General features: G+C 40.7%; 10 protein-coding genes, 4 long non-coding RNA genes and 2 other non-coding genes across 34 annotated transcripts; 12 read left to right on the top strand and 4 right to left on the bottom strand.

The window, feature by feature from the left end:
- Nucleotides 1-8,605: 8,605 nt before the first annotated feature.
- On the bottom strand, nucleotides 8,606-56,439 carry Atp10b (ATPase phospholipid transporting 10B (putative)). Of its 2 annotated transcripts, XM_090321259.1 has the most exons (22): nucleotides 56,147-56,439; nucleotides 54,353-54,547; nucleotides 42,425-42,629; nucleotides 33,847-33,932; nucleotides 33,485-33,591; nucleotides 32,937-33,068; nucleotides 31,167-31,294; nucleotides 29,435-29,687; nucleotides 28,688-28,926; nucleotides 24,262-24,453; nucleotides 21,682-22,282; nucleotides 19,666-19,775; nucleotides 19,028-19,154; nucleotides 17,452-17,636; nucleotides 16,844-17,156; nucleotides 16,239-16,315; nucleotides 15,496-15,621; nucleotides 13,700-13,900; nucleotides 12,453-12,533; nucleotides 12,230-12,334; nucleotides 11,257-11,444; nucleotides 8,606-10,012 (listed from the first exon to the last, which is right to left on the bottom strand). In XM_090321259.1, the coding sequence occupies exons 1-22, from the start codon at nucleotides 56,422-56,424 to the stop codon at nucleotides 9,598-9,600; spliced, it is 4,344 nt and encodes a 1,447-aa protein (XP_090177385.1). In that variant the 5' UTR covers nucleotides 56,425-56,439; the 3' UTR covers nucleotides 8,606-9,597. The 2 variants fall into 2 exon arrangements, with proteins under 2 accessions (XP_090177385.1, XP_090177386.1); XM_090321260.1 differs by lacking the exons at nucleotides 54,353-54,547; nucleotides 56,147-56,439 and adding an exon at nucleotides 52,765-53,371.
- Nucleotides 56,440-210,750: 154,311 nt separating this feature from the next.
- Gabrb2 (gamma-aminobutyric acid type A receptor subunit beta2) lies at nucleotides 210,751-321,477 on the bottom strand. The gene is made up of 9 exons (XM_090321079.1): nucleotides 321,089-321,477; nucleotides 320,912-321,003; nucleotides 320,475-320,542; nucleotides 282,010-282,230; nucleotides 264,622-264,704; nucleotides 235,303-235,440; nucleotides 234,029-234,181; nucleotides 230,800-231,044; nucleotides 210,751-213,025 (listed from the first exon to the last, which is right to left on the bottom strand). The coding sequence occupies exons 1-9, from the start codon at nucleotides 321,163-321,165 to the stop codon at nucleotides 212,678-212,680; spliced, it is 1,425 nt and encodes a 474-aa protein (XP_090177205.1). The 5' UTR covers nucleotides 321,166-321,477; the 3' UTR covers nucleotides 210,751-212,677.
- Nucleotides 212,284-225,590, top strand: LOC150044556 (uncharacterized). The gene is made up of 3 exons (XR_016533095.1): nucleotides 212,284-212,476; nucleotides 218,957-219,022; nucleotides 225,372-225,590. It is a non-coding gene; the product is annotated as an uncharacterized LOC150044556 (long non-coding RNA).
- On the top strand, nucleotides 320,994-331,245 carry LOC150044554 (uncharacterized). 4 transcript variants are annotated; one of them, XR_016533086.1, is made up of 4 exons: nucleotides 320,994-321,491; nucleotides 324,022-324,115; nucleotides 325,358-325,917; nucleotides 330,574-330,660. XR_016533086.1 is itself a non-coding variant. In XM_090321089.1 (3 exons), the coding sequence occupies exons 1-3, from the start codon at nucleotides 321,245-321,247 to the stop codon at nucleotides 330,707-330,709; spliced, it is 477 nt and encodes a 158-aa protein (XP_090177215.1). In that variant the 5' UTR covers nucleotides 320,994-321,244; the 3' UTR covers nucleotides 330,710-331,245. The 4 variants fall into 4 exon arrangements, 3 of the variants coding, with proteins under 3 accessions (XP_090177215.1, XP_090177216.1, XP_090177217.1); XM_090321089.1 differs by lacking the exon at nucleotides 325,358-325,917 and having other exon boundaries at nucleotides 330,574-331,245; XM_090321090.1 differs by lacking the exon at nucleotides 330,574-330,660 and having other exon boundaries at nucleotides 325,358-328,968.
- LOC150044548 (uncharacterized) lies at nucleotides 329,615-934,558 on the bottom strand. Of its 8 annotated transcripts, none has more exons than XR_016533087.1 (7): nucleotides 934,459-934,558; nucleotides 844,507-844,596; nucleotides 839,815-839,899; nucleotides 655,491-655,603; nucleotides 563,428-563,520; nucleotides 451,002-451,074; nucleotides 329,615-329,862 (listed from the first exon to the last, which is right to left on the bottom strand). It is a non-coding gene; the product is annotated as an uncharacterized LOC150044548 (long non-coding RNA). The 8 variants fall into 8 exon arrangements; XR_016533092.1 differs by lacking the exon at nucleotides 451,002-451,074 and adding an exon at nucleotides 412,465-412,617; XR_016533088.1 differs by lacking the exon at nucleotides 329,615-329,862 and adding an exon at nucleotides 418,558-418,707.
- Gabra6 (gamma-aminobutyric acid type A receptor subunit alpha6) lies at nucleotides 371,598-387,354 on the top strand. 5 transcript variants are annotated; one of them, XM_090321084.1, is made up of 10 exons: nucleotides 371,598-372,042; nucleotides 372,176-372,291; nucleotides 372,904-372,971; nucleotides 375,263-375,483; nucleotides 375,568-375,650; nucleotides 375,853-375,996; nucleotides 376,390-376,542; nucleotides 377,978-378,237; nucleotides 381,452-381,493; nucleotides 386,282-386,348. In XM_090321084.1, exons 1-9 carry the CDS (start codon nucleotides 372,005-372,007, stop codon nucleotides 381,473-381,475), a joined length of 1,107 nt encoding a protein of 368 aa, XP_090177210.1. In that variant the 5' UTR covers nucleotides 371,598-372,004; the 3' UTR covers nucleotides 381,476-381,493; nucleotides 386,282-386,348. The 5 variants fall into 5 exon arrangements, with proteins under 5 accessions (XP_090177210.1, XP_090177207.1, XP_090177206.1 ...); XM_090321081.1 differs by lacking the exon at nucleotides 381,452-381,493 and having other exon boundaries at nucleotides 371,605-372,042; nucleotides 375,293-375,483; nucleotides 386,282-387,354; XM_090321080.1 differs by lacking the exon at nucleotides 381,452-381,493 and having other exon boundaries at nucleotides 371,606-372,042; nucleotides 386,282-387,354.
- Nucleotides 437,073-485,337, top strand: Gabra1 (gamma-aminobutyric acid type A receptor subunit alpha1). The gene is made up of 10 exons (XM_090321092.1): nucleotides 437,073-437,174; nucleotides 439,223-439,311; nucleotides 442,649-442,761; nucleotides 453,406-453,473; nucleotides 459,765-459,985; nucleotides 461,068-461,150; nucleotides 467,543-467,686; nucleotides 475,081-475,233; nucleotides 480,339-480,541; nucleotides 482,295-485,337. Exons 2-10 carry the CDS (start codon nucleotides 439,238-439,240, stop codon nucleotides 482,604-482,606), a joined length of 1,371 nt encoding a protein of 456 aa, XP_090177218.1. The 5' UTR covers nucleotides 437,073-437,174; nucleotides 439,223-439,237; the 3' UTR covers nucleotides 482,607-485,337.
- Gabrg2 (gamma-aminobutyric acid type A receptor subunit gamma2) lies at nucleotides 525,216-591,139 on the top strand. 3 transcript variants are annotated; one of them, XM_090321087.1, is made up of 10 exons: nucleotides 525,216-525,751; nucleotides 542,476-542,627; nucleotides 544,287-544,354; nucleotides 546,963-547,183; nucleotides 551,182-551,264; nucleotides 553,687-553,824; nucleotides 581,447-581,599; nucleotides 585,064-585,269; nucleotides 587,393-587,416; nucleotides 588,786-591,139. In XM_090321087.1, the coding sequence occupies exons 1-10, from the start codon at nucleotides 525,639-525,641 to the stop codon at nucleotides 589,059-589,061; spliced, it is 1,434 nt and encodes a 477-aa protein (XP_090177213.1). In that variant the 5' UTR covers nucleotides 525,216-525,638; the 3' UTR covers nucleotides 589,062-591,139. The 3 variants fall into 3 exon arrangements, with proteins under 3 accessions (XP_090177213.1, XP_090177214.1, XP_090177212.1); XM_090321088.1 differs by lacking the exon at nucleotides 587,393-587,416 and having other exon boundaries at nucleotides 525,217-525,751; XM_090321086.1 differs by lacking the exons at nucleotides 525,216-525,751; nucleotides 542,476-542,627; nucleotides 544,287-544,354; nucleotides 587,393-587,416 and having other exon boundaries at nucleotides 546,968-547,183.
- On the top strand, nucleotides 611,990-612,115 carry LOC150044550 (U6atac minor spliceosomal RNA). The gene has a single exon (XR_016533141.1). It is a non-coding gene; the product is annotated as a U6atac minor spliceosomal RNA (small nuclear RNA).
- On the top strand, nucleotides 709,932-710,033 carry LOC150044549 (U6 spliceosomal RNA). The gene has a single exon (XR_016533140.1). It is a non-coding gene; the product is annotated as a U6 spliceosomal RNA (small nuclear RNA).
- A 156-nt stretch (nucleotides 934,559-934,714) lies between the features above and the next one.
- Nucleotides 934,715-982,202, top strand: LOC150044547 (uncharacterized). Its single transcript, XR_016533085.1, has 4 exons — nucleotides 934,715-934,871; nucleotides 938,828-938,930; nucleotides 980,977-981,074; nucleotides 982,084-982,202. It is a non-coding gene; the product is annotated as an uncharacterized LOC150044547 (long non-coding RNA).
- A 7,702-nt stretch (nucleotides 982,203-989,904) lies between these two features.
- Nucleotides 989,905-996,487, top strand: LOC150044546 (uncharacterized). The gene is made up of 3 exons (XR_016533119.1): nucleotides 989,905-990,105; nucleotides 994,957-994,996; nucleotides 995,905-996,487. It is a non-coding gene; the product is annotated as an uncharacterized LOC150044546 (long non-coding RNA).
- Nucleotides 996,488-1,008,005: 11,518 nt separating this feature from the next.
- Ccng1 (cyclin G1) lies at nucleotides 1,008,006-1,013,267 on the top strand. The gene is made up of 6 exons (XM_090320729.1): nucleotides 1,008,006-1,008,205; nucleotides 1,008,580-1,008,840; nucleotides 1,009,496-1,009,749; nucleotides 1,010,769-1,010,847; nucleotides 1,010,934-1,011,032; nucleotides 1,011,253-1,013,267. Exons 2-6 carry the CDS (start codon nucleotides 1,008,580-1,008,582, stop codon nucleotides 1,011,442-1,011,444), a joined length of 885 nt encoding a protein of 294 aa, XP_090176855.1. The 5' UTR covers nucleotides 1,008,006-1,008,205; the 3' UTR covers nucleotides 1,011,445-1,013,267.
- A 1,929-nt stretch (nucleotides 1,013,268-1,015,196) lies between these two features.
- Nucleotides 1,015,197-1,019,984, bottom strand: Nudcd2 (NudC domain containing 2). The gene is made up of 4 exons (XM_090320730.1): nucleotides 1,019,724-1,019,984; nucleotides 1,019,367-1,019,415; nucleotides 1,019,026-1,019,177; nucleotides 1,015,197-1,015,358 (listed from the first exon to the last, which is right to left on the bottom strand). Exons 1-4 carry the CDS (start codon nucleotides 1,019,910-1,019,912, stop codon nucleotides 1,015,275-1,015,277), a joined length of 474 nt encoding a protein of 157 aa, XP_090176856.1. The 5' UTR covers nucleotides 1,019,913-1,019,984; the 3' UTR covers nucleotides 1,015,197-1,015,274.
- Nucleotides 1,019,985-1,020,630: 646 nt separating this feature from the next.
- Hmmr (hyaluronan mediated motility receptor) lies at nucleotides 1,020,631-1,040,119 on the top strand. The gene is made up of 18 exons (XM_090320728.1): nucleotides 1,020,631-1,020,741; nucleotides 1,022,767-1,022,865; nucleotides 1,023,258-1,023,337; nucleotides 1,024,091-1,024,138; nucleotides 1,025,944-1,026,132; nucleotides 1,027,028-1,027,114; nucleotides 1,027,200-1,027,300; nucleotides 1,027,509-1,027,583; nucleotides 1,027,721-1,027,896; nucleotides 1,028,778-1,028,926; nucleotides 1,030,289-1,030,503; nucleotides 1,031,616-1,031,732; nucleotides 1,034,803-1,034,949; nucleotides 1,035,367-1,035,516; nucleotides 1,035,841-1,035,937; nucleotides 1,036,772-1,036,948; nucleotides 1,038,976-1,039,135; nucleotides 1,039,438-1,040,119. The coding sequence occupies exons 1-18, from the start codon at nucleotides 1,020,696-1,020,698 to the stop codon at nucleotides 1,039,455-1,039,457; spliced, it is 2,133 nt and encodes a 710-aa protein (XP_090176854.1). The 5' UTR covers nucleotides 1,020,631-1,020,695; the 3' UTR covers nucleotides 1,039,458-1,040,119.
- A 4,353-nt stretch (nucleotides 1,040,120-1,044,472) lies between these two features.
- Mat2b (methionine adenosyltransferase 2 non-catalytic beta subunit) lies at nucleotides 1,044,473-1,057,488 on the top strand. Of its 2 annotated transcripts, none has more exons than XM_090320755.1 (7): nucleotides 1,044,473-1,045,000; nucleotides 1,050,924-1,051,118; nucleotides 1,051,996-1,052,110; nucleotides 1,052,273-1,052,425; nucleotides 1,054,532-1,054,725; nucleotides 1,056,006-1,056,119; nucleotides 1,056,547-1,057,488. In XM_090320755.1, the coding sequence occupies exons 1-7, from the start codon at nucleotides 1,044,971-1,044,973 to the stop codon at nucleotides 1,056,715-1,056,717; spliced, it is 972 nt and encodes a 323-aa protein (XP_090176881.1). In that variant the 5' UTR covers nucleotides 1,044,473-1,044,970; the 3' UTR covers nucleotides 1,056,718-1,057,488. The 2 variants fall into 2 exon arrangements, with proteins under 2 accessions (XP_090176881.1, XP_090176880.1); XM_090320754.1 differs by lacking the exon at nucleotides 1,044,473-1,045,000 and adding an exon at nucleotides 1,046,293-1,046,414.
- Nucleotides 1,057,489-1,144,737: the final 87,249 nt, after the last annotated feature.

Genomic DNA, 1,144,737 nt, shown 5'->3' with positions numbered 1-1,144,737 from the left:
ATCAGATGGACTGTGCCTGTCTTAGGTGTCTCCAAGCTCGCTAGTCTTCTTACCCGTCATGGGATCACCAAGTCCTTTTTACTTGGCTCCTGTCTTAGGTTGATTGGCTAACAGCTGGGACTTGCCCGTCCTTGACTACCAGCCGTCCATTAAAGCACATCAGATCTGAGGGGATGCACCTACTTCCATGGGAGCAGATGCCCGTCTCATTAGCACTTTCTGCGTTGACTTTGTAGGCAGGCAATAGACATATTACAATTATGGTGCATAAAAACAAATCCAAACTGATCAATGCCAAAATAGTGTCAAGATAACAATCACCCAAAGTTAGAATATTGTCATTGTGCACATAACAAGCCCGTTCCCTTTCATACACACATTCGCGGTCGTTCCGGTTTGAACCCATCTCGGTTCTATTCTAAAATATCCTCGCCCTGCTCTGGCCAGAGACTCCCGCGAGGCTCCTCCCTACCTGGGACATTGCCTCGCCCTCCTAGAGGTTCCTCCCTACCATGCCCGAAGTGGCCCGCGCTTTGGAGGTGATCTGGGAATGATTAAAATCTCTTTCACACACACATTCGCTGGTTCAGTCTTTGAGGAGTTTTGTCTTTGTCTTCCTCCCTGTCTTTTTCTCTTTCCCTGTGAGCAATTTCAGCCTGCATTTTCCCTTCAGGTTTCCCTGGCCTTTCAGTCCCTTTTTCTTTTTCTTTGCATTATCTTCCTTTCAGGTTTCTCTGGTTTTTCAGTCTTTGAGTTTTTCTTCTTTGACTTTTGCAGGTAGTTGCTCCCCTTTCTCCTGTTTTTCACCTTTTTTCTTTTTCTTTCTCTTTGTCCCTCTCTTTCTCCTTGTCTTCCTGTCTTTTTTTTTTTCCCCTGTGAGCAACTTCAGCCTGCATTTTCCCTTCAGGTTTTCCCTGGTTGTTAGTCTTTCCTCCATGTATCTCTCACTTGGCTCAACTCACAGTCGTGCCCCTTTCATGCCCCATTTCATGCCCCTTTCGTGCCCCACGTTGGGCGCCAATATGTCGGGGTCCTTCGTCCCCAGTCCCTCTTGAGGACGGATAGGAAAAACACACCCCAACCAGTCCAAGCCGCGAGAGGAGAGGGCCCACTGTCCTCCCGCACTCAGCCTTGCTTCTCCGGAGCATGAACAGAGACGCCACGCAGCCTCATCAAGGCAGGAGCCTCTCTCTAAAACTCCCCTCCTTATATTGGGTGCGGGAGCTCATCAGCACAACAGGTGGGCAGGATCAAGAGGTCCACTTGTTTACCCCACTACAGGACTCAGCAGAAAGTTATTAGAATGGCGTTACCGACCCCCAACACCCCCAAGACTGACTTCCCCAGTGTGATTCCCTGCTCCTCTGTGCCTCCTCTTCCTCACCCAGCAGGGCTGGAGGCTCCAGAGAAAGCCCAGGTCCTGTGGCTCCATTTCCAGAGCACGTGGCTGAGCGTCACACGGATCCTGTCTGTCTGTCTGCCTGGGCTGGGGCTGTGGCACTGGGGTGGGAGAGGAGCTGACCCTTGGGGCCTGGCCTTGAGGTCCTTACCGCGCGGTGAAGTCTGCCTTACTTGGGATTCCAGACGTGAGGCCCAGGCTTCGGACTCTGACCTTTCTGGATATAGCGGAAGGCAATTGGCTTCCTTTCCCCAGAGAGGCGCTTGGAATAGAGACAAGCTGCAACGGGAAAGGATGGGATCACAGCCAAACATCTGCTTCTGAGATGTTCTAGGACCCAGGTATCTCTGGGTCCCCCACCTGCCCTTTTGGGGAGCCCTAGCTTCTCCAGGATGCACTGAAGGCATATGGGGCACCCATGTGTGTGCGTGTGCCAGGTGTGTGTGTTTGCACATGGGTGGGGCCTCCTGTCACACCCACCCCTCTCCCCCAGCACGCACTGACACGCTGGGGACTTTCTGTTGCTTTCCTGGGATGTCTGGACGACATCTGGGGCTATGTCCCGGCTGTTTCCAGCAGCCCCAAACCAATGCAGATAAATGCAGATAAATACGCCGAGTTCACTGCGCAGAGTTCTATGGGAGGGAAGGTTCTCCGACTGAACTAGTTTAAATGTTAATTTTATTACTCAAGAGGGCACTTTAGAACTCCCTGTCATTACGGAACAATTAAACTGTAGTTCCTTATTAATTTTTACTGCCTTCCTAGGGTAATTAGCGGGACATAATGTGAACTGCCTCCCGTTAATGAATAGATTTCTGAATGTGAGTGGACAGAGCCTTTTGTTTGGGTATCTGAGCAGACAAGGTGGGGTGGGGTCCCCCCAGAATAAAGAGCTTCCACACCCTTCCTTGTGTTTGGATTCAACACCAACAGCACTGAAATGAAATAAATCAAAGCCCACCATCATCCACCAAGGAGGGCGGGTGGGGGGGTTCTGTCTCCCCACGTCAATGTGGGGGAAGCAGTCGCAAAATGAATGCCTAGTTCTTTTGAAGCAGATCTGGAAATGGAGAAGAGGATGTTGGGATTCTTGAAGTCCCAGATGGTCTGGAGGATGTACTTTTTTTCCTTTTCTTTTGTGTCCACACTGGGATTTGAACTCAGGGCCTGGGCACTGTCTCTTCCTTTTTAACCTCAGGTTAGGGTTCTGCTACTTGAGCCATAGCGCCACTTCTGGCTTTCTGGTGGTTACAGCTTGGGAGCACTCTCTCTCTCTCTCTCTCTCTCTCTCTCTCTCTCTCACACACACACACACACACACACACACACACACTCTGAAGGGTGCTGAGGAGGATCTATGGTGCTCTCTCTCTCTCTCTCTCTCTCTCTCTCTCTCTCTCTCTCTCTCTCTCTCTCTCCCTCCCTCCCTCCCTCCCTCTCTTTCTCCCTCTCTCTCTCTCTCTCTCTCTCCCCTCTCTCTCTTCTCTTCCCCCCATCCCCGTCTTCTCCCTCTCCCTCTCCTATTCCCCTCTCTCCCCTCTGGTCCCTCTCTCCTCCCCCCACCCTCTCTTTCAGCTTCTACTTTGAGCTTCTGCTTTCCCTGGTAAATACGAGTCAGGAAGAGGGCTGGATCAGAACTTTTCTTTGCACGAGGAGAAGGGATGTTTGGGGGTTGACTCTCAGATGAAGTGAAGATCTCCTCAGGTTTGGGATGTAAGAGAAATAAAGGTACACAAAACAAAGTCACCCCCAATCCCAATGAACAAACTTCGTGATGGAATGGAGAGGATGAGACATGCCTGGTGAATGTGGCGGGCACAAATGGAGTGTGAGTGTGTGTGTGTGCATATGAGCATGTGTACCAGTCCTAGGACTTGAACTCAAGGCCTGGGCGCTGTCACTGAGCTCTTTTGCTCAAGGCTCTACCACGTTGAGTCACAGCGTCATTTCCAGTTTTCTGGTGGTTCACTGGTGATGAGCGTCTCATGGAGCTTCCTGTCTAGGCTGGCTTTGAACCTCCATCCTCACACTGAGCAGCTAAGATGACAGGCGAGAGCCACGGGTAGCACCTGACCGACCCCCAATTTCTTTTTAACCATTCGAAGAAGGCAGACAAATTCTGCCCACCTCTGCCTGCAATCCGCTCTCTGCTCTCCCAGGCGGCAACACCTTCTTTTTCTCCTCCAGTAGCAGCAGCAGCAGCAGCAGCCTGCAGATTCCCAGTTAGAAAAGACCTCCGGAGGGCCTGCCGGTTTCCCAGATTGCTGTGAAGGCGTGGAGAGAAGCCATGGAAGTTTCTTTTACATTGCTGGGATTTGTTGTGGTCCTTCTCGGGTCGTGAGCACCCAGAGTTCTTTAAAGAGGCAGCTCATCATTTCATTTGTTTTTCTCTTCCTGCCAGTTCCCCTGACCTTGAAGCTTAGTCAGGGGGGAGGGGGGGCTGCAGTAAAGGCTGCAGCTTCCTGAGTCATTTATATGGATGCCATATCTCCATAGCCACCCACTGCTTGTGTCAGGGAATTTCTGGTCAGATTGTGTACGTGTGTGTGTGTGTGTGTGTGTGTGTGTGTGTGTGTGTGTGTGTGTGTGTGTGTTGTGCGTGTTGCATTTATAGGAATAATAAAAAAAAAGAGAAGAATTTGATCTCTGCTGTCAAACTTTGTCCTCTATGGGAGGAAAAAGAGGAAAGGTTTCCAACAGGAAGGAAAACTAGATACCAGAGACCAGGGTGAGAAGAGGCAGGGGTGATTACAGTCACAGTGCTACTTTGGTTTTCTGGTGGTTAATTGGGGATCAACAATGGCGCTAGCCTTGAGCCAAAGAGCTCAGGGGACAGTGACCAGGCCCCAGTTTCAAGCCCCATGATCGACAAGGAAATAAAAGAGGTTGGCCGGGAGTTTGGCCTAATGGTAGAGTGCTTGCCTAGCATGCACGAAGACCCGGGTTCGATTCCTTGGTACCACATACATAGAAAAAAGCTGGAAGTGGTGCTGAGGCTCAAGTGGTAGAGCTCTAGCCTTGAGAAAACCCAAGGACAGTGCTCAGGCCCTGAGCCCAAGCCCAGGACTGGCAAAAAAATAAAAATAAAAAATAAAAGAGGTTGTAGGTACCGAGTGGCAGAAGTCAGGGTTCTTCTAGTGCTTCCAGTTAGACAAGGCTGCTGTGTAGAGCTCCGTGCTGGCTTTTGGAGAGGGGGGATTGTCTTGTGGAATGTGACACCTCGGTCACCACCATCTAGGTCCTGGATCCTACGTGTGGAAGCAGTAAAGGAAGGCGCGGCTGGGTTGGCTGCAGTGTGAGAGAGTGGGGTGAAGACTCCTTCAAGGTGACAGCCCGGGCTCCGGGCTGCTGGCGCGTTCGTCCCATGGTAACTGTGAGTGATTGTAGGGACAAGTGGAAACTTTGTCTCTCTCATGCAGCGTCCTGTCTGCAGCCCCAGAACAGCATAGGTGTGACATGTGTTGACTGAACGAATGCCAGGCAGTCCTCTTGGATGCCGGGGGTCTGGAGAGGCTCGTATGCTGAGTGCCGTGGGCATTCCCCCTCAAGGCCTAGCGGGCCCCCCTCCTCCATGTGCAGACTCAGTCTCCCACCTCATCCGTTATCAGGGGTAGAATGCGTGTGGAAGGCCCCGCACACGTGCGCGCGTGCACAGACACACACACAGCAATACATCAGCTCACAAAGAATCCAACACTGCCCGGAGATCAGAGCGCGGCTGCAGCCAGGCTGCTCTGCCCACTGTCCAGGCGTGGATGGGCTGGGGGCTTCTTACATGAACCATGGCCTCTGGAATAGCTCGTGCACAGCCCAGAGTTAATGGGGAGTGTGGACATGATTAAAAAAATCCTTTCTCACAGCCTGAACCAAGAAGACTTTGGTGGGAATTGAACTGGGGAAACAATGAAAAATCCACAGAGCAGGTTGGGCAGAGGGGCGGGTGGCAGGGCGAGTGCAGAGATCAGGGAGAGACAGGCCAGCCAGGCCGGGATGCTCGTGTGTGTGTGTGTGTGTGTGTGTGTGTGTGTGTGATCTCAGAGCAGGCCCCAGAGCCTGGGGGTGTCTTCCTGCAGCCCTCACTCCTCTCTTTTGGGGTGCACAGAGGTCTTTTCTGCTCTTCCAATTTGTGCTGTTCCGTTCTTCATTTGCATGACGGCCGGGAGAGCTCCTCACTTCGGGGCATGTTTTAATTAGTGACTTGGGGATTCAGAAAGTAGCAGGGAGGTAGGATGGAGGGTTCCAGAACGTCTGAGCCCCACTAATTATTTCCCACGTTCCAGGAAGAGAATGCTTATACTTCAACTTATGTGGATCCCCCCCATGCCAACACGTGTGCCTCGTTAGCTGCTGGGGGAGGGGGGGTTCCAAGGTGTATTGGTGGCATTGTGAGGGGGGGTGTGGAGATGGAGGTGGTGCTTGCCGATGGACCAGGCCATAGGCAAGAGCCGGTTTCCTTCTGTCTTTCTCAACCCTGGGCTAACTGTTAAATTATGTACACTTAAACCGTTTCCTGCAGATCTAATTGCCCAACAGGTCACGTGATGAACCGTCTCTCTTCACTGGATTGGCCATGGCAGACCCCTGTCAGCCTGTGTGTTCTGGTGTAATGCCCTGGGCTCCAGGTCCCAGCTGAGCCATTTTTGTGGCCAGGACAATTAGTGTGCTAATTGTCCTGAAGTGCGCCCCCTGGTGGGGTTTCATGTGAACTTCTAGTTACCTGTGCCGGGAGAGGAGAGGAGAGCATAGGAAAAGCTCACCATTTGCAGGGAGCAGATGACTGTGAGGGAGAGCTGGTTCACACCTGAAATCCCAGCTACGTCTGGCATATGAGGATCATGGTTCAAAGTCAGTCCAGGCAGGAAAGTGGAGCTGTAGCTGAAGTGATAGAGCACTAACCTTGAGCCAAAGAAAGCTCAGGGACAGCACCCAGGCCCTGAGTTCGAGCCCCAGGATTGGCATCCCGAAATTATGAGATGTTGCAGAGAGAAGAAGTTTTAAAGCAGAGAAAAAAAAGGGATTGTGTGTTTTTAACCAAGCTAGTCATGAAGACAGAGTTCCAGGCTGCTGCTCTCCAGGCCTTACTCTGGCCACCAGGGGGTGGGCTCTGGGGGGGTAACCAAGAGTACCACAGGCCACCCTGAGCTTCTGCCACGTCCTTGTGGACCTCTGTTCCTGTTCATTAAGAGACGGAGGGCTTAGCTAGGGCCCTGGTGAATGTTATACTACCCAAGACTCTTGGATTCCGTGCTCATAAAAGATATTGTGCTGTCTAACTTTCCAGCTACATAGAAAACAAATGCTTCTCTTCACATATTAGTCTTTGAATCTGGGAAAAGACAAAAAAATGCATATATATATACGCATATTATATATAGTATATATGTGTCCATGCAGTATATATTATATGTAATTGTTTGGTGGGAGGAGAGTCAGTAAAGGCAGGACTGGGTCTCCGAAGAATGAATGAATGAACGTCAGAGGTCATGTCTGCCTTTGCCAACAGAAGAGGCTAACTGGGACAGGTAACTTTTTGCTGGTGTGACCCATCCTTCATCCCTAAGCTGCCCTTGTGAAAACAAGGGGATGTGAGGAGTTCTAGAAGCATCTCCCGCTGTCAGGTCTCCCCTAGCTTACCTACCCTGAAACAGGGAATCCTGAGGGCCCCGTGGTTCATGTCATGCTCATTTTGGGTTAAATTTGTTCTTGGTCCTCTCTCTCTCTGGCCAGGGCTGACTTCTTTATGGCTTCTATTATATTACTGGGTATCTATGGGAAATCAATCCAAGATTACTGGGGTGAAGAAAAGATGGGAGGATAAAATAGATAAGGGAATAAAAGGAGGCTGAATGGAGAAGCTGGATGAAGGGAAGAGCTCAGGGCCTGTGATGAAGTAAGGAAAGAATAATAGGTATTTCAAGTATCTTCACGTTTATTATGTTTTCCTTAAAAAAATGACGCAGTATTTCCAGGCAATGTTATCTAGATCACACGTCTATAAAAAATGTAAAGTACCATTGTTAGCCTTGCCGTCAAGGGGTCTTCACAATTTCCCCTCTGGAGTGAGATGAGACACTGGTCACAGGTAGAAAGAGCAGGGGAAGAGTGGTGTCCCTTTTGGCCTGGTTTTCGTAAAATGGGAAAGTCTCAGGGAAACCAAGATGGCGGGCCACTGAGCACAAAGAGCAGTCCTGGAGAGCTGGCATTTAGGGAAAGCCATCAGGTGTTTTTCTCCTCTTCCCCATGACCTCTTTCTATCTTAGCCCTGAAGTAAAAGTCCTGTGGTGTTATGGCTGGGGGTGTGACTGCTTTCAGAGCTTTTGATCCGGGGTGTCCATGGGATTTGAACTAGGTCTATGCAAAACTTGGAGGTAGCAGGGTTCTCTTCAGATTTGGCCAGTATGGCATCCTGTTTCAGGTACTTAGATCCCAAATATCCAAGACTCTTGGGCCAGAGCTAAGTCATACTTGGGTCTCTTGAGTCCACTGCTCTGTTGTTTTTCTAGAATTCTCTGCCTGGCTCTTTTCTGGCAAGAATCCTGAGGGGGAAAGAAGAGGCCCTGAGATGTGTGTCTTGGAACAAATCAAATCATGATTAGGTTTCCAGGCGTGTTTATCTGCTCTTCCCCCTGGCCCTGGAATCTCCAGGTGGGGCACGTGGCCAGCGCTGGCAGCATTACGTGGCAGAGGTGGGGAAGGGAGCACGGCGCGGTGCCTGTGGGAGACGGGCCAAATGTCTTCTCCAGTCCACCATGCCCAGGACAGGCAGGCACAGGGCCAATCCAGCCTGCGATTTGTCAACTTGCTTTCGTGGAGTGTGGTGTAGGCGCACACATGGCTGGTGGCTGTGACTTCAGCACATTTTTTAACCTCTTCTAAGGCACTAGTTTGAGGGGCACAGTGGCTTTTCCTGACTTCTTTTAGAGGACTTAGAGGATTATTCTAGGCTATCATTACCTCCAGTAGAGCTAGTTTCTGTCTCCTTCATTTCTTCTTTCCTTCCTCTTCTTCCTTCCTTCCCTTTCCTTCCTCTTTCTCTCTCTCCCTCCCTCCCTTCCTTATTTTTATTTCTTTGTCAGCTGTGGGGCTTAAACTCAGGACCCAGGCACTTTTTTCCCCCCCCTCACTTTTTCTATCACTTTGAGCCACAGCGCCACTTCTGGTTTTCTGGTGGTTCACTGGAGATAAGAGGCTCACAGACCTGGGCTGGCTTTGAACTGTGATCCTCAGATCTCAGCTGCTAGGCTTACAGGCGTGAGCCACTGGCACTCAGCAGCTAGTTTCTTTGGACAGTCAATGACAAGCCTGCCATCCACTGTTTTATTTAAATACTATCTTGATTTTTTTTTCTTTTTGGCATTTACCACCTCAGAAATATTGACTATATATAATGTTCCTTTTCTCTGAGAAATAAGACTTCCTCTGATTCCTTAGCTGAAGATGGGCCGGTGCCATCCACGCTACTCTGGGATTAAAGTGAAGATGAGGAGGTGACATTGTGTTAAACAATGTCATTATTTGGACTCAGAGTTGCTGGGTCACAGCCGAATACCCTGAGTGAGCGCAGGTGAAGTCTTCTGAGCCTGACTTCTCTTGTTCTAAATAAACAGAATAAATAGTCTCAACAGGAGTGTTGTAGATGTCCTCTTGAAGACTCGTGTGAGGATGGCGGGGTACACAGTCCACCGGCTGGAACGGGATCTTTGGGGGCTCCTGTTCCCCTGTTTATCCTTCCTGCTTCTACACTAGCTGTGACCCTCAGAACTGTCTGTGGTACTGAGTCCAAATCCAGAGTTTTCATGTTTTGCTGCATTCCTTCTTGGTTTGGAGACAAAGCAGATCTGACTCTCTGAAGCTCAAGGATCTTATCCTGGCCTTGGATTCCAGTAATTTCTACCTCCTGTCATCTTGTTGCGGGTTGACCTGTTTCTCGGGAGTCTTGGAACTCAGTGCAATGGCCTCCTTTGGAAAACGCTGTTATTTCAAGGGCATTCTGTCTAGCAGCAGCAGCAGCAGAAAATGAGAAGTTGGCTGGGTTCCCTGTCTTTAAGGGGGGCGGAGGGGCAGCACTTCCTCTCAGGAAGTTGAGTCTGAGAGGAAGAAGCCTGGACGTCTCCTCTCTGGAGATGAAGCGGTGCTGGATTCCGTGGCCAGTGTCTGGAGGCCCCTTCCGAGTTTGTGCACGTGGCTTTCGTCTCTCAGATGGTCAGTGAACTCTGGGATCGGCGGTGGCTGCCCCTGCTTGCGTGCCTGGTCACATTGCTCTGCTCCCTAAAGTAACTCTTGGGTGCCATGGCCCTGCTGGGACCCAGGAGATGCTCCACAGAGGACAGTTTAGCCAGGCTGTCCCCTGAGCAGGTGTCGTCCCTGCTGTATTCCTGCCCACGCCGGGAAGAGCTGCTGCTCTTTGGGGTGCTGCTTCTCAAGTACTGCTCTGGGGAAGAACTGGGATGAGGGGTGGGTGGAGCCCCTGCAGGGCTCCCGGGAGGCCTCTGTTTCTGTCTCCAGTCCTGGATTGCCAGATTCCTTTTGTCGGTGGGTAGTCGGTCAATTTTCTGAGCTTTGGAGATCAAGGACTTTCCAAAAGTACCACGTAGAGACAGGATAAAGAACCTGGGAGGAAACAAAACATAGAAGGGTGTTTTGTGATTTCTCTTTGATTTCTGGAATTTTAACGTAGAAAACGATCCGAGAATCCAAAGGGGTCCAAGAAAAGCCAAGGCCTTTTTTGTTGTTGTTGTTGTTGTTGGTTGGGGGTCTTGAACTAAGGGCCTGGGCGCTGCCCCTGAGCTGGTTTTTTGTTTTTTGCTCTAGACTAGCACGCCTCCACTTGGAGCCACTTGTGGTTTTCTGGTGGTGAACTGGAGACAAGAGTGTCATGGATCTTCCTGCCTGGGCTGGCTTTGGGCCACGATTCTCAGCTCTCCCTGCTCCAGTAGCTAGGATTACAGGTGTGAGCCACTGGTTCCTGCCTCCAAGATCTTCTCCACAGATGATCCCTAGGCCTAAGCCAGGGACTCCAGGGACAAGGAGTAACAACTCCACTAGCCAACTCTCTTGGATACCTGTAAGACACTCGCGCGGTCTCCATACGGCAGGCCACACGACAATGTTTCTGTGGTTCTGATCCACAATGCGCAACGTCTATAGTTAAGTGGCGTCTTAAGCTCCTTGGGGATGCAGCCATCTTAACGGGTGTACGTGTTTGGTGTTTTCCCTGTGATGAGATCATCTAGTGAGGGCAGCTCACAGTGTCTCTCCCAGAGTTCCCCCTGACTCTCACATAATGGGAACCGCAAAATGCGGGTGTGTAGCAAGGTAAGTGCCTTGGAAGCTTTCTGTGGCTAGCGGTGGACAGGAGAAGTTTATTTGGCTAAGGAGGCCAAATGATCTGATACATAGAAAGCCATGGGGAATGAATGAATGGAAGGGATATCATGAGGTAGGCTGTTTCATGTAAAACGTGAACTTTTCGGGGAGAGGCTGAGCCCTGGTCTTTTCCAGGAGCAATGGTAGAAGTGTTTTCTTCCACTCTCTGCACGTTGGAAAGGCAGAGCTGCCATTTTACAGACGTCACTGCTGTCGTCACAGGAGATTCAATGACTGCCACCCTGGCTCATCAGGACCCCCTCAGATTCAGCCTCCTGAGTAGCTAGGATTATAGGTGTGAGCCACTGGTGCCCAGAAAAAAAAAAGAGCAGAAAGGGCAGAGTGCCTGCCCTGTGAGCATGAAGCCCTGAGTTCAAACCCAAGTACTACCTTGATCCCCCCCAGCCCCCGAAAACAAATCCCAGCCATGACTCCTGGTTCATAAGAGTCACGAGGTCTAGAAAGGAGGATTCGGCCCCAGGACGCACCTTGGAAGAAGAGCCACGGCCGGCGTGAGGAGGCAGACGAGGTAGAAAGTGGGGTCTGTGAGCTGCCTTTGCATCACCCAGTAGGGGTTGGTGGGGCTGTTGCAGGTGACACAGGTGGCGTTGTACAGGAGGGACACGATGAAGTACATCAGGAAGCTGCCCCCAAGCACCACGCCGTGGATGACGGTCTGCCGTGAGAGAACCACGAAGGGCGCATCAGAGGCAGCCAGGCCACAGCGTGGGGCCAACTTAGCCCCAGCGTAGGGTCACGTGGTTGCTGGGATCACCTGAAACCTTTTGGAGATTGTAACACACGCAGAAAGACTCAAGGCAGGGCCAGGAGTTTGGCCTAGTGGTAGAGTGCTTGCCTAACATGCATGAAGACCCGGGTTCGATTCCTCGTGTACCGCATACATAGAAAAAAGCCGGAAATGGTGCTGTGGCTCAAGTGGTAGAGCTCTAGCCTTGAGAAAGTCCAAGGACAGTGCTTAGGCCCTGAGCTCAAGGCCAGGACTGGGAAAAAAAGAAAAAAAGGAGGAAAAACTCTTACAGACTTTTTTTTTTGCCTGGGCTGGCTTTGAACTGTGATCTTCAGATCTCAGCCTCCTTACTAGATAGGATTACAGAAAGGATGACAGGCACGAGTCACCAATGCCCGGCTTTAGCCTCCCTCTTTTGTAAAGATGGTTATATGCTTTAAGAGAATGGAGAATCTTCCATCTAAAAATCCCACTTAGTTCACAAGTGAGGCCTGATGGTACTTAGTCCAGCATTTCAAAAGGTTAAGAGAGCTCAATGGGTTAATAAGAGAGTTTCTACCTCTATGACTCGACTCCGACCTTTAGCCCTTTTTGCTCTGGTTGTCTATGAGATTAGAGTCTCTGTGTTTCTTGCCTGGGCCAGCCTGGAACATGATCCCCCTGTTAACCCCGGGATGACTGTGAGGCTCACAGAAGGGCTCTACCACCCTTACCCACGTCCTCATTTCCATGGCCTGGTGCAGGAGGATGGTGATGAGGGAGACAGTGTTGACCGGAGTCCCGAAGGTGAAGACGTCGATGTCGGAGTCTTGGTAGGTCTGAAAAGCAGGAGCAGGAATGGAAGTATGTGAGGAAATTGCTTTGCCTGCTCACATCCTCGGCGTTGGATGGTCGGGAGTTCCATTTCCTCAAAGCCAGCAGCAGCCTGGAACTTACCAGGTAAGGGAAGAAGAAGCTCACGAGGCTCTGGTAGAATGCATCCACCATGGAGATCCAGAAGGTTCCCAAGTTGTAGCACTGCCAAAAAGCATTGGCCCAGGTTAGCATGGCCACAGCAACACCACTCCTGGTCGTTTGCAAAGCCCCTCAGCTCAGCAAGAGGGTGGAGTGAGGGACGGCATGCATGCATGCAGGCATGCATGTGTGCATGTGTGTGTGTGCATGCATGCATGTGTGCGTGTGTGTGTGTGTGTGTGTGTGTGTGTGTGTGTGGCAGTGACTGAGTCTCAGTCCTGCCCATCCCTGTGCAACCCTGAGAAACACGACTGAACTGTTCTGAGAACTTTTTTTTTTGCACACAATTGTGGATAAAACAGTACTGGTGGCTCACACCTGTTATCCTAGCTACCAAGTTGATTGAGATCTGAGGATTGTAGTTCAAAGACAGCCTGGGCAGGAAAGCTCATGAAGTTCTTCAAGTGACAGAATGTCATCCTTGAACTAAAAACTAAGGGACAGTGCCTAGGCCCTGGGTGCAAGTCCTCAGACTGGCATTAAAAAAAAAACAAAAAACCCCAAACTCGAAACATGTAGATTAAAAAGAAACCTCTTTGTTTCCCTGCAGAAGGGAAAGTGTGATAGTTTTGCTGTTCTTGCTGGTCATGGGGCTTGAACTCCGGGCCTGGGCGCTGTTCCAGAGCTCTCCAGCTCAAGGATAGCACTCTACCACTGAGCCACAGCACCACTTCCGATTTTCAGGTGGTTAATTGGAGATAAAAGTCTCATGGACTGGGCTGGGAGTTTGGCCAAGTGGTTAAAGTGCTTGCCTAGCATGCACGAAGACCCGGGTTCGATTCCTTGGTACCACATACATACAAAAAAAAAAAAAGCCGGAAGTGGTGCTGAGGCTCAAGTGGTAGAGCTCTAGCCTTGAGAAAGTCCAAGGACAGCGCTCAGGCCTTGAGCTCAAGCCCAGGACTGGCAAAAAAAAAAAAAAAAAACGTCTCATGGACTTTAGTGCTCAGGCTGGCTTTGAACCTCGATCCTCAGATAATTATTATTGAGAGAAAATATACTCACTCGCCTTCTCCGACTGTCTTGAGCTGAACATGAGAAATGGGCCACAAATATAGCGAAGAGTTATTCAAAGCCCCACAGAGCTTAAGAGGCAGCTCAGAGGCTGAGCCTCTCGGGAGGTTCAGAAGCCGGGACGATCCGAGGGCTACCTGCCCCTGCCCCCTTACCTCGGAGTTCTGGCCACTCTTGTACAGCTCAGGCAATGCCAGGAGTGTTTCTGCGGAGACATCTTTGTCGAGGATTCCGAAGATGATGGGGGGCAGGGAGGTGAAGAAGAGGTTGAAGAAGATCAGTTGCCAGTAATCGATCAGGGTGGAGCCGGAGAAGCCGCAGAAGAACTGGTACCAGAAGAGCAGGCTCACGTAGCACTGCGGGCAGAGCGGAGCTGCTGAGCAGAGCCCTTGCTGCCCAAGTGGACTTCTGACCTTGACCCTGAGCTTCAGGGACGCCCGGGAAGCTGAAGCTGATCGAGGCCAAGGAAAGGAGAGAGGGAGGGGGACGGGAGGGAGAGGGAGGGAGACGGGAGGGAGAGGGAGGGACGGGGGAGGGGGGCTGGTTTTAAATCCACAGAGCGTCCCTCCCTGGCTGTGTGAACTTGGGCTAACTCTTCACATCTGTTTGGACATCATTTTGTCATCGAGCTTTTTGGGGGGTCTTTTCTTGGGGATCAGAGTCGCATGGACTTTTCTGCCTCCTGAGTAGCTAGGATGACAGGGGAAGCTACCAGTGTCCGGCTGTCACCCAGCTTTTACAGGAGGCTGAGATTGGGTCTCATAAACCTTCTGCCCGAGCAGGCTTTCAATCTCCACCTCCGGGGTGGCGAGGCTTAGCGACATGAGCCACCACGCCCGGTGCCAAGTTCTTTTTCTAGCTTACAACAAATGAGATTCTTCTAGACATCTGGGGCCTGCACAGAGGAAAATACTTATTTTCTGGCTCCTTGCACAAAACCTTTGATCCACGGTGCAGGACCCAGAGCCTCACGAGGTCAGAATGGCTGCTGGCTGGCTCAATGCTCAGCCTTCCCCCAGCCCAGCCTGGAGGGATCCTGTCAATGATTTGACAGGATCTTCTCGAGGCTGGGGGGGTGGGGGTGTTTGTCTGACTTCCTTCCCCCTTCCCCTGGCTGAACCCCAGAGAGAAAGCCTGCCTTCTCTTCCTCCTCCGAAGCTCCGGAGTGAGTCATAAATTCATGGTTCACATCCGAGAGGAGGCAGGATTTTTTAAATCTGCTCTGAAATTAGTTTCTTTGCAATGTGGGGGAAAAAAAAATCCACCCTGCTCACTCTCTCATGGCTGCGGGCAGATAAAGCAGCCATGGTGCCATCAAGGTTTTGAACTTGGCACCAGGCTAGAAATAAATATCCCAGAAGCTCCGAGCATGTGGCTAGCTGGAGACGTTTCTTTCCTATTTCACCCATGTAATGCCGAAAAGAGGCCGGGCCTCTTACAGGATGGATTGCTTTGGATACAAACAACAACAACAACAACACAAGAAAGAAATGTAAGTAAACATGGGCTCTGGAGCAGAGTTTCAAATCCAGTGGCCTGGCTTGTTTGCATCGACTTGCCGAGCTAAAATGACTGTGTGGTTGACGGGGGGTCCACGTCCTTTTGGGGAGAGGCATGCGGTTTGTCTACACAGGCATGGAGCCTCCCAGCCAGGTCCACTGAGTCACAGAGTGCTGGGAGCTGGAGCGGGGATGCACCCCCTTCTGTAGCTCAGCCTTGATGAACCGTTTCTTACCCCACTTTGTCTGGCACCCTGCCCTGCCTCGGGCTAAGAGGAATCATCTTGTGTTTGGGGGTTCCCTGGGGGTGTAGTAAATATAATATGAAGAGCTGTGATCCTCAGGCCTCGGTCTCCTGAGGAGCTGGGGTGACGGGGTCCCCAGCCAGTTCTAAGGCTCCCGTGGGGGTCTGGTGGCCGGGGACCCCAAACCGTGGCCCCAGGGCTACTGACCACGTTCTTGTAGAAGTAGAAAACCACCATGCGGGCCAGGCGAGAGTAGCACCAATGGCCGTGGACCAAGAGCAGCTTTTTCAGGTGCCTGAAGCGGGAGATGGCAAAGTCGCTGGACATGATGGCCTGCCAGGGGGACCAGAGAGACACGCTGCCACCCAGCCAGCGCTCACCCGAGCCCCCAATCCTTCACCGCCCCGAGGCCGGCAGGGCCAGGGACGGCCGGGCGCTCTACCACTTGGAGGCACAGGGCCAAGCTTGTGGTTTTCTGGTGGGGAGAATCCCAGGGACCTTTTTAAACCCAGGCTGGCTTTGAATCTCCATCCTCAGATCTCCGCCTCTTGAGTAGCTAAGAGGACGGGCGTGACCACCAGCTTCTGGCTCACCCCCCCCCCCCCGTCATTTAAGCAAGGGTTGTCAGGGTCGTTTAGGTTAATCCGCTTGTCCCCAGCTACTCAAAAGTGCTACACGAGGAGCTTAGGGTTCAAGCTCGCCAGCCAGTCTACAATAGGAGTGGGAATGCATCTTCCTGGTCCTTTCTGGGGTGCTGTTGGGCTGTAGGGAGCCCAGCATCCTTGGATCCCCATGGTTTTGAAGGGCTGGGAAAGAGGTGAGGGAGGCCAACAGAGGCAGGGAGGACCCCAAACCGCAGCTGGTGATACTGTGGTGTGCAGCAGGAAAAGGTGGCTAGCTTCCAATCTCCAGTGAAGGGGAAGAAACGGAGCAGCTGGAGCCCGCCCTACCTGCATGCCTTCCTGCCCAGCTATCCCGACGCCAACATCGGCAGCTTGAATCATGCTGACGTCGTTTGCCCCGTCACCTGAAAGGAGAGAGGTTGGTGGCTGGTCCAGTGGCCTGGTGACAATGACAGGGATCTGAAGTGTCCCTATGTGGGCAAGCCTCGATCCTGGGAACATTTCTTTGAAGAGTCCGGCAGGAGGTCTTAGCTGCAGCATCTGGCCTGTAGGAAGCCCTCCTTTTCCTTTACCCCTTAGCCCACAGGAATCATGTGGTCTCTTTCCCTGGGCACAGCATCAGGGGTTAGGAGAGCCCCAGGCAGTCTGTAATAGTTAACAAAGAGGCCTTTGCAGAGGCTGAAATGATTTTTTTTTGCCAGTCCTGGGACTTGAACTCAGGACCTGAGCACTGTCCTTGGGTTTCCTCAAGGCTAGAGCTCTACCACTGTAGCCTCAGCACCACTTCTGGCTTTTTCTATGTATGTGGTAGTGAGAATCGAACCCTGGTCTTCGTGCATGAAGGCCAAGGCTGCCATTTTGAACTTGTGATTTCTAGGGTGATGGTCCCCCCTCCTCTCCCTCCCCCCGTCATGTCAGCCGGCCGGCAGCACCTATGGAAAGCGTCATGACGTCGCAGTTGTCCCGCACAAGCTTGACAATCATGCTCTTCTGCAGCGGGGTAGAACGGCAGCACAGGACAGACCGGCAGTGCCTCGTCAGCTCCAGAAACTTCTTCTCCAGATTTCCCTGGAAGATGACGTGCAGCGTCTTCCCGTCCACCACCAGTCCAGCTTGGGGAACGGCAGAGCCCTGGGTGGTGGTGGCGGTGGTGGTGGTGGACGCAGTCTCTGCAGGTAGCTGCTGCGGTTCCTGCAATTGCTTCACCTCTTCCAGCGCGCAGGTGAGGATGGACTCGCAGGTTTCCTGCAGGGAGGCCCGTGTGAGGGGGATTTATTTAGTAAGTCGTGGCTTAGTCACGTCTTCTCCCACGGCCGCTGAAGGAGGGGGGGGGGTTTATGGGCAGGGCAGTGCCCATTCCCTGGTTTGTCACATCTCCCGGGGGGGGGGGGTCTGAAATGACACCATATTCACCATATTCAGGTGTGGCCTGGCAGCCCTGTGGCTGAGCACAGGAGGAGGAGGAGGCAGGGTGGTGAGGTGGTGAGGTGGTGGTGGACGGGTGTGTGCCCACGCGGGCCCGTGCCCGCCCGTGGCTCACCGGGCTCTCGGTGTTCAGGGCATAGACGGTGTCGCTCTGCTCCAGCAGCCGGCAGGCATGGGCGATGTTGATGGCCGTCTCCTGTTTGTCCCCCGTCAGCACCCAGAGCTGGATCCCAGCCTCCCGCAGGGCGGCGATGGTGTCCGGGACGCCGTCCTGCAGCCGGTCCTCGATCCCGGTGGCTCCTGGATGAGCGGAGAGGGCAGCGAGGGCTTCAGGAGCCTCCCGGCATTCCCCTCCCTCCCCCATGTCTCCCCCAATCGGCTTGGAACCCCCACCGCAGCTTCCCTGCCTCCCCCCAGCTCAGACCATCCAGTGAAGAGCAGCCATGGCTCAGAAAGGCCTGTGACCTGGACAACAGCCACACAGCTGCCTCACACCGCCAGGCCAAGACAGAGGAGGGGAGCGGGGGACAGAGAGAGACGGGGAGGGAGGGGGAGGAGGGAAATGGCCAGGAGGGGAGGAGGGTTGGAGGGGAGGAGGGAAGGGGAAGAGTGGGGTGCAGAAGGAGGGACAGGAAGGAGAGGAGAAAGGGAGGAGAGAGGACGAGAGGGAGAGAAGGGAGAGGAGGCAGAGGGAAAGGGAGAGAAGGGAGGCGAGTGAGGAAGAGAGGGAGAGGTAGAGAGAAAGGGAGAGAGAGGGTGGTAGAGAGGGAGTGGAGAAGGTGTGAGGGAGAGCTAACTTGGCCTTGAACCAGCCCCGTGGCCTTTGCATACAGAGGCGAGGAAGGCGCAAGTCTTCGTGGCATGAGTCCCTGGGGCTCACCTATTCTGGCCTGTTCTAGTGAGACTCGAATGGCTGCCGGCTCGGCCTCAGCCCTCGATGGCTACCCTCCTCCAAGATCCACTAGCTTGCTCAGTGATTAAGCAAAAAGAAACCTGCATTTACATTGAGATTCATTTCAGGCCACAGACTTCTCGCTGCCCATTTCACGCTGGCGCTTTGTCTCTTTTAATAATGCACAGTGAGAAGAGGGCTGGCAAACAGAGACGTTGGATGCACCGTGCAAAGATGATTCTGCATTCGGGTTTGAGACGTAGCCCAAAGAGGAACTCTCTTCCCCAGGCCTCTTTCAAAGGCACCCATGTTGGATTTCAGGTAGATAACCTCACCTTTCCCTCCCTGCACATGAGACTCGGAAGCCCATTTATAAAACAGGGCGGCAAGAAGGAGAGAGGATGAAAAACACATTCCCTTGTGTCTAAGAGAAAAGGGGACAGGAGAGCTGTGGGTACCTTTTCCCAGCTAGCGGACACTGAGGGGTGAATGCTTCCTCCCTGGAAGCAGCTGGGATGAGAGTGAGACTCTGACAGACATCTTAATGGAATGACTTCTGGTGGAGACACTTATCCGGCCAGGCCACCCCTCTGGCTCTGGTTAAGATGGTTCTTGTGTCTACATTGATGGTAGTGAGCAAAGAGACCTCTGCAACCCCAGGAAACAAGAGAGAGCAAACTCCTGTCGCTTTGCTTAGGAAATCTTTGCTCTGTCAAGATACGAAGGCTGCTAATCGAGGCACCCTTGTGAATTCCTTTCCCCATCATATCCTTGCAGCTTCTTCTTCTTTTCGGCTTACCTAGCAAGGTGAGTTGATTCTCCAGATGTTGTGCCGTCTCCATTAGCACCTCATCTCGGTTGTCCAGGGAGGCCTCTGCCTCACGCCGGAAGCTGGCCCATCTCCAGAAGTCCTCTTCACCAACAACCTATGGATGGGGAAGGCAAAAAGAGGCCTGTGAACAGCAAATGACCGGGTCTTAAAGGAATGTGATACAGACGTTAAAGAAGGAGGTAGATTCTGGAGATGGAGGTGGGCTCAACAGACACCCTGTCCCTGAGATGCACAACCTTTTGTGCTCACCACTGTAGCCGGGCTCGGTGCAAAGCCACAGGGAACGGCACAGCCTGTGGCCAGTGGCAAAGCGTGTCGCCCTCATCAAAAAGACCAACTGCTGCCCAAGCTGTGGCCGATGGCTGGGCCATCAGGGGAGACCTGAAGTTGCCAGCTGCTCTCAGTTTTCAAGAGAAGCCAGGAATGAGATGATCACACGGACACATAAAGAGCTGTCTAATTCAAAACTGGGCCGGGGTTGGGGCGGGGGAGGTGCAAGAATGCAAATTCACGTGATTAATTCTTCCATAAGATGACCGATGCGTGCCAAGGTCATTCAGCTCTCTGCTGGTGGCCAAGGTGGGCAGAGGAAAATGGCGTCTCACCTTCTTAGCAATGCACAGGGTTCTTAGGCCATCTCGGGCATACAGGTCCAGATGGTTCTGGGTCCGGATGCGAATTTTCTTCAGCTTCTTTTCCTCATTTCCATCAGTCGCTATCAAAATAATCATCATCTCCCATGAAGAATGCTGGCATTGTCCCAGCTGACTATTGCTTTAAAAGAGGGGAACCCCCCCCCCGCCTCTGCCAGCCTCCTCTTAACCTGTCTGCTCTCCAGGATTGTTTAAGGAAGGAAGTTACGCTACAGAATTCTTCTTTATTTTGTTTTTTGGGGGCAGAAGAGTCCCATGAGAATCTAATCAATAGAGTTGAGTGGGGGGGCAGGGACTATGGGATTGGAAGATCAGGAGTTAGCCAGACACCAGTGGCTCACGCCTGTCCTCCTAACTACTTAGGAGGCTAAGATCTGAGGATCGAGGTTCAGAGGCCGCCTAGGCAGGGAAGTCCACGAGATTCTTATCTCCAGTGAACCACCAGAAAACTGGAAGTGGCACCGTGGCTTAAAATAGTAGAGTGCTAGTCTTGAGCAAAAGAGCTAAGAAACAGTACCCTGAGTTCAAGTTCCATGAAATCTCAGTACTTTTCACGACAGATAAGATGCTTTTTAAAGGCTGGGCTGGTGGTGTGGAGCAAGACAAATGCTCCTCTGTCAGAGCAGTCACCAAGCTGTCACTTATTAATTACAGTATTCTGCAAAGTTGAACTGGGACAAAGCCTCGAATCCTGGGCCAGGCTGAGAATGAAGTCTAGCTTCTTAAGCAGTGAACAGAAATTTGTGTCCCTACCCCATCCCTGGATACAACACAAAACGAAAACTAACATTCTTAACAGGGAACTAACTGTCAAAAGGTACAATAATACTGAGAATTTTTCCTTATGAGATTCCTCCAACCTGAATAGCCTTTCAAGTTTTATATTTTCTCTGTTCAAATGCTCTCAGCACAATTCTCAGGCATTTTTGTATCAACCGCTTATTAACAATATTTTAGTTTGGACCGTACCAATGTTTGAGATTAAACCTTTCGGTCTTAAATTTAGCTTTTTGCCAAGGCTGCCAGGAACCTCAGAGTCAAGCTGAAATGTCTAAAGGGCTAGAGTTCTCTTTCCCCTCCAAGTTTTGCTTCTCAGTGATGACAGAAATGCAGTATTTGTGTCTTTCACTGGAAGTACCTCCAATCCACAGTGTGATCCAATGAGGAAGGTGTAAACAAACTTATCTCCAGGGCAAGGTGAATGGCTGTTGCGCAAATAGAGAATGTCATGGATCCTCTGACTTACTAAGCACTGACTTTGTTTGCCTGCCAGAGGCAGGGGATGAAGGGAAGTAATTAGCTCCTTTCCTATTCTAAACACTCATCAATCCCATGAACCCCTTGGCTGGTTCCATGGCTTCGTGGTGTCAGAGGCCCAGGGCTGCACAGGCAATTCTCAAGCTTGGCTGGCATCTACTACCCTGAGAGAATCACAGCCCCAGAACCGTCTCTTGCTTGTTAGCATCACCGAGCAGCTGCGAATGGATAGCCAGAGAGTTTTGGCACACGTTTCTGGCTCAGTGGTAGAAATCCATCTGGGTGGTGTGGTGGTGGGGAGGGGGGGGGAAGGCTGGGGCAAAGGATGATAAAGACAGGTACCAGGCTTCCCAGCGCAAATCAAGTGCGGCGCAAGCCCCAACAGAGAGCGCCGAGCTTGGATTCCGAATCCCTGGATCCAGCCCCTCACACTGTTTGACACACATCTGGTGAGTGACTTTAGCTGGGAGAGTTACAGGGGCTGGGATGTGTGTGAGGGCGTTCGTACTGCGTGTGAATCATCCATGTGTAAGTGGGTCTGGGGAAAAGGGAGACAAGTGACAGAGCCTGAGATCTTTAGCCTTGCCACCTGCAGGGTCATTGAGGACCTGGCTCTGGGATGATCTTCCAGGCTGGTGTTCTAGGCGGAGCCTGCTAGGTGACCGTGGGGTTGGCTCAGCCCTTCCCAGCACCTGATGAGGGGTGACTCACCCCGGGCAGGGTCTTCCAGCAGGTCCATGATGACCGAGTCAGCGCCCTTGGTATAGACGATGATCTCACCGGTCAGCGGGTGTCTCACCACCACCGACATCCTCTTCCTCACCGAGTCGAAGCCCAGGGTGTAGAGGAGGTCAAAGGTGAGGCAGGTGCCCTGGGGCAGGCGGATGGTCACTTGCTCGGGAGTCCGGGACACCAGGGTGAAGCTGTAGGCACGGGCAGCGTGGACCAGGGCTGCCTCATCCGGGCTCTCGGCCTCGTAGCACAGCTCGCACTCTGTGGGTTCGAGTCCTGGGGTCTCCAGCCCTTCCTCCAGAGAGGCCCCCGAGCTGGACTCCAGGCCATCTCCCTGCTCCCACACGCTGCTCCTGTAGCCGCAGTCCGAGGAGGAGTATCCACTGCACACGGACGCCCCGTCCTTCTCCTCCGAGAACGCAGGGGGCAGGTTGGACCCCAGACGCTCCCCCAGGTCCGTGTCAGAGGGCGCCGTGGACGAGAAGGACTGGCTGAGCCCCAACAGCTTCAGCCTCTGGAACAGTTGCTGGATCTTCTCCAGGGAGGTGCCCAGCGCCTTGGAGGAGGGCGGAAGGGTGACCTGCGCCCCAACAAGAAAGTCCACATTAGACCAGAAATGGAGACCAGGCTGCCCCACAGGCTCCAGGAAGGAGAGGAGGCTGGGCCCAAAGTGGAGTTTTGGGGGGATCATGGGCAAGTCACCTCTCCTGTTGTGAACCTCAGTGACCCCCCTGAAGATGAGGTGAGGACAGCTCATTGTCATATATATATATATATATATATATATATATTCTATTTTATTTTTTTCTGAGCTTTCACTCTGAACAAGAGGGAAAGCCACAGGGACACAAGTCAGACTCGTGAGATCAGAACCCGGGTCCTGGAGATGAACCAGATCACCCGTGTATGAAATCTCTCAGGTCACCTTCCCCAACCCCAGAAGCCAGTACACCCACGAGGGACCACAAATGGGGTAAGAGTGTGTGGATGGATGGTAGCGCTGGGACTCAGAGGTGGCCTGGCTGACTCCGGAGTGGGAGGCACTACTGTTCCAAGAGTAGGGTTCAGGTCCCAGCTTATGCTTCTTGCCTCTCAGAGGACACCAGAAAATGTCCGGTCACTTGGTGACTTGATTGGTATGACAGTCCAAGGAGAATGGATGGCTTGGTGGTATCTTGGTACCATCTAAAGATTTTCTCATCAGTGACTCACAAAGGGGCTTGGCTGAGTTTGTGAATCACTCAAGATCTACCTCCAGTGGGCTCCAAGGTCTAACTTGACACCAATCCCCAGCTGTAATATTTCTATGGAATGAGTTTCACACTCAGAGACCAATAAAGCAGCATAGCCTGGGAGCCATAAAGGAGTCTTTCATTCTCAAACTCTACTTATTTGCTCAGTCCCCAAACATACTGCACAGATTCTGGAGGCAGCAGGATGAAATGGTGATGCAGGTAAATGTTTAGCCCAGGCTAGGCACATAACCAAGCCCTCAGCACACAGGGACTCCTAGTATGGACCCCACAGGCCTATATAAAGTTTGAAAGTTGCCCGGAGTTGATGTATACCTCCTCTCATTCTGTTTAAGGACATAGCCAGGCACGGGTGGCTTATGCCTGTAATCCTAGCTACTCAGGAAGGAGGCTGAGATCTGAGGAGCACAGTTCAAATCCAACTAAGGCAGGAAAATCTGTGAGACTCTTATCTCTAATAAACTACCAAAAATCCCAGAAGTGGAGCCGTGGCTCAAGTGGTAGAGTGCTAGCCTTGCTAAAAAAATTTTAGGGACAATGCCTAGGCCCTGAGTTCAAGCCTCAGGATCAGAACAAGAAGGAAAGAAAAGAAATAAAATAAAGGAAAGAAAAGGAAGGAAGGAAAGAAGGAAGGCAGGAAGGGAGTGGGGAAAGGAAGAAAGAAAGAAAGAAAGAAAGACAGAACTCATGCAGGTGCTGGTGGCTCATGCCTATTATCCTAGCTACTCAGGAGGCTGAGATCTGAGGTTCAAAGCTACCCTGGGCAGGAAAGTCTATGAGACTCTTATCTCCAATTAATCACCAGAAAACTGGAGGTGATACTGTGGCACAAAGTGGCAGAGCACTAGCCTTGCTCAGAAAAGCTCAGAGACAAGCATCCAGGCCCCGAGTCCAAGCCCCAGGACCGGATGAACAATAAAACTCCATAAAAACAGAAGTAAGAAGCAGACCCAATGGGTAAAGCACCTTTTCTGGGTCTCACAGTAGCAGAAAATTGACTTTATGGATAGGATCCATGTCTTTTTTTTTTTTTTTTTTTTGCCAGTCCTGGGCTTGAGCTCAGGGCCTGAGCACTGTCCTTGGACTTTCTCAAGGCTAGAGCTCTACCACTTGAGCCTCAGCACCACTTCCGGCTTTTTTCTATGTATGTGATACCGAGGAATCGAACCCGGGTCTTCATGCATGCTAGGCAAGCACTTTAACCACTAGGCCAAACTCCCGGCCTCCATGTCTTTTTGACCCGAGCTCCTCCCCTCCTCTGCCTCTATCTGCCCTCCCCCACCCCCCAGCCCTCAGAGGTCCTCACCCTCCGCCTGGGCTCAGTAGTGGTGGACACCATGACAGAGTTGCAGATGGTCAGGGCGAGGAAGAAGTCAGCTATGGAGGCGGTGGTGGCGTGGGCAGGCTTCGCAGGCCTGGCCTCCGCCAGGGACTCCAGCCACAGAGCGGCGTCTTGCACCTTGCTCAGGAGATTTTTATCTGGAGTCACATCTTTTTCCTGGAAAAGAAAGGCTGAGTGAAGGGCTGGGGAGGAGGGTCCCTTCCAATAGATTTTTTGCAGGCCTGCTGTCTTGGTTCTGAACCATTCCCTTCTCCAGCTCCGCCATCTTGGATTCCTTCCCCAGCCTCTAAACTAATATGGTGGCCTTTCCTTTCTTCCTAAACCTCCACTTTTCTTAGCTATGCTTCACCTCATTCTCTAGTGTTCCTTCTCAGCCTGACAGTGCATCTAGCATCCCTGTTCAGAGTTGGCATCCAGCTCTCAGTGTGGACTCTCAGGCCAACCCCTGCTCCATTTGCTACATGCTGCACATTCCTTTTGAGCCTTGGGTCACCACTGCGTTTGACAAATCCACTCCTGTCCTTGCCAGCCTACCTCCAGGTCAGTCACCTGGAAAGTTCCCCGGACCCATAATAGAGTCCTTGGAGTCACAAGGTCTGCACTGAGCCCTCAGGCATCAGACAGGTCAGTAAACACTGCAAGCAGGATGGTGGGGAGCTGTGGGCCTGACTTCTCCTGATGTATCTCCTCTCCCTCCCTTCTTTCCTCTCTCCCCAGCTTTTTCTCCTTCTCCCCCCTCTCTGTTGTGTCTCCTCTTTTCCCTCCCCTCCCCTTTCCTTCCTTCCCCTCTCCTTCCTCTCCTTTCCTCCCCTCCCCTCTCCTCTTCCCCATCTCCTCTTCTCCCTCCCCTCTCTTTTTTTCACCTCTCCTCTCCCCTCCTTTCTTTGTCCTCTTCCCTTTTCTTCTCTTTCCTTCTCTCTCCCTTCTCTCTCTTCTACTTCCTCCTGTTCACTCCCCTGTCTCTCCTCCCTTCCCTTTTGCCTCCTCTCACCCATCTTCTCTCCTTTTCTCTGCTTACTCTTTCCTCCTCTCTCTTCTTTCCTCTCATATACGATGCCAGCACTTCCCAGGCCCAAATCAACCGGGCGTCTTACTAAAATGCACTCTAACTGGGCAGGTGTGCGGCAGAGCCTGGGCATCTGCATTCCTATCTACGTGGTGCTTGTGCTGTGGTGCTCACAGCGTGGGCAGCAGGGCCTGGTTCCATGGCTGTGTGTGGGGTCTCCCATCGAAGGCTGGGTGGGAAAAGTAGGCCAAGCTCCCCTCTGCTCTCCTTTCAGCTTTAATAAGTCACCAGTTCACTCTGGAACGCCCTCTGATTGGCTGCAGCCTCCCGTTGCTATGGGAACCCATCAAGCTAGTGAAGAGAGCAAACAGGTTGTGTGCCCTCCCCCCCCCCCCAGCTGGGTCGTGGCATGAATTGTGACATGAATTCTCCCGTGTCCTCACCTCCTTCCTCACCTCTTCCTGACGTGCTCCTTTCATTCTAGCTTCTCCCCAGAACCCCTGAAGGAATGATTCCCCTTGTTCACATAGATTTCCTCCAGTGGGGAATGGCTGCACAGGGTGGCCTCAAGCAGCCTCCTCTGGGGGTGGTGCAGGGACAAACTTCCGCTCCACCATTTGGCCTTTGAGTTGCTTTGAATTCTTAGCCCTGTGGCTGTGATAATATCATAGAAACATAGTTCTAGGATTGCTGGGGAGCTGAGGTTGAAAGATTGCCCAAAGCCATAATGGTTTTCTCCCTGGTTAAAGTTGTGCCCTGGTTGGTGGACGCTCCCTGCAACAGCACATGGATTGTCCAGACGTGGGTGGCTCACACCTGTAATCCGAGCTACTCAGGAGGCTGAAATGTGAGGATCCAGGTTGGAAGCCAAGCTTCAGGCAGAAAGTCTATGGGTTTCCTATTCCCAAAGAACCACCAGAAAACTAGAAGTGGTAGAGCGTGAGCCTGGAGCAGAAGAAGCTCCGGGACAGCACCTAGACCCCGAGGGGATCCCAGGATCCCTCTTATCTCCCACAAATAAGTGGATTGTTAAAGTTTCCCACAACGGGACAAAGTCCAGGAAAATGATGTCTAGGTACCCACAGGAAGGGACTTCTGACACTGAGCATGTGGCATGTGCCTAGAATCCCAGCTACTGAGGAAGCAGAGGCAAGAGGATCTCGATCTGAGGCTGGTCGGGTTGATAGTATAAGACCCTATCTGAACACAGAGGCAGAAATGGGCTGAGGGGTGGCTCAGGCAGCAGGGTGCCTGCCTAACAAGCTGAAGGCCCCAAGCTCAAACCCCAAGGCAGGTGTTTCATTCCCTATCTTGCTACACCTCCAATGGCCAGAGCCTCTGTAGTTCTGACCTTAGAACATCATTTGGGACTTGGGGGTCCAAGGGGAGCAGAGTGTGGGTAGCTGAGCCATCTCTCCCTGGGCTCCCACCCCGGTTCCGGAAAGGCATTATTAAATCAGAACTCAGGTCCAGCTTCAGTGGGTGGGGTGGGTGTGGGCCAGGGCCAGTTTTTCCCTGCCTCACGGTGGTCTGCAGGGTGGGATCGGAGGTGCCCAGAGCAAATTACACAGCCTGGTTCTCAGTAGCTTTGTGCAAGAAGGGACTTTTCTAAGGAGAGGCTCTCCCCTGGCTTCCTGGCTTCCCGCAGGCCAGAAACGAAACCCGAAGGCCTTTTATCTTCCATCTGCCGTGCTATTAAACCTTGGCTCGGAAATGGCCATTTTCCTAAGTATATCCACCTCGAAACCACAGGCTTTACAGAGGGCAATTAGGATGGAATTATTCATGCTTCCTTATTTTTCATAGTAGAATAAAAAAAAAAAGCACCACTACCACCACCAAAAAACACTCCAAGACAGATGCAAAAATGTGGTGTGTGTGTGTGTGTGTCTGTGTTGGTCCTGGGGCTTGAATGCAGAGCCTGCATGTTGAGCTTCTTTTTTTTCTTTTTGCTCAAGGCTAGCACTCTACCACTTTGAGCCACAGCTCCTCTCCTGGCTTTTTTGGTGCTTAACTGGAGACAAAGTCTCAGACTCTCCTGTCCCAGCTGGCTCTCACTCACAATCCTCAGACCTCAGCCTCCTGAGTGGCTAAGATGACAGGTGTCAGCCAGTGGTAGGTACATGGCTCCCTGTTTGGGTTTTAAGAACGAAGCTGGGGGGCCGGGAGTTTGGCCTAGTGGTAGAGTGCTTGCCTAGCATGCACGAAGACCCGGGTTTGACTCCTCAGTACCACATATGTAGCAAAAAAAGCCAGAAGTGGTGCTGTGGCTCAAGTGGTAGAGCCCTAGCCTTGAGAAAATCCAGGGACAGTGCTCAGGCCCTGAGCTCAAACCCAGGACTGGCAAAAAAAAAAAAAAAGAACAAAGCCGGATGAAATTTTGTAAGGCGGTTTTGAGAAAGATTGAGGCAAAGGTGAGATGAGAACTGGCGCTTCAGGCCTTTCTACCTAGACTCTTCTAGAACCATCCTTGCAAGATGTTGCTTCACTACACACTCCTCAACTCTGCCTGGAGCTGCCACTACGTGAACGTGTCACCTCCCCGACCGCCTCTCCCTTCCCCCCCCCCCCCGCCCACCCTGAAAGAACTGAGTCCAATCATGTATGGATTTCCTTATTGCTCCCGAGTGAACTTAGAACTGGAGCTGCCAGCAGGGCAGAGCCATGGTGACGGTCCCAGATCCAGGGGTAGCTCAGGGGCTGGTGTGTCCCCTCAGCGTCAAATGGATACCATCCATGAGGAAGACTGAAGGCCAGGAGTTCAAGGCCACCCAAGGAAACAGAACAAGACCCTATCTCATGCCTTGCTATTCGGAAGGCAGAGAATCTGTGGTTTCTAGAGCTGGCCTTGGTCACGATCCTCAGATCTCAGCCTCCTGAGTAGCTATGATTGATTACAGGCGTGAGTCACCATGCCCGCCTCCAACTCAATTTCAAAAGGAGAAGCAAGAAATCTCCACGTCGAGAGGAAATCTCCCCATTTCGTAGCAACTGAACAGGAGGGATGGACAGAACACGGCGTGGACTCTGCCCAGGCTCGAGGCTGTCATTTGGAGAGTTCTCTGAGCTCCAGAGCCTCCCGCTCTTCTCTTTCTACCAAGGGACACTTGCCACTCAAAGAGGTTCAACAAGGAGTTCTCTGAGGGTGCTGTAGCTTATACCTATAATCCCAGCTACTTTGGAGGCTGAGATCTGAGGATCGCAGTTCAAAGCCAAGTCCGTGAGACTCTTATCTCCAGCAAAACCTCCAGAAAACCTGACGTGGCGCTGTGGCTCAAGTAGTAGAGCGATTGCCTTGAGCAGAAAAGTTCAGGGACAGCACCCAGGCCCTGAGTTCAAACCCCGTCATGGACAACAAACCAACAAACCAAACCAAGGACTTACTATGGAGCTGCTAAAGGCCACAGGGGGCTGTGTGCTGTCCCAGTGGCCCGTGGACCTCTGCCGGGAGTGGCCCTGGAGGGGTACCCGGGCACTCTGGCTCCTCCTCAGAGGTTGGGCACCATCCTGTCTTCTGGTGGCAGCTGGGTCCTGGGCCTCCCTGGTGGGAAAGGACATGCTGTGGTACTGGGTGCACTCTTCGGGGTCTGAGTCCAGCTCCTTCGGGGTCTCCAGTCGCTTGGCTGCAAGAAGGGAGACTTGTCATGTGGTGGCTGGCCGGGGTGGGGGATCTGGGAAAGGGGCAGTGCTGCTCTGGTGGTCACTGGGCTAGGAAGACTGGGTCCTGATCCTTGTATGTGACTGAGCTCTGACTCCCCTCCTATTTCTATCTCCCAGGACTCGCTCGTCTACCCACTGGTACCGCTAGCTGCTTTCGTTGTCACAGAGAGACCAGAGGCTGCCTTGTGCATGGTGGAGGCGCCCCACGGCACACAGCAGACGTGGTGTGGCTCCTTCTTTGTTTCCTTTTAGAGAGGGAAGGAAGGGCTTAGCGTGGTGGTGCACGCCTGTAATCCTAGCTACTTGGAGGCCAGAGGGAGGAGGATCACTGCCTGAGGCCAGTCCGGGCACCTGTCAGAGGGCTTATCCACAAACCACAAGGGAAAAGACTGGGGGTGCTGTGGCTCGGGCGGTGGAGCACTTGCTTAGTAAGTGTGAGGGCCCGAGTTCGAGTCCCGGGTCCGGGCGTACCGTTCTCTTGGTGGCGGTACTCAGAGCCCATGATGGAGCAGCGTCGGAACACCATCTTGTTCTCGGTGAGCGTGCCCGTCTTGTCGGAGAAGACGTAGCGGATCTGGCCCAGGTCCTCGGTGATGTTGAGGGCTCGGCACTGAATGGTGGCGCCGGTGTCCTCGTCGTAGAGGTCAAGGTCCTGGTGCAGGAGGAAGACCTGGCCGAGCTTCACCAGCTCGATGGACACGTACAGCGAGATGGGGATCAGGATCTGAGGGGAGATGGACTGGCGTCATCTGCAAGCAGGTGCCAGGCCAACTCCGGCCCCCTCTCCGGCAGGCAGCGAGGCGTCTGGTGAAAGCCTGGGGTCAGCTCCCAGGATGGACTTCCCACCAGGGACACAGCCAGTGACCTCGGGCCTCCCTTGGATTCTGAAACCGAGTCGGGTCTCCCTTCCCCTGCACTGTGTGCTGTGGGGGTTCTGTGTGGACACCTCTGGGGCGTGGGGTGCATGGCTGGGGGGGTCACCAGGGGTCACGGGGTCAGGATTAGGTTTGGGAGCTGGACTCTGAGCAGAGAGGAAATTCCTGGCAGGTTCTATGCCAAGGAGACGGATGATCACCAAGCTACTCAGGAGGCTGAGATCTGAGGATCTGGGTTCAAAGCCAGCCCAGGCATGGAAGTCCATGAGGCTTGTATCTCCATTTAATCAGCCCAGACTCGTGTGGGAGACGTGGCTCAAATGGTAGAGCACCAGCCTGGAGCAGAAAACGCCAAGGGACAGCCACTAGGCCCTAAGTTCAAACACCAGGACTGACACAAGGAATCACTTAAAATGTATTACTCTTGTTAGTCCCTGGGGGCTCACACCTATAATCCTAGCTACTGAGGAGGCTGAGATCTGAGGATTGTGTGTTTAAAGCCAGCCGGGGCAGGAAAGTCTGTGAAACTCTCACCAGAAAACCAGAAGTGGAGATGGGGCTCAAGTTGTACAGTGCCAGACTTTTGTGAAAAAAAAATAAAAAGACAAGGGAACGGCATCCAGGCCTTGAGTTCAAATCCTGGAACCAGCACCAAACCAAATAAACAAAACCTAACACAGATACACTAAGGCAAAACTGTACTTCAGCTCTTCTTGTGTTTTCCAGGACTCTATTTTCTTATGTAGATCCTGAAGACTTTTTAAAAAATCCACCTCTTACTTACCAAATCCACCCTTTATCATTACTTTGTAGGTATTCCCTACTTTTTTTCCCCCCTTCTATTGTATTGTTCCTTTTTAAAAAAATTGTGGGGATAATGTATAGAGGGGTTACAGTTACATTCTTCAGGTAGAGGGTGAATTACTTGTCTCACGTTGATATCCTTCTCATGTTTTTGTCCCCCCTTCCCTTCCCTATTTCAAATAAACAAATAAACATATATACAATTATATACAATATAGCAGGGAACAAAGTCAGATCCAGTAACCACCTGAGTTGAACCATAAGGGGAACACAAAGAGAAGAGACATAACAGAGTACATTCAGAACAACAATCACAACGATTGTTACTGTTATTCTTTTTCCTCCTCCTTTTCCTCTAACCATTACTGAAATGGTACCCTGTGTCTGGGCCCCGATGTTTGGGGCACTGGAGCTCCCTGCTTATCCTGTTTTCCTTCAGTGGGTGGAAAGGCAGGTACTACAGACAGGACCAGGCCTACACTTCCTCCTGTCTGCCGGTTCCTGGGGTCCTCCAGGCCTCCTACCTGGAGCAGGATGATCATGGTGAGAAACATGTAGAACCCCCCGAGGGCGGCCGGGGGGAAGTTCCCACTGGCATCGGGCACATCGAATGGCGGTGGCTCTTTAAAGGTCCCGTTCCAGAGGGTGTGACCTGAGAGGAAGACCCACAAGGGATGAGACAAAAATCTCCCCTCAGTCCCCAAGCTGGGAATGATGTCAACTCTTGGCCTGATCCTGGAAATGGGGATGGGGTGGGGGCTATGAAGCAGCCAACCTGTCATTCCAGCAATGATGGTAAGCCCCAAATAGGTGGGTCACAGTCCAGGCAGAGGTGAGAACCAAGTCCCCCGCCCCCCCCCAAAAAATCACAACTGGCAAAAAAGAACAGGTCTGGAGGCATGGCTCAGCAGCGCTGCACCTGACTAGCAAGTATAAAAAGGCCTTACGTTCAAACCCTTGTACTGCCAGGAAGAAAAAGGAAAGGCCTCTGCTCGCTGGTGTTCCCGTGGTTGGCTGGATAATGCCTTCCTCCCGAGATACGATACCCTGGCCCCTGGGAACAGCCTGGGTTATCCACCAAAATGGGCTCTGCAGATGTAGTGAAGCGGTGAATTTTCCCATGGGTTGGGGAGCCAGTGTTACTCAGGTGGCCTGAGGGCCAGCAGAGGTGCTCTGGACCAAGGGGGAGCTCCCTCCTGGGAGAGGAAGGCCCTGGAGCTGGGATTCAAGCCGGCCAGCAGGTGGCCGGGAGCCCAGGCATGCAGGCAGCCCCAGGTGGCCCAGCAGTGCTGTGTGGGATGGCTCAGTGCTTTGTTACAGCAGCCCCTGGGAAGTGGGGCCTGCGCCTGCGCCCCACCCCACAGAGTGGCCCGGGGCACAGAACGGACGGCGGATCTTTCTAGACTGCTCCAGTCCTCTTGCTTTCTTCCCATGTTCAGAGAAGGCCTGAGCTCCGTTCCCGTTACCTCCACTAATAAATGACGGGTGACACTGTGATAGGCTTACTGTTTAAGGATACACTCAACTCTCAGATTTTCACTTGCAAAAATAATCTTTTCCTTCCTTCCTTCCTTCCTTCCTTCCTTCCTTCCTTCCTTCCTTCCTTCCTTTTCTTCATTTCTTTTTTGTTTTTTTTTTTTGGTCCCTGAGTTTTTTTGTTTGTTTCAAGGCCAGTGTTCTACCATTTGAACGACAGCCCAATTTTCACCATTTTGGTGGCTAATTGGAAGTAAGATTCTCATGGATTTTCCTAACTAGGCTGGCTTTGAACCTCGATCCTCCTAGATCAGCTTCCTTAGTACTTAGGGTTACAGGCATGAGCCACCAGCCCAGAAAACTTACAGTTTATGTATTTGGTGTCCCATTCAAGTGGGATATTAAGCACTGGAGATGTATTTATATATGTAGTTATATATATTATGTTACATACTATATAACATGATATAAAATATGTAAAATTACACCTAGATATAATTATATCTCTACATATTTACCCCTAATTTTCTTGGCAGTTTGAACACAGGGCCTTGTCTTATTTGGCTTATTTGCTTGTTTGGCTGAACTTCTACCATTTGAACCCCACCTCCAGCCCAGCTTTTTGCTGGTTCTTTTGGAGATGGTGTCTAGCAGAGGTCTCTGCCTGGGTTGACTCTGAACTGTGATCCTTCCGATCTCAGGCTGCGGAGTAGCTTGGCTTTACAGGCGTGAGCCAGGCTATCAGCTGGGGAACTGAAGCAGACCTGCCTGGAGAAACAGAGGATGACTGTTCCAGTTTCCTCCTGCCCATTCCATACCTACGGCTCCAGTGAGGCACAGGAGGAACAGAAGGCCGACGCAGAAGAAGATGTGCACGTTCATGCGCCGCTCGATCTTGCTGCGTTTGTACCGGGGCCCGCTGTTGTTCAGCATGGCTTTTGTTTCGTGGCCTTTGAGAGAGCAAGAGGAAGTCACACCCCGGCTTTGGGAGCCTCTCCCAGGGCACATGCCTGTGGCTTTTCTCCTGGGAGCTTCTAACAGATGCCAGGCTCCACTGGCTAAGCTGAGCTGGCCCTGGCCAGGCGACCTTCCAGGCCCACACAGGGGTCAGCAGGTTCCTGCAAACCTCCCGAGACACTCCACGGGCACTGGCCAGGCTTCGTGCCCAGCCTGTGCACTGCACAAATCTAGCAAGTAGCCCTCATCGTGTATGGATGCTGGCACCGGCTGGTTCTATGCCTCAGTGCTTAACTGGGAGGCCAGTGGGGGGCGATGCATGGCTCTGCTGCCCCTGAGATGGGCTGGGAGGAGGAGGTGTAGAAGGAGGAGGAGGAGGAGGCAGGAGGGGGGGTGGACGAGGACCCACCTGCGTAGATAACGATGCCCACTGCCACCTCTGTGTTCCTGACTGTGCAGCCCCGAAGCAGCAGGCTCTCACTGCCAAAGCCGGTCCGGGTCTGGTCGGGATGCTCCCTGGAGAATGGCAAACACATGTGGGTGGTTTGGGGGCGTCTGTGGAGGTCCCCAGTTAGTGTCCTGGACCGAGGGGTGGCAGGGGAATCCCTCCCCCATCCTCTCCTTTTCTAATGGGTGAAAGGAACCTGGGGTTCAATCTCCTTCAAGTTCAAGTGCATCTCAAGTTCAAGGAAAGCTCCTGGACCCCCTGGAGCCTCAGCAGTCCCAGACTTATCTGGTTTTCAGGATAAAAGCGGGGCACCAGGCACTTACATATAACCTTTAAACTTGTTCAGGTGGTTGTTGGGTTTCTCACACACGATCGTATTGCAGAAATGCTCTGGTTGAAACTGAACATCCTGACAGGAAGGGAGGGAAGGGGGGGAGACAGGGGAAGGTCATTATGTTCTGGTCGTAAGTCATCAATCGGAACCATTTCAAATCACATAATCCCTGATTTATCCCATTAGGACAAAGCTGTTACAGTGTGTTCAATGTCCTTAAGGGGGCAAACAGTAGATACAAATGGGAGTCGATGCAGGGGGAGAGGAAGGTGGCGGCTCCAACCAACCATTCTCCTCCCAGGCCTGGGTCTGAGTTTAGACCCTTCCCAATGTTGGACAGGTTCTAAGTCTACGTCATCGAATACGGCAGCCATTCCGCATGGCAGCCACCAGTCACACACGGCCATTGGGTACAGGAAGTCTGACAGTTTGACTGAGGAATTGGCTTTCAGAATTAATTTAATTTAATCTCGCTGGTTCCGTGTGGTTAGCCTCTCAGCGATGACCTTGGGCAGGGTTACATTAAAAATACACAGAAATGTTTCAAACACGGACTGTTAGAAGATGAAATAAAGCGTTCTAAGCTACACTAATTAGAGACAGTTATAGCTAATATGCTCATGCATGGACTACTTTTAATATTAAAAATATTTCCCCTACCCAGTTACGCATATACATAGATATACATTTGTGACTTAAGCCGATTTTAAATGTTTGCATATTAATTTTCATCCCTCTATGAACACTTAAGCAGAAGCTGATTATATGAACACAATTTCCTTTAAATATTTCACTGTGAAGTATTTACAATTTTACAATTTGTTTTGCTATTATAAAGATCCCTGTGGCAATCAGAACTTGTAAAACAAACCACCCCTGTCCCCCTTGAATTTAATGAACTCTTTATTTCTGCCCAGCCTTTGTCCTTCAATGAGTACTTTACCAGGGCTCACTATGATTCTATGAAGCAAGAAATTTAATTCTCCTATTTTTAGAGCTGGGGCATGTCTGGACTCAGAAAGCTAACAGAGTCTTCTCAAGGCTATCCCAGGCTGAGATTTGAATTCAAGACCAGCTACAGATTGGCTGGTCATTACCTCACCAACAGCCCAGCTCCTGGGGAAAAGACTTGTCACTTAGGACTTTAACCAAATTCTTAACTTGTTGTGCTTGATTTTTATTTTGCATTTGTGTTGTGCAAGCTTTTACAGTAGAACAACGGGCATAGGACGCAGCTAAAGGTGAGGAGATCTTGTTTTCTGACTTTATTCTTCATCCCCTGTTCAATTCTGGAGCCTCAGTTTCTGTAGCATGGGTCGATACCACCTGCCTGTTTTGTTTCTGTCTCAGACAATAGCATCTGCATAGACCAGTTCTGAACTATGTACTCTGCTATACCAATAGCAGGCACTGGTGTTCAGTGAACGATCTGAGATGCGTTCCATGGCGAGTGGGAAAATTTATCACCAAGATCTGCAAGGGACAGTTGTTCAGAGGAAGGGAGCACTTTGATTGGAAGGAATATCACATTCTGTCTTATCTAGATGGGGCTGGGGGGAAAGACTGGCATTTAAGTTCTTTCTTCTCTCACCACTGCTGGTGAAGAAAGTACTTCATGGAATATGTGTGTATATATATTTTTAACATTGGTGGCTCATGCCTGGAATCGCAGGTGCTCGGGAGGCTGAGATCTGAGGGTCATGATTCAAAGCCATCCTGAGGAGAAAAGTCTCCCAGTGAAACTCATCTCCAATTAACCACTCAAAAACCGGAAGTGGCACTGCAGTTCAAAATGGTAGAGTGCTAGCCTTGAGCAAGAAGAGCTCAGGGACAGCACTCAGATCCCTGAATCCAAGCCCCACAGCCATCATAAACAACAAGAAAAGAATAGGTGATTTTTTTCTTCTTAAATAGAAAACATATAAAAAGCTGGGAACTAATATGCAGAGTTATTTATCTCTTTTGAAAGTATTTGTATTTTCAACCGTCTACAAAGGCTGTGGATAGAAGTTAAGGTACATTAAAAATTATTTTGAACATTTATTTTATTTTTCTGTGTCGGTGATGGGGCTTGAGCTCAGGGCTTTGGGTTCTAGCTCAGCATTTTCAGTCATGGCGGACACTCTACCACGTGAGCCATGTCTGTAGTATGGCTCGGGCTGGTTAATAAGATATACATGTCTCATAGTTTCGTTGGTTAGGGCGAGCTCCAAACTGCAATTCTCAGATCTCAGTCTCCTGAGCAGGTAGAGTTATAGGTCTGAGACACTTGGCACCTGGCTGAGCATTTTTAAAATTTACCATTTAAGGGGGCTTTATTTCTTTGCTGCTTTCTCTGTGAAACCTATGTCATAGATCTTCTCTATTCCAGCCAATCTGTTTTATATATTGTCACATCCCATGCTGTGACTCAATGTAGCCTGTGTGGAAGTGTCCCTGGGGACAGCTCATGTGACCAGCATGCCATGAAGATTTGTTAAGGCTCAGATCGATTCTGGTGAGGGTGGTTTTAGGATGGCACCCCAGGAAGGATAAGGATTAGGAAACACGTGGTATATATTTATGATTTGTAGAGGTCTACTGCTTTCAGGGGAATTCTTTGGCTCAGTGAATTAATTAAAAATAATCTTCCATGTTTTATTCATCCATCCCTTCATTCATGAGTTGGTGCATCTGAAGGAAGGTAACCCATGGACACAGGAAGGAGGAAGGTGTTGATGTGAAACAGAAAGCAACACGAAGTACCCAGTCTTGCTCCACGGCATTTCCTTTGACAGCAGAGGAAATTGGACCAAAGGCCATGGCACAGTCCCCGCCTGGATGTGAGCCACTCCTTGCTGACCCGTGCCTTAGATACAGCTAGCCAGCCACTTCCCAGCCCTCATGGGAAGCAGTCTGCCAATCTACTTTCTAGCAGCTAGGATCGGCTGGGAGCTGTACTCAAGCCTTCAGGGTTATTCTTCTGAGCTGATTTTCCAGTATTTTTCTTCTTTGAATGTGGGCAATTCCTCTTATTCACACACTCACTTGCAATGTGTAATAGCTTATATTTAAAACATTCAAATACCAATGATTTTCCAATTAATCGAGGTGTCTATTACAGTGTGTCTACAAATCTCTTTTTTGTACCAAGCATGCATTCTATAGACAAGAATAACAATAAGTCACACAGACACGTACCATTCTTTCTCAAATTTCTGTAGGAAACCCTGAGGTTAGTAAGTTAAGTAAAAAATACATTAAAAAAACTTATTTATTTATTTAGTCAGTTGTGGGACTTGAACTCTGGGTCAGGGTGTTGGTCTTGAGCTTTTTTTTTTTTTGCCAGTCCTGGGCTTGAGCTCAGGGCCTAAGCACTGTCCTTGGACTTTCTCAAGGCCAGAACTCTACCACTTGAGCCTTAGCACCACTTCTGGCTTTTCTCTATGTATGTGGTACCGAGGAATTGAACCTGAGTCTTCGTGCTAGGCGAAGTACTCTACCACTAGGCCAAATTCCTGGACCTGGTCCTGAGCTTTTTTGCTCAAGGCCACCACCCTACCCTTTGAGGATTTTAGTGCCCAGGCTGGCTTTGAACCACAATCCTCAGATCTTAGTCTCCTGAGTATCTAGGATTATAGGTGTGAGCTACTGTACCCAGCTAAGCTTACCAAATTTATGGTAGCTTTTTTTGGTGCTTAATTGGAGATAAGAGTCTCACAGACTTTCTTCTCAGTCTGGCTTTGAACCTTGATCCTCAGATCTCAGCCTCCTGAGTAGCTAGGGTAATAGGTATGAGTCACTGGTACCCAGCTGACGGTACCATTAAAAATGAATTTTGTTAAACAATGAGCACTGAAAACATGACTGCTATTTTTTTTAAAAATAGTCACAAAGGCTCTTGAGAGAGAATCATGGCAGTAAGTTCTTTGAAGAGAGCAAGTCCATTTTAGATTATCAGTAAAGTTCTCCATGGCCTCGAAGCACTGAAGAATGATTTTGTTGGATTGAAGGGAGAGGAGCCCTCCACAGTGTGTCTTCTAATGGGAAATGCACTGACTTGTTTTTCACTATGAGTTAATGAGAAGAAGAGCTGGAGCTGTCATCACTGAGCATCTGTGCCTCTGTTTCCCCAGGATGGACCTCCAGGACTGTGACACGTATAGGGGGATGTAAGTTACCGTGGCAACCAAGGAAGCCATGTGGATATGTGTGGCATTGGAGGAATACTAAAGGTTTCTCCCTCCCTCCTTCCCTCCTTTTTTTCCTCCCTCCCTCTCACCTCTCTCTCCTTTTCCTCTTTGCTTTCCTTTCCTTATCTAAACGGTGAAAGCAAATGCTCCTCACATGCCAGCTTCTGAGCCAGGAGACTGAGATTTCTTCCTGGAATACAGATTTAGCCCTTTGCCCACTTCTGCACTGCCTATCTACAAAGTAGTGACAGTTACCAGCGCTCTATAACCTTTCTGCTTCCTGTTTGGTGAAAGTTCCTTCCAAGACAACCCATGACAGTAAAGGCCAGCAGCCCACGGTATGCTCCAGATCACCTGGAGGCCAGGCTGCACCCGCTGCTCTTGCGCAAAGCTCACAGCTCACAGCTGGAGGGCAGCTGCATCTAAGGAGCCCGAGCTGCTCTTTTTCAGGGCTGACAAATCTGGAGGTCTTGTGATGACATTTGCTCATATAAGAGGATTGGGGGCTTCACATTCGGAGCAAATGCAAGAAAAAGGAGGAGTTTCTTTCTTGTCATTTATAAGGAATTGATTATTAGTACAACTGTTCATAACTATTAAGAGTATATAGTCATTGTCTCTTACTTTCTCTGGGACCTCTAGAACATTCTATATCTCTATCACATAGAAGGCCTTTGATAAATATTCAGAGAATGAATGACTGACTGAATGAATCAGTCACTTAAAATATAGTGATCTGCCACCAGATAGTCAATGGCTACTTGAGATCCTGGTCTCTTAGTGCCACAGCAGATCTCTTCTGTACCCATTTTCCTTCTTCTCCATAAATAAGCCAAGAAAACGATGGGAGACTCAATGTTCTTGCCAAAGGAGAAAACATATTTCACTGTGAGACACTCCAAACTGCGCACAGAAGATACAAACACATGTTACCTCACTTCTGCTGTTGATAATCAACACTCACAGAATGCCCGGCACAGTGTCTAGCCACAGGAGGATGATTTCATTGAATGAACTTTAATGTTTGACTGATAAGAGAAAAGTCTATGTGAGTGCCGAGAAAGGTTCCAGAGGACAGCCTGGACAGAGAAAGGTCAGGCAGAACCAGTGTGGTGAAGAAGCCACCTTTGAAATCACAAAATCATGGACCTACTTGTGAAAAACCATGTCACATGGCTGGGGACAAGGTGAAAGGAAGTGAATTTAATACCAAATACTATGCTAACACAACGGGCAAGAGAGCTTGATTAGAGAATTAAATTATACAGCTTTTCTTGGCTGACATTCTGATACTCAGAATCTCTTCTTTAAAAGGATGTTAGCCTAACAGTTTAACACCAGAAAATAAATTCCCGAGCCATTCCTTTCAACAAACGGAAAAGTTCCCAAAGCCAGAGAACCAGAAATGAATTCTTCTCCTTAGTATTTTAAGTCAAACATGTTCTTAGATCTGTACTTATCAACATATCAAAGCCTAAATCTCCCTGAAGCATATGTTGCATCATTTTTTCAGTGACAATTAGGCACCTGCTAGGCCACCTCTCACCCTACCCACCCAAGAAGGGCCAGAGGTATGGAATCTCAGGGCCCAGCTCAAGAGCAACCCAGACTCTTCATTTTCAACAAAATCCAGGGTAACTACTACACATATTAATAAGCTTTGAAAAGCACTGCTTAGGGCATCACTGAATGATGTGATTATTGTGCTTATCTGCCTATTTCTCAAGTTCAGAACTCATTACTGAGCATCCTTTCTATCTAGCGTAGGGGTTAATGATCACCTGCTCAGTCACAAATAGTTATTATAGTTTGAGTCATCTACAGTATATGAGATAATTGAATCTAGTAGCTTCAGATGAAAGGATCTAGTAGCTTCAGATGAAAGGATCTAGTACATTCAGACAGAAGGATCTAGTAGGTTTAAGGATTTTTTTCCTGCCAGTCCTGGGCCATGAACTCAGGGCCTGAGCACTGTCCTTGGGCTTTCTCAAGGATAGAGCTCTACCACTTGAGCCACAGCACCATTTTTGGCTTTTTTCTATATATGTGGTACCAAGGAATCGAACCCGGGTCTTCATGCATGCTAGGCAAGCACGCTACCACTAGGCCAAACTTCCGGCCCCATGCTTTTTTCCTATGTATGTGGTACCAAGGAATCCAACGCAGGTCCTTGTGCATGCTAAGCAAGAACTCTATCACTAGGCCAAACTCCCGGCCTGATATAGTAGGTTTAACCTGAAGGATCTAGTAGATTCAGACAGAAGAACGTTTATCCTAGAAGGTAGAGATGATGAGCTCCATGTAGGAGAATTTGTAATTATTTATTTACTTATTTTGTTTACCATTCTAGTTTAATAATAATCAGCCTGGGATGGAGCAAAAGGCAGCTGCCTACTCTTGCAACCTTACCTGCCCTGAGACCCAGGGACAAATACTTCTTTCCTGGTGGATTATAAAATATTTTTTGATGGGTCCTGCCTCTAACAGATTGTTCCAAATTTCCATCAAGTTTGCAATTGAGTGCTTGCTACATGTCAGCCATGCTTATACAATAATTCTGTTTCTTAGGATGATGATTATCATTTTATGATGCCAATCTCCTCTTCAGAGATTGTCAGACTTTGGAGAGTTTGATAATCACAGCAGCATGAGGCTGGTGATGTTCCAGCTCCCGTGGGAGCAATAGCAGAGGTACTGCTTAATGTGTAACTACTAGGTACCAAGCCCTAATGCCTCTGCTTGTTGTTTTAGGACATGCAGAGCCTGGCTGACCTTTGAGGTGATTGCACTGTGACTGCAGTGAAAGGAGGTTAATGATTAAAGGCTGGAGGCCCAGTCAGTCCCAAGTCAGTTAGGTGCACTGCCCACAATAACAAATGGACCATCAGCAGAGGAGGAAGCAGAACTGATCTGAGAATAGCAACTCAACCTCATCAGGGCTCTGTTACTTCCTCATTTAAACCCAGCCCTGGAGGAGGGTGGGTCCTCCATGAGTCCCTTTTCAGGTTCCTTGCTACTTTGCCCCGAATGTCTTCTCATGACATTCTTATTCCTCCATCAATACCTGTTCAGGCTTCCGGGACCCCACAAGTCATCGTCCTCCTGTTGGAAGCCTTCTCTGACTTCCTCAGTTTTCTCATTTTGCTTCTTCAAAGATCAGAAGTCCTAAGCCAGGTACGGTGGCCCACACCTGTTATCCTAGCTACTCAGGAGGCTGAGATCTGAGGATCAAGGTTCAAAGCCAGCCCCGGCACAAAAGGACCTGAGGCTCTTATTTCCAATTAACTTTTAGAAAATGGGAACTGGGGCTTGGCTCAAGGGTAGGGTGGTAGCCTTGAGCTGAAGAGTTCAGGGACAGTGCCCAGGCTGAGTTCAAGCCCCAGGAAAAAAAAATCAATATCAGAAGTTTTGACTTTATACTATGGTGTTTATCTCTAGTATAATCTTCAACTATTACACAGATAAGGGAAACTAGCCAACATCCACAAATGGAGACAACTGGTCAACCTCCTGGTGAGGCACCATCTCTTCTTTATAGTTCCTGCGCCACCCCTGGGAAAATGCACACATTGGGTGCCTCTAGTTCTCCCCATGATCTACAGGGTGGTCACGGTTACTGAACAGACAAGGAAGGACATGGTTCACAAGGCTTGGCCATAGATATCCAGTGCAGTTTATCTAGTGCAATCTTCAGATACTGGTTCTCCGTCATTATAGATAATGTCCACTCTCCTTCACCTTTGTTACCAGCACTCTCCCTTTAACCAGAAACTCTCTCTCATCTATCAGAGATAAGGAACACATAGTCCAGCCTCTATCTGATGAGACTGCCATAGGTTCTTGGCACACAAGACTTTGGCACGTGTCCCTGTATTCCAGGCTCCATTGCTTGATAGAAAACTCTTCATGGACCAGAAACACAGAAGCCATCTCCTTGAATTAGTAAATGCTGGATATTGGAGGGAAGAATGGATATCACATTTTAGGCAGAAGCCATCACACATGCCTCTGGATGATAGCTTCTGTTTATAATCCCAGATACTTATAAGGTAGAGATCAGAAGAGTTACATGTGAGGCCAACCAGAAAAAAAAATAAGACTGCATCTCAACAAACAAGTAAGGCATGGGGATGCGTATTACCACCCCAACTATACAGGAGGCATCAACAGAAAGATTAAAAGGCAATGTCCTGAAGTAAAGGCATGAGATCCCCTCTGCAAAGTAAGTAAAGCCAAAAAAAAGGGTGAGGAGCATGGATCAATGGCAAAGAACCTTTCTAGTAAACACAAGTAATGGTTCAAACCTCAATATGCCCCCTTCCCCGACTGCCACAAGTCCCACAGGCAGAAGCTTACTTCTTTGCTTTCTCCTGACCACTGGTGATGCCAGCCTACCTGCTGTGAGAAGCCCTTCACCACACATCTTTGCTTGAGGTTGGTTTCACCATCCAGGTTGGCGGTCTCCAGGTGGCAGATGCCGCTGGGGTCTGAGGAGAAGAGGAGCAGGATGTCTGCCGGGATGATCTCATTGCAGTGTATTTGGACGAAGTCTCCCACACGCACGTCCTTCCAGCGCTTCTGCACATAGCCCTGATCCTTCCTTGGGTGGGAGAAAGACAGAGATCTCAGTGGGCTTCACAACCCCTCAGGAAATGAATGGATGAGTGGAGAAAGGTCCCCTCACACCTCAATATCTCCCTATCAGGAGACCGAATTCTACCTTGTTCCAATGGACCATGGTTATAATCTCTGTAGAACAGGTAAATGGGATGTACAGAGCTCTCAAAGTAACAGATTGGTTTTTGTGATGAGAATTTTGACAGACATCTGGCTAGAGCTTGAGTTCTGTGCTCAGCCATTGCATCCTAGTAGGCAAGAAATCTGAACAGGAAAGTTAGCTATTTGCCATGTGAACACTGACTCTCAGCATGGAGCGTGATCAGTGAAGAAAACAACATTGTGAAGGACTGGGATGGAGACATTTTTTTTTTTTTTTTTGCCAGTCCTGGGGCTTGAACTCAGGGCCTGGGTGCTGTCCCTGAGCTATTCTGTTCAAGGGGCTAACACTTTACCATTCGAGCCACAGTTTACTCCTGGCTTTTTGGTGGTCTAATTGGAGATAGTCTTATGGACTTTTTTGAACTGTGATCCTCAGATCTCAGCCTCCTGAGTAGCTAGGACTATAGATGAGAGCCACCGATGGCTGGCTGAAAAGGTAGTTTTTAATGATGGGCAGAAGAGTTACAATAAGGTAGTTTCTGATACTGTAACTAGTGTATGAAAGTTGGAAAGTGATGGAACAGTAAAGTATAGGCAGGACATTGGAGTGAATGCATTGGGAAGCCTGATGGATTAAGATTTAAGGGAAAAGTAGAATCAGAGCATGACAGAACTCAGAGGCAAGGACTTATATTTCCACTGCAAGCAGTATACGAAGCACAGACTATCACAGTAGCAACAACAATGGCAAATTTATCATTCAAGAATGGCTGAGCCCCAGTGTTTATTGACATTTCATTCCCTTGTGTAGACACTATCCCCTCCCATTTCACAAAGGATGAAACTGAAGATCAAAGCATTTCTCCTCCCGTCTCTCCAGATCAGAGCTGAAATCTGAGCTTGGATTCAATGTGACACAACATGGAAGTCTCCAGTTTCCACCATTGGGTTGTTACCTCCTATCAGGTGCCGTTCTAGACCCTGTTCTGCTTTATCTACCACGAGCCGGCCCCTTCCCTAGGGAAGTTGATTCCACTTCCACATGGCAGATTTTCTTTATAAGAGCCCCCAGATCACCAGTTAAATATTCAGGTAGAGATTTTTGAGATTCTGGTGTGTGCCACACTCTCATTGAGCTCTCAGAATAAAAGACAGAAGAATTAGGTTTCCTTCCTTCCTTCCTTCCTTCCTTCCTTCCTTCCTTCCTTCCTTCCTTCCTTCCTTCCTTTCCCTGAAGTCACCTGGGTGACTTGCTTGCTCAGTTGACACTCTATCACTTGAGCCATGCCTCTAGCCTCACTTTTTGCTAGTTATTTTGGAAATGGAATCTCACAGACTTTTCTGCCCAGGCTGGCTTTGAACTATGATCCTCCAGATCTTAGCCTCCTGAATAGCTAGGATTACAAGTATGAACAGTTCCTTTTGTGACGGGGCCTGCATATTATCTTGCCCACACATTGTAAGTCAGGCTAGTCTGTGCCTGCTTGCTGTTAGTCATGGTTTCCAAGGACTCACTGAGGCCCTGGCGACAAGCTACCTGTAATCTTGTGCTCCTTAGATGAATTGTGAACATCAAAGAACACTTCCTGTCACTGCTGGGCACCCAAATACAAACACCCTATCACTGGGGCTGTGTTTCCCAAACAAGATTCTCTGGTGGGTGTCCAGGAGCTCTGAGAACCTCACAACTTGGATGTATTCATTAATAATGATTTTGTGAGGTGTGTGTGTGTGTGCGGGGGAATAGGCTATTCTTTATATTAACCTAACGGTACATGAATACTGTAAAATTACAGGCACATTTGGTAAGACTTTTCAGGGATGATTAAAAAGTAGGACACAAGGGACCCCTCCCCGTTTGTGTATTTGGTCCCTTTGATGCTCTGGGGTCTGCTCTGTCTCCCCAGCTGTCAGAAGTGTGTCTGTTGCAGAAGCCAGGGTTGTACATCCCCCAGGGATCCCAGCCAGGGGAGGTGACGAGTGACAGAATGCAGCTGACGCGTGAAGCGGCTTGCTTCTGCCCAGTGCCACCCAGATGTGTGCAGCAGCTGGCCGGGCGCCGCCTGTGGGCGTCACTCCCTCATTAATCTGCCTGTCTGCGGCAGCTTCCCCAGGTGGACGCATCCCACGGGTCCTGGCGCGTCTTCCCCAATTGCTGAGCCCACACCTGGGAGCCGATAAAATGCTTTCGTTTCATGCCATGTTGGTTGCTGTTTAAAAATAAGACAAATCCATGGGGCTTGGGGCAAAAGGCTCCATCTGGAAGCTTCTGCCTGGAGGAGAAATTAAGTGATGCGGAGTAATGTTAAGGAGCTTTCAGAGAAAAGATTGGACTTATTAAAAGGTAAACAAGGAGAGAGCTTTCTAACCAACTCTGTGCCACGGGGGAGGCGATGACAGGGGAAAGAGGCAGCCAGGATGCTAAAGTACACTTTCTCCAGTCAATGAGTTTCTGAAAAGATTTTCAGACACCTTGAGCCCGGGAGATGTATCAGGAAGGATGAGATGGTCTGTGGAAGTGCTGTTCCCAGACAGGATTTAGAGATGACCTGCCTGGGTAACCCTTCTGCAGGCTTGAATGGCAGGTCCAGAATGTTCTGTGCAGCTATCCAGGTTCTATGGGGACCTCCAGGGAGACTTAAATACAGTCTAAGGATTTGGGGGTGTGCTAGAATCTCAGCTTCCTCCCTTATGAGCTGTGTGGCCTGGGATAAATGATGTCACCTCTCAGAGCCTGTGTTTCTCCATCAGTGAGGGGCTGCCTCACCCTGTGCTGGGTTTCAGTGCTGGCTCAAGCTTATCATTATGTTCCTTGACTTGGGTCCATGCAACAATAACCTATACATAGTAGAAACTCTTTTTTCATATATTTTTATTGTAATTAATAGAATGGTTACATTACGTTCGCCAGATAGAAGGTGCATTACTTCACATACACTGATACCCTTTCTCATGTCTCGGTCCCCATTTCCCTCCCCCCAACCCCCACCCTCATCTTGTTTTTCCCCCTTTTCTATCCAGTAGAAACTCTTAAAAAAACACAAAACTTTTCCACAAACCCACACAAGAGGGATCAAACTCCACAAATCGAACGCCCTGGAAATGTCATAGGACTAGGTGGACTCAAGTGGATGTACCTGCTAGAGCTCCAATGCCACCTTCATTTTTCCAGGAGGAGAAACAGCTAATCTGACCCGGTGCATTGTAATGGAATTCAGGCTGGAACCTCTGTTCTTTCCAAGCCCTCAGGAGGAAAACCAGGGGGTCTGGAGCCAGCAGGACCCCTCCACAGAACTCTCTAGCTTTCTGTTTCTTTATCCATAGAGTGACAAGACCCTCCCATAGGGGCTAGTGGAATGAGTAATGAGGAATGGTTTTCTTGCAGCTAGGGGGTGTCTAATGACACAGTCAAGGTGACACAAACGAGCTATTAGGCTGGAGGAGCTGGTGAGAGGGACAAAGGTGGGGAAGTGTGAGGAAATGGCATGGAAGCAGAAGAATCTCTAGGAGAGAGAAGCCCTGGGCTGAGGATGGGAAGCGTGGGGATGCCTTGCTTGTCGTGGCCTCTCTGCTATAGACCACTGTGTGATGGTTCATACCTGGAGGACTTAGGAAAGCTCTCGAAGGAAAACAGCAGGGGCCTGAGGCATAGCAGGAGGCCAGGAGCCCTGGTTGGAGACATCAGAGGGATCCATGCAATGGTCCCCACAGTATGGAAGGCCAGCTTTATCTGGGGGAAGGCCTGAGGATTAGCGTGAGAAATCTATAACCTTCCATATGAACACTGTTGCTGAGGTCTTTGTGGGAATGCGGCCTCATTCGCGCTCACCGGCTGGGTCCCCTTCACCCAGCAGGAAGTTAAAGATGTGGCCTGGGGGAGGTGGCCCCGCCTGGCCTCATTGACTCAACCATAACAGAGCACAGAATGTCACCACGAGGTGAAGGCCAGGCATGGGAATCCGTGCTTCCGAGGTCAGTGGCTTCCTGAGTGATGTCCTGCCAAGGTCATGGCCATAGGCCATGGAGAAGCAGCCTGAGGGCGTGGAGGGCCCACCACGATCCCCCGAGTCCCCTTCTTCTAACCTCAGCAGGTACAGCTCCCACCATTCCCTTTTCATTTCACCAACCAAGCACAGCTGTGGCCAGTCCGGCTTGTGCGCCATGGTTCTATTTGCTCCTTGTTTTACAGCGTCTGCCATTGTCAGCTCTGCTTGCGGGAGCCCATGTCTTGGGTATGGTGTCTAGCACACAGCAAGTGCTCAGGAAATATTATTCCCCGAGTTCTTATAGATTTGTCCATAGGATAGTGGAAAGGGAATTTGGGGGAACTTTCAACCATCTTAACCTACAACCTGTCCGTTTCTGTTATAGACAACAGCAGAGACATTTTTTTTTTTTTTTTGCTAATAACACAATCACGCATTATGGACTTAACTGTCTACTGTAGCCTGCCTGCAATGCACTACCAAATGAACCACATAACCATTTAACTGCCTACTAAGGAAACAACTTTTGCTGTTTCATAGAGAAAAAACCCAGAGGTGCAGGAAGGCCACCTAGCATGGCTACCAAACCCCAGGTGTGGGGGCCACGGGAGTTTCATGGCTCCATGCGCTGTCATGGCTCTTGGGGAATGAATCAGAGGAGGAAGCAGCATACTCCTGGCAGAGGTGGCCACACCATCCTAGCCTGTGGGTTCTGGGGAGACTCGACTGTATTCTCTCTTGGAATGGCAAGCTGAATTGGCCAAAATGGTTTGTAGCCTTCTGTAGACACGGGGCAAGACAGTGGGAGAAGGTGGTGGGTGTGAATGTGGGTGTGTTGGGGGAAGGTGCCTTTGAGAGGGGCTAGATTTGCTGGTGGCAAAGGCTGTGCAAACACCCGAGGCTGGATGCCACAGTTTGCTGGTCTGTGACCTCCAGTCAACTGTACTATTATTTGAACTATTTGTAGCTATGCTTCAGACATCCCTGGGCCTTTCTCCAATTTTTCCGACTCTCCCATGAGGCCCATTTTACCACAGTTCTGTGCTTAAAGGTCTCTATCTTCTCTCACACATTCCAAACACTAGCCCTGTCTTCCCTAATCACCTTAGGCCAAATTCATGGTGATGCCCAACTAGCAAGTTTCTTGAACTCTCTCCCACAATATTTTAGCTGACATAGCTGGCCTGCCACCCTATGTCTGGCACCATTCTTAGCGTTCTTATATGTATTCCTTAATACCAGAAGCAAGCTCAGATGTGATTTTAGGCAAAGGGAAGTCTCTGGGTCGCATTGTAGTGTGAGGATGGACCTGGAAAAACTTTAATTCAGCCCCAACTATTACCCCTCCTTCTTTTGGTTTTCCAGAGGGCTGCAAGCCAGAGGAAATAATTGGTAGAATGGGGAGAAAAGAACTTTTCTATGAACAAACATACAGGCAAATACTCAAATGCACACTCAGTGCTGGAAGCTGGGTAGACACAGGGGGCCTGCCATTGGTGAGAGCAGAGCTGTGGTGGCAGGGAATGAAACCATTTGCTTATTGGTACACTGAGTGAAGTGGTCTGCAGAGATTGCCTCATTCAGTCCCACTGACCTTGGCCGGGGTGTGATTGGGGAGTTACAAGAGAGGGAATGGGGGCCCAAGGGGCCCAGTATTTAGGCACGGGGGAGGGGCAGCAGCTCTGAGCCTCAGACAGGTCAGTGGGAAGCCATGTGGTGCGACCATTTTGAGGTCCCTTCTTCCTCCATGGCTTTGCCTCCCAGTCTGTTTCTATAGCAATGTTATTTCATGCCCTCTTGTCTGTCATCTGTATAGCCTGTCATGAAATAGATCTGAGAGAGTAGGACGCCATGGGCTCTGACTGCTGAGGTGACAAGGCCAAATAAGTCATTAGTGACCCAAGCTGGCTCAGCACTTCTGGTTTTCTGCTGGGGACACAGGCAGGAAAGGCAGCCGACTGCCAAATCAAAACAGGCTGCAGGTCAGGCAGGACCCCGGTGCCTGCTGTCCCAGGCTGACTGTTCTCCATGGTGATATTCGAGCATTTACCTGACTTACAGGAGGGAGAGACTCTCCATGTGTGGAGACAATGGTCAGACAGGAAATGAAAATGGAGCTTGGGTCATTCTACTCTGGTCTTTGTGATGCCAGAAGGAACCACACATAGAGCTGTGCCGAACAGTGTCACTATTTTGGGAAAACTTTCCTTGGCTTCCATGTCCCCTGCTTCCAAAGCACCTGGGACAGTGCTGTGTTTATGGGTCCCCAGGAGTCTTGAACTACGAGACCTTGAGCACACACTACCAAGATGGCAGCTACACAGCAAGTCCTGAATTAATATTTCCAAATGGATGCTAAGTAAGGGCTTTTATTCCATTTCAACACAGGGATTAAAAAAAAAAACCCCACCCACCTTGGATTTGCCTTCCATCACATTCTTCCTTCTGCAAGGCATACTTTCTGAATACAAATACAAATTTACTAAGCTGGCTGGAGAAATTCAAATCTCTTGCTGGGTAGGGTTTGTAGTTTCATTAAACAGAGCCCTGGGAGAAGCTAAGCTAATACAATTTTGAAGCTAATCTCTCCTTGTAGTCATCCCATAAATCTGATTAATGGGTCACCTTTAGACCACAAGCACAGCTGCCATATGAAAAGAAAATACTGTAACAGGATTGTAATTCTGTTACCAAGGCTTTCTTGCTGCTTGAAAAAAAAGACATTTTCTTTTTTTCACAGAAGAAACAAGTCTGGGCTAGACAAAGCATAGGATTGGATAGTGAGCAAAATTCTACAGGCCTTGTTCCTTTCATTGGAAAAAGGAAAAGGCATCAGTGACTCAAATGAGAAGAAGCATATGGAGTTAAGACCTGAGAGCCAGGCTTTGGCCTTGCTTCTGACAAATAGCAGGTGTCTTCTTGAATCTTGGCCTCACATCCCCTGGTGGGGCTCAAAATGATACTGAGCTCTTCTGCTCCTCCATGAAAATAATAACAAAAATAGATGAAGTATTTCTAGCTCTCTCTGGAGCTCTCGGAGGACCAGTTGACTTCCAAGTGAGACCCTGAGGGCCAGCTGGTACAGAATGTTCTGAGCTGGGCCTGTGCCTGCCGATCTGTGGGCAGCAATGTACACATAGGCCCCCAAAGGTTTTCAGCGGTGGTTATGTGGACAGAGAGGCAGCCTCTGACCCCACATCTGTTTCCCCTGCTCCTGGAAATTATTTGTCATTGTTTATTTCATTTGGGTTTTGTCTAATAAATATACATTCCTTCAGGGAATCTGACTTTCCTTCCACTGGGCTCTGTGAGGATGAATGTGGCTTAGTGTAACCTCACGAGGGAAATCCCATCGTCTCTCCCCAGAGAGTGGGTCAGGGTGGACATGTCACCCACTGGAGCCCGCTGAAATGTGAGAGGAGTTAGGAGGAAGTCTGCTTGGCCTTTTAAGAGTGCCATTGAAAGTATCTTTCTTTTCCCTATGTGGGTTATTCCCTGTAGTTGCAGGGGCTGGCTCTATTGCAGCCCTTTTGTTGCCCAGAGGCAAAGCTTCACAAGGGTTAGGATGATATAGAAAAAGCGGCTGAATGAGGACAGGGTTGTCAAGTCTGGATCTAGAATGCTGCCTCCAAGTGTCTGTCTATCTCTGGACACTTGGAATGGGCAAGGCCAACAAATTCCCTTGTTTTAAATCTCTCTGGGTTGAGGATTTTGCTGCTTACAAGGGAGAGCAACTCAAGTGACTACCCCCGAGTTAAACCAAATTGGACTGGACTGATGGAGGGGTCATCTCAGAGCTTATATGACATCCATGTGCATTGCTAGGTTCAAGATCAGCATCCGGCATGCAATAGTCCCCACATTTAATTTAATCCATCTAGTCTGACTCTCAATTGTGACAAAAATAGAAACTGAGACCTGGGGTTTACGTGATATTCCTGAGCTATCGACAGGGACAGGTCCGGAGTACAGGCCACTGCGAGGCCTACATGCTCAGCTTGTGGTCATGGCCCTCTCTGCCCACAGACCCTTTCTCCTGGAGGAGGGATCTCAGCAGAACTGGCTTCACCTTGCGTAGAGATCTCGGATTCTCTAGCTATTACAATGCAAAATGAGAAGGAGATTTTTGAGGCAATAAAATAGGCCTGAGCTAATAGATCTATTCATTGAAAAAAAGTCAGGTTATTTCAGACAAAAGTATCAGTTTCTGGCTCCCCAAATAAAACTCAGACCACCTGGTGACAGACACCAGGCCTGTCCAGATGGTGACAATCCAGGCTGACCCAATGGCCAATCCTGCTGTCCACCCTACCAGGGTGAATCCATGACCTCCCCATTTCCCCGAAATCCCCACTTTTTCCTGTCAGAACCTCACACAAATGCCAACAGTCAGTATGAATATGGGTTACGGTGCTTCAAAAAAAATGGTTTAGTCCATTTCACTTAATTAATTATCTGTCCCTCTCCTCCATAGTTTATCACTTATCTGTAATGGAAGAAAATAAACGTTTCCACAACTTGAAAGTTTTAAAAGTATTGTCAAGGTCTAGTAAATCTAGAGCAACATTAGCCTCATCCAAGATCAACACGTGTCTTCCCTGAGTACGTTTTCTTAGTACTTCATGGCCCAGTAAGTCATGCCATATCATTTTCTGGCCACAAGTGTCTTGGTTATTTCCTTGAATAATCTTGGGGGAATTCCAGCAAGAAGACCTGTGTGTTCCTTCCTGCCAACCAGCTGCTGGACTCGTGTGCCCAGCCTCACGCCTAAGTGCTTATCGCGGTTTTCCTGTGTTCCCCTCCACAATCTCTTTTAAGAACAGGAGCAAGCTGGCCTTGGCTGGCCTCGTGATCCACTAACTCTAAGACCAGCACTAAGAAAATGATTATTATTTTGGGGGTATCTAGACAGAGGACAGGCCAGAGTTCACAGTGGCTCACGTGTACACCCTCCCCACCACCCACTCCACCCCACAGACCCAGATTCCTGTTTGCCACTCTGCCATTACCAAAACAACAAAGGAGAGAAGGTCAGAAAATCAGAAGTGATGGATGGCTTGAGTGTCTGAAGGAAAACAATGCTTCTTCAATGATTGGTTCCTCAGAGGAGAGCAAGTATTTCTGCCTCTCTTTAAAATAACTTTACTCCATGAGAAAAAATAAAATAAAAATTTCAGTGTAGCCAGCTAGCCAGTGCACTCCCGAACTTCAAGACAATCAGATCTTGGGGAGGGGCAGATAAAGAAGGGAAAGTCCTTCAGTTGAAGGTAAAAACTGTTTCCTTTGTCCCAAAGGACACTTATATAAGTGGATGCCACAGGGAGCTGGGTCTTTCCCCCTGAGAGTGAGAATGTGTCCCTAACAGCCCTGTTTCGGCAACACGCAACCACAAGCCATGAAGGGTATTGAATAACGTGCCACAGATTTTACTTTGTTAGAGAACGGCGTCAGAAGTTGTCCTCAAGGACGGTATGTTGGTGAAAAGAGGCATTTTTATATTCCACGTGTCCTTGCAGCTCACAGTTCTTGGCCAGACACTGGAAGCCAGATATAACGCTAAGCATTTCCCCACGCCCCTCCCCCCCCAAGAACTATCTTGGGTCAATTCCTACAAATGCCACTGGAATTGGCTCCCAATTTGACAGACCAGAAGATGAGAGACCAGGAGAGGTTACTTTACTCACCCCTCCCCAAAATAAAAGACGCGTGAGATGGGAGCTAGAGAGCAACTGAGGCAAAATCCTGCTTCTGCTGACACAATGCCCACCCTCCCCCCTGCTCCCCCCTAAAACCAATGCTGGGTCATCTCCACCCCCCCCCACATGCCACTCATAGTGGATAAATTCTGAACCACAAAGACCAATTCCTACAGTGAGGACTTTCCAGCTTTAAAGAGACCCCAATTTTCTTTCCCTTTGGTTTTTCAACTGTAATGGTGCTGTAGAGGAACTGAACTCGGAGGCAGCTCTGACATGGAGTTTCTCTCCTCCAGCTAGGCTGGCTGGCCCGGGCAAGGCCTGCTCCCCTTACCTGCTGTAGGCGAGGCACTCCCGGTTATTGATAACTTTATCCGACCTGTACCTGCGGAAGTCTTCCCCCGCGTCTTTGATGGCGGTGACTATCAGAATGACGCACACAGGGACCACGCTCACCCCGGGCTGAAAGGCATTCACCACGGGGATGAAATTCAGAACCACCACGGCCACGAAGTAGAGATTGGCAAAGCGGTGCAGCTGCTCGAAGAGGTTCTTGGGTACAAAGGACAGCACGGTGTATTTGCTGGTCTTAATCTGGTTCCCGCAGTAATGGCGGTTGGGATTGTCTTTGTGGGGGTTTCCTTCGAAAGGCAGGTTAGACACGACCACTCGTTTCTTGTCCTCTTTCCTCTTTCGTTTCTTCCTCCCTTCCTTCCTCATCTCTGCTCAATCCTACCTCTTCCCTTTGCATAATTCAATCCTCATGTTTTACTTGTCTTCTTTGCCAGCAAGTTTTTTTGCTTTCTTTCCTTCCCTCCCACCCCTTCTCTTTTTTTCCTTTTGCAAATGGAAAGTTCAAAACCGAAGGGCCAGCAGACAGCAGGAACTTGCAGGGGACGGCTGTGTGTTCACCCTGCTACTTCCTTCTGTTTGTTCCAGACTCCACCTGTTGGAATGCAAACGTCACTCTCACTCGCAGGTGTCTTCTTGATTCCATCCCCTGGCAGCCAGGGACAGGTGCATGAACGCTGGGTCCTAAAACCTCCCTGGTTAAGTTCTAAAAGGAAGAAGTTTTCCCTTCCCAAGAAACTCTTGAGAGTTTTGAAATGGCACAGATTTTCCTGTTTAGGAGACACTTATTCCACATCCTCCAGAACCCTTCTCCTGAAATGAATCTCCTGAGTTGAGCTGACCATCCTAGAATTCAGTTCTGGAAGTTTCCTAAATTAAACTTCAATCCACTCCTTTTGGATTTGAACTCAGGGCCTGGGTGCTGTCCCTGTGGGCTTCTTCATTCGAGGATAGTGTTCTACCACGTGAGCCACAGTTCCTCTTTTGGCATGCTTGATTTTGGTGGTTAATTGGAGAAAGGGTCTCATGGATTTTTCTCCCTGGCTTTGAACTGAACATCCTCCGATCTCAGCTTCCTGACAGGATAACAGGTGGGAGCCCCTGGGGTTAGGTGGAATCACCATTGGTTTGGGATTTAACATCCTTGTGCTTAACAAAAGGAGTGTTTTTTTTAATAGGTTAAACCCAGGTATCCAGCTTAAGTGCCACTGACATTTTTGAAGACGTAACGATTCTTTGCTGTCGCATGGTGTCTGTCTGTGTGGATGGATGTGTGCCTGCTAGGATGTTTGGCATTCATCCTCAACATGCCAGGGGAATCTCTCCACCAGAGTGACAAGAAAAATACCTCCACACGCTACCACCCATTCGCTGGGCATCAAAAATCACCTCCCAACGACGAGTCCCAGAATTCAGTACGCTTGAGAAAACCAAGAGCTCAAGGCTCTGATGTGATCCCCGTAAGAACCCAGAACCTATCTGCAGGAGAATTCTCTTACCTTTTTCTTAAAGAAAATTTGGTTTTTATGGTATTTGCTTGTCTAGCGACCTTCGTCAGGAGATTCTCTTACCTTTTATAGATCTGGGTGTGAGAACAGTTTATCTCTCTGTCAAAGCGGTGTCTCCTGAAGTCCTCCAGGCCATCTTTGACCATGATGATGGCTAAAACAAGGACCAGCGGTAACACGGTGATTTCCCTGTGGAAGACTTCCATGGCGGGCATCCAGTTTAGGATCACCAGGAACAGGAAGTACAGGTTTGCCCATCTGGAAGGGGCAGGCAAGGTATGAGAGGCACGGAAACAGGTGCTTGGCTCCCTCTGTCCTTCCTCCCGTTGGTCCTCACCAACTTAGATGGCCTTCAGTTTTATCTCCAACGTTACCTAGTTGGATTTGTTTTGGGTCCTGATCCTGATCCAGGGGCCTGGGTCCCCTGAGCTTTGTTTTTGTGGTCAAGGCTAGCACTCTACTGCTGGAGCCACAGCTCCACTTTGGACTTTTTGGTGGCTTCAAATTGCCATCGTCAGACCTCAGTCTATTTATTTATTTATTTATTGGGTCATGGGACGAACTCTGGGCCTGGGCACTGTCCCTGAGCCCTCCAGCTCAAGGCTACCATCCTAACCTTGAGCCACAGTGCCAATTCCCATTTTCTAGTGATTAATTGGAAATAAGAGTCTCAGGGCTTTGGCTTTGTAGTGCCCGGGGATTGTCTTTGAACCTCAATCTCAGATCTCAGCCTCCTGAGTAGCTAGGATTATAGGCATGAGCCCCCTTGCCTGGCTTCAGCTTCTTTAGTAGCTAGGATTACAGGTGTGAGTGACCGGCCGTTTAGCCAGAAGTAGATTTAATCTGTTTCTTTGATGGATTAACCTTCCTGAACTGCATTGCTCTTGTGCCAAGTGGGCATAGTTCATTTAAAGGACTCATAAAATGTTACATGTATGTTAATATTAAATAATGTTTGCTAGGTATCAGATAGTTCTGAAGCATAGTGGTTGCTTAATATTAATTATAAAACTTGAAAAAATTTAAATGCCAGTACTGGGGCTTGAAGTCAGAGCCTTGTGCTCTTGCTTAACTTCTTTGCTCAAGGCTGGTGCTCAACCACTTGAACCATACCTTTGTTTTAGGCTTTTTACTGGTTAATTGGAGGTTAAGAGTCATTTGGCTTTGTCTGCCCAGCTTGGCTTTGAATTGGAATTATCAGATCTCAAGTTCCTGCGAAGCTAGGATTATAGGCATAAGCCACCAACATTAGGCTAAAACTTCATAAGGTTTATTTTTTTTTTTAATGTAAAAGTACACATGGTAACTTGGAATGAACAATGATTGTTTCCTATATTGTCTCAAAAGAATGGCTTACGTTTTTAAGTTTTGTAAGAGTCTCATGTTCTCTTGTCCACCTGGCTTTTGCACATGCAGGCCTGTCGGCTGACAAAGTCACCTGCCTTTCTTCCCTGACTCTTGGCGTCTCCTTTTCACTCAGCTAAGACTTCCTGTTCTTTCCAGGTTATATTTCAATTATTACCTCAAAGAAGACTTATTTTCCCTCCAAACCTTTGTATTCCTCTTCTTGAAAGGACTTAGTCTATTTATATAAGTATTTACTTAGAGTGTTTAATGTAACTTAAAAATAATGCCTGTCTCTTTCATTAGGAAACACTCAATGAGTTTCTTCTGTACTCAGCCATCCAACACACAACCTGATATTTACTTATTGAATACACAAGTACATGAATCAAGCATTTTAGCTGTATGCATTCGGATCCTAGAGGAAATATGGCCCTGGGGAATAGACCTTGGAGTTCAGGTGAGTGACAAACCCTTGCTTCGGTGTTCTGTGTCTGCACAAGGGCTGCAAACCTGTGAAGCTGTTCCCACAGGGTGCGGGGCAGGAAGGTGAGCAGGGTGTATTTGGTCGTGCGGATGGTATTGCTGGAGTAGCTCCTGCAGACTCTCTCCCAGTCCCGGTGACACGAGCTGTTGTTGGGAATCACCACCCGCAGCTGCTGTGTCAGGCGGGAGCTCTGCCTGTCCTCCTCAGGAGCCAGCAGAGGCGTGGTTTCTGATGGAGACTGCAGGAAGCCATCTTGGGCTCTCCACCGCCATCTCCACCAAGATGAGTCCGTGGAGATGGTCATTCCAGCTGCTGGTCTGAAGGCCTGGAGACAGACATGGGGAGCGGTCATGGGCGGGTTAGTACAAGGCCATAGGAAGTCGCTGTGGGTTTCTGGAAGGCTGGCAGGCTGAGGACTGGTCCAGGCAAGGCCCAATGTGAATAATACGTAAGTTTTTGGTAGAGCATATGAGCCATATGCCATGGATGCTGCTGTGACAAGCTGCAGCCTTGATCTCTCTGTTGGGGCTCTCAAGGGCAAAGCAGAAGGGTGGCTTGCCCACGATGACCCTAATTCCACCTCTGGTTTATTCCTAATGCTATACCTCCTTCCACCTTGCTCATTTTCCTTGTTCAAAGTAAGGCACTCCATTTGTACTGAACTTTCCTCATGTCACTGCTTTTTTTTTTTTTTTTTTTTTTTTTTTTAACTTGTTAACTGGAGAGGGAATCTCAGAGAGTTTTCTGCTTGGGCTAGCTTTGAATTGTGATCTTCAAGATTATAGGTGTGATTTTCCCCTCCCTCCCCACCCCGCCCGCCATGCCTGGCTTGTTGGCATGCTTTAAAATAATAGAAAAGGTGTTTAGGATTTCTTTGATTCAATTGTGTGTGTGTGTGTATGATATCTGTGAATTTCAGAGAAGGCGCTCTAGGGGTAGAAACTCCAATGTTACCTAAATGAAGAGATTGGGAGAATACTGAGTTGATGTGGGAGACAAGGTATTTTAGGTGAAATAGATTAAGTACCCACTTATCATAATCATATCCTTTATTTTTATTTTTAACAACATAACGTAAGTCTTCTTCCACATGAAGCCTTGAGGACCAGGACATAGCTCAAGTTGTGAAGTACATTACTCTGATATTGAATCTAAGGAGTTAACTACAAGAATTTTCAAAGCACTATTTACATAAAATGCATAAACCATCAAACATTTCCTCTTAAGATACCTGGGTAACAAACAACCGATACGTCAGAAGAAAGGATCTGGAGTTGGCCCATTCCCAAATCAACTGTTGCCTTTACTCTCTTATTGCAATAGTTGCACAATCATTCCTCTTCCACCCCTCTCCCTGTTTTTAAAATTTACCACACCCAAATATCATTTGTTTAAATGTGGTCGGCCTTCAGTCAATTTACTTATCGAAAGTTTAAATATTGACTTTGGCTGGGTTCAAAGGCATGGCTATCTGAAAAAAGGAGTTTTACCTCTTTTTAAAAAGTAGTCGTGGACAGAAATGACTTTCATTAAAATAGAAACACCGGATCCATTATTACAGCATTACCCTTCCCTTCCTCTTTCTACATCTGCTGACGTGGGAGCCGGGATCAGAAAACATGGCCCATCGGCATGGGTGGTTGTGCATGGCTGTAATCTCTGCTACTTGGGTGGCGGAGGCAGGAGTTTTGAGGCCAGCCCAAGCCAAGTTAGCAAGACCGTGTCTCATCCTCCAGTGTCTTTTCTTCACTCTTTGCCTAATGCACAACAATTTGGGAAACACAGCCCTGTACGGCATCAACCCCAGAAAAGTTTGTAAGTCCAGGCAGTTTCCCACGCAGTGACTCCTGGACCCGGCTTCCTGGTACTTCCTCACCTCATCACGCAGCTTTAAGGGTGCCCAGGGCCCAGAAGTCAATGATACTACTTGGCTTATCAACAAAAGGCCAGAATGGGTCTGTGGGTTTGGCTCAGCGGCATGTGAGAATCTCTGGAAGTTGAGCAGAACACTGATTATGTGCGACAGAATCCAGGTTAAAGGACATTTATCATTAAAAACAGAACTACCAAACAAGAGGCGCCAGTCGCTCATACCTGTCATCCAAGCTACTCAGGAGGCTGAGATCTGAGTATCCATGTTTAAAGTCAGCCTGAGCAGGAAAGTCTGTGAGATTCCTATTTCCAATGAACCACCAGAAAGCCACAAGTGGCCCTTTGGCTAAACATGATAGAACACCTTGAGAGAAAATGTTCAGGGACAGTGTCCAGGCCCTGAGTTCAAGCCCCAGGACTGACAAACAAACAAAAATAGAACCACCATATGACCTTGCTATGCCACTCTTGGACATATATCCAAAGAAATGTATGTCAACATGCAGGAGAGATGCCTGAATACCCGGCCACAGCTGCACAATTCACACTAGCCAAGATATTAGAAAGAAGCAGCACCACAGCAGATGAGTAGATAAAAAAGTGTGGCACACAGATAAAAACGGAGTATTGAAAGAAGAATGTAATGATGACATTTGCAGGAAAATGGAGGGAACCAGAGACTATCACATTACGTAAAATAAGCCAAACTCAGGAAGACAAATACTTTTGCATTTATGTATGGAATCTTGACTTTCCCCCCGATATGTCATGGTCAGAATAAGGGAGTATCTGGGGGGAGATTAACAGTGGGAAGGAGGGGAAAAAGAGTTGGTGAAAGACATGAATATTATAGAATTACATTATAAATATGAAAGATATATGAACATTTATATAATAAATATATGAATACATACAAACATAAACTATTCGTATAGTTTCATATATGTAAATATATAAACACATATATATGAAAATATATTTATGACACTAGTACAGTGAGATGCACTTGAAAGTATTAGAAAGGAAGGGAGGAAAGGACAGCTATAACCTGGATGTGATGAGTTTGATCAGAGTACATTATATCACAATGAAGCTCTACTGTTCCATCAATTCATTTCTTTGTTTTGTTTTGTATAAAGGACATTTCTTCTTTTTTTTTTTTACCTTCCACAATAGGCATTTATTTTCTCCTAGTTTTGAGGCTAGGAGTACAAGATCAAGTCACTGGCATGTTGGTTTCTGGGGGCTCTTTCCTTGACATGGGGGGCATCCATTTTCTCACTCTATCTAAAGGACATTTCTTAAAAAAAGGTAAGTATAGATATACCAGAATCATACTCAGCCTGGCAATAGGACAGAGCCATGCCTGTCTTAGTCATCTGGACAGCAGAAGGAAGACCTTCCATAACCTGAAAACACCTGGACATCTTGCCATTTGACTGTCCTACTTCAAATCTCAGACCATCACAGCAGTCCCCAAACAATCCCCTGAAGGAGGCAGCTGACAGCAAGATGTCAGCAGGCAGGGTCTACCACTCCAACACATAAGACACTTGAGACAGATGTGGGCCACTCGTGTCTGTTGAAAGATACTGCCGGTCTCAAGATGGGATCTGCTATTGTAGACAAATCCTGGATAACGGCTCTTCTCAGAGAGAGACAAGAGAATGCTTGGACAGCAAGAGAGATGTTTGGGCTCTGGAACACACACTGGTGTTTTAGAGGGTGTCTGGAACGAGAGTGGGGTCTGTGGTCAGGAGCTGAAGGGAGGAGGTTCAGCAATGCAGAATCTGACCCAACAGAATGGTAGGAAAGCTGAGACACACACACATGCACCCGCTAATGCAGTGGGCAGCCTTCAATGGGGGAACTGGGTAAATGGTGACAGGAAGCACCAGAAATTGTCCGGAGAAAACATCAAAGGAACACTGGCCATTTAGTGAATTGGAGTTGGGGGTCTGGAGACATTTGGTGTCTTATTTCCAAGAATGACAAATAGGAATCTGTACTCTTGGGCCCAAATCAGACCTCAGAATCAGCAGGTGTGGGGAATTGGTGGGGAGTGGGGAAGGGAGATATCATGCTGGGAGCCAGTCCTAAGTGCTGTGGAAGTAGGAGGGGTTACAGAGCAAGGGCAGGAGAAACTGCCTGACACTCTACTTACTCTCCACGGAAATCCAGAGCAGTCCTCTTCCCTTATCCTGCTCTATGTCAACCTCCTCTCCCCTGTATCTTCCCAGTGGACAATAAAAGCTCTTGGGAAATAGACAATGCAAGCAAGCTTTGCTTTCTACGAGATAGGTACAATGAGATGCATAATTTCATATTTAATATCCCCCGGGCAGAAATGCGATCACACTTAAAAGTTGTTTTATAGATTCTTCTTGGTTTGTTTTACTGACAAAATAATTAAGTTGGGTCTAATTAAAAGGGAATAAATTGCCCACAGAAGCTGAATAAATCAGGGTTGAGCTGAAGGGTGGAAAAAGTTGTTCAAAGTCTATAAGGCTGAAAGCAATTATAAGACAAGTGCACACACTGGCAGACACATCCAGGCAGGGCTCCCCGGGAGCTGGGGTGGAAAGCCTTGACCAGGTCAAGTGCGCTACACTCCTGGTTTAGCACAAAGACAGGGGAACAGGGAACAGATTTGTGAAGTGGGATGGAAACGTGGATGCTGAGGAGTGGATTCTAGAGTTTTGTCAGGTAAGCAATAGGCCATGACTAACCATTCAGTTGTTGGAACACGAACACATCCCAGAAAAGAAACGGTGTGTCTCCTTGAGGAAGGTTCTAGAATACCTTCACAAGGCACTGGAGACCTTCTGGTTACTGTAGCTTCAATCCCAGCCTAATTATTTTCTGTAGGCAACTCAAGCAGCGATAACTGAAACCTTTATTTCCCATTGGTGTGATAGCCTAACTGCTTATGGAAACTTTGCATGCCATAAAAATGCCAACATGACTCTTAGAAGCAAATGAAAGGGAGAAATAGGCCCTTCCGAATACCTGATTCTGCAAACATTTATTAAAGAGGGAAGAGAAGAAAATGGAATAGCTAGTAGAAAGGGTACAGTATGATTTTTATGTTTATAACACTGGTACTTCAGGGGCCTTGGAGCTGAATTCAAATTAAAGTCTCTCTCTCTCTCTCTCTCTCTCTCTCTCTCTCTCTCTCTCTCTCTCTCTCTCTCTCTCTCTCTCTCTCTCTCTCTCTCTCTCTCTCTCTCAGGATACCATCATGCCTAAGAGATTCTGCAGGTTGGCTTTGGCCATGAAATCTGCATCATTGGTTTTGAGATATAAAATACTCTTGGCAATGATCAGCCTCTCATTTCAAGCAGTTCAGATCCGTTCTCTGGAAAGTTCTTTTCTCTGACTGCAGCTTTTCCGCTGAGCTGGTGACCCTTTCTCTTCTCAAACCATCGTCTGTTCAGCCTTAGAACCCCTTGGATCTGCTGTGGAATCTGTTTCTAACTTAGCACATGAATCATTGCTCTGGTGTCGAAGGGTAAACACCGCCTGTCTGCTCGCAAAAGCATACGGGATTATTATTGCATCCTATGACTCAGCCCTCGGCCCTTCCTTTCTGATTGTTGATGGCCCTGGCTGGGCCCCAGGTCACTGGCATGGTTTCTGTAAGTTGTCCAGTTGTAAACAGGAGCCTGGATTTCTGGGAAGTGTAAATGAGCTCGGGTGTGTGTGTGTGTGTGTGTGTGTGTGTGTGTGTGTGTGTGCATGTGCACACAATCATGCTTTATTCTATGAATACTGTTGCGCTATGGGAAGTTATCAGGTGGGCCTTCCTAGCTTGGAGACTATGCCAATAACTATCTCAACTGTGGAGTAGAAAGCTTCAGAACACCGGGGAGGGATGGAAGCCGCGTTCTCTTCTAACCAAGGTGGGGGTGGGGAAATCTCAGATTCTTGAGATACCTCCCATTAGGATCCTTTTTGATCTCTCACAGCACGTCACAGCTCAAGGCTGTGCTCTACCACTTGGGCCATAGCTCTACTGCTGGCTTTTTTGGGTGGTTGATTGGAGATAAAGGATCTCACAAACTTTCCTGCCCTAGCTGGATTTGAACTGTGATCTTCAGATCCCATTCTCCAGAGTAGCAAGGATTACAGGTGTGAGCCACTGGTCTCTTTTGAGTGGTTGTTAACTAAACATATCCAGACACAGATTTCTGAAAGTCCTTAGGTTCTTCAAAATCCCTTAACTGAGATTAAAATCTGTTGTCTATCCTCACAACAGGATACAATTTCCTTCAAGACCACATTCCATGAAATAACAACGGTACAAGAAACTTAGATTCACCAATCGAATCTAGCTTCTTTCTCCCTCCTGTAGCTAAGGTAAGACAAATAATCATCTAGCTTGTGCCTTCATTCATTTATCATCCCATTCATTGTCCTTTCTCTTCCCATGGTCTTTGCAAACCTGTCTTATTGTTCCTGGTTCCCTTGGCTCCTCAGAAGGATTTTAAATATTCATTACTGACCCAATGCCTTTCTGCTGATAGTAAACATTGTCAAAACACAGGGGAAGAAAAAAGAGTCAGAGAGAGAGAGAGAGAGAGAGAGAGAGAGAGAGAGAGAGAGAGAGAGAGAGAGAGAGAGAGAGAGAGACTGAGAATATTACTGCGTGCAGACATCAGGACTTGCCATACCAAATGGAGCAAATCTTATTTACAAATGATCTTTAACCCCCAAGATCAGCCCAAATAAAGAAGCAGCTGTCATCTCTGGAATATCCAATAGTCTGCACCCTGACAAGGCCCTCTAAAGACCAGATACCGTTTCAATCTAATTGGCCCTCTGCCCTTTTCCTGCCTCCTCCAGCCATGCGAGGCAAGGCAGAGCATCCTGGGAGAGGCAAGCCAGCCTGGAGATGGGGCGGGGGATACCCTGATAGGAGGACCAGGGAATGGAGGCCGGCAGGGCGCTGCTAATTAGAGAACACCCCCTGCCCCTGACGGCAGCATCAGGAGCTTTTGTTACTGGTTCATAACAGCTAGAACTTTCCATTTGCGCATGCAGTAATGACTCCATCTCAACCAGTGGCGGAGTGTGCCATCCAAGAGACAGGAAGAAGCATTAATAGGAGGACTGGGGTTCAGGCATGAAGAGACAATCTCGAATACGAATAGATGGCGCCATTTTGTGTGGAGCTGTCAGTCAGACGTTGCTTCCCAACATGGTTGATGCATCTGTAGTGCACTTGAGCCTCCTCTTCTGTGTGGTGAGTGTCCCGTTGGTTCATACTGTTTTGGGGGAGGCCCCGGGCCTATCTTCAGAGCCTCTCCTGGCGGTGTGGAAGCACAGGCGAGTCAGGCCGGATACCGGCATGGGCCTGGGTATTTTTTTTTTTTTTGCCAGTCCTGGGCTTGAGCTCAGGGCCTGAGCACTGTCCTTGGACTTTCTCAAGGCTAGAGCTCTACCACTTGAGCCTCAGCACCACTGCTGGCTTTTTGCTATGTATGTGGGGTATCGAGGAATTGAACCCGGTCTTCGTGCATGCTAGGCAAGCACTCTACCACTAGGCCAAACTCCCGGCCCCGGCCTGGGTATTTTTGGAAAATATATTTTCATCTTCAATTCACACCAGGCCCAGCGTGGTGCTAAGTCAATATAGAGTGTGAGCATCAGTTTTTCCAGTCCCGGTCAACACTGTCAGCTGCTGTCTCTAGTGCCAGGGTTTCTCAAGCGTGCTTCAAGGACCGGGCTCCTTGAATTTGACAGTTTCTTCCTCACTGCAAGTCAAGGGACATCCTCCCCTCCTAAGAGAAGAGAGGAGGTTGGAAGGACACTGGGAAAGGGGGAGGAGGAAGAAAAGCAAGAGCAAGAAAGAAGGAGGAAAAGGCTGTGGAGATGAGCTCTCACTTCCTGGCTACTTACTTGATTCTAGCCTGGCATCAAATACACACGGGAGGCATAAATTGTGAGTGTTGCTTTGTCCACCCTCTGAGAAGAAACGCTGGACATAGGTGTGCCCTGACTGGAGGAGCTCAGGCGGGCCTGAGCAGAGAGGCCATGCAGGCTGGCAGAATCCTTGTCTCAGAAACAACCCCCGGGAAGGAGCCATTTACATGGCATATATGGTCAATTCCAGTTCTGAAATCCAAAGGAACGTGTGCTGCAGGCTTCTTTCTGTCTTCTCACTATCCTTTTCTCTCTACTTCACCCGTGTGTCTGTCTGTCATGGGGCTGGCATCTAACAAAGAGGATGGGGACGCAGTCCTGCTCTGCTGCCCTAGAGGGATTTTAGTGGGGTCAGAGGGGGAGCTTGTGCTGTACAAGCAACTAAGCCGCATATCTACACAAGCTATGGGCCCCACGGGACTAGTGTGAAGGAAAGCACCGATGACTGGGGAGGGGGCAGGGATGACTGCAGGAAGAGCATAGCCAGAGGTGGCATGAGACCTCAGAATTTCCACCCAGGTAGAGACAGATGGAAGTGTCTTTCCACGAGGAAGAAACAGGCACGAATCCTTACTTCCCTCAATCTGGTCTCTACAAGGGAGCTAGTTGGTCTCCAGGAACACTCTTTAAGAAGGGGCCCACGCATTCTGCAAGGGTCTCTGCTGCTTCCTGAGTGGTGGACGGAGCCCTCTCCCCGGCTGGCACACTGCTCTGGGAAGTGTCAGCTGTTGTCAGCCTCAGGACAGCCTCAGATCCTCTACCCTGAGCTCCAGATGCAGAAGGAAAGACAAACAGCTCTGAAGAGATGCTTCCTTACACTCAGCAGACAGAAGGGTCTGTGCCTCTCACATAGTCAGGTGCTGTACGCCACTCTATCCAGCCTCCAGATGAGGGCCACAGGGAGAGAGGGAAGGGGGGGTCCCTTCCCATGGAGGGGGCAGAAATGGGACTAGTGGTCAGAGATGTGGCCCCTAATCTGGACTCTGTGTTGATCTGCCTTTAGGGATGATTTTCCCATGGCTTCTCCTTGTCTAGGAACATGGAAACAAATATAGCTGCTGCGTGTGTGTGTGTGTGTGTGTGTGTGTGTGTGTGTGTGTGTGTGAGAGAGAGAGAGAGAGAGAGAGAGAGAGAGAGAGAGAGAGAGAGAGAGAGACAGAGAGAGAGAGACAGAGAGAGCACCGCTGCTTTGTGCTTTTTATCTTTTGCTCTTTCTCACTCTACAGCTCAGTTGAACCTATCTCCATCGTTATGCGTCATGATAGGAAGGGGATTTTAACTACCTTCAAGACTGACAAGACAGGGTGCTGCAGGAGTTGACAGTGGATTCAAGTAATTTAATGATTAGGGACAGATTTAGGGTCTCTAGCAGGTCTCTTATTAGATCAAAGATCTTTTCATGAGCTTAAAAAGAAAAAGACTCTCAAGCTGGATGCTGGTGGTACATATCCATAATCCTAGCTACTCAGGAGGCTGCGATTTGAGGATCTTGGTTCAAAGCCATCCCAGTTAAGAAAGTCATGAGATAATCTTATCTCTAGTAAACTACTCAGAAAAAGCTTGAAGTGGCGCTGTGGCTCAAATGGTAGAGCCCTTGCCTTGAGCACAGAGAGGCTCAGAGACAGTGCCCAGGCCCTGAGTTCAAGCCCCAGGACCAGAAACGAAAAATTCAACAGAAATTCCTAGAGCAATACCCTAGCTGCCTAAAGTCATTATCTCTAGATATGTCTAGCTAAAATCCAAGGAAGGGAATGAAGGGATAATTAGAAGTAATTGTTTCAGTCATGAAGATAGAAGTAACAATACACAGCGAATGCTGTCTATATAGTAGTCACCTAAGCACTTTGCATGCACTGTCCCTGAGTTTTTATTTCATTCAAGGTTGGCACTGTTATGAGTTGAGTTTTGCCCAACCCACTGCAGAGATCTGTTGAAGGCCTGTGCTCTAGTTTCTGATAATGTGTCACTATTTAGAAACTGGAGTCATTTTGGATTAGAGTGGACGATAAGCCAGGAGGTGGCCTTACAAGAAGAAAACAGGACAGCGGTGGCAGAAGCCAAGATTGAGCATGTTGCTGTCACTATGCAAGGCCCACCTGGAGCTGGAGGAAAGAAGGAAAGATCCAGAACTAGAGAAGCTGAAGGGAGCGTGGCTCTGCTGCCACTTTGATTTCACATTTCTAGCCTGTGGGATGGTGAGAGAATCGATCTTGGTCATGTTGGGGTGATTTGCTACAGGAATGCCCACAAAAGGAGCACACAGCCCTCTCCCAGGTCTTTCATCTGCTTTTACATCATGCCACCCTCCTGGCCCTCCCTTCCAACCCTCTTCTCATCCATCTTCCAGCACATTTCTTCTCTCTGACCCTTAGCCTGACTCATGGCTCCCGGGATGAGAGGGCAGCTTGGTTTGGAGCTGAGCTCTCATGGAGGGGGCAGGAGCGGAGCTCTGTGCCCAGTGTTGATGGAACTGCCAGCTGAGTGGGAGAAACAGCTGCAGGAAGCCTGTGCCTGCAGTGTGGATCGAAGCATTATCATCTTTGGAAGCTGGAGAACAACAAGCTTGCCCAGGCCGACATGCGAATTGGCTCGGACACCACCTTCTCCTTCCCCAGCGTCTTGAAATTGACTTTGCGGGCTTCTTAACATTCAGGACAGCCCTCGCTGGCAAAGCTTAGACAGACCCAGCGTTCCCTACAAAGCAGGGCGCTGCAGACAGCTCTTCTCTTTTCCTTTCCTCATTGCTTAATCTGTCCACTTCTGGTTCTAATGGATTTTCAAATGAGCCTAGGACAATTGATAGCATTTCTCAATTAAAACCAAATACCCTTCATCCACCCTTCACACAGTAGGAAATACAAATAAGGCTCAGCCAAGAGCTCAAGAAGCCCTCCAGCCTCCTGCCCTCTGCCCACAGCTCCAGCTCTGCTGCCCCCTCTCACTGGCTCCTGCAGAGGCCAACTTTGGGGTGCCAGTTGTACTCATGTGAACTGAGCTTCTCTAGCTGTTCCAGGATTAGAGCCAGACGTGAGGTTTTCCCCCCTGATTTTAGCTGGTTTCATAATCACTGAATTCAGATGTCGCCTTCAGAACTGGAGGAAATTATTGTGTGGCCGATTTAAAAAAGATCAAGCTAGGTTTGGAGGAGCTGACTCTCCAATTAAAAAAATATTATGAATTGGTAGAACTAAAAGTAATTTAGCTGTGGACTATTGAGTACCATTTCTGTGCCTAGGCTTCGCTCTTGGCCTGTTACATACATTTTTTTTTAATCTTTAAAGCAACATTTGGAAAGGGTCATTGCTGCTTCACAGTCGAGGAAAGAGACATTCTCAGAAGCCAAGTGGCTTCCCCATGTCCCCATACCCAGTAAACACAATAATCTGGGTAGGCTGAATCCTGTCCAGGTTTCCCAGGCAACTCCAGCAGTGACTTACTATCCCTACCCCAGGAACCTGGATGTCTTCAAGGTCTGTGTTGGAGGCTCCCATGGGGGAGGCAGGAAGGGGTTTATATGGTCAATGTCTTATCACCAGGGAAGAAAAAAGTGTGTGTGTATGTGTGGGTAAGAGGGTGCATAGTGAGACTGAAACATATATAGAACTCTGCCTTCTCAGAGCTTTGAACCATCTTAGAGAAGATGGCAGGTGACAGAGGGGAACTTATCCCAAACAGCTGTGGGGCTACATGGGAGGGTTGTGGGGAGAGGCCTCTGTTCCTCTTTCTATAATTCAGTTGTTATCTGTATAAGTCCTGTCTCCTTGCCCCTGGCCTACCTTCTTCCTCATTGCCACCATCTGGGTGGGTCACTATTATTGCCAGTGGAGAGAAGGGCACTGAGAATGGAAAGATTTCACAATAGGATTGGTATTGGATTTGTCTGAGTTGATGGAGGGTCTCAAAGCCAAATGCTTTGACTTTTGCATTGTGCATCTCTGCCATTTCAAATGGCAGACACCAAGATGTCCCCATGCTGAATGAAGGGAGGGACTCAGCCTTTGAAGCAAGCTTGGGGACCCACTAGAAGCAGATGAGCTCAGCAATGGACTTGATGAATGAGAAAAACAAGGACAACCAAACTAGATGATGAAGATCACAGAAGCTCTGACCAGTCAACTGGTCAACCACTCAACCAGGCCATACTCCATCCTCCTTAGATTCCTGGATTCCTTCATGGGCTACCTTTGTTATTTTTTTTTGACAGTGCTGGGGCTTGAATTCAGGATCTGGGTACTGCCCTTGGGCTTTCTCAAGGATAGAGCTCTATCACTTGAGCTGTAGTACCACTTCTGGCTTTTCATGTGTACATGGTACCAAAGAACCAAACCCAGGGCTTCGTGCATGCTAGGCCAGCACTCTACCACTAGGCCATGCTTCCATCACCCAACCTTTGTTATTCTACACACAGAAATTCCTACATACCTGACTGACAGTCCACAAGTCCACAGAGGTAAGTTCCTGAAGACCAGCAAGAGTGGCCAACACCCATGTCCTGCAGTCTTAGGTGTAGAGATGTGGAATTTGGATTTTTGGCTATAGGCTAAGAAGATGTTGTGAATTATTTGCTCTTGGTGGCTCTTATGAACCTTCTAGAAATACCCTAAGCTAAACACTGTCAGTCTTCTCACAAACAGGTCTTATGAGACCTGTTTCAACAAACTCTGAACATGGCTTGGCACAATCTCTCAACAAGTACCATCCAAAAGGCTTAGCAGGATGCAGACAACTTGGCTTCTTTATAAGCAGCCCAATGGCTGACACTACTTCTCTGTCTCTGGTTCCTGTCCACTGAATGACCTATCATTCACTTGGTCACCCAGAAACACTGAGTTTTGTTTTATACTGAGTCCCAGAATACACCTGTTGGTCTTATGTTCATTAAGCTTCTAGAATTCATTCAAATCCATCTCCTCACCATAAGTCTGGTCTAATCTGTCATCCATACTTGGCTTTAGTGGCTCCTTCCTCATATGTACCATTACTGTTTGGGTCCAGAGCTTCCCTTCATTTTGCTGCTGGAGTGAGTTTTATCACCAACTTGTTTGCAACATATGAACGACTCCTCTGTATCTTCCAGGTAAGTTTCACCTCCTCTCACCCCCCCCCCCACCAGGGCTCCATCACTGTTTAGCCACAGCAAAGTTCTCTGGCTAAATTCCTCCTCCATTCCAAGCTGTCACCCTCCCCATCCATTCTGGCTAGAACAAACTCTGGAGTCTTCCAAACCCTGGACTTTCCCCTCCTCCAGGTCTCTGCTGGTAGCTCGTTCTTCAGCGATCAGTGTAGTTGTTTCCTGTGGGAAAGGCACTTGCCACCTATCACCATCCTGTGCTGTCCTTGTCCTCACACTGTAGCTGCTTGTTTGCTTTCCACACGTAGAGCTCCGTGAGGTCCTAGAGGTGTGCGATTAAACACGGCACTAGGTGTGTGGTAGATTCTCAATAAACATTTGATGTGTTCTCAGTTTCCTTGGCACTGGCTTTGTCAGTCCTAATGAGTTGTGTGGTTTTTTTTAAACATGTCCTCAGTGTCCTAGGCTTGTGACTCCCCTTTTCTCTCTCATCTCCCCTCCCCCTCCCTCCCCTCCCCATCCCCTCTCCATTCCTCCCCACTTCCCTCTCCCTCCCTTTCCCTCTTTTCCTCTTCCCTCTCCTCTCTTCCATTTCTCTCTCTCTCTCTCTCTCTCTCTCTCTCTCTCTCTCTCTCTCTCTCTCTCTCTCTCTCACACACACACACACACACACACACTCACCTTATTTTCACTTTTATAAAGGTGTTTCAGGCTTATGCCATGAAATGTCACTTCAAAATACTTGACAAAAAAACCCCAAAACAAACACCAACAAACACCAAAATTTAGAGAGAGAGAGAGAGAGAGAGAGAGAGAGAGAGAGAGAGAGAGAGAAGCTTAATGCCTCCCCCATCATGTTCTTCCCAGTGATGGGATGAAGGAAGTGTGGGCTGGATTTCAGTTGTCATGGTAACTGATAACGGCCTAGTCCTTTCATTTTCTTTTGCAGATGGGGAAAATCTCTCTCTCTCTCTCTCTCTCTCTCTCTCTCTCTCTCTCTCTCTCTCTCTCTCTCTGTAACTAGATGTGGAAATTTATCCTACCACATTAAAGATACCTAGTGGCCTGAAGCACTAACTTGCAATGCCCCAGCTCTTTCCTGCCATTCTGGAGCCAGAGTGTGCTTTGGAACTGATGCTGGCCTGCAGCCATCTCCTCACTCGCTCCTGTCATTCACCAGGGCTTGAGGACAGGAATGCTAAGATGCTTGACATAAGAGGTCGAGAGACAGGGAGAGAGAGAGAGAGGTGGGGGGAGGACAAGAGGAGAGACAGAAAGATGATAGGAGAGAGGAGAGATAAACAGAGACATAGAGGTATGCAGAAGAGACTAAGACAAAGAGACAGAGAGTGGAGGAAAGGGAGAAAGAGAGAATGGAGAGAGAAATACAGGGAAGAACCTAGAGAGAAACACATAGAAAGACAGAGTGAGAGAGAGAGAGAAAGGGGGGGAGAAGTCTTCGGCCATACCACCCTGACCGCACCCCATCCCATCTGATCTCGGAAGCTAAGCAGGGTCCAAACTGATTAGTACTTGGATGGGAGAAAGGGGAGAGAAGAGAGATAAAGAGGAGAAAAAGAGAGAGGAGAGGGACACAGACAGAGACAGAGAGACACAGAAAGAAACAGAGACATAGACACATGCCACATGCATTGTGTGGACTAGAAAGAAGGGAAACCCCTCGGCTCACGTTTTGTCTCAGCTGAATTAGATCATGAGTGGTGTCGTGATTCAGCTGCTCTCTGAACCCAAGGCCGCCCCCGGGAGGGTCAGGAGAAGACACGGATGCCTAGAAGAAGCCCCTGGGCCACGTGTAATTGGCAGATGAGTCGGCCTTAAAGACAACTGCTCACCCACGATCTTGAAGCGGGGCAGCCATAATTCTCATTTTTAAGTTAAGGGGGAGCGCCCTTCTGCCACCTAGCAAAGCATTTGTGCACTCTAGAAAAACAGACAGACAGAGGTCAAGTCAAACCCCCACAGGCCACGACCCTACTTTCTGTGCTAGGAAATAAGCACAAGAGGAGATGGATGCAAAAGCATCCCTCACCGCCAGACTTCTCTCCCACACACTCTCTTCCCTCATGCTTTCTGCAGGTAGAATCTCACCGAAGCTAAACCAATGCCCATGTGTAGAATGTCCAGAATGGTGAAAACAGCCCCCCACCCCTCTCCTCATGTTCTTTACAAATTTCCTGGTCTCAGATATTCAGTGCCAGCTATAGACTGAAACCTTGACCACCTCACCTCTCCGTGATGGAGCTGGGCCTTCTTGCACAAGCGACTCGCTGGCTGCTTCATTAACACGCAGGGCACGAGTGGCTGGGACGCTCAGAGGCGTAGGTAATCTTTTGGAAGATTCTCTGCCGAGTGGACAGATCTGTGAGTTGAGATTGCCACTATGATCTCAGTACAGAGATTGTTTCTGACAGCTCCAGGATGTCAGAACTACTATGTTCTCTGGTTTAGAAATAATAAAAGAAGCTCAGAAAGGAGAGGTGCCTTGCCTAAGATGCAGGAGATAGAAGGGAACCATAGGGGAACTTATGGTTAAATATGTTCCGAGGCCTATGCGAGGCCCTTTCAAATATACTGAGTGATACAGTCTCCCAGCATCCCACGACGAAGTACTTACTTCTTCATACAGGAAAGAAATGGAAGCTCAGAGGAATTACACCCAAATGTTGTAGGCCAGCAGCAGAGCAGGAAGCATGGCCCTGCCATGACAGTTCCAGCAAAGCCTGCACTCAACCTATAACCATCACTTTCGGTGGCCCAGTTCCAACAGACAGCAAGAGAAGGCACTGAGGACGGAATGAGGGCTGGCAAGTAGGCTGTGAGTCAAGACAGGAGAGATTCTCAAGCAGGGACACATCCCAATAGATAAGGAGGACAGACACAGCGGTTACTCCCTCCCCCTCCTCCAGCCCCTGCTTGGTTGGGTAAATACTGAGCAAATTCTCCACCCATCTGGGCCTGACTTCTCAGATGTAAAACTGGCTGTTCTGGACAACTGGCAGAAAGGCTGCCCATGTGGATAAAGTAACTGGAGCAGCCGCCTGGACTGTGGGTGGCCCACGGCCCCCCGGGGGCCAGCGACAGTGACCTGTACCACCGTTCTCCGTTTTGAACACCGGAGGTGGGGACAGGAATAGAAATGTCACACATGTGCCAACCTGAAACTAAATTAGTAAACATTTATGGGTTTATCATCTTTGTTCATTTGCTCAGTCGCTTGCAAAATGATTTGTATTTTGGATCTATATATCGGCTGCAGAAGTAATTTCTCATACTCTGCCTGGATCTTTATTTTCAAGCTCCAGTGATAATTGTGCTCAGTTCAAGCCATTAGGGAAGAATTGGCTGATCAAATCTACTTTCTTTCCCCTAGCCCTGTAATGATTTCTAAGTTTTTCCTGCATCTTCCCAGGTTAAAGAATCTTGAGGAAAATAAAAATCAGCGAATCTCTTTTGTTCCCTCAAATTCTTACAGCGATTAGAGGAATGGAGGTAGAGTAGGGGGAGCTCTTGAGTCACAGGAAGTCTCACAATGGTTCAACTGAGTGATTCTTCTTTTTTCTGAACACAGGGTCTTGAACTCATCAGCTTGCTTGCTCAGTGGGTGCTCTATCATTTAAGCCACTACTCCAGTCTTGCTTTTTGCGGGTTATTTTTTGGAGATGGGGGTCTTTTCTTCCTAGATCGCAGCCTTGTGAGGAGCTAGGATTACAGGCATGAGAAACAGTAGCATCTGCTAGCAGCATGACTTTTGTTGACTTAACGACAGCACAAAAGCCATACTCATTTCATAGAAATTGTTTGAATTTTGATATTTTTCAAGACTAACAATACTGTAGTACTAATTTCTCAATACTGACTCAACTTATGATATATCCATCTTCTGGTGAGTTTGTCAGGGCACAAGCTATTGTAAGCTGATGATTATTTATATAGAAAGATTTAGGATTTTTTTTTTTTTGCACTAGGAATTGAACCCAGGGACAAGATTTGTTTAGTACCTGCTTCTCCATGAACCTGAGTTTTCCATTTTGGAGGAGACAGGTTAATATCATCAATTGTATTAAAAGCATAATTACCAGTTAAGAAAAAAGGGAACCCAGGCTTGTTATAAAATATATGCAAATGCACTAATCAAGAGGCTTACTGGAAAATCAGCAATGAGAGTTACATTTCCAATTTGCAATATGAAGAGTTTTTTGGGTGCCTGTCATGGCCTTGCATTTCTTAACCCTTTTATTTTCTCCTTTCTGAATTACATTTCCACATGGGATTTGGTGTCTCCAAATAGAAGTTTAGAAATCACTGGAAGGAGCCGGCAGTGGTGGCTCACATCTATAATCCTAGTTACTCAGGAGGCTGAGATCTGAGGATCGGGGTTCAAAGCCAGCCAAAAGCCGTGAGATCCTTTTCTCCAGTTAATTACTAGAAAAGGGGAAGTGGGGCTGTGACTCAAGGGGAGGGTGGTAGCCTTGAGCTGAAGAGCTCAGGGACAGAGCCCAAGCCCAGAGTTCAAGTCCCATGACCCCCCTCCCCCCCCAAAAAAAACCCAAAAAAGAAATCACTGGAAGGAAAAGTGCTGTTTTATACCATAGCCAATGAAATGACAGAATCTATTATACCAGCCAGTGGCCTCCAGTGTGGTTATGACAGAATCATAGATTCAAAAGTTTGGGCTGCTTTCTGATGGGGGAGCTCAGGACAGCTGTCAGAGGCTGTGAAGTCATGGCACCCTTACATTGTGGCTCCTTCTCAGTGTGGTCTGTCTGCATCCTTGGCCCCACCTCTGTCCCAGCGTAGACAGTGAGCTGCTGATCCTGAATACCCCTTCTGGAAGCCTACTGCCTGTTTACACAGAAAACAGCAGGCTTGCTCTGAGCTGGGAGGAGGGCCGGAGAAGTAGGAAGTACTAAGAGTCAATTAGCTTTGATTTATAAAGTAGCATCGCTGACACACATGATAATTAAAATCTCACATTAGTTATTATCTATTTACTATGCTGAACAATACACATTCTCTCTCTCTCTCTCTCTCTCTCTCTCTCTCTCTCTCTCTCTCTCTCTCTCTCTCTCTCTCTCTCTCTCTCATACAGTATCCAGTTCCCATCTTGGGCCAGGAATTGTGGTAAATATTGTATATGTATATGTATATGTGGCTTAACTAACAAACCACAACCAAACCACGTAAGCTAGCTATTTTGTTGATCTCTATTTTACAGATAGAGAGGAAATGGAGGCTCAATGTTACAATATCATTAGGTTAGGACAGAATTAAAAGCTGGCTTCATTTTTCATCCTCTCAATAATGACTGTGGATTATACAAGCCTCTTTAAAGACAGCATCCTACCAAACTTAGACAACAAGCACCTCACATTACAGAAATGAACATTGAGGGTTGCAGAAGAAACTTGCCCAAAGTTATACATCTAGGAATTTCATCAAATGAACTCCGAGATAGAATATAGATCCAAAATCTCTTGTCAGTTCTCGTATACAGGCAGCCTCTCACGTAGAATATGGATTAGCGCCACCTTTGAGTTATTATATACACATAGTGGAAGACTGAAGTTGAGTAGTGCAGTCTGTCAAAAACCATCATCATTGTTTTCCCAGACCTGTCCATATGCATTCTTAACTATCAAATACTCGTTTAAAACATACCAGAGAATGTGGTTATTAGGAAATAAATCTGTCTTGGTGAATTGTCTCAGAATTTCCCTGCTTTGTGATCAGGCAACAGACTTGGAAAAGTCCAACATGCATATACAGGTGTATATATAAGCATGTACATAATACAGAAACACACATATTGATACATACATGTGCACATGTATAGACATATATGCATATATACAGAAACATATAACATACATTAAAAAAGAAAAGTCAAAGAGGTTTTGAAGATGTGGAATGTACAAAGAAAAATGTGTCGGGGGGTGGGAGAGGGAGAGTGGGAGAAAAACATGGGAAGGGGTATCAGTGTTCAAGAAGTAATTTACTCACTACCTGACAAATGTAACTGTAACTCCTCTACACATCACCCTGACAATAAAATAAAATTAAAAAAAGAAAGCTGTGAGTGTCATTAGCAATCCTTAGTAAGATGGGTTCAGTTAGTTATTGGCTATGGTATAAAACTATGCCTTCCTTCATTGAAGTGCTTGATCAAGCGTGGCCTGTGGAAATGAAAGTCCTCAGATGCCATCTTTTGGCCAAGTGGGACTTAGCTGACCTCCAGGCTAAGCCTTTGAATCTAAAATGATAGGTACAGCTCAGTCCATACATCTGATGGAAATCACTCAAGACCAGGCACCCGTGGGATCTTCCTTGATAAGACGTGAGTGAGAAACCTCCCTGGGCTGGCACTAACGGAAGCAGGCATTGATAAGGCTGCTATCCTCACTCAACAATATGGGATTGGAAAAGGATGGCACAAGCTAGGACTGGTGGCACATGCCTGCCATCCCAACTACTCCGAAGGTAGAGGGAGGAGGAGGATGAGTTGAGGAGCAACCCAGGAAGTTATAAGGCCTTTTCTCTAAAATAAAATACAGACAAAAAGGGATGGGGGGAAGGAGGTAGCTGAAGTGGTAGAGCATTGGCCTAGGGTGTGTGAAGGCCTGGGTTAAATCTCCCCAAACCTCACAGAACAACAGAAGATACGAAATGTCACCTGTATGTCCTCTTATAGAGATCCTTTTACTTTTATTTCATTTTCCTACACCTATACTGAAGCCTTCTGAAGTACAGCAAAACATGTATGTCTAAAAGCACACAATCAGTATGATACAGGTAGATATTGAAGAAATCCTGGCTGAAATCCAGAGAATAACAAACATCTCCATCACCCAGCATTTCCTTTTCTCTTTTAGATTTCTCCCATCTTCCCCATCCCCGCCCATCCATCACTTTCCCTCCTGTCTGCCTGCTGACTGGCTCCGAACTCTGGCTTCTTTTTCTTGGCATAATTATTTTGAGATTGGACTATATTGTTATATCAAAAAAAACACCCACAGCTCCTTCTGGCTTATTCTTCATTTGTTCTTTCCCCAGATACTTCCTGAGTTATGTCAGAGACTGAGAGGTAGTGAAAACTACGGGGCACACAACACGGACTTAAGAAGCAAGGTGCACACCCGGGCTCTGGTAGCTCACACCTGCAACTACTCAGAAAACAGATCTGAGGATCAGGGTTCAGAGCCAGCCTGGGCAGGAAAGTCTGTGAGACTCTCCTCTCTAATGAACTACCAGAAAAACGGAAGTGGAGCTGTGACTCAAAGTGATAGAGTGCTAGCCTTGAGCAAAAGAGCTCAGGGACAGCAGCACCCTGGCCCTGAGTTCAAGCCCCAGGACCACCATCACCAACAGCAATGGAAAGAAAGCAAGGCTGAATAAACCTCCGGGTCCTGCAGGCATTGTGCATCCACGGGGTCTCCCACAGCATCATGGGAATCCAGACGCTCAGGCAGCCACTGCTGCATCTCTTGTCCATCTGCCTCCCTTTTGGGGCCCGCTGTGCATGGAAAGGCTCCATTAGATGGACGAGGTTGCAGCCCTAGACAGCACGCGAGCTTGATGGGCAGGGAGGATGGTCATGCAAATTTTGGCAGGTGTCACTGTCTTGTCAGTTCTGTTCTTCCTCAGAGCCCCGCCTCTCCTGCTCTCCAGTGACAGGCTGATGACATCTACACTGCTACACCTCTGTTCTGTCTGACCATATTTGTTAGAAAGAGTGGCAGGAGAGGTGAAATGCCATGACATAAAGTACAGCGCTCAGTGCCTGGGTTTTGAGAGGGGTGCACGTTTCACAATGGTAACGCACTGGACGGGGCCCACACAAGCGTTCTATTAAATTCAATGGCGGCTGCTTCCATCTGTACATAGGCTGGGAGTCTCTGCAGCCAATAGCCTGCAGGTGTGCAGATTAGTGCTTCAGAGTCCACACCAGATGTCAGGGCCTAACTGAAAGTACAGAAGGAAAAGAACTCTTCTCTGGGTACAGAGCAGGCAGTGGGACAGGATCATTGTCATCATAGCCAGAGAAGCAATGGCTTCATGAAATCCATCCAGGAACTATTCAGCCGAGCGCGGTCAGGAAGAGTGGCCAGGAAGAGCCAGCTGGTGCTCTGGTTCAACGTGGTTTTCAGATGGCCGCATCTTCAGACCAAGCGTGGGAGAGCTTGGGATCCCAGCTTGCCGGTACAGCTGCTGTGCTGACTGTGGGCCTGTGGCACTGTTCACAATCTTGACCTAGGACAGCGTGCCCCTGGATTCTGAGTGGACTGAGGGGTGGTAAAAATAACACGGATAAAGTAATAAATGGATAATCACTTAGGAGTTTGCCAAATGTTCATCTGTCTCCCCCCACTCCTTCTCTCCTGAGGGTCATCTGTGTTACCTTTCCTGTACCTCTTTATTGCCATAATTTTTATTGTATTGTGAAAATCATGGACTTTGAATCAAGATCATTTGGGTACAAGGCTGGGCCCTGGAACATTTTTCCTTCCATTTTCATGGAGCACTTTAGCGGGTGCTGTTTGTTCCCCCCTCCTCGTGCTATTCCTTCAACTTGAATATCAGATACATCTACTTCTAAGTGAGTCGCTCGAGAAAACAGTTATTTAAAATATGGTACCTCTCAATTTATTCCAGCAGGGGCCACGAGGGATACCTTTTCCATGCAAAAAGGAGCCTTCCAAGGGATTTCCCAGCAGGTGGAATCTTTCAGCTGTGCATCTTTCAGGATTTTTTCCCCCCATGATCAGATTAAATAGCTAACTATTAAAAGACACCGTTATCTGAAAAACAAACTAAAGGCAGAGCGTGAAGGCATGGCTCAAGCAGTAGAGAGAGCACTTGCCTCATAGGTGTGAGGGCCTGAGTTCATTCCCCACTTGCTCAAAATAGAACAACCCCCACACACATCCACATGTGTGCTCATAAATACTAAAATCGAAACATGTAAGCTCCAATTATTTCACTTCCATTTGTGTGTAGTCATGCAACATAAGATGATCTTTAGCTGCACATACACACGCATATATTATATAGTGAGGTGCTTTCAAGAGACAACCAAATCAACAGATCGGTTGCTTTTCATAGTTGTGTGTGTGTGAACTGAGTTTCTAAATCAGCAAATTTCCAGGTTGCAATATAGTATTATTACTCACAGTCCTCTGGCTGCCCATTAGCTCTTTGTCCCATCTTGCTTTAATCTAAGCCAGCACACATGAGCAAATGAATCTGCTAGGAAGAATTCCAAAGTGTACTCCAGGGTTCTTCGCCTCTGATTTTTTGTACACCTTCTTCCTATTCACTGAATTAAATAACTATTCTACATGTCGCTGGGATGGGGGTTGGGAGATGTCGTTAGGATCCCAGCGCAGTTGACCTTAAAATAGCTTCATTAATCTGCATGAGCCTGGCTAATCTAGAGAGCCCTCCAAAGGCACTCTCTGGGAAGAGAGAACTGTAGCTTGCCATGTCACTGCTGCTTCTGCAGATAGATAAATAGATAAGACAGACAAAGGGGTGCAAGGAGTGGCAGGCAAAGTAATTGAGCTCTAGGAGACAATGAATCTTAGCTTTGACGGGTCATGGGGCTTGGACTCTGGGCCTGGGCTCTGTCCCTGAGCTCTTCAGCTCAAGGCTACCACCCCACTCCTTGAGCCATAGCCCCACTTCCAGTTTTCTTGTAGTTAATTGGAGATAAAGAATCTCACGGACTTTAGTGCCCAGACTGGCTTTGCACCTGCGATCCTCAGATCTCAGACTCCTGAGTAGCTAGGATTATAGGTGTGAGCCATCGTGCCCGGTGATACCCTAATTTTGAGAAACAGAACTTGGCCAACAATCTGAGTAGGCTGAGAAGTGGGTTCTTCTCCAGATCCTCTGCCAGTGAGCTCAACCATGGATATCTTGATTTCAACTCGGCAAAACCCTGTGCAGAGGTCCAGCCATGCCTTTCCTAGACTTCTGACCTGTAGAGAATGAGACTTGATAAATGGATACTGTTTCAAGCTGGAAGGTATCTGGTCATTTGTTACACAGTAATTGAAAACTAATATAGTATCTAAAGCCCTAAATGACAGTCCTAATTATATAAATTGCAATAATTTTATTATGTATAAATGCACTCGACTGAATCATTCATCCTATTTCTTACTCTTAGATGTGAGTAAATTTTATTCTGTACAAAAACTAAGTCCAGAGTCTAATAGGAGCGATTGCCATCATCTAACATTCATTGAACAATTATGATGTGTTCATTTCGCTAAGTGTTTTATACGCATTAAATCACTGACTTTTCATGACCTTACAATGTGGGCACATTATGAATCCTTATTTTACAAACGAGGGGAATAGAACATAGAGGAATATTATAGAGAATAAAAAATCTGTTGAAGGAAAGTCATTATTTTGTCATTTATTAACGAATATATGTATTCATATGCAGTAAAGATGGTCTAATAGCCACTAAAAAGTTATGGCAGTTATTAAAAACACACTTTTAAAACTCTGGCAGATCCCCAAATATCCCTGGGCCTGCCACTCTAACTGAAATCCACAGGTAAGTCTTTAGGGGGAAACCTATTGATGATTCTAAGTAGCTGGGAGACCCAGGACTTTAGAGATCACATTTATGGAAACAGCCACACATTACTGTCCCATTCTTCTCTTAATGGTGTTGTGCTAACTTGGTGAGGTCATTAGCATACTCATCTTCTCTAGGGTTCAGGTCAGTGACTCCCAGGGCCATCTCAAGGACAATCTTCCTGCCTACGATATCCCTGAGTAATTGTAGGGAAACCGCTTTGTATAGTTACCTAAGGATAACACAAACCAGTAAGTGATTAAAAGAGAAGTCTGGTCCCTAGACTCAGCTTTAGAAAACCAGCAGTCACCGTGAATAGAAGCACCATGCCATAGCCCTAGTCAGATGGCGTCATTGTTTCTGGAGGATCTGGAGGGCTCCGATGCCATGGGAGCAGGTAGGAAGCGTGGTCAGGCCAGGTGTTATTTCACAAAGCTCCTCAGGTGAGATATGTAATGTCCGGTTCAGATAATCTCTGGGGCCATTTTTAGCTCTATTAAAAAGCACATTGCGATGACTCATGATACAATAATTTTAGCTCTATCTGTTAGGTTCTTAGTTCCATTTTCACATATATAAGCTACACAATATGGCTGCGTTCTCCCATTCTTTCCCGTCTTCATTCATCTACTCCCTCCCTTTGATCTTGCTCTGTCTACCACAACACTTCAAGTTCCAGTTTTCTGGTATTCATTTGGTTAGACTGTAAGTTGTTCAAAGGAGTTTAATCATTGGAATTCTTTCCTGAGTATACTATCCTTGAGTTAATACATATATACATATATATATGTGTTTATATGTATATTTATTAATGAATGAGATCAAGCATCTACATATGAGAGAAAACATATGTCCTTGTCTTTCTGGGCTAGACTTACTTCACTTAAGAGAATTTTTTTTTCCAGGTCCATCTATTTCTCTTTGGCAGACATTCTTATCCCGTGTATCTTTGCCTCCTAGCTCCTTTGATGGACAATCCCAGAATCTGTCTGGATAGAAGCACAGCGATTCCCTTAGTTGCACCCCAAACCTATTTTCCAAAATCTAATATGGTGCCGCTTGGGTGCTGGGAGTCTTTGCAGGATCACAGATGTAAGTTTCCCTCCTCTTTTCATTCCCTCCTAGGTAAGCAAAAGCGGCAGGCTTTCTGAAGGGCCCTGACTGAGGATGTTGTTTACTTCTGCTGTGTTTCATTAGACTTCACCAGTGTCGCCCCAGGAGGTGAACGGGCAAACCAAATGATGCTGGCCTCCAGCGTGGGCCCCGTAGAAGGAGCAGCTGGGGATTCTCACAACATAGGGGCAGCTAATGAGGACAGAGTGCTCCTCAGGTTGTCCTGGCTGTGCCTACACCCTCTGAACACGACACATCGTGGGGAGGCCCCGGGTGTGTTGGGAACAAAGAGTCCTGGTTCTCTTCCTTCTCTCCATTGGCTGTATTACTTTAGCCAGATCTCATAACCTTGTATCCATTGGCTGTATTACTTTAGCCAGATCTCATAACCTTGTATGGATATTCAGAATTTGCACACCTGATGCATTCCATGCCTCTCCGCTCTTGATGCCATGGGTCTCCAAGGAGACACCTTATCTGCCTGCTGTTTGCAAAGGATGATATCCTTTGCCAGGACAAATCTTGATGAACAAGGCCTCTCCTCTCCAGCACAGCTCAGGAACGTCCTTTCTGTTTTCCTGAGGGAAGGATGAGCTCTTGGTTGGCAGGCAAGGAGTTGATCCATGAAGGACTTATTGTTTTTGATTTCTTAATTCCAGGTTGGGAAGCAGAATACAAATTTAGTCTCTGTTTTCCGCTGGGTGTTGTGTTTTGTAAGTCACACAGTCCTAACTTGGGCTCCAGCTGTGTCTGGCTTTGTCTGTGTGTGAAGGGTAAAGCCCTGTTTTCTGCAGGGAGTCTCTCTTCTCTGCCTTGTTTTCACTCCTAGGCAACAATATCCCAGCATCTGAGAATTGCACATCTCCTCCCTTCCTGGCTGGAGACCGTGAGCCATGACTAAAGCCAGCAACTGTGTGTGTGTGTGTGGGGAGACCAGGCCAGTGGCATTTTCCTTTTTGCAGGCATCACTGGCTCTTTGGACCCACCAGGCGCCTGGAGAGACTCAAGATGAATCGTCTGAATTGTGAAGGCAGAACGGAAGTTTGTTCTACTCCTGTGAACACAGCCCTCTCCATGGCCTGTGGCGGCTCAGCAGAAGTCACTACACTGTGGTTGGTTGTCAGCCAGACTCCTGGGCTTTGTTCTGGTCCATAACTTCCTCATCATGTGCATCTGCACCCAGCCAGGCCAAGCTCCATGCCCCGGGCCTGACGGGGGCCGGTAGATGCCACAGGCTGCTTAGGCAGGGGCCTTTGAAAACACAAGTAAGCAGAGCTGAGTGGAGCTGACTTAATCGATATAAATCCTGTTACTTTATGTTAAGTTGATAGTGCTTGATTTGAGTTCACAGTAGTAGTTTGAGTTCTGGTAGTAGTTTTGTTGTTGTTGTTTGTTTTGTTTTTTGTTTTTTACCCCCTGAAGGTAAATAGAGAAGCTCAGGGACCTGATGGTTCATGCCTGGAATCCTAGTTACTCAGGAGGCTGAGTTCTGAGGATCCTGGTTAGGACTCAGCCTGGTAGCAAAGTCCCTTAGATTCTTATTTCCAATTACCAGCAAAGAGCTGGAAGGAAATGTACGACTCAAGTGGGAGAGCACTGGCCTGAACAAAAATGCAAACAAGAGCAAAGGCCCCGAATTCAAGCCCCAGTACTGGCACAAAAACCTGACACTGCAAACAAAACCCAGAAGAAATGAGAGGTACCAAGGAAGGGACACAACTTAAGTGAGATTAGATATAATCTACTGCAGGGTGACATCTGTTACCCTGACTCCTTTAAACAATATCATGGAACACTCTAGCATATTTCTACACCCAGCCGTCAGTGGTATTGTTGTGTTCAGTTGTTTCACACTCAAGGGAAAAATTCCTTCCACTGGGCCAGTGTCACGCCTACAGCAATGTGTCAACACTTGACAATTCCTGCCAGGTCAGAGTCGGAGGCTTCAGGGTGTGCATTTTTCACACCAGCCAGGACATGGGCATGTCATCTGAAAGCATTGCAGTTGAGTATCAGTTCATTATTCTCCCAGTTAACCACCTGGAAGCAACAGGAAGGGGAGATTGCCACATCTGATGGGCTCTGACCCGAGCAAACAGCTTAAGGCTGGTGTCCCAGCCAGATGTCAGGCCTGACCTGGACAAGAGCACACACACAGCTGGGGAAAGCTAGACATGGTTCGGATCTTGAAGGGTCATCTTGTCTCTCTGTGGAATGAGGGACAGAAAAGTGTGTATATGGAGGGGATTCAGAGCCATTGTAGGCGACAAAGGGTGTGCCTACACACCCTTAGGCGGGCACCTGTGGCTTGTGCCAGCCTGGCATCTACTCTCACAGAGTCTGGCACCAATATCTTGATCTGGGGAAACACCCAATAAATCCAGTACCTTGACATGGCCTAATCATGCCGCCACCACTGGGGACATAAAACCTGATAGCTTTTCCATAGCAGAGGCCTTGGCAGCAATTTCATTCAGAAAGCCAAAGGCAGAAGGTGGATCCTTAATTTCTCTAGTCTTACAGGAACGGTGAGTGTTTCTCTCTCGGTAGCAATGTGGGGATACTTCCACCCAGGTACCAAATATTGAAGCAAAGGGACCACAGGAGGTGATCCGAGGAGCCCAGGAGGTGGTGGCATGGCCCAAGGATTCGATAGTGTACCTTACCACCTGTCTCCAGCTGAGACTATGTGGTTCTTCTAGGACCAGAATCAAGCTCTTAAGCATACCAGTGAAAGCCAAGTAATTCCCCAAATCAATTCACAAAGGGACATATTTATTTGTGCATCATTATAGGAGCCAAAGCATTGGAATCGATATATATCTCCATCTATAGGGGATAGTTTCGTAATAGAGGATGCTATGTGGCTATTGAAAAGAACAACTTTAAAGGAGGCTGACAACCACTTTCTCCCATCTGGCTTGCTCCAAGAGTCTCCACTGGGTTCACCTGATGGTCACGAGGGGGTCCTGAGCTACAGAGAGCGACTCCCACCAAAAGCGAGAGAGATCCCAAGTCAGGAAAGACCGTCCCTTGCAATGTGGAGAACAGAACTTGCATTCCTGAACCACATCTGTCCCCAGAGAAGCTTTGCTGATGTTCAACCAGCACTCGATGGATGCCATCCACGCACAATCAGGATGAATTCTGAAAGGTTTTGTACATGGTCAAGATGCCTGGAAGACCTCCCTGTAGAATAATTCCAGGGAGACAAAAGTGAGCGGCCACATAGCTTTGATGTCAGCATGAACTTGTGTCTACGTCCTGGCTCTGCCCGTAACAGCTGCATCACCTTTAATGATGTCCCAGCTTCTCTCACCTGTGAGGAGCAGGCTAAGAGAGTCTGGAGGAGAGATTAAGTGGGAGGAATGCCAGGTCTCCACGGGTGTCCATCTTCTAGGCCTCACTGCTTCATACCATTCTCACCGTGGCCGTCTAGCAAACACATTGTACAAGAGAGACGGATGTCACTTTCACAATGACAAGAGTGGCTTCTCCCTTGCTGAACGTTTTGGCCCGCTCTGCCTGCATGTCGGCTCGTATGGAGAGGGCAACGTGAAGGAAGTAAAAGCAGTATCTGGACAACGGTCGGTGAGGAGTTGAGATCCTCTGTGTGAATCTAGAAACTCTCTGGGGCCCACCAGCCAGGAGAAGGAGTTTGGGATGGACCCATCCTCATTAAGCGTTTGAGTGAGAGCACAGCCTCAGCCCCACACTGTGATTAGATCCTTGTGAGAATTTCTGAGATGGAGACCCCTGATCGAACATTATTTACCCCCAGCGACTGGGCATCAGGCAAAGAAAACCTAGCCTATGGATTCGAAGGTTATGTTTGCTATTTAGAAAGAATGGCTTCCTTCTTAAGAGAAATCATTGCTTTTGTATCAGTATCTCCCCATTCCTTGATTTGTTCAAAATCCCAGTTATACAGAAAGGGCAGATCATAAAATGATCAAATGAGGACTGGGATACAATAATCCTTGGTGCTTAATGCTTCTGAAATAATTCCTTCTTATTTACTCATTTTTGACTTTGCCACATGCTTCACTGCAAGAGTTAAAGGGGAGACATAGTTGGAAAAATAGGAAAATAGTAGGTTAAATGGCTCCAGGAAATGATCCAATAGAAAGATAACTTGCTTATGTAAGACCCGAGGGTCTTGAGAAAATGTATATTCTCACTCAATAGATGAAGGGACTGCCTGGTACAATGGCAGCTATCGATCTTTGGTCTCACCTTGAGTTGTCAATAGCAATTCTGCTTCTGTCTTAGGGGGTGGGGATGTGAGAAGGATTCCCAGGTCAATATCACTTTAAGTCGAGGAACCTCAGGTGTTTGTTGCTTTGTGATGGAGGTGAGAGTGGGGCCAAATGTAGTTCTCTCACTTTTGGGTAGAAGATGACAAGACTTCAGGAAGCTTAGATAAAACCTTGAATTCTATAGACAAGAAGCACCTCTGGACATAGAAAAGGCAAATGCATATATCTACTTCTCTTTGCAGTATGCTCTGGAGCAAATCAAACTGGGACAACCCTTCAGGAACCCTCTCTCCCCACCCCAAATACCATGGATGGGGTAAAATGGGCAGAATTCAGGATAAAGTCACTTTTCTAAGTCTGTCCTGACTTATTTTTTTTAACAGAACCTCCTCTTGTTTAGAGAAGGTAGACTTAAAATAAGTCAAGCTCTAGCAAAGGAAAAAAAAACAGATCCAGTGTTAGTCAATAAAACAGACTGTGATCAGGCTAGGACCTGAGTGAATTATGGTAGATAAATGCACTGAGATTGTCACAAGCTCAAGCCTGCTCCTTCTCTGATTCACAATCATCTTTTCTCCTGTGATGCTGGCATAGAACCTAAAATTGCATGGCTTTGCGTTTCCATTGTGAAGGATGGAAAGCACTTAATGGGTGAAAAGATACTGAAGGTTGGGTTAAGGAGGTGGAGGAGAATAAAATCTCCGAGAACGGCACTGGTTTAGGGCTTCTTCCAACTCCTGCTGCTTCATGCAAGACCATCCACAAAATTCATCCCTGCACTCACTCTCACGCACACAAACACAAAGTGTAGCCATGCGACTATCCCAGACATTTGCTATGTGATGTTGATGTATAAATAGAGTTTGCTCCTGGCCCCCAAAATGTCCACAGTCTCTAGACAAAGATCTTCTAGGCGTGGTTGAAGCATACACACAATAATTGCTAGTCATAACCACAGTCCTCTCATTGATACTAATCTTTGTCCTTATTTTCTTCCTCCTATCATTTTTACAGCTCCTTTCTATAAGAACCCAGCCTGCGAGGACAACAGAAATGAAGCCGAACAGGAAAAGAAAATGCTATGGATATAGGTAACACATACGCTCTGCAATGGAAGGACATCTATCTTATGTTGTTCAACTCAAAAGCACATAAATAGCCACCTAAAAGGATTTCCTTATGACACATCTTGGCTGGGGTGTAGCTCAGTGGCCAAGAGTTTGCGATGCTCTGGGTTCGAGCCCCGGTACTACACACACACTCACAAACAAAATATCCCATGTACACATGTCATGTATCTCCATTATACATGGATGTGTACACATGCATTGATATATGTAATCTGTAATGCAAGTTTTGGGAGGACTTCAGTGCATGTGAGCATCAATATATCATGTTCCAGTCATCACTGGAATGAACCTATAAAGTGAAAATCAAGGAATATCATCCTAAACGAATCTTCCACTTTCCTCAGCAGCTGATTTATACTGTAGCTGGGCGTGTCAGAGCCCAATGCAGAGATTTCTGTGCAGTTTTCAGAGAGGTCACGTATTACAATTGTCTAACTACATGCCCAGGTCACAGTGGACTTTTCAAAATCATAGGCATCTTAAGAAAATGTTATTCCATTTGGCCTGTGCACAAAGCAGTTGCGTGGACTTGAGCTGGACGGCACACGGAATGGATGTGAATGGCAGGTAAATGGAATAAACTCTGATAGGTAGTTTTTTTTGGCAGCAACTCAAATTCTTTAGCTATGAAAACCCAGCATTTAGATTTCCTTTTCCTGTTGACTTCTCTTTAGACAGGTGGAAGCTTTTAGTAAGTACTCAGTGTCTGCTGAGGTATGCATATCTTTGTGAAGAGCCGAGACAAATTAGAAAGTCAAATTAGCGATGCATATTTAATACCGCTTTGTAGTTTTTTTTTTCTTCTATAAAGTTGGCAGAGATGTTTACTCTTGGAAGGGGAGTTTATAATTATGTAAATTGGAGAAACAGACTGCATATGGTATTAATGATAATGCCTTGGGTTTTATATCCAGAGTCAAGAGCATTTCCAAGTGGTTTTTTTTAATGCTTCTCATGACTAAAGAGGAAGTGAGCCAAAGCTGGTGCCTGCTTTTTCAGTACTCGGTAAACTTACGGGATCTGAGAACTTGGGCACCTGTACAAGCACTGTCTTAGAGCAACAATGGCCTTTACAACAAACACTAGCCCTTCCCGTTCCCTGTCTTTCTAGCAAGACCTTAGTTTGGTCCACACATCTACTGTCTTCTATGCAGCATGTACATCAGGAGATGCCAGTCCACTGTTAGGCCAGAAAGCCAATGACGGGTCTCTGCCCCTGGTGTTAGTCCTGTATACATTTTTACAAGGGTGGCGTGACACAGTCTGGCAGATGATTTGAGTGCACATTTTCCGGGAACTTTCTGGGAAGGTAGGTGAAAGCAGAGATGGGAGAGAGCCATCCTGGAAATGGCAGAGGCCACATAAGACACTTACCCCCGTGACCATCTATGGGCCTTTCCTCCTTAGCACCTCTTGTGTGAGCGCAAGCAATTTCAAAGTTATTATTTAAACTTCACTGAGCTATACATTCTATACTTACAGTGGTTCCAACACATCAGCGCATCTTAAATGTGTATATAGCTTCCGTTTCTCTCTCTCTCTGTCATAACATTTGGCATCTCATTTACCAGTGAAGTTAGTTGTATTTGCTTAAATGCTCCAGAGAAAATAACTTTAGCTTAATGAAGCTTATCTTGGCACCAGAAAGGAATCTGTACCCAAGCACCAATGAGTAATAATACAAACTACTCACCATTCACACCCTCCCTCTCATCCGAACAAGTGTCACCAGCCAGTCTCGATCTTCTTGTCAAAGCAAGTCTGCAAGACACAGGAAGAAAAAGCAAAATATGAAATATGCCATCTCATTTTGGTGATCAGGCAAGCAATTAAGCATTTTTATCCTTTTTATTCCAGCTGGAGGGCTGTAGCTACTATGTAAGGCAGGCTGTGCTGGACATGTTCCCAGGAGTTGTTCCAAGATAGATGTTATTTTTCCTCCCAGGAAATCAGGTCTACCGTCTCGTCTGAGCATGTGCACGACCTGCCCCTGTGAACCAGATTTAAACGTCTCGTTGCTCCATAGATTGTGAAGCTGTCTGCCCCCTCAATGCATTCCATCTTGGCCACACCAAGTGGCTCAGGAATGGACATGGTGCTTGGTTCAGGACTGTGAAACTTACATTGGACATGGAAAGAGGAAGGGAAGCCATAGTGAACTATGCTGAACACATAGCCTTGGGGGGACGAGGGTGGAGACTGTGCTTGTGAAGGAAGGGTACCCAGCCTTGGGGATTAGTCGGATCCTCAGATCCAGCTGGGCTTGGCAGGCTTCAGTAGTACATGTCCCTCCCCCTTTCTTTTCTACTTAAATGAGCTTAGGTGTTCTGCTTTCATTTTTGGTGTTGGCTCTGTCTAGTTGGCTCTTCATCTTTTCTCATCAAATAAAACCCCTCATCTATCCAAGAAGACAGGGCAGTGACTGCAATTCTCACCTTGCTGAGTGTGAAATGGAAGCTCAGAGAGAGGTTAGCATGGCAGACCTAGAACCCCTCCTGTGTGTGTGTGGGGGGGGTTGTTGAGGGAGGCCTTTATACTTTATTCTGCTCTATGCTCATTCACGACACAAGAATACTCATTTTTATTTTTATTTTTTTACAAACTCCGCACGTATCTGCTGTGAATACAATGGAGTCATTAGAGTTGGAAGGGAGATTACTGATAATATTTTAAGCAGGTCAATGTTGCACATGTGTGCACATCCATGTGTGCATGTACACACACACACACACATTAAAAGTCCACAGTGAAGTTGGAGTCGCTAGCGGCTGGTTGCGGCCCCCTCTCTCTCTCCCAGGAACTTTTGCCCCAAGTCTATGGACAACCTTGATTTTTTTTCCCTCTCACCCCCTGGCCTGATCTTCCCTCTGCTGGCTTTCTGTCTGCTGGCCTCTGATTAGACTAATCACAACAAAAACCCCTCTGCCCAGCTGACTTCTCCACCCAGTGCCCCATCTACCCTCAGTGCCCAGGTCATCAAGCACATATTGTAAGAAGAAGGCCAGAGCCCCAATCTTAAATCTTCCCCCTTCTTGGGTTTCGTTTGATTTTGTTTTTAAACAACTATATTTAGAGATTGGAGGCATGGCTCTGTTGGCAGCGTGCCAGCCAATGAGCCAAGCATCAGGTGTTGAGTTTGAGTCCCAGCTTTGCAGCAACGAACACAGCAGCGAGCCCTATATTTAAACACTGAAAATCATGCACAAATATGTGAACTTTAGACTAGTCCTCACATATGCCATCAACAATCCCAGTCTTTATACCCTCACAGCGCTGTCTCCATCCCTCAGGCTGGGCCTTTGACTTCCTTTGAGACTATCAGAATATTAAAACAAAAATGACCCTGTTTCCTTACAGTTCCACCTGGGTCTTTTGCTCATGTCTGCCACCCGCCTGGCTGTTTCACACAGACGTGATTGCTGCCCTTACCCTAACTTTTCTCCCCCGGGCTACCCTGCTGAGCTGCCTCCTTGTCCTCCCAGTGGCTGTGTCTAGAGGCAGGCTGTGTCCAGCCAGTCAGCTCACCTGCCCAGCTAGTAGGTGGAATTGCTCTTCCATTCATTAGACACAAGGGCTTAGAAGAAGGTTGGATGGATAATCTGAGCAGCTAACTCCTCAGGGCTGTCTAGTCCCAATCAACCTTGGTCCAGGATTCCTGCAGGATAGTGATGGGGTCTCAGTCTCATCCTGATCTTCACCCACATCACAGGGGACACCCCACATCCTTACCACCTGCTTTATATATTATGGGTGCTGTCTGCCCTCCTGGGGTGTTCAATTTTGCCATCCTTGAGTGGGGCTTTCATTTCATCAGTGGTGCGCTCAGCTAATCAAGAGAAGAGGAAAATATTCTGAGCAGAGAAGATGCTGGAGTTCTCTAGTGAACTTGAAGGAATTGTCCCTCCTTCTACCCTGCTAAGAGTTGAAGCAGTAAGACACCTCAACCTTTGTGAATTCCCTCATCGCAGCCCCCGACTACATGCTTAGACCGGAAAAGGCAGTAGTCTGGTTTTGAAAGTAGCAGAAATATTCTTCCTTTGGGGTTGCTAGCTGATTCTCTAAGTAATTTGCAATTCAAGTGTCTCTTTGTTTTGTATGAAAATTTGCTGCTATTTGGAAAGTAGGGAAGAGCTAAATTGCATCCTGCTGGTTTTACTTTGACTGTATCCAAAAAGAAACTGTTAATCTGGGTCCATAATTAACTTGCCTGTTCTAAAAAGGCCCTGGGAGAGAGGCCAGAGAGTGGCTTTCGACTCTGCTTCTCTACTCAATAACTTCTTTCAACAGCCCTCGATGAAGGACATGGATTCCGGGTGGTGACTGGTGTGGATGTTATCTCTTCTCTTTTCTTCCCCATCTGACCAGCATTTAGTGAGCACGCATTGTGGGAAAGGCTCTGGGCTGATCAGCTGGGGCACAAAGGTGACACATCTGCCCGAGACAGATCGATTTTCCATCCCACCATCTCTGCAGGACATGTTCACTATGTGATACCTGTTGGGGCAGGAGGCGCAGATATGTGATAAACACAGATGTGGCTTGTTGGCTGTTGCCAGGCCAGCTGTGTGGGAAGACCCTAAAAGTCCTAAAACGACTTTAAGAGGGGTGCTTCTCCTTGATCTCTCACATGGCAACTGTGACCATTCCAACAGGGACCCAATTTATCAACTGCTCGACTTCAGTTATCTCCTTGCAAATCATCCAGATAAAGTCCTTATCCCCCCGACCCATGCCAACAAAACAAAACAACCCAGAAAGATTCCCGGTGTGGAGGTTCAGGATAGCTCTGTTAAAAAAAAAAATTCTTCCTCAAAGGTTGTGTTACCTGACCAAAGCAAAGTATCTTTTCCAAACACTACAGGAGATCCCCAGATGACATTCAGGTAAAACTAGGGAAGACTGGAATAGACAAAATCATGACTTAGCTTGACCCGACTTCCTTGCACCAGGAGAACCCGGGGTAGATGGTGAAGGAGCTGGAGAAAAGGAAGAAAGGATGGCTTTTCCCAGCCAGTTGTGTCTTGGTTGAATGCCATTTGCTCTAGGAATGACAGGACTGATTTTGCCAGGCTCCCCAACTGACTTCTTCAGGTAGGAACCAGAAAGAGGAAGGCACTGACACAGGAAAAAAAATGCCATAGACAGCTCCTTAGCAGCCACTCCAAGTCCTCCCTCTCCCTGCTCCTCAGGGGTGCTCTCATTTTGATTGCAAAGCCTCTAGAGGAAGCAGGATGGCACCTCCCGCTCCTTTCCACTGGGCCAGATGTCGTTGTGATCTCTCTGACTTCCCTGCCTGGGGAGCAGCTGGGCACAGACCCCCCCCCACTCCACACGGCTCCCCCAAATCTAGCACACAGATGTGCCAGATGCCCTGGAGGGCACCCAGAGCCGTGTGTAATCACCATCATTTTGGGGGTCAACACCAACTCTCTTCTGCTTTGAAAGCAACTTCCCACCTGTGTCCCTTCACTCCCCGAGAGACTGCCAGCCTGCCTAAATGGCTTGCTCTGAGTTACTCTTCGGCATTGTTTTTCTAGCCCATCTGTGGCCGGCCTTAAGATTTCTGATTTTAGGGTTAGTTATATCCCCTTTGTGCTTGCCTCCTGTCTAAGTTCTTAGAGGTAGAACCCCAGGCAAAGATTGGATTTTACGTACTCGGTGTTCTTTGCCAGTTACACAAAACCTTTCACACATGACAAGCTCTCAGAGGTTTCCATTTAGGAATCATACAAGGCAGGGTCATTATAAAGTGACTTCCCTGCAGACTGGGGGAAATAAATTATTGGAACTTTTGCTACATGGGTGTATATGTTAGCGAGTAAACCCAGAAAAATGCACAAGTACACACACATGTACAAAGAGGACCACAGGGCCCTAAATATGAGAAAACAAGTGTGGAGACAGGAGAGATAAAGAGACAGGTAGCTGGATAGGGCGGGCACAGGTGGTCTCTTTGAGGAAGTGGTATTTAAATTGAGGCGGACAAGAAGGCAGCCTTAGGCTCAGAGGAGAGAGCAGATGGATTCCTGGGGGTTGAAAGGAATTAAGCAAGGTAGGAAAGAGCAGAGGTATGTTTCGTTAACTGTGGGCAATCACCATGAATCAGACCTACCTGGTGACATTGGGAGAACTAGGGCCTTATGTAGCCCTAAAGTCCAGGGCAACTCAGAACCCAAGGATGTGACTTTCTCGGAAATAGCTTCTGTGCAGACGTGATTTGCTATGGAAAGACCATATTGGATGAGGGTGGTCGTAAATCAAAGACTGGTGTCTTGTGTTTATTTGTGTCTGTGCCAGGACTGGGGATGGAACTCAGGGCTTGGTTACTTTCCTCATGACTGGCGCTCTACCACTTGAGCTGGCTTTTTGCTGGTTCCTTAGAGACTAGAAATCTTCCTGAGTTTGTCTACCTGGGCTGGTTTCAAATTGATTCTCAGATCTCTGCCTCCTTGAATAGTGAGGATTATAGGTGTGAGCCCCCCAGGTCCAGGAGAAGACCTGATTAATACAGAGAGAAAAACAAGAAAGGAACACACCAGGACAGAAACAGAGGTGGCTTTGCAACTAGAAGATAAGGAATGCAAGGATGGTGGAGGATACCCTGACTTAGGTAGCTCCTCCTGCTGGAGCCTTCACAGAGAAAATGACCCTGTGAATGCCTCGGTTTTAGAACTGGGGTAAAAAATTGTATTATTTAAAGACATGGAACATTGTTATTTTGTTGTAGCAGTCCTAGGGGTTGGTGTGGAGGTAAGAAAGAAGCTATATTTTAGTGTTGCTGAAGTAGAAATCCATCCAAGGGGTGGTAGTTTAATTGTAGGAGTTGGCATTATTTTTTTTTTCAGCCCTCTGTTTTCAAAAGTTCTACTTTGAGTGTCCATGTATCCTGAGAGAATCTTCCCTACAACCTACCTCCATGGCTACGCAGGCTCTGGGGGTTGACCCAAATCCACCTCTTGAAATTTCAGAATATTCCAGTTCCACTTGAAAGCCAAAAGGAGCCTACCCCTTTTCTTCCAGGGACAGAGGTGATACCCCGAGTTCCCCTTGGCCCTCCCCAGACCCCATCCTTCCCCTCCTCAGAGCTAGTAAAATTATGACACGCTCTGCAGTCATGTCAGTCAACACAGTGTTTGCTTTGCTGACATGGCAGTGCAAAGTGCTTGAGCAGGGGGTGGAAAGCATGCTCCATCTGATGCCCAACAAAGATTTCCAGCATGAGGCTGATAAAATAAAATAAAATCGATGGGTGACTGGACTCAGGTGCCTGATTAGAGTCCAAATGAAGTCATTCGTGAGTGCTAGCTGTCAAGGCTTAGAGGAAAACACACCTGGGGGTGGCAGAGCTGGTGGGTGGGGAGACAAATGGGAAAATAGGGCAGAAGGTTCTGAAGGGCAGAGCTTTTCTGCAGCCTGGTACAATTTGGAGTTTTCAGCTGGAGAAATCATTTCCCTTCCAGCTTCTGACTGGTGAATTTACTCTCTCATTGGTGGACTTAAACCATCTGTTTAAGAGCATCTATGCATATTCTGATTGAGAATTTGAGCCTCTCTTGTTAGCTACCAGCTGTAATAAGGACTTCGGGGCTGGAGGGCTTAGAATGTAACAGTCAACCAACCGAAGTCCGCACGTATTGTGCGATTTAAGAAGGAAAGAAGTGGATGATGATGACAATGGAAAATAGATGTCATGCGTTGAGAGTCTTATCTGAATCACACACATTCTTTCACGCAACCCCAATCGTGCCAGGGTGCTGGATGAAAGAGTGGGCTTTGAATTCCAAACACAGGATTTCAACTCCCTGGAGAAGGGACTTTTGTTAACCCCTTATCTCTTTAGGCCTTCGTGTAGCCATCTAGAAAAATGGAAATAATAAAGGTGCCAGAGTCTCTTCAAGACCAAAAGAATACAGTCATGCTTAGTACAGAATATGTGTTTAAAAAAAAAGGAAACAACCTGAAAACCTGCTCTTTGAACACACCTGGCCCCATCTAGGGAGAAAGATAAAGTGCTGATTTAAATCAGTGCTGGGGAAAAGCCCACCCGCCCATGTGTGTCCCAAGTTCAACACTCATCACCTCTACGCTGAATGTGAATCTCAAGTTCAAGTCTTGATTTTCTCCAGGAGACACACAATCTGCCCTGTCCTTCCCAAATACACAGGAAGGTTTGGAGTTTTGTCACCTCAGCAGCCTTCTGCCTCGTCTACTGAAATACCTATCCGAAGGTCTAATGAAAGAGATATTTGCTGGATCAGGATGCATCCAATGGTCAAGACGAATCAAGAGTCCCCGCTGAACCCCCTGTCCTGTCTGTGGAGATGGAAGGGATTTCTGCCACGCCTTTCACAGAGCGCACTTCCCCACACATGGGTCACACCACCTCACACCCGGTACACAGAAACCATTTGCTACAAATATACACGGCTCCCAACTGGCCTCATAGAAGCTGCAGTGGCGCCAGCCGAAGCCTCCCATTCTGCACACGAGCTTCCTGATGCCCCCCTGATTTGCAAAGGCAAATCACGAGTCCCAGGCGAGGGACGTTTTCCTCAGGCAATTTCTGGTCATCAGCTCAAGAGTCTGCCTCTGGATGGAACCGGGAGGGGGGAGGTGCCTCCCTACCACCACAGCCCGCATGCCATTCCATCCATCATCTATACCCAGGGCTTTTTTTTTAATCAGGGGGTAATTTTGTCCCCCAAAAGGTTTTAATTGTCATCACAAATAGGGCAAAGCCAGAGATATTGCTACACATCCAACAATAAATACATGGGTGATCACTCCCACAGCAAAAGTCCTCGTGCAGAACGGAGTCACCCCCCGCCTTCCTCACTCTCCCACCAGACAGGGCCGACACCGAGGCCAAGGGGCCCAGCATCCTCCTACAGCCTTTGTGTTCTTTCACCTCATGTCCTGCCCCGTGCCAACTGCATATGGTTGCAGCTTCCCTGGTGCCCAGCGTGCCCTCGAGGGCAGCGGTCACTGCCATGGCAGGGTCCAGACCCCACCGAGTGGGGAGATGGGATGCTTCTGCCTGGCTGCACTCGAGGAGGAGTCAGCTCCCCTCGCGGTTGGTTCCACAGTTCTGCACACGTGCCCAGGGCTTCTCTATGGCATGTGTGACCCTCCAGGGCCTGGGGTGACTGGCTGCATAAGGTAGACCCACAAGCTCAGTGATTCTCTGAAGGAGAAGGAAGGTGCTGGGGACATGACCTGCCAGCAACCATAGTCTCCGCCAACACGGCCATGAGGATGTCATGATCTTTGCTCGTGTTATCTGACTGAACCCCCACCAAGCAGAGTAGTAAATAGATGCACAGGAAGACATTGCTTGAGTTCTCATGGCTTGTGAGCCAACAGATCATTTTTAGCCTGGGACCAAACCATGGAGCGCAACTGTTAATGATGCAGAAAAAAAGACTAGAAAATGTAGCAGACAGGAAAGGTCTTAGGATCCTTCCCCAGTCCCCCCCTCTCCCCACCATTCCTGCTTTATTCATTTAACCAATGCTTATTGAGCATTTCTATATTTATTCATTTCATGTTTGCCAAGCACCTATCTTATGCCAAAGGCTCAAATCGGTAACAAAATGGGACAAAAGCTAAGCAAATGGAAGTCTCAAGTTCTATGTCTACACCAAGATGAGCAGATCTTACATCTGCTCAAATCCCTAACACAAACGAGATCTTTGAGAAGCACACATCCCATAATAATCTGCGCCTCTCCTTCCTGGCCCTAGTCCAGTCTCAATTGCCTATGAGCTTGTGTTGTAGTTTGTGTTCCTCTCCAGGTGTGGTACATAAAGACTGCTTTGTGAATATTTGCTCAGTGAACAAACTCGAGTGCTTCTGTGGGTAGTCATGGAGGAAGCCCCTCGACGACGTGAGCCACAGCGCCACTTCCGGCTTTGTCTGCGTATGTGGTGCTGACAAGTTGAATCCAGGGCTTCACGCATGCTAGGCAAGCACTCTACCACCAGGCCACACTGCCAGGCCAGGATGAGAAATTGCCAGATGAAGAAACACATGTATGAGGCAAGTTACACAACATCCAGCTCCATCTTGTCACCAGGGTCTTCAGTATTAGAGTTTGAAAACTAAAATTTGCAGGTCTGGAAATTACAAGTTTTATTTTTCATTGGAAGGGAAAAATGATCCTGAAAATTATATATCACTATGAGACTTAGGCTCTATCTACTTAACAGTCAAGCTTGATAATAAATATGGACATTTATAATGCTGGTGATTAAAATGATGCAGCGATTAATGAATACCCACGTATGTCTTCTATGTGATAGTTCCATATCTCCACATGAAACACTTGCTGGTATTTAACGGCATCTTGTTACATTTAACAGTCTCCTGAAATCTGCCTTCTAGAATATGCTACATCTTTTGCTGATATTCAGGGCAATTGCCCTTCTGTGGGCACAGGGGGATTTTTTTTTCTACTTCATGAAGGAGTTTATAACACACAAATAGCATTTGCTCCATTTTCAAAGCAAAGGAAAAAATTGGGATGAGATTACAGAGGTGTACAGTTCCTTCTAGCGCAATAGAGAATGTAGTAACAAATTCGAAGCCCGGCAAAATAAAACAATACACGCAGCTGCTTAAAAAGAATAAGCAGTTCTCTAACACTGACATGCAAATGCCAAGAGGAAAAAACAAGTCACAGAAGTGCACATAGAGTTGCTCGTATTATGTTTCCCAAATAAAATTTCCATGTATGTTTACAGGTGCACAGGTCGAGTTAGCAATTGTGGCTGCCTCTGGTAAAAAATCTGTTTGGAAAAAGAAGGAAGAATTCACTTTTGCTCTGAATATCATTTCTTTTGGCCTTTTGAATTTTGCCACATGCTTATATTATCTATTCAAAATATATAATTTTTACATTAGAGCTGAGGGTCAGAGTAGTCTGTGTCTTGAGGTGGGGGTCAGCAAGACACTATTAAAAAGGAGTGAAGATATTTTAGAATACATTTTTAAACATATTTAAAATAACCCACATTTCCTGGTTCAAATAGAAGGTACAAAATGTCAAACTTGAAAGGCTAGTAGAAAAAGAGTCTGTAAAGTTCTAGGGCAGGTTTCTTTGTATTTTTTTCTGAAACTCAGGACATGGGCTGTAAGCTTCCTGTGTCTTTTATCTGTGGGTAACTTCCTTTCAAATTCTAGTTGTTCTGAAGTTGTAGTCATTTGAAGTTGCTGGCTTTATGTCAGTGACTTATTTTAAAATTCTTCAAATAGTTGTGATCCAGAATCTTGGTTTGTGGGTGTTTCAAAATCAAATTCTTAAGTTATGGAATGAGAAACTCTACGTTCATTCAAGGATGATGCTTTCCTTGGACATTAAAATGCCAATTGCTCTTTTATTTTCTGCTCTTCTTTTAACTTTTTGGTTTCTTTTTCTTTTAAATAAACTTTCTTGAGTGCTTAAGCATACTTTTAAGTGGATAGGCATCATTATTATGTTTTTACTTGTGACTTTCAGAATAGATTGTCTTGCACGACTTTCTGTCTTTCTAATCAGCTGTGTCGTCAAAAGTGAAGCATTCATTATGCTAAATAATTTCCCACAAGCTCTACAGCCATTAATTAGAATTTTGTTAATAATCAGCTTCTCAAAAATGGATTCAATGCACTGGATTTTTCTGTTTGACATTTAAGGTGCCTGTATAACTTCAGCTATTATTTTTTAAAAAAAAACAGGAACAGAGAGCCAAGCAAGAAGGCCTGCTTTCCAGGAAAAGCAGCATGTCAGGAGAGAAAACGTGTCTATGAGGTCCGTCTGACAGAGGTCTCCGCTGCTTGTGGTGGGGCTTGGCGATCTGGGCCCTTCTTTCTAACTGCTAGCTTTCCCCAAGCTGCCTCTCAGTGGGTTAGACTTCTTGTGATCCTCAAAAAAAAAATCAGACCTTCCCAGAGGCTAAATACAGTTTCTCAGCTAGCTTTATCCACTGGTATGATTAACCGAGTCTCTGACTTTGATTCCCTCTTTGGTTTGCTTTACTTTTATTTTAATGCCGGTCCTGGGGCTTGAACTCAGGGCAATAGCACTTTTGCTCAAGGGGCAGTGTCTGATGGTAGGCTGGTGCTCTCCCTCTACAGTCACAGTTCTGCTTTTGTCTTTTTTGCTGGTTAATCAGAGGTAAAAACCTCACAGACTTTTATGTGTCAGGCTGGCTTTGAGCCGGGAGCCTCCGCTCTGAGCATTGTGAGCAGTTAGGATTACAGGCGTGAGCTACCAGCTCCTGGCTCCACTGTCCTGTTACAGATCCAGACAGGCAGGATGACTAAGTTCTAAGTTCATCATGTCTTGTAGCATTATGGACCATATTTGTTCAATGCTGCAAGCTAGCTCCTTCTCCCCCCCACCCCGTCCCCCCACCCACTCACTGGGCTTGAACTCAGGGCCTGGACTCTGTCCCTGAGTTCTTTCCACGGCTCCACTTGCAGTTTTCTGGTAGTTCGTTGGAGGTTAGAGCCTCATGAGGACTTTACTGCCTGGGCTGGCTTTGAACTGAGGTCCTCAGATCTCAGCCTTCTAAGTAACTAGGATTCCAGGCATGAGCCACCAGTGTCTGGAAGGAATTTCTTTTTATTATTAGAAAGATCCTAAAAGTGCTTAGAAGAAAGACCAACTGCAGTGAAGACGAGAGAAGCTGGCTTACTCCTGTAATACTACTCATAGCCTATGATGCTTCTGGAATGTTCTTCACAGGATCACAAAGGCCGGAGGCCCAGGGAGGGTTGCCATTTCTCATGTCCCCTTAGCGCCTAGCGTAGCGCGACACGATAGCCATAGGAAAACCTTGTTTGATATTCACCGTGGAAGAGAATAACTTCCAAAAGCAAAAACCCATGTTAGTGTTTCCAATCCCCAAATGAGTCCCTCCTATTTCAGAATCCAGCCGAGCTTCTAAAAAATACAATTAAGGTCCATCTACCAAGATACTTTGTTTTTCAGTGAAATCATAGCCAAAGTGACACATGTTTATGATCGTCATTAAAATACCATTTGTTACGAGCCATTCCATCCTCCAGTTAATAATCCTTAGCAAAGAAGCTGTTCTGATGCAAACACAGGCGGGGGATGTAAATAGACATCATTTCTGCTTTCTATCATCTGGTTTACTCCTTAACTCTGCATAACCATTTTGTGAGTTTGGTTCTCCCATGGTCCTTTCCTTACTGGATTTATTGCTAGCTCCTGAGAAGACCATAACCGTGGCTGCTCATCAAAAGTATTTGAGGCCCCAGAGAAGTTTGAACCAAGTTCTTAGCACCCAATTCTTCCTGTTCAGGATTTTCCCAATTTAGCTATTAGTTGGGGAGTTTCATTTGGTGTTGGGTGCGCTCTCTCTCTCTCTCTCTCTCTCTCTCTCTCTCTCTCTCTCTCTCTCTCTCTCTCTCTCTCTCTCTCTCTCTCTCTCTTTCACACACACACACACACACACACACACACACACACACACACACACACACTGACTTCTGCCAGAATGATGAGATTAGGTTGGTATTTAACAGCAAGGTCAGTTGCTCTTTCTCTGACACAAACTTCAAAGCCTTGGATAAGTGAACTATGCTTTAGCACTGTGCCCTTCCCCTGTCTGCTTTATGTAGCTGCAAGTTTTAAAACTGTGTAGGCAGCAGGTGCTAGCCTTCTATTCTGTTGTATTTTACTCACGATGCCTCTTCAAGTGAGCCAGGACGTGGAAGACAATGGGCTCCTCACAGGCTGTGGGAGTGAGGGTGAGCAGTGCTTCTAGACTGCTAGGGATGGGACGGGCGAGAGAGCAACCTCAACAGGTAGGGCCGGAGATGGGGCAGAGCCAAACGTGCACATCCATCTTCAGTGCCAGATCCTATTCCACTTCGCTCTCCATCTCACAGCCTCAAGATACACAAGCCAGTGTTAGGATTAGAGCAGAAGCAGCATTTTTTTTTTTTTTTGCCAGTCCTGGGCTTGAGCTCAGGGCCTGAGCACTGTCCTTGGACTTTCTCAAGGCTATGGCTCTACCACTTGAGCCTCAGCATCACTTCTGGCTTTTTGCTATGTATGTGGTACCGAGGAATTGAACCCGGGTCTTCGTGCATGGTAGGCAAGCACTTTAACCACTAGGCCAAACTCCTGGCCCGGAAGCAGCATTTTAACAATTCCCAAGGCGCATGGAAATGTGTGTCCTACAGTTGAAGGGAGAGGCTGTTCTTAAAATGTTTTTCTTTGGCCTTTTGCATCTACCCATGATAGTTATGAGTTAAAAAATTGTGACAGGTAATAGCTACACATATTAATGGAAATATGGTGATATTTCACGACATGCCTCCATTTTATCCTTTAGCATTGTCCTCTTTTGGTTATTCCTGTGTGCTTGGAACTTTCAAGTTCCTCTAGATCTTCTTTATAATTCTATCTATCTATCTATCTATCTGCCTCTTTCTGTATTTATCTATCAGTATTATATCTATCTCTTTCTGTATTTATCCTTATGATTGATTTATTATCTATTTCCATGTATCAATCATCTATCATCTCTCTGTATGTATGTATGTATGTATGTATGTATGTATGTATGTATGTATGTATGTACGTATGTATGTATGTATCTATACCTGTCTTTCTCACAGAGCTCCAGTGACACTTAAGTATAGACACAAATCCATTTCAGACCATGAATGATGCAGAAGCTGAAAGTAGATGCTTAGTGTGAGAAGCACTCTATTGTGATATTCAAGTACTGGACCAGCAAACTCCATGTTGAGGAGACTGTGCACCTTGTTGCTTATTGTTCAGCTTGCACGGTGAGCTATGCACGCTGCTGCTGCATATGAATTCATCACTCGTGCTGCAAGAAGAGCTTGGTTCAAGGGGTACAGGACCGACAAAAGCAAAATACAAATACAGAGCCATTGACTAAGCTGGGAAAGATTGATTTCATTATTTTTTACGTGAGAGAATGGAGACCTACATTTCATCAGGTCCTGATTCTGAAGCTGTGGTTTGTGCATTTTAACACCATTTGCATTCCTTATATTAGCAAGCGACCTTCAAGAATAAAGTCACGAGCGCAGATATAGCGCAGTGGCAAGGTGCTTGTCTAGCAAGTGTGATGTCCTGTGTTTGATCCCTTGTACCAAAAAAGAAAAGACAAAGGAAAAAAAAATCTAGAAGAAAGCCAATGTTATTATTACCACAATTATTAGCAGCAGACACTGTTGTGTTATACACACTCAATGTGTATTAGGTGTGAAATAGTTATTTTTGTGGAAAAATGGTCAAGTACCTATGGTTCATCCACGAATGGTTTCATTCATGAGTGGTTCGATCCCACTCACATCCACATTTCTGGGTGTCAGAGAAGAAGCCCCTGGAAGCAGACTTCCTGGGTTCTAACTCTAACTCTGTCTTTTCTTGTCATATCATATTTGAATAGCTATGTGTTCAGGTTCAGTTCCCATGTCCACATACATGTATAGATACATACATACAGGTATCGATACATGGTACACGCACAGTCGTGGGGTTTGAACTCTTTAAACTCAGGACCTTGCACTTGCTAGGCAGGTGCTCTACCATCCGAACCTTGCCTTCATTCCTCTTTTTTGCTTCAATTGCTTTTCAGGTATAGTCTTGTGCTATTTTCTTTTTCCTTGGCTGGCCTTACCCGTGTCTCCCACATAGCAGGGATTGCAGAGATGCCCCCTCCCCCCATGCTTCCTTTTTGGTTGAGATGAGGTCTTGTTAACTTTCTATCTAGGCTAGTGGTGAACCACGATCCTCTTGATCGCTGCCCCTTGAGTAGCTGGGATTAAAGGCATGCTCATCCAGGAGTGAAATCTTCTAGTATGTTTATATTATATATTTTTATTATGAATTGCTTGCCACCTCTAAACAAGGTCCAACCCCAATCATTACTGTCCCCTGGGAAGCTCTGGCCAAAGCTAGGTCTGACCCCCGACCACCACAGACGGCTCTGTGAAACCTGGTTGATATTCTGTAAAAGCCCAAAGAATCACCCAGTTCTGTTTTTCTCCTTAAATAGAATAAATAGTCAAGGAATTCCTCCGAGGAGCAACAAGATATGATTGAATTTTTCAGATTCTTCTCTTTATTCTATCAGGTTCACTTGACAGCAAAGGACACACTGCCTTTCAGGGGCTCTAAACAAACGCCCCAGCAATCCAGAAGGAAAAGCGCAAGTTATTAAGTAGGAACAAGCCTCTCTGAATATATTTACACTGACTCCTGGAACGTCGGTCAGGAAGCGCCAGGCCCATGCATTTCCTGGTCTCTGCGTGGCTTTATGTTTGACAGATGATAATCAAAACACAATGACATTTCCTCGATGCTCTGAACTCCACATCAGTTCTCATATCCCTCAAGTTGTGGTTTCTGTGTTTCCCGAACAGCCAGTGTCTCCTGGTCTTTAGTGCCCCGGCTGGCTTTGAACCCTGATCCACAGATGTCTACCTCTTTGGCAGCTAGGATTTTATAGGCATGAACTACCTTCTTTGGCCAAATGGAAACTTAAAAACTATTATTTTAAATAGAGGAGAACTCTCTAAGTTCTATGAGGACACCCCAGGACACCAAATGTGCAATCCACCCCTCTGCTGCAAAGGGTGATGGATGATGGTTAGAGGGGCAGCAGAACCACGCTAACCCCCAAGGGAGGCGTGAGACAGGAAAAGATAACTAAGAGAGGGAAAACATTCACTATGTAAGACAGACACTCGCTGCCACAGTGCACTGTACTCACAAACTGACCTATTGAGTTACAACCCCTCTGTATAGTACCTTGTCTATTAGAAGTCAAGACCTGCCTGCTGGTTGCTTTGGGCCAGAATAGTAGAAGATACATTCTAAAAGCATTCTTTTCTTCAGAGGGAAGATAATTCCACATGCATTCCTGAAGGACCATGGCCTACCTGTCTAGTGATTTTGTTTTAAAAAAAAAATTGATCTTCACCTTGTGTTTGCAGGTAGATTGTCATAGCTCTAATAATGTTCCCAAATAGGATAATCATAATATATCATTAATAATAATAATAATAAATATGTTCATCATAGAGCTGCCTACATGCATGGAGATTTTTCCCCCCACTGGAAGAAACAGAAATATTCAGGGAATAAACCCACATTTAGGTGGTTATTTTCTTTTAAATTATATTTTTAATTATCTTTAAGTAGTTGGACAAGGGAGTTACCATTCAACAAAATAGTTTAGGGGTCAGCTTCATCTTGACGCATATCACCTTTGCAACATTCTCCTCTGTCTCTCTCAACTTATCCCCTCCCCGCACTTTCCCATGGCATTCTCCCCTCTTCCTCTCTTCATTTACTTATCCCCCTCTCCCTGGCACTCACTCCATTTTCAAGCACCAGTTTCTGGGTATTTATCTTGTTGGACTGTAGTTAATTTTCCTAATGAATGACACCGTCTGAATTCTTCCCCTGCAAATCTCATACTTTGGTTAATCCATTTGCATTCATGTGCACACAGGCCAGGATTGTGTTTACTTGTGTATTTATAAATGAGATCTAGCTTCTACCAGTGAGTGAAATAAAACATGCATCCTTTGTCTCTCTGTGCCGACTAACTTCACTTAATAGAATTTTTCGGAGCTCCACCCACTTCTGTGTTTGAAGCGATACTTTCTCCTTTGAATGCCAACGAGAGCCTACGTTTGCACCTGTGATTTGAAAGCCTCTGTTTTACCCAGGTGACATGGAGGAAGCACACAACAACCGCATCTGATCCCTTTTGTACCAAATCCAGCCACTATCTCAGATTGCATGCCACAAAGCAAGCTATCTTATTTATCACAAAAATGTGTCCTGGCGCATGTGATCTGCAAACTCCGTTGCATACACAGATAGCCTTTGCCCTCAGCCGATCACGAAACCAATGGAAGGAAAATACAGTGTAGTCTGTTAAGAGAAGGAGCAAGCACCTCACACCCGGCTAGTCAAATCTCAAATGCAGTGGAAAGAAAAGCTGTTATTTCTTAGGCCTGATTCAGAACTTGCAGTCGATGACGGAATGATTCATTCAGATTGATGATTTCTCCCTTGCACCAGCAGAGCCAGGCTGCTTCTACTTACCCCAGCAAGGCTGATGTGTCTGCTAAGCAGGCTCCATTAGAAGTTACAGAATCTAGTCCCTTAAAAGTGGTACCGTTTTTCCTGGAGTGTGGCTCCCGTGTTTCTTTATCCTACAGTATTTTCCATGTCTCTGATTATACCAAGGTAAGGCCTTCAGCTAACAGCCACTCTGAAACTCACAGAGGAGCCTCAGGAGAAGAAATCACCAAGGAAAGAAAAGGCCAAACCGGGGCCTGGAAGTGAAAGTAAGAGAATGGCAGGCTTGTGAGCGTGAACAGTGGAGATAGTGTTCTGGGCCGACACAGGGCGTCACTGTTCAACGTGGTTCTCGCATTCATTGTGACTTTCTATCAGCCAACAGGACATCAAGATCAGAACACAGCAGTGACGCTCTTCTCCCTGCATGCTACAAACATGACGCTGTCTCTTTGCCTTTTGCGATGCCTATGCCTTAAATGAGAGACAACGATAACCTTGATGCTCTCAGGGTGGGGTCTGGGGGGTGATGCCATGTTGGGCCTTAAGGACACTTAAGAAAGAAAAAGATGCTGCAGTGACTCTTCTACGAGGGCTGCTGATGAATTTGCTCTCAAAGTCCCAGAAGGCTCATTCAGCAGAACTCATAGTTCTTATCGATTGTTGTTTGATTATACAAAATAAGAAAAGTGGGAGCAATATATCATACTTACTGATTGTGCGGGTACTTCGAATATATGAAAAAAAATCAGGGTTATTCATGGGTTTATGGATAGTTTCGATCTACTTGTGAACTTTTCACTGAGTTTCTTGTAACACAGCTAATTGGTGTAGGTATGTGTCGGGAGGCAGTTATATTAATGGCTAGTTATTGGCGGGTCCATAAATAAAGAGATGAAGTAGAAAAAAGAAGGAGCCTTTTTTGAGGGGTGTAAAAGGGAATATTGCCAAGTTTGGGAGTCAAAAGAGGTGGAAATACCATATCTAACTTCACCCACATTTCACTTAGGTTTTCTATTGGTTGCTAGGGTAATTGTAAACTTACAATTTAGGGATCTTTTCGGACAACGGGGAAGAAATACCTGAGGGAGTTTTGTGAATGAAAAACAGTATCTACAGTATTTCAAATCAAGCCAAAAATTAAGCTCACCAAGGAATTGGGATAGTCTGGAATTTTATTATTTTCTGGATAATAATTTTTTTTTTCTATTCCTGGGGCTTGAACTGAGAGCCCGGGTGCTGTCTCTGAGCCTCTCTGTGCTCAAGGTTAATATTCTAGCACTTGAGCCACAGCACCACTTCTGGATGTTTTCGTGTAGTTTACTGGAGATGAGAGTCTCATGGAGTTTCCTCCCTTTGGCTGGGTTTAAGCTATGATCCTCAGATCTCAGCATCCTGAGTAGCTAGGATTATAGGTGTGAGCCATTGGCACCTGCCTTTATTTATGAATTAAAGAAAGGAACTTGGAGCTGGTACAGTGGCTTAGACCTGTAATCACACTACTTGCAAGGCTGAGTTTGGGTACATTTTTGGTTCCAAATCAGTCTGTGAAACTTCATCTAAATGGATGAACCTGAGCACAGCCGTGCGTTCCTATCACGCCAGCTATTGTAGGAAGCATAAATATAGGAATAGTACAGTCCAGTATGCAGCTGGATAAAAAGGAAGACCCTATGTGAAATAACAGTGGTAGAGAAGTTGCCTAGCCAGCATGAGGCCCTGGGCTCAATCTTGAACTAACTCCTTTTGATTCATTAATGTGATACTACACTAATTATAATGTATTTCAGAGTATGCTATGCAATTTTGTCTTGATTCATTTTCATCGGATCATTTTTGTACCATCTTTTTGATCATTTCTGTTTTATTCATAATTTTGGCTTTTCCATGACTTACTTTTGTTTTGTTTTTAGTTACTTAAAAGGCGACTAAATAGCAAAGAAGAAACTGATGTTTACTATTTCATTCTTTGCAATAGAGAGCTACCACAATTCCCCAATTTTGTGAATTTCATAAATAAAAAATGTGAATAAAAATGTTCCAGAAATAAGCCGGGTGCCAGTGACTCATGCCTATAATCCTAGCTTTTTAGGAGGCTGAGATCTGAGGATCATGGTTCAAAGCCAGCCTGGGCAAAAAAGTCCCCATGAGATTCTTATCTCCAATTAACCACTCCAAAACCAGAAGTAGAGCTGTGAGTCAAAGTGGTAGAGCAGTAGCCTTGAACAAAAGGAGCTCAGGGACAACACCTAGGCTCTGAGTTCAAGCCCCATACGTAATCAAATAAAAAGTTCCAAAAATAAATATTTTTTTTGACCACTGTGTAATTCAACTGGCAGGAACAACTTACTGGAATCTATATAAAAAGTTCTACTAGAAAAATACTGAAGTTGAAAGTACTAATAATCAAAATTCAAATAAGTATTTTACAGAATCAGATGAAGTCATTAGAAGCACACACACACACACACAGAGCTTGAGAATCGTTGAATGATAATTTGTTCAAATCAACATAGGAAGGAAGAAGGATTCGTTTTGATATTTACGATGTTTGGGTGAGTTTTCAGATCATATTGGCTGTGGAGCAGAAGACATTTACAATGATTTATGTCCAATGCAGGAAGAAGTAATGAGCTGGTTAGATATAATCATTCCATTTGTATAAGATAATGGTCTAGACACCATTTGCAATCAGAGTTCCTTTACAGTCTCCAAAATTATTTAAAAGCCTAATCAGCTATTGTTTATGTAGATTAGATCCATTTCTATTTTCTGTATTAGAGGCTTAAAATTATAAGGTGCTGACTTTTCAGCCATTATCTGGTAACATAAAAAAAATTGCCTTAGTACTATCTGATTATTAGAAGAGGTGGCCTGATTCTCACACTTGCTTGTGAATTCAATAAGCTGTATTCTATTGTTTAAGATGAAGTCTATGAAGAAAAATCTAGCCTGGAACAGTAGCAGAAAAGGGGCTGATTCAATGCCTGTGAAGACTAGTTTTTGATGCAAGTTTGCTAGTTAACTGAGTTACTCTAGGTGTTGCCTTGAAGGCTTCTGGTGACTTTAGATTGCTAAAGATTGTGTTTGATAAGCTGGGTAGGCTTGATACAGTAAGGGACACACTACAGATCCCCAGCTAAGCCTGAAGAAGAAAATGCACATGTGGGTAGTAGCTTTCGCTTATGTGTGAAATCCATCAACTTTCTCTTTCCCTCCCCACCCCCTCTCTCTTCTTCCTCCCCTCTCCTCTCTCTCTTTGTTGCCAGGAGCCACCAGCACCCAGCTTGAAATATGTCTCATCACTTTGGCTGGCCTTGCAATTGATTGGCTGTGTGACCTTAGAGAGATAAATCCACTGCTCTTGACCTTGAGGTTCCCGCTGATGCCATGCTGTCACACATTCCTGAGAGATGCTGGCAAACGTATGGTTGTGAACTAGAGAAGTCGGTATCCCACGGAACTGGAGAGGAATTGGGCATTTGAGGCAATATATAATAGCCTAGTTGAAAAGAGCTTTGATTTGGGCACCAGGAGAAAGAGTTAGAGTTTATGATGGATGAATTTTAAAAGAAATCTTATCAGGACCAGGACTGAGGTGGAAAGGAAGATTTGGCATTCTTTTTCCCTAAGTAGTCATGAAACTTATTTTAACTTATTTATTTTTTTTGCTGGTCATGGGGCTTGAACTCTGGGCCTGCGTGCTGTCCCTGAGCTCTTCAGTTCAAGGCTACCATCCTACTCTTGAGCCATAGCCCCACTTCCAGTTTTCTAGTGGTTAACTGGAGATAAGAGTCTTGCGTCCTTTAGTGCCAGGCTGGCTTTGAACCTTGATCCTCAGATCTCAGCCTCCTGAGTAGCTAGGATTACAGGTATGAGCCACTATGTCTGGCTTTGAAGCTTATTTTTTTTCCCTAGGGGCATCTAACTTGCTAGTCTATGGATGGGTCAAGGTTGTGGGACTTTCTGAGAGTTGGGAAAGGGCAAGGAAAGACTCTGAGTCCGATGCCTGAAGGGGACCCCAGCTCAGGGCGTCTGTCACCGGCAGCTGTGACCTGCTCAGCTTCTTGGTGCAGGTGGCAGGTGTTTGCAGATAGAAACATTTGCTTTAGAAGAGAAAACAGCTCAGCGACCTCACAATAACAATAATCACTACCCACCACAGTGAAAGGCCAAAGGTTTGTTATTAGCGGCATGATAGAAAAGGAAGCGGATGGAATCAGAGCTAGAGCTCTCCCAGTCCCACCAACCTTCTACCTTACAAACAGAGAAGCTGGGGTCCAGAAAGCCCAGCTTCCTCTAGGCTACAGATCTCATTCACGGTGGGTTTCCAACAAGTCTGTCTCTGCCCGTCCTGTGAGACTGAGCAGGTGGCAGACACTGGAGCCTGAAGGCACCCATCTGAGGTCAGCCAGCTCCAAGGCCTTGGCTACAATGAGATTATTATTGTGTCAGGAGAGGGTTATATGGAGCCCTCAGGGGTCCAGAGTCACTTCACTGTGAATAGAAAACATGCAGTAACTGGAATCTGTTCTTTCTTGTGCCACAAAATGCTAAATATCAAACCACGGGACAGCTTACTTGCAAATGAAATGCCCCAGAAGCCCGGATTCAGTGTTAGCGTCTTTCTCACCCTACTTTCATGGCAGAGCAATCCATGCCATCATTGAGGGAGCTTTTGTCACATACTCAGCATGGGTGCAGCCTGGCATGTCCCTAGTGTCACACAGCGAGCAGAAGGGGACACAGTACATTTTTCCTTAGGCAGAAAGAAGGCCAGGTAGGTGGGGTGGCTGCAAATTGCAGCTCTGCTCCTCCCTTCCTGTGCGACATTCCGAGGCTGGCTCTCCCTGCTTCCAGAGATGGAACTTGCCCAGCAAAGGCTAAGTTGTCTTTCGAGTTTCAATCGCTCTAGAAGACTTCCCTTTTCTGTTTTCCTGCCTCGGATGCATTCCTGTGGAGATTCTACTACTGAAAGAATGAAATAGTTGCACAGGATAATAACTGGCAGACCAACTGTTCAGAGAGTGTTTACCATCTCCTAGCCGTTGAATTAGTAAGTGGAAGTACATGGACTCAAAACACAGAAGATTTAATATCAAAGCTCCATGCTCAGATCCCCATCTCAGGACTTTCTAAGTGAAATCGCCCCTCTTTTCATGAACTAGAATCAGCCAACGTTGCTCCCCCCATACTTCTTCCTTTCCTTTCCAAAGAGATCTTGTCTCAATAGTCCCAGAGCCAATTCTATTGGAGTAGCTCTGGCTTTGTCCTCTGCAGGAACACCCCAGTGAACCAAAAAGCCCGAAGGCTGGAAGCAGAGAACACCTCTGGTTCCCGCCCAGCTCCCAGCAAGGAGAGATTCTGACCATCATTATGCTAGTGATTTTGCTAATTTTATTCCATTCATCCCTGTTGCTCTGCGGCGAGGGGAAGCAGCCAGTGCAGCTTGGTGTTTATTATTCTCTTACTCTGCCCAATCAGTCCTTTTGCTGGTTCATCAAACCTACCCTCTCTTAGGTCTCATGGTCTGTGAACTCCAATTCCCGATTCCTCAGCCAGAATCCTCGGCTTAAAGTAGGGTGATTTAAAATTAAACCAAGGCAGATGGTTCTTAGTTTGTCATAATGTTATATGGGATCTACTAGAAATGAAAAATATCTGAAGTTGAAAATGCACTTAAAACATTTGACCTACAGAGCATCTGAATTCAGCAACAGTACATCAGAGCATGGGAGAAAGGAGAAGAGAGGAGAGAGAACAGAAGAGAGAGGAGAGGGAGGGGGAGGAAAGGAGGGGGGAGGGGGAGGAAAGGAGGAGGGAGGGGGAGAGGGAGCAAGAAAGAGAGGGGGAGAGAGAGGGAGGGAGAAAGAGAGAGAGAGAGAGGGAGAGAGAGAGAGGGGGAGAGAGAGAGAGAGAGAGAGAGAGAGAGAGAGAGAGAGAGAGAGAGAGAGAGAGAGAGAGAGAGAGAGAGAGAGAGAGAACTGAGTTCCTAACTTAGGAAAAAGATCAAGATTAAAAGGATGGTTTCTACGGGGAGGGGGGTGGAGGGGAGGGTAATGGGGACCAAGACATGTAAAAGGGTATCAATATATGTGAATTAATGCACCTTCTATCTGGCAAATATCAAGTAACCCTTTTATTAATTACAATAAAAAATTAAAAAAAATAAAAGGATGGTTTCTATTGACACAGTTCCCCGTTCATACCATCTTAAGTCGCAAACGTAAGTTGACTATGTTAAGTATTCTGCATATTAAGCACTAGTAGGATCTACTCTAAAGTGCTGTGGCAAGGTTCAGAAATAAGCAGAAGGGTAGAGATGTACCTGCCAGATGTGATTTTTTTCTTAATTGTTGGGGTAATGTATAGAGGGGTTCAGGTGCATTCCTTCTCACACATTGATACCCCTTCTCATGTTTTTGCCCCCATTCCCCTCCCCCACCCCTCCCAATCATCTTGTTTTTCCCTCTTCCCTTTCTTATTTCAAATAAACAAATAAATGTATATACAATATACCAGGTAACAAAGTCAGATACAGTAACAATATGAGATTAACCAAAGGGCAAAAAAAAAAGAGAAGAGAAATAACATAGTGCACTGAGAACAACAATTACACAAGATAAAGCTCTTGTTTCCATACCCTAGAGTTTCTTTCATTGATTTCTTATTCAATTATTTTAAGTACCATTGCCTTCAAAGGCTTGGGACATAACTGCTACTTTTCTTTTTCTATGGTAGTGTTGGTGGGGCTTGAACCCAGGACCTGGGATCTCTTCCCGAGTTTTTTTTCCCCCCTCAATGCTACTGCTCTACCACTTGAAGCCACAGCTCCATGCCTAGGTCTTTTGTGGTTCCTTGGAGGTAAGAGTCTCACAGACTTTCCTGTCTGAGCTGGCTTTGAGATCCTCAGATCTCAGCCTCTTGCGCAGCTAAGATTATAGGCTGGACCCAGCGGCATCTGTTTTCTGTCTGTAATCCAGCTATGTGATGGGAATGTAATCCTCCTATTTCAGAGGGACACCCTCCACTGGAGAAGCGTCTCAGGGAGAGTCTCAATCTCCAGCTGCTCAGAGCGGCATCAGATTCCATTCTAGGGCCTCAGCACTTGGACATGGACGCTGTGAGCTGTGAACAGCTCAGTAAGGCACTACACCAGAGGTCAGGAAGATCTAATTTCCCAAGCTGAAGAGTGTTCCAGTGACTCTGACCCAAGCCTCTTTCCCTTTGGGGGCCTTTACCATAATAGATTCAAATGCCCAACATGGCCCTGCCTCTGTCCATTGCTCTCCTGGTTCTTCCCCTTCCCCCTCTGCCCTCTGCCCTTGCCCCTGCCTTGCTCCTGATTCTTGACAAGCTTGCCTCAGGCCCTTGACTTTGCTCTTGTCACTGCCTGAAACGCTGCCTCATTCCCCTCTCTTCAGGATCAGGCTGGCTGCTTTCCACCTCTACTTCTGCCTTTTTTCTTCCTTTTTTTTTTTTTTTGCTAGTCAATTGGAGATAAGAGTCTAATGGACATTTCTGGCTGGGATGACTTTGAACTGTAGTCCTCGGATCCCAGTCTCCTGAGTAGCCAGGATTACAGGTGTGAGTTACCAGTGCCATACAGGGGCACGGGCTCGGCAGCATAAGCGCACAAGGTGAGCCATCATTTAATTCTAGTGCTGCATCCCAGTATCCCTCACACAACAGCTCACCTGTTGTCTGGGCCCAGCTCTCCTAATGTGGCTGAACTCGGCACTGTTAAACTAATCAAGGAGAGCCTTTTCTCCTAGGTCTCCAGGTAGCTCAATGGCTCTGAGAGGTCTCTGCCTCCCTACGGAGCCATCACTGGCATGGATATTCGGACATTCATGTTTGGGCTCCAGCTCTCCGCATGTAAAGCATACAGCGAGACTCTAAAACACCTTATCAAACTCGAGAGGGCCATCGGCTGCTCGCTGATGACGTCCTGCTCCTCAAACTCCAGGAGCCAAGATTTGGTGGGGAAGTTAGGCTACTACAGAGATTCCCAGTTTGGCTCCATTTGATCTCTTTCCCCCACTTCAGAACTTGGTTGCTGTTGTTGTGTTTGGAGGCCTTTCCTGTGGACTGAAGCTCATCAATTCAGCTTCCAGAAGATGAAGGCATCACGGGATGCATGGCTTCATGGCTGTGTTCAGGAGCTGGCGTCATTGAGTTCATGGTCGGCCTCTCCATTATCTCCCTTGTCCATCTTTCTGTCCAGGGCTCCCACCTGAATTTGGTTGCACAACTCCTTTCTCTCCTCAAAGGCTCCTAAGAAAGGAATGCTGATGATAAAGCTGAAGAGATTTAGGGTCCATCTTCTGCATCCTTTATGGTTTCTTTGTGCTCTTTTACCTTTTATTCCATTGGAATTCTTGTAATGAGTTATTCGGGGCATGTAATGTAACTGGGCCTGAGTGCAATGTAAATGGAATTATTTGCCATGGAAATACCCAGTCCAATCTCTCAGCAAATTGCAATTCCTGCAACTAGGTCCCTCTGGAAGTTGCTTAAATAAATGTATACCTTGTTCGGAAGATTTGCAGCAACTCAAAGAGAAAAATTGAGTTTCTTTTTAGCATAAAGATAGATGGGCTCTGCTCTATGTGTCATAAAATTTAATTAGCAATCATTTATCAGAACTTGCTAATTGCCAGATTGTTCACTGTTTGGCAGGTTAAGCCAAAGCAGTAAAACACTTCTCCAAGATGATAAATGTTTGAGAACAAAGATGTGTTTGGCTTACTTTGGACATTCTACAACAGATATGTAAGTTGAAACGTTTCACTGCACATGTACTCATTTGAATGCATCAGTTAAATAAAAAAAAAACCACTTCATAAAATGCAAACTCATTTCCACTTAATATATATCTGCCAGTGTGTGCATTTACGTATGGATATATGTATAGGAGAAAATGAAGCAGGCTTTTATGCTGTGCCTAGTTAGATAAATATGCATTAGACTAAACTCTATTCTATGTTCAGGACTGCTAGAACCAACGTCAGGAAAAGCAGTTGTAGGATAAGACTCAAGAAACTTCACAAATCCATGCCCATGCCCCGAGGGTCTCTCGAAAGCCTCCACAAGCTCACAAATTTAAGATCAGCTGGGCTTCACGGCAAGACCTTATCTAAGAACCAAAGAGGGGAAGAAAAGGGGAAATGACACAAAGAGAAAGCATCCATGCAGGTTAGAATCAGAAATGTAGTCACTGCATACAGGACTCACCAGAGTTAGGAAGACAGGGTGAGGAGGCTAGAGGGAGAGTAAGGCAGCTTTCCTGAGCAATAACCAACGTGAATTCTGAGAGGGCACGGTGACTAGAAGAAAAGAGGGAGCTTCATGAGGTGGGGGGACCAGAAAAATAGAGATGAACTCGGCATGGCGAATCAGTTCAGCATCACTGGCAGGTCCGTATGCACATAGTCACATCTACACAACACACACACACACACACACACACAAGTCCTATTTATCCATCGCCTCCCAGGCATCCCTCTCTTTGCCTTTCTCCATTCCTTTTGCCTAACCCCGATGCCTGCCTTCCTGTCCACTCTGCAGCAAACCACAATTATATTCCATCAGAGCCATGGCTGTGCTGATGGAAAGCTGCTCATCCATGTAATGAGGTTTCACTTATATTTTAGAAATGTGTCAGATAATTTGCTAAGAGACTGCAGTACTTCCTCCCGCCCCCACACCCCCTTCTCTTCCTTCCTCCTGCTTGTCAAGAGACAGAGGAGATAGAAGTGGAGTTCCTGGCTTCACCGCAGTGGGAGCTGTGGCATCTTACAGCAGAGATACTGCAGCCAAAATTGTAATTAGCCCCCAAGAGAATGCTCATGTAAAGTTCTCCTGCCCACTGAATTCGGGTCTGATGGCCCCAAGGGCCAAGAATCAACCCCATTTGACACAGGGCTCGGGAAGCATGCAAAACTATGTCTTTCTAGTTCTCACAGAGGAGTTTCTGTGACTCTACCTTTCTGCTACACTGCTGCATGCAAGAACCTTTCATTGAATTGTCAAGTCTGTTGGGTTACTGTTGAGCAATTGCTACTTGCAGGGCTGGCTTTGTGCATGCCAGGCAAAAGTGTTTTCATATCCCCAGCCCAACAGGTCTATTTTAGATTAAAGAGGACATGTGTTCAGAGCTGGCAAATTAGAGCATCTTCCTCACCAAGCTCAGACAAACCTCAGCATTAAATGGTTCCCGTGTAACATTCACGTGAGAGGAGCTAGTTTCATGGCCCGTGCTCAGGTATGGGGCAGACCACATGTTACGTTATTTTCTAAAATGAGGTATTTCTGCAGAGGAATTGCCATTTAACAAAGCAGTTTGGGAATACAATGCCTCCTGTCCGTTGTCACCTCTTTGATGTTTTTGAGAGGCACATAGGAGTCATCCTGAATCAAATACAATAAAGTAGTTGCAGACTTGGTCTATTTAAAATCTTTGAGTGACCCCAACGACATCAGCTGAGAAGCTGGCTTAACTCCTTGCTGCTCACACTCAGGATGTCATACAAAGTTTTCAGGAATCTTGATAACATGCCCATTAGTTTCTTTCCTTTTTTTTTTTCCTCCATTTTTTTTTCCTGAGGGCTTAAAAACCCTCATTGTGTATCAGAGCCAGATGCCAATAGATGTCTCATGCTTGAAATCCTAGCTGCTTTTCTTTCTCACTTTTCATCAGAACCATCTTGAAGATGGTTCTAAACCTCAAGAATGGCCTCATACTTTTTTCTTTTCTTTTTTTTTTTTTGGTCTGTCATGGAACTTGAACTCAGAGCCTAGGTGCTGTCCCTGAGCATTTCAGCACAAGGCTTTGAGCCACAGTGCTACTTGTGATTTTCTGGTGGTTCACTGAAGGTAAATGTCTCATAGACTTTGCCTCCTGCCTGGGCTGGCTTAGAACCTCAGTCTTCAGATCTCAGCCTTTGAGTAGCTAGGATTATAGGTATAAGCCACGCACTTTTAAGTGCTCAGTTCTATGGGAGAAAAGTCAAGGTGAGGCCTGAAGGAATTCATCCATGTTCTCCTCCACCTATCCCTAAAACGGCAAAGGACAAGACTGTTCAAACATTCCTTGTCTGGCACTAGCAGGAGGGTTGAGTGGTCAGAGGGTCAAACTTTGTCCTGTATGCATGTGAAAATGGAACAATGCAACTTGCTGGAAATGGGTCTGGTCAAGATACGTACTTGTATCTGAACAAGTCAAAGGAAAACCCTCTTCTTGCACAACTACTAATTGCTGCTAATAAAAATTGTGTGTGTGGTGGGGGTGGGCAGTGGAGGAGAAAACTAAACAGACTCCACCAGCTGGGAGGGTACAGGAAACAAGCCAAGCAGGCATAGCCACCGGCTGAGAAGGCTGCCCGGCCGGTAGAACGGGTTTTTCCAAATCTAATCAGTACTGGATTATCAGACCATCTCAGCCCAGAGTGGTCCAGAGGTGAGGAATATATGTTTAGTCACTTTGGCTTGGGTTCATGTCCTAGAATGGCCCCTCCTGGCTCTCTGAGCCTTACCTTTCTGTCCCTTAGATTGGAGATGATCAGATGGGAACCCACCTACAGGGTGTAGCCTCTGTGCCCAGGGACTGTTCAGTGAAACCCAGCCGTCATTAATTATTAGTAACTTGAACAGCATCCAAGGCTGGGTACAGATGCCAATGCTCTGGCCCCGATGGGAGAGTGGCACAATCAAGAGGGCAACCACAGCTGGCCTTCATATCAACTGATGTCTCACAGATTACAGCACAAGGTGACCGTCACCACTCAGCCCAACTTTGATGCACATGGTGAGATTTTCCACCTCACGTGTCAACCAGAGGCCACGGGGAGCTGGAAGAAGCTGAGCAGTCAAGGCCAGCTGTGTCCTGGGCCACCTGATGACTTAAGGGAGCGGACACTTCCCCGACCGCCACCCCAGTGCTATGGGGGTTGCCTGCCCAGGGCAAGATTTCTGAAGGGAGGAGAAAGTTCTGGCAATCCTTTTCAAAAATACCAGCCCATTTGGACAGGAGGCCAACAAGAACGTGCACATGTGGGTGGAGGGGAAAAGCTGGCTGGCGTGGGGAGGATAAAGTGTAGTCCCACACTCCCACAGGACCTGGGGGTGTCTCCAGAGTCACGGAGGCCAGGCTGTGGAGTGAGCCAGGCGGAGGTTCAAAGCTGGAATCTGGCCACTGAGCAGAAGGTTCCTCATGTCCGACTCTGGTAGAATGAGATAATGGAGGTTCTGGGTGTGCAACCCGCCACCATCCCACAGCGAAGTCCTTCACGTTTCCACAGAACCACGGGGAGGTCAAGAAATGGAACCAGGGACACAGCAGCAGGAACCAGGGACCAGAACCTACACTGCCCCACTGTAGAGATGATTAAATGGCCATTAGCAGTATGCTATTACTTTCCAGTGTAGTATACAGACCTTGTAAATTCCTCTGAAGGCATTGGAAACCATGTGGTGCTAGCCTCCTGTAGACTGTGCTCTGGGCAAGATGGATCACTTCCCTTCCTTTTCTTTTTACCTTGTTCGGTGGTACTTTCTTTTCAGGTGGTCCTCATTTGCTAGGCAGGTGCTCTATCACTTGAGTCACAGACCTTCCCCCCTTTACACTATTATTCTTTTGAGCTACTTTTCAGGCAAAGCCTCGGGTTGTTCGCACAGCCCTCAGACCATGATCCTCCTCCCATGACTCCCATGGCTGGGATTGTGGACACGTACTCCATGCCTGGCTTATTTTGTTGAGATGGTGTCGTGGCATGTTTTTTGCCCTCAGCTGTAGGTCTCCAGGCTGATGTTTGTCTCCTAAGTGGCTGGCATAACAGGCCATAAGGCTTTCTGTTTGCTTTTCTTCATGACAACGTTTGCCAGTTTCCTTCTAAAAGGCCACAAGGGAATTGGGAGGAAAGAAAAACCCTTTACAACACTTTTTTCTTGGTAAACATGATAGGTCGCTATTGTGAAATCTACCCCCTTACTTGCCAAGAGCCACCAAAGGCATCTTCATGTTGGTTGCCTCAAAATCATGTCTAAAGGAGAATTTCCAGGTAGTAAAGTAGAGGATATTGATTGCTTCCCAGTGGGTAAAGTCTGGGTTCATTCATGTCCTAGCAACCTGGCACCTTCTACAACCTCACATTGCCTCCTTCCAAAACCACAGACCACTGGCATGAACACAGGGGAGATGGCTCAGCCTTAGCTACTCAAGAAGCTGAGATCAGGAGGACCGTGGTTCAAGACTAGCCTGGGCGAGAGAGTTCGTGAGATCGTTTCTGGATCTCTAAATGAGCGAGGCGGCCTTGTCCCGGCACCCAAGTGGGAAGCTGTGATCGGGAGGATAGCAGTTCTAGCTAGGCCCACGTCAAAAGAAAAAGTCAGCGAGACTCCATCTCAACGGAAGAAGATGGATATGATGTCACGCGAGCACCATCCTAGCTATGACAGAAAGCCTCAAACAGGGGGATCATGGTTTAGATGCACACCCAGGAAGAAAGTCCTTATTGAACAAATAATGACTACGGAGGAAAGGTTGGAGGTATGGTTTAGCAAGAGTGCATAAGGTCCTGAGTTCAAACACCAGTGCTGCTAAAACAAAAACAACAAGCAAACAACAAAGGCAGAAGTGGGACCAGGATCCGAGCCCGTGCATAGAGAAATTCTCTTTCCATGGTACAACATTGCTCACCTCCCCAGAAATAACCAACAAGACTCTCATTTGGCTTCTGGTTTCAAAAATGTACTTTGTGAAGAGGAGAAACAAAAACCCAACCATTTCCTACAAATCTGCACGTGGAGATTATATACCACAAGGGAGTATATTGCATTGGGAGAATCAAGCAGATCCAATCTGTGGCTCTCACTGCAAACCAGAAGCATCTTCCATTGACTGGCTGTGCCTGGGCTGCTCTGCAAAGCCAGGACACGGGTGTTCGGGAAAGCATGGAAGTCCAATCTGAAGGTAGCTGTCTGGGGAAAGGAATCTTGCAGAGAAGTCTCTCCTCTTTCCCCTAATAATGAACATTTTTTGGGGGGGCTGGGGGGTTTGTTTTGGAAATTGTAGATTTTCTGCAAGGGAAAACTTCCCCCAAACAAACACACTTCCCTGTGTATCTTGAGCTTCCCCCTCCTTGCAGGACTTGTGAGCAAGTGAGAGGCTGCACACATGATACCAGTCCTCCGCCCAGGGGTGGCACCACGCATGCCTCACACCCACCTGTCAGGCTCTAGGGCGGTGACTCCCCTGCCAGCCCACACAGGCAAGCCAGGAGATGCTGTGGCTGCAGACAGCAGCGGAACCCCAGAACCATCATAGAACCCCGCTCCCCACTACCAGCCTTCTCAACAGCAAACATGCGCTCCCCAGAGCATGGCATCCTGGGAACTCTGATGAGGGGTCACTGTCACTCTGCGCCAGTGTGTGGGAATGACTTCCCCGATCAACGTCACATCCCCTGTCTACAGGCCAACTGGCGGCTCAGATCAGTTCTCCTCCCGTAACAGTGAACGCCTGCCCCCGCGCTCTGCGAATGAGGCGTCATCCTAAAAGAACAAGGTGTATTCTCCACGCGTTCCTTCTTTCCAAGTCCTAGGCAGTCTCCTCCTAAGCACTGGGAGAGGAGCCCATGTCCACACTTGATCAGGTCCTCAGACAGAATAACTCATCTCCAAGCAGTCAGGTGGCACAGGCAGAGACTGACTGCCTGCAGGACTGTCTAACAGTGTGGGGCGCTTAGCACATCACCGCCCTATCAGCCCCACAGCTCTCCCAGCCTCCTCCATCGGCAGAGGAAGGAGGGTTTCTCCAGGCTGAAGTTACAGAGTACTGAGGTCAAGGGCAGTTGGAGAGTCTCTCGCGGACACAGGATGCCTGCCCCCAGGCTGGCAAGCAGTGACGATAGCTGGGGAATAAAGATCGCCCTGCACCTTCTTAGCTCCTAGCAGGGTGCTTACCTCCTTTCCTCTGGGCACAAGCTGGGGAAGTTGGCACTCCTCCGTGTCACTTCTTCTGGTGGGTCCCTCGTTCAAGAGCCAGTGGCTCTTACCCCAGTTTCCTCGTCAGAAAGCACAGGGACAGCGTGCGTCCTGGTTATCCCTGGCTGAGCCAGACAGCTCCACCGCTTCTCACTCAGCCCTCACCTGCACACACCTGCACACAGTCCCTCCGCCGCCCTGATCTCCTCCTGGCCTGCTGCTGCAGAAACTTGCTCAGTCCCTCACACCCTCCCCATTCCTTCCAGGCTGAGTTCCAAGCCTGCAACCTCCGCCCTCCCCCTCCTCGCCCTCCTTCTCCTCCCTTTTTTTTTTTTTTTTTTTTTGCCTTCTTGGCTTCTGGAAGGACAAGCCTGACCGGCTCAAGGCCTGCCATAGAGGTTGCTTATTGTGCGGAGGATAGCTATTCCCCAGCCCAATCCGGTCCCTGGAGTGTGAGGGAGAACTTCAGCTAGACTTAGACCGTCCATGGACACCAAGCACTTTGGCTGGCCCATGGAGAACGGAAGAGCATAGATATTTTCCCGGGTGAAGAGCAGACACCAGTGGAGATGGAGCCTTTCTTTACCCAGTTGCCACACAGGTTGGTCTCTTGTATGTCACATCAGGGAGGCCCTGTTTCCATGGCTGCCTTTGGCTACGCTGAATCCTTAGCTGCATACAGGGCTCAGGATTTGCTTGAGACATGTCAAGAACTACCTTTCTTCTCAATGGAAAGAATAAAGCAAAGGTCCAGATCCATCCCCCTGGAAACTTTAGCAATGTACTTCAGTCGTGCGGCTACAGTGCAGTGAAAGCTGGGCGTGGTGGCTCACGCCTGTAATCCTAGCTACTCAGGAGGATGAGATCTAAGGATGGAGGTTCAAAGCCAGCCTGGGCAGGGAAGTGGTATCTTCAATGAACCAACAAAAAGCCAGAAAGGGAACTGTGGCTCAAATGCCAGAGCACCAGCTTTGAGTAAAAAAGCCAAATAAGAACACAAGGCCCCAATTTCAAGCCCTAGTACTGGTGTGTGCACACACACACACAGCTCCCCTCTCACCCCACCGCGCAAATAGTAAACCATTATTTGCATCTCCAATGTTTCTCAAGAAAAGTTGAAACCAATCACAGTCTTCACGGCATGGCCTGGCCAGCTCTGATGATACTGATCTCACATGGCTGATTTTATCAGTGGAAAATATTGTTTTTCATGTGCATTGGGTAATTAAGACTATTTATTTATTTATAATGCCCGATGCTTTCATCGGGGAAAGAAGACTCACTGGATTCAACGTCTGGGCCTCTGAACCTGTTCTGAGAGTGCTGAGAATTCAGTTCTTGCCACTTCTTGGCTCTGGTCCTGTTCACCGATTGCCGATAGTGACTTTGGATTTCTGTAAGAAACTAATAAGGCGTGGGCACTGCCACCCACCTATGTGGGTGCAGTGACATGTCCATAGGCACCTTTCCCTGTGTGGAAAGGGCCCTCACTTCTGCTGTGATTTACCTTTGTGCTGGCTGTGCTAAGCCAAGGAATCACGGCACAATGGCTGGGTGAAGTCTGAGGTGATGGATTACTCAGTCGCAGAATGTCACGCATCACTACATTAATCAAAGACTGTGGAACAAACATCATTGTGAATGCCACTCAAGATCTCCTTTTAGATTGCACATCGCATGCCAATTCACAGCTTCCAACAGAAGGCAAGGTGATCTGACACAAGCCTGAATACTTTCTCCCTCTCAGATATTTGCTTTATGTTGACCTTACAGAGCTTTGGAAATGCTGCATGATTTTTGTTTTTGGTAAAGCATGTCAGGATTGTTTTCCTTTTCCAGTTACAGTTTGTGTGAGTGTCTCGTCATGCTAGCCTGACATCGTGAGTCGTGTATCTTCATTCCCCACTTGTATTCTGGGGAGGGGCCAAAGGCTTTAGGACACAAAAAGACCATGAGCTGACTGTGTCAGGGCAAAGGCAGAGAAAAAGGCAAGTCCTGGCGGACAGGTCCTTGCTTTTGGGGAGAGTAAATAAAGGGTTGGAGAATCTTTCAAAATGCTTGAAGGCCTCAGGTGGATTGGCGGTCTGATGGTTTCTATCAGGCTCGTTGCTCTGACTGTCTCTGTGCTGCCTGTATTTTCTACCCCTGTCTGGAAAGAAGGGTGAAAGCTCTGCAGGCATCTGTCTCACCCATCCATGCCTCTCACAGTGCAGCGTTAGGGTTATTCTTATCCCCTTGACATTGGTCCATGTAACCACCTTGAGTGACTTAGGACTTAGACTGGTGACATAAGAAACAGCTACTTGCTTTCTCAGTAACGTATATCAATTTATCTTATGCTGCTTGAATGTACAGGTCTCTCTCTCTCTCTCCTCTCTCTCTGTCTCTGTCTCTCTGTCTCTTTGTCTCTGTCTCTGTCTCTGTCTCTGTCTCTCTCTCTCTCTCTCTCTCACACACACACACACACACACACTTACACAATCATCAATGTTGCACAAATGCTATCTGCACCTTGAAAACACACCAACGCTCTCCTCCTCCCAGAGACACTGGGATTTTGTTTTTTAATCATTATTTTTCCAAATAAGTCAAGGCACACCTAAGCAGGTGTGCTCGCCATGAATTACTTAATTAAAACAGTTCCCTGAGGACCTCTGAAATGCCAGAGGAAGAGAGTGAAGTACTGAGATTTAATTTTGAGTAACTTCCTTATTAAAACGGAAAGGAAATACAATCTGGCCTACTTCAGCTTATGAGACTGCATTAAAAATCCATCACTCTGGAAGCCAGGATCTCTTAATCAGGATGCTGAACAAAGCACCCAAAGTACTTTTCAGCCGAGCCTGGGGCTTGAACTCAGGGCTCTCTTGGCTTTTTTGCTTAAGGCTCCCTACCCCTTGAGTCACAGCTCCACTTCTGGCTCTATTTTTTTCTTTTTGTTTGTTTGTTAATTGGATATAAGACCCTCAGATTTTCCTGCCTGGGCTGGCTTTGAACCATGGTCCTGAGATCTGTCTTCTGAGTAGTTATAATTCCAGGTATGAGCTCCCACTCCCCGGTATAATCTTCTGAGTTCTTTGAGCATCACATCATCTCCCTACCAAAGGGAAATGGGGGACCATTTGGCTTAACGTCTTCATTTTTTTCTTGTTTCCATTTCTTGGAGTTCCTTTCTTTTTTTAATTGTATTTTATTGTTGGGGTGATGGATTGAAGGGTTACAGTTACATTTGTCAACATCTTCATTTTTTAATCTGGGACAGTTTGGGTCCTAAAAAACCCACCTAATATCTCATCAGTAGCAGAGAGAAATTGAAGATCCGATTTCTCTACTAAGTTTTTCTACTTTTCTCATTCTTTATTCCCGTGTTCAGCGACGTATTCTTCCTATGAAAAGCACAGAGCAGCTAAAATGTGAAGCTGATGTTTTTCAGTTTTTCATGCCTAGAAGCCTGCTCTCTACTTGCTTCTTTTTATATCTAGCCTACAGCACCTTTTTAAAAAAAATCCTTTTATTTCCCATTGGGATTTTTGTCGGTAGCCGAAACGGCCTATTTAAGTTTTAGTGATCACTCAGATCTTGGAATTCTGGCAACCCACAGCAAAATGACAGATGCAGGAGAAGGAAGAGGAGGAGGGCACCATGAAGCTTCAACAAACATTCAGCTTCATTGACTTCTGGTTCATATTTCCAAGATTAATGTGTTTAAATACACAAGATACAAGCTCAGCTCGAGCAGCTGTTCATTTATGAGGCTTCTGGCACTCATCATCTAGATGATTGCGTTTTGAAAAATCAAACGATTCATGTCTTCTTAATCTTGGTATTTTTATAGCCATTGTACGGGTGTTTATTTCTTTCTAGATCTTAAAACAGGTTACAGGCTGATAGACGTGAAGGCTCCCATTGCAGGTTATGTTTCCACTAGCTAACTAAATAATCTAGAATTAGCCTTATATTTTTTTCAGTTTCCTATAAGATGGGCTTCACATGCCTAGGGTACAACGAGTTATTAATTATTGAGTCTTGAGTTGGTTTACCAGTTGTTAAACTCTTAAAAAACTCTGAAAATGTAATTACTTCATGAATGTGAAGACAGGTTGTATATGCAGTTGTTGTTGTTGTTGGTCATGGTGCTTGGACTCAGAGCCTGGGTGCTGTCCCTCAGTACTTTCACGCCATTTTGAGCCACAGCTGCACTTCTACTTTCTGGCAGCTAACTAGAGATAAGGGTCTCCTGGACTTTTCTGCCTGGGCTGGCTTTGAAACAATTCTCAGATCTCAGGCTCCTTAGTAGCTAGGATTACGGGTGTGAGCCACCAGGGTCTGGTTGCATGTTGGTATATGGATGTTTGGGATATAAAACATGCCGTGGGTGGAGGGAGAAGGAATATGAGAAGACCTTAACAGGACAGAAGGAACACATTTCATTCCTTCATATTTTTCATAGAGAAATCCACGGTAAGATCAAACCAAAACCATGACTCTGAAGACCTAACTCTACCCACCTATTTTCTTTTCCATCAAACAGTTAATGAACACTTCAAGTAGACAATGGAAGAAGAAAGAAAGAGGTCTGATGTTTGGTGTAAAGCTTGGTTGAGTCCATAATATAGAAATGGAGGAATACATCACAGCATTCACTGTAGGGTTTTCAAAGTTCAAATCCCTGGTGCTGCCACCTTGAAAATCTTATTGCAGAGAACCCAGAAGGGGCTTTTTTTCCCCCCTCACAGAGATTATGGTTCTGCCTTGGGAATGGACTCCATTTCAACCTTAGTTGAAGAGGAAATATTCCCAGTTGCTATTTATTTTTAGCTGTCATCTCCAAATTTCTCTCAACACATGAAAATCTTCCCTGTTGCTCCCTTCTAATGCCTATTCCCTGCCAAAGAGAAGATGTGTGTTCTAGCCTCTGGAGAAATCCTGTCTTCCCTTAGGCAGCCATCTTCTACCAGGCAGATAATTATAGTGATTATCTTATCATATCAGGTGGAGAAAGGATGTGAAGAAAGACAACCCAAGGTCCATTTAAAACCCATCACCAGGCGAGATTTGGGACTGGAAGAGAGACTGAGGCCCTGGCTCTCCTTTGGAAATTTGTACATTCTAGCCCATTTCTGTGAAATTTCATGAAACAGCGCAGCGAGAGCTGGCTGTGCTCCCAGACGCAATGCAGAATCCATCTGTTCGGTCACTCAGTCTGGTGTCTGTTGGAAAATAGGTTGGTGTGTACAAGACACACAGATTCCCGACCCCCTCGAAGATTAAAAATGTGGTGGTGGGTTCTGAATTCAACAAGCCCTTGCAATGAGTCAAGAGTTTCATTGGAGATTTGCTCACTAACTTTTTAACTCATATACAATAACAGTGAGGAGAGAAATGCCCTGTAGTAAGGCTGAGAAATCCAGATAACCACAGTGCCTCACTTATAGTGGGTTTTCAATGACTACTTGCTCAGTAAAAGCAATAGTGATTTAAAAACTACAGTGTATATGAGGTGGTATGGGATGAATTTTGCTTTCTTTTCCTTTAAAAATTCGATTTCTTCAGTCAATAAATATTGGCTAATTTTCAATTATCTTTCTTGTTCCCCTTCTGCTTTTTTAAAAGTTACTTTTAATGGTTATTATTTTTAATTTTATTAACTTTATGTTTTGTTTATGTGGTACCAAGGAATTGAACTCAGGGCCTCATGCATGCTAGGCAAGCACTCCACCACTTAGCCATATTCCCAGCTCTGTCCCAAACTTTCTTCTTCTCATGATAGTCCCACGAATCTGTAGGAAATGGCTTCTAAGACATCCCCTGCCCCCGTGTACGCTTGACCCTGTCATTAGTCTTGAACCCTAGAAAGACTATACTTTTGTTTTTATAGATCCATACTACAAGTTAGGCACACAGAGATGAACAACAACAAGTAATAGTAAAATAGTTCCAATGTTGTACAGTAAGAAGTTATTGAAGACTTATGAATTGCTTCTTTGTGGAATTTTTTGTTCGACATTTTTCCAGCCACAGCTGAAATCATGGAACATGAAACCCTGAGTGAGGAATTATTGCAGAAAGAAATACTAATGAATAAATAAAATAAGTAATATTAAAAGTAAGAGGTATGGTAGCCCTCCACACAGAACACTAGAGTTTATTTATGTACTGGTTCAGTTTTAAGTTCTAACAGTTAATTCAGATGTTGATGTTTCCATTTAGGTCTTTGGGAGACATTTCAAATTCGTTGTAAACCCCCTCCTTCAGGCTACCTGAGCTTCCTGCTGTTCCCAGCCACTCAGCAAACCTCTTCCATTCCTTCATTCTTGCCTCTCTTGCAGACCCAGAATGCTCTCCCCATCCCGAGTCACATGACTGGACCATCATTTTCTCAGGACGTATTTCACTGTCACCTCCTTTGAGATGGCTTTTCTGATCGTGCAAGTGGAAGCTAGACCCAGTTCCTTCTCTCGACTTCCTCCCCTGCTCCACTCGTCTCTCTCCTTTTGTTCCAGAGGACTTATCGTTATTTGATAAGCTCTAGATTTTTTTGGTTTGTGTCGATTTTTAAAAAACGATCTTTAAGTGGTTGTACAAAGAAGGTGCCATAGAAAAGGGAGTTCATGAACATGCTGTATCTTGATCAATGTCACCCCTTCAGCATCCTCACCCCCCACTTCCTCCCGCTCCTTTCCTTACTTTTCTTTGTTTTGGGGGATATACCCTGAATTCTTATTTATTTATTTATTTATTATTTTTGTGAGCCATAGGTTTGAACTCAGGACCTAGGTGCTGTCCCTGAGCCTTTCTATGGCTAGCTCTCTACCCCTGGAGCCACAGCACCACTTCAGGTTCTTTCTGAGTAGTTTATGAGAGGTAAGAGTCTCACAGATTTTCCTGCCCAGGCTGGCTCTGAACTGTGATCTTCAGATTTCAGCCACCTGAATAGCTAGCATAACAGGCGTAAACCACCAGAGCCCAGCTATACCATGAATTGTTGACTACAGGAAGATCTAGTTTTCTTTGCTTTTCCCACTGCTAGATGCCTACTAACTACATGTAAGCGAATGCGAATGAGATGCTAGTCCCGTGCAAGGCCCAGTGTGGTTTGGCACACAGGCAGGGGGTGGCAGAGCTCCAGGGGAAGTTCTGACTCAGCTCAGCAAGCGCCCATCAAGTTTGAGAACAAGAGAAGCAGTGGACAAGGCCTGCCAAGGGCAAGTCCTAATTTGACTTTCTGAACAAGCACTACGAAACAGAAGATGGGTTAAAGCTGGATAATGGGGTGGTCCTGACCATTAATATTCATGGAACAATTAATTATGGGTCCTTGTCCAATTATATGAACAATCCTGTCTGTCTCCTTGAAACACCTCAAAGATAGCTGATACAGTTTTGTTTTGTTTTTTTTTTTGCCAGTCCTGGGCTTGGGCTCAGGGCCTGAGCACTGTCCCTGGATTTTCTCAAGGCTAGAGCTCTACCACTTGAGCCACAGCACCACTTCTGGCTTTTTACTACATATGTGGTACCGAGGAATAGAACCCGGGTCTTCGTGCATGCCAGGCAAGCACTCTACCACTGGGCCAAACTCCCGGCCCGAGCTGATATAGTTTTAAAGAATGACTGGAAGCCTCGAGAAAGTGATTTACTAAGCAACCCATACATTTCCCAAGTTCTCTTAATGACAAATGGTGATGCAGGAGCAGAGGGGAGCTTCCTTACCTGTAAGCATCTGTGTGTGGTCCCCGCTGTGGACGTTTCTTAAGGAGATATCCATTAGTGGTGAAACTAGCTACCAGGCTATGCACACATCACACTGGACAGATTCAGTGGGGGAACTGACCCTTTGGGTGCCCAAACAGAGGAGGGGCCTCCAAGCAAAAGGCTGTGCACCGCTTGGGCTGCAGGGAGGGGGGGGGGGACGGTGTCTGAAGCTCTGAGGCTCCATCAAGGAGCAGGAGGAAGCAGTGCTAGGTGTCAGAAGTAGCAATGTTGAATTTGAGCATGAGAAGTTACCCGTGTCACCCTCAAGCTCATTTTTTTTTTTTGCCAGTTCTGGGGCTTGAACTCAGGGCCTGAGCACTGTCCTGGGGCCTTCTCATGACTAGTGCTCTACTACATGAGCCACAGCACCACTTCCGGCTTTTTCTGTGTATGTGGTACCAAGGAGTCAAACCTAGGGCTTTGAGCATGCTAAGCAAAATAGACCATGCTCCTGCTCCCTCTTGCTCATTTTTGAGTTAGAATATTCACCATTATCATTGCCCGTGAGTACCAGGCGTGTGAACTCAGGTCCTCCTGCTTGCGAGATAAACCACTTCAGTCACTTCTCTATCCTTGCTTTGATTTCTTTGCTATTCTGCTGGGGTCTCACTTCTGCCTGGGGCCAGCATCACACTGTGATTTTCCTACCATGTAGTTGGGATCATAGGCATGCACGACACCCAGCTAATGATTTGAGGTAGTCTTGTTAAATATCTGGCCTATGACATTAAACTCTGATTCTTCTATTTCTGTCTCTGAAGTAGCTTGGATTACAGGCTTGAGTACCCACTCTAGAGAAAAGGTTGTAGAGATCAAAATTAGCAAGACAACCTATTGGAATGCCAAGCTACTCTGGGCTGTTACTCCAGCCTACTTTGGAACTGTTAAGGGAGCAAGGGAGAAGAGGGCAGAGGATGGGGCTGAATATGAACCTTCAATGAATGGAAGAGCAGAGTCTGAGGTTTCCAGTAACTCTGGATATCATCAAACATGTGTCATATGCCAGGCACCAGATGCTCGCACCTATAATCCTAGCTACTCAGGATGCTGAGATCTGAGGATCTCTGTTTGAAGCCAGCCCAGGCAGAAAGTTCCTGTCAAACTCATATCTACAATAAACTATTCAGAAAAGCTGAAACTGGTATTGTGGCTCCAGTGGTAGAGTGCTAGCCTTGAGCATAAAGAGGGCCAGGAACAGTGCCAAAGCTCTGAGTTCAAGACCCAGGACAAGCCAAAACCAAAAAAATGTGTAAGATACACTGAGGAATAAATACCTTCAGCTTGTAGAATCTTCTGTGAATGAACAGAAACCAGTTTTTCTTCTTTTTGATCTACCATTTCTCATCACACAAGCTATTTATCAGGAAACTATCTCACTAGCCATCGAACATATAAAAGTTATGGTGAGACAAGAAGAGAAAACGGAAAGATTAAAAAAAAAAAAGGAAGGAAGGAAGGAGGCCTCCAGAAAACATCTCCTTCCGCTTCATCTTCTGTTATTTTAGTGGATTGCCTGATCTGTTCTTGAACTTGGCTTTGAGTCAGCCTCCTCTAGAGACCTGCTGATCATGTTCCAAAAAAAAAAATATGTGGTTGATGCATAGCAGATGAAGGTTTTATAAAACACATGTTCCATGAGGGGGGGGGCCGGCTTAAGTGGAATCAACACAGGCTCCTGGCCTGGCTCAGACCTGGAGCTGTGATAACCTATGGTGAATAAAAATACTCATCATAACCACTTTCCATCATGCAGTCAGTCTACAGGTCTTCAGAGCTCCCTTGCAGGGAGGTCTCCATGTGTTAGGGCTCCAGAATCCCTGGCATTTTAGAGTGCACGTCTAGTACCCCATCCCCCCCACACCACGTCAATGCTCAGAAACTATCTGTGGAGAGCCCTGGCAGCTGGTCCCACACAGTGTGGCTCTTGGTATTCACTGCATTTCTATGTTGGAATCTTGTCCTGTGGTGTGTGTCCCTGGCGGAGAGCGTGGTACATGCCAGGTGACGTCAGGTAGACCAGATGGACTCTTGGGGTCTGGATCCTTTTTGACATCATGTTCATCAAAAGCCATTGCAGCCCAGTATGTAATCTTCACTGACATTTTATTTCTGGGCTCTAATTTGCCCTGGAAACATTTAATTTACAGACTATAAAAATTCTCGGTGTGTTTATTTTATGAGTTAAAAGTTACATGTGGCAAGTGTTATGAGGGTGCAGAAAGGCTAATTATTTTTTTTAAAGTCTTGTTTCTTTCTTTTTTATCTTTTCACAAACATTTTACTTTGAATTTGTGTATAAGTAGTATGAGATAATTTCTTTTTTTCTCATATATTTTTATTGTAATTAATAGAAGGGTTACATTATATTCACCAGATAGAAGGTACACTACTTCACATACATTGATACCCTTTTTCATGTCTTGGTCCCCATAAAGTCTTGTTTCTTAAGCTGTCATGAAAGGTAAATAACACTGATAATGTAACTACTCATCAGTATCTGTCATTATTTAAAAAAATAACAACCACCTCAATATACCTGGTAGGACGAGTTTGGTGGAATGTAACCAAAATTCTACTATGAATTAACTGGATGGGAAAAGAATGCATCTCACAGAGCTAAGGTAGCTTTGGTACAGTTTTGGCTTGTGCTTTGATCTTGTCACTCAGGGCCCAGATTCTTCCTTTCCTTCTGGATTCTCAGTGTTAGATGTAAGATTTGCATATCTTGCCCCCGACATGGTTAACATTTGCAGGAAGACCGTAGATGCTCCACTTTGCTTGCTGTTTAGGGATTTGATAAATCCTTTTAATAAAGGTCTCTGAAAATTGAGGGTTTTTTTTTAGTCCTGGGTCTTGAACTCAGGGTCTGGGCACTGTCCTGAGACTGTGTGCTCAAGGCTAGAGCTCTACCACTCATACCACAGCACCACTTCTGGCTTTTTCTGAGTAGTTGATTGGAGATAGGAGTCTCACAAATTTTTCTGTCTGGGCTAGCTTTGAACCACAATCCTCAGATCTTAGCCTCTTGAGTAGCCACTTTGCCTGGCTTGAAAACTGACTTCTACTCACAATTCAGCCACCCAGCCCCTTGAGGAGATTACTTAGTATTTTATCCCCAGCATCCAGAGTAATGCCTGGCTTGATTTTTACTTAATAAGTGTTTATTAACAAAAATGTCAATGTCTGTTCTTGTAACCACATTTACACAGGCTCTCCTACAATGCATTGCACACAAAGGTTCACAGATGAAATGACTTCCTAGCAGGTGTGATGAGGGAGAAGGGTGGAAGGCAGAGGGTACAAGGTTAGCAGGAGGGATAATTTGTTATGTGGAAGGCTGATCCTTCCACATAACAAGTCACCTTGTGTCACCAGGCCAGAGGATGGCAATCAGGAAAGCCAGACAGAATCACCCAGCCTACCAAAATGAGAACCCCCGAAGCACCGTTATTTCTCTTTTTTAAAAGCAGCAAGTCTTAGTTGCTAGAGACTGTCCTAAGACAATCTATAATATGAAATTTTGGCCAGGAGAGACAGCCAGTGGAAGAGAGATAGAGGGGCCTTATTACAGCACAGGAGGGGTTTGTGAGAAGAAGGTGCTGGAAGATTTATACTGAGAGAAAAGTACAGGAGAAGAAAGAGAAATTTGTTATACATTGCTGTGGGCTCTTTCAGAACTTATTATTTTTGTGTTACTGGGTAAAGAATGGAATTTCATTCTCAAACTATTTGGATATTTCTATAGCTTTTGAGCATAAGTCATCTGAGACTCAATGCCTAAATTTCAAACAGTTGATTGGGAATGGAGAAAACCACTGATAAAGAAGGCAGTAGCATTCCACTGAAAATTCGTTGAAGTAAGAGGTTGCTAATAAAAGTCCATGTGATCAGTGTGCAATAATCCCACCGAAATGTCTTTCTGCAGAATTCCTTCCCTATCTGTTACCCATAAGCTGTGTGGTTCTCAGGCTGACCAGTGGCTGTTGGTAGTCAAGGCCCTACGTAGACACAGCCTTACTTTTGAAAAGTCCAGTGAGCCCAGCTGAGAACCCAGTTAGGTGATCGATATACTGTCACTGAAATTTAAACGAGGTCTCCCTGGCTCACAAAAAGGGACCACCATGTGGGCAAGCGACCCAGTTCTGTCACCTAATGGTTGTGTGGCTTCAGGCACACATCCCTGGGTTTCTTATCGATGGACTGTGGGTGGCCATTTCTACCTGGAAGGGCTGCTCTAGGAGGAGAGCTGGGAGAGGAGCCTGGGCTGCAGTAGCACGGGAGTGAGAGACACTGTGATTATCTTTCCTTGAAGCTTTGTTTTTCCTCGTGACTATGTAGTATTTCTCCTCCTATTCCTACATCGTCTTCCCTCCTCCGAGAACTCACAACAGTCAAGGGCTTGAGGGAAGAGCAGAGAGGAAGGTCTGTGTTGTGCAGGTGAAATTCTGACCATTCTGAAACCGCACTGCTGCACTGTCAAATTGATGTGAGCGAGTCCACTTGGCAGCCACTAGAGACAGCCCCCCTGATAATGTATTACACAGTAGAATCCGCACTGCTTGGCCCGTGTCTGTCTTCCTCAGGGGCCATCAGCAAATTGAGCAACAGGACGTGTCACTCTGATTTGTTTGGTGTTTTTCAGTATCTTCTCTGCAAGTTCTCTCTGTAGTGTCCACTTCTCTGGTACTTTGTTATTCCAGAATCTTCCATCTGACTATCTCCAGGGACAAAGTATACTGTGTCGTCTCTGACTTTCTACCCCATGTCCTTGAAGAAAGTAGAAATGTTTCTCCCTCAAATATTGGGCATTATTGAGCTGAGGATAGTAAAAATGCCTGCTCTTTCTCTGTTTGCCTGATGGCAGGGAAGAAATCCACACAGATATGTTGTTTTTTTTTTTTTTTTCTGTTTTCCCTTCACCTTTTCTACCTAGCAAAGAATTGTGACATTCTGATGGTGGAATGGAAACTAGTACAACCACTATGGAAATCAATACGTAGGTTGCCTACTAAACTAAAAGTATACCCACCTTCTCACCCTGCTTACATCACTAGCAGTATTATCCCACATAAAAGAGATCCTTGCATGTGTTTCTTTGTTGCTACACTATTGTGCAAACTGGAACCAGCTCAGGTATCCAACAACACATAAACAGATAAAGAAAATAGGATACATACGCCAGGAAATATGACACAGCCATAATGAAATCATGTCATTTGTAGGAAAATGGATGGAATTGGAGAAACATCATGTTTAGAAAGATAAGCCAAGCTCACAAAAGCCAAATAACACATATTCTCACACATTTGTAGGAGTTAGAATGTAAAGAATGTATTTTGGGGTGGGGATAATATGGAAATATAATGGGACTCTGTGTGAAGATGGCACAATCTGCTGATCAGTAAGGGGGATAAAAGGAGGGGGAAAGACAAAGCAAGAGATGATATATACAACAGCAGTCAAAATGGACAGACTGCATTTTTGTTTTCCTTTTTCTTGGTCTACTCTGTCTTATCCCTGGCCGCTTTGAGGCCCTGAGCCTCTGCAGCAGAACACACTTGCTTGTTATTCCTTTGTGACAGCCACCTGGGGTGAGAACACCTGGGGTCCCTGCCCCCCCCCCCAGCCTCCCCATGGCTTTTGATAGTGGCCTCAGATGCCTTCTTCCACGCCAACCAACTTACTTTTTGTGCAGTGTCATCCTCCCTGCTGGGCTCTGGAAGTAGGACAATTTGCTGTGTTATTTTTAATCATGTAGCACTCGGGGAGATAATGATATTGATTAAAAAGTGAGCGGGAGGAAGGTAATCCAGTCAGAGGGCCTCCTGGAGACAGCGCTCAGTGCTTTCTGACGTCCACTAGGTGGAGCTTTGATTAAAGCCCTCGTGCAGTGGTTAAAAGTCCCTGCTTGCTCTCTTACTCATGAAGGAGCAGGGTTCAGTTTGCAGGGGATTTAAATGTCTTCATCACCAATGGCTAAAACCCAAACTTATCACTTAAAAATCAAATAAAATGTGCATATCTGTGCCGGGCCAAATCCCAATTTCCCTACAAGGAAAAGGAAGATAAGCTGTCAGACCTAGACCTTATTCTATTTCAGTACGTGGCCTTGCACAGACAACCTTGCCTGGCTAAGTGGGTTTCCTCCTTTTGAAAAGAGAAGGAAGAGTAAACAACATAGTCTCCGAGGTCTTTTTCCTTCTAATTTAATTCTGTTTCTTTCATGACTACATTAAACTGATAACATTTTCTAATACTCTCATTGCCAAAGTTATATAGACAAAATTAAATCACCAGTTTGTGTATATAATCCACGGTGCGAAATACTGTTGTTTTCAATGACTCTTGTAATGTTAGAGAGACCTGCTACATTTCTTCTTATGGTGGGTTTCAGAATCTTTTATTTCAAGCCAAACAACTTGAGAGGCTGACAGCTCTCCTCTACCCTTTTCAAGCCCTTGTGGAATGAGTTTCTTTGAAACTGATAGAATCTCATCCAAGAGAATAGAAGAGGTCTCCTGAAGATAATTATCAGCACTGGGCAGGTGAACACCCCAACTCCTTTGTCCAATTCTGCAAAAGAAATCTCTTAACGTTTCAATTTTTCCAGATTGCTTTTACTTGAATTATAAGAATTCTACTGAAAAGAGGCTTATCATATTTTACAATATTGCAGAATTTTTTTCTTCCATCATTCTATTAAAGATAGATAGCCATGCTTGGCAAGAGGGAGGGATGGCCCTTCTGAGCTCGGGTCTCCTTGGAACCTGTGAATCTGGGCTCCGGGGAAGACAGTTTAACTCTTTGAGGCCATCAGTGCTCTGTGGAGCCTGCAGACTAGAACCACGGAGTTAGTAGTTTTATGAATGTTTCTCTTTCTACCCATATTCGTTGCCAAATCATAGACTCTCTACCATTACCATTACAGGCTTTTCAAAGTGTTTCTTGAAAGAAGAGTCACTATAAGAAAAGCTAATGAATTTTATTGAACAACAACACCACCACCTTATACAAAGGCTGCAAGAATTCCTTTCCCCAATGTTTGATAAGAAATGTACTTACTACCTGACCTATGTAACTATAACCCCTCTGTATATAACCTTGACAAATAAAAAATGAATAAAAAAGAATTCCTTCCCCTAAAAAATCACAGTGCCCATTATTAGCACTTTAATCCTTTGGGAAGTCCTACTACAAAGACATTTGTATATAACTCAATGGTTGGTAAACCTATGGAATATTTCTGGGAATACAGCTCTAATATAACCCCTTTACTTTTTACAGATAATAAAATAAACAAGGCTTCAAACAAAATTAAGAATTTATATGCCATAAAACCACAGAGAACAGAATTGAATTCTGGTATGGAAACTATTCTGCCCCCTCAACACAGTAATGACATATCCAGAACTAGAAAATCTCCACTTTTTCCAGTGCTATATGAATTAATCATATTTAAAAACAGAAATGGACCTACGTGCTTTGGTTTCATTTTGTTATGTCACTAATGGAGGTAAGACCAGAGAGGTGAAAGAACTGTCTAATCACTGTGCCCCTGTAAAAACACAAATAGAGAGGAAACGAAGTTTCTGGAACAAAATATATCCATAGCTTACATCCATAAACACGCCACACTTCCACATTTACAGAAGCCTTTGCATTAAGAATAAAGGTCCTATCAACATCCCTCAGTCCGCTATGCCACGGCAGCCCTCAAATTAAATCAAAGCCAATCCTTCCTTTTGTTTAGAAGACGATCCTGAACTATCCTCTCAGTGATATCATCTCAGTGATGGTAGCAGGCTGATATCATCTCAGTGAGAAGGAGCCAATGTAACCCAGCTTCAAAAATCACCTCAGATGAATAACCACAAACACAAACTCATCAGGCTGAAAGTTTGGTTGAGTAGATGGTGGCAAGAGAACTGCTCTTAGATGTAATTTCTGAGCTAGAAAAGTAAATATTAAAGACAACATGAACTATGGAAAATGACTAATGCTCTCTGAGTCCTTGTAGTGCCACCCATGATACCAGGCCCTTGGCACAGGATGTGGGACACTGGCTTTCATGAACATGGACCCTCATCTTAACCCTGGGACAACGATCATTGGATGCTCTAGAGGTGAAGAGACTTAGAGAAGGTCACAGGAAGAAGTTTCTAGAGCCAGCCATCTTCAAGATCTTAGACCAGGGACTCATGGATTTAGTCACCTGACAAATAGTTCTGTTTGTTACATAATTAACACAGGTTTAAGTATTATTATGTTAACAATACGGCATTGAAGCATGAAGTCCTGAGTTCAAATCCCAGTGCTACTCAATAAATAGAGAACGACAATAACAATAGTAATGATGCATTCCTCTTTTGGTGTGGATCTAAGAGAGTTCTTGCATGTATGTAGCTTTTAAATACTATTCCGGGTCTCAAGGCATGGTTAATTTTTAAACTTGTTTTTTTTTCAGATCGTATATTCTCTTTCCATTCTCAAGATTAATTTCTTCTTCACTCCCTCACACAAATGACAAAAATTTAATTATATCAATACATATATATATATTTCATTTGAGAAAATGGCAAGGAGGGGGAGGGTATTTTTTTCTCTTCTCATGTAATATCATTGCCAGTATGAGAATAAAAACATTAGAGGAGGAGTATGGCAGAGTTTCTACAGAGCAAAAAATCGTTGACCTGGAACCTTCATTTGTAAGATGACCAAGAAGGTGGCACATTCAGGTGGTACGTCTATGTCCCATACTATCTTTCTCCACCATCCCGCTATCACCTTAGAAAAAGAAGAACCAGAAAGACGGTCCCGCTGAGTCCCAGAGAGATGAACCGTGGAAGTGAGCACTAGATGGTGACGTTTTAGAGGGGGTAGCTGATGTTCTTGTTTCTCAGCCATGGCACATGGAGTTGGAGGACTTGCAAAGCCGTGCAGAAGACAGATGCCTGCGCTCGGGCAGGATGGAAGCACCGATGGTAATTCCTTTGACTTTCTTCTTAAGGAAAAGACTTCGTGTGACAGCACAGGGCTCTTTCTTGAGGGAAAGGAAAATCAATTTCCACAACTTCCAGATCTGCATTCTCCAGCTAGGTGGTTTGGAACACGAAATGGGATATAATAGGCAGGATTTGCTTTTAGGGATGTCTGGTCGGGGGGGGGGGGGGGGACGGGGAATGTGCCAGGCTCACGTGGTGTGTTTCTCGTACCTTCAGAGTTCAGGAATGAGACTCTGATTGAGGGCACCGATAGAAACATTTAGGACACCACCATCCCTTAGCAGTTAAAAAAAAAAAGGTTGAGGGCTACAATGAGACATCTGTTTCCAGAAATGAAGCATGCAGGCTTCTTTAAAAGAGATTTGTGGCAGGGCTGGGAGTTTGGCCTAGTGGTTAAAGTGCTTGCCTGGCATGCATGAAGACCCGGGTTCGATTCCCTCGGTACCACATACATAGAAAAAAGCCAGAAGTGGTGCTGAGGCTCAAGTGGTAGAGCTCTAGCCTTGAGAAAGTCCAAGGACAGTGCTCAGGCCCTGAGCGCAAGCCCAGGACTGGCAAAAAAAAAAAAAAGAGATTTGTGGCTAGTGACTTCCTGTGATCCATCCTTGATTGTATTTAAAGACCTTCCATTTTATTAAAATGCTCAGGTGCATTTCCTGACAGTCGGATCATGTTTTGAACCTGCCACAGCAACCGCCAGGCACTGGCTTATATATACACAACCACAGTAACTGCTGCTATGTTAGAATAACAAGTCGGCTTTTTTTTTTCTTCTGGTGCCAGTCCTGGGGCTAGAACTCAGAGACTGGGTTGCTGTGCCTGAGCTTCTGTGCTCAAGGCTAGAGCTATACCACGTGAGCCACAGCTCTCTTTGTCTTGTTGGTGGTTACCTGGAGATAAATCTCATGGACTTTCTTGCCCTGGCTGACTTTGAACCACGATCCTCAAAACTCAGCCTCCTGAGTAGCTAAGACTGCAGATGTGAGCCCCCAGTGCCACAGTAAGTAACAAGTCATTTTTAAAGAAAGTAGAAGAGGGCTAGGTGAGTGACATTTCTAGATTATGGGATGTCGAGATGGAAAGTCATCTGCTGTCAGGACTCGCTTCCCAAGGGAATTAATCTCATGGTCTTGATCGAACCCTGATCACAGGCCATGGAGTCAAGAAGTCGAGGGAGAGATAGAAGCAGCAAGAGGAAAATGAAGGGAGATCAAAAGAAAAGGTTGAAGAGAGGAAACGGGAAGGAGATAGTCATAACAGCCAATGCCTTGCCTACAAAACCAGGAACTCTGGAGGGAAGGGTGAGTTGGGCGGGAGGGGGGAGAATGATGAAAGGGCTGACGCTCAAGATACATTGCACTCACAAACTGATTTGTTGAATGGTGACCTCTCTGTCTGAGACTTAAAGAGAAAACAAATCAATTAAAAGCAAGACGAAACACTTCCCCCCTAAATCCAGGAGCCTGATATAGCCTCAGGCCTGGGTCCCTGTTAGGTGTGGAACCACCACTAACCTCTCTGGATGGTGTCTCCTCAACTGTGCACTGACTGGGCCAGCCAGGTGACAGCGAGGTCCTCCCTGGATTTGCCTTCTGTCCACAGAGTGGGCTTCCAAGCGTCTCTACCTGCTCAGGCCCCCTGGCACCCTCCTCTTTCCTCCACCTGCCCTCTGTCCCATCATTGAGTTTTTCCAACTTGTAGAGTAAAGCTTCCTCCCTCTGGCTCCCCACCTTGGTCTCTCCTTGAACTCTTTTCCCATCAGGTCTTAATAGGGCACATTCTACCGTTTAGATTTCTGCTCAAATGCCATCTCCTTGGATGGTCCTTCCTGGAGCTACCCTGGTACCAGGATCATCCCTTTCCCATTATTTAGTTGAATTTATTTACTGTATGGTAGGTATAATCTGGCATATATATAATTTAAATAATTATGATCTATTATTCCTTAATACTTGGAATTGTATTTATCAGCAAATGAATTCTTTGCACCAGTACTTAGTACACAATAGATACTCAATAAGCTTCAGGGATAGATCAAGGAGGTTCTAGTAACCCCACTAACTGGACCAGAAGGCCATGGTGTTATTTGGGACGTCAGCGGAGCATAGCCTTTCTATTTGATTGCTATTTCTGTTGTATCTTCTCGTTGTGCACGTGGGTCCTCCATTCCCACCAGACTTCAGCTGCGTTCTTTTCCTCCCCAAGCCTACCACATCCTGCTCTGATTAATAAATTGCAATCAATTGCAATGCCTAATTATCTCCTCGGGAGGTCTGCAGAGAATGTAGTAGATGGTGTACCCTTACCTCTCAGCAAGGGAAGAGGAAGTGATGCCTGGGTCACCAGAAAAAGAAATGTTTCAAGGAGAAGGAAGGAACAAGAGCAATTAAAAAAATGTTGTTTGAGGTCAAGGTGATAGGAATATGTTGGGAGTTTAATAACAGTTGAGGGTTTGATGTGTGGATTCTTTATGCACGTTTGTCCAAACGTGGTAGTACATTACATGATTGATTTGGTTATTCAAAGTGCTTGATAAAAATGTGAATCCCCAGAAAAGCACCAGACATTGCAGTCTCTGCAATGCTGAGATACTCCAGTCTCTAAGTTCACACTGTCACTGACGTCTCTGTGATGTCCTCTGCTGCGCATTCGAGTTTGGAAATAAATTGGGTAATGGTCTATTCAACTTCTTAGTAAGCACTTCAAAGAGCAAAATACTTTGAGGGCAGGAACGGTAGGGCATGCCTGCAAGTGCAGGTACTTCGGTGAGGTAGATTAAGAGGACCAAGTTAACAAGGCCTCCATCCTAACGAAGAAGCACGGCGCGCATCTCTATAACCCCAGCTCTGAGAAGGCAGTAGAAGGAAGATGATAGTCTGAAGTCAGCCTTAGGTAAATAAAACACTACACAAAGGAAATAACCAAAGTTCAGGACTGGAGGCATGACTCAGACCCTAGAGCTCCCAAGTTCAAACTCCACGACTCCCAAAGAGTAATTAGCATTTTTCCCAGGATGGATCCACAGACATTTTCTGTATGCCCCATGTGAAAGACATTGTGTTGAGAGATGGAGAAGAATCCAATGTAAGGACCTTTCTGGAAGGTTCCTGAGCTCTGTGTAGTCAGGGTGTGGCTTGAGGGGAAAAGCCAAGTTGAATGGAGGAAGCATGGGAAGCATGCGCCGTCTCCCCATCCTCTGTCAGCCGAGGCCATGTGACAATGAAGGCGACCCACGTCCACCGGAAGAGGCCACCGACCCCCTCTTGGATGAGTGACAAGGGTCAGCCTGAAACCCAGCCCAGTGTCCACTTGGAGATCAGGCTGTTGCTACACAGTGGCCAAACTCCATCACACCATCTTTGACACGTGGCAGAGGCGGCGTGAATGTGTGCATGCAAGCTCTTATCTACCATTACGTCCATCCGTAGGCACGGTCAGGCTTTCTACCTGACAGTGCAGCTTTCTCCGGCACACACTGTGTTGCCTAGTCTTATTTGTGCAGAACTTGGGTAAGGAACGTCTCTGTGTCCATCCTGTGTTTCTGTAGTGTGTCAAGGTAGACACCATCAGACCCCGAGACAGCCAGCAGCTCTGAGAAGTGAAGTCTCACCTCCAATGTGACCCAGCTGGTAAGGGGGTCTGCCTGGCGCCACCTCTGGGCTCTGGTGGTGGGATTGAATAGAGAATGATGGGAGGAAGAGTTCACCACCCCAAGTACCATGCTAGACTTAAAAAAACAAAACAAAACCAAGCAATGCAATATAGACAAGCTTCAGGAAAGTTTTCCGTAATTTAGAATGATTTCTGTGACTCTCTGCTGGCGCCTTAAAAAAAAGTACTTTTACTTATCTAAATTGGATAAAGGATGTGATTTTCCAGAGAAACTTCACACTGAATTATTCTATGACAATGGTATCAGACCAGGCTGGCTGCATTCAAATAAGTAAAAGGAAAAGACTTCAATATACAAGAGACAGTGTGGTCTAATTGCAAGTTTATCTTTGTATCTTCTGGGCCAAGATACACACACAATGGGCAGACAGCCACTGTGATTTGAAAGAAAGGAAGGGAAGGAAAAGACAGAGAAGGGAAGGGATGGGGGAAAAGCAAGGGTGAATAAAAACGAGAAGTAAGGGGGGATGGAGAAGAAAGGTAGAGGACGTGGCAAGAGGCGAGAAAAAAACTCAAAGTGGGGAGGGATAAAAAAGGATGGAAGGGGGGAAGAGGGGGGAGGAGGGGCCCTGTATTGCCAGTCTGTCACCTTGAATTGTGTGTGTGTGAGTGAGTGAGCACTGGGATTTGAACACAAGGCTTGCTGAGTAGGTGCTGTACTAGTTGAACCATAGCCTTCACTTGCTTTAGTAATTGTTGGGATAGGTCTTTGTATTGTTACCCAGGGCCAGCTTGGACTGCTAGCCTCTCTTCTATGTCTCCTAATTTTGGCTGTTCAGCACAAACAGGGAAAGGGCCGAGTGCCTGTGGCTTGTACCTGTAATCCTAGCTACTTAGGAGCTTGTGATCTGAGGGCCTGAGGTTGAAAAGCAGCCCAGGCAGAAAAAATCTGCTTGATTCTATCTCCAAAATAACCCGCAAAAGGCTGAGCTTGGAGATGTGGCTCAAGTGGTACAGTGCCTGCTGTGAGCAAGCCAAGTTGAGTGAGTTCAAACCCAGGACTGCCACACACACACACACACACACACACACACACACACACACACACACACACACACACAATCACTCTCCTTAAGTAAACACCTGGCCAGAGGGGCCCTGAGAGGAAATCTATGGATGTGCGAGTCCCTGGCTGCAGGCAGGCTTCACACACTTCTCAGGGGACGATCTTTCTGAGCTGGTGTTTACTATTTAGAGATGTGCATTCTTCTTACAGCACTGAAGGCAAGCTGACTCACTGCTTCCTCTGGCACTCAGTTATGAAAGAGAAATCGGTCCTAAAATCAGAGCCACGGTTCTAGCATTGTGTTCTCTGGGCTGGGCCCTCTGAGAGAGGCTGAGGAGAGGGATTGCTAATGATCTGTTATGTCTGCCTTAGAAGCTGACTGGAGAAGCCAGGGCCCTGTTGAGAGGGGGCAGGCTTTCATTGATCTCCACGCTGTCAATTCAGCATCCAGTTTCCTGGCTTCTCCAATGTTAGTTTGCTCAACTGAAATCACAATCGGCGACCTTGTGACCTTGACCAGAGTTGTGTCACTAGGAGACTTGAGTGGCTGGGTGATTTTCTGATTCCTCAGAAACTGATCATACAAGACATGCATGTTTTTTTTTTTTTTTGACCAGTCCTGGGCTTGAGCTCAGGGCCTGAGCACAATCCTTGGACTTTTCTCAAGGCTAGAACTCTACCATTTGAGCCTCAGCACCACTTCTGGCTATTTTCTATGCATGTGGTACCGAGGAATTGAACCTGGGTCTTTGTGCATGCTAGGTAAGCACTCTACCACTAGGCCAAACTCTCAGCCCAGGCATGTTCTTTTTTCCCCCATATATTTCTTATTGTAATTAATAAAAGGGTTTCATGATATTTGCCAGATAGATGGTGCATTAATTCCCATACATTGATACCCTTTCACATGTCTTGGTCCCCATTTCCCTTCCTCCCAACTTCCACCCCTCATCTTGTTTTCCCCCATTCCCTATCCAATTTCAAATAACCAAATACAAATATATCCCATATATCAGATAACAAAGTAAGATACTGTAACTATATCAGATAACCAAGGGACAGCAAAAGAGATGAGAGATAACATAGTACATTAAAGACAACAATCATTCATTATATGGCTTTTGTTTCTATATCCTGGAGGTCCTTTCATTTAGCGTCATACTATATGGCCTTTTGTATCAAGGTTTTGCTCTATTGCAAATCTCTGCTAGGAGAGCCCAAGGTTTCTACTGATTATGACAAATGAGGGAAACCATTGAGCCTATGTTCCTTTGAGTCTGGCTTACTTCACTTAATATGATCTTTTCTAAGTCTTTCCATTTCCTTACAAATGGGTCAATGTCATTCTTTCTGACAGCAGCATAGAATTCCATTGTGTACAAATACCACATCTTGTTGATCCACTCATCAACTGAGGGACATCTAGGTTGGTTCCATACCTTTGCTATGGTAAATAGAGCTGCAATGAACATTGTTGTGCTGGTGGATTTAGTATCCGGGAATGTTCTTTTGACAACATTTTTTTCAAGGTTTCTCTAACCATGAGGACCAAGAAGGAGCGGTGCTGCAGAGACATGTCATAAGCTTAAAGACAGTGAATAAATGGTCGAAGGTTCTGAGTTCAGATCGAGAGCCCGATGGTACCCAAGCATGTTGATGACACTGCGATTTGATTTCGCCGTCTATACACTGGCAAGGGAGAGGCCCAGTCGGAACCACCCCAAAGCTAACAGGTAGGGAGGAGAGATGAAAGACACAAACAACCCAGAGTGTTTAGGGGAGGCAGAGCTATGAACAGGTCCCACCATCCTCATCCGGCCACCACCTTTCGGGAGCATCACAGCCACGACAGAGGGTGGAGAAGCAGAGGCCACTGTGAGTCTTCCCTGGATTCCCTTTATCCAGGAGTCTGGTTCGCTTCCGCTTAAGCCAGTGCGGATTGGAGTCTTAAGAATACAGACAAAGAATCCCATGTGTCTGGCTCACTCTTGGGCACTCAACCAACTCTTGTCATCATCTCCTTTGTTCCCTGGTTATTGGAGTTTCTCATTATTAACAAGGCAGCCATGACACCTCTGCTTGTATGTGCTTCTGGTGTTGTGGGAGCTGGGACAATGCAGTTATGAAAGGGCACTGAAATAAGAAAATGTACATGATACATAGACAACATCCCATAGGCATCTATGCTTGATTTGAAAAAAGAAAAGATTTTGTGGAGGTTTTATTTTATTTTATTTTATTTTTTGGTCCGTCCTGGGGCTTGAACTTGGGATCTGAGCCCTATCTCATAGCTCTTTTGCTCATCAACGATAGTATTCTACCACTTTAAGCCACAGTCCAACTTCTGGGTCTTGAGCAGTTAATTGGAGATAAGAGCGTCACAGATTTTCCTGCCCAGGCTGGCTTTGAACCACAATTTTTAGTAGCTGGGATCACAGGTGCGAGCCACTGGCACCTGGCTTTTGTGGTGCTTTTTGTTTTTAATGGTGTAGTTTTCACATTGCACAAAGGCATTAAAAAATGAAGTTACACAGGCAGGCCTTTTGAGGTAGTAGAAAGAAGATATTAATAGGTATCACAAATTTGGGGAGTTGCGATTGCTAATAAGAGGGAATTATGGGAACAGAGGGGAGTGCTACTTTTAATGACACCTGGCAGAATGACCCAGAAAATTAACACGGTCATCTGCTGGCTGAGTCTCTCCCCCTTCTTCATTTGCCTTCAGACGATGAAAGGAAATGGAGAAAGGATATGTAATCCTGATCTTTAGTTTTTACTGATTGTTTTCTTTTTTTGCAAAACTAAATCACTAGTAAAAAAGAAGAAAAATGTTCCCCCATCTTAATCCCCACCACCAGCCACATTGGCAGAACAGCATTGTGTGGCAAAGACAGAAACACACGGCAGTTTGGATCCACAGGTTGAAATCTTCTGGAAGAAACCGTTCACCAGCTTTGCATTCGGATAATGAAATAATGGACCCAGGCTACTCAGGAAGAAAGGACAGTTTACTTTGTCTCTTGCTTGGGGAGGGCTTAGATGCTGTTTAGTTTGGGCTTGTGGAAAAGGTGGTTGCTCACGGCAGAAATGTGTGTTGAGAGATGGATTGCTGCCATGAGGGAAGTGAAGCACAGAGAGAAGAGGGGATCGGAAAGGTCCCCAAGCACCTCAGGGCCTCAGGCCCTCCCTCAAAGCCCTCCTATTAAAGGTCCATAGCCCCTTCCATCTCCTAGGCCCAAGTCATTGTATTCAGGCCTCGGGAGACACCACAGCAAATGAGAACAGCTAGTGTGTGTGGAACACAGGTCAATGGAAGAGTCCTTTCCTGTCTTTTATGTCTTACATGTGGGATCGAAATTGGATTCTCTCTCACAGATGAGGAAACTGAGGTATACAGAATTTGCCTGAGAAGTTTCCAAGCCTGTTCTTCAGCATTATCTAGGAAGTAAAGGCTTCTTCCTCTTTCTTCTCCTCCTCCTCCTCTTTCTCCTCCTCCTCCTCCTCTTTTTCCTCTTTTTCCTCCTCCTCCTCCTCCTCCTCCTCCTCCTCCTCCTCCTCCTCCTCTTCTTCTTCTTCTTCTTCGTCTTCTTCCTCCTCCCCCTCCCCCTTCTTCTTCTTGTCTTCTTCCTCCTCCCCCTCCCCCTCCCCCTTCTTCTTCTTCTTCTTCTTCTTCTTCTTCTTCTTCTTCTTCTTCTTCTTCTTCTTCTTTTTAAAGAAACATTTTCTATCTTGCTATATACTTTTACATTTTATTTATTTATTTATTTATTTATTTATTTATTTATTTATTTATTGCCAGTCCTGGGCTTGAGCTCAGGGCCTGAGCACTGTCCCTGGACTTTCTCAAGGCTAGAGCTCTACCACTTGAGCCTCAGCACCACTTACCGGCTTTTTTCTATATATGTGGTACCAAGGAATCGAACCTGGGTCTCCATGCATGCTAGGCAAGCACTTTAACCACTAGGCCAAACTCCCGGCCTTCTTCTTCTTTTCCCTGGCTTGAATCTCAGAGATTGTTTCAAGAGAGTCAGGAATCACTGACCTTACTGAATGATTCCAATTGTGTGAACATGTTTGGTTAGCACAATTGAGATCACATACAATCCCTTCCTCCCTCCCTTCCTCTCTTCCTTCCTCCCTTCCTTCCTTCCTTCCTTCCTTCCTCCCTTCCTCCCTCCCCTCTCTCCCTCTCTGGCTCCTTCTCCCTTCCCGCCTCTGTCTTTTCTTTTCTGTGATTCTCCCAGGTAACTTAAAACAACCAAGCTCACCTATTCGTTGTGTTACCTCCTTTCTCTGGCATCATTTCATCAGGGGCTATGAGTCCTGTTGAGTCCACACTCAATCTAGGAATAATTTCTCTACAATACATCTAACCCATGGATCATTAAATGTTCACGATTCTGTGCCAGGTTTGTCAAGTGACATTGAACTGGTTATCTGCTTGCAGAAGGACTTAAGGGGACAGAACACATTCACTGGAAGGGAAGCTCTCCTTAATAAAGGGTTTGAAGTTACGTGAAATTGGAAAAGAAATGATGTATTCTGAAACGATTTTCATCCCATTAAGTCAGGAAGAATAAAAGCAGCGTTGAAGATTAGCTTCCAGATCTGATGGGCACAGAAGGAGAGGAGCCGATGTATTTTCTACTACCCCCTGTGTCCTCTGCCCTAGACTGAAAACTCAGAAATCGACTATTTCCAAAACCTACTAGTGCTTTTCATGTTTCTCTATGACAGGATATGCATTTTCTGTTCACAGGCTCTGCAAATCTACTGACCTGTTTCTGCTTCTTTCTCTAAGGCCAGGTACCATCTGTCTTCTTTAGGACAGAAATCAAATAAATATGGGAACCTGATGCCTTTAGAGTCCACTGATTTAGCAGAGCTGGTGACAAACTTACATTAAAGCAATATAGTCTCTCTAGCTGGACTCTATCTGGGACATTTTCTCCTAGCAGCTTTGGTTTCTTGTGAGTATAGGGTTTACTTAGAAAAGAGAAGGGGATTATAACTAGAGAAAGAAAAAAGCATATATATTTCTAACTCTTCTCCAAAGAGTTTAGACCATTGCTAGGTTGTATAGGCTAAAGAGGCACGCGTAACGTCCCTATCTATTTTTGGTGCTGGTCCTGGGACTTGAACTCAGGGCCTGGGCTTCTGTACTCAAGGCAAGCATTCTACCATTTGAGCCACAGCTCCACTCCTGACTGCCTCAAAAATCAACCAGCTTTGGGAAGAACTGGAGGCATGGTCCAGCATGGCAGTGCCCAGCTATGAAGTATGAGGCTCTGAATTTAAACACTACTACCACTGAACAATGATGAGTGAGTGAATGGACTGGAGAGAGAATGACGAGTTAGGGGCCCTGTCCATCTTGAAAGAAGTGTTGGCAGACACCTCTGAGACCCAGGGTCACCCGAGGGGTCTGACCCTCCTGCTCCCCCATGAGATACTTTGGGGCAGGCCCGCTCGGAGCCCTGTCTCTACTTTAACGAGTGGTGTCTGCCAGCAGGGTCAGGTGGGCATGGGTGGTGGCTGGGCCCAGGGTCGGGGACGGGGGGAGAGGGAGAAGATCCTGCAGAAACGCCTGAAGGCTGGGGCCCATACTTCTCAGTCTGCGCTCTGCCTGCAGAGCTTCCTGGAGAGCTGGCGGCCTCGGCAGTGCCCTGTTGATCACTCCACCGGCCTCCACGACTCTGGTCTTCCAGCAGTTCTCTGAGGAGCTTGGGAAGTGCCCCCAGCTGCTGTGTCAGATGGTCTCTTCTCCCCGGGGCCACAGATGGGAAGAGTAGGAGTGGGGTTAGAGAGCTGATGAGTGCACATATTTATTTTGCATAATGCAACATTTCTCAGGTTCCAGCCACACATTGCATTGTATGGATTTAGGGCCCTGGAATTTAAATATGGATGCTAGTATTTACTCCTGCATTTTCTTTCACTAAATTCTACTTAAAAACATATTTGCATGAATGTAAAATACTCAAATATGTATGCATTTACTTTAAAAGCAATGGGGGGGGGGCGGGAGTTTGGCCTAGTGGTAGAGTGCTTGCCTACCCTGCACAAAGACCTGGATTCGATTCCTCGGTGCCACATACATAGAAAAAAAGCCAGAAGTGGTGCTGAGGCTCAGGTGGTAGAGCTCTAGCCTTGAGAAACTCCAAGGACAGTGCTCACACTCTGAGCCCAAGTCCAGGACTGGCAAAAAAATAAATAAAAGCAACGGATGCCACCACAAATGGATTTGTACCAGTATTAACTGGGATGCAGTATTAAATTGGCATGCAGAACACATATTTATGTTGTTTACTGCTGGGCACTGTTGCCTACTGGAGGCTCAGAGGCCAACAGCTGTTCTTGCATCAGATAACACCATAGAGGTGTTAAAGTCTCACCATCACCCATCTGAGGGGGATGATAATCAGAATGGAGGAGGTCACTGCATAACTAACAGTCAGCTTTGAGTCAGCTTTGAGTCTCAGCCTCCTAATTACAGGTGTACAGCAATTTCATGAGAAAATGGAGATACCTTGAAGCATCGGAGACAGAGCCAAGAGGGACTCATGACTAGATTTCATTATTCTAAGGAGACACACAGAGACCTTCAGACAGCCGTGTTTCCATGTGGATAAAGCTGTGACTGGAATCTCATAAATACAGGGAACAACCACCCAATGTTTCAACCAATCACGAGCGGAGCTGGGGAGAGCCCTGGGTGGGGGAGGACTGGCTTTCCCCAGCCCTCTGGGCTGTCACTTGATCTCCAGGGACACTGACCAACAAGAGGCAGTGTTAGTGAAGGACAGGAGCTATCAAAACAGCCTCTGCCCATAAGAAACTTAATTTGATTGGGAGGATACTCAAAAAGTAGCATATGGGAAATTTAAATGAATACCGTTCTGAATGGTACACCGGGGAAGAGTTCAAAGGCTGGAAGGGATCCTCAGAAATCATCTGAGGTGATTTCTCTGTTTGATAAAAAGAGATTATGAGTCGTGGAGTTGGAAGCCATCTTGTCCACATTTACTCAGCAGATGGCACCAAGCGCTTCCTCTGTTATGATTTTGTCACCACACAGAGACTTCTATTCACTGGCTTTCAATGGCATCAGGCGATGAAATAACTCCCTCCTGAACACAAGGTCACTCTATGTCAGCCATAACTGCAGCCTCACACACGCCGTATGTCCTCTGATCCTCAGATGCGAGAGCGCTGAACTTACAGGGGACTCAGAGGAACGAGAGATCCGTGCATCTGGATACTAGAGCGGATGCTACAGAAGAGGCGTGAGCAGAGCCTTCGAGATGCCCAGAACTCGATCAGGCATGTCAGGAGGCACTGCATGGGAGGCTCAGAAGAACAGGGGGAAAAGGTGCCAGCCAATCATAGAGCAGAAACCATTTCCATGCATTTCTGAGAGGCGGAATGAAGGCAGCGTAGGAGAAATACAGACTCACACCTAGACACAGAGACAAAGACCCTCGACAAGGAGAGCAGACCTCCTCTGCACTGTCTTGCTCCCTCCGTCTCCTAAGGGTGGAGGACCCAGCCAGGACCCTCTGTGGGTGTCACATTCTGGGAACCAGCACTGTGGATGAAGGCAGCGTCTCTGCTCTGGCTCCTTAGCTGACGGCTGCCAGGCTGTGAAAGGGACCAGGTCTCGCCTGTCTAGGCTTCTCATGATCATGTGGAGAGAGAATTTGTGACTCTGGATCAGAGAACTAATAATGGACGCGGGTTTAGAGGCGTTCCTCCAGCTTTCTGTGTATCTAGAATGAACCTTTTGGCTCAAAGGAGGGTGGTATTCCGGCTGCATAAGATGTCTTGGAGAAAGTAATGAACTTTACTTCTTACCCTCTGGGAAGGGTATGGATGAATTTATTCATAAATAGTTGTAATACTAAAATGAGCTTATTTAATATCAATATTAATAAAATGAGCTTATTAATAATACTGGCTTATGAAGACCTGGTTACTAATGCTTCATCTTCTCTTTCTCCAAACTCCACAGCTGTTAATGTTCTCTGCTAACCCCAAGCCAAGCTGACTCTTCTGTAGGCAGGAACGACTGAGAGCACCTCTGAAAAGTGAGTGCTCAAACCAAAGCAGGCATGAGGTGTTCAGGAATAATTCAACTCCAAGTTCAAGGCCATCTGTGCTTTGTTTCATTACTCCGTCCTCCCCCTCCAGTTTCTTGAGACAACAAATGTTTTTGCATTGTAATTTGCAGCCCAGATGACCATCTCTGGGGCACTGCAGAGTGGTGAACTGGTGTGTCTACTCATCTCTGACCAACAGTGGCTCTTGCTGTGCCTCAAATAGGTCATAACCTGGGTAGATAAAGACAACAAAAGAATTCGCTATTTTAATTTTCTTATTTCCCTTATCCTCTATGGGTATTGCTTCAGCAGGATTCAAAGATGTCCAGATCTGGGGAGGACTCTGGGAGGTAGGAATAGTCAGTAAGCTCAAGCCTAAATTCCAAGCAATGCAAAGAATCTCATTTATAGCAATGGCATTGCAATATTAAGAGTTATCTAACGGCTAGCTTTAGCTCTAATTCATCTTGTATCTTCTAAAACTCATGCATGGTAGATATTTAATACTGAAATGTTTTCTTGCAGAATAGCTGCTCTGGGCCTGTGTGACTCAAACTAATTAATTGGTCTCTGGGCAGTATTGATTAGAGACGTGGAACTTCTTAAAACACACATTTATTTAACCACAGCGGATGCTAAGGGTTTCTTACTGTTCAGAGTATTTCCAGTTGCTTTTTATGATTTTTCACTTAATGAAACATCTATTCAGGCTGTATCCAGAATATTTCTCAGTGCATTAACGTCTATGGTTCATCTTTCCCCTTTTTTTTAGAGCCCAGTATTTATAAATGTACTATACAATAGCAAATTTTAAATACACATAGTAACAATTCTTTCTGGACTCGCTACACAATCTAAAAATATTTTCCATAGCACTTCATTCCCTTCTTAGTTCCTTAGAAACCAAATTTGTCAAGATGGTCATTGTTTTGTTCTTTCCTCTGAGTTTCTCCATGGTGGGCAAACCCTCCTGTGTGTTCTGCTCCTGCCCCATGGGGAGATGGGAAGACAGGCCTAGGACAATAGGATACCGTTTTGGTACTTAGTGTTTCTTTTCTCCTTGGCTACATCCTTGGAAGGAATTTTCTTTCACTCCAAGACTTTGCATTAGCTTTTGCCATCAGCTCAAGCTAGGAAAGTATAATTTCTCTTTCCCTCTAGTCTTCGAAAGATATTGTTTAGGTGGGCTGGTCTGGCACCCCAATCTCAATCTATCCATGTAGTTTGGGATGACAGACATTCACTACTGTGTCTCGTAATTGAAGAAAACTTCTGGGATGGCTTCGAACTGCTACCCTCACAATTAGAAGCCTACATAGCTAGGGTTATAGGTATCAACTATTGGCATCTAGTTGGACGGGTTGCAGCAGGTGGAAGGGTAGAAGATAAAAAATATTCAATCAATATTTTTTGCTTTTGTAGCTTATAAAGTCTCCACCACATCTAGTTATCGATGTCCTGGCTATGTGAAAGCAACCACAGGCAGTGTAAAAAATGAACAAACATGTCTGTGTTTGTAAAAGCCAACCACAGACTGGATTTGGCCCATCGTTTGGAATCGTCACAGGAGATGAGTTCATAGTTCTCCTCTGTATGTTTATGATTTTTAAATTTAAATCTACCTTATGTATATGATGTGCACGTGTCAGCAAATAAGGCACCAAATTCGTGCCCATGGAATGAGGGACTCCAATGTGACAGCGTTTCAGAGCTGCTGCTGGTGTTTTATATTTTAGTTGCATTCTGTGTACAGATTCTGTATACAGCTGTCCACGCCGTGCAACTGTTCGTGTCATTATTATCTCTGGCAAACTGACCTCAAACAAATTATCTAGCTCTGTTTCTGGATCATTCAAACAAGATAAAAATCGTGTCAGCTGTCGCCACTGCGTGTGAAGAGCAAATGAGACAACGTGGCTCACGAGGGGTCCATTCCTACTCCTGTATCTCCGGGATCAGGGATCAGTATATTCCTCCCTTCGGCTCCTAGGACCTCTGTGCCATTTGCTGCCAAGGGAAGCAGATGAATCAGTGAGCCTCTGAAGCTAGCTCTGGCCAATCTGAGATATAAAGTGGGCAGATGGGGCTCTGCCCTACTCCCCCATCCACTGCGGGTGACTTTAAAGATTAAATAAGTTGGTGTAGGTGATGCATTTGACAAAGATCCTGGAATACCATGATAACGCCTCCTTCACGGTTAAGTTCACCCATCATTCTAGCATTATCTGGGGACACAGGGGATCAGGACTGATGTTCCTAAGGACTTCAGTCCAGATGAGGTCCTGGCTCACCATTTTTCTGTTCCCTTCCCTCTGGAAAGGGGCAGTGGATGGCGGCTCTCAGAGCCCCAGGGAATGCCTTGGCTGAGCTTGCAGCTCTGCATACAACTCTGCAGACCAGGTGTTCCAGTCACCAAATCTTTTGCAGGTATTTAGCAAATCAAAGGCGACAGCAGGCGCCTGTCAGGCTGACACTCTGCAATTTAGCACTTTAACACAGGGAGGGAGCCAGCAGGATGAGTTAATTGCCAAGCTATCAACAGAACTGATATTTCTTGAGCTCTCCATCAACCAGCCCAGACAGTTCTCTAAGGAACTCTGGAACTGGGAGGTGGTGGGGAGACTGTCAGTCCTGGGAAGAGTGGCTGGGAGATAGATGGCTGTGAAGGATGGCCTGGCCCTCACACACAATGTACTTGTCTGTTCTACAGACTTGATTACTTACAAGCAGAGCAAGCTGGGAAAGATCAGAGTGACAAGGAGTTTGGGAAATAAGATGTAACAAAAGCCTCCTGAAGGAAAACTGAGGCCAGATACAAGGCAGGGGTTGAGAAGCGAGGAATGTATTTAGGAAGGAAAACACGGGGAAGCCCACTCTCAGTGGAAGTCTGGGGACACAAGTGGCACAGGCCTGTCCCCCAAAGCTGCAGAAAGATTCAGTCCATGACTAAATGACTATCAAGAGCCAGGCACTGGTGGCTCACACCTATAATCTTGGCTACTAAGGAGGCCTAGACCTGAAGATGGCAGGTCAAAGCCAACCAGGGCAGGAAAGTTCACGAGACTCTTATCTCCAATAAACCGCCCAAAACCCAGAAGTGGAGATATGGCTCAAAGTGCTACAGTGAGCAAAAGCCCTCAGTGACAGTGCCTAGGCCCTCCGATCTAGTCCCAGGACCAATAAAAATAAGATAAAATAAAACAAAATAAAAGACTACCAAGAAAAGCCACAACCATATTACAGTAGCCATCGACATTTACTGCAAGCTTATCAGAGTCTTAATAGTCTCATGAGAGCTGGTGATTGGCCTGAGCCAATCACCAGCCAGGCTGCAACTGAGATGGGGTGGTTTATAAATTATCTCCCCTAATGCTTTCTGTTTAAACCCTGAGCCCACCACTGTTATTGTGCATCTGGCCGTGTCCTGTGGCTCTACCCTTCACCACCATCCTCTGTGTGTGGGTAGATTTGACAAAAACTCCAGTTCCTGTCGTACTGTCTCATCGCCTGTAGCTATTTCCTGGGTTCCCACAGGAGAAGCTTCTAGAGAGGAATGGACACGACTCTGCATGCTTAGGGCCAGTTTGACACCTGGCCTCTCTTTTGCATTTGTCTGGGCAGAATAAATAACTCTGATACTTGTGCTTTTTATTCATTGATTGGAAGGTATTGATCATAGTAAGTACACATTTACTAAGTGTGTAGTATGGCATGTGGGGGAGGAAAGGGGAAGCTAAGTGACATCTTTGGTTCCAGAACCAGAGTGGAAATGTGGGGTTCTTACTCTCCCATTAATTTTTTCCCTTTCCCTCTTTCTTCCCTCCTTTTCCCTCCCCTTCTCTTCCTCTTTGAGATGAGGTCTAGGTTTGTGGTCAGGCTGACCTTGAGCTCATGATCCAATCCTCCTTCTTCCTATGTGCTGGAATTATAGACGTGACCACCATGCTTGGTTCCCACCCAATTCTTGGTTTAGATAAGTCGCTTAGCTAACATTCCTTCTCCCTCTCCTTCCCCCACTCTCTCACGAGGCTTGAACTCACAGCCTGGGCACTGTCCTTGACCTTCTTTGCTCAAAGCTAGTACTGTACGACACGGAGCCACAATGCCACTTTTTGGTTAATTAGAGGAAGAGTCTCAAGGACTTTCCTGCCCAAGCTGGTTTTGAACTGCCACCCTCAGATCTCAACCTCCGGAGTAAGCTAGGATTACAGGTTTGAGCCACCAGCACTAGGCCCTTCCTCCTCCTCCTCCTCCCCTTCCTCCCCCCTCCCCCCTCCTCCTCTTCCCCCTTCCTCCTCTTCTTCTTCTTCTTCTTCTTCTTCTTCTTCTTCTTCTTCTTCTTCTTCTTCTTCTTCTTCTTCTTCTTCCTCTTCTTCTTCCTCTCCTCCTACTTCTCCTCCTCCTCCTCCTTCTCCTCCTCCTCCTCCTCCTCCTCCTCTTCCTCCTCCTCCTCTTCCTCCTCCTCCTCCCCTTCCTCCCCCTCCCCCTCCCCCTCTTCCCCTTCCCCTTCTTCTTCTTCTTCTTCTTCTTCTTCTTCTTCTTCTTCTTCTTCTTCTTCTTCTTCTTCCTCCTCTTCTTCCTCCTCCTCCTCCTCCTCCTCCTCCTCCTCCTCCTCCTCCTCCTCCTTCTTCTTCTTCTTCTTCCTCTTCTTCTTCCTCTCCTCCTCCTTCTCCTCCTCCTCCTCCTCCTCTTCCTCCTCCTCCTCTTCCTCCTCCTCCTCCCCTTCCTCCCCCCCTCCCCCTCTTCCCCTCCCCCTCTTCCCCTTCCCCTTCTTCTTCTTCTTCTTCTTCTTCTTCTTCTTCTTCTTCTTCTTCTTCTTCTTCTTCTTCTTCTTCCTCTTCTTCCTCCTCCTCCTCCTCCTCCTCCTCCTCCTCCTCCTCCTCCTCCTCCTCCTCCTCCTCCTCCTCCTCCTCCTCCTCCTCCTTCTTCTTCTTCTTCTTCTTCTTCTTCTTCTTCTTCTTCTTCTTCTTCTTCATACTGCTCTGGAATTTGCTGTCAAGCTTCAGAATGAAGAGAGTTCATCACGCGAACACCCCAGTGCCAGCAGAAAGGCTTCAGGAGAGAGCTTCCTAAATGGCTCAAATTATATCTCTCCAATTCTTAAACATTTATAGCGAGCTTCATCTCGAAAAATCGATAACTATTTTTTAAAAATCATTTTTAGCTGTGCACTGCACTTCTGGTTCAAAGAGGCGATGGGACTTGTCTAAGATTCTGAGGTCGCTAAAGACCTGAGTCATAAACAGAGCAGGCAGGGAGAGGCGTTTGGTCTCAGGCAGTAGGTTTGTTTATAGGCCCCAATTGTAACACATGAAATCAGAAAAAATATGTCTATAACTGCTGGGAAAATAGCTCTATCTTTTTGCCAACTTTATATCAAACTTGATGCCAAGATAGAATTCCTGATTGGGGAATTCAGCAATTTTTAAGGGTTGCCAACCTAGGCTCACATCAACCTAGTTGGGAACAAAGAAAATTACGTTTATTTTGGGCTAATTAAGATTGCAATCTGGGAAAACAGATTTAAACAGTCTTGAAAATCTGCTCAAAGTTTTTTTTCTTTTAAACAAAATGGTGTTGTATTTATAGCTTTGAACCTCCAAGGAGTGGATAATCGCATCACCTCTTCCAAGGAATTGTGTCTAGTGTTGGCAGAAGTTAAAGAGTCTTGTAAGAGAGAAGTTAGGCACTCTCTCCATGAGTGTGTGTGTGTGTGTGTGTGTGTGTGTGTGTGTGTGTGTGTGTGTGTGTGTGTGTGTACGTGGGAGGGAGTGGGGAGAACCAAGGCAACCAGGGAGGATATGATGTGGTGCACAGAAGATGGGTACAGATCAGCAATGCTTCCACAGTCAGCTTGGCCCTTTGCAATGCCCCATTCAAAAGATTGGCCAGAGACAGCCCTCATTAGCAATGACCTTCCAAGCTCGATTGTAGGCGCCCTGAGCCACAGCTACACCATCCGGCTGAAGAACAGCTGGGTGATTTACTCAGAAAGTTTGAATTAGCACAAATCAAAGTGAGGATCACAGACTCACTTTACCCCATCTCCAGAAGAAAACTAAGATATGGATTCCACGGAGATGCTGAGTCAACTGAATGCCCAATCTGTGCAAAGCACAGACCCAAAGTCCTGAGAGATCATGGAAGAGACACCTCACTACCCCACAGACACTTCAGGGAGAAAGAGGGATGAAATTGACCTGACTACCTCAGCACAGAGTCAGGGTCAATAGCAGCACCACTGGATTGCTAGCATACATCCTTGATGCGACAAGAACAGTGCTTCCTGGCCAGGAGTGTGGCCTAGTGGTAGAGCGCTTGCCTAGCATGCACGAAGCCCTGGGTTCGATTCCTTGATACCACATGCACAGAAAAAGCTAAAGTGGTGCTGTGGCTCAAGTGGTAGAGCACTAGCATTGAGAAGGCCCAGGCTCTCAGTTCAAGCGCCAGGACTGGCAAAACAAAAAATAGTGCTCCCTTTGTGATCTTCAGCAGCTTAGGTATAGATGCTACTAGTAGACTATTTGAGAGGACTTGGGCTCCATCCCAAGTAATACACACACACACACACACACACACACACACACGAGGAGACAAACCTGGAGCTTATTTCAGTTGAGAAACATTCTACAAAATACCTGATTAATAGTCCTTGAATCTGTCAACCCATCAAATGAAGAAAACTGGCCCAGCGTAAGGCGATACGAGGCCCTAACATAATGTGCTATCTTTGATTGAATCTGAGAACAGAAAAAGAACATCGGGGAAATGATATTTTAGTTAGTAATGTACCATTATTGGAACCCAGTGGTACCCTAATATAAGGTATAGGAGGGCATATATCACATGCCTAAATTTTTAGTAAATCAGAAATGACTGGAAAATGTAGGGTTTGTTCATTTATTTATTTAGCCAGTCTGAGGCCTTGAACTCAAGGCTTGGGAGCTGTCCCGAGCCTTTTTTGTGCTCAAGGCTATCACTCTACCACTTGAGCCACAGTGCTACTTCTGGTTTTCTGAGTAGTTTATTGAAGATAAGGATCTCATGAATTCTCCTACCTGGGTTGGCTTTGAACTGTGATCCTTAGTTCTCAGTCTTTGGAGTAGGTAGGATCACAGTTGTGAGCCACCAATGCCTGGTTTAGAGTTTATTTTTCAAGTTATGGAAAATGCACTTTGTGCACAAGTAGATCTGGTTTTGATTGTATTCAGTTTTAAAAACAGCTGGTAGCATATCTGGGTTCCAATATTCAGATGTGGATTAGGTGCCAAGGAAATGCTTCCAGTGTGACATTCAATCCTCGCTGTGCCAACTGTCCCTGCAAATAATAATAGCTTGCTCCCAAGCCAGCTTCGTGGGTCAGCATGTAATTGCCTCTTTACACTGCTTACACTTACAGAAATGTGACTTACAGAAATGCTGGCAGTAGAAGCTCCGCCATATTGAAGACTGTCCTGTTCCTTCTTGTGTACAGATATGTCCAAATACCAGATATTTCTATACTGCTGTATTTATTTCTCATAGTCCTGGAAACTGGGAGTTCAAGGTCAGGGTCCCTGCCAGGTTCTCTGTGTGTGTGAGGAAGTAGACCTGTCGACAGAGTAGGACAGGAGAGATAAAATCTATTCCTGCACAGGGACAATGAATCTCTCATGTTTTGCTCCCCAAACTCCTCCACTGAGGGGCAAGAATCGGACACAGAATTTGGGCCCCCACTTTGAGGCAGTGCCACTATACCTGCATTTTCCCATGTGTGTCACCTAACACCAGGGCTCATATGGATTGGAAATGGGAATGTAGGAAGTGAATTTCATTGCTACAGAGCTCTAACATGATTGTTTTCATAAACAGTCTGTGGTTACACCCTTCCATCACATGGATTATTTATGCATGGACAGAGGTTAACGCTGAGTAGTTGTGCAGAGGTTACCAGTCTGTAAGTCAGTGTATGTGTGCAGTGCATGTTGGTGGGTGCCATTCCTTTCATCATTCTCCCCCAAGGAGATTTTTGTATTTCCAAAGACAGTTACTATTGAGGGTAGGAAAACAAAGAAAGGGGTAAAAATGAGCAGGAAGAATCATACTCCTACCCATCGATGAGATTTAACCCTTTTGTACAATTATATAATAATAACAATAAACTACCCAGTTAGTTTGTTGCTAAAGTTGAATGTCATTTTCTAATAAATATTAATATGAAAATTAGCTAACACTTCAGTATATGATTGAACAAATGAGGCTTTGAGCATTAACAAAGTACACATTTAACATAGGAATTTTATTCTGGGAATTATCCTTATAATTAATACAAATTGTCAAATATTGATTGAGGCAGTTAGCAATTATAATCTATCCATCAGCAAATTAGCATATTAAAATATGCATTTAAATGACAAATCATATGGTTTTAAGGAACTAAATATTTATTTAGCTTGTTAGAATTACTTTTAAATGATTTAAATTGGTGTTTTTCTCTTCTAAATTTAGTTAGGGATTTCAAGCACTCTTTCGGAGGGTTGTATGTCAATGTAAATGTAGGGTGGCTTAAGAAACACATTTACAATTGTAAATACACATTTACAGTTTTCCTGCTGCTTGCATTTTGAAATCCTTAACGTTTTTATTTGTTGACCGCCTTCCCTTGAAAAACCCGACTATTGCCCAGAGACTGGAAATACCCCCCTCTTCAGAAATCCCATTCGCTTCTCAGATAAACTGATTAATTACAAACAGGTAGAAAAATCTTCACAGGTAGAAAAATCCTCACAGCTAGTGAGGCTCAAGGGAAGAATCAATTCCAAGATTTCCGTCCTAATAGAGACATAGAGAAAGCAGTATAAAGGAATGGATGGCCAATAAGGGCCCTAGGGGAGAGGAGTGCTGTGAGAGGCCAGTGTTTTCTCTCTCCATGCCTGGCTGGGGCCTGCTCGGCAGGACAGACAGCGTGGTTTCCTGTAGGCACTCATGAGACGCTCATCTGAGAGCATGTTTCTAGCATTTTCTCAGCACTGCAGTAACTTCCTTGGAGGAGATACAAATTATGGTACACAAAAATGTCCCGTCTTGAATGAATTTTATCAAAATGTCTTTTCTCCCTACCTAAGGGCTCATCTCCAACTGGACAGTCGGTTTCATTTTATAGGAGCTGGGAAGACATTTCTTTTCATGGAAGGTGCTCCTGGTCTATGTATTTTCCTGCAAGCTTTTTGGAAAGCATATTTGTCCTTTCTCTTGTGGATTACTAGATCCACAAAAATCCCTCCGCAGACCAGTTAGATTTTATGCAAGCCTGGAAAACAGAACACTCTCATAAGTACGAACAAATGCAGAGTTTTGCACCCCTGTGGCTGTCTCTGTTATTATGAGGGAACTCACAATTCTGATGGGGCGACATAACACAATGACCTGCCTGCAACAGATGCACAGATCTACTATGCTTGAAAGGTTTAGTGTGACCTCAGAGACCAAGAGTTCACCTTTTCCAATCCCCAGCACTAATTACAAATACATAAAATGCCTCTAGCAACCAACTCAATCCCCTACATATTTAGTCAATATACATATTTAATTTCATTTCCCAACTAAAAAATGCAAAAAACCCCCAAACCACAACCAACCAACCAAAAAAGCAACTCTCACTTTTCTACCTATTAAGGTTTGCCTTTTCTTCTTTTATCTCGTATTATAGCAATGGCACTCGCAGCAAGAGATACAAATTGTTCAGCACAATTGGGTATTTAATGTATATGCTAACTCCAGTGAGAGGATGCAAGCAAACAAGGGAAATTCAGAGTAATTTTGAATCACTGATGCTTTTGATCAGAAATGAGGCTGATAACCGCATGAACTTGACAATGGAAAAGATGACAGAACTATCCCATCTAAACCAGAACTCCGCACACCACTCTCTTAGTAACTGAGAGAGTAAGCAGGCAGAGAATCAGGGGGGAGGTTGAAACATTCCTTCAGTCTAAAGATACAGAGAGAAGACACCATCTTTGAAAAAAGTGGACATTCAGCAGGTGCCAAATGTCTCATCATCAATGTGTCCCTGGGACCCCCGGCGTTCAGAACTGTGAGAGAGATGCGTTGGTCATAAACACCCAATTGATGGTGGGTTTTAGTTTGGGTTTGTTTTTGTGACAAGCAGGGAGGTTTGAACTCAGGGCCTCAAACTTGCTAGGCAGGTGCTCTACTACTTGAGTCACAGACCTTGTCACTTTTTTTTTTGGCTGCAGCTTTATTTGGAATAACATCTCAAGTTTCCCCCTGGACTAGTCTGGACCGTGATCCTCTTTACACTTCCCAAGAGCCAACATGACAGGCACATGACAACACGTAGTTTACTGGTTGAAACGTGGTTTCACTAACAATACCTCTGGTCACTCAGGCTAAGGGCTTACCACGATTCTCTTGAATGCCTCCTCCTGGGTAGCTAGGATTATAAATATGAACCACTGCTGGGCCTGTGTTACATGTGTGTGTGGGTGTGCATGTGTGTGTGCAGAAGCTCAGTGTACGTTGAACACAGAAGTACACAGTCTGAACTGATTTCGACTGCAAAAATGACATGGTAACGGAATTGTTGAGGGCATTTTCGGCATGATAATTAAGCACTGTATGTTTTATTTCACGATGGACAGCCAGATGGGCATCTGCAAAATGTGAACAGTGTGCACGAAGAGAGTACAAAGCTATGGTCTGGTTGCCTTTGGCTTCTCTGTGTTTACTGCCCTCCTGGAAGAATCCTTTAAGACATTATTTTGAATGCAACTTTAGGAACGTTGATGTCGCCTTAGCCAGCAGCAGGGCTTGGGGAGACCTAGGTGAGAGCCTCGAATCCTTGTGCCATGTGGTTCGAGGACCTGCAGGCAGGGACCCGGGGACCCGTCTCTAACTCCAGAATGAATGAAGACATCATGGCAGCTTTTCCCAGTGGTGGTTGACTTCCCAGGAGCAAACCACTGCAGCTGTGGGCGATATTTTGACAACAGAGTGGATGTGTTAAATAAACAAGATCAAACACACAAACAAAAAAGGAAATCTGACATAGATACATATTAACTCCTGAGTTTGGAAGCAGTCATGAATCAGTTTTCCAAATATACAATGACTATTTTGAATTTTAAATAAATTAGATGAAAAAAGTCAGACACAGGAGAGACTTCACTTTCTTTTGTGTTAATAATTAAACATTATTAACTGGAACAGCATTGTATTCAGGCCTGGATGGGTCTTTAATTGTTCTAATTTGGTTTAAAAAAGCAACCGTAATGAATGTCTTTATGAAAATATTTCATAGCTTGGTGTAGCTCCTCAAATGAATATGTATGAAATGACAAACTGTAGATGATAAAATTTATGTAACTTTTGGCTGATAATTAAAATATGTAAATAAAGATGCTTCATTCTATCTGTTTGGGTAGTGGAGAGATTTTTTAAAAAATGTATCGCTAGGCTATTTATAAATTCTATCCAGGGCTTCTTTTGTGGTAGTGATAGATACACTAGCTGGATATTCCTTTGAAAATTTTGATTTATAGTAATGAGGTTGGATGACGACCTCCATGCTCACCCTGCAGCATTCCCTGCACCTGAAAGCTTCCACAGGAAGTGGGGTGTTTATATGAACCCCCTTTCCACGCTCATTGTGGGTAACTGACGTTGAGACAGTGAAAGCTATCAAGATATGATACTGGTCTTCAGTCATGACCAAAGACCACTAGGTTGTCCTGATGTTTCAAAGCAAATGGATGCTGAGACTGAGAAAGGATAATTCAAGGTCATTGGAAGAGACAAGGCAAAGTTTACACTTACATTTTACTTGTCTGTTTTCTAGCCTAATAGCCTATTCTGTGTGTGTGTGTGTGCTTGTGTGTGTGTACAATTGACTGTATGCTCTAGTACTGTAAAATTTTAAAAAATCAGAGTAATATTTCCTGTTTGGAAATGTTGAATTTTTACCCCAAAACATTTGCTTCCCACCCAGAACCTAAATATAAGTGACTTAGATGATACATTTTTAGTGAGCGAACCATCGGGAACCATTGAACACCTTAAAATTTCACCATGGGGATTGTCACCCGGAAGATAATTCACATCACTCCTACCCTTCATGCTAACTCTCAGGAGACTGAGACCTAAGAATCTAGGCTGGAAGCCAGACACAGAGATGAGGTTCAAGTGGTAGAGCATCAGACTTGAATAAAGAGCAGATACCAGGGCCAGCTCTGACATGCATGCATGCATGCACGCGTGAGCACACACACATACACTATTGCTGTATACATAATGGGAAACGTTATAATATATGTAAACCATCAGATCTGGTTTGAAAACCTCATCCCACACACATGAGCATCTACAGCTCATGCTTTATCGTTGAAGTCTAGAAATTTTCCTCTATGAAATCATCTTCGGATGGGTTTCCTTATTGTGCTTTATGATGATCAGACCATCAGCCTCTTCTATCGTAGTTTGCTTCCATTTCCAGGAACAGCAGAAATTGCACAATGCGGTTAGGATGTGATATTTCTGTTATCATTTTGTTCTAGAATTTTACTAATAGATATCAAGGCATATGGTCATGACTGCAAAGTTACAAAGATAGTATCAGGAGGAACAAAATTCTGAGTGGATAATCTTTTTTTGCTAGACCTGGGGCTTGAACTCAGGGCCTGAGCTCTGTCCTTGCACTTTCTCATGGCTAGAGCTCTACCACTTGAGTCACACAGCATGATTTCCAGTTTTTTCTATGTATGTGGTACTCAGGAATCATACCCAGGTCTTTGTGCATGCTAGGCAAGCACGCTACCACTAGAGCAAACTCCCAGTCCATAGATACTTTTCTTCTACATTAAATATGTTCCAAACATAATCTTATAGCTCTATTAATGATCAGCTTCTCCAAATGCCATGTATTTAATGGATGGAACAGACAAGAAACAACTTAAATGTGGTCCATCCCGCTGTGCTGGAGCGGGGAAGATGGAAGGGATTAATAGGCATGAGACAGTGGGGCTGAGATTTCCCCATGCCTAAGCACTCGTGATGCTCCATCTCTGTTCACTGCATCTCTATCGCGGTTGGCCCATCAGACCCATTTCCATTTAAATCCGCAGTGCTTTAACTCATAGACAGCCTCCCCTTTTTCACCAGGGATGGATGGCAAAGGCAGATACAGGGTGACTTTAAAACAAGTCCAAGGAGTCTGGGAGAGATGAATCACGACGAAAGAAGAGGAGAGACAGAGGGGAGAAGGTGGAGGCTGAGAAGAGGGTACTTGTGAGAGGAATGTAGAAACTGAGACTTCAAATCCCTTTTGATAGTGGAAAATTATGACCTTCTTTGCTCAAAGGAAAAATGAAGGCTTTACAAGTTCCTCGGACATCAAATATCACTTTGATACTCGATACTTCAACGGTGGGGAAATGCACTGCTTAAAGTTCTTTGAAATGCACACTGAATATAAAGTGGAAGTCTAAAAATGCTCTTAGCATAAATAAATATATAGGCTCCCAGCTCTGGAAGAACCTACAAATAGATCAAAATGTGGTCCTACAGCACCCAGATTTCCCTCTGTCTGCTAGAAAAGGTATTTTGATTAAAAAAAAATTATTTGAATAAAGAACCCATAGCTAAAAGTGCATCGAGCCACAGACGCAAATGAACAGAGCTGATGAAGTGGAAATGAATATTCTTGAATTAATCATAATGCATTAGTCAGGCTTTTCTAATACTAGTTAATTACTGGCACAAAATAGAGTGCCAAATGAGTTTGGTGAGTTATAAAAGGGAGGGCTCCAAATTGGATCCTGTTTTGAACAAAGACTAGGGAAGACTACTTAGGTGGGAATGCCACTTAGCTGTGTGCCCAGGTGACGAGATGGGCTTGGCTACTGATCAACTCGATTAAATTATGGGTATAAATTAAACTTACAAAAACTATTATGAAATTCCATTTGTTTTCCTAAGTGCTTCCATTCCAAGAGACACCCAAATTTCCCATGACTGAATATATTTGATCTTTCTTTTCCAATGTGGTTTCCATTAATTTTCCTCTATCTAACATATAATAATTAGACCAGGCCAGCCCCAGCGGGGATTGAGGCATCTACATGTTGATATGGTTGTAGAACCTAGTAATAACACAATCTGGGACCCTGAGCTCTCTCTTTCAGAAGCATCACCCTAGCTTCTGTGGCAGGCCCTCAAGTTTCTAATTCCATCTTAGGCTGAGCATAGAAAATATTTCACCGTTACCATGTATGTGTGGTATGTTCAAATCACTGTGCTTAGATTGCCAGTAAGCCTGAATATTTTTGAACAAAGTTATAACTTAACAGGCACAGCTACACAGCCTGCAGACTCTGTGTGTATAAGTTTGTGGTCATGGGGCTTGAACTCTGGGCCTGGGCACTGTCCCTGAGCTCTTCAGCTCAAGGCTACAGCCCTAGCCTTTGTGCCCCACCCCCTTCCCCTTTTCTAGTGATTAACTGAAGATAAGAGTTGGTGGGTGGTCTGAAGGAGACCCCTGGGGACGTAGAACATTTGGGATTACAGAGCTCAGTGCAGTCCTGCCGAGGCTCGAACTCCTTTTCCATGGTATCCCCAAACTTCTGCTCAAAGCAAGCCACCTCCCTGCAAACCTTAGCTTTCATTATCCACACCTACCCTTGCTTTTGTGGGCACCATTTGCCTCCTGAGAGGCAGGGTTTGAGCTGATGCGGATGTAACCATGGCTCTGCATGGCCCTCCATGTCTAATACCGAGGATTTGAGAATTTGGGCTTTGAAAATTGTTACGGTTTTTATTTATTATAATTTTGGACCCACACTCTAGACAGACTCTCCATCAAGGCAATCCACACAAGGAAATGAATATTTATTTAGAATAGACAGTCAGTCCTACTAGACATTAAAGTTTGTTCTAAGTAGGTGGTAACACTGAACGTGTTTGCTTTGCTCACACAAACACCTGTAAAATGTATTCCATGAGTTTTGAATATTGTAATTCACTCATTTACTTATGTGTTGTTATTACTATTACTACTTTTTTTTTTTTTTTTTTTTTTTTTTTTTTTTTAGTAGAACACAAGTGCTATTATGGACCTAAGCGTGACTGTGGGATCAGCTGCCCTGTCGTTGTTTCAGGCATTTGCTTTCAGCACCACGGACAGAGCCAAGGAAGGGGATTCCAGGTCCCCTGCATGCAGGTGGGAAAGGCTGTCAACTGTGGTCCTTGTTGGGGAAACACACAGACCGCACACCCATTCAAGACCTGCCCAGTCCTCACCTTTACACCAGGGGCGGGGACAATGGGCGTGTTCAGATCTGTCAACTAGGGGACCACCAGGGTTTTGACACTGGTTTATGAAAGGGCTGAAAATACTGACTTAGCATCTACTTGAGTGGCAGCTAGGGAAAGTTCTCTTTTCTTCAATGAAATGACAAATCGAAAGAAGAAGAGAGGAAGTAAGCTCTTCTGAAGTTCATAGTCCATGCCCTACCTTCATGATTTTTTTCACTTGGCTACCCTTCCTTCAGCTCAGTTACTTCACCCCCTGATGCGATGTCTCCCTGTAAAAACCTACTCAAATTCCAGAATAATCGAGAAGGTTCAAGTATTTGAATCACGTGGCAGAGATAGAAACAGAATGACTGGGCACACAGAGAAAAACGGAGAAATTAACTTCATTTATGATGTCCTTGAGCCTTGGCAGAATTTGCAATTGCTTAATAATTGGATAGGTGCTGAAGATGCTTAGCAAAATGTCTGGTACACAATCGATGTCTAACAAAAGTCATCCATTCCTACACAAACAGGACGTAGAATGTGGGCACTCAAGCTCCCACCGGTAACCTTAGCAACTCGAGAGGCAGACATCTTCAAATTCATTTCCAGTGAATCAGCAAAAAGCTGGAAGTGGAGGTGTGGTTTGAGTGGTACAGCCCCTGCCTTTTGCTGGTTATCCTGTGGGAAGCCAGAGGAATGATGCCATGAAAATCACTCTGCAATGTATTAATGTAGATTTAATTGCTATCTACGGACTCAAACTCATTTCTCTATCATCTAGAAGCTAAATAATGAAAGTCTAAAAGCTCCCACAGGCCTCATGAGGATCCCAACGCATTTATCAATGACAATTTACTTCAGATATGCGCTATTCTCCAATCCTCTAATCAATAGAAAGTGATGAAAATAACCAATTAAATGATAATCTTTTTATTGACTGGCCTAGATTGAATGTACAGACTATTTATAGTATAGGAATTTTTGAAATGCTCACAACAGTCTACCAGAGAATTATTCAATGGTAGACTTGTCACTGGACCAGGGTACATGCTAAGTATTTTTATTTTATTTTAATGTATTGTTATTGTGAAGGTGATGTATAGAGGGGTTATGGTTCCATAAGTCAGGTAAAGAGTACATTTCTTTTTGGATGATGTCACTCTTTCCCTCACTTTCTCCCAGTTTTCCCCTCTTATCCCCTTATAGTGTCTAGTGAGCATGGTAAGTGCATTTTTAATTTAATTTTATTGTCAGGGTGATGTGCAGAGGAGTTACAGTTACATATGTAAGGTAGTGAGTACATTTCTCGAACGTTGTTACCTCCACACCCCCTACGTTTCATAAGTATTTTTAAAAGCAGGTTAAGGGAGTGAGGGATCCCTGGTTTAAATTTCCACCAAGACCTGCTATGGGCTAGGTTTAGAAAAATCACACAGCATCAACAAATCATAGTATACTTGTCCATAAATATAGCTAGCAATTACTCCTGTCTGTTCATTAGAGGGCTAAAATGAGGCACTTAACCAAGAGATTATAAAGCAAGATATAGTGATTTACACACTCTGAGCACTCACTAAATATCAAGTATTACTCTGATTATCTCCTATGCCCTATCTTTTTACTAAGAGAGAAAACTTACTCATTTTCTCCCATCTCCCTTCCTGTCCCCTCCTCCTCTTCTCCCTCCCTGTTCCCCACCCCATCCCCATTCCTCCTCCTCCTCCTCCTCCTCCTCCTCCTCCTCCTCCTCCTCCTCCTCCTCCTCCTCCTCCTCCTCATCCAGTTAGATTCAAATTGAAATCCAGTTGATCTCTGCCTACAGACTATGTGGGGTTTCAGGCATGACTAGGTACAGTCTTTTCTTCTAAACATAAGATATGTATGGCATTTAGTTATATATCTTTTAAAAGCAAGATTTAAAAAATCTTCTGGCTATAGAAGAATGACCTCTTGAACATCTGGCTTGGAGGGCACCTATGAAATTGGAATGTGTAACAGAACAGCAAGACTGAGCCTACATGAGACATGCAGATTATTTGGCTGTCTCCTCAAAGATGGATTTGTCTTTGATATCTGGGATGGGTCTCACCTTTCTTTCTTTCTTTTTTTTGCCAGTCCTAGGTCTTGAACTCAGGGCCTGAACACTGTCCTTGAACTTTCTCAAGGCTAGCGCTCTACCACTTGAGCCATGTCTCCATTTCTGGCTCTTTGCTTGTTTACTGTCAAATTCATCTGTCCTTGCTGACTCTGACCTGAGATCCTCATATCTCAGCCTCCTGAGTAGCCGGGAAGAGAGATGTGAGCCACTGACATCAGGCTGGGCACAGTTTTGAAGCAGTTGAAGTCTGATTCTGATTTCTTTCATCCTTTGATTTGCTTTGAATAGGAATTTACATTTACAGGAGGCTTCTCTCTACTATGGTGTAAATTTTCTCGACTATTTCTAATACTTAGTAAGTACTGTTTATCCAGCAGACACAAAAAAGTTCCCAAAGAAAGTCAAAAGCTTAGTCATAGATAACATCAATAACAGAAAACACACAAAATGACAGCTTTGTAAATTCTAGTCCTGTACTTGAATTGTTTAATTACTATACATCTACTTCAAGAACAGTATTATTCCTTTTATTCATAACCCAACTATTGTAATTTGGACTTTTGCTCCTCACAAACTTCACTTAAAATAACATTATATATATCATATAACATAATGTAATATATATAATATAATGTGTGTGTGTGTGTGTGTGTGTCTGTCTGTCTGTCTGTCTGTCTCTCTGTCTCAGTGGTATATATTTTGGCCTCTGTTGATCACACTTTAAATTTAATATAAATGCTACTGATAGGGTAAATAAATGGATACTTTTTGCTTTATTCCATTTAATCCAGTTTCCATGGAAACTGCTAGAAAAAGAGTATGAATAAATTTGGCAATATATACTAAAAGCATTCAGGGCCTTCATATCGTTTGAACTCAACAATTCCACATGGGTCATTTACACTAGGAATACAAGTGAATGACACAACAACATGTCTGTGAATAAACAATTCATCAACTAGAAGAGTGAAAATAATTACAATTTTTCAAATATGATTGAGTTTTGACAAGAGTACCCATGGTGTGAGAATGTTTTTTTCTAGTTGTTGGTGTTGGGACAATTAGGTATTCATACAAAATAAAATGAACTGTTCTATGAGATTCATCCTAAATTGAAAGTTGAGAAATACCTGATAAGGTGTTTCAGAAGAAAACAGGAGAATATGAATTTGAGGTAGACAAAGACTTCTGAAATAAGATACAAACACAACTAATAGTAAAGAAACAAAAGCATAAATAGGACTTCATCAAAATTTGAAACTGCCTCTGATCAAAAAACAATATTTATGGGACTGACACACTACCTATTGCACTAAGGAGGAACCTAAAAACCAGTATTTGTAAGGTAAAAAGAACAAAGCACAGGCTAGGCAAAAGTAATGAAATACATATACCTGAGAAAGAACTGCTGTTGAGAACATATAAATAACTACCAGTTAATAGAGGGCGGGCTGCCTATGAATGACTTGTAACTACGTGAAGACCGTCAGTATGGTCAACACATGAAAGCACAAAGATACATTGCAACACTTACTTGAATACAGCTACAGGCCAAGTGCAAGCAAGTATGCAAAGCAATGGGCATTCTCATGTAATGTTCTAGAATTGTAAGAGGATACGATGACTTAAGGAAATCACTTGGCAATTCCTAATAAATCAAAACAAAGTCAAAGGCCTAGTAATTTCGTTTTTAGTGTGTATCTACATGAAACAAGTGCATGTGGCCACACAATAACGTCTATCGAGGTATTCACAAATAGGACATGGCTCTATCATAGCCTGGCTCTTTACTCATGCTCAACATTCACCCAGCATCAGAACACAGCAATTACCCAGCTCCTCCATTGTCACCTGGGTGGCAAGGCAGAAAATATTCTAGAATAATAAGAGTTCAGACCATTTCCAGGTGGGCCAAGCAAAGTCTAACAGAGAAGAAAAGTACTGAATACCGACGTGTCCTTTTTGTCTTAAAGAATAAAGAGAAGAGAATTTTCATCAGAATGGATTTTTTCCACCACTTATTATCTTTTCATTATTGAAGCTCACCCATTATCTTTCCTCTGGCTTCTCTGTATTGCTAAGTGAGGGTAGTGAACCTAGCCATGTTTTGTTAACTTGCCCTTTGAGGTTGTCTGATTGTCTCACTCTCTAACACTTGAACCATGCCTCCAGTGCTGATTTTTGCTGGTGAATGCAATGCCCATTGGTCTATGAGCTCCATACAGGGCGACACCAGGCTTTCTCCTACAGTAACATATATCAGACACACAGAAAGAAACAGACACATGTTTGCTAAGGCACTGAAAGACAGCTATAAAGCACCGAGTTCACATACTGTGAAATCTGAAACTCTAACAAGGCACTCCTGGCAAAGCCTTTGCCTCATTTCCACTCAGGGTCAAAGGGATGGTATGAAGGTTAGTCAAGAATTCTCGAGAAGAATTCATGTTAGCTGCCTCAGTGGAGAAAACTTCAGGCTCAGTTGAAAGTGACCTCCACACCGTGGGAAGAGGTTTGATTCAAGACAGATGTCTTTGGCAGGGCCAGCCAGAAGCTTCCCAAAGAGACTGATTAGGACTCTTTATTGTTCCAGAGAGGGGTGGGGAAAAAAAAGAAGCACAGAGAGCTGTCGGTTGCAGAAGCTGTGCTTCTGTCCACTTAGGCTGTGGAGGTCAAGTTCAAAGTCTCTGCTTGGCTCAGAGAAAAGTTCAGCCAAGAAAGAAGGCTTCTTTCCTCTGTGTTCAGCAGTGCATCTGGACAGCCGGGAGCTCTGCTTTGTTCCATGGCGGAATGACCCCCACTCTGTACCGATTTACAGATGAGGAATAAAAAGAAAAGACAAAGCCGAGCTCTGAAACCACGGAAAGGCACCAGGTCATCAAATACAAATATGTCAGATGATAATCACTTAGAGATGGAATTTTAATCTCTCCATGGGATTTGAAGTCTTGGTAGAGCTGTAAGGAATTTTCGTTGTCGTCTTGTTTGTGTTTGTTTGTTTGGCGATATCATATTCTTGGGAAGAGTCTCTGCTTACCTGGGCTTTTATGAACTGAAATGTGAGGTTTTTCAGCCATGGTTATCTCCAAATCTAGCACGTGTGTATGTGTGTGCTTTCTTAGGGAAGCCTCGTGATGTGGAATCGTTTTATAATATCACCATAGCAACATACGGGAATGTGCAGATACTGAGAATATAAATCCACAAGGCCATGGTTAGGAGGGAATATTTTTGACACGTATGCAATTAGAAGTAAATAAGAATTGAATTTTGTTTTCTGAAGAAGGATTGGTATAGAACGCATTAAAAATGAAGCTGATTGTTTTTAATATGAGGCACTCTATAAGGGAAATTCAATGAAATAAGACAGGAGCCAAAGGAGGAAAAAAAAACCCTGGAGAAAATAGGGCTTTTGTGGTGACAAAAGACAACACTGTCAAGCTACCATGAGCATGAGAAGCAGGTGGAGACTGCTCTGGGGAGAACTGGTAAAAGGTTCAGAGCATCAGTGAGAATCATCGGTAAGGTGATTGTGGGAACCTGCCTCCCTCCAGGTGGTGCCCAGTTTGAGAGCTGCAAAGCCAGAGTTAGACAGACTATTAGAACTAAATGGGCTCTTAGAGGACCTTGGTGATGTGGGACTCTGTTCTGGAAGATTTCTGATCACAGGCGTTGGTGGGTGCTGACTGCTTTTCTTGGATAGCTGTCATTCCTCCTTCCTCTGGTTTTCTTTAGCAAGTCTCCTATTTTCATATTATCCTTGTGTGCACAGGCTGGTTCCACCCCACCACCAAGGGTGGACGTGTGAGCCAGCACAACATCCCCTGATCACAGCAAGATCTGAGGCCAAACACATGCAACTCCCTCTCTCTCTCTCTCTCTCTCTCTCTCTCTCTCTCTCTCTCTCTCTCTCTCTCTCTTCTCCCCCTCTCTCTCTCTACATATATATACATGCATAGATGTATATGTATTATATATATCTAAAGAGACTTCCTCTAGAATTATTAGGCTTGCTCCCCCACTGGATTGTCTTCCCTCACTGGGTTCTCTCAGGTGGTAGGAGAACAGCTAAGAAAAGCAGGTAGTGATCTTGGCGTATGAGACTAAAGGCAGTGGGCAGAAATGGGACTGAAAGCTCCACTGAGTCTTTTATGATGCTTGGCAGTTCCAACACCTTTTTCCTGGTCAACAACCTTGCTCATCTTCTAAGGAGTTCACTTCAAACTTGCTTCTTTCTTAAGGTTCCAATCAACTTCCCTCCCCATCAAGTGGCACCCGGAGATCCCCCCACTTTTATTTCACTGCGAAAATAGAAGCAATCGGAATATAACCTCTGTTTCTCCTGGCTAGTCAACCTACCTAGAGCAATGTATTTTCCTGTCCTTCATAATAACAGTGGTTTGTCTTTGTTCTTTTCAAATCCCGACTCGTGCCTAGGCTGGTGAGTCGCCAGTTATAATACCTTCCACGTGCTTTGCCCCTGCGTTTATTTATTTATCTCTCCCAGAATCAGTGTTCTCCATCTATCACACAATTCCTGTTAGTCTGTAAGCATTGTGTGGCTTTGTTCAACGGGAAAAAAATCCACCAACATTGTCACATGCTACTGCAATGGCTAGGTTCTCTTCTTCTGTAAAGGAGGATTCTGTCCTAGATTTTCTTCTCTATTTACATTCAGTGCCCACGGCTCTAAAAATTACTTTTCTACTCACGAACAATCACTATGCGTTTACCTGGAGCATGAAGGCAGCAGTAGAGACATGTGTATTTTGAAGGCTGAACCACTCAAACTGGAGACGGCTGAGGAGAGGGTTCTGAAAAAGCAGGATGAAGCAATCTGTTGAGGTGATCACGACACCAAGATGAGAAAAGAATGGGGTAGGGACAATTTGGGGAGAGAAATGGGAGAGCAAATCCTATTAGCTAGTCGTAATGGAAGTGTACATGTTACTTCTGCGTGGTTGTGACCAAAATACCTCAGAGGGCAACACCAAGGAGAAAAGGTTGATTATAGCTTGCAGTTTTCACGGACGTTTTGACCCATGCATTGGGGCAGAATATCATGGCAGCAGGAGGAAAGAAAAGAAGAGAGGTAGGGAGAAAAGAAGGAAGGAGAAGGAAAAAGGGAGAGAGAGACACTGAGGTCAGGGTTCTATCCTGAGGTCTCCTCCTAAGTACATAGGGAACCCAGACATTGCCTAATCAGGCCACGCAGTTCTTTGCATGAAGGAAAGAATGCCTAGAACCAACTAGGTTCTCCCTTCTTGGAGCTGTAAGGACATTAGCTTCTCCACAGTCTCTTTTTTTATTGTAATTAATAAAAGGGTTACATGATATTTGCCAGATAGAAGGTGCATTAATTCCCATACATTGATACCCTTTCACATGTCTTGGTCCCCATTACCCTCCCCTTCACCCCCACCCCCACAGTCTCTTGTGAGTTCATGTTTTCTAACAAGAAGAGAGATCTTTGGAAGTCAGAGACGCTGTTCTTTTTCCTGTCCCTTCTATTTTTACCAAGTTATTTTGCATTTTCTGGTTCTGACAAGGTAACTTCCTAATGAAACTTCACAAATATCTCCTTCCTAGGTTTCTATGCTATGGAAGTTCATTTCTTTACAAAATATACCTAAAATATCTAATTTTATTCCAATTTGATTCTACGAACAGATCGGACACTTAGCGTGTCTCTTATGTTTATTATTTATTGTAGATCCTTTCTTTCCTATTGAAGAAATCTTCCCAGTGGTCAGATGCCCTCAAATGAAAGACATTGTAGAAGTGATACAGGTGGCTATGTAGAAAGAAGAAGAGGAATAAGAGTAAACACAGTGTGAAAGATTAATGTGGCCAACTTAAATGTACTGCTTGCTTGAGAAAAGACCAAGGGCTGTTGTTCCTAATAATGCTTCCATTAATCAAAACCTCACTAGAGTTGCATAATGAGGCAAGAAGCTAATGGATATTAGCATATTGCTGTATTCTCTCTTTTGTTGCCTTGAGTGGCCAATTCTAAGCAGGTGCCCTCCTTTCTGCTTCCCCCCATCCCGCCATATAACAGCTAAGGAAAGGAGGAGAAGAAAAGAAGTGGAGGAATTCCTGGAGGGCTCTGTATTTCCAGGGTCTCTCTGAGCACACATAGAAAACCCCACAGAACTGCAAGGACCTGGAGATTTGTGAAGCAGACAGCAAGAAACCTCATTACTGTGCTGCTTTCAAAGATTCTCAACTAACTAGGCCAGGATTATAACCATCTAAAACAGAGAGAGAGAGAGAGAGAGAGAGAGAGAGAGAGAGAGAGAGAGAGAGAGAGAGAGAGAGAGAGAGAGAGAGAGAGAGACAGAGACAGAGAGAGAGAGACAGAGAGAGAGACAGAGAGAGAGAGACAGAGAGACAGACAGAAAGAGATAGAGACAGAGAGAGAGACAGAGACAGAGAGAGAGGGGGGAGAGAAGAAGGGAGGGAGGGAGGAGGGGGCTCTGTTTTTAGAGTCTCTCTGACTTCATTTATTTATTCTGAGTACAGGGCTATAAACCTCAGGCTGTGCAAGGCTCTCTAGCATCCTGTTTCATGTATTTATTTGGGTCTGAGAGAACATGAACTCACTTGAATCAGGTTCTGTCTCATGTTCACATGACAGTGATATGACTGGTCCATTCTGGTTTCAGTCCATGTATATAGCTTGGCAGATAACTCATTTTGAAGTCTAACTATGAAAAACATGTTTTAGATGAATTTAAACTTTCTACTTTTGGAAAATTCCGTCTCATTGGACTGGAGGCCTGGTTCAAATAGTAGTATGCTTGCTTGAGTTCAAAACCTAGCATTGTCAAAACAACAGTAACAATACCAACAAAAAACCCCACAAAATAAATGACAGAAGGCAGAACAAATACCACTGAACACCCATCAGAGGCCAGCCCATGCAAACTTTGGGGTGCTTCCTGGGTGGATGGGGCTCAAGGCAGAGGAGGGGGTATATCTTAGAGACATAGGCAGAGCTCATAGAAAGTCTCCAGAAGCCTGTGTTTTCTCGGTAATCGGTAGAGGTTTGTGTGGAGGATTCACGAGGTTGGCAGATGCCTCTGAAGATGGCCCCCACTGGTTGCTGAGTGCTGCTCACGTTACTAACAGAACTCTTTAGAGAGTATACTGTTTTAGCATCGGCAGGCTTACACACACACACACACACACACACACACACACACACACACACACACACACACAACACACACACCAACATTCTTTGCTGAAAGCAAAGAGATCTGATTGTTCATGTAAGGACTTGGAAATGACGTGTGTCCTAAAATCTCTGCCAGAAACTCCACTAGGGATTGGAAAGCAGAAACAGGGTGGGTTTTCCTCTCCCAAAGTGGAAGCAGAACCATAAGGTACTCTGTCTTCCCACCACCATTGCTGTGGTAACTGACAGGTAATTAGCTGTTCATCACACACATTTGTAGGAATAGCTCAGCGTGTGGGGCTGCAGTCCTCTCACTGTAACAGCTGGCTGGACTAAGGAAAGCAAATCAATTTGCAGAATGTTTTGAAAATTACTTTATTTTTCTTGATGGAAAGAGTCTTTCCATTGTGAATCTTTTGGGAAAACAAACAGATATGGTACAGCCAAGCTTGACTAAAAATGACTCCATTCCCCTCGTCACTCTTCCACTAGAAATAAAATTTAGGTTTAATGATCCATCTTCACATGCGAATGGAGAACTGGAAGCATGGATTAAGCTGTAGAGTGTCTACCTAGCAAGTGCAAAGACCCAAGATCAAAACTCAATACCACAAAAACCATGACCTACAGAACTGAGGGTGAATTCACCTGCCAAGGAAATGAACAACCAAAGCAAGTTGTCTTCTTCCTTGGGGTTCTAATGATGGAGCAATGTCTTCCAATCTTTAAAAGGAACTGACAAGGCTGGTATTAAAAGGGAGCCATTGCTTATTTGGCTCCTAATTTGCATCATTTTACGAGAAGACAACTAAAGCCTATTGTGCATTCTATTCACATAACTTCATAACATATTTGTATATAATAACCTTCTACCCATATGTAATTATATCCTTTTTGTGCATAATCAACCGAGGGAGTTAGAAGAAAAACAAGCTCATAATAAAATCTGCAACCGAGATTAAGAAGAGCCTAATTAATATTTTTAAGGAGGAATGAACTTGTTCTCAACATATACTTTATAATTATACCATTGAGATCGCTTGATGTATAACTTTGTTTTGAAAAATAGAAGTTCTCTGGGAAAAATAAAATCACCAGAGTATCTGTTCTTTCCAACTTGAAGGAAGCAGGTAAACAGAGCTAAACTAGCCTAACAGTTATTAAATGATGACATATATATACATATATATAAAACAAGGTTTTTTAAGAGGATGTTGGGGCTATCAGCAAGGAGTTTTTACTCCGCGATGGTCTCTCCCCAGAAATTCTTGTCTGGAGTCTGCCATTAGCAGATAGGAAAGACAGGGCAGGCATCTGACTTCTAAGCACTTCACACAAGTCAAGAGTGGAAATGGGGCCTGGAGCATGTCTCTCCACACATGCTTGAATCCTGGGTTCTTCACTGTTCACCCCCCAAAAAACCCCAAAGCAGGCAGGAGGTTTAACACTGACGCCAGGGAATGGTAATCAAAGAGTATGTGGATGGTTCAAGAAAGGAAGGTGAGCCACCACGTATGCCCTGCGGACTCAAACTCCAGAGGGAGGGGACGAGAAACTGCAGCTGGAGAAACTGGAAGGAGGAGGGAGAGGGCCCTCTGCCCCTTCGCTGTTCAAGGTCACGTCCCCAATTCCTCTCACTCTGTTTTGATATGCCAGTGGATGTGGCGGGTGACTCCTCAAAGGTAGAGGGGTGTGTGTGTGTGTGTGTGTGCGTGTGTGTGTGTGTGTGCATGTGTGTGTGTGCGTGTGTGTGTGTGCGTGTGCGTGTGTGTGAAAGCCTCATGTGGTGTATCTCTCTGGAAACGGATGGAGAGCTCATTTGTCACTGAGTGTGCAACAGAGGGCACAGAGAACTCCTAGGAGATACATCAGGGATGTAAGTGCTCGGCGGGGCAGTCTTTGTGAGCAAGCATGGACGCAGAGCAAGGCACTCTCAGAGAGAGTCGGCCTGCCAACTCTCCTGAACAAGAGTCTTGGTCCTTAGGCTAGGCCATGTGCTGATAATCCTAGTCCTCATAATTGTCACTAGTGTCAAAGTCCTAGCATCACTCACACACCTCTTCAAGTGTCGTGTCTACATGAAGTGTGGCAATAAGTTCAAAGAGTTTAATAGCGGAGGCATATTTAGTTAGTTAACTTAATATGCATGGATCCCACTCTCCTCTCCTGTTCTCCCACTCTTCATTTCCCTGCTAAATGTGTGTAGGGAGTGAAATAGAGAAGAGGAAGAGATAGAAAAAGAAAGAGGGAAAATGTGGGAACTAAAAACTACCAGTTTTACCCGCTGGTTCCCAAATTTCTTCACCACTTGGCAGACACAAGAACTAATTCCCACACTTTGACGCTTGCTTCTTTTGAGATGAGATGTGACATGACGGAGAGACACTGGCATTGACATTCATTTCTGGCCAGACACTAGGAACTCTCAATCCATTGCCCCTTCTGGCTTTCCAGCAGCCTAAGCCAATTAAAACAGCTGGCATGGGACAAATTCTGAGATCATGAAAGAGAGAGAGGGTCTGACGACACAGGCTTTCATCTGGGCATGGGTTTAGAGCTTTCCAAGCATATGTACTCTGAACGGAACTCTTTTGCAGATCCCTAATCAATAAGATATGTGGTCAATTTCCTGGCAAGTGTTCAATTGCTGGGGTGGCTCACTCTCCTTTCTGAGAGGTCTTGGCTGAGGTGAGCCTCTAGGTCTTCCATCCTGCTATTACTCGGGGGTGAGTCTGGTGAGTCTGTTGCCAAGCTCACCTCTTTGATTGGCAGCGTTTTGATGTTAGCTCCCAGGGGTGAAGAAAACTTGACTATCTGGTTTTGGATAGAAAGTGATGAGGCAAAAACAAGATGAGGGGCAGGGGTAGAGGGACGGAAATGGGGACCAAGACATGAGAAAGGGTATCAATGTTTGTGAAGTAATGTACCTTCTATCTGGTGAATAAAATGTAACCCTTCTATTAATTACAATAAAAATATATGGAAAAAAAGAAAATGATGAGGCAAAATGCTTGGTCCCAAAGTATTTGCTTCCATATGGACTTAGTATGAGAATTTCTAAAAGTTTCCATTAAGGTCAATTTTTTTTTTAAAGGAGAATGGAGAGATGGAAAGGAGATAGAAGATGCTATGACCGGGAAGTTCTAAGATTCATCAATATTTAAAACCTTGACTCCCTTGAACTTCGATGATAAAAGTCAATGGCTTTCTCATTTCTTGCCTTTTCTTAAGCTCCTTTGACTCAAATTTCTGTGACTTCCAACCAAATATGGCAGGACTATGGGACAAAGGCCAGGACCATAGTCTGGTCTGTTTTGGGGTCAAATCCATCGCTTTATCTCCTAAGCCACTCTGTGCGTGGCAGTCTGGAGCCTGACAAATGAAGACGCAGCGTGAGACGCATTCTACAGAATGCACGGAAGCCACAGTATAGAAGTGATCCTTCGAGCAAGAATAAAAACAAAACCCAGAAAGCAAACTGAGAAATGAGCAAAACGAATGTAAGCCTACTCCTTTCTGGGTTTTGCCAGTAGTTACCCTAAAAATTGTGCCAGCTGCCACCCACTCCCGACTCCACGGCAACGATCCTTGTCAAAGAATTTATAGCTTCATTACTTAGGCAGAAAATGGGGGGGGGGTTCCCATTCTTTCCATCTTTATCACTGTTTTCTACAATCCAGAACTTGTGACCTGCTTAGAATATGTTAATTTACAAAATGTAGTCGTTTTTCCTTATCAACCGCTCCAGGCATTTGGCAAGGAGTGTTTTCAGCTAGAGACCTTGCAATCAGTCACTCAGGCCTGTTGGCCTCCTGTGCCCTGACAGATAGAGCTCATTAGCACTGGGGAGTTTTTATGCATTATCTCTGACTCCAGAGCATCCCCATAAATGAGGGGAAAATTTGCCTCCATCCCCAAGGGACAAGAAGAAAGCCTCAGAGATTTGGAGGTTAAATAACTTTCTCAAAGTTCCTTCCTCTATCTCAATTCTACTTTGCCTTCAGTGAACAGCTCCATGTCCTGTGTTTTCTGGCAGCCTTAGGAGATTACATCAGCCTTTCTGTGAGATTTTCCTTGTCATGCAGCCTTCTATAAATCCCACCACTACCATGTATGATATGACAACTGATAGCACAGACTACAACCATCCACCTACATACCCATCCATCCATCCACCCACCTATCCTCCCATCCCCCATCCATCCATCCCCACCTACATACCCATCCATCCATCCATCTGTCCATCCATCTACCCATCCTACCATCCCCCATCCATCCATCCCCATCTACATACCCATCCGTCCATCCATCCATCCATCCATCCATCCATCCATCCCCATCTACCCATTTATCCTTCACCCTTCCTTTCATGCATCCATCTACCCATTATCCATCCATCCATCCCAATTCACCCACCTATCTATCCCTCACTCTTCTTTCCATCTATCTATCCACCCATCCAATCATCCCCTATTCATTCAACCATTCATGCATCCATCCAACCATGCATTTGACCATCCATTCATGTATCTGTCCAAACATACATGTATCCCTCCATTTATCCATGCATGCAACTAGCAATTCCACTACAATCCATGAATGCATACTCCATGTCAAGCACAGCTGAGCATTCTTAGAATTATGCAGAAAATAACAAAGGTTTGTGCAAGCTGGGAGGATAGTTGATAAATAAGAAATCAGCAAGGTTTTTGTTTGTCAAATAGGAGCTATGGAACCAATAAAATGAAATACAGACTTGAGCAGGGAGGATGGACTGATGGAAATCCCCCAGGAAGAAGGAAGCAATGAGTATGGAAATGAGGGTATACATCTGAGAAACAGACCAAGGGTCCATAGCTGGGGCTATTGAGTAAGGGACAGAGGAACATTTAGGAAGAAGACAAAGAATCAGCCCTTCAATATCTCTATGACCCAAGGCGGAAGGTTCCTTGGAAGATTCCTACATCACCCAATGACAGGGGTTGATTTAAACTTTCAAGATTGACTCTGGGTACTAAGTGCAGAATGAATTCTGGGGCTGGGGGCTGGTGGCTCGTGCCTGTAATCCTAGCTCCTCAAGAGACTGAGATCTGAGAATCGTGGTTTGAAACCTAGCCCAGGTGGAAAAGCCCATGAGATTCTTATCTCTAACAAACTACCCCAAAAAGCTGAAAATGGAGCTGTTATTCAGAGGCAGAGCAGTAATCTTGAGCAAAAGAAGCTCAGGGACAGTACCTAGTCTCTGAGTTCAAGCCCAGCATTGTAAAAGAAAAAAAAAAAGAGAACAAAATAGAAGAAACTGGGCAGAGGGCAGTCAAGAGACAAACAGAGAGGCTAGCCTTTCTTCTTACCTCACTCCCAAAGCACGGAGAGGCACAGGTTCTATTTGTATTTCACAGATGAAAGAACCAGTTGGGACTCTGCTTAATATTATATAATATGAAGTGAATCAGCTGAGATTCAAATTTACATTCAAATAACTTCAAAATAATTTGTACTTGAATACATTATTATGTCGTGCTGTGCCGTGGACGCTGGACTTTTACAGATGAACAGCCCAGAGTCTGAAGCATACAAAGGAAGCCCAACATCCCCTAGCACCTTGACTGTGTGTGGCGGTGCCCACTTTTGTGCCCAGTAAAGCTGGCAGGGGGGCGGCTCTGATGCAGGGACCTGAGGCTAGGACAGGCAGCGCTCTCTTGAAGGTCTCTCTAGAGGCTGCCTGCAAGACTCACGACTTTCCAGAAAACTGTGATAGAGGGAATCAAGAAGGTGAAGAAAAGACTTCATTTTCTAATATGATGACTTGCAAATTTTCTTTCTGTGGGAGGAAATATAAACTGGAGTTTTCTGAACACCAGTGGCTACATTTCCAAGTGGGCAGAACACCTCCAGCGCGTCTGTAAATGGATGTCGGTCAGAAGGCCCCTTCACGGAGGCTACGAGCCATGGATCCATCAAGCTCACTTTTTCATAACTGACCTACACTGGATTCAGAGTCAATAGTTAAGAACCCCCTGCTGAAAAGAAGCCCTGTAAACTGTGATAACTGCCTTCAAATCAGTTATTAAGATCTTGGAAATGTGGACCTATTGGTGATGGTGGCATAGTCGAAAGAAAGAAAGAAAGAAAGAAAGAAAGAAAGAAAGAAAGAAAGAAAGAAAGAAAGAAAGAAAGAAAGAAAGAAGGAAGAAAGAGAGAGAGAGAAAGAAACAGAAAGAAAGAAAGAAAGAAAGAGAGAGAGAGAAAGAAACAGAAAGAAAGAAAGAAAGAAAGAAAAATGGCAGGTTGAGTGAGCCTTCTCCCTCTTTAGGTTGAGAGAAGTTCTTTTCCTGTATTTCCAAGGGAAGCAGCAGAGTCTCTGGTGTGTCCTTGGAGAGAAGAGTTGGCTGCAGACAGATTCTCCTGGCTTACTGATCTTCCAGGATCAGAGAAGTCTTTAAACTGAGTGTCAGACAGACACCCAGAGCTTGTAATCGAATCTTCTTTTTCCTTCTCATTAATTCATACATGCCTCATGGATGCTCATACATACATTTTGGAATAAGTGAGAACTCAGTGGGATTGGAGTAGATGAAGATGGAGCTGTTACAGATGAAAACGTTGGAGGAAAAGAAAGCAGGAGTGGAGTATGTGAGGAGACCGAGAGAGCAACCAGAGAGATGCAGGGAGCAGGCTGCAGCATGGACTGTTTACTGGAGCATACAGCATTATGAAAGCTACAGAAACCTGGAGCAGGGGGGAGTGAGAGAGAGAGAGAGAGAGAGAGAGAGAGAGAGAGAGAGAGAGAGAGAGAGAGAGAGAGAGAGAGAGAGAGAGAGAGGAAAGGGGCAATCACCAAACACGGGAATTGGCCCAGTGCAGCCATGCCAGCTCTCAGGGAGATTGCTGATGGGTTCCAGCCTGCAGATCCATCTGTCTCCTCAGATTCTAGGGCAAACCTCATTAGTGCGGGTAGACACCCATGGCTCGGCCCCACCCTCCAGGACCTCAGGTCCCCATCTGGCATGCTAATGGAACAAGTGTGTTTGCTCTGCCATAAGCTTCCCATTCTTCTGCCCTTATTCTGATCAAGAAAAGTGCATCTTTCCCAGTGTTGATGAGCTTTAATTTGGTGTTCCCTGCTACACATGTCTACCTTAGACTCACAGGAAACTCATTTTAACTGGACTGCTGAAGAAAGCTCTATGAATGTAACTCTGTAATTCAACCCTGAAAAGCATATTGTTACGCTTCCATATTCTCATGTTTCCAGCTTCTAACCTGGCCCGTAGGTAAAGACCTCCTCCAGGCCTCTGAACCCTGGTTCTCTGGTTGCTGGCCAGGGCTCAGGGCTTGGTGAAATGTTCTAGCTCTTCCTGGAAGGAAAGAGAATGCCAAGAGATCATCCAAAAACATAGAGAGAGATTTACTAACTTTTTTAGGGATTAAAAATCCTAAGGAATGTCTGAAAAGCCAACATGAAATTTAAATTAATTCAAGGAATATCCATGAACTTACCCGAGGATACCAGAGCTCACTCGAGAGTAGTTAACACATCACTTCTCCCCTTGATGAAGAACTGGGTTCAAGCTCATTAGATATTTTATTTGATTTTTGTTTATGTATATGACATTCTCTTTGTATTTGCTTCCTCCTCCCCTCCCTTTCCTCCCTTCCTTTCCTTCCCTCCTCCCCTCTCCCCTCCCTCCCTCCCTTCCTCAACTCATTCATTCATCCCTTCGCTTATTCAACATTTGTGTAGTGATTTCTTTTTACATAGACATCTCTTCAGCTACTAAATACTGAGAGGCACAATCACTTTATTATATAGTAAGAGTATGAGTATATATATTTTTTTATTAAAAGAAACTACCAATCTACCTTCTAGAGTAACAGCACTATTTCACAATCCCACCAGTTATGATTGAGACTTCCAGCTGTTCCACATAAGTGCTTGGTGGCGTCAGAATGCTGTATTGTGGGTATTGGGGGATCTCGTTTGTGTTCTTTTTGGTGTTATGATCTTCGGTCCATTTTACAATCAGGTTGTTATTTTATTAGTAAACCTAAAGGGTTAAGTTTTTTTTAATAACACTCCTTTATATAAGTTATGTCTTCAGCGTGCATTTTTTTTCCCAGTGGGGGACTTGATTTTTCATTTTTTCTTCTTTCAACATCGTCTTAGGATGTCTTGCTCTTTGTGTTTCCTGATCTCTCACTCTGCCTCTGCCTCTGTCTCTCTCTCCCTTTCTCACACACACAATGAACATCTCTTCTTACAGGCACCGCAGCTGTGGATACCACTGTACCTTCGCAGCTGCATTTTGTTGTTATTGTTGTTGATGTTGCTCATGGACTTGAACTCTGGGCCTGGGTGCTGTCCCTGAGCTCTTCAGCTCAAGGCTACTTGCCTTACTCCTTGAGCCACAGGGCCATTTCCAGTTTTCTAGTGGTTAGTTGGAGATAAAGAGTCTCATGGTCTATAGTGACGGGGATGGCTTTGGACTGCGATCCTCAGATTTCGGCCTTCTGAGTAGCCAGGGTTATAGACGTGAGCCACCGCACCCAGGTCAAGCTGTAATTCTTGAGTGGGGGCATCAACTCTTTGAACCCACATCAGTTGGTCCCACATTTCACCGTCATTTTCTTACATTCATTTACTGGCTAGGAATAGCAGAGGAGCAGCAGAAAGTCAATTTGTTGTTAATAAAACTGATCACGTCACCATTTGCAAGCTCTTGGGATGTTGGTTCATAGGATGGGTGTTTTAGCATCTCTCTCGCATTTTATTTGCACACGGGCCCTGCCGTGTGCAATGCTGCCTTCTGTGCAAATTGCAGTAGGCACATGATTCCATTGGGGTCCATTTCCGGGCCTGTGTGCTCTCCTGAGCAACTTCTCACCACCTTGCAAGTTTCAACTTTATGATTATTGAAGTGTTAAATGCATCTCTCACTTCTTTTGAGAACTCGGCATTATTCTTTCTGAAAGGTGCAAGATTGCTTTAAATCTGTGCCTGTTCTCAGAATTATGCTGTTCATTTTCATGATAAGAACGTCCTCTTGATTCTAGCATTCTTTTGTGGCCACGGACATCTAAGAGGTTGGTTTCACTTATAATATTTTTATTCACATCCCTTTCACCCTAGCATTATGGTTATGTGCTTATTTTAGTGCAGGAATGGCTAAAAAAAAAGGACATAGAATTCTGTTCTTGGCCATGAATGATGTGTTGTGACAATAAATATAAATAGCTTGAATTTATTCCATGTGTCAGGTCTATTTTGGCAAGTACCTCTTGTGAATTTTTATAACTGCTTTGAATATTGATCCCATGTTGCATCAGGAGAGGGATGGGCAAGAGAGAAGACGTGACATTTGCTTTGATGGGTAGGTCATGGACATTCTCAGTGCTTCTAGAATATTGTCTCGTGCTTCTCCAAGGAGACAACACGTGCATAAGAATGTGGTAACACAGCCCTTCTCATAACCTTCCGATGGAAGCTTTTTCCTTCTTCTTCAAATAAATCAAAGGTGTCTGTTGAATGCTGTCAGAGCAGCAGGGCAGCATCCCAGATTTTCACTGAGGGCTGTGTTCGAGGGGAATGCTTTCAGAGTGAGTTATGGATTAGCTCAAGGGGCCCATTGGCTCAGTGCTAGGCAGAGCTGAGGAATCCCTGAACTCTTTAACAAGAAGTCTCCCTTGAAGGGGTTTTGAAGAACAAATCAATGTTACGTGGTTCTATGTACCTGAATCATCACCCCTCAGGCCAGACATGGCTACAGAGTGGCAGCTAAACCCTGAAACCAGTCACCTGTAACCTGTCCTGCCCGCAGCCTGCTCCTTTGTGTACCATACGGGTGAATCAGGAAGAGGTTGACTTAAGCTTGGCTAAGGCAGAGCTGAAGCGTGGCGGGTGAGTGGACTGACCTGAACTTTACCTTCTGTTCACCCCCAATGGCTCCTGGCCTCCACGTTGTCTGGGCACCTGCTTATATGTTTCATAGGATATGCCAAGCCCATGAAGCTCTAGTTAAAAATGTTGCTCCTTGGATTTCTTCTCATACAAATGATTATATTCCTTTAAAAATGATTGAAAATTGACTACATTTGTGATAAAGAAATGGAGACAAATATTCCTTTATGATAATCTGTTCATTTCCTCTCCAAAAATAAAAAAAGAGATGCCATAAGGCAGTGATTCTCAATTTATGGAGCTGAGCAGGGGAACCTGCTGGGAGATGCGTAAACATTTTTCTAATGCACAGATCACAACCATAACCAATTAAATCAGAATCTCTAGAAGTGGCACTCTGGTGTGTGGGTAAGATTAAAAGTAACAAACACTTGTCAGGACTTGTTACAATAATAAACAAATCTCTGACCCTCCATTTCATTTAGTGACTTGGGGTTTCAGACAAAATGTGAAAAATGGTGACAAAACTGAGAAACAGAATTCTCTTAAAGGCAAGAAAACATTCAAGAATATTTTCCCATTATATATATATATCTACATATTCAAATTGTAAATGCAGCTTTCTTGCCTGTAATCCTATCAACTCAGGAGGCCGAGAGCTGAGGATAGATGTTCAAAGCCAGCCAGCAAAGGCAGACAAATCCAAGAGCTTCATCTCTAATTAGCCAGCCAGAAGACAAAACTAATGTCATGGCTCACGTGAGTGGGGAAGCCTCCGAGTTCAAACTCTAGTACAGGCACAATGAATGAATGAGTGAATGAGTGAATGAATGAAAATAAAGTAGAGCTCCATAGCTAACCAGTTTCTGGAAATGAGACGCTTGCAGAACTCAGCCTTTACTGCATCACCGGAGATGGCTATTACTTCTCTCTCATGTTTGACAATTCTGAGCTGGTATACTGAGGACACACAGAAAAAGGTACTTACTCCCTCCAACTGTGTGGCAGTGTCAGCCCGGGGACTGTGACCCCTGGATAGGTACCATCAAAGCCTGGTTTAGGAGACCCAGGAGGAAGGGAGGTTCACTGCAGTTCTCTTCCCCAACTGTCCAGGTCTGGTCTGGTGATAAGAGTAGCCATTTGTAAAGTTCTTACAAAGTACAAGTGTGAAAATGTGTATAAAATTAGTATAATGCTTGGCATCTAACTTTTGCCCTCCTATAACTGTGTCAGTTCTCTTGTGAATGTATCAAGCTCAAAACCAAGAGGGCTGAAAAGACACTTTCAGCCCTAAAAGAAGTCGGTTGGCAGCTGGGTGTGGTGGCTCACACCTGTCATTCTAGCTATTCAGGAGGTTGAGATCTGAGGATCACAGTTCAAAGCCAGCCTGGGCACTAAAGAACATGAGACTCTTAAGAACTAGAACACTGGCAGTGGGGCTGTGGCTCAAGGGGTAGGGCCCAGACCCAGAGTTCAAGCCCCACGACGGAATGGCTCATTTTTAGCACCCATTTCAGTATTTTTGTGGGATATAGTCATTGTACGTGCAAATATTAAATAAATGAATGCTAGGAAGAAAACCAAGTCAAAAAGTCCTCCTTATGTGATAAGTTCGCTGGTTGGTCAGATGCTATTATCTGAATGATCGGAACATTACACATAGTATTCAAAATAGCATGGAAAAATTATTGCACCACCACTCTACAAAACTTGCATTTGCATGTATTTCAAATTTGGGCTTTCTCTTGTCAGTGAGCTATACTCAAAACGGTTGTGATAAAAAACACTAAAACAGCAACAATGAAAACGAGTCTGAGTGACTCTATTTCTGGTACATGCACATGTTTAAGGAAGGATGAACTGGCTGGCCTGCAGAAACAGCCGTGGCGGTGCCATTCGTCCTCATGCTAGCTTTAGTGGACCAGTGGCTAAGACTTTGTTCAGGATGATTTACTGTACAATTCCTCACTTTCAATGATCTCGTCCCATACATTTTCCCCATAAGGGATCAGACTTTAATTCCTTACAGTATGCTGACAACAAGGGTAGCTAGGACGGCTTCATCTGGAGACTACTTCACGATGTGTGGGGAATTTACATGACTGTGGGTTGGAAATGATGGGAATTCTGCAGGTACGTTCTCCTGGGCTACACCTGTAATCAAATGGATAAGTGGCAGCCTAGCAAGTGTAAGGCCTTGATTTCAAATGAAAGAGAGAGATATACAGAGAAAGACAGAGAGAGGGAAAAAGAGAGGGAGAGAAAGAGTGAGAAAAGGAGGGAGAGAGAGTGAGGGACAGAGGGACAGAGGGAGGGATAGAGGAAGGGAGAAAGGAAGAGAGGAAGAGAGGGAGACAGGGAGACAAGGAGGGAAAACTCATGATGGTAGACTCCAAATCCAGGAATTAATATCTATCATTTTTAAAAGAAGAAGAGACAGCAGAGCTTGCCCTTCAAGCATGCTCTGTGAGGACACCGCAGGAAAGTGGCCTTCTACAGCTGGGTCTGAGTTTGATCTCATCAGCAATGGAACTTCCCCAGGTCATGAATTTTCCCTTTCCAGCTCAACGAGAAATATCTATTGTCAGGCCTCCTGGTGTTGGAGCTTTATAGTAGCCTGAGTAAGATGAAGTCTTCTATAATCTTAATGAGCGGTCCACATCATCTGGAGTTCATTTCTCTTTGACAAGTTAGTGACAGAAAAATGAGTCTACTTTAAAAGAGACTGAAGAGTCCCCATCTTTTTTTCCCATATATTTTTATTGTAATTAATTGAAGGGTTACATTATATTCACCAGATAGAAGGTGCATTACTTCACAAACATTGATACCCTTTCTCATGTCTTGTTCCCCATTTCCCTCACCCCCACCCCCAACCCTCAACTTGTTTTCCCCCCTTCCCTATTCAATTTCAAATAACCAAATATGTATATATACAATATATCAGATAACCAGGTGAAATACTATAACAATATGAGATAACCAAGAGACAGCAAAAGAGATGAGAAATAACATAGTACATTAAGGACAACAATCACTCATTATATGGCTTTTGTTCCTATATCCTGGAGGCCCTTTCATTTAGCATCATACTATATGGCCTTATGTATCTAGGTTTTGTTCCATTGAAAATCTCTGCTAGTAGAGCCCAAGGTTTCTACTGATTATGACAAATGAGGGAAACCACGGAGCCTATGTTCCTTTGAGTCTGGCTAACTTCACTTAATATGATTTTTCCTAAGTCTTTCCATTTCCTTACAAATGGGGCAATGTTGTTCTTTCTGACAGTAGCATAGAATTCCATTGTGTACAAATACCACATCTTGTTGATCCACTCACCAACTGAGGGACATCTGGGTTGGTTCCATATCTTACTATGGTAAATAATGCTGCATTGAACATCGTTGTGCAAGTGGATTTAGTATGCCCTTGTTTCTGGACGATTAGGTAAATGCCAAGGAGTGGAATTGCTGGGTCATAGGGGAGCTCTTTGTTTAGTCTTTTGAGGAACTGCCACACTGCTTTCCATAGTGGTTGAACGAGTTTGCACTCCCACCAACAGTGTAGTAGTGATCCCTCCTGGCCACATCCCCTCCAGCATCTGTTGTTATTCGTTTTCCTGATCCTGGCCATTCTAACTGGAGTGAGGTGGAATCTTAGAGTTGTTTTGATTTGCATTTCTTTTATGGCCAGAGATGTTGAGCATTTCTTCATGTGTATATAGGCCATTCTTATTTCTTCTCCAGAGAAGTCTCTCTTTAAGTATTTGGCCCATCTTTTAATGGGATGGTTGTTTCTTTGGAGATTAGTTTTGGAGAGGTTCAATTTTTTGAGCTGTTGATATATTTTAGATATGAGGCCTTTGGCTGTTGTATGGTTAGTGAAGATCTTCTCCCACTCTGTAGGCTTTCTAGTTAGTTTGCTAGCTATGTCCTTTGCCATACAGAAGCTCTGCAGTTTAATGCAGTCCCATTTATCCAGACTTTCTCTGATTTGTTGTGTTTCTTGGTCCTTATTAAGAAAGTTTTGACCTGTGCCAAGGAGACCTAGTGTATCTCCTATTCCTTCTTGTAAAGTTTTCACCATATTTGCTTTTACCTCAAGGTCTTTGGTCCATTTGGAGTTAATCCTGGTGCAGGGTGACAAAGAAAAATCCAACTTTAGTTTTCTTCAGGTGCTTAACCAGTTCTGCCAGCACCACTTGTTGAAGAGGCTGTCTTTCTTCCATTCTATTTTTTTTAGAGTCCCCATCTTTTAGACCTCCAGCAGACCCCCCCACCTTAAATGCTAATTGGAATGAACCATGACTGAAAAGAAAGGATTAAACAATTGGAGAAGTTTGAATCTAGACTTGATATTAGATAACATTAAAAATTTGTGTTCATTTTCTTTTCTGTGATAATGCCTGAAGGGTAAGAAGCAAATGCCATTTTTGAGATGGACACTTAACAACATGTTAAGAATTAACCCCATTACACCTACATATGCAATAAAACCTCCCATGTAAAGTGCAAAGAATTAGTTACTCAGGAGACAAATGCTGATGCTTCTTGAAGCTGCTCAGTTGAGAGATGTAGATTTTTTTTCATGTTTTTTAGTGTGTGCTTACAAATTTTCCTAATTGACAATAAAAATAACTAGTTTAAAATTTGATATTATTTACAAACAAACTACATCAATGAAGGCAGATGGAAAGTCAGATGTAAACATTTTACTCATGAAGCCATTTATTCCTCTCCCCAACCTTTCATACATACATACACACACACACACACACACACACACACACACACACGTGTACATACACACAATCTAAAGCTATATCCTCTTTTGAGTGGACATCCATCGTCCATAATTTTACCAATTCACAGAAGCTGAAGAGAATCAATTACAACTGCCCTGTCACAGCAGTTTGAAACTTGACATTTAGGAATAAAATACAGGCAGCAAGTCAGAAAATACATGCTCTAAAAGAGTTTTGTTTTTATCCCCTGAACTCGACTCATTCAAGCAATGTGAAAGTAGAACTATTTAATGACTAATGACCTAAAATGTAGCAGTGGAAACCAGGGCCTGTAGACATACGCCAGTACCCCAAACCCAGGCAATGACTTTCATTTCATTGTATTTTATTGTTTTGATGTTACTGATGATGGAACTCAGGGCCTTGTTTTTGCTGAAAAGGGCCTTCCCATCTGAGACATGCTTTTGGCCATCTGGCTTTTTGTTAATTTTTCAGCTCGGGTCTCTATCTTCTAGCTGGTCTTGGACTGTGATACTCCTGGTTCTGTCTCCTCAGTAGCTGGGATCATGGGCATACAATACCATCCCTGGCTCATGTTTTATGACAGAATCTCATTAATTCCTGCATGAACTCAAACTTGAATTGTGATCTTCAATCTTTGCCTCATGAGTAGCTGGGATTTTGGAAGTGAGCTGCTATGCAGTACCACTATACAATGTTTCTCTAAGGAAAGCATTCTTCTTCATTGCAACACAGGCAATTCTGACTAACCATTTTCCCAGAGTATCTTATTTCTCTTTATTTTTATTAAACAACAGGAGCTTTTTCTTTGTCAAAGAGATCATCCGAAATACAAAATCATGTGGAATAGTTCAGACTATGTTGCCAGAGATCAAGTTTGACATACTTTACTGCTTCTTTAAATGCTAAACCTATAAAATGGTTATTGTAATAATGTCATTGTTTTATGATAAATAATAAGCCCAGAATATAGCTGTTATGGTTTTTGACTCAGGATAAGCTTTCAAGGACAGGGAGCTTATCTTGTGTAAGAGATCTTTAGATGAGATCTCTTTTGATTTGCTTGCCTGGAGCAAACCACTCCTCTGGTCACATATTTTTATTTTCCTTTAGAAATCTTCCCTTTCTGAAGGGGAAACACAAGATGATGAGACAAAGCACAAAGGATGAGCCGGTGTAACAGCGGTATTCACAAAACAATATGTTGGAAATGAACTTTTTTTTTTTTTCCAGTCCTGGGCTTGAGCTCAGAGCCTGAGCACTGTCCTTGGACTTTCTCAAGGCTAGAGCTCTACCACTTGAGCCTCAGCACCACTTCTGGCTTTTATCTATGTATACGGTACCGAGGAATCGAACCCTGGTCTTCATGCATGCTAGGCAAGAACTTTAACCACTAGGCCAAACTCCCGGCCCGGAAATGAACTTTTTAACTTGGGAGGGGGTGGAAGGGAGGGAAAGTGGAAGAATAACATGAGAAGGGTTCAAGAAAGAACGTACTCACCACTTTATGAAGGTAACTGTAACCCCTCTATATGTCATCCTGACAATTAAATAAAATAAGAAAAAGAAATCTTCCCTTTCTGTACATTTGATGTTTGGATACATTTCTTCTAGTCCCCAGATTATGCGTGAATTCCACGACTGAGCTGTCTGTCCTTTATTACATTGCCTACAGGAGGCATGCTGGCCCGTGCAGAATTGAGTGTGAGCTGGATAGTTCTCTGTTATAGGGCACTGGCCTGGGAATTAAAGAATGCTCAGTACAATCCCTGCCTGCTAACCCACCAAACGCCAGTGGCACACTCACCTTGTGACACCCAAGTCATTTCCAGGCATTTCCAACAGTGAAAAAAGAAAAACTGCCCCAGACTCAACCTCCTGCTTATTCCTCTCTTGCTCTCACCCCATCTCCATCACTGCCCCAGGAAGCCCTTTACAAATAAGGTGTGTGACACACCACCATCATTGTTATTATTATTATGTAGTTGTACAGAGGACTTAACAAAGCAGTTTATGTACACAAATGCATCTTGATCCATTTTCACCCCTTTGACTCAATGTGGGATGCACAAAGTCTGCAGTCCTCCCGGTCTCCTCCTCTTCACCAGTCTACCCTCCACCCTGAGCTCTGCCCACCCCTTTCAAGTACCCACTTGCTGGTGTTCGTTTTTGTGGAATGTTGGCTTTGCCTTTCTGAGAGATGGCACCATCTGAGTTCTCCCTTGATCTACCCTAGCTCAGTGAATATGTCTGTAGCCACGTGTGTGCCACTCACCCATTTTATTCCCAGCGTTGGAGGCTAATTCTAGCTTCCACATGTGAGGGAAGCCATGCAATGTTTATCTCTCTGGGCCTGATACATTGGGTTTTCATCAGCCAGCTTTTCTCTCCTCTCAGTGCGGAAGGAAGAAGGTGGGTAAGAACACAGCCATTGCCAAATGCGTTAGGAAGGAAGGTGTTCTTTTAAATACTTATAAGGTAAACATAAGAGAACAATTTCTCATGCCATATTTTCATACTTGATGTAGTCTGCAGAAGCCAAGAAAAAGCCCCTTCTGGAAAGCAATGCTATTTGGAAGATCTATCCTTAATATTCTACATGATTAATAAGCATAAAGAAATTCAATTCAAACAAAGTGCTTTGTATATTAAAACAAAGGCTGCCATATACCATGGAAATGAGTTTTAAATGTGACAGTTAGCAGCAACTAAGTTTGCAAAGGATTTATTGCTACCAATTTGAAGCCTTTTAAAAACTTTTATTGCTAGGTTTCTTGGCTTTAAAAGGCGTGTTAGGGATGTGGAAATTGTGTTCATGCAACAGGGCCATGACCATAAGAAGCTACTGAATTTTATTCCTGCTTTATGCATACATTTATGGAGATGTAATTTGATTACCAATGTGGCCCAGAGAAGATAAGTGGAAGAATGAGTTTGTGAGCACTCTCAAGCCCTTCTGCTGAACTCTCTGCCCTCTTGGCAGCAGTGAACAAATGCTTTCTTCTTGCTGATTACAATTGAAAATGACTCTGAAATAAAGTCATTTTCAGGAAATTTAAATTTTGTCTCATAGTTCCTATTCAAGGAGAATTTTTATGTGGTCTTTTTTTAAATTTTAAATTTGGGCATTATAACTTAATAATGTATCAGAAGAAAAAGATGAAGAAACTTTCCGAGATATGAAAGTTTCCAAGATTACATTCCCAGATAATTGTTTTTAAGTGAGGACTGCTTATTTCCACTTACTATCAAAGACCTCAATGCCTCCATCAGGAACATGTTCAAAATGTCCCACCAATCTATACTGATCAGAATAGCATGGCACCCCCCCAAAACCAGACACATAAACTCATGGAGCAGAACAAGAAACTAACCCATGTTCATACAGCCAACTGATTTTTAACCAAGGTGCCAAGAACACACAGCGGGGAAAAGACAGTTACTTCAGTACACATTACTTATAAACAAGTAGACAGCATATGCAGGAGAGAGCACGATCCTTTCTTCTCACCAGGCACAAGAGCCAGCTCAAAGTGGACCAGAGAGGTAGATCTTCAACCCGAAGCTCTGAATGCACTCCAAAGAAACGCTTGGAAACACTAGCATGGGTAACAATTATAGCTAGAGCCCACTAACACAAACAGATGGGATTATAGTGGATGGAGATGGAAAAGGAAGTCACAGAACTGAGAAACAAACCAAATCACTGCCAACCAGTCAGCTGACCAGCACTCACTCATTCAGAATATCAGCAGAACTCAGAAGCTAAGCCAAGCATAACCATCACCATCCCGTTAGAAGGGGCTAAAGGTCTAAGCAGACACATCCAGAAAGAGGGCAGACAAATGCGCATCGGGATCAAAAAATGCCATCTTCTCTCTTAATAACCGAGGAAGGAGGAGTCAACACCACTTCAGTCCTGAAATTCGCCATGCTAGATGACAAATAACTGCCTGTGTTTAGTCACAGGAGGCCAAATAATTGATGCTGGTTGGAAGCTGCTGTTTAAAATGATCTTCATGAGGGAAGCTGCTTGACAGCTCACAGCCTCTGTCACACCCAACGCTAGCCCAAAAGGAAGACCTTCTTTTCTATGGCTTCTGGTTCCTAGAAAAGACACACAGGACAGCCTGCAGATACACCAGCACTGTGCTTCAAACTGGGCTCATGCTTCAAGGGTGTGTAATTCACTCCCGCAACCCAGAGGGTCCCGCAGGGTGGTGATGACACTGGGTTAGGGTCATCTGCCTGGGGTCAAGGCATGCAGTTCCAAGCTAGGGCAACACCAGGTATCCTAATGGACACGTCTCCATATCTCAGTTGTCTTAAAACAATCTCCGACTTTCTCTTATGTAAAGACCAAAACAAATACCCCTGACTTGTGAGTGGCTCTTCTCCAAGAGCTGAGAATCCAGTTCAGTTCTCCCTGTGATCTGGCCAACATCAAAGGGTGTTATATGTGTCCGTGTTCCGTTACGGTAACAGAACCCATGACAATCGGCTTACAATGAACAAAGTCTTTTTTAAATTTTGACTCACAGTTTTGGAGCTCTAGGACTCACTTCTCGAAGCCTGTAGCAGCTCATCGTGGTCAGAGGAAGTGGCAGTCAAAATAAGTCCCCTCATGCCTGGGAAGAAAGAGAGAGAGTGAAGAGGGGGCTAAAATCCCATAATCCCCTTCTCCAATGACCTAAACACCTCCCATGAGGTCCTGCCCCTTCAAGTTTTTAACAGCTCACAATAGAATCACCCCAAAGCCAGCTATTTTCCATAGAGAACATTTGTGATAAAGAACTATGTAAGTTTTTGTTTTTGTTTTGGTTGTTTTGGTTTTACCTATTGGTCTTGGGGCTTCAACTCTAGGCCTGAGTGCTGACTCTGAGCTCTTCTGCTCAAGGCTAGCACTCTACTACCTTGAGCCATAGCTCCATGTCTAATTTTCTGGTAGTTCACTGGAGATAAGAGTGCCATGGACTTTGCTGTCTGGGCTGGCTTCAAACCACTCAGATCACAGGCTCCTGAGTTCCTTTCAGTGCTTTGGCTAGAACTAAGTAACTAGGCCATAGTCAGCTGGAAAAACTACACTGAATGTATTTTCAGGGGGATAAAAGGCCTAATTATTTGGGGCTATGAAATGGCCTGGCTTTGTCATTTTTTTGTGACCATGAGACAATTGTTCTCTGCTAGACTTTCCTCATATCAAAATGAAGTTCAAAATGCCCAGGCCCAATGGCTATTGTAACTGACAAGAAAGGTTTTTCTTTTTAAATTATTTTATTATTAATCACTGTATCTTCCTTCCACCCACTTTTCGGCCTATTCAACATTAAACTTATTCACAATTCAAAATGTATTATTAGAATGAATGACTCCACTACCCCTACTCTACCCCAGCTGGGTTTAAGAAAAGCGGGCAATCTATAAATGGAAGAGTGACAGAGGAAGTAGAATTTATGCAGATTTCCAGAAGAGTCCCCAAATTGACTATTGCACCGTGATCCTGAGAAAGTACCAAGCATGAATAATTCTGCTGGAATTTTCCTTCTCCTACTAACAATAGGTAGTGTGGAAAAGCTTTCAGAGAAAATCATAACGCTTATGATTTTTGCCTCTGCTTCTTTAGAAAAATTTTTGTGACACATATATACATAAAACTGTAAAATTATATACATGAATTTGACATTATGTCATGCTTTGACATTTGTTTTCATTCTGTAGTGGTTTAATCTGATTACACATACCTACTTCTGCAATATTTACCACTTTTGTAATAGCAAAAACTTTTGGAACTCTTTCATCAGCTTTCTGAACTATACAACACAGTACCAGCACTGTACAATATCTCACCAGAACTTGATACTCTTTCTTAACTGCCAGTACCCATTGACTGACTTCTCCCCACCTCTACCTACCACATTTTTTTGGTTGGTTGTTTTTGGTCAGTCATGGGGCTGTACGTAAGAGCCGAGGCACTGTCCCTGAGTTCTTCTGCTCAAGACTAGTGCCCTACCATTTTGAGCTACATTTGATACAGTGCCATTTGTCCCTTTTTGCTTGTGTCCACCAGAGCCATGTCCCTATCTATGCCAAGATTCTTCTACTTGGCGGTACTACCATCTGCTGTCCACTTGGTCTTGTCTGACGTTTCTCTTGCTGGCCAGTTCCTGTTTCCCCCCCAGTCCTGCTTAACTGGAGGCAGTGTTTCCTGACCGTGCGAGGATAATTCCATGCTCCTTCTATCCATGCTGACTCACCGCCATTACGTGTGTTATAAGGGCTATGAGTTGTCTGTCTCCATGCTCACTGAGTTTGGAGATGAGGTTAGCTTGTCATGGCGTTCGTCCACCATCTCACAAAGGGTCACACACCCCAGCAGCCCTTTAGTAATTCCACAGAGGGGATAAATGATGAAAGGACATGATGGATGCATGGTGTGATTGCCCTGAAAGACATCTTGGCTTCTTGATCATGGTGAGGCAATGCCACGGCCTTTGGACAAAGACCCTTCCTCACTTCAAACCCTCCCCGAACTCTTCCCAGAGCTCAACGAAGGGGACAGAAAAATCAGTCAAAAACACAATGGATTCTCTAATACTTTCCCTAACTATTCCCTTCCTAAAGGAAGGGTTAGTAATTCTGTCCCCAGTCCTTGGCTTGGGAGAGTATTTTTGTCCCTTTACGGAGCTCATTTCTCATTTCTCCAAATCTGTTCCTCAACTCAGTCATGCAGAGTATAAATAAATTGTGTTTATAAAAGCTCACTGTAATCTGAGGCAGAGCCCCACAACGTAAACAGCCAAGAAGCCTGCTCTGTTATCTCCTGTCACGTCGGGAAGTTTTGCATCTGAGAAACATCAGGTTCAAAATTAAATTATGCTCCACTTCCTATTTCTAACTCATGATTCAAACAGTGTTTGAGCCCGTGGGTTTCCCACGGCCAGCAAGTGTGTACGTGGTACCGCCTGACTCTGCTGTCTAAATAATGCTTTACAGAGAGGAAAGGTTAATTACCAGCTGTTCTAATGATTTGTTGTTATTGATTTAAATGCTCCATTTGTTCCAATCACATTTGTCTGATTTTATGCTACAGAAATTCCCATTAACCCTCCAAAGAGAGTGTGTGGTCTCCCCATCAGAGACGGCCACGGTGGGGGTTACAGGGAGAAGAGAACTCTGGAGCCCCCTCCACGAGGAGGGGCCGTGGTGCTGGAAGCACCCTCTCCATCAGCTAACTCCCAGCACCTTGCGTGTACACATTTAAAACCAGACCAGATGTGTCATTTCCATTTCACACCTATTAAACAGCAATAGGGAAGTGGAAGTTAACTTTGCCAAGAATCCACAGTAAATCAAAGGCAGAGGCAGGACCATTATTGAGGCCTCTTAAGTCTTTTCTTGAGGGAGAGAACAGAGAGAGTGGAAGAGACCTACTCAAACTTAAGTCACGAGAGCAACGTAGAGGAAAGCCGGGGTGTCGTGGACACGTAGGGTGAAACAGCTAGAGGTGGTGTCTCAGGGCTCGAATCCTAGTTTCTTCAGAGGTAGAGATTGGAAGGATTGCAGTTCAAGGCCAGCCTGGGCAAAATGCTCACGAGACCCTATCTCAAGCTGAGCGGACTGGCATGCCCTTGATATCCTGCATCAACGAGAGGCGCCTTGTCCAGAGGGACCGAGCCAAACACAGAAAAAACAACTACCGCAGAAAGTGCTGGAGGTCTGGTGCAAGTGGTAGAGCACCTGCCTCGTGAGAGAAAGGCTCTGAGTTCAAACCTGAGTACAACCACCCCTGCTTCCCCCTTAGCCCTTGTAACTATGGTTCATTTCATAAATGCCTCCAGAAAGGCATGTCACATTTGCAGTTGCACTAATTCTTCTGATGACACGTTGTCATGAAAGCCCTTCAGCCAAATGTCCCGATCTTCTCTTCCTCTCTCCTTATTTGTCAGGACAGCAAAGGCCATGTGGACAGTGTATCTCAACTAAAACAGGTTCTTCACAAGGGGTGACTCCTTCAGACTGTGAACTCACAGTTCAGCAAAATAAATGTCAGGGAGCTAAAACCTGTGAGCCTGCGGGGGGAGGTAAGGGAGGAATGGAGAGAGGAAGGGTGAGAAAGTGCAGCCATTCTGTTCCAGGTGTGAGCATGGAGCCAGGTAAGTGGAGGGGAGCGGTGGGGGAGCATGGTGGGATGGTGAGGCTGATCCAGGCGCAGTGTAGTTAGAAACGAAGGTGCTGAGCTAAAACCTCTTTGCACAACTAAAGGTAATATATAACAGAGTTAAAAATAAAATGGATATTTGTGATATGCCACGTCAGTGTTTTCCCACTGGGCTGTTTTGTGTGTGTGAACACGTCTGAGCACAACCTGAAAGGTTTAGCTGCAGTTGTGAAGGTTACATGGACATGCATGTGCATGCGTGTGTGTACATACATGCATATGCATACACACATGCACACACATGCACACACACACATGCACACGCCACAGTTCTCCAGCTCCCCTGCTCCAGGGTTTCTGGACAGGCCACTGCAGTGGAAGATGTCTCCATTTTCATTTTGAAACTGAAAACATTTCTTTTGTCCCACTTGCAGTTACTTATCTGGTCTTGGAGAATCTCACTTCGCCTCTGCATTTATCTTACTTATCTTGTTTATCCAAGATGGATTTTGTTTGCTGAGAGTCAAGGGGGAGTTATTGCTGAGTTGTTACAATGTGTGCTTTGCCAAACCTGCGTGACCTCAAGATGCTTGTTTTCCTAAGAGGGAGAGCGGTGGTTTGTGCTGATCGAAATCATCTCTTTTTCTATTTTTTGACAATACTGGATTTGAACTCGAGGCCTTGCTCGTGTGAAGCGGGGACTCGACCACTTGGTCATACACACGTATTTGCTCAGACGGGATCCTGCTGCCTTTGTGCCTGCTCTGGCCTCAAACTGCAATCCACTTGATCCATGTCCACTCCCAAGTAGCTGGGATTGCAGCAAAGGGCACAGCCTGCTGAGAAAGGCTCGCTGGGGCTGGGTCCTGCCTGAGCCTAGGAAGACACAGGCTGTGCAGTTCCTACCCCACAGAACCTGAGCCCTAGCATTCTTACCCAGGAAAAGAGAGAGGTAGGTGGGTGGGAGGGAGGGAGAGAGAGGGAGGGAGAGGGAGAAAAGGAGGGAGAGAGGAGACAGAGGGAGAGACAGTGAGAGACCGTGAGAGAGAGGGAGGGAGAGACAGTGAGATGGAGGGAGATGGAGGGAGAGGGAGGGAGAGGGAGGGAGAGGGAGGGAGAGGGAGGGAGAGGGAGGGAGGTGGAGGGAGAGGGAAGGAGGTGGAGGGAGAGGGAGGGAGGTGGAGGGAGGGAGAGGGAAAAAGAGTTAAGACCTGTTAGTGGCTACAGAGGCCTTGGCTTCTATTCCAAGATTTCCCTGGTATCAAAGGTCAATTTCTTGAGGAACCTGTAGGAAAGGCCACATGTTAACATCTGGCCCATGCTCTCATCCAGGCCTCAACCCCAGACCCCTGGTGCACCCCACCTCCGCTCATTGCATACCTTCCCTCCCTTAGCACCAGAAACAAAAGCGTGGCCATTCACACAGGAAGAGGCCCGAGGCTGTGGCTCCTGAGGGCGAGAACTTTCTGCAGTGGGACTGGCAGGCAGAATTGGAATCAACTTTTCTTTTTCTAACTCAACACAGTCAACACCCAATTTCCCGCACTGATGGAGAGGATCACTCACAGCTGACGCTGTATAATGGGGGTTAGGTCTGCAGGTTTCTTTCTGATTACATTTGTCTGAAGGTAGGGCAGAATAGAAAGGTGGTAGCCGGCGTGACAGCGTCTGAATTATTATTTGGCACACAAGGTCTCTGGCGTCCAACATGTGACCTTGAGACAATGATTCATTTCTCCAGAATCTTTAGCTCTTGTTCCTCTTTGGAATGCTCACAGGTAGAGAGCCCTACAGAAAAGAGGGCTTTGGGCATTCTGAGCATGCCCATGGTCTGGCACAGAGCCTGGCATATGAGCTGCTCAGCTAATTCTGGTTAAATGGACGACTTGCATCTTCCCCACACCTCCCCCCACTCGTGGCACCATTCGAGGGCAGAAGGCTCACTTCTATGTCTTCCTTCCTCTGCCACACGAGAACGAGCAATCTTCCCTACTTATTATCCGCAGTAATGAGGGGAACAGGGAAAACTTACAGAGAAGATGGATTTCATCAAGCACGAGGCTGAGGGCATTTCCTGCTGCTTCTCTGTGGATCACCAGGACTGTGTGCAAGAGACACACCACGAGAGCGAGCTCTTAGTGTCAGCTGCTGGGGAGGGCTTGTTAACATCGGAATCACCTGAGATAAACAAGGCGGCGGGAAGGAAAGCACGAGGGCCAGGAAGGTGAAGGGGGAACTGCAGGTGAGGAGAAGGAAATCTGGCAGGGGGCTGTGGGGGAGGGTGGTGAGAAATGAACTCCACAGTCTCACCGTGTGACCTGGGCCACGTGGGCCATCTCTGGCCCTGATGGCCCACTGAAGCATGGCCCAAGCCAGAGCAGTAAACATCCATATAGCATTAGAAGGGAAAAGAACGGGGAGGGGTGACACTGTTGGTAAAGAAACGTACTCATTATCTGACGTGTGTAACTGGAAGCCCTCAGTACGCCACCTTTACAATAGCAATAAAGAAATAAAATACAAATAAAGAAGGATCGTGTAAGTGGCTTTGCCCACTATCATCCAGGTATGCTTGGCATCCACTAGGCCACTGGAAATGTCTGAGTGAATGTCGTTAGAGGCCAGGGTGGGATGATGAGGGTCACAGGCGTCTAGGACACAGCAGTGCTGCTCAGGTCATTTCTGTAACTCTAACCATGGAGTAGAAACAGAGCCTTCTGACACCTGTGGAGAAGTCCCTGCCTGGCTTTGGCGTAGACACCCAAGAACATTACACTCCGAACATTTAAAATAGATAAGTGAATGATTCTTTAAGGGTCATAAAATCCCTTTGTCTCCACTGGCAAGGCCATTATTTCAACTAGGACAACCACTCCAGTGTTTAAAAGTTGAGTTCTGCTCCAGGATATGGGCCTCTTGCCAGGACAGAGCAAAGTGCAATAACTCAGAAAAGGCTAATAGCTGTGAAATGTTATTACATTAGTTGGACATTGCTCAGAGAGAGACTAATGGCAGTAACTTTAATGTGTGAACAGCCAGGCTCCAAAGCAAACGTAACTGGATTTCTGTCCATCAGTAGCTCAGTGGGAGAGCAGACCTTATTTCACTGCCCCGTGTATAAACCTCATTATTGCAGGCTTGTGGACTGCCCCGAAATCCTGCCACTTCCTCCTTCCCATCTCACCGCTTTCCTTGGCAGATACACAGATTATTTTTGTACTCAAAATGGTTGAGCCTGATGGAATTGGTTCTTTGAAATGCTTAGAGAAAAAGGAGGAAGCATGGGCTCCTGTTCTGAAAAGGAAAGTGAAGGGTAAGACACGGTTATGATGCGTCCTAATTGTGGAGGGCAACAACCGCAACTCATTCTCTCAGTAAGCTGATGGAAATGGCTCCCTGATTTGAGCCAGTGTGAAGCCAATGCATTCTCTCTTGAGAGAATCTAGAGTAATCCCCCCACCCAAGATATTAGCTTTTTAAAACAATTTTAACTGAGAGGTCATTTAAACTTAGGAGGTGTGGGGTGTTCCTCATTAATTACGGTCACAGAGCCGCAGGGAATGTGAGGTAAGGAGAAAGGAGACAGAAGTGTACAACCCAATGTAAAAGAATGAAGTAGGAGAGTCAAGAGGGATGCTGCTGGGTCTTAGTTCTTCTTTTTTGCTTTACTTTGTTATAAGGCACTCGCTGTCTCTGGATTCCTGGAGATAGTACAAAAGACCATCACAACAACCCTGAAGTAGTCATATGTGAGTTAGTGTGAATGAGTCTGTTGCTTGCAATCAAAAGAGTTCTGAGCCAGTTGAGGGAAAGTCTATAAACCAGTGGGAATGGAAAGGAAATGTGGAAAGCAAAGGGCTGAAGAGATCTCTTAGAGCTTTTTGATACTTGTATTTATTTCATGTGGATTTTGTAGGTCAAGGCTCAAAAATTTTCCCTATTAGGAGACAGAAAGATGAACGAACCAGTGCTTTGAGTTTCTGTTGCAAATATGATGCTAGTTTAGAAGTTAGTAATGTGTGTGGGGGGGGGTTAGGGTATAGTTAATAAGATGACTGGAAAAATGTTCTTAGAATAAATTCATGAATTCCTTGGCAATGATTCCAAGTCAAAATGTGAGAAGTTATCTCAAAATAGAGCCCAAGGTCTTAAGCCCTGGGAAGGCATTCAAGTTACAGAGTGAGGCACTCCCCCCACCCCCATCATGGTCGTAATTGTTTCCTTTTACAACTATAAGAACACCACATAATAATAGAAGGTGGTAAGGTGATACACAGTCCATGGAGATAGAACTCAAGATTAAATGTACAAGAAAAGACAGAACACACATCAGAAGGGAGTGGGGCCGTCATATGCATCCTAAGACCTAAGGAATTTTACCTACTAAGCACAAAGCAGTAGCACGCTTCAACACATAGAAGCTTCTGAGTGATATTAACCAATATTTTTAAAGAAAATGGCTTTTGTTTTTATGTCACAACCGCTCAGATTTTCTGTTCCAAGGTCTCCTATTCTTGAACGTCTTCTTCAATTATAGGTATTTGGCTATTCAGTTTTAAGATGAGGAAACAGGGTCCAATGCATTACAATAAAAAAATGAGAGTCCAAACAAGAATAGACAAAGATGGTGAGTCACTGAAAGTGCCTATGTATTCGAAGAAAGTAAAGAATTTTAAAATTATTTTCTTTAGACCTAATATGGAGTTGGACATATGACAGGTGTTTATAATATGATGAATGAAGGAAGACAGGAAAGGAAGAGATAAAACTTGAGATCCCAACCCAAATCCATCCTCTTTGTCCTCTGTCATCCTGGGCTTATTATTCGGACCTCCTGAGAAGTCCTGGCTGGGTCCCAGAGATGAGGAAGAGGTCACTGGTGATGAGATTAAGTAAAAAAAAAAGGTGGAGGAGAATAGGGCAGGGAAGAGAAGCAACCTGGATGGTCTCCATACAGCCTGGCAGCCAACAAGCCAGCTCAGCCTAGCCAACGGAGGAGGTGCAGCACAGGACTCATCACTGAGTTTGGGACGGGATGGACTCGACTCTGATGGTAGATGGCTCTCCAGCCAATCTGTAACTCCATTCCCAGGGGGCAGAATGGAGTCCAGGCCCCCCTCACTGCAAGTTTGGGGACCCAGGCAAAGGCTCTGCCTTCTGGGTCCTCTTGATCTCAAACTGTTAGTGGAACCCCTACTATACTCCATCTTTTCTTCTGATAGCTTCTCTGTGCTGCTGAGGGCCAGCTGCTCAGACAATATGTTTGTGGCAGCATTCCTGGCAGCCTCTCTTCTCACCAAGCCAGCTTTGTTTATGGTCTTTCCAGCTAACTGTGTGCTCTAAAGCTTATCAAACCAGAAGCTTTCCAAACCAGGAGAACGAACACAAATGCCTGTAGGTATGAATTTTCCAGGGTCAGGTCAAACTTAGTAAAGGGGAAGGAAAGCACAGCTATAGACACATTTTTCACACTCCCATATTAGTGGGTGCTTTCACCAAAGCACCAGTAACATCTTGGAACATTTTCTTAAAAACGTTTAAAAACACAGCAAGTCACTGCTGAAGGCCACCAGACTTCCTGGCAGACCAGAGCAATAGGAGTACATGGATGGTTCCAGTTCTTTCCAGTCCAGCCACTCAGACCATGAACTTGAACTTCACGTGTTCCCAGTCCAATTAGCTCAAGCACCAACCAGAACGCCTAGGTTGACTTTTGTAATAGTTGCATGTGGTCACTCTATGCAACCCTTAGAAACCTGTCCACATCCTCTGCCTGAGAACGTATGTGGCCCGTGTGTGGTGTGTTCAGTAGAACTCACTACGTTTGGAGGGGCAGGGACTGGATGGGCAGTTCCCTCTGAACTTCAGCATGAAGGATGATGCTGTGTCTTACGCCCTTTCCTAAGCCAAATGTGAGTCCAAGCGGTTGAGGTGGCACCATGACAACCAGAAGTGCTGGGTGAGATTTGCACCTGGAATCAGAGTTGGCTGAGCTTTTCCCTCCACTGTGTTATTAAAAGTGGGATCTGTCCCCCGGTTGTCCCTCCTTTGGCTGTTGCTTTACTGGAGAAGCTTATTTCTTTTTTTTTTTGCTCTTTTTTTATTGTAATTAATAGAATGGTTACATGATATTTGCCAGATAGAAGGTGCATTAATTCACATACATTGATACCCTTTCACATGTCTTGGTCCCCATTTCCCTCCCCCCCACCCCCACCCCTCATCTTGTTTTCCCCTGTTCCCTATCCAATTTCAAATAACCAAATACAAATATATCCGATATATCAGGTAACAAAGTGAGACACTGTAACAATATGAGATACCCAAGGGACAGCAAAGGAGATGAGAGATAACATAGGAGAAGCTTATTTCTTACTGGATTCTCACTCCTCGGCCACTTCCTTAGGGAGGGCAGCTTCTTTTTCATTGGATCAACTGGTTTGTGTTTGCCAGTGAAGGAAAATCTTAGTAGCACCCACAACTGAATGATGTTGAGGTCAGGAACTCACTGATTCTGCGTGTTATATTATCTCAGAGGAAGAAATAAAATGTTATTGATCTCATCTTGGAGGTCAATGAAAACATTAACATGGCTCAAGTGGCAGAGCTCCAGCCTTAATCAAGAATAAAACTATGAAAGATTCATCACACAGCCTTATATTCGTAAGAAAAATCTACTAATTACAAGACTACAATGTGGCATTATTTAGTAATAGTAGACATATATGACATAATGTATTATGAAATATATTTAGTATTAATTATGCAATATATATTAATACATATAATACACAATATATACATATATATAGTCTGCCTTAAAACTAAACAATGACTGAATTTCTATTCGCTGAGTGCTGGTTGAGTTCTTGTCTTGCAGCAAGGTAATGCTAGGCGCCAAGCATTGCATTGTTTCTATAGTTACTGCTGCCCAAAGCTCTGACGCTTCAGGAGAATTGCATTTCCATGAACAAAAACAATGAAGCTTCTAGGGGATTTGTCTTCAAAAGCCCATTGCCTTACTGATTTAGGGACAATTCTTTCCATCCTAGCATCAGGAAGCCTGGGGTCCCAGACCACCGAGGTGTTTCTTTTTTTCTTTTTAAAATTCTATTTTATTGTTGGGGACCACTGAGGTGTTTCTAATCGTACATTGAATCACCAGGTAAGGAAACAGCTGGTTCTGAGAAAAATCTGCAGCTTGTGGGGCGATCAGAGAGCACTGAACACAATCAGAGAAATCGAGGTAGGCCAGGGCAAACGCTCAGGTCAGGTCATTGTAATAATGTTCGAAAATGCATTCATGAGTTGTGGCAAGTAAGGCCCCATCCCCACGGCTGGAGGGAGTCCTCAGCACAGCTGCCTGGCCGGCTGAGTACCCACTCCTTGAGTGTCTGTCAGGTGAGTGGTTTTTAGAGACCTCATCTTCTCATAGCAAAGGGTGCCTCCAGCCAGACTATCTTCAAATGACTTAGGAGAGAGTCCTTGCTGGTTTCCTCTGAGCTTCTGGAGATTCTGACCATCCATGGAAGCCTTTAAGTAAGGCAGCTGCATCTTTCCCACCACTGTCTTTCTCCTCAGACTGTGTCCAAGTCACCACTGTGGATGATTTGATTAAGTTCAGTTCTAATCCACTATGATCTCACCTTAATGTGATTAGACTTGCAAATGTAATAAGTAATATTTCTACCTTCCCCAGGCTTCAAAGTCACTCGGATTATTTCTCTGGCCCTAGAGGAATCTCTTCATCTCTGCTTGTCTCATCCTACTGACTCTTCAGGGCTAACTCACACTTGGGTATCCTCCATTACACACTAAATCTATCCAGGACAGATTCAGGAGACCAGCTCACTTCGTAAGTTTTCTATCCAACTTGGCATTTGGTGAATCATCAAAACAAAGCGTTAGATGTATTTTAAGCAAGAAAAAAAACTTTAATGATTTTTTTGTTCTGGCCTGAGATCAGCTATCCTGAATTCTTGTGAGAAGTTTATCCTCAGTCCTAAGACACAGAAAGCCCTGCCCTTCCCTTGGAAGGGAGGTGACACTGATATAAAGATCTCCTTGGCATTCTAATAAATGATGCTATTAGGTATGATTTTAGTTTTGAAGATTTTCTTAATTGGAGTCATGCCTTATTCAAAAGTCATTAAAGGTGTCATTTAGGTAAAAACTCAGACTTCTCTTTTTGATTACATCTGTAATTATAATGCATCACCAGGACAGTTATCAGCGCTGACATCTCATGTGCTTTGGGATCACAATGTAAAAGCAGTAGCAAGGCTCTGCCATGGGTATGGAATTTCCATTGAGTCAACTCAGGGTCAACAGGGCTTGCAGTTGAACTTAGAACTTCTGGTTGGTAACTGAGGGTCCTTCTTCTACAGCTCCAGCTCCAGAACCATTTTCCACCATGCACCCTGGCATTCCGAAACTATGCTTGGAAAAGGTGAACCTGCCTGGAAGCTGGGCTTCTCCGCTGAGTCCCTCACAGATTCCACCCTGAGCTGACCCCAGTCTAGCCCGACTCCTGAGTTAACCCTACAAACCCTTCCCTGATGACTTGTGTGTTAGTGATCTTCAGAATGCAAGCCACAAAAACACAGGTCCTGTCATTTGGGGATTTTCATATTCCATAAAAATCCAGGCTCTTGTCTCCCCGTGATCTCTGGACATGGCCTCATTCTTCCCGCATCTGTTTTTTTGTCTTTTATAGTACTGGAGATGGAACTCAGGAAGCTGAACTCGTTAGGCAAGCACTTGGCCATTGAGCTACCTCCCAGCCCCCTCTTCCCTCTGCTCATCCATGTTTTCATCTCTATGGCTCAATTTCCAGGCTAACATGGTAGATACCCAAAATGACACATCTTTCTCCTGGCCTGTCCTTCTGTCCAGCTGAAATAAGATCTGTCCCAGCAAATCACATATGGAAATCTCCACATTGCCCACCAATGTTTACGCCCAGACCCAACGAACCACTTGTGTTCTCTCCAACAAATGAGCACGATAGAACAGATTAACGAGTCTGCCTTGGGGGAATGTGTCCGCTCTGGCGTCTCCTCGAGGTTTGGCAGGCCTTCGTCCTCAAGGGAAAATAGACAGGAACCAAGACACGGCCATCATAAATGCACACCTAGAAATCAAAGGTGGCCAACAGCACTGACGAATCTCCCCATTACCCACACCCCTGCATCTCACCGAGTGTCTCGCCCAGGCGCCATTTCAGAAGTGAGGAGACTGGATTTCGGGGAGGTACAGCCAAGCTAAAACCGGAGAAACAGTCAAGGTTGGTTAGGTAGCTTTGGGAAGTTTGTAGTTTAAAAAGAATTTTTTTTCCTAACCTAAATGGAACATTACAGTCTTGTTTTCATTGTCAATCCTTTCCTTTTAGCAGGTTTCAAGGCCAAGAGAAAATCATGAGGTAAAAGTAAGTGTCACACACAGAGGGGACGGCTTGGGGTCACTCAGTGTCAGGGAAGAGTCCTCATAATGGATGTTTCATCACACAGGGACTGCAGGAGTGGATTTATTGTGCATAATTAAATACTTTAAATAAAGCATAGTTCTTTATCCCATTAAGCATTGCCCATTATCAACTATGCATTTTATTACAGTTATCCAAGAGAACAATAGGTCAAGAACTTTTCTCTTTTTGTATCTAGTCTCCTGTTTGGCCTAACCTATCATTTATAGAGAGACTGCGATCTCTAACCAGAGTGTTATTGTGGCACTGAGAAAGTTTTAAGAGACACTGTCATTTCCCAGTTAAAATTCAGGTTCTGATGGATTTTTAACTATATTTTCCAACTCTGGGGGTCATGATGTTACCAAGATTGCTTACAAGAAATGCAGGCCACTGGATTTACCCTAAACTCTGAGGCTCTCCTGCCTCAGATAGGAAGTTGGTTGTTAACTAATGTTTACTCAATATTTAGAAAATACTTTCTATTTGAAAAAAATGCATTATTGTCTGCATTCAGAGATATCAATGAGCAAAGCATCCAGGACCTATTCCACTAAGATATTACATCTTCCCCAGGGAGAAAGATGGCTTTGTGAATAGCAGATAAGCATTCTATAAAACAGCACGGATGGGGAAAATAAAAAGTAGAAGAGGGGATAGGGCCAGGAATAGAGTTAAGGCAATATTAGATAAGGATAAAGACTCAGAGGAAGTTAGGATCTTGGAGGACAGACAGGTCCCCTGGGAAGTCTGGTGAGTCATTATCATGCCCACCTAGGCTGGGCAATGTGGGGAGTGGGGCTGGAGCTCAGAGAGAAAGGGAATTCATATGGGTAGCGGGAGATGGGATTGTATGGACGTCGCGCCTCTGTGAGAACATTCACACCAACTCTGTCTGACATGGGCAGCAACTACAGCTTTCTAAGCAAGGCAAATCCATGGTCAGATTCATTGTGGCTGCCAAGCCAACAGGAGCGAGTAAAGGAGGGAAGCGCAGAAGCCGTAAGGCAGCTGGAAGAGTCCATGGGCATTATCAGTACCGAGGGGCAGGGACAAAGGTGGGAGCAGGCACGGGGGGGGGGTGAGTGGGCATCTCGATGCATATTCTTGAGTAGTAGTCACTGGAATTTTCAATGGACAAGATGTTAAGTGAGAAAAAGAAGTGTGAAACGTGACCACAAAGTTCCTGACCACAGTCACCGAAATCACCATCAACTCTGGAGGGGAAAAAAAATCAGTTTTGATGAATAATGAAAACCAACAACTGAACCTAACAAGGACACTGTGTTGACTTCTTCATTTCAGCTTAACAACTACTCTATAAGGGACATGAATTAGTTTCTGCCGTATGGACAGGAAAGTGGAATGTCATGGCTTAACGTAGCTCACAATCACAGGTCTTCTGAGTTAGGACACCAGGGCCCCAATTCCAGCATGACCCTAGGTGCCCAACTGCCAGGCTTCTTACCCCTTTCTCCCACGTCTATGAATCTATGGCCACGTGATCCATGCCCTGCACCCCGGAAGTATCCTGAACACAGTGAAACCACACACACACAGACACAACCTTTTAATTTTTATTTGTATTTCTTAGGTCAAGAATTACATACTAGCCAACATTATAATATATTTACATGCTGAAACTGGCTGCAGTTAAGTTTAAATTCAAGAAAATAATTCTTATGTGCTATTCATTTATAATCTTCATGTTACCATCCATCTTGTATATCCCAGAGATTTTTAGTAGCCTTGTTTTAAGAAACACAGGAACATAGATGCAAATGAGATCCACGTGTGTTCTGCATTTTCTAGCCACTGGTAAATGTGAATGTGTAGAAAGGCTGCAAGGTAATTAGTAAGGCTGATGAATCAACTACCGAGAGGGAAACGATGATATCATGTCTTAGAAAAAGGTCCACTCAGAACTTTGCAGGGACAATATTTATAACAAAGCAAAGTTTTACACTGTCTAGAATTTAAAATTCCAGAAAGTTTGAATTAGTGATGTTTAAAATAACCACAGGTGAACACCCATTATTGAAATAGACTATGAAAAATAGTTGAACTCTAATGATTGAACTAAAATGTGAATTTAAAAGGTACAAGGGAAGAAAAATTTGACTTCAACGGGTACACAGACACAGATACAGATATTCAACATCAAGACTCATGCCAGGAGACCATAGCTTTGGAACTCAAAGAACAACAAGTTTTGCTTTTCATCATTTTGAATAATTCTCACAAAAGCATTTTTCAAAGAAAATTAAAATTCTGAATTTTGCCCTATCAACAGAAATGTTCTAATTTCCAAAAGAAATTGAATAGCTATTTAAGTGTTGCTTTATCACTCGCCCCCTTAAAAAACAAACAAACAAAACAAACAAAAGCACAATGATTTCTTTAGGACAGTATTTTAATATTCTTTCTATTGTCTCCCTACTATTTTTATTTTTACAATCTTCCTGGTGCATTTGGAAAATGTTTTTTTAAAACCTTTGGTGTGAAGCAGGGTCTTGTTTTATTTTTCCATTTCCCCGTTTTTCTTTCCTTTTAAAAAATGAGTGTGGAGTCTTTGGTTGAAAGGAACAGTGCTATCTAAGGACAAAATGCTGCTAAAAAAGTTTTCTAGCATGTGTGCATGTCATAAAATTTTGGAGCTGGTAAGAGCAAGTATTTGTTTCCTGAAATGCCACCAATACAAACTTCTACTTTGTGAAATTTGAGACTTAGGTTGCAAACTTTGGTTTCTTGTACTCTGGCATACTTTTTTTTTTTTTTTAAGAACAAACCCAACTACGTTAGGTTATTAATACTTGTTTTCTTTAACCCCACTGGCCATTTCTAAGGCTATCTCTTGGTTGGTACAGTGACTACAAAAATCACTGCTAGATTTCCTTTGGTGGGGGAAACTAGTGGGACTGAGAGGGAAGAGGAAGGGACAGAGTGCATGTGTGTGTGCACGTGTGTATATAAGTGTGTGCGTGTGATAGCAAATGAAAACTGCTGTCTGGGATTTCCAAGCCACTTAAGCGAAAGGGAGTTTAAATTAGTCCACTGGGGATACTTCAGGAACTGTACTTTGTAAAAATAAGCAAAAATTGAGGGAAAAATAAACCCTAGTTATCTGAATCTATGGACTACTCATTTACAGCATGTCCAATTATTTACACAATATAACACATCAATTTAAGCCATAAACAGAATTAGCATATCTCCTTACAACAGAATAGAAATTAGAAGTTAAAAATATGTAAGAAATCTGTTTTGGTATTTACAGGTGTTCAGTGAAAATTATGGGTTGTCACACCACATGGGCTGTACAGATAGCAAAATGGAATGGTCACTACAGGTATTCATTTCCCTAACCAATATGGCGGAGTTGAGGTGCTTTTCTTTTATTATTATGATGATTATGATTATTTAATTTCCTCCTTCTAGGAGGAATTTGTTTTTAATCTTACGTTTTCTTCTTAAAAGTTTTATTTTTAGGTCAGCAGGAATGTTCTTGGTGTCCTTAAAAGACAGAGCAATTAGACAAGCAATGTGACAGCTAGTTGAAGCCAGATATTTCAGTACAGTACGATTGCAGTGTGGAGTTGTGTCATGGTTTATAAGAGCTATAGGCAATGGGTTACTGAGAGAGAAATACCCAGGACCCTGCATTACTTACTTCAGTGTGTTGATTGAGGGTTGCCAAATTAAAACTACTCATAAGCTTGTTTAATGAAGGAAATCAAATATATTAGCTTATTCCTTTCCCCCCAACATATGAATGCAAACATATGTCTATATGAATCTATATATACACATGTACACATGTACACAGAGTAAGACCTGTTTGTTGATGTTTTGCAGTTTGTTTGAATGTGAAGTGAATCATAAAAGTGGTGCACAGTTACTGATAGAAAAATGGCCTATTTAACACAGGTCTTGCTTAAAATAAATGATTCATTTCTCCATCCTGCATTCTAGAGCACTTCTTTTATGTGTTGTGCTTTTGTAAGCTGATAGATCTTGTGTGTGTGTGTGTGTGTGTGTGTGTGTGTGTGTGTGTGTGTTCCTAATGCTAGAATGTAAAATCTTTTGGTTTATAAATTATTATCAATATTATTATTATTATTAGTTTACTTAGCACTGCTTTGAGGAATGGAAGAGAAAAGTCTACATGGCACTGTTTGAGTCTGTTCCTGTTATTAAATTGCAAGAGAAAGGATTGTTAACATTCCTATGCAAACACATGAGTATGCTGCATGAGTTTTCAATTCTGAAGTGCATTTCATACCCAATAGCAGTCATGTACAATATATACATACAGATTGTGAGCCAAGATTTTATTGAGACTGTGTATTTTAGAGTCAGAATTTGCATGAGTTTCACGAAGATGAAAAAAAAAACCTTAATTGCTGGCTATCTGGCTGCTTTGAGATCCACAGGAAAACTATACATATGTGAAAATGGATACCATATCAGGATGGCCAAAACACCCCTCCTGGTTCTTCAGCTGAAGCCGTCCATGTTAGCTGTGCGCGCTGGTCAGGCCTAGGGCCCTTCCTTGTCTCTGATGCCTTCATCCCAGCTCAGCGAGCTGCCTCGGTGTGGCTCGAGAAAATCCTATGTCTACTGCTATTTCTGGACAGGACAAATCAGTTAAAAAAATCCGTGTGTTTACTGAGCACTAACAATGGATTTCACTCTGGGGCGTCAGCAGTGAGGTCCATCCTTCTGTCCATGCCTGAGGACAGAAGTGAATTCCCCGTCCTCGTTGTATATTGGTGGAGATGCTTTGCCTCCCATCTGTTCTACGCCACTGTGGACTTCCTTGGACAACTAAAATTGCGTCGTAGTCATAAATGACAATAGGAAGGATTTATTTTTATGGCTTTTACATGAATTGTAAAGAAGAGCCCACTGCTAGATCTAGGTTCTGAGTGGTCTCTAGAAAGATTTTGCTGGAACGGCCTTTGAGAGTTATGCCCTGAGTTACGGATACACTCTTTCCCAATACGTTCCACTTAAACTTCACCCCCTGGTGGCAGGGGGCAGGCGCGTTTCTTAGTATGACAGCTCTCAGTGCCTGTGCAGGAGGAGGAGGAGGAGGAGAAGGAGGAAGAGGAAGCCTGTCTCGAGGCAGACCCGGGTAAATCTCTACTCTCAGCACAGGGGGAGAAATGTGGTCAGATGTGCTCTGAGGTATTCAAGCACAGAATCAAGAAGCCAGAGCCAGACTCCCTTACAGAGGCACACAAAAGCACCATCCTACCGTGGGTGCCAAATGTTTAGAGTGGAAGGCCAGAGAGCTCCAGTACATTTCAGGCTCCTGAATGATGAGAAGAAAACCTAACTTTTATCTACAGGAAGACACTGGCCTTGGCTCCTCAGAACAATTAGGGACCTTATCAGAAAAGAAACATTTTTGTGCTGTTTTTAAAGGAGAAACAGTGAAGTCATCCTCTGAGGAAAAGGTCAGAACAATCAGACTTTATGAAAACTTAGCAGCTATTTTCTTTTTTTTTAAAGTGAAAATATGAGCCTCACACTGACAGAAATAAAATTTACGAAACATACCTTCTTTCCTGTCCAGTAACTATGAATCCATATGTCCTAACTGTATAGAATGCAGCACAGGGACAATAAACACAACACATCATGCAATGTGCAGAATCAACTGAGGTCCCTGCTGTGCACTGTGTTCAGATGGCCTTGTTGTTACCCCATCGTGCATGAGTGTTCTTGTTTTCCTTGAAGGCAAGTTGAAATCAACACAATGGAAGCACCCTCAAAAAATTCCCAACCCAAACGAACTGTTGCAGGGCACCGAGTCTTGGAAGTATAATACAAAGGTGAACGTCACTGCACAAAAGGAAATACATCTCCTTCTCCAAAGCCTAGGTCTGTCTCCTAAGTCTATAATCAGAATTTTGGAAACAAGAAAAGCTGCAGAGCCATTAATCCTTTAGAGAAAGAAACAAATCCTCCTTCTGAAATACTATTAAATTCCCAAATCAACACATAAGGAGACGCTGCAGCAATGGCTGATGTTAAGTTTATGCTGTGTATTTGTACATTTGAACAATCCCTAATCTAATCTGAACATCTAAGATACTTTTAATTCCCTTTACTTTTCTATTTCATGGCTGCCTTTTGATCAGATAAGCCACAAAAATCTCCTTAGGTCTGTGGTCAGAGCTAGTGAGGTCAGAACACAAATCCCTTCCACTGCTACCCCTGGCCATGCATGGCCAGGAGCTGTGGAGCTGATAAAAAGTGTTATGTTTGCTTGCTTACTTTAATCTCTCTTGCTACAGTCACTTCTGGATTTCACACTCTGCTTTGTGTTGTTACTTCTTACTTTCACTTCCTAAGAAACAGCTTTTTAGCAAAAAAGAAAAAAAAATCTTTAGGGCACCATGCAAGAGAATGCTCAGAGATCTTCCTATCTTTAAAAGAGAGAAGTCACTGCCCGTTTCCAGCACCTGAGCAAGTCCAGAGACTGGCTGGCTTGGTTCCCTAAGTCTATGCCCAGACCTCTGACTCCACACCTCCTCTGTGCCAACTGTCATGGTTTCATGGCACCACGGTCACCTCAGGACAGGCCTGGCACATCCTGAGGTGACATGCTCGCAAGGCATTACAGTCACCATCGGAACCACTTGCCAACCTCAGGGGGGGAGGTGGGAGGGTACCTGGAATGCCTGGGCCATGGGGAAATGACTGACAATCCTCTAGAACCTTTAAGGCTCCATTCCTTCTTCTAAATTCCTCTCTGTGTAGACTGCATGCTACACAGATGTTCTGGAACATTCCGACTCAGTCTTGGCCAGTGGATGCGCCAATCTCTTGTGTTTGTCACTGGAAAACACAAGCAACCCAAATGGCTATGGAATGGACCACAGGAGAGGCCAGCAACTAAGGTATTTTTGCATCATTGTTGTTCTGGATTGATGTGTTTTCCAAGTCCTACGGCAGTCTGTACAACTGTGGTGAGGAGGAATCTAGTCTCTGCTTCCCGGGTAGGGTGTGTGTGTGTGTGTGTGTGTGTGTGTGTGTGTGTGTGTGTGTGTTTGTGTGTGTGTGTGTGTGTGTGTGTGTTGGTGGTGGGGGGAGGCCATGTTTTAGTTCACGTAATAAAGCCAATAGACGATGTTGAAGAAGGAAAAGACCACGGGGAAGAAGATACGGGACCACCGGTCTATGGCGTTCACATCAGTCAAGTCGGGGATGGTGATTTTCAGCTGCGAGGCCCGTCTCCGCAGGCGGCTCTTCTTTTGTGCCACGTGTCGCTCCAGGGCGTTTCGGCCAAAACTGTGTCTGGGCAATCCGGCTTTCCGGTACTGGATGCTGGAGGCGTCGTAGGCCAGCATGGTGCTGCGGGGATCTCCGAGGCCCATCACGGCGTCCGACGTGGCCATTTCATTTTTGATCTCCAGGGTACTCAGTAGGATATTCTCATGGGGGTCCATCTACAAAGGAGAAGAATCAGAGAGGACAGCCCAAACGGTGAGCCTTTACTGGTGTTCACAATGCAAGGAACTATCACAAGGCAGTGGGAAGACGGGAGCATGGCTACCTCCTCGCTCGATTCTGTCTGGCGACTCTGCCACTATGGGTTGAGATCCAGCACTCCTGCTCTATGACATGGCATAAACAGCCCCTTCAAGGCGATGCTGGTACTGTAACTTGCCATCTTGTTGCTATCTTTTTCATTAATTTTTGCTGAAAACGCAAGGAAAGTACGGTACTCTCTTAAGAATTTATAAGCCTTTGAAGGGAGGGTGGTGCATGAATGCACAAAGCTATCTAAGGAGGTGGAGGCAGAAGGCTCAGAAGTTCAAGGCCAGCCCAGGTAGAGTTAGGGAGAACCTAACTTCCAACAAAAAGGCCAGCAGCATGGATCAAGTGGTAGAGTGCCTCACTACCTGCCTTCAATCTCTAGTACAAAAAATGGAATTTATAACCTTGATAGGAACACACACACAAAAATGAAGCTGCATTAGGTTTGAGATAATGGCAGAAAATTCTTGAACTATGTTCTTCATGGTATGTATGCATGTGTGTAGGTGTGTATATGAAGTTGAAAACTTGTGGGGTTAATTATCAAATATTTTCTACATATGTCAAGTGATTTTCTGTATAATTTCATGGAACTGCTATTTCTTCCCATGCATAGCTATAAAATGTCACGGTAAACTTCCAGTGTTTTTCCGCAATATAAACAGGATGTAGCTCTATATTTATGATCTACTGAAACACAGCTAGCATCTAGAATAATGGAGATTTAAAAAGTGGGAGTGCAACAACTGGACACACGCCTGGTGAGGGAGGTGCCAGCAGACAGGACTGACTTGAGGGGAAAGAGAAGAGAACACACCTATTGTTGACTCTTCTCCACTGGAGTCTGGGGGTTTAGGGAATGGAATTAAGTGGAATATATAAACAGTCCAGTCATTTCTCTGATAATTTCTTTGTGCAAAGCTAAAAGGATGATGACTGACATCCGGAGTTGCAAGTGCCGATATGTTGTGTAATGCTCTGTATTGTGTTAACATTCATGTGTTTTAATACTGAAGATCCATTGTTATGGATAACAAAGTGTAGCCACAAGAAGTTGCTATTAATCACAACATGTTTATTTTGTTGGAGAATCAACATAGACCAAATGGCACTAAAATTTTAGAAATCGTAGAAGGAAAAGTGCCTGATGACAGGCACCCAAGATTCACAGAAGCAAGCATTTAATTAGAAGATATAATATGCTCCAAGCCTCATGGATTATGCAGGCAAAACTGTTGCTAAGATTACATTCCACCCAATAGCTCTCAAATGTGCTTTAGAGGCCCTTTATTACAAATTCAAATCAGAAGCCTTCCGAGAAATGGCTTTTTTCCAAAGTCACATTGTGAATAGATAGACGTGGATTCAGGCCTGATCAGAGGTAGAAGTAGGGGGAAGTGGTTTCCAATACTCATAGAGGCATGAAAAGGGAAGATACTGTTCCATATTCTCTCCTTCCCTCCCTCCCTCTCTCTCTCCCTCCCTCCCTTCCTCCCTCCCTTCTGTCTCTCCTTCCCTTCCCTCTCTCCCTCCCTTCCCTTTTCCTCTTCCTCCTCCCTCTCCCTTCCTCTCACATTCCTTTTAATTTTTTTTGCCAATAGCACGGTTTGAACTCATGTTTTCCATTCTACCAGCTGATCTATACCTCCAGCCACCCTCTATTGCTTCTTTCTTTCTTCCCCACTGCCTGTGCTTTAGTTATTTTTTAAGACCCTCTCACCCCTTTGACTCCATCAGTCTCAGATGGAGTCCTGTTTCAAGGACCACCACGTTCAACTTGTTCTCTGAGGCAGAAATTTATGAACGTATTCCCCAGACTAGCTTGGAACTGTGATCCTCTTATTTCTGCCCCACAAGCGTGAACCACAGACACTAGTCTGCTCCTTGTTATTTCTATAGCATGTTTATTTTGTTTTAGGACTATCAACTTTTCCTTTAACTGCCTAGAAACAACGTCTGAGCAAACTTTCTTTGACCTCTATGCATGGTTACATGCAGCACGCTCCCCCAGTCAAATACCAGGAGGTTTGCTTTCTCTTGAGCAATTTTAATAGCAAGAACCGTTATAAGTTGACACCGGACCTAGCTATAATTTAAAAGTATAAAACAATCATGACAACCATAATAAAAATCATAGGTAGTTATTAAGAGAAACTCATTCGAAGTGCAAAACAAATTATCTTGGGATAATTTAATCTCAATGGGGTTCTGTCTTATTATCTATGGAATTCAAAAGTTGAATTAGGTAATGCCTGAAGCCTTATATTGGTGTGCATGAAGTAAAAGGACACGGGTTGAACAGATCGGTGTGGAAAGTACTGTGGCAAGCATTATAACTACCCAGGAAAACTGTTGATGTTGGCCAGTGGAGGAAGAACTCTCCGGAAAGAATACCACCTTGGAGTAAAAAAGTAGTTCTTTTGGCTTTTCCAGTCATCATTTTTGACCTTAGATTTTTTTTTAAGTCTCTCAGACTCTACGTTCCTTCAGCAATGTTGGGGTCTAGGAACAGAATTTGGGAGATGGACAATAATAAATCTTGTTGAGCAGAACTGAGGGATGGAAACGCTCTGCAAGGCTGATGGTTGGGACAGCTGTACACAAAGCAGAGAAAGTCAAATACGTTGTCTTTCTTTGTGGTCTAACTTTACACACATGAGCACCTCAAACGTGGCACAAGCACTATTCGCTAAATGCATACATCAGATCTTTTACAAGAGATACGGCTGCTGATCTTGCAGTGGACATCTTCTCAACCCTACCAGAGACCTCGCCAAGGGGGAAGCGGTCGTGGTTGAGGGGTATTGATTAATGAACTCATCAGTGGATAAACTTGCTCTTCTCAGCCTTCCGTCATGTTATTAGCACTCGTTTACCTCAAAGTGTAACTGCTTATTTTGACTCAGTGAGGGATATTAATATTCCAGGAAGGAAAATTCTTATCCGTAGCCACGTAGCTGTGCAGGGGGGTAAGACCTAATCACCTTTATTTGTAACACATCTCTCAACAGAGACAGGAAGTAGGCGCGGGCAGGCCCTAGTTCACTGGGCTCTACGTAGTAGTCTGATTACTCATTTTATCTCATCTTTCTCTCAAGGACCAGCTTTCTCCACCACTTGCCTTATTTTCTAGAAAACCTTTCCTAGGTGACCAGATTCATATATGAGTTCCTCTGTGCCTCCACAGCGTTGCATCCATTTGGCAAATCCTTCTGATTACCAAGAGGAAAACTGCTTTGGCGGGCTGGAATGGTGGCGTGCCTACACCTGGAAGAGCAGGTGTTTTCTGCTAGAAGAGAGATGGGGGGCAATGTTTCCCGCTTCTGATTCTGCACTCAGGCAATCCATATTTTGAGTCTGGTCTGACATAGTCACTAGTTCTGAGACTTGGAGAAGATCCTTGAATCTCTCTGCGCTCAGCTTTCCTGCGTGGGGCCATGTGGGGACACTAAGGAACAGAACTTACCAAGCACTTCCACTCACCTTCCCTGGAGCAAGCCCTCCACATGGTATCACAGATACCTACTCAGTGGAGAGATCTGCCCCATCATCATGCAAAAATGCAGGTGGACAAGCCACAAGTATAAAACCATCATGTAAGACTTCCTTTTGGTTTTGGTAATAGATTCTGTAAAGTGCTAAGAATGAAGCTTAGTATATTACTACAGGTTTTGGTGGCCAAACATAAATCGTTGTATTAAAATCTTTAATAAGAAGTCTAGGCTGAATGATTTCCAAAGAGGGTGAGATAAGCAGAAATGGACTGTATTTCTTGGGTGGAGAGGTAGCAGGTGGCTGGCAGACATTACTGGTTCTACAAGATTTACAGAGCCCCCAGCATCTTCCTGGCCACAGAAGGAAACAGGGCTCAGAGACCCAGGCTAATGAGAGGCATGCCCAGAGCTGCCTAGCTGCATGTCCTCTGCAATGGTGGACACTGGAGATCATACTCATCTCATTCTCACCATCCATCTATCAGACGTCACTTCTTGATCTGGAGTTCCCGTCCATGGCTGCAACCACATTTGTCCTGGCTCCTGGCACTCAGCAGTGAGTGGAAAAAATTACTCTTGTGGAAATTCATAACTCATTCGCCTCTTTAAAGTCACGGGCCATATGGGTTTTATTTTTCAAGATCAGTTTGAAGGGTGGAGATCCATTTCTTGACTGCTCTAAAGTTTCTTCTTCTCATTATCAAGTTCAACTTCTTGTTTTCTTATTATCCCAGTGTTCTTGGGGGGAGGGGAAGGGAGGGAAAGGCATTTTCATGCTTGGGAATTAGGGCACAGAGAGATCAGGAAAATTATGACTAGTTCACAAAGTGTGAGCTTGGGATAACAAAGCAAGAAGAAGATTCAGGTCCCTTGTGCTTTGTCATGGTGAAGACATCCCTGCAGGGGTTCCACAGCTCTTTCCCTTATGGGTATGGGTCGGGTTAAATGTAGCAGTAAAGCTGCCAGCTGGTATAGACACCTGTTAACTGCAGCACTTCTGAAGTTAGGAGAGAAGACAGCTGTGCCTTGGCTGTGTAGCAGCCCCAATGTTTCCTTAGAATTTCCCACTTCTCCATTCTGTGCCTCTGGTGTGGCTGTAAACCAATCAAAACGCTCCTAACACTGTGATTGGCTCAGGGATGGGGCACATGACCTTTACTGAGCCAATGGCACGCTGTGAGCCCTCAGATGCCCATCCCAGAGGGAAAGCTCCCAATAATGCCACCAGAAATGCACCTGCAAGCTCACACTCCAAACTACAGAACCTGTCAAGATAGTTTAAGTGCGTGAGAAAACTGAAAAGGCACAACACAAAAGCAAGCTCATGACCTGATGTCACCCAATCTTTGTATCTGGACATACCTGATGACATCACCTTCTTCCTTCTCACCCTTCCTCCCTTCTTCTTTTCTGCTTCTGTCCTCCTCCTCTTCCTGTTCCTCCTTTTCCTTGCCATCTCTCTCCTTGGCTCCCTCTCCCCAACCTATGCCACTCTCCCTCATCTTTCTCCTCCCCATCTCTTTCTCTTAAGTCAAGATGAGGAGAATTTTATGTTGAGACCACCAAGAATGCCAAGATATAATTTCTCTTATTTTAAGGTCTCCACAACTCTGTAATGTAGGAGACCAGAAAGGAATGAAAGGCATTTCACTTGCAAGAAGTTTTCCTGACTGAAAAATGGAAAGACTTAGAAAAAATCATATTAAGTGAAGTAAGCCAGACTCAAAAGAACCTAGGCTCAATGGTTTCCCTCATTTGTCATAAACAGTAGAAACCTTGGGCTCTCCTAGCAGAGATTTACAATAGAACAAAACCTAGATACATAAGGCCACACAGTATGACGCTAAATGAAAGGACCTCCAGGATATAGAATCAAAAGCCATATAATGAGTGATTGTTGTCCTTAATGTACTATGTTAACTCTCATCTCTTTTGCTGTCCCTTGGTTATTTCATATTGTTACAGTATTTCACTTTGTTATCTGATATATTGGATATATTTGTATTTGGTTATTTGAAATTGGATAGGGAAGGGGGGAAAACAAAATGAGGGGTGGGGGTGGGGGGGAGGGAAATGGGGACCAAGACAAGAGAAAGGGTATCAATGTTTGTGAAGCAATGCATCTTCTATCTGGTGAATATAATGTAACCCTTCTATTAATTACAATAAAACTATATGAAAAAAAGTTTTCCTGACTGAAAGCAGGACAATGTTGGGTTTCAATATGTTTTTGTCAGGGATGTAAGGAACCTAGGTATCTGATAGATTTAGTGGTCAGTGATTAAACTGTGTTTTCTCCCCTTTTCCTTGTCTTGTTACTGTACCTTCTTGAGACCAAACTTATAGGGTCAAGAACAAGATAATGGAGGAGATCTCTAGATGCATTTACCTGGTAGTTGAAGAGTAGAAATGGCAAGTACTTTTAAGAATTTTAAGTATCCTTTACTGTTTACATGGCTTTTTACATCTGGATTAAAAAATTCAGTAACAGTTTCTGATCTTTTGCTCAGATATATCCTTTTTTAAAGGTGGTGTTTCTACAGCCTTATAAAAAGTGAATAACGGGCCGGGAGTTTGGCCTAGTGGTTAAAGTGCTTGCCTAGCATGCACGAAGACCCAGGTTCGATTCCTTGGTACCACATATATAGAAAAAGCCGGAAGTGGTGCTGAGGCTCAAGTGGTAGAGCTCTAGCCTTGAGAAAATTCAAGGACAGTGCCCAGGCCCTGAGCTCAAGCCCAGGACTGGCAAAAAAAAAAAAAGTGAATAACTGGCCACGCTCATATTTGACAGAGAAAGTCAAAAGGAGAAGAAAAGAGGGGGAAAGGCAGATGAGAATGTAATGTATATCCTACAAAATTAAGAAGAGTGAGGGAAAGGGAGGGTCGGGGAGGGACGGGTGAGAATGACGAAGAGGGTGACACTGATTGAAGATACAGTATATTCATAAACTGCTTTGTTAACTAACAACTCCTTTGGACAACTTAAAAATAACAACAGAATAACAAAACAGAAATTAAGGTTCAGGAAAACAAATTAAAGAGTTAAACTTGTACTGTTAATAAAGAATACAAGAGTTTAATAATGTAAAAATGATCTTAATGCACTAAATATTCCATGCTGCATCCAGCATGGCATATTATATGTATGTATGAATATACATATTATATAATATACTGGTAATGGTTGGATGGGTGCAATTCTACACACTGGCTTTCATCATAACTCATGAAGGACTTATTTTATTTAATTTTTTGCCAGTCCTGGGCTTGAGCTCAGGGCCTGAGCACTGTCCTTGGACTTTCTCAAGGCTAGAGCTCTACCAATTGAGCCTCAGCACCACTCCGGCTTTTTTCTATGTATGTGGTACCGAGGAATCAAACCCGGGCCTTTGTGCATGCTAGGCAAGCACACTATCAGTAGGCCAAACTCCCAGCCCCAGAAGGACTTATTTTAAAGAGATATCTTGTCTGTACTTCCAGGGTTCCAAAGTCACAAAGCCTTGACCGAATCCCAACAATGTGCATTTCTAAACTGTTGCCCTGCTATTCTTGGGCCCATACTTGAAAAACTGAAAAGGGTTACTGGATCAGAGCAGAGGGACATGACTTCAAATAAATGAGCAGCAGAGAGCAGAGAAAAGGAGATAAAGTTGTTACCACAGTCCATATGAGCAGGCTGCACAGCAGCTTTCTGAGGGCCATAAAAGGCTTCCATTTGTGGATCATTTTCGAGAGTCAGGCATTGAATTAAAGGTTTTATACAACTATTATTTACTCTTAATCTCGACAGCAGTTCCACCAAGGGCAAATCACTTCTATTCTCTTTTTAAGGGGGGGGCGGGATTATGGATTAGGGGTCGCTCAGGATCTGCCCAGTTATACGGTTGGGTAGTATGGAGTTAGTATTTAATCTATTTGTTCCAACGTCCCTGTTCCGAATCAACAAACTATGATAGCACATCTGAACTGTCTTCTCAACTGTGAGTGTTGCCTTGGAATGTTTTCTCTCTTGTAGACTGCACTCAGGTGTCAATTTTGAGAAACTAAAAAGGACCAGCCATTGCCACATGAATCTGGATTCTATAAACTGCTTTTGACAGTTCCAGAACTGAGGGAGGGTATTTAACACAGCTTCTCAGGCAATCTATGATGAAAATGGGAAAGTTGGGGGAGGGGAGATTCTAGCTCTGAACAACTGAATGTGTACAACTGAATGACTGTGTGTCATGTCATTCTCTGGGCTATATCCTTGCTATGTAGTGTTGTCCACAGATCAGGTGTGTATGATGCAATTCTGTGTGTGTGTGTGTGTGCTAACACAGAACCTCAGGTTTTATCTTAGACCTACTGATAAGAGTCAGATAAGAATCTTTGCCACAATTCCCCAGTCACTTTAAAGCACATTAGAGGTTGAGAGGAACTGAGGTAAATGGTATTTTTGATTCCATGGTATTCTAAGTCAATGCCAATAGGTTTTTTTTCCCCCAAACTAAACAACAGCAACACTGGAATTTTTCAGATATCTTGATTATGTATGTATACCTTGGCTTCTTCAGGATGCTAAAATCATCACAACCTAGACTCTGGTTTTTCCCTCGGGGGCGGGTGAGTGGCAGAGGGAAGAATGAAGTCCAGCCCAGCCACGGGGTGGCGGCTTCTACATATTGGACCAATTACATGGAACCCCCTTCTCCAGTGAGGCCCCACTCTCATCCTAAACTCTTCCCTTAGAAGAACTGCTGTCAATTTGACACAGCCTTCTTAAGCATCCCTAACACCAAATTACCCCCGGCTCCAGGACAGGACGGTTGCTTGACCTTCAGAATAGAAGACAATGTATCTGATAGTCAAATGTTCTGATATCTAATGTTCCAATAAAAAAAGCCTCAGCTGGGCACTGGGTCAGTCAACTACTGAAAAACTCTCAAAATAAAATAAGTGAGAATGAGATTCGAATCCAGGCTGACCACTTAGGAACTCCAGGATGTGGAAGATTCTGATTCTATCTGTGCCTCAGCTTTGGTCATCAGTGAAATTTCCAGGGATGATGCTGTGAGAATATCTCATCAATCTGTAAATTCTAATAATGTCTGAGCCATCAGAATCACTTGAGGAATTTAAAGAGAAGTGTATATTCTCAGGGAATCAGAAATTTAAATTCAGGGGATCTGGTGACTCGCAGGCGGTGCCATGAAGACAGGCAGGCTGGGGACAGCATTGGCAGGCAGCCCCTGTGAGCTCTAGGTAAATGGCAGTTTTCCTTCAGTGTCGTGAGCAGCTTGACTTCTTTCAGGGCTGCACAGCAAGGACACACCTTCCTGAATGCCTTCCTGTGTAGTTTTGTGTCCTAGAGATGCTTTGGTGGAAAAAAAACCCACAAAAAACAACCCAGACTGAACTTCAATAAAGGCCAAACCAGTCGGTATTGTCAAATGAAAGTATGGCAATGCTTGATAATCAGGGCACCGTCCCAGATTGTTAAGCAAGTCTAGTCTTTGCTATTTAACTGCTCTGTGGGCTCTGAGGAGTCACTAGGTATTAGCTTCTCTGTCCATCAAGTAAGATCCTTAGAACATCATTCTCAGGCTAAGTGCCATTATCACATAGTGGGACACACACCCTACCTGGACTGAGAAGCAACTTTCTCTTCATCTTTGTGGCAGGCCCCAGAAATTTTCTGCGGTAGAAGCCAACAGAAGGCAAAGAGCTTGTTCAGTACTGAGGAAAATTTCAAAATGATGCCAGGGTCCATTTTTGTTATGTTTCCCTGGGTGCTCTTTGTCCAGATTAAACAAGCAGCGAGCAACCTGCCAAACCTCTCTGCAGCAGAGGCTATAAAAAATTCCTAATTTCTTTAGGAACATAAGAAGGTACTTGCTTGAGGTAGTGCTTCATCTTGCCACAAAATAATTCAAAAGAGGGCTCATACATATTTGACAGGATGCCCAAGATTCCCAGAGCTGTCCACTGAACAGCGTTCTTCTCTTAATCCCTTCCTCCCTCCCTTTCTTCTCCTCACCTTCTCCCTTCTCTCTCCACCTCTCACTCTTTCTTCCTCTTTTTCAACGCACAGTTCCTAAGCTTTACTGGGTACTCTCCAGAATAATTACTACCAGGTTTTTCTACAATTTTAGCAAATGTAACATAAATACTGTAAAATATACACATGTATAGGGGAAAGAAGGAAAGTAATTGCTATTTACAAAAGATACTAACTTCTCATGCTAACTTTTTACAGGGTGAATATTTTAAAATTGAAAATGGTTTCATGGCTTTCCTTAAAGACTGTCTTAAATAATCCAGAGTTTAGCAAGGTTTCTACCAGAACGTTTAGTTTTAGTTCAGTTTGGCTTTAGTTTTTTTCTAGTGGAGAACTAGAAACACAGTAGAAGTTAAGGATGTTGCTTTTCAAATCTACAATGGAAACTGAGCATGTTCTACTCTGTTTTTGTTTGTCTGTTTTTTTGTTGTTGTTTCTTTCCTCACAGTTGAACTTTGGGCATTCTGCCACTTGAGTCTTACCTCCAGCCTTTTGCTGTTTAATCAGAGATAAAGTCTAGTGCACTTTTCTGCCCTGACTGATGTTAACCCCTAATCTTTCAGCCTTCTGTGCAGCTAGCATTGCAGTGGCTTTCTTCTATAAGTAAGACAACAGGCAGGAGACAAAACCTTTGGTCAGGTATATGGATTAAGAGAAAGGCAGAGACTAATGGCATAAAATATTTGTTGCTTTCTAATTCCCTGGAGTATGCTAAATTTATAGCCACTAATGTTTGAACTTTCACTAATAGGGTTTTGGGTGACTATTGAAAGAACGAAATGTCTCGCACCCCTTCTACTCACGTATTTAATAAATAATAGTACACTGCATTTGGAGATGGCGTTGTGCGGTTATGTTATGGCTTGCGTTCAGTATTCTCTGGATTCACGTTGATACATTTATTGAAAGATTCTTTCCTTCTGCTGTAAGGAAGCAGACCCATAGTTTTCTTCCTAACGTCCCCCCTCCCACACCCCTGGGCACCCGACCCAAGGGCTTTCTTCCCTGCACACCCCCTCCTTGGAGCAATTCATTTCTCTCACAGAAAATAGGTGTCAACTTTGCAGATGGAAAGTAATTTCCCTGCAAATATTCTGGACTTGACAGCTTTATTAATCCTTTCTTTTGAGCGAAGGTGAGGAGATCTCCATTTGCCAGGGGGACTGGTGAGAAAAAGGAAAGTGTTCGACTCTGTATGAGTTTTAACATCAGGGAGAAAAACAACTCATGAGAGTCAATGCGTGGAGGGCCTGCTGGATCCCCAGCAGGAGGTGGTAAGGCCTGGCTTCCCCTCCCACTGCACCCCACACATGCTCAGATCCTGACACCGACTGTGGGTTGAAGTTAATTTCTCAGCAGCACATGAGTGGCCAGCTTGCAGGTGGGCAGTGGAGGTGACCAGGCAGGGCTCTCTTGCAGACATTTAAACTTCTGTTTTTAAAGATGGCCTGGGGGCCATCTTTCTGCTGATGTGGATTTCTAAGTCATTTAAAGTGTTTCTCTTTACTGTTGTGACCTTGGAGGGAATTTCAGAACCCCTGAAGAGGAGTGATTTTTATGTGCATAGGCTTTACTGGGCCAGATGGTTCATTCTCTCTCAGTCTTGTGAGTTTTAGGTGACAAAGTGGTAACTTTCTCAGCAACATTCATTAATTGGTTTTTATTTTAAAAATTCCTTTGCCTCTAATCTGTCTCATTTCTGATTTTCATTTCTACTCTCTTCCAGATGTTAGTGGGGAAAAGTTATAAAACATTTTAATGTACACTTTTTTTGTTCAATAAAAGTCACTATCTGGATTTTTCTTCTCAGGTTGAGTCCCCCCTAAATCTCATTTTGGTAGTTTTCTCTCATCGTTGTCACATTATTTATTTTGATTCTTTTTTTTTGATGGTACTAGATTTTAACTTTTGGTCCCAGGAATTTCCAGGAAAATGTTGTACACTTATACCTTACGTTTCACATAGGATCTTAAGGTTTTGCCCAGGGCTGACACTGAACTGTGATTCAAAAGTCATGGTATATACATTCCATAAACTATCTATATGTATCTCACTTAGCTGGAGTTTCCATCCTGTACCTCCATACCTGGCTTATTTGAATTTACTAAATATATCTCTGTCTTTCTGCCTGTCTATCTATCCATCTATCCATCTATATTAGCCAGGGTTGACTTTCAACCAAGATCTTTCAATCTTGACCTCCTAAGTAGTTGGTATTACTTGGTATTACTGGTGTGAGCCACTATACCCAAGGCCTGAGGAATAAATTGCTATTGGGTTTTTTTATTTGCTCACTGGTAGCTTGGGCAGGTGACTTTTTGGGCTCTGCTTGTATTTTTATTGATGTACGCATTTCTCTTTCTATACAGGGCCCCAATTTCTGTTGAGTATTAGTTGTGTTTGTACTTTTCCTCCTGCTGTTTTGGCCTCTGTGGCTCTTAGGTGGAGAGAATATTGTATACAGGCATTCAAGCTTTTGGTTTCTCCAGTGTAATACTTTCCACAAGTAGACACAGTCGAACATGACTGTTTCCCCCTAACTTTTAGAAGCAAGGTGATGGAACGGATATATATTGTCTGTATACGTATGTACATATTGATTCAGTCAGCCTTGGTACCAGTAGGTATGCAAGTAGTAGCAGGATATTTTGGGAACAACAGGGAATATTGTTTAATATCATTAATATCGACATTTCATTTCATCCTTTTGTCTGATTCCAGTACCAGGATTTGAACTGAGGGGCCTCAGGCTTGCCAAACAGGAGCTCCACCACATGGTCTATAACTCCAGCACTCCACATTTCATTTGAAAGGAACAACATTTTGGACACAGCTATTTCATCTCATGATACAAACCAGGGGTGCAAACATTTCAGCAACGTGATGCTTATTTCATCATTGTTTATACTGGCAACCTACTTACAAGCAATAAAACTAGATAATAAGTGTACATTAAATCAACATTAAATTGTGTTATGCACAATAAGATATTAACTTTATAAATGCTGTGTACTTAAAAATAAGAAAAGTAGAATATATTAAAGTAAGCTAAATAAGAATGTCATTATAGTTTGCATAAAATGCATCGTTAACAATATCTGCACCAAGCTTACACGTGGTTTCTATTATTTCCTTTGTAGTTTTCGGTTGTGAAAGGTAGTTTTATAATCAGGAACCTGAAAAAGATACACACCCCCTGCTACCAAGAATAATGGTAATGACTGAGTGCTCTTTTCCAGGTAGTGTATAAGAGTATTAATGCAATCATCTCAGTAGCTCATGAGGTAGAAATGAATGTTTGTAGTTGTTGGCTCAGGAACTTGAAAGGTCAAAATGTCCAAAGACACTTCAAGATGAGCTCACTTCATTCTGACTCTAAAATCCACTCGCCTTCCACTGCCTCTCACTACTGTTGTCTTTATTGAATGCACAGTTAATTTCCAAAGCTTATCATTTAAACTGCTAAATATCAATTCTGAATATCTTGAATATGAACTCAAGTGAAGACTCAAAGATATAGCACATAAAAAGCATAAATGCAAAGGACATTCAAATCCATAATTTAGTATAAGTAATTGGTCATCTCTTTAACACAATGCTCACTAAAATAGTGAAAGAGAACTTGGGAAACAAGAGTCTTCATAATTTGATCAGAGCATTCAAATTTTTAAGCCACCACTTAAATTATTTAACATTTGAAGCAAGCTAAGTGCCTGTAGTCATTAGCTATTCAGCAGTTGAGATCTGAGGACCAAGGTTCAAAGCCAGCCCAGCCACTAAAGTCCATGAGACTCTTATCTCCAATTAACCACCAGAAAACCAGAAGTGGTAGTGACTCAAGTGGTAGAGTGCTAGCCTTCATCTGAAGAGCTCAGAGGGAGCACCCAGTCCTAGAGTTCAAGTCCCATGACTGACCAAAAATTAATGCATAAATAAATAAAATAAAATTTGAAGCAAATCCCAATACCCTCATGGTATATATTCTGAATTTTCATATGCCTTTACTCAGATATAACCAGGCATTATGCCAGTTCTGTACTATGCTTTGGTTTTGTTTTTGAAAAGAAAGATCTTGAAACATTTCCATCAGAAATCCAAATTCCATCTTTCATTCATGCTTGCTTCCACACAAAACAGTGCTCAATCAATTCAATCTACTTTAACTTCAGTAACTGAAATTAAAAAAAAAAAAGAAGAGCAGCAAGTGCACAAATGAGACAGATGTCCCCAAAGCTTGCACATGGTAGATACTGGAACCTTGAAGGGATTTAGACTAAAATAGTAACTTACAAACATTCTACCAATGCATTTCCTGGAATAGCAAAGCTATCACTTCTCCAAAAATTTCATAAGTAGTAATGAAATTAAGAAAAAAAAAACACCACACTACCCAAACTAGCACCTTACTAGATGATTCATGCTTATCTCTTAGCCAAAGGCAAAAGCAAGAGACCATGGATTCTGAAGTCAACAGATACTGTCATGGAAGCACACCACAGAGGAAACATTCTCATCCAATGTTATGTTTTCCTTATCAAGAAAGAGAAATGAAAATCAAAAACTGTACTCAGACAAGGCAGGGCGGCAATGACCAACAGCATACTCTTCTTTAAAGTAAAAAAGCTACATGGCTGACAAATTTGCCAAGTACAAGCACAAACACGCGAAGATTCATAAACTAGATTATAAATACTAGCACAGTAATGTACCCTCTTCAATATTAATTTAAATCACAAGTTTTGGCAATGAGTCATTACAATGATTGGGTGGGCCTGCTAAGATGATATTTACTCATAAAATAAATAACCATAAAACAACAAGGACTTGATGTAAGGATAATGTTCTTTGACACAAGATAGTAACTTAGGATATAAAGTGGAGGTTTCTGAATTCTGAGTCAACCAGTGTAGGACATGTTTAATTTCCTAATAATTCATCTAACCAAGAAAACAAACGCCCACTTTCACCAAAACCAAAAAATGACAGAGAAGAATGACACCGCCTACAAATGAAAACGAGTATCTCAAGGCAATCCATTTTGCTTTCCTTTCTCTGTAATGGAACACTGAGATCTAGCTCCACCATAGCAATGGTGAAAAAACAAGCTGGTGGGAATCTATTAGGGTCTCATAAAAACATCTGACGTGTGTAACAAAGCTCTATGGATACATGCTTATAAACTATTGCTAAAGTTGCCCAAGATTATTATAAAGGGAACAGCTAAACACGTTGGTCTCAGCAGAAACACAAAGAAAATGGATTAAAAACTGGCTATCTAACTGTGTATAGAGAGAAATGGTAATTGGCAGTCCACCTGGTTGGAGAGAGGTTTCCAGTAGAGTCCGATAAGGATTGATATAGGGCCCCATTTGGTCTAATATCTTTATAAAAAATCTGGAAGACAAAGTAGAATATGTGCTAATTTAGTTGACTGATGCCCCTGGACCAGCACTGGGGGTCCAAGTTAACAGGATATAGATAAATGCTACTGGGCTTTAGAAAGCACAAAGACCAAGGCTAACCTGAGAACGGGAGGAGGCTAACTGTTGAGTTTTTAAGCACTTATTTAAAAAATTAATTTCAGAGTAATAAGCATTGACTGAAAGGGACATTTAGTGGAAATGAAATGCAATGGTAAAAGACAACTGAGTCATACAACTCCTGGGAATGCAGACCCCAGATCATCCTCAGGTGAGGAAAAAACTGGTGGTTGTGGGTTTCTTAACACATTAATGCTACTGGAGGCATTTCAAATGTGTACCAAGGTTGTAAAAAGATAAGAATGACCAGAGTCTAAAACATTATTTCTTGCTTACATTTGCTTGTACTTGTTTCTTGGCACTATAGTAAAGCAGAGATCAATGTAAAATTTTAAAGGAAAAGAAGGGTGGGATAATAGAAGGTATGAGCAAAATTAGCAAATTAATCTAAAGCAAATCGTATTTGGAAACACATACACATCCCACAGGAGGAAAAATGATGCAAAGTACAGCATAAAGGATCTAATAACATGTGGGTAGAGACTCTATGTCTTTTATTTCTTTGTGGATGCGGATTAGGATTTTGAAGACACGTGGCAAAAATTTATTCAGCATATTTCCCATTGATTTGAGTTTAGCTTCATTATCCTAGTATTTTATGACTTCATTTGTCACATGAAGTCAATTGTGAGTTTTACTTTTACAGACTGTCACAAGGGAGTATGTCAGACATTCATAAAAGAAGTCAACTAAGTTGAATCAGTCTTTCTATCTGCAGCCTGGGGTTGAATTCCCCGGGCCACCAAAAAGCAGTGCAGAAGAGTCAGTTAGGGGTCACAAGTCCCTGTGGCTCTTGTCTGTCCTGGCTGAGTAGTTCTAATATTCCCTGACCTCAGGACAGAGCACAGTTTAGAAATTACTTGGTTGTTGGGGCACACTACTTCCACCTCCAGAAAATTATCAAAGGTGAAAAAGTCAACCCTCCTCTTGAAAGCTGATTTTTTTTTCCCATACCACAGTCTTTGAAAAGAAGTTACGTTTGGATCACCATTGAAAATAAGAGACGTCTGCGTATAAAAAATATACTAGAATTATTCATGATGTTGGCACAAAAGGAAGCATCATAGAGTCAGACCCTGGCATGGGTCTCTTCTAATCTTTCATGCTAGGCTGAAAAGAAAACCGTGGAATCTGGACTATTCTGGGCATGCCATTTTGTTTTAATCAAATCAAGATATCGATACATATTCTATCTTAAGAAATAACTGATAAAATTTGCTATCCATTTCATAGCTAACACTCACTGAAAAATGATTTCCTGACTCCAAGTTTATAATTTCTGACACACATTACGTTCTAGGTAACACTCTCCTTTGGGGTATGACTTCATTTTACATGCATGCCATACACAACACATAAGCAAGTATCTACCAACAGGCTGTGGATGGCAAGTTTCATCTTGAAAGCAATTAAGTTTTAGACTTTAATATTTTATTAGCATTGATTGCTTCTTAAGCGTGTCCTGAGGACTATGTTACCTGCCTCACACATGATCACACTATTCTTGAATTGTGATAGGGTTCTAATAACATGATAGGAATTGCCTCCACTTTACAGATGACGAAACTCAAGGGCCAGACGAGCTGACTTTGTCTAGGGTCACACAGTTATCTAGTGAGAGGGCAAATATTGAGCTGGACTGACTCCAAAATAATTACTTAGAACTGTTATGCAAAAATCACAAGATCCTGGTATTACGGTACATTTTGGTCAAAAAAATGAAAAGTCAGTGAAAACACTTGTTTTAAGAGAATGATATGAGCATGTGAATGTTCTCTGGGCTTAGGCTGGTCAGGTTTGACGTTGGGGAGCTGGAGGCTTTGTGTCTTACGACTGACAGCCCCATGTTTAACCCATCTGGGCCTCTGCACAGCTGCTGCCATACCAATGGCCGTTTTCTAGCCTGTCAATCCACCACTGCAGACCACTGCTGTGAATTCTCTGGGAGGGTACACGCCTCCCTGCTCTGCCAACTACTGTCCCGGGAGACCCTGAAGACCGTTTTCCCTCTCTCCTGGCCCACCTCGGGATCTGTACCCACCTCCGCAGTCAGAAGGCTGGGCTTTCACGCGTGTGAGACCCTTTCCAGGGAGCCTTCTGCACCTCTGTCTCGGTCCTAGTGAACTGACCAAGACCTGAGGCTCTCAGTTGAGAGTGACACTGTTCATGTAAAATCCTCAACACCCACCTCTCAAACTTACTATTTAACTGAAAATTTGGTATGAAAAATTGGGCAGGTGCTTGTGGGAAGGGATCCGATATTATCTCAGGCAACTCTTTAAACTCTTCCCTCAGTGCATTCCTGTAAGAACGCTGAATGCTTTTTACCTGCTTCCGGCTTATAATACTGAGAAGAATGACAGCAGTACGTTTAAAGAAAACAAAGTAAAAACAACATTCTCCGAGAGGAAACCATCATGGGTGTTAGGAATGAAGATCTGGGGGACCCTGCTGATAGGAGAAGGGCAGTCCAGTCCTGGGTGAGCTGCTGGGGTTCTGCCCGTGCTGTCTGTGCCCATTCTCTGGCCCTTGCTTTCCTCGGGGTGGGGAAACACCCAGCCCTGGGCCCACGGCGCCAGCCTCGGGCTCGCGCTTCGGCAGGGGTTTACCTTGTTGACATCCAGGCGCATCTTCTCGTTGTTGGCGCTCGCAGCCTTCTCGGCGGCTTTCTTCTGGCGCTGGGGCCCTCGCCCGAAGAAGATGTAGTTGACCAGCGCGTACTCCAGCAGCGCCATGAACACGAACACGAAGCAGCCCATGAGGTACATGTCGATGGCCTTCACGTAGGGGATTTTGGGGAGCGTTTCCCGGAGGTGGGTGTTGATGGTGGTCATTGTCAGGACGGTGGTGATTCCTGCAGAAAGGAACGGCAACAGTGGAGAGGGCACAGCGTCCGGGCTGCCTGTCTGTCCTCATGGCTGCCTGTCTGTCCTCACAGCTGCTGTGAGTTTCCTGTGCCTCGCTCACGCGCGCTCTAATGCACAGAGTGGACGCGTGCATGCTAGCCCTGCGACTGTCTCTGAAGACAATGGATTACTTAAAGTAAAGAGGAATCGCCTTGGAATTTTCTGCTGATTCTATTTTTGTGGTTTCGTTTTAGAAGTGGGAATGAGATGCACGGGCAGTGTGTGAGATGGCTATGGAGAGTGGCGTGAAGTCACTCTGTGATATGGCAGGGACCAGATCAGGACATAGAGATTTTTAATTTTTGAGCGGACTCCTGCCCAGGACCTGAGGCCAAAAGCCACAGTAGGCCTATGGCCACTCATGGTGGGGAAAACTGCACATAAAGGTTGCCTAGTGAATGCATTACTGGATGAGATGGAAAGAGAGACAGGAAAAGTAGAGAATAAGATAAGGCTGTGTGGTGTGGAACGCAAACTTCAAATTAAAGCCAACGTGAAGCACTGCCCAGCTTCCAGCCGAGAGGAATCTGGACAGGTGGAATTGAGGACAATTGTTTGGAGGATGGGGAAGAAAGACTCAAGAATAGTGACAAATGCCAAGTCAGGGGACTTCAGAATGACCCATGCTAATGGTGGAGGGGGAGGAGTTAAAGTAACAGCCAGGGGTCTGCCCTTAGTGTGTGTGTGTGTGTGTGTGTGTGTGTGTGTGTGTGTGTGTGTGTGTTACGCAGGCCACAGAGGTGGACATTCTGTCAATAGCTGGAAAGCAGAAGTGGAGGGTGGGAGAGAAGGAAGTGTTATAGCTCCCATATGTTTTGATTGGGGCAATTAGGCACAATGGCCAGATAAATAACAAGAAGTATTGTTAGAGCTTCTGTGGCGAGTGCCATGTGAGCTCACGCTATAATTGCTGGTCCAGTTGGGCCAGTTTCTCTGGAGTATTTGCTCTCAAAGCTTAATTGGAAGGTGAGGGCACTGCGAGTCACACAGTGTGATCAAGTCCATCTCCGCAGCGAACAGCGACACAAAAGGACAGCACAGAGGTCAGGTCGCCCAGACTCCCCTTAAACACTGGCAGCTTCTCACTCAGGGAACCTCTCAGCTGGTTATCCAGTAGCCAATCTCAAAAGCCAGATTCTATTTTGATGTCATCCTATATTTTTTCATTTTTATCTCTCTAGTCATAATCTCTTAAAAATATACCCTTATGAGCATTTACAGAAAATATAAAGTTGTCCCTTGGCTTTACTTTAAAGTGTTTTACAGTTTGCCTGTGTTCTTTATCACAAACACTTGGCAACGTTTTCCAGTTCTATCACTGAATTATCCATGATCCCACACTCTGTCCACATGGAAACTGACCATGCTTTTTTTTAAAATTATTGATTAAAATCTCATTTTAAAGTGTTTCTGAAGCTAATAACAATGGCTCGCATAAAAAGAGATACTTATCTATGACTCTATAGACATAATGTTTTATTTCATAAATTCATATGTTTCTATGACATACAAACCTTAGCCTAATTTTGATTAAGTTCTAAATGCTAAGTCCCAGTGATTGTAAATAGAGATTCCCTCCTTGAACACTTGTTTGTTAAACTTGTCATTTAAAATATGATGTAAAAATCAACGTTAATAAATTCTCTAATGAAAAAATAAAAAAATTAAAAAAAGAGATACTTAAAAAGTTAACGAATTATTTATCATTCCTGTAAGGGTCAGACGAGGAAATGAACAAACTACACTCATTCCTTCATTCACCCCAATATCTACCCGTCACCCTCTCTTGTGCAAGGTATTAAGGACATAACACAGGAGTTGGCATCACCACATGGGTGGTGAGAGGCCTGGATGTCAGCAGGCCATTCCCGGAAGAGATCGTTCCTTCTTTCCCCATCACCCAGAAGCCATCGCTGTCTAATCATAATAGCAGCCCAGTAAGTCTGAGATTGACCCGTGCTACTTCTCTGATCCTTTTCCATGGCTGACCACCCATTCATGATCTTTCCCTCCTTCTTCCCCAGCAACCCACCCCCCCATCCTGCCCTTGTTGACCTCCTGCTGATCTTCTGGCTGGTCTCCTGGAGCCTTTGTGTATGGCCTGTGATATGCAGCGCTGCTCTGGGCAGGAACAGGACTCTCCATGGTTTTGGAAGCCCTTGATCTGGTCTCATCTCGAGCCCCCCTGCCTGGCTGGTCTCTGTATCTACCCTGTGGTGCCACTGCATGGTTATTCAATTCTTGTATATCTTTCTTTGCAGTACCTAGGGTTCTTGGCATATATGAAGTATTCTACGCTTCTAGAATGAATAAATGATTTTTCACAGGAAGTTATGGCCCAATTAAAGTTTCATGGTTTGAAGAAATCAAGGGTATGGTATGAACCCTAAAAAACGAAGGCTGTGTGAAAGTTCATAAAGTTATTCATCTGTGGTTAACTGCAACTGTTTAAGGTGCCTGGAGAAAAGAAATCAGGCATAAGCAGTGCCCTCCTGTCTTCTGCATGCTATGCCAAAGCATCAGTGAAACTTGGAATTATTCCTGCATGTCCACTTGCCTCATAACACATGACCTTTATCTCTTGCTCATGGCAGGGGAGATGGGGTGGAAGGGAGCTTCTCTCAGGTGTAGATATACAGACACAAATTGGACAATTATGCAAGCAATATGACATGAAATGCATTTCAATAAAAGTCTCCAACGAACAACTATATGGTCAACTAATTCTGACACGGAAGAGCTTTAATTGGTGCTTAATTGATTTGATGCTCCTGGGGTTTGACTCTGGCAGTGTGTAAGGTTCACTCTTGACATGCATCACGAATTCCTGGGTAAAGACAGTGTGTGAGGGCACAAGTGCGCACACACACACACACACGCACACGCACACGCACCAAGGCAAGCTCCTTAAGTACTTAAAAGTAGGGCTCACCTAAAGCCACGCGTGCTGCTGAGGCATCGTAATTGATCCAGAAGGAAACCCAGGAGAGAATGGTGATCAGAATGGAGGGCATGTATGTTTGCAGGATGAAGTAGCCGATATTTCTCTTCAGCTTAAAGCTGAGGGACAGTCTGGGGTAGGAACCTGGAAAGGCAATTTCAGAGCATCATCAGTCATCAATATTGGTATGCTATGCTCCATTAAGGGGCCATAAACACGTGGTACATCTTCCCTCAATTCAGCGTTAGCTTGGGGTGAAGGATACAGATTTTCTGCAGATGGAGTGGAAGAGCCCTGGGGTTTCGTGAGCAGCAGTTACTGGGCCCCTAGGGCAGCTCAAACAATCCCTGCCCAGCCTTGTGTGGCAGCCATGTCCCAGACACCCACTCCCTTCCCCCCTTCGCTCCAGTGAGGGCCGGCATGCTTGGGCCAGCCTTTTCCACTGCATAACCACTTCTCAGCAAGTCCATCTCACGTATCACATACACAGAGGCCGAATGCTCTGCTCATACTAAAAAAAGAGAGAAAGTTGTAGGTAGGTTTGTTTTTTAAAAACTCTGTGATCATGGTGAGACTGCAGAGAAAGAGGTCTACCTAAGTTGCCAGCTGTATGCAAACTCTTTATTCTTAAATAATTCTATCGTGTCCATCAGAATGCCAAAGGGATCTGTGATCCACTAACAGGTCAGGAAATCATGACAGTGGGACATACAACTAAAGGCATATGTCCCAGCTCAGAGGTAAACTCAAGGAGCACGCGCACTCAGCACGCAGCAGGTCCTGGGTTCAAAGAAATAGGCGTGTGCATGCGTGCATGGAGAGAGCAAGACAGAGTCAGAGAGGGGTGTGTGGGGCGGGGGCGGGGGCGGGGGAGAGGATGTGTGCTGGTCTCCCGTTCTCTGGTAGGGTGAGAGCTGGGAAGGTAATTCTTTAGATGAGACATGTCAAGCAGTATGGTAGACAGAATGGGAGGGTGGCTATGTGATGAGAAAGCGGGCATCTGGAAGCGGCTTTAGCTGGTGTGTGTGTGGGGGGGGTAGAGTATCGTTCTATGAGGGACGTGTGCCTGGCGTCCATCTCTCCTTCTGTTTTCTCTCTGTAAATGAGAGGAGCATGAGCCTCTGGCTTTTTGGGGGGCTCCTGGGGCGTCTGGCTGGGCTGTGGGTGCAGCAAAGTGGGGAGAGGAACCAAGTGCTCCAGAGAGTTGGTTCTTCCCCAGGGCACAGCCCCAGAGTGGCGAGCCCCTCTCCATCCCGGCTCCGCACCTGTGGAGAACACCACCTTCTTGGTGATGAGCTTGTAATCCACGATGGAGAACTGCGGGAGCTCGATTTTTGTGACACCGGTGACAGCATTGTCATCGCCCCGCCAGTAAAACTCAATGTCGTCGGTCGTGTACCCATCTGTGAAGTGGAAGACACAGATAGACACACAAAAGAAAGGACACCAGTTAGAAGATGAGCCGGACGCACAGCAGGAGCTACAGCTGAGGGCTGCAGTGAGGGGTTCAGGACACTGGAACCTCACCCCACGATTTCACAACGCACGTATCACTACACTCAAAAGCCACCAGGGGCTTAGAAAATGCACAGCACACATTTGCCCATAAAGCCCAGCAGGGTTCGAACCTGGTTTGTGTGGGCATAAATCTCCACTCTTTCTACCGTGATGACATTATCACACCATTCTTGATTGTACCCAACAATATCTGATCACGAATCTCACTCCGTAAAACATGATCACACCCTCATGTTACTCTAGATCACAGACTGAGGAAAAATCAGACAATCAGTTGAATGCTATCAATTATCCCTTTCTCATATGAAATATTCTAATTATAATATGTTTGGGGTTTTGTGCCAGCATAACTGATCATGAAGTAATCACTTTTTATGACATCATTTAGATTAGTTAACATTTTACTCTTTTGCTCTAACACCAATATTCCTGAAATAAAAAGTACCCATTATATGGACACATAATATATGAGAAGAGATTCTATAGTCTTCTCTCCAGAGTACCTTCATGTCAGAGCTGAAGGTGGAAGGATGGATGCCACCCCTCCGGTTTCCAAAGCAGTATAAGACATTGGAGAAATTGTAACTCTCTAATAATATTTGAACTCTTATGGGGGTTCTCTTATGAGTCAAGAGGATTTCTTAGTAAATATTGATTTCTAAGGAACTATTCTAAGGAATATGATCTCTAAACATGCATGATCAAAAAGGGTCCCACAACCAAATTTGAGAGGAACACCTCAACTGGGCACTTGCTTATACAGTTATAAAACATTTAACACAGCAGAGAAGAAGAAATTCTTTAGTAAAGAACCCCTTTAATTCCACTTCTGTTTGCCACAGCCAAACTTATTTGACAAGATGTTCTTTCTTTTCTTTTTTTCTTTGTTAGTCATGAGACTTGAACTCTGGGCCTTGGCACTGCCCCTGAGCTCCTTTTGCTCAAGGCTAGCATTCTACCACTTGAGACACAGCACCATTTTCAGCTTTCTCTGAGTATATTATTGGAGGTAAGAGTCTCATAGACTTTCTTGCCTGGGTAGGCTTTAAACCATGATCCTTAAAACTCAGCTTCCAAGGTAGCTAGGATTACAGGCGTGAGTTACCAGTGCCTAGCCAGAAGATTATATGTGTGTGTATATGTATATATATATATATATATTTAGCATATCAAATATCCACACAGTACCATAATTCTCTAAGACACTGGACTGCAGAGCATGGAGGTCATTCCACAGTCCTTTCAGTTATGCTGAGCCCTGAGGTCAGCAAGGGAATCTTTTGAGAGGCCACAGTCCCCTGATAGATTTCTGGAAACTGATCTACCACCCTGGTCCCTGGAGGGCGCCAAGACCTACAACTCCAGTCTGATAATGTTCCCCGGTGGGAAGTGGATAGCATCACACAGAAGAGCATGTTAACTCAAGAGTGATAATAGAAGATGTTTAAATTAACAAGGCCAATTGAATGGCCAAGGAGATATGCACAGCTGTGCAATAAAATGCCGTCAACTGTGATACCAACCCATCTGCTTTTTAATAAGGGCTGGCAAAGGAAGGAAGGAGGAACCAGCCTGGCTTCTCCGTCTCAACCATCACAGCTCCTCTGGCCTACAGAGTCAGCTGGGGCGGGGGGGACTCTCCCGGTGAGGGGAGGCAGGCAGGAGGCTTTTGCAGAAGGCTCAAGACTCTACGAGGCCCAGGGCTGCTGCCTCCTGCCTGGAGTCCCAGCTGCTTGGGAAGCTGAGGTTAGGAGGCCAATCACATCTGAGGCCAGCTCAACCAGGAAATGGCATGAGTCCCTCCCCTGGGAGTGGAGGCACACACTGTCACCTGAAGCCACGCAGCGGGCTCAGAGGAGAGGATGAGGGAAAATCTGTGGTGGTCCATGTCGACGGAATGGGGTTAATGAGGGTGGCATGTGCCTGCCAGCCCAGCTACGATGGGAAGGCTGAAATAGGTGGATCACTGTCTCAGACACACACCTGGGTCAGGGAAGGGTACCCTCCTCAAACACAATTAGCACATGAAAGAGCAGGAGGAGTACCTCAATGGCAGAAGCCTGCCTACCAACCGAGAGGCCCTCAATTCAAACGCCAGTATCCAGCCCTCAGAAATACGAATACACAAATAAATAAAAAAAACATAAAACAGTGCAAAGTGAACAAATCTGGGTGATCATTAATAAAAAGAAACCACAGTATCTCTCGTTTCCAGATCTGAGCTTGCTTCTGCCTGCACAATGTCATCTGAGAAGCAATGCTACACTGAAAAATTATCTGGCAAGGAAATCTATTTCTGTTACTCACCTGTGAGTTCTTATTTAAACAGACAGCACACATTCTTTACATCAATAACCATGGCTCCAAGTGGGAAATGCAGGGAATTCAGGGGCTCTGTGGGAGGGCTGGTGTGAGCTCCAGCAGGGAGGCCCGCGGGGGCGGAGGGTCCCTCCTGCTCATGCAGGCAGATGAAGCAGGGGGCTGCTATTTGGTCTGGGGGGGTCAGCAGTGTTCTGGGGCCAGAGCTTCACCAAATGTGTGCTGGCTTGTGTCACTAAAGCCTTTCCTTTGTAGAGCCAAGGGTTGCATCAGCATTTTCCCCGCACATCCTGCAAAGCCCTCTCACACAGCAGCCTGAGGCTGGCTTTGTGGATGAGAATCTTAGGATAGACTTTTGTTTTCTCTGGGCAGATGGGCTGATGAGAGCAGCAGGGAGCAGGGACCTGTGTGGGTGTGGGTGTGGGTGTGGGTGGTGGGGAGATGCTGTGTGCCAGGATTCTGAGTCCTCCTCTGGTGGTGTTTCAGCAGTTTTCTCCAGGAGGTGAAAATGAAGGTCACTGGCTGGCAGTGAGGACGGGAGGAGGTGTGGAGAAAGGAGAAATGAAAGGGTTGGGAACCAGGGAGAATGAACAGACCAGGCTAGTGATGATGCCATTGCCAATCAGTGCCAAAGCTTAAAAGTTTATGGTGAGGAATTTAAAGTAGCACAAGTCCGGGTCCTTGGCTTGGGTTCTTTTAAGGGGGCCTTTTCTTTGTAACCAAACCATTTTGGCCAGAATATAGGATTGCAAGGGTCCCGCAGTGCATCCTGGGAATCTGTGGGTGGCATCTGCCTATTCTGATGTTTCAGTGAGGAAAATCTAGGGCACTGTGATGCGTAGCTGGTTTTTTTTTTTTTTTTCTCTTGCACTGGGAGGGGGAATATCACCAATTCATTTTAGCACATCTTAATCCACGGACTCCTACTTAGCCCGAATTGTTACAGATTTGTGGGTCAGAGATGCAGTATAAGAACCACATGTATTCATTTTTTTAAAAAAAGGATTAAATATTGGTTATTTTGTTTTAGCTTTGTTATTCTATCCCTCTCATCACTGTGCAGAGTTGTCAGTAGAATGTATCATTTTAGGGCCTGGGTAAAAGAATAGTGAGAAACTTCCATAAACCTCCAATTTATCACTTTAATAGTTTGGTAGGAAAGTCTGAACTGAAATGTCCTTCTAAAGCTTCCATACTCTCTTGTGTACATGTAGGATATATTGGATCTATCTATCTACCTACCTACCTATTTACCTACGTAGGAACGAACATACCTCTCTACCTACCTACCCAGATCTAGTGACATACGTCGTTTCCCTGGGTTTGAAACTTTCTGTCTACTGTAGTAAACATGATGGTGAATACCCACGGGCTTCAGATATCTCCTAATGAAAAGACTCCAAGAATGAGTTGTTCTTTCCCCCTTCTTGATTTAGATGATATGGAAAAAGTTAAGAACTGGAGTTTGATTGTGGCAGGGAAGAGATACAGATGAAAGGAGGAGGTCATTTAATCTTCAAGAGTTCAGATGCTGGTTTTTTTTTAAGTGACAGAATTGTCTCCTGGGTCAGTCTATCATGCCGTCCCAGAGGCACCACCATGAAGCAATGAACAACCCAGAGCCTTTCTGCTACACTGGCATGTGCCTGTAATAACACACCAGACTGGAATGCAAAGACAAGCCCAAAGAACACACGAGACCCGTCAAAAAGCCTGAGGTGTCGTTTGAAGGATGCTCCCCTTGGCAAAAGAAAGGCATTACTCAAACCGAAACGCAGATGGAATCTGTAATTGGGGACACTGTCCTTTGTTGAAGTTTGTATAACTGCACACAATGGTCAACACTGAAGGAACCCATTTGCTATTTAGGGAATTAATAAGATTCAGGCACAAAACCATGCTGTTACCAGACAGTTGCTGTGAAGAAATTATTTTTTGCTTTTTTTTAAGCAAAAAAGAAAACCAATTATAATCAAACAATGGCACTTCCTTCAAGCCATAAGAAAGGAGTACATCTACCACCAAGTGTCATGTATATCCTGACTGGAAGACAGTGCTCACTGCCACGGACTTTGCCAAAAAACAGTATGGTGAAATCTGACTCAAGTCACAGGACACATGAGGGGCAGTAGACAAGAAGGCAGACATGAAAACACCTCCACCATGTCCCACTGCACAAGGAAGTCTGTGCTTTCTTAGCAGATGGGACAGGCTAAAGGAAAAGTATGACTCGGACTCATCACAAACTTTTAAGAAACAAAGAAAGAGGAGACATGAAATGAGGGTGGACAATTAGCTAGCAGGCAGGATGGGGAAGGGCTGTGATGACTGTTCTGGTTTGAGGTCTGGTCATACACCGTTAGCAGGACTACACCCAGGTCTGCGGGCAGCGCTGTCATGCACTTGTGAAGCTGTCTCCACCTCCTGGGGCACCTGAGGTGTAACGCCATCCCCTGTTCTTAATCTGGAGAGCTACCAGCCTTGGGCACAAGTCAGGTTGAAGGGATGGCTGGAAGAGTTAGGCCCTTGGGAAGAGACAGCTGCTGTCTGCTGAACAACCAGAGGGGCTGGGACTGTGCCAGCTGCAATGCCAACTTTGTCAAAGAACATTCTAGAGACAATAGATTTTAAATATGCCTGCCTGCCTGCCTGCCTGCCTGCCTGCCTGCCTTCCTTCCTTCCTTCCTTCCTCCCTCCCTTCCTCCCTCCCTCCCTCTCTCTCTCTTTCTCTTTCTCTCTCTCTTATGTGTGTCCTCTGCGGTGCTTGCGACCGAAGCTAGGGCCCTGTGTGGGTGAAATCACACAGCGCTCTGCCCCTGACCCCACAGAGCCCCGAGGCTTCCTTCTCGTACAGAACTCATTTCTCTTTATGTTTATACACCCTATGTATACATACACGCACATGTATGTAAATGTAGGATGGTCAGTCTGTGATTTCTATATAAAGAGTTGCGCTCTGTAGGGTTTTCTCCCAGAATCCTGTGTTACCAACTCATCCGGTCACTGTGAAAATTAAGTGGGAAGAGTTTTGTTCTGTGTGTATTGGTGCTGAGGCTTGAACTCAGGGCCCTGAGCTCTCGCTTGACTTTTTCACTCAAGGCTGGTGCTCTACCACTTGAGCCACAGCTCCACTTCTGGCTTTTTCGTTGCTGGTTGATTGGCCATTAGAGTGTCAGAGACTTTACTCCTGGCTGTGAGCAGCGTCCCTCAGATCTCGCCTTCTGAGCCACCGGCGCCCGGCTCTTCTGTGGTTCAGTTGCACAGTGCATCGGGGAGCTGCTTTCATTCTGGCTCTGAAATCCAACCGTACCACACGATAGGGGATAACTTTTTAGGAAGATGGGGGGGGGCTCAGGTGGGCCATTTACCACGCCCAGCAGGCCCTGGTGTTGGCAGTGTCCATAATAGTTCTAACAGGGGAACATTACATTCTGCCCGAGTCCCCAGAGATTCAGGGCTATAAAAAGCAACCTATATTCCAGAGAATACAATAGGCCATCTTGAAAGGAGACGACAGAAAGGGAATCTCTTTCACTCTGCCTCCGTGGCAGAAAGCTGCAGACAGAGCCAGGGCCAACGGGGTCTCCTGTCCTTGACACCCACAGCTGGCAAATTTAAATTTACCTCCACCTTCAGGGACCTGTCCGGTGCAGAAGGACACTGAAGAGTACACGTGACCTGGCATATGGCGTGGGAGGACAGAAGGATGCCTGTCCCCACCATGGGCCTGGGCACAGGCATGCCTGTCAAGTGCCACCATCCATCCTTCTGTCTGGGGAAGCTATACTGGGGCACTCAAGGAGCCCAGAGTTGGGTTTTCTCAAAAGGCAGAAGAAAACATTTTGTTTCTAGAAAAATCGGCTAGTACTGGGTCGGTATTTGGAAGTTCTGAGGTTAGTGTTCGACACACCTTTTCCTGCTCTTAGCTCTGACAGCCGGTGGAGGGATATTGCTGTCTTAGTCGCCCCTCTGTAAAACCCAAACTCCACACCATGGAAGGATGGACGCTGTGTTTTCTTGGAAGGCCACTGTTTTGGAAAGGCCTTAAAGCTGAAAGACAAGGTTAAAAGAAGGGCCATGTATTGATTTATATATTTAAGCCATAGGCAGAGAATTTTGTTTTAATAATACCTTCGCAGATACCCTATCTTCTCTTTTTATTAATAATACCTATGCAAACGCCTGCTGCTATCCTAACCTATCTTTCATCTGTCTATTTTGGGCCACTCCTAAAATAAGTATCCAAGGAGAAGAAAGACCTGGTCCAATCTCTTCCTGGCTTTTAATGCATCGTCTGGATCAGACGTTACAAAAGCCATGGGCTTGAATTTCCACGCGAGGAGAACTGGTGCGTGATAGCCCAGGACCTCAGCCAGCCTGGCCCCGCCCCTCCTCCTGGAGCATGAGCAGCTCCTGGGGATTCTTCACGGAGAGCACTAACACAGGACGCACCCGGCAAGGGGCGAGGCTACTGGACATTTCAAACCCGTAACAGACACACGTGCCACTGCTCTGTGCCCGCGTGGAGAGCGCGCGCTGCGCAGGAGGAACACGGTGAATCCACTGCATGCCGGGGGCGGCTGTGTCTATAATCTTAAGCTACCCGAGAGGCTGAGATCAGAGGATCACCATTCAAAGCCAGACCTGGAAGAACAGTCTGCAAGACCCAAGGTTCTGTTGTAGAGTATCAGCTATGACTAAACGAACCTAGCGAGATCTTCAGTTCAAACACTGGCCTGAACAAAAGCAAAAACAAAAAACCAAGAAAAAACATGAACGGACCGTGCGTACATACCCCTGGATAGGGGAGGGCGGAGGCCTGGATTCTACCTTCCCCGCTGCCATGTTTAGCCCCTGGTGACCTTCACAAGTGTGATGATTTGCTTTTCACATCCTTTCGTTTTCAGGAAGCTGCTTGAGTGTGTGCGGTGTGTGCTGGCCATCTTCCAGTCCCTGGACAGGGCCGTAAGTCACGGCGCAGGGCGGGAGGAAAGGCCACCTATCAAAAGACTGACTTCAGCCCAGCAGGAGGAAGACACCAGGCGTAAATCTTTACAGGAGGGCTTACCCGCTTGTGACCGGGGAGCGAGATCCCAGACTGGATAACTGTGACTTAAAAATTATTGCACATGAAGTGTCAGGAGCTCGTTTTTCTCCAGAAGTCAGCGCGTGTCGCCTCTTTCTGGCCTCAGAAGCAGTCCTGACATCAGGGCTGTGATTCCTGCTTTGTGCCACCCTCCCGACCCCGGAGCCGTCTTGGCCTTTTGAGTCTGCCTCTTAACAAATCATCACTTCTATCATTAGAGAATGATACGTCATCATTCATACTTCTATCATGTGGACGGCAGGGCTTATGGGAAAACAAGGACAGCAAGAACAGGACAAATGAAAGCCGTGGTTTCCAGTATCTGACCCATCATGTTTTGACGTGGGATGGTTTTGATTTGACTCTTCCACTTTATTTTTCTCCTACATAAAACCATGTGTGAGGCTGGGTGCCAGTGGATCACAACTACCCAGTAGTCTGAGATCTGAGGACTGGGGTTCAAAGCCAGCCCAGGAAGAAAACTGTAAGGCACTAATTTCTAATTACCCAAGAGCCGGAAGTAGAGCTGTAGCTCAAGTGGTAGAGCACTAGCCTTGAACACAAAAGCTCAGGGACAGTGTCCAGGCCCTGAGTGAAAGGCCCAGCACTGGCATACATGCATGTACGCATGCATGCACCATATGTGCATGCACGCACACACACAAACATGGTAAGAAGGGGTAACACAAAGATGGCAGAAAAGCCAACTTTTCACTCTATAAACACAGCTGAAATAGAATCAGCCATGGCATCAAAAGAATTGTAAGAGGTAGATGAATTTCAGCTTCGTAAGACTTGATCTAATGCAATGTCAGTAGAGGCCCACAGAGGTTAATGCAGACTTGAAACCTATAGGGAAAAAATGCAAAAGAATGCCTCCTTCCCTTACAAACAGAGCAAAAGAGAGTATCAAGACATAGTAGGGAGCAAGGGTTCAGAAATCCTTTAGGTTTTGGAACCACCTGTTGTTTAGATAATGATTGTGATATGGCTTGGTTTTACAGAGAAGAAACCATTGAGTTGATATGAAGGTAGACATAAGCCCACACGAGGTGCTGTGGAGTTCAACAGCCCATCCTAAGAGTAATCAGCATCAAGGAGTCCATCCTTAGTCACACCGCTCAGAGGAAAAGAATGCATGCTGCAACATGCTTGCAACGCTCTCATCGCTGGTAAAATCAGGGTCAATGCAACCGCAGGTACATGAAAACAGATCATGTGACAGCAGCCTCGGGGTAGTCTGAGGAATACATATGCATATATACAGATATGTACATATGTGTGTACATATTTATCTGTGTATACATTATACATACAGATAAAATACTGTCCACAGAAAGCGATCCTTGCTGTTTACACATATGAAAGAACTCTTAGGAGAGGGAAACATGCTGAAGTGGTGACACAGATCAAGATGGGCTGTACGCATAAACTCCTTCGTTAAACTGCAAAACATTCAATACGTAACCTAGAATTAAGGTAAGCAATGGAAAGGGTGGGTAGGGAGGGGTGGGTGAAAATGCCGAAAGGTGCGACAATTGATTAAGATGCACAGTATTTATAAGCTGCTACAACTATGTAAAGATTAAAAACATTCTTTTAAAGAATTAAAAATGCAATTCATGGATGTTAGAGCATGCAGGACAGGTTATTTAAATATACCTGTTCATGTGAAATCATGCAAAGTGACCTAAATTACCATTCATTCTAGCGACCTCAACTCTGTCTCTGAAGAATGGCATTTGGAAAGTTCCAAGCCACGGATGTCAAGTACTAAAATTCTGGTAAGTGATTTTTTCTTTTACAAACATGAAGATAATGCTCAATGAATGTGTTTTAAGTGACTAATGGACCGCTGCTTTTGTAGGTGGACAGATGGGAAGAAGCCTTGATCACCATACAACTTTCTGAACAACAGAGCTGCCTCCCTGCAGAATGCTTACTGCTGACCTTCAGGAATGAGGCCTCAGGCCCTGAAGGAGGCCTTTTCCCATCACTAGTGTTTATCCAGGAAGAGACAGAACATATGCAGGCAGCGCTGAGCGATGAAACCAGATCATTGAGAAAGCGCAACTGCAGTCCTTGTATCGGACAGGACGTGTCCTGCTCTTTAACTACGTGAAGGTTTTCCCAAAAGAAAACAAAGCAGTGCTGTCGAGGAGATGCCCAATGAAGGGAAATGTGCAAGAACTGCTTTAGACCCAGCTGGAGTGCAATTCACGCAGCGTTCCAGGAATGTGCCCAGTATTGCATTGACTCACTGCATCTCCGCTATGTTGTATATGGTGGAGAGGAATGGAAATGCCACCATGCATGTTTCTCCTAACAAAATGCCCTTTGTTAAAGCTGTGAACCACTCACACAACTCGTAAAAGTTACTTTCCTACACGGAATGCAGGTTCTGCAGGTGGATCTCTGTCACTAACCCTCTTCCACTCATCATTTGTCTGAAGATAGCATTACAACTGTCAACACATTTTCAACTAGTACCTCTCATATATTTAGGCGCGGGAACCAGTCAAATTTTCTCACCCGGGCTTTGGTTTGAATTTTTACCATTCCTTACGTTTGCAAAGCTAAGATTTCTGGGAATTGCAAAATTGCCTAGATGAGCCAACAGGCTTAGTGGCTTTACACACTTTTTCAAAATGTATTTAAAGCTCTTAAAAACAGTGCTTCCTCATCTACAAACTGAAAGGATAAGGAGAATCAGAAAGAAGGAAGCTTAAGTAATGAGGAGAATTTGGTAAATGTTCAGTACGTGCTGTTTGTACACATCATGAGAGCAAAAACCTTCAGTCTTGAGTGTGCAGTTGCAGTGTGAACTGGCTGAGAGAAGCCAGTATTTCTATATCATTACCTACAATTAAATATTCCCAGTGAAGCTACTTCTAGTCTATGTACGGAGCTAAAAGCAAGAGAGCTGCATTGAAATGCATACACACACACACACACACACACACACACACACACACACACACCACCACACACAAACACATACATACTAAACAAACAATTCTAGAGGCATACACATGGTTTTTGTAACTGGTTATTTCTGGTTCAACCCGTCAGATGCTATTTTTTTTTAAGAAGAAGCCAACAATTCACAGTTTTTCATGACACATGTACACATACGTGCATCATCTCTCCAGGCACCCACACTATTAAGTGCAGAAGACAGAGAGCCTTAACAGGAATGGGCAAAGTCTCTGGTTGCTGGTGTCAGCAAAAGAAGCATTTAACTTATAAACCCATTAGAATCATTTAAATAAGGCAAGACAATACAGCCCCAAGCAAAACCAGAATGGTGGATGATACAAGCCTGGGCACTGGTTTTGCTCTCTGGAGCTCATAACCAGCTGCAGACCTGCCTGCATTGTGTCCCACAGCAAGCCCCACAGTCGAGTGTGTGAACTTCCTGAGTTTAAGGAGTTTGTTTTGTGAAAAGCACACTTCTAATTGTAAACACTTCAAAAGTTACAGAATACTGTATCTACAAGATGTCCCCTATTAAGATATTTCAGATAATACATTCTCAAATTTCATTTTATTCCTGTTATATGAATTCATCTCTTCTAAGTGCTCAGGTATTTGAGACGATGAATCAATATTTTATGAATATAGGGAAGACTTCTTACATTAATTCTGATATCCATTTAACAAGTTTTTGCTGTCTGTCACCTCCAATGACCTCCTCTGACTCAGGCTGTGAGAGTAGAGAGCCTCACTCCTCGGGCTCAGTTGTGGCCTAAGCTTAAACACATCTGCAGGTGCATGTGGAGCTCTAGAGTAGCTAACTCTGGGGACAACCGTCCGTCACTTGTGCCAGTGTGTGAAGAGATGTCTGCATTCTTCCCAGATAGAAAATGTGACATACTGGAATACAGGAGGCATCTTGAAGAGACGAATGGCACTTAAAATTCGCATCCTTTCTCAGCTCTCTCACAGTGCCTTTGTAACTGATGTATGTGCTTTTCCTTACATTTACTGCTTTGGGTTCTCCTTCCAAAACTGGAATTATTAAGCCCGAGAGTTGGCCCAGAAGTCTATATTTTCAGAAAACATTTCAGAGCATTTTAATACAAGTGGTTCAACAACCACACATTCAAATACATTTTTTGAAACAGAATCCATCACTATTAGAATCAAGTCAGCGTTATTCCACATTTCTATAATAACTACCTTTTCCTCCACAATACTTTACATCTTTGGGAACTCAATTTATCACTGCTGCTCTGCTCTATTGCCTGGGCACCAAAATGCAGTTGTATTATTTCAGGAAAACCAGGTCACCTTCATGATAGTTTAGCTAAATTCCAGACTTCACAAATCACCTTTATCTTCCTCCTTTGTGATGACATGTGTAAATATCTGTTTAGGAGCCAACTGAACCCACTCTGTACCTGACTGCGTTTGTAAACAGCCCCAGCTCCTGGTGCTGGAGGTGAGAATGGAGCCACATGGCACCTGCCAGTGAGCATTATTAGCTCAGGAGCAAGGCGGATTCATTTAACTTGATGTTCAGACAATTCCCTTGTAGGGAAAGGAGCTGTTTTGTTAAAAAAAAAAAAAACAAAGTAAAGGATGGGTTCTGGCTCAATACAAGTGAGGCCTGGGTTCAAGTTCCAGCAGGGCAAAAGAGCATGAGGTTGAAGAACTAGACTTTGCTGTCTAGATAACAGCGTTTCGGAGTAAGACTTAGAGCAAAAGATTGCAACATTTGTCATACGTGCAAAATTAAGTATTATTTGCCCCGGGAGACGATGTACATAGTACTTTAGGAATTCTGATAAAGGTCAGAATTATGTTTCTCCCAATGCGAGATCCTTTAGGTAATTAAAGAGGTGGAACACCTAGATTACAAAGGCTGCCATAGAACTAAACGGGAAATTCATTCTTAAAGATAAATTTCCATGCACATGTGGTTTTCCTGAATGTGTTACAAGTGGCTGAGCGTGCGCACTGGGGGTACAGGGCCAGAGCTGGGGCCCAGCAGCTGCAGGGACCCGGGAAGCTGCCCAGGGTTGGCGCTGCGGCCTCAGTTTCCTCCATTCCCTCTTCTACCGAGTACTTCCCGGCCAGGAGGCGGGACTGGGAGGAGTTCCTGTTTTGGATGGAGTGTGAGATGACCTCAGCAATTAGTGATTCCTCATCTGGAATAACTCACTGGACTCTGAAGACAGTGTGTCACAGCCCAGGGACGAGATGAGACAAGAGCCTTCCTTCTGCACACACTCCTCCAGTGCTCACCGGCAGACAGACTCTGCCCCGGCCATGCAGCCTCACCTCACACTGGTGGCATTCCCTGTGCCGTTCTGTGCGGTATTATGCCCAGGCGGAGGGCTGCGGGTGGGGGGCTGTGGGGTAGGGAGGGGGGAGCGGCTTCTCCCTGTGTGGGGCTGGGCTGTAAGAATGAGGTCGTACCCTCCATGACTATTCTGAACCAACCCTTCAAAGGAGCCGTCCACCCGGGACCCTCTGTCTTCTTCCTCCACACAATCTGTACTCCCTAGCTGTAGCTGGATCTGCTGGCTGGCTGGCCACTCCTGGCCTCTTCCAGAAAGCACCAGATCCATCTGATCTTTAATCTTGATGAATCCAGAAGTCCTGTCATGAAATCTGGGATGAGAATTCCTTTCCACTCCCCATAAAAGTCCCTGCCAAATTACCCACGCCTCTAACGACTCCACACACTCTAATTCCCTTGTAATACAGCAATGATCTTTCAAGCATCTTCTGCAAAATCTCCCGCAAACATTTCTCTGTCAACAGTGAGTTTTTCTTTTTTTTTTCCTCTCATGATAATGCGCTGTGTTCTAATTGTTCCTACCTCCATAGAATCATCTCATCTAATTATTTCTGCCTTGGCTTTTTAGCATTCTGTGGTTTAACATACAGTGTATTCACAGGTGAGGAAAGCAGTATTCCTTTATAAAGTCAAATATTAATTGATCATTTTCTCTGTGCAATGCTCCATGCTAATGGGCAATATAAATGAGGTCCCTGTTCTACTGCTACTTTAATGGGAGCACAGACATTATACAAATGAGTGATAAACACATCTATAATCTCAGTTCTTCACTGATACTTTCCAGAAAGAAAGGAGAAGGAAAAAGGATAATAAGCAAAGAGAGTCTCCAGGTGTACTACTGCTTTGCCACTTCAATTTTTAAATCATTGTTAACTTTTACTTCTGTTCCAACATAGCTCTTGCTGTAGTCCTTGGAAGGTGTGGGTGGAATTATCACCACAGCAATGGCCAAACCTCCATACTGACATTCTGAACCCTGGCACTAAACATTCTGGCAGCTTTTTTTGTGTGTGTATCCTGGGGCCTGGGCGCTGTCCCTGAGCTCTTCAGTTCAAGGCTTCTGCCCTACCCTTGAGTCACAGCCCCTCTTCCCATTTCCTATTGATTACCTGGAGATAAGAGTCCCAAGTTCTTTAGTGCCAGGGCTGGCTTTGAACCATGATATTCAGATCTCAGCCTCCTGAGTAGTGAGGATGACAGGCGTGAGCCACTGCGCCCGGCTCTGGAAGCTTAAACTTTCCCCGCCTCAGTTCTCCGTTTACAATACCAGGATGTGAAAATGAACCCTGGGGGATGCAGCACAGGACGAGAACCCTTAAACAGGATGAAGACTGCAAAGCTATTCTGACAACCAGTGTACGCTGCGCCCGTGTCTCCCGTGACAGGTGTGGAGTTGCTAGGAGGTGCGGGCAGCCTGTCCACATTCAGACTGCCTTCCTCCTCCTCCTCCTCCTCCTCCTCCTCCTCCTCCTCCTCCTCCTCCTCCTCCTGTCATCCTCTGTGGCTTACAGACCCATCTATGCACCTGTTTACTCACCTGCCAAACAAAGTAACGGTCTCTAGTGTACAATTCTATGAGAACGAGGTAAGATAAATATTCAGGACATTTGGGACAGCGCTTGTCACACGCTAGGTTTTAATACCGGTTACCGACTGTACCCTCTGACTGTGAGTGTGAGTGTGAGTGTGTGAGGTGTGGCATGCAATATGGCACATCCATAGTCAGAAGGACAGTGGAACCCCGAATTCCAGCCCATTTCTCATGCAGTTTCCACTCAACTTGTCTCCGCTCTGCTCTTGTGTGTGTATGCCCACAGAGTTCAGATGAAATGCCCACGAGGCGAGCGGCTCAGGTTGTTTGGGGTGGGTATGATCACCCTCTCCACACATCTGAGGTTCCTAAGTGGCCTGGAGAGATTGAGCTCAGCCTGTGATCTCTGCCAACACTTTAAATAGTGACATGATTTCTCTCATAGAAATCTCCTGATCTAAGGGGCCCTCACTGTATGCCCCAGGAACCACTTAAATGATTTCCAATATTATCCAGTTGTCTCTACAGTGAAACAGTCAAAATGCAGAAATATAAAACTAGCCTGGTGCCCAGATACAAGACAGTGTTGCTACAGTGAGACTGTCAAGTCCTTTATCTTTAGGCCAGTACTAGTGTGCAGGCTTCGTTTCTCTCACACCCTAGGAAAGCTGACACGGTGGCCCCTGCCAAAAAAAGCTACAAGTTCTGCTTGTTATGAAACATGGAGTTACACCAATCTATTGGAAGGAAATATACAGGATTATTATTGGATATAATAAAACTCCCCCCCAAAAACCCCCCAGAAAAGCTCAAAATACACCGAAAGATCAAAATACAACTTCTTAATACTGAAATTCACCACATACTACATGATAGGCTGACTTCAACAATCTGAAAGTCTTATAAATGAATGACAGAAGATTACATTGCTCAACTATAAAAGAGAGACACATGTAAACAAAAATAACATAGCCATGGCCCCCAAACTGCTAGAAATAGTAACAACAATCTCATCTAAGTTCCTGAAGAGATACTCAAATTCGCTAATGGTTAAAGAAGAAAAGAAAACTGTAGAGAAACTGGAAATCGTTTCTACTAGTCAGATGACAAAAAGTTAAAATATGGATTGAAATACACTTTGGGTTTCTAACTTACAGAATTCTTTAGAGAGCAATGGTGACATCTAGACAAGTTTTACATAGAAATCCCCAGTTTAAGTCACTGCAGTAATTTTAAGCTAATATGCAACAAAATAAAAGACAGGGGTACAGTGCTCTGCATTTTCCCCATATATAAAAGTGAACTCTAGTTAATCAATAGGGTGATTGTTACCAATTCATAGCCCATTCATGTGGTCCATGTGTCAAAATAATGGTTCAGAGTCTGTGCTTCTGCAGGTTTGTTATTCACAGCTGACCCTCGATTTTAAATCACTAAGAGAGATAATTTGCTAAAGGATGATGACTTTTTGTTCTAAGCACCATAGCCTGTGGGCACAAAAATGCCTGATGGAAATATATAATAGTCTTGATTAATTTTACTTCTAGAAGATGGATACAGGAAGATGCATTTGCCATTATGCAATTAAAAACTCTGGGGTCACAAAAACATTATCAAAGCAGACAATATTTTAGGCTTTAAAAATAGTTCTACTTCTAATGATATAGTGCATAGTTTATTAGTTAACCAAATCTTTAGCCAGGTCCAAACTACAGTCCAATTAGTCTTCAATTGAAATATGTTGATTAACTAGTATATCCCAAAATGTAATATTTTTGCTCATTCTTGTCTTGGGGAAAATACAAATAAAAGCACATATAATACTGATATAGCAGAGAGCAAATATAATGGAAAGTATTTATACCCCACTCATTTCTGCCCCCCACAATCGCAAGCTATCAAGGAGAAAATGACTTATAGCAGAGACATATTAGCCTTGGTTCTGTCATTACCCAGGTCAACGACCTGGAAAATATTGATTACTTATCTGTAAAATTGGATTGTTGAACTAGAGAATATGCAAGTCTCAATTCACTTCACTTTCTTACCAGTGTAAGGAGTACTGGAAGCCTCCAAGCTGAGGGCTGGGGGCTAGCCAAATGGTTTGGTTTAGTAGGTGTAACACTGGATTTGAACTTAAGATGGTTCATCATGTCAAAACTGTAGATCATTAATCTTCTAAAAATACTCCTGAAATGCTTTATTCTGTTGAACTGTTAAAAGTATGATGTCTCAAAGTGGCAGCATGAGAAATGTCAATAATGAAGGAGAATTATTTTTGCAGAAGTCTAATCCTACATAGATCTCACAGTATTGTATTTTCAGATAGATAGCGTGCCTCTGTGTGTGCATATGAGTGTGTGTGGGATTGCATGTGCATGTGTGTGAAAGAGAAAGGAAAGGAAGGACGGAGAGAAGGAGAGAATCAAAGTGAGGAGCAGAGAGGCAGAGGGAGAAGTAGGGGTAGGGATGAAAGAAGGGGAACAGAACTAAGAAGCAGATAGGAAGAAAGAGGGATTAAGAAGTCGTTTGGGCCTGGCTCGGTGGCTCACACCTATTATCCTAGCTACTCAGGAGGCTGAGACCTGAGGGTCCTGGTTTGAAGCCAGCTGGGGCAGAAAAGTCCTTGTGAGACTCTTTTCCCCAATTAACCACTCAAAAACCAGAAGTGGCACTATGGCTGACGTGGGAGAGCTCTAGCCCTCAGATAAAAGAGGCTCAAAGACAGCACCCAGCCCGTAAGTTCAAACCACAGCCACCATCAACAAAAGAAGTCACTGGGGCATATATATTGAACACTATCGATTAAAGAAATCTTTTTGTGAAGAAGTTTTGCCCAAAATAAATCAACATGTAGGACAATACTTTTTTTCCCCATGGGTTCCTTGCCGAGAAGACAAAATCACACAGGAATGTCTGTCTGTCTGTCTGTCTGTCTCTATTCTGAGTCCTGGGAGTTGGAGCTGGACCCAGAACATTTTAGTCAAGAGCTCTAACAATTGAATTATATGCTCAACCCTATTTTTTTAATTTTTTCCTGAGATGTAGGCTAAACTGACTTTGAACTCACTCTAGACCAGGCTAGTGTGGGACTCTTGTTCCTTTGCTTCTGCCTCCTGAGTAAGGGGACTGGAAGCGTGTGCCAGCACACCTGCTGGAACTAAATTTTTAAGGTTTAACTAGAAACTGTGCATTGTGTTCATAAACTTTTGTTGAAGGTAAACTCCTTTGTACAACCACTTAAGGATAAGAATAAATGTCCTCAGCTACAAGAGTATGATAACACTAATATCTATACCCTAGAATTGTTTGACCAAGAAAAATAGGCAATACACAGTAAGCCACACTAACTGTCAAATGTTAGTTTGTATTATTTTCCTTTTGAGAAAATGAATTGTCCAACATCAAACTAATAGGCCATGTTTAAATGAAGAAATGATTAGAATAGTTTTATTATATTGTCCATTTCATGATCAAATTAAGTACACAGTAAATGCTAACCAGTTAGCTCTTTTGAGTTAGTGCTGTTGGATTTCATCCACTTTCTCAAGGAAGTACACCAAGGATTTTGATTGGACCAGTCTAACCATGAAAAGATTTTGGGTAATCTGAGATTGGCCAACCGTCTTCTAAAGTGTCAAGGTCATGAAACAAAGATGAAGGAACTCCAGTTCTAGGAAGACATTGTAATGTAATACCCATTCTGGGTTGGATTCTTAAACAGGAAAAGCTGGCGAAATCTGAATTCTCAGCCAAGAGACCAACATCAACTCAGTCTCGTTCAAGGTGATCTAGCAGTAGGTGGCCCAGGGACAGAAGAAAATTGGGTGACGAACACAAAGGAATTATCGTCCCCTTGCAGCACTCTGTCCACAGATGGCCACCTCAGAAGAAAAGTCTTTAAAGCATACTCGGAACCCGAGAGCTGAACTTCTTACAAGTGGCTAGGCTTTTTATCACTCATCTCCACGTCCTTCTTTCTTCCCAGTCCTGTACATCTGAGCGCCTCCTATTACAGAAAGCCTCCATAGTGTCTCAACTGAACCCTGGTTCTTGCATCCATATAATATGCCAAGGAAAAGGGTTTAAAATATTCTATTTAGCCATGTGCAAAAATAGAAAATTTATGACTCAGGGGCTGTCAGTGGTGTTGGACAGAACTCATGCCAGCTAAGTTCTAAGGACACCTATTTTATTACTCTCACAAATCAACCAGCAATGACAGTTTTATGGCAATTAGGTTACATAAACTTCTTACCATAAAGACACATCATTAGGTTATATTTTTAAGCTTCCATCTGCCACTCGAAGTCAGGAAGAAATATGCAATGCAATCTTTGTGACAGACTTTTCTTAAACTCACCGCTTTCCCCTCTTCTCCTGACATTTTGCTGTAATTTTAATACTCTATACTTTGGCATTTGACAAGTTTACTTCTACTAACTCTGTCAAGCAAGAGCATATGTTCTAAAATGGCAAACCACACCCCTCTTTTTGCGAGAGCAAGGGGTCAAATTAACAAGACAAAAGTTTGGTTTTCTTTAAAATGTGCAATATTGAAGAAATGGTAGTAGGCTATATTCCTTGCAAAACAACTTGCATTTAGTTTCTTTAATTACCAAGGTATTATCCTGGGAAACAGGGATTAGAGGAAGCGTTAAGTTGAATAGAAAATAATTTCTCAGGTTGAAACAAAGCATCATTCTAACTGAAATGCAAATTCTCCACTCTCATAAAGATTCTCTTACCGATAGGGGTTAGCTCGCTCTGCTCAAACATCATTTCTGTGGCTTCATTTAAATGCAAAAATTTGATGGAAGACCTTCACAGAAAGTCTACGTGACGCTATTTACAACCATCCCCTGCGGCTTGTGGAAATGACCATTATAATCATAATAATCTGAGTCAAGACAGGACAACATTGGCTAATCTTTGCTAAGACGTGAGAATGGTGACTGTGGATTTTCAGGAGAATGGGAAGGAAATAGATTGTGGACAAAGAGAACTGCCGGTAGGTGTCCTGAAGGTTGTTCAAAATCCTGTGATGTCTTTCTCAGGACTATAGCTGCAGGGGTGCTGGGCTGGCTCTGCTCACACAGGTGCAATCAATGAGAGGAAGGTCCCCCCCCAACTCAATGTGGTTTACAAAAATATAATTACTATTAATATATCTTGTCTGAGGCATTTGTGGCTGAGAATATCAAGAGAAAGCATAGAGAAATAGATTTTCTTTTATAATCTCTCTATATCCCATAAAGCAAAATAAAAAGCTTCCTTTGAGTAAGATTTTTAAACAATCATGTTCTATGGAGGATACAGTGTTTCAGAAACTGGTTACATTTTTTTTTTTTAGTTTCAGGCACACAAATAATAGTTGGCAACCAAAAAACACAAACTATCAGAAACTGAATCCAGAAAGTGGCAGTGTGGATGAACTGTAAGGAAAGTATAAAGACAACTGAACTCAACAGCTCCTCCTGGACTTGGATCCTGGACTGCTGGGACTTTAAATATCACGAAAGAATCTTTTTCTCAATTAAAGATATTTTCTTTGAAAAATTTCCATGATTTCCAGAATCAGCATTAGTATACAGTTTAGAACCTACATTGTTTTAACTGACTAGAGAAATGAATGAACACCTGCATTCGGATTGAATTATCAGCTTCTGAGTTTGGGATTGTCACTTCACTATGTACACAGCCATCAAAATACCACATATTGTGCAGTATGTATTTTTCAATTTTATTTACCAGTTATAACTGAATAAAACTGGGTAAAAGTCTTTCAAAAGTGACTAGATTTTGCAATAAGGCTTTCAGGATGGAGTTAATTCCATCTAGATGCCATGTGATGTTTCTCACATTTGGTTTTCCCATCTGTAGTGTGGGGCTGGCTGCTGTGAGGGGTCTCTTGAATGTTCTAGGTGAGGGCTGGGACTAAAACAAAGCACTAAGAATTGGCAATTTGCCTATTTTAACATCCTTCCTAGGGACCCCTTGTGTATTTATAACATCAGCTTCACCATGGAAAATGGGATATGGTTTGCATTCTGGGTCTGTTCCATTCTATACCAAATGATTGGGACTTGGCCTGAGGGCCAAACATCCCCTCTCTCTTGGTACTATGACTCCTATGACATTGAATATAGGTCTTTACAACCTAAAAATGTCTTTAAGCATTCAGGAATATTTTTGCTAATCTCTGTTCATTGTTAATATATTGAATCTATCCCACTCCACACACTCTTCATGTAGAATTGTAAATGCCCCGAGCAGTTCCATAGTTAGAAACATGCTCTACATAAAGAGAAAGCAAAAGGAAGGATATTCTGATTAAAATAGTGTACATGCACACTAGCAGTACAATGACGAAATGACTTGGTACAATTAATATGCACTAAAAAGAGTGAATGGATGGCAGGAACGTGAAACAGTTCTGCTGAGCAGGAGCAGATCAGTGATGGGGAGTGAATACAGGACTTTATTTGCACATATCAAAATAGACAAGGACACTTGTTGAAACTGTTTTAGCAGTGGAGAAAGCCACAGAAGGGGTGAGTTTGATCGGGGTACAATTACACGCAGGCAAATGATACCATGGCCAGTCCTTTCACAAACTAGCAGATGCTAATTAAAAACTTTTAGCGTTTTAAAAATAAATTTATATCCTGTTATCATGATTTCTATGAAAATGGTATGGGGAAAGGTTAATTGAGAAGGCAGTCAAATAACTTCTGCATCTATAAGCAGTTTATCATACTGTTTGTCTTTTGCTTATACATGAACAATCCTGACACAATTACAATTCACAACAGCATCATTACTCAACTTAAAGCCTTCCTTAATGTATTTTCCCCATTTCTGTCCACGAACATTCCCCACTTGGCAGTGAGCTTGATTAAATGTATACTCAAATGGTACTTTATGTCAGAGCTTTAAGTATAAACAATAGACTCCAGAAATCATAGCCATGGTCAATATTTATCTCCATTGGTGGTGAAAGGGAACATTTGAAATCAATTAATCGAACAATGAGAGTGGCTTTATTTTGGTGAGAATTAAATCTTTTTTATTTTCTTTTTATGAAATAAAGATGGAGAAACAAATGGACTAGCAATGATTTAAGAGATTTCTTCAGCCTTCTGAGATATAACAATACTAGGATTTGCAGACTAACAAAGCCCAGGTCCTTCATTCTTTTCTTTTTTTTTCTTTCCCATCCTTCCCTTCCTCCCACCCTCCCTCCCTCCCTCCCTCCTTTCCTTCCCTCTCTCTCCCTTCCTCCCTACTCCCCCTTTCTTCTCTTCTTTCTTTTGGTCTGATCCTAAGACTCAGACTCAGAACTTGACGCTTTCATCCCCTGGCTTGCACTGCACCAACTGAGACCCCCTCCAGTCCCTGGAGTGATTGAACAGCTTGCTGACCACCATCTGTAGTTTTGTGATTTTGTCACCCTGGTGGCACAGTTTTAGATACAGGTTGATGGTATGCTAAGAACAAGTCCCCTAGAGAGATGTGGGATTGAATCTTGACTCCTCCCCATTAGCTCTGTGCCTGCTCTAGTTCTTGCAGGGGGTGGGGGTGGTATATTCAATCAGTTGCTGGTGACTGTAAGGTGTTTGGTACATAGTAAGTATCCAGAAAAGTACAAATACTTAGGTAGACAGAGCTACATCAACATGGCCATAGAACAATTCACAGAAAGTACCTAAGGTTTTCACTAAAAGTAGACTGAAATTGGTGCAGCAGTTTGTGTCCCCCCAAACATGGGGACATATGCATCTCTGCTTTTTTGTTTCCCACCTGGGACTAAGCAAATGATTTCTTTTGCAAATATGAAAATAGTTATATTCAAATTCTAAGGTACTCCTGGCTCCTTTTGTAGTTTGGTGATTGTTAAATAGAATGCAAAGAAATATAATATATAAAATCATGAATATATTTAATGACAAAGCATGAACCATAAACCAATTAGCTATTAGGTAAAACAAAAGAACAACACAATAACAAGTACTTAGGTTCTACCAGTGGCCAAAGGTTAAAAGCAAATTATGGTTTATGCAAATGTAGAATAAGAGGTAGAAACTGCCACTTATATGATGGAGAAATGTCTGAGGTATGCTTTTTGAAGTTTGGAAATCTGGAGTTCATGGTTATACATGTGGAAGAAGGCATTCGTTAAAGATGGCGGATTGTAAACAATAAGCAATAAGTCTACACAAGCACTAGAAAACAGCAAGGCATGAGAGCCCTGGGACAGAAAAAAAAGTTTTTTTCTTTTTTCAGTATAAAAAGTAGGACACAAACGCACTACCAAGAAAACAAACCATCACACCACCCCAAGTGGAGGAAGGAAGCAAGCACGCAGAGCCCTCGCCTGGAAAGCCGAGCTGCTGGCCTCCGCCAAGGGGGTGCGGCTGCTGTTTCCTAGAGCTGGGTCTTTTCCAGCGTGGTCCTTGCACTGGGGGCATTTGTCTGTCCCTGAACTTGCTAGGAATGCAGATTCCCAGGCCTTGGCTAGTCTGCTGAGCCAGGGGGTGGAGCCTGGCCGCCTGAGGCTGCCATGGGCCTTCCCGCAGGCCGATCCCCACTCCAGTGAGGGCGCAGGCATGCCCAGTGTGGGTGATGCCTGCAGCCACCTGGGCAGCTTCTGAAATGATGGACTCCACAAGCCTGCATTTGGAATCATAAAAATCAACTGTGCAGCGGGACGCCGGTGGCTCACGCCTGACATCCTAGCTACTCAGGAGGCTGAGATCTGAGAACCGTGGTTCAAAGCCAGCCCAGGAAGGAAAGTCCATGAGACTCTTCTCTGCAATGAACCGTGAGAAAACCAGAGTGGAGCTGTGGCTCAAAGTGAGAGAGCGCTAGCCTTGAGCGCAAAGAGCTCAGGGACAGGACCCGGACCCTGAGTTCAAGCCCCACAAAGGAGAAAAACAAACCAACACAGCGCAGCAAGGGTGGGTGTGAAGATTCACAAAGTTAGGCATCAGTTTCACAGAGTACAAACAGATCCACCGACTTTCAAATTCGTTTTCAAGAAATGTTAGTAATCTAGAAGACCAAAGTCTTCCAGATTCATGATAGATAAGTGTAGAAGTCTCAATAACTATGGACTGGGATTCTCAGAAGGAGAAAATAGAGAATATAAAAAAGACAGTAAAAATATGAATGGAAAATAAGATTTCAGCAGGATGGTGTCTCGTGCCTGTGGTTCACACCTGAAACCCTAGCCACTCAGGAGGTTGAGAAGAGGAAAGCACCTGAGACCCTTGTCTTGAATTAAATACTAAAAAGTCTGAAGTAGAGCTTGGCTTGAGCCTCAAAGCCCAGAGTTCAAGAAAGCCCCAGGACTGCCCTGCTTCTCAATCCCCTCCCCCTCCCCCACCCCTCCTCCTTGCAAAAAAAAAAATCAGCTCTACTCGGGAAACTGAAATCTGAGAATTTCAGTTCAAAGCCAGACCAGGAAGAAAAGTCTTTGGGACGCTTATGTTTAGTTAACCACAAAAGTCTGGAAGTGGAGTTGTGGCTCAAGTGGTAAAGCACCAGCCTTATTCTTCAATAATGGAAGATTTGAAGGGATCGCAGTCTTCCATCCAGTCATCGGTGAAGGTAGGAATTCTACGCGCACGCCCCGTCCTCATCCATGCTCACCGGGAATGAATGGCTGTTAAACCACCATCACATGCCAGCAAGAATTCTCCACACAGCAAGGGTGAGCCCATAAAACCCCACTCCTATCACATGAGCTGCAATTCTAGAAACGATCCAACTAGGAGAGTGAGGCAAATTAAACTTTCATTCAGAGACTCTGTGGAGCTTTTGCAATGCTATTTGCCTTTTCCTTGATAAATAATTACATCAGGCATCACCAGAGTTTCACAGGCGTATTTCTCTAATTAAAACGATAGGGGGAGTGGTTCATGGGGCGGCGGTTGTCAAAACGCATGGTGCTCAGACACTGACACGTCAGCCAGAAGCCTCTGTGCACAAGACAGTAAGAAATCGAAATTCAAAGAAGTCATTCCAAAGATCATCTAAAATTCTTGCGAGTGTTATTACTTGATACCACCACCCTTTCATCCCATGACAGGGTAGATGCGTGCAGACGACTTCTGTTGGGCCTTAAGAAAAGAGTTGGGTGCCAGTGGCTGAAGCAAGTACTTCTAGTGACTCAGGCGGCAGAGATCTGAAGATCATAGTTCGCTGTGTTTCCAGGCTGGAAGTCTAATTAGGGGTTGTATGAGAAGTGTCGTATCTCCAATTAACCAGCAAGAAGATAGAAAAGGAGCAGTGGCTCAAGTGAGAGAGCATTAGCCTTGAGCACAAAAGCTCATGGCCAGTGCCTGGGATCAGAAAACCAAAGATGAGGGGCAGGAATGGAGTGAAGATTATTTAGAAAAATAGGAAACCATTTAGGATCTTATCCTGTGTAAATTTGAGAAAAGCAATTATTTTGCTAGATAAGACCTTCAGCAACACACACACACACACACACACACACACACACACACACACACACAGAATGTTCAAGTTAAATCTTGGCAGGGCTGTGATTTTCATCATTTTTCTAATAACATTACTCTGGTGGTATATGCATATAGGTGTTGCAACCTCACAAAATCTAGCACTTGTCTAATTGTCCTTTGATTAAAGTTTCCCATTTTTATTGGTACTAAGTAAGCTTCAACCCACAACTACTTAAGAATGCTCTACTCTTACCATTCTCCCAATGAAAGAAGGTCTTTGCTCCTAGAACATGGTTTTACAGTGCACAGCAACCCATCTGCTTTTCCCTGGCATGAGTTTTTCTCTTTCTGCTTTTTAAACTTTTCAGTCTCCCCCCATCTTTTACTCTTAGTCTAGCTCTTCCCTTAGGGAACACGGCTGCTCTCTTAAGAGGAAATTCCATTGCTAGCTGAACATTGCTGTCCTGTGAATGTCCCTTCCTCAAGGCAAATGGGCCTTCCACACCTGAGTCCAGTTTCTTCTGCTTCTCCACTGTGTTTACAACATCCACTTTTTGGTTTGGCTGTTCTGATGAGTGAATGCTCCTCTGAAAACATGTGACTCTAATTGGGCACCATATGCCAGTGTAATTTGATAATGATAGTACTATAATGATCAGAGCTGCTACTTATAGAAACACCACTACCGAGCACTGCACAAAACATCTACATCTTGTTTACCTTATTACTTGTAAAGGTGGCAATACTATGGCTGAGAAACTGTAGCTGGCAGGAGCTGTATCACCTGTCCAGTTGACTTCAACCTAGGCTTATTTAAATTTTTAAAAAGCCTTCATCACCATACCACCATATCATCACCACACCATATCATCACCTTATCACCACATCACCACCATATCACCACATCATCACCATCTCACCAAATCACAGCCATACTACTGTATCACCACAGTATCACCTTTCAGCGAGCCCCTCCTGTTCACACCCTCTGTTGCTGGTACACTGACATACTCCATGATCCCTCTGGCTTCTTTTTTTTTGCAGAAAAACACACTGTCTTATTACACCTAAGCCCTTGAAAATGTTCCCGTTACGTTTACTGAAATATTACCTAGTATAACCTGTCTCCGGTTATCCTGAACTCATTGCTGGGCTCAGTCTATACTCCATACCCCAGTACTCGCAGGAAGAAATCTCTGCCGACCTCTTGAATGAAATGCTTTAGGAATGAAAGTGTGGAATAAAGGAAACGCACGCATGATTCTACCAATAACCACGCCTTCTAAGCTGGAATTCAAGTACACAGTAACAGAGATCTTTGAACCAGCCCAGTCACAGGCCCACGAGGACGTGGGCCCCATTATCTGAGCAGCAGGTGGCCGCCTTCTTGATTCCTGGAAGGGGTAGATAACAGACCCATGAGTGGATTATCACAGACGGTCTTTCCCCTTCATCTTTGGATTCTGAAGCTAGTCGCTAAAGGTATGAATCTGGTTTCACACTGCTGGCACTGGCTGGATCACTCTAGGAGGGAGGGATGGCCTGGGGAGCAATGACGCCCACTCCCGGGTCACCTCACATGCACGTCACATGCGCAGATCTTGACGGGCTGCCTCTGACCGCAGAGATCACAGGAATTATGCGGTCAATGCTATTTTACGAGGCCTGGTTGGAATTGGAAGCACCTCAGAATGGATTCTCTGGTTTGGCCATTAGGCTTCGTGGCCTGCACAGTGAGCAATATTACCAGGGCCTATTTAATTCTGCAAATCCCATTAACTGCACAGGGCAGCTCCATCCATCTCCATTCAAGGGAAGTAATGCAGTAAATACAGTGCATACTGACCACACACAAACCTCAAGGTGGGTTGCAAGGCTCGCTCTAAGTAGTTTAAGGTCTTAGTGGATGAATCACTTTATCTTGGCAGCATTTTTTTTCACTGATGCAATTGTTTTATTCATGGATTTGTTTAAGTTATACCTATTAATCATCAGAATGAAAGAGAGAAAGAATATGGTGTGTTGTTCTCATTATATTTCAAAACTTTATTATGATGCCTGGCGAATAATTAGAGCTAAAGAAATACTTATAGAATAAGGAAATTCTCGAATGATTAAATTAACAAATGAGCAGTGAATCCCTTCTTCCTGTTTCACCAGTTCCAGCCATCAAGCAAGCAGTTTTGCTATCTTCTCTGATATTGAACTGACTTATTTACTGACAAAATGTTGACAAGAATTCAAGATTCAGTATCCCCTTTGGTCTTTTTTTACATGAGAGAGGGAAGAGGACGAGAGAGAACTGAGAGAAGGAAAGAAAGAAAGAAGAAAAGGGCAGAATGAGAGAGGTCAGTCAGAGAGGCCTACGACTTGCAGAGAGGTAAGAAGTAGATAGAGAAAATGATATTTTTAGAGTAATTAAAACCTGTTATATATGAAAAAATATATACAAAGAAGGTAAAAAAGGAAATGGAATGTTAAACAACTGGGATTCCCTGTTTAAAGGATAGAAGATGAATTTTGAGCTTATTTTCATATGTTTAATCAGTCAAGTATTTATAATAACAAACTCTGAATGCCATGAATGAAATATCAAATTTCATTCCCCATAACAACAATTTGTTCTCTGCTCTATATGCTTAATGAACACAGAATGTAGATTCCCCTTAAGAACAGGATATTTTTCTGATTTTATAGAACGGGGAATTAAAACACAAGTCTGACCATCTGGTTTCTCCACAGTCTGTGTCTGTCCTAGGAAAGGTCAACATTCAGCTACCACGGCAGTTTATTCTGCCACTAAAGGGCTGGGTGGTCTCAGACAAACCGCATTATCTTTTTGAATCTGTTTCTCTAGTTATAGATAGACAGAAATAGGACTATGTCCTGAGAGTCTCAGAATAGCTCAACTAAAAAACAACCCGTGTAAAACACGAAGAGGAATCATGTTACTATTCATGTCAAGATCCTAGTTTAATGACACCATGACACACTGGGGTGTTATGTCCCCAGTCTTGAGTTCTCTACAATCAAAAGGCTGTGTCCTCCCCAGAACAGGAGGATGAGACTTTCCGATGGAGAGTGACTGTGACAGGACTTCATTCATGTACATCTAGGAACACTTAACACTCTAGTAAAATTTCACCTGCAAAGCTCTATAAGTGCTCTCCCAACACAAGAAACTTCATTAGTGGTACCCAGAAATATACTCTGCAGAGTAGGAGAAGAATGTTGGGTGAGCGTCATAATACTCAATGAATGTGTGTGAACGTGGTGGAGGGGAGAGGGGGAATTGGGAAAGAAGAGAACAAAAGAAGGGATGAGTCTGATTAAGTCGCACTCCACTCACACAGAGACGTGTTCAAATGAAACACCACTGTGCACCACGTACAGATCATCAAAAAGTAATTAATAAACCTATCATTAGGTCAATGATTTGAAACTGCCAAAGAACTTGGGCCTTGGAGAGTACTGTGCCATAAGTTGTTCTGTAAGCGAAGCCAGCCAAACATGAAATGTTATCCGAAAGATATTTACATAAAATGAATCATTGAAATCCTATGGAGCCAATTCATCAAGTAGTTCTGCAAGGCACAGATCTAATTTAAAAATAATGATGCTGTGGAGCAGGGTATGTGGTTTCTTCAGAAATCCATGCAAAATTAATTAGTCCCTAGAAGCTATCTTTTGAAATTGGCAAAAACACCCACAGTGTGTCATAAATGCTGTATTTCTGCTCAGAGCAGAGACTGCAAGGGATGAAGCCTGATATACAGAAAATTCCTCACAAAGGCTCTTACAGCCGCCCAGCTCCTCATGCTCAACAACAGAGCCTGGACAACCATCGGTTTCCAGTCCATTCACTGGGTGGGACCAGGAGGGAAAGCATGCGGAAGGACTGACAGGAAAAGAAGATCTGAAATGGTCTCCTACCACCGGCTCCCTCCTGGGTGACCTGGAAACAGAGATATGCTAGGAAACCAACACTTGCTGACTGACTTGTCAACAGGGAAGCTAAAACCAGAGCCCAGAAAAGCAGCAACCCTGCTAAACAAACAGGTCGGTGCATTAAATCCAGTAATGGGCTCGCATGCACATACACACACACACACACACACACACACACACACACACACAATCCTACTCCTAGCATGGCCTTCAGTATGAATACAGGCATTACTCCTTGATCATGGTAGCTTCAAACAAAATCAATATCAAAATTTCCCATAATCTCCTGGCTCTAAAAGAACTTTGGCAAGACTTGCTGTGGACAAGAGCCAGCATGGAAGGCCTCTGCCAAGGAGACCCTGACGCAGACTCCAGCCTGCCTGGCTCCTCACACACACTTACAGCTCTCGATTTCCAGTGTGCAGTTTTGTTCATCCAGAGGATACCGTCTCAGGTCCATCATGCAGGCAGCCGTGGTTGTGATTCTAGGGGAAAAAAAAAGATGTGTGTGGTGAGCAGATCTGTGCCTGGAGTTGACGTTGGTTTTTTAATAGCAGTTCACGGATTTATTTTTAATAGGTACCCGCACTTCCCCTCACAAGGCTCCTGCAGATTTGTAAATAAAGAGAAGGGGTTCAATCAGTGTTTCCCAAAGTGTGGTCTATTCACGCCCAGTGTCCAGATCTCCCACGAATGTGGGCTAGACACGCAGTTCTCAGGTTTCTCTGGGTCCTGGCACAGTGGGAGGTAGACTGAGGATTCACACACTAAGAATCCTGACACATAATGTTCCTCTTCCCTTAATTTGTTTTCTCCTTCCTTCCTCAAGACTTTAATATCTAATCTTTGTATAAATAATAGCTGTGATCTTTCATTTGCACAGTTTTTCTTAATAGTGTATTAGCAAACACCTAATAATAGACTGTTTACTAATAAATTTGATATACTATCTAGTGTTACTGCAGAGTATTATCTGTTTTTCTTTTTTTTTCTTCCTTTTCTCTTTCTCCCTCCCTTCCTCCCTTCCTGCCTCCCACCCTACTCCTCTCCACTCTCCTCCCTTCCTTTCCTTTTTCTTTCTTTTTGTTCCAGAATTGGGGATTGAACTCAGGGCCTTGAACTCTCACTTGGCTCCTGCGTTTAAGGCCTGCACTCTACCATTTAAGCCACATCTGCACTTCCACTTTTTACTAGTTAACTGGAGATAACAGTTTCATAGACATGTCTGCCCAGGCTGGATTCAAACTGTGACCCTCGAAGCTCAGCTTTTTGAATAGTTAGGATTATACACATGAGCCACTGGTGACTACATGTATTATCTTATTTAACCGAATTATCAATTTCATTGCCCAGATTAGAACACTGAAGTACAGGAAGGTAGAATGGTCTGTGCCAAGAGACACCTTGAGTGGTAGCACTGAGTTGTGATTTTATTTAACTGGTATCATGTAAGCAGGTAGATGACCTTGACAAAGTAAATTTAGTATCTCTGCAAGATTGGCTGATTTCTTATATCCCAAACAAGCTTAAGAATTCTATAATCCTATGAAAATACATTCCATGTTCTGTGACCTTGCATAGTTTGTAATTTGTTTTACCCACACATCCAAATACTGTATTTCACAGCTGTTCATTCTGTTTTAGTCAATTATGTAGATTAGCCCAACCCAGACAAGCAACCACAAGCCTCTTTCCAATGCAGTCCACTCAATATTCTCCCTGACTTTATTCTTCTCATTTTTTCCCATTCTACCTTCTTAATATACCTCTACATGGGTCTCCTACTTAAATTAAATTCTCCAATATTCCTGCATGATTGTAGTAAAAAAAAAAAAACCACCTCCTTTAAAGCCTTCAAATAGAGTCACATGCACTACTATAATCACCAGAAAAAGTAAGATTGCTAGCAATCATATGCCATTGGCTAAGCCATGCATTTCGGATTAGAGCTATTTGTACTTTCTTGCAGCTGTTTGGCCTTCTGTGACTCCTGGATTTTCTGGAGCCTTATGTTCTGCAAAGATGCTGTGACCACTGAAGGACTCTGCGGGGTGTTTTCAATCGATGCAGATACTATGATTAAAAACATTTCCTTAACTAGCTGGCCTGTGGAATCCAACCAGAGTCAGTCACAAGGTCTCATTTTGTGAACCTATCAATTCTATTTAATAAAAACATTAATAGATACATTGATTTAAGTCTGTTATTGTTCTGTTATCAGTCTCTACCAAACCCATCTCTTCTCAGTTATTTTCCTGGTGGTCTCATCCACAAATTCGACATTTATCTCAGGATTGGAATGATCTCTCTTTTTTTTTTCTATATCATGCTTTCAGGGAGTCTCAGTCACTGAGGAAACATTGCCATTCTGCTTTTAAAATTCATCGCCTGACAACTGAGATCTGATTTCATCATGAAATTTCTTCAAGACAGACTCTCTCTACACACTAGAAAGATATACCATGAAGAGCTGTGGATATACATATATATATATATAATATATACACATATAATTGTTTTTGCATAGTTTAAAACAATGTCTCAACATACTGGATATTCTTAAAAATTACATTCATTAAACCATATATGCTTTTATTTTGCTGTGTGTGATGCATTATACACACCCAGGTAGGTTGAGTTCAGTAGTTTGATTGAAGTCCTTTTAGTCTTTAAAGAAGATTATTAAAAACACAGCTCACAGAGGTCACTTCACAGCTACCCTGCGACAAACTAAATTACAACCTCAGCTGGGTCTCTTTTGGCTGCATCTAAATCCCTTCCAAGTATTATCTTAAAAATAGAACTACAGCGAATGCTGGATCTCTTCCTTGGCCCCTCAGATCCTATCCCTGCCCTTGAAGACCAGTTTACACTTCTCAGTCCAGTTCTCTGGCTTCAGGGTGGAGGTGACCAATGGGAGCAGGGCCTCTCTCAATTGAAGAGTGGGAGTCCAGGAGCTGAGGGCAACATGCTCATGACAGGATGGGAGAAGAGACGGAAGAAGAGAGGGAGGGAGGGGAGGAGGAAGAGAGGGCTGGAAGGGGGCTGCCTGTCTCTTTCTAAGTGCTCCTCTTCAAAGCCCTGTCCCATTTTTGGCATGCCAGCTGCATCCTGTGGGATAGAACACATTACAGAAATGTATTTCAAACCTAAGGTTCTTCCACCCGGGGGAAGTGAACAAGTAAAGAATGCAGACTCGTCCACTTGTGGTGGGTCCTCTGTCTTGGAAAGCTGGGGTAAGGGATTGCATATCCCATGTACCTTAAATGGACCATCTCCTTCCTCACAGTCCATCCCAGCCCCCTGCTCCCTCGCCCTAGGTAAGGAGCCCGGAGCCTCCTCCACAGGCTCTCTTCACTTTCCTCACAGTGCGATTACCCTTGGAAATAGTGGTGTGTAGAGATTTGCTAACGGGTGATGGCCTGCGACCACTGCTCTACGCGATGTTCGAGGTGGTTTTCCAGAATTAGAGAGCAAGATGTTTTCCAGAATTAGAGGGAGAGATGTTTCTAAACACCGGTCTGCAACATGAAAGCTCCATAAAGGCCAGCCTGGAGGCGGGGCTCTTAGTACTGTCCCCAAATCCTCATCAGACCTTCCCTGCAGGCCACGTTAGAGGACCACCAAACAAGGTGCCCAAGGCATCCATAATTCCAGAAAAAAAACCTCACACACCTCAGTCCTCAGGCCTTTCTGTCACTTTTATATCAAAGGGTAAAAGAGTATCATGTAAATGCTATTTTTCCTATTTACCAGTGAAGTAATTTACCTAAAATAGAAAGCACCTACGTGGGACATCATTTAACAGCAGAAACCACACTTTTGTATTACAAGTATAAATTAAACCATGATTATTGCTCACTTAAACAGCACTAAATTTTAAAAATGGCAATAATCAATACTATGGGTTCTGCTGGCAAATGCCTCTCGCCTGTGTTTCTGGTGGGATTGCAACACGGTGCAGATTTTGTGGCAGGTAAGCTGATACAAGTAAGTGAAATTCACTGGATTGACAAACTTACACCTGAAATTCCACTCTTAGAACTTTATTTGGAAACCAGAGATATATAAGAATATTATGCAGCCTAAGAAGAATAAAGACTGTGAGAAAGTTTTCCTGGCTACACACTTAAAACATAGTAAAAGGCTATTTGGATAGCATGATTTAAAGTGAGTGTACAGTGAAATGACTCAACGTTGACTTGCAGGAGTAGTGAATTTTATTTCTTCTCGCTCTGATAGGTTCTTATTTCCATAATGAAGGTGTTTCATTTTTGTCTGTGCTTCATCTTCTGCCACTTCTCCTGCCTGCTTTAGTCTGCACCAGCTCTACGTACTGCCTGTATTCACTCTATTTTGCTGTTGTGTTGTTCTCTGCAGGGAGCACTTTAGTTCTGATGCATGGAGTCAGTGCATGGGACATGGGTTGGAAATGATGGTCCACTCACTCTTCTGTGTACTTCAGTCTGGAGACTGTTTCTCTTATTTAGAGTTCTTGGTACATTTTTCATCAGAGCTATCTATCATTTATTTATGTTTGTCTTTTATACTCCTTTTATGTCTGGAATATCCTCTCTGACTTGAGATAACAATTTTACTCTATTTCTCTCTTATTAGCTCCACATTTACATGTAATCCTGAAACTCTCAAGGATGGATGTCAATATACTGTGTTAAGGACACAGCCTACATTTTTCATGGGGAAAAATGCAGTGTTATCTTTGCTTTGACAGCTTATTTTTCTTCTAACGTTATACAGGGATGTATGTAAACTGGGATTCTCCGAATTGCTGTTAAGAATTGGCAGGCTCACTCTAAAGGGTAACTGTGATATCAAGAATCTTTGAGATGGTAGGCCAATCGTTCTTTTAGAAATTTTGAACAGGGAAATCATTTGAAAGGAAACGCTCAAGGAAGAGAAGAGAGAAACAGATACAGGGGTGTCTATTGAGCTCACTCGTGATGGTGTCAGGGCCAAGGATGATGTGTGCTCACCCAAGGTCAATCTCTCAGGCCCCCAGGCCCAGAAACACAGAAATAAGCCCGGGAATTATGCAGTCTTGGGCTTGGGGCTTAACTGTGCCTCTCGCTGGGTGACCTTGAACCAATATATATAAAGAAGAGTTGCTATTACAAAAAAGGAGCTGGAGTCCTGAGTAGTTACTGATTTGGAAGCATGAGTATGAGAGTGCACCACAAAGTGACAAGAGAAGCTCTTTTCTGGCACGTAGGGATGGGATCTATAGAAGTTCTCCACTCCTGAGGTTCAGGAGTGGATACTCAGGTGAGATAAAAAATTAGAAGTCAGGTTTAAAAACTCCATTTGACCAAAATGATCCTTCCCAAACACTCCAATACAAGTTGTACCAAAAAAAAATAACACAAGACAAAAAGGAAAAAAAAATCTCATTTTGCCCAAATGATCTTTGGTTAGAAAGAAGCTTAGCTAACTAAAGCAGAATTAAAGAGAAATCAGGGCTCATTACAGAGTCCCCAGGAACAAGTAAAAGGCTCAAAAAAAGAGCCAGAATATGTTAGAAGTGGTACCCACTTTACCATAGGAGTCATTAAGACATTATGGTCAGAAAAACCACACCCTGTCTCTGGGAGAAAACGGAAAGTGATTAATAGATGGTGTCAGTATTTTCATATGTGTAATTTCATTCTGTCCAGTGTGGGGGATGGGAACAGGGTTGGGCATAGAAGGAAGTCCCCATGTGAAAGAACAGCTGCCTTGAGTATATTTCTCTTGGTTCTCTATCCTACTTTCAGACTTTTTGGGTGCTTCTGTCTCTGCTGGTCTTAAAAATGACAATTTTCTTTAAAGAGGGCAAAATGCCCTCATAATTGAGTTGTACATTACTAGGCATGAGTATGTATGTGGTAATTCATTGCTTTCTGCATAGAGGGTTGAGCTCTGTTGACCCCTGGACAAGCAGGAGCTGGACTGAAAGGTGTAATTAACAGCTCTACCTAGGTCATGGGCCTGGGAGAGTGATGAGTGGCTGTTCACATTTTGTGTGGTAGACCAAAGAGGAATCTTTGGCCATCAATACCTTTAAGATACAACAACTGAAACCAGTGCTCCAATCTCTTGCTGCTCAGCACGCCTTTACTAATTTGACTTGTACTGGGTCTTAGCTTAATAAAGCGGGCACTAATTTCAGAAGACACTAAATGTAATTACACATCTAAAGCGTTGTAATACTGTGTAGAAACAGTGAGGTATTTAAATACCTGCTTAATGAAGTCAAGGGCTGAGGGGAGATAGGTTTCTGTCAGGTAATTATTAATGGAATGGATTCTCAGAGAACTGGATTTGACTTTTGTGCTGGTGGTAATTCTCAGACTCGAGTCTCTCATTTGGTAAGACATTCATGGTGGCAGCACTATAATGAACAATTACTTATGGAGTAATTATGAAGATGCACTGTGCCACAACTGATTGTACATTTCTTTTCTCATTGGCCTCCATGTCTTTCCTCCACCCCAAAACCTGTGAGAGTATCTTTACCTAGGAGGAAAATAGATGGATTAATAATTACTAAACATTTGTCATCTCTGAAACACAGGGAAATGAGAGAAAGACAGATAATTCTCAATTTTTTACATTGTACTGACATATTTCAGGTTTATAATATGATATGATGGATGTATTAGATGATCTTAAGTACCTCTTATTTACTTTGTGGTTATGCATGTGTATGTTACAAGAGCAGCTAAAATCTACTTAGCTACCAAAAAAATCTACTTAGTCACCAAAAGCCAATAATATAATTTTATCAACTACAACGGTCATGTTGTACATTAAATCTCTCAGCTTGTTCTTTACGCTTGTCTACATCTTCCCATTCTTTCTTCTTTGACATCCAGGTTTCTTCTCTGTCATTAGGGAGTGTAAAGTGGTCTAAGTATCAAGTTGGATAATGCATATATTCAAAAGCTAAATTTGGAACTTTATCATAATTTGGTCAATGTATTTGAGCAAAGTATTGAGCTCCTGGATTAAAATATAGCTGAAAGTCAACGAATTGGCTCTAACTTTTATCAGCCCCACTGTGGCTGTCAATTACAATAATTCATGTTCTTACGGAAAGATGAAACAAGGGGAGGAAAACAGAGCAATGGTTACAATTTTGCAAGTCCAGTGCTCAGTTCTTTCCTCACCAGCTGTGTGGCCTTTAGATGCATCATTTAACCTTTCCACATCCATCTTCCTCTTGTGGAAAAATACCCAGTCCTGAGAGTGAAAGTGTGTAAAACAGTTATTACACTGCCAGGCACCAAATAACCACTCAGCAAATGCAGACTAAAATCAATGACTGAATGCGTGCATGAAGGAGTGGAAAACATGTAAGTAAATAAAAGGATCCCGCGCAGGAGTTTATTATGTTTTCTGTCCATGTGGAGAGTGCGTTTAGAATGATGAATTATAATGGGTAGAACTTGATCTTATTGGGTTATCAAGATACTGGTTCTGCTGGCCAGTGACCTTGTGGGCAGCTTACTGGACACTAACTGGGCATCCTCTGTGGGGACCTGGAGGTCTCAGGGGACCTGGAAGTCTCGCACGGAGACCGGGAGCAATGTCTCCATGTCCAGGGCCCAGCATTCTACCTGCCCCAGGTCTTGGTGTCCTGAGGGCCCTCGAGGTCCATGGTGGCACCAACTTGGCACCCAGTTCCAGGGTGGGTCAGATGGAAAGAGGCCCCACAACCACCACCGGCATCACATGGCCTGCCCTGCCCTTGTAATTCCACTGGCTCCCTCCTCCAGCCCTCTGCCGTGCTCCTCCATCTGTTAGTGCAGATGGTGGCTCTCCAGAAGAGGCAAAAAGTCGAGTGTCCCTAAATCTCTCTGGATTATTTGGCTTTTTCTTTTTAAACCACGGAACAGTGGGCAGAATAAATAAGAAATCAGAGGGCACAGTGGGGAGCAGGGTGCCAGGGCTCACATGAGGAGCGCTCTCCTGCGGAACCCCTCCGCCTCACCTGGTCTACAACAGCTGGCCACCCCTGGAACACAGACTCCACCCCACCCCTTCCAACCACAGGCAGCTACAGCAACCATCTGCTTTCATGCTTGTCTTAGCCTGATCCAAGTCTACAGAAATGGAAATTTCACAAGGATGAGGAAGGTTGTCACTGAATGGTAGTAAATTGTTTTTCAGAATTTTTAAATACGACAAAAGAAATATCTCATTTCTGATGGAGGGGGAGGGAGACAGAGGCCTGAGTATCAAACTAAGTAAAAAAAATCATACAACAGGGAAATTGGTTCACAATTCTAGCCTTTTCCTTGTCCAAGGTAACTGATATTTTCTCTATAAAATCAATAATGACAGGAGAGGGAATTCAGGGTCCCAAACTTAAGTTAGCTTCTTCAGTGATTTCAGAACTTAAAGTTCTGGAATCAGAATGTCTATTAATTCATCTCCTTAGAACTTGGTCTCTCTGTGTGCAAGCTGTCTTCTGGCTAGAACTTAATACACGTGCATTTTCACAACAGGGTTGAGGGTCCCGCCCCACCCCTACTGCTGTCCCCTGGCCCTCCATCTTGCCACCTTCACAGGCTGCCTCCAGCAAGGGCACTACATGGTATCAAAGAAGGGTCAGGCCAGTGGTGTGTCTCCTCCACCATCTGGGGAAATGTCTGATTAGTCATTCAAGAACTTGAGAAGAGTCTGTGAATTAACTTCCAACGAATCATATTGACATGGCAGTGAAAAATACTTTCCTTCACTTACCATGTTAGCTCAGGAAGAGACATGGGATGCAGGGTTTCTCATTATCACATTAGCAGCCTGTTTTATATTGGTATCCTATCTAATTTCCCAGAGGAAAAGTAAAACCATGTGCCCAGACAATTGGGTTCAAATACTTAAGACTCAGGAGAAATACTCTTCTGGGAACATGTGTTTCTCTTCAGTCCCTTCCTGCCTGCTTCCTACCATACAGACACAAATTAGAGAGTGTCACACACACACACACACACACACATGCGCACGCGCGCGCGTGGGCACGCACGCACATAGGCAGAATAGTCTAAAGAACTTTGGGAGTAGATCCTATATTAAAGAATTTCTTTGTTCTGCAATCAATAGAAGCTCTGCATCTTTTAATCACCTAATATTCAGTTGTCATAAATGAGAGCAAACATCCCCTGAAATGTAGCCACAGTGAAATGGTTTCATTATGGCTTTCTGAGATGTGTGTCTGAAAATTCCTACTTTCCATTCAAGCGTTTTCTCACTCACTCAGTCTGTGGGAGGAGATAATGTCTGTCACCTGAAGTCCACCTTCTTATAACTCTCTCCCTTGACATCTCTGAATCTTTAAAAATACTGCAATGATTACAAATGGTAGGCTGGCTAACTGGCAGAATACCACACCAGAGCAAATTTCTGCAGAATCAATTACGATTTGCATTTAAGTCCCAATTTGCTAAGCTGATTTCAAGACAGTAGCTGACCCTTTTTTATTTGTTTGCTAAATGCTTTCATAGCATCTGTTATGAATTAATATTGTCTTCCAAACACACCGACCACACCAAGGTAGTTTTCTACTCCAATAAAGAGGAATGCCTAACACTATTATATAGTACAGTGACATTAGTTTTACTTCATTAAAACAGTCTTTGATAACTGTGTTCTAAATGATATCAATTTGGTTTTATGGTCCTCATTTTCCTTTTAATTTACCTCAATGCTCAAAGCTACCACTGGCCACCATTTTGCATGCATTGCCCACAATGAGAGAGGTACAGTGATAAATAAATTTGGAATCTGGGATCAGCTCTGCTGAGACATGGATTCCATTCAACCTGTGTATGAGACTGGATGTTCTGTGTAAAAATGGAACACATCACTCATCAATTCATGCATCCATTCATATAGTCATTCCACAACTGCATTTTTACCTAACCTCTGTGGAAGAGCCACTGTTCAAAGTGTTCAGAAACAAACAGGGGAAAGAGACCATAGATCCTTGAACTCACAGACCTGAAATTCGATCGGAACACCAAGGAACTACTCCGTGTAGTTATTTAGAATGTAAAACTGTTCATAGGTAGGGAAGAGAGATTAGAAAGTTCTGGGTGGAGTAGCATTACCTCCTCATCTTCCAGAGTGCAGCGGACCCTGTCCCACCCTTAGAGCCCTGTGTCTCTGTTGCATCATCCTCAGATCTCTGCCTACCTGGTTTTAAAAAATACCATCTCCAGTCAAACGCCACTTCCTAATGTAGAGCTGTGCCTCAATTCTCTGCAACTCTTGACCAGACCATTTGTTTAATTGTTTTTTTGCACGGAATTCACCACTATTAGTAATTCTTGCATTCATCATTCAATATCTCAGTCAGTACCAGCTTCTGGAGGTTTCTTTACTCTTGTACTTCCTACCCCGCACTTACAGCAACGAGAGATGGTCACTTAGGAGCTCATTAAATTGATTGAGGAATAAATTAATTATTCAATGATTCATCCAACTACAAGGTGTCTGTTTCATTAAACATACATGAGGATAACTACTTCTTCCAGCTCCCTTTTAGGATTGCAGATACAGCTCTAATAGTTAGATGGTCAAAATGAATATTCATACAGCTACTGGACTATAAAAATCCTAAGTAGGCTCTTTGACTTCCTCCCATCTGTACATCAGATTCTTTTTTTTAATTGCACTAATTTAATCATTATATATTAAATATATAACATTCTATCTCATAAGTATCTAAAATATTATTTGTTACATTTTTCATATATTTTTATTGTAATTAATAAAAGGGTTACATTACATTCACCAGATAGAACATGCATTAATTCACATACATTGATACCCTTTCTCATGTCTTGGTCCCCATTTCCCTCCCACCCACCCCCAACCCTCAACTTGTTTTCCCCCATTCCCTATCCAATTTCAAATAACCAAATACAAATATATCCAATATATCAGATAACAAAGTGAGATACTGTAACAATATGAGATAACCAAGCGACAGCAAAAGAGATGAGAGATAACATAGTACATTGAGGACAACAATCACTCATTATATAGCTTTTGTTTCTATATCCTAGAGGTCCTTTCATTTAGCATCATACTATATGACCTTATGTATCTAGGTTTTTGTCTATTGCAAATCTCTGCTAGGAGAGCCCAAGGTTTCTATTGATTATGACAAATGAGGGAAACCATTGAGCCTATGTTCCTTTGAGTCTGGCTTACTTCACTTACTTCCATTTCCTAATAAATGGGGCGATGTCATTCTTTCTGACAGCTGCATAGAATTTCATTGTGTACACCAGATTTTTTAGCCGAATCAAAGTCCATTGAGACATGAAGAACTCAGGTTCTGGACTCAGAGAGACTTGGGGGGAGTTTGTTTCTAGCTTTGATATATGTATTTGTGCTAACTTTGAACAAAATATTCAACTTGTCTAAGACTCAGTGCCCATTCTTTTAAGCAAGAAATGACGATTACTTCTGACCACATTCTTTTTTTAATTTAATTTAATTTTATTTTTTCTATGTATGTGGTACCAGGGAATCGAACCCAGGTCTTCATGCATGCCAGGCAAGCACTTTAACCACTAGGCCAAACTCCCGGCCGTTCTGACCACATTCTTACAAGTTAAAAGGTTTTACTATCTTCGATGGATAGCAGTTAGTTAGAAAAAGACAGAAAGTTAGCAAAATCAACCCAAAGGCTTTGGATTCTAGAGTTCAGCTCTTCATTTACCCTATTTCTCTTGATTTCTCTATTATATATCTCATTTCCCTACTAATTCTGAGTTTCTGAGTCCCAAAAACTGTCTACCTCATTTGTTTTCACATATCCTGAACACTGACGTGGTGAGAGTCCATAATGATTTTCTTTCACCATTTCCTCTCGCCCCCAAACATCCTCTATTTATCATAATGGAGTGGTAACACAACAGCCCGAGGTTAAGCATATGCTCTTAACAGTAACCAGTTTTCACCGACAACTTCTTAGGTACTAAATACTCTCCTAAATGGTTTACAAGTATTTGTCCACTTAATTTCCCCCAACAGTCCTGCAAGGGGAGTGCTAGAAAGCTCTGATTGGGGCGGGGAGCTCAGAAGATGGGGTATCGCCAGGTAGAGGACTTGAAACAAGGCAGTGGGTCCTCAAGCCCAACTTCTTAACACTGCAGAATGGAACCTGCAGTGAGGCCAGAAGAGCCCCGGTTTTTATTCTGGTCTTTTCTGTTGTTGGTTTTTTTTTGCCTTTGGTGTCAGCCTATCACAGCTGCTGAAGTATAAAGTCCTAATTATTTTCTACATAATGGCCACTGAGAACAATCCAATGTGGAATTAGTATCTTCCTCTAAGGATGTATAGCCATTTAGCATTTTGGAGCTTTTTATTCTGTCCATAAGAATACAGATAATGAGCTACTTCTGAGAAGTAAAATAGTCTGAGCATTTCATAATGTGGTCAATGTAATTTGAGTTATTAACGTATTATACTGGTTTAGCTTCCAAAATAAAGAGTTAGGAAGAAGCTAGAAATCACCCCCTACCATCTACTAGGAAAATTGAAACAGCTAACACGTTTACCCAAATCTTTTTACAATAAAAAAAATTGTAGCAGTAGTTGACATAGGTTTTTCTTTTCTATGAGAAATAAGGCCATAAAAAAAAACCTGTTCCAAAAATTACAGATTTTCTTCAGTGTTCTATGGCATCTTGCTCAATAATCAGGCATAGGGGCAGAATTAAGAATTATGATTTCTGTCATCTGAGGGAAAAATCATGTGAGGTAGGGGAATATTCACTTTTGATGTAAGACAAATGGAAGCCGAGCTCTGGTGGCTCTGGTTTGTAATCCTAGATACTCAGGAAGCTGAGATCTGAGGATCATGGTTCAGAGCCATCTTAGACAGGGAAATCTGTCAGACTCTTATTTCCAATTAATGAGGAGAAAGCTGAAAGTGGTGTTGTGACTCAAGTGGTAGAGTGCTAGCTCAAGGACAGGGTCCTGAGTTCAAACCCCAGAATAAGCATCAAAAAATGGGGGGGAGTAAAATGTCTGTCTCTCTCTGTCTCTCTGTCTCTGTCTCTCTCTGTCTCTCTGTCTCTCTGTCTCTCTCTGTCTCTCTCTCTCTCTCTCTATATATATATATATATTCATACACACACATACATCTATCTATGTATCTTTCTATCATCTATGCATCTATCTATCTATCTATCTATCTATCTATCTATCTATCTATCTATCTACACATACACATTGTGAACATCCACTGGAAGATATTTTGCTTATTCCTCGCCTCTTCAGTGGTCCTGCCACGCCTGCAGTTTTTCCAGATTGCACTACAAGCCCCGTCTCTTTGGGAACTTAAGTGACTTCTCCCGTGCTGTAAATTCACACTCCCAGGGGCCACTTTCCACCCCAAAAACACAGCCACAGAAACCTTCTTCCTAAGGAAATCAGTGACACAGGAGAGTGAGAGCCCCTCCCAGTGGCAGTGACGCTGGAACTGGTTGAGCCAACAATATTCAGGAAAAACAAAGGGGACAAACTTGCTTTTTCTTCTTTGCATTATTTTCTTTTCTTTTGCTGGTCCTGGGGCTTGAACTCAGGCCCAGAGCTCTGTTCCTGTTCTGTGTGCTCAAGGCAAGCCACAGTGCCACTTCTGGCCTACCAACAGCAGGGGTGTCAACAAGAGGATCCAGAACCATTCCCCAGGGTGGGGATTTCAGGAATTTCGGGTCCCACTCTGTGCTGTTGACCCTCTCTGTGATGGTAAGAAGGGAACCCAAAGGAGTCACAAACTACTCTAAGTGCGTTTAGTTTTCATCACAATATTACCTCCAAAGGACAGGACAGAAGTATTTTTCAGAACTGAATTGCAGCTCTGGAAAATAAAGCCTTTTCCATCCAGCACCTGGGATGAATATTTTCCCTACACAGGAGGTGGAGGGAGGGGAGGTGAAGACTGGAGAGTCTGGGTCGTACCCTCTGTGTAAGAGTAATGTTCTTCCTAAAATCTCTTCTGTTCTGCCTGACAAAAGACAACCACTTGATTATCTGTAGGAAAATGAATTCAACCCAATGAGGAAACTCAAGTTACAAACCGACGCGTTAACGTTTAATAGACCACCTTTCAGTCTGGCATGACTCCGGGCCTATCCTGTAGTTATAATACATCAGAGTCGAGAAAGAAGATGGAATGAATAAAATCCTGTCTGTCTAAATTCATTACAGGCTAACATTATCCTTTGCCATTTTCCCAATGACACAGACAGAGCAGGAGGTGTCTGAGCTGCCATCTGCTTCCTGCTGAACCCTTCTTGAAGAATATGAACTTTTTTTCATGAGGAACGACATGTCTGTGATCTAATGACACAAATGGGAGGTGTAGAGATTTGCACAGTCCAACCCCCCCCAAGACAATAAGACAAACAGTCACATTTAGAGGGGTCAGCTACAAGTAAGAAGCCACTCTTTCCAGAACTGTCCTAACAAGATCGGAATTAGAACATCTGCCGAGCCATTTCTACAGCCAACAGAGACTACAACCACAAAAGAACAACTATAAAATTAGAATTTGGGTCACACATAGCTTTGTCTGTGTCTCATAAAATATTGCATGCAAATTCTAAGCAACACGCCTCCACTTTGCAACATTTTTCATCTCGCATCGAAGTCATAACCCTACTTTATATTGTGCTAGGAAGACATAGTAATGTGACCTGAAACAGCTGAAGAATGAATGTGAACAAGGTTTCGTGAGCACGGAAGCTGTGTTTTCATATATATCCATGGCTGGAAAAATCAGACCACAAAGTAGTGTGCATAGTATGAATCTCTTTTCAACAAAACCTTTTATGTATCTATTATATATATATATATATATACAGGTATATATACATACATATGTAATTTTAAAACAAAACGAGTTGCAAGGGTATTTAGAGCAAGGCTTGAGTAATAGTTATCTCTGATGGCAAGGTTAGAGATAAGTTTCTTAACTATTGTTTCAGTCTTCAGGAAGAAACGCGTACCTTTTGATAATCTGATGCTATTTTGTGGTGGTTGAATAGTTAGAAGATGATAATGTTCTTGTAATGCCAATACACTGGCATAAATAATGTACAGCCTAATTTCTATTTAGATTGCAATTCTAATAAAACATATTGCTGCATTCACGGACATGAGTATCACCAATTCACCAATCATTCCAGGTTGACTGTTCTTTTCAGTTTCCCTTTTTCTGGTTCCGGGCCTTGAATTGGGTCTGGGCACTCTTCTGAGCCTCTCTGTGCTCAAAGTTAGTGCTCTATCCGCTGAGCTACGTTGCTACGTCTGGCTTTTTCTGAGGAATTTATTGGAGACAAGAGTCGCACGTTGTTTCTTTTTTTTTTTTTTTTTGCCCCAGCTTGCTTTGAATTGTGATCTTCAGATCTCAGCCTACTGAGTAAAGATACGATTACAACAGGCCTGAGCCACTTGGCCCGGCTTGCCTGCTCTTTTGTGTAGCAGAATGTACAGCTACTAGTCCTGCTTTCTTGAATTGGGAGATTTTTTTTTTCCCAAAGAAACCAGCGTAACTGCCCCTAAATTGCTAATGTGACACCACCACATTAGCAAAACCACCCTGTTAAAGGACTTTTGAGAGTTGGAATAGTCACTGAGAAAAGATTTATATGAGTCATTAGATATACCACTAGTTTTTCAGACTAGATGCTAGTCCCCTGTTTCTCTGTCCAGAATCGAATGAATAGGATATGGTAAGTAAATGATAACTTGACTTCTAGTACCCATGCTCCTGCTGCATCTCCAGTCATTTTTCCTTTTAGTCTTCCTCACTGGGTCAATGTTACTTGAAAATACAACCTAGTTTATCTGCATAAAATATCTGCTTCCTAAAATGCCAGGAACTCTTCTGCTTTGTCAGCTGAAAATCCTTTACTGCCCCTTGTGTGGCTGGGTTAATAAAGAGCTCTTGCCCAGGTCTAGCTAAACCTCTTGATGGAAATCTTTTAAGTAGGGGAGTACAATAGCACACATCTTTGAACTTTCTATGAAACAGGATGGCTGAGTTATCTATTAAGGCCAAGAGCACGGGTGAACATACAGCCTGAATGTTTACTTCCAGTTCGTGACGATGCCAGTGCCAGCGGGATAATGTTAAGGGTAAGGCCTTTCGGGCAGTGGCTGGACTGTGGGGTGGAGCCCTCCAGAACAGAACCAGCACCCTTGGCAAGCACACTGCAAGCTGCCTTCTGCTCCTCCAGGGGCTCTGCATGTTGAGCCACAGCTCCTCAGCACGCACAGAACCCACTGGCAGCTTTGCCGGGGAATCTGCAGCCTTCAAAACCATGAACAATGCATTTCCGCACTTTCTAAACAACGCTGTTTATAGGGGGCATTTTTGTTAGAGAAGCTAGGATGGAATAAGACAATCAAACCCTATAGTTGGGAAGATAAATACTGTTCAAGACGAAAACATTATTCAAACCTATTCCTGACCTTGCTGCAGGAATCCTGGCAGCCCTGGGGGTCCTCGGCTGCTCCTCATAGAGTCCCGGGCTTTCTGGTTGGACCGTGTTTAAGATTGCTTCCATTCCAGTGGCCTGCTCATCACAGTGTGGAGGCAACCTTTCCCAGTTGAGGAAAACAAGCAGAGCCAGCACCGATTGCTTTAACCTTCTTACCTTCCTGAAATGCTCATTCTCAATTTAGATGTTAGCATTCTCAGCTCTTGGCTCGCTTTCCTGTCAACTGAATTCACCTTTTCACTTGAAGCAGCAGCAGCTTTATAGTTTCTCCTTGACACAGACCCACAGCATAGTCCTCCTGCACTTGAAGGCTATCATTAAGAAAAAATAGTGGCTCCTTGGCTGGGATACCATGATGCTGACACGATAACCAAGATGGCGGCTTCGTGGCTGCCAAAATAGCACACATTTTAAAACTTACAGTTGGTTTCTACAACTTGTTACTTGATGTTTTCAGACCACAGCTGACCCGACCTAGGTAACTAAAGCCACAGAAAGTGAACCTGCAGACAGCAGGACAGGCGCAGGACGTGAGTGCATGGCGAGTTCAAGTGTTCCCTCGACAAGCAATGCTGTTTTCATCAGCATACCACCACGATCAGGACCTCACTACACTCAGGTAATGCAGCACAGACCAGAGACTATCCGAAACGCTCACGTTTAGAAGTTATAACACAGAAAATCCCCTGACGCTGTAATATTCTCAGGATAAGATACAGGCCCTTTTTCTTCATTTATTCTCAGGAAGCCATTCAGTGCTTTTAATTTAAAATAAAACTTAAAAGAAACTGCCTTATTCAAACAAAATCATGCCCACCCCCGGAGCATCCCATCACAACAGAGTTTCCGGAGGGAGGCGGCCAGCTAGGAGGGCAAAGATTCACCACGGGTGAACGTGAGGAAGCGCCCGTGTTCATTTGCGAGTCAGGCTGCTCCTCTGAGGGTTTGAGGGTGCCGTGAACGTCCTGTCCCCAGAGGCCAGCCACGGGGCTCAGACTGCTCTGGAGCAATTTGTAAAGGAGTGCACCCGCCGTGTGTGAATACTCAAACGTGAGACCCCGTGTTCTTCCCATTTTAGAGAAGAATTCCGGGTCTGGGTCATTTCTATAGACAGCGGCGTCAGGATGGGCTTCGGATCCTGGACAGAATTCAGGGGAAGCTTAGCCTGGGTGCTGGCGAGGGCGCCTGGCCTCCCCCACACCCACGGCCCCCCCCCCGCACAGGGACCCCACCGCCGGCGGCGGGCCGGAGGGTGGACACTACTGACCTGAGGCCGTACAGCACCGTGCCGTCGGGGTGCAGCCGGATCATACGGTTCTTCACCGTCACGCCGTGAACAAATGACTTCTTGTCGTTCAGGAAGTAGGTGTCGGGCACCCACAGCTGGTCTGCCACTCTGTTGTCCAAGGTCAGGTTCAAGGGTATCACATTATAGGACAGCCGTTTGTCCCTCCAGGCCTGCTGGAAGTACATGGTCAGGGTGTAGTCCTGTGGATGCGAGAAAAGCCATGGTTATTCACCGTGGGGGACTTCTGACATAAGCACTCCACCGTAGCGTGTGTGTGTGTGTGTGTGTGTGTGTGTGTGTCCACATGCGAAGAACATACACCACCTGCGTATCAATTTATTACAGGCACTCTCACTGAGCACTTACTTCGTGTCATGTACATAAGTGTGACAGGCACCGTGAATCTAGATGTGAACAGTTTGCCTGTATTATACATATACTTCCCAAGCAGAAATGAGTCAAGGAAAAAAATGCTTAATAATCAACGATGTCTCCTAAAGGAGAGCGCACACATGTACACACACACACACACACACACACACACACACACACACACACACACACACACTCTCTTATTGGAGGACACCAGACTGTTTTCTATGAAACTTTGAAGTACAATGGCTTTGCACTTGTTCTGTGTACTGAAGGGATGAGCTAGCCTGCGGAATCAATGATTTTAGGCATTCATTCATTCAATAAGAATAATATTGAACAAAGCAGATTCTGTGAAGCAAGTGGAGGTGAGACGTGACGGTGGAGAGAAGTCTCTCTAAGGAACTTTCAGTGTGCTGAGACCAGGTCAAGAGCTCAAGTCCCTGTGTCTTAGGCACACATCCCAACTAGGAGACTCTGCAAAGACCGGGGGAGGGGGGGCAGTCAGGGAGTCGGCAGTGATTCACAGAAGAGGGGGCAGTCAGAATAGGGAGAGGATTAACCTCCCGAATGTTACACTTCATTAGAGAATGGAGCCTTAAGATAACTGCTTAGAAAGCAGCTAATTGGTTTGTTGCAATTCCCACAGTCTGCAAATGAGAGCATGGTAATCAGTGAGACCAAGGTGGGCTTCCTGGCAGAGGTGGCGTTTCTCGGGAGCTCAGGCAGCTTCCCTGCTACCTGACTAACACGGACGTGGTCAACACATCCTCAGCATTCCAGGACCAAGGGCTGGATGACATGGGCACTGCCTTTTCCATCTCATGTCTGCCGTGTCTCACCTCCGCTGCGAGGCTGTGCTGTGACTCGATTCATGACAGAGATCTGAACTCACACCCGACCTCCTCGAGAGAAATCTATGATGAGATCTGAATGCGTAGCTCAAATCCAACTTACAAACTACGGAAGCTATGAATGATGAGCGATATATTTACATATCAATTACGACGCATGTTATCCACTCGGAGGCCTGTGGGTATAATCTAATTGTGGCTCACCTCTACTGAAGGGACTAAGTGAAGGGCTAAATATTCATTTGCAGGAAGATAATTATAATTTTAATTTAAAATCAATCCACAATGCCTCGATCCAGGGCTTAAAGAAAATAACCGAAAAAATGACTACCATAAGTTAACCATTTCTCTAGCATGCAGTTCTGAGTTTTCTCCAGCGTGGTTGAGATGCCTCTACCCTCATTTAGTTAGGTTATTTCCAAACATGACTGGTAGTTATTTCTTGCTACAAAAACATTGAGCAGTTTTCATAAGAAAACCGTAATCACTCACAAAAAATACTAGATGATTTCCGAACCTACACATTTTGATTTCATTCAGAAGTTAGTGTGGGGCCTTCTCAATTTACAATCAAATGTAGAGTCTCACATTTTTAACATTAATACCAACTCAATTGATTATTTGTTAATACTGATTTTACATATTAACAGTCCCAATGCAGATACAGTAACTTTTCAGTGGAATGCTCTGCTGTGGGTCATTTTAGACTTAGTTCTGGACTGCATGTCCACATTTTTGCTTTAGTAAAGACTTTGTAGAAGGGTCCTTAAAACAGCATTTTGATTTGGAATAAAAACAACCACAACAACCTGGAAGTCAGGATTTTTATAATCAGAGAAAGGATCGGATATATTTCTCTGCATATGTCCGTTACAAATAACTGAAGAACAGGGCTTAACAAATCTTATTGTGGATAAGAAAATGAACTGAGTGATCTTTTGAATTCAGGGAGCTTAAAAGGAAAATGTGATCATTATTTCTGTTAAAGGTTGAAGATTCGCTCCTTTAGGATTAAGAACAGACTGTAGTGGAAACAGCTGGAGTTTATCGATCAGTGGAGACAGGTTTGGACACATGGAATTATGCTCTCTTCTGCGCTGAAACACGGTGATGCGATGCGGCCAGACTCTGTCTTACATACCGACTCTCGCCAGTCTGCTATATAATGCCCAACAGTCTCTGTGGGCCCTGCAAACTGTCACATCCATTTTCTTTTCTAAATCACCCATCATGGCACTGCCAGAAACGAAGAGTGTTACCAGATAGGAGATGTCCTGCCATCCACCTGAGATGGATCTTCTGAACTTCCACTTGAAAGTAGACCCTTTCCAAGAGAACACCAGAAAGCTGCCTCACACCAGGAAATCCCAAATAAACCACTCTGACTGTCCCACAATGCGCGTCAAACTGGGCAAGAAGGACTGAAATAATCACAACTGAAGCCGGCTGATTCTTAACATCGGGCAAGTCAACTCTCCAGAGCTGATTTCTCCAGAAGGAGAATGTGCCATCACCGACTTGAAGGCTAGCAAGCAAAGACTAATACATGGATTAGAGGCGAGGCCAAAGACCACCATTTGTTTTATTTTTGTTTACACTCTTATCTTCTTAAAGGAATTCTTGTGTATGCACATGTGTGCGCGCACACGTGCACACACACACACACAGAGCCAGAATATTATATATCTAACAGGAGATATATACATTCCTTTTGATTCAAAAGATGACCATAAAGATGGCTGACTACAGTGCATGTTTGTTATAATATGGGCTTGTATTCACTGCTTTTAATTTTAATTTTCACTAGCATAAATTATCAAAAGGACTATCACTGTGATAGTTATATCAAGCATGTAGTGAATTTGGTCAAATTTGCTCTATAATCTATATTTATTTATTTATATTTGTTGTTCCGATAAACTATGACATTAGCCAAGGTGCCCAACAATGATAAAGAAAATGTGTGTTATATATCTTATATAGAATTTTATATGTATATGGTTTAGTATAACATGCATTATATATAGTATACAGAAATTTTATGTAACATATTATATATGGATGATTTTATAGGGCATATACATATATATGCCATGGACTATTACTCGGCCATGAAGGAAAATGAGATTATGCCCACCTTTCTTGTGATGTGAGGAACTTGCCTAAGCTTAGCTGGCTAAGCAGTGATTTCTGCAAGCTCTAGGTCAACATCTGCACACCTTGTAAACGGTACACCCAGTCGTCTCCCTTCTCTACAGTGCAGTTCCTCTCCAGTGGCCATCTTCCAGTCCCTAGGGAGAAGCTTGGACGTTATGGAAAAAACGTGGTGGAAGGAGCAACACTGTCATACAAGGGGTGGAGTGAGGGCTGAGCACATGCTGAGGAAGCACTCCACCACCGGGCCATGCCTGCACCTCCTCTGCTTTGTTTGGAGACACGGTCTCATTGCCATGTTTGTCTTGAACTTGCCATTACCCCGCCTCCACCTCCCAAGCTGCCGGGATTGGAGGTGTGAACCTCCATGCCTGGCTATGATAAAGTTTAAATACCGTAAGATTCGTGAGGTCATTAAAACCTTTCTTTTAGATAACAAGTGATTTAAAATATTCCTTAACACAATAGCACTCGTGGCACTTCTTTATTACTTCATGTTTTATTACTCTCTGTACTTGGTCGACTGATTGAAAAACACATTTACTAGGAGACTATGTTGAAGCAGATATCAATGAAAGTGTCGCTGGCCAACTCTGGGCCATTTGTGCATTTAATAATATTTAAACAGTGCCTCGAGACATCAGGGTTTAGAGGATGGTAAATAGGATAATGATTGTCACTGTCACATATTAAAAAGGAAATCCTGGGAAAATAATTATTCACTAAACAATAGGGCCATCAATTCCAGTTTTAACCAGCAGATTTATTCTTCATTTAAACATAACAGATACATGTGAGAAAAAATATAAAACTTACATAAATTGTCAATGACCTAAAAAAATCCATGTCTATCATCAAACATATGGCTTCCAAGATATCAGTTATGAATTATGGGCTTGGGTTTCAAGGGCAATAATTTGCTCATTAAATCTATTTTTCCTGGAAACATACACCAATGGCACTAAGTGAATTGAGTTACACATTAGATATCTCCATAGTAAAGAAGACTGATGATACATTCTTTTATTTCCTTTCCAATACTTTTTCCTCTAGTAACTGTACTTATTTCCATAAAGAAACTGCTATGAAATGTACCAGCATGTCATGCTAAAGAAAACTATTCTTTCTATGGAAATAAATTCCTGACTTCCTCAAGTGAAACTTTAAATGCCAATGACACCGGTGCCGCTTAGTACTGTCTTCAGAATCCTCCCTGTTTTCAACAAAGAAGAATATCTAGCCTCATCTAAAGCAAAGCATGCTAATAAAGTATAGTTTATTCCATCCAAATCTAGTATTAACCGTGATTAGCTTTAATCCATGAGAGAGAAATTAATCAAATACGGGTAAGACTCTTGTCAAGCTTCATGTGCATCGGATCTGATGCATTTCGAGAAGAGAATTGTGGATGTAAGAATTCATCATGTGGGAACGAGTTGGCCCGCTGTACACATTCTCCTTTGCTGGGCTCCGGAGCAAATGACCAAGAGCCAGGGACAGCCCTGTATCCCTGAATCACCACAGGAAACCCAGTTCTCAGAGTGGAACTTACTCCACAGCCCTCAGTATACCCCAAGCCCTGGGGAGGGATCACCTTTTCAGCAGACGCTACCTAGGGTTTTTGCCATTTCTATGTCATACACCAAAGTGGAAGTGGCTCTCATTCCCATGTTAGCCTATGAGCTCCACAGAGGCAAGGCTCCTCGGTGCAATCCCAGGACAAATAGAGGATTTCTCCCCCAATCATTCTAAATGAGTACATGAAAGGCTTACGTGACTACAACCATTACAACACTGGGTGGAGGAAAGAAGATACAAGCTAAGGACGTCTGACCTGGGCTCTCTAGTGAGCCTGTGGTAGAATGAAAGGGATGAAAGTTAATGGCACTGAGATAAACATTAACTTCCACACCTGTGGTAGAGTCCTAGATGCAGAATTTAGACTAGGGAATGCCCAATGTTGGGGAAAAAATTTGAAAAATAATTAGTTTGGCTGAAGAGCCAGTACTGTTGTAACAGAAAAATAGGAAGCCTCGTTAATGTAACAGTTTAAAAAGGTGTATTTCTGGCTTTGACTAGTAAAATAAAAATACTTAGGAGAAAATGCGGGAAAATGTTCAATGTGATAGGATTCTTTTGAATTTGTTTTCTTTCTCTGACTTCACTTGCTATTAGCAAGTCTCCTCAGTTGCTGACAGATGGTAACCCAAATTCTGCTTGGATACTTCCAGAAACAGAAATCTCTACCTGGCAAAGCTGGCACTGCACTGTGGGATGGTCAGAATTGTAAGAAATATTCTGTCTGTGACTTTCGTCCATGGGTAGATTTCATGTGAATTCTCACATTGAACACCGTAATTGTTTTTTGTTGTTGTTGTTGTTGTTGTTGTTGTTGTTGTTGTGTAACTTGAAAGACTCAAAATCAGTGGAGGTACGGAAGACACTGAAGGTGTGGAGGAGAGGCAAACCCGTCTTTGGTTTGACCGTGCCCCGTGGAAAAGCACGTCTTCACTGGTTCCAAACTTCATTTGCTTTTCCATAAACAGCTTCCAAGGTGCTGACCACAGTACTCTGTAGCCACCCAAGATTAGAGAGGAAACACACCCAACTGCAGGTGTCTTTAAAGGCAGATCCATCTCCAGGACACCCTCCACCTGGCTTCGTTCCCTCCCAACCTACCTTCTCCCCATTCCCTGACACCCTGGAACTTTTCCTTTGGGAGCAGGGCATCATTTGAATGGAAGCTGTCTAGGAATAAAGGGAATGGAAATGAGAAGGTAGTAGAGAGCAGAAAAGGCATACCTGAACCTAAAAGAATCCCAGATCATTCTAACTGGTGGGACAGAACATCACCTTACTGGAATTATTTTCATTGTTGGTCATTTAAGTAACCCGTGAAAGGCAGTCTAAGTTGTCACAGACAGATGGGTCCACACTGAACTTTGAAAGACAGATGGCACTTGGCAGAGAAAAAGAGAAAAGCCTGGTCCCAGACTCTCCAAGTAGAAACAGACATCATAAAATTAAAAGCCATCCTTCCTGCCTGCACAGTTGTGTCTGGTTTCTCCCTTTTATCTTGCACAACTGAGCAACCTTCACAGCAAAGGCACAGCTGAAGCCACCTTGTCAGCAACGCTGGATTATGGTTTAATCTCCTGCACATACCACTGAGAGTTTGTTCTCACCTGTGATACACTCCAGCTCACTCAGGCCAGACAGCCGAGACACAGGCCCCTGTGCCTGAGCACACAACAGGTGCCTTACTCAAGGATGGCACATTGATTTGAAGTGTCACCCGTGCAATGTATAAATTTATGCATCAACTTGGTGGTGCTCATTATGGAGCCCTTGGAAAAGACAGATATGTCTCCTCTCCACTGTGTCCTCCTTCTTCTATGTCTCTATGGCTGGAGAACATAAATATTCATTTCAAAGAGCATCAGCTCAAGGTTTGCACTCGACTGGCCTCCAAGATGGCAGAAAGGTCACTGTGATGAGCTGCCTCTTAGAAGTAATATTAGCCTGGACACAACTCACACATCGTTTCTACCCCTAACTTTTCTATACTGAATTCCTGGCAGAGCAGAAATCATTACCAAGAACACAGAAATTAACTCCTTAATCCAGCAATAAGATTGATTCGTCTCCTAACCGAAATTCAAGTAATTAACATGTGCTATTTTCCAAGGTCTGTCCTAACATATCCAGTCCAGGAAACTGTCTTTCTATCTAGGTGTGTCTGTCTCAGTTGCCCAGTAGATTCTGGAAATATTCCTCCTCCAATTGTTCTGGTAAAACCATTTACATTCATCCTTTGTCCCTTGATCTTTTGTTGGGTGACAAGTGAATCTGAAATATTAATTAAGGGTTGGTGTTGAAAGCTCATTATAATGCATACTGTACTTTCAGATACTAGTTTAAAAGAAAAAAGTCAAATCAATGTTTGGCACATGGACCCCAATAGAAAGATTCTGGTAAAGGTCTTAGGTGTGAGAGAAGTTTTCTGCTCATGGGACCACAGGCCAACGACAAGGCCCAGGCTTAGGTTTAGACCTGAGGCCTGCCTCTGTTTTGTTCACTTGTATAAAAGTGAGCTGATCATTTATTTTTTCCTGTCAATTTTTTATCGGTAAAAAGCTGAATACTTCAGAATTGGACCTATAAATTTTACGCTGCTTTATGTGGTTTTAACATTATTGGAGCATTATTATTATAGGTAAAATCTTTCTTGAGTAAACCACATCTCAGGTGCTCAAAAGAGCTATTTATTTTTTATGGCACTCACAGTTATGTGAATCCTAAGAATCTGTCTAAAACTAAAGTGGAAAAAACTATCTATTATTCCATAACAAAAATACTATATAGTAGGGTGATTGATGCAGTAAAATAAAATGTATTGATAGAGTAAAATAATTTGAAAAAAATAGTTGAATGCCATTTAAAATGAGAAATCTCTATTCGACTCATTTTAAAGCATTCTTGGATGGTTTGTTCTACTTTATAATGATTTGAAGATGATGACCCTGGGATGATAAATTTCCTCTTGAGAACTTAAACGTCAGCATCTCAAAATAATGGATCCTGTACTCCTGAGGCTATGTGGTAACGCAAGACTCTGTGATGGAGATTGTGGTCTCAAAGAGAAGATTTCCCTCAGGGTACCAGTGAAGCAGCCACCACATCGTCAGCAAAAGTGATTAAAGACTGCCTCCAGAAGCAGAGAGGAGAGAGGAAGGGCTGGGGAGCTTCTCCGGGTGAGCTGGCATTACCCAAGAAAGGATTCCACGGCTCCACTTGCCAACAATGCACTGGACTAGAGCTTAGAAGCAGGACACGCCTCCTTGGAGCCACTACTTCAAGGCCTCTCCCCTCTCTTGGTCATTACGACTGTGCACCTCTCCCTGGACGCAGGAGGAGGTGTGGACATGGTTAGACTCTCAGGGCATCGACCCATCTCCAGCGCGGAAATGTGTCATGGCGCACAATTCCAGGACACCTGAGGCTGATTGTGGATTCCCTTTCCTCCTTTTGTGACTGCACTATGAGCTGGTCACAAAACCTTGCTGATTTTTTTTCTCCTATCTGTAATATTCTCACCACAATATTCCCGCAGGGGACTATTAGTAAGAGTAAAAATAATAATCATTCAAAGTCTCCAAAGAAAGTATTAAGGGACATTAAAGCTGTTTATTATTAATTTTTCAGGTTGTTTTGTTTCTAACTAGTATTATCTCATGAATTTTCTCATAAAATATCCACAGAAATTATAGAAAACAGGAATGCGAATAGGGTGAATTAATCAACTATAACCTATCACCTACAAATAAACCCTGGTGTCCTATGCCCCTCCAGAAAACAAATATAAAAATTTCATTACTATATTATACACATTGTTGTTACATTTTTTAGGCCAAAAGATATCTTAGTTATTTTCTACATTATGGAGTGCCTTACCAAGGATTCTCCTTGATTTCAGACACCATCAACACTCTTCCTGGATTGTATAACATTTTTCTTTTTTAAAAATTTACATTTATTGGGGCCAGGAATTTGGCCTAGTGGTAGAATGCTTGCCTAGCATGCACGAAGACCTGGGTTCAATCCCTTGGTACTACATACATAGAAAAAGCCAGAAATGGTACTGTGGCTCAAGTGGTAGAGCTCTAGCTTTGAGAAAGGCCAAGGACAGTGCTCAGGCTTCGAGGTCAAGCCCCAGGACTGGCAAAAAAATTACATTTATTATTTACTAATATTGATAACTATACTGCGCAAGAAGCATCATTAAATATTGAATCTTTGCAAATGGCAAAGTGTTGGAAAAGGAAGCTGGAAGGAGGGAGGGGGGTTTAGAGTGTAATAGAGGTGGTGAATTTGATCAAATTCATTGCAAACCTCTATGGAAATAACACAATGAGACACCTGTGCCCATTAAGTGTTTGCCAATAAAAAATACTGCCAGCTTGTGCTACCTAAGAAAGGTTCCCTTAGTGAACAGTTCAATCTTCTCTATTAGTACTGTTATTATTATCAATTTGATTAAAGAATTACACAACAAGGGCTGTATTCTGTACCACATTAAAAAAAAAAGCCCACCTATACAGAGGCCCCCTCGCGTTAGGAGTTCTGTATCTTGTATGTCAAATGTGTAGACCCTGGAAGCTACTGACACCCCCCGGGGCAGTTGTAACTCCTTGCGCCCCACGGCTTTGAGCTCACAGGTGGATTCTGAAGATGACTGCATCTCTTCTTTAAATACACAAGGCAGCAGGGTCTCTTAGAAGCTGGGCTGCTAACATTTGTCAGGCTGCTCCTAACTGCAGCCGTGCCAGGCTGGCTGCAGCCCTGAGCATGGGAGAGCCAGCCCCAGATGTGGCAGGGTCATGAGCTTGGCTTGGAGGGAGGCGCCCTGACAGAGAGGCATGAAGCATGATGCTGTGTGCCACTCAGCAGGAAGGATCCCATCAGAACCCAGCAGCATACGATCACGAGATCCCACAGGGAGCAGAGGCACCAACTTAAACACAACAACAAAGACGGAATTCAGCTAAGGGGAGCTGTAAGGCCCAGAATATGACACAGTATCATCACGCCAATAATACCAATGCAGTGTTCTCTTTACAATGACCTCTGTCCCTCCTGGACTCAAAGTCCTCTTCCACACACACACACACACACACACACACACACACACACACGAGTTTAGCTATCTCATACTTCAGGATACTTGGTTGGGACAAAGAGCTCAGACAAGGGACAAGCAACTTATTTCAGTCCTTCTTTAACTCAGAACATGCCCAGCCACTCACTCTCTGTTCTGGGCTTGTAGCTATCAACTGCCTATGTAACTTCTGGTGAAAACTACCTTCATGTGTGTTGATCAGTGGGGGATCAGGGATGAGGAAAGAGAAAACAGTCAAGAGGGTAATTCTGGGCAAAAGACAATGAACGTATGCCTGGAATGCCCATGTGAGACTGCTTAAAACAACTAATATCCAATAAAAACAAATGCCAGGCAAGTGAAACAAGCTCTGCGTGGGCGGCGGTGTCATGGGTGAGGAGAGGGCTGGGAACAAGGTTGAAGTAGTTTATATGCACATAAGAAGATAGTGCCATAAAAAAATTAAAGAGCTATAAATTCCCACTCAAGAAATCAAGCTCTGTAACCGTTAGGTTTATCAGTCACCCTGTTACAATGCATCAACTTTTCCTCAGTCCACCTTAGGAATAATTACATTTTAAAAACAAGTATAATGCATAGCATAGAGACTATCTCCAAACATGTCACTCATCAGCCTGTCGCCAGAAACTCCTCCATAACAGGCCTATTAATGACTATTACACAGCATGTTCAAAAGCCAACCAGACAAAAATTACAATACAAATGTAATAATTTTCTAACAATATGAGAATATTTCCAAGCCCTCTGTCACTGGAATGATGAAGTCCCACCTGAAAGACCGGCTAACAGAGGCCTTCGTCGTCATTCTGAGCTGGTGGAGAGGCAGGAAACACATGGGGATGATTGTGAATACTTGCTAATTGACTTCCTTGCCTCTATTAATATTTTTTCAAAGAAAGAATTATATCCCATAGCCCTTTCACAGGCTATGATGAGGAAAATTGGTTTCATGGTTCAAACATCTGGCCCAAAGGCTAAGAAAATGAGATACAGAAGGTATTCAGAGAGAATGGAAGGGGCTCTAAGTCCTCAGGACATAAGGTCCCTGGGCCCCCTGTGGGGGCAGAATCACAGCATTCTAGAAAGGGGATTAGAAGCGGGATGCATGGGTTCCCTTTGAGTTCCCTTCCTGAGGTGATTTTTTTTTCTCATTCTAAATATCATGCTGCTTATCCCTCTTTGCAGATGACATGATTCTGTATTTAAAGAATCCTATAGACTCTACCCCCAAGCTCCTTGAGCTGATTCAAAACTTTGGAAGAGTAGCAGGGTATAAAATCAACCCTCAAAAATCAACTGCCTTCCTTTATGCCAACAGTGAGAGGAATGAGGCAATAATCAGGAAAGAAACTCCTTTCACAATAGCCTCAAAGAAAATAAAGTACCTAGGAATTAGCTTAACTAAGAATGTAAAGGACCTTTTTGACGAAAACTTTAAAACCCTAAAAAAGGAAATTAAAGCAGAACTAAGGAAATGGAAAAACCTCCCATGCTCCTGGATTGGAAGAATCAACATTGTGAAAATGACAATCTTGCCAAAGGCTATCTACAAATTCAACGCAATACCCATCAATATCCCAATGGCATTCTTTAAAGAAATAGAAGAGGCAATCCAAAATTTCATATGGAATAATAAAAGACCCCGTATAGCAAAAACACTTCTTAGCAGAAAGAACAGCGCTGGAGGAATTTCAATTCCAAACTTTAGACTCTATTACAGAGCTATAATTCTCAAAACAGCTTGGTACTGGCACAAGAACAGGCCTGAAGACCAATGGAATAGAACTGAGGACCCAGATATTAAACCACAGACCTATGGCCACCTAATCTTTGACAAGGGAGCCAAAAAAATAAAATGGAAGAAAGACAGCCTCTTCAACAAGTTGTGCTGGCAGAACTGGTTAAGCACCTGCAGAAAACTAAAGTTGGATCCTTCTTTGTCACCCTGCACGAGAATTAACTCCAAATGGATCAAAAACCTGGAGGTAAAAGCTGACACACTGAAAACTTTACAAGAAGGAATAGGAGATATACTAGGCCTCCTTGGCACAGGTAGAAACTTTCTTAATAAGGACCAAAAATCACAACAAATCAGAGAAAGGCTGGATAAGTGGGACTGCATTAAACTGCAGAGCTTTTGTATGGCAAAGGACATAGCTAGTAAATTAATTAGGAAGCCTACAGAGTGGGAGAAGATCTTCACCAACCAAACAACGGACAAAGGCCTCATATCTAAAATATATCAACAACTCAAAAAATTGAATCACTCCAAAACTAAAAGTAACAACCATTCCATTAAAAAATGGGCCAAAGACTTAAAGAGAGTCTTCTCTGAAGAAGAAACAAAAATGGCCTATAGACACATGAAGAAATGCTCAACATCTCTGGTCATAAAAGAAATGCAAATCAAAACAACTCTAAGATTCCACCTCACTCCAATTAGAATGGCCAGGATCAGGAAAACGAGTAACAACAGATGCTGGAGGGGATGTGGCCAGGAGGGATCACTACTACACTGTTGGTGGGAGTGCAAACTCGTTCAACCACTATGGAAAGCAGTGTGGCAGTGCCTCAAAAGGCTAAACATAGAGCTCCCCTATGACCCAGCAATTGCACTACTTGGCATTTACCCAACCATCCAAAATGTAGGGCATACTAAATCCACTAGCACAACAATGTTCATTGCAGCATTATTCACCATAGCAAAGATATGGAACCAACCTAGATGTCCCTCAGTTGATGAGTGGATCCACAAGATGTGGTATTTGTACACAATGGAATTCTATGCTGCTGTCAGAAAGAACGACATCGCCCCATTTGTTAGGAAATGGAAAGACTTAGAAAAAATCATATTAAGTGACGTAAGCCAGATTCAAAGGAACTTAGGCTCAAAAGTTTCCCTCATTTGTCATAATCAGTAGAAACCCTGGGCTCTACTAGCAGAGATCTGTAATAGAGCAAAACCTTGATATATAAGGCCATATAGTATGAAGCTAATTGAAAGGACCTCCAGGATACTGAAACAAAAGCCATATAATGAATGATTGTTGTCCTTAATGTACTATGTTATCTTTCATCTCCTTTGCTGTCTCTTGGGTATCTCATATTGTTACAGTATCTCACTTTGTTATCTGATATATTGAATTTATTTGTATTTGGTTATTTGAAATTTGATAGGGAAGGGGGAAAAACCAAGACGGGCGGGGGGGGGGGTGGGGGGGTGGGTGGTGGGTGCTGAGTGGGGGGGAGGGTGATGGGTACCAAGACATGTGAAAGGGTATCAATGTACATGAATTAATGCACCTTCTATCTGGCAAATATCATGTAACCCTTTTACTAATTACAATAAAAAAATTATAAAAAAATACTTACAAAGACAAAAATAAATAAATAAATAAATATCATGCTGCTGTTTGCTAGAGACAAAAAATGCAAAACAAACAAGTGAAAATCGGGATCCTCAGGACTTATTATTAAAGCTACTACCATGCATTCTCCATTTTGTCAGCTAAGCACCTTCCTATTTCTGGGACTCAGATTCAGGTTTTGTATTCATACAGGGCTAGCTGTTTATTTGTGTTGCTCCACATATACAAAAACAAATGACCTTGGAGAAAATGACCTTGAAGTCAATGTGGACTAGCAGTCCAATAAGTAGATATCACAGACTGGAGTGAACATCAGACTGCCTATTTAAAGGAGGTTTCAGCCCATGACCACTGTGACCTATTGGCAGTGTGTCTGTGATGGGAAGGGTACAATGGTGGAACCATGTGGTGAAAACTGCTCTCCTTGTGGCTTCCTGGTTTCCAAGAAGCAAAGAAAAAGGAAGGAGGGGCCATTCACCAAATCCTCTTCAAGGCCACTCCCCCTAATGACATCACTTCTCTTTGCTAGGCCCCGCCTCCTAAGGATTCCACCACCTCCTAACAGGGCATGAGCCACTGGGGACATTCCCGATCCAAACTTCAGCACAGTCCCCCTGTGGTGGGTATTGCTGGGGAGATGTAGAGAAAGTGTGTGTTACTTTAGATAAGCTCCAGTATGTCATTGCAATGTAGTTTTTTTGTCTGTGTGTTTCTTGCTACTGTTTTTCCTTCTCTTGTCATATTTCATATTTTTTAATCCTCTCCAGGTGTCCCTTACATGTTGGGTGGAAACCCTAGTGAATACATTCTTTTCATCGTGAAAGTAAAAATCCAGTTAATTAACAAGAGATCAGTGGTGTGATTTTTGACTTGGTGTCATGCCATTCGTGCAATTCCAAAAATTTCCCCCAATTTTTTTTACCTTGCATTAAGCTATAATTAATTTTTCTTGATTCTTTTAGTGGGCATATGCCATACAGTTCATCAGATACATTCAATGGTAAACATTGGTGCCACAGTGCATCGTAACACAGTGAAAATGTGTTGAAGACATGGTCCTGTAAAACACATACATAAATTTACTGAACATTATATATTACAAAGACATGTTGAAGGAAAGAAAAAAACACAAAGATGGCTAGGACTGAGATTTGTAAAGCTAATCTGAACTTCTTTGAGAAAAGTCTATGGTGTACCTGGTCCAAGAGGTGCAGTGAGTGGCATCTGAGCCAAGATTAGCAAGATGTAATGAATTGCTTTTCACACACAGAGTTTAACTAGACAATTGTGGTTTTCTACTGAACTTCGCAGACACTTTTTAAGGATTTTACTCATGAGGCTGTCAACTTTGCTCTTTTCTCTTGATAGTTTAAAAACATAGTGGCTTAATTAGCTCCTGAATTCCTGTGTTAATGATAAGGTTTTAGAGGCCTACTAGCTTAAGTGTTTAGTCTTCCGTTACTGCCACACCTTTCAAACACACAACTTTCCCTAGGTTATTTTCTAGTAATAATCCAGTAAAACATACTTGACATCAAATCTGATGTTCATTTAGGTATTCTGTTGGCATATCTGTATTTAACTTTATGTACTTATTTTATCCTTTCTATAAAAAAATGAAAAGCTTCAGTGATGTTAAGTAACTGTAAAATATTAAAAACTTATATTCATTAAAATTATTTCCTATACATATGTAGGGGAAATACTACAGTTTATAAATTTGATAATATAAAATACATTCTAAATTAAAATTACTTCACAAAGCGACTGTGTAATGTTTTATAGTTTTGTAAAATGTATTTATATAATGCATACATTGCATTATACAGTGTATTTACATGTTTATATTACCTTATGCAAAGTAGTTTTTGTACTACATAATATATAATTTGTATATTTCAGTGATTTTTATGAGAACTGAATATAGTCACAGAGAAAATGTGAGACCCTCACTAAAATAACTAGAGCAAAAAGGGATGAGGCTCGGGTGGCACAACCTGCCTAGGAAACGAGAGCTGAGTTCAAGCCCCAGGACTAACAAATAGAGAAAGACTCAATTTCATGCTGCCATAAGAGCGTAATTCTGAATTTAAGATACAAAGAGGTATAAGAACATGAAAAGCCAAAATATCATAATGCCAATCGCAGGGAAAATAGATAATAAACTCCAAAATACAAGCAAAAGCTCTAAGACTTGAAGAAAACGTAGGGGATGGACTCAATGAAGTTTACACTGTAAAATGTCTCTTGAATTTTCACAGGGAAAGCATTAATTGTGTCACGACAACTGACACGTGTCAATTGACAAGCTGGACTCTACAGCCTCTTTTTAAGCTTTTCATCCAAAAGCTGTTAAGCCCAAATTGAGGGACTGTCTATAAAATGTCTGGCTAGAACTCTTCATATATCTCAAGGTCACCAAGATAAGGACAACTTGAGAATCTGGGTTGGAATGAAGTCTAGGGGAGAGATAAAGACCAAATGTAACCTTGTACTTGGGACTGGATCCCAGACAGAAACAAAGATATTAAGCAGAGAAATGGAGAAAATCAGAAAAAATATATGTAGTGTAATAGATGAACGCTAATTTCTTCGCTATGCTATCTGTACTGTAGTTATATAAGACAACTCTGTTAGCAGAGTCTAGGTGGATCTTGCTGTTCTGTCTTTAGCTCTCCTGTAAATCTACATGATTTTTAAATAGAAAGTCCGAGGGAAAGGGCAAAAGGGTGTTATGGAAGTGAGTAGAGAAATCGCAGGCTCAGAGAAATTTTATTCCCGTGTGTGTGAGGGAGGGCGAGAAAGAGAAAGGTGTGGGGAGGAGCACTGGTCTTGGGAGAGACTGCATCAGAGTGTGTACATAACTGCTCCGGTTCAATAATAAACCGACACACAGCAAATCGAAACTGAGCACAGACCTGCAACAGACAGTTCATGAGAAGACCATGTGCAATCTGGCCGACAAACTCATGAAAAATTGCTCAACAGCACTAGTCATATGAGGGATGCAAATGAGACCCACAATGAGATGCCACTCCACCCACTCTGGAATGGCTAAATTTACCAAGAACAATAGCACCATCAGCCAAATGGGGTGTAAGCCAAACTTCCAGAGGCCTGGCGCAACTGGGGACTGAAATGAAAACTCTGAAGAATAGTTTGGCACTGTCTTGTAGTCAAGCATGCTGATACCCAGACCCAGGAATCCCACTTCGATGTGTTTCTCCAAGAGAAAGAGAAGCATTGTGAAGAAAATGCTGCAGTACTGTTTAAAAATAAATGCCATCTCAACTGTGTTATTTAAATAAAAATGGAACTTGGTGTTACGGAGTACCTACACTTTTCCAGTACTTTCTAGATTAAGAAATAAAAAAACTGAGAACAAGCCATTTACCCTGTGTCACAACCCTACATAGCTATGTGTGCTGTGCACTGTCACTTATTCCAGTTCTTGTGAAGAACTTTCTCCAAAAGGAAAGAGATGAAACTCTGAAAACATCAGAAAAGGTGTCAGAAACATGATGCCTGAACTGGCTTTCCTTAAGGAGGAGTTAAAATATCCACTATCCTTATCCTCTTGTTCTAGTTTATGTAACAATTCTTAGTGAGCTACTAATTAACTCAGAGGGAAATAGCACTTGGTTCTCAGTCAAGTTTCTCCCTCTTGCAAGGATTAAAGTCACACTGTACTGTGGTCTTTCTTCAGGGACTCTAGCTTTTCAACTCATGGCTGGTTCTCTACCACTGGAGCCATGCCTCCGCTTTTATCTCTTTGCTGGTTAACTGGAGACAAGCCTCTCTGGTTTGTCTGCCTGGCCTGGTTTGGAGCCATGATTCTCCCCTTATGCCTAGTGTCGTTCTTCATGAGTGAGCTCTTGTGGGGGCGTGGCTATGACTGCATTCTTCAGCATCTGCCAGTGGAGCCACACGTAAGTTCACTTCAACTGCTACTGGGTTCGCTTGAAATATGACGGGGAAATGGAACATGTGTGACACACAATAAACTCCATGGCTAACACCTACCCCTTCCCCTGAAGGGCAATTTTCACATTGAAGCCTGACTGCTTGCACATTAAGACCCTCAACAGGTTTATCTGAACTTGTATTTAACAGTTTGACTAAACAGGAGTGGGAAGACAACTGAAATTTATTTTTTAAAGCTGAAAATGAAAGAAAACTTCCATCTTCAGCACTATGGGTCTATTCTACCCAAGGAATAATTCACCATGCTGGTCTTTTTAATGTGGAAAATAAATGAGTATATTATTGCATATAAGGATAGCTATAAGAAACTCAGTTTTGACTAGAGGGCTTTTTTTTTCTCCTGTTTTTATTTTTGCTAAGTACTTTAATTAGCTAAAGAGAAAGACAAGATGTTCAGGGGCTGATATTCTTCATATATCTTACTAACTCCTCAGTGGATTTAAGTTTCTTTAAACGTCACTGATTTTTAATTACTATGCAAATGTACTAAGCTTCTTAGAGGTAAAGGTTAGGAGCACATGGAGAGGAGCTGATAAAATAATTTCTCCCTTTTATGTAAAAAAATAATTTATGAATTCCTATATTGTAGCTAGAAGTCTTTGAGATTGTTTCCAATAGAATAAAAACGCAATTTTCAAATGGCTCTGCAAGATACTCATTAGCATATTCATTTGATAGGTCTGAAAACATGTGCAGGTTTGATCTACAGACGAGGAAGTCTGTATGAACTCACACGTAAAGATATAAGTAGCCAGCCACTGGTGGCTCACGCCTGTCATCCTAGCTACTCAGGAGGCTGAGAGCTGAGGATCCCAGTTCAAGGCCAGCTCAAGCAGGAAAGTCTTTGGGATTTTCATGTCCAATGAACCACCAGAAAACCGGAAGTGGCCTTATGGCTCAAAGTGGTAGGGCTCTAGTCTTGAGCTAAAAAAAACTCAGAGACAGTGCCCAGGACCTTAGTTCAGGCCCCATCTCTCTCTCTCTCTCTCTCTCTCTCTCTCTCTCTCTCTCTCTCTCTCTCTCTCTCTCTCTCTCTCTCTCTCTCTTTCACACACACACACACACACAATGCGCATAGAGCGAATGCACAGGTGGCATGCAGTGCAATAAAGATGTGTCAGAAAGACGTGGGGTTCATGTGGTGTGCTGCGGTCAGCCATGCTGTAAGGCAGCTTCGCCCTGGCTGCTCTCTGGAGCTCTGTCCAGAGGGTAGGATGTCCCTCAACTCCCACCCTCAATCTCCTCATCTGCAAAATAATTCCCATTTGCAAATGGGCTCACAAACAGGAATGAACTAAATTAAAGGTGTGTTTCTGTGGTTGAGGAATCTTAATTGTGATGACCAAATGCCTTGGCCATCAGTATTCTAGACAGAATTCATTTCATGTTTAATACATAGTTAAAACTGGCCTAAATGGCCTTGGGGTCCTCTATTTTCTTATATAGTCATGAGGATCAGGATTCAAAGCCAGCCCAGGCAGAAAAGTCTGTGAGGCTCGTATCTCCAATAAACTACTCAGAAAACGCCAGAAGTAGTGCTGTGGCTCAAGTAGCAGAATGTTAGCCTTGAGCAAAAGAAGCCAGGGAAGTGCCCAGGCCCTGAGTTCAAGCCCTGCACATTAAAAAGTCACCGTATAATCTGTTGGTGAGGGAAAAACAATGACACTTCACAACAAAGCCTTTAGGGCTCAAAAAATACTTAGAAGTATTCACATATTACAGAAATTTCATTTGATATATTAAAAGACTCTTTTTGCATGCAGGTTTCATCAAAAACAATGGAATTAATTAAATAAGATACAAATGCTACCAATACACAGTTCATAATTGCTATAGAAAATATACATTAAAGGGTGATCACAGGGATGTGTCTATAGGAATCTAAAATATCTATTGATAAAAATCCCTATTTAAGAGGGCAAGAAAAATGATTTAAAGTATCAAGGTGAGAAAAGATGTAACTTAGCAAGTCATTCTGCAGTTTTATTTTTAAGACACAAATCTCATTTAAAAGTTAAATCTAAAATATCATTCCTACAAGCCATGCAAGGTCAAGTGGAACAGAAAGCATGTTCAATTTATATATGGTCACGGATTCTCTTTTCTGTCTAAAATTCCCTGTCTAGTGTTGGTCCTACTTCTTAGCCAAAAGGGATATTAGATTTTTTTGCGTTAAAATGGAGTATAAAATAAGCCTTAGCTATTTGCTGCAAGGTAATATTAAGGGAAACATTAGGACACCAAAGATAAATGGAAAAAGCTTGCAACCACCTTAAAAAATAAATAAACATCCTTTTCACTGGCCACGGACAGTTATGATTTCTATAATTAGACGTCATTTATACAGCTGTCTCCAGGAGTGGTTACAGGAGCTGGATGCCTAAGTACCTGTCTTCTGTCACCTGTAAACTCCAACAGGGACCTAATTAGTGCCTAAGTGATGTTTAGCTATTTCATCCCAAAGGAGTTCAAATGTGCTAGCCAGGAAGATGCATTTTGCTTTCTTGGTGTTTTCCTAGCATTTAATTTAACAAAGAACAATCATCAGGCAGGTAAAAAGTCAAAGGATTCGGTGATTTCTTTTAGTCTATTCAGATTCTTACTATTCCGTAATACTCCCTCTTCATACTGCAGCACCTCTGTCAACACGTATCAAAGCCGACATGTGACGTTTCCAAAGCTGGCCTCAAACTCGGGATCTTCCTGCCTCAGCCTTCCACCTGGCTGCGATGATGGGTGAGAATCACTGTAGTCAGATTTAGGAATTCTGCAACTAATAAATATTCTAAAAATATAGATATTATGCTATTTTCCATCAACTCCAAGGGGAGGAAATGACAATTATGTAACTTGCCTTAAAATCTGCAATGTCAATTAAGTGCCATCAACTGGATTCAGACCACGAATATAAATCTAGTCCCAGACCTAGGATAGTTTGTACGCTAGCTGGTCACAGAGAAGCAGTCTGCTTGTGTAGCACAGGCTCCAGGAGTTTGAGAAAAGCATATTTGCCTTTATGAAGTGAATGGAGAAGGAGCAAGGCTAAGGTCACCCTCACGGCTGGCCACACGAGATCCCAGCAATCAATACACCTTGTCTAGAAATCAATGGTGGCTGTGATAGAATGCCTCAGAAAACAGGGATCACAATCGTGCTTACGACTGGTCTGCAGGAGGCAGCTTTGCTGGCAGACTAACAGCATCTAGGGTTTGTAATGTGTGACTGAATGTCAGCTCTGCAAACCTCACAGGGGCCCCCGTAGTAAACAGCTGGAGAGCCACTGGCTTTATTGGTTATTCAAGGTATGGGGCTTCGACAGTGCTCAGCGACTCCCAGAGTCTCATTAGGATTACTTGTTGACTTTACTCATTAGATAAAGAAATGTGCATCATTCTTTCTGAATACTTTTTTTCCCAGTTGATTACAGCACTAACAAGCTGCTTCCTGATTTAGTTCATAGGTGCTGTAAAATTAGAATTCCAGCTCAAATTCTACAACCTGCAAACATATGCCTTTTGGTAGTAACAATACATTTAACATCTTTTTGAAAAAGCATGGAAGGAGGGAAGGAAGGAAAAAAAAGAGGAAAGCGGGAAGGAAAAAGGAAAAGGTAAGGGAGGGAGAAAGGGAAGGAGGTGAGTTAACCAGAAAAAAAAAACCCACTCGTTATGTTCACCTCTTCTGGTAGCAAAGTCACATGAGCTGGATGGCATTAGGGACTTTGAGAATCACCAACTGTGGCGAGAATGCTAATGTTGGTATTGCCTTTGTTGCAGGTGCTGGTATTCAAAGAATTCACATTGGTAAAGCATATAGAGTGGATCTTGAGGGATGCTAAAAGACCCACAGAAACAGAATGCTGTGATCTGAGAAACGGGGCCAGGGATGCCAGCGTCCTCAGGCTCTGCCTCAGCAAGGCAGGCTACGCAGACTCTGAAGTCTAGGGGGCATGGCTTCCAGACTCAGAGTGACCCATGAGACAAGTTCCAGGATCACTAAGCTGGACAATTAGTACTTTCCTTCCCCACTTTCCCCTTCCTCGTCCCCTCCTTCCCGCTCCTCTGAAGTCAGACAGAAGCAGTAGAATCACCTATTGGAGCTTCTGCATCACTCCCTCTCCCCCAGGTGAAATCCCAAGCTCCAGTCACAAGGCTGTGCTTTCTTTTCTGTATGTGACCTTGGGCCTTTGGGTATTAAAGATAAAACTCTTGTTAGCTTGAGGTACACTGAGTAGCTCTTTATCACACATTTAAGATATTTAACATGAGATACATAGCTTGCAAAAACAAAACTACCAGAAGAAAAGAGCTGAAGGTAGACTCGATGTCTTGCTTTGCATCTTAGCTTTTCAGTAAAGGTCTTCTTAGACATATGAACAGAAATATAGAAATATCAGCACCCAACAAGTCTACTGCAGACTCCTGCAGATAAAATAACTTGGAAGGATTCAATTGCTACAGAAAAGCACTTAATATATTCTGCAAGAAAACAGCAAATACTCAGTTGGAAAGGAGCATAATTTCATATAAACAACCCAACTACTATTTGTCAGCTAGGATTTTTGCTTGCTTCTGTTTCCCTGAGGCTAATAAGGAATGTTTTTCCCTCCATGTTCTCAACATTAATTGTAAATTCAAATATTAAAATAAATTGTTTTATATAATATAAAGGTTTTCCATTTTTTCCTCAATGGAAAGGATATGTTAACCCCAATCCTTTTTCTTTTCACCAACAAAAAATAGATCAAGGGCCCAGGGAAAGAAAAAAGAAATGACTTCGCCAAAGTCACAGGCTAGTGAGTAGATGAAACAAATTTACTGACTCTTCTCCCACCAAACAGCCTGACTGATTCATTTCCAGAGACTTCTCAGGATATCTTTTAGTGTTATTTGGTACTCACTGTATATAAACTAAGGTTACTGTGTATCAGAGCTCCTGTGCAACCATGCAACATTTAAACCATGTGTGTCATATTAATAGACATTCTGAGTATGCTGAATTACCTTTTGAGTCTGATATCATTTGTTTTTTGGGGGGAAGAGGGGTATGTGGGGTGAATTCGGGGTTTGAGTGCTGTCTCTGAACTCTGCAGCTCAAGACTAGCACTCTACCACTTGAGCCACAGTGTCACAGTCCATGAGATAAGAGTCTCATGGACTTTCCTGCCTGGGGTGGCTTTGAACCTTGATCCTCAGATCTCAGTCTCCTGAGTAACTAGGATTGCAGGCGTGAGCCACTAGGCCTGGCTGAGTCATTCTTAAGCTGATGGTGACACAATTGACAAATTAACAAATCATTTAATTTGGACCACACTGCAAGCTTCATAAGTAGTTGACTCAAGACTCCATGGCAACAATGTCTCTGTTTCCTTTTCTGGGAGTTCATTTCATAGAATATTATTTCATATGATCACCTGCACAGAGCTTCTGGGCTTTTGTTCCCCACTCCAAAGTATTGTCTCCTTTGACCTCTGTGAATGAGTAGATTCCGATACAAGTTATTATGTCCCAATGTGTGTGCATATTTGTTTTAATCATTCAGTGTACTTACTTGTAGATTTATAGGCACATTCTAGTTCCCACAAATGACGGAAACCATGGAACCTATGTTTCTTTGAACCTGGCTTACTTTGCTTGATGTGATTTTTTTCCAAGTCTTCCCATTTCCTTGTGAATGGTACAGTGTCATCTTTCTGATGGATGAGTGTTTGTTTTTTTGGAAGGGAAAGGAGGGCACATGAGAGGTGGAAAGGGTGAACAGAGTCAATGGCGGTCCTCATGAGACACTAGGTGGGAAATGAACCCCTATGACGATGGGAACAGGAGAGCGACAAAAGGGGAGATATAGTCCAAAAAGAAGTGTACTGATGACTCATTCCCTGATTCATGGAACTATAACCCTCTGTAGGTCCACGCTACAATCACAATAAGAAATAAAAACTCCATGGCTGGGATGAAATGCTACCCCACTGTTTATAGAAGCATAAAGGGTAAAGCATCCATCCACCTTACAAACTGTCACAACTCAGTACATCGTTTACCATTTTTAAGAAAGAGAAATTTGCATTTCTATTCATTGTCAAAGGAGCAACCAAATGTGACTAGTTTTTGTCAGAAATGAGAGGTGAGCAACCAATGTGGGCTGGAGGCTTTATGGGGGGGGGGGGGGGGGAGACACGCCGCCGGCGGGCTGTTCCCAGCAGGAATGGAGGCAGCAAGCAAGCAGACTTGAGGCCTCAGAGTTTTAATGTACCAAGAAAAGCCAGATTGGTTTGTATTTCTTACAAATGAATTATTATGGCAGATTTAGTCACTGCCAAATCACAGCAATTAGACAACATCTTATGTGCAACCCCTGCCTACCTCTATTCTTTGGTTTATTTTTAATCCTGGCCATAATTTCACTGTCTACACATCTGAAGGGAAGATTGTCTGCCTAAGGGTGTCGCTTTGGATCTGCTCACCCTCAAAAAGGAGGTTTGGGTTGGAGAAAGCTCTCACCTCTGTCTGGATGCAGATTCTTACATAACTGGAGGACTTCTGTGAGAGTGCAGTACAAAGGCTTCCGGAATAAATCCCAAAACTCAACCAAAACATCCGTGGGTAAAAACTGCCGGTTGAATGCAAGCAATAATAACTTCTGAACAAAACTATAATTTGGTTGTGCCCAAACGTCTTAAGAACAAGCGACACTAATAAAGGGGATTAAAGGTTGTTCTCACATGAATTTCATTCTTTTCTTATGTAACCACCTGAGTCACATTTTTTTTTTTGAGCTAAACATTCCTATGGTTGGAACATTCAAGAAAACAGCAATGGTCCCAACTTCCCAAAGAACATTTTAATGATCCATATTTGTTTAGTAGGATAAAATGATAAAGGACCAAGGGTAGAAAAGACATCTTTGATCTTAATTCTTATAGTAATCAAAATATTAATCTTTTCAAGAATATCTGTACTTGATTAGATCATACAACTTTATAAACTACTACCATGTCAGAAGAATATGTAGGTCTCTACGAAAAGTGACTCTCACATGTTGACCACCTTCCACTAAAATGATCGCCAGGGTTACCAACTAAACAGAGAGCAGAGCACAGCAAGAATACCAGACTGGAAATCAAAGAAGAAGCTTGGTTATGACTTTATCAGGAGTACATATAGTTATCTCAGATGTCAGAAAAGCAGGACAGCTAGCAATGCAATAAGTGAATCTATGAGGCAAATAAAAGCAAGTTTAAGTCAAGCCCTTATACATATTTAATTCATACTAAAAGTTTTCTACTTGGTTAGCATGTATTTATAGAGCAGAAAGTAATATAATCTGATTTTACTGCAACTTTAGACTGCATGTATTTTTAAAGTTTTAGGCAGTATGCTAATAATAAGAGGTAAACAGTATCACATTATTTCAATGATTCTTCAAATTTAATATATTCTATAATACTAATTAACTAACAAAATGCATTTTGTTAATGAAGTACACCTTCAATTCTTTTCTAGCTAAAACCATCTCATTCACCATGTCTTTGCAAGTATTTATGCAGGAAAGCCAAGTAACAATATGCTATTTATTCTACGTCTATCATGTCTTGCTTATATAGAATATTTCATAAGTTCTATCATACTTACTGCTATAAAACAAAGATTAGAAAACATTTTTTCTTTAGTGACCAGCCAGTAAATATTTTGGGCTTCACATGCCATATATTTTTTTAACTATATCACTTTATAAAATAAGACACAGACGATAAATAACCAAATGAACACAACTGTGGACTCATAAAGTTTTATCAAAATGGACACTCCAACATATTTGAGTGACCTCTGGTCTTGAACACAAATAATCTTTTGATCAACACTAGCCAATCAGGGATGAATATGATTATCAGAGTCATATCTCATTAAAATTTAGATTAAAAAATTAAGTATTTCAATGTGTAACTTTGGGGATAAAGTTTCAAAATTATCATTTTAGAAAAAATAATAAACCTACTGAAATGGAAATCAAACGATCTTTTGATAGTTATCTACTGATTATTTTCTTTAAGGTAATACAGTTGTGTTTTCTATGAAAATATGCAAAACCAAGACATAACAGTCAAAAGACCAAGCTTCTCCTGACACAATAGATCAGAAATGTGACAGCTTAACATGTGGTATACATTAATATTTTTATAAAGGGAAAATATGTACTTCATAAGCATGTGCATCACACGTGGATTATCATTCCTGTTCTGTTCTTCATAGACCAGACTGTGGGAAATGTACATTTCTGTGCAAAGAAGTGGAGTCACTTCTGGCTGACACATGTGACACTGTTACATCACATTATTTCCCATTGCCTGCTAGAGCATCATCATGAGTTTCCCAATACTCAATCGCCAAATCACTCAAGAGTTGACTGACTGCTAAGTTCTTTCAATTGTGTGTGTGTGAGATCAAGAGAGAGAAGAGAGGGAGGGAAAGGAAGACAGATAGACAGCTGACAACTCTATTCATGCTTTTTTCCTATCATACCTAATCTTTTTGCCTTTTTCTCAAAGGCACATGTGACTTAACAAAAACTAACCCTCACCAAAGTACTCAAGTCTCCTAAAACTTAAGATACTTATGCCCCAGACTTCAGTAACACATCTTGAAATGTGTTTTCATAAACTCTGAACTTCATACAGAACTAAACCACACTTAACCGAATGAGTCAACATTAGTAATGAAAACTGTTTACTAAAGGAGACTGACAAGTCAGTATAGTCAAGACAGTCCAATCAATGGCATCTCGGATGAAAGCTTTTCACAGCCCTTCATTGTGAACTCTGGAGTCTCTGGATATAAATCATGCTCTTATTGAGCCAAGTCAGCATTCTGAAATAGCTGTGCCACGCATGGCTGTACATGCATGGCAGACAAATGATTCTCTAATTCCAACTGCTCTTAATGTGACAGATCGCTCCATAACTTACAATTAGAGCATCTGTATTTCAAGTAATGGACATTATAATGTAACCCAGTCCATGGTAATCCTTCCGACTATATTCAAAAATGCTTTCTTGATTATGGGTGAGAGCAAACTAACCAGGACTTTGGCTTTATCTACATTTTAGTGTGCAGAGTTAATTAATGTAGTGATGTGTGTGAATTCTTTGGAACAAGTGAAACACATGGAAGATTAAAATAAAAAAATTTAAATCACCTTTTACATGTTTAAATTAAGAACAAACAGTATGCCTCTACACAGACCTTTCTTTTTTTTTTTTTTTCTTTTTACTTCAGTGTCATTACAGGGACTTAAACTCAGGGCCTGACTGTTGTCCTTTAGCTTTTTTGCTCAAAGCTGTTCTACCACTTGAGCCACAGCTCTACTTTTGGCTTTTTTTTTTTTTTTTTTTTTTGCCAGTCCTGGGCTTGAGCTCAGGGCGTGAGCACTGTCCTTGGACAGCACCACTTCTGGCTTTTTTTTTTTTTTTTCTATATGTGGTACCGAGGAATCGAACCCTGGTCTTCGTGCATGCTAGGCAAGCACTTTAACCACTAGGCCAAACTCCCGGCCCCACTTTTGGCTTTTTGATGGTTCATTGGAAATGAGCATCTCTTGAACTTACCTCCCCAAGGTGGCTTTGATCCCCTCTCGAGTGGCTAGAATTACAGGCGTGAGCCTTCTGCACACATCTTTCAAGCACACAGTGACTGTGACATGCCTTCACGGAGTCGTATGGCCAGAATTGCAGTGGAGACCTGTTTTCAGTCATGGCTGTCTGACAGGGTTTTTTTTTTTGCATTTTGCTAAGAATCAAAATCATTATATATAAAAGTCCCATTCCAAGTAATCTCGAAAACCACAGAGAATTAAAGAATAAATCTAACTAGAATTATGTAATGTCTATGGGAATAAATTTAAGAGGAGAAGTGTAAGAACTACCATGAGAAAACTATAAAATTTTACTAAAGGATATGAAAGAATGCATAAATGGAGAGAAATATCATGTTCTTCAATCAGAAGAGCCAATATGGTTGAGAAGTAAATCTCCTCTACTCCTCAATAAAATTTAAAACAAACTAATACTTTTACAAAAATAGTAGTGACTTATTAAATTTACTAAAATGTGAAAATCAATGAGGAACTATTTCACAATGACCAAACGTAAGTCAAAATATAAAGAAGAATATTTTCTTTACCTTTCATACTAAATTAAATCCTCATGGTGGTGGCACAAAATGAAAAGAAGTATTGATGAGGTGCTTCTAGGTAAAACAACAACAACAACAACAGCAAACAGACCTATAGGCAAACAGGCTTTCCTCAATGACAGAAAACTTTTCATTAATGAGGAGACAGCTGTCACAATGACATTAAATGAAAATAGTCCATCCACCTACGTAGCTACCTATATGTGCTTTTGCTTTTGATCTAATCCCTGTTTTAAATGGGTTCACTATTTGGGGTAAAAATTCTGTAAAACTGACCGGAGTTTGGCCTAGTGGTCGAGTGCTTGCCTAGCATGCATGAAGACCCGGGTTCGATTCCTCGGTACCACATACATAGAAAAAAGCCGGAAGTGGTACTGAGGCTCAAGTGGTAGAGCTCTAGCCTTGAGAAAGTCCAAGGACAGTGCTCAGGCCCTGAGCTCAAGCCCAGGACTGGCAAAAAAAATAAAAATAAAAAAAAAATTTCTGTAAAACAGAAAAAGAAGCTGAGTGCCAGTGGCTCACGCCTGTAAAGCTAATTACTTGAGAGGCAGAGATCTAAGGATCGTGGTTCAAAGCTACCACTGGCAGATTCTTATCTCTAATTGATGAGCAAAAAGCTGGAAGCAGAGGTGTGGCTCAAGGGGTGGTGCACCAGCCTGAACGACAAAGTCCAGGGTGAGTGCCAGGCTATGAACACAAGTCCCAGTAGAGAACACACACAAATAGCAACACAATATGTGAACATTGTTAAAGTCTTCGTGGAGACATGTGTCTTTGCAAACTTTAAAAATGAACATAAAGCCATATTTTAGTGTGCACAAATTAATAAAATATATCATTCACAAATTCATTAATGCATATTCGGACCCATTAGTAAGAAAAAAACCCAAACCTTCCACAAGAACCAGTAAATCACATAAAATGAGGATAAATTTACAAAAGCACAAATGGCCATTAAAGACAGGTATTTGAAGTTAACTGACAGTAAGATTTAATTACTGAAAGAAATAACCAATTTATCTATCTGATTAGTAAAGGTAGAGTGAATGGTACTGACAGATGCTCAGAACTGGTCCGTGAGCATATGCAAATGAAGGTCTCATATGCAAATGAAGGTAGCATATCCTAGTCCTGCTAATATTCGTCTATGTTTAAAGAAGCACAGATCTGCGGTAAGTATCAGCATCTATAACAGAACACGCATTGGGGTCCTGCAGTTTAACTCTTAACTTCAACTTTTGAGGGCCTTTAGTTCAGCTCCTAAGAATCTACCTGGGGAAATAAGTTTTCAAAGGCATCAATGTAAGAGTGGAGAACTTTTCAATACAAATCATTTCATCATCAAAAATAATCAAAATATTCATCATAGGGCTCATCAAAAAATATAGATGCTCATGAAATACTAAACATGACCGTTATATTTGATTACATATATTTTATTCAGGGCAGTTTTTTTTGTTTGGAGTAAGAACTGAATTCACTCTCTAGGAGTGAAGATTTATGACATCCAAGACAAATAGAAATCATAATCTTCAGTTTATCCACTAATCCTGACAATGTTGAAACGCTGGTAATTACTACCCTGCTGTTTAAATGAGGCTACTGCATTTACAGGGTTAGACTTTATTCTCTTGTGCTGTTTGATTTTTGTGGGTTTCTACAAGTCACCTGACATGCAGAGTGTGGACCAGTTAGCATCTCCTTGACAGTGCACAGAGGCAGGCCCATTCCGCTGTTGTCAAAAATTCCTTTAACCTCAGAAGAACACAGATGAATGGCAGAGGGGAATTGCCAATCCTGGTTCTGGCACGGTCTATAGATGTGGCATTGTTTACGAATAAGGAGGCTTAATGATGAAGCTCTTGCATTCTACTAAAAATGAACATGGGAAATAACTTCCACAGAAAGTGAACATCTATGAAACTCGTGAGCTGGATTTTTAATATTTTTAGAGAGGCTTCACAATTCCAACTGTATTCTACGGTCAAATCTTCCTATTTATATGAGGCTCTGGATTTAAATTTACAAATGTATTAAACATATTTGCATTGCATAATTATATAATGTGTTTCATATTAGCATATTAACTATTACATACGGATACATAGATGTTGGTAGTATAACACTGAAATCTGATAAGTTAGGCACATGCATGCAATGGAATGGATATGTGATTAATCTGTAAGTACTGGTATGTATGGATACCCACGAGGCACACAGTGATTGAGGCATAGTTCTCTGGTCAAAACAGGAGGCCCAAATTACAGGATTTAGGTAGAACCCTTCTATCTCAATTAAAAATGAAATAGCGGAATGGAGACTGACTTTTAGAGAAGAGTTACTGGGTGAAAGAGAGTGGCTGTAGTTTGGATCTAAGGTGTACCACAAAGAGCTCGGTGACGATGGCCTGGTCCCCAGCTCGTGGAATTATGAGGAGGTAGATGTCCCTTTAGGAGGTGGGCCAGGTCATGAGGTGCTTACGGAGGTGATATTAATACCCCAGCTCCTTTTCTTCCTTTATTTATTTTTTTGCACCCTGGCTACCACGCAAGCACCCCTACTGGGCCAAGCAACCGCAGCCAGAAACTGAGCCTAAACCAACCTTTCCTCCTCTTCAGTGGGTTACCTCAGGCAGTTTGTCACAGTAATTCAATGCTGACTAGCCCAAGAGCCCCGTAAGGCAGCAGGTGAGCTTCTTTTGTTTATTTTGATTTAATCATCTTGCACGGATCGTGGGCACTGCACCGTCATTTTAACCCAGTAACCTCAAGATACTCTAGCAACCGAATGCGTCCTTGCCACGCTCACTCGCCAGCTGTGATAACGGAAGACGCTACTGAGGTGGACGTTTTCTATCCATGTAAAAATATAGGAAAAACAAAACAAAAACCTTAACCCTTTTTTTTGTCTGAGTCTTCAAGAACTAACTGATACCATTACACCCTACTAATGTGCACGCCCAGGCATTGGGCCAGAGGGGCATCTCACCAGCTGTCACCCTTTCCAAACGGGATGAGTAGGTTCAACATGTATGTCCACAGAAACACTTCATCTAGATGGCATTTTTAATAAAAATTTAAATAAAAAATGTGTGTCTTTCTTTCCCGGTGAGGGTCCCCTACCTATACCTTTGTTCGTTGTGAAGATATTTAAGGCCTATCTAGTCATAGCAACTATCCAGGAGCTGTCTTCTGCTCAGGCCTCAACAACCTGCAATTAAGCTTTGTCCTAGGTGTACACCCTACAATTCCTACCTACTTATTAGAAATGACACCCTGTCTCTAGTTGTTGGAAGGGCATGCTGTGACCTGTCCTGCTTTATAGGATTTTCTGGGAGCTGGTAAGCGTTCTCTGTATTTGGTCACTGCAACCTTATCTGTCCCCATCCCGCCCTCTGTCTTTTCATACTGTCCTGGCTCCACTGAGAGCGCTAGCTTTTCATCTACCCACAAGCTCCTGTTCCTTCTTGCCCAGGCCCAGCTCTCTCCATCTCTGACATCCTTCTCCACCAATTCTACCCGCGTGGAACTGCACTGTTTTGAGAGCCCTTCTCACAACTAGGGATGAATCTATTCTTCCGTCTCTGTTACCATGACCATCGCTGCTCTAACTTCACTATCGACTTGTGTTTTAACACAGTGTCCATGTCAGAGTCACCTAGGCAGATTTTACAGGTGGTGTCAAGAACTTGATGTCAGACCTAGAGAAGGAATTTTGGGGAGCAATTCAAAAGAGATGCCTGTCAATTCTAGCATCAGATTACGTTTCATGCACAGAAAAAATAATTACCGTAAAGTGTAATTCTCAACATTTGTTTCAAGTGACTGATTCCATCTTCTTGTTCCGCCATCCAAAACTTGTCCCCATATCCCTCCACTTTGTCCCCTTACTTAGGCAAAGAAGATGAATGCCTCAAAATTCTAGAACTAGGCCTTCACCCCTGTCTAAGGGTTCCTTTACAGCCTTCCACTGTGCAGCCCAGCTGGCATAGTGCCAGTGTGGTCAGAAAGCAAAGGAGACTCCCCTCGAACCTGGCACATGACAGCCATCCGACTACTGCTCCAACAGAGTCTGCCCCTTCTTACTGCCACGGAGAGGTATTCTTTAATCCCTAATTGTGGCATGGCTCACTTCTAAGATAGATGGTGACTCACCTTTAAGACTCCATTAATTTAATTGCTGCCATTGTGTTAGAAGAAAATTTATTTCATCTTCAGTTGCCCAAGAATTACTTTTAAGTTAAGGCCTCTTGGCAGGCAGATGGGCAGTGGTTGCCAAATTATAAAGCAATGAAATAAGACCTGGCGATAGAAATGTTGACAGAATGTTTAAGAAAATGTAACACCAGCAAAACCAAAAGGCCCACCCAAAAGCCAATGGCCTAGACACAGCCTCATATTTTTCCATGTAGATTGTGACATGACAATATAGACCTATTTCTCTCCTGGTTTAATAACACACATGCTTGGCATATAAAATTCATGACATAGCAACAAACAAATCCTGTGTTTCTTTTAAAATAAACACATAAAATTTTAAAAACCAATTTTTAATGGTCTATTTTCAAAGTGTTTTCATTTCATCTAAAACTTCCTACAAAACAATTTTGGAAAAAAGCAAATAATGACTAAATAGAATAAAGAAAAAGTAACTAGAAAATCAAATTAATATATGACACTGAAAAACAGACTTTCCTTTATTTTATTTCAATTCAGTTATCCATTAAGCATTTTATTTTCCTACTGTTAATGGAGCATAAGTAAAAGTAAGTCAAGAAATCAATAGCTAGGATAGAGGCTAATAATCTACAAAATGATTGCAATAGATTCCTGTGGTTTTAAAAAATAACAGACAATGAATAAAAAATTCCCTATGTTTGAATATGTTCATGTGTCAGACTGTGGAAAGAATAGAGATAAAACATACCAGGTTACTACATTGGTATAGAAGGTAGGGGTATTTTTTTATGAAAAAGTATTCCTTACCTGCTAAAGTATGTGGTATAATATTTTACCTACAAATAGCTAAGTACAGAGTGCAAAATATGAGTAAGCAAATACACGACTGAAAATGTAATGAGAAAATTTTGAATTTCCATAAATTGATGAGGATATAGATGGTTACACTGCTTTTAAATATTTTCCCCACCAACTGTAAGGTGAAACATATGTGAGATCAGCAATTAAATACTAAAACCTATTATTCAATACCTACTTTCTTTGATTGTAGACAAAAACACAATTTCACTTTTCCACTGATGATTCTCATATGGGCCAATTGTGACAAGGGGTACACTTGACTTCTAGAGATTGGTTTGATTTCAAAATTTCAGGAGTTCTTTAAGTAGAGGTCAGGTTTGCTGTTAAATTCCTACAGTGCACAGACTAGACCTCCAGACATCCACCGCTGTGTCACCACATCATCCATTTATGAACAGTGAAAGCTGTCACTTCCTTGCCTGCTTGCTTCTGCAGGGTCTGCCTGCAGTCGCATTCCAGTCAAGCAGAAGCATTCTGAGGAGTTAGCAAAGGTGACGGTAAAGAGTTTGCTCCCAGATGTGGAGGATCAGAGTTAGACACTGCCCAAGCATGGCTAAGCCTGCTGGGTAGATACCACATCTGGTAGATCAGGGAAAAGAGCAGACAAGAGGAGAAAACAGCGAACTCTTAGAGGAGTATTGTAGGAAGAACAAGTTCAGTTACAAATTAGGTCTTTAAAATGCAATTTTATAAAAGGAAAAAGTAATTTTTTTCTTATAGCGGCCACCTATAGCTTAAAATCAAGATGGTAACTTAAAGCTCTGGAGTTAGACTAGACAAGATTGTGACAATTATTTAACATGCGACTGACACTGATGGTTATTGACAGATTTGGCTGCAATACTAGGAACATAACTAAAAAAATTAACCATCACCACCATTTATTATGAGAGAAAATGTGACATAAGCAACATCCTTAATTCCTCAAATCTTTATACAAATCTTCCGTTACGGCTTCGTCTAAACCGTGCTCAATGGATATAATATCAAATGCCTCACTGATGGCAGCCACACCTTGTACTTTAGACAATGGAATCAAGAAATTACCTGGAAGACTCTAATAAAACTGAGATGGCCGGGAGTTTGGCCTAGTGGTTGAGTGCTTGTCTAGCATGCAGGAAGACCCGGGTTCAATTCCTCGGTACCACATACATAGAAAAAAGCCAGAAGTGGTGCTGAGGCTCAAGTGGTAGAGCTCTAGCCTTGAGAAAGTCCAAGGACAGTGCTCAGACCTGAGTTCAAGCCCCAGGACTGGAAAAAAAAAACCAACAACAACAACCAAACAACAACAACTGAGATGTTTTGAAGACAGGCTTTGGTAGCATCGCCTGAAGGATTGGTCTGTTGAAGTTACCTACCATTCCCCCCAAAACAAGAACAGAGACAAACACGGCCAACAAGTCAGCTTGCTTATGGGAGGGCATCGTCCCACATGAAGCTGAGAAGCATTTATGAACTCCGGATGAGGTGATGCTGCCCGGTGACCTTGAGCAAGTCATATAGCCTCTCTGGGCTTCAGGTTCTTCTATTACAAATAAAGAGATGAGTGCAATCTCACTCTTTAGAGAAGGCTTGATTGAGATAATGAGCATTAACATAATAGCTGCATAAGTGAAGAATCCCATAAAGAGTGACTGCAATTATTTCATTATATTAATGTGATGGTGGTGGAGAGTTTTAAGCATTGGGAAAGTAAAGGGGGAGGAAGGGGAGGGGAGAGAAAAGAGGAGGAGGACAAAGAGGAGGAAGGAAGAGAGTTGAAAAGAAGAAGAGCAGGGGCAGGGGAAGATGGAAAATAAAGAAGTCAGTAGAACAAGGAAAGGAGAAAAAGAGGAAGTAACTGAGAAGAAGAACTTCTGGATTAGAATTCCTCCTGCCTGGAGAGAGGAATTGCTGTGGTTCCCTACTGACATCTGTTTGTGAGTCCCAACCGCTTTGGACAAAAATAACATAAAAATAAATAATAAATAATAGAAAGGTAAACTCTGGAGTAAAACACAAAATTGGTCATTATCATTTTCCCAGTGTCTATAGCTTAGGGCACCAACTCTAACCTCCCACTCCAACCCCACTCCAGTGCCAACTCCTTCTTTTTGTGTGGAGCGTGAGCTCTGGGCCTGGGTGCCATCCCTGAGCTCTTCAGCTCAAGGCTAGCACACTACCACTTTGAGCCACAGCGCCACTTCCAAGCACTCCAGTCTCTTAAAAGATCAATCTTAATACATTTCCTCATCTCCCATTGCCTCTTCCAATATGCTTTTCTTTCCCCCAGCATAGAACATTTATCCACAGATTCCAGCCTTTTCACTGAGCTTATCTTAATCCAGTTGGTCAGTGTACCATATTCTTGCTATGTTCTGGGTGTTTTCCATTTTCAATACACTTTTAACCTTAAACTGAGGTTCTTTCCCTGTGGCTGTTGTAAAAGGCGGTGCCTTAAGATTGGGCACTACGATTGCTATGGCTCAGTTCCCTACAGGAGTAGTTCAGTAGTATTGAATGCACAACACAGCACACCGCTATGGTCCTTCAGTGTCTATGGAGGACACACTGAAGGAGAAACTGACCTGTCGAGAACGTCGTGTAGGACGATGATAGAAGAAGAGGGGTTATGGAACATGTGAGACAACTTGAACTATTAAATATACAGCAAACGCCTGGTGGCTGGTGATTTTTGTTGTTGTTTTGGTGAAATTACTGATTGGAGGCTCATAGGCCTTTACTTGACTGTACTGATAAAATTGGAGAGAAAAGACAAGACCAAGAGCTAAGAGGCTGCACGGGCACAGTCTCAGGTGGGATGGAAGGAAAGGGGACACGGAGTTTTGTGGAGTCAGGTAGGAAGTGGGTGCGTTCGTGGCTGCATCCGGCAGGCCTCACACACGCCTGGCTCACGGCGGCTGCTAAAGACCTATTTGCTGAATGAGATTTTAAACTGTGCAGCTGGTGATGCAAGAAACATCTGCTCAAAAGAAGGGGGGAAAAGCCATACTTTTCTCCACTTGCTAACCCACATCAAGGTAATTTGTGTATGTGTTTACTAGAACTTGTTCCTCAAAAGTGAAATGCTGCCACGCTTGGCTGGTGAATGTGTGGCTCCAAGATGTGGAAGAAGAGTGATTTCAGTCCTCAGTCCTCAGAGCCAAATTTGAATCTCAAAAAAGAACCAAAAAAAAAAAAAGAATATTCATCAAAGAATCTTAACAAAAAGATTCCTGCCAATTTAACTAAGACAGCTAAAAATATAGCCTTCCAAGGCCCAGCTTCCTGCCCAGGAGCGTTGGAGTTGAGGCATTCTTTGTGGCTGCCACGCCAATACCAGCTTCCAGAGAACTCACTCTACTCTTTAGGAATTCTCTCCCCTGCCAAAGTTCTTCATACTGGAAAGTCACTGTTACTAAATTACAGCTACATGTAACCCCGGGATGGAATAAATTTAACATATCCCGTACGTGTGTTTTGTTTTGTTTTTTGCTAGTCCTGGGGCTTGAACTCAGGTCCTGAGTACTGTCCCCGAGCTTCTTTTGCTCAAGGTTAGTGCTCTATCACTTGAGCCACAGCACCACTTTCAGCTTTTGCTACTTATGTGGTACTGAGGAATCAAACCCAGGTCTTTGGGGTGTTAGGCAAGCACTGTACCACGAGGCCACACTCCTGGCCCAACATAGCCCTTCTTATCTTAACCAGGAAGACACTGAGGCCTTTAAAGAACATGGCTGATGCAATCATGCTTAAGGTATCAGGCAGAGTGGACCCCAGGTCTCTGGACTGCTGGCCTAGTCTTCATTAGGCACAATCATTATATGGTGAGTTCTGGCTGAAGCTCAGGAGAGGGAAAGGACTACCTGAATAGGGCAGGGCACTGAGCCACCCTGGCTGGGAATATCCTTCCCCTGACTGGGCATCAGAAGTGGAGCTGACATACAGGACTCGAGGTCCAGTTCACTGTCTTTCCATCCTTGTCACTTATAAAGCACATGGCAGTACAAATGAGTCAGTGACAAATCAACCTGTCCAATTCCTAGCATGCTCCAAAGGAAGACATACTATAACAAGAGTGCCACTGCCAGATATTTCTGTCCACAAACAGCCTCTATGGAGGGAGACATGTGTTCATCAACTACATAATCAATCAGCCACTCTTCAGCAAGACATTGGCTCCAAAGATCCTATCCTTTTTACTCCTGTACGCCATTATTATTTGCCACCAACACACAGCGTCTGTTAGGCCTCAATGCATTGCTTCAAAGCAACTAACCATGTATTTTAAACCAAAGTAACGGCGACCTATAACATTTTGCTTTGGAGGCTCAATCTGAGGCCACCAAGATTGATAGCTGAACTAGATACTAATTTTCAACAAGTCAAAATGTGGCTGGACAAATCCTTGAGTGTTAACATTAGGCTAAGAAAGGAATCTGGCTTGGAATTTTTAACACTTGGTTTTATTCATTAATGCTGCAAGCTGTCCCATTTACAGCCTGACATTTATTTTTACACTCTCAACATCTCATGATTTTCAGCAACAGTAAATAGTTTTAAGTGATGACACCTTGCTTTAGCTAGAACTATATTTTTGACTAGCAGGTCGTGGCATAAGGTCCACTTCAGATACCTTGGACAGGGAGGAAACGAGCAAAAATTTAGGGTGGACCAGAAAGTTTTTACCACTCATAAAACATCAAAGTTCTCAGCTGACCCCCTGCAGGGACCTCTAATCACCTCACGACTGTCTTTTGGAAGTCTAGTTGTGTCTTCATTTTTCCCCACTACAAAAACCACCATTTTCAGAATGCTCAACAGAAGCAGATGGTAAAATAAAATCTGCGAGTAGAGGATGTACGGAAGTGGACATGATCCCAACAATGAGGGCACGGGGAGTCGTGGCACTGAAACTTTCCTCTAATAGTTGACTTCTCTTTCCACCTTTCATGGGATGCTTCAAAATGCGTGTGACTCCGCCACCTGTCCCCTCGTTTGTTTCCCGGGGAGATGGTGTTGAGGGGCCTCTCCAGTTAATGAGTGTGTACTCACTTTAGGTGACACTCAGTGACACGCCTGGCGCTGACAGCGGGCACGAGACCCTACACTCCTCCCTCTCTCAAGTGTGCGGCCTGTTTTCTAGATTTAAAGTCTCAGAGTTTCCAGAGTGGTTGGCCAGGGCGGGGCGCAGGACGCGAGGCCTGGGCGTGGGGCGTGGGGCGTGGGGCACGGGGCGCGGGAGCGGGACCAGGGCGCGGGACACGGGACCGGGGCTCGGGACGCGGGGTCCGGCCCGCAGCCGGCGGCCGGCGTCATGGGCAGCAGGGGGCGCTCCTGCCCGGAGCAGCGCCCGGCGGCGCCGAGCGGGGCCGCGGGCCGCCTTCCTCCTCGGTCCACCCCGTACCTGTGAACCTCACCCTGCGCCCGGGCGGGGAGTCACTAGTGCGCGCGGCTCGCGCCGCGGTCTACACGCCGGGGGTTCGCGGGACCCGCCCGGGGCTGCGCCCGCCTCGGGAGCCGGAGCCCGCGCGCCCCGCCGCCTCGGTGGAGCCGGGGAGGGCCGGGAGGGGAGGAGCGGGGGCGCCGGCTACGAACAGGTGATTTCCAATAGCAACAAGTGGGCGTCTCGACGCCGGGAGCGGAGTCGTCTCCCGGGTCGCCGGGCGCCCGGAGGTCACGGGCTCCGCACCAACTTCCAGCGCCGGCCGCTCGCGCCTCCCGCGCCCCGCGCCCCGGCGTCGCCGCCCCGCACGCCCGCGCCGGACTCCGGCCTTCCACCGGGCCGGCGGTCGTTGCCGGCGGGTGCCCCGGGGCCCGGAACTCACCATGTTGACTTCGGAGACCATGTCGATGCTGGCGATGTCGATGTTCATCCCCACGGCCACGGGGGGGCCTGGCAACCGAGAGGGAGAGCCACGTGATCCCCGCGCCCCGGGCGCGGACGCCCTGCCCGGAGCCCCGCTCCCGCGGCCGGCCCCGACCCTCCCGCCCGCCCAGCGCGCACTCCCCGGCCCCTTCCCCCGCGCGGCCGGGCTCCGGGCGCCCGGCGCAGAGTCCCCGGCCCCGAGCCACTTTCCGCGGGGAAGAACTTGGCCGCCCGCCCGCCCGTCCGCCCCGCTTCTCCCGACGCGAAGCTCGCGGAGGCGGCCGCACCGGGGAGGCCGAGGCCGGGTGGCCGCGGGGCGCAGGGCCGGGAGCCCGCGCCGCCCCGCGAGCCGGGAGGGAGCGGCGCCCGCGCCCCACGGGCAGGGCCCCCACTCACCTCCGAAATCGGGTCTCAGGCGGATGTCGTAGCCCTTCAGGAGTCGGTCCACCGTCTCCTTCACCAGCGACATGTTACTGGGGTCATTGACACTACGGAGGAAGGCAGGGGCGGTGAGCGGCGACCCCGCTGCCCGCGCACAGCCCGCCCGGGCCCGGGGAAGCCGAGCCCACTCACCTCTGCGCGCACACGGCGGCCACGAGGACGGGGAACGCCCAGAGCCCGCGGCAGCCCCGCTCCCGGGCGCTCCGCATCCCTTCGGGTGTCGCCGGGGTGGAGGTTTCCACCGAGGACCGGGAAACCCAACTTAGTCTGCCCGGTGCTGGAAGTCCAATGCGAGGCGCATGCGCACGGCGGACCAAAACATCCAAGGGGCCGCGGCGCGGGGCGGCGGCGGCGGCGGGCGCGGGTTTCCTGGGCGAGGAATTAAAGGGGAACCGGGCGGAGCGCGCGTGTGCGCGGGACGCGCCTCCCGCGAGGCGGCGGCGCCCGGAGCGCCACCCTCGGTGTCCTCCGGCGACGCCGAGAAAGAACCTGGAGAGAGAGGAAGCGGAGCGGGAGGCGGAGGCCGCGGAGCCCGGTAAGTTTGGGCACCTGCGGGCGGCGCCGCCGGGTGTGCGCGCGCGCGCGTGTGCGGGTGTGCCCGCGTGCGCGCACGCCAGTTTGCGCGCGTGTGTGCAGGTGTGCCCGCGTGTGCGCGCGCGTGTTCTCTCACCACGCAAGGGCGGACGGAGCGTGCGGGGCGGGCAGCCTCGGGGCCACCGGGTCCCCGCGCCCCAACCCGGGCCCGGGCAGCGGAACCCGAGAGGAGCGCCAACTTTTATTTCCTGGGCAAATCGCACCCCTGGGGGGCGGGGCGGGGGAGGAGGGGGAGGGAGGGGGCTTGGGGGGGTGAGGGAGGACGGAGGACGGAGGACAGAGGTCGGAGGACGGAGGCCGCCCAGCCCTCCTTGGGACTGCTCACGAACGTCTCTCCTCCCCCTCCTCCCCTCTCCCTCCTCCTCCTCCTCCCCACCCCCGCTCGGCCCCCAGCCTGGGGGGGGGGAAGCGGGGGGGGGGGGGGCAGGCCAGGCTCGCTGGGGCCTCCGGTTTGGGGGTTCTCTCTGGCGGGTGGGGGGCGCGTCCTGCCGGTGTGCGCCCCGTGCACACATGCGCACATACACACGTGCACACACACGCCGCGCATATACACACGTGCACACACATGCAGTGCACATACACACGTGCACACACATGCAGTGCACATACATATGTGCACACACACGCCGCGCACGTGCACACGTGCACACACACATGTGCACACACACACGCGCACACACACGCCGTGCACATACACACGTGCACACACGCCGTGCACACACACGCCGTGCACATACACACGTGCACATACACACGTGCACACACGCCGCGCACACACTCACGTGCACACACTCATGTGCACACACACGCCATGCACATACACACGTGCACACAGGCCGTGCACATACACAGGTGCACACTTGCGCGCGCACACACACGTGCACACACACACGTGCACACACACACACGTGCACACACACACACACGCGCGCCGTGCACAGTCGCGCACACACTCCCAGGCACGCGTGCAGGTGGCCCACGCGGACCTGGGAGCATCTGGCTCGTCCCCGCCCCGCCGCCTCTCCACGCCTCCCCCGCCCTCCCCACCACCCAGGCCGCCCTCAGCTCTCCTGGGGAGGGATGGGGGAAAAGGGAGGGAGAGTGGGGGAGGGCGGAGAGGGGGGAGAATTTACTTCCCACTCGGAATGGGCCGCCTGGAAAGGAGGGTCGGGGGCTGGGGACCGCCGCTCCCCCAGGCCCCCCGGTTCCTGCTGGGCGAGGGGTGAGGTGCCGCCCTCCTCCGCGCCCTCCTCTCCGCCGCTGGCTCCCTGCCACGGGCTCTGGTGAACCGAGCTGAGGGCCTGCCCTGGTCCCGGAGGTGGTGCCCGGCACCGACCAGCACCGTCCCAGCGCCCCGTCCCGGTGGGGGACCCCTCCGTCCCCCTGGGATTCCAGGCCTGTGAAGGGGGGCCTGCTGGGGGGAGAGGGCTGGGAAGGGGGGGCTGCAGGCTCAGACTGGGGAGTTTCAGGGTTTCTGGTTAGAGACAGGAAGGTCCTGCATCCTACTGAGGCTCCTGATGGAGGGGAGGTGGAGAGGAAGGAGGGGGGGAAGGGAGGGAGAGAGAGGGGAGAGAAGAAGAAAGAAAGGGAAGGAGGGAGGAGGGCTGGGGAAGAGGGAGGGAGGGAGGGAGGGATAGGGAGAAGCTCCTGCCAGGGTCCTGTGTGCTCTTCTCTGGCTGGAAGTCACACACTGCCCTGTGGTAACTTCCCATAGGCCACTTCGCCGTATGTTAGGAGGAGGGAGAAGATTCAGTCAACAGAATGACCCACAAAAACTCTCAAGTAACAGTAATGACCCAGCAGAGCGAGTACACACACACACACACACACACACATCTATATTTAGAGCTCAGCTCAATCAGTAACTTGATAACCTGAGCAAATTATTAACTCCTTTAAGCCTCAGTTTTGTGGAAAACTGAGTAGCAATAGTAGCTCCTCGTGGCTCTTGTGGAAGGATTGATACATATGAATAATTATTTAATAAGTTGTAAGCAATAGACAGGAAGTAAGGCTTAGTGGCATTTATCTACAGAGACTGAGTTGATAACAACTTTGTACTATTATAGATTGGCCTGAGAAGAAAGAAATGACCATATTGTAAAGATTCAAGTAACAATTCAATGCGAAAACAGAATAGGAGTACATGGGAGAATTTTGAGTTTGCTCCCACAAGGTAATTTCTCAGGAATGTCTTACATCACAACTATTATTTGCAATGAATGTAAAATTTTTTGTTTTGCAAGTCCTGGGGCTTGAACTCAGGACCTGAGCACTGTCCTCAAGGCTAGTGCTCTACCACTTGAGCCACAGCACCACTTCCAGCTTTTTTCTGTGTATGTGGTACCAAGTTCTTCATGTATGCTAGGCGAGCACTCTACCACTAGGCCAAACTCCCGGCCCTGAATGTAATTTTAAGAAGACATTCCTTCTAGTTACAAGGCCTGAAGTAGCTGTGTTTGATATCACAGAATCAACTCCAGATTCCAGTCTGGAGCACACTGGTACTGTGGCTACCCAGAAAGATGCAACACTGGAAGAGTCATATGGATGTATCTGTTCATGGTGAGTGAAATGAAGAAGCGATAAACAAAACAGAAGAGACTATGTCTCCCCATTTGAATGCAAAGTAATAAAACAGCGAACACCTGTCTGTCTAGTCTTTCCTGTAATGGCAATTTATGATTCTGCATATCTGTTATGCACACCTAATGCTTTCAAATGTGAATTGATGAGCACTGGCTGAAAAGTGGACTTGACCTAAATCCTCTTCAACGTGTAGGCACTAGTGTGCGAAAGAGCTCTCACAGAGCTACGTGTAGCTGTAACATCGTGGAACATGAGAAAGACTGATATGGAGCCTATGGTTGATGCTTATAACCCAGTCTAGGGGTCATGGTCTTGCTGGCCTGGAGAAACAGTGCTTTGGTTAAAAATGGAAGCTAAGGCCTGAGTTTGGCCTAGTGGTTAAAGTGCTTGCCTAGCATGCACAAAGACCCAGGTTCAATTCCTCGGTACCACATGCGTAGAAAAAAGCCAGAAGTGGTGCTGAGGCTCAAGTGGTAGAGCTCTAGCTTTGAGAAAGTCCAAGGACAGTGCTCAGACCCTGAGCTCAAGCCCAGGACTGGCCAAAAACCCCCACAAAAATGGAATATAAACTATCTTGATAGAGAGATGGGAGAAGAATGATCCGGGAAGAAAGAAAGGAGGGAGGGAGGGAGGCAGGCAGACAGGCAGGCAGGCAGGCTGGCTGAGAATATCATAGGTGAAAAGATGAGCAGCAGAGGCAGGCAGGCAGGACTGGAGGGACTGCAGAATTGCTGCTGTGGGCCCAGTGGCTGCACCAGCTCAGCATGTGAATGAGTAGGAGCAGCAGAGGCTCTGAGAGAGGCGTCACAATGCATGGTGACAAGACTTCAAGAGATTTGTCAAGAAGCATCTGCAAGAATTCAGGTGAGACTTCTCTTCAGTGCAGTGCTGGAATTCCTCGCTAGAGCAATAAGGCAAGAGGCAAACATAAAGGGGAGCCAAGCAGGGAAAGAAGAAATACCAGTCTCCCTCTTTGCGAATGACATGATCCTGTATTTAAAGAACCCCATAGATTCCTCCCCCAAGTTACTTGAGCTGAAACTTTGGCAAAGTAGCAGAGTATAAAATAAACTCACAAAATCAATAGCTCTTCTCTATGCCAACAATAAGTGTGAGAATGAAGTCAGGAAAGCAACTCCTTTTGTAATAGCCTCAAAAAAATAAAATAAAATAAAATACCTAGGAATTTAAATTCCTATTGCTTTATTTTAAATCCAGGGCCTCTAGGATGATAACTTTGAAAATCTGAAAAAGGAAATTAAAGAAGATTTAAGGAAGTGGAAAGCCTCCCATGCTCCTGGATCCGGAGGATTCACATTATGAAAATGGCAACCCTGTCTAATGCCATCTACAAATTCAGTGCAATACCCATCAAAATCCCAACAACACCTCAATGAGATATAAGAAGCAATCCAAAAATCTAATAGAAGACCCCTAAATAACAAAAACAATCCTCAGCAGGAAGAACAGTGCTGGTGGAATATCGATACCAAACCTCAAGCTCTATTACAAAGCTGTAGTCATAACAACAGCTTGGTACTGGCGCATGCACAGGCTTGAGGTCCAATGGAATGGAACTGAAGACCAGACATGATCCCCCAGACCTATGGCCACCTAAGCTTTGATAAGGGAGCCAAAGCCACAGGATTGAAGAAAGACAGCCTCTTCAGCAAGTGGTGCTGGTGGAATTGGCTGTACGCATGCAGAAAAGTGAAGTCAGATCCTTATATATTATTACCTGCACCAGAATCAACTTAAAATGGATTAAAAACCACAGTGTAAGACCAGGTACCCTAAAATATATTACAGGAAGGGCCAGGGGATATATCAGAGCTCCTTGGCACAGGTCAAAACTCACAAAGCGAAGATCCAGAAAAATGAGTCAAAGAATGTATAATCATTTCGTCAAAATGAGCTGCAGGTAGGCCTCAGTGGTAGAGAGCAGACCAAGCAAAGAAGGAGCGTTGAGTTCAAACCTAGTACTGCCAGAAAAAGAAAAAAAGAAGGAAGAAATGAATAATGGAGGTTTTAACCAATTCTGAATATTGATTAGGAGCTTTGTAAAATAATATGTAGAATTGTTGGCCACTTTGAGACGTAATGAGAAGACCTGAAGTAATATGTAGGGAAAATATATAGCATATTTATGTTTATTACTTTCAAGCGTATAAGAGCATGCACTTTTCGTCTGCTGATGCAGTCGCCCGGACCAGCCCATCTGTAGGTCACCTAGAATCCTAGTTACTTTGGAGACTGAGACCTGTTGAAGTTCAGCACCAAAATGAGCAGGCAAATCCAAGACTCTTTAATTAACCAGCAAAAAGCCAACACTGGAGTTATGGCTCAGTGGTAGAACACAGGTGTGAGTGAAAATGTCTAGTGAAAGCTCAAGGCCAGCTACCAGCCCAAATGAACAGATTTGCCAGGTTTGTGTCCTGGACCTGGTATGAAGTAAAGATACAATCTTTTAAAGTTGGGCTCCCACCTGTTATCCTAGCTACTCAGGAGGCTGGCATCTGAGGATCACAATTCAAAGCCAGCCCAGGAAGGGAAGTCTGTGATGCGCCTATCTCCCATTAATCACCAGAAAAGTGGAAGTGGTGCTGTGACTCAAAGTGGTAGAGTGCTAGCCCCGAGCAAAAGAAGCTCAGGGAGAGCCCAGGCCCAGACTTCAAGCCCTGGGACAGACAAAAAACAAAAAACAGTTTTAAATAGATCTTATATATAATTGCACCTTTAATTCATACAGTCTAAGGAATGCTTCCAGCAGTTTGAATTTAGAAAATATTTTACCTTTATGCCAGTCAAAAAAAATCCTTTATTTTTATAGCAACCCTCCTTTCCTTCACAGACAAAAGAATATTCTCCCAAATTACCATAAATCCCATGTTATGGAATTATGGCATAATGAGATTTTTGACTCTGCAGAATTTAAAATCTGAATACGTGCTCACTGCGTTTCATACCTCCTTCAGAAAGCCCCACTGACACGAACCTGAGTTTCTATAAAAATCTGGGCCACAGTAGCCTGATAAGATAAAAACCACTTGAAATGGTTTAACCCGAAACACAGTATTAATGAAAATAAAGCACGTTGATGTATCGCATACCACTCCAAATGAACGATACAATTTTTTAATCCTCAAATATGCCTGTGAATATGATTTGGTCCTAATTTTATACAAAAAGAAACAGAAGGGAAAACTAACTGGTTGCAAGACTGCATATATTTATATTGCATAGGAGAAATATAAAATTCATATATTTTATTGGAAAATATTAAAAGGCTAAACCTTCTGATGACTTCCTGGGGCCTTGTAAGTGAAACTCCTGTAGCTTCATGTATGTTCTCAACATTCCTTACCCACTGAGTTAACATGACAGAAGTACATTCTTAGCTCAGACCTCTTCAGTTTCACCATCAGAATGGCCAGCAGGAGAATGTGGAGTCTGGGTGGCTGGCCGACCATCTAGCGGATGGGAAGGAAGACGAGATGAATGACACTTTGACTGAAGGGAAAATTGTTTCATGAGGAAATTCCTAGACGGACACCACTGGGTCCTAGGAAGAAAGTAGAATCACATAGAGCCTTGACCCAGCACCATGTTCTCTATGCTAGAAATGAACGAATGGGGAAATTCCTTGTGGCTAACTCATCTCCAAACAAAGTGGGAGAAGAGGGGTGCCTTAGCAACATAGGGGCAGACGCACACCAGACACAAAGGCCTGTGGAGTGACTTGTGGAGTTGACTGACTTCTCTGAACAGCCCCTGGAGAGATACCCTAAGGGAAGCAATTCAGCAAGTCAGGCAGACTTTTCTAGAATGAGGGCCACACTTGGGGCCCTAAGTCTTTTCTCTTATTCCTTGACTAGAACTATTTATCTGTTTAGATAACCATAGTTAGGAAAGAAATTGTAAGTCCAGCATGTAATTATAGTATCTGGGTGGGGGGAGTCAGGAAGATTTCAAGTTTTAGGCTAACAACAAGACCTCATGTAGAAGTAAATGTCCCAAATGAAACAAAAATGTATAAGAGAGTGATTTACAAATAAAAGGTAGAAAGCTCGAGTAACTACGAGAATTGCAAAGGGAAATACGGTGATGCTCCATGATTGCATTTACTACTTCTACACAGCAGGCCCTGTCTATTGGTATTTGTTGATGAATAAAGTTTGGAATGAATGAATGAATGAAGTTTCTTTATAAACTTCATTACTGCCTAGTAACTATACGAAATACATCACATTTTTAGTATTCCCAGGATAGTTAAAATTCTTTCAATGTCATTTTTTCTCAAAATAAAAATAATCCCTCATTATTTCTCTAGCATGTGTTAGTCACTGTTCACATTAATGATATGTCATTAAACTTGGAGCATCTCTACACTGCATTTAATTCTCACAAGATATGAGGTAAGTTCTATTATTATCTGCATCTGACAATATCCTGAAGGTATCAAATGTTTTGTGATTAAAAGAAGTTTCTTCCAAAAAAAAAAAAAAAGAGGAACAAAGAATTCAGTCTATCAGAGTGAAGTTTCTTTAATTAGAAACAATGAGTAGGTGACAAGAGCCATTGTTTTCTTCCCTTTGCTTTAGTGTAGTTCTCTCGTAATTTAGCATAGTTCTCTCAGGTCAGAAACTGTGTGCGTGAAGATAGGTAGTGTTGTGCCTTCTTCATGAGATGAACTTAGGTGTAGGTTCAGATAAATGGTGAAAGCGCTAAGTGGAAATGTCCCTACAGAGTGTGTGCCACCACTCAAGTGGTCAAGTGGTTGACTAGCATACACAAGGCCCAGGGTTCAATCCCCAGTCACACACACACACACACACACGCACAGACGCACACATGCATACATGCATGCACATACGCAGACCGGGGATTCATTAAAACAGCATTTAAAGAAAGCAAATCCTCACACCATTTGTAAGGAAATGGAAAGATTTGGAAAAAATATTAAGTGAAGTAAGCCAGACCCAAAGGAGCACAGGCTCCATGGCGTCCCTCACTTTTCATAATTAGTACACATCTAGGATTCTCCTAGCAGAGGATCACTTTGGCTCAAAAGCTACATACATGTGGTCATACAGGATGAGACTAAATGAAATGAACTCTAGGATATGGAAACAAGAGCTTTCTCTTTTCTCTCTTTTTTTCCCTTATGGTTAATCTCATGTGGTTACTGTATCTGACTTTGTTACCTGGTATGTTGTATATTCACTTATTTGTTTATTTGAAATAGGGAAGGGAAGGGGAAAAGCAAGATGATTGGGAGGGGTTGGGGGGAAGGGATGGGGGACAAAAACTTGAGAAGGGGTATCAAGGTTTGAGAAATAAGGTACCCATTACCTGATGAAGATAACTGTAATCACTCTATTCATTATCTCAACAATAAAATATAACAACAACAGAAAAGAAACCAAATCCAACTCAGGGATTTGAAAGACCCTCAAGCAATCATTGATATATTAAGATAAAGAAGGTATTTTAATAGGATAAATAAGGCATTTCAGACACGCCATTTGATGTGCTCTCCTGAGATTCAAGGCACACTGAGGACATGTGAGCGTGCCTCTCTGGATGCCCCGTGATGCATGGTGCTGAGAGGAGGGTTTCCCCTGGACGGATGTGTCTGAGGTCTTGATCTTGTCTATTTTCCACTCTTTCTTTGTCTTACTTTCCCACTGGCTTACCCTGAATCTTCTCTTCATGGTCTGCTTCTAGGAACAGAATGTAACACCAGAGGAATGTTTAAGACAGATGTGACTTCATATTTGCAGAAAATAAGATGTTATTTGAATTCAAGGCCAAGGACTGGCAAATAGATAGATAGATAGATAGATAGATAGATAGATAGATAGATGGATGTATTATTTTTTCTATTTATGGATGGCACTGGGGCTTCAACTCAGTCCCCCTTGCACTGACTTGCCTTTTTGGCATCCAGGTAGTACACGACCACGTGAGCTGCCCTGCCAGCTTTTTACTGGTTAACTGGAGATGAGAATCTCTTGGATTTGTCTGCCTAAGCTGGGTTTGAACTGAGATCCTCAGCTCTTAGCCTCCTGAATAGCTATTATAGGTGTGAGCCACTAGTGCCTGCTGTCAGAAGTGATGCTTTTAACCACAGTGTTAAATTCCTTGAGAAATGAAGTGGATGTTAAACCTTCTGACTCATAGTAAGTGTGTGCTTTTCGTAGTGGAATTCACATCAACAGGAAGTCAGGTGAAAAAATGAATGGAGAAGAAAAAAGTGTGTGTGTATGTGTGTGTGCGTGCACGCACACACGCACACGGGGTGGGAAGGAGTGTTTTGCATGTTCTACAAAGTTAGACAACACCACCAAGAGTAAAATATAGCCTGCGAATTTCTTCTTTGTTATACGCCATCATAAGAGGTGGTTTCGTGTTCTTGTCATGTCTCCTCCCAGTGCAAATCTCAGACACGTTCACAGACAAATTCACAACTCAGGTGATGTTTGGCACAGTCCTCAGCATGGCAGCAGCCCGGTGTGCAGCACAACTAATCATCTCAGGTCACTTCTCCTTCTCTCCCACTGCCTCTGAGGTCCAAGCTCGGCTCAGACGACGTGATGAACAACAAGGCCAAGGACAGAGAATTTTTGCTTCCCACAATGCACAGAGCCACGGTGCATTTTAGATCTCACCGACACAAATCCCTTGAAATTGTATTTCCACTCAGGTAAAGACTCATTTGGATGGAACAAACTCGTGTACTTGTATAAACAAGAAGAAAACACATTCCAGACATTTTAAAATTCATCTTGCATAAATGATGGCTGTAATTCACCCGGTGGCGGAGACGGCACCTAATGTACACACGTGTCCTCCTCTCCCCTGTCCCTGGGACCCCTATTTTTTTTTGGTAACCATTTTGTCTCGCTGTGTTTTAAGCTATCACACACTGTGTGAACTCAGCTCAACTAACTTGCTTTGGGCCATTATACCTGTAATTTTACTCCTTTCCTAATGTTTCCTAATGTGTGTAAAGTGGCTGATAAATTTCTTCTTTTTTTTCTGTCCAGATCAGAATTGCCTAACCTTAGCATCTTTAGCCGAGCTTGGACCAGCAATAAGATTAAATCAATTTATCTTTCTTACTGGCTCATGTTCTCTCTTCCTTTTCTTCCTCTGCCCATTTCCTGTTGCCATTACTACTGGATTGCCTGAGTTTTAGGTTGTACTAGCAACTGTGTTAAATACCTCACATACATTAAATACCTCACTTAAATTAAATAATTTTCCCATTAATCTCTGAGATGGGATTTCCATCTCTAATTTTCAGATGAGGAAACTAAGGTTACAGAAGGCTTAATGACTTAGACAAGCTTTCACAATGAAATGGTGATAGTGCATGTGCATGTTATTATAAAAATAACCATGCATTCAAGGTGCCATCGCTGAGCAGACACAAGGTGTTGGCATTAAATACTGCATGCAAACACGTAAATCGTGATGGTCCAGAAATCGTCACATGACGAGATTCAAGGAAGTCTCTTGTTGACAAGTAGGGTGTAGACAGCACTGATTATTCTAGATCTAGCAGAATGAGGGTAACAACCAGGCTGGTGGCAGTTCGAGAAATAAACATTCAACCTGGCTGGCAGCTTGACAGATTTGGGGAATGGATATCTGGATCCCTCCAGGCACCGGGGCTAGGAGCCAAGCAGAAGGAAGTCTACCTGCGGTGTGTTTCCTTGGCAAACAAGATAATAAGGAAGCAGAAAGGACCTAAACCGCTGACAGAGTACCTCTTCTGTGCTGAACATTTATCCACACTGTTTAACATTCTGCACAAATATTCAGGACTTGAAAGATCGATCATGTTGTCTTCAGACAGAAAGGTGCAGAATAACTGGAGAATGGTGCTGGAATATGCTAACAAATAGTACTGACAACTCAGAGGACTTGAAAGAACATGCAAACAGTGTTACGATCTGGGGGGGGAGGGCAGGAGGGAACCCTTCCATTTGTTACAGCATTTACTTTTTTTTTTTACTTATATTTTACCACTATCATTAACTCTAGATAGATGAACTTCCAAATTTACCTTAGGCTGGAAAAATGTATGGAAAATCCATAAGACAGAAATCTCCCACATCTTTCCAATAATAATAATGATATACCTTTTCTGTTTATAAATAGAAATTGTGCCTTCCTGCTACTTTATTTTAGGAGTTCTTTCTATTCAAAATGTACAATGCATTGAAATGTAAGGTTCCTACTTGCTGAACATTTATTTTATTTTTAATTATCTTCAACATGTCAGTTTATGAGTACAGTACATCTTGGTCAAAGGCACTCTTCCATTCTTCTTCCCCTCGACTCCCCCAACTTTACTCAAGCCTTCCAGGCCCCTGGTTCCATTTCATACATGCTATGGGCTATTAGGACTGCCTGCCCACTCTTTTTCTTTCCATTTGTCTACCCTCTGCGTTTTACCTTTTCCTAAACTGGCCACCCACACCAAGTGGTCCTGCCGGTCCTGCCCTTGTGCCTGGTCCTTGTCCCTCTGTCTGAATACTCGTTCCCTAATTCTTGCCATGGCTGGCTCCCCTCTCTTCACCTGCTCGGCCTGGTTACACTGCGCCATCGCATCTGTATTACTGTACCTGTTCCCTATCTACCTTTTCCCATTAGAATGTAAGTTCAAAAAAGCCATGTATGTCTATCTTCCCCAACATGGCATCCAACGTATCAAACACATAATTCTAAAATATAACTGATAGCTCCATGAGCAATTACATTCCAACTCTCTCCACAGATCTTTCTTCTTTGATTCATACTGCTTTATTCTTCTTTTAATCAGCTGTAAGGAGTGCATATTTCTGAGTTATGTGAGGCATTTTACATATATATTTGACTCATTATAATAACTGGGTGAGGAAACTACTGATATGCCTATAGATACTGACAAAGCTACTGCATATCAGAATCTGAATTCCAGTGAAGGTCGGATGGTTTCAAAGCTGATTGTCTTGGAGCTAAGGCGTGTAGTTGTTTGAGTATTATGGAGTCCCTGGCCTCTACTCTGAGGATGGGTTTATCACATGCTTTCTTCTTTGCATTTTGGTGCCTTTTTTTAACTTAAAATTCTCAACCTGGTTGAGAGTTCTTGCAGTACACTTCATTAGAGTAAAAAAAAAAATCTAACAGCCAGGGGGAATGATGGAAGACATATTGCAGATGTATTTTCAATGCTTGTTGAGGTGCACTGATTAAATAGGCAGACAGATGGTACAAATAAAGAAAATCCCCTGGAAATTCTTGAGAATGCATACTGGTTGTGCAGGAAATGAAATCAACCCTCTCAATGCGGAAGCCTGGGTCACGCTGGGTCCCTCGTGCAGAAGGGCTAAACAAAACCACTCCAGACCCACGTGAACAGGAAACCACAAGCAAAGCCCAGACCTCCTCGCACCGTAGACCCAGATGCTACACATTTTACACAAGGAAAAGTGGCTGGGAGAACAATCACATCACAGGGCTCTCCTCTCCAAAAAACCTCTTTGTTCTGAAGATACCTTCACTTCGGCTTCTGTGGCCTTTTCTTGAATTTCCACTGATTCCCAGCCACACTCACAGATAAATAGCTTTCTAAACAAGCAGTAGACTACAGAGCGGGATTACTACAGATGGAGTTGGATGGAGTTTTTTAGGCGTCTATTTAGAGCATTGAAGTGAGGAGAAATAAGAGGTACCAGTTAGATCCCTTAGTAGGACAGGATTATTTTGGGGAATTAAACTGTCTTAGATGTAGAAGCAATAAACAATGAACACTTTCACTGCAGATCTGTGTGCTGAGCATTTCTCTGCAGACCTACTGTGCACCAGGTATTTTCCAAATAGTAGGAATTCTCTAGTAACAGACATCATTGCTTGCTCAAGAAAGGCATGTTTTAGTGGGGGATTGGCTACTGGATAAACAAAATTGTGAAGGGAAATTACAGGGTGTGTGCTGAGAGCTCAGGCTAGACAAATTCAAGAGATGACACATACACTGTACTGAGAAGGCTGACCCAGGCGTAGGGGGGAGAGCAAAGGGTGAGGCAGAGGGAGATGAGTTTAGCAGAGAATGCTAACTGTGATGACCACTTCACATATTGAATAGCAAAGTCTGGGTGGACAGGAAGTGAGAGGTCAAGGAAAGGAAGCGGGGGACACCATAAATTCAAAATGAAGAGAGCAGGGTGCTTAATAGAAAAGCCAAGGAAGACAGATGAGTGCAGAGTGGCTGATCAAAGCCACATGCAATGTGTGGCTTTTTGGTGATGGGCTGGGTTTCATCCGATACCTCTGTAGACTCCCACAAAGTCCTCATGAAATCACATCAACTGAAAAAACAATATTGAATGTGTGCTCTATCATCAGGCATGAGTTGATGGCATCTGGAAATGGCTGGCAGAGCCTGGTATGGCCAAATCTCATAATATTGAAAGACAGTTTATATTTCGAAGCTGTTGGTCATGGCAAGAAAGACGGATAAATCTATAAATTATTCTCTGGACACGATTTGGTGTGGGAGGGGTGAGGCTCTAGATCCCAGTTTTTCAGAGGGAATCATGGCTGGGACGCTTCCCTGTGTTTTGAGTAGGGAAGGAAAGGCAGGTGCATTCTTTTCTTGAACCTCAGTCTGTTACTTACAAACTGGGAATACTGGCAAAAATCTGACCAGTCACACCGTTTATTGATCAGGGGTGGGAAGAGTGGATGGCCTTGAGAGATAATGCAGCTGGACAGCCATCCTGGTGTTGGGCACAAAATACAGACTTAATAAAGAGTGACCATCATACTTTCCTCAACATGAAGAAGAAAAATAATGGCTTTTTCATTGTAATGTTCAGTTAGAAGGCGTTCACTTGGCTTTCTGTCATACTTGTCTAATAGCTGGGAGAGTAGCTGAAATAATCACCTGCTCTTGTGGGGACCACAGCGGGGGATGCTGGCATGGACTGATGGTGGGAACGGTGACACAGACGTTATGTGAGAAGGTGTCCCGCTCCACTGCAGGTACGAATGCAAGTAAGTGGCAAAATCACTGAAAGGCAGGTGAAGGAAGCTACACACTGTGGTGTTAAAGACTCTGAAAGAGCCATAAGAATGTGTTTCCAGGGCTTCATTCGCCTACCTTTTCTGTTTGGTGAGGTGAACATTCAGTCCCCATTCCTGGATGCTGGTTCCCATGGCCTCTTACAAAACCCCATCACATCAACAGCTAGGATGTCACTTTCAAGTCATTAACAGACACACCTCTGCAGGATAAAAGGAGAGTGCTTGCATATCAGTTGCCTGAGAAAGTTCAAGAACTTCTGACTTCAACGAGTATCTCAGGCTGAGAACCTGACAGAACCCTGTTCTCTTTCTCATACTGTTGCAAGTCACACATTCCCTAAGCCACACCTTGGATTACAGCATTGCCAGGGACTTCCAAGGACTCCCCACAACGGCAGAAAAACTGTCAGTCCCTTGAAATTTTGAGTCTGCCGAGTGTCTGAGCCAGACACATCAATTTTTATCCCTTGCTGAAATCCTGTCGTTCTGGCAAGTGATTTATTTAGGATGCTCTGGACATGCCGTGTGCTTCTGTCCTCACATGCTCACGAGGGTAATAATGGCAGCGTGTGCACTGGGCACAGGTGTGAGGACGATGCTGTCCAAACATTTATTTATATATTTGTTTGCCAGGCCTGGACTTGAGCTCAGGGCCTGAGCACTGTCCTTGGACTTTCTCAAGGTTAGAGCTCTACCACTCAGCACCACTTCTGGCTTTTTTCTATGTATGTGGTACTAAGGAATCAAACCCCAGTCTTCGTGCATTCTAGGCAGGCACTCTACCACTAGGCCAAACTCCCAGCCCTGTCCATTTTTTTTAAACAGATTTTTTGGATGTTACACTTGGGAGTGATACTAGAATCCCATTTGGACCACAGAGTTCAACACACAGCTAGTAAGACAGGTGCGATGGGCTAGGACACTCTGCCCTTATTTCTTTCATTCCTGTTCAATTTCAATATTTATATAACAAGAGTGATTTGCTGAGGTCTTTTTTTCCCCTATTGTGGTGTGTCTCCTTTCCTCATCCATTCTACAGACATAGTCTGGCTTTCTGTGGGCCATTGTCTAAGGAGAGATTTGTGCTTCTGGAAATAAGAGAACAAGAAAGGGAACCTGCAGGACTCGGCCTGGTCTACTTTTGTAGCCTAAGCCTATGATTAAAAAAGTTTAAAAAACCCATAAAACAAAAAAAATCTGTATTGAATTTCTTGGGAAAGAGAAACTGGTCCAAAAAAGGCAGATAGCAGGGAGGAGAATTCCTGTCTGGGAAGGGGGTGATTACTGCAGAAGACAGCAATGTGCCACCCCCATGTCACCATACACTGGGGAGCCTTGGTCCCCAAAGGAGAGAACAGCTTCCTCCTCACAGTAATGAAAGCTTATACATCTAGTTTGACACTTCAAACTGACTTAAAAAACAATGTTGATTTCCTCATTAACTTGAAGTAATGAAGAATGATTAATTCAAATTAATAACAAATATTATTCAGAATCCTGTACAGGAACCAGGTATTAATTAATAAACTTTTGATTGCAATGACTCCTGTGCCTTAATTACCTCCTCTTCATAGCTAGTTTTGCCTGGATCAGTGATGTATCTGTAATATATATTATGAAGGCAGAGATTTTATCTGTCCTTAGTAACTGCATCAGAAACCAGGATTTCAGTGAATTCACGGCAGCTGATGGTTACTCAGCCATGGCGATGGCTCCTGAGAGTTTAGAAGAAGAGTGGGAGACATACATTTCAGTGGGATTTGGGCAGTCTGGTATTGCAGGGAATGCTGCCTCTTCCCCTGCATGGCTTTCACCCTGCTTGAGAAATGACACTATCTCGTCCCCCACAAATGCCATCAAATCCCAAAGCAGTTTATGTGTGGTTGCTTACCAAGAAGGCTGAGTGTTAAGGCACAGGCAGCTACAGAAACCAGATAGAGGATAAGCAGATCAGGAAAAGAAAATCACTTTTCTTTATCTGTTATATCAATATTTTTTCTGCCAAGCTTTTGAACCTCTGCTATCTGGCAGGAACCATCATTTTTCTTTACATAATTTCATAGCTCATAGTCTCTTGCAGATAACAATCCTGACCTGTGTTAGAAAAACACACAGTGAAGCAGCCATACCCACAATTCAGTTAGCTAGGGGTTAAAATCTATCCTAGCAACAGAAACTTTACAGCTGCTGTCAGAAACACAGTAATTACTGTGGTCACCATTCTCTCAGAAGCTCCAGCTGTCTTATCAAGCCTGCTTTGTCAGAAGGACTTCTTTCTTGGGAAGGGTATGAGGGAGAGAGAATAAGCATGATGGTGCCAGGGAAAGACTTGGAAAGAAAAAATCAGAAGCCATGTTGTGGCTTTTTAATTTTTTTTTGCTTCAATTTTGATCATATCAAGAGTGTGTCTAAAAATGACCATTTTCTACAGCATTTTAAAGAGACTGCCCTGCCCAGTCTTTTGCTCTTCTCTTTTAAATCAAATACTTAAGAAATGCACAGTAGTATGGCCACTGATGCATGCCTCAAGCATCTGGAAGGTGGAAGTGGCAGTGAGGCATTCCTCCTCATATTTGCTGAGACTTTATCACCTCAGCAGGACACCTTTTGCCCTCTGAATGCAAGGAGGGAACTGGAAGGTTGATCTGGTCAAAGGTCAAGATGCTTCCTGCGGTTAATGTAAATATTCAGGAGTCATTACAACATGGATCATTCTAATGTGAACTTTATTTCATAAAATGATTTACTGTGCCTTCTCCTGGGGTTTTTTTTGGCCACCCCCCCCCCCCCCCGTCCCCAATGAGGAAGAGCTTTCATGGAATAGACTAGGGACTAGTGGATACAGAAGCAGGTCATGTCTAAAAGAGAGAGGGAAGGAGAGAGAATGCTTGATGTCAGTGGGACTGTTTCAAGTCTGATGAGAGTTTAGACCCTGCACCATGACACTTAACAATGGACCATAGCTGTCTTCGATATGCTTGGGTTTGACTCTCATTTCTGCAGACTGAGTAGCTCTTCAAACACAATGGGAAGGTTCCAGTTAAAATGCTGTGCTTCTTCTAATCCCAGGCTATGTAAACTATACTGCAGTTTTTCTGTTCTATTCCTCTCATAGATTATCAAGACACTTCCTGCCATGATCTTTATTTTACTTAGGATAATTATTTTATTAGTCACACCTCCAGCCCTTTTCGCTTTTGTTATTTTTCAGAAAAGAATTTCAACTTGTGCTCTGGAAGACAACACTTCAGTTTCATCATAAGAAGGTAAAATCCACACGCAAAAACACAAGTTCAAAGTCATCTTCACTATGCTTCTACAATACTCTGAAATCTCAAGGCCGGCCAAATCAAGGAAAATTTAAAAACACATGTCAAAGGACTGTGACATGGCATCATCACTAAGAGCTCAGAACAGAAAATGTTACTAGATGCCATCTAAGGAGATGCCAACAGGGCCTGGTCTTTCAGTTTCACTGGAGGACCAACAGTGCTACTTAACGAAAAATACTATGTGAATACCACATAAAACGTAAGGATTCAGTCACAGGTGAAACCTTTGAAAACCTGCTTTATAACTCAAGTTTTCTACAAATGTGGAACACTTTTCATATAAAATGTTCACAGAAAACTTTGGCATTAAAAGCAAAAATAGAAAACAACTCAAAGGTGTAGAAAATCACTTGAATAACTGAAGAGGTAGAAGTGTGTTTCTGTAGACTAGCACGCCACACCACACACACATCAAGGAGCTTCTCATCCCTACAGCCTCGCAGATGACGCTCACGGCACTGGGCTGAGGGCAGATACTGGAACCAAAGAAGGACTTCACCTGTAGGATCTTTAAAAATTCATGTTAAAGAAACCTCAACAGGAGTTTCCCCTAAATGGAGGGGGCTTAAAAGAGAACATAAATGTACGTAGTGTGGGAAATGTGCTATATCTCAATTTCCCTAAGTATTGAAAACTCACTGAATTGTACTTTTCTAATGTGCCACTTTCATAGCAGGTGCACATCTTACTTTCATAGACCTTCTTTTACATTACTTATCCAGTGTGGGGAGAATGAATGTAAGAATCCTAATGGGTTGTCCACTCAGTGCTAGTGTTCTACCGCTTTGAGCCACAGCACCACATCTGGTTTTCTGCTCACCTTTCTAGAAGTGTAAATACTACATTGTCTTCCGAAGCAGATCTGCGGGTGATGAGACTTGCTGCAAAGAATTTGTCCGGAAGAATGCTGTTCACTTCTTCAGAAAGCTCTTTAAGATAACGCTCGTGTTCTGTCATCATTATGGACTGAGAACTCTCTAGACAATCTTCATACAGAGTGCTTATAAAAGATGCTGGAGAGGGGCCAGGTTCAATTCCTCGGTACTACATACATAGAAAAAAAAGCCAAACGTGGTTCTGTGGCTCAAGTGGTAGAGCTCTAGCCCTGAGAAAGCCCAAGGACAGTGCTCAGGCCCTGAGTTCAAGCCCCAGGACTGACAAAGAAAAAAAAATAGTTGCTGGAGAGCTCAGATTTACTTCCTGGTGTACAGAAGGAAGAACGTTCTGAAATGCTCACATTCTGGAATATACAAAGATACAGTGGGTGAATAATAATAAGCAATTGTCTCAAGGGAAACAGAGCCCTGAACGTGTGTGCGGTGAGGTCCCTGCTGTAACCGTCACCACAGGTACAGGGTTGATTAGCCAGTGGGTGATCAAGTCAGCCAGTACAGCTCCAGAAGACAAAGGAACAAGGGCTTCCATCATCTCCCCTTTTCCTCCCCTGTCTGCACATGTAGACTAGATCACATCTACTTGGAAGATCTAAATAAATGAAGTCTTTCCTTTCTGCTGTGGGGTGTTACCTCCTGAGGCAGACATGAATGTGAGGGATTTATTTACTAAACACTTTATTTAATACTATGTGTCAGGTGCTGAACATCCAGATTGGTATTGTATTTACTTTGAACAAATTGTACTATCTACAAATTACAAACTGGGCCTAGCTGAATAGAACTGTGCCGGCAGGAGCTGGACTCACCATGTTTCCATCACCTGTACACATCCCAGCCTCACCAGCTCACTGGAGTTAGGAAACAAGCCAGAGACTTCATCAGCAGCCAGTCCTGGACGCTCAGTCCGACCCTTTGAAGCCCGGTGTGTCTGGAATTGCTGTAACCCTTCAGAGTTGCCTTCAGAGCTAGACCAGAGTTTCACTGAATGTGAATGCCCTCCCCCATGTCCTTTCTATAGGAAGCCACTGCAGTGCAGCAGGGGACCAGAGCCCCAATTCCTGTCTCACTAAGAGCCAGAGATCACTGAGCGCTGTCTCCTCTCTGAGCAGACGCCACTAAAGGGCTTCGGGAATGGAGGGTTAGGTCAGGTGCCGCTCCTGGTAGGGAGAATGCCCACGCGTGTTCCTGCAGCACAGTGTTACGAGGAGGGAGAAGTGCAATGATTACAGGGAAAAAAACAAAACCAAGCATCACCACCACCAATAAAAACCCAACAACTCAGTGCTGACCCTGGTAAAGCAACCACACTGGGTCCATCAGAGGACAGAATTTGGAGTAAACATCCACAGAGTAATGCAAATAAAGTGACAGAATGGAAAAAGGTACTCAGTTTTCAAACCAAACTAATCTTCAAGTTGTCTAGGAATCTCATTTTGACATTTTTTCCTATATATAAATATGTAGAAATATCCAGCATGATGGATCTGAGTAGTACAGCTTCTCTGGGTGACATGATTTTGACAACAGAGTTGATCTATGCTCACTTGCAGGAGCACTACGGGTTTAAGGGAAGTATTGGATTTTCCAACTGTACACACACAGACAGCTGAGTTTGTGTATCAGTGTGGTGCCTGGCATAGAATAGATGTCCAGCCCATTTTGAGTGCTTGGTATGTACTTTACAATTCTACAGAGGAAACGTTTAGGTTATTCATGTCAGATTTCATCTCTGTAATAAAAGCATTAACTGAAAAGTTACTGGTTGTAGTTAGATATTTCATAAGAAGATAATCTAGACTTGATTGTACTTTGGATGTTATGAAAAACATCTCAAGTCTTTTCTATGGCAATAGATAGATAGACAGACAGACAGACAGACAGACAGACAGACAGACAGATAGATAGATCTGAAAATACTACAAGTTAAACACTTTACCAAAGACCCCAAGGCTGCATCTGAGAAGAAAGGCCTGGCTGCTTCGCTTCCAGATAGAGCTCAGTAAAGCAAAAAATGTTGAAGAGAATTACAGCTTTGATTTTTACCTTCCAACTGGCAAAACACTCAGTCCTAGATGCTCTTCTATGTTCTCATTTGTGAATATGCAAAGATTGGTGGGGGGACAGAAAGGACCCCGGCCCAACACAGCTACTCCTGGAAGCGCCTCTTGGGCGTCCACTAGCAGGATGACTCAGTAAGCAGGGATGCTGGGAACTTGATCTTTTGCCGTCTCTGCTGTACAACAGCAGGTATCTTCTAAACTCAGGCCGAGCAAGCCCATAAATCAATCTGGAAGCCTGCTTGGGAGGAGGAACCCAGGTATCTATTCCCCCAGTAGGAGTCGTGCTCCGAGTGCCGAGTGAGCCTCAGACGTGAAAAATACATGTGTTCCCACCCACACCTTCTCCCACAGACAAATGCTGCAGCGCTGGAGGCCAGAATTCCAGAATTCTATTCCACAAGGACACATTTACCCATCAGAGGGAAGGGGAGAAAAGAAAAGGCTGTCAGCAATGCAACACCTGCCTCAAGTTGAATATCTAATTATGCCCACGCCCCCAAAATAGTACATTCCCAAGCACCCGAGTGTTGCTGTCTCAAAAGCAGGGCGTGTGTATAAGTGGTCTCATAAACACATCTGGTCTCACGCATCTGGCAGCCTAGGAAACATGAAGGTGCTTGCTAGAACTGAACAAAATAGCTCCTCTTTCCGATGCTAGATTCTCAGCTGGTTGAGAATACTATCAGGAAGCATGGGAGTCACAAATGTGAGCCTGCGTTCGCCCCTCATTCCTCTGTCGACTCGCTGACCCACAGTCATCATCGCAATAGTTAGGTAGATTGGGAATCCCAGATCTTCACCTCAACCACCATCTCCACGAATGATAAGGGACAGTGAGAGGGCTTCGAGGCCAGGCTCAGCAAACTCACATCGCCATCAACTTGCTGGATGCCTTCTTGGAAGCATCAAGAATGACAGCTTCAGAATGTGTCTCAAGAAAGGAAGGCTGTGTCATACAAGTAGTTCTTAGAAGCTCAGAGTGTTTCACAATATCCTATAACATGTTGGCATTCCACCAATATTTCCCCCTTGCAATTACTTTTAAGGGAGAAAAGCAAGCATTTGAGTGGGAGCGAGTGAGAATCCCTATCAGACAAGAAACAAGACATCAAGTTTCTGTTAGATTGTCTAGCCTTCTGCTTCATCATCAGTCAGGCACTGTTCATGGAGATTATTGGCTCAGAATTATTCCTGTGGAAAAACACAGATTACGTGGTATACATACTGCTGAATTTTGAATATATGTCCTGGTCACTGTGGTATTTGATATTTTCTTTTTAATTAACGGCATGTGACACTGATTAGTGGTATTGACCAAGCATTTCCAAGTCTTCTATAAAGCAGAGGATGACATTACATGCTTCCTTCTACCTTATGCTGGAAGAGGAAACGGGACTTTCTTTTGTCTTTTGAAACATTTGTAGTTAAATCCAATCCAGGGCAAAATTAGCCCCTCTCTGTCTTAATGTTCAACAAAATTTTACCTGGCAATGATTCTAGCAGCAAAATCCCCAGAAGGAATATAAGAAAGTCCACAATTGACCCACAAAGAAAACAAATGACACACAGAGAAAACCAACAGAGCAAACTTTGTTGTATACAGCTCTACAGATTTTGGCACAGTAGTTCTTAGCTTATCACTGACAGATATCAAGCAGATATCATTTGCATTTGATAGGTGAGAACTTAAAGATTCAAGTACATTTTTTAGCTTGTTCAAATGAGTCTATAAACGAATAAATATGTCTTCAATAGTCTTTCTACAACTGATCAAGTATTTTCACAAATATTACTTTATGGTATTTTCACACTAATCCTGTGACTTAGGTCAATTTCAAGATGTGAATGCTTTAACTTCTGCAGAATATAATCAGAATCATTTTTGTAAACACTATCTGGAAGGGGAATAAGAGAGCTTTGCAAACATTTTGGTATCTTTCTCCTCCTTATTTTAACCAGAAGGCAATGTGCAAGGAATGTTCTTGCACTAGGGTAACAAGTAGCTAAGGAGGTGTTGGAAGCAGAACTTCAAGATGGCACAGCCCTCTGGAGATGGGCATTGCATTGCAGCATCACAGCTACTTCTCACACTGGTAGATTAGCTGTCACTGTCACTTGTTGTGTCAGTGAAAGGTCTGAATATTTCATGTAAAGTTCTCCCTTTGTAGCCACAGTGGAACTTCAAATTAGCTTCAGAGATAGTAAAAAACTTAGCTCTGAGGCACACATCTTTCAATTCTCTTGAGTAAGAAAATTTGTGCCCAAATTCCAAGCGTCAGACGTGTTGCTAATTCTGATTTTAGCATGTCTGTGTCAGAAGGAATATTGTCATGCTCATAAGTGCTTTGAATTCATACGTTGCATTTTTTGGCATTTCTAGATTTGCAAAAATCTTATTATTTAAGCTGTTTTTTTAAACCTTATTCTTGACCTATTTTGAAATGGTATTTTGAGTCTTCATTTATGTTCTTAAAAGTACAGGCATCTATCCCAACATGTCATCTGTGTCTATATTTATGTATCCATGTATATATACGTATGTTTTTTGTATACACACACACACACACACACACACACACACACACACAAAGCAACATATGTATGGGTATATAAGGACAGATATCTAGTTATAGGGATACCACTGTAGGTACAGGAACACACACACACACACACACACACACACACACACACACACGCTTCAGCTGGACTGTAAGAATGGAACAAAAACTTCAGAAATAGCCAGAAGTGTATGGAGTCTAAGTTCAGCCATCTTGTTTTAGAAAAGAATACTCTCTTAAAGGAATGAATATAATCCAGCTTCCCTAATACATCATGTGCTGCATTCAAGGCAAGAGACAATCAGTGGAGACTGATGCAATGTGATCCAGAATTTGGAATTAGCAAACACTGTAGAGTAGGTATTACAGTGTTCATAAATAAAACCAACAGCATAAAGAACAAAAGGATAGCAAGTGTTAGCATAAAAATAGAGAGTATTAGAACAGTGTCCATTATTCAAGCTAAAAAAAGAGGGGAAAGATTGGATATGATGAGAAGGATTCGGAGTATTTGAAGGCTCTAATTTGAGGAAGAAGGAAGGAAAAGAGACTTCCAAAATTTGGTGCAAGGCAGAAGTTACATGCTTAAAAATCTTCACCCCAGGCCAGGCGCTGGTGGCCAGGCCTGCAATCCTAGCTACTCAAGGGGCTGAAATCTGAGGATTTCCACTCCAAGTCAGCCCATACAGGAAAGCCTGCACGACTCTTGTTTCTCCAATTGACTTCTCAGAAAAAGCCAGAGCAGCACGGTGGCTCAAGTGGTAGAGGACTTGCCTTGAGTACAAAGAGGGCAGAAAGAACACTCAGGTCCTGAGTTCAAGTACCAGGACCAGCAAAATCCCTTCCATCCCCCCCAAAGGAAGAGAAAAATACAAAGAGAATTACCTTTTAGAAAGCAGTTAAGTTACTGAACAATAAGAGAAGAACTTTTAAAGAGGTTAAACAACATACACAGATCCGGCAGCTTCTCAGCGTTTAGTAGACACATCTTGCTAAGCTGAAAATGCATTTGCTATACCTACCTAGCAAACTGCCTCCCTTAGCAAGACGGAGCCCTGGAGAGCACGCTTGTTTCGTCAGATGATTGTGGGACTGGACTGGGCCTGCCGCTGCTGGCACTGCAGGCTCTGCTACATACTGCTCTCCCAGGAAAGAAGCGCATTCTGCACTTCAGAGTACGACTTCTAGTGGGCACAGTTACAGGGATGAAAGGGCAAGATCTGTTGCTAAGATAATTCTGCGAACAATTTTACTCTGGAGTAAGAAAGAAATAAGCAGCTTCAGATAAAGGAAACCTGTGTTCGTTACCTGCCAGTAGGCATAAGGAGAATGCAAAGGGAAGAAATTCTAGGTGACATGTAGACCTTAAGAAAGATGTAAAGATCATTGTTAAATATATATATATATATACACACATATGTATATATATGTTTGATGGACTGGGAATATGGGTAGAGTGCTTGCCTAGCATGCATGAAGCTCTGGGTTCAATTCCTCAGTATCACATAAACAGAAAAAGCCAGAAGTGATGCAGTGGTTCAAGTGGTAGAGCACTAGCTTTGAGCACAGAGAGGCTTGGGGATAGATCCCAGGCTCTGAGTTCAGGCTCCACAACTCACTCGCCCAAAATGTATATGTATATGTGTATGAATATGCATATGTGTATGTATATATATATATGTGTGCTTGAAACTGGATAGTCTAAAATGATTATATTAACTGAGTTAAAAATTAACATTGTACTGTAATGTTTATAGCATGTGAAGATATAAAACATCAAAAATTATGTCATAAATGCAAAATAAAAGTGTATTATGTGCTGGTGTCTCCCACCTGTAATTCTAGCTCCTCAGGGTGCTGAGATCTGAGGATCGAGGTTTGAAGCCAGCATAGGCAGAAGAGCCTTTGAGACTCTTTTCTCCAATGAACAAGTAAACCACAACAGGGGAGCACTAGCCCTGGGCAAAAAAGCTCAAGGACATGGCCCAGGCACTGAGTTTAAGCCCCATGACCAACAAAAAGAAAAAAGTATATCATGAATAGAACTTACACTAAACAAAATTAGCCAATAAGCTTAATTAGATTGTGAAAGTGAATGCTATATTTTGTCATCTTCAAAGGAAACATATCTAACTGATAGAAGAAATGACTAGAAAGCCAAGAGATACAGAAGATAGAAAATATTCAGAAATAGCCACATCACTCTTATTCACAATGGCCCAAAACTGGAAACAGTCAGATATGGATGAGCAGGGGAATGATTTAAACACATGCACACACGTGCGGGGCTGTCATCTTTACAATAAACAAATAGTAACTACTGATACATGCACACATATGAATAGATTTTACACATAAGATGCTGAGTGGAAGCCGCCCACGGAAGCACACACTGTCATTTCCTTCACAGACACTGGAAAGCAGTCAAGGCCCTGAGTGATGGAGAGAATGAGAGCTGTCTCTACACACAAGAGGAGCAGGGCTGAGCAGAAGAGAGCGCTGCCTTAGGAATATATTTACTTGCTAAACCCTATTGATAGGCACAATGATGACAAATCTACTCCAGGACGAGGGCTCCTCCCTCGTGACCACAGAAAGGGGGAAGGAAATGCCCTGCTATGCAGCCCTCAAGAATTCACTTCCATTCATCGTTTATCCCTCCTCATCACAGGCGGGGTGGTGTGAAATTTCCTTGGCCAATCGCCAATGTTAAGTTTGCTGTGCTGTCTTCTCTTTCGTGTGTGTGTGTGTGTGTGTGTGTGTGTGTGTGTGTGTGTGCGTGTGCGTGTGCCTCAGTTTAAGGTCAAGCCACACTTTGACTTCTGGCTTTTGGGTAGTTAATTGGAGATAAGGCTTTCTCAGACATTTCTGCCTGGGATGCTTCAAACCTTGATTCTCAGATCCCAGCCTTCTGAACAGCTAGGATTACAGGTGTGAGCTACCATCACCTGGCTTATTAGTTTTCTGCACTGAAAAATGTTGTAAGCTGCAGGATCAGTGAACTTGTACCATTGTCTCATGTTCAAATAGGTGCATGTCAGCTTTAGTTTTCACACTATGTGCGTGGTTTGTGTGTCACAGGGTCACGAATGCTCACCTGGAGGAAGCTGACCTGTGTTAATCTCAGTTTCTTGCTCCCATTAAGAACTAAGGTGTGGAAACATGTAGTGTGAGTTCAGGTCTGACAGCGCCCTACATGAGATGTGCATCTATGAACAAAAGCCAATGCAGGCTGGGCTCCTGTAAATCACAACTTCTGCTGGCTACATAAGCCTAAGTAGCTCTGCAAAGAAATTTGGTCTTGTTACTTCTTGCAGGAGCTTTCTGAAAGGGAGCTGGAGGTAGGTACATGGATTGGAATGCCTAGGCAGCTTACAGAAAAAGGGGAAAGTGAGTGGAGTCAGCTCCTTGCTGGAGGATCTCCTGGCTGATGTGGCCTCCTGGGGCAGGTGTCCAAGAAAGATGACAAAATGACAAGCCATCCTAGGTCTCCAGCAGAGGTGTTTCTCAAGAGCTGGTGAGGATGTGGAGAAAAGGGAGCCTCAGATACTCTTGATAGCAATGTAAAACCAGCACCGCCACTATGAAAAGCCTAAGGATTCTCCTGAAAATGAACACTATCAACTCCTGTAGGCTTCAGTACATATCTGAAGGCACTGAGATGTTCATCCGGTTGTGCCAGGAGTGTCTACCAAAGGCCTGATGTCCAAGGCTTAGTGTGCTGAAAGTCAGTGACACTTTAAGAGGCAGGGCCTGATGGAGATCCTCGGTTCACTGGGGACATGCCTTTTGGGTGGGGTACTGGAAATCAGTCTCTTTTTCCCTCTCTGGATTTCTGGCTAGGAGCTCCACGGGCACTGCCTCAGTGATGCACAACAGTGGCGCTCTCAAGGAGGAGCCCCTGAGCACCTTCTGTCCTCAGAACTGATGGCATCCGGTATTTATCACAGGGACCACGAGCTAAGCCAAGAAATGGACATGACCTGTGTGTCCCTCAGTGGATGGATGGATGGATGGATGGATGGATAGATGGGTGGATGATGGATGGATGGATGGATGGATGGGTGGCTGATGGATGGATGGGTGGCTGATGGATGGATGGATGGATGGATGGGTGGCTGATGGATGGATGGGTGGCTGATGGATGGATGGATGGATGATGGATGAATGATGCATGATGGATGATAGATGGATGGAGACAATGGGGTATGTAGGGAATAGTGAGTCTGAAGAAGGGAAAACTTGTTATTTATGACAGCATGGAAAGAAACCAAGGAATCCTGGGAGATGAAGCCTGGGAGCTCACACACCTGTGCAATCCAAGATGGCGGATCTCATGAACGGTTGGAGGGGAATCAGGAAAGTAGGATCACTATAGAGAAAGCTAGAAGAAAAGACTTCGAATGTTCTCAGCACAACAAAGAGATCAGTGTTTGAAAAAGTATTTACCCTGACTACATCACTAAAACAACATACGCACACATCAAAACGGCACGTAGTACCCCACAAATGTATAAGTTTTAGATTTTATGCCTTTGTTGAGTGAAATATTTTAAAGCTTACAACTGATGTGGCCATAAAAGTAGCAAATACTTAGGAAGAGAGATGTATCTACCCTTAGTCAAATATCTTATATGACATGAATGAATCACCACACCACATTGTCCCCCAAAAGTTTTTGTCACTTTAAAAAATGGATAATTGAAAGGTGTTTGAGTTACAGCACAATTTTACTTGCTTTCAATAAAATCTTAAGTGGAGTGTGAAAAAAGTATGAAAACATAAGGTTGTATATTTTCTCTCCACTGCACTAATTCATTTTTACATTCAAAATGACATTTATTGAGGCTGAAGACCTAATGGGTTGTCATACTCTTACAGATAAATTTTGCTCCAATGTTGGTCATCTATAAATCAAATGGGAGGTGTCATTTAGACCTAAATCCTTTTTTTGCCAGTCGTGGGGCTTGAACTTAGGGCCTGAGCACTATCCTTGGGTCTTCTCAAGGTTAGAGCTCTATCCCTTGAGCTACGGCACCACTTCTGCCTTTTTCTGTGTATGTGGTACAGAGGAATCAACCTTGGGTCTTGCACTTTACCCGTAGGCCAAACTCCCGGCCCCACACCTAAATCTTCCTTGTGTCGGACCTGAGTCCCTCTATTTTACTGGTTTAACTTTGTTTCTATTCCCATTCTCAGAAATCACAATTAAAAGTCACTTTGGTTTCACTTTTACTTAGACATCAGGAAATAAGGCTTTCATCTCAGTCAGACTAGCACTTCCAAATTGCAAATTAAAATCAAATCAGGGCTAGAAAATTTCCACAGGTGAAGCAAATTCAAACAGTGTGAGCTGAGCCAGTGAGTTCTAATTTTAAGGTTTCTGTAATTGTGTGTTGTAATGAGGCTGACTCACCCATAACCTTCAGAGTGCTGCCCTGGGCGTTGGATCCATTCAGCTTCCTTATTTTATTTTAAAAAATTTTTTGACATGAACTATGTTACAGATCTAGATTTTTAGATGACTTGTAATAAAGCTCTTAGCTATAGTGCACTAGTTATAATGCTGAGGAATGGTGATTATGCCCTTGTGGCTGGAGCGGCGGCGATAAAGTCAGGGAAGGAATGTGTCAAAGAGACACATGGGATTCCATGGGGACAAAGTAACAGAGATCTATCTACCCAGGAAGGGTAAAGACAGCCGGGAAGAGACATGGAAAAGGTTTCTGCTCATAGTCCTTAGACCAAACAAACACGGACAGAGCTTGAGTTTGGACTTCTTGCTTTACAGAACTGAGAATAAAGACACTTCTGTACTTTGAAGCCACCAGTTGTGGGGACATTTTTGTATTGTCCACTCTAGGGAACAAACATACATGAACTGCCAGGGTCCATGACAAAGTGACCAGGAAAGAAGTGACGTGAGACTCAAATTGTTTTGGCTCAAGATGTTCTGAATCGTGCTGGCAAGCCACTTCACCAAAGGCAATGCCACACAGACACATATCTGAGTCTACGAGCACTGCTCTACGAGCACCCTGGGGCTCCGCTGAGCGCTGTCGCTCATTAAACATAGAGTCTGTAAAGGAATCTTCAAGACAATGAAGGTGTGGGAGAGCAAGGAGCCCGGGGTCCCACGCTGGTCTTCAACAAACCGTGTACCCATATCTCATTTCAAGGTCCTCATCAGCCATCGTCATCTTTAATCTTTAGGATGACAGCCACTTTTTCTACATAAGATAAATTGGGGTTTCAAGTTTCATTCCCCAATTAGTGATGCTTCGTGCTCTTTCATGTCGCTGCTGACCACGCACGCCTTCTTGTTAGCAGTGTCTACTTTGATCTACTGCTCACGCATTGATCTGGTTGTTTGGGACTTTTTTTTTTTTCATTTTTTAGCCTTGAACTTTTTGAAGTTCCTTATGTATTCTCATTAACAAACTCTTGTCAACAGGATAAATTGCAAGCATTTTCACCCTTCTGATATTCTGTCAGTTTACATTATTTCTTCTTCTCTGTAGCAATGTATTTTTTTGGAGACTTAAAAATTGAAGGATATAGATGTAGCTATGTTTGCCTAGTGAAATAGCTGATGTATTGCCATCCACTCCCCGAAAGCTGTGCCTGACTTTTGAATTGACATTTCTGGCTAGGTAATCCTGAAAAATTACTTAACCTCTGTAAACTTTTGTCCTATCTTTAATGTAGAGACCATTATCTTTGTAAAAATCCCTTGTTTTTTTAATGATGTTCTCATTGGGATCTTTGGCACGAAGTAAGTGTATAATAAATGTAATAATGAGGTATCCCCACTGGGAAAGCTTCTTTTTGTCCATTTGATCCTGAGAGTGTAAATGAAATGTGATTTGTTCCTCTGACTTCTTCTCTGAAGACAAGTATTCACTCGAAGAGCACTGCCACAGGACTCGGTGTCATAAGCTCATACTCTCCGTTTTGCCACAGTTAGCTTGAGGTTCCCTGAGAACTTCAAACTTACACTGTAGACTTCAGTTTCCTTCTTTTGTAAAGTGACATTAACAACTTTCCAAGTGAAAAAAAATCCGTCATTCTGAGAACACGTGAAGCTCTCGGCAGTAAATTCTCTTGTTGATCAGTCTGTGATTTTTTTTTATCAAAAACATCTTCTTCTTCTAACATAGTGAGGTATTAAATTGCAATATGGAGATGTGGCATCTGCAACGGTGTTGTAGTCCATTCATATTATACCGTAGAGCACGAACCCATGCAAGACAGAAGTATGTGTGTGTGTGACATTTAGGATCCTATAAATAAGCATATGGGTATGCGACAAAAGCAAAATATATATTTTTACAAAACCTAATTGCTAAACCTTGATGCATTCTTCTAGAGATTGCACATTCTCTTCATGCTCTGTGAGGACGCACAGCTAGTAACGTATGTCCTAGGAGCCAGGGATTTTGAATTCACTTCATCGATACGGTGGTTCAATGTCCAAGAGTCTCTCCCCTCCAGCTCAGTGGACTGGACAGTAAGCTCTGTTTCCAGGTATGCTTGGATGTCACTATCTCAGCTGCACAGGATATGTTTCCTACAATATAGGACCGATGCAAATGCTTGCCACAGACTCCAGGAAAGGCGCCAACCACCATAAAGTCAAAGAGCCGGGTCCTTGCTAAAATTCTTGGAGGGGCAGTTTCAGGACAGTGTTCATTCTCATCCTCCGTGATCATCTTCTTATTCTAACTGAGGATCTTACAGGTGCAAGCATGTACGTGTGTGTGTGTGTGTGTGTGTACACATATACACGTATATTTATATACACTGCATGTATCCACATATTCATCTGTATATATTATAAATGTATATTCTGTCTGATGGTGATATATGTGTGTATATATACACATGAATGAATATAAAATCTGGTATCTATCAGAAAAGAGTTGAGCACATCTATTACATATGATGATAAAAAAGGGTGGCGCAGAATATCAATATCACAAATAAATAAAACAAATTCCATTTCTTGGGAGTCTAGCTGGACTTAACAAATCAATAGGGAAGGAAGGCAAAGCTGAACTCAGGATCTGGAGATGCTGTCCCAGTGTGGCAGGGCAGCCCAGAGGTTGCATATTGGATGAAGGGCTGACGGGATAAGGACTAGGGAAATTCTCATTTCCTTAAAGTCCAGAGCAGCAGGAGAAGCATGGAAACCAGTGGAACATCACAGAACAAAGGCCTTGGAGGAAACTCTACAAGGCCCCCACTCAATAGGTTTGGGGCCTCAGGAGAATCCCCTTACTTCTCTGCATTTCATCTGTAAAATGAGATTCTTTGCAAGAGGATACGCTGCCCTGTGCAATAACCCTGCATTGAACACACTGTGAAATCAGTGCATCCCACATTTAGATGACCAGGGAAAATTGTGTATGTTCTTTTGTTCAGAGTCAAACCAGTTACTAATGGAAATACTCTGCAAACTCCTTGTAGGATGCATGACCATCTCAGCATAGATAGCCGAAAGAAAGTTCTACAAGTTCGTGATGTGTGTCGAATGACACAACACCGTGGAGGAGAACTCTGCCTTCAATGGAAAGAGATGCTAGCGTTTTCACCCTCACCTACTTGGGGAACTTTGAGAAAGCCTCTTTGCCAAATTATTTCATCACCTGGAAGCATAGGAACAATGGGTTTGTATTTGTGTTATTGGTATTTAAATTTCTGTTCTAAAGTGCACAGTACAACAATGATTGCATGCCTACCAAGGTATGAACATAAGACAAGTGATAAGCTGGTATCATTTATTGAAAGAGATATGGTTCTCTCTGATATCCGGAGGTTTTTAAGTGGTCTTTCCACCATTTTATTCAAGAGGGCACTGAAAGTCTTTCAGTATTCGATTACACAGTATTGGATTTGTCTATGCATGTCTCTGAGATGGCAAAGAGAATGTCTAATTGACTTGTGCCATTGAAAAAAGATAAAATTTCATAATGAAGGAAAGCAGTTATGGATTTTTAAGAAGGCTCTGTTCTGAAGGAAATAGAATAATATAAGTTAATATGCACTTGATCCAAGAGAGCCATTTGGGGAATACCCAACAAGGTAGTCAAAACTATTTCTGAGGTCTGTGGACAAGGTGGAAGAAATGCAACCACTTCAAGTATAAATAATTGGGTAGGCTTATCCTGTATTATTTTAATGTCTGAGTGACTGTTTTAAAAGTTAAGGCAGATATAAATTTGTTATTTGGGTTCTGAGTGCTGTGTGACATTCACTGATGTTATCTTACTTCCTGGTTCACTGCATACATAGTAAAACAAACAAACAAACAAAAACAACAAATACCAACAACAGCAAAAAGTTTAATTGTACGTATTTTCAGATGTAAAAATATCCTGTGCGAGGAAATAATGAAGAGGTGAGAAGGAAATGAAGGCAATTCAATTCAGCTAGTGTTCTGTTTGTGAAAATGTGCCTGCGTGAGGCCATTCACCCCTATGCTGAGTTGCTAGGCCTTGCGTAAATGAGCAGCTCAAATGGCCTTCCCTTCACACTTCTGACTGCAGAATGTGATAAGTCACATTTTGGGGAAGTAAAAACCAAGACCTAACTTTTTCAACAATTCAAACTTCCATTAGGTGGTACATATATAACAAAAAGAAAGCAAGTGTTAACTGGACAACTCATAAGAAAATATATATGTATGTGTACACACATGCATGTGTGTGTGAAAATAAGAATTTATAGATACATTTTAGTTGACTTTTGATAAAGTGAAGGGACTAGTTTAAAGGGGCAGCTTAGAAACTAAGCGTTTGTGGCTCATGCCCATAATCCTAGATGCTCAGGAGGAGCATATCCCTAACCCTAACCCTAATCCCAACCCTATCCCTAACCCTAACTCTAACATAACCCTAACACTAATCCTAACCTAACCCTAACCCTAACCCTAATCCTAACCCTAAGCCTAACCGAACCCTAACCTAACCCTAACACTAATCCTAACCTAACCCTAACCCTAACCCTAATCCTAACCCTAAGCCTAACCGAACCCTAACCTAACCCTAACCTAACCCTAACCCTAATCCTAACCTAACTCTAACCCTAACCTAACCTTAACCCTAACCCTAATCCTTACCCTAACCCTAACCCTAACCCTGACCCTAATCCTAACCCTAACCTAACCCTAAGGAACATATCCAGAGGCTCACATTTCATGGAAGAAAGTCCACGAGACACTGTCTCTAAAATCACCAGCAAAAAGCCAGGCAGATGTGGATCAGCCAACAGGCTGAGCAAGCAAGAGTCCTTGAGAAAAAAAAAGATGTGATTTATAATAAATTGGGATTTTTTTTCTTGCAGTGCTGGCCAAGGACTTGCACTTACTGGACACCCCATTGGGCTACAGCAGCAGCCTACCATGCAATATATAATAGTTAACATTTTAAAAACTATGTTAAAATAATTGCCAAAATCAGAGGCCAGAATCCTGGCACTAAGTTTCAAGGTTCCCTCTCAGGCTAGCATGTTACATGCTTAGTAAAAGAAAGCTTCGCTCTGTGTGACTCAGCTTTCTCATCTGAAATGATAAAGCTAAGTACCTCACATAATTTTAGAGTAATTAGATTAAGTTAAAAATGCACATGAAATGTAGTACCTGGCTAATAGAGAAAACATTTAGTGCTAACTTAATACTTGAAAATTCTGTTTTTAATGGAGAATCTTTATGCATATTAATCATCTTGTGAATAGCAATTACAGACCTAGGACCATTATTATAACAGCTGTTATAAAACAACTATTGTGAAGAACAGGAAAGCATATAAAAACATGCATAAACTAGGAAAGAAGTAATCTTAAAAGAAGGAAAGCAACGTCTCAGAGTTTTGCAACTGACAGCAGTTCTCTAACCTCACACCCTAGTGTGCAGTGGTGAACAGGTAAAGAGCTTCACACATCAATTATCCTCTACTGGAATGGGAGACAGAGGCTAGGAGTGGGTGTTATTAGAGTGTCTAGAAATAAACAGGAAATCAGGAAGAAGAAAGCACCAACACTGAATATAAATTCTCAAACATTACTGCATTTGCAAGACAATCAACAGACACCTCTGCTCCCCAAGAAAAAGATGCAGCTGGGAGAAAAGAACCTGAGCAGAAATTCTAGAAGCCTCCTATGAGGGTAATATTTGGAGTTCATTTGGCAATCACACGAGCAGCTCTTCTGAGCAAACCACAGCAAAACCCAGGCTCCACAGAGGACTTTGCAATGAAGCTGTCAGCCTTTCTTCTAATTCTCTCTCGGAACAACAACATTCTTTCAAAGAGGAAGCCACAGTCTAGATTTTCTACAACACATTATCTACAATGCCCCCATCATTCAAATAATACAAGATAGAAAAACATTATGAATTCAAAATAAAAATGTAAAAACAGAAACAGACATAGAAATGACTGAGATTACTGGGATGATATTGAAATTGAGAATAAGAATCATTCAAGTGGCGGGGGTGGGGGGAGGGAAATGGGGACCAAGACATGAGAAAGGGTGTCAATGTTTGTGAAGTAATGCACCTTCTATCTGGTGAATATAATGTAACCCTTCTAATAATTACAATGAAAATATATGAAAAAAATCCTTCAAGTGGGATTACTAAACATCATAGCAGACATTTTACATGTATTAAGGGATTCAGAAAAAGATAATGAAAATGTCCAAACACATGGAGAATCACAGAAGAGAAATGGAAACTCTAACACAGAACCAACTGGGATTATAAAAAGAAAAATTACAGGACCAGGAGTTTGGCCTAGCAGTGGAGTGCTTGCCTACCATGCACAAAGACCCAGGTTCGTTTCCTCAGTACCACATACATAGAAAAAAACAGGAGTGGTGCTGTGGCTCAAGTAGTAGAGCGCTAGCCTTGAGAAAACCCAAGGACAGTGCTCAGGCCCTGAGCGCAAGCCCCAGAACTGGCAAAAAAAAATACAAGAAAAATTACAGCTAACGTATTAAAGAACTTTTGATGGGCAAGTCACAATAGGAAGAAAAAAGGTCAAGGGATATAAAGTTAGATCAATGTGAGTTATTCATAATTATAGAATATGAATGTTAAAAACCCCTGATAGAAAATTTAAAACCTGTATCTCATACAAAACTGTCTCATGCATTGTAATTCCATAAAGCAATGAAGAAAAAATTCATTATGAGACATAAGCTAAAATACTTCTAACACTAACAGAAGACATGAAATCGCAGAATCAACTTTCTCAACAAATATCTTACAAATTAAAGAAGATAAAGAAAAACACAGTATAGTGTTTTCAACATTATAGTAAGACTCTTGATAGTTAAAGACTTTAAAGGTAGCTAGAAGAAAAATTAATACATTGATTTTCACTTAACAATGACATTATCAGGAGGAAAAAGGGTAGAACGAAGAAAATTATCTCAGTCTTGTAAATCAGGAAGAATCTATAAATATGGGATTTTATATTGCTTTACAAAAATGCCTTCATAAAAGGAAGGTGAATCAATAATTTTGATGAAAAAATGATGAAATTTTAATAAAAATGTTCATAAAATTTCCTCAGGTTGAAGAAAAACAATGTGTTATGGAAAGTTAGATACAAGAAACGATGGATTAGAAATTAGAATTAGAAAAGGTAAAAATTTGTGAAATATACATGCATACACACATGTATACATGTATACACACATGTATACATATTTATGTATGTATACATGTGTGTATACATATTTATGTATGTATACATGTGTGTACAATATGAGTACATATGTGTATATGTGTGTATATATGATGATATCATTCTTAATTTAAGTGCCTACTGTCTGTTTACAATAATAATGGCATATAAAAGATGTCATATTAACACATTGAGAAAATGAAACTGTACATGTTAAAGATGATGGTAATTTGCTGATGAAAAAAATTCAGAGCAGTCAATGAAAAGCAATGCAGTAAGCTAATAGATTTCAAGGAGTAAATTAAAACTAGCTAAATAAATAAATAAATCTAAGTTTAACCATCAGTCTTAAAGGAAAAATGTTCAACATCTTTCTCCAATGAAATAATAGAGGATGACTTTACCTCTTTACCAAGCATTGGGCTTTAGTCAGAGAGATAAGACAAGAAAGGAAGACATAAAAAATTGGACATTTAAAGGCAAAACAATCACTTTTTAAGATTCCATGAATATAGAAGAGAAAAATGGAATTAACAGGGAACTGACAAAATGTAAGTGGTTTTTTAAGGTAGGTAAGTATGTATTCAATACAAAATAATCAGCAATTTCAACATTCCAACAATTAGCCAAGAGAATTTTTCTAAAACTACCAATAGAAAAGAATGATATAACATGAACTTCTGAATAAGTCAATCAAAACATGCCCAAGAAATACACACTTAAAGCAGTATAATGCTGGCATAAAATTTCAAAAGGCTACATAAATGGGATGATAAACCATGATTTTGTTAAGAGATATCTAAATTTGTCTACAGACTCTTTGCAATTCCAATTAGTACCCAAGGATACTTTTTATAAATTTGCTAACTGCATCTAAAATTTAAAACAGAATGCAAAATATCTAGAATGCAAAGGAATGTTGAAACAGATGCATACATTTGGAAGCCTTGTAAGTCTTTATTCTAATACATGCTATAAATATCCTATTTTAATATACACTATAAAATGCAATAATTATGATGGTCTATAATTTATATGACCACAGATGATTAGATAATGGAATAAAATATCCATATATACAGCATTGACTGATTTTCCACTAAGATACTCATATTTTTCTGGGTGAAAAATATATTTTTCTCAACAACTTATGCTGGAATAATTGATTCTCTCTATAAAAATTTGAATCTTTACCATACTTAATGCCTGGAAATACATATCTATGTCTTCTGTCTCTATATTTTTAAAAGACAGTAAGAGAAAATATATTCACAAGAAAACAATTTTTTTACAATAAATGAAGGCATTAGTAATCAAGCACACAATAGAAATATTAAATTTTATCTGAATTTAAAATATTCCATTAGTCAAAAAAAATCCCCTATTCAAAAGGCATTTTCAAATATGTGAAAGAAAGAATACATTCGCCAGGTGCTGGTGACTCAGAAGGAGATTGAGATGTGAAAATTGAGGTTTGAACCTAACCTGGCAGACAAAGCCAGGCGACTCTTACCTCCAATTAAAGAGCAAAGAGCCAGATGCAGAGGTGTGGCCCAAGTGGTAGAGTGCTGGCCTGCGTGAAACAGCACAATGAAAACGAGGCCCTACGTTCGGCTCCCTGTTGGCATGCACGCACATGTCCATGCACACATATGCCAAACTATGCAAATTTATATAAAATCACACATACAAATACTAATAAGTATTTCTATGTAAACTTCTGTGTTGTGTTTACAAATCATTAGGGGAAAATGTGCTAAAGGTTTCCAGCAAGAGTCATACAAAGTTATGAAAGGGGCCAGTAGTCACATTCAGAACAAATTCGATGTCACTGGCATTAAACCTCATGGACAAGCAAATCCATAGCACCCACACTCATCAGGAGACTTCAAGCAAACCCTCAGGGTCCCCGACATTTGCGGCCTGCTTGCTCGGCTGGCATGCCACCGCCTGTCGCACACCTCCAGTCCTGCCTTTGTGTCTTATTGCTTACATTATAGAAGCATGCGTCTACTAGCTAACATGCACTTCGTCTAATTAGAAGAGGTGTTTGTTTTTGTTTTTAAACAACAGTCAGTTAAATGAAAGTGTTCAAATTAAAATGCTATATTAATGCTATGGTTTTATTGAACTATTTCTAAAGAAATGTAACTTGATTATATTGTACACATTTTTTAGCACCATTAAATTTAAGATTGTTCCTATTAGGATATAAATGTAACTTTGTTGGAATAGAAATAAAAATTATTAAAGCTGATTTATAACCCAATTAAATCCTGAGATATATTATTTCATTTATAAACCTATGTCAAAAGCATAGTACTTTCAACACTCATTATTCAAATCATTTTTCTCTTCTTCCCATAGCTGAACTATATTTACTCATTTAGGTTACTATATAATACAGGGAATATAATTAGGAAAAGTTAATTGACTCATTTTGGTTTGTTCATAAATATATTTGTGAGGTTATTATGTGCTGTATATATTATGTTAGTCAATAATAAAATAAAAATATTTTTTACCAGGGTAATTTTCTTGGGATAAATTCTTTAATACTAATGTGATTATTAGTTTTCTAGTCTAATAGATCCAGACTAGACCATAATCTTGTAATTTATCAGCTAAGACTATTGTTTGTTTTTTAATTAGCTCCCAAGGCGTTTTCTCCATTGTGAGATACAGTTCTTCCTACGAATAAACTTTCTCTTCAAAAGATTTCTTGCACATTGCTCTTGACAAGATTTAAAGAAAATTTAAGCCAGAAGCAATAATTATTGTGCCATTTATAAATAGGAAGTCTTGAAATAATAGAGTTTGGTTATACAATCCACTCCTACTTCCCACTCTATGGTTGTTTACCATGAAGCTAATTTCTTCTAATTAAGTCAGAACATATGATCCTCTCTAGAACTGACTTTGAAAGTACTGCGGATCTTAGAAGTGCACGGGTTTCAGGAGGTAAGACATTGCCATGCCTTCTGAAAGGTAAGATATTTGGGCTTATCCATAACACAGGGTCTATACATGCCTGGATCTTCTAAGAATTCTAGCCATTATTAAAGCATTTCTATACACAGAAGCTATTTATATATTGAACAATTCATCAGTTGCCCAGAGGTCTCCATATTGGTTTAGTGACTCCATGGAAGTACCATAAGCGCTCGGTGAAATGAGAGCTCATGTCTGTGATTTCACCACAGAGAGCATTAACACAGAGTTCATTTTGTTTGGCCAGCTCATCTTTTTCTTACACATGGGAAATGGCACACTGGTAGAACTCAGTTTCTTCTATAATAATCATTCAATGAAGGGAAAAGGTTGTCATGGTCAAAGACATGGAACATTGTAAAAGCACACATACAGCAGAAAGTCGATACAGGGCAGTGAGTCTGATGTGGTGTTTTACAGGAGTTGGACTGCACATTCCTGACAGGAAGAGCGTGGGAGCGAATCAACCTCTGAGAGCTACAGCTTAACAAATTACTTAGCTTTAAATGCCTCTTTGGCCTTGACTACCAAAAGCCTTACACTAAAAAAAAAATACTTTTTTTAGAACCTCAAGTGGACACTTGGCTGTCAAACAAAAGTTATTGACAAAACAGAGGCAAAATAGGAAATGCAAAAATGAAATGGAGGTTATGAAGAAAAGAACTCCAGAAAATGTACGGAGTTGGTAACATGGCAGTACCAAACTAAAAGGAGCGCCAGTCTCCATTTATAGACCTGCAGTGCATCTTAGCTCACATGCCAGGGCAAAGACTCACTTGAAATGAATGGGTCAAACGAAAGTCAGAGGACAGCTTGCAGCTGAACAGATCTGTAATGCTGACATTTTCTAGAACCACGGACTCAAAGTCTTCCATACACATTTATGTTCTCTTGCTCTCTATGTTCAAAGCACACAGACTATGCTAAAACATCGTGTATCCTCACTCTGGGGGGAGACTGGATGAATCTGAAGTATCCATGACACCCCAAGACTTCTCTTGATGGAATAATATAAGAGAAGACATCCAAGGTTCTAGTGGGTTTTCCCCCCTCATATCAAAATTTCATTTAAAAGAAATCCGTCTAGCTTCTGAGGTACAAAAGAAGAAAAGTTTTCTAGCTGAGACACTTCCAAAAATAGATAGAAGATGCGTCAAGCACAGGATGGCAGGCATGTCTGCCGGGAGCCCTGCTCACTCCATGTCTTTCTCAGGACTTCATGGCTCTTCAAAGGCAAGTGGCTTTCTTGTGATGCTGGCAAGAATCTTGCACAAACCTACTGTGAACTCGAAAGAAAAAAGTAATTTGTAGACACTTAAAAAGCATTACTCAAACCTCTCTGCCAGACCAACTGTGTCTCTCTCTTTCCAAATTGATTTCCGTCCAAGCAGAAGAACGAATGCTCTTCCAGAATACCCACGGCTGAGTTACCTGAGTGATTCCATTGGAATCAAATCCCAAAAGCAATTTCAGTGTGAAGGGTACAAGGTGTTTAATTGCTACACAATGGTTGTATTTGCTCTCGAGACCACCAAAGACTACTGAAAACATTTTAGAAAAGCTTAAGAAATGGCTGTACTTGAATGGAATGGGAAGTATAAAGATATTGGCTGATTTTCACCAAACTCTGAAATAATGTCATGAGATAATACATTTTGTAAATAGAGAAAGACATTGTGCCTGTAGGAGAAAAGTGGTTTTGAAATGATTTCTCAGAACTGAACACTTACTTAGTAAGGGAATCTAGACTTCTCCTTTCACGTTGTATCTTTTACAACATATAGCATATTGTCTGCCAGCAAGTAGGGGAAAAAAAAATCACAGTCTGTCGTTTTCTTCTATTTTCTTCCCCATGCAAACATATGTGTGATAGGCTGAAATTTAGTTCTACAAAGTTGGAAGTTTTGCTCCAAGAGTTTGAAATCACTAAAATAAAACACCCCAACTCAATTTATTTTTCTTGTTAGCTTACAACCAAAGAATTCATTTATCATCATTTTAACAGACAGCTAATACTTGTTTACATAATGGATATAATAGAGTAAATTCTCCTGGTGGTTAAACAAGCACTACAGACTATAAAGTAATGATTTTACAAAATGCCAGTAGTTTTTATTAGGCTTTCAAAGACTTGAACCAAAGGCTAAAGTGAAGGTAGAAGGAAGACAATCTCTTTTCACACCTGGCAATCTGTTGTACTGGATAATGTCTTGCTATGTTATGATCCCATTAATATGTCAGAATATTAGAGATGTAATTGAGAGGCAGAGTAGCAGGAGGGCAAGCTGAGAAGGGCAAAAACAGGAATGCAACAAATAAATAACTACAATGAAAAAGGAAACAAGAAAGGAAAGTGAGAGAGAGCATGTAAATAAAGAAAAAGAATGGGTAAGAACTAAAATATAGTTGCATATAGAATATGATCTATAATTTTCAGTTCAAGTCAGCTATTCCCATACTAAACACACAACGGAAATTCTCATGTAACTTACATGAGAATCTAGCTAACTGGCACAAATTCACATCACTAATATATGACTTTAGGTTTCTAATATCTTAATAAAATATGATTATGGAATGGCTGTCCCTCTCCTTTAGTCAAGAAAAAGACTCCCCTTGTTACCAGAAAAATAAAACTCTTATAAACACAAAATTTCCAAGGAATTGCTTGGCCCTAAATAAAGGTAGTCAAAGTGTCTCCTCAGCCAGGACCCATATAGTTCCTCTGGTACCAGTAAATAGCCATGTATTTTTTATATTCTCTATAAACAGGACATAAAGTGGCTTAATAGTTTAGTGAGTTCCATACCTAAGTTATCCATCTACTGATAAAACTGTAGCCTTGTACAGACATTTGGGCTCTTTGGCATTTGGGCATATATATGTATAGATATTTGATACAAGTCTTTAATCTGTGTTTTGGAAATCTTTTCCTTGTCATCTTCTTTACGGTTTGACTCAGAGCACAGGTTCTTCCTCTGTGGGGGTTGGGGCGGTACCTAGTGGATGGAGGATACCAGCTAGGAGGAGGTCTAGGGTTTGCTTTCATTTCTTAGCTGTCGCAGTGGAGTGCTCCTGAGGAAAAGGACTCAGTCAAAGTTATCTTTAAGACGCCTCGTTGGCTTACCTTTCACATTTAGAGACACAGTCCTGCTGGGATTGATTTTGTATGTGGTTTGAGTACAGAGCAGGGTCTAATGTTGCTTGTCTGAGCTTTCTGTTGATTTTACAGCACTTATCACTATGGCTATCATTTCAGGTAAGTCAGATTTTGCTGTGGGAATGTGTCTGAATTTCCTGTGCTGTAGATCGTTCCTGGCAGTCTACAATTTTCAAACTACAGTCAACACCTAAGTCTTGATATCTGGTAAAGTATGTGTTTTAATCACATTCTTCAAAAGTCTTATGGCTCTTTTGTCATTTCAGAAGATATTTTAGGACCACTTTGGTAATTTCCATAAGAAAAAAGCTTAGCATTCAGTCAGTAATGAATAATTCTACAGATCAATTTGGAGAGAATTAATATTCACAATATTGGGATTTATAATTCATAAATGATATAATTCTCCATTAGTTTTGCTTTTATTTCATTTCTCATATGAATGTTTTTATTTTCTCTGTGGAGATACTTCACACACTTTAGGTATATTTCTAGGTATTTCATTTGATACTTTTATAAATACACTGTTGGGAATCTTTATGCAACATCCTTCTTAAATCTTCTACTGATTTAATATTAAGTTTTTGCTTTGGGATTTTTTTGGCATAAAACTATGTCCTATTTGAATCATCATAATAAAATTATTTCCACATCCATACAATTTTTGGCCACATCAGAGTAAGTAATATGTACTAGACTTTCATTGTTTTTATTTTTTATTTACGTTTATGATCTGTAAAAATAAACTGAATAATTGAAACAAAGGAGGTAAAGTTCAACATGTCGATTTATGAGTACCATACATCTTCATCACTCTACTTGACTGTCTAATGTGGCATTGAATTGAACACTGATACTGTTTCATTTCTTATCATAGCAGCAAATTGCAACTATTTCTCAACTAAATAAAATAAAATGTTCTGTAGCTAGCCCAGAGGTTCACACCTGGGTTGGTGGCACTTCTCTCTCTCTCTCTCTCTCTCTCTCTCTCTCTCTCTCTCTCTCTCTCTCTCTCTCTCTCTCTCTCTCTCTCTCTCTCTCTCTCCCTCCCTCCCTCCCTCTCTCCCCTCTCCTTCCCTCCCTCCCTGTCTGTCTGTCTCCCTCCTTCCTTCCCTCCATCCCTCCATTCTTCTCTCTCTACCTTCTTCCTTCCTTTCCTCCCTTCCTCCCTCCATCCTGTGAGCCTGCTAGGTCTGTTTCTCTGGAAAACACAGATTAATACAACGAGATAACAGAGCTTGAGTAGTCTTGTTGGGACTAATTGCCTCCATTGCCCTGTTCATGAAAACTCCAGGAGCATTCTCATTTCTCATATCGAGTGTCAGTGCACTCATTTGTCAGAGGACATACATGGGGTCTCACAGGCTGATCCATTTACATATTCCCCTAACAACAAGAACTCATTTTAAGCAAAACAAACACATATTTCTGGCAATGCAACATTGTAACATCTGTTGAGAAGATATTATCATAAATAACCCTAAGTGAACCCATTAGAAATAGGTACATTCTATCAACATTTCCAATATAAAAATACAAATAAAATACTACTAAAAGACTTAATTTCTTTAACGATGGCAACATTCACTTAAATTCTAATCATTCACACACTGGCACTCTGTTTTATGCTAGAATAAAATTATTTGCTACCAAGTAAATATTTTATAGTCCATTAAATGTTTTAATTAGATAATCAAATTAAGCATAAAGTGTATGCTAAACTTAACTGATTTAGCAATAAATAAAGCATTGGAAGAAACTGTATCAATGTGTGAGGCAAGATGCTTATCTTTTAAAAGTGCCATTCTAGTCCTGTGTTGGAAATAGGATTTAAATAGGGTTTTCAATGTTATCCTAATATTTACTTTGTATTTACTGACATAACACACTCAGTGTATGTCATGGCATTTCTGAGCTATAAGGTTTTACTTCTCATAAACATACTTATATTGCTTTATTAGCAACTGAAATGAAGACTCTGCTCTTAAAGAAAAAGATACTGCCCCGAAATATGTGACTACCTTTTATCATTCATAAAGCTGAAGAAACGCGAACTTTCCTAAGACCTTTGAAAGTAACCGACAGCTGCGGTATCATCAATTTCACAGTTCTCAGTGGGTTGGTCTGGACATTTGGGGAATTTCATTTCTCTTCTATCATGTTCATTTTCACTCTTGACAATGATTCCTGACATTCAGACTCTGCTATCCAATCCACTGTGCATAGGAGAGACACATAATTAAATTTTTTCTCAATGAATCCTTTTTGCAAAAGTAGCTAACCATAAATCTCCCTCTGCCATACAGATATGGGCCGCGTACTCTGAGGAGAAGTGTGAGTGAGAACTTTGAACTGCCCATCACACCATGGCTGAAACCGTCATCTCGATCCCTGAGTATGTTTTACTGGCATATTAGATAGGCTTATTCGTGTAGGAAATCCTGCAGAAAGGAAGGCAATAACTTGTGACGCTGAAATGTACTTTAGCCTCATATTAAATGTCATAGCAAAGACTTTTTCTATCCATTATAAAATAAAAAGTATTTAAATGTGGCATCTTTTCGGGTACTATATCCACATACACACACAAACCCGCACATACATACACATAGAACTACACATAAAACCATGCATATGCAAGTATAATTAGAAAGCACTTAAATAGTAAACTGAAATGTATTCACTTATAGGCTCAATCACAAAATGTTTACCAAATACGTATTTTGTGTGCAATACTGTAGTCCATGCTGTGGCAGCCACTCTAATCCATAGTGTGCAGTCTAATTGGTAGAGGGTGATATTCAACCACAAACAATTAGCAGTGTACAATGGCATGTCTGTGTGTTATGTAAATATTTTATTGTTACCTGGGGAAGAAAGATGAGAATAGGTAGATTTAGCAGTTAAATTGACATTTAAGGCACAACCCTGAGTAGGAGCTAGAAAATAATGAAGAATAAAAGATGATATCCATCAGAGTGTCATTCCTCAGATAATAGAATCGGAAATGTGCCAGTGCTAAGTAAGCTCAGTGGAAAAGACTGGGCAACGGCTGAAGACCAAGGGCTACCTTCTCTGGGGAGTGGATTCTGGACTGGGGTTAGAATGCAAGTGATTTCATAGGGGAATTAAGACTGTCTGTGGAAAGAAATCACAATAAATCACACAAGAATAATAGAAGACCAGCACGGACCAAAGCCAGCCCTGACTGTTCAGGCTAAGATTTCCAGCTAGCAAGGCCCAAAGGAGAAACAGAAAGAAGGGAAAGTTATATAATTATAGAAAGTAGAAATCATGTCCACTCCTATAACTAAATTCTGCAAGAAACATCCCAGGTAGGAACAATACACAGATATGCATAATTTCTTTTGATCCATTCTGGCATGAAACTTAAAAAAATGTACTTACAACTTAAGAGATGCAACCCAAGAAGGGAGATTCTGGAAGATGTTCAAACTAATGTAGTTTGATGATGGTCTGGGTGCTTTAACAAAACACCAAGTCCCCATCAACTTGAGGTAGTAGCTGGGTAGAATACATTAGATGACACTGGAATTCTTTTTTTTGCCAGTCCTGGGCTTGAGCTCAGGGCCTGAGCACTGTCCTTGGACTTTCTCAAGGCTAGAGCTCTACCACTTGAGCGTCAGCACCACTTCTGGCTTTTTTTTTGCTATGTATGTGGGGAACCGAGGAATTGAACCCGGGTCTTCATGCATGCTAGGCAAGCACTCTACCACTAGGCCAAACTCCCGGCCCCGACACCAGAATTCTTGAGTATAGCAAAATATTACTAACCTGTGGGAAAAGAATTCTAACTCCCCTTAGAATAGGCCTCTCACAGAAAAAAGCCAGAAGTGGTGCTGTGGTTCAGGGTAGAACACTAGCCTTGAGGAAAGCTCAAGGACAGTGCTCAGGCCCTGAGCTCAAGCCCAGGACTGGAAAAAAAAAAAAAAAAAGAATAGGCCTCTCACCAGGGTCCTGTGCGCCCATGCAAACTCTATCTGGCTCTTGAACTGAATGAGCCAAAGACTGCTCTGGTGCTCTAGTTCCTACTTAACCCATCTTCTAGTAATTAACATGCCTGGAGATTCTTCCCTGGATTTGTCCAACCAGCTCATTGAGCCACTCATTCCTGCTCTCATCTTCTTTGGCTATCTACATTACAAAGAATGGCGAACTTTAATAAACTCATCCCTTGCTATTGAATTTTGATAGTAATGAAAGAGTTTTGTAGAACTCACTTCCCAGTTCAGAAAGGAAACATCCCTGCCCACGTCACTCCGTCCTTACCGGATTGCAGATGGGATGGCAGACAGTGAGCCATCAGAGCTGCAAGCTGCAAACACATCTGGTGTAGGAAGCACAGAGCTATCAGCTCTGCTACTTCTCGGTGGCCAAGCTGATGCTGCCTGCCTCCCCTTCGCTAAGGTGAAGAAGCACAAGTTTCCCCACTGCAAGGTGGATGTGTTGTTTTGACATTGCATAGGTTTCCCGAAAGAGAGCCACACAACAACAGACCCACAGCATCCACCGCCACAGCTCCTCTTTGAATTCTGATGGTATTGCTCCAAGGTCTATTAACATCGATTTTTAATTAATCTACTTATTCCTGCAATGGCCAGGATTGATTAGAGGGATATTTATTACCACTTTGGTTTGTGTGCAATCTCATCACTCACTGATGAATTATTAGCTTCAAATCATACAGAAAACACTTGGTTGCTTCTTCTCTGAAAGTTTCCACATTCCCAAACCATTTCCCTCTCTCATTACAGTCATGAGTGCATACAAAAGCAATGCTCTTACATCGTATGCTAACAGGAGAGCTTACATCATTTAAGATAGCAACCCAGAAGACACCACATGGAGGCCTCTGGACTTTCCAGGGCTCATGCAAATAGTTTAATCACATTCTCCAAAAATATCCCTTTACGTGGCCACTGGTGTGGAAAGTGCGTGTTATCCCACAGAATCCACGTTGAATTGAATTCCATCCTGCTTGCTCTTCTATAACATTTCCCCGGAGCTCATCACTGGGCTTCCTTCCAAAATTCTGTCCTCTCTTTCCTTCACCCCAAGCACCTAATAAACAGGCCAATGGATTCTGGTGTGGGCTGCAGGAAGAGGCTCAGTGGTCCCCTAGTGGCCTGAGAGAGTCAGGCAGGCTGCAGAAGTGCTCACTCTTCTCCCAGGTGTGAAACGCTGGGCAGCAGGTTCATTAAGTGAGCACAGTGAGTAAGCAGCCCCCCCCCATCCAGGATCTAGGTTTGCTCTCTGGGGGGCCATACCACCCACATCCAAGTGCCACGTGGTGTCGTCACAATCTGAAATGCTCCCCCCTTGTGTGGGCTCTGGTCGAAGTTGAAATCCCTTTTGGATATTAGTAGTAGCAGAAATTGACTTAAGTTGTTAAGCCAAAAAGAAGAAATGCGTGATGATGATGATGACAAGGATGATGACAACGACGACAATGACGACGACATAGAGCTCTCTTGCAAAAACAGTGCCAGAGGGGGCCGTGGATGTCACAAAGGAGCTGAGTGAGGGCTGACCTCAGGGGTCGTGGCAGCTGTGCGCTCCTGCGTGTTGGTTTCTGTGGCTCTTGTCTCTTTCTAATGGAAAGTAAGCATTTCTGTTTTTTTTTTTTAAATTCTTTTCCCAGGCGTTTTCTACTATTTCATGAGTCCAATCACACCGGTCTTTCCCAGTTCTCCACATGAAATGATAGAGAACACGACTTCCATAGCTCCATTTCTGAATACTAGAAAGGAGAGATGAGATGTGGCCCCAAAGGGTGATGGCAAAAACCATTACTGTGAAGTTGATGTGGTGCTGATGCAGGATGTTTAGACTTCAAAGTCAAGTCCAATGTCATGTCTTGTAAGAAGCGAGTGCTTAACTCGTTCAACCACTATGGAAAGCAGTATGGCAGTTCCTCAAAAGACTAAACATAGAGCTCCCCTGTGCCCGTGAGACCACAGCCAGGTCGCTTTACTGCCCTGAGCTTCCCAGAGCAATTTTACTCTGAGAGCACAGCAGCCCTGCAGGAGACACACGAGGACTTGTCAGGGTCTCCAAGATGGTGGGGATCCTTTAACGACCGTACGAAAGCGCTGCTGGCCCAGATACTCTAAAAGCTATGCGTTTAGAGAGCGAAGAGTGAAGCCTGACATACAGAGAGCACGAGGAGGTGGGCAACGCTGCCTTTGGAGGTGGGCATGCTCACCAGCCCGGAACCTCGGGTCCATGACAGACCCTTCTGTGAGTCTCCTGTTCCTCCTTACAGACAAGTTGGACAGATCAGAGATGATCTTACAGATAACGTGAGGGATACGTTAGCGATGATACATTTGAATTAATATTAAAATATGGTCAGCGCTCTGCAAATACTCAAGCTTACGTGATAGAGTGCACTGCTCCTGCCTCTAGGCCTGGGAGGTAGCAAAGCTTCCTCATTTTCTCTTTCCTCCAGCCTCCACGTCCACATTCCCACGTCGTTCCAGAGGAATCTCACAGCGGAGCCTTTCATCCGTGCTCTCACTTGCACATTTTGCTCCACAGGTCCTTCTTAGGGCACCTTCAAACGCCCACCCGCCCTGTCCTGGTGGACGCTCGCAGGGGAGTCCATTCCTTCCCGTCCATGGTGGGAGAACTTACTATCCTCCGTGGAAGCCGGTCCATCAGTGAAGGTGGCTGCGAGTTGACAGTTCTGCCTTCAGTGGAACTGAGGCTTGACCGGTGGATTTCTTCCCTTGCCCTTGGCCTCTTCCTAATTGCCCTGAACTGAGGCTATTCTGGCTTGAGTTCAGACATTGCCACTTCTTGGCTGCAGGAAACGTTGCGTGTACGATGCATCCCTCCAGTGTGACACCTCAGAGCGGTGGAAGGCCCTGGAGCTCTTCTGAACTCATGCATTTCATCCTAGAGTTGCAGAGGAGTGGCCTCGTCTGGAGAGAATGCAGCACACAGAGACCCGGCTCCTCTGCAGTCTTTGCTCCCAGGGTAACTTCTGTCCAAGGACTGGACGCTAGGCTCTCTGCTTCCGACCGACCCCTCCAGGGAACAGAGCCAAGCTTGCTTGCGCTCATCTCTGATGCCTCCACGTGGGCTTTCAGCTCTTTCACAGCAAGTTTGCTGCCAAGAGACGAAATGCTACTTGGATCCTCTAAACATAGTTTTTGTTGTTAATGATGTTGTTTATACACGAGAATGATTTACGATCTCCCTCATTTCCTGGCTGAATAAAGTGCCACTGTGTATAAATGCCATGCTTTCTTTGTTGCGTTCGTCTGGTGAAGGGCACCTAGACTGAGTCTATACCACCCTTCTTCTTTACCTCCCCCTTTCCTTCCTTCCCTTCCCTACTCTTCGTTTGTTTGTTTACTTATTTATTTATTTTGTCAGTTGTGGGACCTGGACTGTAAGCTTGGGACTATACCTGAGCTCTTCAGCTCAAGGCTACCACCCTACTTGTGGTTTTCTGGTGGTTAATTACAGATTCTTATCTCTCAGACTTCAGGGCTGAGAGATGAGATCCTCAGATCTCAGCCTTTTTAGTATCTAATCTTCCTTATCTTCCCTAATCTTTCCTTTCTTCCTCCTTCTGTTCTTTTGGGAAATATTTGAGGCTCTTTGGTGTGAGCAGAGGCAACTGTGTGCTGTTGCTCGGGAGGCAATTGTCTGTATGTCTTGATTCTCTTGTTTGTTTACACATGGATACAAGTGTGCATGCCTGAAGATGCATATTCATATTTGTATATCATGGGAAATAGTTTAATATCTGATACTAAGCTTTCTCTTTATATGCAATAACTTCTGTTACTTATCCTGAAACTTTAGTAAGGCAATTCATACATATAAAGCAGTGTTGTATTGGTGGTGCAAGGAATTAAAATATTAGACAGTAAAGCAGGACACCGTTCATACTAGAATGATTGTTCTAGATTGCCCACCGAACAAAATATTGTCATCCGATTATCATTTTGATTAATGGATCCTGTATGCCCCATCCTGACAGGAATGTGTGAACGAAGGAATTCACTGCACATAGGAAGTAACATACGGAGTAACTGAAAGACTTCCAGGCCTAACAGAATCACATAAAGGTAAGTTCCAGGGATGGGAGGAAAAAGCCGATTTCATAATTTATTATATCTTCTAACACTAGGATTTACTTCTCCTATTGAGAGTAGAAAAATAATTTCTTCTCTTACTAACTGATTAACTACAAGCCTATCCAAATACATCCACAGATGTTTATTTTTTGTTTAGAGAAACATGTAATGACTATTACTAGTTCTTTGTTGAAAACACTATGTTAAGGGAAAAGTCTGCCTGTTCTATAAGCATATATGTAAAATGCTCAGTCTTACCTATACTTGGTTTTATTCCATGTAAAAATGAAATCTAGAAAACTTATTGATGTGCTAAAATTTTCTTATTCCACAGCGAAGAGAACCAGGATAACCAGGTGATAAAGATGCTACTAGATAAATAGCAATAGATTGCTTTTAAATGGGAGTGTATTTACAGCCAATAGAGCTGGTGAAACCTGAAAGAGAATCCAGGCAAATCCTTGTGCTGTTTGCCTTTCCAACCAGAAAGAGTCACGTAGGAATCTGTCTGTGAACCATAGAAATAATAAACGCTGGGCCCATTGGAACATAATCTCAATCAGCAAGAGGCCACCGCTTTCCAGGCTCCCTCACAGGCCCTGCACATTTCATGCCAACCCTAGCAGCGCGCTCCTTCCTCCTAATCTCCCTTAATGCCTCACTCGATTACTGTCACTGCTGTGGGACCATGCACCATCCCTTCCCACGCTTCATTTCCCAGCTGAGGCAGACAGGGGAGGCTGTGTGTCTGCAGGACATAGTCTAGGACCCCCGACCACCTGGTTCCACGTGAAGAGACACAAAAAAGTAAACAAGAAGACTGGAAGAACTCCCCGAGTTCTACTGGAAGCCTCTTCATCTGTTGGACTCCTGACTAGACTTCAGGAAGAGGGCTATGAGGGGTTCAGAAGATCCATCTAGTTGACTGGCGAAGGAGAGCCGGCCCGGGGAGGAGGAGCCAGGAGGGAGAAGGTGAGCTGAGTGGAAGGATGGTGCCGCTTCTGCCCTGGCTGGCCGTGGTTCTATGGTGAGTAAGAGGTGCTTGTGAATTGTTTTGGCTTTAGCAGAAGGAGCTGTGCATAATGCAACTTCCAGGATGGGGTAGACTGGAGTGGACAAGGAGCTCTGTCTTCTCTGAGCCTCCCTCCCTCTCCTTTCAGGCTGGAAGAGGCTGTGGCACAGCCAGAGGAAAGCAACTTCCATTCAGAAAATGTCAGCCGGATCCTGGACAACCTGCTTGAAGGTTATGACAATCGACTGCGACCAGGCTTTGGAGGTAAACAACTTCCTCGTGGCTCCTTCGGAGGCCTGAGGTTTCTTTCTTCTTTTCCAAACCCTAGAGGAGGTGGCGGGTCATTTGCCAAGAGCGGGAAGATGTAGGGAAAGGCCTGTGTTGTGTCTCTCCTCCATTCTCCATCAGTGGTATGAAGATGGATGCCTGAACTTTTCTATCTCATTGTCACTAACTGTGCTGTGGGTGTATGGACGTGTTTGCCGCATGGAGTGGTGTGAGGGCAGAAAGAATCCTCGTGTAACACGCTTTCCTTAGCATCTGTACAGTGGAGTCTGTTGATTTACATATGCATATGTATGCCTATACACGCACGTATATATGTGTGCAAATGTATATATATATATGCACACACATACACACACTTATATATGCAAAAATGTAATTTATTCGGATATCAAACCAGTCATCTTCCATTCCTTAGGATTACTGGGATAAATGTCATGGGAGGCAGTGACAGAAGTTGGCCATGTTGGAAGAACTGGGTCTTCCCCTGGAGCCTGGCGTAGCTGCCATTTCTGTTGGAGTTGTGTGGGCTCCTTAGATTTCCTTCCCTTGCATCCCTGGTGGTAACCCTGTCCCTGTGGCTAATTTCAGGTGCTGTCACTGAAGTCAAAACAGACATCTATGTGACCAGCTTCGGGCCAGTGTCCGATGTGGAGATGGTGAGCTCGAGTCGGGGTTTCACGTAGGAAGGAGGTGCTGTTTCCATCGCTGACTGTAACAGGCACTGACACCACGCTGGGCTCCAGATTCATGATACGGTCAGGGTGTTGTTGCCGGGAGGGCATGGCCATAAGAGCAAGGGGCTGACTCAATGTCCTTCACAGGTCATGGAGGACCCTGCTGGACATTCCAATGTGAGGGGACCCATTAAGATGGTAGCTTATTATTAGCATATTATTCACATAATATGCCCTGATAAGACTTTCTCCTTTAATGTGAAGTCCCGGTAAATGACAATCATTTTAAATGCAGAGATGGTGACACCACACACAAGGATATACTAAGGCTGTCTGTGGAAACTCCCGTCTTTTATAATAGCTGGCCACCATCTATTTCCCTGGGTAAAACTCACTTGGAAAGGCTCAGGGTTTGCACCTTTCCCATGGCAGAGGGCCCAGCGGGTGTGCTGGAGATTCTGCCCTAGGTACAGATGGCTGTAGGATTCATAAGAGACTATTTATAGTAAGTGGCAATGAAAACCTGAACAAATGTTCTAGAACTAAGTGTGTCATGATATTCTCTCACAGCTCTCAGGTAGCATTTCCCCCTGGAGCGAACGTAGTAATGCTAAGGTAGAGATATACACAGCCATCCAAAATGAGGTATGTCATTAGGTTTTAGTAGGGAATTGTACTTCGGGATAAACAGATTGGGAAGACATAATTTTTGAGTTGAAAAGAAAGGAAAGGAAGGTGAAATCAAAGAAGGAAGGAGAAAGGAAAAGACCAGTGTGAGAGAGAAGCTTTATTGAGAGATTACTCTCTTGACACAAGGAGAAAAGTGAGTCAGAACAATTCAGAATCTGATTGCTTTAATATTATATTTTTCATTCAAGTACTGACTCACACAAGTATAAATAACTATGACCATATTCTGTATTACTGAAGTCCTTGGAATTTTATTTCATGCATGTGACTCTTTAAAAATGTATTTGCATTGGGCTGGGAGTTTGGCCTAGTGGTAGAGTGCTTGCCTAGCATGCATGAAGACCCGGATTTGATTCCTCAGTACCACATACATAGAAAAAAAGCTGGAAGTGGTGCTGAGGCTCAAGTGGTAGAGTGCTAAGCCTTGAGAAAGTCCAAGGACAGTGCTCAGGCCCTGAGCCCAAGACCAGGACTGGCAAAAAAAAAATATATATATATATATACACATATATATATATATATATTTGCAGTGTCTTAAGACAGCATGGATCACTATGCTATGAGAGTATTGTGCATTACATCATATAACTCTTAACATCTAGCCACTTCATAATGGCAATTGGTTTTATAAGGAATGCATAAAGTAGGCAGAATAAGTATTACAATGTATTGATATGATTATAAATTGCCTTTTTGTTGACTTTTTTGTAATTTCATTATTCTTTGTTTTTTGTTTGTTTGTTGGTCATGGGACTTGAACTCTGGACCTGGGCATTGTCCCTGAGCTCTTCAGCTTAAGCCTACTGCCCTACCCTTGAGCCACAGTGCCACTTCCCCTTTATTGTAATTCTTAAACATCACTATTTTATAAGAGCAATCAGTTAAAAATCCTAACTGGGATGCATTTTTGAATGATGCCTTGCTTAGAATGATCATGGCAATACTTGCTTTTATATCCTTTGACCACAATATAAAATAATTATGATATGCAACCATAATGTGCTAATCGATAAAGTCCATCTATTCTTGGCACTGCACTGAATGGCACCACAAGTCTGAGCCCCCTTTCAAGGTGAAGGGGTGCTGTCCTGCAGAACCACTAGCTGGTGGTAGGAGAACCGGTGCCAAGCCTAAACTGTAAAACATTTCTCATGCCTTTTTCGTAAGGTTGTGAGGTAGACACAGAAAGGTTCATGAAGGAGAAAGTTGCAGAAAGTAGGATGGGAGACGGAAATTTACGCATGTACAAAAAGCACCATGTTTTATCGTATGACAGATGCTCTTGGTTTGATAAAAGTAATGATTCACCAAAATCATTGTTCATTGATTATAAACCACTCTCTGAATAGAATCAATATATGTCATATTTTATAATTCATTGATTATAAAAATCATTTACTTGCTGTTAAATGACTGTTGGGTTTCCTGAGAAGTAATTGTCATAAACATGCTTTATTGCTTCAGTTTTAGGACTGGGTGTATAAGCTAAGAGACAGTTTTAGGACTGAGTGTATAAGCTGAAGGACAGAATCTTTCAGCAAACCATCTCGCCTGTGTCTATGTGAGTATCTTATTTCCTTTAGGAGTACACAATGGACGTTTTCTTCCGCCAGACGTGGACTGATGAGAGGCTGAAGTTTGGGGGACCTGCAGAGATTCTGAGCTTAAATAACCTGATGGTCAGTAAAATCTGGACTCCGGACACTTTCTTCAGGAATGGCAAAAAGTCAATTGCTCACAACATGACGACCCCGAACAAACTCTTCAGGATAATGCAGAACGGAACCATTCTCTACACCATGAGGTGAGGCGTTCTCTGAGGAACTTTCCTTTGCCCCAATAGTCTGTCCACCCAACAGACTGACGGTTGTCTTTCTCACTGTTGCAGGCTGACCATCAATGCTGACTGTCCCATGAGGCTGGTGAACTTCCCTATGGATGGACATGCTTGTCCCCTCAAGTTTGGGAGTTGTAAGTTCCAAAAAGCTTCTCAGAGTCAATACAGCCCAAGTATGCACTTACTTTGTGTAGGCCAAGTCTAGAAAAGAGACTTACGACTATGACATTTTAATGTGATTTCAGGAAACGGTTATATTTGCTTTAATAAAAAAAAAACACAAAAAATAGAGAAGACAACTTGTCTTATCCATTGCTGCTTGTTTCAAAAATTCAGATGCTTATCCCAAAAGTGAAATCATATATACATGGAAAAAAGGACCACTGCATTCTGTGGAAGTCCCAGAAGAGTCATCGAGCCTCCTCCAGTATGATCTGATTGGACAGACGGCGTCCAGTGAGACCGTGAAGTCTAACACAGGTAAGGACTTGCCCAGTTCTTGCGACTCCAGTACACATGGTTTCAACATGTCTATTTGTGGTTTCTCAATATTAGCACCCCTCAGAAAAACGTGTTTATGGAGGGACGAGGAGCACGAGTAGCTGTCCTCAAAATGGAGTTTGCAACCCGGTGCATTTAGTGGGTTGTGCCATCCTGGGATGAGATGCTTTGTAAATATACGGCAGAGGGAACCTCGCAGAAACCACTGAACTGCTATACTGCCTCTCAGCCCACTGCTCACACACTGCAGGATGCCTTTGCTGATTTTCCTTTCATCCACACTCATTTAAAAGCTCGAACGATGAATAGTGGCCCGCATTCTTTTCACAGACTGTCCACCGCAAGAATACTGACGTGCATGTTTCCCGACAGGTGAATATGTGATCATGACAGTGTACTTCCACCTGCAAAGGAAGATGGGGTACTTCATGATACAGATCTACACGCCGTGCATCATGACCGTCATCCTCTCCCAGGTCTCCTTCTGGATTAACAAGGAGTCTGTTCCCGCGAGAACTGTCTTTGGTATGTATGTCTCCTGCTCTCAGCGCTGCTTCCATGCATCCTCCAGTGCTCAGGGCTTGAGGATTTGGGGTGAATTATCACACTCATGTCCCTTTTCTATCCACAAGGGAAACAGACTCACAAGATGTACAGATCATGTTGTTGTTGATTCACTATTAAGTTGTGTGATAGTCAACCAAGCAAAAAAATTGTAAGAATTGTGGCTGGTTTTCTATGACTTTTATATTTAAGCAATGTGAAACAGAAAGGTAGAAGCTAATAGTTAACAGGGAACAAAAGACTGAGACATAGAACACATTCACATACGTTATATTTCACTTCTATGAAGATGAATCACAAAATCTTTACTAGTTTTGCAGGTCTAAATGTTGTTACTAATTTCCTGTAGCTCAACCAAAATACTTACTTCCAGCGATGTGCTATAAAAATATCTCTAAACATATTAATCAAGCAAAATGAAACAATAAGAAAAAGCGCTGCTGCCGGTACTGGCAGTTCATATCTGTCATCATCGTTCCTCAGGAGGCTGAGATCTGAGGATCTCGGTTTGAAGCCAAGCCTAGCAGAAAAGTCCCCATGGGATCTTATGAACCACTCAAAAACAGGAAATGGAGCTATGGCTCCAGGTCATAGAGTAGTAACATTGAGCAAAAGAGCTCAAGGACCGCACCAGGCCTGGAGCCCTGACTGGGTCAAGCCCCAGGGCTGACCAAAAAGAGAGAGAGAGAAAAAAAGAGCTGTTGCTGAAAATACTGCCAGCACCAAGGGCTGTGTTTATTGGATTTTCTTTGTGATAAATTTAGCAAACTATAAGACTTCCCCTGAACTAAAATCTCACAAACATTCTGATTTTTAAAATTTACTGTATTAAAATTGCAATCCACAAAAGAATATTCATACTATGTGTTCCTTCCACAAGTATAACTGGTCACCTAATCATGCAAATTTCCAAGTCAAGGTGAAATAAATAAAATGCTGGTAGAGGTAAGATGAATTGCATTCTCACAAGTCAGCGTTTAACCTTAACACCAAGCTAAATTTTGTAACTGAAACATCTAAGTTTATGCTGATTATTCTAGCATAAAGACTTCTCAACTCTAATGACAAATATTTTCATCTACTAAAGTTGATCAGAAATTCAAGATGGTTTTGCTTAAGTAATAATTTGCTATGTTTTCTTCAGAAGGAAACAACAAAAACTACTCATTAAAATTTCACAATAGTAACCTTATACCAGTTCCAAAAAAAAGCCTACTTTAGAGCAATTACATAAATCACTGCACTAAGTTTGAGTTATGCCAAATTGAGACTACCTCTGAAAATCATGGTGAGGAATTACAGTCCAATGAAAGGAGAAAAATTGTCTTGCAAGGGCTTTACATGGCTTCATCATCTCCGAGGGTGACCTTGCGTCTCTCACCGGTTCTTCTTCCAGGAATCACCACGGTTTTAACCATGACCACCCTGAGCATCAGTGCCCGGCACTCTTTGCCCAAAGTCTCGTACGCCACAGCCATGGATTGGTTCATAGCCGTGTGCTTTGCGTTTGTCTTTTCTGCTCTTATTGAGTTTGCAGCCGTCAACTACTTCACCAACCTCCAGTCACGGAAGGCCAAAAGGAAGGCTCAGGCGGCAGCCCCAGCTCTGGGGACGACATCCAAAGCCACCGAACCCATGGAGGCTGAGATCGTGGTGGTAATTGTTCTCTTTTCTAATGTTATTCCAGTGATCAATAAATGTAGTCCAGGCAACAACCGCAAACCAATAAATGGTCCCAAATAATAGTAGCTGAGCACAAGTTCAATAACTCCAGCTCCTAAAGCCAGATCCTTAGCTGCCCTTGAACTTCACAGAAAGAAGCCAAGTAACAACCTCTCATTTATCTTTGCTCTAAACTTTCAGCCTTCTTTCATCTTTATTACTAGTTCTGGCAGCTTTCAGGTGCTCAGCAGAGACTAGAAATTCTGCTAAGCCTTTCGATGTTTCCTTGGAACAGATTCACTCCTACCACTGGAGGAGAATGAAGATTATCTGTCTATCTACCTGTCTCTCTTTCTCTATCTAATGCCCAAGTGAGGCTTCAGGAAAGAAATAGAGACTCACGGAATGGGCAATATTTGAGATCTGCTTGCTGCTTTGTTTCATGAGGGAAAGACCTAAATGTCCTAATAGAGTCCCTGAATGCTAGTCATAATCCTACTATTTTATTTCTATTAGAATATTAACATGTTTAATTAGTGTAGTATGTTAAGTGTGTGTACAACTCTATCAGATATACCACCCTGGATGTGGCCAATCTCATCTAAGCAACGTTCAACAGTAAGTTTATAATCAGCGAGACGTGTTCATAAATTTACATTGAATTTGTTGTGGCCAAGCCCAAAGGTTTTTGAGTAAGAAATGAACAGTTGTGTTAGTATTTAGAGTCATAAATCTACTCCCAAATTTCAGTTTCGTGTATAAACTGGCTTCACAGTTTCAAAAAATCAATTATAAAATTGATTGACAGGTATGATTTTTGTATTTTAGTACTAACCCCAAAGAGCAGCTATTTGCCCCAAAGAGAAAAATTTTGCTTTGGAAAAGAATAATGCAGACAGTTCAAACTGGAAATTTCTTATGATTGATGAATTGTGGTACACATTTCCAACTTTCAAAACCACATGCAGCTCCACAATCCCTGATATTTAATTTAACGATTAATAAAAACTGTAAAACTATGCATAATTTACATCCCTAAATTTAAGACACTTACTGGCAAAAAGGGTCATAGGATCATTTTCTCTGTAATACACTAAAAAGTTCATTTAAAAATCTATCTTTTCTCTGGGAAATCAAAGAAGGCCATTTCCACACCAAAATATGTAGAGATTTCTTTTTTCTTTTCATTAAGAAAAGAATAAAGGACAGAAAGAAAGGAGGAAGAAAGGAAGGAAGGAATGGAGGAAGGAAGGAAGGGAGGAAAGATGAAAGGAAGGAAGGAAATAAATATGTGACATCTAACCATCCAGTGATCCAGTCTAATTACGTGCCTTTTAAACAAAACAGCAGTCTCCCACAGGAAAAAATTGCTATTTACTAATTGGCAGGAGAAGTAGGAATTGATTGAAAGTCTTATGGAATTCATATTAGGGAAGCCCAGGGCTTCCCCTCCCTGGTTATCTCTCAGGAACTCGAATCCAGCCAACTGGATGTCACTGGATGTAACACTTGTATTGTATACCACTGCATGGAATCCTTTGAGAATCCCCAGATTCTGTCTTTGACTATTCTTGTATATATACGTGATTGGAAAGATCACAAAAAGGTAGTGTATGAGAAAAATGTGCTAGCTTACAGACAGCACAATAAATACAAGTTTAGTCATAACTGTTTGCAGGAAAAATGAATTCCAAATATTAAATGGAATGGTTTTATGTTTATAAAGTAATTCTCCTATAAACTATCTGTATGTCTATAAAGTATAGAATCTCCATGTTTATGAAGTCCATATACTGTCTAAATATATACCTATAAAACATTAGAATTTAATGTGCATATTTGAGAAATATATCAAAAACGCAGAGAAATTCTTTAGAAACATATTAAAAATCTATTCTGAATAAGCATATTGGTTAGATGCTGAACCAAGAAAATCCCAAATTCTCCAACTTTTTTGGAATATATAATATTAAGAAGAATAAAATTTCTAATCTTCAGACAAAAGATGACCATCATTTAGGCTACTGTTTAAAGGTATAATGCATTGATAAGTTGCAATTTAAGTTCTTAGGTCTTTCTATAAACTATCTGATACAATCCTAAAACAGTAATGCATACATAACAAGCAGGTACTATGAGAAGCTGGAGTAAAACTCACATTTAAGCCATCTCACAGTACTCTCTCACAAATTGCTTGTTTTTCTTAGGAAAAAATGTATTTCTGGACATAAATCTTCTTTAAAAGTATTTTAAATAGGAGAAGGTTGTTTCTAAAAGGCCAAAGTATAACAATTATAAGCCAAAAAAACCAGATCAAAACTTCAAGCCCTGAAGGTTTCAAAAATAAGTGCAGGTGATTATGTAGGGCATTTACATTTTATTTGTTCATGTCACAACTTGGCAAGTTGCCTTAAATACTGAACAGGAACAAACATAAATTACACATCTGACATTTATATTACTCAAGGGTATACTATGATTGCAAGGTTATATTTTTTCTAGAAAATATCATGATATTTAAAAATGCCTATTCAGTGGTAATCAAAACAACATTATTTAAATAAGTTGGACACTGGCAAATATGGTGAAGTTGAAATAAATTAAGTGGTGAGTTATTTCATATGATTCAGTTCTAAGTTTTAATATGCCCAGTGTCCTTCAGAGGAAACTACTTAAAATATATGTAGCTAAATATATTATTTCTTTTTATCATTTTTTATTTTTGACCTTGAAATTTAGTATAATAGTGACAAAGAAAACTGAATACTTACAAAACCCACAACTCAAATCCAGAAAGACACACACCTTACAGCTAAGTTCTCAGAAGAGCCCACTGGATTAATCATCTCCTTGTACGTAAGACATCTGAACTCAGAAAAGTAACTTTTTTTCAATTGTGGGGCTTGAACTCAAGGCTCGGGTACCGTCCCTGGTCTCTTTTGCTCAAGGCTGGCCGTCTGCCTGTTTAGGCCACAGCACCACTTCTGGCTTTGCGGGCTGTCTGGGCTGGATCTGAACTGAGATCCTCACATCTCAGCCTCCTGAGGAGCAAGTGTTAGAGGTGTGAGCCTTTAGCACCTGACTGGAAATGTAATTTTTGATTTAGGTTTTAAATAGATGCCTTCTCTACAGCAATATTGTATGTTTCCTTACTGTTCTGTTTTGTTTTGCTTTGTTTTAAATGTGGCATGCTACGTTAACATTACAGAATCAGTCAGTCCTGTCTTCGTAAGTTCAAGCCTATTATTAGGTAAGACCAAGCTTGATCCTTGATCTCTTGGCATCCTTTGCTGGTTTACTTGTTATTTTGAAGGACTAAGGCCTATTCCCACGCTCCCAAGTGTGAATGAGTCCTAGCCTCCCACCATCCATTACTGTTCTTATTCTTAATGTGACATGCCTTCTTCATAAGAAATAGGATACATTTTCGAAGATCTATCTACCAAATTGGTCATAATATTGTTAGCCACAGTAGAACTCTATATTGATGTTATCTTTGTTTTCATTAGACCCTTATGGGTTGTGTGCCTGTGTATACATCGAATCATTCAACGTCTCCTTAAGTGCACCCCTATTACGTGCACTTGTGTGCCAGGACCTTTGCAGAATCCTAGGGCCTCTTCTTTCATGGAATGTCCTGTCTGACGTGAAGGAAGACAAGCTAGGTGATGGCTAGAGGTGTGAGGCAGGGTGGAGAGCCCTGGAAGAGGGTCTGCTCCATTCGGTGATGCATCCATCCCCGGAAGAGTGCAGGCACAGCTGAGAAGGATAAGCATGATTCTTCTCAGAAAAGGGAAATATAGCTAGTGGATTTCCCCTCCCCCCCTGCCTCCAGGCAAACTCAGCTACTACCATGCTAGACTCATTTATCTAAAGAGATGTGAGGAGTAGAAGTGTTGAAAAGTTTACCTCCTCTGCTCTAAATTTTGCCATGATTTCTGCTGAGTGTGGTCATTACTTCCAAGAAAAGACTGAATTCAGACATTAGACTTTCTAGAATTATGATCTCAGTGCCTCCTTCTCCACAACTGTGCCATCATATGGTTGAAGGGGAGACGGAGATGAAGTAGATGAGGGAGGTAGGTGATTTGTTTTTCTCCCTGTCATGTATCAAATTCCACCCAGAGGCCCCACCCCTTATTATGTTTTCCCCTAACTCCACAGACAGACGCTGTTAAGCTATATCCTTCTAAAACTCCTGGGGTCCTCTATGCTCCCTAGTCCATCAGCTGTGATGCTGATGCAAAACAAATCTAATAGAGTCCATCTTCCCCAGCATGATTAATGATATGTTTTTGAAATACATCAACTACTGGATATTTCTGGGAGCTATTCTCCTATTTTTGGTGTCCCTACAAACAGTTACTTAGCCCATTTGGTAGTGCAGCTTGGGTAGCCATGCCTCTATTAAGAGGTTACACGTTGCCCCCTCATTTAAACTGTCCGAAATATTCCCCCAATGCCTTCTCCCTGTATCAGACAACGAATCGTCATATTGTGCACTTTGACTCTAAGTACCTTTGCTGTATGACTTCACTTGAAACAAAGAGGTGCTCTAAAAATACCTAAAGCAGGATGGCTCCCAGCAGCAGGGAAGCCCGGGAAAAACTCAAAACCACAGGTGTTCCACTCAAAACCATGACAGCCCCAAGCTGAGCCCTCATCTGGACTCTGACAAAAGCCTTTTTTACCATCAGTGGAAGCTGCTGGGCTTACAATAGAGCAGGCGGGATCCGAGGTAAACCTGTAGCTTGACTGGCTTGCAAAATTGGCTTGCTTTTCATTTCAGATACTTAGTGTGTTTCTTCTAAATTGGTGCCCAGAACCTGCAGGCTGTCAACTCCCAATTATCCACTAGCTGATTATTCGGCAGGGAGAGGAGGCAGGACTCTTGCATTTCCTCTGCAGCCCGCTAGAAATCCCCCATCACTTCTGGGCAATGAAACAACGGTGATCTTGAACCAGCGATTTTCAACAGAAGGCTATTTTTCTCCCATGGGGTTGTCTGACAGGTCTGCGGATGTGTTTGGGGGTTAGAACTTGTGTGCTACCACGATCTTGTGGGAAACAATCAGGAAGTTTGCTCAACATCCCATAATGTCACACAACAGCCTGCCATAGTGAAAAACAGAATGTCAGACTTCTGAGTTTCAGAATCATGCTAAAATCTCAACGTAAGAGTTGCTAAGAATGCCATCTTTCGAGTCTGACCAAACAAGACCTATCCAACCTTCTCCTAATCAGAGCCACCCTAGGCTTCTATTTATTTACTTCTGGAGTGAGTGATATTAAGGGGGTTTTCAAGAAATAAGTAAAAGTTTGCATGCAAATGCCTCATAGTGCTTGTCAACAGTATTTAGAAATGATATTTACAATAAAAAGCAATATCAAACAAACCATTAAAATATCATGTAATGTTACCAGAAAAGTTTTCATACCCATCTTTGAAAATCTCCTCCAACAATGTTTAGAAATGTTTAGTTACATTCATTGTAGAGGAAGCATGTAGTATGTTCTCTGTATTGACTGGTCATCTTGAAACACTCCTGCAAGAAAACAATGTCTTTTATCGCTTAGGAGAGTTCATGCTAGGAAAAGAAGGCTAATATTTAGATGAGAGAAGGTGGTCATAGCTAAATGAGGAATAATTCCAAGGAGGCAGAATGGGGTATAAAGGCTGGCATTGGCAGTGACACCACCATCACACAGATGTAAAGGCAAAGCAGATCTCAGTAAGTAAGATCTAAAGTCTTCTGAGGTTTTCTGTTCAAATACTTGAAAAACGAACAGGAAAACATTATGAAAAAATGTTATTTCATAAGTTTAAAAAAGCTGAAGCTTAGAGGAAAACCATAATCTCGGATTGGATACGCTAAGCTGCATCACACATTAAGCAGTAGATTCAGAGCAGCAAACTGGAGATTTCTGATTCATGTCTTGGCACTACAAGGCCATGTCCACAAGGCTCACTGGGGTCAGTATATCAGGGCAGGTGCCATCTTGGTATAGGGGACCTTAAACTGCAGACTAATACCACATAAATGCCATAATAAATTCGCCATAGTGTCTGGATCAGGCTTGTTTAACAATACTCATTACACGCTTTGTGACAATGTCATGATGCTACGAGATTCCAGAACAGCTCCTCCACCCCACACTGCTAACGAGGGCAAGGGAAAAATAACGCCTGCCATGTTTATAGTACATTATGTTCTCCAGTCACATGTTTATCTCAATGAACTTAGGCATATTTGCCTGTCTTTGGCTTAAAATCAAAAAGGATCTAGGCTTTAGATAGCTCCTAAAGGTCAAGATGGGCCTGGAAAAGCCATCTACCCTGAAGATCCATCTTCTTTTCCTCTCTGTCATGGTACAGACCATCCTACAGGAATTTTACAAGGGGTCATTGTTTTTGTGTTCTGTATATGTGCTTTGAGCTCATAGAAAATAAAACAGTTATATAGTTCTCTTGCCCAGGAAAAGAATATTTTAATAGATGAAAATTCAAATTACATTCAGAGAAATGAGATAGAAAACTCTTGGAAACAACTGCCAAGTTTATCCTGTACATCAGGCAGCAGTCATTGAGATCAAAATACTGTCACTGTGATCCAAACCACATATAGTCTGGGGATTTAGTTCTCGGAATCCATGTATTTTGAACAGGTAATTTCACTTATTTCCTATCCAGAATCAATAGATTCTGGAGGAGGAGTCTTTAAAGTCTTGTTGTGTCTGAGAGTTTTATTTAATTCCGCCCAAGAGTGCCTAGCACAGGACCAGCTGAGAGAAATCCTTGCTTGAAATTCATTATAGTACATCAAATCAGGCTTAAATGCACAGATTTGGCTTTGGGTAAAGCAACTGATTTTTCCCTTGATCTCTAAAAGCATAGGGGCCTCCAATCTCTGTGATGACGACTGTGATATAGAAACTCAGAAATGTGTACGGCAGTCCAACAGTCGAGTCTAGGAAGGAAAAGGAGCAAGAGTAGAGCACTGGGGTCGTGGGTGCTGTGGCTCAAATGTCACTCCATGGGCAGTGACAGTGCTCCTGTGGCTCTGTCAGCACAGGGGAGGGAACTGCCTCATCCTGGGGCAGCGGGGTGGCTGGCTTAAGCCACAGGAGCCTGCCACGGGAGCCACATCCCCGCCAAGCAGCAAAGTGGTGATTTTGCTGCCAGGGAGGAAGGAAGGCCATTGTACAAGACCAGGCTATGTACAGCTAGTGTGTGCAAGGAGAGACCCAGCAAGACAAGCTGGCCACAGGGAGAGGCATTGCCGCAGGCTACAGAGGAGAACTAGAGGACAGCTACCAAGCTCCCCACAGCACGGCATACAGCTAAACCAGAACCCGAACCGGAATCGAAATCAGGCAGAGCCAGAATCCCTTGAGAGATAAAACGATGTGTGAATGAAATAGCCTTGAAACCAGCCTGGGGTCTTATAACACGACATGGCCTATGTAAGGCCTGGGCCTTCTCCAGACCCTACTGGGCTCCTAGCCCATGACTGTGTCAAACACTGATATCTGGCTGATTGTCTGGACTGGCAGTGGTGCTGTGGTTCAAAGTGGTAGAGTGTTAGTGTTGAGAGAAAAAGCTCAAGGACAGTGCCCCGGTCCTGAGTTTAAGCACCAGGATGGAATAGATAGATAGATAGATAGATAGATAGATAGATAGATAGATGAATGTTTGGGTGTTCTAACTTGCATAATGAATGTCAGTTGTGAAAATAAGGATTCAGTAAGTGATGTCTATTCTTTTTTTGTGTGTGATGTCTATTCTTTTTTTTTTTTTTTTTTTTTTGCCAGTCCTGGGCTTGAGCTCAGGGCATGAACCCTGTCCTTGGACTTTCTCAAGGCTAGAGCTCTACCACTTGAGCCTCAGCACCACTTCCGGCGTTTTCCTATGTATGTGGTACCGAGGAATCGAACCCGGGTCTTCGTGCATGCTAGGCAAGCACTCTACCACTAGGCCAAACTCCCGGCCGTGATGTCTATTCTTTAGGCCACACTAAACATCCATCTTCTCTTCTAGCGCGCCAATTCCAAGTACCACCTCAAGAAAAGAATCACCACTCTCACTCTGCCAATAGTCCCTTCCCCTGAGGCCGGCAAAGTCCTCATGGAAGCACCCATCTTACAGTCTACTCCTGTCACACCACCGCCACTCTCGCCAGCTGTGGGGGGCAGCAGTAAAATTGACCAGTATTCTCGAATTCTCTTCCCAGTTGCATTTGCGGGATTCAACCTTGTATACTGGGTCGTTTATCTTTCTAGAGACAGGATGGAAGAGGGAAGTCGTGTGGAATAGCACGCAGCCGGGACAACCTAAGCACCTGAAGTTCTCATGTCCTGCACTACCATTAAAATACAGTACTGAGACTTGTGTAAATGCTTCTTAGACATGAATCAAAATGGAAGATCTGTAACCCACAGCTTTGAGTAAGTACTCCCCAAAGCAATAATGTTATTCCTCACAGTTAAAGTGGAAGGTTAGTAAAAGATAGGACTTCTCTGCATAGTACGGAAAACAATTTTATGAGGATAAGATGGATGTAGGATGAATATGCCAACCTTTGACTTTTATTGTTCAATATTTTTAATTGTCACTGTGAGTGATATTTACCACAAGGCAGATAAAATAAGAAATACTGACACTTCCAAAGGTTGCCTTAAATTCTGTTTGTCTCGGCTTAGTTTCCAAGAAAGCAAAATAAAAATAGACTTTCAATGTTTATCAGTAGATTTCTACCAGCATGCTAGAGGCTTTTATGCCTGTAAAATAGCTTTCAGTGGTATTACAAAGCAGATACCGGGTTTATGCATTTGTTTGTGAATCTCCCTTGCTCGTTTACCTCAATCAAATGTGGTGTTATATAGTTATAAATTATATAGAGATCATAAATTATGTAGGTATACGCACATAGCTTTAGTTATACTATAAATACAGTCATGTTTTATTCTATTGGACTCTTTTAAAAATAATATGCTTACAAAAAATAATATGCTTACTATAGTTCTATGGCATTCTAGAAAACAATGAGTTTAAGGTGGACTTCTATATTATAATAATAGTTATATCTCATATATTTCTCTGTATGACACAATAAAGAAAAGAATAAGAAACACTTGCTGTCTGGCTCTGCTTTGCCAAGAAAGGAGAAAGCTCTTGCTGCTGAATAATGCACTAGGTGCTTGTCAGAGGCAGAAACAAAGGGGAACACAGGGCGATCCCTAAACACACTTCCATCACAAGGCCGCGCTCTCCCTGCTCCTCCATCAACAGTTAAAAGTGGGTGAGACTCTTCTCCCTTTCTACCATTCCTCCGCGCAGCGCTTCTTTACACAGAATGGAACCAGGGAAAAAAGAACTGGAGGTGGGAGAAAAGCATACCCCTGGTTTCTCAAATGGGGAAAGACCTGAATCAGACAGATACCCTTGGGCCCTAAGCATTTTAGCAGTCACCCTGCACCAGAACCCAGGAGGAAATACGCTGGTACCACTACTCTTGAGCCTAGCCAGAAAATTGCAAATATGCGACAGAAAAACAACTTTAGGTTTCTTTGAAATAACTCTCTAGGAAGGGTGAAAGAGATGAGTCAAGGCAGCAATACTAGGCACTCAGGAGGCTGAGCTCTGGAAGGCCATGCTTGAGAGCCATCGCAGGTAGAAAAACCCAGGAGACGCTCTTTCCAAATAACCAGAGAAAAACTGGGCTGGATGTGTAGCTCAAGTACGAGAGTACAAACCAAGGATGTGAGGATGTGTGAGACCCTAAGTTCCACCAGTGGAATCAGCAAACAACGGCAACAAAGAGCAAGATGAAGATCAGATCTCCAGGCAGCTTTTCTGGCATCTATTTAGCTCCTTTACCTCTTCAAACTTTAGGAGATTCAGTTTTATTTGCATTTGCAAAACGAAGGAGCTGGATGAGATCCTTTCAAAGGCCCCTCCTTGGTGAACAGCCTGTGCTGTGGGCTTTTCTGTGGAAATGGGTGTGTCAGAGGAGTGTGTCAGGAAGAGGCCATGTCTCCATGCTTCTTCCCTACAATCTCATCAAGTATGGCCTACTGTATTCTACATTAAAGTGGGGAGAATGGTGCACAGATCAGGTAGTAAGCTTTGTTCATATCAAACAACCCTCGAGCACTACATTTTTCCAACCTTAATTTCATTTCCTGTAATAGTTTCCCCAGATTTCTGACATCCTTCATGCCTTTCACCAATCTTCATTCTACAACACCCTGCCAAGGGCATCCGTTTCTCTGACACTTGTCTACACATAAATATTGAGAAGGTAATAAATAAAACCAATTTAAAAAACATGATTCTTCCTGTTGAACATTCATGGAATTGTTAATATGATAGACCCACACAGGTTTTATTTTTGTGTCTTTAAAATAAAAGTCCAAAATATTTAAATTTTATGGTCAAATATGCAGTCAACAGCTGCTACTTTTTCTTTATATATTAAATTTCTCATATGCCTTTTATTGTTCTAATACACCCAAGCTTGTGTGACCTCCAGTGCATATTAGACCATTCACTGTATGAAAGAAAACATGTTGAATAAATTTGTGAGTTTTTAATAAAAATAGAAAATCTGATGTTTAGATAAAAAAAACATGATTCTTATATTACGTCCTAGTAAAGGGTCTTGAAAATTAAAACCTTCACAAAATTATGAAACCTATTATGCATTTCTCAGGAATTTAGAGAATGTGATCTCTCCATGTATACTATGAGATGGCCACAGAAAATAATAAATAAAACACTTTTTCTAGTCAAGTAATTTGGGCAGAGGTGATGAATCAAGTTGCCTTTCTGCTGATCTTCAGTAGCCTTTCTAGGACTTATAAGCACTGAGTCTCTACAAGTTTGCTCTGGTAGGATAACATTTTACATTTTCAGTAACTACATGACTGTTAAGTATCATTTTGCAAAAAGGAAAATCTTAGCAGAAGCACTCCCCAGAAACCAATCTGGGAAATATCACTTGAGACGCAATTTATACATGATTTTCTCCACTGCCCCCAGTGAAACAGACACTTTTCCCATCTTTGAATGGGGACATGACCTACTCCTGTCCTCACGGCCTGTGAGCTGAATTATGATTGTAAAACAGAACCCACACTGGGCACTTCTGTGGCAAGAATTTACATTGGAAGAATTGTTTGCTAAGTCATACAGGGACATTAGCTGTCGGAAGCAGAGACTAGAAGGGAGATAGTGCGGAAAAGAGAACCTAGCTTAGAAGACAGAGTGAGCAAGATTTTTTTTTTTTTTTTAAAGATGCTGCATAGATTCTTGGTAAATAAATGTCACTTTCCTCTTCAAGGCCTGGTCTCTACTGGGCCTAAGATACTATCTTTTCTCTCCCCTGTAAATGTTATTACGGTTCACATAAAATATTAATTTATGTTTTTAAAGAACATTGCTAAGGAGGATTTATTAAGGTATAGTCTTCTTGTACCAGCGATTGGCCTGCATAGTGTGCAGGGGGCAGAATAAGCAGACCAAAACCTGTCTCACAATAAAAGGGGGCGGTTCTAAAAAAGAATGTGGAAATCAGGCCTGAGCACTGTCTTTGGCATCACAATTTTACAAGAGCAGAAGCCCACTGAGCAGAAAGCTGGCCAGTTCCCAGTCTTTATGCCCAGCTTTGTCATGAGGATGACGGCAAGATGGTGAAAGCAGGCTGACCTGCCGTCTTCCTGGCAGCTTGCCTCTGCCACCTGCCTTCTTTCTCTGTCCTGTTTCTTTTCTAATAAACTTCTTTATTCCCTTTATGTTCCTGTGTTGCCCAAATTCTTCTGCTGGACACGAGCACTGAGGGTGTTTAGTTGTCCTAAACTCCTTGGTAACACACTGGAATCATGGGCTGGGATAGCCAGGGAAGGAAACGTGTCTTTTTCAGGAAAGGAGACCAGAACAAGAGCTGTTTTGCTGTTTGTTTGTTTTTTTCATGTACTGAGCATGAAACCCAGGCAATGCTGTGTCTCAACTGAAATATTTTGCTTTTTTTTTTTTTTTTTTTGGCCAGCGTACCTATTTCAAGCTAAGTGAGGAGCAAGCGCGTAGTATATTGAGAGGTTCTGCAAAGGGGACATACGTGTTGTATAAGCTACGCATTTCTATAGAGTGGCCCTGACCTTTTGATAGGTCACCTACTCACCTTTTGGTAAGTGAGCCTCTCGCCCTTTCCCTGTGTTCTAGTCTGTCCTAGAGAAGCATGGAGAAGCACGCTGCAGGGAGAGTGCTGTGGAGGAGACCTGTGAGGATGGCGCACCCCACAACCCACAGATGATTCAAAATGGCTCCATTGCATCCTGCATGCAGGATTCAGGCCCTTTCAGCTTTCCAGGAACTGTCCACTGCTGGCCCCTTTTCTCACTGTGATTAGCAAAAACAGATTCAGATCAGGCCATTATGAAATGCATTTGCAGGTCATCTGAAGGTCATTTGGAGAAACACAGATTCGTGTGTGTAATTACCGATGAATCAAGTATTGTGACTAATTTTTTAATGCCACACATATTTATCAGATACAAGTACCAAACAAAACTCTCTCACTATAATTGTGAGGACTGAAATTTAATGGAAGGTGTTTCTTAAGTAGTTTAATGCTTGCCCAGCAAGAGCAAGGTCCCAAGTTAAAACCTCAGCCTGTAGCGATAAATAAATAGAATTTAAACAAACTATTGCATCTAGCAATAAGATTGGTATTATGGTATTTTTTTAAAATCACAATATTCACAGAATAATTCTTCACCTACTATGCATATGTATATATATGCATACACTTATTCATTCAATAACGAGTTCATGTCACACGAGGACTGGCAAAACTATACACAATCATGTAACTATATACAATCAAGTATGAACACCATAAATGTATACATGCCAAGCTGACCTTCCAACTACATTGTATAACATGCATTGTATAAATTGTTTTTGTTATGACCTAGTTCTTAGCCTGAAGTGTGAACTTTATTTTTTTCACATGGAGAAGAAATTCCTCTATCAGACCAGTGCCGAACAGTTGAAAAAAAAAATACCTGGCACATTGTATATACTTTGTTTATCTGAAATAGGAAAGGGAAGAGGGGAAAACAAGATGATTGGGAGAGGGTGGGGGGAGGGAAATGAGGACAAAAACATGAGAAGGGGTATCAGTGTGTGAGAAGTAATGCACCTACTATCTGGAGAAAGTAACTGTAACCCCTCTATACATTACAAAAAAAAAAGGCGGCCTCTGCTTTAGAGGTCTTATCTGGGAGGCAAGAAATACCAGAGATCACTCAACTACCTAGAAGAATATGCTAATAGAGGTATTTACAAGACAGTGTGGACTACTCCCTAGGGCACTGGGTAGCCTGGGTGGAGAGAGTTCTTCCAGTAGTTAAGTGGTATTTGTTTACCTTCTTTGTAAGTGATACACATCAAACACTAGAAACCTATTGTTTTCCTGATCCTATCAATGAAATCATTAGTATTTGCTACTGTTAGTTCCCCTCAGGTACTCCCATGTTATCTCCCCTTTCTGAAGCTCCATCATAGCAAGCCACTTGCCTGGGTTGTTTTCAGAACTGAATTATTTAATTTTTAACACTTAGTAATTTTTATAGATTTATAACTTAAGGCATAATAATTAATGAAAAACCTGCACAGACTTCACATTAAAAAAAAATACCACTGCACAGCAATGGTAACTCACGCCTATCTACCTAGCTACTCAAGAGGCTGAGATCCGATTGTCACAGTTCAAAGTCAGCCTGGGCAGGAAAGTCCATGAGACTCTCATCTCCAGTGAACCACCAGAAAACTGGACGTAGTGCTGTGGTTCAAAGTGGTTGAGAGCTAGCCTTGCGTGAAAAAGCTCAAGAAGAGCATCAGGCCTTGAGTTCGAGCCCTATGACCAACAAGGAAAGCAGGGTGATATGGTTCAGGAAAGTAATGTTGCTAAAATTATATTTCACACATCTTCCATTTCACAATATATACAGGGTATTGATTTTTCCCCAATTTTTAAAAATGTTGGCCATATATACACAGCATCAAGTTTACCTTCTTACTCATGCTGAAAAGCATGTTTTGTGTTTAGAGAGTTCATCTTGACTTGTCACAAACCTACTCAGATATTCTATTTATCTTCATGGTTTAGTCTTGTTAGATGTTTGCTTTTAGGACTGTTTATCAAGTTTGTCAGGGTATGAATGGTACTCTTATTACAAATCAGTTACATGCACTTCTAATTCAGTCTTGAAAAGATTCACTCGTCTACTAAACACTCCTGTGGTGGTTTTGTAGATAGCCCAAGTGTCGTCAAAAATGCAAAATCAAAAGATTGAATAAAAATAGTTCCAGGCCCTTCCTGAATCACTTTCCCAATTCGGAATTCCAGTCTGAGCTGGCTAATCCACCTGACTCTCAGATCTCACATTTATTTTTAACACCACAAACTTGCATGCCCAGACATGAGGTATCTTTTCTCTGAATGAAACAAGAATCAAGGCTCTGTCACTTTTCTAATGAGGACTCGTGCACAGCACCAAACCTGAAGTATGTTCAGGTGAGGATGTGTGATTTCAACAGCCAGACGTGCTAAGGGATTCATTTAAAGAGAGAGTGTCCTAAAAGAAGCTTTTGAGATTCAACATCTGATTAAACAGAGGAAAGCTGACAGGAAAAAAAAAATTTTTTCCAAAGGCAAGGAAAAGTACAAGGTTGTCCCTTTTAGGCTGGAACCTGCTACTGACTCAGATAGCAATGAATTCAGGAAATTTCAGTGAAGGTGAAAAGTGACAATGTGTGGAAATAGTTGTGTCTGGATAGTTTCGTGGCCCAAGTGGTCCAGACGGCTGTTCCTCTAAGGACCCAGAGCTGGTTCCACGCATAGCTCTGGACATCGAGGTCTCTGTTCACACGACTGGCGTGATGGATGAGGCGTCTTGTAGCGTGCTCCGGCTCTCAAGTGGAATCTCGCTCTGGTCAGGAGGTGGCCCACTGCCCAGATTGACTCTGAGATGTTTCCAGTGCATCTCCTTTCTCCTGTTTTTCTTTCTTCTTTCTTCTCCTCTTCTTCATTTTTTTAAGAACCCTTAGTTTATTTTTTAAATTACTTTTTATTGTCTTTAGTTGTACAAAGAAGTAGTCTTTTAACCAAGTAATTCATGAACACAATGTACTTGACTTCGACTTGCTTTTCTAAGTAGTTGCACTACTTGAATTTTTTCTTGACTCTACCATATTTCAGTTAGTACATTTATACATACTCGATACCATCCAATGTATTTACTTATATGTCTATAAGTGAAATTCTAGCTTCCGCACATGAGGGAAAACATGCAAAGTTCGTCTCTCTGGGCTTGACCTACTTTATAAACATATTTGTTCATAAATATAAACAGTCATAGCATGTACTTCTATTATTTCACCTTATCAATGAACTAGTAAGTGCATATCTTTGTCTACATTGATAAATATTCAGTACTATAAGTGGTGTCTGGTTTACACACAAATGAATGAGAGAAAAGGTGGATAGATGCAAACTTACCCGTTACATTTTCAGAAAAGCATTAGAAATGTAAGCAGCCTGGATCAGGCTATCACTGGCTCTAGGTTTGTGAGGCAATTTACATGGAGCTGGGGCAGAAATGAATTAGATATACAAGCCTCCTGTGAAAAGTTTAAATATAGCTAGAAAAAGATTAACCTTTTTCATCCTGATTTCCTGTCAAGTTTTCCAGTGAGAGACAATGAGATGATGCCTCCCAACTTATTTTTCTTATCAGATCAAAGGGTTGTGATATTGATTTCAGATGTTAAAATGCTCACCAAGGAAAACAATAAAAATTGTCCATGTATAAATCTCATTAACTTGCACATTCTGAAGTTGATCAAAACAAGTAAAATTGGCTTTGCTTCATTTCCGAGTAATTACTGTACTCAACACTGAGAAAGTCAATAAATGCACTTCATGTATATGATACAATAATCACGCATTATGTTCCATTTTCAAACAAATCATAATTACTGGCTGAATATGATTCAAATCACCAAGGAACTTTCAGAAATGCTAAATTAGTTGCAATCTGAACATGCTAAAAATGCCACACCATTTACCACAAGGAACTGATGAGGAATGGACCAAACTTAGAAAATGCAACTCACTCCCAGAGATGTGTCTAAAATGTATCACAGATGCTGTGGGCAGTGGGGTTAGAAAAGGCCTTTTCATTGAAAAGAAAGCTCTGATTCCAGATATTTTCAGGCATTTCTAATAAAAATGCTCTTAAGTAGTGTGAACCTTAACTTTTCTGGGAATATTGTTAACTCAACCCAAACCCAAAGCTCATTTTCTTTTTCAGAGAACCCTATATATTTGTGCGCCCAGCAAATCCCAAGGCAATTAGCAATTACTTTTAGGCTCAAAGTCTATTTTCTCTCAAAGAAAACAAAATGGTAGAGAAGGCCAAGAGCCTAAATCCAAGCACTCATATTTTCTGAAACTCGTCCAATTTTGTCTCAAATATTATTTTTCCTTCTCCCTTTGGTACTGATCCTAGGGTTTGAGCTCAGGTTGTGGGTGTTGACCTTGAGCTTCCTTTTGGTTCAAGGCTAGCCCTCTACCAGCTAAATCATGGCTCCACATCAGGTCTTTCGGTGGCTAACTGGAGGCAGGTGTATCATGGACCTTCCTTCCCGAGCTGGCTTTGAGCCCCAACCCTCAGATGGCAGCCTCCTGAAAAGCGAGGATCACAGGTGTGAGCCACTGATGCCTGGAAAAGATGACGTGTGTATACGCCACGTTCAGTTTGGTCCTCTTTAATAAAAGCTTCTTTCTGCTTTTGTTAACAAAATTGTTATCTCCTTGAGTATATTTTTATTCTTACTTTAATTCATTGATCAGTCTGTATCCCTGATTTTGCTTTCCTTGATATCAGTTGTTCAGCCTGCTGTCTTTTTTTTTTCCTGTACTTGCTATCCTCACATATCTAGCCATTTTTGCCTAAATCTTCATTCTCAGTGTCCCTCCACCTCTTTCTTCTGCCCAAGAGTACCAATGTCTTGGTTATAAAAGTAGGAGGGAAAGACTCTTGTGTGTGGCACACTCTGTGGCCATTCTGGGCCTACTGTGGAATAAAGAGTTTAGGCAGTAAGGTCTGGAATGACCAGCCTTGGTGGACGTGGTCCTTCTCTGGAAAGCGTCCCACCTCTGTCTTCCTATAGCTTGGATTTTCCCTGTGTACATTTGGCTGTTTAGTGTAAGATGGTGGCAGTGGAAGGAAGAGAAAATGCTCACAGACCAACAAATACAGCTCAACCTGTTTATGACCCATTCCACAGTCTATCAGGACTCTGAACACTTCCCCCAGCACAATTCTGATCCTAGCAATGCTGGCTTGAGGTGGCAGCTAAAATGGCAAAGAAATGGGCAATGATCCAGCCTAGAGAATATCACTGAGGAGAAAGATAATACTCCGAAGCTTTGTCACATGGCCACAGTGGATGAGAAAATGATGCAGATAGAGAACATGCAATCTCACCAATCAACCTTAACATCACTAAAATGAAGCCATTAGACTGCACCTGACATGATAGGATAAAATCGCAAAAAATCTTCCCCTAAATTTATTAATTTTTCCATCAATTTTATAGTAGCCTGGTTACAAAGCCACAGAAAGACAGCATAAAAGAGAAAGGAAGGAAAGAAGAAAACTATACATGAATGTATCACACCAAAGCCCAAACAAATAATTAACAAATAAAATGTAGCAATATATGAAAACATCATCCATCATAACTAAGCAACATTTATTCCAGGGATACAAGATAGCTTCAGTATTCAAAAATCAGTCTCTGTACTCCACCATGCTAACAGTCTAAGTAAGAAAAAAATACATAATCTTATTAACTGATGCAAAAAATTGGACCCAATTAAACACTCGATCATGATAAACATTTCCCGACTACTCAGGAGGAATGAGAGTGGAAGAGATGTCCCATCCACTGAACGGGAAATGAGGACGGGAGGGTAGTTGTAAGTGCTGGCTGCAGATGTGAGCTTCCATTTGTGCCACTGCAGTAGTAGCATGTGTATCTGTGAACGGAGCAGGAGGCCCAGCGCCCAAGAACCAGGGGGAAGTTGGGCCTCTCCCAAACCTCCAAACGTGGAGGGAGCCTAGCGCTAGCCTTGAAGCATGGCGGGGGGTTCGGGTTCTGCAGAATGGTTTCCTTGGGTTGCTCTGCACTGCATGTCCCCCACACCATCTCTCTTTTGTGTGGAGGGGGCCAGGCCCAGAGCAGAGTGCACCAGTCACTTTAGTCTGAGTTTCCTGTCAGCACCATCTTCTCCACACAACCTTCATGCCATCCTCGCTGTCTACACCTGCTATTTCTTTCCCTTCCAGTGCTCATAACAGCTCTTAAGTGTGAGAGGCATCTTAGCACCCTGGCAAAGTGGCAGAAAGAAATTCCAAGGCTGGGAATGAGAAGGAGGGGACTGAGGAGGGAGGAGGGTGGCCAAGAAGGAGGGGGGAGATAATCGCCCAGATGAGCTTCTCCTACCAAAAATAACATGTGTGATACTCTGAAAAGCAGAACACTGAACTGCTGAATTGAAATTTCTAAATGCAGTGTCCCTGTCTAGGACACCAGATTTTTTTTTGCAGGAGAAATGATTAACAAATACCAAGGACATTAGCGCACGTGGGAGTGTGTGTACCACATAGCAAGATTATTCTTGCACCCTTACAATGTCCATTCAAAAAGCCCGACGCCTGAGCCTGTTGCCTTCACTTGCTGTGTGGTGAGGAAATTTTGGGGTCAGGGCCAGGGGCTGCGCTAAGGTGAGTGACGTGACCCCGGTCAGAAAGAGCTGCTCTCTCACTCCTTGCTACAGGGTGCTTTTATTTCATGAATGCACTACATTAGAAAGGATTTTGTGATGAATTTACACAGAAGTGCTTCATGCCAACAGAGAGAGGGTAAGAGAGAAACAGAGACAGAGAGAAGAGACACGGAGGAGCAGGAAAAGGAGCAAGAGCAGAAAAAAGGAGAACGAGGGAGAGTGGGAGAAAAAGAGAGACAAAAGCAAGCTAATTCTAAGTTTCAAAGGGTGGCCCATGACCACAGTTAAGAGTTTTTGTTTGTTTTTGTTCCCAAATGAGCTGAATGTCCTCTGTCCATGGCTGACTCTTCTAGTACCGTTCTCTGGCCCCTCTCTGCACCCCTTTCTGGTATGCATGCCAAGGGGAATGGCTAAACAGATCTTTGCAACGTGAATGAGCAGTTCATTTTCCTGAGGCCACAGCTCTGAACCATGGCCTCAAGGGAAGCCTCGAGTTCATCTTGGATGAATACATTTTCAGCCAAGCTTGCACGACTCTCCAGAACTTGCTTCTGGACATGAAGGAGAGCTGGAGGGGGAGTGGCATCTGGCTGTTGTGTGGGAAGGACTGACACCTTGAGTATGAAGTCATGCACAAAACCAGGAAGGCCACGGAGGCGGGATGGAAGTCTGTCCATTCCATTTCACAGTCTCACACAGCTAACCTAAATTCTGTCTTTCTCAGACAGTGGTCTACTTCAGGTTTGTTCTGCTAAAGGAGACACTACATGCAGTTTCTGCTTTCACAACACCCAGAGGGGCTGGTTTTGGTCTCTCTGGACCTGCAGACCAGCGAAGCAGAAGGCTGATGGGGACAGCGTGAGTGTGGCAGGGAGAGTGTCACTCCAAAATGAAGACTCTTTTTTGGGTTGATTAGTTTCTGTCCCTACTTTAGCTACCAATTGTGAGGTTTTAGAAAGTGAATTTACTTTCTGCAAAAAAAAAAAAAAAAGACTGAATTAAAACACAAATCTATCATCTTGTGAGTTATTTTGGATAACACTGCTATTCAAACCAACCATGTCAACAATTGGAAATCTAATTTAAACTCAACATGACCCACGCAAAAAGAGAACAGGAGATAGAAATCCATGCTTGGCTACACAGCAGTAAACTGATAGTGATTTATTTTTATATTGTTATCGATTGATTACTTAGAATTATATTTGTCAGGATAAGTAAAAGGAAAGAGAAAATGAACCTTAAAGAAGTTATTTTCCTCCCCTGGAGGGGAGTCTCAGGGATTGAACTCAGGATGTACCAGCTGAGATTTCACTTTCAGATAGAATCTTTGGCTAGATCCCTAATCATTCTTTCTCTGCCTCTTGATTATCTGAGATTACAAGCACATGATACCATCTTCAATGACCTTAAACAAGTAGGTTTTTTTTTTTTTTTTTGCCAGTCCTGGGGCTTGAACTCAGGTCCTGGGCACAGTCCTTGGATACTTTTTGCTTAAGGCTTGTGCTCTGCCACTTGAGCTACAGTGCCACTTCTGGCTTTTTCTGTGTATGTGGTACTAAGGAATTGAACCCAGGGCTTTATGCATACTAGGGGAGCACTCTACCACTAGGCTAAGCTCCAAGCCCCAAACAAGTGCTTTTATAATTAATCTCCATCATTTTTATGTACGTCAGGGAGCCTTGTTTTTTTAAAATTGTATTTTTTATTGTCAGGGTAATGTATAGAGGGGTTACAGTTCTATTCTCCACATAGAAGATGCATTACTTCTCACACATTGATACCCCTTCTCATGTTTTTGTCTCCATTTCCCTCTGCCCAGTCCCTCCCAATCATCTTGTTTCCCCTCCTTCCCTTTCCTACTTCAAATAAACAAATAAATGCATATACAATATAGAAGGTAATAAAGTCAGATACAGTAACAATATGAGATTAACCAAAGGGCAAAAAAAGAGAAGAGAAATAACATAGTACATTAAGAACAACAATCACACAAGATAAAGCTCTTGTTTCTATAGGGAGCCTTCTTTTTATTCCATTTTAGTTTTAAGATTTTTAAGTTCAAAGGGGTATGTTTATATATATATATATATGTATAAATTATGAAAGAAATTCACCACTCATATGATTGTCTTGTGATGAGAATACCTAGGCTCTACTCACTCATAAACCAGATTTACAATATGAAAAATTATATTTTCAGTGGGAAAATAAAAACTCATCATGTGCAGATTTTCCAGAAAGCGAATATCAATTTTAGGGTGAAAAACCCCAGAGGTTTTTGCATGATCAAGTTTTGGTTTTCTTATTTACAAGCAAAGGTAATATTTGCTGACTCTCACCCTCCAGTGACTATGTATGTAGACAAAGGAAACAAATATAAACAGAGATTGACATAGCAATTAGTCCAATGCCTGGTATATTACTGACAAAAACAATAATGAGTTTGATAATAAGTCACTCTACAATGTGTTTAGCCAATTAAGGCTTAAAAAAATCCACTAGAGTCCAGAGGAGACACAGTTATAAATCCCTCAGGGAAGCAACTACGACATTCAGAAATATCATTGACTGCATTAATTTATCTTCAGGGACTCATGTTAGTTTCAAGCCGAGGAAATTGGTTTCTCTGCAAAGCTGCACTGAACAAACATTTCATAGAACAAGGAGCTAATGCCGTCCTCACCTGTGCCAACACCGCGGGTGTTGAGACTACTCACACATGACACCACGGTGTTAAAGAATACTCACACAAGACAAGGTATTGCCTTCTTTCCCCCATTTTGTGCTACTTGGACATTTTTCTTGAGAAAGTAACAACTATGAAATAGTTTGTCATTATGCTTTTGTTTCTTGTTAAACATTTTCAGGAGCGGGTCGAGATGTAAGCAGTAATATACTCTGTTTTATGCCTGGTGTCATCTCCACGCCACAGACAGACCCTGTGTTATTCCAGTTATCCAAATTTGTTTGCTTTGGGTCTTAGGGAAAGCAGAAATGGGCAGATAATAAAGTAGGATATTAACTTTTTTTAAAATTTTGTTTTCTGTACATAAACATATATATCATGAAGCTTCTCTATCAAGTTCTCTGGAAAGGGGGCCTAGAAATAAACCATGAAGGAAGACTTCACTTCTTCCTGTCTTGAGAAATGCATTTGGTGGGTGCTTCACTGCTGAACAGATGAACAAAGGCTGGAGTTGTTGGACATGTTCTAGCCCTGGGGTTTCACCCAACAGAAAAGATTTCACTGCATCTCCTGTTGCTTTGTCAGGCTGGGCTCTCTGACAAGAGGGATCTTGGTAGACTAAGGGGTTGCATGGGTCCAGCATGTGGCTTAAAGGAGAACAAATGAATTGAAGCTGAGCTCCAGTCGCTGCTGATCTGGGTTATGGTTGGCTTGCCACCCCCACCCTAGGGCCCTGATGCAGACAGGGGCTGCGCAGTGACCCCATTCCCCACCACTCCATCGAACATCGGTAGTCTCGCTCGGTGCAATGACATTTTTGATCTTCCTTTCTTATTTGCATGCCTACAACATTTCCTTTTCTTGTGAATTCTTTTAAAGGGAACTGTAAAGGCAAATTGAGACTTGTGAAATGATGAGAAGTTTCCCTTGCCGTAAGATGAGCGTAGACCATCTGGGTCCTGGCAACGGTTTACCCTTCTTGAACAAAGTACGCTTCTGTCATTGTCACCTGTGGATATCAAGTGACAGAAACAATCTGGCCAGCAAAGGTCAAAAAACAAATTCTTGCCCACTGGCTTCAAAGTCACCAATTACATTTTTGGCACACACATTGTTCCAATACACAAAAAAGTAAATCTATGTGCTTGCAGCAAAAATGATGGAGATGTATTTGAGTAAAAATCAAGCATAAGTTTTATTATTTTTGAGACGAGTAATATCTGGCTGGCTTAAGAGTTTGATAGTAAGATGCTTATTGATCACATTCACTCTTTACTAAGCAATTAGACCCATTAGAACAACTAATAGTCTATTGCATTATTCAAAACCATCCAAGCAGTCACCTCATCAAGTGCAGGCTAAGTAGTGATTTACTAGTGCCATTCTACAACAGGGAATTGATGGCAGCGGACAGCCTATTTTCCTGTGTTATAGGAGAATGGTGGAAAAACTGGAATGCTATTTATCCTCAGGTAACTTTAAGGCGGATTTGTTTTTATTTTTCTTCTACATCTCAAAATAACAATGACCAAAACCTTGTTTGAAGTAATCTTGTGAGAAGATAAAAACACAGCAACAAAATTTCTGCATTACTGCATAGAAGTCCAAGAAGGGAAACTCTGCTTAGTTTCATTTAACTTACTATTTTGTGAGCTATCGTGCCATCATCAAAATGAAAAGTTGAAATCAAATGTGTAGAATAATCTGAAACTCATTGTTGCGAAAGGAAATACTATCCCCTCTCGGCCCAATCAAATCTCTCATTTTTTATTTTTTTGCCAGTCCTGGGCTTGAGCTCAGGGCCTGAGCACTGTCCTTGGACTTTCTCAAGGCTAGAGCTCTACCACTTGAGCCTCAGCACCACTTCCGGCTTTTTTTTCCTATGTATGTGGTACTGAGGAATCAAATCTGGGTCTTCATGCATGCAAGGCAAGCACCCTACCACTAGGCTAAACTACCGGCCCCTCAAATCTCATTTATAAAATAACAACACTAGTTTTTCAAAAAAAAAATGTACTTTTTTTCCTTAAAGCAGAATTGAAGTTTAGTTTTTCATTTGCTTTCCCTGTTTAAGTTTACTTACTCTCCATAAATGAAATGAATAAAAGGAGCTTTCAGTTCATGTGGAGAAAATCAATTTCCAACTCAATAACACACAAATACACACAACAATTCTGTCTACTCTACGTTGAACATTTTTCTCTACACTTCACTTAATTAAATATCTTATGGAGATTTCAAATACATCATGCATTTCTAGCCAAAGTATTTCCAGACTTGTCTTATCCAGGCAAAATTTCCAGTGTAAGCACATGACAGCCTTCATAGTACATGTTAATATTATTTTTCATTTACTTATTTCTTTGTGGTGTGGAGATAGAATCCAAGTCCTAAGCATTTATCTACAACTAGGCCACACCCCCATCCTGATACCATTTATTTCTGATGCCACTGTACACTCCTGGGCAAACTTTTTGAACTCCTGTATCTCTCACATTGATTTGTAGAGCAAGCATCCTGCCATTGTTCTGTACTAGTATCCTCCCAGAATTGAAAAGAGTCCTTCATGCAATAGGGTTTTGCTAAATCGCTGCATGAAGAGAATGCAGAATTCCTGATGAAGATCCTGTGCTTAAGAAGAGAGAATCACAGGAAAGGCTTGGAGAAGGCCAACTTTCAAACTGTTAGGCTATCAATTTATCAGAGTCTGGATGAAAATGAAGAGTGACAGACAATGAGACTCAGGAGAATTTAGAAACCATTTTGACTAGTTTTATTGAACCCTTAAAATGAGAACTATGACGTTATTCTTATAAATCTTACCCAAAATGTGTACACTGAAGCGTATACAATATTATAAAATAGGCATTTCTTAAACTACCTAAAGTTAACGATGCAAATTCTATTCAATGAATTATGGTTTACATGTACTGTACATGCTAAGCTGTCTTTGAATTAAAGTGTTACACAATGATTCTGGATCTTCACACTTGTCACATGATCTTTGCATGGTTCTATTTTGTGACTTTTAGGAGACATATTGGTTTTCCAGCTATGTACCAGAGATCATCAAAGTTGGAAAAACCATCCTCTTAATGAATAAAAATTGGTTGGTTTCTCCTAAAAGACAAAGTATAGGAACTTGTTACCAAGCTTCTTATCATAAATAGGCTTTTCGAAGACATAAACATGTACTGTTCTAAAAATGCTGCTCAAACCACTAATAAATAAGCGCCGAGACTGGACCCATCACTAACAGCAGATTGCTTTGATAATTTGGCTCATAAATGCATTATTTTTACTCTGTGTTAGGGGCATTGTCAGCTGGATTTTTTTCCCAGGGTATTAAAAATGCAATATAGCAGAAAGAACCTGGAGACATACCCCAGTGTTCAATAACACCGTAAACCTTGACCAGACCATGAAAATTGCGCCTGCTTAATGTGCCTGTGAAGGTAACTGCCACCTTCATAAACACCCACTCCATCCTGATTCCACTTAAACACAGCTGGTATTAAAAGCAACCTGAAATCATTACTAACTCTCGAATCTGCTTAATCATGCAAGTGCCGTGCAGAGATGAGGAATTCAAGTGACATTCGAAAGTCTACTTAATTGCTAGTAATAGAAAATACACTTCAAGGAGAAATCCTGGAGATATAACAAGAAATAATTAGCTAGCTCTGCTCAGAGGGCCATCGGAGTTGACTCATGATTACTTTCAATAGTTTCTTCAGCTTCATGGAATCCTCAACTTTGGTCTCAAGAGGATGTTTTGGTTACACTGAGTACTTATATTAAGGCTGAAAGGACATGTGGGTCAAGGTTGCTAATGACAGAACATATCTTTGATTAGACACAATGAAGGCATCTTCATTAACCAAGAAATTAACCATTCAAAAATAATGCAAATTATTCTGGAGCTAACTCAGTCTATTGACATATGTCTTTCTTTTTTCTTTTTTTTTTCTTTTGATGGTTATGGAGCTTGAACTCTCGTGAGCCATCGTCACCCAGCAACATTTATTTCTTTATACATGGACCAAATATATAAATGCTTTTTGCATAAACTGCTCTAGCCTGTGTTTTCCCTAAAATACAATGTTCCTAGAGTTCATTTATTTAAAATACTAAGATTTAGTAGGCTTAGTAAGAAACTAGTTGAAAAGCAACCACAATGAGGGCAGCTGTGGCCCCTGCAATCCCAGCTCTGCGCTAGCAAGCGTGGGAAGACGGCTCCAAGCCTGCATGGCTGCAGAGTTAGGCACTGGTTTTCTTTCCCTTTTTAGCCAGAAAGAGGAAGAAGGTAGAAAAAGAAAGTTTTCTATGTGTGAGCCAGGCTGGTCTTGAAAGAGGGACCCTCCTGCCTCTGCTACTGGAGTGCTGAGATTAAAGGTATGCGCCACTGCACCGCGATCTTCTTTTTAATTAAAATTATAGTATCAATTCACTTTAGCTCTGAGAATGCTTTATCTTTCCCTTTCCTTGTAGCATTTGTTTTTTTTAGATTCTTTTTTAAAATATATTTCATACCATTTTTTTCTTTGAGCACCAGAGAAGAGCATTTGATTCCTGTGTTCATAAAGCTCTTAATCTGGGTGCCATAGCTTGTGCCTATAAATCCTAGCTACTCAGAAAGCTGAGATCTGAAAATGCAGATTCAAAGCCAGCCTGGGCAGATTAATATGTAAGATTCTTCTCTAACTGACCAGTAAAAGGTTGAATGTGGACATGTAAGCGCCAGTTGTGAGTGAAAAATCTGGACAAGAACTTGAAGCTCAAAGTTAAAATGGGCAATACTGTTCCATGCATGTATGGAAATATTTCACTGAATCCCATTAATATGTAAACTTAATGTGTTAATAAAAATGGGTATTGAAAATTTCATCTAGAACTCCCTGTATTTTGAAAGTTGTTATATGTTAATCCTTACATGTTAGGAAACAATCTACTTGGCAATTTTCCTATTAAAAAGTAAGGCATACACAATGGAATTCTATGCTGCTGTCAGAAAGAATGACATCGCCCCATTTATAAGGAAATGGAAAGACTTAGAGAAAATCGTATTAAGTGAAGTAAGCCAGACTCAAAGGAACATAGGCTCAATCGTTTCCCTCATTTGTCATAATTAGTAGAAACCTTGGGTTCTCCTAGCAGAGATTTACAATACAGCAAAACCTAGACACATAAGGCCATATAGTATGATGCTAAATGAAAAGACCTCTAGGATACAGAAACAAAAGCCACATAATGACTGATTGTTGTCCTTAATGTACTATGTTAGCTCTCATCTCTTTTGCCATCCCTTGGTTATCCCATATTGTTACAGTATTTCACCTTGTTATCTGATATATTGTATATATGCTTATTTGGTTATTTGAAATAGGATCCGGAAGGGGGAAAACAAGATGAGGGGTGGGATGGGGGGAGGGAAATAGGGACCAAGACATGAGAAAGGGTATCAATGTATGTGAAGAAATGAACCTTCAATCTGGTGAATATAATGTAACCCTTCTATTAATTACAATAAAAATATATGGAAAAAAGTAAGAGAATATAAGCCAGTTTTTTGACACCAAAAATACAGCTGACTGTTTTTCTATGATTGGCTTCAAATATTAAGGCAAGTATGAAGATAAAGCTTATTTCTAATGTGAGATAGTAGAAACTGCTTCCCAGTAAATGAAAAACCATGTTTAAGATCTTCAAGAGAAAAGTAAACATCTACTAATATCAGTTTTATGATCCTGTGACTTTTGCACTGTCTCTCCTGGAATATCCCTGGGATTCTGAAAGTATTACTCAAAATATTTTCTAGCCTAATGACAGCAGTTTGCTAATGGGGTATTTTTGATGTATAGCCAAAGAAAGAAGGATGTAATTGAGTCCAATTTGGCTGTGAGAAACAAGAGTTCTGTTTAAAAAATGATCTCTCTCAGTATAAACAAAAGATATGAGAAATGTTTTCCTCCATCTGTAAAACAAGAAAAGCCTTGCTTCTAGACGTAGGGGATGAGATCTGTGCCGGGTTATCTGTGCGTGCTTTTGGACACCCTGGGATCATTATTCACTCTTGTGCCTGCAAGGCATATGCATATTAATTTATGGATTCAGATTTATATCATTTGAAAGAAGCAGGATCACAGCATTAGAACTGCAAGAAGATGGTTTCTTCCTATACTTTGAGAATAAAGTAGCCAAAGTTCTAAGAGGTCAGAAAATCGTGCAACAGTCCTCGTATGTTCTTCATCTCCTCTATTTCACTCCCTACAAGTAACTAGTCTACTACCACATCTCCATTAAGTAAAAGAGAAAGAGATATTAGACATTCATTCTATCAGGGCAAGCAAATAATACCTGCACATACAAAATACTGATAGTCTGCTATTCATTTTCATAAACATTTTAAGTCGTCATAAAGCCTTGTTCAGTGGATGCAAACATGACTCAATGGGGCAAGTGACACGATCCATAGTTTATAAACATGGAGTCAAATTTTGACACAGACCTTTTGTCTTTGAGACAACTAGCCATCACCGAGGGACAGGCACATAGAAACTACAAAGGTCGACACTGTGAAGAAAAAAAACCCCTAAATATTCCTGAAAGTCAACTTAAACTGAGACAAGCAATCTCATAGTTTCATAATATACGTAACTTACTAACACAGTGTGTGGAAGCCACGATATGGAACCCTCTCTCCAAAAGAATGGTGGGAAGCTCTGCTCTCCCCTGCTAAACAAAACAAAGGACTGGATTCTGGTGCTGCGATAAGAAATTTACCATTTCAAACCATAATCTACTTATCAGCATGATGAAGTATTCAGATGGGCCAGGAATCTATGCCTCCGTATTTCCAAAATTGAGTCATAGCATAAAGATCTTGTAAGATGTTTTATTCCAAAAATAAATCCACAGATCTAAGAAAAATGGCCTACTATATTCCTTGTCTTTTCATAAATTACAGGGAATACACAAATGTTAAAATATCTGTGGATTTCTACAGAGAAGAAACCTAGGGGATGCTATGTTTGCTAGATTTCGGCAGATATGTTTGGCCTATGGTCCCATTATTTACACCTACACTGAAAATTTTCACCACTTTTTGGAAAGGTACTGCTTACAATTTTAGAGAATGGTTAAAAAGACTTGGAATGGGAGTTGTGCAAGTCAAAAACAAAACTTTGTGCATCCCACATTCATTTTATACTTTATTCTTGTCCTCAGCTTTATAGACCTCGCCAAAAAAAAATCTGTGGCTCCCCTTGCTTCACAGACACCAATGCAAGATGTGATCACAGAAGAAAGACATTTTTAACTTCCCATTATTTATGCTGGATAACTTCCGTCATTACTAAATGGATATTGTGAATCAATTAAATAATCAATGGGCACACATTTTCTTTTCTTTTTTTTTTTTAACAACACATTCTGTAGGACAAACATGGAATCTGCCTCGAGCCACTTTCAATTTAATTGCAGCAGCTAGATACACTGACAATGCATGTAACTGGGCAGTGTTAAGGATGCATTATCAGAAGTGTCAGGAAGCAGGGACGATTGGTTATGCAGTGTCCTACCCTGATCTCTACTCCAGTGAGGTCACAGAAGGGTGGTCGTGACCCAAGGAGGTAGTGAGGTTCTGAGACTCAGACAAAGTGGCAGCATCCGTCCATAGCTGAGCTTAGCCACAATGGCAGGACGCTTAAAAGCGAGCAAAGACATGAATGCCATTTTCACTTTTGAATTAGGAAAGAAATTCAGAAAATGGACACATTCTGCAATCTTAGGTTAGAAGGACAATCATAAAGCATGCGAGATTTGTTGCTCGATTAGACACATCTCTCCAGCACACAATCCTCAGCTCTGCCCACACGTAAAGCAAGAAGAAACACAGAAAAATCTGCACTGACACAGAGCTGTGTGGGCCTAGGCAATTCCAAGTCTTGGTTTAGGGATTCTAGATAAAATTAGACATTAGGAATTCACACGGAGATCACTGCTTGAGTCTATAAGCCGGGCCGTCATTCGCGTGACATAGCTGTGTGGAGAGGAGGGAAGCCAGGTAGAATGTCAGGCTGCCATGCTGCCTACACCTGGAAGGGGTGTCCATAAAATTTTGAGTACGGAGGTATCATTGCTTGGCATATTTTAAGGTAGATGTGCATTTGTTATAAATATGAAAATATGCTGCACCACATTTTCCCCCTAGAATTTTAAAGCTTAAAGGAAACCTATATCATACCAAGTGAACCACCATCTTCATTTAGCCTATCCTGGAATTAAGAAGAATTAACTGGTGAACAAACTTTGCTTGATTCTACCTTCCATGTGGAATGGACTACATTCTAAATAGGGACGCCTGAAACTCCATGACACCTTTGAACATATAGCCTTGTAAAAACACGTTATGTGTATATATACCATAATCTAAACTACTTCTATGGGACCATTTAAATGTTAGTCTCCTGTTCATGGGACAAGCGTTATTATGGTATAAACAACGCCCACATTTACTGTGAGCCAGCCGCATCGGCAGTGCGTGACTGGACCACATCCTCTTGCTGGGCTCTGATGGTCAGGAGCCCTGTTCTTTCAGGTTGGACAGGGAGTCAGACTCATCAAGGCCAGCACTGTGGAGATTCAAATGATGTAAATGAGAAAGGGCCCATATCTATCTCTGCCTGTTGTTCATGCTGAGGTTGCCAAATTCCCACTGTATGCTTTGGAAGGAACCAGGCACAGGAAATACAGAAGAAAACTTGACTGTCATGGTGACCCTGTGGAATGTGCTGTGTCAGCAGAAGAACACAAGCATTGAACAAATTTGTCCTCCAAATTAAGATGCTGACCTGTGGGGTGTGCAGGGCAGTGGGGTGTGCAGAGCTTCATACGCGAGGGCATGTGCAGGGCGGCTGATTCAGTGGTCTCCTGAGCAAATGCTGCCGTCAGAAACTGGAACTTGAATCCAAATGCTCTCATCTGTTAAACTAAATTTGGCTGGGAGCTAAGTTTTTCTGGATGTGTAAGTGATGCAAATTTATGCAAATACTTTATATCCTGACTCTTCACACCCCTTTTCACATAAGTTCTTTATTGGGATCATTGCAGTTAAAATAATGTTTATACTATAGCTAAAGGCTTGTGACTGCATAAACTATGAAATGATGAGAAATTTTAGAGCTCAATTTCTGTCCTTCCACGTTTCCTCTTTCAGTTAATTTGAAAATGTTTATTTCAGAAAATGTATTCTCTTCTAGAGTCAGATTAATTTTAAGTGAAGTTTGATTTAAATTATTTGAAAATATTTAATCCAAGTCTATGTTACTCTGTGTGGGTTTGCTGGAGACGGAATTAGATACAGAAAAAGGCATGGAAATATTACTAATTCTACAGGAAAAAAGATAATAGAGAAAAACAGTGAGGAAAAAAATGAGTTTGAGTGCCAGTCTATGTTGGAAAATCCCAGTTAAGTTTAAACCATCTGTCATCTGTATATGATTAATTCGCAGAAGTTAAAGTTGTCTACTTTATGGTTTGAAAGTACTTGCTCATGGGCAATACATTTTGTGAATTTATTCTGCATTTGTTTATGTTTCTATTCTTCAAAGCACTTTTTCTTTGTATTAGTTTCATGAATTGCGGCTCACTTTTTCATTACTCCTTTCTTTGCCACATTTATAGAACAAAAAAGAATCTTATGCAACACAAATATAAAGAGTTGTCATTTGTGAAGTTCTAAAAGGTATAGCTTTTTAAAAACTGCATTAACATAGGAAAGGAATAAATAAAACTCAATTAAACTGAAGTCCACTAGTGAATAATAACAACCCCGGAAGGGACTCAAGGGTTTAACAGAAAGTGGGGTGTCTTCCTAAAGTGCCCTTTGGAATGCTGACATGGCCCCTGGCCTCCCAGCTATGTTGAAGAGAACCTTAACTTGCATATGGTTAATGGTGGCTCTCTTCTATCTATGGGAATCACAGAGGGGAAATGGAGAAGCAAATTCTAAATTAGTTTGGTTTTATTCTACTTAGTGACTTGCAGTACATAGACACTGTGTTTTCTGATCTTCGATGATCAGGTGGGGAGGGCATGGTGTTCAGAAATGCTGGGGAAGGGGAAGGAAAACAAGTCCACGAATCAAGAGTCACCATTTATTTACTCCATCACTTCAGCAATCTCCAGTGGTCCCTATCTCAGTTTTCCCACCTACGAGCAAACAGGAGAGTCTACTGCACACAGTTGTTGGGAATGCGTCTGGAATCCCAGCGGGCAGAGTGCCCCACAGTGTAGCACTGCTCTGTAAGAGAGATACCAACAGCCAAAATACACGCTTAGCACCAGTGGCCAGGATTAAACAGATGCCCTCTAAAATGCAAGACCCTCCACACAAATGCCACATCCTCTCTAGTAGCCGAGAAGAAATGGATGGTGTTGTGTAAAACATATTGAGGTTTTCTTTTCAACCTTTCAGGAAGAATTAGCATTGCATACAGCATTACTACTTAAGTGTTTCCTCTGCAGAGAACACAGTGTTTGAAATCTACCTCCGCTGACAGCCATGAAACCCAAGGAAGCAACGAGAGATTAGGAAGCTGCATTTTGAAGGAATCTTTGCAAGGGCACATGGTCGCAAATGTCTTGAACAATGTTGAAAGTACGTATCGAGTTAAATAAAATTTTAATTTAAAACAGTCATCAAAGCTATTCCTTGTTGCTGGGTGGCTATTTTTACTCATTTATGAAAAAGACAGATGGCTGTTTTTCCTGACTTAGGAATAGAGTAGTAAGCATAATACAGTTCTTAAATTTCACAACTACCTTGGAAGTCCTAACTGCACCACCGTGGTTTTTATTACCAGTGACAAGCAAGAAATAGCCATCAAATTAATTTGCATAAGGAAGAACTCGGGTAAAGTGAACTTTCAGCCAGCAGAGGAAGCACTGGAAATTCTCACACAGAAATTCACAAATAAGAATGATACCAATAATTCTCCACTATTTGGCTCCAAAAACATTCCTATAAATGGCTCAAAGGAACTGCGCATGCCCACATGAGTGTCGTCTTGCTTTGGCTGGTGCCAGTCAACAGGACAATGATAATTCCGAGCTTCAGCAAGGAGTGGCAGAATGTGTGCAGTAAGCTTTTAGTATCCTGGGCAGCTGGACCTCTGAGGACCTAGGTCCTCTGTCCTTCATCTCTGCTGCGTGAAACCAGGCTGTGAGCTCAGCGAAGGCCACCTGATCATTTCCCAGTTTTTCCAGTCAGCATCCCTGTCAAGGTAGATGACATTGTGCCTTAGCTGAAAACGTTTGTGTGGGCCGTACGAAAACTTCTTGCTGGCATGACTACCATAAAAGACAAGTGTTAATAGTTAATTCAGAAATATTGTCGACAGAAATAGTTATATTTTCTCACATCAAGTACATTTGACTAATAGGTGCAATTGTTGTCTAGATGTATTGTAACTTAGTATTTTCTAAGCTCAAAAATGAACAGCCCTTCAGAGCCATGAAAGAATGTCATTTTATAGGAAAATCTAGGGCTGACTGGCCATATAATTAGATAACTAATTAGGACAAATAATTAGTATCTTTCCACTTTCAGCTCATCATCTGTGTGCAGAAGATTTTATATCCTTGAAATAAATTTTTAAGAATTTTCAATTCTTAAGAAAAAGTATGTGAAATAGGATTACAAAATATTAACTAGTAATTAATCATTACCACTAAATACTTATATATAAATTAAGAATGGAGAGTCAACAAAAATTAAATTATTGTCTGAAATCATTTAGGTAATCAATGTATTTACAAATGTATTATGTGAATGAGACAGAATAGTGTATATGTGAAATACGCTAGTGTGTTTGGGTTATACAATAACTTGTAGAATTAAACTTATTGAGCAAGGGCACAATGAATGGATAACTATTTATTAGCAATGGGTTCACATTAGGCCTTTCCAAACCTCACTTCTGCTTTTATTTCCCTATATTAAATGAGGAAGCTAATATAATTATTTAATGCTGAGGAATAAAGTAAATATATTTTGAGCTGATGGGAGAAATGTCATTACAGAGATAAACTGTACGACTAAAAACCAAAAAGTCACAAAGTCAAGCGTCCTAGTTCTGAAGAGTGTGCAATGACTGCTACCAAACATGAACTCGAGAAGAAATGTCTACATGAAATAAAAAGATTTCTCAAAGTGTTCTTTCTCCTCTCTCCTCAGGCACCACAAGACAGAGCACTCCTGAAGTCACCAGAAAGAAACAATACCCATTCAGCTTTCTTTTTCCTTTCGGGGGTGCAGACTGTCTCATTTGTCTAGATGAATCATAATCGGAGACCCAGAGGTGGTTTCTGTGCCTTACCTGTGGACAGATTCCTAAATTTGGCAAAAAGGAAAGGAGAAACCAATGTCTCCTGGCAGAGGCTGTTGACTCTTTTCTAATGTAAGGCTGCCAACTTTAGAACCGTGAAACATTCATTAATGTACTCTCCTCTCCCTGTGGCTTCCTAAGCAACTTTACCAGATATTAAGAGGTAGTAATGTGGTTTTCCAGGGAAAAAGCCAAAGACTGTGCTATTCACAAATATTTTATAATAGTTCTCATTGTTTTGTTGAAACATTTGCATTATCTGGTTGTAAAGAAGTTTTCTTACCATGGAGTTTACTCTATACCACGCGGCGGTCTGAACGTGAAGACTTCAGCAAGGTGCACCTGCTCCACAGCATTCCCGTGCCACGGCTGCTTGTGAGCTCCGCACACCAGGCTGCTGTCCACCTCACCAATAGCAAAATGGGCCTTTTTAGCACTGACAAAGGGATATGAACAAAAAAGCAAAACGCCTTACTCAAAAGGCACAGAGAGCTTTCCAGAAATTTTAGATAAAATATGATAGAATGGTTTTGAGACCTGGAAAGAATATAAAACTTTCTCAGCTCACTAAAGGAGTGGCATTTAAATTCCCACCTTTTTGAAATGTCAGTCTCCAGAACTGCTGTCTCTTTTCTGTGCTCTAAGTCCCCAAAGATCAGAGGTGATGCTGTTCTACCAATTGTTGTCTAGCACAGCGCCAGGCCCTGAGCACTCAGTGAATAGGTATTGGCTGAATAAACAATAAATGTGAAAAATGGCACATTCCTTATGTAAAGAAGCATAGAAAGAAGCGAAGTTAAGAACCACGTGTGACGTCGGTCCATGTGAGGAATCACTAACTCCTATGTCCTAATTATATAAACTAGAAATGACTTGTTTTGCTCCAGGTTATTTGCTTTCAAGCAAGAATGATATGTTCAAGTGGTCCCGAGAGAGGGGAGGGATTGATTAGAGTGAGATATGAGACATCTTGAGGATTACAAGGAACACTCTGTAGATGGAAACAACAGGAACAGGACATGATCAGAAATATACCCAGCTCTGGCTCTACAGACCTAGGAGCTGAGTGAAGTCCAGCCCAGCTCTATTTGCTTCGTCAGGTTCTTTCTTAGGAACTGAATCGTAGTCTCTGTTCTTTTATGCTGATAATAAATCATGGCTGTAGAATCTTCCTGCCTCCGTGGGTTTTTCTGACCCTTTCTCTTATCTAATACTTGTACTTTATTCCATTCCACCGGATTCATGTCATCAGTACTTTTGTTTGCCAAGATCTTATTTTCTATTGAGAGAGTAAGGAGCTAGCTAGTCTTGGAGACTACCCCTAAGGTAATTTGTATCTCAGGGTCACCTAGCCATGCTGACCATAAATTGGAGTATCATAAACAGGCACTTGTGAAAAGAACTAATGCAAAAGCACGTGAGAGCAAAAGGGATTTCATGTAAACAAAGCATTTCCTAATGCTTATCTTTTCTGCAGTTGATAAACACAATCTCTAATAAAAGATAATTCATATTTTTATAATTACAAATCATTGAATATATTCTCATATGCTTTTGAAGACAATAGACATATTTATATATTTATAAATTTGTATATTTATACATATATTTCTATATTTTTTTAATGATTTTTTTTTTGCCAGTCCTGGGGTTGAGCTCAGGGCCTGAGCTTTTCTCAAGGCTAGAGCTCTACCACTTGAGCCTCAGCACCACTTCCAGCTTTTTTCTATGTATGAGGTACCAAGGAATTGAACCCGGGTCTTCATGTATGCTAGGCAAGCACTCTACCTCTAGGCCAAACTCCTCGCCCTAAAATGATATTTTTAAAGGACATATGACCTCTTACTTTAAATTTTTGTGAATTTCACTTTTCTAGCTGCTTACTCATTTTCCTTCACCATTAGAAAGACTGATTTGAATGATTAGATGTTTTGAACATATCATACTTTTAAACTTAGTCTCTAATCTTCAGCCATCACTCTGTAGCAGCATAGTAAAGTATGATAAATACCCTCCTATCTATGTTTCTATGTTGTTTGATTAAATCCTTACATTCACTTTCTAGAAATAAAAGATTTGGATGACTTGATGCAAAATACACAGATTTGACACATGGATCTCAGGCGGGCCTCAGAATTGTAAACTTCCTGCCTCAGCCTCCTGGATGCTAAAATGACAGGAGAGAACCACCTACCATCAGCTTGACATGACATTTTTAAAGGTTGTCAAAATACAGTGCCAAATTGCTTCTCTAAAAACTGTGTTTACTCCTGAAACTGTGTAAGGAACTATGATTTCATCCTTAACAGTTATTCCTGTCATGCAGCTAACAATCTCACATCATAGACTATTTCTATAAAGCACAAAGAATTTCTAAATAGTGAAAGAAGGGGTCAGTTATGCTTTGAATATTGAGGTCTAGACCTACTAAGAATACATTCCTAGTTGCTGTCATATTTGTAAACAAGCTACAGGATTTAATGGCTTTTAGCTTTCAACATGTTAGTACTGCCATTTAAATTTTTTCTTTACCTATAATTTTCATTTTCAGTAAATATTAGACATTTACTATAAATTAATCTGTATTAGATACTAGGATTATAACTGAATGAAATGAGTTCCCATAATCTCAAATTCTATAATAGGAAACACAAATGGAAAACTTACTACAATGTGGTTAGTGATAAGCAAGAATAATATAAACAGGGCACAGTGGCAAAACCTGTAATCTCTAACTTAGAAGAAGAATCAAAAGAGTTTGAAGTTAGCCTAGGAAACACGAAGACCTTGGCTCAAAAGAGAAGAAAAAAAAGAAATGAAAAGAATGGATAAAAGAAAGAAAGAAAAGATATACGGTTATAGGTACCTCCAAACAAGCTATAGGTAACTGTCACAAAAGACAAACACAAAAGACTCCCTAGGGAAAAATGACATTAGCCAAAGAATACCGCAGTATTTAGTACAAGGAAACATGAATTGAATTAAGCCTATGTGGAAAAGAGAAAGAAGACATGGATTTGGTCAGAAGTGAGGTGTCTCTATTATGTCAAATAGCTGAGGATTTATCCTGAAAGCAAGAACAAGACATTGTGGATGGCCGGCACAAATTAGAAGCCATTGGAACTATGCAGAGAGAGTGCAGAGGCGCTGATAATGCTTATGCTCGGAGACATAGAGAAGAGAACGGTGACACTCAGGTGAGCTCTTAGAGGTGGACACTGGAGAAGGAAGAGCTGTTTTTCCAGTGGGTTTAACTACAGGGGGTGAAGTTGAAAGGATACACACAGTTTACAATCAGTTTGGTTTCACTAAGTACTAGGATTTAGAAAAGGCATTCTAATATGAAATTTTATCTATAAATACAGAATTTTTATAATTAGAAACATGATAAAATTTGAGCAAAATATCCGAGGATCACAAATCTTACTTAAAACACATGAGCTAAGAATGAATGCTGTGGATAAGTAAGAACAATCCATGTTTTAAGAGCTCTACGGGAGGATGACGCTATTAAAGAGCCCAGGAGTCCATCAGTGTTTCTAAAAGATTATTGCCACTCACCAGAACAGTTTCAGAAAATGAAGAAGGAGGCTGCGGGCAATGGTGTGGAGTCTGGCAGAGAAAGCAAGTAAAATGCAGACTGAGATGAGAGTAACAGGGGTGATTGTTGACCCGTGCTGTTTGCAGTAGGATTATGGAGGATGAGCTCCTAACACAACAAGTCCACTATGAGATGGCTGGTGAGAGGTAGAGGAATGGGAGAGCACTCACGCACGCACAGGGAGGTGAAGGCTATTGAAGGGAAATGGAATGATGGATCACAGTGGAGAGTTTGAACACCAAGCGAGATGGGATAGAGATGAGAGACTTTCTAGAATTCAGTAATGAGTTTAGAGCCATCACTGCTTCAACGGGAGAGTATATTTTAACTCGAAATGACAGCTTTGTGGTTTTTTACAATTCCGTTTTGTTGACGTCACATGTCACATGCTGCCTGTGACACAACGTGGAAAGGTGTAGGAACAGGATGAACACATATGGCTCAGTAGACGAAGCATGGCGATGCCTCTAGACCAGGAAATTGGTGAGTGGAGAGACCTGTCATTTTCGGGTGAGGTAGCCAGGAATTGGAGGGATCAGACTGTGGTTCTTGATTCTCAACTTGGGAAAATGAGAAAATAAATGTAATGCCAGGTCCTCCGAGTTTTCTGCAAGAAGAGTGGTGCTGGAGGAAAGACTTGCTGGAGGACAGCTCCGGGGCTCACATCTGCTGGAATCTGGTCCTGCTTGCTTTGCTTCTCGTCCCTGTCCTACATCTTTCTATCTTGTCTAGCTGACCACTCTCGCTCTGTCTCCTGGCTAATTTTCCTTCCTCCTCCCTGTGAGTAAACTCTTAGCATTTATTATGGTGAGTGCCCTTCTTCCTCAATGACCTTCCTATTGTATTAGCAGAGAACATTGACATTCTCTCTCAAATTATATCTGATGTGACCCTCCACCCTGTTCTCTTAGAGCTCAGCTTAATCTAGATTTATCCAACTCCAGGTTGTCTTTCTAGCTTCTTACTTCCTGTATCCCTGGTTTTACTGCTGGCTTTCTCCCCTGCTCTGCCCAGCGAGTCTTTGTATAGTTGCATTAGGATCACAGGAGGAACCTTTCCAACTCCCCTGCCCTCTCCTCCCAGCTAACTGCTCTCCACGCCATGGCCATGCTGGCTGCAGGCTGTGCTCCTTAGCCATGTGTCACGAGGGTAGCTCCTCCTCCCTCTCTCTCCTGCCTCTCCCCTCTCCTCTCTCCCTTACCCCTTGTATTACAGATTTGTCTCTTGGCTTCCTCCTATTTGCCTGTGGTCTAACATAGCATATGCACACAACATCGATTCAAGAAACTCTTGCTGGAGACAAATATATCAAACAAATGATGGCGGTTGAAAAACTGGACAGCACTTGCAGCCAGTGTAAGTGTAAGTGGTGTTCAAGGAACAGCACCCGAGTTCAGAGTGTGAAGGAGGAAAGCCATTCTTACTGAGGCTGCCACAAAAGGCTGACGGTCAATGTCGTGCTAAGAAATAGGAAAGTGAAATGTTCATGAACTGCTCTCCAAGGCCCAGTGTTAACTCAGAAACGAATTTGAACTTCAAAAGTTTACCAGTTCCCTCTGATAAGAATAGAATTGCAGATTATAGTCATGCCTCAGTAAGTAATCTACAATAAATTCTCAGAATTAAATATAGCCTCAAACCTTAATAACTGGGTATTAATAGTCTTTTTTTCTTTTCCTTTTCCATGTCTACATTTTTCCTTCTCTTCATTTCCTCCTTCTATTCTTTCCTTTTTTTCCCCCCCTTTTTTCTTTCTGGTGCAGTCTGGCTACCAGGAATTACAAACCATCTTGTGCTAAGCTAGGAAAATGAATTGTCCTGTTCATCCAAGGAAAATTTTATAAATTTCAATGACCAAAGCAGCATTGATAAAATGTACATACAATTTATTTTTTTAATAATCTTCCTAGTTTTAAGACTAAAGACATACTGTACATGGTAGAGACTGGACAGCTGTTTGTCAAAACTTGATATTTGTGCTCACAGCTCCACCATATTTCTCCTTCATCACAGTGGTATGACTGTAGCTGAGCTTATGGCATGTTAGAGGAAAGCAGAGGTACACCTGGGTCTGTTCTGTAAATCTCTCCCACTGTGGATCATCCCGTGCCTTTAAATGGCCATGGAGATGAATTGACTCACACAAAATAAAGACTGGGAAGGTGGGCTGCCCCACTGCACTGGGTCTGACACTTGCTATCGAGTGGAGTGGGCAGGGTGAATGATTAGCCCTTACAGATATGGGCAGCATCATAAGCCATATGAGGCGCCTGCTACAGTGGACAGATGTATGCAATGACAATTTTTCTAGATAGTCAACTAATAAAACACACGGGTGAGTATTTTCTCTCTATCTGCTTGCTCTTCATCAACCAGCTGTGGGCAACAGACAACTGCCCTGCCTCAGTGGCAGTAGAAAGCAAGACCGGGTTCAACTGCAGACCCTGCAGAGAGAGCCTCATTTCTCCCAGGAAGGCCCAAGACAGACCTGATTTCACATCGGAGTGCAACCGTGGTTGCCATGACAACAAGGTGATGTTTTTTGCTTCTGTTAGAAACATCTGAAGCCCATGCCGCACCTTTTCCAGGTCGAATGCTTTATTCAGAGGGAACATGGACAGATTCCCGCATCCCAGCAGGTCACAGTCGCCGCTGCTGGGCTCTCCTCCCCAGGCAAGCTTCAGCCCAGCCTTGGCCTTCCTCATCCCATCAGCAGGAGGTGGGGACACAGGAGGCCTGGGCCTGGGGAGAGGGGAATCTATGAAAATAGCCTGGTGTAACCTGACCCTCTGATTGAGGGGAGGAACTGACTTTTGTTCACTGTCTTTGGATGCGTCTGGCAATGACCTCTACCACGAGTGTCTTCACAGGAGGCAGAACTCCATTTTCATTCCTTCACAGTAAAGACCATCATGTGCAGAGAACCTGGGGGAAGAGGAGGGTTCTTAATGTGCAAAACGCATCTTCAGGGCTTGTCTAGAAAGCAGCCAGAATTGCCAGGGAATGATTACCTCCTGCCTTTTGCTTCAGATAAAGTGTCCAAATCTTTAAAGAGGATTACAAGGGCCTGTGTAATCTCACCTGGCCCACTCCCACAGGCTCACCCCAGGCCAGGCCGCCTCTCTGCCCAGCCAATCTAGTCAGCTCTTCACAAGACCATGCTCCCTTGTAGGCATCTTGTACTATTTACCCGTGTTGTTCTCTGCAAACCAGGGTTTGCTTACCCGGTCTCGCCTTGTCTTCCTGAGAAGACATTTCTTTGCGTGCATGTCCCTGGATGCTTCTTTTCATCTCTGAGAATCTGTCTCTATTCTAGCTTTTTCTACTGCCCATGTTAACAATACTTACTGTTAGAATTGTAAGAATTGTAAGCATTTTACAATACAGGTAAAGGTTTCTCAAAACTAGATATTGCTTTTGTTCTTAAATGTTCTCATTTATACTTGGAGTAAAAAAAAATGTCAAGAAAAATTTCAAGTAACAGAGTAAAATTATCCTAATAGTTAGATTCATAAAATAATACAACAGACTGATTTAATGATAAAAATCTCCTTTTCCAAATACTCTCAGCATTTGGAAAAAAAAAAAAGAGAGTTTTGATTTCATGTACCTGCCTTCCTAGTAATCAAACACCATTTTATTTTTTCATTTGTCCTTTATTATCTTTTACATCACTAAGGTATTACTCTTAATTATAATTATATAAATTAAATTAATTCATTTTTTGTAATTATTTTTCCAAGAATATGGAAAGCATTTTATTAGAAATGAAATCAAATCTATGGCTGATGTGAAGAACAGCAGTGAAAACAACTGGTAAAGAGACTGCACAGTCTATCACAATACAGGTAAATATTTAACAGAGAAAGGACTAGTGAAACAAAGCACAGTGGCTCCTGAATAGAATCCTTGCACTTGGGAAGCTGAGACTAGGGAAGGACTCAGTTTCAGGAAATCTAGACAAAAATAACCTACAAGACCTCATCTCATCAGAAAATGCTGTTAGTCCCATTACCGTGCCTGGATAGGAAGAGAACAGTCCAGGCTAGCCTGGGCAAAACAGGAGACCCTATGTCAAAAATAACCAGAGCTAGAAGGGTTGGAAACTTGGTCCAGGTGGTGGTGTGCCTGCCTAGCACGCATGAAGTCCTGAGTTCAAAACCTTCCTACTGCAGATGAACGAACAAACAAGTATGTAAGTATGTAATAAGTTCTAAGTAAATGTCTAAATAAATGAATTTCTACCTACATTTCTAAATAGATTAAGTACATAATAATTTCTAAGAGTCCTAACTCTTTAACAGGCGATTCCTATTAACATAAACCTAATCTCCTTAGAGGTAAAATAAAATAAGAGATTTCTTTTTTTTTCTCTCAGATATTTTCTGCATTGTGTTTTTATCTCCCCCTGGCAGTTTTGGTATCATGGGTTCATTCTGCGAGCTGCTGGTCCTCTGCTCGGTGAATGGCGTCTTTTCTGTGCTCAGGTTGCTCTGGGCCCATGCTCACTGTGACAGTCTGGGCAGGGTACCAAGGGGACAGACACACATTCCCAAGTCTCCAACTGTAAAGCTCTCCATCCGTGCAGCCTTGGCACTGGAGGGTGAAATATCAATTATGACAAACATATTCTGGGCATTTTAGAGGCATTACTCATTCTTCGATGTGGAATGGGAATTTGTGCTTTTAGGAGTAGAGAGAAAGTTGGCAGAGGAGCACTGAGAAGTCAGAATTTCCCTTCCAAAGGGAGATGGCGAGCAAAACCTCCTGCCTTACTTAATCCGCCTCTCTCGGGGTGGCGGAGCCAGCATCCATTTTCTAGGGAAGCACATCCACTGGCGATTGCTTTGATTTCATTGTGCAGGAATCTGAACAAACAGCCAGTAGATTAATGTCTGAGCAGACAGCGCCATGCGACCTTCAGCAGCAAACCTCCTTCAGAACACACCCGTGTGCTCTAACTGCCAAGCGCATTTAACTGTTGCAAACGGTCTAAGACCACAGGACATCTGTGTCCTGTGCACTGCAGAGCAGTGTCCTCTGCCTGGCCCCTCGGGGAGGAGTTCATGCAAAGCATCACACACGTGCTCCTTGACCTCACCCCCTCCACATCTCTCCACGTGGTGCTGCACAGGCTAGGAAGAAACTATTTGCAGGTCCTATTTGTTTTTCCCCTTTGAGGGATGGAGGCATTGAAGAGACACTCTTGTCTCACCCAACCATTTGTTTCTGGTGGCAGGCCAAAGAAAAATAATGTAGAAAAGACAATGCATTATTAGGGAAGACCACCTTCCATAATCGTAAAAGAGGCGGTGAACTAAAGAGATATAAAACTGCAGAAAGATACAAAGAACAGACATGGAAATCACACCCTTAGTTCTGCTATTGTTTTAAGTGTTTACCTCTGAGTTTGCATAGTCTCTCATGCATAAGTTTCTATGCAGACACCTGTGCAATTAAGAGGCAAGCCAGTTAGGCATACTTTCATTGTACCTTAGATACTCAAAGGTATACCTTGTATAATTTCTATTTTGCATATTCATTTTCTTTCTTCTATCTCTTTCTGCCTTTATCCCCATGACTCCATCTCTCTGTCTTTTCCTCTCTTTAATTCAATATTGGGGTTTGAATTCAGGGCCTCTTGCTAGGTTTGAATTCACCACTTTCTATGCGAATATGCCACCACTTGAGCCACGTCTCCAGACCTGCTTTTGGCTGGCTATTTTGGAGATGCAGTTTAATGAACTCGGCCTGAACTGTCCTTGAATTTTGATCCTCCAGCTCTCAACTTCCTAAAAATGTAGGAAATGTCTGCTTGACATTTTCTCTTAATGTACGTTTTTTCCCCCCACCCCCAAGATCTCCCCATAGTGCATTATACTGTAGAATTGAATATATGAATCCATGTCTCTCTCAGGAGAGTCCAGAATCTCAGTTCCTTTGTTCATGCATCCATGGGCTGTGGGGAGGCAGTGTATGGACCCCCTATTCGTTGAGGAGTTCAGGGTGAGAAAGTATCATTTGTGTATATGTAGGCGGGTTCTTTCCACCACTCACCTTCAGTCTGTCCTGAACTTTCACCCCTTTAAGCCCAGCTTCAGCTTGCTCCTTCAGATCAACCCATCTGTGTGTCAGAAAGTGATTTTTGCTGTTGTTGCATTTTCCCTTACAGAAATGCAATGTAGGACAGTAATCCCCAAAATTCACAGAAACTAATACCTCTTTGTCATTGACTCCAAGCCAAAAGAAAAATTCCCATTTCTGACACTCATCTAAGGATGCTTTGCATGGCTGTGAAGAGGAGTCCCTCACAGCTCTGGGCGAGACATCAGTCACACCATCCTAGGAGAAAGTACAGCTCCAGTGGTTCAAAACTCTCTCTAAGATGGGGACACTCAGATTCACACTCAGCATTCTCTCTCCTGGAATATAATCTATAAGCACCCATTAAGGAGATACTGAAAGACCATGAAAGGTGTAAAGTAGCAGAAACACAATTTCCTCTTTTTTTTGGTGTGGATGTGGAGTGATATGGGATGGAGTGCTGACAGCACAGCACTAGCTGTCAATTCATGTGTTAGTATCTTATGATACTAACTGGGTTTCTCTTTAAGCAGAGGGAGCTGGGGAAGAGACGACTGAGAGGAATAGCGTCAGATGATCTCTGCCTGTTTTGTTTCGTTCTGGCACAGTGCTATCGCTTCCTCACGTTGGCTCTCAGAAATTGCATAGCATTTTCCATTGTTCAGTCAGAATAAAATTCATGTCATGCCAGAGTAAAACTGTGAATACACATAATTTGCCAAAGATCCTATTCTAAATACACTCCTTTCACTCTGGATTTTTAGAGTGAGAAAGCTTTTAAAAGCATATTTACTTTCTTCACCTTAACGTCATTCAAATTTAATAAATTTGAATGAAATCATTTCAGGATTTGGGAGTCTTATTCATATCCTAACAAACTACCAAGTAGCAATACTCAAATTCTTAGTTATATGGCCTTATGTATCTAGGTTTTGTTCTATTGTAAATCTCTGCTAGTACAGCCCAAGGTTTCTACTGATTATGACAAATGAGGGGAACCATTGAGCCTAATTTCCTTTGAGTCTGACTTACTTCACTTAATATGAAATGATTGTTGTCCTTAATGTACTATGTTATCTCTCATCTCTTTTGCTGTCCCTTGTTACAGTATCTCACTTTGTTATCTGATATATTGGATTTATTTGTAGTTGGTTATTTGAAATTGGACAGGGAAGGGGCGAAAACCAAGACGGGGGGGGGGGTGGAGGCGAGGGTAATGGGGACCAAGACATGTGAAAGGGTATCAATATATGTGAATTAATGCACCTTCTATCTGGCAAATACCATGTAACCCTATTATTAATTACAATAAAAAATAATAAAAATAAAAAAAATTCTCAGTTATACAATGCTTTTGACTACACAACATCCCATGAATTAGAAAAAAAAAATAGGATACATAGTAAAAGATTCCCAAACAAAAACAGAGATCAAATGCATAGTTGAGATTTCTTTTGCAGAAGACAAATACTACATTTTCTTTATTCAAAGGAAGAATTAATTACTGGATAAGCAAGAGGAAATGTAGACTCTCACCACTGCCCTCAGGAGGCTGCAGCTCTATCTGAGCTCTTTTCTCCTGAAGAAATTCAGCTTCCAGCATTTAGTACATGGCCACATGAATTCCATGAGAATTTGGTCCTTGCACCACACAACACGCTGCCGAATACGTGGACGACATCCATATGATGGTCAGAAACACACACGCAAAACCCTACGCTGGAAGTCTGGCCTGAAACAAGTGATCTGTGATCCTGTTTTCTTAGTGGTTTAGTGGCAGCATAGGAATCACTTATCTCAAGAGTTGACACTAGCTTTAAAGAAGTTCCTGCTTGTCAGGGTCTTAAAACATTTCCTGCATCTAGTCATTCATCACTACATTAAATATGTTAACAGGATACATGGAGCAATGCTTATAAAATATCTGCCTTTCACCATCAAGAAGGAGTATACATATTATAAATATATTACAATGATAAACACTTCAAAATCTTAAGTGTTTACACAAAACATGTATTTTCTAATCATGTTGCATTTAGACTGGTTGAAATTAGACTAAATATTTGAGATATGTGTTTTTTGTGACCCTGTGGATAATAAAATGGAAAGACTCCATGTTACTATTCCTTTAAGGAAACCTTCAAAGCCTGCCTTCTAAAACTCTGCCTTTATGCTATCTTACACCCCTGAGCAGTGCTGGTCTTTCTTATAGTTCCTTAGGAGAACATCGTTATATTCTTCATTGGGAAATTTTCTCTTGAATTACCAGAGAGCTGATGAGCACGATTCTAAGAGCATTTTGTATTTGAATGGTCTTTAAAAATGGGCTTGATGGAAGGAAAGTGAAAATATCTATTTGATTAATTTAATTACTACAGGTGAAACTTGAAAAAAATGTGAATACTTTCCTTGCAAGTAGATTGGCTCTTCTTTTTCCTGAGGCTAAACTTTTATATTCAAGAGCTCTCAAACACATATCCTGCTGTGATATAATGGGATCTTATGAAACTGGGTTACTAAGTATTTCTAGAAACTGAAAAGAAGATTCTTTAATCTTTCAACCAGTGGTGCTTCCACTGAATATGATGAAGTCTTTAAAAAATTGTTTGAAATAATGCCTTCTTGTCTCTCCCTTTCTTAAGAGAAGCAAATACATGATGTGTTTCACCTAGTTTAAAGAAATCTGATTTGAGTTATGTTACATAGGTGACCTTCCAGTCTTTCATCTTCAACACTGGTTCAAATGTTGTTTTTTGGCTGATTTCTGCCCTGTTAGGTTTTTAAATCTCAATTGTGCCTTTACTGAAAAAACAAATCAGAAAATAAATGTGTTCTAGTTCATACAAAGTCATCCAGTGAGTGAGATAGGTGCCAAGCTAGAATCCTGGCTTATCGACTTTCCCTAGAAAGGTTTGCCTTGCTAACATTTTCAAGCTTCTTTACTATGTGATAATGAATGACTTCACTGTTCCACCATATTTGTTTTCTTATCTGCTTGCAGACATGAAGAGATGAGGAGTTGGTGTCCATAGTAAGAGGACCGCAGGGTGGCAGAGAATCCAGCTCTCTACCAGCCAGCTACAGAGCTGGCATCTGTAGACAGGGAGGTCTGACTGGCTGTCCAGCACAGCCTCGCCCCACTGGAGTGTGGGCTGCAAATACTGGCTGGGGCTCTGGAGACAGAAACCGTGGAGGTTCGAGTCCTGCATCAGGACTGCTGGGAAACAGCAAGCGCAGGACTTTATTGATGACATCCCCAGTCTCTTATCTCTGACACATCAGAGTATTTTAGGAGGGGGTTCTGAAGCCTGAAAAAGTAGGCAAGGCTTTGATTGTGGCTCTGGGCATGGCAGTCCTCTTTCTACTCCTCCTCCTTTGTCTCACAGTTTTTTTTTTGTTTGTTTGTTTTTTTACTGGGATCTTTAATAGTACTAAAGTATTCAGGTTTCAGCAGCAGCACTGATACAAATTGCTAATTGTAGTTATCTCTGTTTCTAGAGGTCTCTAATCAAAGATGTTTATTTTCTTATTTTGTTCTACAAATCCACACACATGCCTTCTGTAGTATAAATGAAATCCTTACTTTTAAAATGTGCAGGTCATCTATAAATGTTATATCTTTTAGTGAGACAAGTCAAGACCAAAGGAACAAAAGGCGCATGGTATCCTTAATATGTGGCTATTAGATCCAAACAGTACAAGAGCGAGGACTCAATATTTGCATACCCAATGCTACGGACATGGTATTGGAAATATAAATACAACTACATAGTCATAAAAACCTATGACTCTATAGACATAATGTTTCATTACATAGATTACTATGTATCTATGACATACAAACCCTCAGCCTAATTTTAATTATATTCTAAAATCTAAGTGCCAGTGATTGTATATAGAGATTCCCTTCTTGAATACTTGTTTGTTAAATACATCATTTGAAATATGATGTAAAACTCAATGTTAATAACGTCTTTAATAAAAAAACTCATGAGGCAGGCGAGGCATTTAACTTCATAAAGGACAAGACAGAGTGTCTTTCCTATCTGGTTTCAATAGCATCTGATTCCTACCGAAATGGCTAAAACATGGTTCCTGCAGAGATTCTTTCCAGTCGCTCACTGGGTTCCAGTTGTTCTGCTTTACATTCTCTCCATAACAAAGAACTAAACGTGTTCAGTCCTCAGGGTTAGGACACTGAGTCAGGAGGATATTAGAATAAAGAAAGAGTGGAGAGCGAGCTCCACGGACTGGATCAGCTTTCGTGCTATGTTGGGGAGGGATGTCATGGTGAGCTGAGGAGGTGTCATGGTGGAGGCGTTCTAGACGGGCGCAGGTCACAGGTAGCTGCAGAGTTGCTAGGAGCTTGTGGTAAAGGCCCGGTGTTGGGAACCTGCTGTACAGTCTAACAGTTGGTCCAGGGGTGGCCGGATTCCAGGAACTCAGGCGCTTGTCACCCGAGGGGGGGAAGTGGGCTTTCACATTTCCATGATGACTCAGGGCTGGAGATCAGGCTGAAGAATTTCAGGAATATGCAGGGTGTGTGTGTGTGTGTGTGTGTGTGTGTGTGTGTGTGTGTGTGTGTGTGTGTGTGTATGTGTGTGTGTGTGTGCAATCAGGAGGCCTTGCCAGAAGAGTAACATTGAGTTATGAGAACAAATCAGAGACTTATCACTCAGGGCCTCAAATAATGGCACTGCTTCTTCCTCCTCCTTCTCTTCTTCCTCTTTCTCCTCCTCCTCCTCCTTCTCCTCCTCTTCCTCCCCTCCGCCCTCTTTCTTTGCCTCTCTTCCACATTGCTGTCATCTGGAATGTTCTTCCCCCATACCTAAAACCACAGCCCAAGCATCATTGTTTCACAGAGACTTTTGTGGACCACCAAATGAAAGAAGCTTCCACTCATTCTACTTCATTTTTTATACCATTTATCGCCATCTGGAAGCAAAACACATACTCCTTAACACGTTTGGATTCATCTCTGAACAGTAACAGGTAGGCAGGGAAGAAGGAGGGAAGATGTCTGCCTCAGCCAGGGCTGGGGGCTGATAATTAGAGTAACACCTGCAGTGCGGCCAGTCTACGTGGGAGTTCATGCTAAGCCCGGATGGGAGGGACCCCCAAGCTGTGCTGTATGTCCCTGCCTTCTTGAGGTCTTCATTGTCCACATCACTCTCATTGTCTATGAACACCTAGGAGCTATGCATTATTTAAGATTTGATTTGAGAGCTAATACTCCACTGCCCAGTTACAATTTCAACAATATGGCTAACTTTGCCTGCCAGTCAACTGGAGAACAGAATAAGCAAAGTTATAAAACTTAGAAACCAGGGCACCCAAACCATGGAAAAACTATCAACTAGTAACTGAATTCATTTTTCTTTGGACATAGGAAACAGGTAACCAAAGTATGCATTCATCAATGGAAGTAGTATCTCCGAACAACAATGTAAGAAGGGTTATAGTTTATTTTTTTCTTTTCAAGGGTAACTGTTTCTCATAAAACACTGAGTTAATGTGGTACATTTTGTAGGAATGAAAGCAGTGGAACTTAAGTCATTTAACTTTGTTCACTATTTTAAAACTTGCTTTCCTTGCTGGGGAAAATACAAATGGGAACAAAGAACATCTTTAATTGAATTTTGTAACTGCTCACTTGCATAAATGCTTGTACAAAATTATAGAGCCAAACTTACAAGCTCTTCACCATAGGAAACAAGATGCATTTAACAATCAGATGATGAGAACAACATGACTACACAGGAACACTCTGTCACTAGAGCTAACAGGCAGGGAGCGAGTTGAAGACCTCTAGCTCCATGGACACAAAGCTTAATGTACATGGATACAAAGCTAATTTACAGTCACAAAATGATTCTTCCCAGAAACAAAAAAAAAGTAGCTGCATGTTACCCTAACAGTGATCTTACAAAACAATCTGGCATTTATAGTGTGAACCAGAGTGTTTCTTACTCAAATATGTCATTTCCATTGATTGGGAGCCTCTGTTTTCCAATCATTTGCGGCTGAATTTACAGTGGACCTATATGTATGTTTTCTGGAGCAGTGACTGAGATTCTGAACTAAGTATCTCATTTCTGAAGAGATGTGTTACTCTAAGATGGTGATATAATTAAGAAGACGAAGAAGGTGAGCATGCACTGCTAGCACTCTCCTGTCACTCCTCCTCAACTTCTAGAGGTGCATGAAATCTCAGCAGTCTTGAGAATCCAGCTCTTTCTGGGTGATAATAACAAACTTCTTTGCAAAAAAAAAAAAGTCCAAGCTTTGGGGACATCAAGTGAACATGGGCATTATTTGGTCATATCTTCTATACCCCAAAAACATGTGTGCTTGTGGCTGTGCTAAGGGTTTGATTGAAACCTCAAGCTTTCTGGACAAATACTCTACCATCAGACTCAACCCTCCATTCCTGTAAATCACTCACATCTATGCTTTCATGTCATTCAAAATGAGATGCTCATTTAAAAGAAATCATACCATAGGAAAAGGACAAAAAGAATGAAAAGATTCAATCCTTGAGGCCAGTGTAATGCTTGTAAACAGTGTGTCATTCCATATCTACATTTTATTTCACACACATACACTATATATACATATACATGTGTGTGTGTGTGTACGTGTGGGAGTTTTATGATATAGCCAGGCTGGCCTCCAATTCCCTGTGTAACCCAAGCTGACTCTGAAATCACAGTTCTGATTCTAGAGCCACAATCTGATGTCAAAATTTCTCACATAAGAATTCAGTTTGAAGAGACATTTTGTTTTTGTTTCAGTTTAGCTTATTCTGCTATACAATCTATAATCCACTCCACATATTAACTAATAAACTACAATTGTTCAGAAAGCTATCCATTTGTATAAAAATCTCACATATAACATGTCTGTTTCTGCATTCAGAACTATCAACAACTAGTTTCTAGCTATACAAGTCTTTCTCTACTACAATTGAGTTCTGTTTACTGTAGTTTCCCACACATTGTAATAATTGGTAAACGTATGCCTTCCTTTCTTCACACTAACACCTTTAGAGAATTTTTGAGTCAACTTATATAGTTCCACAAATTCTAATTAAATCTTTCCAGTATGAATTTTAAAGATTATGTATGAAGCAATATCTAGATATGCCAAAGCAATGAATACATATAGGAATTCTGCAACTGGCCAGAAGAAAGAGACACTGTGGGCCTTTGAATTTAAAGTCAGACATGTCATTAAATGCAATATGATGCTACATGAGGAAATGGCATCTGGATTTAGATTTGGAAATTGAATAAAAGCAATGACCTACAAAAGCAAGTTATTTTGTCTCTTTAAATGAAAATAATGTGGACAAATAATAACTACTTCCATTATTTAGGACTTTTTAGATTTTTGTATAAAATTTCATTTTCTCATCATATTTAACAATACATTCACACAAACATGGTTCTCTTTATATCTTAATGTACGTTGGAAAAGAGGAGAAAATTTAGAGTATGAATAGTATTTCAAAGGGAAGTAATTGGAGCCCACAATTTCAGCTTTTACATAGTCAGTACACATTGTAAGCGGATGTCCTATAAAAATTTTTAAAAAACTCCTTAAAAATCTTTTATTTCATTTTTTGTAGCTTCCTGGTGCCTCCTAAGCTCTGACATGAATAATCTGTTTGCTGGTTTTTTATCATTTACTTTTTTTTCTTCTTACATATTGTTGATAATCTTACTACGTATTGATTTCAGAAAATCTTAGGTCAATCAGTCACATTTTATAATGAGCCTGCCCTTCCTTCCTTCCTCCCTCCCTCCCTCCCTCCCTCCCTCCCTTCCTTCCTTCCTTCCTTCCCTTTTTCCTTCTTTCCTTCCTTCTTCCTTCCTTCACATTTTGTGATTTGTGTGGACTTGTTTATATGTGAAAATCAGATACCATTCTGCCTGAAAGTAGGGCTTGTATTTGAGCCCTCCTTCAGCTTTCTACAAAGGCTTTCTGAACCTTGACTGACCTTCCCCAACCGTGCTCCTTCAAGCTACAGGCAATTCTACTGAATTCAATGACTTATTTGGGAGCCTGACAAATATCACTCCAGGCACTGAAATCATGATTTAAACATATGGCTGTCAGACTAACTTAGGACAGTTCAATCTGTAAAATAGCTACTTTTCCTAGAGGTACAAAGTCTCTCAAGGTCACTGGAAGAACAACAGCAGTGTGTGGTTCGCAGAGCTAACAAGGAGGACAAATAGCAGAGCGTCAGTCTAGCGGAGCTGCTTTGGAGATCTGATATCAACATTCTGGCTTTAATATAGAATGGTGCTATGATTCACTCAAGTTCATCATGGAGAAAACTTGCATGCTACACTATTTCCACACAAAACAAAAGAAAAAAGTGCCATAAAGAAAGGCCTCTGTACGAGTATTCCTGAATCCTTTTCGAATTTGTTAAAATCAAATGAAATATCCTTTCAGTTTTACTTTCTGGGGTCTTGTGACTCACTTCCTGTTTCAGCAACATCTCTAGTTGCTAGAAAACAGTAAGACAGCCCAAATGGACCTTTTCTGATTGACTCCTATTTTCATTCCATTTAGTGTGTGTGTGTGTGTGTGTGTGTGTGTGTGTGTGTGTGTGTGTGTGTGTGTGTGTGTGTGTGTATTAGTACTAGGCTTGAACTCAGAGCCTGGGCTCTGCTCATGAGCTTTTTCATTCAAGATTGGTGCTCTACCACTTGAACCACAGTTCTATTTTCAGCCTTTTGGTGACTGAAGTCCATAAGATTAAAGTCGATGGACTTTCCTGCCTGGGCTGGCTTCAGAATGTGATCCTCAGATCTCAGCCTCCAGAGTAACAATGATTCCAAGTGGGAGCCACTGATAACTGGCTTGATCTCATGTTTGTTTAACTTCAGTGTCACTAGACCTTCGTTATCTTGTTGGAAAGTGGTGTGTGGGAGTTAGGTAGAAAGGGAATTCTTCATCTACCATCGTTGAGCTGTGGTTTGAATATTTTAGCGAAAGTCTTAAGTGTTTTATGTCTTAATGTGCTGGCTAAATTGGTTTTCTCTGAAATAATGACCTCACTTTCCTTGCTGCAGGCTGCAACTATACGATGAAGATCCCCAATGGTCAACAGGAATTTGATAAATTTTGGCTAAGTGTACCTGCTTCACTTAAAGCCTCAACCGAATCAATCAAACCACATCCAAGATCTTGATTTCAAAATCGAGAAGCTAAGAAATGTTCCAAGAAAAGCTCACATTTCTACAGACTGTTGCATTGTAAAAATTGTTTCAAAGACTGTAGTTACCAATTGGTAAGAATTTTTAATGTTTTAAAATAAATATTGATGTACAATGAAAATGAGTCCTCTTTATCTCAAAGAAACTGAAGTTCAGAGAAGAACAACTTTCAAATTCTTAAGTACACAATGTATTTTATGTGTCTATGGCATTTTCACAAGAAACCCCTTGGACCATTAATGTGTTCTAATAAAAATTATTAAATGCCATGTAAGAATGCTTTTTTTAAATTAAACTTTCTTTTTAGGTCTTAATTAAATTATTGTTGAAAATACTTAAATATTTGTGATCAAAAATAATTTCAGCACTTTTTCTTAGCAGTTCCACTCTTGATCTATGTCAGGTGGCCTAATTGTCACTGTGTTGTGATCAGAAATGTTTGGCAGTAACTCAATTCATATGTGGGTTCAAATCCAAGCTGTGGTTTATAAGCCTTTCAGATTCTTTATTTGCAAGCACAAGTACTATGAGAGTAGAATTAAATATTATATGAGAAAACTAGTGCTATGTCTGGTGTATCACTGCTAGAAAGTAACTGCTCATTTCCATGAGGAAAGGCGTGTCACTGTGAAATTCATTCTGTCATTTCCTTAAAAGGAGTTTGAGAATGATCTACCTTACGTTGAATTCTACGACTGTGTGGAAGTAGTGACTACCAGAAAGTCCACTCAGTTGTCTTCAGAATTACTGTGTATAGCTTTCAAAGGCAATTATGTCCTGCCATCTTTATGATCAGTTGAATGCAGAGGGTGGATATAAATAACTGTATTTGGCATTATGAACAATTTTGGTTCAGTTGGCCTTGGGCTATGGTTTTCTGAGGTTGTAATTTTTGTTCTTACCTAGATCAATTCTTTCTGGATAAAATTCAAAAATCTCATGAAAATCAGTCTACTTTTTCTGAGATTTGAATGACTGATTCATAAATAATTATGCAAAAGTGATTGACAGTCATCTTCACAAGATAATGTATAAGCATATTTATAGCTTATATGTGATATATAACATATATTCAGAGAAAGATTGAAAATATTGCTTTATATGCACATACATATCCATATGTATGTATATATACCTATATAGAGAGATAAAAGCTGGAAATCTCTCTATATACCAAATTTATGCTCTCTCTTTATATAGATCTCATACATTTACAGAGAAACTGAAAATTCTCTGTAAATACACAGCATATATGCTATACATAGATCTACATATGTTAGGATATATGATATAGAGGAATAGTGGGATATCTCTCTATAAATTATATGTTACATAGAGAAGCTACATGTTCTATATAGAGAAGCTAAAATTTTGTACATATCTATATTTTATATATTTATGTACATATATAGCTATGTATAAGAGAATATATATGCATATATATACATATACACACACAGATATTTTTAGCTTTTCCCTTAAAAACATTCTTAATGTTATTATAAGCAGAGTAGAAATAGGTTTGGCTAAACTTCCTTGGCATAATCACAAATTAGAGTAAATAAAATCCAGCTATTCCCATTAGCTAGATGTAACACAGGGCATTAATTACGTTTCAATTCATTCATATACATTCATAATAAAAATTCACATCCACAAGCTCATTTTAATTTCTTTCCACAAAGCACAATTATTGTAAATATCAGAAAGTGGGAGCTACTGAACAGATGGGGCATTAGTGTCTTAATTCTTGATTTTTGTTCTAGTAAATCCTTCCGTTTCATATCCTTTCCCCAAATCCTGTGGCCATTCAGGGCACGATGAATAATGTTTTAAATGCTGTTTAAATGTTAGTATTATTTTCTGCTTTACAATTTTAAACATATTTGAATGTAGGATGTCCAACAACAGGCTATGAAAGCACATTAGACTTCAAAGATTTTAAAACAGACATGCCATAATCATGCCAGAAGATGCTGAATTAACGACATTAATTTCTTGGAACCAAAATACCTATTATTTTTTATGCCTGACAAGTAATCTCTCCAAATTGATTTTCTAACTCACATCTTCTTTTGCTTCCTGCTAGATACTTCATGCATTACAGACTAGGTATCATCTCTTTATTCCATTTATCTTGAAAAAGAAAATAGATGTAAATATGCATTTCTACAGTTTAAAATGACCTTCTGGCAATAAAGTATACATGCACATATACTTTACACTTACAAATAATGGATAATTAAATGCCTTAATTTTGTCATAAGAATAGAGAATAAACGTTCTTCCATCAAGTCATGTAGCACATGGAAATTTAAAATATCATATCTAGAAGAATGGAAAATTGTAGCATATTATGTTTTTTGACCTCTGTTTAGACTTAAACCACAGGTTTCAGGCTCCTGATTGAATCAACAGAGCTAATAATAATTTTTTAGGAAACCTTCCTCCATTTGGAGATTCACAGATACTTTATTTTATTTAATTTTTTGTCAGCCATAGGGCTTTGGACTTAGGGCCTGGGCACTGTCCCTGAGCTTTTTCACTTAAGGCTAGCCTTCTACTGCTTTGAGTCACAGAGCTACTTCCTGTTTCCTGGTGGTTAACTGGAAATGAGTCTCCTGGACTTCCTGCCTGGGATGGCTTTAATTGTCATTTCCAGATTTTTGCCTCCTGAGTAGCAAGGGTTACAGAGGTATGAGCTACCAGTGCCTAGCTTTTTACTGATATTTTAAAACAAATTATTGCTCCTACTACCACTTTATTATACTTTCCCTAATTCTGAATAAACACACATTTACTTGCTTGAGTTAATGGGCTTGATATCTATGAAAAGGACATTTCTAAAAGACAGTGGGTGATTCTGGGTGACATTTGTTTGGGTTACCAGTAAACTGAAAAATGCTAGTGGGGTTAAAATTGTATATTTACATTAACTATCAAATAATCTCTGTTTCACACACACACACACACACACACACACACACACACACACACACACACACAATAGGTTTTGGGGGAATTTCTGATGCCTTATGGTGAAAACAACAGTGCTGCAGATGTACCCTGAGGAGAGTGGCAAGAAATGGAATGTTTTCTCTGCTTGGCTGTCTGTCCACTTGTACTCACTCTCGGGATTGGGTTTTATGTAAAATACTACAGCTAAGAAACCTGCAGTGAGAACTGTTTTTCTTCTTAGAACCTCTTATAAATACAGCCCTAGGATTAAGGTGGTATAAACAAGCAACTTGTCCCAGAACTTGCCTGATGATTGGCAATTCTATGTATGGGTTGTTTTCTATTTACAGTGTGGACACCATCAGTCCTGGGGTTTATTGCGAACATGCTATTAATACTACATGCTGGAGGAAGAAGAAATTCATGGGGATAAGATACAAAGGGAAATTTCTATTCAACCTTTGCTTTCCCAAGGAATGCTACAAGTACAATATGTGGTATTCCTGCTACTTAGAAAATGTCAGGGAATGAGATGCAGAAAAACTAAGTCTGTAGGCAGGACACACGGTTGAGTGTGGATGACTTCTCTTATAGCTCCCATCCATTCTCAGCCACTTACTGTGCCATGATGAACTGAATTTGCTTTCCATAAGAATCGCGAAAACATTACATATTTGGGAAATTCCATTTGTCATGGTTGAAGTGAACACACACTCATCCCCACTGAAGAGATTTTGGTTGTATTTTTACTTTTATATTCACCACGTCTCTCAGTATGTGGCAATGCCAAACTATGCTCCTAATCTCAAGTAATAATTTATCTGAGTTGTCCAGCTATCAAAAGTATCTAGATGACCATAAAAATATGCTATTTTTAAAAAGTCTTTTATAAATAGTGGTATCTAGGAGTCAAATATTCTATTCTTAAATCACAACTATTTTTCCTTTTCACCCACTAATGTTTTACTTCAATGTCAATTCTAAAGGAATGACCGTTCTTCAAATACAGTAGTTTAGTTCATGAAATAAGATGGTTTGCATTATATCTATTGGAAACTAGAAAACAAGTTTGAGTGTCATGAAATGTCCCACGTAAGTATTCATAAGTATGTATGTATGTGTGTTTCATGGCAAGGTATGCACGCGCCGCTGTATTTGGTGACATAGTAGAGCAACAGTAGGCCTGTTTTCAATACGTTCTAGGTTTTGGCTGAAGCTTATCATTTTATGATTCCTCATTTCTTTCCCTTAACCTAAATCATTGTTTAAGTAATACAAGCTGTGCGGAATAAAGGGGAACACGCTTGCTATTTTTTCCCCAATTGGTTCATACGTGGTGGAATACAATCAGCACTGCTTCTTCTTCAATTAGGTCAGGGCTTCCTGCCACTTAAGACTGACAGGAAAAGCACCGTGGACCACATGCAGCAGCCTGGGCACCGGGTGGAGAGCCGCTAGGCTTGCCCAGTGTCTGGGCCCAGGTCTGACCTCAAATGCCTTCTGCCAAACGCTGGTGGCTGTGGGGCGCCCGGGCTCTGGGGGGCGTCGGGGAGCCGGGGGAGGCTGGCACGCCTGGCTGAGCATCCAGGCACGCTCCGTGGGCCGCGCGCTGGACGAGCTCGCCACGGGCGGCGTGGAAGACGGGGCCACGCGGGACGACCCGGCGCTCCGTGTCACCTCCTCCGCATCGCGTCCCGGCTGCAACACGACCTACAGACCCGGCGTGTCCGCGGGCCGCGGCCGCTCGCCGTGACCGTCGTGGGAGCCAGGACGGTCGGGTGGCGAGCGGGAGGAACGGCCTCGCGCGTTCCGACGCGCGGACGCCGCTCGTGGACGAGGCCCTCGACGGGGGCGTGGGGCCCGCAGCGCTGCTGGCCCCGGCGGTCCCTCGCTGGAGCCCGGCGGTACCCGAGGTCTTCGAGCGCGCCCGGGAAGGCCGCCGCGTGCCCTGGGCCGCCGCCCTCCCCCCCTCCCCCGCCCTCCCCCCCTCCCCCGCCCTCCCCCTCCTCCTCGCCCTGCCACTGACGTCATTCCCAGCTAGCGGCCCAAGGTCACCCGAGACGCGTGGACTGAGCACCACGCGGGGTGACGGGCCGCCGGCCGGGAGCGCGCGCCTGGCGCGGGGCTGGGCGTCTCCGTCCGTCCCCTCGGCCCGAGGCCCCGCGGGCTCCACGCTCGCTCGGGTGAGCGGGGCCGGTGCTGAAGGGACAGTTCCCCCCGGCGCCCCGAGCGCCATTCACAAAACCCAGCCCGGCCCGCCCGCCCCTTCCCACCTCGAGGGCTGTGGGTGGAGAGCTGGCGGGGAGGGGGCGGCGGGCTGGGCTCCGGCTCCGAGGCCCCGCCCCGCCCCGCCCCTCGACGCCGTGGCCGGCCCGAGAGTGGACGGGCAGGGGGAGCCCGAGGAGGAGCGCCGTCCTGGAAAGTTCTCAGCCCCCGTCCAGGCCCCGGCCACGGCACCTGTTCCCGCGCCCGCCCGCGGCCTGAGGAGGGGCGGGGACTCCGCCCGCGCCGCGCCCGCGCCCCCGTCCCCGACCCGCGAGGCCGCCGGGCCCGGCGCCGAGGCCCGCGCGAGGTGGGAGCGCCGGCGTGGTCCTCGGGTCCGCGCCCCGCGCTCGCCCGCCCCCCCGGGCGGAGGCAGGGATCCTCGGCGGGCAGAGCCGCCGCGCCGCCGCGGGAGCAGGGGATTAGGGCCGGAGCCGCGCCGCCGCCGCCGCCGCCGCCGCCGCCGCCGCCGCCGCGCGCGCGAGCGGGCGGATTGGTCCGGGCATGGAGCGGCGGGTCCCACCTTCCTCTCTCAAGTGAAATCTGCCCGCCATGAAGTCACCGCCGCTGCCGCATCCGCTCGGCCCCGGCGCGCGGACCGCGGGCTCGGCCCACGGACGTCTCTTGCGGTGCGGCCGCGCGCCGGGTCCGGGGGGCGAGGCCGGGCGCGAAGTCTCCGCGCGCCGCGTGAGGCCGGGGCCGGCGAGGACGCCGCTGGCCGGCGCTGCGCCGCGCTCGCCCGCCGGCCGGGCGCGCGGGCACGCGGGGACTCCAGCCTCGGCTCGGCCGCCGCCGCCGCCGCCGCTCCCAGACGCCGCCCGCCGCCCGCGATCCGGTGCCCACGGCGGCCCCGAGGTGAGTGGCGCGGGCGCGGAGCCGGCGGGCGGGAGCGGGTCGGGCCGCCGGGCGGCTCTCCGGGCGGGCTGGGAGCGCTCGCGCCCGAGCCCCGACTCCTCCGTCCCCGCTCCGGGCGCCCCTGATTCTTTCCACGGGGTGGGGGTGACATGTTGTTTTGGTCTCTCTTTTTTCCTCTCCCCCCGTCTGTCCCCGGCCGGGGGGAGCGGGGCGCGTGGGGAGGGGCGCGGGGCATCGCCCGAAGTTGCGGCGCGGGGAGGGAGACCTGTCTGCCGGGTCCGGGGCGCCGGGCTGGAAGCCGCCGCGCGCGGCTCGGCTGGGCTCGGCTGGGCTCGGCGTCGCCGGCCGGCCGGGCGGAGCGGAGGGAAGGCGCGGCGGGGCGCGGGGCGCGGGCGGACGGGCGCGGCGCGGCGGCGGCGGCGGGGCCCCGCGTCTCTTCTCAACTATTCGAGTGCATTCGCAGGAAACTTTGCCGCTCCACTCCGGCCCCGCCGGGCCATCCTCCGGGCCCCGCGCGAGCAGGGCCGCGGCCGCCCGCCCTGCCCGGCTTCGCCCTTCAGGACCCCCCCCCCCCTTTTCTTTTTTTATTACAAAGATCGACCACATGAGCGGAGCGGAGAGAACCGACGTTAGAGCTGCTGAAGGGGAGGGGTGGTGGCGCCGGGGAGGGGCGGGCGAGGTGAGGGGGTGAGCGGTCCGTCCGTCCGCGCCCCCGCGCCAGCTCGCGCTCCACAGGCCTCGCCCCTCCCTCGCTCCATCCCAGGCGTCCATTCCGGGGCTTTGCTTCCATGCCTGCCTGCGGTGATTTTTACTCAACCGCCACGATCCCAGCGTGTGGAAGGCGTTTTCTGGCGGGGTTAAAGGCGCTGCACACGAGCTGGGCATCGCTGGCCCCACCGAGGTGTGCAGACTCGGGACAGCGCGAGCGGGGCCGTTCTCACTTCTCACTCCAGAAGTGCAATTAGTGTAATGACCGTGCGTTAAGATAAAACGTTACCCCTTCTACTCCTTCACCAGAGAAGGCATGGAACTTCCCGAACTGGCTCCACAAATAGGCTCCATATGTCCCTCATTCTGCAACCTTTCCATCGTCCTCCATTCCTCCTGCAGCCCAGAGCCACGTCGACAGTCAGAAATCAGACAGGGGTTGATTGCACTGTACTCAGAGGTCCCCCTTCTTCAGGCAGAGCCGAGCCCTCCGGTCTGCCCTGCTCCGAGGAAGCAGCTTCTCGCAGCAGCCCGGCGGAACCGGGAGGACTGAAGAGCTCTGTGGACATGCTTCTCTGCGTGTGTGTACGTGTCTGCAGACCTGGAGGGGGCTCGCGAGCTCCGTGGGCATGCCTGTGTGCCTGTGTGTGTGTGTGTGTGTGTGTGTGTTTGCTTTGCATGTGAGAGAGACCTAGCTGCACATGGCCTGTCCCTACAGCATTGCCCTTTAGCCTCACGGAAACAGTAGAGAGCGTATTTGACAAGCGCCCATGGGCACAGCTCAGAGGCACGACTTCGGCATTCAACAGTGTGTTTCCAATGGTCTTTCTACGGAAAGACGGTTGCGTCTGCCATCAAGGTACACGCAGAAGGCAGAGATGAAGGCGGTTAGCCGAGCTCCACAGCCCACCCACAAACACTAGCTTTAAATAATTGCACTGCAGAGTTCAGGCATGGGGACTCAAATCAGGAAGGTCATCATTTTCAGACGATAAACAGGAAGAAAAGAAATCAAATTCTAATAGAAATAGAAATCCCGGGGAAGGCAACTCACGGCTTTGTTTTTGTTTTTTTAATGTTGAGCCATGCGATCACCTGAATGCTTTGCAACTTGGTTTTCTTGCACAGGGGAAATCAAAATATGGGCAGATTTCTCAATGGAGAGGTGGAAGAGCCAGCAGCCCATGCATGGGCCCGGTCCCCATCCGTCCAGGGAGGTGTCGTGTTCCAGTGAGGTCACTTCCTGACTTCACTCATCTGAGCTGCCTCAGTCAGCCCTAGAGGCTCTAATCTGAGGTGCCTTGCAAGACACATTGATCTCTACTTATTCTACTTTTCAGCTGCTGAAGCCGGTGATGAAGAAGAGTCTGGGTCTGTCTGACTATCTCTGGGCCTGGACCCTCCTTCTGAGCACGCTGACTGCAAGAAGGTAGGGACACTTCATTTTCCATTTGTATGAAGATTTGAGTAACTTTTCATTTATTCCATCAGGGGAAAAATTAGCCATGGGTGAATTCATGACTAAGGGAATTCAACAAACTTAACTGCCATAAAATTCCAGCTAAGAATAAAGTGACTATAGTTTAAATAATAGTGTAAAAAAAAAACCCAATCATTTTCTTTCTACCTTAGAAGACACTTAACAAGCCTTTGCTGAGAAATGTATTGATTTAGCATTTAAGTGTTAAATGGAACTTTTCACCGCTCAATTGTAATTGAACAAAACATGCTGTTTTCTAATTTATGGGAAAAAGTTACTTCGATTCATGTCTGCATACCACATATACTGGTTTTCCAACCAGAAAACTTCTAACTGGTTGTAGAGATCATTGAGTGACTTGCGAATCTTTATGGAAGTGGAAAGTTTAAGCTAATATTTGCAGGTTGACTGTCATGCTGCTATAAGTGGATATGAATGTTATGCTGGCAAGCCATTATTGACAGAAACAATAGATGGGCAGTGTGTGAGACAGGTATTTACAAAACATCTCTATTGAACCTACCCTGGAAAGTTAATGAGAAAAATGCCTAAATTGAACCACATTGGAAATATTTCCTAATGACCAAATAGAGAGCAGAAGATATATGCACTTGAATGCTCAAACATAAAAGACTCTTCATCAACCATTTACTATTTATTGTGTAGCCTATTCTGATAGGCAGTCTGTAAGGACAATCTGACAGATCGCCAATCACTGATATCCTTCCACAGTAAAGGGAAGTCTTATACTTCAGGGAAATAGGTGGAATAACCTGGAAAGATGTGGATTTAAGAGGAGGTTTTTAATTGGAGAAGTTGTCTGTTGTTATTTTTAATATTATGCATGCTAAATACGCAACCAGTGGCTCGTACATATTAGTGTCAGATACACCTAATGTGAGGAGTTAAGTGGTCTTCAGTGCTGTTGAAAAGCTGCGTGAGGTGTTACGATTGTAACGACCTGTAGGGGGAGGTAGTGACCAGTGTTTTATGATACTGTGCTTCATGTGGCATGAAAAGCAGGTATTATCACTGACGTTTCTCTTCAAAATTTATATTCATTTTAGAACACGCCACACTGGCGAGAAGTGTTGATTCCAAAATAAATGATCTTGAACTTTTTCTGAGGTTTCAATGGCAATTACAATATGACATGGTATATTAAAAATAAAAATTAGGAAGAGTCTGTTTAGGAAATCATAAAAAGGAAGGGTTCTTTTCACATGTGTAGGAAAAACTGGAATTCTTGGGGACAGAGAGGCTTATTTTTGGCATTTGTGTCAAAAATGCCAGTTGGCAAGAACCAACATTGAAACAACAAAAACACAGAAATAGTTCTTGAATTTTATGTAAGTTTTAAAAATAAAGGAGTTACAGGTAAAGGTAACAGGCGCCCTGTACTCTAAAGATTGCACTAATTTAGCAATTTTGCGTGTCACCCCATTTCACCTTTTCTCCCCTTCCCTTTCGTATTGCTTTCCGCCTTCCAGTTCTCTCCTAGAAGTTCCTTGTGAATTAAGGTGTCCTAGCATTTTTCTTCTACCTTTATCAAGATGACCTTCCAATATCCTTCAAAAGTGCCTGCGTGGCAGTTGGTTTTGTGACAATGACTTTGTATAAATAATCATATTCAGAAAACTATTTTTTCTTTTTACTGCTGTCATCTGCCAATGAGATGTACTGGAAGTCACAGAACTAACTGAAAATCTGAGTTTTGGAAAAATAGCAAGATGTTCAATTTTAAGAAAAGAGAGCAAACCCTCCATCTGTGTGACATTAATGGAGGAGAAAGAAAAAAATGCTTAATAGAAATACAGTCCATACAATTACTGTCGTTTAGAGCTTCTAGTCAAACTTCATCAGAAAAATGGCTGTTGCATTTTCCAATGTAAAATTAGTTACTTGCAGAAGAATATTTTGGAAATGGCACTTGATTGTACTTCTTGCTTCCACTAAATAAGTGAATTCTAATTTAAAATGATACAATTTCTCTTGAACTTATCAACAATAGAAGCATACAAGAGGAAGCAAAAAGTGTTTGGCATAGAAAATAGAAACAGATAATGTGGCAGTTTCTTAGTTTACAATCTGCATACTTTAAATTCAAGGTCAGAGCTGTCATTGAAATCTATTACTGAGTGTGATCCATCCTAAGATAGAAAGTGCTTCTCTCAAAGGATTTTGGAAGTGTCATGCTAATCATTACATAAAATACTATTCCACCAGCAAAGATAGTGTTAGGATTGATATAACAAACACACAGTATTTGAACTATAGTCACTCCAAAGTTTTAAATGGCTAATAATGATATAAGCGATATCTTCAAACAGAAATATTTAGATATAAATCATTTTATCATTATTTTGGTATATAGAAGGATGGTAATGGAATCTTAGGCACAAGTTGGAAAAAGCTGAGTTTTAGGTCAAGCTTTACTTATAAATGTTGTCTTACAACAAAACTGTGCTACGGGTTGAGTGAAACATTAACTTCGTTTTTTTCCAAACTATTATACCTAAATCCAGAGAGGAAAATAAATTAGAGATTTAAACAACTTTTGGAAATTATATCATAAATCATAAAGGGAATGGGAATTTTTGCTCTGATTAAAATATAATTAACCTAAGAAATACGTTTTGAATATTTCTTTCTAAAATATCCTCTCAAAATACCAACAACCAAAAGCCCAGATATACAGGAGGTGGATAAAGAAAGGAATGTTGTTAGAGAAAAAGTTAAGCTTGGGTTACATGCTAAATTACAAGCAAACTCAATGATCTTCCTTTCTTCTATGCAGTTTTTTTTTTTTTTTTTTTTTTTTTTTTTGCCAGTACTGGGGCTTGATCTCAGGGCGTGAGCACTGTCCTTGGCCTTTCTTGAGGCTAGAACTCTACCACTTGAGGCACAGCACCACTTCTGACCTTTTTCTACTATGTAGGTATTTTTAAAACTTGGATTTCTGCTAGCACAGGTTGACATTCTTGTTGCAACAGAGAAGATAACGCACTGCAACAAAATAAACATGTTGAGTTCTCAGTAGGAGTGGAACTAATTTCCTATAACTTTCCTCCCATATTTAGAAATAATAGAAAAAAAGAGTATCATGAATAAAGATGAAATGCCAACAGTTACACTACAGATTTTTTAATTCAGGAGAAGGAATTTTCAAAGGTTCAACAGAAAAGGAAGTAGGGAAAATCTTAAAAAAAAAAAAAGGTTTTAAATGGAAGTAAGTTTTAGTCGAAATGTATAATTGAGTCCTTGCGTCTCTCTCTGTGTTTCTCAGCTATGGACAGCCCTCGTTACAGGATGAGCTTAAAGACAATACCACTGTCTTCACCAGAATTTTGGACCGACTCTTAGATGGTTATGACAATCGTCTGAGGCCAGGGTTGGGAGGTAAGTTGTATTTTTGTTTTAAAAGATAATATTAGGAAGTGGGGCTGTGGCTCCAGGGGTAAGGCTGTAGCCTTGAGCTAGAGAGCTCAGGTACAGCATCCAGGCTCAGAGTTCAAGCCCCATGACCAACAACAACAACAAAAAGGATAATATTAATCATTACGATTATAGCCTTGCTTTCCCTTTAAATGGTAATGAGAATAGTAGCATGTAGTTTAATGATTAATCCAATTTTTAATAGATAGTTTAATGTTAATTCAATCTGCGGATATTTTGTGCGCCTATCAAAAGGTATTAAAAGACAGATACACATTTTTCATCAAGATGTGCTAGGGGCTATGTTTCATTGCTTTGTGTCTAATAATTTGATTATGCACAATGATAATGGGGAAATTCTTGTTTCCAGACTATCAGCTCTATCATCTTGGCAGGGCACCGCTGTTTACATTGAATTCCAACAGGATATTTCTGCTTCTATTGCTTCAAACATTTATTTTAGCAGATTACATATCGATCTACTTTTTGTTAAATTACCATCACCTCTAGGATCAGGGGTGAATGAGAGAGATGGCATGGTGTTTTTTTTTTTTTCTTTTCTTTTCTTTTTTTTTTTTTAAATAAGCATTTGAACTCACATTCTAGTTTTCTGAGTAAAATTTGTTTTCTTCGTATACTACTTAACTGGTTTTTGTTGTTGTTGTTGTTGTTGTTATTTTTGCCAGTCCTGGGCTTAAGCTCAGTGCCTGAGCACTGTCCTTGGATTTTTCTCAAAGCTAGAGCTCTACTACTTGAGCCTTCTCACCACTTCCGGCTTTTTCTAAGTATGTGGTACCAAGGAATCAAACCCGGGTCTTCATGCATGCTAGGCAAGCACTCTACCACTAGGCCAAACTCCCGGCCCCTTAACTGGTTTTATTGATAAGCTACTGTTCAAGAAGAAAACAGAGCTTTGATATGTATACATATAGCCGCAATATTAAATGTTTCCAGAAATTACATACTAGTTTGAATTACCTGTGGATAACATAACCAATCTCATTTACTTAAAGATAAAGCAGCCAAGTCAAAGTATCCACCTTAGAGGAAAAACAAGTACATCGAGGAAATAAGTTAGTATTCATAATCATGCAGAGGGCCAGCGACAGAACCCATGCTTCCAAAATGTGGCATCTTTTCCTAATTACTTGTTGAAACTAGTTAATGTGGATATTAAGAAAGCCACTCCTTCATTTTGATAGCCTAGAACTTCAGAATGCCAACACTGATCTTATACTAAAAGGTAGCAAAGATTTCAGATTAGTTCTGTGCCGAGCTGAGGATTGGATCAGTGACCCTGGACAGGTCAGGAAAACTCTACAACTGAGCTATATCCCAGCCCTAAAGTGATAAAATATGTTGCCTCTTTCATCGTATGTATGACACTGTGATGTCATTAGTGTCTCAGAGGCTTCAAAAATGTATCTTTAACCCTTAAGGGAGAAATGAAAAGTGTATATTAGTCGTCAGTGTTTTACATATTTTTGATACCAATCACTAGAAAATTGTAATTTTAATTGATGTACTAGAGGTACTAGGTATTTTTTTAAGACACTGATAAAAGCAGCATCAGTTATCAAATTAGAAAATCATGGTAGTATAATTTCAGGCGAGTATAACTTAAAATTACTGTACTTTTTTCCTTCATGAATATATAATTTTCCATACATTTCTGGTATTTTAAGCATGACATGAATTACAGTAACTTTCCGTTGATAAACAGACTTATTTTTTGGCATGATTGATATCTTTTCAGATGAAAAGATTATATAGATTAAAATACTTGAAAAAATATATCTTAGCCTAAGCAGGTAAAATTCTCTTTTTTGTAAATCTGTGAGCTGAGCTAGGTTATTTTCTCTTAGAAGGAAAAAACATCTTCTGTATTCTTTATTGTGAGAAAAGTCTGATTTTTATGAAAGGTAACAACCATTCAAGAGATAGGGATATTTTGTTCTGAATATCCTCAGAAAATATAAAAGTGTGATGAGCTGAATTGTAAGATTAACGTAAGGAATGTTTCCATGTACAAAATTCATCGTAACTAGTTTGCACAGAAATATATACTGCATCAGAAGGTATAAAATTTCTCTTTGGGGATGTACAACTTGGGTCCAGTAACAAAAAAAAATGTATAGCTTGACTGGTAAGAATGATAGAAGATATTGTGAATATTACTATCTGAAAAATCTACTTTTGTTGAAGGACATCAAAATACATATTCAGGAAAAATTATTTTACGAGGTAAGAATGGTAAAATAGAGTAGAAAATGTAGAGGTCTAAGAACCTGATAAATTCTCCCCAGGATCTAAAAGAGAGGAAAAAAAGCCAACTAGGTTCATATTTCAAGTATGAAGTCAATGAAAACTCTAAATAAACATGGATTGAAATGATCAATGGCTAGAAAAATACCAATTAAATAGTCAATAACTATTAAATAGATTCTCATTTGTAAACTTTTAGTGGCAAGGAAGGATTAGATGCTTCTCCTTTTCACTAGAGACCTGAAAAATGTTTTTGATAATTTTTTAACTAAGGCATGGTCAATGTAGAGAAACAGCAGACTTGGTAGAAAAAAAGTAAAAGCCAGAAAAGGAGGAACAGAGGAAAGGAAAACTAAAAATAAATAGAACAAAAGACCAGGACAGAAGGGCAGAAGATGAAGAGCTGAGAGGCAGAGAAGACTCAGAGGGTAGGGAGGAAAGATGGAGAAGGGAGGAGACGGTGTGGGGTGGAGCTGGGTGGACTCCAGGCTTGCTTGCACAAGTAAGACTCCTTTGTGTATGTCCAATCAGGGATCAAACCTGAGATTCGGAGTACATTTTCCCAAGACTTTTCCTCATTGCTTGTGATTATGATCTGTGGTGATTCCAGAAAAGAAAATCAATAATGTTAAACTTCACGGACCTGGGTAAATGTGGTTCATCCCCTGCACAATTCACACTCTGGGGCTAGGAATACACAGCCCAGAAGCAGAGATGCAAGGCTTAATCCTGAAGGAAGGCTTCAAGCTTTCAAAGACAAGTAATTTCCTTCTGGCAACACCCTCCTCCCTTCTCTCTACGCTGACTACTACACGTTATGCATGTCCAAACCCCAGGGCTATGCAGTGAGGATGAGATTCCTCTCTCTTCCTCCCACCCACAGGCTCCACTGCTCAGCCTTGCCCTCTGCTTTTCAACAGATCTACAGACAAATGCTTTTAACCCCTTGGAAAACGAAATTTTTGTGAGAATGTAGACTGAATGGGCCTGGGTGAGCTACATTCTGAAGATATTACAGAATAATGTTGCACTTTAAAAAAAAATCCCTTCTAATGGTAGTTCCTGGAAATAACATTGTATTTTCTACATTTGGCCTTTAAGTCAATCCTATTAAATAATGTATAGAGTAAGGGATGGCTCTCTAATTTTTTGGTGCACTAGAGAGGAAAAGGGTTCAGGTAGAACGTGGACTTTACCTCTGCTATATTCCTAATAGCTTAGATCTTAAGTTACTTACTTAAAAAAAACCCTAGAAAACCAAGAATGCATTGCAAAAACAATAAATTTTGTGGGACTTTGTAAAACTTTGCTTACCAGAGGACAAATACTCCTTATTACCTTATTTTAATTGTACAAAGTTCATTATAGCATCCAATTTAAGCATTAAATGCTTGTTTTAAAATTCAAATTTGATCTCACTTTAGTTTACAAGGTGATTGATACTCTTAAAACTTTTGTTATTATTTTGCATCACATGTGACTGAGATCTGAAACTACTCATATTTAACTAGTGTTACAACACATACTGTATATTTATATTACAAACAGGATTTCAAAAATAGACACAAGATGTGTCATAATATGGTACTTTTAGATACAATAACAAGACTCTACTGCCAATGTATTTGAAAGTCAAAAAGGTTCAGTTTAGGTTCCACTTATGAAGTAATGTCCTCAAGATAATGGTTTCCTTCAAAGAATTCTAACATCAGCCATTAATGTATTATGTTTATGTTCAAGAAGTAATGTACCCACTACCTGATGAATGTGACTATAACCCTGCAGTATATCACCCCAACAATAAAATAAAATTAAAAAGAAATAATGATGCTTTCCAGTTTGCCACAGTTAGGAAAAGATGACATGATTACACATTAAGATGATTATAAAATAAATGACATAATGGGATGCCCAACTTGGGTTTCTCCTCTCTTCAAAATTCACTCTAACGTTTCTTTCTTCTTTTCATTTATCAATTAACTTGCTCCTTTTAATTAAGCACTTAAATACATGGGATAATTCAGAGATCATTTTAGCAGAGCCCTAAAAGAAGAAATGCACTAATTCATTGTATAGTCTGTAGCTATTTTATTCTGGAAAATAAAAAAAAAATTCTCTTAAAAAAAAGGTTCAGTTTATGTAAATCTCTTCTTGCTGTTACCTTTATCAGAAAATGGTCTTTGTATTTAAATCTTTAAATTAAAATCTTGAAATCTATCCTTTTGCACATGATATTGTTGTGCTTTGTTTTAATACAAGGTATTGAGGTTCTTAGATCTGGCAAATTCAGCCAATTTCTTTAAACACAGAAATACTGTGTTTACATAATCTATAACTCAGCCGAGTTTCAGAGAAAAAAAAACAACAATTACCCCTAATCATTTCCTGCAGTCAGCTCCTGAGGCTGTCTTGTCTAAAAGACTCATTGAAGAAACCAAAGGAATGTTCTAGCATGTTTATAAAACTGTACTCTTGGCCAGGAGTTTGGCCTAGCGGTAGAGTGCTTACCTAGCATGCACAAAGACCCAGGTTCAATTCCTCAGTACCACATACACAGAAAAAAGTTGGAAGTGGTGCTATGGCTCAAGTGGTAAAGTGCTAGCCTTGAGGAAAGCCCAAGGACAGTGCTCAGGCCCTGAGTTCAAGGCCCAGGACTGGCAAAAAAAATAAAAAAATAAAAAACCTGTACTCTCACATTGCCTCTTGTACATAAACCATCTCTACCAGATCAATGCCAAGTATCTCTCCAAACACAAGAAAGCTACTGAAACTACGCTCAAGCCACAAAAGCCAGTCTTACCAAACAGTAGCATTTGATTTCTGCTACTACTTTATCTTTTTCTTTTTTTGCAGAGTGTATCAGAATAGGATCTTTAGAAAATGTTTTCTGTTGAATATTGATTAATTATGGCAGAATGTGAACTGTAATATTTGAAAAATAACTTCATGTGCCTGAGATGGTAATCTTGATGTCATCATCACAGATGGCTGTTTTTTTTTTTTTTGAAAAACTTAATAGAGACAAGAGGTCCCAGGGACAGAATATGTAAGATTGCTCTATATAATTGTCTCCTAACTAAAATATTGCACCAGGAAATATGATGCCTCATACTTCTAGAGACCAAATTAAGCCCATTCCTCTAATAGTCCTCTCCTGGTGGAAAACAATCCTGTCACAGTGAGGGAAAATGGTAGTAAAGCCTACTACAACAAAGCTGACCAGGGTTCTTGGGCTCCCAAAACACAAAGGAATCTGAGATTTGATTAGATGTCTTGAAACTTGACTATCCACACTCGATCTAGACTCATTAGTTAAATATAGAAAATAAATAGCTTCACATAAAAATGAGAGGCAAGTTAGAACTTTAAGGCTTTACAAGAACAGAAATGAATGTCAAGGAGCTGCGGCCGGGAGCCACTGACCCGATGTTCACGTGGGAGCCGAGAGGGTCTCAAACTCCAAGCAGCACTATGCCAAAGCAGCAGCGCTTTGAAATGCATGTCATTACCGTGGATGACTAAGGGTCAGCCATTTCATCCCCATGTGGTGTGTGCCTCTGTGTGGACAGACACAACGAATGCTCAGGAAGCCATGGCATCCTTCAGAAGTTGTGAGTCACTAGAACCTGACCCCATGAGTGTTAGCCCAAGGTTCCTCATAACGTCTCCACTAACGAGGAGGTGAATGCCATCATAATCAAGTTGTTGGGATAAGTGTTAACACACCACCTACCTGACTCCATTCACTTCCACTCTGTTTCTCCTATGACAGCCATTTTTACAATTCACTATGCACATGGCATCAGCTGCCTTCCTAAATTGCTGGAACATCATGTCACTTCAGTGCCCAAAGGCTTCCTCTGGCATTAGCAAAAAGGTCAGCTGCTATCCAAATGCACACCTCTCCAGCGTGCCTTGAGACTGTCACTGCACACAGCAATCACCAGAAGCACAGGCGCTTCCTTAAATCACAAGTTAATGCTCACCCCGGGTCCTTTGTCTTGTTTGTTTCTCTCTTTGTTGTCTTTCTTTAGACCTAGCCATCACTGAAATTTTGTTATTGTTCAGGTTTCAAGTCAAATGTCAGAACTCAAAAGACATTCTTGCAGAGCATTTATAAAGACCTGAATTGCACTAGGAAAACTTGTGTAGATAGCTGTGTACATATTTACAACTACATCTGTCTGTCTGTCTGTCTGTCTGTCTGTCTGTCTGTCTTATCTATAGATTTATCTATCCACCCACCCATTTACCTTCCTAATCAGTCTAAAATGACTTCTTATAAACAGCCTTGAGCTGTGCTAAAGAGCAGGAGCTCTGTCCTGTGGGCCATTCCTTGTCCTTTCACTACTGATATCTCGAGCCATGCCTAGCTGGCACATAGTAAATACTGAATGAACATTTATGGGCTAAATTAACATATCCCCCACAAATACTTCTGAAACTGTCTTTAGCACAGAAATCTTTTGCTCAACCTTCACCTCAACATTGCATTCTATTTTGTAGGCATTATTTCTTCATTCAAAATATAAGCAACCAGAGTCAGAAAGATTAAATTATTGTTTCTAAAATATCACGTTTTATATTCTAGGAAAATCTGAGTGAAAATCTGAACACTGTCTTCTCAGCCAGTGTGCTCACTTCTCACGTTATGACATTACAGCTCTCATTTGTATCTCCCATACTAATCATCTTTCTGAATTATTACTTAATAACATCTGTTATTTCAATACTTATCATCAGAATATAAGCACAGTAGCAAAGGGAAAACATATCAATTGGGAGTCAGAATATATAATACACTGTTTTTACTCTTGTTTTCATAGATACACTGCCAGTATGGCTCACATGGTCACATGTGCTTATAGAGCACAAACCTGAGTTCATACTCTATTATTTGATTCCCTAAATTTATGCTAGAAAAAAATCAGTTTTTACAACCAACAATACAATGCATTATATTGACCTCAAACTTAATCTACAGTGTAATAAAATGGTTTAGAACATGATCCCTGATTAATTTGGGGAAATGCACAGGTAACTAAGGTTGACTACATTTACATAAAATATTCCCCAAAATATAGAATAAGACTTTTCAGGGTAGGGCAATGTTCTATTTTGCTGGACATTCATTGTAACAGCTGATGACCAAAGCAAATTATCTGTGTATGTGGCAGGAGAAATGGGTTAGAAGGAAAAACTATATGGAAAGTTTGCCATCCCCCAGCAGCTGATGGTGTGTCGAGTTTTAGTTGCTTCTGGCCCCCACCCTTATTCATAGTTTTTGCTGTAAAGGTGATGCACAGAGGGGTTACAATTACACAAGTCAGTTATTGAGTAATTTCTTTTTGAACAGTGGCACCTCATTTTCTCTCAGGTTTTCCCTCCAGACACCTCTCCTACACAAACTGTATAATTCACTTGTGATATAGTTCATTTCCAACACAGGGTCCAGTAAGTATCATGGCTGCATCTGTCCTACCATTTCTGTGCTCCACCTTACCCTCCCCAAACAGATAAACTCACATACAAGACAAAAGGTACAGATATCAAAAACAGAGACAAAGGAGACACCAAATAAAAATCGAAAACCAAACAGAAAGCAAAATAATGAAAAACCTCTTGTTTCCACTGGTTGAAGTTCATGTTGAAAACGTCATTTTATATGACCATAGCTATTAAGCCTTTGTGATTCTCTCCTCCTTTGGTCTCGCTATGTGAGTGTTTACAGCCCTGTTTATCATATCCAAGTGTAATTTTTTCTGTCTTTTACCATCCATTGCGTTTCCTGGTAGATTTATAGGCACATTCTAATGATTACAAATGAGAGAAACGATGCAACCTATGTCTCTTTGGGTCTGGCTTACTTCACTTAAAATAATTTTTTCCCAGTTCTTTCCATTTCCTTATACCTATTCCCTTTATATGCCGACACTCACCCTTTGTGCTTCATGGTTAACTAGTCTCTCAGTTTTTATCAGCATCCTCCAGTTTTGTAGCGTAGAGTCTTTTCTGTTTGGAGAGAAAGAGAAAAAGTATGTAGAGCACAGCCAGAACCTCTAAGGACATAAACGTGAGTATGTGGCCCAAGGTCATTTTGGGACATACGATATGGTGGTCATTCTGTTCTGCTCATTTGCACTGGAATACTGCAGTGGCGAATTTCACAGAATCTCAGGGTATGGCTGGGAATGAAGTAAGAAGAAAGTATCTACAGATGGTAAACTTGTATGGTAAATAAGTTTATGGCCAAAGATAGATAAAATAGGAAAAATAGACATGAAAAATGTAGGCACAGTCATTTATGTAAATTGCTTTCCATTTATGCCTAATCTCTGTATGGCACAGGAAAAATCATGCATAGTAATAAATGTGTCTAAACTTAACTTTTCTGTACATTGTTTGATTGCTATTAAAAATCTTTACAAATGATCATTTAGGTAATTTAAATTTGATTGCTATGTAGTTCTCTATTAGCAATCCAAAACTTAATGGGTGGAAAGTGATGCAAATATTTGATAAGTTGATTTCTCTCTTCTTCGTGGCACTGTGTCATGCAAAATAATACAAACTGGTGGCTCCTAATTCACGGAGTCGTTTTGTAAAGCTGGCTATCAGGAACTTTCTCTTACTGTGCAGCCTATATTCTGATCCACACTCAAGAAACAGGTATTAATGATAAAGATCTCCAGAGAGCTGACTCAGCTGCCAAAAATGTACATGTATGCAGTTGAGATTATCGTTTTGCAAATTTAAAAAATACACCAAAAAGCCTGAAAAGAATCGATATAAAGTCATATGTAGTGCTACATTCCTCTAATCCCTGACTTGGAGACTTAGCAGTTAATATAATTTTAACTCCATCACATTATTAACAACTTTCACAGGACATGCGTTATAAATCATCGAGGACTAAAACTGAGCTTCGGATGATGAGGTTAAGTGAAGGCACATTGCAAAAAGCACAAATAACACGTGATTTTTATCAAGAATTACATGTTGGAAGCTAAACTAGATATGAATTCTTCTGACCATGTTTAAGCAGCAATTACCACATGGGATGTGTGTACAAATAAAAGGCAGCAGCTTTATTCCCAGGAAGGGAGATATTTGGTATGAGAAATTTAGAGTGAAAATATGCCCAAATCTGTTGTAGGTTTCGCTTACCCTTTTCCTGGTGGTAAGTATACATCTTACTATGTCAAAGAAAATCTAAGTGATGGCTTTACTTTTGCCTGTAGAAATGCCAAAAGACAAGTCAATCAACTTTATATTGCATGTGTAGCTTTTGTGAATAAGTGATACTTATTTTTTCCACGATTGTTTTTACAATTGAATAGTGGCTCTGATATTCTAGCTAAAGTCCAGCTCTGGTGAAGATTAGTACAAAAAAGACAAGGGGCTAGAGAGAGGTGGCTAGGACAAGGGGGGTATGTGTTGGAGAAATCTAGAAGGGACAAGAGCACTAATAAGTACAGAGGAAGACAGAAGAGAAGTTGAGATGGTTGGCTGACAACTCTGCCATCAAAAGAATTTATTCCTCATGTGTAGAATTGTGTCAGAGATGCAAATGTACTGGACTTTCAGGATTGTTATTTCCCAGAGCTAAGGTGAAATTACATGGCCATCGTTCTCATTCTCACCCTTCAACAAATTGTTCCCTTTTATGCAATCAACGTTCTTTTCTTTCTTGGTGAGTGGCAGTATTTTTGTGAAAATGTCCATGTTTAATTGTCACAGAACAACAATAAAAGTGTGTTAATATAATGAAAAACACATTGAACGTGAAATAGAATCTATGCCACAGTATGCTTGCCTTATCCTTAAAATTAAAAATACTTACATTTATTATCCAAATTCCCCCTTGGATTAATTTGGATAATTTAGCTATAATTTATTATAAGAAAGCAATTTTTTTCTAAGATATACTTCAGAGATCTTCCAAGAGTTAATAAAGCTTGCTGAAGTCTTCAATATAATTCCCAAGAGCAGTCTATATGTGCCTGAGGAATCTGTATTAAAAATATTTAAAGTGTATTACTCTGCTAACACTTTTTATTACCACATAAAGTGGTTTGGTAACACTGAAGCAAGAGTGTCCCTTTTTGAGAACTCATTAATGTCCCTAAAGCAGTACATGAAGCCTCAGTTCTCCATTGGAAACATTAACAGTGGCATTTCCAATGTAAGCAGTAACTTATCAGGACTACACTGTGGACCAGTTTTAGAAAGAGCTAATCAAAGCCAATGACTTTCCCATTTGGGTGAGAAGGTGTGAGGGTGCAGTGGTGAGATCCAATAAGGGATGTGCAAAACACTCACGGGCCCAATTTCCTCCATCAGAGCGCGTGACCGAAGTGAAGACGGACATTTTCGTCACCAGCTTTGGACCTGTTTCTGACCATGATATGGTAAGTGATGGCAACTGTAGCTCTTTTGAGTTGATGTTGAAATAAACTGAGTATATCTATGGTACAGCTTGTGTGTGGAGCAGTCCGTGCAGGCGTGGGTTTATGAATGGTGTGTATGTGGATGCCATTTGCTTCCTGGATGAATCAGCCCTGCTGGGCATCCTTTTTCATTTAAATGACCGCCATGCATTGGTTTGCATCCTACCAGACATGGGGTGCCAGGACTTAGGAGGCTAAGCTGATGCAAAGGTGCCGGGCATTCTGGGAACAGAACAGCTACTAATTCTGGGTATCTGAATGAATATTTGTGCTATAAAGGAGAAATGTCTATTAAAAGTTGAGGGACCTCTTGACGAGAATTAGAGAAACAGATATGATAAACCACTCTAACAGGAATTGTTCTGCGTCATTGCAAACAGGAATAAAATTATACATATGATTTATATATATATATATATATATGCACTTATATTCCATTCTTTTAACCTAAGACAAATAAGTCAACGTAAGTTTGCAGTTTACCAGATGGGAATTGCTAAATCAGTAGAACTTTGCAGATATTATAGGTTTCTGATTTTTTTTTTGTGGGTCTTGGGGCTTGAACTTAGCCTGGGTGCTGTCCCTGAGCTCTTCACCTCCTTACCCTTGAGCAAGTCCCAAGAGTCTCGGGTCTTTTTGTGCCTGGGCTGGCTTTGACCCTTGATCCTCAGATCTCAGCCTCCTGAGTAGCTAGGATTACAGGCACGAGCCACTGAGCCTGGCTCGGTTTCTGAATTTTTAACAGTCAAACTACTATAAGCAGAATGTCATAAAGAAGCATGAAGACATTCCACGGTGAATATTTAACAAATATATCACCGAACTTTTTTTTTTTTCTAATGCCCTTATGTTAGCAGTTAGTCGAAATGTCTTGGGTAGAAGGTAGCTCAGACTGACTTCCAATGAAAGTTGCAGAATCATTTTGGCTTAAGGTCAAAGTCAAACTGCCATATATGGGTTCCATGGAGTTCTGAAGCCATGCACCACTGGCTCTCACTATCTGCGTTCTCTAAGGTAGCAGCACTGGCTACAGGATTCAGGCTACCGAGGTTTGGGAAAATCCATTGCATTTCCAACATTCTCTCAAAAGTTCACAACAGTCGCTTGTGCCAGTAGGATGGTTAGGAATTTAAATGAGATGCGTAAATCAAGAGTCTATCAGTAGTATTAAATAAGAATTAGCTGTTATTGCTTTTGCTTCTATTGTCTCTATGATGCCCCATCTTCTTTATGGAAATTTCCTCTTTATATTCATTTAAAACCTTTATTTTTACAAAGGCCCAAAGTGAAATCCAAATGCCTACTAAAACCATTCTTTTGGTAAATAAAATAACAAGCTAACTTTGCCTTTCACATTGTAATGACATTTATTGACCATAAAATACAATTAGGCTTTTGGCTACATACCCAGTAGTGTTTGATCATTATTTTTCTTATCTGAGATCAATGCCAAAAACTTGAATATAATGCCAAAAAACTGTAAAGATATATTCATCTCACAAATTTTATAGTATCAGTGCACTTCTGAATATTAAATTACTGCATTATTTAAAAAATGGTCTTAGTAAGGGCCTCACTAAATCAAACCTTCATTCCTGAGTTTTGAGCCTTTTGAGAAAAACAGAAAAAAGGTCTTGGCAAATTAGAGTAACATTTTTTTCTCTAATAATTTGATCTCAGTCTCTGGCATGTGGCATGGTGCCTCACTAAAACAGAGTAATCTGTGTTTTCAGAAGCTATAATAAGCCAGTGCCTAACAGAAGCCCCTTGTGATCAAAACATTTTCTCCTAACCAGGGTGCTAGGTCAGCTTACTATCCTAGCTTCTTGGGAGGCTGAGATCAAGAGGATCCCAGTTTGAGGCGGGTCGTAACAACAAAGACTTCCCATCTCAGCAACAACCACAAAGCTATGTCTGTAACAATCGATGTCCAGAGAACAGTTTGAGCAAAAAGCAAGGTGTTATCTCAGAACCCACCAGAGCTAGCTAGGAGGCCTAGAAGCACGGCCCCGGAGGAGCCTGCATGACTAGTAAGCATGAAGGCCTGGTCTCAGATACATTAAGATTCCAGCATGAGTGAGATTAATTCACCTTAGATTGAAAGTGTGCCTCAGGGCCTGCCAAGGCCTGGACCCCGGGGTGTTCCACATGACTCTGTATGTGCAGTGTCGTCCAGCGCCAGATGGGTGCGATGGGCAGTGCCCGTGCCTGTACCATTCTCCTGCCTGGCACTTCTGAAGCCGACAAGCCTTGACTCAGCCTCTCCAAGGATCAAATTAGGCATTGGCCTGCAACTGATTTGCTAAGTGGCGAGGGAAATTGTACCTGATCACCTCACTGTGCTGTAGAAGATCCATCATTTAAATCAGCTTATCACGGGAGGATTATGTGTAAAAAAAGGAGCAGTATGATTTAGAGGCAATCAGAATCAAAATGATAGAGCTACTCTTTTCAAAACGGCAAAAAGTGTGGTTGTTCGTTTTGAATGTGAGAACTAATAAAATACCTAATTAATAAATGTCAGTAAGCATCTACTACAACTGAATGTTTGATGTGTGGTAGATGCGAGGATAAAGCTCTGTAACCCACACTCATTAGCTCTCATTGTAACCCTTCATTCAAGCATAGTTCTTATCCACTCTTGCCAGAATACAGTGACCCACTAGTGAACTGAGGCCATCCATCCATCCCCACGGACTCTGGGGCTCCCAAAGCCTCCTACTTCATTTGGAGTAGAAGACAGAACGAGGCCAGCTCCTTAAGTTTATTTTAAAAACCATTAATTGGCTATCAAACAGCAAATTCCCTGGGCACTGGGTTCTGACAGAAATACCCAGCCAGCTCAGTGCCTTGGCCTTGTTTTCTAGAGTGCTTAAAATGTGTTAAAGTCAAGACACAGGTGGATGGTGATGCATGGCAGAGTGAGCACTTAAGAATGAGATGGATTTAGGAACCTGAGGATGTACTGTCCCGACTGTCAGAAGGCTCATGTTTTCCAAGGACAGACACTCTGACAGAACAACTCTGAGAGCCTTTCCCTCCTGTGCTGGGGACAGGAACTCTGAAATCTGACCAGATTCTTTAGTAGAACTTTTTATTTGCTCACTCTTACATGAAGTCCCCTGTTTTGCCTTCTTCTTTTACTACTCTGGGTTAAGACTTTCTTCAGGTTTCCTGCCCTACAACTTTGATTTCAGCTGCATAGAAATCTCACACAAATTTTTGTTGACAAAATAGTAAAATCAGAGATAACTAATGGGTGTAAAGTTTACTGAGAGCTTCCTGTGTTGTAGGAATTCTTACAGTTGTTCTCCAATATGAATTCACTTCTCATTAAGTCAAGTTAATTCCTTCTGTTTCCTGGGTTTGGAAACAGAGCCTTAGTGAGAGCATAAAGACACATTAGGTATAAATTTACCAGAATCTCTGTTCATAGTCACTAACGACCACGGTGCCTCACTCCTCTTCCAACTCTACGAAGAAGGGGTCTGGCCCAGTTGGTCCAGAAGTCAATTCTAGTTTTACTCTTCTGGACAATGAACAGATTGGGGCAAGGTCATGCTGTGACCATAGTCACCAAGGGCCACCTAATAGCTACTAAGGCAGTCACACAAGGACAGCTCTCAGAGCACAGGAGAGTATAATTATACTCTTGTGGGGTGCCAGTGGCTCACATCTGTAATCCTAGCTACTCAGAAGGCTGAGATCTGAGGACCACGGTCCAAAGTCAACACAGGCAGGAAAGTCTGTCAGACTCTTGTCTCCAATTAACCACCAGGAAACCAGAATGGTGTAGCTCCAAGGGGTAGAGGGCTAGCCTTAATCAAAAGAAGCTCAGGGACAAGGCCCAGGCCCTGAAGACTGGCAATGTATCCATATCTATATATCCACGGATATCAGTAGATATAGATAGGTACAGATATACAATATTTACGCTCTTGGTTAGACTGGAATTCTCAATTGTATTATTCAGCTTTACTTCATGTATGACAGTGTGTGTGTGTGTGTGTGTGTGTGTGTGTGTGTGTGTATGTGTGTATGTGTGTAGGGGGCAGAGGAATAGAGGAAGAGACATAGAGACAGAATACTGTAGCATTTGAGGAAAGAATGTCTGAAATCAATTTGAGAATTTCATTGTGCTCCAATAGTCCAGGCAAGCAGGGTTGATGTCAACATGCTAAACCTGTACACATGAGGACTTCATTAAGTTCTCATTTTGTTATGGTATCATTGTCTTTGAAATATGATTTGTCAAAGATGTAATAATGAATCAGTTTTATTTTATATTCAAACTACGTTATTTTCAGTCTAGATTCTTGGAAGAAGCAGACAAATGGAACAATAATTTAGGTCTGTAGGAATGTGGTCAGCTTGCACACATTTGTAGTCTTGATTTATAAGTGGCCATTTTCCTCTACTATAGACCAGATTAACTAGCTCAGTTGGAGAGCAAATAAAATGTGTGTGGCTAAGTCTTGAATAATAGCAGAGTCATTCTATGTCCTATTCCACAAGTCTGTCTCTTGCTCAGAGGAAAAGAAAATGGATAGCCTAGGCTAGAAACATCCACCAGCTTCTCTGACCAACCAGCACTGTCACATCCTGTCACCTCCTGCTCTGCCAGCATTCCCCCCCCCACCTTCAAGGAAATATTCTTACTAGCTCATTGTATCCACCCATAAAGGGGGATCTGATAACACCTAGGGCTAAATGGTTTCTCTCTGCTGAATTTAATGATGCCTAGCTAATGTTTGCTGTGTGTAAATTCCAGGCATGCATCACAGTGACTTTTACCTGACAACATCCAACAGAAAATCCTAAGAAATGACCAACTTGTATGGCCCACATCAACAGACTGGCATCAGACCATTTCTTTGTATCTCAGTAATTAGCCCTATGCCTGGCACATTGCAAACCATCCATAAACGATGTGGCTTCCTCCACAAGGAAGGAGTTCTGCCCAAGGATATTCCTTCTTTCAGTCCCTACCCAATCTCTCTTCATACCCGGGAAAGAGACAGGTCATGAAATTCCTACATTTAATGCCTAAACACTTGATACTATTTATGCCCTAAAGAGGGTATGTGTAAGATTTAAAATAACCTATAAAACCAGCTGCTTTCAGATGTACCAGGGTTTAGAGGATTCAAATCACGCGGCATCTTTTCAAGTTGGTGTTGCTTCTGGTGTTGAGCATGTGGAAATGAATGAATGCGGTCATCTTTATTCTAAACCACTGAGCTCCAAACTTAATGCCAGGGTACAAGTATTGCAAGGATGAATTCTGCTCTTTCATTCTTAGGAACTGGTAAATCATGCTGCTTGTTTTCAGATTGGCAGGTGTTGTCTCTGGATATTGCCATAAGGAACACTGTATTTATTCAAATAAATGGCTGTGAATGATAATGAAATTCACACATTTCTCATATGAATTATCTACACACAATCACCCCCACACAAACACATACACACACACTATCACAAAGGTACACATAACCACATTCTGAATTCTTTTCATTCTGTTTCTTTCTTCTCCTCTCCTCTCCATTCTCCTCTCCTTCCCTTCTCTCTTCCCTTCTCATTTCCTCTTCTTTCCCCTCCTCTCTTTCTCTTCTTTCTTCTCCACCCATACCTTTTTCCCAACCTCCATGCTCTCTGGAAGGGATCTGAAATCCCAGTGGAAATGGATGTCTTATTTTCATAATCTTCTATGTTTAGGAGAAGAATTGGAAGTCTGTGTACATTATCTGTGGGGAAAAAATGTTTTCATAGCCAAAAAGGATGAGGTTTTTTTATACCTACTTTAAAACTGTGATTGACTAGGGTTTTCAGAGATTGTGCAAAGGCCCACTGGAACACTATGCTTTACGTTTATGATTGAGATTACCTCACTGAAATGTTTTCTTATAACATGACTTTGTTTTTTATTGCACTACATTTTGTTTCTTCTAGTGCTGCAATCTGGTAGGTTATCTTCATTGGGCGTATAAAAAAGAAACATTGAGAATATTTTTTTAATCCAAGGAATGTATCAGAAATTGCAGATATTGTATCTCTTTCGTGAGGCGGTACTGGGGTTTTGAACACAGTTTTGAACTCTCAGTTCCTAGGCTGACTTTGTAGACCACACATCTACACGAATATATCCACGCCTCGCTTCCTTCTGGAATTATTGCCTAACCTGATTTGCTTCCAGTGTAAAGCATTTGCATTGCAAAGTACCTTACACTCTGCTCCTGTCCTCACCACTAGGAGTACACCATAGATGTGTTTTTCCGTCAGAGCTGGAAGGACGAGAGGCTCAAGTTTAAAGGACCCATGACAGTCCTCCGCCTCAACAACCTCATGGCCAGTAAAATCTGGACCCCGGATACCTTTTTCCACAATGGGAAGAAGTCTGTGGCGCACAACATGACCATGCCCAACAAGCTGCTGCGCATCACCGAGGACGGGACCTTGCTCTACACCATGAGGTGGGAGGGCTGGCCCCCCAGGGGAGGGTGGGGGGGCACCTTGGCTGGATGCTGTGGAGTAGGGTGGAACCTACAGATCACATTCTGAAAATGAATATAAATCCCTTTGTAACAATTTGAGACTGATCAAACATATTTTGTGAAAAACTTCCTTAATAATTGTAATTTTTCATATATTTTTATTGTAATTAATAGAAGGGTTACATCATATTCACCAGCTAGAAAATAATTGTAATTTTAAGAACATGAATAGACTTTACATGCCCAGGACACAAGAGAGACTGAATGCTCAGCCTCTTCAACAAGGTGTCTATGTCTGTGGGTGGGGAGGGGATTAAAGCAAGTGGCTGATCTAGGACCTGTGACTTCTGAAGGAAATGCAGTCTCAGCCTGGAGACACTTCCTATCTCGCCATCTCCTTTGCTTTTGCCTTTGGTGGTATTTTGGGGAATTACATTTCGCCCAAGAGACATTATCTTCTCCTCCTGGCTGTCAATATCTTCTTTTCATCCAAGAATGAATTAGTATTTATGGATGCATTTTAAGAAGTTTCCCTTAATTTTCACAGAAATGCAAGAATTGTACTTTATGGGCTCAATGTGATTTTGTTTTTGTATTTTGGGTTTGAACTGAGGACCTTGGAATGTCTAGAGAAGCCACCCACCTCTTGAGCCACATCCATCTCTCTCTTGTCTCATGTTTCCTGCACTACGCTAGAACCTGAGATCCTCCTGCATCTGCTTTCTACTTGCTGGAATTACGCATGTGCACGACCATGCCCAGCTTCAGTGGCTTGGTGGAGATTATGTGTTCTAGAGAACACTGCAATGCCTGTCCCTTCTCCAGATCATGTGCTGTCTAATTTTTTCAAAAGCAAACAACCCGTGGAGGGATAGTCCAGTTACAGTTGTAAATATTTTAGGTCATTTGGTTATTTGCAACTCAGAGAGCGCTGCAATTCCTTGTCTGTTTTGTTCTGCTAAGGCTTGCTACCTTTGCTGGCATGCTGCTCTCCCCGCTCAGAGCAAAGGTCTGACGTGCAGGTTGTCTGTGTGCCTCTTCTGCATCCCTTGTTCCCCTAGGTTAACTGTGCGAGCCGAGTGCCCCATGCACCTGGAAGACTTTCCTATGGATGCCCATGCCTGCCCACTCAAGTTTGGAAGTTGTGAGTACATCTGTTTCAAGTGTTCTTTATGATCAAGAGATTTAAGACTTCAACATACGAGACTTCCCCATTCCCTGATTCCTTCTGGTAGACATGAAGGCACCAAACACTTAGTGATCATTGTCCTGCTTTGAGAATACTCTGCCCACCTCAGCAGCCCATTTATCAACCAGGCTGTTGATGGTTTCTGACTAGTTTTGTGAACTGCCTGTGGGTTGGTTCCACATAGGACTCTTGTCAGATGTGGCTGCAAGGATTTCTCCCAGTTTGTCACCTCCCCTGTATGTGTGGAGGGCTTCCTTGGCTGGGCAGAAGCTCTCAGATAGGATGCAATCCCATTTGCCAAGCTTTGTTCTTATTTTTGAGCGATTGGAGTTCACTGTCCATGTTAAAAAGAATTCAGATGTTTATTTCCAAAAGAAATCACAAAAATGTTAAAGTAATATAGCTTGCTTATGACTGAAAAAAAGGAAATTCAAATAGCAATGCACTACATTGCTTTCTATATGGAGCAATACTTTTGTATTCAGTGTTGGTTTAGGAAAAGCTTTATTCTTTATCTCCTAGACCAGAAAGCATAGATTAAACGATGTTGAATTTATTTTCGGTAAATTGTATTTATGGAAGAAAAGATTAGGTGCTTGTAGTTCATGAGTAACAATGTCTTCCTGAAAAACAGAGATTACTGTGTGTATTCTTTGTCACTACTGACAGTATTTAATCTTAAGAACTATCTAACCTGTGTGCCAGATGAAACAGATATATGTCTCTTAATAATGGAGCCTGCACCTTATGGAATAGATCCTTGTTAGAACTTTAGGAAGTTCTAGATAACTGGGATTCCCTATGGAAGTCATGCTTTACTTTATCCTTGTTATACTTCCTTTGTGGTAGCTTTGGGGATGTGTTAGGTTTGCAAATCTTCAGGTTCTCGACAGTGGGGAGTCTGCTGTCTTGTTCTTCCTGCACTTGACTGACATCCAGGTGTGAACAGAGCCAGGAAACTGCACCCTGGATCCCCGCAAGGCCTGGGACAGGATGGAGTCCGGGCTGGGCTTCCTAGCCAGCCCACCGCACTCACCAGACAGGCCGTCTCAGAGACCATGATTCACAGAGGAAAAACGGTGGTAGAGTAGGAAGGCAGCAGGCAAAGAAAATAGCAAAGGGCCTTCGTGCTCCTGGCAGCACCCGTCATGGAGAAACAGCCTTCTCTATTTATAAATCCCATTCTAGGCTGCAGTTTGAGGATAAACCACCTCCACACTGGGCTAAACAGGTCTGCAGTGAGAAGTCCTTTCCTCACCTTTTAATACCAATTTTACATCATGGATTGCTCTGTGCTCCCCGAATATCAGTTCCCTTTCCAGCAGGGGAATTTGTGCTACTCTTATTCAGGGAAATAGTAAATACCTGTGCATTTTTGAGCGCATCCAACCCTCAAGGTAGCCTTATAATTTAGAAAGACACATGTATCAGTTTCTCTAATGGTATAATAAGTAAAGATGTGTCTATCTATCTTCAAATGAGCTAATTTGGACAATGAATTACACTTTTTGCATGAGTTAGGTTTTATTTCACTAGTAAGAATATCTGTGGTTTACCTTTTATAATTATATATAGTTTATATTTTTATATGATATATGGAGATAAGTGATAGTAGTTGGTTGCTCATTAATGGAGCGCCTTAATAAATCTGGTATTTTAAGATGGTTTTTTAGATGGTCTTTTTCATGGCATCATGACTGCTGCCCATCTTCTTTTCAAGGGGTTGAGCAGTTGTTGAAAAGAAACAAGGACCTTTATCACAGAGATAAAAGCTTTGCTAAAATCCTGACAGGCTTCTTCTCATATCTCATTAATTAAATGTGTGTCATGTTGCCAATGTTATTTGAGAAGGAGGTTGGGAAGAAAAATATTTTTATCTGGGTACATTTTCAACCTGAATAATTTTGGAGATAATTTTAGGAATAAAGAAATGAATTGTGAGTAGAAAACAAATAGTGAATCACACAGGAAAACTAGTTTATAAAAAGGGGGGACTAAAAATAAATAAATAAAAGGGGGGAAAAGAGTTTGGCCTAGTGGTAGAGTGCTTGCCTAGCATGCATGAAGACCTGAGTTCGATTCCTTGGCTACCACATACATAGAAAAAGCCATGGTGCTGTGGCTCAAATGGGAGAGCGCTAGCCTTGAGAAAAGCCCAAGGACAGTGCTCAGGCCCTGAGTTCAAGTCCCAGGACTGGCCAAAATAAATAAAAGAAAAGAGGGTGTAAAATATGAGGAAATTAAGCTAAGAGAGCTGACCTTAGGCTTAGTGCACCAAGCCACTGAGGATGGAGTGGGAGGCCACATTGGCATCCAATCATGTCTCCAGTACGGCCAACCAGCCCAATCTAGGCCAGCGCACACACGATGGGACAGAATTTCCAGAGCAGAGACCTTGCTAAAAGGTCAGAGAAGAAGATGAGCCAGAGGGTCTTGGAAAATGAGTGGGACACATTCCCAGGAGTTACTCCTCTTCCCAGGAGAGCACCCAGTGCAAGGCCATTGTGTGCCGATGAGCACGGGCTGTGCAAGTGAAGTGCTCCTCGCCAACCCCCCTGGGATTTGAACTGCTGGAGCTAAACTGCCACTGTCTGCTGGGGAAGGATACAGACCTCCAGAAGGCCTGTCACCCCAAGACAACAGCTGAGGAGGAAACACAAAGTGATTACCCCATTCTACAGAAAAAGTGGCAGGGTCTGGCATGGTGGACCATTCCCATAATCCCAGACAATCAGACAAGAAAGTAGTGAGATCCCCATCTAAAGGAACAAGCTAGTAAAATATGCCTGTAATCCCATATACTTAGAAGGCACAGATAGGAGGAGCTCCAGGGAAAATCCAGAGATTCTAACTAAAGCAAAGAAGAGCTGAAGGCATGATTCAAGTGGTAGAGCATCTGCTTAGCACTTACAAAGTCCTGAATCCAAACCCTAGTATGTACTGCCAATAAATAATAAAAATATATATTATATATATGAGAGTTTTGACATTAAGATCCAAGCAAATATTGGGTTTAGGAAGCTCTTCATAATTGTCTGCTTCTTATCTGGCCAGTTATGAGGCATGGTGTCTTGTAGACAAAAGAGAGAATGAATAGAAACTTAGATGAATTCTGGCAAAAACATAGCTTTAGAAATTATGTAGCTCAGCTGCGACCTGCAGATGGGAAATCGGAGGCTGACAATAGAGAAGCAACAATACCAATTACACTCTGCTATTCCAATATTCAAGCTACCATTCTAGTATTGTGCCATCACCAAGTCCTAGCATAACCCTGGCCAAAATCATTAGATCTTGATCTTGTTTCCTCAGCTAATGCTATTGGGAAATAGTTAGAAATGTATGATTAAGTAGTTTTAGATTGTTTCAATTAAATCCTCCTTTCCTTAGGCCTAAGGATGGAGGTTCACCCCTGTCATTCCAGCTACTCATGAGGCAGAGATCAAGAGAATTATGATTCAAACTCTCTTTTTTAAAGAGAGAGAGTTTGCCAAAAAAAAAAATTAGACCCATCTTAACCAAGCATCCTGTCATCCTTCTCTACAGGAGGCATTAATAGGAGGGTCATAGTTCAGACGGATCCATGATCATACATGAAACCTCGCTTGAAAAGCAGTGAACACAAAACGGACAGAGGTCTGGCGTAGGTTGCCAGCAGAAGGCCCTGAATTCAAACCCTAGCAAAACTGAAACAAGAAAACAATGAAAGGTCCTCTCAAGCAAATTTCAGTATGAAATATTCCTAGATACTGGAATTTGAGGAATCAGTAGAATCTATTAGTTTTAGGCCTAAAGTTTCTGAATTCTCCAAATCATCAGCTTTGGCCACCTGACAGCCTTCTTTGCCTGGAAGAGTTCTCTAATGGGAAGTGAGCAGCACCTCCAGTGAGTTGTAGTACATGTTGTGTGGTGGATGGTCTGAGAAACTGCAAGTGGAGAGTACCACAACTCCATGGAATGAGAAACCACCATGGTGCTATATCCCTTTGGGACAGGATCCTCTATGATAGGATCTGCCCACGACTGCTAACAGCTATGCAAGGAGGTCCATTTGTGGAGACCCAAGAGATTCAACTGCCTTTATCGCTGGCAGTCTAAGCACCAGCCATACTTTCTTGGCCTATACACATAGAAAGCACAGTTAGTTTCTGCCTCAAAAATCTTACAAACACCAGTGGAGTAGAATGAAGGCCACGTTGTCATCCCAATCTTCCCTTTCAATCGTGATATGCCCCTAAGCAAGTCATTCAATGCTCTGTGTCTCCGTTTATCATCTGTGAACGGTGAGGACATTGTGTGACTTTGAGGTCTTTCCAAGTTGAGCATTCAATCATTCCATACTGAGTTTCTTCTACTCAGTGTGTCTTCTTAAGAATTCAACTAGAAAAAAATGTTTGGGCTAAATGTAGGTATTTTGAAGTCCATAATAATATAGTCTTTCTCAAACTAGTGTGCTCTGCTCTCCTCTAAGTGACTGTTACAAGATCATATTTTATGTTCTTTTCACATGATATACAGGGCTGAAACATTTCATTCTTCTGGCTAATGAAGACAACATCATAAAAATGGAAAAGTCAATAGGGAAAAATTCCAAAATATCCATTTGTGACATTCATGTCTCTCATGAAATACTAAATTTTATTCCTTCAAACTCCTTGGAAAAAATCATGTTTGAGATATCTGATTATAAATGGATTCATACGTGATGCTGGAACAGATACGATTCTTACATAAAGCTGTCAAGTCCTCATGATGTTTTTCTCTAACATCAACTTGGAGAAGAGATCACTTGAAAAACAATTCTACTCAGAAATGAAATCTGTTTTTCAGGCAGTTTTCATCTTGAAGTGAAGAAGTGACCCTGCTTGTTCATTCCCTAGTATCTTAGCTGAGCTGAACAGCTGTCTGGACATGGCTCCCATGCCTGGTCCTCAGGAAGAGGGGGCAGGAAGGGTTGGGTGACACCTCTCACGAGGCATGGGCCTTTTTACTCACAGAGAGCAATTCCTCCAAAACGAAATTCAAATCCTCTATTATGATTATATTGGTATAGAGCCCAGCAATATAGTCCAGATTACAATGTATTCACTTTATTTTCTTATGTAAAATGGGTTAAAATATTTTCAGGGCCCCAGGTACTGTGTCCATCAAGGAAAGAACTGGCCATTGGCCGATGAGTAAAGCTTTGGCCAACCTGTGCAGTCATGCCCTCACACAAAACACCTTAGAAATAGCTTATTTTCTCTACTGTAACATAGATTATAATTTCAACACCCCTTTAGGTTTGACCAGAGGAGAGAAAATCCTGTCATTTTCACTGGTAGGAATTGCATGATCTGTAACTGTGAATCTCAGCTCTGGGACTTCTCTCCCTCTTGTTTTGTCACTGTCCCACTCCGCCTTTGTGGATAAAAGATGTGTGACCAATCCTCTCAGACAGAAAATGGGTGACAGAAAGTGACATAGTAGATGAAAATGACTGAAGAAAGAGTTCTGCAAACATCACCACCCAGGGAGCAAACCCAGATTTGTTTATCAAGTGGCCATGCAACATTTCTAGAACTACTTTTCACATGGATCAAAACTTGCTCCTGGTTTGATACACTATGGATCCAAGCTACCAACCTATTCTTTTAGCTTTCATGCCTTTCAAACTTTTCAGTTTTCCTCTAACTCACAGGCTTTTACTTGCATGAGAAGAAACTTGTCTTTGCCTTTTAAAAAGTTGTTATCTGTAAGTAAGTATCTGTACAAGGGTGTTGCCATCCATGAACAGTTTATGAATACAATGCAGCTTGATCAATTGTCCCCCCTTTCAACATTCTCACCCACCCCTCGAAACCCACTTTTCCTAAGCTCTTTCCTATAAAGTCTACCTGGCTAATTCTCTCATGTGGCTCTTACCCTGTGAGGCCCTCCATGTCAATTACTGCGCTTGAAATGGTTTCCTTCTCCAGTCTCTGTCCCTTTACCTAGTTGTGTATGGTTTTATTGCATTTAACAGGATATCAAATCATGTAGTTATTTGCTTTATCCATCCTACTACAATTTATGTCCTCTAAGACCAGTGACCTCATATGTGTTACTGCATTTCTAGCACAAAACTGGGGCCATTGTAGATGCTTATTGACCATCTACTGGGTGAAAGAGCAAAGAGCTGAAAAGGGGGAAATAAGTGTTTTGATATTCCCAAGCTAACGAGCACAGGCATTCTTCTCCTACCCACTCCACTCCCCTTCCCCTTCAAACCAAGAGATTGCAAATAGGAAGCCGATAAAACACAATGACTAACAAGGAGACACAATGAGGCAAAAATACATAGATACTCTTCCATCCTCTTCCCTCAGATGCCTACACAAGAGCAGAAGTAGTGTACGAGTGGACGAGAGAGCCGGCCCGCTCCGTGGTGGTGGCAGAAGATGGGTCCCGCTTAAACCAGTATGACCTTCTGGGACAGACAGTAGACTCTGGAATTGTTCAGTCGAGCACAGGTAAGCACCATCTGGTGACTCTGGATATGGATATGGAGGAAGGAAGGAGCAAGAGAAGAGGAAAGTCCATCCTCTGGTGACACAGCAGGGGATCCACTGAGTAGAGACTAATGTAACTAGCAGACCTGTGGTATTGGACCTGCCATTTTAGGCCTGTGCTTCCCTTTCTTTCTGTGCCAAATAAGGAGAGCTGTAGGTACTCTGTATGCATACGTTCTGGAACACTTGGGTATGACGGTCTAGTTTAATTCCTTGCCAGTTAACTCACAGAGATCCCTGACCAGTATTCCTAGCACATGGAAACCTTCCATGAATGCTCTGCTAATATCTATTATTCTCATGAATTAATGAATCTTGGCAACTCTTTAACAGTGGTGAGTTCAGTAAAACATTAAAAAGTCAGCTGATGTACACTGTCTACACTTCTGGCCAAGGGGTGCCCATGGCTAAGGCCATTGGAGACAAGCCACACACTGCCCACCCAGGTCACAGCAGTGGCAGTGCCATCCTTTCTGATGGTGTCACTGATTTGCACAGGGTATCTTCTAGCTGCACTAGATACTATTAAAAAGCTGGACCTAAGCTGGGCACCTTTAATCCTTGCTACTCACAAGGATGAGATCTGAGGCTTGTGCTTCAAAGCCAGTCCAGGCAGAAAACACCCCATGTAACTGGAAGTGGAGCTGTGGCTCAAGTGGTAGAGCACTAGCCTTGAGCAAAATAGTTCAGGGACAGGGCCCCGGCCCTGGTTCAAACCTAAAGACCACTATTATTATTATTAACAATAATAAAATAAAAAGCTGGACCTAAAATTTTGAAGTTCTATCAAACAGTGTGCTCCGTTTTGTGAAGTGACATTTTGTGCTGTCTTAAACCTTTCTTGGACTTTCTTGAGACTAAAGCTCTACCACTTGGGCCTCAGCACCACTTCTGGCTTTTTTCTATGTGTGTGGACCAGGAATTGAACCTGGGTCTTTGTGCTTGCTAGGCAAGCACTCTACCACTAGGCCAAACTCCCGGCCCTGTGTCTTAAAGACCTTTCTAAGGGACATGAAAATTATGAACAAAAGCTGGACTTTTTAACAATTAGGTAAACTTCCATTCCCCTTAAATATTTTGAAACATATTCAAATTACTGAAATACTATATAAGGGCCAACAAACTATTTTCACAGGAGTCTTACAAAATTGGAGTTTATGTCATTTATTTTGATTTGTGATTTGTTAAAAAGGCTATTTAGTAGTATTTAAGGATAATACTAACAATATTCTGACAAATTATTTTAAATATCGGACTTTATCTTGGAGGATGCACAATTCCTGTTACTAAGATTAAGTACTGCTTTGAGAATCCACGGTTACCTTAGAAGTTCAAATACTCCTATCTCTTGTTTTTGAAAAATGGGAAACACTGTTGTATTAAAGATGAGACAGTAGCTGGGCATGTGGCTCGGTAGTAGGGAATTTGCTTAGTATGTGCAAGGCTTTGGGGTTTGATCCCTAGAAGAGGAAGAAAAACAAGGGAGGGAGGGAGAAAGGAATGGTATACAAATGAGGTAGAATATTCCACTAAAGCTACTTAAAATGGCATATGGAGATACTGCTGTGGTTTTGAAAATAACCCCAACATGAAAATGGTAAAGAGTTTTATTTCTTACAGCATGTTGTATTGTAAAAGACACTAAAATAAGCTGTGTTTACTTCTTAAAAATGGATGCTATTATAAGCTGGATGTGATGACAGGCCCCAGAGAATCAATGCTAGAGAAGGCCCAGACCTTGCTCTCATGGAATGTGGACTCTCAGAGCAGATAGTACATAGACTGCAATTATGGAAATGGGTGGTAAGTGCTGTGATTAACACTTCGGCAAGGTCAGGGACCATGTCTGTCTTCAGTATCCCTATTATTTCCTGTGGCAGCTGGGACACAGGAGGCCCTGAATAAATAGTTCATGGTAATGAAAAACTGGATATAGCCTAGGTAATTGAGGGAGTTGGTCGGCTTCAAGAGCTTGCTTGTCACTTTTCTAGTCTGGGGGACTAATAATCAGAGGCTTCCATGCATTGGTATCAGGATGGAGGCTGGACCCACATGGAAAAGAAAGGCAGGAGTGCAACAGGAGGGCAATCAGGAAGGCTACGAGGTGGGAGGTGGCTGGGAGAAGGCAGGCCTCCCCTCCAGCGGCAGTCCTTAGAAGCTCATCCATGTCACATAGCCCTCCATGTCTGTAAATAAACTTGAGACATACTTCATCTTCCCCACCATAAGGATTCAATCTACCTACCAGGTAGAAAAGATCTCACTGTTTCTTCCAGAAGACTAGAGAAAAATGGAGGAAGAGAGCCCATGATCACAGCTGGATAAAAGGCTCTGAGTTCACCTCAACTCCCAGGGATGACAATATCCACAGATGAACTGCTTTCTGCTTGCCAGCATCCACACTCCTATGAACACAGACTCATGCAATCCATGACCTGCATCAGATCAAGGCCATCAAGGGGGAAAATATGAGGATCTAGCATGATATTTGAATATTTTAAATTCACAGTAAGCACACTGAAGAGCCATGTCCTTCCCTACAACTAGCTAACAAAATTAGGAAAGGCCCATGAGCTTGAGGTATATTTTTGAGACAGGCAGAGCAAAACCATTATGGAAATATAGCCGTGGTAAATAATCACCACATTTCAAAATCGACACAATTCTCAATTACTCATCTACTTATCGACTATTCCTTCAGCCATTTTCTCATTTTTCTGTGTGAAACACAGTGACTTCATTCAGCTAAGAGAGAGAGAGGACTCCCAGCCTCACCTGTAGGAAGCTCCTGGTCGAAGGAGACAAGGAACTAATATTATTGGCATTCTTCTAATCTTATACTTTCACAAAATAGCTCTAGAAATGTTTTACAGTTGGTGTTCAAGGTCACACAGCTTCAAAGAGGGAAAAGTAAGATCTGACCTATGGATGTAGAGCTGTAGATAAAGTGCTCTTCATTATACAGCATACTAGACTGCTGGACAGGTCTTTACATATGTGTCCTCTCCAAGTATACCTCCACCAGGGGCCACCAGGGCCCACCAGGGCACAGTGCTCATCATAGCCCTTACCAACTCAGTGAGTCTGGGAAACCTGTTAATTTTTCTCTCCATCTCTTCCCATATATCTAAGTCATAAACTGCTGTGAGAAAGTGGGAAAATGCATGTCTGCTGCTTAAGGAGTTTCTGGTGTGTGATGACGAGATAGCTGATGTTTTTATTAGTGTTGGTGGCTCCATGGCCAGAGAGCTTCATGGTGGAGGAGGTGAGGATGTTTCTGGAACTTGATCCCAACCAAGACCCCTGGCCCCTTCTGTCATATCCTATGATGCTTAGATCTGTTTAAGGAGAATCCCCGAAAAAGTCACAATGGCGACTGAAGATCACATGCTGTGACTGATGCAGAAAAGTAAAACAAACGAAATATGGCATTAGGCGTAGAAATCAGAAGCATATCTAAGCCAGTGAGACTTATGCACAAGCAATGTTTAAGTAGATGCCGTGATGACCCCAAGTTCTTCATCTAATTAAATTCAATCTATGTTAGTTAGGGAAAAAGATGTACCTCTGCAGTGACTTTCATTAATCCTCAGAACAGATGACTAAGAAATTCTGGGTCCTCTTTTCTCACATAGCCTGGCTTCTTTGGTTGATAGGATTAAGGTTGACCTTGCAAGGTCAAAGTAATGAGGAAAGTAACTGACTCCTTTGATCACAGAGCTTCAGTGATCATCAACATTCATCAGAGTCAAAGGCTCTCATTTATAAAGCCTAGTATGCAATTTTTACAGAACTAATTATAAACATAGAATGTGAGATCTGAAAGAGAGGGGGAGGGGAGAGAGAGAGAGAGACCGTGCAAGCGTACACGTTCTGGTTACTGGTTAACTCTTTTCTATTTCTAATCAGGAAATATCTCAAGAAAGGTTAAGTGGACTATTACTGGTCCTGAAATACTACCATCCATGTCTGAAATATTTTAACACATGGCTTCTTTTAAAATGGTCTTATCTCCAGACAATACTGAATTTAAAGAACTTGGAAGGAATGTTCTATCATTTTGTGGATTCAGTGTACAGCAACATTTTATTAAATGGCTGAGTGGCTGATTTTCTAAGCTGGTTAGAGTGTATATCTATGTTGCTCTACCTTTCAATTACTAACCTGAATAAGGTAAGAATCAGATTTTTAAAAATTACTTTCACATTTTTCCTCAAAGCATCCTGGGAAATATTCAGCTAAATACTATCATATTAATTGGACAAATGAGCACAGCAAAAACAGATGAAGTATTTATCTTCTAGTAACAACCCACATTACTGCCAAATTATACCCCTTTTCCCTTTCTTCTACTCTAATTCACTTTTATCTTGTAATATATCAGATATATTGCTATATGTAATTTACCAAGTTCCCTTAGGGCTAGATGATATGTAAAAGGGTATTTGAATAGCAAGTCTTCAAGACTGCTGAATTAGAGAAAAAGCATTTCACATGCTTAGCGCATAAGCCTTTGGTGTCTAGACTCTCAATCCAATTTTGTTGTCATGTTTTCCTTTCGTCGTTCAATTATCACAACTTGATTCGGATGTTGCTACCCTTTCTTTCCCTTATTTAAAATCTCAGTGACAACTCTCCTTACATTTCACCTAATTTAAGGAGATGTTTCAAAATATGACAAGTCCTCCTATCCTTTCCACAATCTGTGTGGGAAACAAATTGTTTATAAAACAAACATAATGTCAAATAATGATTCCTTAGATCTCTAAAACATCTATATTCTTTCAGACTCTCAACAATGCACACACAACAGAGGATAATTAGATATGTATAGGCACTCATCTTTCTGCATTAGAGGGAAGATTTTTGTTTTTAAGCTTTGAGCTGGTGACATTTTGCTGGCCACACCGAATGAATGACCAGGAATAATAACATGCAGCACCCCGTGGTGCGTGTTGACAGATAGGAGGGGTTTGCTCTCACAGGAATATATTTTAGCTGAGATTTTGGAAGACTGGTTTTCTGAATTTTTTTTCAAATTTAGATCACTTCTTTCTCTTTCCTTTGACCTTGAAGACATCAGTAAAGGCATACAGATAATATAGAAAACTAATTAGCTAGCATTTGGCTTATCCTTCCAATATAGATAGTCAGGGATTTTGAGTGACCTTAAATTTCTGCTTTCATCACAGACAAGTGTGGAATAACAGAGGGAGTGTGAGGTCATACTGTATAGGAAGAAGTATTTCTCTATTTCAGTTTGCTGGGAAGGACATAACCATACATATAACTAAAATAAAACATGAGACACTAGCATAAATATAAACAACAGCTATAAATTAAGTTGAAAGAATTTAGGAAAGGCTTAGAAAATCACAGGTGTTGTCATTAATAATCATTAATACTGAGAGAACAGGAATGAATGCATGGATGATTTTCTCCTGTAAACAGTCAGTTAATTTCTTCTGTCAATATATTTACCAAGTGGAAGAAGAGTGAAGAAAATAGAAAAAGGAAGGACCCATTTACTTAAGGCTGTGCCACGTGAGCAACCAGCTGCAAGACTGCTGCTTTTATTTCCTTTTCTCTTTCTTCCCTTTGGTGTTGGTTCTGTAGATTTAACCCAGCACGGTGCAGAGCTGCCCCATTTGTTTGGTCAAGGCTGGCCCTCTAGCATTGGGGCACCACCTCCAGCCTGGTGTTTCAGCACTAGTTAATTAGGAGGTGGAGGAGCTTCCAGACTTTTCCGCCCTGGATGGCTTCAAATCAAGAGCTTTGATCTCAATCTTCTGAGTCCCTAGGATTACAGGCATGAGCCAGCAGCATCTAGCTACAGAAGCAAGTTTATAAAGAGGCTCTTGTATGGGGAGGATCAAGGGGGTGCTAAGTAGTGAGAGTCATATTATAGGGGCTAAAATCTGCTGTCCAGGGGTCTGTATAAAGATGGAAACCACACAGGGAAAGTTAAAAGGAGGAAAAATGAAAACCTGTAAGCAGAATGAAGCTTTCTAATGCAGAACACATCGACTTCTATCCACCCACAGAGAGCTAAGCTTATCTTCTTGGTGAATCAGGACAAGAAGTTCTAAGATTTGTAACTGAAAAAAAAATGTAAATGAAGAAAAATAAAACCTTCCTGCAGTTTGGGTTGTGTGTCTTCTGCATCCGGCCTCTAAATAAAGCCGGAGTTTGAAGCAGAGGAAGAGCAGTGAGAGAAGCCAGTCTGGGAACAGGGGCAGCAGGAACCAACAGGCATGGCGACACAGCTCCAGAGGCAGCTCGTCTCGAGTGTGTGAAGCTCTGGGTTCAATACCCACTACTGAAAAAAAAGATACTGGCCCGGGAGTTTGGCCTAGTGGTAGAGTGCTTGCTAGCATGCATGAAGACCCAGGTTCGATTCCTTGGTACCACATATGTAGAAAAGAAGCTGGAAGTGGTGCTGAGAAAGTCCAAGGACAGTGCTCAGGCACTGAGCTCAAGCCCAGGACTGGCAAAAAAAAAAAAAATACTGATTATAGTCACAGATTTTTCTGACAGCTTACGAAATGGTTTGTAAATTTCGTTTGGATTTGAAAAACTTATTCTGCTCGGTTATTTTGAGAGCTAAAGTTTAAAAAATGATGAATTTTAGTCCAGTCCTCACTTTGGATTTCAGGCCATCTAAATTACTCATTCTAGGTTCGCAGAAGTATTAGAACTGAAATGGACCTGGCCCGACTTGCACATGGAAACACCTCCAGTGAATTTGTTCAACCTGGATGTCTAGGTCTTTTTTATTTTTCATTTTTTGGTGCTTGTATTGGGGTTGAAGTCAGAGCCTGGGTACTCTCCTTCAGCTTTTTCTCTCAAAGCTGGCACTATACCACTCGAACCACAGCTCTATGTTTGGTCCATTCGAAAAAAAAATCTCAGTCTTTTCTGCCCAAGCTGGCTTTGAACCAGGATCCTTATATCTCAGCCTCCTGAATAGCTAGGATTACAGGCATGAGCCACCAGTGCCTGGGTCTATTCTCTATTTCAGATAGAGAGAGAGTTGTATAAATGTAGGTAACCAAATCTGGTACATTATCTTCATAATCCTTAAAGCCAACCTGCAAATAGATGATCAGATTTTTCCTTTTGATATCTTGTATATTGCTGCTAGGAACTTTGGATATCTGTGAGGACTCAATTTCAAACTCATAGTGATATGAATATATATTAAAAGCATTTCTTTTCTCTCTTGTTCAAAAGTTTTATCTCCAGCAAATGGATGTCACATAGAGAAGGGGCTGTACTGCTAATGGAAAAACCTCAGAAAAAAATGTGCTTTCCAAGTTCAAATTGTTCAACTTTCCATCTGTTTCGCTCTCCAGGAGAGTATGTTGTTATGACGACTCATTTCCACTTGAAGAGGAAGATTGGCTACTTTGTGATTCAAACCTACTTGCCATGTATCATGACCGTCATCCTCTCGCAGGTCTCCTTCTGGCTCAACAGAGAGTCTGTGCCAGCAAGAACTGTGTTTGGTAAGTGTCCGCCAAGGTAGGCAGGCACACAGAGTCTAGAGGCCCTGCACCCATAGCTGCCAAATGGCAGAAAGACACAAGAAAGCACTTAGCCTTTGCTCTCAAGTTACTGTGAAGGCAAGGGTGGAAGAGTTGCCATTCCTATTAGAGTTCAGACAATACTGTTTTGATGGCTAAATTCCCTCTCTCTCTCTTTCTTTCTCTCTCTCTCTCTCATCTCTCATCTATTCATTTCTAGCATGTGTAGGTGTATATATCTATCTCTCTCTATGTATGTATATATATACATATGTATATATATGTATGTATATATATAGCCATTTCAGAGAGCGTGAATGGACTGAGTTGCTGACATTTAATTGGATATTCGGGTATTTTTGCTTTTGTGTAGGGGAGCAGGCGTTCAGTCACATCCATGGGGATACTGACTCTATTGGTACCCTTAGGGAAGACTCTCAGGGGACAACTACAAACTACATCCCTCCTCATATAAAACAAAACAAAAGGAGCCTTCATGCTTTCTTTGCGAGGAGCTCATGATGTCTCGTGTCCATGCAAGGCTGTCATCTTTACCCACACCCAGACACCCCAAGAACTACAACTAGGATGCACGTTAGCCCATGCACAACTTCTAAGTGACCTAAATGATTCAAGTTATCTAATGAAGAACTATTTAAAGGGCAAGCAACCTTTTTCGAATGGGAAAACTCCCCTCCTGGTATTTTGTTTCTGAGTTTGTATTGTGTACAATGGGTATGTCCACTACCCTGTCTCAGCTGTACTTACCAGACTGGTAAAAGTCCTACAATATATTTATTGATTCATTCAGTTCATCTTTATTTGAACCTTACTATGAGCTACTGCTGTATGCTAGGAGGAGAATGCAATATCAAACTGGATATAGACCATTCCTCATTGAGATATATTCTGGAGGTTGAGATTGGAAAAACCATAGAAATCCCTGAGAATAGTGACTGTGTGCTTTATACTGGGTACTACTGCTCAGTATAAGTAGCCTATATTCTCTCATCGAACTCTAACAGTGTCCCACCTGTTATTACAATAGTATTACTTTTATGAACTTGGACTGGCAGGAACGCTATACTAAGTAAGCTGAGGACAGAGGCCCTGAGCACAGGCCCTCGCCCTGGAGTCTGTGCCCCATCAGTGACACTTCAAAGTCATCTCCACGCCATCTCATTGAAAGATCAAGATGTAGAATGGGGTCCCAGTGGTCAGGCCAGTCTCTGAGGGACAGTAATCACACAATCCATGGCGAATTGATTCTACAAATGCCAGCGATCCTCCTATGACGATAAAGACACTGTCACCTTCCTATGTGCCACACCGGGGAGATAGCATCGACTACAGGCATCCCGAAAAGTTTCTTATCTCACTCATGACAGAGCTTCGGAAGCTCTGACCACAGCCTGAGCTGCAAGCCCAAATTATTTCTAGTTCTATAGCAAAAGAAAAACTCATTTAAAATCCATTTCTCTTTTTAATGGTATATCAAGATTAGCAAGTATTGAATCACCAGAGGCTGATATTTTGATAAATTCTCACCTCTGTACACACACACACACACACACACACACACACACCCCATTAACGAAGGAGGAAAAAAAAACCTAAATTAGGACACATAAAAAAGTTCATTTGGCGCTACGAGTTTAGCCTAATGTTAGAGTGCTTGCCTAGCATGCACAAAGACCCAGGATTTGATTCCTTGGTATCACATACATAGAAAAAAAAAGTCAGAAGTGGTGCTGTGTCTCAAGTGGTAGAGCTGTAGCTTTGAGAAAGCCCAAGGACAGTGTTCAAGCCCTGAGTTCAAGCCCCAGGACTGGCAAAAATAAAATAAAATAAAAATAAATGAGTTAATTTATTTTATTTTTGAAGAAAGGCCAGCACTTGAGTGAAAAAATTCTTTTAAGTGACATAATTTCTCCTTTTCATTCCAACAAATGCTACCCTTTATACTTGTGAATTGTCCGTGGCATTTTAAAATGTTTTATACATCTAAAACATTGCTCTTAACATTTCCAATGGCTGTATATCTCAATCGACTCATGCCCTTTCGGTGCACAGAAACTCAGCTATGCCAAGTATTTCTGTGTATCACGTTATATGTTTCCAGTGTTTAAGTTCAATCAGATCACAAATACAACTTTCCTAGACCTTTAGCCTTCTAACATTTATTTAGTACACATATTTCTATTCTTTTTAGTCTGAACTCAACATATTCATCAGTTGTATATTTGCCTGGGTGGATTTCCAGTACTTAAATACTAAAAAAAGGAAAAACAATCTGGTGAAAGTTATCTTTTCTAAACTAATTTCAAAAAAAATTCTAGAATGCAACAAGACCGATGCCTATTTCATTTCTTAACCTATCATGCCAAAGAACGTGGCTTTCCACACTCTTTTTACTTATAGGCAGTGGGGTCCTGTCATGTTACTTCCAGAAAGTTCCAAGTTCAGGATCAGCTTCATCAGCTGCCAGTTGTACAGGAATAGTTAATTTATCGTTCTGATTTCCAGAATGATAAAGTGCCTCTCAAATGAGAGTTCAGGGAATGTGAGGTAGTGTTGTTCAAATAATTCAATGAGAAAGTGATTACATACAGATCTTTCTCTGTAAAGGCTTGGAGCTTACTAGCTGCTCAACAAGTTTTATCCCTTTCTTTTCCTCTAAGGTAGAGGTTTACACACACACACACACACACACACACACACTTCTTAGTGCTATTTAATTGCCCAGAGACCATGGCACATTAGGTGTGCACATAACCAGTGAAAATTACTTTGCAGGGCTTCCATAGAAACATTTCTACTGGAGTTCACGATAGGATAGAGTTATCAAAATGATATGGAAATTTGCAGTGATGGCAGTCATTAAGTTTGCCATTAGTCACTGGGAGGCTAAGAACTAAACACTTGATTATACTACCTCACTTAACACTCAAACAGCACTGTGCTTTTGACTTAAAAAATCAATTAGCAGGGGAAAAAAAAGTCAAGCAACAAAAACCAGAAACCCAAGATTGTGAGGCAATTGTCCCAAGGTCACTTAGCAATTATACAACTGTGATTTGAAACTGGGTTGCTCTGTTCCCCAAATACTGACTTTTAATTACTTTGTTATTTTCTCTAGTTAGTATTGATATGTAAATTTGGGGGCTGTTTTCCAGCCAATATTCATTAAATGATTGTTAGTTATGCAATGCCAACATTGCCCCAGAATTTTCTGTAATCCCTCCAAAGCTCAAAGTGACTCTATTTCGATTAACTCTATGTGTCAAAGTTAAAATTTTGATTTAAAAAATCTTGCCATAGTCTTAGCAGTATTCCTTCCTAGGCCATCTTACCTTGCAATTCATGGAAAACTGCGGAATTTTTATTGGTGGGATTACAAATGTTCACCTCCTACCACATGATCCAGCTCGTTTTCTAAAACGAGGAACCACAGACTAAAGCCTCAGGCCTAGAGGAAGACAAGACCTACCACAGCAATGCGTTATTTATAGTGCTGCAGTGATCATTTCATAGGATTATATGTGGTCCTCAATAATCTTGGCAGTGTCTGGACAGGAATCTCCCTCTTTGGACTTACACTGATGGTAGAGAGAACAAGAGAATGGAAAGCAAGCTTTCCGGTTGAGAGCAGTGGAGGTTGAGGTAATGTTAAATGGCTGATGCTGGGGATCAGCAATGAAAGAGCTGAAGACTGTTCCAATGGCAGGTCAGTCGTGCTTCTGTGGAGTCTTTTCAAACGTTCTTCAGATGGACTAAGAGGGACCATGCAACATTATACTCAATATTCTAAGATACTATGGTATAGTATCACGAAATGCAATGCCCTATACTGTATTCTAATAGAGTAGATTAAGTATGCGATACTGATGAACATCAGTTGTTTAGTTGAAGATCCAAGGATATCATCTTTTACATCCTAATAATTCATCTTGTCTAAGTAAATGAAAATGGACTGACTTGAAAACTGCATTGACCTTGAATATGGGTCCTTGTAATCCCTGCAGAGGAGTTCCAGAATAGGAAAGATGGAGACAGAATTAGCAGAAAGGAAAAGATCAGAAAGACTTGAGGTTAGAGTTTATATTTTGCTTGCCTCTTAGCTGTCTAAATTGAAGCAAATCTGTAAAATTTATTATGTATGTACATATACACCATATATATATGTGTATGTAATAAGTACTTACACACACACACATATATATAATACATGTGTGTAGATATCACACACACACACACACATATGTTTTGATTTTGGTTAGGCTTGAACTAAAGGCCTGGGCACTGTCCCTGAATCTCTCAGTGCTCAAGGATGGCACTCTACTACTTAAGCCACAGCACCATTCTGGAGTTTTTGTGTATGTGGGACTGAGGAGTCAAACCCAGAGCTTCATACATGCTAGGCAAGCACTCTACCACTAGGCCCCCTTCCCAATATTTGTGTATGTATGTATGGATATATGAATATGTATGTGTATATGTGTATAAATATACATAGATATATACATACATATGGCTTCCAAGATTTTCTCTAAATGAGCAGTTGTTTCAGAATCAGGACAACACAGTGTAAAAGAAGAAGAGTTAATAAAAAGGTAACTATCATCCTAATACTGTTTGTTTATCTCTTAATTATTAAGAAATCATGGGCTTTCTGGTTTTCTACATTTGACACACCGAGTATTTTTTTTAAACTGTGAGGATCGACATTACCTAATCTTTGTCAATCAGAGGCAGTGTAGATCTGTAATTTCTCTTTCAGGACTTGGGCACAATGAAGGATGTTCTTTTCTATTCTACCCAGCATGCCATATAGAAAGTACCCATTTAAAGAGGTTCATGATCTGATGAACAGCTCCTCCCTCTTACCTTGGTTTGTCCCTGCCATACCACAAACTGCAAGAGCCACTGGAGTTCAGTGTTCATTCATCCCTGGTCCTAACTAAAGTGGGATGATTTAAAAACCACATTGTGCATGTAGTGCTGTGGATTTCCTTAGCTCAAGCTGGTTGAACGCCTGTGATGAACCTACAATTCAAACCCCCAGCTCGCCTGATTTCTTTCCTCAGGAGTGACAACTGTGCTAACTATGACAACCCTGAGCATCAGTGCCAGAAACTCCCTCCCGAAGGTGGCTTATGCCACTGCCATGGACTGGTTCATCGCCGTGTGCTATGCCTTCGTCTTCTCTGCTCTCATTGAGTTTGCCACCGTCAACTACTTCACCAAGAGGGGCTATGCGTGGGATGGCAAAAGTGTGGTTCCAGAAAAGGTAAAAACGTTTTCAGGGCCAGGAGTTTGGCCTAGTGGTAGAGTGCTTGCCTAGCATGCACGAAGACCCAGGTTCAATTCCTCAGTACCACATACATAGAAAAAAAGCTAGAAGTGGTGCTGTGGCTCAAGTGGTAGAGCTCTAGCCTTCAGAAAGTCCAAGGACAGTGCTCAGGCCCTGCGTTCAAGCCCAGGACTGGCAAAAAATTGTTTTCACATGCCTGCAATGCTCCATCATCATGAGTCTTCCAAGTTTTCCAATGAAATATTACAAGTAAAAGCAACAAGTGCAAGAATAAGGATTCATTTCTTTTTCCTTAGGTTATAAATCAACTGTCTCCAATTTTCTGTGAAGTCAATGGCAGGCACATTGTCTCTTTCCCAAGCAGCCATTTGTGTGATTCACATGCACAAAAGAATGCAGTAGTAATTCCACAGATGTGAGACATGCCTGTAACTTGAACTGGTCTAACATTCACATTGAAAAGACTGAGATCCAATATTTGTGAAATTAATGTTGACAATATGCTTTACTATAATATATATAAGCAGACTGGCTTTGTACTACATAACCCGTATATGACACTGCATTTTCAAATTAAATCTTTAAAATGTTCTTACAAGGTACCCACATTTCAAGAGCTCTGTATTCACGGGTGGTTAATGGTAACTCTATCAGACCCACATAGCTTTAAGCTGAGCATTTTAAAGAAATGTTTGTATGAAAGAAGCGTAGAAGGTTCTTCATTTACCTATCATTGCACAGACAGCATTGGCTTAACAGGGAACACTGAGTGATGATTGAGCAAAGGAAATCCTAAAAAGTCCTATTTATCTTGTGCCCACTCAAAACATGAGGAACAATAATTAACTAATAATCAACTCAGCAATTAACCCACCTCAAAATTTAGTAGGTAAAGACAAGAACCAACTACTTTCTCAGGATTTGGGCGCCGGGAGCAACCTGCTGGTCCAGCTGTGGTCAGGTGGAGATTCCTCCAGAAATAGATGACCCACAGTGTGTCTTTCACATATCTAAAACAGATACTGGCTGTCCGCTGGGCCTCTCTGTCCCAGACATTCAATGTTCTGCCCTAAGCTTCTCGCTAGGCAGTGGCATGTCTGGGAGGCGAAGGCTGAAGTGTTCAGTTTATGAGCTTAAGGTTGCACACCACTCCAGCACTGACAGTTCCATTCTCCATGAACCAGTGAAGAGACATACTCCACCTAGTTTACTTCTGTGTGCATATGCGTTATTTGGTTTGGAACTAAAGTATTCCTACTTGTTGGGAGGTGCTATACCACTGTGCCATGCTTCCAACCATTATTGAGCGAGAGTGCTGACTCTTGCCTGCATGTGCGCCTGCGTGCCACTCTCCTCCTAGCTGAGGCTTCCTGCTGCAGCTGGGATGGCAGGTACTGGCCTGCATCTCCAACTTCTTCCACTGAGATGGATTCTTACAAAACTTTCTGCCTAAGACAGCCTTAAACTGCTATGCTCTGGATCCTCGTTTCCCAAGTAGCTAGGATTAACAGACATAAAGAAAAGTAGGTGCTCGGCAGACTGCATTTTGACAACAAGGTATATATTGTCTAGCAATGAGGTGTTAAATAAAGAACAGAATTGAGTCTCAAAGGTAGGGCCAGTTTAGCCAGCAACTTGTAATTGTGCTTCTCACAGGTTGTGTGTGTGTGTGTGTGTGTGTGTGTGTGTGTGTATGTTTTAAACAATTTCGTTGCTTGTCCTTCTACAGCCAAAGAAAGTGAAGGATCCACTCATTAAGAAAAACAACACATATGCTCCGACAGCAACCAGCTATACCCCTAATTTGGCCAGGGGTGATCCCGGCCTAGCCACCATCGCTAAAAGTGCAACAATAGAGCCCAAAGAAGTGAAGCCTGAGACGAAACCCCCAGAGCCCAAGAAAACCTTTAACAGCGTCAGCAAAATTGACCGGCTGTCAAGAATAGCCTTCCCGCTGCTATTCGGAATCTTTAACTTGGTGTACTGGGCTACGTATCTAAACCGAGAGCCTCAGCTCAAGGCCCCCACCCCGCACCAGTAAGTCCTGTCAGTCACATTCTGTTGTTCCGTCCTCTACACTGGGAATTGCTTTCTGTTCAAAGCGCAGTGATTCCTATCTGCTTTATTGCCTCTGTCTTAAAAGAATCTGAAGGTTTCCTTATTTCCATAATTCATATAAGAACAAGAGACTCCTGACTGGCAGTGCAGAGCAGAGCAGAATATACAGCTCAGAGACAGGAGAGAGAGCAAGAGAGAAAAATGATGTCAGAAGGAAACAGATGTGACAGGAAGGGAGGGAAGGAAGTCCAAAGAGAAGAGGAAAAGTGGGGGAAAAAATAAACAGAGCTTATGTATATCACCTAAATCATTTATAGATATATATTGCCAAATATTCTTTAAAAGAAGATATTGTACATGTCAAAAATATTTTTGTGTGGGGCCAGGAGTTTGGCCTAGTGGTAGAGTGCTTGCCTAGCACGCACGAAGACCCGGGTTCAATTCCTTGGTACCACATACTTAGAAAAAGCCAGAAGTGGTGCTGAGGCTCAAGTGGTAGAGTTCTAGCCTTGAGAAAAATCCAAGGACAGTGCTCAGGCCCTGAGCTTAAGCCCAAAACTGGCAAAAAATAAAAATAAATAAAAAATATTTTTGTGTGAAAGTATTTAAGAGGATAAATTATAAATGTTTAATGTAGAAAATTCTAAAGCACCTATGTCTTTATTGCACAAGTGATGGAATACTTCTGGTGTTGCTTTCATTTTTAAGCAGATGTAGAGCTTTAATGTTTTTGTTTCCCAAACTAAACATTCTCCATATTTTATCCTTTCCACAAATCTCTAATGCATTATTTAGCTGTTAAATGCTATTTTAAAATTCATAAAAATTTTGTAGGCAAGGTTGCCATTGTTCGATGTAGAGGTTCACTTAATCCAGTGCAGAGAAACATTTTGAATAGATTGCTTTGCTACCATCTCAAGTTTTGCTACTCTTCTCGATAAGTAATCATCTTAAGAGACATCTGAATTATTTAATCAGCTAGCTTTTAGAAAACATACCCTTTTCCCATTCTACTTCCAGATAGCAAAGTGATTCAATAATCACTCTATTCTTGTTATGAAGATGTTTTTAGAGGGGCAAAAGTATTTTGCAAGCTCTAGAGTTGTTGAATGTATTCTTTTATATAACTACATCAAAAGCTTTAGATTGAAATTTATGACTAGAACACAGAAATACAATATAGAAATTATATATGTAAATATTCAGCATGGGACTGTACATTTTTTTTTACTTTTTTGAAAAGTTGCGTTCATACTATTTGCATAGAAATCACCCTGGGTAGTGGTCAGGTGGTTGAAAGCGAGGAGACATCCAGAGCCTATATTTCAAGACAGGAGCAGATAGAACATACAACGTGTGGACTGTGCACTTCTCTTATGAACGGAAGCGCCTCATTGCAGACTGCTGTATGGTGTCCCACAGCATTGAGTGGCTCTCTGCTCGAGGCCTGCCATTCTACCATTTCCTGTGTTAAGTTCTTGTAATATAGAAAGAAAATGGGAAGCATTCATTGGAGCTCACACAAAAATTCAACTGTATAGTATTGCTATATTTGCTGATATCAACTATTTCAATAAGTGCTGTACCATATGTAACATTCACTATAAAATACATGACAGAGTGTACAGGAAATAGCTTTTATCGGGTAATCTTACTACATTTCATTTATACTGTAGCAATATATTTGTAGGCATACTATGTAAGGGCTTTAAATTAAAGAGGTCCATTAAGACTCCCTATAAAAATTCTAGTCTTTCATTACTGCCCAGATGTTTTAGAAATAAATATTTATGCAGAAGGTATTTTTGAAGTCTCCTTTGTCAGAGTTTCACAGATATTTAAATTTAGTGTTGAAAATCTACAGGCCGTGGTGGTGTAAACATATTTACAATAATATGACATAAACTGTTTCTCATCATTGCCAAATAAGACAGTGGAGATCCTATCTTAGTTTTGAGCAATGGTTTTCTCTAAAAGCTGCTATCCAACGATGGAGTAAAATATAACTGTTTTCCTAAATAAACGCTGGTTTTCATTTTTAAATGTGTGTCACTGTTCGATTTGGTCTTGCCTAAATTTCATGAGCTAGTCCAATAAAGGCTGACCAAGGACATTCATCCTCTGGTATCATCTGTAGATACTATGTATAGAAAATAAAATAAATGATGGCTCTAACTTCTGTGTTGCAGTTTATCTTGTTATTTCTCGACGTTGAGCTAATGTATTTCTTGAGAGCATTTTATCTCCCAGGCTCCTCCTGGCTAGCCTTTGATCTGTACTTTGCTCATTAGATGTGAGTAATTCTTAGTCTGCTTTCTGCTATGCAATGACTGCCTTCCTCCCATTTCTTAGTTGTTGGTACATATGGGTAGCACTCTATTGTATGAACTGATTGCAGTTATCTAAGACCAGTTATTCTATGTAGCTTTTTCTACAGTGCTTTGCTAAACCATGTGATGCTCGTTAAGTCTTCCTCAAAAAATAAAGATGTACTCTTATAGAGGACAGTTCCTGCTTACCCAGGATTCTTTTTTCCCCAAAAGATGACAGTGAATGTTTATTGCACCTTAGTGCAGTGAAGTGGCAATAAAACTTAACAGGAGTCAAGGTTGTTTATGGCAGATGCATGTATTGCTTTACAGAGTTCAGCAAAAGCTCTTGATTTTATGTCTTACTGTACTCTATTATAATAAAGCTAATGTTATTCAATAATAAAATGGGATACTTGACTCTTTTCACACTAACCAAAGTCCATGCCTTCCCTTGTTGTATCACATTTTCAGGACAGAGATACCAAAACTATCCAATGACCAGTAGCAGCCTAGCAACATGGAACAGTTCTCACAGTGTCATTAAGAGTTTCTTCCTAAATGATCACTTTTAAAGATTTGCTTCCAAGTAAAAATTTACAGACAGGTACCAGTGGCTCCCATCTGTAATTCTAGCTCCTCAGGAGGATGCGATCTAGAAAATAAGTTCAGGTAAAGCCTAGGCAGAAAGGCTTCTGAGACTTTACAACTAAAAGTAACTACCCAAAGGGTGGGAAGGTTGTGTGGCTCAAGTGCTATGTGCCAGGCAAGCAAATAAGCCTACTAATGATGACATTCTTAGTTCAATCCCTAGTGCCAGAAAAAATTTAAATACATAGTAGCATTTCAATATTTGTAAAACTAATCAAAACAAAAAAATTCCAGATGCTAAAATGTTCCTAGAGCTTGCATCTATCGCTCATGCAGAGAATTTATTTCCTGATCTTCCCCTTGGGCTGTAGTTCAGCTGTTTTCGGAAACAGCCTGAACTTTCTCAGTGACTAGTATATGTAACCACGGTTGAGAATCATTATCTTAACTTTTAGTTTTTGGTTTTTTTTTTTGCTGAAAATTCCTATAACCGAACAGTATGGTAAAAAGCATTTATAATCACTTGAAAGACTGTACAATGATGTTCGATGTCATTCATTATTCAAAGGAATCAAAACCACAATGATTGTAATAAATATGCCCATTCACCAGTTATAATCAAATAAGAGACCATAGAACTCATTGCAAAGATGTGGAGAAATTTGAACCCTTACATAGCATATGAAAAAGAAAATCAGTAACACTACCTTGGAAAATGATTTACAAGTCTCTAAAACATGAAACATCCACTTAAGTCTCAATACTGCCATAAGAATAAAGACATAGATTCGCATAACAACTCCTATGTGAATGCTAATAGGTATATTAGTCTCATAAACTTTTCAGAATAAAGAAAATCATATTATGTAAAAAAAGGCAGGCAAAATGAATGAGTAACAGAAGAGACATGAATGAACTGAAAACCATTATGCTGCTCTGAGATTCAAAGTGATATGCTACCTAGGAAATGCAAGGTTCTGAGTTCAAATTCCAGTGCCACCCCCTCGTCCCCAAATCCATCGTGTTAAGTGAAAGCCAAGCACAATGACACAGCCTGAAAAGGCAAAGCAGATTGTGGATTCTGCTGCTAAAATGGGACAGCATCTGTGATTGCTATTTGTCCTGTGGAAGTTGGGGTATAACTGGAAATCTGTCAAAACTGCATTTAAACAACATGATTAATTTACTAAAGTTTAGGTAGTTATGTATTTTTAAGAAAGAACATACCTTATGCTACTGCAACAGCTATGAAATTATGCTAGTTAATGAAAGGAATTGAGTATTATGGATATCCAGTGTGTGTGAGGGAGTGCAATGTTCTCTAGGCCCTCTTACAAAACCGAATTCTTCCCAAGACACCAACATGTTTTTTCTATGTGGTAAAAAACAAAATCCAATCTAATAGACCAACTCCCCCTCCAAAAAAAAGAACAATAAAAAATAGGCTAGCACTGTTCTTGGACTTTCTCAAGGCTAGAGCTCTACCACTTGAGCCTCAGCACCACTTCCAGCTTTTTATTTTTCCTATGTATGTGGTACAGAGGAATTGAACCCAGGTTTTCATGCATGCTAGGCAAGCACTCTACCACTAGGCCAAACTCCCAGCCAACAAAAGAAATATTTTATCTCTTGGAAGAAGGCTTCTGGGACCATATATATATATATATATATATATATATATATATATATATATATATATATATGATCTAGTCCATATTCATGAGCCAGGTGATTTATTCAACACCTTGGAAGGAAGATTTAGCCCTTCTCTTGACAACCAGTGTGATCATAGTAAGCAAAAAAAAAAACAAAACAAAAAAGATGGAAAACAAACTTCTCCCTTAAGGTAGTGAAGAATTCAACACCTGATATTTTAGAAGGCCTTAGCCCAAGGGTTTTCCAACGCAAGCATGAATTAAAGTAGTGGAAATATTGCTAGCCTCAACCTGCAGTTTGCTATTTAGTAAATCTGAGCCAATGCTCACAGATTTCCATTTCTCGTGAGTCCCTCAATGTAATCCTGATGTTCACAGTGACAATGTGGAGAAACTGACCTTTACCCAGAAAATGCCATTACCAGAGCCTACGTCACAGAATCAATGGATTAACTTTAGAATTTAAGGCAACAACCCAGATGAATGAGGATAAAAATAAGACTGTGGATTTAAGCAGTAAAAAATGCTGCAAATCTTTTCCCTTTATTAGGGAAGAGATATACATTTTACTGTTAATAATGAAGAATCAATGAGACAGATCTTGGAGACATTCTCCCATTCAGTCTAAAATGAATAACTACAATAAATTCCTTCCACAAATGGAAACAGGAGCACAAACAAAATGAAGGAATAAAATTCAACGAACCTGTTAACACAGAGGTTGTCTTTCTTATCCAATAAAATTCAAATAATTTTAAAAATCAAATTGTTTTGTCCTTTAAAGAGGAAAATCAATTTCACCCCCTGTAAACTGTCCTGTCACATTCAGCACAAGTACCTGCAGGTCATTCAGGAGCGTGGGCTCCTGCTATTTGTAGCTGTGTCCACTCTGCTGTCAGCACCAGTTTACAGGTAACTTCCGAACAAAGAATGGTCTATGAGTGTTATGGTAAACTCCTGCCATCTTGGTAGATGTAAGTGCAGATTATGCTTACTTACAAAGCTCCACTTTTACAGTGGAAGATAAGCAGATCATAACGTAACACTGCCCAGATGTAGATAATATTGAAGGTTGTAAGATGACATTGTTGAAGATAACTGGATATTTAATACCATGATATCTCATAGTAAAGGGTACTAAAAACGTGTCTTCATCATTCTGTTGAATACTTTTTGTAACAAGACTCTGCAGCCTCTAAAAGGTAGATACCTAAGCTTGTTAGTGATTCTCTGTTACTCAGGACTCATATTCTTTATACAGATTACTTCTGGTGGTTGGTAACTAAATAAACTTTGAACATGCATTTATGAAATCAGTTGTTCTCATAAAACCAGCTTTGTAATACAAATAAAAATTATGAAAGCCATAATCCATAAGTCCTCAACTAAAAGTAGATCCAGGATTGTGGCACATATTTTTCAACTTCTAACAAGAAATAAAAATATGAACTAACAGTCCTATGTTTATGTTGTCATAGCCCTTAAGTCTTCTATTTCATAAACAAAGAGAAATATTTAAAAAGATGACACTATAGGAATTGTTTTCTAGATTAATCAACATGTAGACCTTGAGGATGAATCTACTAAGATTAAATCATTGAGCTAATATATGTAATAAGCTAACTTTGTATCAGGAATTGTGCTAGACCTTAGATACAGGAAGCAGACAATAATATAGCCGTTCTAGGATCATACCTCCCTTTCAAAGCATTCAGATAGTGTGTATAGTATATAAATATAATAGTCCAAACTAAGTTTTTCATATATATGAACACAAATATGAATGTCTTCAAAATCACATGCCTACATATATACCTCAATTCCTACACCCTCTGAATACGACTTTATTTGAAAAAAAGTTCTTTAGTTAAGGATCTTAAAGGAGAGATCATATCTATCACTCAATGTAATGACAGCTTTTAGACAAAACAGGAAGATTTAACACAGACATGGAATTCTTTTTTTCCATATATTTTTATTGTAATTAATAGAAGAGTTACATTATAGTCACCAAATAGAGGGTGCATTACTTCCCATGCATTCATACCTTTCTCATGTCTTGGTCCCCATTTCCCTTCCCCCACCTTGCCCCTCATCTGGTTTTCTCCCCTTCCCTATCCTATTTCAAATAACGAAATAAACATATATACAATATATCAGATTAACAAGGTGAAATATTGTAACAATATGAGATAACCAAGAGACAGCAAAAGAGATGAGAAATAACATAGTACATTAAGGACAATAATCACTCATTATATGGCTTTTGTTTCTATATCCTGGAGGTCGTTTCATTTAGCGTCACACTATATGGCCTTATGTATCTAGGTTTTGCTCTATTGGAAATCTCTGCTAGGAGAGCCCAAGATTTCTACTGATTATGACAAATGAGGGAAACCTCTGAGCCTATGTTCCTTTGAGTCTGGCTTACTTCACTTAATATGATTTTTTCTGTCTTTCCATTTCCTTACAGATGGGACAATGTTGTTCTTTCTGACAGCAGCATAGAATTCCATTGTATATAAATACCACATCTTGTTGATCCACTCATCAACTGAGGGGCATCTGGGTTGGTTCCATATCTTTGCTATGGTAAATAGTGCTGCAATGAACATTGTTGTGCTAGTGGATTTAGTATGTCCTTGTTTCTGGATGATTGGGTAAATACCAGGTAGTGGAATTGTTGGTTCATAGGGGATCTCTATGTTTAGTCTTTTGAGGAACCACCATACTGCTTTCCACAGTGGTTGAACGAGTTTGCACTCCCACCAACAGTGTAGTAGTGATCCCTCCTGGCCACATCCCCTCCAGCAACTGTTGTTAGTAGATTTCTTGATCCTGGCCATTCTAACTGGAGTGTGGTGAAATGTTAGAGTTGTTTTGATTTGCATTTCTTTTATGGCCAGCGATGTCAAGTATTTCTTCATGTGTCTATAGATCATTTTATTTCTTCTTCAGAGAAGACTCTCTTTAAGTCTTTGGCCCATCTTTTAATGGGATGGTTGTTTCTTTGGAGATTAGTTTTGGAGTGATTCAATTTTTTGACCTGTTGATATATTTTAGATATGAGTCCTTTGTCTGTTGTATGGTTAGTGAAGATCTTCTCCTACTCTGTAGGCTTTCTAGTTAGTTGGTTAGCTATGTCCTTTGCCATACAAAGCTCTGCAGTCTAATGCAGTCCCACTTATCCAGACTTTCTCTGATTTGTTGTGCTTCTTGGTCCTTATTAAGAAAGTTTTGACCTGTGCCAAGGAGACCTAGTGTATCTCCTATTCCTTCTTGTAAAGTTTTCACCATATCTGCTTTTACCTCGAGGTCTTTGATCCACTGGAGTTAATACTGGTGCAGGGTGACAAAGAAGGATCCAACTTTAGTTTTCTGCAAGTGGTTGACCAGTTCTGCCAGCACCACTTGTTGAAGAGGCTGTATTTCTTCCTATTTTTTTAGCTCCCTTATCAAAGATTCGGTGGCCATAAGTCCGTGGGTTAATATGTGGGTCCTCAGTTCTATTCCATTGGTCTTCAGGCCTGTTCTTGTGCCAGTACCAAGCTATTTTGGTCAATATAGCTCTGTAATAGAATCTGAAGTTTGGTATCAGACATGGAATTCTATAGAAAGGTGGAGACAGAGATTGGAATGATGCAGCTAAGAAAATCTTGAGGCTCCTAGAATTAAGAAAAGATGAGCAAAGGCTCTCCCCAAAGATCCATGGGAAGGGAATGAATGAAATCTTGATTTATGAAGTGAGATAAATTTGTGATAATATCTTACAATGGCCGGCCATAAGAAATTAACACCAAACACAAAGAGACTTCTCCTGGCTTCAGAGGGCACAGTGCTCTTTCTAAACAACCAAGTGGATATTTAATTGTTATTAGGACCCCTGTAATGTGCAAGTGACCTGCATAGCAAGATTCAGGCCTTCCCTATATCAGGGAGCAAAGGAATAAAACTCCTACCTTAAGAAATAGAGTACTGTTCTCTAGCAGTACACTTAGGTTAAACAACAAATTAATTTATATTTTTTATCTATAAGAGATGAGGATAATGGGAAAACCTTGGTAAAAAGACTATGAAAGAGAAAGAAGGCATATGTAGTTGATAAATGTATAAACATTATAATGTGAACAAGTTTAAAAACAATAAGGGATTCTTTCACTTTTAGACTAGTATCTCTATCATATTTTCTAAATCTATCAACTGTCAAGCACAATATTTAAACATCTAACATTAATAATATACTTTAAAAAAATCAAATCTCAAAAAGATGACATTCTTCAGATTAGAACTAGAACCAGGCAAAAGGCAGTCTTGATTCTCAACAAGACAAGAAAGGACATTTTCTTTTCTAAAGAAAAGACAAATCCCCGATGTTGGAACCCCTCTGTGGTTGGGACCTGTTTGCTTTTGTTGTTGCCAAAGGTTACTGGGACACCACAGAAACGACAGATTGTCTGGAGATGGTGAGGCTGCTCATGGCCCAAGGCGGCCGGACAGCCTGGGGAGCAGCCTTCCCCAACTGCTGGGCCTGGTGCTCTTTAATCGGGGCTGCTAAGTGATCCAGGTGGCGTGGAGTTTGTACACCGTAGTATAACATGGGAAAAATAAGTGAGTCTTCCCTTCCCAACTGCTTCATTGGCGTCTCTTCACTGATGCAAACGTCCTCCAGCAAAACTGGATCTGATTTAAGGAGAGGTCATATATCCCTTTCTGATCCATAAGAGTAGAAAATCAATTCAGATAGAGGAAATAAGATGACTGAATATTGAGGTACAAGATTTCACACAAACAGTAGACGTTGTTTATCCCACGTTAGGAAATGGCAGAAATGCTCACATGGTAATATGTGTCTGAATGGATTGTAGACGGGATATGCAGTTCTATCCTTTCATTGTGCCGAGAATCTGGTCTCCCTTGAGCTCCTGACAGCATTTTTGTGCTAAATCCTAGGTCCCTTTGGAGATGGGTCTCAGTGGATAGAGTTCAACCCCCAATGTCTCCTCTACCTCTGTGGAAGAATTTTTGCTTCTGCTCTAGTTCTAAATCTTAATTCTTTTCATTAGATTCCTAGTTATGTTTCATTTTCCTCTCATTCCTTTCTCTGGAAAAGATCCTTTGAGGAATTTTGAAGTTGAGTCACTTAAATGGGATGCATGAGAACTAAACTGTCACAAAGTCCATATGAAATAACATTTACTAATTTCTTACTAGCCACCAGGTACTTATCATGTGACCCAATTATTAGTCCTATTTTATAAAACTTAAAAAGGAAGAGGTAAAGTAAGCTAGGCAAGTCATAAGTGGTTTTAAAATTCAATTTGGGATTTATAAAAAAAAGCACTTAAATTGCATTATTCAAGTAGAAAACACAAATTTTAGTGCTGAGCAGCTGGTGAGAATTCTTTTTCCTTCTTCAGCCCTTGACTTGCACATCTGTAAAATGAACAAATATGGTCAAGCTATCTTTAAAAATATTTTTTTATGGGGCCAGGAGTTTGGCCTAGTGGTAGAGCGCTTGCCTAGCATGCACGAAGATCCGGGTTCGATTCCTCGGTACCACATACATAGAAAAAAGGCAGAAGTGGTGCTGTGGCTCAAGTGGTAGAGCTCTAGCCTTGAGAAAATCCAGGGACAGTGCTCAGGCCCTGAGCCCAAGCCCAGGACCATCGAAAAAAAATATATATATATATATATATTTATATTGGTCTTCTACAAATTTTTCAGTTTTTCTACAGATGTTCAGTCAAACTGGAACAGTTTGATTCAGAAAGCCAACTATAGCATAATGCTTTATTTCAGAATTCAAATGAGAAATATATATCCCTCCTTTTCATAGGTAATTTATCTTCCTAGGCAGACATTGCTAATCCATCACCACAGTCTTTCATGCCAAGGCTAGAGGAGGCCTCATTATCCTGCTAAAACTCAGAATTGATATATGAGGGGAAAATGTCAGCATATCTATGTAGTGATGAAATACTAGCAGCTTTAACAGTCAACACTGTGAAATACCAAGTTTTCAGTGTCAGGGTCAAAGTATCCTCCTGATTTTTAAAAAATTCCTTGCATCCTATCTATCAATCAGGGATCAAATAAAGTGTGTGTGTGTGTGTGTGTGTGTGTGTGTGTGTGTGTGTGTGTGTGTGCACTCGCATGCACATGTGCCAGTGTTTCTGCCACACAGATCCAGTTCTGGCTTTGAGGTTGTTAAGTGGAGATAAGAGTGCTCGGACTTTTGTCTTTTCCCCACCTAGTAGTCAGAGGATGGATATCTTTAGGAAATGAAGGGAGTTTATTTGAACTGGCTAAATCACCACCCCAGAGAGAAGAACAGCGGCAGCCGGATCACAAACCACAGAGGAATGAAGAGATTGCCAAGGCACTGCAGTGCCAGAGCTGCTGGTATTGGTGTTGGGCTCCACATCTCACAGCTTCTGCACCAATCACCTCTCCCCTTTGAGGTGCTCTGTTAGTCACCCAGTCTTTAGAAGAGTTGCATTGTCTAGTTTGGGCCATTTTGCTACCCCGTAGAGTATCACTGTTGTTTCTAATCCTAAAAGCATACTGTGAGATGGTATGGCTAACAGGGGAAGAATGCCTTTCTGAGGAAACAAAAAACTTGCCTAGATTGAAGAGCAACAAGTTCAAGAGAAGTTTACTGCATCACAATATGAAATTTATACACTGAGGGGAATGGTATGTGCCTACTTTTTTTGTTAAAAAACGAAAGAATGAAAGAAAGAAACAGTAGTTCAATGGGATGAAAAGGGAAAAAAGAAAGCTACACATGTCAGAGTATTTAGCAAAGGTTGACAAATACAGACTGATATAAACTAAATGCAGAGCTCTGTGGTTACAAAGTATTAGATATTATGCCAGTCTGAGATCTGAGGATCGTGGTTCAAAGCCAGCTTGGGCACTACAGAGCCTGTCAGACTCTTATCTCCAATTAACCTCTAGAAAACAGAAAGTGGGGCTTGGCTCAACGGCAGGGCAGTAGCCTTGAGCTGAATTGCTCAGGGACAGGACCCAGGCCCAGAGTTCGAGCCCCAGAACCCACAAAAGAAATATTGAATATTAAATATTTTCTATGCATCACAACCCTTGAGTTTTTAAAACTTGCCTTTCATTTGATGCCTCTTATAATAATTTGTTATACTTGCACAATTTCATAGTTTTGCTGCCTAATTAGCAGTAAGCCCCCTCTCATGCATAAGAAATGAGCAGTTGTTTAATTTGTAGGAAAATCTAAATCTGAGTGAAAAATGAACATGTGTTTCAAATGCATAAGGTAGAAAACTTCAGTGAACGAGCATGCACAAGTAATGGCAGTAATATTCAAACGTTTCAGCTTTGTTAAAGAGAAAAAAATAGTTTTACACAGCTCAGAGTTCAGCTTCTTCCTCTTCCACAACTCTACTAAGCATAGAAGCAACCTTTGCTTCTTTTGAGAAAATAAAAATAATTTCCTGAGAACACTGAATTTAACAGCAATTAAATGGAAGGCATGAATGTTAAGATTGGTAGAGCCTGTTCTAAAAGAATTAAGTTCTCTTTCCTTGTAAAGCTTGAATAATGGAAGCCATGTTTTTATATAACTTGTGTGTTGAGGAACAAAGAAAAGAAAGGAAAAGAAAATCACCCAAATTCCTAAAGCAAAACAAAAGAATAAGAGAACTATTGCAGAGCTAGAGCAGGACTTGGGAGTTTCTGATGGAATCTATACTCAGCACACTATGCACAGCCACAAAAACAGAAAATGAAAATGCCGAGCCCAGGACTCAAGAGAGTCAGAATTGAAATATAAATTAAATGTAATCATGCAGCGTATTACCACCTCTGGGCTTACACAGCTCAAAAACCCATTTCAGCATAAACACAGAACTCGGCGGATCCATCCATAACAAGCTGACCTCCTCAGAAGGGAAAATAAAATGATCTATTTTCGCAACTGACGCTGACTCTTGAGGAAGGGAATATATGTGGGCAGAGTTGGCACAGGGCTAGGATTCAAATGAACACTTCAAGTTTGAGAGAATATCATCCTGTAAACTCTTTCTTTTCGTGTCTCTCATGCATCCCCTTTTCCACATGGAACAAGGGATGAATAAGATGAACTCAAATGGAGAGGAATGATTGTGTTCAGAAAGAAGAGATTCAAATGTGATTTAACACATTTCCGTTCTGACCAGAAACAGTGTGTGTGAGTATGCACTATGTTTATTGTCTAATCGCAATATCTAAGTAGATTCAAACGTAAGTTCCCAAGCTCTGGGTACTTATGGAGGTGCTAAATGGTGAACACACGATAGAGCTAGTACAGCTATGCCATCTTACCTGGGAACATTTATGAGACTTTGATGCAAAAATGCCTTCTATGATTGGGTATAGCAGTGAATACCTGTAACCCTAGCTACTTGGGAAATGGAGGTAAGAAGATCTAGGTTTCAGGGCAGCTTGAGCAGATACCGAGAGATCCGAGATGAAGAGCAAATACAAAAGAACTGGAGGTATGGCTGAAGTAGCAGAGTGCCAGTCTAGTAAGCAGAAGGCCCTGAAAACAATCTCTGGTTGCATAAAACGAGGGAGAAACAAAGACATCTGAGGCCCTCTTAGGTCATAGAGAGGTCTCTATGCAGTTGCATGCATAGAGGTTCCATGTAGGGTGCAGAACAAAAGTTAGGGACACAAAAAGGGGCAGAGCCCAGATGGTGGAGAGGAGTCTGAACCTTGAGGCATATATATATATATATATATATATATATATATATATATATATATTTGCTTTTCACATAGGATAGTGCATTTTGATAGATTTCATCCTATATGGCGCATTTTTAGAGGTAAATTAATAACAGTATTTGAAATTTCCATTTCAAACAGCTTGTCCCTCTTATATAGCAAAGCAATTGTATTTTGAGTAATAACACTTTATCCTTCAATCTTGCTACATAATTGCTTATTAATTCTAAGGAATTTTCTTTTGTTAATTCTTTGGGGTTTTCTACTTAGACAATCATGTCACCTGTGAACAAAGACAGCTTTAGTTCTTATTTCTTAATCTGTATACCTTTGCCCACACCACCCCCTACTTTTTTTCAACTCACTGCATTAGTTAATTTAATAATATTCTAATATAATGTGAATAGTTATGGTCAGACAATCTGTCCTTGTGTGGTTCCTCAATATAAAGGTAAAACATCCGGTGTCTAACATTTAAGCACATCCATTCTAGGTTTTGGTAAATATTCTGTATAAAGTTTAATAAATTATTCTTGCTATCCCTTGTTTTGCATATAGTATTTTCACAGATACTTATTAATATATTTCCTGAATACTTCATCTATGACATAGTTGTATGTTTTCATTAGTTTGCTCTTGTGATGGGCTACATGAATTGGATTTTTGAATGCTGAACTTGTTTTGAATAACTGGCATCAATCTTGTTTGATTTCAGTAAGATAAACCCCAATGTATGATAAAGGAAGTAAGGAGGATAGCTCACATACTATATTGTTCCAGTTTTGTAAGACTTCATACAAGTCTGGTGCCAACAGGACATACACTGGTGTTTATCTGGTTCCAAGAATGAGAACAGCACTGAGGGGAATTGAAACAGTGAGGGTACCTTGTCATTATTTGTTGCAACTATAAACAATCTGGGGTATTTTTCTTTGCATAAATGTAGATAAAACTTAATAATTAAGAAACTAGAGAAACTTTGTGTAAACGTTAAACATATCTGACGATACTCAGATTTTACCAGGATCTAGGGAAAGTCAGTAATACACTGTGATTAGCTAATTTGTTAAAACTGAACTGTTGACAAGGATGCAGAGAATTAGTTTACAGAGACATTTATGAGTACAATGTACTCATCCTGCTGAGACACACCCAACAGGCTACTTTGTAATCAGAAATATTGAATTCAAAGCCTAGTTACTTGTTATAAACGCTTGTGGTTATTTATTTATTTATTTATTTCCTTCTCTTTCTGTCAGTCATGGGGCTTGGACTCAGTGTGGGCCCTGTTCCTGAGCTCTTTTAGTCAAGGTTAGTACTCTACCATTTGGAGACACAGTGCCACTATAATTTGTTAACAGAAAATAATTTCTAAAACTACTTTGTTACAGTTATGAGAGTTAGAGTAGTTAGTTAATATAGGCAATACATTTAAAATGCTAGACTACTGCCTGTATTAATCTAGAAAGGCAGAAGAGGAAACTAACTTTTGCAGTATTTATTTTCTCTGAATAACATTTGAAGCAAATAGGATATATATGTTTGCAAATCATTGGCTGGGTCTCAATTATTTAATTTGAATGGTTTAATAGAAATTCTAACTCTTTTCCCTAAAAGTCATGTTTCTACAAAAAACAAAAGGTTATTATATAAACTTTTCAGTTGTCCCTAAAAGAAGCACAACTCATTTACTTATGTAACAATCCTGGTATTATCTTTTTTTTCAATCCCTACACATTTTCAACATATGTTCCAAACCTGTTCTACATTAATGTACTGATTTTACATACTTGTCTAAATTTTTCTTTCCCAATCTGGATAGTAAGACTCAATTTGAAGTATTTAAACATTAATATAAAATATTTAGTTCTTTTTATATGTTTAACATCAATTTGTACATAGAATTTTATCTTCATTATTTTTTTGTACACTTTCTTGTTTGGCTCCATTACTTTCAATTTTAGCTAGATTCAATAATGAATCTCCTAGACTCAAGCATCTGTTGATCAACTGCATCTTTTATGGGTTTTAAAGTTGATTTTCTTCCTCATTTATGTGCTCATCAAATTTCCATACATTTTTTATTTATTTCTGCGCCCCAGATTCCATAATTGGTTATTACATTTTGAAAAAGCATTTTAACATTATATCATAAATCATTTCTGAAACATTTCCCAGAAATCAATGGTAAAAATCATGTAATTTCAATATTTTTCTTAAAGGTAAATTGAGTTGTCAAACTGAGTGATCTTGGGATTAATAAACCAAATTGAAAGTTGCTAAGCGAGGGAGCAATGAGAATAGAATGGGACATTTATCTTGAAAGAAGGTTTTCTAGACTTTTCCATGAATCTGAGTCTTATCTATCTCTAAAAAGTGCAATCCAGATAGCAAGCGATGAAAATAAGTATTTTTGTTAAGTAGATGTAAAACGAAAAATAGTCTGTTGGTTTTTCCTAACATATAATGAAATGCTTTTTATCTACCAGGAAATTATTCTCTTTAAGCTGCTCTTTCACCACGAGTACAGCAGCTGTTTTCTGTGTGACAGCATTCTATGTGATGTTTACAACTTCTGAGTTCTACATTCAACTCTTTATACCCCACTATGACTTCTGGAAAAGTTTATTAAACATTTAACATCTCAGAAGTTCAGAACAGAAATTAGATTTTACTGTCATGGTGCTCTCACCAGTCACAGTCAGCAAAGAAGTGATTCTCAAAATGAATAAAACAGAAAGAGGTGTTCCAGACAATCACCGACAACTCCCATGAGACACTCACACCGTCAGACACAGTTGTACTGCACATGCTGTTATTGTATGAGGTTGTTTCTACAAGGCCAAAAGGATTCTAATGATTGTCCCAATTTATTATTAATTATTTCTTGAAAGCTTTTGGGTGACCTTGATTCTGGCTAGCTAGTCAATTTCTGTTCACCCTTTAGGTTTCTAGAAGATACAAAAGATTCCACACTAGGTTAGCAACACGGCTGACCTCACAGTAAGCAATTAATACCGATATGTGGCCACATTCTTAAACGAATGAGAGAGAAGACTGGCTAGCAATGCCCCAAGAAATAAACAGATGGTCAACCCATACTGTAAGCTACTGGAAAAAGCTGAACATAGCCAAGCACCAGTAGCTTACTCCTGTAATCCCAGCTACTCAGGAGGCTGAGATCTGAGGCTCGCAGTTCAAAGCCAGCCAGAGCATGAAAGGCTGTGAGACTCTTATCTCCAATTAACTATCAGAAAAACTGGAAGTGGCACTGTGGCTCAACTGGTAGAGCACTAGCCTTGAGCTGAAGAGGTCAGGGACAGTGCCCAGGACCAGAGTTCAAGCCCCACAACTGACAAAAAACACTGAATATATATGCATAGACTTACCTCCATAAGAAACAATCCAATAGGCTCAAACACATGAGTATTCTATGAATTAGACAATCAGACTTAGGAAAAGAGATTGAAAAATGGAATTGCTAGAAGATCTATTTTAGAAGCATTAGGAGCCCCATTTACACAGAACATGCAGTTGGAAATCCACCTCTCTAACCACATAGAAGGCAGTCATTTTATTTCCTGCATAAATTAAATCTGATAAGATTCCTCCTATGCCACCAAGAAGCAGGCTGGCAGCATCTCAAGAACAAAGTTTTGGGGATTTAAGAAGTCTGAATAGGTAACAGTCTCATTTCCCACCAGGAACAGATGGAAATGGAATGATCAGAGTTTGGAGTCATTAGTCAGATGAGCCCTGACACTGAAAAGCAAGGTAGACTTGTTAATTCCTTTTCCAAGTTATGTTACGTCACCTAGTCTGCCAGAATCAGAACCCTGAAACTCTTGAGTTCTATAAACTTCTTTGCTGTGAATTTATGGCCCAGACAGTTGGAGGCCAGGTTGGATGTTAAGAGGATGGGGAAAAGGAATGGTATTAGTCCTATCCAAAGCCCTTGAGTAAAATCATTCCTCTGATAATGCAATAGGGGAGGAGTGAGGAAAGAGGCCAGAAGTTTCTCCTTTCCAGGGAAATTCATCTAACCACAAGTGTGGTTACACAGAAGTAAAAGCATGGAATCTCAATGCAACTACAACCTCTTTGTTTTTCAGCGATCTGGCCTGCTGCCCTGGAGTGGCCTCTACCATCCCCACCTCCAGATCCTACACTGAACATTCTCTAGAGAAAGTCACTTGCTCAAGAAAAAGATCAGGAAATACAAATTATCTGGTTTGCATTCTGATGAGACATTTTTTCTATAAACCTTACCATGGAATAAATCATGCAATAGACTGGAGACAACAAGACAAAATGAAACAAAAATCGCAACTGAAAGAAGTCCTAAATAAAGAAAAAATCAATAATTAAACAAATCAACACTGTAGAAGATATCAGAAAATGACTGCTGATAATACTGCAAAAACTGACTTAGCCATGATGTTTACTCAAATGCTACAGTTTCCTGGTTGGGCTAGTATTAACTAGATGACATTATTTTAAATAAAATGCACCAACACTAATGTACTCTGGTTAACACACTGCATAAGAGGTAAAATGCTCTGAGTGCCAAGAACAGGAGGGACCCCTGAGCGGTCACAATCTTACTCACGGAGCCCACTAACATTGAGCCTAAGTTCCTTTGAGTATGGCTTACTTCACTTAATATGATTTTTTCTAAGTCTTTCCATTTCCTTACAAATGGGGTGATGTTGTTCTTTCTGACAGGAGCATAGAATTCCATTGTATATAAATACCACATCTTTGTTGATCCACTCATCAACTGAGGGGCATCTGGGTTGGTTCCATATCTTTGCTATGGTAAATAGTGCTGCAATGAACATCGTTGTGCTAGTGGATTTAGTATGTCCTTGTTTCTGGACGATTGGGTAAATGCCAAGAGGTGGAATTGCTGGGTCATAGGGGAGCTCTGGCAAAGGACATAGCTAGCAAATTAACTAGAAAGGCTACAGAGTGGGAGGAGGTCTTCACTAACCATACAACGGACAAAGACCTCATATATAAAATATATCAACAGCTCAAAAAATTGAACCTCTCCAAAACTAATCTCCAAAGAAACAATCATCCCATTAAAAGATGGGCCAAAGACTTAAAGAGAGTCTTCTCTGAAGAAGAAATAAGAATGGCCTATAGACACATGAAGAAATGCTCAACATCTCTGGCCATAAAAGAAATGCAAATCAAAACAACTCTAAGATTCCACCTCACTCCAGTTAGAATGGTCAGGATCAGGAAAACTAATAACAACAGATGCTGGAGGGGATGTGGCCAGGAGGGATCACTACTACACTGTTGGTGGGAGTGCAAACTTGTCCTTGGACTTTTCTCAAGGCTAGAACTCTACCCTTGAGCCACAGCACCACTTCTGGCTTTTTTCTATGTATGTGTTGCAGAGGAATCAAACCCAGGTCTTTGGGCATGCTAGGCAAGCACAATATCACTAGGCCAAACTCCTGGCCCCACACCCTGGTCCTTTTCTCATAGCTTGTAACAAACAAAGTTCAGTCACATGGCTGATAATCTTTCTTCAATTTATAGCCATTCAAGACTCCAGCTAGAACTTCCTTAAGCTTGACTGTGACATTTATTTGTAGTAGAATCTTTTTGGCAATCCTTATAGCTCTAACTTTCTTCGATGTAAAATTGGAGAAATATTGTCAGAGTCTTTATTCTGCTGTATAGACTAAGAAAACAGTCCATGAAACTATTGACACATGGCCTTGGGCTCTACTAGCAGAGATCTGTAATAGAGCAAAATCTTGATACATAAGGCCATATGGTATGAAGCTAATTGAAAGGACCTCCAGGATATTGAAACAAAAGCCATATAACGAATGATTGTTGTCCTTAATGTATTATGTTATATCTCATCTCCTTTTCTGTCCCTTGGGTATCTCATATTGTTACAGTATCTCACTTTGTCATCTGATATATTGAATTTATTTGTATTTGGTTATTTGAAATTTGATAGGGAAGGGGGGAAAACCAAGATGGGTGGTAGGGTGGGGGGGAGGGTAATGGGTACCAAGACATGTGAAAGGGTATCAATGTATGTGAATTAATGCACCTTCTATCTGGCAAATATCATGTAACCCTTTTATTAATTACAATAAAAGTATTAAAAAAACTATTGACACATGGTACACAGCATATATATACATAACAAAAATGTTGAGTTATTCTTACCATAATCTTTAATAAAATTAGGATTACTGTTTAAAACCCTGAAATGGATTACCTATGTGAAAGCTTTCAACTAGGGACTTATTATTCAAAGAAAATATCAAATTTAATTCAAAAATAACATTTCATAAAAGAAACATTAAACCACAGTATAAATATTGAATTATTTATATTATGGTACAATAACATTCCTAATATATTTTGTAACTTTTTCAAAATGCATTAATAATTGACTCCATTTTGGAAGGACAGTTAAAAAGGTCTTCTAGAAGACAATGTTTATCTAAAGAAGGAAAATACAAGCTTAAATTACAGCACTGAGGCTATACCTTGCTTTATGCTCACATTAGTCATGTGACCATGGAAGTAAAGAATAAATGACATCTTATGAAGGTAAATGTTTAGGACATGACCCTATTTGTGGTGTAACATTTACCCCCCTGAGTCACGTTGTTTGCCTTAACACATTTTCTGTGACAAGTAAATGTAATTACACTTAACCTTGCCTATGCTTACTTAGATTCACATTGAACAATAAGCTTAATCAGGAACCTGTCATTCATATTTTGAGCCTAAATCACGAGCACTGAAAAACAACATTTTTAAAGTTTTCAAATGTAGAATTTTTGAACCATTCAGAAAGTTGTTATTACATAATCTAAAAAAAAACCTGTCAAATCAAGTAAAACAGGGTGGGACAACACACATAGGACAAGTAAATATGGTAGAACAAAATGTTTTCTGAAGAAACTGGAGTTGAGAAATGTAAAGAAATATCATTAAAATGTACTTATCAGCAATTTATAAAAAAGCCTGTGTCATTTTCATGGAAATTTGTCAGCACAATAATTACAGTTAAGCTTCTAATTGATTTATTTTTAGGATGGTGGGTAGAAAAACGCGGAAGAGAGTCATTTAGAAATCACACTGACTTTTCAGAACGTAACCTTTAAAGCTAGATAGCTGTGACAGGCACACTATCTACACTGTAGAATATGGCCTGGGCAGCTCACTGGTGACTGCTTGTCTCTGGTTGGTGGGAGGTCAAGGGATGGTTAAAAATGAGGCTGTGGGAGTAGAATCCTTCATTTCTTCCCAGTTACTGCTTTCTCAGGTAGGCAAGTGTTAGCTACCAGTGTAACCACATGGAAGTCTGAATGCTCTACAATGCCCATTCTAATGTCTAACAGTCCATTCGAGCCTCGATATCATTCCTGCTGAAGATCTTTTAACTTGATTTACAGAGAACTTAATATAGCTGTTCACTGAGAAATCTGAATTTCTTCACTGTGTAGCACTGTCGACCACATGTCTCAGTCTAAAATTCAAATTGTTACATATAGTTACCCTAAGCAATATCATTGGTCTTGTACTTAATATTATGGCATTACTCAAAAGAACGTTCCTGACCCTACATTTTCTCTCTGTACCCAGACACATTTGGATGATAGTTTAACAGTCAGATCTGGTACATGAACTGAAATATTCATTTGTCCAACTGGTTCGCTCTCTAGCTAAACATCCTAGAAAAGACATTTTCTTGTTTCTTCAAACTGAGTTAGCTTTAACATCAGAATATCCTCCCTTTACAAAAACAAACATTTCGGAGCATATCTGAAGTCACACAATAGGATGGAAGTCACTAGCTATTTTTGCACTGCCAAGAAATTCTGAGAAACAGTTGTGTGAGTCAGGAAGAATTTTCTAACGTTTTCAGATGAGAGCAAAAAGTCGATATGACGGGCTCTGGGGAGACTAACTTAGATATAAGTACATCCCCTACGTGGATTTAGTTTTCCAGTTAAGACAGGTATCTTTTGTGTGTGTATGTCTCTGAGAAGCACTGAGGGTCATAAAAAGATGTGGACACAAGTAAAATGGCAAAGATCCAAAGGCAAAGCAGCTCTTTATCTCAGCTTAGAAGTGCGCCAGAGATTCCAGATTGAGTGAAGACATCTGGAGAGACCCGAACTAGACATCAAGAAACAGGAAACTATTATACGTAGGAGAGCACAGAAGGTAAAGATGGCTTAAGGAATGAAAAGGGAGAGGAGTTACGTTTCACATACTGCACTCAGATGCTCAGTTAAAATGGCTTCATCTCTTGGCTCCTCAAGCAAGTGAGATAGCTGCTTGCTTGTATCTAGATTTGTAACTTAAAGATAACCACAGACAGAATGTCTCCCTCTCAAAACACCAAGAGCTGCCGAGAATTATCTCAGATAGCCTTTGGGCTTGTCTCGGAACTAACAGAATGCTTTGCTCTGATTGTTCTGTACTGAATCACAAACTACCTTTAAAGCAGGAGTGTTATCAGGCCTACATAAGGGGAAATGAATGTTGATAATGAACAAACATGCACAAAACAAAACATTCAATACATAGTTAATATGTAGTCATATAATATTTGGTATCTGACTCCAGAAGTTTACAGGATATATTGGTATAAAGAAAATTAAATCTTTTTCAGAGTTTACTATTAAGGCTGTGGCTAACACTAGTATTTTATCTAATAGTTGTTTCATAAAGAGACATGTTCAGATCCTGACATTTAAATTACTTGGTAAAAGTTAAATATGATGTCAGAGGCTGGTATTAAATTTGAATTACAATTGTTAAATGTGTGATTCAAAGCCCTTATTTACTCTTGTATAAATATAGAATCATGATTCTTAAATTCAATCTTGCCAAAATGTGCTGAGAGAATTTTAGAAATATCACTGGTGGCTTTTATTCCTGGCTATTGAAACAAGATAGAATAATAGTTTGAAATCACAAAACACTGGAAGGAAAACGAATGTCTACCAATATAGGCCTGAGTAAATATGTTGTAAGACTTCAGGTTTTTTTTGGCCAGTGCTGGAGCTTGAACTTGGGGCCTGGGCACTGTCCCTGAGCTTCATTTTGCTCAAGACTAGCACTCTACCACTTGAGCCACAGCACCACTTTTGGCCTTTTCTGTATATGTTGTACTGAGGAATCAAACCCAGGGCTTCATGCATGCTAGGCAAGTGCTCTACCACTAGCCACATTCCCAGCCCACACAATTTCATTTTAACAAAAGATCGTATAGTCATTTAAAAACTAAAAATCTCTACAAGGCTGTCAGCGGAAATACTCTCAAAGTTATGTTAAAGTCATAAGCAAACTACAAAATAAATTGGGTCAAATACACAGAAATCAATAAACAATTACATTCAAACACTTGTAGAGAAACAGAAGCTAAATGGATGGTAAAATAATTTCTCCAAGAAGAAAAGACCGATAGCAGTGAAATAGAGAACTATTTTTCACTTTGCATAATTCCTAACACTAAATTAAACTATATTCTTTTTGGCTAAAATCTCTCATTTTTATTTATGTCCTTTGAGGAGCTATAATACCTAATGGCAAAAATTATTTAAAACAAAATACCTAATAGCACAAAATTATTCTGGAAATACATTCAGAATAAATTCTGCAGCTGTATTTTCCAAATGTCTTCTACCAAAAAGAGCCAACATGTAGAGACTGCATAACCTACAAATGGAGAGAAAAGTGTTTTTGTTATTTTGGTAGCTCTTAGGATGAGTTGTCGTAGTAGAAATGGTTGATGCAAAATGTGGCAATATGATAACTGTCTTATTGGTTACTTTGATCATTTGCATCGCACAGCTACCATATGCAATACATTAATTCAGCACAAGGCAGCCAAAGATGGAGCCCAGAGGCTCCAATAAGCTGACAGGACCCAACAAAGTCAAGGTCACTCAACCAATCTGTGTTAAATCTGCAATGAAGTACAGCCCATAATGGAGTCCTCATTTTACTATACCACAGAGTCTTATCGAAATGGGTGGCATTCATCATGGTGACATTCTCCTTTAGCTAGATCACTGTGCTGTGACATCCTTACTAAAAGAAAAGTAGCGAAGAGGCAGAAACAAAATCCACTTATCAAGGGAATTCTCTTCTACATGAACTTCACATTTGCCAGTATATCTATTTTATCCCATAGGCCTAATCCAGTACAGAAGTATTTGTGAAAAAACAGCATTGGACTTTCAAGTGGGTTGTAGACGAATTCTATTCTAATTGCTGCCCAAATTGGATTTCTGATGGATTCTAGCAAATATTAAAAAGTTTTAAAAAGACATTTCATTTCTCCTCTTCCTATTATTTTTCTTCATTATAAATATAGTTTAAAGACAGAAATATACAAAAGATTTTCAAATATGACTTGTCTTCCACATATATTTCAAATGTGTCCAAATTTTAATAAAATATAAGCATTACTGCTTTACCAACTAGTGTACAGGTGAGCAGAGATGCCTATAAAATGGGAAAATGTATTCTCAGTCTGTGCTTGCTGGGGTAAAATACAAGTAATTTCATAAGAACAGTATAATGGAACACCTTTTTGAAAAATCAGGTATGTGATGAAAGCCTTTCTTATTGGCCTATGCTTCAAAAACTGAAAATTAGAATTACAGCCATCTTTAACCTGAACCCACTCTCCCATCAAGTTACTCATTTGACAAATCTCTCTCTATAAAATTTCTTATGTAACAGGTACATCTGATATACCAACAATACACAAAATAATTAAATAAAATTTCTTGCTCTCAAAGAACAGTTATATTTTTATTTCATGATTCTTGATGTATAACTAATTGTTTCAACTAAGATTCATAGCTCAATTAGCAATATTAAATATGTTCTGATCAATTTCTAATGAATATTTACTCTTTTGCAAATGTAAAAAGGAGCATATTAAGATAAATTCGTTGACATTTTGTGGATGTTATCATTTTTTAAAGCTAACACAGTGACATCTAAAAGTTATGATCCATAATATTTACCTTTTTTTTTATACTTGTGGCCTGCTTTGCTTGTTTGTTTGTTTGTTTGCTAGTCCTGGGGACTGAATTCAGAGTCTGAGCACTGTCCTTGGGCTTTCCTCAAGGTTAGTGCTCTACCACTTGAGTCAGAGCATCAGTTCTGGCTTTTCTATATATGTGGTACAGAGGAATTGAACGCAGGTCTTCGTGCATGCTAGGCAAGCACTCTACCGCTAGGCCAAACTCCTGGCCTGTCCTGTTTTTGATAAAGTTCCTGAGATTAGAAAATGGTTCACCTCAGGTTTTGTACTAGTAGATTCTCTTCCCTTAAGAAGAAATAAAAATTCTCTATTAGAATTAGATCAGTTCTTTCCATGGTAAAGTTGATCTAACTATGTGGGTTAGGATTGTACACCTTTTATTTTGACCAATATATTATAGTGTTCTTCAGTTTCTGTGTGAAGGCAAACTTATTTCTTGTACATAAAAAATAAATGTGGGGTAAAATGATTCTTTTGTTATCCCATATAACATAAATGATTGCTGCTCTTTAAATGTGCGCTTCTTAATCTGACAGGAGTAACCATTTAAGAATATATCTGAGGATTATAAATAACCTTTCTGCTGCATTTTCTCAAGCTAATTTTAGAATATATTGTAAGATGGTTCCCCCCTTCAAAAGGAGAACAACAAAAGCATATGATGAGCCAGCGTGAAATAATCCGTCTTCCCACCACTGCACTCACAATGACTAATACTGCTGATACTTTTTTGGAAAGGGAATAGTTCCTCTTAAATGAATCCCATGCTTTCTTCTGTAACAAGAACAGCCAGTAAAGACATGCAATGAGATAACAGGGAAGTTTCTATTTTGTGATCGTGAGAATGGGAAACGATTTCTCAAAACGTACAGAAGGAATGGCTGTCTTGCTCTAAACCATCTGCCCAGATGGACATGGGAAGGATACAGCAGCGCCTTTGGACATGAAGAGTCTGCTGGTGGGCGCCTGCCTACCCCGTTACCTCCAGTAGGGGGAGCTCTGACAGTACTTGGCCTCACTGGGTTTCATCAGGCAAACCCCACAAGTCACAGTGCTTCAACAAAAAAATCACAGTAAACGATGCATTTTCTGTCATTTCCCTGTCAGTGCGTCCACAGGGCATTGAACGGGTGGGCTTTGGTGTCTAGTGTTGGATGGGCCTCTGCACACACTCACCTCACAAAGGAACCAAGTCCTCTCCTCGAAAGAGGCCAGATCACCAGGGTGGGGAAAGAGGCCAGGTGGTGCCGGACCACCACGGTGTGTGAGGGGTGAGAGTAGGGGCATAAAACGGGTCAGCCATCAGGGAACCCAACGGTGCAGAGTAAGTCTGCTCCAAGATGGTTTCACAGTTTATGTCTTCTTTCCATACAATGTAATAAGTCCTGAATTCTGACCATGTCTTGACACTTTGCTCATTCTGAAATTCTTTTGTGTGATATAACAGAAACTTGCAAAGTTAATAGTTTGCCAAGATCATGCAGCTGATGAGTGGAAAAACCTAGCTCCTGTCAAGTGGCAGTGTTTAGTATTCTAATATATTCACAAGTTTTTTTTTTTCTGGGTTGTTGGCCTGGTTTAGGTGGTAGAGTGCCTTCTAAGAAACGTCTGCCCCAGTACAACCCAAAATTACCCCCATTCTCATTCTTAAACAAACCCAATTCTAAGAAGTGGTTAAATGGAGAACAAAGTGGAGGAATTGGCTTGTTTCTACTACTGTGGCTTTTTGACTCCAATGGGCCAATAATACTGTCTTTTCACGGATTCAGAAACCACATGCGAAGAGGATCTTGTTCTTCAGGAGAAGTATTGGAAACATTAAATTTTTCTGCCTTTGGAAAGGAGGTAGATCTTCTTATAAAGCATTTTCTTTGTAAAGAAATAATTTTCTTTCCTATTCACAAACACTCAAATCAGAAATACAGATGATGTGTAATCATAATCTTTTTATCCAAAGCTTATACTCACTTGACTAATCTTCTGGCATCTGCTTTGTGCCCTATAATGTTTTAAAAATGCTATTTTAAAAGCCTCCTTTAATCAGATTTTTCCATGCCTCCCTTTCCTTACTAAATGTTGATTGGTTTACATATACAATTAAAGAATCCATAACTAATTCTGTGATTTGGTATTCTAATAGATAAGTCAATAAATGAGAGCAAGCTATAAAGATTATATATCATTTTCCTTTAAATTTTTTACTTTGATTTTTTTTGGGTTCTAAAAATAATTTTCATTATAAATACTTGTTACAGAGGAAACTGTAAAAATATATTTACTAAGATTAATTATAAAAGTTTAATGTCAGTGTGGGCTTTGTATTTTCTGATATAAAACTAGAAATATAAATATCATATCATATGTCCAATCAAAACATGGCTAAAAATAAATATGTGATCATCTTTGACCTTTTAAATTGTAGCATATTTTTAACTTATCTGTTTCAAAAGCAAAGTGTACTTTAAGAAATTGAAAATAACATTTCTCATTTAGAAGTCTATATTAACATTTTCATTTTCCCATGTGAATTATTTCAACATGTTTTTGATTTCTGTAGTCATTGTATTCTACATTCAGACTTCAATGTCAAGTAGCTGAAATACATAGCTAAAAATAAGTTATAATTCTGATCTAGAAAAAAAGTTTACTGAGGTGTAATTCCAGTAAACAAAACACTTGTAGACAGGAAGATCACAGAGGTATAAATTAAACCTCACCCTAGCAGGAGAAGTAGTTGGTAAATTTGGATAATACTACAGGCCTCAGCATTCACAGACTCAACCAACTGCGTATCTAACGTTTACCTTGGGAAAACTTAGCTCGAATACTGAATATACATACCTACTTATTTCTTTGAACTATTTCATAAGCAAGAGAATAAAACAAGTCTTTGTTTATTTGTTTGCTTTTTCCCTGGTCCTAGGGTTTGAACTCTGGGCCTCGTGCTATCCCTGAGCCTCTTTGTGCTCAAGGCTAGTGCTCAAACACTGGAGCCATGACACCATTCCCGGCTTTTTCCGAGTAGTTTACTGGAGATAGGAGTCTCATGGACTTTCCTTCTCCAGGCTGCCTTTGAACCGTAACTCTCCGATCTCAGCCTCTTGTGAGGCTAGGGTGACAGGCGTGAGGCTGTAATAATAATTTATTGTGGTTTACATTTCACAGACAAGCATGATGAAAGCTCTTCCTTGGTGTTTTATAAACTGGCTTGTGGTTAAGTGGATTATGTCCTTCAGGTGTCCAGCAGAGTACCTGCTGTATGAACCATGTTCAGTTAACATCACTTACTTGTCAGTAGTATTATTATTCTTAGGTCATTGCTATAAACGTTACTGCGTCTGGTCTATCAAAAACAAAACTAAACGAACTGACCTTTTGGTCAAATGTATAGATAGAATTATTTTCTTTTTGTGGTAGGGACAGCTTCTCCTTTTGGATCACTAATCTATCAAATATAATTACCAAGGAGCAACTATACCCTATTTATTCTCTTTAACTGAAATCTATATATTACTACCAATTATCTACTTAGTGTCTATCCCACTCCTGAACTTAAGTCAAGGCTGACCCCTCTCTTTAATTCTAGTAGATGATGGGGGATAATACTTATATATAATATATAACAATGAATATATATCTATATATCTGGATGACAATGTGAATATAGGTATAATTACAAAATAATATATCCAGCAGAGGATATTTATGGTCATGAAACACCTACGCAAATATTATTTGTATTTATATTGTAGTTAAGAAATTAGAATGTATGTGATTTGTGCAGGAAAGTCAGGTGAAAAGCAGGAAAGAAAACATGTCTACTTAGCCTATTTTGAGTTATGAAGCATAAATTCTACTGCCTTTAAGACTGAGAAAAGTAATACAAATTAAGGGCAAGCAGGACACTGTTGAACAAACCTATGAGTACACAATGCACAAACCCACTGTCTTCCTCGAAGGGCAGTTTGAACTCAGTGCAGGAAGTTCTTGCTATGCACAAAAATCAGGCCAAATACAACAGGCATTCTACAAAGAAGTTGGATGTCTAGTCCTAAAGCTTTAACTCAGGGCCTGGGCTCTGCCTCTGAGCCTTCTTGTGCTCAAAGCTAGTGTTCTACCACTTGAGCCACAGCGCCAGTTCCACCTTTTTTGAGAAGTTTATTAGAGATTAGAGTCTCACAGATTTTTCTGCCCAAGCTGGCTTCGAACTGTGATCCTGAGATTTAAGTTTCCTGAGTAGCAGGATTTCAGGCTTGCGTGCCAGTGCCAGCTACTTAAAATATTTTTATGAAAAAAATTAAGTGCAGATGACAGAGGTGGGTCTCAGCCCAGACAGCACAGTGTCCAGCATGGGGCTGTCTGTCCACCCAGACCTCCCAACAGCTTTCTTTGTTTTTCTCTTTCCTACTTCCCTTCCTCCATCCCTCCCTCTTTTTCACATATACTTGCATGCTATTCGCATGTGTACAGGGTGTCACACAGTGAGGTGACATATGGGAGGGATACTATCCATTTTTCAGTATGGTATGTAATGATATTAACATAAAAAGTAAATGTTGGGCATGAAGACAAACCACAATGAAACTAAAAACGTACTTATTCTTCTGTAAGTAATCACACTCTATTCTTTCAAACTTTCAACATGTACTTCAGTGAAAATTCTGAGATGAATACTGAGTATTTATCTCCCTATAACTATTAGAATAGGTAAATTCTGCTATCATTTTGATAAAATTTGCCTACATTTTCTTGCACCTCTCCTTTCTTTCCGTTATAATGGATTATTGTTTGTTCATTTCCCAATGCTGTTACACTTCTTGGGAGTGAACTCTCACCAAATTTTCCCAGCTGACTTTTTTTCTCCCGATTCAGACCCACAACAACGGCCCACCACTATGCAACCTGAAATCAACCCCCTATCAATTACTCTGTGTCATAATATGGTCATAACACAACTATGTCCTCAACCTAATGGTTTGTTGTCTACTTCTTCCATTAGAACAAAAGCTCATTGAAACTTGTTTGTGGATGTAGTGAATATTGCGCAGATGCAGAAGAGTGGCTGACACAGGGGAGGTGACAAGAGCTCTGATGGCCACCTGTGCTCCTGTCAACAAGAGCAGGAACTGAAGAGTCTCATCTGAGTGAGTGGTTGTAGGGCGGTGCTCAGGCCTCGTGGGGCAGCTCTGTCCGTCAATAACCAGGCTGATTTTTCTCCTTGTCTCAAGTATACAAGACAGATGTGGCCAGTTGCAGGAAAACATTCCCCTGGAGGGTGAGCCGAGGATTCCTGGGTTAGAATGGATGAAAATGAAGAAGCTCAGTTTGGGCGGTTTATTCTTCCTGGTGACTCTGATAAGACAAGGTGACCCTGACTTCCAAGATTTGTGAAAAGGCAACGAGAAGCCATTAGCTGCACAGACTGATCTCTTCCTTGGGTGTGCAGAAGAAGAACAAAGCAATGTCCCCTACACTTAACAATTCTTTGAATGAGTTGTCTTTGTCTCTAACCACACCACAAAATTGAGAGACATCATTGGGGATAAAGCAAGATTTCCTCTGTGTGTTTAAAGCAGGTGCTCTAGTTTCTAGTCTAATCATTTTCAGTCAGCATTTGGAACATCTTAGAGAAGGGCTAGGGCCTAGAAGCTGTGGGATTGAGGGTATGTGGAAAGAGACACATTTGTTCTGAAATGGGACCACAGAACAGGAGACCAGTGCTGGTCTCCAGTGAAGTCCCAGGAGCCCTGCTTTCTCCACTCTCTGAAAGCGCCTGTTCAGCAACTCTCCTTTACCAAAAAGAAAAAAAATCTAAAAACAACAACAACAAATAAACCATTGGTGGAAACTAATCTATCCTCATTCAATTAAACTGCAAAGCAATTACTATCCCACCCCCAACCTTGAAATGTGCAATTAGTTCCTTATGAGAATGCATCCCAGCTTTGAGAGCAAACTGAAGCCTCTGAAAATGTATGTTCAGGTTTTCTGTTTCCATCCCACAAAACATTCTTTTTTATTTGCAGGTCAATTAAAAGTCAAGGTAAAAGCACACAAACTACACATTGAGAAAGAGAAGAAAATGTACACAATGTGAACGAAGGACACTAAGTGAATAGTGTATTAGGGGAAATGGAATTATGGGTGTCATTTTATATCATTTCTCTACTGCCTATGCAGCTTTTTAATAAGAAAGTACCCCCAGATATCACTTAGAGAAGAGAGACATTTTCCTAGTTAGTTATCTACCCTTCTCTTCCATTTCGATATCAGAATTTAAAAAAAATATGAACATGTTGCTGCAGGGAATAGCTGTCTACATTTTCCATCTGCTGTATACTTAGGTATGGCCATGAGCTACTTATTGCCAACTAAATGTAAGAGGAAATACTCTAGAAATTTGACTCGTTTTGAGCTAAACTGAATGGACAAAACATGTTTTTCCCCCTTTCATCTCCCATCTTCTTTTTTCCATGCAATGAATTTCTAGAATGACAGGAGACATTTGAGATCATCAAGACAGCTTCAACATGGAAGCCACCAATTGGAGCAAGTAAAAAACAGTAGGAGACCAGGATTCTGAATCTCAGCATAGAAAATTCCATCCGGACCTGCCAGCTACTCAACAAAACAGGATGTGGAGTACTCTTAGTTATCTCGGCCTACTGGACATCATTCTCTGCTGTATGCCATTCATTTTGGAGCCAGCCTGTTTTTGTTCTCTTCTATCCTAATGAATAATATGTTAAAATGGACCAAATATCACATCTTACACTGCTATGAAAAACTCTGATTCCCTTCCTCCCTCCCTCCATCTCCCCAAGTCTTTCTTTTTCGTTTTATATCTGTTCCTCTATCCCCTCCACCATCTTTCTCCTTCTTCTGAATCTTTTTTCTCTCCCTAAGTTGATTTCTCCCTCCCTTCCTTCCTCACCTTGTTTTACCCTTCCTGCCATTCCTTTGCTTATCTGTGCTGAGAAAGCCAGATGCTGTTCCATGAGCCTTTGTGTTCGAGGCCAATACCATATAACTAGCTTCTGACTTGAAATTACCTAACTGCATTTGGCCATGACTCCTGCATAGTCCTTATGTCTTAGTGAGTCCACAACTCTGGCTGCCAACTTATTCTCAGTCTCACCAAAGACCTGGAATCGCAGAGACTAACTGGCCGCAAGTGACTAACCTTCTCCAGGGGGCTTAGGGTGACAGCCATGTCACTTAGACCCCTTGAAATAAAACTTTCTAAGTTTACTGGGTGTTGTTCCTTACTCTAGGGTGTAGACAGAATTTTCTGTTTTTATTTTCTTCCAAACATATTTTTATGATGCAAATTTCTCTTTTTAAGGGTTGGACTGTTGGATTCTAAATCAACAAAATCAAACAAAGCAAGACCTTGGTTTCCAAGGTTAATTTCTCCCCGAGAGATTTGTTTCATTGTGCTTTTGCTCTTATTTTGGTTCTCTGCTTGTGATTCAACACTGTGATTTTTTTGAGTGAGTCACTGAGGTTTAAGCTCAGAGCCTCATGCTTGCGAGGCAAGTGCTTTGCCACTGAGCCATATCTCCAATCCTTCTGTATTATATTTTTATTTTAATGACAACAACAAACAAAGCAAAAGTAGTGATAAAAACAGCTACCCCCGAGTTATTATATGGAAATGTGGCTCCACTACAAATAAGTGGATTATTTGAAAGCAATGTAAAATAAAACAATGTGCAAGTGCCCTATGCCCCATGAAAACAAAACCATGTTACTATGGCTCCTATGATTTTATATGATTTACAACTGAATTGTAATTAAAGTGGGACATCGATTTTCACTTCACGTCTTCTGAAAGCCATTTGAGACAGTTCCGATAGCTACCTAGAAAATGTTCTAATGCATCCTCTCAATTTGTAACCCCACAGTTATACAATCTTTTCCTCAACTTAGCCCAATGCTTTTTCCCCTTCTCCTGTCCTCCATCTAGATTTTTCTAATAACAGAAACATTTACCCTTAAAAAGGAGTGACACTTTCTGCTATGATTTTTTTTAGGGGGAGGGAGGATGGTGTAAAGAAATACAACTGCTAAGTTGAAAGGCAGAAAGCAAGACCTGGTGTATTAAAGCTCTCGCAATAGGGATTGGGAGCTGTTAGGAAAAAGGAAGGAAACATCTCCAGCTGCACCTGAGCATAAGAGGAGAAGAATGGGCCATAGAGGTCTACTTGGAGTCATCAAGGGCAAATAAGGTTTTGGAAAATGAACAGTATGTCATTGTCTTAACCCATGGCATCCTCCATTCTCTGGTATGCACCTAGAACTTCATGTCATTCGTGGTTCTGGATGCTGGCTGGTATGTTCATGATCTCTCCAATTATATATTTCTTAATGGTAGAACTATAGATCATTTATTTTCCTGAGAGCAATACAGTATAGCATACATATATAATAGAACCTAACTTGACTCTGACATGGAAAGGTGACAAAAAATGGAGTGGTCTCCTCACTCTATTAATATAATTCTCACCTTCCAATCACAGGTGGTCACATGAGGGCCTTTAAAAGCTCCAGTCTATGGAAGGAAGCCTAAGTGAGACTCAAAAGATTCTAGCTAAATACATGCAGCCTGGAATAGAAGTCTGGAGGAGGAAATTCCACAAAAGATCACAGATGTATTATTTGCAGATTAGCCAGCATATGGCATGTTTAATTGCAGCTCTGAAACAACTTGCAAGACTAAAATTGATGGTTCATTTAGAAACTTTGGAGCTATAGAGACTTGAAAACATCATTTGAAAATGTCAGTGCTCTGGTTGACTCAATCCAAATCACCTAAGTCATTTTCCATAGTCTAAAAAGTAAATTGCCCCTCAGTAGATGATATAGATCAAGAAAATGTGGTATATATACACTATGGAATTCTATGCTTCCATCAGAAAGAATGACATGGCCTCATTTGTAAGGAAATGGAAAGTCTTAGACAAAATAATATTAAATGGAGTAAATCAGAACCAAAGAAACATAGGCTCCATAGTTACCCTTATTTGTAATACTTATAGCATCTGTCTAGGGTAATCCTAGCTGTGGGTCACCATAGCTCAACAGATAGGTAAATATGACCATATAACATAATGCTAATCAAAATGAACTCCAAGATAGGGAAACAAGAGATTTCTTTTTCTGTTTTTTTGTTTTTAATATACTGTGTGAAATTATTTCATTTTCTCTTTCATTTTTACCCCTTTGATATATCCCCTGTTGCCACTGTTGATTTTGATACCTCATGTCTGTGTCTCAGATATACATTTGGGGAAGAGAAAGGTAATTAACAAAATGGTGAGAAAAAGGACAAAAGATAAACCAATGCAATGGCAATACTGTCACAAGACAATGTGTTGAAAATGTGCTTTACAACCTGGGAGGGGAAGTGAGAGGAGGGGAGGAGTGGGAGCAATATTGGGAGAAAATGAGGGAGAAAATGACAAGAAATGTACTCTTTATCTTAGTTATGGAATGGTAATCTCTCTGTACACCACCTTTACAATAAATATTTTTAAATAAAAGTAAGTTATCATAAAGTAGTTTAGAGTTTGGAAAGAAAAACAAGTTTTAAAGCATATTGACTTTTCAATCTGGTTGAATCACAATCTTCTTTGCCTCATTCTCTTTCTTTAGCTCTAGAAAGACCAGGTTATTTCTGCTGACATTTTCATCATTTAAACCACGAATCCATCTGCAAAATCCAATTACGACCCTATGCTTTTACAGTACTTAAAAATAACCAAATTTCTCCTCAATCAAGAGAATTCTTTTAACCAAAAGTGGATGGTATATTAATTCAGTAGTCTACTTATTCAGCAGGGAAAAATGATTATACCTACATGAAAAAAATGTATCAAAAGAAAATTTGAAGGGAATATACATGATAACTATATTCATATTTATTTCCAATGAGACAGGAAACAAGGTAATACAGCCTTGTACAATTAAAGAACTGTCCATCAGAGAGGAAGTCAGAACTATCAGATCCCAGAATGAAGAGCACTGGAATACACTGGAAGAGGTTTATTTCTCAAATTACTTATCATCTTCCCAAAGCAAGCACGTGTTACTCTTCCACAGTCCTTGTCCTGTCAGTGCTGAAGTTGACCAGAGTCACCTAATACCAACTTCATATTTGTTTCCATGGCCAAACAAATTTGATGGCTAGATACCCTGTGAAAGGTAATGAGTTTATTTATTGCAAAACATTTGAGAGGATGAAAAACACTAGACTGAGTTCTGTTTCTCTACTAAGTGGGGATGCTGTATGCATCAAGTCTATTTGATGTCCTCTCCCCTGACGCCCCTGTCTCATGAGAGTATAGATTTATGGGAAAGGACATTGAGAAATGCATCAAGTTATTCTATTCTGCCTTGCACCATTTCCTACAAAGACACAGTAGTTAGAGAACTGAGGTGTATAAATGGAATCATGTGATCTATGGTGAGTTGACCTCCCAGGGGACCCCCAGGGTAACAATGCTGGGAAATGTGGCCTTGTGGGAAGTGTTTACTTCCTCAGGGCTCTGCTCCTGGGGATAGATTAATGCAGTGATCAAAGAGGAAGTTCATCACCCTGCTCTTGCTTTCCTTCACTCTGGATTAAGCAGCAATCCTTGATAAATGCCAGCTGTTAAATCCTGGATGTCACAGGCTCCCAAGTTTGAGCAATAAATTTACGTTTACTAGAAATGACTCTATTTCAATATTCTCTTGTAGTTATAGAAAATAAACTAGGATTCCATTGTGTACAAATACCACATCTTGTTGATCCACTCATCAACTGAGGGACATCTAGGTTGGTTCCATATCTTTGCTATGGTGAATAATGCTGCAATGAACATTGTTGTGCTAGTGGATTTAGTATGCCCTAGTTTCTGGATGGTTGGGTAAATGCCAAGTAGTGGAATTGCTGGGTCATAGGGGAGTTCTATGTTTAGCCTTTTGAGGCACTGCCATTCTGCTTTCCATAGTGGTTGAACGAGTTTGCACTCCCACCAACAGTGGAGTAGTGATCCCTCCTGGCCACATCCCCTCCAGCATCTGTTGTTATTAGTTTTCCTGATCCTGGCCATTCTAACTGGAGTGAGGTGGAATCTTAGAGTTGTTTTGATTTGCATTTCTTTTATGGCCAGAGATGTTGAGCATTTCTTCATGTTTCTATAGGCCATTTTTGTTCCTTCTTCAGAGAAGACTCTCTTTAAGTCTTTGGCCCATTTTTTAATGGGAAGGTTGTTTCTTTGGCGATTAGTTTTGGAGTGATTCAATTTTTTGAGCTGTATATATTTTAGATATGAGGCTTTTGTCTGTTGTATGGTTGGTGAAGATCTTCTCCCACTCTGTAGGCTTCCTAATTAATTTACTAGCTATGTCATTTGCCATACAAAAGCACTGCAGTTTAATGCAGTTCTATACAGCTGTCAGAAAAAATGACATCGACCCATTTGTTAGGAAATGGAAAGACTTAGAAAAAATCATATTAAGTGAAGTAAGCCAGACTCAAAGGAACTTAGACTCAATGGTTTCCCTCATTTGTCCTAGCAGAGATTTGCAATAGAGCAAAACCTTGATACATAAGGCCATATAGTATGAAGCTAATTGAAAGGACCTCTAGGATATTGAAACAAAAGCCATATAATGAATGATTGTTGTCCTTAATGTACTATGTTATCTCTCATCTCTTTTTCTGTCTCTTGGTTATCTCATATTGTTACAGTATCTCACTTTGTTATCTGATATATTGGATATATTTGTATTTGGTTATTTGAAATTGGATAGGGAAGGGGGGAAACCAACATGGGGGTGGGGGAGGGTAATGGGTACCAAGACATGTGAAAGGGTATCAATGTATGTGAATTAATGCACCTTCTATCTGGCAAATATCATGTAACCCTTTTATTAATTACAATAAAAAATATTTTAAAAAATAATCAATGAAAAGTAATCTCTAGGATATGGAAACAAAAGCCATATAATGAGTGATTGTTGTCCTTAATGCACTATGTTATCTCTCATTTCTTTTGCTGTCCCTTGTTTATCTCATATTGTTACAGTATCTCACTTTGTTATCTGATATATTGGATATGTTTGTATTTGGTTATTTGAAATTGGATAGGGAAGGGGGGAAAAACAAGATGAGGGGTGGGGATGGGGGGGAGGGAAATGGGGACCAAGACATGAGAAAGGGTATCAATGTATGTGAAGCAATGCACCTTCTATCTGGTGAATATAATGTAATCCTTCTATTAATTACAATAAAAATATATGAAAAAAGAAAATAAACTAGGAAACAGCACAATGTGGAACATGGAGTATGTACACAAAGTATAAAATAATAAAAATATTTTTAGAGGTATTCTTTTCCCTTTAATCTTTTCAGATGCATTTCTTATCATTAGTGTTTCTTTTTTCCCAACATAGACCCTAAATATTAATCTTGGATCTAGAGTTTCAAAATATATACACAGTATCCTTTGGATAATTTCACCTTCTATTTAATCAGGCTAAAGAATTGTCACTTTAAATATAGAAGAGTGTCTCATCCAAGTATCTCCATAGACATCGTGTGATCCGCATCCTACTTTAGGTTTAGGTTCTACAGTCCCCAGAAAGGGTAAGACCAAGAGGTGAGAAAAGGCAGGTGAATGTTCTGAATGGAAAGTAATTAAAAATAATGTAGCACTCCATATGGAACTAAATTTCCCTTAAGTGTGAAACTGGAAGAAAAATAACCTATAGTGTTGTTGTTCCTTAAGGGTTTTTAAGAACTTTCAGTGTTAACTCACAAATAACCAACTTCCTCCATGACGTCATCAAGCGTTATCAAGTATATATACATATATATGTATATATACAGAGAGAGAGAGAGAGAGAGAGAGAGAGAGAGAGAGAGAGAGAGAGAGAGAGAGAGAGAGAGAGAGAGAGAGAGAGAGAGGGTGTTACTTTGTTTCTATATAATGATGAGAAATGTGTAAGACAAGAGGACATTCTGAAAACGATAGGGAAAGCTCACAAAATGAAAGCATGGGACTAGATGAACATAGCTGATTACAAATTTACCACTACCCGGTTCTACTCCCATCACAAGTTCTTTGATCACAACTTTCTTCCAGTAAGTTCACGTAAGTAAAGCAGCAGCAAAAGCATCAACGTAACATCTCAGGAATAGTGTACTGTTCCATCTTTATGAAATTCTAGATCTTTAGGTCCAGTGTGGTAGCACGCAGTGATTGGCTGTAGTCCACCACTGTATCCCACTGGCCTGGTTACTGGTAGAGACTGGTAGGAGCCACCCACCCCTTCCACAACCAATCGGGTTTGTCTAATTCTTTAATAGGAAGACTGCAGATAATGATCTTGAAGATCACATTCTAAGTAAATACTTCAGAACTCTACCACTATTTTCTCTCTATAAAAATGTGATCTTAGAACCGTTCTAATATATGGTTCCTCCATAAAATGGAATCACTGTACTAGTGGAAAAGTTCAAGAACAAATAGTTGACATTAAAAATAAATCATTGCACTTAAGTATCTGGTTTCTCTCTCTCTCTCTCTCTCTCTCTCTCTCTCTCTCTCTCTCTCTCTCTCTCTCTCTCTCTCTCTCTCTCTCCATCTCCCTCCCTACTTTCCTTTCTCCCTCCCTCCCTCCCTGCTTTTCCCTCTCCCCTCCCTCCAAGTCTCCCCCCACACTTTTCAGCCAGTCCTGGGGCTTGAACTCAGGGCCTGGACACTGTCCATGGCCACTTTTTGCTCAAGGTTAGTGTTGTGCCATTTGAGCTACATTGTTACTTCCAGCCTTTTCTGCATATGTGGTACTGAGGAATCAAACCCAAGGCTTCATGCATGCTAAGCCAGCATTCTACAAGTAGGCTACATTCCTAGTTCATCTCTTTCGTACATCACACTATATCCCATAACAAACTATGTTTATGTAGCCACATATCTATTAAGGGGTATTTATATTATTTTCAGTTCATTTTTATTTTGCTTTTTTTGCTTGCGCAAACAACACTGTCATACATATGACACATATGATATGGTAGACAGGTAGGTTATATGCAAGTAAAACAAACCCACAGATATAAAGAATCAATCTGTATACATGTGCACTATTTAAACTGACATATTGCCGGGATACCTAGTGTTGGTTGATGGGTCAAAGGAAATTCACATTTTAATTTCGTTATTTGCAGGTGATTTAATTACTGCTGAGGCTAGCATCTGGCTGCAGATGAAGAGACTGGTCTTAGAACACTAAGGCAAAGAGAAACTACTTGCAGTACTGGAAGCTGAGGGGTGAAGTGCTCTCCAGCCTCCTTTCCCACCGGACTTCCAGCTCCCCCCTGACTCCCCACGGTGACTGCCAGCGGACCCCTGCTGCTCCCCTAGGAGGCCTGAAACTCACTGAAGAGAAAAACAGGCTCCTGACCTGTTCTGCAAGAGAGCGCAGATCCTCCACAGAGGTTCTTGTGCCTATTTCTCCCGCTTCATTGGACTGAAGTGTGTCAGAAATTGGTGCTTAAACTAACAACTGGGAAAGGGAGTGAGTCACCAAGATCCAACCTGGACTTAGCCTGCATATTCTACAGTTTTCACAGTTGCCCCAAATCAGTTACTTAAAAAAAAAAAAAAGTAGTTAAAATGTAATTCCAGGACTAGGAGCGTGGCTTAGAGGTAGAGTGCTTGCCTAGCATGAAGCCCTGGGTTTGATTTCTCAGTGCCACAAACACAGAAAAAGCTGGAAATGGTGCTGTGGCTCAAGTGGTAGAGTGATAGGCTTGAGGAGGCTCAAGGATAGTGCCCAGGCCCTGAGTTCAAGTTCTAGGACTATCAAAAAAAATATCATCCCACTAACCTTTCTGCATCTGGTTGAAAGGCAGATGTAACACTTATTATTCTCTTGATTATTGTTAGTACTATACTAAAATAATTGAAATATTTTGCTAATAGTTATCTTTCTACAGAATTTCTGCCAAATACAAAAATGTAATTATTACATTAAAAATCTCTTCCTGATCTTACTACTTCAGTCTGTTTAAGCATTGGTTAAGTTTGACCTCCCTCAGTTTCAAATATAACAAACAAGAGGGAGGTTTGGGGTCTGCAATGGTTTTCAAGTCTAGCTCTAATTATGCAGTGTGGAAGAGAGCAGAAGAAGAGGAATCATAATCGATGGGTGATCTGATATAATTTCCTTTAGCGGCACGGAACAGCGGTTAAGGGCACAGCCTTGGACATTAAGAAAAGTTTGTTTCTGGGCCAAGCTCTACTACTTGCTAGCTAAGTTATCTTGGCACTGAAACCTAATGTCTCCAAACATCATCTTTCAATGCATCTGTGAAGTTATTTTCTCTCAGAAAAGTGAAAGGTAGCAACAATAAAAACAAAAACTAAAATATCATATTAAATGCACAGCCTAGAAAGGATTATTTTGTTTCAAAAGTTGAAAACATTTGGTCCCATTTTTGGAAGGCTGGAGACTGAACTCAAGGTGTACAACTTGCTAGCTGTATTTCTTGAGCCACAATCCTCAATCTTTTGCTTCTTTTAGTTTGTTTTGAAAAATTGGGTGCTGTACTTTTCACAGACTGCAATCCTCTTACCTTTCCATCCCTAGTCAGGATTGCAATTATTCTAAAATTTTTAGGACTGAGCTGGAAGTTTATCATATGGGTAAGGCACTTGTCTAGTAAGCGTGAGATCCAACGTTCAATCACTTATACTGGTGGGAGAGACAGAGAGACAGAGAAACAGCGACAAAGACAGACATGGAGACAGACAGGAGATTGCTTTTCAAAATTCAGGATCAAGGCCTCAATTAATTCATTAATCAGGTTAGAATTCACTGAAGAAAATATAGGGAGTACATATAGAGAGAGTTATTCTCAACTTTCAAAATTCTTCAATTTTTATTTATGATAGATTTTGGAGTAAATTCTGTTACAAATTTGTTGCTGCTTACTGTTTTTTATATTCTTCTAAGTATAGTTATGCACATATTAAAAGAAAAGGGCTTCTTTTAATATCTCTACTTATACTTGTATTTTTCTGTCATATCTTCTATTAGGTTTTCTTCCATGTATTTTGAAGCTGTGTTGTCAGTTATATAAATTTGTATGTCTTCTTGGTGAGCTGGTTCTTTTATCATAATAAAAATAAAACCTTTCATAATATTCTTTATTTATACATCTACTTTCACCCACCACATAGACCTTTGGCACTTCTTATTCTATAACTCCTCCTCCTTGTTGTATATTTTCTGCTTGCTTTACATTTATTATCCTCTAGCATTACATTTTAATTTACTATAACTTGATATGTCTTTAAAATATCGTTTTAATCATGCTTTCAGGGTTATAGTTTTCATCTTTCACTAGTATCAATTACTCTGAAACCACATCATAAGAAGTGCAAGAAACTTGCCTAGTACAATTTTTCATTTAGTTCCATCTCTGGGAAGCTTTGAGCTCTTGTGTGCTGATGTTTATTTTTGTAGCTATGGGTACTGTGAACTGCAAAGTGCCCTGATAACTTCTGCAATGCAAACTCAGGTACCCAAATGAAATAAAAGAATAAAAATGTCAAATGTCTTTGAAGAAGTCAATATAAAATATACAAAGTTGTACGTTTCCTCTGCTATTGACAACATGCCTTCTTTCCTCTGCCTTGTTCCGTCCTATAGATCTTCCATCTGGTATTGCCTTCCGGATTCAGTCTCTGTGATTATTTTTGGTTCATCTCTATGGGTGACAAATTCTCTCAGCCTTCACTTTATTTTCTTTTCATTTCTCAAGGATGCTAAACAGAGAATTTTTATGTGTGTACATTTTACTTCAGCACTTTGTGTGGTCACCCATGGTTCTCAGGACACAATTGTTTTAGTCAATCAACCATTACTGATTATTGACCACTGTAATGTTCCATTTGTGAAGAAAATCACTTTTCAAGAAAGATTTACTTGTGCCTCCTCTCCACTTGAATCCCAGTGGACTGCAATGAATTGACTGCACAGAATGGGTAGAGGAGAAGATGCCATCAACATAGCATAGTCTACAACGGAGTTCTGGAACCTGGCCACTCTGGACACAGAGTTCCTTCTGATGTCACTGGCAGCAGTCAGGGCAGCTCATCTGGTTTTCTTCTTTGGAGTTGGTGATGGAATTGGACTGAACCCTCTTGGGATCAACTCTGATCTCCTGGACTCTACTCCACTTGCATTACTGGACAACTTTCTTGTCACAGCAGATTTGAAGATGGCTCTTAGGCACTGTCCAGGAAGAAGCCCATGGATCACCCTAACCTGTGCCTTCCTCTTCCAGGTGCACCCTGGCTCTGCTATCCCTTCTGCTTTCTTCCTTCAGATGGGTGAGGGGCTTCCTTAGTGATGGGTAGGGCAGGGTGTAGAAAGGTCATCTCCCCATGTCTATGGTAACATTTGAGACAAGAAGGAAACATGCCAATGACCCCACCCACCCCAGGGCCTTTTCAAGGTTATTTTCTAAAAAGACCTAAAAATAAAAATAAAAAAGGCAACACTAATAAAAAGAAACAGAAATCTCTCCTCATCATTAAATCTCCACCTGCCTTTGCAGACCCTGCATCGTAACAGGAAGCCCTTTGTGCTGAGAATGCTCATTCAAGCAGCAATCCCCATGCAATCATGTGTTTAACATGCAGGTGTTTTGTGTCTATTTGCAGGGCAGATGGAGAACAGACAAAGGAGAGACAAACTATTGGAGAGCATTGAATTTTTCCATGTCTCCATTCTATCAATATTTTCTCCCTTCATTCAAATTTAGCTCACCAAATCTGCCTTCCTACAGGACTGATTACAGAGAAGCAGCCCCTCCCCCTCCATGGCTGCCCCGCCCCCAACCATGTATTCATAATTTCTAAGACTACAGGATTTTAAAATAAGGACTCTGGGCAGATCTGACAAAACGAACCTTCTGTCATTGGTCACAGTTTCTAGGCTTGCCAAAGCATCTCATCCTCATGTTTGCATGATCAGAAAGGGTTAAGATGCCTGGCAAGGCATCACACATTCAACTTTCTCACAGATAATCTGGGAGATACTCCATCAGTCAGAACCAAGAAATAGTGATTTCTATTTCTTGTAAGTACACACACACACACACACACACACACACACACACACACACACTGCTGCTCCATCTAAAAGAAAGAGAGAAAGAGAGAAGGGTGTGTGTGTGGGGGGGGGAAGCAAAGCAAATAAACAAAGCAAAACCGGCTGGACCTGAGGGAGTTACTGTGAGTGAAAGGGGCATGGGCATCCCTCTCTCTCCCCACCTCTTCTCTCTCTCTCCCTCTCTCTCTCCTCTCCTTGTGCATCTCTCTCTATACCCTCCCCCTACCTCAATTATATTTCTTCCCTCTGATTTGCAAGCTGCTGCCTGAGCTCACGCTTTGATGCTATCTGCAAGCGGTCGTGCTGATCGTATTTTTGTCCCCTGAATATTAATTCCTGAGGCTGGTACAGTGCCCCTCCCCAGTGACGGGACCTACTAGAGGCGAGAGGGGGGGCACCACCGACTCGTAGGCACAATAATAATACAAAGGGGAGGGATTCTTCTGCAACCAGGAGGCAAGACACAGGAGGAAAAAATACCCATGAGTTCGCCAAATACCTGGAGCACAGGAAGCTCCATGTCCTCGACTTGGGCCCCTGGATTTTCACAGAAGATGATGCTGTGGATCCTGCTCCTGCTGTCTGTCTACCCCAGGTAAGATGTGCTGTTTTGGGCGTTTTGTTCTGGAGCTGTGGGGGAGGGGAGGCAAGGATGTGGAATTTGCGAGACCACCAGATTTTGAATATTCCTCTGATTTGGGGTGCCATCCTTTAGGGGAGAGTGACTACAAGGTGTGGGAATGAGAAGGATCACAGAGGAAGTCACGGATCCGTGCTATTTCTTGTTATTTTTCGTTCTAGTGGAGAGCGGCAAGGCTCACTTCATGCAGACTTTGCAAGCCGGGGACTGGCGTCTCCCCTTGCTGCAGTCTGCGTGGAGCTGGCTGCAGCTGCCTGCCTACATGTGAGGCCATGTTGAAGGCACTGGGCTGGGGGTCTGGAGAGAAAATGGCAAATGGGGTCGTGGAGCACTGCAGAGAGCAATGAGCAGGCTGCGGTGGGGGCGGGGTGGCTCCGTTTCTGTGCACTGCTCCAGCACCTCAACATTCAGCCAGCCAGGTTTTCTCTCCAGCCCCAGCTGGGCCAACACTGTGGTTCAGCACCAAGGACAGAGGTCCTGCATAGGCCCAGTGGGAAGAGGCTGGTCGGCCCTCCAGGACTTCCCTCAGTGGACACAGGATACCCACAGTCAGGCAGAGGCCTGTAAAGCCAGGGAGCAGCCAGAAGGCTCACAGCCTGGGAGGGGGCTGCTGCCTACAGTCTGAGGCGTATCCTTGGATAAATATTTACAGGGAAAGGGTTGGCCTTGCTGTGGTGGTGAGGACATGGCCTGCCAGGAGACTGGGATGCCCCAACCCTGAAGTATGTGTTGGTGTTTGCCAGCCCTGCTGCACAGAGTAGTGGTGGGGGAGGGTGCATGCATGGTCTCTCAAGGGCCTGGCGCCTGCAGGGTGTCCACACACCTCTTACCCTTCCCTACTGCTATACTCTATACTGCAGGTGCATTACCCACACATTCCCTCATCCCTCTCGGCCTCTCGCCTCCAAAGAAAACAGGGCGCCACAGAACAAATCAGACTACTGCTAGCCTTAGTTTTCAGTGGAAGCTGGTACTTCATGTGGTGTTTGTAACAAAATTCAGCGAAGGTTAAGCTATTTCATAATGTGGTTGAGAATATCTCTTCCACTTCTCCAGAATGGGGAATGGGTCCTATAGGTCTCTAACAAATAAGAGATTCAGGCAGAGGAGAAGTGAAGGCTTTCTATGTGGTGTAAGGGTCAGCTAACGCTCCCAGCATTTTTTTTTTACCTCATCCTTTTCTATAATGATAGAATGCATGTTCACTGAAAGTGTAAGATGAAGAAATATTCCGAAAGAAGACAAGAAGTCTTACTGGAATGGTTTTATGTGATAATGAGTTGACTGGAATCATAGAAAAGGTTTTTTCCCCCCCTGTTCACAAGTATACAAACTATGATGTGTGACAGTTCTCCAACTCTTTCCGAAACCAGAGAGGGTATGGTTACTTAGAAAAGATATTCTCCTACTCTTTAATATTCATGAAACCTGTGGATTATAATCGAGACAAGAAAGATTGTTATCTTCATTTCTTATGACATCTAATTTCATAACTAAGCATACTCATCTATTTCATATTCAATAATCCCAGTTTTAGAAAAGATATTTTTCTCCTTATACTACCCTGTTTGGGATATCTTTTTCTAGTATCTTATTTAGTTCTAATTTCACAAAAAAACTCAAACTTGATGATATAGTTTCTCAATTTTTAAAAGAGTAACCTAGATGGAACTGTAAAATAATTCTAAATAATGGGAATTTTGTGTCATAGAAACTGTCAGGTAGGAGGGTTTTTTTTTCTTTAACATATATTCTCAGTAGTGACAGAGAATGGAGTCATGACAGAGACTATGGTCAGTATTCTTTAGAGAAGGCCACTGGGAAGGGTGAGGAGGCCAGGAATGGGGTTGGAGAAAAACAGAAGCTTTGATTTCTAAAGCTAGTTCTGAAAAAGAATAGTAACTCATTGGAATTAAATTGGATCCCTATGAGTCATTAGAGGGATAAAGAGTAGTAACAAAAGCATCCAGAAAGTTGAAGAAAAATAGAAGCATTTCATTGACTTTTTGTTTGCAAAACTCCAAACACTGAGCTTTTCCCTCTTAGTAAATGACAATTCCTTAGGCCATGTCTACACAAAGGTAAAAACAACAGGAAAAATGAAGCACTGAAAGGGCATGTTAATAGCTAATACTTCCTCCTAGATATTAAAGAATGAATATCAAAACATTCAAGTTTTGCTAAGTTCTCAAATAGTTTGTTTACAATGCCATGGTAAGAATCACCGGGAGTATACTAAAATGAAGTTTCCTAACTAATACACTAGATGATTCTATACAATTTTGTTTGGAATGAAGTTGAAAAATATTCACTGACTTTGAAGAAAGGGGCCTGTATTTGGCAGATTTCCAAAAACACACTCTTTACCCTATTTAATCATTAGAAATATTTTGATTTCTGCAAAGGCATTATTCAGCTAAGCACAAAGAATCCATCTCACAGCCATGAACTTTTCATATATATATAAATCTTTGGGTATATTTTATAAGCCACAGGGACAAGGAATATAAAGCATTTTAGTAGGGCTATATCATATATGAAAAGGTAGTGGCTAACCAATCAAACATATGTAAGAATGTGCATGTAAAATATATTTACATACATATATTGATAAATAGAAGTTTAAAAATAAATACTAAAATTTTATACAAATTTCCAATATGACTTCATTCTATTTCCAAGTAAAAATACCCAAAAATGAAGAAAATTAAAATACAGTATTATTTGTAACAAGCAGGAATAAGAATATAAAAAAGCATTTTAAATTCTACTAGAATATTGTACTAGACTAATAATAATAATGTACATAAATGGTAGAATATCACTTTTTTCATAAATAGAGAAAATCATTGGATTGGATTTTTGATAATCTGCCCATATCTTTGATAAATTCTAGTATTAATTTTTTAAAACAATGTTGAATCAAAGACATATATATTCTCTCTTCTTAGGTATTAATGATAGGAACTTCTCAGATGTAACTGTTTCAAAACTGCTAATATTTACTTTTTAATCCCACAATTACTTTATGTATAGATTCTAAGATTTTCATGCTATGTCTATATACATAGAAGAAATATTATATGGTTTTCGATGTAATGATTTGTTTACAGAATTCATTTCTATAGGAACTGATTACCCAAAGTCTTTCTAAATGCTCTATACTTAATTTTATCTAGAAAAAACAAAATTTGCTCAATATTGCTTTATATGTCAATGTTCAAAATAGTTTACCTAAAACATGTATGTGAAATTAAAAAGGACACAAAGTAGAATTTCTTAGAATTCAGTTATCGAGGTACCTTTCATTCTGTAGACAAAATAAGTGTGCAGTATTTAGAAAGTTGAACATGTCAGTTGGGATGAAACCTAAGATTTTGCACAGCTGTCTGCCACTAAGGTACCTTCCCAGGGCCTTGAGCCCAGTGTGGCTCAGGCTGGCTTTAACCTCACTACCCTCTTGCCTCAGCTTTCTGGGTGCTGGGAAAACAGATATGTGCCCAGCTACAAACTGGATTTTAGTTTAAATAATTAGCTACATCAAGAATTAGCTACATAAAAGTCTCTGTGATATCTTTGATACATTTTCACTCAATTCAAAATAAATGATTCCCAGAAAACATAGTTTAATGTCAAAAGTCTCTTCTACACATGTGAAAAAGAGTTTCATGCCAATGCCTTCCATGCAAATTGGAAGGTAGTTAAGATGATGCTTGTGCCTATAACATAACTAGTCATGACTACTCTGCTACAACTTGCTAGCTTTTCAAAGGTAGTTTACAGAGTGTAAGTAAAGTGTAAATACCTCATAGATAATCGAGTCAAGTTGCTACACTTATAGGAGGAGATGTATGATTTGATACTGAAGGATATGGAAGATAATTCATGACAAATCTAAACCATAGCCAGTCATTAAACGTTGTATATTTGTATATGTACATTCTCATCCCTTCATATTTATGTACTATACCACATTATATGAATGTATAATTATACTTTACTCTGACAACACACTTATGTTTTGCTCCTTCTGTTTACCTGTGGCCTCTAAACAAATAATTTAATCTGTCTACAGCATTGTTTCCCTACTATGAGTGGGTGACTAGTATCATCCAGATAGTTCTCTAGAAAAAATTAAACATGAAATTATAGATTAACTATATATTATATATATACAGAAGGAGTTTGTATGTGTGCGAATGCTGGAGAGTCAACACTGAATACTAGGCCTCGCATATACTGAGTTACGCACAGTCACATTTCTTCTTTTCATTTCTACTGGGAGACAATTTCACATCTAGAAAATGTATCCACATTGAAATTTGTCATATTTAAAGCATTTACCTTGGAGATACCCACATGGTATGAACTTCTCTACTGCTTTATTAATTTTTTTTTTTGCCAGTCCTGGTCTTGAGCTCAGGGCTTGAACACTGTCCTTGGACTTTCTCAAGGCTAGAGCTCTACCACTTGAGCCTCAGCACCACTTCTGGCTTTTTTCTATGTATGTGGTACCGAGGAATCGAACCCGGGTCTTCATGCATGCTAGGCAAGCACTTTAACCACTAGGCCAAACTCCTGGCCTCTCTACTGCTTTAATTATAACTTTTACTCAATCTTCGGTGACCAATTTGGCAGAAGTATTTTGGAAAGACACAAGCCTGTCATTCAGTAAATCTTAGCTGTACTAGCCTAGTTTTATTATTTATATACCTGATTATATGTTCAAAAGACAAATTCTAGAAAAGGTATCTTAGATCCAAATAGACAGTATTTAATAAATTTAAATATTCAGTTGATGTTATTCTAAAAAATCTGAATCATAGACTCTAATAATTTAGAATTTTGAGAATGGTTTGAGATACCCATTCTTAACCAACAAGAGCAAGGTCACTGTGTTTTTGAAAAGCTCTAGAAAAAATGCTTAGAAACCATTTGGTATTCAAGTGTATTATGAATTTAAGGACAAATTAAATTACATTGTTTTGATATTGAACTGAATTATATTTAGAAAATAAAATTTCAAAATAACATGTCTACATAATGAAGAATACTTTAATTTTTCAACCATGTTTACTAATGTAATGAAGAATACTTTAATTTTTCAAACCTCTCATTACCCAGGAACTTAACTACTGTACATCATCCCATTTAGGAAAAAAACCCCATGATTGGGGAGGGGTGGGGGGAAGGTATATGAGGAAAAAAACATGAGAAGGGGTATCAATGTGTGAGAAGTAATGCACCTACTACCTGACGAATGTAACTATAACCCCTCTATACATAATCCCGACAATAAAATTTTAAAAAACACAACACCATGAAAAAAACAGATCTTTCCTTCTACTGAGCAAATCTACTCAATGTTGTCCTTCAGTTTTCTTACAAAAACTCACAGAGAAGTGAAAGACACATTGAGCTAACTCTAATTGAATGTTGAGGTCTGAAACAGTCCCATCAGAGGTATTAAAGAATGTTATGTTTATCACATAATGTGTAGATAGCAAAGGATGATAAACTTTTTAATCGCCTCCATTATAAAATCAATTGTTTAGTCCTTGCAATAACAGGGCATTGAAGCACTAAAGGAAAAAGAAAGTATAACTTTTCAGTATTGATTAGTGTTTTATTTATAAAATATGTATGTCATGATTTCTGTTGTCTCATTTGGCTTGTGAGGTAAATGAAGAGGAGGGTTTCACTTTCTGAGACTTATGAGAGATCAGGTGTGGTGGCACGTATCTATAACTCAGGTTATGAAGACGACAAGTTCCAGGCTACATTAAAAGAGTCTTTTTATCAACCAATGAAAACTTTTTTAAAAAAGACAGATAAAGAAAGACAAATAAAAAGAGATGTGAGAAGGTCAAGGCTCCTGTGCAGCCCTCACTGGATATCAGCTGTGGAATGGTGAAGATCTCTCCTTATTTGCCTTATGCAGGTCACTCTGTGCAGATACACATATTTCCTTTTCATTTGTCCCACACTTTACTGAATAAATGCCAGTGAAAAATAAATTAAAAGGCATTTTAAAGTTACATATTAGAGACAGAGTAAAAAAAGACTTAACTCCAAATCATATTAATCTCCACAGTATTGTGGTGTTAAGAGTACAAAGATAGTCATTATTCTATGTCATTATAAAAATCACTATATCACTCTGCATAAAGTACCATGTAAATGGTGAATTAGCAGGACTGATGTAATCTCCACTCATTCCTAAATAAAACCCTATGAACAACAAAATAACACAATACTAGGAAAGAAAAAACTCAAAGCATGTCTTTAAAGAAAAAATCATTTGTAGTAACTGAAATCCTGCCATGAAGACATGAAGCTGTGCCGGAAGAGAAATAAATAAAATATCTGGTGAGTTCTTCAGTATGTTTAGGTGTATTTACATAAAGTGGCCAAGACAGATGAAATATACGATATTTTTCTGGCAAAAAACTAATAGTAGATGCTGTTACTGTTGTTGTTTTTCTCTAGGGAAAGTCCTAATAGTCTCCTCAATTCGCAATGCATTTCTGCATGAAATTGTGAAAGATCCATTCAATGACACCTTCCTTCTGCCTTTGCTCACATAATACGTCACAGAGAGCTCCCTATCAGCCGCCCATTCCTACTATCATCTTCTGTGTTAGCTTTCCCCTCAGTACTTAGTTACAGACACCGGTAAGCGATTAGGACATCTTTACTATGTGTTTTACTGGTTCATGACTTTTACTTCTTGTCTCCTCTCTTCTCAGCTAGAAATCAGGATTCCTGAGATCAGAGATGCTATTTGTTTCCACAGATAAAATTTAGAATTTTAGAGAATTGCTTAGCATGGACTAGACTATGAATAATTACTTTTTAATTTGACAACAAAATTGTATCTAATTTTCTAAGAAATGTGTCTTCTCCTTAGTAAGGGGTAAAGAACAGTCTGTTCTTTCCTCTAGTATCTACAGTTCCTCCATATGGCTGTCCTTCCCCTGTTTGGTCAAGCAGCAGACAGGTTTGGGGGAGTCTTTAAGGACAGAAGGTAGTAAGACTCACTTGATCGCTTTGCTGGCACTCCTCTGAACAATTCAGGTAGAATTTGAAAAAATGAATACCAGGAATCTGGAATCAGGAAGATGGGGCGAAGTCAAGGGGCAAGGGCTACCTGAATGAAGAGAGAAAGGGTGGTGAAGGCACTGATAGTATCTAATGTGTATGTGTGAAAACGAACACGAGGGGATGAGGAAGGCTGGGAGAGAGGAGGGAGCATGATGAAAGAGGTGACAGTGTCAAGTTTCATTACACTCATAGACTGATACTGAATTAAAACTACTCTGTAAAACTTACAATAACAGTAACTTTTAAGAAGACTCCAATTCTAGCCTTCCTTAGGCACTTTTAGTAAATTTATATTCACTTTGCCCAAATCTCTTCACCCCAAAACTGTAATTCTTCACACACTTACTTTCAATAGTAATGTGCACACTGCAGACTGATGAACTGGTGCCCCTGGAGCATTCCTCTTAGACGAGTTGACTATTGCTTAGTTACTACCATGAAGTCATAGTTTATTTCCTCAGACTAGCACATTCCTCAAACAGCATCTTCTATATCAGAGAATTAGCCTCCCCATGCTTTTATAATTCTTAATTTGAGGAACACATAGAAAATGAATGTCAAGATTTTCTCATTAAATTTATTTTCCAACTTGTCATGTCCTTCTTCTAAGTTGCGCAAGATGAGCAAGTTGAATAGACGACATCTCTGTTTCTAGAATCTCTGTCAACTCATTACAAGACTATCATTTGGGATCCAATGATCATGCCTGTAGTCCTAGTAACTCAGGAGGCTGAGATACTGAGGTTCATAGTTCTAAGCCAGCCTGGACATAAAAGTTCTGGAGATTCTTGGGCCGGGAGTTTGGCCTAGTGGTAGAGTGCTACCACAAAGACCCAGGTTCGATTCCTCAGTACTACATACATACATACAAAAAGCTGGCTCAAGCGGTAGAGTGCTAGCTCTGAGAAAGTCCAAGGACAGTGCTCAGGCCCTGAGCTCAAGCCCAGGACTGGCAAAAAAAAAAATGTTCTGGAGATTCCATCTGAAATTAACCTCCAAGAAGCTGGGATGGAGACATGAACCATGGTAGATTGCTGGCCATGGGCAAGAAAGTTGAATAAGACTTCAAGTTTGAGTACCAGCAAAGGGGTGGGGGGCAATACCACCTCTGTCAATTGGATAGACATTATTTACAGTATGGACCAGGATGTAATGAGACGATACCTGCCTTTGGGAAGTATTTGTTGCCATAGCTTGGATGAAACAGTGCTATTCAGTTGCTAAGCAAAGATACTCAATTCATTACTGAAGGCAAACTTGGGTTGTGTATCTTAATGGCCAAGTCTATTATGGCCATTATGCATCAAAGCAGTGGCTGGAGACTGTATGGAGGGGTCCTGAGGATGGATAGAGTCCAGGCTGACAGTCTGCTATTCTGACCCATGACCAACTCTGATTCCTTTGTTCCTTAAATCTGATCACAAGGAAGCCATCCTCTGTCACTTTGCTCACTATGTCACCCCAAATACCCTTTAGGCACCACTCCAAAAATTCTCTAATAAATAAAGATATGAGTTAGATTCCAAAATTGGCTCAGAAGTTAATGTAAAGCTAGATGACTTTCACCTTACTTTACCTAGGGGACTATTTTTCCTGCTTGTCAATTTCATATTGGTAAATATAGGGTGCCTGTACTCTTTAGTTTCATATATATATATATGTTATGAGGTCTATTTTATTGCGATGACTTTGATGGTAAGAGTCACAATGCATTTATTAATTCTTCTTTGTGTTTCTGGTTTTGAGGCTAATGGGCCTAACTGTTATAGACATTATTGTTCAAGAGTTTTTGAGGATATGCTTCAATTTCTTCTGATGAAACTGCCTTGAAATAAAATAGTTCTATTTTAACATTTTAATGAACTACCAAAAGGAGTTTTCCAGTGGATAATAAAGTTGCTCTAAATGATTAAAGCTTCATGTATCTTTATAATCATTATTTGTCTACATAACCAGTTCTAAAAGTAGTTTAAAGTAAACTGTTTTTGGTCAAGTTTCTAAGTAGCAGAGATATGAGTTGGTTTTTCTGGGTAACTGTGATTCAGGCTTTCTCATTAAGTTGTAGTCACGTTGTGGTACAGAGCTCTCCAGATATAACAGCTTTCTATAGTATGACTTGAGTGAGGCATGACAGAGAATGTGACCTGCATCCCAGCTGCAGGGCTTGCATTACAAGAAGTCATTCATACACTCACATCATTGCTTGCACTTTTGAGGACAGGCATGCCGAGATGGTGGTAACGTTTGAAGTTTATCCAGTTTGCAGTTGTGTAACAATCATACACCTGAACTGATTTATAATTCTTGCAGAATCTCAATACTGTCTTAAATCCAAGCAAGACCTTGAGCTAGTTATTAATGCTGTTAATATCTTAATGCTGTAAAGATTTTCTTGTTGCTTTTTGAAAATTTTGCACTATATTTAACTAATATGTCTATATAAATGGAATTTTGTCGAGTTTAATAATTGTCACCTATTAAATGACAAAGACTGTCTCTAATTTCCAAATAAATTAAACCAATTTTGGCACTAATTGATTGGTCTAAAAATTTTAAAGGATGCCTACAGAATCCTTGATGCTTACTTCTTATCCAGAAAATGCATTACTTCTTAATTTTTTTTATAGAATTACTAGGAAAAGTAATATACCACTTAAGAGCTGAAAACAAATACAAGAACATGCCAAGTTAACAAGAAACCACAATGTCGTTTCATAAATATCATTTTCTCTCTCCCCAAGGGAATGGTGCTTCCTAGACAAAATAGAAGTTTCTTTTGTTTGAGCACACATATCAATACAGGATCATCAAGTGTATGTATTTATCATAAACTTAGGATTTGCTTGGACACTAGTGGTGATTATACAGTGGATTATATTTTTTAAAAAATAAAAGAAAAAACTGTGATCAACAATATGGTAGGAAGCAGGATGGATCTCTGGGAATCATGTTTTACAATTTGTGCACTGGGATTTTGGGCTTGTGAAGGAAGGAATAATACACTATCCAAAACAAAAGTAGTAAAAGAGTATGTCACCTCATTATTCCTTTGCGATGTTCTCATACTGTGGCTTCATAATGATTTAAAGCTTCTTGCCTTATTATAAATTTGCTAGATGATGCAAAAGCTTTGTTCTAACATATAAATATTCTATTTGCCTATGAATCCAACAAGATGATTTAAAGTATACTTAAAATTAGGATAAAGTTATACTTTTTTCTAATTCCATCGGAATCTGTTTGTTTTTACATTGTTCCAGAATTATTTTATACACTTCACATGCATTAAGAGGGAATGTGTTTGATCCTCCTCCATACAAAACTACAAAATAATAAATCTAAGTTGTGAGGGTACTGTTTAGCTCATAGAAAAAGTCTGTCAGTAAACACAAATAAGGGAATAAACACAAAAGACTGTGGAGTATTTGCAATTCCTGCGCATGTGCAAATTTATGTTATATAGAAATCTTAAAATATTGTAAAGTACTAGGAGTTTTGACATTTAATCAGTGACCTGAATCTATTAGCTCCATGCTTCTTAACCTCTGAGTACGGGCAAAATATTGTTTCCCATTACTACAGAGTAGAAGAGAATTTTACTATATGAATTGTCAATGAAATGAATGTGTTTGAACTTGATACATTTGACTATGCATATGGTTATATGTAGATACTTGCATGACATGGAATAGACCTTCGTTTTCAAAATCTTGCTCTTGGTGATCTGTCATCTACCTCATATCCAATACTTCATTCACACATCATTTGAACGCTACCCTGCCCATTTGGGTGCGTTTGCAAATGTGTGAAAACCTGAACATGTTTATTTGCATGACATTTTATTTTTCCTAAAGAAAACCACACAAATTGTTTGAGTTCTTGAAGATAACTCTTGTTCTAGAACAAGATCCTTTTCTTTTCCCCAGAAACTGAAATTGGAAAATGAATAGTGAAGCACACAGGTAGATATAACTGCAGTGTCAATGCAGAGGTGCTGACAGACAGACATGAGTCATGTTTAAGTACGCGGCAGGGGGGGGGGCGGGAGGGGAGAGTGGTGTCCTTAACTTGCATTGTTATTTAAGAGTTGCCTTATTCTAGCTGCTCAGACGTAGTCTGTCTCCTCAGATAGTCCAGAATTGTTTTGATATTGACACTGCGCTAAACAATTTTTATCATCTATGATTGTGGCTTTCTTTCTCTCTCTCTCTCTCTCTGTCTCTGTCTCTGTCTCTGTCTCTGTCTCTGTCTCTCTCTCTCTCTCTCTCTCTCTCTCACACACACACACACACACACACACACACACACACACTCAGACTCATTTAGAGAATGACACTATTTCCCAAATTTGGCAATGTTTCCCACATTTGGCTATGACACTTGCTCATTTATTTACAGAGTACTTCTTTTTCATGAAGCCAAGTAGTATATCTTTGAATATAATTATACCTTGCAATATAATTTTACCTAAGACAGGTAATGAAAATAATGACAACTGGAAATGTAATGTCATTTTTCATAACTGAAGACAAAGTAAATGCAACAACACAAGAACAATGTCAGCAAGTTCTTTTCTCTTATATACTTCTGCCCTATCAGACATACTGACTCATTGTTATTGTTCTTTCTAAAAAGTAGATTTGCAATCTGGAGAGAATGGCTACTGACAAATTACAACTACACTGAGACTTTTGTCCTTTATATAATTATATGTGCTGAAAGAAAAGTTAAAAATACAACTTTCTTAATTATGTTTCAATGACTTTTAAGGCTATATACCTAGGTGACACCTCAAATTGTCTTGTGTCCTATGACCAGATATACCAACCTGTCTTATTAGGACAACCAGAGCAATTTTAATAGATATACATTTTTCTTTTTCTTTTTCTTTTGCCAGTCCTAGGCCTTGAACTCAGGGCCTGTCCTGAGCTTTCTCTTCATGCGCAGTGGGCAAGCACTTTACCACTTGGCGAAACTCCCAGCCCCAACAGATGTAAATTTGTGGACAATGCTGTCTTGAATTTCCAGTATACCCTGAATAGACAGCATCTTTCTTTTGTAAGGTCAGTTACCAAAGTAATTATTTTTCCTAAGGAAAGAAAAGGCTGAGTAACCCTGCCATGCTTTTGTGGAAGTAGCTCTTCTTTCTGCCCTTCAGAATTAGTTGAATTCCAGTATTTGGTCCTATGCTAGAGCAATGAAATTAGTATCTGAAGAGGCTGATCTTTCTCACTGGCATTTCTCAGGCTCTGGGTAACTTGACAGTCACCAGGGGAAGGAAAGAATGGTCACTCAAGTGTGAACACTCAACTATACGATTGGCACAGGTGCATTTTTAATGCATCGTAGTGCGTCTTCTCAATGAAGAAATACAAATTATGTCCTCTTTGAACTAATTCTTGGTAGAACATAATTATAGTCTTTCCTGATAATAGCTTCTTATGGTCTGTGTATCTTCTATGGCTAAAATTATTCTTAGATTTCCACAGTCAGAACACAGCAAAAAAAAAAAAAATAGAGTCCATGTTCATTACCTGACTGCTAACAGGTTTATGCTAATTTATTCCCATGCGGCCAGAAAGACCAGTTGCATATGTAGTTCATATGATGCACTTAGTCTCTGAAAAAATAGACCCCAGCCCTCTCATAAACCTAAGATAATAACAATGTATTATCTTTAAAGCTAAGTCCACATTAGAGGGTAATATGCAAAATGATTTGTCCTATTTACCACTCAAGTGAATATTATATTACATAGAATAGCTCTTATTTTACTGCAAGATGAGAAATTAAAAATACAAATTTAATCACTTTTTACAAATAGCCACATTGCAATTCTTGATAGAGTAAGCATTAACCTTTGGTGTTTCTTTCTAACTAGAATTTAGCTTTCTTATCTCTTCAAAAACATATTCTTATATATTTATTCATTCTACTATAGACTTGGGCTACAGCAATTTCAAGCACCAATACTTCAATGCGACCATGACTTTTCTTATGTGTATCATTTTTTCACTCTTTACATAACTTTTTAGAATAAATTTAGGAATGAGATTTCTGGGCCATGAGATATAAAGATGCTCATTAGTAGTAAACAACAGCATAACATTTTCTTCCAATGTGAGTCCTAGCCTGTCTCCTCCTACTTTTTGAGAACCTATAAACAAACAACAAAAATCTGTTATAAGATTATATACACACAACTGTTGAGCCAGTATGACATGCTTCTATGAATATTCTCCTTTTCCCTCACTGTGTGACTGTCTAGAGACTTGTACAATTTATTATGTCCCAGTATGCATTTTATTTCTAATCATTGTGTTTAAAGGAAACAAGGTACGTTTCTGTTGTGGTTGTTGTTTTTGTTTATTTTTCTGTTGTTAGTTAATTTGTCTTTGGAAAATAAGGGCGGGTCACAAAAATGGTAGAAAAGAACAAAGGGTGCATAAATACAAGAGGAATACTGGCTAGACATTATGTGGGAAATGAACTGTACATCTTGTAGGTGAGGATAGGAGGAAGAACTGGGAGAAAATGAAGGAAGGGGCGACAGTTCAAAAAGAATGGTACTCATACCTGACTCTTATAACTGTAACTCCTCTGCATATCACCTCTACAATAACTATATACATTTATATGTATCTATCTCTTTCTATAAGGAAGCTAACACAGAGAAAACAAGCTTGAGGAAGTCTCAGAGCACAGCGTGCCATGGATGGTATTTTTTTCTACTTCCTTCCTGCTCTTGTGAAGGCCTCCCTTGCCTTCTCCAGATTTCCCCTCATCCCCTTCTCAAGTACTCCAAGTGACACTTGAGCCCACCTATTTTGGGGGAAGCTAATTCTGTCTCTGATAGCAGCAGCATGAGAAATGATCAAACTAATCAACATGTCCTCATCCTCTAAATTAGCTATAATTCTACTCATGCTGGTGATGAACCAATCAAGACTTTCTATGGGTATTTTAGAAAAAATGTGCATCCCACTCCTTGGGGGAGAGTTTGGCAGTTTAGCTTTGTAACGAATGGGCAGGTATGCCCCTTGTTCTTGCCAGTGAGTTGCTTTCTAAACAGAGGAGGAGCTCAATGAGACAACATATTACATCAGTTAAATTAAATTGCAAGCTCTGCCTTATTCCTCAGCGTGGCGAGAACAAATTGCTGACATCTGCAGTGGTCGGCTTATGAAATCTCAATGCTACTAACTTTGTGTTGTAGGCATTGTATCTTTTATTGGTTTCAGACATAAACTAATTTATACTCCTACAGTAAAAAGAAGCAGGAGTGATAATTTCTTTTTATTGTTTGATGAACGTGCAAGATAGTCTTTAGTCACAATTTCTCCCCAAATTCTTGCAGCAGAATGGTGATACATTTTGTTTTTAGCAAATCAAAATGCATACTGACAACTAGAACTGTGTACCCTTAACTGTCAAAAGAAGGCAAGTACAGGGATGTTGGTATCTTAAAGATTAAATAGGAGAATTATGTAAGCTTCTAAAGTTACTTCCATAATGTAACAAAGAAGACTCCATAGAAGTGATCAATTATAAACATACACCCCCAAACCTCCCAGCTCGTGGCTGTGCCCACTCTGTTTTTTTGTCACCCCAGACCACTCTGGGTGCTGTCACATCCCACGCTTCATGATTTTATGAGAACATAAGATATAATATTATTGAAGTAAAAATTGGCTTGAAACATCAGAAGGGTTACCAATGTTCAAGAAGTAATGAACTCACTACTTGACAAATGTAACTGTAATCCATTTTTACATCACCCTGACAATAAAATACAACTGGAAAAATTGGCTTGAGAAATAAATATGTATTTAGGATATGTAACAATTTGGCATTTAACGAGATCTATCATATATCATCTATTTAGTCAAACCAAATGAGATGAGAAACTGTATTGTAAATTTATATTTAAAACTTCATTCTAAGCTGGGTGCAGGTGGCTCACACTTATAATCCTAGATACATAGGAGGCTAGGATCTGTTCAGAGCCAGCCCAGGCACAAAAGTCCATGAGACTCTTATCCCCAATTAACTACTCAGAAAAAGTGGAAGTAGCACTGTGGTTCAAGTGGTAGAGCACCAGCCTTGAGCACAAAGAGGCTTAGGGACAGTGCCCAGGCTCTGAGTTAAAGCTCTAGGAACAGAAAAAAGAAATCTTTTTCACTCTAAGCCATAGAGTCACTGAGTACAGGACTCTCCTGGCAGAGGAGCACAACGATCACAATAGCTCAAAAGCTAGGCACATAAGGTCATGTAGGATGAGACTAGACACAATGAACTCTAGGATATAGAAGCACGAGATTTATCTTTGTGACTGTAGTTCTTCATGTACTATGTTATTTTTTCACTCTTTTCCCCCTAATGATTAATCTCTTGTGGTTACTGTATCTGACTTTTGTTATCTGGTATAATATAAATAGGCAGGGGAAAGGGGGAAAACAAGATGATTGAGAGGGGGTGTGAGGAGGGAAATGGGGACAAAATCATGAGTGGGTGAGAAGTAACGCACCCACTACCTGGCGAATATAACTGTAATCTCTCTATATATTACCCCGGCAATAAAAAAGTGAAATGGAAGCTCATGTCTCTAGATCTGATATATACTGTCTTATGTGTAAAGAAGGACTGATTTGAAAGTTGAGGAAAGGTAGAAGAAAGTTCTAGGATTTTTGATCCATCTGCCAAACTGTTTAGCTTCCGTCTCAGAAGATTCTAAAGGGTGTAGGAATACAAGACCAAAGTATAGGATACCATATGACTCTGATGAATAGAATAAGATAAAGTACAGGAGATAATGTGAGTCTTCCATCCGACAAAATAGGCAATTTACTTGTATGATTGTCATCTATCAATTGTCTGACTTAATTTCTAGCATAGGAACCTTTGCTGTAATAAAGGGTGACTTAAAGTCTACAACTACATTTTTCTTCCTAGTGCCAGGTTCTTAGCAGCCTAAGATAAATGAACCGCCCTTTCCTGCGGTGCCAGTAAGGGGGGAAAATACACATACACACACCCTGGGGGAAGCAGAGGCAGTAAGACTGAGTTCCTCAGTGGTTCAACTGAGAGGGGAGAGGCCTGCCTGGCAGTTTGTGGGTGTGAATCTAATTATCATTCTCTTCCTTTCATTAATAGGTTGAAGCAAGCTGACTTCTTAAGGGAAGAAGAGGGAGGCATGCCTAAATTCTTGGGCTATACTATGATAATTTAAGCAGCATGCTCACAAAAATAGTGGGTTTTTTTTTGTTAATGAGTTCTTTATGAGGCTGTGCAGGTGGGTGGGATGAATGTCAAGTACAGGAAAAGGAAAAAGAAATGATCGCGCATGGCATATTTATAGATTACAGGGCAGAGGGCTCTGGAAAAGTGGAGGAAAGTCTTCAGTACATTCTAGTCCCGTTAGTCACTGTAAGCATTCCGTCACAGCTGTTCTCATTTTTATACATTTCTATAATCGTGCTGGGGTCTGCCTCTTCTGCCAGCGTTGGCAGGGAAAGTCAACTTGGATATAATCTCTCTGTGTCTTGACCAAAAGTTTTATTTGTTTATTTTCTTAGCTTGACTAGCCAAAAATCAGATGATGACTATGAAGATTATGCTTCTAATAAAACATGGGTCTTGACGCCAAAGGTCCCTGAGGGAGATGTGACTGTCATTCTAAACAATCTGCTGGAAGGGTATGACAATAAACTTCGACCTGACATAGGAGGTACGTCAAAATCCTTTGTGGTAAGCCACAGAGAGAGACTTAGAAGAAGACACTGGCATACTTCACAAACCAGAAATACTTAAATTCTACCATGTGTTGTAAAAGTAAATATATACATATGAAAACAAACGTAGAGGCCCCTCAAGACTAGGGGCAGAAGGGCTACTAATAAACTTATGATGAAGAATTAGGTTTTAAGTAAAGCTAGAAATGCAAAATTTCCCAGGTGTTCCCATGGCTATTAAAAAACTGACAATTTCTCGTGAAGCGTAATTTAAAACTAAAATAGAAAATAATAAAAGAAATGAGAGAGGTGATATTGAGTCCATATTGCTTTGTAACAATAGCAGAATTTCTGTGCCAAGAACAGTAAGAACTGGTTTAGCCCTTCACAGGGAAACTGTGCAGAGATGGGTTTCTCTTTGAGCATGAATACTCTAAGTAGCTCTCATTCTACTCATGGGAGCAGTAAACTACTTAGGAGGATCTGTCTTGTGGCAGAAAACAGGAATAAGAGATAGAGAATAAACATTCACAGGCTTGATGTTTAGGCTTAGAACCGGGCACTCCCTTTTGTCTCTATATCATTAGCCAAGCAAGTGTAGCCATGCCCAAATTAAAGAGACAGAAGAGCCTCACAGGGAGGAGAATGCAAGGATGTGGGCATCAGTATTCTTGGAAAAATTCCATCTGTCATAGAGAGTTTGGACATGCTACCTTCCAGGAAAAAGAACAAAGAAGAGACCAAGGTCCTCCCTGCCCTGAAGACCAGAATGACAGTAGGAATCTTTTGCTCATTAAGTGTTAAATTTTCACAGAACACGTTCATTGGTTCATGGACATGGCACTGCCTTCCACAGAGCTCACGCATTATCTAGCAGACATAGCATCCAGCAAGTCATCATGAAAGATGAATTTGGTGCAGGGTAGAGGCACATGGGGGTAAAGTTGTAGATGATTATCAGGATGAATGTTTCAAAAACAATCAATAGTGCACATTGTTCTTTATGTCTGTGTCAAATTTTTTTTTCTGGGCCACAAAGTAATTATTTTCTATGTGGGTCAAATCAGGTTGCAAGGCACAAATAGATTCAAGAGCTTGGTTAGAAAGTAGTGTAATTAAAAGGATCTGAAAGAAGGAGGAAGGAAAGCTCAGAGCAACAACGTCTTTTCATTTAGTTTTAAAGGGATAAATGGTTTAAAATCTCCACTGTGCTTGCTTATTGCAATTGCCTATGTAAAAAAAAAGTTGTTTCACAAGACTCATGCCATTTATAAACATAGTTACTCATGAGGGTGGTATCTGAGGACCACAGTTCAAAGCTAAACCGGACAGGAAAGTCCATGAGGTGCTTACCTCCAACTAACAACAAGAAAACCAGAAGTGGTGGTGTGGTTCAAAGTGGTAGAGTGTCAGCCTTGAATAAAAGAGCTCAGGGATAGCATCCAAGCTTTGAGTTCATGCCCCAGGACTGACTAAAAAAAGAGTTGCTTGCTTCTTTGGATGCAAAATTGTTATATAAATGTGGTAAATTAGTAAAATAATTTTAAATAAAGCACTTCTAATTCAGCCTAATTAGTTTGCTTTAGATAATTACGATGAAAACAGTAAAATCCAGTACTTTTCCAATGTATATATATTCACTATTCTCTTTGCAGTGAAACCAACCTTAATCCACACAGACATGTATGTGAATAGCATTGGGCCAGTGAATGCGATCAATATGGTAAGTGACTTGATAAAAATATTTTTAGTATAGAGAAAAACAAGGACTATTTAACAAATAGTTTCAATTTTGGAAGGGAAAGATAAGCTTTTACATCCATTTTCTCTTCTGTAATGTGAAGATAATTAAATTTTGAGGATTTTAAAGTAAGAACTGAATGTGATCACATAAAATGTGTGTAATTATGCTATATTACCAAAATTCTGCAATTATTGTGTATTTTCCAAATGCTAATGGCATAATTTCCTTCAAAACAAGTAACATTCCCCAGAAAAAAATAGTGCACTGGTGGTACAATACATATAATTTCACTTTTTTGTACTGTTTTCTATCTTAATCTTAGATGAGAAACTAGAGTAAGTCAATAATATAAAGGAGCAAAATAGAGTAAAAAGGAGCTAACTGTAGTCAACATAATGTCACTATCATGTATCCTATACATGATAATGTATTAGTCATGCTGACACTGTGATTTAAAACGTTGTTTACAAAACTAATAAATACATTCTCCTAAGATAGATAGATAAGAAACTTTAATTACTCTCAATTACAACATAAAGATGTATAGCATTACTTGCATAATTATAACCATTGTTTGGCTTGTTTAAACACTACCCACTCTAAAACACTACATTCTTTGTATCTGTAAAATTTGCCAATATTTAAAAGTAATCTACAGATTATGACGTGTACAGACTAATCTACAGGCTATAATGTAATTCTGCGATTGCTGCTAATTTAGTCGTATTATTTGTATATTTTTCTTATCTTTAAGGATTTATACGTAAGAGCTGTCATTCAACAAAGCAGTCTATGAATATAGGACATCCAGATCAAAGTTTTATGAGATCAAAGTTTTACGAGTATCAGTCCTCCAGAACTGTTACACTGTTTGAAGATGCTGGTAGTTCAGATTCAAATATTTTCCGATTTTTTTCGATTTTTGCTTCGTTTTGGCCAAAATATATCTGAAATTACCTTTCTCCTAATCACCTTTGTTGACAAAGATTCACAAAACAAGTTGCTTTCCCTTATAAACTTCACATAAAAAATTAAATGATGAGTAAGTTGGTATAGTTTACTGTACTGGAATTGTACCCAATTACAATAACACATGATAACAGGTGACTATGGGAATGAACACAAAACAGTATACAGGTAAGAAAAATAAATGGTTTCCATTTCTGTGTATTCTTGAGCAAATCAATATTCTCCTTGTTTCTTTATATTTTTCAACATGAAATGGAGTTCAGTGTACTTGAATAGAAGTGTGAATAACATCTGCTTGCCACTCTACAAAGAAGACTGGGTTAATTATTACTTTCCTTACCATCCCAGTTATAGAGCTGACCAAAGCCAAATAAAATAATGTAAGATATAATTAGAGATAGTTACTTGGAACCATTCACATAGCAAATAATTTAACCTGCTGTTTATTATAATAGCTGTTCCTTTCTATGATGCATGGGAAATGTTTAGCCAGAGAACTAACTAGAAATAAGTGTTTCATAACTAATACAATAATAATAAAATAATAGTAGCTCTTTGATGAACAACTGTGGTGGTGATGATGATGATAATGACTGTAATGATGATGAAGAATTATGTAGATCTGGAGGTGGCTGAGTATGTATTTGGGTGCACTGTTTGTAGATAAAGATGAAGAAAATCAAGCCCAGAGAGTGAAGACACTTTCCCTAAAGTCTTCTTCAGAATAAGATAGTTACCCTATAGCCCTAGAGTTCTGGCTTTATACCTTGTGATCTAAAGTTCATCCTCCATTTGCTTTTCTTTGAACAAAGCCATTTTCTAGTTTGCTAGGGATACTGGAGAGAAATCCCTGCACTTAATAAACATGCTTTGTGACAGAGATTAGAATAATGCTATTTTATTGGTTAATTTCATCCTAGTTAAGAGAAAAAGCAAGGTTAAATCGCTGAAAAACCAGTGAAGTACTTTTCGCTGGGTGCTTGTTCTCTGCGAGGTGTGGTACAATGCACTTCTTGTATCTTCCCCTTTTCTTTCTTCACATGACATCACCAGCTAGGTTGTTCAGAGAACTCATTTTATTGTGTGGAAATTGATCCAGCTTATTGCTTTTTTTGAGAATTCTGAACTTCATACTTAATCCTACAACAGCGATTCCGGGCCTAGGAAATTGGCTTCCTTAGAAAACAGCCATGTCTGGAAGTAATTTCAAGGTGTCAGACCTACCAGGGGGTAGAGGTGAGGTAGAAGGGCTATTACTTGCAACTGGGAAACAGAAATGAATAATACCACCGCACAGTGCACTATAAAGACCTGGCTGTCTCACACCATCCTAAGAGACTCAGCTGATCGCCTTGGAAAGTGAAGGGTCCCGGCCTTCAGTGAGAATCCACCTAGACGTGTCTTCGTTTTTCATCAAAATATCATGCTGGTTGAGGAACGGTGTTTCTGGAGATACAGCTTTATCAGTAAAGAGTTGCTTTCTTTCACATGATTCAGAACCAAAATAGCATTGTCTCACACTGGCAAATAAGCATGAGAATGTGAGAGAAAACTACTCAACAATGTAATATTATTGTGTTAAAGAGGTTCTGTCTTCTTATCTTTTCCTTTAAAACAGGAATATACAATTGATATATTTTTTGCCCAAACATGGTACGACAGGCGCTTGAAATTTAACAGTACCATCAAAGTCCTCCGGCTGAACAGCAACATGGTGGGGAAGATTTGGATCCCAGACACGTTCTTCCGAAACTCCAAAAAGGCCGATGCACACTGGATCACCACTCCCAACAGAATGCTCAGGATCTGGAACGATGGCCGCGTGCTCTACACCCTGAGGTAAGCTTCCCTTGGCACCCTCCAGTTGGAACTCAGGGCCGCCCGCTTGCTAGGCTGGCGCTCTACCACTTGAGCTGTGTCCTAAGATGTTTTGCTTTAGTACTTCAAATACAGTGGTGTCTCAGGGTTTTGTTTAAGCCAACCTGGACCACAGCCTTCCTAATTCTACCTTGTGTGTAGAGGGATTCTATGAATGCGTCTTCTATAAAGGGAATAGGGACACACACCATAGGGCATACAGCTTATGGAGATGGAATCTTGGTAATGTAACCTGGGCTGGTCTACAACTGTAATCAATCCAATCTGTAACCTTTCAAGTTGCTGGGATTACAGGTGTGAATCACTATTCCCAATCTCTGTCCTATACCTTCTGACTTTTATCGTTGTTATAATAACTATAATCACATCATCATCATCATCATCATCATCATCATCATCATCATCATCATAACTGTTACTACTATTGGTAGCAGTCCTGGGTCTTAAAGTCAAAGTCTAGGTGCTATCCCTGAGCTTTTTTGCTCAAGGCTGGTGCTTTGCCACTTGAGCCACAGCTCAACTTCTGAATTTTTTGCTAATTAATTAGAGATAAGAATTTCACAGATTTTCCTGCCTACACTGGCTTCCAACAATGGCCCTCAGATTCCAGATTTCTGAGATTCATCTAGGGTTACAGGCTTAAGTCACTGAAGCCTACTTCTAACCTAAACACCAAGTAACATTAGGAAGTTTTTCGGTTTACATTAATTAATGGCATTATCTTAATCCACTTCACACTCATTCATTTTAAAGTCAGTTTCACAACAAAGTTCTCAGAAGAATATGGCATTAGCAGATGCACTTAGGGAGCAGAAAGATGTGGTTTGAATTCTATGCTGTTTACCTTACTATCTGTATGAACCAGAGGAATTCTCCAGAATGTTTTCTTCTACAGTGAAGTGAGGGAATAGGGTAACTGAGGTTGTGGTTCTTGGAGGTACTTCCAGGTTTCATTTACTTAGCCCTCTCATGTTTTCACTTGGCGAATTTATATTAGATGAACTGGGAAGTCACGTAAATTAAAGGGACAGAAGGCACACACACACCACACTGAGCTGCTTTCTCCATTTCACCTATTACCTTGCACTCTCAAACTTGCATAAATGCTTAAGTCTTTCTTGAGATTAGCTGAGGTGATGGACAGGCTTGATGCAGAGTCTGACACAGAGGAAAGCATGGTAGATATTACAGTTAACTGTGTGTGCATTCAGTAAACAATGTGAACTATATGACTCCTCTAGACTGTGCTAGCATCCTAGACCTTCCAAATGACTGGTATACTAGGCGCTAGAGTCATATTTTATTATGACTTAGGTAACATACAACATCTAAATATAGTTCTTTTTCTGTGTGTGTCAGTTGTGGGGCTTGAACTCTGGTCCTGGACGTTGTCCCTGAGCTCTTCAGCTCAAGGCTACTGCCCAGGCTGGCTTTGAACCTTGACCCTCAGATCTCAGCCTCCTGAGTAGCTAAGATTACAGGCGGGAGCCACTGCGCTCGGCTTAAAATACAATTCTTTTTTTAAAAATATTTTTATTATAGTTAATAAAAGGGTTACATGATATTTGCCAGATAGAAGGTGCATTAATTCACATACACTGATACCCTTTCACATGTCTTGGTCCCCATTACCCTCTCCCCCACCCTCCCATCTTGGTTTTCCCCCCTTCCCTATCCAATTTCAAATAACCAAATACAAATATATCCAATATATCAGATAACAAAGTGAGATACTGTAACAATGTGAGATAACCAAGGGACAGCAAAAGAGATGAGAGATAACATAGTACATTAAGGACAACAATCATTCATTATATGGCTTTTGTTTCAGTATCCTGAAGGTCCTTTCAATTTGTTTCATATCATATGGCCTTATGTATCAAGGTTTTTCTCTATTGCAAATCTCTGCTAGGAGAGCCCAACGTTTCTACTGATTATGACAAATGAGGAAAACCATTGAGCCTAAGTTCCTTTGAGTCTGGCTTACTTCACTTAATATGATTTTTTCTAAGTCTTTCCATTTCCTAATGGGGTGATGTTTTTTCTGACAGCAGCATAGAATTGCATTGTGTACAAATACCACATCTTGTTGATCCACTCATCAACTAAGGGACATCTAGGTTGGTTCCATATCTTTGCTATGGTGAATAATGCTGCAATGAACATTGTTGTGCTAGTGGATTTAGTATGCCCTAGTTTCTGGATGGTTGGGTAAATGCCAAGTAGTGGAATTGCTGGGTCATATTCTTTAAAAAGTCACCAAACCCTTATCAGAGTTAGGTCAGTTCATTGGAAAAATGGGTACAATGGCAAAAGAAATTCACCACATCTATTCTGTATCTAGTATGGGTTTTTATTAGAGATAAAGTAATGAATGAAATTAGAACCATGGAAATCTAAGTCTGTCTGATGAATCAGAGCTTATTGTAGATTTAGAAATGTGAAGTCAGTCACCCCATCTTATCTCTTTATTGTTCTTATAACATTGTAGTCATTTATGATTTCTGTTAATGTGAGGAATTATTACAATATTTAATTATAGAAGTCACCTCAAAAATATCACTCATGATTGTCCACTAAGGCCTGACTCATTACGAATCATTACCAGTCTATATATAGTGACAATTTCTTTTTTGGCAGTTTATCTTTAATGAGCAGTGTGTGTGTGTGTGTGTGTGTGTGTGTGTGTGTGCGTGTCTTTCTGTGTGTGTGTGTGTGTATGCTTGTATCTGCAATCTGTCCATATTGTTTTTGAGTTTAATAGCTCTAGTTTAAGAAAGATAATGCCAATAAACTCAAATTTAATTATAATTTAATTTATGAACAAAACTTGTTTTTTTTCAAAGGCGTGTAAATGGTAAACCCAAGTCTGTGCCAATGAGTGTGTGACTTTGGACAAGTTCAAGTACAATAAAGCCATAAAAGTATTACTAAATGAGGAAACAATTCACTTTATCCAGTACTTCACAAACAACTAGCAACATATTCCAAGATCAGTAATTGCTCTATTATATTACAGAATGATAAAATATTCCCAATTAAAAGGAATGCTAATTGGGAATCTTTTAAATTAATTTTTCATAAAACAGCATTTTATTACTTGAACAGTGATACTCATGTTCCTGAAGAATGAATATTTTCTAAAATAGCCAGTGCATCACCACTAGAATTTAGAATTATATTCATGCTTTTTAAAAGTGGTTTAAAAAAAAGGAAAATCTGAATTCCTTTCAATTTTCTCCTTCCTGTACTCTTAGGCCAGAACTTGAAACTCAACATCTGCAGTTTTAAGTAAACAGTTCTTAAACAAACTGAGACTCAGTAGCAAACATTTTGATCTTTCCGTGATTTTTTTAAACATTTCTTCATGTCATTAGACAGTTCTCTACTCTGTAGCATCCAAATTAATTATTTCACAGAGTATGATTGAAAAATTATATAAAATTCTTTTGTTTCATGTGGGTATTTTTAAGCTGACAATTGCTACCATTCATTTACATTCCCACGATAAATAAACTTAAGTTCCTAAAACAGTTTGCCCTATTAAGTTAAAAATCCATACTGAGCAATCTCATGTAGGAGACTAATTTTCCAAAGAATTCTAAACAGAATCCCTTAAGTAATTACAAATTCTAAATAAATGGAGTTGACAGGAATGAGATGCTATTACCTGGGGGTATGAAAGTGAACAAGATTAGATTTAGTATTAAAATATTTGTCCTGGATTTTGTGGCTGTTAGGTGAATGTTATTCATATTATCAAGCCAAATATGAGATATGCTCCAGAAAATACGCTAATGCATATGTTAGAAATTTTACGGAAGCCATTCTATTGATTTATCTTTCATGTATTGGTAGTGATAAGGTTTGAACTCAGGCTTTGTGCTTGCCAGGAAGATACTCTACCGTGAGGCCAGTCCTAAACTCGTTCTAGTTATGTTGAATGTCTCTCCCATCAGGCTGACTATTGATGCCGAGTGCCAGTTACAGCTGCACAACTTCCCAATGGATGAACACTCCTGCCCTCTGGAGTTCTCCAGTTGTAAGTAATATTCCACAGTTTTGTCGCTGTCATATATGAGCTTTTGGATTTTATCTATCCAATCAGATATGTGATCTATTGCATCAATAAATCAGATAATTGAAATCAATTAATTGGGAGAAACAGCATTCGGAAGTGGTGTACGGCTATACGATTAATCTTCCAGAGTGACTCCCTTTCATCATGATTCTAATTTGTAGCAGAGAAAAAGAGCTAGGAGTGTTTCATCAGATATTACAAACAGGATTCATTCAACTGGAGAGGTTGCCTTTATCAGATGGGTTGTAAAGCCAGGACTGGACTCAAAAGAAACCATTCAAAGACTGACTTTATATTTTCTAACCCCTGCAGACCTGCAGAAAACTATTAAAGCTCATTGATGAGAATGCCCTGCCCTAAAGACATACTCTTATGTTGATATATGTAAAATGCCTCACGGGATAACCTGACATAATTGCTTGATAAAAGCATGACTTTTAACTTATCACTATCAAATAATAGAATATACTAAGGGATCTATTAAATTCTAATGCAAATGGAGCTCTAGTAATCTGAAGGGCTTCCAGTAACAGATGCCAGAACCTAACTAACCTGGCCTCACTTTCCCCAAACGCTTGCCTTACTGTTTGTCATTCATGTTAAGTAAGTTAGCCACTCCTCATTTTGGCCTGCCAGTTTTATTAGGCAGAATAACTGACCATGGGTTTTAAGTTTATATTTTATAAACATAATTTCCCACTAAAAGAGTCATGAGACCCTTCAGATCACAACCATAACTAATTAAACATCATTGAAGAGACTTACAAAATTGAACTTGCCTTCTACAAATCCCGTAAATAACAGAATTAAATAAGAAACCATGGACCCAGAGAAGCTGTCATTGTTCGTCATTGCATCAACCCAAGTGGAAACCAGAAGTAAAACATAAATATACTTAGAAAAATTTCCATTATGTCTTATTTCACAGTTGTCCTATCCAGAAATGCATTCAAATGATAACCGTAATGCTTCTCTGATATTTCGAACTACTACCTTCTTGAAGTCTTTGAACTTTTCCCAAGTAAGACTACTTTCTTGATTTGGCTAAAACTCACAACAGTAATGTCTGGGCCATTAGGTTGCAACTAATTGATATTTAAAAGAAAAGAAGTCAATTATCAGTCTATTATTTAAAGAAAGTTCTGTAATAACTTTTTGCCAGTCCTGGGTTTGAACTCAGGGGGCCTGAGCACTATCCTTGGGCTTTTTTAAGGCTACAGCTCTATCACTTGAGCCACAGCACCACTTCCAGCTTTTTCTATGTACTTGATACCAAGGAATCAAACTTAGGTCTTCATGTATGCTAGGCCAGCACTTTTACCACTGGGCCAAACTCCCAGTTCTGTAATATTATTTTTATTTCCCTATGTTTTCAAAGAACCCTGCTACAATCTTCAATGGTATTCTCTATAACATCTTTCATTTCTTTTCTCTCATTAACAAGCATATAATAGATAAAATGTTGGACTACCAATTAAAAGAAAAGAAGAAATATGCACAATTTTATTTCATCATATTTCCTCACTGAGAGCTATCTTTACATAGAACTAATAATAGAAAAATAGTTGAGGCTACAGCTAAGTTTATTTTTGTGGTACTGGAGGGGACTTGTGCAAGCTAAGTAATTGTGCCACCACTGAACTAAATTCCAAGTTCTGGTTTCTAGTTTTAATTTACTTGATAAGGTTAATTCCATAGTTAGCTTGATGAGTTTATCCACTCAAGTAATATACATTGAGCAGCAATTCTAGGAGATAAGCACTATATTAATCCCCATAGGTAGATAACTTACAGGAAATTTTCCTAAGGTATTATGGCTAGGAAAATTGGGCTCATAGTCTTGCTTCTGGATATGTTTTCTTTGTCAGGAAGTCTGTTTTCCTGGTGTGAAGCTCATTGGTATCACCTTAACATTTTATTTACCGCATTTATCTACATATGTCCATTATGAGAAAATGGATTCCATGCAAATAGATATGCAAAAATGCAAACAGTTGAGGACATTTCCCCCACCTATTTTCAATTCCAAGTGCCAACTCTGAAAGGAACCTTCAATTCCCTGGCTGATTATTCTTGTCCATAAACCATAAATGTCTACTGCTTATTTTACAATGAGCATATTTATACCTTCCCTCAGATGACGGGAAGCATGGATGGGGCATACAGGAAGTCATTTTTAGTTTACCTTTCCTTCAGTGCTTGGGGTAGTTTTGACCTTCGCACTAGGTGGGAATGTCATCGCATCTGTTCTCCTACTGTTAATGATGGTGACCCCACATAATGATGCCGGTGTGTTTACATCAGTGCCTTGTCCACGGGGAGTGATTGCTATGTAGGATGGTTTCCAGACATTTCTAACGGGAGTCTTCCCATCTCACGGTAGATGGCTACCCACGGGAAGAGATTGTCTACCAATGGAAGCGTAGTTCTGTGGAAGTGGGTGATACGAGATCCTGGAGACTTTACCAATTTTCATTTGTTGGGCTGAGAAATACCACTGAAGTAGTGAAGACAACTTCTGGTAAGACATACTGGAAAAAATGTCTATATGACCCTTACTTCCAAAGTTAACGCTCTGGGATACATTATTTGACAGGTTTTTTCGATATCTATCTACAAATACTATTTCAGAAAATTAATGAAGTATTTTCGTATCCATAGAGAAAATCATAATTGGCATTCTAGTGGCATAAATATAAATGAATTCCATCAATTTGAAGCAAATTGGATTGAAATTGGATTAGTAAATCATTGACTAATTAATTTCAGCAAACATTAAATGGCAATTATTTTGAAAAGGAAAATATTTATTAGGAGTAAGTTTATGATTCCTTTTAGGGAATACAAATGCTGACATATTGAAATAATATTTGAAATAATCACACAGAGGTGGTGTATCTTCCACGAGTAAGTGGAAATCGTTGTAGCAGATTTGGATTCTTTCTCCTTCCAATAGTTGAATACGTCTAAGAGAGCAGGCTTTGGGTATTGAAAAGGTCTGGGTTCCTATTTTGATTCCATCAGTTATCAGATACTGTGCAACTTTCCTGAATCTAAGAAGATCAGCTTCCTACATAGACAAATGTGAATAAAAAGAAGCATTTCTAGGGATTTGGCATATGTTCTTAAAACACAAAGAGTAAATTTCTTAGAATGATATTAGTACTTAGTAAACAATTATCAGTACATACTGATTATAGTTGTTAGCATTGTGTGATGCATACCATGGTCAGGACAACAGCTTTTCAAGAGAAGCTGAAAGGTAATAGTCTTAGATATGAAATCTCATGATTTTTAGAGATAATTATTTACTAAACTCCTCAAAGGGGAAAGTTGCACATATTTCTAGAAAAGGCTTACTCACATGTGCTTAATTTGAACTCTTTACAAACCTGACTACTCCTTTTAAAATTATATAGACTGAAATTAGGCCCAATTTCAAAGATCTGTTAAGATATTTATAAAGTATAAGTAAATTTCATATAAATATCTATTAAGTGTAAGAATGTCTCAAATGATGTATCTATCAAGACATGTCCTTTGAAATTTATTTTTATGAGTTGGTTTCATTACACATATCTGATATTTTTGGAAATGATTCCATACTGTATTTTTGTTTGGGATAATTTGGAATGTTCCTTGCTCTTTTGAAGAGAAAGAAAATTAAAGACTATTACAAGATGACAATTTAAGAATCTGCCTTCACAAATATCAACCTCTAAATCACATCTGATAATTAATATTATTTTCAGCATTTCAAGTTTCCCTTATTGTGTGAGTCTCTCTTATCTTTCAAAAAGAAAAAGAAAGAAGGTAAAAGCAATCCTTGAGTACACTTTTTAAGTTTATCTCCATTCCTGTAGTCACAGGAAATCCTAATCATCAAGTACCTCAACAGTTTTTCAGTTAGTTCAGGGGGTGGGGAAGAAAATCAAAGTTCAGGATTGTCTTATAACTGAAGTCTTCCATTTGGAAAAGGAAGAACATAGGTAAAAATGATCTATGGTCTGTATATTTCCAGAATGGGAAGCTGGGCATGAAGTTCTGTTTGTATAGTCACATTTCTATAATTATTCTGGTCCCCTAAAAAGGAAACCACAAACTCATGACGGGCAGAACTTTTGGTTAGTCATTTGGAGCCTAGTGTGGATTAAAGACCAAATGCTGGTAGAAGGGTAGATAATCATGTATTAGGGACAAATACCACTTCAGCTTTGTTTCCCTGTGTGTGTGTGTGTGTGTGTGTGTGTGTGTGTGTGTGTGTGTGTGTGTGTGTGTGTGTGTGTATGAGTGATTGTAATTGAAAACCTTTTCTCAGTATTGGAAAGGGAGAGACTGATCCCTTACGTTAAGCAAGGCAAAGACTATTACCAAGGTCATACAGGGAAAATCATGTTTCTAGGAAATTGCACCAAAATTTTATCTACAGCACAGTATCTTGTCAGGTTCTAGACTTCATACAGAGTAACTTCGTTTAATGGAACCATCAACTACTTTGTGAATTTTATTTTATTTATTTTTTGAAAGCACGTTTTAATATCTGCTCAGGATCTGTTTGCTTGGAAAAGCTGCTCCTTTATCCACACCCCATTCTACCTATTTCCCATCATGCTTGCTGCCATTAGAAGAGAAACAAGCCAACTAGACTGTCTTGTAATACTTCGTGAATTTCAATGCAGTGTCTTGCTTAGCATGTGGTCTTTCTTTTCCAACTGCCTCTGTGAGAATTAAGGGTTGAATTGAAACCTGGCAACAATACTGAGAGGCATTCTAATTATTGGGTTGATAAAAGCATGATCAACGGACAGAGCAGACTCAGTGGCTTCCATAAGGTGGATCTGAAGGAAGGTTTACTAGAACAGTGAGGACAAACTAACTTTATATAAGCTAGAATGCATCCAGGGTGTCGCAAGTTGGCTAGGATATTCCTGGAGCTGATTGCACCATGGTCCAGTGCTACAGCTTCTTTCACGTGCCATTCAAATAAGATTGTTTATAGTACGCCTGAAAACTGTGCTGGGAAGACGGGTCAGGATTACTCTGCAGCAATAATGCTGTTTGGCTCACTGTGGCTTTGTCCATGGGGAAAGCATGACCCGGGTCAAGCTGGGTCTCTACACTCAGGGTTTTTATTTTTCTTTAAGTTGATTTACTGTTTGTAAGACAATGAAATTTCTTCTTCTATTTTTAGAATTAGGACCATAAGTATATAATAATTAGTATACATAATGGGACCATAAGAACAAATGAACAGACTTTCTTATAAAATATGATAAGAGCAAAATAACGTGGCTTTACATTCTACTATGTGTGTTGGCGTTTCCCTGAATCGAAGTGTGTTATATAAAGAAAAAGAGAGATCAGTGATAAGACTATAGTACAGGTAACATCCAACTGGAATACTCTCTTCAATGTAAACAGGCAGGAGGCAGGAGCTGCAGGAGCTGCAGGAGCTGCAGGAGCAGTTATTTAATGCTCACTGCCGGGCCTTCTCTTCACTACCTGAATCGTCCCCACTGCTACATTGCCTGCACCACAGCTGAGGTGAAGCATTCTCTGGGTGGTAGATTATAGGACTTGCAGACCACCCTTAATTCAGAATCAGTATGTTAGAAGCAGTTCTGGAATCCTCATTCTGTCTGTCTCTGTCTCTCTCTGCCTCTGTGTTCTGTATCCGGCTCCTCTGAGCCAGGCATGAACTTCAGAGTCATGACTCTACCTCCCACAGCTATGAAGGATGAGGGCACTTACACCTCTGAAAACCTTGTGTAACTGGCCTCTTTTCAGTTGCCTTTGCCACTGTCCTAGTTCATGAATGTGTCTGTTCTTATCTGAGCCATGTGGGTAGCTTAGGAAGCAATGTCCCTGCTGTTAGTCTTTTTCTCTCCCACGATCCATGCCTTACACATGAGTCACAAAAACAACACTTAGTGGTCCTTAGCTATATGCAATGGAAAGCACTTTGTGCAAAGGACTGACTCGAACTCCCCAAACACAGTCATACCAAGAACCGTCCACACTGGGGGTGCCATGTGCACAAGGAAACAGATAGGAGGGGCTCATTTAATTACAAAACACCGGGGCATCAAGACAGGCGGTCCATACCCAGAAACGAACCCTCCCTAGTCACTGATTTTACTCCATTCCTGAACAACCTAGTTCCTAGTGTCCAACTTTCATCATGGGTCAAGAACCCAACAGGTTTGATTCAATGCAAACTATTATTTCTAATACATAAGAGTATTTCGTGAACTTCATTTCATTGTTTTGTGAATTCCCAGCTTGCGGCAGAAATGGATGTTGTCTTGGCTTGTTTCATTTAATTGAACTGGTCAATCCTAAAATATATCAGTGAATTCTCAACTCTTTTTCTCCTGTATGGCTTCTCACTTCATTCATTCTACCTCATTATGTAGCTCTAAGATTAAAATAAACGGCAGCTCCCCAGCATGGCTTTTCTGATTCTAACACCCTAACAATAAGAAGCAGGTCTTAAGAACATTATATGCTCAGAACCAGGTGACTAAGTTGTGACACCAGCCTTGCCATTTAAGTTTGTATATGTTCTGTAATGTACCTGACCCAGCATCACCATCAATAAATGTTGTTCGGAGGATTAGATAGGATTAAAACTGTTCCTGGCTCATGACAAACCCTGGCAATGCCATTACCATTACCAAGACCACCAAGACCACCACCACTACCACCACCACCACCACCACCACCACTATCATCATCTAACCATTAACTTTGAACACTTCATCCCATCCGCCTTGTGGAAATCCAATTGCTACTTTGTGTTGCTCAGATGATTATTTTTTTTAGCAATACATGGCATTCATGCCAATAAAGATGCCAACACATTGATGAAATCATGTCCATTTTACCAGTCTGATAATGAATTCAACTACCTATTTTTCCATTATGCTTTGTTCAAAGTATAAGATGTGATTCTTTCTGTTCATATACATAGCCGATTAATCAAATTTTCTCCTTCAAATTCTATACTTTACCCTAAGACATGGGCTAGAAAAGTGGGCAAATGAGTTTTCCCTAGGAAGGGGGGATTGTATGGTTGGGATCCAAATGCCACCACAAAGAAACTTAAAGAAACGTGTCATAGTCCTCCCATTATTGAATTCTGATAAAACATCCATCAGGTATTTGACAACGCTCTGTAATATGTGTTTCATGACATATTACATTTTTGTCATATACATGTACAATAGCTATTATTTACTGCCTTTTGTTGTTTTGTCTAGCTTTTGGCTTAGATTTCACATGTCAGTTTTATTTTTCCAAAGGCTATTATAGTGTCGAAACACATATGAGACAATATCTAAACTACTTAAATTCTTTTTCCTTTCTACCTACAATTTAGAAACATCAGCTCTGTGGCTGAGGTTCATGTTTATTGAATGGTTTTTGAAATAATCACGGCCCATTCTTGATTTTCAAACCTGTATGCTCTTCTCTTATGAGGCAATTTTCCCTTTCCTGAAATTTTCTAAGTAGCCCCTATCCACTTCCGCTTTTCTGATAATTCTGACTTCATTATCTAATATCAACCACAGTCCCAACTTGCTATACCAATGCCCACTTATATATACTAGTAAAATAATACTATAGAGACAAGCTCCCAGCTTTTAGATTGTTTCAAATGTTTCTGAAACTAAAGGTGATATTTATGAAATTATTATTGAGATGAGCTATTTTGAGGAAGGAAGTCAAATACAAAAAGCTAAAGCCAATGGATTTTTTTTAATTGATGAAGTTGAAAGGGGAGAAAACTAAGAAAGCTCTAAACAGGTATAATATCAATCCTATAGTCTTGTTATTTGTGAGGTCCAATGAGCTGTGAGTCTAATCAACATTAAAATTTTCTTGAATTAATATCTTAAAATAAAACATTGTACCCATTATACCATTATAGATTTTAATGTTATCTTTTAAGCTCAAATTAAAGAAGTTCATTTTGTTTGCATGAAAAGAAAATTAAGTAATTCTGCAGCAAGAGGCATTCATTTTTGTTACTTCTGAGTTTCACTGACTTGTGAACCTACTTTAATCAGTACTGAAATTTTCCTTGACTTAATATCTTAAAATAGATCAGTGGGTGAGTATATTATAATAGATTTTAATTTTATCTTTTAAGCTTCAAATTAGGGAAGTTCATCCTTATTTCAGGGGAGGAAAATACAGAATTATTTAAGTAATTCTGCAGCCAGAGGCATTCACGGGGAAGTCCTGTTTCCTATGGGAGCTCCTGATCTAGAAAGGGAATGTATTTGGTGAGGTGTTCTTTAAACATCTTATATCCAGCATATTCTCATAGTCCATGATAGAATCAAGGTCACATTGTAGCTATGCCACAAGAGGAGCTAGAATCTACCAAATAAATGATTCTTTTTCATAAAATGTTCAAAAATTTTCAAAGCTAGAAAAATACAAAAGCTGATACCTTGAAATTTAGATTTTTCAGTTATGAGAAATAAGAGTCAATTGTAATCTGTTTTTATTCTGGTGATATATTATTACAGTTATTTTTTAGCTGAAGTAAGATGCAACTGCTTCTTTTAGTTACCTTTCTAAAATACTCATATGTTATTGTTCCTACATTACCTATTTTAGCCAGTGGGGTTTAAGGGGTAGAATGAGATTCTATAGAGAAGTCATGTGAAATCCAAGGAAATGTGTTTGAGTTCTGTTCATGATCTCTTGATGAGCAGTCGGTGGGGCTCCCATGGAGACAGTGGGCTTGGAAGCTGTATACTAGGAAAGACATTCATTTTATAAAGTCCTAGAATCTGTGCAGTGTTCATGGTAACCGCTTATTTCTACCAAATGTCTCTAGCACAGGTCTTCGTTTTCCACTGGATCCCATAAAAAAAAAATCAAAGCTTAAGCAGGCTGACTATTTTTTGAAGGATATTTAATAGATTCGGATAATTTACCAAGATCTAGAATTCTTACTCCTGGGTCTCATAAACACATTGCCCAAAAGGATAGATTAGAAGAAAACTCATTCCTAATTTTGATAATAGCTAGTGCCACAGAATGGAGCAATGAAGTATTGGCATTTAATAGGATAAGGATACATTATAATTAACACATTCACTTGTTATTCACTATATTGAGATAATCATTATGCTTACATGTAGTGGAAATTTTAACTCAGAGACATAATTTAACAATGTCCTTCAATTTCAGAAACTTCCTTATAGCTTTGAGGGTTATTATTATTTACAAGGTAAGTAGATCTCTGGATAAATCACACATATCAGACCTTAATTAAGAAACTATGAATGCAGAATGTTTGTACAAATTTGTTCCTTAAAGAAAAATATCATTTGAATAAAAAACTTGCAAGACAGAATAAATAGGGGATTTTTGTTTTTGATAGCCAATCGGAAAATAAAGCATCAATCTTCTTCAAGTTGTTTTCTAAATCTACTGAAAATCTTATTCTCACTTAAAAGATGCAGTGGTACAATAGCATGTAAGTAGAAGATCCCTCCTGTCTAGTTGTCCCCAAATGTAAAATATTTGGTTTCTGGGAGAAGGGCAGTACTCAAGTTTGAACTGTGTGCTGAGCTTCTTAGTTGGCACTTTACTGACAGAAAAATGCCTCCAGTCTGGCTTATTGTTGATTATTTTGGAGCATGGGACAGAACAGATTCTCCTCTCCAGGTGACAGTGATCTAATTTTCTCCCCTGGTCTCCAACCCCTATATGTTCAACCCTCTCCCAGCAGTAGTGCGAGGCTTGGTTGTCAAAGATTTAACACCTGGACCCTTCAGAGACAGCTACCATTCAAACCACATCAGAATTCCCTTGCTAAATGGACACTGCTTTTGCATTTAATATAGAGACCATGGTATAATCGTCCACTTTTTCACATTGCTTTGTCTTTCTATTCATCCTCTTCAAAATTATCTGCTCTTTGTAATACACTTTCAGAGTAAAAAAAAAAAAGGATGCACTCAAGTAACACTGTTTCACAGTTGCAGTTCATTTCCCATGCTCAGCACATACCTGATATTTGCCTGAGCCATACATCCCTGCCAGCTCTAGGAGATACTTTTAAGGGAATATTGAGGCACAATAAATGACAGCAGTCAAGATGAAATGTCCAGTTACACAACTGAGCTTGCTGTGAGCCTCTTCCAATGTGATTTCCAGTCTGTCAACACTCATAGGATGAACAGGGCCGTGTATGTATCGTATCTATTGTTCTCTGCTAACTGGTGAAGAGCTATGCACTATAGAAGACAATGGGGGATTCATGAGCTGTGTAATAGCTCCCTTTTAAAGAGATAATGCAAGCATGAACACCAATTGTAACAGGGTAATGATCACATTTCCTTACTTGGAGATTTCTTCCTACCATACCAGTGGCTAAGAATGAAATTTGATTTCATAAAATTAAATTTTAAAGATCAGTGACAATTTTAATAACAGAGAAATTACTCTAAGCATGTCCACTTAGAGGTGGTAAATCAGTCCCTAGATGTCCGATGCCCACCTAGAGCCTTGGCCCCAGGCCTGGAGAAGGTCTGAGCAATCACCACAGGGCGCTGGCAGTCAGCATCAAACAGCTGAGAGACCTCACAGGAAAACGAAATACCTGCTTTTTAAACATCGAGTCCTAGTCCCATAAGAAAAGAACTGTATGAACCCAGTTATCCATTCTTTTAACACACAGGGCAGACAATTTCCAACTTCCCAAAGTGCCTAACAATTACAGCTCCATTTTATGGCTCTATTCTTAGATTACTAGTGTCTTATTTTAGTAAACCATATGCATGATTATCTTTATCAAAAATGGGAGAGATTCAAGGTAATTAATCCCCAAACTGCAGTGCAAAGGCATCTGAAGAAATAAGGAAATTCCTGCATCTTTGAAAAGAAGCCATCTCAGCCACAGAGCGACACTCAAGGAAATGAATGTGAAAGTTGTGACTCACCAAGGTTTGTTGAGCACAGATGTTAAGCAGGTTGCAAAGCAGTTACAGAACCTTTCCTGTCTAGGTCTCATTTCCTTTTGATATTCCACATGTGGACTTACATATCCTACATGTCTAGCATAAGCAAAGCAAATTGGTTTTAAGCACACTCACTTTAGCTTTATTGTGTGCTTTTCTGGAAGATAGAATCAGAATCAAAATAAAACCCTGAAGCTCTACGTATGGAATCTGTGCCTACATTCCTTGTGTTTCTTTTTCAATTCACATCTAAGCAGCTGAACATTTCCTTGCCACTCTCCTGGCACTTTGCTGATCAGCAGTCTTGCCTTGCCAATTAGCACTTTGTCCTTTTGTCATTTTCTGAAGTTCTATAGAGCTGTTGTTCTCTATCAAGATCCTATTCTTCATTTTCTAGAAGGAAATGGGACAGCTGGGTATGGGGCAAATCACTGTAATTCCTGTGTGAGCTGCTGTTTTGGTCCTACCGCCATATGGCTGAGTGACCCTGGGCAACTCCTTCTCTATTTTGGCTCATGCTTTCCTCACCTCAAAATGAAAATCAGACTACATGAGTTTTGAAGGTCTTTTGTACCCTTAAAATAGTGTTCTCCATTTCCTAATAGCATCTCTGTTATAAGGTAGACTTCTGGTGGATATATGTATTCTATGTTCCAAGAGTTTCTAATGAAAATTTCCTTGTGTTTATTACATTAGGTATCTTTCTATGTCATGTGCCAAGTGTTTAAGTGGCAGTCAGGTTGGACAGGGAATTTCCATAGAGATGGCTGGTAAGCGAGCTGAAGTCTGGGAACATAAAATGTGGCATGGAGCTCTTCCTCCTGAGCTTCATCATGGCATGGCAAGCCATTGCCCTGGGTAAAGGAAGAAGTGCTAGAAAAATTGAATTATCTGCCTTAGTGTAATTCCCAGTGCTATAAAACAACCCTTAACTAGCATCATAAGTAGGCTGGATCTATCTAGTCACTCTTCTGAAAACTTCTGCAGGAGCAGTGGTTCATGCTGTACACTGTGCTAAGAAACTCTGAAATGTGGCCTATAGGGAATAACAACAAATTGCCCACCCTGTACAACCAATGTAAGAAATACTGTTAATAATTATTATTATTAATAATAATAGAGTAGAACAAATTCCTTACCTGGTAGCTGAGGAATAAAGTCCTTTGCTGGTAATTGCTGAGTTTCTGCTTCTGTTGGTCTTCAAAGCTGAAGGTCACATGAGGACAGTTAGCCTTAGGAAAGAAAAAAAAAAGAGAACTTAATGCTCAGAAAAAAATATACACAGCCCAGGAGTAAAAGCTCTCTCTCCCTGAAAATTACCCTTTTGCAAAGAGGCTGCTTTGGGGTCAAGCCTGGCTTATTCCATCGATGGCCTGCAGCCATTCTTCTTATTCATGTGAAATTGGTTTCAGAAGGGACAGGTAAGAAAACATCCCATTAACAGGCAAATGATTAGAAGGTGTTGGGCACTGTCATGTGTTAGGAAGACAGGCAAAGTTTCTGCTGCTGAACTACTGTGACAGCTTCATTAATTACAACAACAAAAAACGAGACCCTACATACCACACTGTACTAATTTAATTTTACAGGTATTAGTGGGCAGTAACTTCTATGAAACAATAAACAGGAATGATCTTGTCAGGAGAAAATAATTGAACATAATATAGAAAAGTCTCAAAATAATGAAAAGGTCACCCAGCCTTGATTGTTGTTATTTTTGCATGTGAATAAAATGTTTCCAAGAGTCCCATATAAAAATAAAACCTGGCTAAGTACAGTGGCTTCAAGAAAAATTAAATGTTTTATGATTAACTATGATAGTTTCAAGCAAAATTAAGTTGCTTCTTATACTTAATGATGAATTGTTTTGAATTTTCTTCTCTATGAAAGCTTTTAAAAACTAGTTTTGTGCCTCTATTTGTAGGTAAGATGCATAAATTCCACGCTACCAATGGTTGTAAACATACTCCTGTGACTAGTCTTTAGCAGGGCTGGAGACTGCCAATCAAGTGTTTTCAGTCCCTAAGCCTCTGATGCCTGCACTAGGTTACCCACACTGGCGTGGACTTTGGTTCCCACCTCATTGTCTGGCAGAGAATTAAGCAGGTAGGAGGAAGGCTGGCCCTAAAATCCTTCCAGGCTGAGCTATACACATGTAAGCCATGTGGGTATCTCAACAATGACGAGACTGGTGCGAAGTCAGCCTTTACGGCCATGACATATACTACGCTGAGTTTTGCAAAGACACGTTAAGCTTGTAGAGTTTTACAAGGTAGATCTTATTTTATTGCTATGGTCACAGAGGCATGCTATGAACTCCATACTAGAGCAGGCAACAGTCTTCTGTTGAGTCTCATCTGTAGACACGGATGATTTGTTGTCATAGTTTTATGAAGGAAAAAGTTGATTAGCATGAGTAGGGATTCATTTGGCATTTGCATGAGAGTGTACGTGTGTGTGCATGTGAATGTGCATGTGTGTGTATGAGAGAGAAAAATGTATATGTGTTTCCATTTCATCTTCATACTATAACAAGTTATTAATGATGTCAACTCAACTTGCTGGCAGCAGAATTTTGATGAAGAACTGTAACCTGGCATGTCTTCATCTTTTGACCCAGATACCAACAAGTTGTGAAGGACTATCACTATTGATGATAAACTTCTTACCATGGCTGGAATCATTTTATCTACCACTCAAGGCAAAAATTCTGATATGGCTAATATGGTAGTAAAAGAACACTTTTAGTAAAATTTATACCAGCAGAGATGAAGAAAAACTGATCTTAAGTCTTAGCTGAACTTACTGGTACTTATGTATATTAAGGAAATTCACTTGGCTTCTCAAATCTCTCTTTGTTTATCCATAAAATAGAGGCATTACAATCACCTTGCGAAAGTTCCTGAGAGTTAACTGAGCTAAGTTCCTTTCAATGTACAGGAGATTGTGATATATCCATGTAAAGTTCCAGTATATTTAATCACTGCATAAAACAAAAATGATCTGATTTATAGTTTCTTGAAAGTTCCTGGAAGGTAGGAATAGTGGGATGGTCCAAGTCTGCCAGTTCTGCATCTGTCCATTTAAGCTGCACAATGACCAGGGGTGCACAGGTGTGTATAAATAGCTGTCTCACACGATGGCTCTGGAAAAGAAATAACTGAAAACTTGGAGGTGGCTTTCAGCTTCCATTTGTTGGAAGATTTGAGCACTAAATGCTTTATGAGGAAAAAATATAAATGGTTTGGATCTTTTTTTGCCAGTCCTATGGCTTGAACTCAAGGCCTGGGCACTGTCCTTAGGCTTTCTCAAGGCTAGCACTCTACCACTTGAGCCACAGCACCACTTTGAGCTTTTTCTATGTATGTGGTACATAGAAAGGAATTGAACTTGGGTCTTCATGCATGCTAGGTAAGTACTCTACTATTAGGCAAAACTCCCGGCCCTGGATTTTTAAATAGTGCTTATAATCATTAAATAGTCACTAAACTGCCATGGATTATTGAGAACAAAAAATAAAACTCTAAAGCAAATGTCCATAATCCTAGACTTGGTTTCAGATTGAGTTTTTCTGAGGCCATTGCAACCTCTCCATAAGATCCCTTTATTCCTTCATGCTCTGGTGTCTCATTGGTAAGATGTGCCTGGAGTAGTAGATTTCTTTCTCAGGAAGGTGAAAATGCTTTATAACACACTAAGAAAACAGCATGTGAGCTAAGCATCACCATTATCATTGCTTAATGATTATCTGTATGACTCAGTCTGTGGTTCTTAACTCATGTTCTTAAAAGTATATGTATTTTGTGCCAGTAAGGAATTTGAAGAAATGAAATCATGAGTCATTCTTTTTGCTACTCCAGAAGGAGAGAATTTCAAAGTGACTCAAGTCACTGCCTCACACTCCTGGGTTCCTGTGATCAGATTCTGTCATCAGGACTTAGATACAAACAATAACAACCACAGACATGATTAAAGCAAGATAAGAGACAAAATTCTCATTTTCTTGGTAACTTTTGGGCAAACTTGCTATTATAAACCCTGAGTATATTTGGAAGGAAATGATGAAGGAGTTAGTTGCAAAGGAAGATGAAAAGATAGAATCCATGCATTAATGGCAATTAATTGCATTAACTGCTTGAAAGAAAGAGCTATGCCAGGTTCAATGTATCCTCTCACTCCTTGGTAAGGCAAAAGTTTTCAGATGAGCAATGAAGGATGGACTACAATTTGAAATTAGACTGAATTCATAGACTTAGCAAAATATTTAATGAGAGTTAAGGTGGAATATAGGAATGTCATAAAGCTTTACTAGTGATAGCTTTATTATTCTGTTGAAGAGTCAGACAAAACTCAATCATTCTTGAGTCTTCAAGAAGCAGTAGCCTATTTGAATATTTCTGTCAGAATAATGATTTATTTTTAGACTTTATACTTACCCAGTGTTGCAATAACTCAAATGTTTCTTGAAAGCATAGCATCTACAGCACACTACATAAAGTAATTTTTATGAAGTACTTCTTTCAGTACTTAGAAATATCAATGTAGATTGATAACTACTTTTCTTTCAGAGATAAGAAAATAGTAACTCTAGGAAATTAGGTAACTAGTCCAAGCAATTCCTTCTTGCCAAGGAAACCCAAAATGGAGTTTGAAATTCGGTTCCATATGCACAGATTTTAAGATGAGGAACATTTTTGCACTGCAGGATTTCTTATGAAGATGACTGGTGCAAGTGTAGACAGAAGAGTCATAGGGAAGGAGGAAGGGGGAAATCGGCAGTTCTGAAGTATTTTCTGTAGAGACCTCTGCAAGCTCAGATGGGCACGGCCAGAAGGTACATGCCACACTGTTGCTAGAGTTTGCCAAAGGCAGTTCCGCAGGAGATCTCACACCCTGGTTACATCTCCATGTGCTGACTGCGGAAGAGAAAACCTTTAAAGGTCACTTGACAAATACCTGGTGCGTCAGCTTCCTTAGCTCTTATTTACTGTGAAATTTCACCCACTCTCCAAAGGATAGTCAGGGACTCACTTCATAAGTGTTCATTAGAAATGGTGGGCGGGCCCACACAGAAAAAATGGCACCCTCTATTCCTTTATTCATTTCTTTTAACTGCCTCAGGATGGTTATTGCCCTAAAGAAAATTTACTTCCTTTATGAAGAAATCCACAAGAATTTCTCTCTTCTATTATCTGAACAATCATTGATCTCTCTTGAAAAAAACTGAAAACTCTCACTTTCTCCCTGTGGTGTTTCAGGTTTTGGTTTGTTTATTCTATTTTGTGTTTTGTTTTGCTTTTCAAAATTTTTCCAGTACTGATGCTTAAACTCAGGGCCTGGTTCTAACCATTTTTCTCAAGGCTGGTACTCTACCACTTGAGCCACTCTTCCACTTCTAGCTTTTTGCTAGCTAATTGTTAATCAGAACTTCATGGGTGGCTTTGAACCACAGTCCTTAGTTCTCAGATGCCTCAGTAGTTCCAAATGCGAGCCGCAGACTTCTAGGTCTTAATTTAGCCACTCTACAAATAGACAAATTGAGGTTCAAGAAGGTAAGCGACTGACCCAAGGTCATAGGGCTATGAAGGGAAGAACTGGGAATGAAAGCCACTTCAGGGTGCAGCACTCAGCTGCAGATGTGGGGTGTGGGCAGTGCTGGGAAATGCCACTGGGAATGTTTGAAACCCTAAGTCATCTCTCATAGTCACTGGTTATCTATTCAGAGGCTCCTATGTTCCAAGCATCACAGGGCTCATGAAGATAAATCACCCTTGAACAGACCACAGTCCAGCAGAATAATGATGAGTCAGATCAGACTGAATTTTAAATTGTGTTACATGAATCTGTACATGATAAGCCTATTAAGGGCTGACCATACACAAAGCATCACGTATATTATTCATTACACCAATGCACACCAATTGACACCTGCCTCAGTAGTGTGTCATCACTATTTTTACCTTTCTGAATGAAGAAGCCATTATCCTAAAAATATCCTAAGGTCTTAAAATATCTTATACTATGTTTGAAGTGTAATTGGAAGGTATCAGAACAATCATTATCCTGTTGGAGAACTATTGTAGGGCTTAATTGTGACTTCTCCACCCACCCCTCTCCTCCATGCTCATTTACCAGACAGAGGCTGGTGGGAGAAGGTGGAAGCAGAACCCTGCTGCACTGTGGTAGCTGGAGATTGTTTGGAAGGACTTGGTGAGAAGATTAGAGGAGGCATTTCTATTGGTCTATCAGGTCAATGCTGAGTTAGCAGTTGTGTGGTTTCTGCTTGCCTTCTCCTATCTTTCCTTCCAAGTTTTGGACTGTAGAAAGCCGGTCTGGGTTTTGTAGTCAGACAAATATGATCTGCCTGTAGTTTTAGGTAAGACAGGTGTCTGACGCTTGCGAACTCTTTCAGCTACGCTCAGTTCTTTGGGTCCTTTCTCAAGCTTGGAAGAATGTAATGGGTGTGGTCAAAGGAATATTGAACTCTCTTGGAGATTTTTAGCTTTGTAACATTACGTGTAAGTGTGAGATTAGAGTTTGCAGGCTCTAAATAGATCAGGAAGCTGATGCTGCTTAGTATTTTAGATTTTTTATGGTTTTTTTATTAAAGAACTTATTAACATTGATTTTTACATCATCTTTTTTCATATATTTTTTATTGTAATTAATAGAAGGGTTACATGATATTTGCCAGATAGATGGTGCATTAATTCCCATACATGGATACCCTTTCACATGTCTTGGTCCCCATTTCCCTCCCCCCCGACCCCCACCCCTCATCTTGTTTTCCCCCATTCCCTATCCAATTTCAAATTCACTCAACATGATTCGCTCTAGATTCATCCACTTCCCTGCGAATGCCATTATTTTTAGATTGTTTTTAATGCTGGTCATGGGGCTTGAACTCAAGGCATGGGCACTGACTCAGCTCTTCTTGTTTAAGGCTAATGTTCTACCACTTTAAACCACAGCACCATTTGCAGTTTTCTGGTGATTAATTGGAGATAAGAGTCTCAGGAATACTTTCCTGCCCAGGCTCATGTCAACTTAAATCCTTAGATCTTAGCCTCCCGAGTAGCTAGGATTACAGGCGTGAACCACTGGCTTTGGCTGGACTGGAGATTTTGCTTGAGCAATCAATCCCCTCAGTGTAGAGCTGGAGTCCTGAATACAGCGTTTGAGAACTAGCATTCCTGGGTTATCTCTGAGAGCTGCATGAACTTAGGCAAGCTTTTTGCTTACATTTACCATGCTTGCAATAAGAAATGAAATTTTAACAATCCAAGAGGATCATTAGAATAATAAAATGAGTTCAAAATATATGGAAATTGATACAAAGTAAGTACCAATAATTTTATAGGTGCAATTGTATGGCTACATGAGCAGAATAGTTCTCTCAGAAGTTCTGCAACATCTTGGTGTAATTAAGGAAAACTTAGGTTCAAAAATGTTTTGTTTTAAATTACATAAAGAATTATAAAGAAATGTGTAGGACTAGCTCTTTAACATATATAAGATCTATTTATCCTCTAGATGGAGTGAAATATTTTGATGACAATATAAGATAGATACACAAAGACATACACATATATTCAAGTTGATATAGATGATTATCTTTAATCTAAAGAAACACATCTGTACATGACAAACTATTTTAAAATTCTTCACAGGTAAAAGAAAGTTCTAAACTTAAAAAAACAATTGGACATTTAAATGCAGTTCATAGATTTTTATAACCCAAAAGGTCAGACTTCTGGTATCTTGTTGTTCCTGCAAGAACCAGATCAGGAAGCAGATGCCTAGACTCCACGCTTCTCTGGAGTCTGAGGCAGGAGGAGCAGGGGAAAGCATGAGATCTACTTAAGAACCAAACTAAAAAGAGCAAAAGGGCTGGGAGTGTGGATCTAGTGGTGAGACTAAGCTCAATGTACGAAAAATCAGTAAAAAGAAATGAAGCTAATTAAAATCCAAACAAAATGGTAATACACACTGACACCAAAACTTGGTCCTTCACTGGATTGACTACAATTAACTGTCATTAACACTACTATTTACTTGTAAAAATTTTGTTTAAAACAAATCTTTGGGTTAGCTGCAGGACAACTTGACGATGAAGATTCTGGATCATCCACCCTGGAGTTATTCACCTCTGTCTTTAAGCAAGGAAGATAGCCTTTATGGGCTTGGATTGTTATAACTGAAATGATGAGGTGAGATAGTAATATAATCCCATAGAACACTATAAGCATGAAGGTGAGATTATAAGAAAGGAGATTGACGCAAACCGGCTCCACATACAAGCTTACTTTAAAAACTGGTTATATTCATTGTTACAAAACTATTCACATGAAAAGTCTAATCCATTGGCACTTAAAATATCCTGCAACCACCAGTTGTTACATAATACATTTAGGAAAGACTACTTAGTTATGCTTTTTCTCTTGTGCTCTTCTTGTGGTTGTTACATAAGGATCAGTCAATTAAAAATAATAGCCTGCCTCAGCTCCCTGTGTTCAGAAATCTTTTCTCCAGGCCCATTGTGAGCTTGCATTTCCCTGTGTACATTTCCCGTGAGAACCACTCCACAGGCCTTTAGAATGGGAGAGCAGCCAGAAGCCCGCCAGCCCGCAACAACCCACTTCCTGTAGGCCTAGTGTTGTGTCATGTGTTGTATATGTGATTTTAGTTTTGGCTTTCTCTATACTATCTTAGAAACGCTTTTGTTTTCTAACATTAAAGAAAACTCACAGATCGGAGCTGCTTTACTCATAGATAGACTAGCAGACACGAGCGTGACTAGTCAGACTTCAGTGATGGTATGCTCTACCTCCCTGCCCAGTTCTGCTCAAAACTCTTTTCCTTCTCAGCTAAATTAAGAAAGAAAAGTGGGCTACTATGGTAATATATATGTGATTTAAACTCATTTCATTAATTCCCAGAACAGTTTACTGAATTTATACACTCCTGTACTTCTTAGCAATGTTCATGAATATTTCCACTCTCCTTTCTTGACAGTGATAGATGGCTCACTCATCTCTGCCTGCCAGTGGCTGTTAACATAGCTAGCCCTAACTGACCCAACCCAGTGGTATTATGAATATGGTATTCAGAATGTATGATTATTGGCCATTGTGGTGAATATTATCTTCATTTTAAATGAGATTATGTTGCATTTATATTTTTGCAAGTATTTGATAATCCATCATTAATTTATTTCAACCCAACAGCTATGATCGGTCTACAGTATTTGAACTTGTTACATTTAATTTGAAAATTAACATTTTAGTTTTGTTATCATAAAAGTAACATGGATGGATCTGAACTCACTGTCAGCGATGAGATCTGGAATGACATGAGCTCCTAACTGATTTCACCTTGTGTGTCATGAATATCAATACAACGCCCTACAGAACCATTACCATGTTTGGTATGCTCCAGCCCCTTCTGAGTTGCTCTGTAACAATGGGATATGTATGGTGTTTTCTACCTAAGATCTTTTCCAAAAAATGGTTTAAACACACACACACACACACACACACACACACACACGCACATATATATATATATATATATATATATATATATATATATATATATATATCCCAGGAGGAGACTAAGGGCTTTATTCTTTATTTAAATCCTTGCATTCAATCCAAATGACTGGAGTCTACACTCATATCAGTCATTAAAGTAGTTTATAGAGACAACTGATTCTACATTGAGCTGTGCACACGTGTGTATGTGTGTGTGTGTGTTACTGGTAGTGTAGATACAAATGTGTATATACTAGAATACAGACTCTTGTGAAACAGAAGGAAACAATCACAGAAATGACAAATATACTACGTAAATGCAGCCATTATCATAGTCTCAGATCTCCTGAATTAGCCAAAAAGGGAGAACCCCCCTTTTGGTATGCATGCATTCAGTTTCCCTGATGACCTTGCTGGCTTGGGGAATCACAGTGTGGCTGAGGCTAAGCCAAGTGTCTCTTTTCATTAGCTCCTCCACATTCTCTTCTTTGGCTGAGATTCAGGGAGTGTATCGATTTCATCTCAGAACCTCATGTGGTTCATTCAACCCACACTCAGCAAGTGTCCTTCTTTAACTCCTGGATACAGACACACTGGCAGGCCCTCCCCAGAGGACAGTGGACCAAGTGTGGTAAAACTGCTGGCATGTTTTCCGTTGTTGGGGTTTGTTTTACATAATCACATGCCACAGCTCCTCAAGGAAGGAAGCTAGACACTGCCCTGTTCTGTCTGCAAACACCTCAGAGGTGTGAGCTCTAACTGTGTTCCTCGGTGCCAAGCTCCCTCCTCTCCTCTTTAGCCACATCACACACAGGTCATATCCTCTAGAGACAGGAAGGAACAAGGCCTCGGGTATCACTTATGATGTTGCAACTGCATCTCAACATCATAGATCAGTACTCTGGTTTTCATGCTTTGTTGTTTGTGGGTCTTTGTTTCTTTGCTTTTTTGATGTGCATGCCAGTCCCGAGGCTTGAATTCTGGGCCTACATGCTGTCCCAAGACTCCTTTTGCCCAAGGCTAGTGCTCTACCACTTAAGCCATAGCTTCACTTCTAGTTTTTTTTCCATGATTAATTGGAGATAAGTCTCTTGAACTTTCCTGCTAAGGAGGGCTTCTTACCACAATGCTCAGATCTCAGTCTCCTGAGTGGCTAGAATTACAGGAATGAGCCACTGGTACCCAGATACTTTTTTTTTTTTGAGATAGGGTTTTCCTGTGTATCTCAGATGTCCTTGAACTAACACTCTTCCTTCCTTATCCTTTAAACTGCTGAAATTACAAGAATGTGCCTTCTGCTTGGCTAATCTAATCAAATGGTCTTCACTCTTTAGTTATTGCCAGACCAGATGAGCTTCCATATTCTTTGCTATGAAAAATGGTATACATTTTGTAGGTTGTTTTCTTTTCCATTTAGTCTACATTTTATGCCAATTGGTATGGTACTTTAAGATGATAACAGCTTAAAAAGTTAGCACTAGAAATAATGGGTTAGCTAACTTAAAACATCAATTTTCTATTATATCATAACTATACAAACTAGGTTCCAAAAATTATTCCAGTGATTAATTACCCCTTTTACAAATGAATCCTATATGTTGTTAAGAAATTGTTGACACAATGGATGTTTAAAGACAAAAAAATGACTCTTGGACATGGTAAATTAAACAGGCCTCTAAACATTCACACAGTGAGACCAAAGGAGGACATATGATCATATAAAAGAAATGAACTTGAAGCAATGGAAACAAGGTTTTTGTTATTTTGCTTTTTATTTTGTTTTCTCCTTGACACTGTTTTGGATATCTGCAGCATTTGTCTTTCATGTAAGTAAGCTTATTTGATTTGAGGAAGGTTGGGGGAGCACAGAAATGATGAGACCAAGGGTGAACAAACGTAGCAGTGATACTCACCAGACTATACTGAACATGAACTATCGAGCTTGTTGGGGAGGAGGATGGGAGGGAGAAAACTTGGGGAAAATGAGGGAAGAAGTGATGCTGTTCAAAAAGAAATGGAACAATATAACTGCAACATCCACTCTGAACTCTCAACTGTACAAGGAAATTTTAAAAACAGAAATTGTTGGGAGCTCAGAGCTAGATATTTTGAACATAACATGCACAACTGATAAAAACTATGTGGAAAGAGTCATTTCCCCTCCCTCCTTAATGAAAGCTACAGAGGGAAAGTAAGGAGATTTCAGTTTGCTCAGAATTTAAATGCAAGACATCAGGCAGGCTAAAATACATTAATGCCAAAGTCAAATCCTCCTTGAGAAAACTCTCCTGAGCAGCAGACTTAGGAGCTGTTGTCTCAATAGTGAGAGCACAGTACCGCCTCAGTAAATAATGGAACAGTTTAAACCAAGGATTATTCTACTTTCCCTTTGACATCTTTGCAAGTCATAAAAGTAATTATTCCACACCATTGATTGGTTGACGTTGAAGTTAATTCAGGAATTTCAGTATGAAAAAGAAGAAAACTATTAAATATGAAGTGTGGCCCATAGTTGAGTCTTGGAACTTAAAGCATATTTATTTAAATGACTGCTAATAGAAAAAAGCATTGAAGGGTGAGTTTTGAGGCACGGCTTCGGGGACAGGGTCTACAGTGTGGATGGTAACCCTGGCAGATCTCTGTATGTCTCAGGGCTCTACTTGCTCATGTGTAAAACGCAGGACACTTCCACTCATCTAAGTTTTCTTCCAGCTCTGACACTGTGGGATCATATTCACACTTGAACTCAGCAATAGAAGCACTGAATCTATCTTCTAGTGCCAGAACCAATTTTACTTTAGTGAGCTGAGCTTTATGCCAGTGTTCTTGGATACAGAACACCATCTGTGAAAAAAATTAAGTGCCAACTCTCAAGAAATAGACAGAGGGCCTTTGATAATCCCAGTGGGAGTCCTTCAGCCACAGAAGGCAGTGGACTGGCCACACAATAAAAACCATGTATCATATGATTCTTTTCTCTTTTTGCATTGTTTTATTTCTTCATGTTTTTAAATTAAATTTTTGAACTCATACTGGAGAAATTTGACATACTTTTCTACTAAGCTGACTTAAATGACAAGTAATCATTGAAATCATTTTTTCACATTCTGGTAGAGTTTCCTCTAGACCAATTTCAATTTCAATTAGTTGTATTTCATTATTTAATTTAATTTTAGTTTACTGCAAAGGTAATATATTTTTTTTTGCCAGTCCTGGGCCTTGAGCTCATGGTCTGAGCACTGTCCTTTACTTTCTCAAGGCTAGAGCTCTACCACTTGAGCCACAGCACCACTTCTGGCTTTTTTCTATGCATGTGGTACCGAGGAATCGAACCCAGGTCTTCGTGCATGCTAGGCAAGCACTTTAACCTCTAGGCCAAACTCCCGGCCCAATTTGAAATTGCATAGGGAAGGGGGGAAAACAAGATGAGGAGTGGGGGTGGGGGGAGGAAAATGGGGACCAAGACATGTGAAAGGGTATCAATGCATGGGAATTAATGCACCATCTATCTGGCAAATATCATGTAACCCTTCTATTAATTACAATAAAAAATATGAAAAAAACAAAGGGAGTGCAGTTACATAAGAAAGGTAATGTGTACATTTCTTGTCAAATAGCGCTCCTCCCTCCCTCATCTTCTCCTCCTTCCCCTCAGCCCCCACAAGTGAACATCACTCTTACATTGCTTCATCCTCTGTCCTTTGTCTCACCGTTTTGTGATTCTCCTTCCCTTCCCCTTATCACATAAATTTGAATGTGTAAAAACACAGGGTCCCCAAATCAAAAACAGTGAACACAGGTGAGAACCTAACAAATAAACTAAACATGAAAGAAAAAAAATAACTTCACAAAGTACCTTAAAACAAAACAAAAAACCCTCTTGTTTCCATTTCTTGGAGTTCATTTTGGTTAGCATCATTTTATGTGGTCATATGTGTATAGTTATTGAGCTGCTGTGATTCTATACTAGGTCAACCTTAGATATATCCTAATTATTATAAATGAGGAAAACTATGGAGCCTATGTTTCTTTGGGTCTAGCTTACTCCACTTAATATGATTTTTCCCAAGTCTCTCCATTTACTTATGAATGGGGTAATGTTATTCTTGGTGATAAAAACACAGAATTCCAGTGTGTATATATAGCACATTTTCTTGATCTATTCTTCTACTGAGGAGCATCTGGGTTGGTTCCATATCTTAGCCATGGTAAATAATGCTGTAATGAGCATAGTTGCACTGATAGTGTGGCCTTGTTTGTGACCATTTGAGTAAATGCCCAGGAGTGGGATTGCTGGGTCAAAGGGGAGCTCTATGCTTAGTCTTTTCAGGAATTCCCATACTGCTTTCCAGAGTGTTAAACCCATTTACATTCCATGTTCCCTTCTGGCCCCATCCCCACCAGCATTGGTAGTTTTCTTGATGAATGGCCATTCTAACTGGGGTGAGGTGGAATCTCAATGTGATTTTGATTTGAATTTTTTTTTTTTGCCAGTCCTGGGCTTGAGCTCAGGACCTGAGCACTGTCCCTGGACTTTCTCCAGGCTAGAGCTCTACCACTTGAGCCTCAGCACCACTTCCAGCTTTTTTCTATGTATGTGGTACCGAGGAATTGAACCCAGGTCTTTGTGCATGCTAGGCAAGCACTCTACCACTAGGCCAAACTCCCCGCCCTGATTTGAATTTTTTATGGCTAGAGATGTTAAACATTTCTTCATGTGTCTATTGGCTATTATTTGCTCTCCAGAGAAGTGTCCTTTTAATTCCTAATTGTTTCTTTAAGGATTTGTTATTGAGGAGTTTAATTTTATTTTAGCTCTAGATCTATTTTTGAGATGAGATCCTTGTCTGTTGTATAGCTAGTGAAGATCTTCTACCAATCTGTGGGCTTTCTGTTTATCCAATCAGATGTTTGTAGGCATAAGACTTGATTATACTGGGTAGCTGCATTTCCTTTTAATAAATCACAGAGGCAAATATGTTCATTTGTAGCCAGAGTTTCAGATTTCTGAACCAGAGAGCTGTTTTACTGAAACACATAGTGAGATGAAGTCCCTGGATGAATTTCTGAATGAGTTTTGGTAGCTGATGGTGGATCTAAGGTTCAGTAGCATGAGAGTAAGAAAGAAAAATTATTGCAGTAATAGACAACTGTCTACTATAGTTATACAGAAAACTGATATTAGCCAATTCCTCACTGTGGGAACCTACAAAAAGGAGCCACACTTGGGATATTGTGAGAACTGTTGTCCAAGAAGAAAACACTGCTATTGCTCCAGTCAGGCAATCTGGTATTCCAATTTCCTAAGGTGATATGTGCATTCATTACCTAAGGTTTTAAAGCAGAAACAAAGCTGCTGTTAGAGATTAGGGGCTCCAGATATTCCAGCTAGCTTTCTGCATTACCCACACTGAACACGCTCTGTGTTTGCCTCTTTCCCCTCTGCACCTTCACAGTGCTAACTAGTGGCTCAAAATGGATTTTTGAGGCAAGCATTTGGGTTTGGGAAGCAGGAATCTTGGAAGTACCTCTAGGGAGCTTGAGTAAGCACCCTTCTTTCTTGGTTTTCCATCTGAAGTCTTTTCCCCTTGAGGCTGGTACTCTACCCTTTCACTGCTTCATCTTGAAGAAGGCAGAATTACTTGGCATACACAAAGACTATGATCATTTCAAACTCTCATTCTCTGTCTAATTTAGAAACATTTCTCCTGACCTCGTGATGGGTCAAAATGGTGTTTAATCATCTTAGATGGCTCTACTCTGTAATAACTGACATTATTTCTACAGTCCCACACTCCTATCTTAGTAGGGATTGGAATGGAGGCTCTGAAGGATAGACTCAATTTTGAAAATACATTGATTGTAATGTCTATTTTTCACTGTATTTGCTTCCGTTGACTGTTCTTTTTCCTCAGCATTTGAAATTAAACAGTAAATGAGTGAAACAGTAATTCTGAAACGTGAAAGCCTGCCCATGGACTAGATAAGAAAGCCAGGGACAGCCTTGCCAGTAGGGGCCCAGCGCCTCCACGTGGCACATCAGATTCTACAGAAGAGCCAAACCACCCATGGCTCCTCTCCTAGCAAAAGACAGGGCCACACGGTGCTTGTTCTTTGCTTCTTAAGCAAGAAGTTAATATTGCTACCAACATACTTTTAGTGACTTTATGTCTACAACTCAGGGGATCTCATTCAGCCAGAAAACCTAGAGAGCGTACTTCCAAATGCATTAATTTTTAAAGCAAATTTTAAAAAAGATCAATGTGATCTCTTTCTTAGCCTTAAAGGTTTTTTTTTTGCCGGTCCTGGGGCTTGGGGTACCAAGGAATTGAACCCGGGCCTTCGTGCATGCTAGGCAAGCACAGCCTTAAAGATTTTTGGTGCATAGTTTATCCAGTCTTGTCTTCTTGACCTTCTGAATTATAAAACATGTATTCATTTAACAAGAAATTCTTGAGTAGCTTCTGTGTAATGCTCCATTACTGACCATAAAGAATAAAACAGCAAGTAAAACATGGGACTAGTGACTTGTGTCTGCAATTCGAGCTACTCAGGAGACTACACGCAGAGTCACAGTTTGGAGCCAGTCACAGAAGACAAAATCAAGAGACTCATTTTTAATAACCTACAAATTGCCAGAAATTCAAGTGCAGCTCAAATGATAGGGGATCAGCCTTGAGCAAAAATGCTCAGGAAGACCTTGAGGACTCGAGTTCAAAGCCAAAGACCAACACGCATGCATATACACACGCACACATACACAGAACAATTGAAATGGACTCAGCTACATCTTCCAAAGAAACCACAGATCAATTAAAATCCAGCATGTAATCTAATACATATCAATCATACACATCATTTATAATCCAGAGTGTAATCCGACACATAGCAATCATATACTCTGTTACTACTTTACTAATATCTTACTATAAGATCTTATTAAGACACTTGATTTACAAAGAGCTTTTTACAGATGATGGGATAAAATAATTGACGTATAAATAATGAAATGAGTTAGTTCTATAAAGATGGCAATTTGAACCAGAGATGTCAGCATTTGACAAATCCTTGTAAACAGAGGTAGCACAGTGAAATATGGATATTTAAGAGGCTGCAAGAGTTTTAGAGAAAAGCATTCTGTTTAAAATGAAGCTGGAATGCATTTGGGTAACACCTATAAACCCTCACTACTCAGGAAGCTGAGATTTGAGAATCAAGGGGCAAAGTGAGTCGGAGCAGAAAAATACTCTTCTCTCCAGTTAATTAGCAAAATAAAGACGGAACTGGCAGTGTGGCTCAAGTGATAATGTACTAGTGTACAATGCCTTGACTGTAAGCTCTGGTACTGACACCATTTCTTTTTAACGATACTGGAGCTGTAATCAGGAGGAATCCCTGAAAGACTTTTACTATGCCATGTCATCAGTGGGTCAGTATTGAACAGGGGAAAGGTTTTATTTCATTTAAAATTATATCTACTTTCCAGACAATACAGGACAATACAACATAGAGTGTGTGTGTGTGTGTGTGTGTGTGTGTGTGTGTGTGTGTGTGTGTGTGTGTGTGTGTGTGTGATGATATCGATGGTTTGGATGTCAAGATCTGAAGGTTGGAACATGTAAAGAATGAGGTGATTATTTAGGATTCTGAGAAGGAGATGAGGTGGGAAAGAATAAAGTCAGAAAATTTATAAAGCACCAAGTTAACAGAAGCAGAAAGACAGACCTGGTTAAAGTTAGATGACAGATAGCCTTGGTGCCAGGCTAAGGACTTTTGTTTTTCTTCAAAAATAACTATGGATGTATTTTATGTTTATGAAGATTGGCATTTATTAAAAGTTTCACAAATGTGCATGCCAGAAGCTCTAGTCACTGTAATAAATAAACCCTTATTTGTAGTCCTTGTGGCAACATGCAGTGATGATGTGTCTTTCACAGCCAAAAGGGGTCTTTGCTTGCAAAGGTTTTGGCTGAGTTCTACCTGCTTCCCCTCTACTGACTGCATAGGACACGGGTCCAGGACACAGCTCTCAATATGATGGATGAAATGAGAGCAGTTTCAGAGGGACTAAGCCATCCCTAGGAATGGGGCAGCTGAGAGAGGTCTGGTATTCTGCCTTTTACGGTTTAGATTACTCTTTAACTTGGTAGAGAGGCACTGTAGCACTTGAGCTACACCTCCAGGTCTTTTGCTTTATTTTTCAAATAGAATTTCATGGTTTTATACAGTAAACCTATATCTTTTTCCTTTATGTTTTGTTACATTTTCTTTGATCCGTCTCTACTTACTAAGTATAAGCAGTACACAACTAATTGATGAAGTGCTATGACTTTAAAGAGCATATGTTAAGATAAATCTAGGAGAAGAATAAATCTGAAGTGGCTGAAATAACCATCTTAGACGTGGCTGGCATTTAAGCCTTTTGGGCTTGGAGAATCACTGATGCAGTACTTTATGGGGATTTCATTTTATAGGCTTCTCAGTCCAAGAGTTTTTAAGCATACAAAAAGTGACTTGGCCTGGAAGATAAGACAGACATTCAGCTGTCACTGAAGCTGCTTTGCTTTTAAATGGCTTGTTCCAAGTTTCAATCTGTAATCCACTGGTAGAAAAGCTTTAGATTTGCAGGCAGAGATGCAAGATGCTCAGAAGCTATTACCTTATAATAGAAACTGATAGATAAGCAGACTATAGAAGTTCAGACCCTGACCTAAAGGGAAATGGAGAATTGAATTGAGATGATTATCTCCTTAATGTTGGCCAAAATTAAAGTTCATCTTTAAAGAGTCAGATCAGTAATTCAAAAGTACAGACTGTCATTCACTTATATGATAAGCAGGAAGTTATCAAAATTGAGAGGCTTTATTTGAAATTTTTATAGTTTGTATATTTCAATTTAAGTACTTCTAAGATATGAAGGAAATAGGAGGATTTTGGAAAAATAAGGAAAAGGACTTCTGAATTTTTTTTAAAGAAATCCTCTTTTCTTTTTCCACAGTATGAACGAAAGACTGCATGTGTCTCTGGTATTCTGATGAAGGAAATGAACAAGTGAACGGTGGACATTAAAAGAGATTATGTTAGATAAACTGTGTTTTTTTATCTCTTACTCATAACTTGTGTTGACCATGTTGGAAATTAGGGCAAATGAGATTCATCTAATTTATGAAATTGATCCTCACATTTGCCCTGATCTCAATAGTGTTCTTTTTAAATAAACATATTCAGAAGTACTATTCTTATTTTAAAATTCAGACATTTTCTAAAATTAGTACTCTTGCAGGGGAGTTAGGCACAGGACAGAAACATTAGTCTCCCTCTGGACCATCAAACAGCAGATGCACAAGTTTGTGTTAAGTATGAGGCTAAAACAAGGCCAAGAGATCTCTGACAAATGAAAATATGATCAATACGCTCAAAAAAAGTTTTCCTACATTTAGAAGGAAGGGTGAGGATTTGTTTTAGCTCTGGTTTCTGTCATAGGAAGAAGGAAGTTTTCAAGGTAGTCTTCCTGTAACTCTCAGTGTGAAGGTAGGCGTTCATGAGAGACCAGCACATGCTTGTTTCCAGATGCTCTCCAGCTGTTGCTGAGGGCTGGCACGATGCCGTCTCGGCTCTCTTCCAGGAGACTACGTGGTCATGTGTGTCTACTTTGACCTGAGCAGAAGAATGGGCTACTTCACCATCCAGACCTACATTCCCTGCACACTCATAGTTGTCCTGTCCTGGGTGTCGTTCTGGATCAATAAGGATGCTGTGCCAGCCCGAACATCTTTAGGTGAGATACATTTCTTTGTATTGAGGAATGCCCATACCAACTACCTTCACTTCCCATTCTAGTTCATTTGCTCTAAGTTCAGCACCAGGGAACCATTTGCTGTGAGGAAAATGAGGATTTAAATAACTATAGTCATAGTCACTAGCTCTGTTGTTCTGCTTTCCCAAATCACTTCGGTAACTTTTATTATATGTTTATAACCAATTTAACTAAAAAGAAACCATTTAATGTGAATGAAATTGTACACAAACATAGTGATTCTATCTAGTCTTCTCTAATTCTGTGCTTCACGGTGTCACATAAGTAGTTAAAAATAAGCCAGGGTGAAGTGTTAACCCCATCGAAAGGCAGGCAAACACTGGAGACCAGGGCTTCTGTTTCCTGCAGTCAGTCAGTGCACATTTCCCAGGACACAACTCGCTGTTGGTTAATTTAAACACATATCATTCTTCTGATGATATTTGAAGTAATGGATGCTTTACAGAAGAGCCATCAAAGATTATTTTTGGTAAAGTATATTTGCCTGATAAATTTTGGAAACAACATGTCCTTAAGGTTATTTGCAGTTGCCTCATCTACTTCATATGCTAGCATTTGTCTTAAACGTTTACCCTATTTTACTTTGTCCATAGAAGAAGATACACAACTACAAAGCCACAGATACTTGGGGCATTAGAGTCTAAAGCCATGAATGAAATGTTTATTCTACATAAGAGTTTTGAGGATTTAAATAAAAATGAAGCCAAGATTGATTGTAGAATCCCTGTCCCCTTCACCAGCTACATCGAACCTAAAAACACATTCCTTCTATCTCCCTGAGTTACAGGCGAAGTATTATATAATAGTTTAGAAATTAAATTTTCAACTTTAGATTTCTAGCCATACATACAGTATGACCTTGGAATGTCCTTTATTCTCTAAATCTCAGCTTTCTCACACATAAAACATATGACACTTCCTGCAATTAACATCCAAGGTTCCATTAGGTTTTATTTAAGTAAAGTATCCTATGCAAACAACATTAAGTACAGCCACTGGAGTGATTTCCTGACAAAATGATCTGTACTAGGTTATTAAACAGGGGGCAGAACTGATTGCTGCCAAAAGTAATTTGCATATTTGTCCTCTTCCAAACTTAATTTAGTTTCCCATCTGTTTCAAAATGAAGTCATTTTGATTTTTCCTGTTTTATGCAGTACTGTGTGTTACAAATCCTATTCAACAATTTGAATATCTAGTCTAATGGTACAAGCTGAAATGAACTCAACATATCGCAAGCCTAATATTTTAGGCCTAGAACTTGTCCCTGTGAGTCAAATGTCCCCTCTTTCCAATCAGAATGCAATTTTTTTTTGTCTCCATTATAGTGCCTAGAACATAGTTACTACCTGAGGATGATTCAAATACTGCACATAATTATGAATGATGGCATAAATACATGGACATAGTCCAATCTACCCTCTTCCCCAGGAATATGTGAAGAAAAACATTTACATTATTTTTCTGGCTGAAGTCTGGGTTTTTGCTTGAACATTTATGACCATTTAGGTACCTCACTTGATGGTATTTAATGTTGAATGCTTACTAAATAAATGTAAATTATCCAATGAGCATGTTGGAAAGGGACAAAAGTGAGCGAGTAAAGGAATGAGTAAGAGGCTTCTGAGCAAAAAGAGGGGGCTGAACTTATCCATTCATCATTCACCTGTCAGGCACGCTCACTGTGGCTTGTATCACTTTTCTACACTTCGCAGAAAATACACACAGACGTTCTAATAATAGCACAAATTATCATCACAGGTTTTGGAACTGAGGAAATAGAGGTGTTGTGAGTTTAAATGACTTACGTAAGGTCACAGACCTGGCAGGAAGTAGACCCTTCACCTTGCCTCATGTGCACAGATGGGGTGTGGGTGTGAGGACGCCCAGAGACCAATGCTGGGTAAAGGTGCCAACCCACATGTCTGCAGCAATTACTGTTTTAACTTTGTTGTCCCACTTCTCTAGATCACTACTCCTTAAATTAAATTGTACAGTTGTATCATTCGGAGCAACTTTAAAAGAACAGGTGGTGAGCCAGGCACTAGTGGCTTGCATCTATAATCTCACTACTTAGAAAGCTGAGGTCTGGGGATGGCTATTCAAAGCTAGCCTACACAGGGAGGTTCATGAGACCCTATCTTCAACAAGCTACTCAAAGAAATAAAAAGAAGAGCTAGAAATGGAGCTGTGGCTCAAGGGGTAGAGCACTTAGTCTAGAACCAAGAAAGCTCAGGGACAAGATTCGATTGTTTAGCTCTTCAAGGCCCAAGAATAACACAAGTAAGTAAATGAACAGATAAAGTATAAATAAAAAGAAAGGAAGATGACTTAATTCAACCCAAAGTGATACTCAAGAGCAAGGACTAGAAATTAGTTTGCACGACAATTAGACAATTAGACAAGAAGAGTTTTAAAATCATACAGTTAAGCCCTGCATCCAAATTCTCCCTCTGTTGATTTACAAGCTATGGACCAAGGACAGAGCCTAAATCCTTCATTGAAGTCTTCCTTCCACTCAAGGAGATTCCCATCATGCCTGTCATCTCCCACAGCACACACCATACTTAAAGTTGTCGTAAAGTAGAGACAGTACATCCAGTTGGACAGATACAGAGAAGCTACCCCTTAAAAGGCCAAATTATAAGAATTGAAGAGCCAGAGGACTGCTGGAGGACTCTTGTCTCAAAGACCAGCAGCCCAAAGATTACACTTAACGCTGTCAGAAAACTGAGTCATGAGAGCCAGAGAGGAAAGAGCAGAATAAGAATACCAACAAACCAGATCAGCTCCAACAGAGAGCTGAAGTAGGGTACTGTGGTGATGGGAGAAGAGCCAGGAGACAGGAAGATGGAGACGTGGCATGGCGTAATGGCACCTGAGCTTATCTGGGCCTATAGGGTCAGATTGGGAACAGGGTCACAGGGAGCTTGAGATTTCACCACCGAAGACTGGCAGGTCCAGTAACCTATGCTCCAATTCTCCACCTCCACCTCTAGGAATTCAGGCACACCCATCACCTGGGAGGTGGGACTTCCTGCTTCCACCGTGAAGACAAGATGGCACCAGTTAAACCCAATACCCTATCATCTACCACGTGGCCAGATGGCACTGGCCCGATGCAGCATCCCTACTTCAGAGTGAAGATTTTCATGACTTGCCTGACTCATAGGGTTCTCTTACTAAAATATAATGCATAGGGTGCCGGGACTAGTCTATATGTTCCAGTACATACCCAGTGCTCACCACAATAACATAGATAGCCGATAAGCAGTGACATCTGTGAAACAGGGAAGCTAATTCATTGTGACTTCCCCCCTACTGCTGAGGTTGGGGATCAGAAGTTGGTACCCACGAATTGCTCCCATGACTGACTGCCCCGCATGATTGGTTTCCATGATTGGTTTCGTTTCACATCTCTCCAGGTATCACCACCGTCCTGACAATGACCACGCTCAGCACCATTGCCCGGAAATCTCTGCCCAAGGTCTCCTATGTCACAGCCATGGATCTCTTTGTATCTGTTTGCTTTATCTTTGTCTTCTCTGCTTTGGTGGAGTATGGCACCCTGCACTATTTCGTCAGCAATCGGAAACCAAGCAAGGACAAGGACAAAAAGAAGAAAAATCCTGTATGTATCATTTCCCATGGGACCACTGCTGTCTGTTTTTTACTGTATAAAGACTGTGTGTGGTTTTGGCTGGGTTTGGGTTGGCACCCTAACTAAATGTCAAGGCTCAGAACTTGGGCTTCAAGATGAAAATAGTGTGGTGTGAGTTTCGCCCAGACCATAAAGATCTGCTAATGGTCTTCAGTTACTCAAGAGGTTTCTGGGTTATAAGTCAGAATCTTTATTAAAATATAACACGTGGCATCTTTATGCTATGGGGGAAAACTAGTGTTGAGGGATTTATCCTTGTTCTAGCTGCTATTACTCTAGGGTTCACTGATTTTCATCTCTCTGCCCCACTTACTAAAAAGTTTAAAAAATTTTAATGTTACAAGTGAAAATGCATGCATGCTAGTAGCAGGGTTTAAATTAGGGGCTTAACAATCACACTCAAATTTTTCACAGATCATGTTCTACCACTTCAGCTATACTTCCAATGTAGACTTTTGGCTGGTTAATTGGAGAGTGACTTGAGCTTTTCTGACTAGGCTGACTTTGAATTTCAATCCTCACATCTTAGCCTCTGGAGCAGCTAAGATTATAGGTGGGAGTCACTAGTCCCTGGCTCTTTTTCTTTGAAAAGTACATTGCTATGTTTGGGTAGTTAGGAAGCCTCCCTATGTCTTTCTGTATGGCACTGCTGGGAGAACTGAATCTGGTGAGGGAGGTAAACAGAGTCCTTGTCCTTTATAGTTGATGATACTGGTTGGTATTGATGGTGGTTGATTATCATAAATAAAATCATGACTCATACAGTTACCCACAATTTCTTTCAGCATCTGTGTGATCTGGACACAGGTAGGATGACTTCTGCTTGCTCTTAGGTTTAATCAGAGAAGATTAGGCACAGATAGAAGAGCCTAAAGTGACTGACTTTTATTGTGGCTTTGAGGAGCACAGGTAATTATCCACATCATCACCTGAGAAGGCTCTGCTTTTAGGGCCACAAATGAATGTTAAGGGCCATTCTTTCAAGAGAAGGGCAGGGGTAATGCCCCCCCTCCTGACTTCCAGCCTTCCCTGGCTTCCTGGTCTAAGGGCCACAGGGTTATGACAGCGGCTCCCTATGGAACACAGGGAAACCTAGCTGCTTTCAGGTTATGTCCTGACACATCTCCCAGAAACTCCCACAGAATTATTCAAAGAGCACATGCACTGAAGTATAAGACACTGTAGCAAGGGCCTTGTCGAGTAACAGAAGGAAATGCTTCTTTTTCATTTCCTCCAATATTTAGGATGCTCTGTGCAATCCTTGTTCTCCCTGTTTTGCTTTTCTATACTTTTCCAATTTTTCTATCCATGTTTTATTTTCCTTCTTGTGCTAGGTGTTTTTGTTTGCCCCCTCTCCTCTTTCCATTTCATTCTCCTCTGAGAAGAGGCTCCACTGACTCCTGGTATTGTGCCTGCCAGCTACGACAAGGGGTGAGGGTAGGCTGTCAGAGCACTTCTGAAAAATTCTTTAGAGAAAGGAGCCCTTTGGTCATTCGCTATGTCCCTGCAGGGTGGAGTCATAGAAACAACAGAGGAAAAAAATAAGAAGGGAGAGAAGAGATGGAATCAAAGAAAATGAGAAAATGAAATTGCCAGAGAATTTCATGCATTTTCCCTTTTAAGCCAATCTGCTAATTTATCAAAACTATAAGAGTGTGGAAGGAGAAGCTGGTATTTCCCTTCCCCGCTCACTATGCCCTGTCTCATGTGCCAGGTCTCAGCAGCAAAGGTCTCCCTGATGACTGAAAATAAATTCACACTATTTCTATAGAGGGAAAATAGACAATAGAAAGACTTAATCAGACAACACTGGCTTTTGCAGTGAGATAAATGTGGATTAATTTACTGAAGATTTAGCTAATATTTACCAGGTTCCTTTGTACCAAGGGAGGCATAAACTTTATTCCAAATTCAGAACTCTCCTTCTGTGTTTATAATTTCAGTTCATTTTACTTGCTGTGTTTTCAAAATGTATTTTTAATTTATCTTCTTTTGTTTCTCTTTCTTATTCTTTTCTACTCTTTCCTTCTTTTGTTAATTTAAAAATAAAAACCCAAAACCTGTGATTCTCTTTTCTGTCTACAAACCCAAAGCTTCTCCGGATGTTTTCCTTCAAGGTATAATGTTCTTGGAATGAAAATCCACTGCATGCAATTGCTAAATTTAACTCTTAGTGCTTCACACCGTGTTTTTTTAATTCATTTTTTATAAGTAGAGATGTAAGCATTCTACTAGATAGACCATATTCAAGGTTGGGGAAAGTTCTGTAGTTTCCAGAGTTGATAAAGTAACTATTCAGCATTTCACTATAGGCTTTGATCTTACTCTAAAGCTCACAATTGTAAGGCCAGTGAAATGTCACAGGGAATCAAGGCTCTTTTAAACATCAAAGCCAAAAATGACCTTCTCTCTTCAGAATGGGAGAAAATAGGATCCAATGTCACTCAGTTATACCTACTATACTTGAATAATTTTAAAACAAAATTTTATAAATCCTAAAATCCAGATTTTGAAATATTTTTTCTATAAAATTGATCACTTTTGTCTAAGCTAAACTTGTGAATTTTATAAGAACAACACTGTCTTTAAAAGACTTTAAGTTGAAATGCCTGTTCTTTCCTTCCAGTATGTTCATGAGGTTTGGTGATTCTATATTTCTATTCTATTACAACAGCTCACTTAAAGACATAGATTTGTGTTTATGCTGTACTAAAAGTAACTCAGCAAAATCAACATTAAATACAGAAAAATTTTATTAGTAGTTGGGTATCAAGAGTAGACTTGCATATAGTTAATTGGTATGAACTTACTAACTGGTTTAACTAATCAATAGTTTCTCCTCACATGCTAAAAACAATTAACATGTAGATTCATTCATATGAATGTGAATAATGCTTACTTCTTAATTTCAAGTTGTTGAGTCCTACTAAAAGACTGTCTTAAAACGTAAGACATACTACCGTGGTGGTATAAAGTCAGGAATCTTCTAAGCCATATATATTTTAGCATATTTCTATTAACATGACCTAATATATTTGCTCAGTGTCATAGGGTTTTCCTATTTGCCTATAACTAAGCATGAAAGAATTTGATTTCAAAATCAATGCATTTTTATTTCTCTGTTTCACTCACACGCAGTCTCATCAAATGGCTTCATGTAACCAATTTCACATCTAGTAAATAATAGAATACGATTCCATGCAGTTTGATTTGAATATTCAGACTTTGCATTCTTTTGGTGTTCTATATCCTTGCATTAGCAATTAGCTTGACATTATTTTCAGCTGCACTGCTTAAGCTCAGTACTTGAAACACGCCAATGTGCTACCTTTCTAAGTTGAATTTTCCCATCATAGATCGCAATGCCATAGCAATTTCCTGAGTGCTCATTTCTAGATTCATCATCTCATGGGGACATTGTGGAGAAAGCCTAGATTGCCTAAGTGTCCTAACTTGGAGCTCTCTCCTTCCCCACCTTTGTCCCAGGCCCCCACCATTGACATCCGCCCACGATCAGCCACCATACAAATGAACAATGCCACACACCTTCAAGAGCGGGATGAAGAATATGGGTACGAGTGTCTGGATGGCAAGGACTGTGCCAGTTTTTTCTGCTGCTTTGAAGACTGTCGAACTGGAGCCTGGAGACACGGGAGGATACATATCCGTATTGCCAAAATGGACTCCTATGCTAGAATCTTCTTCCCCACTGCCTTCTGCTTGTTCAACCTGGTGTACTGGGTTTCCTATCTTTATCTGTAAGGAGATATAGGTTTTACTGATATGGGTCTTACTCACTGAATCTCATGGAAAGATGTCCTTTCTAAGTGTAGTTGGTAATGATCGGAGTTCATCTCTATGTCCTGATCTGGTAAACTGTATAATGTCATATTGTTTGTGCCCAACTCTCCTTTGGTTAGTGTAATTTGAATTTCAATGTGTGCCATGTTTCAAACCTGCAAGGCTAAAGTAAAATTAGAACAAGAATTTTGAAGCCAAACAAGGAAGTTATTTTTCAGCTACAACTGAAATTGTGAGAGCCTGACTTTATACCAATGGTATCTTTACTTGATTAATAATACATTTCCACCCAAAAGGTTCCAAACTGTATCTTATGTTCACTTGGGGACAAGTTGTGGTCAATTTAAACAAAATAGAATACCTCCCTTATTTGTCAAGAATCACAACTCACTTTAAATATAAAAGCCTAGAGTAGAAATCTACTAAGCCTTTATCCTGAGACAAGAACAAACTGTCCTGCACATCCCTGTACAATGATGTAAATATTTCAATGATGTAGAATGCTTCCAGTTTAATGCATGCATCTCTTTAGAGCCAAAATAAATGGACTCAAGTTATCATCCTAAAGTATTGTCGTTTATTTTGTGTATTTGGGCTATATAACAGAAAACATGAATGCGATTTTAAGGATTTGGGTTTGGAATTGAAGGGAGGGATTTTCAATGTCCTCCCCTTCATGCATGAAGATTTAGCTGATTTATTTGCTTTTAGTATGACAGATGACAACACTTGAAGTAAAATATAGGCTGAATAAGTGACATTTGCTAACTCTTAAATATGCCCACTATCTAAGTAGAATATGAAGTAATTGTATATGCTTGCTGCTACGTTTCCTTCCTTTCAGGATGCTAGTTCTCAACAGAACTAACCCTCATGTCATTATCTGCTTCCAGTGATTGCCTTGTAGGCAGAATCATCGTCCTTTCTTTGGGTCTCTGCACCTTGTGCCTGGCACACAGTGCTTAGAAAATATGGTCTGAGACAAATCACTCTCCCAAACGCCTGATGCTGAATCTCCCTTTGCTGAGCTGGAAGTAGGGATTCATCTTTTTTACTCTAGCATTGTCAAGTGATGTTTGGTCTTGTAGAAACACCCACAGGATCCAGGGAATATTGGCTATTGTGTTCCTCCTTAAAAGTATTGTGTTCACAGTCTGTTGCTCTTTTAAAATAGTATCTGTCTCATGTTTTTGCACAAATGACTACTTGGGCATAGACTTCATTGCTTTTCCGGGTTTTGGGATAAGTCTGTCTTAACCCATTCAAAATTCTACTTGGGACATCATGACAGGTATAGACATTTTCACACGTGACTGGAATTCAGAATGTAGCACTTTATGATACTGGAAAGAAGGAGTAAGCCAATGAATGTCTTACACAGAGCCTTGACTATGGCCTCGTAGTCTATGTAGTAATCAGATAATGTGATTGCCTCACAGTTTGAACATTACGGGTTGAGCTCTGTCTTCCTTTGCTCCTCCTAAATACTTACATTTTAAAAAATTACATCCTTTTTCAGTTCTTTTTTAAGGCAATCATTTCGCTAAGTCAGAACTGAACTATTAGTAGTATAACTCTACATATAATCTAAAAAGTATAGAAAGAGAGAATAAACTTGGATAATATAAAATCATGTAAAGTGATATCAACTCATCTGGATAAATCTTGAAATACATTTAGTGACCAATTTTAATATAGCAATGCTTTTACTTAGCCTCCGACAAATGTAAATAGAACAAAAATATTTTCTTGTATTAAATTGTCAAGATATTTAATGTTCATTCTTTAGGAGAGTTGTTGGCAAATCTCACTGGCAAGAAATATGTTATTATTGTCAACTTGAAATGTGTTCTGTAATGGGGACACTAAACAAAGCTAGCTTTCCAATGTGTGCATACTATGGGCGATATGAATATATATTACATAGAATCTAATTCTTAATTATCAGCTGCTCCTTGTCTATGTATTTGAAAACCTTTTCACAGAGGGAACTGCGTATTGTGGACTTTTCCAATAAAAACGCTGTATTTGGATGCACAGTGCCATCTCACTGGTCTGATTATTTTTTTTCCTAAGTAGTTGAAGCTTCCTTCCTGTCTCAGTCCCCAAACTCCCCTTTTCTGAGCCTTGGGGGACTGAGCATTTTTTACCCAGAATTCTCTTCCCTTGTGAAGAACTAAGATGTCTGTTTAAGGCAGGAATGAAGAAGGAAGGCAGAAACATTGAAGTTACTGAAACATCCAACTATGTCTATCTCAATACATTTGATGTGATTCAAAATGCAGACTGTTAGCTGGGCGCCAGTGGCTCACACCTGCAATCCTAGCTACTTAAAGACACGGAGCTCTGAGATCCCAATTCAAAGCCAGCTCACGCAAAAGAGTCCATGAGAATCTTTTTTCCCATATATATTTTTATTGTAATTAATAGAAGGGTTACATTATATTCACCAGATAGAAGGTGCATTACTTCACAAACATTGATACCCTTTCTCATGTTTTGGTCCCCATTTCCCTCCCCCCATCCCCACCCCTCCATGAGAATCTTATCTCCAATGAACCACCAGAAAACTGGAAGTGGCACTTGGTTCAAAGTGGTAGAGTGCTAGCTTTAAGAAAAAAAGCTTGGGGATAGCATCCAAGCCCTGAGTTCAAGTCTCATGCTGGACAAAAAAGTAGGTTAATAAAGCAGACTATTGACACATGAAGATGGGACCACTGACCATGTACTACCATGCATTTTTTAGGTCATTTATCAAGTCAGCATTTAGAAGTCTCCATTTTACCAACTACATATACTCCCATACCTCAAGTGCTGACATGCAATGAATGGTGGAAAGCTCTCTCCCTCATTTCCAATGTCTCCTCTGCAATGATGTTCCTCATACCCCAACTAAATCAGTCCTCCTAGACGAGTTCAGTAATAGGCATGGTGTTTCATTTTAAAGGAGGATTTGGCCTGCCACTCTGCTTTTAAAATGTAAGTTGGAAATTCAGGTATCTTGTTGGAACAAAAGACTTACATGGATTGCTTTAGAGGCCCAGTTAACACCAAAGAATTATAGCAGCAAACATAAGAGCACTGGGACTGGATTAGTCTTGTTCCACAGTCAGTGTCATATTTTCTTGAACTTCCTTAAAATTCCCCAAAGAATAAATCAGTATCTTTCACAAACATAGCTGCCCTATCTTTTCTCTGCCTGCCATTCTCTTGGCCCCTTGTGGCTTCCTGTATTCAGCTTAAACATCTATTTCTTACCTCCCAGACATGTAGTTTTCAGTTCAATCTCATCTGCTGTCTGGCTAAATGCCCTGTCTCTAGCTGAGTGCAGACTCATTGTATGGCCCGTGTCCCACTTTTCTGGTTGCAGTGTTACTCTGACTTCTAGCTGCAATGTGATAAAAAGTCAAATTAAATTAACCCAATGATGTGATCTTTGGGAATTCTATCAAAACTTGCCATCTCTGTTCTCTGTCACTATGAATGCCTGTCAAGGGTATAAGAGGAAAGGAAGCAGAACAACAATGGCCCTGCAGTGCCTCCAGTGTTCTGTGAATGGTCACAGCATTCTATGAATGGTCCACAGCTGGTGAACAGTAGTGAAGAGAGCTGACTGATCTACTGTGCTTAACAGGCTTCAGGATTTGGAAGTACAATTCTGGAGCACTTTTTCTGTTTGTTTTTTGAATCTGTCAGACTTGAAATTTTTATCTGCCTCTGTTTCCTCATCCGAAAAGCAGGGATAATATTGGTATATATTGTATGCTTTTGTTTTAGGGAGTAAACAAATTAATACCACAAAATGACTGTTTATTATTTTCTTTAGCACAGATATAAAATTTCAGAAAAGAATGAACATAGAGGGCCACGAGTTTGGCCTAGTGGTAGAGTGCCTGCCTAGCATGCATGAAGACCTGGGTTCAATTCCTCGGCACCACATACATAGAAAAAGCCAGAAATGGTGCTGTGGCTCAAGTGGTACAGCTATAGCCTTGAGAAAGTCCAAGGACAGTGTTCAGGCCCTGAGTTCAAGCCCAGGACTGGCAAAAAAAAAAGAATGAACACAGAACAGTGTTCATGTTGCTTATGAGTAACTATTATCATTTATGAAGATTCCCTTTTCATATTCAAAACTAATAGAAAGAGTCTTGGAACATAAGCTAGACCCTGTTATAACGGGACTTATTTTCTCATATGTAAATGAGGGAAGTAGACCCCTACTTCTCTGGTAAGGTTTTAGTCTGTCTCTGCTACACTGTTTATTATGGTCTGATGTGATGGATTACCATCTAACATGCAGTTCTATTAAGCAGTATTTTATGTCCTCATAGCTACTTTGTATCACTGTTCTATTTCTTACAGCATCTTTCAAAACAATGAGTCCTATTCCTAGAGTTTTTTTTCTCTGCTTAACCTACTCTAACCTCTAATTAGGCTACATAATCCATGAATTAAGTCTTTCCATCTTTAATAAATTAAAATATTCTATTTTCTTTTTCTTTTCCTTTCAATGTTTCATACAATTTTAGAATAGTCTAATCCTGCTGTTTACCTCATCTAAGTACTTAACATTCATCCAATCCTCTTAGTAAACATTTTAAATGAGTAATGCTGTGACAAGAATATGATATAAATAATTCACTATCATTTGCATCTTAAATCAGGCATTTTATCTTCTTGTCTAACCCGCCCCCCCACTAAATACATTAGTCATATAAGTTTTTGATAATTGTATGTTTTATGTGTGTAGAATGAAGACTTTTATCAAAGAAAATTTTGATTAAACACCAGAAAGTTAACACAATAGAAGTCTCAGTAAATACAGAACCACAGGCCACCTAGAAGGCAGTAGGAAGACAAGAGAGAGAGAGATTTTAGGAATTACTTGCCTTGAAAAGTCTAGAATATGGTAGAGACAAAGAGCAATACAAGACACTGTAGCACAGTTTCATACAATGGAAACAGAGGAAATCAGCATGTGACCCAAGAGGAAAGAATTTCATGTGCAACACAAGCATCCTACCACATTTAAGGAGGTCCTGTCACTACCAGAAAGCTTCCTTTCTGGTAACAAGGGACATCTGTAAAAAATCTGCAAAACCTAAAAAAGTACAAAAATACTATTGTTCATTCATTGGATAATCATGCATGCACATATGACCATATATAACATTGCTTAGATTCCATTATTCATAATATATATATGTATATCTTTACCACCATTAATATACCTATTTTCTTACTTCTGAAAACTGGACACGTCTTTTTTTCATTCTTGTAAATCACGCTACAGTAAATCTACTTGCCAGGCATTGCGTATATGTTCTACAGGCCCACAACCATAGCACGCGTCTCTACACTTGGGCTTATCGTCATGTTCATCATCACAACAACTGTGGTCCTGGGAGGAAACAGGGGGCATGTTCCAAGGCATCACTAAAGGGTAGGTAAGCTGGGGAGGACTTACAAAGCTGTAGAACACACCAGTGAAGCGAGGACATAATACCTTGGGTCTACCAACCATGGGAACTAGGATCACCTGAATTAATTTCCTACCACTGTTTCTAATTACCATGAACACAGTGTCTCAGACCAACACAACATCACATCGAAGGCTGAAAGTCTCGCTGAAAAAGTCAAGGTGTCCCAAGAGCACTCCTAGGAACTTCACCTTGCCTTCCCTGCTCTAGAAGCCTCTTTTCTTGGGCTAGAAGCCCTCTTCCAATTCCAACTAGCAATGCATCACACATGTATCGTTCACTGTGTCTCTTTCTTGCTGGGACTTCTTTACTCTCTGCTTATAGGGATCCTTAGAATTAACACTGAGCCTATAACGATAATCCAGGAAGAAGTCACATCCACATCCTTGTGCACTCTTGCAAAGTTGTTTTTATTACATAAATTGCCCTTCCAACATAAATAAACCCTTCCATGTGTGTGGTGTAGACAGTACACACCTGTGAAAGGCCATTATGCTGTCTACCACACCATGAAAACACAAGAGACAAGATTAGTTGTGGCACTCAGGGTAAAAGGGGAAATAGAAGCTATCCAAGAGAAGCTTTGACTTTAGGTAAATACAACTGCTTCCAAATGATTGCTGGTCAGGGAGGGAGAACAGGAGTAAGTACACAGAATTCCTTGTGCCCTACTTATGACAAACCTAACTGGTCAAACCAGATGGAAGTTAGAGGATGTGGGAACTCAGAGGGTCATGCTGTGGGGAAGAGATTGAAGATGAATGACAATGACCCATCAAAGCTCTCCAAATATGAATTACACACAGTACAAAAGGAATCACTTTATTTGTACTCTAGTCATCATCAGGACTCATAGTTTTATAAACATAATAAAAAATTGGGTTTTTATTATGTGTGTGGGAAGGTAGTCCTTAAAAAGTATTAGATAAAAATATGAGAAACTCAGTGGAGCTCAGTGGCTCAGGAGGCTGAGATCCGAGGATCATGGTTCAAAGTCAACCTGGGCACTAAAGTCTGTGAGATTCTTATCTCCAATTAATCACCAGAAAACTAGAAGTGGAGCTAAGGCTCAAGGGGTAGCATGGTAGCCTTGAGCTGAAGAACTCAGGTACAACTCCAGGGCCCAGAGTTCAAGTCCCATGACTGACTGACATATACATACATGAGAGACTCATATATTTTATTCTGGGCAATATATGGAGTGGCAATGTTTCCCAATTGGGTTCATAATGGTCTCACTAAGTCCCAAGTACATTCTAGGAGTTTATGAGAGTTAGTGGAAATGGGTCTCTGGTTAGTCCTATGGCAAGTGTGCCAAGTGGGTCAGAGATTTGCAGGCCAAGGCAGCCTCAAGCTGTTTCCACAGAGTGGGACTTCTGACTCAGCCCAGCCCATCATCACTGAAGAACTTGGAAACAGGGCTCTGACTCACGGGAAGCCCAAGGCTAAGATTCTATCCTGGGTTCATGGCTAAAAATAGAAAAGCATCAGTCCTATTTCTGTAAACACAATGACTGTGAGGACAATTAGAATGTAATTGGCACAACCTGCAGTGCCAACAGCTGAACCATCTTTGTCTGTGTCTTCCATGAATGTTTTCAGACCAAGATTGATTGTGGGCTACTATAACCCAGGTGAGCCACTATGATATATACACACCATACACACCTGGAATTTACAGACCATACATCTGATGCTTTCCTATAATAGTACAAGTTGGGAGGGGGGTTCAGCAGATTTCCCCCTGAATCTTTACTGCTCAGTGCACCTGTCACCTTAACAGAAGAAGCGATGGGGTGCTATGGCAAGTGATTTATTTCAGCTATAGCAGAAATCATAAACCACAGAATTATAGTTCCAGGCTAGGGCCCAGGCAAACAGTGAAACCTCATATCAAAATCACTTGGGTGGAAAGGAGCTGGGTCAGTAGGAGAATACTTGCCTAGTAAGAAAGAAGCCATAAGTTCAAATCCCAGTATCAGATAAAAACAAAACAAAACAAAAATCAATTACCCTCCTGAACAGAATTTGCAATTTTCTTTACTCACAGTTTTAGAAGCTCTAAGCCTGACTCCCAGTTGCCAGATCCCATGGCCCACTGGTGATGTTTCAATGTTAGCTTCTTTATAATGCTCCCATGAAAGTTCTCCAAGGAGAGTCATCAAACCTCTGCAATCCTTCGGAGAATGAGCAATGGAAAATCACCCAGGTCTAAGGTCTAAATCTTAAATAACTTTTTTTAAATTCCAAAGGTGATATACAGATGAGTTACAGTTACATAGTCATGTCAAGAATACATTTCTTTTTTAACAGTGTCACCCCCTCCCTCATTTTCTCCCAATTTTTCCTCTTTGAATTGAGTAATTTCTCTGGGAACGTCAACATGGGTCTCCATAAGTAACTTCAGAGAAAAAATAATCTACTATATCTCAAATTTGAGTGCCATAAAGATAACTTTCAAAATTGGTAGCCAGGGAAGCAATGTATACAGACAGGAGGAAAATGCTAAAATATTTATATTGCTTAGTGCATTAGAGATTATTGTTTTGTTAATCTCCTGCCAGGCTTGTTGGGGTCATGTCTATAATTCAACCATTAGGAGAACAGATGGAGGATTCTGTATGGAAGCCAGGCTAGGCAAAGATAGGTTGAGACCTACCTGGAAAAAAAAAAAAAACTAAGAAAGTCAAACAACAGCAGGCGTGGCTTAGATGGCAAAACAATAACAGTCATGAGTTCAATCCCCAGTACTGCCTAAACAAAAATAATCAAAGCATCTCTCTATGAATTTTCTAAAATCTTCAACTGTGCATTTTAAATTTCATGAATATGATTTTATATTCAGTAAAGAGCTATTTCCCATGATATTTTAAAATCTGGTCAGTATATGAAAGAATTTTCTTAAAGAAAAAGACATTCTACTCCCTCCCTCATAACCCGGGTGAGAGGGGGAAACATCAGTATTGGCAAAGTAGACCACAGGGCTACATATACAATTCATATACAAAAAAGGCTTTAAAAAATGTCAAATGTATGAAAAGCTCCAAGTTGAGTGCAGCTACTTCCTGCTGTTGTTTAGACAGAGAGTCCCTTTGTCCTTTCCCCCAAGCCCTTCCTGCTCCAGATGGCATTTCAGGAGCTATTTGGAGACTCAGCCTCTCCACACCCACACCTCCACTTTAGTTCTTTTTCCTCCTGCAAAGACTAATAGCTCTGTAGCTGGAGCTGTCTTTCCATTTCCGGTGTGAGTAGAGCTCAGGTGGCAACAGTTCATCTGTGTTCTACCTCCATTCCCCCCCACACTGTGGTTTAAATGTTCCAGAAGTGATGGAGCCCCAAACTGGGTCATGGTGGTGCTTCTCCAATTAGCTTGACTCTGCTGTGAGGCAGATGAGACCAGGTTGCTCCCATCCTCTCCCTAATGCAGCCTGGTTACAAATGATTAAATAGTGTATAGTGCGCTGTACAACGCTCGTGCAAGGATAATGAAGTGACGTGTTTAACAAGGACACTCTGGAGGGAGGGTGTGTGTGTGTGTGTGTGTGTGTGTGTGTGTGTCCGTCCAGATCAACTTCTCATTCCGGTCTTTAGTCATTTTATTCATTCAAAATATCTAATAAGAATGAAGTGCTAGAAGTACTGGATTGTGATGACAACAGAGCCACGAATAGTCATAAAATCTAGCCTTCAGCTATTCACTTGTTTTGTAGGTCCTGAGCATCTCTGAGCATGGACAGTGAACAAGCTGGCAAGCTCCTGTTCCTTGTCACATCTGTTTCCACCATGTCTTAAATGTCAACCCCCTGTGTTTGCGTACCTTTGTGTGGTGCCCCTTTGCATCACTGGGGCTCTTTCTGCCGTGAATACAAGAGTCACGGAGCTGATAGGCAGTGAATGGCCCTTTCCTTAAGTGCCTTCAGCCAGACCATTTGATGGCATAGTATGATCAAAAGAGCTGGTCAAACCAATTAGCCTGTGAGAAGGTAGCCCTGCTCAGGCAGGGTCCCTGCGAGGTACCGATCTGACCTGGCTTCCAGAGAATATCTGCACCATGCACTCCAGGTCATACATCCCTGTGTTGCATGGGCTGTCCTTCTCTCTGTCTCTCCATCTCCCTTACTCTCACCAGGGGTTCCTGGGACCACGTTCAAAACCACTTGTACTCAAGTCATTCTCTTGGACTTCATTTCTTGGAAAAACAAAGCTAATAAAAAGTTAGAGTTTGTCAACATAGTGAAAATGGCGATACTGCCAAAATTGATATACAAATTCAATGCAATCCCCATCAAAACCCCAAAGACGTTCTTTACTGAAATAGAAGATACGTTCTTGGTTATCTCATATTGTTACAATTTTTCACCTTGTTTTCTGATATATTTTATATGTCCTTAATTGGTTATTTGAAATTGGATAGGGAAGGAGGGAGAATCAAGATAAGTGGGGGGGAGGGGGAGAGGGAAATGGGGACCATGTCATGAGAAAGGGTATCAATGTTTGTGAAGTTATGCATCTTCTATCTGGTGAATATAATGTAACCCTTCTATTGATCACAATAAAAAATTACTTATAAAAACAAAGAAGATACAATCCAAACATTCATATGGAACGAGAAAAGACCTAGAATATCCTAAACAATTCTAGGCAGAAAGAGCAATGCAGGTGGTATTATAATACCAGACTTCAAACTCTACTATAGAGCCATAATAACAAAAACTGCATGGTATTGGCACAAAAACAGACCAGAAGATCAATGGAACAGAATAGAAGATCCAGAAATAGAAACACATTCCTATAGTCAACTTGTATTTGACAAAGGAGCCAAAGATATACAGTGGAACAAACACAGTCTATTCAATTATTGGTGCTGGAAAAACTGGGCAGCCACATGCAGAAAACTATATATTGACCTTAGCCTTACGCCATGCACAAGCATTAACTCAAAGTGGATCAAAGACCTCAACGTCAGACTGGAAACCATGAAATTGCTACATGATAGGGTAGGAGAGACACTGGAACTCATAGGCACAAGCAAAAGATTCCTGAACAGAATCCTAGGGTCACAACAGATTGGAGAGAGACTCGATAAATGGGACTACCTAAAAATAAAAAGTTTCTGCAAAGATAAAAGCATAGCCACAAAAGTAGAGAGACAGCCAACCAACTGGGAAAAGATATTTACCAATAATACATTTGACAAATGCTTAATATCCAGTATCTACTGGGAACTCAAGAAACTAATCTCCCCCAAACCCAACAAACCATTCACTAAATGGGCAAGGGAACTAAAGAAAGACTTATCAAAAGAAGAGGTTAAAATGGCAGAAAAGCATATGAGAAAAATGTTCATCATCTATGGTCATAAAGGAAATGCAAATAAAAACAACCCTAAGATACGACCTTACCCCAACAAGAATGGCCAAGATTTTGAACTCAGACAATGACAGATGCTGGCGGGGTTGTGGAGAAAAAGGAACCTTACTGCACTGCTGTGGGATTGTAAACTAGTTCAGCCATTCTGCAAAGCATTGTAGAGGTTTCTTACAGAACTGAAAAATGACCTTCCCTACGATCCCACCATACCACTTCTTGGCATCTACCCTGAACATCATAACCCAAGATATGATCAGGACACCTGCTCAGCTATGTTTATCTCTTCACTATTCACAATAGCCAGGCGATGGAAACAATTCAGATGCCCTACTGCAGATGAATGGATACAGCTACATAGTTTACAGACAAGATAAAATAATGGCATTTGCAGAGAAGTGGATGAGTCTAGAGCGAATCATGTTGAGTGAGACAAGTCAAGACCAAAGGAACAGAAGGCGCATGGTATCCTTAATATGTGGCTATTCGATCCAAATAGTACAAGAGCAAGGGCTCAATATTTGCATACCCAATGCTTTGGACATGGTATTGGAAATATAAACACAACTACATAGTCATAAAAACCTATGACTCTATAGACATAATGTTTTATTACATAGATTAATATGTATCTATGTCATACAAACCCTTAGCCTAATTTTGATTATGTTCTAAAAACTAGTGCCCATGATTGTATATAGAGATTCCCTTCTTGAATAATTGTTTGTTAAACATGTCATTTGAAATATGATGTAAAAATCAATGTTAATAAATTCTTTAATAAAAAAAGAGTTCGGGCCAGGAGTTTGGCCTAGTGGTAGAGTGCTTGCCTACCATGCACGAAGACCTGAGTTCAATTCCTCAGTACCACATACACAGAAAATGCCGGAAGTGGTGCTGAGGCTCAAGTGGTAGAGCTCTAGCCTTGAGAAAGTCCAAAGACAGTGCTCAGGCCCTGAGCTCAAGCCCAGGACTGGCCAAAAAATCCAAGAGTTCTACCTTTGAAGCGATATAACATGCAGTGACAGTATCAGGCAAGAAATGGATTCTTCAGCTAGGCTAATGTCAACCATCCTGGTGAGTGAGAGCAGGCTTCAGGAGGAAGTTACAGTAAGATGAAATACACAGGATGAGATGCAGCCAGTCTACTGAGTGAAGGAAGAAGGGAAAACTGTGAGGAAGGAGAAAATAACCTTACAATCTCAGGAGTGAATACAACAGCATGTCAGAGCACCTGCAAAGGGTGTCCTTTTGTGGCGCACAGTCAAGTGCTTCAGGAGAAGCAACCATGGGTCTGAGCAGATGCTAGATCTTGAATAAACTTGCAGCTCTCTTAAGGAGTAGAGTTTTGTCCTCCAGGCAGTGGAATGACATTGACAGGCTTTAAGGAAGCCAGAAAGTGACGTGATCAGATTTGACTGCACACTGCATTGTGAAAAGTGGATGGGAAAGGCCACGACCTGGCTCAGGGAGAGCAGGGAGCTGCTGAAGGTCTGGGAGGAGGGCCAGCACTGAGGTGGCAGGCGGGAGGTGAGGCTGCACTTGTAAAGGAAGGAAGAAAGCAGAAGCTACAAGATGTCGAGGTTTATTACACAGGGTATGTAAGAGAAAATGTTCAGTTTCTTGAGTTCAAAAATGAGGAAGAATTTGAATATCAGTGATCAGTAGATCAGAAAGATGGTTTCAGAGTAGGATCTGTTGGGATTGAATTTTTGTTGCAAAGCCCTGGAAGATTTATCATGAGAGGATTATAGTAAGGAGTTTAACAGCATGAAACTAGGAATCAGAATACTTCTGGTTATACATATATGTTATTTGTTTCATACAAGTAAACCACAGTCTATTTGTCTTTAAATGGATGTATGTGCAAGTACCTTCTGACCTTGAAAGAATTCATTAAATGCATTTATTAGAAAACCTGAACTATGGATAGTTTTCATTTTAAAAAGCATTTTACTAGAATCACTCAGTGGCAGAAAGGTATTGTTTTCACTGTCCATATATGCATACATAGCATGTACCCTGACCAGACTAGTACCCTGACCAGACTCGTGCCCTGACCTTGGCCCTCCTCCACCTCCTCCCTCCCAAGCCAATTTCAAGCAAGCTTTACTGTTCCCTTTTATACATGGACATATTTTGATAGTGATTTTTGTTTCTTCATACTAGTATTACCACACATATTGTGATGTTCAATAGCTATGTAGATACAAGCAGTGAATCTAAAGAGAGAGATCTAGACAGAAAGATACTGTCTGCCTTCTTACATTATAAAACAGTGCCTTAAGACCAGAGGATGAGCACATCACTGAGGAAAAGTATTTAGAGACAGTCAGTTCCAATGAAGGAGGCTCAGGAGAGGGGTAAGGAAATCCAGGGCAGCCACAAAGCCTCCTCAAACAGAAGCCGTGTAAAGAAAGGCAAGACAACCAAAGTCTATAGAAGAGTCAACCAAAACTAGAAAAGAAACGTTTCTGCTAATCCCAGTAGCAGTCCTTTCATACTGCTGGTTTCCTTACAATTTTGTCCTCATTAATTTAGAAAACAGTAACACAATTTTCATTCTGCTGTATTTGTTTACTTTCATATCTACTCATCTACCCATCATTTTCTTCTCCCTCTTTCATTTCTTTCTTTATGTCTCCTTCCTTTTCTCTATCCATCCTTCCTACCTCTTTGTCTCCTTCCTCTGTCTTGTTTGCCTTCATTCCTTTCTTCGTTGTAATTCTTTCTTTTTATTTACTAAATTGCCAGGCTGCACTCTAGCCCTCACATCCCCTCTGTCTCAGCCTCCTGTGTGCTGAAATTGCAGGTACCTGCCCCAGTCCCAGACGTCATTCTCTTAACTCAGCTCACAGGTATAAGAAAAGCCACAAATCTTAAGCCTGTCTTCACAAGCCAACCTTTCCTTATACATCCTCATTGGTCCTACATGGGCTGCTTGGTCTCCTCCAAAGGACCCCCCCCCATTGTCATCTTCCAAGGGACAACCACTAGTGTTCTTTTTAGAACATGCCCATGGGTCACCTCTTCTAGAATTTCACATAAATGAAGTCCTACTGTGCATGTCCTCTCTATAACTCATTCCACAGGAAGAATGCTTTGAGACTCATCAGTATTATTGCACCTATTGGGAAATTTTCCGTCGTATTTCTGATGAACATGCCACTAGCTAAGCCAAGTTTATTTATCCTTCCATAATGGAAAAGGAACTGTTTTTGTATCTGTGGCAGTAAAAATAAAGCTGTTAGTTTCCAAATACTTTTCTTTTTTCAAATTACTCTTTGGAACAGTTTCTTGCATCCTGGGCAAATATCCAATAAAGGGATCTGGGTCATAAGGTAGATCTAAGTTTCTAATAAACCACTGGGACTTTTGCCAATATATTTAAAAAATTTATAATCACAGTGACAATGTGTGGTAAATTTCACTATTTGCTGTGGTCATTTCTGTTCATTTTGGTCATTTTGATGGGTATGTTTTGTCATGCCCGACTGATGTATTGCTCTAAAACTGCTTAAATGCACTAGAAACTTACGGGAAGATAGGGCATGAGTACTTGGAGATTTGGGGCACAACCTGCATAGACCACGTACTTCAGGGAGCTCAGCCTTAGCCCAAGAAGTACAGCGTCGGAGGCTAACTTGCAGGATCACAGTTCATTTACCTCGGCACTAAGAATGCCACAGAAGATGGCCCAAGATTTCCCACTCTCTGATTAAATGTACTTCCATTGAAGAAAGCAATTTCAGAGAAGAGTATAGGATAAGAAATTGTATTTTGATTGGTTGAATCATAGTTCATGTTACCAATTTTAATTTAACCATTTATACATATTTTGTCTCTTACAAATAAGCAGAGTATAGTAACACTATTAGACAGATGAGCATGAGAATGAGAATATAGTATTTCTTGAGCTAGTTCCTCCTGCTGACTTGACTCTTTTCTTAACTTTTTAAACATGACCAGCATAAATGACACTACCTGGTATTATTACAAGCAATAACTGGGTGCTGTAAACAACACTAAATTGTTCCTTGTACAATCAGTATTACATGCTATTTAGTTTTAAAATGCAGTGTTGTGAATTTGCTCACTCTCCTGTCTTTTATCATTAGTAAATGTCTTCCAAAGTCATGGTTATTTAAACATATTGTATACATTTTTAGAGGGTGTTTAGAAAGTGGTTTAAAGGTAATTTTAGGGCTGGTAGTTTGGCCTAGTGGTAGAGTGCTTGCCTAGAATGCAAGAAGACTTGGGTTTGATTCTTTGGTACTACATACACAGAAAAAACTGATAATGGTAGAGCTCTAGCTTTGACAAAGCTCAAGGATAGTGCTCAGGTGGCCCTGAGTTCAAGCCCCAGAGCTGATAATAATAATAATATAGCTCTGTAGCAAAAAATTTCATCATTCTTTTCCCTTTATTTCACTCTAGTACCCTATTTTTTAAATCTATTTCACATAAATTCCTAATCTATGTAAAACAGAATAATGAATGCATAATTTACATTTAACAAGAAATAAAAATAAATAAGTACAGTTTAAACATTATGCCTGTGGATATACACACACAATTTGGAAAGCCCCTTGTACTTCATACCGCTCTTCAATCCCGTCAATAGAAATAGTCTAATTGATGCTATTCTGTGATCTTCACTTTCTCATACTCATCTTTTTTTTCTAAATATTCAATGGACATTTCTGACATCCTGAGAATTTAATTTTATAAAAGTATCACTTGGAGACTCGGGGATCTTGAACAGGCCACATCCCTAGGCAATAAAAAAATGTGACCTTCTTGTGAATCCCTCCGTTTCTTACTAAACAGAGATGTTATTATGAGTATGATACAGATGAAATATGCAAAGCATTTTAACAGGGATAGGCAAGATTTGAATGGGACGAGTTACTTGGATGTCCAGATTGATAATGTGATAGGTACCCAATGACAGCCTGAAGATGTTCATTACTCAAAAAGTGCAAGTCTCTATGGAAAGAGCAGTAAGTGCTCAGGTTGGTCCACACCCAGCTTTAAGGGAGCAGGGAATGCCTGGGTTTCCATGGTAAGTCTGGGTTGTAAGGTATAAAGCGCAGACCATGGATTCCATGGTTTGAGCTTCCTGATGGCACCCAAGGGGAAGCTCAGGCTTTCTTAGACTCCTCCAGTGTAGCAAAAGCAGGGAAAGGGTACGTCAGGGAACCACGGCTGTCTGGAGTCAGCCCTCCATGAGGAGGAGCAAGTGAGCCCTGCACATCCTATATACATTTCATAGAGTGCAGCAGACGTAGGGAGTGCCATGATGCATGACTAACTAGGGAGGTGTTAAAAATCCTAAAAATAAGAATAAAGTGCCACAGAAAATTACTATTTTAGGCTGTGAATGTTCAGGATACTCCTGCAGTATCTTATAAGACAATAAAGCCATCGTCTGATGCAAGTCAAGGTACAGTTTGATTCCACTCTGGCTCCCAACATGGCTGAGTCCATACTCCAGGACCACGCAACAAGACAGAGTCAGGAAACTAATTTCATCAGGACATTCTCCTTTCCTTCAATGTGACTTAATGGCTGGCAAAGACTCAACTCTTCACTCTCTTGCATGGCAAAGTGTGCACTTTGTGCTGGTGTCATGGTCTCAGGTTGCAGGTTGCAGGAACAGAGCCATGTTGGCTGTCACTCTAAGTCTTCCACATTCATGCACTCAGAGCAAAAAGTGATCAGGATTTATGCACCATGATAGCATTGACTGTATTTCAGATCTTAAGGGAGCCTGGTTCTTTAACTAACTCCTTCATTTACCAAATAAGAAAAACTATGCTGCACCTTGTCTAACCCACTAAGCTCCAGAAACAGTAGAGTATAATAATATCCGCACAGGGCCTATGAACTCTGAGATTCATGCTGCCTGCAAACCTGGTGGCAATGTTTTCTAGAGACCTAGATCCACTGAGAATGTTTTAATCCCCTAAGAAAGGAGATTCAGCACATCTGTTATCCCAGCTATCCAGGGACTGGGAAGCATCACAGGAGGATCCTGCTCAGAGGTTGGTCTGAACATGAACCCTATCTGATAAATGAGTAAAAGCTACAGAGGGTTGGGAATGACTCATGTGGTAGAATGTCATGGCATGTACTAGGCTCTGAATTCAAACCTCACAACTACCAACAAGAAAAGAAAAATAGTGAGAGGTTTCTTACATATTTATAAGCTACCATACATGGTGGTATTAATGCTATAATTTTAAAATATAATTTTTATGCTGTGCTTGGCAAAGTACCTGGAATTCAGTAAATATGCAAGTTGCTTCTGCCAGTACAACCATGACTAATTACTACAGTTATTCAAATACTACTAGGCATAGTCTGTTTAAGTTTGAAATTAAATTTAAGCCCAATGATTATGTGCAAAGTTATGGATTAAAACAAACATAGCCCCTCACAGCCCCTTCCAGCATCCTAACTGTATCAACAACCATCAGAATTATACCATGTGATCCAGGATAAATACCAGAAACATTGATATTTCATTAAAGAAATACTGACTTACTGACTTAGGTGATAAAAATAGGATTTTCAATAAGATATTCCTGCTATAATTCTGCAAACACCATCAACCACAAACTATAGGCAATAATTAAATAGTGCAGGCTCCAGGGCTAGTAGACTCGGCTGTTTCATTTTCATTCAGGAACCTGGCTCTCTTCCCTCTCATTTTCCTGGCTCTCCTGACCAGTGTGCTGAACCTAGGCTGACTGCCTCAGGACATGGAAGGCCCAAGTATCATACCTGATGGATCTGCACTCCACAATGTTTCTTTACTTCCACGCCTGCACTCGTCTGTTGTGGGTGCTGACCTATTCTTGGAAGAATATTTAACACTAATACTCTCCCCATTTCTCTTTCATCTGCGATACATGAAGTGCCTTTAAACACTGATTCGTGGCTTGAGGGTGGCATGAGGCACTTCAGCTCTATCTACCTACTGAAGCTGTAAAAATTCTGCAAGTGTAAACTCATGTGCATCATTCTCTTGGTCCGTATTCTGCAGTTTAATAAGGAAATTCATGCGTCTACCTTCCAAAAACAGTGACAGACATGGCTATGTTTCAATAGAGAACATGAAGAGATAATGATCTCTCTGATGAACTCTCTTTAAAACCCTTTGACTGTGATGCTTGGCTGTCCTGAGATGTATTCTTTACTTCTGAAAACGGGAGATAACTTATCATTTGTTGCAGGAAAGAGATATATGAAATAATGCCTAAAAGAAAGTATGATACTAAGACAGTGTCCTCATGTGTTGCTAATTAAAACAGATTAGCTAGATATGATAAGAAGATTCTGCTTACATGCCATTATTCACATTGCATTTAAAATTGCATTGTAGGGTGATCTGTAAACAGCAACAAAACTGAGTGAATGAAAATATAGGATTAAAATAGAAACTGAATAAAACTAGGATTCCATTCTTTATGGGTTCTGTATCTTTTGTTTCTACTTTCCATTCTTCCCAACAATACATTGTTTGTTTTAGTCCTGTGTTTTTCTCGCACAATCCCCTGAGAACTGGAAATAAATGATTGTTTTCAATACAGTCTGTTTTTTTGTTGTTCTCTAGAAATTGGTGTGAGGGAAGGTAAAAATCTATCAGAGTTGCTCAAAGAGAAATATTGGGTGATAAATTATCTATCTGAGCACGTACAATGGACACACGGATACTCTGAAACTGTCAGACCCAGTGTAGGCATGATTAGAATAAAGTCGCTCAATGTCAAGGCCTTGCTTAAATAAAAGTGACAAGTTCTGACAGAATTTCTGCCCGGTGTGGATGGATGACTAAGCAAGCAGCATCGAGATGGGTTCTGGAATTGCCTTTTGTCAAGTGTTTGCTCTGTGCTCCATCTGCAGACAACATCCTAGCAGGGGGAAGCAGAATTGTTTCCAGAAGCTACACAGGTGCAGGTTCCCAGCTGACTATCACCCGGCTGAACCTGGTGGATGACACCACTGGAAATAAAAGGACACTGGTTTTGAATACTGGGCTCAGGTTTGGCTGTTCCCTCTCCCAGCACATTCCTCTGGACAGCAGTGTGCACTCTCCAGGTGACATGTATTTCCTTTGGAAGAAAGTTGGGCTACGGTTTAGGTTCCAAGAACTGAGCATGTAACTTGAATAAGCTGTCTGTTTTCTCTTTAAATTATTTTACCCCATATATAATAGGAATCGTATCTTCAGTACTTATTAGACCTATGCTGCATGCTAGGGACTGTGATAAACTTGGAAAGGTATAAACATCTCTATCTACAAAGTCTTCATAGCTCATCTGTTTAGTGAGCAATGAGAAATAATTTGACAGTATCTAAAATGAAAGGCACTGCACATTGATGCAAAGATTCTCCAAAATATCTTATGACGGATTGATATGTATATCTTAAGAAAAACAAAAGCAAGGCTTGAAAACTTAAATCTTTCAGCAGTCATACTTTACAAAAAGTAAGAATAAGAAAGGGAAGAGAACTTCTAGCTCGGGTACAAACAAGGACATCAAGTCCTTTGTGTCTTTATACTTCATCTCCCCAGTCACCTGTTCTACTGAAGACAAAAGCTTTTACCGTAAACAATCAATTACCTGTGCAAGATATATGCTATTATCTATTTCTGTGCAGCAAATTTCCTTAAACTTAATAGCTTAATGCAGCAGAGTTGAAATCCCACAGAGCTCCTGAGAGTCAGGCTAGGGGAGCTTATGTGGGTGCTTTCAGGCTCCTCATTCCTGTCAAAACTGAGATGGGGCCAACCTTATCTCATACATAAACTTGTTGCTGGCCTGAAACTTCAGTTCTTTGGCCTGAGAACCAGACTGTCCAGAGAAAGAAATAGACTGAGAGCCTGACTCTACTGGCTTACACCTGTAATCCTAGCTGCTCAAGAGGCTGAGTTTTGAGGACTGTGGTTCAAAGCCAACTCAGGCAGTAAGGTCTCTGAAACTTTTATCTCCAATTAACCACCAAAAAACTGGATGTGGAGCTATTGCTCAACATGGAAGAGCACTAGCTTTGAGCAAAACAAACAAACAAAAACCTCGAGGACAGCACCCAGATCTTGAGTTCAAGCCCCATGATGAACAAAAATAAATAAACATAGTAAAAATAGAGACACATACCTACACACACACACACACACACACACACACACACACACACACACGGCACTAAATAAGCCCCAATGCTTCAACAGAACTTCCAGAGTCAACCCCCTAACTTCACTTTATTCTTATTACAAACAAAACAGTAATGACAGCCTGGATCAAGGCAGAATGGTAATGATTAGTTGGCATGTTTTAAAATTACAGTTGGACTCAGTTTGGGGAGGCATGTGCCTTGGCATCTTCCCGTGTCCCACAAGGGGCAGGACCTACTCGGCTGGGATCTGCTCGTGCTGATCCACTGTTATGTGTGCTCCTGGAGGACCTGGGGAGCCAGTGGTAGATTTAAGACGTGGAGGGGCCAGCTGCCGTTGTAATGGATGGTTTCATGGATAGTAAGGCAGTGCAGAGCATACAGCACAATGGGGGCCTTCACAGCCCTTTATCCCTGTGCCCTTGCCACCCCCAACTGACAGGTTTGAATGTCCCCAAATGGGGACAAAATGGGCACATTGCCATAGTAACACCATTCCAGTTTAAATGCTTGTTAAAATTGTGGCTCCTGATCTCATAGCCAGAGGGTAAACCAGAATATATTACATAAGAAATGTCTGCATTTCAGTGATGTATATACCTCTCTCTCTCTCTCTCTCTCTCTCTCTCTCTCTCTCTCTCTCTCTCTCTCTCTGAAAACCATTAGTTAGTTTAATAAGGTTGATTTGTACAAATTACACATGAATTAATCAAGTACAAGCTGTGTTTGGTGGAATCCGAAAATCAGTCTACATAAGAATGATGCTATCACGACTGTGACTTTATTGCAATCCACAGTTTAGAACTAACTCTGCACATGTGATTTTATTTCATCTTCATAAAGAGCCCTGAGAGAGTCCTCCGTTGGGTATGTGAATGGAAGACATATAGGGAGACAACTGGCACTGAAGGAATTCACCTCAGAACCCTAGCTTTCAAAGCCACACTGCCAACTCTAAAATTAATGCAAAGCAAAGAAGGAAAAAAATTGTGAAAACTTGTTGTTTTAAGTTTGATGAGTTTTAGTACTGTGCAAAAGTGTGCACTTTACAACTTTCTAGAAATTCTCCTGAATTTTCCAAGGAACCACTTCTTAACTACAGTGAAAAGCAGTATAAAATAAAACAAATCCCAGCATGAAGGGCAGAACGAAGGAAGAAGGGAGTGAGGGAGGGAGGGAGGGAAGGAGGGAGGGACAGAAAGGGTCCTGAACACTGGTCTTGAATCAGTCTACACATCTCTCAATGATCTTCCACTTGAGAAAACAAGAAGCCCCCTGCAATTTGATTAAATGGAGAGTAGCCCCAAACCCGATTTAAAGAGTTTCTCTGGAGTGGAAGTAGTAAGGAACATTTCTAACAAGTTCCTCAGCTGCACTTCTCAGAGCACGCAGGGGTGACAGCCCCTTTCTCATGCCTTGACATCTAGTCTAAAGTAGTAATGGCTGTGTAGTGAGTGACCACTTCAAGCTCCACACAGCTAACCCGTGCAGCACCCATTTCAGCCAGTTCTCCTCAGGGATATTTTTGTTCTAAATGCGAGGCTAGAATAATTGCCTTGAGCTGCTAGGGGCAGAAGTCTGCTTTTATTCACACTTTGCAGTGTGAAGGGAGGCTCGTGGCCCATGGGGCTTGCCTCCCTGGAGAGGTTGGAGGCAGGCACACTCCCTCCTCTGCCAGATGAAGAAAGCTGATCTTGTTCAACACTGGCCTCTGTGCTGAAGCAGACTGCCTTGCCAAGGTCGTGTCTTCTACCAACAGCCTGAATCAGGGACTAAAACACATAGGCTCACAGGCCTTAGAAACTGATTCCATCCAGGGGCTCCCCCTGCCAGCTCCAGCTGGGATCCTGGGGTTGGTGAAGGCATACACCAAGGCGATATCACAGTTCTACATCACCCTCCATGGAAACTGCTTCCTTCCCTTTCTTAGCCTCAGTGTAGACTGATGACCAGATCAGTGAATCAGCTTTCTAGGAATTCAACCTGTGGCTGTTAATCTTCCCAAAATGAACTGTTGTTATGACCACTATCATGAGTACAATCATTCTTCCCCTCACTCATTTCCCATGATAAAGGCTCCCTTGTATAGAAATATATGACAGCCTACTACTTCATCTATGGAGATGATAAAAACAGCTCATGGAAGTCCTACCAATAAATCGCTAGCTTTCATAGAGTCTGTACAGTAAGCTTACCCTTGGCAACTAGTGAGAGGAATGTTTCATAAGCCTGCCCATGTGAAGAGGTGTCCAAATTGTGTCAGTCACTTTCTGAGTCCAGTGGTGCCCCACGGTGGGCTACCCGAAGTGCATTTACACAACATTCACTATCACTCCTAGTGGTGAGCAAGACTGGGTGCTGTGTGTACGGTGTTGGCTTGCAGGATCTGTGTGATTGTGTGACTGTGCTGGTATGGTGATGGGCTCTGTTGTTGAGCAGCTCCCACTGAGTGGAGGCTATGGACTGAAAGCCTTCTTAGTCAAAACCATTGAAATAATGTGGGTTTCCTTGAAAACTGCTCCTGAGCACAGGGTTGACCTTTCTAAAAAAGAACATTAATTTACTGTTGGTAAAGAGCCCATTTGGTGAGAAAGAGTCATTTTTGTTGCTTTGAGTATTCAGGACCAAGCTAACAAAGGAGCTGGATTACTTAATCATTGATAGAAGTGAAGCTATAATTTGGATGCAATTTAATGTCTTTTCTTTTGCAATCAATTTTTGCCGGTTTCAAATAGCGTGAGGTTGAATAAAGACTTGGCCCCATAAGTGTCTCTTCCTTTTACATACTCTCTGATATATTTTTAGCAAAAGAGGGGAATAGGTCATTCTTTCTAACTAGTTTTAAGAAAACCATGTCTCGTGTTGTATGAAAGGAGAGAAGGTTAGCACTCCCCTTGACAAGGATGGAAGAGGCCCTTGGGCCTGACAACACGCATACGGTTAAGGCATTGCCACCTACTTTGTGGCAAAAAAAAAAAAAAAGAAAACCATTTCTCAAAACTTACTTTTATAGGATTGGACTTCTATTTTGAAAAGCTTTTGGAATAGCCCTGAGCACTTTCCAGAAACTTAATTAGGAATCATCCTGGAGAGTTTGCAAGGACAGGGAGACAAAAATCTAGGAACAAAAGCGACAAGACATGTAGTGAGAAGGATCAAGGTGTTCTAGCCTTGGCAATTATACTCTGTGGTAAGTATTTGCTCCAGGGGGCTATCCCGGAAACCATAACACCTTCTCTCTGCTTCTGAGTTATGACAGTCAGAATTCCTTACTACAAGGGCAAAATTGCTCTTAACAAAAAAATTATTTTTAATGTGAGGGATAAATGATAACAAAAATGTCATCCATAATCTAATGATCACTTCACTAGTGAACTAATTATCTGATCATCTGGTTAATTATCTGAATGGTTGCCTCTCCTCTGGTGCCAGAAACTGAAAATACAGTTCTACCTAGCTCTTTATTCAACATCCACTTATTGAGTGAATTCAGCAGTTTCAGTCATGTGTTACAGGGATCGTTTAAGACTTTCTGGCCTTATGACTGCAGGCAAACCACACATCCATTAGAAATCATACTTCAAATCCTTAGCTGCAATCCTTGTCATGGCTTGCAGTGCGTGGTGGGACAGTCTCTCATGCTGCTTCACGGCAGCCACAGCCCTCTGCATGGTCATGATGGGAAGCCACTGATACTCAGCAGTGCGCTGGTTTGCGAAGCTGTTATGGTCCAGGGGCCAGGTGTATTACATGAATTTTTTCACCTCCTTTCCAATGTATAATGGACTAATGGGAACCTATCCCTATTAGAGGTAGAAAAGGATCTGTAAATAAATCCAAACAAAGCACACCTTTTAAAGGGCATGAGAGAGAAGTAGAAGCATCAGTCCTACCATAAACAGTCCTAGGAAGATTCCCTGAGGTACAATGTTCTAACCAGTGTCTGGAATCTAAGATGAGCTAGCCAGAAGATTTAGTTCTGCTTTCCCATCTGAGTTACACAGCATGCCGTGGACTGCCCTGTCTGTAGTCAACCTAACCTTCCCTTGCTTATTTTTCATGTGACACAAGTTTGATGGCATGGGAGGAAAAAAGGTGGGACTGGACAGGATGAATTTGCCACACAAATTCACCACATCAAAATTGTTTCTTAAAATCATCCTGGCAAAAGCTCCCTTTTTCCTTCCCTCCCTTTCTCCCTCCCTTCCTCCTTTTATTCTTCTCTTATCTTCTTCTCTCTCTTTCTTTTATTTTTTGGCTTTGCTATGTAGCCAAATCAATGATCCTTCTGTCTCTCGTGTGTGAGTGGTGAAATGTACACTGTGTATCATCCTACTATCTCTCATGCCTTCGTTTCTTTAGAATCATTGAGAGCATGCTTCTTCTTTTTTTTTTTCTTTGTCATTTCCCTTTAATCTGGAGCACTTGATGGGATGTTCTTTGTCTTTCATGATCTTGAGGGGTGAGTGACAGTAATTTGTGCAATGCCCTTCAATTTGGGTTTGCCTCATGCTTCCATGTGGCGTGCTTCTTTTTAAAAAAATATTATAAAACACTAATGTTCTTTTAGAATCAAAGTCAAATCTAATATCAAACATATCTTTCAAATCACACTCACCATTCCAGCCTGAATAAAATTCTATTGGTACCTTTCCCCTTCGAAAATTTTAGGCAGCACAAAATAGAGCACGGATTTTCCACTCCCCCTCCACTCACACTGGACACGTGGCCAGCACCAGGATGGATGAGGGAGCCACTATTCCTTGTACAAAATTCAAAAAATGTAAAACATCAAGCAAAAATAAACAATAGCAACACCAAAAGTAATACAAAAGCAAACACCATCAAAAACAAACAAACAATACCCCCATTCATTTCCTTAGTGTTTTGTACGTTCTAAAATTCACCATAGGAAGAGATGTAAACATGACACGTACACAGGGTGAAACATCCAGCTTTGGAAGCCCATTATCGCAACATTCAGTATAAGTTATGAGGCCACATTAGCCAGCACAAAAGAAACCTAAGATGAGACACCCAAACAACAAGGAGACAAGCTTCACACCCCTCAGGAGGGTCACTGTCAAAAAGATAAAAAATGATGGAAGTTGGAGCAAGAGGGGCCCTTGAGCATGGACATGTAAACTGGTACAGCCACAGGGAAAACATTACAGAGATTCCTCAAGAGGTTAAAAGTAGAGCAGTCATAGGATCTAGCAGAGGAAATTAACCCAGTATGGCCCAAAGATGTCTTCCCTCCCATGTGTATTTTGACACTGTTTATAGTATGATCTTATATGTTGCATATAAAATATAAGCCTTGAAAAATGTATCACTTGTGACAACGTCCTTGAACTCAGAGGACGGGAGACTCAGATGTAGAAAAACCAAGTCAATCATCTCATTTACATGCAGAAACTAACATTGTAGGAGATGAGAAGGAGCTAGGCACTCATTGTCAAGGACTGTAGGGGAGAGGACAGGGCAGATGCTGCCGAGAGAGAATGGAGCGCTGGTGATGGAGGAAAGATCACTCTGCAGACTTGCTACGTAAGATGCTGAAGACTGTGGTCACTACTGTAATGTTCTGTGCTGGAAATTTACCTGATGCACAGTCACCTGGTGACTCAGAGTGGATGGACTTATTAACCAGGGTGTTTAGATCATTACAATGTATGTACGAATCAAAAATCATCATGGATACCTTGCCTACAAGATATTTTTGGTCAAATAGACTCAATAAAAATGAGGAGAGGAAAAAATCATAAAATAGGTGTCAAATATGACTAACTGGACAGATTCCTCTGTCAGGGATAGGTAAGAGTACCCTGTAACAAGGCCAGCTCCACATCCCAATTTTCCCCTGGAGAAAGCAAAGGGAGAGGGACAGGCAGAGAGGAATGCATAGATGGCGAAAATACATGGCTTTTACTCCTTCTTCTCAAGACAGTCCTCAAAGAAGTACCACTCATGTCTTGAAAAAACATGCAGAAAGCAAAATCCAAGTCCTTCGGGCCTCATCCTTTTATCAATGGACAGTGAAAAAGATCAAAATGGCCAAATAAATGCAAAGTTAAAAGACCCAATTTTTTGCTCATTCCAGAGGCCTTGCTTCAGAAGGGAAATGTGAGGAGCATAATAATGTGACACCATACTGTGGGTTAACAAGAATGTTCTCACACAGAAACATGGCCAGAGGCCTCTTCTAAACTAAAGCTTAAGACAGCTGGAACTTCCTGAAGCTCTTTCTACAAAAAAATAAACAAGCAGATGTTCTTGTCACCCAGATTTCACTTAGTGTTGGCGAGGTGACTGCTAAGAGTTTTTTTTTTTTAATAAAACATAGTTTTGTCATGTAAGGAAACTGTGTTTTCTTTCTCCAAATCTCAGACATTGCTGGTGGTTATCCCAGAATGATTCCTTAAACAACAGGGCAGACTCAGCAGGAATGTGCTGGCTTTTGGGTCACCCACAGCGCTGAGCAGGGTGGGAGGTCCCAGGGAAGGTGGGAGACACAATGAAAGCACAAAAGATTCAGGATGCAGGAAAACATTTTACTGAAAACAAAATGCCCTTTTTGAGGAGCAGAGATGGCACCAAAGAGCAGTAAATCAGGACTACTGCTTCCTAATTACGTCTTAAAATTCTAATTAGGAGAAAATATAAGGATCAGTTCTATTTGTGTTCTAGAAAGTTTTTAAAGCATCACTGGCGAACAGTAAGTGATTGGGCATTTATAGATTTTTACAAGGCACCAGAGTAGTGTTTTCTCATGAACTATATAGTTAATGTTCAAGACAAATCTATCAAGGTAGTTTTGTTATTAGTGTGTATAAATGAGGAAGCTGATAATACTACACTGACACAGTGCCTGTGCTGATGGGAAATCATCGGGTCATTCTGACAATGAAGCCAGGCCCTGGGCACAATGGCACTTAGCTGAGAGCAGCACAGGAGCAAAGATAAGGTTGTCCTTATTTGCAGTTGCTTGTATAAAGTTGTTGCATAAAGTCACTGCAAACCCTGAACTAGCAGACACTGATCCACTGCTGCTGGAGAAAAGGTGAGCAGCTCTTTCCAACTTCAGTTCTCAGCAAGGAAGAGGGCATTTCTTCTAGGGTTCCTGACCAAGGATTAACCCACCCTTGTTTAAATTGCCCTAATTTAAACTGACAGGTGCCCATACTGAGTCACATGATTTGAGAGCATGTACACAAAGAGAAATAGTCCCCAGTACAAACCCAGAAATTTTCTAGAGGCTTCTCTAGTTAATTACAACCAAATTGCTTGCAATTTCTCTGGGGGATAAAGAATTTAAGGAAACTAAAGAGAGGGACAGAGGAAGAGAAAGGAAGAATTCATAGGGGTTTTTTGTTTGTTTTGTTTTAAAGAACTAGCCTAAGACCTTGTAAACACTTGAAATAATTCCGTTTTTTTTTTCTAGGATTAAACCCAGAGCCTCACACATAAACACTTCACCACCAACTTATTCCTAGCCCAAACCTCAAATATTTCTAATATCACAATGTGAAACAGAGAGGTTCATTTAGATAACTCCGGAGCCCCTGAATATGCTACAGATCAGATCAATCAACTCATCAAGAAAAATACGCACGCACTTGCTGCTCAAGGAGAAAACAGTTCTAGTGACAGTCTTAAGCTGATGTAAAAGAAGAAGTGTATGTGCCTTACAGATATTTTTGATTAGGTGGAGACTGGGTCACTGCACATTTTTTTAAATCACAAATGGTGGAAATGTCAAGCAGTAGCCTTACAATTCATCTTTTTCTCTCTAAATGTTAATATGATTCAGAAATTAATAGCACTGATAGAATCAGAGGATTTTTCAATCTCTCATGAAAAATAAATCAACAAATGGTCAGGATTACATGTTGACTCTCAAAACAAAATGGGGTTTTTGGGTTGTTTCTCCTTTCACGTTATTTGCTCACTGTAGTTTTGCTAATTGAGCCAAATTTCCTAAATTGACTCTACTGAAATAAACAAGTTTAAAATATCATCTCAAAAAGTAATTATTTTATGTGGAAAGGTTGATATGCACATATAAAAATAAGACTCATTCACAAATATGCAAATTTAATGAAACTAGATGGTTGAAAAAGTGAAGAGAAAATACATTAAACATTGTGAATAAATGGCTCCTTCTCCCCATCTATCCATAGCTGTTGCAGGGTACCATGGGAAAAACAATGTAAGTAGAAATAAATGAATGTTTTTTAAAGTAACATACATTTTAAGCCTTTGTAAACCTTTTTCCTAATATACATAAAATACAAATTTCAATATGCCTAAAACCATTCCTAGAGGTTTATGCAAAATATATACTCACTGATGTCAATATAAAATCAGGAGTGCAATCAAAGCATCTTAGTTGAAGCTAAAATAAGTAAGAGTTCTTTATCTCCCCTCCTCTTGCTATCTTCCCTTTTTACCCCCCTCTCTGTCTTTCTTCCTCCATCTCCCTCTGCCAGGTGCTTGACTGTGCCAGTTATTGACTGCAGTGCCTTCCTCAATGAAATCCTTATGACACATGGTGACCATCCCTCTACTGCACAGGAATAAATACTATCAACCTCAGTTTCCTGATTCTATTTGATAAAGTTACTGGGGTAACTGACCACTTTCTCTGTTACTATCACTATAATTTATTCGCCCTGTTATCTTTGTGAAGATGCCACTTTCTCAGGTAACACTAATCTGCATGAATGACAGGGTTGTCTTCATCTCAGCACACTCCCCTCACAGTCCTTCATTTTATAAATATTTTAAGTTTGAATGGAACAGTATCATAGATGCTTCTCTCACTGAACACCATAAAGATGATGAATGTTCTCACCTTATTTTAAAATGGGAATATTTAGAGGCTATGAAGTTATCAGAATTTAGAGGACAGCAGACTTTAGAAGTATGTGAACACCCTTACGACAGAATATTTCCTTTGCTCTCCTATCTGTTACTGCACGATCCTGACACTACAGGATGAAGATCTGATGTGCTTCTATAGTTTACATTGTTCACCAATAAGCTTCTTTATAAATACAATCATTCTACTTACATATTTTATTTCACCAGACTGCTCAATTCGTGAATTTAAACATGGTTATGTTAGAAGGGTTCTAAGTTAATTTCAGGATCCAAATTATTTTAAGTCATTTACAAAAATTACCTTAATGCAAAATACAATTATTCTTCAAGCATGTAGTCATCTGCATTTTTTCACACTGTTTTCAACAGTTAAAAATTTTACAGGTATATTACTGAATGAACTATTTAGCTACTGAAAGAAGAAATAGCTTTAAGTGTTAAAGGCATGGTATCTCATGTTGGAAATTTGAAAATAAAATATGATTCCAATAAAATTTTTGCACAGGATATAGCTAGAAGTACTAGGTTAATTTCTAGTATTAATGATAATAGAACAGCTTACTAAAAATGCTTCATCTGTATTCCTTCCTCTTGCTTCATCAACAGCTTGATGAACTTGAAGTTAGCCACAGATTATCACTCCAGATGATGTCAGGGAGAGTTTATGTGTTCTTTAGTCCTCACAGTGTCCTCTGCAATCTATGGAACTACTTTGAGCACTAGGTGTGAAACCAGGTGTCTACAAATGAACTGTATCACATTTAAAGCTTTATTCCTCCATGATGAGTGCCTTCTGTGAGCCAGGCACAGAGGTAGATGCACTGCATCTACCTCACAAATTAACTACCCAGAATTCTTACTGAGAAAGAGACTAAACATCTTCTTTTTCAATGTTTTCATGTTCTTGGGCTGTAAGACTTGATATTCCATCCAAGATCTACTTCAAACAAAATAGTCTACCTTTAATGGTGAAAAAAATAAATCTTAAATGCATGATCCATTGGAGTAAGTATAAGATGTTAAGGAAATATAAATGGTATGCACTTCAGTACCGTGTAATTTTTTAAGTCATTTCTGTAAGGCAGTGAGACACTGAAAGTAAATTCTAAACAAAGAAGAGATAAAGGAGACGTTTAGTTTTGTGGTTTGGTGTTGGAACCTGGAGACATGGGAAAAGGCATGTAATGGAGCACTTTATTCAGTTTTTTAGTTAAAAATAACTTATCTATTGAAATAAAACATTTTCTCAAATTTTTAATTGCAGTTTTTAACCAGATGTTCAAATCTTTTTGATAGACTGAAACTTCAATAACCCCTACCTTTTTATGTCAGTTGTGGAGCTTGAACTCTGAGACTGGATACTGTCCCTGAGCTCTTCAGCTCAAGGCAACCACTCCACCACATCGAGCCACAGCGCCACTTCCTAAACCTTTTTAAACTTTTCTTGTCCAATTCACCCTTGCCCTCGTGGCTGACACGACAAGAATTTCTTTCATTTCTGAAATACAGTGATGATTTCAAATAGAGCCCCCTGCTTTTCCACACCAGAACACAGAAAACCTGGCGGCCATATGAGACTGAACAAATCCAAAAGCCTAGGATATTTTTGCATCACTAGCTATGGATTGTAAAATGGAAGGAACTTCTTGCTATTAGCTTCTAAGATAATTCAAACCCCACTATTCAATCATCAGAAGCTATGTGGTGTTACTAATTTTTGAGATCTGATCATGTGTATATTAGTCAGGGTGCCAGCAGGAACCAGATGGCACATTCAAATTAGGACAGCTCTAGGGAGTTTAATAAGAGGGTTGTTTACAGAGATGGGACAGGGTGAAGCCAGGGCTGTGGGCACCCCTGGAGGGTGAGTGGACAGAGCAATTACAGAGATTCTTAAAGACAGCCACCTGGAGAGAAGAGCTGACCTTTTGTTGAGGGATGTGGCCAGGCCAAGGAGAAACCAGAGCCGGGAGAACAAATGTTCTAAAGTCAGCATCTCTTTCTCTCCGCCTCTCTCTCCCCCTCTCTCACCTCTCTCTCCCTCCTTCTCTTTTCCTCCCTCTCTCTTCTTCCCTCTCCCTCTCTCTCTTTCTCCTTTTTCCCCCCCTCTCTTTCTCTCATTCTCATTAACAACTTCCTAATAGAAGATAAGTCAGGGGATCTATAAAGTCAGCCTTTGATTGTGAAAGATGACACAAAGGGTATAAGAAAACTACCCAGTGTAATTCACACATCAAAAAGGTTAATAATTCATTTACATTCACTTAATTATCTTCTCGATTCTCAATTAGTAAGATTCATTACTTTCAAAGTTTGATGGCCAGGAGTAGATTACAGGTCAGTCCTGTAATATCAGCTAATCAAGAGACAAGAGATTAGGAAGATGGTGGCTCAAAGCTTGCCACTCCTCCCCCAACCCACAGTACTTGTACCAGACACACTTAACACTGAGTGTGACAGCAAACATTGTCATCTCAACTATGCAGGAAGAACCGTAGTACAGGGGCTAGCCTGGTTTTGTAAAAACACAAGACCCTATGACAGAAACAGCCCAAAGGAAGACTATCTAAGGTGTGTGTTCCAAGCAGTAGATAACCACAAGGCCTTGAGTTCAACCTCCAGTACTATGAGCCTAAAACAAATACATAAACCAAGTTTTATGGAAGAAAAACTTAATATGCCCAGGAAGATCATAGTTCAAGTTCAGCTCAGACAAAGAATGTTAGCAATACCCATCTCAATCAGTAAGTCTGGCACGGTGGCTCATGACCATAATCACAGTTAGGAGAACTTGATGAGCAGTCAGTCTCAGGTAACCACAAGACTCTCTCTGAAAAATAACTGGTACAAAAAGGGTAAATGTGTTACAGAGTACCTGCCTCACAAGGAAATTCTTTATGGAAGAATTGTCTGTGTGTTTGGCAAGATGGGAGAGCATTAGTTCTATTACAGTATCAGATCTTTCTGATTCCCCACAGCTATATACTGTGGCCATCTTATTTGTCAACATAGTTGATCTATTTATTGCCACCAGAGAGATATGAGAGGACTGGGGTCTCTTTTAACCTCTTTTCTTGTAGGATTATTATGGTAGAATCAAAATACTATAGACCTCACTAAACAATAAAATTAACCAGCAGGGAATGTTTTATAGCTCTATAAAACTCACCCAATACAGCTAGTATTACTGCTGGATATTATATATTCACAATCTGCGTTTGAAGACACTTTTAAATGACTTTCAGTGGTTAAAGAATTATAGATGCCAATACAAATACTAGGTCTGGAGCCAGGAGCACTATTCCATTGGATAACTCCGAGATCCTAAATTTGATCCTTGTCCACCTGTTCTTAGCCAGATTTCAAGGTATATATTGCCAGTCATCTTAGATGGCTGATTTTAAAAAATGCGTCTGATGCTTTTGCCTTGGTTCTAGGAAATACTAAAGATTTGAACCAATCTGAAATGGTATTTTGGCATTGAAAAAGAAGATAGCTAAGGCTAAAGCCAGTTATTTAATTTTGATAGGTTTATCTGGTCTGTGGAAATGAAAGGAAATCACAGAAACATTAGGACAAAGAATGAACAAATGTGACAATGATACTCACTAGATACTATGCTGAAAATGAAGTTTACAAGTTATGGGGAGTGGAGTGGGGAGGGGTTGACAGGAGAAAATGAGGGAAGGAGTAACAGAGTTTAAAATGAAATGTACCCATTGCCTTATTGCCTTACTTATGTACCTGTAATCCCTGGTTACAGTTTAATATATACCAACTTTTAATACACACACACACACACACACACACACACACACACATGTATATAGGTATATATATGAATTTAATTCTGTTTGAGGCCATGAGCAGACTTCAAGGCTTTGCCCCAGGTGTATGATATATATATATAAAATGAAGGTTTATTATACACAGTAGGTTTTTATTTTCCTATTCATACATATAAAAAACCTAAGTGATACTGCATATTTCTAAAGCAATTCAATGTATTTACATAGAATTTACAACCTATTAAGCATGAGTTAAAGCATTCCTTCATCTTTTATTTTTGCACTTTATTATAACAATCTTGTAGGCCTTCTACTATGAAAAAGTAAGCAAAGCTTATCCTAGGACAGAAATCCTTTATTATTTTACTAGAGCAGCCAACAATTCATTCAGGTGGGTCAAATCAAATCAGGCCCCATTTAGCTACCACTTTCTACTATTAAGGTATTTTCAGTGATTTTATTTAGGGTTTGTGAAAATGTTATACTAATGAACAAATGTTCTTAAGAGTACAAAATTAATGAAAATGTTCTTAAGAGTAGAAAAATAGAATAGTCCAATATTTGGAAATCTGGACTGTTTCTTATCTTTTTCAGTAGTACACATATAAGATTAGACTTTCATTGCATTTATAAAAACATAAAGATAGGCTTTGCAATCTATTGTCTGTCCTCTAGCATTCTCATCTGAACTACTAACTTGTTGGTGGCTCTACAGTTCTAAGGACTGTCTACTGCTTTCTCAACAGGCATGGCTGCCCCCAGCCCTGAAGCATGGAAGCCTGCAGACAAATGTTTCACGGTCAAGTCTGTAATATTATTCTGGAGGAATGACTCTATTTTAGGGAAAGCATCTCTGCGTTGTTGCTCCTGGTCAGATAGGGGAGATGAGTGCAATATACCCTGGTGAGATGATTCTTATGATGACATGCGATGGAATGTCATGTGCTGTAGGTTATTAACCATCGGATACATGTAGACTGCTTAGGACCACCTCGTCTGCCCTCTGCATCCACTGAACGATGAACTATATAAATACACTCAAAATACAAATGTGTCGGTTTCAAACATGTATAGACTTTTCCTTGCAAACGATTTGTAAAGTGATAATGTCTAACAACTAGTTAGAGAGCATTTCCGTGGACGAGGACTGATAAGAGACCAGAGGAGGTTTTGAAGCACGCGGGAAGGTGCACCCAGGCTATGTACGAGTGCTGTGTTACTTCTGTTAGGAGTGTGCACATGCTCAGGCCGGGCTCCCTGGAGACAATTCTCCATGGACACCGTGAAACACGTGTGATGGTTTATGATTATTATACTCACGGCAGCATCCTTACTAGCAGTGTCATAACTTAGAGGAAGAACATGTCTCCCCAAAATAACACAAGCCCCAAAAGAATGAAGAACAGGAAGACAAGTAGTGAAAAGGCTCAGCACACGGTTTTGTCCGTGCTGTGCTTTCCCCCTACACTCCAGGAGATGGCTGCTCCCAATGATGGTTCTTTTACAGGGTTCCGGCCATGAGAAGCTTTGAAATCAGGACTGCCTCCTCTCCTAGCGTACACTATTTCACCTGAGCCATGAACACTGCCCTGCTTTCTTCGCTATTCAGTTTGAAAATGGAGACTCACAGGCCTTTCCGCCAGGGGCTTGATCTGTGAGCCTCCTGCACAGCCAGAATGACAGGTGTGAGCCCCGATGCCCAGCTGACTTCTGTTTTTTCTATACCAACCCTAAAGTAATAGGTAAAACCTCAAGACCTGAAGACTAGTGGCAGTCATAATTTTCCTTTATGTCAGTAGACATCTTTGGATATAAGATCAAATGTCTATGACAGACAGACAGACAGACAAACATTAAACCAAGTTTTAGTAATACACAGGTTACCTAAGAGGCACATACATGAAGTTACTATCTACTAAATTACAGATTATGCATATTTATTCATTCTATAAGTGTCTTTTGGTCCCAATCATGGAGATCACACTTTCCTTACACGTTGCCATATGACCAACAAGCCTCCTCTTAATTGCTTCAAACAAGTTGGTGCTGGTATCTGCCTACGTATGGACTCATCAAGGATGAAGCTCCAGGTTACCCTGCCACACTCAAAAAGGCAGGGCTACTGTCCATCCTCCATAACTTCACACATTTAAAAACCTTGGCTTTCATTCAAAATAAGCAAAAGATTCCCCAACTCTATGATGCGAACGGGAAGGGTGGTAAGAGATAGCCTTAAGCCCAAGAGCTCAGGGACCACACCCAGGCCCAGAGTTCAACTCCCACAACCAACAAAAAACAAAAACGAACTATAACTCAAAAAGTGGATCCTACATTTCGATGTGAAACTGAACCATCCAAGCAAAAGGTAGCTTAAAAAATTTTAAACAGGCTGGGAGTTTGGGTGCTTGCCTAGCATGCATGAAGACCCGGGTTCGATTCCTCGGTACCACATACATAGAAAAAAGCTGGAAGTGGTGCTGAGGCTCAAGTGGTAGAGCTCTAGCCTTGAGAAAGTCCAAGGCCAGTGCTCAGGCCCTGAGCTCAAGCCCAGGACTGGCAAAAAAAAATTTTTTTAAACAAAATGAATGATTAATGCACTTTGACCAAATTACTTTTCTAACACAAGTCTCTTTCCTCCTCCTCCTCCTCTCCCCCTTCCTCCTTCCCTTCCTCCTCCTCCTCATCTCTCTCTGTCTCTGTCTCTGTCTCTGTCTCTCTGTCTCTCTCTCTGTCTGTCTCTCTCTCTCTGTCTGTCTCTCTCTCTGTCTGTCTCTCTCTCTCTCTCTCTCTCTCTCTCTCTCTCTCTCTCTCTCTCTCTCTCTCTCTCTCTCTCTCTGCCTCTCTCCCTCTCCTTCCTCCCCCTCTGTCCCCACTGTCTCTTGATATACATCAAAAGGCAATTTCAGAAGCCTTGAAGTAATTGCTTTCTCAGGCCTCTGAAATTAGTGTACTGCTCCCTATTAATTTAGCTCCTTGAAAACAACAAGAAGTTTCTTTACACAACCAAAGAAGATTGAAATCGCATACTCCATAGCCTAGAATAGCGTTGCCATGAATGCAAAGCATTTGGAAAGTTGCTGAACCAAGTAACTTTGCCTCCAACCCCTCAAAGAAGTACATCTCTTCTCCAGACCCCATGTCTCAGGAAGGTTTAAGAAGGCTCCATTATTTTTTAATGCATGAATTAAAATTATTTTTATAAAAGCCAATGGCTTATTCTTAACACTAGAAGTGAAATGGAGAAATGTTTGACACAATAATGCAATACACTTATGATCTTAAAAAAGTAGTGCCGCGTCTACTTGTCAAGTTGAGACTAAATAGTCCCCATTTCTGGTTTTTCAGATTAAGAGAGTATATTATTAAATAGGAAAATCAAAGTGTAAAGTAGAATTCTTCTTCGTTAGTCAGGAACAATGCTGTCTCCCTCCAGAACGCATGGCACTGGTAACACTGATGCCGAAGCTGATGTCAGCTATTTTAGACTGTCATGAACCTAATGTTAGGAATTAAAATATTCATTTCTTATCTCTGTAAGTGTGTGTTTCCAACATGAAGGATTGAGTGCAGATATTGTGTTTTGGTTTGTTCACCCCAGGATGCCTGTGATCTTATCCTCCATCTCCATGTCACGTTCCCTTGTTGCTTCCCATCACCCACGGCGGCCTCTGTCACTATAACACCACCAACTTAATAGCATTCTCTTAATTTTACAAATGAAGAATCGAATCTTCAAAACTGATGAAAAGATGTCTGAATCCTACAGTTAGTGAGCAGAGGCTATACAACGGCTCTAAGATTAGTCAATACCAAAGCCTACTTCCTCTCCTCTAGAACAGCAATTTGATAGGCATTATTACATCTCCCTTTCAAATTAGACAGTTTAAGTTCTCTTCAATTATTTTAGCCTACTTAATGCATTTTAGGGAAATTTTGTCCCAAAGGTGACTGTCTTGTTTGTTGCCTGTCAGGCATAGAAGGAGATTGGTCTGTGTCCAGAGAGGCACATCTGACTTGAAGCAGTTTACTGCTGATCTGCAGTGACTCCAGCAGAAGACAGGAGGGGATGGCTGCAGCTACTCTGGTCCAGTCATTAGTAATACACTATTGAGGGAACAATTTCCTTCGCAGAGGAAATAAATAAATAAGACCCTGGCTACTCAGAAACAGAAAAACTCCTCTACCAAATCCTTAGGAGTGTGCCTATCTATCCCATAAGCCATTTAGATAAACGAGCACTGCAGGATTTGTTTTGTTTTTGGTGTTGTTATAGTTGTTCATCTACGCTCTTTGGTAGAGTTTAAAGAATATGATGCTAGGGTTTTTCAGTAAGATGCAATCCTATAGACATAAAATGAATGGAAAAAATTTATATTGAATTTTCTCAAGGATAGCCCTCATCTAATACTACTTTAGTTTCTCAAAGGAGAAGTGCCAGGAGATTATGACTATAGGAACCCATCAGGAATACCAGAAAAAGTTTTATTAATAAATGTGAGCTGGGATGTGGGAGAGAACCAGCCAGCCTTGAGCCAAAATGTTAAGGAAGAGCATCAAGGACTGAGTTCAGGCCCCAGGTATTGATGCATATACAAATATGCACATACAATTTCAAAGACAATATAAAATATATTAGGATTTCACAATATTTTTGCTATATTAGTATCTTTTTGTAAGTAAAACCTATACTTTCATGGCAATGACATAATGTAACTTAAAAGTATTCCTTTAGCAGAAACATTTCTTAGGAAGGAAGAGTTAATGGTTCAAATATTATCTATATGATTTTATAAAAGAACTGCATTCAGATATAGATTCATATGTTCAACAAATTATTTCTTCAATAGAGCTTGCAAAAAAAGTGCTCTATAGTAGAAACAGATTCTGTTTCTGTTTAGCCTGGGAAAATAAGTTTATTCAATATTATTTCCCAGCTTGTCAGAGAAGATTCTATATAAGCAGAAAGATATATTGGATTTAACCTCCAATGTTTCCAAAGATCTGTTGTAGCTACCAAACTACTGACTATGGAAATTTCATAGTGCTTACTGCTTTCCGAAGGCAAAACTGACCCTTTCCCTAAATTCTTGATATTCCTTGAGGAAAAGATACCTCTGAATTTTTTTTCTTTCCAAAGAAAGGTATAAGAGAAAAAAATTAAATCACATCTTATGAAGAAAGGATCCTCTAGGAAGCTTGCCACTAAAAGTATTTCAGAGTTCTAATATGGTCCATTTGCTCTGGGAACTGTTTTCTCCATTGTGTTTTAAGAGGTTCAGGACATGCCACCATCAAATACACTCTGCATATTATTTATATTTAGACAAAATCACTTGTAAGCTAACAAGTGAACGAAGGGCCTTTTTATCACCTATGATTTCCCATGAGAAAGGAACTTACTTTTTCTGGGAGAAGAGAATGCCCAGATCTCCAGCTACTGGAAAGGGTGCTAAAGTGGTCTGAATAAACAAATGGCCTTCTTGCCTTTCAGAGACTACTCATTCCCTTTGTGACCTTTAATGGAGTTCCTATAATGCACTGCTCCTAGCCTAGACCCCTTGGTCTTGTCATTTCTTCACAAATTTATTACTCATTTCTTTCTTTTGTGGAAGTATTGATGCAGTTTTATATCAGTTTAATTCTGAAGCCTAGATGGAAACACTGCAAGGTCCAAGGAGAATTATCCCTTCCTCCTACATTGTATCTAATTAGGATGCCTATCTGTGTATAAGCAATCAAGCACACTTTTATCAGGGACTAAGATAGGACTTGTGCAATTCAAGAGTATATATTCGTTTAGATTTAAGATTCAGATTTTAAACTGAAGATTGCCAACAAATAAAAAATCATTAATAATCCTTTAAGAAATGGGTAGAGATGGGACACTGGAGAATATACGTGTGAGTGTGGAAGGTGATTTCCCTGAGGATGCAAGGGAAGCAGGCTGAAGGCTGAGGGGCTTGAAGTAGTCAGTTGAGAAGCACCAGAAGGGTTCCTTACTTTCCTGTACCTGGCCATAGCATGAACAGGGCTGGTATATAGCAACAGTGTGTGAGAACTAAGCCTTGGTCTGCATTTCAGTGAAGTGATCAACACCTTAGGGGCAGTCCTTCCAGGGATAGTAAGGCTCAAAAAAAGAGAGAGTGAAAATAGAAGGCAAGGTAAATACACTCCTAAGTATTTATGTATCTACAGTAGCATAAATTGGGGGAGGTGAATAATGAAGAAAAATACCACTAATAATGAAGACAACAAAAAGTTGAGACTTTCTGATCTCCTTAGTTATGACAGAAATAAGACAGGATAAGCCAGTTCTGATTCCAAGGAAATAATAATTAACAATAGCTGCTATGCAGAGTTTGATTGCCAGGAACCAGAATATATTGAGTGCTTTGCAGGTAGATCATTTATTTGATCCTTCTAGTAACACTGAAGGCCTTAATAAAATGAGGCCTACAAAGTTTAAAAAAATTTCACCAAGTTTACATGTCAAGACAGTAATAAGAGTTACAAATTATATAGAGAACTGCTGGATTCTAGAACACAAACTAGTAATTATAACACACATTTTTATTTGAATATATGTTACTATATACTACATAACAATTTTAGTTAAGTAAAGAATAAAGATTTTTGCTTTTACTATAATTACTACATGTTAATTATACAAATTAATGGAATTCACAAAAGTATCAATCAAATTACAGAAGTAGGACAAATGTTCTGGTGTGACTGGGAAACAGTGTAAGTATGAGATTATATATTAAAGAGATAATCATAAATGTCTTCCAATAATTATGATTAAAGTTTCATATGCCATATTGCCTTATCATAATGACAAACAGGAGAAAGCAAGCTTCTCATGAAAAGCTGACTATGAAGGACTGGACAATCTTCACAACATCCTAAGAGATGAAAATAAACTAAACAGAATCCAGATCTAATGCTCGTACAGCTGGTGTTTCTGAATATAACCTAAAATTTAGCCAGGCTCAGTGGCTCACGCCTGTGATCCTAGGTACTCAGGAGTATGCAATCTGAGGATCAAGGTTCAAGGTAAGCCGGGGCCCTGAAGAACATGAGACTCTTACCTCCAATTAACAACTACAACAAGGGAAGTGGGGTTGTGGCTCAAGGGGTAAGATGGTAGGTATCCTTGAGCTGAAGAGCTCAGGGACAGCACCCAAGCCCAGAGTTCAAGTCCCACAATGGACAAAAAAGAAAAAAAGAAAAAATTATTCTCCAAATCCACATCTCCACAGGCAATTTTGGACAAGGCAGGCATCAGAGATGAGGAAAGGGTGAAGCTTCATGGCCACCCTAGAATCAGGATTCACATGAAGTAAACACAAATTTCTACTGTAGAGACATTCTAACTTGCTCAAGAGTTAAAGGAATCACCCACCCAATATTTGCTGATAGTTGTACTATCTGTTGTATTATTGTTCATTAAAGGAGTTGGGGAAGGAGAAACATTACTACGTGTTGAGTGTAGTGGACAATTACTGCAGTTAGTGCTGACTGAGCGAAGTTTCAAGACTGATTCATGTTTTGGTTTTGTTTTTTTTTTTTTCTGATACTTTGAGAATACAATATGGTAGGAGAGAAAATACACTGGCATAAGGGCCTGGTGGTGTTTTGGTTTTTCACATGACTTCACTAAGAGATGAACCCTCGCAATGCAGACAGAAGTTCAGAGGGGCAACAAGTCACTTATGCTAAAAAGCATTTGTTCTTCAATTCTTAAAGGTCTTTTCAAGCCTTTTATTTTACATTTTCTTTAACTTTACAAACTGATCCAGAAAGCTTGAATCACATCCTCTTTTTACAGGGTCAGTGTAGCTTTCTGACTCTAAACCCTGGGGTTCACTTTTCCTGCCTTCTGCACATCTGCCCATCATTTTAACCTTAGGAGTGATGAGATAGGTGATTTGCCCACAGCCATCCCTCAGCATGCTGGAAAGTCTCCTGACTTCTAGGATAGCACATTTCTATATTACATCTAGCTGCCTGCAGTTCTTATTGATTCCTAATGAGCTCTATTCCATTTTAATGAGTATGTTAATGTACCAGCATTGGTCTCAGCCTGACCTTGTATATGTTTGTCTTTGAGGCTTTGTTTGTATTTAAACTACAAGCTCTGGGGAGGAAGAAACGTTTCCAATTTAACCACCCCACTGCCTTGTGCCCCTGAAAACTTAACAAATAATATTTGGTGATGATAATTATGATAGACTAGGCATAATAATATTCCCTTTTCTCTCAAGGGAATTGTGTGGTTATTTTATACTGCATTTGGAATTTTCTTGCTGTTGCTAGAGGACATCATGTGTCTTCTAAAGGCCAGAAAGTGGAAGCAATGTTTCCATCGCCAACTTTTCTCAGTAGAATGGGAAACTTTCTGTAGATTTTTAAAGGGAAACAAAAAGTGTGAACCCAGAGACAGAGTGTGGGATGAGTCATTCTTTTATAATTGTTTTTCAGGATATTGCTGAACAGAGCAATGCAGTTGGTACATATCCCATTTAATTTGCAGGAAAACAGGTGGCACTTGAGATAGGGGAACTGAAAGGACCTACAATATGTATGGGAAAAAAATGGGAGCTAGAAGGTAGCTTAATACTGTGGCATACACACTCCCTGCAAAAATACAGAACTTCTCCAGCATGGAATGAGTTCCAGCAGAACACTTAATAGAATTGGAAGTAACATTAGTGTAATAAGCACATCTGTTCTTGAGCCAAACCAGCTTGGCTGGGATTACAGCACTAGGATAGAGTACCACTAGATACTGGGGTCAGATGTCTCCAAACACAGCTTTTCCCAATATCAGGCACTCACTGTGTTATAGTTATTAATATTTCTGCATATTAAAGACTTTGTTCTTCTGAGCAGAGTGAGGGGTTTGCCCCAGCAACCACCCAGAGAGACCAGACACCCAGTGGCTGAAACGACCTTGGAGCTATCATTCAGACAATGGGACAGTAAGATGCTGAGGACTTCGTGTCCTCCCTGCTGGTACTTCATTTTCTAGGAATATCCATCTCTGCAAGGATTAAGACATTATATACTCACCAACGTGAAATGTAAGATTAAGACATAATCATCAATTAACACATAATCATTAACTCATTTATCTTATTACCTACTGATAACCTAAGGGAACTGAGAAAATTAGAGAAGATAAAACATTAAAGTGTGTGGAAGAGAACGGTTAGCCATGGTTGAGCCATTGTACCTCTTATGTTTTATATATTACAGAAACCAGCATTACATGACCTCAGAGAGAACAAATATATTTGTGTTTGTGTGAGGTTTAGAGAATGGGTTCTCAGACAAGATGGCTGATGAGAAGACACTGAGCTGATGAGCTATAAAAAAAAAGACTGCTTCTGAAATGATTTGCAAGTTTTGAGAGTGCTTAAGATCACCATTAAGCTCAAGTTATTATCAGGAAAATCAATTCATTAGGAAAAAGGGCTTACAGGCTTCACTGAAAGCTGTTTCAGCCACAGCTAAATATTTAGGATGGCTAAGTGAACATACAACACTGACGCTTATCATAGGTAGGGGAACATGATACACTGGTATTAACAGAGATAAGAGAATAAGAGACAGTCACGTTTAACACAGCTAAGGGTCCATGCTACTCTTGTATTTATCACAGCTAATGAAATATGTTACTATCCTGTTTATTACAACTAAGAAGTACACAGTAAAATAAGCGTAGAGCTCAAGCAGCAGAAGAGGGGAGGGGACGGTACAGGAGGGGACGAGAAGGTAAGGGTCCCGTACTGTCTTCCGTAGTAGTTGTGCCAATCTGCATCCCCCCAACAGTGTGTGATTGGTCTCCTCCCCCCGCACATCCTTGTGAGCATTCGTTGTTGTTCATATTCTCCATGATGGCCATTATAACTGTCCATTGATTAAAAAGGAAAACTTCAAGCGATTTGATTAAAATTTTGATTAAAAATGAAAACCTCACTTCATATGATTTTTTTCTAAGTCTTTCCATTTCCTAACAAATGGGGCGATGTCATTCTTTCCGACAGCAGCATAGAATTCCATTGTGTACAAATACCACAACTTGTTGATCCACTCATCAACTGAGGGACATCTAGGCTGGTTTCATATCTTTGCTATGGTAAATAGTGCTGCAATGAACATTGTTGTGTTGGTGGATTTAGTATGTCCTTGTTTCTGGATAATTGGGTAAATGCCAAGTAGTGGAATTGCTGGGTCATAAGGGAGCTCTATGTTTAGTCTTTTGAGGAACTGCCATACTGCTTTCCATAGTGGTTGAATGAGTTTGCACTCCCACCAACAATGTAGTAGTGATCCCTCCTAGCCACATCCCCTCCAGCATCTGTTGTTATTAGTTTTCTTGATCCTGGCCATTCTAACTGGAGTGAGGTGGAATCTTAGAGTTGTTTTGATTTGCATTTCTTTTATGACCAGAGATGTTGAGCATTTCTTCATGTGTCTATAGGCCATTTTATTTCTTCTTCAGAGAAGACTCTCTTTAAGTCTTTGGCCCATCTTTTAATGGGATGGTTGTTACTTTGGAGATTAGTTTTGGATTGATTCAATTTTTTGAGCTGTTGATATATTTTGGATATGAGGCCTTTGTCTGTTGTATGGTTGGTGAAGATCTTCTCCCACTCTGTAGGCTTCCTAATTAGTTTACTAGCTATGTCCTTTGCCATACAAAAGCTCTGCAGTTTAATGCAGTCCCACTTATCCAGCCTTCTCTAATTTGTTGTGATTCTTGGTCCTTATTAAGAAAGTTTCGACCTGTGCCAAGGAGGCCTAGTGTATCTCCTATTCTTTCTTGTAAAGTTTTCAGAGTGTCGGCTTTTACCTCCAGGTCTTTGATCCATTTGGAGTTAATTCTAGTACAGGGTGACAAAGAAGGATCCAACTTTAGTTTTTTGCATGTGCTTAACCAGTTCTGCCAGCACCAGTTGTTGAAGAGGCTATCATATTAAGTGAAGTAAGCCAGACTCAAAGGAACTTAGGCTCAATGGTTTCCCTCACTTGTCATAATCAGTAGAAACCTTGGGCTCTCCTAGTAGAGATTTGCAATAGAGCAAAATCTTAATACAAAAGGCCATATAGTAGGAGGCTAAATGAAAGGATATAGAAACATAAGCCATATAATGAATGATTGTTGTTCTTAAGGTACTATGTTATCTCTCATCTCTTTTGCTGTCCCTTGGTTATCTCATATTGTTACAGTATCTCACTTTGTTACCTGATATATCGGATGTATTTGTATTTGGTTATTTGAAATTGGATAGGGAACAGGGGAAAACAAGATGAGGTGTGGGGGTGGGGGGAGGGAAACGGGGACCAAGGTATGTGAAAGGGTATCAATGTATGGGAATTAATGTACCATCTATCTGGCAAATATCATGTAACCCTTCTATTAATTACAATAAAAATAGAGGAAAAAAATAAATAAAATAAAATACCAAAGAACCCCTAAAAAAATGAAAACCTCAGATAAGATATCCCCTTCTTCAGATATTCTGCCTGCTTTCACCCTTTACAGGCCTTTCATGATTGGGGATGACACTGGTGCTTTACTTCTTTCACTGGAAATTAATTTATGTAATAGGTCACCAGCAACCAACTGCTATCGAGTTTCAGAGAACAGGATGCTAAGCTGTTTCTGGGGAGGTAAAGACAAAGCAGGACCTATTTTGTCCTCCCTCACTGCAATTAGTGGCCTAAGACTTCTGGACACATGAAGGGGTTTTAAAGAAAGCAAAGGGTAAAAAGGCTACCCACAGAAGATAATAAAAGAAGCACAAAAGTAGCTTTACCTATGTAATTACGAATAGAAATTGTATACATTGCAGAGAACTACATTGGGTGAGCTTCCATCAGGCTTGTGCGCAATTTTAAGGTTCAGTGGAAGATTTGTAGACATGATCATCATGATCATCATTATGACCCTAGACCACAAACTTAATCCTAATATTATCCACAGAGAAAAAATTATATTGTGAACACCTGATATTATACAAACTTGCATATGCACATTGCTATAATTATAAACTATTAATAAGAAGGTATTCCTTTTGAAAGTTCTCAGGAGAGAGCTTCCTGTAACTATAATGCAAGTACTGCTTAGTGCTCAAGGGTTTCTTTTGTAGACATTATCCACATTAATTAAAAATATATAAAGAAAGTAATAGATAAAATATGTCAAAATCATGACACTCAAAGACACAAAATCAGAGATGATAATGGTGGATCAAACATCCTTAAGAAACATGTGAGGTGGTCTACGTGAGCATGGGATCAGCTCTGGAGACAGGATTGTCCCTTGCCATAAATTGTATAATCCCCGAAGGCTCGGGCCGAGGAAAGGTGATCAAGCAGAGTTCTTTGGAGGCTCAATAACTGATTCCATAGCCCACTATTAAACTCATCCTGGAGCCTACAGGGGCCTTAATTCCTAATAAAGGGTAAGATTAAACTCCCATTCCTGGTGGTGAAATGACAATTTACAATTTCAGTTATAATTAAGCAGGGAAAGTGTGTCTGCAGTCTGCAGACTATGTCTGCAGAAAACAAAACTGGCAAGCTATGCTACTCAAAATCCTGGGCTTTGATATTAGCAGTAAAAAAGATGAGCATTTATCTGTTCATGTCGTTATAATTTTAGAAGAATAGGGTTCTGAGAAGAATGAACAAAAGTGGAAATATATCTTCATTAAGATATATAGAGGTTGGAAAATGTTGTCGTAGCCTTGCATTCTCAACAAACCACTTCAGGACAAAGCCGAAACCAAGATAGAGCTAACCCGGCCCCACTCAACCTTCTGACCCCCTCCATTCCTCCAATGAGTCACTGCTGGCTCTCCACATCCGAGTGAAACATGTCTGCATTATGAATTCTTCTTCTGACTCTGGTACACAGTCTCAGGCATTTCTCCCTGGGGCCTTTTGTTCCTTTAAGTGAAGTACTAATTGACAATATCTACACTAAAATGTGTTGCACTTCTGCAGTGTGGTCGGCATGCTGAGACGTGGAGACCAACAGCAACAGACATGACAATCGTCACACAGACCCAGCACTTTCTAATCTTTCTTTGCATATTTGTCTCTCAAGCTCCTTAAGATTTGTGTCCATCTCACTGTCACACCATTTCCAATTACTAGAAGGATTCTAGTCCCTTACTGGTTGCCCCCCAAATCTTATCATGTTCTTTATATCACAATGTACCCAGTGTACATACCAGACCTTAAACTACAAATTCTTACTGCTTCATAACTCAACACTAACATGCTTCACTATTTTGATCTCTCGTGACTTATCTGTACCTTTCCTGGCCATTGCGTTCTTTATTACATGTTGATTTGGTGAATATTTATTGAATACTAACTGTACTGCAGGTTTCCTATTAAGGTAGGGATTGTCCTACTAAATTCAGCGTTTCTCTTCTCCAGCTTGGCTTTGGGGCACTCCAACCAGTAAAGAGAGTAAAAACCTTATATTAGTCCTGTATTGCCAAAGGCTAGCATAGAATGGGAACTAGATCAACAAGCAAAAGATAACTGATTAAAAATCAATAAATGCACATATGACATCTCTTGCTCTCATCCCTGGAATGTATTTAGGACCTTGAGTACAGGAAATTAGAAACAAGACTTCAAATAAGAGCCAACATGTGTTGTATGTATTCTACATGTCAGATATCACAGGTTATTTTGCAAACAGAATACTGTTAATTTTTTAAAGATTTATAAAATTGATCTATTATTTGGACTCTCACGTTGTACATGGTTAAAGTAGGGGATAAAGAATTTCACCTAAAAATTTTTTTAAACTAGATCTATGTGACAAATCAGATAGCTAGCTTGAGTATCTATGACATTTAAAAGTAGTGCTTTATTTTTAGGATATTTGTCTTAGCTATCTCCACATCTACTAAAAAGAAAAATGCCCTTAGAATAGAGCAAAGATTTCACACCTCCATATGAATATTTCCTGTTTTGTGTTCATTATTTTTTAAAGATATTGCATATGTTAGTTGTTTACAGAGCTTTCACTGTAACATGTCCATACATACATATATGTGTGTATACTATATATACACATATAGTACCCTGACTAGATTCATTCTCTCCGTCACTCTTCCTCCTTCCTTTTAAAACAACTTCAGTAGGTTTCTCTCTTCTATTTTCATGCATGCCCTTAAATACTCAGTGGCATGGCTTGTCCTGCAGGTGCTTCCCTCCTAGACCTTCCTATCATCCTTCTATTTCACTTTAAGTGTGGATGCACTGTGCCAAGTGTTACACGGTGATATTTCACGTGTGCACATATTATATTCAGTTTATCCTTTCTACTGAAACTAGTTCTTTGAGTCTCAGCCTCATCACTAGGGAGAGGGGCTAAATTCAGCCATAGCTTTCTTGCTGGCCCAGTTCTGAGGTGTGGCAAGAAATCCTGTGGAAATGCTTTTGTCTTCTCTTTTCTCCCCTCCCCTGCCCCTTAAAAAGCTACCGGAATTCAATCGTGGTAATTCTACCCTGATGGTCTTAACTCTTGTAATTACCTTCCCAAGGCCCCACTTTGAAACACACTTCTGTTTTCCAACTGTTCAGGAAATAAGCTGTATGGAAAATACAGTTGTATGGAAAATACAGCACATGCATATTATTGGAGTTTGTCCATACTCTCAAGTTCACACCTAAGTTTTGGCTTTCCTGGACTGCAAATAGCTGGACATAAAATGGATTTCCACTTCTAATAGATGCTTACACTGAATGCATCTCATAAACAATTTTCATACTTCTTAATAGAACCCTTTCTTTAACACAGAAATGTTCCCACACAGTAACTAGGTTATATTATCACGTCTCTTTATCTCCTTGCCACTGGAAAAATTTAGGAATATTCTAGTTATAAATTCTCACATAAAGTCACCTCTTATCCTCAGTTATCAATCCTTTTCTAATTAGAAACAAAGAGGCCACATTTGCTAAATAATTCCTTAACTTACAAAGAATGGTGTTAGGTTCTATTATAGTGCACATTATTTTATTAAGACAATTTTAGAAATAGTGGCAAAAATAGAACAAAAGTAATTGCTTCTGAAAGTGAGTGGCTTCATTTTATTTTGTACTGCTAATGTGTCTTATGCCTTTTTCCATGTGATCCAAAAGACTCCTTTCTCCACCCTAACATTTCACAAAGACATTTTAATATTAATATATGTCAATACATCTGCATCACATGACATTATAATTAAACTTGTAATTTTCACCTTACAAAATTACAGCAGCTGAAAAATCAGATCACATCCTTGTGGTTTTTAACCTGGTCTCCATTTTTCAGTACCATCAAGGTGTCAATTTACAATATTAATTTTAGAAGTCATACCTACAAATGTGACATTCTTGTCCAAAAGTGTGCATAGTTAACAATGCTTTAGAGCAACTAGAGATATGCCATTTGGCAGAGGACATAAAACTAGGCAGAAGGAAGAAAACTTAGAACAACAAAGCCTGTGCCATCTTAAATACCTCAACACAAAAGGGATCGTAAAGCATCCCTGGAAGACTATGAAAAAATGTTTGCACTGCTAGAAAAAATATTTTAAAGAGCAACCAAAAAATAGCAATCGAATCTACAAAGCATAGTGGTTAAATTAGAGTGATAAAGAAGGAGAATATGTCTAAAAAAGGATAATCGAGGACAAAAAAGTCCTTGTTCATGACTATTACAAAAACAAGAGTTGTGTGTGACATCAAGAAAATAAACTATGTTCTGATAGACATTATTCAGATGTCACCATTCACTGTTCCTTGTGTTTCTGTGTGGGAGTGTGGGGTTTGAACCCAGGATATTTCCCTGTGGGACAGGTGTTCTACCATTTGAATCACACATGCCCCAACACACACCAGCCCTTTGTCTCTTGTTATTTTTCCAATAGGGACTTTGTTTTGCCCAGTAGGCCTGGATGGAGACCCTCCTGACTACACTTCCTGTGGGCTGATAGGTGAAACTACCACATCTAGTTTTCTACTGGTTGACGAGGGTCTTGTTAACCTTTGATAGTATTGGCCTTGAACTGAGAGCATTCTATACCCAACCACCCAAGTAGCGAGGGGTGAACAAATGTACTCTGCCTTCATGGTTTTTGAAAGAGAAATATTCTCTTCTTGACTTCTAGTATACTTCAAATTCTCATTGGTGGTTAGAGACATACAAAGTCTTAACCATTTATCTGCAACTGCCTTGCTATGTTTGGTTTGTATTACTAACTTCATCAACAAAACAACAATCATTTAACAAGTGGAACTGCACAGTCACCAAAACTAGGTGAGTCAAAAGAAAGAAGTCTTTAGCTTTCATTTCTGGTTTTCTTTTTTGTCATTTCTTATACTTTAACCCTGTTATACGAAAATAAAACCTTGTAAAAACTTCAAGGGGGGGGGAAGAGAACGGAAGGAAGGAAGGAAGGAAGGAAGGAAGGAAAGAAGGAAGGAAGGAAGGAAGGAAGGGAGGGAGAGAGGGAGGGAAAAGACAGCACTCTCTTTTCTTAGTTACCATAGTTTCCAATACACATAAGTTCTTAAAGCTCCAATGCAAAACTACTTTTATTTAAAAAAATACCTAATAAACAATATGTAATGAAATAACAAATATCTTATTGAAGTCTGAGAAGAAGATATTTAACCAGCAATTATTTTGTTTGCTATTACTTAATATTCTGGCTTGTGCAAAACTGTTCATTACCTCCTGTATACTTTTGCTCAATTTGGCGCCCATTGTGTGTTAAGCATGGACACAAACGTACACAGCCCGTCAGTGCCTGTGGTTAAAGATGTCACAAACTCTAAGTCATCTTTGCAGAACATATATTCACCTCAAGGAAAAGATCTAACTACCTATCTATCAAGAGACATCACTGAGAAAGACATGCTGGTATGCTGTCCAACCAGCTAGCAGCTTCACTGTTCTCTCTTCCTCTGAGCGGTGAGGTCAAGATCTGAGCTGTTGACTCCTACCCTCTTTCCCTTCTTCTTGTAATACAGAGCCTTTCTTTAATGAAAAAAAAAATACCTACAGAGTATCATATTGAGACTTCTTTATATGTCACAGAGCAAGCCCTCATCTATAATCATAATTTCAGAAAACAAAGTAGAAATAAATACATACACACACACACACACACACACACACACACACATATAACTACAGAAGACCTCCAGCATTTAAGTAATAAAGATAAGAATCAAGCAGGGTTCCAGGTGCTTGCTGCATGTTATCCTATCTGACTCTAAGGACTGAAAGCACAGAACCATGACTTAAAGCCAATCAGGGAAGGCAGAAAAGTCCATGAGACTCTGCTTCCAGTTAACCAGCAAAAGCTTGGCCTGAAGTGTGGCACACCATCAGATCTGAGTGACAAGCTGAGAGAGAGCACAAGGTACTGCGTCCAACCACTAGAACTAGCACACAAAAAATTAAGAATCATTTGCTTGTCTGGTAAAAGCCTGCTTTTACTAGTAAATATATACATTCAATTTAAAAAATATTAAGTACTTACTTAGAAATTTGGTGATGTTTCAAGTTCTAAAAAAAATCTCACATTTGATCAGTAAATGTGATATCTATTCTTTTAAATGGAAAGAAACAAATTGATAACAAAAACAAGATAAAAACAAAAAAGGTACCATATAGGAAAATGCATCTTCCTTTAGAAATTGCTACTCACATCAATTCTTTTCAGAGGGACATGTATTAGAAAACACATCTAAATGGAAATTGTACAGTCCAATAAAATAGGTCTGCAGCAGTTATTTTAAATATAACACTGCATTTTTCATTTCATAAAAAAGCAAGTGACTGCCAATTTGCCAAGGTTCACCCAGTCTTACATCGCCTGTAAACCCAGTAATGTAGGGATGATTTGCCATGGCATGGTTAGTCTTAGTTTAGCTTAGGAAATCAAATTCTCAGCTCCTCAGGTCATCAGTACCCTTTGGAAATAATCAGATTATAGCCATTATGATTTTTGGGGGACTGTACTGTGGGGAAAAAAAGGTCACAAAATGGTATTTAACAATGTAGACACAACAAAGCATAAACCTAAGAACTACCTGCAATAGCAGAGAAGAATTTATTTAATCTCAAAATTGATGATGGAAGTCAGGAGAGGTTGCTCAGGCCTGTAATCCTAGCTACTCAAGACGCTGAAATCTGAGGGTCAAGGTTCAAAGCCAGTCCAGACACAAAAGGATCTGAGACTCTTATCTCCAATTAACCTCTAGAAACGGGAAGTGAGGCTTGGCTCAAGGGTAGGATGATAGCCTTGAGCTGAAGAGTTCAGGGACAACGCCCAGCCCCAGAGTTCAAGCCCCATGACCCACACAAAACAATTGATGTTGGAAATAATTTAGAACATATAGAATGTTAAAACCAATTTGTGAACATGAATTTCAAGTAATAATTGTTGCATGATATATTTTATATAAGAAAAGAGAAGATTATGTTTCTGTATATATCATTATCTAATCTTGCTATATTTTGGGTCAGGTTATTTGTTATGAAGGGTGTTTCTAATGCATCATAGAATATTTAGTCACCTCCCTGGCAATGTATGCAATAGATCGCAAATCCATTGATCTCTTGCACATTCCTGTCTCAAGTTGTGATACTCAGAACTGTCTCTAGTCATGAGCCAAGATTCCCCAAGAGGGAAAGTTAAAGCAGGCTACTGACTCGTTTTATGGGGTTTAATCATGTGTGTACACTCTCAAAACAAATACCTCAGTAATATATACATCTTATATATACATCCTAAGAAATATATAAATCTTGTAGTGTGTAAATCTTACATCACCATCCAATATGGAAATGGAGACAAATAAGATATTGAACTTGGACATTGTAAGTCAAAATAGACAGTGGTGGAAGGCTGTAGGCCCCCGCTGGGCGAGTAATCCTTGTTAACAGACCAACATTGTGTATGCATAGTGAGAGAGTCAAAGGAGTTGCTATGTTTCGGGTAAGGGGACATTAAGAACCATGGAGTCATTGACATTGTATTGTTGTTAGATAAATTATTACCATAGCCAAGTCATCTAGTCCAGTCTAGTGCGTACTAAATAAGAGAAATATGTATTTCAGAAAATGGTAATTCTATTTATGACAAAGCATATATTTTCTATTGTTCCTGTTCTCTTCCTCATTGCAGTTTTAAATGTCAAAACTCTCTACAAATTTGAATTTATTGCACAAATGGATAGGCCCAGCCTAGATTCCCCATGCACCACCGATCACAGACGTGGTGTTTACTCAAACAGCCATGGTGGCCTGGGACAGCCTCCTGTGAAACAGCACACAGATATGCATTCCTATGGAGTACTGTCCCAAAATGAGACCTGCAGCGAGGTGCAGTTAGCAACAACCTGCTATTCTGGTAATACAAAGTGTTTTCAAAGGTATCCCTAATTCATCCACAATCTATTTGAATTTGTCAGATTGACGAGGTACGCTGCCTTCAGCATTTGCTTACATTCAAAGACATTTTTTTTTGATAGGACATTAATGAAATGTATCACTAGCCGCCAACTCCTTTGCTCTAATTAAGAGGCAGCAGGGTACGGTAGTTAGACATATGCACAGAGCAGTTGCACAATTGTACATATGTGTTATTTTTGCTGATTCTATCTAGCAATCTTCAGCCAATTCACATAATTTCTCTAGGTTCAGGTAAAAATGGAGAACAACAATAACGCCTGCTGCCTGGAGCTGTCAGGAGAAGTAGATGAACTGATGTGTTCTTAGCATGTGGTTCAGTGTCCCACCAGTGCTCCATGAGCATCCCAATAGGAAGGATGGGTAAAATGAGATATATTCTGAATGGCATGTCATTCCGTGAGTCTCCAAGACAAATGACTAAAGACTTTCGAATTAAGTGGCTAAGATACATGCTACACTGTAAGGAGAATGCCTGCATGGAAAACATTTTTTTACTCATGTCTTCTAATCATATGCATCCAGAAGGTTTTGGAGCTGCTAATTTTACAGGCACAGTTTAACAATTGTTATACTTTTGGGGTTTCTAATTCAATTTCTTATCCCTTGAAGGAAATTGTAGAAATGTTCTGCGGAATTGTCATGTACACACATCTGCTACATAGCAATTCACATATACTATCTCCTGTCTCCTTAATGAAATGCTACTCACGTCGTCCTCCTGTACATCTCTCAAATGTGACACCATTATGAAAAATCCTCTGAGTTACAAATTAATACTCCCTTCCACAGGCTCATCTAGAAGACCAATAAATGGGTAAAACCACAGTCACATGCAGTCAATAGCAGAGTGGCAAAAATGTTTGGAAAATATTGAAAATAGGGTCTCACTTTCATAACTGGGCACAGAGGTGTCCAGTTTAATTTTCCTTTCTATACTAGAGACCTGATCTGTTTCTGAAGCACGGATATAGAAGTGGGAGATAAAAGAACAACTCTGATAGCCAGGTAGGGGCAGTTTCATCTTGTGTTTGCAACTAACCCTGGTGATCCTTCAACTTATTTAACAAGAACATGAAATAACAGAAGAATGAAAGATCACTAAGATAAATCAATTAAAGTTGTCTTCCTATAGATGCAGTAACAAAGACAAGGATTCTCTTCCCTGCTTACTTCTTCAGTTCAGATTTAATTTTCAAAGTTTCTAGAAAAAGGAAGATTTTTCAAAGAATCGATAATTTCAAATGTCATGAATTGATATTTTGAAATGCCAATAGAGCATTCGAGTGTGGTCAGCATGGAGTTCACACTCTTCCCTTCCGTTGATTATAACTTAAAAATCTAGACAGGAGACTTACCACAACATTTTAAGGACTCTGACAAACAAGCAAAACCTGAAGGACTGACATGTCAGTCAGCTTATTCCTGCTCCCCCATCCCTACGCATGCATACTCACAGCAGTCTAAATCTGCACACAACAAAGGGTGTTGTCATGGAAACATGTCTCTGCGGTGTATGTGTGGTGAAACAGAAAGCATGGTGGACATCCTGGGTCTTATTTTCATCTTCTTGCTCTGCCTGCCCTGGAGGCAGAGGCTGGTTCCCAAGCATCAGTTATTTGGCATAAAATGGGTAGCAGTATCCAGGATGACTGGCTTGCTTTGAAGAAGGGCAGATTGTTTTTTAGGGAAAAAAATGTTTTGTTTTGTTTTACTTTTCTTCCTAGTCTATCTGCTATTTATTTTTCCTTCAATTATTGTACACTTCTTATCCAGAATTTTTAGTTGTAACTAATGGCAGAGACCAGGATTTAACCATACAAGAATTCTGCTTTATATATTTGAAAATATAAATTCAATGAAAAAATTCTGTTTTTCAAGAAGCATCAGGAATAATAGTATAGAAATTTGTATTTCTGACTTTGTGATAAGGAACAAAAAGCATGGATTCTGTGATATTGTGAAGTTAAGAATACCATGCAGAAGACAGGATATGATAAAAACAGATGTATATAATCCTAGCTGTGGAAACGATACAAATACCACCAGACGCCTGATGGCTGACCTATGGTGTCTGTCACCTTCCTAGTTCCCTTGGTTTCTGATGTCAGTTAAGCAGAAGGGAGGCAAACAACAAAGCAAAGGCTTTAAAAATGGAATTGACTTTAACTCCAGCCAACAGGGGTCAGAATAGGATTTGAAGGGAAAACTAAATAAGGATGTCTATTGATTTAAACAAATATTCTCTAAATAGGTTTATCAGAATATACTTTTTTGTGAGGTGAGGTCAGTTGTGGGGATTGAACTCAGGACCACCTGAGTGCTATCCCAGAAGCTTTTGAACTCAAGGCTAATATTCTACCACTTGAGCCACAGCACTGCTTCTGTCTTCTGGTGGTTAATTGGAGGTAAGAGTATCACAGACTTTCCTGATCATGCTTGTTTTGAACCAAGATCCTCAGGTCTCAGCCTCTTGAATAGCTAGGGTTACAGGCGTGAGTCATCAGAACCTGGCCAAATATCATGGGTACAAACAAAAACTAGTTGTCAAATAAGAAGGAAAAGAAAAATGTTCAACAATGTTCAAAGAATTAATGTTCAAGAGCATTAACAGATTCCAAACACAATATTCAATAGGTTAGAATGAGCAGATACCAATGTTCACAGAGTCATTGTAACTTAGTTTCATTAAAGAGGGATAAAAACCCTTGAAAAATGGAAACATTGGGATTTTCAGAATAAAAAGGTTATTTTAAATGAAAATTTGAAAACTGAAATAATACACAAAATAAACACTCACTAGATGGACTGAATAGCAGAAAAAAAAATATAGAAAGAAATGGTAAACTTAATTATATACTAAGAAACAATCCAACTGGAGCCGCATGGAATGAAAAGATTGGAAAAACACCGAATAGTATCAGAGATGATGGACTAGAAATACTCCCGGGATCTGACTTCCAAACTAGTACAGAGACAAACAAACAAACACTGATGGATGAAAAACAAAACAAAACAAACAAACAAAAAAAAACCCTAGATCATTTAGCAGCCCTGCTCTTTGAGAAAAGACAAAAAAAAAATGACCCTTGGCCGTGATAAATTAAGCCAGATTATACCTTTTCACCCTGTTGGACCACGGTGGATATCCACCGAAGAGGATCACCATGTTGATTAGTGAAATGAAGTCCAAGAAATGGAAACAAGATGATTTTGGGGTTTTGGGTTTTTTGCTTGTTGGAATTTTTTTCTGCTTTGTCACTGCTTTTTATTTTTGTACCTAATTTTTTTTTAACCAGTCCTGGGGCCCTGAGGCCTGAGCACTATCCTTGGGCTTTCTCAAGGCTAGCAGTCTAACTCTTGAGACATAGCACCACTTCCTGGTACCCAGGAATCAAACAGAGGGCTTCATGCATGCTAGGCAAGCACTCTACCGCTAGGCCACGCTCCTGGGCCTGATTTCTTTTTTTTTTTCATATATTTTTATTGTAATTAATAGAAGGGTTACATTATATTCACCAGATAGAAGGTGCATTGCTTCACATACATTGTTACCCTTTCTCATGTCTTGGTCCCCATTTCCCTCCCCCCACCAGTGCCCCTCATCTTGTTCTCCCCCCTTCCCTATCCAATTTCAAATAACCAAATAAACATATATACAATATATCAGATAACAAGGTGAAATACTGTAACCATATGAGATAGCCAAGGGACAGCAAAAGAGATGAGAGATAACACAGTACATTAAGAACAACAATCACTCATTATATGGCTTTTGATTCTATATCCTGGAGGTCCTTTCATTTAGCATCATTCTATATGGCCTTACATATCTAGGTTTTGTTCTATTGTAAATCTCTGCTAGGACAGCCCAAGGTTTCTACTGATTATGACAAATGAGGGAAATCATTGAGCCTATGTTCCTTTGAGTCTAGCTTACTTCACTTAATATGATTTTTTCTAAGTCTTTCCATTTCCTTACAAATGGGGCGATGTTGTTCTTTCTGACAGCAGCATAGAATTCCATTGTGTATAAATACCACATCTTGTTGATCCACTCATCACCTGAGGGGCATCTGGGTTGGTTCCATATCTTTGCTATGGTAAATAGTGCTGCACTGAACATTGTTGTGCTAGTGGTTGTAGTATGTCCTTGTTTCTGGACGATTGGGTAAATGTCCTGGGCCCGATATCTATTCCTTTTGTTTTGTAAGTTTGTCTCTTTGGGGGAGGTAGGAGGGAGAAATGGTGGGACTGAAATGGTGGGACAATGGGTGAATGAATGTAACAGTGATACTCACTGGACACTATGTTGAAAATCATAAAGACAATGGAAAAGGAAAAGTAGCTGGAAGGAGCCATGAATTTGCATATTCACTCATCATCGTCTTTGAGAACACCCATGGCTGGATAGGCATCAACTTGAAGTTCAGAGTGAGTGAATAGATACTGTTTGTCAAATAATGTAAGCTCGGTCAAATTAGAATTATACAAAACTTAGGCACATAATAGATCTTTTGTATGATCAAAACAAGATCCCTGGCTAAGTCTGTTGGCTCATGTCTAGAATCCTTCCTACTCAAGAGGCTGAACTCTGAGGATCGAAGTTCAAAGCCAGCTCGGGCAGGATTAATCTCCAATTACCCACCAGAAAACTGGAAGTGGTATTATGGCTCAAAGTGGTAGAGTGTTAGCCTTGAGCAAAAGAGCTCAGGGATAGGGTAGAGGCCTGAAATTCAAGCCCCACAACCAAAATCAAAAGCAAAACAAAGATTCCTTTATTATTATTTTTTAGTCTGTGGGCTTGAGTTAGAACTTTCAAGGTCTCTGTTTTATACAGTAATCTAGTTTTATTCATAACTGCTAGTATACTGTCAGATTTCAATTTTCATAGAACATACAGTACACAAAATCTGTGGCCATGTTCATTCTGGAACGTGTATCCAATGAAAAGTGAAAATATTCAATCATCTAAATGCCTTTTCAAAATTATATGGTAGACACATATACAAAATGCTCTTACTGGCATTTTCCAAAAAGATTACTAGTTATACATACAACCTTAGTCAATTTATCAACATACAAACAAATTAAAAGGATAATTATATGGTATAATTTAAATGAGAAAACCAGAGTTGACTGAAAATTCTTCTAATTTGCAGTTAACTAATACCTGAATTGATAGTACTGTAGTCACAGATTCAATTTCTGAAGCTATGTTCATGAAGAAAAACTAATAAAAGAAGTAAAAATAACCTTAAAGATACTGAATCCTTTTTTCTCAGTATTAAGTTCCAAACCTTTACTAAGCTCTAGCCCTCAGAAATGTCTATCATAGAATAAAAGTCAGAAAGACAATACATTCAGTCCAAAATCAGAAGTCTGAAAACAGAATAGTTAGCCTGATTCACCTGGTCTTCAAAGAATGAGAATATTAGTTATAGGCTCAAAGTTGTAGAAACCAAAGAGAAAACCCAACAACTTCAAGACATCTCAGAGGAGAATTGTGGAGACACGTGGCCCAGCACACACAGCCTCAGGCATGACAGAGCCGCAGGCTTCTCTGACTGTTTTCCTATGGTGTAGCTTAATGAGACACATGTACTAAGCTAGGCATACATGTTCAAAAACTAAAATTATATGTGGTATATACAAATATATATATATACATATATATGTGTGTGTGTGCGTGTGTGTAGGAATTCTATGCTTCCATCAGAATGACATTGCCCCATTCATAAGGAAATGGGAAGACTTGGGACAAAAACATATTAAGCAAAGCAAGCCAGGCCCCCCAAACACAGGCTGCCTCAATGGTAATAACTAGAATAGGTCTAGGATATTCTTAACAGAGGATGAGATCTGAGGATTGCGGTTCAAACCAGCCCAGGCACTAAAGACCATGAGACTCTTATCTCCAATTAACTACCAGAAAACCAGAAGTAGAGCTGTGGCTCAAGGGGTAGGGTTGTAGCCTTGAATGCCAGGGCCCAAAGTTCAAGCCCCATGAACAACAAAAAAAAGTTATTTCAGAATTCTACAAAAACCTATTTCTTGAAGTCAAATATGATTATATGTTACAAGCATAGAAGTTAAGGTCAGATTGTGTCAAATTTATTCACTTTTCCAATTATCTTTCAAATTAGGTTTATCATTCATTTTGAAGCTTTCTTCTGGTTTTTACATAATAAAAATTAGTTTGAAAAAACTTCATTTAATTTAATAAAATTCCAACTCAAAATTATTTCATTAGCTGAGTAAAATTTTTTAAAAAAATTTATTAACATTGATTTTTACATCATATTTCAAATGGCATGTTTAACACACAAGTATTCAAGAATGGAATCTCTATATACAATCACTGGCACTTAGTTTTTAGAACATAATCAAAATTAGGGTAAAGGTTCGTATATCATAGATACATATTAAATTATGTAATAAAACATTATGTCTATGGAGTCATAGGTTTTTATATCTATGTAGTTGTGTTTATCTCCAATATCATGTCCATAGCATTGGGTATGCAACTATTGAGTCTTTACTCTTGTACTGTTTGGATCTAATAGCCATATATTGAGGATACCATGCGCCTTTTGTTCCTTTGTTTTTGACTTGTCTCTGAGTAAAAATCTTTTATGAATTTTAAAATACTGTGTAACAAAATAAAATTCCAAGCTACTAAAATACAAGTAACATTTCTTGATGCTTAAATAGATAGCTTGTGCAAAAACATAAGCTACTGCTAGAAAAAGCCAGAGGGTTATCAAGGAGTATTGTTTATTGTTTTTCTCCACCCTGCTGTGCTCTTCTCAAAACCTCTACTGAAGGCTGTTCAACCCTTAGATTCTGAGTGCTTTTAGAAGGTCTCAAGTACATTTTCTCACTGCAATTTATTATTAGTTCTGACCTTCAAAAGACTTTCGCAAGCAGGATGTAGCCAAAGAAAATAATGGGGGAAAAAAAGCAAACTGGTCTTCAGCATTACTTATATAATTTTCTTCAGGATTTGCTAGTCAAAGCTCTCACCCAAATTTCTGTTTATCTAGAATCCTGTTCACTGTTTAGGTCATTGCTCTGGTTGAGATTAGTCTAAGAAAGTGGTTTGGGGCCATGACTCAATACTTGTAATGTACTTGAGCATGGAGGTCTCCCAGCAATCCTGCTAAGAGCAAGGTATATAGCCTCTCAATTACTCAAATTTCTTCATTCATAAAATGGGAGGGGGAAAAAGCTAGCAAACTATTTCAGAGACAGAGAAACTACTTAAAATTACTTCCCAAGGAAAAGTCTGATGAAATCTACTCTGTAAATAGCTATTTGAAGGAGTTTAAACTGACTCATGATGGGCCTGTTTCCAGGTACACTAAGTTTCTATACATCACACAGAGGCAGAAACTTCAGACTTTGTCATAGTTCAAGCTGAAAGAAGATATTTCTGAGGGCTATTAATTCCATTTCTCAGGTGACTAGCCCTATATTCAAAATACCTTGAATAGAAATGGCCATCTGTATCTGGAAAGTTTTATTTTCCCCTTAGAATCCACTGGATATGGCAGCTGCTTATTTACTGCACAGCTCTGGCTTTGCAAAGCAGATCTGATGATCTGTTAACACCTAAGTTTCAGCTTCTCTCAGAGGAAAAATATCACACTACCACAGTCTCATTAAATTCACCTTGCTTTGCATAGGTGCTGAAAATAGTACTCCTCACCTTTATTTGTCAGCTAATGAGAGAATTCTGATGATTAGAAAGTGGAGGAATTATTTATACTTGCAGAAGGTGTTAAGTAGTTTTCCCAATGGCAGTAATTTCCAGATGTCCATTTTTAGGACTGTTCTTTCACAACATTTTCCTTGCAAATGTATTTTTAATCTTTACTTTCATTCTTTATTGCTTTATTTTAAATTAATCATTCTTTTTTTAAAAAAAATTCTGTGGACTACTTTTCAAAACAATGGAATGCCCACAAGCTGGCAGTTATGCTATGGTTTTACCGATAACTAAAATGAGGTGAACATGGTACCGTCTACATTTCTATAGCCAAATGTAGGTTGTAAGAATACCATAGAGGTTTATTTTGATTTTCCACTGTAGAGACAAATTTCAAAGGACTGATGCATGAAGAGATTCAGAAACAACAATTATTAGGTAAGTTAAATAGCCCAGTCACACTTAGACTTTAGCAGCTGAGTACAAATAACTTCTAACAGAACATGATAGAGTAACAATTAGTCATTTTGCCTAAATAAACAAGTGGAATAAAATTTAATACTCATGAATGCTGAATCTATAGAAATGACACCTGTTTCAAAATGGTTTGGCTAGGAACATTTATATTGAGACCTGTTTTTGCAAGCTACTTTAATTGTTCTTAGACTGTTTTGAGGAAGTTGTACCATAGTCTCCAGTATCCAAACCCTTCCTTCTTTATAGAGTACATTGGTATTCTTACTGGCTTCATAATCTAGTCCTGGGTTCCATATGCTGTGTCCTTCAGCCATTTATCTCATCTACTGAATCTGGGTGGGGCCTCAGGGCCCAAGGGAGAGCGAGCATCATGGTAAGGAAGCAAGCTACTTGGAAGTCTGTTCTCGCTGCGGGGGTAACAGAAGCAATCAATCATCCCAGGAGGTTTAGAAAGGTATTTGAGGTCTCTTGTTGATATAAAGTTTCTTGGAATGAAAAAAAACAAGTCTACAATATTTAAGCACTGAATCTATTTCCAGAGAAAAGTTGGTATGACAAAGGAACATAATGTATTCTTAATTGGAGCCAAACTTCTTATCTCATCATTTTAGTACACATATAAAACAGATTCCTATTATACACAGAGACAGTTTAAAGGGTATTTTAGCCAGTAAACACTACCTCCTCACAAAGACTCTATTTTCAGCAGCTTGCTAGGATTCTATCATTTACCAAGAGGCCTTGAGGAGTTCTGTAACTGGGTACTCTGTGGGAGCCAACCAATCAATAGCAAATGCAGTGCTCCGCTCACTCCTCCACAAGTCTATTAGCAGTCCCGAGTCATTTCAAACTCATAGTATTTACTGAGCTTATAATTACTGCTCATGATTTGTGGCCACAAATTTCTGTCAAACCACATTTCCTCCATCAACCATTATATGTATCTTTATGATGGGACCGGTGGTTCACACCTGTAATCCTAGCTACTCAACCTTCTCTGACTGAGCATAAGAAAGTAGACCTGAAGCATTTTTTTCACAAGCAGAATGTACAGCTATTCCCCTCTCTGAGCAAAGTCTTGCCCAACCAAAACATTTTCAGCCTCTCTTATTATGAAGCTTTCTGTTAAGGATTTTGTGGGGGGAGAGGAGTCAAAATGTGTCTTACACAGCCACTGCAGTATTCACTTCTGAATGAATCCAAGGAAATTTTATTAGGTTAAAATTTATTGAGTATATCCAAAGTAATGACACTGCATGCTTCAAGTACTTCAGAGGAGTTCCTAATAGTTCCTTTATCCATCTTATTACTGGAGACATCAATCCACAATTTGTTTAAATTAAAGCACGGTGTTCCAAATAGCATTGGCTCTGACTGATGTGAGAAGCCAATAAGCACATCAAGAAAGGTCAAGGGTATTTTGGGCGCCAATCTTAAGACTTACTAGAGTTTAAAAGATGAGTTTCAAGGCCAGAATTGCTCCCCAATTAATCCAGCCATAAATTTTAAGTCTAAACCAAACACCACAATTTTTCTAAGACTAAATAATCAAATCATAGAAATATCTGGAACTGAGTTGGATTTTCCTTGTGAATAGCACTCCATATATACCAAAGAGAACCTAGTTAATTCTGCATTTTAAATTAAAAACAAGTCACATTTTATGATATGTATGTCTCAAGTGTTACCTGCAACAACCACACTAAACCAATCATCATTTATAGGTAATCCTGGTTTGACTGCATTTTGTGTGTCCTCATTTGCCAGAACCCTAAAGCCTATTATAATATCCAGCATTTGCCATTTCAGGAATGTTAGTAATATTTTTAGAGCCCTGATTAATTATTCAAAGATTTTTTAAGCGGTAAGACATTTGAAATATCCAGTGTACTCACTCTGAATCTTAATTATATATATGTGTTTTTTCTGAAATTATATATTTTTCTCAATAGCACCAGTTGTTTTAAAAAGCATTAATACCAAACATTTATGTGAGAATGCATTCTTTTGAAATATTTATGTATCTTTATGAAGTACTGGTGTAAAGGGGCTTCAATTCCAGAAGTCAGGTTATATACACAAAGTTCTCAATTAGCAGTGTGCTGCCCAAGCTCCATTTTCAACTTTGCCTCATGGGATTAGGTTCTACTTCCTTTCTGCTAACATAATATTTTATTGATATATTTATTTTAATGTATCTTAAGTAGTTTCACAGAAAGGTTTCAATTCTCCATGTCAACTTAGGAATACGAGGCATCCTGATAAATGTCATACCTTCCACCATTCTGCCCCGACCTGTTCCAACCCCACGTCTTCCCCTCCAGTTATCTCATACGGTTTCCAAACATGTACATTAAATGTGAGTACTGTTACTACTGTGACTCTGCTACCATCTTAAAAGTCAAAACCAAACCTTTAACTCGGTAGGCTTCCTATGTTTTATATAGCTTATCCCACTGTTGGTCTTCTCACTAAATGATATGCCTTGAGAAAAACAAATGTTGGACCTCTGCACCTATTCGTGTATGCATTCCCCTTTCCAGTTAATCAGACTCAGAAGGAAGCTGTGGTGGAAGAGCAGCTACACCCGAAGGCAGCAATCATTCTGAAATGGCAGAAGGTAACTATGCAGCCCAATCCCTTAACAGTCTCTAACTGCTTGTTAGGTCAAGACCAAAAATAAATGGAATAACAGATGTTCAAGTGAAGCCTTTTCCAATTTATGGGGCCTTTGGGAAAATATGTATTTTTTCTAGGCCATAGAAAGTAGTTGAAATTGCTAAAGTAGATGATATCATCAGTATAACAATGTCTTCTAAAAAACTAGGGGAAACTTTGGGGCCTGTTGACTCTACTCAGATGATAACTTTTAAATATTTTATCCTCCCTTTATTTGAATTTCAAGAATGAAACAAAGAACTGAAAATGGCTGTTTTTAAATTTTCACATAACTCATAGATATCTACAGTGAATAAACTATGTTGAAAATATATTTTCTGTGCACTAATTTTCAGACTTTTCTTATTCTGAAACAGATGATTGGCTGTTCAGTACCTGAACAAAATTCAAATTTACTGTGAATTATTTCAAACGGAGTTAATTTTTGCCAAATGTTTTATACCCTATATATGGGTCATGTGTAATATAACCCAAGTTAATTACCAGTATGAAATAATAAACTTAAACTGTTCTACATCGTCTCTATTTAACATGTTAGTTTTTCTGGTTAGGAAACATCAATTTTTTTTTACTTCATTTTAGTCTTTATCTAGAATTTTGGTTAAACTGTAACTTAGTGTCCTCATTCTTCTCCCAGGGGATATAAGTTCTCTACCTTTGAATGAGTGTGAAGGAGACACACAAAAAACTGAAAACAGTTTTGAACCTCTTAGTTTTATCTTCCCAAATCCTAATACCTTTCTATATTCCTGTAGGAGGATAATACTATGAACTTTTTCTTTTATTTGAAGTTATATTTATTATATTCCAGCATAATTATTTAATTGAATGGAACAAAATTGCTTGAAACTAAAGACCTTTGAAATACATGCTATATACATTCATTTAAACTTAGGAAGAAAAAAAGAAGATGTAGACAAAGATGTAGACAGTATGAGTTGGCTGCCATGACAATTCTTGGCACTAGGTGACTGAGTTCAGGGGTGTTCAGGACAATTTTCCTCTGAGGCCTCATTTTAGGTTTATAGACGATTTCTGAACCACATGGTCTTCCTCTGTGTGTGTTTATGTCCTAATTTTCTTCTCTTATATGAATAACAGTTATATTGGAGTAGAGCTTATTTTAATGACTTCATTTTAACATAATTATCTCATTAGAGACCATGTCTTCAATTATAAAGGCTTCAAAATATAAATTCAGAGGGGGAGAAATACAGAGATAAAAGAAACTAAATGCTGCTGCATGACCACATTACTGAAGACTTTGAGAAAGGTAAGAAAATTCACCATGACAAAAGTGGTAGATAAAAGTTGAGGTGTAAGAAGACAGCATGTTCTGAAATCTATACAGAAATACAGAAATTTTTGATACTGCTAACAAATTTAGTAACGCATTGTAAGAAAAGCTTGAGACTGTCTTTATATAAGTAACATGTACATTCCTAGATATGTAATAAAATAGCTCGTATTCCTTGGCAATTGACACACGGTGCATTCCCAGGGGGAAATCAAGATGAGCGGGGGGGGAGGGTTGGGAAGGAAATGGGGACCATGACATGAGAAAGGGTATCATGTTTGTGAAGTAATGCATCTTCTATGTGGTGAATATAATGTAACCCTTCTATTAATTACAATAAAAATATATGGAAAAAAACTTACAGAGATGCCCACCCTATGGGATTTTTCTATAATTACTCTGAAACATTTTTAAATGTGACCCTCAGTAGGCAATCATTTCACATCACAATTCTATGATGTAAAACCAAATTAAAAGTTTAATGAGACAACGTTCGCTCTATTTATACATGATGTACTATTCTCATTTGTCTTTGATGGAGTTCTAATTTATTTTCTTAAAACTTACCATTATAATGTAAAGTGACTTTATAAAAAGACTAACAGGTCACAATATGCAGTTTGAAAAATACAGCAAAAATGGCAGAAATGGTACAATCATGTATTTATTGCAAACTGTCATTTTTCTCATTATCTGTAAGATTCTTCTGTCCTCTGCAACATCCCAAATATAGATAATCCTGAGAGAGAAGCCATATCCCAACTATGTAATACTCCCATACAAACTCTGATAGAAATCATACAACAACATCCCCCTGGATCTATTTGCAAGTTCTAATATCAGGATTGTCTAATAACACTTCAGCAATAGTAGAAATGCTTTTAAAAACATATTGTCTAATATGGCAGTCAAGGGAAACATGTGGCTGGTTGATATGTGACTAGGATACATATGCACCACGGGGATGTAAAGTTTTAAATGTAATTAATTTTTACTATAATTAATCTTGAACACAATTAATTATTTAGTGCTTAGTAGTTCCTATACTATTAGAGGGCACAGTGACAGGGATTACTGGACTGCCACAGGGCAGCAACTATCATGCTAACTGACAGGTAAACTCTCATCAATCTCCTAACACAGAATTACAAAAGAAATATCCTACTTTTCCTCTTCTCCAATATACGTCCTTGAAATACTGGCATATGTTTAGTTTAAATGGAGGTATCCAGGTTGTGTGTGTGTGTGTGTGTGTGTGTGTGTGTGTGTGTGTGTGTGTGTGTGTGTATGTGTGTGTGTGATGTGTGTAGGTCAATGGCATGGGGCAAATTTTAATTTTTTCTTTCATGTGTAGATATCAATAGAAAAGGTTAAAAGAAATAAAGTATGAGATTAAAATACATCCTATTAATCTTCAGAAATTTGAAGGAAAATCCCAAAGCAAATGAGGGCCATAGATCTAAACTGGCTTAGAAGAGATAAGAAAGAGTAAGTTGCTAAGATGGGGGACACACAAAGCATGAGGACAGTCATCATGCTGGGGAGGGGACAGCCTCGGAGGAGGATACAAAACTCATGGAAGTCGCTCAGTGTACATCGGTATGTCATCATTTTAAACATGGTGTAATTGGTTATTGAAATATACCCTTTCCTGATGTTGAAATTGAAATAAGTTTAGGCAACTACCCCAAAGTCACATTTGTTACTGAGGTGAGAATCTTGAATTCTAACTCTGCAATAATGTTATCTTCATAATCCCAACCTTATGTGAGGAACTTTGCCTTTCTTAACAAAATTAAACAAAAGACCAAAAGAAACAAGGAGTAGACCGCACTCAAACATCTGGTTTCAGTGGACAGATCTATTTACCCACTAGACTGAGACCTACATCTCATGATCCATCTGTGGACCAATATTCTTGATCGTCTATTGTTCTCCAGGCTTTGTTCTCATAGGCCCATATGATGGGTTAGAAGTTAAGTCCTTGACTCTTAGAAGGATTATGTGTCATGTACCTTTGACATCCTGCTGCAGTGGTCCAAGCTGCTCTTTTGACCTTATCCCAGTCACACTGCATTAGAAGCCAACCAGTGTGTTCAAAGTATAGCTGAAGTTCAGCAAATGTCTTCTGAGAGAAAAAAAAGAAAGCATACCGTATCAGCATTTGCCTTGGGAGTCAGGTGATACATTTTCAAATAATGTAATGGAAATTTTCTAATGAGTATAAAGCCAGAAAAGCTTAATAATAGATAAATATGAATAGTTGCTTGTCACACGTAGAGTATACCACTGTCAAGAAGCAACTGAAGTTCATGGATGAATAGTAATTAATGTTTATGGGAAACTCCACAAAATCAATTCCTTTCCTACAGTCTCCCAGGAAGAGTTTGGCTTCAACTCACTATTGATGGATGGGCTTTTTGAACTTGAAAGAATTGCACTGCGATTATTTGGGCTTTTTAAACTGAAAATGTTTCCCTGGGGATCAGCTATACAATCACCATTTTCCTGTTAGGGAAACTACTTTGATTTTGATTAATCATTGCAGAGACATAGAGCCTACAGTGAGAAAAAGGCTGTATGTGACATAAAGCTCAGGGAGTCATTGCAGGATATGAGATAAGTCTAGAAGAAAGTGGTGACTAGATGCCCTCATGACCTAGTCACACTTCTGTGCCTCAGTATCTCCAGTGATTTCAATCATTATTCTGTGTGGTAGCCTATGATCTCTCATTTGGATATCTTGGATACACAAAATATCTAAATACTGGGTAAGGGATTTCAGTGTCTGAAGGAGCTTTTGCGTAAACTGTCTTAACACTCCATCTCTCTGCCCTCAAGGTGAAGTAGGAAGAAAATTTTGTAAGCAGAAATTCTTCCCAACTGCGACTCTGCTAATGCTCTGAAGGGATTCTTGGCATTTCCCACATTCCAGGCATTTGGGGTTCAACTTTCCCTTTTGTCAGACTGAGTTTGTGTGAAAGTTATTGAGGATGGTTCTTGTTTTTGGAGCCTAGTTTGGCATTTTCTGTAGAAATCTATTATGGCATGGCCAAAGGCTCTGTACTTCAGCCTTCAATTTTTCATGAGTACAGCTAGAGTCATAATTAAAGTTAGCTGTAAAATGTCACATAAATTGGCCAAACTCTTATCTATTAGGCTTAGGTTCTTAGAAAAATGTATTTTTGGTTTATAATATGTAAGTCATTAAGAAAATGGAAAAGAATGAAAAGAGGTTGTGACTGTAACTCATTTATATTTTATAGGACAAGTGTTTCAGCACTTACATTTTATGTAACTTTTAATTAAATCATGCATACAGTTTTATACAACTATTAATAAGTCAAAGTATTTCTATGCAGAATGATTATCCCTCTTCATTTTTTTTGTGGGTCATGGTGCTTAAACTCAGCCTGGGTTCTGTTGCTGAGCTCTTCAGCTCAAGGCTACTGCCCTACCCCTGGGCCTGGGTGTTGTCCCTGAGCTCTTCAGCTCAAGGCTACCACCCTATCCTTGAGCTAAACTCCACTTCCTTTTGTGCCTGGGCTGGCTTTGAACCTTGATCCTGAGATCTCAGCCTCCCGAGTAGCTAGGATTATAGGTGTGAGCCACCTTGCTCTGGTGTCCCTTCAATGTTATAATATTAATACTCTCAAACTTTTACTAGGACAGGTTCCCTAAGATGATTTTGCATATAAACAATATTACCCTGAAGGGCCTAATTCTTTTTTTGTTTGTTTTGCTAGTCCTGGGGATTGAACTCAGGGCCCAGGTATTGTCTTTGAGTTTCTTTTGCTCAGGGTTAGCACTCGACCACTTGAGCCAAACCACCACTTCCAGCCTTTTCTGTATATGTGGTACTGAGAAATTGAACCCAGGGCTTCATGCATGCTAGGCAAGCACTCTACCACTAAGGTACATTGTCACCCCCTGCCCAAATTTTATGCTTTAAATTCTAGTCCCATTTGGCTGGTAGTCAACTCTACTTTCCATTACCAATTACAAATAATCTAAGCTTTTCTGTTTAGTTTATAGGGTACCTTATAGCCTAGCATTTATTCAGCAGGTTTTCAGGTGACACAATTAGAAACAGAATGAGAAAAATAGAAAAAAAAAGAACAGGCATAGACAGAGGAAAAATAGAATGTAGGAAATAAGTGGGTGATATTAGATGCAATTGGATCCAGAATTGTAAACTGTTTAATCAACTTGCTTATTTTCCTCATTCCCCCAACTCACAGGGGTTCGACAATAAACTGTCTTAGGTAAGTCACTGAAAGAATGACGTAAAAGCAGCTGTATGTATTAGTGACGAGAGTACTCTACTTAACATAAAAAACATACTGCTGCATTTTGGCAGTATATATTAATGTTTTGATGATATAACTCCTTGTAGATGTTTCTGACCAGTAGACGCTATTTCCTTCCTTAGTCTAAACTTCAATTATGTAGCTCTATTCTTTTTCTGTCTCTTTCTCCCTCTCTTTCTTTCTCCCTCTCTCTCTCTTTCTTCCTCTCTCTCCCTGCCTCCCTCTCCTTCTCCTCCTCCTCTCTCACATAGCTTAGAATCCTTTGTGTTAGAAAATCAGATAAATTATGAAGAAATGTATGGAGAGGGTGCGACTTACTTTCTTAATTTACATTTTTTAATTAGAGAACTGAAACATCACAACAGTTCCCACTCTTTTGGCAACAATCAGTCATGTAGGCCCACTTATACAAGAGGAAAAAAGGGAAACATGGCTTATAAGCAGCCAGCAACTGCCCAGCCTCAACTACTGTCCAGCCCCCACTACCTGCAGCACCAGCAGTCTGGAATATAAGAAAATGTTTATATACAGCTAGTAATGACTGTGTCCCCATCACTGTATCTGATCCAATTTCAGCAAGTTCATTTCTAAGATTAAAAAGCCCTGATGCTTATTGTGAATAGCACTGGTAGCTATATGAACAATTTCAGCAGCCAATTATTTTTTCTTTAGTGAAAATGAAATAAAATAAGCTGCAGAACACCAAACCCACTGACCTATTTTCTTTTCTTGTTTCTGGCACCAGTTTATTACAGTTTAGATTAATTTCTGTTTTAAAATTGTGTGGAAATACAGTCTCAGCTAGGATTGTATACGTGATATTATAGGTTTCTGTGATTTCTCTGATTGTTTTTATTGTTTAAAATATTTTATAGAATTTAAAGCTAAGTAGGAATACTGATGTTTATGCCGTTAGGTAGGAATAAGTATGTAAAGTAGGGTAATTACAAATAGAAAGACTGGATTTTTCAAAAGGATAAAAGAAAGAATTATGAATGCTTTTTATCATAGACAAAGATAAATTTTAAGACAAAAATGTTTAAATGGATTTAAAATTACATAATGTATGTGTGAAAGTACCTTAGTATTATATGTAATTTAATGTGTTTTTAAAAATAAATGCAACATAACTTAAAATTATTTTAGTGATCAATTTAAAAGAAGTGATGGTAATTAGCATACATAATAAAAATGCCTGTATTTACTGCACTCTAGCTTGTCAAGGTGAGGCTAATTAATTGCTTGTTTAATTCATTTATTTTAACATTGACGCATACTATTTACTGTACTCACAAAACATGAGGCTAAAGGGTGAGTGTTTCATCGGTGGGAGACACAAAAAGCAGGTGGCAATTACCACAATAGTGTGTCCAGTGCTAGAACCCTGGAAAATCAGGACAACTCATCAGCAGATACCACATTATGCTACTTCATTCCATTTTGGGTGAATAATGAGTCTGACCTCTCTCAAACAAGCTGCGAATAGAAAAGAACATGAACATGACTATAGAACAATGATCTGCTGTAGATAATAACTTGCCCCTAAAAACATCCACAGTAAAGTCACCTTTATTTTGGTCAGCAATCTGAATCTAGAGATTTACCTTTCCTATATGTATTACAAGGTCATTATTCTTCTAAAGTTTCTTTTAGTCACCTTTTAAATATTATGCTTTTTTGTTGGTCGTGGGGCTTGAACTCTGGGCCTGGGCACTGTCCCTGAGCTCTTCAGCTCAAGGCTACTGCCCTACCCCTGAGCCACAACCCCACTTCCAGTTTTCTAGTGATTAATTTGAGATAAGAGTCTTATAGTCTTAAGTGCCTGGGCTGGCTTTGAACCATAACCCTCAGATCTCAGCCTCCTGAGTAGCTAGGGTTACAGGCGTGAGCCACCATACCTGGCATTAAATATTAATTTTTATAACTTGCTTTCTCCATGGATGTAAAATATTTTCATTTGTCATTCATACTTACTCAATAAACAATGTCTCACATACCATATATCTGATTATTTACTGAAGTAATCAATTGTTATTTGCCAAACCTCTAATAAAATAAATAAAATATTTTGCTAGTTAGTATCAGCAGTATATAAAAATTTTGATCTCAAAAAAATGGCAACTACTCAGATTCATACTTATGTTCTAATTGCTTTTAGTATTTTGCCTTCAGTTTTGCTTGTTTGGCTACATGAAATCTCACAAATATTTTGGAATCAGATTTCATGCAACTTTGACTGTATGCCAAATGAAGTGTTTTATACTCATGTCATGGTCGATGTGGTGGATGAGGATAAAATAAGGCAAATGCTCATCAGTTGTTGTGGTCTTTCATCTTCTGGAAAAGAGATAGGAAAGAGGGAAAGCGCTGACCACAAGTCTGTCATCAAATGGCCTGAATGACTCATTGTTACGCTGTTAAAATAGCAATACATTCAGAGCCACATGGTCAGCCACTATAAAACTCCCCTACCTCTTTCCCATTTTCCTACTTCCTCTTAGAAACACAGACCTCTACCTTCATATTTGAAAATGCCAAGCTCATTCTACTCCTGAACATTTTAATTTGTTGTTCCCTTGCAAGATCCTAACTAAATTCATTGAAGAATCTATTCAAATGTACCCCCATAGAAAGCAAAGTACTACCATGCTATTCAAAATAGGCTTGTTTGCCTTTTGCCATGTTCTAAATGTTTCTGAGGTTAAATCATACCCTGAAGTAATGAACCAAATCCCCCCCCCCAAAAAATTTTAAATGTCTCTTCTATGAAGAAGAGACAGATAGACTCTCTTATATATAGAACCATATCTACGGGTTTTTTATCAAGCAATGTTTCCATTTTCCCTTCCTCCCTTCCTCTATCCCTTCTTTCTTCCTTCCCTCTTCTAGAATTAGCCTATATATGCACTGTAAAAAAAAGAAAGGGGAGGAATTATCCTTTCCTTTTAGAACCTTCTAGCTGACAATCTACTCTGAATTTTCAACTCCATTCTGGCTGTCTTCTGTGAATGTCTAATAGGATTCACACAGTAGGCAACTGATTTTAAAGCTCATATGTATCATTTAAAGAAGAAGTGTACTCCCCTGGCTGAATACTGCCAACATTTCAACATATGTACCCATTTCTACCAAGGACCAATTCATTCATATAGCTGAAATACATACTCCTTTTGTTGAACAGCATCTGTTTGAGGTGAACCAAACTTGTCTCCTTAAAGTTCACTGCTTCTGTAGGCTCTCCATTTTCCACCCAAATGATTTATTTAAAGCATTTCTGTACCTGTCTTGGCTTCGACTGCTGAGGAAAGAAATACTTTAAGCAGTTCTGTATGTTTTTCTTTAGCTTCCCTGCTAGGAACCATATCTCTTGCTTAGCCATTAGTCTAAATATTCTCTTGCACAGGCGTTTGTCTTGTAATTTAAATTTAACTTCAAAGGTAAATGAAATTATTCAAGTCCAGTAGATCCTTACTCTCTTTCCATCAGTATTATAAGTGATTTGCTTCCTAATCACCATTTAAAATAATGTATACATGCCTATTTTTATACTGCTAATATTCATCACTGCCATACGCAGCTGAATATATCTGAAAATCATTGCTGCAAACTGGATGTTTATTTACAGAAACATCTAGCTGATGATCACTTGCTGGCAAGGTTAGACATGTTTCAAGTGACTCCAAAGGAGACTTAGCCTTCTTATAAAGAGGAAGTCTGCCCACTGCACAATATACTCATTTGGTCATTTGTGTTTCTAAGAGCACTAGGAGTCCATCAAAAATAAGTTTGTCACATTTGAGGTTGAAATTTCATTTATTCACTGCAATAATATTGACTGTAACCCCCTAATTACATGTCCGAATGAAAGAAGACAGAATGTAGATACTGATCCAGCAGTGATTGTGAATGAAAATATTGCTAATTCCTCTTAGTCATTGGGGTGGATTTCTTTTTCCCATTTCTTTCAGAATCTTACTTTCCTGTTTCCATAGGCCAATGATGAAACAGAAATTGTTGTGATATTTTGGAAGGGTAATCTGGGAATAAGAACTGTGTTTCAGCATCTGATAGGCTCATTAATAACTAAATCTAGATACATGAAACAGACAAGGAGTTGGGGGCAAAGGACTGTTAGAAGTGGCAGCAAAATGTAAGAAGGGTTTATCTAGAGGCATAAGGCAGGAAGCAGGACACAATGACCATCTCTTTGAAAGCATTTTCAGTGCTTCTGAGTAATCTGTCCATTGTCACACTGTACAGGGATAGCATTTTGGTTGGCCCACAAAGGAAGAGGATCTAACTGGTCTACCACGAATGACACGTCCACTATTTTCAACACTAAACATAGACTTCTAATAGATGTTTTCATCAGAGAATATTCCAAAAGCAAAGTGGTTATTACCAGTCAATTAACTGGTCTTTAGACTAACCAACACATTATGTTATCAAAAAATTAACACTAAGCGTTCATTTTGATTAAGGTTTGCCTTATAGATTAAAAACATGGGAGTATAATCAACAAAGCTTTCAAGACTTCTGGCTAATAAATAATGTTGTAAAAATCCAAAGTAAACATGAAATTAAAAATAAATTCCAGTTGTCAGTGGCTTTTACTTATATTCAGTGACTCTGGAGGCTGACATTTGTAGGACTATGGTTCAAGGCTAGGCAGTTAGAAGAGTTCACTAGACTCCATCTTAAAAAAAAAACAACAAAACATTGAAAAAATATCCCAGGTTGGATGTAGGGCTTACATGGCAGAGCTCCAGCCTCAAAAGGTATGGCCCTAAGTTGAAACTACAGTACTTAAAAGAAAATCAAACTACTTATGAATGTACAGTACAATTTTTACTTAAACAAAAACATTATAAAAAGTTCCATATGTAGACATATTGTATTTATTCACTTGCTTGTTTCATTTTGGTTTTTGTGACAAAATAGATCTCACTATATAGCCCAGATTTATTTGAAATTCACTATGTAGTATAGATTAGTCTCAAATTTGATCTCATACTTGGATGTGTTGAACATGGGAAAATTATTTTATTGCTTTTTGTTTTCTTTTGCAAACCACAGCAATGTTTTTAAAAGAATGACCTAGAGGCTGTGTGTATCTTAAACACATGGAAACCTCGAGTCTGACTCTGTGGCCTTAGGTCTGAAGGTATGAGTCAGGTTTGGAGCTACAATTGCAATGCATTTTTAGAACATAAGTATCCCATGTGCATCTAGGGCGTGTGCTTGACACACCACAGTATTTGAGACGCTGACTGAGTCCAATAATTAGTCCACAGATTGAGCAAGCTGCACCCAGGGAATGCAAACATTGTTAAAAAAGCATTTACCTAGACATGCTTAGTGTTAAGAAAATTATTTCTTCCTGGAAAATTCTATTATCTGTCAGTCTTCCATAACACATCCCTTTAAAAAATTGTGCTTTTTCACACTTTGTAAAGAAGAACAGAGTCTCTCTGATAATAAATTTTACAACATTGCATTGCCCTTAGGTATAAATCATCCAGGCAATGAACAAAGGGACAATGCCAGAGTTCAGAGTTGTTAAGAAAAAGACCCAAGAGAACAAGCAACGTCAATAAGTCAGTGAGAAATGATAAGGTTTTACTATTTCACAAAATTATAGCAAGGCCTCCTCTCCTAAGAGGAAGAGACATGTGTCTCACTGTATTGTCTCCTAAATTTCTTTCTTCAGTACTCTAGGCATTTTGAATTTCTCAGTATAAGTTTAATTCCCTGAGAACTCTGCAGGAAAAAAATCTTTAATGAGAAATAATCCTGAACATTCAATATGATTGAGATGCTTTAAAGAGTTGAGTTTTTAAATCCTTACCATTATTTCTATTAAGCACAGGCACATACACTCACAACAGTTCACTAATAAGGCTGACAATATAGCTAAGTGGTAGAGCAAATGCCTAGAATGTACACCCCTAAATTGGACCCCTAGCGTGGCAAAAAAAAGGAAAAGGAAAAGGAAAAGAAAGGAAAGAAAAAGCAAAGGAAGACAGAGAAACAGGGAGATGAGAACTTATACAAAGGTAGAAACTTGAGAGATGCAGAGAGCTAGAGAGAGAGAGAGAGCGAGAGAGCGAGAGAGCGAGAGAGCGAGAGAGCGAGAGAGCGAGAGAGCGAGCGAGAGAGAGAGCGAGAGAGAGAGAGAGAGAGAGAGAGAGAGAGAGAGAGAGAGAGAGAGAGAGAGAGGCTTCAATGTTGACAATGACTTTCAAATCTGAATCCCCATCATTATTAGATTATGATTTCATTTCTTTGCCATGTGTTGGTATTTGTATTTTTTCCACAAATGTCCTTCATTTGTTTGTTAGCGTGAACAAATCTGAATAGCATCTCACACTTGTCTCAAGTGACTTCATGCCTAAATAAATGCCACATAAACAAGAGAAAAGCTTTTTAAAACTATCAAGAAAGAATTTCTTGAAGTTACATAGACTTTTCTGCCCAAGCTGGCTCTGAACCACAATCCTCAAATTTCAGCCTCCTCAGTAGCTAGGATTATAAGTGTGAGCTATTGGCATTTAGCTCAAGGAAGGATTTCTTTAAAATCTCCAAACTACTTCTAGAACCCCAAAGCAGTCACTCACATCTCATCAGCCTCATTAAATAGGATGGTGAAGTATCTATTTCAATGTATCTCTCTTTATAAATGAGGAAACGGAACCTTTTGAGGCAATTCAGTAACAATCCCAGACAAACAACACTGCAGGTCTAGATGAAAGGAAAGTATCTGAGCCATCACATAGAATAGTTTTGAAATGGAACTCGCTGCTCAGTAGTCTGCTATTATTCTGATTCATATTCAACAGTGGATGACTTAAACTTCAGAATTTTTCGAAAATATAATTGCTGTTTCAGCAATTTAGTTACCTAATTATTTGCTTGTATTCATTTTCAAGACAGGATTCTATGCTAAAAACACACCTTGTGAATATCAAATCAGGTTGCCATAGTAACAGGGTCTGTTCTCAACCAACTGCACCCTTAGCTAACTTATTTGATAATCATGGCTTTCTTACTAAAGCTGAGTGTTATTAAAGATTATTATGGAATTTTATGTGTATTATATTTCATTTTTGTCAAATATTAATTTCATAGGCTCTTACATTATCCTCCAAATACTGTTCATTAGGAAAATGTTAAAATACCTAAATTTGGTTTTGCTGAATGAGCCATTTTGTGTTTAAATCTGTTTGTCTAGGCAATGTGAAGAAAATGTCTAAGAAGAATTTAAATAAATTTTGAGAAATTGGGGAGAATGATCCTTCTCAACACAATAAATGACATGAGCAGGTGTTCACCTGTGGGTGTGTTCTTAGTAGTGTCTGGAGAATGAAAAGGCCAACAGGGACTCAGCAATGCTGAGTGACCTCTGCCTGGCATTCACCTTACAGATTTTGGAAAATCGAGCCTTTTAAGGACCAGTCAAAAAATTCTAAAAACTATATTTTGTCAGGTTCCTTGAAGGGAAATGTTACAATTTTCCTTCTTGAACAAAAGCCATATTGCCTGGATTAACACAGAAACCATGTTCAAACGTCTTTCAGGAGTCTGTATTTAATACCACAAGAAAGCTATGAAAATACATTTCCATCCTGCATTAAACATAAGATTTCACTCAACATATTTTCAAGCATTTTTGTTATTTTACTTTTGAAATTACTTAGTGCTGAGAAATTCATTTCACTTACGGTTGGCTGAATTTTTAAGCAATTATTTAACAAGCCTAGAAAATCTTTTACTGTGAGAAATTGAACCTGCAAATTGCTTTCAAAGTGTACTGAGAAATTTATAAATATTAACCATGGCAGCTAACAAGGTTGACACAATAATATGTTTATTTAAACATCTAGTCATTTTTATTTTATTTCTTAAATATCAAGTCAGTGACTTTGTGTTTGTTTTTTCCAGATCTCTCATATTCCCTCAACCTTTGAAAAGTATTTAGATAACAGAGCTCTCTGTTTAGTGACTTAAGATGAAAGCTATCCAGTGCCTGGTTAGATATTGTATTTTAGTACCTACTTGATGGCAACAATAAACAAATATTTATTGACCAATTCCTTAAGTTATTTTTAGAGCTATCTCAAATGTGTCACAAAGGTGCAAATGGAATGTAAGATTTTTTTTGGTAGCACTGGGGTTTGAACTCAGGGTCTTGCATTTAATAAGACAGGTGCTCTCGGAGTTATGTCTTCAGTCCTTTTCTGCACTAGTTACTTTGCACATAGGGTCTTACTTCCACTGTTATAATTTCTGAGAAGACAGACACACAACCCCACCCAGTGAAATGGCATTTCCTTGTCTTTTTCTCACTGGGCTGGCCTGGACACTTGATCCTCCCAGACTCAGCCTCCTACATAGCTAAGGAGGTTGGCCCATGCCACTGCACTGAGTTTGTTTAGGAGGGGTCTTGCCTATATGTCTAAGCTGTCCCTGAACCATGATCCTCGTTATCCTAGCCTACCAAGAAGCTAGGAATTCCAGTGTGGACTACAAGTACAGAATTACAATTCACTGTTTTCCTTAAGCAATTGAAGAATAAAATGCTACTGTGATGCCCAACCATGACTGACTCCTTGGACAGTATTAACTACAAGGTAGGGTGTACTCACATGTAACCTCAATTCAATGTGAATATCAGAAAATTATTATGAATATTTTAAAACCTAATCAATCCTCAGTTACATTCAAGTGCTGCCAGTGTCCCAATAATGTCATGGTATCACTAATGACTGATACAGTGGCTGCTAAAAGGCACAATATTAAAATTTATTGTGCCTTGTCTTAGGAAGAAAAATGAAAAAGAGGCAGAGACAGACAGACAGAGAGGATAGCAAGAGGGGGAAGGTAGGAAGGTGAAGAAGGAAAGTGACAGTGAAGGAAGGGACATGGAAGACAGGGAAGGAGAAGGGGTGTCATTTCCTAGAAAAGTCTGGTGCATATGCATTCTGATACTAATTACAAGCAAAACAGGCAAAGGTATGTGGTCCTCCTGAGCTCTTCTTGTGCCCAGCTTGCATATTACTGATGCTTGTGCCATATGGAATATCATATAGCTCAGGCAATGTTACACGATACTCAAATCCAACGTTTTTTCCCAGTCTTGTATATTTATCTCTGTGTGTGTAACTCAAAGAACATGGCATTTGGAGGAAAATGGGTTCTGGCCTCAGAAAGAATTTAACTCAGTGACAATTGTGCCACTAGGTTTGGTCTGGCCCTTACATTAGGAACAGCCTCTTCTAAATCCTCCGCCTAAGACTAGAGCTGGGGAATGCCACCATTTCCCAGAATTTCACAGCTGGCTCTGTCAGTTCCACTGTATGTCAGTGGCTGGCAAAAATAAGTTTCGTGCTTTTCTTGTCTGCAGTTGTTCTGCTCCATCTGTCTTCAGAACAGCTCTCCTGAGGCTCTGAAACTATCCATTTTCTGTATATTTTCACTCCAAAGATCACTGGCAGAGTGGCTCTTCACATCAGTGGGCTGGCTATGGTCCAGACTTCCAACAACTAATCTTTCTGTGTCTTCAAGGACTAGAAACTCCTGTCTGTGATAGAAATGAGGCTGCTCCAAGGAGCCAGCTCCAATTCAAGGCCCACAAGGCTTCAGGTAGCATGGCTCCACATTCCAGACCTGGGGAGAGCCCTTCCTGAAACTCACCCCTTCCATTTCCTTCACAGGTCATTACAGAGTCTCCGTCACCTTTAATAAGATTCCTGCATAAAACATAAATGTCTCTGGACTGACGTTTAAAACCCTTTAAAAGTTGACTTTCACTGATAATTTACACTGTATCTTTAGTCTCAATCCACTTGGTTCAAGGCAAGAGGGTACTTCAGTTCCTGTCTCTGCCTTGGAACTGTGTTCACCTCCTGATTGCCAGTTTGACACGGTGACCAAGGTGGTTCTTTGTATGAAATCCCTCCACAGAAAGCTTCTAATCACTTCTTCTGTTACTTGAGGAAAGAAAAATAAATTGATAGAGCCCTTTTTTTTTTTTTTTGGCTCACAGGGCCCTCCTCCTTATTCTCTACTCTCTCCCATTCTTTCCAACCTATTTCATAAAGCCTGACAAGTACATGTCCATTTCTGGATCTGTTTTTTTACTCTCCTTTCTGACTGGATCCTTCATTTCCTTCTTATAACCCTTGGCATCTAATGCAGGCACCCTTGCACCTCCTCCCTGTCACGCTCCGATGTGGTTGCATGCACAACTGCATTTTGCAGTCCTTTTGTTCCTCATAAACTGGGAACTCCTTCTTATACAATATACATTTTCTTTTCTTTTTTTCCCACACTCAATAACTTTGTATTTAAAATGGAGAATTTTGATACTAGAGACAGTGTCTTACTTATTTCTATACTTCTGTCTCTACCATGCACCATTCTGCATGACATATAATATGATCTGGATGTAATTTTGTAGAATAATTAAGCCAGTGAATGTCAAATGTCATCACCTGCTGTGCATTTCTGTTGGCTTTCTACCTTCAGTGCATTATTCTCTTGCTCCTTTTCACATTTTTAGTCTGACCTTTCCTTCCAGCTGAGATCAAATCCCGTATTAGTATTATTTGTAAAAACGGCTCGTGGTGAATACTTCTTCCTTCTGGCTCTTACGTGATAGTTTTGGATAGCAAATATATTGATCAATTTATGAAACACATATTTTCATAGAAAAAAGTCTACCTTTGGTTAAGGTAAGTACATTATTTGACTTTAGTATCCTCAATTTCTTCGTCTTTAAAGCAGATGATAATTTATTGAATCTGGAAAAGTGAACATTACTTTCACCTGCATTTGTGATATCTTTTCCAATTAGTGCTTAGGATATACTTAATCACCATATATTCTGTTTCTGAACTGATAAAAATTTGTTTCCTCTCAAATATAAATAAGTTTGATCCATTAAGTCTCAATAAGTTTAAACATCAAACATCCTGGATTTAAAATAATCTGGCATTAAATATTCAGAGTCATTATTTGAGAGGAAATTGACCCAAAGTACCAAAGGAAAGACTTATATCAAATGTGGAATTTCAAAGCCTACGGGAAGGGAAGATAGTGGAGAAGGTAAAGAAACCAGGTCAATCTCAAATGTTTTGATTATTGGAGGCAACGTGCAGACAAAATCAGTTACCATAGAATGAAAACCAGAAGACAGGCAGAAGTATGGATAAACAAAACTCTACACCCTGTAAATAGAATAGTTGCCACCAAACACTGCCTGACAGTGACCTAGAAAATAGGCCACATATAAGGGACATTTCGGTTATTTGAGATCAACCAAGAATCTATGTCAAAAATCCAATTTGAAATTTGAAAAGAAGAATGGGAAAAAGAAGTGTGTGTGTGGAGGGAGGTGGTGAGGTCTAGTGCACTAGCTACATGGCTCCCCTGCAAAGAACCCTCAAAAACACATATCGCGTACATGCAGAACAAAGGATTTGTCCATATAAGAGAACTTCGTTACTAATGCAGCCAGCTAGACAAAGGTACTTTCTAAGCTAACTTTTACTAAACAGTAACACAGGTCTTGCTGTGACCTCTCAGATTAAGAACAAGGTTCATTTGTCAGTCCAGTAAGTTGCTAAGGGCAGTGGTGCAAAACGTGAGTGCAGAGCTGTGTAAACCTGGGTTGAACTATAGCACGGGGTTTTGCACAACTGATCAAAGCTGGCTTCTGGTAAAACTTCATAATTCCATGTAGGTATCTGTGGATAAAAGTGAGATGGTCTAAAAAAATGTACCTTGGTCAGGCCTGCAGATACATCTCTATTCATTTCTAAAATACAAAGAAGACGCAATGCCTATTGTTTTTGCCTCTCGTTTGACTTGACTTAGGTTTTGAATATGTCATCATTCTTCCTTTACTGTGGATGACACTGAAAGTGTCTGATGTTTTAACAGCCATATTTTTCTTCTTAAAGTAAAAAGCAAATTGTATAAGATGCTGAAAGAAGACCAGACCCACTTCAGAAGAACCAGAAGAGACAATTTTACATTGGGCCCCATCCCTTTATATTATAGAAAGGAAAGGAATTATAAATTTAATTCAAATAGGAATCTTATAAAATCTAGCTCCTTCAGAAGAATTTTCTATTAATCACTTGTGCTAGAAGATGGCCTATTTGAAGATTAATAGACTATGGAGAAAATGTGCCAGGGATCCCGGGAACCTTAGGACATTTATAATTGCACCCATTCTTCTCAATCTAGAGCCAGATGATGTGTGTAAAGGTGACACCCACGGAGCCATGGTCAAGATGAGATGAGTAACTCAGTATATGAGTTGAGCTTTGCGGTGCATCTCTTCCACTGTATATTTCTTAATTTGAGGAAGGACATTAATAATATAGCCATCTGCTTCTTTTAAAAGCACTAATGATTTCCAGATAAGCTAAACAGCAATATATTTATGTTCATAAGAATAATAATGAGAACATATACTTTCACAAATGAATCATAGGAACTATCCAGAAGAGGATGCTGCCCATAATTCTTGCCCTTGAAATTTTAATTGCAATGCTTCTATCCAAATATCCATACGTTTAGTAAGCATTGGCATTTATAAGTTAATTATTATGGTCCTCTAAACTGTCAAGATGGAAATCTGAAATAGAGTCAGGAAAGGTTTATCCACGAGCCAAATCTAGCTTGTTAGAGTTTTGGTTTAACAAACAATTGAATCTCATTAGAAGAAAGACACATTCTTGTACTTTATGTAACTTCTTTTGTGCTATCAGGACAGGAAATGCCATCTTAGAGCCTAGAATACATGTCATTTTGCCTTACAGAACGCATTGTTCCTTCTTAGATGAGACTATAGTGCTTCAATTCAACATTTTTAATCATCAATAAAGCCTATGGATCTTACTTCTGACATAAATCAACTAATCTTGATTTCACTTTTTTTATTTATCAGCTCCACTACTACTCTAATTTAGTTACTGGATATTTGTATGTACATTAGTGCAAGGTTTTCTTATCCAGTGTCCTACAGTCTCATTATAATCAATTCTATTCCAGTATTCATGGCATGAATAGGTACAGATATACAATGCCCACCCCTCTTTCTAGGAGTTCAAGAAGGCTGGCTAATGTCATTAGTATCTTCATAGTCTGAAATTTAAGTTAGCTTTAATCAAAGTTCCATGTGAATTCAGGGCACTCTATAGTCCACCTGTGCATATCACAGACAGAGATATTTATACATTATGTGTGGTCATAACAAATATTTTTGATAGAAATATTATCCAGACTTTAAGGTAGCTGCAATGGGATGAGAAAGTTACTACATAAATAATCTTAGTAAATGATAGTTCAATAGGATTGTCTGCTAGTGACTCAGTAAATTAGTTTGTGGCATGTATGGCTGATATGATAAATTCTGTCGAAGATGATTGCATACATTTTATATTCTATGGTTATCATGTGCCTAGAACAGACCTCATATACATTGTCATTCAGGACACACTGGGTATGACAGGGTGTGAGCAAATAGAACCTTCCTTCTACAGAGGAACAAGATATCAAGGTGTACCCTACAGGTCATGCAATCATTCATTTACATAACGTTTTAAAATAGTCATTTATTAAGTGGATTTACAGCAATTAGTTTAGATGCTATGGACTATCTAATCTACCACCACTATTTAGCTTTGGAAGAACAGCAGCAAAACAATTATCAATAACATCCAAACTAAGGTTGTGATTGTTTTCCAATAAAACTATATTTACCCATAGATAAGAAGTCAGATCCGACCTTCAGGTTATATTTTACTAAATTATATTTTAACAGTGTGTGAATGGCTATTCTACTTATTTACAAGTCAGATCCTTCTCTGTAGATATCAGTTTATGATATTTGTATGTACCCTAAGGACATTCTACCATGTTATCTATCTAGTTCATTAGCTCATTTTAAATTAAAAATAATTAATGTGTTTAGCTCTCTAAATTGTTTATATGTTCTGTATAGTGATCACTTATCAGCTAACTAGTTTGCAAATACATATCCTCATTCTGTAGATCATCGTTTATTCCTTTAGATAATTTCCTTTGCTGTGCAAAAGATTCTTAGTATGTTTTTGTTACCTATGACCCTGAGATGCTATCTAAAAAGTCATTGGTAACATCACTATTTTAAACAATGCTGTTGTGTTTTCTCACATCGTTTGATGATCTCAGGATTTGCATTTAAGCCTTTGATCCATTTTGGTTGACTTTTGTGTGGGTAAGAGGTGGGATCTGGCTGCATTATTCTTCATGTGTGTATAAGTGATCTTAGCATCATTTGGTGTAAGACTGTCTTTCCCTTACATTCTTTTTTTTTAATTAATTTTATCATCCAGGTGAAGTAAGGGGGGTTTATAGCTTCATACATAAGGCAATGAGTATATTTCTTGTTGAACATTGTTACCTCCTCCTTCGTATTTCTCCCACATTACTTCTCAGCCTCCCTCCAAGTTGTAAAGCTCATTTCCAGCATATTTTGGATATGGTTGTTGCACTGCCTTGCCATTTGTCCTTTGTCTTGTCATTTTCTTGTTCTCTTTCCCTTCCCCAATTCAGATAAACATATATATAAGATCCAGGGACTAAAATCAAATACAGTAACAACCAGGGATAAAACAAATGAAATAAATGAAGTAACTTCACACAGTACCTCAAAACAGCAAAACCTCTCGTTTCCATATATTGGGGTTCATTTTGCTTAGCCTCATCTTACATGGTCATGTATACATAGCTATTGAGCTATCCTCTTCTAGGACTATTCTAGACATATACTAATTATTACAAATGAGCGAAAACATGGAGTCTGGCTTATTTCACTTACTATAATTTTTTTCCAAGTCTTTCGATTTCCTTATGAATGGGGCTATGTTGTTCTTTCTGATGGAAAAATTGAATTCCACTGTGCACGTACGCCACATTTTCTTGATCTATTATTCTACTCAGGGGCATTTGGGTTGGTTCCATACCTTAGCTATGGTAAATAATGCAGTAATGAGCATAGTTGTGCTGATAGTGTGGCCTTGTTTGTGGTCATTTGGGTAAATGCCCACGAGTGGGATTGCTGAATCATAGGGAATTTCTATGTTTAGTCTTTTGAGGAAACTCCATACTGCTTTCCAGAGTAGCTGAATACTGTTGGTGGCAGTAAACTTGTTCAATCACTATATGTTCTTATAACTATAAGAACTCAGTCTGCTGTATGAAAGTGGATTAATTTCCACTAATCTATGTGTCCACTTTTTGCTAGTATCATGATGTTTCATTACTACAGCTTTTAGTATGAAATCCAGTTGTGATACCACCAGATTTAGCCACTTCCTTCTCCTCTTCTTCCTGTTTTCATCTTCTTCTCCTTCTTTTCCTTTTCCCAGGATCGCTATGGCTGTTCTGAGTTTTTATTCTTCTGTATGAATTTAAAGATTGCTTTCTATTTAGTTGAAAAATGATTTAAAAAAACAGCACTCTAGTTAGAGATTCTTGTAAGTAGCATGGTCATTTTAACCATATTAATTATTCTAATGCACACACATAGGGTATATTTTCATTTTTATGTCCTCCAGAGATCTTGTCATCAGTGTTTTATAATTTGCATCTTCATTTTCTTGGGTTAATTTAATCCTGATTATTTTAATTTTATGGCTATTATGAATGGGATCATTTTGATGCCTTTTCAGTAAATTCATTATAAATGTTTAAAATGTTAAGTCTTTTGTGTACTGATTTGGCATCCTGCTACTGCACTGAATTCATTAATCTATTCCAAGAGTTTTTTGATGAAGTATTTAGGTTTTTCTATGTATAAAACCTTGTCATTTTCAAACAAGAATAATTCAATTCATTCTTCCCTATCTGTATGCACAAGTTTCTCCTTTTTTTGCCTAAGTACTCTAGATAACACTTTGGTGCAATGTTAGTAAATGTGATAGAAAGTCTTGTGCATGAGTTCAGAAGAAATAGATGAGTTTTTTTCTCAGCTCAGTATGGTATTAGCAATGAGTTTTTCATAGGCAGTATTTGGTAGTTTTTTATGTTCCAGGACTAGGTCTTGAACTCAGGGACTGGGCACTGCTCTTGGACGTTCCTGTTCAAGGCTGATGTGCTATCACTTGAGCCACACATCAACATCAGTCTTTTGGAGGTGTCATTTTCACTTTCTTGATTCTTGCTTCACCACAACGCTATCTGTGTAGCTGACATAATTTCCATTCTGAGTTTCTCAAGTAGCTTTCCCAGGGGCATATTTTTTATGGGATACCAGTCTGATGGCTGCTTGGGCTTTGTTTATACAGATGCAGGAAAGTACAGCTTCTGTGCCTTCTTCATCTTTTATTGATATTAGCAGTACAGGTATGCCTCAGTCATCTAGACCAAAGCAGTTCATGAAGGAGCATGACATGGAAGCTTCCACGAGTATGTGTCCTCACCTCCATAAAGCCAAGACCTGACAGAACTGGTAGCACTGTGTCATTGAAAGAAATTCACCTCAAACACTGAGCTGTATCCATTGTTATCTTTGAAAGAAGTTTCTAACCACCCTCTCCTGAATGGTATGCACAAAGACACCTGTGTAACAGATGCCGAATCACTCACACAAATGCTGATGATACTTTTCAGACACCTCAGACTGGGTAATTCTGACTACCATTTGTTCCAGTCCAAGGACTTTAAGGCCAGAAGCAAATGCCTTTTCAATTTCTTCTGATTAATATCCCTCCACAGAATATCTGCCATTTCTAGAGGCTCCTCATGCTATTCTCCAAGGCAAACCTACCCTGAACTGATTTGGAAAGCAAATGGGTTGTGTTAAATAAGCACTATTAGATTTTTAAAGTACTTAGAATTTGTTGGTCCTCACTGCTGGACATTAAATATTAGATTTCTGAAGCAGATTCATCAAATAAAAATTTCCCTCATTTCTTTTCTAAGTCTGAATTCATTAAGTAAGGTAATGGCATCAGTGTATTGATTTGATCAATAAGGTGCCTAATTATATAAATGTCACATAGTACAAATTAAGTCAATTTGGACAAATTTCCACAGAATTCCTGAGAGATCCAAGATCAAACTTCTCTCTTTCTTTGTTTCTTTCTTTTTTTGTTGTTGTTGTGGGGCTTGTACTCTGGGCCTGGGCATTGTCCCTGGGCTCTTCAGCTCAAGGCTACTTCCCTACTCTTTGAGTTTCAGTGCCACTACTGGTTTTCTAGGGGTTAATTAGAGATAAGAGTATAATGGTCTTCAGGGGAGGTGGAAAATATTCTAAAACTATATAGTGGTAATATTTTTTAAATACTAAAAGTGATTACATTGTACACTTGACATGAGTGGCTTGTATGGATATATATGATTTATATCACAATAAAGCTACAGAGAGGAAAGAATTTATCCTAAAGTATTTGCTCTAGAAAACAAGACTATAGATGTGACATTGATTTGTTATAACCCTGAGATAGTAAGTTGCTTCTCATTGTAATTTAAAGCTAGCACTTTGCCATCTCATCATGGCCCAATTTCTAGACAACATCTAGTGTTTATCAATCTATATTCTCTTGTCCTCCATGTTTTGTTGGTCCCTCCCCACAATAAACCTTTGTCACTCATGAAAAAAAAAAAGAGTATAATAGTCTTTAGTGCCCAGACTGGCTTTGAACCATGATCCTCAGGCATGAGCCACCCCCCACCCAGATAAGATCAAAATTTCCACTTAGTTAACATTAACAATCTTTTTTTTTTTTTGCCAGTCCTGGGGCTTGAACTCAGGGCTTGAGCATTGTCCTTGGGCTTTCTCAAGGCTTGAGCTTTACCAATTGAGCCACAGCACCATTTCAGGCTTTCTCTATGTATGTGGTACCAAGGAATTGAAGCCAGGTCTTTGTGTAAGCTAGGCAAGTACTCTATCACAGGGCCAAACTCCCAGACCCTCGGTTAACATTATTAAAAAGCAACATATAATTTTTCTCCATGAGTATCACAGAATCTCAGATGTATCTTCTGTGTAAAATAATATTTTCAACTTAGAATTCATGCTCACATAGAAATTACATTTCACTTTCATGAGTGATCTTTGACCTGAAATGAAAATGAAATCTGTTCATTCACCTCTAAATACCACAAAGGCTCACCACTATAAAATACATTTTTATTTCACAGTATTACTTCAATACAGTTTATTTAAGTGTCATGGGATATGTAGAAAATATGAACCAATCCTCTGGAACTTTTAGATCATGTTTCCTTTTTCAGCTCACCTGTTAAAAATCTCTTCTTTGAAAGTATAACAGAAAATAATTCGAGATGCTGGCTTCAAGAGAAACAGAAAAAATTCTCTTGAAGCAGTATACTCATGGTGAGATGCTGACAGCAACACTGATATGTGTTATAGGGTCTCTTAGATTTCCTAGCAGCCACACAGAAGAAAGAAACAATAATGCCCACAAGGAAAATTAGTCAACCCAAGCTATTATTAAGAGAAGAAAAGTAGTTTTTTAAATTATAAGGTAACTGAGTCATAAGAATATGAGAATCTGATAGCAAAAGAAAGAGCAGAGCAATGGACTTAAAACTGAGTTTGCTAATCAAATAGTTAGAAACCTAGGTCAAAACTTGTTGAGAGAGAGAGAGGGAGGGAGGGAGGGAGGGAGGGAGGGGGAGAGAGAGAGAGAGGGGGGGGGGAGAAAACGCAAGCAGAGTCCCCTGCAAGGATGAGATTCCTCCATCCCAGGTTTCAGCACTATTTGTTAGGAAAGATCAAATAGACAAAAGAAAAGAAAGGGGGGACTGAGACCTTAACAGATCAGGTTAGATTTTAATCACTGCTGAAGAGAGGCACCAAGTAGCACCCATGGGCTGGGAGATGAGATGAGTGCAGAGATGAGCTCTGGGGCTCTGTACAGGCACATGAGAGGCAGCAGAAGGTCACAGACATTATAAAGAGCACTTGGGTGCTTGGCTATGCTGCCCCTATTGTGACAGAGAAGAATGGCTTTTTTTTTAGATAAGTAGTGGTGATGTTTTTACTGTCCCACTCTGGGGTGGAGATTTCTCTGACTGGAGGTGGGGGAAGATGGGCAGTGGGCCTGGAGGGGAGATTTGAGAACAAGGCAGATTCTCATCATATAATGATTTCTAATTTATCCTTGTGTGTGTGTGTGTGTGTGTGTGTGTGTGTGTGTGTGTGCATGTATGTGTGTTTGTGCGTGTGCGCGCGTGTTGTAATTATATTGTTCCTGTTTAAGACAATTTCTTGATATGTAGTCAAAGCTGGCTTGGAATTCAGGATCCTACTGTCTCACACCCTAAAATGCAGGTGTCTATTCACTGCTTTGCATCTTTCTTTCAATGCTAAGTTTTCTGCCTGGATTAAAACTTGTGTGAATTTAGACAAATTATATTGCTTCACTATGGTTTATGTTCCTCATTCTAATATGGAGAAAATGATATTATCTCCAAGGATTTTTCTGAGAAATTCAGGTTGTCATATTTCCACATTTGCTAGAGGACAAGCATATTACAAAAACTTTTAAAACAATAGATGTGCTTCTTTTATAAGGATGGGCTAGACTTCACAGCATTTTCTTTGTCTTCAGTTTTCATTTGCCAGAACAAGCTCAAAGTTTATAAAGATTACTCCAATTTGCATATCTGGGAATTAGAAACCTTATCTATTCAAAAAGTCTCAATTCAAATAACAAAGCCTCACTGGTCAGGCTTCAATGGCCAAGGAAAACAAAGCTCTAGAATCATAGAATTTTTGGCAAACTGTACAGAACTCATCTGGCATTCATGAACTAAGAATGGCACATGAGGACTGGGAAAAAAATCTTGATTATAGAAGATGAAATTCTCATTTCTTCCAACAAATTTATTGATTCTTTTTACTTCTGATCTTTTTCCATAATTTCCCACTCATTTTTCACAAACAAAACAGAAAGCTCAGAGTACATTCAGAATAAAAACTGTTTGTTACCTCTACTTTCCTAAAAACTGTCAAGTCATCTCTCTCCCCCAGGACAGAATTGGCCAACACATTTGAAAATTAGGTTTCATTTGTCTACTAACAGAAGAACTCAAGAACATACCCATTAATCTGCCTACTATTTTTTATCATCTTTCTATGTATGGATAAATTTTCCATATGCCATCTTACAATAGTCTATCATGATAATATTTGATAGTTGTAGTATGCATTCATTGTTTTATTCAAAACTACAGGCTAATGCTTAAAAGTACACACCAAGAGGCTCATATTGATTAAACACAAAGATAATAAAGATCATAAATCCTCCACAACAAGCGGAACAATAATAAAACTGTATCAATTTAACCCTCCTAGTTACTATAGTCAACAAAATCTTAATATCTGTCAACAGATGACTCCTATTGTTTTTTTTTTTTCCAGAGTGAACACTTGGCTTTACCCATGAGAGGCTCTATATGGGGCAGAATAGAGTTCGCTTTGCAACTGACATCACTGCTTAATGATCTATGCATCAACATTCTTCATTTGTCATTTACCGTTTCTAAATTATAAACAAGTCAAAGATCAGCAATTATCCAGTACTTTGGGCTTTAGTCAAAATACATTCACTGGGTATATTTGTCATACTTCAATTCCACAACAGCAGATAGAGATTTCTGATTTAAACTTTCTTTGGTTTTTTTCTATTTTTGTAGCTTATTATTTGGTTGTTATTATGAAGATGATGCACAGAGGGTTACCATGTCATAAGTTAGGTGAAGAGTACACTTCTCTTTGGATAAAGGCACCCTTTCATCTCTCCCTTTTTGTCTTCTTGTCCCTCACACAGGATGTATAGCTCCTTTTCAACATAGTGTTTATTGAGTGCCATTGCCATCGCTTTTATTATTTTTAATAACAACCACAAGACCACATTCTACTGCAGATAAATCATCCATCTCTAGTTATATACATAGGAATCAGCCAGGAATGCAAAAATAAAATATATTTGTTCAATCCAAAAGAACAATTACAGTGTTGGCTTTCTAAGTGCGAACGTGATTACATAATGCCTTATTGGAGAGATTAAAATATATCTCTATGTATCCATTCAAAATATTATCAAAATTATCTTTCTCATTAAAAATCCATTATAGATCCAAGAGTAAAATTTTTGATTAAATCTATGATTTTTTAAAGGAGATGTGAAATACAGTGACACAGAATATAACCCATCATCAAAGAAGTAGGAATCCAAGTTCAGTGCTTCTTTAAAGGGTGAAAGACATAATCTACTGTATTAGTTAAGACGCAGGTGCTGCAAGTGAGATAAACTCATTCTGGAGTGCTCCATGCAAAAGGATGGTGTGGGGGGGGAGTAGGAGGGCGGGAGTTTGGCCTAGTGGTAGAGTGCTTGCCTAGCATGCATGAAGATCCGGGTTTGATTCCTCAGTACCACATGCATAGAAAAAAGCTGGAAATGGTGCTGAGGCTCAGGTGGTAGAGCTCTAGCCTTGAGAAAACCCAAGGACAGTGCTCAGGCCCTGAGCTCAGGCCCAGGACTGGCAAAAACAAAAAAAGGATGGTGTGAGCCATCCTTTTCTTGGTAACCTAGAGCTAAGCCAGTTTTCCTCTTTTTCTTGTTTATTGTAGTTAAGAATGACTGAGTAAGGTGCATCATCCTATGACAGCAGCAGCTCTATTCCTGTCTCCTATAGCAACCAGGATGCGTGATGCTTCTGTCAGTAGATTGTTCCTCTGGTGTATAGCCTGAGGCAGGCTGTTTTCTGAGGTTGGTTAGCTTCAGTGCAAGTGGAAAATGCACAGACAATACCTTATTACCATGGAAACTTTCCTGAGTCTTAGGAAACCATCTTGCCCTGCATCATAGACTGGCTGCCTGCAGATCAACTTTGGTATATATCTGTAGGTAATTGAACCAATGCACTACATGTAATATGCTGTGTGGGGAAAGATTCTGAACCTTGCAAAAAAACGTTACGCTGACTGTATCATCTACCCACCCTTAAACTGATTGCATGTAACTTGTATGTGCACATTCTATTTCACTGGATTCATACATGCTATAACCTGTTCACAGTGGACCGGTTTCACAGAAGATGAGAGAGAGAGAGAGAGAGAGAGAGAGAGAGAGAGAGAGAGAGAGAGAGAGAGAGAGAGAGAGAGAGAGGGAGGGAGGGAGGGAGGGAGGGAGGGAGGGAGGGAGGGAGGGAGGGAGGGAGGGAGGGAGGGAGGGAGAGCGAGCGAGAGCAACAGAGACAGAGACAGAGAGACAGAGAGAGAGAGAGATTTGAGCAATATTACATTACATTACATGTCCACAGAGCTTTAGAGGTGTACACTTTCAAGTTAAAGTGGACAATTATGGACCAAAACCCACAAACTTTCTCTTGTTCAGTGCCTTTTCACCAGCACCTAGACCACTTATTGGCAGTCTATATAGAGGGGAAGGAAAAGTATTGGCTGGATGAATTGACTCATTAATAAATAACACTATAAGGTGTGGAAAAGTTCCTTTGGGTTTCGTTTTGTTTTGTTTTTACCCAATTCAATCCTTTTGAATTACTGACCACGCAACCTTGGTGGCCTGTTTGGAATCTTAAGTAACTCTTGTAAGTCTTCATGAAGAGAAGATGGAGAGCCTTCAATATATGTCATATGGATTTTGCAATTTGATCTTCATACCCCTTTTGTAGACAGAGAATCTCTGACCTATTTTCTCAAGTGTGCAGTTAGTTGACATTAATAATGGACTTGTGCTAACTATAAATCAAGTGTGAAGCAGCTGCTTTAACCTGGCCCCTCAAAAAACATTCAATTCCACCAGCATACAAATGAGTGTTGTAAATAGGATTTATTGGGGGAGCTTCTATGCTGAGAGGTCCCTAATAAATATTTCAGAAGCAAGAACTAAAGAAGACAATAAGTTTGAGACAAATGATGGTAATGTTAATGGCAAAATGTCAGAAAGGTATTCAAGGTTTTCAAGCTTTATGTATTTTCCTTCAAAAGATGAGCTTTTGAGCCATTTCATATGTCTATTATACCCAACTTTTTTTATTGTAATTAGTATTAGGGTTACATGATATTTGCCAGATAGAAGGTGCATTAATTCACATACATTGATACCCTTTCACATGTCTTGGTACCCGTTTCCCTCCCCCCCACAACCCCCACCCGTCTTGGTTTTCCCCCCTTCCCTATCAAATTTCAAATATCCAAATACAAATAAATTCAATATATCGGATAACAAAGTGAGATGCTATACCAATATGAGATAACCAAGGGACAGCAAAGGAGATGAGAGACAACATAGTACATTAAGGACAACAATCATTCATTATATGGCTTTTGTTTCACTATCCTGGAGGTCCTTTCAATTAGCTTCACATTATATGTCCTTATGTATCAAGATTTTGCTCTATTGCAAATCTCTGCTAGTAGAGCCCAAGGTTTCTACTGATTATGACGAATAAGGGAAACCATTGAGCCTAAGTTCCTTTGAGTCTGGCTTACTTCACTTAATATGATTTTTTTCTAAGTCTTTCCATTTCCTAACAAATGGGGCAATGTCATACTAAACCCACTAGCACAACAATGTTCATTGCAGCACTATTCACCATAGCAAAGATATGGAACCAACCTAGATGTCCCTCAGTTGATGAGTGGATCAACAAGTTGTGGTATTTGTACACAATGGAATTCTATGCTGCTGTCAGAAAGAATGACATCGCCCCATATACCCAACTTTTATTAGAGTCCTCAGGGAGTTTTCAGAATGCTCAAGTGAACAAATTCTATTCCTCCCAATGTTCCTGCGTTTTCTGGAGGCAATCCAGCACCCAGGAATTTAGACCAAGAGACCAAGACTTTGTTCATCAATAACTCCCAGACACCCAGCTTTCCCTAAGAAGCATTTCAATACTCCTTATCTTTGAGCACAATACTTCTCATCTTTGTGGATGTTAGTTTTAGCCACATTCAGGCCATTATGCAGTTCAAGTAGAATACAGAGTATTTTCTAGATGTTCTCAAAGATAATGTCCATTCTTTCAGAAGGACAATTGTTTGAAAATCAAGACAATTAACTTTCTTCAGAGACTTAATAAAAGACAAAGCTCTTAATGTTTTGGGAAAGAACTACATAATCATGCAATGTACCAAAAATTCATTAAGATAAAATTTATTATTTTTACTAAAGAAAATACAAAAGATTACCTTCCTGTAAATTTTATACTGATTATCTGTTAAATGATTAGAAAAATATTTAAAACTTCATATCAGTTCCTATTATCCACATGCTATTCCTTGTTAGATATCAAATTAAACAAAAATCTGTACTTGAAAACTGAATTGTGTTTTCCGTAAGATTCCTTTCCCAATGTCCACTGAGATTAGCCTCTCTACCTCTAATTTTTTCCTGTTCCATTACTTTTTTATTTCTTGTACTTTTGGAGATTTTCAGTGCTTTTATTCATTTATTTAGCCAGTCCTGGGCCTTGAATTCAGGGTCTGGGCACTGTCCTTGGGCTTTCTCAAGGCTAGACCTCTACTACTTGAACCACAGCACCACTTCCAGCTTTTTTTCTATGTATGTGGTACTGAGGAATTAAACCTGGGTCTTCGTGCATGTTAGGCAAGCACTCCACCATTAGGCCAAACTCCTGGCTCTTGTATTTTTGGTTTTGCTTTTTTGGGGGGAGGCTGAATTTCAGGCCCCACACTTACTGGAAAGGCACTCTGACACTTGAGCTGTATCTCCAGCCTGTATTACATTCATTATTTTTGAAATATGACTTCATACTTAAAATGCCTGGCCTGAAGTACTCCTGTTTATACCTCGAGGTAACTTGCTTAAGAGGAAAATAAACATTAAAGGATGCTTAAAAATATTAATGTTAAAAGTGATTTGTATGTGTTCTAATAATGCTCAACTCCTGCCCTTTAAGCATAGAAAGAGACTCTCTAATCTTTTCCACATGCATATTTCATTTTGAAGCTCAGTACCTAACATAGTAGTTGCTCAATAATTGTTACTTAAATAAATAACTGTAATAATTGGAGAAATAAGATATTAAGCCCCAGAATGGTTAAGTAATTTGCCCAGGTTACATAGATAACCAGTGAACATTGGGGAAAGATGTAAGGACAGCACCTGGAGTTAGAATGCACTTGCCAAAAGTTACCTCAACCTCAGGATATGAAAATGTGTCTGCCATCAAAATGGTTTGATCAATAACAGGGAAATCAAGTAGGAGACAGAAACAGAAGCCATCAGGAGGAGAACAAGAGTCTGTGGTAATAGGACACAGTAATAGATCAGAGTGTTGCTGAGGAAAAACATTAAGCTGATCATCAAGCAGCACTAATGGAGGGTCAGAAGGAACTGATGGTGAGTTATTAGCAGGTCCTGAGTACATCTGGTAGCAGCAGGAAATGCTGGGAGGAAAAGAGGGAGGGAGGAAGGAGCAGCTAATCAAACTGTCGACCAGGATGATTAGAGAAGCAGTGAGATCAGACAGCAGGGGTAGAAGGTTCAACTACAGGAGGATCAGAGGGATAGGAAAAGCAAAGACAGAGCAAGGTCAGTCTGGGGTTTGCATACGAGAGATGCTGATTGGACAACAGGGTCATCAGCCAGCTATGACAGCTCATCAGACAGTAAAGATAGCCAACTATTGCAGCTGGAGGAGGAGGGCTGAAGGAAGAAGACTGTTCATACAGCTCATGAATCTCAGTCAGAAAGGCTAATCAGAGCTAGCAGCTACCCTGCAGAATAAGAGGTGGAGCTAGCTGTGAAACAGAAGCCTGTGCCTTTGGCCAAGGATTCACTTTTCCACTGGAAGCAGAGGAAGCACCTGGGCTGCATTTTCTCCTGTCCCAGGGCTCAGGGGATGGTATTCTCAAGATTCTTTGACAACACAGGGCAGAGAGGCTGGGAAAATCCATCCAGAATCTTAGACCTGCTCTGAAACTGCAGCTGCAGAATGACAAAGGCAAACAAACATGAACCTCTCCACTTGCTCTTCTCTTCTTATTCTTTCTTCCTTTCATTCTGTTTTGTTTTGATAATAACACCTAGATTCTTGGAAAAAAATTCCAAATGCAGGGTGACACTGATTAACACGTGCTGTATCCATAAGCTGCTATGCTGAATAACTACTTTGTACAACTACTTAAAGATAATACTAATCAATGAAATAGAAAGCCTAAACTAATTATACGTACACATGCATATATGTGTGTATATATACATATATATGATTATTGGTGGCTCACAACAGTAATCCTAGCTATTCAGTAGGCTGAGGCCTGAGAATCATGGTTAGATGCCAGCCTAGGCAAGAAAAGTCCGTGAAGGACTTTTATTTCTGATTAAACTCCCCCCAAAAAGCTATAAGTTATGGCTCAAGTGGTAAAGTACCAACCTTGAGCAAAAATGCACAGGTACAAAGCCCAGATGAGGCCAAACCCCAGAGATGGTGAGAGAAAGAGAGAGAGAGAGAGAGAGAGAGAGAGAGAGAGAGAGAGAGAGAGAGAGAGAGAGAGAGAGAGACAGACAGACAGACAGAGAGACAGAGACAGAGACAGACAGAGACAGACAGAGACAGAGAGACAGAGAGACAGAGAGACAGAGAGAGAGAGAGACAGGGAGAGAGAGACAGGGAGAGAGACAGAGAGAGAGACAGGGAGAGAGACAGGGAGAGAGACAGAGAGAGAGAGACAGAGAGAGAGACAGAGAGAGAGACAGAGAGAGAGAGAGAGGGAGGGAGTTCTGAATGTAAAGTGTAACAGATCTTTAATGTGTTAAGTCAAAATGTCATAGATCTTCCTTAAATTACTGACTCCACAGAGAAGCAAAATGTTCTCAACTCACTTCATGAAACCACTGTAATTTTTTTCTTTTATAATATATATACACAGAGACGTATAATTAAATACATTGAAGCTGCAATCGAACTGTACATGGATGTCCTTAAAATAGAAAATATAAGTGATATTTGAAAAGAAGAGTCTTGGATATTTTTTCTTCTGATTGACTTCTAGGATCATCCTTACCACTGCCAATCTCATTTTCCAATAATCTGAAATTCACCTGTGACAACTTAGAATTCAAAGGTGCAAAAACCCCACCTTTTCTTAGAAGCATTCATAGTATAAGAACTGTAGGTAGCTTCACTTTACTGAGAAATGAGTCTCTTAAGGTTAATCAGTTTGACCTAGGCGACAGTAGAAGTGGTCAAAGGAAAAGCTGATGGCTAGCCCTCTTCTCTGCTCCTTCACAGCCAATGTGGCTTCAAACATCAAGAGATACCACCCTGGAAAGCAGACTGCCTTACTGCTCTTACCACTTCTGCTCTCTGCAAGAATTAGACTAAAAACAAGCTTAAAAATATCTGTGCATTATGAAAAGCAGTCAGCATGCATTTAGAATTCAGGAGGTAAAATTCTCCTGAGAAATCAGATTGCTTGATTAAATAGGCATTTCAGCAACTGATAACTGAGAATGTCCTCCAAAATATCTCTCACTCTCTCCCTCCCCCACCTCTCTTTCTCTCTCTCTGTGACCTCTTACCTCATCACAGTGAGGATGTAAACCAAGGTTGATTAATGAAATGAAACAAAATAAAAAATTTAAATGAGTGTAAAGGAGACATTAGGCCACCAAAGGACAGATGAACTTCCTAATGGTCCTTGGTTAATTTTCTGGTTACTTAAAAAATAACCCTAAGGCATTTGTATCACAGTTACCAAAAATGGATTCCAAATACATTAAGCTGAATTTGATAAAAAATCAAATGTTGTCGCATACTTTAGCCAATAAGTACAAGAAATCTTAACAATGTGATTGCATTTCAGCACATTTTTACACTAATGGATGTTCATCACATCACTGTTTATTCCAACAATAATGAAAGATTAATGATGAGGTAAATGCCAGATATCATGGGTTTGGACCAAATAATAAAGGAAATTCTCTTATCATGATAAGAGCAGCAGGCACATGTATTACCAGAAAGAGCACCTATGATAGTTTTGATCAGCACTGTAGCTTAGATTACTGGGCACACAGTATATGTGTGTGAAAATATCATTCCATAGCTGTTTACAATTAAATTCAGGTTACTTGAATATCTAGCTTCAAAGGCAGGCATAGCAATCTATCTGTAAGTCAGACATATTTAGTTTACTGGCTTGGGCCATGACTTGTTGCCGTTTAAGAGCTGACCCTTTGCTCAGAGCAGTTTTGTTTACTAACTCATACAAGATTATAACTATTTAATATTATGATCGGCTTCTAGGTCAATTGTATGCCAATGAATCAGAATAAGTGAGAGTGAGGCATACCCATCCTCTTCTCTCTCTCTTCTCCAATAGATGTAGCTCAAAGAAAATTTTTTCCCATGTGAAGTTTTGGAAATTGTTTTATTATTCCAAGCTTGGCTGTAAGTGAAGAATCAAACTCAGTATTATTCTATTACATTATACATGAGCCTTTCAGAGTAGTGCATCTTTATCTGCCTGTGTTCTCTGTAGGAGACGGATTAGAAAAAAAGAATAATTTCTCAGTAGTTCTATGCCATAAATTATGATTATCTTGCTCAGTGCTTCACTATTCAAAAGCTCATATGCAGATGGAATATTTTTGAGAAAGTGGACCAAATTCCAAGACGTCTAACAGTGAGATGCTGAGCAGCAATATGTGACTCTAATATATATATATATATATATATATATATATCTGTGCACATATACATACATACAGGCGTATGTATGCATTATATCATCACAGCCAAGATTTGTGCATTCTTAGGAAAATTTCCAGTTATAAAGGAAAGCACAGCAAAACCTATTTGTTCCCTAGCACTTTCATATAAAACTAGTTGGATTATAACTGCTCACCACGAGTCCAAGTGTCAATGCCAGCTTGAGTCTTATGAACTGAAGAGGCTGACTAATCTTCCTGCTCTTGGGAAGCATGCAGGGCTCCACTCCTGCATCATCATTGTGGTCCAGCCCCTTGAGTCAGCAATGAGCAATCCCTCATGAGGAGCCTCACAAGGGGACATAAGACATGTGAGCATGACAGGCTTCAGGGAAAAGGCACTGAGTGATACGTTGCAGGTCCAATTTTAAGAAATATTAATCATTAAAAATAATGTGATTTGGTAAGTGACTCCTGACTGTTTACTCACAAGTGCTCTGATTTCTAATACTGTTCTAAAAATGGGAGATGACTATCGAGATGCAAAACCATTTCGCTTATGTTGATTTTTATTATCCTGTCATTGATACTATTTACTACTGACGTGAAATTGTGCTGGGAATGTTTATGTATTCATAATGTTGAGGATTTGGGAACACAAAGCAAGAACGTGCATCTGATTTAAAAAAAATAAATAAAACAGATGAGACTGGTTGAGGCTTGTGCCTGTAAGTCTATCTACTCAGGAGGTTGAGATATGGAAGATTTTGGCTCAGAGCCAATTCAAGTATAAAAGTATAAAAGACTTCATATCCAAAATAACTACAGAAATATCAATTAGTAGAGCTCCAGCCAAGCAATTTAGGTCCTGAATTCAAATTGTAGTACAGATTCACTGCTACATATATGTGATCTATACGGTATAATCTACTGGATATATTTCCTTCAGGTAGTATACAATAATATGATCTTCATTTTTATTATATGACTTAAATGCAATAATGCACAAAGGGTACTTTCTACCATATATAAAGCACATAAAATTCCATTTTTATTATCAGGGAAAGATAACCCTCTGTGCACAGTAAGACAAAAGAAAAAAAAAGAAGTAAATGAAGTCATACTAATTCATCTAACACTAACACCGCAGCAACAGTTTTGGCAACAGTTTTTTTCTCCCTACAGAGTCATTTGGTGCTCAGAAATAACCCAGAAACCAGTATAGGGGCAGACTACAGAGGGGAAATGCTATGAGGACCCTATGTGGAAATGTTTCTGAGCTTAGGCAAGCTTCTGAGTTCCTATCAGTGCCAGTTGTTCTCACTGCTGTGCCTCTTGAAAGGAGCACCAAAACTACGATTTAAACATTTTTCCTACTTTTTTCAGCAGAGCACTGATAGATTTTTTTTACCTGCTTTACCATTGAAAACTATAGTTGTGATTTGATCTCTCATATGAATGATGTAAAATGCTATACTTTTTACCTTTTACTGGTAAACCTTTCATAAAAATGCCAAGAAAAAATTGGGGGACTCTAACATGGAGAAAACTTTACCAAGCCCCAATATGTGTTTATTTTTCAAGTAGCTTAAAATGTCTATAGGAACCTTCTAGAAAAATGTTTGCTTTTTCTATTGTGAAGTTATCCATTAAATATAAAATTTGAATCCCTGTGCACATTATTCAATCCATTATACTTCTGTTAATCACCATGGAATCCAAGGGCTTTCTTTGCTACCGAATTCAATGTACTAAACCATGCCAGATTGGTAAATCAACAAATGACTCATTTTTTTATTGAATTCACCCAAATATAAAAAAAATCTTTCTGGTCTTATAAGCATATATGAGGTGAGAAGATTAATGTATTTTCCAGGTCTACTACCAATGCACTCTCTCTTTAATTCTGTATGTGACTGTTTATATGTGAAGATTTCTATAGTTTGGACCTTAAATGCTTCAACTGCCTGTGTTAAAGGCTGAGTGATCAGCCTGTGAAGCTCTGGGACATGGTGGAACGTTCAAGGGGGAAGGCCTAGTGAAAGGAAGGTATGTCCTCGGAGAACGCATCTTTCCACTTTCACTCATGGCTACTGAAGTGAAGACCCCCTCTGCATCATGGTCCCACCACGGTGCCTGCAAAGCTTTTTTCTAACATTTTACTAGAAAGTGGTTTGGGGCTCACTGGTAGAGCAATAATAGCTTTGAGTTGAAGAGCTCAGGGACAGCGATCAGGCCCAGAGTTCAAGCCCCACTGACCAAAAAATAAAAGTGCTAACTTTTTACTGTGTTTCTCTGTCTGGTCCAGAGTTTGTTTTTCAACCCAAACTTCCAGTGATTAGCTGAAGACAAAGAAATGAGACCATCAGGTTTTTCTGATTGAATTAAGGTAACACATATTGGAATCTCAACAAGGGTGAAGATTGAAAACTTGATTCTGAAACATTCAAGGACTCTGCCATTAAGCAATTTTCCACTCTCCAATCCATATATACCAAATTGATATTGACTGCAAGGCAGAATGGCCTAACCAATTTCACAGAATTGCTTTTTGGTATATGGACTACAACCATCAAAGAACAGCAAAATTTATCAAATATCCTAGTGTCTAGGACAAAGGAAGAAAAAGAAGCTGAGATGTTAATATCATGTAATAAAGTCAAGGTATTTGTATCACAACATACCTTTTAGAAGATACTAGGCTTATTTTTTCATATTTGGCCTCTTAAAAGTTCATGTGAGAGTGGTAGATATACCTATGATTCTTCATTTACTGTTATCAAAATTCTCTTAACTTCAATATTACTTTATCACTCATAAGTTAAATTACCACTCCAGACTCTTTTGCCCCCCAAGAAAAGTAAGTTTGAAAAAATTCTACTTTTTAAAAATGAATTAAATACTTTCCCATTGATGTCAGAATGACTCAAAAGTATTAGTTTTTTAAGTCTCTATGAAATCTAATCTAATTTGTAATTGCCAGGTTAGGCAATTACTATTGCTAAGTTATAGTAATAAACAGCAATAATTTATCAAAGGCCACATAGAGAAAAATGTTATTACTACTATTTTTTTTTACAAAACTCTGTCACAAGCTGATTCCAGTTTTCTGGACAATGGTTCTCCAAATACCTGATCTCCAGATATGTCCATGTTGCCTAGGTTTGGAGATTTGTCCATGTTCCTGTGAAGTCTCCAACCTGACCACCAGAGGAGTGGAGAGGTGTCAGACAGCTGTGCTCCAGCTTTCATTGTCTCAGCCTATGGAATACACTTTACAGAGCCCACTAGACTGGAGGGGTATCACTGTCTTTCTTCTGATACCTTTCATTTTCTTTTTAAAACCCATTTAAATGTCTTTAAGTAGTTGCATAAAGGAGTTGCCATTTAACATAACAGTTTATGAATACACTGCTTCTTGATCAATGTCAATCCTTACAAAATTCTTACCCAGCACTCCCAACTCACCCCTTCCCTCACTTTTCTTAATATGGTAGGAAATACATTTAATTCATGGCTGTATCCTCCCCCTATTTTCCCCTTCATTCCTCCTTCCTTTCTTCTGATGACCCCCAGCCCTTTCAAGAACTTGTTTTTTGGTGTTTACTTTGTTAAACGTTGACTTTGCCTTCCCAAGGAATTACATTTGTTGAGTTTTTCCCTTAAATCTATCGTATTTCCATTAACATATTTGCATATACTAGTTACCAATGTATTTATATACAAGTTAATCAACATACGCCTGCTCTCAGCTCTCAGCTATATTATCCATGCTCTTCCCCCACAGAGATGTGCACAGTTTTGGCACATCATATGGATCTGATGAGGACCAGTTAAATAAATAATCTAATCATAAATATCAGAAAGATTGTAACATACAACCAAAGGCTCAACTAATTAATGACACTGCCAGATTTTCTGGTTTTCTGTCTGAAAGTACTTTTTCCTTTTCACTTTTTGCAGTAAGTTAAATTTGGAAATGGGCAGTTCCGTGGACGAATGCTGTTAAACACATCTCATAGAGAACCTTTACTAAGAGTCAAGGAAAGAGAGACAGACTTTCCGCATCTGCTTTCACAAAGCCAACCAGTCTTTGTGGTGAGCTTTGGAGGTGTATAAGTTAATTGTAAACACCCTTTGTAAACTCAGAAAAGGAAACTGTTCATGTCTGCCAAGAATGCTTTCAAAGTCAGAAGACAAAACAAGTGTTGGCTTCTTAGCTTTCTATTGTCCCTTTACATTTATTTTCAAACCACTGGACAGACAAGTCACATTGTTTTCTAATGAGTCACTATTTCTAAAAACAGAACTCTGTTTGCATGAACAATAGTTGTGGGTCCAGCCTGACTGTCAGTAAGGCTGAAACTCAGCCTCAAATAATTAGTAAAAAGCTTTTCTTGGTTCCCTGGCATTACCTGAAAGGAGGTAAAATTTCACTAAAAGGTACTCAATTAAAAGTATTATTTGTATATGTGTATACATAGTCACTGGGAAGGAAATGGAAAAATAGGTATACTGAAAAAAGTATGAAGAAGAAATCAAATTTTGGTGTGAAATCCTACCTAAGTATAAAGCCAACAGTCAACATCTGCACATTTCCCAGATACAGATAACTCTCAACAACTTCTATCTTCAAGGAACTGGTTGTTTTCAGAAGCACAACCTAAAGTTATACTACACAGGCTGAAGCCAAGAGCTCTGAGTTAAATGCTGTTACCTACTTTGACCTTGAAGAGTGACCTCACCTTGTGTTTCTCCATCTGAAATTGTGCTATTTTGTAGTTTCCCAGGGTGGTTATAAAGACAAATTGAGATTAAAGTATGCAAAGTATCAGGTACATTGCCAGGTTTGCTTGGGCAGTTAAGAAAAAAGAATGCATATGTTGACTTTCCTAGGGTAATAGAGACTGTGATGACCTGATGAGTCGTTGGTACAAATAACCAATGGGAAACAGAAAACTGTGGTCCTCAGAACTCCTCCAGTGAGAACTAAGATCCCCTGCCTTCAACTCCTTTCTGAAGATGGCTGAGGGACACTGAAGGTAAACTGGTTTCTAGATAACTCAGATGACTAAGTTTACTTATTATGCAAAAATCTTTGTTATTATCAACTGTAATGAAAAGTATTAGGCCCTTTAAATTTATTACATTTTCTCATTAACAACTTTGATGGCTACATTTTACAGATTAGGGAACTGAACTTAAGACATGGAAGTGATTTGCCAAAGAATCTACATATAATAGAACTCAGAAAGGATGCTAGATCTAATGACTTTAAATTTGAAGCCCTATTTCAATTAATTTGCTACTTAATTCACTGGATATAACCGCTTTGACCTTTTTAATTTTTTAAAAAGTATTCTTTGATTAGAATTAAAATTTGCTGGAAGGGATAGAGTGGAGTCAAGAGAAAAAGGGTAGACAAATGAAGAGGTGAAGAGAGAGAGGTAGTCAAGAATTACATGTAGTAGTCACGCACAGTAGCTCACGCCAGTAATCCTAGCTACTCAAGAGGCTGAGATCTGAGGATCAACGTTCAAAGTCAGCCTGGGCACAAAAAGACCTGAGACTCTTATTTCTGATTAACCTCTAGGAAACGGGAAGTGGAGCTGTGGTTCAAAGGTAAGGCAGTAGCCTTGAGCTGAATAACTCAGGGACAGCACCCAGTCTGAGTTCAAGCCCCAGGAACTACAAAAAAAAAAGGAATTTCATGTAGTATATCCTACAAGATTAAGAAGAATAAGGGAAAGGTAGACTAGGGAGACATGAGTGAGAGTGCTGAAAGGAGTGACATTGATCAAGATGTATTGTATTCATGAATTGCTTTGTTAAATGGCAATTCCTTTGTCCAAATACTTAGGGATACTTTTTTAAAAGAAAAAAAATGAAAAACAAAACAGAATGTTTCCTTAATATAAAGAGCTTGTGACTGATGACATGTTTAATCAGAGGAATGATAGTGGGGTTGACCTTGAGCTTTTAAATTGCTCTAAATAAATAGAATTATGAGAGGAGCAAAGGACTATTCACAGTTCATTACTTATGATCACGTAAATACTGCCAATTATACTGCACATAAATGCTATAGTGTTTCATGTTTTCTACAGCAATTTTAAATCTAGAAAACAGACAGCATATCTATTTCACCTATGTAAGAAGTTCAATCACAAACTTAGTGTAAGAAAATCCAGAATTTCTCATTTTCATCAAATATTTTCTTTACATTATGCTATTTTCTCATTCCTGAGAACTAGGCACCTTTTTTTGACTCTTGTCTTCCATGGCCATATTCCAGAACAATGAATTTACAGTATAAATGTAACTTGGAGTAGGAAAAGTCACCAGTTTGAGACTCTTCCCACTGGCACACATAACTCAACTAGCTTTGCCTGGAAGCTACAGGACAAAGCAATCTCTGACAAATCCTAGGCAATCTGTGACAAATATTATCCAACCTGGTTCTGGCTTCCTGGATAAGAACTTTGCTTATAAATCTGTAATACCTATACTTGAGATACTTGGAGATAACTTCTGTAAAAAATCAGAATGAGTGTATGCAGATATTTAGATGAAGCTGGCGATAGTAGTGTCACAATACGAGGGTTAAAGACAATCAAAGTCATTAAGGTCCCAGAGAATGGCTACAAGAAGAAAATAAATAAATAAATACATTGATTGATTTTAAAAAATCAGAATGACTGCTTTCATCACAATGAATGATTTGTGACTTTAGAAAGAAATGTAATTAAGTGACTCGCAATACAATCACTCTAAATTAATCAAGAGAAGACATAAATTAAGTCAGAAGGGGAAAATCTATCAAGAGCAAAGCAAGTTAAACCCTGTAGAATCATTAATATCCATTTCACTAGGCGAATGTCATTAGCTCTAGTCAGACAACAGCCTGGCACAATCACTTTTTCATTCCTCCACCACTGGTCCATGGAAAACCATTGCTTATGGAATGTGTTTTTAAACAACTTAATTTGCTTCTCATTAAGGAGGTGTCAGTGACCAAAACAGATTGATGTTTACATGATAAATAAAGGTTTATTGATATAAAATTTTTGTTTTGTGACAAATATTAAACTCAACTTTTGCTTTGATGGAAAGAACTCATTACTGTTTGATTTGGTTTTCTATACTCCTATGTGCACACATATTTGCTTCATTCTGAGAAATACTGAGCAGTGCCAACAACTTTAACAATGAAGTAGCCCTCTCAATGGAACTCCAGGGACCAACTATAATATAGTTAAAAATTAAGCGTAGAATAAACTGTGTAATGCATGGCAGAGTCTCCGTTACCTCTGGGAGTCTCAGTCTTTCATCTCCAGGAGTGTAAAAATCTCCCCCACCCCGTCTTCCTTTCCTTATATGGTGTTATGTCACCATCAGAATCTGTGGTTGGAAATGTGACACATGATGAAACTTAAGAAGTTGTTGTTGACTGAAATCCTCTATGTAAAAGGGCCAGCTCAGGCACTGTTGAATGAACCACCTTTCAGTCCCATAGGGAGAGCTCACCTGAATATGAGAAGAGGACAAACATGAGACGGCACAAATTACTCATGAAAACATCAAATTATTAGATGCCTGAGATATGAAACTGTGTAACAACCCTCTACTTTTTCTACATAGTCTACACAGTCTTTTTCTGAATAGTCTCTGGGGCTTCCAATCCTAGCTAGGTAATACCCAAATGAACTTTCAAATTCCAGAGTACTGTGTGATTTGTTGTTGCTGCCTCAGTTGATGATGCAATGATGTCTTATTTTTCATTGGATAAAGTTTGTATTAAATGAAGCTATTTATCTACAATAAGATGAAAACAGAGGATAGGGTGTAGATAAGAAAGAACCAATATTAGAAGTTCATACTTCGCTGAAATCTAAATATCCACATCGCTTTGTGAAAGTGGTATAAGGAAAAAAATCCTACTAAATTAATGATCTACTGTAGAACAAATTAAGATATTAAAAATTACAGATTAATTACATTAAAATTTTATGGTGAATTATTTAAAAATTTAAATTGGTATTGTCCTAAATGGAATACAGAAACCTAGAACATGTCTATAGTTATCTCATGGAGTTGTCTTAGTTTATCTTATAGAATTATGGTAATTTATCAAGTATAGCCTGGCAGATTTAAGACAGGATATATCATGCTAGACTGGCAAAGACAATACTTCCACCTGGTCTGTCTGTCTGTCTGTTTGTCTGTCTTTGGACCATCTGGAGCTCTAAGCCTCAGAAGTCACCATGGTGACCATGAGACACTAGCCTGCTACAGGAGCTGAAGGACTGACTGTGGCAGACTAGCCACTGTCTGACACTAAACAAGAGGGAATCTTGTCCCCTAAATTGTGTTGTTCTAACACAATTATCAACAACAGTGGACAATTCATGAATGGTGTCTGTGAAATGATCAGACCTCTATCAGGCCTCATGGTTTATCAGTACTACACTGTAAGTTTCATAACTGCAAATATATAAAACATGGCCTCACAACAATAGAATTTTTCATAGATGGTTCTACTCATCATAAAAGGCATGATCCTGCTATTCTTACTGCACACACATCATGAGAACATTCTGCCCTTAGGAAACAGAAATCCACATAGAAACATGAATATTGCTTTGGGGTATGGACAGGATATATTACATCCAAATATTTTGAGTTGCTGACAAATAAGAAGAAAAGCATCTAGGTTTACTAGACTTGAATTTTGAATTTTTTTCTGTTAGTGATCATGAAGAAACTATCAATTACAATGGGAAACATTTTAGATGAATATTTATAATTTATGCTTAAAGCAGTTATTTTAGAATTAAAGGTCCTCATTCAAAAATGTGGTGGAAATTTCCACTAAACAAATTTCATAATTTATTCAACTTTATGTGTCTCCAAGAGGACTCTGGCACAATGACACATTAACTGAACTTATTTGACCTTAGACTCTCCTTTCCCTTTTCCCTTCCTGTCTCCCTCTACCTACACACACCTATACATGGAGAACTAGTGTTTTGAAAAAAATGAATTGCTTCAAATTATTGCAAGCACTTTATTATAATTAATATTGGACATGATCCCAAAGGGCTAACACTACTCTTGTCTTCTGAATCAGAGAACTAGAACAGTCAAACTCTAGAAATTACTTCTGATTTTATAATTTGTGAATCAGCAGACATTTACCACAGTAGTGAGAAAGTGAAGTGTATGTTGACAAGGTATTTCTGGCTGTTTATTCAAGGCAATATTTTCTTGATATGATTATACCTGCTGGGATGAAAGGAATTTTCTCTAAGATTCCATCTCAGTGTACACAGTTGAGCTAGCTGAGCTCCCAATTATATCGTTTTAGGAATACAAACTTTGCCTTCCACAAATCTTCAAAGTATACGTAGAGCAGGCCAACACAATTTGTATGACACTTCACAAAAAATTTGAGTTACTTCTGATGATTTCTTTTATGCATCACAGAGGTAAGAAAAGACAACATTTTCTTCCACATCTAAAAATTTTGGATACAGTGACAGGTGTTTCAAAACTAAACTTTAATTAGTAATGCAACTTCTAAATAACAGCTGGGTAATTAAAGTACTTACCAACTAAACTGATGGTTAAAATGTAAAATTCAGTAGCTTGTATTTGCAAGCAAAACAAATCTGCAATGTATTTGGGTTAGCACAAAACATAGCCTTCCCTTTCTGAGCAAAATTGTGGAGTCCTATTGGAAAGCATCCACAAATTCCAAGGAAAAGAATGACAATGCACTGAAATGGAGCAGTCACATCAATCGTACAACCGGGAGACCATTTCACCTCCCCACGTTGATGCAGGATTTTATTTTGCTTATATTTTTATTTTCTAAATTACTTTACTTGTGTTCTAAAGGTGACATACAGCAGGGTTACCTTTACATACATCAGGTAATAAGTCCGTTTCCCATGGCATTGCATCATCAGTTGCCCTCATTCTCTATTCCCTCTCTCCCCTGCCCCTACAACCTGCAGAGTTCACGTTGCTTAATAGCCTGTGCAATCAGGATTTTGGAAAGTACCTGACAAAGGGAAAATAGGAAAGGTATGTACTCTTGAAAAAAAGCTAGGGGGAAAAACCATAAATACAGTTAATATAAAGGCACTGTCACCAAAACAGAGAGAGCCCTTCACTACAGCTTGATGAACTTGTAACACTGGGCAAGTTCCTTGGTGCAGGATGCTGCCGGGCCAGCTCTGTTAAACTCTGCCAAGTCTAGGGTGGCTGCTCTTCCTCCTTCCTTCTTTCTGTTCTTCTCACTATATCTGTTCTCTCTCTTCTACATGATTCCAATCCCTTCTCTGTGGCCAACCACATAGCTACCTACATTTTCCAAAGTCACCTTTCCCAAAAAGTCCATCTTAAAACACTGCTGTGAAGTATCTTGGGTAACTTCCTTTCAATCAAACCAGCTTCATACATCTCTCACGTTTTCTTGCTTCTGTGATACCTTTGCTGCTGCTGCTGCTGCTGCTGCTGCTGCTGCTCCTCCTCCTCCTCCTCCCCATTTCTCCTCCTTCCTCTCCTACCTCACTCTCCTCCACCTTTTCCACCCTCTCCTCCTCAGTGCAGAAGACACATTTCAGATATGGGGATTAACTGTTGCAGTTTAAATTAACTGTAACTGAAAAAACTTGTACAACCAATGCATACTGCTCTGGAACAGACATATACCATGATCTCATCCCCTCAAGTTTTCTGACTCCATTTTCATGTTTGTACAATGATTTGTGATTATATTCCTTTCTCTGTTCATCCACAACTCTACTCTATGGACCCGTTTCAGGTTCTAGATATTTCGTTTGTTAAATTGCCTTTATCATAATTTTATAAATTTCAAAAGCTATAACCTCCATGAATAAGAACATCCATTATTTTAGGGCTAGGCTCTTCTGCTTATAAATTTTATCAAGTGGGAATATAGGGAAATCAATGACAATGGTAGATTTAATTCTGAAAGTGAGAAATGTGCTTATAAACTATATTCCTAGTCCTCAGTTTATACCATCATAAATATCACCAGTCCATTAGTATTCTTTCCTGTGATAAGTCAAAGACTTATTTCTCAATGCTTACAAATAGCAAGTTTGATAGTGTCTCAATAAAGCTGTATGGTTATTTAGTAAATAAATTTTACCTTAGTCATCCCATTTAATTTATCACACAAACGAAGGAACTAGATATTATTATTATTAGCACCATTTTCTTAATGAGGACACTAAAGCTGACTCCAGAAAAGATTTTGGTTTAGATCTGTCTCGTTCCCAGGTCCCTTCTGTGAACTCTCTGTTGCTTGCAGTGGTGTGGCCTCGTTTATTGACCATAGGGTTGTCAGGAAGTCACATATATAGGGACTTCCCTTAAGATGTCTTCAAAAGAACCCTGGTGGGACAGATGGAGCAACTAGCTCTTCCTTAAGCAGTCCAAACTAGGTAATATTGTGCCATATAAATTCTATGAAGAAATTCATTTATACAACCCATTCCTGCTCTAAAAATCCTATCATTGTGGACAATATTGATGTACTGCGTATGTGATGGACATTAAAAATGGATACTATTGGTTCCAAAACAAGAGCCATTTAGGTGGAATTCTAGTTATTTGTTGAGAGAAAATGTGAATTCCAGATGTTCAGGAAATATTTGTGTCTTGTCATGTAGATTTTGATACCTGGAAAACAGAACATCTTAATGTAGGTGTTTTCACTAATGTTAGCTAATGCAAAATCCAGCACTGCTCCTCAAAGAAAGATATGCCTATTAGACACCTGGCAATGCCCCTGTCCCCTACCACTGGGAGCTGTTCTTGCAGGGAATGTCAGGCAAGCTTCTGGTCTTACTTACAACCATTAGGCGTCATAAGCCATACCCCTGACCATGTTTATGTGCATTTGACAGTATCCAATGAGACAGAAAGATCCAGTCTGTCCAATATGCCACTGACTTTTAAGACGACCACAAACAGGGAGAACAGAAGTTAAAGATCACTGCCAGTTACAGAATAAGTAATTCAGTGTAGCTCTATTACAAGGACAGGGATTGAAACTGAGCAATGCCAAGCTCTGCATAAGACTTGGTTTGAGTCCTAAATTCAACAATCAAGCAAGTTATCTAGCAGAGCTGAACCTCAAATTTTCCTTCTGTAAAATGAAAGTAATATGTAAATATCAGTATTATTATAAAAATAAATAAAATTATGCAAAGTGCTTTCAAGAGCAGATGAAGGAACCAGCCAATAGACATACCAGGCAAAACATAGCATAGAGACAGTTATGTAAGGACCTAGAATGGCAGCTAAATACTTAGTATTTGACTGCCAGAAGTTTAATAAACTTTATAAAGCAAGTGAGATAGCATATTTCAACAGAAATAATGGACAGAATAAAAATTGAGGTATTTTAACAACCCTAATAACTGAAGTAATAGCTGGAGTCCTTGGGAATCTACTGCTTTTGTGGAGACCAGGGGGTTTTCTTCACCCCAAATATGTACAGGGTGATCCCTAAAATCTGTGAAAATTTTACCTTACATGTATGACTCAGGGATTTTATAGTTGCGACTAAACTGAATATTTTCCGTGGGAAAGCTCATTACAGATTATCCATCTGAGTCCGCGGTGAACTCACTGGGGCTTGTAATGGAAAGAGAACAGTCAGGGTTAGAGAAGAGAGAGTAAAGCTGGAGTAAAAGCAGAGGGAAACAAATGAGGGCTTCAGGCAGCCTCTAGAATCTAAAACTGGAAAGGATTTCCCACAGAACTTCCGGAAGAAGGCAGCTCTATCAACCAGTGTGGGCTTTTATCTCTAGAAACGGATGCCAACACAATTACTGTTTTGATTTCCTAAATATGGTATGAGATTGTGAACCATATATTTTCCTTAGAAATTCTTTGTGAGACTTCATTGTGGAAGGCAATTATCTCTGGACAATATTCTGTTTATCTAAGAGACAATGGACACCCTCCTGCAATCACAGTCTGCCATAAAGTCTTCTCATGTTGGACTGTACTTTTGGGCCACAGAGTAAACAGCCCTTCTCCTTGTTAAAAGCCAAGGACAAATGCTGCAGAAAGGCAATGTTTTATCTTCTGGAAAACAAGCCTAGACTCTGTATGAAATGGATTCCATATCCATGCTGTGCTTCAAAGGCAGAGGTGAGCGTGGCCTGGAGTTGATCCAGGCTTGAAGACTATAAACATCTCTGAGAATCTCCACCACAGACCCTTCCCTGTGCCCTCCCCAACATCTGTGCAGCAACTGGACAAGGTAGAAAAAGTCTCCAGGATAGACTGCTACCCTAGGGGCACTGGTTAGTTAACAATATAAAATGATCCTTTACTTACTATTATAAACAGTTATAATGGCCTATAAATATTTGAGACAATAAAAAATGTCACTAAAAATAATGTGACTTCTCTGAAAATTTGACCGTAAATTATTAAAACTATTTCCTTTCATAATAATTTACTTTTTAACTCTACTTAGTTGGGTATCTGAGGGCACTTGGAATCTAGGATATTCTAGGCTTACAATCACTCAATTTGATACCAATGCATAAAGCTTTTCTCCAAGATAACTATATTTGAGTTGAACTTATATAGGAGACAGGAGGACCATGCGGTAAGCTAGATTACCTTACAAAATACTATGTATGTGAGGAAAGAGGATGAAAGATCAAACACTAAGTGGGCTGTACAGTCCAGAGAAGCGATGATGTTGACTTGGATTGCTGTAGTGTCAGACCCAGTGACAGATAAATGGACTAGAAAGAAAATTAATTCTTAGCTCTGAAAATGCTTTTAGTTTCCAGTATATAGTGATCAGAAGCCCAGGTTATCCTATTTTTTTCCAGCTCTGCCAATCATCAACTGCATGGCCTTTAGAAAAGAGGAACCACTGAAATATGGTATTATTATGTCGGAATAATTCAAGAATCTGTAAGATGGGAAGGCTATGAGACTACTCACAGAAGCAGCTTGGGAAGTGTTTGATAAAGAGTTTGCCCTCTGGGAAGTTAACAGTAAGACAGCACTTGCCTTATTGAAATTATTGCTACTATCAAGAATATGAGAACAGCAACGCCAACCTCAGAAGATTATGGAAAGAAAACTGCAATGGTGACTGGCTAGGAAGACTTTAACATGTTCATTTACATGTGCATTTGGAGGTGGGATATAGGTGCACAAAGTTTATGAAACAGGACAGAAAAATGTATTCAAGCAAAGCATAGGTGTTGATTTCCAGGCCAGGAAAACTCAAAAGACAAAGGTTAGTAGAGGAAGATGTTGGTTAAATGCTCTGAGATAGTATGCCCGGAAGCCTTTCATTTTGGTTTAGATCAGCAGTGTGTTTAATCATTTGTAGCAACTGTATTACAGGAACACAATGGCCCCCACCCGAGGTATACACAAGGCCTGTGAACACACAAGGCCGGGCATCCAAGTGGAATGCAGCTATTGTTTCCTCTGGATGGGATGCATTTCACTTCCATAAAAACACTCCCGGGCCTTTTGTTTTTCAATCCAACATTTCTAGTGGAAATAATTTATGGTAATAAAACCAGATAGCACAGGGCATGTAAGGAACTGAAATGAATTTGAGTCTCAAATGAGAAGTGTTGGCATGTGGACAACAACAAGACGGTCCTTCCAAAACAGAGAGAGGTCTTATTATTCTCCACATGGATCAATGAGGGATTTGGCTGAGGGAGATGGCTAAGTGTCTGAAGTTTTAGTCTTGACTTTCTTTGCTTCCACTGAGACAATTACTGCCAGGGTCAATTAGTCTTCCCAAATTCAAAATAAACTTCCATGCAATTTACAGTGTAAGGTATTGTTGGAGCAAATCTCAAATACTCTTAAGTCTTTCAGGTCTACCAGAGCAATTAGTCATTGGCAACATTATTTGGGGGTTTAGTTTCAGCACTTTTTTTTTTATCTTTTGGAAGTTAAATCACCTGTAATTAGCATAAAGAACTTGGAAAAATGCTTTTGTAAACTGCACATTTCCAAGTATTTTTATTAAAAGATTTGAACTCTAGAAATGTGAACTAACATGATTAATATGAATTTATTTATATATGCACTAGATAGAAATGAATCTTGACATTCAAGTTCAGTTTTCACTTAAATAGCTAATTTTGTTCTACAATAGACAGTCAGCAAGGAGAAATGATTGACTTCAGTGAAGCAGAACCACTAAAAAATACGGTTCTTAAATTATGCTGAATACATAATACTTCCTCAAATCAAGAGGGCTCGGGACAAAAGCAAAAAATTATTTTATAGACCTTCCTGATTATTTTAAGTCTAATTTAAACAAGAGCTCATTCTAATAGGTTATAAGATAGCATGCACTTATCAAAGGTATCTGTCCCTTACCCAAAACAGACATTAACAATCAATTATGAAAAAAGCCTATTGAGTGTGGACTCACTTATAATATATTTGCAACCCAGAACTTAATTCAATTCCAACAGTTTACCCATCACCTGGGAGCCCCTGTGCCAGTTCCTGCCTTTGCAAACTCAATCTTTAAATGGTAGCAGAAGAAAATCAAGTAACATAGAATACTGGACACTGTAAATGTATTTGAGTCCTAAGAACTATGAACAAGAGAACAAAATGAATTTGAACATGACCCGTTTCCTGAGGCCAAGGTTGGACATTTGGTTTTATGAAGATTCTCTTCTAAATGTTTTTCACGAGTAAGCATGTGGTATCACAGCTCCATAAAGAGGGGATGATGTGATTCCACAGTGTTTTATGACACTCATTACCAACAACTCAGTGTGCACCTAAATGGCCTCGGAAGAAAACTAACAATGTGCTCAATTGCTGTTTCTGTGGCAAATAATAAATATAGTGCTAAAGCTGTTGGGTGTCTGTGAGGGGGAAAAAGTCTGCAATCCTCCATGCGTTCACAGTACATGCTTCTGATAGACTTTTTTTCCTACTGTCTTCACAGCTTCTTATCAGCACTGTGGGAATAGACTGAAAAACATCTGGCCTGTGACCAGGAACAACTGGCTATACAGGATGGGTGTCTTATAATTACACATTATGAGAACGGGAAATCAGCAACCCTCCTCCAGCCAGCAAAGGATTTTTCTCTACTCTTGAGGAAACCAAGAGGAATGGCAGCCTCTGGAGGAGGCAGTCAATGAGGTACTGGAGACTACAGGTGCCGCTGGGCCTGCAGCCAGAGGCTCTCAGACTCTCTTTACACATGAGAAATAAATAGGAAGAAAACACAGTGTGCCAAGTGGGCCAAACTCAACAAATGATAGTTAAATCACCAAGTTTGTACATTTTTATGTTATATATCTGACAGGACAGTGACTAGGATTCATGTAGCCTATTATAATTCTCAGTTGTTCATCTTTTCTTAGAGCCTGGTTATTTTCTTTGGTGTTTGAAGTTATTTCATTAGGTCCAAACAAGATAAAATGATTTGCATTTCCATATAGAATTACAGGATTTTCCCATGCTTTGATTACTTGTACTTATTTAATTAATTTATATAGTTATTTATTTTCGCTATCATACAAGCTTTGAACTCAGGGCCTTGGGCTTACTGACTCTGTAACCTCATGAGTCAAGTCTCTAGTCCTATTTTTTAGAGTCTCATTTAACTCCCAAGCACACACTCAAGTCACAATTGACTTATTTTATGCTTCTCATAGGTGCTGGGCTAAGAAACACAAACCACCATGTCTATGGCTTCTGAAAGTGATACACACATTTCGGGGCTGGCCTCAAGCTGTGTCCTCCAATATTTCCCTCCCCAGAATCTAAGATGACAGGTGTGAGCTACTGGTAACCCCACTTGACTTATTACAATATTTTTTGCCAGTCCTGGGCTTGGGCTCAGGGCTTGAGCACTGTCCTTGGACTTTCTCAAGGCTAGCACTCTACCATTTGAGCCTCAGCACCACTTCCGACATTTTGCTATGTATGTGGGGTACCGAGGAATTGAACCCGGGTCTTCGTGCATGCTACGTGAGCACTCTACCACTAGACCAAACTCCCGGCCCTTACAATTTTTTTATAATTTGAAAGCAGTTCAAGAAAAGAGATTACTCCTCAGAAACCACCAGCTCTCACAGAGTGCCTTACACAAAAATCAACCAATTCTATGGAAGCCTTAAATAAATTAGTGTGTATATCCTTCTACTTCAGTTCTGCAATTCCACCTGCTCATAATTCTCCAACTATGCCTCAAATAGGTTTATATTTAATGTTATTAATGGCTTCATGTTATTCCTCCTCTTAGAAATAGCAGTTTTACACATGTCTTATTAACGATGGATTTCTGTCATTAGACAAAGCTCAGTGTATAAAAAATTTTGGAACTCTCTGTTGTGTCCAAACCCTATGACATATATCACCATCCAATCTGCCTGTGTACAACAACAGTTCTCCTTTCACTTTCAAAATATCTCTACTTTTGATAGTTGCTATCATTCCCAGTTCAAGAATGCCTACTAAAAGAAGAAAGAAGAATCTAATTAAACCAAAAAGAACAGCTAAATGGAAGGAAAATATTATCTATTCTTTAAACATAAATTGGGACATTATGTTGGCTATAAATATCTGATGAATAAATGAACAAACAAAACTCATGGATAAAATCAGATTCCACTGACTCAAGAACTTGCAGCCACATCCTATGAAATCTACCTTTCATGTGTGTTTTGGGATAAACGCTCAAGGGGAAGCTTAATTTGCAAATTGTTCACTGGTATGCGCTCCCTCCCTCTTTCAGGTTGTTTCTGAGCCTTCAACCTTGTATTTGGGGTATGGAATAAATTTCACACCCACAGAGAAGGTAGTGCCTATGGCAAACAGAATGACGGGTACTTGCTGGAATCCTATTCGTTGCACCCTGGTCTTACACCTTGGTGCTTCCAAGATGTGTCTGGTGGCTCTCCAGGTATTGTTATCCAATAGATACGCATGCATATTATTAAAATGGAATTGCAAATGACTTAAAGAATTATTAAGCAAACATACATTTACTACCCTGCCACTTGACTGCAATGTGCATCTCATTTTCTCCCTTTTGGAGCAGAATATTGAATATCTTTGAATGTGGGGTACACAAGGCCAAGAAACTTTTTCAGGCTTCCTGCCCTGAAAGTTGAGAGGAACTATACTCAATATGTGGGAGACCCATCAACTTTTGGACTTGGTTAAGATGAGGTGTCAACTGGATGTTTTTCTGATGCTGATGAGGGGCAGACCCTACACCTGGGAAGAATGTGGGTTGGAGAAGCTGCTATCCATTCCAGTGCTGCAATGACCCCCTCACTCTGAAAGCTATTTCCCAGGAGGAGCCATATCATGCATGAGCAGTCATGGGGAGAACCCACTTGAGGGTGAACCACTTGAGCCCATGAAGCCTCCTGCTAATGGCCAAGTGGATGCACTTGGAGTCATTTTTTCCAGGTAAATCAGCCGGGGTCATGAGTTTACTTGCAGTCTTTACCAGGGATCTGGAATCTGAACATGACTCAGCTAGTCATGTCCAAGATTCATGAGTCATAAAGACTACATAAAATAGTATTAATTGTTCCCATCTACTGAATTGTAGTTTGTTACACAGAAATAAGGAAAAGGCTGAAATTTCTCAATTACAACTGGCAGGCTGGAAAAAATAGGACTTTTGCCCACATATTGTCATTCTTATGAATTATTCAACTTGGATCTGTGCAAAACCTCCCAAACTGTGATTGCATCTGTATGGATAGATGCCTTTGGAACATCGTGGGAGCGTGATTCTTTAGGTAAGAAGTAGTTACAGTGGAAATTTCTGTGGTGCTATCATCTACATGCCAAACAGTTCTGTGGTTTGTTTTGCTTTTGGAGAGACTGGTGATTGGTCAGGGTGAAAGGAGAGTCTTTAAACTCATCGTTTCCAAGCAATACGAAGCCTGGGTTCTATCATTTATTTCTTGTATGTTTGTCCATTATCTCTCATTTGTCATACTAAGCTACTCCAGAGAAATCAGGAGCTCCTCTTCATAGATATTTGTCTGCTATTCTGAACAAGAAATAATTTGGGGATCATGTAAGGTGATCTATTTGAGGCAATCCTGCTGAGAAACACTAAAGTGGGATTTGCTGGCTCCCACTTTGTATTCAGCAGCATTGTGACATAGTTTATAGACTTCGTTTTATTCTCTCCCTTATTTCCTTTTTATCAATCACAACATGAACTCGGGTAGATTTAATAGTTTAAAAATAATTCTGAGACCTAAAGTAAGGTCTTGTTTTTTTCTTGCTTTTTACTTAAACAAGAACAGAGATTGTTATGGTTATGTTCCGTGCCACCTTATTAAAACAAAGAGCCCAAACAGCCCAGACTAAATTTCCTATCTGGCAGATAATTTAACAGACTCATTTTAATGTTCTGCTTGGCAACTGCAGTTTTATGGATACATACTGCCCTCTGCAAAGATGCACTGCATCCAGAGACAGAGGAAGAAAATCATTCTCCAAGTCATTCATGTACATGGAAAATGTATTCATTAATACATCTTACCACCTATTGAAGAAGGAAAATAGTTGTGAGGCCTAAGTCCTTCCCTCCTACTCTAGTAGCCTGGCCCGGGGCTGCTGGGCACCAGAGGCTGAGAGACTTGCTTTTCACATACATTTCATTTTAAAGATGCTGACAGTCTCCATTTGTAAGAAGAGAATCCAGAGTGCAAAGCGAATGCTTTATGATCATGCATGTTACCACGGACTATTAAATTACCTATTGCAAAAATAAGCCACACTTTAGCTTTTAACATAAGCTCTTACTCTCAAGGATATAGAATTTGCTACAACTACACTATGGCTCAAATAACCAGAGATGGAAGGACAGAAATTGTATAAATATGTCTATTTAAGAACAATATGAAATTCCATATGTAATACGCCAAACAGAAAACAGAAAAACATTTGCCTATCTAATAGTAAAGAAGAAAGAACTGAACAAACAACATCAATCGAAGAAAAAATATTTTTATATGATTCTGTTGTTACTCTTAATATGTTGTAAAGAGGGGTAACCATTTCAGAAGGTAAATAATGACAATTCTTTGTGTTTGCTGGTTCTGGGCTTGAACTCAGGAACTGGGCATGATCACAGACCATTTTTGCTTAAGGATAGCTCTCTACCACTTGAGACAGAGCTCTACTTCTGGAAATTTGGGTGGCTAATTAGAAATAAGACTCTCAAAAGACTTTCCTGCTAAACTGGCTTAGAACCATGATCCTCAGATATCAGGCTCCTGAGGAAATTAGGATTATAGGCATGAATCAGCAAAATTTAGCTGAGTACAAGTTTCCAACTTCCTTCCTCTCATCTCTGACAAGTTACACAGAAAAATAGCATTTTTGAGGGGCCAGGAGTTTGGCCTAGTGGTTAAAGTGCTTGCCTAGCATGCATGAAGACCCGGGTTCGATTCCTTGGTACCACATACATAGAAAAAAGCTGGAAGTGGTGCTGAGGCTCAAGTGGTAGAGCTCTAGCCTTGAGAAAGTCCAAGGACAGTGCTCAGGCCCTGAGCTCAAGCCCAGGACTGGCAAAAAAAAAAAGAAAAATAGCATTTTTGAATTTAAAATGAAACTTGACTGCAAAACCTAGAACTTTTGAACATTTAAAATGAATTTTGCTACATTAACTGAGGTAAGAGTTTTACACAGCTTCAGTGTAAATATACCCATAAGGGTATATTTGGAAAGTACCATATTCTCTCTAGTAGGGAACATGAATACCAAAAGATATTCCCTTCACCATCAAACTGTCAAATCTTGCAAAACTACCAGACAGAATTTGGGCATAAGTATCAGCTTCTAGAAGAAAGTAGGAAATGCTTTCAATAAGCTTGCAAATTTGAGTCTAGCATTTCAATTCAATAACTAATAAATATTTGAACTCTACTTACAGGACTGATTCTAACAACTAAGTAATTTTCACATTACTATGACAGTCTCACAACAGATGGTTGTTAATTGATTCAATTGTTGTCTGAAAAACAGTACATCATGAATAGTAGTCTTGCCTTCAAAACTTTGATTTCACATACAAAATAATTTAGCAGGGCCAAGTCATTTGAACAAATTTTAAAACATCTCTTTAGAAATTTCCTTATGCTAATTAAATTGTAATACAAATTTTATCTTAAATATACTATAATTCCTCCACTCATTCTAACATATATCTTTCTAGTGCTGTGTCTAAGATTTATTTGAAATGGTGAACTGACCTCAAGTTTTTCCTTCCCTTATCTCCATACATATCCACCAACAATTTCTGTAGAATACCTATTATTTTTAATGAATTTTAAATATGTTTAGAAATGGTGTGATATTCTATTGTTCTTTATATTATGTAGTAAAGACCATATTATATACCTTTTGAAAAATCTCTCCAAAATCCCAGAAAATTGTTCTATCTCCAGTAAAGCATTGTTCTTTCCAGGAAAGAAAAGTAAATAGAGAAAGTAAACAGAGGAAGTGGCAAGAAGGTGGGCAAGATTAGGACAAAAGGAAAGAAAGAAATAAAGAATAAGGAAATACAAAAAAGAAAAAGAAACAGAAGGTACAAACAAGAATAAGAGAAGCTGAAATATTGAAAAAAAAAACCAACTAAGTTTAAAAATGAGCAGTTCCTAATGCTTATCTCAAACAAAATGGGGCATTGTCAATTAATATATAGACTAAAATCTTCAGGGAAAATGGGGCAGTACTGACAATGGTCTTATCTCAGTACTGAGAGTACCTAGTGTAAACAGGTGTTGAGAGCAATTAAAACGATTCAACCATTTCCAATGAAATAATCTCAAGTATTTTTATAGGATAGCAAAGATATACAGCACCTATGAAATAAATGCTATAATATCTGGAATACGATCAGGCATTCAAAGAAAACAAATGAGCAGAAAATACAGTTCATCAAAACCTATCTGGAGTTGACGTTGTTAGAATTATCAGACAAGAAGTACTTATTATTAGTTCTTATAACTTTCCGTTGAAGTATAGATATGGGAGATACTTTAAAAATGAACATGTAGAGATGAAAAGTACAATGTGCGTAATGGGCCCAAGACACTGGATTATTGACACTTTGAAGATCGTAGACTCAAACATGAATGCACTTCAATACACATGATACACACCACTCAAAAGATAACAGCATGGAAAACATAATTTAAAAAAGTAAACATTTATCACTGAGCCTGTGAAGCTTTTAAGAAATAAAACAGCATTAAATATGAACCCTACAGAGAAAAAGAAAAGAACACAAAATATCTGAAGAAATAATGCCCCAAATTTTCTAAGAAGCCCATTAAACTTAAGCACAACCCATAAAGAAAGCTATATAAAAGATTTCATAAACAACCTCCTCAAACCAGTGATAAAGAAAAAAAGCTTTTCAAATTTTGAGTTTCTGAAAAATAATGAGAAATAAGGCAAGCAACGTACAGAAGAGAAATGATGAAAAGACCCGGAGAGGTTAAGGGAGGGAGGTGTGGAGGAGTCACCACTGGCATGTCTAGGGGTGGAGCCAGCCAGATGACCCCTGCCTGGTTTTCAGTCAAGGTTTGTGGCCACACCAAGACAGCAGTGTTTCAGCAGTGAATAGGCAGAGTCACAGCTTGAACCAGAATGCTTGGAGATTGTAGCAAGGGGAAAGACTACAGTGAGGAAGCAAAGTATTCAGTGGTAAAGGACAACAGCTACAGTGAAAATAAACATTTGGAAACTGGAAAACTACAATTTTAGTCATGAGCAAAGAAAATCTTAGCAGTTTAAGAGACAGTGGACAGAGGGACAGAAAGAGAGGCCCCACGTGCAGACCTGAGACTGCACTGATTATCTTTCATGTGCCTGCTGGCCTTGTGCACTTCTGAGGAAACCCACTTTGCCCTTCTAGTCAGGTTACGTGATTTCTGGATACTGACTTTTCAGACTTCCTTCCCTGCTCTGAATTCCAACCCATTCTTGGAGGTGGAGTTCTAGAACAGTTTCTACATTCTATGGGCGATCTCTCCTTGTGTGAAGAAGTTGTGTTGATGCAATATGGTTTGTCTACTTTTAAGTGTCATAAGAAAATCCTTACCTATTGTAATACTCTGAAGTTCCTTCCTCATCTTCTACTCTATCCCCTATTTCAGGTGCTGAATACAAAATTTTCTGTTTTGAAGCTCCTACTTTCTTATCACTGTACCAGAAAAATTGTATAACCCATTTATTATGAGCAATAATAGCATCAACTAATGATAAATAAACCTCTTAAACTGATCATGCTACAAAATGATTCCTTATTTAAAAAAAAAAGAAAAGGAGCTATTGGTATCAAAAGAATAAGATGTGTGTGCTCACTTCGGCAGCACATATACTAAAATTGGAACGATACAGAGATTAGCATGGCCCCTGCGCAAGGATGACACAAATTTGTGAAGTGTTCCATATTTTTTATCTCATATTGTTACAGTATTTCACTTTGTTATCTGATATATTGTATATATGTGTATCTGGTTATTTGAAGTCAAATAGGGAAGGGAGGAAAACAAGATGAGGGGCAGGGGTTGGAGGCAGGAAATGGGGACCAAGACATGAGAAAGGGTATCAATGTATGTGAAGTAATACACCTTCTATCTGGTGAATATAATGTAACGCTTCTATTAATTATAATAAAAATATATGAAAAATAGAATAAAGGAACTCTTGTCTAGAAAAAAATGAAAATCAGTTCTGCAAAAGTAGAATAGTAAAAAACCAATAAAATTGTTCCCAAATGAGAGCTATAGATCAATTTTAATCATGATGAATCGCCCAAAATTTCTAAATGAAATATTAGCAATTGGTACTTGTGATATACTCCACTGATGGTGGCTAGATGGAATTTCTCAAAATACAATCTTGTTAATGAAATTCAGTGAATAGATATTCAATGTAAAAAAAAGAAAATATATTGTATAAACACATAAAACTAATTTACTAAATGAAAAAAAGAATAATCTGATGAACATTTATTTTAGTTTCTACTCTGAAGCTTGAACTTATAACAGAAGGAAAATGCCAATATAAAAATATAATTACTTGAAGTCAATAATAAGTTTTATAATCAAATGTGAAAAAAAGAATAAGATGTAATGTGGAAGTGTGGAAAGGACATTTGTCTCAGGAGTTCATTTGTTGGACTTATGCTAGGAAAAATCAACTAATGGCGATGCAGACAACAAAATATGAGGATTTGACTATCAAACAGCTTGAAAAACATATTAAGAAACATTTTAGTAAACTGCTTATACTTATTTTTAATCAGTCAGAATTTCATTTCAATATCAAGGCACCCTTGACAAACTTATGAAATCCCTGATGACTAAAGTACAACAAGATTTTGCAGGAAAAGGTAACACACCTAAGAGACTGTGATGAGGGGATGGATGAGCCATGGCGTAGAAATCTAAGAGCAGAACAGCATAGATAGTCTATCAACTCCAGCTGGAGAGTGTTGTTTGCTTCTGTTTTCAGGGACAGACTTCATGAATCATCCCATCAGTTTTTGAAACTTCAATCAGAGAAGTCAACTATTTGATGTGCAATCTTTATTTTCTTCTTTTTTTTCCCACCAAAACCATAATGTAGTGCAGAAAGACTATATGTGTGAGGGATGCAAATAATAATCGCTACACCAAGTCGTCTTGGTGTTGACAGAAAAAAAAAAGAATTCCAGCATCAATGTGTGAATCACGGGGAAACCATTACTGATGTGGCCAGTTCAGGTCACTGTGTTTTCATATTGGCGACCACACAGAGCCTCCACAGTTCAAGTCCCATCTGACACGCACACAAGCACTCTGGATCTCTCAAAACAAAAACTGCTCTCCCTACACTTGTCTGTCTCCATGATGTCAACATTAAATAACTAATATGTCTGGCATAAAGAGCAATGGCTGCTCTTTTTTTTAAATGCCACCAGTTCCCTATTTATTTTTAAAGTAAATGCCATTTGGTCAAAAATATGTATTCGTCTTGAAATCTGATAGGACTGAGTTGCAAAGCACTTCTGATTTTGTGCTCAGAGTACTTTTGTGGGGAAATTGCCACTACCCATTCAGGCCTCTAGGGCCCCAGAGCTCAGCAATCTCTGAGCTCTGTCATACTTGCCTATTTCTGCTGATTCCATGAGCCTTAGTGCCACCTCTGTCCATCATCATAGCATGTCTCTAATGTGTCTTAAATTTTTTCAAATGAAAATAGAATTACATACAATGATAATTTTTTATAGTAACTGTAAATTTACATTATTTTATTAATAAAAATCAGTTGTGCAAGCCTCATGTATTACTGTTATGCTGGACCCCTGTAATTATGAATACTGTCAATCTAGATTCTATTAGTAACATTATTCTGGAATTTTAGTGTTATTTTTAACCATTTTAGAACATATTAGTTTTACAAGTTCTCATTTACATACACACATACATACATAAGACAAACCCAAGTAAACCTTGCTTCTGATGTCTCTCTTTGTCTCTCTCTCATCTCAACACATCCCCCTTTCTTAAAACATTTATCAGGAAAACACTGACTAATACACTGAATTCGTAACCTAACTTTGGGGATTGAAACTTCTTCCTACAATTACTTAATAAAAACAAATATTTTAAAAACCATTATCAATGCTTTGTTTTCATACTAGCATATAAGTACTCTATCAAATTGTGAAGTACTTTGATCAAATTCATATTCTCTCTCCTCCCCCCTAGCAGTAAACGTTGAACCTACATGTGCTAGTTTATAAATCTATTATTCACAAATATTTTTAGCATCACATCAATTAACTTTTCAAGCAATAATTTTTCCATTATTTTTTGAATACATACCAAGAATATGACTAGCACGTGGCAGAGAAAGTGGATGAACATCCTAGTTTCCAGAATGCCTCTCTCTATAACCCTATGAACATTTCTAATTAGGGTTATGGCAACACTTGATAAATGTTCCAGTTTTCATACCCTGTAATCATCAGATTCTCATATTATTGGATAAAAAGATATTTGCATGATACACAGGAAGCTGCCAAAATCTCTGACTGCTTAGTGCAACATCAAAGTAGATGGATGTGGTCCTAGGAAGATAAAGGACAGAAAATTCCAAAATACTATGTCCCTCATTATAGCATCAGGTTCTGAGATTTTCCCTCAGTTCCTTCAACTTGAGAAAGTTACCAAGGGAATTGCTGATAACAGTATGACTTTTCTTTATAACTGCAGGGAACCTCAGGAGAGCAGTCATTATGTTTTGCAACTGTTTAAAAATAATTTCCTTTCTATAGCTGAACTTTCAGTGTTTACTGTCTGTGAAAGATGGTTTTAATGTACACGAAAGAAGGAAGGCAAATTATCAGGAACTGCCCCTTCCACTGGGAATTTCTATTTATAATGAGAAAGACATGAACATGAATGTAACTTCAATAGGAGTACATGAAGACATTAAATTTTAGGTAACAAGATCAATAGAAAGGTTATGCCAGACCTGAGGGAGAAAGAATCAAACCTGCTGTGAGAACCTCAGAAGAGAACAAAGTGTAGACTTTGAAAGAGTGAACCAGAACTCACTGGGAGGATTTCAAAATGGAGGAAATCACTGAGTAGAACTTAGGCCAAGTTCTCAGGAAAGGAGAGATCGTAGGCAATTACTGGAGGCCAAAAAGACTGAAGAATGGAGTGAAAATGAAAATCAAAAAATAGGCCAATTCTACATCCGAAAAAACACTCAACTCAAATACATTGTCCTATACAGTGATGCAGTAAAGAAAAAGATCACGTTAGGAAAAGAACTGTAAAATCTTTTTTGTTACCTCCCAAACTGTAAGTGAAAAGTCCAGCCTTCTTCCTTTCAAATTGTTTGTCTCAGGTATTTGTCACAGCAGTGACCAACTGACTGACACCTTATCTCTTTTTGTTTCTTCTCTGGGTCACTGTACTCTAGCAGTATTGACAACTTCACTGTCTTGAAATATACCTAAAGCATTTTGAGTCTACCATTTCCTCTGCTGGGAACATTCACACTCAAAGTATTTGATATCCTTGTAACAATTCCATTCCTGACAACAGCTTGGCCTTTCATCAAATGTGACATTGTTTGCTGAAACCTTTCCTGATTCATCCTTTTAAAAATTCCCTATGCTCTCTTTTTCACCTGTTGCTCTATAACCTAGGTAACTTATTTGATTATGAACATACCTATGTCTATCTATAAATATGTATACCACATTCATCTTTTAATTTTTGTTTTCATGAGGGCAGGAATCTCCTTTTATCTGTGTCTGTTCACTTCTGAATCTCTGAAACAGTTGTTTGGCACCTGGCAGACATTCAATTACTATTTTATAACTTAAGAAACAAATAAATGGGTCAACCTGAACGAGGTTAAAATACCTCATTAAGATCATTAAGATAAAATTAAAAGTGTCAAAATACTCTATGCACATGTATGTACATGAAAAATGTGGCTTTCTGTGATTGGTTTGGGATGGCAAGGAGGGAGAATAACAAAAAGGACGAGTATGCTTATGTGGACATGTCAATGTTAATGATGTCTGCAAAAAGGGACACTTTCCAGAAGAAAGCGAAGAGTAGCTGATTTGATAATTTTTTTTGCTAAAAAGTGTGAATAAGACAGAAAACTGGATTAACAGCGCAGGAATCCTCTACAGTTGTAATCCCCCCCTTACATGAACGAGTTTTGTCTCCCCACGGAGCCAGGTGGCAGGAAGCCCTTCCCACTGTGAAGACTAGTTTGCAGAATTCCATGATTTGGGGGCTTGGGAAAAAGTCAAAATATGCAATGTTTATGCAAAAATAAAGTCTATTCAATGACTTCAAGCCAGTGTTTCCACATGAAAACACCGAGACTGAAAGAAAAATTATGAAATCCAAAGATTAAATATAAAAGTCACTTGATAAGATTAATGCATACTATGTGTAATAAGATTCTTAGCTTCCGTCCTTGCAAATTATCAGTTGCCAAAGTTAAGGTAAGAAAAGTTATTTTTCTTTTTTTTGCCAGTCCTGGGCTTGAGCTCAGGGCCTGAGCACTGTCCTTGGACTTTTCTCAAGGCTAGAGCTCTACCGCTTGAGCCTCAGCACCACTTCTGGCTTTTTTCTATGTATGTGGTACCGAGGAATTGAACCCAGGTCTTCATGCATGCTAGGCAAGCACTTTAACCACTAGGCCAAACTCCTGGCCCCAAGAAAAGTTATTTTCTACAAGGACTGTTCCATTTTCCTTTGTTATATAGACATTCATTCTTTTCCAACTGAAAATTTCTTTCAAGAATTGCACATTGTAAGTGTATATTCATAGTTCTCTATCCCCAAAAGAGAATTAAAGTAGCTCAATGTTTCTCAGTTAGCTAAGAGACTACTATGACATGTTTCCAACACAGCATCTCTCTGGAAAACAATACTTGTGAATTATAAATTACAGAAACAACCAACCCCTGGTTAAGGAAAAATCAAATGAAGTAATTCAGACTCTCCCAGAGTGACAAGAGAATAGCTTGCCTTGTGTAAAAGAACAAGTTTCCTGTCTCCTGGCTGTCCTCTGTCCTCTAAAGAGTCAACAACATTTTATTGTTTCTCAGTACTCCATTTGGTACATCTCAACTTGCTTTTTATATTGCCTTAGTTTATGAAAATAAATGTTGTACTTTCCTGGTGGGACCAAAAATAAATGATGGATCATATTGTGCGTGGGTTCTTGCTCATGACAATCCAGACTGCTAACAGATTGTTAATATGTTAACAGTTCTATTATAAGATGCTCAAAAATGTAATTTTAAGGCCATTTGTGGAGCTGGATTCTGCATGCCAGGGGTCATCAGGATTGACATAGCTGAGAAGCCATATGACCTCTCCACTCAGGTGTCTGCAAAGGTGTGAAGGATGAGATAACCCAGCAGTTTAGGGTAGCATTTTTCAAGCTGTTCTGTTTACCCAGGGGTAGCCATTTTGAGCAGAATGTTAACTAAAATAATACAGTAAGTATGATCGAGTTCCTTTTAGTACAGAGCTACGTAAAATTAAACTAAGGGTATTTCACATCCAGAATTTTCTGGCAATGACAAGGGTTAAGAAAAATTACCAAAGGCTGAACTCAAAGAAATTAGTATGTGTTTTGCAGTTCCTATTCTCAAAGATATTGGCAGAAACATTTAATCATATGTGATCCAAAATATCTAGCTTTGGTGTTACTCACATGTTTTATTTATTATTTATATATGTTACTTACAAATTACAAGGTGTTGCTACACAGATTCTTGATACTGATATTATAAAGGGGAAGTCTAGCATTAGGTAGGAACCTCTGTGATATCACAAAGAAGAATATACAGAAACATACTTAGTCAGATAAACAGATAGGAGTACACTCCACACATTCATCTCAGTAGATTTACACTGAATGAGTGGCAACATTTTGAAAGAAAATATTTAGTAGAAGGTTGTTACCTACTGTCACAATTGCTACCCTCAAACACTAGATAGGAACAGCGAAGTCCAGCTACTGATTTAGACTGACTCGGACAAATTTCATACAAGTCAATTTTCCTCAACACTTCAGTGCCATACACCACAGCAAATGTTTATACTCACAAAATTTCCATAAGTCAATGTGTACTCTTATCTTACGCTGTGTCGTTCAGTATTTTTTTTACAAATTAAAGTATTATAGAGAGTATTTTCACATTGTTATTATGTGTTTTACCTTAGTATTTGTGTATATTTATCATTTATAGAACTGAAATTGTAGGGGAGTGTTTTCGTTTTTCAGGTGCCTACACCCCACCTGCTATTTTAAGGACTCTCATTCTCTCCCTCATATTACTAGGCAGAGGTGATATTTCAAGTAAACATGCAGAGCTTGTGTTTGCCAAGGATATTTAAATATTTTCATGATGATAACTTTATTTGGAAGCCAATTTCTTTAAAAAGCCTTTAACCAGTACTCCAGATTTCCCAGCCCAGTATGTTTTTCCAGTAATTGCATATAAACGCACAGAGATAATTGCATGCTGATGCGCTCTGACTGTGCCAAGGCCCTGTGCCCAACTCTAAATTTCAAAGGTAGGTTCAGCATCACCTAAAACATACACTGAATTTAAGGGAAAAAAATTCCTGAAAGAAACTAAAGAAGGCTCACTACTCTCCTAGCTTAAATAAATATACACAAAAACAATGGTAATATGCCAAGTGAGAAAACCCCAAATCAACTCAGACCCGGTGGGATGTGTGCACTGCACTGCACTGCTGGCCACGGTCACTGGGCTAGACCTCATCCAGGTGAGGAAGAAGCTCCTTCTGATACGCTCTCCACAACTCACACGCAAGTCATTCCACACATGAGAGCACGTCTGTTTTCTTCACAACTGTTATCTGGGAATAGAGCTATCTTCTTCCTAAATCTATAATAAAGACTTCAAACTCCCAGAAAAAAATAGAACTATTAGTATTTTCTGGCAGTTTTACATTTGTGTTATTTAAATGTAAGAAAGAAAATGTTATTTTCTATAAGAATGCCTCCTAAATATAACAAAGCAAAAGGGCTAAAGAGACCAGGCCGAGCAGGATTCACAATCTTCCCAGGGCTAGAAGTTCAGCGGTAATGTTTGCCTAGCAAGCAAATCCTAGAGCTGCCAAATAGAAAACAAGCAAAACCTTTTCCAATTGTATTTCCTCTGAAACATTTAAAACTTCTGCCCAATGACAATCCTTCCTGAAAAGGCCTTCTGAGGTCAGAGATACTTAGAACTGTGCGGAAGTATCAAGTCACATGGGAACAATGCAACGATGCAGGTCTTATTACTTGTGATTAGAGTCAGATAACTAACCTCACACTATGACTTCTAATAAACATTTCTATACTATACTATAGTATTCTTGAAAGAACTCATACTGCTTTACACAAAACATCTGCAGCTGTGAGGAGGAAAATGTCCACTGACTCACACTGGAGTTGGGGTGTTTTGACATCATTTTCAAGGTAAGCAAACAGAGAGAGGTTAAACAACATTGGAAGGTCACATGTTTCCTCTTTCTGAAGGAAGATGATGGTTGCGTTGCAAATAAAGAGAACTTCAACCAGAGGGAATTAGTGGAGCAGTCACAATTTGACCTTTCACCCTCTGACTGTAGCAAGCTATTAAAATTGTGTATATATGTCATCGTTATACTATTGCATGAGAAATGAATTAACTAATTTCCACGCTGATACTTGTGCTGCTAGAACATCATGCTTCCATTCAATTTTACATAAAAGTATACCAATGAATTTAGACTGTTCTACTAAATCTCATGTAATATATAGATTTTTATTATGTCAGGTAACTGAAACTATACATGTTCCCTATACTTCAGAATTTAACATATCAGAAAACATGGACAAGATACACAAATGTGTAGCTAAGTTGACAAAACTCGGGTTCCATCTGAATTACTGTTATGTTTTTACTGCTGTCCCTGTAAGTCAGCAGTGTCAATGAGAAGCCTACTGTGTATGAATCAATAGATAATGAGATTGAGTGAGGTTTTAGGATTGGAGGCCACTAACACTAGTTCTTTGATATAGACTTTCAATTCCAGTTACAATATAATTATACTAACCTTAATTTTCCAATGACAAATTTGAACATTTATTTGAGAATCACAAAACAGACGTTCCTATGCTTATATGTTTCAAAATAGTACTCTTGTTGAATTTTAATGCAACCAAGACATAATTCATATCATAAAAGAGATACAAACTTGTATGAGACTTTACTTACAAGTAGTTATTTTCAGATAAATTTGTATAAGAAAGACAAGGATGTTTGTATGGCACAGAAAACATGTAATGGGGAATTTTTAAGGATAGTTATCATTTTAACGTAGCCGAGATTATGATGGAAATCAAGACAGTCTTTATGACCCATTTGATTGAATAGTATTTGTTAGCAAGGGTTAAGGGAGAATTTTTGGAACCAAATGTATTAAAAACTAGTTTGGAGAAAGAGAATACAATTAAATAAATATAGAAAAAAAGAGATGATATGAGTACAAAAGGTGAGAAAAATCAAAGGAACAGCTGTCTTTTTCCCTGTTGGTATTCTTTATATGTTTCCCTTTGTCCTCCTCTATCAATCTTCCCTACCTGGGAGTAACAGAACCACAAAAGCAAAATGGAAAGTATTAGTGGTAAATTAGCTTTCTTAGCTAGTGATAGATGTCTCATAATAAGGAAAGAAATAGGATAGCAATACAAATAGAAACTCAGGTAGTTTGTTGTATCCAAACTACTGAATATTCTAACAGGGTACTGGAACTAGAGTTAACAAGTTCTCATTTAACCTTCTCTTCATCTCTAAAAGCAGCACTCAAAAGTCTTCACAGCTTAACTTGACTTTCAAGATCATGCATTTGGGATGTATTTATCATTGTTCACAATAGGGGAGAAGAGTGCCCAGGTAAAAGAAAGGCAATTTCTCAAAATGAATTAAAGATAATTCAAGAGAAAGGAGATTGACAAAGAAAGAAACACTTGCCACAACTGCATACATTTTACTTATTTAAGGTACAGATAATGAGATTTTATAATGACCCATACTTACCACATAAATAATTTTATTTTCTTAAAAAATGGGAAATGCTAACCAATTCTAATAGGTGAGAGATACCAGCCAGGTTTTTGAGGAAGTTATTTAGATGGGAGGAATGATGAGTACAATAAAAGGACTCTGGATACCCCAGAACAGAAGAGCATAATAGTAGGAAATGTTTAAATAAGGAACTGTTTTAAGCAAGAGGTCATGAAGGGAATTAGCTGTTCCCACGAGTCCAGATGCTCCAAATCCACAGGAGCAATGGTAAGAATTTTATGTTTCACTGATAAAGGAATGGAGGTGATACAAGAATTAAGCTGAAATAGACATCCTAGGAGGAACTGGTACACATGCCATGCCCATACTCCAGTTATATTTGGAAAGAAACTAAATCAGAACAATGTAATTGGAGTTACATTTCTAAAGCAGAAAATAGATTAAAAAGTAACAAATGTATGGCTTCCTTCTGCCAAGTCCTGGGTAGAGAAGGAAAAAATTCAATACTTCGCAAAGAACCACTAGTCTTGAAAATAAGAACCAGCATCCTAGCAAAAGCAGAAAATACAGGAAACAACATCACTACTCAAAGTAGTGAAAGATGCAGCAAACCTGCAGATTTTAACCATAGGGTTTTGAAATAAAACAGAAAATAGGGTGCTTGAAAAAGAACAGAAGAGGTTTACTTATCCTTCTCCTTAGAGTTAAGACCAATTTCCTAGCTTTGTTACTTGGTTCTAAACAAAGTAGAAACAATCATAAGCATCTGGATAGAATATAAAATGATACTCATACACTCTTCATGCAAGATAGACACCAGGAAGAAATCTTTTATTCAAGGAAGTAGGGCTTGCCCTGTTGAAGAGATAGGAGAGTGAGTAGGTAGGTGCTGGAGAAGGATCTTCTGTAGAATTATGAGTCAACCCAAGAAAACTAAATTTCTGTATCATAAAATTAGCCAGCAAAACAGAAAGAACAGTTCAAAGACATGAAACTTGCTTGGCTTGATTTCTGTTTATATTGATGAAGTACTTGCTCATTGAGGATCAATATTTCCACTGCAAACAACAAGCAAACTTGACTAAAATATAAAATGACTTACGTCTGGAAAGCACTGGCGAGATTCCAAGGTGTTAAAAATTTGAGAACCAAGATCAAGGAGAGAGAGAAAGGATAAAAGCAAGAGACCTAAATACCAAATCACCACATGGAATGTACAAGTTCAACATACGAGCTGAAAATAAAATCATGGGGTAGTTGCTAAGAGATGGAGTAGGTAGATCCACTTTTAAGCTTTGTCACCAAGTTTATAGAACAAACTTTGACAGTCATAAAAGAGGACATGGGTATTTTCTGCATGATTTTACTGATGTTAAGGCTCCACTTTGCATAAAAATGTTGAAAGAAAGCAACATTTTGATCGTTGGCAAGTGGCATGCAGAGATGGAGAAACTTGAGAATACATATGCCATACTAGCAACACTCTCCTTTTTGAGAAGTGAATTTCAGAAGTGCCCTTAAGATAACAGTCCAATAAGTCACATTTTTATTAGTATTTGATATGTATTTTTGTGTAAATACAACATATGTATGCAAAATAACTAAATACAATAAAAATTTGGCTGTATCTAGTATTGGTAACATTAATCCATTTATGAGTCAGCACTGTCATGATGTAATGACTTTCTAAAGGTCTCACCTCAACACTGTAATGAAATTCCAAAAGGGTGTAGAGGAGTCATTCCACCTGCGAACATCCTGCCCTGGATCCTCCATAGTTCATGTCTAATTCATGTCTTCTGCAAACATAATATACATCCATTCTATACTCAATAGCTCCCAACATCCTCACGTATTCCAACAGCAACTCTCAGGTCCAAACTCTCAGCTAAATCAGACATAACTAGACCTAAAACATGATTCATCCTGAGGCAAATTCTGTCTAGCTAGGATGTTTTAAATCAAAGTGTTAAGGTTAAGTGCTTCTCAAACACAGTGGAAGGACATACATTAGATAGTATTCTATTTCAAAAAAGAAATGGACAACAGGATCCACATAAATTCACATAGGGAAAGCAACATTAGACCCTAAACTCTATACCAGTTCTCTGCATGTGTTCTCTATTGGACACACAGTGGTGGTTGACCCCACAAAGCCTTTGGCAACCCTGCTTCTTTGGCTTTGTAAGTTCATCTATCATATATTTTTCTTCCACAAAGCTCTAAAGCAGAGAGAGACTGCAAAGAGGATGGGTTTTACTCCATCTTCCAGGAAATTGTTCTCCATTTCCACCATAGATTGGCTAACTATACTTCCATCAGCATTCTGTCAAATTACCTAAGCACTCTTCTTAGAGGATTCAGACTTTCTCTACAGCACCTTTCTTTCTCCCAGTCCTCACCAGCACAAACCTCAATATTTTGCTAGTGACAATACCGGTTTCCTGGCCTGCTCTTCCAAATTCTTCCGGTTTTATCCAGCTTCAAAGCTGCTTCCACATGTTCAACTATTTGCTATAGTGATAGTCTCACTTTTCAATATCAATTTTCTTTTTTAGTCTGTTTTGTGATGCAGTCGCTATATCACAGACTGGGTCAATCATAATCAGTAGTTTTTTTTTTGTCTCACAGTTCTGGAGACTGGGAAGTCTGAGATTGAGAGACTGCATCTGGGAGGTGCTTCGTGCTATGTCTAAAAAGACAGCAGGACAAACACAAAGTATGATAGAGAGAATAAAAAAGCTCAAAGAAACTCACCTTTTTTTGAGAGACTTTTGAGTGTTAGAAAAGCCTACAAACCATAACAAATAATCTATTCTAAACATGGCAGTTGTAGCTGAACATCTTTGATATTTTCTCCAGTTTCTGACTAATTTAAAACACTTTGTAATCTGTGAGCTGGGAATTGTAAACCTTAAAAAGTTTGTATATCAAACATTTAAAACAAATGTAGAAAAATTCATATGTAAAATCTTAATTAAAAACACACCAGAGGTAGAATACTAATTTATAGGAGCTATTTCCAACAAAGAAATAGTCTATAACTAAGTTTCAAACATGATTATGAACATAGATCACCATTTTAAAATATCTCTGGATTGAAAGAATGCCACGGTTTATAAAACCGTAATACTTCTGGTGAGATGATTTTTTATGGCTAAGTAAAACAAAAGTTAAGATTTTAAGCAAAAATTTAATATCAATCAAAGTGTTTTATTTTAATCATTATAATATTTATCATCCAAGCAGAAGTGCACCTTGTGTATTGGAAACTGCAGCATCAAATTGTTGAACTTTGACACATTATTTCTTTTTTTTTTAAATTCACATACATTGATACCCTTTCACATGTCTTGGTACCCATTACCCTACCCCCCGCCCCCTACCCATCTTGGTTTTCCCCCCTTCCCTATCAAATTTCAAATAACCAAGTACAACTAAATTCAATATATCAGATAACAAAGTGAGATACTGTAACAATATAAGATGACCAAGTGACAGCAAAGGAGATAAGAGACAACATAGTACATTAAGGACAACAATCGTTCGTTATATGGCTTTTGTTTCAATATCCTGGAGGTCCTTTCAATTAGCTTCATACTATATGGCCTTATGTATCAGGATTTTGCTCTATTGCAGATCTCTGCTAATAGAGCCCAAGGTTTCTACTGATTATGACAAATGAGGGAAACCATTGAGCCTAAGTTCCTTTGAGTCTGGCTTACTTCACTAAATATGATTTTTTTCTAAGTCTTTCCATTTCCTAACAAATGGGGCGATGTCATTCTTTCTGACAGCAGCATAGAATTCCATTGTGTACAAATACCACAACTTGTTGATCCACTCTTCAATTGAGGGACATCTAGGTTGGTTCCATATCTTTGCTATGGTGAATAGTGCTGCAGTGAACATTGTTGTGCTAGTGGATTTAGTCTGACCTTGTTTCTGGATGATTGGGTAAATGCCAAGTAGTGGAATTGCTGGGTCATAGGGGAGTTGTATGTTTAGCCTTTTAAGGCACTGCCACACTGCTTTCCATAGTGGTTGAACGAGTTTGCACTCCCACCAACAGTGTAGTAGTGATCCTTCCTGGCCACATCCCCTCCAGCATCTGTTATTATTCATTTTCCTGATCCTGGCCATTCTAACTGGAGTGAGGTCGAATCTTAGAGTTGTTTTGATTTGCATTTCTTTTATGACCAGAGATGTTGAGCATTTCTTCATGTGTCTATAGGCCATTTTTGTTTCTTCTTCAGAGAAGACTCTCTTTAAGTCTTTGGCCCATTTTTTAATGGGATGGTTGTTACTTTGGAGGTTAGTTTTGGAGTGATTCAATTTTTTGAGTTATTGATATATTTTAGATATGAGGCCTTTGTCCGTTGTTTGGTTGGTGAAGATCTTCTCCCACTCTGTAGGCTTCCTATTTAATTTACTAGCTATGTCCTTTGCCATACAAAAGCTCCGCAGTTTAATGCAGTCCCACTTATCCAGCCTTTCTCTGATTTGTTGTGATTCTTGGTCCTTATTAAGAAAGTTTTGACCTGTGCCAAGGAGGCCTAGTGTATCTCCTAATCCTTCCTGTAAAGTTTTCAGTGACACATTATTTCTTAACGCTGCCTCTAACTTCCTTTACGTAACAGCAATAGATTTTGTTTTGATCTTGACTTTTTTAGTGATTCAGTCCATATAGAGAATTAATAATTAATCTGGTCCTAATATCAATAGCCTGTGAAATACTAAATTAACTGACATTCTGGATTATTAATTACTGTTTTCCAAGTTAGCACTGATCTTTTCATGGTTGGCTATGGTACACATTAGATATCTATAAGCAGCTCCAACAGCAACTGGGACATTGTAGGGTGCTCAATAATTTTTTATTGTTTTTGGTCGTGGGACTAGAACTCTGGGTGTAGGCATTGGCCCTGAGCTCTTCAGCCCATAGCCACCAACCTACATCTTGAGCCACAGCACCACTTCCTGCTCAATGAATTTTTGTTATTATTTTAGGAACCAGAATTGGCCACCACACAATAGAAAATTTATTGCTGACAAACATCACATTAGTATATAAAAGAGAATGGCTATTAATATCTTTGAAATACATTGTGAAAATATGGCAAGTAAATCAAAAGGTAGCTTGTTAATGACAATCACACTGATAAGAATGATTATTCCTTGTATATTCTACATATGTTCATTCAGTAGGTTTCTCATGTTGAGTACAACAGACTACATAAAGGTAAAGCAAAAAGTAATTCTTGTCCTATAGGATTTAGCCTAGAAAGAGAAATAGAGATCTTATTATACAGGTGAAATTTGTTTTTGTAGAGCTCACTGTGAAACCACCAGTAAAATACCTACTTAGTATGAGGATAACTATGTACATGTTAAGACTTAAAGGAAGAGTATAAGGGTAGGGCAATAATCTCTGCCATGAAAGAAGAACCCCATACTTGGATTTTGCAGTACATAAAGAAATCTACATAATAGTTCAAGGTAGCTCTCAGGAAGGAGAAACTACCAGAATAAATGAAGCTCATACCACTGAGAAAATCTGAAAAAGTTCTCAGTAAATTTGTGAGACATACACAGTTACACATACACAGTTACTTATTTGAAATGCAAATATAATTGAGCATGCTACATTTATTTTTAAATCCGTAGTCCCAGTGATCACATAAGTCCTGAGTAGAAAGTATATCAGAAGAAAAATCACAACTGCAAACATGAGAAAGGGTAGCAATGTTTGTGAAGTAATATATCTTCTATCTGGCAAATATAATATAACCCTTCTATTAATTACAATAAAAATATCTTAAAAAAGAAAATTTACATTTTCAGACAGTATTTGTGGAGCATTATATTTCTGCCTTTGTTAGCTCCAATTTCTACAGGCAGATCTACATATGAACATTCCTGGACAGTCTTCACTTTAAAATGTTGATTCAGTATCCAAGTAATTTTAACTCCCTTAGTCCATAGACTATGAGAGTGAAATCACAATTTCAACAAGTGCTGGAGGCCTAGGATGTATAGGTATAGGTACCAGAATACACCTAGACAGCTTTATTGTATCCATCTTCCTCCATAATACCTAATATTCTCTGTGTGATCTATTCTTGTACTAGAACTGTTACTCTTCAAAAACCTCAAGGTGTTCAAGGAAGAATTGAGCTTCTTTCCCAAAAGAAATGCCAGTTCCTTAATAGCAGGGTATATACCTCAGATTATATCTTAACCTTTCACCATCACAATTGTAATTATAATTAATTTTGTTGAGTTTTTGTTGCAGACCCTGTTAAAAAGAGACTTAAATAAATTAGAGATCTACTTAAATTCGACAGTTCAGTAACTATTTCTTAAATGCTTTCCTCTCCCACATTTTTTACATTTTTAATATATTTTTTTGTAATTAATAGAAGGGTTACATTATATTCACCAGATAGAAGGTGAATTACTTCCCATACATTGATACCCTTTCTCATGTCTTGTTCCCCATTTCCCTCCCTCCATCCCCACCACTCATCTTGTTTTCCCCCCTTCCCTATCCTATTTCAAATAACCAAATAAACATATACAATATATCAGATAAAAGGTAAAATACTGTTACAATATGCGATAACCAACTCTCCCACAATTTTTTTTGCCAGTCCTGGGCTTAAGCTCAGGGCCTGAGGACTGTCCTTGGACTTTCTCAAGGCTGGAACTCTACCACTTGAGCCTCAGCACCACTCCTGGCTTTTAAGTATATAGTACCAAGGAATCGAACCTGGGTCTTCGTGTATGCTAGTCAAACACTCTACCACTACGCCAAACTCCCAGCCCACTCCCACAATTTTTATAGTTAATTTTCAACATAGCATCTAGTGAGTATCACCGATACATTTGTTCACCCTGTGTCCCACCATTTCAGTGCCCCTCCCCCTCCCCCAAATAGATAACATACATACCAGACAAAAGGTACAGAAATCACAAGTAGTGGCAAAGGAGAAAACAGACAAACAAAAATCAAAAAGACAAAAGGCAAAAATCAAAAGGCAAACAGCAAAAACCAAAGTCTTATCTCCATTTCTTTGAGTTCATTTCAATAAATCATAGTTCTGTATGATCATATGCACATAGCTATTGAGCTTTTTGATCTAGAATATGCCTATAATTCTCCAACTAAAAACATTGGAAAGTAAAAGACAAAAATTCACTAGGACATGATAAAGTGTACAGGACTGTGAACACTCACACAGTGAGACCAGAGGAGGGTATTCTTATTCTTCTCTTCCAAATTTCACTATATAATAAGCGCTGGTATTTCTTGGCATGGTGGCTTTGAAGGTACCAGGCTCCTGTGCATCACCTCATTTCTATATACTTTAAAGCCAAATCAACTCTCATCTCACCTTACCCTCTCTCTTGTATTTCTAAAATAGCTACACAAATTGGGGTTTAATGTGTTAAAACTATGACTGGAATTAAGAAAAGCAAACTAATGTGTGTGTCTAGTCTTAGAGATCAACAACATGCACAAGCATTGACTTGACTCATTTAAATCTTGATGTTTTCAAGCAGCTCCTATGATGCTCTGAGTGTCAATTAGTACCGAGTACCCGCTCTGCCTCACTCAGCCTTCACATTACTACCTCCATTTCTTTTCCAGTTAGTTTACCAGATCAATATAAAGTTAAAAATGCTGATGGAACTATTTGAAATGGAAGACTAGGAGACTTAAGGGGGATTATGTAGGCTCTTAGAAATGATTTGAAGAGTTAGATCTCTATTGGCTTTAGAAAGATTTTTAAAATTGACATTCTGGCACATTGCTTCAAGGACATAACAACTTTGAAGTACAACAACCGAAATGATAATGCTAAAAAGAAAATATCTACTCTAGGACAGCAAAAGGCTTAAGATAATTTATCCCAGTAATAAGTTTTAAAAACTGTACTCTCCATGATTTGGAGATATAAATGAAACTTTATTATAGAATATGGCATTTGTTCTTTGCTCTGATGGGAATACCGGTCCTAGAAAGAAAAAATACAATATTGTTATAAATTTTAAAAAGTTAAAAGTAATACAATGGCAAGCCCTCAAATCTGTCCACTAAGAATAAAACTACTGATTGTATACTTACTAAATTTAATCTGAAAAGCCTCAGAAATGTTGAATTTTTCCTTTTAGACTCAGCCTAAAAACACTTTTCCCCTTATTTGGACATTATGTTATTTAAGATGCAGTAATTTAAACAAGAGAAACGCAACCCAAATTTACTTTACATAAAGAAGAAAGTTTACAGCTCATGTCCTGGAACGATAGTAGGTTGGGATATGATTTCCCAAAAGGTCAAATAATGTCTCACAGTTTTGACAGTTTTCTCATTATCTTTAAGCTCTGCATTTCTCCTCCTTGTTCTATTTATTCTTTGGAACCCTATACTACATCATCCTAACAAGTTTCTAACACCAATTCCCTTTGAAATAAAGACAACTGCCTCCCAAAAGTTTGATGAGAGACTCTGGAAGTTAACTTGTTGTCCCCGATAAGGTAATAAGTCAAACTCAATCATTTTGATCAAATTTTTGGTTCATATTCCTGTATTATTACATCAATGTGTGGTACTAGTTTTAAGGCATGGACCATTAGGGATATTGTTTTTTCTTTTTCTTTTTTTTTTTTTTTTGCCAGTCCTGGGCTTGAGCTCAGGGCCTGAGCACTGTCCTTGGACTTTCTCAAGGCCAGAGCTCTACCACTTGAGCCTCAGCACCACTTCTGCCTTTTTTTTTTCTATGTATGTGGTACCGAGGAATCGAACCCTGGTCTTCATGCATGCTAGGCAAGCACTTTAACCACTAGGCCAAACTCCCGGCCCCGGGATATTGTTTTTTTCTATCTAAACATTTACCCATATCTATAAATTCTAGTCTGCTTTAGTTGTTTTTGACAGACACAAATAAAATGACTTTCAAAATTATATTACTACTCGATTTGTAAAATGTACTATATTATCCATCACAAAACAGTACTATATATACTCAACAGCTAACTAAAATATGGCCAGGCACATGCTCATGCCAATAATCCTAGCTACCCAAGAAGCTCACATATGAGGACAGGAGCTCAAAGCTAGCATGGGCAGGAAAGCCCAGGAAATTCTTATCTCCAATTTGCCACCAAGAAATCAAAGGCAGAGCTGTTATACAAGTGGCTGAGTATTAACATCGAGTGAAAAATCTAGTGGATAGCAGCCTGACATCAGTTCAAGGCCCAGATACTGGCATACATACACAAAAAGTTAATTAAAATATAATGAAGCAATATCAAACCATGCAATCATAATTCAAACTATATTTGCTTCCCTGACTTTTCCACACATGAAGGCTGAATATTCTCCACATAGTCACACTGTTTGAGAGAGCTAATAAGTAAAGCAATATCACTGAAAACTTTTGTGCAAAAGTTTCAAGCCATTAATTTATTTAAAATGTTTGAGAAAGTTTGCATAGAAAATCTTGACAAATTAAAAAAAATATTATTGGTTTTACCCCAGTTTCTCAAAACTCCTTATATTCGATAGCAGAAGAAATGGAACGGTACAGCATTAACTTATGCACATATCAGCTGTTTCTATCTTAACTAGGAAGCACTGTTTCATCTCTTATCAGACACAAAATGGATTGAAAGTTAATTGGAAAAGTATTTCAGAAGAAAAGTGGTAGAGAAAGGTCTAATAGGTTTTTCAAGATGTAAAGTTTCATATTTTTATGTCGGAAAGGATACCAAACCAGAGAAAAGTTTCTAGTTAAGAACACAGTGAATATTTTTAATGTATGAAAAACCTAGCTACAATACAGCAAAATAATAATAATAGTAATAATAATAATAATAATAATAATAAATCTACAGTCCCACTATACCCGCAGGTCACGAAATATTTGTGATAAACTTGAACAACCACTTTTTCATGAACTTAATAATTTTTTCTTTTCTTTTCTTTTTTGGTTAGTCTTGGGGCTTGAACTCTGGGCCTGGGCGCTGTCCCTGAGCTCTTCAAGCTCAAGGCTAGTGCTCTACACCTTGTCTCACCAAATAAAGGTTATACCCTTTATTTTAAAAGCTATACCTTTTCAAATTAACATTAAAACTTATACCACTTCTGCTTTTCTGGTAGTTAATTGGAGATAAGAGTCTCACAGACTTTCATGCCCAGGCTGGCTTTGAACTACAATACTCAGACCTCAGTCTTCTGAGTGGCTAGGATTACAGGTGTGGGTCACTAGCTCCTGGCTTAATCTTTTTTGCTAAGTACTCACTTTGTTTTCAGATGAGGGACTGCTTTCCCCAGAGCCCTCTTTGTCTACTGATATCACCTCAAAAACCTTCTTCTTTTCAGTCACCATCTGTGGCTGCCTGCCTAGATATTATATATTCTTCCTGACTCCTGGAACTTGATCTGCATATATTATCATTGTGCATATAGTAGTTGTGTAGTTCTTCTTTTTTTTGCCAGTCATGGGCTTGAGCTCAGGGCCTGGGCACTGTCCTTGGACTTTTTCAAGGCTCAGCACTCTACCACTTGAGCCTCAGCACCACTTCCAGCTTTTTTCTATGTATGTGGTACCGAGGAATTGAACCCTGGTCTTTATGCATGCTAGGCAAGCACTCTACCACTAGGCCAAACTCCCAGCCCCAGTAGTTGTTCTTCTTTATCAATACTGGAAGATTCTGATGACTCAGATACATCTGAGTCATTTTTTGTAGCCCCGATAATACAACTATCTGCACAATGATGTTCTGAATACATCTGAACATACACTCTGAAATCTAAAGAAAGGACATGCAGTTTGATTTAATAATCCTGAATTCCAACAACTAGGACCAGTCAGAATTATTCTGGACTGGTATCCTTAAATTCAGTTGTTATGGTAAAACAAAATACTGGAGTATTTAAAACTATTGTCAAAAATCTCATTCAGTGGGGTAAAAGATAAGTCATTAAGACAAATTGAAATACATATTTCAAGAGCATGAAAATGGGACTGATCTGAAGAAGACAATCCAGAAACCATAAAGATTTCTACTCCTTTTAAATAGCATGCTTTCAATAATATGGGAATGAGCAGTAACCTGAATGCCCTAGAAAATTAAAGCCTAAGTACATTAGACTTCCAAAATGTTTTTTTCATAATTACATTTCTTCTTTTCCACATTATATTGTTATCCATTACTTGTACAAAGGTGTTTCATTTTGGCATGTCTATATATGCACATAATGCACTTTGATTGGACTCAGCTGCCCCTTTGGTCACTCCTTCCTCCGTCCTTCTTCCTTTCAAACCAGTCCCAACAAGCTTCACTGTTCCTTCCATTTTCACACATGTACATAAACTCTTTCAGTCATTATCACCTTCTTAAATGTCTCTATTCACCTCCCCCCTCCCACCTAGGCCCACATCCCAGACAGGACTGATTCCTATCATTAATTTAAGTGTATATAAATGGTTCAAAGAGGTTTCACCATAACATTTCACAGAAGCACATACAAAACTTTAGTCAGAGGGAATTCCTCATTGCTCTCACTTTCTCCCTCCTCACTATCCTCATAATTCAATAGCTTTCAGTGAGTTTCAACTTGCCAAATGTATTCACAGGTGTAATGCAGCTTCCAATCTCTACTCAAACATCCTCTTTTCTTGGTCCTTCTCCATATAATTCTTGAAGCAGTCTCATAATTGTAAACACAGTAGATAGATAAGATAGGAGCTCATATTTAGAGATCCATATATTCCCTCTCTATATATAAACTTGTTTTTGTATATATGTATATTTATGTAATATGTGATAGATACAAGATCCTGCTGTATGTGTTTATGTGTATGCTTGCCTTTTAGATTTAACACTGACAAAAATGATAAAACTTACAACCCTTGTTCTGAACCTGTCTTATTTTGATCAACATGATGCTCTACAGTTCCATCGATTTCACTTCCAAGGATATTATTTCATTCAGTTTTAAAGTTAAATATTTCTCCATTGTGCACATATGCCCTATTTTTATAAAATGAGTAGTAAGTTAGAAAATGACAACGCATTCAGAAATTTGCAACTTTGTATGATCAGTACAAACACATACACAAAACATCCTTTTTCTATTTACACACATCTATTTTTCATGTTTCAGATGAGAAAATTGAACTCTGTGTTTTATGTACTTTGTTTTTTCAGTAAATTGGTATTCAGAATACTAAAAATACAGAAATATTTCTTTAAAGAAGCAAGACTACAGGGATGAAAACATCAATGGACCTAGACAGACAGACAGACAGACAGACAGAGAGACCAACCGGTATCTTAAATCATATCTGTGGGAGTTTCAAGTTAAAATATAAAAAAGCAGATGGCTTCTGTAAACGCAAGTATTTGGCTGATTTAAAACTATTTTACTTTCTCAGCAAAAACATTATTTGAATTCTAAGTTAAAGCTATAAAATATAGATGGGTTAAATTCATCAGATAATTGATTAGTTCTTTATACAACTATCTCCTATTCCAATCCACCAAAAATTATACACTATATAATGACTATTTAATTTATGAATAGCTCATTAAATTCATTGTTGCTTTTAACCAATTTTCAAAAGAATTTGATGATATTGCTGCTGTGTGGCTTCTGTCCACATCTATCTTGCATATCAACCCAAAGGCATTCTGACAGATGGAAATGAATATGACATGAACTAATAGAAAGTGGAAATGGCCTTACAGTTTAGTGAGTGAGTAAAATATTACCATTTAAAATGATTTTAAAGCAATATATTCAGTTTTAAATTTTTCATGGATCTTTTTATATATAGATGGTAGAAAGCCAAATACTAACGATGCATGCACTATTATATAATGAAATGTGCACCTTAAAAAATTGACTAAATAATAGTTCATGGTTAGAAAAATGAAAATTTAAAATTCATCTCTAGTTAAAAATTCTTTTATAAAAGTTTTAATCTTGGGCCGAGAGTTTGGCCTAGTGGTAGAGTGCTTGCCTAGCATGCACGAAGACCCGGGTTCGATTCCTCGGTACCACATACATAGAAAAAAAGCCAGAAGTGGTGCTGAGGCTCAAGTGGTAGAGCTCTAGCCTTGAGAAAGTCCAAGGACAGTGCTCAGGCCCTGAGCTCAAGCCCAAGACTGGCAAAAAAAAGTTTTAATCTTTACCATTTTAAGTAATACAATATATCTACCTTGCTTTAGGCCAAACAAACTTGTCTAGAAACAAGAATTCAAAGCAAGTCGACTAAAAACAAGAATTCACACCACTAACATATAGGGTGGAATTCTGAAGGACAATAAAATTGCTGTATCATTGTGTATCTGGGTTGGGAGCTGTATTTTCCTACATATATATCCTTTGAGAATTCACTAAAATATCCACACACTGCTTCAAAAATACTTGACAAAGTCTCTATGAATATATGACATATTTCAAAATGTTTATCTGAACTCTATGTTATGAATAGTTAGATTCTCAGTAGCAATTTAATACTTGTAGTGCACTCAAGGAAATTCAAATGTCTACTAGATAGCATCAAAATCTGTTCCTAATCCAGGATGTCTCCTGTTACATTTAAAATAAATTTTACTGTGTACTTATTAGGAGTAATAAAACAGCAAAGCTTATTTGAAACAAGAAACTGGATAAACTTTGTCAGATTGCTTGAGGTGTTTACGGGGTGATTTCTTTTTTTTCTTTTTTTTATAATTTTTTATTGTAATTAATAAAAGGGTTACATGATATTTGCCAGATAGAAGGTGCATTAATTCACATACATTGATACCCTTTCACATGTCTTGGTACCCATCAACCTCCCCCCCACCCACCACCCACCCCCCGTCTTGGTTTTCTCCCCTTCCCTATCAATTTTCAAATAACCAAATAAAAATAAATTCAATATATCAGATAACAAAGTGAGATACTGTAACAATATGAGATACCCAAGAGACAGCAAAGGAGATGAAAGATAACATAGTACATTAAGGACAACAATCATTCATTTCTTTTCCTTGCCTGGAGTCTTGACCTTTACATGCCCTGGCCTGGATTAGTATTCATACTCTTGCAGTACAGAGCTATTTCCCAGAGAATTTCGAAAAATTAATGAAATATCTTGGGATACCGGTAGTCATGTCTCACAATGAAGTAACTGACTTCCAGGTTACTGATGTGCCCACAGTTTTCAATTCACTCTACCCCAAAACTAACACAGTCATAGGGTTTATATTGTCTTAAAGGCACTTTCATCTTCTCTTCTCCAAAAGACACACACACACACACACACACACACACACACACACACACACACCTATTTCCCTCCTGATGATGCCGTTAGCTAATCAACTAAGGTGCACTAAAAAGTCAAGTGCAATCAGGTATCAAAGAAAGACATGATTAGGGAAAGTATTTAAGAATCAGAAGTCATATTAAATGTAAATGCTTCTATCTCTAAACTTAGAAAGTTTTCTTTGTGACATTTAATTTCTGTTCTCATCTATATTACCCATCTGCCTTTCTAATTAACATTTATATTCATCCCAGTATTCCACTTTCCTATCAGTTTATACCAATATGAAGATGGTTCCTCTCCAGACAAATGGGTTCTCAAACAATTTTAATTAATCATTATAAGATCTGAAAAGATGAACTATGTGGACATAAATCTATAGGATTTTTGTTCAGTGTCTGCATTTGTAATCAGAAATGTCACTTTCTTTTAAAAGAATATTTAATACTGTGAATCAGAGGAAGTCATCAATGAATATTCTCTTCCAACAGTGATAATAAACAATAATGACTGGCACAGATAGCTTGAAAAACTATTCTTATATTGTCCTGTAAAAAGTAATTTTGGATCATGCTGTCAACTTTTAAAGACTTCTCTATGCAAATATGATCTCCAAGTAGCTACTAGACTATGGATATAGCTAATACAGAAATTCTTACAAGTCTCTACTAATTTAATCCATGCAAAAATAAAATATAGGGGTAGGGGCCGGGAGTTTGGCCTAGTGGTAGAGTGCTTGCCTAGCATGCACGAAGACCCTGGTTCAATTTCTTGGTACCACATACTTAGAAAAAAGCCGGAAGTGGTACTGAGGCTCAAGTGGTAGAGCTCTAGCCTTGAGAAAGTCCAAGGACAGTGCTCAGGCCCTGAGCTCAAACCCACGACCTGCAAAAAATAAATAAATAAATAAATAATAAAATATAGGGGTAATAAAGTTACCCAGAAATTTCACTCCTGGACATTTTATTCATTGAAGTGCAAACAAGGCGAAACTGAAGTTACCAGCACAACCATGTGCACTGCAGCATTATTTTACCATAGCCAAGATATGGAATCAATCATGATGTCCCTAAATGGATTAATGAATGAAAAAATATGATTTCTACACTTTATGGATTCTATTCATCCATCAGAGAGAATGAAACTGTACTATTCATAAGGCAATGGAAAGACTTGGAGAAACACATTGAGCAAAGTAATCCAGACCCAGAGAAACACAAGTTGCATGGATTTCATTCTCTGTAATAGCTAAAATGTATCTATAAACATACAAGTAAACATTGGTTGGCAAGCAAGGTCTTGCAAATGAATTGACTGAAGATTCTATGGACAGCGCAAATAGTGTGATTCTTTAAATAAGACTAAGTCAAGCCTAACAAAATAAGTACCAGGAAATGCATAAATGAAAGAGAGAGGGAGAGGCCAAGGGGAGAGGGGTAGAAGAGAAGACGATAGAATGCAGGTAAGGATTCATTATATATACCACTTAACTGAGAAACATAAAAGGAGGGGTTGTTGATGGGGGAGTGAAGATATTGAAGTGATAACATAGATTATGATGAGTTGCACACATAAACTGCTTTGTTAAATGGCAAAATGTTAAATCCATACCCTAAAATTAAGATAATGAAGGGAAAGGGTGAGTTGGAAGGGGTGGGCAAGAATGTTGAAAGGGTTGACACTGATCAAGATGCACTGCATTTATAAACTTCTTTGACAAATGGCACCTCCTTTCTACAACTACTTAAGGATAATAAAAATATTCAAAAATAATAATAACTGTAACCACCAGTTAATTGCACTCTGAGATTAGTGGCCACAGCAGATGGCTGTGAAGCAAACAAGGGAGAGAATGCAATTTTCTAACCCATCCCAGCAATTGCCTTCCTAGCTTAAGAACTGGGTTATACAGATGCCCATTGCTAGGAAAAGAGTACAAAGGAGAGTTCCCCAAAACTTGGTCAGGGTAATACAGCCATTCTTTTCTATTGATTGGGAAGATTTTCCAAGGTGCAGCCAAGCCAGGAAGCAAACTGGATTCTGTACAGTTGCTTAAGTCTGCACAGCTGTTTTTAAAAGATCACTGAGGTTTGTCAGTTAAATATGGAGGATCCAGTGATCAGCTCAGGGCTGCTCTCGTTAGAACTGAACAGGAATAAAGAACTAAGTTCTTTCTCTTACTCATCTTTCAGAAGTGTTAGAAGCAATGTCCACACAAGTTCCTTGGCTTTGTTCAACAGTTAGATTTGCACCAGGCTTTACAGAAGAATTTAAGATCCTCTGTCAAGTAAATGAAACAGGCAGTGTTGAGCCGAGAACACAGTAAATGTACTTTGGGTTTCATAAAGATAATGAGCCGATGCTATTCTTTAATAAAGTATCCAAATATTTCTTCTAAATATATATTCACAGGGCTGGGAGTTTGGCCTAGTGGTAGAGTGCTTGGCTAGCATGCACAAAGACCCGGGCTCGATTCCTCGGTACCACATACATAGAAAAAAGCTGGAAGTGGTGCTGTGGCATTAGTGCTAGAGCACTAGCCTTGAGAAAGCCCAAAGACTGTGTTCAGGCCCTGAGTTCAAGAAAAAAAAAGAAAAGATAAATATATATTCAGAGTAAATTTTTGTCTCTTCAAATATGAATAAAATATTTCTTCAGAGAGCCATCAGTGCTGAGAATGTCAATGTTTAGAATTGTTTAAATATTTGTCATATGCAGATCAGAATTTATTTGCCCTCCTGGGTCAAGTTTCACAAATCATTGATTTAAATACTCTGACACAACTCGATTTGGAAAATAGTTGCTAACATATAAAGCCAAACCCTAAAATAATAACCACCCATATATTTAATCTATAATTCTTTCATATCCACAACTACACAGCCAAATATCTGAATATTGGGAAAATTATTGATTTTAATAAAACCCCAAAAGTATCTATAATGATGCGAATCAATTTACTAATTTACATAAAGATATTAATTTTGGGAAAATCTGAATCTAATGTCTAAAAAGTAGATAATAAGAAATCTCAGAAAATCTGAGAGGGAACAAATGTTCATTTTTCTATACTTAAAGCCTCAAGGTACATTATTTTGCATAAACTGATCTCAAAAAGATTCTAAAATTCTGCAGTTTCTTCTCTGAGGTTAAGTTTTGAGAGAGAGAGAGAGGGAGAGAGAGAGAGAGAGAGAGAGAGAGAGAGAGAGAGAGAGAGAGAGAGAGAGAGGAGAGAGAGAAAAAGAAGGGGGAAACATTATTCCATAGAGTACTGCAGTTTATTGGGTTGAGACTATGCCTAGCAATTAGGCTGGTAAGCATACAAACTTGAGAAATTTCACATAATTGTAGGTTTGAATTCTTTTCTCAAAAAATGTTCATTGTTGGTTGACCCAACAATGAATTGATTTGCCTCACAATCTTCTGGGAAAAAATAATTTCAAACAAAAAAAGAAGAATTATGCATTGAGAAAGGTAGAAGACTCATACAGAAGACTCATAGAAGACTGAAATCAATTACGTAAAGTCTCTTAAATCACTATATTAGTACTCATAATTTTTGGAGCCATCCTAGACCAGAAAATGGTTCACATACTAAATACTAAAAAAATACTGCAGGAAACAAATGAAAGAACAGGATAAAGTCCATATGCGTTGTATGCGTACCCTATCAATCTATCTTAAATACAATTAGAAGAACTTTTAGAGACCCTATAGTGTGCAGCTTTCTGATTTAGTTTAACTAGTTTTAATGTTGTCATTATATATCAATACATGGAAGAGATTTACTAAATTCGTGGATGTACTGAGCTTAAACCAAACACATAATACAAACATTTTCTTGTTTATGGGTTTACCATGTCTCTTTAAGATCTTTTGCACCAAACCCCCCTTCTCCAGTCATTTCAGTGTACCTAACCACCATGCAAGACTTAGTACCACAGAAAAATGAATTTTGGGGATAACAATTTGAATTTCCTATAGAATACGTGAGAGACTTCAATCTGTCTACTGTGGGTCTATTTAGCCTTCCATCTATCATCCATCTATCTCTTTATTAGCCATCTATGAATTCATCTGTCATCAGTCAATGTCCCTATCAACTATTTATCCATCTCTATTTCTCTATCATCTACCTATGAATTTACCTATCACTTATCTATACTTTATATATTTGTCTATCCATTCATATAACCATCATGCAGCTATGTAGTATTTTATTCTGTCATTAAATATTAAGACAAATTTGATGGAACAGCCTCAAGTTATTAACAATCAAGGCAGGGCTTTTGTCAAAAAGTTCAGCATTACTGGCACTAACGCCAGTTCAAGTAAACATAACAGGAATTAGGTTTTAGGAAGGAAGACATTGTATGCCAAGGATAGAATTTAAAAAAAATTCTCCCGATACATAAATAGAAATAACATTTAATAAAATATTTTCAAGTAAAGTTAATGTGAAGAAATTCTGGATGAACAAAATATTTATTTTGAAAAGGACGGTATTGCTAGGCAATGATAGCTCACACCTGTAATCCTAGCAACTCGGGAGGCTGAATCACAGTTCAAAGCTAGCCCAGGCAGGAAAGTCCATGAGATTCTTATCAACAATTAATCAGGGAAAAAGCTGGAAGTGGTGCTGTGGCTTAAGTGGTAGAGTTCTAGCCTTGAGCAAAAAGGAGCTCAGGGATAGTAGCAGGCCCACATTACAAGCCCCAGGACTGGCAAATCAAGAACAGAAAGAAGCAGAATCATTATTCTGATCTTCTTTTTGCCTTAGGCTCTCACAAGACTCAGCAGGCTACTGGTATTTAGCTCCTGTAAAAAGAATTTCTCTGGATTGCACTTTTGTCATTCTTACATTAGAGGACATTGACTTCGTATTAAGTCAGTTTTTACATAACTGATATGAACAAGAACACTGGAACTGAAACAATTTAAGTCAGTCGCTGGAGCTGCAATTTTGTCAACAACCACTGAAGTGCTACTACTTAGATTAAATTGATAATTTTCTTTTTCTCTAAACTTGTTTATGAATACAAATGCCTTATGTTAACAAAACAATGAAAACTATTAATACTCTTTATTGGTGTTGGGCTGTGTGAGGGTTGCTGAAAGGAGACCACCATGCAATTCAGGCAGAAGAAAATTTATTGGGAGAGGCAAACCATTGGGCTACACTCGAGAATGACTTAGTTTCTGAGTACAATTATATGAGGTATGGCGAAAGGAGATGCAGCTACATTAGAGAGGAACTGACCTTAGAGCCTGAGGTCCTGTCACAGACTCACCATCAGGTGACTGACAATTATTAGTGATTGCAGGTTTTCAGGCAGGTGATTTCTGGCAAAGTTATGTTCTATCTTTCATGAAGAACAAGAGGGGAAAGGGGTTTTTCATCCAGGCAGACCTAACAGGGTAAAATCCTCAAAGCTCGGGAAAGTTAAATCAAGGTCAGAAATCAAGGTCTATATACTTCTAAGCTGATTTTCTTCTCACAAGGTAAATACTATTTTTGGCAAATAAAAAGCAAGTCATTATGTTAGCCTTTCCTCATCATAAACTTGTTAGAAATACTTTCAGAATTTTCCTAGGGGTTAAGACAAAAATTTGGTAGGTTTGTCCAAAGTAAGATCTATGAACCATTATTCTACTGCCCTCTATTGTCTGATAGTGAATTAATGTCCTTGAACAAGATGAAATACATAATAAAATAGTATTAACAAAGAATGCACACTTATCTGCCTCCTGCATACTTATTGATAACCTAGAGTATCGTCTAGAAAGCCAACAACATGCACATTTTTCCCTTGGGAACACAAAACCCTATTAGAACTGTGTTTTATATCCACATTCATCCTTCAGTACACAATACAAATATCAAGATTCATTAAACTTAACTTAAACATTTTAATAAAAATGCATACATTTGAGGATAACTATGCAAATATGCAAATATATACAATAGTAAAAATCCTCCAAATCCTATATCCAAAGACAAACACCATGGTCATCTGAGTTCACTGTGCACACTGACTTAAAATATTAACTAACAAATATTCCAAAATGGATTAAGGTTTTTTTCAAATTCAAAGAAACTGGCATTTTCTTTTCCTCTGGAATGGTTGTGTTCCTCAGTTAGTTAGGTGAGTGTCCCATGAGTACCCACACGAGGAGCAGTGAGGGTTCTTATGACAACACTCCCGAAACCTGAAGAAGCAGATGACTAATGAGCAAGAAGCAACCAACTGAAGAAGATGAAAGGCAATATGCCCTGTGGCAGTGAGTCACAAGTAAGGAAGAAAGAAGCAGAACACTGTGCAGTCCGTCTGCATCGTGAGCTACTTATGGAAGGCTTCTCAAGTTTGGAGGAAGCATGGGCAAAGGGGAGGATACAAGATAACATAACCCTAACCACTCAGGAGGCTGAGATCCGGAGGAATAAAACACTGAAGTGGAGCTGTGGCTTAAGTGGTAGATCACCAGCCTTGAGCACACAAAGTTCGGGAAAAGTGCATAAGCTCAGTTCAAGTCCCAGGACTGACTGGCTGGCACACATACACAAAGACAGAGATACACATACACACACACACACACACACACACACGCGTGCGCACATACAAAGATATTACTGCAAGTGCCAGGTAAAGAGTGAATAAAGTTAAATGAATTGGTTATATTAGGAAGGAAACTATGATTCTAGCTGAGATTTTTTTTAAGTAACAAGAGAGCTGGGTGCTGGTGGCTCACACCTGTAATACTAGCTCTACTTAGAAGGCTGAGATTTGAAGATTGTGGTTCAAAGCCAGACAAGAGCACAAGAGTCGGTGACTCTTATCTCTAATTAACCACCAGAAGACTGGAAGTGGAGTTGTGGCTCAAGTGGTAGAGAAGTAGCCTGAGCTTTTGCTCAAGTGGTGGAGAAATAGCCCGAGTTGAAAAGCTCAGGGACAGTGTCCAGGCCCAGAGTCCATGCTCCAAGACCAAACAAAAAAAAGAAACAAGAAGATTTGGTATGATGTAGGAAATTAACTTCCACAATGCAGTCACTACTTCACAGTATTTATGGCGTCCTTAGACCATTTGCAATACACAAAAAGCAATATGCAATATCAAAGAAAATAAAGACAAAATAAGAAATGGAAGCAAAAAGGAATACTAAGAAATACAATATTCAGATATTCAGATATGTGTTGGCATATTGGATAAAGACCAGAGCTAATAAAAATGCCACACATGCAAAAAAAGGAAGCTATGAATTCATTCTGAAGCTCATCCAGGCAGACATTGAATTTGAAAGCAGATGAACTGTGGAATGACAATATAATCTGGCGCTCAGTAATATGTGCAGGTGTAAAATAAACAAATGTTGACATTATCTGATCATGTAGAATGATATTTTAATAACATATTATTGCTAATGATAATCTTTCTGTAATTATAATGTGCAAGATAGTATTTCTAACATTCCCTAGCCTGCTTGATCTGTTTTCTATTCATTCATCTATAGTCACAGAACAAATATTCCTCGTATAGCTCATATGTGAGAAGCATTGTTCAGATTTAACAATAAAATGTAGATTATTTTTCATATTTGTGCTATAGCTTACTCCAAAAAAGGAGTTCACGCCAAGAAATGTGATTAATATATGATTGCTTCTCTGAAGAAGGTTATAATCCCAGTAGAGGAAGATACACATACATAATAAAACAAAGAAAACTAAAGAAGGAAAGCCTTAAGTAGGAGGCATAAAATCATGCCATGTAAGCTCAGCGTAGGGTGAGGTGAATTTCAAATTGCTGGACTGAGTAAGTCTTCATGAAAGATGCAATACAACAATGGAGATGTAAAAGAGGCCTGGAATTACAGCAGGAGAAAGGAGGAAGCTAAAGGAGGTATACATCTGCATGGCACTGCCCATTTAACATGGCATTGTTACCCAAGAAGGCAGTGGCTTTAAGGCCACGTAAAGAACAGTAGTGGCAATAGCTAATGTTTCAGATTCTATTTCAACTAAGGATGGGTTTGTACGGATTGGGGATGTCAATGAAGACTTATCACATAGAAAACTCTCTAAAGAAGAACAAAAATGTTGGAAAATTCTCTGTCCTTCCCTGAATGTACAGACAATGGAAAAATGTATGCACATGCTATCATTTATACCATCATTTGTCTAATCACAACACAGATTTGGGATGCACATTACTCTATTTTCCAAGACCAAACACACAGGGAAGGAGTTGATGGTTTCTGGGATGACCAGAAACATGGGAGAAACTGCTGGTTTACTCATTGGCCAGCAGGTCTTTTCAAAACAAGTTATGAATATTCTTCTCTAACCTCTCAAGTACCTAGAATCAGCTCATTTTAGCCATTCCAACAGATGAAGAATGATATCATAGTCTAGAGAATGATACGCCATTTATTTTCCTAATGGCGAATGATACTGAATCTTTCATTTGTATATGTCATTTATGTTTATGTTTATTCCTTAGCTTTATTTTCTTTGACTTGTTTTTGGCCTTGTGTACATATGTTATTGTTTTCCTTCAACATGTATTCTTCATAAGACATCTTAAGAAATTACAGAATAAGTTTGGAGCAAAAGGGAATGAAATTACACAAAAAATTCAATATGTAAAGAAACAGCATCCTTTCTAAGTTTAACATAAAGAAAAATATTGTCTATTCAACGCCATTATTTTTTAATAATTTTTATTGTGATTAATAGAAGGGATACATTATATTCACCAGATAGAAGATGCATAACTTCACAAACATTGATACCCTTTCTCATGACATGGTCCCCATTTCCTTCCCATTCTCCTCCCGCTTATCTTCATTTCCCCCCTTCCCTATCCAATTTCAAATAACCAATTAAGCACATATAAAATATATCAGATAACAAGGTGAAATATTGTCACAATATGAGATAACCAAGGGATGGCTAAAGAGATGAGCGATACATAGTACATTAAGGACAACAGTCACTTATTATATGGCTTTTGTTTCCTTATCCTGGAGGTCCTTACATTTAGTAAGGACAATTTGGCCTAATGTCTCTAGATTTTGTTCTATTGTAAATCTCTGCTAGGAAAGCCCAAAGTTTCTACTGATTATGACAAATGAGGGAGACTATTGGGCCTATGTTCCTTTGAGTCTGTCTTACTTCACTTAAAATGATTTTTTCTAAGTCTTTCCATTTTCTTACAAATGGGGCCATGTCATTCAATTCCATTTTTAATAATCAATTTTTAATTCCACTAGGTGTATAAATAGAGCATGGATGTGTATGTATCAGAAACAGAAGTAACCTATTTATTTTTGTGGTATTTCTTTAGAGATAGGATTGCTTTGATGATGATTAAAGATAGATTACAATTCAGAATATTCAAATCATTGAAATACACATTTGAATTCAGTTTATCATTTCAGAATGGATCTGTCTACTTTTGTGCCAAGGACACCTAAAGGCCTTAGGAGGTGAGTTGTAAATACCAGTGCTATCCTCCAGGCTCTGAGGAGAGGCTCTGGAACATCACCCAGAGCTTAATTAAAGAGTCTCCTCTTTCTTTTTTTAAATTTTTTTAAAGAATTTATTAACGTTGATTTTTACATCATATTTTAAATGAAAAGTTTAACATACAAGTGTTCAAGGAGGGAATCTCTATAATCACTGGGACTTAGTATTTAGAACTTAATCACAATTAGGCTAACAGTTTGAATGTCATAGAACCATATTAATTTTTGAAATAAAACATTATGTCTACAGAGTCATAGGTTTTTTTCATATATTTTTAATTGTAATTAATAGAAGGGTTACATGATATTTGCTAGATATATGGTGAATTAATTCCCATACATTGATACCCTTTCACATGTCTTGGTCCCCATTTCCCTCCCCTCCACCCCCACCCCTCATCTTGTTTTCCCCCGTTCCCTATCCAATTTCAAATAACCAAATACAAATATATACGATATATCGGGTAACAAAGTCAGATACTGTAACAATATGAGATAACCAAGGGACAGCAAAAGAAATGAGAGATAACATAGTACCTTAAGAACAACCATCATTCATTATATGGCTTATGTTTCTAATCAGTAGAGTCTCCTCTTTCTTGGAACTGTCTCTAGTAGTTTTCCTGGGCGGATTGATGAGCTGTCCAACAAATGAGTTGCTGAAAACCAATGTGGCACTTAAGCTGTAATTAACACAAATAAACTTGTAATAATGTGCTGACATTCTGACTTCTGTATCACATTATCTCTCTTATCACAAGCTGCTCCAGAGCAATGTACATTTCACCCAAAGAAAAGATCATAAATATTAAATGCCCAATATAGGTTATATTTCCTCAAACCAACACTGATTACCATAAAACGATGCCTCATTCCATCAAAGCTTTATGTTCTACAGAGCTAACAGCCTACATTTTGTAAAATTCTGTGACAATAAACAGAAGGAACAGAAAAAAAATGTAAGTTGGGCACGGTGGCTTATGCCTGTAATCCTAGCTACTCAGGAGGCTGAGATCTGAGGATCGCAGTTCAAAGCCAGCCTGGACAATACAAAGCTGAGAGAAGCTTATCTCCAAGTAATCAATAGAAAACAAGAAGTGGGGCTGTAGCTCAAGGGTAGGGTGGTAGCCTTGAGATGAAGAGCTCAGGGACAGTGCCCAAGGCAGAGTTCAAGCCCCAAGCCCCCCCTCCCAATTAAAAAGAAAAAGAAAAAGATGGTCTCAAAATATTGAGTGGGGATCATGAAATACTTATGTACATTTTGATGATTTTCCAATTTTGGGGGGCTAATTTCAGCAACCATTTTTGACACAATTTGCTATTTTTATATGGAAGGAGACTTTTTTAAAGAAAAAGTTATAATGCACATTAAAATTATAAGGGAAAAAAACATAAGGGAAGTTGAGTGACAAGTACCAAAACTCAGAGAGAATAAATAAATTCTGTGGTTGCAAACTTAAAAGAAGGACTACAGTTCATAGTACCCCAGTATATATTTTATAAAAGGGCTCTCCTAAATAGAAAAACACCAAAGTCTCTACACATAAAGAAAAAATAAGGAAAGGGAAAAGTAAATAATACTGACATTTTTGGCACAACATATACATGTGCTGATTTAACAAAACACAACACATTTATATCATTTAATTGTCTCTTGCTTATTGTGTGAAAATGATATATTTCTTTGAATTTATTTAAATTACGATCTTGGTACAAACAATTCTTTTTGAACAAACATTAATTCAATAATCATTAAAATTCACACCTCAGATGCTTGTTGATGTTAACTATTTACAGTACTGGACGTTGGAGAACTTATACTGTGGCATGCAAGGTTGTCTACTACCAAATGAATCACCTTGAAACTCATTTTTCATTGCCTAATCTCAAGATACAGCCTTGCTTTAGTCTCCTATTTGTGCTTCCTTAGTTTTGCTGAAGTGACAGGCACATAGCACACTGCCCAGTCATTGTGCTTCTGGTGTGCTGGGATAGCAGTCACATGCCACCATGCCCAGCCAATGAGTAAGATGGAATCTCTCCTACTTTTCTCCTCACACTGACTACAAACACATATCCCCAGATCCCTGACTTCCAAGTAAGATTATAGGCTTGAGCTTCCACATCTGGCTGATATTAACATTTTACACTAAATAAATGCTTAGTTTCCCTTTAATATATGCTTATACTTAATATTTAAATGACAATATCATTTTATCAATATGTTGCCTGTGGCCAAAATTTCAATTTTCTTTAGTCCTGTTACTATTTCCTAGAGATAATTAGAAGAAGAATGAGATATCATCTAGTCTTTCTTAAAATTCACAACACACTCTACAATAATAACTCTATGCTTTTCAATGCACTGAGAAGCTCATGCAGCTATTCAGTTACCTCCATTTTCCACAGGTGTTTCATAATTTCCAAGATGAAAGGGAGGAGAACACAATCTGAGCATGAAATTAAGGATCTGAATGTTAAGACAATGCTGACAAGGAGAAAGGAAAGGGAAGTTCTGTTGTGAGCTAAGGTGAAGGAAACCAGTCAAGGACATCAAAGGGCAAAATGTCAGGCAGCAATGAGCCAGCTTGGGACTTACAAAGGGATTGACGTGGCTGTAAACCACAAGGTCTGATGCAGGGATAGCGTCTTTCCTTTCTTTCCTCAGGAAAAATATCTACTATAGAGTAACAAGTGAACAATATCTACATATTTACACATACTAATAAGGAAAACACAGAAAACGGGATTGCCAAGTGCTGATCAAGGAGTCAAATTGGGTAGTGGTAGTGTGTACATATCTTCCGAAGTAACATATGCCTTGGAGGGCACCTTTTTTGAATTTGATAATCACTCAACTATATGCTATTTTCCAACTGAATTTCCTAGAGCAGCAGCACAGCTCCTAGGCACCTGGAATGGAATTGCGAATTCTCAGGGCAACCTCAGGCCTTCTGAATCAGCAGGATTCAGGATTCTTTGTTCTGGACAGGCCAACATTTTGCATTCTCACAAAAACCCATGAAGGTATTCTACGGGCTGATATTTGAGAAACAGAAATCTACAATACAATCAGGGATAGCATTTTACTTTTTCTTTTTAACTTGTATTTTATTGTCAGGATAATACATAAAGGGGTTACAGTTGCATTCATCAGGTAGTGGGTGCAATACTTCTCAAACACTGATACCCCTTCTCATGTTTTTGTCCCCCTCTCCCTTCTCCTACCCCCTTCTAATCATCTTGTTTTCCCATGTCCCTTCCCTATTTCAAAGAAACAGATATACAATATTAGAATTTTTCTTTTTGTTTATCTGTTTTTCAGTTAACTGAGGTTTTATTGGGTTTTAGGCCTTGATAGCGTGAATAATGCAACATGGCTCTGACATTGTATGGTTTATAATCTACACAAAACAGATAAAATAAAGCTAGATATCAAATTTATCTAAGAAACCAACAAGGGGTAGAGTTAGGATTAATTCAGAGAAAAGTATTTTAAATGATAAGGTCACCAAAGTTCATTCTAAGGGTCCTGTCTTTCAAATATATCTGCGGACCAACAATGTCTTCCTTAGAGTAAAGTCTCTTATTTTAGACTTACTGAATCAGTATCTGCATTTGAATAAAGCTTCTGGATATCTGGAAATTTGTAAGCATAGTACAAAGTGATAAGGAAAGGCAACCAAGTGGTGGGCTAATTTTTCAGTCATTGTTCAAAGGTCCTGTACAAAGAAAATCTCAGTACTGATTTGGTTCCAAAGAAATCTGCCTAAGAAGGTAAGGAGACTTGCTCTGCTGCTTGCTGTTTCTAGCTAGCAAACAAGCTCATAGCCCATTACCAGCCTTTTTCCCTAGTGAATCTCTTACTATGTAAGGTAAGATAAATTTCAAAGGAAGTTTATTTTTCTGATCCTTACTTTTCTTTATACCAAGGCAGAGTTTTCATGTTCTAATTAGATGATTGTTTCAGGTTATCTATGATCATAATAATTGGATTGATTTATAGAAAGGAAAAAAAGATGATTCAATTCAATTATTGAAATAATTCAAGAACTTCACAACAAATTTTAATACTACTTAACTCTATTTCATTAATCTGATTTCATAACACAGAGAACTTCACTGTCAAATTCACCTAGTATGATATTCAATTGTGATATGGAGAAAACTAGTATTAAGCATGAATAGCTAGAAAATGGTAAGATCAATTCCTCACCCTAGCCTGGAGATGGGCACTTCAAATAATATAAACCCAGACATTCTGTAGGAAAAGAATACCGTAAAATCTATATTGTCATGTGTTATATATTGTGAGTATTGTGAATAATACAACATGGCTTCTGACTTTGTATGGTTTATAATCTACACACAATAGATAAAATAAAGCTAGATATCAAAGTTATAGAAGGAATCCACAGGGGGTAGACTATGTCCCATATATCATAGTCTCAGGTACCAACACAAAGACTGAAGAATTGCTGAGTCTCCCAATTGGATTCAAGTAGGGAGGGATGTCAGTTAGAAGCTGGACTAAGTAGCATAATTTAAACTAAAAAAAGTAGGACTCCCCAAACCAAAACACTTGAATTACAGTAGTTTCACCTACTTTTGTGTTTCTGTCAGCTACTGTTCTATGAATCAATATTGTAGGTAATTCCAAATATTTATCAGCAGTGGAAATGAAAATGCTTAGAGCATCTGGAGGATCACAATTCAAGGCCAGCCCAGGAAAACGAGAATGAGACACCATTTCCCAGCATAGATGATTCATAGTCTAAGGCCAACCCCAGGCAAAAGTGCAAGACCCTTTCTGAAAAATGAAGTATGGCTTACATTGTAGAGTGTCTGCCTAACAAGCAGGGAGGCTTAAGTTTAAACCCTAGTACTACTAAAAAGAAAAAGGCCTAATTCTGATTCATGTATATGAATTGCATTAAGTAATAGTCTATATTATATTTTCATACAAGTATCCAACATACTTTAATTATATTACCCCATCTTTCCCTCTCATTTCTACCAATCCCCCTCCTTCCTATTCACAAGTAGTCCCCCTTCCACTTTCATAATTTAAAAAAAAATCTAGATTCCACATCTGAGAGAAAACAAGCAATATTTGTCTTTTGAAGTCTGGGTTATCTCCCTCCACATGATAATCCCCAGTTTCATCCATTTTTGTGTGATTTCTTAACAACAGAATAGAATATATAAATATATATATATATATATATATAATGGCATCTATCTATCTATCGCACCTTCTTTATGCACTCACTGGTGGATGGGTGTCTTAACCAATTTGACTAATATCAATAAGACCACAATAAACATGGTTGTACAAGTGTTTATACTGTATATTGACTTTTATTCCTATAGATACACACTATGGAGTGGTATAGTTGGATCACATGGTAATTTGCTTCTTATTTTCTGAGGAATCTCCGTCCTGATTGCATAGTGCCTGGACTAACTACTTCACATTCCTACCAACAGTGCATGAGATTCAACTTCATCCCTGTCAGCCACTTATTTTATGCTTTCTTTGTGACAGCGATGAGATAGAATACCAATATAATATTGACTTGTATTTGCCAGATGAATAAAGATGATGATTTTTTAATTTTTATTAGGTGAAAATGATATAACTTTGGGGGTATAACCAATGCACTTGATTTCATTACCCCTTCCTTCTATAAACTCTTGCAATTGTTACCTCAATCCATTTCAGCTAATGTCTGTTCCTACAAGTCACATCTATTTTAATGAAATAATCTCTACGTCAAAGTGCTTTTTATGGAATTTCAGTTACACTTGACAAAATGCATATGTCTTAAATACTATTCTGAAGTTTATTTTTTAAATGATAAAAGTGATGTTTTTAGCAGTTTTCGTAACTAGTCTAATGCAGTACACTTTTAAAATGTCAGGCTTGGAATATAAACTAAGGACTCTCTGATGTGAGAGCAGATGATCTTAAATCTGCAGGTAGTAAATGATATCTAGTGTCTATAAAAGTAACAGCTTACAATAGTCACAAAGAAAATTGACTGTTTAAAGTTGTATAATAGATGAAAATTAATAGACTAGTGTTAAAGCAATACCAGTACTTACTTTCTCTGGTGCAACTAAATTAATGGAAAATTATACTCATAATCAGAAATGCAAATTACACCTTGCAGAGTGATGTGAGTTTGAATTCAAATGAGTCTCATTTTGCAAAGTGCTTACTGAAGAATTTGGCTTCAGCAGAATTGAGAAACTCATCATTCATTAGAAAGATCTTAACATTCGTTTTGGTTAAAAATAAACTATGAACAAGAAACAAAGTCAGGCCTGTGAGGTAAGTTATTTTTCTTCTACAGGAGTGAGAAAAGAAATTTATTTATAAAGCTTGCTAAGCTAGTATGTAAAGTTTATCTGATTTTTGACATCCTTGATAATGGTGATTCATGCACAACATTCATATTCAGAAACAATATTAGCAATGATTTTTAAAATACTAGTGTTTATTAATTTAACTAAAGGTAGTTAAGTTACTACAGGGTTATTTCCATATCACAGAACATTAAGTTACAAATTGAAATTTTCTGCCTATATAAGTAGGGTCAATATATGTATGTGTGCATTTATCCCTGTATATGTGTGTGTGTGTATATATATACACACATATATATATGTATAATTATTCAGGAACATTTCCTGTGCTACAGGTTTCTACATTATAAGAACCCTTGATTAATATTTAAGAGAGTACTAATCATAGCCCCAGGCTTATGATTCCATACTTCTTTCCTACACACAGTGCTTTGATAATATGGGATGAAATCATTCCTTCAATTTTAAAACTTTTGGTTTTTGAAATTCAATAACTTGACTCTTTAGGGAATGCATATTTGAAACATTGAGAGCTATCTTTTATCGATCAGCTATTCTATGGCACAGTGAGATGTAGATATTTTATATCACTTGCATCTCATCTTTTTAACTTTATAAAGTAACTTTGTTGCATTATTAGAGATACAGATGCTGAACAAAAAGGTATCCACTCATAACTGCTAGTGAGGGACAGGGCAATATCTGACTATAGTTTTAAAAATTGTCTGAGTTAAATAGGAGTCACACTTCTTAAAATAAATAATCTAACCCAGTTTCATCCTATGCTAATGTCTCTGAACTTGTCTTTGTTGACTTGGTTATGTTAGTAACTGAGATTGAACTCAAAGTCACACTCATTTATTCTGTTTGACTGGTATTCTACCACTTGAGCCATATCTCCATCTCTGCCTTCAGGTGGTTATTCTGAAGATGGAATATAGCAGATTTTTCTGTCTGGGCTCAAAGTATTACCATACAGATCTCAATCTTCCAAAGTAGTTTAGGATTATAGGAATGAACCCTCAGCACCTAGTAGACTTTTGTCATTTTTACAACATCCATAAGAAAAATGGCCTTTTCCATACATAAGTGAAGACTTTTCCCAAGTCTAAGTAAGTATTCTTTCAAGGAGGTTATGCTGACATACTTTTGAAAATGGATTTCATAATGTGTGGTGTAAGTAAAATTCCAGAAACAGGATATAATCATTTAATAGTTTTGCTAAATTCTGTGAATTCAAGTAGCTAAGTACCAATGTCTTACAGCTATCAGGTCCTCAAAATTAATTTTCTGAGTTTACAGGGTAGATTTCACATTAATGCATTATTCTCTCATTTCCCTTCTTTTGTATATTTAAAAAATAATAGAAAGCAAAATAAGAGCAGACTGTATTCAGTAAAGCATTTACTATAAAGATCCTAAGGTTTTTTTAACCATTGCTTCAGTGAGTTACAGAATTTTAACTGCTGTGTCTCAAATATTTTGCAAAGACCACCAGTCCCATCTCCCCCATGCATACTGAGTACGTGCAGAACATGTTTCCTTTTATTGACTGACGTGATGGGATTCTATTCAAACTGAGTATCAGCTATTGAGGACTAGCCTAGCATTCAGGTTACCGAGTTTGGACCATTGTTATAAACAGTGAGTCCCTTACGTGCACTTGGCACAGAAGCAGAGGTATGCTTCATGGGTATTTTCTTCTAAAAGTCACTTAGAAGTATTCAATGCAGTAATTGTCAAAACAGAACCGACAATAAATAAAAACACAGTGTTCCGGTATTAACAAACTGAAAATAATCTTAGAATGACACAAACAAAAAATTTCAAACATGATTCACAAATGATAATGACAAACACTCCGATATGAAAGCTAATTTCAACTATGTTTTTAAAACTATACCAGCAGGAGGTTACAAATAGTTTCACTGGTGATCATAATACCTAGTGAAGTAGTTCCCCTCAAATGACTCCACTAACTCCTAAAGAATTTTACTTGTGACCAAACAGAATTTTTTCTCCCATAGTCTAATGAATGTTAAATGGTCTGTTTGTTATAGTCCCTAATTATAGTCATGTATGCACTGGAGCTGGTGATACGCTATTTCACTTGTATTACAAAAAGAGGTATACATCTAAACACCTTCTCTAATGAGATGATAGTCCACCAGCATAGTAAATAACACGGTTTCAAACTGCCTGCAGGAAAAGGCTGGCCCCTGAATCTCTGTGGTTTACAAGTCCTTACTAGTTTACCTAACCACCTGGAAGCTCCGTTAAAGTTTCAGCTTCTGTATATAACATAATTGTGCCAATCTTTCCCAGAAACTGATATATTATTATGTTCAAAGATGAATAATCATACTGGAAAAGTATTGCTAAAAGTCACACAGCAGGAACATGATAAGGCTGATCTGAAGCAAGGTTTATTTGCTTCTAAGGCCTTAATATTTGAACACTACTTTTGATGGTTCCTATCCTATTTCAGTTCACTGTATCCCAACACCCTGACTGCACTGGGTAAAGTAATTTTCACCCAGAGTTATTCTGTTTGTATAACAACTCTGGGTTGTGAATACTGAAGTGTCAATTCATATAGACATGTTCTTGTTCAATTCACTTCTCAGCATGATGAAAGTGAAAATTGAAATTTTTTTAAAAATCAACATAAAGATGTCAGAAGCTTGCACGGTGTGTATTTTAGAAAGCAATACATATATAATGTTAAGATTAAGCTTGAAAACATGTATTTGCCAGTAGAAATTACTAGTAACTTTAAACATATACTTGTTTACAATAAAACTGGAGACCTGGAACTAACCATTACTTTGCCTATAATTATTTTATTTGTAAACTTTGAAGGAGAACTTTTCTTTATAGTAGGATGATTAATATTGATATTCAACAAATATTTGAAATTTCATGGTATTTTATGCCAAATACAAATGGCTGGTTTATAACATGAAAAAATATAATTTTTTAAGGAACTGTATCTTATAAAATGATGTTTTTTCATTTTTCCTAAATATCACATCATTTAATTTTAACTTGGTGTGGTAACATCACTATTTTCAGTCATCTGGTTCCATTCTACTGAACACCATTTGATGCTGCACCACAGAAACCCTGCACATATAAAGTGGGTTATACTGAGGGGGGTTCACATAACAAAAGCCAGGATAATCCTAGTTGGTTGTGATCTCCTGAACCTATTAATCTTGCTTTGTACAAGTAAGGAGATGGAGTTCCATCACTTTACTAGAAAAGTCTGTTCATGAATTTTGACACAGAAAAAATTTTATGAAGTTGTACATAAAAAAACTGAGGAATTGCTTATTTAATATTTTTTGCCAGTCTTGGGCTTGAGCTCAGGGCCTGTGTACTGTCCTTGGACTTTCTCAAGGCCAGAACTCTACCATGAGCCTCAGCCTCAGCTCCACTTCCGGCTTTTTTCTATGTATGTGGTACCAAGGAATCGAACCCAGGTCTTCGTGCATGCTAGGCATGCACTCTACCACTAGGCCAAACTCCCGGCCACTTATTTAAGATTTTTTTTCATATATTTTTATTGTAATTAATAGAAGGGTTACATGATATTTGCCAGATAGATGGTACATTAATTTCCATACATTGATACCCTTTCACATGTCTTGGTCCCCATTTCCCTTCCCCAACCCCCACCCCTCATCTTGTTTTCCCCCCTTCCCTAACCAATTTCAAATAACCAAATACAAATATATCTGATATATGAGGTAACAAGTGAGATACTGTAACAATATGAGATAACCAAGGGACAGCAAAAGAGATGAGAGGTAACATAGTACCTTAAGAACAACAATCATTCATTATATGGCTTATGTTTCTATATCCTAGAAATCCTTTCATTTAGCATCATACTATATGGCCTTTTGTATCAAGGTTTTGCTCTATTGCAAATCTCTGCTAGGAGAGCCCAAGGTTTCTACTGATTATGACAAATGAGGGAAACCATTGAGCCTAAGTTCCTTTGAGTCTGGCTTACTTCACTTAATATGAGTTTTTTCTAAGTCTTTCCATTTCCTAACAAATGGGGAAATGTCAGGAAATGTCATTCTTTCTGACAGCAGCATAGAATTCCATTGTGTACAAATACCACAACTTGTTGATCCTCTCATCAACTGAGGGACATCTGGTTGGTTCCATATCTTTGCTGCAATGAACATTGTTGTGCTGGTGGATTTAATATGTCCTTGTTTCTGGATAATTGGGTGAATATCAAGTAGTGGAATTGCTGGGTCATAAGAGAGGTCCACCATACTGTGGAACCACCATACTGTTTTCCACAGTGGTTGAACGAGTTTGCACTCCCACCAACAGTGTAGTAGTGATCTCTTTATATTCAAATTCTCCTTTACATGGTAAAAGGAACTTTGAGAGAAATAGAGAGAGAGAGAGAGAGAGAGAGAGAGAGAGAGAGAGAGAGAGAGAGAGAGAGAGAGAGAGAGAGAGAGAGAAGAGACAGTTATATGAGTTGAATTTCCAGCTTAGTGCCCAAATTGCAACATAAAACCAATAAAATATAGCTAAACATACAAACTCATTCTGCAGTTGACTTCCAAACTCCAAATTTCTTTGCTGTGGAAGTATATAGAGCTGTTATCTGAAAAGACATGGATACCTGGGTGCCAAGAAAGCTGCATCAAACAAGCAGCTGTCAGATATACTAGAGTGGACCTGATACTGAACTAAAGATCTTTCACCTTCTTTTCAGGCTGTAAACATTGTCATCTACTAAATGAGGATAATAAAATACCCTCTGTGTGCTACTCAGACTTACTGACAAAACAGTAGAAATTTTATGTGTGCCACATTGAAAACATGATACACATAAACTACAAAGCTTTATTATCTGCATCAGTCTAATTACTGAATCTATTTTGCAACAGTTTGTGGATTCTAAACCATAAACCACGGTAATCCATATTAGAAGAAACATACTTTTTGAAAAATCAAAAACACTATATTTTACTTATATATGTCATGCCTCTCGAGTTTATAATCCACTTCAGGCATAATAGAACAGGACACAATTAAAGACATCTACCTTCTGTGTCATGGGAGCAATACTCTTTCCAAGCCTCTAGAAATCTGTGTCCCAGATTCCATCCACAAAGTTTTCCCCACTTTAAAATGGCTCAGAATTCATTCCTGCCCTAATTACATGGGTTATTTATGAAGGCTCTCCTCAGAGCGGGTATTAATGGGCTACCTCCATGCCTGCCAGGTGCGCAGGCCTTCTGTCAACTTGTGTGGCCCCTTCTCCATGTGTGGCACTTTTGTGGCACTTGAACTGACCATGCCCTTTATCTTCAACTGATCTCTTAGTCTGGCATACAGACTGACTAAGACCAAAGGCTACTTGTGATTCCCACTCACGTTTCAGAAGGTGTCTTTTGAACAGGTTTTTGTTTTTTTTAAAGAGCACTAAGAATGACTCTAGAATGTTTTACAAACCAACAACCATCCTTCTCACACCAGCACTATGTAGCAAAGGTTCACACTTACAAACCTGTGTTAATTATTGAGTGTGATAAAGTGGCTTATAATCTATTACACAATGATGAACACATAGATTCATTGCCCTTTGTTTCATAAATCACGTTGTTGATGATGCCTGCTAAAGGGAAATAGATATGAATAGCTTTAAGTAAGATTGAATACCACATGTCAACACTCCACAAAGATTGTTGCATACAAGTATATCATCAATATGCAATGAAATCTAAGCATATGACATTCAATACATATTATATATTGTATTAGTTTATATTACATTTATGTAATATATATTACTTATATATAATATATACAATAAATCATAACTAAAATATCATTTCTAATGTTGCACTCATTTCAAAATAACTTGTAAAAATTTGTGTCTGTTTTGTCATATAATGTTTTGCAATCTTATAAATTGATTCTTATTTTCTAGTAGAAATAGTGCTCTAACTATAGAGAAAAAAAGCTCTTTTCTAGAAGTTTTCTTCTCTTCCTTCCTTCCTCTTCCCATATCTCCTGCTTACCCTCTCTTCTTTCCTTTTTAAATCCCCACTATATATACATACATATACATATATATGCTTTACCAGTATGAATAATACAGAAAATTTGTTTCAACTGAGAAGACAAATAAGACAGCTAAAAAAGGATAATAAATAATAGATATTACATGGGCAGGTATATGGTAAGGTAAACATAGCAAAATCTTAATAATGAAATCTAAGTGGAGATTTTGCTATTTGAAATTTTCTGTATGCTTGAAAACTTTTCACAATATAATCCCATATAAGATAAAAAATCCTGCAAAATGAGATCATTGTTATTACAAGAGATGTATGAAACTTATAGGAACTAATAACCTCTTATTAGAGGTCAAGAAAGAAATATTAGATGTCCAGGTTGAACTGTAAACATTAAACTGTTGAACCATATCCATACATTTCTTGAAAGCATGAGGCTTAGGGACATGGATGGTATCTACTGGTTCTGAGTTTTGTTGTTTCATCTAAACTAGGTGTGAGCTGATTAGCACATGGTCATTTTCCTAAATGAAACTTAGGTTAAAAATGGCCCTATTACTTGGCTAAGCAAAAGCAATAAGAGTACACTTCCAAGGATGAGGCTAAATGAAAGTCAGAGAGTCTTCTCTGAAGAAGAAATAAGAATGACCTATAGACATATGAAGAAATGCTCGACATCTCTGTCCATAAAAGAAATGCAAATCAAAACAACTCAAAGATTCCACCTCACTCCAGTTAGAATGGCAATGATCAAGAAATCTAATAACAACTGCTGCTAGAGGGGATGTGGCCAGGAGGGATCACTACTGCACTGTTGGTGGGAGTACAAACTCATTCAACCACTATGGAAAGCAGTATGTCAGATCCTCAAAAGACTAAACATAGAGCTCCTCTAGGACCCAGCAATTCCACTACTTGGCATTTACCCACTCATCCAGAAACAAGGACATACTAAATCCACCAGCACAACAATGTTCATTGCAGCACTATTTACCATAGCAAAGATATGGAACCAACCAGATGCCCCTCAGTTGATGAGTGGATCAACAACTTGTGGTATTTGTACACAATGGAATTCTATGCTGCTGTCAGAAAGAATGACATTTCCCCATTTGTTAGGAAATGGAAAGACTTAGAAAAAACTCATATTAAATGAAGTAAGCCAGACTCAAAGGAACTTAGGCTCAATGGTTTCCCTCATTTGTCATAATCAGTAGAAACCTTGGGCTCTCCTAGCAGAGATTTGCAATAGAGCAAAACCTTGATACAAAAGGCCATATAGTATGACGCTAAATGAAAGGATCTCTAGGATATAGAAACATAAGCCATATAATGAGTGATTGTTGTTCTTAAGGTACTATGTTATCTCTCATCTCTTTTGCTGTCCCTTGGTTATCTCATATGGTTACAGTATTTCACCTTGTTATCTGATATATTGTATATATGCGTATTGTTTATTTGAAATTGGATAGGGATATGATAGGGAAGGAAGGAAAACAAGATGAGGGGCAGGGGGAGGGGGAGGGAAATGGGGACCTAGACATGAGAAAGGGTATCAATGTTTGTGAAGTAATGCACCTTCTATCTGGTGAATATAATGTAACCTTTCTATTAATTACAATAAAAATATATGAAAAAATAATAATTAAGACTCATATTTATTTTTCTGCCATGATGACAACAAGTTTTAAGAGGGAGTGCTTAGCAACTTGAAGAGTCTTTTATGACTCTATGTAATGGCAACTCTAAGACTCTATTTACTTTTAGATCTTCAAACTGTAGAAGTCCTATAAAATTATTTTATTTGTGAAACTACATGATTTTCAATTATTGTACCACAGAAACTTTGCTTATTTAGATGATTAGTTTTATTTTTTTTTGTCTTTAATATATATTAGTCCAGGTGCTTACTCAACGATGAAGCAAAAGACTATATTAGGGACTATGCACCAGTTTCCCATATATAAGATTCTTACTAATCAGTAGATTGAGATATGAATATCACAAGGCCCTGAATGCAAACCCTAAACTCCAAACAAAATAAAATAAAAGGACAGTATCAGTGAAAACTTGGTATAGCCTATTCCTTCCTCTGTTCAAGTAACATGTGAGAACCAATCCTTCATTTTTGATTCTCACAGTCTGCTCCAACGTGTTCAGTTATTGTCAGTCTCAGAAAACCAAAGGTCACCAATAAGGTGTCTTGACAAAGGTACTCACTTCTCAACAGTTCAATCTTTTTTTTTGCCAGTCCTGGGCTTGAGCTCAGGGCCTGAGCACTGTCCTTGGATTTTTCTCAAGGCTAGAACTCTACCACTTGAGCCTCAGCACCACTTCTGGCTTTTTCTAAATATGTGGTACCAAGGAATTGAACCTGGGTCTTTGTGCATGCTAGGCAAGCACTCTACCACTAGGCCAAACTCCCGGCCAAACAGTTCAATATTTTTAACTGTAACTGTCAGTTTCTAACAGTCTTTATCCTCTTATCACAGGTAATTGAAACAAATGACTACTTGAAAATAAACAACCTGTTTGCTAGTATATTGCTCCATTTTTTTAAAACCAAAATCATCTCAAATGTTTGCAATCATGTCATTCTAAACTGAAACAAATCCTGTCATTGTTTGAAAACACCTTCAGTGTTTGGGAAATGAGAATTCCTTCCACATAAAAGCTGAGATCCCAATATGGACTCACACAACTTAAATCTACCTCTGAAGTCCTGGGGTTCTTGCTGGCCACTGGTCTTGGAGTGAGCCCAACTCTTGCTGGTTGAGATGCCCACTCCTTGGTTAGTACTCTCTTACTCCATCTTCAAAGCCATCAGAACAGTTGGTCCACATGCTGTGAATCGGTATGAACTTGCCTATAGCTTGTTTCATTTACTCTTCTTTCTGTTCAGTCATGGGGCTTGAACTCAAAGTCAGGCTAGCTCTTTACCAGTCTGAGTCAAAGTGCCACTTCCGGTTTTCTGGTAGTTAACTGGGGATGAGGGTCTTGGATCCTCAGATCTCAGCCTTTGAGTGGCTGGAATTACAGATGTGAGTCACCAATGTCCTGCCTCTTTACTTTCTTTTTTCTTCTTTATAAGCACGTCTTCCTAACACTTGTGCATCTCCGTGTTCAACTACCCACATAACTAGGTTAGAGCCACCATAACAATCTTAAATAAAGGTCAGTTGACTGCTGAAAAAGTTTACTTTTGCAAAGTTCTCTCATAAAAATTAACTAGATTATTATCTGACTGAACATCCTAAGGGAGGAAGTGGTTCTTCAGACTAGTGTCCTCCCTTAATCTCCTCTACTCTGCATTGCTCCATTCTATCACCAAGGGGAAACAGCTTAAATACTGCTTAAGATTAATGGTGATACGAGGTTAACAGCATCCTTCTAAATCTACTTTTAATATATACCTTTAAGGCATTCAAGTAATGTGAAATACAGATTAAAAATTGTTTTGAAAGTGCTTTAGGGAATTTTTCTCTAAACAATCTTTAAAGTATGTTTTCCTTACGGTTATGGTATAGTTCTATCTTTTCATTCATTCGCTTGTAGGTGATAAATTCTGTACTATTTTTAAAGCTTATGAGATTCCCAACATGTGAATATCTGATGTTCACAAGAGCTGAAAAAAGCCAGATATACTCTTTTCTAGGCTTCACTGGTGTAACACAGGCAGTAACTCAATCATTGTTGCAGCTATGAGGGTGAATCTCTGCTTCTTCCACTGCCCCTCTCTCTCTCCCTCATTCTCCCTTTTCTTCTCTTTCCCTCACCTCTAGCAACAGAATCAGTATAGTAATAAATTTTTTTATAAATAAACAGCTCTATATTTCACTTTGGCATAATTCTTTGCTACACATACCCTCGAGTCTTATTTTTTAGCACCTTCAAGATATTTAAAGTATATTTTTATAAATCCATAGTCTCTGTAATAAGCCAAAGGATGTGCCAGTCGCTTGTGATCAAAACCACGTTCATGGAAACATTAGAAGCACCAATGATCCACTCACCCTGAGGATCCATGGCCTTCAGTCTATGGTGAGAGTCTGAGGCAGTGGAATATAACCTGTACTGCGGGACTTTCTGAGCTCATCCAGGAATTTTCACTGAAAGAATTTAAGCACACTTTTGGAAACAGCCAGTTGTTTATCATATTGATTTTTGTTTTGATTTCAACTCTCTTTTTTCCATTTATATGACACAATGTTCAATGAGTTATAAACAAAAGAAAAATTGTCAATTCTGAAATATTTGAATAAGCAACTAGTATAATGATTATAAATTATATCCAGCAAAATAAATTCATAGGCACAGAAATTCATGTGGAAAACCATGTGTATTTTGTCTTCTAGGGAAATATGAAGTTTCTCATTTAGAGGATGAAAACTGAACTCTATGCTCACAAGTAAACTTGAAAGTTTCAATTAGAACAAGAGAAACAATGAAAAGTCTAAGTATAAATAGTGGACCTAGACTAAGTCGGGCCATATGTTTCATGTTTTATTTTCTACTTTCTTCATTTTTCTCTTCTAACCATATGAAGCTAAGAGAGCCCACATATTTCAACACTTTCTACAATAGATAAAATTCACAGAACTTAATTCAATAGAAATTAAATTACAGAATATAAAAATTAAACCACATGCCAATATTGATTATTCATCTATATTTCTGTATTTTGTTTCTTGGCTTTCAGATACAGCATCACTCTGTAGCTCACCTATGCTAGAATGAAATTCATAATTCCGTTTCTACCTCCCAATACGAGGATCACAGTGGCTTTATTGTGAATATCAGACAGAACAGTGTAGTAGTTCTTTTGTGTTCCTGTAACAAAACATCTGAGAGTGGTAATTTATAAATAATAGACATTTGTTTCTCACAGTTCAGGAGGCTAGAAAGCTCAAGATCAAGGTACCAGCAGGAGTGGTGTCTGGTGAAGACAGCCCTGAATCCTGTGTTTTCACAGAGTAGAAAAAAAGAACAAAAGTGTCTATTCTAGTTCCTTCCAGCTATTTTTCCCCTTCAACTAATTTTAAAGGCAGAGATCTGAACATAAGGGCAATTTAAACACATCTTCAATTTCTCACCTTTCAAAACCATCACGACAGATTTTAAGTTTGGGCATGATATGGGAAGGAACATATTCCAAACAGAGGAAAAAGAAAATAGGTCCATCTTCTTATTCTCTACAATTCTTTTTGTTAGGTTGGTTGCATTTGGTTGTACTGGGGTTTGAACTCAGGACTTTGCATTTGCTGGGCAGGTTTTTTCCTACTCAGCCACATCTCCAGACCCTCTCCACAATTTTTAATCCAAACTAGTGTCTGAATCTGGATGATCTTCTTGATTTCTACCTAGTTTATCGTTAGAGAAACTTTAAATATACTGATAATACCTTTTGTTTTTGGTCGGTTGTGGAGCTTGAACTCTGGGCCTGGGCAGTCTCCCTGAGTTCTTCAGCTCAAGGCTACTGCCCTACCCCTTGAGCAACAGCACCACTTCTGGTTTTCTAGTGGTTAATTGGAGTTGAGTCTCACGTTCTTTAGTGCCCAGACTGGCTTTCGATCTTGATCCTCAGATCTCAACCTCCTGAGTATCTAGCATCTCAGGCATGAACCATCACACCCAGCTCAATTTTTTTAAAAAAAATATGACAACTTGGTGAATTATCATTCTTCCCCAGTCTTTTCAAAAGAAACTTTTGCCAACACATTGCTTCTTCATGTTACAGACTCCTTCCATCTTACCTTTTTTAATGGAATATATAAAAATAAGCATTTTGTGAGCACTAAATAGATCACACACTTGTTAGAATATGTACATGTATTTATCTTGTACCTTGTATTCAGTGTCCTTTTTCAATGAAAGCTAAATTGTCATTGACAAATATTGTTGTACTATTCTCAATCATAAACCTGTATAAGGACGGGTATGGAAAGATAAGTAGGAGAAAGGTACAAAATCCCAATTCGTCCACTTCGAGCCACATGCAAGCACATGGATTAGGTCACAATCATGAGGTCCAAAATATTTACCTATTATTTATTTATTTGCCTTTTTAGAGATACTAGGGATTGAACTCAAGACCTACTGCTTGCAAGGGCTCTATCACTTGCTCTAGGCACCATGTTCTAAAATTGTATTGGCTTCATTATGAGATAAACAGAAAGAGCAACTTCTCTTTTAAATATACCAGTATGCTCCCTGCTTCCTACCTTGAGACAAAAACTGTTCTACATTTTCTGCCCCTTCACACCTCTTAAAGAGTTGCAGTTTCATAGCACGTTCTGTATGACTTTCCAGATTTTTATTAAGCTTTTTTCTTTCTCAAAGTAACTTGAACATTGTTTGAACTCATTACCACAAAAATTATAAATTCATCATCTTCGACAGTTTATGATTTAAAAGATGCAATTGACATCTACAGTAGTGATATATTCATAAAAATTCATTATAAAGAATATGAAATCAAATATAGCTGTTAAAGAAAATGAAGTAACCATCTGAAATCCTCCTGCATTTTAACTTTTTCTTGAAAAGCATTGAATATAAGTAAATTCTTTGTATTTTCTTCTCTAAGGTAGAACACTGAATTTTTTTAAGTAAAAAAATAGGTTTAAATTTTGATATTAGGAGTTAGAAACTCTTATAAAAGAGAGAATGAAACACTAAACAGAAATATTTATAAAATCCACTCTAACTTCCATAAAGATATAAAGTTTCAGAAAACTGATGGTATTTGCATTCCTCAGTCTTCCACAATTGAGCTTACATCTTTCACAGTTTAAATTGTATTTGACATAGGGAGAAGCTAAGTAAGTGAAAGCAGCTTTAAAGCTATCTGCAACCAGCGTTATTGTGTAAGAGTTGCAGACAAGCAACTCAGACTCATGAGCTTGCCTTCAGATTTAATTCTAGATGTCCTTTTTCTCTTGCACATGTGAATAAATAGGAAAATGATTTCCGTTAGCTAGATCTCTGATTTAAGCAGAAATGCAATCATCATGGTTCCTAAGTGTTGTGTGTACACTCTCTAACTCAATTTTCTCAGCATTATTTAGACACGCTTACTGCTTAAGCCTGATAGGAAGCCTTCCCGCCCATACCAATTAACCTAACCCTGCAATTTAGTTTTACCCAATGTCCTTGAATCTTGCTTCTTCTCTTCCATGCTGCCTCTGAATTGGCTTGAATTCTTTCCCAGAAAATATTTGTAATGTAAAATCTGTCTTAATCTCTTTGGTCCAATTTTTCTTCCTCTTTAATTTCTTAGTGGACCCCAGTGGATTTCCAAACTTTTCCATATTTCATATGCAATGCTATCTCTTACTACAATTTTCTTTTCCTATTTTGTCCATGGGAACAGACAATCTAAAAACAGGCATCGTTGGTCAAACCACACTGAAAAAAAAAAAAAAACCTTTCTCTGTTCTATTCTTTTTCATGAAGTGTCTAGGTCTTTCTCACAGTAGGATCTATGAGAAAAAATAGTCAAAAATATTTCATCTGAAATATTAATGCTAAACCATTCAGTTAAGCCTTGAAAAATGTAAGTAAAGAGCTCCAGAGCCAATTGTGCCCTTGGAGTATCAAAGTCTGTGGGTACTATGATTTGGTTTATATATATAGATGACACCTAAAGAAAACTACAAGATGAGAGGAACAGAAAATTAATTAAGCTCTACATTTATTTGGGATTATAAAAAAGAATCTAGTAATTATAGAGGATACATATATTTTCTGAAATATTTCATTCAAATTCTTACTCTTACATGTTATCTCTTATATGTGATTAAATTTAAAATGGCAACATATTAACAAACCCACCTTATTTTCCCTATGTTCACATATTTTCTGACTTCCCTAGAGAGAAATTGTTGTGTTGATAGCCTCCATGCAGTATACCAGGGATAATAAACACAATTTCTACCAAGGACCATCTGAATAACACTGTGGGCCATACAACAATATGAACTTTAAAATTATCCTGCTGTAATTTGGACAAACAATACATCCTTAATGTGTTCAAAAATATCCTACTCAATGAATTGGGAGGTCAAATGTGTCTTGTAAACCCATAAAACCTATGCCCTTCAAGGGGAGTTAAGAATCACAGCAGGTCAATTTCACAAGGCCTCACGGTTACAGAAATGTTGTCAGTAATTACTGCAGTTAACTAGCTTACCTCGAAGAAGCTGAGATCTTCAACAGAGGATAAGTCTGTAAAAGAGGGAATGGTGGCTACTTCAAACTTGTTTGAACTGTTATGAATCGTCAGATTCATTAATACTAGCACATCACCACCAATTAGGCAATGATTTGTCTTTGAACAAAAATAATCATTTGTCATTTCTGTTGGAAAAATAAACATTTTGCATATGCTTTACTTCTTTCTTTCCTTTCTTTTCTGTCAGTCTTTGTATTTGAACTGAGGGTCTGGGTGCTGTTCCTGAGATCTTTTTCTCAAGGCTCGTAACTCTACCACTTACAGCCAAAACTCCACTTCCAGTGGCTAACTGGAGATGTGCCTCATGGGACTTTTATGCTGGGGCTGGTTTTCAGTAGTGATCCTCAGATCTCAGCCTCTTGAGTAGCTAGTATTATAGGACTGAGCCACGGGCACCTGGCAGCTTTTCTTTTCTTTGTAGTCACATGATGTCACATCATTTATGTTGTGTTTAATGCTTTTGTTTCTGTGCTAGGAACAGAGCTAGAGCTTGGATCTGGAAGTCTCACCGAGCTTTTCCACTCACAGCTAGTGTTTCACCACTTGAATCAACTCAGCATTTTTTTTTCTGGTTAATTCAAAATACAGTCTCATAGAGTTTTCTGCCTGGGGTATCTTCTAGCCTCAATCCATAGATTTCATACCCCGGAATAAGACTTTATATGTGACCCATTAGCCCCACTTCAGTTTTAGTAACAATACAGTGTACATCATCAACAACATAACTGTTTTGCACTGATCACTCTCTTAAGCCTACACATTAGACCCAGAAGATATCCAGTATCACCTATCATTGACATAAGGTTGTTTTCGTGTTCTCACATGACCCTAATTTTCATCTGTTATTCAGTTTTGACAAGGAGTGTTGAAGATGGACGTGTAGATGGAGGATGCACTAGAGCTAACAGCTGTGTTGACAAACAAGTTATCAACATCACTGCCCATCTTCGAGGACAGTATAATTAATGTGACAAGGAATCATCTCATAGCATTTCTCATCATCACCAGATCATCATACTCTCACTGAAGTGTTTTAACACTCCCACAACATGTACGCTTCAGCCTGCCTGGCACTGATGGTCCACTGAGTCACTGCACACAGGCAGATGGGCCATGAGCAGCCAAAGAGGAACATACTCATCCTATCATGTACTCATGTAGTGTCATGTCTCTCCCATTAGGTGTGTTTCTTGTCTTTAGAAGCATTACTATAATTTACTTATAATAAATATATTGTTACTGTGGAAAATGTACCTATGTATGTTGGGTTTCAAATTATGATTGCCAGGACCATAATAAACAATTCTGGGGCCTGATACAGACAATAGTCTTGATGTTCAGCACTCCTGTTCTGCACTGAGCCTTTTAAAACCAATCTGTAATGGACTCCAGGTGCAATACCACTAACAAAATAGATCTCCAATAGCAAAACAACCAAAAATAAAGGAATATATCTAACTTCCCTATAATATCTTAACAATTTATAAAGTTACACACGGTAACTAAAATCAGAATTTGAAGAAACAAACTTTCCAGACAATTTATTTCCATTACCCTAAATAAGTCTCTTCTCAATTATTTTTCCTAATGAAATACAAAGCCTGACAGCCATAAAATATGCTACACACTTATTCTGCAGCATTTCAGCGTTCTAACATAATTTAGTGAGATATGGATCTGCATTACAAAGGAATTAATACAAGAGAGGAGAATTACTTGCCTGGGAGGTGAAGAGCTGGAGACTGCAGAGGCAGGATTTGATCCCACTCTGCAGGACCATGAAGGTCGTATTCTCCAGTGCATTTCATTTCTGTGGAAAACTGTAAGTGTGGAGATCACAAGCATGCATCATGGAATCCAGAGTGCCTCTGCGATTATACCTGCTCCTGGCAGCAGTGACTATACTGTGCTGTTCAGACTCAGCAATGGGCCAGGATCTCTCCACCTATGCAATCATGATTGGCTTTTTCCTCTGAGATCAGAGGAGAGTTGAAGTTCCTCCAGAAACAATGATGTCTTGATAATCTGAGTATCCTTCCACATGTGGCTTTCACTTAGCTCTCTACATTCAAAAACTCCCATTGTAAGATCAATGTTAAGTTTAAACAGTAATCTGGTAATGTGGTCCTTTTGTAAGACTGTATTTTGGACCAGGATAAAACAGAACGTGTACATACACAAAGGTAGAGTGCTATTTGAGTAGGTCTCTGTATGCATTGCATGCATGTGTGTTACTTGTGTGGTAGGTACCAAGAAAAGGAAGTACAGTGAGCACTACACCTAGCCTCAAGGAATTATTTTAGGAGTTGACAAATTGTACATGCCTCCAGAGAATGGAGCACTTTTAATCTTTTATTCAAAACAGCTCCAAGCATTCTAGAATTCATGAATAAGTCGAGTTTTGTTTAGTATTTGAATGTTTTCCCCCAGAAAAGTATGCAATCAAGATTGCACATTCAGAAATTGTCTTTCCAAGTTTTATGTGCTTCTATGATGCTTGCTAAGTAGAAATAGGTTAGAAAGAGCTGAAATGAACAGCTAAAGATACTACAGGACACAGTTCTAAGATGGGACGCTGTGATAAAGACACACATTTTAATTTTAAGATTAAACACAATTCATAAAATGTTTTTTCCTTATAACAGACATTCTACAAAAAACCTACAATCAGATTTCTCATTGCACATGAAGAAATGCCTTTAATACTGAAGCTGCTGTCTATTGGTGGGGTCTGTACTGATTGTTTTTGAAATGACCCACAGCTCTTCAGAGGAAAGCAATGGCACAATGACAGGAGGAATTGACTGAGAACCTTCCTAATTCCTCTTCCTAAAAGAGAAAGCAATAGTGGCTCAATGTCCCCTGTGCTTCAAATTTTAAAGTAATAGCACTGGGCAATAAGATTGCTGAAAACTGGTAAAGATACTTTTGAAATTAGGCAGATTAAATGTTTTAAATATTTATGTCAAAGCACTTGTCACATAAATTTTGATAAAAGGAAATAAACACAGGAGAGAAGGTGAGAAGCATAAGCATGAAAAATCTGTTGGTCTTTCAGGTCAGTCCTATGAGTTCATAACACACTTTCACCAAAGTACAGTGTACAGTCTAATGAGAAATCATCTGGATGGCTTTGATAGCCCTACTTTCCCACTCATTCTGACTTTTATCAGAGTAACACTGGGAGTACCATGAACACATGGGTAGAGGACACACAATTTACAATTAGTTACGAAAATTCTTTTATTGTCTCATTGGGCAAAAGGAAAGTTATTTTTCCCCAGCTGAACTTTGAGTTTAGGGGAATTTACATTTGTGCACTTCTTGACGATTTTCCACGAACTATGCAAAAATGGTAATTCTCAGTTAAATAGTTATCTAGTAGAAACATAAATCCTAATGTTTCTTAACACTTCCTGAAACGAGCAGTGACCTATCTTTTTTCTAAGAGTTCAGTTGGTTTCCTTTTGGAAGGAAACCCAATGCAGTCCTGAGATCTGGTAATGAGGGTCATTTTTCTGCAAGGTCTGACTTTAGCACACCTTGCCAACACTGTCCTTCACCTTACTCATATTTGTGCTCAGTCAGTGCTGCGCAAAGTGATGGTAGAGAGGAGTAGCTTAATATGTTTGTAGAAAAATAGATGTTTTGTGAATAAGGAAATTAACAAATGAGTAGTTATCAAACACTGCTACTATCGTTCCCTTTTATTATCATTTCTAGGTCGTAGACTCTGTGCTTCTGCAAAAAAAATCTATCGTAGACTCTGTGCTTCTGCAAAAAAAACCTATGTTTGGAGTTATCTATTATGATCTTTTGAAACCATGGAGACACATTTGACTCAATGCAATTATCTCCAACCACCAAGAAACAGAAACAAGAGAAATTTTCTTCATTGCTATTTTTATTTTCTTTTTGTCTTGTTCATTCCTTCATTTGTCTTTGGGAAGTTAAGGGGGGGAACAGCAATGGAGAGACAAAAGGTGAACAAATGCAGTAGTAATACTTACTAGACACTATTTTGAAAATAAACTATACAACTTGTGGGCAAGAACAGGAGTGGAACTGGGAGATAAAAATGGAAGAGTGACATTGTCCTCCAACACTGTACTCTTTACCCGACTCACATCACTGTTCCACCTTTATTATAATAATAATAAAAAAGAAAGAAGAAGAAGAAGAAGAAGAAGAAGAGGAGGAGGAGGAGGAGGAGGAGGAGGAGGAGGAGGAGGAGTGGAGTGGAACTGGGAGATAACAATGGAAGAGTGACATTGTCCTCCAACACTGTACTCTTTACCCGACTCACATCACTGTAACCCTTTGTATTCCACCTTTATAATAATAATAATAAAAAGAAGAAAGAAGAAGAAGAAGAGGAGGAGGAGGAGTGAAACTGGGAGATAACAAGGGAAGAGTGACATTGTTCTCCAACACTGTACTCTTTACCCGACTCACATCACTGTAACCCCCCTGTATGTCACAATAATAATAATAATAATAATAATAATAATAATTATAATAAAGCTTTAATAAGAGGGTTCGTAAAAATTATATAACAAGGGCTGGAGGCATGGCTAACACAGTGGAAAACCAGATGGACACATGCAAACCTTGAGTTTAAACCCTAGTACCAAAACCAAGTATTAGTAGGATGTAATTGAATCTAAAGTTATGAAATTGAAAGGTACAATAATTATCTTCTTAGTCTAAAAAAGAATTTTGAAAGGATTCTTTATCAGTTTACTTCTCCATCCAAGACTTAAAGTACTAGTTAAGAAAGTTTTTCACTGTGGTCTGGTAGAATGCATGGGATTATATCAGTCCTCTTGTATCTGCTTAGGTTTTCTGTATGATTAATTTTGGAGTGTGTTCTATGTGCTGCTGAGAAAAATGTAAAAAGTTTTGCCGTTGGGTGGAAGACTCTGGGTATATCTGTTAAACGCAGCTGGGCTCTGGTGTCATTTAAGTCGATGGTATCTTTGCTTAACTTTTGTTGAATTGACCTGTCATTTGTTGAGAGTGGTGTATTGAGGTCTCCCACTATGACTGTGTTTGAGTTTATATTGTTCTGTAATTCTAAGAGAGTTTGTTTGATGAATTTGGGTGCTCCCGTACTGGGAGAGTAAATGTTTACAATTGTAATATTGTGGGGATGGATTGTACCCTTTACTAATATGTAATGGCCATCTCTATCTTTATGTACTGATTTTACTGAGAAGTTAATTTTGTCGGAGATTAAGATTGCTACTCCTGCTTTTTTCATGGTGCATTAGAGTGGAAAATTCGTTTCCATCCTTTCACTTGGAATTTGTTTCTGTCTTTGGCGGTGAAGTGAGTCTCTTGGAGGCAACATATGGATGGGTGGTGTTACTTAATCCAGTCTGCTGCTCTGTGTCTTTTGATTGGATTGTTCAGCCCGTTCACATTTAGGGAAATTATGGAGAAGTGATTAGCGTCCATCATCATTATTTATTTTTACTTCTAAGTTTCTTTCCCTCTCTTTTTTTCACCCTTTTGTGTTTAGTGAATTATAGATATTTGCTTCTTGATGGGAGTTCTTGATGTTCTACAATTTGTTCTCGATTAACTAATATTTTTTGTAACGCTGGTTTAGTGTGCACATTTTCTTCAAGTTTCTCTTTGGAGTGAAATATTCTTGTTTCTCCCTCAAATGTAAATGGTAGTTTTGCTGGATATATCAGTCTGGGTTGACAGTTGTTGGTCTTCAGGACATCAATGATATTTTTCCAAGCTTTCTTGCATTTAGGGTTTGCGTGGAGGGATCTGCTGTAATTCAAATTTTTTCCCAGTGTAGTATAGCTCTTTCTTTGTTTTTGCAGCATTTAAGGTCAATTCCTTGGTATTCGAACAATGCAGGCAAAGTCAAAAAACATTCAATCACTTGGAAACTGAACAACACACTTCTGAATAACTCCTAGGTAACAGATCAGATCAGAAATGAAATTAAAAACTTCCTTGAATGTAATGACAATCAAGAAACATCACAAAGGAACTTATGGGACACAGCAAAGGCAGTTCTAAGAGGCAAATTTATCGCACTATGAGCGCATATTAAAAAGACAGAAGAAGAGCATGTAAATAACCTAAAAAAAACTGAAACACCTAGAGGAGCAAGAAAAAGTTAATTCTAAAACAACTAGAAGGACAGAAATAACAAAAATAAAATCAGAAATATCAGATTGAAATAAGATCTACTATACACAAAATTGATAAATCAAAAAGTTGATTCTTTGAAGGAGTCAACAAAATAGACAGACCCCTGGCAAGATTAATCAAAAAAAGGAAAGGGGAGACTCAAATAAACAAGATTAGAGGCCCCACGGGAACAATCACAACTGATTCCCAAGAAATTCAATCCAAAATGAATAGGTACTACCCGGGCCTATATACAAAGAAACAAGAAAATCCAGTAGAAATGGATGATTTCTTAAATAAATATAGGCTACCCACACTGAATAACGATGAGGCAAACAAATTGAACAAACCAATCTCTTACAACAAAATTGTGGAAGCAATCAGGGAAATGCCAACCAAAAAGAACCCAGGTCCAGATGGATACACTGCGGAATTCTATAAGACGTTTAAAGATGAAATAACACCTATACTCTTGAAACTCTTCCGAGAAATAGAAACAGAAGGAGCAATACCAAACTCATTTTATGAAGCTAATATTACTCTCATCCCCAAACCAGGGAAAGACCCAACAAAAAAGAAAACTACAGACCTATCTCTCTAATGAACACAGACGCAAAACTCCTCAATAACATATTAGCCAACAGAATCAAGAAACAAATTTAAAAAATCATACACTATGATCAAGTAGGCTTCAACCCACAGATGCAAGGCTGGTTTAACATTTGCAAATCAATCAATGTAATACATCACATTAATAGAGCTAAGGATAAGAATCATATGATAATTTCTCTGGACGCGGAGAAGGCATTTGACAAAATACAACATCCATTCATGTTGAAAGCACTAGAAAAAATAAGAATAAGAGGTACATTCCTCAAAATAGTTAAAGCCATATATGAAAAACCTACAGCCAGTATTATACTATATGGTAAAAGACTGGAACCATTCACCTTAAAATCAGGAACTAGACACAGGGATGCCCACTCTCTCCAGCAGGATACAAAATTAACCAACAATACACAACAATACACCAACAATACACAAACAGAAGGCCAAATCAAGAAAATGATCCCATTTGCAATAGCCCCCAAGAGAATAAAATACTTAGGAATATACTTAACCAAAGATGTAAAGGGATTATTCAATGAAAACTACAAAAGCCTAATGAAAGAAATTAAAGAGGACGCTAGGAAATGGAAAGACATCCCATGCTTATGGGTAGGGAGAACCAATATAGTGAAACTGGCTTTACTGCCAAAATTGATATACAAATTCAATGCAATCCCCATCAAAATCCCAAAGACATTCTTTACTGAAATAGAAGATATAATCCAAAGATTCATATGGAACAAGAAAAGACCTAGAATAACCAAACAATTCTAGGCAAAAAGAGCAATGCTGGAGGTATTACAATACCAGACTTCAAACTCTACTATAGAGCCATAGTAACAAAAACTGCTTGGTACTGGCACACAAACAGACCAGAAGATGAGTGGAACAGAACAGAAGATCCAGAAATAGAACCACATACCCATAGGCAACTTGTATTTGACAAAGGAGCCAAAGATATACAGTAGAACAAACACAGTCTATTCACTAGCGCTGGCAAAACTGGGCAGCCACATGCAGAAAACTAAACATTGACCCTAGCCTTTCACCATGAACAAGCATTAACTCAAAGTGGATCAAAGACCTCAACATTAGACCAGAAACTGTGAAACTGCTACATGAGTAGGAGAGACACTGGAACTCATAGGCACAGGCAAAAGATTCCTGAACAGAATCCCAGGGTCACAACAGATAGGAGAGAGACTCAATAAATGGGACTACCTAAAAATAAAAAGTTTCTGTACAAATAAAAACATAGTCGCAAAAGTAGAGAGATACCCCAACAAGAATGGCCAAGATTTTGAACTCAGACAATGACAGTTAATGGTGGGGTTGTACAGAAAAAGGAACCCTACTATACTGCTGGTGGGAATGTAAACTAGTACAGCCACTCTGGAAAGCAGTGTGGAGGTTTCTTAAAAAACTGAAAATAGACCTTCCCTACGATCCCGCCATACCACTCCTGGGCATCTACCCTGAACATCATGACCGAAGATATGATAAGGACACCTGCTCAGCTATGTTCATCTCTGCACTATTCACAATAGCCAGGCGATGGAAACAATCCAGATGCCCTACTGCAGATGAATGGATACAGAAAATGTGGTATATATACACAATGGAATTCTACATAGCCAACAGACAAGATAAAATAATGGCATTCCCAGGGAAGTGGATGAATCTAGAGCGAATTATGTTGAGTGAGACAAGTCAAGACCTATGTGGCTATTAAATTCAAAGAGTACAAGAGTGAGGACTCAATGTCTACATACCCAATGCTATGGACATGGTAATGGAAATATAAACATAACTATACAGATATAAAAACCTATGACTCTATAGACATAATGTTTTATTTTCTAATGTTTCTTAGCCTAATTTTGATTAAGTTCTAAATACTAAGTCCCAGTGATTGTAAATAGAGATTCACTTCTTGAACACTTGTTTGTTAAACCTGTCATTTAAAATATGATGTAAAAATCAACATTAATAAAGAAAAAAAAGAATATACAATTTTTTTAAAAGCCCAGTGCAACCATTAAGCTAATTTAGTAATTACCAGCTCCCAGTCCCCTCAAACCTGTTCCTCAGCCCAATTACTCTCCCTGGACCATGGATTGGAAGTATCCCAACATCGATAAGTATTTCTAAAATGCGAACACTTAAAAATGTAATTATAATAATAGCACTATATTCATAACAGCTAAATGTGATTCCTTCATGTAAATAAATATTCAAGCAATGTGTTTTTTAAAAAAGGAAGTTTTTCAAGTTAATCTACTGCAGAGTTTGTGATATTATTAATCACAAAAGAATTGATTATTTTGCCACCTAATTAGTTAAACAAGCCTCCACTTTACAACCCCTTGCTGACAACTTATCAGTACTTCATTACATAGATATTGGAAACTGTGATTCTGTTGCTATGGCAGCAACAAGCTTCCATAGGGAGTTTTTGTTTAGCAGATATATTTAGATCAGAAAAATATGAATAAAAGGGAAAAATCTAACTTAAAGCATTTTGAGGTTCACAACATTGCAAAAATTATATCTTTGAAACAACCAATTTTAAATGAAATGATTATATAAGTCTCAATAGGGTACACTTCTCATTTTATATCTCCCTACCCTCTGATCTGCCTTTCATGTCATTTAAAGACAAGAAGCATCATTGAAGAAATAGTGCCTATCATTTCAGGATTTTATTGATTACATTAATACATAAATCATGATAGAAGTTACAGAGTGAAACTAAAGAAAAGGATATAAAAGATATGGACTTTGAAACCAATTCATCAATCAGAAACAGAGACTGTTTTATGTTAATATGATGTTGTGGCAGTAACTGACAGGGAAGGATGTTCAAGAGGACAATTCATTAAAAATTGCACCACTGACTGGCTGCATGCCAACCTTCTTCTTGTCTACTGTTCATGCTTCCCACTGCATTTAAATGAAATGTGTGACTTATACAGTTTAAACCATGTATAATTGAGATGCTGGACTGATACTGAAATAAAGAAAATATTTCAGCCAGCAAATGACAATTGAGACTTCACTCAAAACCAAAATAAATATATATATATATATCCCTTTATAGTTTATTATACTTTGCTCCAGCCTTCATTTTATTGGTTCATCTCTCATCTCATCTGAAAGTACCTGATTTTTGCAGTTTCATAATAATAGGAAGCAGAAAGCTATCACTGCACTCTTGTGTAACAGAGGAGAGTTGTCTCTGCCACAGGACACACAGATTTGAGACTAGAAATGATAACTCTTTTAAGACTCTTAACACATAAAGAAGATATATATTCATTAGCTCTTACTGAAAAGCCCTAAAATAACCATGAAGAATGTGCAGAAAGAAATTTTTTTGCCAATCCTGGGCTTAAGCTCAGGGCCTGAGCACTATCCTTGGACTTTCTCAAGGCTAGAGCTCTACCACTTGAGCCAAAGCACCACTTCCGGCTTTTTTTCTATGTATGTGGGACCGAGGAATCGAACCAGGGTCTATATGCATGCCAGGCGAGCACTCTACCAGTAGGCCAAACTCCCAGCCCAAATATTTCTTCTTTGAAAAGAGAATATTTAATTTTTTTTTTTTTTTTTTTGCCAGTCCTGGGCTTGAGCTCAGGGCCTGAGCACTGTCCTTGGACTTTCTCAAGGCTAGAGCTCTACCACTTGAGCCTCAGCACCACTTCCGGCTTTGTTCTATGTATGTGGTACCGAGGAATCGAACCCGGGTCTTCATGCATGCTAGGCAAGCACTTTAACCACTAGGCCAAACTCCCGGCCCCGAGAATATTTAATCTTAAAAGAAGAACAGGGAAAATAGATATTCAGAAGGATCAACAGATATTCAGAAGGATCAATATTCTACCCAATTTACTTTTCTTAAATTTGGGTTGATTCCCACTAAATATCTAACTTAATCCTCAAGTCAGTCACTTATTCATATTTTGTTCACAATAAGTAAATCCAGCCTACAAAACAACACTGCTGAGAAGCAAGTGTTGAAGTGTCAATTTAATTACGCCACAACACATTAAACCAAGCACCACTTACCAATTCCTCTCTAAGGTATAAAACTGAAAGCCTATTTAGAAAATTTGATCACGCAAAAATGTGTACAATGTGCACTTTCATGCCAACAGCATCATTATTCATATTAGGAAGTCTCAGGTAAGAAAATTTAAAACACCTATAGACTAAAGAATTGATAAGTAAATAAAGTGTATTTTCATAATAAAATATTATTTATCAATAAAAATATGAGGTGGTGACACATACACACAAAACTACATGACCAATGGGACACCCTGTGTCTGACAGGACCATCACTCTGAAAGGTAGAAGAGGTCTGTTACTTGATAGTTTAGTCCCTAAAGGGTACATACATCCTGATGTGTTTCCTGAGACTTTCCATGTACTTTATAGTCGATTATCCTTTCCCAGGACTGCAACATCAGCATTAGGAAAAATAATGTGTTTATTAACACTTGGGAGTTGCTTCTCCTATAAAAGAACACACAAAGTCACTGACTGCTATCTAGGTGAACAAACTTGTCTTAGCAATTTTCTGCAGTGCAATGATCCCAAATGACCTTCCCAACAAAACGAAATCTTTTTACCTTCAGTTGTATTTTTAAAAAATCAGCATATGACAGAATTTGGTCATTTAATTTGTTTCTTGTAATTTAATTTCTACATGCCAAAGGCACTGAGAAAAACAAATGCTAAAAATGCAGGGACTCGCTTTATGGAATTATCCTTGCTCTTGCTAAAAGGTTATGAAGATGAAAGTGGTGAGAATTTCCCTGACTCGATAAAGTTTAATGCTTGGTTGACCTGAGCATTTGGAGATGAAGAGAGTAAAGGGCTGATTTCCCTGCAATTTCACTGTTTATGCAGATCATAACTGTACATCTTAAGTCTTTCCCTGAGGTCCTTAAATTATCTCTTCAAAAGGCAGTGAACTATAAAAGTGAAATACTAGCCAGTCTATAGAAATAGTGAGCAAACAACTTTTGTGTAAGTATTGACTTTTCTTCCTAAGACACGGGGAGATAGAGTGCATTAAAGTAGTTCAATAATTGAATAAAATATTGATGTTTGAAAAGCATAATGAAATGTAAGACTATCTCCAATAAGTCTTTATAAAGCCAGTGTTATCTTTTTATTGGAAAAAATAATGCTCATTTCCTAAAGAGTATGTTAAATATATAGAATATTTTTACTACTACTATCAAACAAAATTAGATTAACACATTTCCATCTTCCTTCCATTTTCTCACCCTGTATAAATTTCTGTGTTTATCCAGTAAAACCATATTGTCTTTTTTATCGAATTTTATATTGTTTGTCTTTAGAATTTGGGGCAATATTTAAGTGTGAATCATACCATGTTCTTCAGACACGTGTATATATGTTCTCTTTCTTTCTCTCTCCCAACTTATAATTCTCTCATCTAAAAGACAACAGAAATTTGCTCCAATTTTCTTGTCTTAGCCAATGTGTGTGTGTGTGTGTGTGTGTGTGTGTGTGTGTGTGTGTGTGTGTGTGTATACACATTTGAAGAAGAAAGACCCTAGAATTTTTGATAGTCTGGTCTAGTTTTCAAAATAGATATACTTAAGTTTATTACACTCACATAGAGTACAAGGAGGAGGACAGACACAAACCAACTCCTCAGCTCTTTCATAGGACATTTAAATCCTACTTACAACGGAGGAACCTATGTGCCTGTTCAAAATTTACCTCCCAATTCTATTCCACAGACAAGTCCTGCACCACAAAATAAAGCATACTGGAAATCTATTTGGAAAAACAAATAACTTATTGCAAAGAAACTTTAAAACATTAAAAAAAAGCACCTCCGTTTATACTGGGGCTAACTTCACAAACTATTACTGGTATGTAGGTTTTCAGATATGACTTTTCCTGTAACCATCTCTGTTTCATCCTACATTTACTATGTACCAAGTACCAGATATACATGAGGAAAATATTACCCAGACACAGTTAATATGAGCCTAAACTATCAAATGAAGCTTGGAAAGGGCTTTTATTATAAACCATGAACAGGAGGAAATAACAGAAATCCAGCTGTTCTCAGGAATGGTAAGAAATGGCTAACGAAAGTAGAAAAATCTTCTTGTAAATTTGTTAATTTATTGGACAATGTCATTTTCCTCAAGAGGAGTTCAAGTTCTGCAAACAGGAAATAGCAGTAAATAGCTATCAGGGACACAGACATGCATTTTTAATGCACAGTGGTAAAGCAGTAAAGCACTACAGAAGACAAGCATTATCACTTACAATGCAAAAACATATTTCTCATCTAAACAAGCATCAAATGTGCAGTGGCTTATCTGAGGTCCTGACACCGACTATAAAAGCTTATAAAGCTACGTTTGCCACAGGAAACTTGTCACAGAATTTTTCCTGTACAATCCAACATTTTGAAGAAAATTGTATCTGTATTCCTATATCTATCCACATAAATGCTGTGAGGCTTCTAATAAGTAATTTTTATTATAGAAATGTTATTCATTTATACTAGTTGTAGGCCTTGAAGTTAGAGTCTGGGTACTATCTTTGTGCTCAAAGCAAGTGCTCTACCATTTGAGCTACAACACAACTTCCAGCCTTTTCTGAGTAGTTTATTGAAGATAAGAGCCTCACAGATCTTTTCAGTCCATGGTTGGCTTGAAACCTCAGGCTTGCTTGGACCTGTGATCCTCAGATTTTAGCGTCCTGATTAGCTAGGATTACAGGAGCCAGCCACTGGAGCCAGGCTAAAATGTTGTTCTTATATGAAAATAAAATGCATTTGCCCAGAATTCCATGTCTATATACTAATCTCTGATAGATTCAGGGCTGTTAGTAACATTTTCTTTCTACCCAATACAGGATATTGCTGTGTTGCCCAGGCTGGAATTTGTTAATCCCCTTGCCTCAACCTCCCAAGTACTAGCATTACAGTAACAACTAGGCCCTGTAATTCTCTTAAAAGTCCAACTCTTACGGTGTATAATACTTGCTATTCCTGAATTTAGAATGCTTTGTTGACTTATCTAGATTTTCTTCTTTAGGTTTTCTTATTTAGTCATTCATTCATTTATTATTATCTTTATTTTTCCATAGCTGAGGACTGAATTCAGGGCTTTGCACTTGTGAGGCACGTCCTTTTCCACTGAGCTAAATCCCCAATCCCTTTTTATTATCTTTAAGAACTTGTACATAAAGATTTTAAACCAGCATGTCAGTTTATGAGTACAATGTATCTTGAACAATGTTACCCTTCTATGAGTCTAGATTTTCTTTATATAACTTAAAATGGAAGACATATATTTTTGTAAATGAATCATTCCTTTAAAAAAATAAACAGAATAATGAATAAACAATATAAAATGGATTATTTCTATCATTTCCCTGTAATTTTATACAATTACCCCAAAATTCAATTATTGAACTTCTAATATAGCACTACTGCAAATATAATGCTAGAACCAAAATCAGTTATTATTTAAATTTTGATGCTGAGCATTCTTTCACATCAGAACATTTAAGTTTTAGTGGCATAATTCCTGTCTCTAAACTCATTTCATATCCAAACAACCTATTTTATTCAATAAATATTTATAAAGCTCCTTCCTGACGCATATTCAAAGTTCTGTCAGAGAAAAGGTTAGCAAAGCTCAATTAGAGCACAAGGAATGCTTGAGAGAACAGAACCAACTTTGGCAATTTTTGCAAGTTAATAAATAGCAACTTAGTCAATGCAATGTCCTTGTACAAGGAATTTTGTAGCTCTGGGCTGCAATTGACAAATCTGTCAGTTAAGCCTGCCCATGCCAATCTATGAGGATAGGTGATAGGCTGTCATAGACAATTGCGTAAAGAAAAACCTCATTTTTAGGTACGCGTTTCCCATCTATTGTCAGGTCTTCCAATGAAGATATGATAAACAAATATCTAGTCCACCTCAGAAGACTGTAGCAATTAATATAAAACTAGCCGCAGAAAAGACAGCAAAGCAAAACAATCAGGGAGTCATCTGGAAAAGGAGATGGTAGCCAACTCTATTCTTTCATCTTCTAATTATGCCTTAAAAATAAATGTGAAATGTGCATTAATTCCCAGTTTGGTCAGCAGAGAATTCTCAGTTAAACAGTAGATAGGAACAGCTACATTGAGAATAAAGCTAGCAAAATTTCAGTTAATGAAGATAAATATATGCTATAGATATAGACAAAAATGAGCCAGTAGATATAAATCTTTTGCCATTATAGAAGAAAGAAAAATGTATATCTTAGAGAGGAATGAAGAAAAACACAGATAGATATTGCACTGAATAACCACCACTGCTCATCTCAAGTATAAGGTAATCACATAGACAATTATGTAATTATCTATTATTTCACAAATTTCCACAGTCTCATCTATAAAAATCCATCTGTTTGGAACAAAACCTTATGTTATTTAACTTTAGGTAGGGTGCTGAATCATTTTTATCAACAGAAACATAAGCATTTCCCTTTCAGATTACTGTAAAGATAAAATGAGAGTTAAAGAATGAAATGTCCTATATTTAATTTTAAAATTTTGCATTAAAATAAGTTAACTGTCCAAATGTAAGATCAAAAAAGATATACAAAAATTCTATGGAAAAAGTATGATTATTATTTCTCACAAATGCTTCAATTAACTGGTTGCTAATAAGCTGATGATATCCAAAACTATAAAAACAGCACTACTATCTAAGATAAAAAAATATCATACTCAGAGAAGGGTCACATCAAGTAGACTTTGCTCAGACTCTGAAGGCTTCTTAAAAAAGGATCAGTGAAATATCTGAAAGATGTGCCACATGAACAAACTTAGAAACAATCAGGGATGATTGCAAATGACAGTTTTAGAAGTGTTGTCATTAGGATACTGCATTAGAAAAAGAAATCTGAGCGGAATTATGTCTAGCAATTAGAGCTGTCTATAAGAGAAGAGACAATGAATTGCCTGTCGTTGAAAAAAGCTCAAGTATGGACAAGTTAAACAAATGTCAGAGTGCAGAAAAAGGAAATATTAGATACACTGAAAAGCATCTTCCAAACAGAACATTTTAAAGTGAAAAACCATAATCCTTAAATATGGAACACTACAAGAGATAAGACATTGTCATCTTATGGAACTAAGTTTCTGCAATACAAAGATCACTGAGCAATATAACATTCCATTATTATAAGGATGGTGACTCTGATCAGCAAATAGGAGAAGAGAGAAATTAGCTTTTGTTCAACATGCTATTTACACCGTGAATGTTCATAGCTTGGATGCTACCATCAAAATCAGAATAAAAACAGATTCTTTTCAATGGACCCATGTGGTGTGACTATCCTTTTCATTAAAGGGAAAACAAATTTCTTTGAAAACATTTTTTGAATCTCAAAAAGAAAGAAAGATGGATTTTATTTGTAGTTAGTAACAGGAATACCAAAAAAACTAGGAATACAATGTTGGAATAAAGTATCAAAATAAAAACTATTTGATGAAATAAATTACAGCATAGTAGAGAGTAAGCGGGGGTTTTAAAAAATACTTAAAAATTGATGATCACATTTCAGACTATAAATTGTTGGCATAGATGTAAGTTTTCAGAACTTTCCATTAGCATATAATTTGAAAACTTCTTGTTTGGAATAGTATACATAGACTATTAATTGTATTCCCCAAATTTCATGTATTAGAAATATACGCCCATAAGCCATATGTTAATGATACTGAAGTGGGGCCTGGGGAGTGACTGGGATTTGGGGAGGTGATGAGGATAGAGCCCCCATGACACAATTAGTGGCTTCATAAGAAAAGAGACACAGGATAGGATGCTCACTGAGTCTTTTTCCACCATTCTATCTTTGATGAAGCAGAAGACCCTCACCAGATACCAGTGCCTTTGATTTTCCAGCCCTCAGAACCCTGAGCTAAAGAAATCCCTATATTTTTAAAGAGAATCTTCTCTGAAGAAGAAATAAGAATGGCCTATAAACACAGGAAGAAATGCTCAATATCTCTGGACATAAAAGAAATGCAACTCAAAACAACTAGAAGATTCCACCTTACTCCAGTTAGAATGGCCAGGATCAAGAAATCTAATAACAAAAGATGTTGGAAGGGATGTGGCCAGGAGGGATCACTACTACACTGTTGGTGGGAGTGCAAACTCATCCAACCACTATGGAAAGCAGTATGACAGTTCCTCAAAGACTAAAACATAGAGCTCCCCTATGACCCAGCAATTCTACTACTTGGCATTTATCCAACCATCCAGAAACAAGGACATACTAAATCCACTAGCACAACGGTATTCATTGCAGCACTATTTACCATAGCAAAGATATGGAACCAACCTAGATGTCCCTCAGTTGATGAGTGGATCAACAAGATGTGGTATTTGTACACAATGGAATTCTATGCTGCTGTCAGAAAGAACAACATCGTCCCATTTGTAAGGAAATGGAAAGACTTAGAAAAAAAATCATACTAAGTGAAGTAAACTAGAATCAAAGGAACATAGGCTCAATGGTTTTCCTCCTGTGTCATAATCAGTAGAAACTTTAGGTTCTCCTAGCAGAGATTTACAATAAAGCAAAACCTAGATACATAAGATCATATATAGTATGAAACTAAATGAAAGGACTTGAAAAAAAGGGTTTTTTTTGAGACTACAGCTGTTTTCAGGGGCTATATTCCTATGAGAATTACACAATTATCTTTAGGACTAAGTAAATAAGAAAAAGATAGAAGGTAGTAATAGCACTTACAGAGAATTACAAACTATCTGCAAACTAAAAGCATTAGACTAGATGGATAAAAATTACAGGATCAAATAGAACATACCTATGAAGTAAAACTGACTGGAAGGCTGCTATGCAAACCCTCAGATATAATATTTACCTATTATTTAATAAATATCAACAACACTGAAGTAATTTTGGGGTTAAATGATTGACTCACTCAAGGCTAAACAGCAATTAGACCTAGATTCTAAGTGTTCTGTCTTTCGGTCCATGAAGTTACACATTGCAATCTATTTCTAAATCTAGAGACTATAGCCTGGCCAACATAGTATTGTTATATCTGTAAAATTGTATTTTATTTTGCACATATGCCTTTTTCTCATCTTAATTACCTGTTGCCTCTGCTTTATAGTCTTGCTACTGTAAAAAGATTTCTGTGTGAAGTAAAATGTGGGGAAAATTAAAGTATATTTAGTAGATTTTCTCTAAGTTTGATGTAATTATTACATTATTTTTGTATCAAACAAAGGTCCAAATCCTTCCTAGTAAAAGCAAAGTCAGTTCATTCTACAACACAAAAAGGATAGGAAGAGAGGTGGGGAGGGAGGGAGAGAGGGATTGATTTGAGAGAAGAGAAAGGAAGGGAAAGGAGAAGGGAAGGAAAAGAAAAAGGTAAGAAGGAAGGGAGGACTGATACAATACTCTTTAACCATGTACCTTTTTACTATATTTGCATAGATATTTCCCTAAGGGAAATAACAAGCCAATAAACAGTATTATCTTTGATTGCCTGTATTACATCTTCATCATTTGCTATTTATATAAAAACTTAGACAAAAACAAAGAATAATAACTGTTTTCTTGCTAGCAAGCCGTTTGTATATAGATTATAATCCCATTTTTTCTTCTTTTCTGTACAGGCTAAACATGTGTCATTGCATCTTAGAAAAGAAGCACTTTTGCTGAGATAAGACAGTAAGCAATTTGAAGCTCAAATCTGGTCATCTGCAAGGATGACATTGTACCAGGAATAATCATCATGTTTACACTGGCTATGTCCATCAGAATATTAAGCAATTGTGGATCCTAAATAGGCCAGAGAAGGGAAACAAAAAAATCTAATGAGTATCATTACTGAAGTGGCTTCAATCTCTTCTGGTCCAAATTACAATTATTATTTGCTTCTAAGGCTTCTGATTATATAGGAATTCTTCAATATCAATTTATCTCTTCTAGAAATTTGTTCTCTATTCTTAAAATAGAAGTATAACTCTACCTTCTACACAATGGTGAAAGATGAAAGCATGTAGCCCAATATATTTCCATGAATGAGCTGGTTTGATTTCCTTTTTGGCAACTGCATCCTCAAACCATTAGAATAAATGTGTTCATTCAACAGAAATGTGCCTTATTTGATTGAATAATGCTCTGAGCCAAGCAAAAGAGTCTTAGAAAAATGGAAAAGATTTGCCAGGAAGTGAGTGAGATATTCATATCTTAGTAGAAACAAAAAACACTCACTGCAATCTTTAAAGACACATTCAGCTGTTTTTGTCTAGAGAGTAAGAAGGGTATGAAATGTTTCCCTGGTACAAAAGAACCTGAGATTCTTATCTCCAGTTAACCTCTAGAAAACCGGAAGTAGGACTTGGCTTCAGGGTCGGGAGGTAGCCTTGAGCACAAGAGCTCAGGGACAACGGCCCAGACCAAGATCAAGCCCCATGACCCACAGGAAAAAAAAAAGAAAGAAAGAAAAAAGGAAAAGGGGGCACTGCTTCTCAATGAGAGGAATGAGCAAATCAAGTATGGCTGCAGTGCTGTGAGTATTCTGCCACTGATCAATCCCAGACTGAGCAGGCAGATCCCCAAGAGCATCACCATTAACCTGGGCAGCTCCTTCGATTTCTCCCCCATACACTGGAGACAGCCAGCCCATAGATGTTCACCTGTTTTGGGATGAGGCCTACACTTGGGACTCTGGTACTATTGTACTCTTTGGTATCACAAGAAAAACAGAGACTATCAGAGATCCTTACAGCCAAAGACCCCTCCAACCTGAAAAATGTGTGTGAAGGTTTTTGTTGTTTTGTATAAAACTTAACTACTTAGTGCAAAATTTCTGGGCAATTCTGTACTTAAGTCTATAAGGTTATAATAGCAGAAATAATGTTAAACCATTTTTTATCAACCTGGTCTATAAAAACTCATAGGCAAGAAATCCGTTTCTGATTCAAATTCTCAAACTGAGGAATAGTTATCATTAACACAAACGGAAAACCGTTTTATTTGCCCAATATTCACAAAGGGCATATTGACTAAAGAATGTAATTATGGGACTAATGAGTTGTAATTTATAATGCAGTCCCTAAACCAGACTACTTAAGAGAGTGGAGCTGGAGAGGAAACAACAGCCCATCCTCTGATTTCATCCTCCCTAGAAGCCAGCTCACAAGGTAGAATTGTCCTCAAGATGAGCACACTTCCTGCCATCAGTTGTGGGCATTTAGTAAGCCTACATTAAATCCTTAATATCAAGCCAGGCCACAACAGCAGCCACTAACATTTTGTGAGACTTCAGCTTGTCCCAAGCCTGATACAAGATGCCTTACAAACAGCCATCTCTGATGCTCATTGCCCCTCATGAGAAGTCTGGCTTGACTTCCAAGTTTAGAGAAGGACACAAAAGCCCACTGTCATTCACTAACATTGCTGGAATCATTTTTAACTACCAAATAATTAGTGCTAGGGGTTAGAGACATGTTTTTTCTTTTCCTCCACTGTGTCATATTCTTCTAAAACCCAACAGTTTTCAATATTATTTTTAAATGTTTAATTTATTCTTAACAAGAATCTCAAATTTAATCCAGCTTAGTTACAGATAGTATAAATTTTTTAATGAAAGAGGGTGGAATTCACTATATAATAAAAAACCATGATTAATATTTATTGAGTACCATATGCTTAATACTTAGTATAAAATATGCCTGTTTCTTCTTCACCCCATTTGTATTTCTTCCTCTTAAATGTAAGTAGTTTTCTGTCTTTTGATAATGAACACCTTAAAAACAGTAAGCAAAGAAATTTTGTTTAATTGCTACCACTTAGGAAATACCTAAAATTTTCAATTAAGTTTATTGTATGAATAACCCTTCCAAAGTAGTTGGGTAAGGGAGGAAATAAGACCATAAACAGCTGTGAGATAGAATGGATTGAAGAAGAAAACAGAAGAGTTACTCTAGAGATAGAAAATATTGTCCATGCTCTTAGAGTAGACTTACTACAACACTATACAAAAGAAAGGTATTCATTAAAAGAACAAGGAAATTTACCATGGCATGCTTTTTCCATAAGCCTCAATAACACAGGCAGGGCCAACAGTATGGAACATTTACTATACACAAGAAATGAAGCAGATCCTATCTGGACAATAACTCATTTGCTTTTCTCACCAACTGTATTAGTAGTAATTGCTATTACCTGTAATGTAATAAGAACCAAGGCTGAAGACCACAGGGTCAGAAAACCTCAGGGCATAAACAGGACCCCAAATTATTCTAACTCTAATGATTATAGAAAACTAAATTTTAGAGAAAAACTTGCAAAATATATTGCTATGAATACAGGTCAGACCTTTTCAGGTCTAATCCTTTATGAAACTGCTATATAGCAAAACAGAGAAACCTATCAGCAAACCCCCACATGGAAAGGGGAAAGTATTCAGGTTTATTTATGTAACTGACCTTTTTTCTGTTTTGCCTTTTGCTTATTTTTTTCTCTCTGAATTTTGCCTTTGGTTTTTACTTGTTTACATGATTCAGTGGTTGTAGAAAAAACATTATGAATCACATTTGGGAGCATTTGTGCCTTTTCCACAGATGGACCTACAAAAGCTCAATGATTTGGCACTGGTCCGATTTCGGTAATATTTATTTATTATAACATGGAACATGGTAAGTTCATGAGGGGAAAAAAGTTTATCATACTCTTATTTACCAAAACTAAATGATCAAAGCCTGATCAAGCTTTCATTTCTCTTGCATTTTATACCAGAAAGAATTCTCACTTAGTACACTATTTGCCACTCAATTCTGAATCCATGTCATAAAAAAGAAAGAGAGTGTCCTAGTAATTTATAAAGCATTTTAGTGTCTGAGCATTTTCTATAAGAAAAGATAAGGCATATATGATATAGTACTAATACTACTACAGAAGTTTCATACTATATTGATAGCAGCCTAACTTAAGTTAGGCTAAAATGCTCTAAAACTAAAGCTGAAACTCTAATGGCTCCAACATAATTGTTCATTCCTTTCTTACTGCAAAACAGGTAAGTTGACTGGTGGCTCTCTCTACAGTGACTTTAGGCCCCCATCTCTTCTATTCTGCCATTCATGGAGGATGCCTTCATCTAAACTCAGTAAGATGAAACAATAAAGATCATGCCCACTTTTGGATGCTACACTCCAGAAGGAGCAAGTGGTATTCCTTGATTGACAACTCACTGTATGGTCATATAGAAGTGTGGTATGTGATGGGCAGCAAACACACCACCAATAGCCATTGATGTAAGAAACAAGAAAAGATTGTCATGACCACTAAGCCATTTCTATCACTGAGAATATAAACAAACACAACCTCAACAACAAAATTTCAAAAGCAAAACATTAAAACTCCAGAGTCCAATCATTTAAAATCAGTATAAATAAATAAAAAATAGGGCCAGGAGTTTGGCCTAGTGGTTAAAGTGCTTGCCTAGCATGCATGAAGATCCGGGTTCGCATCCTCAGTACCACATATAGAAAAAAGCCAGAAGTGGTGCTGAGGCTCAAGTGGTAGAGCTCTCACCTTGAGAAAGTCCAAGAACAGTGCTCAGGCCCTGAGCTGAAGCCCAGGACTGGCAAAAAAAAATTTATAAAATAAACAACAAATTAAGAATTGACACCGAAAACAAAAATAAAAACTGATTCTTAGATAAATGGCCAATATTTATGCTACTTTTTACTGATCCATTTCAAACAGGAGACAATAGATAGTAGGAAAGTCAGCCAAATTTCATATAAATTGAAGTTTTGTTTCAAGATGGAAAATTCAATCTCTGTTTTCTTCTTTTCTACAATGGAGGTAAGTTATTTGTTTGAATGACTTTGTAGTAATTAAGCAATATGTAAAATAAGTCTAACTAAACTTATTTTATAAATGAATATTAAAGAAAGATATCAATTAGTATCTATTACATCATTTGAATTCTAGAACATACATGAGAGATCTGAAGTCAAGGCAAAATAATGGCACATGCAAATATCACCAATCTTTGTTGTTGTGGTTGTTTTAATCTCCAGGTACCTCTTTGAGTATAACATTTCTTCCCTTGATACTCATCCAACTAAGTAGAATAGATCTCCCACATGCTTCTATCTCCTCTTTCTGGTTATTCACTGAGCGAGGCACTAAGCTTACCCAGATATCTATTATCTCCTAATCAATGCCCATGCATGATGCAGCCATGGCATGCTGTTCACTAACTTAGCAACATTTAAATAGACAATAAAAGACTGACATCTAAAATGGTAACTATTTTCTCCCAGTTGTTCCTTTCCCCCAATTTAATTCAGCCATTACACTTACTTTCACCTACTGAAAATGGAAACTATTTAAGATGTATGCGAGAGGATAAGTAACGTGTGCTTTACAGTCACGTAGACCTGCTTTTGATGGTGGTGACTTGGAGATGACACTTTCTTTCTACAGCACTGAGGTTTGAACTCAAGGCCCGGTGCTCACCGGCCCGGTGTCTACTGCTGAGCCACAACGGCAGCTCATTTCTGTACTGCCTTTTTGTTTTTTTTGTTTTTTTTTGGTCGTGGGACTTGAACTCTGGGGCTGGACATGGTCCCTGAGCTGATCTTCAGCTCAAGGCTACGGCCCTACCCCTTGAGACACAGCCCCATTCCCCATTTTTTAGTGATTATTTGGAGATAAAAGTCTTACAAACTTTAGTGCTCAGACTGGCTTTGAACCATGATCCTCAGATCTCAGCCTCCTGAGTAGTGAGAATTACAGGCATGAGCCACCATGCCTGATCTGTACTACTTATTTTTATTTTTGTGAACTATAGCCTTTATTTCTGTATTAATAGGTCAAACAAAAATCATTAATTAGGAATAGAGGCCATTTTATATTTCATTTAAAACCTCTGGGTATACAGTTTCAACAGTGTTCTTCTTTATTTCTCTAATTTTCTTTAATTTCTACTCCATGCTAATGTAGTATATGTGGTCTACAATTTGCAAAACCAGACTATTCACGTTTGGTAGTAGGTCTAATGTACTGCTTATTTTTAAGATAAAGTTTTATGTCCTAGCCAGGAAAAGGCCTAGAACAAAATTCTCAAATTTTTTGATCTTATAATCAATTATTCACTACTGTATTTTCTGAATGTAACAGAATCCTTCTACAGGCTAATCAGTATAGAATATTATGAAAACAGTAAAAGAACATACAACAACAGGTAAGCATTCACATCTCATAAGAATTAAATGACAGAGAGCCAAACAATCATACTTAAAGTTAAACAACCTACTTGAGGCTAAACCTCAACTAGTCAACAGTTTTACATTTTAGACACAGGTTTCAGTGTTCATAATAGAGCCAAGTATCTTATCTGATCCCCAAATACAGAAATATTCTAAAGAACATGTACCTTCAAATATGAAGGAATGGACAAAAGGAAAACTTTTATCTGCTCAAAGTTAGAAAAATATTGAATCTTTCATATCTCCAGATAGATTGTTATAGGGACTGGAAAAACTTTATCTTCAAAAATAAAAAAAAAACTTTTATTCAAATTTATCTTCAGATAAATAACCAAAGGTATCATATATTCCAGATCAGGTATGTACTGCAAGGTGTACCTTACAAAACATATTCACTGGGTCGCATCATCCTTACATTAAAAATAGGACAGTAGTTAAACCATATCCTTTTTACTCCATATGCACTGAGACTGTCAATAATCTGGAAGGCCTGACAGCATTTGCTGATGCCTATTAGTTATCCTAAACTAATGTGTTCTGTTCACTTGCGACAGTAACTTAACATGCACTTCATTGTTTAAATTATAAATATGTGTTTCTACCCTAGGTTTTTTTTTTGAACTGCAGGTCCCCATGAAACAATAATACATATTTAAATTTTACTGCATGACATGACATGTTCACTTGTTTTGTCATTCAGATTAAGAACACTGGTTCCAAAACACAAATATAAAGTAGATCTGGTCCTGTTTTCTGTGTTTAAAAATAAATGGAGAAACAGCCACTGGGTCTCAGCACTTGCCCAGCTTGGTTTCTGGTCCATGTCACAGACTGACCACAGAGTCAGCATGCCTCCCTCTTAAGCCAAGCAAATGAAAGCTCACCATAGAGACATTCCATTATGTTGCTTTGCGCATTATACTGTACGATCCCATTCTGGGTAATCCCCTACCTTCTAGCTGTTCCTTGCAGAGGTGACTTTAATATGCATCCAGGACGGCAGCCCTGCAGTCCACTGCCCTCTGGAGTCAGAGCTTATCAGAATACAAAACAGAACTGCAGAAGCCACAATCAGGGAAAAGGAAAGTACAGAAAATATACCTAAGACAAACAGAATTTCACTTATAAACAGTATCAGTCATAAAAAGGAATCAAGGTAAATCTCGGATGTCTCAAAATCTTCTTGGAGCATCCATTTGCAATATCCAGATGAACTGGATTCATTGCACAGAGGAAATGCTTTCAGTATCCTCATTGTCTTTCAAGGACCTTATATTGTCTAGATTCATTTCTATCATTGTCTACTGTCTGTTATTTCCATTCTCTTGTCCCATGCGTTATTTCCTTAAAGCATAGCAGGCAATGTAGCACACAAGTGAAATAAGACTGAGAGAAATAAATTATATAAATGCCTGGCTTGTGATTATTAATGCAATTTATCAGTGTTAATATATATTAAGATAGATATTTACATGTCCTGGCAAGAAGTTCCTCAAAATTGGGCATTATTGCTTCTACATTGGAATTTCTGAATGATGAGACTTGTTAGCAATCACTATGTCTAGCCTTCTCAAAAACATGAATTAAGCATTACTGGATTGCTTATTTGATTACTGTGGTTGGCAGATTGTGCCAGGGTTTTCTAAAAGTATCTGCAGAAAAACTGATAATGTACATTTAAAAGCACACCTTTGTGTAACCCTGGCAACTAAACTGTTCAATTTTAGAAATGTGGACATTATAATTCAAACATATTAAATTTCTGGTTCAAAAACGCAGAAGGAAGCTAAACCTGTTTAGCTAGACAGATGGCCTCCACTTTCTGAACCAGTTCCATCTCTACCTTCCTCTAAAAATTTACATTTCCCTTAGCACAGCAAGGTTTTTAGCTTCTTGCTTATCTCTGGAGTATTGGTTCCCAATTATATTAAAAGACAGAAATGGTGTGAACACACCCTCTCAAGGAGTCCCTTCTCCTCATGCCAAGGCACCAATGAGTAGCATCTTGAATTCCAGCGATGTGACCTTTGTATAGAGCCACAGGGACCTTAATTCATGTGGGATTCTGCACAAAGAACTTGCTACCTAAGACAGTAGAGCTTAATAATGAAAATCATCTTTATACAAAAATACTCAGAGGGAAGCCTTATTCTTTATATGATTATGTAATAAAGGAAGTACCTGAAATTGTCCAGGTGCAGAAATAAAATAAGATTTGGAATTTTGCTGGGATTTTTTGTTATTGTTTTTGTTGTTGTTACTTCCATGATCTCCAAGAAATACTAAGTGGGAAAAGCTCCTGTGAAAGTCACTCTCAATTCAGAATTTCCTGCAGAAACTTCAATGTAAACTGTTAACAGGTAAAGGGCTTTATGAATATAATGTGGGCCCTTTGTTTCAGATTATTTTAATTAATTTAGAGCTAACTAGTAATTAATCCATGTATTGTCTGGTTTCAATCAGTTCAGTTGTCTTTTGGGGCAGTTTATTTGATATGCAAAATCATGGACATGGCACTCTTTTGCTAAACTCTGCAGCAATTCTATGAGAACTGATCTCTATAAATGTAAGATCAAATAATGTAATGTCCATTTCTTTTATTTCATCTTCTGTGAGGTCTTATTGTGATTTCTGACACATTCTCCATCCACAAGAAGGAGAATAAGCCCTGCACTGCCCATGGGCTACTTGTATCTTCCAGAGCTCAGTAATAATCCAAGTACAGACAGACAACTAGGTAATGGCTTAGATGGGCTTATTACTCTGGGCTTATTATAGGAATGTATATCTAGACACATCAGAGGCCTTTCCTGCAGCTGAGAAGAGAATAGCAAAGAAAAGAGTAGAAATATCTTCCAACCTCCACACTAAATTGTACCTAAAGCCAGAACCCTAATTCCAGACAGTCCATCTGTCTTTCTGGCCAACATAATTGGACTGAGATTCCTATCACAAATAGGCAAAAGTAGCCACACCAAACCTGACAAATAGACTCGTTTTACTTTGAAGAAACTGAGACTCTGAGATGTCAAGTGGTACCTTCAAGTTCATCAGAACATGTGGTGAAGTAAGTGTCAAATCAAGTTTTTGAGCCCCACACATTCTAGCTCTAGCATGAATATTAGCATAAAGTCTATTGCTAGTTGTCCGTGAAACCACGTTGCATCTCTCTCTAGTTTGTGGTGATCTGTCACTCTTTTGTTAATTCTCAAACTTCCTATCCTCCACAGAGCATTTTTCTGAGCTAGTGACAGATCTGTGCAGTGAAATTAACTGGTATATCTCGCACTAATTTTAAGAATTGCATTAAGCAATAGTTGTCCTTAATGTATTACGTTATCTCTCATCTCTTTTGCTGTCCCTTGGTTATCTCATATTGTTACAGTATCTCACTTTGTTATCTGATATATCGGATATATCTGTAATTGGTTATTTGAAATTGGATAGAGAAGGGGGGAAAGCAAGATGAGGTGCGGGGGTGGGGGGGAAGGAAATGGGGACCAAGACATGAAAAAGGGTATCAATGTATATGAATTAATGCACCTTCTATCTGGCGAATATAATGTAACCCTTCTATTGATTACAATAAAAATATATGAAAAAATAAATTAAAAAAATAAAAAGAGGGCCAGGAGTTTGGCCTAGTGGTAGAGTGCTTGCCTAGCATGCACAAAGACCCTGGTTCAATTCCTTGGTACCACACACATAGAAAAAAGCCAGAAGTGGTGCTAAGGCTCAAGTGGTAGAGCTCTAGCCTTGAGTAAGTCCAAGGACAGTGCTTAGGCCCTGAGCTCAAGCCCAGGACTGGAAAAAAATAAATAAATAAAATAAAAAGAAAGACTTGATCTCAAGAAACATTAAATTAAAAATATGCAGAGAATATGAATCACTCACACAGTAATGGGTGATTATACCCTGTGTACACACGCCTATCACTAATGTGGCCCAGCTGCAAACTTTGTGTTCTTCCTGGGCCTATTTGCTTGGCTGGAACTCCACCGCTTGAGTCATACTTCAAGTCCAGCTTTTTCCTGGTTAACTGGAGATGTGACCTTGATGACTTTTCTGTCCAATCTTACTTCCAACAGTGATCCTCCAGGGCTCACAACCTCTTGAGTAGCTAGAATTACAGGCTTGAGTAAGGGTGTGTGGCTTATTAAAGTCTTCCTGATGCCATACTCTCTGTTGGGACATTAGTAGCCCCACATGTGTGACTGCGTGGGGAGGAGAAGAAGTTAGATGATGGAATTTTATCAGAGAAGAACTCACATGATCATGCACTCCAAAGAAGTGCTATAGAAAAGAGGTACAGAACTACTTTCAATAAAGCAAGTACCCACCTTTTGTTCTATTTGAGCACAAACAAAGGACATTACTAATACCATGACTCAGAGGAAGCTATGTGGAGGTCATGAAATCTAATTCGAATGAAAGGAGCTCTTGGAATGAGACCGACTGAATCAGGATTAGAAGATCCAGATAGATAGGGTAACTAGACCAAACAGGCACGGGAAGAGTGTGCACACATTTCAAAATAAAATATGAGTATTTCCTCAGAAAAGCTGGGAAATAGATGTGTGACCACCAGTTAGTAAAAGGCTAAAATATGTATAATACCTGAAGCAGAGTTATTACAGTGTAATTGTGGTTTGGGCTGCAATGTAGTTAACAAAACTGGGGAAATAAGAGAATTAAAGGACTACTTGTTACTAAGAAAGCCAGCACAAAATTTAAACGACGGTCAGGACTTCAAACTATATTTTTATAGAGATACCAAAGCCTAAATGTATTTAGAGTAGCGGCTTCATTCAAGAGCATTCTTCCTCAGCCAAGGCCTTCCTACAAAGCTTTCAAAATCTTTGGCATTTTTTTGGACTATAAAAATGAAGCAACTATGTAATTTGGCTATGTAGGTTACAAATGAAAACTATCGATGGTTGAATATTAAAGAAGCCTTAACGTATTTTAAATATCTCTTTTCTTGAGGAAAAAAAAATTCACTGACTCTTTCCTTGGCATGCAAAGCAAGTAAAATACTGTTGACAGGGAAACAAATTATGCTGTTCACTGCTCAAACTGATGCAAAAAGCAACTGTGTACAGGTCCTTTAGTTTGTTTTAAAGTCACATAGAAGTTGTCATTTTATCAGTGTGGATGAATTCCACAGTCAGAATATCAGAGCTGGACAGCAGATGTGTTAAGCTCATGTAGTCATTTATCTTGCTTTTTTTATGCCTTTTCTGAAAATATGAATATCAGAGTTGAACACAAAATCTATATTTCTACAATAATGAATAAGAAAAGCAGTTCAATGAAAAGCATTTTTATATTTATAAGGAGAAAACTGACAAATTTTCAGAGTTAGTTGGTATAGGGAAGCAGAATGGAATTAGCATTTTAAAAATAGTTGCAGGGCTGGGAGTTTGGCCTAGTGATAGAGTGCTTGCCTAGCATGCATGAAGACCCAGGTTCGATTCCCTGGTACCACACACATAGAAAAAAAAGCTGGAACTGGTGCTGAGGTTCAAGTGGTAGAGCTCTAGCCTTGAGAAAGTCCAAGGACAGTGCTCAGGCCCTGAGCTCAAGCCCAGGAGGTCAAAAAAAATTAAAAAATTAAAAAAAAATAAAAATAGTTGCAGCATTTAGAAATTTTATAAGTAGGCCAAAAGAAATTCCAAATTTATGAGTAACCTGGACATTTGTGGAACTGCAGATTCTTTTAGTTTACAGGACTTGGGAAATAGGAGGAACCTTCAGTATCCATTAATGTTGATAAATTTTCATCTGGAAATTCAAAGCTTTATTTACACTAACTATAATTAAAAACCAAGACAGCCACCTCATTCAAACCATGTAATACAAAACCATTAGAAGAATACTAGTATGCCTCATATACCGAAGTGGAGTAGAACTATCAAGAGGCTAGATGTGTATGATGCAAGCAGAGTGGAATTATTGGTGGATCAGGTATGTATTGATTTCACCACCCTTCATCCATTAGATCACATCCGTAACAGCACAATCACTATATGCCAGCCTCTGAAAACCATTCCTTTATCACAGACTTGTTACTCTGATACCACTGACTGTCCTTCCATCACCCACAAAGGCCAGTGCCCTTCTAAGTCACTCAGAATATTTATTTCATTAACAAGCATCATACCCTTGATTTGTTCAAGAATAAGATCATGGTCATGTTATAACAAAAACCACTTAAAAACCTGTGCTCCTCTAAAAATGTATTTTTATACTATGAATCATGGTGAGTTTATCCAAAAGGAGACCGCGTAATAGATGATAGTATCTATTGACAGAGGACTTCTGCTCACAGCACACACTCCAGGATCCTTCCTGGAGTGGCTCCAACTTGAAAAAAGCCACTCTGATACTGTCCAAGGGAAGACAGCATTTGGTCAGCCATCCATAACCATTCCCCTTTTACTTCATTGGCTTAAAGAAAACACACAGATATCAGGGGCTTCAAATGATCAAAGGAGGATGACAAAGGATTCAGTTGACATTCATAAAATTCTGTTCACTGCCTTCTGTGTTCAAAAACTTCTCACAACCATACCCACACAAGGGACAAATACAAAATCCTTCCTGAACATGGAATTGTACCTATAATTTGAAAACTCTTTGCCATATTTATATGGTTTGCTTGGTACAGTGACTCAAAACAACAAAGCTATCTGCTTCTTCATTTTTTCTTATTCTGTAAGCAGACTTTCTCTAAAATAATGTAAGATATGTTTTCACAGATACCTGGATTTCATATTCTTAAGCTTCAGCCAAATCCCAGAAATTGGAATCATTCATTAGCTGATGTCTAAGAATTCAACACAGATTACAAACATTGCTAGAGGGATGACCAGTATGACATGTAGTTTTTATGGCCCTACTTACCAACTTAAAACAATTTGTGTTCAACAGGGAATAAAAGAAAAGTTTGAAATAGCTGTTGCTAAGGAAACCATAGACTGGTCAGTGGACTCATCTGCTACTTATGGGAAATTCTATTTGTTAGGAAAATCTTATTTTTTTAGTTCTTATCTAACATTTCAATAGGTGTAAAATTCTTTTAAAATTACAAAGTCTGGTGATTATAGCCAATAGTTATTAAAACACAGTATCAATACTGAAGTTATTTAGTAATCATTTCAATGAGCTCATAGGAAGAGACTCCACAAAGGTCCTGTGAAATCTATTTAAATAAGTAGATAACTCATGACATGTATGATCAAAAGAATTGGGAAAATACCTACTTAAGTACAGTAAACATTTGTAAGAAGCCAGGAGAATAGTTATTAGGAGCTTAAAAGCTTAGCAAATGGCATGACTTGGGTCTAAAATGCACAGTGTTATTTCAAAGTTCAAGTATTTAGTTTCCATATTTTCCAGAATTTTTAAAAGTAAACTAGAACTACATATTACATTGTTATGACCAGTCAGATAAAATAATATTATAAGTAGCTTTTCCAAATGATTAAATTTTTAAAGAAAAACCTCAAATTGATGGTAGTAACATTTTGTTTTTATCTATTCTTCAAAATTTAACTAAGGACTATTTAAAATGGTAGGCAAGAGTATTTAGCTCACATTTCCTGCATGAGGAGTAGAAACTGTCTTTTTCCCCCATTTCTCTCTACTTTTACCATGTTATACAAAAACAAATCCTTGCTAAAACTTTCAAAATTATAGGGACATTGATTGTTATATATTTAAAAGTTCACACTCATCCCAATTTTGCCTTCAGTGTTTTAATTTAATCTATTAATTGAATTATCATTTATCTCCATAAATTCTGGGGATGAAATAATAAAAAAAAGTCTCTTCCTAAAATTTTATTTTGCCTTTTCTTATCCCACCTTTGCCCTTTCCTCTTGGACATTTCTTACAAATACATGAGAGTTTCTATATAGAATATTCTCTTCATATTCTTTCTTCATCCCACAAGACCAGAAGATGTCCCTGCCATATGCTTCCACAACACACTATTTTCTTCTGTAATGTCTTCATCTTCTTCAGCTCCCATAAGCTCATCTCTATCATCTCCATCATCATCATCTCTTATGTTGAAATATTTTCATTCTTGTCTGACCTCCTCCCACCAACCCAGCATCCTGTAAGTCATCATCCTGACATTCTCCCTGGGTTCATGCAGCCTAAAATGTACCTAAAACAAGCAGATCTTCATAAGTACTCTTTAAATACAAATTTATGCTAGCTAATGTTGGGAGGTGAACCTTTGTCCTCCACCTTTGTTACTTCTGTCAAGCAAACAGCAAGAAGAACTGCAGGAAGAAACAACCAACACTGCAGAAGACAGAGAGGGACAACTTGCTGGGTCTTGGTATGCCATGGTCATCTCAAGACAATGATGATATCTACAGCTGTCATCAGAAACAAATCTTACAGTCTGTAGAGGAAAACCTGCCTAAGACTCCTTGAGAATGTGTTCTTGTTGCCTTAGAGAAACTGTAACCCCTTCATTCCTGTTCACCTTCACCTAGAAACATCTGGAATGCCATGCTCTAAAACCAGGTCAAAACAGAATGTCACCCCGTGTTCTGTTTGCCCACATTTTACTGTGCATTAAACATGTAAGTAGGTAAATATTTTACAATGAAGGCTGTCCTGCTGAAAGACAGACGTTTTCTAACTGTCTCTTTAGTCAAGTAGGCCCAGCTTCACACCCTGGCACTCTTGCTGTTATTGAAGGGAAAAGATATGGACTTAGAAAAATGATCAGGAGAAGTACAGGCTGAAATGAAACTGATTTTCATAATGTGTCCTAAGAAAACATTCTTAAAGGCAGAGAATGGAAGCTCACACTCAAATAGAGAGAGAATGACATCTACTGGTTGAGAGAATTTGACCATGCTATAAACTAGCAATATTCTGTATAAAATTGAGGTGTTTCCCTTTCTTCTTCCATGTTAATTCCAATTAATGATAATGGAGTTATCTACATAAATTAGAGAACATATTGGCCTATTATCCATGCATTTCTAGTAATGAAATAATAATGAAAGGAAACTACCTGTAATTGGTAAGCATAGCAGCTAGACATTCTTTATAAATGCCCTCAAATGACTATGATTTCCATTTTATACATACATAATCAGTATTTAAAGTTTCTTCTATGAAAGTTATTGTTTTTATAAACAAGATTTTATGTGAACTTTTCCTCAAAATTACTTATTCTAATGATTATGAAAGTTTTCTTCACTAAAAATTGTACTTGTAAAATAAAAATCACCATTAGAATTGGGACATGGTAATACATGCCTGCAATCTCATCTCTCAGGAAGTAGAAGCAAACGAATCAAAAATTCAAGGCCAGTCCAATTCTCAAACAAATAAAAACCATTGGAAGAAAAAAATCATATAACATTGAATTTGGTAAGCAGTAAGTTCTTATGTACATCACTGAAAGAACTATTCATGAAAATTTGATGACTTGCACTTGATACTGAAAGTACCAGGTGAAAAAAATATTATTGAAAGAATGAAAAGAAAAGACAAAGTAGAGTAATAGTGATTCATGCCGGTAATTCAAGCTACTCAACAAGCTGAGATGGGGGAATCAAGGTTAAAAACAACAGCCCAGAAAGAAGTATCTATTATACTTCATCTCCAATTAATCAGCAAAAATGGATTATAAAGTACTACTAATGAATTTACAGAAATCATGAGTCCATAGAAGAGTAATGAAACAGATAAAAGGAAAAATTACAATGATTATTTATTAATTACAAAAGATAAAGACTTTGCTGGCAGACATCAGCTTAGTGAAATGATCAAAGTAAACATCATTAGTAGTATGCGAGATCAAAATCATGACACCTGAGAAGATGAAGGGAGAAGGACATACTATTCCTCCTGTAACACTCCTCCTAAAAATGCAAAATTCAGTATTATCATGTGTAAGCAAAGGGAAGGCACAAATTGAAGGGCATTTGAGAAAATAACTAGTATCATTCTTAAAAGAGTCAAAGTTATGAAAGTCAAGAACAAAACTGAAGAACTGTTCCAAAGCATCAGAGAACAATTATTCATGTAGGTAAATAAATGGAATGACCCTGAACTTGAAACTCCTGCTAAAAATCAAATAGCAGCCTAGACAGGTTTAATAACTTCTCCAAAATTATATATATGATAAAAAGAATTGGAATTTGATTTTAGAACTTCAATTTTAAAACTTCCTTTATGGGAAACAGAAACAACTGAAATGTTACTAATAAAATAAAAAGCATCTCAAAATTACTCTAGCATGCCATCCATTTGGCCCATACCAAAATTTATAGCATTGTTTTGTTGGGTAAATGAATAGGCTTCTAGTTATCTATTATTTCTGGAAACTAAGATTTTAAAACATGAGCATTGGAGACATGTAAGAGCTGACCTTATAGCGTAACAAAGCCCTTGGTATATTTCCTAACATAAATGCTAAGATGTTGCCTTCTTTACTTTTATTTGTTAAAATAGTAAAATCAGCATGGTGCTCTAATAGGAAAGGAAACAACACATTAAATCAAAAGAAGACAAATCATAAAGATTTCTTATGCCTGTCTCTGTTGGCACCTTGATTCAATGACATCCTTGCCTCTTGTTATTGACAACTTCAATCAGTCTCCTCAAAATTCAGATTAGCCTAAGCAAGGGAGAATCCTATTTCTGACGGTGACACAGATTTTTTTTATGAATGACAACAGAGGAAAACCAGATTATTTCCCATCAAATATGATTATCTGAAGTCGTAACAAAAAAGTGGCCATTGAGAAATCATATAACTCCTCAGGGAAACAACAAAAATCACCTTCAAATTCACAGCACATGAATGTTGGTGTTCACTAGTTTAAACAAAAGCCAAACAGGCAGGGGCTACATGATTTAGAAAGTAAATAACATCAAATACTCTCTAACCACAAATGAAAACTTGACTGAGGATTTTCATTTAACTTCACTCATGGGAGGACAATTTGGTTTTCATGCTAAGCTAATGAAAGTTTCAATGTAGTCCGTTACCAGTAGCACACGCCTGCAATTCTACCTACTCAGGAGGCTGAGATCTGAGGATTGCGGTTCAAAGCCAGCCAGGGCACTAAAATGTCCATGAGACCCTTATCTCCAATTAATCACCAGAGAACTGGAAGTGGCGCTGTAGCTCAAGAGGTAGGGTAGTATCCTTGAGCTGAAGAGTGCAGGGCCAATGCCCAGGCCCAGAGTTCAAATCCCATGACTGACCAAAAGAAAAAAAAAGCTGGAAGTGGTAGAGAGCTAGCCTTGAGCAAAAGAAGCTCAGGACAGCTGCCAGGCCCTGAGTTCAAGCCCCAAGAAAGGCAAAAATAAATTTAAAAAATTTAAAGTCTCAATATTTCTTCAACTAAATGAACTGTGTTAACTTCATTGCTTAAATTCATTATATTTAACATTTATTTAAATTGTGTTTACTACTGAAATATAAATTTATTTCATTTTTAATGACACTAAAATCAAATGCTAATTTTATAAATTCCTCTAAGTCAAGCTTACCAAAATGTCAGTATCTTTTTTCAATTCCATAATTCTTACATATGTATTATTATTTTGGTGTTTCTGTAAATTTATTACAAGGTTCAAGATTTCTGTCTGAAAAAAGAAATCAAGAGTTCTACAGTTAGTACTGAAAATCCAAAGTATTACGTTTGCTACAAGAACTTGAATTTTATTTTACCAGAAACAAACTTTTATATGGATATGTAAGCTTTGTTTTATAGAAATAAAACATGAAGTAGAACAAGTAATTGAAATGGAGTAATATTTTACAAGATACATACTTAAGAATGACGATGAAGAATTTTAAGTAGAGAATATATTTTCTAAATATTTAGGAAGAAAGTTATCTAGTAAGACCACAAAAATTTGTCAGAATATTTAGCTTACGAGTTGCAATAACAATAACTATCAAATACAGGTTGTAGGGCATGTGCTTATTTTTTTCATCCAAAATCCTATGTATTTGAAGACTGTGCCAATACCCATTGGGACAGATAATATCCAATAGCCTAAATAACAGAGTTTCTATTTCAGATAACGTTGTATATTATCCAGTGTCTAAGATATATTCTCTTCAGTAATAATGATGAAGACTTCAGTTCAAACATCTGTCATTATGCTGTTCTCACTCCAAAACTGATGATGCCTATGAGTTTGGAAATATACCAATAAAGATTTGCTATCCAAGATATACCAGACTTTTATCACTATTAGAAAGTCCAAATAAGGTGAAATTCTGCTCAGTACTCATACAAAAAAAGGAAGCACTTATAACTTCATGTACATTTTGATTAGTGTAACTTCATAAAGACCAAGATGTAAAAGAATAAAGATTTGTTATTTCACAGTGAGGGAAGAGAGTACCAGGATTAATATATTGTCAGGCCAACCCAGAACAAAGAATAATCAATGATTTCATTGGGGAAACCTGTGCAAATTTGCAGAGGAATCCCATAGTATACTGATGAATGTGCAAACCAGGCTAGGACTGACTAGTCTTACTGTACAGCTTTAAAGTGTGAAGACCCCACGGGGTCTGACAACAATTATTTAAATACTTAAAGTCTCCAGCAATGGCCCTAAGGGCATACAGAAAAATGAAGAAACATTTAATCAAGAGAATCAAATAAAATCCAATAAAAACAGGGAAAGTCTGTGGCATGAGAGGAATGGTTCCCTCCTTCACCTCTCCCAGCCTAACAGGATAGAAACTCCATTACAGTCAGACGTAGTCAGAAACATAAGACTCCCCATCCTTCATAAACCAATCAAGAGTTATGGTACTTCGGGCAGAGTTCCAGGAGAAATATGAGGAAAAGGATGCCAGCCCTTCTTGTTCAATCCTCCCTTAGCTCAGCTCCATGTTACAGAAGGTCAATTCTAATGACTAGGTGAGAAGACAATGTTCCCCTATTCCCACTATCCAGTGTGGGATGAAATGCTTAGAATATTGGAATTTTGATTACAAGGTTTATGGAAAAGCTACAGTAACTGAAACATCATGGCAGCACATGTGGATTAAAGGAACTGAGAATCTGGAAACAAGCCCTTGTGTTTACTATTGTCTCATCTCCAAAGAGAAAGAGAGATGGGGAAAAGGAGTCCTTCTAGCAAATGGCGCTGGAACACCTATAGTCTAAACCAAACGTACTTAAAAATGTATTAACGACTCCACCATGAGAGGTAAAAATATAAAATATTTGGAAAGGAAAAAAGAGGCATGAATCTTCACATCCTTACTTTTCCCACAGGTTTCTTAGATGGCATCTGAAGTAAGGACAACACAAAATGTATGGATAAATTTGATTTTCTCAAAATTGAAGACATCTACACCTCAAAGTACACTATCAAAAAAGTGAGAAACAGCCCCACAGATGGGAAAAAAATATCTGTAAGTCATATATTACTATAAAATCTTTGTATGTAGACTATACAACACAATAGTAGAAACCATGCAGTCTATGCTTAACTATGGACCAAGACTTGAATTTTTAGTTGCACAAAGATGATATAAAAATCACTAATGGGTCCAGAAGTTTGGCCTAGTGGTAGAGTGCTGTCTAGAATGCACGAAGACCTGGGTTCCAGTGCACAATACCACATACATAGAAAAGAGTCGAAAGTGGTGTTGTGGCTCAAATGGTAGAGCTCTAGCCTTGAGAAAGTCCAAGGATAGTGTTCAAACCCTGAGTTCAAGCCCCAGGACTGGCAAAGAAATCACTAAAAAGCACAAGAAAACGAGGTCACCATCAATAATCTTCAGGTAAACATAAATCAAAACCAAGATGAAACATCTTCCATTCTGGTTACATAAAAGAGCCCCATAAAATCTAGGGTTGGAAAAGGTATCGTGAAGTCAGAACTCAGAATGGCGGGAACATAAAGAAGTACAGCATTTCACAGATGGCCTAACCATTCTTCAGAAGATTAATACAGACCTACATGTGGTCCAGCAATTATACTGGTAGGCACACACCCAAACTAAATGAAATTTGTGTCACCCACTACTGACAGTAGCGTCAATCAACCCACAGGTGAAAACAACCCAAAGCCCACAAGCAGATAAGCAGTAAGAAAGCATGACAAAATCATGTTAGAATACTACAACATGAATAAACTACGAAAATATTATAGTAAGTGGGAAAAATCCTTCACAAAATATCACATTATATGCTTTCATTGATTTTGAATTGGTTTTGGTGATTGCTGAATAACTAATCTCTTAATATTCTAAAAATTGCTGAATTACATAATTTGTGATAGAACTGTATAATGTACAATTTTGTCCTTCAATAAAGTTGCACATTTTCTCTATTCATTTCTACTGTATATATATATATATGCAATAAACGTACATGTGTTTAGCAGTGACTAGAGAAGTTATTAAGGATCAATATTTCAAGAAAAATAGTCTAACATAAGAAAGAGCCATTAGACTAATTACAGCAGAATAGAGACACCTTATAAAATAACAGAATTCAGAGATGGATGCTACTTGTCATCCAAACTGATTTCTATAGGAATAGCAGACAAAGTATCTAAACAAGTACACCAGGGCATACACATGTTCCTGACATTAAGAGAAAGCATATGGCAGGAACAGAAACCTTGAATTGCACTCACACAATACTTTCAGGAAGGATGAGGGAGAAATTCTTGACACTGGGAGGAAGGTAGGAACTAGATTGGCTCATGGATCAGCACAAGTGCAGAACAGGACTTGCGTATTACAGATAGGAACAAGCCAGTTTTATGGCACTGTACCACTTAACACTATGTTCTTTACTGTGGTGTACTGAGTCCAGTGACTCGGGGAACATTAGGAGAAATTTTACTCTCAGTGAATATCAATCTCTGCAATGTCATTTTCAGAAAACATTCAATAGTCATGTTATCACTTTGGAGTAAATCTCATGGTGGCATTTTTTAATTATATTTTATTGTTAGGATAATGTATAAAGGGGTTAGAGTTATATTTGTCAGATAAAGGGTGCATTACTTCTCAAACCTTGATACCCCTTCTCATGTTTTTGTCCTCCTTTCCCTCCCCCATCCCCACCTAATCATCTTGTTTTCTCCCTTCCCTTCCCTATTTCAAATAGACAAATAAGTGTGTGTATATATAGCATGCCAGGTAACAAAGTCAGATGCAGTAACCACATGAGATTGCCCATAAATGGGGGAAAAAAAGAGAGAAAGAAGCATGTCCCACCAAAACATCCCTATCATGACAAGAGAAAACCCCAAGTTTCCTCCCATTTCTGTATCTTCAGTTTTCAGAAAAAGATGTGAACCACAGTAGGCAAGCAATATATGTGGCCTGAATGAGCATCTATTAATAGCCTGCCAATATTAGGTTTATGTATCTGTTTAATAAAGAAATCTTAAGAATGTGTTGAAACTAAGTAACTTTATAAAGGCTCCCCATGTGCTAAGGGTCAGTACCCTTATGTTTCCCATAATCCTTGATTGTATGACAACTAGCTGTCATTCACTTGAAAAAGCAGGGACCATAACAGTGACTGCAATCTCTCCACAATACTGATCTCTGTAGCACTTGTCAGATGTAACTGATTTGCCAAGGTAAGCAAGAATCTAAGGCTTCATCTGGATTTTTCTATTTTCCTTTGTAATATTTATTTTCCAGAAACCTGACTTACATGGTTTCCATGGAAATGAGTGAAATGGTGAAGCACAGAGCTTTCAGAAGAGTGCCACAATGAAAAGTTATTTTTGTTAATCGTTTATTTAAAAATATTGATCAATAACACCATATAGAAGGTACTATAGAAAAAAGTTGATTGTTAACAGTCTAATTCATATCATAGTATATAAATACTATGAAAAGCCTATTTCAATGAATAAAGTAGACATAAGGGAAAAGTCTCTATATACTGACTTACTGGTTTATGTAAATGAATATATTATGAATCAAGTTTAATTGGTAGATATACGTACAGATGTTTATTGTCTTAGCCTGACCTCTTATAATACATTTTCTTGATACCTTCAACTCTAAGCCTCTGCTCTTTTTCAAACTCAACATGCAGTAAACGATTAAATGGTTAGATAAATAAATGAGATAGAAATGAATTGGACACTTCTAAATATAAATGTCAGATGCACCCAAGAGAGGAGCAGCATTGGCTCTACTGGCTTCTGGTATCAGGAAAAGCAGGTACAGAGCTGTGGCACAGCAAAGCACTTAGAGCAGGAAGGAGACATAAAACCAATAGGGAAGAGTCCCAGGAAACGCTTGCTATCACGTCTGGCAGAGAAAAGCCTAGGAGCTATAGACTGATTCCCCCATGAAAAGCAAACACCAAAGACAAAACTCTTTCAACACTCTATGCTATTTCTAATTACATTTTTATTATTTGCAATAGTGACAGTAATTCAGTAGAACAATGTCCTATAAAATCAGAATATGATAGTAGACTATACTTATGAAAGTCCTTCTGATTTCACACTGAATTATTTGTTTGATGGCTATTGTCATATTAGAATGCTGCTCCTTGATTCTTCTTAATGATTTTTACTGATATGCATGATGTATAATTTTCTTTGTGCTCAAAAACTGCTTTTCTGCAGGTTCTGGGGCTTGAAGTCAGGGTCTGGGTGCTGTCCCGAGCCCATTCATTCTCAACGCTAGCTCTCTTACCACTTAAGGCACAGTGCCATTTCCACTATTACTGAATGGTTTATTGGAGAGAAGAGTCTCTCAGGCTCTTCTTCCTGGGCTAGCTTCAAACCTTGATCCTCAGATCTCAGCCTCCTAAGAAGCTTCGAGTATATTACAAACAAGCGCATCAGCATCCAGCTCCAAAACTAATTTTAAGCAGTCTTTTGTTATTTTCAAAACTGAAAGTGACAAAGACTTGGATCTAAGGTGTAACCTACTTATAGTTCACCAGCTTTCTGAACACGAGAGATGATTCCCAAATTACATTTTCTTAGATGATTTTAAGAATGCAAATAAACCCTCAATTTCACTCTAAATGTTTAAGGCCTGACTGGAATTCTAGAAGTCTTTTCCATAAGAAATGGAAATTTTCTTCTACCCTAGCATAAATGGATTAAAATGCTACTTCTGAGGCCCTTACAATTACAACTTACTTGGATTTGATACGTTCCGATTATACCTCCAAGAATATGTTATCAGGTCAATAAATAATACAAAGCACCTTTTCCTTGCTAAGAAAGGGCAAGGGAAGTAACACCTTCTGGAGATAGTGAAGGTACTAGGAGATGAGGGTAATGTTCAAAGGATTATACATGGTGTTTGAAGCTACCTGCCCAACAGAATAACCAATACTAACTGGGAAGACCTGCATTTGATCACTCAGGCCTCACTGCTCACGACCATTATTAAATATTCTCTTAGTTTCTCAGCAGGCTGCTTTGAAGTTGCCATATGGAACATTTTTCTGCATAAAGAATTATAATTCACAAAAAATGAAATGCTGATATGTAGCTACAAGATAAAAGCAGATATGAACCTGCATACCGCTCAACTGCTCACTAACCTTGGGTTAAGGTTTATTTCTATCATATATACTGCTTATCTCTTGAGAAGTTCATTTTACCAGCAGTCAGCACAGCCTTTTGACCATAGGGATGTATTAGATACAGGGGAAATAACCAAATAATACTGGATACAGTTATGTGTGAGCAAACCAAAAATATAAAGAATGTTTTCTGGAAACATAAGGACCTGGGAAAAATGTGTTAAGTAAATCAGGTCCAGAGAGAAGAAAGGATGCATATTTTCTCCTATATGTAGAACCCAAAATTAATTCATAGATATATAAGTAATCACTCTGGAGTAGTATACAAGTGCACATAAGTGTATTAACCAAACTATGATAGATTCAGGGAAAAAGTCAAAGGATAAAATTCCTTAGAAAGGCTAACTCACAGTTCAACAAAATAATGCCAGAAAATATGGAGGGAAGTATTAAGGAAAGCAGGATAAGGACAAATGAAAAGAGGAAGAAGGAAGAATGCAGTTATAAAATCTAATATATGTCTTACAAATTTGGGAAAATTGAGGGAAGGTTAGGATTGAGAGGGATAGGTGGCAATGTTGAAAGGGTGACACTGATCAAGATGCAAGGTATTCATAAATGACTTTGTTGAATGGGAACTCCTTTGTACAACTACTTTAAAATTATAAAAATTTACATTTTAAATTTAAAAAGTATTTTCTTATATAAGTACTAATTTTCAAAGTTAGAATAAGTGAAAATCCTTTTCTTCAGGTATGTCATGTTTGCTGAAAAGTTGATAGGCAAAACATTCACTGAGTCAAAATAAACCACTATGTTGTGAGTGTTCAAACAGAAAGCATGAACACAGCACAGATGTCAGTCCACAAAAGAATTCCAGACACAACTAAAAAGAAGTGTAGCAAAATGAACTGAATTGATTCATGTTTATGAAAATCTAAGATTCCCATGTAATTCTCTAACTTGTGAAGGACAACAAGCATATCTTTAGGTAGGAGTCCAAACACAGACACATACATACATTGAAAAGATCTTGAGGATCAATTATAAGCATAAGAATTTATGAAATTATGTGGAAATTTATGGAATTATCTTTAAACAATTACTAACCCTTCATCCTAAACAATGCAAAAAGGCACTCATTAATATTTACTATGGCTAAGACTTATATAAGAAGCATAGGCTATCCAGACAAAAAACCACATTTTTGCATTCTTATTAGGAAGCCAGATACATGAATGGCTTATACTGCTACATCACAGAAAATAAACAATTATAATACACAACATCATTATAATAAAACACATAGCCATATGATTGTACCAATACATGCAGGAAAGTTATATGATATTTAAAATATAGTATCAATTCATAATAAAAATAAAGTAAAGAAGAACCCATATCCACATAACTATGTCCATTCATGAGGCAGTAGCTAACTTACACACTGAGGAAAAGCTGGGAACTTTCTTGCTAAGATCTGAAACATGATAGGAAAGAACACACATTGGAGATAGGACAGCCTTTTAAATAAATGGTACTCAGAAAGTTGGAGATTTACATATCAAAGAACAAAATCAAAACCACTTACAAGCCACAAAAATCAGGTCATAATATATTAAAGCCCTAAACATGAGACATAAAACTTCTACAATAGTTAATAGGAGAAATGCCTCTGTACACTGGAATAGGAAAGGACACAGTTGGATGAGACCTACAAAGCAGAGAACACCAAAGCAAAAATTTGAAAATGGCATTACCTCAAACTAAAATGCTTCTTCCCAGCTAAGGAAATAATCAACAAAGTGAAGAGCCAACGTGAAGAATGGGGAAACAATCTGTCAATATATATTTGAAAATGGGTTATATATACAATGTGTGTGAGGAAGTCTAAACACTCAGCCAGAACAAGCAGATTCTGTTCCGAAGAAGCCAGGTCTGATTCTGCTCGAAAAAGCCAAGAGAATTTCCACAAAGAAAGTGATGCTTTTAGTAAGTCATGCTGTAAAAGAATCAGTATGGGAAGAACTGCAACTATGAAATCCAAAATTAATCTGAGAATTATGCAAAGTCCAATATTAGAAAGCAGAAGATGAGAAAAAGTGATGTGGCAACTGTAGAGTCAGAATTGGTTGTCTTGTTTCAACTATTTCAACAGCTAAATCAAGATATAGTGGTTTAAATACCAACTCAATTTGAAGTAGAGGTAAGTAACATTCAAGGAGCTAATCGATATGATTTTAATTGTCTACTGGGAAAGAAGAGAAAAAATTGAAATTAAGGGTATACTAACTGTTCTTTCATAAAGTGTTACCATCATCCAAGATAGGAAATAAAAGGGAATTGGAAGGAGATAGTGAATTTTATTTTTACCATTTTCAGTTTTGACTCAAAGAATCAGGTGCTCTGAACTACACTGAAGTGAATCCCAGGAGATGGGTGCGGGGCAGGGGACATGTGGTTGGAAGAAGCAGCTCAAGATGATCATTGAAATTTTGACAGTACAATGTTGGCACAAGGGCAGAAGAGGAGGAAATGGCAGAAGAGAGAACCAAAGATACTAAAGGTTGACAAATAGAGATCACAATGTGGAAAGGAATAAAAGGTGTAGAAGAAAGGAAGAGACAGGAAGTAGAATTGTTTTCTGAAAGGCAAGAAATAATTCCTTCAAGCATAAAAGTGAAAGGGCTTCTTCAGACTGTGAAAAACTGTGGGAAGTTCATTCAAAGGAGATACTAAAATTGATCACTGGATTTAATCAGACATATGTTGATGGCTGAATAGTGCGAAGGAAGTGATGGTGTGGAAACTATCATACTGCAGCGATGGAAGATGCTGGCTAAAGGAAGCCTGGCCAATCATGTTAAATATGAGTGGAGGTTTTCTGTTAAGCTGTTCCTTTTTTTTCCAAAGGACAGATAAATAGGAACATCGTAGTGTGCTTGTAAATAAACATGATTTTAAACAAAATGACTACACAGAGAAGTAGAACACAGAATGCTCTAAATAGTCAACAATTGATGCATAATCTTAGGAAAGATCCAGCACTGTCACTTTTGCTACAGTGACACACTGAAGGTGAAGTGTATTTGAAAAGAGGAAAAAGGCAGAACATGTATTATTACACCCTCTAATTCCCTATAAATTTGAGTCTCTTCTGGGTAGTAGAGATCAAAATATGAGGAGGAGAGGAATCATATGGCAGCAATGTGATTTCCAAATCTAGCAATTAGAATTCAAGGATAAATTGTTTGCTATTTGGGTTTTGAAATTTGTAATATTCAAATTTACCCAGAGTAACCCATGTCAACACTTGTGAGTTATTTCCTCATATCTAAATGGTTGCCATTTGCAACCACTTTCAAGTGTATTTGCTCAACAAATGCATGCTATTTGAGGAATCTACAGTGCCAAAACCATTCAAATTTGAGAAATAGGAACTGACTCAACCTACTGAAAGACCGCCAGGTACTAGGTTGTATTTGTAGTCATGTGGTACTTAAGAAAATGAACCTTATTTAACCAAGAAGTCTCAGTAAAATCAAGAGCTGTTGGCTAAAATTTTGCATACACACTAGTCTTCTTTTTAATCAATGTCTTTTCATCCTTTTAGATGCTGTGATCTTTCCTATAAAGAAAACTTGGAAAACTATTCCCACAAAGCAGAATTAAATCACCAGTGAGAAGAATTATTCATGGAAGGAGTAAGGGTGATTACTGGAAATCATTCTGGGTCATGCTCCATACTGTCTAGTGCACTCTGGAGGGATTATTACATCCATAAGCTGACTTCTTACTCAGTAGGCTATCTTACAGTTCTCTAATGACAAAAGCTAACTTGAGAACATCTGATGGTAATGCAAATTACACCATAAATAACAATGCAAATGAATTTTAGTTAGTGGAGAATCAATTGATTCTCCTTATAGAATTCATAATAACCAAGTCATTCATGTCCTATTTGATATTGATAACTTTTTGAATTGATTAGTAAATTATTTCTTCATTTTTACATGTACTGCAGTCATATGCAGACACACATCAATTCTTCAAGTTGAATCAGACCTAATTTAAATTTTATACTGTTCCTCATTACCAGTAAGGGAAATGAAGAATTTGATATATTATTATATGTTAAACTTTTAACACAGTCATGAATTCTGTTTCTAAAACACTGAGTAGTTAGACAATTGAAATAAGCACATTTTTAAGACCAGCACAAAATTTTTTCCTATAGTACTTACAATTAAACCTCATTTTAGTAACATCACAGTATTAGTGAAAAAAGTCTTAGTCTCTCTTTTATATAAATATACTAATTAAGTATATTCACTTCATCAAACAAAATAGTGGGATTAGATCAATGCTGTGCATATTTGTACGAATAATATAACCTTCACTTTTTGTGAGGAAAGGAATGCTCTACCAAATGAGGACTAGTTAAAATGTGGAAGAATATACCCTTGGTCGTGGTGTAGCTATTTTTACAATGAAACCTGAACTTTGTCTAACAAGTTCCCTGGGGAATTAAGAGAAAAACACATTGAAATAGAGAATATAAATTTTAGCACAAAATTACATGGACTAACTTTAGACTTTAGAGTAAATATTCACATTGTATACAACAGGACTGAATTTCTCATGAATAAAATATACAAAATTATCAATACTTAATTTTGTCTAGAAAGTAAAATGCATAATTGCCCAAACATTTCTCACTGGTTTTTAAAAAGTACATGATACTTCAGATGATGACAGTTTTTGTTATTGGAAATGATTATACAATAAATTCTAACTGGTCTGAAAAAAAAAAGAAAGTAAAGTGCAGAGGAAAGCAATTAATGAGGGGCCGAGGGCATGGCCTAGTGGTCCAGTGTTTGTCTAACATTCATGAAGCCCTGGGTTTGATTCCTTAATACCACATAAACAGAAAAAAGCTGGAAGTGGTGCTGTGGCTGTGGTAGAGTGCTAGCCTAGAGAAAAACACAAGGACAGTGCGCAGGCACTGAGTTCAAGCCCAGGACTGGCCAAAGAAAGAAGCAATTAATGAAGAAAACATGTATATCTAAGTCATCAATGCCATAGAAATGATTTATTTTATGGAATACATTTTGACTCATATGTCAAGAATTTTTGTGACTCAGAAAATGCATTATTTGGGGCTGGGAGCATAGCCCAGCAGTAGAGTGCTTACCTAGTATTCTCAAAGCCCTAGGTTCGATTCCTCAGAACCACATACTTAGAAAAAGCCAGAAGTGGTACTGTGGCTCAAGTGGAAAAGATTATTTTCACCCAGTATAATCTCAGTTGCAATCAAACTATAAACAAATGGCTTTGTTCTAATAGACATGTGTTTCCAGTTTTCATATCCTTATAGTCTACAAACTTACAAAACTAATGTAAATAAACATAGTAACCATAAAGGCTTTTTCTTGCACTCAAATGGCATAGTGGTATTCATTTTATATACTCATTAGAAAAGTCCCACAGAAATTCAATACTGTTATCAGAGGACGCTTAGAAAATGGTGGCTCTATTGAACACCAACTTGGTTAACCTGTTTTCATCAGTCCATCTGCGGCAAGTAAGCAGTAGCTGAGAATAGCAGGAGGGCAGGACCTACGAGAGACAAGCAAGGTTCTATCTCCTTTATCCATCCAAAGGAGACACAGTTTCTTTGCATCAGAGGCAAATTTTGACAACAGTGTCATAGATGCTAGAGGGTTCTTGCAGGCCTGAACTTGTAGCCCATAACTCATCTAGTAATTACAGGAAAAGTGAATGGAAAGCACCCAGTGCCTGACACTGGAAGATGAAAGAAGAACGGAAGTAAGAATGTTCACTTCAGAACATCCAGAGGTGACAGACTACTGCCAACTACTGTAACCTCAGGTCTCATGTGTGAAGAGCAAAGCAACTTATATTCCTTAGAAGTTCCATCCATTAACGTACTGAGGAAGTAGTGTGAAAAAAAAATTACCACAAGCTCAATGGAATCCAACTTTAAATAAGATCATAAGAGTACATCAATATATTTAAGAAAAGAATAAAGCAAGTTCCTGGAAACTGACTACATCATTATAACAAGAAGATATAACAAAAGACATGGGAATCACTTATCTACTTTTCTTAAAAGCCAGAAGTGGTGCTGTGGCTCAAGTGATAGAGCTCTGGCCTTGAGAAAGCCCAAGGACAGTGCTCAGGCCTTTGAGTTCAAGACCCAGGACTGGCAAAAAAAAATCATTAATATGAACTCTTGTAACAATGTCTGAAACATGATTGATTCTCAATAAATTTGTTGGTGTTGAATGCATAAGCAGGTAAGTGACTGAACAAAGTTGACGCATCAAGTAAACTTTGTGGTTCCACATCCTCAATTACATCCTCAATTTTAGTATGGTGCTGATCTCTTTTACAAACTGCCAGAAGGCATGGTGGAATTTGTGTAGGGTAACTGCCGTGAACAGTGAGTGCTGAAATTGTGGTCTTTCATTCAGCAAAAGTCAGTGAATGCCAGGCAGACACCATGCCTGTGATAGACAGCCTCGTTTGTGCACAATTACTTTCTTGAACCTTTCCCACATTTCCTTGTAGGCAGAGTATCATTCTTGCTCCAGTGATTTCAGGCTCGGTCCAGTCACTTGCTACAGCCAGCAGAAAGCCCCTGGCTGTGATTTTTTGGCTGCCTCTGGGCACAAGTGGGAAGGGGAGTGGTATGGTGTGCTGATCCCTGGCTCTGAGAAATGCATCATGGGAGCAGCATGCTCCAGATGGTGATTGGCTGTATCTTCAGCTTGGGCTCTGAGTGAAAAGACATACGGAATGCAGGCAATCCCATCAGGATGAAAGCTTCCCACAGTCTCATAACATGAACCAAAAAAATCATTTTTGTTACATGCCTCTGGATATACTGGAATTGTTTCTGCTGCAGAATAACTAGAGAATAGCATTAACTATTTCAGTGTCTACTGTGAATGCTGGAAAAGATGAGAACACATTTATTCGTGGTCATATCTGCATCCCAGAGGCCAGAGCCACATGTCTGGTGGCCTGGTGACATTTGTCAAATGAAAGGGATCATACAAATATCACAAATGCCTGTAACGAGCTTGAGAAGCCTGAACCTCATCTGTCAGCACTTTGCAACAGCTTCGCATTGCCATGAGCAAACCCTTTCCAGGGAGTATGCCCTGCATTTCCCATCTAGCAGGCAGACATTGCTATACTGTCAATTCTTCTTTCCCTCAGCCACCATACTTGAGTGAGAGTGTGATTGCCTGGGTGGGTATGTGTGGGTGAGTTCACTGCTGGTGTGGTATCATCAGTACATTCCCATACTCATACTCAGCATGATTCTCACCAGCTCTACTCTTCTGTGAGCCCACACTGCTTCTTAAAATTTGGTCAGAGTATAATGCCCGCTGAAGTCCTTTTAATTATTCTTCCCTATACCTTCTTACTATCAGAAGAAGCTTATTTAGAAGGAACCAGGGCTTAATGAGCTATTTTATCCAAACTAGCCACATAGCAAGTAACAAGTCTCACACTGCTTTGATAACTCAATGTATATACTCCAGCAGAAAGACCACTTTAAAAATTCTGAAACTGTTCTATCAAACCACTAGCAGAAAGAACATTAATATTCAGAAAGTGTTGATTAAAAACAGGACTAACCATCTGATAATGAATCATCAGTTAATTTGTACACACACGGGAGCATTGGCACTTACCTTACATTGTCCAGTGCTTCAGAAGGTTGGTGAGAAAAGCTGCAAGGACAACCTTGGAGAAATTCACTTCTACCCTCAACCATACTCCCCAGAAAGTCCCATGACCTTGGGAAGATACATAATTTCTTTGGCTGTCAATTAGGACTCATCTCTATAGTGTTGTCTACCTCTCAAATGTTATGATTTCCTAAGTTCTGGAAGCATCCCATTTATACAGGTAATAGGTGCATTAATTGTTGAACCTTGATACCCCTTCCCATGTTTTTATCCCCCTATATAACATTAGTAATCTCAACATGCTTTGATATTTTCCCTTCTTAAAAATTTATTCTATAATTCAAAGATACTGATAAATGCTGTGTATATTGTGAGAGCTCTCAAAATATTATTCAATAATTTGAATCAAAGTTTTTATTTTAAGCATTACTGGACCTGTACAAAGCTATATATCATTAGCATCCCAAAGTACTTATTGTATAACATTCTATATAATTTAGTACTTTAGGGTGACAATCTGTTTCTTTTTTCTTTTTTTTAAATTAAAGAATTTATTAACATTGATTTTTACATTATATTCCAAATGTCATGTTTAACAAACAAGTATTCAAGAAGGGAATCTCTATATACAATCACTGGCTCATAGATTTTAGAACATAATTAAATTAAGCTGAAGGTTTATATGTCATAGATACATATTAATATATGTAATAAGACATGTCCATAGAGTATATAGCCCATCATAGATTTTATGTCTATGTAGTTATATTTATATCTCCAAGACCATGTTCATAACCTTGGGTACCCAAATATTGAGTCATTGCTGGTGTAGTGTTTGGATCTAATATCCATATATTAAGGATACCATATGCCTTTTGTTCCTTTGGTCTTGACTTATCTCAATCAAAATGATTTGCTCTAATATGTTTCTTTTTAAATATTTTTATTGTAATTAATAGAAGGGTTACATGATATTCGCCAGCTAGAAGGTGCATTAATTCACATATATTGATACCCTTTCACATGTCTTGGTCCCCATTACCCTCCCCCCCACCCCTCAACTTGGTTTTCCCCCCTTTCCTATCCAATTTCAAATAACCAAATACAAATATATCCAATATATCAGATAACAAAGTGACATACTGTAATAATATGATATAACCAAGGGACAGCAAAGGAGATGAGAGATAACACAGTACATTAAGGACAACAATCATTCATTATATGGCTTTTGTTTCAATATCCTGGAGGTCCTTTCAATTAGCTTCATACTATATGGCCTTTTGTATCAAGGTTTTGCTCTATTGCAAATCTCTGCTAGTAGAGCCCAAGGTTTCTACTGATTATGACAAATGAGGGAAACCATTGAGCCTAAGTTCCTTTGAGTCTGGCTTACTTCACTTAATATGACTTTTTCTAAGTCTTTCCATTTCCTAACAAATAGGTCTAATCTGTTTCTTAAAGAGAAAATAAACAGGTTTGCTGGGCTGCTGTTTTCAGTTTTTTAATAGGTGGGTCCTGCTTGAAGTAAGGCCTGGATGCTGTCTATGAGCTTTTCATTCAAGGTTAGTGCTTGAGCCACAACCCCAGTTCTGGTTTTTTTTCTGGAAGAGATAATAGTCTTATGGATTTGCTGCTGGGATGGCATTTAACCACAATCCTCGGATCTCAGCTTCCTGAGTATCTAGGATTACAGGTATGAGCCAGTGGCACCTGACTTAAACAAGTTTTAATCTAAATTTTACATATTTTATATAACTAAACATAATGGCATTTCCAACAAGAAAAGTCAAAAGTCTTATTAAGCAATGCTTTGCATACTGTTACATCTATAACTAACCATGATTTAATTTCAGGTAATCATATTCTCAAAAGATCAGTTACTTTATAAATACTGCTGTAAATTAAAACAAGTTGGAGTTAAAGAAGAGAAACAACCCAATGGTCAAGGCACAGAAACCGTAAATTCCCTTTGTTCAATTTAAGAGAACCTGGAAAACATGCAATTTTATAACATAAGCCCTCCTGAAAAAGTTAACATTTTTGAACTTACTAATTAACGCTGATACTTAGTGCAAGTTACATAAAATTGTTAAGAATTAATTAACTAATATAGTCTAAATAGGATCTCATTATGAACTGTAAAAACACAGGGAAGAACCTGTAAAAATTGCCTGAGGCTTCTCAAATGTAAGAGTGATAATAAGTAGTCAGAGAAAGAAAGTTTCCTTAAATTAGTCGATTTATATTTTAGATTTGGGCAAGAAAGTTATTTTTAACATTATTCTAAAAGCTTCAATATTTTAAAATAGAAAGAAGTCAATGCATTTTAATCATCTACTGTGAAATGCCCAGAAGTGAAATTGATCATAGATATCTGCAAAAAAAATTAGACTCCTGAATATGCTAGAAGACCAACAATGACATGAGGTAAGAGGTATTCTTAACAGAGCTGCCAGGTCTTTGCAAAGGCTAAGTCAGATGCTGGCATGGCTGTGTCCAAAATCCAGGCATGCATAGTCTCTCTTATTCAGTCAAAGCCAAACTCCCAGAAGAGAGCGTCAAGACCTTCTGTTATCTGCAAGCATAGCAGCAGCCCTGCCTGTCTCCTCTCTGATCCCATCTCCTCCTCGCCCTTCACTCCCACCAAGTGCAGTGGTGTACATACTTGATGTTCCTTCAGGGTGGCAGGTGATCTCTAACATGAAACAGCTCAGATCATCACTTTGCTCTGCCTGTGAGTTTCTCCCTGATGGTCACCAACCCCCAACCTGCACACTTTGCTCATAGGTCACTTTCTCAAAGACCATTCAGGCACTGCTACCCTGCCTCATGCATTTTCAATCTTTATTCCTGTTTGAACTTTTCTCCTTTTATCCTTCAGATGTCATGTTCCTATGTGCAATATAATTTACTACTTTATTATGCTGAGTATTTATTATCTGGTTCCCTCTAGAATATAAGCACTGGAGACTGTCCTAAAAGCTGGGTGTAAATTTACAATGAAGTTTTTAAATTGTATTTTATTATCAGGATATAGTATAGAGGGATTGCAGTTACATACATCGGGTAAGGGGTACATTACTTCTCAAACCTTGATAACCCGTTCTCATATTTTTGTACCCCTTTCTCTTCCTCCACCCCTTCCCAATCATCTCCTAACCAGGAATTGTTAATGCTAACTGGTATTTAAAGGCTATGATATACCTACTCTTTTTAGACAAATGATGTTTTCAAATCATTTGGAATAAATATAATTCATTCAACTTCTTTTCAGACTTCTTGTGAGTACCAGAAAGGATTTACTGATGGATATTTAGCTTCCTAACATGGCACAAGCATTCAAAAAGGTACCAACTAAACTGGAATTATAGTAAAATCACCTTCAGTAGCATGAATCATAAGTAATGATTGACAACAGATAACTACCAAGGGGTTTTTTTCTACAAGAGCCTATAAATGATCTCAATCTGTCTCTTATAAGAAACAAACACCAATAATATCAGTGGAGATAGGAAGGTTGGGGCAGAAAAGCAACCCAGAAAAAACTCAAAACTCTTAGAAAGGAAAAAAAAATAACTAAAGCAGAAAGGGCCAGGGACATGATTCAAATAGTGCAGCACACACAATTCTGTCCTCACAAATCATGAGTACAGTATTTATCTTTCATTAATTCACACAATAGAGTTGCTAAAACTTTCTAAAGGTATTGGCTTTATGAAAATTATTTAGTACAAAATGAGGGTCAAGATTTAAAGACATTGCCTAAGCTACCAGAGCACTGACAGTTTTGAAAATATCTGAACACTGCAGAGATAAATATTAAGGTTATTCTGTGAAGGATAAGGGGATACCTGGTATGCTATGACAGCTCATAAGTGATGATGAGCCTTCACTGAAACACTGATTCATGAACACACTTTGGGCAGTAGTGCTCCCTGTAACTACTACTCTGGCTGTTTCTTTCACTTCTTTCTAAGGCTAAATAATTCCTAGAATTTCATGCCCTGTCTTCAAGTGAAATTAAATGTAGAATACTACAGCAGTGCTTTTACTTGGGAACTTGTGGCAAACACATTTGTCCAGCCTTGTCCAACAAACAGAGGAGGGACACTGGCATAGCAACTCAGGCTTAGGGAGAACCTGACAACAGAGCTGCATGACATTTAGAAAAATATTTGTGAAAAAGAAGGGTTTTGTTTCCACAGCAACCAACTTTGTTAGTCTTCTGAGCTCTACTAAAATAAAACAAATGAAAGCTGGTAAGAGAAACAGAGTAAGGTCTAATGTAGAATGGCATACAAAGCAAAAATAAAGGACGCTGAAGCCAAGTTCATTGGAAGAAGCATAGCAAATCCTCAGTTAATCATGAGTGTCCTAATCTGGTCATGACCCTTTAAATCTTCATTTCTTTATTTTTTGGTAACTACAGGCCATGAGATTTTCTCTTTCCATAAAGCAGAGCCTCCAGAATTTATTCATCTTGTACAATTGGGTTTCAATGCCCAGGATCAGTAACTCTCTTGCCTCTCTTCTCGTCTACCCATCACCGCAACACCGTGAGGCTGTCTATTTTAGGTAACTTGCACAAGTCTTTGTCGTCTTGTGATGAGGTTACTTTGCTTAACACAACATCTTCAGAATTCGTCCCTACAGCTGCCTGTGGTTGAAGTCCCTTCTTTTCTAGGGTTCAATAATACCCAATTTTGTGTATATAACACATATACTTTGTCCATTTACCCGTGGTTGAGTCCTTACCACTTCTTGAGTATGGTGCACAGTGCTTCAATCAACATTGGGATTTGGGTTTTCTTTGAGGTATCTTAACTTACCCTTTAGTATCAAGTCAATGCCTGGCCTCATAAAATGAATTTCAATGTAATCCATCTTCTTTTAGTTTTTGAAACAACTAAAGAGTCATTATTGATTCTCCTTTAAATGTTTTTGGTATGGTTCATCAGTGAAATGTTATGGTTTAAGCTTTTCTCCTAAATGACTGTATGTCATTTCTACATTCCATTTCTTCATGATTAAATGCATAAGTGTTTTATGTTTGTAGGATTGTTTCCCAGTTCTCCTAGGTCAATTATTTTTCTTTCAGATAATTGTTATAAATTCTAATGGTCCTTTCTCTTTCTGAAACATCCATTGTAATACCTCCTTCTCTTTTTATCTAATTTTATTTATTTTTATATTGTTTATTTCTTAGCATAGATGAAGGACTTTAATTTTTATAAGAAATAATTATTAGTTCACTGATTTTTGTCTTTACTGATTTTCCATTTTCTTTGTTTCTATTGTTGTTTTGGTTCTACATTAAATACTAATTTCTGCAAACTGGACTTCATTTGTCCTTTTTTTTCAATGTCATTATAATGTGTAATGTATAATGTTAGGTTACTTATTTGAGACACTTCTTGTTTCATTTTGACTGTCCTGGGTTTTGAATTCAAGGTTTTATGTTTGCTAAGAAGGTACTCTGTCACTTGAACCAAAACTCCAGATCTATGTTGCAGTTATTTTTAAGATAGAGACTCAGTGATGGCCCTTGATACTCCTGTTCACTCTTCTCAGACTAGCTGGACTACTAGCACATGCCACCATTCCCATCACCTGTTGAAGTGGGATCTCATGAAAGCTTCTGCCTATACTAAATTCTGATTTTCCAGATCTCTGCCTCCTGCACAGCTGGGGTGATAGGTGTGTGCAATTGGTTATAAGAGATCTTATGACTTTTCTCCCCCCAGGATGACCTTCAACGGCCTGGGCAGTTTTGCTTTATATATTTACTCTTATGATAGTGATTATGTATTTACAACTATTATGATTTCTTGGTGAATTGGAACTTACATAACTACATATTGTTTCTGTTTATGTCTTAGAACCATTTTTACTGAAATTCTACTCTGTATGATATAAATGTAGCCACTTCATTCTTTTTTTGCTTGTCTTTTGCATGGGATGTCTATTCTTTTCCTTCACTTTCAGCCTACACATGCCCTTAAAAGTAAAGTAAGTTACTTATAGCCAACATATAGTTTGATTTTAAGCTACACGTGCACATGCACAAATACATATAAAATTTTTGAACTCAGGCACGCTTACTTGATTTACGTGGTTGGCCAGAACTCTACCATTTAAGTCAGTACAGCCCTGCTCTTTGCTTGTTATTTTACAGATGTAGTCTAGAAAACTCCTCACTGACTGGCCTTGGACCACAATCCTTCGGATCTCAACCTGCTGAGTAACTATGATTATAGGCCTGACACACCAGTCTCCAAACTCATCCTGTTTTCCATATAGCCTCCCTAAGACAATAGTAATTTAAATGTCTCTTGTGCCATGAATATTTCAGACTTTCTTATTATCACATTTCTCTACCTTCCAAGGTAACTTTCTTTGTTTTAAAGTTCATGTGATCAAATGGGGTCTACCTAAATTTTACAATTGAGGAGAGTTTCCTTATTTTAAAACCTGGTCTACAAACTTAATCCTATCTGTAAGTCCCTTTTTCCTATAGAATGCAAGATATTCATAACTTGTAGAGATTAGGAATCATTATCATAACTACTACAGTCACAAATCCAAGAAACAAATACTCGTGAATACTACTTACGCCAAACAAAACAGATCTGTTGTCCTAATCATAACTCAGGGATCTCTAGGAAATAAATGTCATCAACAGAGTATTACTCTTAAAATAAAGCTCTTAAATTAACTTAATGACGATAAATACATTATTTAGTTTTACAATCTTTATCGCTGTATGCAGTCGCTAGTACTACACAAAGGTCAAGGTGCTGTGGTGTGGGATATATGAATAGTTAATAACCAACATTTGTTCTCAGTCTTCCTCCATTTGGAAGAATAGATGGAGTCATTACTATTGTGTACAGTGCCTTGAAGCCAGTTTAAATAACTCACTTTTTACTGGGCTTGATTTATATAAACTATTAAACATTTTCAATGGGTCAAAAGACAATATTGCCCCACAGAGTCATCTGTCATTTGTTTATTCTCATTAGCTGTATGAAAAATAAACCATGGAACTGCATAAAAATATATTGGAATCAAAGCTTTCTTTACTGTTTAAATTATAATTCAGAACTCTGAATTTAAATGCTGGCAATGTAAAAAAGCAAGCAAACAATGGCATTAAAAAAGGCTGGAAAGTCACTACAACCTCTTTAACAATTTGCCTTTGGAGTATATGATTGTCTGTAAATATCTCCTAATGTAATAGTAGACAAGGGTCAAAAGTACTAACCCCTGAGATTCACTATTCTCCTCTGAATAACAACCTGTTTTTCATGGGATGTTTTAAAGATAGAGGCAATTCACAAAAGTGCTTTAACAATGTATTTGCCTAGGATACTTTCAAAATATTAACCTGACTCTGGTTTCAGATTTGGTATTATATCTGGTTCACACAGTTTACTACTATTTATTCATTTTATTTCTAATTTCTAATACACAGTCGACAGTATTGATGATGAGTTAGGCAAGGAATTAGGAAACCTTGTGTTTGAGAATGATGTCTCAGATGTTAATTTTTAAAATTTTTACATATCGGCTACTGACATTAGCAGAATGGATTGTGATACACAGCACTGTCTTACTGACTCCCACAATCCTTGCAAAATCTGTTTGTATATCCAAGGGTAAACACTATTCCCCAAAAATTCTGTCAAGAGTTCATGAGATACAACCCATTCTACAAGAGTTAATAACATACAATAGTGTCCAAACCTCCTCTTCTTGAAAGGAATCTACTAGTATTATCACTGCTATTTTTTGCTTCACTTTCTTTTGACATTTTAGTACTAGGAATTGAACCTATGCCTCCCACAGGATAGGCAAGCATTCTACCTAGTAATTCTTGGTGTTCTTTGATTTGCATTTGTATTTGGTGTTCGAGAAAGAAGCTCACTAACTTTCTTTTGGTTGGCTTCAGACAACACCGTCCTGCCTCCTGAATAGCTAGCTGAGACATCAGTCATGTGCCACCATATTGGGCACATCACTTAATAAAGCCACACTAGGTATGATCAATGGCAAATAAAATGTCAGTGGCTGTGAACTACGAAGTCACTAAGCTAGGCAGGTCTTACCCTGGACACAGAAGTGCTCTTAGTGGTCCTCTGAGGCACCCTGGTGCAATTACAAAGCCTTCTTGTCATGCTATGTAGAACAACACAGCCAGGCACCAGGCTTCACCTATGCTGTCTCCACTGGTACAGTCTCATCTACATATGGCTCATATATGTTTAAGTTCAGTTTCAAAATGTGTCCACTACTTCAGGAAATAAACAGCAAAATGCAAATTCAAAATTCCTTCACATGAAAAGACATGTAACTAACAAATAGCACATGTGAACTCCTGCGTTTCTCACATGGAAAGACATGTAACAAATAGCACATGTGAACTCCCACGTTTCTCAGCTGTCTTACAGTTTAGCTTGCCAAGCAGAGATGGGGAAGAGAAAGGGGTTAATGATTGCTTCTTATTCTTGAAATGGGAACCAAAGGGGAATGTGCCACTCTGAGACAAGGAAATCAAAAGCTAGTCCAGAATTCTCCAGATTCTCATTTTTCCAAACATGAGGTAAATGGGCAAGACTGTGTCATATGGGTAGAGCCCCAAGGAGGGAAGAAGCCTCCATCTGCCACTTCCTGGGAGGCTGTGAGAGAAAGCCAAGGCCTCTGCTAACACTGGACATGCAAAATGTATGCAGTGGATACTTTAGTTACATTGTGTGTAAACACAAGAAGGAGTCTGGGCTATACACAGTACAAGCAAGCAGGTCAAGGTTGCTGAGATGAGAAGGTAACCCCCAGGCTCCTGACGTGCAGACCTAAGTTCTTATTACAGTCACTAGTCTGGTTCCATTGACCACAGCAGAATAATAAACAACATCCCTGAAAATGGATTTAAAGACCACTCAATCCAAATTCTCTAAGCTCAAGGTGACAGCCCACCATCCAGAGGCTATTAAAAGCCAGTGGTGGGCTCAGTACCCAAGACTCACACCTGTAGTTCTGGCTACTCACTCAGTAGACTGCATCTCAGTTAAGCAGTGACTGGCGTCTGTGACCTGGATCAGTATAATAACAAGCTAGAGGATATAAAGGTACCAGTAATATGAGTTTGGGAAGCCGACTGTTAGCCACTAGCCATTTGGCTACTTTATGTCCCTCATTGTAGTCATCTACCTAAACAGGCTTTTCGTGAGGTTTTGTAATCTGAAGCAAGGTCACTGTCATCTAGTTATCACCTTGTCTTGAGTCCAAAAAATAGAACACAGTCCTATAACAAATTCTACAAAGTAGGTTTATTAGTTACAAGAATAGGAGTCCAAGATCCACTGCAAGCTGGTTCCTGACGCTAAAGAAAGCTCTCCACAGAAGTCGCCTCACTTGCACCACAGGTGAAGGATTCCCCAAAAGTTTCATCTTAAGTTTTACACGAGGACAGATGAGTTTCTGTGTTAAAGGGCATCTGTCTCCTAAATGGGACTAGAATGAGCACAGACATTTTCATCATGACAAATTTATCATCTTGATAAATTGCATTCCTATACAATACAACCTACAGTTAATTTTGAGCATTGCAAGCGATGCAAAGGAAAGAAATGGGTCTCTCTAAGGCCACTCAGAAAAATGTCCCACAGAAATGAATTTAACTAATTGAGAATTTATTTACATGTGCTTTTGAAAGTTTAATACCTTCATAACCCATTATTTTATATAGTATTTTGTCTCTGCAAAGTAAAGGACAATATAACAGCTTCCATTTACTAAGTACACACTGTGTACCAGCATGGCCCTTAGTGTTTATGAATATCTGCTCATCTAATGTTCACAAAAATTTGAGGCATTTACTCTTAGTAACCTCGGGGGTTTTTCAAAGAAAACAGTGAAGCACAGAGTGGCTTGTTCAAGGTCATCTAGGTTGTAAATGAATGCAGTAAGTTTTGAAGCTAAGCAGCAGCTTTCAGAACCCATATTTACATCCATTAAGCTACAATGCCAAGGATGAAAGCCTAAAAAGGGGTAGATATACCTCTGTACTGCAACTACCATTTTTAAGGTCAGTATAAATGTTTGGAGGTGTGTAAGCGAAATTGCAATTGTGCCTTTCTTCAACCACACTAGATATAAAGTGCATGCTATAAGTAGAAATGGCAGAGTAAGGGTAAGAGATGACAGGAGATTAGGAAGAGGAATGAATATTTTGACTAGTTAGACAGGCTGGTAGTGCTAAGAAATGTCTGAAACACAATGAACTATATATAATCCCGGAATTCTAGCTCTGCTGCTAATTGTGGGGCACATCTTCAACTAAAATAAGAAGTGGAATCTAAAACCCAGACTAAATTAGACTCATAGTTTCTAAAGATTATCTAATTTAATTGTATTATTATATAAATTACAGAAACACTGCCTTTGGCCACGAAGTCAATTTACTGTTTTTTTCATCTTTTTAACAAGATTCTCTTCAATGAAATTTTCATTAAATTAATGAATTCATGTAATTTTACTCAAGCCAAGAAAACTGAATAGATGTTATCATCTAAAGCAGGGAATCTGAGACCACAGTGTCCTGGACCAGTCCATTCTTGTCTGTAAAATTCAGTGTTTCAACCAAAAGGGATTATTTCCACATTCCATTCTGATAGAAGGTTTTGCTCAGGGTCCAGTAAGAACTTCTGGGAAAAGGTATTCTGTTTAGCCATTTATTAAGCACCTTAATTCATAAATAAAAACAACCCCCAAAGGATCAACAGTTGGTGAAATTATGTAGGACAGATATATAGACACGAAGACTCTGGGCATTACATCTTTTGTAAAGGCTCATGGATAAATAGTAGCTAAAAACTCCAGGATTTAGCTTCCTGTGTTTCTGATTTCTCTGGATGGGGAACTTTCTATGACTAATAGCACCCTCTGGCATCTGTTTCCCTAGGGGGAAAAATACATTAGCCATAGAAAGATTAAATCTAATAATTATGGTTTCCATTTCTGGGACAAGGCCTTTTCATCAATAATTATGATTTGGTGCCAAACTGGCAATCTTTAAGCACTGGCTCTATCATTCATAATAATGAGCAGATTCATAACCCATGCTCCTTAGCTATAGAAGGCTAATTACGACTTTAACCAAAAACACCACTCATGTGAACTGCTCACAGAGGTCACTGGCTGCAGAACACCAGTTCTGGCCAAATGAACTCCATGTGCTGACCAGGAGTAAAGAGTACCTAAACTAGAAAAGGAAGTTACAGCTCAGAGTGTAACCCTCAGAGAGAGGCAAGTTTTAATTCCTGCAGGAGTATGTGCTTAAACATGCAAATGGAAATCACAGCCAATTCAAATATTCCAAAGGGCAGTGAACAACTATGAATAAAATATGAAATACCACATGCTCACAGGTGGATGAGGACAAAATAAGTCAAAACATTAAAATTTATTAAATATGTATGATGATAACAAAAGACCAATTTTTGTCTGAGCTTTTTTTGTTTACCTAAGATATCTACTAACTGCAGAAAAGATTTTAAAATATATTACTCGTATAATATGCAGGCTACCAAACAGTACTCACTGGATTTGCTCTGACACTGCACTTTCTAATTTATAACTCATTAATCACACATTTTCTGATGCTTTTCAGTCTCACTGTTGTCCTACAACAAGCCCTGCAGGAAAGGGATTTATTTATTCTCACAGTATCCCCAAGAGCCTAGTTAAGAGCTTGCCACTGCATGTCACTTGTATATTACACGTACACATTTTATCTATTCCACAGGTTATAATGAAGAAAATTCATGAAGGACCTCCCTGCCTCTCCATCAAAGGAAAGCAATGAGGCTTAATTGGGCAGACCATAAAGTGCCCTGCAAAACACACGAAGGACGAGAGAAACTTATAAATGAGTTTTTGGCTGTAGAGTAGAAAAGCTTATAATTTATTTTATGCTCTTTACCAGAATTTTACTCCCAGGAGATAACAAATGGTCAACACACCACCAGGCCACCACTCACTAGCTATTCCCTGGCCTGTTTGAAGCACACATTGTTGATCTACTGCCTCTCACTCCCCTTTACAGTGTAATTTGGTAAACTAACAATAAGGTCTGGATTAAAGTTCATTATGTATGAAGCTAACTGTAGTAATCCACACGCTATGCTTCATTTGCACAATTCATTGTACCTATTTCCAGTGGTTGATTTTACCTTTTATTATTGATCCAATGTTATTTCAGGAGCTAAGGTAAATGAATGCCTTTGCAAGTTCGTACAATGGCTCATATCTTCTTTGTGCAGGATGTCCTTGAACTTTTGCTGAATTACTGTAAGGAATCAGAGTTCCCATTTCTATTTTCACAGTATAGTATCCTAAAGAAAACCTACTAGTTGCTTTTATGAATTTTGAAGCAATCTAAAAGCTGTAAGAAGAAGCCTGAAAAAGATCAGAGGTGACTGAAGAATCCACCCGAAGGTCATTCACAAAACAGGCATGACTTTCTCTAAGTTGGAGACATGAGTATCTGTGCAATTCACAGATTGTGACAAAAGACAACATTTAGTGCCTCTCATAGCTATTCCTTTCTCATACTCTGTACTGAGAGAAAAATACGGTGACATAAAGGTTGTTTACAAAATGAAAGTGTGTAGGCAAAAATGCAACTCAGATACATGCCTATTAATTTTCAAGAGGCCACAAACAAGAATTGCTCTAAAATTTCTTTGGCTTGAAAATACCGTGGTAACTTTCAAAACTACTGAAAACTCTAGGAAGCATATGATTATGTGAGCTTTATCAATTTATATTTTTCAAATGTAAAGTTGAAACCAAGTAACTAAAAAACAGTTTGGTTATTCAACCATCTTGTAGGCCATGTTCACAAGAATTATATATTTAATGAGCTACTGATATACTCTAACAAAAATATGTGGTGAAAACTGCATTAACTTTTGACAAATCGTACACATCTCTGTAATATTTGACTTGATAGAAGACAATATTTCTCATATTTTGTTCTGAATTAAATCTGCTTGGATTTGTCATTCTGGTTATGCTGCATGAACAAAATTTGATGTTATTCAGATAAGAAAGTTAGAAAAGGGATATGAGATCAAAATAGTAGTTCAGCTTACAATCTGATCAGGTATCATCATTCCAGCAGAAGTACTGTGTGAATGAGTCTCACCATGCCACACAAACTGTTTAAAAGTATGCACTCAATGTACTGAGATTTATTGACAGTATCTGACTACTCTACAAGGACATGGGGTTGCCTGATCACAATTACGCCTGAGCACTTGGTAGTAAAGGTTACAAAAACTACTAGTGCAGATCTCAATGTCCTTTCAGTGATATACCAAGGCTTTACAGCACCTTTGCCTATTATTGAGTTTGTACCAGTGAAGCAAACTTCAAACACAAAAAAAACCAGCAAATAATGCTTTATCATTACTATGGAAACCTTATCTTCTAACCTCCTAAAATCTCAAGGAAACCTAGGGGTCTGCAAACTCCATGTTGAGTCCCATTGTCTTAGCATGTAGCAGATGCAAACACTATGCTCTGTGTTTAACTAAGAATACAAGGAAAACGGGGATGGCCTATGGTCTGCATTTTTGTTCAACCTGTCAGCCTGCTCTAAGTTAATTGTCACAGAAATGAAGCTTCAGCAAGCCAACAGAAGCATTCCACATGCAAGAACCAAAAACAAAAATTGATAAGAACAAATGACATCATTTAAGTTGCCCAACTCACAGCTAAATAATGTCGTATGTTTGTATGTACAACTCTCTTCAGCCACACTATCCTCTCATGAACACGTTCCAGTTCCCACTCCCTCTGCTTCATTCCTCTTTTAATCCAACATACTTCTCATCATAAATAGCAGTTTCCTGATTATATTTTGCTAACACATACTAAAGCATTCTTAAAATATTATCTCTGGGTGGCTTAACTACATTTAAAAGCTGTATTCTAGCCCAAAGCAATTAAAAATGGTGTAATCTAAATCTTTGAATGATAAAATTCTAAGGAGAAAACAAAATGCATATAGTTCCTAATTATCTTTGCATGCATTTTAAATCTTTCTAGAGGACAGAATATCGTTTAAACATGAATAATTGTACTGCAGAGGAAATGAGTTCATCCTAGAATGCAATCTGTAAAGATAACAGTTTACTTCACTCAATGGTGGTTGAAACTTTGACTAAATCAAATATATGAGTAAAAAATCTCTTCAGGAATAAGGCAGAAAGTCTGAGAGAAGAAAAATGCAATCAATATTTCCAATTCTAAATTGCAGGCTTACTAACCTGTATCATACTGCAAGATGTTGCTTGATGTGTTATAAGCAAACGATAGCAAATTTCCTCCTACACAGAATAAAATTATTACCTTGGCCCAAAATTTTTTTTAAAAAGATGATGTGAGACCGGGAGTTTGGCCTACTGTCTAGAGTGCTTGCCTAGCATTAACGAAGACTGGGGTTCAATTCCTCTGTACCACATACATAGAAAAAATGTGGAAGTGGTGCTGTGGTTCAAGTGGTAAAGCACTAGCCTTGAGAAAGCCCAACGACAATGCTCTGGCCCTGAGCTGGCAAAAAAAGAAAGATGATGTGAGATAAAGTGATTATCTCTCACTAAGTTACAACTTGAAAATTGGTCCCATCTGAAATCTATGCTGCCTTTAGGCATTAAAACACGGTTAATGATACCTCATATCAGTCACTTAAGTGCTACTTAGGTCTTAATAATTGAATAATATTTTATCATAAAAAAAGAGTACACACTGAGTTTGGGTAATTTTCTCAGTATATATTGGTTAAAGGACTTTCTGTGTCCAACATTATGGCAAACAGACGGATGAATTCCTTGTTATAAGTACCTACAAGATAGAAGAAATTTAGTTATGTTCTTCCTAGGATCTTAGTACAATAATCTATATATCAAAGACCCTAAGAGAAATGGATATTGTAATTTTGAATGTTCTGATAAAATTTAAAAGACAAATTTTAATACTTATACATAAGAATTATGCCTTACATTTTCTAGACTTCCTGTATGCAAACATAAATATATACCAGCTGAGTGGTGTTTTATTCGATGAACAGCTCTAGTTTACATTTCAACAAACAAAAAATAGAATCCTGTATACTTCCTGTCAATCTTTCATAGCCTTGAGCAGTTCATATTAATAAGAACAGTACAGATTTCTAGTTGTGGTGTTACAAAGCATTATTATCTAGCATTTAGGGATCTATAGATGTAGGTGTCTTATTATCATCCAATGTTCAGATTGTAGCCACAACATAATTACTACATACTGGAACTTTATTTATAACATTATTTTTCAAAGATTATCAAAACTTCCATCCTGTCTCTGAAACACTGGCTAAAATATTTATGGTGACATCTTTCTTTGACCCAAAAATTTAAAATCTAAACTGACCTAACATTGCATAACCTACAGAAAAAAATGGAACAAAGTGCCACTAAGAAATTAAAAGATAGACCAGAAATTTTTTTCCCTATAAGTAGGGGCTAGAAGATTTTGGACAAGTCATAGAAATAGAATGTATCCTGATCATCACTCTTTCAGCCAGTTTTCTTTCTCTCTCTCTCATTTTTTTTGAGTCCATCATGGACTAGAACTCTGGTCCTGGGTGTGTCAAATGAGACAAAGCATTGGAGGGTTTTTTTGTTGTTGTTGTTTTGTTTTTTGTTTTTTTGCCAGTCCTGGGCTTGAGCTCAGAGCCTGAGCACTGTCCTTGGACTTTCTCAAGACTAGAGCTCTACCACTTGAGCCTCAGCACCACTTCCAGCTTTTATCTATGTATGTGGTACGGAAGAATTAAACCCGGGTCTTCGTGCATGCTAGGCAAGCACTCTACCACTAGGCCAAAATCCCAGCCCCAGGAACTGGGTTTCTAACTAAAGTATCCTTCCATAGAAGTATTAGAATTGTTACTTATTTATAGATCTAAATATCTGTATGTAATATTTTATTTTAAACAAATTTGTATTTCTCTATATATGCAAGCAGAAATATAGAAACAGATACACATATATACGAATATTATATACATATTTTGGGGCGCAAGGCTGGTACTCTACCACTTGGAGCCACATCTCTACTTCTTGATTGTTAATGGAGTTGAGAGTCTCATGGACTTTCTTAATGTGTGCTGGCTTCGAACCTTGACTCAAACATCGCAGCCTCCTATTAGTAGCTAGGATTACAGATATGAGTCACCAGTACCTGACTTCCAACAGTGTTTTCAAATATTCTGATCTGAAAAATCTCCACATTAAAATCTTTTAAACTAAAATTTCATTACTTTTAAGTACCTGCTATAAACTTAAGAAAGAATAATGGATTTATCTTTCTTGGTAAAGAAATAAGAATAATTTACATATTAGTCTATTGGTTATCAGTTAAAAAAGTGTATCACTTTACTTTGTCAAAAACATTTGTCTATTAATTATCAGTTTAAAAGGTATATCACTTTACTTTGTTAAACCGCATGGAGGAAAAATGGCTAGTAGTAAACATTATCACCAGCAACTTATATTTATAAAGAATTTTATAAAGTGAAATAAGTTCAAGTTACCACCATTATAAATTTATGAAGTAGTGAAAACAAATTACCATATAATTACCATCCAAGTTCATACTGATTAATAAGTACATTTCTAAGAAAAACAAGGTTTTTGAAAAGGATGACCATACTTAGAATTCAAAAAGTACTCTTTTTCTCATGAGTCCTGCTGAGATGGATAAACTGCCACTCACATTAGGTACAGTGGCTTGTCTGTAATCACGGCTACCCAGGAAGATTGAGCAAAAGCATTAGTTAAGGCTTGGTCTCAAACCATGAGACAAGTTGTGTCAGTTCATACCTAGCATCCCAGCTACAAAGAAGTCCATGAGAAGGAAGGCCAGTCCCAGGCAACAACACAAGATACTATTCAACAATAAGTAAAGTGACAAAGTCTGAAGGGATGGCTTGTGTTGACTGCCTGACTAGAAAGCATCAAGTGTTGAGTGTTAAGTCCCAATACCAGTAATGATAACAACTGTCCAATAGGTGATAACAAAAACTTCCAAAGTTCCTTCAGTTACAGGGGTGTCTTTAGAGACTGGAAATCCCCAGTTTCTAAACACAAGCTCACTCTGGACTCCACAGGAAGAATATCTGTGGTGGTCACCCAACTTCCACTCTAAAAAACTGCCAGGGCTCCCCTGACTTTCCAAATGCACTAAGTAAAATTGGTCCAGTCATTGTGAGACCCAAACAAAAGGTAAAAAATGAGAGGAATGCGTTTTATTCCTCACTCTCAGCAACTCCTTTCTGAAAATCTTTTAATAAAAATCTTATGATCTGAATTTGATTATTTGAAATAGGAAAGGGAAGGGGGAAAACAAGATGATTGAGAGTGGGTGGGGGAGGGAAATGGGGACAAAACATGAGAAAGCGTATCAATGTATGAGAAGTAATGCACCTACTATCTGGCGAATGTAACCGTAACCCCTCTATACATTACAATAAAATATAAATAAATACTAATAAACATTTTATGATCTCTATAAAAATTCTGAAAAATATCTCCAAATTATCATATGGTGTGAAAGAATACAATCTGTGTGGCTTCATCACATTAGGATACATCAATAAATTAAACTTACAAGACACTATCACAAGATAATTGATACACTGATAATAGAGAAATATCGAAATTGTTACTCTAGAACTAAAGGATTCCTTTTACCATTAAAGAAATTGCATGCCTAGACATCTCTAGCCATAAAAGAAATACAAATCAAAACAACTCTAAGATTCCATCTCACTCCAGTTAGAATGGCCATGATTAAGAAATCTAAAAACAGCAGATGCTGGCAGGGATGTGGCCAGGAGGGATCACTACTACACTGTTGATGAGAGTGCAAACTCGTTCAACCACTATGGAAAGCAGCAGTATGGCAGTTTCTCAAAAGACTAAACATAGAGCTCCCCTAGGACCCAGCAATTCCACTACTTGGCATTTATCCAACCATCCAGAAACAAGGACATACTAAATCCACTAGCACAACGATGTTCATTGCAGCACTATTTACCATAGCAAAGATATGGAACCAACCCAGATGCCCCTCAGTTAATGAGTGGATCAACAAGATGTGGTATTTATACACAATAGAATTCTATGCTGCTGTCAGAAAGAATGACATTGCCCCATTTGTAAGAAAATGGAAAGACTTAGAAAAAAATCATAGTAAGTGAAGTAAGCCAGACTCAAAGGAACATAGGCTCAATGGTTTCCCTCATTTGTCAAAATCAATAGAAACCTTGGGCTCTTCTAGCAGAGATTTGCAATAGAGCAAAACCTAGATACATAAGGTCTGTATACAGTATGATGCTAAATGAAAGGACCTCTAGGATATAGAAACAAAAGCCATAGAATGAGTGATTGCTGTCCTTAATGTGCTATGTTATCTCTCATCTCTTTTGCTGTCCCTTGGTTATCTCATATTGTTACAGTATTTCACCTGGTTATTTGATATATTGTATATATGCGTACTTGGTTATTTGAAGTCCGACAGGAAAGGGGGGAAAACAAGGTGACGGGCGGGGGTAGGGGGAGGGAAATGGGGACCAAGACATGAGAAAGGGTATCAATGTTTGTGAAGTAATGCACCCTCTATCTGGTGAACACAATGTAACCCTTTTATTAATTACAATATATATAAAAATATATGAAGAAGAAGAAGAAGAAGAAGAAGAAGAAGAAGAAGAAGAAGAAGAAGAAGAGGAGGAGGAAGAGGAGGAGGAGGAGGAGGAGGAGGAGGAGGAGGAGGAGGAGGAGGAGGAGGAGGAGGAGGAGGGGGAAGAGGAGGAGGAGGAGGGGGAGGGGGAAGAGGAAGGAGGAGGAAGAAATTGCATGCCCTGGAGTGCATTCTAAATTATTCACAAGACCTAGTAATTATTTTCAGAACCTGTCAATAATTAATTTTCCTACCTTAATGCATTTCAACTGAATCTCTCTAAATTTCCATATTCAAGAAAAATGTTTATAAAATATAATAAATACAAGTATAAAAATTTGATAAAGTTTTAGCAAAGTTAGATATAAGATAAACACTGGGAGCTCAGGTCTATAAGTGTGACATATTGTTTTCATTCTATTTCTGGCTTCTCTCTAGAGAACAGTTAATGTAGAGATCACATCTCTAGAGCTCATCTCTCTAGCTTGACCCTTCCTTATTTCTTACATATCCATTCTGATATTGTGCACCTTCATAACATACTTTTTAATACTGTAATTGCAAAGATTGGAAAAGAGGTAGATTTAGTTCTTTTGACAATAGAGGTGAATTCTAGGGTGATTATATTTAAGGGAATTACTAGCTATCCACATAAGTGGAAGCATCACCTTGACAATAAAATTAAATTAAAAATAAATAAATATAAAAAGTTTAATAATTTATCACTCAAAAAATAAAATTTAACAGTAAAATTCTGCCTGTCATCTGTGGCACACCTTTATATGGTAAAAGACTTAAAAGTAAAATAAAACACATAAAAATGTCAGCACGTGCCTAACACATAAATAATATACTTCTTATTGTTTACAATAAACATATTATTCAACTGTCTAGTATATGTTTGACACTGATTGCATTCACTGATTGCATTTGTCATCTAATATGGTGAAAATTAAAGTGTGCTGGGACATATGAACCTTTAAATGAACATAATTAATAAAGCGCATTCATGAACACTCATCGCAAACAACCATATATAATTATGTCCTTAAGAATTAAAAGCCTTAATCTCATCATTATTTCTTGAGAGTAATATGTAAGAATTTGATTAATAAACTCTAAATACTGATTAAGCCATCTACTTGTCTCTGGATTCAATTCTCGATAACTCACTGTAAGTGAACATCATTAACTCTAATGGTCATTGCTGAAAATATATGTGACTGTTCTTAATATCTTGGCTATCATCATTAGCATATTATACAATTCCTCCCCCAGGCTTTAGTGATTTGATTTTGTTTTGGCAAAATGGAGAAGTATTTAGCATAATGTGATTACAGCTCATACTTGAAATAATGAGGTTCTCCTTATTTTCCAAAGTTCCATGCTATACTATATACATAGCACAGCTATGAAAAAATTAAAACATAAAAATATCTAAGTACACTATTTACTAAGGTGGAAATTAATGAATATTCCTATTTTGAAAAATGAACAATAATCTCTCTATATAGCCTAGTTCCTGAAAACATGAAAAAGTGCAATTGACAAAATCTATGTACCAAACTTAAAACCAGTTACTTTAACCTAGATGGCAAAGGAGTACTTTTTTTCTGTATTATTACAAGATACATTTTACTTGCTTAACTTTGATTAAATATAAAAAGAATACCGCTCAGTGCCCCAATTTCAAGATAAGAAGCCTTTAGTGTCTACTTATCATATTTGGGGAAGTTAGGTATTCTAATTCTTACAACACTTAAAGACAAACAACAGTATCTTCATTTTTCAGACTGAGAAAAACAAAAGCAGATCCAGAACCGGTCTCAACTACCATTCCCTAAGCCATATAGCAGACACTAAGTAGACCCTGTCTGACTCTAAAGTATGATTACACAATATTCCTTCAATAAGCCTATCTTGATATGTTCACAGAATAATCTCACAACTGCAAATATCAAAGGACTAAGTACTATATGGCCTTGTACTTTAATGAGACACTATATCTTTTTTATGTTTCTTTTTAATTCTAAAGGTGATATCCAAAGGGATTATTAATTATATAAGTCACTTCAAACATAGTGTCAAACATAGTGTCTAGTGAGTATCATTGCTGAATTAGGTCTCCCTTTGTTCCACCATTTTTGTGATTTTCCTTTTTCTCCCCTAATCACATACAAGACAAAAGGTAGAGAAATCAAAAACAGAGACAAAAGGGAAAAATCAGAAGAAAAAAAGAACCACAAACAGTATAATAAAAAGAAAACCTCTTGTTTTCATTTCTTGGAGTTAAATTCCATAAGCAGCAACATTTTCTATGATCATATGCACATAATTACTGAGCCCTTGTGATCCTCTCCTAAGAATATCCTCCTTTGGTCTCCCTGTGTGAATGCTTTAGAGTCCTGACCAAAGTATAATATTTTGTCTTTTACTATTCATAAAGTTTACATGTAGATTTATAGGCACATTCTAATTATTACAAGTGAGGAAAATCATGCACCCTATGTTTCTTTTGGTCTGGCTTACTTCATTTAATATAATTTTTTCAAATCTTTCTATTTCCATATGAATAGGGCAATGAGACACTACCTCTTGAAAAAGTGGTGAGACCTAATAAACTGACATGCATATAATACTGGGTGACTAGGTCAAAGTGGACAGTCACAACATTCCCTTCACCATTAATCTGTGGGCACTCAGCAGCATTGCTTGGATGAATGACATCAGTCTCTAGTGAAATATAAATATATCATTGCCTCCTAGTATTAAAATGTGTTTGCCGGGACTGTGTGAAGGTACTTTCATCTATTTCATGCAAAGAATAAGCCATGAAACATTTTTCTTCATTTAGTGCACATATACCATTGTAAGCTCTAAGCTGTATTATTCCATTTGTCACAAAGAAAACCTATAAACTGGTGTTTTGCAGGTCCGTCATACAACAAAAGAGATCACTGGCAAATTTGGCAGTTAGTTGCCTCTGATTCCCAGAAGAAGCCACATGCTGACAATGATACAAATTGCCTTAGAAAACTACTTCTAAATAGAAGATATCAGACCAGAACATAAACCCAAATGAAGTGGATAACTTTACATGCTTCCCTAATCATCTTCATTCACAATGAAGAAACTGACTGATTTTTGTATAGTGAGAATTGGTGTCAAATTAATCACATTTGTTAGATCATTTTTTGTGGTATATAATAGGCTTTTTTTTTTTTTTGGCTAGTCCTGGCGCTTGCACTTGGGGCCTGAGCACTGTCCTTGGGCTTTCCTCAAGGCTAACACTCTACCACATCAACCACAGTACCACTTCTGGATTTTTCTGTGTATGTGGTATTGAGGAATCAACCCCAGGGCTTCTTCAAGAATGCTAGGCAAGCACTCTACCACTAGGCCACACTCCCGACCCCCTATTATAGGCTTTTATGCCAGAATCTATATTATGGTTCCATACTCATAAAATAATTAATTTAAAATGCTTTGGACTCCAAAGAGAACTTTTCAGAGATTACATCTAGTTGATTGAGCCACTCAATCAGAAATAAAACACAAAATTAGTTGGCCCATTTTCTATTAGTCAAACTTATGCACATACACACATTCAAAAAGTTTTACTACTAATGAGCCACTAATTCATACAAAAACAAATGCTTCTATTGTATTTGACCTAGTCTGCAATTCATAAATTGTGAATAAAAATTATAAAATATCTGAAATAGGATAGGAAAGGGGGAATACAAGATGAGGGGATCAGGGGAGGGAAACTGGGACAAAAACATGAGAAGGGGTATCAATGTATGTGAAGTAATGCACCTTCTATCTGGCAAATATAATGTAAACCTTCTATTAGTTATAATAAAAAGGAATATAAAATAAAAAATTATAAAATATACAATTTAAGTATATAGTTATGAATGAAAAATTAGGATAATCTCCATTTATTAATTCATCTACTTATCCAAAGAAATAAATGTTAAAAATCAATTATTAATAAAATAATTCATTAGGTACTGAATATTTAGGTACTAAATATTTAAGTCTATTAATCAATAATTGTTTTTAATTGCAACTATTAAAAATACCAACTAAAACTGCAAGTTTTAAAATAATTTAAAAACTTAGGAACCCACGTACATAAAAGATTTTGATGTCTTTTCAATATTTATTACACTAAAGTCTGACCATTTAATTGGTTAAATGTTATCAATGTTTCTGCAATTCAAAATCCTAAACATTTTGACAAATGTGCAAGATCATTAGTTGTACTGAAATTTCTTGGAGACACTATGAAATGTGTTCTCAATGGGATATTAATTAATTCAGAAATAAGTTTCTGTTGATTACCCTCGAGCTAGACATAAATGTTAATAGAAGATCACTGCTTAAGAGATGATGAGATGTTTTTAAATAAAATGGACTGGAAAACTGGTTTTTGTCTTTATTTTTTTAATGCCTCAATTGCCTGGCAATCACAGGGTTCTTTATTTTTTCTTTTCTTTTAATTGTATTTTATTGTCAAGATGATATATACAGGGGTTACAGTAACATTCATCAGGTAGTGGGTACATTATTTCTTGAACATTGATACCCATTCCCATGTGTTTACTTCATCTATTGCCAACATAGTTAAAAAGTAAAAGCAAGATTCTTAATTTACTCCATTGTATAAATTTCAGGAATAATGTGAAGAAAAACTATAGAATTACTCATACCATGGTGGTCAATTTTACTACAGACATCAGAAAAAGGTTCTCATAGGAAATGTCACTTAAGCAAACCAGTAGTTTTCATATAGCAAAAGTGGTATAGGTAAAACTAGGAAGATAGGTTGGGGAGATAAAGCATGCCAGGTCTATGGGAAGCTCTGAGGCTGGAGAAGGCATAAAAACAGATGAGGCTGAAGGTAGGTGACTGTAAATGGAATGAACAGGTATGGGAAAGCCCTTGCTATATGAACTCTTAAATATGTGTGTATGTATTTGCAGAGTAATGTGCAGAGGGTTGCTGTTATATAAGTTAGGTATTGAATACATTTTTAACAGTGTCACCTCTTCCCTTGTTCTCTCCCAGTTTTTTCCCTCATCCTCACCTGGTGAGTGTCACTGCTGCAATTTTTTAACCTTTAGTCCCATCCTCTCAAAAACAGATTAACAAAACAAAAACAAACAGCAACAAATTATTTTTTTTGCCAGTCCTGGGCTTGAGCTCAGAGCCTGAGCCCTGTCCTTGGACTTTCTCAAGACTAAAGTTCTACCACTTGAGCCTCAACACCACTTCTGGCTTTTTTCTATGTATGCGGTACTGAGGAATCGAACCCGGATCTTCATGCATGCTAGGCAAGCACTCTATCACTAGGCTAAACTCCTGGCCCAACAAATTTTTTAAAATACCCTCTTCTTTCTGCTTCCTGGAGTTGAATAGATATTATTTTATATGCACATAGCTATTGAATCTTTGTAATCCTCTGCCAAGAATATCCTCCTTTGGTCTCACTGTGTCAATGTCTGGAGACCTGTATAATTTATCATATCCCAGTGTATTTTTTATCTTGTAATATTGAGTGTGTTTACTTGCAGATTGATAGGCATATTTTAGTTACCACAAATAAGAGAAATCAAGCAGTCTGTTTCTTTGGGTTTGACTTACTTCACTTAATATACAGAAATACAAATACAAAGAACGTTGAGATTCTACCTTACTAGAGTTAAAATGGACATTATCAAAAAAGTAATAATAACAAATACCAGTAGGATGTGGCCAAAAGGAACTCTACTACACTACTGATAAGAATGTAAACTTGTTCAACCACTCTGGAAAGCAGTACAGAGGGGTTCCTCAAAGTTGAAACATTAGAGCTTCCCTATGATCCAGCAATTCTACTTCTGGGCATTTATCCAATATAACACAAACGAGGCACAAGCATATTCACCACAGCATTGATTATCATAGCCAAGATACAGAATCAGATGCCCCTCACTGGGTAAATGGGTCACAAAAATCTGGTATGTCTACAAAATGCAATTCTACTCTTCCATCAGAGAGAATGATTTTGTACCATAGAAACTCATAAATCAAAACTGAAGCTCTGATCTTTGTCCTGGGTGGCAGAGGAATGTAGTACAAGTCTTCAAAGTGTGCTGGCAATGAGAAGGAAGGGTTTGGGCAGGAGTTGGTAAAATGTTATGGCATCAAATATGGCTTTAATTGTACAAAGCCTTTACTTTACCAAGATGCTTAATCCCATGTAATTACAGGGATATTTTCCTACTACACTAATTGCAGAGAGAGTTATTCTTAAATTTCAAAATCCTTTCATGTATGCAGGGATATGAACTACATTTACTGTCACAGAATTATTACACACAGATTACTTCTTACTTTCTAATTTATCAATCATTTTATCATGACAACTTTTGTACAGTTTTAAGATCTTCAGAATTTCTATCATTACTAATTATGATAAAAAGAAATCATGTATCATGTAACCTTAACCTATACGTGAGTCTTGACCCCCAGAGGAAACTAGCTAAGTCCCTTCTCACCTAACTACAAGATTCTCTCCCCATTTCCCTGCCACAGAGCCTCCTAGATCAAGGTGATTTGCATGAGTCCTGCTCTTTCCTGAGATTTATGTATCAGTTCTGTACCTGCCCTTAAAATGCCTCAAAAAAGGTAAACCCTTCCACACAAAGGAACAGAGGGCATCCATGCCTGAATCTAGTCGCCTCCCACAGCTCCTGTCTTCTTACACTATTCTGGGTACAATACTTGCATGTACTGACCATACAATGTCCTTCTTCCTGTAAACTTGAGTAACTATTATAAACTACTGCCATGTCCATCTGTCCAATGCTGTGATCCCTATATTCATCCATCTCTAGAAACTTGAGGCACAATCTATCCACCACAAAGGACATGAGCAGGCAGTCATTAAACTAACAATTGGAGAAAGAAAACAGCCTGGGAAAATATGTTTGAAAGTGATGAAGTGCTTTACAAATATAAATGAGACCTCTATATTAAGCAAAGTTTCCCTATTTTCACTTTTAAAGTACCCTGCACTGCTTTATAGATAAGATAATTGAGGCCAACACAATAAACTTGTTTCTTTCTAATGGTTGTTTCTCCCAAGATCATACAATTACTAAGCATTAAAGCTGGGATTTAAAATGTTTTGTTTGTCTGAACCCCAGGCCTTTATTGCTTCTATTCTGCCATTTTGCTATCATGTACCCCTCCCCCACACTCCTTCAAGAACAAAATGCAATAAATGATTACTATTTCTATTTAAAGGAATATAAAAAATCAAGAAATGATTTTCTTAAAAATAATTTGTCATTATTCTCCTACTATCCACCCAGAATCGTAGGAAAATAACCATATACAAAGCTTTTAGGCCTAGTTCCTCCATCACTGTCATCTTCTGACAGGTACAAATAAAAGATCTAACACATGAAAGGTCTAACACACACACACACACACACACACACAATAACACAACACATGAAAGGTCTAACACACACATACACACACACAATAACACAACACATGAAAGGTCTAACACACACACACAATAACACAACACATGAAAGGTCTAACACACACACACACATACACAATAACACAATACATGGTTATGATTGCTGCCTACTCCACACAGCCTTGTGAAATTGCTAATTTTCATATAAAGAAGAGGAGGTTTTTCTCTACTCAATCAACACAGAGTGCATGTGCACCAAAAAGAAAGTGTAGTCATAATATTTTAACTGGGAAACCACAGATTATGCTGTTACTGTTATAATGTTTAAATGTGTTCATGACAACATTTATTTAGCACCTAACTTGGCCAATGTCTTGGGAAGATGTTTCAAAAAGCAAAGTCTAGTGTGTTAAGAAAGTACTGACAAGTGAACATGATCATTACTCACGTGTGCCAGGGTCTGAAGTGTGGACTGTTAGGCCAAGGGAGGGTCCAGAATGCAGTGCTGGGACAATTCTGTGGCCAGCTTCAATCTGGAAAATAAAAGATGACCACGTTATCTTACACTAGAAAATTAAATGCAGACATTGCTCATAGTATCAGGAATCAAAAGCAAGCTTGTGCTTCTTCTAAACTTTCATGTTTATTGTGACATTTACATTCCACATATGCTTGTATAAAACTAAATGGCAATATAAAGTATTTAGTCATGATTAGTCAGAATTAACAACAATTCAAAACCCAAGTTAGCAAAGTAGAGAAGCTCTTTCTTCTCAAAAGTCAGCTATGCCTTCTATAACTGTACACACACACACACACACACACACACACACACACACACACCACAAGTGCACGCATTTTGCCTTTCTAAATTCATACTACTCAGGCAATTTTCCAAATAAGAAAAATTGTAGAAAGAGGAGGAAGCACTGGATTTTATTTAAGTCACCAGCATCTACTGAGTGTCTAATGTCTACTTGGAACCTGGTGCACTTTGAACATATATGTTAACTCAAATGTACACCATCTCTCAAATATGCCCCATGGTTAGCAAGAAGCAGAGATCTGCCTACCATTTTATTCTTACTGTTTTGATTATGGAACTTCCGTTCACTGGTAAACATTTGTGTCTTTCCACATGCGAACTGGCTGCTTCATCACCAGATGGAAAGCTCATTGAAGAAAGAACTCCTTCCTATCTGCTCCATGCACAGCTGTACACCCTGCCCTCCATAGGGACCTTCTGTGTTGAATATGTACTATAATATAAAGAGGTTTCCCATACAACTCTCAGCAGCAATGATTCATCAGAACTCAACAATTAAGCATAAAGCTGTATTCTTTGGGGGTATAGTTTATTACAGCACAAAGAGACTATTACTAGCAAACCAAAAAAAAGCCTCCTATGTCAGAGTCCAGAGACCAAGCACAGTTTCTGTTATCCTCTCCCAGTGGACTAGCACAGACCATACTTAATTTCCCCAGCCATGATGTATGACAACCGACATCAAACACTGTCAGCCAGAGAAGTTTACTTGAGCCCTCTTGTCCAGGGGTCTTGCCCTTGTTAATCAAATAGGAATAAAACTCCTATGAAACTGACATTATCAAGTCAATCTCTAGCCTCTTCTAAGGCCAAAGTGATACGGCAATGACCCCATCAGCCTCAAGTGTGAGTCAATACTTCATTGCACAGAGTCAATACTTCAATGCTAAGAGAATGCAAGGTGAGGGATTTTACGCAAACAGAGTACAACAACACCATAAAACAGGAGATGGAGCCTCATTCTGAAAATATGAGAAAATATCCCTGTGGACACTGGTAGATACCCAGATCTGGAACATAAATGGGGGTTAACAAAAGACAGAGGTTTATAAATGGAGGCCAGAGGGTTAGAAGTCTGGCCTAGTGGTAGAGTGCTTGCCTAATATGCGCCAAGACCCGGATTTGATTCCTCAGTACAACATACACAGAAAAAAGCCAGACGTGGTGCTGTGACTCAAGTGGTAGAGCTCTACCTTGAGGAAGCCAAAGGACAGTGCTCAGGTCCTCAGTTAAACCCAGGACTGGCAAAGATAAATAAATAAATAAGGCCAGATGTATAAAGAGATAGGAAAAGAGAGGTGGCAGAGGCATGCAAAGTGAATAAACAACATATGAAGATCTGGAGACACAAATTTTCTAAATGTATGCATTTAAATTCATCTTTCAACTCTTAGGTGCATCCTTTTGTCTTTTATATCAAGAAAAAAACAACTCCTTACTTTGGCCGATGCATTTTAAATTCCAATCTTAGTCTTATGCTGCTGTTTATCTAATCAAATATATTTATTGAGAGTTACTATGTATTAAACATAACACAGAATACTGTCAATATAACAATAACCTCAGTTCTCACTATTAATGGGGCATTTTATCTAAAACGAATTGGCGCTGTTTTACAAGTTGGGATTATAAAAGAAAGGAAAACTATAAATTGGAGGAATAGGCTAAGTCATTAAGATTATAATGATCTAAAAGGAGTTAGACAGGTAACAGACAGAGGATAGGAAGAAGACAATGGACAGCAGTACTGGAAAAGCTTCATTGCAGCTTATGAAAGGAACTGGTCGGGGAAACTTGAAGTGCTCCAGGAGTAGAAAGGAAATTAATACTCCTGGACAGTCACCAAAAGAAATGGTGAGGGAGACATCTCATGGTAGAAGGCCTTCTGGAAGAAGGAAAGGAAGAATCCTTAGTTCTTAATGCAAAGTGAGGGTTACAGAGGGAGTTCTGTGTAAGAACAGCTGTAAGTTTAAGAATATCTGTGAGATAAATTTCTGTCCTGAACATGGTGTTTTCTCATCATCCAATACGGCACACAGACACATGCATGTACATGAACACTCTCTCCCTCCCAGACTCTGTCTCTGTCTCTGTCTCTGTCTCTGTCTCCCTCCCTCCTGTCTCTGACTCTGTCTCTCTCTCGCTCTCTCTCTCTGCCTCTGTCTCTCTCCCTCCCTCCTGTCTCTGTCTCTGTCTGTCTGTCTGTCTCTCTCTCTCTCTCTCTCTGTCTCTGTCTCTGTCTCTCTGTCCCTGTCTCTCTCTCTCTCTGTCTGTCTCTCTCTCTCTCTCTCTCTCTCTCTCTCTCTCTCTCTCTCTCTCTCTCTCTCTCTCTCTCTCTCTCTCTCTTTCCCTTTCTCTCTCTCTCTGAGTGATTTTGTGCCTTTCCAAGAGCAGACTAGTGCTGTATGACTCCCACCAGCTATGAGACAAGAAGAGGCTCTGCATTTACTTAAGAAGCGGCAGAACCCAGGAGTGATATAATCAAGTCTCCATCACTGGTAACCTTGTAAGTCCAAGATTCAGACTTCCTAATGCTACATTTTCCAACACTTAGTTTTGAATCCATTAGTGTAAAATGTGATAATATTCTCTCTCTCCCTCCTCTCTCTCTCTCTCTCTCTCTCTCTCTCTCTCTCTCTCTCTCTCTCTCTCTCTCTCTCTCTCTCATCAGATAGATAGATAAATAGATACATACATACATACATACATAAATACATATGGTAAGTATATATACAGTGAATTTATTTTAAAACACACAGAACATAACGGTTGAGGTGCTTGCACTCAAAATGCAAAGCCTTTCAAAATGACATAGTAATGAATTAAATTCTGTATGTTCTCTCAGAAGGAGAAGCAAGAAGTGTCCCTAATAAAGGGAAAAGTTTAAACGGCATAGAGAAAACATTATCATCAGTTTCTCTCCTTTGGCTGTGTAGTTGAGTAGGATGAGAACTCCTATCCCTCTGACAGATTTCCTATTTTGCACCATGCTACAATTACTCCCCTAGTTAAACAGTGATTTTAAAAAATAAAACAAAGAGAGAAAAAAATAAAGCAGAAGAGCACACTTTCTTATTAGCATGTTTATTTATCCACAGACTAAATAAGTAGTTTCTGAGCATACAACAATGAGGAAGCAGTCCTTAATGTCATGACCAGTTCCTGCTACATGACAGACATTTCCCATACAACTTATATGCTAGATCTAACATCCAAGGAACTTATTGAGATAGTGCCTAGACTAGTTCTGGGATCTGAAGCAAGCCACTTAATTTCTAAGTGCAATGCATTTAGAAATTGGCTAAATCTTTTTTCTTTTTTTTTTTCTTTCTTTTTTTGGTGGGGGTCAGTCATGGGGCTTGAACTTGGCCTGGGCATTGTCCCTGTGCATTTCAGCTCAAGGCTACCACCAAACCCCTTGAGCCACAGCACCACTTTCTGTTTTCTTCTGGTTAATTGGTCACGGTCATTAGTGCCTGGGCTAGCTTTAAACCACGTTCCCCAGATCTCAGCCTCTTGAGTAGCTAGGATTAGAGGTATGCACCACTGTGCCTGGGTAAAAATTGGCTAAATCTTTAGTGAGCACTAACTAAGCATTATGCAAACTAGTGGTATGTAACAGAAAACAATCTCTGATAGCCTAGAGTTCACACTGTAGTGGGCTTTCTAAATAATTACAGTTCAATAAAGTGTACTTTACAAAACCTATATATATATATATATATTCATATTATAGATTGCAAACATAAATGTACCTACATAGGAATGTATGTACATATGGAATATATTTTTATATTATAGGTTGCACAAAATACATATACATAAATTCCTTCACCTGCATAGGAATGTATATACATATGGAACGTATTATTATTTGGTGGGGGGTCATAGGGCTTGAATTTGGCCTGGGTACTGTCCCTGAGCTCTTCAGCTACCGCCCTACCCTTTAGCCCAGCTCCACTTCCCATTTTCTAGAGGTTAATTAGAGAAAAGAGTCTCAGATCCTTTTGAACCCAGGCTGGCTTTGAACCTTGATCCTCAGATCTCAACCTCCTGAGTAGCTAGGATTACAGGCATGAGCTACCGGCCTGGCTGGAATATATTATTTTTGTTAATATTAATAATGTAGGCTTGAGAAAGTTGATTTCGTGAAAGTAGTTTGCTAATAGACATTATGTACAATCTGAAAAAATATTGAGTAAAAACTACTTTCAAAGCAATCGAAACTATACATTCTAACAAGTATACCACAGGCACAATAAAACTGACACAAAGCAAAAGAAATCAATTTTGTTATTTTTAAATGATACCTACTGTGTAAGAAGACCTCATTCCTTTTATCTAAGAAAGTGCTCTTGCCATTCAGTCACAGAATCAAGACCTAGTTTACTGGTAACTGGCTCTCTGAACAAAAGAAAAGCCAAGAATCAAGTTAATTAGACTTCATGGGGATTAGGACATTAAAATAAGAAGAAAGAATTCAGTCTTAGGACAAGAAGTATGCCTAGTAAGTGTCACTGAATATTTAAAAAAGATCCAAGGGAACGGAATTGTGTTCAGGAAAAGACACACAATTTGCATGGATTTCTTTTTGTAAAAGAAAGGATTTCTTTTTGCAATGGGAAAAAACATTATATAACATAAAGTAGAAAAAAAAAATGGGTTGCCAGTCTTGAGGCTTGAATTGAGGGCCTGGGCCCTGTCCCTAAGGTTCGGTTCTACCACTTGAGCCACAGGGCCACTTCTTGCTTTTTCTGAGTAGGTCGTTGAAGTTAAGAATCTCACAGATTTTTCTGCTCAGGCTGGCGTGGAACTTCCATCCACAGATCCTCAGATGTCAGACTCCTGAGTGGCTAGGATTATGTGAGTCACCAGCATCCAGAAAATAGATAATCTTTAAGTCAGTTTCCTAATCATAAAGTGCAACTTAGAGGGATTGTTTTAAAGAATAGAAGTCAAATTCCTGATTGTAAGCAAGAACTAGAATTTCCCATTTTCCTTGTGGAATTATCACCACAGGTCTTCACAGAACAGTGTTTGGATAAATTGACATTTGTAAATTCTAATACACACTTTAATAATTGCAAAGCATAAACAAGCTATGTTTAGTCAATAATTATGTGAAGGCGTCACACAATATACCAATATTTTATAAATAAGCCAAGTATGTCTACTCTAATATCATCTGACATGAAGCTGGGATACATTTTGACTGTGGGACTTCCTCATACTCCTTCTTGATATCTTGGTAATCAGTTTTCTTCCTTTAGAACTCAATTTTCTTACAGAGTGGCCACCTCTATTACTGCAAAAAATGTAAATAAATCAAGCTTCTCTTCTGTGTATATTTCTCTAATGCCTTTCTCTACACTTGGAACCAACCCATATTCCACACAAGGAACTTCAAGACAATTTAAGATGTAGTTTCTGCAGCACTTTCTAATTCAAACTAACTCTAGATACTTGTATCCCCTATGTATCTACTAGGCTGGTCTTTCTATTGTGTGGACCAAATGTGTCTGTTCTTCAGGATCTTTGCATTTGCTTTTGCCTTTGATAGGAATGCCCTACCCTAAGATTTTGCTGGTGTGTGTGTGTGTGTGTGTGTGTGTGTGTGTGTGTGTGTGTGTGTGTGTGTTCACTCATCTAATTCTTTTACAAGGAATTTTTTCAGGAACCAATCCAAAAAATTTGCTATTCCTACAGTCCAGTACCCCCCTTATTCAGTATAGTCAGACATCTATCACTGTTCTCAACTACTGTCTTCAAACATTTGTTTAACTATTGATTTGCCATCTGTTTAACAAGTCAGATTTCCCAGGCCCATTAATGTCTGTTTAAATATTTAGTTGTTTACAAATCAAGCTACAAACCTGCTAAACAAAATATATTCTACTTTGTTAAAAGAGATAAGCAGGTGAGTAAATAAAAGGCCAAATTCAAGTTCAGAACTTTTTACTCCTTGGTGTTCTCTTCTGGTGTGTAACTACATGGGAGGGAACCCCTGTCCATGGTTTACTCTTCCTTCCTCCTAGGGCCACTTTCTTACACAGAAAGCAGGTTCATATTCACCTTGAAAAACGGCAGCTCATTCACTCATGCTGTAACTGCAGTCTCTACTCCAAGAAAACAGCCATGCCCCCAGCCACTCTCCAGTGCCCAACTGTGACACACTCTTTCATCCAGCATCCTGTAATAATTTGATTATTCTGACTGCTACAACAACATACAAGAGAACTACCATCACAGTTCCAGAGGCATGTTACCCAAGATGATGACACTGCTAAATGTAAGGTCTGATGAGGGGTTCTGCTAGTTCAGAGTTGGAATCTCCTTGTGCCCTTGCATGGCACAAAGAAGCTCTAGTGGGCCATTTTCATATGAACATTAATCTCATTCATAAGGACTTCCTGCTCTTCACCTAACAATTCTCAAATGCCCCTTCACTAACATCATTACAGATCAACATGAATTTTGGAGGAAAACAATTCACACCATGGTACATAGTTCACATAAATGAATTTTTCAGACTTACCCCAAAGATCACTGTCTCAAGAACATTTTCGGATGCCACAGGCTCAGAACATAATTCACTGACCAACAGTGTGTTGCTTTATACGACAGCACTTATTATAGTTAAAATTGTGTATATAATTTGTATGATTGATTTTTTTTGGTCAGTCCTGGGCCTTGGGCTCAGGGCCTAAGCACTGTCTTTGGGCTTTGTCAAGTCTAGAGCTCTACCACTTGAGCCACAACACCACTTCTAGCTTTTTCTATGTATGTAGTACCAATGAATCGAACACTGGTCTTCGTGCATGCTAGGTAAGCACTCTACCACTAGGCCAAACTCCTGGCCCCAAGTATATGATTGTTTTAATCCTAGCTCGCTTCACCTCCACAATCACCAACTGCCTAACTACAGGCTCAGGGGACAGAACGGACACACTGCACTCCCTCACTTACATTAAAAACATTTTAATACACAGTTGGTACTTAATAAGCATTGCTTGGGTCGAGTAATTTGCATCCTGGAAATATTTATGTAAAAAATAATGTGTTCTTGGCCGGGAGTTTGGCCTAGTGGTTAAAGTGCTTGCCTAGCACGCATGAAGACCCGGGTTCGATTCCTCGGTACCACATACATGGAAAAAAGCCGGAAGTGGTGCTGAGGCTCAAGTGGTAGAGCTCTAGCCTTGAGAAAGTCCAAGGACAGTGCTCAGGCCCTGAGCTCAAGGCCCAGGACTGGCAAAAAAAAATAATGTGTTCTTAATTTTTCATACCACAAATAAGAAACTAAAGTTTAAATTGAGTTTGGAATCTAACCTCCATTTTCTAATACCAAGTCTCCACAAACTCAGGTCATGTCTGCAAAAATCCATTTCACCTTTGCATCATACAAGTCTTCTTTCTCAACAAGTCTGCTTTCTCATACATGCATTTGGCTATAGTGTTTTGGCAGTAATGAAAATATTCTTAAATTAACAACATTTTTTAAGTAGCAAAGCAAGGGCATCTCATAAAAACATACTAACTTTTGGAGGACGTTAAAAAACTAAAACCAACTCTGAAATGTATTACTTTATCCACAGGCAAAATGAAAAATAATGTCAGATACCCATGGTGTTACACTAAATTATTCCCTTCCCTTTCCTAAAGCAAATAGTATAATCAGCCTTGTGCCACACAAGTCTTACACCACTTTGCCCCATGGTACTGAATTACCCTTTACCTGACATTTCTAGATAATCATTTTGGGAGCAATCCAATAAATCATTTAATAAAATGAAAATGGAATAGCTTTCCAGGAAGAGCATGTGCTCAATTTAAGTACCTCTAAATGAAGGCAATTACACTTAACAACAAAAGTAGCTCTTTTTATCACCAAATACAGACTAGTGGTCTGGTCTACAAAAAGCAACCAGCATCTGGGCCATGGGCCAATATAAATTTCTTAATAATAAATAAAGACAGTTCTACTTATGGGGTTATCTCTCCTACAGTGATTGGAAAAGCAAATTCTCCTTTACAAGATTACATCATTCTACATCACTCTTTGAAACAAAAACAGGTGACAAACTTGGACTTGATAATGTACAAATGGCATCCTTGAAGGATAACCACTACCCTAAGAGAATATTTCAGTCCTTCTCCCACTACCACTGTCAGGAAATTGCCATGGTGCTGAACCTCCAAATGCAGATGACTGAGAGTGGCAACACACAATCTCTGTTCTTTCTGATGCATGACCCGGTGTTTGCTATTCGGTTCATAACGAACCTCTACTGCTGGCTTGGGAAGATAAGGCACAATCTAATTATTTACTTTTAGGTTTTCAAATCACATTGAGTGCAAACCAGCAGGGAATCAAATGTTTTGATTCACTCATCTGTCAAGTAATAATGAGTCATAATTTAGAGAAGATATCTTTTGAATTTGCAGTTTATATTTACCATATCACATCAATAAGTCATTTTAATCATCCTAATTAGTTTGAAAATCAATCTCACTTACAAGAAAATTTTTTATATCAGGATTAGTAAGTATACGTTATACATGCCCAGCCTCACAAGTGTATTCTCTTATGTTCTCCTCTATTACTTTGACAATTTTATTCTGACACTTCGACCTTTAGTTGACACGGAATGTAAATCATATGAAATACTTTAGCAAAAGAAGAATTGCCCCCAAATCCGGAATTGGGTGCTTATAAATTAAAATCCACAAGATCATGGTTTAAGACCATCCCAGACAGAAAAGTTCACTAGACTCTCATTTCCAAAATAACTAACAGAAAGTTGAACTGGAATTGTGGCTAAAGTAGTAGAACACCAGCCAAGGAATTCTTAATTAATTGTAAGTAAATGATCAATATTTATACTTTTCAATACAACTGGTAGAAAAGGCTTTAGGGATAGCCTCACTTCTCAGTCTGTTAGAAATAAGAACACTTGATGCTCAATAAAACTAACCAGCTCACATGACAGAGAATGTTAGTACTGCATTTGCCCTGCAATCCTCCAAGAAGAGTATTGTGATCTTGTCCCTGTTAAGTGTTCAACAGTGGCTGGGTCTAATGCGTTGGTTGGTTTATACTACCTACCATTTGAAAGGTATGGTGAATATTAGAAGCTTTATAGAAGTGCAAAATCACTAATCAAAGCTCCAAAATTGTGTTCTAAAAACCGTATTATGTATACAAAAGTATAACTTTTTAAATTTTTTTGCCAGTCAAAGGGTAGAGCTCTAGCCTTGAGAAAGTCCAAGGACAATGCTCAGGGCCTGAGCTTAAGCCCAGGACTGGAAAAAAAAAATTGCCAGTCAGGGGCTTGGGCTCAGAGCTTGAGCACTGTCATTGGATTTTCTCAAGGCTAGAGTTCTACCACTTGAGCCTCAGCATCACTTCTGGCTTTTTTCTATGTATATGGTACCACGAAATGGAACTCAGGTCTTCAGGCATGCTAGGCAAGCACTCTACCACTAGGCCAAACTCCCAGCCCAACTTTTAAATTTTAAAGAAGTATTTGTTTTTTTGCAAAGCACTTTTCTGATTGTTTTATGGCGCATCTCTCATTTAATCAATGCTACAGAACAGCTATTATTAAACCCACTTTACCAATTAGAATATATTAAGAAGGCTTTAAAAATGTCTAGGAGGTACTAGAACTATGAATGTGCAAACCATACTGATCACCCACTGTCCCCAGACAGAGGATAACATGGGAGAGAGAACATGCAGTGTGAAATAGGGCATGAAACTCCAACAATGGGAAATAAAGCATCATGGGTAAGAGAGGTACTAGGTATCTAAAGTGGAGATGTTGCTGGAATGGCAAAGGACAGGAGAGCATGAAAAAGAGGATGAAAAAATGAAAGACAGGTAAGCACATAGTATAAGGGCTTGAGTGCCCAGCTGAAGTGTTAACTGTGCACTGTGGGGCACAGGGACATGCTGAACCATGGTATTACAAAACAGATTTTCACTAGCAATCATCTGGCATGTAATTTTATGTAATTTTGAAGGTAAAAAAATACAAGGAAGTGCTAACAATATTTTGAAAACCAGGATATCAACCTTGACTAGAAATAATCACCAGCCAGATTTGTTTTAAAAGCCCTCATCACCACACACCAGATTTGTTTCTTACCAGCTAAGAAACAAAAGCCTTTTCTTTCCATGCTTGTTTCTACTCACTGGCATCATTTTCCATTTTAATTATATCCAATAATATTTTTAATAACTAAAATGTCTATTCCTAATTACACCAAACTTTTCTTTTAGGTATGTGTGGTGTGAATTATTGACTATGAAGTGTGTTTTACTGAAACAGTTCCTACAGTTTGTATGTGTCCTCCATAAAATAGATGAGAATCTAGTGTACTATGTATCCTAAAGAATATCATAAACAATGGCTGATAGTCCATGTAAAATCCAAAATATTATTTATATATAAGAACTCTAAGTGGAGAAAAACACAGAATCTATGAGGCTTTTTAGGTTCTTTGGTTTGTTTATTTTGTTTTAGAGGCACAGTGTTCCTATGTAGCTCAGGACAGTCTTACATTCATGATCCTCCTACCTCAGTCTCGCATGTGCCAACTTCACATTATATATGACTTTCAACAAAGGATTACCCAACAGAGAACATTTTTCTATAAAAATGAATAAGTTGGACAGATGGATCTTTCTTTAAATAATTTTTTCCCAATAAAGGAAAATGGAAATTATCCATTTTATTTAACATTTTATTTAAACATGATATACAGGGGGTTACAATTAAATAAGTCAAGCAATGAACATATTTCTTTTTTAGCAGAGTCATCCCTTCCCTTACTGAGTCACAATGACTGTCCCAAAGATTGAAACTGGCTATCTGAAGAATTTAGAAAATGCAACAAATCTGAATATTCCTTTTTTAAAAAGACAAAACTCATCAACATAATTATGTATGGTCCAAATGTTTCCCAAAGGTAAGGGCTCCTACTCTTGTGAAAACATTGGAGAGTTTGGTGCCAGCAATAAAAGTTTTGAATAGGACCTTGAAATAAAATTTCAGGTATATTTCTGTTTTTCAAAGAACATCTTACTTTATTTCCACATAAATATTAGACAGATGTCTTGGCTATGGATATCATAAACCATTTCATCATCGCTGGGGTGACAGGCAGGCACTACTGTGTTCAGCTTTTTTCTGTTGAGATGAGTTCTCAGAACCTTTTCTTCCTGGGCTACCTGCAAACCACCATCTCACCTGATTTCTGCCCTCTAAGTATTTTGAGTTGCATGTATGAGCCACTGGAGCTCAGCTAACATATTTTTTCGTGGGAAAACAGACTGTATAAAACGTTCTATTTTCACTATTTTCAAGTGTATAATACTGTAGCTGAAGTACATATTTCACAACTAGTTCTTACCACTCAGAACCTTTTGATCTTCTTCAGCCATTAAAATACGAACTCTCCCATCCAGCCCCTGAAAACACCCCAGGTGTTAGTAACCATCATTTTGTTTTATATGAATTTGACTACTACAATATTTTTCTTTTGTAACTGACTAATTCAAAGAATAATGCTCTTAGGACTAAGTATCTAACTTCCTTTCCAGGTTAATTAACACTTTGTAGTATATGCACATATTATTTATCCATTCATCTATGAAAGAACACTTTTTACTTTTGGGAATAATGTTGCTTTTGAAAATATATCTATTTGAGTTCCAGCTTTCAATTCTTTTGGGTACATATCTAGAAGTTGAAATGAACTCATGAATCATATGGGAATTCTACATTTAAATTTTTGAGGAGGGCCGGGAGTTTAGCCTAGTGGTAGAGTGCTTGCCTACCATGCACGAGAACCCGGGTTTGATTCCTCAGCACCACATACATAGAAAAATGCCAGAAATGATGCTGTGGCTAAAGTGGTAGAGCTCTAGCCTTGAGAAAGCCCAAGGACAGTGCCCAGGTCCTGAGTTCAAGGCCCAAGACTGGCAAAAAAAAAAATTTAAGGAATCACCATGTGATTTCTACAGTAGCTCGAAAATTTTACGTTTCTATCAACAGTGACAAAATTCCCATTTCTCCGTCTCCTTACCAGCACTAGTAATTTCTGGGTTTTGTTTCTGTTGTATATTATAGATAACCTAATGTGGGTGTGATTTGCATTTATTCTCTTACTCTTGAATATGGTTGGGTATTTTTCACTACATTTTGTCAATAAAATATTAAAACAAAGATTAAAGAATAGTTTTAAAAAGTGCTTCTGCCTGCCTCTCATCCCCTGCCAAAACACATTCAGAAGCACATACTCAGGTTTTGCCCATTGAAGAAGAACACCAAAAGAATGGAGACAAATTCCTCAAGCCATCCAAGATTATGGAGCCAGCTACATTAGAAGGCAGTCAGCTGACCCTCAACCAAACACTTAAGTGAGCCAGACAAAATAATCAAAGCCATCAAGCTGACCCTTACCTGTGTATAGAGGCAGAAGAGATTACAACAGAAATTAGCATGACCAAGTCAGCCAAGCCCTGTTCAGAAAAACTAAAGACGCCAAGTGACAGAAATTATTTTTATTTGTTTTATAACATTATTGTAAAAACTGGACTTCAATTGATTCAGGAGAACAAAACAGCAGAGAAAGTCCAATATTAAGTAACCCAGACAGAAGCTTCATAATCAGAGTGTACCCAAAGAAAAGATAAATGTCATTATTGCTAAGTTACTATGCCGCACAGAGATGGAGGTGAGGTGTGGGGGGACTCATGCAATAAATATGCAAAATATAATTCTGCCCATTCTGAGAAATATTTTTCTACCTCCATTTATTTTTTCAAACATGGAACCGTTTTTGATTCCAGAATGTTCTAAAAACCTACCAGCTAGGAAAGCACAGAACCAAGAGCAATAATTTATGCCCATATCAGATTTGAAAGATCACACACATAGGCATGTTGGTCTTTCCAGCAGATAGATGGTGAGACTTTACTTGCTAAATTTCACTTACATCTTACTTCTGGTGACTACAGTCATTTTATAGGCTTCTGTGACATTTTATATATCTGTCTGATGATGAACCTGTGTTCTGCCAACCTTATAAATTGTAGAATGAGAAGTATGGTCTGGAATTATAACACCTGCTGCTTGCCTTTCCTCATGTTGTTCCTTGGTAATGTGCCTTTTCAAAAAAAAAGATAACATAATTCGGATATTCTATATGATATAGCTAGTATGCTATCAGTTCATTATAAAAACTCAAATTCCTTGTTCAAGTCCCATGACAGACAAAAAAAAATACCCTTAAATTCCAAGCATTTTTAACATAATACTAGAAATAATTATGACCTCTTTCCCCTAGCTTTGTTTTCTACTAAGTCATGGACTGTATTCTGGTGGTTATCATTATCATCATTATTTTCATTACTCATGAAATGAGCCATGGAGCATACTCAAGATGAAACCGAGGACACAGTGCCAATTTTTGATCCTGTGATCAGCATGAAATATCTTGTTTTGGTGCTGCAGAAGAGATATTACCATCTTAAGGCAAAATATTATTGATTCATGAGCTGTTAAAAAAATACAACTCCCACAGAAATTTGTTATTTCTGCTATTTCTAGTTCTTTTTCTACTCTAACATTTTCATAAAGATATCCTTTTCCAGTAGTGTCAAAGCATAGAATACCAGAGGGATGCTTAAATGCATTTAACTGTGGTTAACAATGCCAAGGGAACACTTTGTTTCCTAAGGGAAAACAACATAACAGCAAAAAGGATAAAATGTTGTCCTAATTTCTTCACATAAATATCATCCCAGAGACAATGTTTCAGCTGCTACAACTAATGTCATTAAAAATATAGCAACACTACTTTTGAAATCTGAGAAAGAAATCTGGCTGCATCTTATTTATCTGAATCAATGTAACAGAATTTTTAGCCTCTACAACAGAGGCTAAAAACACTAATCTATTTTAAGTCCAAGAATAAATTACATCATTATTTCCTACTAAATCCTATTTCAACCTATCCTTCAACTATGAATGTAGGAGAAAAACTCTAGTGCTATTAGCAGAATCAGTTTCTCTGCCACAAAGAGAAATCAGATATGGTCTCAATATATTAAAATCAAACCAATAGTTCAAAATATTACATGTATGCTATTTACTTTTTTAGCAATAACTAGTGACTAATAGGTCCTTTTGCTAAATGTGTTGAAGAATATATTACATATTTTAAAAATTGTAGGTAAGTATAATAAGTTTTCTTGATTATCAGGGTTGTAATGACTTTAATAACATATTCATATAGATTTTTGCTAAAATACCAGAGATCCACAGCAAAACTATTCTTAATATTTAAAAATATTCTATATTCACAAGAAATAGACTCATTAGGGGAAAAAAAGTTTGTGGAATATTTTAAGATAAATTTCATTCTCCACTTCACATTGGAGAATGAAAGTCACTGACTAAAATCTTTGTATGGCAACCTTAAGCAGCTCTAAACTAGCAGAGGCACATCCTCCTTCTCCCTCTGAGTAAACAAATAGCTTTGGCCTTGTGTTCAAGTCACCCAGAATCTCCCTGCTCATCTTGGCCTCCATTGCTGAAGACTCTACTAAACGGAGTAGGTGTGATAGCATTCAATGCCTTCCTAGAAAATGGTGTCAGCACCTTTATGGGACTGGTGATTCTATGATTATAACACATAACAAAATGATTCTATGATTCTATGATTCTATGATTATAACACATAAACAAATGGAGCAGTGGTATTCATTAGACACACTATGTTGAAAATGATCAGACAACTTGTGGATGGAAATGGAAAGGAAAAACTGGGAGAGAGCAAGGAAAAGGGGGACATTGACAAAAGAAAATGTATTCATTACCTGACTTACATAACTATAACCCCCTATGTATATCACTTGTGCAGTACCAATAGAAATTTTTTTAAATATTACAAAGGGTCACATTCACCAATATGCACAATTGTTCTACAGGTTAGAGTCAAGTGTCTGTTGGATTAGATATCTTAGTCCATTCCTGCTGCTTTACTTAAAATCCCTTAGGTTGGTAATGTCAACACTACATGCGTACTTCCCACATCTCTGAGGGCTAAGAATAAGGTACTGGTAATTCAGTGCTGGGTGAAGATTAGTCCTTGGGGATGGCCCTTCTGTGGGTCCTCACATGGCAAAAAGGCAAACAGAACACACTGAACTGGTCCTGCAAGCCCTTTCAAAAGGGCCAGTATCTAAAAGATGGAGCTTTTGTGGCTCCCCTCACCTCTACCAAAGGTCCTATCTCAATACTATCTTCTTTAGGGATTAAATTCCAACACGTGAAATGTGAAGGAACATACATATTCAAACCAAAGAACTAGGACAATGCAGTGATTTCTGCTCCTTTGCTAAAACTGACAATAATGAGAATTATAACCTAAGTTTTCTTCATCGAGCCTAAGAGAGACTTATTGAATGTAGGTGTATCAAGACCAGAATTCTCAAGTCTAGATGCTTTCCAGAACTCAAGATACTCTATGGCCAGAGATACACTCTGGCCAGAGACTTCGGTGAGGTTCCTCAGTTTCCCCACCGTGCCAAAGAGACCTGCGCTTCGGAGGTGGACTGGGAATGACTATTGCCTCACCCTCCGCGAGGTTCCTCAGAACCTACCCACCTTGCAGAAAAACGTCCCCATACCGGCCACCACTTGTGGCTGCCCGCCGCAACAACTGTCACTTCATGTCACTTCAGAGCCGCCTGGGAATGATCACAGACTCAAATCGCTGCAAGCAGAGGTCATTTATTTCTCTCTCCTTCCTTCTCTGCCTCTCTCCTTTCCCCTTCTCTCTTCTCCCTTCTTCATCTTTTCTCCCTTCTCCCCTCTTCCCCGAAAACCTCACACTATTTATATCCTTAAGCAGCCAATCACAGTAAAGGTCATCTGTAAAGCAGCAAAAAAACCTGGAAGAAATCTAGCAATCCACTCTAACCACAAGCACGGAAGAAACAAATCAACAAATGCAATGAAACTTCCTGGTCAGCAAGTACTGACTCATTAGCGAGCTGCCAGGTGCCATTTTATAATCTTACTTCCTCAGGAGGCTGAAAGCAACGGTCTCCAACAACAGTAAGAAAAGTTTTAGTATCAGAGATTAAGGAAGCCAATCTCAGAGCTCTCATTAAAACTAGGACTGGGCTGGAGGCTCATAAGCTCCTACAGGTTGGAGATTCAGACATGCCCAAGTTCAAGAAACACACTACACACAACTAGTGCTGAAAATGGTAAAGAAATGGCATCAAGAAACCCAGATCACAAAGATATGACTCTCCAAAAAGGGTGGACCTCAAGCTCCTAAGGAACCGTGAGTTTTGCTAAGAAGCATAACAAGAAGGGCTTTAAGAAGATGCCGACCAACAATGTGGAGGCTACGAGCACGTGGGCTGAGGCTGTCAAGACCCTGGAGAAACCCAAACTAGTGAGCAGGCCACATGGCACAAGCTCCAGCGACTCCCCTACATCACCTACCCAAGCTGGGGAAGAGCATTTGTGCCTACATCACCAAGGGCGGCAGGTTCACCTGGCCAAGGCACAATCCCCAGCCCCTAAGAGTGCCTTGACCCCAGCTCCCAAGAGTACCCAGACCCCAGCCCCTAAGAGTACCCAGACCCCAGCTCCTAAGGGTACCCAGACCCCAGCCCCTAAGAGTACCTAAACCCCAGCTCCTAAGAGTACCCAGACCCCAGCCCCTAAGAGTACCTAGACCCCAGCTCCTAAGAGTGCCTTAATCCCAGCTCCTAAGAGTGCCCAGACCCAAGCTCCTAAGAGTCCCTGCTCCCCAGCTCCTAAGAGTGCCCTGGCCCTAGCTCCTAAGAGTGACTTGACCCCAGCCCCTAAGGGTGCCCAGGACCCTGTGAAGGCCCCACAGTGAAGACCTCTGTCTGCCAGTGTGAGGACAGGAGGACTGCTGTGGCCACCTGGCCACCATCTTAAAGGGGGCCGGCAGAGGGTGTCATTTCTACCAATAAACCTGAGGCAGGATCTGGGAAAAAAAAATGGGACTGAGCTGGGAGTATGGCCTAGTGGTAGAGTGTTCAGCAAACATGGATCCCTGAGCTCGATTTCTCAGTACCAAATACACAGAAAAATCCAGAAGTGGTGCTGTGGCTCTAGTGGCAGAGCAGTAGTCTTCAGCAAGTATGTCCAAGGACAGGGCCCATGCCCTGAGTTCACACCCCAGGATGGCAAAATTAATTAATTAATTAATAATAAATAAAATGGGACTGGAGCTTGAAGCAAGTAGTACTGTGCTCGCCTCATATGTGCAACATCATTTTTAGTAAGAACAGTAAAATGAGACTGACCCTTTTGTTATGGTATGCTTAATCTTTGCAGAAATGATTAACTATTAGGATAAACTCTCTGGTTGGAGGATTCACATATTTTCTAATTTGTCCAGCAACCACTACTCACCTGTAGTCCACCTAAGTCGGTACCAATGTGATCTGTTCCATTCAGTCTCAGCCAGGGTCCCTCTAGGCATGGCCACTTCACTGTAAAGTTGTACATATATACAGAACTAGCATGGCATAAAGAATACGGAAATCCAAGCATTTTAACAGATAGGTAAAGACCGTATTAACAGAAGTCCATTATGCAATAAAAATCAATATCACTGACTTTTATAAGAAAAAAATTGGATTCACTTGGATTTTCTAGCACTGCTTCTGATCTTCTCCTTCCAAAATACCACTTATCTGCCAAGTGGTATTTATTTAAAAGCCTTGGGGCAATTTAAATAAGATTATACTTGAAACTACCGTCAAGGTCAGAAGACAATTTCTCAGATTTTGGCAAGATCACTGCCATTTGTTCAATGAACTCACTGATGAGTGGAAAGTAAATCTGGCATTAGGGAGAGAAAGTTACAGAACAGTCAGCCTTGTGACACACTCCTCTACTGTATAAGCTCTCTGAGAGCCCTCAAAGCCAAAGTTAAGATGTAGTACAGGCCTATTCTGGGGCTGGGACTCAATCAATTCAACAAAAATACTAGGGTTGGATGAATATATATATATACATATATATATGTATGTCATAGATAAGATATGCACATGTGAAGAGTTAAGGCTGATGAGAGTACATCTGTCTATGTTTTGCGCCTTGCTGGCTTGGTCACCATATCCAGTTTTGCAGGCATTATAAGAACTTTGATGTTTTCTACTACACTTGATACTAGGACATATAGCATGGTATGAAGTTTGGTAGAGTCCATGTACATCCAAAATAACTAGAAAGGCTGGGAAAATTGGGAGTTTTATCCCCCTCTCATTCATTTACTAAGATAAATGGTCTGAGAGTGTAGCCTACTAATCTGCATTCATAATATGCACTCTGGGTGATTCTGGTGCATTCTAAAGTTAAATAGATCCCTAAATATTTGCTGCAAACTACGATAACTGAGAAAATCAATACTATGGAACTAATGATAGAGCAAAAAAAAAAGCTCTAGTGGTCCCTTGTGTTGTGGTCATTTCTTTTCAACTAAAAGAAATATTCATTTGTGAGGCATACTTTTTCTTAACAGCATATACAATAATAACTTCAAGTAGTTTTTATATGCAAAATTCTGAGTGTATGTTGAAATGTTGTTAGCACACAACCGCAAATACTTCTGTTTTTACAGGTAGGGAAATTGAAAAGAGGTGACACATGAGTAATGTAACTTTATTGAACTTACATTTTTTATTACTGAACCTACTATTTTATCAACCTGCTTACCTAGAAGGTAAAAACAACTCAACACATATGCTTAAATACAGAGAAGAGCACTTTAGAAAATAAACTCTTAAAATAGGGGGGGATGCAAGCTTCATATTCAAATATGAAGAAATCATAAGATTATTTTATTTATGTAAAGGACAGAAGTGTTGTTTTCCAGCTCATCCTAATGAGATAAAATGCTTCTATTTAGGGAGCTGAATAATGGTAGGTACTAGAATTAGATTTCTGAATATGGAAACACATAAATGCGTATTTCACAGGTGGACATGTCTCTGCTGTGCAAAGAGGTTTTATGTTTTCCAGCCCTGAATTTACTGTTTTTATGTAATGGCTAGCAAATCATTATTCAATATATACTATTTGTTACCCATTTACTACAATAACGATTATGATTTCAAGACATATTTGGTGCCAACAAAGTTGTAGGCTCCCTAGCTGAAGTGGCAGAAAAGAATGGCCCAGAAAGGTACCGTTTCTGAGAAAATATTGCTGCAAGAAAATGTTCAACTAGGGAAAAAAGATTGCATTGTATATTAGTTGAACATTTATTGTAGAAAAATTCTTCAGGAGGTTGTTGGGTGGTGGTTTAGAATGTGAGACTACTCTGGATACAGCAAAAGCTTTCACTTGACCTAGAAACAGAAGCTGAGTGTTGCGGTGACAGATTCTAGGAAAGACTTTTTCATTCAATCATCCTTAGATGCAAATCTCAGAATTCTCACTCTCTCCATAGACAGAAGGAGAAGACACACAGCTTGATCAACATGCACAGTGACATGATGAAGAAAGCAGAGAATTGAAGCATAAATCTCAAATAACCTCAAAGAGAGAGGAGCTTATGGTGCTCAAGGAATAAACCAACATCATAGGGTACCTAGCTAAAATTGGTCTTTGATTCTTTTACAGAATCCTCTAAGTTTCTAGGAAAGCTCAAATGTAAAATGATGATTTTAGAACAATGGCACAAAGTCCATTTAAGAACTTTTTTAAGGTACCTATCATCAGAAATGCAATCCTCTCTCTCAAATCTGCATTCTTGTGTTAGAGTCATGTTTGGCCAGAGCTATCCTGATCTATCTGGATCTCCCACAGGCAGCCTGTTCCATGTTCCATGCATTTCACAGCTAGCAAACACAAACTCCCCATTCTAATTTCAACAACAATCATATCCTATTATTGTTGGTAGTGTCAAACGACAGCTTCCTGTGAAAGGATATAAAGTATGCAATTGGCCAGGCCCATCTAAGCTGTCTAACCAGAGTGCCAGAATGTGAGGTCAGTCTCCTACCAACCTTTGGAACTCAATGTCAGAGCAGGTGTTACCGTTCAAAATCAGACTGTGTTTTCCATTTGGTGCAGAAACAAATGTTAGTCAGGTCAAAGCAAGAAGTTCCTTCTATAACATGCTTAAATATTAATGCTCACTTATTTCATTCATAAAAGAAAAGCTCTGGCAGCCAGGTGTGGTGGCCTATCCCAGTCATCCCAGCTACATACAAAGCTGAAATCAGAAGGATCAAGTTCTAGATCAGTAGACAGACATAGTGTCATGCCTGTCATACTAAATATGTAGAAAGTATAAACAGGAAGACCAAAGTCCAAGATGACTGGGGTATGTATACACACAAACTATTCCAGAAAGAACAAAGTTAAAAAGAACACAAGAAGCAAAGGGCCTGCCTATCAAGTGCAAGGATCTCAGTTCAACCCCCAGTACCACCAAAGAACAGAGAAAGGTAGGAAGTAAAGTTCCCAAGAAGTTCACAAGTTTCTTATTCTCACATTTTTTTTCCTTTCTTGCTAGCTCACTCTGTCCCTATGTAGTCTGTCTGACCTTCTCACTATCTTAAAATAGTTTGTAGAAAGCAAATCAAGAATCTAACGAACTACTAGGATGATCATTTCAAATTTAGAATTCACTTACCTGGTAAAATAGAGACTTAAATGACAGGTACTTAACCAAGATAAAGCTTAGACTTTTTATTATGGAAATCCAGAGGAAGGAAGCAGGTCCCAGCTGGTACGGCACATCCCCAGTGTTCTCATTCTGAGTTCCTTCCATCACCATGCCAACCTTGACCTGTGGTTTTGATTCTCAAACTTGTATGTAGGAAGAGGGGAAAAGGTGAGAAGGATGAACAGGACGTATCTCCCTTCCAAGATGCACATACTTCCCTGGGATTTCTATCTAATGAATTGCTTACATTTCATTTCTCTGAGGTTAAGTCTACAATGGAATAGAGGTTAGATCAATGTATATTGGAAACTGTAGGTGATGAACACAAAGTGCCTATATTTTCCAAGATAATGTTACTATAAAGTGAAAACAATCAGCAAAAGATCAACGTGCACTCCAACCTCCAGGCACAGGGATTTATAGGTCCAAGTTCAAGAAGAGCAGTAAGGCTATCTAGTTATTGCAAGGACTTCCCTATAACAATTGTGACATCCTATAACAATTGTTACATACTATAACAAACATTACTGTCTTGTCTTTACTTGAAAGTAATGCTTAAAGGTTGAAATAGAGTAGAAGGAAGCACAAAGCTCAAGTGTCTATAACCAATGAATATAGGACCTATGAGCAGACCATTTCCCCATCATCATTCCTTTTAAAAGTAAAGGTGTTGGGCCTACTGGTAGAGTGCTTGCCTAGCATGTAAGAAGACACGGGTTCGATTCCTTGGTACTCCACATACATAGCAAAAAGATGGAAGTGGTGCTGAGGCTCAAGTGGTAGAGTGCTGGCCTTGAGAAAGTCCAAGGACAGTGCTCAAGCACTGAGCCCAAGCCCAGACTGGCAAAAAAAAAAAGAAGTAAAGGTGTTGCTCTCTGTAACTGACTGCATTTAAATACATGCCAGTCCCCAGGGAGACCCACTAAGCCTTATCTTCAATGATTTCAGCAATCTGCACTGGATTTATGAATTTGTATTTCTCCAAGCACCAGCCAGTGATTTTAATAAAGGTGTGACAGTAACACATATTGAAAACACAGTAAGTTATCTTCCAATTCTTTCAAGTTAAAGAGATGCACAGAATTTTTTGTCTGAAATAGTTGCTTCTAAAATATTATAATAATGAAAGTCTCTAGGGCATGAAGGAACTTTCAGTGCTTCTAGGTAAAATATGCATAGCTATCTTATTTAAACTGGTCCAATAAAGCTGTCTTTCCTTTCAACATTGGGACTTTGCTTATTCTTTTTTCCTCTTCCTTCTCTCATTCTCTTGCTCTGGGTGAATTTACACAAAGCAAATGCACAACTGGAAGATGCACTTAAGTTTTATCTTTTCCATGGGGCTTGACATAGCAAAGTTAAAAGTTCAAAATCTAGGGAAATTGCTTTTTTTCCCAACAAATTCCCAAGATAATTCTTGATAAGGCCTCTCTCAAATTAAAATGAAAATCAATTTTGTTTTTAATCTCATCCAGCTTTGATTGGAAAATAAACATTAGAGAGTAATTTAATGAACACAAAGTGCCTGTATGTTCAAAGATGTTATTATAAAATGAAAACAATCAGCAAAAGATCAACATGCATTCCAATTTCCAGGCATAGGGAGAAGAGCAGTAAGGCTATCTAGTTATTCCAAGGACTTCCATTGAGGCCTCTGTCACCAGATGAGAAATCTGAGAAGGCCATTCATTTTTGTAACTGCATGGGTACCTCAATCCAAACTCGCTTTACTAGCACCTCACTAGACCCCAAGGACATACTCTTTACCTGAGCCCACCAAACCATTGGTGTCTCTTGCTCAATGGAGGCAAAGAAACTTCTTATTCATTTGAGAGGCTAATGGCCCATAATAAAATGTGGTGAGACAGTCATTCCCTTGACCCAGCGTACATTTAATGAAGAACAAAACGTAGCTCCTAATCCTAGGTATTCCTCTAGTCCTGATTACCACCTTAACTAAAGCCTTTGAAACTGACCACAGTTCTTTCCCTTCTTTTTCTCTTCAACTTGTTTTCATTAAACACTAATGTCAGTATTTTTTGTGTTGTAACTAGGATGTCCACAGAAATGATGCCACTTTCAAAGCAACACAGTTGCAGAAAGTTAATGTGCCCTGTTATGCTAATCCAATACATCCTTACAATGACAGACTTGTGGCTGTATTTTTTAAAATTTGTTTTCTTTGTGTTTGATGTTAATTGCTATCAGAGCATCAATTCCTTTTCTTTAATTACAAGATCTTGGTGTTTTCCTTTGAATAAATATTTAGTGGAAAAATAAGCCAGCCTTCCTCCACTTCTAGCCAAGGTAGACGGGAGTTAGATGCTATTACTAGAACTCACACCTTGAGAAGGACCTACAGATTTTACAAATTCTAGTTTACTAGTCTATTCTGTTTACACATCTATTTCTGATACCCAAATTCTTAAGAGTAACTGCGGCCAATTATAAAGTTTTAGTCTTTATGCCTTTCAAGCCTTTGAAGTACTCCTTGTCTTCCAAAAACTCCTTCTTTGCTTAGACTTATGAAAGCCATTTTATTTGTTTAGCATTAAGAAGCCAGAATGAAAACGCAAAGTAACAAACAAGTAGAAAACAGCACAAGTCCCCCAAATCTCCACATCCCTAAAGATGTGTCTCTAATGAAACTGACAGGAAGATTCTTCTTCCTGGTTCTTCAATAAATATACTTACTGCAGTAAAAGTGTCACATCTTTAAAAACTCAAATTTCAGAGTTTCTCTCCTTCTTGAAGCTCCTGTCTTGCTACACAAATATTTTTAGTACGTTAACTTTATAAACTGTCTTATACATGCAAGCAAATTTCAGCTTTTTACAAATCTGTAGCCTTTTTCTAAGCATCCTTCTATTCAGACTTAAGTTTTTGTCACAGTGAAAAGATTTAGATACAATGACCTAGGAACCACCGTAAGAAATAAGAGGAAGGAAAAGGACAAGGTAGAGGTAAGTCTATCTAGAGTTCAACCCATAAAACTCCTCAAATCAATTTGGGCATTTTTCAGAAAGGGAAATTAGTCTTGTTCCTAACGGTCCTTACCACTAGCATTCTGCGATGGGAGCTAAAAACTGTAATTATTAGAATATTTAAATTGTCACTGGTTGGAAGTTACCCCATTTAAGAATAAAGAATCAGTGGTTTATCTAGTGGACCACAATGTCTGGATAGCATTACCCAAGAATACGAAGAAGCAAGTCAGACATGCATGATATCCAATACTTCAGAGAAAAATACCATAAGCACAAAAACATATATTTCTACTATTTTCTTTCATCACTCATTCCTCCTCGTAATATTCTCACTCATCTTTTCAAGAAAACAAAATAACTGAAAGTTCAACATACTCTTTGTAGATCAGCTTATAAACATTCTGAAATACCTTCAGACAATCTAATAGCAACAGTGTTTCTTGGATAAATAATGATGTCTGAAATGGTATTTGACAATACTGACATGCATACTACCTAGTAAGCCTCACATTTGATTATTGATACCCAATATAAAATTGATAATTATTTCAGCAAAGTTATAGCCTTAACGTAAGATATAAAATGAAAAATTCCAAATGGCAAAATCTAGTAATTGAACTGCTTTCAGGTAAAAGGATTTCAGGGATGCTTGATTGTTGTTCTTAATGTACTACGTGACATTATTTCTTTTCTTTTTCCCATTTATGATTTATCTTAAAGACTAGATAAAATTATGTGTTTGCTTTATATTTGTTTAATGCAATTACAGGTGAAATTTCAAATTATGTTGATAAATACACATAATTTTTTTCCTTAAACTATTTTAATGTGTTGTCTACCTGAATCTCTCTTCACTACTGTAATTACACAGTTTTCAAATGGCTGACAAGGTTCAACAATGAAGTACTTGTTTAGAGAGACACGGAGATGAAACCTAGTTTTTTTTCCCTCCAAACTTAAGAAAGACAGATAATGAGAGTGACTTTCAGAGGATGAAACTCTTATTTTTCCCTACATATTTCATAATTTCAAAGGGTCAGTACACTGAGAAGGATATATTTTTCAAAACAATCCTCCAGAAAGGTCACTCCCACAGTGACAGTTACTGGCAAATTTGACAACTACCATCACCAATTAGAGTGTCTTCCCCCTGGGAGTCTGCCCCTGTTTTATTCTAGATGTGCAATTTGGCCTCTATCTGTCACAGACCTCCTCTTGGTAGGGCACAATAAGGAAACCAACACTGTTGCTTAATTTTTCTCAGCCATAGGAAATTTCAATCCACAGCCATCTCATCCATTGGTGTTAATTACTCTTCCCTCTTCCTGGAGCCCAAATTGGGAAGACAATGCCCACAGGTCACTGAAGTGCAAGACCAGGTCAACAGGAGTTTGCAAATGGCACATTCAGCAAACCCATCAATGCAAGAATGTACACACAAATTATTACAGCAAAGTAGGCCCGGTTCATGGCAAAAAATAAATTAAGAGAAAAGAAAAAGAATAAGGGCCTCCCTTTCTTTGCTTTTTTCATGTATTTTTATTGTAATTAACAGAGGGGTTACATTATATTCACCAGATAGAGGGTGTATTATTTCACAAACATTGATACTCTTTTTCATGTCTTGGTTCCCATTTCCCTTCCCCCACCCCCGCCCCTCATCTTGTTTACCCCCTTTCCTATCAAATTTCAAATAACCAAATAAACATATATACAATATATCTGATAACAAGGTAAAATACTGTAACAATTCGAGGTAACCAAGGGATAGCAAAAGAGATGAGAGATAACATAGTACATTAAGGACAACAATCACTCACTATATGGCTTTTGTTTCTATATCCTGGAGGTCCTTTCATTTAATATCATACTACATGGCCTTATGTAGCTAGGTTTTGTTCTACTGTAAATCTCTGCTAGGAGAGCTCACTGTTTTTATTGATTATGAAACCATTGAGCCTATGTTCCTTTGTGTCTGGCTTACTTCACTTAATATGATTTTTTCTAAGTCTTTCCATATCCTTACAAATGGGGCAATGTCGTGCTTTCTGACAGCAACATAGAATTCCATTGTGTATAAATACCACATCTTGTTGATCCACTCATTAACTGAGGGGCATCTGGGTTGGTTCCATATCTTTGCTATGGTAAATAGTGCTGCAATGAACATCGCTGTGCAAGTGGATTTAGTATGTTCTTGTTTCTGGATAATTGGGTAAATGCCAAGTAGTGGAATTGCTGGGTCATAGGGGAGCTCTATGTTTAGTCTTTTGAGGAACTGCCATACTGCTTTCCATGGTGGTTGAATAAGTTTGCACTCCCACCAATATTGTAGTAGTGATCCCTCCTGGCCACATCCCCTCCAGCATCTGTTGTTAGTAGATTTCTTGATCATGGTCATTCTAACTGGAGTAAGGTGGAATCTTAGATTCCCTTTGGATCCTCTTTATGCTTGCTTCTTGCCTTATTGCTCTGGGTAGGAATTCTAATACTATGTTTTTAGAGGAGTGGAGAGAATGGGCATCCTTGTCTCTTTCCTGATTTTAGAGGGAATAAGGGCCTCTCTTTCTCAGCAGATTGCCGAAATTCCACTACATTTTTAAGATGAGGAAAAGGGAAAGATGAGGAAAAGCAGAAATGATCTCTGTCTCTTCAGCTATAAGTACTCTCCTCCTTTCCCTAAAAGTTCCTACCTGTAGATCAATCTTTACTCTCTCAGAAATAAACAAGTATTTCTCTGTTACAAGAAAAGGAGCACTGTGAAATAAAGGATCAGGGATACTAGCACGGCATTGAGTCAGAGCAACAACCTGGAAGGAAGACAAGCTTCAGAGGACTTCCCCTAGCCAAGAGCAGCACCCCATTCTCCAGCAAGTAGCTCCCCTGGAGAGGGACATCCAAGGCCTCATTGCTTTCCAAGGCAGATACAAATCAAGATTCCTACTAAAAATTCTCCCATTTTTCAAGTGGCGGCTTAAATATTACAAAGATGCAATAAATAAACCAACTTAAATGCAGCTGGAGAACAAGCAAATAAGTATATTCAAAAGTTACTTGTGTCTACTTCAGTTTAGTCTTCATAATTCTCCACCTTGATTTTTTTTTAATCAGGACGAAAAGTAGCTATTTTAGAGACATTAAAAGGATTATATGAAATAATAAAGTACTTTTGATTATACATTGTATAATATACATTGTAAATGACTACTAGATATCTGCTAATACACAGTTAAGTAGGAATTTAATTTTAGCTTACCCCAAGGCCTACCCTTTACCAATTCAACATTATCATTCCTTCAACAAAGCCCTATTCTAGAGTTTTTATCATAAGTCCCTGATTGATCCAAGGGTTAACTGGCATATTTGGAAAGCTAAACACTGGTTAAGTGTTATTTTTCACCTATAAAAGAATATCTAATTCAAAGTGGAATGTATTAGATCATGTATCTAAAACACTTGACCATGGCACCAAAAGTTCTGTGTGTGTTTATCTTTATGTGTGAAGTTGGTTTTCTGTTGATATTATTTGGGATTTTTGTTGTTGTTTTGTCAGTTGTGGGACTTGAACTCAGGGCTTGGGGGCTGTCCTTGAGCCTCTTTGTGCTCAAGGCTAAAGCTCTACCACTTGAGCCACAGCATCATTTCCAGTTTTGGAGTGGTTAACTGGTGGTAAAAATCTCATGGGGACTTTTCTGCATGGGCTGGTTTTGACCCACAATCCTCAGATCTCAGCCTCTTGTGTAGCAAGGATTACAAGAGTGAGCCACCCATGCCCAGATTTGTGTGCGAGTTTTCTCTACTTCCCTCCATCTTCCAAGATATTTACATATCTACTAAGCTTTCCTCATTCACATTCAGTGGGGAAAAAGTCACCTTTTCTCCAGAATTTCGAGCAAAGTGCATCTTACTCAGATTGTACCAATTTAGATGACATAGAAACAGGGTGGCTGGCCTGAATAATCTCTTGCATACAGTTTCAGATAATACATAAATATCTATAGAAAGTGTAGTAAATCAAAATGGAACTCACTCTTCAGTAAAATCAAAGGGTTCAGATGACTACCCTTACTGGGTACTGGAGACACGTCTACAATCTTAGCTATTCAGGAAGCTACTCGGGAAGTTAAGACCTACAGCATTGTACTTTGAGGCCAGCTTAGGTAAAAAGTCCATGACACTATCTCTTCAAAATAACAAAAATCAGGACTGAAGGATGGAGTGTTCTGCCTACAAAGCAAGCCAAATGAGGACAAGACTGTTGTAGGGAAAAGTTAAGAGTGCTAACCTTAGCTGCGGAGTATAAATTAATTTTCCACCTTTCTTTTTAAAGGTAGTAATCTAAGAACAAAAGGTATTTCAACTTTAATGCAGCACAACAAAAAATATAAAACAAATAAAAACTGAACTATGAATTTATGGATAAGGATGGGAGGGGAAAATGAAAGAGGGCAAAGGAAGGGATGATACTAATCAAGAAGCACTGTACTCATAACCTGACTTACAAAATTGTAAGCCTTATATACAACTACTTAATAAGAAAAATAAAAAAGTGGGCCGGGAGTTTGGCCTAGTGGTTAAAGTGCTTGCCTAGCATGCATGAAGACCTGGGTTCGATTCCTCGGTACCACATATAGAAAAAAGCCAGAAGTAGTGCTGAGGCTCAAGTGGTAGAGCTCTGGCCTTGAGAAAGTCCAAGGACAGTGCTCAGGCCCTGAGCTCAAGCCCAGGACTGGCAAAAATAAATAAATAAAAGAAAAAAAAGAAAAAGAAAAAATACAAGAAATGAACAAGAAAAGAAACATAAAACAGTGTTATCATAACAGTCAGTAGAAGAACTGCTGCCCTCTGGCAATACAAAATCCATTACCACCAAATAAATATTTGAAAGTATTACAGGACCACTACCAAAGTATTTTTATAAACTGTGATTTTAAATCTCAATACTCTTATGCTTATTTGTGTTTTTGATTAGCCACTTATGAATTCTAATGATAAAAGGTCATAGAGAATGTTGACATCCACAAAATAAAATTAACATTAAATATTAGAGAACTTCTTTGAATAATGAATTGTTTGAATAACAAGGTTTGCTTTAATTAGCATTTTGTGGTGTGTATTTATTTATATCTGGACAAGGGAATAAATTACAATGCAAATTATTGAATCACTTCTCTGTAAAGTTTAGAGAAAGGGTAAACAAGCACCTTAAATAACTAGATAAAAAATGATAACTAGCTTTCATATAATGACCATATCCTACACTGAAATTATAAAATTATAAAATTATTTACACCTGTGCCAAAAATAAAAAAAGACAACATAAGCCAGTGCTCCAAAAAAAATCCTTGCACATAGAACTTTAGGTACTGATAGCCTCTTTTACATAGAAATTAAACAGCAACAGTCTATAAAGTCTATAAAGTCCTTTAAAAAGTGTATTCAATGACCTCTGTCTCCCTGAACTGGTCATCTTCACTCTGTCATTACTTTTACCATCTCCTCCATTCTTACAGCTTCTATTCCAATATCCATGCTCGGAATGACTCAGAATTCCTCAACCAGCCTCCACCTCAGACCTCTTCATTTGCTAGTTTCTCCTGCTTGGATTGGAATTTTCTCCATGCCCTTCTCTCCTACTTCCTTCCGTTTTTTACCTAAATATTACATCCATGGTAAGTCCTTCTCTGACTACCCACATGAAACAAATAAAATAACTTCCCCAATACCATTTCTTACTTTTTACCAGAACATTAATCACCATAAAACATTCTTGCTATTAACTAGCTTGTTTAATTTGTTTATAGCCCTACTTCAAAGAAAAATAAGATTGATAATGGTAACAATACGTTGTCACTCCCAGTAACTAATACCACATCTTATACAGTTTCTCCTGAAGTGAATTAGAAATGAACAATTTTAAGACTTTTGCTAGATTAACATCCCTAAAGAGTTATGCAATTTTTATTCTCCCATAGTATATAAGAATAATCATAACTATTTCTCTACCTTTTCACCAATACTGGATATTATCAACATTTTCACAAATCACAAATTTTCAAAACAAAAAAGATTTTGTCAAATCAACAGTCAAACCCTAATTTATAACCTGTGTGTATATAGGTATTACATATCGGCATATATACACACACATATACATATATTTAATTTATTGGGATATATTCCTAAGGGACACATGATGCAGAATACAAACAGCAATAAAGTAGGTAAAGTCATAGAGTTAGTGCTTTCCATAATTCATGCCTGTGCTTTTGGTCTAGCGATTAAAATGCAAATCAAAGACATCTTCCAGGGGACCTGACTAGGCAGCAATCCCTCGGCTTCACAAGAGTGTCTTTCAGACAGCACCATCCTTTGGTGAAATAAGCGGCTTTTTGGCAGGTCTGTAAGAGTATGAGGAAAATGAGAGGATCACTCATTATAACTGCCCTCCTGGAGTCCTTTCAAGAATATGCCTCCATGACAGACAAAGGGAATTCAAAGGCTAAGAGGCACTCCACTAAAATTTACAGGAGGCTTTGGCATAGATCCACATGAAAGATAAATACAGAAGTGCAAAGGATAAAAGATGCGTCAGGTTGACAATATCCTTCATGTGCTGTGGAAAGCAGTGGTTCTGAAGATGCAAATCCAGCCTGTTGAACAGTCCTTGACAATGACATTTTAAAAGAACATCAGGAAACTAGACAACCTATAGGGAAATGGGCTTAGAATCCAAAATTAGAGAAGCTGAGCACTAAAGCAAAACATGTACTGCCTTCTAAACCTTATTGTTCAAAGATCACTGCCATTTGTGGTGTAGAAATTACAAAGTTGAATCACTTTCAATAATTTCTGTGTTAACAAATGATGTATAACCAAAATTTATGGTATCACAATATTCTGCTCTTCTTTCTAAGGGGTTCTTTCTCTCACATTTAACAGGATTTTACAAAGTAAAATAGATACTTTTCGGTAGTGCACGCTAAAGATTCCTATAATTATCAAGTCTCCTGAAATCAGCCATATTTTCCAATGTAGAAGAGAGAATTTGAATTAGAAATACAGCCAATAAAAATATAAACTACTGGCAGACTACAGAAGAGTTGGATCATTTCAGAGATGCTGCCAGCAGATGGCAAATGCCATAGGAGATAATGCCAAAGTAATTACTTCTCAACCAGGAGCCAAGCTAGGGATGTATGCTGGGAAATCATCACTGCTTTCAGTGCAAAGAAAGAGAACACACACACACTCACTGTCTCTCTGTCTGTCTCTATTGGAAAAAAACAGCCATCAAATCTTTAGAAATAAGGGGTGATCATGAGGATGAAAATATTCTATTGAAAGTGATAAAAATAGGAAAAGTATTGCAGATATGACTAGAATAAATTTATCAGTAAGTCAGTATTAATAATGCCTAGCTTTAATAACACTCAACACATAAAAATGGCATAAACTTGATATTACTATAAATCTCATTGTACAGAAGAAGAGATTGGAAGATTATGAAATTAAGTTCTCTTCCCAAGGTCACATACTTTTTAAGAGATAGAACCAAGATCTGTAGACATTCTAATCACAGAATCCTCACTCTTAAGCAGTACACTAAGATTTGGGCCAAATGTTGCATGTAAACATCTGAAAAGCAACTTAAATGTGTGTTTCAAGACAATCCAACTACCCAGTACTCATGTTGTGATAATAATGTTACTCTGTATACAGAAGCTCAAAGACCCATGGATCCAAAACTTTAATTTATATCTTTTCTGCCAAAAGCATCATACTAACCACTAAAAAAGAAGACTTTAATTGCAGCACAGGAAGGGTTCACAGTGCAGTAGGGTATAAAATATGCAAGCAAATAATCATAAGGCCAAGTAGAAGGGGTCATGACAGCAGACACATTCACAGGGTCTAAAGTGGAGATTTATCACACAATTCAATCACATGATTTATTACATAAATTCTTTCGTAAGCAAGGATTAAAAGATGAGTAACAAAGAAAGGATGGAAAGACACTTGTAAGGATTAAACATAATGGCTAAAGACATTCAACTGAAAAACAAATATGGAAGGTAGACTATAACAAGTCCATCTAACTGTACTTAAAATCATATTTAATGCTACTTTGTATTCTGTTAAAAATATGGCAAAATTTACCATGATGTATCAGCAGTGTATTGTGTGTATCAAATTGTTGATTAATGTCAGGGTTTCATTAGCCACAACTTTCAACAAATCCAATAGGAATAAAAGCTTTCAGATAACATCATTTGGAAATTTCTCAAACTCAGTTTATAATATTAAAAATCACAAACTCTTAGGTATTAATCTTTTCTTAAGCAACACCATCACTGTGAGGTAAAATGCATGCTTATGTATGTTTTCAAATGACTTGCCTGCTCATTTAAGGTATCGTGACTAATATATTTTCCTACATGATACTATATTTAAGAATATTTCCACCTTTAATTTTAATCATTTTGATGCTCAAATTCTCCAAAGTATGTATGTATTGTTAATTAAAATATAGTCAAAAGTGATGCTCTTTGTAATAAAATTCCCACTTATTTGTTAAACATGTCATTTGAAATATGATGTAAAAATTAATGTTAATAAATTCTTTTTAAAAAATAAAATTGTATTTAATAATTTGATTGAGAAGTGTGAGGACAATATGTACACAACTAAGTAACTTTAAAAATGAGTGAAGACTGTTAATGCATGCAACAATAACTTGCCATCACACTATATTGTTGACATGGTTGTTTCCCATTGGTTATCAGTTAACAATTCATGAACCATTTTACATAATATATTAAACAATAAAATTATGTATGGTAGATGGTAGAGGCTGTGTGCTTTGCCAGGAGGCAAAATTAGAGTGATTCATGTGGTTCATTAATTGTGACAAATGTACCACACAAAAGTAAAATATCAATAATACAGGAAAGCAGCTCTAGACTACTTGAGAACTCTCTGTACTGTCTTCACAACTTTCCCAAAAATCTAGAACTACATGGACTTTAAAAGTTTCTTACAAGTAAATATATATCACATGGAGTTAAAATAACTCAAAGCCTGTAGGAAAGAAATGGTCAGAAACAGCAATATGAACTTCCATACATCTTAATAAACACATGGAAATGTTTAGAAATATTTATGTATGTGTCCATACATGCAAAAGATACTATTTTTCACCTTGTTCTCTCAGCTACAAAGAGCAACACACAAAATGTAATAAACATGCCTAATTTCCAGATCTGGGTTTATAATACCATTCTCCAATACAAGGAGACAATAATCCTCGGGGAATGCCTGTTTCTAATATTGTGACCATAAATAGTTTGTACTAAAAATAAAAACTGAATTTTAAAAGTAAAAATATATTGGTAATCATGTGACAGAGTTGTAGCACAGAGCTCATAGAGCTCTAGAGGCAACTAGGTAGTAATAGATTTGTGTTAGGTTATCACCACAAGTATAAAACGAATGTCCATCAATTCATTCTCATCTAAAGGGCAGGTTGAACAGAAGAAAAGAACAAAGAATCTCTCCTTCATAGAGATTTCCAAATAACTTATGAAGGTACTCCAAACTCAATGAGGTTGAGAAACAACTCTCTACATGTGCATATACATTTTGCATAATGATTTCCTTCTAAAGAAATACATAATACCAACAGTGATAACATATCAACAGTATGTCCCTTTAACATGGCATGATAACAACAGTATCTTGCTTCTATGTTCTCAGAACGCTAGATATTCCTTCTGATCATCAGAGAAGAATCATGACAGTGGAACATACTATCAAATTCACAAAGCATGCTCCTTAAAACCAGGAAGGGTCATCAAAACTGAAACAGAAGTCTAAGAGTCTATACAGACAGGAGGAGTCAATGTCAGTTGCAGGCTTGAACTCGGGGCCTGAGCAATGTCCCTAAGCTCTTTTGCTCAAGGCTAGCGCTCTACCACTTTGAGCCACAGAGCCACTCTGGTCTTCTTGTGGTTGATTGGAGATAAGAGTTTCAGAGACTGTCCTGCCTGGACTAGCTTTGAACCATGATCCTCTCTGATCTCAGCCTCTACAGTAGCTAGGATTACATTCGAAAGTCACTAGCCTACAGCATCAAGTGCAATCCTAAGTACAACTCTGAAACAGAAGAGAATTAGGGGGAAAAAAAGGAAATGAAGTAAAATATATGGGCTTTTGTTAAAAATAATATATCAGTGTTGGTCTATTTCATATAATAAATTTATCATAATGATGTAAAATATTTATTAAGAAGGAAAACTAGGTGCAGTGTATATGAGAATCTTCCCTAGAGTCTTTGCAACTTGTGAATGAGTCTAAAGCTACTCTGTCTTGAAAAGCTTCTTAGAAGTAAATATCTATCACAAAGAGCTAAAAGTGATTCAAAGAATGTGGGAAAACTGAATCTTTTTACCTTTCTGAGCTTTTAGAAAAGAAAAAAAAACTATCCTACAAATATGCACCTCTGACTATTAAGAAGTTAAGCAACTTACAAAAATATATGACAAATATGTGTCTCTCAATATAAGAGATTCCAAGAAAAGAACAATTCCTTCACAAGTTCCAGGAAGTAGAACTTTGGAAAACAAATAGACTCCAAGTGTTGTAGGACAGAGTAATCTGACCTTCCTAAAGTGGAGAGAATTGGTATCATTAAGGAATAAGATTGTCTCACTGAATGGCTCTCCTTCAATTTCAAGGAGATTCTTTCTCATTTCTCTTACCAAAACATCCAAAAAGATGAGCCTGAAATGAACTACTAAAGACTGAATAGACTGTGGTCAATTTTCGCAGCAATTGAACAAAATAGGTTCACATGGAATCTCGAAACTAGGCAAAATCACCAGAGTCAGCCCCTCACTGTGAGGAAACTGAGACCCAAAGATATTACGAAAGTGTTTTGTTCTAGAAAATATGTGCAGCTGCTGGCTCGGTTGGCCTGAGCTAAGTTACCTCTAACTCCAGAGTCCTGAATTACCAGTGACCAACAAATGACTATTCTATAAGACTTCCTGTTTCTCAACTCCATTTCAGTTTCCCTCTCTCCATCTCTCCCTCACCCATCCTCTTCTATCAGTATCAATAGTGCTGCTCTATCACAAAACATTTTCTTCCTTTGACTATATAGGGCTTAAAATAGTAAAAGTAAGGAGGGAGTCAATCTGATTTAAAATGTTGTATTCACATTTATAAAATACACAGTGAAACCCTTTTGAAAAAATGAATGACAGGATGTAAGTCCTCCTAGGGATATTAGGGGCAGGGGTAAAGGGACAGAGAAGATGAAGGAGGGGTTATTATGATCAAAATATAACCAAACTACTTCACAGACATACGTGAAAATGGCACAAAAAGCTTTTTGAGATTGTTCTGGGATGGGGGAAGAAGGATAAAGGAAAGTGGTGGAGGGGTGTGAGTCTGATCAAAGCACATTCTAGGTGTGTATGGACAGATCAAAATGAAAACATCTTTATACTGCTACATGAGGCCAATAAAAAAAAAGTGAAGGAAAAATAAAATAAAACCGTAATCTACACAGTGCGCCCATGTACCCTCTGCCCAAGAATACGCACATGAGGTAACTTACATTCCAACCCTGAAAGACGAAGTGTTAGAATAGCACAAAGCAACCATGCCCTAAGGTGACAAGTTAATACAGGAACCGAAGCGCACAATTGCACACTGTAATAAACTCAAAAACTTCATTAAAGAAATGTTTGCTTATTAAAGTGGAACCAATTAAATGTAATCAGATAAAAAGTGATGCATTTCTTCTTCTGTATTAATTTAATTTGGATGAGAACAAGCAATACTCAAATTAATCACTTCAATGGGACTTGGTTTAAATGGTTAGGTTTCCTAGCCTATCAATCTTAAAATGAAGAGGAAGAAACACAAAAGCAGTTTAATTTAAATAAAGCACAGCTTCAAACTTCAAAATAATCAGAAATTGAGCAGACACAGCTATTGTTCCAACTTAGATTCTAATTAGTCTTCTTCAGTTTAACAGTGATATGCATTCCATAAATTTGCAAATTTAACAATTATCTATTTAAAAAATTCTTCCTTTAAATAACTTAAGTGATGTCTGAAAAAACTCAAAATAAAAGCAACAGAATCAGAAATCTTTAAAGATGAAAAATTTGCCTGACTGGAATGTACTGAGAAATGAGAAAAGGTCTGTGCTTCTATAATTACCTCAAAAACTGCATCATTTGGCCACAAATTTTAACATTATTAAACTTCCAAAACCTCGAGGATAGAACAAAAATGTCAGTGCTGATGGCAAGCCAGAGTAAACTTGTATTATTGTAATGCTTCAAAAAAGGACAAAACCTGAATTTCAGAGCAGAAAGAAATCTTTACAAAGACCTCCTAATCCAAATCTCATATTTTGCATTGGTGCCACTTGCCTGCAAAGTGGGAGTAATTTTCCAGAAGGCACAAGGTCATCAGGATTATATCACAGAGGTGCCACCTGCTCATCTCATGTTTCTCACCCTCTGTATAAGGTACAGGTCCCTCACAATCTTCTCTCTGGAGATGGATGGCTGCCAGACTTGATAAAATATGAACGCTGTACTCTCTTAGCCTCCTTTGGGTTTGCTGGGTTCCATTTTACCCTACAACTCAATAGTATTCATCCTTTGGTTTTTCTTTCCTCGTGTAGCTCAAGACCTAACTGTTGGATTTCTAGCTTGAAGCAACAGGCCTAAAACACAATACAATCTTGATTCTTTTCCTATCATACAGTGACAGTAAGCAAATCATGTTTTCATACATAGGCCAATAAGAAAGGAGAAGTGATGAAAATAAATGCTAGCTAATAATTAAAGTAAGGAGTGATCCTAGAATAACTACACAGCTGGTTTAGTTGTAAATTCTAGGTACCAGATTTGCAAGTATTCCTGGTATATTTTATGGCCATGTGATCTGGAAGGCCCCAAAGTAAAAACCTATCTGACCTGGGTTCAAATCTCCCTGGAACTTGTGGCACAAGACAATTTTCTGTGTGTCTGTTTTCAAATCTGTAAAATGAAGGGCTCAAACCAAAGGCTCACAGTGGGCCTACTCAGCTACTGTAATGCTACCCTTTTTAACTAATTATTTGAAGACTTCTAAGGTCCTTGAAGACTACTGCCTTAAGTCATTTAAATATTCCCCAGAAACCATAGGAATGTGATTAATTTTCTGAAGGCAGCAAACATTTGCATATCAAAAGCTATTTTTCATTTTAACATGGCCTAGCTCCTGTCCCAATTACCATCAAATTTTTATTAATAAAGTAATGCTGTCTCATTTCAACCAATCTACTGCCAAAAGAAAAAGAGAGCCTGAAAACTTCACATTTATTCCATTATTCCAACAATCTCTCAGAAAGCAATTACAATCATCAAAGACAAACAATATCAAAGTTTTTAAGTAGATATAGTACATATACAGAAAAGATGTAGTGTATGATAGGAGAGACCACAAAAAGAGAATTTGACAATATTGTATAAAATACAAAGTATTTCATTGCATAAGTAGAGAACTAGATAACCAATGAATTCTAATTCCTTATGCATCTAGAAATTTCCCATTTTTTTGGATAGTGTAGCCTCCCAGTGGCTGACCTAGAGTTAATATCCAGACTCTGTCATTGTTGGCTGTGAGTGGCATAACTCCATTGCCCACTGTTCTCTATGAATAGATGAAAATAATTTCATACAATAATAATTTCACATAATACACGTGCATCCATCTACACTGATCAAGGCATTTGAAATACAATATGTACTTATTCTCTGAGAGCTATCTGCATAGACCATTCTCCGAACATCTCACTCCAGAAACTATCAATATCCTGTTGGCACATACTTTAACAATTATAACCCCAGCTATGTAATGATTAACATAGCACCCTGGATAGGCAATAAGCCACCACAATGAGAAAAATTACATCAGAAGGTAAATTCAAGTGAATGAGACCAAAACCTAATTATAGAAATTAGTAATTTTTAAAAAAAATTGTGAGTAAGAATTTTCTATCCAGACACAACTTACGTATTTTCAGCACCAAAACAGTATAGCCAAGTCTAATCAGGCCTAATTTTTTCATGAAAATAGACTATATGCTAAGCACAGTGGCTCTTGTCTGTACTCTTAGCTCCTCAGATGTGGAGATCAGGAAGATGTAGTTCCAGGCTAGCCCAGTCAAAAAGTTAATGAGGCCCCAGCTCACCCAATACCTTGGTGTGATGACTAGCTATGCTATAAGCCTTAAATAGGAGGATTATAGTCTTAGACTTAGCAAAATGCAAGACTGCTTGAAAAAAATAACTAAAGCAAAATAAAATAAATAAACTAAAAACAAATATCTAAAGCAGGGCCGTGAGTTTGGCCTAGGGGTAGAGTGCTTGCCTAGCATGCACAAAGACCTGGGTTCCAGTCCTTGGTAACACACACATAGAAAAAGCCAGAAGTGGGGCTGTGCTTCAAGTGGTAGAGCACTAGCCTTAAGAAAGCCCTCAAAACCTATGGACATAAGGTCATACAGAATGAGACCAAATAAAATGAACTCTAAGACATGGAAACAAGAAGTTTATCCTGTGTGGTGGTTGTTCTTAATGTCCTATCTTATTTCTCTTTTCTTTTTTGCCCTTATGATTAATCTCATGTTGTTACCGTATCTGCCTTTGTTACCAGGTATATTGTATATATGTTTATTTGAAATAGGGAAGGGAAAGGAGGAAAAAAAGAAGATTGGGAGACAGTGGGGGAAAGAAATGGGGGACAAAAATATGAGAAGGGGTATCGATGTGTGAGAACTAATGTACCTACTATCTGACAAATGTAACTGTAAGCATTCTATACATTATCCTGACCATAAAATTAAAAAAAAAATAAAAGTTTAAATTTTTTTAAAAGAAAAATCCAGAAGTGAGGCTGTGGCTCAAGTGGTAGAGAACTAGTCTTGAGAAAGCCCAAGGACAGTGTTCAGGCCCTGATTTTAAGCCCCAGGACTGGCAAAAAAAAAAATCTCACCTTCCTCCCAGGTGCAGTGCTCATGCCTATAATACTAATTATTTAGGAGGCTGAGATCTGAGGATCGCAATTCAAAGCCAGCCCATGAGAATCTTATCTCCAATTAACCACTAGAAAATTGGAAGTGGCACTGTGGCTCAAGGGGTAGGGTGGTAGCCTTGAGCTGAAGAGCTCAGTGACAGCACCCAGGCCCAGAGTTCAAACCCCACGATGACCAAAAAAAAAAATCTAAAGCAAAAAGTACCTGAACATAACGAAAAAAAAAGTACCTGAACGTGTAGTTCAAGTGGCAATGTCCAAGACCCCTAAATTTAAAGCCATTATCACCACAAATAAACAATACAAAACAATGGACCCCGATTTAGAAAATACCAACCCAGTTATTAGTAGCCCATGTGACAGGAACAGTTCAGATTATCTTTGGTGAAAAAGACACAAGAAAGTATTTTACAGAAAAAAAAAATTTAAAGAGAATCCCAATTGTTCATGTGCAGAAATTCCTCTGGATTTTGTGGATAAGAAAGATAGATCTGATGCTCCTCAGTTGATGAGTGGATCAACAAGATGTGGTATTTATACACTATGGAATTCTATGCTGCTGTCAGAAAGAATGACATCAGCCCATTTGTAAGGATATGGAAAGACAGAAAAAATCATATTAAGTGAAGTAAGCCAGACTCAAAATAGGCTCAATGGTTTCCCTCATTTGTCATAATCAGTAGAAACCTTAGGCTCTCCTAGCAGAGATTCACAATAGAACAAAACCTAGATACATAAGGCAGTATAGTATGATGCTAAATGAAAGGACCTCCAGGATATAGAAACAAAAGCCATATAATAAGTGAATGTTGTCCTTAATGTACTATGTTATCTCTCATCTCTTTTGCTGTCCCTTGGTTATCTCATATTGTTGCAATATTTCACCTTGTTATCTGATATATTTTATATATTCTTAATTGGTTATTTGAAATAGGATAGGGAAGGGGGGGAAATCAAGATGAGCAGGGGGAGGGAGGAGGGAAATGGGGACCATGACATGAGAAAGGGTATCAATATTTGTGAAGTAGTGTACCTTCTATCTGGTGAATATAATGTAACCCTTCTATTAATTACAATAAAAAATACGAAAAAAAGAAAAATGGTTTCACGGAAAAGTGACATTTGAAGTAAAGAAGATAAGTCAACGTGGATTGAAAATCCCTTTAAACAAATTTTGAAAGACACAGATCTGCGCTGCAGAGATAGAAGAAAAGAAAATAGAAGATAGATGACCTAAAAGGCAAAGTGAAGGCCAGATCATAAAAGACCTGAGGGGCTACGTTAGAAGCCACAGTTTTGAAAGAAGAGTAATGAAAACCCCAGAAGGCATTTAGAAGAGAGAATATGTGTTGTGTTCTGATACACAACACATCTTACATGGATTGGTATAAAGAAATACAGGAGCAAGAAATCCTCATCAGAAGTCATAAAGGAGGTGGACAAAGAACTCTAGTTTATACTAAATAATCACTTAAAAATTTAAACATAGATGAACTGTTATAAAATTGTGTTTTGGTTGGGTTGCTTGTTAGTTGGTTGGTTTGTGACAGGTTCGCACTATGTATCCCAGGCTGCTAAAACCCAAGATATTTCTGTCTCAGCCTCCTGAGCACAGGGATTACAAAAGCATGCACCACCACAGAAAATTGTCAGGATATAGTAATATATTAGAAATAAAAAAGAGGATTTCCATGAAGATACTTACATTTCTAGTTGTTGCATTTGCAAATTTAATCTCAAAAAGAGGAAGATATATGTAATAGTATAGGATCATAGAACATATTTGGATTTTTTGATAAATATTAGAAAGAGTCTTAGATAGAGGATATTCTTTCACTATGGACATGCGTTTGAGACATCCAGGTAAAGATGTGTAAGCATGCAGAATAGTAAGTCTATTCCTGCAAGGAGGGTACTGTCTGCAGAAAGGAATTGGGAATATTCACGTAGACTTGCAAAGTAAAATGCTGGACATGCCGGAGATTGCCTGGAAAGAGAACTTAGTATGAGAAGACAGTCTGGCAGAACTTAATGGTTCACAAATTAAATCTAATGTATAGCTGCAAATCAGTCTCCACTAGGAATGGAATGTATATGCAAATTAGCATAATATATTTTATATTTTTATATAAGTGAATAAGAAATACAACAATTTGGGTATTGCTTATTTATTTGTTTTGTGTTTTATACTGTCTTGATTTCTCAAACTCTTAAGAGACGATTTTGGGTTTTTCACAGTAATACTTTTCATCAAGACACAAACACACCAGTGATTCTCACATTTTAATTGTCTATGGTAAAGCTTGAGGCAGATCATGCTTTTATAAATAAGAAAACTATTCAACAGTGCTCTCAAATGGCTTTCTTTAGCTTTTAAATTTTCTAAAATGCAGAGTTAATTATGTAGTGGGCCATAACAGCAAATAAAATTAAATGGAAAGCAGACAGTAAGGTTGCCAGTAGATAAAATCCCAGAAACAAAACAACTGCTTACTTATCAGTCAATAACGCAAAGCAAATAAAACCTCTTTTTTAAAGGTCCTTTTAAAAAGACAAGAAACACAACAGCATATATTTTATCTCTAACAATACTATAAATATACAGAAGAGCTTTTAATCTCTGGAATTGCACAACTACATCAACTAGGAAAAAAACAATGGCTAAATGCTCTTTATAGAGTTTCTAAAAAGCAAAATAAATGGAAATGAGAAATTCTTACTTCAAACTTTGTTTCCCTTGACTTAGGTTCACGTGATACTGGGTAGAGGATAAATACTATCTCAGTTAAATGATATCCCCCAATCCAAAAAAATTAATGAAGATAATATCTGGTATTTGGATTATGGTGTATCTTAGACCAGGATTAGAGTGTGTCTCTTCACCTTACCATATTCATCCATTTTTACCTTCCTGTGAGAGTTCCTCTGTTAAAATTAGTGTCCCTTGTATTAAGTAGATTCACCCAAATGTCATGATTCTAAACCAAATGAAGTGTTATGTTGAACTTAACATTGAACTTTACTGAGTCACTGAACTGAAGAGAAACTGATGAAAACAAAAACCTGGGCTCCCTAAGTCTTGTACACATGTAAATCTGTCCATCAGCCTTAAGCTATCAGGGATGATTTGGCTACCACTAATGAAATACCCACATGTGGGTAACAAGGAACTGACAGTCTTATTGCATCTGGAACTAAAACTATACATGAAAAATATCAAAAATCAGAGCCATTTAATTTTATATCTTAAGGAAAATATAGTTTTAAATTCTGATATATAAGTAAAATCACCATAAGTGGAGACTGATATCATGATTTCAGAGCAACAAAATTAAAATGTGAGGATCTATTTCCAGAACACTCATTACTTTGGTTACCTAGGCTGAAAAATAAACATTTCTCTGCTTTCTCTATCAGTATCTCTCCCAATTTTTTCTACAAAGATAATTATCCTAGGACATGACCATGCTTTATGTAGTAATACTTAAATACCTATGTATTTGTCTACCAACATACTAACATACATGTGTAGTCTTGCACATGAAATAAGTACAGGAAACACTGACTTCATCTGAGTTCAACAGGCACATAATTGTCTATCTTCTCAGAGCCTTAATTAATTTGTGAATATGATAATAAGTTTCCAAATTGGAACACACTACTTAGTACTTCTAAACCTATTTGACCCCAAAATCTTTACTGTATTATTATCTTAGCAAAACATTATTCTACAGAGCAGAGTATAGACAAGGCTTGTCTAGAGAATATGGAAATGTAAAAATTCAAGAATTTTTTAATTGTAGCATCAGACAGTCTCAAGAGAACATCTCACCAGCCTCTTTATCAGATGCCACAGCTCAAATTCATCTATATGTCTGTCAGGTAATATAAATGGATTGGTCAAGATACATGGAGACAATGATAAACTGAAAAGCATGTACCCAACACAAAAAAATAATGGCCTAGTTTCAGCTTCAATGTCAAGTAATGACATTGGGAGAACTGTTATGCCAGATATTTGATTTTCAAAAAAAATAAACAATAAACTTGGAATTTATGTTAAAGTTTCATACAACTAAATACTTATAAATGGTTCCAAAAATGCTTATTGAACACTGTGTTGACCAAATAAATACACCTGTAGGCCAAATTCACTCCCCTGACTCGCAGAGTACAATCTGATTTAAAATACCCAACAAAGACATTTTCTCCTCTCATGTTTGGTAATTGTGCTCTCAGTGATAGTATGAACACCATCACATTTGTACCTGACTTGGTTTTCCCTCTGGAACTCTCCAAGTTCCCCTGTTTGGCTCTAGAAAGAAAAAACTAATTTCAGAATACTCAAATGTCCTTGGCATATATCACTAAGAAAGCAATAGATAAGTGTAAAATATTGCAGTTGCTATGAATATTACTATGGAGACGCCTCAAAAAAATAAATAAAAAAGCACTAACATATGGTATAATAATCCCTCTTCTAGGTATTTTTATGAAATAGGAGCAATAAATTATTGAAGAGATTAGCATTCTCATACTAATCAAGGTGCTACTTGCAGTAGCCAAGACATAGAAACAACCTGAAGAACCACAAGTACAAAAATTCAGTTTAAAAAAAAACCGCAAAAAGAGCTATGTATATATGTCCATATAGGATGAGACTAATGAACTCTAGGATGTGGATACAAGAGGTTTATCTTTGTGATTGTTGTTTTAATGTACTATGTGAAGTTATTTCTTTTTTCTTTTTTCCCCCTCGTGGTTAATCTCATGTAGTTACCATATCTGACTTTGTTACCTGGTATTTGTATATACATTTATCTGTTTATTTGAAATAGGAAAGGAAAGGGTAAAAACAAGGTGACTGAGGGGGAGGGAAAAGGGGGACAAAAACATGAGAAGGGGTATCAATGTTCAAGAAGTAATGTACCCACTACCTGATGAATGTAAATGTCACCCCTCATTACCCCAACAATAAAATACAATAAAAAAAACTGCAAAAGAAATAATAAAATGTGTGTATACATAACCCATCTTTTATGGGCTAGATGATTCTTAGCAGGAATTTTCTCATCTCTTGATGTCAAGTTTTCATAAGTAATTTAAAAAGATAAAAAGTACTTTTCCAAAATATTACTGACAATTTCTTTTCTATAGCATGCTTAAGGAATAAGATTACAGTAATTAGAAAGAATCCGTGATGGCAGAGGGTTAAGACAGAAGCATGGGACTGGGGGTAACACGCAGGGATTTACAGGTCAGGGATGGGATAGGTTTGCATTCTTATTGTGAGGATGGAAAAGAGCAACTGGTACACAGATTTTACAGAACTATTTTTTTTCACAGCCTAGCTTCCCTTGCCACTGACTGTCACCAGTCCCTTGACATTATCTTCAGGATCATTAACACATTACTCAAGTGCTTGCTTTACTTTAAAGGGTTGCATAATTTACTATAAATGGCAAACTGAACTACTCCATCTTTATTCACTTTGCTATTAATGATGCTTTGAATACTTCGAGGTTACCAATAGCTATGATACATTACAAATAGCTTTTTATCTAATTATCTATTTTAATTCATCACAATGCTTAAGCAAGAGGCAAAAATAAATTGTGACGAATTTTTGTGGACAAGTCAAAACGACTTTCTAATGAATATAAATGTTCTTCCCTTTGAAGTATTCTTATAAAACAGAATTATCATAAGCTTAAGGTACATAAATCTTCATTTCTTGCTTGCAAGATACACAGCTATGTAAGAAAATAAAATTTTCTCAGTATAATGAAGAATCATAATAAGCATGTTCTAATCAGAAATTAATTGATACATGTCTATCTATATAATCTATGACTCTATAGATGTTCTATTGGGCAGTAATGAAAAAAGCATGTCATTTGGAGTTAGAAACCATGGGCTCTAAGTGGTAAGTGATCCACTTATTCAAATGACTTATGGATTGATATATAAATTAAACATGGTTTAAACACTGTCCCAGTGACTCATATGGATACGACAGAGAAGAAGACAAATCCTCGCATTTGTGGAACTTACAGCCAAATACAAAGCACAATAGGCACACCACACAGAAAGAGTGATACAGAGAGATGAAACTGCTTACTGGCCAGGAAGACACACCAGAACACAAACTTGAGAGAAGTTAGCAAATGAGCTATTTGAAGATTTCAGACAGGATCTTAGATACCTCTATCCAAGAAGAGGAAGAGACATATTCACAGGTCCTCAAAAGTCATAGAAGCAAGGTGAGGCTAAGACCCATGAGGAAGCCACTGTTACCACATTACTTGTTGTAGAAGATGAGGTAAGCAATAGAGGAAGAGATGAGTCTGAAAAGGGGGTTGAGGGTATCATTGAGTGTTATAGGAAGGCTCTAGGAAGTTTGAGTGTGTGTGTATGTGTCACCATCTGGATGAGTATATAAAAGTTCAGTCTGACTGCTGGGTAGAAAACCAATAGTAAGTACAGGAGAATGAACAGGAATACCTTTGTAGTTGAGTAAATGATTTTCCAAGTGAGAGGTGAAGGTACTACTTATCAGCAGGCACCTATTTGACTTCAGTTTCTAAGACTATGAGTTGCAAATAACATTACATTCAATCTAAATTCTACATCAAAATTTAAACAGGTTTTGATGACTGATTGCAAAATTCTACATCTAAAATCAGTCTTAGAATAAAGGTCTACCGTAGGCAAAATCTGAGTATTTTTTAGAGAATTATAAGCATTGTATAAACATATAGCAATTTCAGAATGCAGAAATAATAGTTTGTAATATGCAATTATTTTTTTCTTGAGGAAACCTGGTTTATTTACAAACCTGATTTATTCCACAGAAGCATTTAATATTCTTGAACTCATTATACTGCCTTCAAAAACATAAACTTTTGCTTGTTTCCAGGCAATTATGCAGTTTTCATAATTATAAGTAATAAACATATTTCTTGTAAACATTTGTATACATTGCTATCTGTTTCCCTGGAATATATTTTTTAAACTGTCATTTATGAAACAGTCAACATGCATATATACATATATATATATACATGATGCATTAATATATATTGGGAATACTTTCTGTTAACACATATTTCAATCACTCATTCAATATGTACCACATAAAAATATTTTTTTAATTCTCTTGGGTTTTTCTGATACCTGGATAGTCAATTTTCACCAATCTTTTAGTCTATATATCTGTTCTTCATGGGACCTGCATGCTCCAACTCTCACACACAAAAAAACCACCCTAGCGAATGAGCTTCGTCTCCTACATAACTGCCTTGCTCACCTTTCTCTTTTGGCTAATTGTGATGGTATTTCATTAGGTATGAAACTGCCAGTGATTTTCTTGTGGAAAATCACCTCTTGGGAAGGGGAATAGTTATTTTTTAATCTACTAGCAGGGAGTAAATCTGTCATTTTTTTCTAATTCCATTGTCTTGTTAATTGGCATCCACTGACCATATGTCTACAATAAAATAGATGGGAAAACAAGCCAGATGCCTCAGGACTGAAAAATGTAGCCTTGGATATAAAGGGAAGTAGTAGTTCTTTGGATGTCTTGGACAGTCTTGCTTCCTATTTCAGAATATAAATGTAATACATGGCAGCCATTCTGTAGCTATTCGCTAGCAATTTAAGGGTGACAAACGAACAAGGCAAAGATGGCATATAAAAGTATGAACTGTGTCTGGTTTCTTGATGGCATAACTTGGTCATGGCAGAAAAATGTCCTTATGGCTTAAACCAACTGTTCTGAATTTTTAGTAATTACCTTCTATTATAAATTGACCTATTTGATAAACCAGGATTGCTAATCAATTTCTCTACAAGGGCATGTTCATTTGTTTTCTACAGCACTACCATTAGTTTGTTTGTGGGATTCTTTTAGTCTTTACTGAAGGTGTAACATCTTAGCCTTACCATTCACACAATACAGTGTTCACAATATTCTTGCAGAACTCAACCACAGAAGACTTAACTGGTCCAGAACTCACCTGTTAGGTTTTGTGGCCCTTGCCTACAACTGTGCTCATGACACTGACAGAATACAGCAGAGACTGTAATGCATTCCCATCCCCAGGAAACATGAGGATATTCAGACAGCCAACTAGAATGTGAAGACTCCTGAGGTCTGACCAAACCCTGAGTTCTCTTCCTTACATTCCAACCTGGGTTTAGGAACACAGTGATCCTCTAATGATCTTTCCAAAAAATACATTTTTCCTAAAAATGGCCAGAGTTAAGTTCAGCTGCTGATAACCAAAAATCCTTGATTAATCAAGATTTCATTCCCTGCATCTCTTTGTTTTGAAAATTAGGCAATAACACTATTTCACTTAAGGAAAAAGTATAGCAATCATAGTAGGCAATGAGGTACCAGACGTGGAGACCAGAGATCTGGATTCCAGTTTTAGTTCCGACACCACGTGTTCAAGCTCTGAGGCTCATTTATCGTAGTTGAACAAAGGAGAGGGTTGGACCAGATGGTCTCTGAATTCCCTTCAAATTCCAGTTATTCCAACGCTGTGATAATTTTGACCAGTAAAATGAGCAGAAAAAAAAATCACTCCTTCAGTTACAAACATTCATTAGATGGATGGAATAAAGACCACTGTTTAGGCCGAAACTCTTCATGGTTGAGCAACAGTGAACCACAGGCAGAATTTCAGTCAGGATGTCTAATTAGATGGAGCTCAAAGTAGAAATAACTTATTATACTTCAAAAATGCTCAGCATACACCCACACACACTGTTAATATAAATGGTTGTCAGATACGATGGAAAAGACAAGGAGGACATTGAGTTATCTGAGACATTGAAGATCAGTAACTTCAGAAAGGAGAAACATGATAAACCAGGGGAAAAATTCCTTTTTCAAGCAATCTGAAGGCAGGAATCCAGAATAATGAAATAACATAAGTCCAATCGCATAGCACGAAATAGCTAAAACTGCAGTTTGCACACAAGGAACAAATGGAATGCGTCACAGTGGATTAGGTGTATAAGGAACTGGGAATTCTTATAACAATTGCTACTTGTATATATCAGAAAGCATTTTTAAAGGAGAAGGTGCTGTGAACCTGTGCAGTCTCTCCTTTGGGAAAGGAAGTAAAATAAAAGCTAGGAGCTTACAACTTGTGGCTAGAAAGTGCTGTACATAATTTTAAATACACTTTTATATTTTAAATGTAATACTTCCTCCTTCTAGAGAACAAGAAAAAGATATGCAAAAGAACTGAAGAATATTGTCATTACTTATACTCAGATCTAATTCTTTTTTTTTTTTTTGCCAGTCCTGGGCTTGAGCTCAGGGCCTGAGCACTGTCCTTGGACTTTCTCAAGGCTAGAGCTCTACCACTTGAGCCTCAGCACCACTTCCGGCTTTTTTGTATGTATGTGGTACCAAGGAATCGAACCCGGGTCTTTGTGCATGCTAGGCAAGCACTTTAACCACTAGGCCAAACTCCCAGCCCTCAGATCTAATTCTTAAGCTTGTTTTTTTCTTCCTGAAATAACATCTCAGATATCTGAGTAATAGAATGTCCTGCAGTTACAATTCGTATCTTTAAAGGGAATGTGTTCTAGTTGGAAGACAAGGAGGTGGACTGGAGACTTTTCTGTTTGCTAAACATAATACAATTACATAGGAGTTACCTAAAAATCCTGTGAGAGCCTAAGGTGATTTGTCCAGGTATCCAAGTTAGGCAAGAGGAAGATTTGCTTTTACCAGCAAAACCAGTCTTTGTATAAAGCCTAGCATTATTTACTACATAAAAGTTATCTCAGGAGTTCTCCCCTCTTAGGTCCGCCTGCATTATTGCCTCAGAGTCCCTCTCTGTACACGAGCACTATTCAGCCATGGTTCATAGGAATCAATAGACATTTAACCACTCAATGTCCTTATGTCTTCAGCCACTGAGGAAACTGAAGTACAAGTCTTTACTGCCCTTCTCTATATAGACAACACTTGAGGAGGATTTAAAAAGCCTTGGGTGGTCATGTTAGGATATGTAAGTCTCCATTAACTGGTCTCATGGCTCCATACAGTGTAGTCAGAGAGATTTCTATGGGATTATGCACCACTTTTCATTTAGAAGCAGCTGCTGTTTCCTGAGATAGAGATAGAGCCAATCACTTATGTATACTACCAAATGCTTTAAACACTTGAAATCTTCATACAGGGATGATGTTTCAGGGTATCCTGCCAACACCAATTTTTGCAGTACTTTAGACAACAGCAAAAGAAAAAGGAAATTCCGTGCTCTTGGCTATTTAAACGTCAAGGCACAATGATTTCAAGTTCCAATTATTTGTGGGGTATCTGGGACGGCAGTCTATGTTGCACCATGTTCTCAGCCTGTGTTCAACACCCAACTATAGCTGTTATCCTTTTCCACAATACAACTCTTTGCTATTTCCATAAGTGATTCTCCTCTCTGATTAAGTAGAACAATATACATAAGAATCCCCTAGCAGAGATTTGCAATAGAGCAAAACCTTGATACAAAAGGCCATATAGTAGGACGCTAAATGAAAGGATCTCTAGGATATAGAAACATAAGCCATATAATGAATGCTTGTTGTTCTTAAGGTACTATGTTATCTCTCATCTCTTTTGCTGTCCCTTGGTTATCTCATATTGTTACAGTATCTCACTTTGTTACCTGATATATCAGATATATTTGTATTTAGTTATTTGAAATCGGATAGGGAACGGGGGAAAACAAGATGAGGGGTGGGGGTGGGGGGAGGGAAACGGGGACCAAGGCATGTGAAAAGGTATCAATGTATGGGAATTAATGCACCATCTATCTGGCAAATATCATGTAACCCTTCTATTAATTACAATAAAAAATATATGAAAAAAAAGAATCCCATCTTGTGCCACTAGTTGTTACACAAACAAATACCAGTTCTGGTACACTCAGCTGGTATTTGTCTGGTATACTCAGCTTCTGCACAGCTCATTTTCCAACCTGAAAAGAGCTTCTCTTGCAAGCAATCTAAACATTGATAACAGATTGAAGCCTAATCTGTCTCATGCCTAACCTCTGCCTGCTTTCACTACCCTCCAAAAACACACTTTCATATGAGGAAAAAGTAACTTTAATTTTAGATGATTCCAACTGTCTTAAGGTTCCACCAGGTTACTGCTGGCTTGTTTTGAAGCTGATTGCTTCATTACTGCTTTCAGGGGAATTAATATCAACTGCCTGCTTGCTGTCCTTGTTAATATCTTTAAAACTTCTTGATATGGGCCCCTGATAGAAAGACACCCAATGATGAGGGAGTGATTTCTCTATCTTCCCGTAAGTGTCTGATATCATTAATATAATTAATGAGGTGACCAGGGAGCTGGACTCACTTGTCACTATTAGACAGCTAATATAATAATCAAGACTCAGGCAGGCAAAGTATGAGAACAAAAACCTTTCTGCTCCCCTCCTTTGTCAAGTTGACAAATGACCTATCCTAATGTGGGCCTCTTTTAATAGTAAACATTTTATAAACACAAATGCTAAGGAAACAACAAGACAAGTTTATCCCACTCCAAACAATTTGGAATGACATATATACAAGGCCAGAAACTCAGCTCTAGGAGTTCCAACAAGTGGAGTCTTGCCACTTACCTCAATTTCCCAAATAAAGAGCAGAATGGTGCTGAAGGGCAAGAAGAGCAGACTTACTATGCAATGTGAGTACAGAGTAATGTAGGAAGTGACAAAGTAAATACTTCAGTTAACCTTTACAGAGATGAACTTTAGGTTTAAACATAGGAAGAACTAAGGCAGAACACTAGGGGTATGTATAATTATTCAACTGTCTCAGATAAAGTTGGGGATAGTATCTCAGGAACTACCAGGAAGGACCTGGGCTCAATAAAAAGTAATTTATATATGAATGTATGCTTTATTTTCTCCAGGGGTTCACTCTCCTAGGAATTAATGTAAAAGAAATAGTAATAAATTTCAACAAAATAATGTTAGATTGAGTGATGTGTATTTCTGTGTATATAAAGAAGCAAAGGAAGACAGCAAACTAAATGTCCAAAGAATAGGACAGATATAAAATGGCATCTGAAATACTAGTTTAAATTTTTATTCATTTATATGTTATTTTTCATTTTTTGTTGAGTTTATTGAAGTTTTGTTTTTGTTTTTGTCTTGCCAGTCCTAGAGCTTGAACTCAGGGCCTGAGCCCTGATCTTGGGCTTTCTCAAGGCTAGCACTCTACCAACTGAGCTGCAGCACTACTTCCAGCTTTTTCTGTGTATGTCATACCAAGGCTTCATGCATACAAAGCAAGCACTCTATCAGTAGGCCATGCTCCCGGCCCTACTGAGTTCTTTACATATTGTAGTTACTAACTTTTGGTCTGGTAATTCACAGACGGTATCTACCTAGAAGAAAGGGGATGCTAAAAACACAACAAAAACAAGGCCTAACGGTCAGTAAGAGGGACAGTACAGTGAGAGAAGGGAAAGATCATTGTGGTATATAAAAACTGAGAGAAGAAAAAAGATACTATAAAGGGGTATCATGGAATTAAAGAGCTCTTATTCATACATGAATCCTTCCAAGGGTATCCTGTAACATCACTTCCCATCATCTTCAACATCCTTTCAGTCTCTGAAGGATACAAGTTTACAGAATGCAAGCATGGGTGTCCACCAGGGAGATGTGGGAATTTTATTTCACCTCTGTGGAATTCAGCAAGCTGCTAGATATTCCAGAGATGTAAATTGCACGTGCAAGCCACTTCATGCACTAAGCATGCATTCGTAGGCATTAATTAAGCTGCATTAAGTCAGTCAGCTCAAATAAGGCTGGACATTAAGAAGGTAGACTGGATCATTTTCAGAAGTTGCTTTCTGCTCCCATTAGCAGACTGATTGTACTCTAGCTCTCATTCAGGGGCATGTCACCAAACTGTCTACCAAAAGGTACATTACAAGAATGCAAAATTTTAAACACTGAATATCTGAGGAAAACAATAAGAATATTGAACACTGGAGTCACGCTATTTTACCTCTTCAGCAAAAGCAGTAATCAACACAAATATTTACTGTTTGGAACTGCTGAACATAAAATATGTATGTGGATAGAAATGCAATGTCCACAGGATCTGTTTGCAATGTACTAGCTATTACACTGCAAACAAAATTACTTCTTATTTAAAATGTATCCCACATGCTCAGAATCCATCCTGATCAACACACTGAAGTATAACTTATGATCCAGAAATGAAATTATGTATCTGACTTGGTTACCTGGTGTATTGTATGTATGTTTATTTGCTTATTTGAAATGGGGAAAGTAAAGGAGAAAACAAGATGATTGGGAGGGGGTAGGAGAGGGGAAAGGGGGCAAAAACATGAGAAAGAGTATCAAGGTTGGAGAAGTAATGTCCCCACTACCTGACAAATATAACTATCTCCTCTGTACATTATCCAGACAATAAAATATAATAAAAAATTTTTAAGAACAAAAAAAGAAATTATGGACACACTCCAATTAAAAAAACATTTCATAGAACACAACTCTTATTCATTACGCATCTACCAATGCTTCAGAAAAACACTGAGATCACTGACAACTCTTCACAGAGAGCCTTGATCTACTTCACCAAACAACACAATGTAGGTGAATTAAAGAGAAACTATAGGCAACCTTTTATGACTTATATAACAAGTTCCTGAAATAACTTCAAAAGTTAACTGTACAAAAATAAAATGGTTAATGTTAAATACTAGCTCTAAGGTTTAAAAGATTTTAAATTACTTAATATTTCTGATTCATATTTTTTCATTCATATATATATTATTTGCCTATTATATATATCAGACACTATTTCAGGCTCTGGGACTACAGAAATGAATAAAAGATACTACAATCTCTGCCTTTATATTGTTTTAATTTTATTCTTAATTAGAATAATATAGTAGCTATTGCAGATGAAGGCAAAAGATGCATTGCCTATGTAAGTGTTCTGTCACAAAAATTAGTAACTGAACTTCAAAGAAAAAGGCAACACATGTCTTCAAAACATTACAAGAAGTGAAATACATGGTATTTCTTCCAGTAAACAATAGCAGGTTTTAGCCTGGAGCCATGGTTCATGCCTGTAATCCCAGCTATTCAAGAGGCTGAAATCTGAGAATCCTGATTCAAAGTAAGCCCAAGCACAAAAGCCTGTGAGATTCTTATCTCCAATTAACCACCAGAAAACAGGAAATGATGCTATAGTTCAAGTGGTAGAGTGCTTGCCTTGAGCTGAGGAGCTCAGGCCCAGAATTCAAGTCTCACGACTGACAAAAAAAAAAGCAAAAGTAATAAGTATTAATGACTTAATAATTTAAAGATATATCCTGGCTTTTCATTAACATTTCAAAAAATCAGATAAACTAGCATCTACACTAAGGAAAAGGCAAACACTAATGAGTTATTAAAAAAATACAAGAGAAAGAAAATATTAATTAGTGCCAGTTAGGTCAAAGAAGTGACCAAAATTCAAATGCTATTAATATTCCAACTGGACTTCTCTTTTCGTAGTATTAGGAACTGAACTCTGAGCCTCGTACTTGTTATAGAAGCACTCTACCACTTCAGCCAAGTCTCCAGCTGCTTTTTATGTTCACAGTTTTCCAGGTAGAGTTGCGTTGTGCCCAGTTAGATCTGAGCTGTGATTCTACTTGTACATCCTCATGTCCTGGGCCAAGAATCCCCATTTAGCCTGTGGGCTATGGAGAGGGAAAGCAACAGAGAACTATCTATTGGAGTTCCTATAAGTATCACTGTGGATGTCAATGATTACAAGAAAATTAATCAAATATGGACTTCAGAATTTTGTTTGAGAAAGTGGTCTCATAGTACCTTACATTCATATTCTTATTTCCAAAACAGAAAGCTATCCATTATACCCTTTTCTTGTCATACGTGTCAACAGTTAATGTGTATCATCTTTGCTCAGGCACTAAGGGAACTGCTCTATAACCCAGCAGAATCCCTGGGCCCAACATAGCTTATCACAAGCAAAGTAGTACTCAGGTTATGCCTTTCGAGCTGTGGATGTTTGAAAATTCTACAGATGATGAGATGCTTTATGGCTTTGTCTTATTGTATCATATTCAAGTTTCATCTTCTTGAGTATCTGTTATGTTGCCAACAATGATGTAAGAAATAACCCTGGTACTTTTCTCAAATGTCCTACAGGCTTAAGTCTTCTCTGTTTTGATGGCTACTTGCTGCAGGAATATGTGCTACATTATAAGATAAAAACAGAATTGGCCAGGCATGGGTTACAATTTATTATTGTAACCACATGATACACACATTGTTGATAACAAGCATCATAAACAATCTGTTTTACACTTAATGTAACACTAAAAACATATTTAATTGTGTCACTATTATTCTAGGTGTTGAATTGTTTTCTATTTATTTTGTAGAGCCATGACAATGAAACTGAACTGCAATCACAGATGCAACTATGAATTTTTAATTTTTCATAAATCATAAGTAATATGTCCATAAATGCATAGCTGTCCTTGAGATGATGGATTTTTTATTCTAGAAATATAGTGGAATCTGTTTAGAGTGCAAACTTAGCTAACTCAGCAGTCCTGTGCAGCTGAGTGACAATGGACATGTAGAAGTTTTATTTTCTGTAGGACAATTTTTTGCAAATTATCAGATGCTTTTTTTTTCTCTTTTCATGGTATTCTGACAGCACACTCATTGAAAATGGTAAAGTAGTTGAGCTCCAACCATTTAGCTTCAGGATCAATTTCTCAGAGGAAAGCTGAATTGGAATGAAAGAATACTGATACTGAATTTCTCACTATTAGCATATATAAGCTAATTTCCATTCATAAGGACCAAGAATGTTTTCCTCCCCATTTCTGTAACTAGGGCAACAGCCATTTTGAACTATAGTAGAAGACATAACGGAAACAAAAAAAAGTAGAAAATTCTATTTAAATAGAAGCTGCAGCATTTGAGTATAAACTGTATTTGCCTGGCTATCTATCTACATAAATATTCTCTGAAGGAGAAACAGCAACAGATCCCACCACCAGCCATAAACAAGGACGTTACAGAAGTCAATAGATGGAGCAAGCAAGGTGATACACTTTATAAAAAGAACCCATGGGTATATAACTGTCTGTTCCAATATATTTTCTTATCTCTGATTTTTATGTGTGGGAGGAAGGCAAGGAGGAATCAAAGCTTGCAAGGAGAATTTTAGCTAGTTATTTTGCTAATTTAACGTTCAGCATCTGGTCCACCTGCTGCTGAGCACAAGCTACAAGCAATCCAACACTGACCATGAAATGCTTACTGAAAAATAATGAAGACTTGCCTTTTGACAGAAATTCTTTGCAAATGAATTAACAACATTCAGGCTTATTAAAACCAGTCACTAATTAACCACACTTTTGCTTTTGAACTATTTTAACAGATGGCTGCTTTATGTGGTTTCATATATCTCCTAAGCTCACAAACATTTGCATTTTCTTTATGTCTTAAAAAATAACTGCTGTGGTTTTTCCATTCTTATCCTCTTAAGCACTGAAGTTTCCCAGATGAAATTTTAGTCTGGACCTTTTCTGTTTTACAGCAGTAAGAGAAGAATAAGTTACTAATTAACTATAAAGTAGAGGCATATATAATTTTTTTTGATTTTCATGATTTTTTTATTGTAATTAGTAAAAGGGTTACATGATATTTGCCAGATAGAAGGTGAATTAATTCACATACATTGATATCCTTTCACATGTCTTGGTACCCATTTCCCTTCCCCCCCAAACACCCCCCACCCGTCTTGGTTTTCCCCCCTTCCCTATCGAGGCATATATAATTTTTAACATATTCTTTGGAAATTCAAATTGACTGAGGAAAACACTACACTTATTTCTTGGGCTGAAAAATGTGAGACTTTGCCAAGGTAAGTGCTGGCTTATGCATGAAAAATTTAAGTTAGAAAAATTTGATGCAATGACGGGTCGTCTTCCAATAGCAACATGACTTTTTATTATTTTTCTAGAGGTACTGTAGGATAAAGTTTTCTAATATTCCCTGCAATATGCACACAATCCTAAATCTAGCAGTCCTTGAAGAATGCAATAGTTATATATGGCACATCATACCCATATGGAATTTATGCCAATTAGTAGATATTTTCTTTTCCTTTGTCTACCAAAATCCACTTCTAGAAATACTGGAAAGAAGTTTTTCCTCTCATTCAGAGGCTTCCTTTAAATCAAAGACAATAACTTCTATATGAAAGGAAGAATAAGGTTTGGCCTATGAGAAGAAATATAAAGGCTTGTATTGTGGAGAAGTGCCAAAGTAATTACAATATTCATAAAACTTCTCAAAACATTGGTGACAGGTCCAAAACTAATTACCGATTGAAGAAGCAAACTAGACCATATACAAACTAGTTTGATAGTTCTATAGGCAATCAATAACACTGCAACCAATGTGGCCTGAAGTCTTCAAAGACAGAGCCTATTCTTATGGTCCCTAAATAAACACAAAAGTCTTATTTGCAGTAGCAAATAAGATACTAGTCTATGTATCCCAAGTACAGGTTTTTTAAAGTATGCATATTTTTGCTTTCTTTCTTTTGTTAATGAGCTGACTCATTCCTAGATCCTTACTATGACCAAAATAAAGTGAGCTAATCTTGTGTGAGTGAGGGATATGAAAGAGATGGAGTGAAGCTGAGTTGTCCAAGCTAATATCATTCTAGTCTAGGCTCCTTTGTTAAACTGTCAATTGACAACAGATATGTAAGCTAGCCCAACTTGGATTACCTTCATCCTACACTGTTATATAACCACTGAGATAACACATAGACTCATGGTAATAAGGTGAATATTCTAAATCTCTTCATTTCATCATTATTTGTTACACAGTATTTTAACAGCAACAAGTAATAGGATGGCATTTGGTTACATTCTAAAAACTTTCTTAGATTCTTATTAAAACACTTTTTTTGACTGAATAGGCTGAGTAACTGAACACAATAATCTTACCCATTCTTCTTTTCTCCCCTCAGTACTTGTAAAGGAAATGCTTTATAGCTTTGATAATTTCCCTATAATTATGACTGCTTGCATTTAGGTATGATATACATATTAATCAAACTTACTTATGGCCCTTATGCAACTTCCATGTCAACATTTTAAACTGTTATTTAAAAGTAGTCTTTAGACCAGAAAAGAAATATCATCCTAAAAAATTAATGTTTCATTTGGAAAGTAAACTATCCTTAAGTGATGGGTAAACAACTTAAAAGGCAAATCCTACTCCAGCATATGAAACATCTTACTCAGGCAGTCTTCAGCTACTAAAATTTCTCTTTACATATTTTCAGTAATAGCTAGGTGGATAATGAGAATCAGTCAATCTAATTATTTATTGTGTTAGAACTCAAAGATCATTCTATAGGTATCCTTCATTTCTTTTTTCATATATTTTTATTGTAATTAATAGAAGAGTTACATGATATTTGCCAGATAGATGGTGCATTAATTCCCATACATTGATACCCTTTCACATGTCTTGGTCCCCATTTCCCTCCCCCCCACCCCCACCCCTCATCTTGTTTTCCCCCATTCCCTGACAAATTTCAAATAACCAAATACAAATATATCCAATATATCAGGTAACAAAGTGAGATACTGTAACAATATGAGATAACCAAGGGACAGCAAAAGAGATGAGATAACATAGTACATTAAGGACAACAATCACTCATTATATGGCTTATGTTTCTATATCCTAGAGATCCTTTCATTTAGCGTCCTACTATATGGCCTTTTGTATCAAGGTTTTGCTCTATTGCAAATCTCTGCTAGGAGAGCCCAAGGTTTCTACTGATTATGACAAATGAGGGAAACCATTAAGCCTAAGTTCCTTTGAGTCTGGCTTATTTCACTTAACATGATCTTTTCTAAGTCTTTCCATTTCCTAACAAATGGGGCAATGTCATTCTTTCTGACAGCAGCATAGAATTCCATTGTGTACAAATACCACATCTTGTTGACCCACTCATCACCTGAGGGACATCTAAGTTGGTTCCATACCTTTGCTATGGTAAATAGTGCTGCAATGAACATTGTTGTGCTGGTGGATTTAGTATGTCCTTGTTTCTGGATGACTGGGTAAATGCCAAGTAGTGGAATTGCTGGGTCATAGGGGAGTTCTATGTTTAGCCTTTTGAGGCACTGCCACACTGCTTTCCATAGTGGTTGAATGAGTTTGCACTCCCACCAACAGTGTAGTAGTGATCCCTCCTGGCCACATCCCCTCCAGCATCTGTTGTTATTAGTTTTCTTGATCCTGGCCATTCTAACTGGAGTGATGTGAAATCTTAGAGTTGTTTTGATTTGCATTTCTTTTATGAACAGAGATATTGAGCATTTCTTCATGTATCTATAGGCCATTTTTGTTTCTTCTTCAGAGAAGACTCCCTTTAAGTCTTCGGCCCATCTTTTAATGGGATGGTTGTTACTTTGGAGATTAGTTTTGGATTGATTCAATTTTTTGAGCTGTTGATATATTTTAGATATGAGGCCTTTGTCTGTTGTATAGTTGGTGAAGATCTTCTCCCACTCTGTAGCCTTCCTAATTAGTTTACTAGCTATGTCCTTTGCCATACAAAAGCTCTCCCAAAGACAGTATGACAGCACATTAGCACACTGTGTAGAAAAAGTGAAATGATTCCTTCAGTATGTTATTTCATCTAATTTTTGTTATAAGTTTACATAGAAAGATTGGATATTGACAATAATTATATTTATTTATATACATATATACTTATATAATGTATATTATTATTGCACATATGCATGCATGTGTAACACACATAATCTGGGACACTGGGGAGATAAAGTCATTTGAGTTTTGTTAAAACTTTCAAAATCGGGCCAGGAGTCTGGCTTAGCAGTAGAGTGCTCTCCTAGCATGCATGAAGCCCTAGGTTCAATTACTTGGTTAACCACATACCCAGAAAAAGCTGAAGTGGTGCTGTGGCTCAACTGCTAGAGCAGTAGCCTTGAGAAAGTTCAAGGACACTGTCCAGGCCCAGGACTGGCAAAAAAAAAAAGAAAAAACTTTTGGTGACTCCTCTATACATTGCAATAAAAAAAACTTTCAAAATCATCTTTTATTAAATTATAAATCAAGTTATGTAATGGGAAGAAAATGGCATGAGCCATACGGTACCCTGCTCCCAATGACTATTCTTTCCTCTATAGTTCTTTGGGAATACAAAATACTATAAACAGAAATTATTAATTTATATCCTAAATTCCTGAACCCATATAAAATACATATAAAAAATTAATATATTCAATGGTTTCTCTCATTTGCCATAATCAGTAGAAACCTTGGGCTCTCCTAGCAGAGATTTGCAATAGAGCAAAACCTTGATACAAAAGGCCATATAGTAGGACACTAAATGAAAGGATCTCTAGGATATAGAAACATAAGCCATATAATGAATGATTGCTGTTCTTAAGGTACTATGTTATCTCTCATCTCTTTTGCTGTCCCTTGGTTATCTCATATTGTTACAGTATCTCACTTTGTTACCTGATATATCGGATATATTTGTATTTGGTTATTTGAAATTCGTTAGGGAATGGGGGAAAACAAGATGGGGGGGGGGGAGGGAAATGGGGACCAAGACATGTGAAAGGGTATCAATTTATGGGAATTAATGCACCATCTATCTGGCAAATATCATGTAACCCTTCTATTAATTACAATAAAAATATATGAAAAAAATTAATATATTATAAGTACTAAATTTTTAAAGGCAGAACATCATTATTTCTTGTAGGGTTCTGTCACTGGAGAATTTAAGAGAGAATATATAATTTAAAACAAACAGCATTTCTTATTTTCTTTTTATTAATAGTGATAACTACTATATTTCTATCACTATGTCAGACTCTCTGATAAGTGCATTCCAGAGATTTTATTTAATCCTAAATCTGATCTCATTAAAAAGCTAAAAATAAATTGGTTGTACGATCCAAAAGCCAGTGGCTTCCTCCTCCTCCTTTACTATCTTTAACTGTAGTAGATGGAGTAGTGAAACATTCAATTTCACTGTCTTCTTACAGCAAGAGATGGCCAGGAATCATTGTTGGCCATGGATATATAAGCAGAAGTACATGTAGGGCATTTCTAAGAAAGTTTTTATTTTCCTAACAAAAGAACAAATAACGATGACACAACTCCTGCTCTTGTTGCCTTCAATGTAGATGTGTGTCCAAAAGTGTGAACACACTGTTGTACCACAGGAAAAAGACAAAGAAGATCAGAGAGAAAAAGCTAACCCTGCTATTACTAAAGCTTCCCATGGATTCCAGAAACCACCTACACCTCCAGATATGTTGTAATAAAAGACAATGTAAGGTTTTGATCATTATTCTGCTTGTTAGTCACTGTCTCACTGCCTCAACTTATAAACATTATGGGTAGAAATTTAAAGTCCCACATTACCTATCAAGCCCAGTACTGCCTCTTTCCCTATACTTGAGGTTAAACTAGATATTTCCTCAATTATATCTGCAGAACTTCCCAACATAAATCTTAACTTGGGTTCCAACCTTATGTAAAGTGCTAGATATGAGCTGTGAATAAGCCAGTACTATATAATATATACTGATACAATATAGCATTTAGCATTATTAACAGAAGCAGAATTAGTAGATGTAACTTCATAATGGCTTTTCATTTTCATTTGGCTGTAAAGTAGATATAAAAGCGGAGACAGCATGCCAGGAGTTTGGCCTACTGGTATAGTGCACAAAGACCCAGGTTTGATTCCAAGGAAGGGGTGCAGCACCAGAAGTGGTGCTGTGGCTCAAGTCATAGAGCTCCAGCCTTGAGAAAGCCCAAGGACAGTACTCAGGCACTGAGTTCATGTCCCAGGACTGGCAAAAAGAAAAAAATAATCAGAGACAGAAGACAATGTCTATGTGTAAAATAGAAGATTCAGATGTCTGTGCAGAAGTAAGACATGAACGTTTTCTTCCTGCAGTTCTCAAGCTGTTCTTAATTTAGAGACCTTTAGATCCTCTGCAACGATTTTCCATGAAATTGAGTTATGAAGACAACTAAAGTAAAACTGTGTCCACAGATTATGGTATCATACAAAGAGATCAGGCTTTGAAGCCAGATAGGTACTTGGTAGCTTAAGCACCTGGGGTGATTTATTTAACATGTTTATGCTTCAGGATTCTCTTCAATAATTCACAGGAAAGTTATAGAGTGTGTTGTTTCTGTAAAGTGCTTAATACAGGTTATAGTACATATCAGCTGTTCAGTAAATTTTTCAAATTTTACTTAACTATCTTTAAGTACATTTGCCATTAGACAAAAACAGGAGGAGGGATATAGTATACTATGTTCAACCACTACATTTACTCTAAATGATACTCTCTAACTATGAGGCAAGGAGATGATGGAGAGAATAATGGTTGACCCTGATGAGATGTCTGACAAAGCTGTGCCAATACTATATAACCTTAAGTTCAAAGAGAATTGAGGAAATAAAGCCACAGCAAGTTCTGTTTGTACCATCTGCCTGAAAGTGTCAATGTGGTGTCCTGGTTGCTTTTACTTTGTTTCACAAATATGAAATTGCCCAAGGATCTTTTGACACATTTAGCAGTATGAGTCACAAAATGTTAGCTATCAAAGAAGACAGAAATCTTTTGTCATCTGTCCTTCCCCTTCTCTCCTTAGATTATTCCCTTGACAAGCTCCTCATGTTGGTGGACAATGAAGTTACAAAAGCCAGTAATACACAGGTTCATGCCCTCCCAGCACCAGGAAGAACTCTCTATCTACCTTTGAAACTGGCTCCTGCAGCAACCATGACTAGCAGCCATGGGGGAAGAGAATTAGTTTTCTGTAGAAACTGTGGACAAGAAATGTTTTTCAGCTCATTTTATTTATTGATATGACATAAAAGGTCTCCCCTCTTGTATTCCCTGATAAAACTTTCTCTATGTGATTGCTAAGGCTGGGAGAGTGAAGAAAACAGGCAAAGTCATCCCAATTTGAACTAACTTAAGATCATAAACTAGCCTGAAAAACAAAGAGCTTCAGACCATTTGTTCCTTGGAATCTGACTGAATTGTTAGCTGTCTGCTCTGCCAACCGGCTCTGGTGGGTTATTCCTGGAAGCTTGCTTCACAGTCTCATGAAGTATCCCATCCTGAATGGTACATCTATTCTGTGTTCATTTTGCTTCCTCTCCCTGCAACAGTTGAGTCAACAGAGATATAGCAGTAATAATGAAATAGACCTGTAATGAATAACTAAGATGCAATGCAGTAGGAAGCAATAAATTGAGTTTGGTCACAATGTTCACAGAACTTTTCTCAAGGACTTCCCATGTGCTAACACTGCACATGGTTATCAAGATTTCCTTAATCTGGTGGTGTTATGGTAGTCCTAGCATTTGGAAGATTGAGGCAGGGGGTCATGGATTCAAGGTCAACCTGGGATTCGTAGAAAAATGCTTCAAGAAAGAAGAGAAGACAAAAAGGAAGAGAGGGAGGGAGAGAGAGAAGGAAAAGAGAAAAATAGAGAAGAAGAGGGAAAAGGCGGAAGAAAATGGAAAGGGAAGGGAGGGGTGTCAGAGGATGAAGCTCAATGTGCTACACAAAAAGATTTGTCGGTAATGTCCTAAACAGGATATAGAGTGGGGGGGGGGGTATTTTTGTGGGTCATGAGGCTTGAACTCAAGGCCTGGGTTCTACCCCTGCACTCTACCGCTGAACCACAACTCCACTTCCAATATTCTGGTGGTTAATTGGAGATTCACAGACTTTCCTGCCCAGTCTGGCTTTGAACAGTGATCCTCAGATCTCAGCCTCTTGTGTGGCTAGGATTACAGGTGTGAGCCAGCTGCCCATCATAACATTCATACAACTATTCATAGATTATTTGGTTTTGACTTTGAAACTCAGATGTGTCAAAAACCAGAAAGACCCAGGGCACATCACTCCTAAAGTACACAGCCGGATGCTGGCCCTGTTCAGCCCATTTTACTCATTTTTGTTTCTTGCCAGCCATTAGAACACAGTGAGGTTTTCATTTGTGAGCTTAATAACGAAAAGATAGGAAAATACATTTTAATAGGAGGCTGGTATGATCTCATTAGTCATACATCCAACACAGGGAACAAAGAGAAGGATCCTGCAAATCCCAGCCAGTATTTTAATAGTTTAACGGCCCTCAGAGTTTGCCATACAATTTTTAAGAGTAGATAAAACAGGCTTCCAAATCCCAGATCTCCTCCTTTTCTCTCTTTTTGTAAAACTGCTACAGAATAAAAATTTTATTGTACTGAACAGCTTTAAATAATTCAGATAACAGCAATGAACTACTTTTTATGACACTATCTAGAATGCTTTCATGGGCATAAATACCTAGCTTTGTTTCAATGGGCTACACAAAAGTTTATCCTAAATTTGCAGTATTTGCAAAGGCCTTTAAGATACAGGATGTTTGTACAAGATGATGTCTAAGCCCTCATTTGATGGTGACTTTTGTCCCAGGTCAAAAAAAAGTTAAGTTTAATCATATCAACATGCATCATTATAATATGCTAAATTAAAACAAAGGAAATATTTTATCCTCAGGTAACTCTTATTTACTTTGAAAAGTCTGAAACAACTAGGAACTGAATTAGTTTGATTTATATTTTATTTTTATTAAGTTTACTCATCAAGGATATCTTGAGATTTTCCTGGATACAAGCCCAAGGTGCAGGAAGAATAAAACTTTTAGAGGCACAAAAGTTAAAGAATCTTTCCAAGCTACTGGTCAATGTGTGTTAGCAACAGGATGTGTACATGATCACACTGAGTGAACACAGGTGGCTAGAAATGATGACAAAGAAGATTCTAATGTATACTAAGCACTTCCTACATTTCTCACTATTTTGAGCCTTCCATATACATCTAAACTTTTTTAATTTTTTTACATCTAAACTTTTGATAAACTTTTCTGAGATCACTTTTCTCAATTCACAGTCACAAAAACTGAGCACTAGAGATATGGGGTAATACCTGCAAAATCACACAGCTTCCAATGGCATGCATTCTGAACCCGAGTTGCTTGATTCCAACTCCATGCTTTGGAGAGAAAGGAAATACTTATAATGACCAGAGATATGCCAAGGGCTATCCAGCACAGCTGAAAGTCTACACTCACATTGGCTATATATATAAAATAGGAGAATCTAAAGCCAGATGGTTGTAAGGAGATGGAACATTCATGGACATCCTATATTAATTTTTTTGCTCAGGAGTTTCTTCATGGTTATCCAAACCCCACACATATCACCAAGCTGCCAGCACTGACAGTCATCTAGAAAGTTATACAGCCAGGGTCACTCCTACTGCCCAAATACTTTAGCCATCTGAAGTGAAATCAAATATTGAATTGGCAGTAACATTTTTTGTCAGTCATGGGGCTTGAACTGTGGCCTGGACACAGCCCCTGATCACTTCAACTCAAGGCTAGTGCTCTACCACTTGAGCCAGAGCATCACTTCCAGTTTTCTGATGGCAAAGTGGAGATAAGATTCTCATAGATTTTTGTGCCCAGACTAGCTTTGAACTGAGATCCTCAGATCTCAGCCTCTTGAATAGCGAGAATTACAGATGTAAGCCACCAGCACAAGGCTGACAGTAACCTTTTAATTGACATGGATAAAGGAATAAGATCCTGCCATAGGGAATAGTAACAAATACACTCACACCTGTTATCAATCACTCCAAAGTGAACTGTGCACAAGAAGTCACTAAGAAAGAACCCTCAAATCAGAGGTCCTCCTTTTAAAATACTTCGTTCAATATTTCACTTGGCTTAAGAATAAGCTGCAATAAATACTTTCACCAAACTAGCAACAATGCCCCTCATCTACTCCTATATACAAAGCAACCAATGAGGCTAATAGATATGAACTAAAACAATGGGGCAAGACTAGAGCAGCATCAGGGTGGCTGGCTAAAGGACAGGAGAGCAAGGGCTGTGCTGCAGAGGCCAGGAAGCCCAAGGCAGCAAGACCAGATCACATCACAAAATCCAAAGGAGAGGACTTGAGAGAACTGTTCTCTTCCTGATGGCTTCATTCCATTTATGATTCACATAGAAATATACCCTATTTCTGCATTCCACCTGTCTACCATGAAAAGGCAGAAAGACAGAAATTAATACCCTCCAATAAAAAGTGACTAGTAATAGCAGTTATCAGCATTTTAAATGGAATCGTTATTCTATCTCATGTCAACAGCTCTGCAGCAGAGGGGCACATTTCCAAAATCTTGACAAGTATTTTAAATCCAGACATCAGGTTTTTCTAGTTACAATAGCACACTCAGGAAGCACTTACCTTCCTGACTATATATTGTCTTGGGTTTTAAACCCCCAGAGGGGAATGCTATATTCTACACTTAATTCTGAATAACCTTTTTCTTTTAAATAACTCATTGCTTTTATAAAGCAGATTATATATTTCAGTGGAGTTTTTCTATTATAACATTTTATTTGACTTTCATCGTCTTATAAGGAAGAGCAAGATGGCAATTATCCCAAGTTTATAGACAGAAGATGAAAAAGAATACTTTCCTAAGAACACATAGCTACTCAATACAAAAAATTAAGGTAAGAATCTGAATCTTCTGATGTAAAGGAAACAAACCTAATTTTTCAGATTCGCTTATTTTCAACAACAACAAAAAAGCAACAGTGATTTTTATTGTATAGCCTCCCTCTTAAATTGACTACTCAACCTAAATCATGGATCAAACATGAAGAAACCTTAAATAGAAGGTCTAGGACAATTACTGTTTAATCTTAGAAATTGTTTTTTTTAATTTCAATATATAGAGGGGTTACAGTTATATTCGCCAGATAGAGGGTGCATTACTTCTCACACATTGATATCCCTTCTTATGTTTTTGTCCCCATTTACCTCCCCCTACCCCCTACCCTCATTTTCCCCTCCTATTTCAAATAAACAAGTAAACATCTATATAATATACCAGGTAACAAAGTGGGATAATGTAACAATATGAGATGCACCAAAGGGCAACACAAGAGAAGGGAGAAAAACATAATACATAAAGAGTAACAATCACTTTTACTTAAAGTCTTGTTTCCATGTCCGGGAGGTCCATTAATTTGGCCTCATCCTATATGGTCTTCTGTATCTAGGGTTTGAGCTATTGTAATCCTCTGCTAGGAGAGTTTTAGATGTGTACTAATTATTACAGATGAGGGAAACCATTGAGCCTATGTTCCTTTAGGTCTGGCTTACTTCACTTAATATGAATTTTTCCAAGTCTTTCCATTTCCTTACAAATGGTGTGATGTTATTCTTTCTGATGGCGGCATAGAATCCCATTATGTATAAATACCACATCTTGTTGATCCACTCATCAACTGAGGGGCACCCTGGTTGGTTCTGTATCTTCGCTATGGTAAATAGTACTGCACTGAACATTGTTGTTCTAGTGGGTTTAGTATGTCCTTGTTTCTGGACCAATGGGTAAATGCTCAGTAGTGGAATTGCTGGGTCTATAGGGGAGCTCTATGATTAGCCTTTTGGGGAATCGTTATACTGCTTTCCATAGTAATTGAACAAGTCTGCACTCCCACCAACAGTGTAGTAGTGTTCCCTCCTGGTCACATCCCCACCAGCATCTGTTGTTGTTAGATTTCTTGATTATGGCCATTCTAACTGGAGTGAGGTGTATCTCAGAGTTTTTGCATTTCTTTTATGGCCAGAGATGTCGAGCATTTCTTCATGTGCCTAGAGATCGTTCTTATTTCTTCTTCAGAGAAGTCTCTCTTTAAGTTTTTGGCCCATCTTTTAATGGGATGGTTGTTTCTTTGGAGATTTGTTTTGGAGAGATTTAATTTTTTAGATATTTTAGATATGAGGCCTTTGTCTGTTGTATGGTTAGTAAAGATCTTATCCCAATCTGTGGGCTTTCTATTTAACTTGCTAGCTATGTCCTTTGCCATACAGAAGTTCTGCAATTTAATGAAGTCCCATTTGTCCAAGCTTTAAGTTGTTGTGTTTCTGTGTCTTCTGTGTGTCTGTGTGTTTCTGGGTTTTTATTAATAAAGTTTTGACCTGTGCCAAGGAGGACTCTCCTATTCCTTCTTGTAAAGTTTTTTGGGGGTATGCTTTTACCTCAAGGTCTTTGATCCATTTTGAATTAATCCTGGTGTGGGGTGACAAAGAAGGATCCAACTTTAGCTTTCTGCAGGTGCTTAACCAGTTCTGCCAGCACCACTTGTTGAAGAGGCTGTCTTTCTTCCATTATATTTTTTTGGCTCCCTTATCAAAGATTAGGTGGCCATAGGTCTGTGGGTTGATATCTGGGTCTTCAGTTTTATTCCTTTGGTCCTTAGGCCTGTTCTTGTGCCAGTACCAAGCTGTTTATCTTAAAAACTGTTTTAAAGGATAATGTAACCGATTACTAATAAAGTGGAATGATAGATCATTCCTCTGAGCAAGAATTTAATCTGGACTGATAAAGGTGGATTGTTAGTACAATGTTCTACTGAAAGGCTTAAAAACAAAAGGAAGAAAAGGACAATGTCATGGATTGAAGGTGGGTGGGATGATATTTACTGATGTGGACTTCAGGAGCTAATGGGATTAGATTAGACCATTACAGTTGGGTTTTCATGATGGGACTGTATGCATATAAAAAGAAAGGCACTCCACTGCTGTATCTGTGGGCCCATAGGAGGACATAACCAGGACCTCACCAAAAACCTAACCCTCCTGAGCCCCTGATCTTGGGCATCCAGCTCGAAGAGAACTAAGGACTGAAACATCTCTAGTATACCACCCCAACTATGGTATTCTGGAAGGGCACTCTGAGCAGGCTGAGAACAGTGCCGATAAATAGATGTCATCTGTGGCCACAGTACAAGCTAAGTGTGGCAGCAATTCCACACACCAAGTGATCCCTGTCATTATGTGAAATTGTGACTAAACAGTCAAAGTAAAGTCATTTTTCTATACTGTCTTCTAAAAGATATGACAACAAAAATCTAGCTCTTAGTAAGTTCTAATTACTGAAATACCACCAACCTCTAGCTTTTCAAAACACAGTTAATGAGGGGAGGGAAATGGGGACCAAGACATGAGCAAGGGTGTCAATGTTTGTGAAGTAATGTACCTTCTATCTGGTGAGTATAATGTAACCCTTCTATTAATTATAATAAAAATATATTTAAAAATAAATAAAACACAGTTAAATATATATATATGATAAATTAATTTAAAACTCTGCAAGTACCACTACTCTATTTAGAGGACTGTCTCAACATAACACTTCTCCATGAGATGACATATACTAGGGACAATACCTATGCATCCGCCAGATGAATCCAAAAACCACCAATACTCAGAAACCCTGCTCGGTGATGCCTTTCCACCTCAACAAAACACAGAAGCACTGGCTCTAACTTTGATAGTCTGAAGTATGACCACAGAGTAATATGCATTTTCTCCTTCATAATTTCACAGATCGATTTAGTCTATCCATGAAAAGCATGAGGTAGTAAGAAATTTACATTTTATGCCAAAACCAAATTTTTACTTAAGGAAAACTGTAAAGAATAAGGTTATTTACCTATCAAAGTAAGAATTTTCTTCATTTTTAAGCAAAGTTATTATAAATGTTTATCATATGAACTCAATAAGAAATCGAATTTAAAGTTTTAAGGAATAATAAAAGAACTCTATTTGTGACTCTTACCAAATATAATCGCAGATATTATATTTACATAAATGTATTTTTGAATTTCATATTGAAGTTAATATCAAAGTACTAGAGAATATATATTTGATTATATACATTATTCTAAACTCAGAAATATAGAATATATGATAGCTTCAGCTTCTGAAGAGCATTAATCATCAGAGTAGAGTATTTTAACTTAGCTAACATTGACTTTTTCTTCTTTTTGGCTAGACCTGGGGCTTAAGCTCAGGGACTGGGTACTATCCTTGAACTTTTTCAAGGCTAGAGCTCTATCACTTGAGCCACAGCACTACTTCTGGCTTTTTCCATGTAAGTGGTACCAAGGAATCAAACCCAAGGCTTTGTGCATGCTAGGCAAGCACTCTACCACTAAGCCACACTCCCAGACTGTAAAGTCAAGATTTTGAGCTCCAGAGAAAGAATTCTGTTAAGCAGTAAAGGCAAGGGATTTAAATCCTAACAGAGTAGAAGTCAAACTCTGCACCTTCCACTTTCTGACTGTAGAATCTGTAAGTCATCAGCAGTCAATCTGCTTCCTTATAATATGTGTACTTGCCACACATGTTGCCAGGTGGAATATCTGAGATGAGATGAGGTGAAAAAGAAGTGAGAACAGTAACGCACTCAAGATAAGAAGTCAATGGCAACCATTATTTAAGGAAAACAAGGAAACTTCTATATACAAATATATGTATAATTACATATTGTATGTAATTATAATATAGAATTATATATAATTGCACATTATACATTTATTATACAACTGCTTTCATGAGACATGTGGTAACTATTCCATGTATCTGTCCCCTTATTGGATACCTAGCTCCCAGAGGCAGATTTCACCTTTTTCCACATTTAATAAGGATCTTCATACATATTAGGTGCAGAATGATTTTTTGTACATGGAGTAAAGCTTAAGTGGCTATTATTTTTAAGCTATTATTTCCAATTATTCTATCTAAGAAGCAGAACTATGTAGCCCTGTATTCTGCTTCAATTATTTAGAAGTATTTAGGATGTATTACCCTCTGAAAACTTCCATCAAATACAATACTAAAAGGGGAATCTGTTCCCAGGAAAAATAGGCTGTGCTATGCTTTTCAGCTGGTAGTAGAGTTCAAACTCTCAAGGCAAGTACTGAGTTAATGTCTAACACAAATGAACTGCTATTTCATTTTAAGTACTGACAGTGTTCTTAGCAATCGGCTAAGAAGAAAGGCTGCAATGTTCTTTCAGATACAGGGACAGAACTGTTGGTTCTGGGCTCTAACCCCTGCTGCATAATTTACATTCAGAAGGTTATTTTCAAAGCCAAAAGAGCAAGGACTACAAAGGCTTCAAGTAAGAAATTTAGGAATTACTGTATCTAAAAGTCTTCACATTTTAAAACTGTCTTCACATGATAATAGGATTCTGAGTATAATGAAGAAAAGAAAGTCTTCACTTTTCCCCCTGGAAAATGTATTTTTCCCATGGGGAATGACCTGAACTAGTTTAAAGTTATGTTCTTAGATATTTCATGGGTTGCAGTTAACTACAGAGTGCTGAAGGAGTGGACATGTTTCTGGAATCCTGACTCAACTAAACTGAATCAAAGCAGAAGCTCTGAGTACCCCCTCACACCTGCTTCCGAAGCTGCATCCAGGGCTTACCTGGCCTAGACAAAGCTCAGCAAATCTCTGAAGGTGGGTGCTCAATTACAGCAGGAAGAGGCTACCTCCCGTCAGGTGATCTAACACCTGCCTGGAAAGCTAGAAGTGTTGACTGTGATCTAGAGCAGAAAACAAGGTGGTAAGTTTGCAGTAAGGAGGGAAAGAAGGAAGGTGAAGTGTACAGTAGAGACAAGAAAGGCTACCACAACCACTTAGGTAAGAGTTCTGACCAGCCATTTCAACTGTCTCCAACTTACTACTCTAGAAGGATCTTCTTCTCGCTAGGGTACTGTGCTCAGCGTTTGGAGTTCTTTACTTTCCCCTTCTCTGACCTGTGGCCTTAGGAATTGAATCCATTTCAAGTAGTGCCTATGCACTGATGTGATCCCCAGTGTTCATCTTGAGTACTGCCTGTGCTCTTTTGATATGGACATGTGGGCCATCTAATGCACCACTGCTAATACAGGACCCTTGAACATGTGCCCCACGTCAGCCATCCCAGCCAGTCAGAATCAACAGCAGCACCACCTACTTACTTCTGTTTTCCCCAACAACTTTCTAGTCAAAACAACTCTTCCCTGTCACTCCCAAAGGTCTTCCACGGGCACCTTTGTTCCCTAGCATTCATTCCCCACACTGCCAGACACAGGCATTTCCTTTTCTTTTGAAGAACAGCAACTTGCCACATCACAATTCTGAGGAAACATTTACTATGGTTTACCTCTGCTCCTAGAACCAACTCTTACTGTAGTCAAAAGTCCCTGCATCATCTGTTCCCTCCCAATGACCACTTTTCCTCCTCCTCCTCTATTCAAAATATACCAGTGCCTTGAGCATGGGAAGTCCCATTGGAACGGAGCCCATGAAGTCATTCTCTTTTCACTCTTAGGGAAAGGATTTTAAATAAAATTCACTGTGTACAAAGTTTCTCTTGGATGCTATATCATAATCTCTGGTTTGGTTCTTTGTACACTGTCCCTCTTTCTGTCCTGGGAGTCAGTCCTTCAAAAACCCTTGTCATTGCAAATTCCTCTCCTTATCTGGAAATTATGTTCCCATCTCCACACAGGATCCACTGCTTTTCCCTGTACAGGACTGACAGTGATCCACAATTAAATATTCCAGGATGCGTTCTGATTTGATTACTCATTCTAGTAAAAGGCCACATGGGGCTTCAACAAAACACTGCACAGTGGGAGAAGGGTTTGGTAATTCAAATCAAGATGATCCTGAAGACTTTGCATATATTTGTTTCCTCCATTAGTCTGCTCTCTGAACATACAATATTTACTGCCTCCATTGGTCTGCTCTCTATACATATATTTACTGCCCCTGTAGTATATCAGGCATCATATACATTTTGAAGGGTGACTCTCAGCAACTGTAGGTGAAAAGTACACCTTACTCCTGCAACCACTCATGATACTCATATGTCCAAATACACTTCAAATGAAAACCAGTATCTGCTCTAATGCAAATTGATCTGCAAACCTTCCTTTGTTCATAGTACACATATTACATTTTAATGTAGATCTGTTTCATTATCCCTGTACATGCTCTTTTCCACATCAAATTAGGTCTTATCCTTCTGTATCACAAGAGTAGACTATAGCACAGTATAAGCAACACAAACATTTGCCTCACATTACCAACTCAAAAGACACAAAATGACTGGGGAAAAAATCTTCAAAAATTTGTTTTTCCTTTTACCTTCATCCAAATTCCCCTCCATCCCCTTATTTCCTCATGACTGCTTTCAATTGTTAAAAGGAGCACATCATGGAGAGAGGAGGATGGATTTTTCTTCTACTCTATAAATACATACTACATAGACATATGTATATAAATATACATATTGCATAAGCAAATTTAATGTATCTTAAAATATAATTTATAAGAGGACAACACTTTTCCAAATGCAACTCAGCAATATGAATTTTTAAAGTAGGGTTGTTTCACAGTCATTGGGTGACTGAAAGGTGACTTTCACCCCCAACTACATTAGTTAGTCAGCAATTCAATTTTCTCAGAATCTGTAAGAGGGGGTAATAGCTGCAAATTGTCCTGACATATGCTACCAGCTGCTTCTGTAAAGCAACAGTTATACAACTTGCTCTCTCTCAGTTTGAAGCAGAAAGAAAAAAATTTTCTTTAACAGTTATTTTCCATTTTCAAGTTTGGAATTAAAAGTCTGAAACTGCCTCTGTGCACAGTACACAAAAGCCAGTTCACAAAAGCTACTCTGATACATAATTTTAACTGCTGACTCATTTTTTCACAATTTGACCACATTTTAATGTTTCCATGAAATTTTACACTACATCTGAAATAATACCGCATTTTTTTCAAGAACTGTTCAGATCCCTCACTTCATGAAGCCTAAAAATCATGCTGAGTGGTGTGTTCAGTGTATAAGGCAGGGAGTACTTGCCACAGGTCCAAGCAGGAGAAACAAGTTCCAGGAAATCAGAATGTGACTACTACAAAATAAGTGTCTTGATTCCTGTTCCTTCATTCAACAACAGAAATCTTGTACAGTAACATTCAACTCCACATGAGAAAACCATTCATATCAGGAAATCATTCTACCTTTAATTCATGCTATTTATCCAAACTCAACAACACCTGTGATTTTCATGGTATCCAGAGTGTCAGGCTTATGCTCTGTTCTTACAACTCAGTCTTACTCCCAAGGCATGGCCCACTGACTATCTTCTCCTGGGAAGACTTCCTCGAAATTCTTCAGCAGCCCATTCTCCAGCTCAGAATCATTTTAATATACTTTTATTCTAATAGAAGGGCTACATTATATTCACCAGATAGAAGATGCTTTACTTCACAAACATTGATACCCTTTCTCATGTCTTGGTCCCCATTTCCCTCCCCCGACCCCCGACCCTCATCTTGTTTTCCCCCCTTCCCTATCCAATTTCAAATAACCAAATACGCATTTATCCAATATATAGATAACAACGTGAAATACTGTAACCATATGAGATAGCCAAGGGACAGCAAAAGAGATGAGAGATAACATAGTACATTAAGGACAACAATCACTCATTATATGGCTTTTGTTTCTATATCCTGGAGGTCCTTTCATTTAGCATCATACTATATGGCCTTATGTATCTAAGTTTTGTTCTATTGGAAATCTCTGCTAGGAGAGCCCAAGGTTTCTACTGATTATGACAAATGAGGGAAACCATTGAGCCTATGTTCCTTTGAGTATGGCTTACTTCACTTAATATGATCTTTTCTAAATCTTTCCATATCCTTACAAATGGGCAATGTCGTTCTTTCTGACAGCAGCATAGAATTCCATTGTGTATAAATACCACATCTTGTTGATCCACTCATTAACTGAGGGGCATCTGGGTTGGTTCCATATCTTTGCTATAGTAAATAGTGCTGCAATGAACATCATTGTGATACTGGATGTGGTATGTCCTTGTTTCTAGACAACAGGGTAAATGCCAAGTAGTGGAATTGCTGGGTCATAGGGGAGCTCTATGTTAAGTCTTTTGAGGAACCACCTGTCAGGAAGGCTCTTTTCCTTTGTTTTGCAGAAACTGTTCTGTATTCAAACAGAACCCTACCTGTATTACTCACTTCTGGAAAGGATTGTACTGCACCACCTAGCAAAAACACTGAGAAACTTCAGCTTCCTGAACAACTAGCTGCAAAAAACTATGAAACGTAAGTAATATATTCCTTCGGCATTTGAAATGCTCATCAACTCCAGCCTTCACTCACTCTATTCATCAACAATACTTCCTATGCTATCTGGTCCCTTACCTCTTGGAAAGCTAATAACCTTTGCTTCCTCTCTTACCACTTGGACTCTTGGTGATTTCTTTCACATATCTTACATGCTAGCTTAAGCTCCCAGACTTAACAACAAAGAGGTTTTATTATAACAGTTCTAGGGTGGTGGGTGGGGGGAGGGTAATGGGTACCAAGACATGTGAAAGGGTATCAATGTATGTGAATTAATGCACCTTCTGTCAAATATCATGTAATCCTTTTATTAATTACAATAAAAATATATTAAAAAATAACAGTTCTAAACACTCATATATTTTGACCATATTCATTCTTTTTTAATCTCTGCTCCTCTTGTTCATTTCCGGTTGCGTACCAAGCTCATGATTAAAAATGAAATTAATGTCCCCTAAGATATATTCCTCTTTGTTATGGCTTGTATCTAAAATGTTGCCCCAAATCTATATGCTAAAGATTAGATTGCCTGCTGATATGCTTTTACAAAGTGGTGGGATCATGAAAACTTTGTTCTCACCAAAGGATCAACCTACTCATGTGTCCATAATTTGATGAGCTATTGGGAAGGGATAAAAACTTTCCAATATGAGCTGGGACTTAAGGTTGGTAAATGCATCCCTGAAATGTGTCCTTGTAAATGATGTTTGTTCTGCTCTCTTCTCTCTCCTATTTCTCTTCTATCTCTGCTCTCCAGTCTTCACTTCTCTTTCTTCTTCTTCCACTTCTCTCCTTTTTCTCTTCTCTCTCTCTCTCCTGCCTACTTAACGTGAATAAATAGCTTCCTCCTCCACATACTCCTGCTACCATGATGTTCTGCTTCTCACCAAAGCAGACTGAAACTTCTGAAACTATATTCCAAAACAAATGTTGCCACCATTAAGCTGATTTTCTTAGGTATTTTGCCATAGAGCTAGAAGGCTAGCACATTCTTTCACTAGCTATTTTTTCATATATTTTTATTGTAATTAATAGAAGGGTTACATTATATTCACCAGATAGAAGATGCATTACTTCACAAACATTGATACCCTTTCTCATGTCTTGGTCCCCATTTCCCTCCCCCCACCCCCGCCCCTCATCTTGTTTTCCCCACTTCCTTATCTATCCGATTTCAAATAACTAAATAAGCATATATACAATATATCAGATAACAAGATGAAATACTATAACAATATAAGATAGCAGAGGGACAGCAAAAGAGATGAGAGATAACATAGTACATTAAAGACAACAATCACTCATTATATGGCTTTTGTTTCTATATCCTGGAGGTCCTTTCATGTGGTGTCATACTATGTGGCCTTGTGTATCTAGGTTTTGCTCTATTGGAAATCTCTGCTAGGAGAGCCCAAGGTATCTACTGATTATGACAAATGAGGGAAACCACTGAGCCTATGTTTCTTTGAGTCTGGCTTACTTCACTTAATATGATTTTTTCTAAGTCTTTCCATATCCTTACAAATAGGGCAATGTCATTCTTTCTGACAGCAGCATAGAATTCCATTGTGTATAAATACCCCATCTTGTTGATCCACTCATCAACTGAGGGGCATCTGGGTTGGTTCCATATCTTTGCTATAGTAAATAGTGCTTCGCTAGCTATTTTCTTTACCACTGCTTGCAATACTTCATTGATATTATCTCAGAGGCACACTCTGACTCAACTTTCAGATATTAATGATTCTTTTATTTCTTTACACAAATACAATTTTCTATTGTCATTCAACTCTTCTACTCAGTAATCTTTAGTAGTTCTCTATTTCATCCAATAATAGGCCAAAATTTCTCCTGAACCAGGAAACAGAAACTTAAGTCTCTGAGCTAGCTAATTAAACTTCTAAATTTCAAAATCACCATCTATGCATATGTGTGGACATTTATATAGTAATATTCAAATGGTAAAAGATTCTTTATAATCTTTTCTATTCACCTAATGAATTATTCACATCATCATATAATCTTCTACTCCTTGGTTATGATTCCCACTGTGATCTCATTAACAATTCGTTATGGATCCCATTTCTTCTAAGTTTCTCTTCTTTCTACTTAGGATGTTTTTTTCATACCAGTAACCTTATGTTTGACCTAATTTTGAAACTATTTTCTGACCCTGATCGAGAGCTCAGACATCAAAAAGATATTCACCATCTTTCTAGAAACTGGCTTTGGTTTAACCCTAAAATGAGTAAATAGGTGTTCTTCATGAACTGCACTCAAAGCTTACTTGCTACTTAAAGCAAGACCTCAAAAAACATCACAACTCATAAAATCAATAATATCACAGAGTTCTTTTGTAAAGAACTTCAAGCATTTACATATATGAAATGAAACTGATGTGCAGTCAAAATGACAGAAACAGATGGTTCTGCCATCACTTAATATGACACTTGTTTCTCCAGGCTGGTGAACAGAAGGAACCAGTTGTAGAAGGTGAAAAGGGTCTTGCAATTTAGAACCCACTGAAGTATAAAATGCCACCAAACTTGTCTCAAATTAAAACACATTTTAGTTTCTTCATTTGAAATCCTATACTGGGTAAGATTAAAAATCTCATAACTACCCAGATTTAAACTCTGAGCTTCTGATCATCGGAGGCCTGAAAATACTGGTTTGTGATGAACAGGTCTTAGGGAAACAGAAGGGGCATTTCAAATTCAAGATAAAACTATATCCATTGAAAATCTATATAACTGTCCAAACAAGAGTTTTCAAGATAAAATATCCAATTTATTTTAAAGTAAGATGTCTTAAATGTTCATATTCACCAAGTTTCACCAACTTACATATTCCTTTATTTATCAGTGATTTATTGATAAGAAATAATACAGTATAATGAACAGAGCACAATATCTGGTATTGTATACCTTGGGTTTCCTTTCCTACCTCCCCTACTTGTTGATTCTGTAGATCTATAGTCCTGGAATAGAAGCCTGGCTTTATAAGATTCACTTTTCTCTCCTGAATAAAAGTAAAGGCTGTCATGAAGCAGAATGTAGCATGTAAGTCCAGACAGTATTTGGCATTTTCTGAGCAACTAAGCATAAACTCACCTCCTTCACTCACGTTCCTTCTCCTGCCATGTCCTATTATGTATGTTGAGAACAGTTCAACTCCAAAGTTCAGAGTGTGAAAAAATTCAAACTTTATACTTAATGCTATGAATATTATCTCTCAGCCCAGAAAGCAGAATCACAATTCTGCCATGCTTTGGTGTCACTACTTTTCATCATTCAGACTGCAGCTTAAATTTTGCACCCAAGAAAAGTCTAAACTTCCTGCCTACTAGCACATGGTGAATATTAATCCTTAGTGTCCATTCTTTCTTTTCACAGTGTGTATCAATACTTCACTACCTAAATATAAGTCTGTATGTGTGTGTGTGTGTGTGTGTGTGTGTGTGTGTGTGTGTGTGTGTGTTTGTGTGTGTGTCTAAGAGGCCTGGAAACACATTTTTCTTGGTACATCTATCTGGCAATCCTCCTTGGAGCTTCCTCACTCATTTCTGTGTCCATCTTTATATGGTTCTCTTCCCTCTGTCCTTCTCTCTTCTCTAAAAAGATATCCAGTCCTTAGATTGATGGCTCACAGTCATTGGTAATCATCTCATGCTAACTGCATCTGCTATGACTTTTTCCAATAAGGTTTCAGTCACAAGTACAGGATTAACACTGGAAAGCACTAAGGAAAGCTTAGCACCCTTTTGAAGTAACCAAGCAAAAATATAAGCCAAAATGAATCTAACCATGATAGCTTTCTTTTGTTTTCTACTTTCAATATTACCCATGTGATTAGTAATAACATAACTCACTAATTTGTAATTTCCTTCTATCTATAGTTGGTTCCAGCTGGAAATGGAAGTGATGGGTTGTGCTCTGGCTTAGTGAATTAACCCTATTTTTGATCAACTTTCCATACAATCTAACTAAAAGTGCCTATATTATAGCAAATTTGATAATTAAATGATACTTTAAGAGCCTGGAGAAACTGGTAATACACTAAACAGTGATCTACTGGATGGGACCCAAAAGGTGATTAATGTTATCTACCAATCATGCCCAAGTCCTGGAGTGCTAAAGCACTCCAGTTCTTGTATCTGGGTCAGACTTGATCAACGTCCAAAATAAATTAAAAATATAGAAAACATTTTTATCGAGATCATCCATTCAGCCCTTAAGAACAACTGAAGTTTGCACTGCTAATTCTGATGAACTAACAAAAAAGAGCATAATGAAAATATACGCGCAGTCTAAAAGATGAATTTTCCACAGAGGAATAGGGGTAGCATATTCTCAACATCTACTAGCTTAACAATGGAAACTCTAAATGCAAAGACAGCCTCACCTATTTAACAATATCTAATGTTTACATAGACAATTGTTATTGTTTCAAGTTTAGTCTCCCATTTATAGCTAAGCCCAAAACTGCATTTTTTCCATTCTTTAAGAGAGTAAGACTCACTTGAGTCTACTATATTCTGTCACTTCTTTTTGTAGGAAGTAAAAATATGAAGTACTTAGCTCTAAACAAGAAGGAAATTGTTATGTAATGGCCAGTGTTATCATCTTTTGGTGCATTACTTGTTGAATCATTAATAAACAGGCGAATCTTCTCAAGGGACCTGTCTTTGGCAAATTGTGCACAGGCAGTATTTGGAAGAAAGGCAAGCCCCTAACAATGAGGAGAGATGAAGTCCTAAAGGACAAGTTGAATTTTTTCAAATACTCTTACTGTATCAATCATTAATATTTCTTCAATTATTTAAGAAACACTTTTTGCTGATGGCAACGTGAGAAAATTCCCAATAGTTGATTTTAGTGATTACAGTAACACTTCCATTTAACTAAGCAAGAATATCTATCTGTTGTTTCATATGTGTGCCCATGGACAAAACCCACGGCTAAAGCATTTCTCATTTTTTTCTAACTAAAAATTTCCATAGACGAGTCAGAGCCAGAACTCAAAAGAAAGGAGGGAAGTGAGTCAGAAAGTCTTTGAAACAAGCCATATATTTTTAAGTACCTAGTTTCCTCTTCCATAGTAACAGAAAACAGTTTTATCCCCATAATATCATATAATACTATATGCAAAACTAATAGCATAAGTACAAGCACGGCAATATATGCCTGAAGTCCTAGCTACTTAAGAGGGCTAAAGTAGGACTATCACTCAAGGCCAGAGCTCAGTTCTACTCCAGAAAACAAAGTCAGACCTCTGTATCTTTACAAATAATATGGAGGGAGGGAACTGTGCAGTATTTTGTTAATTCTAGAAACATTTCCTCCGCATTTCCACATCCTGTCTTTATATTTCACGCCCATCTGTGTGGTTAAGCAGTACCTACTAGACCACAGGATACAAGGCTCAGATTGGATCACACTTTTTAAATCTGGAACTTGCCTTTCTCATCAGGAGTTGCTCATCCTCATTGTTTCTAAGGAACCCAAGGCTTAGATTTCACTGTATACACCATTGGTATACAGACCAATAAGATAACGCAAATTCATTTCTGCTTTACTGTCACATGACTACTGACACAGTAGCTTGTTGCATCCCTCGTAGCAAACTGCCAGCTGTCCACACATGGTGAAAGGGAGGAGCGCATAGTACTCAGTAGCAGCCAGCATGATTTCTTATCCTCAACTCTTCGTTTACCTCCCAGTAAGACTACACCCTTTAGTTATTCAGTAAATATCATATTTAACAACTCTGCATACCCAGGGATGCACAAACAATATTTTTGTTGCTGTTATTTTGGTTTTTTTGTTTTTGGTTGGTTGTGGGGCTTGAACTCAGCCTGGCTGTTGTCTCTGAACTCTTTAGCTCAAGGCTACTGCCCTACCCCTTGAGCCACAGCACCACTTCCACAAACAATATTTTTGTGAGAAAGCATGAATGTTTTTTCCTCCCATTAACAAACAATGCATTAAAAACTGGTTTCTTTAAGTTCTAATGGTAACATCAATTCATAGTAAAACAAGGTGCATATGACTGAAAACCTACAAAGCTTTACTCAAAGCCACTCAACATTTATTACTGGACTGCAGCATTTTCACATTCCCTGACCAGTATAAAAGAACAAGTTCTGTAGGACCTGACTGCAAGGACTGTAAAATGTTGACAGAGAGTACTGGGGATATATGTCTGTTTGTCTGTCTGTCTGTCTGTCTGTGTCTGTCTGTCTGTCTGTCTCTCTCTCTCTCTCTCTCTCTCTCTCTCTCTCTCTCTCTCTCTCTCTCTCTCTCTGTCTGTCTTTGTCTCACTCTCTCTGTCTTTGTCTCCCTGTCTCTGTCCCAATGTGGGAAAAACACCCTTCAGAAAGATTCATTTGTAAAAAAAAAAAAAAGAAAGATTCATTTGTTCACATATTTCTGTTTTGTGTTGTTGTTTTGTTTTACAATGGAGGCATCACTACACCGGCATGACTAATGTAAATCATTGGCCACCAGTGTTCACCCCACTTTTCATTCCTTCCAGCATCCCAAAGGCTGAGGGAAATGGGCGAATATCCTAAGCCTATAATCATGCCTTCCACTTCTTGGTGTCTAGCCCCTATTCTGATTCTTGCCAGGGACTCAGACACAAATTATTTCATAGATCATTATCATGCAATTCTGCACCTTAATAGTTCACAGGCCTTAATGTTAACGTCCAGGGGCTGTAGAAGCAATCTAACAGGAAACAGGAATAGAAACCAAACATAATTCATTATATAACAGGATCACAATATGCTTCCGGCACTCTTGTCAATTATGAGCTGATCCATCTCTTCGTATGTTTACCAAGAGTTGGATGTGTGTGTTCGTTTGTTCCTACTGTTTCTATGGGCAGAACTTGTTAAAGACACCAAAGCGTTCAACTATCATATAAGCTACTGAAATATAAGTTAAATGAAAGTATTTTTCTATGACCATCTAGTTGGATATTTTGAAAAGATGCTCTCAACATGATCAGCATCAAATATTACTCTTGTGTTAGGTATGACTGAAGGCAAATGGAATCACAAAAATTTTATATGGAATGAGGAATCGGGCTTTTCACAATTATTTTACAATTCTTACTTTACAGATCAAGACTGTAGAAACAGAACAAGGAATTCTTCTGGAACACAAGAATTACAGGTATTGTTTGATCACAAAAATGATATAAAACTCCAGTAAATGGAATTCCCTTTACAGAAAGGCCTCAGATCAGCAAACAAATATACATTTAATGTTGTTAGGCATGTTTTCATTTTTGTAAGTCACTCTCTAACTGGCTTTTCAAGTTAAACCATGGTTTCTAATCATACTGGGCAAAGATGACTTGCACAATTTTCTAAACCTAACCAAATTTCACTTTCTTCTGCTACACTACTTCTCAAAGGGAAAACCCCTAAGAAGAATGTTTAATAGGAAATTTCCCCAGACCATGACCACAATGCTTCAAGTACAAAGGTAACAAGGCTATCAACCTTCATGGAATACAATTTCATTTGAGTTCAATTTCCTTTTAACCCTGTTATCATCCCCTGACATTGGCACCACTTGGGGAGGAAGTTACTCACTACATAGTTCATGCAGATATAATTTATGGCAATTTAAACTGAGTCAAGAAGTTAATAACTTTGAAGTAATGCATGTACCTCATACTGAGTTTAATCGGTGTTTATTAAAAGATGTATTACTTATGCCTTCTTGCCCTTCATGTACCCTCATTTAAAAACAAGTTTATCAGAAATCAAGTAACAGCTGTTTGGTGTTCTTACATATTCTTTAAATTGGGAGCTTTTCTAAAACAAATGGTTTAAATAAGAACTTAAATGGTTAAGTAAAAAGTATACACTAGCTCACCTCAACACCTCCAGGTACACTGTAGACATAAAGCACACTTCCTGCACTCTGAAACGGGGAAATGATACACTGTGAGGCCTCTGGGACTCCTCACAAACATGAATATTCGGCACCAAGGACAGAACCTTCAGCACATCAAATTAAATCCAAACTAAAGAAGGGCTTATCATTTTAACTTACTTGTAGCACCCCCAAACTTCTCTTCCCTGCTGTGTAAAATGACTCTACATCCCCACCCAATGCACTTCTACCTAGTTAGCACAAACTCTGTATACCTGAGTGTGCAAACCAAGGATTCCCTTTGCTGAGACTCCATGGTGAGCAGCCTGGGCCAGGCACTTGTAAAAGCCATGAAACCACTCATTTCAAAGGTAATCAGGGACAACCCTAATGTTCAATTCAAGTTCTAGAAAAATGTGTTCTAAACAATTAACCAGAATTGTTTGGTGGTATTTTCAGTCCAACCGAAGCTAGCACAAGTGACAGCAGAAATACACTGTCTTACTTCATCTGGCAGTGGTGAAGTGAGAGGTTTGGACTCAGCAACAGTGGCTCAAGATTTCAAGCAGCAGCAGCAGCAGCAGCAGCAGCAGCAGCATGTTTCTTGCTCTCCCCTAATTCTCTGCTTTTCTGAGTAACAACCATGTATAAAGTTAGAGGCCTATGTGTGTGGTCCCCAGCGCTTATAGATCCAGTCAAAAGGGCATCCCTAGCATGCTCATGGCAGTCACCTTGACTGCCCTATCCTGTTTCGGTCCCATGCTTATGCTCCTGGTAAAGAACTCCAGGACACCTTCTCAGCATTTCAGAGTATGAACATCTACAGTATTCCTTTCAGAAACCAATGGGGGTGGAAGATGTATGTTTAAGAATAAAAGAATGGAGGGTACCAGTGATTCACACCTGTAATCCTAGCTACTCAGGAGGCTGAGGAGATCTTCACACTCAGTCCAGGCATGCAAATCCCATGAGACTCTTATCTCCAATTAACCATGAGAAAACTGGAAGTGGCACTGTGGCTCAAGGAGGAAATCGATAGCCTTGAGCTGAAGAGCTCAGGGACAGCACGCAGGCCCTGAGTTCAAGCCCACCACTGTAAAAAAAAAAAAATGTTCTGCTTGAAAATGTTCTGCCATCTGCAAGCTCCAAGGTCAAATTTAGGGCTTGTTCTACCATCTATGACTCATAGCTTGCAGACTTAGTTCAAGAATTCAAAATCCTCTTTGTAAGGCACTGAGTATAGGGCTTGACACAAAGTGGATGGGCAATCGTTGATAATTATTACTTGGATTAAACAAAGGAAACAAGATGAATTCTAAATCTCAACCCAAAAGAAGAGACTTGAAAAATATCAAAAATCACAATTATATATAATCATATACTATATATGTATGTATATATACATGTGTGTATATATATTGTATTAACAAAATATACCATCACAGCAAACGAACAAATGACCACATATTCTTTAAGACATTTCAAATAAGACTTAGTGAAACTTTGAAATCTTAATTATATTGTTAGATGGAATATGTTGAAGTATTTCAACTCATTTACAAAAACTGCACAATCTTTTCTGAAAAATCATCTGGTGAGTTGGGACACTGAAACATCCATATGTTATTTATTTTTTTACCTGTGTAGCCTGGATATGTTTATCATTGTGTAATATATTTTACCTAAGCAGTGAAAAGGTTAGCATGTATGCCAAACCCATGTTGCATTTTTGCTTACTAAGAACAAATTTTAAAATTTGGGAATGCATGATTCATTTGGTCTTAACCTCCCACCAATAATAACTACAGACAATATTCAGACACTTATAGTAAGCACTGCAGTTGTATATAAATATATACACATGCTTTCATTTTTACAAAACTGTGTTAAATAGGATTGTTCTCATTGTACAGGTTAAGAAACGAAAGTTCAGAGATTAAAATAGGCTTTTTCAAGGGAGAGGGCATTTTTCTCTATTTTAAAGAAGATTCTAGATTTGCAAATACCATATTCAATAATTAGAGAAAGTATAACAAACTGTTCCTGCTTTCTCCATAATTAACAGCAGGACCTTTTCCTACCATGCTGATATGATTACAGTAATTACCATACTAACAAGAATAAAGCACGCTGCAAGTACAGGAGATTTCATCAACCTAAACTTCTCCTAGAACTCTCATGAGTGCTCCTTACAGCACCTTCCACTTTTCACATCTGAGTTGCCTTCATGTAGTTCTTCCCTATAATCAATATACTTCCAGCCACTCAGTTTCTCATTACCACAGTTTTGTTTAACCATGAGACTTTCGAGAAGTACAAGGCAAAATGGCTTACAAATTCTTTTAAAGAGAGTTATTGAAAGCATCATTTCAATTCCAAAAAACCCATTAGCACCCATTAAGTTCTTGATCCAAGAACTTAAACAATAGCATAAGGACCTAGGCCCTCCCCTAATTTTAGCTATACTTGCCTTGATGCCAACTTCACTGTTGAGAGGAAGATCGTTATAGGCACAGGCTTCCAAGCTCAAATCCAATTGGAAAAGTATACATAACTGTTTCCATAACAGCCCAGAAAACTCAAGCAAAAAGAGCTGGGATATGGCTCAAGTAACAGAACACTCACCTAACAAATGTGAGAAATGAGTTCAAACCCAATGCCAATAAAATTAATGAATTAAATAGAAAGCTGCATTGGGTGTATTAATCATGATATCTTTATAAGTGTTACATAATCTTTCCATAGGCTGGAATAAGCTACTTCTACAGAAGGTACAGTTTTCAAGTTTCTTGGGTATTTTGACTCAACTTTCCCCATCTCATAACTCAGCATTTCATTTTGGCCCATTCAGTATCCTTATTCAGCATATCTGAATTCCAATCAACACCTCAAGAAGCCAAGGACTGGTTCTGATACTCTGGTATTATCTTTTCTCCGGTTCATTATGAATCTTGTGTTCTTGCTCTGAGATATTCTCCCCAGAGACCACTTTTCAGCCATCTTAAAAGTCTAGGAACCATAGGACGTGGTTGTAGCCAAGTGTCTGTGATAGCAGACACATATACCCCCTGTCATTGTAACAAGGCCCCTGGAGCAATCCTGAGACAGAGACCAACTGTATCATCTGTGACCTTCACCTCAATACACCTATGACTAGTTTAATAATGCATACCTCTTTTCTTCCTGCCCCAATTTCTTCTATTTAAATGTGAAGCAAACATCTATAAAAAAAAAAAGTTGAAAAACATACTTTATATACAGTGTGCCTCATGCCATATTATTTAAATCTCCTGTCTCTCAGCATCACCATCATTCAACTCTTTATCTGATTTATTGGGGAAGGTGGCTGGACCTGATGTGTGGAACCCAGGTGTTTGGGCCTGGAGCCTAAAACTCCTGTAGCCTCTGAACCTGACAAATGAAGAATGCATCTGTATTTTTCTTCCAAGAATTCATTACACACACATGTACAAAAAAATTGTAATGTATTAAAATTACAAAATAGAATAAATCCTTATCCCAAGCAAGATGAAGTAAAATAGGAATTTAAACCATCCTCTTGGCTTTTGAGACGCTCAAACTTTTTACACTGTACATAAATCTGTTGGTCTAAGAAACTTTTTTCCTGTTTAACATTCAGGAGAAAGGCAATGTTCATGCCTATTTGTCAAGAAATAACAGTATGAATGAGAGTCACATTTGAATAACAAGAATGGACTAGACTTGAGAGAATAGAACAGGCCCAGACAGCTTCAATTCTCCATCTTAAAATTACTTACTATTGTTGGGAATAATAGAACATCAAAAGGATAAATTCAAAGCTCAAATTAGTTCCTGTCCTCACAGGAGAAGCTGCTGCCTGATTCTGATCTGTCTTTCATGTGTTGTTCTCACTCAAACTTACAATTTCAAGGCTAGACTGTCATTCCAATGTGCAAAGGATTGTTGGCATTAATGAAAGTTATATTTAGAAACCCTTCAACTGTGAGACAGAGTTTAATATTAACTTGTGAATTATGAGGTCACAACAAGAACATATTGACTGAAGTTCCAAAACTGTGTAAATTACCTGTGTTGGTGATCACAGGCTTTACACTGGTTTTGCTTAAGTTAAAAGGAGATGTTTGTTCATTATATCTGCAAGTGAGAGTGGCATATTGCATTCCAGTAAGGAACAATCCCAAGTATCAATTACTTTAAAAAAAGAATTAAGGCCCCCCTCCTCTTTCTTCCCTGTCCCTTCTACTCTCCAGTTATTTTGTGTAACAGACTTAAGCACTAAGCCTTCTCAAAATTATGAATTCTTCTCAAACTCTTGATTAAGTTTCTCTCAATTCGCTCAATAAGAGTGTCCATCTCTTCCCTGCTGAGACCCTTACTAACGCAGTATGTCTTTAATTACTAGTTGTTTACATCAATAATTTTTCTCTAATGTAATTTCCATATTCATGGTAGCTTAACTTAGAATTAAGACATGTCTTAGTTTGTCAGGACAACTAACAGATAAGCAGCAAAAACACCCCTTACATGTTATTTAAAGTATCATAAAGAGGCATAATATGGCCAAGTAATGCCTTTGACCTCTGACATTCATGTTCTTCACCTGTTCAATAAAAAACTTACAGAGGTTTTAGAAAGCCTTGACAAAGGAAGCTACTCAGTTACTCTTAGCGATATTGCTATTTTTTGTAATATTGCTGTTTTGGGCAGCTTCTTGAAACTTCAGTACATATGTGGGTGCTGTCTTAACAATCATCACTGTCTAGGGGATTTTTACAGAAAGGAGAGTTGATTCGCCCTATCAACAGGATCCAAAAGCCATCCATAAACAACAGGAATCAAAAGCCGGGATCAATAGGATCCAAAAGCCAAAAAAGCTAAGGCATAAATTTTGTTCACAAAACATACTCTTCATAGAAAAAAAAACGAATCAAAGTTTTATCTTCAATGAAGTGCTCATATTAAACTCAGGAGAACAGTTAATACAATTCCTTAATTATCTTTTATGCTTAGAAAGAAAATGTTGATTAAGTTGTTCTGCTTGCACATTCTTTCTTTGGCCATCACACATTTAGGTGTGAATAAAACTGCTAACATATGAAGTTCAGCATCTAACATGAGACTTATTCACAAAGACAGACAATTTTTCTATGGCTCACTCAATAAACATTGAGTTAAGCTCAAGAGTCTCCATCTTTTCTCCAAGAATTAAAAAAAAAACTTTTGGCAGGAATACTAAATCATAAAAGAGCTCAAAACAAAATAACAACTCTGGGTTGTTCTTCAAATTCCATGTCTAAAAATAATTTCTAATCAACTACTGCTTACACGTGACCTTAAAATGAGCCTAATCAACCCAACCCTTACATCCAAAAAACATGGTAACAAAAAAGTTATATGACCTTCATCAACTTCCTTTCCCTATCTAGTGTCAATTCCTCATTAAGATGTTAGAAACAGTACATTAGGCAAAGGCTAAAAGAACAGAACAAAACAAAATACACCAGCTATAATGCACAGTAAGTAGAAAAGCATTATAATTGCTAAGTATGATAATACATATTTATTATAGATATATATTATCTGCCTACTTAACACTCTCATTTAGAAAATTTGATCTGTCCTACAATACAAAGCAGTTATATGTAGTATCAATCACTTTTGTGTGCTCCTTCATTTTCTGAACTCAAGGTTTTAGAATATTTGTTAGGCAGGCACTCTCACCACTGAGCCACATCTCAGGCCTATTTCTTCCTGAGAGAGAGAGAGAGAGAGAGAGAGAGAGAGAGAGAGGGAGGGAGGGAGGGAGGGAGGGAGGGAGGGAGGGAGGGAGGGAGGGAGGGAGGGAGGGAGGGAGAGAGAGAGAGAGAGAGAAAGAGAGAGAGAGAGAGAGAGAGAGAGTGTGTGTGTGTGTGTGTGTGTGTGTGTGTGTGTGTGTGTGTGTGTTCATCTCTGTCTTCCTGTGTATGTGCGCATGCACTTGCACATGTCAGCAACCATGACTTAAAACTCAGAGCCTCACTCTTTCACTTGGCTTTCCTGTTCACAGTTAGCACTCTACCATCTGAACTCCGCTTCTAGTCCAGTATTTTGACGGTTTATTAAAGGTAGATCTCAAAGAATCCTATCCTGACAGACTCCAACTGTGATCCTTGGATCACATCTTCCTGAATAGACAGAAGTGAGCCATTAATGCTCAAGTTCTTGCTGATCATTTTTTATTTATGTATTTTACATTTTTCCCAGTCCTGGGGCTTGAACTCAGGGTCTGAGCACAATCCCTTGGCTTTCTCAAGGCCAGTGTTCTGACACTTGAGTCACCATTTCCAGCTTTTCCTATGTATGTGGTACTGAGGAATCCAGCCCGGGTCTTCTTGCATGCCAAGACAAGCACTCTACCACTAGGCCATGCTCCCAGCCCCTGCTGGTCATTTTTGAGACACAGTCTCACATTCATGCCTAGATATGCCTATGTTCTTTCATGTGCCTATGCCCATAAATACCACGGGTTTAATAAATAATTCCATACTAGTAAGTAGAGCAGGTTTTTCATCATTATAAAATATGACTAACTTTGCTCTATCCAGCTTAGAAAATGCCAGAAGACTGCTTCTTCTTGTCCTAACTCCTAAGGCTTCTTGTCCAGTCCTAAGGCTTGAAATTAGGCCAGGACACTGTCCTTGTGCTTTTTCACTCCAGGCTGACACTCTACCACTTAAGCAATAGCTCTACTTCTGGCTTTTGTAGTGGTTAGTTGAAGGTAAGAATCTCACAGACTCTTCTGCCTTGGCAGCTTAAAACCAAAGTCCTCAGATCTCAGCCTCTTGAGAGAGTCATGGGTGCCAGCATTAAGACCAGGTATTGAACCTTAAATACTGCTACTTTGCTTTAAGGAATTTTGTAGTTATAAGCTGCGAGTTTATTTACATCTATTTCTAACAGTCATATGACCAGAATTTCTATCATTTCTAGTATCAAATGTGCTGTTTTATGCAAAAAGAATCGCTTAACAAACTTTCTCAGTTTGACGATTTGGTAGCAAAGAAAAACTGTGACTTTTTATAGCCTCAATCTGATTTCTAATTAAGTAAGAAGAAAGCAGAAATCCTGTGTTCTTATTACGAGATATCACATGTCTTAGCTGAGAAAGTTAGGTTTCAAGACATACAGTTCAAGTTACTCTCATAGGTGGTCAACTATTAAAATTACTTTAACAAATTGAAAAACTGTTTGTCCATAGAGGAAGGAGATAGGAAGGAAGAGACAGAGAAAGAAAATACACATGATGGCAAACAAAGCTATGCACTTAGTACATGATTTCGTCACTGCTCACAACATGGTTTTTTTGCATATCATTAAGTTTGCAATAAAAGAAAGCCATATATCAAAGCATATTCAATAAAACATTCATCTTCAAATTTCATGAACTTATGCAATTCTAATTATAAACTCACTACATTTGCACATTTTTCATAAACTAATGTGTAACACAAATTCATAGAAGTCTGTTATGTAGTTAATTTTGCCTAGATTTGAACTTTTCCTCATACATATTCTATGAAACCACAAATAAAGGTTTTGTAACTTCTGGAAACAACCTGAGTTTAAAAGAAAGAAAGAAAAATAGTAACACCAGCAAATCCATAAAACTCAGTGGAAAATCAAGCTCTTTATTTTCTTCTGCTATGTGTATAAGTTTTTGGGGGAAAGAGTAGATATTTTATACGTAGTCTCCAAGCACTTCATTTCCTGATTTTTAACTTTTGGGAAATATATATGAAAGTGGTTTAAATTTGACCTTAGAAAGGCCATATGTTAGACCAGATTTAAAATTTGGTTTCAAGGTTTACTTGTTGTACCCAGTTAACTTTTGCAAAATTCCTAACGAGAGTACAGTAGTATCCGAATCATGAATAGGAGAGTTTTATCTGTATAGTGAGTAATATCAGAATTTTATTTCCCCCACATGCTCAGAATTTTCTGAAAATTACACTACATAGTTTGCAGATTTTAGTCATTCTTTAATAAATTTTAAAATGTGTTTTGTAGATTCCATTAGCAAAGGAAGCAATATCAGAAGTAATATCAAAATGCTATAATAGGAAAAAAGGGACACTAGTATAGCTTACAGTGATTAGATTTGAGCTACTTTTAATCATAGAATTATTTTTTAAGATTTGATGAATGACTTCGGCTGTGTAAAGATATGCTAGTCATACTGTGAGCACTTTGCATCTCTTTTGTGATTTAATTTATGAATATTTAAAATTGTGCTATGGTTCTGCTTTGCTTTTTAATTAAAAGCTGTTTCAGAGGGAAAAAATACCAATAATGGAAAAATAAACAGAGATTGTTATTTTGCATTACTTTTCTGATATTCTTTCCAGGGTATACTTTTTAAAAAAGGAGAGGGTGTGTAACCATACATGACCTCATCAATTCATCTACAAACTACCCTACCATACAACATAACATTTCTAAAGTGCCCTTGTGACAGAGAGCTGGTTCCTGTTGCTGGATGAGCAGGTAAAAATGACTCCAAGAGGTTGGAGTTAAACATTTCACAATCCAGTTGTTTTCTTTTGATTTTTTTTCCCCACGAAGGCCCCAAATTTAAGAAATTAAGCAAATTAAATTGTGGGTCTTGCACGTATTTTTTTTCATAGTCAAAGCAATTTTTTATTGTAATTAGTAAAAGGGTTACATGATATTTGCCAGATAGAAGGTGCATTAATTCACATACATTGATACCCTTTCACATGTCTTGGTACCCATTTCCCTCCCCCCCCACACTCCCCATCCGTCTTGGTTTTCCCCCCTTCCCTATCAAATTTCAAATATCCAAATACAAATAAATTCAATATATCAGATAACAAAGTGAGATACTATACCAATATGAGATAACCAAGGGACAGCAAAGGAGATGAGAGACAACATAGTACATTAAGGACAACAATCATTCATTATATGGCTTTTGTTTCAATATCCTGGAGGTCCTTTCAATTAGCTTCACATTATATGTCCTTATGTATCAAGATTTTGCTCTATTGCAGATCTCTGCTAGTAGAGCCCAAGGTTTCTACTGATTATGACGAATGAGGGAAACCATTGAGCCTAAGTTCCTTTGAGTCTGGCTTACACAATAGCCTCAAAGAAAATAAAGTACCTAGGAATTAGCTTAACTAAAAATGTAAAGGACCTTTTTGACGAAAACTTTAAAACCCTAAAAAAGGAAATTAAAGCAGAACTAAGGAAATGGAAAAACCTCCCATGCTCCTGGATTGGAAGAATCAACATTGTGAAAATGACAATCTTGCCAAGAGCTATCTACAAATTCAATGCAATACCCATCAATATCCCAATGTCATTCTTTAAAGAAATAGAAGAGGCAATCCCAAATTTCATATGGAATAATAAAAGACCCCGTATAGCAAAAACACTTCTTAGCAGAAAGAACAGCGCAGGAGGAATTTCAATTCCAAACTTTAGACTCTATTACAGAGCTGTATTTCTCAAAACAGCTTGGTACTGGCACAGGAACAGGCCTGAAGACCAATGGAATAGAACTGAGGACCCAGATATTAAACCACAGACCTATGGCCACCTAATCTTTGACAAGGGAGCCAAAAAAATAGAATGGAAGAAAGACAGCCTCTTCAACAAGTTGTGCTGGCAGAACTGGTTAAGCACCTGCAGAAAACTAAAGTTGGATCCTTCTTTGTCACCTTGCACTAGAATTAACTCCAAATGGATCTAAGACCTGGAGGTAAAAGCTGACACACTGAAAACTTTACAGGAAGGAATAGGAGATACACTAGGCCTCCTTGGCACAGGTCGAAACTTTCTTAATAAGGACCAAGAATCACAACAAATCAGAGAAAGGCTGGATAAGTGGGACTGCATTAAACTGCAGAGCTTTTGTATGGCAAAGGACATAGCTAGTAAACTAATCAGGAAGCCTACAGAGTGGGAGAAGATCTTCACCAACCAAACAACGGACAAAGGCCTCATATCTAAAATATATCAACAACTCAAAAAATTGAATCACTCCAAAACTAACCTCCAAAGTAACAACCATCCCATTAAAAAATGGGCCAAAGACCTAAAGAGAGTCTTCTCTGAAGAAGAAACAAAAATGGCCTATAGACAAATGAAGAAATGCTCAACATCTCTGGTCATAAAAGAAATGCAAATCAAAACAACTCTTAAGATTCCACCTCACTCCAGTTAGAATGGCCAGGATCAGGAAAACTAATAACAACAGATGCTGGAGGGGATGTGGCCAGGAAGGATCACTACTACACTGTTGGTGGGAGTGCAAACTCATTCAACCACTATGGAAAGCAGTGTGGCAGTGCCTCAAAAGGCTAAACATAGAACTCCCCTATGACCCAGCAATTCCACTACTTGGCATTTACCCAATTGTCCAGAAACAAGGTCAGACTAAATCCACTAGCACAACAATGTTCATTGCAGCACTATTCACCATAGCAAAGATATGGAACCAACCTAGATGTCCCTCAGTTGATGAGTGGATCAACAAGTTGTGGTATTTGTACACAATGGAATTCTATGCTGCTGTCAGAAAGAATGACATCGCCCCATTTGTTAGGAAATGGAAAGACTTAGAAAAAATCATATTAAGTGAAGTAAGCCAGACTCTCGCACATATTTTTAAGCATTGGTAATTTCCCAGAATAGAATAGTCTCAAACCAGAAAATAATTATTATTGCTATATTAGCCTAAGAAAGTGAAGGTTATTATATGAAAGTATAGTTCATAGCAGGCCACTTAAGATATTCTACTTTTATAATGAAGACTAAAGCTGTATCATATTATGATACATAGTATAATTCTCTGTGATGGGTAATTTATTAATTCTCTACTTTAAGTATGTACATTATCTATGTGATAATCATTATACTAAAAAGTTGAAACTGTTCTGTAGGATTAGAACTTTTGAACCTGAGTTATTCCAGACGAAATTTTCTGAGAAAATTCCAAACATCATGCCAGGAGCAACTGACCAAGAGCAATTAATCGGGCAATTAAGATGACTACCTATGGAAGATTATGAAACTGTAAACCACCCGTCATGATGAAAGGGGTTGACATTAAGATACACTGCACTCACAAACTGACATTTTAAATGGAAACCACTTGAAAAGAAAGAAAGAGAGGGAGATATGGAAGGAAGATATGAAGGAAGGGAGGGAGGAAAGAAGGAAAGATTAAGAATGTATGGCTTGTTCTACCTACATCATGACTCTCTCGGCGTCTTCAAAAGCAAATACCCTAACAAACTTGTCAGAAGCACATGAGCTCAAGAGGAAGGAGGGAAAAAGATCACCACCATTACGGCAGATCCAATGTTTTTAAGCAGCCTTTGTACCAAGTGTTGGCATGAAGGAACCCACACTTTCTGAAACAGCTAATGAAAATATAAAACGTTATAACCACGTCAGAAAATGTGTTTGCTGTTTCTCCAAACCTTAAACACACACCTACTGTATGATTAAGCTATTCATACCTCGCAATGCATTCCAGAAAGAAAGAAAAAAAAACAGCATATACTGCTACAAAGACTTGTGTACACATGTTCACAGCAGCTTTATGTGTGTGGGGAAACGTAAAAATAAGAAATAAAAGCCAGCCTTGAGCACAGACGCTCAGGCTGCCGGCCCGAGTGCAAGGCCCAGGAAGGCGCCGAGCGGTTGAGCTGTGGTTACGACTCTTCCTTATCTGACAGCTAACGAAATGTAAACAAAAAGCCGTCTCACCGTGACAACCGCAAGACGCAGACTCAACAATCTTCACGGCAAAAACCAAAACATGAAAAATCCCACTGGAAGGCTTCGCGCATCACGCGCTTCGGGCCTGCGAAATGCGCACAGGGGCAACTCCGCGGATGCGCAGATCCTCCAGCCTGAGAGACTCGCAAAGGCACAACTTCGCGCATGCGCACATCCTCCACCCTGAGAGGCAAAGGCACACCTTCGCGCATGCGCAGATCCTCCGGCCTGAGACACAAGGCACAACTTTGCGCATGCGCAGATCCTCCCAAAACCTATCAGCCCAGTTCCTCTCAGACCATGACGCCCCGGCCCCGTGCAGGCCCCGTGCAGCCCCCGTGTCGCCCCGACTGGGGTCTCTACTCCCTGATTCGTTCACCTGCAGGCCCCGGCACAGATACCTGAAAGACCTGGTCTCTTTCTTCCTCAGGGTCGGGGGTATGAGGGGTGGGGAAGACGACGCCCTCTTCCTTCCTGGGGTTCTTTCTACTCTGAGAGGCTAAAAGCGGCCCCTGGTCACTTACCGGGCTCCTCAGCTCTGGGAGACACGTTTGGGGCAATGGCGGGTGTTGAGCTTCGCGTGTTTATGGGGAGAACGGGGTCAGGGCCGAGCTCGCGGCTGCCATCATGGGCCATGAGCTGGGGGCGTGGCCTTGGCAAACACGCATGCTCACTGAGCACGAGGGCCGAGGCCCAGTGAAGAGCACGCATGCTCGGTGAGCTTGTGGGCCATGGCCTAGTGAAGAGCACGCATGCTCGGTGAGCAGGAGACAGGACGCCGGAAGCGCGCTGGGGGCGGGCTCGGAGGTGAGGCACCTGGAGCACAAGGCCTAAGTTCAGAGCCTAGAACCCAAAGAAAGTGGAGATCTGGGCTGTCGTCAGAAAGAAGAACATCGCAGCACGTGTAAGGAAATGGAAAGACTTAGGAAAACTCATAGTAAGTGAAGTAAGCCAGATTTCCAATAGAACAAAACCGAGATACATAAGGCCTGTATACAGTAAGATGCTAAACAAAAGACCTCCAGGATATAGGAACAAAAGCCATAGAATGAGTGATTGCTGTCCTTAATGTGCTATGTTATCTCTCATCTCTTTTGCTGTCCCTTGGCTATCTCATATGGTTACAGTATTTCACCTGGTTATCTGATATATTGGATATATGCGTATTTGGTTATTTGAAATAGGATCGGGAAGGGGGGAAAACAAGATGAGGGTGGGGGTGGGGGAGGGAAATGGGGACCAAGACATGAGAAAGGGTATCAATGTATGTGAATTAATGCACATTCTACCTGGTGAATATAATGTATCCCTTCTATTAATTACAATAAAAATATGGGGGAAAAAAAAGAAAGAAAAAGCTGGGCTTGTAGCCTAATGGTGGTAAGCACAAGCATCTATTCAGTGAGCCGAGGGACCTGAGTTTAACTCCAGGACCAGAGGGAGAAAAAAAGAAAAGAGCTGGCTTAGTGGTAAGCACAAGGCCACAGTTCAAAACCCTACACTTCCAGTAAATAGTCATAATAAAAATAACGGTATTATTTAACCAAGTTTCTGTAACTCTTGCCTGTGATCAGAGCTACTCGGGATGCTGAGATCTATAGGAAGACAGTAGGTTTGAGAAGCCAGCTTAGGAAGAAATTGGTAGAAACTCAATCAATAAACCCGGCCAAGGGAAGTGGGAGAGAGCACTGGAGGGGAGGACAAAGAAAATAGCCGGCAGAAAGGAACGTTTATGATCAGACTCAACGTACATTTAAGAGAAAACAAAAATATTTCATCAAACCTCTGAAGGAATTCTAATCTCTTTACTTCACTTCTTTTCAGACACGCAGATAATGACAAGAGAGAAAGATTATAGCAATCAATTAATTTGTGGCTAATTATTTAAAAATAATCCATTCAGGTCTGCGGCCCCAGAGGCATCAGTTACAAACATTGATGATTGTTCTCCTTGCTGATGCCTCTGCTGATGTGTTGGTTTTAAAGGATCTCAGGCTCCATATGTGTTTGAATATTAATGTCTTTTGAGGTTTCTCTGGTTGCCATAGTCACCCCAGCTCTTCAATGAAACAGGATATGATGTACTGAAGGCAAAACCCAGAGCAAGTGGGTCCTCTGCTGTAAGATTGCCAGGGAAGCTGCTGGTTCTGGGAAGTGAAAGCCTCCTTCCCTTCCCACAACTCAGTCTTGTTTGTTGTGATACTTGATCACTCTGCACATGTTTCCAGCCCACTAGCAGCTCTCAGGCTGGACTCCCTCCCTCCCTCCTTCCCTCCCTCCCTCCCTCCCTCCTTCCATGCTTCTCATCTCTCCCCCATGCCCTGGTGATAGTTCCCTGTGCACTTTCCCTTTCTCTCTCTCTCTCTCTGTCTCTGTCTCTCTCTGTCTCTCTGTCTCTGTCTCTCTCTGTCTCTCTGTCTCTGTCTCTCTCTCTCTCTTTCTCTCTCTCTCTCTCTCCCTCTCTCTCCCTCTCTCTACCTCTCTGTCTCTCTCTCTCCCTCTCTGTCTCTCTCTCTCCCTGTCTCTCTCTCTCCCTCTCTGTCTCTCTCTCTCCCTCTCCCCCTCTCTCCTTCTCTCCCTCTCTCCCTCCCTCTCCCCCTCTCTCACTCTCCCCCCCCCCAAGCTTCCTGGTGAAGCTTCCTCCTCTACCTTCTCTCCTAAAGAGAAACCTGAGAAGCTCCACTCCCCTCTGGTCACAAGTACACTGAAAACAAGTGTTCCATTGATCATCCCAACTGTTTTAGGAATTATAAGTACTCAGCCTCATTCCACCCCACACCCCTTTATTTGACTGTTTCACCATTCCCTTTCAGGGACTACACAATCTTCTAGCTTTCTCCACCTAGCTATGCTGTGGTTTTCTGATCTCCCTCTTGTCCTTTTACCTTCTGTGAGACCCCTAAACCATCCTACTCATTGTTTTCTTCTTGAGAAACTGCAAGATTTACTTAATAATCTAACCCTTTCAGTACAGCAAATACTGTTAGAAATAGCTCAGGATAGCCGGGTACCTCTGGCACACGCCTTTAATCCTAGCTACTCAGGTGGCTGAGATCTAAGTATCATGGTTCAAAGCCAGCCCAGGCATAAAAGTATTTGAGACTCTTATCTCCAATTAATCACAGAAAAAGCCAGAAGTGATATTGTGCTACCCCTGGGCAAAACGAGCTCAGTGACAGCACCTAGGCCTAAAGTTCAAGCCCTCAGGACTGGAAGAAAAAAAAAGAAATAGCTAGTATGTTGGGGTGTCATGTAGTAGTAATAAGGACGCCTACTCAGAAGGCATTTGGCAAAGCCAAGTTTACTTCTGCAAAAGAATGCTCCATCAGCCAAACAGTGGGCAAGTAAACACAGAGAACAGTCTGGCTGCTCCCTTTTTATCCCTAACCCAGCAGACCCCACCCTTCTTCTCACATTGGCTGAGCTCAGGTTCACAGTCTGCAAAAAGATGTAGCTTACTCAAAGGATGTAACCAAAACTCAAGGAGTTCCTAACAGGATGTCTTAAAGTGTTCCAGAAATGAATTATATAGCTGAAATGTAATTAACAAGGGCCTGCACATCTGGCCAAAGCAGAAACCCTCCAGGAGAACAATTCTTTCAAGATTAACAGGAAGGAAGCAAACTACTTTGATAGGAAAGACCTTTTCTGACAAATGTAACACGCTTTTAAAATATTCATTTTTGAGCCAGGTTTGAGAGCTCATCTTTATAATTTTAGCTTCTTGGAAAGTGGAGATCAGGGGGTTGAGCAATTCAAGGCCATTCCAGTCCGAAGTACTCCCGACTCCATATCAGCCAGGGGCCCTGATGGCAAGCACCCGTCATCTCAGCTACGAGGACACTCTGGCTGGGCACACATGGCTTTTGCCTTCATCCTCAGTGACACAAGGGAGCACAGCTAGCAGGAATGTAGCCCAAACCTTTCCACCCCAGGCCAGTCCCAGCCTCAAAAATAACCAACATTGAAAGGGCTTGGAATAATATCTCAGTGGTAAAGCACCAGCCACCAAGCATGTGGCCCAGAGGTCAATTCAACACCTCCAAAATGAGTGCACACACACCTTACACAAAACAATACTAGTAGCCTGCTTTTCAGTGCATTAGCTTGGGGAACGATTGTGCCTGAGGTTATTTTCTAATTGATCAGTAAAGCTTATCCTTATCACAGTTCTATCTAGTTGATTCTTTTTGAGCTTTCTTTCAGAACTGCAAATCAGTCATTTCAGGACCAGACTAGAGGTACAGCAAAGATTATTCTGAGGCATGTAATTTGTTTTAGTTTCAGTGTATCCTCAAGAAAAATTTCTGAGACACCTTCAGTACATTTTGACAAGCCCTATTATTCTCAATGCCACAAATTATCAGGAAAATTCTAATATTAATATAGTGTGGAGTTATGAAATATTTGCCCAGAGAATAGTTCATATCAAAATTAATATTTAAAATGGCTTATTTTCTACCAAATGGATTTCATTAATTTCCTACTAACATACAAACATACAGGCCTTTTTCCTATCTTAATTTTTTAGTAACTATCATTTCTTCTAATCAAGTTAATCTTAATACCTTTAAAGCACAACTTACAGTAATTCCACAACAATGCAGCTAACTAGTATGTGAGTTTTAGAAAAGATGGAAATAATGGCTCTGTGAGGGTTTTTTAAATCATTTTTCATGTATTTTAAAGCCTGCAGGATTCCAAAATTTTTATGACCTTAAAATTATCTCACTTTTTAAACATATAATATTAAACTTGAAATTGTCTATGAAAGAAGAAAAATATGTAGGAGGCTGCAAAACATAATAGTATCCCAGAATCAGAGAAAATGTGGACTGTCTGAGCTTAACAGAAAGGCCATAGCAGTGCTAAGTCTTTTCCTCTTACCTACAGAGACCATGCAGTGAATTTTAAGAGTGCAATCTGATGAAAGAGGAAAAGGAAAGATGCTTAGAGAATATAAACTACTCAGAGCATCAGAGCTTCATGGGAAAAGGTACTGTGTTTTAAAATCATATTAATCACACATATGTTCTATCTAGGTAACACAACATGCATAAAGCTTACTGAGTGTTGTACATCTAATAATCCATATGCATAACAATTGGCATTGTTCTTTTACATGCCTCTACAAAGTGCCGCTCGGGTTCATCTTTCTCTGTAAGCTTTTTACTACCCCACACCGAGGAAAGCTGCAGAAAAAAAATAGTAAAATAGCATATAGGATAGTTGTGATGGACAGCAGTACCTCCCCACAGAATTGGATGTCTGGTCGACCTCGGTGAAATAGATATTGTTACCTCAGGCCAAGATATTAAGTAATTTTGCTCTGTGTGTTCTGAGTACTGGGGAATCAAGTCTCAGTCCCTGATGGCATTGTAAGTTAAGGTGTAACCGATAAATACAGCAAAATCCAGCCGAAAGAATAGGCATTGTTGATCACACATTGCCTGCCAAACAGCCAACAGGCTTGATCCGTGTTCTGTTATTTACTCTGTTGAGTTTTGTGGATGAGTGGTTCAAGTGAAGTTTCCAGTGTTGTTTCTCAGTCTTGAGAAATGTGGATGGTACCATCAGTCTCTCCCTCACTCAGTAGTCAAGGGCACTTCCTAGAGACACCATTCTGGTTTCTTTGGCAACAGGACAGCATCAAAACAGGGAAGCAACCAGCAGGACAGGAAGAGCTTTTTCAAGTTCACATCTAAAAACACCACTCCCAGTCATACATCTGGAAAACAGGCCAAGGAAGACACATATGAAAGATACTCTGCCTCATTGGGAATTTTGAAAATTATGTAAAGGAATAGGACATTTCCCTTTTGTGGGAGGACAAATTAATACATCATCAGTGGGTCTAAACTTTAAACATGCATACCTTCTGAAACAGTAATTTTGTTTCTATTAATGTACACTATGCTGTACCACCTCAGTATTGAATTAGGAAGTAGCTAAAGTAATATAATAAATCCATGCAGAGGAATCTCTATTCAGCTTTGAGAAAGACTGTAAATCTATATATACTGACATGGGAAGTATCTTGATTATATTACAAGGTTTAAAAAAAAGCAGTTCAAATAACAATAGAACAGGCTGGAAATGTGGCTTGGTGGAAGAGTGTGCCTAACCTGCAATGCCTAGGCTTTGATTTCAAGCCCCAGGACTGGCAAAAAAAATGACAGTGGGATACACTGTCCATTTTCATGTGTGAAAAAGCATGTGCACTGTTTTGCTTGCAGGCATAGAAATTACATTATTCACAAAATATTTTCTACATAGTAGATAGGGTAGCTACACTGGACATGAAAGGGTGGGGACAACTGATATGGATGAAACAGTCCTGTTTCATTAACTTTCTACCTTATTGTTCATTTATTTCTTCAAGTTTTGGGTTTGTCTGAGAAATGAGAGACTCTCTTCTCTCTTTGATTATATCAGAATAAAAATAGATATTGGTCTAGAGGTGTGGCTCAAATACTAGAGCACCAGATGTGCAAGCAAGCTGAGCAAATATGAAGCCATAAGTTCAAACCAAGTATTTTCTAAAATCATCATCATCATCAATAAAAATAATAAATAGCATAAGCTGGGGACAAGGCAGAAAAGTTCATGAAATGTTAATTTCTAATTAATCAGCAAAAAGAAAAAATTCAGAAGTGGAGATGTGGCTCAAGTGGTAGAGCATGAAATAGTTGAAATAGCCAAGTGAGAGCTCAAGGTCCTGAGTTCATGTCCCAGTGGTGCTTCTCTTAATCAAATATGAATGCACACATACACACGGGACTGAAAATGTACATGGTATACACTGCCAAATACACAGCTCACTCCCTCCAGCAGCTCCTAAAACCTGTTATTAGGATGCAGGTTTGAAGTCTATAGCAACTCCACATCTCTTAGGCACCTTATTTCAAAGAGGATTGAACAGAGGGACCAGGAAAAGACTTAATTAACTAGGGCAGTATTTCTCGAGATATTTGTTGTTGACATTGCAAAAGGGACAACATATTATATTTGATTTCCCATTTTCAAAGCAGAAGGAAAGGCAATCCACAACATAGGAAACATTTCACTTTCCTTCCTATTTTAATCAATCTTGAAAGAAAGACTGGGGTGGGAACACTTAAAGCATAACTCTGCGGTTATTGAAAACCCCAAGAATGATGAACTTCATGCATATGATGTTGAAATAACACACAATGAATTGTAGGCACTCTGAACGGCAGTGAAATTTACAACTCCTTTCCTCTGTTCCAAAATAAAAAAAGAATTTCTATCTTCCCAGCAAGTGGTCTCCAAAATAAATGCTGTTCTCACACCCATGAGCAAAGAAATAACTTGGGGCAAGAAAGCACAATGTGTTTTTATTTACAAATTATATACATCACATCACTTTACTCACATGCTGCCAAATATAAAAATTGAAAAATAAACTGTATGAGATATAAAATGCATAGCATATTAGGCATCTCAGTATTTTTCCCCACATTGCCTGACATACTGTTCCACATAACTCAAATACTGACTATGATGATGTCTCGTGCATAACTATAAATTTCTACCTCCCTAAATATCCTTTCCACACAGCTGAAAACAAAAAACTTGAAGACAACTCTTGTTGTTGGCATGCCTCTTTTAGAGAGCCTAAAAGGACAGAAATAAGTTGAGACCATAAATGATTCTCTCAATTTGGGTAGGTACGATACTAACTGAGTGCTTTCCAGGTGTGAGGCATTGTAATGTCTTGTGTTTAATTTTCCCCAAAACTCCATGTGGTAGATCATCTTCCCAGTTAACAGCTAAAGAAACTGAGGACTAATGTACCTTAGAATTGGCTAGTTAGAAAACAGTAGCAAACTGTGTAAGAATCCTTTCTTGACTGAATTTATTCTGGGTCCATGGCCCGCCAGAGAGAAGCTTTGGATTCCCAAGGGGATCCTTAGCAACATGGGAAGGAGGGGGAAATTTGGGTTGTCTGGAGGCACAGGGAGATGTCAGGGTTCCTCTCATCTTTTGGTAGAAGCGAGGGATGCTAATATTCTGACGTGGACAGGACAGTCCAAGAACATACCCACAGTGCTGTGGAGGGAGAATCAAGAGGTATCAGAGATGAATGGCAAGCCAGATGTGTTCATCACAGTGCAATTTGCAATAGCTGAGTACTCCAAGACTCAATAAATTACAGTGTATCTATTTATTAGAGCTCTGTGGCTGCTAGCATGACATTTTTTCAAAAGAATAACCATATGAAAAAAAATTCACACTTCCTATTTACATGTGCTAAAGCAATATTCACCAAAACATTCATATTCACAAGTCCTAAAAGTAATCTGATTAGCAGGGTTGTTGTGTTAGAAAAGTATTTATATGTTTATGTATGCACATGGGAATGCTTTGAAAGACATCAGCCAAAGTATTAATTACTATTTGTTGCTGAATTATAGTAGAGAGTCCATGTAAAATATTTTATGACAGAATCATTATAAATAGCCACACATACCACTGTAAGAAGGAAACTTATCAATTCCGTAAGCCAAAGATTTGATACCCATCTTTTCAGAATGTGTCACTGGCAGCATTTTATTTCGTTTTATTTTCTGACATCAAGTTCTTTAATAATAGAAAAGAAAAGCACCAGGTGTTTCTCACCAGGTGCCTTTGCAATGGCAGCAGAGTTCACTGGTATATTTTTTTCAGAGCCAAAATAGCACCTACTATTCACATGCCCTATCTTTAAAGCCTTCATTGTTTCACTATGATTCAAAAGTGAAGTTACTCACTCCCGCCCACACAGCAAGAACAATACAATCATGACACTGAACTGAATAAATGCTTGAAACTTCATGAATACTAAGTATCTCATCTCAGAATGTCTTATGAGTAGAAATCATTATGATACTGTCTGCCATATAATTTGTCATCATCATCATCATCATCATCATCATTTGGGTTTTTGTTCTGGTACTGGTGATGGAACTCCATCACCTGAGCCACACCACCAGTCCAACATTTTGCTGGTTAATTGGAAATGAAGAATTTTCTGTTTGGACTAGCTTGAAACTGATCCTCCAGGTTTCAGTGTAATGAGTAGGTAGGATTTCGTATGTCAGCCACTGGTGTCTTGCTCAGAAGTCTTACTTTATTAGAATGCAGTCTAATAAATTACCCTTTATTTTACTGACAAGTACCTCATTGTGACCTGGAAAAAAATACAACTAACATGGCAGTGAACCTTCAAAAATACCATGAGATTTATATCGGCCAAAAAAACTGCTAAGAAAAAGTTTATTCCCCAATACAGATGAAAAATTTGACCTACAGTAGCTAGAAAAACAACAAAAAAGAAAGAGCTGGACAAACACAAAATGGAGAAAGAAGATAAGAATTGTGATTTCTTTCAAAATTGTAATGATTAAATAAAATAAAATTTGCTTATTTTCATCTTCAAGGAATCCAAATGGTTTACATTATATCTAGCATACAGACCATTACTAAATAATAACAGTTAACAATATCACAAAGTATAAAGGTTTTCAGAAACATAAAAATGTTAGAAAAAATGTTAGAAGGTATTTCAGATACTTCTTTGATTCAAATTAGAGAAGATATATCTAATTATGACATGATATCAAAAGGAATGCTGTATAAACTAAGTAAGCAAAGATATTTGCCAGTAATATTAAAAGTAATTCCTGAATGTTTCTCAAGTATGTGAAATACAGAGAAAATCAATGCATAGCATGACAGTGCCACTTGTCAAAACAGTCTGTTAATTATCTTTATCATGCTCATGGCAAAAATAGGATACTGTTGGATAAATAACATCTTCACATAATTTAAATCCATGCTATGTTTTATTAATTTAGATCCTCCGTTTACCCCAAGGGGGGTGGAGATGATTGGCTACATCTTCTGTTGCAAATATACACAAAGCCTTATTTGCAATGGAACAAAAACACAAATTTAGAATTGGATTGATGAATGTCCAAAACCCAACTCTACTACTTCAGTGCCTGTCTTTGCACAAATTACATAATACTACTGACCTTCCGTGTCTCTATACATTAAAAATAAACAGTGCCAATAATCAGATCCCTCATAGGGTCTGGTAAAAAAAAAAACAATGAGATGTTATTTGTGAAGTTCTGGCAACACAGTAGGGATTTGATTGCTGTGAATTTTTTTATCTCCTTCCCATTTTTACCTTTCTGTCCTTGCTTTCATACCTAGATCTTCACAAGGCAAGTTGATCTGGAGGGAAAACAGAAAGAAGGAAGAAATAAAGGGGGGGGAGAAGGGAAGGAGGAATAGAGGGAAGGAATGGAGGGAGGGAGGTAAGAAGACAAAGAGGAATTCACCTTACCAGAGGCTTACACCTGTAATCCTAGCTACTCGGGAGATTGAGATCTGAAGATGGAGGTTGGAAGCTAGCATGGGACAGGAAAGTCTGTGAGACTCTCTAACCACCAAAATTCAGACGTGGAGCTGTGGCTCAAGGGGTAGAACTACAAGGAACAGAGCTAGGTCCCTAAGTTTAAATCCTAGTGCCAGCACCAAAACAAAGAAACTCACCTTAAATTCAAAGAATGTTCTAGGGAAAAGGAACTGTAAACAGCAACAGGCTCAAATCCCCTGATTATACAGATTGTGAAACTGAGACCACATCAGGATCATTCTATAGAAACATGCATGCGCAGGGACCATTTCCTCTTATCCTCCAGAAATGACTAAAACTAGAGGCCATTGGGGAAAAAAACCCTTCAACTTCCAGGGCTCAAAGGGCTGATTGTTCCATGGCCACAAAGTTCTCTTTTACCCAGATTATACAAGATGTGAAAGTGGTAAACTAGGAGTTAAAAAAATAAGCAACATTTCTTTTCTGGACTGTCCTATGTCCTTGTGAGAATTGCATAAACAAGCTTGAGGAGTGACTGCAGAGAACACCGCTTGGACACAGCACAAGGGCTCCACCTTCAGCCTCAGAATGAAGAGGAACTTTTCAAAAATGCTATCTGAATCTTAAAAAAGCAGATCAGAAATGCATTCTCTTCTTACAAAACGTGAACCATACAACATTTCACTTTGCAAGCTTTCATCCCAAGAATTTTATTCTCCACTGGTGAAATCACACAGGTAAAATTTTAAAATAGGGTTTTAAAAAAAACTATTGCATTTCCTTTTAAGTTCTTCATCATTCATGCTGCTGTGTCATTTTCTTTATAGTTGCAACAGAAGCTGATGAGCTCTTGCATTCTAATTCTCCTAGAGCTTCACTCCAGTGGACTTAGGGTTTTGCAACAAAGGAAAAGGTTAATCTTTGCCCAGTAGATCTATTCATAAATTATTCTTTATATTCCAATAAATACTTGGCAGTTTGGGGAAGAGAAACTTCAATCATGACAAAAGGAAATAAAAATTCAGTGATATTCAGAGCCATTACTTAGACTTTGAAGATTAGTTTTTACCAATCACATTGGTGAGTGATATAGTTTATATTAAAAACCACATAAAATATTCTCTTAATTCACAGAGTAAAACTCCCAAATATAGGTTAACTCCTAAAGAAGGTAATATCGTGACATCACAGAATGAAAGGCCATCTTTCTTCTATCATATACTTATAGATGTTGGTATGTGCACCCTGTTTTTTCTTTCTGGCTCTACCACATTCTCAGATGTCTAAGTCTTGATAAAAAGTAGTCACAGATACTCAAAGGAAAGGGACTATCTAGCTAAGGAAAACTAGAAAAAATTATACCCAGAGCTCCTACCTTTCCTTTATTCTGATTACAAACCTGAACTCAGAAGTTGCCATGGAGAAATGTGAGTTTGGTGAGTCCCAAAAATGTTGGAAAGGGTTGATTACCCCCATCAGAGCAAGGATTAAAACCAAGTCCTATTTTCGTTGTATTTTTTTTATTCAGCACCCAAACTTTTCAATGTGCCTTGCTCATTTATAATCTCCTATATTTGAAATTCAAAGAGCAGTTGTTAAAAGCTTAGTTCCATGGTAGGTGTTCTTAAAATGTATTCTATCCTCTATAATGATGTGGTGGCTTAGTTATTCTATTATGGTGTGTTTATCATTGAGAAAACAGAGTGTAAAGAAATTAAATAAGCCCAGAGTTGAGTCAGTGGACCAGAAAACCTGAACTCTTAATCCCTCTGCTGTATACCACAACCCTCCCTATAATCCATATGCAAATGAGTACCCAATTCAATTCAACAAATATTTCAGAGCAATTTATACTTAACAAGACATTGTACTTTATGAGAATGAAGGATAGAAATATTAGAGGACCAGCCTGAAATCTCAGAACACTTTCACAAATGTCCATACTAGAACTCAAGTGCTAAACATTGGGCCTGAAGAGCAAGCAAGAAGACAAGTGGAAAGAGAACAAGCTCTGGAAATGAGACACATTGGTCCTCAGAATCCAGGCCCATCACATCCAATGTATGACACAGGTCTAAAGTGAACCTTACTTATTTTACATCCCCACCAATTAACTAAATTAAATATTAGGTACTGCTCGGCAATTTTATAGAACTTTTTACTTTGTTTAACACATTCTAGTCTTCTTCACTGCAAATGAAGTAGATACTCCTCTTAAAAACAATGTGAACACAGTAGTGGTACTTGCCTGTAAAACAAGCTTTTGAAAGGTGAGACAGGAGGATCATAAATTCAAGGGTCACCCTGGAATACATTGTGAAATCCTCTCTAAAAACCACAAAGGAAAGAAAAAGAAAATATGGTTTCAGAAATATAAAAGCCACATATAGTTTTCAGATAAAATAAAGGACACTCAACTAAATTGGAATTTCAGAACCAATTTTTCAGTTCAAGGATGTCTTAGATATTGCATGTTTATCTAAAATTAAAATTTTACTGGGCAGTTCATATATGTTTGCTAAATGTGGCAACCTAAAAATGGCTGTGCTTGAAATAACTAAGAATTTCTTGGAATATCATTCAAAACAGAACAAAAATTTCTTCTTCCTAGAAATTAAAATATCTTAAGATGTCAATAACAAAAAAACCCATAAGGAAAAGAAAGGAAGGACTGTGAAACTAATTTCCCTTGGGATACATAGCCACTGTAATTATCAGAAGCATTTGGAAATGACCCATATATTGCTTAGAAATTTTGATCAATAATACTTCTAATCTTTTGCCCATTCTCCTCAAGATTTAATTTTTGGAATCCTATTTATTCAAAAGATGTTAGACATTGTCATTTTATTGGTTTATTTCCACCTGTGAACTTTGAACCATAATGGAGACTTTTGTTTTGTATGGTCTGCTCTCCTCCCTTGACCTACAAAGGAGACCCTTTGGACTGGACATGGAGATCAGAACAGATGCTCCAGTGCACAATATCCAGACTCGGAGCACAGATTTTTTTCCTCCAAATCATTTTTGTTCCGTGAAGTTTCCCCAGACTCTCAACCACTGCCAAGGTTAATGTAGGCCCTGACTCTGCCTGTTGGTTCATATTAATTAAGCCAATCAGTGATCTTGTTTCATACAGTGTCTGTTTTTAATATAACCTATTTGATGAGGCTGTATTAATTTAGGAGAAATATGCACTGGCATTCTGGCATGCACTTTTCCTAATTATCTCACAGCTCTCATTCAGCAGTGAAATTAGACTGTGGTTATCACGGTTAATGGAAGCCCATAGCTCTTAGCTAAGTGATCTCCTCCAGTGGAAAGTCATCGTTTCTTGCTCCTGGCTACATAAACATGATTGTGCTATCTAAGCAATCCCCTGTGGCTGTGGATGTGAATGTTTTAACAAAATATTCTGCTTTAGAGCTACAGGGTGGCACCTCATTTCTATAAGTAGGAGGATAATAAGATTGGAATGGGAGGACTGTGAAAGGAAAAGTTACCCAATAACAGAAGTGAGACAAGGAGAAGCAGTTTTCAAGTGTGTGCAGGAAATAGGAAGCCTGACCTGGTAGTTATGTGTTCAGGTTCAAAAGAAATCCTTTATATGTTCCCTTATGCTTCTCTTGAGTTCTACATCACCTATCTCGCACTGCCCATTTTTCTTTTAAGAACTCAGTAGAATCTTGGTCCAAACGAGGACTTACTCTTCTGTGTGCCTATCCACTCTTTTCAATCATTCACTTACTAAGTGCCTACATCCCTCACTAGAATGAAATCAGTCACTTCCTGCATGAAACATTAATCCATGAGGCAGGCAGCTCCACAAGTTAATTTAAGTCAATCATTACAAATTGTAAATACACTAAGAATTTTTAATGGATTGATTTGATACAAAATGATCTGGCAAAACAATTTTTGAAAGAGGGACAACATCTGGGCTGAAACTATTGTGATTACAAACATTCAGTTATCGGAAGAACCAAGAAAAGAAAATGAGCCCGTGAAGGAATAGTACTCATGAAATCCTGAAGCAGGACCCTTTCTTATTCTAGAAACCAACCCAAGGCTAGAGTATGAGGAGTCATGCAGAGAATACAAGAGAGACTGATTATAAGCTTCCACCAAAGGAGCCTTTTGCCTTCCCATGTTCCTTCTGCCAGTGGACCTTGAAAAGGGGTTGACAGCACATCATTCCCCTGGCCTACTGGACAAATATGTAACTTAAAAGGAAGTAATGACACAGTGCTCATCTTGTATTACTTTCTATGCCGGTGAGGATGCCTGGATCAAATAGAAATGTTAGAAAGTTGAGCCAACTGTGCTTGCATTTATTTAAATGGACTATGAATTCCAGTTTTATCTGTGAAAACAGGAAGCCAGTCCATTTCTGAAAGACTTGCTATTTACAGTAGGCAGTGTTTGTTAAGCTATTTTCACCAACAAGACACTGCTCATATATTTCCACTTCTTTAAGGCTTACAAACATTCAGAGTAGATTTATTTGTTTTCATTCTAAAGATAAAAGACTCAGGAACAGATATAGCAATGAACTAAAATTGGGAGTATTAGTGTTTGAACCCAAGGCAATCAAGTCCATAATACATATCCTTAATCATGATTACTAGCAGCCAAAATTCATCTTGGGAAGCTAATCAAACCATTAAGATGCATCAGTATTTAACGCACTGAGATGTCAGCAAGATATTTGACATGTCAAAGAGTATACTTGCCCTGAATTTGCATTACTTAGAAGATATGAAATATATCTTTAATGAATTTCTGTATCTCTGCTTTCTTAGTTATAAGAAAAGATTATCAAGTCACACTTCAAATGGTTCCACTGTTGCTATAGAAACTGCTTTCCCTTAAGTTTTTGAGGTGACTGTCAACTTGTAAAACACTCAGTGCTAGCAGCAACACAGCACTAATGGATGGCTTTAGGAAATTCTAATTTCCCCCAGTGTTCTCCATCCTCTTACTTTTTTTCCCCAAATCAACTTACATACGGAACCTAATGAGAATCAGTGTACTTGCTAGGCAAACATACTTGTAAATCAAACTGTGGGTCTCAGGCCAGGGCATAACCCTGGAAAGACCTCCCAAGATCCTTCTGTAAATGACCTATTTCCCCTGAAGTTTCTGGGTCTCTGACCAAGGCAATGAAGGAGAAAGAAATAGGAGAAAGAAGAGGAGAAGGAGGAAGGGAGGAAGAAGAAAAGGAAAAGGAGAGGCTTCAGCGTGGAGGAGAAGGAGGAGGAGGAAGAAGAGGAAATGAAGAAAAAAAAAAGAAGAAATTTACCCACCTGTATTCAGCAGTGTTGAGCCTATTCGCTACCTTCTCTTTCTTCTGTCTTCAGTCCTCCACTTCCAGCACACAGGGGGACTTTACCTCTCTCCTCACATTTCTATTCCAGATCCAGAACACTATTTCTTCCGCCCCTTTTTGCTTTTCCTGCCACCTCATTTTTAATATAAGCATTGATGATTTTAATTCCTAGTGTATCCTACACATGCCCAATCTCTTACTTTTCTATTCTTATTACTGTTGTTTCTGATTTTTATTTACCATACTTAAATGTATAGTTTGTCTTTGAAGTATTGTTATTGTAACCATGGTCTTCTCTCTTCTGAGTGGTAGTGAGGAAATGGAGATTTGTGTGTGGCATATAAACAATGGGCTTGATTTTGCAAGGGTAGTATTTTGTGTTCTCATATAAGATCTGAGATTAGAGAAGACATAGAAAGGGAAAGGGGAGTTAAGAAAGAGGTTGATACATAAAGTGGCAACTCCTTTTTTGTACAACTACTTAAAGATAGTTTTTAAAAAAACACAAAAATTAACTAGATCTAAAATACTTGGGCATAAGAAATTATGCAGGTCTCTAGGCATTCACATATAGTGAAACCAAAGGAGGAGACAGGAGAAGAACAGAAAGGCACACTGCCTATGTGCATCTGATCATCCAAAATAATATATATCCACATGAACTCCAGGAAATGAAAGTGAGGGTCTTTTTTTCTTTTTAGTTTCTCTTGTCTTTCCATTTTGTTCTGTCTGTTTATCTGTCTGTGGGAGTTTGAAGGGAGGCACAGAAATGGAGAGACAAAGGATAAACAAATGCAGCAGTGTGGCTCACTGGACACTATGCTGAAAATTGTTGTATACAAGTTGTGTACAACTTGTGAGTGGGGGAATGGGAGGGAAAGCCTGACAGAGAGCAAGGGAAGAGGTGACATTACCCAAAAAAGAAGTGTACTTTTTATCAAACTGTAGCCCCTCTGTACATCCCCTTTACAATAATTTTTAAAATTACAGTTACTTTTAAAAGGGGGTTGACATGATATGAACATTCAGAATGTCACAGCAGAACCCGTTGCTTTGTACATTAATGTGTATCAATAAGAAAATGACAAAAGAGTAAGCTCATGATAACTAAATGAAACTATTTTTTCTGGAGAAAGAAGCTAATAGGAGAAAAGTGAACTTAAATATTATATGCAGGAGGAAATAAAAAGCATTTTCAAACTTATGGTAAGAAATAATACTTTGAAACTTTTTTTCACTGCTAACAGAATTCCGAAAGGCCATGGGGAAATTAAAACATCATCCACATTTTGCTGGGGGGAAAAATCTGTTATCCAGACAGAATACTGCAAATGCAAAACTTTTCATTGCATTGTCATCATATCTAACCGAGGATGTCTAAAGCATCCTCTCAGAACATTTCTGAGAGAAAAAACTGCATTTTTAGATTCTCAGCTGGAAAGTCATAGGAAAGTTTTTGTTAATAAAAAATGCAAGTGGTGATTTAAGAAGCCTCCGTGGGGGCCAGGAGTTTGGCCTAGCGGTAGAGGGCTTGCCTAGCATGCACGAAGACCAGGGTTCAACTCCTTGGTGTCACATACATAGAAAAAAGCTAGATGTGGTGCTGTGGCTCAAGTGGTAGAGCTCTAGCCTTGAGAAAGTCCAAGGACAGTGTACAGGCCCTAAGTTCAGTCTCCAGGACTGGCAAAAAAAAAGAAGCCTCTGTGGCACCCAGATCATCCTGATCAAACAGGGAAGAAAGCACCAAAGGTTCAATCACTATTGGCAGAACCTGACATAGAACTGTAGCGTAAGACCACATACTCAATAACCAATGTGTACAGGGGAAAACGACGTCAGGGAAAGCTTGATTTTATTTTCATGTAAATTGCAATGTCATTGAAAAACTATTTCAAATAACTAAATTAAGCAAGGGAAGAAGTGGGCTGGGTGGGGTAGGTAAGACACATTGAAAGGGATGACATTGATTAAGATGCCCTGAATTTATAACTGCTTTCAAGAAGAGCAACAAAATACAGAATGGTCAAGTCTGAACCATAGGAGTATAATAGGAAACCATCCCCATCTCTTTGAATGACTCAATGAGTCTCTAAGCAAAGTCTGCCAGCAGTTGTGAGATGTGCAGTATTAACTTGCTCCTTGCACATAACTGAACCATTGGTGGTAATTGTCACAGCGATGTGGGGAAAATGCTTGTGCTCCCAGAGTTTTGTGCTGTGAATATATCTCAGACTATGTTGAGACACTTTAAAGTAGCACCTGACAGCTAACTAACTCTCAGCCACTAAGTAAGCCTGTTAGAAAAAGTCCTCGTCCAAGGGAGGCACCAGTAACTCACACCTATAAATCCTAGCTACTCAGGAGGCTGAGATCTGAGGATCATGGTTGAAACCAGCCTAAGCAGGAAAATCCATGACTACTCAGAAAAAGAGAGGCCCTATGTCAAAAAGCAATCAAGGCATAAAGGGGATTGAGTTGTATCTCAAGTGGTAAAGTACTGCTTATCAAGAAAGAGGCCTTGAGTTCAATCCCAAGTACTTCCTGGGGGAAAAGAAGTACTTATATGTTTTCCTCTATACTTGTGATGTTTTTCTTCCTTTCCTTTTTTATTGTGAATAACTTATTCAGATGGCCTTTGAATAGTCTGATGATATTTCAGCAGTAAGCCTACCCAGATTCATTGAAGTCATCTCTTTTCTTCTCTTTACCTCTTCAGGTAGAAACTCCAAGAAAGGCCATATCTGAGTCACTATAGGTGCTATGACATAGAGTGTATGGATACAAGATGTTTACATATATATTAAATTAATGTGTTGAATTCCTGAAAAAGGAACTTGCTCATAGGTTTATTAGTATTATCAGTTCTGGTTTTGAGGAGGATTTTTTAGACTATGAAATCTGTCCAGTGAGACTATTTAGGACAGCCTGAAATGCAGAAGTTTCCAAGGCTGCATTCTTACGGTGCGGAATGTGGCTGCTTTCCTAGATCAGATAGTAAAGAAGAATTATTGGCATTTAGATCTTGGTTTTGTTTGATTTGGTTTAGATTTTGTGGAAGGAAAGACCTTGGCACTGCTATCAGCCTTACAGAGGATCCTAAATATCTAAGGAAAAAAACAGGCAAGAAACTGAGTGAGACCTATTTGTCACAGAACAAATCATTACAAATTCATTTGGAGTCTCTCTTGGGGCTAAAAACAAGTGAATGAACATTAGTGAAGCTAAAATTACTCAGCAGCTATGAGCCTGAATTTGGTCTTTCAATAGAAAGATGCAGATCATTTTATTAGAGCATTGTCTGAAGGTTTTACATGGAACCTTCTCTTGACTTAGATGAAGGAGCTTCTATCAAAAAAAAAATTAAAAAACCATCTCCATCTACACTTAACAGGTGTGATGGAAAAACAGGTTCCACTTTGTGTAACACAGTGCTTTGCAAACTTTACTACCTTTGCAAAACAGATCTTTTGTCATTTTGCACCAATTAATTCCTAGAGAAAGCAATATAAATTTTACCAGGTAATATAAATATTATAATGTAACTGGTCTACCAAAAAAAAGGCCAGGAGACCAAAGATAGTGGCTAGAAATAGATTTATTCAAGACTGCCCCTCAGGGAAATAGACTTCTCTGCCTGAAATTTTCCTCTTGGAAAGGGAAAGAACTCAAGATCGCAAAAAGCTTTTATGAGACCAACGGAGTGAAGCAATTGTTATGGAAATTGCTCTACTGAACAGCTCCATTTCTGGCTAGTGTTCTGCCTCCTTCTCATCTTAGAAAGCTGATCCAAGACCTGGGACCTGGAGCCTCCCGGAGCCAGCATGTGCATCTTCGTTCCAGACACACACATTACTTTTCTGCAAGATAACTCACATGAGCTGAGGAAAAGGAGATCTTCTTTACAATTCAGAAGACCATAAAAAAGAGTGATTCAAGGTCATGATTAGGGAGGGAAGGCATAAAGAACAGTTTCAAAATTAGATTTCTACCACCAATTATCATCAGTGTGCTAGCCCTAATTCTAGAATTCCTTCAAGGACAGGGGGAATCTGATCTTTGATTGTCTCTATTTAAAAAAAAAAAAGTGCAGATGACAGCTCAGGAAAGAGATGGATGAGGTGAAGCACAAGGCAGTGTTCAGTTCTTAGTTCTTCATCCGGTCAGTACCTCTGGCAGCGGGGGGTGAGGAGAGATCTAGAGATGCGACATACCAGTGGCCCATCATGATTATGCATTTGATTGGTGCATTTCAGACAAAATTGCTTTGACTGGCATTCTACCAAGCCAGGCACATGTCATTGAGAAAATAAAGGGCACCATAAGAAATTGGAGTAAACCTTCATTGATCTGAGCCATCTTGCCTTTTTTTTTCTATGACTCTATAGACATATTTTATTACATAGATTAATATGTATCTATGACATACAAACCCCTCAGCTTGATTTTAATTATGTTCTAAAATCTAAGTGCCAGTGATGGTATAGAGATTCCCTTCTTTTTTCATATATTTTTATTGTAATTAATAGAAGGGTTACATGATATTTGCCAGATAGATGGTGCATTAATTCCCATACATTGATACCCTTTCACATGTCTTGGTCCCCATTTCCCTCCCCCCCACCCCCACACCTCATTTTGTTTTCCCCCCTTCCCTATCCAATTTCAAATAACCAAATATAAATATATTGGATATATCAGGTAACAAAGTGAGATACTGTAACCATGTGAGATAACCAGGGGAAAGCAAAAGAGATGAGAGATAACATAGTACATTAAGGACAACAATCATTCATTATATGGCTTATGTTTCTATATCTTAGAGATCCTTTCATTTAGCGTCATACTATATGGCTTTTGAATGAATACTTATGAATCTCAGGGCTGCGAGTTTGGCCTACTGGTAGAGTGCTCACCTAGCATGCACAAAGCCCTGGGTTTGATTCTCAGTACCACATACTCAAAAAAAGCCAGAACTGGTGCTGTGGCTCACGTGGCAGAGTGCTAGCCTGAGTTCAAGCCCCAAAGCTGGCCAAAAAAAAAAAAATAGTCCATCCATTCAATGTGACTTTACACCAAAGTGTGGTTAATCAGGTCTATCAGTAAACCAACCTATAATAGCAATGCCTCTCTCTCTTCCAATTACAGAGTTGTTAAATTTTTCACTAAAATATCACCAAAAGATGTCTAGGAGAAACCTTGGGCTCTCATACCAGAAATTTGCAATAGAGCAAAACCTAGATACATAAGGCCATATAGGATGATGCTAAATGAAAGGATCTCTAGGATATAGAAACAAAAGCGATATAATGAGTGATTGCTGTTCTTAAGGTACTATGTTATCTCTCATCTCTTTTGCTTTCCCTTGGTTATCTCATATGGTTACAGTATCTCACTTTGTTACCTGATATATCCAATATAATTGTATTTGGTTATTTGAAATTGGATAGGAAAGGGGGGAAAACAAGATGAGGGTGGGGTGGGGGGAGGGAAATGGGGACCAAGACATGAGAAAGGGTACCAATGTAAGTGAAGTAATGCACCTCCCATCTGGCGAATGTAATGTAACCCTTCTATTAATTACAATAAAAATTATATGCAAAAAAAAGATGTCTAGGAGAAACCCTTTGACAACCTGAGTTAATATAATGGAATGGTATTGGAAAGTGAATATATAGATGTAGTTATACACATATATACACACAGCTGTGACATTGCCATTCATAAGCAAATGATAATTTAGCTTTGTCTTCAAGTCAGATTGAATATAAACTGACTTTCAAGTTCAAAAAGCCATCGTTAATCCTCATGCATGATAGACACTAAGTTTAAGTGTTTGGCGCAGTAGGTAAATATTCTATCCAATGCCATTCACAGCTCTCAAATCTTAATTCATAGCTCTCAACTATTAAGCAAATTTGTGTTCATTTGTAGGAGGTTTCTTTATTGTCAGAGTTGATATATTAGTGAAGGGACCTGTGGGGCTGAATTAGTGCACATCTAAGAAATGTATGCCATGTCATCAGAATTCTGGCCCCAGCCTCTTTCTGAAGGACATGCTGTTTCTCCCAAGGAAAAGTAGGTTCTCTTTTTATAATTTAGCCTTTACCAGGTGTGCTGATGGTGCCAAACCATTCACCTGGGCTTCCTTTCGTATAGATCTGAGCATAGCATTTCCTTGGCTGCCTCTTTGAGCTATGCAAGCACATTTGTAAACCAAAGACTGGCTCTGAGTGAGATCTAGAAGTGAAGCCATGTCCCTTTTGAAAAGTTACTTGGGCTTTCCACTTACACAATTCCCATCCCAGGGAGGGAATGGAACTTTCTGCCATGCACAGAAATGTTCCTTAGTTGACTTCTGTAAGTTGGAGAAAAGGGTATTTTTAAAAATTTCCTCTCTTATTCCTATAATAGCCTGCTTTTAGTTGTTGTTGCTTTGACTCATCCTAGTAGTGAGAAGAGAATAATTAGCACTTATGTCCAAGAGGAGCTCCATCATCTTGATTCCCCACTGTCAACTGCACCCCTACCTGGGGCTCCTGTGTGGAAATTAAAATTGTCCTCCAAAGATCAAGAGGAGTCCCTGGGCCTCTTCATCAATCATCTGAATCACAGCACTGTTCTCCCCCCACCCTCCAGATAATTGTGAGCAGTCACACTTCCAGGCTTCCTCGTCTCTTCCTTATAATACAAAATTTGGTCTCTCCCTAGGCATTCTCTCTTTCTGACTTTCCTAACCATTTCTTCCTCCTTTCAGCTTCTATCCTGTTGGAGCCACAAAAATGGGTGCACCGGGGGCCGGGAGTTTGGTCTAGTGGTAGAGTGCTTGCCTAGCATGCATGAAGACCCGGGTTCGATTCCTCGGTACCACATACATAGAAAAAAAAAGCCAGAAGTGGTGCTGAGGCTCAAGTGGTAGAGCTCTAGCCTTGAGAAAGTCCAAGGACAGTGCTCAGGCCCTGAGCTCAAGCCCAGGACTGGCAAAAAAAAAATGGGTGCCCCTTTTATCTTTCCTGCTTTTCTTACATTATGCCCTTTAAAAAGCATAGCTATCTGTCAAGTGGGCTCATTCCTATACTCCTTGCTATCCTTTGACGTCTTGTATATAAACTGAGGGAAGTTTCCCTGGTGAATGTCATGTTACCCATCCTCACAATCACTGGAAATCCAGGACCTGCCTTTTCACTGTGATTGGTAAATATTTTCTGAAAATACTCAGGGGTCTTTGTCTGCCTTTAACTTTTCTTATATTTTTTAAACTCTTCTGTTTAGGCACAGTTTTCATTAGAATCCTTCCAAGATGCATTTCTTACAGCAGGATAATGTAGCCATTCCCTGTTGGACAGATACCAACTTGATTCCACTTGGTAGACCACTCTGTATGAGAAGTTTCAAAGCCAAGCAGGTGGAAATTATTCATTTTGCCCTCTCCCCTTGATTATTTCCCTTGTCCTTTAATGCCCTGACCCTTTTGCATTGTAGTCAGTATTCTAAAGAATAGAATAAATTCTAGTGCTTGAGATCTTTATGTCTTGTAAAATCAGTGTAAATTGGACCCTAAGGAAGACTTTAAGGGAAAATAATCTGCCCCAAAATGAATTAAAATGAGTTTAATATTAAGTTAAAATTTCAACCACGTTAGAATACCATTGTGATTGTCATTCACGTCTTTTTAATACTAGTCTGGCCCTTAGTGACTTTGTAGACTTATCTTTTAGATGCTTTCTATAAAGTCCACTGAGAATTCTTTCTTTCCCCCTTCACTGCTCTAGCTTGATGTGGCGTTGTACATCTCAAACACGTGGCTATTGAGGAGATATGAAAGGGGCTAAGCATTACCTGGGTTAGATGTGAGCTATGCAGATAACAAACAGGGTTCCCAGTGAATGAGCTGCATTTTTTAAATTTACTAATATGACTTAAAAATGTAATAAAACAGGAAAGAATTAACTAGAAAATACACAATTTGTGTAAGTTAAGCATTTTTAAAGAAATTTCAGTTTTACAAAGTAAGAGTAGTAGAATTACTTTAACTGTCAGATTCCCTTGGGGATATATTTTTTTTCAAGGTATGCTCTCTGAAAAAGCATTTTTGATATCACAGAATATGCTACAGATGTGAAGATGCAAAGCACTGTCCTTTAGAAGCTTATAATCTAATAATGGAAGAAAACCTGTACTTAGATCACTAAATATGAGGTAGCAAAGGCTTCAATGAGATCCTATAGCGTAGCAGGCTAGCCCCCACAAAGTATTAGTGAGATCCTATTTCAAAGAACAAACAAAACACGGAGGTACACACCTATAATCCAAGGTATAAGGAAGCAGAAGTAGGAAGATTAGGGTGAAGGGCAGAAAAAGATTTGTTCCATGGCAGCCACAAGAAGACAGCTGGAACTTCAGTTAGGCGTCAGCTGTGCTTCGTGATCTTGGGTCTCAAATGCTGAGCTTGGGCTAAATCGAGAGAATTGGGGGACAGGCTGTGAAAAGCGTTCCATCATTAAACCGATGTACTCACAGCTGGCATCGAGTGAGCCCAGAGCCTACTGTGTCAGTGTTGGTGAGGTAGGGCCTTGGTGACACTGTTCTCCTGTATGTGCCTTCAGAGTGATTCCTGTAGAGAAGAAAGGAACTCAGGGCAAAGGACACAGACACAACAGGGAAAGGTCTGGGATGCTCAGCCTTTATCTTGCTCCCAGTTAATTAATGGTCACATCCAAAGCAGCTTTTATGTGCCTGTTATATCCATATGGTAATAGAAATACACCATATAATGATAGAAATTCAGGATGAGAAATAGCTTTGTCTTGACTCCCTGATTTCTCCACTGCCTGAAAAGAATAGTCAACAGTCTGTTTAGATTTAAAATTAAAGTTCTGGGTCAGGCATTTGGCCTAGTGGTAGAATGCTTGCCTAGCATGCACAAAGACCCAAGTTCGATTCCTCAGTACCACGTACACAGAAAAAGCCAGAAGTGCTGCTGTGGCTCAAGTGGCAGAGTGCTAGCTTTGAGGGAAAAGCCCAAGGACAGTGCTCAGGCCCTGAGATCACGCCCCAGGACTGGCTCAAAAATAAATAAATAAATAAATAAATAAAAGTAATGTTCTGTGGTGGGATGTTCAGCATAAGTATTGTGCATAGTATAACTCCAGTGATTTTCTTTTTTTTCTTTCCTGAAGGTTAATAGAGGTGCCACTTCCAACTATATCTCCCCTGAGCAACATAAAAGGATTATTTAAGAGGGCACAGGGCACAGGACACACCCCAGTATTAGTGATCTAGCAACTAAAATTAATTTTAGAAGCTATACAGCAGTATTCATCGACTCTGAGTTTTCCATTTAAATTACATTTTCCTCTTATTGGAAGAGGTGTAAAAGACATGAGTAAGAAGAGAGATCTTGTTTTCATTTGCAAACCTAGAAGTACCTATTCCCTTTGAGCTTAAAAATAAATTTTGTCCTTTGTTTCTTTTTCTCTGCATCTGAATGATAGCAGTAATAATATAAAAATAAAGCACCCATCCCTGATCCTTTCAAGCTTCATTGCCTTTAAAATTATGTCTAAGGGTCTTCATTTGGAAGTGTCCTATGTAGAAAAACAGATGTCTCCATATTTGCAAAAATCTATCTCTCCTTTTTAATAATCAAAAAATATTCAGCATAAATGAAATGATGAAGATGTTTCTGATTCTTTACATTTTAGCACTTATGACCCTAACAGAATTTTTTTTCAACTTGCTCAAAGTTTAAAACAGATGATGGAGTTCAAAATTAAACTAAGCTGTCTCTACTGCATTTGAAATAATTTTCAAGCTAACAAATCCTTGTGCCAGGCACACCGAGGAGCGTTACAAGGTCCAAGATTATGCCTTTATTCTCTTACATCTGTTGAGCAGTTTATCTCCATTAAATCCTTTGAATTGTGATTCAAAAGCAATCACATTCTTTTGACTCTTAATTGGTTCTTTGGCTTAGCATTTTATGCATGATTTTACCTTTAAGATTCTTTAAATTGGCTCAATGCTATATTTACATATTATGCGGCTAAAGACTAATAAGACTAGCATATTGCAGAAGAGAAAATTTTCACTTCTATAATTTGTTAATCATGACCACAGTACCTGTGTAAAGATAACTCTCAACAGACTAGAAATCCTCAAACATATGAATCTAGATAACAACCTCCTAAGTTTGAGAGAGGTATAGACCAGAGAGGCCTAGAGAGAGAGGTATCTTCAAAGAATGACTAACACATATATAAAGCATTAAAGAGAATATCACATCGAAAAACCTTTAAAAGTGAGTTAAATGTAGAAAGAAGCCACAAATTTTATAGGATGACTAATTATGCCATGTTATGGTAAAAGAGCAAAAAAATAAGATGTAGTCTTAAAAAATAGTATGCCCCAAATGCATAATTTGACTGAAATAAATTGATAAAAGTAAAGTTAAATTTAGGTTCACAGGAAGCATTGACAAGGTTTAAAAAATGGAATTTGACAATATTTGTGAAAGTTGGGTATGTTTAGATTTTGTTTGATTTCGTTTGTTTTCCAATCAAGCAAACAGGAACTGAAAAGTAAATGCCTGCAAGGCTAAATTGAAATGAAGCAAGACAGGGATGGAATAAAGAATAGATCTGGTTTACTTCTAAGTTGCATATATAATACAATGGGAAAAGGAAAGTCTTCAGTAAATGGTGCTGGGAAAACTAAATATTCATTCATCTATGTACAGAAGAATGAAATTTACCGCATGTAAAAGAAAAAATATATCACCCCATATGGAAGAAAAAGCAATCAACTTCAGTGGACTAAAGACTTAATCATGAGACTTGAAACAATAAACCTACCAGAAGAAGCCATAGGAAGAAAACTCCTTGACATTGGTCTGGAGAAAGAATCTTTTAATTTGGTCCCAAAAGTATAGAAAATAAAATTGAATGTAGACATGCAACACCTCTTCTGGTCTCACCATGTATATCCACAATCCTGTATAATTTGTCATGTCCCAGTGCATTTTAGATCTAATATTCACATATCAGGGGGAGCATTCTTTCTCTTTTTTTTTTACAGCAAAATTTCTGAAGCAAGTTTGCATAGTTTTCTTCTTCTTATAATCTAAAATGTTATAAAACACCTATGTGTTCTCCATAAGACATATCAGATTCACAGTTTAAAAATGCAATTAAGCTAGACATCAGTGACTAACACCTATAATACTAACTACTCAAGGAGGCTGAGATCTGAGGATCATGGTTCAAAGGTTAGCGTGGGCAGAAGAGTCCCTGTGAGACTCTTCTCTCAACTCACAACAATTAACCACTCAGAAACTGCAAGTGGAATGTGGCTGCTCGGAATGGTAGAGTGCTAGCTTTAAACACAAGCTCAGTCACAGTGCCCTGGCCCTGAGTTCAAGCCCCACAACCAACAATATATATATATATATAATTAAATAAACAAGCTCACATCACATCAAGAACCATTCTTTTCATTTTTCCTAAGTGACTTCAAGCACCATTCTCTATGTAAAATAATATAATTTCTTGAAGTTATGTTTTATAATAGTAAATATCACTATATGATAAATACCTTTCCCTTGGAGCTCACCGAAAGGAAGAAAACGCACTAAATTCGCTTCCATTCTGATTTTCCATGGAATTTCATCTAATTTAATGTCTATAAAATATTTTAAAGAAAATATTTATTTCTGGTGGATAGAATTATTATAAAATGCTCATTGGAAATTACTTTTTTCCTTTACTAACCCATTCCATACACACACACTCTTCTCTCTCTCTCTCAAATGTACTAATATCCACCAATCCAACACAAATCTGGGGAATAAATGCATCATAAATTTGTTAGAAAATCTGACATTTCAATTAAACACTTATGAATATATATATGTGTGTATATATAATTCCATGTGATGGCTTTAATATACAGCAATTGACCTTTGACCTCTAATAGGTCATTTTCATTCATAAAGTTTTTCACATTTATGAACTTTCTGACTCTCAGTTACATTAGAAACTGAGTATGCATCTTTCTCCCTTCCACCACTTTTCCTCTCTTACACATTCATGGGTGTTTACAGCATCAATCCATTGCTAGAACTACAGAAGTTTTACTTTTCAAAGAGACTTCAGTGTGGACAAATAGATCATGAATCATCTTAACTGATATTTAGAACAAAAAATTACATTAAGCCTCCACATGCTGATGAATATCAATTAGAAAGATCATGTAAAATAAGATTAAAAAGCTACTGGGAAAATTGTGACAATGGATAGATTCCATGCTTATTCGGGTTTTATTAATATGACATCACCCAGGAACAAGTGTCCTTGTCTCCCTGAATTTTGTAGCTAGAGAAAAACCCTTAGAAGAGATGGTTTTTTTTTCTTTCTTTGATTCTTCCTCCCCATAATCCTCAGAGTTCCTTAGGGAGCAATGTCAATTATACCATAGTCAATGCAAATGGCATTTTAAAGAGTTAGTACTGCAGACACAGAATGCTAATGCTACTCCGAAGTGTCAGTATGTACTGCGGTCTTTTCCCCAAAGCCTGCAGCCCTGTCACAGGTCTTTATTTCTTTTCATCTCATCTTATGTATGGAGGGCACAGGCCACTGGCTCACCCCCTGAGTACATCACTCAAACTCACCCATTAAAACAACCCATTTCCTAAAAATCAAATGGTTTTGGCAACTCATAAGCAACTGCCAACCTACCAAGCATGGTAATGAGGACTCTGAGGGCTTTCGTGCTTGATGGGTTAGTCTTATTAACTGTGTTGCACAAGTGACTCAGAAACATGGAAATCAGCTAGTTCATGAAAAGTCATGGGAGCTTTGACTTTCAAATTAAGGATATGATGAGCACAAACTCAGAAGAAAAGTGTCTGCTGCCACTAGAAAGCATTCCTTCTATTGTCTTTGTGGAATTATAGAGAATGCTTTCATTGTATAAGCATGTAATTTAGATAGCCTGTTAATTACATGTACTGACAGCTTAAAGATGTAGTAACAATTAAAGCCTGTAAGTAAATATTTACCTTACGTTGAAACAGCATCTACCATGGACAGAGAACTGTGCTCGATGACATTAGAAAAACGTGATCTAGAAGAAAGTTCAGGTAATGTTCACAAGAGATTGTAATGCAGCTGGGAACAGATGGCTGATGTCTGTAATCCTAGCTACTCAGGAGGCTGAGATATGAAGATCACAGTTCAAGGCCAGACTAGACAGGAAGTTCATTGAAACACTTACCTCCAGTTAATCGCTACAAAGCCAACAGTGGAGCTGTGGCTCAAGTGGTAGAGTGCTAGCTCAGCGATAATCCCCAAGTCCAGGACCATTCTAGAAAGAAGAAGGAAAGGAGGAAGGAAAGCAAAGTAACAGGCTATTCTTTGCTGCTGATGTTCACAATGGGGCATATTTCTGTCCAGAAGTATCTTGATGTACATTTCTGACAAGTCCTTAAATCACTGACAATTCCAGGATTGAGGTGATTGTGCCATTAGCCACTCCTTGATACGTAGGAATGTTGTTCTTTTCCCCACAGGCAAAATTTCCAAGAACCCCTGGAAAGGCTCTTATTCTTTCTTACATTAAATTCCCTTCTCACCTACCCCCTAAGCCCAGTAAATCTCTGTTTTTCACTCAGGGAAGAATTGATTTTCATTGCTATTCACTTGAAGCAGTAAGGTCACAGCTCAGAACATTAGAAATGTATTGTCTAAAGAGCACAGTTTGTATCTTGCTTCAGAGAGAAGATCTTTAAAGATGTCTCAGCTTAGCTGACTTTTCTTTCCCTCCTGCATCCAAGAAAGGTCCCTGTGGAGAAAGTCAATTTCAAATCTGCACACTGCAGAGGCTCTGAGCAGTGAGTTGCAGAATGCAGATCAACCTGCCTTCTTTTCTGAGATCAACAGAATCTGGGAACAATTTTGAAAGAAAAGTTTTTAAGCAATCCCCAGGACAAAGGTACTCGATTTCTGGGAGTTTTTTTTTTTAATTTTCTTTGTGTGTACTCAGTTTACCAACATTCCTGAGTTATTTTTATCAGACCAAGAGACAATGGCCTAATCTAAAAGTTACTGTATTCCAATTTGAAAGTCAACTTGGCTTTAGCTTTAGATCCCTCTAAGAGATCCTAAATCCTCCTTGCAAGCTTTGCATTTGATGTATAAGCATTGTAATTAGTCTTTTTATTGACCGAAAATTCTTTTCAAGAGTGTGCATAGCAAACAGTTGTTGTTTCCTCTGTTTGTGTGTGTCTGTGTGTCTCTGTGTCTGTGTCTCTGTGTCTGTGTGCTGATAATGGGACTTGAATTTAGAGATTGGCACTATCCCTTAGCTTTGTTGCTTAAGGCTGGTGCTCTACCACCTAGCACACAGCTCCATTTTCGGCTTTTTGTTGATTAGTTGGAGCTAAGAGTCACAAGAACTTTTCTGCCAAGGCTGACTTCAAACCATGGTGATGTTTCCTATTTTAAAAAAAATAATGGTGATGGGACTCAAACCCAGGATATTACACCTGCTAAACAAACCCTTTGGGATTAAGCCGCTGATCTACGCCCTCGGCCCTGAGGGTGGTTCTTTAAGTGATCTATAAGGAACCAGTTGTTCTAGAATGAGTGTTAAGGAATTCGGTGAAGTGTGGAAGTACCTGAGATACTTTTAGTTACTCAGATCCACGGGTAGAAGGTGCAGCTGTGGGAGGTCCTAGAGGCAAATCCAGAGTCCTGTGTAGAAAATGGAAGGTGTTCTCATTAAGCCTGCATAACAGAAGATGGAGAGCCTTCATCCTAGAGCTCTCTGCATCCACTGCCAGTTGTCCCTTGGCTATGAAGATGGTTCTGTGATGAGCGCCTTGCATGCTTTGAATCCCTTAGGCTCCTCACTGACTAAGTAAACAATCTACATTGTAAAATGAGGTCTGGAAACCCTGGCCTCTGGCTCCAAAGACTGACATTCCAACAAGTGCTATGTCCTGCTTGGTGTGAAGGAGAATCAGTACATGCTGGACATCTGTCGTGATCGTGCTAATTGTCATAACTTGTCACCGCTGTGGTTTGGCCGCGGTTTCTCCCCCCAGGGTTTGTGGGTTGGAGGAGTTAGGCCTCGATATGCAGGTGTGGAGGTGGTGGGACATTGGGAGGTGGGCCTCTTGGAAGGGCCTTGAGATGGGGAAAGCACTCATGAAATGAATTAATTAACAGTTCTTACTGGGACCCTACATTGGTTCTCAATAGAACACTGCTCCAAAAGAACAAACAGGAACTTTCCAGGCTCCTCTTCTTCCTGCTTGTGCGATGACCGCTCACTCCCATATGCGTTTCCAGGACTGGGTTACTATTTGCAGGAGGCCATTGTCAGAGCTGAGCTGACATGGACACCTGACCCTTGAATCTCTCCAACCACGAGTGAAATAAACCTCTCTTCTTAAGCCAGCACTGCCTCAGGTCAGTGCCACCATAGAGCAACAGCAAATGCACCTGTGACGATACCACTGGGCTTTATGAAGAAACCTGAGGCTTCCATGCCTCATCTCTCATCCTACGGCCTAGAGGCCGACCAGGCTTAACTCGCACCTGTCTGTGTATCATGGCTTGGCTCCAGTACAGTGTCTAGAAGTTGGGAAGGAATTCTCTCATCCTTCAACCAGGTGGACTAAGATGACACCACTACCCCACTGTTCCCCCAAACATCTCAGTGTTGGCATTGAAAGGCCCACATCATGAGAAAAATCACTGTTGTGTTCCAACACAATCTACTACCAATGCCGGTCACCTTTCTGCATCTCATGTATTCCTCTCTGTTCATGTTTAGAGGAAACATTTAAGATTTTGGTATGAAAGCCACTTGAGTAAGTGCAAAGGATTTCTAAGGCAAAACAACAAAAAAAATGCGATCTCCTCACAGGCACTGCCTGCCTGGTGTAACACCCTTCACCCTTCCAAACCAATAGCCATTCTTTCTAAAAGCAGCCAGGACAAAGACCTTAGCACCTGCCCTCGTACTCTATAAATATCAGGCCCATCTGCCGGGCTCTTCTTCATCGGTTGCTCTAGCAACTGCCTTGTGTCCCACCGTTGATCCCACCCCAGTTCAGTCTAACCACCCACTGATTGAATTCTGGCGAGGACTCCACACCACTTTTCTGGGTACAGCCATCGCCTGTGAGTAAAGTGTTTACGGACGTGGTGAATGACGTCACAGGGCTGCTGCTCTGGTACCTTCCATTGTTCTGAGAAGTGACGTGAAGTGGCTTCCTACACTGGAGCGAACACTTGCAGCAGAAACAAAGCAAGACTGTTGGGCAAGAGGCAACGAAAGGGAACAGAGTTCAAGAGGCAGCGAGGCTCATCTTCTCTGTGAATATGATCCTATAAATTGCTTTTTACAAAATCAACTCTAAAATGGAAACAAGAGAATTTTGTCATTGTTGTTGCTACTGCTGTTTTTGTTATCTTTCCCTTTTCTGTTTATTTATCTTGGGGAGCAGGGGTCACAGAAGTGGGGGGACAAAGGATGATCAGATGCGGTAATGGTACTCATTAGACACTAATGATGAAAATGAATGATATAACTTGTGGATGGGAAAGCTGGGAGAAGGAAGGGGTGACGTGGTTCAAAAAGAAAGGTACTCATTACCTGACCTGTGTGGCTGTGAAGCTATAATAACAATAAAAATTAAGTTCTTACTCCTCGTCATTAAAGATACCACTTCTCTAACTGGCTTGTCCTGATGAGACAGACGCTGGGAGTAGCTCTGCGTACGGGATCTACCCTGAGATGGTTGTTGAGTGTCTCAATCCATCTTCAGATTAAACACCTGAAAAATGGTCATCAGAGGATCTCCTTTCTAACAGACAACTGTGCTCTCTATGAATCTCATTGTTCCATCCTAGATATCATTGTCTGTCTCCTCATTTTATGTGCCCTTCAACCCACTTGATACCGTAGGGGTGTCCATTTGTCTACTTCCTTGAGTCCATTTGACTGCAGTCCATTTGACTGCTTCCTTGAGAAAAATCTAACTATCCTTAAGGCTCTCAGTTTCTGTAGGATGAGGAGATAAATAATATTTTAATAACATAAATAGAATGCATTGAAGTATGGGTCATAGGTACCTGTTGGGATCACCTGCTTTGTGTTCCTTCTTTGAAGAAAGAACCTGGTAGTGCTCTTCAGAGAAAAGTGGTTCTTCTCCTCCCTGAGTTGCTATGCATATCTGGCCTGGTTCCCTGCAAGGTAAGCACCTACCTTAGTAATAAATATCTAATGACATTCTTGGCATTAAAGCATCTGAATATGCCCAATCTAGAGGCAGCTTATGATTTGGGATTATATGAATGAAGCATAGTTTGAGTTGTGTGTCGACTACTTAATGGTTGACAAGGTTTTGATTTGCCTTTACATGGCAGACACTGTGAGACTTCCATGAACATAAGGAAGTTGTTATTGTCTCTAAATTATAAATGGGAAACCCGGCTGTTTCAATGAGGGCCTAGTGCCAGGTTGCACAGCAAGTGGTAGAGAACTCTTGAAGCACAGAAACTTGCACTTCATTGTGATGTTAAAATGGTGCCTAGGTGACTTGCTGAGGTTGCCTACCATTGTCAGATTGTGGCTTAGCAGCTGTAGAGGAAACAGAATGGAGTAGCCTTGATAGATGGTCTCAAGTCATGGATTCTGAAAAGATGTCATCAGAGCTTTTGTCTGCTCACTCCCCAGCAAAGCTCAGTGCTGCTGTGGCATCTGTTTGTCATTGTCAAATTCACACAGTCCGCCATTACTCACTGTCCTCCAAATTCCAGAGTGGCTCCCAAGTGAATATGCATTAGCTAGTTTAAAGGAATGCATAATATTAGAACCCAAAAGCAGAGTCGGCAACGCTCACCGTTCACCACTTGCAAACAAAATGAAAAGCATGTCAGCACACATCTCTCAAATGGCAGCTTCTCCTGGTGATCATTCCACAGACTCTATTTGGCTGGCATCTTGAAAACAGATGTGTAAGCTCCAACTGGGAAGAAGTCTAAGAATGGTAGACACAAATAGGAAGCCCCTCCCACTCCTTGGTTGGAAAATGAAGTCCTCTGGCCCATCAGCTTCTTCCCATAGTAGAATAAGGGTTGGATCCCCCATCTTCTCTATTTGACTCTGGGCACCAAGTGGAGGTAGCCATGTTTATTGCACTCTCTCCATGATTTCAGCCCTTTAGCATGAAGATGATAGGATGATAAGAGTGGAGACTCAGAGCTGTGTCAGTCTTGGAAATATGTGTGTTCAATAAAACTCCAATCAGTGTATTTATTCCCCACTGCTTTCAGTGGCTTAAAATAGCACAAATATATTCTCCTACATTATAGAGATCAGCCATAGAGATTTAAGGGGGCAAAGCCAAGGATTTGGCAGGACTAGCTTCTTTCTAAAGGTTCTGTTCCTTGCTCTTCCAGCTTCTGGATGCAGCATTATTCCTCGGCTGCTGGCACCATCCATAACTTCATCCTCTTCTTCCATCAATGCATCTCCCTCCTTTGACCTTCTTGTTTTCTCTGTAGAAGGACCATCTCTTAATTGCATATGCAAAATGATCAATGTACAACATTTCTATATTCACAGAATCCAGGGATCTAGAGAGTTGTAGGAGATAATAATTATGCCTACCAAAACAAAAAGAGTTAAATTCCTTCAGAACACTTGGGTAGAAGGGAAAAAGTCCAAATAAGAATTTAAAAATAATCACAAATCTAGACAAGCTGAGTAGGAAGAGTGGAATTTGTATAGATTTAAAAAAATAGCTATGCACTATCATTCGCTTATATTCAACACCAAATCAGATCCAAATGATAATAATTATTATTACTACTATTATGTTATTACCCTTATTCTGCCACTTGCCAGCTCTGGGAGACCTCCAAACCTTTTGTAATGTCTGTATAGAGGGGACTTAACCTCTTAATAAAGTGCAATGTTGCATATAAAAATAATATCTAGCGGGGCCGGGAGTTTGGCCTAGTGGCAGAGTGCTTGCCTAGCATGCACGAAGAGCTGGGTTCAATTCCTTGGTACTACATGCATAGAAAAAAAGGCCAGAAGTGGTGCTGTGGCTCAAGTGGTAGAGCTCTAGCCTTGAGAAAGTCCAAGGACAGTGCTCAGGCCCTGAGCTCAAGGCCCAGGACTGGCAAAATAATAATAATAATAATAGTAATAATAATAGTAATAATATCTAGCCAGGCATTTGGGTGGCTCACACCTGTAAATCTAACTATTCAGAAGGCTGAGATATGAGGATTGCAGTTTGAAGCCAGCCTCAGCAGGAAGGTCTATGAGACCCTTACTTCTAATTAACCATACACACAAAAAGAAAAAAAGGGCAGGGGACTAGCCTTGAGCAAAACTAGCTCAGAGATAGCAACCAGGCCCTGAGTTCAAGTCCTAGAATGACAATAATAATAATAACAATATCCATGTAACATGTAGGCCCACAGACTGAAAGGTAATAAGCTAAAATTTTTTAACTATTTATAGCATGATGGGAACAATAACAATTTCTGATTGTTGAACTTGTCAAATAATTGATTACAATGTCCAGACAGATTTAGAATTTCTTTGAATTTTTTTATTTCCATTTTCAAAGCAAAATAAAAATTCTTTCCCAGCAACTACCATAATTGGGAAGGGGGAAATAAGAACAATACAGATCATCTTTGCTTGAGCTCTGTCTTTAGGGAGCCAAAAGAAATGATCAATTTCCAACTTGTTATGCAACCTAGTCCTCTTCAAACTGGAGATAAAAAAATGGGGAAGAGTGCTGTAAACTCAGGAGTCTTGAGCTGCAGTTCATATTGACAAAAGCAACTGATTTAGAAGTAATTCATGAGCTGGGAGCTGGTGGCTCACACCTGTAATCCTAGCTATTCAGGAGGCTGAGATCTGAGGATTGCTGTTTGAAGCCAGCCCAGACCAAAAAAAAAAGTCTGTGAGACGCTTATCTCCACGACAGCTGGATGTGGCTCCATGGCGCAGGTGGCAGAGAAGCTGAGAGATAGCACCTAGGCCCAGAGTTCAAGCCCTAGGACTGACAAAAACCAAAATTATCGGTGTAAATCATTGCACAGAGAGATTTCCTTGCTATGTTTCCATATATGCATAGTTTGAGAAGATTTACATTTCTATGATTTTTAAACAGATTTTAGTAGATATCATTATGCTACTTTTGGTCTCTTATCTCCTATTAACCACTGAAAAACTAAAAGTTGCACTGTAGCTTAAAGTGGTAGAGTGCTAACCTTGAGCAAAAACAGCTCAAGGACAGTGTCCAAGCCTTCAATTCAAGCCTCACCACTAACAAAAAGAGAAAGAATTAGCAAAAATAAAAGACAACCTTGTGCATATGATCATATAAAATGATGCTTATAGGAATGAACTCCAAAAAATGGAAGCAAAAAGGTTTTATTATACTGTTTGCGGTCCTCCCCCTCCTCCTTCTCCTCCTCCTCCTTCTTTCCTTCTTTCTTTGGTTTATTCCCATCTGTCACTGTTTGTGATTCATGTATCTTTCCTCTTTTTTAGAAGTTTATTTGATTTGGAGACAGGAAGGGAAGCACAGAAATGGTGGGACTAGATCCGGTGTTGGAAATGAGCTACACAGCTTTGGGGGGAAGGGGTTGGGGAGTGGGAAAACAGAGAGAATGAGAGCAGGGGTGACACTGTTCAAAAGGAAATAGACTCGTTACCTGAATCATGTAAACATAACCCCTCTGCACATCACTTTTACAATAAAATATTTTTAAAAAATTAAATGAATATTGAATTAAATCTAGATTATATAGACTGGATTATAGATGCAGTAAAATCTCAGGAGTAAAAACAGATTTGTAAGGGTTTCCATAGTCAGCAATAGACTGGAACATGAACTATAACTAGAAGGGCACAGGAGAGGGTAGGAGAAAACCTCAAAAATTAGATGGACAAAAGGATAGAGCTAAAGAGAGCAACCATTCCAGCCTGCTAAAAAGTGTATACATATCAGAGAATAATGAAAAGAAGCAACTGCTGCAAATAACTATGCACAATAATATTAATAGTAGTGCATGGTGACAGTTAAACATAGGGAACTGGGAACTAGAATGTTTAGACTTTGTCCCAGGCTTCACTACTTCCTAGCAATTCACTGTGACCTTAGACAACTCGTGTAACCTCTTGGATACTCTACTTTTCTACAAAATAAGATTACTGGTATCTCCCTTCAGCGATCAAGGGCATAATGAGTATGAAGCACCTGGCCCAACCCCTCACACATATTAATAGTGTAATAAAAAGCCATTTACAGTTATAATAGCTAGTGATCAATGTAGAAAAATAACTCCAGATTGTAGAATCCGAAATTCTTAAACATAAAGAAGGCCTTTGGAGATTCATCTCACCCAGCACCTCCCCCCACACCCCAGAAGTCTGAACACCCAGACCAGATGACCAGATGATCTGCTCAGTATTGTCTTGAAAGACTCCATCATGTCTGTTAGAAACAGGAGTCATTCCTGGTCATGAATATGCTAATTCATGCTCACCTTTGAAGATGGCTCAGCATGAGCTGCCTCTAGTTAGAGGACAGAGATAAGAAAGTCAACTTCTACAAATAGAACTTTCCAACCCAATATTTACCGCTCCCAGAGTAGACACTGGAAAAGGTCCATGAGAGACTTAAATTCGCATATCTGATATTCTATCAGATTACCTTATCACCTACCTTCCAACTAAAGAAATTCTACTTTGATCAGAAATATAAAGCAAGTCCACTTTAAAAAAAATCTCATATATGTTGGATATTTTTAAAGGATGTACTCTAATTTCTCGCATCTCTGAAAATATTTGCAAAAATAATTTCACAAAACATTTGGTGTGATTCCTAATATAAACAAAGAAGTGCAGTCTTTGAGTAGGAGAAAAATGCACTAAAGGAACCATGTTCTTCTACTGCCCCCTTCTGGTAGAGATGGGGAAGGAACAGCCTGCATATAGTTCAAGAAACTACTCAGCTTCAAGTAAATAAAATCCTTCTCTTTTGAGCCTTCACCCCAGCCTTGTTGATAGGCATCTACATTTCCTAGCTGGAAATAGTTATATATAATGAATAATCCCGCAGTGTTAAAGAGCTTAGTACCCTAGAAGAGAGATAAATAAAGAAATATTACTTAGCTGGATTTGCATGAGACAGAGGAACCCAGAAGCTGGGAAGAAACAGTGGCTGCATCTTGACTTGTAAGAATGCATAGTTGTGCCAAGTGCAGTGGTCCACGCATGTTATCCTATCTACTCAGAAGGCCAAGATCTGAGAACGGTGATCCAGAGCCAGCATAAGCAAGAAAATCTAAGACTCTTATCTCCAGTTCACCACCTAAGAAACCAGAAATGGCCCTGTGGCTCAAGGAAAGGGCAGTAGCCTTGAGCTGAAGAGTTCAGGGGCCTCAGAGTTCAAGCCCCACAGTGAACGTACCCATCTGAGCTATCTTTTTGATAAAGAAAAGGAAGGAAAGACCAATTTCTGCAATAAATATGGCTGATTAGAAATGCTTTTGCAGAATGAAACCTGGCCTCTGATTGCAGCTGCTTTGTGAGGCATGAGAACAAGGCTTGGGGGATAGCTTAGGCCGGCATCCTTCCTAGCCATCCAGGTAGCATCTGGTAGGTATGATAAGTATAGCATGGCAGCCAACAACCACAAACTCTCAGTGCCTTAATCCAAGAAAAGTTCATTGCACTCACAAAATCCACATGCCCAAGGCTCATTGTCCTTAGCAGGCTGCAATGCACCTGCCCACTTGTTTATTCTACTTATTGGACCCTGTGCTATGCCTGCGTCAAAACTCTATCTGTTCCACTCCACAGGGCATCTCCAGAACTTAGCACAGCACCTGGCACAGAGATACTCAGAGAGTATTTGTTGACTAAAAGAATAAAGAGAGGAAAGACAAATGAAACAAGCCAAATGGGGAGCTCTGACTTCTCCCTCCCCCTCTCTATACTTCAGTCCAGATCATCCACCAAATGTCCATTCCACTCTGCAGTGATCTTCCTCTTTCCTCCCCCCAGGACCTTGCCCTGGCATGCTGCCCACATAAATTGTGCAGTATTTCTAAATGTCTGTGTAGCCCTTGACGACGTGCAGATGTGAATCAATGACAGAGGGAAGTAACATTTTACAGAGGCAGGCTTCATGATGCTTGGGTTAGGGAGAGACTGGCAGATGCCTGGGCCAGCCCACAGCAGCCCTTGGTATTGCCTGCTCAGGATGCTTGTTTACACAGCTATACAAGTGCCAAAATGCAAAATCTAATCAGGAATAAAAAAGGAGGGCCTCCAGTTAGGATTTAAAATAGAAGAGAAAATGGCATCTCCAGATGTGATTACTCACAGAAGATAAACACCGTCATGCTTGCCATTATCCATAGTGAAAGCGGAAGTGAGAAACTTGGCATCATGGGGAAAGGAAGGGCTGAGTGGGGCTGGATGGATGATGGAAGGGTGACTGTGATCAAAGTGAGCTATTCATAAGAATGCACATGTCAGATGGTCACCCCTTTGTCCAACCATCTGATGATTCTTTTTAAAGTATGTGATTGCTTATATTTTAAAAAATCCAATTAGATCTAAAAATGTTCTGGATTCTAGACGCTCGGATACAGTGAGACCAAAAGAGCATACTCGGGAGAGAAATACAAAGACATAATACCGAAGTGTCTCCTCATATCTGTATAAAATAATATACATACTGAAACAAACTCCAAGATAGGAAACCAAGAGATTTCTTTGTTTTAGTTTTTAGTTTTGGATAATTCTGCTGACTTTCTGTATGCTGTATTCAAATGCACGTCTTTGGAAGGAGTGGGGAGACGACAGAACTTGAGGGAAAGGGGTACAAAAGTGCATCAGTGGAGCTCACTAGACGACTCATGGTTAGAGATAGGAGAGACACACTGGAAGAGAAAGTGAGGGACAGAAGACACTGTAGAAAAGGAAATGTATTTATTACCTAACTCAGGTACGCATAATCCCTCTGTTACATAACCTTTAAAATAGCCATAGTAAATCAATAAAATTTTTGAAAATCCAAGAGTTTTTACCAGTATAATGGAAGGCCCCAGGAAATCCTTCTCCCTTCATTTTCCTTTTGTGACTTTCCATTTGTCACCTAGAAAATACTGATTCAAATTTATACTGTCCAGCTGTCTTGGAACTTCCTTCCTAAAGATCTTTCCATTTGTGCCTGATTTTTGTTGTTATTATTGTTGTTTCTGAACCTTCAACTTTTGTGGTATACCAGTCTGGAAAGCTGGCTCTTGGTATTTCAGAAGTAGCACAAGGAATACTCCATGCAATTATTGAAGAATCTATAGACGATATCTTGGACTGAAAGTTGCAAAACTACAACCGGTCCTAGGACATAAAAGTTGTGAATCATACATCTTGCAGGTTAATAAGAATTTACCAAAGGGCAGTCAGTTCTTAGGTAATGACTCATAAAAAGAATATGTAAGGTGGATCGCGTCTCAATTTCCTGAATTTAGAGACTCAATATTAGCTTATAACTTATGGAGAAACACAGAGCCACTACTAATCCCAACTCATAGCCCTGATTCTGTGTCATCAACACCAAGCATCTACACACACACACACACACACACACACACACACACACACACACTGTAGTTAGGAAGAATGCTACACTGTCACAGACCTTCTAGCTGTTTGACCTTCTGCATGCTCACATTAAGCAGCAATGACTTTCTGGACTGCAACATACTAACCATAGAACACAGAGATTACGCAGTGTGCCTCTAAGTGGCTCCCCATGGAAAGCAGGACTACTCACCATTACGTTTTCTGAAATGTGTGGGGTTGTATGGAAGTGTTTCTGCACACTAGCAGACTGGCCTTTCCATACAGCTCCGTCTGATCTAGTCCATCTCAGCTGACCAGGGGATGCCATCGGGAGTTTGGAAGCATGAAAGTCTTCCATGCAGTGGGATTTACAGGGCCTCTGTGAGAGCAAGAGGGAAGCATGGACGTCCGTGCTTGAATGGGTCAAGAAAACGTGGTCTATATACACAATGGATTGCTATCCTTCCATCAGAAAGAATGGCATCACCCCATTCATAAGCAAAAGAATACGCGAAGTAAGCCAGACCTAAAGCAACACAGGCTGCATGGTTCCCTCTATTTGTAATAACCAGAATAAGGCTAGGATGTTCTTAGCAGAGGATCACCGTAGTGCAATAGCAATGTGGATATGACCACATACAATGATGCTTATCAAAATGAACTCCAAGAAATGAAAGCAAGAGGGTGTTTTTATTAATTGTATCATTTGCCGTTATTTCTCTTTTCTTTCTTTTTACTTTCTTTTATTTTATCGTTGGGGTAATATAGAGGGGTTACAGTTACATTCATCAGGTAGTGGGTGCATTACTTCTCAAACAGTGCTACCCCTTCTCATGTTTTTGTCCTCCTTTCCCCTCTCCCCAACCCCTCCCAAATCTTTCTTTAGTTTATTCTCCGTTGACACTTGTTTTTGATTTCTGCAAACTTTGTCATGTATGTTAGTTGATCTGATTTGCAGAAGGGAAGGGGAGTCCCAGAAACAGTGGGACAAACGGTGAAACAGGGGGAGGGGGATGAGGAGGAAGTGGAAAAAAATGAGGGAGCGGAAACACCGTTCAAAAAGAAATGTACTCATTATCTGACTTATATAACTGTGATTCCTCCTTTGCAATAATTTTTAAGAGAAAAATGCTGAATCCAGAAAGCATGGAAATGCAAATGAAAACACAGGACCTCTGTGCTTTTTAATTCATCCATCTTCACTTCACCTCTGCTTCCACCCCCAGCTTGTTATCAACCAGCCACATGCACCTCCTATTTAATTCAGAACACCAGGTTTTCCCTGCAGTAGTGTTTCATGCATGTGCCTCTACCAGGCATGCTATTCCCCCAGGCCTAGCCCACCTTCACTTTTACAGCTCCTGTAGGCATTGAATTAAGTACCACATCCTGAGCTACTTTCAATACAGTCAAAATTAACATCCATAGGCCATTTTTGTTTCTTCTTCAGAGAAGACTCTCAAATGCTCAACATCTCTGGTCATAAAAGAAATGCATATCAAAACAACTCTAAGATTCCACCTCACTCCAGTTAGAATGGCCAGGATCAGGAAAACAAATAACAGATGCTAGAGGGGATGTGGCCAGGAGGGATCACTACTACACTGTTGGTGGGAGTGCAAACTCGTTCAACCACTATGGAAAGCAGTGTGACAGTGCCTCAAAAGACTAAACATAGAGATCCCCTATGACCCAGTAATACCACTACCAACCATCCAAAATCTAGGGCATACTAAGTCCACTAGCACAACAATGTTCATTGCAGCATTATTCACCATAGCAAAGATATGGAACCAACCTAGATGTCCCTCAGTTGATGAGTGGATCAACAAGTTGTGGTATTTGTACACAATGGAATTCTATGCTGCTGTCAGAAAGAATGACATTGCCCCATTTGTTAGGAAATGGAAAGACTTAGAAAAAATCATATTAAGTGAAGTAAGCCAGACTCAAAGGAACTTAGGCTCAATGGTTTCCCTCATTTGTCATAATCAGTAGAAATCTTGGGCTCTACTAGCAGAGATCTGCAATAGAGCAAAACCTTGATACATAAGGCCATATAGTATGAAGCTAATTGAAAGGACCTCCAGGATATTGAAACAAAAGCCATATAACGAATTATTGTTGTCCTTAATGTACTATGTTATCTCTCATCTCCTTTGCTGTCCCTTGGGTATCTCATATTGTTACAGTATCTCACTTTGTTACCTGATATATCGGATATATTTGTATTTGGTTATTTGAAATTTGATAGGGAAGGGGGAAAACCAAGATGGGTGGGGGGGGGTGGGGGGGAGGGTAATGGGGACCAAGACATGTGAAAGGGTATCAATGTATGTGAATTAATGCACCCTCTATCTGGCAAATATCATGTAACCCTTTTACTAATTACAATAAAAAGTAAAACTAAAAAAAATTAACATCCAGCCAAACTTGTGGCTCACGCCTGTAATCCTAGCTACTAAGGAGGCTGAGATCTGAGGATCAAGGTTCAAAGCCAGCCCGGGCACAAAAGGACCTGAGACGCTTATCTCCAGTTAACCTCTAGAAAACCGGAAATGGGGCTTGGCTCAAGGGTAGGGTGATAGCCTTGAGCTGAAGAGCTGAAGGACAGTGTCCAGAACAAGTTCAAGCCCCATGACCCCCACACACAAAAAAAAATTAACATCCACCAGTCTCTCAACAGGACCCATGAGCTCATTTTTTTTTAGCATCCGTCACATCTAATAGAGTTCCCGCACACCACACCTATACATATACACTAAATAAATCTGAAGGTCTTAGGCTATGCCTTTTGGTCTCTGCTGTATTCTGACATATTGAAGGACTAAATCAGCTTCACTTATTTTAATTCCTAGACAGTGAAAGGGACTAAATATCTACTTATTTATTTAGCAAGTATTAAAACTGAAGAAATTCAAAGAGGTCTTGCCCTCAAATAACTTATAAACAATAGCAAGAGACAGTCTAACTAGGTAAATAAGCAGCCACATACTAAGGAAATGGCATTTTCCTGTGGTCTCCTGGGAAACCAGTGGCTGACAGCGATGGGTAATTAATTCTCACATACTCGACACAGTGTTTTTTAGACACACATCTTACGGACATGCTAAATGATGATGATGATGATGATAATGATGATGATGATGATGACTAATAATGTTGATGATGATGATGTAAACCATTCCTGTAGTGAGGGGATAAAAAGAATCCCAGCAATCCAGTAAGAGAGCTGTGATGGGAATTTATGACAATGGAGTAGTGAGACCTTTATCCCCTTTCCCCATGCTATGGGAAAGGTCAGCAGAAAGTCTCCCGGGGAGACGGGGCAGGAGAGATCTGCAGGGTTTGTGGGAGGTGTGCCATAGAAAGGAAATGGGCCAGAGCCATCCTGAAAGCCTGGCTCCAGGGTGAAGGCGGCTGGGGAGTTCCTGGAGATGGCAGGGAAGTCAACAGCTGGGAGAATTACATGCTCCCAGTGTGGCACCCACAGTTCTTCTAAGATCCCCACTATCGATAGGGAAACCCAAAGTATCTCCTTTGTCATGAAAGAAATCAGCAGGCGAGTGAACCCGCACCATTGATCAATTCTGCGTGCACACACCCACACTTCCATTCTCAACTCCAGAGGAACAGAAGCAGTGGGATGAACGGGGAGGGGTGAGAGATGGAACAGACAGAAGTGGACAAGAAACCATGTCTGCCCTTCTTCGTGTAAAGTGGGAAGCCAAGCCTCCTCCAGAACACAGGCCAGGGAGAGACAGGGGATACAGAGAGGAAGAAAAAGAAACCCTTGAGTTAGATAAACAAACTGTTTATGATGGCTGTCCTAAAATACCTAGTAATGAGGCTCTTCTGTAGCCTGAAAGTGAATAAGAATAGGCTAAGAATTATTTTTAGTGGGCAAAGGCTGATCTTAAAAGCATAGTTAAGGCTGTGGGTAGTCAGTGAGGATGCTGGCACCGAGATGGGAGCTCAGTGGTACAGCACGTAATACAGCATGACCACCGTCAACTAAAACAGCAGAGTTGATTCCCAGCTGTACCTTCTCAAGGCCAGCCAGTTCAGCTAAATAAGTAAAAAAATAAGCTCAACGCAAAGAGCAAAAATGAAGTGCCATACAGAATTTCCAAGTTGATCTCATCAGCGCAAAACCTCTGCATAGATTTATCCACCAAGGTTCTAGAAATATCAGGAATAATTAAATCAGATTTGTACCCATAATATATGCAGCATTCATTCCTATTTTCCCCCTTCTTTTACTAAAAACTATTCATGGAAAAAGATAAATTTCTCATCAGTTCCCCCAAAGAGCTGTGCATCTTGCAATGACAGATAACTAAAGAATCTTTGTGAATACAGGAGGATATCGTACATCTGAGTGTATTGAGTGCATTGTTCTGTGCAAGAATTCTCAAGGACAGAAATTTCTTACTTACCATGAACATTCTGGGTGGTAGAGAAAATAAATCATCATTTAAAATCAGCTTAATTCACCCTTTTGCCTGTTTTCCCAGAGCCCTAGGATAAGAAAAATTTCACAGATTTAAATCTTTGGGGGGGGAAATCAAACCAAGATTATTGCTTCATGAACCATGATAATAATATGAATCTCACATCCCCTATTCATAACATTTTATTGAAACCTAGACAGTGCTCACTCATTTACATATCATCTATGGCTGTTTCTCTTTAGGTATGGTGCAGGTAGTTAAAATAGAGATGGTATGTATGATTAGCCAAGACCAGAATATTTAGGATTTTCCCTTTAAGAAAAAAATTTACTGACCCCTACTCTAAAAAGCTAAATGGCCCACGTGGGAGGGAAGAAAAGAGAAAAAAATTCACAGAGGGATTATGATCAAAGTACATATATATGCAAATACAGTAATGACATCTCTTTACTATAGATGATTTATTATACGCTAGCTAAAATAAAGAATATTATTAAGAGGGCATTTAGACACAGCAGCATAACCACACAAAGAACACTGTGAAAAGATGAATCAAGAGATATAAGTGATATTTCCATAGCCCAAAGAAAACCAAAGCGCCAGAGAACCACAGGCGGTGAGGAGATAAGAATGAAACCGAGTCTTCCGCAGAACATATGAGAAGGAACCAAACCTGACCCGCCTTTATGAGAGAATTCCAGCCTCCAGAACTGAGATAAGAAGATCCTGGTTGGTTAATCTCTGCTGGACATTATTAGAGCAGCCCTAGAAAAGTAGTGTACTCATGCACAAAGAGTCACATATCTCCATCAACACCCTAGCAGATGAGTGGCTCACAACACATGTGTTTATATAAATCCATTCATTCCTTCCTTGCTCTTATTTATATAGACTCTCACTATTTATCATTTTAAACCCCAGAATTTCTCAAAGAACCTGGCTTAATACAGGTAGTAGTTTCATTTTGGATGAGCAGAACAAATGGACTGACAGTTCTTTTCTTGAAAGAGCTTAGGCGGGGTTGAGGAGAGAAGCTACAGGCCTGTGAAAACACCACGGGCCCAGAGACCCAGGGCCACTTGAACTCCAAAGAGAAATTAAAGATAAGTTCAGAGTTGAGTATTGGAATGGGCTGCTTGTTTTTCATTTTGAGTTTAGTGGAAAACAGCATTAATCAATTCTGTCCAAGGAAAGTTTTCTCATGTGCAGATCAATGATGCACATCACTTTTAATCCCCCCACAAATCACACTAATCTTTTCATAAAATAAGGAATCCTGAAATAATATAGATCAGCATTTACGTACCCATTTTCAGTTTCAGGATTTTCTTAAAGTTGTAGTATTTTTAAAATTATCTTTAAATAGTTGTACAAAGGGGTTTTAATAGAGCATTTCAGTTTCTGAGTACAATGCAACTTGAGCAACATCACCTCTTTCATCATTCTGCTACTACCCACTGCCTCGATTTCCCTAGCTCCATTTTAAGAATCTTACAGACTTTTCCTTCCAGGGCTGTCTTCAAACCTGGGTCCTCAGATCTCTGATCTCCAGCGTAGCTAGGATTACAGGCACGAGCCACGCCAGTGCCCAGCTGCGTGTTCTATTTATTTTTGTTCTGTTGTTATTGTCCTTAAAGTGATCATGAAAATCAAAATTACTTCAAAGTGAGCCAAAAGACAACAAAAATTTGCTAAGCCTTAAATATGTACTGGCAGGAACTAATTTGCCACAAAGACATGTCAGCAACAAGCTTGCACAATTCACAGTTATGTGGAAGGTCTGAAAAAAAAATACCAGATTGGCATCCTGACCTGGATATCCCAGTAAACTTAACAAAATTTGCAACTACTTTAATCTGTCCCAATTTTCAAACACAGCATCTACCTCAACCCCAGGGATATCTCCCCAAGGACTGCCATGTGCATCTAGCTCTTATTACAGAAGTTTGAGCTCCCTTTCCCCCTGCACAACACCTGCTGGATGAGTTACATTTATTCTCGGTCCAAATAAAACTCCACTTTTATATTAACCTCATTTATAATTGCTTAGTTTATCAAAACAAGAAAAATGTAATCTAGAACTTCCTATACACCACTGATTTTTTTTAAATGAGTACCTCAGAATCATGTAGTCAGATTTCAAGCATGAAAATAATTGGACACCACCATAATTGAACCTTCTGAACTCTAGGGCACAATCAAGGAAGCCGCATAATTTCTCTGCAATTAATCTGTGAAGAGCTCTCAGCTTCACCTCCGTTGTCATGGCAACTGAACTTCTGTATTAAGGTAAGCATGTTATGAGTCAATGAAAAAGACACTTATTAGTCAAGAGTAAATGTCAGTATCTCAAAGGTCACTGCTTTCCTTGATGTTTTTTTTTTTTCCAAGATACTGATCACCTGGCTGGGACATCCAAGTTTCTTCCTTGATTGACAATTCATGTGTAAAATTATTGGCAAACTATGGATTGCTCGGTACCTTTTGTCTTCTTGTGTATATGCATTAACTATGCCCTAGAGAAAAAAGATGAATTTGTAATCCCCTGACTTCAAATCCGGAATCCACATGAATCCCCCCAACACACAAGCAGACACACACATGCACACGTGCACACACATTCTCTCCTCTCTCCCTCTCCCTCTCCCTCTCTCCCTCTCTCTCTTCTATAAAGGGGTAATTAGTAGTACTGGATGAGCACTAATGTCCCATCATGGAAGAGAGGCCACGTTGCCCAGGAAAAGGCCTGCAAAGACAATGGCAGCCATCTGGATGTGAATGGCCAGACTCTCGGATGGGATGAACTTGGAGGAGCCTCGCTTGCCAGCCAGCCCCCTCGCCACATGGCCAGTCCTCTGCCTGCAGCTGTCCAGATCCAGGGGTCACTTAGAGTGCAGAGCCCTGAGCGAAAGGGTCCAAGTCTTGGCTTCCCTGTGTGCCCGGAGACATCTTATACCCTCTCATTAGTGTTATCTACCCATAGTCCCAACCTCAAGCTACCCTCCTAACTCTTCTCTCGGTGCCCTGTGCAGAACCCCATTTCCCAGGCCATGGGTCTCATGGGGAAATGTTGGAAATGACACCAGGGGAATGTTGTCGCCGCTGAATGGAAAGTTGTACCTCCTTGTTTGCCAGAAAATGACCTCCACCACTGGAAAACGGCTGTCTATTGGCCTCTGTCATCTCAACCTCTCCTCTGCCCTGGATCCTTCATCTCTGGGAATATTCGTGCAATACTCCTATGTCCAGCAGGTTCTTACAGAGAAGGATTGGTACTCCTCCTGCTCTTCCCTTTCAGGTCCTGCCCCATGTCAATCTCCTCATTCTCAAAGGGAGCCATGCTAACTTCTAGAAAGCTAAGGTGCAGCACCTCGGCTGCCAGCCAATCTCAGCAGCTCGCTGGTGTACCACACCGGTGGCCACCCCGAAGGAATTCCAACTCTTCGAGTTCACACAGAACCTCAGTGAAAATCAAACTGATCTTTAAGATTGGACTTCAAGGTAAAAACAACAACAAAAGAACTCACCACTTTTGTTGTTGTTATATTATTATTATTATTACCCTTCTTTCTCACATTACGTTTTCTGACAAAAGAAAATCCCCAGCACATTCTTTTCAAGGAAACTTTTAATTTCCTAATTCCCCTTTTATTTATTTGTTTCCATTATTTTACTTCATTTTATAGACTTTATTGAACTAGGCCTGTTCCATGTTTGTGCATTTTTGAATGATCTGATCAGAAAAAGGGAGAGGAAACTATATGAAAAGAAAAATCAAATGATCATGTTCAGGTACTGAGAAAGAAAATGGCACTGCAGATACATAATAATCATACATTGTGGTTTCTGCTTCTTTCCAAATATCAACATTTTTAATAAATGGAAACAAGCAAAAACAAATGAGTCGCAGCTGCCTCCTGCAGTGACAACTGTCATCTCTAAAGATCTAAGGACTTGAAAGAGACAGCGTGCCAGAAAACAAAGTTCTTTCTGACATGATGAAAGGCCCAGTGGAGGAGAGGTAGTACTTCAGAATCCCACCGGAAAAATGACAACCGCAAATTGATATGAAAGCAGCCGCTACTGAAGAAAACAAAAAACAACTATGTTGTACAGACACAAAAGCATCTTCTCAACAGTGTATCTGCAGCATTCAGGCAACGGCCTGAACAGAACTCAGGATGAAGAGATTCATTGCAACGAGTGTGGATGTCAAAATGAATATGCAGGAGAACGCCAGAATCAGCTCCATGTTACCCGACTGCAAACAGCAGAGATCCTCGCTGAATCAGAATAGCAGAAGGCAAGTGGGGGATGGATAAAAAGGCTTAAATCTAGTCTTCCCAACGCCACAAAAAAGCCTCAGAAGATTTTTTCCTAATTATTATTAAGACCAAAACTAATAATAAAATAATAATGATACTGCCTGTGCAGTAGGACTATCCTAGGTCCTTTCTTCCCTCAGTAGCTGCGTTAACCACCGCATCCTTCTCATTTACCACTGTCCTCTAGTCACAGGGTTTTTATCCCACATTTGTAGATCGGCTTCCTTATCCATTCCTCCTTGTCTACTTAACAAAGGGCCAAAAAAATTCAAAATCTGAGGTGATTTTGAATATATATATAGAGAGAGATACATGTATTAGAAAGAATAAAATTATGTCATTTGCAAAGAAAGGGATAGAACTAGAACAGATCTTGTTAAGTCAGTGAGGTAAGCCAAGCTCAGAGAGACAAATAGTGCATGTTTTCTCTGATATTCAGAAATGAGATCTAAAATACACTGGGATATGATAAAATTGACAGTATTCTAGACATTTACACACAGTTGAGACCAAAAGAGGATACTCTTACAAACATGAGAATGAATGCCTATTATATAAAATAACTATGATATAAAATTATGTATATGCATATTTATATGTATCAAAATGAACTCTAAGATAGGGAAATAAGATCATCTCCTTTTTCATTTTTATTTTGCTGATGAGTCTGTCTTCTTTTATATATGTATGGGGTGTTCATGTATTCCAGAGGGTGAGAGGAGGGCACAGAACACAGAACTCAAGGAAAAAAGAGTGAAAAGCACAGCAGTGGGGCTTACTGGACATGGATGAAAGTGAATAATACAACTCATGGGTGGAGATAAGAGGGAGGGATTGGGACAGAGTGAGAGAACAGAAGGCACTGTTCAAAAGGAAATTACGAATTATCTGATTCATGTCATTGAAACCCCTCTGTATATCACCTTTATAATAACAATAAATATTTTTTTGCCATTCCTGGGCTTGAGCGCAGGGCCTGAGCACTGTCCTTAGGCTTTCTCAAGGCCAGAGCTCTACCACTTGAGCCACAGCACCACTTCTGGCTTTTTTCTATGTATTTGGGACTGAGGAATTGAACCTGGGTCTTCGTGCATGCTAGGCAAGCACTCTACCACTAGGCCAAACTCCCGGCCCCAATAAATATTTTTTTCAAAAAGAAAAAACTAAAATCACAGAAAGGTTAATCTACAACAAAGGGATTTTTGATGCTGCTGTTATCTGCCAGTCCTGAGGCTTGAACTCAGGGCCTGAACACTGTCCCTGAGATTTCTCAAAGCTAGCACTCTACCACTTGAGCCATAGCACTATTTCCAGCTTGTGTGTGTGTGTGTGTGTGTGTGTGTGTGTGTGTGTGTGTTACCAAGGAATCACCCCCAGGGCTTCATGCATACAAGGCAAGCAAGCACTCTACCATTAGGCCAAACTCCCAGCCCCGAAAGGGGTATCTTTAATGTGTGTGTGTGTGTGTGTGTGTGTGTGTGTGTGTGTGTGTGTGTGTGTGTGTTTGCTCCAGAATTCAGTAAACATGTGGAAACATGCAGGGGGGCGGGGGAGGGAAGGAAACCTGTTGCCAAAATACATCAAACTGTGGTGTGTCTTTAAAAATGCAAAACAAACCAACAACTACCACCCTGATGGCACAGGTAAGGCTGAAGGCCGCCATGTCTAATGTGAATAAGGCAAGTGTGGTGAGGCAGAGAAAGGCTGAGAGGGGAGAAGTGGCTTCAGGACAACCCCAGCCCATGCAGCCACCACTGGCCACAGGTGCTCACTGGGCAGCCACGAAGCTGACGCTCCAAACTGAGATTGCCTGCAAACAAGAAAAGCACGAATGGCTCACAGAAACCCAGCATGGCATCTGAGCTCTGCGTGGCATTTCTGTCCAGCATGATGGCTTTGCGCTTGGTCTTGTTCTGTGATGACAGAGGAGCCATGTTAGTGCGAATCATTTAACTCCACTGGGCCTCAACTTTTCTTCAGTGCAAAAGAGGTGGGGCAGGACGCTTTCTGTTCTCCAACATTCCCTTCTCAGAAATTTCACCGCGGCAGAATCCTAAAATTGGAGGGAGATGAATGAGTTGGAGAATTGGAAAAGCCAGCAGAATGTTCAATGGCTCACCTCCACCCCCCTGCCACTATGAACCCCAGTCAGACATTGGTTGTGACCAAATGCCACTCTTGCTGGTCACCGCTGTGTGACCTTAGCTGAATGCTCATCCCTGATCTCATTACTGCCCAAGCCCTCACTGTGAAACCCTATTTCACAGACGAGGAAGCTTTAGAAGGTCTCAAATGAGATCTCGGATTTGGAGGAAGCCAGATCTATGTTCCTGCACTGTGCAGTGGTGTGCTTTGTGGAAGTGACAGCCCCACTTCCCTGCTTTTCTCCGTCAGTACATCTCTTCTCAATCATTTTCCATCCCAGGATCCTCAGACCACGATCAGGCTGGTCCCTGAACAGTGAGCAGAACAGTATTTTATATTTCCTGACCATTTAATGGTCTGAAGTGAAAACTATATTTTTCGTGGTACCTATAAAAGATTATGAAATGGATGGCTTTTAAAAGTAAATGCAAAAAAAAAACCCTTAGAGTTGTGTGACTGTTGTTTATTTTAGTGAAGTTTGGCTAGTACTCACCATTGTTATAACTTTTTTAAATTATCTTCTCTTTATAAACTTCCTTCAAAGTGCTTCAGATATATTCTTTGAATATCTGTGGCATAAATTCCATCTTTTTTTTTACTTATCTACTCTTACTATGGTTTGAACTCTTGAGTTTGGCTTATTTCCTCCACTAGAGCTCTACCACTTGATCCATACATCCAGGCCAGGTTTTTGCAGGTTTTTTTTAAGTCTTCACAGTCTCACAGACTTTTTTCTGCCTAAATTGGCTTCAAACCACCAACCTCTGGATTTCAACCTCCTGAGTAGCTAGGATTATAGACAGGAGCCACCTGCACCCAGCCTACTTTTCAATTCTTTATGTTAGGCCACAGAACAAGACACCGGGGCATAAGATTCAAGCAAGAGAGACTTTTACTGGCTTAAGGCATGACAATCTGAGTACTCAAAAAGAATAATAATACCACATAATTAAAACAAGGAACTGGCTAGGTCTTGTGCCTGTAATCCTAGCTACTCAGGAGTCTTAAGATCTGAGGATTAGCATTCAGGCCAGCTCAAGTTGGGAAGTTTGTGATACTCTTACATCCAGTTAACCAGCAAAAAGTTAGAAGTGGAGCTGTGACTCATGTGGTAAAGCACCATCCTTGAGCAAAAAATGGTAAGGGACAGCACCTAGGCCATTAGTTCAAGACAAATCACAACAACAACAGTAATAATAAATCACGGCAATGATCATGATTGTTCCTAAGAACAATCCTCATCTAGGTAAAACTAGGTGAGGAGTTTTAAAAGAAAGACATCGTGATGGTGCTATCACCAAAGCACACACCAAAGACATGCTCTATGGATACAATAAAAAGTACAAAGTTTAGAGAGCAGGAATGAGCCAGGTATTGGTCACTCATGCCCATAATCCTAGCTAATAAGGAGACTGAGATCTGCTCTCCTAGACAAGAAAGTCCACCAAGCTCTTATCTCCAATTAACCAGCTAAAATCTGGAAGAGAGAGAAGTTGTAGTTCAAAGTTGTAGAAAAATAGCCCTGAGTCAAAAAGCTCAGATACAGTGCCCAGGACCTACAACAACAACAACAACACACACACACACACACACACACACACACACACACACACACACACACATGCGCGCATGCGCACAAAGCAGGAAACATACATGTAAATCTGTATATAATCAGGCCTCCATAGTTCTGACTTCTCATTAACAGAGTTGTTGATGTTTAATGGTATTTCAGGTTTACACTCTGGACCTCACATTTGCCAAGCAAGTGTTATACTGCTTGAGCCATGCTCCCAGCCTAACTTTCCCTTTAAAAAAAAGTATGGAGAAGGGAGAAAAGTTAAAGAGCACACTATCAGAACCCATCAACCATCCATATCTGGAAAGTGGCACCTCCTTCAATGTAGTAGGTTGGGTCTATTTGGCACACTAGATAAATAGCATTCTTTAACATGAGCTTTAAAAGAAAGAGATTAGGGCTGGGTATGTGGCCTACTGGTAAAATGCTTATCTAACATGCACAAAGCCCTCAGTACACATGCACAGAAAAAGCCAGAAGTGGTACTGTGGCTCAAGTAGTAGAGTGCTGGCCTTGAGAAAGCTTAAAGACAGTGCCCAGGTCCTAAGTTAAAAAAAAAATGGAGGGGGAAGATTATTATAGAACATTTTCAACATATTTATGGAGATGCTTTGCTTTGAACTCAGCTGACACGATGATTAGATAAGGGAATGACTTTTTAATGTTATAATAATACTTTGAATCTATAAGTACTGATTTCTAAAATAATTTTAAGAGCCAGCTTCATTACTTAAAATGACTGTACTTAATATTTGACCATAACGATGGCTCCAAAAGCAATCAAATCTATGAACAATAGCTTGTGTGGAAAGGCTGAAATACATTATGTTTCAGTAAGTGAACTCATAATCTCTGAAAAGCCTCACTTGCTAAGAGAAATCCAGTGGTGATTTTCTAATCTCTCAGGTGACAAGGTAATAGCTTAATTCATTCTTCAAAATAGGAATCTAGTACTGTACAGATTAAAAGAGAAACTTCCTATGTTTTCCACTCCTTATAAGTTGCATTGATGACCTGTCATTAACTGGATGGCTCAGAAAGCTGCTAACTAACACTATTCAAACAGTATAATCTCAGTTTCAGGGTTGATACTTTGTTCTTTGTTCTTTGTCCTTAGTGTTGACTCATTCCATGATTTTTCCCATGCTTTCCTTGTATGCTGTTTTCAGCTCCAGGGAGCTCACCCACTTTGAGATCAGTGCTCTCACTCATGTCAGTTGCCTGAAGCTCATGCTTATAATCCTAGCTACTCATGAGGCTGAGGTCTGAGGACCAGGAAGCTAAGCAAGACAGAAGAGTCCATGAGACTCTTCATTATTTCATATCCATCTACTCTTTCTTTTTTTTTTTTTTTGTCAGTCCTGGGCTTGAGTTCAGGGCCTGAGCACTGTCCCTGGATTTTTCTCAAGGCTAGGGCTCACCCACTTGAGCCACAGCACCACTTCTGGCTTTTTGCTACGTATGTGGTACCGAGGAATCAAACCCGGGTCTTCGTGGATGGTAGGCAAGCATTCTACCACTAGGCCAAACTCCCGGCCCCCCATCTACTCTTTCTTTTGGTAATTCTGTTGCTAAGTTATCTGTGATGGGATTTGATTCTTACACTTTCTCCTTTTGAAAAACAAATGTGTGCCCTGGGATAATAATGGTTACCTTATTACTCTTGGAACGCGAGGGCCATTTGCTCCAACCACCAGCTCTTTTCTAAAGCTGGCACAGGTGTCGGATGGGGAATCCGATGTCAGGAAGGCAGGCACTCCACCCTCAGGTCCTGCAGTGCCAAGACCTGACTTACGTCCTGCGACATTCAGTTACCCGTCCACAGACCACTGATGGCGACCTCCCACCGCCTGGCTCTACACCTGAAGTCACCCCTCTTCTTCATCCTATGAACGCCTCTAGACGTTATCCTGAGGCAGCAAAGGTGAGATCTGAGTGTCCCCCTCCATGCTGTGCCACCCTGAGAATAATGTTTCTCTTGTGCAAAGCTCCTTGAGTCAATGATTGCTGTTCAGTGACACTGGCACGTTGTAGATGTGAATTACAAGCCTGACTGAGCACTGCATGCAGGTCGCCAGATATCTACCCATTTTGCACTTTGTATAGGTTGTATATTCTTTTTCTTTTTTCTTTCTTTTTCTTTTTTGTGCCTGTCCTGTGACTTGAACTGAAGGCCTGTGCACTGTTTCTGTGCATTTTTTGTGTGTACAGGGCTAGCACCCTACCTCTTGAATCACAGCTCTACCCCTGGCTGTGTGTGTGTGTGTGTGTGTGTGTGTGTGTGTGTGTGTGTGCATGTATGTGTGTGTGATTAATTGGAGATAAGAGATTCATAGATTTCCCTACCCAGGATGACTTAAAACCATAGTCTTCAGATCTCAGACTCCTGAGTAGCTAGGATCATAGACAAGAAGCACCTGCACCCAGCTAGTTGAACATTCCTAATATGAAATTGCCACAAGTGGAAAAATCCTATACCTGACCTGAGCCGGTGGCTGAAGTAAAAGTACAGGTGCACTAAAAATATTGTGTGATATTTGTTTCACAGAATGTGTAGGAGCTGTATATGAAACATAAATGGATTTCATGTTTAGACTTGTGTCTCACCCTCAAGATATCTTATCATGCATATGCAATTATTCCAAAATCTGAAAAAAAATAACTTGGGTATATTTCTGGTCCCAATGTTTTCAGATAAAAGATATTCAACCTTTAGTAAGAAATTTTGACATCTGTATCCTCTAATATCCTGCCAACTATTCAACTGGGTCTGTTGCCATGGAAACTGCTAATTAATCAACAAGTATCTATTGAGTGCTTACTCTTGGGAGAGTGCTTTTGTTTATGCAGTGGAAGGTTCCATTGCCAGAGGTGAGGACCTCTGCAATAGCTCTGTGGGTACCACTCTTGGGGGAGGCCAGAGGAAAGGAGTGTAGGTATTTTGGTAGAAAATGGGGTAGAAGTGAGAGCCATCTTGAGAGTCCTGACTTATTCCAAATGTAGGCTCCCAGCTCTGAGTGTCCTGTGAGCCTCCCACACCCTTCATCATCTTCTCAGCTCTTCTCCTAGGCCTCAACTCTCAACTGTCCAGCCCTCAGCCACAGCCTTCCCTCAGGAGGGGACATGGAGCAGAAGGATGCTTAAATATCCAGGAGACTGAAGAAGCCACAAGGCTGTGGCCTCATGTTCTGCCAAATGGTATTCAGAAAGAGACTGCTGAAGGAAAATTCCGAAGGTTTTCACATGAGAGGTCTCCAGGATCCCTCTCTTCTAGGTGGGTGGAATTTAATTAGCACTTTGTTTAGTCTTAGACCTCTCTATTTTCTAGATTTATCTCTCTTTATCCCTGGGCCCAAAGTTCCTTTGGATAAGAAAACCCAGCTCTGATTGTACTTTATCTGCATCCACAAATGTTTTTTCTCTGCTTTCCTGAGCCCCCTCTACCCCTCTCCCCACCCCCCATCCACATACACACAGCAGTTCAGAACCACTTTCCTCTGTCCTGGCCTTTCCTGGGCTCTAGCTTATTCTCTTCTGCCCATTGTCTTCATTATTCTTAATGCCTAACTTTTCATTATTCATATATTTACCTCAGTGTAGAGAGAGAAGGAGAGAAAGATGTTAGCTCAGTAATGATTCTATATTATATTACATTTACGGTGATGAAATAGTATAAAAATGACATAAGTGTACATACAGGTTAAGTGAAGTTCAGTGGAAACAATGAACAAACCCAAGTCCCTCACTTAGGGCATAAGAAAGCTGAAAAATCAGTGACATTGCAAGACTTTCCAAAGTCACCAGACTGACTTGTGCCTCAGCTGAACTTAGCAATTTTTTCCCCCTGTCAGACATGGGGCTTGAACTCTGGATCTGGGCCCTGTCCCTCAGCTCTTCAGTTCACAGCTAGTGCTCTCTCACCTCAACCACAGCACCACTTCTGGTTTTCTGGTGGTTAACTGGAGACAAGAGTCTCACGGACTTTATGTGCCCAGACTGGCTTTGAACTGTGATCCTAAGATCTCAGCCTCTTGAGTAGGTAGGATTACAGGTGTGAGCTACCAACACCTGGCCTTTGCAACATGTCCCCGAAATTGCCAGAGCCAGCCAGCAGCAAGGCAGGATACCTGATTAGGGGGTGAGGATGAGAAAAGAAAAAGAAAAAAGAAAAAGACAAGTAATAGATGGGGTCGGGAGGGCTACAGCCCAAGACGATAGCCTACGGCCGTAAGCTTAAAACCACAGCGGTTGTTTATTTCCCGTTTCTGTCTTATATAGTCTCTACAAAACAAGAACCTGTCAGATGTTAACACATTCATATCTAATGTAATCAAGTCTCAGCGGAAAATGATTCCCAATACCAACGATATAGCTCAAAGTTCACAGGCAAGGCGTCATATAAGACAGCTCATTTCTTTGTGTGGTTATCTTACTCAGTGATGCAGATTCATGGGCCAGCCTGACCCTGCACTCAGCTCCCAATGCCAAATCAAAGACGGATTCAGATTAGCTGTGGCAAGTCAATACCTAGAGACATAGCCTACCTAGTATTAGGAATAATTCCCACTCATTTAGTACAATTTGATGTCTTTTTTATTTTTTTATTGTGATTAATAGAAGGGTTACATTATATTCACCAGATAGAAGGTGCATAACTTTGCAAACATTAATACCCTTTCTCATGTCTTGGTCCCCATTTCCCTCCCACCCTCCCCCCGCCCCGCTATCTTGATTTTCCCCCCTTCCTTATCCAATTTCAAATAGCCAATTAAGCACATATAAAATATATCAGATAACAAGGTGAAATATTGTAACAATGTGAGTTAACCAAGGGATGGCAAAAGAGATGAGCGATAACATAGTACATTAAGGACAACAATCTCTCATTCTATGGCTTTTGTTTCCTTTTCCTGGAGGTCCTTACATTTAGTGTCATACTATTTGATGTCTTTTTTAGAGGCCTCCTAGGCTCTTCTATTCTCCAATTTATAATTACAGCCTCAAATCATAGAATAAATACGTGTTAGTGTTTAGAGGAAGGATTTGGGGCTGGAAAAATATCCCACCAGAGGTTCTATTAGTAAATTGTAAATATATTGATTCACAATGCTACTACGATACTAATTTATTAACACATTAAGCTCATGGGGGAACCTCGGTGGGAGCCTAGAGTTAGGTAAGAAAGGAAAACTGGAGATTTTAAAGAAAAGGGAAGGGACCTGGATCTGTGGCCTTGAACAATGAATGCTTTGTATTCTCCCAGGTCTTGCCCTATTACTTGCACAATTACTCCTCCGCATTGCTCTGTGAAAGAATGAAGAATATGTGATTATCTTCTGAGTTTACTGACTCTGGTCTGTTTTGCAATTTGAATTTGACCAACAGACCTGAAAAACTGAGCCACCAAGAGCAGAAAGGAATTGGCACAAGGTCATGACCACATAAGAGACAAGGAATTTGGAAACACGAATTCCTGTCGTGAACAAACCAAATAAAATTCCGATAGCTCAATGGAAAAAACATTGACCAAGACATTCACAGGAAGATGAAATAAATTAATCCTACAGCCTTCTATTCCTTCTGTCCCAACGCACAACTCTAATTCTCAACTGCAATGTTCCCTTCTGCAATGTTGCCTCTTCTGTCACTTACTAAATACCTTTAGGTTAGTCACTTAAGTTTTATGAACCACCACCCCCTCAACCTGTAAGTCAAGACTCTATTAATGCTACCTACTGTTCAGAAAAGAATTAGTGCACAATGCTGTTAAAAGTCTTCAGCAATGTGCCAGGCATGCACACCGGCTCAAAAAAGTGGCAGCTATATATTATTTTGATTATAATGTATGGCAGTGACGATCTTACTGGAAAGATCTTGAAGATTACCAACCAGCTTACCTGTGGTTGAAAAGGAACTTAAAAAGAAACCATACAGCGTTTTGCTTTCTTTGGGGTTTGCTAAAGAATCATTCCAGCTTTGCAAATAACAGCAAAACCCAATGGGTAATTTTTTTTTATCATTTTTCTCATAACATACAGCCACTCTACCTACTAGTCAGCCCTTGGGCTGGTCTGAGTAGAATAGGGCATTAAAAACTGAAGATACTAGAAGCCCAAATATGTTAGAAAGTCAGTTATACAGTGGAATTAGTATTGGTATTTTATGAAATATTTAAAGCATAAGTAACTACCAAAAAAAATGTTCTAGATGTGAGATTCAAACTTTGTGAGCAGCTGTGTTCTATCCAGGAGCCCCTAGTGTTCACCTGGCCTGTAGAAAACGGGAGTGTGCAGAGGGTGTTGGTGAATACCCAGAGCAGCTTCCGGAACCTCGAGTGTGAGCCGGGGCGGGTAGGTCGTTAGACAGCAGAACTTTGTCATCTTTACCTCCACTGGCTCGAGTAGCTTTCTTTCCTGTACCATCTCACTTTTTGTGGGGTTTTTTGTTTGGTTGGTTTTTGTCTTTTGCTGTTGCCCTTGTTTGTTTGTTTGTTTTTGTCAAACATGGATCTTAAGCTCAGGGCCTGGACTCTGTCCTTGAGCTTTTTTGCCCCAGGCTAGTGCTCTACCACGTTGAGCCACAGTACCCCTTCTGGTTTGCCTGTGGTTAATTGGAGATAAGCATCTCATGGACATGACATTTGAAATAGGATGTAAAAATCAATTTTATGGGGACCATGACATGTGAAAGGGTATCAATGTGTGGGAATTAATGCACCATTTATCTGGCAAATATCATGTAACCCTTCTATTAATTACAATAAAAATATATTTAAAAATCAATTTTAATAAATTCTTTAATAAAAAAAAGAGTCTCATAGACTTTCCGGCCTGCGCTGCTTTTGAACTGAAGTCCCCAGAGCTCTGCTCCTGCGTAGCTAGGATTACAAGTGTGAGCCACTGGGGCTTAAGAAATGCGCTCTTTACCACACTGACATAACTGTAACTGCTCTGTACATCATCTTTATATTAACAATAAGCATTTTTAATGAAAACAGGAACCTCGGATGGTGTAACACAACTTTCAAGACATCTCTCAAAAGGCTTTTGGAGCCCCACCCTCTCACTCACACCAACTGGTGTGACAACAGAGGTTGAACTGAGGAGGAAAAAGTGTATACCAAAAAAGCAAAAAATATTAGGTTCAATTCTAAAACTAAGATTATGAAAGCACCATGTTTCACAGTGCCTTTCAATTATCATTACCTATGGAGAGTTTTCCTTATCACTGCAGACATACCTTGAACTTTTAATATTAGTACTACCACTTTTTTTTCTGTCTAGGGACTCTATTAGAAAAACATGATCAGGGACTGGTAGCGTGGCCTAGTGGTAGAGTGCTTGCCTAGCATGCATAGTTCGATTCCTCAGTACCACATATGCAGAAAAAGCTGCAAGTGGAGCATGTTGTTCAAGTGGTAGAGTGCTAGCCTTGAGAAAGTCCAAGAACAGTGCCCAAGCCCTGAGTCCAAGCCCCAGGACTGGCCAAAAAAAGAAAGAAAGGAAAAAAGAAAGGAAGAAAAGAAAAACATGTTCCAATGCCACCATATGTTGATTTAAACCGACTTATGCAATAAATCAACTCTTTCGACTCATCGACCTTCTCCGGGACTTCGAATGACACTTCCATTTTCATTTCTCCTTCCTCCTCCCTCACTATTGCTTTTACTCCCTCCCTGTCCTCTTGTGCTTTATCTCATTCTTCCCTATCATGCAGGAACTTCTGCCAGGAGATGTTGAGTGGGCCAGGACTTCAGGTAGGACCAAGTCATCAAAACTTACTTAGTACAGCCAAGGAGAAGTACTCTAAATCCTCTTACTAAGTCTGTTAAATCCCAGGGAAGGTTCTGATTGGTCAACTTGGTCACATGTCCACACTCAGTCCAATGATTGCCACCAGTGGAGAGGGTACCACCAGCACCCCAAAATGTGAGTTCAGCAACCCTGGCAGAACCACTTGTGATGAGGGAATGGTAGTTCTTACCAAAGATGTGTGAACAATATTGTATATCAAAAAAGCAGGATGATGTTAAAAAGCTGTGTCTCACGTATTGGCATAATGCCTGACTTGCAGAAATTGAGTTTGAAACCATGGACAGTCACACTTTCATTTCATTTCAATCTAGGCTGATCGACTCAATTTAAGAACTCAGAATCCTGAAAACGGTAAATATATACATATATATATATATATAAAATCATATGACGCTGAAGGTCAATGGACAGCCCTAAAACACAACTTACCATTTCTCTATTCCTGACACAGTGAACAAAAGCAAAACACTCAAGCAAAGCTACAGACCTCTCAGGAATGCAAAGTGACAATGTAGACAAGAAAAATATCGTGCAGAGGGAACAAATTTTCCACTCCTGCACAGCAGATTTTATTTCCAAACATCTCATTTCCCTCCCTGAAACTGCAGTGCAGATTTTGCAAACACGCTGGGTTATATAAGGAGGATTACGTACTCTTCCCAAAAACTCTGCAGCCAGCTGTCCATCCAATTCAACTTCCCAAATAGAGAAAGGGATTATCATCTGGCTTCATCACAGCGCAGGGTAGATACTGAGAAATGTTCCCTCTCTCATTTCAAGCTACCAAGGTGAGGAAGCAATAGTTGATACTTTTATTCCACTAGACTTTTAATGAGGGCAACGGTGTTCTGATTCTATGATTATGGTTTACAGTTATATATTTAGGGTGAGTGCAGAAGATACACATGCTAACTTTAATCCCATTACCCCAACTGTTTTTATTTTTTGGTGAGCATGCACATTTGATTGAGCTGTGTGGCTTCTAATGATCAACTCATCAGTCAATCGGAGCATGAAGTTCATATTTTTTTTTGCTGGTCCTGGGTTTTAGCCTGGCCTCTATCCCAGAGCGCCTTCTTCTCAAGGCTAATGTTCTTCCACTTGAGCCACATCGCTGTGTCAGACTTTTTCGGAGTAGTTTACTAGAGATAAGAGTCTCACATAGACTTTAATGCATGGGCTGGTTTTGAACCATGATCCTCCGAGCTCAAGTCACAAGGATTAGTGAAGCTCTCTCTATTTTTTTTTTCCTCCACTAGGTGACAAACACAATGCAATAGAGGCAAGCATCAGCTGACCTTGAGATAGCCTCTGACCTTGGGTGGAGACAGAAGCCTGGTGTCATTCAAGGCACAGGAGTCCAAGGAAAGTACATAGTTGTCTTGCGCTTGCCTTTGGTACTGTCTTGTAAGAAAAGATGGCTGGCCAGGCACTCCAGCACGCTGAGGGAATGCCAAGAACCTAATGTGTAAAATGACAAAGAAAAATCCAGTGGTTTCATGCCAATAGACCAGGAGCATTTGGAGAGAGACTTGGAGGTGCATGTTGAGAGCAAAAGTAACATTGTAAACCCTCAAGACAGCTTTTCAATCCCAGCACCCTCTTGCCTTCCAAAACCGTCCAACTCAACCTACCTCAAGCTTACCAATGGCCCTTTCCATGCCCCCACCCTCGTGAGATGCCCCCCTTCACATTGCCTCTTGGTTTTGAAACTCCACTGAAATAAATGGCTCTATTCATACCAAACTGCTCACCCTCCAACTTGGCTGCATCTCAACATCCTTAGAAACTGCATCTGCCTCACTCCCTGCCTCCGAGTCCCATCATCAGTCAGGTGCATCACCGTACTGGTTATTGCGTTTGAGTTTACTCTACTGGAAGATACTTGATTTTATTCCAAATGTTATTTCTTCATCAGCCTTCATATTAAGAAAGATTCTGAGAAGGAGATTTCGGCACAGCAAGACGTTGTATCAGTCATGATCACCAGAGAGGAAAATGGAAAAAAAAATACCTGCTTTGCATTTTCGAACTTCCCTCGGTATCACTAAATCCCATGGTTTGTTTAAATTATTTCCTCCAAAACACACATGATTTTAAAAGGTAGGTAGTTATTCTTCCTTCTTCCTTCTTGTGTCTTCCTGTATCTTAGTTTCCAAGTGACTGATGGAGTCTCTATGTATCCATGGGTTAAACTGCCTGACATACTTCTGAAAATGAGGAGTCTTTAACTCTTGAAAAGCCAATGGGAACCTGAGCGATTATGAAACATAAACACATGCAATTTCAGTTACTTCCCAGATTGCCTCAAAACCTCCTCAGCAAGCAGAATCAACCAGATACTTTTGATGAAGCAGAAGAGAAAGACAATTCAGATGTAAAACATGAGTGGGTTCTGAGGGGGTCGAGCTTATTTGAGAATGGGAGAAGGGAACAATATCCAAGTATATCATAGGAAAAAGTTTTTAAAATGAGGCTTTAGGACCTCAGAATGGAAAAAAAAGAAACCAAAATTAATCTCCTTATTTCAGGAGAGGATATGCTGACTGTGGAGAACATTTTGTGAATGAGAAGGTGTTAGGTTCCATCCCAAAATGGATAGCACTGACACTGAGACTCACAAAGACAAAAAAAATTTACATCACAGGAAGCAGAGCTTCTACTTAAAACAGTCTAACTTCTAACAGAATTTGGGGGCGGGGTTCTAGCTAAAAACAAGTGTTTGAGAAAGCATTCTCTCCCTGGCACCATCTTCATGCGCTTCATTTGGGCAGGAAGACTTCATTTCCAGTAACAGTTTCCAATTGTTAAAGAAAAAAAAAGTCCCTGTCACTTCTCTTGCAATCCATAATTTTGTATTTTTAATTTAGATAACTCAAGTGTCTCAAAGCAGAAATGGGCTGTGTATTCATGAGCTCTGATTTGCTGCAATCAGTATTTCTGAGACTGTGCATCCTTGAAGACTCCAAATACTGGAGTCGTGTTCTCAAGTAATTATGACAGATTGGCTTGGAGCTGAAGGAGGAAAGGCGCCTCTTTGTTGGTTTCCTTTTGAAGGACTCTTCCAGTCTATCTGAGGTCAGTTTTCCTTGCTCACGCACAAGGCTGAGAACTAGTTGGCGGGAAGTAGAAAAAGCCTGTTTAATAAGTGAATTACAGAATTGCTAACTTTTCCATCAAGTAGCCTTTGGACATAGAAAGCAAAGGGAAAGCCAGCAGGGGAAACTGTTTACATGAAAGTGAGCTGAGGCCAGCACCAGTGACTCACGCCTATACTCCGAGCTAGTCAGGAGGCTGAGACCTGCAGATCACAGTTCAAAGACAGCCCGAACAGGAAAGCCTATGAAATTCTGATCTCCAGTTAACCATCAGAAAACCAGAAATGGCTCTGAATGCAAGCCCCAGGACTGGCACCAAAAAATAAAACAACCAGCTTGGTAAATACATCTTGGGGTACAAATTTAATGTATTGGGGGGATCTGAGATCATCGCTCTCAAACCTGAGGCTTGGGCTTAACCCCCTGGGAGAGCCAAGCTGTTGTAGGTGATTTTGTGTTTCTTTAAGTGAAGCCACCTTGCTAAACAAGACCCTGACACACTCCAATTCCTTTGTTGTACGGGTTACTGAGAAAGAACAGGTCGATTCTCAAGACAATGATTAAAATGGTACCCCCCCCCAACTAATCTTCCTAGATAAGAGAATCAGAGCTGACAGGCTATTACAGAAGTACAGTACCCTGCTGACAATATTGACTGGAAAGCGAGCACCTTGCTTATTTTCTGTTGACTTAAGGATGGGAGAAGCATAAATGGAGCTACTGTCTCTGCTTTTGGCTGTCATAGGTCGTAACTGCTACCATGTTGCTGATGTAGAAAGAAGTATTGAGCTCAAAGTAAATGCTTGCCCAGGGATTTGTTGCAGTACCACATTCACTCTGATACAAAATGAAGTTGCACACCAAATCCCTCAATAAAAAAAATCATTTTTATCTGGGGTGTTGGAGGCATGGCTCACATCCCAGAGCTCTAGCCAATGAATACATCTGATACTGACCGTGAGTCTGAGTCCTGGTCTTGGACAAAAATCAATCAATGTGTTAGCTGATTCTTCAATTATATATAACTATATGTGTATATATGTATATATATATTTTTTTTCTTTTTCTGGAGATTTCACTTGCCAAAAGTGTTGAATTTTTGCACAGGATTGTGTGTCCTCCGTAAAATTTTGTGATTTGAGAATTTTTAGCAGTGAAACATATTTTAGATATCTCAAGACATTTTTCTTTTAAAATTATGAAGTAATCTCTCTATTCATGGAAAGATGCTGGGCGTGATGACTCATGCCTGTAATCTTGGCTACTAAGGAGGCTGAGATCTGAGGATCGTGGTTCAAAGCCAGTCCAGGGACCAAAAAAAAAAAATTAGTTCTTAAGACCCTTATCTCCAATTAACCACTGGAAAACTAGAAGTGGCACTGTGGCTTACGGGGTAGGGCAGTAGCCTTGGCTGGAGAGCTCAGGAAGAGCTCCCAGGCCCATTGTTCAAGTCTCATGACTGACAAAAAAAAGAAAAAAAAATAATTTGGGGCACTTAACTAGTATTTACACAGATGCTCGGCTCAAACTCTAGCACCATATAAATAATTTTTTTCTACTGTAAGATTTTCTTAATAGATAATGTTTGTTAAACTATTTGGCTGATTAATATAAGCAATCATCCGAAATACTTAAAATTTTTGCTATGAGAAATTCATCTTAAGCTTTTAAGCTGAACAAAGCTTTATGGTGTATTTAAGAATTAAATAAAACTGGCGAAATGCATTTTGTGAGTGTACAACTTAACATTTATCGCATCAAATTTTTAGTTTTTCTTTCAAACCAAGTTGTTTTAAATATTCTTTTTCACATCTGAAATATGGCCCTTTTTAAAACTCTGAAGCCGTAATCTCTCTGCCCTTAGCACCAACCAAATAAATCGACTCAATGTGATGAATGGATTTAAGGCTGATCATTTTTCCATAGATAACCAATCTGCTTGCAGATTATCCCCAAAATATGCACTAAATTAAAATGACCCTCTTCTGATTTATGGGAAAACTGCTGGTGGATTACCCTGAAAATACACATTAAAATCAAATACATAAATGACATGGAGTGAAGAGACGCACAGGTCCCTGACCCCTTTCCTAGAAAGACAAGGGAAGTAAAGTCTTCGCCATCCTTCAAACAGGTATGTCTAACAAATAGTAAGTACTTAGGTGTTTTTTCTCATGCTAGTTTTCTACAGCATGGCCCAGAAATATCAATTCTACCTAAACCAAATATGTGCACATCTTTTTGGTCTGTTTTGTTTTTGTAACAGACGTGGTTAGGTTAACCCTGAACTCCTGTGTCCAACTAGTTTGGAAATATCTGGTGTCCTAGAAACCCTCAGTTAAAATTAGGCCTGTTTGCTTTCAGGGAAACAGCTTGCATAAAAGGCATGTTACACTCACACTGAATCAACTTCCTCCTCCTCCTCCTCCTCCTCCTCCTCTTTCTCCTCCTCCTCCTCCTTCTCCTCCTCCTCCTCCCCCCTTTTTCTTGTCAGTTCTGGGCCTTGAAGTTTGGGCCCAGGCGTTGTCCCTGAGCTTCTTTTTCCTCAAGACTGTTGCTCTACCACTAGAGCTACACCACCACTTCTTGTTTGGGGGTTTTTTGTTTTGTTTTGTTTTAGTAGTTTTGATAAAAGTCTCACTGTTTCCTGCCTGGGCTGGCTTTGAACCATGATCCTCAGATCTCAGCCTCCTGAATAGCTAGAATTACAGGCGTGAGCCACCAGTGCCTGGCTCCCAGGGCTTTATAAGTAAGTGTTTCTTGGTGTTGGTGAGAAGATGAAGTCACCGGTGTGTGACCCGTGATCCGCCCCCACTAACACTCGAGTATTAGGATTTGCTGCCATTTGCAGCAAACCTTGTAAAGCACATCGATGATTAGGTAATTTTCCTCTTCAGCTAATTTTCCTGAAACTCATCTCCAGATGAGTGCATTAATATTAAAGTCTGGAAAGTAGAAACCTTTGTGTGCGTGGTGCGGGGAATGGACGCTCTTCACTTTTCCCTCTGCAGAAGTTACTTCATTAGAGTCTGGGGCCATCTGATGTGCCACCAGCTGAATAACAATGATGATGATTAATATTTATGGAGCACTAAAATATGCCAACCCTGTGCCAGGCCTTTTATATACCTCATTTGATTTCTATACCAACACTGTGGGTTGAATATAATTGCTCTTCCAGAGATGGCAGATTGGAGGACCAGAAGACTTAAGTTAACTACATGGTCTCCCATCTGAGAATCGGTGCACGGTGCAATCCAAATTCTAAGCAATGCCAGTGTGACTCTAAAAGCGTAGTACACCTTCCTCCGGCTTTCTCTTTCCTGGATAGTCTAATTGAATCAGTAGTTTTGTTAGCACAGGGAGAATTCTAGAAGGTAATGGATTTTGCCTTACTAGATGAATGATTTTGACTGGATCACACAGAGTCTGAACTCTACCATTTCCTTCAAAACAACTCAAGCAGTGGTGAATACAGACGAAACCTCCCTAATTTATGGGAAGAGGTCCTCGGCACCCCTATACCACCGACCTTCCCTGAAACATCATACTGTGAGCTAGCACTGGTGGCTCACACTTGTAATCCTAACTACTCAGGAGGCAAAGATTGTGGTTTGAAGCCAACCTGGACAGGAAAATCCCTGAGATTCAAAAATAAACTCAAAAAATAAACTATTCAGAAACAGCCAGAAGTGGAGCTATGGCTCAAGGAGTAGAGCGCTAACTTGTTTAAATCAGCTCATGGACAGTTGCCCGGACCCTGAGTTCAAATCCTAGGACTGGCAAAAAATACACACACACACACACACACCCCTTAAGGCTACAGCTTTTCATCTTTAAAGTGAATATTGACTGACTGACTTTGTTTCCTCTAACTTTTGGAAATAATGTGAATGAAATTAAAAGCATTAGCTTGGCTGAAAGTATGCTAAGAAATAATGGATCAAGGAAGGAACAGGAAAAAGAAAAAAGCAATCTCTCCATCTCTTCTGTTCCCTGGCTGGTAGTCACACTGGTCCTCGTTCCAGAGTGGGTGGCTAAGCCCGACTTGGTTTTCTCGATGTAAAATAACAGTGGGGATGTTGGGAGAATTATTTGAAACACCTCATATAAAATCCTTGGCCTTAGTCATTACCCTTCTCTGCCTTGAGGCAGTGCCCCAAGAGCTTAATTAAAACTTTGGCTTTCTGCCTCTCCACGAATAACACTTTGAATATCATAATTAATGGATAACTCTAATATTAAAAAAAAACCCAAGATGTCATAACTATGCACAGGATAGAAAGGAATAAGCTGGCATCCTTTTCAAGCCAGAATAGTTTCAAGGTTTTTTTCTTTGTTTTTGGTTTATTTTTCTCCTTATATGTAGAAGAGAATACTTCCATTTGCTTTGGAAAATGCCCCGCCACTACCATCTAGTGGCCAAATAAATGAACACTAAATTTCATTTAGGAACCAGAGTAACACTTGAGGGGCTTTTCTAATTATACATAGATAGATAGATAGATGATAGATAGATAGATAGAAGATAGATAGATAGATAGATAGATAGATAGATAGATAGATAGATAGGTAGGTAGATAGATAGACAGACAGACACATTTAAAAACAGTATTTGAATACATGGTGTGGGGAAGGGCCAGATAGTGAAAGGAGAGACTGGTCAAATGGCATTGTATTCATAAATTGACATGTTGAAGCCCTTTTGTACAACTACTTTAGGATAGTAAAAAAAATGTTTAAAACTAATAAAATCTGTCATATGAAAAATACAGTAACCTACTAGAGGATCCAAACACATCCACCATATTCTAAATTGTTTCAAGAGGTATGCTGCTGTGATTTGGTTATAAAATTGGCCCATGTGTTAAATGAAGCTTTGTGGCCAGAGAGTGGCAGTGTGGAGGCGTGGTTAGATCCAGGAGGTCTTATGTCCTCAGTGGCTCAGTCTAAAGGTGAATTCATACCCCAGTGGGTTCCAAGGAGGAGAAGGAGGAGGAGGAGGAAAGGCAGGAGCTGGGGTAGCCTTTGAGGGCTGTATCTCAGCCTGGCCCCTTTCTGCTACTCACTCTCTGCCCACTTTCACCCCAAAGTGAACCTTCTTCCCCTGCCTTGCGGCCCTTCTACCATGCTGTTCCTTCTGCCAAGCCTGAAAGCGCTGATGGCAGACAACCAGACCGAAAGCCTGAGCCAAAAGAAACCTTTCCTCCCCAAAGTCTTTTATCCTGGGTACTTTGTCACCGAGCCAAAACGCTAACTAAACCTTTGAAAATGACCAAGATGGAGCATGTCTCTTTAGAATGCCATGATTTCAGTATAATTTATAAAAGGAACATTAGACCTGCGTAAGAGGGAGATATTATTTCATGCTAAATAATGGTAAAACAATAGATGTTTTATAGAAGCAATTGCACTGACAAGCGAAATCACAGATTATGAACTAAGTATATCACACTTAAAAAAATCAGCTTAGGGCCGGGAGTTTGGCCTAGTGGTTAAAGTGCTTGCCTACCATGCATGAAGACCCGGGTTCGATTCCTCGGTACCACATACATAGAAAAAAGCCAGAAGTGGTGCTGAGGCTCAAGTGGAAGAGCTCTAGCCTTGAGAAAGGCCAAGGACAGTGCTCAGGCCCTGAGCTCAAGCCCAGGACTGGCAAAAAAAAAAAAATCAGTTTATTGGTCAGAACTACATACTGATTCATACAACCAACCAACCGAAATTGAATTAAGGATTGAGTTTTGCATCATTCTTCTAAAAAAAAAACAAAAACAAAAACAAAAAACTTCGTGAGATTTCCTTCATATTGAATTTCCGACCATTTATAATGTATTCTAGCATTTCACTGATTTCCCCAAGGGCCCTGCCTTACCTTTTGATATTCAAATTATTCCTTTCACGATCACCAGAAAATCTTGTCCTCATCCTTCTACCTGATTTGTGATTTCATTTTGTAATTCATGTGTGTTTCTGCTTTTTAAGCTTATTGACCCTGTGGGTGGTCAGTGACCCTGTGGGACACAGTGCTAATTAGTGAAAGAATCTTTGAGAAGAGATTGGAGCCCACAGTTGTACGTGGATCACAGCACCCAAGCTCCTTGCCCTTACCACACCGCCCCCACCTAGCCTACATACAAACAGCACCTCTGTTGGCCCAGAAAATAATAAACAAGAGTTGGTCAAGCATTCTCCTTAACTGATAAATAGCAGAATTTCCTTCCATTTAACCCACAGCTCCTAAAAGGAAGCAGAAGGAGAGGACAGAGAGCTTAAGAAAAAGAGCATGGGGGCCGGGAGTTTGGCCTAGTGGTTAAAGTGCTTGCCTAGCATGCATGAAGACCCGGGTTCGATTCCTCGGTACCACATACATAGAAAAAAAAAAGCCGGAAGTGGTGCTGAGGCTCAAGTGGTAGAGCTCTAGCCTTGAGAAAGTCCAAGGACAGTGCTCAGGCCCTGAGCTCAAGCCCAGGACTGGCAAAAAAAAAAAAAAAGAAAAAGAGCATGAAGTGGTGATATCTTTCTGTTCAAACTAATAGCATGATGAATCCTCATAAACAAGTATATTCACTCACTTAATGTTCTTGTCCAGTAAGTTTCAGAGGTTCAGATCTCTCTCTCTCTTTCTCTCTCTCTCTCTCTCTCTCTCTCTCTCTCTCTCTCTCTCTCTCACACACACACACACACACACACACACACACACACACACACGCACCAGTCATGGAACTCAGGCTTGAGCTGAGGATCTTATCCCTGAGCTCTTTCACTCAAGGGTATCACTCTACCACTTTGAACTTCAGACTTTGATTCAAGTACTAAAACTAGATTTCATATGAGAATATAAACTATACCCTTTCTAGAATTTTCTGGATACAAAATGACAAGAAATAAAAATTTGGGCCTAACTGTGAGAAACTTTCCCCAAAGGCATGGGTTAAACTAGAGAAATAGGCCAGGAGTATGGCCTAGTCATAGAGTGCTTGCCTAGCATGCAGAAGACCCGGGTTCGATTCCTCAGTACCACATATATAGAAAAAAAAGCTGGAAGTGGTGCTGAGGCTCAAGTGGCAGAGCTCTAGCCTTGAGAAAGTCCAAGGACAGTGCTCAGTCACTAAGTTCAAGCCCCACCACTGGCAAAAAAACAAAAACAAAACCAAAAAAACAGAGAAATAATCTCACCATGGTTATTACATAGATGCCACTCAACCTTCAGTTCAGATACTCATTGTCACAATTCTTGGCACTCAAATACAACAAAAACTCTGTTGTCCACAGAATGTGACCTTCAAATGCACTTCCTTTACTGATCTTTCCTTGCATTTTTCCCCCAGCATTCAACCTTCAAACTGTCTATAAACTTTATTAACATTCTAGTTAGGTTGTTTCAGAGTTTGCAAAAAGAGCTTGCACTGATGATACAGAACCTGGTTGAATGGCCTCATTTCTATACAAGATAAAGCAGCGATAATAAAGGATTGTATTAGAACATTGCCTTCCAATCTGGGGATTAGTGAGTTTGCAGAAATATATTCTACTTTGCCAAGCTCTGCATGGGAAACAGTTCAGTTAATCCTCAGGCAAGTTTATTGTTCCCTTTCAGAGCACATCCATGCACTAGAAAGGACAAACACAATGCATGTGTGTTTACCAGCTACAATGTGTATCTGCCTACCCACCACTTAAAGGTTATAAAAGATTATAAATAATCTCCCATGAGGTTTATGCTTTCACACTAGAAACTCCCACTTGGACATTCATTTCTTAAAATCCCAAAGTTACATATATATATTTTTTTATTTAACTTTTTTTGACATGTCCTGGGGCTTGAACTCGGGGCCTGAATGCTGTCCCTGAGCCTCTCTGTGCTCAAGGCTAGCACTCTACCACTTGAGCCACAGTGCCTGAGTGGTTTCTTGGATTTTCCTGACCTTGGGACACTTGGAACTGTGATCCTCAGATCTCTCTCAGCCTTCTGAGAAGCTAGGATTTTCTTTTAGTTTTAAGATTTTTTGTCATGTTAATATCATTATACAAAGGGGTTTCCATTTACTATGTCAATTTGTGTATAAAATACATCTTCTTCCATGTCACCTGTCCCTTCATGCACCTCTCCCGCTCCTCGAAGTCTATCCCAAACTCTAGCGTTACCCTTTATTTGTTTGCTTGTTTTAATTCACATATTACCATTGGGATTTGTGGCAGATTGCATTTTCCAAAAATGCACAGCTATAGCGTTATTTTCCTCTCCATCTTGCCAAGGAGTCGAACCTATTTCCCTTCTCTTGCTTATTTATTTGTTTACTATTTGTTTATTTATTAATTTTGGTACTGATTACTGGGACTTGAACTCAGAGCCTTGTATTTGATTGGTATCCTGGCTCACAGCTGGCATTCTACCAGTTGAGCCAGGCCTCCAGTCCCCACTTCCCATGAACTGGGCTGTCTGACTGCCTTCATCCAAATAGAACAGATGTCCCTCAAGACTTGTTCATAAAAGACTAACAGGCATGCACCTGGCTCTGTAATCTCCCTCACCCCCATCTGAGTGTTGGACCTTGGAACTCAGCCCCCATGCCTGGTATGCAGATAAGAACTTTATAGGAAAGTTTATTGACTACTTATAGAAAAGTTTATTGTGTGGTACCCTTCCATGAGAAGAGGAAAGAATCGTTTTCCTGTGCTAATATCTTCTATTAGAAGTGTACAATAAGTCAGGAGATAAATCTGATTTAAACATATTTCTGTTTGTTAAATTGATCAGGGATAAGAGTATAAATTCTTTTTTAAATATCTGATTAGAAAAATGTTTTGAGTTTTATTACTATGTTCTATCCCTGAATGTAATACATGAATTTTGGGTTGCGGGAGAGAAGTGATTAATCAGATAAAAATTGTAGCCTATACAACTTTTATATTTGTTGCTCAGTTTATTACAATTCCGATGATCAACATTAGGTTCTGAGAATAGTAAGAGCTGTTTGCCAGGGGTTGGAAGGTGGTGGATGGAAGACCTTGGCCACAGAAGCTAATCTACTAGATGACGAATAATACAAAACTTTTGAGTCTTGTGTGAGAAAGACAAGAGAGAGCAGGATGTTTCTTGTGAACTTCAAGGTGATGGAAGGTAGAATAACTGAGACTCTCTTCTACAATGAATACTCTATTTCCACGTTCCCAGGATGTCCTTATGAGGTCCCTGTTTTAACATGAAGGGAAGAGCCATTTGTGGAGCTGTGGCTCAAGTAATAGAGCACTAGTCTTGAATCGAAACAGCGCCTAGGCTCTGAGTTCAAGACCTCATAGGGGCACAACCACCACCACCACCCAGGAAGGGTGGGAGGGCTTCTCTTGGTATAGCACCTGCCTGGTCAGTTTGATACCCAGAGTTCAAACTCCAGTACTGCCACATTAACTTGGAACAGAAAGCCCGGGGACAGGCTCTAAGCCCTGGGATCCAGCCCCCAGCTGACGGGCAGCAGCAATGAATGACTCTAGACAGGTTGTTTGGGATGGTTAGGGTTTCACTTCAGGGCCTCACGCAGTCAGACTGTGGCTCTCCCTGTGAGCCAGGCTGCAGGTAGGTCCTTGATAGCATATCCCATTCCTGCCATTTCTTTGCTTCCCTGGCTGTGAGACACTGTCACGACAAGCACTGACAGTTTATCGTCCAGGGGTCTGTATACCAGACAGCAGAGGAAAAAAACCCAGCTGGTCCAGAAGGTGCTGTGGGATGACCAACTCAGGCGATCCTGACAGAGAACCAGTGCCACCAGGCCACGCAATTCCCCGTGCAAACTGCGCAAACCGTGCTCTTCCTCCTGTCCACAAGTTGCCACCACGTCGAGGCCACAGGCCACGTCAAGGGCCGTGTCCCGAGGGACACGGCACAGACGCGTGTCGTTCCTGGAAGCCGTCTCGCCCTTACCCCCATTCCCTCGGGATGGCACCCGATTCGCAGCCCAGGTCCCCCGCCCCGGGCACAGCAGGGACAACTAGTTCCGCCGGGAGCGGGGCGTGGCTGGAGAGAGGGCGTGGCCGCGGAGGGCGTGGCCGCGGAGGGGCGGGGAATTCGAATCCGGAAATGGGAAGTGTGCGCGGATTGGCTGTGGCGCTAGACCCCTCTGGTCCCTCATTAGACAGCGGAAGCCATCCATCAAAAGAACGCCTCCAATCAGAGGTGGGAAAACCACCCAGCGGCGAAGCCCCGCCCCCTGGCTATATTAACCGGGAGCCAGGCGCGGCATCACCCCCCCCCCCCACCGGGCTCTTCGCGGACCCAGTGGAAGGCAGGGTTGTCTGGGCGGCCGAGACCTCCGCCCAGGACAGCTCGCCCTCCCCGGGCCTCCCCGCCCAGTCCCGCGGGGCCCCTCGCCTTGTAGGCCTCAGGTGTCACTTTTCGGGGAGGCGAGGCGACAGCAGGCCCGGGGAGGGCGCGGACCGCCGGGGAGCCGCCGGCGCTGTCAAGGTGAGCGTCGGGGTGCAGAGAGGGCGTGGGGGCCGGGAGGGGTGGGGGGACCCGGCAGGCCCGCGCCCCGTCCCGCGAGGCGGGCGCAAGCCCGGGCTTGTCCTTCTGCCCGCCGGGAGGGGCGGAGCCGCGCCGTCGTCCCGGGGGTCCGCGCCGCCCCGACCCAGAGTCGCACCCCGAGGTGGGGAACCCCCCCCCGCCGGTGCCGGACCCCCGCCCGGATCTGGGCGCCCCGGATCAGGGGCGCGCCCCGCACCCCTCCCCTCCGTGCGTCCGTCCGTGCGCCCCCTCCTCGGCCGCCCGGGGACGGGGGCGGTAGGGGGGGCAGGGAGGGGACCGTCACCCCCCCACCCCCGGGCTCGTCCTCTTTGCAGATGATCGACGCTGCGCCGCCGGACGCCCGGCCCCCGCTGCGCCCGCTGCACGCCCTGCTGGAGCAGGAGTGGAGATGCCAGCCCAAGGCCTGCGGCCTGCGGCTGCTGGAGGCGGCGCACGACCCCGGCCTCCGGATGACCGCCGGGCTCCGCGACTTCCAGGTCCGAGACCTCCTCAGCCTCGCGCAGTTCTTCGGCTTCCACACGGAGACGTTCTCTCTCGCCGTGAACCTCCTGGACAGATTCCTGTCCAGAATGAAGGTACCCGGAGGATCTGCCGGGCTGGGCGCAGAGGGCGGGGCGGGGGAGAGGTGGCCGCCTCCCGGGACGAGGCCTCCCTCACGAGGTGGACTGAGGCCCAAGAGCCTAAAACCAAATAACTACCTGCAGCACTCAGTAGGCAAGCTGGAGGTTTTGAAACACAACCTTAAAATAGGTGGGACATTTATTCCCACTTGACTGAAGTTTTTAGAAAAAGTCTTCCAGTGGTGACTCACTCCTGTAATTCTTGCTACTCAGGAGGCTCGATCGGAAGGTTGCAGTTTGAAGCTAAGCCAGGCATGAAAGTCCATGAGACCCTGATCTCCAGTTAACCACCAGAAAACCAGAAGTGGTTCTGTGGCTCAAGATGGTCGTGGTACTAGCCTTGGGCGAAAATCTCAAGGACAGTGCCCAGGCCCTGAGTCCAAGCCCCACGACTAACCAAAAAAAATGAGACTCTAGGGGAAATGACAGTGGCCATATGAAATTAAAACCTTTTGCACAAGTTTGAAGGCAGGAGCGCATGTGAAACGATCACTGCTGAGACGTAGAATCCAAACATAATTTCAGGATGGGTGTAAATTGCAGAGTACCCCTCGTGTTTCGTTAACAGGAAGAAGGTAGCAAGGTGGGCTGACTGGATTTTTGATTTTAGGTACAGCCCAAGCACCTTGGGTGTGTTGGACTGAGCTGCTTTTACTTGGCTGTAAAGTCAACAGAAGAGGAAAGGAATGTCCCTTTGGCAAGTGACTTGATTCGAATAAGTCAGTATAGATTTACTGTCTCAGACTTGATGAGAATGGAAAAGATTGTCTTGGAGAAGGTGTGTTGGAAAGTCCAAGCTGTCACAGCCTTTCAGTTTCTGCAGCTCTATGCTTCCCTCATTCAGGAGAACTTGCCGTCTGAAAGGTAGGTGACCTTTGTTTTGAACGAAGGACATCAGGGCTATACTGTACATACTGCATAAAATCACTACCCTCAAAATTCCAACCAAAGTAGGTGAGTGAGCTTTTGATCTTTAGTACCTAGCAGAAGTGAAAAGACAGTGGTTGGTTTCCTGAAGGCTCATTTTTAGAATGAAAGGACATTTAAATTTTCATAGAACACAAGCTTCAAAGGACAATCAGCAGATGTGACATAGAAACCTCGAGGAGTCAGGCATAGGGGCATATATCTATGAGTCCTTCTATTCAGGAGGCAGGGACAGAATAGCAGTTCAAGGCCAATCCAGACAAAAGGTAGGAAAGCCTATCCCTCTCAGAACAAGCTGGCCCTGGTGGCACAAACTTTTGTTCTCAACAACAGGAGGATCGAAGTTCAAGGCCAGCCTGCAAAGGTAGAGACCCTATCTGAAAAGCAAGCTCAAACCACTTAAGGGCTGAGCTGTAGTTCCATGATAAGTGCTTGCCTACAATATCAAAATGCTCTGAACAATCTCTCAAAAAAGGTAAATTCCCTAGGGAGCGGTGACTCAATCCTGTAATCCTAGTTAACCAAGAACATGGGATTTTAGGATTGAAGTTTGAAGTCAGTCAAGGAAGAAATATCCTAGTGGACTGGAGGTGTGGACCAGGTAGTAGAGTGCTAGCCAGGAGCAAACAAGCTGAGAGAGCAAGAGGCACTGAGTTCAAGGCTTGAAACTGGCAAAAAAAATCCTAATATTTGTGTCATAACTCTGATCTTTTTTAATTCCAAATCATTTCCTACTTGGTTCCTTTAAGAATTTAATGTGTCTATGGGAAATTCCCTTAACAGAAAATACTTTAAAAAAAAAAGTCTGATTCACGTCATTCATATTAATGTATCATAATATTAAATTATTTACCTTGAGTCACATTACTTTAATACTAACACTGGCATCATTATTTCTAATATTAATGATGTTACTATTATCTACCTGAAATCAGTCTTCCTTTTCTTTTTTAAAGGAGAAGTAGCCTTAATTTTGAAAGACTGGAAGCTCAACTGAAGGCATGTCACTGCAGGATGGTATTTTCTAAAGCAAAGGTGGGTATTCTGTGAGGTCTGGGCCTGCTGCTAGAGCTCTGCTTTTGTGTCTGACGTTCACCTTGCGTTCACTTTGCCTCCTTCAGCCTTCAGTGCTGGCCCTGTCTATCATGGCTCTGGAGGTCCAGGCACAGAAGAACGTGGAATTAACAGAAGGCCTGGAAGGCCTTCAGAAATACTCCAAGGTATGTCCAGGTCCCAAATCTGTTAACTAACCATCTCTGAATCTCAACCACTTGTGTGATCTACAATCAAGTGGTATGTGATGTGTTCTGAAACGTTAAGTAGCTAGCCCAGTGTTTTTGAGGAGGGGATAAGGTACAAGGTAATAAGGTGGCCACCTTATTTCCATAAGTACAATGGGACTAGGATTTGATGAGTAACTTCTACAACATTTCTGTACAGATAAGTGGTCGAGATCTGATCTTCTGGCAAGAGCTTGTATCCAAGTGTTTAACTGAGTACTCATCAAACAAGTGTTCCAAACCAAACATTCAGAAGTTGAAGTGGATTGTTTCTGGGCGGACTGCACGACAGCTGAAGCACAGTTACTACCGAATAAGTCACCTTCCAACAATCCCTGAAACAGTTTCCTAAAGCTGCAAATTTGCTACTCTGTATGGAAACACAGTTTCCAGAAGTATCATTTTCTTCTACAATTGAAGAATTGAAATAGATCTTCAAAATAAACCAAATGGGATTGGGATAGCAAAGGGGAATAACCTCCCCAGAGCCTGATTGTGTACACAGCAGCCCACTGTAATTCCTTCAGTCAGTTCAGTTCACTGAATACCCTTGGATAATGGTCATCATTTCAGTCATCAGTGTAGGAAATAGTTGCTTCCTTACCAAGCCTGAATTTATGAGGCAGCACTAAAATAGTAAATATCTTGCCTATCTTGCTGTAGGCAGACCCCAAGGAGAACTCCTTCAAATTGAGCAGCAGGACCAAATCTCTGCTCTGAATATAAACTCACAAGCCATAGCATTTCAACCTTGCTGTTGCCTAAAAGAAACAGGAATATGAGCAGATGATCTCCACATCGGGTTTCTAGAACTTCCTGAGGTTTCTCAACATTATAGTCATTATATGCATGAAGAAATGGAGGCTTGGTCATTCTCTACCACTAAATTCTCTGCCCTCTGAATTTCGTAACTCAGTAATCATCTTTCTGTACTCAAAACTAAATGTTAACATTTAACAAATCTACATACAATTATGAATCTTAGCTATGAACTGTTCACTTGTTAGGTTAATATTTAGGCAGACTTCAATGCAATCAGGATTGTTGTTTACTTACATGGATTCCATGTTATTAAAATGGATGTAAGTTATGATACCTGGAAACGCCATACTAGGTTAGCACTGTAACCTCAGACCTGGGCAAATTGGCTAACTAATGCTTAGAAGAACTGTGTTGAGACTTGAATTCATGCATAAAGCATTCAAGTCAAGGCTAAAGGCGCCAAGGTGAAATATTAATAACAAACCCAAGAAGGTAAACTGTGAATCTTCATTTCTATCATTGATCTAACTTTCTATATTAGAGCTATTGTTTTCTAGTGATATTGACCATGGTAAACTACTTAATTTAAATGTTGCATTTTAAATTATGAAGTTTACATCAAAACCAACATTTCATGAATGCACTTTAAGGCATCAGAGTTAATATTCTAGGCAGTAAGTGGCTTTTTGACCTCACAATGCAAGTAGCGGGTAATTCAAAGGGGATTTTACTGCTGCATAAGAATTACATTTGAGTTTGCAGGCATTTTATGTAAAGCAAAAAAAAAAAAAAAAAAGACTGGGAAATATATTATCTTTTAATATTTCTCCTAGAACAGAGGTTTACATCCACGGTAAATTTTTATACTCTACTGCCTTACTCTAGTCCCACTGGAAAAAAGTGTCTGTTGTGTTAGAAATTGTCACTGAAAACTTGTTTTACCTTCAGTGAAGTAAGTTAAATAAGAAATAAGCTATATAATAACCCCAGTTTTTACAACAAACCTTTCTTTTTTTTTTAATAAAACTGCTGTTTTGCTTTTAAATGAAGAGACTGTACTTTAAGGCCAGCACCTACATAATAAGGGGCACAGAAGCAGGAGCAGTGAGGGTTGTTCCCGCCAGCAGGAGGTATCGCAAGTGTTAGGGACAGGACATGCAGGGGCAGAGGCTCCCAGAATGGTGGTTAGCCATTCTGGCCTGTTAAGGATAAATGAGCACTGGAGAAACAAACCAAAGACCCAGTGTATGTTATCTTTAACTTTTGTACACCATGCTTTATGGAAAACCTTTCGGTTTCCCCAAAGGGCTGATACAGTTCAACATTTTGAAAACATCAGTGTTAACTTTGAGTTGGCAACTCAAACATGACCAACTCATGTTTGGTACCGTTCAATAAAATCATTGAAATGCAGTCTTTGGTGGGTAGTTTTTCTTTCCCAATTCAGGAATACGACAGGAAGCTGGGGCTGTATACTTAAAACTGCCCAAAGAGGGCCGGGAGTTTGGCCTAGTGGTTAAAATGCTTGCCTAGCATGCATGAAGACCCAGGTTCGATTCCTCGGTACCACATACATAGAAAAAAGCTGGAAGTGGTGCTGAGGCTCAAGTGGTAGAGCTCTAGCCTTGAGAAAGTCCAAGGACAGTGCTCAGGCCCTGAGCTCAAGCCCAGGACTGGCAAAAAAAAAAAAAAAACTGCCCAAAGATGCATGAAAATGGTTACTTTTTCATTCCTGGTGGTGGCACTGGGATTCAATTCAGGGCCCTCTAGCACACTTCCAGCTCCTTTTCCCACTGGTGTCATGGGGAATGACACACCATGGGGTGTGTGACAGGGTGGTCACTGCTCTCAGGGCAAGCCAAAACATCTGGCTGTTGGCTGAAAGGGGATCTCACCACCTCTTTCTTGGGATGTCCTTGAACCTCTATCCCTTGGTTTCCGCTTCCGAAATAGCTGCCATTCCTCAAAGGATTCAACACATATGAGCAAACACAAACAAGCATGAAAAACTAGTCCCCACATGAAAAAGATCTGCACAAAAATGTTTATAGCAGTATTCGGTAGAGCCATACTGAGAAAATACTACAAACATCATCCACCAAGTTACAAGTGGACTGACAAATATGATACCACCATATAGTGGAGTACTACTCAGATGGAAAAATGAAGTAATGCAGACGCTAGATCACAGAGAACCTCTGGAACTTGTTAAATGAAAGAACCCCACAACCAACAACCACACCCTGTATGATACCATGTGTATGAAATGTCCACAACAGGGAAGTCTTTACACCAGAAAATCTGTGATAGTTTGGGACCTGGGGTGGGGCCATATTATGATACACATACAAGATTTCTATCTGACGTAAGGAAAATACTCTGTGGTTGTATACGATGTGGATACTGAACTATACCACTGGGTGAATACTAGCTAGACACCCCATCTGGGCTTCATGCCTCCAAATCCTTGCTATGTAGGGAACTGAAATGTGATGATCACTATCTGAAATCAAACCGGGTAGAAAAATCCTGCAGACTCCATTCCAATTAACCAGGCAAAATGCTGGCCTAGGGGTATGGCTCAAGTAGTAGAGCACAAGCTATGAACAAAATAGCTGAAGACTTGAGTTCAAAATGATCACTGACGATTACATAATGAACTGCAGGGGTGTAAAGGTATAATGTGAATTATGTCTCAATAAATAATTTCCAAAGATTTTATAAAATATTCTTGGAAATACAAAACCAAAGATAGTCTAGATCAGTGGCTCCCAAAAGTTTAAATTCAGGGCACTGAGGAAGGGACAACTAAGAAAGCATTCTGGTGTTTCTGGGATATAGAGCAACCATGAAAGTGTTTACATGCACCTACCTACATATGTATTAAACCTCACCAGACACTGGGCTAGAAAATTAATGTTGACATTAAGTTGCCCAAAATACCACTGTTGCTTTTAATTTCTTCAAACTTTTCAGAACTTCTTTGAAGTAAGATAAGTAGACCAGGGGCACACGATTCCTATTTAGAAAAGTTTATTGAACATTATTCTTGCATCACACTTAAGAAAAACTTAATTTTCCCTGAAGGCATCCTTCATTTCATATGCTTGGTATTTTTGGTGGGGTAGTAAAAATATAATTAAATATGAAATTAGTAAAAGGCAGAATATAAAACATGCTAAGCAAAAATAAGTCCAAAAAGTCACCATAGAGCCACAGAATATTTCCTATGGTACATGTCTTCTGTGTAAATCATATCTTAATGCAATTTTTAGAACCATATTTAAATAGTTTTGCAATTTGCTAACTGTGTCATATTTTGCTTCCATCACATAATCTACTCTTATTACAGTGACTATACCTTCAATGATCCACAAAATGTAACCAAAAGTTTTGTTGTTGTTTTTAAAAGAATTGCAGCTATTTCTCAAGATTTGAGAAATCTGGTCCACCTTTTGTGTAGTTTCCTGAGATTTCAGCCCCACTGAAGTCAAAGCCAGGATTCTAAAGGATATGAAAAAAAAAAAAAGGAATAAAACAGGTAAGGAAAAAGGTAAGTTGAATGGACAGTAAAGATCTGAATGTCTACAAAATAGATGAAAAGATGACAGACTACCATCATCATCACAGCACAATTCAATCCTAGAGGCACATTTCAATATTTAGATAAATGATATGTATAATACAATGGCGAAAGTCCTCTGGCAACATGCCTCAGTGTGGTGTGAAGGGATTTAGTGGCACCACTCCACGGAGGATGACAACCCATCCGTCTATCCATTCACCATCCACGTGTTGATTTATTTTTTGTGACACGGGGGTTTAAACGAGGGCCTTGTGCTTGCTAGTTAATAAGTCATCACTTGAGCCAGTCCCATTTATTCATTTTTTGAGACCAAGTTGCCTAGGCTGGTCTTTAATTTGTCAGTCTCCTGCCTCAGCCTCTTGAACAGCTGGCAGTACAGGCATGTGCCACCCCACTTAACCGGCTGCGTTTGTTAGCATCTGCAATATGCCATGCAGAGCTCTAAGAGCCATACATGTATTCATACATTTACCCTTGTGACAATTCTATGCAGTAAATTCCACCTCTGACATTCAACAAGCACATATTCACTGTTACTGATTGGAAGACTATTACTCCTGTAAGAAGCCAGGTAGGAAGTAGTTCAGGCTCTGTAGCCTGCAGTCACTGTAACAAATATTCAATCATACAAGATTTCGGTATAAAAGACAATATACAAACAAAACTTTACCTACAAAATTAGATGGTAAAGCCAGGAACCAATGGCTCCCCCTCATAATCCTAGCTACTCAGGAGGCTGAGACCTGAGAATCATGGTTCAATGCCAGCTTAAGCAGGCAAATTCACAAAACTTCTTACTGGAACTAATCCACAAAAAGCTGGAGTAGAAGCCGGGTGGGGTGACTCACATCTGTAATCCTAGCTACTCAGGAGGCTGATATCTGAGGATCAAGGTTCAAACCCAGCATGAGAGCCAGCCCAGGCACTAAAGAACAAGAGACTCTTATCTTCAAATAATCACTAGAAAAGGGGAAGTGGGAAGTCTGTAGCTCCAGGGGTAGAGCGGTAAACTTGAGCTGAAGAGCTCAGGGACAGCACCCAGGCCCAGAGTTCAAGCCCCATGGTAAAAAAAAAAAAAAAAAAAGTTGGAGTGGAAGGTAGCTTAAGTGGTGCAGCATTAGACCTAAGCTCAGGGAGATTGTGAGTCCTGGAGCTCAAGCCCCAGTACAGGTATGCATGCACACAAATACATACACACAGAGGCTCAATTTGGCTCATAGGCTGTAACTAATCACTGATCGAGTGTGCTACAAAACTATCTAAGTGCTATAGAACAAAATGAAAAGCACAGTGGACGGAAAAAACAGAAAACTATAGTTACTTATGAGATCCTTAGAGTTTGCTTTGTATATTTATCTAGTTGAAAACAGTGAAGAAGTTAGGCAAGGCAAGCAGCAATATTCCAGCCAAAGATGAAGGAAGGGGTACACTGCTTAATCATCAACAAACCCCCACTGCCACTGTAGGGAGGATAATGAAACCTCTGACCATCTCCACCACTAAGGGGAGGAGCTGGCAGAGTTCTGATAAGTGAGATCTGATTCGCAGGATTTCCGGTTTTGTTTTTTTTTCCAGTACCGAGATTCGAGGTCAGGGACACATACTACCTCTCACATGGCTGCAGTACCGTCACATAAGCCAGGTTCTAATGTTGGTTGTTTTAGACACTGAGTCTCAAAGAATATTCTGCTTGGAACCAAACTTGCCCATCTCATTCATCTTCCCGAGTACCTAAGATTTCCAGGCGTGAGCCGCCCGTGTCCAGCTGACTTGCATTCTGAAAGGCTTCTTCTAACTGCTCTTTTCAGAGGACCATGGCTAGCTGGGCTCAGAAACCTAGAGACCTGTCAGTTCTTGAAGTCACGCAGACAGAAGTCATGTATGCAGTGACCCACTCCCTGGGGGCGGCGCTGCCAGGCGGCAGTCAGATTCTGCATGCAACAGAAATTTCCTAGCAAATGTGCAGGCAGGGTGTGTGAGAAGGGGAGGGTCAAAAGGTACTTCCCAATTTTTTTTTTTTTTTAAATCTCAGCAACTAGTTTCTGTCATCTGAGATGAGATGGTTGAAGGACAAATTGAAGCCAAGTGGCAGTGGCTCACGCCTTTAATACCAGCTACTTGGGAGACTCTGAGGATCACCGAAGCCAGCTTGGCAGGAAAAACTGAGACTCATCTCCAACTAACCATCAGAAAACCGGAAGTGGAAGTGGTGTTATGGCTCAAGGGGTGGGGAGGGCAGCCTTGAGCTGAAAAGCTTGGGGACAAATAACCCAAGCCTATAGAGTTCAAGCCCTAGGGTGGCGGCGGCGGCAACAACAACAACAAAAACCCTACAGAGTTTTTTGATCAAAAGTTATCTTAGCCTTGCATGGTGGCTCTTGTCTGTAATCTTAGCTCCTCAGGAGGCTATGATCTGAGACCAAGGTTCAAAACCAGCCCTGGCACTACAAAGCCTAAGAGACTCTTAGCTCCAATTAATCCCTAGAAAACTGGAAGTTATTCTGTGGCTCCAGAGGCAGGGCAGTAGCCTTAAACTGAAGAACTCAGGGATAAGGCCCAAGCCCAGAGTTCAAGTCTGGGCACTGCCATAAAAAAAAGTTATCTTAAAGAGACGACACTGATTAGTTTCAGAGATGAAGGCATAAACTTAAAAATATAGAAAATTACAGAACTATATCATTATGATTAAAGAGGAATAGCTCAGTAAGTACTAATGATACATTCAAATTAAAAAAGACTGAACAAATTTTCCAATCACAGACAGTTGGTATGTAAAAGCCAAGATATGTTTTAAAGGAGAAACATGAAAAGCAATAAACAATAAACACAAGAACAATAAAGATGAAAATGAGACAGAGGCCAGAACTGGAGAAATGAGGGTGAAGGGACCTTACATTTTGAATATATATCTGTATTGATTCAATTTTTGTACTGCCCTTATTCATGAACAGCAGGTATACAATATTCTATGCAGATTTTTTTTTTTTTGCCAGTCAATTCTAGAGCTCTACCACTTGACCACAGCACCACTTCCAGCTTTTCTATATTTGTTTTCTATGTATGTAGTACTGAGGAACCGAACCCGGGTCTTGGTACATGCTGGGCAAGCACTCTGCCACTAGGCCAAACTCCAGCCCCTCCATGCAGAATATTTTTTAAGTTAAAACCATCATGCATTTTGCTAACTATACTTTAAATTAAATATTCCTCCCAATAATTTTTTGTGCATGTGCCAGCAACTGGGACTTAAAAAGTCAGGACCTCCTACTTCTAATCAGCTTTTTCAGACATGGCTGCTATTTGAGCCATGCCTTCAGCTCCAGCTTTTGGCTGGTTAATAGAAAATAAGGCTCATGGATCTCCTTTTCTCTTTCTTTTTTTGTGCCCCAGCCAGCTTCAAACTATGATCCCCAGATTTCAGTCTACTAAGTAGCTACAATTGTGAGCAGCTGCAATTACAGTCATGAACCACTGGCTCACCAGCCCCACAAATGTTTATAACTTTTGATAACACTCATACCTGAGTTTACATTTCAAACAGTAACAGGGATGAGTCTTCAAGACACAGGCATTCATCGTACGTACCTCTTTTTGGAACCTCTCTAGCGTGAGCTTTCTCTGCATCTGGTCTTGTACCCAAGGGTCAGCTGCATATTCAGATTCTAGTAAGGAAGTCCAACAGTTGGCTGCATCTCTCTTTGTCTTTGTAAGAACAATTCGGACCATTTTTCTATCCTCTTAAAGAAAACATTACAAACAAGAGTCCATCGTTTTATCAGTGTTTTTAAAGTCCACAAGACAACTATGACAGTCCGTTGTTTTCAGCACAATTCTGTACTTTTTTCACGGGCACGAAAGGACTTCATACAAAAACAAGGGAAAAGACGCTCCATTTCCAATCAAAATTAACCTTAGGTTATTCTTACCCAAAGTCCATGTTCCTTCGTCAGCTATTGTGGAATCGAAGAGCTTGCCCTGGAAGACACACAGCGACCCAGGGCGCAGGATGAAGGCGGAGCGGCGCGGCTGCAGGTCAGGAACCCAGCGACCGCGCCTGGGGAGGAGGAGGGGGGCACCCAGCGGCCTCCCCGCCCCGACGGCCCCACGACGGCCCCAGCCGACCGGGCCCCACCCCAAAAGACAACCCGCCCGGCCCAGCCCCGCCCAGCACGAGGCCCACACCAGGCCCCAGTGAGGGCACCTCCGGGGCTCATCCGCCACCACACGCTTCTCCTCCTCCTCCTCCTCCTCCCCCCGGACCCCCGGACCCCCGGCGGCCCCACCTTGAGGATCTCGCGGCCGCCCACGGCCAGCGCCACGTGCCGGCTCTGCAGGCCGCACTGCACGTCCTGCGCGCGCGTGCCGGGCGGCACCCGCACCTCGATGAACACCTCCTCCAGCGTCTGGTACCACTGGCCCCACGGCGTCCCGCACGGCACCACCCCGCTGCGCTCCTCGAACGGGGCCGACATGCTCCGCGCGCGTCCCGGCCCGGGGACCGGCTCCGGCCCCGCCGCCCCCGACTGTGACGTGCGCACGCGCGCGGAGCCCCGCCCCGGGCGCCGGCCGCCCCGCCCCGAGTGTGACGTGCGCACGCGCACGGAGCCCCGTCCCACTCGCCGGCCCCGCCCCGCCGCCCCGAGTGTGACGTGCGCACGCGCACGGAGCCCCGTCCCACTCGCCGGCCCCGCCCCGCCGCCCCGAGTGAGTCGTGAGTACGCGCGCGGAGCCAGGCTCACGTCAGGCCCCACCCTACGCCCGGGTCATGGCACATGCGCAGAACCCCTACCTGACGCCGCACCAGGAGTTGGTGTTTCCCTTTCAAAGTCTATTTGGGAGGCGGACAGGAATCCGGTGTGAAAGACATGAGTCCCGGAATACCTGACAGCAAAAGCAAGAGCGGCCAGGAGCTCACTTCCCACTCTCAGAGCTGTGGAGCAGTGCGCTTGCGCAGAGTTGAGGGCGCGACTCGAGACCGGCGTGGGCGGGACAAAGAGGAAAAAAAGATAATGCCAGTCTTCTATTGGCTGTGTCGCCTCGCGTCACGAATGACCTCATTGGACACCTTGCGTCTACGGCGCACGTGCGCCTTCTGTGTTCCTCAGCGGGATTGGTCGGCCCCGCTGTTCTCAGGCTTCCAATTGGCTGCTGTGGGGGTGGGCGGGGAAAGTGCCCGCTGATTTGAATACCCGCATTCCGGCTGCGCCCTAACGGTCGGCATCGGGCGCGGGCTCCGCTGGTCGCAGGCCGGGACGATGTCGTTTCCCAAGGCGCCTTTGAAGAGATTCAATGACCCTTCCGGTGGGCGCGGGGAGCGGGATCTGGTGGGAGTGAGCGGGGCCTGGGCGGTTCCCGGGCGGGCGACGGGCTCCGGGCGCCCCGTCGGGGCCTCACCGCGCCGGCCTCAGGCTGTCTCGGGGCCGGGGCGGGGTCGGGCCGCTCCGGGCCTCGGGATGCAGCTGCGGGCGGGGTCCCCGGCCACCGCCGAGCTGACTAAGCGGGGGACCGGGCGCGGACGGGCGCCGGGGCCGCAGCTCCCGCCCCAGCCCGCGAGTCTCCTCAGAACTCCCCGTCGGCCTCTGGCGTCACTGAGGGCGCTGAGCGGCGTCAGCTGGCGTCGCCTCGGGGCCCCGCTCCCCACCCCCCCCCCCCCGACCCCCGGCAGGAGGGTCGATCGCGGGGCGGTGGGGGGGGGGTGGAACGCGGCCCGCCGGCCTCTGTGCGCGTGCGCCGGCCGGCGTGTGCGCGCGCACCCCCCGGGCCTGGGCCCTTGGCTCCCGGCTGGCCGGGAGGCGGAGACCCGAGGCCAGCCCAGCCTGGAGTGCGAACCATCGGGCGGGGGGGACAGCTCCCCGGGCCCGCACGAAACGAAGAAAATAAACAGGGGAAAAGAAGCGCTCGACGGGCTGGCCCTCCACCGAGGCAGGCTGACTTCCCGCCCTGCGGAATACCCAGGGTGATAAGCCTGAGCCACCAGGCCCCGCTCTCCTGCTACAGTTTTAAAACAATGAAGCAATTCCCGTTATCTGCTTCCCAGGACCGTGGGTGTGAGCCACTGGGCCCCAACTAAATGGCTTTATTTTTAATCTGACTCCCTGAACAATCCTGTTTTCGTTTCACTGTTACTGATTTAAAAGCCCTTGAACTTAGAGTTACACGTTTTTAGTTTGCTCCTAAACAAGGTTAATGTGCTATTCCAGAAAGCTAGAAAAAGAATGTTGTCACCACTACAGAATAGTAAATGCTTGAGAAGAAAGCTGGGTTAATCTTGAGTTTAAACATGACATAATTACACACCTATGGGAAAAAAATGATCCAGAAGTCAATTAAAAATTAACTTTTATCGTTCTGGTATGGGTTGCTCACCTCTAATTCTCCCTACTCAGGAGGCTGACCTTAAGGAAAATTCTTAATCACCAACCAGCAAAAAGACAGAAAATAGAGCTGTGGCTCACGCGATAGAACACAAGCCTGGAGCAAAAGTAGTTCAAGGACTGTGCCTTAGTACAAGCCTCAGGACTAGCACTAAAAAATAAATAACTTTTATGGACTGTGACTGTAGCTCCCGTAGTAGAGTAAGTGCTCTACGAGGCCCCAATACCACATATTTAAATGCTGTTAGGTGAAAAGGAAAAGAGCAGGATTGAAATATGCTCACTATTACATAACCAAAGATACAGACAGTACTAACCCAAGTGTCTAAGGACTTCAGAGTACTTGATAGATGCCAACTGTATGCTGCAATTGCATACAGCAGATCTTGTTTTCCCTTACAGAATACTGAATGATGTGTAGCTGTATTGAATAGCCATCCAGTAAGGAGTAGAGCTAAGCAACAACATCCTTAATGGGTCATTACAGTGTATGCTATTTAGGGGTCATTCACTCCATCTGCAATTTCTGTCAGGTAATATACAAATGACAGAGTTCATCACTCTGCTCATGGTGGATGGCTGAATGAGCCTGCACAAACTTTTCCTTAAGAGGCCTCTAGGACCATGTTTCCTTGGTATTATTCAGAGTGTCAACCCCTAATTTCATAATTTTGCTGGGCTAGCTCTTAGACTTCTTGCTTCTGCTTCATGACTAGTTGGAGTTACAGGAGTGTGCCCCCCAAAGGGACTTCTTTTTCTAACAACTTATATTAGTGATGTATGTGTAAGTTAGAATTGTAGCCTGTGCTGGCCTTGAGGTTAAAATACTTCAGCCACCCAAGTGCTGAGATTACAGGTGTATGTTGCCATATCTGGGTTTATTTTGATGTATTTTTAACAAGGAATCATGACCAATGCTAACTATTTCATGAATGTCCTATGCTTTCTCTAGGTTGTGCACCATCTCCAGGTGCTTATGATGTTACAGCTTCTGAAGTATCTAAAGGATCAGTATCTTTTCAGAAATCTCAAAGATTTAAAAAACAAAAAGGTAATGAGTTTCTAAAACAATGGTAATGTGAGCTTTTAAGTCTTGTAGCTGTAAGTAATGGTACTTAAAGATACATTTCTGAAGTTGAACAGCCCAAAGTATATTTAGACTATTTTATTTGATGGATTTATGGAAGGCTCAACTACAAAATAAAGCTTTCATCTTTTTACTGAACTGTAACCAAGAAAATTATGCAATGTTTTCTGTCATAATACCACAAATATCAGAAAGGTGTTAAAATGTGAAAAATGTTGTACAATTATTTGGAAAAGTACAATGAAAAGAATGTTAATTCATTGATAGAAACAAGAAGAAATTTGGAAATTTATGTTTGATATATGTTTAAAGCATGTAAAGCCCAACCATAATCATTTCAATTCATTTTTCTGAAGAATCTCAACAGAATCTTAATGATGACGCAGACACTACCTTGCCTACTTCAGCTAAAAGAGCTAAGACTATGGGATTAAAGGTGAGGAAATTTATATGATAGCTGACTGTCAAAAGATAAGCTAAGTTCATAAATCAACGTTATAATAAATCTTCCGATTAATGAAGTTATCATTAGGACTCTGGCAAGTTTTTTTAATCTGCCCAGTGATTATTAAATCCACTATGACAGTTGTTGTGTCCTGCTATTAATGTTTTCATTTGTTCATAAATAGACAACTGCTTTCTGAAGGAGTTGCACAGATTAACATATCATCATGTGACAAAGATTCAGAGTAGGAAGTCCAAAACTCCAGGTTATACTTATGTTGTTTACTCATTTGGCAATTAATTAAATCTCTAGATTTGCAATATAGAATAAATTGGTCCATTGTGTGAGTAGACATATATGGTTATTGAGCACTTGGAATTCTGCTAGTGCATTGTCCATAAACCTTTACCTATTACTTTCATGTATTGCAAACTTTTTAACCTGCTACGTTTTGAGATTTTAAGAACCTTTTATTTAATTTGCCAGAGAAGCTACCTGTAATATAGTTCATGAACTCATGAATCCAGGTGAACTAGCCCATGCCTTTAAACTTAGCACCCAAGAGACTAAGGAAATATTATGAGTTTGAGACCAGCCTGGCTACATAGTAAGGCCCTACACAAAAGATCAAATAAATGAAAGTTGTTTAGAACCTTTCATTTTTTTAATTTAAAAATCAAGTTTGTGCTGTTTGTGGCACTTGTTTATTATTCATTTGTTTATTGTTCCTTGTCTTTTAAACAGAAGGACTCTCAAAAGAATGATAAAGATTTGAAGAGTTTAGAAAAAGAGGTAAGCAATTCTTTCTTGAAATGCCTTTTTAAGTGCTTTATTGAAAACTGAATGTGCCAGCTACGTGTGACTTTATTTTTGTGTGTGTGCCAGTCCTGGGGCTCAAACTTAGGGTCTGGGTGCTTCCATTGAGCTCTTTCACTCACGGCTAGCTCTCTTCCACTTGAACTACAGCTCTACTTCCAACTTTTTTTCTGGCTAATTGGAGATAAAAGTCTCATGGACTTCCTTACCCCTGCTGGCTTTGATCTGTTAAGCTCAGACCTCAGCCCTCTTCTGAGTAGCTAGGATAACTGGTGTGACTGCCTGCTCAATTGGCTGTTTTCAGCATTACCTTTCTCCTAAGGCAGAATTTTCTATAGAACAATGCTGACCTAAAGAATTGATGTCAGGGCCAGGAGTTTAACCTAGTGGTAGAGTGCTTGCCTAGCATGCACAATGACCCAGGTTCAATTCTTCAGTACCACATACATAGAAAAAGCTAGAAGTGGTACTGTGCCTCAAGTGGTAGACTTCTATCCTTGAGAAAGCCTAAGGACAATGCTCAGGCCCTGAGTTCAAGTCCCGGGAATGGCAAAAAAGAAAAGAATCGATTTCACCTCCTTAATGGTGCTAAGCAACTCATCTAGCTTTACTTTTCTGCCGATCTTTGCAGGTTCCTGTTGTTTACTATTCTGGTAATTTTATTCTGTATTCTAAATTAAGTCTTTATTTGGGTACGGTCAAGTGCTAGCTTAGGCTGAGAATATATAAAGGTAAAAGCGTGACTCTGTTCCGGTTGCCCTGGTGAACTTGACTTGAAATGATAATTGGCTATTATTTTACTGAGGATAGGTAGGCCAAAGCAGACATATTTAGTGGTAGTCATCCATGTAATGCCCAGGTCTCAGTGCATAGCTGGGGAGTGTGAGTCCCAGGAGTACAGCTGATCACTTGCATCCGTTACTTCACTGGATATAGAATTTTAGGTTGGCCGACTTAGCCCCACATTCTCCCCCTCCTCCTGCCCCTCAGTCTTGCAGTTAGAACTAAGGGCTTTGTTAGAAGGAAAGGCTGTTGGGGACACACACACACACACACACACACACACACACACATCCCGTTTGTTTACAAATATTTACTGTTATGAATAGGACCAATGGCTGCATTCTGCTTAGAATCCCAGCTCTGCCTCCTTGAAAGGAAAACTGTGTTTAGCATTTCAAAGTAAATTTGTGTAATTAGAATGAATGAAAACAAGAGCTTTTATGCCTTAGAAGTAAATAAACAGCTGCATCACTTACAAGTTTATGCCAAACATAGTGTTGGTGTTCTTTGGCTCAAGTGGTAGAACGGAGCTATGCGTGTAGCTGAGTATTCTGGCTTGGCTAAGCTAGACCTCAAGGACCTGAGTTCAACCCCAATACTGCCTCCCCCCAAAGAAACTTTTTTTTAAAGTATCATTCACAAAGCTAGTAAAATAGTACCTTTAGTTGGGCACTGATAACTTATGCCTGTAATCCTAGCTACTCAGGAGGATGAAATCTGGGTGCTGTGGTTCAAACTCAGTCTGGGCAAGAAAGTTCATGAGACTCTTCAGATAATTACCAGAAAGCTGGAAGAGGAGCTGTGGCACAAGTGAGGGGTAGAGCTGGAGCTTTGAGCAAAAAAGTTAAGGGACAGTGCCCAGGACTGTGCGTGTGATGTCACCATGGGTAATGTCACTATGTATATCCTTTCTAGAGGCCTTACCTGCCATTACCAGTGCATCTACTTGTATTGCCACTATGTTAATGAATCATTCCTTATCAACTTGTTCTCTTAAGATTCGTGTTCTTGTACATGAACGTGGTACTCTGGGCAAGCAGATCCAGGATATGGAATCTGCGTTGGAGAAGATGGAAGCAAAACTAACTGCTGCAGTCAGGGAAAAATCAATGCTGTCTGCAAATAATGCTTCACTGGAAAAACAGCTTATGGAACTAACCAGGACAAATGAGCTACTAAAATCTAAGGTACTTGAAACTCAGGATAACTAAAATTGAGTACGAGGCTTGTTTTTCTTATTAACATACTTTCAAATAGGATTTCATTTTTTTATTAGCAAATCTGGCACGTAAGAAGTTACAAATTCCATTTTGTTGAGTTGTCTGAAATCTTCTCACCTATTAAAACCTTCTCCCTAATATGGCCATTAATAGAAGTCACAATATTTTGAAGTTACTTAACAGATTGATCTCTTTCTCCCTCCCTCTCTCACCCCTCTCCCTCTTACTACTTTCTTCTTCCCCTACTGTCACCCCTTCTCTCTTATCTCCCCTCTCTCATCTCTCCTCCTCTCTTCCCGCTTAGAAAAGGAATAGGAGTGCACAAGAATCTTAACAAGGGAGTAGATTGCTTGGTCCCAGTTTGGCCTAGTGGTAGAGTGCTTGCCTAGCATGCATGAAGACCCCAGTTCAATTCCTCAGTACCACATATATAGAAAAGGCCGGGAGTGGTGCTGTGGCCCAAGTGATAGAACTCTAGCCTTGAGAAAGCCCAAGTACAGTGTTCAGGCCATGAGTTCAAGGCCCAGGACTGCCCCCGCCCCCCCAAAAAAGAAAGGCATCTACATTTTGTATATTTCAGGAATAGGATGTAATTTAAGAGTAATTTTGTTATGCAAGCATATTTAATAAGTTGCTCAGAGTCCTTTGATGTGGGCATATAAAGGTATTCAGAAATAAACCAGAAAGCCATACTAAAGGGACAGAGCGGGGACAAAAACAGTATTAGCAGTTGTATTGGTTGTAGGAAGCAATTATGGTTGAAAACTATTTTTTTCTACCAAAGTACATTGCAGACAAGTATAGCTATACTTGTATGACTTAGCAGGAAACAATTCTAAAATTTTATGTCTATTGTATTTAGTTTACTGATGATGGCAACCAGAAGAATATGAGAATACTCAGCCTAGAGTTGATGAAACTTAGAAACAAAAGAGAAGCAAAAATGAAGGTGAGTGCTACCTTGGGTAAATTAACTGCCTTAGAGATGTAAACAATTTCCCATTTCCTAACACAGGCATCTCTCTTTTATGTAGAGTATGATGGCTAAACAAGAAGGCATGGAAATGAAGCTACAGATGACTCAAAGGAATCTGGAAGAGTCTAAAGGGAAAATAGCACAGCTTGAGGGGAAACTGTAAGTGACTAAAAGGAAAGAGAAATTATTAAGTATAAATGTATTTTTTTCCTTTATTGAACTGATACATGAATACAATTGCACATATTTGTGGGGTACTTCTTTGTTGTAGTGCACATGTGTATTATTCTATTATACTTACATTGGCTAATATATGTGTGTTGAACAAAATCAGTACATATTAACATCACTCTTTTTTTGTTTTTAGTGTTTCAATGGAGAAAGAAAAGGTAGATGAAAAACCTGAAATAGAAAAGCTCTTAGAATACATTGAAGAAATTAGGTAACTGAATAATAGCTTATTGTTGCTATTATTAATGCTTTGTTTTTCTGAACACTGATGATTGTATCATTTTAATTATTTGCTGAGTATATTCCCTTAAAGACATAGGATATTCAAAATTATATGTTTCAATGCAGTTGTGCATCAGATCAAGTAGAAAAATACAAGCTAGATGTTGCCCAATTGAAACAAGATTTGAATGAGAAGAACCGTGAAGTTTTAAACCTCAAGGAGTCTGTTCAGGAAAATGTCATATTAGCTAAACAAGTAGAAGAACTCAGTGCTAAATGTCAGCTACTTGAAAATGAAAAAGGTATTTTAGTGTTTATAGTTTGGTGGGGGTGTTTTGTTTTTGAGAAGTGTTATATTCCATATTTAAGAAAAATACTGTTTGGGTAATTTTTTTTTTTTTTTTTTTTTTGCCTGTCTTGGGCCTTGAACTCAGGGCCTGGGCACTGTCCTTGGGCTTTCTCAAGACTAGAGCTCTACCACTTGAGCCACAGCACCTTTTCTGGCTTAGTTTTTTTTTTTTTTTATGTATGTGGTACTGAGGAATCGAACCCGGGTATTCGTGCGTGCAGGCAAGCACTCTACCACTAGGCTAAACTCCTGGCCCTGTTTGGGTAACTTTTTTTTTTCATATGATTTTTATTATAATTAATAGAAAGTTACATTATATTTACCAGATAGAAGGTGCATTACTTCACAAACACTGATACCCTTTCTCATGTTTTAGTCCCCATTTCCCTCCCCCCACCGGATAACTTTTATTAAATTATTTAAACAACCAAATAGCTGATTCTTTATTTGCAAATTTTTTGCTTAATGTTCTTTGCTTAGTTCTATATATTGAGTTCCTGGTTTTTAAAAATAGTATGTAATGTATATTATTACAGTGAAGATACAAATTTCACAATATGGAGTCTCCCTCCACACATACCCGAAAATACTTGGTTTTATATCACATACTAAAAGGATAAAAAGAAACAGAAATCTGGTGATGATATTGAGTCAGGTTCTGGTGGCTTGCATGTAATCCTGTAGAGCTGTGGTTCATATGGAGGTATACTAGCCGAGGAGCAGAAAAGCTAAGGGACAGCTTAGGTCTTGAGTTCAGCTCTCAGTACCCATAACAAAAGAAGAAAAGTAATGTTATTATTTAGTTAACATATTCCTAATGTGTTCCTTGCATAGATGACCTCGTCAACAAGAGTAGAGAAAGGAATGAAGATTTAAGTGCTGAGGTGCAAAGCCTCAAAACGAAGCTAATTCTTAAGAAACAAAAATATGAGAAACTACAGCAAGAAAATTTGAAAACTGAGTCACTTCTCCAACAAGAGAAGGTAGGTTGTCTCCAATGTTTTAAAAAAAAACAACATAAAACTCTTCTTACTATGTCATATATTTATTTCTATATATGTTAGTCTTTGTGTATATTTTTTAACAATTCTAATTTTAGACTCTTAGCCTGGGTTAATCATAGATACGCTGATTATTAGAGGTAAAAGATTGTTACAATATGCTGGACGGAATGGCTCACGCCTGTAATCCTAACTACTCAGGAGGTTGAGATCTGAGGATCAAGGTTCAAAGCCTAACTGGGCACAAGAGGACCTGAGACTCTAATCTCCAGTTAACCTCTAGGAAATAGGAAGTGGGGCCTTAAGCTGAAGAGCACCGGGACAGCACCTAGGCTGAGTTCAAGCCCTATGACACCCCCCCACACACACCCACACAGAAAAGATTGTTACAATGTGTCATTATAAGATTAGTAAATAATATGCAAAAGTAAAATAACATATATGGTGAAATAGTAAATTAAAATTTTTTACTAGGGTATTTTTGTGTTAGACAGGCTGTATAGGTATTTATAACTTGAACTCAGACCCTGAGCACTGTTTCTGTGCTTTTTCTACCACTTTGAGCCACAGTATTACTTCTGGCTTTCTGGTGGTTAATAGGAGATAAATGTCTCCTTGACTTTCCTGCCCAGACTGGCTTCAAATTGTGATCTCCACATCTCACCCTCCTGAGTAGCTAGGATTATAAGCTTGAGCCACAGTGCCCAGCTACAGTTCTCTCATAAAAGCATAACTATAGGGAAGAAAATAACTTTTAAAATGCATCTCCCGTAAAGAAATTGTTACTTGTTTTTTCTTTTTCCTGTTGGTTGGTTGGTTGGTCCTGAGGCTTGCACTCTGGGTCTGGGTGCTGTCCCTAGACTCCTTTTGTCAAGGCTTAACATCCTACCACTTGAACCACAGGGCCACTTCCAGCTTTTCTGTTGTTAATTGGAGATAAGAGTTTCATGACTTTCCTGTCTGGGCTCATGTTTTTATGAGCCAGCTCATAAAAGTATTTTTGTTCTGAACCATAGTATACTAGTATATGAGAAAAGTAAATTAATATCTATATAATATATATTATCCATAAGAATAGATTGTAAACATGTTATTTTACTTTTGTATATTACCATCTACTAGCATATAGCTTGTTTGGGAGTGTTGCATTTAAAAAATAATTTGAAAATTGCATTTATCAGAATGTTAAGATATCGACTAGTACATGGAAAAGTGAATATACAATATAGTTATTTATACTGTTAATATTTCTGGGAAACTTTTGGATTTAGATTACACAGTGCTTGTGTCTTTGGAAAAATCTCAAAGTAATTTCATATTTTTGTGTTGGCTGTTTAAATACAGGAATTATCTTCTCATCTTCAGCAGAACCTATCTAATTGTCAAGAAGAAATTATCAAAGAAAGGGAAAACTATAAAGAAGAACTAAAATCAACATTGAATGAGCTGGAGGAAGCACAACAAAAGGACTTACAAACTGAAATCCTGATCAGCCAGTTAGAAGTGGATACCAAATCTGCAAAAAGAGAACTAAAAGTTCTAAGAGATCAGCTGGCACAGTTTGTATTCACAGTATCTCAAACTTATACATGACTTTAGATATGAAAGCATTTTCTAGTTAAGATTCTCAAAAAGTAAAAGAATAAGTCATTTCAATTCTGAATGACAAACAGTATTATATACACTACATCTTTATAGTTAAAGTATTTTTCACTGTACTTCATATTTTCTGTATAACTTTCTGTACTGAATGTTTTCTGTACATACATTCTGTATATTCAGAAGTTTAAACTTCATTAAATGCAGGGGCTTTGTAATTGGTAATTCTTGTATTCTTTACTCTCCTGCTGCTATAAAATTATTTTAGAATCTCTTTAGTTCTACCCAGTAAACTTTAAACTAACTACATAAATGCACATAACATGGAATGATAAATGTAATAACCAGAAGTACAATAAAGGAGTTAGAGGCATGGCTTAGGTGGTAAAGCACCTGCCAATCAGGGAAAGCAAGTTACAGTTCAAGTTCCATCTTGGACCAAAGAAAAAAGTAAAATAAAAGCAATAAAGATAAATGAAACCAGTCAATACATTAAAAAAAAAAAGAAAGACTTCATGTGCCTCTTTTCATTCTGAGCAGATGATTTGCTAAGGACACCACGAGGTGGTTGTGAGGATTAAGGAGGTGATCCTTTGGAAAGGCCTTATCCCTACTGATGGTTTGGTATGCATGGAATGATGGATAACCATGGATGAAAAGTTGCTGGTGGCAGTCTGCCACTCTCGTTTTGATATATCTAATCATACCTGTACAAGACATTTTTAGCTATCAAACCCGATTGATCTACAAGCTTCTTTGATTCTGGGAAAAAAAAAAAAAGAATAATATACTACTATAGGAAACCTGGTGATAAAATCTCATGCATGTCATCCCAGCGCTAAGGAGATTGAGGGAGAAGGAGCTTGAAGTCAAAGCCTGGACTACATTTGAGACCTCAGCTACAAAAAGAAAATACTGTTGTCAGAAGTCATAATTGGAATCCACATTTTAAAAGAGCTAGTATAACAATATATGATTTTGTGTCTTTAAAGTAATGATTTGATGGAGAGATTGAAGAGTGCTGTTCCTATAAATGCCTATATTTTATTTTCTCATTTTTCTGTTTTCTTAGGAAAGAAGCTGAATTGGAAAAAAATAATATAGCTCATATGCAAACCACCTTGATTTTGCAGAAAAGTTATAGTAATACATTGCAAAACCTTGAAGATGTAACTGCTCAGTTTGAAAGGTATTAATCTTAATACATAAATTTCCTGGTCCCAGGAAGACACAGTGATCATACCTGTAATCTCAACACTGGGTAGGCAGAGAAAGGAGGGATAGCAAGTTTGAATCCAACTTCGCTTGCTCCCTTCAATCTCACCAAAAAAACAAAAGAACCTCTTTTGACCTCTGTAGCAGTTTAATGCCATTCAAACTTAGCTCACAGTTGGTTTGATAGATTTGCTCACTGATCGTCTACATACTGTATTCACCTCTATATATTTTTCCCTTCTTTAAAAAACTGCTAGGGTCTCACACCTGAAATCCTAGCTGCTCGGGAGGCTGAGCTCTTAGGATTACAGTTTGAAGCCAGCAGAGACCTGAAAATCTGTCAGATATCCAATTTACCAGCCAGAAGTGGAGGTGTGGCTCGGTGAGCACCGACCTTGGACAAAAAAGCCAAGCAAGAGAGTGAGGCCCTGAGTTTAAGCCTGTACTGGCACACACAATGAAGGTTTGATTGTATAAATTAGGGAAATATATTGTACATTTTGTACTTGAAATATTAATAGTAATATTTCTATCTGGTATATTAATAGTAATATTTCCATTTATTTAACTTTGGGCCTAGGTGTTGCCCCTGAGCTTTTGTGCTTAAGGCTGGTGAGTGCTCTACCACTTAGAGCCACAGCATCACTTCTGGTTTCCTGCTGGTTAATTAGAGATAGGTGTCTCAGACTTCCTGCTTGGGCCATCTTAGAACCATCAGCCTCAGATTTCTGCCTCTTGAGTAGGATTACAGACGTGATCCACACGTGCTTGGCTATTTATCTTTTATTTTGGGAAAATATTCCTTTTCTATTTTATAAAAGAATGTCCAACTTTGTATATGAACTATAAAAAAATAAAATCAATACAAATGAGACTGTGAAAGACAACCAATTATCCAGAAGATTTTCAACAGCTTTGTATATTTATGTGTTCCATCTCTGTGCCTTCTCAGAACAGATGAAACTTCCTTGAGGCCTTCATTTATGGCTTATTTTTACCTCATGTATTGCAATTTGACATGTATGTTAAATAGAGAAAGGCATTATCTAATTTTGCTTTTGTCTCAATGACAGCAAAATAGATTGTCATAGCATTACAATGTTCTGGGATTTGCCTTTTCATTATACATTGTGTGTTTATTGAGCTAAAATTTGCTCGTGGTTACTGTTGTGACTCCTTGCTTATATGAATGTACTACGATTTTTCCAATCTCAATAGTTTAATAAATAAATCTGTAAGTGATTTTTATTGGTTCTATAATTTCACTCACTGTAAATATACTAATACCCTTAAAAATGTGTTTCTTGGGGCCGGGAGCTTGGCCTAGTGGTAGAGTGCTTGCCTAGCATGCACGAAGACCCAGGTTCTATTCCTTGGTACCACATACATAGAAAAAAGCTGGAAGTGGTGCTGAGACTCAAGTGGTAGAGCTCTAACCTTGAGAAAGCCCAAGGACAGTGCTCAGGCCCTGAGCTAAAGCCCAAGACTGGCCAAAAAAAAAAAAAAAAAATGTGTTTCTTGAAATAGTAGAGAGCAAGCCAACACAGCAAGCTGAGTGAGTTTTATGTCCTTAGTTCAACATTGGTACTGATAAAAAATTACTTAACTCAATATTATTTAAAACTAGTAATTACATTAAATGTATGATACATCCATTTATAACATAGCTTTTACAATGCAAACTTTTTATTATCTTTTTATTTATTTGTTTGATTATATAATGACTTTTGGTTGGTCCTGGAGCTTGAACTCTGGCCCAGGACACTGACCCTAAGCTTTTGTGCACAAGGATTACTCTACAACTTGAGATAACTCCATTTTCAGCTTTCTGTGACTAATTTTAAATAAGAATCTCACAGACTTTCCTGTCCAGGCTGGCTTCAAAAAGTGACACTCAGATCTCAGCCAAGTGTGAGCCACTGGTATCTAGCTAATGACAATTACTTTTATAATAACTTTCTATTAATTATTTAACCTGTTTGAATCAAACCTTTACAATATACTCACACATTATTTATTAAAGATTGTAAAGTATTAAAGATAATTCAATAATTTTCAAAATGTGTTTTTATTTCCAAGTAATATAAATATATTCCTAAGAAAATAATCACATTAAAATATGTCCTGCTTCGGGGGAAAAAAAAAGTTTCTTGGAAGCAGATCTTTTCCATTACTGTATCTCCTCCATCTTCATGTAGCTGTCTCTATCTGCTAGTGCTTATGTGAACAATGCAGTTCTTGGTCTTTCCATTGGTTTCTTTTTCTAGCCTCTCCTTTTTTTGTTGTCATGTTTTCATTGCAGTTGGTGACATCTTCATCTTCTGTACTCCTCATTCCATAAGTCTTAACTTCATCTTTTATTGTTTTCTCTCTCTTACCCTTTATGTCCAGGCTTTGTATGTGAAAATTTTCTGTTCTCTCTACAAAAGAGTCTCATATCTTTTCATTGCCAACATAGGCTAATCCCATCCCCCCTTTCTCTCACCTGGCTAATAATTATCTTTCTACTAATTTTATAGTTTTTCTTCTGCACTTCCCTGTACCATAAATCCTCCTCGTCTCTAGAGTAATCTATGTACTTATGTGGAAACCTTTAATAGGGCCCCTTGTTCCTCTAGTACTCCACTATGCTCAATATTCACCTCTGACCTCTCATTCGTGAGGCATCATCTCACCTCTCAAAGGGCTTGTTCTGCCTACCTCTCAGCTCACTATCCACAGTGTAGGATCCCCAATTCTATCAGCTTAAAACCCTCGTACTGTTCCTTCCTACCACATACTACAAGTGTGTTTGTAGCTGTATATTTACTTATATTTTATAAAGGGCCATGAACTTTGTGACAGTAGATTCAGAGATTGTATTTGGTAGTTGTGTTTTGTTTTCTTCAAACAAAAAGTGTCTTGTAGACTCTTGAATTAACTTTGTAAGCGCATGAGTATATTGCATGGTTGTGTTTGTTTTACTAAAAAGTACCAAAAATAGCAACTAGATACACGTGTGAATGTTGCACATTTAAAATGTTATTCTTTTTCCTTTTAATAAGCTATAAGGCAGCAATAGTTAGTGAGATAGAAGATCTTAAACTGGAGAATGCATCTCTACAGGAAAAACTAGCCAAAGCTGAAAAGCATGCACAAGATGTTCAACATCAGATAGTAACAACAGAAAACACAAATCAAGAATATGCAAGGTATGTAGAACAAGTAATATTCCTACCCTGCAGCTTCAGACAAGAATTTCTTGACTAAAGAAAGAGGTACAGTAGGAATGTAGGACAAAAGTCAGTAAGACAAAGGATATGATCGAAAGTTCATTATATACTTGTACAGCAATCTATGGTCCATTTTAAAATGTTCCCCCCCCCCCAAAAAAAGAAACAGATCAGCTGAAGGAGGTTTTAAAATTGGTCTCAGTGGTGCCTGAAATACTGGAGTTCCTGATACAGGGTTTATTTATAACTTATTAAACATGTGCATGGAGGCATAAAAGGTATTAAAAGGGTATACTTCTTAAGGCGTTCCTTAGTGTGTTGGGTTTTTGTTTTTTTAAAGAAAATAATGAAATGTCTGTACAATGTCTAGAGGACTCTTTTTCTCTCAAATTCCAGGATGCTTGCAGATCTCCAGAACAAGTCAGCACTGAAAGAAGCAGAAATTAAAGAAATCACAGATAGCTCACTTAAAAAGATAACTGATTTGCAGAACCAACTTAAACAACAAGAAGAAAAGGTTAAGCAACTAGAAGATGAAGAAACAAGGTAAAATACATTTACAACTTGAGTGCATTTAACCCATTTTGTGAGTATCTGCTGGTCCTAGGACTTGAACTAGGGGCCTGGACATTGCCCTTGGGTGTTTGTGTTTAAGGCTAGTGCTATACCACTTGAGCTACAACCTCAAAAGCCTTACATGTTTTCATTTTTGGCTTTTTGGTGGTGAGAGTGTTGCAGATTTTTTTGCTTGGGCTAACTGTGGATTCTGTGGTCATAAAATCTCAGCCTCCTGAGTGAGTAGCTAGGATTACAGGTGTGAACCACTGGAGCCTGGATTCTAAATAACAGTTTCAATTTACCATGCAGGAGGTCTGAGAAAGAAAGTACAATGGCAGATTTAACAGAGGAAATGAATAAGTGGCGTCTCCTTTATGAAGAACTGTATGAGAAAACCAAGCCCTTCCAGGTTTGTCCTGTAGAATTAAACTTGTTTGTATTTATTTAAGGAATTCGAGTTTTCCCCTGAGACAATCATGATAGTGATTTGTTTTGCTGATTACTATGCATTTATTGTTCCAGTTTCCTATTAAAAGCTCATAAGTTTTATAACTTTTTTCGTCTTACTTAGAAATAGTTTATCAAGAAATGATTGACAAATATGCATAAATTTTCATGTAACCTAGATTAACCTATTTTTTTAGAAATATTCTCTCATAAGCAGTTTGAAGTTAATAGGCCAGAAGGTTTTCCTGGTATGAACACTAGTAAGTTGTTACTTTGTAAAATGCATGTTTTCACTGTCTCTTGTGTTTTGCAAATTAATGCACTGATCTTTTAAAAGAAAAAATACAACAAACGTTAATTTAGACACTTAAAGTAGAAATACGTGTGAATCACAAAGTGGTGATATACTTGATACATATAGAGAGAGGTGGATGACTATTTCCTTTCCTCTATGTTGTTTTGGTTTTGGATTTTTTTCTTAATTTTCTTTTAATGGGCTTTTTGAGACAGTGTAAAAGTGTTTCTTAGAGTATCTTAGAGCTTTTTATATAAGAATACTTTTTTTCTTAGAATACTCCTTTGAGAAAGGATGCTCTTGGAAGTGACACTGTGGCTTAAGGGGTAGGGTGGTAGCCTTGAGCTGAAGAGCTCAGGGACAGCACACAGGCCCAGAGTACAAACCCCATGACCAACAACAACAAAGAAGTATAGCCTTATTTTGCTTATTTGGTTTATTTTCATGATTTAACTGAAGTTAGTAAGATTTAACAATTTCAGTTGTTTGTTTGTTTTTTAGGAACAACTGGATGCGTTTGAAGCTGAGAAGCAGGCACTGTTAAATGAACACGGGGCAACTCGGGAGCAGCTGGATAAGATAAGAGGCTCCTATGCTGAGCTATTGGGTCACCAGAATCTAAAGCAAAAAATCAAGCATGTTGTGAAGTTGAAGGATGAAAATAGCCATCTCAAATCGGTTTGTAAAATAGCATTTTCATGGGGCCAGGAGTTTGGCCTAGCAGTAGAGTGCTTGTTTAGCATGCACAAAGACCCGGTTCAATTTCCCAGTACCCCACATACATAGGAAAAAACCGGAAGTGGTGCTGAGGCTCAAGTGGTAGAGCTCTAGCCTTGAGAAAGTCCAAGGACAGTGCTCAGGCCCTGAGCTCAAGCCCAGGACTGGCAAAAAAAAAAAAAAAAAAAAAAAATAGCATCATTTTCATGAAAGATGCAATTAGAGGGCTTCTTCTGCCATGGCATCATCACCTCATGAAGCAGAGCAGAGGGCATTAGGCCCCAGCCTTTTCACCACACTGTGCCTAAGTAGAATTCCTTGTGCCACAATTCAGGCTGACCCAAAATGCTTTCTCTACCTCAACTACAATTTCTAGGTCATAACCTCAGCAGCTGGTAGCTGCTGGTAACATCCACTGTTAATGTCCTTCTCCTGGAAAAAAGGACCTTTGCGGGAGTTGAGGAAAGAGGAAAGCTTATATCTTTAGTTATAGCCTTCGGCCTGGAGTATCTGCCTTACCCAGCTTGGAGTTGAGAACGGAGGAAGCACTTTCATCTTTCCTACAGTTTTTGTTATTGCTCATGTATATGTGTCTGTGTGTGTCTGTGTCTCTGTCTGTGTGTCTGTGTCACTATGTCGGCCAGCTTGGCCTTGAAACACTCAATCTCCTCACCAATTCTTCATGTGTATCAACTTGCCCATATATTCCCACAGTCATCCTTGATGGTCATTTTAAATCCAAAAATGAATTTATGATACAGACAAAGCCGCTCAACAGAAACTGCAAAGCTGAGTGTGCTGGTGCATGCCTCTGACCCCAGCTCTGGGAGAGATGGTGACAGGATAGAAATTCTAAACCTCCCCAGGAAAAAAAGTGACCAGGTTTTTATTTTGTTGTAACTCTGTTGGACATAGAGGCAGGGAGATTATAAGGCCAGCTCAGGCAAAGAAACACAAGAACATGTTTCTGAATGGATATTTTGCAATCCCCAAACTTAACTCTTCACAACCATGCATCTGTGGCTTTTGGCCTTTAGCTCACAGAGCCATCATAGAGCACCAGCTGGTGTGGGTTTTGAATGTTGACATGGATTCTTCTAAAAAACATTTCAAGGAGTGAGTTTGTTTCACAAGTCAAGTTGAATATAGTGCATCTCCCCCAAGGCCACTTCTTCCCTTCTTCCCCCATCTCTCCCAGTTATACCCACCCCCTCAACTCATAGTTGAATCATTCAGTGGATTCTCAAGCAGCCAGCTTCTGTGTCACTGGGGGAATTGCATTGTTCCTCCCCCTGAATGTTCTCCTAGATCTGTACCAGGTCCCCTGGATCCATTTTCAGAGTCAAGTCTTCACTGGTTGTCTTTCTCGTGTTTAGTAGCGCAAGGCTACCTGTCACAGAGCATTTACACTGTTCAGTCAAAAGTTGATTTTCCGGATCAGACTGCGTAGTTAAGCTGCCTGCCCTCAATTTCTGTTTTGGTCTGATTTTCTCTATGATCAGTGTTCCTTTAAAGTCTACCTTTGAGCTGGCTATCAGTTGCTCACTGCAATCCGGAGGCCAAAATAAGATCTGAGGATTGAAGCCAGACAGTTTTACTTCAATAAACAACCCCCCAAAAAGCCAGAAGAGACATTTTTGTGGCGGAAGTGATAATGTGCTAGACTTGAGCATGAAGAGGTTAATTAAGGTCTGGAGTTCAAGCCCTTAGGACCAGGGGGGGAAAAATGCCTTTGCTTGAATAACGCTGCCATTTTGTTTGAGTCTTTCAGTAATTAGTTTTAAGTTGAGCTTTCATTACAAAAACAGTTTATAACTGTAGGAAAAGAAATGTATATAGCTATCATAGCTGCTTCAGATCATTTTGTCACTTGATTGGAAAGTATGTTTGCATTACTTTGTGCACAAGCAACTTTATCAGCAGCATTGGCGATAGGTTTTTCCACTGTGATCTTTACTAGTTACCTGTTACCTGTTTTTCTCGCATAGGAGGTGTCAAAACTCCAATCTCAGCTTGCTAAAAAGAAACAAAGTGAACAAAAACTTAAAGAAGAATTAAATAAAGTTCTGGGTATCAAGCGCTTTGATCCGTCAAAGGCTTTTCATCATGAATATAAAGAAAATTTTGTTAAAACCCCATTAAAGGAAGGTAAGAAATTAATACATGTATAGAACTGTCACACACACGTACACATGATGTACATTTTAACTTAAATATTTGCTAGTCCTTAATAATTTATTAGTTTGTAGACCTAGGAGAAATACATTTTCTTTTCTGACTAAATATACCTTTCCAAATTGGTAGAAATAGTGAATTAAAAAATACAAATAAATTATGTCGCAAAAGGTCAAGCAATGTTCCATCTGCCTTCAAAAAAGCATGCATTTTTGCTTATAATGAATATGGTTTGAGTTTAAAGTAGTAACATTTCTTTTTAACAATCTTTTCAGGCAATACAAACTGTTGCTAAGCTCCTGTATAGTGTGAAGAATCATGCAAGTAAATATCTGAGAAATATGCTGCCAGAAGCCTATTAGAAATTATTCTTATTGTTGATATTGCTATTTTTATTACTATGTTTATATTGGATGTCTGATAATATATTTAATTTTAACTGCTGATCCTCAGGTGTGTGAAAAAAAGTGTAACATTTGTTTCCAAATGTCATTTGACACTGTTCTCTTGTTAAGTACCTGTTTAGCACCTGACCTATCAAAGTTGGTTTCCAGTTTCCAGCATAGCCACTAAATATCACTCAAATTCTAATCCCCAGATTGTTTTGCCTTGGTTCTGGAAATCTTTTTAAAAACTGAAGCACCTGGCTTGTGGCCTTTTCTTTGATGTACTAATAATGGTCATTTCTGTCCTATACATGATTTGTGCATTTCCAGTAAAACTAAGGGCATGAATGGCTCCACAGTCACCTTTAATAACTTGTGTCAAAGTGACTGAATTACTTAATAATTTATAGACTCATTGGCTGTACCTCAATTCAAACCATTCATTGTAAACAGTTAATTCTAGGATGCACTATAAATTTGAACAATTCTACATGTAGCCTTTTAGAGAATATGTCCTCTGTATGTGTACTGAATTATTTGTGTCACCTAAAATAAAATAACAATGATCATTTCCTGGGTTACTCTATTTTCCTTTATGAAGTTACCTGAACATTTCTACTCAGAATGTGTTTATTGTCTCCCTCCTTACCTTTCCCCAAGATTCACAGATGATACTCTTGGGTAATTCTGCCTCTCTTCTCTCTGATTTGAGGAGTTAGTATGTTGTTAAAAAGTCTCCTTAATATGTTCATGGGCCAATTCAGATAACCACTATGAGAATATCTCTTCATAAATACTTGTGTTCAATCATATGTGAATGAATTTTAAACATCATAGATAATTTTAAGATAATTTTAAAAAATTAATAAAAACCAAATGGTTTCAACTAATCCAGTAGCAAAGAACAGTTGGGTTCACTCAACCCCCACCCATCCAGAGGACTGGGAATAAGACCTGACTCTTAAGGGATAGAGTTAAAACCATATAAACAAAGCACAGTGACCCTGATGAAAGAACTGGGTGAGCTTGCTGCCACCCTGTGGGGACAGAATAAAAGATACCTCATACAAAAAAAGAAAAGCATATGAAGAAAACAGAAGCTTACCAGATAGACACACACCTATATGTATACACATACAGGTGCATATGTACATGCATGTTTATGTGTATATATCCATGTGTGTATATGTACATGTGTGCATGTATAGATACATACACATATGTGTATACACACGCACACACAGAGCGAAGTCTAATGGGGATTTATTAAAGAGGCTTAGCTGCTACGTGTTCACATGAAAAAATAAAAAGGATCAATGGACTTGACTAATTCAAAGAAATAGTTTCCAAACTGAGAAAAGGTTAAGAAAATGAAAGAGTAGAGAACCCAAGATATGCAGAATAATATCAAATGGCCTGTCATATGGATAAGTAAAGTTCCAGAAGAAGAGAATGGAGGGGAGAGAACGTACAGAGTTCATTTTCATCGCTGTAAATATCAAAAGACATCTTTCATATGCCTAGGAATTTGGCCCAAGATTGAAGAAGATATAGGCACATTACGAAGAGCTCAGGACACTGCCACTTCTCATCTGGAGCCATTTTATAAATCAGCAATGGCAGCTGCAGGATCGTCTCAGAGCCAGGCCTCACCTCTGAGGAGGACCAGTTCTATGCTGCCTTGAGGGACCTGACGGCAGTCAGAGAGGCAGTCGATTTTTTCCCCCCAGTTTCTGCGCTTGAACTCGGGACCTGAGCACTGTCCTTGGACTTTCTCAAGCCTAGAGCTCTACCACATGAGCCACAGCACCACTTCTGGCTTTTTCTATGTATGTGGTCTTGAGGAATCAAACTCAGTTTTTGTGCATGCTAGGCAAGCACTAGATCAAACTCCTAGCCCAAGAGTCAGTAGATTTTTGACATGTTTGCATCATATATAACTATAGACCAGTCGTTTGTGACTGTGTGGCACTAGAAAGCCTGCTCTGAGTTGGTGAAGTAATTCTTTTGGCAAAAAATATTCTAGAAAATTCTTACAGGAAGGTCTGATTGGCTGGACTGCTGGGGGCTCTTGCCTGTTATGCCTGCTACTTCAGGAGCCTGAGAGCTGAGAATTGTGTTCAAAGCCAGCCATGGCAAGAAAGTCTTGTGAGATATGTCTCCAATTAACCACTGAAAAGCTGGAAGTGGTGCTGTATCTCACAGAGCACTAGCCTTGAGCTGAAGAGCTCAGGGACTGTGCCCAGGCCCTGAGTTCAAGCCTCATAATCCAAAAAAAAAAAAAAAAAAATAGTACAAGTATTCCAACTTAGATAAACACCAAAGCTTCAATGGACTTACGTGAACTGGTACCCTTTAAAAGAAGAAGGATTAAAGCTATTAGGTCAGTTTGCACATTATAAAAGAAATTTTTACTTGTATCACATCCCTATAGTACACAGCTGGTAAAACCAGAGCCTGTAGCCAGTGTTAATGCTAAGAAATATCTTCACCAATGTCTGTGTGTGAAAATATTTGTGTGTGTTCTGTACTTTAGCATTGCTTGCACTCTGCAAACAATGTAAATCCATAAAACTTTTTACCATAAACATTTTTGCTCCAGGTTATTAGTACCTGAATTTTGAAGAAGTACATGTGTATGCGTATATTCTTATATGCTTATCTACTTACATACATACAACTTGAGTGTGGGCCAGGCTCTGGTGGCTCATGCCTGTTCTCCCAGCCACTCAGGAAGCTGCTGAGCGCATTGATGAAAATGTTTGAAAGCCGGCCTAGGTAGACAAGTCCCAAGAGATAGTTTTCTCCACTGAACCGGGGAAAGGCCAGGAATGGACGTGTGGCTTGAGTGGTAGAATGCCAGCCTAAGTGAAAAAGTCAAGGCAAGCAGGAGCAAAAAGCCCTGAGTTCAAGTCCCAATACCAGCACACATACACAAAATCAAGTGGTTTCATTGTTTTTATATATATATTCCCTCTAGCACAGAATAAGTATCCTACTTGTTTAAGATATTTGTTAGTAAAGGAACTAAGAACAGGCTGCCCCGGGCATGTTTACTATTTTGTGTTAAGATCACTTTGACTTTTGTGCTGTTTTGAAAACAGGAAATTTCCATGAGAGGTGCCCTTCCTGTACTCAGCCTGAAGCAAAGTTGTCATCAAGGGAGGGAAGGAAATTCCATACAAACTCCACTAAGGCTGCCCTCTACCTTCACACAATCCAGTTTTCACTGTCTAATTCAACGCCCGTGTGTGTTGTCATTTCTTAAGCTACTTGTGTCACATAAAAGGTATACTGAATAAATTTTCTCGTCCCATGTCAGTTCTCAGGTGCACCTGCAATAGCTTAGAGATTTTTGTCTTTCTTTTATTAGTACTTGATATTTTAAATTACTACTTTATTTTTTTGGCCAGTCTTGGGCCTTGACCTCAAGGCCTGAGCACTGTCCTTGGGTTTTCTGAAGGCTAGAGCTCTACTGCTTGAGCACAGCACCACTTCTGGCTTTTTTTCTATGTATGTAGTACCAAGGAATTGAACCTGGATCGCTGTGCATGCTAGGCAAGCACTCTACCGTAGGCCAAACTCCTGGCCCCCTTTTTAAATTTTTTAATATTTAGTTTTATTTATTTTTGTGCCGATCCTAGGGCTTAAACTCAGATCCTAGGCGCATACTCTCGCTCTCACTCTCACCCTCCCTCCCTCCCTTCCCTTTTTCTTTTCTTTCCTTCCTTCCTTCCTTCCTTCCTTCCTTCCTTCCTTCCTTCCTTCCTTCCTTCCTTCCTTCCTTTCTTTCCTTCCTTCCCCTCCCCACCCCCTCTCTCTCTCTCTCTGTCTGTCTCTCTCTCTGTCTGTCTCTCTCTCTCTCTCTCTCTCTCTCTCTCTCTCTCTCTCTCTCTCTCTCTCTCTCTCTCTCTCTCTCTCTCTCTCTTTCTTTCGGCTAATGTTCTACCACTTAAACCATAGCTCCATTTACAGCTTTTAAATGGTCAATTGGAGGTAAGAGTCTTATGGACTTTCTTGCCTCAGGTTTCTTCAAATTATAATCCTGAGATCTCAGCCTCTTGAGTAGGTAGAGGATTCAGGTGAAAATCTACCTGTCTTTTTAATTTTACCCAACCTATTTGATATAAAATGCTATCTCAGGTTTATATTTTCATTTTCTTTCTTTTAAATTAAATACTTGTACAAAGGGGTTACAATTCCATAAATTAGGTAATAAGTGTAATGCTTCTTGGTCACTCTATATTTGCATTTGGGCCTATTAGCCATTTTTATATTTTCCTTTGTAAAGTGTCTACTAAAAATCTTTGTTCACTGATACTTTTACAAATATTGTGAAGTTCTTTATTTTGAATATGTCTTCTTTTTAATGTCTTTCATGAAGTTTTTCATTTTGTTGAATTTTAGCTTATCAGTTTTAAAAACTGTGTGGTGCTGATTTCTCTTTTGTACCTTTGAGATATTTATTGTGGGGGTTATAAAGATATCCTCATAAACCTCCTTAAGGCTGATATTTTACCTTTTACATCTCGAGTGTCATATTTTTTTACAGAAACTCTAGGAAAAGTTCACAACTCAGATTTTGAATTCCTCCTACATGTTGCCATGTGTTACATGTTCTAAATGGGTAGAATATTAAAGTGAAGGGATTTTTTTAAGCTGCATTTGAATGTCAAATTCTGTTGCTTTTAAATAGAAACATTGGCATGATCAAAGCTTAGCATCCAGAGTGCCTTTAAAATGGTTAACTAAACTTCCCTTGTGCTTGACTCTTGAAGAGACTGTGTGGAGTGGACTGTGGTGCGGATCAGGTTGATAAATTACTCCCGATCTAGGAGTCTTTCATGGTAGGCTAAGTGAACAGCCAATCAGTCACCAGGCAGCGTGAACAGACATGCGCACCTAGGCTCCCGCTGTTGAGTGTGTGCCGGGCGGTTACGGTCCTTGGCATAAATGGTTGAAAGGCACTGGGTGGACATGCACTGGACGGTTTAAGTGATCGCATACTCTGTCACAAGACTTGGAGGGGTGGAATTCACGCATTTCAGAGGAATCACTCTGGCCCTGCGGCTTGTGACATCTCTGCAGCGGGGACACCTCCACAAGTCCTGGAGTGGAAGTGCCCGTGACAGTCCTCTGGCTGCCTGGCCGCCGCCGCTGTCGCCTGGTTCTGGCCACCTGGTTTGGGTCGTGGCTCCCAGCTGGGCTGGCGGTTAAACCATGACACTGCTCACTGGGTGTTTTCAAAACTAGGACGGGGGGCGGGGAGGGGGAATCCGCCGCCAGCTTCCCGGGACTCCCGGATGGGACTGTAAACGGCTTGCGGACAAAGACCCGCCGGAGGAAGCGGAGGAAGCGGAGGCCCTGCCGTCCCCCCCCCCCCCGCCCCCCGGTCCCGGCTGCCGGAAGGAATCGTGCAATCATGCCTGAAATGCCGGAGGACATGGAGCAGGTAAGAGCTGGCCGGCCGGCCGCACTCTGCAGTCAGAGCTGCAGCGTGGACCTTAACAAAAGAAAAAAAGAAAGACATCGAAAACACAACCCGGGACACAGAATCCAGTCACCCCGACACCGGGCTTTTTAGTGGCAAAAAATAAAACGCAAAGCAGGTATCACAGGAGACGACGAAGGCGGGACGGCGCCCGGCTCGGAGCTCCGGGGCTGGGGCTGGGGGGGCTGGAGGGCTGGGGCTGGGGGGTTGTGGGGGGCTGGGGCTGGGGGGGGTGGAGGGCTGGGGCTGGGGGTGTGGGGCTGAGGGTGTGTGGAGGGCTGGGGCTGGGGGGGCTGGAGGGCTGGGGCTGGGGGGGGTGGAGGGCTGGGGCTGGGGGGGGTGGAGGGCTGGGGCTGGGGGTGTGGGGCTGAGGGTGTGTGGAGGGCTGGGGCTGGGGGGGCTGGAGGGCTGGGGCTGGGGGGGTGGAGGGCTGGGGCTGGGGGGGTGGAGGGCTGGGGGGGCTGGAGGGCCTGGGGCTGGGGGGGGTGGAGGGCTGGGGCTGGGGGGGGTGGAGAGCTGGGGGGCTGGAGGGCTGGGGCTGGGGGGGTGGAGGGCTGGGGATGGGGGGGTGGAGGGCTGGGGCTGGGGGGTTGTGGGGGGCTGGGGCTGGGGGGGTGGAGGGCTGGGGCTGGGGGGGTGGAGGGCTGGGGCTGGGGGGTTGTGGGGGGCTGGGGCTGGGGGGGTGGAGGGCTGGGACTGGGGGGGGTGGAGGGCTGGGGCTGGGGGAGTGGAGGGCTGGGGGTTTGGTTTATTACGGGGGGGGGGCAGCCCTCTGGTGTGTGGACGGTCACAGCCGGTGCAGGTGTAACCCAGACAGTGAGGGGCCTGGAAGAAGAGGAAGCCAAGGCACACGACAGCCAAAAACAATAATAATAATAAAATAAGATTGCGTCCTCCCCCCCATCCCGGAAAACCCCGGGGGGGGGTACCGGCCCGACGGCGGGCGGGGCCGCCCCAGCTCCGCCCCCCGAGCCTGGGACGCCCGGCTCGACGAGTCCAGCCTTCCTCCCCACTCGTGCAAACCGGAGCGTCGGGGGCGGCGGCGTCGGAGGGCCAGGTGCCCCCGCCATCCCTTTAAGAGCCGGCGCGTGGGCCCCGAGCGTCCCCCGAGGTCCCGCCCCCCGCCCGAGGCGTGGCGAAGCGTGGCCAATCAGCGGGCGCGGCCTGGGCGGCGGAAGCCGGAAGCGGGCGCGGAGGTCGGCGGGGCCGCGGGGCGGGGCGGGGCGGGGCGGGGGTGGGGGGGATCGGCGGCCCGCGGCGGTTCGGGGCGGGCTGTGGCGGCCGCGGCGGCGGCGGCGTGAAAACGGCGGGCATGGTGGGGCGGGAGAAGGAGCTGTCCATCCACTTCGTGCCCGGGAGCTGCCAGCTGGTGGAGGTAGAGGTCCCGGGGGCCGGGCCGGGCGGCGGCGGGGTGCGAGCCCGGGTGGGGGCGAGGGTGCGGACCCAGGGGGTGGGGGTGTGCGGGGGTGGGGTGAGGAGCTAGGGCTGGGGTCCAGGGGTGGAGTGGGAGGTCCGGGGGTGGGGTCAGGCGGGGGTAGGAGGTTTGGGGGTGAGGGCTGGGGCCAGGGGTGGGGTGGGAGGTCCAGGGGTGGGGGCAGGCAGGGGTAGGAGGTTTGGGGGTGAGGGGTGGGGCTCAGGGATGGGGGCAGGCAGGGGTAGGAGGTTTGGGGGTGAGGGGGGGGTCCAGGGGTGGGGGCAGGCAGGGGTAGGAGGTTTGGGGGTGAGGGGTGGGGGCAGGCGGGGGTAGGAGGTTTGGGGGTGAGGGGTGGGGCTCAGGGATGGGGCAGGCAGGGGTAGGAGGTTTGGGGGTGAGGGGTGGGGTCCAGGGGTGGAGTGGGAGGTCCGGGGGTGGGGGCAGGCGGGGGTAGGAGGTTTGGGGGTGAGGGGTGGGGTCCAGGGGTGGGGGCAGGCAGGGGTAGGAGGGGTTCGGAGAGTGGGGTCCCGGAGTTGAGGGGTTTTCAGGGGTAGTGGAGATCCTGGGGGGGAGGAAGCAGATATAGCGGGAGTCTAGGGAGTGAGGGCATGTGGAAGTAGGTGTTGTATGTGAGGGTGGGGGGCTGTGTGGGGGCTCGAGATCTCCGAGGTTGGGGTGTGTGTAGGGTCCCTGGCTGTTGGGGTGTCAGGGGTTGTAGGGTGTCCTGCGGTAAGGTGGGGGGATGCCAGGGGGCGCTTGAAGCAGGCCTGCAGTCTGGCTGGTCTCCAGTCTTCTGTGCCCTCCTCTCTTCCTGCCCCTGGCCTGCCCGGCCACGTGGAGGCAGGTGCCTGTTTGTTGTCTGGAGTTCAGGAGATGACAACCCTGTGTTGTGCCTGACCTGATGCCAACCTTCGTAATTGCGTCTGCCATGGCTTCTCAGATGAGGAAAGCGGGCGCTGGTGGCTAGTTTTCTTCCAGAGATGGGACTCGGTTAGGTGCAGGCCTTGGCCTCAAACACTGCGGTTTGCAGGAGGAAAGACAATGGTGTTGGAGAAAGGCCATCCCTGGATTATACCCTCCATTCCAGTCCCCATCCCGGCCATTCGTGGACCCACAGAGCTTGTCCGTCACTAGACAAGGAGACTTTGAGTCCCACACATGTGTGTGCTAAGCACAGGAAAGAATGTAGGGGGTGGCTGTTGGTGTTAAGGCAATGGTTTTTGTGTTTGTTTTGGGGTCCTGGGCTTGAGCTCAGGGCCTGGGCACTGTCCCTGAGCTCCTTTTGCTCGCTCTCTGGGCTACCACTTGAGCCACAACTCCACATTGGGCTTTTGGGGGGGTAGTTTATTGGGGGAACCAGGGACTTACCAGTCCGGGCTGGCTTCAAACTGCGATCCCCAGATCTCAGCCTCTTCAGTAGTTAGGATTACAGGTGTGAGACACTGAAGCCTGGCATTAAGGCAGCAGTTTTATGGTTCTAAAATACAACATATATTCAGTGTTAGCAAGTTATATTTGGCTCTTTGGTAGAGTTAGGCTATGGGGCTATTTAAACCTCTATTTCTGTGTGTCCTCAAATGATGCAGTACACGATACCAACTATACATTTTTAACCTTTATGTGTATGTCTACATACATATACTGTTTTCATAGTAGTTCAGTAAAGAAAAGAAAATGACTTTCCGTTAAGAGCTTAGCAAATACTACCTGAGCTCTGAAAACCCGTAGAACTAAAAACTTCCTCATCAGGAGAATTGTCTTAAGTACAGCCTCAGCATTTTCCTCAGAGTACCTGGGCACAGAGGGTCGCAGTGGGAGTGGAAGAAGCTAGGCTTATCAAATTCCTGCCTAAAGTATGATTTGGCTTGGGAAGAAAGGAAGGGAGAGAGTGTGGGAGGGGTGAGTTTGATTAAGGTGCAACCTATGTTCATATGGATATGTCAAAATGTAACCCTTTAGTGCAAGTAATTGATATGAATAAAAAATTGTAAGAAAGGAGAAGTATGAAGTAGCCATATTGAAAGGATTCCAAGAGAAAGCAAGGTCTTATGTTTACCTTAAGATGCCAGAATAACCCTGCGTGTAGCGTTAGTGCCATTTTGTTCTTTACTCCTTCAGAGCATTTTAATTGAATTTATCACATGTGTCCTAAACTGGAAGTTAGTACTCCAGTACTCTAGAACTGTTTGGAAAGAGATGTTCATCTTTCATTAGCCACAAAATTTGTCATTTCACTAAACAGCATAAGAACAGTAGCTCAGTATCTTTATGCATTTGATACTTCAAGGTCTTCAAGGTATTCTTTTTTTTTCTTTGTAGTGCTGAGGATGGAACTTGCATTTTAGCATGTTAGTTGTCACATTAGCAGTTCAAGCTAAGTCCACAGATCATCAGGAGTTATTTTTTTTTTTTTGGTGTGTATGAATAAGATGACCCAAAGTAAATTCTGTATATTGAGTTTATGCTGTAGCGGCAGATGGGAGATTCAAGCAACTTCAAACTGGTCTTCAGTCATCTACACATAGAATAAAACTTGAGAAAAAAGATGGCTTGAAAGAGAAGGCATTTGGGGGTGAAACAGGGCAAAAGGTTACCTTTAGTCTTGAAGGCCTGAGGATGGAAACACAGTCATTGCATGTGGGGAGAGACAAGACTCAAGTTCTGGTTCCAGTCTTTTCCTCTGTGGACAAAAGAATTATTACCATCTGTAAGATCTTCAGTTTGGAAATTACAAAGTTTCGGAAATTACTAAGTTTTCATAACATTTGGTAGTCTTCAGATTCAGGATCAAGAACTATCCTTTCCCTTTCATTTGTGCTTCTGTTTCAGATCCCTGAATTACCATCCAACCTTTGGGTGAGGTGCACACTGTCTCCTAGTTTGTAAATATATATATATATATATATATATATGACATATATATATATTTATAAGTAAAAGCCTTGTTCTTGAAACAGTATCAAATGTTAAGATGCTTTTGATTATAAGATAATCTAAATTGTTTGTTGCTGTTTGTGCTGATCCTGTGGCTTGAACTTGGGGCCTGGGTGCTGTCTCTGAGCTTGTTGCTCAGGGTAGCCCTCTACTGCTTGAGCCACAACTCCACTTGGGGATTTTTTTTTTACTGGTTAATTGAGGAGAAGAGTCTCATGGACGTTCCATGGCTGGCATGGAACCGTGGTGCTCAGAGCGCAGCTTCCTGAGTAGTTAGGATTGATTACAGGTGTGAACCACCACCATCCAAGGGTGGCCTCTGATTTTCAGATGCACCTGGGTAGCACTGCTAAACTGACAGGCTCCCGAGACTCATCTTTTCTGTTCAGTACAGTATGTTAAAATGAGAGAAACGTGCCGTCAAAGCAAAGTGTTCTGTTCTCAGTTGACTGACTGGTAGCGCTTTACTGAATGTTGCCTAACACTTTGACGTTTCTTTTTCCTTATATTCACTCATTCCTGCTCTGTACCTCTTTCTTCTCCTTCCCTTTCTCTTACAACGCTGGGATTACAGGCATATGCCCCACACCAGCCTCGCTAGTTGTCTAGGAAGTTAGATGGTCTTCATTTTTATCTTGTTTAAATAGAGAAATGAATCTTTAGAAAAGCCTCTTCCTGGATTGCAAGATTACAAGTGTCTGTCCCACGGTCGCCCATGACCTGGAAGCGGTGCTGGCTGAAGGTTTCCTGCCTCAGGTCTCCAGGGCCTGACCTAAGCCGTGCCACGCTTCTCTTTGCTTCTCTGGGGGGGAGTCACCCCCCCTGCATCGTCACAGCATCGGTCCTGTGCACATTGTTTGAGGCTGTCTCCAGCAGGCCTGGCATGTTCCTCCCTCTCCTCAGTTGCGTCTTCATAGAGCGATCTTCTTGCCAAAAGTCTTAAGAAAATATTTTTCTGGCTGAAGTCGTTGTTTTCATAAATCACCTGGCCCCGAGCCAAATGTTTCAACAGAGAAGCCTGGATGAAGTGTCTTTACACTTTTCAAATGTTTTGCAACTAGTGGAATTGTGAAAAAGGAATCTTTTAAGATTTTACCTTACTCATTAGCCTTTTTCCATTCAGGTTTTTCATCTGCTAGAAACAGCTGGATTTTGGAGTCGTGTGTGTGCGTGTGTGCATGCGTGCGTGCGCACGCGCGCACAAGATTTTTTTTATTTTCAGTTGAGATTTTGTTGATTTTCGAGTTCCCTTTGATTTAGGTGTAGGAAGGTGCCAGGTGAAGTGGGGATGGGGGTCATGTTTGTTCAGGCTCCTTGGGCCTGAAGTCTCCAGTTCAAGGTGGGCGTGGGAAAGGGTAAGAAGACCCTGTCTCCAAACCAGCATGGAAGCCTATGGCTTGGGGTACAGATGAGGTGGTAAGCCCTGCGGTCAGTCACCGGTCCCTGCAGAATAAACAGCTTGGCCAAGAGATGTCTGGTTTCCGTGGTGCAGTTACTGCCACGGCAGGTGACCCCGTCTTCTTCCCTGGCTCTCAGGAGGAGGTCAGCACCCCCAGCCGGCGGGTGCTGGTCACTGGAGCCACTGGACTGCTGGGCAGAGCTGTTCACAAGGAATTTCAGCAGAACAATTGGCATGCTGTCGGCTGTGGCTTTAGAAGAGCAAGACCAAAGTTCGAGCAGGTCAATTTGTTGGATTCCGAAGCCGTTCACCGTATCATTCATGATTTCCAGGTACGGTTTCCTGCCTCTATGTCACTGTCTACGTGAGTTGGGGGCAGAATTGCCCTGGTGACAAAGGAAAGGGTATGTGCTATAAAGGGGCTAGCATCCTTTCTTTAACATGGCTAGGTGTGTGTAACCCCTGAAAAGAATAAGTGCAAATGTCAGTTGACAAGGACAAATGTTAAGCTTGCTTGTGTCTTTCTTTTCTCCTTCCTTCCTTTCTTCCTTCCGTCCGTCCTTCCTTCCGTCCTTCCTTCCTTCCTTCCTTCCTTCCTTCCTTCCTTCCTTCCTTTTTTTCTTCCTTCCTCTTTTTCTTTCTTTCTTTTTCTCTCTCTCTCTTTGTCAGTTGTGGGGTTTGAACTCAGGGCTTGGGCATGCTCAAGCAAGGCCAGTGCTCTACCATGTGAGCCACAGCACCACTTAGGGTTTTCTGATGGTGAATTGGATATGCGTCCTGCCCCGGCTGACTTTGTGAACCTCAGATTTCAGCCTCCTGCGTAGCGAGGATTATAAGCATGAGGCACGAGTGCCGGGTTCATAATTTTGAGTTTTCTGATCTTTGTCCAGGGCTTAGTAAATTGCTCTTTCCTGGCCCGAGAATGTAGATTTCCTGCGAGGTTCTGGGTTGGACCTCCAGCACCATGAAGAAGAGCCAGAACAACAAAATTGGCACTTTACTTTTCAAGGCTGGTATATAATTTGAGGAAGCTTGAGCCTTGAGAGAAATAAAGGAGACTGCATTAACTGTCACAGTGGTTACTCTTTCCTGAAAGGATGCTGATGAAGGATCACTTTTCTCTGAAGGTGTTGGCTTCTGGGATTTCGGGGTGCTCTGTTTGCTGTGCATTATCTTGCTGGGTTTGAAATTGTGCCTGCTTGCTTTCAGCCCCATGTGGTCGTCCACTGTGCTGCAGAGAGAAGGCCAGATGTTGTGGAGAGCCAGCCAGAGGCTGCCGCGCAGCTGAACGTGGATGCATCTGGGAATCTGGCAAAAGAAGCAGGCAGGTCACACTTCCACACACTCCTCCCCACATATCCTGCAGCACGCAGGTTCACCCATGTGTGTTTTCTACATCACTTGCATTAGAACCATTCTGCGTTCTGCGAAAAAGTAATGGCATGACACATATTCATAGATTTTTATTTATTTTTAATCTTTGCAGCTGCAATTGGAGCTTTTCTTCTCTATATTAGCTCGGACTATGTGTTCGATGGAACAAATCCACCTTATTCAGAGGAAGACATGCCAGCGCCCCTAAATTTGTATGGTAAAACCAAATTAGAAGGAGAAAAGGCGGTACTGGAAAATAATTTAGGTAAGAGCTTGAATCCCCAATTGTTAATGAGCAACATGTTTTTAATTGTAGAAAGTCAAGGAATAAGTAATTAGAAATCAGAGAATATTTTGAACGTGAAGGGAAAATAAGTACTTAAAAATCCTAAGGTATAACTATTCTGACTCCTAGCTCTGCCACCACTGTGTTCACACTATGTTGAAACAAAGTGCTCATTTTTGTAATGTACTTCTAAACCATTGAAACAGTCTGCTATTGTTGGGTTTTCTCTTTTCCTTGTGAATGTGTTTGTTGTTGGAGCAAGCCTCTCTTTTAGTATAGTGGGGTTAAAGTGGGAAAAAAGACAAAGAGAAACATTTCCTGGTTCTCAGGCAGGAAATCGGAGTTAAACATTAGAAATGGCCATTGTTATCTGTAGCTTTTTACGTCATTCGTTGGAGGAATGCAGGGTCATGTCAGTCTTGATTCCTAATTGTTGGACAGTGATTTGGGGTGGGTTAGAGTGGCTAGTTGATGAGGCCCACCAATCAACCTGCAGAAAGCCCAGAGTGGGAGCTATGGCTCAACCTGGCAATAATAATAATAATAATAATAATAATAATAATAATAATGAGGCGCTTATCTGCTATGTCAGTTTACTTCCCAATTGTATTTTTTTCATATTTTTTATTATTGAGGTAACATACAAAGGGGTTACAATTGTAATTTTTGATATTACAATTGTAATTTTTAATTACAATTTTTAATTACAATTGTAATTACAATTGTAATTTTTGATATTTATTGAAAAAATAGAATTTCCTGATTCTTCATCTGTATTAGGTTGACCCCATTCAGTCCTTTCTAATCTTAAAAGAGGGTGGAAGGTCCACGGTCCATATTCTGTAGCTGCTCTGTGCTAAGAGTGGACTATTGGCTGTGCTAAGAAAAGAGAAAGGAAAAAGGTATTTCCTTTAATTTAGGAAGTGACAGCGGTATCAGCTCCTAGGCCGCCTACATCAAGACCAGAAGAGGACAGATGTTCTTTGACTAAAAGAGAAGTCAGAGATATTAGTGAAAACTTGACTTAAAACAAAGCAAGCCGTGTTTCCTGTATGGGCATAGAGAAGTAAAACCGTGGTGCCTGTGGCTAGGAATGCAGGGGATCTTGCTGTGGTCTTTGGCGAGAGCATTCCATCTCTGTGGACACGGTGGAGAGCTGGCTGTCTTGTGAGATGCAGCTCCTAGCTCAAGCCACTTGGCTAAAGCAGAAACTTTCCAGAAAAGCAATTCTTAAGACGAACAGCGGGAAGCTAAGTATTTTGATGGAAGAGAGGCTTTTCCAGCACTGCCTTGTGACCCGAGCCCTGCCCTGTTGCACTGGGATTCGGTCAGCATGGAGTTCTAGAGGGAGTTCTGGTTGAGACCATCGCAGTCTCCGTGTTTACACATCTGATCATTTCATTAGAAAACTCACAATTACTTGCAATTAAAGTGCTAATTATCCATACACTATACCCCTCAGCAGGGACCAATTAAAACCTAAGTGCCTTGAAATGCCTCCACCAGTGGTTGTGAGAAGCGTGCACACCGATTCTTCACCAGGCCTCCCATGCTGATGTTTTGGCACATTGGTTTTATATGCACTCGGCAGACCCTGGTGGTAACTGGTCCCACTGGAAAGTGGAGCCCCAGACTGCTCATTCACCTGGGGTCCTGCCGTGCGGTGTCGCAGCTCGCTCACAGAACCGTGTGGACCACATCCCAGCACTCAACGTAGCTCCCAGCTGTCCTCAGAGCGCTCCCTCTCCCTCTGTCAATGTCATCTTTCTGTACGATTACTGATGACATTGTCACCACGGGAATGTCATCTTTCTGTACAATTACTCATCACATTGTCCCCACGAAGGTTTACTTTAATTATCCTAATGACATAGAACATACACATAGAAGTATCTAAAATGGCAGATATTTAAGAATATTCAAGCTCATGTGTGAAATCACAGGTGAGCTGTGTGGGTGCGCGCCTGTGCATGTGTGCACGCGCATGTGTGTGTATGCATGGTAGGGATCATGTGCTAGACAAATATACTGCCAAAAGCCAAGGCGTCCCCCCATGAAGCCGCCCCACCCCCCGTGTCCGTCCAGGAGCTGCAGTGCTGAGAATCCCTGTCCTGTACGGCGAGGTGGAGAGGCTGGACGAGAGCGCAGTGACGGTGGTGTTCGACAAGGTGCAGTTCAGCAACAAGTCAGCCAACATGGACCACTGGCAGCAGAGGTTCCCCACGCACGTGAAGGACGTGGCCAGCGTGTGCCGGCAGCTGGCGGAGAAGAGGATGCTGGTGAGAGGCTGGGGATGGAGGGTGGATGGAGGACTGCCCATCCTGGGAAGGTGGCCGGGCTGTCAGCCAGCAGACGGACGGACGGACGTAGACCACACCGTCAGGTTGGTTTCTACCTCCTGTGCTGTGTGGCCTGTGTAAGAGGCAGGCAGCAGACAGCCTGCAGTCGTTCTTTAGCTAACCACAGTGTCTTGATTAAGAGGTAGATAGCCCAGTGGCAGGCGAGGTAGGAGTTTATCTTCTTTTTTAAATTTAATTTAATTTTTTGTCCTGAAAGGAGGTTCACCCTCCTGCCCCTCCCCACCCCCTGCATGGCAGGTCTCCACTGCTCACAGCCTGGGCCACCGTTAGTGCAGAAGCCCAGGTCAGGGAAACCCGGTGTGGGGCTGGGATGCTGCATCCTTTGGTTTTGCTGGTGCTGACCCTAAAACCCCAAGTCTCCTGAGTGCCCCATGCTCACTCCTGATCCCCTGAAAGCTGAGCCCAGGAGCTGCGCCCCCTGCTTTCCTCTGGCTCAGGGTCCCGGTCCTCAGACTTCCCAGCAGACCTGTGGTTCCGTGTTTTGTCCTCGAGCCCACGGGAGTGAGCTGCACAGCACAGGCCTCCCGGCCCTGCCGTGGTTAGCTGGTAGATGCTGGCGGGTGGTATTGTGGCCAGGTCCTGGGGCTTGAACCCAGGGCATGGCGCCTTCCTTGAGGTCTTGTTAAAGTCGAGGCTGACATTCCCCCGCTTGAGCACAGCTCCATGTCCAGTTTTGGTTGGTTAACTGGAGGTAGGAATCTCGGGCTTTCCTGCTTGGGCTGGTTTTAAGCCGTGATCCTCAGGTGTCACCTTCCGGGTAGCTAGGCTTACAGGCGTGGGCCGTGCCCCGATTTAACCACAGTTTTTTAAATATGAAAGTATTTTGAAACATGATAATATTTGAGATTTAACAAATGAGCTCATCTCAGAACAGTTTTACTCAATTCTAGTTTTAGCTTTTTAGTGTCATTGAAGAGACTGGACTGTTTCCCTAAGAGGATCTTTTGAAATCGCTTCTTCGGACTCACGTTAATGACACAAAATTTATATTTTTATTTTGAAATACTTCTGAAGGTTAGCTTCTTGGAATTGCTTGTGGTTGTGTAGCTGGGACTATGTACAGGAGTCTCCCTTAGACATCACATAGAATCCATTCCTGAAAAGGCGGGGGTTGGGTGGTAGCACCTGGGCCGTCCGGCGTGGCTCTGGTGATAGCACATGCCTTTGAGTCCCCGCCACGCCTGTGTCCTTGTTCCCAGGACCCGTCCATCAAGGGCACTTTCCACTGGTCTGGCAACGAGCAGATGACGAAGTACGAGATGGCGTGTGCGATTGCGGATGCCTTCAACCTCCCCAGCAGCCACCTGCGGCCTGTGAGTAACCCACCCCACCGCAGCCCTCGAGGGCGCTTGGGTTAGCCTGGCGGTGTGCAGTGCTGCTTTCTCTGTAGTCCGTGGAGACTTCGTGAGTAGTGTTTATAGGAAAGGACGTGTCTCATGTCTCCGCAGTGGCAGACATGGTTTATAATAGCATGAAAAGAGCGGCATGCCGCTGGCTCACTCCCGTCAACCCAGCCACGCAGGAAGCTGAGATCTGAGAATGATGATCCATGCCAACCCGGGCTGCAATTTCCATGAGACTCTTTATCCCCAATTAACCAGCCGGAAGTGGAGCTGTGGCTCAAGAGCTCCAGTGCTAGAGTGCTAGCACTCTACCACTCTGAGCACAACAGCTCAGGGACAGAGTCCAAAGATGCTGAAGCGAGGAACTCTTACGCTCTGTTTTTGTTTTCCTTTCAAGATCACGGACAGCCCTGTCATAGGTGCGCAGCGTCCAAGAAATGCTCGGCTCGCCTGCTCCAAATTGGAGGCCCTGGGCATTGGCCAGCGAACACCCTTCCAGATCGGAATCAAAGAGTCGCTCTGGCCTTTTCTCATCGACAAGAGATGGCGACAGACAGTCTTTCATTAGTTCATGCGTCGTATTTTTTTTTTTTTTTAATGAGAAGTACAGAATGCGGCACTTTTTAAAGAGAAAAGGAACTAGTTTTGTATGAGTACTCTTTAATTGTGACTCTGCTCTTTCAGGTAAATGATGCTCTTGCACTAGTGAAATTGTCTAAAGAATCTGAGGAGCCCTGAAGCCTTCTCTGTAGCCATGATTTTCTATCTTATAATTCTGTTTGTTCTGGCTTGCAGTTGCCATAATGTAAATTATGAATCTGAAACTCCTGAGAGCCAGGTGAAACAAATCTGCTGTAGATTTATTTTGGATGAAACATGTTGTTAATTCTTTGTAGAACTTACATATTTTCAGGACTTTCTTTTCTTTTTTTTTCTTTTTTTTTTTTGCAGCTGTTGACTTGTTGATTGTTTTAAAGTGTGTAAAATCCTATGAAAATCATTGATGTTCAGTATTTGCTTTGCTTGAGCTCAGATCAAAATGTTTAAGAAAAGAAACTTTATTTTTGCAACTTAAGCACAGTTTTTATGTGTGAAATACGTCAACATGTTATGTCTATCAGCACTCCTATGGCTTGATGCCCTGGTCACACAGCAGGGTGTGGTGAGCATTTGAGTGTGTGTGCGTACGCGTATGTGTGGTTTTGTAATATAAATACACAACTGCCCTTTGCACTCCATGTTGCTGACCTTTCACACATTCGGTTAAACTAATAATAATGAGCCTGTAAGTCTTTTGACCACTCCTGAGTAATAATAAATATGTACTGCTGGCATGGCAGGCCTCGTTTCCTTGTGTTTGTTCTTTACCACCTGTCTAAACTAAATTATGGCTTTAACTTTTCCTTCTTTCTTTCTTTTTTGTTTTTGTTTTTGGTGCCAATCCTAGGGCTTGAACTCAGGGCCTAGGCACTGTGTCTGAGATCCTTTTGCTCACGGCCAGCACTCTACCACTTGAGGCACAGCACCATTTCTGGCTTTTTGTAAGTAGTTTATTGGAGACTCAATAAAACTTTATTTATAAAAATAGGCAGTACAGAAGATTTGGCCTGTAAACTGGACTTTTTGATGATCTTTGATTTAGTGTCTCAGAGGGAATATGACTTAGGTCAGCATGCATCTTTGCTTTTGATCAGCATTCCTGGTGTAAAATGAAGCTACATCATTTCCCTTCTTCCCTGTGTTCCAGTCCTCTTTCTTACTTGTGGCAGCTTTCTGAAGTGGACAAGAAATTTACTTTCTTCCACTTAGGAAATATTGTTTTCTGTAGCAAGTGTTACTTGAGTGCCCACTGCACGAAAGTAGTATTGATTTAGTCCTAAATGCATTAAAGTTCATATTGCATTTCTCATGTTTTGCCCATCATCAGAATGAACAGGTGTTATCATAGAACAGTATGCAGTAAATAACATCTTAGTTTTCTACAACACAGTGACTTAGGCAATTCAGAGGTATTAATTTAGGATTAATTGGTATGCCAGAGTGTTATCTAGATTTTTATCAGGGTAAATCAAGAAATCTGCAGATTGTTTTTTGAGACTTGAGGGAAGAATAAGTCTTTGGCATCCTCAAATGAGAGGTAGAAGTCTGATGTTGAGAATGAGAGCCCATATTTCTTGCTAAGACCTGTTCCCAAACTCTTAGAAGCTTGTTTATTTTTAATCAATCTGTAGGAACTATATACATTTCAACACATCACCAACAGTTTTGTGTTCTTTTTTTTTCTTTTTGGTCCATCTTGGGGCTTGAACTCAGTGCCCAAGCACTGTCCCTGATGGTGTTTTTTGTTTTTTTTTTGCCAATGCTACTAGCACTCCACCACTTTGAGACACAGTTTCACTTCCAGTTTTCTGATAATGTATTGGAGATAAGAGTCTCATGGAATTTCCTACCCAGGCTGGCTTTGAACTACTATCCTCAGATCTCAGCCTCCTGAGTAGCTAGGATCACAGGCACTAGTGCCTGGCTCATAAGCTTTTCATGATATTTCTGTCTCCTAAAAATGTGTTATTTTACATTTGGTTTAGTCTTTTCACTTAAGATATTTCAGAATCACAAAGATTATGTTCATCCCTTTAGTAAATATTTCCCGTACCCCTTCCCAAAGTGATAGCTGTTGTAATGGGGCAGGTGAAAATGAGCCAGATTCTGTTTGCTGTTCTTAGGATCTGAGGGACATATAAATATGAGGCAAATTAAAATGCAGAGGCTGAATAGTTTAAGAAACAAACTTTGCCTGTCTCTCTGTTAACCCCAAAACTTCACTGTGTTGGACCCAAACACAGACCGCAATGTTGTCTATTGTGTTTTATTACACTCAAAGAGGCGCGGAAAGGCAGTTGATTATCTTGGAAAGACTTCAAATGCAATTAAGAAAATCCCTTCTGTCAAGTCGCATTTCAGACAGGACAAATTAGATGTATGGGGAAATGTTCTGATAAAGTACTCCAGAAATAATGAATCTGTGTACAATTTGTAATTACTCCTGCAAAAAAAAAAAATGTACAACATAAAAGCGCCTGTTAACCTGAGACTTCAGGTTTGAAAATGGATTATTTCCCCCCCCACCCTACCTTTCATTACAAATGCAAATGTTTTATAAAATTGAGCCCAGAGCATTTTAAAATGTCCAAAATGAATTCACCACATTGTTTATTACATTTCTATCTGGGCTCTTCAGTGAATCACAGCGGCTCTGTAAAGGCTGAATTTGTGTGTATGTGTTTCCAGCCAGCTGGTTTGCAGTGAAAAATGGCTCGTTTGGCTGCTAATGCACCCAGACTGGAGAGCTGGGGTTAAAATAAATGTCACCAAAGACCAGTGAGGGGTGGCAAGGGGAAGAGCATTTTCACGAGTGAAGTATCCGTGAGACTTTCAGTTGTGTTACGTGTTGAGCATCCAAGAAAATGCATTAAAGATGGCTCCCACCTGTAATCCTACCTTCATAAGGGAGGCTGAGATCTGAGGATCGCAGTTCGAAGTCAGCTGGCTCGGGAACGTTCTGCAGACTCATCTCTGCTTAACAAATGAAAGGTCAGAAATGGAGGTGTGGCTCAAGTGGTAGAGCACCAGGTATGAGCAAGGAAAACTGAATGAGAGCTCAAGGTTGGGAGTGCATGCCTCAGATACTGGCACCACACCCACACACACACGACCCTCTTCAGTTTGCAAAACCCCAGCATTCTGACTAGAGCACAATACAGGCCTCAGGGATAATGAGTCGGTAGGTACTAGTTCGGGTACTGCAGGCTAGAGCTACTGGGTCATGTAGATGGAGCGGAGAGATTCGAATGCCATTTCCTTCCATAGCAGATTGCTCTGCCGCTCTGAGGAAAACATGCTGGCTCTTCCAAATGACTTAGAAATCACCCTCAATTTCCTGACTAGTGGAGCGTGCCCATGCCCAGGGCTATCCCCCCTCTCCCGGGGACCCCCACATTACCAAGAGGGAACTTACTGGGGGCTTAGTATCCAATATTTATAGACTACTCATTATTATTATTATTGTTCTAATTTCCAAAGTGTTTGAAGGTCTCTCACATATGAACCAATTCCAAATCACCTTGGGCTCATTTTTCATCTTGCTCCAGTTCCCAGGATAGCAAACCAATCACGGAGCTCTCTGGAAAGTCGGAAGAGCTGCCAGCCAGCTGTGTGTACAGCTTCAGCTCCGCCAGGGCTGCCTGAAGCCTGCAGTCACTGAGCCCTGGGACCCACACTCACTTCAGAAAACAGAATTGGTGCTTTTGTTTCCTGTTGCCTTTGCCAGAGCAAAGCAAGTGGAACAAATCCTGGTCGGGGTGCGGGTGGCTGACTTCCTGTTACACACAGGCTTCTGTCTTCTTGGGGGTGGTGGGCATAGTTTCCAGACCAGAAAAGCAACAGCAAAGCCAGGAAGAAAACAAACCTGAGGGCTTTCTTATCCACAGTTCCCCTTTCATCTTCATTCACGCCCTGGTCCATGTTTTTGCTGGTCCCTGGGATCTTGGGAGTGACGCATGCATATCCTATGGCTCCCGACACCCCCTCAGTCACCACACATACCTGTCTCACACCAAAAGAACGCTCTTCTGTATTCAGAGTCCTCAATGGATACCAAATACCACAGTACTTTACTTAGTCTTTTTAGTACTTAGGCTGTAGTACTTTATGCTTAATATGAAACAGGCACTTAGTGTAAGTCCTTAAGTCCAGTTTTGCTTGTATAGTCCTAGTGAGAACCTACTCCTGTGTGTGTGTTTATAGGTGTATGGTGGGGGTGGGGGGTCAGGTGGTGGAGCTGGCAGGTGAGGAGGAGCTATGCCCCTGGGGGAGCTCTCTCCAGGACCTGGCTACTTGGCCTTGGTTTGGAGAGGGGACAGTATCGACGTCCTGGCAGAAAGACGTGGGCTTCTAGTACAGACCCTGCTATTTGTGTAATAGCCAGCATGGGTCTGTGACCTAGGGAAAGGTTAAGTCACTTCATAGAGCTTGAGTGAAATAGTAACATTTGTATGACTCATACTGAAAACCCCAAAATGTGGACATCATTTGCACATGAAAGCCCCAGATGTGTGAGGTCTGGTCCCCAGGCTGCATGCTGCCAAGATGTCAGCAGTGATGACACCTAGACCACATCCCTTCCATGTTAGGCCTTTCTGCTGCTTAAGGAATCTAGGATTCTTCCCTCCCCTCCCTTCTCCCCTTCCTTTCTTTGGCTGTCACTCAGGACCTCATACTCTTGCCTGGCTCTTTTGCTGGTGGTTGGAACGCTCCCACTTGAGCTGTGCCTCCAGAGCTCAGCCAATGATACGTTCTGCATATGCAGTCCTGGGGCTTGACCCATGTTTTACTGTGCTCAGCACATGTGAGATTGTTCACAGGTTTTATGTCATCAAATCTCATCATGCGGAGTTGATATTACTCCATCAGACAGCTGAACCAGAGTCAGGAGAATAACACAGCAACGTTTCATAGCAAGCAGCTAGAAGATGGATATATAGGAAATGGGTAAACAGACATAATATGGTCTGTATACACATAGCAACCTTATATATTATATAGCATGTATGAACGATATATAACATTACACATATTTTTGTATACTATATTCATGATGCATAATATTAATGTGTAACAAAATATATACATATATAATTACATTATACTACACAGCATAATATGATTATAGTATATAATTATATAGTAACATAGTTATCTAAACTCCATATATATAGTATACATAATTATAAAGTATACATAATATTAGATATTATATAATATATACTATACCCATAACCTATATAATATAACCAGATCTCTCTGATCATATCCAGAACCCACATACTGTACTGCCACTCTACCTCTAAATGCGTGGAAGCCCTGGGTGTAAATATAGCACACACGCGTGTGTCAGCCCAACACACATCCATTAGAACAGTAGTTCTGGGTCACTTGAGGCAGCTTGGCACTGTAGAGAAGTTTGACCTGCACTTTATCTGATTTGATTCATTCACTATCTATTGGCAATGGTAGCGCTTGAACTCGGGGCAGAGGTGCTATCCGTTAGCTTTCTCTGCAGATGACTAGCACTCTACCACTTGAACCATAGCGCCACTTCCAGTGTTCTGGTAGTGAGCTGGAGATGAAAGTCTCAGGGACTTTCCAGCCCAGGCTGGCTTTGAACTGTAAACTTCAGTTCTCAGCCTCCATGAGAGTAGCTAGGATTGCAAGTGTGAGTCACTGGTTCCTGACTTATATTTGAAGACTTATCATGAGGTGGTTTTTTTTTTTTTTAAAGTTTTAAGTGTACTTTGTTTCAGAAAAGACTGGGGACAGAGAAGCGGCTATAGAATACTAGAACACTGTCTGGGAGTTTGTGTGTTCCATCGGCCAGAAGCACCAAGCCCCCATCCAGAGGCATGGTGGCCTCTTCCCGATTCCGACTTCTCACAGTAATCACCATTTGACAGGCAGCATATTCACACAAACCAGATTCCACAGGCCTTTTTCCAGTGGGATGGATACTTGGCTTAAACCTTTGATGGGCTTTTCCCCCCTATATTGAAGTAGTTTAAAGCAAAGCAAACAGTGGGACATGCTAAAATATCCATTAACTAAGCATCCAGAAAGGGCAAAGACTGCCTCCAGCTGCCGCAAAACCAATTAGGCTGCAAATATGCATTTGGTTACCTAACCACACGTTCCCCAAACATTTAGTTCTAATTAATTTTCCTCATTACACAACAATGCCTCTCCTAATTACACTGGAGAAATTCTATAAACCTACCAGCTATTCAAAGTCTTGATTGCACAAATTATTCTGGTTAGATCCCTCTGATAAGGAAATCTCCCCTCTTCAATTTATACACACCTCATCTCCGAGGGCTGCCAGCTACTTAGTTAAACCTTGACAGCCGGGCTCAGGGAATCCGCGATGTGACCACGCTTCCAATGAGTCACGTTAGTGAGATAGAACATCAAGGAAGGCTAATTAAAGCGCGATCGAGGTAAAGGTGAGGAGGAGAGGCTCTCGAAGTGTGTTGCGTCTGGATGTGTACACCTGCTCTGAAGACTGGGCGACAGAAACACACCCCAAAGGCTGGAGGGTAGCTCGTTCTACTGGCACAGGGTAGCTGGTTCTACCTGCAGTCAGCCCTACACGCCATGGAGCCAGAATCACTCTGATGGGATGGCTCAGTGACTGGCTTTCTACCTGAGTTCTTATCTGACGCCTCCTTGCCTGCCTCCCCCACTCCACAGCCCTCCTCAGCTCGGCTCCTTTGGGCCTTGAGATTGTTTCAACACTCCCCCTAGCCATTCTGAAATCTCAACCTTCTTGGGAAGTGTCGAGGGTGGTCTGAGGGTTTATAAGAAGCTGGCCATACAAGAACTTGCCGCCCTGCTCTCTAGTGACTTCGGTGGGGACTTGTGAATGAAGGCCCCATGAAAATGACACGGCTGATGGATTTGTGGCTTTTGAAACTTAAATTCTGACCTGTGGGACTACACGGTGTGTCTCTATGCTTCTGACATAGCTTGCTCATGACATGGTCTCTGACACCACATCATTTAGAAAATAATAATAATCATAATACAAGAGACACATAAATGAGTGGGTCCTGGAAGAGGCCCAGAAATCCAGGGTTGTTCTTTTGTTTTACTTTGGCAGTGTGGGGTTGGAACTCGCAGCCTTGTGAGGCAGGCACACCATTACTGAGCCGTACTCCCTGCCGTTGAAATCGGGCCTTCATCGGCTCATGGCTCCCTTCCCGCTCTCCACGTGTGCCTGGCTGGTGATTCAAGAAGTGGGTTTTGATCAGTGGACTGGGTCCTTCCCAGCTTGCAAACTCCCCATTTCTCAGTGACGTCCCACTAGCAGTGCGTGCTCAGCCACTGTTGTCTTCATCTGTCTACTGCTCTTCATCTCAGCTTTCTTTGTCTTTGTCTTTTTTGCTCAAGGCTGGTGCTCTACTTACTTGAGCCATATCTCCACTTTTAGCTTTCGGGTGGTTCCTTCGAGAGAAGAGTTTCAGGGACTTTCCTGCCCTGGCTGGCTTCGAGCTGTCATCCTCGGATCTCAGCCTCCAGGGAAGCTGGGATGACAGGGACGTGAGCCACGCGTGCCAGGTTTTATCCATTTGTCGTGGAGCTTCCATTAGCCAGGTGCTGCAGGCGTCTGGGTAACTGGAGGCACAGCTGTGGGTGTGAGGGACAGAAGTCTGCAGACGAGCCGGGAGCCCCAGAAGGTAAGCTTGAGCGGGGGAAGCTTGCTTGCTGTGTTTTAAGACCAGAAGGACTTGGGTTTTGCTGGTGACAAGGGAATAGGGAATGCTGGCAGCTCTGTTGACCCCCAGCGCTCATCCAGATAGGGCGTGAGGTGAGGGTCTCGAGCTGTCACCTGGCCATGGTAACTCTTCTTTATCTTAGAAGAGTTAGGAGACTTCATGTGATTTTAGTTTGACTAAAACAAAACCAAACCCTTGGAAAAAATACAGCCGAGCTCTTCTGTAAACAATCTGGGTCCTTCCATGGTTACTGTATGGAAACCTAGAGGTGTGTGTGTGTGTGTGTGTGTGTGTGTGTGTGTGTGTGTGTGTGCATTCACGTTTCAAGCCCATGTGATGTTGTAGCACTGGTGTCTTCCAGCAAGAGTGTAGCACAGCCCAATCACAGGGTGGCTTTGCTGCGTGGGTCTCCCCAGGTATGCCTTATTTTCTTTCAGTTTCTTAAGTAATGATAGAACCTATCTCCCGGTCTCTTATTGACCTGTATTGGAATCACGTGGAGAATTCGTTAACCCCACCTGCCAGACAGCCATTGTGCTTCACAGCCAGGAACAGGCTGAGATTTTTGCATAGTCGACTTGTTCACTTTTTAAATTACCTTTGTTGTGAAACATACTTGGACAAACTCTGCATGACAGCTCTTTCCCTGACTGTAAAATGCAGGTTCAACTTTTCCTTCCTTCTCCCCCTTCCCCCACCCCCCCTGGTAGTTGTGGGGCTCGAACTCAGAATCTGGGTGCTGTCCCTGAGCTTTTTTGCTCAAGGCTTAGTGATCAACCACTTTGCACCATAATGCCACTTCTGGTTTTCTGGTTGATCAGAGTCTCAGACTTTCCTGCGCAAGCTGGCTTTGAACTGTGATCCTCAGATCTCAGCCTCCTGAGTAGCTAGGATGACAGGCGTGAGCCACTGGTGCCAGCCAGGTTGAAGATTACGAATCCGTTTCGTTAAGTTTGAGGCAGGGTCTGGCTATGTCGCTCAGGCTAGCCTCAAACACCAAATCTTTAACTTCTTGAGGGCTGGGATTGTCCCACCAGGCCCACTGCCTAATCTGAAAGTTAAAATATTGCAGAACCTGAGAAATTTTGAGCCCAGGAATAACAGCACAAATGGAAAACACAGGTACCCCCAAAATATTGCTACAAATTAACCCCAGGTTATAGGAATGAGGCGTCTATGAAATCAAATTTTATGTTCCAGATTGAGTCCCAGTCTGAAGATATTTGGATCAGTCTATGCAGATATTCCAAACTCTTAATTCAAAACAAAATAAAACAAAACATCAGAAACACTTGCAGCCTGAAAGTCCATTGGATAAAAGATATTCAAGGTGTAAAATTTCTTAGCTAGATAATAGTGGTTCACATCAACAAGCCTAGTTACTCAGGTGATCTGAGGATCTCAGTTCAAAGCCAGCCTGGGCAGGAAAATCCATGAGACTCCCATCTCCAGAAAACCAGGAGTGGAGCTGTGGCTCTAAGTGGTAGAGAGCTAGCCTTGAGTGAAAGAGCTCAGGGAAAGTGTCCAGGCCCTGAGAGAAAGAGCTCAGGGACAGTATCCAGACCCTGGGTTCAAGCCCCATGACCAACAGAGGGAAAAAAGTAGATTTTCTTACTTAAAAAAATAATTCTCCATGGAAAACCCCTGCTCCTGTTTGCTGATGTAAGAGCTGAGTGACAGAGGAAAAGGACCCTGGATGCCCTTGTGAAAATATCACTACACGAAGCATCATTTCTCTCTTTCCATGTATTCTATTAATTTTTTTAAAAGCTTTCCAACTACACCAGGAGTTTATGATCAAGCTGGGCAGACCACATACGTCCTGTAAAACACTTTGTGAATAATTATTGAGCAAAATAAACTATAAATGGCAAACAACACAGCCTGGCAGATCCCAGTTGAGCCTTTAAACATAGCCCTAAAAGGAGAGATGGGGATTTAAATTCCAAGTGCTGAGACAAGCTACTTTGTCACTCTACTTTTTTAACAATCAGCTAGAGGCAAAGCTCCTGACTGGCGCTTGAGCAGACCTACTGGAATAAATCTTTGGAAAGTCACATAGATTCTGCAATCTGGTTGGTGGAATGGCTCTTGTGTTTTCCCATCATACTGAACCCAATTTTACATGCGGATGTTGATGACAGGATGTGGTGCCTGTTTCCAGCCATACTTCTCTCTTTCGTACCAGATACTTTATCCTGCCTTTTCCCTAATGTTCACGGGATGATGTTCCAATTATCTTGCTTGACGACTGCCGATTTGATGATCCCAGGGCTTGCATTCCATCCATCGATTCATACATCGATTCATTCTGCCTATCTGTTAAAAATAGTGACAGCCAAATCTTGTCCTACAGTGATTTTATTCCTGAGAAGTCCACGGGAAATGTAGAAGCCCATCACTTCAACGGGTCTGGACTTCTTGCTCCTTTTTAAAAATTTTTTTAAAAATATTTTTTATTTTTTTTGTGTGTCAGTACTAGGGCTTAAACTCAGAGCCCTTTGAGTTTGCTTAGTTTTGTTGCTCCAGGCTGGCACTCTACCACTTGAGCCACATCTCCAGCTCTTTTGCTGGAGATAAGTATTCCCTTGGATGTGTTTGCTCAGGCTGGCTTTGAACCTTGATCCTCAAATCTCAGCCTCCCGTGTAGCTAAGATGACAGGCCTGAGCCACTACAAATCCTGTACTTGAATTTACACATGGTATCATGTTACACATGGTCCAATAATCCTCAGTGCTCAGAGCAGGGGGTGTAGGTTAAGGACAAGAACAACTACACCCCTCCATTTCACCCGTCTTGGCCAGTCACTGCTCATTTTCTGATTTCCTTTTGATCCACTACACAAAGAGACCCATTTCAAGTTGATGTGTGATCATTTTTAAATTAAGGGGAGATTGCCAAGCTTATTATTATTTCTTTTTAGAAAAGCAGATCATTTTTGTTGGCAATAAGCTTCCTTGCCTTTGACTTAGTTTCTACGTGTGTGTGTATGTGTGTTTCTTGTTAACTGTTTTCCTTCCTTTTCTTTAAAAAAACAACAAAAATCAATGGGTGTTTTAGGTAGGGGTGGGCAGCGCTAGCAGTTGAGTTTCTCCTTTCAAGTGGAGCAGAATGCTATGGCGTGTGTGTTTCTGGGGTCAGTCAAATCAGTGAAAGAGGCCAACCCCAGCCTGGCCGTGGGGACACCGAGGCTCGCTGTGCAGTGGTTGCAGCCGGCGCTGGTCCTTTGTGTCCCTGGAGAAGGTCTGGTCCCAGCACAGCTCTGTGAGGCGCGTGAAGGGAAAACTTGTGTGGAACGTGCCCAGATTTCCTTGTTGGGATTTCACGTCAGATCCTAGATGAGCTTTTAATTAACCTGAAATCTGGCTCCTGGGTCAACAGAAACCCAACACTTCCTCAGAAGCAAAATCTAGAGTGACACATGGGCGTTTTTGAGGCCACGGAAGCATTTTGCTTTCAGATGGAAGTTCTTTTTTTTTTTTTTTCTTTCTTTTTTCTTTTTTTTTTTTCTGTGAGCACTAAAGAGAAAATCTCCACCGTCCCTTCTATGTTTCTAGGCATTGTAGCTAAACAGCAGAAGGCATTTTTTCAACATGTTTTTATTTTATTTTTTCTCTGATTGAAGCCTATACCTACTTACTGGTCATAGACAATGGCACCTAAAAGTGGGCTTGTGTGTGGATCTAAATGACGTTTCCCTATTTCCATTACATTGCTCCTGTATTTAGTAATCACAAGGTTTTTGTTTTGTTGTTGCTTTGTTCAAAGGGCCAGAGCACTATCTCTGAGCTCTTCTTCAGGTCTAGCTCCCCACCATTTGAGCCACAGCACCACTTATGACATTGCAAAGACATTTTAGAAGAGTCTTTGAGTGTCTCACTGGGAGTCATTTCAGAGTCAAAGACCAGTTCAGTTCAGACAATTCTCTCGATGCTACTGTTGGGTGTGATTGTATGGTTCCTGGTGGTTTCTGGCTTGATAAGTCTTTTCTTTTCTTGTCAGTCGTGTATCTTGGACTCTGGGCCTGGGCCCTGTTCCTGAGCACCTCAGCTCAAGGCTACCTCCCTACCCTTGAGCCACAGCCCCACTTCCCATTTTCTAGTGATTAATTGGAGATAAAAAGGCTCATAGCTTTGTAGTGCTCGGGCTGGCTTGGACCAAGATCCTCAGATCTCAGCCTCCTGCCTAGCTAGGATTTTAGGGAAGAGCCCCCACGCCTGGCTTGGTAAATCTTATATCTCCCTCTATCGTGAAAGAATTAAACTTAGCAGTGCTCCCAGCATTCCTTCATCTCTTAGAACCACTGCTGGATCCACAGCACAGAGTCACGTGGAGAGAGATCAGTGACTCTATGATCGCTAGCTATCACCTTGACCTCAAGAATAGAAATTGGAATCATGTGCAGGTAGCCCGCGGCCCAGGCAGAAAAGCCCCAGTGAGGCTCTTATCTCCAAAGAACCACTCAAAAACCAGAAGTGGCCCTGTGGCTCAGGTGGTAGAGGAATAGTCTTGAGCACAAAGAGGCTTAGGGGCAGCACTCTAGGCCTACAACAAAAGAAAGAATCAACTATAAGAATTTGAGCAGTAAAATAAAAAATAGTCAACTGATAAGCATTTGAGCATGAAGTAGTGTGCTGGTGGAATAATACAGAATGTGCAACTTTAGAAATGCCTTGGAAAATACATATGTGTGTGGTCTTAGCTGTGTCTCATCTCTCTCTACTAACTTCAAGTCCAAGGATGAGTCTAACTTATCATTATTTCCCCCAAACACCCAGAGAGTAGATGCTCAATAAATAAATGAGTTTAATTAGAATTCAGAGCGATTACACTTCTCGAAAGACCAATATACTTTAGACAAATTTAGAGCAATGAGCAACAAACATCATGGGAGAACATAGAATGAATCCAATTACCATAAAAAGGATATATTAGCTGTAAGCAGAATAGTATGGAAGTACATTGACAGAGAAGCTATGCTATAAACCAGGTAATGTCGTGATGTACAAAGAATGGTGGTAAGTAATAATAGCATAGGAAATTTAAAAAAGATATATCTGCCTATCTATTATCAATTTATTATCTATCATCAATCTACCTATGGATTAATTATCTACTAAATACATAACATCCATATACCCATTTACTGTATTATCTGACTTGTGGCTATGTATCTTTTTGCCAGTCCTGAGGCTTGAACTCAAGAGCACTGCCCTTGGGTTTTCTAATGGCTAGTGCTCTACCACTTGAGCCTCAGCACCACTTCCAGCTTTTCTATGTATGAGGTACTGAGGAATTGAACCCGGTCTTCATGCATGCTAGGCAAGCACTCTACCACTAGGCCAAATTCCTGGCCCTGTGTATTTCTTTATGTTATCTATCTTCTGTCTATTTTTCACCCACCCACCTGTGGACTTAATCAGAATATAGTTAAGCAAAAAAGGAACTATATAAACTGAACAAAGTAATGCTTCGCTTCCAGCATGCTGGTGGTTAATTGGAGTTTTACGAACTTCCCTGCCTGAGCTGGCTTTGAACTGGGATCCTCAGATCTCAGCCTCCTGAGTAGCTAGGATGACAGTTGTGAGCCAGCAGTACCAGCTTTAGAATCCTTTCTAGTGAAACCAAAGCCATGTAACTACCGCCAGTAGCTGATTCTTGTCACTTTGTTCTTTTACACAATGTGTTTAAACTTTGTCTGGAAGAATCTGTATCACCTAGTCTATTCAAGTATCAGCTTCTCAACTGCTAAAGAAAAAGAAAAACCAACATAGGGATTACGGACAAAAATTACTCTGAGTATCAAGTCTTGCCGGTAGGAAAAGAAAAAGAACAACCATGTTAGTCATTTTATTTTGAGCAGGAAGCAGTCTTAAGATGCTAACTATTATGGTGATAGGCAAATAAGTTGCATTAAGCTAAGATTAAAACCAGTGTTTTTGACGTTGTCCCTGAGCTCTTCAGGTCAAGGCTACCACCCTGACCCTTGAGTCACAGTGCCACTTCCGGTTTTCTGGTGGTTAATTGGAGCTAAGTGTCTCACGGTCTTTAGTGTCCGGGCTAGCTCTGAACTGGGATCCTCAGATCTCATAGCCTCCTGAGTAGCTAGGAAGACAGGTGTGAACCACCACGCCCCGCTAAAATAGGTGTTTGTTTTATGGAACAAATGCCTGGGGTTGGATGGAGTGGCAGAATGCTTGTACAAGTCCCTGGTGCCATGTGGGAACATTTGCAGCCAGAATTGGTGGCTCATGCCTGTAGTCTCGGCGGCTTGGCAGGTAGATTTTGGGAAGTCTGTGGCTTCACGCAAGTCTGGGCAAAACAGTTTGCGAGATCCCATCCCAAGCAACAGACGAGCGGTGATGGTGCATGCCCATAATGCCAGCGTGCCTGGGGCAGAGGTCGGAAGATGGCAGGCTGAGGCTGGCCCCAGGCGGATGTAAGAGACTCTACCTGTAGTATATCTGAAACAACAACACTGGAAGGATGGCGTACAGGGCAGAGCACCTGCTTACTAAGTGCAAGGTCAGAAGTTCAAAGTCCACTACCACCAAAAGATGAACAAAGAAAGGTGGAAATCTTCTGTGAGTCCATGAAGACAAAAGCAGAGGTGTGTGTGTGTGTGTGTGTGTGTGTGTGTGTCTGTGTGTGTATGTGAGCGAGTATGTGTGTGTGGGGGGGGTTGTGTGTGAGAGTGTGAGTGTGTGTGTGTGAGTGTGTGTGTGAGTGTGTGAGTGAGTGTGTGTGACTGTGAATGTGTGTGTGAGTGTGAGTGTGTGTCAGTGTGTGTGTGAGTGAGTGTGTGAGTGTGAGTGAGTGTGAATGTGTGAATGAGTGTGAATGTGTGAGTGTGAGTGTGTGTGTGTGTGATTGTGTGTGAGTATGTGTGTGAGTGTATGTGTGTGTGAGTGTGTGTGAGTGTGTGTGTGCGAGTGTGTGTGAGTGTGATTGTGTGTGAGTGTGAGTGAGTGTGTGTGTGAGTGAATGTGTGTGTGAGTGTGTGAGTGTGATTGTGTGTGTGTGAGTGTGTGAGTGTGTGTGAGTGTGTGTGAGAGAGTGTGAGTGTGTGTGTATGAGTGTGTGTATCTGTGTGTGTCTGTGTGAGAGTGTGTGAGTGTGAGAGTGTGTGAGTGTGTGTGTGAGTGTGTGTGAGTGTGTGTTAATGTGTGTGTGAGAGTGTGTGTGAGTGAGTGTGAGTGTGTGTGTGTGAGTGTGAGTGTGTGTGAGTGTGTGTGAGTGTGTGTGTGAGTGTGTGTATGAGTGTGTGAGTGTGAATGTGAGTGTGAGTGAATGTGTGTGTGAGTGTGTGTGAGTGCGTGTGTGAGTGTCTGTGTGTGAGTGAGTGTGTGAGTGAGTGTGTGAGTGTGTGAGTGTGTGGGTGAGTGTGTGAGTGTGTCTGTGTGTGAGTGAGTGTGTGTGTGGGTGAGTGTGTGAGTGTGTGAGTGAGTGTGTGTGTGGGTGAGTGTGTGTGTGTGTGGGTGAGTGTGTGAGTGTGTGGGTGAGTGTGTGAGTGAGTGTGTGAGTGTGTGAGTGAGTGTGTGAGTGTGTGGGTGAGTGTCTGTGAGTGTGAGTGTGTGAGTGTGTGTGAGTGTGTGTGTGAGTGTGTGTGTGAGTGTGAATGTGTGTGTGAGTGTGTGAGTGAATGTGTGTGAGTGTGTGAGTGAATGTGTGTGTGAGTGTGATTGTGTGTATGTGTGTGTGTGAGTATGTGTGTGAGTGTGTCTGTGTGAGTGTGTGACTGTGAGTGTGTGTATGAGTGTGAGTGTGTGAGTGTGTGAGTGAGTGTGTGTGAGTGTGTGTGTGAGTGTGTGTGAGTGAGTGTGTGAGAGTGATTGTGTGTGAGTGTGTGTGTGAGTGTGTGAGTGTGTGTGAGTGTGTGTGAGTATGAGTGTGTGTGTGAGTATGAGTGTGTGTGTGGGTGGGTGGGTGTGTGAGTGAGTGTGTGTGTGAGTGTGTGTGCGTGTGTGAGTGTGCGAGTGTGAGTGTGTGAGTGCGTGTGAGTGCGTGTGAGTGTGTGTGAGTGTGTGAATGCGTGTGTGAGTGTGTGTGCGCGTGCGTGCGTGTGTAGCTCAGTCCAAGGTGATGTTGAAGGGTTTTCAAATAGGTCAAGAACTCAAGGGAACCTGAGAGGCTTCACACCCTGGGGTGGGGAGAAGGAAGTGGCCCGGGAGGCCTTTTTTCCGCGGTGGTCCAGCCTGGCCTGGACCTCCGCACCCCGCATGTCTCCCTCCTGCGCGCTGGGATGACAGGCGCCCCCACACTTGGCCGAGGGCGGCCTTTTCCAGGTCGCTTAGGCCGCGGGGATGGGTTCCTCTGTGGTTTCCCCGTCCTTCTCTCATCTCGGTGTGGAGAGGCCTTGGAAGAATCTCCGAGGGCTGGGGTGGGGAGGAAAGACACAACGCAGGCAAACCCCAGCCGGCTGCTTGTATTTTATTGGCAAAGAAAGAAAGACAAGAAGAACATGCAGCGGAAGGGAGGTAGCGGTGCTGAGTGAGGCGTCGACTCTGGGCTCCGTGGGGTCCCCTCTGCCCACTGAGGAAGTGGCTTTTCTGCAGGACAGGAGGACGGGGCCAGGCCTCTGGAACCAAGAGTCAAGTCCAGCTGCCATGGAGCTGTGACTGGGTCCGAACCTTCCAGCCTGAGGCCTTGCTGTCCACCCAGGCTGGCGCTGGGAGCTCAGCTCCAGTTCACGACCATCGGACTCCAGGTAGCTCCGGTTGTTTTCCATGACAGCCAGCTTGCCATCTTGGAGCACATGTGATGCATGTGATGAGCCCACACTCTCGTCATCTGCACTGGCGTGCGGGAGCTGCACCCGTCAGCTCCTGGGCTTGAAATTGGTGCCTGGGTGCTATGCCTTAGCTCTTTTTCCTTCTTCGTATTCTCAAGGGCAGAGCTCGACCACTTGGAACCACAGCTCTACTTCTGGCCTTTTGGTGGTTCACGAGTCTCCTAGACTTGCCTGCCTGGCTGGTTTTGAACCACGATGCTCAGATCTCAGCCTCCTGAACCCCATGAGCCCAGCCCTGGGCTGGAGGCTCCACAGGTCTCGCTTGTATTTGGCAGTCTTGGGGTTTGAAGGCATGGTTTCTGCTGGACCAAGGCCTAGCCCAGGCTCTGAACTTCTGACAGTCCTTCCAGGATGCTCATCCCGGGGTCGCTTGCTGGGGACGAGTCTGTCGTGTAAGTCCATGGGTGGACGTAAATGATGCAACGAGGAGGGGTGGTGTGAATGATGAGGAGTGAGTAAATGATGGAGGGGTGGAAAAGGTGATTATTCCCCAGGCGCCTGGAGGAAACCAGGCAGGAAGGCGTGCGGGGTGGGGATCCCGGGAAGTGACTGACACTCACATTAGAACTTGAGTTGTGTCCAGCTGTTCTCAAATGGCATTGTCCCCCTCTCCTCTCTTTGTCTTCTCTTCCGTAAGAAAATGGAGTATGAAACAAAGCTCCAACACCAGGTCTGATTTCAAGACTTTTAAAAAAAATGATAAGTGGTATTCGCATTGTCTAAAAACAATTCAAAATTTCTACATATATTATACATGATTTACATTGTGGAAAGTCCCTTTCCTGGGGGGAAAAGATTTACCCTTTAAAGCCTCCTTGGGAAACAGGTGCATTCTTTCTCTTGGCCACACGAGGGCAGTGGTGTCACACGTGAGAACCAGAACAACACTAAAATTTAAAAAAGCCTGTCTCCCACTTTCAGAGCAGATGGCACATTTGTTAGACTTCACTGGGTGTATTTCTCCTTTATTGAAGCACAGGGGAATTCCACGTTTTTGCAGGTAGGATGGGGAAAGGTAGTTAAAATTTCATACTGCCTTTTTATTTCTTTGTGTATGCTGATAAAGCTAGCAAAGACAGTGGACTATCTTTTCTTTTTTAAAAAAATTCTCTCCTTTGGGGGGCATTTATTTTGGGGAGCTGGTGTGTGGTAATGAGTTGAATGAATGCTCACTCTCACACTCCCCCACTCCCACCCATTGCCTATGAGGCCTTCCTTATCCCACGACCAGAGACACTGGAGGCTTAGTGTTCAAAGCCAGTCAGCTCCTTCCACCACGATGGGTTTACATGGGCAGCGCCCCCGGCGTCACATCCCTCCATGGGCAGATTTCTCTTGTCATGTTACATTGACCTACACGCCTTTACCACCACCATTCACCACCCGTTGTTAGCACTGAAATGCAGGGGTCGCTTCAGATGGCTTGCTTCTCTGGACACCCTGAACTGTGTGGCACCAGTGGCTGGCTGGGTCCTCTGGTGACCACTGTGGATGGCCATGCCTTAGTGGTCTGGCCATGAGTCACTGTTCCCCCCACACCCCTGATCAGAAGGGAACCGTCGTTGTCATCATCACCATCATCACCATCATCACCATCATCACCATCATCACCATCACCATCATCACCATCACCATCATCATCATCATCATCATCATCACCATCATCATCATCATTACATCATCACCATCATCACCATCACCACCATCACCACCATCACCATCATCATCATCACCATCACCATCATCATCATCATCATCATCACCACCATCATCATCATCATCATCACCATCACCACCATCACCATCATCACCATCATCACCATCACCATCATCATCATCATCATCATCATCATCACCATCACCATCATCATCATCATCATCACCATCATCATCATCATCATCATCATCATCATCATCACCATCACCGTCACCATCACATTCTCCCTGGATCTGACATGCTAGAATGCAAACAACTCGTTGTTGTTGTTGTTGATGATGGTACTGAGTTTGAACTCAGAAACCCCACAGTCCAGAAAAGAAGGATTGAAGAGCACATGTGTGGAATGAAGGTCAAGTGAAGGACGTGGTGAGAGTCGAGTGGGGGAGGAAGGAGGAGCCTGGACAGTGCCCTGCCCCGGGCAGCCTGGGGATTTCAGCACCTCGGACAGCTCCGTCCTCCCAGGGCTGGCCTGGGTCGTCCTCACCCTGGCAGACAGAGCTCCTGGAGCCCCATCTCAGCCCCGCCAGCCCTGGCTTTCTTCCTGGAGCCCTGGGCCGGCTGCAGGCGTGTGCAGGGAGATGGGCCACGCCCCAGGCTGTCCTCCACTGATCTAAGTCGCTTTTGGTATGTGAGGATGCAGATGGAGTCAACGATGGGATGATGGATGGAGAGAGTGAGAGAAGGTTAAATGCGGGGACAGGAGACTGGGCAGCCCTCCTGCACCCTGCACCCTGACGCCTCTCCACGCCTCTCCTCCAGCCTGGAGATGGCAGCTGAGCTGAGCACAGCTCGATGAGGCCCAAGGAGCAGACAGGAAATCCATTCTGCTCCTGCGGGCACATCGGCAAAATGCCCAAAGCGAGCAGCGTGCAAGCGTTTGCCTTAGAGGAGACAAACTCACCCCCTTGCTCTTTCAAAGGCCCTGTTTGCAAGTCAGGGCCAAGCGAGCTCTTGCTCATGGCCTGCTCTCCACAGGGGAGGCCTCTGTGCTCACAGAACCCAGGGGACTCTCCTGGTGGCCATTTCAACCCTCACCAAGGGGCCTGCAGTGGGAGAAGTCATGTCCTACCCTCGGATAAGCCAGGGGAAAAAAGAAATCTTAGCTCTGAAGCCTTCAAGAATTGAGTGTCATTGGTAGGGGTCATGTGACTGGGAATATTGCCAGGTGCTGGCCTTGGATACTTGCTGAGTACATATAAGTGCTGAACTAGGTTGTGCACAGCTAAGACATCACCTGTGATGTCGCTAAGTGGCAGTAGGTGAGTGCCATCAAGAGGTCAGTATGAGATGTCAATTGCATGTGGCCTCTTGCTTTAAAACATAGCTATAATACTAAATACCATTTGGAATACAATGTTGCCTAAAGATGGAGTTTGAGAAGTGTTTTTTAAAATGGTAGCACAGATGTTATGTAAGTTTTTAATCTAAAATGCCCTTAAAAATTGAGTGGGGAGGTTATTAGCTCTAGTAGTTTGCTAAAGAGCAGAGGTTCCCAGAGAATCCTTGGGGACAGTGTGACAGACTTTCTTGTCTTGAATATCTAAAGGTGAATAGATTTTAGATGATAAAATGCCAGGCTGTGGAGTTGTGTTTCTGAAGGATGCAGTGTCTGGTTTCGGGTCTTTGTTGCTTTCTAGTTATAGACAACTGGACATATTTTGTTGTTCATTATTTTGGGAGATGAGTAGTCCTAGGGCTTGAACTCAGGACCTGGACACTGCCTCTGTAGTTTCTTGCTCAAGGCTAGCGTTCTACCACTTGAGCCACAGCCCCACCATCTGGCTTTTTCTTTGTGTTTAATTGGAGACAAGAGTCCCATGGATTTTCCTGCTTGGGCTAGTTTTGAACCACAGTCTTCATATCTCCGCCTCCTGAATAGCTAGGATTTCAGGTGTGAGCCACCTGCAGCCAGCTTACCTGTCTTTTCAAACCTTCAATTCCCCCTTTGCCAGAAGAGAAGCCAAATGCCTTCCTCAATGGAGAGAATGATCGGGCTGGCATTCAGAGGATCTTACTGCACAAACAATTACACATGCAGCCTGACACCCCCCCACCGGTCTTCCCTCCATCAGATTTTGTCCCCTCACACTCAGCGTGCTTTGAGCCCTGAGATCTAGAATATCAGTGAGAAAATTCCCTCTTTCTGTCCATTCTGGATTTCCAGTTTGATCACCTGGGCTTACTCTTCTCTTTCCCAAACTGGGTCTTCACTTCTTTTCAGTCCTAACTCCTGGCTCATCTTGGCTTTCTTCCTGCTGTTACTGTTCAACGTGTACCTGTGGGGTTTCCTGGTCAAACAAATTTGGAAAATAATTCCTCCCTTAAATGGGGATCTCATGTTCCATGTATCTTGTTGGTTATTGCAAAACATAACATTGCATCTTGGGTCTTCCAATCTTTCCTCTCTGTCTCTGTTTTTCTCTTTCTGTCCGGGATGGCTGACATCTGGGGGCAGGGCATATTGATTCCTCTTAGGAGACAGAGCAAAATAACCACCTCACTCAAGAGGAAAGGCCATCCTCCCTCTATTTATGTGGAACCGAGCCCTGCGTCAGGAAACGTGTTTTGCTCCATAATTCCACTAGATGGCACTGCAGCCTTACCTATGGGGCACGGCCAGTCTTTCCCATTCTAAATCCTATTATCTAGGCTAGCTCATCTGTATTCAAAAGATCAATGTTGCATTATTACAAAGATCCTTTCAAGTGTAAAAAGGATGGCACTTCATTACAGAAAGTAAAAGAAACTAATCAAACTTTCTTGGTGAAATCATTGACTTTTTTAAGTAAAGGGCAAATTTAAGAATTTGAAAGTCCGAGATGTAGGGGAATGGAGGGGGTAGAACCCCGGGCCGGCAGGGGCCTGGCAGAGGTGGGGAGTGTGTGGCGTGGGATACAGCATGGGAGGAAGAGGTTCTCTAGAAAGAATCACTCCCAGCTGCTCTCAGTTCTTGAGGGTTGTGGTTGTGGATCTGGGAGAAAATGGTGGAGAGAATCCACGGTGTGTGGGATACACACAAGACTGGCATGGACACAATTCATGGATGCTGTGAGGAAAGCACTGGGAAAATGCGCTTTATTCACTTTATTTTTTTTTCCTGTTGTGGGGCTAGAGATGGGATTCTGGGCCTGGCACCTGCTCGGCAGCCCCTCTTTAATGGATATCAGCGTTCTACTCACTGGCTGTTTACTGGAAATATGAGTCTCATAGATTTTCCTACCCAGACTGGCTTCGAACCATGATCCTCTGGTCTCAGCCTCCTGAGTAGCCAGGATGACAGGCATAAGCTGATATCTTATGCATGTTTATGGAGTAAATCGTGACCCTTCATTCCATTCACACAGTGGAGTGGCTGACAAGGGTCTCTCCACTCGAATAGAGAGCTGGTTGGTAAACTTGAGCTTGACCCAAGTCCTGTGCTGTGACTTCCACCTGCTGGTTAATTCACAGTGTTCAAGTCCTTACTCTTGGCTTCTACGTTGCTACAGAACATTAACAACCTCCTCTCTCTTTTCCCCTTCTCACCTCCCTTCCCAAGTTCTGATGACTACGTCAGAACTTCTCGACTACTTTAAACCAAACGTTTTAGCTTTCCCATGGGAATGAGTTCATATCATGTTGGTCTTTCTGCGTCTGACTTATTTCGCTCAACGTGGCAGTTTGGGCCTCATTGTCACCAATGGCAAGGTTTCATTCATTTTTTAATGGCGGGATGCTATTCCGTTGTATTTATCAACCTCATTTTCTTTATCCGATGGACACTGCTGATTTCCTGTCGTGGCTGTTATGAACACAATCACCATCAGCGCGTGAGGATCCAGGTCTTGTCAACAGATGGATTTCGTCTTGTGAGGATGTAGTCCCAGGGACCGGATAGCTGGGTTCTGTGCTGGCTCTGTTTCTAGTTTTCTGACAACACTCTGTACTGTGTTCTGCCAAGTGGGTCCTGATTTTCAGCCCCACCGATCATGCATGAGAATTCTCCTTTCTCCACACCCCGGTCAGGACTTGTGTGCGTCTTTTGAACAGTGGTTGTGGGACTAGGAGAAGAGGGGCTTTCTTACTGTCAAGATCCTTCTCCCTTTTCTTCTTTTCTTTTCCTTTGTGTGTATGTGCCATTCCCAGGGCTTGAACCCAGGGCCTTGAATATTCCCTTAGCTTTCTGGCTCTAGATTTGGCTCTATCACTTGAGCTACACGCATACTTCCAGATTTGTGCTGGTGAACTGTAGCTGAGTCTCAAGGCCTTCCTGACCAGGCTGGCTTTGAACCTCAATCCCCAGATCTCAGCCTCCTGAGAAGCTAGGATTCCAGGCATGAACCATTAGCTCACATTCTACTTGTGGTAACTAATTTAACCTTTTTACCCAGAGGTGATTCCAAGAGGACTTCTTTTACTTACAGAGGGGAGGGTCAGATTTATTCTTCAGATCCTTGTTGCTGTTATCTGAGTGGAAGCCACCTTTGCTTACGGAAATATTTATTATGGTTGTTGCTTTACAGTTGCATGGGTCAGTAATAATACCAACTACCCACATGAGTCTATTGAGCATTTAATATGCGGAAAGCCCAAAGTGAGATATGTTCATTATAAAATACATCTCAGATTTCAGAGACTGATGTAGAAAAAAAAGAATTTTTTTTAAACCCAATACTTTAAAGTTTTTTCTCTCTTTCTTATATTGGTCACAGGTTGAAGTAAGAATGGTTCAAACTGGGTTAAATAAAAGCATGTACTGAAATACAATTTCAAGATTTTTTCCCACTTGATTGTTGGCCACTGGAAATTTAGAAATAATATATGTGGTTATGACTTTATTTCTATTGAACAGCACTGCATTCCAACATCGAAGATTTTCTGAGGGAATTTTTTTTTCTTTCTCAGAGAAAGTTCTTGTTTAGTTTGGTATTGGAATCATGTTCTTTTTGATGTGCTTCATTTGATTTGTATGTATTAATGGGGTCCCATCCGCCGGCTAGCCTCCACAGGCCGCTTGCTTGGTGGTTGTTGAGAACTAGTTAGAAGCAGCCGGAGTGAGATGAATTAAGGTTGCATTGTTGTAAGGGGACAAAGGTCATCAACTTGAAATTAATCAACGGATTTCAAATCACCAGGAAGGGGCTGTTTTACCCTCTGCTTTACAGTTCCAGCATGTAAATTGCTGTTTAGAGCAGAGCCTTTAAAATCAATCCAGCCTCTCTCCCTTCAGAAATTAAAGGCAATTTATTTTCATTTTTGGCAGATCCCTTGAAAAACCTCGGGTCTCCCAATCCCTCCTGCCCGCCACCACCTGGGTTGCATGGTTTTCAGACCTTTGAATAGAGAGGTGAGAAAAAAAAATCAGTGGCTTTCAAGTCCTGCAAGATTTGCTGGAGACTCTTCTGGTTCCAGTTGGGGAGCCCATCTGTCCCTCTCCCCCCTCCCACCCCCACCCAACCCTAATACATTTGACTTCAAATGAGTCAGAAAACTCTGAGGCTAAACTTGGCCAAAGAGATGTATGTGCCATGGACTCCACCCAACGCCATATACACCTATCAGCCCTCATCACACCAAACCTGGCCCCCACACTGGGCACAGATTTTCCAATCTGCTCCTGGAGTTTGCCAGGAAGCAGGAGGACCTCAGAGATGTGCAGGATGCTGCTGGCTTCCAGCCTCAACGGCTGTGGTTTAGCTAGACGGGGGTGGATCTGGAATTGCTATCAACACAGCCCTGTGCACAGACACCAGCCCACCTGGAGGGGGCGTTTCATCCCAGCCCCAGTGGAAACGCCCTGCAGCTCACCTCCCAGAAGCTCCTTTCCATGTTTCAACAGCAGTAATTCCAGGACAAACCCAAGATGAGTTCTCCAATGTATGAACTTTCTTTCCAGATAAACATGCAGTGGTCTATCTATCTATCTATCTATCATCTCTCTATCTCTCTATCATCTCTCTCTATTTATTTTTAATAAGCTGACTCATATTTAAACTGTAGGAACTTTTGTTTATCTTATTTCTTGGACAGGTTCTTCTAAAGGTTTAAAAACATTTTTTTGTTATTGTAGTTTTTGAATGGAGAGGAACAACAATAATTGCATATATTTATGATACTTTCTTCTTAGGTTAATGCAATTTATTTACTAGTCTTCACATAGCTGGAGATTTATCTGATTTGGGAAATAATGTATTTTGAGGGGCTAGGGGATGGGGTGGGGAGAAAATTGGGGAAGGATGTTAGAATTTTCTCTTTTCTTTCTTTCTTTTTTAAATCTTCTTTGCTGGGCAGTAGCTGGGTCGAACTCTTTGTGCTTGCTAGACAAATGTTCTGTCATTCGGGCCACATATGCCCATTGTCAAATCTTCACCTGCCCCGCCCTCTCTTCTCCACCTGAATAAACTGTCAACCCTAAATTCAGAAGAGAGCCACTTTCTCAGTCTCCTGTCATGGCGGTGCTTCCTAACACCACAAATGTACAATCCATCTGAAAAAAAATCCAACCTTAAGGCTTCCTGAAACAAAGGAACAAGCTTCTCAGGTACTTCTTAGTTAAAAAACAAAAATGACAGTGTTTAGTAAAAAAAAAGGGGGGGGGGAAGAATTCTTCAATCTCTCCAGGCAGCAGGCCAGCGGAGAAGAGATTGGAATCTACAGACATCTGTTTAACAAGAATATAGGATAACGAGGCACCCTGAACTCTTAAGACCATATCTTACAGAGGCTCTGGTGGCATGCTATGCCCAAGAGAATACAGAGAACTGCCAAATGTAAAGGTGTCACTGGTAGGGGTGAAGTGAAGGTCATCTCTTCCCAGCTTTGACGCTACTCCTCCAAGCTATGTCCTTACAGGCTGGAAGAGATTTCAGATAACACAAGGCAATCTCCTTGCATGACCATCTTAAAAATGGGGCACTGTTTATTTCCTAAAAAATGTCTATTTGCCTATGTATACTGTTAGCTCCAGTCAAGGGCCTAAGTGGTATTACCCTGCAAGTCAGTATTTTTCCTGCAGAAGAAATCTAAGCAGGGCTGATTTTAGTTCAGACAAGGTGTTAATTGTCTGCCAGTGGCCACCTCTTGAATGTGTGGTAGGACCTGAGCAAGATAGCCACAGCTTTCTGGTCTCATACCATAGATTCATTTTTAAAAAATATCCAACCTGACCCTGTGTAGATTTTGAACACAACCCCAGAAAGTGGAGGTGCTGTGTTCTCTTCTGATTATAGTGATTATAGAGGCAATTTTTTCTCTTGCGAAGGTCTCGATCTTGTCTTTCTTACTGTTAACTGTTGACCTAGATCCTAGAGATATCCTTTGGAAAATGAAGATGTTTTCTCTCCTCAAAAACCAATTGTGTGTGTGTAGATACTGGGGCTTGAACTCAGGTCCTCATGTTCTCACTTGGCTTTGCCGCTCAAGACTGGTGCCCTACCATTTGAGCCACATGTCCATTTCTTTACACTGATTCGTTGGAGATAAAAGAGTCTGTTGAATTTGTCTTCCCAACCTTGCTTCTAGTCATGATCCATGATCTTCACATCTCACCCTCCTGAGTAGAAAGGCTTAGAGGCCTGAGCCATTTGTGCCCATCTTATTTTCAAATATTTCAAGGATGATCATTTTCCTTTCTAGAATGTTTTTATTTTTATTTTTGTCAGCGAACTCTGTGTTGTTTCCTTAACCATTCTATTTTATCTATTGTTCCATTTTATTGTTGTGTAGCCAACTGGTCAACCTGGAGGTGTAGCTTCATGGTCAGGCAGTTGCCTAATGTGGGACCTCTGCCCCCCCCCCAGTCCCCACTAAAAGAAAATCACCCGTCTTACTCCCAAATAAACAAAAGCTTAATGATCTTATTCATTTATTTTTATATGGATCAGTGTTAAAAAGCTGAAATAATATGTAAAATGGCAAGGGCATCTCTACGGGTCATGAATCTGCAGGTTAATTGGATTCAGTGGAGGGATTGTTACTTAGGTCTCTCTTGCCGTGGAAAGTGAGATTGTCAGCAGGACTGGCTTGGCATGGCTTTGCTTTTGGGGATGGCTTTGTGACTCACATTTCTGGCCCTGGGTCAGGGATGATTTGAGTAACTAGAGCCTGGAATTGTTTGAGCCTGATCTTTCCACAAGGCCTCTGAGTGTGACTTAGCTCCCTCATGGCTTCCTCATGGCACAGTGGCCTCAGGCTGGATGGACTTCTCCAGGCAAGCTGAGTTGCTTTAGTGGAGAATCAGGAGCTGCCAGAGGCTTCAGTTCTGGGTCCAGGAATGGTCAGAGAGCCAGCTATGTTTTATTGATTAAAGCAGTCATGGTGTCACTCAGATACAAAGGGGAAAGGTAGACTTTCGACACCTAGGAACACAAGAAAACAATTCTGACCCTTGGATTCTGTATGGGGAGCCCTCTTTGATATAAAAGTTACCTCTTAAAACGTGCTCACCAGGCTATTAGAGAATCCAGGAGACTTTTTTTTTTCATCTAGTGGCTGTTATTGCCAGTTTTAATCTCCTAATAGCTTTTCTAAGAGCTGGCACCCACTGTAGGGCTCACAAAACCACCACTGGATTCTTTGCATCTTGATTTCACAATGGCTGCTAGGCTGCTGTCTCTCATTTGCGTACATTCCATTTTGAATCAAAAGGCAGGGCTAGATTTCCCTTCAAAGAATTTTCATCCCATGTATTTGAGCTGGCTTCTGCTCATGGAGAGACTGTCCAGGAGGCTTGAAAAGCATAGCTATTTTCCAGAGTTTGTGGCCTTGTTAGTTCTTCTTAACCTTGTGCCTAGAGTGACTCTCCCTTTCCCCCTCTCCTCCTCTCTTCCTCTCTCCCTCTCTTCCTGTCTCCCTCTCTTCCTTTACCTCTCCCTCTGCCCCCTCTCTTCCTCTCTCCCTCTCTCCCTCACCCCTTCTTCTCTTATCCCTCTCTCCTTCTCTCCTTCTCCATCCTGGGTTTTTGTTCAAGGCTTATGCTCTACCACTTGAGCCACACTTTTACTACTAGCTTTTATTAGTTAATTGGAAAAAATAATCTCTCAGATTTATCTGTCTGATTGGTTTTGGAGCATCCAGTAGTAAAGGAGGATTTCATCATGACCTTGTCACAGTTGTATGCAATATATTTAGATCAACCTTGTCTCCTCTGTCACTTCTTTTTGTCCTAGAGGAACGTGATTCACACACAACCATTTGGCCCTCTTCTTGGAGAGCTATATCATCAGTCGCCTTTCCTTGTGACAAAGTACTGAGGAAACTAGAAGGAAAGGTTTATTTTGTCTCACTGTTTCCGAGGTCTTAGATACTGGTTGACAGGCTTGGCATAGAATGTTATGGTAGAGGACTATGGCTGGGAGAGAGAAAGAAAGAGAGGAAGAAGAAGAAGAGAAGGAGGAGAGAAGAGAGAAAGCAGGGAAGAGAAAGGAAGGGAAGGGGAGAGGAAACCAGAGCTGGGAGTTGGTTGGTGGCTTAGGCCTGCAATCCTAACTACTCAGGAGGCTGAGATCCTGGAGGGTTCAAGTTCAAAGCGTGTCTGAGCAGAAAAGTCTTAGAGATTCCACTTCTAAGATAATTAGCACAAAGCTGGTCTGGAGGCTTGGCTCAAGTGGGAGTACAATACAAGTTGCCCATATGCAAGATTCTATTCTGATGGAGACAGAGAAGCAGAAAAAGAGTGAAACAGATAGTGAGATGTACATGGAGATGGAGAGAGAGGAAGAACAGGGGAGATAGAACTAATGAGGCAATTAGGGCATGTCCCTGGTGATGTATAATTCAGTGTCCAGGTCAAATTCCTTCCATGTTTTACAGATCCACCAGGACTTCCACATACACCTTCTGGGATGCATTTTATGTCTTCCATATAGCTGAGACTCAACATGTCGTCCTCAAGGTTGAACTTAATGTAGGAGCTGTCAGCTCTCATTTCTTGACCGTATTTCTTGACCGTATTTCCATTCTCAGCTTTATTGACTGGGCGTGGCGAGGCGATAGCATATTTCCTTTGAACACTCTCTAATTGTTTGTTCCTGTATTAGAAGGCAGACCTAAAATATCGATCGTATTTCTGGCAGTTTTCTAATCTGAAATCAATTTTTGTTGGAACACTTGGAGTTTTCTGTGTGTAGAATGCCACTGCCTATGAATTATGGCTATTATATTTCCTACCTTAATGGTTATGCATTTTATCACTTGCTGCGTTGTCTTTCCTCTTGTTGAGTTTTGAATAGAAGCTGTGCTGGAGAGCCCTGGCTTGTTTTTGACTTAAAAGGAAACGTTTCTGACTTTTCATCAAGTATTCTGTTTGGTGTAGGTATTTGTTTTGAAAGTATGATTTATCAGATTTAGGCTGTGTCTTTCTCTTCACTGTGTGTGTGTGTGTGTGTGAAGGTCCTGGGACTTGAACTCAGGACTTTGTGCTTCCTGCTCTTCCTTAGCTTTTTTTCCTCAATGCTGGGGCTCTCCTACTTGAGCCATACCTTCTACTTTCAACTTTTTGCTGGTAAGTTAGAGGTAAGACTCTAGGATTTATCCTTCTGGGCTGGGTTTGAACTTTGACGCTCAGATCTCAGGCTGTCTGAGTAGACTGCATTATAGGCATCAGCCACCATCCATGACTGCTGTGAAGCCTATGTGTTGCTCTCGAGCTTAGCTCTTGGCATCTAAAGTGATAATTAGATAATTCCCCATAGTTGTACACAAACTTGTCTTGTTCTTGGATGGAAACTGAGGATTCAGTTGCACAAGTGAACCTTTAAGGGTTCCCCTGTTACTGTCCTGTTTACATCACTGCATAGATGAGTCAACTTGTAGAATATTAATATATTAATATTACACAAGAATATTAATATTATTAGTTAAGTAGAATGTTAATTAAAATGTAGATGAAACTTGTTTCTTTCTTTATACTATGTGAAAGGGACTGGAAGAAACCAGCATGGCCCCCAAAGGGAAAAGAAAAGGCAACAGCGATTTCAAAGGCATTCAAACAATAACACTTAAAATACAATTCATCAGCTTCCCTTTATACAGATTTCTTTTTAAGTTTTCATGGTGATTTTTGTGCTTGGGTAGAAATCTCTGGCATTGTCGTCCCCAGGGAAGACACTTTGTTCTCCGTCAGCTTGAAAGATGGGAGGGAAATAGAGAAGTGGCCCAGAAGAAGAGGCCAGACTGCTCCTGCTGCACCGAGGAGGAGAGAGGGCATGGCTGACCAATGATGGGCAAAGAGGCCCTTTGCAGAGTTGAGGGAGTGTGCAAAATTAACTCCAGTGGGAAACTTCCCCATAGGTCCCTGGGAGGAGGGCCACGGGTGGGATAGATGCGGGGAATGAACACGGGATGCATGTGCAGGTCAGGACAGAGGCTGCCTGCTGTTCCGACCAGGCGTCTTCCCTACACGCTGAAAAGGGATCCCACCATCACTTAGTGGAGTTAGGGATGAGGAACTGTACCTCAACCAGGCCGGTGGTGGTGGGGGAGGCTCTTGACCTGAAAGAAAGATTTCTCTGGGGGCTCATGTGTGGATATAATGGTGTAAGATTCTGATATAGCTGGGAGAAATTATAACAAAAATAAAAACCAAGGGTGCTCTTAGAGAAATGTCAGTCTACTATGGAGCCCATCAATTAAAGACTACCTAGTTTTTAATTCATCATTTGTGTGTGTGTGTGTGTGTGTGTGTGTGTGTGTGTGTGTGTGTGTGTGTGTGTACTGAAGTTAGAATTCAGGACTTCATGCTTTCCCTTAGCCTTTTCTGCTCCAGGCTGGAGCCTTATTCTTTGAGCTACACCTCCACTTCTGGCATTTTGCTTCTAGAGATGAGTCTTGCCAATTTTTTCCTGCCTAGATTGGCTTTAAACTGTGATCCTTCTATCTCAGCCTCCTGAGCAAGCTAGAACTCCATATGTGAGCTAGCAGCCCCCAGCAAGGCCTCCATATTTTATTAGTTGCAGAAATTGCTTTAAAATATGACTTATTTACTTATTCGGTTGTGTATCTTTGTGACATCCACCAGCTCCTTTCTCCCTTGTGGCTGCCATTAAGGGCACTTGCCACCATGCTTCTGAGGTCTGTGCTCATGGGGCAGGGGGAAAGAGGAAACCCAGACATAGAGATGAAATGATACCAGGCCTAGTTTCTGTCCAATAGCAAGTATCCTAGAAACTTAAATTGTGACTTTGGTGGGAGATGGATGGACAAAGTTTGAAATGACCCAAGCTCTCCCATCTTTGTCCTCCTGCCTTAACTCCTTTTCTACTGGGCAAGAAAGTTTCCCTGCTTAGGCTTTGTCACCAGGAAACTGGGTACAAAAAACCTAGTACTGCTGATTTTGTGAACTTGTTGCCCGATAAAGGGTATGAAGAAGAGAATGCTGTTTCTTAGTACTGCGATGCCACAAGGATAACCTCAGACTTCAGCGTCCCGGGGAGAGGCATTGGTGGTGTGTGCTAAGAAAATCCCGGGTTTCCAGCAATCCTTAAATAACTCAACCTGACCCAAATCTCTTCCCCCAGAGATGGGGTGGAAACTTCAGGGATGATGAACAGTTTGGAGAAGAAACCATGCTGTCCCAGGTTGGGGAGGCGAGAGGAGTCCGGCATCCCCGGCTGGAGAAAGGACACAAGGCCATGAGTGACGCTGCCTTTCCATAGCCTGGGGGACTAAGGTCATGTGTAACCACAGCTACTCAGAAGCCGAGATCAGAGGAGTAGCCCTAGGAAAAATTGAGAGACTCTGAACTCCAATTAGTCACTCCAAAGCAGGCAGTAGAGCCACACGGTAGAGCACTAACCTTGAGTGAGGGAAGGGACAGCATCCAGGGCCCTCAGTACCAGCACAGGCAAACATCCCATAAAACAAACGAAAAGGGCTGGGAGTATAGCCCAGTGGTAGAGTGCTTGTTCGATTCCTCAGGACCACATACACAGAAAAAGCTGGAAGTGGTGTTGTGGCTCAAGTGGTAGAGCTCTAGTCTTGAGAAATCTCAAGGACAATGCCCAGGCCCTGAGTTCAAGCCCCAGGACTGGCAGAAAAACAAAACAAAACAAAAAAGGAAAACAAATCAACAATACTGAACAGACACAAAGAATAAACAGGCTCTTCTCTTCTCTTCTCTTCTCTCCCCTTCCCTCCCCTCCCCTCCCCCCTCCCCTCTCCTCCCCTTCCCTTTCCCTTCTCTTCGTGTGTCGCCATGACCACCAGAGGAGGCTGGGAAGTTGTTCTTCATCTTGTTATGACTTAATGGAAGGTAACTTGCTATACAATGGGTCCTGGTGGCGCCGCAGGCTCTCTTTGCTGCTGCTTCTCGTGTTTTGTCCCACGGTGGAGGAAGAGGGCAGGGAAAGGAATGGAGGAAGGGTGAGAGTTCAAGAAAACAGCTATCAGGGAAGTTTCACTCCTGGTATCCCCATCACTTTTCTTCTCCTTTGCCTTTCTGTCTATTGAACTCCCCATGAGATGGGCTCAGGAAGCTGTTGTTTTTCCTTGTCTTTGAGCTGTTCAGCCATCTGTCGCCATTGCTTCCTGCTTTCCTATTCTTTCCCTCCTGCCTTTTTTTTTAAATAAAGATGAGCATGCAGGATGGACACACATTCTATTAAACTTGTCTCCTCCACTGCTTTATCTCATTAACTGCTTGATCACTGTGAAGAAAAATAATCTTCCATTAAGTCACAACTTCAAACGTCCCCAAGACTTAGATCAAGCAAACCTTCAACAGCTTAAAAAAATCTCTTTAAATCCCAGAGATTCACTTCAAAGGAAAACCTATGGGTGCTGCCAGCCGGGATGATAGGTAAATAGTCACTTGTAACTAAGAATATGCCAGTGAGAGAGCAGGCTCACTCTGGGGTTTGTAGCTTCTCTTTGCTTGGAGAAGGTTAAGGCAACTTAGAGAACTTCCATCAAAATGGCCTCTTCCTATGTCTCTTTCCTTTTGTCAGTCCTGGGGTTTGAACTCTGGGCCTGGACGTTTCCTTGAGCTCTTCAGCTCAAGGCTACCACCCTACCCCTGGAACCACAGAGCCACTTCCAGTTTTCTAGTGGTTAATTGGAGATAAGAGTCTCGAGGGACTTTCCTGCCCAGGCTAGCTTTGAACTGTGATCCTCAGATCGAGGATTCTAACTGGCTAGGATGACAGGTGTGGGTCACTCCAGCCAGGCCCCAGTTCTTAAATATGAGTGTGCACGAAACACACAAACACATGTGTATAAAGGTGATACCATGTGCTGTGTCCCTGGACTGTAATGTCCCTTTGTCAACATACTTGGGAAGCAAAGAAGTTGGGCCTTTTCTGTTCTGACTCCTTGGCCTGGAGGACCACGGCTCTCCTTTCACTGGGGTGATTCCATTTGCCTTGTGCCTGGAGCCTTCTGTTGCTCTAACAAATGCCTTGGATAAGTAACTGAAGAGCAAAGGAAGGGGTGACGTTGATTCCCGTGTTTTGTGCAGTCAGGAAATGTTTAGCATGATAGCTTTGTCTGAGAGATGATATTTTGTGAGTAATTAAGGCCTGTAACTCTGGAGGTCTTAATGAGTTTGTCATTCACATTGTGACCTTGGGCACACTTTAAAATTTCTCTTTTAACTTTCCTTTTTCCTATCTTTGAAAAGAGAAAATAATAGTAGTAACCATCTCGGCAAGTCAGGGCTCTTTGATTTTTGTCAGTAATCCCTTTTACTGATGCAAGAGAAGGCATGGCAGCTCATGTGACTGTCTGTGTCTATATAGATTTCTCTACGCATCTCTAATCTAATCGGAATCTCCAGGAGCAACTGGTGAAGATGCCATGTGGGGAGGCTTGTGCTATGATTTTGTACCTTTCGCTTGATCTACTTCTCAGCACTCAATATTAAAATTATTAATATTATGATTTCAAATAGAGATTGTACCCATCACAGACATGGTGGTGTGGTGGCTCATGTTATCTAACTTCAAATTTAAATAGTTGATTGACTTAAGAGAATCATGCTGAAGCAGTGTTAGTTGGTTCTACTTTGCCCATTTGCTTACCTTGGACTGGCATTGTGATCTGATGAGCACTGGGTACTTCAATTATAGAAGCTGGGTCATCTGACCCAGGGAAATAGCCTGGGACCACATAGTGAGTAAGAGTGGGAGGAGCCATTTCCCAAAACAATGGGGGGAGGCAGTGTGTCAGAGGAGGGGCACTCCACCTTGGGGAAGTGCTCAAGAAGGGCAAGGGAGATGAATTGTTAGCATTGTTATTTATGGGAGATCTCTCTCTCTCTCTGGTTTTCTTTCTCTCCTTCCTTCCTTGACCAGACATCTTGCAGAGAGCACTTGCTTTCACAATTTAGGCTGTTAAATCGCATGTAAAGGGGTTTATTGTGAGCATATGAAAACCTGCTTTAGTGGGCCGAACCATAAGGCTTAGGGCATTGGACAAAGCCAACTTTTATGACATGGAGTTCACAAAATAAGTGCTTGTTTTCGAGCCTTGAGTCTCTGTTGCCATTCCAGTTCTCTTGAGGATCAGGATCATGAAGCAAGATGAGCATCATGACTCAGGATGAGCACAGTGACTCAGCATGAGTGCCATGACTCAAGATGAGAGCTGTAACTCAGGATGAGCACATTGACTCAGGATGAGAGCTGTGACTCAGGATGAGAGCTGTGACTCAGGATGAGTGCTGTGATTCAGCATGAGTGCCATGACTCAGGATGAGCACATTAACTCAGGATGAGTGCTGTGACTCAGGATGAGTGCCAAGACTCAGGATGAGAGCTGTGACTCAGGATGAGCACATTGACTCAGGATGAGAGCTGTGACTCAGGATGAGTGCTGTGACTCAAGATGAGAGCTGTGACTCAGGATGAGCACATTGGCTCAGGATGAGAGCTGTGACTCAGGATGAGTGCTGTGACTCAGGATGAATACATTGACTCAGGATGAGACAGCTGTGACTCAGGATGAGTGCTGTGATTCAGGATGAGCACATTGACTCAGGATGAGTGCCGTGACTCAGGATGAGAGCTGTGACTCAGGATGAACACATTGACTCAGGATGAGAGATGTGACTCAGGATGAGAGCTGTGACTCAGGATGAGGGCTGTGACTCAGGATGAACACATTGACTCAGGATGAGAGCCGTGACTCAGGATGAACACATTGACTCAGGATGAGAGCTGTGACTCAGGATGAACACATTGACTCAGGATGAACACATTGACTCAGGATGAGAGACTGTGACTCAGGATGAGTGCTGTGACTCAGGATGAGAGCTGTGACTCAGGATGAGAGCTGTGACTCAGGATGAACACATTGACTCAGGATGAGTGCTGTGACTCAGGATGAGCACATTGACTCAAGATGAGAGAGCTGTGACTCAGGATGAGAGCTGTGACTCAGGATGAACACATTGACTCAGGATGAGAGAGCTGTGACTCAGGATGAGTGCTGTGACTCAGGATGAGAGCTGTGACTCAGGATGAACACATTGACTCAGGATGAGAGCTGTGACTGAGGATGAGCACACTGACTCAGGATGAGATCTGTGACTCAGGATGAGAGCTGTAACTCAGGATGAGTGCTTTGACTCAGGATGAACACATTGACTCAGGATGAGAGAGCTGTGACTCAGGATAAGTACCATGACTCAGGATGAGCACATTGACTCAGAATGAGAGCTGTGACTCAGGATGAGAGCTGTGATTCAGGATGAGTGCTTTGACTCAGGATGAACACATTGACTCAGGATGAACACATTGACTCAGGATGAGAGACTGTGACTCAGGATGAGTGCTGTGACTCAGGATGAGAGCTGTGACTCAGGATGAGAGCTGTGACTCAGGATGAACACATTGACTCAGGATGAGTGCTGTGACTCAGGATGAGCACATTGACTCAAGATGAGAGAGCTGTGACTCAGGATGAGAGCTGTGACTCAGGATGAACACATTGACTCAGGATGAGAGAGCTGTGACTCAGGATAAGTACCATGACTCAGGATGAGCACATTGACTCAGAATGAGAGCTGTGACTCAGGATGAGAGCTGTGATTCAGGATGAGTGCTTTGACTGAGGATGAACACATTGACTAAGGATGAGAGAGCTGTGACTAAGGATGAGTGCTGTGACTCAGGATGAGCACATTGACTCAAGATGAGAGCTGTGACTCAGGATGAACACATTGACTCAGGATGAGAGAGCTGTAACTCAGAATGAGTGCTGTGACTCAGGATGAGAGCTGTGATTCAGGATGAGAGCGATGACTCAGGATGAACACATTGACTCAGGATGAACACATTGACTCAGGATGAGTGCTATGACTCAGAATGAGAGCTGTGACTCAGGATGAACACATTGACTCAGGATGAGAGCTGTGACTCAGGATGAACACATTGACTCAGGATGAGAGCGATGACTCAGGATGAACACATTGACTCATCATGAGTGCCATGACTCAGGATGAGTGCTGTGACTCAGGAGGAACACATTGACTCAGCATGAGTGCCATGACTCAGGATGAACACATTGACTCAGGATGAGTGCTGTGACTCAGGATGAGTGCTGTGACTCAGGATGAGAGCTATGACTCAGGATGAACACATTGCCTTAGCATGAGTGCCGTGACTCAGGATGAGAGCTGTGACTCAGGATGAACACATTGACTCAGGATGAGAGCTGTGACTCAGGATGAGCACATTGACTCAGGATGAGAGCTGTGACTCAGGATGAATGGTGTGACTGAGGATGAGAGCTGTGACTCAGGATGAGCACATTGACTCAGGATGAGAGCTGTGATTCAGGATGAGAGCTGTAACTCAGGATGAGAGCTGTGACTCAGGATGAACACATTGACTCAGGATGAGAGCTGTGACTCAGGATGAGTGGTGTGACTCAGGATGAGAGCTGTGACTCAGGATGAGCACATTGACTCAGGATGAGTGCTGTTACTCAGAATGAGTGCTGTGACTCAGGATGAGAGCTGTGACTCAGGATGAACACATTGACTCAGGATGAGTTCTTTGACTCAGGATGAACACATTGACTGAGGATGAGAGCGTGACTCAGGATGAGCACATTGACTCAGCATGAGTGCCGTGACTCAGGATGAACACATTGACTCAGGATGAGAGCTGTGACTCAGGATGAGTGCTATGACTCAGGATGAACACATTGACTCAGGATGAGAGCTGTGACTCAGGATGAGCACATTGACTCAGCATGAGTGCTGTGACTCAGGATGAGAGCTGTGGCTCAGGATGAACACATTGACTCAGGATGAGAGCTGTGACTCAGGATAAGTGCTGTGACCCAGGATGAACACATTGACTCAGGATGAGAGCTGTGACTCAGGATGAGAACTGTGACTCAGGATGAGCACACTGACTCAGGATGAGAGCTGTGACTCAAGATAACTTCTGTGACTCAGGATGAGCACATTGACTCAAGATGAGAGCTGTGACTCAGGATGAACACATTGACTCAGGATGAGAGCGATGACTCAGGATGAACACATTGACTCATCATGAGTGCCATGACTCAGGATGAGTGCTGTGACTCAGGAGGAACACATTGACTCAGCATGAGTGCCATGACTCAGGATGAACACATTGACTCAGGATGAGTGCTGTGACTCAGGATGAGTGCTGTGACTCAGGATGAGAGCTATGACTCAGGATGAACACATTGCCTTAGCATGAGTGCCGTGACTCAGGATGAGAGCTGTGACTCAGGATGAACACATTGACTCAGGATGAGAGCTGTGACTCAGGATGAGCACATTGACTCAGGATGAGAGCTGTGACTCAGGATGAATGGTGTGACTGAGGATGAGAGCTGTGACTCAGGATGAGCACATTGACTCAGGATGAGAGCTGTGATTCAGGATGAGAGCTGTAACTCAGGATGAGAGCTGTGACTCAGGATGAACACATTGACTCAGGATGAGAGCTGTGACTCAGGATGAGTGGTGTGACTCAGGATGAGAGCTGTGACTCAGGATGAGCACATTGACTCAGGATGAGTGCTGTTACTCAGAATGAGTGCTGTGACTCAGGATGAGAGCTGTGACTCAGGATGAACACATTGACTCAGGATGAGTTCTTTGACTCAGGATGAACACATTGACTGAGGATGAGAGCGTGACTCAGGATGAGCACATTGACTCAGCATGAGTGCCGTGACTCAGGATGAACACATTGACTCAGGATGAGAGCTGTGACTCAGGATGAGTGCTATGACTCAGGATGAACACATTGACTCAGGATGAGAGCTGTGACTCAGGATGAGCACATTGACTCAGCATGAGTGCTGTGACTCAGGATGAGAGCTGTGGCTCAGGATGAACACATTGACTCAGGATGAGAGCTGTGACTCAGGATAAGTGCTGTGACCCAGGATGAACACATTGACTCAGGATGAGAGCTGTGACTCAGGATGAGAACTGTGACTCAGGATGAGCACACTGACTCAGGATGAGAGCTGTGACTCAAGATAACTTCTGTGACTCAGGATGAGCACATTGACTCAAGATGAGTACCGTGAGTCAGGATGAGTACTGTGACTCAGGGATGAGTACCATGACTCAGGGATGAATATTAACCTGACCTAGGGTAAGGCCTCTTTCATGTTTTCTCTCCTTCTCATTGGTCAGTCTAATGTCCCCAGAGTTTTGTCCTTGCTTTTTTTCCCCAGGCTTGGATTTATCTTAGTTTTGACTTTTTCTTGGAGTCTGACTCTGGCTAAAGCAATAGAACTCAGTATTGATGTATAATGAGAAATAAAACTTAATTTCTCCCCTTTGTGTGTCTGGCATTGTTGAGCCTTTTGCTTAGAATCCTGGGACGGCTTTTCTTATTCATGCTCTTGGAGTTAAAGTTAGGCCTCTCTCTGCCACACATCAGCACAGCAAGCGGGAAAAACGATGGAAATAAACCCAATTACTTTTTTCTCTTAAAGACAGACATCAGGAGACATAACAAATCATGTGCAACAGGATGTATTTTGGGGGGTAATTTTCCTTAATTATAAACAACGTTTTGATGTACTTGTCTCTGAAGCTTCCCTGAAAAAAAGAGTTCAAGTGAATAAATAGTTTCTGCATTTCATGATGTGATTTTAATTCCTTCACCTTGTCTGCTTAAAGATGACAGCTTAATCTGATACCAACGGAAAATAAGAAATCTCTGTGTTTCCATGATCACAGAAAGTTGGAACTGGGTTGTGAACTCCAAAAAAAGCCAGGAGTAATGAGAGCTGAAGTCATGAGCTTCGTGAAGCTGTGTGAGACTTAGGAGGAAAATCCCGGGTCAGAAACAGTCTTTGCCCTGCCAAAAGGTGTTTGTGTTGAGAAGGAAGGGGTCAGGAATAGAAAAGAAAGAGAAATAAGTGAACATTTCATACATATATATATATATATAAATATGCAGGGACATTTCATATATGTGTGTATATGTACATAAACATGCACATACGTATATCATATGTATACCATACACTATCCATATATACCTGTATACCTACACTTACAGTCTACATATCTGTGTACATATGTATCTATACATAACAAACTCCCCCACCCTTTCAGATTGAACAGAATAATCCTTAATATTTCTCAGAGCATCTCCTGGAGTGTTCTGCAAGCAGGTGGAATAATGGAAAGCCCCATCAAAATAGAAAACAGCACTCACTTAAGAACATGTAGCTGGCTTGCTTCCCCTTATGCTGGAACTTGCCTGCTTTATTTATAAATGTGATTTTTTTTTCTTTTCATGTTCTCTTCTTCTAATAGAGATGTTTTTCAGGACCAGGGGAACAATTAAGAAAGCATCTCTCCAGAATGGATAATCACAGAACCCTCACCAACCCTCGGGTTGGTCCCCGCCCGAGCCCAACGCGCCCATCCATCACTTTGTACTGATGCTATTCAGGGAAGACAGATGTGGGCATGGGTGCTGTTGCTATGGTTGAGTTTTCCACTCAGGCAGGAGGATGCCATGTGGCCAAAAGTTTAATCTAGCAAGAAAGATGATAGTTACTTTTGCCCGATCTTCTGATTCAGGCCAGCCACAGATACTGGGAGGGGGGAAATTAAGATGGCCTTCCACCATTTCTTCTCCTGGTCTAGAAATACCAGATCACGTCCTGTGTGTTGGCATCTGTGGTAGGCGTAATCCATCACCATGTGGTATGCCACCCCTACACTGAGAGGCTACCAGCCTTAGCCATTAGCAGCGTGGGCATTTGCTCATGGTGGACTCACGTGTGTCCGTCTGGTCAGCTGATGGCTCTGAGGGCTGAGGAGACTGGCTGGGCCCCGGGGCTGGTGTGAAAGCTCTCCTTGGCATGGCTGCCATTCTTCAGGGAGGGCAGCTTGCATCGCATGTCACAGACATTCCACTGGGCTTCTTGAGGATATACTCCTCCTCTCGCTTAGGGGATGCACTCCAAAGGGCCTCGGGTGAGACCCTTGCTGGCCTCCCAGCAGGGCAAAGTCGCCACCACCTGTGCCAGGGCTCGGAAGCAACGTGGCTTTCCAGGGTAAGGGGGCCACTCTCCCATCACAAGTACCCTTGCCAGTGCTTCTGTGCCCTCCTTTAGTTTTCCTTTCTCTATCATCCGTTGTCCTCCATCTATTCCAGACATGAGGCCAGCAGGGCCTTCGCCCCCATGTGTTGGTTTAGCCCCATCATGCCTTCTTTCTACCAAGGGCGATCTCTTCCAATTCTGCAAGTCTCTGGGCTGGCTGGCCTAGGGGTGGCTGGCTGGCCTAAGGGTGGATGAGCTGTGCGACCTCTGCTCTCCTCCTCGCTCTTGTCCAGCCAACACCAGGATGAGGTGACGCTGGTTCCATTTTGGAAGAAGCCGCCTTGATTGAGGCTGTGGCAGTGGGTTTGGGCGATGCTGGTCCGGTCCGTGTCCAGTTTTGCTCCTCTGTTGCCTAATCCTCTTTATCCCTGGGAATCAAAGAGTCAGCCACCAGGGGAAGCATGGAATCTTCCAGATGGCAGTCTGCTCTTTCTCACCCTTTTACTTTGGCTCATTGTTCAATTTTAATTTGCAATTGTCACAGCTGCGATTTCATTCCTGACTTCCCACCAAACTCGGAAAACCCTTGGATCCCAACCCTTGGCGGGTTTTAATTTTTATTTTCGTTACGAAAGGTTATGTTGTCACAATGGGTAAAGCTAGCACTTTTCAGCGAGGGAAAACATTTTGGGGGGAAATATGTAATTCTAATTTAGTATTAAAGCCTCGGAACGGGCTGCGACTGTGGAAAAGCTCAAGTGCAGGGGAGCTGACAACTCAGCCATAATCAAGCTAACCGAATTGGACAGAGCAATGTGAGATGTAATTAGCAATTCTGTTCAGCGAGCTGTCTCCTGAAAAACTTAAAATACCTTCCGCACCTCATGCATATTCAGGCCCTCATTAGCTATTGTTTTTATCCAACAGGTTGAAATTCAAAAAGAGGGGAATTTCTGAGTTGTCTGTCTCACTTTCATTCTCCCTCATTCTTCTTCCTTTTCAACAACCCCCTGTTCTCTCCCCCACCCTCTGACTCATTTCAACACCTCAGGTCAGGCCAATGCCAGCTGCGCATTGACAAATACAAAATTCTCTGAGCACGTGTCTCTTCTTTTCTTTCTCCCGTTCAGTTGTCCCTTTGTCAAGGCTTCCTCTCAATCAGATAAACTTGAGCAGGGAGTGATGAGCCCTTGGTTGTGGTCAGGCTTCTGAAAGCCGAGTTATGAGTAGAAAATTCTGTTGCTAGGTAGTTGCTAGGATAGGAGTAGATTCTCGTGGAATGGGAGGTGAGGTGATGGATGCTTCTAGATTTTCCAATCTGAAGTCTGTCCACCTCTCTGGTCAGCTTTTCCCTCCTGGGCTTGTAAGGAATGTGGAGGCCTGGTTCTGTACTGAATACCAGCGTGATAAGACCCTCTCAGTCAGCCAGAGCTGCTATAGCAAACATACCTACACTGGCTGGCTTAAATAGCAGAAATGTATTTCTCCTGGTCCTCAAGGCAGGCATTCTGAGAATGAGCCAATGGGGGATCTTGTGTCTCTCAGGGCCCATTTCCTTCCCAGATGGCTATCTTGTCCTGTATCCCCAAGTATCAGAGAACAGAAAAAAGGGGGAAAACTCTCTCTCTCTCCTCCTCCTCCTCCTCCTCCTTCTTCTCCTCCTCCTCTTCCTCCTCTTGTAAGGATATAGGTCCCTTCCAAACCTTCTTTTCTGTGTTGATCCTAGGGCTTGAACTCAGGGCCTGCTCACTGTCTTTGAGATTTTGTGCTCAAGGCTAGTGCTCTACCACATTTCTACCTTTTTGGTAGTTAATTGGAGATAAGAGTCTCAGAGACTTTTCTGCCCAGGCTGGCTTTGAACCACAATCCTGAGATCTCAGCCTCCTGAGTCGCTAGGACAACTGGCCTGAGCTATTGGTGCCCAATAAGTACTATCTAATCCTTTTTATAAAGGCTGCACCTTCATGATCTAATCAATTCCCAAAGCTTCTGCCTATCACAAGCATTTAGTTCATAAGACTGAGCAAGTTATCCGACCTCTCCAATATTTGGGCCTCCTTTTGTAAAATAAAGATTATAATAGCCTGTGGTTAGATATTAATATGAGGATTAAATAAGATGAGTATACAGGGGAAAATCTGACCAGTAAATTGTGTTCTGCCTTTTAAAAAAGCTTCCTTTGCCTGTCTTGATCTTTTATTGCTTTTCTTTCTGTCTTTTAATTGTATTTTACCATGTGATTTCAAGAAATATTAAGCAGGCTAAGATCTCAAGAAAATTACTTTACTTTTAATCTCTTTCCCTGCAAGGTTTCTATTTAAAGGACACATTTTGGCAATTAGGAGATGCTGAATGTAGTTTTGTCATTTTTTTCCATTCCTGTTACTAGCTGGTACAGGTGATTGGCCAAAGGCATAAAGTTAAGTTAAATAAGAAATTAAAAAATATATTTTCTAATCCTTGATTCCTGGAAGCATCACCACATGTCTCCACTGCATTTCGTTAGAATAAGAAAAAATATTTCACGTTAAAAATTTTTCAATTTGCTGACTTGGATGCTGTAGGATTGATTTTCATACTGATTTCTGAAGTGGAAAGTGAGAAGTTAAAGCATACTCAGAGGCTCGTAAATATGTTAAGTGAGGCTGAACTATATCTGAAGTGAAATCATGGATCCGGTATGTTAATTTTGGTAGAAAGTCTCAGGAGAAGAAAGGTCATTGATGTTGTAGGTGAGAGGAGGAAGATTTGGAGTGCTGGTTCTTTTCCAGGTAAGATTTGCCAGAACAAGTTGATACGTGAGTGAGATTCTGGGATACATGAGTGATTCTCTGTCACGTGAGAGTCCATGACATATGAGTTACATTCCATGACACATGAGTGAGATTCTGTGACACATGAGATTCTGTGACATGTGAGTGAGATTCCATGACACGGTGAGATTCCACAGCACATAAATGAGATTCTGTGACACGTGAGTGAGATTCCATGACACGGTGAGATTCCACAGCACATAAATGAGATTCTGTGACACGTGAGTGAGATTCCATGACACGGTGAGATTCCACAGCACATAAATGAGATTCTGTGACACGTGAGTGAGATTCTGTGACACCAGTAAGATTCCACGTAAATGACATTGTGTGACACATGGATGAGATTCTGGGACACAAGTGAGGTTCCATGACACATAAATGAGATTCTATGACACATGAATGAGATTCCGTGAGACCAGTGAGATCAGGTGACATGTGAGTGAGATTCCAGGGTGAGAAGTAAAGGAATGAAGGAGGAGAAGCATCCCCTCTGTTGTCTGAAAGCTGCTATCTCTGTTGATTGCTAATATTCCATACTTTAATTTTTTTGTCTTGAATAAATATCTTGCTTTCAAGGGGTTGACACTTAACCTTATACCCCAGTCTACACTTGACTAAGCCAGAAAGGAATCCTTGAACATTAGAGAGCATAAATCTGAGAAGCTGCCAGCACACAAGTCCGCTGGTGATATTCTTTACTTTGTGAAATGGTTAGGGCCTGTGAAGGCTAAGCCTAGAACCTAGGGCACTTACCAAGAGAAAAGGATTTCCAGGATGGGGAAAGAGAGAGATGAGGCCAGAAGGGAAGTCTTCTAGTTGGTTTTTTTTTTTTTTGCCAGTCCTGGGCTTGAGCTCAGGGCCTGAGCACTGTCCTTGGACTTTCCCACAGCAAGAGCCCTGCCACTCGAGCCTCAGCACCACTTCTGGCTTTTTTGTATGTATGTGGTACCGAGGAATCGAACCCGGGTCTTTGTGCATGCTAGGCAAGCACTTTAACCACTAGGCCAAACTCCCATCCCCATTACTCTTTCTTTTAAAAGCAAGAAAACAACAACAACAACAAGGACTTTGTGTTCTGCTAGGTTCAAGCGCTGGGATAGAGAGGTAAAAATGTCAACTGTGTATGCAAGTGTTTAATAAAAATTCTAGCAGTATCCTCGGTTCAGGAAACACACACCGTCTATTCGTCTGGGTTTTGGTGGGTAAAAACAAATCTTTAATGGATTAAATTACTCTCTGTGCATGTGCATGGAAAAAGTACTAAGTAAAGACTTTCACAGGGGTATATTGAACTCCATCAATGGAACAAGGTAAAAATGAGGGTGAAAAAAGGGGTGAAGGAAAGGGCAGTTGTTTACTAAGCCCCTGGTGAGAGAATTGAGGACAGGAATGAGTTCCAAGGCAGACTCCATTTGGTAAAGAAGCAGGGGGTGGGGCGGTGAGAGTCTAGGGCCATGGCTCTCTTTGGCTGGACAGCCTTCTGTGGGCCTCCTCAGTGCCCTCTTGTGCCTGTGTGGCAGGAGCTTGGAGCACTTTTTGTGGCGAGGCGAGGGAGGTGGTATTGCAGAGAATAGGAGCAGAATAACACCCGGATGTGTGAAAACTTGTGACTGTACAGGGAGATTTGCAAACTGTTAACAGTGAGAAATACAACCCTTTGCCTCCGTGAACAGAAGCTCCCAGGGCTTGGAATGGAATTAATCAAGTGTCTCTTCTTTAACCTTGGAGGAAGCCTAAGTTCTGGAAATTCTCCGTGAAAGTATATTTTGTGTTGACAAGCTATTCTGAAGGAAATAACCTCCTGCAAAATCTTGTCTGGATCCACCAGAATGGTGAAAATGAATGATACTGTATCAAAGTTATGTTGGTATTTGCTGTATGGCTTTTGTTTTTTTTTTCCCTTCTTTCTCTCTCACACTTTTTTTTTCTCCTTAGAGTGGTGAGTCTATTGAGAAATCTTATTAAAAATCACAAACTGAACAGCACACATTTTGTGTGTGTGAGAACCAGAAACAGATTTTAAATGACAAAAAATCCCTCCCTTTAATCTTTTTGTAACATCTTGACAGTCGTGGCAGAAGATGACTGCTTCTGTCTTCAAAATATAATTACTTTTGGTCTGAAATAATTCATTTCCCACTTTCTCCTCTTCTTGAAAACCTTGCCCTTTTAGCTCGGTATTTTTTCCCCTTAATTTTGTGACTCCCCTTTTTTTTCCTAATGGGAAAGGTTAGAGAACCAGGAGGCTAAACAGACTAGAACGAATATTGGAGCTCATTCACACTTTGGGAAGGTATAAATAAGGCAGAACAGATGATAGCTCTGACAACAATGAGAGAAAAACAAACACATTTTGTTTTAATAGTGAGGTTGACTCTACATTGGTTTGAATATCTAGTGTCATCAAAGGTATCTGACCTTTGAAAAATCCATCAAGAGTATGCTTCTGTTTTGTTTTCAATAACTCAGCTGCTTTATTTTTCTTTTTAAATCATAGATTGAAACCATTTTAGCAGCTAGGGTCTTGAAGATCTCAAATCTTGTGTTTTCCCTGAAATAATCATGATAAATAATGTAGTGAGTGTCATTCTCACATCTTGTGTTTTCTCCAAAGTATCACATGGTAAATATTGCAATGCAAGTATTCAGATGTCCAGAAAAATCCTCATTCTGATGGAATTCTTTTGGTCTAGGATAGAAATTGTAAGGGAATTAGAATCTCATGCCTAACCAAATGGGTGATTTTGGTGAGGGTGGGAATCACTATTTTGGAGATAAGGCATTGATGAATAAACATAACAATAAAGCTACATGGTAAATCCCTAGGCCTAAGTCTTGAGTTACAAAGCATAGAAAAGGAGAGGTAGGAAAGAGAATAAGAGAGGCAGAGCATTGAGGATCACCATATATTTTGCCCAACAGTGTCTATATTTCTCATCTACTCCATCAGTCTTCCTCACATCTTATGGTGCAAATTCAAAATTTTTTGTATTCATTGTCAATAGATCCCAGAAGAGGAGCGTGCCATTGAGTGCTGAGGGAGATGGTGGGGCAAAGAAATTCTGGGCAAGTCACTTCCTGTCCACATTGGTGCTACCAGTGTCATTGCTTCAGGTGACAGGAAATAGCATTTGTCAACTCAAAGGATCACCTTCTGGTGGGTACTTCCTGGAAATTGTATTAGGAACTTAGGCAACTTAGTTACTGAAAACCAGCATGAAAAAATGATGCATTTCTGTGCAGGAAGGAATCTGGAAAAGTTGGGTCTTTCTTTCTGAAGGATGGTAGATGAGGATTATTAACAGACACTCAGGATTTTCTTCTTGTGTTCTGTGTTCCATGGTAATATACAATTCATTCCCTAATGACATTGGTCACTGAGGTTCCGGGGAAATATCAGTTATATTCTAATGATACTTAGAGTTTATGTTCTGTATGAATACACTCTCTTAGGAGACTTTCAATGGATGGGAAGGAGATCCAGTCTTCTAAGCTGGGTCTAAATCCTAGAAGCAAGAAATAGATTAATTTCCTCTAAGTTTAAATCCTACAGCCACACCCATGGCCCATTCCTTTACTGTTTTTCATCTGTTATTTCTAAACCCTCTCTCTTCTTTGGAATAGTCCTTATATCTACTCCAGTTTCCAAGCAATCGAGTGATTTTCTGCAAAGTTACACTATTATATTAGGTAAGTTAGTATTTAGGGGAGGGCCAGTTTTTCCTCAAGATCAGACACCATCTTATTTTATCCTTTATCTTAACACTTCTTTTTGCAAGATTGGCAGCCCATCCTTATTTTAAAAGCAATGCACAGAGTGAAAGAATGTGTGGAATTCATGTAACTAGTGAACTAGCCAGAAGCTGAACTCAGTTGTGCTTTAGTGACTCCTTGATCTAGTAACGTTCATTGAAGACCTACGCAGATGCTGAGCACCATACCAGTTACTTCATGCTTGAGAAGTCTAAATGGGAGTGAATAGAAGACGTGGGGACAGTTCAGGACTATTGGAGACTGGGAGAGATTCCCACGCAGTGGGAAAAGATGCTGGGATTGATTGTTAATGTCTGTCACGGAAGCACGGTGTAGTAACTCTCTACCAGTTCACTGAGCTAGGACCCACAGGGATACCAGTTCACAAGGGCAGGATGATATCATTGGGTGATGGATGAGGACCTGACTCGCCCACAGCCTATTGAACTAGGATATTTTGAGGGAATTCCTCAGCCCGAGTTGCTGTTATTTTATTCTTTAGGGAAGTGGTAGGTACGGAGGGATTATTATAAAACTTCAGCAAGATCGAGAGCATATAGTGCAACGTTTAATACTTGCTGTATTAAACAATTAGGGAATTTTATCGATTAAAAATAAAAGCAGGTGGGCACTGGGGGCTCACGCCTATAATCCTTAGCCACTCAGGAGGCTGAGACCTAAGGATCACAGTTCAAGGCTAGCCTGGGCAGGAAAGTCCACGAGACTCGTGTCTCCTACGAAACACCAGGACACCAGAACACCAGAATGCTAGCTTTGAGCACAAAGAGCTTAGCGACAGTGCCCAGGCCTGGAGTTCAAACCCCACAAATGACAAAAACAAACAATAAAACAAAAGCAACGGGGACTTTGTAAGGAAATGGAAAGACTTAGAAAAAATCATATTAAGTGAAGTAAGCCAGACTCAAAGGAACATAGGCTCAATGGTTTCCCTCATAATCAGTAGAAACCTTGGGGTCTCCTAGCAGAGATTTACAATAGAACAAAACCTAGATACACAAGGCCACACAGTATGATGCTAAATGAAAGGATCTCCAGGATATAGAAACAAAAGCCATATAATGAGTGATTGTTGTCCTTAATGTACTATGTTATCTCTCATCTCTTTTGCTGTCCCTTGGCTATCTCATATGGTTACAGTATTTCACGTTGTTATTTGATATATTGGATAAATGCGTATTTGGTTATTTGAAATTGGATAAGGAAGGGGGGAAAACAAGATGAAGGGTAGGGTGGAGGGAGGGAAATGGGGACCAAGACATGAGAAAGGGTATCAATGTATGTGAAGTAATGCACCTTCCATCTGGTGAATATAATGTAACCCTTCTATTAGTTACAATAAAAAATATATGGAAGGGGCCAGGAGTTTGGCCTAGTGGTTAAAGTGCTTGCCTAGCATGCATGAAGACCCAGGTTCGATTCCTAGGTACCACATACATAGAAAAAAGCCGGAAGTGGTGCTGAGGCTCAAGTGGTAGAGCTCTAGCCTTGAGAAAGTCCAAGGACAGTGCTCAGGCCCTGAGCTCAAGCCCAGAACTGGCAAAAAAAAAATTAAAAATATATGGAAAAAAAAGAAAGAAAAAAAAGCAACAGGGATAGAAGGCTAACTTCATGGAACACTTAATTTTCAGTTTTCTTATCTTTGGTTAACTCTATAAATATGGTGAGTTTTCAGATTTTTTTTTCAGTGACCTCACAGAATGATTATCTCTCATTGGCTTCCAGTGTGGAATTCTTTTCACTTTCTTGTGACAAGGTTGCTTGATGTGGCAAATGGAATCCACGCAGATGACCAGGCAATGTAGAACAGAAGATGAAATGTCCCTTGTCCGGCTATAGACGACAGCACAGTCACTTTCACGTTGTCACACGAGTGCCCTGGCTTTAAGGCACGGTGGAAAATCCTGATCTCTGTGTTTTGTATGAAGTTGATAATGCTTTTCCAGTCATAATTTTGCTGTCAGGGCTCGGTGCTGTGTGGTAGGAGACCATGACAAGGACTGGGGAGGGGCTGACAGGGGGAAAGGAAGCCACACACCACTATTTCCCATTCTGGTTCCATTAGCTCTGTACACTCAAGTGCTCCAGTGTTGTGAGTATTCTTCACTAGCTTGTAATTGCCCTGTGCTTCACTCAAGAGATGGGTAATTGTTCCTATGGGCCAAGGATTTCCTGCTAGCAGCATCTGATTGAAACCAGCCATTTATTGTGGCTAAAAACTCCACATTTGCTGCAGTGTTTACAGATAAACCTTCTGTGCAACAGTCATTTGCTGTATTCAGCCATCCATATATTAAAAAACATTACCCACTATTCTCTCCTTTTTCTTTTTTCTTTCGCCTTAAAGACAGAACAACTGTTCTTTTAGTTGGGTTGGATTTTAGTATGTAGTGGTGACATGCCAGCTCTTTTTTTTGTTCATAGCTTATGTTGTAAATCAAATTGTATGTCTTTGGACTTAGGTTCTATTCCCAATTGGGGACATTTGTTAATAGTGTCATTACGGTAATTGTAGATAGGTACTTCTGTTAAGATATTTTGTCTTATTATTTTTTTCCATTCCCTTAGTGAATCTAATGTAGATTTTAGCACATATGCCTGTTGCTGTTCTCATGACTTGGAATGTGATAAAAAATAAGCCATTTATTCCTCAGTGGTGATGTATAAGCTGACAGAAGACTACATACTTCTTAGTATAATTCCACTTACACCTTTATTGTGTACAATGAATGAAGTTGTACAATCTCACTAATCTGTCGATACCCAACCTTTCTGTGTTCTCCATCTCTGTGGTTCTGTTGAAATTAGATTTTAGAAGCTGAAGATTTTCCCATCTCTGTAAGATTCACATCTATATCCAATGGATCTTGAGATTTGGGGGTGATTTAATTCAATTTCCCTGCCTTTGAATAGTAACTTTGGAACCATGTTTCACTGATTCTCTTTGTTTTTGTGCTAAAAACTGTGGGTTGGTTAGGATAAACTGATGGCAGATAAGTGGTGAAGGATAAAGTGCCAGTGTTCTAGACACTGGGAAATCAGAATACACAACATGCTTTCAAACTTTCTCATCAAACTGTAGCATTTAGTTGATGTACCTGAGTAATTTACGCTCTTTCTGTAGGAACCAGTAGACTCATGTGGTAATCTTGACTTTTATGTGCATAACAAGGTCTTCTAGTTGACAGATAAGAAAAATGGTTAAGGCGTTAATGGTTAATACAAAATTTCTATATTTCTGGGTAGACTTAGTCAAGTTAACAAGAGGTGAGACTTGATTTCATGTTCCTACTTCTAAGTACTAAGGATTAAACACAGGGCCTCCGGCATGCTTGAGTTTCTTTAACCACCCTCCTCTGTGATTGGCTCTCTATCTTCCTTGTGGTGGTTAGACAATCTATTGGTTAGATTTTCCAGGAATAATGTCAAAACTTGGGTTCCTGGGATCTCAGAAAATGATTTTTAATTTTCCCTCCAAAACTTGAGGTAGAAATGAGTAGTTTGAGGAGAAGTAAGCTACAGCAGTGATGCTAAAGCAAAGGCTGCTTATGGAGACAACACCCGTCTAGAAAGTTGGCCTCCTGGTAAGAGGTAGGTGATGCTTGGCTAGGTGGTGAAGAGCTCTGGTATAGCATAGAAGTAAAATGCTTTACCTCTCTAGTGGTACATGTGTATAAAACATTTTAGCAACTGTGAATGTATCAGAATGATTTATGGAGTACTAAAACTTGCAAAAGTAATTCTTGACAAAATCCAGAAGAAATGAAATTAATGAATGCATTTAAAGGACCGGCAGGATTAATGTAAACAAGAAAATTACAGAACATAATTTTATACAACAGGTGATTATAACACTGGCTGCTGAAGTGTATATTACTTGGCTTGTATTTTTCATTTATTATTTACCTTATGATGTGTGTTTCCTCCTCCTCTTCTCGTTCTTTCTTCTTCTCCTCCTCCTCTTCATCCTCCTCCTCCTCCTTCTTCTTCCTCTTCTTCTCCTCCTTCTCCTCCTCCTCCTCCTCCTCCTCCTCCTCCTCCTCCTCCTCCTCCTCCTCCTCCTCCTCCTTCTTCTTCTTCTTCTTCTTCTTCTTCTTCTTCTTCTTCTTCTTCTTCTTCTTCTACTTCTTCTTCTTCTTCTTCTTCTTCTTCTTCTTCTTCTTCTTCTTCTTCTTCTTCTTCTTCTTCTTTTCTTCTTATATTTGTGGGATGTGCATTGATATCTTGTCTGCATTCTCTTATCTTTATTCATCTGTCTCTGGCCCCCTTGGTCCCACCCCCACCTCTTTCCAAGCCCTGCTTTCTGGTATTTATTTTGCTGAACTTTGATTTTGACTTTCTAAGGAATTAGAGTACTGGAGAGCTTCCTTGAAGCTACTGTGTTTCAGTCAATACGTCTGTATACACTTGCATACCATGCAACCTATTTATTTATGACTTGGTAAGCTAAATCTAATTTCCACATAGAAGGCAAGCAACCTTTGTTTCTCTGGGCCTGCTTTACTTCACATCTTTTTTTTTAAATCAAATCTTTTCATTTCTTTACAAATGGTACAATATAATTCTTTGTAATGGATGAGTAAAATCCCATTGTGTGATATATCACATTTACCACATTCTCTTGATCTTCTTACCTAGCAGTGAAGCAGATGCTCTGTCTACGAGGGCGAATCACTTGGCCAAGGCCAGAGGGTTTGTGGGATGTATCACATGGGATGCCTTCCAAACTCCTGAGCTTTCCTTTCAACTTCACTGGGCTCTGTGAGTCTTTCTTATGCTTTCTTTGAATAACAAGGTTCCTTCCTACAGTCAAATATGATTTGATGGATCTGTATGTAGTGTTTGTTTGGGATCTGTAGGAACATATTCAATTATTGATTGATTCAGTGAGTCTTTTGTTTTTATGTCTCTTCCGAGTGTCAGGCACCAGAAGCCACCAGGAATACAAAGATGAACGAGACAGGCTTCCTGATAGGAGAGGTTTTTCAGGCTGGGAGTGGGTACGTGGACAGTAGATGCTTATGATTCAGATGGAGGAGGCCCTTTAGAAGTACCAGCGTCAGTAGACAAGAAAATAAGCAATCGATACAGGAGAGGAAGTTTTATTTAGCAGAGTAATCTTTAAAAATAATAAAGGTCTAACTGGGTCTTAAAAGGAGGTGAATGACAGCCAGGTGCTCAGGAGGCTGAGATCTGAGGATCACGGTCGTTAGCCTGGACAAGAAAGTCGCAAGACTCTTATCTCCACGAATCACCAGAAAACCAGACATAGAGCTGGGGCCCAAAGTGGTAGAGTGCTAGCCTTAAGCAAAAAGGCCGAGAGACAGTGCTCAGGCCCTGAGTTCAATCCCATCACTGACCAAAAAAAAGTGATGCCTGATGATAAAGATAAAGACAATATTACTGGCAATGATAGTTTCCTAACCTTTAGAATGTCCTTGAAAGCCACCTGATGAATGTGTTTTCTCCTTTAAAAGTCCCTTCTTGAATACTTGTTTGTTAATCATGACGTTTGAAATATGATGTAAAATTCCACGTTAATAAATTGTTTAATTAAAAGTACTGTTATTATTTAAATTTTGTTTAAATTTATTGTTATTATAAAGGTGATGTACAGAGGAGTTATTTACTTAAGTAAGATGATGAGTACATTGGGTACATATCTTTTTGACCAATGTTACCCCTTTCCTTGTTCTCTGTGAATTTTCCCCTCTCGTCCCCACCCATGAGTTTACAGTACATTTTCTTTTCTTCTTTTTTTGTTGGTCATAGGGATTGAAGTCAGAGCTTAGGCACTGCCCCTGTAGTCTTTTGGCTCAAGGCTGACAATTCTACTATTCTGAGCCACAGCTCTACTTCCAGTTTTCTGGCAGTTAATTGGAGATAAGAGGCTCATGGACTTTTCTGCCTGGATTGGCTTTGAACTGCAATCCTCAGCTTTCAGCCACCTGAGTAGCCAGTGATTATAGGTGTGAACCACCATTGCCTGGCCTGCATTTTCAATGTAGTGTCTACCAAGATCATTACTGCATTTGTTCATCCAGTGTCTTACCATTCCTGTGCTCCATCTTACTCTCTCAAAGACAGATAAATAGACAGGACAAAAGGAAATGAAAACAAAAACAGCAACCGCCCCCCCACCAGAAAAAAAATAACTCCTCTCATTTCCATTTCATCGAGTTCATTTCAATAAGTATTATTTTTATATGCCCATATATGCATAGCTATGGTGCCTTTGTAATCCTCTCCTAAGAATAGCTTCCATTGGTCTCACTCTCTATGAATGCGTAGAGACCTGTATAATTTACCAGGTTCCGGTGTATTTTTTTTCAAGTTTATTGCTATGCTCTATCCTGTCTCAGGGGCAAAGATAGAGAGAGTCATAGAGAAAGAAAATAACTACTGGATGGAAGAGTTGGGATCAAGTCTGTGTCAGCTGACACCAGTGCCAGCTCTGTTTTTCACTCACAGAGCTGAGGTTTCTGGGGAAGATGGAAGCTGAGGTTGAGGTTGGGGGTGGCCTAGACAAAGCCTGCAGGACAGATGTCCTGGCTGAGTGACTGGCAAGTATGAAACAATGAGGCATAAGTTGTAACGTATAAGTGACAAGAGCCTGGGTGCATTGTGGCTTTTGTGTTGGAGCTGGGAGAGGAGGACATTTCCTGTCTGTGTTTTGACCAGGAAGGGTGTAACTGGTTGTGACTTTTCATAGCGAGGGGAAATAATCCCATTAAGGTTTCACCATTGAGCTTGGCACTGAAAATCGGGAACTAGTCTAAGTTTCAGGGATGTAAGTTAAAACCTTCAAAAGTGATGTTAATGAGCAGCAATTTACCAACCTTAACTTTGAATCACCTTGAGTTCTTTCTTTCTTGTCAAAAGAACTTCGAACAGAAACGTTCCAGAAACGGAAATCTGCAAATGTCATGCTCATTTAAGCAGGTTGTAGACAGAGATGACATGACCTTGGTCGTGCCTTGTGTCACCTGAGATTGAGTCGTTCATTTATCATTTATTTATAATTCCAGAGGTTAGAATATTCAGGTCAAATGACTGGCGCTGACAGGATGGCCTTCTGGGAGATTTCTGAATCACACCTTTGAGCCCCTCCCTTCCACATTAGAAACCCATTCTCATTGTGTAACATTTTGCAGGCTCTTAAACCTACAAAAATGGGGCTCAGTTGGTGGGGAAGAAGACCCGTGGTAACTGATTTGGGGCTCTGTGGGGACTGATTTTGATGCTGCCTTGAGAGGAAATTTGCCACCTGAAGACTGAAAGCCAACAGCACCCATCACCTCTGCTGTTATTTTCTGCCTCAGATTGGCTCCAGCCCAGCCTGACACATTCGCTGCTGTTTCTCCAGACTTGCCTGGCTGTTATATGATGACCTTTTCTTTGTTTATTGTTTCTGTTTTGAACGTGGCGGGAGTTTAAGTAATTGATGGGCTTGTGTACCATGGCATGTGTGGGAATCTACTGATGAAATACTACATCAAAAGGTGTCGTTTTTCCTTCCTTCCTCCCTCATTCCAGATGTCAGTGGGCTGCAACCTTACTTGGTGAGCTGATATGGTAATGAGACTTTTCCTTATCTTGTAAGTAAAAGGTTTCGGTCAATCAGTGTCACCCAGGGTCAACCTGGATTAGAAATTCTGGCTCTTTGTTGACAATCTCTTGAGCTCTAACATACTACCTCAGTTGTAGTTCTTATTTATTTCTGAATGCAGGCGTCTCTCTCCTTACCTCAGGTTGACTAGGGCATTGAAATGTACAAACCATGAAATTGTTTATTGCTTAGGGAAAAGAACCATTAAACGGTTGTTAGGATAGGCTTGCTAGCTCATCATTTAACATTTTTATCTGATTTAAGAAACCATAGGAGTTAAAGATACGGGTAATTTAAAAAAAAGAGCACGTTACAAAACAGAACATATAGAAACCCATTTTTGAACCAAATTACATATGGTATCAGATAGAAACAACATGGAAGATAAAATAACAGAGAATTACTAGTGATAACCTCTGTTTTAAAGGGTTTTTTTTCTAGGTCATCTCTCCTTTATTGGTCAGTACATAATTTCTTATCTTTAGAAATGTTGAGACGTATTATTTGGTATTATATGAAAGCCTGTACGGTAAGCTGGCAAAATAATTAACAAGTCCATCAAAGAGTATGTTGCAGATAAAGTGACTAATTGTTCAGTTGGCACGGCTAAACTGTTAGCTTCTGAGTTGTTGTCTTAAGCTGTATATTTTGGCTGTAGGAATTAGGCTATGTTCGTGTTCATAGAGATTCAGGCCAAAACAAGGCAAGCATTAAAAACACTTCCATTAGTTTGGAAATTGCTATGCAGATAGGTGTATTTGCATATAGCTTACTTACCTCTGATGACGGTGTATCTATCATTTATCTAATCTATCTATCTATCTATCTATCTATCTATCTATCTATCATCGGTCTATCATCTATCAGTCTGTCTACCTATCATCTATTTATCAATCATCAATCTTCCATCTGTCTCAGTCTATCTGTGCATCTATCTACAAATTGATCCTACTTGTGTATGCTTGTATATACGTATGTATGCATGTAGGTACATACATATTTTGATATAGTTTTTGCCTTGGACTGTTTCTCTGCTACACTCTTTCCTGTGTTGAAAAGTGAAGGTAAAGCATGGTTTTAACTTAGCATTTTAGTTTGCAGGATAGAATGAATGCATGTTGAATAATTTAGATGGGAAATGAGTCTTTTTGGCTCAGGCTTTCTTCTGAGAGATAACTATCTTCTAAATCTGACATACATTTGTTTAGGGTCAAAAACAACATCATCACCTCCTGTGGTTTATTTATGGCACATGGTTTGCTGATGGAGGTGTGTGGGCAGAGGACCTTCAACTTACTCTTTGTCTCTCATCTTTTCTTGCCCTCACAGAATCTAAGATCCAAGAGAGAGCCCTGCATAGACTTGCCCCTTGTGGTCTATGCTCTCCCTGCTACATCTCTTCCCTGCTTCCCACCATGTCCCAGTTATGCCACTATAACAGATCTATCAAGGGACTCATCCAAGTTATTCTACTTAGAGTACATCCATTCTCACTAAAATCATAGGTATAAGGTCAGCTCCCTTGCATGGATGGTTAACATGGAATAGATTTTGGAGCCAGAGAGGCTGTAGGTCTGGCTGTTGAAAGTTCATTTGGTACATCCAAAAAAAAAATATATGTACGCCTTGCTGATTGGATGTCCTCCCACGAACAGAAGTGTTGATAATGAAAAAGTTATAGAACCTTGCCCTCCTTCCTCCCCTGCCCTAAATATCCCTTCTATAAGAAATGGCTGCTATCAAGTGGAGAAAACTCAGCCCAACAGCCTCCAGTGTTCTCTCAGTCATGTAAACGTTGTATCGGAGAGCCACACAAGAAATGCATAAAAAAATAGAAACACGTCGATCAATGTCAGTTCATAAAGTTTACAATGGCCTTCCTGCTCTCATCCCGGCTTGGTCCCCACTCTAGAAAAACGAGTCCACCATTACATCTTAACCAAGAGGAGGCTCTGAGGCAGTGCTCAAGGGAATTTCGTGCTCTTAAAATCTGACATTTTTTTCCCTTTGCCTTTCTTCTTAACATCAACACATTGGATTCCTTCCCCCCTTCTCCCTTTCTTCTCTATTCTCATCCTACCACATCCATGTCGTGAAAATGACTCCTGAAATAAATTAGTTTAATTTGTGAAGTCACATTATGGTTCTCTCTGCTCCTGCCAGTTTTAGCCCAGGCAGATGGCTGTGGTGTTTCGTGGCTGGTGAGAAGAGAAAAGGGGCCTTATCCGGAGCTGAAACACAAGTGCAGGAGATCTTAGCTGCCAAAGAGCTGTGTGCTTGGAAAAAAAATATTTTTAGGGGGTAGAGGGAAAGGGCAAGTAAGAGTTTTCCCATCAGGTTGACTCTGCCTTGTGAGGAGGAGAAGTGTCTCAGAGAGCTAGAAGCAGCTGTTTCTGGAGCAAAGATGGCACGGAAAGAATCAGAGACATTATGAGTCTTAAATTATTTAAGTTCCTCCTGTGGCAGCGAACTGTAATTGCTTCCTATTTCTGTAAATATTAGCAGCTGTGAGCCTTTCAAGTGAGGAGCAAAAACAGCGCTCAGTGTATCATACTTAAACTCGGGAATATTGTTAAATATCTGACCCCAGGCTGTCGCAGCCCACTTTGTTCCCCACGCTGGCCCCTTCTGTCGCGAAGCTGTTGACACTCTAAACTGGTACATTATTTTCCAGCCCCGTGCTTAATCGCCTCAACGGCTAGAGAACTGGCAAAGGGAATCGCCAGCTACCGAGTGGCAATGTCTCCATCCATTTCCTCTGAGGAGTTTGGCTCAGTGGCTGGCCTCCTTCCTTCTGCCCCTTGCTTTCTCTCACACCTGTGGTTCTACCTACAGTGCTCAGGGTGGCATCCTTCCCATCCTTGGCAGAAACTTGAATCAGCTCCCCGCTAGCTTCACTGTTTCCTTAGGAGCTGTTCCTGCTTAGGTTTCTGATGACACTTGCTTGTAGAAGCCTTGTCTGCCCTCCCATAACTGGCTAACTATGCTATTATTATTATTACTATTACTGTTGTTGTTATTATTATTATTTAACCTCCTCTAGTCCTTAGGTTGTGATAACCCTGCAGGCTGAACTGAACATTGTCTTGTAACATCCCAAAGGCCAGACCAGTGCCAGGCCTATGTGTTGTTTTAATTGCAGAGGCCTGATGGGAGGTAAGGGGTGGGTGGCCAGGCTCGGGGAGGGGCACCTGGCACATTGATAGTGTTTACAGATCTTTATTGAATTCAATTCGTGCTGTCCGTCATTGCTGGAGTACAATACCAGTGAGCTATCTTCATCAGAATTTTCAAGGTAATCTGTAGAAGCTCGTAGATGTTCGCAGGTCACCACGTGTCCTTTACTTTCGTAACAACAAAACGAAACCCGTGTTTAAGACAGAATTGATCGGGTGTCGGTGGGTGGATCTCGAGCCGGTGGTCACAATCCCATTTCGCTTTGGTGCTTCTGTGGTTGGTACAGCGGGCAGGTGACTCGGTCCTGCCCGAGGAGGCATCACGGGAGGTGTGTTGGCGGTGCTGGGGGAGATAGGCATGGCGATGGTTGGCTGTCCTGCCAGCACTGAAGATGCTGAGGCAGGATGATTGCATGTTTAGGCTGAGCTGCAGGACAGGCCCTGGGTCAAAAGACAAACACCGTGAAGGGGGTGTAATCTCACCCCCTTCTTCCTTCTGTGGGCGCTGTTGTCACACAACAAAGAGCGATGCTACCAATATTTGATGGCCACCAGAAAATCCTCCCGTGCTGAAAGCCACGGCCAGGTGCAGACCTCGCTGGGGTGGAATGAGCCACGGTGTTTGATAGACAATAAAATCATCCTGTGATTTTCTTTTTTTTAGCTACATTTGTTTTGCTAGGTTTCCATGACCAAAAACTAGAACTTTCCCCGGGGAGGGGGAGAGGAGAGGAGCCGGGCCCCAGGGACTGATGCCTTCATTGCAGCAATGTGAGAGAATCTAGAGTGGATCTGTCAGGTGACAGCAAAGGCCTCATAGAAAATGTTCTTCAGGTTGCTTCGTTTGTTGACCAGATTCCCTACATCTTTCCTCGGTGACATTTTGGGGACAAATCCCCCCAATCGTCTTATTTTCTAGTCAATCATTTATTCGCCACCAACCACCAAAGCGTATGTGATGGCTTGCCATGTGATCTTTCAGTTAAGCGTTTATTTAGGAAAACTGAGTTGAAGTCAATGATGGCCTTTCTCTGTAGAACTCCGAGTCAACTTCTGTGATGATGTCTTTGAAAAGTGTTTTAGAAACTGTGAGTCCATAAGCATCCTGCTCAGCTTCCCGAGGAAAAAATCTGCCTTGATTCTAAGCATGTTTACCGTTGGCCTTTCCTTTCTTTCTCTTCATCCAGATTTTTGCAGATCCCTGTCTAAAAGAATAAATAAAAAAAAGAAAACCCACTAGCATCTGTCTCTGGCAAGTGTTCTCTTGAGTCATAGCTCCTCCTCTGCATAGCGAAGTCTCTTGAAGCAAACTGATTAAAAGCAGAACAAAGCGAGGAGTCAGTCTGTTAAATTTATCTCGGGTCCAGCTCTCTAGTTTTCTAATTCCTAGCAGCTAATTTTATTTTAGTCCCCAGGTCTTGGCAGTCCCAATAACTTTAGGTGTTCCTGTTCTGGCTGGATTCTTGAATTTCTAACTGGAGGTAAAGGGGCACAGAGTCACAGTCCCCCTTGGATACTAGATCTTCCTGGTTCTGCTTTGACAGGGCCTGTGCTCACCATATCAAGTAACCACAAGTTCTTCATGTGTGGTAACCCCATTTCTTGTAAGCAGTCAGGGGAAGGCTGAACCAGGCTGAGAGCAGGACTGCCCCTGTGGACACCCTGCTCTCTGAGTGCTAAGGAGAAATGACCCTCTATTTGTTTCTTGATGATGTGAGCTTGGGGATATTCCTCCATTAGAACCATTCTTGATTTGTACTTCATTTCATCTTTTTAAGAGATACCCTGCTAGGAAGTTTAAAAGTTGTAATATTTCACAGGGGAGGGATTTTGTTTCAAGTCTGTCCACTATTTTGGTGATGAATGGGTGACATCCGCTCATTCTCTGATGAATCTGTGCTATATTATTTGTCTGTCTAGTGTTTGTGAGACGGTGCTCTCTCTTTTTGGGTCTAGAAATCTAAAGCAGGCCTTGCTCAAGTGATGTACCCTCTGTAGAAACCCGGAGCTCCAGAGATGAGTGACTTGCAGGAGGGCTTATAAATAAGTTGCTCAGTTTTTTAAATTGTAGAATGTAAAGTATTTCCTTTGAAAATTGCGTACAATTCGAAAGTGCAAACAAGTTGAGATGAGGCCCTTAGAACAGGAACCCCCCTAAATCCCTCCTATGTCCTGTTTCCATCTAGTGTGTGAAGACATTTACTATTCTGTTTCAAACAAATTGCATCTCTCCTGGTTTCCAGTGTTCTGCAGGCCTAACCATACACATGGCCTGGTTTCATTCACTTGACGTGAGGTTTATGAAACGAATCCGCTTTGCCTATTTTCAGTGTGAACGAGGCAAGACATATTTGTTTTGCTGTTGGCTTGTTCTTAATGAATGCAGTTCTGGTTTGGATGTTCATATCTATTCTAATTATTTTGTCTCTGGACAGAAGTAATTTTCCTCAAAATGCAACTATAATGGCAAGGTTGGAGGTTGACTGCTCTAAGAGCACCACCAATACTGTGTAACAGCAAATCCCTTCTTTTTTGGCTTGACTTCCTCTAACTGTTTTGAGAAAAGGGTTGAACAGAGGTAGATGACATTTCTCCTCTTCCTTTTTCTCCTCCATTATGACCCTTTGCTATTAAGAATTGATTTGCAACTTCAATTTTGAATGAGTCATGTTAAAGTGGTTTTTCTAGGGCAACGTGCCTTCCCTCTCATTCCTCTCAGACCCGCTGGGAAAACCTGGATGGTTGATGCATTTGAAGTGGAGGAAGAACTCTCACATTGTTTGATTGTCTAAAACTGCTCATATGCTTTCCCTGGGAAACCAGAGCTGTCTATAAGAAAGGACGAGTCTTACTCTGCAACTTTGACATCAAAAGGGTTTCTCCTGGGTGACTAAACCTGACAGTTCTTCAACTCCTTTATTAAAAATACAATTCACCAATCTGAAAAAAGAAAATCTAATTATTTAGCTGCCAGCATTTTCCCCATGGTAAAACAAAAATAAACCATAAGTGTTTACAATCAAGTTAGCTGGATTTTAACCAATTTACTTATTTAACTAAGGATTTAAAAAAAATCCATACCATACCTTGTAAGTTCTTCGAAACTCCTTTCATTTCCATTGATTTTGATTAAACAGGTAATTGGCAGGTGATCAATGCACACAGCTCTGATGAACTGTGTTGGCTAGAGCCTGAATGTGGACGAGCTTGCAGGGGAGGGATGCAGGGGTTTGCTGACACTCCAATCTATATTCAATAAGTGCAAGCCAGCTAATAAATATTTAATGGACAGTTGTTTGCAGTTTAATAGAATTAGATAATTCTATTAGGGTCCTGTTTGGCGACCTCTGGGTATCATATATCACAGTTGAAGACATGGTTAATAATTTAAGCTAAGTGACTAGTAATTAGAAAAACAGTCAGATTAAGCAGGAAGTTTTGGGTTTAAGCCATTTGGAAATACAAGTGTGTGTGTGTGTGTGTGTGTGTGTGTGTGTGTGTGATATCATGCATATGCACACACACAGACACATGGAGAGAGAGAGGGAGTGGGCAGAAAGAGAAAGAGAAGGAAAGAGAGGGAGAGGGAGAGAGGAGCAGAGAATTTGAGACTATAAACCATTACACAGATTAGCTAATGCAGCAAGTCTGGGCCAAACTTCAGACGTGCTAGGAAGCCTGAGGCCCCTGGGGTTTATTTAATATCTCATCCTCTCAGTTAATGACATGGAAAATAGTTCACTGTTTATCTACAGTAGAGTGAGCAGATGTTGCCAATTCCGTTTTATGGAAAGTAATCTTGGTGAGATCGTCTTCTGCCCATCGCCATTTCATGGCCTACCTCTCTCCTGCATGCTGCTTGTTGAGAGGAGGGGGTAGTTCAAATGTTTTTCTAGCCACAGAAGAGATGCAAACAGGAAAATGACTGAGGAAGGGTTCGCTAGCCTTCCAAGTTCTGACCATTCTGTTACTTCTCATACGTCAAAGCTGATTGGTTGACAAGGATTTGCGAGAAGCCTGAGGCCTTTAAAGCATGGATGCTTACAACCTCTCTTGTCAAACTGCCTCAAGTTGGGGATTTCATTTTCTTTTAGGTCTATCTCAGCAGTGAGTTATAATTTTCTAGGCCTCTTGCAGATTTCTCTATCCTATAAGGATATGGTATATTAATTACACTGGACTTGAGAAATCTGTTTGAGTCTTAAAAAGATACAATCAACTTCAACAATTTAGAACCATTAGGCAATTAATATTTTCCTAAATTATGATATCAAGGGAAAAATTGCTAATTTACAAAAACAAAAAGAAGGCAGTGGAGATTTATAGGAAAGAGGCTATTTCAGACCATGTGCTGTTAGGATGCTAGTATGAAGTGGCGCTGATGCTGGGCATAAACACTTAAAGGCCTATGTTTACCTCATGCAAACATGAGGCGTGTACCACATCTTGCACACCGGTCCTAGTGTATCAGGTCATTGGTGCAAGGATGGGTGACTGCCTTGACTCTCCTTCCTTATATCTCACTATGATTGCTGTCATTCCAGCCATGGCATGCATGTCCTCAAAAAAAAAAAAAAGAGATTTCTCATAGAAAGGGATCATCTGTCTTTTCCAGAAATTTCAAGGAAGTACCTTCTTCTATTTTGCTACATCGGAAATGTGTCTCATGGCTAGCCTTAGTCTTCAGGGGTTGCGGTTAACTCTGCCATATCACATCTTTAGCTTCCGTAGGGGTGGTAGACAAAGGAAAGGAAATTGGAATAAGTGTTGGATGACCCATCCTATGTAACTCTGTATTCTTACAGCAATCTTTGCTCGGCTCTTCAAGGAAATACTCTCATGATTGCAGTCAATATTGACTTAAAAAGGCTTTGACAGCCCCTTGCAGTTTCTTGAGTTTCGGTTCAGTGTTCTACATCCCAATTAGCAAGCCTTGCACAGGGAGTATTGAGAGTAGTTAATGTATTGTGGTCATATGTTCTAGAGGAATGGAAGCAGAGCTGGGAAGAATGAGGGAGGGAGAAGGAAAGAGGATCCATGCCAGTACATGTTGGAGGGTCTTTCATGTAATGTGTATTTGTCAGGTTTTAGGGTAAAATGAAGGAACATTGAGCTTGGACTAGTGTTTGTTTATTAAACTCTTATGCTGTTTCAGGGGGAGGAGAAAGAAGGGAGGGGTAGGAGGGGGGAGGAGGAGAGCTTGGGAAGAAGTCTGTATATTTATTATTGTTATTATAAAGGTGATGTATTGAGGAGATTACTGTTTCATAAGTCAAGTAACGAGTACATTTTTTTTTTTTGGCCAATGTCACCTCTTCCTTTGCTTTCCCCCAGTTTCCTTTTCCAGTGCCCTCCCCCACCAAGCTACCTAGTTCATTTGCCATGTAGTTTTTGCTGAGCACTGTGTCTCTCCATTTCTGTGGAAGTCTGTATATTTTAAATAATTCGAAACATAAAAGTGTTATTCAGGAAAGAAAATTTAGTCACAAAGGGAAGTTCTGGGGAAGACAGGGTGCAGTTAAGGAAATGAAAACATGTTACAGAGCTCTTCTTTTGTTGTGAATCATTCTACATTGAATTTGCCAGAGTTCTAAACAGTTCCAATGACGTTTCAAAGCTAGGGGTGGTTAAATAAGACTGCATGTGGCAGTTGTCTGCAGTTTGATCCATTTATCTAAAAGAGTAAACTTTTCTCCTCTTAATAGAAAATTGCATTACAAAGCTATTGTCCTATGAGGAGGAGGAGATCAAAGGGCCAGCAGATGAAAGGAGTTGAAGATGCTCTCCCATAAGCCTTATCAGTTAGCCAGTAATTATAATTATACATTTAGGGCATTTCCCTCTGTGTTTTGGGTGACATCTGTTAACCTGAAAACTTTGCACTTTGCTCCGGCTTCTTTTTGTTCATGGGTGCTGTTATTCTCAGTTATTTTCTATTGCAATGAACGAGACCTTCCCATCAACCCTGCCATTTTTTTATTCTTTTCTTTTTGGTCTGAGACCATGACTACAACTGACTCTTTTGCTCTCTGGCTGACATTCTGCCAACAAAGTCCTGTCTCCAACCCCCCACCCACCCACTGCTTATGTTTTAAACATTTGATCTTATTTTCTTTAAGGAGTTGTATCAAAGGCTTCCCATTGGCTAAACTAGATCCCAGCACACGTGTATTTGTTTGTATTCTTCATTTGAATGGGATCACTTATGTTCCTTCTCCCTAAAGGTGGTGTCCTGCTTCACTGAGCTTGAGAATTTTGGTTAAAACAAATGCCTTGAATGAAATTGGAGAGTAAAAGCATCAGGATGGGAAAGAGGATATCGGTCTGTCTATCTTATACATGATATACATAATATATAGCTATAACTATATATAAAATATAATTAAATGTACATAAAATATATGGTAGGTAGGCAAAGAAAGGACAGAACATCTATTTGTCCATCCATCTAGTATATACATAATATATATCTGTTATATATAACATATAATATTATAATAATATATATGTATGGTAGGTGTGCAAAGAAAGGACAGACCAGATGTCTGAGAGAGTATGGTGTATCTACATGGCTTTCCTAAACTTCCCAGAGACCCTGTTTATCCCACAACAAGTCAGACACCCCAGCTTCCCAAGGCCAAGAGAAAGAAATAAGATGCACGAAGGGAGACTGGAAAAGGCCTGGTTAGCAGGCAGCCAGCGGTTCCTTTTGCACATGGTACCCACAGCTCACACAATGTGTTGACTTTCTCCATTCAGGAGACACTGGTTCGAATTGAAAGCTGAGCAGCGGGAGCCAGGCAGTGGAGAAGGCTCTTTGATTTCTGACTTCTTTTGTTGGTTTCCTTTGAGTTTCCTTGATTCTGTGGTTTGGACCTCCACAGACCTGGAAACCTCCCCAGGGCTCTGTCTCCACTTTCATCCCGTGTCAGGGCCTCACACCTTACAAAGAGGGCGTTAAATGGAACTCTGAGCAAGCTCTGGGTGGCTGGGAATCCTCCCGAGATGTTCTGTTCTGGGAATAATGGGGTCTTGTTCCTACAGGCTGTTAACATACACCTTCCATTGTGGGAAAAACACAGCCAGGGCATCCACAAAGCACGAAGCATCTGGCAGGATCCGGGCCTGAGGATCTCTTGGGGAGTTTGGGTCTGTGAAAAGAACACAGACACCTCAGGCCTCTACTTCTAAGAGCTGTTTTCTTGTCCTCTGAGTAAGTTGTTTAATTTTACCTTCATGTTTTACAGCCACAAAAGAGTTTAAAGGATGTAGTTATAAAAAACATAAGCTAACAACAAGTGCAGGTGATTTGGTACGTGTGCTTTGAAATGCACTTGTGTTATCTTCTTTGAAGGATGGGTAGAGATTCTAAATAGCTCCATGTCTTTGTACACAATGTTTGGCTTTCTATGATTTTCTACGTGTCATACCATTTGGAGGCCCAGGGAGTATAAATGCATGAAATATGTCCTAAGATGCCACCATTCCCTTTCTGTGTGGACACCATTGCTATCTGAGAGGACTTCAAAGATGATTCTAGAAAGTCACTCTCCACCAATAGAGAATGATAATGCCGACACTGAAAGAGATTGTCCAGGGGGCAAAAATGTTCTCCTTATGTAATTTGGTGATGCGTCTCCCGAACATATTCTTGATAATCTTTCATTTGCTTACTTCCAAGGTCAAAATATGGAACATGAAATTGAATAGAAAATTTGAAATAGGCATGCGGCAGTAGGTCTGCTGAATATGGGGAAAGAGAAAAAAGGGAGAGAGAAAGAGGAGAAAATGAAGAGAAGAGGGGGAGAAAGAAAAGATACATTTCATTTATTTTAGGTGTCTTTTCTTTGTCTACTGGCTGATATAAAAAAGTTAGTTTAGCAAATCAATTATAGTTAGAGTGACAGGGTATAATTGTAGCAGTCACGACAAGCTTCATTAGGCATTTGTGAGTGTGGCTTTTTTTCTTCTCAAAGGTCTGTGTGGGTCAGTGGAATAGCTGTGAATTTGGGTCGAGGACCGAGTGAGCAGGGGAAGGCTCATTTATCACCAGAGAAGGGCGAGGCAAGCGCCATCATTCCATTTGACTCCAGCTGTGCAGTGAACAGCTTATTTTGTTTTGGTGATGATTTGAGAGACTATCAATAAAATCACCAATATTCCTTTCAGGGCAGTGTACCCGTGAGTGTGTGTGTGTGTGTGTGTGTGTGTGTGTGTGTGTGTGCACGCACATGCCTACCTGTGTTTACAACATCAAAAAAGGGGGAAAACTACTTTTATACCCCTATTTACATGTGATTTTCCATGCTTGGTGCATGGGTGCTTAGGGACGCATGTCTGAGTTCCCAGCTGCTCCAGCACTATCCCTGCTGTTCATGTACTGAGCTCCGCTCACCTCTCTCTTGCTGAGTTGTCCTTTGGATGCCTACTGTGCAGCTCATCCAGCCAAGACCCCAAAGATTCTCTAGAGGAAGGAGTGATTAACCGGAGGAAATGGAGGGAGTCGACAGTCATCAATCACTTTCCTGTATTTCCAAGAGCTCGTCTCTTAAAACTCAATCATTCTGAAGACTCACAACGATTTCCTGGGCACTCACTAAGCTAGCCACACTCAACAGTCAAGGTGTGCGGGGTGTTTTGCGTGGTTTCCTTCAATCCCCACAACCGCACACGGGCAGATTCTATGCAACCTGCATTGGTGTTGGCCCAGTATTCTCTCAGGCTCAGAGCACAGCCAGTTGTGGGTCACATATAGAAAAGCCCAGCGCTCAGGAAGCTGAGGTAGGAGGATCATGAGTTCAAGGTCATCCTGAACTATCCACTCAGGGACTTGGTGAGGGGTAGGGGCTGATGGAAGCTTTTCCATTTCAAACAAGAGTTTGGAAGGCTACCGGGGGGGATTGTCACAAGTCTAGCTAGTGTGAGGTGAAAAGAATATAGACTCAGAGCTGTGGGGAGGTGGTTATGTGGCAGGTATTGAAGCAGAGGTTATCAATTTTGTTCCTATTGTATTGGCTGGAATTTAGTCCTACTGGATTGCTGAGTGTGAGAACCACTGCAAAATGTAGTCCTGGCTGGTCACTTCCCGAGATGATGCTATCCCATGGATAAAATGTCCCAGATTTTATTTTATTTTTTAAAGATCTATTAGCCATCTCTATCTCAATTTGTCCCATGGCTCGCAGAGCACATTGGATTTCATAATCGCTCCCAAAGAAACGCAGTCCAGAGTTCCATTCACTACTTCATCCAAACTTCACTCTAGCTTTCTTGGTCATTCAGTTTCCTACACCAGGCACTAATCAATGGGGCTCCTTATATCCTACAACCCGGGGGGGAATAGTTAACAAGAGTTTGCTCCCTTTTATTGGGGTGTAGTGTCTCATTGTACGAACATATTATAGTTTGTTTATTGTATCTTATAGCAAAATAAACTACTATAAGCAGTCTTGAAGATGCTCTGTGATGAGCATCTATCTACAGATAGCTAGACATAGATATGGATATAGGTGTGAAAGGTCATATGTAGACGGGAATTTCTGTGGAGCAGGGAAGCGATCATCTCATTTTGTTAGAGCTCTCAGCTTTACAAAGGTCTCTCCTTCTAACTCTCCAGGCCTGGCACTTCTACTTGCTTGTTATCACTCTGACGAAAAAGTTGTCTTTCCAAAAATTTTATTGAGCTGTTTGGAAAATATTTTCTTTCAAGAGGACATAAGAAGTTTGTTTTTCCTTAGCTCATCTTTAGTTAGCTCTGACTCTCCGGGGTTCAATTCAAGGAAGAAGTGGTGGGGTTTGGCAGGCTCGTCACCATCACCAGCTTTGTCTACTGGAAAGTTTCTGTATAATAGTTCTTCTGACAGTTTCTTATGCTTTGGGAATAAATATTAGACACTGGCTTTTTTGTTGTTGTTGATTATGGGGCTTGAACTTAGGGCCTGGGTGCTGTCTCTGAGCTTTTTCCCTCAAGGCTAGCATGCTACCATTTTGAGCCACAGCTCCATTTCTGGTTTTCTGGTAATTAATAGAGATCAGGGTCTCAGACTTTTCCTGCCTGGCCTGACTTTAAACTGGAATCCTCAGATTTCAGCTTTCTGACTAGCTAGGATTACAGCCAACGGTCACCAGCACCCAGCTGATACTGGCGTGTATACACACATGCACACACGCGCGCGCACACACACACACACACACACACGCACACACACACACACATGCACACACACATAAGCTTTTAAAGACTTCCATTGCTCTTGCTGCTTCTTCTTTTATAATTTCGATGTCTTTGTCAATGTGATCATTTTCATTCAGTTTGTCGTTGTCTGCTTTGGCATCGACTTGATTTATTTGTTCTTACTAAATTTTGCAGTCATGACTTCTTAAAAATAATTGTAAGTGCGAGTTCCTCCATGAGCTGTATGCTTTTCTACACAGTTTTATTGGCATGCGCTTTCGTTCTCTATACAATGTACTTTAATCATATTCCTTTCCATCACTCTGTCTTGTGCCCTGGCTCACTCGAAATGTCTTTCGGGCATGCCTCTCACTTTGTTCAGAGTGATGCATTTGATGGTTATCTTTAAACATCTATCAAAACCACTTGGAAAAGCGAGGACCAAGCCGGTTCTACTCCAGCTCTTTAATTTCTCGCTAATGGTTCACAATTTGCATCTAGCTTCCTCCTCCTGTTTGAAGTTCTTTTGCCACTCATGGCTCTGGCCTTCTCCTGGGCTTGGGTAGTTGAAGGTTTCTCATCTCATGGGCATCTGCTGTCAGTCTTCCGGCAGGGTTTCATCTCTTAGAAGTTTCTGAATGATGGTTTGGCTGACACACCCTCTGTGTGCAGTCAGCCATCCGGTGAGTGGGGTTGCCTCTGTTGAATTCTGTCTTAGGGTTGCTAGGAAGTGAGCCAGGGACCCCAGCAGGGTTCCTGGAGCAGTGCGTGGCTCTGAAAGCAATGTCCTTTCTCTGCCTTAATAATGTGTTCGTTAAAACCATTGCAGTAACATGTTTCATTTCCCTGGAACCTTCCAGGAGGACAGTTTTGTGGGAAGCTGGGGAGGTATAGATCTGGATAATAGTGCAGGATGGGCGACAGGATGCCTCGTGGCTCTGTCAAGGGATCCCGCCACTGTGCCAACACCGGCCTGGAGGAACAGAATCCATGACCACAGCGACACGGCAGGGTTTGGGATTTTCATTTGTTGCACTGTACTGTGTTTCTGTATGCCTTTATTTAAAATTGAGCTCATCAACTGCTTTTAAATTGATTTTTGCAGTGATGATTTTTTATAATGTGTAGAGGAAAAAAGTGACAGCTATTATTTGCAACCACCAAGGATTACCACATTAAGTATTTAGTTAAGTTTGTTATGTAACTTGGTTGTCTTTTTTGGAAGTAGTAGGGCTTCGAACTGAGTCTCACACTTGCCAGAAAAACACTGTACCACTTGAATCATGCTCATGGACCTTTTTTTTTTTTTTTTTTGCTTTTAAATTATTTTTTTCTCAGGCTTTCTTGGATCATGGGCCTCCTATCTCTGCCTCTCAATCAGCCGGGAGTACAGATGTTTGTCATTGTAACCATCTTTTATCACACAAATAATAAATGCTCACTGTAAATTCCTTTAGAAAGGGGGCCGGGAGTTTGGCCTAGTGGTAGAGTGCTTGCATAGCATACATGAACACCCAGGTTCAATTCCTTGGTACCATATACGTAGAAAAAAGCCAGATGTGGTGCTGAGGCTCAAGTGGTAGAGCTAGAGCCTTGAGAAAGTCCAAGGACAGTGCTCAGGCCCTGAGTTCAAGCCCCAGCACTGGAAAAAAATTTCTTTAGGTAGTACAGATAAAGTAAATAAAAGTAATTTAATACTAAATTCCCCTATCCAATTGCTATGTTACTTGTAAAGAATGTATATCTTAACTGGGCATTGGTAGTCAGGAGAACAAGTTCTGGAGGATCATAGTTCAGCGAGCCAAGAAAGAAAAGACAGTGAAGTTTCACCTCCAAACTAATTAGCAAAAAGAGAGGTTGGAGGCACGGCTCAAGTGGTAGTGTCCCAAATGAACATACAGGCTGAGCGAGCTCACAAGGCCCTGGGTTCAAATCCAATATCTAAAGTAAAAAGAGGGTATGTCTTTAGGTCTTTCTTCTCCCCCTCCTAAATTAATACAAGTTGGTAAATTATGTTACACATTGAGTAAATCCATGCGAAACACCAAAATGGACTTGTTCCAGAACTAACGCCTTTCATGTACTTTATTTATTTATTGTCAGTTCTGGCATTTGACCTTGTGGCCTGCGCAGTGAGTGACCTTGAGCTTTTTGCTCAAGGTAGGTGATCTACCACTTTGAATCACAGCTCCACTTCTGGTTTTCTGCCTGAGCTGGTTTTGAATGGCAATCCTCAGATCTCAGCCTCCTGAGTAGCTAGGATGACAGATGCTGGCGAGAACCTCTGCTTTTAAACACCACAAATGATACCTGACTTTCTGGATCCAACCTCAGCCCTGGAAGGCAGAGGGAATGGCAGCCCGTAGCCTTCATCACGAGGATGATTGAAGGAGGCTGATTATTATGAAATATTTTATTGAATCCTACGGGGGACTGCTAGTCTCATTCTCTTCATTTCTCCATCAGTTTTACTCTTCTCCTTACTTGTATTTCATTGCCCTTGACATTCTATTCTCTTGCAAGTATTCTACACAATGAATTTATTGTATCATTTTTATTTTATTTATCTATTTATTTATTTTTCAACAGGGCAGCATTCCCGAATGCTTAGAGCAAGGCAATGAAATCTCGTGCAGTTTCCCATCTTATAATAGTCACCTTGGGTATCATTCTCTCTTTGACGTGGGGCCAGGGCACAGAAGGCACTGCGTATGTCACACGCTCCATTCCCTTTTCCATTTGTGTACCTCCTTGGCATCGTCACGGTCACCAGCGAAGGCTGTGTGAGAGAACTGGCTTGTCACAGCTTCTCTCTAAGCCCCACCTCAGGCTGCGTATTCCAGTAAGCTGCAGATCACAGCAATCTGACATTGCAGGTAATGTTCCAAATTCTTGGCTCCCACTATAAAATACTGGATTGTCTCATTCCTCTGCGCAGGGATTTCTTGCTCTGAGGCCAGGCTGGCGCTGTTTTCACAAAGCACGGTTCCATTTGAACACAGCTGTGCCTCGAAGCAGATGAGCTCCGGCAAAGTCAGGATCATAAGTCACCAGAACTACGCTACGAGGCATTTTCTGTTACTGCTTTTGGTGGCTGCTGACTGGGAAATCAGACTCTCCATAATCAACAGAACTTTCTGTCGTGCATTTTAGAAGTTAAAAAAAAAAATCTCAGCTCAGAGAGCCTCCATGATTTACAACCCTGGACAAAAAAGCTAGAGCTCATAGATTCCGTGTTTTATGAAACAAAAATAGGATGATTTTTCTTATTTTGCACCGAATGCCATCAGGACTCCTTTGAAATAGCCTGTTTGAAATGCGCTAGCTTTTTGACCAGAAAATCTGGATGGGTGTCACTTGAATCCATCATTCTGATTTCTGTGACATGTGACAGATCGTAGTGAAGATCTTGGCTTTCTCAAAGGACAGAGGGACAGTAACTGATCCCATCTTAAGAAACAGATGAGTGGCAGTTCTCAGTTCTGATTGAACAACACAGTCCTTTTAAGTAGCAAACTTTATTGGTTTTTTTTTGTTTATTTTTATTTACTCATTCGGTTTGTACATTTATGGGTGTGGGGTCATCTAAATTTTCTCCACAAAAGTCTAGCCATGTCTGGGAATCTGTTACTCCCGACTGTGACATTTTAAATTTGAATTTTGAGTACTGAATTTTGAATTTAGGATCAAATTTGGCTATGTAAGTAAGCCAAGTGGAGGAGTTTGTGCTTTTACTGAGTAAGGCATTCTTCAGATACCTCTTTCTTTCCTTCTTACAGCCTCTGGCTGGTATCCCTATTACGTCCAATGCTTCACGCATTCATAACCGTAAGTTTGGCATGTAGAGGAATCAACTTTTGTTTATTTTTTTTTAAAGATCATCTTGCCTAGTAGCCCACGGTATCATAGAACTCACCACCCTACTGCTTCAACCTCTTGAACAATGGGGTTGTGGGTAAAGATGGAATGCTCTATATTACTGTGGAAGCGAGTTAGGAACTCACATCATATGGCCACTTCCTGAGGCAGTCTAGCAGGCTAGACTTGTCACATTAGGCTGGGCATAATGACTCTGAGCACAGGAACCACGAGAGGAGGTCGGTGGGGATGTCCTTCACTTTCTCCCCAGATCTCCTCCAGCATCTTGAAAAGCAAATCCAGTCTGATAACCACATGGAATTACTCACAATGAAGAAGCAAAAGGAATAATTCAATAAAAGATATGATGAAATAATTCCAGTCAAGGAGGTTGGCTTGGGAAAGCCAGTGCCTATGTAGAGGCTTTCTTATAGGGGAAACACGTGTGTGTAGAAGAGATTGTGCACCCAAATACACTTCTGGGCACTTCGTCATCTGGGTCACTCTTGTGAGAACACAGCCCAGTGCAGACCAGCGAGGAACTCCAGCTCCTGGTCTGCTGTTCAGCCAGCTGGGGTCATGTGACTGGCCACTTTTTCAAGGGGGAGGGGAATAAATATTTCCCTGGCCACAGTTTATGGAAGCTAAAGTCTCTCAGAATCTCTTTTTCCACCCTTGTCCTGTGATCTTTGGACACTACGAAGGTCTACGGATGGACAGAGGGACAAGTACAGAAAGATGACTGGACACTGGTTTTACTTAAAATGTGTTATTACCCACAGCAATGGCTCAGTGACCTTGTATTTGCCATTGGATAGTTTCTCGGCAGATGTGGAGGTCTGCCTGGTGTCTAATCGAGTCTAGCCACTGGAGACCATGCCATCCTTGGTTACTTCACTGACTGGTGAGTTTCAGATGAAACGTGGCCAGCCTTGAACTGGGAACATCTCTGTCCATGATCTTCCTCTCTCAATCGTGATGGAAAATGCCGCTAACAGAACTACCTTCTTTCAGTCCGTGTGTGTGTGTGTGTGTGTGTGTGTGTGTGTGTGTGTGAGTGTGTGTGTGCGCGCACACACACATGTACACATATCCTCTCAATGTCACTGGGTACTGGTCCCATGCTTAAGTCATCCCCTGTCCTCTTTGATCTCACTGAGAACAGCCGTTTGTCAGACTTAGGCAGCATATGTGCTAATCATGGCTTAATTGTCTCTCCTGCTTGGGGCGGTACAGGTGCATTACAAATAGAACATATATGTGCAGGGGAGGTGGCTGGAATGGTGGTCAGCTGACAGGAGGCATCAACGTTGTGGTGCTGGCATGGTGGGTTTATTGGATGAGACAGGACAATTACCACAAATGGCCTGTCAGAGTGGTTAGAGCTCCCCACAGGCGTGGAGGCAGGTGTTTGTGCCTTCATTTAATCTCTTCCTTTCGAGTGAGTTCCAGGCTGCGTGCAGCCCTTAGCACCAGCTGAACCATTTCTACAGAAACGTGGGTCACCCACCTGCATGCCCAGCCCTGTGGCTCCAGGCCTCGATTTCCAGGCTCGGCGAGAGCCCCGAGTGGTACAAGGTGGGAAAGGAAAGCTGTCCCGCCTGCAGTCCTCTGGGGATCACTGGAGAGTTTGATTTGGTAGAACTGTGGACCTTTGAATTCTATTTTTTTTAAAATTTTTTTCCCTCCACTCCCGGGAACTTTCTAAAAGCCGTACAGTTCAACTCTCTTGTTTGATGACAGGCTTATGTGCAAGGCTGTGCCATTAACCTCACTGCGCTCTCTAGTTTCTCTCCCAGGCCTGTGTGTGTGTGACCATAAGTCATTCAAATAATCTGTATTCTCAGGGAATAGATGCAGCCATGAGAGAATTAGCTCACAAGGTGGAGATGTTTTTCTTGAACCTCCTCTTTCAGCATCAAATTTACATGGAAAATATTTTTTTTCTTGTCAGACTATGCCTAGTCAAAACCTTGTTTCTGTGATGAAATTTGTATCAAACTCATTACAGAAATATTCCTTCTTAGAGATCAGAAGTATCTGGGGGTTGGTGGTGTCTGTGCTTCCTGAGGTAACCTAACCAAAAAACAAGTGTTGCTAACCAGCAAGACACCAATGCATTTACTCTCCAGGAATAACTTCTAGTCTCTGTTTCTTTTCCTTTGCCAAAAATTGGTCTTAGCTGGCTTTTATGTATATGTCACTTTCCTTATAGAACTACAGGCTTCATGCATTGGGCTATTCTGTCAAAATTAAACAATTTCTAGGCTAGTAAAAAAATAAGCATGACTGTCAATTTCTAGAGAACATTGGAAAAAAGATGTTTTTTTTTCCCCTCAGAAGTCCCTATGGCTTGAAAAGCCTACATTCTTTTTTCTTTTTTAACAGTTCATTTCACATCTTTTAACCTCCCCCACCATATCCTTAGTGGTTGTGTATAATTTATCTAGTTTCTTCTTATTCTCATTATATAGGACAAAAGGGATAAAGACAGTAGAATGGTGAGTTAAGAAAAGCCAAGTTCTGGGGAGAAATTGGCAAACACCAGTGAGTTATTGGTTTAGGAAAAGCACTTCTAAATCCTTGCTTGGATGACAGAACTGAATGTGAAATTTGGATGCACTGTGCTCCAGATGGTTTCTCGTTCACGTGTGAGTCTCATTTTCCTCCTCCTCCTCCTCCTCCTCCTCCTCCTCCTCCTCCTCCTCCTCCTCCTCCTCCTCCTCCTCCTCCTCTTCCTCCTCCGCTTCCTTTTCCTCCTCTTCCTCTTCCTCTTCTCCTCCTCCTCCTCCTCCTCCTCCTCCTCCTCCTCCTCCTCCTCCTCCTCCTCTTCTTCTTCTTCTTCTTCTTCTTCTTCTTCTTCTTCTTCTTCTTCTTCTTCGGAAGAAGACAGAAAAATAAATGAAAGAAAGCAAAACAGAGTAGTCTCATGTTGAGCAATTAAACCATTCTACCCAGGCTTTGCATATGCTCATTGCTGTAATTACTAGTTATCATATCTGAATGTACAAATGGGCATTGTCTCCTGGCTAGAAGCACAGTCAGCTTTGGTGCCTAGGGTTCACGGGTAAAGAAATATTGTCCCAGAAAGCAGTGCTAGAGGCTGTGGTTGACATCAATAGTCTTGCCATTGTCTCTAGGAACTTTTTCAACACCTACACCTACACACACCTGCCCTATTTTTTTTTAATCCAAGCTATTTATTTGTTGTGTCCCACCCCTCCTTCCCCCTCCACACCTGCACAAGACTGTCACTCCAGCTCTTCAGCCACAGCTCCATATCCAGCTATTTTTTTCCTGATTAATTGGAGATTAGAGTCTTTTGAATTCATCTTCCTGGACTGGCTTTGAACTTGAGATCTTCAGATCTCAGACTCCGAGTAGCGAGGACTACATGAATGAGCAGTGTTGACTAGTGTCCAGACAACACTGGTTTTCTTTTTCCCCCAGTGTGGACCATTGCTAAATCTGACCCAACTTGGCCTTGAAGAGAGTTAGAATCTTCTTATCCTCATTAGGAATCATGTCTACCCCTTGTCTCAGAGGAGACAGTCTTTATCTTCTCAGACAGTTGGTTATTCAAGCATCTTTGATGAAATAGTCTGGAGAAAAGTCTGTCAACGCCTGCTTGGAAGACTTGCAGACTTACAAAGAGTTTTCCCCCAGATCTACCCCAAACTCATGTTTCTATCATTACTGCAGATGGGTAGGGCTTGTAGTCAATGGAGTCATACCAAACATGGCTTTTTTTTTGAAGCTTGCTGGTCTTTGTGTCCTGCTTGTGTTCTAGTTATAGATGCTTTTCTTCCTATGGTCTGTAATTTGGATACATTTTCCCAGGGCTTTGCATCTTCCTCTCCTTAATTAGCCTCATCTGGCATAAAATGCTTAGACGTGCTCCACAATTCCTTAGGAAGCCAGAAGAAAAAGACTTCAGATTAAATGTTCCAGTGTCAATTAAAGAGTAATGACAGGGACCAGAAGGTGTCTCTTCATATCCTGTCGCTGTGCAATAAATTGGATTGCTCCTGTAGATTAATTATGGAAATAATGGGAAAATCGGCATGCAGGAAAGTGTATGTGTGAGGTGAGAAGAGAGGGGTGTGTAGGTGTGGAGAGAGAGAAAGAGACAGATTGATCTTAGGTTTGTTATGTCATGTCTTGAAGGCTTCTACAGGATAGCACAAACCTTCTGGATGAGGCTTTGGTAAACATGAGATTTAGCCACTTCTCCCCCTACCTCCTAAAACACCTCTTACTGATCCAGATTATTTTTCTATTTTTGTCAGGTGTGGGACTTGAACTCAAGGCCTGGGTGCTGTCCTTGATCTTCTTTGTGCTCAAGGCTAGTGCTCTACCACTTGAGCCATAGCACCATTTCCACTTTTTGATTGCTGTTTTGGACATAAGAGTCTCACAGGGACTTTTCTTCCCAGGCTGGCTTTGGACAGCAATCCTCAGATCCCATCCCCCTGAGTAGCTAGGATTCCGGGTGGCACCTGACTCCTCAGATACAGTTTATAGCATAGATTTTAGTATTAGCAAAGATCTTACAGATAGGAGGGCAAAAAATATATAAACCAGTGTTTTAACTAAATATCCCACAGCAAAGCAAAAAAGAGAAGAGTGTATATTTTGTAGGTAGAAGCTCTCAGGGCCTTTCAGAGATCATCTGTTTGGAATTCTTCGGCTGGGATGAAATGAATGCATTATGAAAGAGGCTCTATGGAGCTCATTGTGATTGGCAGGTTAATCTAGCTGTGAGGGTCTCTCACCCATCACCGTTCCCAGTCAATACTCTATTATTGCAAGTTAAGTGGTCTGCAACAGTATTCCACGCACAGGGCATTAGAAGCTGTGTTCTCTAATTTCCTAAGCAATAATGGTGTAAGCAGTATGCATTTTTTATTATAAAAACTAACAATCGCCTCCACAGAGTTAATGGTTTTTTATATACCCATTGGTACCCAGGAGATTTAGTCATAAATCAGAACAAAATTAAATGTAAGAAAATGTGCTAAATTTTGGCAGAATTAGATTTCTTTTGTAGAGTCTGAAATCTTCAGGGTTTTTTTTTTTTTTTATTCTCCCCTCTCTCTCTTTTTTTCTTCTTCTTGGAATCAAACTTTGGTTTTTATCTCTGGTGCCTTTATTTTTTATTTTATTTAAATGGGTATATTGTTTCCTGATTAAGATTGATTCAGAGTCATTATGATCCAGCAGTCGGCAGCATGGGGGCAGGCTGGCATTTTTCATGCCTTCTTGAAGACATTCGTGCCTACTGGTTTCTGATGTTAATTATGTCTGAGACCATAGGGATCATGAACAACATATACAACAATTCACACACACACACAACCAACAACAAAGTCTGTTAGGAAATTGAGTCATGAAGGTTTTAGAAGTCCAGGCTGGCTTTGAACTGTGAGCCTCTGATCTCAGTCTCCTGAGGAGGTAGGATTACTGGCATGAGCCCCTCGCACCTGGCCTCCCTTTATCTTAAAGCCAATTTTTTCTTGTGTGCTAGGGAGAGCTTTGTGCATGCTATACAATTGTGCCCTTACTGAGCCACATCCATGGCTTTATGAATCTTTTGTTGTCAAAGATACCCAGTCACTAAATTAAATAGCATTGACGTGTCATCCATCAAGTTATTATGAGAGTAGCTGCAAATCTGCAGTAATCACTGAGGAATGACTTAAAGAATGGCGTAAGTATGGTGAGGGAAACCTGAAATCCAAGTTCTGTAGGAGGTGGAGGAAGGAAAATCTCAAGTTCAAGGTCAGCCTGGGCAAACAAGATTAAACCCCATACGTCTGCAGGCAGAGCTCAAATAATTGGTTAGGCCACTTGCCTAGCTAGCATGAGCAAGGCTCTGGATTTGAATTCATTCCTTACCTATCAGTAATGCAACCATAAATTAGTTGACACAAAAATTTTAACCAGAAAATAATACTTGGCTACATAGCCATATTTCTGAACCTCCATGATTGACCAATAATTAATTACTCTTCCCATGCATGAAATGACAAACATTTAGCTTATGATTTCTTTCCTTTTGAAAATCAATCAGGAGATGCCGTTGTGTAGCTTACCATGGTCAATCAATCTGTTGAGCCTTGTTCTTCTACATGTAAATCTCCTTAAGACACTTTTCAGAAAGGACTATCAAATTATTAAATAGTAGGAACATTGACAGGGAAAATAAACTCACTCCCTTGGACTAAAAAAATTAGGGAATCTGTTTTCTGTTTAAGTTTATTATCTTTAAATAGTTCTACAAAAGTATTTCAATTCAACAAATCAGTTTTTCCAGTACAATATCCTGGTCAATTTTAGTTACTCCTCCATCATTCTCCCCTAACTTTTCCAATCCCACCCATACTTTGATGCTTCATGGAGGTTTCCTTTCTTTCTTTCTTTCTTTCTTTCTTTCTTTCTTTCTTTCTTTCTTTCCTTCTTTCTTTCTTTCTTTCCTTGTTTATTCTTCCATTCTTTTCCAGGGTGATATTGATTTTCAAACATCATTCTGAAAACACATTTTTTTTTGTCTGTCATGGGGCTTGAACTCTGGACCTGAGCACTGTCCCTGAGCTCTTCAGCTCAAGGCCACTGTCCTACCTCTTGGCCTGGGCCTTGTCCCTGAGCTCTTCAGCTAAAGGCTACTTCCCTACTCCTTGAGCCTCAGCACCACTTCTGGCTCTCTGGTTGTTAATTGGAGATAAGAGTCTCACAGACTTTTTAGTGCCTGGGCTGACTTTGAACCATGATCCATCTTAGCCTCCTGAGTAGCTAGGATTACAGGCATGAGCCACCTTGCCCGGCTTGGAAAACACTTTTAACTGGGAAGAGGATTCTGAAAACACTTCAAGATTTGGCAGTACCTTTCCTGGGAATCCCTGTATCAAGCTAGCAAAAATGGACCCTGGAAAAACAACAAACCCCAAATGGAAGTATTTTTTTTTCCAGAGTACTTGGTTTGCAATTCCCTAGAAAGTGCTCAAAAAAGATAGATACTCTTTTCTGAAAGGTTGCTGGCTTAGCACTTCTCGACTTGTAAAGGTTGGAATTTCCCACTGGCTCAGTGGAGAGATTTGTATCAGTTATTTGAGATGCACTTAATAGCGCATTTGCGTTTGAGATGAAGCATGAGTCCCATTAGACAAGTAAGATTGTTCTTAAAAAAAATTAGCCTTTCTCTCTTTCTTCCACCATGTTTACTCAAATTTAAAGTAGTATCTTTTCAATGTTCTTCCACAGCTAGATAAGACATCTCATCTCAAAAAGAGTCAGAGGAGCTCTGCTGTGTCTTTGTACCAGACACAGCTGGGTGTACAGCAAGTGAGCATGGGAAGACTGGTGATGTTTCAGTGCTTTAAATGAAGCCCAGTCTCAATTCTCCCACTGGCTCCATTGTGCAGTGGTGCAGATGGAGTGAGCTGGAAGGCATGGGGAGCCCGGAGCATGGAGGATGTGTCGTGAAAGTTTGTGTAAAACACAATCAAATGACACTTGAAAGGTCACTTTTGAGCCCTGGGTTTATTCATGTTGTTTCTCATGTACCAGCTCATTCATCCTGCTCTCATTTTTCTCTCCTGCTTGAGCTTCTGTGCTCCCTAAAGGCAGAGGTTATCAGATTCTTTCTATCCTCACCCAACCCCATGGTTCACTGAGGTCCTTGAAAATGTACTTAGTGACTGAAGAGTATAGATATTCAATGGAAACTCTCATGACAATCAAGGTCTGATCTACTAAACCTTTCCTCCTCATCAAACCAGAACAATAGAGTATCATTAAAGAGAGTTATTTTGTGTGTGTGTGTGTGTGTGTGTGTGTGTGTGTGTGTGTGTGTGTGTGTGTGTTGATACTAAAGCTTGAACTCAGGTCCTGGGTATTGTCCCTGAGCTCTTTTGTGCAAGTCTAGTGCTTGCCACTTAAGTCACAGCTTAACTTCCAATTTTTTTTTTTTTTTTGTGGGCAATGGGACTTGAACTTGGCTTGGGCATTGTCCTTGAGCTCTTCAGCTCAAGGCTATGGCCCTACCCTAGAGAAAAGCCCCACTTCCTGTTTTCTAGAGGTTAATTGGAGATAAGAGTCTCAGGTCCTTTTGTGCCTGGGGCTGGCTTTGAGCCTCGATCCTCAGATCTCAGCCTCTGAGTAGCTGAGATTACAGACATGAGCCACTATGTGCAGTGCTGGCAAGTTTTTTGGTGGTTGATTGGCAATAAGAGTCTTATAGACTTTCCTGTGTAGGTTATATTTGAACTTTGACCTTCAGATCTCAGCCTCTTGAGTAACTAGGGTTATAAATATGAACCACGAATGCCGAGCAAAGAATATATTTTTAAGGTAGACTAATAGATTTTGTGACCAGGTCAATAAAAGTCATAATATTTTTTCAAAATCCTGTGTTGTTCAGATCTAACTGGCCTATACTACCTGGTTCTACAATTTCTAGAATATTAGAAGTTGGACCTGAGTATCTCTTGACAGGATGTTATATCCAGGAGAGAATGGTTTAAAATAAGGAGATATACCTGGGGGAAGGGAAACCATGAGAAGTAGGATGGCTCATGTTGTAGAAGACCTTGTTGTGCTTTCTATAGCTAGAGTAGAGATTGGAGAGTTCAAATTTGCTTGAAGACTAGAGTTAGGAGTGACCATACTCATGGTTGTCTAAAAACCAAATTATTATTTATTCTCTTCTAAACTTCTGTAGGCTAGAGGTCTGAAATCAATTTGTGGGTCAGAAGCAAGGTGAGCACAGGGCTGTGTTTCTGTCTGGAGGCCCTGAGATGAATCTGTTTTGTGTTTTCTTCCAGTACTGGTGCTTGGGTGGCATCTGGCATTAACTCATGGCTGCATCCTGTAGTTCTGTCTACAGCTCCCTCTCTCTCAACCTATTATACAGGCACATTCAGAACTCACCTCGTTAACCCAGGGTGTTTCCCCATTTGAAGATTTTTAATCACATCTACAATGTCTTCTTTCTTTCTTTTTTTTTTTTTTGGTCTTACAAAGCAACAATCCTAGAAGCTAGTGAGTTGTGTGGGTATCAGATTAATGTCTACTCTGAGAGCTGCACTTCTCCAGCAAGATGCCTGGTGAATGATGTCAGTGTGACAGAAACAGTCTTTTTCAGTTTTGCATGATAAAATCCATTTGCTTTCAACCACACAAAGATGTTATGTAATTATAGGAATGATTACGATCACACGGACACTAATCTGTGGCAATTGCATGGTCAGGAAGCTATAAAATTAACAAGGGAACTTCCTTTTTCTTTGAGTAATAGTGAAGATTCTATCTACTAAAGAAAGTCCTATTTTTATTATTTGGTTACTGATTATATTTAACGACTATTCACAGGTTTTCTTTCTTTTTTAACCTCACATGCTTTGTTTTATTTTATTTTTCCCAATATTTGGTAGCACCACATTTACCACACACCCTTTTCCTCTTGTCCACAATTTGTGGTTTTAGAATTATTGTCTTGCTTCTCCTTTCTGCAGTCTGCTTTATATTTATTTACATTCCACTCCATCGATTGATCTATCTATCTCAAAGAACGTGCTAAACTCCAGTGAGCTTATTGAAATGCATGCTTGAATGGTTATTGAGATTTTCCCGTGAATGACCTACCCCATTTAAAATACGGGAAGTATATTAATCAAAAATTGTTTATATTTGTAGGTGTTAGGAAAAAATAAACACCAAATGACTTAACCACTGACCAGGAATTTCTTGGTTTGCATTAGTGGAGAAGTCCAGGCATGGATAGCTGTACATTTGTGTGGATCCAGGCATTCAAGTGCTGCCTTGATTTCTCACTGCTGCTTCTTTTGCAGTGGATTTCCTGAGCAAGCTAGTGCTCAGATGGCAGTGCAGATGCAGTGTGCAATGATGTCTTCTTGGAGGCTCATTGGAAAGAGCTCCAGGGTCCTATAATGTCCAGAATTTAACTCTCAAGTTCATCAACCCATCCCTGAGTCCAAACAATTCCATGAAGATGGCAGGAAGCTAGAAGACAGGACTGATCATTTTCTTTTATTGGAAAAAGAAAATCAAAATCCACTGTCAGAAGAAAGGGAAGTATTTTCTGGTAAAGCCGGAGAAACAGATGTGAAATGCAAAACACTACATGCATAATCTACAAAACATCACATATGCTGTTCGTAATCCCAGTTTCAACTCTTTGAGTTTTGCCGGAGGCTTATGGAACCAATCCCATCACTCTGTACTTGTGTGTTAGGCTCTGTGTACATTTGTGTTTGTTTCTATCGTAGATAAAATTCACCAGATGGGGGAGGAAAAAAAAAAACCCATTGGCACTGCCCAGCCAGTAAGCTAGCCTGGTAGGAGTGATCAGAGGATGTGGGTAAATTAATCTTTGAACAAATGAATTAACTACGCCCAGCAAATGGTTTAATGCACAGCGGGAGAATACTGGTCTAATTGTTGGGGAAGAAAGCCGAGCCAGCCAAGCTGCCTGCGAGCCTTCCAGGGTCAGTCCTCGAGTTGGTGCGAGGTGACTGTAGCCAGGAGGCCAGCCGAGTGCTTTGTAGCACAGAACTCGCCCAAGATGCAGTATGTTAACTACAGCTGGGTCTGGCATAAGCATCCCTGACTAATGGGAGGAGAGAGGAGGGGTTCAAGTGCTGAATAAATAAATTACTTAATTACATATTATTGGAGAGAAGAACAGATGGCCAGCTTAAGCCCATCTCCTGATGCCTTGGGCTTGTGGATGGAGAGGAGATCCTTAGAGACTGGAAGCAGGTTGGGCTATGGATGCTGTTTTATCTGCTGGCCCAACCCAAGGCCCATGGCATTCAGAAACAAACAATCCTCTTTTCTCCAAGGCTGAAAGGCTCCAGGTGCTCCTGTGTCCACTCTAAGCTGAAGCTGGGCAGGCTTACGCTGGTGGGCATTTTCCACTTTGTTCATTTTGGCACCAGATGGAAGTAGAAATGGATTTTTGTTTCCTGTAAAACGGTTGAAAAGTGATTTTCAATTGAGGCTCTAATCGAATGTGAAAGGGGCAGTTGAGCATTTACTTAATATGTCCAGGAACATCTCCTATCATGGTGGGACCGTGTGCTGCTTTTCCTGGGCTTCTCCATGGAGAAGACCCTTTTTCCCCGAGTGTTGCTCGTTCTGTTTGAGAGGGAACAGGAGCTGGGGTGATGTTTTGCAGGCCTCGGGTTGGTTTTAAATGCCTCGGGCTTGGTGTGATGAGGTCTGCAGAGCTGAGGTTCCCAAATGCTCACCAGATCGCCTGACCTGCTGCCTCTCCAGCTCCTCGGCTTGTTTGTTAGGGGGATGACTGGACCCCTGAGCTCTTAGCACTGAGATGCACATGGATGGGGGGCCTGGGAAATTTTCCCAAAGAACTCCAGAAGAGATGGACCAGGGTGTGGGCCTTACCCCTATCTATTCACGAACACAAAGGAGATGTTAAAGAGGGAAGAGCCATGAGAGAGTGTCAGATGTCATACTTCAGGATGGAAATCAGGGCCAGAAGCAGTGAGAAATGAGTACAAGCAGATGGGGGAGGGAGGGAGAGGCAGAGACCGAGAGAGAGAGAGAGAGAGAGAGAGAGAGAGAGAGAGAGAGAGAGAGAGAGAGAGAGAGAGAGAGAGAGAGAGAGAGAGAGAGAGAGAGAGAGAGAAAGAGAGAGAGAGATCTTAGAAGGCAGGAATGCTTGTAGGTTTGTAGGTGTAGGAGCAGAGCCTAGACAACCTCTATTAACGTATAGCCCAGCAGTAAGGAAAATAAGAGAATAATACTGAGTCCTAACCTTTGTTAGGTTAACTTGGCTCTCTGATCTTAGCCTTCCTTCCTTCCTTCCTTCCTTCCTTCCTTCCTTCCTTCCTTCCTTCCTTCCTTCCTTCCTTCCTTCCTTCCTTTCTTCCTCCCTCCCTCCCTCCTTCCTTCCCCCTTCCTTTCTTCCTTCCCTCCTTCCTATCTCCCTCCTTCCTTCCCTCCTTCCCTTTGGTTCATACTTTACATGGAACAAATACACAAAGGGTCAACAGCCTGGTGGAAGCCTTCCATAAATGTTGGGCATCTCAGACAAGCAATAGGGTGGAGAGGCCTGAGAGGGCAATGGAGGCTGTCTACCTCCGCTGGCGGGGAGACCACCTTCTGTTTGCAGGTTCCTGTGTCAGTGGCAGACACAAGGCTCACAGGCTTCTCTCCTTGGCATGCCATTGCCTCTATTTCCTTCCCAGAGACAGTGCACTGTCAAGGAGCAATGGTGAGATATAGTTGCTTTTCTGTATTGCAGCCATGGCTCAGCCAGATCCCATTCTGTTTTTGGAAAGTGCTAGAAGAAGATTATTCGGGAAGATTATAATTGTCTGGCTGGCTTTCAACGTGAAATTTCACATATCCGTAGGGTGGACTATTCTTTCTAAGTAATTATGTTTCTATCATTCTACGTCTATGAATTTATTTATACTTTCTAGGACACTATTTATATTTGTAGGCAATATGCTGTTCATGCAGCCTATTCTCAACATCTCTTTTTAAGGAAACCACAGTGGCTGGAGAGGCTTAGGGATTGCATGGGGCCATGTTGCTTGGCTTTGGCTATTGTTATTTGCATTTTGTCCACTGTTATTTAAAACATGCCTTTTTATGGCGATCTGTGATGAGCATCCCACATCAGACGCGTTGGGTTGATTTTTGGTATATTATGTATGAAGATTTGAGACTTACAACAGATCTTAGGATAGATCACTAATCAAAGCTTTATGGAAATTATCTATTTGGAGATGTATCTGCAATGTTCTTATTAAGACTTCTATTCCTTCCTTTATTGGCCTTTAAAGCCCTTCCTGGAAGAGACTTGCTTAAGCCCAGAGTACCCCGTATCCACATCAGCTATTTATTTAAATACCCTATGGAGCAGGGAGAACATGGATAAGCCATATAAACTAAGGAAATCTCACATGTGCACACACACACACACAAATATATACATATGTTCCTTCAGTCGGGCAGGGACAATCTAAGAGAATATGACCGGGTTTGCCTTTATGCAAGGTTTAAGAAATATATTCCACATATACAGATAATTAGAAGAACAAAGGCTGTAGCTCAAATGGGGGAGTGCCTGCCCAGTAAGGAAAACACCTTAAGTTCAAGTCCCACTACTGATAAAAAACCATTCAACTATTTAGCTGGTGTTCGGGGCCTCACACTTGTAATCCTAGCTACTCCTGCTTTTCCTGGGCTGTGTGTGTCTCCATGGAGAAGCCCCCCTTTTCCCTGAGTGTTGCTTGGCTGGGACCTGCCAGATAATACTTTGAAGTCAGCTGAAGCAACAGATGTTCATTAGACTTGAGTTTCCAAAATAACCAGCAAAAATCTGGGCTAGAGGCCTGGCTCAAGTGGTAAAACTTCAGCCCCAAACAAAACAAGCTGAGTCAGTATTAGGTCCTGAGTTGAAGTCTTGGTATTGGACAAATAAAATAGAATTTTAACCTCAACACCACACGAACACACACACACACACACACACACACACACACACACACACACACACACAAATGAAATAGAAGAGATTTTTGGCAATCAAAAATGGTTGAGGGTCATATTCTGCATGTCTTTGGTAAAATATGATCTTATCATGATCACTCTCTATAGCATCCACCATTATTTTCCCTAATATCTTATCATTTTTATAGTATGTATTTGTGGCAAATATCTGATCTATTTCCCTGTTTGACTGTTACACAGAGCAGGGATTTGCTGCTGACAAAGTTCTTTGCTGTTTTAGCTCTGACATATATTTTAGTAACCGGTGCACAGTATGCAGTACACATTTGTTGACCGAATAAATGACTGGATGACTAGGAATTAAGGGATCTACATAACATATTTGTCTCATGTTCAGCAAAATGAATGGAAATTTTCATTTTTCTAGGTGTGTGTGTTTATTTTTAGATTTTGGTGCTGAGTTTGAACCCAAGGCTTCACATATGCTATAGGCAATTGCTTTGTCTGTGAATTACACCTTCTATCCCAGTAGGCTTCCATTTTAAGTTATTTATTTATTTTTCATGTGCTGTTCCTTGGGCTTGAACGCAGGACCTGGGCATTGTCCCTAATTTTTTTTCTCAAGTCCCATGCTATACCACATCAAGTCCCAGCTCGACTTTTGACTTGGACTTTTTTGCCTGGTCTACTTTCCAACTATGATCTCAGCTTCCTGAGAAGCTGGGATTACAGATATGAGCCATCAGTGCCTGGCTTAAAGAATATTTTTATTGTGTATACCTTTGGAACTTAGCTAATTATTTTATCCCTTGATGTTTTGGCTAATGGCAGTGAGGGTGACATACTTATATCCCACATGCACACAAATCCATGCATATACACATGTATACATTATTGGTTATGGGTATGAAGATGTACACATTTGTGTACGAATGTAATATTGAGTGTATGCATGAGCTTGTGTCTGTATGTGCCTTAAATGTTCTTTTCTTTGCCTAGGATGAAGGGGGTGGCTTGTTTCTCAATGTGTTGCTCACGAGATCTCTGCCTTCTGCCTTAGGAGATGGCGCCAAAGGTAGGAGATGGGAGATGGACCACACAGCTGAGAAAGTCACTCCATGCCATGTCAATACCCTGTACTGTGTACCTCTAGGTGCTTATGTGGGGTTAGAGGTGTTAGCTGGCTTGTGGAGTGGAGGGTACATTATCCCTTTCCACTTCAGAATGATGCAAACAGCAATCACTCCAGTGTCCAAATTTGTGATTCTCTCATGCCTTTTCCTGGACCCTCTGGGGAAACAAAGCACACACACACACACACACACACATATATAATATTTGAATTTCGTTTTGCCTGAAAAATCTGCATCCAATTTGAATGAAATTGAATATGTTTCAGGGCTCAAGCAGCATGTCTTCATCTGAAGCAAAATGGAGATGAATTTCAATGAGTTGTTCCCATTATAATCTGTCTCCACCTGTAGTTTTCATCAAAAATTGCCAGGACGTGTGAGATAATGGACGGCAAGGATTTACCCACTGGCAGCGGGATCCCATTATCTTAGTAAGAAAGCACAAAATAATTAGTCTGATGCACAGAGATGGTGGCTTCGTACAGCGAGTGGCTTTAATTGCGGGAGTAATATATAGGGAGTTTGAAACCTTATATATTTTTCCTCCCAAGAAGACACCAATTACTAATTCAGTTGACAAAGTAACAACATGTTAGAAGATTTAATGCAATCCAAATATGGTAGTCAATAGCCATTGTAGAATGTCCATTTTATAGCCACATATATATATATATGTATATATTGCCAGAGCTTAATTTATGATAATTTGGTGGTTTCACATAGCCTGAAAGTATGCTATTGGCTTGAGAGTTAGTACTGGAGTGTTACATAAATCTCAGCTGAGTGTACTGGAGCCGTCGTCCATTGCTCTTCTTTCTCCCTCTGTTGGAACTCTTTTCTTTTCTTCCTTATCCGTATCCAGGCCTCGCTCCTCTTTGCAATTCACAGGCTGTGTGGATTCAGTATATAGGAAATCACCTATCTTCCCCAAGCGGCATCTTTCAAATGCTAAGGGAGAGTTTTCCTGGGTTTCAGTGAATTATGTTTGCAGAATGGAGGTCGCAGCTGGCTTACAAGGCAATGTTCCAGTTTAAGTGCTTTCCGGGAGAATGTTGTTCACCGTCCTTCTTGTCTTGCCCCCACTCCATGCTAGTATCAAAGGTAGACTTGAAAGTGTGTCATCTAGCTGGGTGCTGGTGGCTCACACCTGTAATCCTAATTATCCAGGAGGCTGAGATCTGAGGATCGTGGTTCAAAGCCAGCCCAGGCAGATAAATTCATGGGACTCATATAGTTAACTAGCAAAAAGCCAAAAATGGAGGTATGGCTCAAGTGATAGAGTGCTAGTCTTGAGTGAATAAGCCAAAGGAGATGAAGAGGTCCTGAATTCAAGCAGTATTATCACCCCTACTCCTAAAATATGTGTTGACTGGCAGAGCCAGTTTATACTGGTTATATTCTGACCAATTTGAAAAGCAGAGCAAGTTAGATCTCATGTTCTAGCCCATGGAGAATGTCTCTGCAGAAGAAAATAAACAGGAATCAACAAGCCACACTGAAGGATTCAGGTTAGATGATTAGTGTTCAAAGAATTCTTTTTTTTCATATATTTTTATTGTAAGTAATAGAAGTGTTACATTATATCCATCAGATAGAAGGTGTATTACTTCACAAACATTGACACCCTTTCTCATGACTTGGTCCTCATTTCCCTCCCCCACCTCCGCCCCCCCATCTTGTTTTCCCCTCTTCCCTATCCTATTTCAAATAACCAAATACGCACTTACAAAATATATCAGATAACAAGGTAAAATACTGTAACAATATGAGATAACCAAGGGACAGCAAAAGAGATGAGAGATAACATAGTACATTAAGGACAACAATCACTCATTATATGGCTTTTGTTTCTATATCCTGGAGGTCCTTTCATTTAGTGTCATACTATATGGCCTTATGTATCTAGGTTTTGCTCTAGTGTATCAAAGAATTCTTAAAGAATTTTTTAATCAGTCCTGGGGCTTGAGCTCAGGGCCTGAGCACTGTCCTTAGATTTTCTCAAGACTAGAGCTCTACCACTTGAGCCACAGCAACATCTCCACCTTTTTCTATGTATGTGGTACTGAGGAATTGAACTTGGGTCTTCATGCATGCTAGGCAAGCAATCTACCACTAGGCCAAACTTCCAGCCCCTAGTCTTCAAAGAATTCTACCAGACACATTAACTATCATGAAAAAACGGTTCACCCACCATGGCTGAAACATTATTTCAAAGGGGTTTCAAGCTTTAGC

This window comes from Megascapheus bottae, chromosome 29 (genome assembly GCF_031878675.1).
Source record: "Megascapheus bottae isolate mThoBot1 chromosome 29, mThoBot2.hap1, whole genome shotgun sequence".
Classification (NCBI taxonomy): Eukaryota; Metazoa; Chordata; class Mammalia; order Rodentia; family Geomyidae; genus Megascapheus; species Megascapheus bottae.
Note: the sequence above shows the minus strand (reverse complement) of the source record. Positions and strands in the feature narration are given on the sequence as shown.

Bases quoted from the DNA above. Each gene is read 5' to 3' on its own strand.
- Atp10b (XM_090321259.1), bottom strand. From the start codon at position 56,424: ATGACCATCTCCACGGACTCATCTTGGTGGAGATGGCGGTGGAGAGCC. The intron at 24,454-28,687 runs GTAAGTCCTTGG...TTTCTTTTCCAG, and splicing joins TGGCCTTTAGCAGCTCCATA to GAAAAAGATGTGACTCCAGA. The intron at 17,157-17,451 runs GTGAGCCACGGG...GCCTCCCTGCAG, and splicing joins CCCTGAACACCGAGAGCCCG to GAAACCTGCGAGTCCATCCT.
- Gabrb2 (XM_090321079.1), bottom strand. From the start codon at position 321,165: ATGCGGAGCGCCCGGGAGCGGGGCTGCCGCGGGCTCTGGGCGTTCCCC. The intron at 282,231-320,474 runs GTGAGTTCCGGG...TCGCATCCACAG, and splicing joins TGGTCTCCGAAGTCAACATG to GACTACACCCTGACCATGTA. The intron at 235,441-264,621 runs GTAAGTGTGTGT...TCCACTTCACAG, and splicing joins CACACTGGAAATCGAGAGCT to ATGGGTACACGACCGACGAC.
- LOC150044554 (XM_090321089.1), top strand. From the start codon at position 321,245: ATGCGAGGCGCATGCGCACGGCGGACCAAAACATCCAAGGGGCCGCGG. The intron at 321,492-324,021 runs GTAAGTTTGGGC...TTGATATCACAG, and splicing joins GGCGGAGGCCGCGGAGCCCG to AATCAACTCCAGATTCCAGT. The intron at 324,116-330,573 runs GTGAGTGAAATG...GTCTCCTCCCAG, and splicing joins TATGGATGTATCTGTTCATG to TGCAAATCTCAGACACGTTC.
- Gabra6 (XM_090321080.1), top strand. From the start codon at position 372,005: ATGGTGCCGCTTCTGCCCTGGCTGGCCGTGGTTCTATG. The intron at 372,972-375,262 runs GTGAGCTCGAGT...TATTTCCTTTAG, and splicing joins CAGTGTCCGATGTGGAGATG to GAGTACACAATGGACGTTTT. The intron at 375,651-375,852 runs GTAAGTTCCAAA...TCAAAAATTCAG, and splicing joins TCCCCTCAAGTTTGGGAGTT to ATGCTTATCCCAAAAGTGAA.
- Gabra1 (XM_090321092.1), top strand. From the start codon at position 439,238: ATGAAGAAGAGTCTGGGTCTGTCTGACTATCTCTGGGCCTGGACCCTC. The intron at 461,151-467,542 runs GTGAGTACATCT...CTCTTCCCTCAG, and splicing joins CCCACTCAAGTTTGGAAGTT to ATGCCTACACAAGAGCAGAA. The intron at 467,687-475,080 runs GTAAGCACCATC...TTCGCTCTCCAG, and splicing joins AATTGTTCAGTCGAGCACAG to GAGAGTATGTTGTTATGACG.
- Gabrg2 (XM_090321087.1), top strand. From the start codon at position 525,639: ATGAGTTCGCCAAATACCTGGAGCACAGGAAGCTCCATGTCCTCGACT. The intron at 525,752-542,475 runs GTAAGATGTGCT...TTATTTTCTTAG, and splicing joins CTGCTGTCTGTCTACCCCAG to CTTGACTAGCCAAAAATCAG. The intron at 542,628-544,286 runs GTACGTCAAAAT...TTCTCTTTGCAG, and splicing joins ACTTCGACCTGACATAGGAG to TGAAACCAACCTTAATCCAC.
- Ccng1 (XM_090320729.1), top strand. From the start codon at position 1,008,580: ATGATCGACGCTGCGCCGCCGGACGCCCGGCCCCCGCTGCGCCCGCTG. The intron at 1,008,841-1,009,495 runs GTACCCGGAGGA...TTTTGATTTTAG, and splicing joins GATTCCTGTCCAGAATGAAG to GTACAGCCCAAGCACCTTGG. The intron at 1,009,750-1,010,768 runs GTAGGTGACCTT...TCTTTTTTAAAG, and splicing joins GAGAACTTGCCGTCTGAAAG to GAGAAGTAGCCTTAATTTTG.
- Nudcd2 (XM_090320730.1), bottom strand. From the start codon at position 1,019,912: ATGTCGGCCCCGTTCGAGGAGCGCAGCGGGGTGGTGCCGTGCGGGACG. The intron at 1,019,178-1,019,366 runs GTAAGAATAACC...GTTTTCTTTAAG, and splicing joins CGAAGGAACATGGACTTTGG to AGGATAGAAAAATGGTCCGA. The intron at 1,015,359-1,019,025 runs GTACGTACGATG...CATATCCTTTAG, and splicing joins TAGAGAGGTTCCAAAAAGAG to AATCCTGGCTTTGACTTCAG.
- Hmmr (XM_090320728.1), top strand. From the start codon at position 1,020,696: ATGTCGTTTCCCAAGGCGCCTTTGAAGAGATTCAATGACCCTTCCG. The intron at 1,026,133-1,027,027 runs GTACTTGAAACT...TATTGTATTTAG, and splicing joins ATGAGCTACTAAAATCTAAG to TTTACTGATGATGGCAACCA. The intron at 1,027,115-1,027,199 runs GTGAGTGCTACC...TCTTTTATGTAG, and splicing joins AAAGAGAAGCAAAAATGAAG to AGTATGATGGCTAAACAAGA.
- Mat2b (XM_090320754.1), top strand. From the start codon at position 1,046,352: ATGGTGGGGCGGGAGAAGGAGCTGTCCATCCACTTCGTGCCCGGGAGC. The intron at 1,051,119-1,051,995 runs GTACGGTTTCCT...GCTTGCTTTCAG, and splicing joins GTATCATTCATGATTTCCAG to CCCCATGTGGTCGTCCACTG. The intron at 1,052,111-1,052,272 runs GCAGGTCACACT...TAATCTTTGCAG, and splicing joins GAATCTGGCAAAAGAAGCAG to CTGCAATTGGAGCTTTTCTT.